The following is a 1,044,503-nucleotide window of genomic DNA, read 5'->3' as shown; positions in this document are numbered from 1 at the left end:
AACACTTATTCTGCTCAGAATAAATGGGTTCATAATGTAATCTCCAATCTACAATTTAAGGAATTTGTATCCTTTCCCAGTACTCACTGCTGAATTCTTCCCCCGCTCTCAAACATTTTGAGCTTCTATTATTAAGACATTTAGGCTGGGCACAGTGGCTCATGCCTGTAATCCCAGCACTTTGGGAGGCTGAGACGGGCAGATCACAAGGTCAGGAGTTCAAGATCAGCCTGGCCAACATGGTGAAGCCCCATCTCTACTAAGTAAACACAAACAATTCATCGGGCATGGTGGTGCATGCTTGTAGTCCCAGCTACTCTGGAGGCTGAGGCAGGAGAATCGCTTGAACCTGGCAGGCGGAGGTTGCAGTGAGCCGAGATCGCGCCACTGCACTGCAGCCTGGGTGACAAAGCAAGACTCTGTCTCAAAAAAAAAAAAAGACATTTAAGGTTAAAAAAGCCAAAAGTAACAGATTTGCTTGAGTGTTGACAAAAATTTTTTTCTGAATTGTAAGCAATGTCTTACTTAGGGACAATTTATTATTTAATACTTTGAAAAACTTTATTTTCATTTGGGTCTTTCAGAGAATTACAGTTAATATAAAGTGAAATTCCAGCAAAAAATTGGCACATCTGCATTCTTGCTAATAAATCATGAAATTATCATTTTCTATTGTTATAAATGGATTTAGTAGTTATTCATTATAACAGGTTACTATATTTAAGGTATGTTTTCGTTTGTTTTTCTCTTTTTTAAACCAAAACCTCACCAACCATTATATTTTAATTGCAAATTGATTGTAACTCCTTTGATCTCCAATATGCAAAATAATATTTAAGCCAACTTTTTCTTTCCATAGATTATCAAAATATTTCATGATATTTCCCATTTGAAAATAAAGTCATTCCCAATTTTAAAATAAATGGTCTCAGTAAAGGTATATATGGGATATTTTATTAGTAATTTGCAATGAATTATAAAAATACACTACATATTTTTATGAAATTAAGTGCCAAATAAATGGGGCAAATTATGTGAGGATCTCATAAACTTATATTGATTAGTAAGAGAAAAAATGAAAACATCTACTCAGCATAAAGAAAATATATCTAAAGGAAAACCTTCCAAAGAATACTTTTAATATGTGGTAGCAACTGCCAATTCTTCACCAGAACCCATGTATTTCTCTTTCTCGTTCATATGGCTAGCTTACTATTTCTAATGCCTTCCCTTGAGATTAGGCATGGCCATGTGACTGAGTTCTAGCCAACTGAATACAACCAGAGATGATGTGTACCAATTTCTAGGAGGTTTTTTTTTTTTTTTTTTGAGACAGAGTCTTGCTCTTTTGCCCAGGCTGGGGTGCAGTGGCACAATCACAGCTCACTACAGCTTTGATGTCCCAAACTCAAGCAATCGTCCCACCTCAACCTCCCCAGTAGCTGGGACTACAGGTGCATGCTACCACACTCAGCTAATATTTTTATTTTTTGTAAAGACAGGGTCTCACTATGGTGCCCAGGCTGGTCCTGACCTCAGGGGCTCAAACTATCCACCTGCGTTGGCCTTCCAAAGTGTTGGGATTACAGGTGTGAGCCACCACGCCCAGCCCAGGAGGCTTTTTAAGAATCAAATATGGCCAGGCATGGTGGCATATACCTGTAGCCCCAGTTACGTGGGAGGCTGAGGCAGGAGGATCATTTGAACCCAGGATGTGGAGGTTGCAATGAGCTGAGATTGTGCCATTGCACTCCAGCCTAGGCAACAAAGGGTGTTCCTGTCTCAAAAAAAAAAAAAAAAAAAAAAAAAGGAATCAAATATGCCTTTTCCGTGCATTCTTTCACTTTCCACTGGCTGGACACAGAGAAAACTGAAAGCTTTCAGGAATGGCAAAGCCCCAAGTTGGAGAGATTCTGGGTCACTGAGTCACCTCACAGAAAACAGACAACCAGGTATGTATACCTTGGAATGACAGCATAAATAAGGAAAAAAAACCAAACTTCTATTATTTTTGAGCCATTACTTATTTTGGAGTACATTTGTTACTATAAACAACCGAAACTAAAAAACTATTGATACCTTCCAGTGGAGTTCTGTGAGAATGAAAACCTGAAATATTTTACATTAACTTAGCAGGCAGGCAGCCAGTGGTGAGGAAATAGATATAGCAGCCTGGAAACCTGTAGCCGTATTTTGCAGTGGCAAAGCACGGATAAACCAGTTGCCTGTATAATGAAGGTGGTCAGTGCAACTACTGAAAGTGTAGTTCAGGGGAAATGGATGGAAAGAGCCAGAGTAGCGGTGCGTTTGAGATTTTCCTTGCTAAAATGTATTATGAGAAAGCAGTAAACTCAGGCAGGAGTTCTGTGGCTCTCACGGAGAGATTGAAGGGAATGGAAAAGAGCCCTGAGATTAACTGCTTTGGGGTTGGAAAAGTCTGCTGCTTCTGGATTCCCAAGTATTAAGATAGAAAATTGAAAAAAATGTTGAATAAGAAAAGCCCATTGAGACTGCTCAATCAAACACAGGGACTCAACCTCATGGCAAATATCAGAATTGTTTTAGTGTTCCCTCCTGTTTCAGAGGAACTCCAGGCCAACTTTCATCCTCATGAAGCAAGCTATGAAAGTTGTGTGGCCTCCAAGAAGGAAACAGTTCTCAATATCTGCTTCAAATGAAACCATAGCATGTAACAGTCTTCGGACTCCTCAGAAGTTAGAGCAGGGGATCACTGAGAATAATGAATAACAGAGTTCCTCTTAGAAAATAGATGGAGCCAAACAAAAAACTGCCCCTAGGCCAGGCGTGGCAGCTCACGCCTATAATCCCAACACTTTGGGAGGGTGGGGCAGAGGGATGCCAGGAGTTAGAGACTGACCTGGCCAACAAAGGGAGACCCGATCTCTACCAATAAATAAATAAATAAATAAGTCGGGCGTGGTGGCACACGCCTATAGTCCCAGCTACTCAGGAGGTTGAGGTGGGAGGATCATTTGAACCCAGGAGTTCGAAGCTGCAGTGAGCTATGCTCATATCACTGCACTCTTGTGCTCCGGCGTGGTTGACAGAGCAAGACCCTGTCTCTAAAAAAAACAGGAAACAAAAATAAACATTTAAAAACTGCCTCTGCTGAGAGAATTGGGGGCCGGGGTTTCACTGCTGTGAATCAATGACTGCTATGTTTCTCATTCTTCCCTTTTTCAAATGGGAATTTTTAATGGCAGTTATCTTCTTCCTGCTCTGCATTATGTATTTAGTGGAAGTTGGAGGGGCAGATATCTTTAAATTCCCAGGTCATTGGACTTGATGGAAAGGAGAGTGTATCACCAGAGATAGAGGACTTGGAGAAGACTGCAATAACTGGATGGGACTTTAGGTGGTCTTCTTTAGGGAGAAAGTAAGCTATTTAACTAAACCTTTGTTCTCTTCCTGGACACATGCTAGAGTACATTTCCCAGCCTCTCTTGCAAGTATCTGTGGTTGTGGGACTGAGTCCTAGCCAACTGGAATGTGAGTGGAAGTGGTATGTACCATTTCTAGGCCCAGTGCCTCCATGGTCTCTCTCCCCATGCATTAGCTGGTTACAGAAGATGGCTAATATACTAAGGGATGGTGAAGCCACAGATGAAAGGAGCCTGGGTCCTTGATTCACTGCTTGGAGGTCATCACCCATCAACCAGTAATATCTTCAGAGTGTTACATGAGAAAGAAAAACTTCCACTGTGTATTTGAGCTGTTATTCATTTGGGGTCTATTTTATCCCTGCAGCACTAGCATACACTGATAAGTAAACTCACAGTAACTGAGGAAAATGCTAGGTAGCACTGTAGCAAAAAAACAGAAGTTCCAAACAATATTTGGAAAGGCAAGGTCTAACACCTAATTGTTGGGGGCAAAAATCAAAGAGTAAGATAAGTCTCCAGAACACTGCCTGCCAGCAGTACTGGAAGGAGTTATTTTAGGAATGGATTGTAAGGCTTTTGGAGAGATTCAAAATGCCTAACTCTCCAACTTCATCAAACTACAAGAAATGAGTTTAACCGTGACCCAAGGGATGAAATGAAGTGATAGGTAGAAAGCCAGAGGAATAACTAAAACCTGAGCATCAAACCTACAGACATAACTGAAGCAATAAGAATGTTGGAGGAACACATTTGTAGGGTGAAGAGAGAAAGAACCCAAGCAGTGACCAGAGTTAAGGCAAGGACACCAGAAATGTCATGAGGGGCAAATGAAAACCAGATTGTCAAATCCCTTGAATCCAGACTAGAGACTTGAATAGTTAACCCCATAAGGTTTAGAGTAGTAGAGTAATTTTAAGAAGGCCAGTTTAATAGGGGTAAGAATCAGAAAGAGATCCATTGGAAGCTTTTTTTTTTTTTTTTTTTTTTAAGATGGGGTCTCACTCTGTCGCCAGGCTGGAGTGCAGTGGCGCAATCTCAGCTCAGTGCAACCTCTGCCTCGTGGGTTCAAGTGATTCTCCTGCCTCAGCCTCCCAAGTAGCTGGGATGACAGGTGCCTGCCACCACGCCTGGCTAATTTTTGTATTTTTAGTAGAGACAGGGTTTCAGCACGTTGGCCAGGCTGGTCTCAAACTCCTGACCTCAGGTGATCCACCTGCCTTGGCTTCCCAAAGTGCTAAGATTATGGGTGTGAGCCACCGCGCCTGGCCGGAAGCTATTTTTTTAAAACCAGATGTTTAAAATCATAAGTGATTAGATATAAGGTAATACTAGTAACCTAGATCATGTGAATAGAGAATTTTTTTTTCTTTAATGAGATGAGTGAGAGAGACATTGAAAAGGAAGCGTTCTGAGAATTGATGACCAATTCAGTGAGGAGTCATGCAAAGCACTGGAATGACCAAGTCACAGGAATCAAGAGCTGACATCCTCTCATTAGAATATACGTTCCCCAATGGCAGAAACTTTTCACAACTGTGTGCCCCGTGCCTGAACAGTATCTAGGGCATAAAATGAATGAGTATTAATGAATCTTTATTTCTGATGGAGTTTGGGACATTGGGAAGTTTGAGGGGGCTTGAGAGTTTTTTTTGGGGGGGTGTCTTTTTAGGCAGCTATTTGTTTTAATTGAATAGAATCAGCCAAGAATAGTTAGATTATATTTAATGTGCATTATTTGCCAAAGCAATAAAAATATACAAATACACTTGAGAAATATATTCAATAATACCTGAAATGAAAAGAATACTTGTTCAACAAAAAGAAGTTGATTTATGAAACCCCGTTTCCTCTGTGATTTCTGGCTCATTAATTGATTTTTTAAAAAACCTCTATTTCTGACATTGCTATAACTGTTAATAGGGAAACAATACTAAGCTGACACCAAGCTTTTTTTTTTTTCAATAAACTGCATTTTAGAACAGTTGTAGATTTACAGAAAAATTCAGATGATACTACAGAGAGTTCCCATACACCATGCACCCAGATCCCCCTATTAATAACATCTTACACTGGTACATTTTTTACAACTAATATCCAATTTGCTTCATTATAATTAAATGAAATCCCTGGTTTAATCAGATTTTCTTAGTCCTCTCTCCTTGCTTATCTAATGCCCTATTGCTGTTCCAGGATCCTGTTTAGGATCTCACACTGCGTTTATTTATATGTCTCCTTAGGCTTCTCATGACTATGACAATTTCTCAAACACTCCTTGTTTTTGACGACCTTGACAGTTTTGAGGAGGACTGGACAGGTATTTTGTAGACTCTCCCTTAACTGGGATTTCTCTGATGTTTTTGGTTTACAAACCTATTTTCCCATCTGGAAATATTACTCTGCTCAGCATGGAGTTATGAGTTTTAAATGGGTTGACCGAGGCAAGTTATCCAACACTTAATAAGTGTTCATGTAATTTTATTTTCATCTTTTCATGATTAATGAAAGGACACTCATTATCTTTGTCATAAACAGTCACTTCATATGCTGGGGGGGGGCATTATTAAATCAACCATCTTTTTTCTAAATAATATTAATACCTTTAATAAATTTTATTTTCCAGATTTCCTATTCTCTAGATCCTTTCTAACTAGCTTGACATCCCTTAATCCATGAAATCTGAGCCTCTATTCACTTACTTATCAAGGGTTCAAACATAATAAGGGCTTACAATATGGCTTTACATTTTATACCACTTATCTTACTTATTTTTTATTTTTTAGTCACAAAACAAGTATAAAGATTCTATTTTAATTATTTATAAACTGTCAAACAAAACTTATTCACCCTGTATTACTTTGATAATTATTTCTAACCACTGGGTAATATTTTGCTACAGTAGCTCTTAAACTGTACAATACAGATGATTTTTGTTCACCCAAGATAGTTTCAGTCTTTATAGGATGTTACCATATGTTGCATACCATACATGCACATAGATATCCAGAGATTTTGAAAGCAAGAAAAAATATGTTAAACTTCAGTGAAGATATTTTTTAAATGAGTCAGAAACAGTATCCTATAATCTTTATTATGAATGTCAATTTTTTGCAAGCTTACAGGTAATTGGATTTCAAATTAAATTGTGTTTGTGTGTGAGTAAAATCTTTGTAGAAATCTTCATACTTTTCAGAGGATTTTAAACATTTATACTATCAGTTTTGTGATTTTTAAAAATTTGCCTCTTCTGTAAGAGTAAAATATTAAACAAAACCACTGTTGCTCGGGCTTGAATTTACTTAGCAAATAGTTTTCAATGCCTACTATGTGTTAGAGACTGTATTTGGCTTAGGGCTATAAATACAAATGAGATATAGTTTTTTCCCAAATGAAGCATGTGATCTGGTAGAGGAAGACAGACCTGAAAACAAAACAAGGCCAAAAAAATTGTAAATATTCAATGATATAAGTTCGCAAATGGTCCAAGGGCTCACAAATGTCATGGGGTTGGTTCTTCTTGGGGTAGGGGGTTGCATCAAAAAGGATTCAACAAGAATTTAATACCTGAATACAGTGTAGAAAAAGGAGTACTGTACATATTTTCTAGGGAACTGGGATGAGGGAAATAGCACATGAACACAGGAATGGAGATACATGGCCGAGTGCTTCTTGATGAGTACTGCAAGTCATTAGTCATGGCTGGAGCATAGTATGTGAGGACAGTAGGGTGAAAGATAATGCTGTAGACAGAGGCAGAGAACAGAGCAGAGGGGACTTTGTTTGCCTTGCAAAGAATCTCACATTTATCAGTAGACAACAGAGAACCCCTGAAGAGTTTTAAGCCAGACAGTAACATGATGAGATTTTAATTTTATTAAGACCATTCTTGCAGCAATTTCGAAGATAGGTTGGAGCAAAAGGAAAAACTGGAAGTAGATGGCCTGTAAAGAGGCCATTGCAGTCATCTAGGTGAGAAATGTTTGAGGGCTCAAACTAAGGTAGTCGCAGAGGGAATGTAGAAAAGGAGAAAGAAAAAATACTCAAGGAGGCCGGGCGCGGTGGCTTATGCCTGTAATCCCAGCACTTAGGGAAAGCCAAGGCAGGCAGATCACTTGAGGTCAGGAGTTCGAGACCAGCTTGGCCAACATAGTGAAACCCTGTCTCTACTAAAAATACAAAGATTAGCCAGGCGTGGTGGCTCACGCCTGTAGTCCCAGCTACTCAGGAGGCCAAGGCAGGAGAATTGCTTGAACCCAGGAGGCAGAGGCTGTAGTGAGCTGAGATCGAGCCATTGCACTCCAGCCTGTGCCACAGAACAAGATTCTATCTCAGAAAAAAAAAAAAATACTCAAGAAGACTAAACAGGCCTTGATGACTGACTAGTTGTGGAGGATTAGAGAGAGGGAGATGTCTAGGAAGATGCTGTTTCTGGCTTGGCCAGTGGCATAGAGGATGTTGCTGTCTACTAAGAGAGGAAGAATAGGGTGAGTTTCTCTGAAGGAAGAGATACTGATTCAGTTTCCCTGTGGTGATATCCCAAAGATTTCTAATAGGTCGTTGCATATGCAGGTCCAAAGCTCAGAAGAAAAACCTGAATGAAAGGTATGGATTTAGAGTTTATCAAATTTCAAATCGGTTGGAGTCTAGATAAATGGGATTTGTTATATGCTGATGGCATATAGTTTAACCAATATATGTTACATAGATGAACATTTAAAAAATCATTTCAGGTCATACTAAACCCAATGAGAAGATGGCATAGCAGATTCCAACACTCCTACCACTCATTAACAAGGACTATTATAAAATAATTAGAAGAGATTTCAAATAAATAAATAAATAAATAGAATGTAAAGAGCCACCATAATGAATGTTATGCTTACTCTAGTTGCTGTTTAATCATTATGAAACAGCAATTTAATCATTATTGGGAACTAGTTATTTTTCTTTCTTTGTTTTTTGTTTGTTTTTGTTTTTGTAACTAGTTTCTACCACTGATGTTTCACGAATGTTGGATGGACAGTAACTACTAAATAAATAATGAAAATTTGGTCTGGCGCAGTGGCTCACGCCTGTAATCCCAGCACTTTGGGATGCCAAGGCAGGTGGATCACAAGGTCAGGAGATTAAGACCATCCTGGCTAACACGGTGAAACCCCAGCTCTACTAAAAATACAAAAAATTAGCCGGGCATGGTGGCGGGTGCCTGTAGTCCCAGCTACTCGGGAGGCTGAGGCAGGAGAATGGCGGGAACCCGGGAGGCGGAGCTTGCAGTGAGCCGAGATCACGCCACTGCACTGCAGCCTGGGTGACAGAGTGAGACTCCGTCTCAAAAAAAAAAAAAGAAAGAAAGAAAGAAAAATTTATGCGCTACTTAAAGTAAAAGCTTGAACCATATCAAACAATAAAACTGATTTTAGAAACAAATATTTATACATTGCATCGAGTGTTGTACTTTGGTGGTCTTAAAACATGGTATGCTATTCATCTATTTAAACAATACTGCCTAATTCAAAACATTTTGGAAACATATTATTTTGGTATTATTTTCAGAGCCCATCTAGCAGTCATGTAAGAAAAACATCCCAATGATTTATAGTCAAAACTCATTTTTGACAAAAATCAGTACTTTTTTCTTTTTAAACTTTTTATTATGGGAAATTTAAAACATCTACAAGATAAACAGAATAGAATAATGAACTTTCATGTACTACTCACCGAACTTGAGTAGTTAACTAACATTTTGTCATTCTTGTATGATCTATAGCTTCATGTACTCTCCATCCCCACTTAATTTTTATTACTTTTAAAAAGTTTTAAGGTAAATTTTTTAATATACTTTTATATACCTTATATTGAAATGCACAAATGTTACCTGCACAATATTGACAAACAGATGCACCTTTGTGAGCCACACCTCTATTATAGACCATTTTCATCTACCAAGAAGGTTTCCTTACATTATTTCTTAGTCATTTGCACCCAAGGCAATCATGGGTCCATGTATTCATTTAGGTTAACTTTGCTTATTCTAGAACTTCAAATAAATGGAAACATACCATATGTACTCTTTGTTCCCAGCTTCTTTTGCTAAGCATAGGATCTTTAGATTCATCCATGTTGTTGCATTTACCAATACTTCATTCCTTTATATGACTGAGTTTCATTGTATGTGTATATCACAATTTCTTTTCCATTCTCCTTGTCCCAGTTTTCTATTGCTGCACCACAAAGCATCCCAAACTAAGTGGCTTTGAAAAAGTGACAATCATATATCTCGCTCATGAATCAGCACTTTGTGTATGGCATAGCAGGGGCAGCTTTTCTCTGTTCTGCATGGCATCCCCAGGGTGGCACAAAGGCTGAAGGTGACTTGATGGTCAGAGGCAGGAATCATCCAAAGACTCACTCATGTACCTGGTGGTTGATGCTGGCTGTCAGCTGGAACCTTAGCTGGAGCCTATGCACATGGCTGCTTGGATTCCTCACAGTCTGGAAGCTGGGCCCCAAGAATAAGATCTCAAGAGAGCAAGGCAATTGTAGGTGGCATTTTTATGACCTATATTCAGAAGTCACAAAGCATTACTTTCTTCGTACTCTGTTGGCCAACACAGTCACAGAGTTCTATCCAGGTTCAGAGGAATAGAGCAGAGACTCCACGACTCCGTGAGAGGGGTGTCAATGTCACATTCTAAGAACACACGGGATAACACATTGTGGCCATCTTTGGATAATGCTGTCTGCCATAGTCTCCCTTCTGGCCACAAGAGTTCACATCTCTCCCACATACAAAATACACTCAACTCTCTCTTCCAAGAGCCCTAAGTCTCTTACCATTATGGTAATAACACACAGTCCAGGATCTCCTCATGTCATTTAGGTCTGAGTATGGATGAGACTCCGTGAGAGCAGCTCCTGCATTCAGTTCCTTCAGTAGCATTCTGAAGAGTTGTGAACCAGAGAGAAGTTACATGCTTGACACACACCCAACAGACAACAGGAGAACAGGCAGAGGATAACCACTGTAAACCCTACTGCTCAAAAAGATGTCCACTCCTTGGGATTTCTTCCTTTTGATAAAACGTAGCTCATGTTTGCAACTAATGCATTTTATCAGACTACTCTCTGCTGCAGAAGTTTGGGGATCCAATGAACTCTTTTATTTTTGTACTGTCTTTGTTCCTTTCAGTCCAGGCAATCTACTTTTTCTTTTCTTTAAACCTTGTGAGCTTTGTGTGTATTAATTTCCAATCCACCCTATTAGAGAAAAGCCATACCCACAAATCTCTTTAAGAGAAGTCCTACTCTACCTAGAGATATCTATGAGACTGCTATGGGACAACTCTTTCAAGATCTTTAGACGCACCGTTGTTTAGCAGGGAAGATCTGTGAGGCATTTCCTTAAGATCCTTGGAAGAACTTCTGTCTATCTGAAAAGGCATATAAAATACCACCTTATGGCCAGGTACAGTGGCTCATGCCTGTAACCCCAGTACTTTGGGAGGCCAAGACAGGAGGATGGCTTGAGCCCAAGAGTTCAAGACCAGCCTTGGCAACAGTGAGACCCCATCTCTACCAAAAAAAAAAAAAATTAATTAGCTGGTCCTGGTGACACGTGCCTATAGTCTCAGCTACCTCCTTGAGCCTGGGAGGCCGAGGCTACAGTGAACCATGGTTTACCACTGCACTCCAGCCTGGGCAACAGAGTGAGACCCTATCTCAAAAAAAACATTTTTTTAACACCACTTGAAGTCTTTCTGAGTTCTTAACAAAAGGATTTCCAGTCATGCCCTTGGCTTTATATGTAGACATATTTCTGCAACACTATTGATTGGCTGTAAGCCATTTCTTAATTCAAGCATCATTTACCATCTGGAGAGGCGGGAAATGAGAAAACATGTAATTTTCGTACCCAGCAAGTCCTGGTTCCTTATATTTAACTGTCCTTTCTCTTATCTCTTTTCTAATGCATTGCCAGTGAGAAGTCAGGTGACATTTTCAATATTCTACCTACAAATCTTCTTAACTAGATTATTGTCTGCATTCGGGACATTTCCTATTTTCCATATTACTGCAGGTGACTTTAGGGACAATTCTCCACCACTATAAAATGAAGGTCTTTTTCCCTGCAGCTTCCAATAACATTTTCCTTACTTTCTCTTCGGTCCTCACTGACAGCCTCCTCAAGGTCCTTTAAGCCCCTGCTAACACTTTATCTCCTCAAGGCCCTTCCAGCTTTGCCTACTATCCAGTCCCAAAGCCAATGCCACATGTTTTAGGTTTTTGTTTTGGCAGCATCCCATCTCCAGGTACCAAAATCTGTTCCAGTTGTCTATTTCTGAGTGGCAAATCACCCCACACTTAGTGGCTTAAAAAACCAACAGTCATTTATTTTACTCACAAATCTGCAATTAGGCAGAGCTTGACAGAGACACTTCATCTCTGTTCAATACAGCATCAACTGAAATAATTCACAGGCTGGAAATGACTCCACAGGTAGGCTTTGAAGTCATCTGAAGGCTCACTTACCTGTCTGGGGGTCAACAAAGGTTGTCATCTGGGACACCGAGGCATGAACTCTCCTGGTTAGTTTCCTTGCAGCACAGTGGCTGGATTTCAGGAACAAGCATCCCAAGAGAATAAGACAGAAGTGTGTGGAATCTGTACGACCCAGCCTCGTAAGTCTCAAAGTGACGCTTCCTCCATTCTTGGTTGATTGACACAGTCACAAAGATCTGCCTAAGCACAAGTAGAGGGAATATAGATGTGATATAAGGTGGTGGCCGTCTTAGAGAAATGAAATCTGCCACAGTCCTGTTGCTATTACTTAGTTTTAACCTGTATCTTATTTATAAGTCTAGGATATTTTTATATTTCTGATGATCAAACCCATTTTTAAGGTGCCCTGATTGAGATATTGAGAATGCATGGAAGCTTTCAATTCCAAAAGAGTTTTTAAAATATTTTCAACAAAACCATCATCATTGCAAGTACCGTTTGAATCTATGTGCAATTCTAATTATCAGCCCTTTATCACAGATTATTTATACATGTAGTTGAATGCATTGTCTACTCTGAATGTAAACTACAATGATTAGATTATCACTATCAAGGAGAATTAAATTTGGCTGGCAAGAGATAGACTAATTTCCCAAGCTCTTCAACACCTGACAACAATCTTATAAAACATTATGAGACCTTTGGTATCGTTAATTATTAGCATGCCTGATTCTTATTTTCCCACTAGCACATTTCTGTGAAGAAAATTAACTCCTATATATTTTTTGTGAATATAACTCAAGAGCATATAACAATCTAATTGTATGCCTAATTATTTCAAGTTGTTTTTTAAAAGTTGGTCCTAAGGATCTCTTTTGCTAAACCCTGTATCCAAAGGAGACCAGAATTGACACAGACTCTTAAGAAAACCCCTAGGCCACATGCGGTAGCTCATACCTGTAATCCCAGCACTTTGGGAGGCCGAGGCAGGCAGATCACTTGAACTCAGGAGTTCAAGACCAACCTGGGAAACATGGGAAAACCCCATCTCTACCAAAAATACAAAAATTAGCCGGGCATGATGGTGCGTGCCTGTAGTCCCAGCTACTCAGGAGGCTGAGATGGGAGGATCACTGGAGCCCAGGAAGTTGAGCCTGCAGTGATCCTGGATCACACCACTATACTCCAGCCTGGGTGACATGGTGAGATCCTGTCTCAAAAAAACAAACAAACAACGAAACCCCCTGAGAAATATTTAATATATAATCTTCCCTGCTATATTTGAGACACCCAATTGTATCAGGAATATTCCATAGATATGGAAAGATGTTTCTTTTGAAACCTTCTAACTATAAATAAACTATCAATTACTGAGTATATACATTCTTGTCACAGCACTACCCGCCCCCCCCCACCCCCCACCATTTATGGGGGAAAGGCAAAAAAAAATTATATACATATAAAGTCAGTCATAATCATTTAATCTCATGGGTTGGGATCAACTGGAAGAGAATAATCTCATTTGCTAAGAGTGCATGGCACACTGGCTATAGAAGAAAAATGAGCATAGAGAGGTAAATGCCCAGGCAGCTTGCAGATATTCTGGAGCACTGTACTCAGCCTGAATTGGGCTTTTGATTTCAATGTAAGAGAAGGACAGTGAGTCACTAAAAAACTTCCCACTCAAAGGTGATTTGTAAGTGATGAGTTATGTATTAGTGATAAATTAGCAGGTTTTACTTAGATGTCTCTTTACATGCTTACTGTACAGGTATAACATTTTAAATCATGTCAGTAACACAGGTTCAACTTTAAAAATAGATATTGAAAGAAAAAATTGCACAATTGCATGTCAAATAAATGTGCCTAGAATGAGCCTTCAGCTGGGACCATGTGGCTATTATCAGGGCTTCACCGCCATCCAGTGTCAGTCTACCCCAATTACAGAAGGAAGGAAACACAACATTTTGAATACTGCATTTGCAAATATAATCATAGAAAGGGTCATAGATACATTTTTTTTAGAAAATAGTTTTAAGTATGATTTTAAAGAAAAAAATGACAGAAGAATTTTTTCTTATTTATATCAGGTGAGGCATCCTCAGCCTCCCCTCCTAGATTTATCTTGGGTTTTGTTTGTTTGTTTTTCGTTTTTCAGATAGAGTCTCATTCTTTCGCCAAGGCTGGAGTGCAGTGCCACAATCTCAGCTCACTGCTACCTCTGCCTCCTGGGTTCAAGCGATTCTTTTGCCTCCGCCTCCCAAGTAGCTGGGATTACAGGCGTGGGCCACCACGCCTGGCTAATTTTTGTATTTTTAGTGGAGACAGGGTTTTGCCATGTTGCCCAGGCTGGTCTCGAACTCCTGACCTCAGGTGATCCACCCACCTCAGCCTCCCAAAGTGCTGGGATTACAGGCGTGATCCACCACTCCTGGCCTTCCCTCCTAGCTTTAAACATTAACCTATTCTTCAAAGTCAAATGGTCTTCTCTTGTCATTGAACTTTCCTTGACTCTATTTTGTTATTGGGAACATTTTCTAGTTAAGAAACTTTCTTTCACAGTGTATAAATTATCAGTAGTCCATAGGAAATCTTAAAAGGTGAAAATGGACTTGATTATTCATGTTATTCAAAAATTTTAGTCTTTTTTCTTGGAATCCATGAATGGATGGCCATCTGGCCTTCTCGTTCCCACTACAAACACAATCACTTTTTTCCCAGTGAAGTTATTGCTGATTCCCTCTTGATTTTGATTTTGTTCTAAATGGGTCTTTCTTTGACAGCCACAGAGTGAAATGTCTTGAAGGGGAAATTGCTCCATATGGTAGTATTGAAATAAAATTCCTGCCAAATTGGATTGATTGGAGGAGCTCTGGATGCAGCAATATTAATATTAAGTGAAAAATGCATATTTCATAAAAACCTTTGGGTGAAATAATACACGAATCACAGAGATATATTTCAAGATGTCAAATGGGAGTTCATGGTATGAAAATAAAATACTAACTAAAGTAATGCCAGGTGCAATAGAAATGAGAGAAATGTACCTAGGTCTTGAGGTACAGAAAAGACAAAACTATCATTTGGATAAAACCGGGTTTTTAGTCTTTTTCTTGAAACCCATTAGTGGATAGTCATCATAGCCTTCTCATTGCCACTATACACATGCTTTGTTCCCAATAAAGCTATTTCTGATTCTGTCTTTGAATTTGATTTTGTTGTTGACAGAAACAGAGTGAAATGTCTCAAATAGCATTTGGGAGGTTAGGGGGTGAATGGAGAGAAAGGAAAAGGACTCATGCTTCCCTATTCTCATATTGGTGGTTCTCAAACTTTGAAATGTTTAGGAATTATCTGGGGAGGGAAGCATAGTACAAATATGTATTTTTCAGGCCTTATCCTCACAGATGCATTCTAAGGCACCCCAAATACCAATTAGATTTACCCCTATGGCCCACTGAGTAACTCAAGACTGGATATATGTATCAGTTTTTCTCAACATTGCAGAAATACCCTTCCTGGTTCCTCCCTCTGAAAATGCCACTCTACATGTTTCTTCTGAAATAGCCTATGCTTGTGGCCAAATACTGATGTCACGTAGAAACTTAAGGTGCAGAATCTAACTCTCAAACATCTTCAGGCTTTGAATGAATGTGTGGCCCTGGAGGTCTAAAAACTGTTATGTTGGCTGAGCACAGTGGCTCATGCCTGTAATCCCAGCACTTTGGGAGGAGAATTCCTCTTGATCTGAAGACCATGAAATGAAGATGCAAGTTATCTTCCTTGTCTATAAACCCAATATCCAGTAGTGACACAGGGATAGGGTAACTGCAATCAACATAGCCATTCAAAAAAGGGGAGGACAGAATCAAAGGTTCATTGCAGCCACTAGTCTGTAATATTTATGAAACCCAACCAGACCTATATCAATAGTTCCTTTGCTCTGAAGCCATTTCCTACTTTGATAGTATTTTTCTGAAAGAGATGGGGCTGGTGACTTTTATTTTCAAATGAACAAGTTCTTCCTTCTTAATATATCCTATAAGTTCTCAAAAAGTGAACAGTTCCATCTTTAATTTTTTCCTCACTTCTCATATTTTACTGTATAAATAATAAAATTATTAGAAAAAGCCAAGTAGCACTTTCAGCATTCTGCCTGAAAATCTGTTTAGCAAGATCCTCAAGATCTTTCTTTACCTCATTACTCCAAGCAACAGTTTGGCTAACTGTTCTGCTGGGACATATCTCACATGGCTGTCAGGCCTCTGAGCCCAAGCTAAGCCATCATATCCCCTGTGACCTGCACATGTACATCCAGATGGCCTGAAGCAATGGAAGATCCACAAAAGACGTGAAAATAGCCTTAACTGATGACATTCTACCATTGTGATTTGTTCATGTCCCACCCTAACTGATACATATATTCTCCCCCGCCCTTAAGAAGGTAATTTGTAATATTCTCCCCCCACTTAAGAAGGTACTTTGTAATATTCTTCCCCCCTCTGCCCTTAAGAAGGTACTTTGTAATATTCTTCCCCACCCTTAAGAATGTACTTATCCCAAACCTATAAGAACTAATGATAATCCCACCACCCTTTGCTGACTCTCTTTTCGGACTCAGCCTGCCTGCACCCAGGTGAAATAAACAGCCCTGTTGCTCACACAAAGCCTGTTTGGTGGTCTCTTCACACAGACGCACATGACAATGCCCTTTCTTCCAGCCTCCGATTTCCTTACTGTCCTCTAAGGCGTCACTCATAAGGCCATTACAGATTTCACAAATAGTCTTCTTAAGGCCTAGTTTCCACCTGCTACCTAGTCCCCAAACCAATATCGTATGTTTTAAATTTTCTTAAGATTGCACCCCACTCTTGGCACCAAATTCTGTTCCAGTTATCTACCCTGTGTAAATAACTACTCAAAACAACATTTTTTTTTTCCCCTCATAAATCCGTGGATCTGGAATTCAGGCATTGCAAAATGGAGACGGTTCACCTCTGCCCCGCAATGTCTGGGGCCTCAACTGTTATGACTTGAATTGCTGGGTGCTAGAACAGGAAATGAGCTATATTGAGGTTTCTAATAGTATGGTCCTTATCGGGGGAACCCGCCCCCAATATTTCAACATAGGTTCTTTCTATTTTCCATAAGTGTCGGCTGGCTGAGAAATAAAGATAAAGAGTACAAAGAGAGGAATTTTACAGCTGGGCTGCCGGGGTGACATCACGTATCAGTAGGACCGTGATGCCTGCCTGAGTCTCAGACCAGCACAGTTTTATTAAGGGTTTCAAAAGGGGAGGGGGTGTAAAACAGGGAGTAGGTACAAAGATCACATGCTTCAAAGGCAAAAAGCAGAACAAAGATCACATGCTTCTGAGGGAAAAGGACAAAAGGCAAAACAGAACTACTGATAAGGGTCTATATGTTCAGCTGTGCACGTATTGTCATGATAAACATCTTAAACAACAGAAAACAGGGTTTGAGAGCAGACAACCGGTCTGACCACAAATGTACCAGGGTGGAGTTTTTCCCTACCCTAATAAGCCTAAGGGTACTGCAGGAGACCAGGGTGTATCTCAGTCCTTATCTCAACCGCGTAAGACAGACACTCCCAGAGCAGCCGTTTATAGACCTACCCCCAGGAATGCATTCCTTTCCCAGGGTATTAATATTAATATTCCTTGCTAGGAAAAGAATTTAGCAATATCTCTCCTACTTGCACATCCATTTATAGGCTCTCTGCAAGAAGAAAAATATGGCTCTTTTTGCCCGACCCTGCAGGCCATCAGACCTTATGGTTGTCTTCCCTTGTTCCCTAAAAATCACTGTTAGATTCTGTTCTTTTTCAAGGTGCACTGATTTCATATTGTTCAAACACACGTTTTACAATCAATTTGTACAATTAACAAAATTATCACAGTGGTCCTGAGGTGACATACATTCTCAGCTTACAGAGATAACAGGATTAAGAGATTAAAGTAAAGACAAGCATAAGAAATTATATAAGTATTATTTGGGAACTGATAAATGTCCATGACATTTTCATAATTCATGTTCCTCTGCTACTGCTCCAGCTGGTCCCTCCATTCAGGGTCCCTGACTTCCCGCAACAGGTCTTCAAGGTAGTCAGACTTTAAATTGGTAGCTCAGGGCTCCAAGAATGAGTGTAACCAGGGGCCTGGGCAGAAGCTGCAAAACTTCTTATGATTTAGCTTCAGAAGTCCTAGACTGTCACTTCTGCCACATTCTGTTTGTCAGACAAGTTACCATAGCCAGCCCAGATTCAAAGGGAGTAAAATTAGACTTCATCTCTTAATGAGAGAAGTAGCAAAGAATTTGCAACCATCTTTAATTGATCATAAAGGATATTGTAGATAGCAAGAATTGGTTTGCTCCACATCAATTTCAACTTAATTTTATTACTGCAGAGGTGAGAAAGGTTCTTTTAACCTAAAGCTTCTTTAACCTAAAGCTAAAAGCTGTATTTCCTCCACTCTCTTGCAGTTGGGTTTAGAGGTGTGAACCAAGTTTAGTAAGTGGAGAGACAAGGCGTGGGGCATCTCCTTTTCTGGTATACAACATTGCAGAGAGAGACAGAGGTTCTACAGTTTGCATCTGAAATAGCAGTATGCTATTTAGTGCTATGCAGTGGTGGGCAGAATTCTAAGATGACCTCTAAGATCTCCTTTCCCTGGTGTACACACCGTATCCCAGTTATTGAATAAGACACTAATCTAGGTGCTGCTGTGAAGGGTGTTGCAGACGTAATTGGAGTCCTTCTTCAGTTGCCTTTAAGTTATGGATATTATCCTGTGTAAGCCTGACATGATAATCAGGTGAGTCCCTAAAAGAAGTCAGAGAGACACTCTCCTGCTGACCTTGAAGGAACAAACTGCCTTGTTGTGGCAGGGAATGGCAGGAAGCCTCTAGAGCTGAGAACAGCTCAGGTTGACAGCCAGCAATCAAGCAGGAGCCTCAACCCTACAACTGCAAGGAGCTGAACTCTGCCAACAGCCAGGGAGCTTGGAAGAGGACCTCGAGCCACAGATGAGATTATTGTCCCAGATGACTCCTTGATTTCAGCCTGGTGAGACCCTGACCAGAGAACCCAGTTGAGCTGTGCCTTGACTTGACAAATGGGTGTTGTTTTAAGCCACTAAGTTTGTGATACTTTGTTACATAGCGTTTTCGTCTGCTAAAGCTGCGATAACAAAATATCTTAGCCTGGGTAACTTATAGACAACAGAAATTTATTTCTCACAGTTCTGGAGTCTGGTAAATCCAAATCAAGGTACTGGGAACATTTGGTGAGGGCCTGAATCCTAAAGGATGGCACCTTCTCACTGCATCCTTACACGGTAGAAGGAGCCAACTAGCTCTCTGGGGTCTCTTTTATAAGGGCACTAGTCCCATTCATGCAGGGAGAGCCTTCATGAGTTAATCACCTCCCAGAAGCCTTCTCATACCATCACATTGAGGATAAAGTTTCAATATATAAATTTTGAAGAGATTTAAAACATTCAAACCATAGTAAATAGCAACAGAAAACTAATACAGGCAGCATTGCAGTTTGGCTGGTAGCTTCTTGATTGTCACAATGCAGAGTGATTCTAGAGTCAAAAAACGTAGCACAAAAGATTCCTGATTCTACGATTTCTAGACCATGGCAGAGGCTGGAGGTCCAATGGCAGCAAGTTTGTGGTGCATTTTGTAGTCATTCCTAAACTAGCCTAGAGTTTTTTTCAAGCACTCAATAGCAACAACAGGTTCTGTTTTCTGCATTTGACTAGTAGAGTTTTGTTTGAACCCACAAGGCAGACTCAGCACCAAGACCTAAAGTTTAACGGAAGGGCTATTGTTTCCTACAGCTGGCAAAGAAATTCATCCCAAACCAATTTTCCTTGATGCTTGATCCCATCTTGGGGCAAATGTATCTATGTAATTATGAACTGAAAGATCTGTACCATTAAAGACTTATTCTTCAGAGCACAAGCCACTTCGCTGTAGGAAACTGTCTCAGAATAGCAAAACAGAGAGTATTCTAGCTTTCATCACATCAGCTATTGATGACCACGTGATCAATGAATTCAGTGACACAAAGACACTGACAGGGTTCTACTGAATTCAGCCAACAACCAATGATCTTGGAAGAGGGCATCAGGTGGGTAATAGGTATAAAGTGAAACTTCCAGAAGGACCTGGTCATTCTCCCTCTACATACAGATAAGTACTAGTTGCAGATATATATATATATATATATATTCTCTTAAGAATTTTCAAGAATATTTAGAGAATAGAATCCTCATCAAAGATTTAGATGGTGTCAAAGACCTCAAACAGAGATGGGTCAGACCTCTTTGATCCTTCTGGGCTGGCTCAAAATATGGCAGAAAGGTACATACAGGTTCTGGTACCTGATGGAGGACTGATGAGTGGAACCTGCACATGAAGGCTGTATGTGTTATTAATCTTGTTTACTATGGATAAAGTGTGTAAAATACATGGATGAGCATCTGGCGTATGGTAAGTTTTCAGTAAATATTAGGTTTTAAAAAAATCCTTTTTACGAAAGTAACTATGTACATGTAAAACTTTGCTAAATTTTGTAAATAATTACAATAAAAGATGTGGTTTCTACTTTCAATGAGTTTCTAAACCAACAGATAAACATTTAAAATGGTTATTTCCTAAATAGTTAATGAATTAAAGAGAGACAGAAAACGCAAAAAAAAAAAAAAATGTAACACCTTTTGTTTTAAAGAGATCTTCTTACTAAGACAATGGGATATTGATTTTAAAAAGAAAGATCTACTGCTATAATATGATTACATTACTTGGAACATAATTTTTTTTTTTTGAGATGGAGTCTCAATCTGTCTCCCAGGTTGGAGTGCAGTGGCGCGATCTCGGCTCACTGCAACCTCTGCCTCCTGGGTTCAAGTGATTCTCCTGCCTCAGCTGCCCGAGTGGCTGGGATTACAGGTGCCCACCACCATGTTCAGCTAATTTTGTAATTTTAGTAGAGACGGGGTTTCACCATGTTGGCCAGGCTTGTCTCGAACTCCTGACCTCAGGTGATCCACCTGCCTCGACCTCCCAAAGTGCTAGGATTACAGGCGTGAGCCACTGCGCCCGACCGAACATAATTTTTTTTATATTGCAACACCAAACAATAGCACATAGTATGGTAGCAAATGGAAAGTGAAATGGGTGATCGAGCATAATCAAGAAAATAATTTAAACCATAGGAATGGTGAAGTAGATAGAGCTACACATTCAGTTTTATATTTGAATTCTTTCAACTTTGCAAAATTTCTCTCAAATATATTTAGACACAAGGTGTCAGCACAACCTTGAGCTCAGTTAATTCTCATCAGAATATCCAGATAATCAGGTAAGGAAGATTTGATCTAAAGATGGCAATGTAGCTTTGTTTCTCTCTTGTACTAGGCATTCTGCTTGGTTATTTAGTACTGATGATTTTTAAATGCTCTAATATAAACTCCAAGGGGTGCTCAAACATAATATTAAGGCAAAGCACAAAACCACAGGAAAGCAATAAAATGTATCTAATGGGATTATGTAATAAATCATATAGATTTTACATAAACAATTTATATGGCAATAAACCCCTAATATGATTATGAAAAATGTGTAAAGTTTACTATTGTTTGTTTCATGCCTAATTAGAGGTCATGCATCTCAGACTATTAACAATAGAAAGCCATTTCTACAAATACATGTAATCATTAACATGTACCTGCTCAGGCTCAAGCAGAATCCAATAAACTGTTTCCACTGTTAATGAATATATTTTCTAGATTTCCACTTCTTATCACAGGTGTTTCATTTATTTGTGTTCCTCCACTAACTGACTTTCAGAATATTACTCTGTCCACAGTGCTTGGGAATAAATCAGGACATTGCATAATGATAAAAGGGTCAATTCACCCAAAAGACATAATAGTCCTAAATGTGTATGCACTCAAAGCTGAATCTTTCTTCCTCGGTTTTTTCATAAATTTGCTAGATCCGAGTATGTACATCTTTAAGCCTTCTGACAAATCATGCTATAATGCCCTCCAGAAAGGTTACACTAATTTGTACCCCAGCCAGGATATGTGAAAAAAGCCTCCTCTCTTCATTTTCACCAAAACCAGATGACCATTCCATCTAAAATAGTTTTTAGATGTGGTTTTGCTTCTTTCCTATTTCTCCTACTAATGGCAACTATAAAAGCATAGGGATTTTAAAAAATATAAATGTTCATACCTGCTTTCAATAACAAATGAGTTATGATGCTATTTATATGTAAACCTAGTGCTTCAAAATGCTTAAGAATGGTTCAAAGGCCTTATTTGAAATTTGATATGGAATGGTCATTTTACACAAACCTGTGTGTATGTGTATGTGTACGTGTGTGTGAGACAGTGCCAAGATAAGTAAATTCTCCTCTAGTAACATTTGTATACATCTTTATCACTAAATTGTCACATTATCATTATTTTTTTGATACAAGTCTTGCTCTGCTGCTTAGCCCGGAGGGCAGTGGTGCACTCACAGCTCGCTGCAGCCTCGACCTCCCAGGCTCAAGGGATCCTCTCACCTCAGCCTGTCAAATAGCTAAGACTACAGGCATGCGCCACCATGCCTGGCTAATTATTATTTTTATTTTTTATAGATATGGGGTCTCCCTATGTTGCCCAGGCTGGTCACAAACTCCTGGCCTCAAGAGATCCTTTGGCCTCTCAAAGTGCTGAGATTACGGGTGTGAGCCACTAAGCCTGGCCCATTTTTAACCAAGTTTTGCCTCATACATTGTGACCCTCCTTAATGGCAGGGATTTTGTTTGGATTTTTGTTTGGCATGTTTTTTACTATCAGGGGATTACAGAGTCTCGTATAATAACCACTCAATAAATGTTTGGGGGAAGGAAGGCTGAGAGGAAGGAAGACATGAGAGAAGGAAATATAAACTTGGTCCTTATCCAAATAGCACAAATTGCAATTCACGTAACCATGTTAAAGATGATTAACTGTATTCACTGTTTTTTAAAATTAATTTGTTGGCTTCTAAATCAATTGACTATATTAAAAGTCTGAAGGCTGGGCATGGTAGCTCACACCTGTAATCCCAGCACTTTGGGAGGCCAAAGAGTTTGAGACCAGCCTGGGCAACATGGGAAAACTCCATCTCTCCAAAATATACAAAAATCAGCAGGGTGTGGTTGTGCACCCCTGTAGTCCCAGCTACTAGGGAGGCTAAGGCAGAAGAATTGCTTGAACCCAGGAGGCGGAGGTTGCGGTGAGCTGAGATTGCACCTCTGTACTCAAATATCCTCTCTTGTCGAAATTTTTTGTAAACTCCAGTGGATAGTCTGCATTTCATATTAGTGAAAGAGTTTGGGCTGGTCAACAATGCCAGAATGCTGTGTGTGAACAACCTCAACCCATGTATAAGCGAGTTACATCTCTTTCTTTCCTGCTTAATTACAGAATTGGGTTTTATTTTGTTAAAATGAAGGTAAATTTTTCATTACAATTAGAATTTTATATTTGTGAAAAACACTTGTAAAAGCGTATCTAATGAGGATTCCATTAGCCTGAAACTTCTATTTAACCAGAACTTTGCTAGGCTGTTCACAGTAATGACTTTATAAAGTATGCAGTGTTTTGAAATGCATTCTGAATTATCAAGGATTTAATTATATGTAATATAGGTTTAGACATTGTTTTCAAGTAATTTAAAAATTGATGGTGCATTAAGAATCAGCAATGGTTTTAGAGCTATTGTTGATTTTAGAGATTATCAAATTCAAATGCATCGTTGTGCACATGAGAAAACTGAGGCCCCAGGCAGGTGGACTTATGCAGAGTCACATTAGTTAATGTCACAGTGGAGCTGGAACCCAGGTCTACTGAATCCCAGCCAAACACCATATCCATTGATTGCACAGATTGACTAACAAACCCCTTCTTTTTTTTCTTTCAATTGACCTTAATTCCTCACTTAGAGAATAGAGTTTTTCTGTAATAATATAAAAAACAAAAATAGGTCAAATGGCCAATTGCATAAAAGACATAGAGATCTGTCTCTATGATGAGGAAAAACTGAGTTAATTGCCTAAAGTCTGAATATTTTGAAATCAAGTCTTTCAGAATAAACTCTTCAGTCTAGGATCTGCCTTACCCTTTTATAGCTGTAGGTTTGGCACAGTGCTGGCATCTGCTACCTACTTGTTAGCTAACAATGAAGAATGATAAGAATTAACAAGAAGCAGCTTGGTCCTCATTCTTCCCACCCTTCATGATCAAGTTGAGCATCTTTATCTCATTAATATCTGACTGTGAAATCCCTTGACACCTGAAAAGACTGGCAATTTATTTATAAGGATATGGTACCTGATTGTGAAGCTTTCTGCCGGCAGAGATTTTTCAAAGATTTATCTTTCTCCTGGAGTAAATATCATATTTTTAATTATTCATAGTGTTTCTCCTGTTTTACCACAAGCTACCTCAGAGGACAGAAGTGCATTAAGACTCTTCTGTTACTATAAGAGTGTGAAGTGTGAATAGAATATATATTTTTTAGCATTTCATCATTATTCTGGGCAAACAAAATTAAACATGATTTGCAAGTGCTGCCGTCAGTAACAACAAAAGGTGTAAAGTGATGTAACAGAATTTATACTGTATGCACACCAGAAAACGTAAATGAAAAATGCTCATAGTTGATGTGGAAACTGAAAAGATATTATATTCTTAAGAGCTATATTAGCAAGGTAAAAATGTGAGCATGCCTATAAATATGACCAGAAAAGCTTTATTTAGATTTGTGCTAAAGGAATACTCCACAATTTTGAGAGTCTTCTATACAAGCTAAATTTGGTGAGCTGCCTTTTCTCATATTGAATCCTTAATAATTAGCCAAAGGAAGAGAAACTTTCCCCGTATTTTTAGGTTAGCTTAGGTTATTATCTTATAAGTGCTAATGTCAAAAGTGGCCCTATTGGCTTTTCTTTCAGGCTCGTTGAGATATAATTTGCACATAGTAGAATTCATCACTTTTACTGTAAAATCCTATGAGTTTCAACGCATACAGTCATAACCATCACTACAATCAGGATATGGAACAGCTTTCTCTACCCAAAAGTCTCATGCACCTTGGTTTTCAACTTCTTGCCCTGCTTTTAATCCCCAGTAGCCATCAATCTTTTTTCTTTGGTTTTGCCTTTTTGAGAATGTCATATAAATGGAATAAAACAATATATAACTTTTTGGCTCTGGGTTCTTTCACTTTGCATAATGTGTTTGTGATTCATCTATTTATGTTTATTAGTAAATCTTTTTTTTTTTTTTTTTGAGACAGAATGTCACTCTGTCGCCAGTCTGTAGCACAGTGGCATGATCTCGGCTTACTGCAACCTCTGCCTCCCAGGTTCAAGAGATTCTGTTGCCTCAGTCTCCCGAGTAGCTGGGACTACAGTCGCGCACCACCATGCCCAGCTAATTTTTGTATTTTTAGTGGAGATAGGGTTTCACCATGTTGGCTAGGATGATCTCGATCTCTTGACCTCGTGATCCGCCCACCTCAGCCTCCCAAAGTGCTGAGACTACAGGCATGAGCCACAGCACCCAGCCAATCTGTTCCCTTTTATTGCTGAGTAGCATCCCCAGTTTATATACCCACTCAGCAACTGACAGGCATTGGTTTTGTTTCCAGTTTTTGGTGATTATAAATAAAACAACTAGAAACATTGATGTACAGTTTTCTGTGTTAACGTAAGTTTTTATTTCTCTTGGATAAACATCTAAGAGTGAGATTTTTGGGTTATATGGTAACTTATGTTTAACTTTATTAGAAAATTCCAACCTGTTTTCCAAAGGGGCTATAACATTTTGCATTCCCACCAAATACATAAAACGTTAAGTTGCTTTGCATTTTCATCAGCACTTGATATGGAAAGTTGTTTTTGTTATTTTTTTAAAGTAAGCCATTCTAATAGATGCAGTGGTAACACATTATGATTTTAATTTGCATTTCCCTAATGTCCAATAATGCTTAGCATCTTTTAATGTGCTTATTTGCCATCTGTATATGATCTTTGGTGTAGTGTATGTTCAAATTTTTGCCATTTTCTTACTGGGTTATTTGTTTCTTTCTTTTTTTGACAGAGTCTCACTCTGTTGCTCAGGATGGAGTGCAGTGGCGCGATCTTAGCTCACTGCAACCTCTGCCTCCCAGGTTCAAATGATTCTCCTGCCTCAGCCTCCCCAGTAGCTGGGATTACAGGCACTCACCACCATGCCCAGCTAATTTTTTTAAAAATATATTTTAGTAGAGATGGGCTTTCACCATGATGGCCAGCCTGGTCTTGAACTCCTGACCTCAAGTAATCCACCTGCCTCGGCTTCCCAAAGTACTGGGATTACAGGCCTGAGCTGCCACACCCGGCCTATTTGTTTCTTTATTATTGAGGGTTTTTTAAAAGAATTATTTCGATATGTAATGTGGTTACCAGTTCTTTAGGAGATATGTGTTTTGCAAATATTTAATTGCAGACTATGGCTTTCTTTTCCCTTCCTCAACAGTGTTTATGAAGAGCAGTGTTTTTAGTTTCTGTGAAGTTTTTTGCATATGAGTGTCCAATAGTTCTCATACCATTTCTTGAAAAGGCTGTTATTTCTCCATTAAATTGCCTTTGCACTGTCATTAAAATACAAATGACCACATAAGAATGGATCTGTTTCTGGTCTCTCTATTCATTTCCATTGATCTACATGTTCACCAAATACCACACTGTCTTTCTTTCTTTTTTTTTTTTTTTTTTTTTTGAGACAGAGTCTCGCTCTGTCGCCCAGGCTGGAGTGCAGTGGCGCGATCTCGGCTCACTGCAAGCTCCACCTCCCAGGTTCACGCCATTCTCCTGCCTCAGCCTCCCGAGTAGCTGAGACTGCAGGTGCCTGCCACAATGCCCGCCTAATTTTTTTGTATTTTTAGTAGAGACGGGGTTTCACCATGTTAGCCAAGATGGTCTTGATCTCCTGACCTCATGATCCGCCTGCCGTGGCCTCCCAAAGTGCCAGGATTACAGGCGTCAGCCACCGCGCCTGGCCAATACCACACTGTCTTAATTGCTGTGACTTGACAGTAAGTTTTGAAGTCATAGTGTGAATCCTCTAACTTTGTTATGTTAGTCAATACCAAGTGGGGGAAATGTGGGTAAAATGGAGAATGAATGACCAACCTATAAACATTCAAATTTAATCTTTAAAACTTTGTGGGTTGGGTGTGACGGCTCACCCCTGTAATCCCAGCACTTTGGGAGGCCGAGGTGGGTGGATCATCTGAGGTCAGGAGTTCAAGACCAGCCTGACCAACATGGTGAAACCCTGTGTCTACTAAAAAAGAAAAAAAAAGCGGAGCACGGTGGCGCATGCCTGTAGTCCTAGCTACTCAGGAGGCTGAGCCAGGAGAATCACTTGAACCCAGGATGCAGAGGTTGCAGTGAGACGAGATCGTGCCACTGTACTTCAGCCTGGGAGACAGAATGAGACTCTGTCTCAAAAAAAAAAAAAATAGAGAAGGAAAAAAGAAATGTAATCCCCTTGTCTATGTCAGAGGATGGGCCTGGGGGTAGGTGATTGGATCTTGGGGACAGGCTTCCCCCTTGCTGTTCTCATGTCAGTGAGTGAGTTCTCATGACATCTGATGGTTTAAAAGTGTGGCACTTCCCTCTTCTCTCTCTCTCCTGCTGTCGTGTAAGACATGCTTGGCTCCCCTTTGCCTTCCACCATGATTGTAGGTTTCCTGAGGCCTCCCCAGCCATGTGGAACTGTGAGTCAATTAAACCTCTTTCTTTATAAATTACCCAGTCTCAGGTAATTCTTTATAGCAGTGTGAAAACAGACTAATACACAGAGGCACTTTACAAATGCCCTTTAAGAAAGAAATCATAGTTCCCCTAAAATTCCCTCCAACTTTATGAACCTCTCCATTGCTTACTGATGCTTGCTTAGTTGAGGAAAAAGACTTTAAATTCACATTCAGATATGAGGTTTAAATGCAATGAGGCTGTTTCTTAAAAAGTTAAACATAAACTTACCATATGACCCAGCATCCACTCCTGGATATTTATTCAAGAAAAATGAAAATATGTGCCCACACAAAGACTCACACACCAATGCTCATAGCAGCATTATTTGTAATAGTCAAAAAGTGGAAGCAACCCAAATGTCCATCAACTATCATTTGTTTATCATTTGGACAGATGAAATGTGGTATATCCACAATAGAATACTATTCAGCAATTAAAGGAATGAGCAGAAACTGCTACAACATCTCAGGAATAATTGTGCTAAGTGAAAGGAGCCAGATACAAAATGTTACATACTGTATGATTTCATTTATCCTACAAAGACAAATCTAGGCCGGAAATGGTGGCTCGCGCCTGTAATCCCAGCACTTTTGGAGGCCCAGGCAGGTGGATTGCCCAGGAGTTTGAAAGCAGCCTGGGCAACATGGTAAAACTTGTTTCTACAAAAGAATAGAAAAATTAGCCAGGCGTGGTGGTATGCATCTGTAGTGTCCCAACTACTCAGAAGGCTGAGGTGGGAGGATCACCTGAACCCAGCTAGGTCAAGGCTGTAATGAGCTGTGATCCTGTCTCTGTACTCCAGCTTGGGTGACAGAATGAGACCCTGAAGCAGGCAAGCAAGACAGAGAGAGAGGGAGGGAGAGAAGGAGGGAGGGAGGGAGGAAGGAAGGAAAAGAAGGAAGGAAAAGAAGGAAGGAAAAGAAGGAAGGAAGGAAGGAGAGAGAAAGGAGAAAGAAAGAAAAGAAAGAAAGAAAGAAAAAGAAAGAAAGAAAGCAAAGAAGAAAGAAAGAAAGAAAAAAGAAAGAAAGAAAGAGAAAGAAAGATCTATAGAGACAAAAAGGTTAGTAGTTGTCCGGGGCTGAAGGTGGGAACATGAATATACTGTAAATCAGCATGAGGAAATTTATTGGGTTGAGGAAAATATTCTAAAACTGGATTATGGGGATGGTTGTATAACTCAATAAACATGAAAAGTCATTGAACTGTATTCTTTAAATGGGTGAATTTTATGATATGTAAATTATACCTCAATAAAATTTTAAAAATTCAAGTGCCTGGTTGAGGTAACAGTGCAGTGTGAATGAATTTCACATACACTACAATTATTCTCTCTCTAAACTAATATAAATGGTTAGTTATAGAGTTTACCCTCTAGGGCTCGGGGAGAAGACAAGGATAGCAGAAGGGACTGGAGTGAGTGTGGGAGGAAAATGGAGGGACAGAGGGGCAAGGCAGCCTTGCAGAGATATTAAGAACTTGGATAGCCAGATCTTGGTTCCTGTGCTGGCTCTACCACTTACTGACAGGTCAAGTGAGCAGATATTAATCTTCTTTTAATGTCTATTACCTCTCTGTGAAATGGTGTCTCTCATAGCACACTGTGAAAAAAACAGAGATAATTTATGTAAAGTACTTAGCGTACTGCCAGGGCCATAAAAATAATTTTAAGTGACCTATTATTATTTAAAATAGCAGTTTTTTAAATAAAAGACAAAACTGCAAGGTGCCACTAATTTGTATGGGTATTCCTTATTTACCCTCAACTGGGAAGAAAGAGATTGATCTTTATCCTTCACAACCCAAAGTGCAAGCCTAGATATTATCCAGAGTTTCCTTCAACCCATCCGGAGTTCCTCTGGGGCTATGATCTCACATGTACACCACTACTGTATAGCAGCGCATCCTTGAAATAACTCCCTTAGAAAAAGACTCCATTTTACATTTCATCGGACACTTTGCCAACAAGAATAAGACGTTTTGCTTAATAAACAAAGACTATATCCAACCAGATAAGAACGTAAACAAACATAGTCTTCCACTATCAGTCGTCACCAGGGGACTCTATGGTCATAAAAACTTACTGTCACTCATGATTTATTGGGAGGCCGAGGCGGGCGGATCACGAGGTCAGGAGATCGAGACCATCCTGGCTAACACGGTGAAACCCCGTCTCTACCAAAAATACAAAAAATTAGCTGGGCGTGGTGGTGGGCGCCTGTAGTCCCACCTACTCGGGAGGCTGAGGCGGGAGAATGGCGTGAACCCGGGAGGCGGAGCTTGCAGTGCGCGGAGATCGCGCCACTGCACTCCAGCCTGGGCGACAGAGGGAGCTCCGACTCAAAAAAAAAAAAAAGCTTGGTATCTACTGCGCCAAAGGCTGAAGGCTGTGCCACATCAAAGACTCTTCCTTACAAGACCGACAGACCTCCCTGGCCCAGCCCAGGAGATTCTTTTTGTTTTGTTAAAGCAAACTAAATATGGCCTGAGAAGACTCCTTATCTCTATATTTGAGTCCTTGCGGATGAACTGTAACCTAGCTTAATAGACAAAATTGAAAACCTAACTTAGGAGTATGTACCTCTTAACAAGAGCTAAGTCTTGGCCAATCCCAGCGGCCATACTTCAATCATTCATTCACCGCTGAGTGTTCACACTGTGTTCAAATAAGGCAAACGTCAAGCTGTAACCAATCTAGCCATTCTGTACCTCACTTCCAATTTCTATATGTCATTTCCCTTTTTTTGTCTATTAATCTTCTTCCACCACGTGGCCATGCTGGATTCTCTGTGAATCTGCTGTGATTATGGGGGCTGCCTGATTCCTGAATTGTTCATTGCTCTATTAAACTCCTTTAAATTTAATTCGGCTGAAATTTTTCTTTTATCAGCCTTCATCACTCTCCCTAGACTGGTACATTAACCCTTTTTCCTACCTTTTCTCTTGATATTAGGAGTTACTTTGTTTGTAAAAGGTTACATCTATAACATTTCTTTTTTGGTAGAGACAGGGTTTAGCCATGTTGCCCAGGGTGGTCTCAAATTCCTGAGGTCAAGCAATCCACCCGCCTCAGCCTCCCAAAGTGCTGGGATTACAGACGTGGGCCACGGTGCCCAGCCAAACCTATAACATTTCTATATTGATTCAGTGTACTACTATGTATGGTTTACAATACTGACTGGCTCGCAGAGTGTCTTGAGCCTGTGTGCCCGCAGCTCTGACTACTAGATGAATGAAAAGTACTTAAAAAAATTGCCTTCTTAGAAACTGGTGACTTTTGTACTTAAAATAACATCAATGAAAATCTAACATTATAAAAAGACAATGAAGGTGGGTAGACCTGGTTTCCTCTAATAAGGTAATGAGGCCTACCGTTAACCAAGTAGAGAAGGCCTGCTGGGGCCTTTCTCAAGGATCTAGGGGTGTCTTCACCCTAGCCTTGCACCTCCAGAATCTTCCTCCTTCCCCTCCTCCATACGTCAGCTAAGTGCCATCCACTTCTCTCCAGGAACAGGGACATGAATCTATCACACTCCAAGAACCCCAAAATAAAAGCCTCAGAAGCAAGTTTTCCTTTGATCTTCTCTTGTCCTCTTGCCTTTCAGTTCCATTCTCCCCTGAACCTAGCCATAAAGCTGGAATCCCTCTTCCCCAAGGCAGGTCGTAGAAACCAGAACCCCTCTTCCCCAAAGCTAGCCATAAAACCTAAATATATTACTCAGTTTTCCCTCCATCTTTCTATGTAAAGACTGACCACAAAGAAATTATCTGACCTACCTTGTTTGACTATGGGTCATAAGACCCCATTCTAGAGAGGATCTGCCCCACACGCAGAAGGAGGAATGCCTGCTCAGGGAGATCAAGAAGAATCTAGACAGAGAGGCCTTGTTGGGTTTCCCCAATCAGTCTATTAGCATTAGATCAGACCCTTTTTGTCCAATCATATTTCTACATGGCGGTTCATACTTTGTGAAATCTAAGCATACCCATGGACAATTTCCTCTGTATCTTTGGGTCTTCAATCTGAAGACCCCCATGTATTCATGTTAAATAAATGTGTACACCTTTTCTCCTATTAATCAGTCTGCCTCGTATTAGCAATTTTCAGTGCACCCCCCACCCAGGGGACCAAGGCCTTGGCGCCTACATCGCCAAGCCTTGGTTTTGATAAGTGAAGAGAAGGTTTGACGTTTTCTCCCTCAACAAAGCCTGGCTTTCCAGACTGTTCTCTCATTCAGGATGCCAAAATAAAATAAAAATTGACAGTCAGAACTGAGCAATGACTGTTGTTCTAGCTGGTATCTACCATCTCTATAAAGCAATGAAATATTGATTCAGTGAGTGAAGGCAATGGAGCTTTAAGAAAAATCTTAAACTGCATTGGCTTAAATTTTTAAAAATTATTATATTTGTTACAAATGTACACAAATTAATTTTAAATAAGAATTAAGGAATTTTAAATTATTTCCCACTACTGGTAAGAGAGAAGAGAAAGACATTTTCATACATTGTGTTCACACACTGCTTGTGTTTGCATAAATTTACTAAGTATACTCAAAGGTCCAAGTAGATGTCTGCTTTAACTTGTAACCTGCTCCTCTCTGCTCACCTCTACCTAACCCCCTCCTCTCTTTTCCTGAAAATTAAAAGAAGTGACAATAGAAAGCAATTTCCTCAACATCGAGAATTTTTGAGAAAGAAGAAATCAATGAGCTGTTTTCTCCTCGCTAAATAAGTTAGATTGTAAACGGATTTGGACATATCAAGGGCATAACTTTCTCTTTCCAACTATTATGTTTTGAGATTTAGGATAGCTTATCTATTGCATTTATATCAATCAATATGTTGTTATGAAATTTAGAGATTCCTTTTAAAGTTGGCAATCTTGGTAGTTTTTTTTTTACCTATTAATTCAGTGAATTTCTAACTTACTGTAAATGTTAATGCTTAAGGTCTTAAAGGTCTACATTTATATAGAATATCTTGATTCCAATTTTCTGTTGTTCTAGCAGAAGCTTTGCATTTGGAAAATGTTGCATTTCCATCTAGATCTACCCTACAGGCCTAGTGGAAGAAATTTTTTCCTGTCATACCTCTTACAATGAAATTTTAAGAAGCAAAAAAGGGGAGGCTTCTGATTAAATATGACAGATTGAATACACATGTTTGCCTCCATTTCCTTCCACAACCTCACTAACATGAAAGTAAAAAGATTACCTAAAAGACGTAAACCCATAAAGGCAATGACGAAGAAAGAAGAGATGACAGTACAACATGATAGAATTTATAGATGCATACATGAGTGGGAAGTTACTAGATAAGAGAAAGCTGAAACTTTAAGCTGACCGTAAGGCAAAGGGAGGTGGTCTAGAAACAAGACAATTGATTTTACGGAATCCAGAAAAGCTCAAAAATCATAGGCATCACATATCTCAACGTGCTGATCAGGTGGGGCTAAAAACAGAAGGGCAGGGCCGGGCACAGTGGCTCACGCCTGTAATCCTAGCACTTTGGGAAGCCAAGGCAGGTGGATCACCTCAGGTCAGGAGTTTGAGACCAGCCTGGCCAACACGGTGAAACCCCATCTCTACGAAAAATACAAAAATTAGCTGGGCGAGGCCCGGCATGGTTGTTCATGCCTGTAATCCTAGCACTTTGGGAGGCCAAGGCGGGCAGACTGCTTGAGCTCAGGAGATCGAGACCAGCCTGGGCAGCATGGCAAAACCCCACCTCTACTAAAACTACAAAAAATTAGCCAGGCATAGTGGTGTGCACCTGTAGTCCCAGCTACTCAGGAGGCTGAGGCAGGAGAATGGCTTGAACCTGGGAGGCAGAGGTTGCAGTGAGCTGAGATCACACCACAGTACTCCAGCCTGGGAGACAGAGCAAGACTCTGTCTGAAAATAAATAAATAAATAAATACAAACAGGATAGGGTAAATCTATATAGGAAATAGAATCCCCAGATCCCCTCTTTCACCCCAAATAATGACTACCCTTTTCCCACCCCAGTATAAGACTGGATTGCTCTCTGAAGAAGCTGCACCATAACGGCTCAGGTCATAGGACATCAGGAAGTGGAAGAAGGGATATCGTACTAAAAATGAAAATCTACATATGAAAGGTGAGAATCTCATTGCCCTTTTTGACATAGCTCCCAAGAATGCTGGCATGCGGGCTGATACTAATATAGGAGTTAAAAATAAATTATTTAGGCAGATAGTGAGTGTACAGGAGTCCTCGGCAAGTCTTTTCTCTTAATAAAAAGCAGCCCCCAAACCATTTCTTTTCTAACAGAAAGCTGCCTGAAAAGCCAAGCTGCAAGCATAAATAAGCAAGCTGGAAGCTTGCATAGACGAATGCCAGCAGCTATACTAAAAGCCAGGTACACCCAATATGGCAATTCCCCCTCCCTTCTCTTGGTCACCATGCATGTGGGTGTCATGGAGCTGGCCAAGTGAAAAACCCCATTTACATAATAAAAGATTACGGTGGGATGGCCAGTTTCTTCTTGGGCTATGTAAATGTCACATCTGGTCAAACCAATCCCCTGGGCCCTATGTAAATCAGATACCACCTCCTCAAACCTCCCTATATAACCTACTGCTTCCTGCCAAGGGTGGGGTTTTCCATTCAGAGCCCTTCCTCTGCATAGGGGAGCGGTTGTCTTCTTTCCTGCCTATTAAACTTTCCGCTCGTTAACCCACTCTATGTGCGTGTGTCCGTGTCATTAATCCTCTCGACACGAGATGATGAACCTCGGGTATTTCCCCAGACAACAAAGCTGCTTTGATACCTCCAAGTGGTTTGGAAGATTTCTGTCTGGGTCAGTTGACCAACCCAAGAGGAAAGATTCACAGACACTCACGTCGGAGGGCACTATGACGCTGTCCAGCCCAGCCACCCTGTGATGGTGGTCATCACTCCAAAAGCCCCCACCACTCACACGAATGTTCCATGCAACTTTTTAGTGCCTCACTTTGAAATTAAATATGCAATAATGGAGAAAGATTGTGAAATAAAATTAAGTTAATCTCCTGGGGGGGAAAAGACAGAGATGGAAAATGGGAGATAAAATTTAGAAAATTAGAGAACCATTGTAGACTATCCATATGATAGGACTTCCAGAAAGAATGAGTAGGGAAAATGAAGGGAGGATGTTTTTAAAGAAATAATTCAAGGGAATGTCCTAAATCCAGTGACATAAGTTTTCAGATTATGCCCAGCACGACACCAAGACACATATGAAAACCATGCCAAGACACGTCATGAAATTTTAGAACCCCTAAAATAAAGAGAAGACCCTAAAAGCCTTGAAATTTTTTTTGTAAAAATATCATGTACAATCGATTAGAACTCCGATTAGCATCAAATTACTCAATACCTAACAATGGAAACTAGAAAAAAATTAACAGTATTCAAGATTCTGAGGGAAATTATTTTCAACCCAGAATTGTCTACCTGGCCAAGCATTCAATTAAACAAAGGGATAGAGTAAAGACATTTTCAGATGTGCAAAGTGTATCAGTGAGACTCCAGTTAGTATTCTGATACAGGGAAAATTTAATATGAAGAATTATTACTTAGGAAAAAAATGATTTTTTGAGAGGGGGTCTCACTCTGTTTCCCAAGCTGCAATGCAGTGGTGGGATCACAGGTCACTGCCGCCTCGACCTCCCAGGCTGAAGTGATCCTCCCACCTCAGCCTCCCAAGTAGCTGGGACTACAGTCATAAGCCACTGCACCTGGCTAATTTTTTTATTTTTTGTCGAGATGGGGTCTCACTATGTTGGGCAGGCTGGCCTCAAACTTCTGAGCTCAAGTGATCCTCTCACCTTGGCCTCCCAAAGGAGGCTGGAATTACAGGCATGAATCACCATGCTCAGCTAGTAAAAGATGATTAATTACTAAAAGATATAAAATAAAGCCCTAAAGAAGACAGGAATACCAACTGTAGGGAATGACTACTTCCTTTAAGGCTGAGACAAAGTACCCATAATCAAGGAAGAAATAAGCTCAGGGGCCTGTAAAGGCTGAGATTCAGACCTCATTGTAGAGGGTGTGGCTGAGGCCCATGTAATAGTGGAGAAGTTCACTGGGGTACACTGGACCAAAGTTAGTCCATAGGAAGCTGTCCACTGGGGTGTGCCAACAACAGCCAGTGTGCAGGAGGCCACCCGCTAAAGGAAGCTAGGGCTGGCTCATGAGAAGTAGCCTGCTGGAGAGCTGGAGGAACTTATTGGAAGTTGAGTGGAGAAACTTGTTTGAAGGCAAGTGCCACTGAGCCCCCTGCACATCTGTTGCAACTGCACATGAGAACTTGGAAGAGAAGCCCTTTTATCTGCCATGACTTGCAGTGTTTTTCCAGGGCCCTCTGTTGACAAAGCCTAACATTGCTCCAGCTGGCAAAGAAGAAATATTTATAGGGTCCAGTATCATAAAGAAGCCCAATAGAGCTGAGATGCAATAAATTAATAACTGGTACACAACGTCTCAGAAAATCTACTTCCTTTGTGCCTTTCCCTGGAAAGTGACTCAAAAATGATCCACCAAAGGAAGTAAACTAGGAAAGAATAATATATGAGATCCAAGAAACAAGAGATAGAGGATCCCAAGAACGAGGAAAAGTGAATTCCAGGATGATGACAAGGGGAGATCCAGGATGACAGTGGACGCAGCAGGACTAGTGAGCAACCAGTATCTCTGACTGGAGCAAGAAAAGAGATGACTCCAGGAGGGATGACTCAAAAGAGACTGTGTGTGTGTGTATGTGTGTGTGTGTGTGTGTGTGTGTGTGTGTGTGTGCGTGTCTGTGCAGAAGGAAGAAATGGAGTAGGGAGGAGGAGGAGGGAAAAGAAGAAAGAGCAGGAGAAATAAAAAAGGAAGAAAAGAAAAAAGAATATGTTTGAACACATTGAAAGGAGTTTTATGCTCTATCAGTGAATTAATGATAGATATACAGAAAATTAAGTGAACAAGAAACTGACAATTATTAATCCCAGATGAAAAAAAGGTTTTACAAAAAAATGTATAATTGTAGTTCACTACATGTCTCGTTGTGAAAAATATTTACACAGTCTTAAAAATTCAATGAATATTCAACTGATCAAAAATCATGATACAACTATATTAGGAAGATGAAGTGAGAATAGGAGAAGAATCGGGAGGTATAAGAGAACAGAAGCCTCATCTTACCTAGCAGGAAGACAATAATAGACGATAACCAACATGTAAAAATATAAGAAAGTAACATTACAAAAATGTTATTTAAAAACATGAAGGTGACTACCAAAAGAAAGACCAAAATGTGTCCTACATGGTTGTTTCTGGATAGCAGTAATTGAGGGTAAGGTGAAGTGGGATGGAAATTGTTGGTTTAAGTTATAAGAATTATAGAATTTAAACATTTTTAACTATGCATATGGATATCATCAATAAAAATTGAGGAAAAAATAAGAAGAGAATTTATTTCTTAAGTTTGAATTGGAACTTAGGTCTGCGTTAAACACATTTCTTTAATTTATTTCAATTAAAGATTGGTCCAAGGGCATATTTCCCTGCTTTGGACATATTCTCAGAAGCATAAAGTCTTTGGCGGTAAGGATGCTCCCCCCAAATTATGTGAGGAGCAAAACCACAGTGGCCAGGGGGAGTGAGAAACTACAGTGTAAGCATGGCCTGTCTCTAGAGGAGTCAATTTTATCCAAGGCTAATTGTGGAAAGCTTCTTTTCTTGTCTTAGAAAACATATCAGGCCAGGTGCTGTGGTGCATGCCTGTAATCCCAGCATTTTGGGAGTTTGAGGTGGATGGATCGCTTGAGCCCAAGAGTTCAAGACCAGCCTGGCCAACCTGGTGAAACCCTGTCTCTACTAAAACAAACTAACAAACAAACAAACAAACAAAAGAAAACCAAAAATTAGCTGGGAGTGGTGGTGCATGCCTGTAGTCCCAGCTACTCCAGAGGCTAAGGTGGGAGGATTGCTTGAGCCTGGGGAGGTCGAGGCTGCAGTGAGCCATGATCATGCCACAGCACTCCAGCCTGGGCAACAGAGTGAGACCCTGTCAAAAAAAAAAAAAGAAGGAAGGAAGGAAAGAAAGAAAGAAAGAAAGAAAGAAAGAAAGAAAGAAAGAAAGAAAGAAAGAAAGAAAGAAAGAAAGAGAAAGAAAGAGAAAGAAGGAAAGAAGGAAAGAAAGAAAGAAAGAGAGAAAGAAAGAAAGAAAAAGAAAAGAAAAAAGAAAAAGATAAAAAAGGAAAAAGAAAACACATCTAGGTTATGGAAGACAGTGGGGCTTTAAAGAAGGAAAGAAATTTGGATTAATTTTGCTGCTAAGTTAATGGTTACACTGACATCAGAACTTTTCAGATGTTGTTTCCTCTCAAGAAGTGCAAGCCCCTCTAGCTTTTCACAGGTATATTACCTTCCAGTTCGGTTCTTCAAGTATGTATGGAACACTTAATGTATGTGTTATGGGTTGAATTGTGCTCTCCCAATATTTATATGTTAAAGTCCCAACCCCCAGTGTCTCAGAATGTGACCTTCTTTAGAAATAAGTTCATGGCAGATATAATTAGTTAAGATGAAGTCTTCAGGATGGCCCCTAATTCAAAAATACTGGTGTCTTTACAAAAAGGGAAAATTTGGACACACACACACAGACAATGCCATGGGAAGCTGAAGGCAAAGAGGAAGGCAGAGATGGAGATGATGCTTCTACAAGCCAAGGAACACCAGGGATAGCCTGCAAACCACCGGAAACTAAGGGAATGGTAGGGAACAGCCTCTTTCTCACAGTCCTCGGAAGAAACCAACCCTGCCAACACCTTGATCTCAGGCTTCTAACTTCCAGAACTATGAAACAATACATTTCTGTTATTTAAGCCACCTAGTTTGTAGTACTTCATTATAGCAACCCCAGAAAACTAATACGGTGTTTAATGTGCTTTTTCTATTAAGTGGTGGTCTAGTCCCCAGATTTACTTTTTGTTGTAAATATTATCCAGAGAGTCAATGTACTTATAAATATCTTCTCAACATATTTATATCATCAATTGAATTAAATTCTTCTTTTAAGCTACATTTGTATAGTTATGAATGAAAAGTTGTTGGGGGAGATAGAGAAAGAAAATGTGATTATTGATTTCTTTAGACTGAATAAATAAATTTACTTTTCTGTCAGAGGGTGGAAGGGATCAGACTAAGACTTTCCAGTTGCATTCCTTATTTGATTTTCTAACTAATTCAAGTCCTTTCAGTTTAGATTTGGTTTGTATGTTTTCTTAAAAGATGAGTCAATGCACATAGTTGTGTATACATTCCTTAGGATCTATATACTGTAAGGCAAGAACATTTCCATTTAAAACGTTCCTTGCAGTAAGGCCCAGTGGCTCACGCCTGTAATCACAGCACTTTGGGAGGCTGAGGTGGGCAGATTACTCGAGGCCAGGAGTTCGAGACCAACCTGGCCAACATGGTGAAACCTCACTTCTACTAAAAATAGAGAAATTAGCCAGGTGTAGTGGTGCTCACCTGTGATCCCAGCTACTTGGGAGGCTAAGGCATGAGAATCACTTGAACCTGGGAGGCAGAGATTGCAGTGAGTTGAGATCATGCCACTGTACTCCAACCTGGGCAACAGAGTGAGACTGTCTCAAAAAATGACAAGAAAAAGAAGAAAAAGTAAATTGTTCCCTGCTGGCAAACTACTGAGGGTCTGAACTAGATGACACTGTCCTAAAACCTATGTATTACACAGAAGTTCAATTGATTTAGGGATCTGTAAAAACAAATAGCATTGACAATTTTTACCTAACACAGATGTTTCAATCAATGGTGTGTATGTGTCTTGATGCACAATTAACCACAAATGTCTCCAGAAGATACATGCTATTTCAATGTGCACATTGGGAGTATTTCTAGAATAAGGACCTGAAAAAGTCCTATTGTTCTTCATCTTGTTAAGAACTTCAATTCTGGCACTTTATGCATTCATAGTAGAATTGAGAATCGTGATATAGCTATGCTGATAATTCAAGTTAAAAACACATTTTCTTTGATTATCTAGATGTTGCAGGCAAATGTAAGAACTTATTAGCATGAATTATTATCCAGAGAATTGGCTCAATTTTCCATTTCACTTTGCTCATGTAAGCATGGTCTAAATCATTAAGTGAGAAATATTCTTAGCAATGAACTGCATTTAAAACTCTGGTAAAAAGTCATTTTTATCTAATGGCCAAATGTAACAAATATAATAACAGTGATTTCTTATACTTAAAGGGTTGACACTGGTGAGATGTCACCATCAAGGGATTTGATGGAGATTACAAAATTTAGAACTCATGGGTCCTAGTTCAGTGTTCTTTCCACTACTGCAAGGTTCTTTTTTTTTTTTTTTTTTTTTTTGAGACAGGGAGTGCAGTGGTGCCATCAAAATTCATTGCAGCCTCGGCCTTCTGGGCTCAAGCGATCCTCCTACCTCAGCCTCCCAAGTAGCTGGGACTACAGGCACACAACACCACTCCTGGCTAATTTTTTAAAATTAATTTTTTGTAGACATGGGGTCTCACTTTGTTGCCCAGGCTGTACTTCAGGGGTTCTTAGCCTTTTATATGCCATGAGCCTCCTTAGGAATTGGCAGAAGCATTTGGACACCTTCTTAGAAAAATGTTTTCAAATGTATTTCTAAAACATCATGGGATTATAAAGAAAACCAATTATATTCAAATGTAATTATCAAAATATTTTAAAATTTGTGACACTGTAGTACCTGTGCCTCTTTATTAACATATTAAATATCAAGATACAGTAGCAAATCTAATAAATGTCATAATTTCAAAGTAGTGATAAGTATAAACAATAATTCAAGTTGTTTACAACAATTGTGACGTGCAAATAACTGTGATTTCTGTTGGTAACAAAGTCACTGATATTGCTACATATAAGACATTGGGAGTTACCAGTAACCAGTAATACAAACAGGATGTGGCATTAGAGTTTTGAATTGAGATAATTATTTAATTAACTAACTAATTTTTTTGAGACAGAGTCTCACTCTGTTGCCCAGGCTGGAGTGCAGTGGCATGATGTTGGGTCACTGCAGCCTCAGCCTCCCAGGTTCAAGTGCTTCTGCTGCCTCAGCCTCCAGAGTAGCTGGGATTACAGACATGTGCCACCATGCCCAGCTAATTTTTGTATTCTTACTAGAGACAGGGTTTCACCTGGTCTCGAACTCCTGGCCTCAGGTGATCCCCCTGCCTTGGCCTCCCAAAGTGCTGGAATTACAGGTGTGAGCCACTGCCCCTGGCCGAGATAATTATTTAATCAGTTGTTGGGTTCTTATGAATGAGACTAAGACCTTGGAGTAGCTCGACATTAAACCAGGTGCAGGGGCAGAGGGGTGCTGTCATCGAAAGGTCTAAAACCCAATCTGAGTTATATGCATCCCAGAGCCAGGAAAGCTCTATAAGTTATATTGCAATGACATTCATTCATTCAACAATTACCTTCTGGGAACCAGGAACTGAGTGGACACTTCCTCAGCAACTTGGTCCTGTCTTCTGATATTCGAAAGCCAGTCATCAAAAATCCAGAGATCAATGGGAAACAAAATTGCATTAATTCGAGAAAAAGCTATTCATCTTGATTGGATTGGGTTTCAAGACAGGAACATATATCTTACATCTTGCCATTCCCCTGGTTCTCTCAGTAATCTTGGCCCATTCCCTTTTGTGTGTGTGTGCCAAAATATTTTTATAGACTTTATGTTTTTAGAACAGTTTTAAGTTGACAGAAAAATTGAGAAGATAATACAGAGGGTTCTCTTACCCCCTACACTCAATTTTCCTTATTATTATTATCTTACATTAGTATGGTACATTTGTTACACTTAATTAACTAATATTTATACATTATGATTAAAGTCCTTACTTTATCCAGATTTTTTAGTTTTCGCCGAATGTCTTTTTTTCTGTCCCAGGGGTGCTACATTCCTGTCGTCCTGCCTCAGACTCTTAGACTTGTCTTGACTGTGACAATTTCTCAGATTTTCCTTGTTTTTTTTGACCTTGACTGTTTGAAGGAGGACTGGTCAGGTATTTTGTAGAATGTCTCTCAATTGGGGTTTGTGTGATGTTTTTGTCATGATTAGACTGAAGTTATGGGTTTTGGGGAGGACTATCGCAGAAGTAAGTTTCTATTTTCAAGACCTCATATCAAGGATACAAGCTATCAACTTGAGTGTGGATGATGACCTTAAGTTATCACTGTTGATGATCAAGTGACTGAGGTAGTGTTTGTCTGGACCCCCTGCAAATTCACTTTTTACATTTACGTAATTAACTATTAAAGAGAAAATAATTCTCACTACACATGATAACCTCGTCCTTTACAGAATCATAGGTCTAGAAGAGATTTTGACAGATTAGTTGGTCCAGTCTCTTGTCCCTGTATTCAAGCCACCCTGCACAGATGAGTTTGTGGTAGGCCTATTTTTAAAGATAGAAAGTGGCTGGGCATGGTAGCTCATGCCTGTAATCTTAACACTTTGGGAGGCTGAGGCAGGCAGATCACTCGAGCCCAGGAGTTTGAGACCAGTGTGGGCAACATAGTGAAACCCCGTCTCTACAAAAAATACAAAAATTGGCCGGGTGAGGTGGAGTGTAACTGTGGTCCTAGATACTCAGGAGACTGAAGTGGGAGGATGACCTGAGCCCAGGAGGTCAAGTCTGCGATGAGCTGTGATTGAGCCACTGCACTCCAGCCTGGGTGACAGTGAGACTCTGTCTCAAAATAATAATAATAAATATAGAAAGGGAAAGGGACTCCACAGTGAAAGAATTCTGAACTCTTGACAAATGAGGTTCTCTGGCTCAATCAATCAATAAATATGCAATGTAGAGTGTTGGAACCATATGCAAGCTGCTTAGATATATGTGTAACTCCAAGGCACTTATACCATCTTAAATCATTTCTGAAACAAGGTGGTGTATGAGTGAAGATACAAATAATTGAAAAAAAGGCAGTATAACACAGTGGGAATCAGTACGAAAAAAAGTGTGGTTATAAACACAGTTTTTGGATTCATAAGGTCTAAATTTACATTCCAGGTCCACTGAATGAAGGCATACCACTTTAGATAAGTCACTAAGGCCTTTCTAAGCCTCAGTCTCCTTAACTATAAAATGGGGATAATCGTACCCATTATTAAAAGTTGTGCAAGTCAAATAACATATCGAAAGCATCTGGCACATAGTAGGTCCTCAATACATTGTAGCTATTGTTATTAAACAGGGAATAATTATATGACCCTGTAATCATTATATTACATGGTATCATAATAGTTACATGGCACTGTAAATTAAATGGAGTGTGTTTTAGGAGGGCTTTCTGCTGAAGGAGTACACATTGTGGATCTTTCTCCTTAGTTTCCTTCCTGCTTCCCAGCTTCCTCCACTCCCTACTTTCTTCCTTGTTTTGTCTCGGATTTCATTACCTCCTCCCTGTTCTCTTAGTGGCTGATGCCTTCAAACCATTCCCCACTGCCAAGCCCTTTTGTTACACTGGCATTTGTCAAGCAGCTGAGTTTCTTAGTGACTGATAAGAACCACTTCTCCCCCAGGTAGTCAGGGAGAGGCAGCGAGCTGGCGAGAGTGGAGAAAATGTTTCTGTGTACAGGACTTGGATTCCTGCGTTTGTTTGTTTTGTTTTAAGTGGTTGCTTTGCTGATCCTATTACTGTAAAGGGTAATGATATTTGGGAATGAAAGTCTATGAATAAGTAATGATAATAGAAGTAAGACCCAGAACTGTGGGATAGAAAGCTGTGTTAAAAATAGTCTGTCATTTTCCACTCTGCCTACTAAGCCTTTTCCTAGACTGAAAGACGCAGATCATGCTTCCAGGAGCTGAGCCAACACAGCATGGCAGGAGTAAATCCACAACCCAAAGAAAACCGTACTCCTGAGCAAAGCAACTTTCTGTTGTGGTCAAAGCTCATCCACTGGGTTTCTCTGATGGAGGCAATGAAACTTTTCCCCTCAAAGCCTGGTAACCTGAGTTAAAAATGTAAAATGTATTGATTTGAGAGTGGAAACTACAAAATGAGAACACGTTAGGCTTTGCTCTGAGAACTTTATGGTTCTTGAGACAGTTATTCTTAGTTATTTGATTCAATTAAAACGCAGATATAAGCAAGGTGAACCATAAGGAAATATGATAAGAGACTTTAGCTCAGAACGAAAGTGTAAACCATAGCATCAGAGGCATCATGCATACCATTATCTAGAAGGCTGGTCAAACTGAGGTCCTGCAGCAGCCTCAGCACAAATGGCTGCCAAATCTCGATTCTAGTGAACTAAGAGAAAACAGACAGTGAGGCAAGCAAGGACTTTGTACTCAGAATATTCTGCAGTTCAGGAAGTCCAGATCCTAGGAGTGCAAGCCAAGTCATTACAACCGATGTGAGGAATTGCTCTGGTGCCAATCGTGGCCTCAGATTTATTGCTTTAATGGCTAAGGTCACAGGCTAAGGCATTCTCCAGATTCTGCTGTTGAATACAGACACTACCGCCCCTCCTGTCTCCCCACCATCAAACACAAGGAGTCTGGTAGGGCAGAACTGCACAAATGGGAAACACCCATCAAATGCAGCAGGAATATTAACTTCACTAGGAAGCCTTTGTATGCCATTACTTTAGAAAGGATTCCTTGTTAGTCCTACCATTAAACAATTAAATTGTCAGAGATGAATTCTGTGCATGTGTGTGCAGAGCTTGCCTGTGTGTGCAGGATGTGTAATTTCCCACTCAGGTGATGTCTGCTGCAGGTTGTCTTTCTCTCTCTTTCTCTCTCTCTCTCTCTCTCTCTGTCCCTCTCCCACCCCAATTGTGTGCTTTTCCCTTTACATTGTTGAAAATAAATACATCTTCCTGATGGTATAAGCAGTTTTTGTTATGAACTTTGATATGCCTACACATTCTATACTACACAGAAAGTAGTAATATAAAATGAAATGTTCAAAAATTAATTTGTCTCCAGGTATTTCTCTGCCAGAACATGATTCCTTAGTTCCCCTCTCCTGACACTAGTTATTGATACAGTCAGTTTACTCTACATGCATTCTAGACATGGATGTTATATCAAAAAACTCTAAACCAAGTCAAGGCTAATGCCTACAAACAGGAAGAATGATGAGCAAATGCTGTGTCCCTTATATTTTCATCCTAATTAGGAATTTATGCCTTCATAATACTGGCTTACTTATCCTAGTTCCCTATTGTAAAATGTCTGACCTAGGAAAATCAATGCTTGTGACAAGTACACATATTTCACTTAAACCCAGTAATAATTATTTTGGTCAAGAAAAAGCACACTACCTAAAATAAATTTAATTATATTTAATTCATATAATTAGGGCCACACTTAAATCTCTATACTTTCTTATATAGCTCACATTTTTACTTAATTGGAATATATTCTTGCCCTTGTCAATTACCAAAACTTTTCTTTGAGGTTTCATAATCTTTTAAAAATGCTAAAAACAAAATAGACTAGCTATACACTAAGATGAAAAGACTTTTAGAAGTTCCATATGTATAAAGTGAAGGGGCCAGGTGCAGTGGCTCACATCTGTAATCCCAATTCTTTGGGAGTCCAAGGGGGTAGGATTACTCGAGGCCAGGAGTTTAAGGTTACAGTGAGCTGTGATCCCACAGTTACATTCCAGCCCAGGTGACAGAGTGAGACCCTGTCTCTAAAAAAATTAAAATAATTAATAATTAATAATTTAAAAAAATAAGGTGAAGAGTAAGCTTAAGAAAATACTCCAATATCTGCAAATCCTCCAGCTCCTAAGAAAACCATGTTGGATTAATTCTCTATGTGCCGGTGCAACTATTAGTCACTTAATAAATGCTCCTTGATTGTGATGACATCGCAGCATCACGAATATATCCCGCGAACGAATATTAAGCCTCATAAAATGTTTAGCCTATCTTTTTTATAACAATGTACAGAAGGGGCAAATAGAGAAGGAAAGGAGTCTTGAAATCAGATTATGAGTAGCTTCAGTTTCTCTCCAGACTGCCCGTTTTTTGGATCTCGTTTTCTTTGGCTTATGATACGGTTCGAATATGCCCCCTCTGAATCTTATGATGAAATGCGACTGTCAATGTTGGGAGTGGGGCAGATTCCTCATGAATGACTTGGTGCCATCCTCATGGTAAAGAGTGAGTTCTCAGTCTGTGAATTCATGTGAGAGCTAGTTATTTACAAGAGCCTGGCACCCCTCCCCTCTCTCTTGTTTCCTTTCTCTCTATGTGATACAGTTTCCTCCTTTGCCTTCTACCATGATTGTAAGCTCCCTGAGGCCCTCACCAGAAGCAGATGTTGGCACCATGCTTCTTGTATAGCCTGCAGAACTGTGAGCCAAATAGACCTCTCTTCTTCATAAGTTTACCCAGCCACAGGTATCCTTTCATAGCAACACAAACAGACGAACACAGCTTATATCTGTTAGATGTTAGAATGACATCTCTTTACAAATAATTGGTATGGGCCAGGTGTGGTGGCTCATAGCTGTAATCCCAGCACTTTGGACCAGCACTTTGGGAGCGGGAGGATCACTGGAAGCCAGGAGTTTGAGACCAGCCTGGGAAACCAAGCAAGACCTCCATCTTTACAAAAAATAAAAAAATAGCCAGGAGTTGTGGTGTGTGTGTGTGTAGTCCCAGCTACTCAGGAGGCTGAGGTGGGAGGATTGCTTGAGCCAAGGAGTTCAAAGCTGCAGTGAGTTTTGCTCACCCTATTGCACTCCAAACTGGACAATAGAGTGACACCCTATTTCTAATTTTTTTCAATTAAAAAAGGATTGATATGTTTACTGAAACCACTCCTATCTATTTACTAATATAGGTTTTCCAAAATATTACCTTGAGCAAGGGACTCTCTCTCTATACATATACATACATATATAAATATATAGTGATTTCCATTCAGAAATAATACTCATTAGCTTGTATTACATCTGAAATCATGTCATTAGTTATTAAGTGCTCTGATTAAAGTTTTTGTAGCATTATGAGACTCCTATTAAAATACAAATGTCCCTGAGAGAGATAACACTCCAAGCTCACTGTCAGTGATTTACAGCTTTTCAGGAATTATTGCAGGATTATTTATGAAATATCAAATCTCTTTCCATCTGTGATGGCAAATAAGTAAATTCAGCCACATGAGGAAGTCCAGCACATAACTACTTCTGTGTCATGATATCAGGGCAGTTAGAAGGGACTGCCTGCTACCCAAACTCCACCATCCCTTCTCAAATTTTTTATTTTAAATTTTAGCCAAAAGGGTCTTTGTATACTATTAAATACAGGTATTCCTGAAACAAGTCACACATTAAGCCCAAAATGTTATTTTTTTCATCTCTGAACAAATGTATTTATCAGATTCTTCAAGATGCTGACTGAAACCCTTTACTGTTTAATTCTCTGAAATGTCTTCAATAATTTTATGAAGTCCTAAAACTTCAACCTTTATGTTTATTGAAATAATCACAATTTTTAAAATTTGCTCTCGTATTATGTCCACACCTAGACTGGAATATTCAGCTAACTAGTGGACATCCCTGTCTACACTTCATACTCAAAATACCCAGAGCCAACACATGCTATTCTCTTCATACCTGCTTCTCATTTGTTACAGGTTTCCTTAGCCACACAGTAGTAGTAACGTCACTCAAGTAGTAATGTCGGAGTCATCTTTCCTTCTTCTCTTCCCCACAGTCACTGATTACATCCTGAGGATTCCAACTCAGTGATACCTTGCACTTGAAGGGGCTCTCTTTCAGAGGCCCCCTATCTCATGCAGACCTTCACTTTTCCTCCCTAGACTGCCAAAAGAGCTTCTTACTCACAATTCCCAGCACCGCTCCCCACTGCACGTTACTCTTCCTAAAGCTTAGCTTCAATCATATCATTCTCCAGTTTGAAAACTTTAATGTTTCCCATTGCTTATTAAATTCAGATCAAACTCATCTTGCTTTTCAGTGTATATTATGATACACTGAATTATGTTTATTCAAAATACAATATTAATAGCATAATATATTATGATACACTATATTATGTAATATCATACACTGTATTATCATACACAATATTATGATACACTATGTTATGATACACTTTTACTTTCATGTACCCACTAGTAAAACGGGAACACTCACTCCTCTCAAAGATTCCCTTTGCTTTCCAGCCTACGTGCCTTTCCTCAAATTGTTTCCTCCACATTTCACCCATTCCCCATTTCCAGCCATTGAGAGCTACCTATCTTCAAGGTCAACTTCAGGTTTTACTTTCTTCACTACGTCTTTCTGACTTTCCCAGCTGGATGTGATCGTCTCATCATGGAACTCCCATGGCCACTGCTGTGCCCCGACTTACTAAATAGTGCCATCATGCCTATGCTTGCCTTATGCTACTCACTGTATTGACAACCCATAAGTCTAGGAATAGTGTCTTATTAATCTCTACTTCACCTGCAGTGCCTAGATCTATTCTTGCATGTAAAATGCACTTAATTATTGAAGTATTTTTGAATGAGTTTTGAAGGAGGATAAGAAAGAAAGTGGAGGAACTCTGAAAGGGTAGCTATGCCAAGAAATGATATCCTAGGCTCCTGGAAAGCAATTTTACACACTTTATTATCTTGTATAAGACTGTAGCTTAGCACAAGCATCTTGGCAATGAAGAAAATCTGTGTTGGGGGCAAGGCAGGCTGGTCCAGAGCACCAGCATCCACATGGATAAAATCTAGTACTGGGACTCTCAGGCAGGGAGGGCAGCATGAAACCACTGGGTCCCGGGAATCTTGGTAGTATCTTCAGGTCCTGGAAAGCTGTGGGGCAGATGGCAGCTCTAGGCCAGAGGATTCTGGGAGGCAAATGAGGTAATAAAACTAACTGCCTGTTTATCCATTCTACATACACTAGATTAGACTAGCACTATTTTAGCCTTGTTTGGGTTCTGTATATACGTGAAACTGTCAGTCAGTTGTTCAATCAATCATTATATATTTATTGAGTGCTTTCAGTATGCCAAGTACCTGCACTGTGCTAGGTGCCGAAGATATGGGGGCTAACAAAAAAGACAAAAATCCCTCCCCTTATGGACATTACTTTCTAGTGGAAGAAGAGAAGTGATACATTGAACACATGCATAACAGATTAGAAGGTGATCTTTATTTTATCCTCTGGATGAAAATCAAGCAGGCTATAAAGGTGAAGTGTTAGAATTTCAAGCATAGTGGTCAGGGCTTATTAAAAAGATGATACTTGAGCTGGGATGTGGAAGAGGTGAACATGTATCTGTGCAGCTATCTCAGGAAAGAGCACAAAAGGAAGAGGGAATAGCCAGTGCAAATGTCCTGAGGAGAGCAAGGCTGGCTGTTAGAGGAACAGAAAGGAGGCCAGAGTGGCTGGAGTTGTTGGAGGCAGAGTGAGATCAGAGAAATAAAGAGAGACTTCTAGTCTTTGCAGGCTATTACAAGAACATGGCTTTTATTTTGAATGGGGAGCTCTAGGAAGAGCCTTGGCAAAAATTGACACCATTGCTGTTGACCTGAGATTGAACTAGAAAGAGGGCCAAAGATGTAAGCAGGAAGACCAGTTAGGAGGCCATTGTCATATCCTAGGCAGAAGATCATGATGAAAGTGTAGACCAGAATGGTGGTGGTAGAGATAATGAGAAGTGATCAGAGTCAAGAATTTTTTTTTTTTTTTTTTTGAGATGGAGTCTCACTCTGTCACCCATGCTGGAGTGCAGTGGTGCGATCTTGGCTCACTGCAACCTCCGCCTCCCAGGTTCAAGGGATTCTCCTGACTCAGCCTCCCAAGTAGCTGGGACAACGGGCACATGCCACCATGCCTGACTACTTTTTTTTTTGTACTTTTAGTAGAGAGGGGGTTTCATCATGTTAGCCAGGATGGTCTCAATCTCCTGACCTCGTGATTCACCCCCCTTGGTCTCCCAAAGTGCTGGGATTACAGGCATGAGCAACCGCGCCTGGCCGAGTCAAGAAAAAATTTAAAGGTAGCCTCTCAAGGACTTTCTGATATATTAGATAAAGGAGATGAAGTAAAAAAAATCAATGATGACTCTAAGGATTTTTGTCAGAGCAAGTAGAAAAATATGTTGTTTATTGATGGAGACTATTAAAGGTGGCATAGGTTGGGAAAGCAGAGATAATAGGGGTTGAGTTTTGGGTCTGTAAAGCTTGTGATACCCATTAGGCATCTACACAGAGTCTGGAAGTCAGGAGAGAGTCTTGGCTACAGATATGAATTTGGGAGTCATCAGAATATAGAGAGTTTTGAAGGGAAGAGACTAGATGAGATCCACAAGAGAGTGACTGTAGAGAAGAGACAAGGTGAAAGGACTGAGCTTGAGGCAACCCAACATCCAGAGGTCCTAGATAAGAGGGGGAACCAGCAAAGGAGACTGAGAGGAACAACCAGTGAGGCAGGAGGCAAATCAGGTGGATGTGTTGTCCCAGGAGCCAAGATAAAGGTGTTTAAAGGAGGAGGGAGTGGGCAACTGGGTCAAATGTTGCTTAAGGGTCAAGTTAGATGCAAAATGGCCTTTGGATTTAACAACGTGGAGGTCAGTGGTGACATTGACCAGAACAGTTTCAATGGAGTGATCGGATAAGAAAGCCTCAGTGGAAAAGGTTTGAGAATAGAAGAGGAATTGGGTGCAGATGCTTCTTTTTGCCATTAAAAAAATGGTTTTTTTTTTTTTTTTTATTGTTGCTGTTTGTTTTTTTGATGGATTCTTGCTCTGTTGCACCCAGGCTGGAGTGCAGTGGTGCGATCTTGGCTCACTGCAACCTCTGCCTCCTGGGTTCAAGCTATTCTCCTGCCTCAGCCTCCTGAGTAGCTGGGATTACAGGCGCCTGCCACCATGCTCAGCTAATTTTTTGTATTTTTAGTAGAGGCGGGGTTTTGCCGTGTTGGTCAGGCTGGTCTCAAACTCCTGACCTCAGGTGATCCACCCGCCTTGGCCTCCCAAAGTACTGGGATTATAGGCGTGAGCCACTGTACCCAGCCAAAAATGGTCTATTTTTTTAAGCCAGTAATTTTAACTTTCAATTAATCCAAATGGGTATTGTGTCTACAACAATCTGAATAAGTCAAATTTTACTTGTGAAATCTCCCTCTCAGACAAATGACAAAAAGGTTTTGTGAAATGGGTTTCAGCAATTTTAAGTCTGAAAGTCTCTTTGTTAAACAAAGGAAAACAACCACTGCCTTCAGTAAATTTGCAGCTCAAAGTATTATAAGTTTTATAATCAAACTTCTATTTGGAGCTTCTCATACACACACACACATACACACACAGACACCCCAAAATGATGACATCATAGTTCTCAATTAAATATTGTACCTCGTTATAAATAACATTTACTCATTCCAAATTTTTCATTATTGATTTATAGTTGGTTCTTTTTTCATGCCATAGCTACCACATATTCACCTTAAATTTGTAATGAGGTTTCTCATTCCATAGACATTTGTCTGCCTCTTGTACTTGTAGACACAGGTTCATGTTGTCAACAGTTGGGTATTGAATCTCAAAAAACATTAAGCTTAGGATTAAAGGTAGGGCAGGGAAAGCTGTCAGTAAAACATGCTAACCTAATGTATCTGATGAGGACAGGGTCTAGTTCATACTCAGAACTGCAAGGATGCTGTGAAGTACAATGATTTGATACTTGTGATACCATTTTGTTGTAACATTAAAGCCAAGAGTCTTCTCCACCCAAGGGCAATGCCAGTTTCCCAGAAGGCTCATTTCTCCGAGCCAAAGCTCCAAAGATACCAGTGCACCCATGCTGATAACTTAGTCTCATGTTATTTCTCAATTTTATGCTTAATTTGCTCCTTTTGATTTTATGTATTTTCACACAGCCAAGTGTACATGGGGATTTCCCCATAGTCCTTTAAATGCTATAAAACTTTAATATAGGGAGATAAAAACCATAATAAGCCATGCCTCCAAACCCTCACATTTAGTTCTTTGAGTTTGACAATAACCAGTTTTAGATTATTTGGAAATTTGGATTTCTATGTACTTGCACTGCTTTAAATGCCCTTGTGCCTTTCCTAACCCTCCTCTCCCACCCAGATGAAAATTATACTCTACTCTTAACCTGGACATGCAACTTCCATTGACTGCACAAAATGGCATCTTTACAATTCTTAAATTATCATCATAATGGCCTACATCATGCATGAGCCAATGCAATTTAATATGGTTCAGAATAAAGCCAAGATGGATGCCCAATTCCCAATTTTAGGCATGCAACCCTGGAATGTCTTTAGGAAAAAATGAAATAATGCTTTTGGTAGGCTGTTGGGTTCATCTGTTTTAAGCATAATTGCCATCTCTCAGCTTCCTAATACCCTTAAAACCTCTGAGAGTCTTTAATGTACAAAGTTCAACAAAAACACCTTCAAAACAGATTAGTTCTAATTATGTTTAATATTGGTTTGCTGCTTTATTGAATAATCTATATTTGCTTTTAAAAAAAGGAAATTCACTTAACTGCATGTCAGTCACCCAAGTTTTAAGTGTACAAATGAAATGGAAAACATTTATTACACAAATTTAATTACAATTCTAAGAAATAAACATGCAAATTAGATAGAGTTCAATTTGCAGATGCTAATCCTCATCCTTGATCTTGTTCCTTCCTCCCTTGATTTTCAGTCTGTGCGTCTTCTTGATTCCTAGGGAGCCAGGCAGCCAGAGGTTTGGTTTTTCACAGTCGGAGGATCACTGTTTTAAAGAAGTGTTATATTTAGCACATCTGGTATAGTGGCAGTAAACAAACATTATAGTCTTTGTAACACTTTTGTGCAGGTGCCTTCTCCCGATTTTATTAGGTCTATGCCTTCTAAGCCTCTGCCTTCATTACACCTGAAATGACCCATCTCGACTATGGAGGGGTCCCTAGACAGAAGTTATGAATTAATGATTTTAAAAAATAAACTGAGGCCACTATAGGAGAAAATTACTATTTGCAAAATATTCTGATTCCAAGGCTTAAATTACATTCTCTTGAGCAAGGACAATTTCTTGTATTACTTTTTATTTCCTGGAGGTTTTCCCTGGAGGCTCCCCACCCAGAAAGAGTTGCCAATTCAAGTTGCAGCAGGACCAAGGTTGCTTTTTTTTTTTTTTTTAAATACGTACGCAGCTCAGGAGGGAAACGGGCGGGGGCGGGCGGCGAGGGAGAATAACTGTTTGGTCCTGCAAAGACATCTGTTTCTCATCTCCGTTTGCTGTGGCAAAGGAGAAGAAAGTCTTTTGCAAAGGGTGGGAAAGGCACAGATTTTTTTTTTAATCACACGCACACACAACAACAACAAAACTAAACCAAATTTAAAAAGACAAGATATCTCGAAAGGTTGCAGAGTGAATACATTATTCGGCTGGAGCCGAGCCCCCAGGGCTAGGGCGGGAGCCCGAGAGCGCGTGGGGTCTGGGCTGCGGGCTGGAGCTGGGCCCGCGTGTCCCCGGGCACCGGGAGGGGAGGGGAGAAGGAGGAGGGAGGGCGGGAAGGAGGGAAGGAGGCAGGGGGCGGGCTGGGGTGGGGGTGCGGGAAAGGCGCCCCGTGTGCAGCCTGAGGAGCGGCGGCGGCGGCGGGAGCAGAGGGAGGGAGGGAGAGCGGGCGCGCTTGTCATGTTCCCTCTCTCACCCTGGGGGCATCCTGCAGAACCTCTCCTCGGAAATCCACGGGGAAATGGCAAACAGGATTGACGGGTTTCACACGCTCCTCGCTAGACAGAGCCGCTCATTACCATAACCGTCTGCAGCGACGGCGGCGCAGCGCCCCAGTCGCGGCGGCGGGACCTGCCGGGACCCTTGCCCGCCGCGCACCCGCAGTCACCGCCGAGCGGGCGGCCGGGCCGGGACCCGCGAGTGTGCACCGGCGGCCGGGCTGGCGCCGAGCCCAGAGCGGACCAGCAGCAGCTCAAGCGCTGCGGCCGCCGCCTCCCCGCTGACCCCGCGGTAAGAGCCGGGCTGGGCGCGGGCCGCGGGGGCGGGAGGGCCGGGCCGGGTGGAGGGCGAGGGCCCCCCGGGGCTCCTGCCCTCGCAGACGGGCACCCACGCGGCCTCCCGCGCGCCCTCTTGGCACCAGGGCTGTGCCGAGGTCACCGAGTGGACTCGCAGCGGCCGGAGCGGAGTCGGGGCGGCGTGGGGGCCAAGGCACAGCTGGGCGCGGAGGCGGCGCGGGCTTTTCCCTGGGCTAGCGTGCGCCGCGGCGCCTTCACCAGGGCGGGAACCGCCGCCTCCTCTAGGGCTGCTCGGGCTGCCACCCGCGCGCACCGAGACAACTCCAGGGGCGGGTGGGGTCAGAAGCTCTGGTGAGACCTCATGGTCCTCCGTGGCCGCTTAGTCCCTCATCGTAGGGGAAGGGGTTAAGTAGGAGGGGTGCCCCCAGGTCCGGATGCCGCGGCGCCTGGCAGGTGGGGAGAGAGGGACTGTGGATGTCAGGAGCGCGCGTTTGCAAGAAAAAGGAATTGATGCAGTAGCTGACACCTTCTGTCCCCCTCCACCTCCGCCCCCGCACCCTCCTCCCAGGCAGCAGAGCCGCGCTGCGGGCGGCGGCGGCTCCTCTGTCCTCAGCTCACCTCCCCGGCGGGCTGAGGCTGCTGCCCGCCTGGTCCACGCCTCCGCCTCTCTCTTCCCTTCCTCCCCTCCCGCCTCTTCGGCCCTAGCAACTTTCCGAGTGCCCAGCTGTGGTCGCAGAAGCAGGGAATAGGCGTCCTCGCCGCCAGGTCCCACGGGCGCAGGGCGCTCCCGCAACCGCGGGCTTCCAGCGGGTTTGGCCGGCAAGGGAGGGAGGGAAGGCCAGGCCGACATCTGCTGCGGGCTGGAGCGCGGGGGCCCGGGCCAGCCCCGCCAGAGCCCTGCCAGCCGCTGTGAGTCATTTCCTTGGAATCCTACCTTTGGTGTTTATTTCCCTTAGAAGGAAACTTGGTTTAAAAAAAAAAAAAAGGATAAGACATAAAGAATAATAATAGCTCTTATTCTTCAGAAGAGGCACACGGCTGCGGCACCGTAGAAAGACAACTTGCCTTTGTTCCCGGACACTTGGGGTGTTGTTTACTTTCTCCTGCGGCCAGCGGCCGACCGGGCGCTGCTGGCTACCCGGGGAGGGGCTGAGGGCTGCGGCACCGACACCCCGGGGGTGTGTCTGTGCGGGAGCCAGGATGTGGTTGGTGGCTGCCGCCCGCCTTCAAGAGGTCGGCCCTCCAAACCTCGGACCCCACCCCCGCAACCGCCACACACACACACACCTTGGGCACCAGGGCTGGGGCATCGGAGCACCCCTTCGTGCTCTTTAGGCCCAGCACCTGCAGCCCCAACCACAGGACCCAGCTTCAAGCTCTTGGCCTCGCGGGGCTGCAGCTGAGAAATGTACTTCCCAGGGCAGACAGGTGTACTGCAGGAACGGCAGAAAAGCGACATCTGTTTGTTTAGAAGGGTTGAAGAATTTTGTTCCGCCCATCCAGTCCCTTCCACTACCACCACCAGGAGCCGGACAAGCTATTGAGATCATTTTGGGACAATGTGGAGGTCAGGGGCTTGATGCCATTTAAAACTGGCAGCATCGATCGGGGGTGGAAATAGCCCTTTACTTCCCTGCTTTCCAGTGCTGGAATCAGACTGCTAACTGCTATAATGATCTTAATCAAATGCTCTCCAATTTTCAATGACAGGTGGAAGAAGAGGTGAGCAAAGAACGACCTGGAGCCCCTTGTTAGATTCAAGGTGCCGCTGAATTCATAGCTACCCTGTTTTGTGTGCCAGCCACTCCTATTAGCATCATAATTGCTTCGAGGAAAGAACAAGCCCAACTCATCTGGAAAAAAACAAATTGTGTAGAAATGCCTGGTAACTTTACTACGAACATTTGCTGGAAAAGCTTGGCATTCTAGCCCTCAGTCTTCTGGGGATGCTGGAAGTGTCATTCCACTACATCCACCTGGGTGTCAAAACAGACATTCAGGAGCCTGAGGATGAAGGGTTAGGGCTTTTTTTTTTCTTATCTTTTAAACCCATGCATAGACAAAACACACTCTAACACCCTCCTGTTGAATCCATCACCTCTGATCTTAGAAAATAAATTTTGCCATAATGTATATCCTTTTCTTTATTTAACATTAATAGAACATGAATTTGTGGACTTGAACTGCTGATGTCAGTAGCAGAATTATAAATCTTATCCGACAGAGAATTATGACAGTTTAGATCTCTACATATAATACGAAGAAAGATTCACGTTAAGCATTTGTGCTTAACGCTGCCCTGTCCAATTTTTCGTGAACATTCAACTTGCCTTCTTAATTTGTTAACATCCAGTGTAAGTTTTAAATAGACTAGGAAGACTCAATTGCAAAATCTCCTCCCCGCTCCCAAATAATCCCAACTCATTCATGTTTTATTCAGATTTACATAAATCACTTGCAGAACTCAGCCTCTCTAGTTTAGGGTTTTGTGTGTAACAGTTCTCAATTTAAAAAAGAAAAACTTAGTAAAATTAGATGTTGTGAACAAAATAATAGCCAAGATAAATACTGTTATGCCATGTTTCAAGTTCACGTGCATAATAGGATCTCATATGCTGGAAATAATACTAACAAATAGAAACACTGAAATTCCTCACAACCAAAAAAGCTACTACCAAAAAGTTATTAAAATATAAACAAACTCTGACAAACATAAAACAGCACAGGGCCCATATAATGTCCTATTAAACAAAAGTAATTGCTGCCAGGAGCCTGCAAATGTTTTTCTTTCTTAAGGGGCATGAGTTTGACAACCTGCTTTTGTTTACATGAAATAAAAGTAAGCATAGGCAAAAGGCTTGCATCTTATTCCCATGATCTAACACAAAAGTGAGTGTAAACTTCAAACTAGAAAATGTTGATTCTCTCAATAAGAAAGGGCTGCTGACTGTTGAAAAGCTGTAATTCATGTGCTCTTGGCAATAGTATTTCCTGATATGATTGTCTCTTAGAATAGGTGAAGAAACTGGACCATTTCATGAGAGTCTTCCAGGGAATAAATCATCATGAAGTTTGATACCCTACTTGGATGAGGAGTTTGAGAAATGATAGACAGAAGGACTTAATTTGTTAAATCAATGTAGGCTAAATTTGTTTGTTGATGACTCAAAGAGAAAAATAAATGACATGTCCCATCGTTTCTTTATAAAGATTTAATCGAACCTTTCTTTTGCCCACTTGTTTTAAGGTTTACTAATAAGTCCTTACTGATGTCTCTTTGGAGGGCATCTTAAAAGAGAACGGGGAGGTGTTGTAGCAGCCCAAACCAGCTGAGTCCTAATTCTCTCCACTGACCTGTACACCTTCCCTGTCTGTCAAAAGATCTTGCTTCATTATTCAGTGTGGTTGGGACAGAATTTGAGACCTCAGAGAGAAGACTGGGTGAAAGGTAGAGTCATTGCTGCCAAGAGCTGCTCTTTTAGCCAGAAGGACATTGTCACTTTAATGATGCTATTTCGCCTTACCCTGGTGTTTTTCCTCTTTTTCCTTGGAAGTGGACCCTTGTTATAGCATGTAGGTAATAATAGTCTCCCACGAGACAATGGTAGATTCACTCTTTCCCAGAAACATTACAAGCTGTATAATTTGGAAAAGAAAGCAAGAACTGGGCCCTTAGTTTATGTTTGAAAGACAATCAATCTTCAGAAAGCCTGACATCACTTGTGTGACAGTTCTTGAAACCACAGAATGAGATAGTGGGGGCTTGGGTCTCCTGAAGGGATTGGCAGTTAAGGAGGCACTGAAGTTGTGCTACTGTCACCACTGGTCTATGGCTGCTAGGTCTTTTTACCTTCATATCAGACTCTCCTCTCCCTTGAACTTACTCTTGACCCTACCTTGAGACCTGCAAAGGGCCAAGTGAAGACACAGAGCCCCCATGAAAGCGGCCTCACTGCCTGAGCTATCGAGGGGCCCAGGAAGCCTCACAGAGCAGAGAGGCTCCCATCTCCCTGCAGGCCCAAGGGAGAAGGGCGTGAACTGGAGAGAAGGGCAGTGATGTGTTGCCTCTTGGAAAGTTCCTGCTCTGTGTCTGGGCTTTGCAGTGTAAAGAGTTGTTGGCTGCCTCTGGCCCCAGAGCCTGGCTCCTGTTTAATATTCTGCCTGCTCCGTTGATGTTGTGCTTGGCTCCTGTGGGACTGCAACTCACGGCTTGAAACTGGAGCCAATTTTCTGTCTTCATCTCGCAGTGTTTTGACTGGAGGCAGATCCAGTTCAGGCCGATCAGGGCTGGTGGAAACAACTACCAAGTGTCTCTCTGTCTGCTTTGCTTTGGGAGAAGAAAGTGGAGGGAGCCCCAGCATGTTGTAGAGGAACTGGCCTGCGGAAACGAGAGGAGGAGGGTGCAGGGGGCAGCGGAACAGACTGAACCTCAGAGCATCAGTTGGAATTACGGTGGATATTTCTGCTTCCCCTGCCCTTTTCTTTTGATTGATTAGTGGATTTCATCAAAGGAGACTCCCGGGGGATTGACTAGAAAATTGATTTTGCCTTATTAATAGAAAGGAAGCGCAAGGGTTTTGGCTTCTTAGCAGTACATTTTCTTTGGAAGGTCAGGAGGAAAATGTGTTTAGGAGGCAAAGCAGCTGTCTAGAAGAGGGCTGAAGGGAATCTGAGAACAATAAGAAATGGGGTTTTAAAGATCCGCCCATGAAATGCAGATTGCTGAACACAGAGGCTGAGCTAATAGCAGCTAGAGAGTTTGCTGAGGTTTTCTTTGAAAAAATAATAAAATGTTTCAGGGTAAAGGGGAGGGCCGAGAAGTAAAAGTTTCCCAAAGCAAAGAAATGAAGATGCCAAGGCCGTCCCTTGGCTTGCTCTTGATTAGGGCTGTTTTCTTCATTCTTGTTTTTTTTTTTTTTCTTTTCAGATCTGAGGCTGTCAGAGATGACTCTGGTTCTGTCCATGAATAGATTCTGCGAGCCCATTGTCTCGGAAGGAGCTGCTGAAATTGCTGGGTACCAAACACTATGGGAGGCTGACAGCTACGGAGGCCCAAGCCCCCCAGGGCCAGCACAAGCTCCTTTGCAGGGAGACCGGGGAGCTGGTCCCCCACTGGCAGGTATTGCCCTTGACCTGCGCCCATCCCCCCCACCCCTCGCTGCCCTTTGCAGCCAGCCTGGTGGACAGGAGGTGGTGTCTGGGGTGCCCTTCTGAGCCAGGAGAGCTAAAGCTCCAGGGACTTCCCGGGCTGCCTGTGCGCCTCTCATAAGTGAGTCCAGAGCTCCAGAGAGAGGACCAGAGGTGATATTTAAATTGCATTCAAACCTGTTTCTACCCATGCTGCTTTTTGAATATAAGTCATGTGTCTGTATTTTTAAGAGGGCCAAACCAGATATTGAAACTCTGAGTTTGGGTTTTGGTTTTCTACCCTGTGGAACTGTATGGTTCTCTCACAACTATGAAAGCTCTGGTGGGCTCAACAATGACACCTTTATCCCATGAGATATAAAGGAATCTGCACTTTGGGCCAGCAGCTATGAGCTTCTTTTCTTTGTTAACCCATTTATGCCCAGTGTTCCATTATTGGAACGCTAAGCTTGTGGAAGTTATTTATATCCTACTGCTCAAGGTCATCACCAAGGTCTGACTTTTCAAACACAAAAAAATTTGCAACCTATGGCATAAATGGGTAAAGCACACAATTGGTTTTAGGATTGTAGGAAAAAAATTTAAAGCCAAGAAAGTAGAAGTATGTTCTTCCTGATTCTTTCTTCTTATAGTTTAAGTTCCTTTGGATTTTTGTGCAGTATTAGCTATTTTTAAAAGAAACTAAAATATAAAACAAGTACTCAAGGAAGTCTGTTTTGTTAAAAAAGATTAAAAACTGTGGTCTTCATGGTTGGCATACTACATTTTGGAGAGTGAAAAGGACATTAGTTACCCAAAATTTTAATTCAAATTTTAAAATTTTGAATTTTGTATTTTGAAAAAAAGGAATGCTATAATCCCAATGTGCAGATAACCATTTGTTCACTAACCTAAAGCCAATAAGATTTCAAAGTTGTTTGGTTATCAGTGGTTACAGTTAAAGATGTATGCATCTTTAACAGTGGTGCTATGTTGTCATGAATTTAATTAAACAATTTAAATAAATACTAATATATTTTAGAGAAATTACACTCCTCCCCTTTATGAATGTTGCAGTTTCCTTTTGCATAGAATTAAGATTCTGCATATTTATTAAATGCTAAAATATGTGATTTTCCTCTATAATTGCCTAGAAATCTTTTCCTAGCCTGGGTCACAGGATTCCATATGATAGCAACTATTAAGACAAATGTTTATTTTTAATCACCACATGTACAGACAAATATGTAGCCAAGTTATCCTCTAGAAGGAAAGGAAACGAAAGTATTTTGTTTGGAGAACCTCTGGCAAACCGCATGTCATTTGTCATATCTGATTTATTACCACAGGATCACATTACAGGGGAATTTCAAATCCTATAACAACATCCAAGATCACATACTTTAAGAGGAAGTATGTGGAAGAAGAGGATTTTCACCCACCACTCAGCAGCTGTAGCCATAAAGTATGTTTTTTTAATAGTCATTATTTTTATTAAGAGTTTAAGATACTTAGTAACAGTTGCTTGATCCACTTCCAGGAATTAAATTGTTTCACCCAAGCAATGAAAATGAGCCACTTCTCAGTGGAGCCTCATTAATCGTTGTCGCTTTTTTGGGTCCTGTGTTATTTTTCACAACTACTTGAAGAAAAAGCTGGCAAGAGCTATTCTACCCAGAAATGTCAAAATTATGTAATCCAAGGAATTTTTTTTAATGTATGATTTAATATTTCTCAGACTGTGTTTCGGGTTATGGTTCTTCCGCACTTTTGTGTGTGGGGAATGCACTTGTTCTTTCCTGTCGTGTTCTCCCCAGTCTGAGTTCTGGCTCCTGCAGCCAATGCTACTTCCGTGTGTGTCCACATGGGGGTGGTTACACAGGGCTTTTCCTGACCTCTTATGGGTAGACTCATCATCCTTGAATGTGTGTATACAAGTAGACATATGCACTTCACTGGACATGGGTTACATATAAGTTTGTTGAAACATGGACTTCATTTCCAGGAAAAGACCAAAGCTAACTGTTTTGTAGGTATAGTTAAAAAAAAAAAAACAAGATGGGGAAATTGCATAGAATTATGAATCTGGGCATCTAAGCTTTTGAAATATCAGTTCATTTTTCTTTAGAGTTACCTTCCTTCAATAACTATCTGCTGATTTAATCAAGGCAGGTATAAGCGCAGACCATAGTTGTCTGAAATGCAGAGAGGATTTTCAATTCTTCTTCCTCTCTGTCTCCTCTTGCCTTCCCCCTCTGCCACCTCATCCTTTAGATGTTGCTTTTACCTTGCTCATGAAAAGACAGCAGAATGCATTGGTAGGTACTGGGCTTTTCCCTGCATGTGTAGTCCCTGCCTTTGGTCAGTATAGGCTGGTTTAGTTCACAGCTCCTCAGGTTATGGTGCCAGTTTGCTTTTTTGATGGCCTGGAATAACTGGTCCCCAGGACACAAGCAGTTTATTTCCTTTTTAGTTTCTGTGTTGTGGTTGTAGCAGTTTCCCAGTTGCTACTGGATTTGAACCAACCATCGCATAGTGACAGTGTCACACAGCTCAGGAGTGAGCCCTCTCATTTCCTCTCGGCATCTCGTCTCCCACTCAGCTCCACAAGGAAGCCTACTTTGGTCCTTCAACTGACACATTCTGTCAGGGTCTGAGCCTCATTCATTAGTGTGTCCTCTTATCAAGCAAGGATAATTGCAAGTATGAAACCCAAAGGATTAAAAGAGGGACAGCATTAAAAGCCAAATCTCATGCTCCTTGTTGGCTAGACCAGGGTTTGAAGTATATTCATTATGACTTGCATTTTGGCATCATTTTAAAAACATGTATTGATATACAATATATGAGTTATGTGTCTGTGTGTGTGTATTTGTATAGACACACATAAAAAAGTACAGGTATCAGTACAGCTTGATGAATTTCATGAGGTCATGGTTAGTTACATACCCATGTAACTAACATCCAGGTCGAGAACCAAAACATAACTAGCAACCAGAATCTTCCTTCTGCCGGCTTCTAACACTACCCCTCGCCCCGCTCACCCCAACTCTGAAAGTACCTCCTCTCCTGACTTCTAATAGCTTAGATTAGTTTTGTGTTTCAGCATCTTCCTTACTGGGCCATAATAGATCAAACCACCTGAACTGTCCCTCCTGGGGTCTGCACTGTGGCTCGATTCCCTAGTGCTTGACCACACCAGTGAGTCAGGAAGTGGGTGGGTGCTCCAGCCAAGTGAGGAAAGGGAATATCAGCAGAATGGGGGACAGCCTCTCTAAATTAACCCTGCGGAACAAGACCACAACATGCCCAGACCCAGACAGTGCCAAGAAAGAAGTATGCTATGATGATGTTTTCATATAGTCCATTTTCTAAGCTTTCTCTCTTCCTTTTTCTGTTTTTTTTTCTTTTTTTTTTTTTTTTTTGGTTTGTAGACCATCTCAATTTTTGAGGAACGAGCCCACATCCTTTATATGTCCTTAGAAAAGCTAAAGTTTATCGATGATCCTGAAGTGTACCTCCGAAGATCTGTCCTTATAAACAATTTGATGAAAAGGATCCATGGAGAAATTATCATGCAGAATAACTGGTGCTTCCCTGCCTGCTCTTTCAATGGCACCTCTGCCCAAGAGTGGTTTATGGCTCAAGACTGCCCTTACCGAAAACGACCACGGATGGCCAAAGAGGAATGTGAAAAGTTTCATGCCTGCTGCTTTTACCAAGAATGTGGTGGCCACTACCTAAATTTACCCCTTTCTGTCAATGCTAATGTTGGAAGTGCCTCCACTGCTGCCTCCTCTCCCTCCGCCTCTTCTTCCTCCTCATCTTCCTCTTCCTCTCCCCCTTTGCCTTTACCGAGTTGTTCCCACCAGGTGGATTTTGATGTAGGTAGTGCATCTATTTACAAGAGTGATGGCCAGATACCTGCCAATGAAATCTTTGTCACTAATGTCAGATCACTTGGTGTTCAGGAAAAGGCCAAATTAAATGATGAGAAAGCAAATAATGACACCAACAGAGATGGTGGCCCCTTCAGTCACGAACCTGTGGGAAATGACCTTGCTTTTGAGTGCAAAGGCCAATTTTATGATTATTTTGAGACCGGATATAATGAAAGAAACAATGTAAATGAATCTTGGAAAAAATCCTTACGGAAAAAGGAGGCTTCACCACCAAGTAACAAACTGTGCTGCAGCAAAGGAAGTAAAATATGAGCCATCTTCTCACCGAACTTTGAAGCATGCACAGCATGATCAGTTAGCTCTCATAAATTTTATTTTGAATGGATTTTGTAGTTTTGTACAACAGATAAAATTATGCCATGAACATGCCGTGTCGTTTTAATGCCTGGAGAGCAGATTGCGTAAAACATCTGTATAGCAGGCATCAGCGAGCTTCTTATAAATGTGGTGATTTTTACCAAGGAAACGATTGACTTAATGCTTAAAAGTATATCATAGTTTTCTTACGGAAAAGATCAGTAGATGAGATTGGGGGACAATGTGCCCTTGCAATATTTCCATTGCCCCCCAAGGAGCCTGTCACTAGCTAAGAAATTTCTACATGTTTGCCAATTAATTAGGGAGTTATTTGGTAAGCAAATCAATATAACCAGCAAAGATACCTGCTTCTTCTATATGATACAATATTTTTTTTAAATAAAAGACTGAAGACAGGGAGCTAGATGAAATGGCTTAATGGTGCTGTTAAGTATTTGTACCTAACAGTCTTGTGTGACAGATGAAAATAGGATGTAACATAATGAAACACACCTGTCTAGGGGCGGCAATCAACAGTCTTACACAGAGAGGGTATTCCCTGCAAGTTTCTGGCTTGCCTGTGATGGGTGATGAGGCTTTTAGAGAGGTGTTATACAGGGCGATTTTTGGTGCCTTACTTTATCTTAATTTTTGCCAATGTGAAAATTAAGGATAAATCAGAGTTACAGCAGGGATTTAACAAACAGGACAAAAAAAAAAAACACAGGGTGGATCAATATGGTTTGGAAACTGTTAACTTTGAACTATTGTGTTCAGCTTTTGATTCGACATCTCTATTCTTTATTTTTGATGCCCAATTGATTTTGGATTCGGCGTTTTTTCAATAGGGATGGAGGAAATGAGAGAGAGAGCTGTTAGAAAGCAGCACGGGCTGCTCGAGCTTTTCTATGGCAACTGTGTGTTGCTGGGGTTGGGGTTTTCTGGGTTTCGGGTTGTTTTGTTTTGTTTTCTTGTCCAATGAAGTTCACGAACCAGTGGCATGCATTATACTTTTCTCTGTTTTGCATCATTTCACTTGTTTAGATTATAAAAGCATGTGGGTTTTTATATATGAACTTTGCTGTTGATTAAGAAGCACAATGTTAATGAATGATGTGGTGATCAATAAGGTTTATCTTAAAGAATGTAAAGACTTTAGTTTTTTGAAAGTTATTTTGGAGAAATGGGACTTAATCTATAATAGTTACTATGTATTTGGTCTACATTTTCCAAATAATATCTTTAACTTGTACATTTGCAAAGTGTTCAGAGTGGCCCTCCTACCACCCTTCCTTCCACTCCAGCCAACTCTTCCTGCTAAACTGTATTCCAATTTCCAAGTTTACTAATTGACTTGGACCTGTTCAAATAATACTTCACAGAAACCAAATGCCAAACGAAGGAAATAAGTAAGCCCTCCCAGTTTCTCCAAGATAAAGCTTTTTTTATTATTGCTATTAATATTAAATATAGGTCTCATTCATACAGTGTATGAGTAGGATCATTTGGACAATTGTCCACAAAGACCAATTTTTAAAACATTTTCTTGTGTTATAGTTAAATAGTCTAGTAATGTTTTGTCCTTTATTTTCAATATTTGATAAACATTTGATGTTCAAAACTTAGCTAATAGATGCTTGTATATGAATGTGTTGTAATAAAGTGAGGTTTTCTTGATATATATTTATTAAGATGATAAAAATTCATTAAGATTTTTTTTAATTTTAATGGCTATTGGCTATGTTTCTCTTTTCCATTATTCTCTCTCCTTTAAAAAACTCAAAACATCTAGAAACTATAGTGGATAGTGGCCACACAGGAGTTTTCTAAATTAAAGAGTATTTTAAAATGCCAATCTGACAGGTGTTTTAGAATGATCCTAGTTCGTAAGTTTAAGTTTCTATTGATTAAGAAGCACAATGTTAATAGATGATGTGGTGATCAATAAGGTTATGCCTGAAAGAATGTAAAGATTTTCCTTTCTGGAGTGTCTCTGAAAAAAATTGTATAACACGAAGCCATAAATACTGAATCTTAGCTGATTGCATTATGAAATGTCAAACTGTGAAGATGACCCATATGTAAACAGTTATAACAGCTACAGATTATTGCTAGTAGCATTCCATACAATTCCGTATTAATGTTCTTAGGAGCTAATATTTGATAAAGGGGAAAGCTAGTTAAAAACTAATTAATTTGTCAAATGTAGCATTCTTATTATGAGTGTAATATCTCATGGAGATTTAAATATGAACGAAAGGACTTATCCTTCTGCTTTTTAAAAGCCCCAGCATTACTAGATAGTGTTTTTCTTGAAGGCCAAAGCTGTAAAATGACAAAGTTGGTGATTTTCAGTAGCACTCACCTGAGCTGTGAGCGCCTGCACCAGTTCGGTAGAACCCACTAGAATCACTTCTCTGCAGGATAAGTGAAGCATTTGAATCCAGGAGCATAAAAATCTGTTCTTTTTAGTCATGAAGTTTTTGTTTCCAGGATATTTATAGCGTTGCAAAAAAAAATTTCTTCACCAAATACTAATTCCTAAACACCCATCCAAACTACAAAAATTCTCTTGTTAGTAGGCGAGAGTGCTAGGACTTCCTGTGTTCACCTCCCATGCACCCAGCATTGTCTTTTATGCATGAGATATTCCATTAGATTTTCCTAGAGTGGCCAGGACACCCTTCATAGTAAGTTATACCTCTTAACTGGATTCTATAGTTTTATCTCGAGCAACTTGGAAAAGCTAAGACATCCTCCACCCACACTGCTATCTACGCGCCTGGAAGCCGCACCTTCTCTCATTGCTGTGCTCTGCTTTAAGGAAAACCTGATATGACAGAATCAAGACTATTAAAAGATAAATGAGGGGAAATCTTCATTTAAGAAAGTTGCCTTGCTCCCCAAGAGTGCCTTTAATTGCTATTCCCCTAGGCATCTGGGCGCATATCATTAATGAAATCATTAACCTTTGTCTCTGGTCCTTCCTTTCTAAAAACGGCAGATTATAGAAGGTGGTCTGGCAAAGGGATTTTCAAAGGGTAAAATTCTCATCATCATCTTTCCACTCAAAATCCTATTATTCTACACTTCACTTTGCAGGGGTCCTAGGGACAGGATTGCAGGGACAGGGGACATGGGAGGAAGACAGAAAAATTCAAAACCAGCAGATGCCACTACCTGGCAATGAATTGAAAATTAGGGGAAAGCATCTTTGGCATGACCTTTTATTAAGACAACAGAAATTTAGAACATTTTACATGCTTCTTTGTTAAATGGTGAAGCAAGGGAATGAAAGTCTTTATTTTTAGAGCTCATAGTTAACTCCATCAAGACATGGCTACCCACCCCTCCAGTTATGAACTTGTATTACAGCTCCACTTGGTGACTTCCTTTCTGTGTATCAGGAGCAGAGCAGAGGACAACTTGTAGAAGACATGACCATTAAGAGACAACAACTTCGCAACAAATATAAGACAAGGATACAAGGATTCCTGTGTGATACAGCTAGGTTTTTATATCCTTCTAACAAATGGTGAGCAGGAGACTTTTTTGGAAATAATTAGTTGTGAAATTCCATTTTTCTGACAGCCCCTTAAATTTGAAGTTATTTCATTTGTAGTTAAGGTTATCACATCCCTGCCAATTTTACTAGATTTTTTCAGAGACAAGCATTCAGCATGGCATTAGTAATGATGGTTTAAACTAGGTGCAGAACTGTCCCATGAAGAGAAGAATGATATCAGTATTTAAATAATAAGAGACAATGTATGGTTTGTAGTGATTCATTTTAAGATTGCTGTACTTTGATTTTGTGGTTTAAAATAAATGCATTAAGGATCTTTTAAGTTACTACAAGATGCCTCTCCGTTGCTTTCTTAGCTATAGTGCCTAAGCAAGGTATATTCTCTTGACATGGCTAAAATGTCTCAATTCTATGTGATATAGCTACACGACCTGGGGTGAAAGAGTTACTAGTTTGGAGATTATTTCCCAGCCTTGGGTACCTGCCATATTTGAGCTGGGAGAACTCACTTAGGAAAAGCACTTGCAAAGATGTAAGTTATGAACACTTGAATCTCGCATCCTGCCATAAAGTGCATCAGCAAGTGAGTTTAATAAAACATGCTGTTTAAAATAGTCTGTAATTTCCTGTTTCTGCATTTCCCTTCAGTATCTGTGACAGGCTGAAGAACGATGACTAAACGAAGGGAATTTACACAAGCTAGTCTGGTGGTGTTTGCAAACCATCGCCATGAGCTTCATCTTCTTTGGTAAACAATCCGCTGGTGGGCTGTCTATGGTTGGTTTCTTTTCTTTGTTGTTGATCCAATTTGTTAACTTTGAAAATGCAAACTACTTATTCACAGCGTGGAAACACCTGCTTTTGACCACAATGAAACTGATAGAATGTATGGGGATGTATTAGATGTTTCTCATGAAATTTCTTATATTTCTCAACCCCATTTCTATGACTCTTCTCTTGATTTAAAAATATGAAAATCTAATAAAATCTTGTGGGGAGGACCTACATATAAAAGAACTTGCAGAAATGTAAGTTATGATCTTGCTTTCTGCCAAGATCTCCAAGACAATAGGCAAATATCAGAACTTTGGGGGAAAGGGATCTAACGTACCCTAGTCTTGTGCTGTGCAGACCAGCCTGGCCTTCGGCAGGCATTACCTCTATCCAGATCTTTCCATGGAAGCAGCTGAGTCCAGGCATCAGGCATGTGATTCTCCACTGCCTCCTCTGGTCAGCACACACATGAACCCATCTTTGATACTTCTAGACACAGTGCTTTTTCTTCAGATACCCTCTAAACTGACTGCAATGAACTAAGCTCAGATGTGGTAAGACCCTGGTATCCTCTCAGTCAAGAGATGAGTAGATGTCTCTGAAATACACTTGGCACAGCACTCAGATATCTATACCATCTTCAAAACTCACAACATCCCTGTGTGCACAATAAGCAAAAGATAGAGAATGACAGGCTATGCAAGAGATTTGGGCAAAAGGTTGGGGAGTTGATCTCTGGTCCAGTACACTGAAGGAAATCTGAGACATACAGTGCTCCCTGTACACTGCAGAGTGAATCCACTCTCTTTAAGGAAAAGTCTAAAGACTGCAAGGGAAAGAAGACAGAATTTTTTGTTTATTTGTGAAACCTCTTTAGGAAAACAGAAAAAAACATTTCAGGGACTAAAGGATTGTTTTAAATGTTTTTGCAGGAAGAGAGAAATGGCTTGTCTGCCCTTTCTGGAGCTGGGAGGGTTCTCCCTGTTCTCCATGTCCTTAGATGCTGTGCTTTTCAATAAACCCACCAAACTGTATTTGTGAACAGGTATGGTCATTAGCCCAAGGAATCTCTCTCCTGTTCAGTTTAGGCACAGAGGTTGTGGGTTTCTCACAAGACTGGACTATAGAAGAGGGTTAAGAGTAGGGGGTTTGGAGTTAGACTGCCTGGATGAAAATCTCAGCTCTGCCAGGGTAGCTGTGCAAGCTTGGCCTTGGCCAACAAGCCACTTTACCTCCTAGTGCCTCAGTTTACTCATCTGTAAAATGGAGCAGCACACATTATCCACCTCATCAGGTTGTCAGGATTAAAGGTTTTAATATCAGGGAAGTGACTCAACATTGCCTGGGTGTACATTATGGGTTTGCAGTGAACAAGCCTCCATGACTTCTCCATTACTGTCCTTGAATGCCCTGCAAGTGGAACCCAACCGTGCCAGATCCTCCTTTTGGTGGAAAGTATTCAGCCTCTTTGGTTCTGTACAGCAAGCTTGAAGTTAAACAGGGGGATGGTATGAAACCTGGGGTCCCAGGGCCCTTAGCTATGAAAGTCGTCATTGGTGACCTTGAGATATGTTTAGTATTTAAAATACCAAATCATAAAATCTTCTGAAAGTGGTTGCACAGGCTAACCCCACATCAGATTTCCTTACCTTTGGCTGGAATTAAATCAGCTCCAGGCTGTCACAAACTGAGAAGAAACTCTGACTGGGAAAACGAAGGCATTATCCTTAATAAATACAATTTGTTTGTCAGACAGAATCTTTCAGAACATTGGCTATGTGAAGGGAATAAGAGGTGTCCCTTACAAATGGAAAGATTAAAAACCACTAACCTCTGACTCATCTCTAGGATTTGCCAAAGTTCAAGTTTATTTAGTTGTTGTATCAAATAATTTTCTTAAACCTAGCTTTTACTCAGAAAAAGTACAGTATTAAGTTAGGAAAAAAAAGGGGGGGGCAGGCGCGGCAGCTCATGCCTGCTGGTAATCCCAGCACTTTGGGAGGCCAAGGCGGATGGATCACTTGAGGTTAAGAGTTCAAGACCGGCCTAGTCAACATGGTGAAACCCCGTGTCTACTAAAAATACAAAAGTTAGCCGGGCCTGTGTGGTGGGGGGCGCCTTTAATCCCAGCTACTCGGGAGGCCAAGGTCGGAGAATTGCTTGAACCTCAGAGGCAGAGGTTGCAGTGAGCCTAGATTGATCCACTGCATCCAGCCTGGATGAGGAAGTGAGACTCTGTCTCCAAAAAAAAAAAAAAGGCAGGAGGGGGGCAGGGGAGATAATTTAGACTAAACGCTATTCCTTGTGCTCCTGTACCTGATAATTTTGGAGGCCAAAGCAGAATTGTCTGGATAACCATAACCAAGGACACAGCGGATTATAAAATAACTGGGATACAGTTTCCATGTATAAGGTCAACTAGAGGTTGGTTATCCCTATTTCAAATTCTTATCCCTTCTGTTTTGCCAGTAAACTCAGAAACCAACTGATAATTTCAAAATAGAATTCCATTTACAAAATTACATTCTGTCTCTCTATTTTTGAAGAGTATATATTTTTCCCTAAGGTAAGGTTCATTTGTAGTAGGCTTGCTGATGGGTAGGTCCTGAAATGAGAACAAAACTGAACCATATGGCTTGAGAATGAGAAATGGGCAACAGAGTATAATGAGAGCAAATGCAATGTTGTACCATGGGGTTCCCAGGACTTCTCTGCAAGAGGCTCCCCTCCTATCTGACTGGGCTAGGATCTCATGATTGGCAACATTAGTTGCCAGTTGAGCCAGCTGAGAGAGGCAGTGGGAAGCCAGGACACCTCAGCCTGCCCAGGGAGGTCTAGGCTGGCCATCTCTAAACCTTTGTCCTCTCAGAGTTTGGAAAACCAGCAGCTGGAGTAGATATTTTTATTTTCCAATCAGTAGAATTTTAACCAGTTAAGATGATCAATTAGAATTCTCAACCAGCCCAATCTTGACCTAGCTGGTTTTAGGCAAGATGACTTAATGCACAAGGGACATCTCTATCTAGAGATGGTATTGGTCCCTGCACAGAAAGAACTCTTAAAGAAATTCTGGGGCCATTTATCTGGGTGTTTTAAGTGATGAATAAAGAAATACATACTAGGAAGAATCCTGGGATGGAATTTGTACGAATTAATTGATTTCTAACACTTGTTCTTATTATAGATCCAACAAAGCTTACCTCAATCTTTTAAAAATGTCCTGTTAGGCCAGGCGCGATGGTGCACACCTTAATCCCAGCACTTTGGGAGGCCGAGGCAGGAGGATCGCTTGAAACCGGGAGGTGGGGGTTGCAGTGAGCCTGCAGTCCCAGCCGCTCTGGAGGCTGAGGTGTGAGAATCGCTTGAACCCCAGAAGCAGAGGTTGCAGTGAGCTGAGATTGCGCCACTGCACTATAGCCTGGGTGACAAAGAGCAAGAATCTGTCCACAAAAATAAATAAATAAATAGAAGAAGAAAGCAAAAAGAAAGAAGAAGAAAAAGAAAAAGAAATCATAACTCTTCATTTATTTGCTTAGAGTCAATCTATTGTATTGATTTCTGGTCAAATGACTGCTGTTTCTTAACCACAAGATTATAACCAATTTAGTGGTGAGAACTAGATTAGGAGTTAGGAAACAGATTCTTGCCCAGGTTTGCCACTCACTAGCTGTCTAACCATGAACAAGCCCCTTCACTTCTCTGGATCTTGATTTTCCATCTGTCAAATGATGAGGCTGGATTCAAAGGGCCTCTAAAAGATTGTTCCCTTCTAACCTTCTCTTCTGATTCTAACAATTCCTGATTCTAACAATCAGGGATCTTTCTGAAGATGTTCACTTGAGTTTTCTGCATGTCACCCTTTCCTTTCCTTCCCCAGAATGCCTTTTTTCCCTCCCAGTGAAACTGAGAAACTGCTTCTGGATCTTTCTTTAAGAATACATCTCTGAGTTTTCCTGTCCCAAATGATTGTTTTCTGCATATGGCGGCTAATCTATTGTCTTCTGTAATATACATTCCTCCAGATAGGCCATGCTTCCCCATTCTCACTGCAGTTCCTCTGCCCCTCCCCCTGGAGTGCTCCTGCCCCCGCCTCCTTTAGCCGATTAGCTCCACACACCCGGAGCCAGCCAGGCACAACGCGGCTCCCCCTGGCACAAGACTGTCCTCGCCTTCAAGCAACCAGCCTGTCTGCACCATGCAGGCAGGAGATCCCTGAACCCTCTTCTCTCTCATTCTTATGCGTAATAAAATAGCGGACTTTCCCCCTTCTTTTTATGAAGACAGTTCTTGCAGCTGTGACTATAACTGTTTTTTGTTTTGTTTTTTTTAAATACCAGCCAAGACTATGGTCCCGTAACCCAATTAGTGTCATTTGGTTGTGGTCCAAGGGCTTCCCCTGCACGAGTTTTAATTTGGGGATCCCCGGAGGCTGCACTCCACATCTGTAGGGCCTGTTCTTCCTCTCCCCTTATTTGCTCGAGGTTTATGGGAGGATTAGCTGTGTGGTCTGGGAGGCGGCTGCTTCTCTTTCATCCTCACGGCTCTCGAGCCGCGGAGGAGCCTTTTACTTTTCATCAAGCCCTGGCACCTGGAGGGCGGGCAGCCCGAGCGACTGGAATGAATCAGAGGATGCCCTGCAGGCCCCGGGGGGCGCGGCCCTGCAAGCATGGGGGAGGGGAGGACGGGGGAAAGGCTGCTTATTGGGCTGCTCAGCACCCGGCCAGACTGCGCTGTGCTGGGACGGCGAGGGGTGGTGAGGAGGGCAGCCGCAGTGTGAGGTGCCCACCCCCGCCCCGCCCCCACTCCCTGGCTGGCGAGGGCTGGCAAGGGCTCCGGGCGCTCATTGTGCAGGCAGCTGGCACCAGCTGGGAAGGGGAATTAGCATAACAAAGAGCCGGAGCGAGCGCGGCGCGGCCCGGCGGGGGCTCTGCCGAGCGCCCCGGGCTCGGAGGAGCCGCGCTGTCAGCGGCTGTGGCGCCCTCGGGCCTCCTGGCCTGAGACCCTCGGAGCGGCGGGGCCCGGCCCACAGCGGGCGCGCTCTGTCTGGGTTCCGGCCGCAGGACTCGCCGGGAGAATGCAGTGGGTGTGGGTGTGTCCAGGACAGCGTGAATGGGCGTGGGTGTGTGTGTTCGGGTGAGAGTGGGTGCCCGTGTGTCCAAGCGTGCGTGTAACCGTGTCCCTGGGCGTGGGAATGCGGGTGTGAAGGGGTCACCTGCACACGGGTGGGGACCCGCCAGCCCTCTTCCCTTCCGCCCCAGGAAGGCCTCTTTGTTTCTTTCTTTCCGGAGACCGCGGTGGTTCTTCAATCACCAGTTCTCAATCCTGATTGCACCTCGGAGCCCCCTTCGGGAGCTTTTACAAAACCCTCAGGCCTGAGCCCTACCCCAGAGGCTCGCGATGAATTGGACTCTGCTGAGGCCCCCAGCGGATGTTTCTTCAAACGTCCGCGTGGATTCCGACATGCGGCGTGGTTGGGAACCGCCTAGTACCCACTCCCACTGTCCCCAGCCCTGCTGCCGACCCTGGACGCCAGCGAGCGCCAAGGAGACAGGGGCTGGCTTGGCCTCGGGTTTAGGGCCTGGAAGCTTATCCTTCGCCTTCACTGGTTGAGGTCAAGTGCACATTCCCCCGACACTAGCGCTGGGTCTTAGGCTACCGACTGGGCAACCTCACCTCCATTATTGCATCTAAGCCTTACAGCAGCCCCGTGGGAAAAAAGCTGTCGTGAAACGAAGCTCAGTTGAGTGTCACAAAGGGTCACAAAGCTAGGTATTCGACCCACCGAATTGGAGTCCAGGGCTATGGGACTCCAAAGTCCACGTTCTTTCCACTGTAATATTTAAAAATAAAAATTAAACAACTAAATCAAAAACCACCGCTGCTTTTCAAGTGCTGCCAAGACCTCAAGCTGACCAGGTCCCTGGAAAAACCCTGGGAGGACTCTGGAGGAGGCGGGGTTAGGATGTAGCAAAACTCCTGACCCCAGAAGGTAGATACGGCCTAGACGACGTCACTAGAAAATGCCCGGGGTGTCTTCTCTCCAGCAACCTTCTGCACCGCCTTCCACCTGGGTAGTCTCCCTCCCCGTCCCGGCCCTTCCAGGCTCCAGCTCCCCACCCTCTCCCTACAGGAAGGAAATGTGACAGCACAAGCCGTTCGCCATCACCCAGGAGCTGTCAGCAGCTGCGCAGCCCGGGGCGGGAGAGAGCACCGCGGTCAGAGACCCGGGGACCCAGGGACCCGGGGACCGGGGAGCTGCACCACCGCGTTCCGGGCCCCGCGCCTGGGCTTCGCCTCGCTGCACCGCGCCTGCTTGCTCCTAGCGGGAGCCCAGAGTCTCCGAGTCTCCTCAACAGCTTCGCGACAGGAGTCTCTTGCCTCAGCTGCCTGAGCAGTCCTCCTGGAGAGGGAGGAGAGGAGGATGAAATGAGCTCTGGGCTCTGCTAGCCCCAGACTCCCCCATTACCCAGAGGTGTGGGTTTCCACGAGTGCAGGCTCCAACCAGCGCCTTAGCATCACCAAGCTCCAGAGGGCCCTGGGCTTCTGAGGCCACCCAGGCCCACCCACCCTTCTCACAGCAGGGGAGATAAAGGTCCAGGGAGGTGAAGTGACTGGAGGTTTCATGACCTCCTGACTGCCTGCCCAGCTTTACTCTGGCTGCACCAGACCCTTTAACAGGCAAACCTGTCAGTGCTTACTTACCGGGGACATTTTCTACAGAGAGAACCTCAGTGCTGGGGAAAGGAGTGACTATAGGCTTGCAGGCAGCATCTGCCCACAAGGTGCCCTGGAGAGAGGGAGAAGTTGGAAACCCTGGGCCCCCAGCCTGAGCACTACCCAGTTTGAGTTTCTGGGGCCTGATGGGGCTGGTGGTGGCTGCTGTTGTTATTATTAAGAGTTCAGAATTCTCGTAGGTTCTAACAACTGTGTTCATTCTCAATAAATGGTTTCTTAATAATCGTTTTAATTAGCAAAAAGGCTGTCTTATTAAAGCTAATTAAAGGCAATTTGGGAACCTTATTTTCATACAATCATAAAATTAGAGAAACAAGAGGCAGGAGAAATGGGAAAAGTCTCAGCTTTTCTGCAGAGGGGGCAGGGAGGAGCTGGGGAGACCCTACCTCCAAGCCAGGCATGCAGAATGCCAGTGCCCAAGGGGGTGGACTGGAGCTCCTAGATTTGGGTGTGGCCTCAGGCAGTGCTGGGGACCAACTGCTGAGAGGGATACTCTGTTCACATCCTCCAACTGGAGTCTCAGAGTCACCTGAACTCCTCCCTCTGCTCTCACACGATTAGTCAATTCTCTCCCTCTAGCTATCTTTACATTGAAAAAGAAGGTGCTACTATTGCACCTCTGCCATTGCACCTGGCAGCCATAACCTAGGTGGTTTAGCATCCATCAGGTGCCTTAGCATCACCAAGCTCCACAGGGGCCCAGGCTTCTGAGCACCCAGGGTTATCTACCCTTCTCACAGCAGGGGAGATTAAGGTCCACCGAGGTGAAGTCCACAGCCTCAGCCCTGCCCAGGGTGCCCCCTAAGTCCCCAAGCATTTCCACTCCATCCATTCTGTAGCTGATCATCCTAAATCACCAGGCAAACAGGAATACTTTACCTCCCAGGTTTGACTTTCAATGCCCTCCAGACCTCAGCCCAGGCTACATGCCCAGCCCCACCTTCTGTTCCCTGGGGGGAACCTTCTGCTCCAGCCACTTCTGTCCTCTCAATGTCCTCTCCTTCTGACCTGCAACTTTTCACCTCCCAGCCTTCACTCCTGCTTTTCCCTTAGCCTGGGATAACCTCTCCATGCCCCCACTTATACAAAGAGTAACTTGCCCTCAAGGCCACTTCAAGGTCCACATTTTGTGTGAAGCCTTTCCAGGGCTACTATAGGTCTGTTCTGTGATACATAAAATGTAATATCCCCCCTCTCTAGAATTACTTTTCAACTAGAATCATAGTTTTGGGGGAGATTTTTTTTTTAGAAGGCATTATAAAGTAGAAATTAAACATGGGCTTTGGAATCAGAGAGCTTAGTTACAATCCTGGCTTCCTATAACTTTGTGACCTTGAGTAAATGTCTTGACTTCTGTAAGCACAGGTTTCTTCATGAGTAAAATGTGGCTAACTATACCCATAACTAAGTTATTGGGATGGTGTATGTAAGTCACTTTACATAATGCCCAGCACACAATATGAATAGCTCTGGGACCCTTGTCCTTGTTGATGTGGGGGAATAGCTTAGAGTGACAATTTGTTGTTTTATGAGCAAGTCCTCCAGAAAAAGAGAGCACCCAGTCAAAGGATAGATTCTGTGGCTATCTGAACTTCCACTGCACTCATCCCTAGGGGTTCTAGTACCTCAGTACGCACCCCCATTCCTTCTCTCCAGGGTCCCTTCCAAATCCTAGGAAGGGGCTCTACCCTCGGGTCCATGGGATAGTGGTTTATGGGCACATATTTACTGTAAGTGTCTAGTGTCAGAACTCTACACAAGAAAGACACTAAACATGGGGTTAGCTCCTTGCCTTCTTGTTTTAAGTTTCCCAGTCTCCATCCTCAGTAGACCTCCCTGTAAACAACCCATTCTGGCAGGAATCTAACAGTCTAAAGGGCTCTCCAGTAAATTCCACCATAACACCAGGAATTCTTGCCTGTCCTTAAAAATGCAGCTTTGTGCATAGATAGATTTTTTTGTACAGCAGGCTTTGTCCCTCTCCTTATCTGTTGCTTAGGCCATGGGACAGTGGGTGGCCACGAATCTGCAGGGGGCTCCCCTTCTGTCCTTCCCTGAACATCCTCTGGATGAAACAACCGTAGCAAAACTGACCTGGGAGGAAGAGCAATGAGCCCATGCATGAAATACTAGTGTTTAGCTGCCTAGTCTCAAAGCAATTGTTTAAGTAGGGGCCTCAGCCATGCTAATAGCTATTATCATAGGACCTTATGTCTATTAATGTCTCCTCAGCGGAAGGAAATGCAAACTTATGACATTCTGATTGTGATAAGCAGCACACTTTCACCTACGAGGGGCTGTAATCAAAGCAGAAGTGCCTCACAAATTAACTAGCAGTCCCCCACACATCAAGCACAGAAGATACTTTCTCTATCATAGGTAAGAAAGGGACTTATTTCTCGTCCTGGAGCATCAGTGGCTGTGTCAGCCCCACCACAGCTTCTGATGGGACTGGAGCTACACTGACATGTATGATTAAAGCTCCATGTTATACCGCAGTGGCTGAGTTTTCAAGGAGATGGAGGAAACCTCACAGGACCCCTGGGGCAGGACACAACACTGCTCCTCAGAACATTCCTTTTAAAAAAGTTGTCATGAAATCCAATTAACCAGCTGGAAGGCCATCGTGGGCAGGCCTCCTCGGGATTAATAAATAATAGAATATGCCCTACATTGGAAGGGGCATCTCTCTTTTCTAAGCTTGCAGGCTGTGACAAGGGCTCCTGGCAGGAAGAAACATGTACTACCACCACGTCCTGGTCCCTAAAACTTCGGTGAGTCCAGCAGTGAAGGTCCCCTAGACAGATGCCCAGAGTCCTGGGGGTACCTTCCCCCTCCCCTACACCGTAAGCCACAAATCATCAACCCAGCCCCAGGTATGAGGGAATGAGGGGACCTCTCTTGAGAGAACAGAGCATTAGAATGGGGTCAGGAACTTTAGTTCTAGCTCCCGGTCAGTCTCATTGTCAGGCAAGCTGTTCAGAGGCTCCTGTTCCCAGCTGAACAAGACTGATGGTAGAGAAGACTTCAAAGTGGGCACAGCAGGCTCTCTCTCACTGGTCCCCTCTCCGTGGCTGATCCCCCTGTGGGGAACCCTTTACTTCTGTTAGACCAGCACTGCTCAATAAAAATACAATGCGAATCATGAATGTCATTTTCAATTTTCTAGTAGTCACATTAAAAAAAAAAGTTCGTTAAAAAAACAGTGACATTAATTTTAATAATAAAGGCTGGGCGTGGTGGCTCCCACCTGTAATCACAGCACTTTGGGAGGCTGAGGCTGGAGAATCACTTGAGCCCAGGAGTTCGAGACCAAACTGGGCAACACAGGGAGACCTTGTCTCTACTAAAAATTAAAAATTAGCCAGGTGTGGCGTTGCACATCTATAGTTCCAGCTACTCAAGGAGGCTAAGCAGGGAGGATCTTTTGAGCCCAGGAGGTCGAGGCTGCAGTGAGTTGTGATTATACCACTGCACTTTTTTTTTTTAAATTTTTTTAAATAGAGACAAGGTCTCACTATGTTGCCCAGGCTGGTCTTGAACTCCTGGACTCAAGCAATCCTCTCGCCTCAGCCTCCCAAAGTGCTGGAATTATAGGCATGAGCCACCACACCCAGTCCCTTAATTTTTAAAAAATAAAAAAAAGTTTTAAATTATAAAACATTTAAATAATATATTTTATTTAACCCAAATATACACAAATTATTGTCATTTTAACATGTAATCAATACAAACATTTTGACTGAGATATTTTACATTCTTTTTTGTCTTGTACTAAGTCTGAAATCTGGTGTCTAGTTTACAATGACAACACATATCAATTAGGACAAGACACATTTCAATGCTCAATAGCCACATACTGCTAGTGGCTACCATATTGGACAAGTCAAGGCCTGGATCTCCGTGATCCCTTGTACAGGGAATCACGCAGCTCCCATCTGGCTCACAACCACATCCCCTCTCCTCTGGGCCCTCTGGGCACCATGTTCTTGCTTCTTGGGGACCCTTGGCCCATCCCCCTAGTTCACTCCCAGGGACTGCTCAGTGAAAACTCCCCGGCACCAGAGGGTCAACATTTTGGGGCTGGCCGGCTCTGGTCTACACCCTCCAGCATCATCCCCACGGCCCAGAGAGGGTTGTGTGGGGCTATCCTAGAGTGGCAGAGTCAAGGACAGGGGAGGCAGGTTGGGGGAAAGGAGGAGTTGCAGACAGTAGCTCCAGTAGTTTCTGGAGTGGTGAGCGCTTTAGTTAGAAGCAGACTGAGGAGCCTTTAATCCTCTCTGTTACCAGATTGGAAAATGTGGGTGGCAAGTAAAGTCTTGTCAGGGAAAATACTGGCAGGAAGGTGAGCCACATGCCCGAGTAATCGCCGACTCCACCGCTCTCCTTTGATGTAGCACCTCGGTGCCATGCAGGCCAGGCCAGGCCTGTGACAGACAGGCCCTTCCTGGGCGATTGCAACTGTGTGTGTATGTGTGTGAGTGTGTATCCTGGCTCCTTCTCAAGCTGCAGATGCCCGTCTCTGCATGCCCTCAATCTGACAGCATCCCAAGGGGAGTGAGTCCTAGGTTCATGCTTTCTGAACCTCACATTTAGACTTGTGGCCTAAGAAATTAGGAGTGTCACGGAGTGGACCACAGGCTGGGACAGATGATACTGTACTCACCATGCCCGTCCTACTTCCTTGACTGCTGTCTGCTACCTTGTGGAATAGCAGTGGATGAATGAGCACATGACTGTTCCAGACAGTGGGCAGGCTCGGTCAGCATGCTGAGTAGAAGAGGGCGCTGCAGACAGCAAAGAGCTCCAGTGGAAGTGCTGTTTATGGGCCTGGAACAGTGGAACAGGATGAAGCCTCAATAAGGTCCCATGGGAGGGTGAGAGTCACCCATTTGTAAGAGACAACATTACTGGGGTCCAGTTCTCAGGCCCTTGTGTGGTACCAGGAACTCTGCCAGCTCTAGCCTGATGTTGCCACAATCCCTCAGGCTTTAGAAAGAGGAAGGGAGCTGGCTGATTGATCACTCTTATACAACACTTTACAGTTTACAAAAAACTTTCACCTCTATTATGGTGTAATTCTCCCAACAATTCTATAGTGTTGGCAGGACAGGTATTGTTATCCTTATTTTATAGGTGAGAAAACTGTGGCTCAATGAAGGGAAACACTCTTTCCAGGGGCAGAGCCAAGATCAGCAGGCAGGCTTTTTCAAAGAGCTCTCCAGAATCATTGCTCAAGCTGACCTTAGAGCAGGGCTCTTATAATTCGGGGGTCATAGATCCCTTTGGGAGTCTGATTAAAAAAAAAAAGCTTTGAATCCTCTTACTGAATAATGGACTTTAAACAGTCCATGACCCCCTTGAAATTTTATAGAAAATATTGTCTGTACAGTTTTTAGAGGGAGGGACTGGGGATGAAGGAAAAAGATCAGATTTTTTTTTTCAAGAGTCTTGCTCTGTTGCCCAGGCTGGAGTGCAGTGGCACGATCTCAGCTCACCACAGCCTCTGCTTCCTGGATTCAAGTGATTCTTCTGCTTCAGCCTCCCGAGTAGCTGGGATCACAGGCTGCGCCGTCACGCCCAGCTAATTTTTATATTCTTAGTAGAGACAGGGTTTTGCCATGTTGGCCAGGCTGGTCTCAAACTCCTGACCTCAAGCAGTCCACCTGCCTCAGCCTTCCAAAGTGCTGGGATTACAGGTGTGTGCCACTGCACCTGGCCAAAGATCAGATTTTTTTTTTTTCTAGTCAGAGTCTCACTTTGTCACCTGGACTGGAGTACAGTGGGGTGATCTCAGCTCACTGCAACCTCTGCCTACTGGGTTCCAGCAATTCTCTTGCTTCAGCCTCCCAAGCAGCTGGGACTACAGGCACACACTGCCAGTCCCAGCTAATTTTATTTATTTATTTTTTTGTATTTTAGTAGAGACGGGGTTTCACCATGTTGCCCAGTCTGGTCTCGAACTCCTGAGCTCAGGCAATCTGCCTGCCTCCGCCTCCCAAAGTGCTAGGATTACAGGCGTGAGCCCCCCCACATGGCCCAAAGATCAGATTTTTAAGGAAGTCTATGACACCCAAAAGGTTAAGAATTTGTGATCTAGACCAACCTCTTCATTTGACAGATGAGGTAAATGAAGCCGAAAGACGGCCAGTGATTTGCCCAGGACTTGCCTCAGAGCGGAAGTGGGACTTGAAATCTGAGTCAGTCTGCCCTTTCACTATACACCAATTATAATGAGGTTTACAGATGCCTGAGCTGCTCCTGGCTCCAGGGAGCCCTAGCTTGAGAAACACCAAGCCCCTACACAATGAGATCCAGATTAAGAATGGATGTGTCATCCCAGCTCCACCACTAGCCAGCTGCACAACTATCCCGCACTCTCTGCACATCATTTTACCTTCCAGAGTAGCATTTTACATTCCAGAGAGAAGCATTCCCTGACCTCCCTACTTCTGAGGAACAGTATGAGGAAGCAAGGACATGAAATGTGATGGAGCTCCAGAGATGGGGCAGGGGAGGGGAGGAAGAGGGAAGAACAGAAGACAGCAAGTGGTTGTTCAAAGAGGCTGGGGCTGGGCACTGGATAGATGGGATGGTTTTGTTTTATGCAGCCGTTTCATCCTCTGGGGCTAAATTTCCCCATCCCTCACACTGTAGGTAACGAGTCTCCTCGAACTTTGCCCTTGCATCCTCTGAATTGATCAGGGTCCTTCTTTGTAAAACAAAGCAAATATAAAAACCTGGAATCCTCCCCATCTGGTTTAAGCATGAGGGGATTCAGTAAGGATATTAAGAGGGCTGAAAAACAGACTAGAGTCTGAGCTTCCAGGATGACTCCCAGAGCCACACTGCAGATCTGGCTGCCAGGGGAGCAGCTGCCTCCGTCAGGAGCAGGAAGTTGCCAGTTCTAACCCATTCTGTGCCTGCTGTGATCTGGTGCCAGCAAAAAGGGAGGACCCCTTCCTGCCATGTCCCTGTCCCTAGGTAACTCTGTTCAGAGACAAAGATTAGCTCAGATTGGTGCGACTAGCACCCCTAGCAGCAACGGAAATGAAAAAATAAGGGCAGTTTTCTTTTGTTTTAGTTTTCATTGGAAAGGTAGGATGCATCCTTGAAAGACTATCAAAATATCAAGAGGGTGTTGAAAACATTTGGGCAGCCATGAATACGTCTATGATAGTGCCCCTTGAGATGCTGGGGACATAGTCCCAGGAGACTTGCTATAACAACTGTATTTTGATGTCTCTCATTTTAACTTAATTTTTTTTTGAGACAGTGTCTCACTCTGTCACCCAGGCTGGAGTGCAGTGGTGTGATCATGGCTCACTGCAGCCTGGACCTTCTAGGCTCAAGCAATCCTCCCACCTCAGTCTCCCAAGTAGCTGGGACTGCAGGCATACGCCATGACACCCGGCTAATTTTAAAAATTTTTTTGTAGAGATGGGGTTTCACCATGTTACCCAGGCTGGTTTCAAACTCCCAGTCTTAAGGGATCCTCCTGCCTCAGCCCCCTAAAGTGCTAGGATTACAGGCCCCACACCTGGCCTAATTTCAACAAATTTTTAAAAAATTCATTGACTTCTGTATTATATGTGTATATATCTCTTATCATCTATCTAGAAATATATATATACATACACACATATACTATTTATAAGCACACATTGTATACATACATGTTTTATTTACCATAATAATCACATTTCTCTAAAAATCAAGTAGAATTGGGGTGTTGAGGAGAATATTTGAAGCTAATCCTTCAGTTTCTCATAACCCTCAGCTACACACACACACACACACAGGCCCTTAAAGATCTTAGAAGGAAGGGAGGCTAAATGTCCTGGTTTATCTGGAACAGGCCTGGTTTATGCCTATGGGTCCAGCATAATGATTAATAACACACCTACCGTCTCCAAAGTCCTCATTTAAATGATAAATTATATAGTCATCTTAATCTTGGGGGACACCTGACAGTCCCTGGCTTCTGGGATGTGCTGACAGAAACAAAATTGCAACCTGACCCAGCCAGCCCTTGGGGAAAACTAGGTGGTCAGCTGATTTGTCTTTATTCTCCTATTTTGAGAGGTCGGACCTCCAGGCCCTACCTCACCACCCCCAGCCAGTTGAACTGAGACCTCTGGGGACATGGGCTCCTAAGTCCTGTCCCCTAAGAATCAAGAATGCATAATCACAGATGCTCACACACAGGCTACGGTCCTAGCCAAGCCACGGCCATCTTATTGCTCAAAACTTTCCTCCTCTAGGAACCATCCCTAACACTGATTCACTGTAAATATAAGTCCTTTAGTATATGATGTCCCCACATTGCATAAAACTCACTGAACCTGCTTACATGCCAATTCTGTATGAGTTTGATTATTTTGTTTACTACAGTCCTGCCTTTCCCACCAGACTAGGGATCCCAGGGTTAGGGGCTATCTACTAGGTATCCCCAAGTGCAGGATTGAGTTCTTCCCCCATCAAACTAGGGGTCTCTAATGGCAGGAACCAGTCTCCCCTATCAGATGAAGCTCCCAAGGACAGGAGTCCTGTAACACCTGGAAGACAATCATGTCATCTTCTCTTTACTTCTGCCTTTGCCTTCAGTGCCCAACTTAGGTCCAAGGGAAAGTGTAGGTATGGATCTTGTTCTCCTAACTACCCCGCACCTGGGCTGGGTGAAGGGGTGAGATTTGTTCCTGTGACTCCCTTTCAAAGCAGTTCTGATTTTTCCAGTCTGCCTGGGCCTCCAGGCTGCAGAGCAGACTGACTCGTGCTTAATGAAGCGCATTCTCCATCTGTGGTCTGCCCCTCCTGGCAGCTCCAGCTGCCTGGGGCTTGGCTTTGGGGGAAGCAGTAAAGAAGTTCCCTCATCTCAGGCTGCCCCCCACTACAGACACACCAAGGGATCCACTCCCCCAGGCCAGCCCCACCCCACCCATGTTAGGCTAATGAGATCCAGACCCCACACCAGAGCTGTCCTGATTGGGTTGACCTATTTAATGAAAACAGCAGCTTCCAAAAACGGAGGTTCTGCTCCAAGGCTCTGCCCCTGGCCTCAAAGACAGACTCTGGCTGTCTCTGGCCAGCTTGGACTTTGGCACTTCTTCTCAGACCCTGACTTTCTTCTCTCCCTCCCTCCTTCCTTCTCCTCATTTTTCCAACATCTGTGTCCAGAAAGGAAGAAAAACCGTGTTTGGACTGGCCTCCTTCCATCTGTCATTTTTTTCCGCTTTCAAACGTCTTGTCTAAAGCAGAGTCAGTTACATAAACATTCCACCTCTTTCCATAAATTGGCCGCAGTTACCGAACAATAGCGTTACTGTGCAGGGGAAGAGGGAGCTCAAGGCCACACCCCACAAGTGCTGGTCCCCCAGCCAAATAGAACCAGAGACTCATTCTTTGAAAGAACCAAAGAGGAAATCCAGAATCTTCAGGCGAGACCTTTTCTGTTGAGCTTGGAGTGGTTCCTTTACCAAAGCCCCTCTCTGCTCTGCCCTCCCGGCAGCCATCTTCCATCTCTTAACTTCAAGCTGTTTGAACGGATGCCCAATTTCTGCTTTTTCCTTAACTGCCTGACAGTGTGTGTCACTGTGTGTCCCTGTCCTGAGGGCAGAGTGTGTGGATGATGGAGTTGGTGGTGGTGGTGATGTGTGCCTGTGTGTGTGTGCGTGTGCGTGTGCGTGCATGTGTGTCTTTTGGCAAGATTTTTGGAGGCACGCCCTCAAGATTTTGTTGCCTTTTCTTAAATAGAAACAGTTAGACCTCACTAATTCAGACCAGTTGGAGAAAAGTCCATAGGGGAAAAAAAGTCTGACTTAACAGAACACAGTTCTTCTTAGGCCCTCTCCCTTCTCCCAAATGCATCCAGTTACTGGAACTGGACTAACCACATTGGCAGATACAGTTTTGCCAGACTTGCTCCATGAATAGGTAAAGACCACTTTTTCCATTATCTTGAGTACCTAATTAAATGTGTGGGCCACTCAAGGTGTGAAAATTCCTTTTTTTTCTTTTCATAGTAGGTCAGATATCTTCAACACTTATATAGTACTTGTCATTGGCTTAGTGAACTGTCTTCTTAGCCAGACTGAATGCTCTTTAAGGACAAGTTCTATATCTGAATCCATTCACTATCCAGTGCCTATTGTAGCTCCAAGCACATAGTAAGTGTACAAAATAAATGTTGAATAATGGATGGATGGATGGATAAATGGATGGATAGATGAAATTAGTGAAGTGGGAATAGAGGGGTGGAGAAAGAGCCTTGGCAGGGGAAGTTTGAAGGAAGCTTCTATTGACCTCCTTCTGATGAGGAGCAGAAGTAGCAAAGAGCGATGTTAGAGCAAGAGCAAGTAACTGACAGCATTGCCATCAGCTCTCACAGCAAGTGGCAGGAGATGGGGGAGGCAGAGATGGTTGGAGCTGGGGCTGGGGAAGTGAGTGGTAAAGCAGGAGTAGGAAGGCTATGATTGAATGGGGTTGGTGGGAAGATGTAATTGTGTGAATGGGTCTATGAGCAGCTCTGGTGCTAGAGGCAGATGTGGGTGTGGTAAAAAGAGATTGCTATGGGTAAACTAAGTTGAAAAGGTACTGTATCAGTTAAGCTGCTTTTGGCTGCAAGTAATAGAAAATTTAGTTCAGTTGGCTTATACTAGTCATTCTCAACTGGGGGCAATTTTACTCCCCAGGGGACATTTCACAAGGTCTGAAGACATTTGTGGTTGTCACAACTGGGATGTGGGGGATGGTCATACTGGTATCTAGTGGGTAGTGGCCAGTGATGCTTCTCAACATACCACAATGCACAGGACCACGCATAATGCACAGCTGCCCACAACAAAGTATTATGTGGCCCAAAGTGTCAGTGGTGATGTTGAGAAACCCTGGCTTAAACCAATAAGAAACAATTTATTGTTCCATACAATAAGCAGTTTCAAGGGTGGTCATTTTATGTGTTCATTGAGGAGGTGGGTTCTCCCCACCAGGAGCCTCTGCCTCTGCCATGTATTCGGCCTTTGTTCCCTCAGGGCCACAAGAGACTACAGTGGCTCCAAGTATCACATCCTCACCCAAGAGCATCTTCCTGTCCCTTTATAAAACTCAAATTCCTTTCATGTCTCACTAGCCTTGTGTTCCATGCCTATTCCTCAATCAATCCTGGGCGAGGGGATTGCCATGATTAATTTAATTGACATCCCTCACCCCTATCCCCACACTGACACTGGGGTGTGGAATGTGAAACATGAAGAAAATTTATATTCTGTTAAAAAGAAAATGTATCTTCTGGAGAAAGAAGAGGGTGCTGTGTGGTTCACAACAGGCTCTCCCCAGTGTATTGGGTTCATGAAACTGAGAAATGCGGTCCTGGGCCTCAAGGCTGGAACTTGCTGCTCTGTTACTCACTTTGGATTCACACCTTCGTTCATTCATTCCATAAGCAATAGATATTTACGGAATGCCTGTGCGTGGTGTAAGGGACATAACAGACATGTGGTTTCTGCCGACCTGGAGCTTTCAGTCTTGTAAGGGAGACACTAATCAAATAGTCTCATGGATGATGTGCAATTAAAGACAGAGACAGGCTGGGATTTAAAAGCACATGGAGCAGTGACAGTATATTACAGAAGACATTACAAAGAAGGTGAGGGAGAGTCAGGAAGGGTTTCCTTGGTTGAGCTAAGTTCTGAAGAATGCATGAAAATTAGCTTGGTAAAAGACAGGGGGCAGAAGAGATTTCCCGAGAATAGTAACCCTGTCTGCACATCCCTCTGTGGGGAGAAGCTCAGTACAATCCAGGAACTGTCACAGTGGAGTGCAGAGCAGAGATTCAGGGGAGGACAGCAGGGATTTTGAGAGGTTAGGCAAGGGCCGAATCTCGTAGGGTTTGCTCATGTTAAGGATTTTTGTTTTGGTCTTACGAGCAAGGAAAATTCATTCAGGTGTCCCAAACAAGGATCTGTTTTTTTTTTTTTTTTTAAGTGTTTAAAGTTTGTAATTCCTAGTAGGAAAACATTATCTGAATGAACACCCTAATGGCAAACCACTGCACATGCTTCAGCTGCACTGGGGGAGAGGGGTAGGGATTATCTTCAAAGCACCCTAGCTCTCTTGATGAGAAGGTCAGAGGTACACTGGTTTGTATCATTGCGACATCCATAAGGTGATGTAGGTTGCTTTCCCTTCAGCAAGGGCTTTATTTATCAGAAGGGCATTATGCTTGACCTCCAAATTTGGCTGACAATTTACTGATAAGATTCATAAACTTTGGGTTGTTCTGGTATTGTGACATATTTGCTAGGTGCTGAGCCACATCCTGGAAGGCTGCCATAACTTCTGGATCCTGCATGGCTGCAAGAACCTCTGGATGACCAAGAATTTCATTGATTCCAGGCATTCTGGCCATTCATTCCAGGCATGCCCCCTCCCATTCCAGGCATTCCTCCGGGAAAATTACCAGGCATTCCCCCAGGAAAGCCACCTGGAAAAGAGCCATACTGAGCTCCTGACTGTCGTCTGGCTTCTTCCTCCCTCTGGGCTCTCTCATGCTCTTCTCGAGCCTTCTTAACTCTTTCTATTCTTTCTTTGATCTCTCGCTCTTCACGTTTTCGCTCATACTTTCTCCAGTGTTCTGCAATTGTCTGTGCCCTAGGTTGAACTTCTTTTAGCATTGCACTAACATCTTCATCATAATCCAATTTACAGGCAAGAGCAAGATCATGGGCTGCTTCTTCTCAGCGGCCTAGAAGTCTGTGTGCTTTCCCGCCGGGCGCGGTGGCTCACGCCTGTAATCCCAGCCCTTAGGGAGGCCGAGATGGGCGGATCACGAGGTCAGAAGATCGAGACCATCCTGGCTAACATGGTGAAACCCCGTCTCTACTTAAAATACAAAAAATTAGCCGGGCGTGGTGGCCGGCGCCTGTAGTCCCAGCTACTTGGGAGGCTGAGGCAGGAGAATGGCATGAACCCGAGAGGCGGAGGTTGCAGTGAGCAGAGATTGCGCCACTGCACTCCAGCTTGGGCGACAGAGCGAGACTCCGTCTCAAAAAACAAAACAAAACAAAACAAAACAAAACAAAAAACAAAAAAATTAGCCCGGGGTGATGGCGGGCGCCTGTAGTCTCAGCTATTCCGGAGGCTCAGGCAGGAGAATGGCGTGAACCCGGGAGGTGGAGCTTGCAGTGAGTCGAGATTGTGCCACTGCACTCCAGCCTGGGCTACAGAGCAAGAATCCGACTCAAAAAAAAAAAAAGAAGAAGAAGTTTGCGTGCTTTCCCTCGCCACTTGTAAGGCTGAGCTGAATCGGGATTTATTTCAATGGCTCTGTCACAGTCTCAGATGGCAGCATTTGGCTTCTGTAATTTGACGAAGACACTGGCCCTCTTGGCATACAAAATGGCCAAGCAAGGATTCAGCTTGATGGCATCTGTGAATAAATCAATGGCTTTCTGCAGTTTACCATCATTTAGGGCTCAATAGCAGCCACTTTCTTATCATTTGCCTGATCCATCATCTCCTCTGCTATCTCTGCATTTTTATCTCCCATTTCTTGAGGGGCATCAGTGTCTGGTTCAATCACACCTTCATTATCAATTTCTAGATCACTTTCCTCACTTGATGGTTCGTCTGCCTTTAAGTCTTCCTCCACCTTCTTACTGTCAGGTTTTTCTTCCTTGGTATTTTCTTCTGATTTAGCTTTCTGAGTAGCAGGTGGTACTTTATCCGCCATGCTCTCCACCCACTCTCTCAGGAAGCGCATTTCCTTGGTGTATGGAACACTCGGATCCTGTTTACACATTTTCACAAAGGCCCGAAGTTCATTCACTTTGTGGGGGTCCGTGGTCCGGAGGCGGTCGGCGAAGCTGAGGGGCTGCAGCCCGGTTCCAGGCTCTGGCTCCGCGTGACCGCGCAGAAAGGGGCTTTTTTTTTGAAACAGAGTCTCGCTCTATCACTCAGGCTGGAGTGCAATGGTGCGGTCTCGGCTCACTGCAGCCTCTGCCTCCCGGGTTCAAGAGATTCTCCTGCCTCAGCCTCCCGAGTAGCTGGGATTACAGGCACAGGCCACCACGCCCAGCTAATTTCCAAATAAGGATCATTTTGATTGCAGTGTGAAGAACAAAGTGGAGAGAAGCAGGCTAGATTTGGGAAGACAAGAAACTACTGCAGGGGTGCAAGCAGGTGAGGTGTGATGGTGGGTTGGATCAGGGCGAAGGTGGGAATGTAGAGAGATTGTGAGATTTAAGATACATTTGGCCAGACACCGTGGCTCAGGCCTGGAGTCCCAGTACTTCGGGAGGCCAAGGCAGGTAGACTGCTTGAGGCCAGGAGTTCGAGACCAGCCTGGGCAACATGGCAAAACTCTGTCTCTACTAAAAATACAAAAATTAGCCAGGTGTGGTGGCACGTGCTGTAATCCCAGCTCCTCAGGAGGCTGAGGCAGGAGAATTGCTTGAACCTGGGAGGTGAAGATTGCAGTGAGCTGAGATCATGCCACTGCACTCCAGCCTGGGAGACAGAGCAAGACTCTGTCTCAAAAAAAAAAAAAAAAAAAAAAAGAGAGAGAGAGACATTTAAAAGGTAAAATTGACCAAATTTATTGATGGATTTCTTGTGGACCAGTGGGGAAAAGAAAGGGTTAAGGACGGATTCCTAAATTTCTGGATTCAGAAAATGGTTGGAAGGTAGAGCCATTTATTAAGAAAGAAAACAGTGGAAAAGGATCAGACCTCTGGGAAAATTAGAGTTCAGTTTTCGTCGTGGTGAGATCACAGCTCCCTTGAGACATCCAAGTGGAGATGCTGAGCAGGCAATTCGATATATGGATCCAGAGATCAAAGGAGAAGACTGCGTTGGAAATATACATTTAGAGAATATCGGCATACAGATGGTATAGTGGGTGTCTATCACCAGGTAACAAATTACCTCAACACTTGGTGACTTCAAACAACAGCCATTTATTATCTCTTACGGTTTTGTTGTATTGAGACTTTGGACAGTGCATGGAGGGGATGACTTTGTTCTACAGTGTCTGAGGTCTCAGCTGGGAGACTCAATGGCTGGGACCTGAAACTATATATTTTTTTTCTTTCTTTTATTTAATTTATTTATTTATTTATTTATTTATTTTGAGACAGAGTCTCACTCTGTCGCCCAGGCTGGAGTGCAGTGGTGCGATCTCGGCTCACTGCAAGCTCTACCTCCTGGGTTCCAGTGATTGGTTCTTCAGCCTCAGCCTCCCGAGTAGCTGAGACTACAGGTGCCCGCCAGCATACCCAGCTAATTTTTTGTGTTTTTAGTAGAGATGGGGTTTCACCATATTGGCCAGGCTGGTCTTGAACTCCTGACCTCGTGATCTGCCCACCTTGGCCTCCCGAAGTGCTGGGATTACAGGCGTGAGCCACCACGCCTGGCCTATATATTAATGTTGGCTGCTGGCTGAGAGCTTAGCTAGAGTCGTTGGCTGCCAACACCCACATATGGCCTCTCGACGTGGCCTGGGCTTCCTCAGCACAGGATGGATTGCTTCTAAAATCAAGAAACCCAAGAGAGAGATCCAAGTGGAAACTGAATTCTTCATATGACCTAACCTTCAAATTCATACAGCGTTACTTCCATTTGACCAAAGAAGTCATAAGCTGCCAGGAAGATTCAAGGGGAGGAAACTTAGACCCTACTTCTTGGTGGAAGAGTGACAGTTATGTTTTAAGAAGAGTATGTGGGATGGGATAAATATATAGGTGTGACCATTCTTGGACAATACTATGAGCCACAGATGGTGGTAACAAATAAGGTGTCCCAAACAAAAACAATATGGATGAGAAGAGGAGAGTGCCTAGGATGGAGGTTTGGAGTTATCTTACATGATAAAGAAGAAGAGTCTAAAAAAAAAAAAAGCAGAGAAGAAGCAGACAGGGAGTAGAAGGAAAATCAGAGAGCATGGCATCACAGAAGCCACGGAAAGAAAGTTCACTCATTTATTCACTGAGTATTTATCAGACACCTACTGTATTTATCAGGCACTTATACCAGACTGTTCTAGGTTCTGGGACTGTACTAATGAATGCAAAATTCCTTGACTTCATGATTATTACATTCTAGAAGGGAACTATCCAGTTAGTTGAAGACTGAAAAAAAATATGCCTTGGACATAGTCACTTGAAGGTCAATGGTGATCTTCATGAAAATGGCTTTTATAAGAAATGGGGACCAAGCATTATGGCTCATGCCTATAATCCCAGCACTTTGGGAGGCTGAGGCAGGAGGATTGCTTGAGCCCAGGAGTTTGAGATCAGTCTGGGCAACATAGCAAGACCACATCTCTATAAAAAGTAACAAAAAATTAGCCAGGCATGGTGACGTGTGCCTGTGGTCCCAGCTAGTTGGGAGGCTGAAGCAGGAGGATAGCTTGAGTCTTGGAGGTCGAGGCCATAGTGAGCAGAGATCATGCCACTGCACTCCAGCCTGGATGACAAAGTGAGACCCTGTCTCAAAAAAAGAAAAGAAAAGAAATGGAACAGAAGCCAGATTGGGTGGGTTGAGAAATCAATTGGAGATGGGGAGTATAAAAAATGGATTGGGGAGGTAAAGGCAGCTATGGGGCTCTGAGGATAAAGATAAAACCCCTGAGAGGGCATTTCCGCTTCTCTGTAGCATGTCCTATTATCGGGCTGCATTGGAAGGGGCTGAAGCCCCACCGTGACTGGCAAGGGACCCGCATCATTTTTTTCTGCACTGCGCTCAGCATTGTTCAGGAGTAACCAAGAATGTGCTGCCTTGTGCAGTTCCAGCCTCCAACCCTTAGTCACAGCTCTGTCATCTCCCGCACCTTCATGGATTCTTTCCTGGATTGTTTCTTTGTTGCTGCTAAACTCCGTCCTGAGCTTGCAGCCCAGATTCTAGCCACATTGATCTCCTCACAAGCTATGCCTGAACTCCCCTCCTTCCTTCTGTCTATCCCTTTCACTATTTGAGTTCACTTCAAAACTCCTTCTCCATGAAGAAGGACCCACGCCAGCCCTCATGGATGCTCTTACCCACTGAAGGCTGCACTGAGCTCAGCTCTGCACCATGCACGGTTCTGGCTGGCCTGTGATGTTTGCGTCTTAATCTCCCACACCACAGGTAACTTATTTGAAAGCAGACCAGGGTGGAGATGTTTCCTATGTCTTTACAATGTCCCCGAGGCAAGCTCGATATTGGACTAAGTAAATAGCAGGGGCCCAATATCTGTTGCATCTGTTGAATGACTTGATGCAGAGCCTACCTGAGCCCTCCCACACTTGCCCCAGACGACCTGCTCTGTGAGCCTGTAGCAGTAGCTGAATACAGGATAGCAATGGGGGCTGCTTTTCTCAAGACTCTGCTTGCAGAGCTCCTGGGGAATAAACAGCAGGAGAGGCCCTCTCTCTACTCAAGAATCTGAGTTCAATCTGGGGATAGAGGAAGAGGGTTGTAGTTCCCCATCCCCATAAGCACCCCCAGATAAATCAAAGAGAACACACCAGCCCACAGCAGTAGCTGAACAAGCCCATTTAGGTATGGCAAATAGATAACAGAGTAAAAGACTGACTGAGGCAGGATGATCTTCTCTGGTAGAGTTTTATCCAAGTGAAAGGTCTTAAGCTTGATGTGGGAGACATACAAATGCCACTTGTTAGCCATACCACCTTGTACAAATCACATAAACCCCTCTGAGCCTCCGTTTTCCAACCTTTTTTTTTTTTAGAAACTGAGTCTTACTGTGTTACCTTGGCTTGACTACAGTGGTGGACTCACTGCAGCCTCAAAATCCTAGGCTAAAGGGATCCTCCTGCTCAGCCTCCTGAGTCACTGGATTACAGACATGAGCCACCGGGTCCAGCTCCCAAGTTTTCTAATCTTTAAAATTTGAATAATAATACCCACCACAGGCTGGACATGGCGGCTCACACCTGTAATCCCAGCACTTTGGGAGGCTGAGGAGAGAGGATTGCTTGAGCCCAGGAGTTTGAGATCAGCCTAGGGAACAAAGCAAGACTCTGTCTCTACAAATAATAATAATAATAATAATAATACCTACCACATAGAATTGCTAGGAGAAGTAAATGAGATAATGTACAGTTGGTCCTGTTAGTTGTGACCTCTGTATTTGCAAATTTGCCTACTCACAAAAATGTATTTGTAACCCTCAAATCAATATTTACAGTGTTTTTGGGGTCATTTGCAGACATGCACAGAGCAGCAGAAATTCAAATCACGTTCCCAGCTGAGGCTGGATAAGGCATGCTCTTCCTTCTTCTTTCAGCCCTCATGCTGTAAACAAATGCCCTTTTTGCAGTCTATTTAGTGCCATGATTTTGGCATTTTTTGTGCTTTTTCTTGGTGATTTCACTGTCTAAAATGGTCCCCAAGCATAGCGCTGAAGTGGTGTCTCCTGCTCCTAAGCACAAGAAGACTGTGATGAGATTTACTGAGAAAAGAAGTCTGTTAGATAAGCTTTGTTCAGGCCGAAATGATAGTGTTGTGGGCTGTGAGTTCAATGTTAATGAATCAATGATACATACTTCATAGAAGCTCATAAAACAAGGCTATGTATTGATTGGTTAATGAAAATGTTCTGACCAGAGGTTCGAGGTCTGCAGTGATTTTGTAGGGCGTAAGTACCCTAAGTAATGAGAATGGACAGTATGTAGAAGTGCCTATATGGTGCATGGTGTAGACGAGACGCATTCAGAAGTGCTGACTCCTGAACTTGGTGAGAAGATGGCAGAAAGCGCTCCAAGCAGTTTCTTGCCATGGTTGTTTGTGCTTTGCCGGGAATTTGGATCCTGTAAGAGTCAAACAATTTTTGCTCATAAGTTTCTGTCCCTTTGCATCCATTGAGGTACAGAGTTAAAAAAAAAAAAGTTTCTGTCTTATTTCTCTTGTATCCTGTGGGCGACTCATGTTTCTGCCCCAGACAGGGAGCTTAGGCAGGGGCTGAGGCTCCAAAAGGACTATGTATGTCTCTTGCCTTCTTTGTGTTTTCTACCCTCCTTCTTGTTTGACACCCAGAGGTCCTAACTATCTTGTGTTTCAGTGGTTACTCTCACTGTGGTTCATCCTGGGGTGGGAGGAGGAGCAAAAGCCCTGTCTGGATCCCCGTTCCCCTGCAGGGTGACAGAGAAGTCTCTAAGCCCCGGCCATGGGGGAAAATGTGGGGGCGGGGGCAGGGGGACCCTGACCACCAGCTTTCCCCCCATAGGAAAGGCCCTCCCCTATTGGGCTACTGTCTTTTCCCAGGTGGGGACGAAAGCAGCAAGAATTAAGAAAAAGGACTAGAGGTTTTCTCCACACATGGGTCTGATTAGACTCTCATTCCTGAGGCTCTCTGGGCTTGAACACTTTCTCTCCAGGAAGCCAGACAGCCAGTTAGAGAAAATCTGCAAACCTGCACTGAGGCCAGGCTTCAGGAGGCAGCCCCGGGTGGGATGGAAGGGACGGGAGGGCTGCGGGCACTTGATCTTTATCACAGCCCTCAGCCTCCCGGCCTCCTGCCAGCTCCCATAGCCCCTGGCCAGGATCCTCCAAGAATTCAGAGCCTGAGGATTGTGTTACCTTCTGAATTCCATTAGCACAGGCCAGCTGGGGGTGGGGATGGGGGCTGGCTAGGGCTTACCTGAGGAGTCGTTTGGTGCCAAGCAGGCGCCTTGGGTCGCTTGTTTCTGCCTTTCCAGCTTTGATTCCCCCTTTGCCTTCATTCTCTCACATTCTCTGCAGGGAAGGACATGAATTGTGTATATGTTAATATAAACAAAAAAAGATAGGGGTTTTTCAGATGTTCATAGGGAAGAGAAGTTAACGATGATACTAATAATAGCAAAACTGTGTGCCAGACACTGTTCTAATTGCTTATATGTATACAGTCCTGCATTGTTTAACAAAGGGGATATGTTCTGAGAAATGTGTCATTAGGCGATTTCATTGTTAGGCGATTTCACCATTGTGTAAACATCATAGAGTGTACTTGCACAAACCTAGACGGTAGAGCCTACTACACACCTAGGGTGAATGGTATAGCCTATCTCTCTTAGGCTACAAACCTGTACAGAATGTTACTGTACTGAATACCATAGGCGATTGTAACATAGGCAATGGTAAGCTCTAGAATGCCACAGGCAATTGTAAGTGTTTTTTGTATGTAAACTTATCTAAACATAGAAAAGGCATAGTAAAAATACAGTATAAAAGATAAATGATGGTAGACTTGTATAGGGTACTCACCGTGAAAGGAGCTTGCAGGACTGGAAGTTGCTCTGGGTGAGTCAGTGAACGAGTGGTGAGTGAATGTGAGGGCCTAAGACTGTGCACTACTGTAGACTTTATAAGCACTGTACACCTAGGTTGCAATAAATTTATAAACAATATTTTTCTTTCATCAATAACAAATTAACCTTAGCTTACTGTAACTTTTTTACCTAATAAACTTTGAAAAATTTTAAAACCTTTTTGACTCCTTTGTATTAACACTTAGCTTAAAACACACATTGTACGGCTATACACAAATTTTTCTTTGTATATTTCTTTCCTTATGTCATTATTCTATATGCTTTTTTCTATTTTTATATAACTTTTTTGTTAAAAACTAAAACACAAACATACACATTAGCCTAGGTCTACACAGGGTCAAGAACCACCTCCATATCTTGTCCAACTGGAAAGTTTTTTGTTTTTGTTTTTTTTGTTTGTTTGTTTGTTTTTTGAGACAGAGTTTTGCCCTGTTGCCCAGGCTGGAGTGCAGTGGTGTGACCTCAGCTCACTGCAACCTCTGCCTCCCAGGCTCAGGCAATCCTCCCACATCAACCTCCCAAGTAGCTGGGACTACAGGCCTGTGCCACCACACTGGCCTAATTTTTGTGTAATTTGTAGAGATAGGTGTTTCACCATGTTGCTCAGGCTGGTCTCGAATTCCTGGGCTCAAACAATCCACCCACCTTGGCCTCCCAAAGTGCTAGGATTATAGGCATGAGCCACCATGCCCGGCCCCATTGGAAGGTCTTTGGGGGCAATAGTTGTATCCTGTGATAACAATGCCTTCTTCTGTAATATCTCCTGAAGGACCTCCCTAAGGCTGTTTTACAGTTAGCTATTTTAAAATAAGTATAAGGTGCATACTGTAAAATAATGATAAATAGTATCATAAATACATAAACCAGTAACATAGTTGTTTATTATCATTATCAGTTATTATGTATTGTACATAGTTGTGTGCTTTTATACTAGTAGGTTTGTTTACACCAGCACATGAGTAATGCATTGCACTACAATGTTACATCGGCTACCATGTCACTAAGTGATAGGAATTTTTCTTCTCCATTATAATCTTATGGGACTACCCTCATATATATGGGTGGGTCATATATCCTTGACCAAAACATCATTCTTTATGTGGTGCATGACTCTATTAGCACATTTAAAAATCAAAATATCTCTATTTTACAGATGAGGAAATTGAGGCAGAACTGTGTTGGACTACAGTTTCCTCATAACCTTAAAGAAGTTAGACAAAATGAATCTAAAGTAACTTCCGGCAGAGCACGGCCGAATGATCTCCGCTCACTGCAATGCTAGGCTCATGCCTGTAATCCTAGCACTTTGGGAGGCTTAGGCAGGCAGATCCCTTGAGCCCAGGAATTCAAGAGAGCCCAGGAGTTCGAGACCAGCCCGGACAACATGGCGAAACCCCATCTCTACCAAAACCACAAAGATTAGCCAGCCATGATGGCGAATGCCTGTAGTCCCAACTACTTGGGAGGCTGAGGTGAAAGGATTGCTTGAGTCTGGGAGGTGGGTATTGCAGTGAGCTGAGATGGCACCACTGCACTCCAGACTGGACAACAGAGCCAGATCCTGTCTCAAAAAGAAAAAAAAAGAGTAACTTTCATGTTCATTTTTCATTTGTTTTTCTTTTTCTTGGTCTCTTTCCATAACAAGAAGGAGGAAAAGGAAACAGAAAGAAGAATTTATTTAATCTTTACTACACTGGGCTCTATAACAAGGGCAGCAAACTGTGTTTTCAAGAGCCAGAAAGTAAATATTTTAGGCTTTGTGATCCATACAATGTCTGTCATAACTATTCAGCTCTGTCATTGTAGCACCAAAGCAGCCAGATACAATATGTGGACCAGCCTGTGTAGCTGTACTTCAATAAAACTTCACTTAACTAAACAGGCAGAGGGCTGGATTTGGCCCTCTGACCTACTGCTTTATAAGATTACCCAGGCAGGGGTCCTGCCCTCAGAAAGCTCACCTTCTGCTCCAGGCTTCACTGTGAGATATATGAAGGTGACTGACATATTCCATTTGTTCGTGCAAAACTACATATACATGTGGACACACACACATGCTCATACACTCATGCACATAGTGTTCCCCAGCTTTACATGTATTTACACACACCACAGGCCTCTTTTACACATTGCCTGGTGGTTTACATCTCCAAAAGGAATAGTCCTGCTGGGCATTCACGATGTTCTAAGCCCTATGATCAGTGATTTTCATGTTTTCTCAGGTCACCCTTCCCACAGTTTCGTCCATAGGAATTATGGTCCCTGTATTAGTTTGTTAGGGCTACCATAACAGAGTACCACAAACTGGGTGGATTAAACAACAGAAATGTATTTTCTCACAATTCTGGAGGCTAGAAGCTTGAGAACAAGTTGTCAGTAGGAGCCAGGCGTGGTGGCTCATACCTGTAATTCCAGCACTTTGGGAGGCGAAGGCGGGGAAATCATTTGAGCCCAGGAATTCGAGACCAGCCTCGGCAGCAAAGTGAGACCCTGCCTCTATAAAAACATTTTAAAAATTGTCTGGGTGTGGTGGTCTGCACCTGTAGTCCCAGCTACTTGGAAGGCTGAGGTGGGAGGATCACTTGAGCCCAGGAGTTTGAGGCCACAGTGAGCTACGATCACACCACTGTATTCCAGCCTGGGCAACAGAGTGAAACTCCATCTTAAAATAACTAACTAAACAAGGCTGGGTGCAGTGGCTCATGCCTGTAATTCCAGCACTTTGAAAGGCTGAGGTGGGTGAATTAACTTAAGCCCAGGAGTTCAAGACCAGCCTGGCAAACATGGTGAAAACCCATCTCTCCTAAAAATACAAAAATTAGGCCAGTGTGGTTGCACACGCCTGTAGTTCCAGCTACTTGGGAGGCTGAGGCAGGAGGATCACTTGATCCTGGGAGGCAGACGTTGCAGTGATCTGATGGAGTGAGACCCTGTCTCAATAAATATAAATAAATAAATTAATTAATTAATGGTGTCAGCAGGGTTGGATTCTCCTGAGGTCTCTCTTCTTGGCTTGTGGATGGCCTTCTCCTCTTTGTATCTTCATATGGTTTTCTCTCTCTGTGTCTGCTATGGTCTGAATGTTTGTGTTCCCCCAAAATTCATGTTCCTATCCTAATCCCCAGTGTGATGGTATTAGGATGTAGGGCTTTTAGGAGGTGATTAAGTCACGAGGGCTCTGCCCTCGTGAATGGAATTAGTTCCCTTATACAAGAAACCCCATCCCTTCCACCATATGAAGACACAGCAAGAAGGTGCCATCTATGGTGAAAGGGACCTCACCGGACACTGAATTTTCTGGAGACTTGATCATGGACTTCCTACCCTCCAGAACTGTGAGAAATAAATATTTGGTCTCGATAAGCCACCTAGCTTGTGGTATTTTGTTATAGCAGCCCAAACGGACTGAGACAGTGTCTGTGTCCTAATCTCCTTTTCTTATAAGGACACCTGTCATGTTGCATTAGGGCCTACCCATATGATCTCATTTTAAATGACCCTTTTAAAGACTCTGTCTCCAAATGGTGCCATTCTAAGGTACTGGGGGACAGGGCCATAACACATAAATTTCTGGGGGATACGAGTCAACCCACAACAATCCCATTTACAGAAAAGATAACAGAAAAGACACTGAGAGGCCAAGTAATTGGCCCATGGTCACACAGCAATTTGATTGCCTGGCTTCAAAGCCCATGTTGCTGCATGTATTAGTAGTTCATTCCTGTTTATTGTTGAGTAGTATTCTATTGGATGCATACATTATGTTTTCTTCTTATGCATTAATTTTTTTAATTTTTTTTATTTTTTGGAGATGGAGTTTCACTCTTGTCATCCAGGCTGGAGTGCAATGGTCTGATCTCAGCTCACTGCAACCTCTGCCTCCCAGGTTCAAGCAATTCTCCTGCCTCAGCCTCCCAAGTACCTGGGATTACAGGTATGCACCACCACATCTGGATAATTTTTGTATCATTAGTAGAGATGGGGTTTCACCATGTAGGCCAGGCTGGTCTTGAACTCCTGACTTCAGGTGATCCACCAGCCTCAGCCACCCAAAGTGCTGGGATTACTGGTGTGCACCACCTCGCGCCCAGCCATGCATTTTTAAATTGATGAACAGTTGTGTTATTTCCAGACTATTAGGAATAAAGTCACTGTGAGCATTATTATACCAGTCTTTTTGTGGCTGTAACTCTAATTTCTCTTGCCTAAATACCTAGGAGTCTAATTGCTGAGTGATAGAATAGGTGAAACATTTAACTTTGTAAGAAACTGCCAAACAGTTTTCCAAAGTGCTTATTCTATTTTCACTTTTATCAGCAATGTATGAGATATCTGGTTGTTCCTTGTCATCATCAACATGGAGTTGTTTTTCCCTTTGCTATTGAGTTGGAGTTCATGTGTGTGTGTGTGTGTGTGTGTGTGTGTGTGTGTGTGTGTGTGTTATCCTTTGTGGAAGAGATTGATTTCCGGTATGATGATTTGGGAAGCTCCAGTGAAAATGATGAAAATCACTTTTTTAAAACCCCAAACACTTAAAGGCTCTGGAAACATGCCTAAGGGCATACAGCAAATGAAGAAATATCTATTAAAGAAAATCTACAAATATCTGGTAAGAAAAATGATAATCTATTGTATATGAACAACTGTTTCTTTGTAGAAATTGACAAGCGAATTCTCAAATTCATAAGGATTTGCAGAGGACCCAGAATAGCTATAACAAATTTGAGAAAGAATCTTGGCTGGGTGTGGTGGCTCACACCTGTAATCCCAGCACTTTGAGAGACTGAGGTGGGCGGGTCAGAAAAAAAAAATACAGGTCACAAAGACTTTGCTGCTAAAACAGGCTGTGGTAAAGAATCCAGGCAAAACCCACCAAAACCAAGAGGGCAATAAAAGTGACCTCTGGTTGTCCTCATTGCTCATTATACGTTAATTATAATGCATTTTAATGCTAAAAGACACTCCTCCCACCACCATAACAGTTTACAAATGCCATGGCAACATCAGGAAGTTACCCTATATGGTCTAAAAACGGTAGAAACCTTCAGTTTTGGGACTTGCCTACCCCTTTCCCTGAAAACTCATGAATAATCCACCCCTTGTTTAGCATATAATCAAGAAATAACCATAAAAATAGCCATCCAGCAGCTCTCAGGGCTTCTCTGCCTATGGATTAGCCATTCTTTATTCCTTTACTTTCCTAATCAACTTGCTTTCACTTTACTCTATGGATTTGCCTCGAATTGTTTCTTGCACAAGATCCAAGAATGCTCTCTTGGGGTCTAGATCAGGACCCCTTTCCTGTAACACAGGATGAGTGCTCTCCCCTCTCTCTGTGGGACGAGGGCCCGCTGAGTACTGTTCCTAGAGGGAGGTAAGGAAACAAAGGATTTTCCTTAGGGAAATGGCCCAAACACTTTGTGGGCCATAACCAAATGTTGCTAAGTACACTCTGATGGTACTTACGGAACCTGATACAGGGTTTCACTAGCTAAGGAATTATTTTGGTTCCACCCATAATGGAAACAATAGAAGTAACCCTGTTGTGATTGGCAGTCCCAAGGGGGGCCTTGTGTCTTTGGATGGAATTTATAGATGGCTCTTTGCTGACCAGAGTTCATCATAATGGGTAGGGGAAGGGCTGAGTGCATTAGACTGGCGTTGGTTGAGTCTTTGAACCAGTAAAATGGCTCCCTTTAGATGTGGGAGCCTGACAACCAAAATTAGTGACTGAAGCATAAGTTTCAAATCATCAAGGTTTATTAAGCCAGCTTGAGGGTGCGCCCAGGAAAAATGAGAGTCACAGACACATCTGCAGCTCCTTTTTTCCAAAGAGGTTCTCAGGAGGTTTGATATTTATACATTTTCCTTAAAAAAGGAATGGGAGCAGTGAGAGGAATGACTACATATTTGTCAGACTTTAGTTAGTGCCCAGGAAATCTACATTTTACATAATAAAAGGTGAACATTTGAAGAGAAGAGGAATAGAGGAAGCAGATGTCTCAGAGAAGGGTGAAGAAGCGACTAATCTCATCTTGTCTTTGTTCTATACCTGGGAAGATAAGTTAGTCATTGACATTATCAGCATGGAGTCTTTTGAAAGAGCTGGTTTCTGTGTAGCCCTTAGGGAAGAAAGCCTAATGGCAGTTATCAAGGGAGCAGATGTAATGAGGTATGTCCAACCTTCTATAGCATCATGGCCAGGACTTAGCTTCCAAGGTTTCTCTGGGGTCCCCTTGGCCAAGAGGGGATCACTTCAGTCAGCTAGGGCCTTGGAATTTTATTTTTTATTTCTCAGGTCTCAGTAAGGCAACCTGGGGAAGAGTCATTCCCCACCTGGGGATTCCTGAAGACACATGTTAGATATAAATGAGGCTTGGTGAGAAGGGGGGGATGACAGGAGTCTTGGGGACCTGCCTGGTATCATCTTTCCTACTCTGAACTTGTCCGTGTGAGGAAGCACCCAAGGACCAACATGGAGATGATATCTGCCTTTAGGTCCCTCAGCCCAGATCCACGGTGGAGGCAGAATTAATTAAGGTGTGAGTTGGTGACTCCCTCCCCGCATTTCCCCATCATCCTGTCTCTCCTTTGCCCAAGACAAAGCCCTCTTTTAAAAGCTAGGAGCTTCTGCTACTATGAGAATGTGAGAGGAGAAAGGAAGAAACCAGTCAGGCAGGCAGTTAGGGTGGGTCCTCAGTTAAATTCTTTCAAACAAAAGAACAGCCTGAAAAATCAAGCTGCAGGCACAGATGAGGAAATTTGCACAGGGGGTCATGCCTAAGACATTCCCACAGCTGCACAGATAAGAACAACTGCACAGGTGACTTGCTCAGATGTGCTTGCAATGGAAAATTCCATCCTTTAACACATACACGTAAGGGGAACAAAACAATATGGAGTAACTCAAGCTAAGGGCTCCCATGCGCATTAGGAGAATGAGGTGGAGCTACCAGAAATTTGTGCCTTATGTACATGAGAGGCCTAGCCCTTATCGGTTTCTTATAAAAGGCTTTGTATTCAACTATAAAAATGGCAACCCATTCGGGACCCCTCTCTGCTGTGGAGAGCTTTCTTCTTTTGCTTATTAAACTTTCACTCCAACTTCATCCTTTGTGTTCATGCTCCTTAATTCTCTTGGTTGTGAGACAAAGAACTTGGGGTGATACCTCACAATGAGAGACTGCTACGTTGTGGTACATTGCTGAGACTAACAAAAGCAGCCTTTGCTTACTACATATTTCATCAAGAGGAACTTACATATTTATTATAAGGTTTTTACTTTTAAGGACTGAATCCCAGTATCATGTCTCTGCTCAGTGCTACAGGAAAGCAAGTGGCATCCAGGCAGAGCCTGTGGAGATCTATCACTGTGGGGCCAATTTAACCTGCAGTAAAGAGGCTTGTGCATTTGAGCTTTATAGTAACAGCCTTCAAATGCTAGTTCCATGTCCATGGAACACAAATGACCATGTGTCTGAGAAAGAGTTTGGGCATGCAATGTAGCAGCTTCATGTGAGGAATTGTATTTGTCAAACTAAGGCAGCCTAAACTGTTGGAACTTATGCTTGATTTAAGGGAGTTGATGATGTAGGCAGGGGAGACAACCCAGAGAGTTCATCTGCAGTCCACAGACCTCCTAAAGAATCCATAAGTGGAGCTCTGTCTCAATATAATTGGTTTACTAGGTAATCCTATACATTTTATCTTATGTATTTAAAGACACTATTCAGAGAAGGGGTCTATAGGCTTTACTAGTTTGTCAAAGTCATCTATGCCACCAAAAAGACTCAAAGAATAAGAACCTAGTACCTCTGTCTCCTTTCTCCTCTCTTTTCCCTTTTCTTTTCTCCATCTCCTTTCTCAGTTTTTATAGCAGGGCAATTATAAGACAAAAAAGCCCGCTGTTACTAACACTGATCCCTCTTCACAGCATACTTTTGATATGTTTGTTTAAAAATCTACATTCCTATCAGGAGAGGAGTGGGGAAAGACAAAGGAGATGACCTAATTTTTAGTTTCTAGTGAGGAAGGGATCCATTGTGTGGTTTATTTATACCCAGTTCCCTCCAGAAAAGCCTTGGGACAAATATAAACATTTCAACATGTGTAAACCTATGTTTTAGGCATTAAACAGCAGGAGAGAGAGCAGGGAGTGATCCTGGGGTGCTTGCACAGACCTTGCTCAGCTGTGGAAATCAGCATTAGCATTTGGCTCTATTCCAAAAACCTCCTTCATCACCTTCAGAGCATATCTCAGAATCTAATAATAATTTAAGTGAGTATTTTTGTCAAACTTTAAAAGCTTGGCACATTCTGTCCTTTAATATCTTCCCTCAGAAAAGGCAAGCTGCTTAATAAGTCTCAATGGCAATGGATGGAATCATTAATCAAGAGGAAGAAAGTTTTTTTTAATAGTCATTTGACTTAATTCATCCTAATTTGTCTCCAAAATATTTTCCTAGAGAGGAATTGGACAATTCAAGTCTTTTTTGGTCATCAGCATTGATAAGGCTTTGGTCCTCAGGTAGTAGTGGGGTCATTGTAGGAAAGTTCCAGCTTCCAATTCTTTATGTAGTTTGGTTTTTTTGAATGTTGGTCAAAAACAAGATGGTGCAACTTTATCAGACGTTCTCAGAAATCATTAGGAATAAAAATTCCACTATGATCCCAAAATATGTATTAGTCCTATAGCAGACACAATTCATTGCCCACTCCCCATAGTCATTTTTCCTTCCCTTTCCCTCCATTCCTTTCCCTGGGCACATGACTACCCAGCTAAAGACTACATTTCCAGCCTCTTTTGCAGCACGAGATGGACACATAACTAAGTCTTGGCCAGTGAGATGTGAGCAGAAGTGGTACGTGTACTTTCTAGGTCATTCCTTTAGCAAAAGAATGTGTCCACTCTCACCTTTCTTCCCTTCCCATGAGCTGGAAGGTACGAGTTATGGCAGGAGCTGGAGTAGACTGGGAGGTGAAGCCACATGCTGAGAATGGCATGGCAACAAGGTAGAAGAAACCTGTCTGTCCTACAAGATAGAAGAAGCCTAGATCTCCAACACTACAGAACCACCATACCAACCCTGAACCATCTACTCATTCTTTTATGTAAGAGAAATATGCTTTGTTAGAGACACCATTATTTTGGCCTTTGGTATAGTAGCTAAATCTGTACCCTAACCCATGTTGGTCTCAGTCACACTTCTTCTTACTCCTAGTTACTCTTATTCTCTTCTGGGCTCCATTTCATTTTGCCAGCCAACCTCTGACATTTTGCTATCATGATACATTGCCAAAGCTGTTGCAGGTGAGTGGGGAGTACCTGGGCCAGCGGTGCAGGGGTAAAATAATTTACCAAGACAGTTGTAGACAAAAACAAAAGGCAGATTTATTAGAGAAAGTAGGAAAATACGTTGCAAGGAGGCAATGGGCAGCCAGCAGAAGATAAGCTAACCGCCAGGAAACAGGCTTGCTGGGGATTCTATAGAAGAGTGTTTATGCTGTCTGTGGAAGAGGGCTTTGTGCAGTTCTGATAACACCAAGGTTGCAGTGAGCTATAATAGCTTGCAGGTGTCTGGTGATAGTTGGATGCAGGAAGATTGTGAGTTATTTGTGCAGGAGGGCTATGTGTCCTGGACCATGAAGAAAGGAAGACTTGTAGTTTATCTGCTTTCTTTTTTTTTTTTTTTCTTTGAGATGGAGCCTTGCTCTGTTGCCTAGGCTGGAGTGTAGTGGCATGATCTCAGCTCACTGCAACCTCTGCCTCCCAGGTTCAAGCAATTCTCCTGTCTCAGCCTCCTGAGTAGCTGGGATTACAGGCACACACCATGACGCCTGGCTAATTTTTGTATTTTTAGTAGAGACAGGGTTCACCATATTGGCCAGGCTGGTCTCGAACTCCTGACCTCAGGTGATCCATCCGCCTCGGCTTCCTGAAGTGCTGGAATTACAGGCGTGAGCCACCACACCCGGCCGTTTATCTGCTTTCTCTCTTTGCTTTCCCTTGGTCCTGCCAGCCTAACTCTGTTTCTCTAATTAGGACTCCACAAAAGCTTCCTCAGTCACTCGCCCTTCCTGCAGCTTATATGAGTTCCTCATCCAATCACCACTCCACATCTCATTCTCAACGCTCCACCATGGCCTACCTCTAGATAATCTGTGATCTCTAACTTCTGCAAAGGATTCATAGAGATAAAGCAACAAAAGTTGCCAATATTTATTTTAACACTTAACACATGCCAGTTTCTATTCTAAACTAATTATGTATTAATGTAATGTCTAAACTAATTACATCTCATTTTAACCTTTCACCAGCCCTTCAAGGTAAGTAGTTTTATTCCCTCCATTTTGAAGATGAGGAATCTGAGGCACAGACAGGTGAGGGGATGCCCTTCCCACTCATCCTGACAGCAGTTCTGACTCCAGAAACTCTAAACAGAGACAAGCAAGATCAGAAAAGTCCGTGAATGAGGCAGGTGAATTGCTAGAGGCCAGGAGTTTGACAGCAGCCTGTGCAACATAATAACACCATCTTTCCACAATAAAGTTAAAAACTAGCCTGGCATGGTGGGCACGCCTGTAGTCCCAGCTACTCAGGAGGCTGAGATTGGGAGGATCCCCTGAGCCCAGCAGTTTGGAGCTATCGTGAGCTGTAATCACACCGCTGCACTCCAGCCTGAGTGACCCTGTCTCAGAAACAACAAAAGAAGAGAGAAGGAAGGAAGGAAGGGAGGAAGGAAGGAAGGAAGGAAGGAAGGAAGGAAGGAAGGAAGGAAGGAAGGAAGGAAGGAAGGAAGGAAGGAAGGAACGGGAGGGAGGGAGGGAAGAGAGGAAGAAAGAAAAGTCCTTGAGGTCACTGAAGAGTATGACGGCCAGGCTATCTATGACCAGTGGCAGCTGCTGGGTGGTGGAGACAGGCTGAGCAGTTTTGGGGGACTCCTGCATCTCTGGTTCTCAAGAAACGGCACAAGTTTTGTTGGGGTTCTGCTCTCTCTCCCTCGCTCCCAAACACACAGAATTCCATGGTTCTTTTAAATGGTGTTCTCCCCAGTGATTCCCTCAGAATCCTCCAATTCCTATCCTTGGGCTCTCTCTTATTTTTTATTTTTTCCTTTGTCAAGCTTTCTGCTTAATTAGAACCACATAATAGCAGAAAGAAACTTACCAAGCCAGACCCCAGAGAGCCCTACAAGTTGGAACTGGGTCTCTCCTCTCAGCCTGGGGACAACTGTGTCTCTCTTCCGCATTAGGCACATTGACCAACTGAAAGATATTCAGTATGGTCACAGAGAAGGCAATCTGGAGTAAAAGATGCTTATTTAAAATGGAAAATTCTTCCTCTCTCATCCTTCCCTTTTTCTTCTGAAAATGTCTCTCTGTCCCTTGCTCCCTCTGGCAGCTTCAGCAAGGATGATGTGTGATCACATGTTAATTGAGTTGTAATTCCTCCTCCTGTTAAAGTGGGTAGTTAATTGTTCGTGGGAAAATTTAATGCTGTTGTACTAGGGATGTCACAGAGAGTTCTTCCTTCTTCACACCAGTATGTAGTCCATGCTACATGTCAGCTGTATTGTCATTATCCTGCCAAATGGATGAAAGGATTGCAGTGGTTACGGTCAATTGGCACTCAGCATCTAGTCCGCCTTCCCAGGTAGAATTTCCTGTTTGATTTACAGAGGCTGGTAAACTAAACTCTTCATTTCTCAGACTACCTTGCAGCTAGGTTTCTAGAAGAGAATTAGATTCTCCCAATTAGATATGCCTGACCCAAGTGAGACAAAGGCTCTCTTTCTGCAGCTTTGACTATTAAGTATCTACTGGAGAACCAAGCAGCTAAGCTTGTCCTACCTCAGGGTCTTGCTCAGAGCCATCCCTGGAACCAGCAGCAAGCATGGCTGTACAGACATTATGTTTCTCAATAGCAGACTTCCAGTGCTCTGTCACCAGCCTTGTAGGTGTCAGGGGCAATGATGTGGTGGCAGTGTTGGTGGTGGTAGCAGATGCCTGAATCCAGCTATGGCTATGGCCACATGGATTTTTAATTCGTCAGCTTCAGATTTACCCACCTTGGTAGCAGCTCCCCTATTGGGCCAGTTCTGGTGTGCTGTTCTGAAAGTTGTTCTAGGAGGCACAGTCTGGGGTCGGCTGCTTCAGCCCTAGCAATAATCTTTCAGGCGTCTAATTCCTGATACTACATAATCTTTTTGTTTAAAATTGGTATAATGGGTTCTGTTTCCTATACCTGAACGCTTTTAAAACGGGGTGGGGGGGTTGGAAGTACAAACAGCTGAGAGCCATGGAGAAAAATTCTAGCATTTGGCTATGGAAAGGGGACAGTCATAGTACTGTTCTTGCTGAAATGCCCATGAAAAGCTAGAAAGGTATTTTTTATGCCTATTTGTATTACAAGTTGGTCAGAGGGCTTAGATTTAAAGCTTGTCCTAGGAAAGTTTCATTCATTTAGTCATTCAACAAACCTTTATTTTCTACCAGGAACAATGCTAGGCACTGTGGCCAAATAAAGAATAAACCATAACCGTGCTCTCCAGGTGTTTAGAGCAAACATCCAAAGTAAAATTAAAGGCAGCTTGGAAGAAGCATCTTAATCAAAGTTTGGGAATAAGACCAAATTTAGATTAAATTGTGATTGATGACAGTTAAAATTACCCAATTCTGTAGAGCTGTTCCCCTTAAATTCTTTTTGGAGCTGACATAAGTCAGTAGATAAATATCCCTGCCTATGTGTTTCATTGAAATGCTTGTTTCCTGAGCATCTTACCCAAGTGGAGTGTTTGTTTCATATGCATTAGCAAAAAATTATATTTTTCATTTAAAAAATATCTAGAAATGTTATTCTAAACTAGAACTGAGGTACAACACACATACTGTGGTTTGGAATGTGATATCAAGGAATCTATCACCAGCTCGGCACAGAGCATTCCAACTCTGGGAAAAATACAGCATCCTAAATGACGAATTTGCCAGTGGCACCCTTATTGACCAATTATTAGGTTGGTACAAATGTAATTGCGGTTTTTGTCATTAAAAGTAATGGCAGGCCGGGTGCAGCAGATCATGCCTGTAATCCCATGACTTTGGGAGGCTGAGGCGGGCGGATCACCTGAGGTCAGGAGTTCAAGACCAGCCTGGCCAACATGGTGAAACCCCGTCTCTACTAAAAGATACAAAAATTAGCCGGTGGTGGTGTGGTTGTTGATGCCTGTAATCCCAGCTACTCGGGAGGCTGAGGCAGGAAGAATTGCTTGAACCCGGGAGGCAGAGGTTGCAGTGAACCAAGGTCACACCACTGCACTCCAGCCTGGGTGACAATGAGACTCTGTCTCAAAAAAAAAAAAAAAAAAGTAATGGGAAAAACTGCAATTACTTTTGCACCAACCTAATATATTGAGTGTTTATTTTAACCTCTTTAAAACAAAAACATAACTCTTCATTTTCTTCCCCAAACATTTGTTTCCATGAGGGCAAGGACCTTTTCTATTTTGTTCACTGCTGTATCTCCAGCAACTAAAAATAGACTCTTGCACACAGCTGGGCTCGATCAATATTATTTGAATGTTGAATATATCTTTTTAAAAGATTTTCTGGGCTGGGCACGGTGGCTCATGCCTGTAATCTCAGCACTTTGGGAAGCCAAGGCAGGTGGATCATGAGATCAGGATATCTACAGCGGCCTGGCCAACATGATGAAACCCCGTTTCTACTAAAAATACAAAACTTAGCTGGGCATGGTGGCAGGTGCCTGTAATCCCAGCTACTTGGGAGGCTGAGGCAGGAGAATCGCTTGAACCCGGGAGGCAAAGGTTGCAGTGAGCCAAGATCGTGCGCTTGCACTTCAGCCTGGGAGACAAGAGTGAGACTTCATCTCAAAAAAAAAAAAGATATTTTCTGGGCCAAGCACAGGGGCTCATGTCTGTAATCCCAGCATTTTGGGAGGCTGGGGCAGGAGGATTCCTTGAGGCCAGGCGTTTGAGACCAGCCTGAGCAACATAGTAAGACCCCCATCTCTACAAATTTTTTTTAAAAAAATTAACTAGGCATGTTGGCCTGTGCCTGTAGTCCTAGCTACTCAAGAGGCTGAGGTAGGAGGATAGCTTGAGCACAGTGGTTCAAGGTTATAGTGAGCTATGATTGCACCACTGCCCTCCATCCAGCCTGAGTGACACAGCAAGACCCTGTCTCTAAAAAATAAAAAAAGATCCTTCTGGCTAATGTGTGAAGGATAGGCTATGGGGTGCAAGATGGCAAGCAAGGTGGCTACAGTAATCCAGGTGGGCAGGTGCGAGATGGTGGTGGCTTGGATTAAGGGTCTTTGGTGGAAGTGATAAGAAGTAGTCTGATTTGGGATCTCCTTAGAATGGAAACCAGTCAAGACCTGCCAATGGATAGGCTATGGAGTGTGAGAAAAAAAAAAAAAGGAATCAAGAATGACTCCTAAATCTACTGCTAGAGCAATTGGAGGAATCACGGTCCATTTACCGGAACTCTCGGCATAGGGACAGCCCAGGCAGCAGCCTAGGCAGGTGTGTACATGGCCTGTTCAAGGAAGAGCAAGGAGGCCAGTGAGCAGTGAGCCAGAACAGGCAGGAGCTGAGGTCAGAGAGGTGTTTGGCACAGATCATGAGGATCTTGTCAAGGAAGGTGAAGACAGTTGATGTTGTTCTGAGTGATGGGAAGCTCTTGGAGGTACAAACTGCAAGTGTTCTAACACATGATCACATTTGCATTTTTAACGGTGACTCAGGCTACTTGTGTAGAAAATCGACCACAGAAATGAAGAAATAAAAATGGAGAGACTGGTTAGAGCTATAGCAGGGGAGCAGTTAAGAGACAGTGGTGGCTTGGACCAGGTTGGTGGCTGGGGTGGGGATGAGACCAGTGAGATCATGTCTGCTTCTGAAACATGCCAAGCTCATTCCCTCCTCCTGGACCCTTCCCTGGTTGTTCCTACTAACTGGGCTGCGCTTCACTCACTATTCCACCTCATGCAGGTCTCTCTCCAATTATCACCTCCTCAGAGGTCTTCCCTGAGGAAGATCCCCTTTAACATGGTGCCTGGTGCCTCCTCTCTCACTCCCCTTTCTTTGCTTTATTTTACTCATACTCTGTGTCATCCACTGTTTTTATATTTTACTGATGTATTTTTATCATCAACTTCCCCCACTAAAAGGTCAACTCCATCAGGACAGAGGCTTTGTTGTACCCACTGCTGCATCACCAGCCTCTAGGTCCGTGTCTGCAAACAGGTATTTGTTGAATATAAACGAAGCACTTAGGTAGGTGCTGGGAAGATTTTCTTTATATGACAAAGGGTTTCCTATGCAAATATTCAGTGTAAACATGACTAAAGGACAGGGAATATGCAAACTATGTTAAGGAACATGCTATGTTAGGGAACTTTCTACGTAGGAAAACTTTTTTTTTTTTGGAGACAGGGTCTCACTCTGTCACCCAGGCTAGAGTGCAGTGGTGTGATCATGGCTCAAGTGATCCTCCTGCCTCAGCCTCCTGAGTACTGGGATTACAGGCATGCACCAACATGCCCAGCTAATTTTGTTCATTTTTTATAGAGACAATGTCTCACTATGTTGCCTAGGCTGGTCTCAAACTCCTGGCCTCAAGCGATTCTCCCACTTTGGCATCCCAAAGTGCTGGGATTACAGGCATGAGCCACTGGGCCCAGCCTACACGGGGGAACTTCTCATTGACATACAGTCAACAGGTGAGGGGCATAGCAGCAGGTCGATTCTTATGTATGTGAGTACTCTCTTGCACCAAGATACAGGTCTAAACGAAAAAAATTTAGTTATTTTTAATAAAAATGCCTGGGTCATATTTTAAAAAGTAGAACTTCTGGGGGGTGTAATTCCTGTTAAAAAAAAAAGTAGCACGTATTCACAATATAGATCTTTACACAAACACATGCATTGAGCAAATACATGTTGTCTTATTATTTTTGAATGCAGTCTTTTCTCCCCATTTCCTTTTCTATGGTCAGCCCTCGCCCCATTTTCTTCCCACCATAACACCTTGAATATGGAGTATACTTTTTTTTATGTAATTCTGTATAGAATATATACCTATACACATACCCAGGGGAATGCTGTTTATTGTTTTACAATGTGGGATCATTTATACATCTTTTCTCTCCTCATCTCAACACCACCTCATAGAAACTCCTCCAAGCTATCTGGCATACTCTGATTTTCCATGTTCATTGGTTACATACTATGCCATGGTGTGGACGTGTAATAATGTGTTCAGCTTTTCCCTCTTGGAAGGCAACCCTCTGTTTCCTGGCTTTTGCTCCAACGAACTATGTCATAACACCCATCTTTGAAATGTACAGTTTCAGAGCAGGAGGTGAATTTGGATGCTCTTTCATTCAATCCCACAGTTAAGATAAATAAGGATCAGAAAAGTAAAAGAACATGCCCAAGGTCACACAGCTATTTGCTTGGTGCTTTGTAAAAATTTGAATAGCTATTATTTCACATGCTCTTCACAAGCAGGGCAAGTATTATCAGGTCAACCTTAAAAGTGGAGAAACTGAAGGTCTCTTTGATTTTATTGCCAGTGAGGGCTAAAGCTAGGGCTTAAAGCCAGGACTTCTGATTCCTGATCCCCAGTAGCTTCTTCCACTCCTACGTTGATGGAAACCATTAACTCAAAACTTCTACAGGGCAGCCTTCTGTTAATATATTCTAGACATCAACTGTACACCAAGCCTGAAAAAAAAAAAGTTTCGTTAAGAGAATGACACAGTGTGGATTTACCCATAATTCACAGCATACTTTCCTTACCTATTAGAATAAATGATAGTTGAGGTTGTTAAAAGTCTTTAAAATTAAATAGATTAAATTGTGAGTGCTGGCTCTGCCAGTAACTCTGCAACCTTCAGCAGATTACCCAGCATCCCTAAAACCCAGTTTCCTCATCTATAACCAAGGATATAATTGCACTGCACCTACCTTCTCAGGTATTGTTAGGATTAGATGCCACAGGTGTAAGAGCAGATAGGATAGTAGGATCTTGATAAAGATTAGCTATTATTTTGGATGCTGTAATTCTTAGGTCTCACCCAACTGAACCAGTAGATATCTTTGATATCTTTCCTTCTTCACTCTTGTCTAGGACAGGGAAAGCCTTTCTTATCTATGGGTCCAGGGCAGTTCGATATCCTTGCTGGTTACTTTGTTATTTCTTCATAAGTGTAGGGTTACAGCGGGAAAGACCTTGAGAGTTGTCTCTTTTAGCATTGTACATTGGCTAAAGTGGAAGGGAATCTGTCCCCAAAAATGGCAGAGTGGGAATATTCTGACCCTTCTGAGCACGGCTGACAGTGTGAGCCATGGAGAATGATGACATTTTTCAGCAACAGAACTGTCAATGGATGTGTTACAGCTATTTTAGTGCCTTCTCCCCTCCTGGAGAAAAGCCATTTTCAAGCCCGTTGCTTGCAATGCATTAAGTGATGAAATACAGATAACAAATTGTGCATTTGTTTGGCTTCATGCTTATTACACCCCCGGTTCTGGAAAGCATTGCACTTAGCCCCTTAATAATCCCTCTCCTGAGATCAATTACTAGGATTTATCTGGTTCCTCGAGCATAAAAGTGTTTTATTGTTTTTACTTTTGCTCCAAGTGAAGTGTGAGTGGGTAGGCCAGGTTAAAAGGGACTGTCCCAGACAAGAATATGAAGCTGGGATCATTGGCCCTGCTTTTACTGTCTACCAGGTCCTCATGACCAGGAAAGGGGGGAATATTTGGAAGCCACTTCCCTGGGGAGGCACCAGGTCCAGATGTCCTCATCTCTGGCTATTTGCACGTACATAGAACACAGGTCTGCAGGTGCCTAGGAAGGTGGGCGCTGCTCCAGGGGAGAAGCTGGAAAGCAGAACCAAGTTACCATCTCAGACCAAATCGTTTTTCCTCTAGAGTTTCACTGTAATCCAAACCAGTTGAACATTTGAGAAGAACTGGGTACCATGAAAAGGGGTAATGGAATTAGCTTTCATGTTTTTCCAGGACTCTAAACCATATTTCCTGTCACAACTGTACATTATTAATACAAGGCATCTGTTAGCGCAGAACTGCCTGAAAATGTGCACCCAAAAACCTTACATCTGGTTTCAATAATTTATTTCTGACATTTGTAGTTGGTGGTGGTGGGGAGTGGGGGGGAGGATGGGAAAAAGGGGGGAATTAAAGCAAGATGTTGCCTTTAACCCATCAGAAGCTCCTGTTGGAGCCGAAAGCTGGAGTTCTTAACGTGGTTTCTGCATTAGGTAATATAATTATATTAATTTAGCAGCAAATAGCAAGACTCCAGGCCTGGTGGGTGTGGGTGCCCGCTCGCTTTTATCCTGCCTTCTCTGGCTGCAGCAATTAGCTTCCTCTTGCGAAGGGGATTAGGAGGACCACCCCCCAGCGGCGGGGGTTGGGGGGCTCTCGCAGAGCTGTCAGGTGTCATTCGGCTTACCCAGCCCCCCCACCACTCCCCGCCCCTGCAATTAACTCCCTCTCCCGCTTTGCCAGCCCCTCACCCGCACAGAGACAAAGAGGCCTGTTCCCGAGGTGTCCGACCTCCTGCCCCCTTGGCGGGCCCCGCCCGGGTTCCTCCAGCAGGAATCGCCCCAGGCGCTGGGAGCCAGAGCTGGCCGGGTCTGACACCCGCCCCAGACTTTCCACGATCAGGTTTCAGCTCGACTAACGAGAGGGAAAGAAAGAACGCGCGGGGGCCCGGGGCAAACGCCGGCCTGGTCTGGGTGGGAGGGGACGCGAAGAGGCTCCGGGCTCGGCCAGTGTCTGCCCCGGGACTGGGCCCTGGGACTAGGCGGGGCACAGGTGTCCCAGGAGGGGGTGCCCTGACTTGACGCGAACGGGCCACCTGTCCCTCCCACGCCTGCGCTGCCACCCGCCCTGCTCCGCCATCGCCTCCTCCAAAGCTCCCCGGATCCTCCGAGACGTCGTCGTCCGAGTTGTTCTGCGGGAGGAACGTCTGCTAAAGCCGGTCCTCGAGTCCCCCCCGCCTCAGGAGGGGCAGCGCCCGGATTGTCTTAAGTACAACACTTGCCAAAAGGGGATCTTTGGGATTTGGGACTTTTTTTCCTAAGCAACAGACGTACCTTTCCAGACTCACCAACTTAGAAGCACAGGTTTTCTGTTTGTTTCATTATTAGACTTTCAAAGATCATCATGTCCCACAGCCTCCTCCTTTTCCGGATGAGGGGACTGAAAATCAGAAAGATTTTGCCTTTTGCTCAAGGTCACACAGCTCAAGTTCACTGGGCGGCTGGGACTAGAGGGTCCGAATATTCTGCAGCTATGATATGAAAAAAATAAGTTTGGCTGGAGGGTGGAGGGCATCCAGGTCTGTCCTGGCCAGCCGGCGGGGAGGCTCAGCCCAGGGTTCAGATTTTCCTGGAGCCAGTCCAGCAGCGGTCAGGCCACATGTGAGTAATAAAGAATTGAGTGTTGTGTACTTTAGGCTGGTCTCCCTCTTCCTGGCCCCCTTCCCCGGCCTTAACTTCCTTTTGGAGTCCCTACTGACTTCTGGGTGTCCACCATGGGCCCTGTTGGAAAAATTTCAGCTCCATCCCAGAATAAAAGGAATGAAAACCTGGGGAAAGGAGCCAAGAAGGAAAAGCCACAAATACGCATCTGGCCGAGGCAGAGGGAGCAGCTCCAAGAGCCTGCAGAAATGCACTGTGACTGCTGTTTGCAGAGGTTCAGCTGCCAGAAGCTCGGATGCCCTCCTGGGTCCTGCTCCTGAGAAATCAGAGCAGGCGAGAGAGAAGACACATGTTCCCCACCAAATTTTTCCTGCCGCCAAGTCCTTCAGGTTTCTGCAGACCATGGGGAAGAGCAAGAACTATAGAGTCAGACAAGAGGTAGCTGGAATTCCAACTCCCCAACCCATTAGATGGGGCCTTGAGTAAGTGACTCAACCTCTCTAAGCCTCAGTTTCTTTGCCTGTTACATGAGGGGAACAACAGGACCATTATGAAGACTTATATAACGTGTACTATATAAAGCACTTAACACAGTTCTTGTACCTAGGGCTACACTGTAACTTTTGTGGGTTTTAGGCATTTTGGCCTTTGTGGCCATGAGCCCTTCATCAAAAACAAAAATTAAAAAATACAAAAATATTTTATGGCTGCATTTGTATAAAGATGAACATAATAATATTATGTAGTAAAGCATTTTTTTTTTTTGAAATGGAGTCTTGCTCTGTGGCCCAGGCTGGAGTGCAGTGGCACGATCTTGGCTCACTGAAACCTCTGCCCACTGGGTTCAAGCGATTCTCCTGCCTCAGCCTCCTGAGTAGCTGGGATTACAGGCACCTGCCACCATGCCTGGCTAATTTTTATATTTTTTGTAGAGACGGGGTTTCACCATGTTGGCCAGGCTGCTCTCGAACTCCTGGCCTCAAGTGATCTACCCGCCTTGGCTTCCCAAAGTGCTGGGATTACAGGCCTGAGCCACCGTGCCCGGCCAGTACTAAAGCATTTCTTAATCTAAAAATATTATATATTGTTTTGTTTCTACAAAGAAATTAAAACATTTCCATGGGCCCCCAAAAGCACTGTGGGCCCTCGGCACTGTGCCTAATGGATGTCAGCCCTGCTTGTCTCCCAGCTCAGGATCTGCTTTTAGGGTAGCCCAAACAAAGATGCAGGGGCATGTCTATGACGTGTGAGGAGCCACAGCAAAGAGACAACTGAGAGAAGAGTGTAATGAGTGAGGGTGGGGGGAAGGAGGAGAGAAATAGCTTTCATAAACTCAGCGTCCTCGCAATCCTCTTGCCATCACATGGGGTTGCTGTTGTAGCCCTCCCTGCAGGATCTGTCAGGACTGTGCTTCCCGTACGTCAGGTCTGCCCTCTGCACCATCAGCCCTCTATCTTCACTCCCTCTGCTCATACCCAGGCAGGTAGGTAGTGTAAAGCCCACCTTCCTCTATACGCCCCTCTCAGTAGTTCCTCTTCACAGACAGGCATTTATCCTGCCAGGATTCTAGTCCCTCTTGCCAAGGGGAGATCCCAGGCTTTGGGGCAACACTGCCCTAGACTCCTGAGCCCCACATGTGGAATATCTGGCCATGCCTTCCCACCCACTTTTCTCCTCAGGGCAGGCCCACCTCCGGGGTACTTTTCAACTGCAGAGAGCCTCAGAGAGTGCACATGAGAGAAAAAGGCGCTATCCTGCATGATATTAGCTTTTCTTCCATCTGAAGTCACAAGGCTGGGTCATACAGTCAGTCCCTAGGGGCACATAGCTCTTAGGATTCGCTCCTAGCTACCAGGCAACTGGCAGAGACTAAACAGCTTATGTTTCTAAGAGGGAGTGGCTGGTGTTTATCAAAGACTGATGTGTGGGCTCCAGCAGCCTCTCCAGACAGTGGCTGAGGCCTGTCCTGAGCTCTGGGAAAGCAGGAAGTCCCCGGCTGGGCTGGGGCTTGCTGGCTTTGCAGGAGCACTGGCAGGATCTGAGGAAAGCATTCCTCACAAATGTCTCCTTCAGAGGCTGGTGGATTCCTTAACAGCTAATTAGTGAGAAGTCGCTACCATGATGGGGGCTGACCTAGGCCTTCCTCCACCTCCTGCTTGGGGTCGAGACCCCAGGAGAGACCAGCAATGCTTTACTATGGCCGTATTTCCTCCCCGACGTCAATGCTTTCTTTAGGAATCATCTCTTCAGTTTAAGCCTTTTCTCAGAAACCAGCTTTTCTCTGACAAGTTTACAGCTCAAAAGGAACTGGCTCCTCTTACTGTTGAAATCGGGCACATCTGGAAGCAGTAAACTTTTCAGCAGGCTGAGGGGGAAGAAAAGATGTCTTGTAGGGGACAGATTCACCTCTGGGACTAATTATTCTTTATATTTCACCCGTCACATTTACTATCTTTGTCAGAGCAAAGAGACAATAAGTGATCTCATTAAATCCCAGAAAATTGCTTCTCCCCTTCAAGGAGAACCTCTCAACACCCTGTCCTCTGACAAGGGCCATGTCACTGAGGTTGGCACAGGGGCCTGGGAATCAGGGATGGGTGGGGCAGAGGCGCTTCCAAATGCTTTTCTTCATTTGAATATAGTGTCTGTGTTTTCTATTGCTGGAAATATCCTTGTGGTTCTGAAATCAAAGTCTTCTCTGGCCACATTTTCACCAGACGTAGGCTCCCTTTGGAAAGACAGAAATGAGAGGGGATCGGTCGTGGGGTTAAAAAAAATCATTTTGGGGGAATTCTGAACCAGCTCTTCTTCTCCCTTCTTCCTATCAAAAACTCATCCTGTGGCTGGCTGCGTTGGCTCACACCTGTAATCCCAGCACTTTCGGAGGCTGACGCAAGAGGATTGCTTGAGCTCAGGAGTTCAAGACTAGCCTGGGCAACATGGTGAAACCCTGTCTTTCCAAAAAATACAAAAATTAGCCAGTAGTCTGAACTACTTGGGAGGCTGAAGTGGGAGGATGGCTTGAGCCTAGGAGGTTGAGGCTGCAGTGAGCCGAGATTGTACCACTGCACTCCAGACTGGGTGACAGAGTGAGACCCTGTCTCAAAAACAAACAAATGAAACATCCTGGTAAAAAGACCAGAGAAGACACTGAGTCAGATTCTTCCAGGGCTGGGTGACAGTTGTATGAAACCCCTATTAACCCCAGTGAGTAAGGCACCAAGTTCAAGAGGCTGAAGATGAGACCCAGAGCCAGCAAATGAGACATGGGGTTTTATTAGAGGCTTCCATACAGGGGGACATCAGGCTGGACAACATAATCGAGTGGCCTAGTGGCAGTGGGCTGGGCAGGAAAACTGCAATGGCCTCCAAATCTCATGCAGTTTGTATAGCATTTTCACTTAACACCCTCCCCCTAACAGCTTTCACCCAGCAGACTTCATTTAGCCCCAAAACTCAGGGCCTCCATCCCCTGTACCACCATGTCCCATAGGATGGGCCAGGGACTCAGATGTTCTGCATAGACAAGGAATGAATCTCTTGGTTGGCTACTCCCAGATTCCCTAGCTCAGAACACACATTCTGGTGCATCTGCCATACAGGGTCATTCTGAGAATATGCTAAACTTAATGCTGACAGGTGCGTTTACCCTACAATGACCCTCCACAAAGCCATCGCTGTGATACCAGGGTTCAGGAGTTGCTGTCACTTCCTTTCCCAACCACATAAATGAGCAGCTCAGACAGGGCCCCAGCATCCGATTGATCGTCTTCCCAATCCACACCTTTTAACCCTTCAAACAGATACACTCAAGTCAAGGGGATGAGTGTAGGGTGAGAAATTCTCTCCCTCTGCACTCTTGTCAGATGTTGGCCTGAGGTGGCCCAGAAGGGTCTGAACCGCATCTTCTGAAGGATGCCTGGTGTCTTTCAGGTCTTCCTTACTTAAAATGTGCTTGACAAAATTAGCATCACTTGAAATCTCCTTCAAAAGTACACAGTCTCCTAACCCTTTCCTGCCCCACATCCCGGCATTTTAACAAGACCTCCAGGTGATTTGTATGAATGCTGTAGAATCAGACGTTGTGTTCTAGATCAGTAGTTCTCAGTAATTGGCTTGGCTCAGAATCACTGGCAAGGCTTGTTAAAATGTTGACTGCAGGACCCTGCCCCAGAGTTTCTGATTCCAAAGGTCCGGCATGGCTGAGAATGTACATTTTTAATAAGTTCCCATGTGGTGCAGGTGGTGCTGATCCAGGGATAACACCAACATGGTTCCCAAGCCTAATTGCATAACACTTAAGGAATTGTGTTTAAAAATACAGATTCCTGGGCTCCACTTAAGAAATTCAGATTCAAAGGTCTTATAATCTAATAACAGGGTTTTTACAACAAAGTACATTTATATAGCACTTTACAGTTTACAAAATGCTTTTGTCAGAGGCTTTTGAACCAGAGCAACTCCATCTTGAATAGGAGTTGGGTAAAATGAGGCTGAGATCTACTCGGCTGCATTCCCAGAGAGTTAAGGCATTCTAAGTCACAGGATGAGATAGGAGGTCAGCACAAGATATAGGTCATACAGACTTTGTTGATAAAACAGGCTGCAGTAAAGAAGCCAGTTAAAACCCACCAAAACCAAGATGGTGACAAGAGTGACCTCTGGTTGTCCTCACTGCTGCACTCCCACCAGTGCCATGACAGTTTACAAATGCCATGGCAACATCAGGAGGTTACCCTATATGGTCTAAAGGGAGGCATGAATAATCCACCCCTTGTTTAGCATATCATCAAGAAATAACCATAAAAATGGTTAACCAGCACCCCTCAGGGCTGCTCTGCCTGTGGAGTAGCCATTCTTTTATTCCTTTACTTTCCTGATAAACTTGCTTTCACTTTGCTCTGTGGACTTAGCTCAAATTCTTTCTTGCATGAGATCCAAGAACCCCCTCTTGGGGTCTGGATCAGGACTCCTTTCCGGTAATGAAATGAGAGAGTTCCCTGACCCCTTTGCAGGATGTGCAATAGGGGTGTGGCTCATTTATTTGGCCCCCCCAAATACTCAAATCCCTTAAGGTAGCGGGAGCATGCAGGTGAGCAGGTGCAGGAGCTGGGGTGAGTGCTTTTGGGCTTCAGCCCCACAGCAGCATCTAGGGGTGTTACAATGCTGTTTTAGCCCTGCCATATGGGGATGACTTAATTGTTAAACAGCTGAGTGAAGAGTCAGTATGACAGCCTTTTTGGCTTCCTGCATCCAGTGCATCCCGAATTCTTGTCCAGTGTCCAGGAAGAATCAGGTCACACAGACTTGAAGGATGGTGAATGCGGGGATTTTATTGAGTGATAGAGGTGGCACTCAGTGGGATGGGGAGCTGGGGAGGGGATGGAATGGGAAAATGATCTTCCCCTGGAGTTTAGGCATCCTGCCGCCAGTCTCCTCTCCAACTGCTCCCAGCTGAGCTCTCGACATTCAGACGCTTTGTCTGTTCTCCCCTTCTCTGCTGTGCTGCTCTGCTGCTCTTCTGCTTGTGGAGCCTGGCATTTGAGGTTTTTAAGGGTACAGAATGGGGGATGTAGTGGGCCAGGGTGGTTTTGGAAAACACTTGGGCAGGAGGTCAGGGATAACTGTTCTCATTTAGGGCCATGGTTTCCAGGCTTGAGGGTGGGGCCTTGCCGGGTAACCACCCTCTTCTACCCAGTATTTCCCTGCCTCCTGTCTGTATCAGTAACACTTTTATAAGCAATATTCCATTTACTCTTTGGAATGAAGAATCTTCTTACAAATAAGGAGGAAGCTCAGGCTCTGAGAGGTTAAGCAATTTATCTAATATTTCTTAGTGAGTAAGCCAAGATTTGAACCCAAGAATTCCAAAGCCACAACCTAAACTTTTCCATCTCATCACAGCCTGTTACAAAATCGTTGTAAAGACTGAGTCTATTTCAAGTATTTTTAGTTTCATGATCACATTTGAGATAACTGTTCATAGGATTTTTCAGAGGCAGTTTTATGGTTTTGTGGAAACTGGTTAATGAACAGATAAGACTGTTTTGTACAAAGCAACATCTATTCCCATGCTGGTAATATCCTTGGGTACTTAGAAGCATGCCAAATAGATTGAACGTGCCTTCTCTGGTCTTAACTACCCTTTCAATTACCTTTTTTTTAAAAACAGGTTTAAAAAAAAAGTAAAAAGACCCAACCCTTTCTTCAAAGGTCAAACTGATCAAGTTTTGATTTAGCTGAGCCTGAATCAATGAGTTTACTGTGTGTGCAGACTCCCAGTCCACATCACTGCCATACTGCCCAACTAAGCTTTTTCAAAGAAAAGGCATCTGCTTGCATTGTAAGTACTAGTTGTTGATGACAAAAAAAAAAAAAAAAACATTGTATGCCTCAGGCCATATCTACGAAAAAAAAAAAGAAAAAACTCTTCCCTGAATCTGTCCTCAGATCCTTTTTAAATGCAAGTTGAGACGAGAGGTTTCCAAGCTGGCTGGGACCAAGAACAATGCCCTGTAGCTGTGGGTGTGGGAGTGGGTGCGGCTTGTCATCTGGCAGCTTTTGAAGAGGTGTCAAAAAAAGGCCATTTTGAAATAAGTGCTCCAGTTACCTAAAAGAGGGCAGCGCCTAGGTCAGAAATGTCCAGAGGTCTCCTTGAAAAAAGAAAAGGGGAGAAAACAGCCTTCCTAGCTGGGAAGCAGAGCTGATATTCTCCCATGCGTGAACCCCTTTCCCAGAGGTGTTTCTGGGAGCACCAAAATCAAATTACAAAACCATTTTCTGCCTCACAATTACTCAGTTTTTCTTTCTTTCTTTCTTTTTTGAAATAGGGTCTAACTCTGTCACCCAGGCTGGAGTGCAGTGGCGTGATCTTGGCTCACCGCAGCCTGCACCTCCAGGGCTCGAGTGATCCTCCCACCTCAGCCTCCTGAGTAGCTGGGACCACAGGCACATGCCATTACGCCTGGCTACTTTTTGTATTTTTGGTAGAGATGGGGTTTTACCATGTTGGCCAGGCTAGTCTTGAACTCCGGGGCTCAAGTGATCCACTTGCCTTGGCCCCCCAAAGTGCTGGGAGTATGGGCGTGAGCCACCATGCCTGGCCTTAGTTGGGATTTTAACTGGCAAAACTTTCTTCTTTCAAAGTCCAGTGCTCGACTGATTTTCTCCTTTCCTCCCTGTCTGGCAGGGATGGCAGTGGGGAAGTTGAGGTGCTGCAGAAGAGTGAGCCGAGGGTGCCTGTGTCTTAGATCACATGCCATAACCAGGAAATATTTTTAGAAATCCAGAAAAAAAAATCTCCTGGGCGAATGGTGTCGATTTTGTGCTGTTTGGGGAAAGTGGCTCATCAGAGTAAATGCCTCTCTCTCTGATGCCTTAAGTATCCTCCCTGCCTCAGATGAGCAGGTTATTAAGGTAATGTTACCCTTTATTGCTGAAAAGCAGTGTAAATAGACACCCAGACTACAGAGATTAGCTGCTTTCAAACTGCAGAAATGAGACACTTTCTCCTACAATTTCCGTTTTCACCAAATAGCATACCCTATTTACTTGGGGGAAATAGTCGCCTTCTTATAATGACCACACCCATTTGCTCAGATGGAAGAAGCTGGCAAAGTAAGTGCTGTTATTATCTGGGCAAATCTTTGAGAGTTTTCTTCCTCATCCTGTGTTGTTCTGCTGTGAGCTTACTGCCTTCCCTTCATTCAGTCACATGCAGAAGGTACTGCCCCTTCTGCTCCCCACAAGGGTCAAGGAACTCCCAGTCCTAGGATAGAGGGTGTCTCTTGACTGATGGGGATAGGGGTAGGGGTGAGAATCATTTCAGGACCATCTGATACTGACAGAGGAGACCCAGCCTGCTGCCCTTGGAGAGCTCTCAGCTGATGAAGGCACAGCCCTGACATGAGGAAATTTACACACACACATGCACGCATAGACACATACATATATACATTTACACATGTACATATGTGCACATATATACACATACATTTCCACCAAATATTATATATTAATATATTTTTTCTCGGAACACATAGGGAAAAGTAGCATTTGGTGAATAACACTGAGACTAAGAGACAGCATAATTAGTATTCATTGACCCAAACTATGGAGTTAGTTCTGGGGAAAAGAGATCTTAAAAGGAGGGGGTGTCCCTCCATGTAGAGTGAGTCAGTGTGACCTAGGTATACTCCGAGTGCTTAATATTAGCCTAGGAAAGAATAGCAGAGACTCCGCCTGCTGCTTCCCGACAGGGATTTCTTTATAACCAAAGCACAATAGCTTTACCCAGCCCACTGTAACAGGATAAACAAGTTTGATGTAACTTCCAAATCTATTTTCTATTGTAAGTTCGTTTATTGAATAAAATAGCAATTCAACATGTTTGCAAATCATGGTGCTGTTAGATGCCAACGCTGGCAGAGATTCATGTGTTTACTGTACAGCTCGCCCAGTTAGGCTCTGCTACTCAGCAGAGCAGCAATGTGGAATTCCAAACAGCTGCAAGTAGTAAGTGGAAAGCGATTTTTGCTAATCATCCAGGAGGTTATGTGGCATGGTGGAAACTGGTTCCAGACAACAACTTGCGTGTAGAGTCAGGACTTGGAAGCAGCTTCTGGATATTTGCTTTTTGGACTGATACAAAGTAAGAGCGAAGCGGTGACGTGATCTTGCACACTTGCATTTAGTATTCTCTAAATGTGAACCTGAATTTGTTTTACATTAGAAAACCCCTTTTCAACAGTTTTTGGGCCTGGTTCCCAGCATCTGAAGAAAATGCACAAAAGCAAAGATGTGGTCCACTTATGGGGGAAAATGGGAAAGCTACCTCCTCATGCTTCTCCAGGATGTGTGTGGTTTTTTAAAATCTATGTTGAATGTAGAATTAACTTACATCCATTCAGCCAGAGAAAAGTTGATCTTGGTTTCTCAGTAAAAGCACATTTTCAAGATATCGATGTGGAATCAGGGGCTTTGGTGGTGGTCTACCAAGAAGTATACCTAATCTGTGAGTATCCCTGCCCAAGTTGGCCACTCTAAAACTCAAGATTTCCTAGGTCTGCCATCACCTTTTGCCGTGCAATGATCCCCAGCCCTGTTCCTCCCTGTCCTGGCTAGAGCTTAGAATGGGCTTTGGAAGCCCAAGCTAGAGGTTGCATTTCTCTCCCATCAAGAATGGGAAATAAAGACCCTCTGCTGCTGCTTTTTATCTGCAGCTAGAGCACTAAGAACATGGCCTCAAAGCTGGCTGCCAGGTACACAAGTAGCCAGGATCTCTGCTAGGTCCCTTCTGTCCTGGTCTTTGGCATCCGAGGTAGACCTAGCCTGTGTTCCAGCCGCCTAGCTGGTTGCTGCCAGCTCAATTTCCCAGGACTTGGGCCTAATCCCGGTCTCACGCCTCACATGGAGCTGGCTGGTTCCCGTTAGCATTTCAGTCTACCCCTAATGGCGAGCATCGTTGCTGCCAAGAACTCATGAAACTGGATTCCCATTTGGCCCCTTCTGATCAGACTCTTCTGGACCACTTTGCCTGCTTGGAAACAGGCGGCAGTTATGCCACGTCCCTTGGACTTGTCTATGGCTGCTCAGGGAAGGGCTGTGTCTGGTCCATATGTTCTGATTCATGATATCCCCTCCCCCGAGCCTGTGGTGCAACTGGCTTCAATCTGGAATTCTAGGTAATGCTAAACCCTCTTTTGGAATAGCTCCTTATAGCTATGATCTGTGCTGAACGAAATAATCTTATCAAGTGCAGAGGCTTTCAGAGAATGTTATCTACCTTTCAAAGTAAAGTTCTCAAGAACATTCTAGAAGTTCACATGTTTTGTTTTTTTCTCCACAGCCTAGCTCAAGGAATAGGAGATTTGATAGATTTATGACAAGGCCTTTTTCAAATGCATTGATCTGGCTAGCTTTGGTCCTCAAAAGAATGTTCTGCCCTGGAGCAGGCCGGTCTTATCAGACACAGCTACACAAATGGGTTGGTTCTTGCAAATGGTCCAACTGACCATAGAGAAAAATAATTAGCCAAGTCTTTAGTTATGCCTCAGAGTGTACTTTTTTTTTTTTTTTTTTTAAGATAGGTTCTCACTCCTGTCGCCCAGGCTGGAGTGCAGTGGCACAATCTGGGCCCTCCCGGGCCCAGGTGATTCTCCTACCTCAGCCTCCACAGGTGCAGGCCACCATGCTCGGCTAATTTTTTGTAATCTTTTTAGTAGAGATGGGGTTTTGCTATGTTCCCCAGGCTGGTCTCGAACTCCTGGACTCAAGTGACCCACCCGCCTCCACCTGCTAAAGTGCTGGAATTACAGGCATGAGCCACCGTGTCCGGCCTCAGAGTGTACTTTTACTGAAGCTATTTTCAGTGGGCACTGTTGGGGTCACACTGGTGTGAGGTGAGAGTGAGCCATGTGCCAGCCTCTGTCCCTGGCCCACGGAGTCACCTTGATAGCTGTGCGCTGCCACAGGGATTGCTGCAGCCTCAGGATGGTCTATGCTGTGGGAAGGGCCTGCAGGACCGGGGTCTTTCTGACCTGGAATGAATGTAGAGCATAGGTGGACCTATTTCCTGCTGCCAGATTTAAGAAGTTTGCCACAGAAAATGAGGCCTGGGCCTTTGTCAGGAAATCTGCAAGCCCAGAAGGTTCAGAAGGGCAGAAAAATAAACATGTACAAGAATCACAAATGAAAGCCAGCAAGGGACTCTGTGAGCCACTGAATGGAGATGGAGATAAAAGTGCAGAGTCTTGTGCAAACCCTGTGAAGCAAATCACAGAGCCGGCGCCTCGAGTGAGCAGAGACATTTTCTTACATCGGAGGCTTTGTCGTCGTCTACACTGATGGCTGCTGCTCCAGTAATGGGTGGAGGAGAGCACTAGTGGGAACTGACGTTTACTGGGGGCCAGGCCATCCTTTAAATTAGGCATTAGACTTCCTGGGTGACAGACAAACCAAAGAGCAGAAAATCATGCAGCCTGCAACACCATTGAACAAGCAAAGGCTGAAAACATCAATAAATTGGTTCTGTACACAGATAGTATGTTTGCTATAAATGGTATAACTAACTGGGTTCAAGGTAGGAAGAAGAACAGGTGGAAGACAAGTACAGGGAAATAGGTGACGAACAAAAAGGACTTTGTGGCACTGGAGAAGCTCAGTCAAGGCATGGACATTCAGTGGATACTTGTTCCTGGTCATCCAGGGTTTATTGGCAATGAAGAAGCTGATAGATTAGCAAGAGGAGCTAAACATTCTGAAGACTAAGCAAAGTGACTTTATTACTTGGGAAAAGTTGAGCCAGTGGCAGTTTTGCTACTTTTGCTTACTGGTACGACAAACAGACTGCAGGCTGGACCATTGCAGTGGATGGGCAGATGTGGCTTTCACACTGAATCACGGTGGCACGGTGGCATTCTGTGATACATTTTGATAAAAAGTGGTTAAATATATAATAAATTGAACATCTCTGAGATTTAAGAATTATGTGAGATTTCAGCATTATGCTTACTAGGTTTGACACTTTTCTTGCTTATTTTATTGCAATCTGGTTTAAAATGCTACAGGTTTGATTTTTTTTTTTTTTTTTTTTGAGACGGAGTCTTGCTCTGTTGCCCAGGCTGGAATGCAGTGGCACAATCTCAGCTCACTGCAACCTCCGCCTACCTCGGCCTCTCAAGTAGCTGGGACTACAGCCATGCGCCACCACGCCTGACTAATTTTTGTATTTTTAGTAGAGATGGGGTTTCACCGTGTTGGCCAGACTGGTCTCAAACTCCTGACCTCAAGTGATCCACCCACCTCAGCCTCCCAAAGTGCTGGGATTATAGGTGTGAGTCACCGCGCCTGGCCCACAGCTTTGATTTTGATAAGAAATCAAAAAAACATTGGTTAAAAGATGCAGGTCAGAAGTCTAGAAATATTCTGAAAGCATACATTTATCTTCCAGTTCACAGACTTGAGTCTCCTGCTTTTACAGGTCACTTGTGCCTGTGGGCACATTAGAGACAGATGCAGCCCAGGGCCTGGGCGGGCTGCTCAGCAGAGAGGATGTGAGCTGGTCTCAGCCTCACGTGCCTGCCTGCTGGGCACTGACATAATAGGTGAGGCCTGCACACAGGCGACCCTGGCTGCTAGGCCACTCTCTAGGAACAGTTACAACTTGTAAAGACCAAGATGAATACATAAATCTTTCCAAAATTTCTTTGGCTCTTTTGTTGAAAACTGTGCACACTTAAAAAAAAGTTTGACATGATCATTTATTTAGTTTTAAACCTTTTTATCATAAAATAAAAACACACAGGAAGACAGACACAGACACAGACACAGACACAGACACACACCCACACACATGCTATTTTTGTTGGGACTTCTGCCTAGAAGAAAATCCTTATTGATCTGTATGTTATGAAGGCTAGTGGCATTCAAAACTGTTAGCCGCATTCAGACAATTTTTATTTATTAATGGAACCTTAATTTTTAAAAACATCCCTTATTATTATTATTTTCTTTTTCTTTTTCTTTTTTTTTTTTTTTTGAGACAGAGTCTTGCTCTGTTGCCCAGGCTGGAGTGCAGTGGCATAATTTTGGCTCACTGAAACCTCTGCCTCCCAGGTTCAAGTGATTCTCCTGCCTCAGCCTCCAGAGTAGCTGGGATTATAGACGTGCGCCACCACGTCCAGCTAATTTTTGTACTTTTAGTAGCGGGATTTCACCATGTTGGCCAGGCAAACTCCTGGCCTCATGTGATCCATCCGCCTCAGCCTCCCATAGTGCTGGGATTACAGGCGTGAGCCAAAGCGCCTGGCCAAAACCTCCCTTTTTAAAAAACCAATAATAATCTGTTAATCTAAATGCAAACAGAAACACAACTTATGAGTTGGCCATTTTTTTCTTGCTATGGAAAATTAGATAACAACTACTGAACAAGCTCACAGATAGTAACTTGGAAATATACTTAAAACAGAGGTACATATGATCGTTTACTACTATTTTTCTTATTTCCAATAGATAGAATCACTATAAATGTCCCACATTAAGATTTGTGTTCGTTCATTTCTGGTGTGTCCAAAAGGAATAAAACAGTATTCCCAAACATTTAATATTTTAATTGTTTTGTTATTTTCAATGGGTTTTAGAAATAAATCACTTACTCTGGCCTCATCCATTAGTAAAAACTTATTACTGCTTCAAATCATCTTTTGGCTAGATTGTATATACAAATAAATATGTAATTCACTGAAAATCTACTCAGTACATGTTGCCAGGCTTAGTCAAGGGAGCCCTAAAGCAGAGGTGTTTGAGAACTCTCCATTAAGCTATGAAGACCTTTTTGTTAGTTACAAAACTTCTCTTACTGTAGGTAAAATAGGTGAAATACTGGCTGATGTTGAGTCGGTGGTAGAAGGCCCAGACCCTGCTGTGAGCCACTCCTCCAGTCTCAAGGGTCTCCTCAGTATACCTAGACTACTATGAAGCACAGTTTGAAAACATGGCCAATTAGATGAGGTGTAATTTCAACCTTAGTGTTTCTTGGGTACCGAAGTGGGTCACCTTAGTAGTAGTAACCCATGCCAGGCACCGTGGTGGACACCTGTAATCCCAGCACATTGGGAGGCTGAAGTGGGTGAATCTCTTGAGTCTAGGAGTTTGAGACCAGCCTGGGTAACATGGCAAAACCTCATCTCTACAAAAAATACAAAATTTAAAAAAATAGTAATAACCCAAGTTTTATTGACTCTTCTTACCACATGCTCAACTAGGACCTTCTATTTGTTTCAACAAAGTTCTATCCAGACTTCACTGAGGATGTCTCACATGTCCTTATGAATGGTGACCATGTTATTATAGTCAACACACAGATTCCTCTAGGCTCATCCCTCTTCTCTGGCCTCAGCCCCATCCAAGTTTGCTGTCCACAAAACCTCTTGAGATGACTCTCCATTGCCCTAGCTTCTGGCCACCACAATCAGAATTTCAACATCCAAGCCAACTAAATCCAGAGGCCAAAGTTTCTAATCCATGAGGGCCAGAACAGCACTATGTCCTGGCCCATCTGTCCGGCAACCTGTGTCATGCGGGTCCCTCAGGAAAGTAAGAATGATACTCTTGCCTCAGGCCTCACTGAGTCCCTCACAAAGACCAATAGTATAGCTTTAGCTCACAGCCCCTTTTCTACCAGGCTCAGACACCAAACTGAGGTGCCAGGTATGGAACAAATCCCACTTTGGCCTTTCATTTTTACCTCCAACCCGATGGCCACTAAACCTCCTCCCTTCTGTTTCTACTCCATATAGCAAACCTACAAACTGACTATTCTTGTCCACCCACCAGTTTAGGTCCATTCTCTGACATGTTTAAATCTCAATTTGGGCTTAAAGTGGAATTAATTCATCAGATGACATTATTCTAAACAAGTTTGATATCAGCTGCCTTGTTTTCCTTAGGTTGACACCATTGACTTCTTTATGCCGTGGCTCTGAGCCCAGCCCTGAGGTGCCATGAGCTTAGATGGAGAGATTTGCTCAGGACATGAGACAGCTTCAGCATATGCACCAATATCTTTGGCCCTTGGAATGAATGTGTTATCCAAAGGGCAGCTACTGTCTTTAATAGTTTTCCTGGAAAATTACCAAGAAAAACAAACAAACAAACAAACAAACCACAAAAGCTATTTCCTGATTTTTCCAGCAACTCTGACTAGTTGTGAGTGGGTTGTTTTTATTATTTCTTCCTTTGGGGAACAAATTAAAGTTGTGTGTTTATTTCTGCAACATTGAGAAACACAAAAGAAAGTCTCCCAAAAGGATGATCCTCTTTCCCATTGCAGATATTTGCCAACAACCACATGAAAAGGAAAAATATGCTTGAAGACAATGCATTATGCAACAGATTTGCCTTATAATATTACTTATAATTCCAATTCTATTTTAAATTCATTTAAGGTGTGACTCCCCACTCCCCTGCACCATCCAAACTCATTTAAAGACCTAGGTGGGCTGGGCATGGTGGCTAATGCCTGTAATCCCAGCACTTAGGGAGGCCAAGGTGGGTGGATTGCTTGAACCCAGGAGTTTGAGACTAGCCTGGGCAACCTGGGGACAAACCCTGTCTCTATAAAAATAATAAAATTAGCCAGGTATGGCATGCACCTGTAGTATCAGCTACTCAGGAGGCTAAGGTGGGTGAATTACTTGAGCCCAAGAGGTCAAGGCTTCTGCTAGCCGAGATTGCGCCACTATAATCCAGCCTGGGCAACAGAACGAGACCTTGTCTCAAAAAACAAACAAACAAACAAAAAAACCTAGATGATAAATAAATAATCATACTGACAACAGCCTCTCATATTACCAGAGAGAACACGATTCTAATAAAAGCCAGTCATGACCACACTCAACATCTAGGATGGGGAAAAACTGTTGTGTTCTTTTCCCATTGGCTCTCCTTTTGGTCATACGAAGACAGCTTTAGGGCATTTGGAAGGCCCGTCTTGAGAACTTCTCAAGGCTGGTTTTAGTTAGTGGCACTTAGAGTACAACATTTTTAGATTTTTCCAAGAGGACCATCTCTAAGCAATCTTTCGCCTGCCAATAGCAACAGCATCTCATAACCATGATGTGCTACTGTGCTCAAAGAATGCTTCCCTCTTCAAGGTAACAAAAGAATAGAACAAAGGCAGTTGAAGGAACTGAGACATATAAATGTATTGGTTTCCTACAGCTGCAGTAACAAAGTACCAAAAACTTGGTAGCTTAAAACAACAGAAATTTATTCTCTCACAGTTCTGGAGTCACACGTCCAAAATCAAGGTGCTAGCAGAGTTTGTTCTTTCTGGAGGCACTGAGGGGAAAGCTGTTCCATGCTTCTCTCCTGGCTTCTAGTGGCTGCAGGCAATCCTTGGGGTTCCTTGGTTTGTAGATATATCACCCCAGTCTCTGTCTTCACATTGTCTTCTTCTCCATGTGTCTTCTTCCTCCCCTCTTCTCCCCTCCCTTTCGCTCCCCTCTCCTCTTCTCCCCTCCCTTCCTCTCCTTTCCTTTCCTCTCCTCTTCACTCCTCTTCTTCTCAAGACACTTGCCATTGGATATAGGCTGATCCTAATAAAACATAATCTCATCTCAAGATCCTTAATTAATTACATCTGCAGAGATCCTTTTTAAAAATAAGGGGATTCGAGACCAGCCTGGGCAACATGGTGAAACCCCATCTCTACAAAAAATACAAAAAATTAGCCAGGTGTGGTGGCGTGCACCTATAGTCCCAGCTACCCAGGAGGCTGTGGTGGGAGAATCACCTGAGCCTAGGAGGTTGAGGCTGCAGCGAGCCATGATTGTGCCACTGCACTCCAGCCTGGGTGATAGAGTGAGACCCTGTCTCAAATAAATAAATAAATAAATAAATAACATTTAAAAATAAATGTAAAAGTAAGGGCATATTCACAGATTCTATATCTTTTTTGGGAAAGGGATGGTGGCACCATTCAACCACCATAACATGTAAAGGTAAGTCAAGTAAATCCAAGTGAAAAAGGCAACAAACATGTCTATAATCCTTTAAGAAGAGATAAAATGACTGGAATTATGAACTGGGGATCAAGATATTGAGTTATATAGTCTTAGTTCTGTCAATGGTGACTCTGGGATACAGGGCAAGACCTTCTCCTTTGCAGGCCTGGTTTCTGCATTTATAAAATGAGAGGATGGATTAAATTAGTTTGAAAGTATGTTCCAGCTCTGGTGTTCCATGATTCCATATGAACACCCATTCTCCTAGTTCTCACATGTGCTTATGTGCACACATGGGTGCATGTCATACCCCACCCTCTTGCAGATCAAGCCAGCCACCTCCCAAACCCAAATGTGATTTCCACACTGAATCTATAATCTATGCTTTCTCATGTGGGGCATCTGGGAGCTGGCTTCCATTGTGTCATGTTTGACTTGGCTGGAGAAATAAATTTGGCAGTGCTTAGAAATGCCACACCTTTATATTATGAGTTTTTCCACAATCTTCTTGGTGTCCAGGACTTGTGATCACTTTTCTTTCTTATTTTCCAATTGCGTATTTCAGCCTGTGGTCTTCAGCCTGCCCACCGCTTTTTCTGCCGCAGGAGCGGCCCCCGTCTCAGATGATTGTACTGGCACTGGCAGATGACCTAAGTAGGTAATAAACAGATAAAGAAGAGAGACTTGGAAATTCCATGGCATCACTTCTTATGGAACTTTTGATGGTAAAATGACCACATGCCGGAAATCACACTGCAACTCTACTCCAGAAAATCTGTGTGGTATCTAATTTTGGTGGATTAACTGAGTCTTACTATCCCATGCTTCATGTGAGGGCTGTGCAAAGGAAGGGTATAGTCATGGAATCGTAGAATGACAGAGCTGGAGAAACTGTACACTTTTTTTTCTATGTACAGTGTATATGCATTTTTCTACTTAGGTTCCATGAGGGTACAGAGTGTTGTTCACAGCTGTCTCCTCAGCACCTAGCCCAGGGTGTGGCAGGTAGTAGGAACTCATCAAATTTCTGATTATGAATGAAAATGAATGCAAATCAGATTCTTAGAAGAATTCAGATCTCATGCAACCTTCTCATTTCTGATTCATTTTCAGTAGCCAGAAACGTTAGTAGGCTAACACTTCAGTTTCTCTGCTAAATAACTGATGAACTAAAAAGGACTAAAAATATCAAGAGAATTCTCCTATAAGGAGGAGCTCTGCACTCCCTCCACTGTGGGCATTAAGGATAGCCCTTCAACTTACCTGCTTTGTAAATTTAGGCATTTTTAACATTGGGTTTTCTTAAACTTCTGTCTCTGCCTCCCCATTCTCCCCACTGGGCACCTCCCCACCCCTGCCACGTGCGCGCGCGCGAACACACACACACACACACACACACACACACACACACACACACACAGTGGCGGGGGGGGGGTCTCATCTCTCTTTGCCACCAGCCTGGCACCTATGGAAACAAACAAGGTCTTGTGCAGCCACCTAGTGGTGTCTCTTCACCCCTGCAGTTCCCCATGGCTTCTAAAGGATATAACAGAGGGCACTGGGAGGCACTGAGATACTTTGAAGACAGCCCACTTCTCAAGGCATCTGGGACCGCACCCAGAGGTGAGCCAGAGGGAAAAAAGGAGAGCGAGCTCAGGGCGTGCCCGGCTCCGGCCGCTGCCTCACTTCCTCGGGGGTCAGCGGCCAAAGGCAGTGGGCGTGAGGCCAGACGACCCTGCACCACCCAAAGGAAGTGATGTCATGGTCTCCTTCTCCGAGAAGCCTTTGACACGGAGGGCGGGGGCGGGGGGATAGGAATGAGTGCCAGGGTGGGACAGACAGCCCTTGTTCCATGGGAAACGTCAGGCTTTGAGAGACTTGTTTCATAAACATGCCTTGCCTCAGTTTTGAACCCTCCATTCGAGTTCCTTTACAGAATTGTCCCTTGAGAACGATAAACTGTTGTGATTGCGGAGGACACAGAAAAGGGTCAGCCAAGCAGTGATCAGAGAACAGGGGCAGGCAGAACTCAACAGCCACTGGGCAATGGGGTTTAAATGAAGAGCCATAACATTGAACGAGGCTCCTAGGAGCTCCTAAGGACTCTGGAACCTTTCCACGGGGTCTTCAACCTTCACAGGTCCCGGGGTGCTGAGCCCAAGAAAGAGATGGAAGTCAAAGACCAGCACGATCAGACACACACCTTTCTTCTCATTCCATACACCACCCTGCAGTACCACCGTGACTGCTACCATCCCGCGAGCACCTTGCCTTTGAGGATTTGACCAGTTTTCATCCGAGCAGTAATGTATCCGATGTCCACTGGGTCCTCCACGGACAGTTCTGTGTAAGCCTTTCTCATCTGCCTACAACGTCTGCCTATAAATTATTAGGTTTCTCCATTTAAAATAAACGGAACTTTCCCTCAAGCCTGCGATCCATACTCACCCACACCCACACTCCTCACGGGTGTCTCCAAAGAGCAGTTTATTCTGACCACTCTGTTCTGACCCCATTCCCATCTGGCTTCTGTCCTAACCATGACGGAAATTGCCCTTTTGGAGGTTGCTCATGACTTTCTAGTTGCCAAATCCAAAGGCTTCATTAATAATAACATGTCAGTTTTGATATTTTATACAGTCACAGCTCCTGGTGTTCGAAGATGTAACTTAATTTTCCTAGAACTGACCTCAAATCATTAACTCAACCTCCAATGTCTGTGGTCTTTCTAATTCAAGATAAATCCAGCCCTTTCTGTTTTTTATCTTTTGTTTTACAGAGATGGAATCTTGCTCTGTCACCCAGGCGGGAGTGCAGTGGCACAATCATAGCTCACTGTAGCCTCCTGGGCACAAAGGATCCTCCTGCCTCAGCCTCCCGAGTAGTTGGGATTACAGATGTATGCCACCACACTTGGATAATTTTTAAATTTTTTTTGTAGAGACAGGAGTCTCGCTTTGTTGCCCAGACTGCTCTCAAACTCCTCGGCTCAAGCAATCCTCCCACCTCAGCCTCCCAAGTGCTGGGGACTACAGGTGTGAGCCACCGCACCCAGCGCCCATTCTGTTTTTATTTTGATTTTAAATTTTTATTTTCATCTAACTTGTTTTTGAAATGTACCATCAGACCCATTCTGATTTTTTTTTTTTTTTTTTTTTTTTTGAGACAGGCTCTTGCTCTGTCACCCATGCTAGAGTACAGTGGCTTGATCTCAGCTCACTGTAACCTCTGCCTCCTGGGCTCAAACAATTATCCCTCCTAAGCCTCCCGAGTAGCTGAGACTATAGGCGCACACCACAAAACCTGGCTAATTTTTTGTATTTTTAGTAGAGACAGGGTTTCGGCATGTTGCCCAGGCTGGTCTTGAAGTCCTGGACTCTAGCAATCCACTCACCTCAGCCTCCCAAAGTGCTGGGGTTAAAGATGTGAGCCACCACACCCAGCCCCATTCTGTTTTAAAACAGAATTAAAACATAGTCTTTGAGTAGCGAATCAGAAGTTCCCTCCCCTTATTCCCCGACATTTTTTCAGTCTCTGTAGCTGCAGGGGACATGTGTCTGTGGGGCAGGGTTCATGCATCATGTTAGTGTGGGGAGAAAAGCAGCGTCTGGCCCATCATGACATTCTGTCTACAACAGTTTCCACTGATTGGTAACTCTTGCAACTTGGTCTCATTGTCCTGAGCCGGCACTAGTTTCTGATGGCCAAGTTTCCACTGTCACCTCCCTTTGCCTACATCCTTATAGTCCAGACTGCAGCTCCTTTGGATCCTTTTGGCTTGTCCAGGGCCTCTTCTGCGTCCCTTTTGGTGGCCATAGAAACTTTTCAGATTTTTCCCCAGCCTCGCCAAGATGCAAGGGGTTTCTGTGTGGCCACCCTAGATCATGGCTGCTGTGTTCTTCTGATGCCATTCTGGTTGTGGAAATTCTCCCAGGAACTATGATTCTCCCTGGTACATTCTGAGAGGAGAGACACATGTGTCCTCTGCTATGGAGAGTCTCTGGTGATGTACGAATTTCTTTGACTATGACTATAATAGAAAATGCATTTTACATCACGGCTGAGCACACGTACACATCACACATGAAACAACAACTTCACCAAACAACATTGCCATTACCTGGCAACAAACTCTGGGATTTCCTAGTCCATTGTATTCTCTTTCTTTTAATGCTGGTTTTATCCCGATAAACCAATTTTATGATGCAAGAGGTCTCAGCCCACAGTTTAAAAAATATTGCCTTGATAGTGGGTTTACTTGGTTCAGAGGGTGGGCTCTGGGCTCCATACCAAAACTTAGGAAGCAGCTACACACTTGTTTTGTTCTTTCTCAAAATGCACAGCTTTCAGAATCAAAGAAAGTCCTGCCTCTCAAGCTGTTGTCTCTACTATGGGTTTAAAATAAATCCATTCAGACATTCAACAGATTTTTTCTTCTCAGCTTTATCTACTTTCTGTCTGAGAACAATGTGTATGGAATATGACAGAATGATAAAGAAAAGAGTAATGGTTATAAAGAAGCACAAGGGAAAAAAACCTCAGTTAACATTCCCAAATACACCTGTAATCCCAGCACTTTGGGAGGCCGAGGTAGGTGGATCATTTGAAGTCAGGAGTTGGAGACCAAACTGGCCAGCATAGTGAAACCCCATTTCTACTAAAAATACAAAAATTAGCCGGGAATGGTGGGAGATACCTGTAATCCTGGCTACTTGGGAGGCTGAGGCATGAGAATCACTTGAACCCGGGAGGTGGAGGTTGCAGTGAGCTGAGATTGCACCAGTGCACTCCAGCCTGGGCAACGGAGCAAGACTTAGTCTCAAATAAATAAATAAATAAATAAATAAAAAATAAAAAACCAAGCATTACATATTCTGTTGGTAATAGTAATAGTAACTAATTATGATTCAGTATGTATTATGGGCCAGGCATGATGCTTAGCATTTCATGTTTATTATTTCAGTTAATCCTTATACCACCCCTATGATATGGTACAAATAGTATCCCCATTTTATAAAAAGGAAGTTAAGGCTAACCTAAATTTGACTGTTTCTCTGCCCTTTACATTCAGAGACCATTTCTCATGTCTGTTAGTTTCTTTGTTCTAGCCCTACCTCTATAAAATTAGGGATGAAAACTAGACCATCTCTCTCAGCTCAGAAAGAGTCCAGCAACCTTTCAAAGGCAAGGCTGCTTTCCACTAAGTTGGAAAAGTGATGGTCTTGCTGCACAGGCCTGCAGCTTGACCTGCACCCATCCCTCCTGCTGCTCTTAGCCATTCTCCATCTAGGGCTTTCTACGGCCTAAAACTCAAGATCATCTTCTTCCAACCAGAAGGGATTAGGAGTCGTTCCTTCTTATTAGCAACCTGCAGATCCTCATAGGAAATGACCACGGTAACTTCCCTTTATCTTTTCTAAAACCCACATCTATAAAAGGGAGAAAGATGTCTCAAGAATGCAAACAAAACGTAACTGTAAACTGAATTTTCTCCTTTGATTTGGTGAGTTCCTTCTTTATCCAGCAAATATTAATATTTATTGAAGATGTACTAGGCACAGTTCTAGGTGCTACTGGAGATCTGGTGATGAACAAGACAGATCAAATTCTTCCCCTTCTGAAATTTACACTCTATAGGGACTGGTTTCTGGGGAGTGCAGACACTGACTGGAGGTTTTCAGCTTTCTTTTATGTCACACTTCCTAGTAAGAAATGTGTCTTGCACAGCAATGTAGTATATTCCTTCTCCCTTCTGCCCCCACACAATAGAATCAAAGTTTTGTAGAACACTTGCTCTTATTAAATATAAAAACTAAAAACATAAAGTTAATATTGCCTTATTAATACTTGAATGCAGCCGGGTGTGGCGACTCACATCTGTAATCCCAGTACTGTGGGAGGCTAAGTCAGGCGGATTGCTTGAGCCAAGGAGTTTGACAACAGCCTGGGCAACATAATGAGACCCTGTCTCTAAAAAAATTAAACAAGGTTAGCCAGGCTTGGTGGCATGTGTCTGTGGTCCCAGCTACTCAGGTGGTTGAGGTAGGAGGAGTGCTTGAACCTGGGAGGTTAAGGCTGCGGTGAGGTATGATGGTGCTACTGCACTCCAGCCTGGGCGACAGAGTGAGACCTCGTCTCAAAACCAAAAAACAAAAAACTCGAATGCAGCATAAGAAAAATTTCCCAAATAAGCAATACAAAAACAAGAGTCAGGCAAGACTGTATTTAATGCACTAGGAGTACTTGTCTGCTTCTAAGTTTATTCCAGTCCAGAACATACAAGGATAATTCTCACTGTGCATACATTCATGCGCCTGTTTCTCTCCTTTGTTTTAATTGATTTTAAAAGTTGGAAATCCTTGTTCATACAAATAGGTAATTGTGAATGGTGATAATAAAGATGCATTCTTTTTGCCTAGGAATGGAGATTCTTCTTTAATCTTACCCTACAATTATGATTCATTTAACGTCTTGTGATTACTCTTTTGTACAAACGTAGAACTGAGCTGCAATAATTCATTCACCTCTTTTGGGCACCAAGTTTAGGTCAATTATTGATTCAGGGTTCTGAAAAGAAAATGAGTCTTTCATTTGAAAACTTTTATCTTGTGTTTATAATTTATCATCTGGAAAATCATGATTGCATCTGGAAAATCACTCCAAGTTTGAAACTGAGGAGTGAAATATAACGATCTCCCTAATTTTATTTCCATCATACTGACTTTACTAATAATACCATTTTCAATATGTTGTAACAATATGAGGAACAAATAGGTGCTAGGGTGATTGCTTTTAAGTCTTGCTTGCCATAACAAAATGTCTTTGGAATCCTGGATGTGTTGGACTTGCTGAATTATATTGTTGTTTTCTCCCTGAAATTATACATTTAAGTTCATTTTTAAAAATCAATAACCTCCGTTAAATATACTAATTAAAAATGGCAAATATTGTCTTTGAAAATGAGATTGCTTGCCAAATGAGATTGCTTTCCAACTAGAAAAATGTGACTGTCATTTCTGAGTTTATTCATCCTGCTTAATACTTTCCCTTACGTGGTTATCCGTAGGATAACCAATGAATTTCAGTGAGCTTCAGTGTGAGAGTATGGTTCATTCAAATCTCACCAAAACACATCAAAATTTTGGCTATTGATGAGCTCTCTTTAATACATTTAACAACCTTCATGATGTTTTCCAATACTTCTGTGAGATTTAGCAGAATTACTTCAAGAGATGGCACATTTCTATTGATTCTCATTTCTAAACACAACTGTCATGAATAGTTTTTACAAATATTTTAATGGCTTTGCTGCTTTCTAGCCATATCAGCTGGCCCTGTCACTCATAATTCCATTATTACATTTTATTTTATTTTTAAATATAAATTAAAATAATTGAATTTATTATTTTCTTTTAGAGATGGAGACTCCCTATGTTGTCCAAGCTGGAGTGCAGTGCTATTCTCAGACATGATCATAGCATGCTATATCCTTGAACTCCTGGACTCAAGTGATCCTCCCTCCTCAGTTACCCAAGTAGCTGGGACTAAAGGTGCTGCCATCATGCCTGGCTCTATTTTTCCATTTTAGTAGATATTGACCAACAAAGCATTTTTCCACTTTTGTAAATATATACAATCCATTGTGTGTGAGGTTAAATTTAAACAACACAAACACCCCCACACACTCACACACATCTTGTTTTGCATACACGAGAGGAGTTTAACAACTTGCAGTATCTGTGCTGTTTTGGGGATGGATCTCAAGCTCTATACTGGATTTTAACCACATGAGAAGCATGACTCTAGAAGGTTCTGCAGTAGCACAGATTTGACTAGAAATACTACTATCCCAAAGAATTGTACATTTCAATTTATTAGCTGATTTGGTATTAAAATCATATTCATCATAGCTATTTGTATTAGAGAATAATTTTTATTTTTTTATTTTGAAAGATTGATTTTTTAAAAGTTGTTTCATTTTGAATTAGCATAGGTACATAATAGTTGTATATATTTATGGGGTACATGTGATACTTTGATACAGGTATGTAATGTGTAATAATCACATTAGGGCAATTGGAGTATCCATCATCTCAAGCACTTATCATTTCTTTATGTTAGGGACATTCCAATTCTACTCTTTTAGTTATTTTAAAGTAGACAATAAATTATTGTTAACTATACTCACCCTATTGTGCTACCATATACTAGATCTTATTCATTTTATCTAACTGTATTTTTGTACCCATTAACCATTTCCACTTTGTCACCCTATCCTTGCTATCCTTCCCAGTCTCCGGTAGCCATAATTGTACCCACTAATCTCCCTGAGTTCAATTTTTTTTTTTCTCACATTTATGAGTGAGAACATGAGATATTTGTCTTTCTGCCCCTGGCATACTGCACTTAACATAATGTCCCTCAGTTCTATCTGTGTTGGTACAAATGGCAGGATTTCATTCTTTTTAATGGTTGAATAATATTCCATTGTCTGTATGTGCCACATTTTTTTAATCCATTCATTCGTTGATGGACTCTTAGGTTGATTCCATATCTTGGCTATTGTGAATAGCACTTCATTAAACATGGGAGTGCAGATATCTCTTTGATATACTGATTTCCTTTCTTTTGGATATATACCCAGCAGTAGGACCGTGGGATCATATGATAGTTTCATTTTTTGAGGAACCTCCATAGTGTTTTCTATAGTGGTTTTACCAATTTACATTTCCACCAAGAGCGCACAAGGGTTTCCCTTTCTCCACATCCTTACTAGTTTTCATTATTGCCCGTCTTTTGGTTAAATGCCATTTTAATTGGGGTGAGATAATATTTCATTGTAGTTTTCATTTGCATTTCTCCAATGATTTGATATTGAGCATTTTTCCTGTACCTGCTTGCCATTTGTATGTCTTCTTTTGAGAAATGTCTATTCAGATCTTTTACCCATTTTTAAATTGGATTATTTGTTTTTTTTTTTTTCCTATTGAGTTGTTGGAGCTCCTTATATATTGTGGTTACCCTTTGTCAGATGGGTAGTTTGCAAATATTTCCTCCCATTCTGTGGCTCGTCACTTCACTTTGTTGATTTTTTTCCTTTGATGTGCAGAAGCTTTTTAGCCTGATGTGATCCCAGTTGTCCATTTTTGCTTCGGTTGTTTGTGCTTCTGAGGTCTTACTCAAGAAATCTTTGCCCAGACCAATGCTCTGGATAGTTAGAAGAATAATTTTTCAGCAACTGTGTGAGAGCCATTTTCTCTTTTGTCCAACCATATGTAACTAAGTCTCGTTAACAGTTTATAGAACAGGCCAGGCGCGGTGGCTCATACCTGTAATCATCGCACTTTGGGAGGCCGAGACGGGTGAATCACTTGAGGTCAGGAGTCCAAACCAGCCTCGTCAACATGGTGAAACCCCCTCTGTACTAAAAACACACAAAAAAATTAGCCGGGCATGGTGATGGGCACCTGTAATCCCAGCTACTTGGGAGGCTGAGGCAGGAGAATCTCTTGAACCTGGGAGGTGGAGGTTGCAGTGAGCCAAGATTGTGCCACTGCACTCCAGCCTGGGCCACAGACTGAGTCTCCACCTCAAAAAAACAAAACAAAACAAAACAAACAAACAAAAAATAGTTAATAGAACAACAGAGAAATTGTGCCAGTAATTGTTTGTCCTTTGTTTTCTTTTAAAAATGTTTGAAGGGCTTGTTAATAAGTCCAGCATGCTGTGTTTCCAAGTGTCCTTCTAGTTTTGAAGGCGTCATTACAAATAATATATTGGGGTTTGTCACTTTTGTTGGATTTTATGCACTGAAAATTTTTTTTTTAAATAATCCATCTTATAAAGCTGTGCATTCTCTTTTTCTTTTTAAAAGACATCTCAAATGAAGTTGAAGCTAACTAATTAGAATCAATAATTTTCTCAACCTTGTCATTATTTACAGTTCTAGGTTGAACTTGGGCATTTCTGTAATTTTTCCTTCATCATTCTTTTCTAATAAGGAGAAATCCTGTTAAAGGGAAATTCATGCTAATTTAACAAAATATACATTTGATGCAAACCTGAGACATATCTCACTTGACAATATTCTTTCAGAAAAATGCTTTACAATGAATTCTGACTAATGTTAACATAAAATATAAACAGCTAATTATCTTATAAAGATGATGGGCATATTCATATCATATATCAGAAAATCAAATCAGATGTTTGGTTTTAGAAGGTAGAATGACTTGTACTAGCCAACTGATATTCATCGTAGTCTTTTTTTTTTTTTTTCTTTTTTTTGAGACAGGGTCTCCCTCCATCACCCAGGCTGGAGTGCAGTGGTGCGATCTTGGCTCACTGCAATTTTCGCCTCCCAGTTTCAAGAGATTCTCCTGCCTTAACCTCCCAAGTAGCTGGGATTACAGGTGTGTACCACCATGTCTGGCTAATATATATATATTTTTGGTAGAGATGGGGTTTCACCATGTTGGCCAGGTTGGTCTTGAACTCCTGGCCTCAAGTGATCCACCTGCCTTGGCCTCTGTAAATTTTGGGATTACAGGCGTGAGCCATTGTGCTTGGCCCATCATAGTCTTTTATTAGCTTTCTTAATCTTGCTCATAGCAATTGGATGCAGTATTTCTTACAGTGTTCACAATTCCTAATAAAAGTCCAGTGATGTGTTCTCATGTTTTCTATTTTATTCTAATTGTTTATCATACTCTATTTCATTTTGTTAAAAAATAAGTAAAAAAAATTAAATGTAGCTGTGACCCATTAAGTTTATTTTATAACCTACTAGGGTATTATGTCTTCCAAATAGTCTGAATAATGCTGACATAAATAATAAATATATAAACAAATGAGAGAAGTTCAGAGAGTGGTAAGTGCTATAGGAAAATGGAAAAAGAATAATGTGATAGAAGAGAGAGTGACTGGGCAGAAATTAATTTTGCCAGGGATTGAATTTACCCTAGATAGGAAGGGTTCTTGGAGGAGATGATAATGAGTTGCACTCTGCATAGTTTAGGGTACTGATATGAGTCTGTTCTTCAGCATTTATGAGTAGTTTGAACTATATCATTTTAATTGTACTTCTGATTTGCCTGTTGTTTTGTGTATATCTGGTGAATCCCCAGCTAGACTGCAACTTCCTGCAGGAGAAGTCTTTTTTCCCTTTTTATAAAATCTCCCCCAATACTCAGTTTTGTGCTGTGTGTAAAGTTGGTGCTAGACAAATGCTAGTTCAATGTTGATTATTGAAAATCACAATAAACCAGGGTGGACATTCTTATAGGTGGAGCAGACAAAAGCCTATGCCAGGTGGTCAGGGTTGGGTAGATCCTTGAATCCTTCAAAATAGCTCGTGATTGCTCCTTGAGTGTGAATCTTCGTAATTAGAAATTCACTCCTTTGTCTTAAAGCCTTTATCAATGAAGTCTTAGCAACAATTTATGCCTCTGTTGAATGAGTATAATTGTATGGCTGAGTCACGGCTGAACTTAAAAGGAGGATTGGCCTGGTTAATCCTTCCTAAGCACCAGTTTTGCTGTCTGGAGAGTTGCTACCAGGTACTCAGGTCTGCCTGTCTGGATGGGAGGCCCCAGTGGAATACTTAGATTCCACTAACTGAGAGAGTCAGAGAGAAAACACACCCAGTGCAGGTGCCTGATTAATGACTTATGATTAAAATAATAGTATAGAGAGGAACTGACCATTAATTACTCACATTTACATACTAATTTTGGTATTTTTGCTTTCAAGGAAATACAATACCAAGGCACAAATTGGTTCCCTCCTTTAAACCTCAATTATCATAATTTTGCTCTATTTACTCTATTTCTGGTTTGCTTCTCAACTCCAGGGAGGACTCTCCTTGGCTTTGCTTGTAGTCAGAACTGAAGCGTTTCAAGCCAAGGCATGTCCGGTCACGTCTCGCCTCAGGGCTGGCTGCTCCGGCTCCAAGTCGGGAAGATCCAGAGGCCTTACTTCTCCAAGACAAGCAGAGATCCTCAACGTTCAGACACTTCTGCCCGTGTGTGAAGTATTAAAGGTGGGGGAGAATCTCCCTCTTCTCCCTCTCCTCCCATCTACACTCTCCCCAACCCAACTTTTCTCCTGGTGTTTAGACTTTGACGTTGGTTTACTCCATTGATCTTATTTCTCATTTCCAAAAGGAACTTAGTTTCTACCATCCATTCCTTTTACTCCAATCTCTGGCATTTGAAAGATGTTAATGCTTTTTAACAAGTGGTATTGGGAAAGTTGGATCACCATATGCAAAAGATTGAAGCTGGACCCTTACCTAACACCAAATACAAAAATTAACTTGAAATAGATGAAACCCCTAATCATAAGAATTAAAATTATAAAAGTTTCAGAGGAAAATATAGGAAAAAACTTCATGACATTGGTTTCTTGGATATGACATTAAAAATACCAGCAACTGGCCAGGCATGATGGTTCATGCCTGTAATCTCAGCACTTTGAGAGGCCAAGGTGGGAGGATCACTTGAGCTCAGTAGTTCGAGACCAGCCTGGGCACCATAGTGAGGCCTCCTCTCTACTAAAGATAAAAACGGCCGGGCATGGTGGCTCATGCCTGTAATCCCAGCACTTTGGGAGCCCGAGGCGGGCAGATCACGAGGTCAGGAGTTCGAGACCAGCCTAACCAACATGGTGAAACCCCGTCTCTACTAAAAATACAAAAATTAGCCAGGCATGGTGGTCTGTGCCTGTAATCTCAGCTACTTGAGAGGCTGAGGCAGGAGCATTGCTTGAACCCAGGAGGCGGAGGTTGTGGTGAGCTGAGATAGTGCCATTGCACTCCAGCCTGGGCAATAAGAGCGAAACTCTGTCTCAAAAAAAAAAAAAAAAAGATAAAAACAATTAGCTGGGCATGGTGGCACATTCTGATAGTCCCAGCTACTTGGGAGGCTAAGGCACAAGGATCACTTGAGCCCTGGAGACGGAGGCTGCAGTGAGCTATGAATGTGCCATTGCATTACAGCCTTGGTGACAGAGTGAGGCCCTGTTTCAAAAAACAAAATAAAAACATAAACAAAAAACCAGCAACAAAAGAAAAAATAGTTAAATTAGACTTCACCAAAACTAAAATGTCTGTGCATCAAGGGACACAATCAGCAGAGTGAAAAGACAAGCCACAGGATGAGAGAACGTATTTGCAAATCATATATTTGATGAGGGATTAATATCCAGAATGTACAAAGAACTCCTACAACTTAACGAGAAAACAAACAATACAATTTTAAAAATGGGCATAGGACTTGATTAGACAGTTCTCCAGAAAAGGTATGTAAATGACCAATAAGCATATGAAAAGATGATCAACATCACTAATCATTAGGGAAATGTAAATTAAAACTACAAGGAGATACTACTTCATACTGATTAGAATGGCTAGTATAAAAACACATCAAAAAATAACAAGTGTTGGTGAGGATATGGAGAAATTGCACTGTTGATGGGAATGTAAAATGGCACAGCCTCTATGGAAAATAGTATGGCAATTCTTCGTAAAATTCAAAACAGAATTACCATATGATTCAGCAATTTCACTTCTGGGTATATACTCAAAAGAATCGAATGCAGGGTCTTAAAGAGATGTTTGTATATCCGTGTTCATGGCAGCATTATTCACAACAGCCAAAAGAAGAAAGCAACTCAGGAGTCCATAGATAGATAAATGGAAAAAATGTGTGACATACATACAATGGAATATTATCAGTTTTAAAAAGGAAGGAAATTCTGACGTGTTGGCTTAAAAAAATCACACATTTTTTATACATTTAGAAAGGAGACTTTATTTCTTATAAAGGGTTACATCCTGCAGGGTGGCCATCTGACAGGCTGAGAAGTGTAGCCTCTGGTTTTTTAAAGCCATTCAGCCACTCTTATGTCTTTTGATAGGAGAATTTAGTTCATTTACATTCAGTGTTATAATTGATAAGTAAGGACTTACTCCTGCCATTTTGTTATTTGTTTCTGGTTGTTTTGTGGTCTTCTCTTCCTTCTTTCCTTCCTGTCTTCCTTTTAGTGAAGGTGATTTTCTCTGGTGGTTATGTTTTAATTTCTTGCTTTTTATTTTTTAGGTATCTGTTGTATGTTTTTGATTCGAGGTTACCATGAGGCTTGAAAATTATATCTTATAACCCATTATTTTAAACTGATTACAACTTAACACTGAGTGCGTAAACAAGCAAGCAAAGAGAAAACTAAAGAAAACTCTACATTTTAACTTGCTTACCCCACTTTTTAACTTTTTTGTTGTTTCTATTTATATCTTATTGTATTGTTTATGTCTTGAAAAGTTGTGGTAACTATTATTTTTAATTGCTTCCTCTTTTAGTCTTTTTACTCAAGATATGAGTAGTTTACACACCACAATTACTGTGTTAAAATATTCTGTGTTTTTCTGTGTATATACTATTACCAGTGAGTTCTGCACCTTCAGATGATTTCTTATTGCTCATTAACGTCCTTTTCTTTCAGATTGAAGAACTCCCTTTGGCATTTCTTGTACAGGGCTGGTGTTGATGAAATCCTTCAGCTTTTGTTTGTCTGGAAAAGTCTTTATTTCCTTTATGTTTGAAGGATGTGGCTCGCTGAATAGACTATTCTAAGATAAATTTTTTTTCCTTCAGCACTTTAAACATGACATGCCACTCTCTCTTGGCCTGTAAGGTTTCCCCTGAAAAGTCTGCTGCCAGACGTATTGGTGCTCCATTATATGGCATTTTTTTTTTTTTTTTGAGACATAGTCTCATTCTTTTGCCCAGGCTGGAGTGATGCAATCTCGGCTCACTGCAACCTCTGCCAACCAGGTTTAAGTGATTCTCTTGCCTCAGCCTCCTGAGTAGCTGGGATTACAGGCACCCACTACCACACCTGGCTAATTTTGTATTTTTAGTAGAGACAGGGTTTCACTATGTTGGTCAGGCTAGTCTCAAACTCCTGACCTCAGGTGATCCACCTGCCTCAGCCTCCCAAAGTGTTGGGATTACAGGCGTGAGCCACTGTGCCTGGCCAGGAACCTTTCTTTATCCTTGAGCCTTGGGAGTTTGCTTATTTAATGTCTTGAGGTAGTCTTATTTACGTTAAATCTGCTTGGTGTTTTATAACCTTCTTCTACTTGGATATTGATATATTTCTCTAGGTTTGGGAAGTTCTCTGTTATTATCCCTTTGAATAAACTTTCTACCCCTATCTCTTTCTCAACCTCCTCTTTAAGGCCAATAACTCTCAGATTTGCCTTTTGAGGCTATTTTCTAGATCTTGTAGGTGTACTTCATTTTTTAAAATTATTTTTTCTTTTGTCTCCTCCCACTGTGTATTTTCAAATAGCCTGCCTTCAAGCTCACTAATTCTTTCTTCTACTTGATCAGTTCTGCTATTAAAGGATTCAGATGCATTCTTCAGCATATCAATTGTATTTTTCAGCTCCAGAATTTCGGGCTTAATTCTTTTCAATTATTTCAATTGCTTCATTAAATTTACCTGATAGGATTCTGAATTCCATCTCATGTTTTCTTGAATTTCACTGAGTTTCTTCAAAAGAGCTATTTTGAATTCTCTGTCTGAAAGGTCACTCTGGGATTGATGCCTTATTTAGTTTGTTTGGTGATGTCATGTTTTCCTGGATGGTCTTGATGCTTGTGAATGTGTGTCAGTGTCTGGGCCTTGAAGAGTTAGGTACTTATTGTAGTCTCCACAGGGTGGGCTTGTTTGTATTCATCCTTCTAGGGAAGGCTTTCCAGGTATTCAAAGGGACTTGGGTGTTGTCATTTAGGTTTGGGTCACTGCCATCATATCTGCATTAGAGGGCACCCCAAGCCCAGGAATGCTACGGCTCTTGCAGACTCAGAGGTACCACCTTAGTGGTCTTGCATAAGATCTGAGAGAATCTTTCCCCAGCTGCTGCTGTAGGATGAGGGAGGGGTAGCGTCTGCAATTCAAGACTGTCTTCTCTACGCTTTTCAGTGCCTCTTTCAGTGATATGAAGTTAAAACTTGGTACTGCAATGGCCCACTTGATCTTTGGTTCTTATTAAGGTGTTTTTTGTTGGTAGTTGTTCATTTTGTTGTTCTTGAAGGGAGGACAATTTGTGGAGGCTTCTATTTGGCCATCTTGCCCCACCTCCCTTAGATTTTGATAAATTTTAAGAGTTTTCATACTGCCAAATTGCTTACCCAACTAAACATTGTGTGTGAGTGCTATCACATAGCACCCATGCCAGGCTGTAATGTTATTTATTAATTTTTTGCCAACTTAATGTGTGAAAATTGTGTGTTCTTGTTTTTTTTTTTTTTTTTTTTTTTTGAGACGGGGTCTTGCTCAGTCACCCAGGCTGGAGTGCAGAGGCATGATCTCGGCTCACTGCAACCTCTGCCTCCCGGGTTCACGCCATTCTCCTGCCTCAGCCTCCCCAGTAGCTGGGACTACAAACACCCGCCACGATGCCCGGCTAATTTTGTTTTTGTATTTTTAGTAGAGACGGGGTTTCACCACGTTAGCCAGGATGGTCTTGATCTCCTGACTTCGTGATCCACCCACCTTGGCCTCCCAAAGTGCTGGGATTACAGGCGTGAGCCACCACGCCTGGCCATGTTCTTGTTTTACTACGCATTTCATTGAGCTTTTTGCAATATATTTTTATTTCCTAATTTTATTTCCCTCCTCCTTTTTCTAGTGGGTTGTCTATAAATGTGTCTTGCTCATCTATAATTGATTTCTAATGTTTTCTTATTGATTGTATTAACTCTATATATAATTTTAAAATTAACACTTTGCAAATTTCTTGCAAATATCCCAGTCTATTGCTTATCTTTAAATTTTGGCTATTATGGCCAAGCGTGGTGGCTCACACCTGTAATCCCAGCACTTTGGGAGGCTGAGGCAGGTGCATCACTGGAGGCCAGGAGTTCGAGACCAGCCTGGCCAACAAGGCAAAACCCTGTCTCTACTAAATAGCCAGGTGTGGTGGCTGGTGCTTGCCTGTAATCCCAGCCACTCAGGTGGCTAAGGCACGAGAATTGCTTGAATCTGCAGTGAGCTGAGATCATGCCACTGTACTTAGCCTGGGTGACAGAGTGAGACTGTCTCTAATATATATACATATATATATATATATATATATATACACACACACACATAAATTTTGGCTATTTTTATTTGATGTTTCTGATTGCCTGTGTTTAAATCTGCCTTTATCTCCTTTGTGTTCGCCGGTGAATTTAAAGTGCATATGTAGACAGGGGTTAAGTGTAAATCACACTGAACCTATATTAACAACAGCATCTTTTAGAAATAATATAGGAGCTGTTATCACATCCCTGTCCCTGAGTTTGACACTACCTGAGTTGAGTTCTTATTCTGCCACTCCCTCTGCCAAACCCTTGGATCTAGAGTTGACAGATAAAATACCCAGTTAAGTTTGATTTTCAGATACCCAGGATGTAAATTTGAATTTCAGATATACAATTTTTTTTTTTTTTTTTTGGTAGAGATGGAGTTTCATCATGTTGGCCAGGCTGGTCTCGAACTCCTGGATTCAAGTTATCTGCTCACCTTGACCTCCCAAAGTGCTGGGATTACAAGCTTCCTGTAAGTACTTAAAAAAAAAAAGTATATCCCAAATATTGCATGGGTCATAGCGATACTAAAAAGTTACATATTGTTCACCTGAAATTATTTACTTATTTTTTTGAGACAAGAGTCCGGCTCAGTCACCCAGGTTGGAGTGCAGTGGTGCGATCTGAGCTCACTGCAACCTCTGCCGCCCGGGTTCAAGCGATTCTCGTGCCTCAGCCTCCCAAGTGGCTGGGATTACAGGTGCAGGCCACCACACCCGGATAATTTTTGTATTTTTAGTAGAGACGGGGTTTCACCATGTTGGCCAGGCTGGTCTCAAACTCCTGGCCTCAAGTGATCCTCCTGCTACGGCTCCTAAAGTGCTGAGATTACAGGCGTGTGCCACCGCGCCCAGCCTGAAATTCAATTTTAATTGAGTATGCTGTATTTTTATTTGCTAAATCTGGCACTACTATTTGGGGCTAGTTTACTAACACCTGCTTACTGAACACCCTCCAGTACCAGGTTTTGGGGTGAGTGGGTTGGGGGGAAGCAGAAAGAAAAGATAGCTCCAGCTCTTGGAGAGTTCATACTCTGGTTTCCTGGAGAATTCTACAATCGTTAAAATAATCCTCTCGACCATTACAATGACTGCTAGATGAAATTTCTGAGAGCACAGCTTCCGAGTTTCCCTGCTGCCTAGGGCAGAGTTATCCACCTTCGCCTTATCATAGAACCACCTGAGACGCCCCTGCCATGGACAGTCTGATGCATTTGGTTTGGGGAGGGATCCAGAAGCCCGAGGTTTTAATGAGAGCCAGGTGATTCTGCTGAGATAAGTCTGGAGAACTCTGGCAAGCCTGTCTCTTGGCTCAGGCTTGGAGGCCTCCGAGCAGCAACATCGTCCCAATTATACCCCGTTGGCACATCTTCAGATCTTCCACTCTTTTCACAACGCAATCAAAATCTTCGTACCCATTTTGCAGTAGTGATCTCTGTAAGTTGCTTTACAATTCATAAAGTTTATTCTATTTGATCTTCACTCTAATTTACAAAGAAAAGCAGGGAAGTCTATTTCTGTTTTACAGAGGTGTACAGGGAGGCTCACAGGGGCTAAGTTCACACAGTAAGCCCTCGAAGCTGCCAGGGCTGCAAAGCCCACCCTCTTTCCACCGCACCGAACTACCTCCTTTCGCCTACAAAACGTAGGTGGGGACCGCTGGTGTTGGAATGACGGCCCACCTCGAGTTTCAGGTGACTTCCACTCTGCAATTAACTTGCAGGCAGCCCCAGACCTGCAATGAACACACGGGTCGGGGAGAGATATGCACGCCAGGGTCAGTGGGCACCAACAGCCGAGGGGTGAGCGGGGCTAGGGGCCCCGGGCCGCCGGCGGGGCAAACGCGGTTCAGAAACGCAGGCCGCGCTCTGGCCCGCCCCCTGCAGCAGCACGGCCTGCTCGCCATCGCCCCGGGAGCGCCGCGGGTTCCCGAGTCCGGGCGCGGAGGGCGCGCGGGCACGGCGGCAGGGGCGTGCTCGGAGGACGCGCGCTGCGCTGCTCCTCCAAAGGGCAGCTCCGGGGGAAAGAGGGTGGCGTCCCGGGGAAGCCCGCAGCCGCCGCCGATGTCGCTGGGACTCGGAAGTGCCGAAAGAGGGGTGTTGGGAACTCGCGGCGCGCGTGAACGTTGCCGTCGCCGCCGCCCGGGACAGCCCGGAGGTTGGTAACTGGTGACCATAGGGGGTCCTGGGGAGGTTAGATGCTGAATTTTCTGCGTCAGTTTACTCTGTTAAAAAAAAATGCACAAAACGCTTTCCGTTTCCTACCCAAGTTCCCGTGTGCGCGCCCGAGGGCGGGACAGAGGAAGTTCCCGGTCGGGCGAAGAAGACAAAAGCGGCGGGGGCCGCGCGCGCAGTGCGCCCGGGCAAAGGCGGGGATCTAGGCGCCGGGACAAGTCCGCGCACGGCCCTGCCCGCGTCCTCTCTCTTTGGCTTCGTCCCCAGCTTCCGGCACTGCTGCGGGGAGTTGCGAACTCTGGTCCTCTTGGCAGTATCGGCGGTGCGCCTGCCTGCCTGCTGTGACTCCAGGGACTCTAAAGTTAGAGACTTCCTTTGCGTTCTATCTTCAGGACTCAGTTTCCTTCCTCTGTTCTGAGTCTAACCTTCAGGTGGCAGGTCTTTATGCGGAAAAACCCTCCCGCTAATCCTCACCAGAGGTACTTTACGGGTAGCATTGGTGTTAAGAAATGTGCTGCTACCTGTGTACATTGCTCTTGGATCTGGGTTGTAGGGCTAGGGCATTTGGCATCCTCAGAGGTTTGCATTACGCGGGAGTGAGACATTGCTTCTCTTTCTGTTTTTGTTGTTGTTTGTGTTTTTGAGGCGGAGTTTCGCTCTGGTCGCCCAGGCTGGAGTGCAATGGCACAATCTCAGCTCACTGCAACCTCAGCATCCCGGTTTCAAGCGATTCTCCAGCCTTGCCTCCTGAGTAGCTGGGATTCAGGCATGCGCCACCACGCCCACCTAATTTTGTATTTTTAGTAGAGACGAGGGTCTCACCATGTTGGCCAGGCTGGTCTTGAATTCCTGACCTCAGGTGATCTGCCCACCTCGGCCTCCCAAAGTGCTGGGATTACAGGCGTGAGCCACCGTGCCTGGCATCTCATTCATTCTCAGAGCTAAGGACCTATTTCAATGTGATTAAGTGCTATGGGAATGCAAGGAGAGGAGAGGGAAGGCTTCATTGAAGAGGCGGTAGTTCATTGAAGGAGACTTTGAGGAATGATTTTTTTCCCCTTCCATTCCTCATGTTCCATTTTCCCTGTGATTTTTCTCCCTCCTTTCTCGTTGCCAGTCAGTCCCTAATTGTGATTGTTTGATAAGGACAGCTCTGACCTGAGATATTCAATTAATGTTAATTTAAGGAGACTGTGTGCTTATTAGGTGCTTTAGATACATTATTTCTAAACCTTACAGTAACTGGGAAAGATAAGTGTTGTTATCTCTTTTCACAGTAGGATAGAGAAAGCCTTGGAGGGGAGCCAAAGCCACAAACTAGTACATGTCAGGGCCGGGTTTTGGACTCCTCTTTTGGATCAACGCCTGTGCTTTATCTACTGTTTACTTTGCCCCCTCCTTGGAAGTAGGTTAGATGGATGAACTTAGGGTGAAAGTCAATTCTTTGGAGGGAGCAGCCATTTTTGTGGGTGGCCAGATGTTGGTGGGAGCTCTGTAGGTAGCATCAGGAACTTGCGAGCATGGGCCTTACCTGCACCCCCTGCTTCCAGCTCAGGACCTGGCCCAGGGGGAATGTTCCCTAAAGCAGTGGTCCCCAACCTTTTTGGCACCAAGGACCGGTTTCATGGAAAATAATTTTTTCATGGACTGGGGGAAGGGGGATGGTGTTGGGATAATTCAAGCACGTTACATTTATTTTATTTATTTGTTTTGAGATAGAGTCTCGCTGGGTCACCCAGGCTGGAGTGCAGTGGCACGATACTGGCTCACTGCAACCTCCACCTCTGGGGATCAAGCAATTCTCGTGCCTCAGCCTCCAGAGTAGCTTACAGGCATGTGACACCACATCTGGCTAATTTTTGTATTTTTAGTAGACAGGATTTCACCATGTCAACCAGGCTGGTCTCAAATTCCTGAGCTCGAACTCCTGAGCTCAAGCCATCCTCTCCTTGGCCTCCCAAAGTGCTGGGATTACAGGTGTGGATCACCATGCCCCACCTGCATTACATTTATTGTGGACTTTCTTTCTATTATTATTACATTGTAATATGAATACAACTCACCATAGAGTAGAATCAGTGGGACCCCTGAGCTTGTTTTCCTGCAACTAGGCAGTCCCATCTGGGGGGGTGTTGGTAGACATTGACACCCAAAGTGTGTTTGTTTATGTCCAGCCTACTTCATAGTCTCATTTTGGTTGCTGTCACTGCAGAAGACCCTGCTTCACAAAGATAGGATGTTGGAAATGGAAGCAGGCTTTTCGGTGCTTTTGTGGCAATTTCAGGATATTTTGCCTTGACTTTCTTTAATCCAGAATGTATGGATATTTGAAGTTGTCTTAAACATACTTCTAGGGCCCGGTCATTTGCTATCTCAAACAGTTGGTCCTCTTCTAGCATGGACAAAGTCAATTCACCTGGCTTATTCACAAATGGGTCTAGGATCCTTCCCAGTTCGGGTGTCTTTTGTAGTTGGGAAGTAATGCTCAAACTCTTTTGAAAGCTGAGATAGGTGATCATGCACCAGCTGGGAGAGAGAAGGCCCTGGCTTAGTCTCTTTCAAAATCTCTGCTAATGTTTGAAACGTGTCAGAAATCCCAGTGTTCACTTGTCGCCGCAATAATTCCAGTTTGGTTTTGAGTGCAGCCACTTATCTGCTGACTTGAACACAGTTCTCCCCTGAAGGGACAGATGGAGTTCATTGAGGAGGTAAGCAAGTAAGCAAGTTTTGCAACCCCTTCTATGAAATGTGCTGCCAGTGGTGACTACTTTTCTAGAAGAAATCTCTGGAGTGGCCCTCATAACTCAAACTCCGGCCAGTGATCTATCTTTAGAAAGCCATCCCACTTCTGTGTATAAAAGATGTGTGTGCTCTATGTCCATCTCACAGAGCTGTGTGAACAGATGTGAGTTAAGGACACGTGCTTTAATGTGGCTGATAATTTTAATCACATCCTGCAAAATGTTGTTAAGTTCAGGTGACATTTTTTGGCTAGCCAACACTTCTCTATGGATGTCACAGTGCATAGACTCACATTCAGAAGTGACCTCTTTGACCCGAGTAGTGAAACCAGTCGTAGCAGTCGCTCTGCCCAAGCACATACTACCCAAAAGGACCAATTCGGTTTTTCTGATAGGTAATCATTCAAAGACTTGAATAGTTGTGCAGCTGTGGTGTTGGTTAGCAACAAAAGTGCAAGCGACATATCCTTGTGCACCTAACATCCTCATGTATATCCTCCTGAAAACTGTATCACACAAAAACAAGCATTGTTGCCTTGTCAACACTGGTAGACTAGTCAACCCGGATTGCGTACCCCAGTGACTCATTAATCCTCTCTAACGATGTGCCTCAATATCTGCTGCTATTTCAATTCGCCTAGTTTACTCTTCACCAATAGTAAAGGGCTTCTTAGCTTTAGCAATACGGTTAGCCACTAAGAATGATACTCTCATTGCAGACACATTTGATGAAATGGTAGCCTTCAATAATTGCTTCTGTTCTTTGTGCTTATGTTTTTCTTTTGAAAAACTCCAAAGCCTTGTCTTTTAATGCAGGGTGCTTGGTCTCCATGTGGTGAAGCAGTTTTGAAGGTTTCATGGCTTCCTTGGATAGCCAGTGGCCACATATTACACAAAGTGGGCTTGGAGAATGTGAGTCACCTGTTGCAATGAACCTGTAATTTGAGTATGACTCCTGGTATTTTCTTTTAAATGCAGCTTTCTTTTTGTTGGCAGTCTTACAGTCTTCTGTCTCATCATTGGGTCTTCCCCCTTTTCAAAGAAGCTTACCAGTGATGTTTGTTTTTTACTCATTTCGGCTAGGGTTAGCTTGTGGGCTTACCAAAACTGTGACTGAGACAAATGTGCAGTGCAGGAAACAGGCACACCTGGAAGTGGTAAATAATGGGCGGGCCATGAGTGGACTAAAATAAGTGTCGGATTCTGACTGAAAGCCTGCCCACAGATGCAGCTGTACAATGAAGTACATCAACTCACTTGCCACTATAAAGCCTGCCACCAGGCAGCATTAAGCTACTTGTTACTTGACACTCACTGATAGGATTTTGATATGAGTCTGCAAGCAATTGATTTATTATGGTCTCTGTGTAGTCAAACCTTCCTCTTAATGTTAATTTGTATTTGCAGCCACTCCCCAGCGCTAGCATCACTTGTAGTCCCAACTACTTGGGAGGCTGAGGAGAAGGGATCACTTGATCCCAGGAGGTCAAGGCTGCAGTGAGCTATGATCAGGCCACTGGACTCTAGCCTGCATGACAGAGTGAGACCCTGTCTCTTAAAAAATAATAATAAAATGAAAAAACTAAAAAAGCTCCAAATGTATGAGTATATGTACTTCTTTATCAATGCAGTAAGTAACAAAATTCAGTGCAGTAGCAAGTAACTCCTGTAATTTCAAAGTAGTGATGCCCATGTAAATGGTATTTTGTAGTATTTTCAAAGGCTACACAGTAGTATGAAAGTATCTGACTTTTATTGGTGACATTCATCAGAGCTGCTTTTACTGCTGTGATTTTTTTTTTTTTTTTCCTGAGACAGCGTCTCACTATGTCACACAGGATGGAGTGCAGTGGCAAGATCTCGGCTCACTGCAACCTTCGCCTCCCGAGTTCAAGCAATTCTCTTGCCTCACCCACCCCAGTAACTGGGATTACAGATGTTCACCACCGTGCCTGGCTAATTTTGTAGTTTTAGTAGAGACAGGGTTTCGCCATGTTGGCCAGGCTGGTCTTGAACTCCTGGCTTGAAGTGATCTGCCCACCTTGGCCTCCCAAAGTGCTGGAATTACAGGTGTGAGCCATTACATCTGGCTGGAACTGCTCTTACTACTGTGAGTCGTTGTCCACATCTATAATCCAATGAAATGCTAATTTTCAGCCAGAAATTCATGAAAATAAAGATATTTGAGCTCATGTCTCCCTGAATTCTCTCTATGGACACCTTGGGAGTGGAGGGCTGGGGATCCTGGGTTACATACAACCCTACTTAGTGGTTGTTTTTCATCTAAGTACTTGCTGGCCACTTTAGCGTATCACTTTTTTTTTTTTTTTTTTTTTTTTTTTGAGAAAGGGTCTTGCTGTGTTTCCCCGGCTGGATCACAGCTCACTGCAGCCTCAACTTCCCAGGCTCCCACCTCAGCCTGCTGAGCAGCTGGGGCTACTGGCATGCAACACCATTCCTGGCTAATTTTTGTATTTTTAGCAGAGAAGGGATTTCGCCATGTCGCCCAGGCTGGTCTCAAACTCCTGGGCTCAAGTCATCTGCCCACCTCAGCCTCCCAAAATGGTGGGATTACAGGCATGAGCCACCACACCCGGCCTGTTAGTGCATTACTGATAGCAGTTTCCTTCTCCTTCAGTTAGTTTTCCCCTTAGCCCGGGTTCACAGTTGTTTCTGTTTGATGAAAGCTTTTGAGAGGGGATTGCTGGATTGTTTATATAATCTACCTGCCCTGCTCCTTCTGTGGGTAATATGGTTGGAGAATATTCCTGAAATAGTGGATGTATGTCATGTAGTGTATACACCCTACCTTTTTATTTTTTTATTTTTATTTTTATTTTTATTTTGCAAATAGAAATGAACCTTAGTGGTAGATGATGTTATTAGTGTCAGGGAAGAAAAATGAACTACTATCACATATCCCACAGACAGAAGCTCTTAAGATATTATGAACAATTTCATGGTAATACATTTGAAAATTCAGATGAAATTGACAAGTTTTTCCAATAAAATATATTACCAAAGACACAAAAACTAGAAAAAATGAGTAGTCCTATATCTACCAAAAACATTGAATTTGTAGTTAAAAACCTTTCCATAGCAAAATTTTCAGGCCCAGATGGCTTTACTAGTGAAACTTCCAAACATTTAAGAAAATTAAAGAGGAACCACTTTCCGGTTGCATTTATGAGGCCAGCACAATCTTGTTACTAAAAATTGATAAGGCTATTACAAGAAAATTATAGGCCAAATGCTCATAAAGACAGACACATAAGTCTTAAATATGGTAAGTCAAATCTAGCAATCTATAAAAAGGATAATAAATCATGACCAAGTTGGATTTATTTCAGGAATGTAAACTTTGGCTAACACTACGAAAGTCAACAAATGCAATTTAACTCCATATATGAAGTAAAGGAGAAAAAGTATTTGATACAACTCAGCACCCATTCATGATAAAAAAAAAAAAAACCTATTTGCAAGCTGGAGCATTGAGAGAAATTAGATTTAAAATAACAGAGGGTAAGGTATTGCTCTGCAAATCTATAGATTCGGGCCAATCCCAATCAAAATCCCGGCAAATTTTTTCTTCAAAAATAGGTGATAAGCTGATTGTAAATTTATTTGGAAATTCTAGACAGTCTTAAGAGCAAAGCTGGAGGACCTAAGCTACTAGATCAATATGTAGTCATGTCAGTGTGGTATTGCATAAAGCTACACAGATTATGGAACTGAGTAAAGAATCCATAAACGGGCTTATACATCTGTGGTCTTTTGATTTATGACAGAGGCAACACTGCAGGGCAGTGGAGAGAAGATGGTCTTCTCAGTAAATGACACTGGGTCGATTGACTATCCACATGGACAAAATGAATCTAGATCATGTACCTCATCTCATATACAAAAATTAATCAAGATAACAACATACACCTAAATGTGAATGCTAAAACAAAGCACCTGGAAGAAAGCAAAGTAAAATATCTTTATGACCTAGGGACAAGGTTTCTTGAATAGGCCACAAAAAGCACTAATTGGTACAGTGATAAGAATGAACAAATTATTGCCTCACATAACAACATGGATGAATCTTGTGACACAAAGCTGAGCAAAACCAAGATAGATGTAAACGAGTAAATGCAATGTGATTCCATTGATGTAAAGTTCAAAACCAGACAACTAAATAAACCATGGTGGTAGAGGTTAGGCTAGTGGTCATCTTTGATGGAGTTAGTGACTAGGAAAGGGCAGAAGGGGCTTCTGAGGCATTCTTTTGTTTTTTGGAGACAGGATCTGGCTCTGTCACCCAGGCGGGAGTGCAGTGGTGTGATCTCAGCTCACTGCAACCTCCCTGACCTGGGCTCAAGCGATCCTGTCACTGCAGCCCACCTGAGTAGCTGGGACTACAGGCATGCAGCACCATGCCTGGCAAATTTTTTTTTTTTTTTTAAGAGACAGGGTCTTACCATGTTGCCCAGGCTGGTCTTGAACCCCTAGGCTCAAGCAGTCTACCCATCTCCTCCTCTCAAAGTGCTAGAATTACAGATGTGAGCCACTGCCTCTGGCCTGGCATGCAGTTTTTATCTCAGTGACAATTACTTGGTAATTACATAAGGCTTTCCACTTCTTGAAAGCCCTAAGGGCTGGGCATGGTGGCTCATTCCTGTAATCCCAGCACTTTGGGAGGCTGAGGAGGGAGGATCACTTGAGGCCAGGAGTTTGAGATCAGCCTGGCCAACAAAGCAAGATCCTGTCTCTAAACAAGACTAAAAAATTAGCACGGTGTGGTGATGCGAGCCTGCAATCCCAGCTACTCCTGAAGCTAAGGCAGGAGGATCTCTTGAGCCCAGGAATTTGAGGCTGCAATGAGCTATGATCATGCCATGCACTGTAGTCTGGGTGACAGAGTGAGACCCCGTTTAAGAAAAAAATAAAAAATAAGAAAAAGGAAGCCTTAAGGTTTTTTCTTCATTTAAGTATATTTTAATAAAGTTTACTTAAAATCTTGTAAAAAGTTAGGTTCATTCTGATGCTCCCAGGCTGGGGAGTGTAAGATGTGGTGGGCACAAGCCTTGCTGATTAAAAAGGCTTAAAATAGGTTGAGAATTTTCAGGGGAAAGAATGCAATATCACATCAGTAGCTTTTTTTTGAATTAGGGACTTATATAATTGACTCCCTTTTGCCAATCTTTAATGGCAGAGATCTGGCTTGAGGGAATTTCATATAAAAAGACTTAGAGTTATGTTTGATTATAAGATTGATATCAGTGTGAGGGGGAAATTAGAAAAGCTAAGGGAGTATTAAGTAGAAATTTTTGGTTTCAGATTTAATTTTCTTCCAATTTAAGTTTTAAAAGTTTCTGACCATTGGATTAAAAAACAATCTGTTTTCTATAAATCCTTTCAGTTAGGTACTTTCCTCCCATAAGGCCATGAACTAACTGAGGGCAGGGATGGCATATGAGTTTCCTATTAAACCTGTACTAAATTAACACAAATTCAGTGGCTTCAAAAAACACACATTTATTACCTTATGGTTCTGGATGTCAGAAGTCCAAAATGGGTCAGCCAGCAGGGTTCATTTGTTCTGAAGGTTCTAGGGAAGAATCCTTTTGTTGTCGTTGCCTTTTCCAGCCTCTAGATGCCTCTTAGATTCCTTCATCCAGGAGCCCCTGCTCCATCTTCCAAGCACACCACTCCAACCTCTGCCTCCATCATCACCTCACATTTCCTCTCTGTCTCTGACCCTTCCGCTTCCCTCCTGTAAGGAACCTTGTGATTACTTTGGGCCCACCCAGATAATCCAGGCTAATCTCTCAATCAGAAGATCCTGAATCATATTGGCAAAATCCCTTTTGCTGTGTAAGGCAACGTATTCAGGGTTCCAGGGATGAGGACGTGGACACTTCTAGGGGACCCATCTTTGGTGGACCCCACAGAGGGGATCTTTCTATTTCGTCTTCACAAAGAGCACAGTTCCTGGTTGTCAGTAGAAGTTCATTCGTATTTGTTGAATGAAGACATGGGTCTAAGATTTCATTATTTGAGTGCAGTTTCTGAAAGAAAAGTGATGGTCTTGTCCTCCTCTCACTGACACAACTGGAGCTTTGGGTTCAGTTTTAGGTAAATGTACTATACAGAGTCAACTGACAGAAAGGCAGAGGATCTGGGAACAGGCATGGTGGCTCATGTTTGTAATCCCAGCACTTTGGGAGGTGTAGGTGGGAAGATCACTTGAGTCCAGGAGTTCAAGACCAGCCTGGGCAACATAGTGAGACCCGCCCCCATTTAAAAAAAAAATGGGTGTAGTGGCTCTTGTCTATAGTCCCAGCTACTCGGGAGGCTGAGATGGAAGGATTGCTTGAGCCTGGGAAGTTGAGGCTGCAGTAAGCCAAGATTGTGCCACTGCATTCCAGCCTGAACAACAGAGAGTGAGACCTTGTTTCAAAAAGGAACCTGGAACCAAGTCATTGAAGTAATGGTTGAAGGAATCATAGATGTTGGTCTGGAAGAGGGTTTGGATGGAGTAGATGGCATTACTTATCTTTAAACATTTGAACGAGTATTATTGGAAAGAATAAAAAAGCCTTTTTAAGCATACTCAATAATAGTAATAGCATTAAAAACAACAAAAATAAGCATTTCAGAGTTTACTATGCCTAAGGCACTGTTTTATCATTTTATAAATTCACTTAATCCTCATATCAGTCTTCTGAGGTTTGCTATTACTGTGTTTTACAGATAAGGAAATTGAGGCTCAGAGAGGTTGTGCACCTTGTCCTAGGTCACACAACCATGAAGCAGCAAAGCTGGAATTCAATCTTTGGCATTCTGACTCCAGAGCCACCCCTGAAACCATATCACACTATGCTGTCTCCATGCCTTTAGTTCCAGAAGGTAGAAGAGGACTGGTGGCAGAAGAAATCCACCCCTGTATTTTTTTAGAAATCTGTATTTTTTAGAAATACGGGGTAGATTTCAAGGAAAAACACAACAATCAGAACTGCTAGCCAGGCACAGTGGTGTGCACCTGGGAGGCTGAGGCGGGAGGATCACTTGAGCCCAGGAGTTAGAGCTGTTTGGAGCTGCAGTGAGCTATGATCACGCCACTGCATTCCAGCCTGGGTGACAGAGTGGGACCCTGTCTCAAAACAAAAACAACAACAAAAGCAAGAACTGCTTAGGAACAGAGTTTCTCTGCCTTGTAATGTTACTGGAAATGGTCAAGTAGGCTGTTATAAAAGGAATTCCCAAACTGGCTGGAGATGAGACCAAATGGCAATAGAGACCCCACTGATTTTGAAATTCTGATTTGGGAACATATTTTTTTCCATTACATATATAAGAAGGTAGGGAACAACCTTTGTGACATTTTATGTAATAAAGATCCATTGTGAAAGGTAGCTTTTCAACTAATTTTCCAGATTTTATTGATTAGTAACTATTTATAATATACCTGGTGTGCTAGATGTGTGCCCACCCCTTTCTAAGGTACCCTTGCTGCTCCTCCCATAAAGAAGTATGGTCTGTTTTCTCCTCCTCCTTGAATCTGGGCTGGTCTTTGGACTTGCTTTGACCAATAAAGTGTTCTGTGAACTCTGGAGCCTGGTCCTTAAGGGATGTTGCACCTCTTGCCTCTGTTCTTTTGGAACCCTGAAACCCCACTGCTGTGAAAAAGCCAAGTCTAGCCTACCAGAGGAGGAGCCCTGGCCTGGGGGAGAAGGGAGGTGACTTGTGTGAGCTGGCGCCAAATGCCAGACATGTGCATGAGGTCATCATGGCCCCCCCCAGCTCCAGTGGAGTTGTGTGATAACAGAAGTCACGTGAGTGACCTCAGGAGGGACATGAACAGAACTGTCCAGACTGCCATCCCACAAAATCCTTAAAAAGAATAAATGTTCATTGTTCTAAGGCATCACATGTTGTGATGGTTTCTTATGCAGCAATACATAACTGATACATAATATGTTGGTGCGGATGTGGAAGTAGTGGGTATATATTTTAAACTATTCTGTAATTAGACTTTTTTCCCCATTCCAGTGCACCTCTTCCAGTCTATCTAGTCATTCTTCTGTGTTGGTGAAACCTTTCTGGGTTTGGAGAAGTGTTTCCTCTTAGTATTACGTGGGTCGAAGAATAAGTCTTTGTAAGACTCTTAAATGGTGACTGGGCACAGTGGCCCACGCCTGTAATTCCAGCAGTTTGGGAGGCTGTGGCGGGAGGATCACTCGAGGCCAGGAGTTCAAGACCAGCCTGGGCAACATGGCAAAACCCAGTCTCTACTAAAAACACAAAAATTAGTGGGGCAGCACACTCCGGCCTGGGGGATAGAGCAAGACTCTGTCTCAGGCAAAAAAAAAAAAAAAAAGACTCAAGTGGGGTTTGGAGAGAATTGTGATATGGGAATCTGGACTTGGTGGTTTTCTTGGAGAAAATCATGTAATTTAGAGTCTACAAAATGGGGTTCAGTTTCATGAAAATTGGACCCTGGAAAAGGCAAAAGTCTCATACCACTTTTTCCGAATATGCTAGAATATTGCACTACTATTTCATTTTCTTTAAAGCCGTTGTCATTTCAGTGGGCATGTGCTTCTTTCACTTTTATTACTTGTGGTTTCCAGAGTGCTCATTTGTTCCTGAATTTAGAGCTATTTCAATTTTACTCTTATCTCTGCATAACTGCTGACTTTCCCCTCTTATTTCCAAGGTAAATCGGTTAGGTTTAGTTTGCCTTTTTCAGTAAATCTTTTAAGGAATGTATGTGAGTTAGATATTTCATGTGTATTTTGATTACATTTTATTGATTTAAATTTTTTTATCAGAGAGTGTCTAACGTTATGCATAACGTTTAAAAATTCTATTACATTGAGACCACTTATATTACCTTCTAGCTTTCCTAATGGATTGATTTCATTATAGATTTTGGAAAAAATGAATCCAGTACACTCTGTAAGAATAGTGAGGTGGCTGAGGGAAGGCTCTGGAGTTAGACTTAGTGGGTATGTATCTAAGCTTTGCCGCTTACCAGCTGTGTGATTTGGGGCGGGTTTACTTATCCTTTCTGGGCCTTGGTTTCCTCTTGTGTTAAGAGGTTATCAGAAGCACCAACCTCAAAGGTTTGTTATGAAGATTAAGTGAGATAATACTTGTAAAGTGCCTTTTCAGCATAGGAAATCTGTAAATAGTACTTGTTATAGTACAGCTATTACTAAAGCATAAGAAAACTCAGTAGAGGGAAATCTTCATTTAGGACATTAAGCAGTGAGTCAGTAGAAGTGACGATGGTGATGCTGGTATGGAGGGATTGTTAGCTTAATGATGAGAGATGTCTTGTTAAAGTCCTCTGGTGCATGTGAGTATTGGGTTATAGCCCATTTCGTGCTTGATATCAAGATTTAAAAGCAGAAAAAATTTAAAATGGAAGTGTTGGAATCCATTAGTTGCCTGCATCAGAAGTAAAGCTAAAGTATTTTTGAAATGATATTGGAAGTTGCTGGGGGAAAAGCATCTTGCAGCCGTTATGTTTATGTATGTTTCAGGCTTTGGCAAGGTGTGCTGTACTTTTCTTCCAAGATCAAGGAACAGGATTTCTGCCTGTATGACAGTGGGGGTTGGGAATTTTGGTTCTAATTTTTGCTCCATTGCTGGCTTCTCTGTCTGTGGGTAGATCGCTGCTTCTTCCTGAGCAGGATTCTGATTCCTGAAAGGGACCTAAAAACTTAGCCCTCCTGAGAGGATCCGAGTAGATGGCATCTTTGAAAGCAGGTGGAGTGTTAAATTCCAAAGTAAATGCAAATGCAAGTGGCTCCAGTATAGAAAAAGTTCTGTGAGCTGAGAGATTCTTGCCATTTTACAGCTAAGATTTTATTCTGTGGCCCTCTTGAGTTCTATAATTCCCAGATAAATATATTTTTTGAAATATTCAACCTTGGGGTGTTTGTACCCAATTTGGAGGTGGAGAAAGCTCCCTATTCCTCCAGTCTGAATTCCTTCCTTCTGATTCCAGGGAAAACTTTGTTATGATTTCCTTTAACATCTAGTATTAAATGCACGTTCTACCGCTTTGTCCTCACTTGCCTCAAAATTCTCACTCTTTTCAACAACATTTAGCTTCAAGATCCTGTTGTCTTACAGCTTTGGAGTTGCTGTTTTATCTTCTTCATCTTCCTCTTTTTTCCCCCTACCAGCTTCTGGACTATTTTGATGCCAAGGACAACTCAATTTTCCCCCATCTGTGTGGCTTGGTTCCAGACTCTCTCCACTTTCACTAAGGGCCTAAATCATCAACCTCCCTGCCTCTTGGGTCTACCACAACATCAAGGGGCTGCTTTGTAGAGCTTCATTCGAATAATTTTATGTACTGGCTTGCAAGCCTGAGGTTTCTGCAGGAAATAAAATTTAAACATGAAATCGTATGTTTTAAGACTCCTTACCACTTGGCTCCTGTTCTCCCTTCCCTGAACCGTCCACACTTTCTCTTCTTCACAGTTCCGACCAGTATTCCCACACTGGGGAAGAGTTCTTAGACACATCTCACCATCACACATCCCTACAACCCTCCTTCACTATTACATACCAATAGTGCAATCTCATTTGTGTAGATTAATCAGGTAGACTGCTACTTAAACACAGGCTGTGTCCCTATAGATTGGCTGTTTTCTATAGAAATGATGCTGTAAGTGGTGATGACTTTTCTAGGCTATCTCACAGCTACCCACTTAGCTGATAATGTTGGTGCAGGACTGACTGCATGAAAACAGAAAAGAAACATCACTTACACATTTGAGTAAGAACCTCCTTGATTTCAGCCTGATTGCTCTGCCTAAAGAGGGACATGCTTGTTTAGAGTATGAGAAATGGAAACTTGGTAATTTTCTGAGAGAGTTTTTGGGAACCTCTAAGGGCCTGGGCATTTTAAAAAGGTTCCAGTTATATTCCCAAATATACAGTTTTCCTTTTCTTTTACATTGTGTCATAAATCCCTTAAGACATATCTACTCTGATTTACTTTCTGGCTGCACAGCTGAAATAAACAGGGAAAACAAAGTAGGGAAATAATTTTCCTAAGATAAGTGGGCAAGTGTTGAAGGCCGAAAGAATGAGGGTCGTGATCAACTCAGTATACCACTGGAGACTATATGAGTAAACAGCAAACTGTTTCTCATGAAAGCAGGTTGTTGGCAAACTGACAAACTGTGTCTGCCTCCCAGAAAGAATGCTGGGGGGCAGTCACCACCCAGGCACAGTGTTTCTTGTGATTAGGCAAATCTGAAGCCTGTTAGCAATAACATGAACCTGTGATCAATCAAGCAGCTGACCAGTCGTTACCTCCTCCTCCCTGCTCTTTCTACCCAATAAAAACAAAGGGTTGTAGAAGCTCGAGGTTGCTGCCTTTGCTCCCTAGAAGCAGGGAGCTCTCTTCTTCCCCTGGTCTCTTCCTTTAAAATAGTTACTTTTGTTTTAAGTTTTCATTTCTGCCTTCCTCCTCCTTCCTTCAGTCTCCTAATGACTGTCTCAAGTAGTAACAGTAGTGACTGTCGTAGTGACAGTCTCAAATAGTAACCATTGCAGTCAGCTACAGGCAAGAGTTGAAAAGAGAGTGTGTGATGAAGAAAGCTCTGTTAAGGAGGATGGGTGAGTGTCTGTGTGGTGGTGGTGTTTCGAGGTGGCATTCGTGTAATGGAGAGGTGAAAATGAAAGTGGAAAGTACTGCCTATCATTCCCTTGGGAGTAGCAGAGAGGTAGGTGGTGAGGAAGAGGCACCGGGCTGAAAGCCTGCAGGTGGCCCCTGGGGATAGTTTGCTTGCTGTCTAGGGTGGCTTTGGATTGGGCGTCAGAAGAGGAATGAGACATTAACGAAATCCCTGGGGATGCCAACTTCCTGAAAGAGGTCCAGATGCACGTAGGATGGGCATACCCCAGGAAGGTCGGCCAGATTTCTTTGATTCAGGGAGAAAATCAGGATCAGGGCTTAGGTAGGCTCCTGATGAATGAAATTCACTAACTAGTAACTACTAATGTTTGTTGAGTGCTTATTCACTGCCAGGCCCTGGGCTAAGCATTTTACATTTAACCCCTTCAACAACCCTCTAAGAAAACATCTGGGAGGCCGTTATCTACCCGTTTCCTTAACCAATAAATGACACAGCCTGGGACTCTCCCCGCACCAGCCCACCCCTCCTCCCCGAACCCCACAGGTGGGTTTGGTGCCAGAATGTATCACTGTGCTGTCAGGTGGAGACTATCTGGTTCAATTCCTAAATTTTGGGGGTGAGGGGACAGCTAGTTTCCCTGCTTAGTTACCTGGTGTTTTGCTGCTAGTTACTATGTATCTCTGTGTATATGTCTACAAAACATAGAGCATTGTTGAAACTATGTTATTGTTTCATTGAAACTTGTTATTGTTTCATTGAAACTATGTTATTGTTTCCTTATACCACTGAGTAGAAGAAAATGGAGTTTCTGCTGGGGCCACTGTCTGTGGAGTTTGCACATTCTCGCTATGTCTGCAGGGGTTTTCTCTGGGTACTCGGTTTCCTCCCACATCCCACAGCGGTGCCCATTAGGTGAACTGGTGTGTCTAAATGGTCCCAGTGTGTGAATGTAACTGAGTGCCCTATTAAGTTTTTCTGTGATGGCATCAAATGCCTGTTGATGCTCATCTGTCCGAGGCAGGGGGCTCTGAATCTAGTCCCTTTTAAAGGCCTCATAAAGTGGCTTAGCCATCAACCCCAAATTTGGAATTCAAATTCAACAAAAGCCAGACATTCCTAGGAATCCCTGCAATTGCCTCCCGTTTTGGGGAGCCTTTGGGGCCACTGTTATCTGCTTTCAGTAGGGTCTTTAGGCTCCTTCAGCCTGAAGTTGAGGTTCCAGAGACTAGACCTTGAAATAGTACAGGCACCTGTGAAAATCTCCCCTACCAGGAGATGGCTTCAAGGGTACAGTTAATTTACAACCCAACTGAGCCCCAGATGTTGCCAGCCCGTTCACAAGATGGAGCAACAATTCAAGACGAGTCATCGGAACAAGTCATGCCGGCCTGCACTGCCTCACCCCATGCCGCAACTTGCTTCCCCTTCTTAAACCTTTGCACTTTGCTTGGAAATTTGAAGTGGTTCCATTAAGACAAGAGTCTAGACTGTCTTCCCCATTGCTAGCTTTGGTCTGTAATAAAGTCACTTTCTTTCTACCATATCTCTATCTTGCTAATTTGTTTTGCAAGTGGTGAGCAGCTGAACCTGTGTTTGGTAACGAGTGTGGGGGTGTGAGTATGAGTGGGTTCTGCGCTGGGATGGCATCCTGTCCAGGGCTGGTTCCTGCCTTGCATCCTGAGCTGCTGGAGTGGGCTCAGCTACCAGAGACCCTAAATTGGAACAAGTGGGGTGGAAAATGAATGAATGAATACAAATTAATAAAAATTTGTAAAGTCTATGATAATCATACAAATGCATGACAAAAAAATGTAGTATGAAAGCGCTCAGTGAGCCCACCCTAATTGTAAATGTTTTGAACTGCATGGTGGCAGGAGGTGCTCCTTATAATTTTTGCTTTGCCAACATTTTATTCCTTGGTTTAACCCACCACCACTACAACTGCCATCACTTGCTGATTCATCAAACTTGGGTAAATAATGATCTTACCTGTGCTTATTAATCTTTAAGTGTATGTGTATAGCTCTTGTTTATTTCAGTGTTTACTATTAGAAGTGTTTTGGTCTTTATTTAGATGTTTGATGTTTTTGTGACCAGAAATATGCAGTAGGAACTTACTTTTTGCTTATTAGCCTATTGTAAAATTAGTAGCATCATACATTGTTTTGTTTAAAGTTACAATTTCCAAGACCCTACTGGTGATGTTCAGTAAGGACTCACTGTACAATCCAGCTAAGAGCAGCACTAAGCTGGGTGCAGTGGCTCACACCTGTAATCCTAGCACTTTGGGAGGCCACGGTGGGCAGATCTCCTGAGCTTAGGAGTTTGAGACCAACCTGGGCAACAACAACAATAGAAAACTAGCCTGGCATTGTGGTGCATGCCTGTAATCCCAGCTACTCAGGAGGCTGAGGCAGGAGAATTGCTTGAGCCTGGGAAGTTGAGGCTGCAGCGAGCTGAGATCATGCCACTGCACTCCTGCTTGGGCAACAGAGCAAGACCCTGTCTCCAGGAAGAAAAAAAAAAAAAAGCAGCACCAAAATGAAAAATTATTAAACCGAATTTTCTAGTTCCCTGAGGATTAAATCCTTAATGCAGGAGGATTGTCTCAGATAGAATGTCCCTGAAAAGCATCTAATGGCAGGCCTTCTAAAACTTTCATTCAGTCTACAAGATCATTTGTGTTCAAATTTCAGTCGCCCATTTAGGAGATCAGCTTTTTGCTAATCAGATTCTTCATGAGGCAAAGAGGTCATCCGATGTAATACCAACATCTTTTGACAGGCGAGACATTAAATTATAAGCCAAGAAGTTAAAATTACCTTCCCACTAAAGGGAAGACTACCAAATTCCTGAAAAGTTCCAGAAAGGAGTCTTGTTATTCTAAAGATGAAAGTATTTAAAAATAAATTGTGAATAGAAATGGATAAAGCTAGAAGCAGTTCTGAAGAATAGTAAGGAACTTGAGAAAGTGTTGAAATACTAGGGCTTAGGCTTGTGTTTTAAAGCATGAATGATTGCTTCTGGATCTCTTAGGTTGCAGGAAAAGTCCAGACCAAACTTTCTGGGTGACTTTTAGGTAACGAAATGGGGCACTCTGGGTGCAAGACTGCTTATTTCTGAAATCGTGGTTTATCAAGGCTGAAGTTTATTTCCCTTCCTGCTCTGTCTCCCAGTGGTCTGAAGAAAGGAGTTTGTGTGTGCGGCAGATTCTAAGCCAGGCTCTAAGTCTGAGGAACTGTACACTGGCATTAATGGGATTGGCCATGGCAGAGTGGAGGGGCAGGGGCCTGGGTCCAAAGACTTGGCTTTGAGCCTTGGCTCAGTTATTTACTTGTTTACTCATTTATTTAGACAAAAATTGTACATATTTATGGTGTACAATGTGATGTCTAGCTATACATTGTGAGATGATTAAATCAAGGTAATTAACATACCCATCACCTTACCTGCTTATCATTTTATGGTGAGAACATTTAAGATCTACTCTTAGCACTTTTCAAGAATATAATACATTATTGTTAACTATAATCACCATGCTGTATAATAGATCCTCAGAATTTATTCATCCTGTCCAACATCTTTTAACCAACATCTTCCCCACTTCCCCCCCAGCCCCTGGCAACCACTTCTGTGAGTTTGACTTTTTTTAGATTTCACATATAAGTGAGATCATGCAGTATTTGCTTTTTTGCTCTGGCTCAGTTATTTCTGGCTCTGTGACCTCATCACATTTGTCATCTATAAAATGCCTACCTCCCCTGTTCCACTTCCACCTACTTCACCAGGCTGTTGTGAAAACAAAATGAGATAATGTGTGAATTCTGGGGTTTGGCATGACTGTCACATGTTAGAAGTACTTGGTGGGGTTGGTGGGGGGTGCTGCTTAAAATTTTGCTCTTATTTTGGCATCCACAATGAGACATACTTGAGAGGTTTAAATAAAGCAGTAAAGGCCATAAATGGGTTTAAATTTAGTGAACTCTTTGTTACTTGGAACATTTGGAATCATTTAATTTGCTGAATTTTAGGACCTAACTTTCCTATACCTTCTCTATTACTTAGAATATAGTCATGGCTGCCATGATGGAGAGATCTAGAATAGGAGAGGCTTAAACAACCTAGAAATGCATTTCTCTTTCCTGTAACAGTCTAGATCTAAGTAGTCTGGGGCACTTTGGGGCTTGGGGGTGGTACATGGATTTGGGGACTGAGAGGCCTCTGTCTTGTCCATGTGGCTTTCACCTCTTCATCCATGGAGGCTGTTCCAATTCTGTTCAACAGGAAAGGGAGGGAAAGAAAGAGATGGCCACAGCCATGTCCCTTCACTCACACCCTTTTGAATGGAGCTATTCAGGTGTCCACACTTAGCTACAGTGTAGTGTTGGTGTCCAGAGGAAATTTTAATTGATGTGTAAGAAGAGAGACTGAATTCTGAAAAGGGGTAGTGAGGGGCGGTGGGTAACAAGCAGTGTCTGTCACAGATGCCTGTGATTATGTCATTAACTGCCCTTTAAGAAATGTACAGATGAGGCCTGGCACAGTGGCTTGTGCCTATAAACCCAGCTACTCAGGAGGCTGAGGTGGGAGGATCACTTGAGGCCAGGAAATCAAGATCAGCCTGGGCAACATAGACCCTGTCTCCAAAAATACATAAATAAAGTGCATAGATGCATGGCAGACAGACAGGTTTATAGTATTCCATTATGATAATCAACTACGGGATGGCACTTGATTTCTTATATGTATTTTTTGAGGCAAGGTCTCACTGTGTCACCCAGGCTGGAGTGCAGTGCAACCTCAGCCTCTTGGATTCAAGCAATTCTCCTGCCTCAGCCTCCTGAGTAGCTGGGATTACAGGCGAGCGCCACCACGCCTGGCTAATTCTTTTATTTTTAGTAGAGATGGGTTTTGCCGTGTTGGCCAGGCTGGTCTTGAACTCCTGGCCCCAAGTGATCCACCTGCCTTGGCCTCCCAAAGTGATGGGGTAACAGGTGTGTGCCACCATGCCCAGCTGATTTTAAGTTTTTATTTTATTATTACTTTTAGAGAGGGGATCTGGCTATGTTGCCCAGGCTGGTCTCGAACTCCTGGCCTCAAGTGATCCTCCCATCTTGGCCTCCCAAAGTGTTAGGATTACAGGCATGAGCCACCATGCCTGGCCTATAGTATGATACTTGAAAGGGACAACAAGGATGGTGAACCTGTTGATTTAGAGGTTTGTATACTGTTTGTGCTTTTCAGACTTTTTGAAGCCATTTATTATTCACAGAGCACCTGGTAGTCCCTTCTTGCTGCATCCCAGGCACTGTGCTAGGGGCTGGTGAGTCAGAGATCATGGTCCCTGCTATCTGAGGGTCCACTCCACAGAAGAGACAGGCATATTATGCAATGGGTAGAGAACTGTCTGATGTATACTCTGATGGGAGACTGTGGGAACTCCTAGGAAAAGACCTGACCCCTTTGACAGGCAGGATGCACGTGTGTGGTGTATGTGTGCGTGTGTGTGTGTGTGTGTTGGATGCAGGATGGAGTAAGGTCACAGGGAGGAGGAAGCTTGATTGGGGTTATGTCTGTATCACCTTGAATAGTGATGGGTCTCCGGGAGTGTGAACTAACTGAATTGATGTTTAGATGCTGTTCTCTAGTGTCATGTTCATGGCTTAATGTTTTGTCTCTGTTTCTCAGAAACTCTCAGCGTAGGCATCGGGAACCTTCGTGCCAAGGAGCCATGCTGCCCCAATGGGAACTGGCACTTTACCTACTTGCCTCACTAGGCTTCCACTTCTATTCCTTCTATGAAGTTTACAAAGTCTCCAGAGGTAAGGCCCCAAGCTTTTCAGACCTCCTATCAAACAAGGAAACTCCTGTCAAAAAAAGGAGCAGAGGTGGAAGATTCAAGAAGATGATCCAATAGTGTCAAGATGATGTGGGCCTTGATTTGCTTCCCCCTGTCTTGGATAGTTTGAATCAGTGACCTGAGTCCATTGAGTTTTCTACCCTAATCCTAGGTCTTTTAGGTGATGCTGTGGCTTGTCTTCTATAATTGGTGGGTTTGATTCAAAGGCTATTGAAGGCCGTGGAGGGGATTTGCATTCAGAATTCAAAGTAAACTCTTAAATTTCTCTTTCATCATTACTCCTCTGAGACATATTAGACCTGGGCTCGTTTTGTCTTCTTCTTCTGTCATTTTTAGTGTTGCCTTTGTCTGAGTGTTGGAGATAAATCATCATCAGGCCACATTCCAGCCCAAAGGAAGGGGAATGGGGGCCCTCCTTTATTTTAGCGGCAGTTTGGCAAGGAGCACTAGTCACTCCTGCTCACACCCAATTGGCCAGCACTGAGTCCCATGGGCACAGCTGGGAGGCTGGGAAATAGTCTTTAGGTTGGTGGCTATGTGCTACCTAAAGCTTTTTTTTTTTTTTTTTTGAGACCTAGTTTCGCTCTTGTCGCCCAGGCTAGAGTGCAGTGGCACCCTCTCGGCTCACTGCAACCTCTGCCTTCTGGATTCAAGCAATTGTCCTACCTCAGCCTCCTGAGTAGCTGAGATTTCAGGCGCCCACCACCACGCCTGGCTAATTTTTGTATTTTTAGTAGAGACGTGGTTTCACCATGTTGGCCAGGCTGATCTCAAACTCCTGACCTCAGGTGATCCTCCTGCCTCAGCCTCCCAAAGTGCTGGGATTACAGGCGTGAGCCACTGCACCCTGTATGTGGGACTACAGGAGTGCACCACCATGCCTGGCTTTAAAACTACTTTTAAAAAATAAAGTATATTGAAAATGGGAGGTGTCTATTCTTACACCAATACCATAATGTCTTGATTACCGTAGCTTTACATTAAGTCTTGAAGTTGGATAGAAGTCTTCTAACTGTTATTTGTGTTGTCTATTCTGGGTCTTTTGCCTATCTGTATAAACTTTAGAGTCAATTTGTTGATATCTACAAAATAACTTTAGCCATAAAATAAAGATGTTTATAGCAGCTTTATTCATAATTGCTAAAAATTGGAAGCAATCAAGATGTCCTTAAGCAGCAAATGGATTAATAAACTGTGGTACATTCGGACAATGGAATTTGCCAGGATTTTCATTGTGGTTGCATTGAATCTATAGATTAAGTTGGGAAGAACTGACATCTTGACAATATTGAGTCTTCCTATCCATGAATATGGACTATTTCTCCATTTATTTAGTTCTTTGATTTCTTTCATGAGAGTTTTTTTGTTTTCCTGATATAGATCTTATACATATTTTGTTAGATTTATAGCTCAGTATTTCATTTTTTGGGTGACAATGTAAATGATATTGTTTTAAATTTCAAATTCTACTTATTTTATTGCTGATATATAGGAAAGCAATTGATTTTGGTATAGCAATCTTGTTATTATAGCTTATTAATTCCAGGAGTTTTTCTGTCAGTTCTTTCAGATTTTCTACATAGGTAATCATGGCGTCTGCGAAGATGATTTTATTTCTTTCTTCTCAATCTTATATACCTTTTCTTTTTTGTTGTTGTTGTATTGCATTAATTAGGGTTTCCAGTACAATGTTGAAAAAGAGATGAGAGGGCATATCCTTGCCTTATTCCTAATTTAACTGGGGAAACTTCTAGTTTCTCACCATTAAGTATGACATTAGCTGTGGGTTTTTTATGGATGCTTTTTATCTAGTTAAGGAAGTTCCCCTCTATTCCTAGTTTTCTGAGAGCTTTTGTTATGAATGACTGTATTAGTTAGGGTTCTCCAGGGAAATAGAATCAATAGGCTACATATAGATATAAAAGGAGATTTATTACAAGGAATTGGCCCACACAATTATAGAGGCTGAGAAGTTCCATGATCTTCTGTCTGCAAGCTGTAGACCTGTGAAAGCCAGTGGTGCAATTCAGTTCAAGTCCAAAGGCCTGAGAACTGGAGTAGCCTATGATGTAAATCCCAGTCTGAGGGCAGGAGAGGATGAGCTGAGATGGTCTAGCTCAAGCAGTAGCCAGAAATAAGAGTGAATTCTTCCTTCCTCCTCCTTTTGTTCTATTTAGACCCTCAATGGATTGGATGGTGCCCACCTGCATTAAAGAGGGCAATCTACTGTATCTGATTCAAATGCTTATCTCATCAAGAAACACCCTCACAGACACCTAGAAATAGTGTTTAATCTGGGCACTCTTTGGCCTGGTCAAGTTGACACATAGCACTAACCAACACAATGGATGTTGGATTTTGTCAAGTGTTCTTTCTGCATCTCTTGATCAGTTTATTCTTCTTTAGCCTGGTGATGTGTTGGATTACATGATTTTTGTGTTCTGTGAGATTTTGACATTAATATACCTGGACTGGACTCAGCTGGCATTTCTCCTGTTTCATGTATTGTCAGCTGGGGCTGCAGTCATCTGGTGGCTCGATTGGGCTCACTCATCCAGGGTGGCTCACTCACGTGGCTGGCAGTTGGTGCTGGCTTTCAGCTGAGAGCTCAGCTGGGGACTGTCAAGTGGAGTACTATGGTCCTCTCTAAATGGCTTCATGTGGCTTACATTTCTTACATTTATAACAGGGCAGCTGGGTTCCAGCTGTTGCACGTGCAGCCTGGGAAGTTATACAGGTCACTTCTGCCTCATTTATTGGTCAAAGCAAATCACAGGGCCAGTCCAGATTGAAGGGAAGGAAAGACTGCACCTTTTTACAGGTGGAGCAGCATGTAGAGGAAGAGTCTGATGGAGCCACCTCTGGAGTTTCTCTCTTCTATAATGGGTGTTATACTTCTTTACCCACATGAGGACACTGAGGCTCAAAAGTATTACTTGTCCAAGGTCATATATTTAATAATAGAAATAATAGAGCTGAAGCTTAAACCTAAGACTTTACAACTCTACTTCTTGTGTTGTGATAGCTTCTGGGGACGGGGCGAGGGGTTCCTTTGCGGATAGTACAAAACTTTTCTGCACCTTAACCTGTCCAGATGCTGTCATGCTGACCACCTCCTAGCCTGAAGCTTCTTTAATCCTTAATGCCTTTCCTTTTATTGTCAGTGCTGAAGTGTTTCTCAGGCCATTCCCAAGAAATATCTTCCTCAAATGCTTTTGCCAGTTTACCTCACGGGAGCCAGATCCCCATGCCATGCCTAAGTATGTTCAACTGATACAATGTTGAGCCTTCTTGGTTCCTCATCTCACTTTCTAATTCAGGAAAAAGTGCTACTTACCCACATTGTAGAATTAGGTCACTGGAAAAATCGTCTTTACTCTGAACTTTTTTAGGGCATTCATGTCTGGAGCAAACGTGCTGCCTAGAATAGACTAGAGGCTCCAAGTGTATTTGTTCAGTGAAATGTCTCTGGTGGGCATCTGCGTGGCTACTCTCCTTGGGCACAGAGCAGGCATCTCATTCACTGCTGTCTCTATCAGCAGTAGTGGGGTTGTCACGTGGTTGGGGACAGCAGACTGATTTTAACAGCCTTAGTCAAATGGAATCTCTCAGCAAATCCACAGCAGGGACTCAACAGAATACCCCTTCTTCCCCCCAACTCTACCAAATTAGAATATCTTGAAGTCATATGGAAATATTGGGGTGGTGATAGTGATCCGCTATGCTGGCTGACCTTGCCCCTGGTGCTCTGCAGTACTGTGGCTAATCCACAGCTGTTGCATTAGGTTGGTGCCTTATGGTTTAGTAGACATAAAACTTTTTGTCTCTGTTTACTTTTTTTTTTTTTTTAATAAGAGATGGAGTCTTGCTCTGTCACCCAGGCTGGAGTGCAGTGGCGCAATCTCGGCTCACTGCAACCTCTGCCTCCCAGGTTCAAGCAATTCTTCTGTCTTAGCCTCCTGAGTAGCTGGGACTACAGGTGCATGCCACCATGCCTGGCTAATTTTTGTATTTTTAGTACAGACAGGGTTTTACCATGTTAGTCAAGCTGGTCTCGAATTCCTGACCTGGGGTAATCCACTCCCCTCAGCCTCTCAAAGTGCTGGGATTACAGGCATGAGCCACCACGCCTGGCCCCTCTCTGTTTACATTTAATGTGAAAATGCAATGTACCATGCATCAGAAGGCTTGTGTGATAGGCCTTGAACGAATTGATGCCTCTGCCTAAAAGGATGCCATATATTTTTCTGGCCATGTCAATTTAATGCAATATTCAGAATAAAAACTATTGAATTCCCATCATTGAAAATCCTGGTGATAGAAGGAAGTCACCTGTTTTGTTTTTTTTTTTAAAAAAAAAAAGCACCTGGGAGGGGAAGTCTTTGACTATTTCAGTTTACCACCTATTCGTTCTTATTTAAATGTTTTATTTCTTCTTGTACCCATCTTGACATTTTATAGCTTTCTAGGAAATCTATATACTTTATGTAGATTTTCAGTTTGATTAGTATATTGTGGTTCTTAACTCTTACTTAAAAATTTTTTGGTGTTTCATTATTTTATATTTTATCTGCATCATCTTCACTCCCTTCATTTCCTCTTTCCACTTCTCCCTCCCTTCTATTTTTTCTTTCTTTGATCAACGGTGCCAGAGATCTTATTAATCTTTTCAGCATTTGGCTTTATTTTCTCAGTTGTTTCTTTTTGTTTTCTAACTCATTGATTTTTGCCCTTATCTCATTATTTCCTTCCTTATTGTTTCTTTAGGTTTGGTCTGTTCCTTTTTATTTCAGTGTCATGAGTTGAATGCTTAGCTCATTTACTTTGTAAAGAATGTGTTTGGATTGTTGATTGTTTTTCTCAGAAAGATTTCTAGAAGAGGAGTTATAGAGTAAAACCACACAACCATTTTTCAGGTGCTTAATAGATGAACCCAGGCTGCTCTCAGGAAGGCTGTGCCAATTAACGCTTCCAAAGGAGGAGATCCATTTTTCTGTACTACTCTCAGCAAGTTGAGTGCTCTTCAATCCATCTCAAGTGTATTTTAGTATATGATGTGATATTTTTTCACAAATAGATAACTAAACATAATGTCTTTTTTTTTTTTTTTTTTTTTTGAGACAGAATCTTGCTCTGTTACCCAGGCTGGAGTACAGTGGCACGATCTCTGCTCACTGTAACCTCTGCCTTCTGGATTCAAGCAATTCTCATGCCTCTGCTTCCCGAGTAGCTGGGATTACAGGTGTGTACCACCACACCCTGCTAATTTTTGTATTTTTAGTAAAGACAGGGTTTCTCCATGTTAGTCAGGCTGGTCTCAAACTCCTTGGCCACCCAAAGTGCCGGGATTACTGGTGATTATAATTATGATGCAATCTTGATCATGTACTGAATTCTTTTGTTAAAATTTAAAATTTATTTTTATTTTTTATTTTATAAAAAGAGAGACAAGCTCTCTCTATGTTGCTCAGACTGGTCTCAAACTCCTGGACTCAAGCAATCTTCCTGCCTCGGCCTCCCAAAGTGCTGAGATTACATACATGAACAAGGGTGCCTGGCCTCACATATTAAATTCTTATATTCTGTTTAATTGATTTCTCAATCAATTCTTACATCAATACTGTGCCGTTTTAATTATTTTTGATTTACAAAATGCCTAAGTATCTGGAGTAAGTTATTAGTTATTGGTTCTTTGTTTTCAGATCTTTCTTAGGCTGTTCTTACTGGCTTATTCTTCCAGATATATATTTGAAATTGGCTACTTTCAAAAAATCATTAGGGTTTTAATTAGAATTGTAATAAACTTATAAATTAATTTGTAAATAATTGATATTTTTATAATGTGTCTTTCTATCCAATAATATATTTTTTCTTTGCTTATTCAAAATCTTTCATCACTTCCTTTAATGAAGGTTTGTGGTTGTCTTCATAATAGATTCTGCTAAAACTTAAGATTATTTCTGAGTCTTTTCCTTTCTCCTTTTGTGATTGGGATATTTTACAAATTTTCTAGCTGATTATTTCTGATCTACACTAAAGGTATTTATTTTGGTTTATGTATTTTATATTTCAGCAATTTATTGAATTCTCTTATGTTCCATTGGCTTGATTTTCCTTGTCCTTCTATTTAGATAATACCATCCACAGATAATGATAGTAGTTTTGCTTCATTTGTTTTTGCTTTGCTAGGACATCTAGAACAATACAATAGTTGAATATTAACCTGTTTTAATTCTGACTTTAATGGAAATCTCTGTATAGTGAAAGGTTGAACAAGCTTTACTTACTTGTTTTTAAAAACTCATGTTAAGGAATCCTAGCCCCTTTAAATTGGCAATAAGTGTTGAATTTTATTTGTTTTTAAAGTACCTATTCCTTTTTTGACCTATTGATACTATATTTTAAAGTCATCAGTTTTCCAGAGGCAAACCATATGGATTCATTCCTATTACAAACCTACCATGACCATGGTATTTTTAAACATACTGCTTTTTTCCCTAGGGTTAAAAAATATATGGATTTCTAAGTGAGAGTGGTTGGCCTGTAATTTTGTTTTGTCTCGTCCCCAAATTTCAATCTTGATATCCTGTTAGCTTTATAAAACAACTGGAGAGGATTCCATTTTAAAAAATATTATGGAACTGTTAAAGTAGTATATGAAATGTCTGCATCAGTGTCTGATGTTATTCACTTCTAAGTTTGTCTAGGCATGAAGTCTCTTTGGGAGTAGATTCATTGAAAACTTTTCAGTACCTTTCAGGGTTATTGGTATGTTTTCATTCTTAAGTCAGTTTGAGCAATTCATATTTTTCTATTTCATTATTATTATTTTTGAGACAGTGTCTCATTCTGTTGCTCAGGCTGGAGTGTAGTGGCTCAGTCCTAGCTCGCTGCAAACACAAGTGCTTGGGCTCAAGTGATCCTCCAACCTCGGCCTCCTAAGTAGCTAGGACTACAGGCACACAGTACCACACTTGCACACTTGCTTGGCTATTTTTTTTTTTTTTTGGAGACAGGGTCTTGCTATGTTGCCCAGGCTGGTCTTAAACTCCTGGCCTCAAGCCAAATCCCAAAGTCCTGGGATTATAGGCATGAGCCACTATGCCTGGCCTGTGAAAATTATTTTCTAATGAAAAGCAGCTACCCTAGAAACTTCTGATTTTGCAGAGCCCAGGCACATCTTCTTTTATGAAGCAGCTATGTTCCTGAAAAGTTGCATATTAATGACGTTTTTATAAATGAAATTGTGCTTCCCGTTGATTTGCGTTTTCATGTCACAGGCTTTTTTTTTCATTTTTTTAATATTCAGTGATATATCTGTAGTTAATGTTTCTTTAAATAAACTCTAGCACCAGGGAGCCCTCATATTTAAAGAGCTTTTGCTTTTTCTGGTGCGAAGTATTTATTTGAATCACTACTCCCTGTTTCTTTGTTTTTATATAGTTGTTCTTAAAGTGGGATACAGCTAGTATAGCGGAACACATTCACCTTCTACCTTTTGTTTGTTTCTTTATAAACCTGTGGCCTTCATTATTACTAAGCTCGATTTATGAAGAAAGGATACAGAAGCTCATTTATAGATTAGTTCTTTCTTTTACATTCTTCATGCAACATGCTAACCTCTTACGGGTCATGGGCTTTGTTAGGAAGTAATTTTTCCCACTGACTTCTGTGATTAGAGGAACGTGGTTGCAAGATGATCAGTAACTCTGAAGAACCCAGTCCAGGGTGGGAAAACAAAGGCCACTGGTCCTGTCCTTGAACAGGTGTCCTTGCTCTTGGAACCAGGTGAGCTGACTGAGTATGTCTGGGGCCACCAGGGGCCCTTCAGTTTACAAGGCTTTGTGAAAAGACCCAATTGAACTTCTCCTGTAGGAGCTGGGAACTGAACAGCCTGTCATGAAGCATTAACAGTGAGTGTTGTGGAACAGCCAAGGCTCCAAACATTCTGTTTGGTGATGCTTCACATTATATTTGGCTGTGGTTTCCATTGTTATCTATGGCCAGGGTCTTAGGAAACAGTTGAATCACTGTCTTCCTATTGGAATGGATCCCAAGTCTTGTAGCCTATCCCTTACTCCTTGCACTGGCATTTTCCTCCTGGGTTAACACTGGTCCTTCAGGTAGGTGTTGGGGGTTCAGGAGCACTACCTCAAAACATGGCACCTTGGCATTTGAGAAAACAGCAGAAGCAGGAAAGTTACTCCAAACCTTTCTCCCCTGAAGCAGGTCATAAAACTCTCATGTGAGAGGTGCCTTCTCTATACACAAAAGAAGGGAACATCCTTATCTCAGAAGATGAAGGATCACACAGAAGAAATAGGTCTTGCTAAGTTCCCCTCAGTTTATTACCATTAGAACATACTCACTTTATCCAAATCTATTTCTCCATGACTGTCCAATCTTCATCAAACCTAGCATTAAAATATACAAATTTGGCTGGGTACGGTGGCTCACGCCTATAATCCCAGCACTTTGGGAGGCCGAGGCGGGTGGATAATGAGGTCAGGAGATCAAGACCATCCTGGCTAACACGGTGAAACCTCGTCTCTACTAAAAATACAAAAATTAGCCGGGTGTGGTGGCGGGCGCCTGTAGTCCTAGCTACTTGGGAGGCTGAGGCAGGAGAATGGCGTGAACCCGGGAGGTGGAGCTTGCAGTGAGCCGAGTTTGCACCACTGCACTCCAGCCTGGGCGACAGAGTGAGACTCCGTCTCAAAAAATAAAATAAAATAAAATTTAGCCATTTCTTAGTCTTCATTTCCTTACTAAGGCTCCTGTATCATGTGAAACTTACATTAAATACATTTGTATGCTCTTCTCTTGTTAATGTGCCTTTTGTTATAGGGGCCTCAGTCATGAACCTAAGAAAGTTGGAGGAAAAATATTTTTTTATCCTTACATAGGAGAGTGTTGGCTTCCAGGTAATCTGCTTTCTTAAGACTTCTAATAAGCCTCCCACAATGACATGGGGCAGAGCCTAGGCTAGAGGGCATTTGTGGGCAAGCCCTAGTGTTAGACTCCACAGCTCCTCATTCCTTCTGTTTCTCAGCTGGTGCTCCATGTCAGACCCCTGAACATGCACAGAGCTTATGGCTTACTCTTGGCTTGAGAGTTTCCATTTCAGACCAGGCTGCTTCTACTTCTCCCAGAAGCTCTAAAGTTTTCCATGCAAATTACGCACCTGGTGATCTGCCCCTGCAGACTCAGAATTTCTCAGGTGAGTGGCAGATGAGCAGCCCCATTTGGGAGTTTTGAAGCACATTTATGCAGTGTCTCCTTTTACATCCATTGACATATCTGATTTGCGTTTCCTTGGGTTATTTCTAAATCACTTTTTTATTCCTCAAGTGGAAATTGGAAGAGGAAAGAAGGAGCCCCTAGGCCTCCAGAGTGTCATGAAAAGCCACCCCCTTTCTGTAGGATAATCTGCAGAAGAATATTTGAGAGTTGCTTACCGCTAAATTCTCCTATCATTCGAAGCCCATCTTTTCTGTGCCCCCTTCCCATTCTCAATGACTGCCACAGTCTATTGTACTCATGGCTTCCTGGAGAAATAATCAGTAGGAGCTGATTGGAGTTTTGCCAATGCATAGAAACAGCGGGGCACGTGCCCCATGACTGGGTGTGCTGCTCCCTGGCAGTGGCTTGTGTCAGACTAGGGTGTGTGTGTGTATGTGTTTTCTTCTGATTATTGCCCTCTTACTACACACACCCCAGAATTAATTTCCCATCAAAATGCTGAGAGTGAAAAGGGGTAGGTTAGTTAGAGGTTTTAAGTAAATGGTTTACCACCACAGCTCATCGGCAGCGATTAAAATGCAAATCCTCTCACTCAGTAGGTAGGATGGAGCTTTGATGTATCCTTTTGTGGAAGGGAAGAATCAACAGCTGACATGGTAATCAGGACTCATCAGCAGAAATTGCTTCATTTCTGTGCTCTCAGGCAGTTTTGTGGAGCACTGAATTTGGGGAAATAGAACCAGGGCACTGGAAGAAAGAGCAGGTTCTGCCAGACAGTCCTGTGTGATGGGGAGAGAATTCCCAGGCACAGAAGGCTTCTTTTCTGTTTGTAGCAGCCTCTTGCTTGACTGTATTTGACTTAGGATAAAAACTCCAGTTCTGCTCAAAGAATGAAGGTCTGAGGTCCCTCCCTAAGAATAAAACTGCCTGTGCAAAAATTATAAATATAACTGCCTTTGTAGGACTAACAAATTAGTCATAAAATTAGAAATTATGGCTTAGGAGTTATGTAGCTAGAAGCCACAAGATTCTAAACCATCCCAATTGCTCCTAGGGATAACATCACTATTGTAAAACCTAAGATTGGTGCTTGAGATATTTTGCAGACTTTGTACTGGAGAGATCAGCTGGTGCCACCCAGATCGATGAACTGGCTCATTTGATCTTGCGGCTCCCACTCAGGAACCAACTCAGCACAGCAGGACAGCTTTGACTCCCTATGATTTCATCTCCGACCTGACCAATCAGCCCTGGCCCTCTACCTGCCAAATTATCCTTAAAAAACCCCAGTCTCACAAGGTCAGGAGTTCGAGACCAGCCTGACCAACATGGGGTTTTAGTAGAAACCCCGTCTCTACTAAAAATACAAAAATTAGCTGGGTGTAGTGGTGCACACCTGTAATCCCAGCCACTTGAGAGTCTGAGGGAGAAGAATCACTTGCACCCAGGAGGTGGAGGTTGTAGTGAGCCAAGATCGCACCACTGTACTCCAGCCTAGGCGACAGAGCGAGACTTCTGGGAAAAAACAAAAAAAAAACCCAGTCTCCAAATTTTCAGGAGACTGATTTCGGTAATAATAAAACTCCCATCTGACATTTAGGCAGCTCTGTGTGAATTAAATTTCTCTATTGCAATTCCTCTGTCTTGGTAAATCTGCTATATCTGGGCAGTGGGCCGAATGAATCCAAAGGGCGGTTACCAGAAGATATAATCAGAAATTCTGAGGGTTACTGCAGCTTGTGGAAAGATGTCCTGCCACAGGTTCTCCTGTATCAACTACCTTCTGCAGCTGGGATTTTCAGCTAACTTAAGACAATTTGAAAACAGTGAGTTCCAAACAGGTCATGAATGGATTTAAGTTACAATTTAAAATTTATGTCAGGGAGCATTTGTGTCAAGAAATGAGACAAAGGTGATTTATATGAATTCTCCAAAACATGAGGAAAGGTTGTTTTTGTGTTTTTTTTGTTTTGTTTTGTTTTGATATGAAGTTTCGCTCTTGTTGCCCAGGCTGGAGTGCAATGGTATGATCTAGGCTCACCACAACTTCTGCCTCCCGGGTTCAAGTGATTCTCCTGCCTCAGCCTCCCGAGTAGCTGGGATTACAGGCGCCTGCCACCACGCCCAGCTAATTTTGTGTTTTTAGTAGAGATGGGGTTTTTCCATGTTGGCCAGGCTGGTCTTGAACTCCTGACCTCAGGTGATCTGCCCGCCTTGGCCTCCCAAAGTGCTGGGATTACAGGCGTGAGCTACCGCGCCTGGCCGAGGACGGATTTTTGGTCTAGAGCTATGCTGTCCAATATTGTACTCGTGGGCCACATCTGGATAGGGAGCATTTGAAATGTGGCCAGGCCAAATTGAGGTGTGCTATAAAGATGACATGTAAATAGGATTATAAAGAATTAGAAAAAGGGAATGTAAAATAATTCATATAACTGTTTAATATTGATTTTATATTGAAATACAATTTTGGATATATTGGAATAAATAATTAACTTCACTTTTTTTTTTTTTAAACTTTGTGGCTATTAGAAACTTTAAAATTTTAAGTGTGGTTCATGTTCTATTTCTGTTGGACAGCACTAGGCAAGATTTCATTATAATTCTCTTGTCTGCTATGGGGTTCCTTTCTCCCACTAGAGGGAGATATGTTCCAGCCTCAGGAAATCTGAGGCTAGCGTGTAAATGCCACTGCTTTTGAATGAACTCTTAAAGAAGCACTAAAAAAAAGAGCTTAAGTTTTTGCTTTGTTTTAATCCCGTGTAACTCTGATGTTTCTAAAGGTTGCAGTTTCTGTGAAAGTGAAGCCAAAACAGAAGCGGGAAGAGGCAGAAAGTTTTTCTACCCTCTTTGCCTTAATGAATTCAGAGGTTTCTGTTACTTCTTTGTTGGATCACAGTAACTTGTCGTTTGTTTGCCAATTGTTCCTTTGGACTTGAGTCTGTGTGTCTGTGTGCAGTGCAACACGGAAATAGGTGCGTGCACGCACACACAATGGTCTTGCGTGCAGCTGTCACAGAGAGGACCAGTGCCCTACTGCAATCACACACCTCCATGGCACACCCAGATCACTTGGATTGCACTGTGGCTGGGGCTCCTGGAGGTGTGCGGTGTGTACCCTGGGCCGGTGTGCAAGCCCCTCTCTTTTCTGTTGTTCCTAAATGTTGCCTGTGGTCTGACGCTTGGCTTGCTGTTTGCATCTAGTGTGTGTGAATCTGCCCCTTGATCCTACTCTGAAACCAGCATTATTTCATGATTATATTTTAGTGACAGCACTCTCTCCTGGGTTTCCTTCTGGATAGCTCCTTTTTGGTTTCTTGAGGTTTTTATACTTTTGTTGATCTGATATGCATTAATATTTCCCCGTTCTTGTCTATGTACTCTTTGTCCTTTTTTGGGGGGGAATCCCAGCCATTCTGGTGGTTTTGTCCCACCCTTATACTGAGAACTTGTAAGTCTTTATCTCCAGCTTAGAGCATTCCTTTGAGCTCCACCCGCATCCATGCAGTTGCCTACAGGACATCGCACAGACCTCAGCATCGGCTCCCACAGCATTCCTTCCTGCATCATGGCACTGATCAGCACTATCATAGTTTCTTATTCTGTGTTTGTCTATCTTCCCCAGTACACAGTAAGCCCCAGGAAGACAAAAGCCACACCAGTCTGGTTCCATTTCATTGCTAGTATCTTGTACTGTGTCTGGTTACTGTACATCCTCAAGAAGTGTTTGCAGATTTTATCTTTTGTTTCAAATCAACTGTATTGTTTACTTACAAACATGCTCATTACCATTATATGACTATTTTATTATATTTTGTTAGCATTATATCATAGCAGATCCAATCACCATAGTTTTGTGGCATAGTCTGTGTCAAAATTTCTTTTTTTTTTTCTTTTCTTTTTTGAGATGGAGTCTTGCTCTTGTTGCCCAAGCTGGAGTGCAATGGCATAATCTTGGCTCACTGCAACCTCTGCCTCCCAGTTGAAGCAATTCTCCTGCCTCATTCTCCTGACCATGCCACCACACCTGGCTAATTTTTGTATTTTTAGTAGAGATGGGGTTTCACCACATTGGTCAGGCTGGTCTCAAACTCCTGAACTTGTAATCTGCCCGTCTTGGCCTCCCAAAGTGTTGGGATTACAGGCGTGAGCCACCATGCCCGGCCCAAAATTTCTAACAGCGTGTGCACATGGGCCATTTGCAGTAACCCTTCCCATGTTTTCCTGTGTTGGAAACTCTTCTCCCTTGCTCTCTCCTTTTGTGACCCTTATTACAAGCCAAGTTTCCATCAGTGGCTCTACATATTTCCAGGAACTTAGGTCACAGAACACTGGAAAGCAAGGTCAAGGAGTGTGGTATGTTTCCGTGCCTGCAGCTTAGTCCACTGGCTGCTTTTCCAGGACATAGTCCAATTCTTTCAGTGCTTCAGCTCTTCAGCCAGCCCAGTTTTGTTTAGATTTGTGACTAACGAAGACTTTTTTTTTTGTTTTTTTGGTCAGAACACGAAGAGGAGCTGGACCAGGAATTTGAGCTGGAGACTGACACTTTATTTGGAGGATTAAAGAAGGTACAAAGTGGATGAATAATAAATCTCAGTTTTCAAACCTGATTTCAATATTTCACATCACATTTGTATTTGGAGTCGATCCAGGTATCGGATTCAGCAGCAATGTGGAATGAAGCACCCTTTCTGCCTTAAAGGTGTGAGTGTGCTGTGTTGGGGAAGGCGTTCCCAGGGTCTCTATGTTCTTGTCCCCTGTTCTCTTCTGAAGATACAAGAAATGTGACTAACCTTATCAGTTAGGACAGTTTTCACTTTTGTAAAGCTCAGAAACTTCCTACTTGACCTAGCCAGATCCATCAGAATCGCATGCAGCCCCTGGACACTCCTATACCAACTGCCGGCAGCTGCAGGAACATCTTCCTTCCGGCCTCTGAGTGTCCCTGGCTGTCCATGCTGCTGCAGAGCATGCTGGGAATTCACATCGCTCGTCCCTCTGGTAGGGTGGTGCCAGGCGGCTGGCTCGCTTGTCTTCAGCAGCAGCTCATTTTGTCTACGTTGGTAGCAGGCAGAGTGGCCACTGTTCTTTCACATACCCATGTCTTTCTAGATGTGACCAGTAGCACTTCTGTGCTAGAGTATATATTCTGGGTAGGTACCAGACCCTTCCAGTTGAGAGATGCCTGACTACTTTTTTCTCCCACCAGAACCCCTGTCCCTTTTAGGCTGGGGTTCTTCTCATTCTTCTCCATTCAGTTTCTCAGGACCCCATTTCAGCTACGACTTGGACTGTAGGGGGTCCAGGGCCCAGGTCATGGTGTGGGCTTCGGGTCAAGGCTAATTATGGGCTGTGTATTTGTTTTCTAAGTATTTTTATATGTTTTTAAAATGTTATCAGAGCGTTTTGTTTTGTTTTGTTTTCTATTTTTACTTTATGTAATATACCAAATAGATTACAGATTCAATCAGCCTTTTGTGGGCTGGCTTGGGACTTAAAAGACACCTTGCATTCCAGGTTCGGAACACTCTGCTTGCAAATGAACTTTTGCAAGACAGTTCATTTCCAAGTTGGGTACTGCCTGTACTAATATTTTTCTATTGAAAGTTGCAGATCTTGCTTGAATTGTAACAAATGTAGCTCAATTTCCATTTTGATTTGCTAGGGTAGCCTGTTCCTTTCTCCCGGCTCTGTACAGAGCCATATGTAAGATACAAGGCCCATGTTTGTCTGGAACTGAGAAGAGCATTCTGCCCTGCATGGGGTGCCATTCTTGGCTTTTGTCGCTCTACCCACCAGATGCTTCCATGAAAACTTAGATGTAAATTGAATTTTCATCCATGGCATCCATTTCTAGATGTTTCTTATTTAAATAAGCCCTTTCTAGGATTGTTAATAAGAATGTAATGTGGGTAGTATTGTGCCCACTTCAGAGATGAGGAAATCTGGGAAGCTTTGTCACAAAGTGGAATTTGAGATGAAATAGGAATTAGCCTTTCTGAGTGTCTCGGATCTACTCTTTACGAATGTAACACTAGCAGATGTCTTACAGCAGAAAAAAAGATGTTTTTTTTTTTCCTTTTAGAGTTAAAATTCAAGCATTTTAGATAATATTGGAAATATAGAATTATTTGCCAGGGCAAAAATAAGCAGACACATTTGAAAGACTTTTAGCTGCAGAGGAACAATGGTGAGGCAGCGTGAGAAAGTGAACACAGGGTCAGGCCCCAACAAGTTTTGGAGCTGCCACAGATTTCATGATCAAGGGCAGGCTCAGCCCAGCCATGCGTTGCTACTTCTAGACAAAGCGGCTTTGTCTTCACTGACTTCCCAGCTCTTGTCACTTCACTGGGTCAAGTCCAGCTGCTTGACTCCCTGCAGAGGCTCCAGAGTCCTGCAGAGATGACCCCTTCTCAGTGCTCTCTACAACAGCTCTCATAACAGGTCTGGGGTCGGGAGTGTTGTTGCTCAGGCCAATTCTGCCTTCACAGAAGAGTCCACATGGCACAGACACACACACTCTGGGAGCTCCAAGGATTCCGTCTTTTGCCATCCTGACAAATCTGTCCATCCCTCTGTCTGACTATCCATTCATCTACCAGTGCTCTGAGCACCTCTCATCTTCTCATCTCTCTACTTCTCATCACCTTGCATGTGGGGTGGGTGGTTTGGAGCCCTAGAATTTACGGAGGAAATGGGTCCTGGTGAATATCTGGCAGAGGAAGGACATTGATATGGGTCCCTAGGATCAAGATACTCCTTGCTGAATATTTCTTTTCTCAGAGGCTGTAGGAAGTGGCAAGCACATGCTATTTTGGTCCAAATTCTAATCAAAAGAAGATATTAGGTGTGACTAGAAATCATGACCTTTAGAAGAAAGCTTATGTTTTCTGACCAGCCCATCCCTTGAATGTTAGTCTGCAGCTGGGTTGGTAAACCTCAGTACTGCTGACAGTTTTTTTTTTTTTTTTTTTTTTTTTGGGAGACGGAGTCTCCCTCTGTTGCCCAGGCTGGAGTGCAGTGGCGTGATCTTGGCTCACTGCAACCTCTGCCTCCTGGGTTCAAGTGATTCTCCCACCTCAGCTTCCTGAGTAGCTAGGATTACAGGCACCTGCAACCACATCCAGCTAATTTTTTTTTATTTTTAGTAGAGATGGGGTTTCGCCATATTAGCCATGCTGGTCTCAAACTCCCGACCTCAGGTGATCCACCTGCATTGGCCTCCCAAAATACTGGGATTACAGGTGTGGGCCACCATGCCTGGCTGACATTTTATTTTGTTGAGATAGGGTCTCGCTCTGTAACCCAGGCTGGAGTGCAGTGGCACAATCTTGGCTCACTGCAACCTCCATCTCTCAGGTTCAAACAATTCTCTTGCCTCAGTCTCTTGAGTAGCTGGGATTATAGGCACACGCCACCACGCCTGGCCAATTTTTGTATTTTTAATAGAGATGGGGTTTCACCACGTTGGCTAGGCTGGTCTCAAACTCCTGACCTCAAGTGATCCACCTGCCTCAGCCTCTGAAAGTGCTGGCATTAGAATCATGAGCCACCATGCCTGGCCACATTTTATTAAAAAAAATTTTTTTTTGAAGAGATGCGATCCTGCTCTGTCACCCAGGCTGGAGTACAGTGGTTGTAATCATAGCTCACTGGAGACTTGAACTCCTAGGCTCAAACGATCCTTCTGCCTCAGCCTCTTGAGTAGCTGGGACTACAGACATGCACCACCATACCTGGCTGATTTTTAATATTTTGTAGAGATGGGGTCTCACTATATTACCCAGGCTGGTCTTGAACTCCTAGCCTCAGCCTTCCAAAGCACTGGGGTTACAGGTGTGAGCTATGCTGCCTGGCCACTACTGACATTCTAGATTAGATGGCTGTTGTGGTGAGCTGCTCTGGACGTTGTACAATGCTTAGCAGAGTCCCTGGACTCTACCTAGTAGATGCTAGCAGCATTTCCTGCCCTAAGCCTTAACAATTTTAAAAAGTGGGCTGGGTGTGGTGGCTCACTCCTGTAATCCCAGCACTTGGGAAGGCTAAGACCAGCGATCATTGAGGTCAGGAGTAGTCTGGCCAACATGATGAAACCCCATGTCTACTAAAAATACAAAAATTACAGCCAGGTGTGTGCCTGTAATCCCAGCTACTCCAGGGACTGAGACACAAGAATTGCTTGAACCCGGGAGGTGGAGGTTGTAGTGAGCAGAGATCGTGCCACTGCACTCTGCACTCCAGCCTGGGTGTCAGAGTGAGACCTTGTCTCTAAAAATAAAATCAAAAACAAGAAACAATTTAAAAAGTCTCCATGCATTGCCAAATGCCCCCAGGAGGCAAAAATCATCCCCTTTTAAGAGCAGCTGGTCTATAGCAATATTTAAGGGCTCTTAAATGACCACTCCCTTGGTCATGCCGATTTGCCATTCTTACCTTTACTCATCCTGTTCCTCTTCTGGATTGGGGCTCATGCCTTCCCTGTCCGGCCCTCACTCAGACTTCAGATCATAGCTGGCTCCCTGTCACGGAAGCATTGCCTGAAGCTCAAGCTGGGCTTGGTGCTCATAATTCCTGACACTTCCCTGCCTCTCTCTTTACTTCCTTCCACAAATACAGCTTTCAATGAGAGTGTCTCTGTGCTCAAGTCCATATGGAGTGCTGGGGACAGTGGTGAGCCAGACAGACAACATTCCTATGCTAGTTTCTCCTACTAGGGACAGGCTGACCGCAAACAAATGAACAATGGCCACAGATTGAGCTAAATGACATGAAGGCAGTAAACAGGGTGATAGGATAGCACTCTTTTGGATGAAATCGTGTACCCTATTATGACAAATTTATTTGTAGAATTTTATTTGGTGTTGTCCTTTCTCACTTAGATTGTGGGTCCCACAAAAGCAGGGCTGGGATTTAATCATTTCTGTATCTTCAATGCCTGGAGAAGAGTCAGTGAGTATTTTATTGAATTTAACTGCAGGAAAGAGTGAAGGGCCAGGTTGCAGCATGGAGGTGTGAAATACATTGGTCCTACGTGCCTCTAGATAGCCATGTAGGTAAGTGGGCTAAGTGGGACAGTGTGTAGAGTCAGAGTAGGGAGACACCATTCTGGGCACAAAAAATCACAAACTGCTTCTGGGAGAAGGGGGCTGACCTTCACCTGAGCTCCAGAGAATGAGTAGGATTTGGCAAGATCATCAGTAGAGGAGATGCTGTTCCAGTGGTGTTGCTATGGTTAGAAAAGGGAAGAATGTATTAGGGAAATGGTGAGTCAAAGTGAAGCTTCACTTAGGGCAGTGAAAGGGAGCTGGACCTGACTGTAGTCCTCCAATTTTTGATGATGTTCAGGTTTGGAGGATAACAGCCCCAATCAAGAATGCTTTTGAGCTTTGTCATTTCTTTGAGGGTAACGCTGATTGCACTTGCCAAGACAACAGAAGTGGTGTGGGTGCTTGCGTAGGTGCGGCTGTCAAGGGCTGTTCAGACTCCATATGCTTTGGTTTTTGCATCCTTTTTTGTAATGTTTGCTCTTCCAGGCTGTCAGGGTAAAAGCCCCTCCCCCACCCCCCACCCCCTGCAGGCTCCAGTGTGCTGTGCTAGAATGGGGTGAACCCAGCCTTGCTGGGTTCTGGGGTGATCTGTCGTCGTATTTGCCAGTCCCTTTTTCTTTCTTCTTGCTGGTCTTCTCTCTAGTGATGCCAGGGAGATAGGGGAAATATTTCAGTGCCCACGTTGCTTGCTCGATGAAGTAAACATGTTTCTAGACAGTAGCATCTGAACCAAACTGATACAAATGAAGTTCTATGTCAGGTATATTGTCATTCATTTTTTTCCTTTTATTTAGGATTCAAGATCATAAATTCTTGGCATAATGGAAAGAGCACAGGTTTGGAGTTGGATGGGCTTAAGTTCAAATTTGGCTTTGCTACATCTGAGAAAATAATTTACCTCCTTTTTAAAAAAATGTATGTATTTTTTTGAGACAGGCTGAAGTACAGTGGCATGATCTTGGCTCACCATAACCTCTGCCTCCCAGGTTCAAGTGATTCTCTTGCCTCAGCCTCCTGAGTAGCTGGGGTTACAGGCGTGTGCCACCACACTCAGCTAGGTTTTGTATTTTTAGTAGAGATGCGTTTCGCCATGTCGGCCAGGCTGGTCTTGAACTCCTGGCCTCAAGTGATCCACCTATCTCAGCCTTCCAAAGTGCTGGGATTACAGGCATGAGCCACTGTGCCTGGCCTCATTTACCTCCTTTTAGCCTCAGTTTTATTACCTGCAACATGGGAATACAAGGTTATGGAGAAAGAGGTGATGGACAGAAAACACCCAGCATGCTTGTACTTAGTACAGAATAGATACACAATACCTGTTATTGTGGTTATTGTTACTTTTTTCTTCCATGGATGAATAATTCCTTCCTTTAGCATTAAGAATTACTGATTCTTGGTCAGGCACAGTGGCTCACGCCTGTAATCCCAGCACTTTGGGAGGCCGAGGTGGGCGGATCACCTGAGGTCAGGAGTCCACGACCAGTCTGGCCAACATGGTGAAACTCCGTCTCTACTAAAAATACAAAAATTAGCTGGATGTGGTGGCGGGTGCCTATAATCCCAACTACTTGGGAGGCTGAGGCAGGAGAATCGCTTGAACCTGGGAGGCGGAGGTTGCAGTGAGCCGAGCCTGCGCCATCGCACTCCAGCCTGGGCAACAAGAGTGAAACTCTGTCTCAAAAAAAAAGAAAAAAAAAAAAAAGAATTGCTGATTCTCCCTCTGTAGCAAGGAGGTAATGTTCTACAGAGAGACATTTACATGTAGAGGGGGACTGCTGTTGAAAGGAGCTCTCAAAATCCTAATGCATTATGAAGAGTGTTACAAGTAATCCATTCTATTCTTTCCTGAGGACACATTTTCCCATGACAGGTTTCTGAAATTGGGGCAGACCTCTAAATAAGCTGTTCTTTCAGAAGTAAAATCAGAGAGGACTTTCCATTGCCTGTGAGGAGGCTTAGGAAGAAGAGACAGAGGCAGACGGGAGCTTGAATACGAATGACTATGAACATAGAGAAAGAGGTGCTTCTATAAAGACACAGTTCTTAGCTACTCATGCTTTGCCCATGAAGATTTTTAAGATTTGGCTTATTTATAAATGCCTCTGCATTTTAATACTTCAGGAAAACAACATTCCATTTTGACTCATTTAACACATGAGTTAAATGTGCACCTGCTGTGTAAGCAGCTTCCAGGCCACGTGCCAGGGATGCTGTGACATTCGAGGCTCAGTCTCTGTCCTAAGTGGGCTCTGAAGTTTGGGGGAAGGTGATGATGTGACAGTGAGCTGGTGGTGCAACAGCCACTGGGGCTTGTAGAGACAGAGGGTGCAGAGAACCCCAGCGGCAGGGACTGAAGGGAGGTGATGGCTGGGAGACGGGAAAGGCAGGTGAAGGGAATAGCATGCCTGACGACCTGGATTTGAGTGAAATAAATTTGGCTTGGCTAGAAGGTTGAGTTGTGAGGAGGGCAAATGACTCAAGACAGGCAGGGGATAGATCGTAAAGGCCATGAAGTGCCATATGCGGAGTCTGGACTTTATCCAGAGGGCAGTGGTCAGTCATTGAAGGGTTTCAGGTGCCATTTCTTCTGTGGACTCTTTCTGGAGCCCTCTGACTGATTTTCCTGCCTTGCCCTGTCTCTCTCCTTTCTCTTCTCTCTCTGCACACACATATACACACACACACTCTTGATCTGTTAGTTTTGCAGAGCTAAACCCTTGATTCTACCTTCACCTTATTTTCTCCTAGCTTCTTCAATGACTTTTTTTTTTTTTTTTTTCTGCATGCAGAGTCTCACTGTGTCACCCAGGCTGGAGTGCAGTGCATGATCTTGGCTCACTGCAACCTCTGCCTCCTGGGTTCAAGTGATTCTCCTGCCTCAGCCTCCCAAGTACCTGGGATTACAGGTGCCCATCACCATGCCTGGCTAATTTTTGTATTTTTAGTAGAGATGGAGTTTCACTATGTTGGCCAGGCTGGTCTTGAACTCCTGACCTCATGATCCACCCATCTTGGCCTCTCAAAGTGCTGGGATTACAGGTGTGAGCCACTGCATCTGGCCTTCAAGGACCTTTTTAATGAAACAAATAATATTTCCCATGAACTACTAGATAGAAGAGAGAGAGAACAGAGCAGGGTACCTGGTGGCTAAAAATTAATAAGCAAATTTGATGTTTATCCATTCACATTGCAGATGCTATTTTTTTTTTTTTTTTTTTTTTTTTTTTTGGAGACGGAGTCTCACTCTCTCACCCAGGCTGGAGTGCAGTGACGTGATCTCGGCTCACTGCAACCTCCGCCTCCTGGGTTCAAGCGATTCTCTTGCCTCAGCCTCCCGAGTAGCTGGGACTACAGGCATGTGCCACCATGCCCAGCTAAGTTTTTGTATTTTTAGTAGAGACGGGGTTTCACCGCATTAGCTAGGATGGTCTTGATCTCCTGACCTCGTGATCCACCAGCCTTGGCCTCCCAAAGTGCTGGGATTACAGGCATGAACCACCACACCTGGCTGCAGATCCTATTTTTACGTAAGGCAGAGAGCTACAATTCTTATTCCTGTTCTCACCAGGAAATCACTAACATCTTACATTTTTCCTACCTGTCCGCAAATTTACATGTCAGGAAGAAAATCTAGCATGGATGAGACTAGACAAAAGGTCATGTACTGATGGGTAAAGAGCTGGCATTCTTTGTGTTCACAAGAAGGAAGCAAACCTGACCTTCCATCACCAATCATGGGTTTCTTTTTTTTCTTATTTATTTTTTTGAGACAGAGTCTCACTCTGTTGCCTGTGTTAGAGTGCAGTGGCACAACCATGGTTCACTGTAACCTCTGCCTCCCAAGTTCAAGCGATTCTCGTGCCTCAGCCTCCCAAGTAGCAGGGCCTACAGGCATGTGCCACCATACTTGGCTAACTTTTTGTATTTTTAGTAGAGACAGGTTTTCAACATGCTGGCTAGGCTGGCCTCAAACTCCTGGCCTCAAGTGATCCACCTGCCTTGGCCTCCCAAAGTGCTGGGATTACAGGTGTGAGCCACCCCGCCTGGCCTAATCCATGGGTTTCTTGCCCCTGACATTTTGGAGACTCTTCAACCCACATTCTTTGTCTGGAGGGGCTGGCATGGAACACAGGAATCTGTCTCTGCTAAGAAAGCCTCTCTGGGAAGGGGAAAAACTGTGTAAAATCCAGTTTTCTGTTAAGACAGGCTGAACATTCACGCACACAGCCAAATCACTTATTAATCTGCTCCCATCAGATGGAGGGAAGCAGAGAGATGACAGACATGCTGGAATAATCTTTGAGGGGCTGCGGATTAATGAAAATGAGTTAAGGCCTAACCTCTGTAAACTCACCAGAGTTTACACACATGAAACGAAGCAAACGTTGCCAAGAGATCAATGTTCCTTTATAAGAAGTCCCCAACCCCAGTGGGCATATTCACCTCAATTCAGCAAACATTATCAAGAGTCTACTAATGTTTGAGGGAGTTCGATGCAAAGATGAAGACATTCCCACTGTTGAGAATGGTGAGAAATTTCTCAGTCACAAACCAGTCAGCTTACAAGTCAGTGCTTACTGCCTGCTTTCTGATCTGGGTTGTGATAATGCTGTGGGTTAAGGAATTAAGAGGCATTATTTCTCTACTCAACAAGTTTATACTCTATTTGAGAATTCCAGGAGGACACCCCTAGCTTTAATATGGCTGATGTGTGAAGTATTTAACAAGGGCCAGAGCTGTACACAGCCAGGACAATTGGCCCTGCTCGTGGGTCCTGCCTGAAAGCTGGCCCTGGCATGCCATTTAACAAAGTGTTTCCACATGTATGATTGTCCCTAGTCGGTGTAGCCAAAAATTGCTGGGAGAGTTTCTAGCCTTGGAATGATCAGAGAAGACTCTCTGGAATAGGTGGATTGGAGCTGAGCCTTGAATAGAAGTACTATGTTTTGAACTGACCCAAGCCTATTTTGTTGTTTAACAAAAATAAAGTTCTTTGGTTTTACTCTTGGTAACTTCTGTCACTTGGAGGTGAACAGGAGTTAAATGTCTTCTCTCCCACAACCTTGCCACCAAGTGGTATGTTAAACAGTGAAGGTGTCTAACTGAATTCTCCTACAAGTACAAACATTCATTAGGTAGGGAAGTACAAAACCATCATTGAACTTGTTCCTGAAAGCTTGTGAAGCCTCTATTGTCTGTCTTTAGGTACTCCAACAAGCATCTTGCACGGAAGTTCCTTCTGAGGCTGGTGCAATTCTATTCTGCTGGCTGAAGCAGTTACCTTTCTAGTCTGATTAGAGGATAGAGCCTTATTAAAGCAAAGGACACAGACCAAGAGAGTGTTAGACTTTCAGTGCTTTGGGTGCTGGGCTCAAGGGAGGTGTTTTTTTTTTTTTTTTTTTTTTTTTTGTTGTTTTTAGATAGGGTCTCTTTCTTGACCAGGCTGGAGTGTAGTGGTGCCAGCTCCCATAGCCCCCAGAATAGCTGGGACTGTGAGCATGTGCCACCATATCCAGCTAAGTTTTAAAATTTTTATACAGACAGGGTCTTGCTTTGTTGCCCAGGCTTGTCTCAAACTCCCGGCCTTAAGCAGTCCTCCTGTCTTGGCCCCCCAAACTGTTAGGATTACAGGTGTGAGCCACCACACCCAGACTAATTTATTTATTTATTTTTTAAAGACAGGGTCTTGCTCTGTCATCCAGGCTGGAGTGCAGTGGCATGATCATAGCTCACTGTAACCTCTAACTCCTGGGCTCAAGCGATCCTTCTGGCTCAGCCTCCCAAAGTGTTGGGATTACAGGCGTGAGCCACTGTACCTGGCCTCAAGGGATTCTTACATACATGCTTCATTATTACAAGGGTATCAGAGCCTGAGAAAAATTTTAATCCATCACATATTGAGCACCATGCTTTTCATTACTAAAATATTTATTTCTAACATTCCTTATGCTAGTAAACTTTCAGGTGCAGCTTTAGGTACCATGTTGGAATTATTTGAATTGTAGTCATGTCTGGGAGTAGATTTCTGATTAGAATCCTTCAAATGCTAACTCACTCTTTCTGGACTCCTCATTTGGATACTTTCAATGTTAAGAACTGTCCTTAGAGGTGGATTAAAGTTAATTTACACACAAACATGGAAGTGCTGTAACATGATTCAGACTTATATAAGTGCCATAACAAGACTCAGAGAGAAAGGGGGACAGGATTATTCCAGCCTAGGGCAGGTTGAATAGTGGCGGGATCTGAAATTTGGGGGGAGGTATGGGGAAGTGGGAAGGAGGGAAAACATTTCCTTCTCTCAGTACATTTCCTAAAAGTGGTGCCTGTCAGCATTCTTAAAAAGGTTATTACCTTTTAAAATCATGACATGACAGTTGATAAGCCTTTGTTAAAAAGAAATTAAGCAGCAGCAGCAAGGTAAGAGCGAGATCACAGGGGCACGTGGGAGAAGATGTAAAGTGGGGTGTCTTTGTGTGGGGAACTGACTGATGCCACTTTCAGGGATGACAATAGCTGCCGAAAAGTTCGAGATGGATGAAGGTTTGTTATTCCATCATGATTTTGCTCCCAGGTTTAATGAAAGCAAAGCTCAGGTCAAATTCTATCTGGCTGTGTACATTTATTAAACACTTACTAGGCAAGCAGTGGAAACCAGTTTACACCAAGCTGATCAGTGGAATTGATGGAGTCCTTTAAGGAGCTTGCATCACCACCTTGCATTGAATTTCTTACTAGGTAGATAGATAATAGAATATTATCTAGAGAAGGATGGATTGGGGCTTTTTCGCAGACAGGCAACCAGAAATTCTCCCAACTATGTGGCTGAATTTAGGATCTTAAAGGCCATCACTTAAGGGGGAGTCTCCAAATTGTCTAAGCCATTCTGTGTCTCCAATGTTAATGTTGCTAATTAGCAAGTCAGATGTCACCAGGGAAAGTTACACAGACTTTCATCATGCAAGTATTCAGACCTTTGACATAGAAAACAAGAGTTAACTGTCATTGAAAATTCTGTTACACAATGCTTAAACAAACAGCAACAATAAATCACTTAAGCCTAAAGCTGCACCATAATGTTTTCCTCTTGAAGTCTTTTTTTATAAAACATGATTTGCCTCGCCAGGGCAAGGCTTGCAAAAAATTAGTTTATAACTGATTTGTTCCTCTCCACGGAAATCTTTAGTAAAAGGCGAAAGATTTATTCGATCTGAAGAGAAACCAGTGAACACTACAAATTACTTCAACTTGTTGTAGTAACCGCAACTCCTAGTACGCCGATGGTGCCTACAGTTCGCACAAAAAGAATTACTGCCTACAGTTTGCACAAAAAGAATTCTTTAATCTTCACATAGTTAGAAATGTTGAGTCAAAAGAAATATTCTTTAAGCTTTAAATAATTTACTATGTGCAGGGTACTATGGGTATGCAAATGAGATGTTGAGTCATCACCTTGAGATTCCACACCTTGTTATTCACCGGGTGCCTTTGGTGCTACCACTAGGGGGCGAAGTAGAGGACATGCTAGCTGAGTTCTAAATCCCATCCTGGGTTAACCATGGAAACTCGTTTTAGTCCTTTTTGTATAATGGGACTTGGAGTACGATTTGTTATCTTTAGCATCATCTTATTTTGAAACAATTACACATTTACAGGAAGTTGCAGCAGTAGTACAGAGAGGCCTTGTGTACCTCTACCCAGCTTCCCCAGTGGGGAATCTTTTTTTTTTTTTTTTTTAATCCCTTTTAATTTTAGATTCCAGGGGTACATGTGCAAGTTTATTACCTGGGTATATTGTGTGACGCTGAGGTTGAGGGTATGAATGATCTTGTCACCCAGGTACTGAGCACAGTACCCAGTAGTTAGTTTTTCAGCCCTTGCCAGTCCTCCCTCCCACCCCCCAGCAGTTCCTGGTGTCTGTTGTTGCTAACAGGAGGACCTGATGGTTAGCTCCCCAGTGGGGAATCTTCCATAGTGAACTCAAACCCAGGAACTTGACATTAGTACAACCCACAGACTTTAATCAGATTTCACCTGTTTTGCAAGCACTTACTTGTGTATATGTATATAGTTATATGCGGTTTTATCACATGTGTAGATTCGTGTAAACACCAACATGACAAAGATACAGAACCTTGAAGAGCTACTCTGTGCTGCCTCTTTGATGGCCATACTCACCCTCCTCCTCTTCATCTCTAATCCCTGAAAAACCACAATGCTTTTAAATATATATGTATATACACACACACATTTAGGATTCTTATATCTTATTGGTGAGAAGATATTTTTATCATTCTGCAATGACCCTTTTTGACCCTGGTGATTTTCTTTCTCTGAAGTCTACTTTATCTGCCATTGGTAGAGCCACTCCCACTTTCTTTTGATTCATGTATGTATGCCATATCCTTTTTCATCTTTTAACTTTCCACCTCCCCATTTCATTATATTTAAAGTGAATTCCTGTGGACAGTCCAGAGTTGGGTCTTTTTTCTAGCAATCCATTCTGCCAAGCTCTGTCTTTTAATTGCTGTGTTTAATTTGATTGGGGTTTATTCAGCTTCTTGAATTTGTAGGTTTATGCTTTTTGCCAAATTTGGAGATCTTTTTTTTTTTTGCCATTATTTCTTTGAACATATTTTTAACCTCATATTTTTTCTTCTTTCCTTCTGGAAAATTTAATGACACCAATGTCAGATCTTTTGTTCTTATATCAAGGGTCTCTGAGGCTGTATTTTTTCAGTCAGTTTTCTCTCTCTCGTTCAGATTGGGTGATTTTTATTGACCTATCCTTAGGTTCAATAATTAAAAAAAAAAAATCTCACTCTGTCATCCAGGCTGGAGTGCAGTGGCGCAATCTTGGCTCACTGCAATCTCTGCCTCCCGGGTTCAAATGATTCTTCTAACCCTCCCAAGAAGCTGGGATTACAGGCGTGTGCCACCATGCACAGCTAATTTTTTTTTTTTTTTTTGTATTTTTACTAGATAGGGGGTTTTGCCATATCGGCCAGGCTGGTCTGGAACTCCTGGCCTCAAGTGATCCACCTGCCTCGGCCTCCCAAAGTTCTGGGATTACAGGCATGAGCCACCATGCCTGGCTCAATAATTATTTCTTATGTAATCTACTTTTGCTATTAAGCCCATCTAGTAAGTTATATTAAGTATAATGCATTAATGTAAATGTTAATATTTATATCAACATTTACTTAACACTTAATTTTGTTTTGCTTATTGTCGTTCCTTAGGCCCTGAGCTCTCTAGCCAGTCTGCTCTTTTCACCATTCACAATCCCCTTACATTTGTTTTATATGTTACATCCAAGGGTTTTAGCTGTCGTTAGTGGAGGGATAGGGATAAATGTGTGTACTATATCTTGTCTGAAAGCAGACGTCTCTGTGTTGTAGCTTGTGTTTTAAAGTAAGTCTTAGGCATCATAAATGAGTTATTTTATTAATACACAAATAGATTTCTGAAGAAAGATGGTGGAAGCAATGGACTGTGGGGGAAGGATGGGGCAGTGTGCCCTGAGGATGTGGTGAGCCTTGGTCTCGTTCTTCTCTGTCTCTATTCCCAGTCTCCCAGGCCCCTGGGCTGCCTGTGATGGCTGGTGGGTTCAGGGGTGCTCTGGGTGGGGAGGTGTCTCTTGGACAGCTTGGGCAGCTAATGGGCAAAGGGGACAGATGTAAAGATGTATGGGAGAACTCCAACATAGCTCTGCTCACCTGTTTCCCTGGTCTTTCAGGCAGTGTGTACAGTAGAAAGGTGGTAGCTGGGATTATGGAGGGTTCCCTTCTTCTTCCCCTAGATAGATGGCAAAAATGTTAGTTCTCCCTTTTTCTCTCTGAGATCACACTTTCTTTAATTGGCCTTCTGCCCTGGGGGCCTCCAACATTTTGGGACTCCATGTGGAGTTCCAGTTTGCTATGTCTGCCCACTGCAGAGATGTTCTGTACAAATCAGTTTTCTTGCATATGTGAAGACTTCCTAAGTGTAAAGTAAGTTCTTTGAGTGTGAGGATCATTTTAGGGGCTGTGGCCCCCAACAGGCTGGGGATCTTTTTTCCTTCCACGTTATTGTGACTCACTTTGTCTTTTTGATATTCTGGGAAAGTGACACTAATGGTATGTGTGATTTATTAGCATAGTTTGAAGCTGAGGAATCATGATTCTGTGTAATTTGTTCTCTAGTCATCTCATTCTATTACATTTTTTTCATGATCTCCAATTTGTTTATCACCTTTTTTCATTGTTTATAGCTCTTTTTTCCATATACTGTGTAAAAATAGTGGTTTTCCAATTTGAGAGATGTGGGGAAAATAATACAGTTTTGTGCCTTCAACTTCACCTTGAAACTTAATGTTTCTTTTTAAGCATTTGATTCCTTCTTTGCTGGCTTTAGGAGGAAAGGAAAGGTGGGAATATGGCATAGACAGAGCAGGGAGACAGAATCTATTCAAGTTAAACCGAATAGACTCTGCAGTCTTGCTCTCCTGCATAATCCAAAGTGACTTCTGAGAAACAGGTCGGTAGGTAGAGTTGTGACCAGAGGATGTTACTGAGTTTAGGTTGGCAGTTGGGCTGAAGATACGCAAAATAACTTACCCATGTTAATTAGGTCCTCTTGATGTAATTAAACCCTCTTAAGAGGCTTTCTCTTTTCTTCTCCCACAAAACACCTCCCCTTTACCATTTTACACTGGACCAATTTGCCTGGCTTCTGTGGCGAGGGGCAATGAAGAGGCTGGGAATGGTACACAGTAGAACAGGGCAGCCTGTGCCTGTCCTGTTGGCAGCATCCCTGCCCTTGCAAGCATCTTCACCTATGCAGGAGGGTGAAGATGTTTCAGTAGGGACTTTGTTATTTACAGAAAAAAAGGTTTTATTAGTGGAAGCATTTTATCTTTAAGAAAGTATTGATTGAGAGAGAGTGTTGTCTCTGGAAATTGTAAGCAGTAAAATGATTTAGTTCAAATTCTTTTAGAAATAGAAAAGCAGCTGTTGAAGGAAAAAGAAAACTCTTCCAATAATTGCTCAATGAATCATTAGCCTGAGTTCATTCGGAGAGCAGTGCCTCTTTTGTGCAGAATTCTTACAAAATTAGTCTCCTTTTGTGTTTCTTGTCTGGAGACTTACGGGCCGTTAAGGTCAGTTTGCTGCCTTTGAATGTGCAGGGAAACATTTATGATTTCAAGAACCTTATAAAGGTTTTCCCTGATCTCGGATAAGTCTTACTCAGTGTAATTAGAAATTATATATGGTCTCAAAGTAAACAATAAGTAAATAATGCTATTTAGGAAATAGGTACACAAACATGTATAGTATTTCTGTAGTATTTTATTTTTACAGCTTGCTAGATATGAGGATAAGGAAAATAGTAAATATATTCAGCTCTATACTGTTTTCTCTGAAGGAAAAAGAGGTATAATAATGAAAAATATAAACCGGTTGGTAAGGTAGGTCATTTCCTTGTTTTTCTTTAAAAATTGATATACAATAGTTGTATAAATTTTTGGAGTACATGTGATACTTTGATACCTCTATACAGTGTGTAATGATTAAATAAAAGTAATTGGGATATCCATCACCTGAAACATTTATCTTTTTTTTTTTTGTATAGAGAACATTACATATCTTTTGGTTTTGAAATACATAAATGCATTTGTGACTGTATTCTAACAAACAGTCACTGCCATCATTACCTAGTTCTTGAGCATTCATTGGGTTGACCTAGCTGGTGTTTTCTTCCATTTCATTTTCCTCCATTGAATAGACTTATTTCAGACTAGTGTTCTTCAAAGTGAACTGTTTTCATAATGCTTTTGTTATAAAGCTGGAGCTGGATTCCAATCAGAGGAGACATTTCTTCCATAGTATGTTAGTCATGGTTCCATTGCAGACAACAGAATCTATTGCAGTTATTTTAAAAAGAGAATTATTGCAGGGATTTAAAGACATTTGAGAATAATAGAAAAACCTGTAGGAGCAGGCACTAAGTGAGCTACCAGAAACAGTTCCAAGAGCCACTGTACACAACATCTGCTGCCACATAGCTCCTTGCTTGAGAACCTAGGGCTCCGGTGCCACATCTGACAGCTTCAGCATCTCTGAACTGACTGGACCCCAGAATCTCCAGCATGGCTGCTGCAGAACAGCCAAAGGGTCTCTGCCACCATTTTCTTCAGAAGTCTCACAGACCATACATTGTTTCTTTACTTTGAGAGTCATAGTGTTTGTATTTGTTCATGAGAAGCTCAGCCATTTTTACACCTGCCAGCTACAGGGAATTCTGGGTTATGTAGTTTTCAACCTTCTAACCTGTAATGTGTAGGAAGTCATGCTAGAGAGGAGTAAATAGTCATGGTTGAGTTAATTGGCAGTACCTGCTGTACAAGCAGATGTTTTCTTCTTAGGAAAAGGTTAAGATGGTTGCTTTCCTGAATGCTGAAGTTCCTTTTTGTTAACCATGGGCTCACTTCTTTTCAGTCCACAGTCTCTAGAACTTTCTTCTTTCCTTCTTTTGGACTGGGTTTGGGATCTCGAACAGCTGAACTCTTATATTTTAACTATGAATGCTTCTAACTGTTTCAGGATATGCAGCTTGAAAACTCCTGGAGTTGTGTTTCTGGGCCTATCAAAGTAAAATCGAGTTTGTTGTTTGTTCGTTTATTTACATATTTACTGAACAAACAAGGACATAGTACTTCATACATTCCTGGCTGTATTCCAAGTGTTCTCCATACTTTAGTTTATGTGTTTCTTATAAATATGAAATGGGTCCTCTATTGTAATACTACTGTACTTTGGCCATGGCTTGAGAGTCAGTAATTGATTTTTCGGAGAGTGGGCCTTGAGTTGGTCAGGATAATTTGCAGAGAAGATCATCCACTGGAACTATTCTGTGAGCTTATGTTTTCTCCCTACCTGGGGTTATAAAGGCATTCTAGGGCAGATACCGGATTCTCCACTTTTGGCATCTCTTCTACCCCTTTCCCAGTAGACTGTGCTGATACCAGGTTCCTAAAAATAGTTTGACTCATTGTATAATCATTCAAATTTTTCAAATTTTTATTGAGTACCTAATATATTCTGTTTATTGAAGAATACAATGCTTAATATATATGTAGACCCTGTCGGAAAGGAGCTCACAGTTTAGTGGAGAGACAGCTCAGTAACCTGTAATTAAAGCACAGTGGGGACTGGGTCTGGTGGCTCACGTCTATAATCCCAGCACTTTGGGAGGCTGAGGAGGGTGGATCACTTGCAGTCAGGAGTTCAAGATTAGCTTGGCCAACGTGGTGAAACCCTGTCTCTACTAAAAATACAAAAATTAGTTGGGCATGGCAGTGTGCACCTGTAATTCCAACTTCTTGGGAGCTGAAGCAGGAGAATCACTTGAACTCAGGAGGCGGAGGTTGCAGTGAGCCGAGATCGTGCCACTGCACTCCAGCCTGGGCGACAGAGCAAGACTCTGTCGCAAAAAATAAATAAAATAAAATAAAATTTTAAAAAGCACAATGGGATAAGTTGCTTTGATACAGGTAACCGTAGTGGCATATTGTGGGAGCATAGGCAAGGGACACCGAGTCCAGGCTGAATGGATGGACTAGTAAAGGCTTCCTGGGAGAAGGCTTGCCTGAGCTGAGACCTGAAAGGTATGTCCTCATTCACATGATGCTTCAGTGATGGTTTTTCCAAATAGAGGGAGCAAAGTGTGGGAGGCCCAGCTGCATGAATGTGGTGCTGTGGGGTCAGAGGGGTCAATGCAGTTGTAATGTGGGATGGTGGGGGCAGTGAAGGTTAGGTACGACGATGGAAGGGTGGACAGGGGGACAGGGCCATTTTATGAAGAACTGCATGAGTCTCACTGAGAAGTTTCTCTGGAATGCTAAGGGGAGCACATGAAGAATATTAAGTGGAGGAAATAACATGATCAAATATGCTCTTAAAAATATTACTTTGGTGCTGTGTAGGGAGCATGGAATGGAAGGAATAAGGCGAAATGGGTAGAAGTGAGTAGAGAACAGTCTGCGGAATTGAAGTAGGTCTAGCATATAGTACGGGGAGGAGAACGATTTTGCAGTAACTCCAAGACTTTCCTGGATAACAGAGCCTAATTGATATGCTGTAATTGAGTATATGAAGCAGCATATACTAGATGCTTAATAAAATTTATTGAAAGATTTGAATGATTATGCAGTGGGTCATTTAAAAAAATTTTTTACTTTTATTTTTTTGAGACAGCCTTGCTCTGTTACCTAGGTTGGTGTGCAGTGACATGATCTCAGTTCACTGCAACCTCCACCTCCCAGGTTCAAGTGATTTTCATGTCTCAGCCTCCCGAGTAGCTGAGATTGTAAGTATGCGCCAGCACTCCCAGCTAATATTTGTGTTTTTAGTAGAGACGGGGTTTCACCATGTTGGCCAGGCTGGTCTCGAGCTCCTGGCCTCAAGCTATCCACCCACCTTAGCTTTCCAAAGTGCTGGGATTACAGGCATGAGCTACTGCACCCGGCCTCAAATCATTTTTAAGGCTTACCCATGGCCTTTCTTAGACTCTGCTTCATTTGTAGATATAAACTTCTGAGCTGATAGCAAACTATCTGCAAATACCATCCATAGACATAATAAAACAGTGCTCCTGACCCATCTCACTAGGAGATAAACAGTGGAACTATTCAGCAGGTCATGGACTGATTACAAAAAAAATCCAAAAAGACTCCAAAAACAGTGGGACCAGGGATCTGGGTTGAAGAACTAGTGGACTGAGCTAACTGATGTGGCTACAGGGTGAATTTTTCTCATTCACTTAGGGCGTCTCGGTGAGTGCCTTGGCACTTGGCTTGGTACTTTACATTTTAGTCTATTGACCAGGCCTTATTAGCTATGCGTTTGTGTTGTTTTCAGCTGGAGAATAGTCCTCAGTTTTCTGGGGAATGCAAGAGAAAGCACAGAACCAGAATTTTAGCCATCTCTTGTGATAACAACACAGTACTCCAGCTAAGAGGCTGAGAGTGAGTTGTGATCTGGCAAGGTTTAAGGGCGATGAGAATTCAAGGCTAGAAGGAGGAAAGATTTACTCAGTGGTGAGTTGCTAGGGCAAGTCCTTATTTGCCAGGAATTTTTTCTTGTAACTTTCTTCCCTAGTGACATAGGGGTGTGAGAAGAGGGGACGACCCCTTCTGCACGGGTGGGTGACAAGCACTTTCTTAGTATTTCTTTCCTTTAGCCTAGAAAATAATTGTCTTTCCCATTTTCTGAAAGGAATCTTAGACATTGTGCTAGTGGAGCCCTTCATTTTACACACAAGGAAATTCAATCCCAGATAGTTAAGTGACTTTTCCAAGTTTAAACAGAGGGAGAAATGTGACAAGTACTAGATAGGCTGATTTTTTGGCTCCGTTCCTGCTCCTCGCCATTTTAAAGGCTTACTGAATGTTGGGCATCTAGGAGACAGATTTAAGTCAAGGTTCTTGCTCCCAGAGAGATCCATTTTTCCCTCCAGAGAGAAAATACAGGAATAAAAGTGATATAATAAATATGCCATAATAAAAGTTCTAGAATTGAGATGTGGATGACGGAGAAGGGAGTGCAATGAGGTCCACCTGGGAGGTAGGGATGGGAAAGCTTCACTCTGGAGCTGACATTTGAATTGTACCATTTAGTGAGTATTTTGTGCATGCCACTGGGCTGGCTTTGTGGTTACGGGGCATAAATGAGGTGCACTCTAGGTTGGAGATTGCCTAGTCAAATAGTGTTGTGGAGCAAAGGGGTGGGAAGGGCAGAAAGTCCAGGTACAGGGACAAGCATGAGTAGAAACATCTCAGAAAAGGGTTTCCTCCTTGGCTTCAGACAGGCCTAGGTTTGAAACCCGGCTCTGCCCCTTACTAGGTTTGGACAAATAATCTGCTTTCTCTGACCTCCAGTTAACTCATTTGTAACACGGAGTTAAAAAACAGAACTACTCAAAAAAGAAAAAAGAAAAAGTGAGCTTCAGGCCAGGCACAGTGGCTTATGCCTGTAATCCCAGCACTTTGGGAGGCTGAGGCTGGTGGATCTCTTGAGGTCAGGAGTTCGAGACCAGCCTGGCCAATGTGGTGAAACCCCGTATCTACTAAAACTACAAAAATTAGCCAGGTGTGTGTGGTGGTATGCACCTGTAGTCCCAGCTACTTGGGAGGCTGAGGCACGAGAATCACTTGAGCCTGGGAGGCAGAGATTGCAGTGAGCCGAGGTTGTGCCATTGCACTCCGGCCCGGGCAGCAGAGCGAGACTGTCTCAAAAAGAGCTTCAAATCACTGACGAAATAAAAAGAAAAAACCCCAAAACTTATTTATTTCAACTACATGACATTCTGGAAAAAGTAAAATATGGAGACAGTAGAAAGATCATTGTTTGCCAGGGATTGAGGGGAGCAGGGTCAGGGTGGGAGGGATGAAGAGGTAGAGTACAGAGGATTTTTAGGGCAGTGAAACTATTTCATATGATATGACAATGGTGGATATGTGTTTTTATACATTTGTCCAAACCCATAGAATATGCAACATCAAGAGTGAACCCAAATGTAAACTATGGACTTTAGGGTATCAATGTAGGTTCACCAGTTGGAACAAATATATTACTGTGGTGGGAGATGCTGATGGAGAGGGGTTAAGGGGTCTATGGGAACTCTCTGTACATTGTGCTTAATTCTTCCATGAACTGAAAACTCTCTAAAAGATAAGGTCTATTAAACAAATTGAGCTACTTTAAAGATTGTTATGAGGTTGTAATTAGAAAACACATACTCGAATGTTCATCAGTGACTGGGAAGAAAGGACAGGTCTGTCAGTTTCACTGACATATGAAGTTGAGTTGCAGCGCTGTTACCCCTCTCATTCTGCAGTGGGTTTTTGGTGTGTCTTCATTGTGGGGTGTGGTGGTCTTGGTGCTGGGGGTCTTCCTATTTAGACTTTGAGCTCCTCATGGTGCCTAGAGCAGAACTCCGCTGTGGGTAGGAAAAGAGGCAGTTACAAACACTAGGCCCAGACCCTTTCCTTTGTTAAGAAAGGAAAAAGTGTTTTGCTAGGACGTTAGAGTTGCTATTTAAGAAACCCAGAACAATCGTGTCTCTCAGAGTCCTTAGTATTGCCTGGTAGCAGAATGCAAGCCTCAGAATAAACAACCACATTTGTTAACTTGTTCAGTGAATTCCGAAGTCTGGGTGCCCAGAACTTTGAACGGTGAACAGGAGGATGGCTGCTCTGTTGGTGAGTGTTAGGTAGCAGCTTCGGAGTATGTGCCCTCCCTGCCTGGGAATGGTACAGGGCGGGCTGAGCTGTTAAGGATTCTGTGAGTTTATGAACATTCAGCTGTAGGAAGGCATAATCAGTCATGTAGATTGGTCCCCAGGCTGGTAGTATCACATCACCTGGAAGCTTGTTAGAAATATAGAATCCCAGGCCCCACCCTTGATTGACTGCATCAGAATCTGCATTTTAGCAAGATGCATAGGTGGCTTGTGTCCACCTTGAGGTTGGATGTGGGTGACTTCTCCTTGGAGTACAGCCTCCCTGCTTCCATGGAGAAGCCTGTCTAGTTCTGCCTGGCTGAGATTTAGCTCCAGTTTGTATCTGACCCCCTTAGAGTGCCAAAGAAGAGGTTCCTAATTGACTAATAACCATGGAGTCAAGAAAGAAAATGGGGGAAGGGACAGAACATGATGTTGTTCCTGATTTCAGGCTTTCATGTTTGCCTTGAAATATGTGACTGAGCTCAGAGTCTATAAAGCTTTTGCTTCAAGAAGCAGTGAGTCAATATTTTTCTTACCCAAATCATTAAACATCATCTTGACCTATTCATTGTCCCAGCTTTTCTGTTTGGTCATTTCCCTTAGGTAACTTTTTTAAATAGGGAAGAATAGACATGAGAGAGACATTTTTATTTCCTTTAAATGAATGTTTTCTGTAATAATTAGCGGTGAAAGGCCATGTGTAATTTTTGTTGATGGGATTTTACCAGCAGAGTTTTCAGGAGTCCTGGACTTTCTGGTGGAACAGAAAGTCTTATATGTTTTGTTGTATTATATCCTTTTTTCCCCCCTAAAAAATTAAACTTGGAGAAGTTTCGAGGCATAGGTAAGCTTGGGGTCATGAATTCTAAATGTAGTTCTAAGTGTTCAAAAATGTTGTATTTAAAAAGCTCAAATGTTTTTCTTTTTCTTTTTTTTCTTTTTGAGTTTGTATTAAAAAAGTGTCTTGGCTTTTGGTGTCTTTTAGCTGTATCCCTGTTATAAAAGTGGTATTTTACTAGCATGGCCTCATCACATGACCTTTGAACTTATTTACATTTGTTTAGTTAATTGACTCTTGGCTAATTTGGAAATCTCTAGATGGGGAAATAAGCTGTGGATCAGGGATCAGGAGCCAGGTTAAAGCTTTGAGTTCTCTGCTGTGCTGCCTGGCTGTGTGTTTGTGGGCATGTCCCAGACTCTGGTGTAGTCATCTCTAAATGGAAGCAATTCAACTACATACATGATTTCCAGCAAGGGACAGGGGCTTTATGAGCAGGTCATGTATCAGGATCTGGGGTGTGGGGAGCATGTGTAATTTGAGAATGTGCAGTATTGTATTTCCTTATTTGAAGAAATGGGAAAACTTTTTTAAAATGAGTGGCACAAAGTAAAGCATGATACAGTCTTGGCTGGTGGTTTACAAGGGATGGGAAGTACATGGGTCTAGCAGTTAGTAGTGGGTACTGCTGTTTAATGAGTACTGTGTGCTGTTACAAACTTTTAATGTACATATGCTCTTATTTAAGCCTCAAAAATCCCTGTAAGGTAAGTACTATTGTCATATGAAGAAACAGAACAGAAAGGTTAAGAATCATGTTCAAGGTCATCACAGCAAGTGTGTGAGTAGATCTGGGCTCTGGACCCAAACCAAGCCTCCAGTCTTAGCTACCTTGCGCTCATAGTCTGTTATGAATCAAGATCAATTTTATGTGTATCTTACCTTCTGCAAAAAAGGGTTTTATTTGTGTGCAACTGGTATGACATTACCCCACAATCTTAGGTACACCAAAAAAAATCACACTTTTCTTCAAATCCAATTAAGAGAGGCTTCAAGTTCCACTTGCAGAGATTGGTGAGGAGTTCAATATCAGTGGTCATTGCAGGAGTCCTTTTCCAGGCACACATTTTGCTTAGAAAATTCTGAGACCTCAAATCCCCCTCCATCCTGGTAGTGCTGAACTTTTCACTGGCCAAGCCTGCATTGCCTGTTTCAGGGTGACCGATGACAGTGTGCATCTCTCCACGCTCCTCTTGGCCTCCGTGGTCCTTTCTGGGGCTCCTGAGGCCATGACTTTGAGGTGCTGGTTCCTAAGCGTCCACATGTCCACTGTTGTCAGAGGTTTCTACCTTCTCCTCCTGGGGAGCTTCATAGATGTGGAACCTGGTACTGATGCAGACACAGAACGCCACATGGACACAGAGCTTCTTGGGGGGAAGGGAAGTGTACCTTTCATTCCTTCATTATAAATTTATATGAAATTAGTTAATTTCTCTGACAAATTATTCTGTCTGTAAATGGCAACAAGACTCAGAATGACTGACTTTAAGCCATTTTATTAGTGTCCAGTTTACATTTCTCAGTGAAAATATCTAGTTGTCTAAACTGGGATAGCCTCAATTCATTACTTGTACTATCCCTGTGAACTTGGGTAAATGAACTGAGTTCCTTAAGTCTCTGTTTCATGTTTTGCAAAATGGAAATAATAATAGTATCTATACTATAGAGGGCCCTGGGAGATCAGCTGTAACAAAGACACTGAGTTGTAGAAAGTCCGAGGTGCATTTGGGGAATGGCAATGGCAATCATTCTGTTAGGTTGGTGCAAAAGTTATTGAAGTTTTTGCCATTACTAATAGCAAGCTGGAGGGGAGTGTACAGGTGGGTGGGGAAAGGCTAGAAGTGTGTAAATCCTGTTTTACAGAGTTTGGACTCACACTGGCCTTCTTTCCAGTTTTAACTGGAGTTTGTGTTCTGACTCAGACGTGTACTGAAATCCCTCTGATAAACTATTTTGTCCTATTTAGGATGCGACCGACTTTGAGTGGAGCTTCTGGATGGAATGGGGGAAGCAGTGGCTGGTGTGGCTTCTCCTTGGCCACATGGTAGTGTCTCAAATGGCCACACTGCTGGCAAGAAAGGTATGATTATATGTGTTGTTACCTTTTAAGTGTGTTTTTCCTTTGCTTCTTGTGAAGAAAGAGTCCAAGCTAGGAATCGGAAGACATGGATATTAGCACTGGTAGCCTGGAAAAAATGATAAAGTTGTTAACAATCAATATAACATTTAAGATAAAAGTTCATAGTTCATATCCTGCACTTGCTTTCTCCAACTTATTTTCAGGCATTGAATATAAAGGTTGTAGTGTAAAACTAACCATGGAGGGTGGTGGTGGTCTTTAAGATCACTTCTAATCAAATGATCAAAAAGTTGCCTGTGGTTGAGAATCTAGATGAGTTCACTTGCAAATTCAGAAGAAAGTTGATGATTTACTTAAGAAGTGGGAATAATTTTAAAGTCAAGTAGTTTATGCTGCTGTCACTGTTTTAGATGGGAAGTCCAATAGCATTTTGCTCTTGCCTTGGGCTGGCTTAGAGAATGAGAGATTCTTCAAAGTGGTTATTTGAAAACTACTTTTATGTGAGGCAGGATTGAGACCCTCTTCACAGGTCTAGCTACCAAGGGACCTGATTTACTGCCAGGAGGATCTTTCTGTCACCTGGGGGCCAGGGTATTTCCCAGAGGCCTCTGATAAATACTTCTTGCTTGCTATAGATTCCTGATGGAGGAAAAAAGTCTGTGCTTGGAAATTTACCGAATAAAAGCAAGACACAACCAAAACCTGATTTGGAAGTCAACCTAGGAAAAATGTTTTGATTCTCAGAGGTTCCCGCAGGTGATAAAACTGAAGTAGAAGAGAAACAGAAACCTCTGGAGATTGAGACCAGAAAGTGAGATGCAGAAATAGGATGTCCTGTGGTTAGAGATGCGCACCTAACTTGGGCCAGTTTCTGACTCTTTCCTGAAAATTGGTGTTTCCTGGGCTTGCTCCTCACCCCGGAAGATAGGAAATCCCAACAGCATATTAACTTCCTCTTGAATATGATACTGATTTTTTTTTTGTACTCAAGTGGCTGCTGAACTGGCAAAATCCAAAATATTAGATGTTGTCAGATCTGAGTATATTTTAAAATTTCATTTAACTTTGTGAGCAGACCTAATAATAATTTTTTTGTTCCTAAGCTAGTAATAAATATATCTACCTCAGCCCTCATTAATGGTTTTCTTTACTCCCACAAATTTCTGTTTAGTTTTTTTTTTCCCCAAGAATTCAAAATTTCTGGAAATTTAACATTTTAATTCGTAACAAAGTTTTCCCATCCATGTGTAAATGACTTATTACCATAAGTCTCAGTTTTCCCGTATGTAAAATAAATAGCTTCATACCTGTTTTTCTTAACCTCTGTGAGGGGAAGATGATGTACTTTGAGGATTGTACTAAGTTAATTGCGTAGTGGAAGAGTGCTAGACATTGTATTACTCATGTTTGGTCCTTGGTTCGATTAGCTTTCTAACCTGAGCAAAGGTTTTCACTGCATCTTCATTTATGGTCTTAGTGCATTTTTGTTGCTTATAAGAGAATACATAAAACTGAGTAATTTTATAAAGAAAATGAACTTATTTAGTAATTTATGAAGAAAAGGAATTTATACAGTTATGGAGGCTGGGAAGTCCAAGTCACCACATCTGGTGAGGGCCTCCTTGCTGACATCGCGGCAATCCTGAGGCAGTGCAGGAGATCACGTGGTGAGCATGATAGCTCAGGTCTCTTTTCCTCTTCTTATAAAGCCACCAGTCCCACTCCTGTGATAAGTCATTAATTCATGATATGGTTTGGCTCTGTGTCCCTACCCAAATCTCATGTCAAATTGTAATCCCCACGTCTTGCAGGAGGAGCCTGGTGGGAGGTGACTGAATCATGGGGGCAGACTTCCCCCTTATTGTTCTCCTGTTAGAGTTCTTATGAGATCTCGTTGTTTGAAAGTCTAGCACTCCCCACTTTGCTCATTCTCTCTTCTGCTCTGCCATGGTAAGATATGTTTGCTTCCCCTTTGCCTTCTGGCATGATTGTAAGTTTCCTGAGGCCTTCCAGTCATGCTTCCTGTTAAGTCTGTGGAAGTGTGAGTTAATTAAACCTCTTCTTCATAACTTACCTAGTCTCAGGTAGTTCTTTATAGCAGTGTGTAAACAGACTAATACAACTGATGAATGAATTAATCCATTAATGAGGGCAGAGCTCTCATGATCCAATTGCCTCTTAAAGGCTGTACCTCACAATATTGCCACATTGGGGATTAAATTTCAGCACCAGTTTGGAAGGGACAAACATTCAAACCATAGCAGTTGTCCTCTGTAAAACAGGATCAATAAGATAGTATTAGTTTTTTTTCTCCCTTTAAAATATGATGAGCTTCATTGGTTAGACATTTCATCCTTAAAAGTAAAGATGAAACATGGAAAAGTGGGACAAAGAGAAAGCATAAAAGAAATGGTTGAAGTAAGTTTAAATATGTCAGTCATTACAATCAACATAAGTGGATTCTCAAAAAAGATGAAGATTGTCAGACTAGATGAAAAAAAGAAAGAGAAATAGAGGAAAACAAAAACCAAAACAGAGCTCAGAGAGGCTCTTCTTAGCTAGATATCCTTAAAACAGAAGGACACATAATTTGAAAGTAAAAGGTATGAAAAGATATTCCAGGCAAATATTAAACCCCCTCTCCCTCTGACAAACTACTGGTGCAGTTTTATTAATAGCAGCAAAGAGCATTACTAGTGACAAAGAGGGCTGCTGTTTAATAATAAAGAATTCGTTTCTTATTAGGAAGATATTAAAACTCTAAGTTTATTTGCTTCAAAATATATAAAGCAAAAAGTGATCATAAACATAAAGATAGATAGGTCTATTATTGTAGGGAGAGATTTTTTTTCTTTCAGTAGTTTTCGGGGTACAGGTGGTTTTTGGTTACATGGATAAATTCTTCAGTGGTGATTTATGAAATTTTAGTGTACCTGTCACCCAAGCAATGTATACTGTAGCCAATATGTAGTCTTTTATTCCTCACCCCCACAACCTTTCCCTCCAAAGCCCCAAAGTCCATTATACATTCTTATGCCTTTGCGTCTTCATAGCTTACCTCCTACTCATAAGTGAGAACATAGGATATTTGGTTTTCCATTCCTGAGTTACTTCACTTAGAACAATGGCCTCCAGCTCCAACCAAGTTGCTGCAAAAGACATTATTTCATTCCTCTTTATGACTGAGTAGTATTCCATGGTGTATATATACCACATTATCTTTATCCTCTCATTGGTTGATGGGCACTTAGATTGGTTCCATATCTTTGCAATTGCAAATTATGCTGCTATAAACATGCAAGTGCATGTGCCTTTTTCATATAATGACTTCTTTTCCTTTGGGTAGATACCCAGTAGTGGGATTGCTGGATCAAATGGTAGTTCTACTTTTAGTTCCTTAAGGAATTCCTATACTGTTTTCTATAGTGGTTGTACTAATTTACACTTCTACCAGTAGTGTGAAAGTGTTCCCTTTTTACCACATTTACACCAATATCTATTGTTTTTTGACTTTTAATTATGGATTAATAATTATGGAAATTAAGTTGAAAAGCAATAAAAACAAGATCTACTTTTGTCAAACTAGAAAGTACACATATACTTATCTCACAATAATTTTCAAGATGAATTAAGGAGTTAAAATGAAAATCAAAAGTATTAAACTTTTAGAAAATATGACATAGAATATTGATGTTGGCACAGACAGATTTTTTAATACAAGACACAAAAAGTGCAAATTATAGAGGAAAACACTGATAAATTTAACTACGCTAAAATTAAAAACTTTTTATCTAATGACACAATAGAAAAGTGGAAAGGCAAGTCACTAGTGGAGAAGTAATTTGCAAACTGACAAAGGATTGGCATATGGAATAAATTTCATAAAAAAGACAAAATCACTCAATAGAAAAATGGTACAAGATATGAAGAGGAATTTGTAGAAGAGGAAACATAAATGATGAATAAACATATGAAAAAATGTTAAATTCATTAGTAATCAAACAAATGCATCTTAAAACTACAATAAGATAACATTCTATGCTTTCTAGTTTGGCAAAAAGAAAACAAAAATCTCCTGATGATATCAGTGTTAGCTGCCTGAACTCATACAGAAAGGGTGTTGAATATATATTTGTATAACTACTTAGTAACACATTATATAGTAAAGCCAAAGAGGGGCCTACCCTACAGCCACCAGTGCTATGTGATTTTTTTTTTCCCCTTTACAGACAGGATCTCATTGTGTTGCCCAGGCTGGAGTGCAGTGGTGTAATCATGGCTCACTGTAACCTCCAACTCCTGGGTTCAAGCAATCCTCCTGCCTCAGCTCCTGAGTAGCTTGGACTACAGGCTGTGACACCACACCCGGCTAATTTTAAAAACTTTTTGTAGGGACGAGATCTTGCTGTATTGCCCAGATTGGTCTTAAACTCTTGGCCTCAAGTGATCCTCCCATTTCAGCATCCCAAAGTGCTGGGATTACAGGCATGAGCTACTGCACCTGGCCAGATATTTCATATATTTTTAACTGAACACATGGAAGAATGAAATGATGGGCAGAAGGAAAGGTGGGAGTTGCCCTGGGGACACTGTGTTTTTCATCTGTCCTCCCCACGTCTCTGGGCCATACACATCAGGACCCACATGGCCTCCTCTGATGGGTCTCCTTTGCCTCTCACCCTTGTTCTTGTTCCTCCTTGTTTGCTTCCTGTAGATCAGTGTTTCTTAAATTTTTTTCAGTATTGTCCCCAAGGCACCTTTCTAGATAATTTTTTTCCCTCATCATCTCTCCTCTGTGAAATTTTAATACTACAGATATCCTGTTTATATCTCTTCATGTACTGTGCGTATGTCTGTGCTTTATGCATAAGGAGTAAGGTTTTCTAGCCCCTGATAACTGACAAGTAACCTAAAACTTAGATAAAATATAGTACTAATCTTCTACAAATGTTAAATTATTAAAAAAATAATAGAGATAGAGTCTTGCTGGTCTCAAACTCCTAGCTTCAAGCGATCCTCCCACCTCTGCTTTACAAAGTGCTGGGGTAACAGGTGTGAGCCACCATGCCCAGTCATTACTAATTTTAATTTCCATTCTATCCTTAGGTCTAGCCTACAAAATCTGCCCCACCCCACCTCGTTTAGAGGAGATACAACCCTTGTTGAGAATGCATGACTGAGATTAATAACCTGTTCCTGATTAGATGCCCCTCCCTCTTTCCAAACCTCCTCCACGTTCAGCTCCTGTTTTGCACCTGACATTGGCAGAAATCTTGCTATATTAGGATATAGATGTCCCTTCATTTTATTTGCTTGTACCTTTGAGTTCTTGCTTCTCCTCTCGTGGGAGGCAGTATTTGGTGTGGTTGAGAGCACTAGGGTCAATCCCTGCATTGGCCACTCTCAAGCTGTGTAACCTTAAACAAGTTCCTGAATATCTCTAAGGCTGCTTCCACAGTTGTGCAAGCAGGACGGCACTGCTGGCTTCGTGGAGTTGTGGGAGGGTCTGATAATCAAATGTTTTTCAGAGTTATGCTTGCACATGAGGACAGCCCAATAGATGGTGTCTGCTGCTGTCATCTGCTGGCATTTGCTCCTGGGAGCAGTTTATGGTGTTCAAGAATGGAGGTGACTGTCTTGAGATTCCAAAATCCTCAAGGGCATAGGCCATGTCTAGCATCCGTACCAATGTTCCCATACTGATGGTCTTTTCAAGCTTGTCTTGGGTCCTGGGGGAAGGGATTGAGAAACACAGCCCCTTCCCTTGGGGATTCACAGTTGAGTGGGAAGTTAGGAAAGCAAATACTGCTCACTCTTCTGTACCTGATGTTGTTGGCTGGTCACGTTACTATGGGAGAAGGTGTAGGTCTCACCTGCCGTTCTGGTCTCAGAGTAGGCCTCCGAGAAGGTGGCTTTTGAGCTGTGGCTTGAAGGAAATGGAGTTTACTTATTTCAGCTTTCTGCATCTTGTTACCAGGCAGGGGTGGACAGGTGGACTAGGCTTCTTCTCTGCAGAGCACATCTTATCCAATATCAGTAGGAGGTATTCCTTTGCATTTTTCTTGGAATGAGGCAGAGTGAGCACTGAGTCATCTCCCTCTGTATGTGCCTCTCTCATCCTCTGGGTGACCACGGGTTTGATTTGTGAGACAGCTGGTGGGCTGGGTTCTGCCTGTGGCTGGGGCACAGTGCTTTCTTTGTCTGAGTTTGCTTGGCCCTTACATAAGTATGAACCACAGCGTTGGCCTCATTAGCTCTCTGCTTTCACCACCTGGACTAAGTGTTCCAGATGGCCTTAATTCGGGTAGTTGTTTTTGGTACTTACTCAGAGTGGAAGATTTAGGCTGCAGTTGTCCCTTTTTTTTCTCCGCATTCTCTGAGGCATCCTAAACTATAGGCAACACTATGCAGGGACAGGCTTTAGCAATTCTTGCTGTTGTAGCCTTAAGCCCTGAAGGATTCTAGCCTCCTCCTTTGTCTACTATCTAATCTCGTCTCTTCCTTGGCTCATTCCACCTCCTCCCATGGAGAGGTGACAGGTTATTTTTATTTTCAAAAGCATGATCTATCTTTTTTTTTTTTTTTTTTTTGCCATGGTAAGAAATAAAACTTTCCACTGAGTTCCTTGGCTCAGTTAAACACCCTTTCCCTGCATAAGGCTCTCTCTTTGGGTTTTGGTGAGACTTCATCAGGAGCCAGTGCCCCTGGAGGGAAGGCTGAATCATGGCTTTCAGCTTTGGCTGTGCATTTGTTATGATTGGATTGGATGTCGCGGGTCAGACAGTTGCCTCCTTTCATGAACGCCACTGTGGCCTCACCACCACCTGAGACATTGTGTTCTCTGCCCTCAGAACCAAAAAATACCCCCGTGTGAACTTTTTGAGAAGACTGGCCTGGTGTAGGGCTGAGGGTGGGTGCTGTTGCTAACCACAGAGCCGGGTTCTCACTGTGCCTCTGACGGGAGAACCCACATCATTAGCAATTGACTGACAGGCTGAGCTCATCAGGCACAGGATATGCAAAGGGCTGAGAAGCCTGACCCATGGTGCTGAGTGAGATGAGTTAACCAACCTCTGGAAGGCTGCAGGGAGCAGGGTTCTTTTCCAGGACAGTCCCAAATCTATCCACTGAATAGAAATCTCATGTGCTAATGGTTTTCCTGGAATCAACCCCTTCTACTTCCATCAGTGCATGTCTAAGGAGGGATGAAATTCCTTTTACGTGGGCCTGCTGGCCTTTGCTCCCAGGAAATGGGATGCAGTTGTTCAGACTCTGGGATGGGTGGGTTGTATTTTTCTGTTTGGGGAGATTATATATACATACGTATGTATATATATAATACATATATATTTCAGTAGCAGCTGCTATTGATTATGTAGTATGTAATAAATTGTGTCATACATAAGATTGATTGATTCCCTTTATTATTTTCTGAATAGTGCTCCCATTGAGTGGTTTCTTGGCAGATGTGCAAAAAGAATTAATAGGCAGGGACGTCTGATAATGTTGCCAACAGGAATTCTGACCAAGGCTCTACACTTTCACTCCTCCCTACAGAGGTAAACTCTAAGGAGGGAACCCACCAGGCACACCCTATTATCACTTGGTACCCTTGGCACAGAATGAGCTGAAGTAGAAACAGATGGTGTGAGAAGGGGCATTGTCTGGCAGTTTTTCCTGACTCCTTATGAAGAAGGTTAAGAGTATGGATTTCAAAAGAAAGGAGGGCAAATCTGTAGTCTTTTCTTAAGGGCACTGACACCATCCTTGGAGCTCTGCCAGCTCAACTGGTTATTCTCCCGGGAGACTCTGCTGGGGTGATGGATAGAAGCCTCTATAACAGGTATCCACTTTCCTGGATTGGTACCTGTGCCCCATCAGTTGTTAACTATTGGAGATTTCCCCCAACAGAAGAGGAGTTGTTAAGAGATGTTGTGAGTAGCAAACAGGTAATAGGCAGTGAGATGTGAAATGTCTCTTTTCCATTCTACCTACATTAGCAAAACAGCCATTGTTTATAAGGGGTTAAGTAGGACAAGTAGAGACTTTGGAAGACAGTAGGTTTTCACATTATTGGGTTCCAAAGTCCACATTTTACTGCTATTTTCTTGTTTTTTCTTAGTCATGATCTCAAGGTTAAATCCCAAGACTTGGGAAAGCATATCCATCTACCCAGCTATCCATCCATGCAACTATTCTCTCCATCCTTCCATCCAATAGTTATGAAACACGTGATATATGCTAGGCACTGTGCTAGATTCTGGGCTTACATTACTGTAATCTAAACAAGGCAGGAGTTTAGCCTATTAAGGAGACTATCAAGTAGAGTCAGACCCCATTTTGAGAGTGGTTCAGTGTAGACTCAGGGAGCAGAGGGGAAGGATGCCTGCTTAAGTCAACCAGGGTTAGTAAGATCTATTTCTCATCAAAAAGGCCATAGCGTTCAGTCTAGCTTTGTCTCCACTGCTGTAAAAATAGAGTATACTTTCTTATTTTTCATCAGCCTTTTGAACACTTCCCCTCTTCCCCTGCTTTCTGTTTCATCTCCTATTAGAAATGGAAGAACCTGGAATAAAGACCATTAAGGGAGGGTCAGAGTAGTTCCGGTGGGGCTGTCATCCTGTGCTCCAGCAAGCTCATCTCAAGCTTCAGGTCACTCATGCTTTGATACCTTTTAAAAGAGCATGATAAATTCAAATTAAAACCACAATGAGATGTCATTACACGCTAACCAGAATGGCTCAGATAGAACATAGTAACAGCACCAAATGCTGGCAAGGATGTGAATAAACTGGATCCACGTGCATTGCTGGCAGGAAAGTATAATGCTACAGCCATGCTGGAAAACTGTTTTATAGTTTATTATAGAACTAAATATGCAACTACCTTGCACCCCAGCAAGTGTGATCTTGGGCATTTATCCCAGAGAAATGAAAACTTATTTTTACACAAAAATCTATGCATGTATGTTTGCATAAGTTTTATTTGTAATAGCCCCAAATTGCAAACAGCCTAGATAGCCTCCAGTAGGTAAATGGCTAACAAGCTGTGGTATATCCACATCATGGAACACTACTCAGCAATGAAAAGGAGCAAACCATTGATACAGCAGGTTGGATGAATCTGCAGGAAATTACGCTGAGTGAAAAAAGCCAATCTTTGAAATGGAGAAGAGGTTACTGGTTGTCAGGATTAGGGATGGGGGTGATCAGAGGAGTGGGAAGGAGGTAAATGAGGTATAAAATGGCAACACAAGGAATCCTTGTGGTGATGGAGCTGTTCTGCATTTTTACCATGGTAGATACCAAACCTATACATGTGATAAAATTGTATAGAACTAAACACACACATAAATTAATACAGGTGAAACTAGAGAAATCTGAATAAGTTTGGTGCATTGCAGCAACATCAATATCCTGGTTATGATATTTGTGGTTTTAAAAAATGTGCCATAGGAAGAAACTGGGTAAAGTATACAAGGGATGTCTCTTTGTATGTATATGTGAATACAACTATCTCAAAAATCTGAGAAAGAAATTACATAAAAGTTGTATGCAACTGGAATCTGTAAATCAGAAACATCACAATCCAACATTGAGGCCATGTTTTACCTATACACTTTATGTGATCAATGTGATTCTTTGTCTTCTTTCAAGTAACAAGTAATTCCCAATCATCTTCATAATTTGAACCTTGTAGTTTAAATGAATTGGGCTATTTTGGTGTTTAGGTGGGTTTTTAAACTTGAGTTTGACGTACAGTATGTGTGTGACCAAATCTTGTATGTCTGCTCTTATTACCCTGAGAACTTGGGGAAAAAAATCTGAAAGCCTTTCTAGTGACGAGTCAGAAGTGTTGTTTTGGAACAAAATGCAACACTTTTTTTTTTTTTTTGAAAAGTTAAATTCTGGCCTGGTTGATGTCAGAAGCTTAATACTGATAGTTAAGCATTTTTACTTAAGAGAGAAAAAAGGTTGATAAATACATAAGCACATTTGGAGTAGAGATGGATGGGACAGGGCTATCCTTAGGCCTTTGCTGATGAAACTGGCCTTTGAAATGCTTAGAAAAAGCTCTTCTGCTGCCCAAAGAAGCAGGCCATCCATGCTGCTGCCCACCCTGCTGGGCCATGTCACCCTTTTATCCTAGAACCCTCTTCATAGTGCTTGAGATCTAGGTATGTGCATGGGAGGGATCGTGGTTGGGCAGCTGTGCCCTAAGGGCTACCTCTATAATGGGGACTGCCCTGCCATGATGCCAGTTGGATTGCAAGACATGGGAGGCTGATTCTGCTCTAGCAGGATTTTATTTACTTGTTTGTTTGTTACTTATTTTGAGATGGAATTTTACTCTTGTCTCCCAGGCTGGAGCGCAATGGCGCGATCTTGGCTCACTGTAACCTCTGCCTCCCAGGTTCAAGCGATTCTCCTCTTGCAGTATTTTAATGGTGTTTTGGGGTTAGGATTCATTCCAATAGCATTTTTATAGACAAAGTATGAAAATCAACATTTTAGTGGGATTCTAATCTATACAACAGTTTCGTGTAGGTGATTCTTTTTGTGTTATTCACATCTTTTCATTGCCTGTGCATCATGAATGTATATAGTAGAGTTGCTTGTACTTGGGGAGAATCAATGGGTAATATTAAGATGGGTAGAGAACATGAGGCTCATGTGAGAGCGTGTCCTGTGATGTCTTAGAACAGTATTAAGTGTCGTCTGCCTGTACTGTTTGGCAGTAGGGAAACAGTGGGGGATGAATATGGGACAAATTTGTCTGCCCCAAGGTGGCTTTGGAGACCACTGTTAAATTCATCATAGTCTCTCAAGTAAATGGGGTTTACACAGCACTATCAAGTATTTCCTGAAGCTTCTTTCAGCATTTTCCAAGTTGAAGTAGCTTCAGTCTGTGGTAAGTTCCCAAACGAATCCCAGCAAACAGGCTTTTTCCAAAGGGATCAAATAGCACTTAATAAAAACGTAACTGTGTCTATGTATGTAGCCACACATGCACAAAAAAGAATTCCATTGGTAAATGCTGTAGGTCATGTTGGAAAAGAACCCCCTTTTTTTCATTTGTTAAAACTACCTCTTAAAATAGTCTTTGGCAATGTATTCCTTATAATTGGACTCTGCCCAGAGGTGAGGGTTTGAAGCAAATTTATGTGGCTGTTTTCTGTGGGTAGTAGGATGGAAAAATAGTAAAAATGAACTTCACATTTCTCTGGTTTTCCTGGAACTTAAAAATGGCTGATCTAGTCTCATATTTAAAATGTTCTCTTGAGCTAGAGTATAGGTTTGGGAAAGAATGGTAGGTAGGCAATATTTTGAAAGAGTTAGCATCAAAGCACGGGATTTGCAATTTACACTCCACACCTGTCTTGCCCTGAAAAAAGTCTTTGTTTCCACAAGACGACCTAAGTTCAGGCACTTCTCACTTTTCAATTCGGTGGTTCCTGGGATCCACATTTTAAAATGCATGCCCGTGAGACATCACATTTCCCTATGGGAATAACAACTGTATTTGTAGAGTCCTTCCTGTGTATCCACCCCATGAAGGAGATATTGTTATTATTCCAGTTTTGTTTTGTTTTTGAGATGGAGTCTTGCTCTGTTGCCCAGGCTGGAGTGCAATGGTGCGATCTCGGCTCACAGCAACCTCTGCCTCCCGAGTTCCAGGGATTCTCCTGCCTCAGCCTCCCGGGTAGTTGGGATTACAGTCACCTACCATACCTGGCTGATTTTTGTATTTTTAGTAGGGATGGGGTTTTGCCATGTTGGTCAGGCTGGTCTTGAACTCCTGACCTCAGGTGATGCACCTGCCTCGGCCTCCCAAAGTGCTGGGATATCCCAGTTTTATATATGAAGAAATGAATCCACAGAGATGGAGTCATTTGCCTCAGGTCACACAGGTGGTTATGAGACACAAGCATTTGAATTTAGGCAGTTAGACTTCAAAGCTTGAATCATTAAACCACAATGATACCTTGCGTCTCAAAGTTAAAACATTGTGGTTTTTAAGGATTTCCCCATCAGTTCTGACCAAGGTTATATCATAAAGCAAAGACATGTTAATTCATCTGTTTATTCAATGTGATAACTATAAATTAGTTGATGATTAGATAAAAATCTGTGATTCTCCTAAAATGGGAATAAATGTATCAATCAGGTAGACTATGCAAAGTCCTCAATAGCTCATAAAGCAGGTAAGATGCAATTTTTCTATGACATAAATTTGACTAATCAATATGCAAAAAATCAAAAATGTAAAAAAAACCTACATATTTAAAATCTCTGGCTTAGACTTTGAAAAGTCTTTTGTGGTTTGGATGGCCCAGTTTTCTTAATAGGTCTTCCTAGAAATGTGTACTAATACTTTCTCTCACCTTCACTTCTGAAGGATGGTGTATGTAGGATGTGGTCCAGTTGGCATTTTTCCAGCTGTCTTCTGGCTTCCATTGTGTCTGTTGAAAAGTCAATCCAATATCTTATTGTTGTGTGACCCCCAGGGGTCTGGGTGGCTTTGATTGAAGGCAGGAGAGTGGTTACTTGCTTCTGGGTGGAGCTGATGGGACTCTGGGGGTTAATGTGGAAAGTCCCTCTGAATCTTGTTTGTCTGTGTTGTACCAAAATTCCCAGGGCAGTGATAAGAGTTTCTTTATTGGGTAATTAAACGTGATCCTCTTACATGTAGAACCTTCAATATCACTTCCATGAGCTCACTTCTGTTTATTTTCCTCCCTCCCCTCTTCCTCCCTGTCTCTCTCTGGATGGGCCCCACCATTTGCAGCACAGACCCTGGATTCTCATGCTGTATGGGATGTGGGCCTGCTGGTGTGTGCTGGGGACCCCTGGTGTGGCCATGGTTTTGCTCCATACCACCATCTCTTTCTGCGTGGCCCAGTTCCGGTCTCAGCTCCTGACGTGGCTCTGTTCTCTCCTCCTCCTCTCCACACTGAGGCTGCAGGGTGTGGAGGAAGTTAAGGTAAGTGTTTTCCTGTTACCACTGGGAATCCAGAGAAGGCCCCTTTGGCTTTGCCTTGATCCCAGTAGACACCTTGGTTTTCAGACAAGAGATGATTGTAGAACCGTGATGGGGCTCCCCATAGTGGCCGTACAGGGTTGCTACAAGTGAACCCTAGTGGTGCATTCTGCAATCCTATCATTCCTGGCTGTGTTTTAGCCCTGTGAGATTGCCCAGGGCTGGCCCTGTACCATCTCTCCCAGTTTAGGTGGGCATGTGGGGTGCCAGATGTCACAGGGCCAGAGGGTCAGGAACAAAGAGAGAAGAAACAAACAGATGATTTACTAAAAAACATCTGGAGAGTGCCCTACAATTTATAGGGAACGCACACATCACTCAACTCATCTGATGGCCACAATGGCCCTGTGGTGGTAAGTCAGGTCTTTTTCTTCTTCCTAGTTGATGGAACAGATTTATTTATTCATTTGTAGAGACGGAGTTTTGCTCTGTCACCCAGGGCTGAAGTGCAGTGGTGCGATCTTGGTTCACTGCAACCTCCACCTGCTGGGTTCAAGCGATTCTTGTGCCTCAGTCAACCGAGTGGGTGGGATTATAGGTACCTGCCACCATACCCAGTTAATTTTTGTATTTTTAGTAGAGATGGGGTTTCACCATGTTGGCCGGGCTGGCCTCAAACTCCTGGCTTCATGTGATCTGCCCACCTTGGCCTCCCCAAAGTGCTGGGATTACAGGTATAAGCCATTGTGCCCGGCCAGGAACAGATTTATTATCTACTCATGTGACCCAATGGAAGCTCTTTCAATTTAGGTAGTGAAAACAAAGTGTTTAGCCCCAAAGGGCACAGACCAAGCTTTCATTTCTGTAAACCCAGAGGCATTTTGACAGACTCAACCACCTATCCATTGTTGGTGCTAATAGAGGAGGACACTGGGCTCAAACCACACATCTTTAGGGCTTTTGTTTGCATTAGTAAAATCTTATTTTATAGGCACTTACCTTTTAGCTTTATTTTTTTTCTCAGTCACAATAACAGTGCATTTTTACTTTATGAGTGCACATCAGACTTGACCCAGAGAATTGGTGGATGACAGAGAGACTGCCTTCTGAGTTGAGTTTCCTGTGCCTTGCTGAGGCGATTGCACCTATCAGCAAATTCTTCTTGTACTGCATTTTCTGATTTCTGTTGTGTGTTCTCTGATCATCTCCTGGGCAGTGGCTAACATCCCCTGGACGGCTCTGGACTATCTGTTTCTGTCTTTGGTAACTGGAGTGACCTAGCCCTGCTTGTGCAATTGAAGCTTAGGCCCCTCAGGCTATCTCAGGCCCACTCAGGCTGTGTGAGGTTCCTTCTCTCACTTGTCTGTTGAATACACCCTTTACATGTTCAAGTTGGAGCTGCCAAGGTCTGTGGTTGCAGGGGAGTAAAGGCAGAGTCTGTGTGGAACTCTCAACCATCCAGAAGTGGGAGCTTTCTTTTAAGGAGAAATGCATGGCAAGAAGAACACAAGTCCAAGGCCCCAGCTCCAGGGTCTGGTTCTGGGCACTCAGCTTCGGAGCCCTTCACTTTTGGGGTCAGTTGACTCTGAGAACAGCCAGCCTGAGAGTTGTGCAGCTTGGAAAACATCGGGGGTCATATGCCCAGGGCAGGACCATTGATGTTTCCCACCTTCATCGACCTTCTCCTTCCTAGCCCGGTTCCCAAACACTACCCAACTGGCAGGAGCTGTTTTTTTGAGTCAGGCCAATCTGCTTAGCTTTCCCTTTACACATTTACGTATGTTTATGCTGTCTCTTGGAACCAACCTTCTCATCATCCCTGTCCACTGGATTCTCTTTCAAAGTACAGCTTAGACCTCAGTCTCTAAAGGTAAGAAATAAAAGAGGGCCACAGAAAAACAGATCAGTTAGTGTCCCATACTGCTCTGAGAGCTGCTGGCTTTTACAAACTGGGAAACAATAAAACAGTAGCATGTAAGTGACCAGGTGTCACCTAGAGCTTTGGGGACACTGCACACACCTATCCCTTCCTCTAACCCCCTAAGATCTCCATAGGCACATTCAAAATCTTGGGCAGTGTTGGGTATTCTTTCTTCAATCACTGTGGGACTGGAACTCCTGTGGTATCTTTTTTTATTCATTCATTCAGTCACTCATTCATTGATCCAGGTGACAGCACTTAGCATTCATGTGCCCTGCATCAACACAGTGATGGGAAAGAACATGATGGGAAATGTGAGATGGATGACCTGGTTCCTAGTCTCTTCTATTCCCCATCTCTTCCTACTCTGAAGCTGGAGCAGTCATTTAACCTCTGAGCCTCAATCTCATCATTTGGAAAACAGAAGTAATAAATCCTCTTCCTTCCTCATGGGGTTGTTCTGAGAGTCAAACGGGATAATCTATGTTAAGTGATTTTGTGAAAATTGTAGCATTTTGAAAGTTCAAGTATTTTTTGCTGTTTTTAGTCTACCTTAATTTTTCTCTTATTAATGATGGGGGGCTAGTATTTTAAGCACGTATGTCAAAATCTGGACTTATGAGAGTATATCAGATAATCACTCCATTTTAATGAAGATACTTCCCAGAATGATTAGGCAACCATTTAAGCAAGTGTGCTTAAAAACAGATTTACAGTAAAAATAAAAACAAGCTCATACCTAACCTTTTGGGGACCTGGCAAGTATACAAACAGAATCTAATTCCATTTATCATTTTTTTGGGGACAATTAGCATCAGTTATGGAAGTTGGAGGTGAATAAATATTCATTTGTTCTGCAAATTTTACAGTGATTTGAAAAACACTGAGGAAGGAGACCAGGTGATTAGAAGCTAGCTGGGTTTCCATGCTTTTGCACATGTGGTTCTCCTGATATGATTATCCTCTTTCCCCTTGGTGGCTGCTAAAGTCTTGTACAAGAAGTAGAAACTCTGTTCAGTCGTTGGTTTTTCTGTGTACAGCTTTAAGAGACCCTGATGGATCAAATTAATTACTTTCTCCTTTGACCCAAGTTCTATTTCTTGTATGTATTTCCATAAATAGTTTTTCTCACTAAATGTATTTTTGGAAAACATGGAAAATGTAGAAAAATATAGAAATTAGAAAATACTTCATAATTTTACTCCCCGATATTAACATTTTATTGTATTTCCTTCTCATTTTTTGTTCCATGCATATTTTTGCAGAGGTTATTTCTTGTTTCATGCTCTATTGTAATTGCATTTTTACACATCTACGTCCTGTATGAGAATTTAACATATTGAGGGCAGGGACTTTTTTTTTTTTTTTTTAAATATTTGTCTGTAAAGCTTATTTGACAAATGCTACTCAACTAAATGTAGAGCCAAACTGATAACAAAAGAGCAAAACGAAAAATACATTGAAGACAGAAATCCCATGGGACATCTTAAGCCCCCTCTTTGTTATCTGAATTGTTGAAGAAGCTGTCAAAGTATCCACTGGATGTAGCTAATCTGCACCTTATGCCCTGGATGTATCTGATACATGCCTAACTGGGAAAACCTTCGTTATGTTGTGTCAGACCTAATGCTAAGTTAACGTTAGAGACGTCCTTTTTCCTACTGCTCATTAACTGCTTGCTTTGATTACCAATGAGATTTACCTGGTGTTCATTGGTTCTCGACTGCCTTTTATGGCACAGCTGCTCTGCCTGAAGAAGAAATCGCCTTCCCAGAGCCCCCTGGGATTCTCAGATGACGGTGGCCCTGCTGGCCAGCACCTGCAGTGGGACTGGACGATGTCCCTGCTGGCCACTCAAAGGTTGTTCTCTCCTTTTGATTTTGTAGAGAAGGTGGTACAAGACAGAAAACGAGTACTACCTGCTGCAGTTCACGCTGACCGTTCGCTGCCTCTACTACACCAGCTTCAGCCTGGAGCTCTGCTGGCAGCAGCTGCCTGCTGCATCGACCTCCTACTCCTTTCCCTGGATGCTGGCCTATGTCTTTTATTATCCAGTCTTACACAATGGGCCCATCCTCAGCTTCTCGGAGTTCATCAAACAGGTAGAGCCCGCTGGGGATGGGATTGGGATTCTATAGCTTAAGCCTTTGTCGCTGTTGCTCTGGTCTTCTCTGACTCTTGAGTCATTTTGTTCAGAGGTGCCCACAGATTTACAACACATACTATTAGTTCTCATGAGGTTTTTTGTAATAGATGAAATACATATGAGAAATGAGCCTTTAAAATAAAGTTTGACCCATCAGATATGTCAGCTCTAGGGGGTCCCACCTTGATTTTCAGTGAACTCTGGCAACCAGGATTAATGAGTATCCACTGTGGCAAAGTCCCAAGGAAAGAAAAAAATTTGATTATGATGCTATTACTTGAAGGAATAGAAAAGGAAACTGTCTAAGCTGTTGCTTGGCAAATAGTATGTTTCCTTTTATATTCACAAGCTGCTTAAGAAATAGTCCTGCCATAGCCTGGGAGCTGTTCAGGGTGACCTAGATGTGAAAACAGAGTGGAGTTGAAGTAAGTTCGAAGGCGGTGGTGTGTGTTCATGTCTGGATCCCCCTTTGTGCCCAGGCCCCCGCCTGCCTTCCTCAGACGGCATCCTTGTCTGAAATGCCATGTTAAGCTACCTTTGTTGTTCCCCCCTACTTCACTTTTCCCCCTTGTTTAGAACTTTCTTTTTTTTCTGCCTCCTCAACCTACCTCTAGTTTCATGGAACATAATTGCTAAGTTAATTCACCTAAGGAATTAGTAATTGACAATGCCTAAAACAGTGTTCTCAAGGGATATTCTATCCCTCACCAACAAAACAATCCTCACAGAGGAGAGAATAACATGTACGTGCATACACAGACATGCATGCACACGCAGAACACACACCCACGCATACGCACACACCTGGAAGGGCAGGGCAAGCAGCAGTGTTGCACATTTCTGGGCAGCAACATGAAAGTTGCTCCCTGAAAAAGGAGGGTTCTTAGAAATCTTATTTTGTCCTCAAAGTTCCACTGAATTATGCATTGTATTCAAGAATATATTTTTGCATTATAACAATAACATAATGTTCTAAAATTTCCAGTGAAAGTATGTAACTTTTATCTCTAGAAATCTGTAAGTGAAATTGATATTCTAGACAGATATGTTTAGTCTATGGTTTCTCATACCTCGGTTTGGGATCGTTCTTTTGTCATGAAGGAATTTAAAATCTGCATTTGAAATTGTGCTTAAAATTATTGTGTAAAAGAGATGGTTTAATGATGGCAGCTGATCTTCTAACTCAATGATTTGCAAAGTGTGGTTCCTGGACCAGCAGCATCAGTATCGCCAGAGAGCTTGTTAGAAATACAAATTCTCAGGTCCTCTCCAACCTCCTGAATCAGAACCTCTAGGGATAAAGCCCAGGAAGGTGGTTTAACAGGCCCTCCAGGAGGAGGGTGGGAGTAAAGGTAGGGTGGGCACAGCATAGGGTGGTTTCCTCTCTTTTACAATCTCCTTACCTTTGTGAACTCTTGAATTATTCTCAGTTTGCCAGCCAATAACTTTTGGACCAAACATCCACACACAGACACCCCTCTCCTGAGGATGGCTGATAATTTTCAGAGAAACATAAACAAAATCCATTAGAAGGAAACAGATTATTTTCCTAACTTCCTCCTGTATATAAGCTTTGCCCTATATGCTCTGTACTTTGTTATTATGCAAAATAATTGTTTCTGTTATTTCTCATCTCCTTTTTCTTCTTTTTTTTTTTTTTTGAGACAGAGTCTTACTCTGTCACCCAGGCTGGAGTGCAGTGGTGTAATCTCAGCTTACTGCAACCTGCACCTCCTGGGTTCAAGTGATTCCCGTGTCTGAGCCTCCTGAGTAGCTGGATTACAGGCATGCACCAGCAAGTCCAGCTAATTTTTTGTATTTTTAGTAGAGACCGGGTTTTGCTATGTTTCCCAAGCTTGTCTCTAACTCCTGAGGTCAGGCAATCTGCCCTCAGCCTCCCAAAGTGCTAGGATTACAGGCTTGAGCCTGGCCTCCCTTTTCAAATTGTGCCTTTTAGGGTCTAGTAAGAATATTAGAGGCCTCTAGCAGGGTCCTGTGTCACACAGAGGCATGCTTTAAGATTATCTTCCACCTAAATCCTTAGCCAAGGGTTCTCATTCTCTTGAGTCTCATTCTGGGGAAGTGAAGGGGCAGGTTGCTTCCTATAGGGGCCAGGTATAGACACTCTGGGTTTTATCCATGTCTTTTCCTTCCCTCACTGTCTCTTCTTTTTTAACCCCTTCTAAAACAATAGCAATTGCTGACAGCAGGGAACTCGAAAGGGCAAATTAAAACCTCTATGTTTGGGGGAGTATTCATAGAATAGTCATTCTAGAAAAGGATAAATGTTCAGTAAGATATAGGACAAATTTAAAAAGCCAGGAGGTTTCTGCACTTGCTGAAGGTGGCTGTGGGAAACTTCCCTTCTGTGGGGAAGGGGGCTTTAAAGGGGGAGGGGGTTAAACCAAAAAGCTTATCTTGCAGTGAAAGGGTTCTTTCAGAGAAGCCAAAAAGGAAAAGGCTGGGAGGTGGGGAAAGAAAGCTAGTTGGAAGAACTAGTAAGTAAGATTTGCTCTGAATGAATGCTTGAATGAATGCATGCATGAAATGCCTTCAGCTATAAGGATTGGAAGTATTGAAATGCATGGTTCTTAGACTGGCAGGTCAATGCATAAAAATAACGTAGAGCAGGAGAATGACGCTGCACCACCAGGGGGCAGCAGTGCCCCATTGTGGAAACCAACCCCAGCGGGAAATCTTCACCCAGTATCTGCAAACTCCAAAAGATCAAATGACAATGTTAGTTTTAGGCATACCCTTGGAGAATGTGTCTTCCACCCAATTTACATACACAAAATGAGGGAGGTATAGAAGAGTTGTCTTCTGCAATGTAAAGCATGTGAAATTTGCATAATTAGTCACGAACAGGTAAAAATTTGCCTCTGTGCCTTAACTTGAAGGCTATTTCTGGTGGCATTTAGAGTTTTAGGAACATGGGCCTGATTTGTTTTTCTCTCACGTTTCTGTGGAACTCGGATACCAAGTCAGCGGTGAGACAGGGATCCTGGGGGACTTAGGGAAGGGAAGGACATATGGTGTTTACTTGCTTAGCCTGGATCCTGGGGCCGCTACGTCTTGAAGAGGTTGACTGGTGTGGTGTGGGCACTGGGGAGAAGAGCAGCCTTAGGGTGGTGGGCCAGGGACTCTTCCTTGCTGGGCACTGTGCTCTCCCACCTTAGAGAAGCCAGTGGTCAAATAGGGAATTTGGCATGGAGGTTGAGAGCAAAGGTCCTGGAGCCCACCCTCCAGGGTTTGAATCCCTGCTGTGCTTCGGCTTGAGAGTGCTTGCTGAGTTACTTACCTTACTTATGCCTCAGTCTTCTTATCAGTGAAATGGGAAGAATAATAGTGCCTCCCTCAGGATTGCTGTGAGGATTAAATGATTGTGTATAGGTAATGTGGTTTGACAGGTTAATACTATAAAGTGTTAATTCTTACTCTTATTATTATTATTATTTGAGACAGAGTCTGGCTCAGTTGCCCAGGCTGGAGTGCAGTGGCACAACTTTAGCTCATCGCAACCTCCACCTCCTGGTGTCAAGTGATTCTTGTGCCTCAGCCTCCCAAGTAGCTGGAATTATAGGTGTGCACCAACACACCCAGCTAATTTTTGTATTTTTAGTAGAGACGGGGTTTCACCATGTTGGCCAGGCTGGTCTTGAACTCCCGACCTCAGGTGATCTGCCCGCCTCGGCCTCCTAAAGTGCTGGGGTTACAGGTGTGAGCCACCATGCTCGGCCTCTTACTTTTATTATTGTGATGATTGGCCAGAAAGCAAGTGTAATTCTAGGGTAGTTTAGGTCAGAAGTGAGACCCTGGGTATCCAGTCTGGTAGGCAGGCACAGCAGCAGGGGACTCTGGGCCATGGCCATGCTTGGGCTCAGAAGAGGCCAGTGTGCTGGTTCCATCTATTTGAAGAGAGACCCAGGCAGTTGCTGCAGGAAAGGGATGGGGGCAGTCCAAGAGTTGCTGGGACTGGCAAGAGCTGTGCAAGGCAGTCAATGTCCCAGAAGCTTTGTTTAGTACTTGGCATGGGCTCTGGTTCTAGAGAGCACCTGGAATCATGCTAATTGTAATAAAATATACTAGGTGATCATTTAGTCTGAGCCAGGCTTTATACGTTCTAACTTAAAATGTGTGAGATGGTCTCACTCTGACACCCAGGTTGGAGTGCAATGGTGCAATCATAGCTCACTGTAGCTTTGGCCTCCCGAGCTCAAGTGATCCTCCCACCTCAGCCTCCTGAGTAGCTAGGACTATAGGTATGCATCACCACACCTGGCTAATTTTTTAAAAATACTTTTCTAGAGATGAGGTCTTGCTATGTTGCCCAGGCTGGTCTCAAACTCCTGGCCTCAAGTGATCCTCTTGCTTCGGCCTCCCAAAGTGCTGGGATTACAGGCACACACCATTGTGCCTGGCCATTCTAGCTTGTTTAATCCTCACAACCTATGAGAGAGATACTGTCATGACCACTTTACAGACAGGGAAACAGAGGCAAAGAGAGGCTATTACAATGCAGATAGAGTGAAGGGAATCAAGACATGAGCCTTGTTGCGCTGACTTGGTGTGTGAGAGGAGTTAGAGGGGGATGGAGAGTGGCCTAGTGGACATGAAGGTCTGGAGGCTCAAGCAGGCTGAACCAAGTACCAGCCTTGGTGGCAGCAACACCTGCAGGCCCCACTTGCTGTTCTGGGAGAGCTCACTGGATGTCGCTGGCCTTGGTCTGGATGGCTAGGGGGTGGGAGTAATGTGGGTCTGATTAGGGAATGATTTGTTAGGAGTAGGGGTATGGTCTGTGACCAGTATAAAGGAATACAACAACTGCCACAAGGCCTCCTAGACCCAAGCAGAGAGAAGCTAATAAGTTAGTGGCCCAGGTGGCCAGTTGAATATCTGCCTCTGGGGAGGGCTTTTGTTTGGTGCTCACAAACATATGTATTATTCGTGTGTGAAGAAAAAGAACCTTTCATCTTTGAGAACTGTCATCTTTAATCATCAGAATATATTTGGAAGAAAGAGAAAGGCATAGCTATTCCTTTTTATGCAATTTGCATGAAATTAGGTTTTAAAGTATAATGCATTTTGAAATGCACTTTGCAGATGAGTTAATGTGTATTTTTTAGTGATGCCTGAACTTCACAATTTCCATGGTGGCAGTTTCCAGTGGTCTGAAGGTTTGGCAGTCCCCTAGGTTTGAAATGTCTTAAATGAAATACTTTGCATGCAGGCAAGAGAGCCGCCCTGCACATTAGATGAGCTATATATGGTCTGTCTGTTCTTCCTGCTGGGTCAACAAGGGACAAATTTTGGATTTTTTTTTTTTTTTTTTTTTGAGACAGAGTCTTGCTCTGTCGCCCAGGATGGAATGCAGTGCTGCGATCTCGGCTCACTGCAACCTCCACCTCCCAGGTTCACATCATTCTCCTGCCTCAGCCTCCCGAGTAGCTGGGCCTACAGGTGCCCGCCACCACGCCCAGCTAATTTTTTTGTATTTTTTAGTAGAGACGAGGTTTCACCGTGTTAGCCAGAATGGTCTCGATCTCCTGACCTTGTGATCCACCCGCCTTGGCCTCCCAAAGTGCTGGGATTGCTGGCGTGAGCCACCATGCCCGGCCGGATTTTTTAAACAAAAGACAGTCAACTAGATTGCAGATGTAAATGGACTGTAATAAGGATATGGCTCTAAAGAAAGATGAAAAACCTTTTGTTTTTTTTTTTAAGTAAAAGCAAATAGAATGAAAGTTGGATTGTTTTTCTTTTGCTGTGTTATTTGTAAATTTTTTTTTTTTTTTTTTTTTTTGAGATGGAGTCTCACTCTTCACCCAGGCTAGAGTGCAGTGGCTCGATCTTGGCTCACTGCAACCTCCACCTCCCAGGTTCAAGCGATTCTCCTGCCTCAGCCTCCCGAGTAGCTGGGATTACAGGCACCTGCCACCACGCCCAGCTAATTTTGTATTTTTAGTAGAGACAGGGTTTGACCCTGTTGGCCAGGCTGGTCTTGAACTCCTGACCTCAAGTGATCCGCCCGCCTTGGCCTCCCTAAGTGCTGGGATTACAGGCATGAGCCACCATGCCCGGCTTATTTGTGCAATTAATAAACATTTCTGTTGCTTGGAGCAGGGAGGCAGTCAGCACCAGAAAAGGAGTGTTGCAGAGAAAAGCCTAGCCCTTTTGGTCCTGTAGTGACATGTAATTATGCCTTATTAAACCTGGTAGGGAAGTTTTAGCTTGTGAAAAGTAGGTAAGTCATTATTAAGAAGCCAATGCATGACAAAATGTACCTCATGATTTTTCTTAATTACAGAAATTTGTGTCATTTTAGAATGCACATGTTTGAGGAGGGAAAGGAGGCCTTTGAATTCACCTGGAAACGTGATTGCCAGGAGCTGAGAGGTGATTGGGTGTCAGCGATATTTTCTTGATTATCTTGGGGGCTGTTGGTTCTGGCCTCCTCCTGGCTCCCTTCCAGTCCAGCTGCTATCTCTCCACTCCCTGGGATGGGGCTCCATACCAAATGCTGCTTGGAGGCCCGAGGTACAGTCCTGGCCTTCAGGGAACCTGAGCTTCGGGTAGGTTATGCTGAAGAGCCTGTAGGCTATATGCACAGCTGGCTTATTTAGAAACTGTAGACATTTGTCTGTGTGAAGATTATCTGCTGTCAACACTGCTTTTGAGGCCATTATCACGTTCAGCTAGAAGACTTGCTTCTCTCCAAGAGTGTGAGCAGGTTGGGCACAGTGATTTACACCTGTAATCCCAGTGCTTTGGGAGGCTGAGGTAGGAGGATCACTTGAGGCCAGGAGTTCGAGACCAGCCTGGGCAACATGGTGAAACTCAGCTCTACAAAAAATAAAAAAAATCAGCCAGGCGTGGTGGTACATGCCTGTAGTCCCAGCTACAGGGGAGGCTGAGACAGGAGGATCGCTTGAGCCAAGGCTACCATGAGGTAGGGTCACATCATTGCATTCTAGCCTGGGCAATAGAGTGACACCCTGTGTCATAAAGAAAAGAGTCTGGGTGCCAGGAAAGACCTGTCCATTGGTCTAGAGTGATTTTGCTGCCTTTACATGTCTTACATGCCTCTACATGCCTCTACATGTCTTAACCTTGGTGTGAACTCCTCTAGCCTCTACAGACTACTGGATATTATGTATCTTAGTCCATTCAGACTGCTATAACAAAATACCATAAACTGGATGGCTTCTAAGCATCAGAAATTTATTTCTCACAGTTCTAGAGGCTGGGAAGTCCAAGATCAAGACACTGCCAGATTTGATGTCTGGTAAGGGCCTGCTTCCTGGTTCACAGGATGGTACCTGTCACTGTGTGCTTTTGTGGTGGAAGGGGTCTAACTCTTTGGCGTCTCTTTTATAAGGTGCTATTCCCAACCATGAAGAATGCCCTCATGACCTAATTACTTCCTAAAGGCACCATCTCCTAGTACCATTACCTTGGGGGTTAGGATTTCAACATAGGAATTTTTGGAGGGATGTAAACATTCAATTAATAATATTTTGCCCCTGCCCCCTGAAAATTAATGGCCTCCTTACATGCAAAATACACTCATTCCATCCTAATAGCCCCAATAGTATTAACTTTTTCCAGCACCAACTCAAGTGTCTGAAATCCAAAGTCTCATTTAAATATCATCTAAGTCAGATGTATGTGATACTCAAGGTATGATTCATCCTTATGCAAATTCCCCTTCAGCTGTGAGCCTGTGAAATCAAGCTCTGTACACCCAAATCCAATGGTGAGATGGGCATAGGATGGACACTCCAATTCCAAAAGGTAGAAATTGGAAAGAAGAAAGGAATAAAAGCTCCTGAGGAAGTCCAAAACCTTAAGGCTCAGGAATCATCATTTTTGGCTCATTACTCTGCCCTCCAGGCCCACTAGGGTGGAGGTTTCACCTCTCAGACACACTGGGGTGCCTCTGGACACATGGTGGTGGGGAGGGGGTTGCGCCTCCTGCAGATCACCCAGGCCAGAATCTTCAGCTGGTGGTTCTACTGGTCTGGGGTCATGAGAGCAGTGCCACCCTCATGGCTCTGCTGGGCCCTGCCTCTGTGCAGTTCTTTGTCTGGGCCCCATGGCTCTCTAGGCATTGTTAGAAATCTAGGTGGAGGCAGCCACACCCCCTCAAAGCTTTTCTGGTTGCAGTGCCAACTACACTGCCTGGGGCCCACAGGAGCCACCCTTGGGGCAGCCAAGGAGTGTGGTGACGGGGAGTGGGGAGCAGAGCCCACAATGTGAGGCAGGACTGGGCAGTGACAGCCCCTCCTTTGCATCTGCAATTGCTTTGTCCCCCAGGCCTTTGCACTCTGGCCTGTGATGATGGTGGCAGCAGAGAGGGTCAAAATATTCACAATATTATAATGTTACATTACTTTTTCTCTGACTGAAAAGAACCAATTTTAATTGTAAAACATAACTAAAATCTCACCATCCAAAGATTACCACTGTTGACATTTGGTGTATATCTTTCCAGCCTTTCATTGTTTTATGCACATTGAACAAAAATAGTTTTCATGACTGAATTCTCTTTGTGATCACTCTTCCATTGTCTTGGACAGGAGGCCCTGGCTTCTGTTTAAACAGCTGACTAACCTTATCAGGTGGTTGTTTGGCCACATTCTTGATGTTCTCTCCTGAACAGGCTTTCTCATTCTTGATAGTATGGAAAGGCTGAGAGTTTTCCAAATCTTTAAGTTCTGCTTCCCTTTTGATTAACAATTTTGTCTTTAAATCACTTTTCTCCTCTGCTGTTTTACTATAAACAGTCAAGAGGAGCCAAGTTGCACCTTCAACACTTTGCTTAGAAATGGCTTTAGCTAAATACCCAATTTCATTACTCACAAATTCTGCCTTCCACAAAACACTAGGATACGAACACAATTCAGCCAAGTTCTTTGCTGGTTCATAACAGGATTGCTTTTCATTCAGTTTTCAATACCATGTTTCTCTTGTCTAAGAAATCATCAGATTGGCCTTTACCATGCATATTTCCACCAACATTCTGTTCACTACTGCTCAGCTATTCTTTAAGAATATTGAGGCTTTCTCTGCAGCTTTTCTTTCCTTCTGAGCCCTCGCCAAAATTTCCCTTAAAGATCCATTTACAGCAATGTACACTTCTTAAAACATGCACCTCCAAACTCTTCCAGCTTCTATCCATTACCCCTTCCACACTACTTGCATATTTTTGGGTATTTTGTTACAGCAGCACTCCCACTCTTGGTGTACTGATTTTCTGCCGTAGTCCATTTGAGCTGCTGTAACAAAATACTATAAACTGGTTGGCTTATAAGCCACATAAATGTATTGCTCACAGTTCTGGAATCTGGGAATTCCATGATCAGTGAGTTGGCAGATTCAGTGTCTGGTGAGGGCCCACTTCCTTGTTCATAGATTGGCACCTTCTCACTGTCTTCACATGGTGGAAGGAACTAGCTAACTCTCTAAGGTTTCCTTGATGACAGCACTAATCCTAATCATGAAGGCTCTGCTCTCATGACCTAATCACTTCTCAAAGGCCCCACCTCCTAGTACCGTCTCCTTGGGGATTAGGATTTCAACATATGAATTTTAGAGGGGCACAAACATGCAGACCATAGCAGTGTGTTTGTAATCATGTCTTCTTTTGCTAGTGGTTATTAGGTCAAAATGAACTTGCTTTGGAGAGCTGGAAAAGGGTTGAAAATGAACCAAGAAGAACTCAGTACATAGCTACAAAAAAATCTAAGAGTGAAGGGGGAAGGAAAGGAGAAATAAAAATTAGTCTAGCATAAAACATGGAGAAGAATACTCACTCATAGAGGATGCTGGGCTTCCTGGCAGAAGTTCTGATGCCAGGCATTTGGAGAAGCAGGATGAAGAAACAGAGGGGTCTTGAGTACATTTGCCTCTCTAACAGAGAGGGCCCAAATATTCACAACATTGTAAGGTCACATTACTTTTTCTCTGATTTAAAAAAGAACCAATTTGGCTGGGCACGATGGCTCACACCTGTAATCCTAGCGCTTTGGGAGGCCGAGGTGGGCAGATCACTGGAGGTCAAGAGTTTGAGACCAGCCTGGCCAATGTGGAGAAACCCCGTCTCTACTACAAATACAAAAAATAGCCAGGTGTGGTGGTACATGCCTGTAATTCCAGCTACTTGGGAGGCTAAGGCACAGAAATCGCTTGAACCCAGGGAGGCAGAGGTTGGGGTGAGCTGAGATTGTGCCACTGCACTCCAGCCTGGGTGACAGAGTGAAACTGTGTCTTAAAAAAAATTTTTTTTTTAATTGTCAAAAATAACTAAACTCTCACCATCCAAAGATGACCACTTTTGACATTTGGTGTATATCTTTCCAGCTTTGGATTATTTTATGCACATTGAATAAAAATAGTTTTCATGACTATATAATATTGAGGTACACACATGCATTTAACCAACACCCTAGTGTTGGACATTTGGGTTATTTCCTTTTAACTTCTCGTTTATTAACACAAACGTGAATGATCTGGTAGGTAGGTGTTTCTGCACTGAGGATTTAGTGATTGACTGGCTTGTAACAGATCTGCTGCCGTAGACTTCGTAGGGTCTCTCAGAGCATGCATGCTTGAGGTAAGGATTCAAATGAAAACCATCCTCAGTTTATGCCCAGAAAGGGGTCTGCCTGGGGTCACTAGTGCATCTGTAATTGCAGTTAGGTCTGATCAATACAAGTCTGCAAATACCCAAGGATACCAATCTTGCTTCTTGGAGAACTCAAATTCTGCTTCCTGTGAACACTAACCAGATGAATTCTCCAAAGCAATTACTGTTGTTTCTTAACAGTGCAGATTGGTATGGCTGCATAAAATATCTTCCTGAAGTGAACTGAGGGAAACAAAAGGCAAAAGGGAAATTCCTGTTGTACCAATTTTTTCCTTTTTTTTTTTGAGACAGAGTCTCTCTCTGTCACCCAGGGTGGAGCGCAGTGGTACAGTCTCAGCTCATTGCAATTTCTGCCTCCCGGGTTAAAATGATTCTCCTGCCTCAGCCTCCTGGGTAGCTGGGATTACAGGTGTCTGCCACCACATTCAGCTAATTTTTGTATTTTTAATAGAGACAGGGTTTCACCATGTCGGCCAGGCTGGTCTCGAACTCCTGACCTCAGGTAATCCACCTGCCTCCACCTCCCAAGGTACTGGGATTATAGATGTGAGCCACCGTCCCCGGCCTAATTTACATTTTAAAAGTTAAAGCAACAAGCTTTTCTGGGCATAGTTAACCAAGCAGATGGCAAAAGGGAGAAAGCTGTTTGTGCAGATGATTGTAATGCCAGTGAGCAAACCAAAATTTCTTAGCCTGGCTTCTTGTTGCGGGAGGACAGTTTGAGAGACTGGAAGAAAATGGAATAAAAATAAATACCCTGCCGTGTAGCTCTCTCTTCCCCGCTGGGGGCAGTGCCTGCCACTCTCCTGGCTGCAGAGGGTCCCACAGCACACTGATGATGGAGGAGAGAGAAGCTAAGGAGGTACCTCACCGAATGGGCCTTTATGTCAGGAGCCCTGATAGTCAAATGCTAAATCAAGCTCATTTCCTCTACCGGCTAATGTGTGCAGATGCAGCTTGACATTTAGCATTAGTCTGTCCTCTGCATTTCAAGGGAGCTTTCAGTCTCATAAAATCTTGTCATTGTGAGATCCAGAAAACTTACTGTTCTCTCTAGTTTTTCTGTATTTATATTTGTTTAGTGGTATAAGGCTGAATGAAATTGAATTCACTTCAAATTTTCCAGCATGTTTATGAATTCTAGAATCTATGTGTTTTAAGTTACTGTGCATCTCTAAACAACAGGCAGTGAGGTGAGACCACAGAACTGGGCTTTAAAAATTTTCATCTGTGTTGTCCACTGTATTGAGTATGCCCTCAGTAGCTTCTATCTGTATCTATGAATAATCAAAACATCCCTCTCTTGCCTTTGATGTTTGGCTCTGAGCTGTCTCCTAATGCTGCCCTGTAGCTGGTTGTCTGGGATGCCACATGGGAAGGATGGGAAGACACACATGGAGGTGGTTAATGATAGATATTAACTACCAAGTATCCAGTGCTTCTTGTATGCCAGTTACTGTACTTAGTACTTCACATACTTCATCATATTTAATCATCACAACAATGTTTTTTACTTTAGGAGGAAACCCAGACTCGGAAAGGTTAAGTAACTTGCTCAGGATCACACAGCTGTGTAGTTTGTGGTAGAATTTGATCTTGATCCTCTGACTCTAAAGTCCATTTTTTAAAGAAGAAAATTCCTTTTACAACAACATCAAAAACAACAAAATATTTAGGACTAACTTTAATCAAAGAAGTACAAGACTTGTACACTGAGCACTACACACGTTGCTGAAAGAAATTTAAAGAAGACCTGATAAGTGGAAAAACAGCCCGAGTTTATGGAGTGAAACTCAATATTGTTTTGATGGCAAAGCTACCCGAAGTGACTTATTTTACTTTTGTTTTGTTTTGTTTTTTAGACAGAGTCTTGCTCTGTCACCCAGGCTAGAGTACAGTGGTGTGATCTTGGCTCACTGCAACCTCCGCCTCCCAGGTTCAAGCAATTCTCCTGCCTCAGCCTCCTGAGTAGCTGGGATTACAGGCATGTGCCACCCCATGCCCAGCTAGTTTTTGTAGTTTTAGTAGGGATGGGGTTTCACCATATTGGCCAGGCTGGTCTCGAACTCCTGACCTCAGGTGATCTGCCCACCTGGGCCTTCCAAAGTCCTGGGATTCTAGGTGTGAGCCACCATGCCCCACCTTATTTTACATTTTCTAAAGTCTGTATTCTTAACTGTTATGCTCTGCTGCCTACTAAGCAAGAGACTTGTTCTGCATACTGTCTGCCATGTTTCAAAAAACAACTTAGGGTGAAATGACATGCCCACACATCATTTTCCCTGCTCTCAGCCCATCTTTTTCTCTTTCTCTTCTACCAGTCCTGTGTCTCTTGTTGACTGGGACCTGCTTTTGCCAGCCTCAGACATGAGTAGGTGATGGAGGAATTCAGGCAGGGTGGCACCTGTAGCCCAAAACTCCAAGTTCCCAGTGGGGAAAATACACTGAGTGCTGCCCTCCCCGCTTGGGTTTTTCCAGGGCTGATGCTGGAGTGGAGGGATCAGTGCAGAACGTGTCTTTGGCTCTTGGCACTAGGCTAGCTTGTTGACCCCCAACCCCCATTCTTATTTTGAGACAAATATTCAAGCTGAAATATGATTCTTCCAACCAAGAACATTGAGTGTTCCTAAGACAAACCAAACCAACCCTCTGTCAGCTGGCATAGCAATAATATTTGTGGGAAGTTTATGAAAAATCTTATCTAAGGGACTGTTTTAGAAATCAAGGCACCATCTAATGACCTCTTTTGTTTCCACTTTAGATGCAGCAGCAGGAGCATGACTCCCTGAAGGCCAGCCTGTGTGTCCTGGCCCTGGGGCTGGGCCGCCTTCTTTGCTGGTGGTGGCTGGCCGAGCTGATGGCTCACCTGATGTACATGCATGCCATCTACAGCAGCATCCCCCTCCTGGAGACTGTCTCTTGTTGGACCTTAGGTAATTGTGGGAATCACCAACAGTGGGATGAGCCCCAATAGTCCAACAGTTAGCATCAGAGTGGAGCTGGAGTGGGGGCGAGCAGGGGTACAGGTGCCTAGAGCAAACCCTCTTTATTATTATTTTTTAACCTACTCCTCTTGTGGCCAAGATTATGCATGTGAGAAGTGGTTGACGTAGCTGACAGAAGTGAGGGCTGTGCTTGTAGTCTGGGGACCAAGAATGGTGGCATTCTTCTCTGTAATGGGATCCTACTGACCTTAGCTGGGTCCACATCTTCACAGCGTGGCCAATATTGTGTTTAGCAGTAGAAGGCAGGAGTTGCTGGGGGCAGCTTTCAGTTCATTCTAAGAGAGAATGCTCCAAGATTGAGTTGTTCCACAGTCTTCCTTGTTCTTTGTGCATAAGGTATTAAAGAATATGAGGCTGGGTGTGGTGGCTCATGCCTGTAATCCAAGCACTTTGGGAGGCTGAAGTGGGCAGATCACTTGAGGTCAGGAGTTTGAGACCAGCCTGGCCAACATGGTGAAATCATGTCTCTACTAAAAATACAAAAATTAGCTGGGTGTGGTGAGAGACACCTGTAATCCCAGCTACTCGAGAGGCTGAGGCAGGAGAATCACTTGAATCTGGGAGGTGGAGGTTGCAGTAAGCCAAGATCATGCCACCACACTCCAGCCTGGGTGACAAAGCATGACTCTGTCTCAAAAAAAGAATGAGTTTCAGGATCACACAGCCATAGGTTTGAGTTTCAGCTTCACCAATGACTGGTGTGTAACCTTGGCAGTTTACTTAACCTCTCAGCTCCAGCACCCTCATCTGTAAAATAGGGAGACTTAGCTTTGTGGAATAATAGGAGGATATTAGGCAGTGCTGCACATTGAGGGTGTACCTCGTGCACTGTCTGGGGGATAGAATAAATGGCGTGTGTGTATTTCCCTCTGTAGATCCCCTTTCCTTATCTACCCTTTCCTGTATGTCTGCCAGGGAGGTGGCATGGAAGTCTTACTTCCTCAGCAGGGCTAGTCTCCAGTATAGGATTTGTCTGTGGAGAAACCACTGTTCTTTTATTCCTCTGGCCAAAACAGCAGAGCCCACGCCCTTTTCTGAATAAAATCTCTTCACTTCCTTGTTCTCTCTCCTTTTGAGGACTCCCGCAGTGGCTGACTTCTGCCTGTGCTCTGACCTCCAGCCTGTAGCTCCAATAACTGTGTGATCCTCCAGGCAGATCAAGCTGTTCCCTGCTGAGGGCAAGAGTACAAGCCCGACTCCTTCTTTATCTGTCCAACATTTCATAGATCTTCTTAAACAAATCTTGATTGTTCTTGGTATCACACGTACTTAATCAGAATGTTTCCAAGGACGAAACCTTTAAGATTGAAAAAATGCTAAGCTAGTTTAATGATAGTCTCTTTCTTCCAAACAAAACTTTTTATAGTTTGGAGTTGCTAATATTGTAAAGTTTTAATGATACAATTAGACAAACAGAATATGATTAAATGATAGCTTATACTAAGTCAGATCCCAGTTGTACGGGATACAAACTAAGGGACTGTTTCAGCTTGAGGGTGTTTAAACTAAAAGTAATGGAAGACACAACTCAAAATGGGGCTTAAACAATAAGGAAGTTATTCCAAAAAACAATGATACTTAAGATCAGCACTAGGGGTAGTAAATTATGTGACTCTGATGTCACCAACACACCTTTTGTGTGTCCACCATTCAGCTTAAGAACTAACCAGAATCGTAGAAGCCCTTAGTTTGTACTCCTTATCCCATCAGCCTCTATTACCCTCTCTGAAAAGATAACCTGAATATTGTATTTATCCTTTTCTTCTTTTTCTTTGTACTTTTACCACAGTTAAATCCTTAAAATTGCATATGTTAACACCTCTTCGTATGAATAGATTCATGCTTGTTATGTATGTTCTGTGACTTGGTTTTCTTGTTTAACATTATGTTTTTGAGAAGCATTCATGTTAAGACATGTAACTAGGTAGCACTTATTTTCACCGCTGTATAGCATTCCAGTGTATCCATATACAAGAAGTTATTTGTCCATTCTACATATACGAGGACACTTGAGTTTTTTACAGGGTTTTGCTATTCCATATAATGCCATTTCTGTGTCTCTTGGAGCTCATGTGTAAGGGTTTCCCTGTAGGGCCATAACTTTCAAACTCTTTGGCACATTACCCACAGTAAGAAATACATTTTGCCCTAATGCTAAATGACGAGTTGATGGGTTCAGCCCACCAGCATGGCACATGTATACATATGTAACTAACCTGCACATTGTGCACATGTACCCTAAAACTTAAAGTATAATAATAATAAAATTAAAAAAAAAAAAACATTTTGCATTACAGGTGTGTGCATGAGTGTATGCATGTCTGTGTGTGTGTGTAAACTCTCACAAAGCCATACTTTACCTTGAACCACCTGCAATGAATACTGACTGATATTTTCGGTTCCATATTATTCTATTTTAAAATATTGGAATATTTTAAAATATTTGAATCTCTGAATTGGGTGAGTCACTATCCAGAGTTTGTCAAGCATTGCTCAAATATATATGTATTCTGAAATAAGTATTGTGGGTAGTATATTTGTTCAGATTTATAAGAAAAATTATTTTTTAATTTGGCGAAACCAATTTATGCTCTTCTCGGCAGTGTGTTTCCATTGCTTGAAATTCTCACCAACACTTGATACTACTCAAAGCAATTTATAGATTTAATACAATCCCTATCAAAGTACCAGTGACATTCTGCACAGAAATAGAAAAAAAAACCCCTAAAATTTGTGTGGAACCACAAAAGATCCTGAATAGCCAAAGCAATCTGAGCAAAAAGAACAAAGCTGGAGTCAGAACACTGCCAGACCTCAAAATATACTACAAAGCTGTAGTAACCAAAACATCATGGTACTGGCATAAAAACAGGCACATAGATCAATATAAAAAAATAGAGAACCCAGAAATTCACGTATCTTTTAATTTTGAAAATCTGGTGGGTGTGAATTTTATCTCATAGTTTTAATTTGCCTTTCCTTGGTTACTAATAAGTTTGAGCATCTTTTCATAGGCTTAAAGGACTTTGGTATATCATTTCTTAATTATTTTTGAGACAGTCCCACTCTGTCACCCAGGCTGAAGTACAGTGGGGCGATCTCAACTCACTGCAACCTCCACCTCCAGAGTTGAAGCAATTCTATGCCTCAGCCTCCCAAGTAGCTGGGATTACAGGCATGCACCACCGTGCCCAGCTGATTTTTGTATTTTTAGTAGAGACGGGGTTTCATCATGTTGGCCAGGCTGGTCTTGAACTCCTGACCTCAAGTGATCCACCCACCTCGGCCTCCCAAATTGCTGGGATTACAGCTATGAGCCACTGTGCCTGGCCTGGTATATAATTTCTAATGAAATAACTGTTAACTTTTGCCCATTTTTCTAATGGGATTTCTGTCTTTTTCTTGTGGATTCATAACATTTATATTATTTTAAAAAAGTCGTATGTGTAGTTGCAAATATTGACATCTTTTGGTTTGTGGTTTGACTTCTAATGTTTTTATGTTGTTTTTTGACAGCATAAAAGGCTTTATTTTAATGTAGTTGCATTTAGTCATTTTTATTTATCATTTTTACTTTTTTGGGTCTTTCAAAAATAATTATCTCCTACTCCAAGATGATAAAAATATTCTCCATTTTCTTCTAAAGCTTTTAAAGTTAAAAAAATCTTTAGTTATTGTGTACATTTGCATCATAGACTGATAAAATATAAACCATTCAAAATAATTTTTTAAATTGACAAATAATAATTGTACATACTCATGGGGTACGTAGTGATGTTTTGATACATACAATGTATGGTGATCAGATCAGGGTAATTAGCATATCCATCATCACAAATAGTTATCATTTCTTTGTGTTGGGAACATTCAGTATTTTCCTTCTAGCTATTTGAAACTGTAATATATTATTAACTCTAGTCATCCTACAGTACTATAGAACACTAGAACTTATTCTACCTACTGTAATTTTGTATCTTTTAACAAATCTCTCCCTATCCCTCCCTTTCCAGCTTCTAGTATTTTCTCTTCTGTTTTTTCACTTCTGTATGAACATTTATTAGCTTCCACCTATGAGTGAGAACATGTGGTGTTAACTTTCTGTTTCTAGCTTATTTCACTTAACAGAATGTCCCCCAGTTCCATCTTTGTTGCCTCAGACAACAAAATTTCATTCTTTTTTATGGTGGCATGGTATTCCATGGTGTAAAAATACCACATTTTCTTTTTTTTCTTTTTTTTTTGAGACGGAGTCTCGCTCCATCACCCAGGCTTGAGTGCAGTGGCATGACCTCGGCTTACTGCAACCTCTGCCTCTTGGTTTCAAGTATTCTCTTACCTCAGCCTCCTGAGTAGCTGGGATTACAGGTGCCCGCCACCACACCTGGTTAATTTTTATATTTTTAGTAGAGACGGGGTTTCACCACGCTGGCCAGGCTGGTCTCGAACTCCTGACCTAAAGTGATCTGCCCACCTCAGCCTCCCAAAGTGCTGGGATTATAGGCAGGAGCCACCATGCCCAGCTTTAAATACCACATTTTCTTTATCCATTTATCTGTTGTTGGACACCTAGGTTGATTACATATCTTGGCTGTTGTGAATAGTGCTACTGTAAACATGGGGTATAGATGTCTCTTGAATATAATGATCTCCTTTTCGTTGGATAAATTCACAGTACTGGGATTGCTGGATCATATGGTAGTTCTATTTGTAGTTTTTTGAAGGACTTCCATACTGTTCCCCATAGTGGCTATACTAGTTTGCATTCCCACCAACAATGTGTAAGAATTCACTTTTCTCTTCATCCTCATCACCATTTGTTATTTTTTTGGCCACTTTCATAATAGTCATCCTAACTCTGGGGTGAGATGATATCCCATTGTGGTTCTGATTTGCATTTCCCTCATGATTAGTGATATTGAGCTTTTCACATATTTATTGACCATTTCTTTTGAGAAAATATCTGTTCAGATCATTAGCCCATTTTTAAATCAGATTGTTTAGTTTGCTGTTGAGATGTCTGAGTTCCTTGTATATTCTGGATATTAATCACCTATTGGATAAGTAGTTTGCAAATATTTTCTCCTATTCTGTAAGTTGTCTTTTCACTCTGTTGTTTCCTTTTCTTTGCAGAAGCTTTTTAGTTTGATATATCCCATTTGTTTATTTTTGCTTTTGTTGCCTGTGCTTTAGAAGTCTTACTCATAAAATCTTTCCCTGACCAATGTCCTGACGGATTCTCCTAATGCTTTCTTCTAGTATTTTTATTGCTTCAGGTATACACATAGGTCTTTGATCCATTTTGAGGGTGAGAGGTGGGGGTCTGGTTCCATTCTTCTGCATATGGGTATCCAGTTTTCTCAGTACCATTTGTTGAACAGATTGTCCTTTCCTTAATGAGTGTTTTTGGCATCTTTGTCAAAAATCAGTTGGCTGTAGATATGTGGATTAATTTCTGGATCCTCTGTTCTTTTATATTGATCTACATGCCTGTTTCTATGCATGTACCATGCTGTTTTGGTTACTACAGTTTTGTAGTATATTTTGAGGTCTGGCAGTGTTCTGACTCCAGCTTTGTTCTTTTTGCTCAGAATTGCTTTGGCTGGTCAGGATCTTTTGTGGTTCCACACAATTTTTAGGTTTTTTTCTTCTATTTCTGTGAAGAATGTTACTGGTATTTTGATAGGAATTGTATTAAATCTATCAATTGCTTTGAGTAGTATTGTCATTTTAACAATATTCTTTCAATCCATGAGCATGGGATGTTTTTCCATTTCTTTGTATCCTCTTCAGTGTTCGTATTTCTTTCGTCAGCGTTTTGCAGTTTTCCTTGTGAAGGTCTTCACCTCCTTAGTTATTTCACATTTTTTTAGCTATTAGAAATGGGATTGCCTTCTTGATTTCTTTAGTTCACTGTTGGTGTATAGAAATGATACTGATTTTTGTATAATTGTACCCTGCAACTTTACTGGATTTGTTTATCAATTCAAATAGTTTTTTTGTAAAGTCTTTAGGTTTTTTTTTCTTTTTTTTTAACTCTCTATGTTCAGGGGTACGTGTGCAAGTTTATTACATAGGTAAGTTTATGCCATGGGTTTTTTTTTTTGTACAGATTATTTCATCACCCAGCTATTAAGCTGAGTACTCATTAGTTATTTTTCCTGATCTTTCCCCTCCTCCCACCCTCCACCCCGTGATAGGCCCCAGTGCATGTTGTTCCCTTCTATGCCTCCAGCTCCAACCATGTCCCTGCAAAGGACATGATATTGTTCTTTTTTATGGCTGCATAGTATTCCATGGTGTATATGTACCACATTTTCTTTATCCAGGCTATCATTGATGGGCATTTAGGTTGATTCCGTGTTTTTGCTATTGTGAATAGTGTTGCAATGAACATACGTGAGTGTGTCTTTGTAACAGCACTATTTATATTCCTCTCAGTATATACCCAGTAATGGGATTGCTGGGTCAAATGGTATTTCTGTCTTTAGGTCTTTCAGGAGTTGCCACACTGTCTTCTATAATGGTTGAACTAATTTACACTCTTACCAACAGTGTATAAGTGTTCCTTTTTCTCCACAACATGGCCAGCATCTGTTATTTTTGGACTTTCTAATAACAGCCATTCTGACTGGTATGAGATGGGATCTCATTGTGGTTTTGATTTGCATTTCTCTAATGAGCAGTGATGCTGAGCTTTTTTTTCCCCACATGATTGTTGGCCACATGTATGTCTTCTTTTGGAAAGTCTGTTTATGTCCTTTGCCCATTACTTAATGAGATTGTTTATTTTTTTCTTGTACATTTAAGTTCTTTGAGATGCTAAACATTAGACCTTTGTCAGATGCATAGTTTGCAAAAATTTTCTCCCATTTTGTAGGTTGTCTGTTTACTCTGTTGATAGTTTGTTTTGCTGTGCAGAAGCTCTTTAATTAGATCCCATTTGTCAATTTTGCTTTTGTTGCAATTGCTTTTGTTGTCTTCGTCATGAAGTCTTTGTCCATGCCTGTGTCCCAAATGGTATTGCCTAGATTGTCTTCCAGGATTTTTATAGTTTTGGGTTTTACATTTATATCTTTAATCGATCTTGGGTTAATTTTTGTATGTGCTATAAAGAAGGGGTCCAGTTTTAGTCTTCTGCATGTGGCTAGCCGGTTACCCAGCACCATTTATTGAGTAGGGAATTATTTCCCCATTGCTTGTTTTTGCCAGGTGTGTTGAAGTTCATATAGTTGTACATGTGTGGCCTTATTTCTGGGTTCTCTATTCTGTTTTGTCAGTCTATGTGTCGGTTTCTGTATCAGTATCATGCTGTTTTGGTTACTATAGCCCTTTAGTGTTGTTTGAAGTTGGGTAGCATGATGCCTCCAGCTTTGTTCTTTTTGCTTAGGATTGCCTTGGATATATGGACTCTTCTTTGGTTCCATATGAATTTTAAAATAATTTTTTTCTAGTTCTGTGAAGAATGTCAATGGTAGTTTAATAGGAATAGCATTGAACCTATAAACTGCTTTGAGCAGTATGGCCATTTTCACAATATTGATTCTTCCCATCCATGAGCATGGAATGTTCTTCCATTTGTTTTGTATCATCTCTGGTTTCTTTGAGCAGTGGGTTGTGGTTATACTTGTAGCTATCTTTCACTTCCCTAGTTAGCTGCATTGCTAGGTATTTTATTCTTTTTGTGGCAGTTGTGAATGGTAGTTTGTTGCTGATTTGGCTCTCAGCTTGACTGTTGTTGGTATATAGGTATGCTAGTGATTTTTGCACATTGATTTTGTATCCTGAGACTTTGCTGGAGTTGTTTATCAGCTTATGAAGCTTCTGGGCTGAGACGATGGCATTTTCTCAACATGGATCATGTCACCTATAAACGGGTAGTTTTACTTCTTCTCTTCCTATTTGGATACACTTTATTTCTTTCTCTTGCCTGATTGCCCCAGCCAGAACTTCCAATACTATGTTGAATAGGAGTGGTAAGAGAGGGCATCCTTATCTTGTACCAGTTTTCAAGAGGAATGCTTCCAGCATTCGCCTATTCAGTATGATGTTGGCTGTGGGTTTGTCATAGATGGCTTTTATTATTTTGAGGTATGTTCCTTTAATATCTAGTTTATTGAGAGTGTTTAACCATGAATGGATGCTGTATTTTATTGAAAGCTTTTTCTGCATCTATTGAGATAATCATGTGGTTTTTGTCTTTAGTTCTGTTTTTGTAATGAATTACATTTATTGATTTGCATATGTTGAGTCAACCTTGCATCCCAGGGATAAAGCCTACTTGATTGTGGTGGATAAGCTTTTTGGTGTGGTGGATTCAGTTTGCCAGTATTTTGTTGAGTATTTTTGCATTGATGTGCACAAGGATATTGGCCTGAAGTTTTCTTTTGTTGTGTCTCTGCCAGGTTTTGGTATCAGGATGATGCTGGCCTCATAGAATGAATTAGGTAGGAATCTCTCCTTCTCAGTTTTTTGGAATAGTTTCAGTAGGAATGGTGCCAGCTCTTTTTTGTACATCTGGTAGAATTCAGCTGTGAATCCATCTGGTCCTGGGCTTTTTTTGGTTGGTAAGTTATTTATTACTGCCTCAATTTCAGAGCTTCTTATTGGTCTGTTCAGGAATTCAGTTCTTTTCCTGGTTCAGTCTTCGGAGGGTATATGTGTCCTGGAAATGATAACTTTCTTCTAGATTTTCTAGTTTGACATATTAATAATATTCTCTGATGGTTGTTTGTAATTCTGTGGGGTCAGTGGTAATATCCCCCTTGTTTCTTATTGTGTTCATTTGAATCTTCTCTCTTTATTAGTCTAGTTAGTGGTCTATTTTATTAATTTTTTTTAAACCAATTCCTGGATTCACTGATATTTCAAGTCTCTAATCCTTTCAGTTCAGCTCTGATTTTGTTTATTTCTTGTCTTCTGCTAGCTTTGGGATTGGTTTGTTCTTGGTTCTCTAGTTCTTTTAGTTTTGATGTTAGGTTATTAACTTGAGATCTTTCTAACTTTTTGTTGTAGGTGTTTAGTGCTATAACTTTCCCTCTTAACATTGCCTTAGCTGTGTCCCAGAGACTGTGGTATGTTGTATTTTTATTCTGGTTAGTTTGAAAGAACTTGCTAATTTTTGCCTTAATTTCATCATTTACCCAAAAGTCATTCAGGAGCAGGTCATTCAATTTCCATGTAATTATATGGTTTTGAGTGAATTTCTTAGCCTTGATTAGTAATTTGATAGTGCTGTGGTCCAAGAGACTATGTTATGATTTCAGTTCTTTTGCATTTGCTGAGGAGTGTTTTCTGATTATGTGATCAATTTTAGAGTATGTGCCATGTGATGATGAGAAGAATGTATATTCTGTTGTTTTTGGGCAGAAAGTTCTGCAGATATCTATCAGGTCCATTTGATCTAGTGCTGAGTTCAGGTCCTAAATATCTTTAATTTTCTGTCTAGATGATCTGTCTAATATTGTCAGTGGTGTGTTAAAGTCTCCCATTATTGTGGGGGAGTCTAAGTCTCTCTGAAAGTCTCTAAGAACTTGTTTTATGAATCTGGGTGTTCCTATGTTGGGTGCATATATATTTAGGACAGTTAGATTTTCTTGCTGAGTTGAATCCTTTACCATAATGTAATGCCCTTCATTGTCTTTTTTGAACTTCATTGGTTTGAAGTCTGTTTTGTTAGAAATTAGGATTACAATCCCTGCTTTTTTCTGTTTTTCATTTCCGTGCATCCACAGTTTTACAATGGAAGCATTGTATTGTCTATCCAGAGATCAGTACTGATAAACTCTCAATACTTGTCCTTCCACATCATTTTTTTCCTATAGTTCTTTATACACACATTTATGTTTTCTCCCAAATGAGCTTATACTATATATATATATACATATATATATATAATTTTGTAGTCTAAGATTCATTTTAGTTAAATGATCTCTATCCTTTCACATTACTAAATTTTCGTTCTTGTTTGATACCCAGACAGTAATCAAATTTTACTAAGGTCCTTTATATCTGTTTTGGCCAAGCTGGTATCCAATCTAGGACTACACATTGGATCTAGTTGTGTTGTTCCTTAAGACTGTCTTATTTAGCACCATCCCTTTCTATGACACCAGCTTGTTGAAGGGACCAGGCCAGTTGTCTTACAGAATGTTCTATCACCTGGCTTCTTATAATGTCATTTAGCATATTCCTTTATCCCTTCTGTTTCTTATAAACTAAAAGTTAAATCAAAAACCTTCATGGGCCAGGTGTGGTGGCTCATGCCTATAATCCCAGCACTTTGGGAGGCTAAGGCGAGTGGATGGCTTGAGTCCAGGAGTTTGAGACCAGCCTGGGCAAGATGGCAAAACCCCATCTCTACAGAAAATACAAAAATTAGCCAGGGTGGTAGTGCGTGCCAGTAGTGCCAGCTACTCAGGAGGCTGAGATGGGTGAATCACTTGAGCCCAGGAGGTCAAGGCTGTGGTGAGCTATGATCGCACCACTGCACTCTAGCAGCCTGGGCAACAGAGTGAGACTCTGTCCCTCGCTTCCCCTCCGCACCCCCCTCGCTCCGGCAAAAGACAAAGCTTCATAGATTAAAGAGGTTAATTATTTTTAGCTACAATACCTATCATATCACCTATGAAGTCATAAGATGATACTTAAACTTTTCCCCAATTCTTATGAGAAATTTTAAATATCTAGAATGTTTGAAGGAATTATATAACAAACACAATGGATCTACCATGTAGATCCAACAGTTGTTAATTTTTGCCCCCGAGTAACATTCTCCTACCTAACTACAATTACATATCACATTTGATAATAGTACTTTTCTAATATCTAATATCTAGTCTGTCTTCACATTTTCCTAGTTGTCTCCAAATATATTTTAAAGCTATTTTGTCAACCCAGAATCAGCCAAATGCGTCATTTGGTTTCATGTCTATTAGTCTACTTCGATCTAGAATAGTTCAACCATGTTTTAAAATGATATGACTTTTTGAGGAGTCCAGACTTATTGTCTTATAGAATGTCCCACACGCTGGATTTGACTTTTTAAAATTGCGTTATTCTTAAATTTGTTCTTCTATCCCATCTGTTTCTGTAAACTGAAAGTTAGATCTAGATCCTCTAGAGTCCTGATTTAATAAAACAATTTTTTTTTGCAAAAATAACTTCATATAGAATGCCGTGTGCTTCATATTGTATCTGTGGGATGCGTATAATGTCAGGTGGTCCCCCCTGTTTGCATTGCTAAGTCAAATCACTTGCGTATGGTGGTGGTGCCGGATCTCTCCCTTGTAAAGGTACATTTATCCCTTTGCAATTAGCAAGCAACATGTGAGGTGTTAATTCAGTGCTATCTGAATATCTTCTTCCCCAATAACCTGGAAAATAGTGAATAGTTTTAGCATTTTTTGGTGAAACTTGCTTGAATCAGTTTTTTGAGTGGGAGTTTGAAATGCTGATTTTCCAAATCTATCATTATGCTTGCATTTGATAGCTGGCATTCTTCTGTAATGACTTTTCCATCATAAACTGGAGCTGAATACAGTTTCTCATAAAAAGCCAGGGCAAATGTGTAATCGTTCCTCTTTAAACATCATTTTATAGAATAAGGAGTTCAGTGAAATATTTTCCTTCAATAGTAGTGTCAAATAATTTTATATTTTACAATTCAATGTAGTAATTTTCCTTTTGGATGCTAAAATTGTCCCAAATTTGGTCAAGCTAGCTTCTGTGTTCTCTTGATGAGCCTTTATTTGCCTCTGTTTCCTTAGTTTCGGGAACTGAAAGATATCCCAGTGCTCACCTTATATTTTCCTTAGCCCTGTATTGGAATCAGCCAAATCTTCAAAGGAGCCTTGATTCCTTTTAGTGGGGGAATTATATTTAGGAGCCAAGATCCGAGTCTGTCCATTACTACTGGGGTGTTATTGTTCGGAGGCCTGAACATTTCCAGTGAGTAGACCTGGGGAATATGGTTTTATAAAAACATGAGTTTTATAAAATGTGAGTTCATACTGAGATTTTAAATTCAGATTTAACATTACTATGTTTTTTCTTAGCAACTTTGATTTTATACTTGTACCTTTTCTCTTTATTAATGAAGATCATAGTTTCTAATTACATGAGCGTATTATTTGTGGTGACACTATGAGTAGTTTCAAAATTATAATGCTCAACATTTTGACAAAAAATCACTGAATGACATTTAAGAATCATTTCAGTTCTTTTTTCTCTTAGGGTGGAGGTATACTGAGTGCTCTATATTCAAAAGCCATTTGAAATAATGCTTTTTAATGTGTGTTCATATTACTGATTTGATATTTGGTTAAATTCTTCTAATTTTGAATTTGCTTTTTGTCTTTTTGATTTATCTGTCCTATTTTTTATATTTACAAGTTCTCTTTGATGCTTTTTTTGTATCTGTGAGGTCTTATAGTTTCTTTTCCTTGCATATTCTTTCAAGTTTACTTATGTTTTCAAACATGATAAACATATTTATCTTACATTCTATAGCTGGTAATTCTACATCTGCAATCTTTGTTAGTCTGATTATCCGTTTTACTTCTGTCAGTTCTCACCCATATTTTGGGATGTTTGATTGTGAGCCCATGTTAATTGCTGCTTTGTCCTTGGGAATTCTTTGGTGTCTGTGTCTGGAATACATTCATCCAGAGAATATTTAGGTTTATTTCTGCCAGGTGCTTGGAGTTATTACCAACGTGGTGCTGCTTAAATTTCTGGCTTGGGGTTTTGAGGGGACACAGGCAATGGGAATTTTGGGCTTTGGAAATCTGGATTTATGTGGGCTGTCACTCTAACCTCCTATGTGTATGGGCTCCCAGGACTGCCACCTGTCCCCACATGTGGCTTGTGAAAAGCAAAGCCTAGGTCTTTGCAGCCTGGCAGGTTCTACCAGGGTAAAGACATGCACGACCGCTCGCCCATTTTTCTGCTCTTGCTTTATATATATATATTTTTGGTCTCCAAGGACTTTTCCAAACAGCTCAAGTATATATTTGAAAAAGATGCTTTCACATATTTCATTTAGCATTTCTTAGGTGTTCTCCATTGGCATGATTTTCAAGATGGGACAGTCTGTTATATTGCCAGAAATGGAAATTCCACTATACCTGTTTTTAAGAGGGAAGAAATCTCACAAGAAGCATCTCCAGCAGCTTCCCCCTTTATGTACCTTGTGGCCATAACTGCATCATCTGTGTCATATGGCCATATTATAATCATCCCATGATTAGTTGTAACCAGGAATTTCTTCCAGGTTACTATGGGGAAGAGGTTGGACACGGGAATGAAATTCCCTTTCCAATGGCAAGGATTGGGGGAAGAGAGTTGTTTGGGAGGCAGCCAGGACTTTGTATTAGAGCAACTACTTCTGAATACAAAGTAGCAGTGTAGTGTTTCAAATTGGAAAATTTGAAAAGTAGTATAATAGGCAGCCAAGAAAATAGAAGATTTAAATGTTATAATTGTTTTATTCCACTCTTAATTAATTTGAGGCTTATGATTTGTAGAGTGACCAAATATCCCATTTTGCAGTCCTATTCTATATCTGTTGTCCTGATATCATTATTAATAGTTCCTTTCATTCTCAAAAGTGTCCCTGAAAAGTGAGCATCCATGGATTTTGGTATCTGTAGGGGTTCTGGGAACCAATTTCCCAGGGATGAGACTGGAGCTCAGGAGTGAGATTGGCGATGGAGACAGGTATGTGGGAACTGTTGCACACATGTGATAACTGAGGCCACAAGAGTAAAAGGACTTCCTTGAAAAATGTGTAGAATGAGAATAAAGGAGGGCCAAGTATAGAACTTTAGAGAATGTTAAAATTTAAGAGGTGAGCCAGAAAAGAGGAGTCAGTAACGAATGAGAAGGAATGTTAATAAACAAAGGAGGAAGCCAATGGTTTTGTGAAGGTTGCAAGAAGAAAGCTCAATTTATCAGAGGTTGAAAAGAGGCTGCGTAAGAGGGGATTTAAGAGAGTCTTTGATTTTGGCAAATGGGAGGTCATAAATGACTTTGGTCATGGTTGACGTTGTTCATTTTGGGGGACTAAAGACCAGGGCTACAGAATAAATCAAAGGTGAAAAAATAGAGGCAGAAGCTAATATGCTGCTTTAGTTGTGTTAAATGATGACTTAACTGCCACACAGTCTCAGATGGCCTTGCTGTCACATAGCCCAGTGGGTCCTGACTGCATCTTTTTTCCTTCTGGTGGACCTGCCATTTCCAGGCTGCTCCTCAGGGTCTCCGTCTCTCCAGGCTGCCATGATGTGGAGTATAGTATGGCAAACATCCCCTTTCTTTCCAGCACATGGGCACCTTCAGCTTCAAGGTTTTGGTGCTAATCCTTCTTGAGATGTTTCAGAAAGATAAAATAAGCATAAGGGGGTTATAAGGTTTGCAGAAGGCATGTGAGCTTTGGGCCCTGGTGGCAGCCTCTGATTTCCTTCTGAACTAATACAGAGATACTGTAATTTTTTTATTCTGTCACTTTTAACCTCTTGATGGCAGGGCTCTCCTTCCACGATGGCCCTTTTTTCCATCCAAAAGTTGCAGTTAAGTGTGAGACAGCAGCACAGACAGTAAAAGATGGCTCTTTGTCTTACATGGAAGAAGATATACAACAGATCCTTCATCTCTAAATCTCAGGACTGGGTAACATTCTACCCTGTCCAGGAATAACCCCCTCTGAACACCCCAAGCTGAGTGAGAGCTGCTTTAGAGATGCGCCTATACCACTGCCTCTGGGGTCTTTCTCCTGCAGCACTCACAGCACAGGTGCTTAATGAGTACTTCACGTGCAGGTTCAGGTGAAGTAAAATTTCACAGGGACTCTGCCTGGCAGTTGACATCAGATTGGTGTTAGTGTGAGCAGCCAGATATCCAGATGAGTGATTGATACAAGATTTTGCATAAGGCAGCAAAGGGAAATTATGCGTCATACATTATTGTTCCAAAAAGGGATCGCTGCAAAGTTAACAGAAATAGAGAATATAAATAGAGGTTGTTTCTCATGGGATTGATTTGATGTGATTAATCAAAGGAGAGAGATATTCACATACTCCATGGAAGGTGTTCAATCCTCTCCTGGTGGGGGTGGAAAAAAACAGTGGTGGCTGCTTGTCTGTCAGGGCTCCGTTGCTACTCCCTGTGATTGAGAGGACATTGGGAGCTCCATGGCAACAGGGTGACATTTGTTTTTCTTTCATTTCCCTTAATCCTCTCCTGGAGATATCAAAGTAAAATTTTCTTCCCATTTATTTTTCTCTCTTTTCAGGGTGATGTTGATGATGATTATTAATTTTAACCTTCTCCTTCAATTTCTAGTGAGGGTTAGAGCTGCTGTAATCAGGCTCTCAGGTGGAGGCCAGGCTCCAGGAAGATCTTCTTCCTGAGCACTGCCTGGGCAGGGCATTGGGCAGTGGATGTTGTCCACACCAGCGTTGTACCAGTCTACATGGGGTTACCTCTGCCCCCACTGTGGCTGGCCCAGCACCTGCATTAGACATATCTTACCGGAAGGATAGAACTTTAGAGAACACTAATATTTGACAGGTAGATAGAAAAAGAGGGCCATCAATGAATCAGAAGGAATATTAATTAATGAGGAAGTAAACAAGTGTCTTGTGAAGGTTTAAAAAAGAAGAAGGTGCACAATTTATCAGAAGTTGAAGAGAGGCCAAGTAAGAGGGGACTGAAAAAAGTCTGTTTCAGTTTTGGCAAATGAGTCGTGATTGACTTTGGTCATGGTTGCCACTGTTCATTCTGGGGAATATAGACCAGGGTTGAATAATAATCAGACGTGAGAAAATAGACGTAGTTTGGGGGAAATTTTAAATGTTTCTGCTTTCAGTAACTAAAAGCAATCAGAAACTAGTGGGAAATGTGATAGTGATTATAGCTTTCTGAAGGCCAGTGGGAGGCTGAATTCTCTTAATACGCAGGAATGTTCAGGAAGAGGGTACTGAGCAGCTCCTTTCCATGTCTGCCAAGTTCAAACGAGGTTTAAGTTTAGGCAAGGAAATGTTATTAGATGTAGTCCTCAAGTGCTATACCACAGACTGAACACCTTCAGGAAGACACACACTATCTCTTATACAGCTGAAAATACACACATCTCTTTCCCCAAGTAACTATTCAAGTCCAGGCTCTCAGTGGGCTCAAGAGAGTGTCCACATCTCCTGGAATTTGGCCATAATGTTAATATCCTACAACTGTGGGCTCAGTTGTAGTGTTAGCTACCATTGACACCTTTATATTAAATAGAAGGGGAAAGAGATGGGAATGAAGAGAAATATTAGTTAAAATTTACATGTAAATGCATTACACAGCAAATAAGAAAATACAGGTAATTGTTTAGAGCTAATTTTTATGTTTTTCATTAAGAAAACTTTTTAACCTTTAAAACTGATATATGATGTACATATTTTGGGGGTATATGTGATAATTTGATACATTCATATAATCAGAGTAATTGAGATCTTCATTACCTTACTTACCTTTTTAAATACTAGGAACATTTGAATTATTTTCTTGCTGTTTTGAAACATACAATCAATTAATGTTAACTATAGTTACCCTGTTGATCTATTGAACAGCAGGTCTTCTGTCTTCTAAGTGTGTATGTGTACCCATTAATCAACCTCTTTTCATCCTCCCCTCCTGCTTACCCTTCCCAGCCTCTGGTAAATCACCAATCTACTCTATCTTGATGAGATTCACTTTTATATCTCTGACATGTGAGTGAGAACATGCAATGTTTATCTTTTTGTGCTTGGCTTATTTCACTTAACATAATGACCTCCAGTTCCATTCATGTTTCTATAAATGACAGAATTTTATTCTTTTTCATGGCTGAATAATATTCCACTGTGTATATATTTCAATTTTTTAACTCCATTCATTCATTAATGGACATTTAGGTTGATTTCATATTTTGGTTATGGTGAATAATGCTGCAGTAAACATGGGGAGTACAGATATTGCTTTGACATGTTGATTTCCTTTCCATGGGGTGTGTATCCAGTAGTGGAATTGCTGGATCATATGGTGGTTCTATTTTTGTTTTTTGGGAGGAGTTTTTATACTGTTTTTCATAGTGGCTGTAGTAGTTTACATTCCCACCAACAGTGTATGAGGTTTCCCCTTTCTTTACATCTTCACCAGCATCTGTTATTTTTTTGATAAAAGCCATCCTAACTGGGGTGAGACGATATCTCATTGTGGCTTTGATTTGCATTTCTGTAATGATTAGTTATGTTGAACACTTTTTCATATATTTTTTGGCCATTTGTATGTCATTTTTTGAGAAATGTCTTTTAGATCTTTTGTCCATTTTTAAATTGGATTCTTTCTTTTTTTTTTTGCTGTCGAGTTGTTTGAGCTCCTTGTATATTCTGGTTATTAATCTTTTGTTAGATAGTCTGTAAATATTTTCTCCCATTCTGTGGGATGTCTCTTCACTTTGTTGATTGTTTCTTTTGCTGTGCAGAAACTTTTTAGCTTGATATAATCCATTTATCTATTTTTCCTTTTGTTGCCTGTGGTTTTGAGGCCTTGCCTGGAATCTTTGCCCAGACCAGTGTCCTGGAGTATTTTCCCAGTGTTTTCCTCTAGCAGTTTCATAGTTGCAGGTCTTGGATGTAAGTCTTTAGTGTGGTTTGAATTAATTTTTGTATATGGTGAGAGATAGAGGTCTAATTTGGTTCTTCTGCATGTGGTTATCCAGTTTTCCCAGCACCATTTATTGAAGAGAGTGCCCTTTGCCTGTTGTATGTTCTTGGCACCCTTGCTGAAAATGAGTTCACTGTGTATGCATGGATTTATATCTGGGTTCTCTATCCTATTGCATTGATCTGTATGTCTTTTTTTTTAATGCCAGTACCATGATTGATTTGGTTTCTATAGCTTCGCAGTATATTTTGAAGTCAGATAGTGTGATGCCTTCAACTTCGTTCTTTTTGCTCAGGGTTGCTTTGGCTATTCGGGGTCTTTTGTAGTTCCATATGAGTTTTGGGATTGTTTTTTCTATTTCTGTGAAGACCGTCATTGGTATTTTGATGGGGATAGAGCAATTTCTGTGCCTGATCAGGGGGTTTGTGACTCTCCCCTTCATTCTGTGTTCTTTTTGTCTTCGGTTAGTACTTCTGCTGTTGGGGTTTCTTAACTCTGGTGTGATCCAAATTTTGATTCTTCACAGGTCTAAGCCATTGCAAGTCCTGCTGTTGTCTTCCATTAACCAGTAGACATGGCAATACTAGGTGATACCCCACAAAATCCCCTAAGTTTCATTTATATTCCTCCTGCCTCCATTGTGTAGGAGTAACTCAATTTCCCTTTGGCAGTAAGGGTTAGGCCTCCCAGCTTGTACTATAACTCCTCTTTCACTTGTTCTCCTAGTTCCATGAGGAACCCCAAATGGCTGGGTGATAGTAGGTTTTGATTTGATAGAATCATTGTTTCGTCCCCTGGTGGAAGCACTTCTTTGCTGTGTGGTCAGACCTCTAACCAAGCACATCACAGAGTTTCAGGGATGGGAAGAAGATATCTTAGGAGTAGGTTAAGAGGTGTAATAGTGAGGTGCCACTCCCTCTTCCACTCTTTGAATACTGACTCTACATATTTAGGTTATGGGTAAGAGCACCATATGGAGTTTGCTGGCTCAGAGCACATTCTGTATCCCATGGGATAGAATCTCAACATCACATGATGATGTATATGGGAACCTTTGATAGACTATTCTGTAAGGCTAACTGCTTTTGAATGATGGGATAAGACTAGTGAATCCCATAGCCCATCATCTGACTTCATTTGCTACAAAGTGAGGTCATTAGACAAAAGTGATGTTATGTCTGATAACATGACAGTGACTAAGATGGTCAGTATGTCCATGGATGGTGAAACTGGCAGACACGTTGGTGAATTTGGAAAGCAGATTCACATCGAGAATAAGGAACGACTCTCTGGCCCCTCCAAAACAGAAGAGGTCTAGTGTAATCAGCCTGATACCAGAATATGGAAGGTCATAGAAAACCGGCAAATTAGGGACTCAGCTGTTCTAGTAGCCAGGTTAATCTTGGTGAGAGGCTGTCCACATTGTTGATCCTGTGCAAAGCTTTCATTGCTGCCATTGCAGCTACTTTGGTGATGAGCCCATTAGGACAGCTGTGGAAAGAGGCTGGCTGATGTGCACAGGCCATGCCACCTTGTTATTTAGACTGCCGGGCCCTTTTGTTGAGTATTTACATGGGTAACAAATATCTCCACTGGGCTCATTTTGAGGTGTTCATTTATATGCCTCTTTCCTGATTTTAAACGTCTCCTTATTAACATTTATCCAATAGAATTCCTTCCACAATCCTAACTATCCCAGGAAACTATTGGACACTCCCATGAATCAGTTTTAGGTTCTTACAGACAAATTGGCCAATGGCATGTACCACTTGAAATTCCACCCACTGTGAGGCTTTTTCCTTGTTTGCTGTCCTTTGGGGCCATCTCACATATAAGGTTGCAGCTGTTCATTTCCAGCAGATTCCATCATATCTTGGGCAGTCATCAGTGAACAGAGCTGTTTCCCTTCCTCTACCAAGTCCTCTTGGGGCCTTAGGTGTGGGATGAGAGAAGGATAGCCATATAGCAGGAGTCAGCATATTGGGAGGAAGAGTTCTCTTTTCCTGCAACTTAATTGTGACCTCAGGATTCTCCGTGTGTGTGTGTGTGTGTGTGTGTGTGTGTATACGTGTATACACATGTGTATGTATCCATTGATAATGGAATGCTTCCTGATATTGTGGCTAGGTGGATCAGATAACTCTAGTTGATAATGGACCACTCAGGTAACATGGTTCTTTGGTGTCCTGTGGTCAGGGATAGCTCACCTGGTGAATGCATTAGAGTGGCTTGCACAGTTACGTATATATAACCTCCAAATTCCAAAGAGGTCTACCGAAGCTGTGCCTCTTTCTTATGGATGAGTGGCATAAGGTAGACCAACTTGTCCTTTACTTGTATCTTGAACTCCCAGAAACTGTTCTGAAGTGATATACCCGTGTATATATATGTATGTTTATTTCTGATATGCTCATACTTATTAGGGCATCTGGTATACCTGCCACTCCTAATTTTGTAGGTCCTATTGGCATGCTCTGTTCATGATTTTTCTTATGGTTATTTGACTCTCTATTTTAGGGTCTTTAGATCTGTGAACTGACTCAGGTCTGGAAATTGGGTAAATGATCATGGTGGCTTAAGTTAAGCCTTGTTCACTAAAAGTAGATTATTTGCCAGTTATGTAATGACAATAAAAATAACAGTAGTGGAAATGATAGCTAGCATATATTGAGCACTTAATCTGTGCCAAACACTGCTTTAAGAGCTTTATGTTAGCCTATGTAATTCTCACAGCAGCCCTATGAGCAGATAGAATCGTATCGCTATTTTACAGTGAGGAAATGGAGACACAGAGAGGTTCAACTTGAGTATCTGTCTGTCTAAGGTCTATGGACCTCATGATCAGTTGCCCTTCTCTAAACATCCCAGTGAATCAGAGCATCTGACCGCCAGGAAGGCCATGTGGCTTACTGTGGTCATCATGCACACGTCACCTTGGGGTTAAGTGGCATTATTTAGTCTATTACTTATGGGGTTTAGTGTCCGCATTGAAATAAAGAATTTCGTTGTCTCTTAACAGCATCCTCAGCCCACAGAGAATGGCCTTGGCAACACATTTCTGAGATGCTTGTGCTCCCCTCACTAATGTATTTATTTCTCAAATTCTCAGTGAAGGGAGTGTCTTCTGAGCTCTCTTAGGGGCATAATTAGGGAGTGGGCCAGCAGGTCACACATGATAAATCCACTCGGACATTCTTATCTCCTGAAATCATTCTATTACTTCCGCTCTTGACTTCCCAAAGAATTTCTGGCATCTCAGCCCCATACATATGGGCAGCTGTGGTGTCTGGGTTTCCAAACTCATACAGTCAGCTCCACTCCCAGCTGCTGCAGCTGGCATGTGGAATCCTGACTTGCTGGTAAGTGTGCTCATATTGATCATTCCACCCCATCTATTTAGTCTTCTTCCCTCCATCTAGATTCCTTAGAATCCCACATATATAGGTCAGAGTTTTGCTAATGTAAAGTAGAAAAACCTTGTGGTTCTTTTGGAGTGAAAGCCTTGTAATAGGCCCCTTGGGGCATGCTGGGGCTCATTTCTAGACAGTGAGGCGTGATGAGCAGGAGAGATGAAGAAAATCTGCTTCTCTTGCAAAGTAATTCCTTCATGAGGCTTCATTAAAAGGGTCTTCAGGTAAGGCCAGATCAGCCTCATCTGAAAGCCTTACACAGGGAAAAAGGGGCTGTCGCTGCTGGCAAGTGATGTTCCCTGAGGTTTGGGGACTTGGGCTTTTCTTAATCACCTTAAATCTCTTTTAGTTTTTAGGAGTTTCACTCTTTGTAGATTGGTAGCCAAGTCTATAGATACCTTGCAAGGGTGAGAATTCAGCTGACATTGTAATTTAATAAAGCTAAGGATAAAACTTCTGGGGTTTTTTGTTTATTGAGCCCGCTGACTAGAAGAGATAAGAGATGGTTTTTAGCAGAGGCCGAGAAGGGCCCTGGGTTTCAGTCCATACCCTAAGCTGAGAATTTAGGAATTGGAGCCTGTCATTCTCCTCTTACTCTCATTCTTTACGCTCTGCTTGGCAGCCTACACCATATTTCTTGGAATTAAAGACATCATGCCCTTAGTAGTTGTAAGTTGGGTTCCCCAGGGAGGCTAGTTTGTAGGTGTTTATTAGGGTGTCCTCTTGAGATTAATTCCTGTGGGAGGAAAAGGGGTGGAAGGAGGGCCTGACAGAGGGAGGAGCCAACTGTGACGCAGTCTTCATGGAAGCTCCAGTCGATTCTGTAGGGAGTTCTGCAGGTTGGGTAATTCTTTGGAGTGGTCCCAAGCAGAGTGAGGAGGCTAAGCCTTTCTACCCCCATGGCAATCAGTCCTTGGATGTAGCCCGCCCCAGAAAGGCTTGGGCGAGGTAGCTTTCCTGAGTGGACGCAATCCCCAGTGGAGGTAATCCCCAGCTGAGAGTTTCTGCTGGTCACTTCCCATCAGCTGGGACAGTGAGTCCTTCATTGCTTAAGGAAATCTGGGCAGCGCATCCTAGTATTCCCCATAATAGTGTTTTGTGGAATTGTCTACTCAGTCACCCAGTCTTGGCTTCAATGGTTGCTTCTTTCCAGGTGACTCCAGACAGTAATTTGATGAACAATTTCAACACTGTGTACCTGGAGCTTCCAGACTCTCACTGTTGATTAGTAGCTGGATTTTCACTGCTTTCAGCTCCAAAGCATCAAGACAGCCAAATCTAGGTTCCCTAGTTTTTCCTGAGTGTCTGATGCTGACAGGTACTGAGTATCAGTTTCTTGAACCTATCAGTTTCTTCTTTGGAAGTAGGAGAAACCAACTTTGGATGATTTATGCAGAAAATAAGATTCATTAAAAGGAAAATGAGTAGCTCATAGAATCACAGGGCTCTGAACTCAGAGGACTGAATCCAGGCTATGCAGCCAGGACTCAAACCCCACAATATGCCACAGTCTGTGAGGATGCCACCCCCTCCTAGTGTAACTTGAACTAGCCACTGCGTGCTGCCACTAATGTCACTGCCACTAGAGTGTGCTTGTCTAGTGGACAGGGCCTATTCAAAGTGCAGAGGAACCTGCGGGGACTGTGTGATGTGGATGGAGGGTAAGGAATGAGGAACAGGAGAGGGACTGTGGTCAAAGTTTCACAAATGCCCATGTTGATTTTAGACAGCAGCAGCTTGTTGAATGGCTTGAGAATCTGAGTTGCAAATGAGGCCTCATGGGAGTTACATAGGAAATCTGAAGCCTGCTGGGCCGAGAGGGACAGAAAACTCAGTAATTGTTTTTATAGAGGTGCTGGTCTGAATGTCAAGTGTCTTTGCCAAAAGAGATCTTGCTCGCTTTTCCAATCAATCTTTCTCTGTACCCTCTGGCTGTCAAGTAGTTACCTAAGTGAGTTTTTTGGTGGTTATTCTACAAATATGATACTTTTTCAAATTATTTGCATTTTAGTGTCAGTGAAAGCCAAGCTTGTCTTTAGATTTTGACAAGGATAGCCCCATGGCTCACCAAAGATATTAGTTCAAATTGTTCTTTTTAATAGTATAGTGATAATAGTAATATATTTTCATCACCATGAAAGTGGAAATGATTGGTAGTTGGAAAAAGTATTTGTTCATTGACATCTTCTCAAATTTGTAATTAAGAGCAACATATAATCTGCTAAACATTTTAACACGCAATAAATATATATATAAACAGATATACACATGTAAACATATGTGTATATGTATATATATGTACACACACACACACACACATATATATACACACACACACACACGCACACATTTTTTAATAGAGACTGGGTGTCACTATTTTGCCCAGGCTGGCCTCAAACTCCTGGATTTGAGCAATCCTTCCACCTCAGCCTCCCAAAGTGCTGAGATTACAGACGTGAACCATCATGCCCAGCCGATATATAACACACAAACGAGGTTTTTTTGTTTTTCTTTCTCCTGAGACAGAGTCTCACTCTGTTGCCCAGGCTGGAGTGCAATGGCACGATCTCGGCTCACTGCAACCTCCGTCTCCTGGGTTCAAGCGATTCTCCTGCCTTAGCCTCCTGAGTAGATGGGATTACAGGTATGCACCATCACACCCAGCTAATTTTTGTATTTTTAGTAGAGATGGGGTTTCACCATGTTGGTCAGGCTGGTCTTGAACTCCTGACTGTGTGATCTGCCTGCCTCGGCCTCCCAAAGTGCTGGGATTACAGGCATGAGCTACTGTGCCCAACCAACACACAAACGAGTTTTAAACAGTGGTCACTTGTTGACTAGTGAAAATAGTGCAGAGAATATAAAATAGAATTGTGCTAGTATCTCTCCCTAGCCCCCTCTGCCTTTACTATTTGCCTTCTGCATTTTGTCCAGATAATCTACAAGGATTTGCAAGCCCTGTGTTCTTTACAGACTACTTTCTTTTTTTCCTTTTAAAAGGTCACCTTGGCTTCAGAGCTTTCAACCTACTTTGAAAGCTTACTATATTATGAACTTTTCCTCATGTGGTGAAATAATCTTTTAAATTTCATTCTTTTGGAGTATATTTTTTACTAGTTTTAAGGTATTCCTTTCTATGGCTTTACTGTAATTTAGTTAACCAATTCTCTGTTGTTGATTATTTAAAATTTTGCCTCATTATACATAAGGCTTTAGTGAACATATTTACATAACCCTTTTAAAATTCACCTGGGATGATTTCCTCAGGGTAATTTCCTAGGTCAAAGGCTTTTGCAACTCATTGCCAAACCAGACTTTAGGGAGGGTAGTGTCATTTTTCTCTTTCTTGACATCAGCAGTGTTTGAGAGAGGTGGTTGGTGGTGGACTGATTTTTTGTTAATGCAATTGATTTCTATTTAGAAGGCTAGACATCTCCTGCCACCCGCCCCACCCTTCTCTATTTTCTGGATTCTCCTTCCCTGCTATCCTCTTAGGGTGCTCGTGAACATTCCTTTGCTCTTGGACAGTTACAGGCTCTATCTTTTTTTTTTAATTCTGTAAGTTTTAGGGTACATGTGCACAACGTGCAGGTTAGTTATATATGTATTCATGTGCCATGTTGGTGTGCTGCATCCATTAACTCATCATTTAACATTAGGTATATCTCCTAATGCTATCCCTCCCCCAGGCTCTATCTTTGAGTATGGAGCAAGCTGCAGTCAGGGGCCATCTAAGCAGCCAACTGTGGGAAGAGCGCAAAGGGCGGAGCCTGTGGGAGATTCTCTTGTCGGGTGAGCGAGGTGTGGAACTCTGGCCCCGTCCCCAGCCTTTTGGAACTGAGCTTTCCCAAAAGACAACTGGGGCCTCACGGGAGCCTTACAGGGCTTCTTGGAGGTCAGATTGCCTGAATATTGAGGTTATGAACCTACCGCTTATATATATGAGTTTTTAGATAGCACAAACTTTTCTTCTTGCAAGATTATTGTTTGAAGTCTTTCAAATATGTTCTTCCTGTTTATGGAAAAAATACCATATTAACCAAGATACCAATCACTGGATGCTAGGAATAATGGGACGATCAGGACTTTGGGATTGTAGGGTGTAAAACTTGCTCTACAATGGTGTGACCTTGTTAAAAAGCAGAATGTTTCTGCAGTTGTGTGCTGGCTTTTCATTGAGCTTAGAATAAAGCCAGTCTGATCCTCCTTAACAAAACACCATGTGGTCCGGCACCTGCCACCGTGACTCATCTCCTCCCACCCTTGCCCCGGCCTCTGTGCTCCCGCACTGTGGGCTTCCTGCTCATCTTCAGAAAGAGGAAGCATGGTGCCACCGCAGGGTGCTTTTATGAGCTGTTCCTTCATCTTAGAATGCTCTTGCCTTTCGTCATCATATGACATCCTGTCATTCCCATCTCTGCTTAAATGTCATTGCCCCAAAGAAGCTGTCCTTGGTGACTCAAAGAGAAACAGACAACCAGCGTTCTACATCACCAGATTTTTTTCTGTGCGTAGGACTCATTGTCATCTGAAATTTTCCTCGTTTGTCTGCCTTCCATCCCAGAGTCTATGTTCCATGGACGTAGGAACCTTAGTGAACTTGTTTGTCATGGTGTCCCCACTGCCTAAAACAATAGATAGCTAATAATTGACACTCCATAAATATTTGTTGAATATATGAGTAGTGCAGTTGGTCAGGCTAAACCCCTTTGTAGGTTGTTAAAAGCAAGTATCCTCAATAGACTCATTTGGGGTCTGAAGATCCGAGCTTTAGTCTTAACCCCATATCCACTAATTCTGTGACATTGGAAAAACCACTTATCATCTCTGAATCTCAGTGTCCTTATCTGTAAAATAAGAATCATAGTACTTACACAGAGAACCTCATATGGTGGTTGAGAGGAATAGCTGTGACAGTAGATGTGCAAGCTGTCTGTAAGCTTTTCAACAAATGGACATTATCTCTACCGGTTTATTAGAAGTAATTACAGGAGACTACCACAGGGTGCTTCCAAAGCTTGGAAAAAGAGAAAATACAGCCCACTACAGAGAGAAGACTTTTATATCAGTGCACGATGGATTAGAAACATGTATTTTGGTGCGCACTTGATTGAGGATAATTTAATTGGAGGCTTTAATCATACCCTTGGAAAGATTCTGCCGATCAGAAAGGGAGTTGGTTTAGTCAGAATTAGACAAGGAAACATCCAAAAGGCAAATCCTGACAATTCCCAGTCAAGCATTGGCTGAGGAAAGATGTCCTGGTTCAGCAATTTGCTTTGTCATGTCAGGTGGCAGAATATCCCTGTGGAGGAGACAGGTGCCTCCAGCTTTCAGAGCTTGAAGTCACCGAAGATCCAGGTTCTTGAACCAGGGCCAGTGACCTGGCCCTGATTTCTTTCTCACCAAGCTCTCTGAGTGCATAATTTGACTTCTTATGTGGCTGACTTAGAGAAGATACGAGGCCCCACATTCTGGTAATATAGATCTGTCTCTATGAGCTGGGTTAATGTGTGTCTACCCCTAGACACAGATCTGTCTCAGGGTGCTGACAGATGAGGCTCCTGACCCACAAAGCGGAGGACCCAGACCCTGGCTGAGGTGACTGTCAGTGTACAGCCACCTTGAAGGGGATGTGGCTGGGTGACCAGCTGCCTCGATCAGGGACTCCCCCCACTCGGTAGCATAACTCTCCATCTGCAATGTGGTGATAGTTTAATTTGACAGTTTATTTGGTTAGTTTTTTTTTTTTTTTTTTTTTTTGAGATGAAGTCTTGCTCTGTCACTCAGCCTGTAATGCAGTAGCTCGATCTCAGTGCTCACTGCAGCCTCTGCCTTCCTGGTTCAAGTGATTCTCCTGGCTCAGCTGCCTGAGTAGCTGGGACTGCAGGCGCCTGCCACCATGCCCAGCTAATTTTTGTATTTTTAGTAGAGACGGGGTTTCACCATGTTGGCCAGGCTGGTCTTGAACTCCTGACCTCAGGTGATCTGCCCACCTCAGTCTCCCAAAGTGTTGGGATTACAGACGTGAGCCACTGCACCCAGCAATTAAGAGATTCTTGAATGTAATTGGTATTTTGTGTGTGCATATGAGGGTTTATCAGTCTTAGTGTAATAGTTTAGGGTAGACATACTAGAAGGGGCCAGGAGGTGGCAGTAAAAGATAGCTAGTCATTTAAGCAATTCAAATTAGACCAAATTAGCCTAATATTCAGCCTCTCCAGGGCAATTTACAAAGTATTGAGATTGGAGGAGGCAGGATGGGTGTTGCTTGTAGACCAGAGAGAGAGAGTCTACCAAGGTAGCCGTTCTCATCCCAGCTTTCATGATTTCCCTGAATCTTACTTTAAACTGTTTTTCATTAAATTTTCTTGTGAAATTAAAAAAATTCTCAACTTACTCTAGTTTTCAGATTTTATGTAGAACATGTTTTTATATATAGGCTGTAGGTTGGATTGTCAGTGGATTTCAGCAGTGAGGGTCTCCCAGCCCCTTAATTTCTAGATAAGGTGGACCTGACTCTCTATTCCCTAGATGGAGCGGGGCTCAGTGCTGTCCTGAGACATTTACTCCTGCGCCATTTCTGTCCCTCACCTCGTGCATACATGGAATTGGTTCTGTTTGGGGATCATATCACTGTCCCCACTGAACATCACCCTGGCTCTCATGTGGCATTTGGCTATTTTTCTTAATTTGTACACACACACCATGCATGACACACACAACCACCAACAAAAATCTATTTAGATGCAGCGTGTGTTAGAGGACTTTAATAAAGGTTTGGGAGACAATTCCACAAGCAGCTTAAAATTGGTGGTCGGACCTCCCGGGTCCCTCTGCCATGTCTGAAACTCAGACTCTGGCCTCTGGCCATGCTGTTCTGTCTTCTCTGTCTAGCTCCTTTTTCTGCCTTTTCCCCCCCTTAGGAACAAAGCTCATCCTCTACTTTTTTTTTTTTTTCTAAACAGACCAATCTTTCGAAAACACAAAATAAATCATATAATTTTCTTATTTGATTTCCCAGGTCTTCCTCTATAAAGTCGTGCTTCATAGCTGACGAGTGTGACCCTTTCTGATCATGCCTTTCCCGTCGCTGAAATTGTGTCACCATTCCTGTCTACACTTTTTCCTCCCCAGCTGCGCTGGGATGGTTCATTTCTTCATGCTTTGTCTATGCCATTGCTTCAGGTTTTCTTTACCTAGTTAATTCCTCTAAAACATCTCACTTCTGAGCTGCTTCCCCTGAGTCCTCAGGTTTAGAGGGAGCCTCCCTTTGCTCCTTCATGACTGTAATGAATTACTTTCCATTGGGAGAGAGAAGCTGAGTGTTCCAGTCCTAAACTGTCACTAATTTTGTGACACAGGGCATATTAAGGGAGGCTAGACGGGCTAGATGATTGTGAGTTATTTAAGTGCTGACCTTCCTCAAATGTAACTGTGATCATTGAAAAAGTGATGGTCATTTAATTCACATCAGTTCATCAAAGTTTCATTAGGTCTCCATAAAGAAATTTCTACTCGCTAATTCGCTCTCTAAATGTTGGGTGCCAGGTGCTGTGTGGGGCCACAGGGACAGAGAGGAAGTGGAGATTTCCAGAGGGAGGATGCATCCACAGTTCTGGAATTCGGGGGAAATATCAAGGTTAGCGATACGTATTTGGGATTCAACAGTGAGAATATGGGCTTGGCGTGGTAGCTCACCCCTGTTACCCTGCACTTTGGGAGGCCGAGGTGGTTGGATCGCAAGGTCAGGCGTTCAAAGCCAGCCTGGCCAACATGGTGAACCCCATCTCTACTAAAACTACAAAAATTAGCGGGGCATGATGGTGGACGCCTGTAATTCCAGCTGCTTGGGAGGCTGAGGGAGGAGAATTGCTTCAACCTGGGAGGCAGAGGTTGCAGTGAGCCAAGATCGCGCCACTGCACTCCAGCCTGGGCGACAGAGCAAGACTGCGTCTCAGGTGGGGGGTGGGAAACAGTTAGAATATGGCCATTAAAGCTATTGGGAAGGGTGCCAACTGGGGAAAATATATGGAAGATCTGCATAGATCACTGGAGCCTTGGATACATCCTGCTTTTCAAACATTTCTTCTGTGAAAGGGAAGATGCTCTGAGTGCAACTTTCCTATTCTGAAGGATTAAAAAATTATTTTGTATCTTATTTTTTTTTTAATTTTTTTTGAGATGGAGTCTTGCTCTGTTGCCCAGGCTGTAGTGCAGTGGCATGAGCTACCGCACCTGGCCATATCTTTTATAATTGGTATATTGTAAATCATTTTTTTTTTTTACATACCCCAAAGACTGTGACAATAGCACAGGGCACATTTTATAATGAATCTACATATTAAATAAATATATAGATAAAATGTACAAACAGCTTTCCCCTGGAATGCTAGCAAATTTGAAAATTAGCTGAGGATTTATCTTTTGAGGGAGCTTTGATAACTGGCAGTAACGTTTTTTCTCTTCTACTTCCTACACTATGGGATAGGGTGGTGTTAAGTTTTGTTAAAAGTGCGGGCAGATCACGAGGTCAGGAGATCGAGACCATCCTGGCTAACACGGTGAAACCCCGTCTCTACTAAAAATACAAAAACAAAAATTAGCCGGGCGTGGTGGTGGGCGCCTGTAGTCCCAGCTACTTGGGAGGCTGAGGCAGGAGAATGGTGTGAACCCGGGAGGTGGAGCTTGCAGTGAGCCGAGATCATGCCACTGTGCTCCAGCCTGGGCAACAGAGTGAGACTCCATCTCCAAAAAAAAAAAAAAAAAAAAAGTTGTTTGTAGCACTATTTGTGGAAGTATTTTTAGCAGAACTCTGCAGAGAAGCTTGGAGCTTGGTTTCTCTGGTAGGGAGTATTAGATTGGGTCTGGGTGACTGCTGATCTTTGCTCTCAGACTAGCAGAGCATTGTTTCTTCACAGTTAAGTTGTGCTTATCAAAATGATAGCAGTCTTTAGCTAATAAAATGAAAGGTCACTTCTGTGGCACAAGATTTCTCTTTGAAATTCCCTGCATGTTCTCTTTTTGGATAACTCAGTGATGAATGTCAGAATGAATTTGGAACATTACCTTTGAAATTCTGCCACAGAACAAACTGAGCGAGAAAGGTGACTTTTTTTCTTTTCTATACCTGAAAATCAGAAAATATTAATGAAATTAGTATTTGGAAAATTAAAACAACAGAAAGGTAATTTCTATTTTTCCAAGAAAACTGCTATTTACACTTTGAAATATCTTTTTATGTTTATATTTATTTATTTAGAGACAGGGTTTCACCCTGTTACCTAGGCTGAGGTGCAGTGGTACGATCATAGCTAACTACACCCTTGAACTCTTGGGATCAGGTGATCCTCCCACCTCAGGCTCTCAAGTAGCTATGACTGTGGGCATGCGTTACCATGCCTGGCTAATTTTTAAATTTTTTATGGAGACATGGTTTTGCTATGTTGCCCAGGCTGGTCTCCAACTCTTGGTCTCCAGTGATCTTCCTGGCTCAGCCTCCCAAAACATGATATATCTTTTAAAAAATGAGAAAAGAAAGTAGGGTATGGAACTTGTAACCTAGATCTCTAAAACTTGACTGGGCATACTTTTCTAGTACTTGTTTTATGTAGAGATTTCAGATCTCTGGCTCAGATACTAAACAGAATCTTTCAAGGAGAGGCTAGGATTCTCTGTGATTATTATCCCAGAAGGTGTTTGGGACCAGATAAATTTCAGAAGTGCTGTTGTAATTGCTAGAGATCACCATGGGGCATCTTGTTATAGAAAGATATTCTTCTTCATAGGCTGCCAATTCCCAGCGATCTAAGGACTGATAAGCTAATTCATTATTCTGATCCTTGGCATTCTCCCCCTTCTCCCTCCTATAATTCGCCTCTCCATTTTTCTATTTTTCATGCTTTCTATGCACAAAGGCTGAGCAAGGAGGTGGGACTGTGCTGAGATAAGCCCATTTTGCTCATTGCCCCCTGCACATGCATTCAATTGGTGGTGAGGAGGAAGTTGAATATTCAGGGTTCAGGTGGGGGCTCTCAATGCCTCCCCTTTTAGAATATTGCATACTGGAAAATTAAAAGCATAAATGTAGAATTAACCCTAATGTATTCATCACCCAGATTCAACAATTATCAACTCCTGGCCAGTTTTCTTTCATCTGTACTCTCTCCCGTATTGTTTTGAAGCAAATCCCAGATATCTTATTATCTATGAATATTTCAGTAGTATCTCTAAAAGATAAGAACTGTTATATTCTTTTGAACTTCAGAATCTTCTAAGAAAACAGAACATGGCAGAGTGGAGCTATACCCTAACTAGGCAGAGCCTAAGATTAAGAGGAGCAAAGGCAGTGACTTGAGGTTTTTCTTTAAAAGAGCTCAGAAAGGTAATATTTCTTCAATTTATTATTGAATGGTGCTTCTCTATGGTAAATCCATGGTAAATCCAGGTATATGAGTTTATGGGAGAAAAGAGAGCTTTAGCAAGGGATTTGAGAGTATGCGAGGAGATAGAAAAGTGAAAATAATTGAAAGTTGGTTGTTCTTACATGGCAAAGTTTATAATAAAGCTTTGTGGAATGTACACTAGAGTCCTTTTTGAAAGACTTAATTGTTCACTGATTGGAGATTAAAAACCTGTCTAAGTGTAAGTAATCAGAGTTTTTTAGCTCAGTGTTTAAGTACCAACTGTTGTTGAAATAACACCTGTGCACCTATCTAAATGGTAATGAAATGCCAGCAAAGTTATCCATTTGCTTTTTCTCATTCTACAACATAACAGTGAGAGGAAAGGGATAAGACATTTGACGTCTGATCCTTGTTTTGAAAGCTGGGGAGACAAACATATATCAGTTAGCATAAGATTCCTTTCTTTTTCCCCTCTTTTGAGGCATTAAACATTCTAAGGTTCATTAAGATACAGTAGAAAAAATTTTTATAAATTTTCTCATTGGATTAGAATCCTAAGGTTATTTAAAATTAATGCAGTGTAAACCTAAAGCTACTCTGGTATTTACTACTCTGGAACTTAACTGTTCAATTACAGATATTCTATGTAGTGTGAAGATAATTTCATGGTGCATGCTTGCAGAATGGAAGAGATGCCTGCTTGATGTGCTGTTATAAATATATACTGAAATGTAGCAAGTTGCAGCACAGTTATTTAAAATACCCCCTATTCCGTGCCTTCCCTTTCCCCCTTTCTCTCCTTCCCCCATAGTCCCCTCAGAATACCATGATCTTTGTTCATTCTTAACTAACTCATTATTGTGCTGAGGTAACTTGGTGTACGGACAACTTCTTAGATGCAGAAAATACTTGTATGTTTCTTTTAAGCCAGGTTGACATATGGAAATCTGAATTTGTTGGATACTTTGAGGGGGGTAATTATTTGCTTTCTAAAGGGATTCTTTACTTTTTTGAAGGATTTGCAATAGAATCCTTTAATTAATAGTTAATTTCCAATTCAGTCTACACATAGATTTTACAGAGCACTTCTTTAGGCAAAGTGAGTGATGGACTGTATTAGTTTGTTTTCACACAGCTGATAAAGACATACCCGAAACTGGCAATAAAAAGAGGTTTAATTGGACTTACAGTTTCACATGGCTGGGGAGGCCTCAGAATCACAGAGGGAGGTGAAAGGTACTTCTTACATGGCGCTGACAAGAGAGAAATGAGGAAGAAGCAAAAGCAGAAACCCCTGTTAAACCCATCAGATCTTGTGAGACTTACTATCACGAGAATAGCATGGGAAAGACTGGCACCCATGATTCATTTACCTCCCGCTGGGTTCCTCCTGCAACACATGGGAATTCTGGGAGATATAATTTAAGTTGAGATTTGGGTGGGGACACAGCCAAACCATATCATGGACTCTGCCTGAAAATGTGCTTTTTAGAATTTTCAGGACATTTTGCCTTGTGTAAAGCTCCCTTCGGCCGGGCACGGTGACTCACGCCTGTAATCCCAGCACTTCGGGAGGCCGAGGTGGGCAGATCACAAGGTCAGGAGATTGAGACCATCCTGGTGAACACGGTGAAACCCTGTCTCTACTAAAAATACAAAAAAATTAGCTGGGCGTGGTGGCGGGTGCCTGTAGTCCCAGCTACTTGAGAAGCTGAGGCGGGAGAATGGCATGAACCTGGGAGGTGGAGCTTGCAGTAAGCCGAGATCGTGCCACTGCACTCCAGTCTGGGCGATAGAATGAGACTCTGTCTCAAAAAAAAAAAAAAAAAAAAAGCTCCCTTCTTGTCCCACATTATTTCATTAAGTCTTGCTTGGCTATGTGTGTGGACTATTACTTTGCTTCTGCTGTGTGGGATCTTCTTCCCTGCATTTCTTGAATCAAGTACAAGATGTCAGCAGGTGATATCCTGAGGAACAAGATGGGCAAATAGGATTTAATATTCTACCTAGGTAAATTGTCTCCTCCAGCAACACATCTTTCCTTTAAAGAGGGACATTTTGGTGGTTTGAGCCCGTTAAGAAGCAATTTTCCAAAACCAAATTTTTCCATGTCTAACATGTTCAAAGAATAGTCACTCTGGGAAGTCAACTCTCTCTTGGGTTTCCAAGTTAATAACCACTCATTGTGACCTTGAAAGGATCAGTTTGGTGTTAAAGAAAAAGAAGAAACAGTTACCTGGGAGAGTGTTAGTTCATGGTTGCCCAGTGTAGAGCCCTTTCTACAGATCACTGGCTCCTCTCATTTAAGGACAAAGCAAGGGAGGCTGATGGGAGGCCAGGAGGCAATTTTCATGCAGCTGTTGAAGCTCTTTTTGGGGCTGACTCTTGACCTTGACCGAGACCACCTCTGGGAGCAGCTGAAAGGCTTCCCGAGATTGATGGTCCTTGGCACACTAAGTGCCTGTCTTCTTGTCCCTGTCTTTCACGTTACCTGCCCTTTATAGCAGAAAAAGGTATCTCTCATTGTGCCTGTGCTTCTTTGACCTGGTATTAGTTAGCTTGAAACAACTCAAAGAGCAAATCTGTTCATCTGGAGTTGCTCACCACAACACACTGCACCCTCATTTGATCTCAAATACCTTTGCATACGTTGTGCTCTTTGAGGCTGGATTTTCTGAGGACCTTAAAGCTCGTTCCCTGTGTTTTTTTGGTTTGTTTCTTTGTTTCCTGCTTGAAATAATCTCTGTCGGCTCCCTTTAACAACTCCCTGGTCAGCTTCACACAGGCTCTGTTCCACGTCTGGCCTCAGTTGTGTGTGAATCTAGTAAACGTGGTGACTTGGAGACAGCTGACCCAATTCAAGTTCCGACCCTGCCACTTGTTAGTGTGTGATCTTAGGCAAATTTTGTAACCTTTCTGTGCCCAGGTTCCTATCTGTAAAATGGGGAGTAATAGTAGTTCTCACCACAGACAGAATGGAGCAAACACTGGTTTCTCCATCCTTAGTTTAAGAAATAAAATATTACAACATAGTTGAAACCTGATTGGGTTCCCTCCTGATTGTGTTTCCCACCCTGCCCCTAAATGGCAGCCACTATCCTGAATTTGGTATTTTTATTCTTCTGTATCTGTTTATGCTTTTACTATTTGTGTGATTATTGTTTTACATGGATATTGGTAAATAATAAGGCCTATGAGAGACGAGATGGAACTGTCTGAGAAGCCACGCGTGAAGGGTGTGTAGATCCCACTTTAGCAATTGTAGGTAGAGGAGAGTCCAAAGCTCTGCCATAGTTCTCATCAGGAGAGCACCAGGTTTTGGCTTTGTCCCCTTCTGTTTGGCTGCTGTCCCTCCAGGCCTGTTGATGGACCCAAGGAGCACAGCCTGGCCTCTTTGTATTGTTTTGTGCCTTCACGCAGAAAGGAATTATGCAGCCAGAAGTTTATAGCCCCAAATCACTCTCTAATCCACTCGAGTCTGTTCTTGCTTCATTTTACCAACATCTGCTTTGTTCGTTTCTAGTTTTAGGGATGTGATTAATGTTCCTCCAGCTTCTGACTCGTTGCCTTTTTTCCCCTTTCTGTCTGACCTCTCTCCCTGGTTTGGTCTTACTTACTCTGAATACTCAGTCTTTGCATTTCCTGGAAGCAGCCCTAAAGCCTCTTCTGTGAACTGCTCACCAGCCAGATGCAGCGGGTTCCTGGGACCACCCCCTTTTTGAGCACCAGAGGGTCAACTACCGGGTGTGCATGGCCTTGCCATCAACATGCACAACCAATTGTTTAGAGCATATTATTGCTGTACTATGAGTAGGGGATTTTGTGATATAGACCATGCACAGGCAGGTAGATTACATGTGTCTGTCCCTCTTGGTCAGAGATTCAGCTTAGGATCTCCTAGTGGATGAGTCTGAGCTACTGGTTTCTGACCATTTGTCCTTCAGCAGGCCAGTGACACTGTTGAGCTCAGAAGTGGGGACACTAGCTTCTCCCTTGTGGGGCTGCTTCTAGCTCTAGAGGTTTAGGTTGAATTGAAATGACACCAGTTGCTGTAGTCATTCATTTCCAGAATTCAATGCTAGAGATGACTGAATTCCTTTTGCTTCTTTGGCCCCTCTGGCCGGTCAAGCTTCACATGAGGTGTCCCTGGTACCTCTCCCTGACACGCTGCTCTTCCTTCTGGGCTGTAGCACTTGCTGCTCTGGAGTATGTGGCAGCTGTTCCTCAGTTCTGCCCATGACCTCACTCCCTTCCCCCACCAGTCACATTCACTGACTTTGGTTTTCTGGGTGCTGATCCATCTCCTCCTGACCAAGCACATTACAGAACTCCTGTGGGGCAATAGCTACCTTTTGTTCAGTGTGTCTGCAGAGCCATCATGATGACTCTGAGCACTGGTGGGTTGACCACCTCAGGACATTAGTTTCTCTTCCTCCTTCACCCCCGGCTGGGAGAGAAAATCTCCAAGTCTCTGTTGTAGCACTTCCACCTTATGTTGAGGTTCCTGGTCTGTATTATTCTTGATTCGTCTTTATATTTCCAGTACTTACCCCACATCTTATATATGAGAGGTTCTTATAAATAACCTCATATGAGAAAAAACTTATTAAAAAAAAGTCTAAGCTTCTTGAAGCTACAAAGCTTTAATCACAAAAAAAAGTTAAGCAAAATCTAGAGTAGGTTTGATGTGGACAAAGTAAAAGTTATTAGAGGGACTTGGAACAGAAAATGTCCAGATGAGAGGTCAGGCCACGGACTGACACAGGGGCACAAGCTGGTACACACAGATAGAGCATGCTTCCTGAAGCTGAGGGAATTGGGAGCCAGTGCCTGACACACACGATGAGATTCGGAAGGCAGGGGTCAAACATGCAAAGATGGCAGCTCTGCAGCCAGCCCACAGAGCTGAGGGGCACCTCTTTCCAATCCTGGCAAACGCTGGCACAAGACAACTGGATTCTTTCTGTTGCTCATGAATTTTCATGAGGCAGTTGGTGAGTTGTTCTCCAGGTCTGTGGGGGAATTAACAATTCAAAAGGTGATCTCATACTACTCAGACCCTTGTGTTTACCCCCGGGAAGATCTTCTGATCATTAACAAGGTTCACTGGACATGCTACTCTGTGTTGTGTGCCTGTTGCTTGGAGGTCCTGATGTTCAGCCATGTGGGGATGGGCTTTGGGCATCCTGTAATCTGGTAGACAATATCAGCAAGTACAAAAAGACCTGTACGGTAATGAGTAGTAGAAATGTTAGTTGCACTTCCTCATGTGTGATACAGATAATAGAATACTAGAATTGAAATCATATAAGTAAAAGATTTTTTAAAAATCTAAAAATTAATATGTAGAGAAGGTACTTTTGGAAGCATGGCCTTTGGAGAAGATGCCATTGATTTTGGAGCCAAGAGACCTGGGTTAAAGTCCCAACTGTGGATTGACTCTGAGGCTTGTGAAGGTCACTTAATCCTAATCAATCTTTGCTTTCTAGTATGATATATGGGGGCAATACTTGTGGGATAGGGTGGTAAAAATTAACAGTGGGATAATATACATGAAAGTGCATTCATTCCTTCATTCCATTCATTTGTTCAGCAAATACTCATTGCTCATTTTGTGTTATGTGCCAGGCACTGGTTGGTGCTAAGGAGATGAAATTAAAGAAGAAAGCTGCGATCTTTGCCCTTCAGATCTTATAGATAACTAGACTATACAGAAAGCTGAACCACATTATGTACTTGGAAAGTACCATGTGACTATTTTAGCTGGGGCAGTTAGAAGAACTTTAAGAAATATGGCACTTAGATGGGTAATGGCACTTTAAGGGTAACTCTACCCTTAAGGGTAGAGTTTTGACAGACAAAATGGAGGAAGGGGACCTCTAGGCAGAGAAATTGAGTGTGAGCAAAGAGGAAGTGAAGGGAATAATTGGATAAAATGAGTGGTTCAATGAGGACAGGAATGTCAGGGCAGGAAAAATAGATTGGGCCTGGCCTTTGCTTCTCCTTCCCATTCCCTCCACCTTTCAGTGTGAGATTTTTAGCCACTCATTTGTGGAATAGAGCCGAGAGGAGGGTGATCAGCCACATGGGATCCAATCACTAACTTCTTCATTTTTAGTTAAAATTATGACAAGGCAAGATTAAACACAAAGAAGGGCTGGGCAGGTATGTATGTCAATCTGGGAAGGACTAAATTCTAGGGGAGCTAGTTGGGATCTTTTCTCTAGCCCTCTTAGAAGTCTTGTAGAATTTGACATTCATCTCCTTTTGTCTTGAAAATCTGTGCCATTTATAGTTTTCAGGGGGAGAAGCTAAATTCTGTTTTTGATGAGCTGAGTTTAAGATGGCCCGATTGGAAGTGTCCCGTTGTTAGGCAGAATTAACTACACATTTAGTAACTTCAAGGCAGTAGCTAACCTAGTGCTAGGACTTCTTTCTCTCCTTTTTACCAATGTTCTTGATACTGGGAATACAAGGTCCCAAACCTACAGAAGACTCGTTGATTTGGTGGCAGGTCTGAACTTCAGTAGAGACTTAAAAATCCTCAGAGCTGACTGTATACACTTCCCGGAAGTACTGTGATACAGTTCGTCTTCCTACTGCGGTATAAGGTGAATTATTCATTCAATTACTTCTTAAGGAAATGCTTATCAAACATCAACCATATGGCAGATATTAAGTGCTGGGAATGCGAGAGGTATAAGACACCACTCCTGATCTTAAGGAACCTACGGTCTTAAGCTATACACACATGTGTACAACTGTGGTCTGATAGGATAAGGACAGACAGATCATAAGAAGGAAGTATGATGAGAGAGGACAGATCATAAGGGAGTATGATGAGAGCCCAAGAGGAAGCAGGGTGGCTGCATAGCTGACCTCTTCACCCCCTTCAAGTTTTTGCTCAAATGTCCTCATTTTGATGAAGACCACCCCAACTCTCCTTTTAAAAAGGGCAGCATCTGCCACCTCAACACTTCTGAGCTCCCTCACCCTGTTCTACAGTTTTGCTTTTTCCATTGCATTTATTGTCCTCTGTCCCAGTTGGCTGTCGCTGAATAACAAACCATCTACAAACTTACTAGCTTAAAACAATGATTGCCTCTGTCTCCCTGTTCTGTTGGTTGACTGTACTTGGCTGGGTAGTTCTTGCTTGGGATCTCTCCTATAGTTGCAGTCAGACATCAGCCAGGGTTGCCATCTTTCAAAGGTGTAACTGGGCAGGATGTCCAAGAGGTTTTCTCACATGGCCGGCCATTGAGGCTGCTGTCAGCTGGGAGCTCAGCTGATGCTGTTCACCAGAACATCTTCATGTGGCCACTCTATGTGGCTTGGGCTTCTTTATATGACAACTGGGTTCTAAGAGATAGTGTTCAAAGATTGAGCATTCCAAGGGGTAGGAAGTGGAAGGTGCCAGGCCAATGGCAGACCACCCTTGGAATTAGGACAGCATCACTTCTTCTATATCTATTGGTCCTAGGACCTGCCCAGATTTACTCTTGCTGGGAGAGTGGCAAGGTCACACTGCAGAGGACCATATGGGATGAAAGATACAGTTGCAGCCATTGTTGGGAAGTCATTCTGTCATACTTCCTAAGTTAATATAAAGTTTATTTTTATGCCTATTTTTTGTTGACTCTTGCTAGGGTATAAGCCCTATGAAAGCAGGTGTACCTACTGATGCATTCCAAGCACCTAGAACCATGCTTGGCACGTATGTACACAATGAATGTTTGTTAAATGTTCAATGAATGGTGTCTGTTCCTCTGTGTTTAGGTTGTTGCCTGTCCTCGGGGTGTGGGTATTAATCTCATTCCTAATTTACATTCTTTTCTCTTTTAACAGACCGTAACACTCTGTAAGGGCTGTTAGCATGCCTTTTTATTCACCACCATATTGCTCAGTGCCTGGCAAGGAGCTGATGTTCAATAACTGTATGTTAAGTGAATGAGATGAGACCATATTTGAGCTGGGATCTGAAGGATACATAGTATTTTGCCAAGAAAAGAAGGAGGGGTAGAGCACAAAGGCAGAAGAAAATACTGTGTGGCAAAAGAGAAGGATAAATGAGACTGCAGTGAAACTATGAGTCCCCTGAAGCTAGGTCCCACCCGATTTGACCTCTAGTCTATTTCTCATAGGACATAACTGGTGATTCCATTTGTCGTACCCTCTGCACATGCTTGTTGAATGAATGAATGTCAAAGGAGTGTGTAATACATGAACTCATATATGGCTTTTTTTGTGGGGGAAGCAGTTGGGTTAGATAAAATCAATAATAACTCTTGCTAATTGAGAAAATCTTATACATACAAACCCAGAAATATTTGTTAAAGTATTGAAAAATAGTAAAATGTAATATTTTTGAGCATAACAAAAGCTAGTTCAATTTGTCACATAACTTGCAATCAGAGTAGAGTCATTTATAGTCTTATGTTGCCTTCCTGCCCATTGTATGCCCAAGAGAATGCAGCAAAATATTTAGGGTCAACCCTGAAACTTAGACCAAATCTTAAAAGGGAAAGAGACTAATTTTTAGGTCAAGGGGAAAGAAGAATGAGCCATGCATTTTTCTTTTTTCTTTTTTGAGACAGAGTCTCACCCTGTCACCAGGCTGGAGTGCAGTGGCACGATCTTGGCTCGCTGCAATCTCTGCCTCCCAGGTTCAAGCGATTCCCCTGCCTCAGCCTCCTGAGTAGCTGGGACTATAGGCATGCACCACCATGCCCGACAAATTTTTTGTGTTTACTTAGTAGGGATGGGGCTTCACCATGTTGGCCAGGATGGTCTCGATCTCCTGGCCTTGTGATCTGCCTGCCTCAGCCTCCCAAAGTGCTGGGACTACAGGCGTGAGCTACCGTGCCTGGCTGAGCCATGCATTTTTCAAAGGGGATAATGAAAATCAACAGCAAGACAGCAGAGTAGTGAAATCCACGGTACAAACACAATTTTTAAAGAAAATTAACACAAATTATTATTTGTAATTTAATCTTTAAATTTAATAATGCTTTAAAAATCTTGTGTCTTTTCTATAAGCTTGTAAACCAGATATTAAAATTTCAAGGAAAAAAATCTATTTAAGCCTTTCATATCTTAAGCCGTAAGAAATATTCAGTGACAGGAAAATAGAGCACTTGTATGGCTTCTTGTGCTTTCCATTCACATAGCAGTTTAAAAAAAACCCAAAATCAAGCCCAATTACCTTATCTTTAATTATATTTAGCAGTAGAGTTTATTAAACGTCTATGCAAAATCAATCTTTTCCTTCGCCCAGTTCTGTATGAAAGTACTAACAAATAGTGAATATTTTGTGCAAATAGTGACTCATAAAAATGTAGACTCAGCCATAGATTTTAATTTATATGCCTTGGATCTGACAACTGTACAAAAATAATGTGAAAAATAAAGCAATACTTGAGACATGAAGCAACCCATTTTTCCTGATTTGGCATCCTGTTAGCAGGGAGAAGTCTGTGGTGCTTCATATACGCAAGAGCTTGGCACGGCCTTAACCATGCATAGTCTTCCATAGGTCCATTGATGCCTTCAGTTCTTCAGGTGGATCATTTTCAGCTCTGGAAGCATTGTGCCCTTTAATCAGTCATTCTTTCTTTTATGTCCTGCCATCTCTAGTTGTGGAATTTTTCTGGCTAGAGCCTAGTGGTTCATTTTGCATGAGTTGCGAGCCTCCCTCATTGCCATCTCAGCCAGTGAAACTGATTTATCACCCAGAGTGATCACATGCCCTTCAAGTATTTTATGATAGTATTGCTATGACATATGTCTGACTTCTTGCTGAATGTGTGGTGTATACCTATATTCACATGTATATATATTCACACACACACACATATCAGATTTTTTCCTGACTCTTTATCAGGCACGTCCAAGAATGCTGAAAGTTTATTCCTAGCCCTTTCAGCAGGTATGACTGTAGTCTGATTTCCAAAAGTCTGAAGAACCTGTTTGATCACTTCTGAATGGGAACAAGATGCAGCAGTTCCTGGGGGTTTCTCCTTGTAGGACGTATGGCTTTCACATTTGAACCACCATCTGCCATCACCCAAACTGTATATTCAGAAAGTGGCTTATGTTTTTCCTCTGGCACCAGGGTTACCATTTATAGCCACACACTCGATAATGGTGACATTCTTTCAAAGATCCTAGTGTAGCATCAAGGAGGTCAGACAGTGGTATTTTCTGCTAGTACCTCTCTGAAGCTTGGTTATTTCCTTCAGAATATCCCAGAAGATAACCTGGTCTGCCACATCGACATGTCCTGCAGTAATTTTCTGCAGAGTGGGGAGGGCAATCTTGAGGTGAGAGAGCATGTGGCCATTTATCATCTTCCCTGGAGGTTCCTTCTGGGCTTGGCCTGTGGCCTTCTCCTTGTGGGCACTGCTCTAGCGGACCCACTGCCTCCTTACCCCACTAGACCTCAGGCCTTCATGTGAGTTTTCTTTTTCTTCTTTTTCTTTTTTTTAAAAGAGCTTTATTGGAAGATAGCTCACATACCATAAAATCCACCCATTTAAAGTGTACAGTTCAGTGACTTTTAGTATATCCACAGATATGATTCACCTATCACCACCACCAGTTTTAGAATATTTTCATTGCCTTCAAAAGAAACCCCAACTTTTATTCATTGCTGCCCTCTCTCCCCAAGAAACCACTAGTCTACTTTGTCTCTATAGATTTCCCTATTCTGGGCTTTCATATGAATGGAATAATACAATATGTGGTATTTTGTGACTGGCTTGTTTCACTTAGCTTCTTGTTTTCAGGGTTCATCCACGTTGTGGCATTTATCAGTATTTCATTCCTTTTTATGGTCTATTGTATGGACAGACCACATTGTGTCTATCCATGCATCTGTTTTTTTTTTTTTTTTTTTTTTTTTAAATCCATGCATCTGTTGACGGATGTTTAGGTGGTCTCCTCTTTTGGCTATTGTGAATAATGCTGCTATGTACATTGGGGTACAAGTTTTTGTGTGAACATATGTTTTGTGTGAACATTTCATTTCTCTTGGTTATATAACAAGGAGTGGAATTGCTGGGTCATATGTAACTCTGCTTAATCATTTGGGGAACCACCAGACTGTTTTCCAAAGCAGCTGCCTCACTCTACACTCCCAGCAGCTGTGCCTGGTGGTTCCAGTTTCTCCAGATCTTCATCAACACTTGCCGATCTGACTTTTTGATTCTAGTTATCCTAATGGGTGTAGACTCATGTAGGTTTTCTTTTTTAACTGTTAAATTTTGTGGGTGCATAGTAGATGTGTATATGTATGAGGTGTGTGAGATACAGCCAACAGGCATACGATGCATAATAATTGATACAGGCATTCAGTGTGTAATAATCACATCAGGGTAAATAGGGTATCCGTTACCTCAAGCATTCATCTTTTGTGTTACAAATAACCCAATTGTATTCTTCTAGTTATTTTAAAATGTGTATTTAATTATTGACTAAAGTTACCCTGTTATTCGGTCAAATACTAGAACTTATTCTTTTTTTTTTGTACCCATTATCATGCAGGTTTTAAAAGATTTTGGGAAGGATTTTCCCCTTTGTAATAGTTTTTTAATGCAATGTACACATTTTGGGCATTCTCTTTCCTAGCATCTGTAAAAGCATGACTCCTAATAGGTCCTCTTGCCTGTCACAATAATGAAATTTCATTATTTGTTAACCAAAAAATTTCATTGAATAAAACCAATGTGCGATACTTCTGTGAAATGTGCGAGTTGAAGGGAGGAAGGGGTGTGGGGAGAAGCGGGGCAGTTGGCATAGCTCCTGGGGTGTTGGTCTCCTCCAGGAAACTGCTGTGATTCTCTTCCATGTGTCTGACTGGTCTGTTTGCCTTTCAGGAGGACTGGCGTTAGCCCAGGTGCTCTTTTTCTACGTGAAGTACTTGGTGCTCTTTGGCGTGCCCGCTCTGCTCATGCGCCTGGATGGACTCACTCCACCCGTCCTCCCTCGCTGCGTGAGCACCATGTTCAGTTTCACCAGGATGTGGAGGTCAGGCGCTGGGATTGCTAAAGTTGGTCGGGCATGTCCAGTGGGAGGAGCATGGCTGGGCCGGCCTCAAAGCGTTCGGGCTACTATCCTCTCCCTGTCTCTCACTCAAGCTGCATTTGGCATCCATTTCTTCATCCTACTAACAGGATGACTAATCCATGCTTTCTGGGTCTCTCACAATTATGATTAGTCTGTGTAGATAGGTGAGATAAGAAAGTTTCTTTCTGAGTCTGTGTACCGATGCACAAAGGGTTATGTTTGAAGTGGTTTCTTACTAACCTGGGAAAGGCTACTGTATCTTGATTTTTTTAATTGCTTTCTCTTTTTCTTGAAAATGACATCAGTGTATGTGAGACTGTTAAGAAAAATAGACTCAGGATAGGAGGTTAGGCCAGTGTTGCAGTATACTATTTACTAAATCTAAGTTTCATTTTTCTTATCTCTTAAACAGTAGTAAAGATAATCCCTGTCTCCAGGAGTTGTTTTGAAGATTAAATAACCTAATGCATGTAGAGCAGGTGGTATATAATAGATGTTTACAAATGTTAGCTTTAACACTTGTGTTATTCCTATGCTCCGTGGACATGATAGATACTTTTTTCTGAAATTTTCTTTCTTTTCTAGATTTTGACCCATAGTCTTATGGTTGGTGTGGAGTCTCTTTTCCTTAGTCCCCCTACCATTTCAGATTGTTGTTTTCAACATGATGGACTTGTTGCTGTGTTCCTCTTATTGCTTCCAGAGTGTAACAAGTGACAGGATTGAGTTTGCAATTGAAAACCTAATGGAAGAACCTCAGGGTCAGCACTGGCACAACCATGGGAGTCGGTGCCTTATTCATGTGGCTCATTCCTTTTTATTTTTTAATTTTTGAGACAAGTTCTCACTATGTTTCCCAGGCTAGTCTCAAACTCTGGGCTAGATCCTTCCGCCTCAGCCCCCCAGTAGTTGGGATCACAGGCTTATTCATTCTTAAATTTCATCTCTACAGGCAAAAAAACCAAGACACAGGTAGGGGAAGAGCTCAATAAATACTGCCATATCTAATGTTGCCATTCAAAAGGAAGTAGGTAGCACTCAACATCCTGATTTTTCATAGTAACTTATTACAGATGCTGAATTTATCAAAGCCTGTCTAAATACATTTTATTTTTGGTCTAGTTTGCTTCTTGGAGTAAGAAATTTCATATGGTTATTGCAAGGAATTGCAAGGAATGAATTGCAAGGAATTGCAAGGAATGAATTGCAAGGAATTGCAAGGAATGAATTGCAAGGAATTGCAAGGAATGAATTGCAAGGAATCGCAAGGAATGAATTGCAAGGAATCGCAAGGAATTGAAAGGAATTGCAATTGCAAGGAATTGCAAGGAATTCAAGGAAGGAATTGCAAGGTTTCTTTTTGAAAGAAACCCTTCAAAAGGTGGGGTTTCTTTTGAAGGTAATGACATTGCAAGGAATGTTGAGTAGTTACTCTGATTTGTCCTTACTTCATCAAATATCACACGTTGCCCTGTTTTCATGGCAAGATTGCGGAATGTTGGCAAAGAGGTGCTCTCTAACTAGAAGGCCAGGGAGTGGTTTTTGTTGAAAAGGTAACCCTGGTTGGAAGGCTCTGTTAACTTTTGATTTACTCATCAAAGTCACTTACTGAGTCAATGGGTTGGGACCCAGCATGATTTGGGAACATGTCACAAGTGTCTGGTGTGAACCTTGCACAGTCCCTCTGCCTACTCAGTGTGAATGCTTGTACTCTTGCATTTCTTGGGAAGCACATACCCCTAAAAGGCTTCTCCCATATTGGCTGGCATGATAAAACCATAACTCCCTGGCACACATGCTGGTTTCTGGGTCCATGTCCATAAATACCAACCCACTGTGTCACCAGAGGCAGTTTCGGCAGTTGACTATATTTCATATTCAAAATGATTGTCTTGTCCTTTATTTTAATAATTTTTTTTTTGTCCAAGGAAGACCTTCAGTTCTATATCAACCACAGAGGTGGAGAGAACGTGTCTGTCAAGACCTTTGTCACTGTCTTGATTAGAACTAGACTCATATAGTTGAGACCCCAGGCTGCTGAAACAGTCTCTCCTCACCCTCATTTAAGACAAATGTGGACAAAAGAGTAGTAATGAAAAGTTAATCTGAGGAGGAAGCTCTGGGGTGACCCCTTGGAATGATGTCGTTCTAAAAAGAGGTGTTTCTGAGGGCATGTGACAAAGTAACAAAGAGGGCCTTTCCTGGGAGTGACCTAGACTTTTATCCTAGCTTCTTTAGCATGCATAGGTGTAGGTTTTCCACTCCATATTTTTAGGTTTCTTGAAGGATTTTCCAGGCTACTAATTATACTTAGAAACACACAGGTCTTTGTACAGAATGGCCATTCCATACTAAGTAGTTAAATTTAGGTATGAAGATGAACTTTTTCTGAGGCAGTGTACAAGGTAAGACTCAGAAGTAGTTTTTTAATTGAAAAAAATAGAATAACAATTAGAGTGTCTCTTGTGTGTGATTTGCAGATGCTCCTTTACTAGTAGGAGGAGGTTGACCATGTTTCATGTTCAGTATCTGGTGGCTTAACCCTGACACTGGTCCTGGTCTCATTCTCTAACTTTTCTCTTTAAGAATGCTTGTTAAAGGAAACTAGGTTTTGAATTTGTAATTTCTATTAACAGCTAACCTTACTTTTTGTGGGCCATCTGTTGAAGTATTGCTGCAGACAGGGAATGGCTCTCTTCCTAGATTTAGGTTTGAGACAAATTTAATCATGAGCAGATGTGAATGCTGGTGCTGCAAATTATTCTGCTGGGTCATGTCAGCTATTCACATGGTGACATAAAGGGCATGGTGGATGGGAAGTGGAGAGAAGAAATGTATAAACAATCTCCAGAGATGACTTAATGCTTACCTGAACTTCTCAAAGATCTATGCTGAATGAGGTTTAGAACTGCTGATAGAGGAATATTTAGCACCCCCCCCCCTTTTTAATGGAGCCATACCCTCCTGAACACTGTGTTGACTGATTGCATCATCTTTCAGCCTACTTAGCGTTGAGAGACTTGAAGTCAGCAGTCTGCCGTATCAGAGGAATATGAGCTCTACATTGTAGAACAGATAAAATTGGCCATTACCAGAGAGATAATCTTCCTTGCCATGCTAGTTCAAATTGACTGTGAAAAATTGCAATTCACCAAGAAGGCCCAAACCTGAAAGTTAGAACCTGATGGGTTTTTCTTTCCTCTTAAATCTTCTTTTTCATATAATTTCTGCTCAGATTATTTACAGATATAACAAGACTCCAAGGAGTATGTGTATTCCCGCTTGCATGATTTTTCTGGGGTCTTATGGACCTGAGAAATTGATAATTTTCTGCTTAATTTTTGGATTTCACGTTTTAATTTAGATGGGCTGAGATCTGTAATGAGCATTTTTTGCCAGGAGTCATTAAAGATGACGTTGCATGTCTAAGACTCCAAATTAGAGATCTGATCCTATTTTCGTGATTTGATTTCTAGCTATGGAAGCAAAGCGATAGAATTTCCCATGGTGGCTGGTGAGTTGTGGGTCAGTTTCAATTATTTCAGGAATCCTGCACAGCTTGCCCTCTGCATTTCTTGAATTATGATGCTTTCAGGTGTTCAGAGGCAAACTCATGCATCATTGCTTATCCCAGGGGGATCTGGGTGCTGTTGGTGGCTGCTAGACCTTAATATATAGGAGTATCTTTAGGCTGAGAATGAGGAGGAATCTGAGCACCTTCTTTTAGTGAGGCATTGATTGCATGGGCTTTTAGGTCAATAGAATAATTTAGGTCCCTAGGTAGAGAGTTGGTCCAGCATGTTAGATGATAAATCAGCTCTACAAACTGCTGGCTTTGCATTAGTACTGCCTTTGAATAATGCTTAACCACCAGTTGCAGGGCAGGATGGTGGTCCTGGAGTTGGTGAAGTATATTATCATGTCTACTGGGATTGTTGGGTAGAAGGCTGGAATAGGGTGAGCATAAAGAAGAAAAGGTCAAATAGGTGCTGTTAATAAAATACTGCTTTTTTTTTGGCAGCAGTCTAGTGACTAAGCGCTGGCTACCTACTAGTTAGGTGACTTTGGACAAATAATTTAAATTCTCTGGGCCAATCTTTTAATCTCTGAGGAGAATACTACTACTTTGCCTCATAGGGGTGCTATGAGGATTGAGCGAGCCTGACGTATAGTAGGTCCTCAGGAAGTGGTAGTTTCTTCATACTTTTTTTTTGCTTGAAAATCAAACAAAGCCAGAGGTGACTGAGAGGTCCTCCTGCTAATGGGCCGGGTAGGGAGGAAGTGAGCAGTGATGGGACTGGCTGATGAAAGGCTCAATTTCAGCTCTGCACCGGAGATGTGATGATTCTGAGATAGAGACTATGGTGGAAGCAGTATGGGCTGGACCTTCAGAGGAGTGGCCTTGGTCTTGTCATTTTTGTCTGTTTCCTTATGTGAGAGGAGGACTGAGGTGTTAGATGAAAACTAGGAACAGCATCTTGTCACTAGATGATGCCTGTGTTCCCCTCTACTTGTCTATTAGCCCCAGCCACATTGAAGGGAGATGACCACCAGGATCCCTGTGCTAAAGTACATCCACTCCCACAAATCTCCTTATTCCTCAGTTTCTTGAGGCATTAAAATGGGGCTGATCATAGTACTCATCTCACTGGATTGTTGTAAGGGTTAGGTAAGATCATGTACTAAAGCACTGGATACACTGCAGGCATGCTGCAGAGATACCAAAATATAAATGATTAACTGAATATTACATAATTATATAAATAATGATTAATAATCATTACAAATAGAGTAAAATTTATGCCATTTGTTCGTTTGTGGTTTTATTTATGAGACAGTGTCTCGCTCTGTCACCCAGGCTGGAATGCAGTTTTGTGATTATAGCTCATAGCGGCCTCTACCTCCTGGGCTCAGGTGATCCTCCTGCCTCAGCTTCCCAAGTAGCTGTGACCACAGGCACACACCACCATACACAGCCAATTTTTTTTTTTAAAGTTCTGGGATACATGTACTGAATGTGCCGGTTTGTTATATAGGTATACATGTACCATGGTGGTTTGCTGCAACTATCAACCCGACTTCTAGGTTTTAAGCTCTGCATGCATTAGGTATTTGTCCTAATGCACTCCCTCCTTTTCCCCCCACACCTGGCTAATTTTTAAATTTTTTGTAGAGGAAGGGTCTCTACTGTTTTGGCCAGACTGGTCTTGAACTCCTGGCCTCAAGCAATCCTCTCACCTTGGCCTCCCAAAGTGCTGGGATTACAGGCATGAGACACTGTGCCCAGACCCACCATTTGTTTGTTTTTTAATTTCTCAGAAAAGAAAGACCTGATAGGGTGCTAAGTGTTGAAGTAGATGGAAGGTAGAAGAGGTGAGTGACAAAAGGTGAAAGACAGATTTCAAATTAGACGCATGGGAGTCCCCTGAATCTGCCCCAGTATGAGCTCTCTCTCACTGCTCACAGAGCTCTTATTCATTCATATAGCTTTGCAAGCAGTTTCCAGCCACTAGACATTTATATTACCTCACATTTTAGGTACCTACCTTAGTCAACCCCCCCTCTCTCATAGTCCCATCTCAACAAACTCAAAAGATATTTTCTTTCTTGTAACATTCATATTTTAAAATCCCCTTACCTTTTCCTTCAAACATAGACTTCCATAGATCAAAGTGGAAAGGGACTATCAAGTTAAAGCAAATTTTACGAACCATCATTATGTTTTGCTTCCTGGATTTATTTTTGCTTCACAGATAGTGTGTCCTCTTCTCCATTTTCTCCCTGTGTGGAAGATTTTTTTTGGGTGCCTTTACTATTGACAAGCTCTTGGATGAGTTTTAGAGTAAGAAGCAATCTGATGTAAGAAGCACCAGACATTTTCAGATGGAAGATGTTGATCGCCAGTCACCAGAACATAGTGTTTGAGGCCACAGATCTAGAGCCTGAACTGCCTGGGTTTGAATCCTGGCTCCACTACTTATTAGCTGATGACCTCTCTGTGCCTTCGTTTCCTTCTCTGTAAGATGGAGATACTATAAATGGTATCCAATTCCTAATGGAGCTGGAACCCTGTACCTTTCATGGTAATAGTCACACTCTACTTGGTTGCAACCCATCAGCATATAAGCCCTTTGAAGGCAGTGATCATGTCTTATTCTTGTTTAATGCTGTAACCCTAGCACCCTCCTCAGTGCCCAGCATTCAGTGGAAAGCTATGCTGAATGGACAGGTGGTCACTCTTCTGAAATTTTGATCACCAGGTCTTAAGAGCAAGATTTCCAAGTATTTAGGTCTGGCAGCTGAGCGGCTTCTCTCTGCAGCATGTGGTGACATGTGGCTGTAGGTGTACTGTACCATGACTGCTGTTGATACTCCACTGTCGTCTCCCTGTTTTTCTCATTAAGTATTAATACATGACATGCCAACATATCACATCTGCCGCAATTTCTTTGAGAATGGCTTTGCCTTGTAAGGAATCTAGAAAGAAGAGTGTTTGCCTTTCTTACTTTATGACTGTCATTATTTTATCAGATGTTGTGCCACATCCTAGATAAGAGATGAGGGAGAAAGTTACAAATGTAAAGGAAGAAAAAGGGATTCAATTCAGACTTGGCTAGGAGAGAGGAGTTTGGCAACTGTTTATCTTTGGGGGTAGGATTTTTCTGAGGGGGGTGCTGAAAGGAGATATCCTAATGCCTTACAGAGGAAGATGAGGAACTGGATGCAAAGCTGGGAGAGAAGCCCTTCTAAAACACATCCTCAGAATAGCCCAAACTCTAGTAATAATAATCGTAATAATAACAGCAATAGCAGCAGCAGCAGCGTGAAGAACACATAATGCTTACGTTCTGCCGGGACAGTTATTTTTAAACAATGTTTTAAATTCATTTAAAATAACATTAAGCCCATTAGATGTTAATATAACATTTTTTTCTGAAAAAGTAACTTTTCCGATATCAAATAATTTAGTGAGAAGTTTTTTGCAGATTTAAACAAAATTCTCCTAGCAATTTTCAATGCATTGTTGTTTACTTTAGTCGCCGTATTATATGACAGATCTCTTGAATTTACTCCTTCTAACTGAAATTTTGTATCCTATGAAGTAGTTACTATAATTACAGATAATCTGGGGAAATGGACAAATATTAAGAACAAGTCTAATTCATCTAAAATATTCACCACCTTTGGAAAGTAAAATTATCTGATCCTGTAATAAGATCAGATAACATCTCAAAATCAATTAGAAGGTACTTGAGCTATTACAGCTTTGAAAATGTCTGTCCCTGTGTTTGTGCACGCACACACACTCAAGTATAATTTATTCAGAAAAAAAATCCTCCCACACGGCTTGTTCCCACTTCTGCAAGGACAGTTCTAATTTCTTTTATATATTCAATGTATTTAATCTTTACAAAACCCCTGTGAAGTAGATACTATTATTTTTGCCACTCTACAGGTGATGAAACTGAGGCATAGAGAAGTTGAGTAACTCTCCTCAGATCACACAGCGAGTGAGTGGTGGAGCTGCGATTTGAATCCAAGCACATGGCTCTTGAGTCTGTGCTCTTGATCACTCCCTTTTACTGTCTCTCTAGTGAAATGGAACTGAAGCAGATTTCTCCTTCGTGGTCTGGAGTGTGGGGCTTGTGGGACAGGATCTGGAATTTCGGGGTACCTGAGAATGACTATGGCTTACATACTGACCCCTAGAAAGGGAAATGGTTCAGGGAGTGATGGGAGGGGTTCAGTCTGTCACAGTTGATGAAAATAAACTCTGTAAAATATTTAAAGAGGTTTATTCTGAGCCAAATATGAATGACCAACACCCAAGACACAGTCTCAAGAGGTCCTGAGAACCTGTGTTTATTAGGTTATAGCTTGGTTTTATACCTCAAGGAGATATAACACATCAATGAATGCACATGAGTTATACATTGGTTTGGTCTGGAAAGGCAGGACAACTTGAAGTGGGGGCTTACAGGTCACAGGTGGATTTCAAGATTTTCTGATTAACAATTGGGAAAAGAGTTATTATCTAAAGACCTAGAATCGATAGAAAGGAATGTCTGGGTTAAGAGAAGGGGTTGTAGAGACCAAGGTTCTTATTATGTAGAAGAAGTGGCTGCTCTTAGAGGCAATAGATGGCAAATATTTCCTCTTCAGACCTTTAAAAGGTGCTCAACTCTCAGCCAATCTCTTCAAGATCAGAAAAGGACCTGGAAAGGGAAGGGGATTCTCTACAGAATGTAAATTTCCCCTGCAAGAGACAGCTTTGCAGGGTCATTTCAAAATATGTCCAAGAGATATATTTTAGGGTAAAATACTTTAATTTCTTTCAGGGCCTGCTATCTGTCATGTAATGCTATACTAGAGTCAGGTTGGAATTTGGTATCTTATTGCCACAAAGCATCTGTTTTGTCTTAAGATCTCTGTTTTAAGGTTAATGCTGGTCAGTTGTGCCTGAATTTTGAAGGGAAGAGAGTATAATGAGGCATGTTCAACCCCTTCTTCCCATGATGGCCTGAACTAGTTTTTCAGGTCTACTTTTGAATCCCCTTAGCCAAGAGGAGGGGTCCATTCAGTTGATTGGGGGGCTCAGAGTTTTGTTTTCAGTTTACAGCACCGAGGGGGACAGGATGGGGAGAAAGGGAGTCACCAGTTTAACCTGAGTCACTGACTGGGTGAATGGTGTGGGGCCACTGCGGGCTTCTGTTCTTACCTTACATCCTTGTGTTACAAAGAGCAATCCAGAAACAGCTGCCCTGATGGAGGAAGGAAGTGGAGGCTTTACCTGCTGCCCACAAAGACTTAACTTGACTTAATTTCTCCTGCCAGTGTCTCCTCCTGCATCTCCTTTCCCACAGCCACCTTGATGACTGTCCTCTTCTTCTCTTCCTTTATCTCAGTTCATGCTGGGTCAGGTCCTCCTTGCTAATGAAAAAAGAGAATTGTCTGTCCTACATCTGCTGGTCTTCAAGCTTCTGGGTCTGCTAGCTCTACCTTATTTCTAATTCAGACATCCCTTCAGCAAAGTCGTGTTGCTTTTTGCCCCACCTCAGTTCTGAGGACTGAGTGCAACCTTCTGTTTCTCTTAAATATTTACAGAATATTTGGATATGTCAATTTCACATTTATATGCAATTAAGTCTCATTCTTTTCCTGTATAATTTCTGCCTTTAGTCATCAGCTGAGACTTCATCTTCTACACTCCATCTAAAATTTAATTTTACATAGGGCAGAAATTCCTAATTTGGGGATCCACAAGCCACTGAATCAGTTTTTCTTTAGCTTTTAGAAAGACTACCCCCCATAGAATTCCTGCCTCCTAGCATGGGGTCTGGCACATAGTAGGCACTTAACAAACCGATATTTTCTAAGTGAAAGAATGCATGATCCTTCACTATTCCCACTCCTTTGAGGAAGAGATAAATAATAATTATTTATTTTCTGAGACAGGCTCTCGCTCTGTTGCCCAGGCTAGAGGGCAGTGGTGCCATCACAGCTCACTGCAACCTCCACCTTCTGGGCTCAGGTGGTCTTCCTGCCTCAGCCGCCTGAGTAGCTGGGACTATAGATGTGCACCACCGTGCTTGGCAAATTGAATTTTTGAAATATAGGTTTAACTTAATTTTTTATTTCCAGTGGTTAACCTACCAGCCTAAGTGCCTTTATGGTGATCATAAAATGCTGTCTTTTGCCATAGTCTGTATTTCCTATGTTGACCTGAGACTTCCTGGGCCCATCCTCCAGCAGCATGCATTCCAGGTTCTGTGTTTCTTTAAAATGTAAATGTTGCCATTTTTTGTGTGTATTGAAAGACTCAGCATTAGAATCCAAGAAGGAGGTTGTGTTTCTTTATTGAGTCTAGTGGATAAGAGTGAGTCTGACGAGGAGGGAAAGGTGGTGAACTTGCCTGGTTGGAGTCCAGACTTCTTTTCTTCCTAACTTGGCCTCACCTCAGGTGGTTTTTTTTTTTCTGTTTTTTTTTTTGTTGTTGTTTGTTTGTTTTTGAGACAGGGTCTTGCTCTGTCACTAAGGTTGGAGTGCAGTGGCTCAATCAGGGATTACTGCAGCCTCAACTTCCCAGGCTCAAGTGATCATCCTGCCTCAGTCCCCCAAGTAGTTGGGACTACAGGTGTGGGCCACCACACCTAGCTATTTTTTTTGTTTTTTTAAATTTTAGTAGAGATGAGGTCTCGCTATGCTGCCCACACTGGTCTCGAACTCCTGAGTGCAAGCGATCCACCTGCCTTAGCCTCCCAAAGTGTTGGGATTACAGGTGTGAGCCACTGTGCCGAGCTCACCCCAGTTCTTATTAACTAGGCAGACCCTTTTGAGTCCTGGCCAGGCCCTGGCGAGGCTGTGTACTTTGTGGTAGGCTTACCTTGCCATCCATCATGCTGTACCTTATCCTGGTTTTCTGGCCCTCATCCCTCTACCTTTAATGCAGGAACTTCTGGATCTCTTCTTGCACAGGGGTTGCTGAGGAAGACTTAGCAGTGCCAGCCAAGCCTCCTCCTTCACTCTGCCTAACTACATTTATTGTGATATGATCACCCTGTGTTTTTGTGGGATGCATCTTGCAAGAGTGGTTTATCAGAGTCCTAACCAGGAAGTAAAGCCAGAGCCTCTCTGATTGGGTTTTTACCTCCACCTACATGACAGACTTCCCTTTCAGGATGCCATGGGGTGACCTGAGGGCAGGGGAAGCTAGAACATGGGACTGAATAATTTCATCCTCTTCTTTCTCTTTCTTTTTCTTCCCATGGTTCACTGTGTCACAAGGGATTGGTTTTTTGTTTCCTCTTCCTATTCTCTCTTGATGACATATTCTTCTTTAGGGAAGGAAGCCTTGTGGCCCAGCCCTTGTAGGGTGAATGGCATATTCTTTTTGTAATATGGAGGAAAATAAGTTTTGACTCATTAGATTTGATTCTGAATTTGTGAGCAGCCAGACAACCACTAGGAATGAGGGATTGCTGAGAACAAAATTCATTGTTTTAGTTAAAAAAAAATCCCTGTTAGGATTAACTTATTTATTCTTGTGTAATTATATTGTTAAGTAAGGATTTAGATATTATCATCAATGAGAATCAGAGACACTGATATGTCCCAGATCACAGAGCTGGTATGTGCTAACTGCATTTAAATCCTAATCCTCTTAATAAGGTTTTGAACCATAAGTGTGTTTGCTCATAGAGGAGCATGTGAAAATTTGCATATTCTGTAGCACTGTGGGTGAATAGGTTTTTTCTTCCTGTTAGACCAAGAAGAAAGGCAGAAGTTTTCTTATCCTTTTTGTGAGTCCTGAGATTGCAGACGATTACAGCTACAGACAACATTTGTTTTGTGTTGCTATGCAGACCTACTGTCATCTTTATTCTAATCCACCTGTCTGTACAGACATTCAAAGACTTTCTCTTGGTATACTAACAAATTCTCTGATACTGTCCAACTGCTTACCTAATGAATAAGATGAATACTTTGTCTTCTGCTAAGAACCACAAACTGTAATTACCTGCAGGGTAAAAGTTAAGACAAATTCTCTGGTTGTCATGCTTGCAAACAATGCTTTATTCTTTAGCATGGTGTATAAGCCTGGCTCCAACCTTCTATTAGAAATTCCTCTCACTCACCTTACTGGCGATAGTGCAGAACAAGTCTTCATTCCTCAGTCCAGCCTGTGCAGCTCTCTTACAAACCTCCATGACTTGGGTGCTGGCTTTTTAGTACCATAGGGCACACTCTCTGGACCCTTCTAATATCAGGCAAAATACCACTGAACTTCCGGAGGCCAGGGACTGCTATACCTTACTGTTTTGTATTTGATATTTTGCTTTAACACAGCCAGTGTTTTGGTATTTAGCAAGAGCCTTGCATTAGATTCTTGGTGTCCTAAGTAAGATCTGAGGAACAGCCACATCAGTTTCTCCTGGGAGCTTGTTAGAAATTCAGGATCTTGGCTGCCCACTAAAACCCATGGAATCAGAATCTGCTTTTCAGCAAGATCTCCTATGAACAGTGTATGCATATTAACATTTGAGAGTCACTGGGCCAGATGACTTCTCAGGACTTCTCCTCCCTGACATGCCACGGCTCCATAGACTGCCTGGATGATGGCCATGAGTAACTGTAAATATGTTTGAATATTCAATATCTTACATTCACATGGATCACAGGGACCAGGACCCTGAAGAACTTAAATGGGAGTTTTTACTGACTTTACCAGGGGATGGGACCACAAAAGGACTGAAGAGACAGGTGACAACAAACTTGTTGACCAGCTCTAAGGCAGGGAGGGTGCTGGAGGGCAGCTCTTTGGAGGAGGTAAGGAATCAGGAAAGCTCGACTTACAGGTGCTCAAACCATATAAAGGCAACTGATCTACAGCCACAAAAACTTGGGAAAAATGAGTTGCCCCATTTGTTGTCACAGGATGCATTTGGCCTCCAATTCGTTTTCCTATATATGACTTCTCCCCTTCTCTGCCTTCTTCCCACTGTTTCCCTAGAGTTGCTTTTTGTGTGTAAGAAGCCCACAGGGGAGGGACTCTGCCATTCAGGAAGAAATGCCCAGTTCCTGGTTTCTGGCCGAGTCCTGTAGGCATCCTTCTGTGGATTTTGGAGGATTGCCCACCTGATCTCCACTGCAGGGAGGGATCTAGTTTCCTGTGAGACTATTTACATAGGAGAGCTGACCTACCAGACTTCTGGAAAGCATCATCAGGGGCATGGCCTTACTGTTGAAATAGAGATGACAAGTTCAAGTAGGCATTCCGTTTCTGGGAAATTTGCTAGCTGCAGGCTACAGAGGATTTGCTAAGAAGTTAATTAAAATATACATCATGGGTATCCTACACGTGGCGCCTGGGTTGTGATTAGTGAGTGATTGGGAGGCAGTCAGGCAAGGTTGCTGCATTATTTTAATCGAGGTTCTTCAGCTGGGAGTGGGGAACAGGGTTGTCATTAGGAGACTAAGGGAAATGGACTTGCAGAGGCTTGGTAATGGGGGCAGTAGCTCAGATCTTATGACACATTGTCATCATAATGTAAATCTGCAAATAATACTTGTCTAGTTGGTGGCTGACTTAATTGGTAGCAGTAATTGTCATAGCAATATATTTCCAAGATTCCTTGTATTTATGTCGCAGTTGGGATTAGGTCCCCTTCTTGCAGTCTGGTTTTAATGAAAAAACTGAGAGCTAAGATCTTAGGTTCCCCAGGATTTCTCAAGTGAGTTCCTACTACAGAGTGAGATGTGGTATATTTGAGACAGATGTATTTCCTCCTGAGTTGTGTGGTCACTCACTCCAATAGGATTGATCCAGAGGGAAATTCAAGGGACTGGTTTTATATGTTATGTTTTTTGTGTGTTTCATTTTCTATTAGATAGCAGATTTAATTTTCCAAAAGTTTTTAGCGAGATCATTTGCCAATATTTGCCTTTGGCTCAATCATGATCAACTAAAATGTGGCCTAGGTGCCTCCCTTCCTCAAGGTTGTTGGTTATGAGAGTCCTATCAGTAGAACCAAGAAACTGGACCAGCCCCTTTCCTGGTTTGAGTAAAGACTTCAATTAGAGTTATATGTGGAATTTGGCTGTGGTCCTTGGCTCTTGGGATGGTGAAATAGGAAGGTGAGGGGCCGAATCTCTGGAATCTAAGAAAATCTTTAGCAGCCTAAGGGTTCTAGGTCTCTTGCCTGTGCTTCAGAGGAGAGGGAAGGATGTCAGGTGAGGTGGAGAGTGATTCTCTCCCACTCTGTGAAAGCATCTTCCTAGTGGAGCCTTGACCACAAGGGACTCTTTGGCCCTTTTCCAGCATAATGTAGGCAGAGAGGAATTTTCCTTATGACAAGTAGGGACAGGACCTGCCCTCAAGAAATCTATGCAGGCTGTTCTTGTGTGAGTTTGTCATATATGCACCTCAAAAGTGCCATTTTTCCAGTCTTAGATGGATACTCTGGAACTGTTGGCCCCGAGGAATGTGTCATGAAATGTTTTTCTGGTGCTGGGAAGCATTTTTCTGGACCCCTTCCCTCCATAATGAGAGACAAGCATCTGGGAGAGGGTTCGCAGAGTGGTGGCATCTGTGTCATGCCATCTGACCCGTGTGGGCTTAAAGTGTGATCTCTTGGCTGTGTACTCTGACCACTGAGTGGCTGGTGGAGGTGCCAGCAGCAGGAGTAGCAAACAGTTTGTCAGCTGTTCCCGGGCAAGTTTTATCAGCATCACACTGAACAGACTGTCCCCTATCATATGACCTTTCCCCAAATTATTCTGTAACTTCATATTTGATTCTTGGATGGTCTAGATTATTCTCATCGATACTTCGCTTACAGACTATTTAGACTTGTTGTAGAGCCTCTCAGAATGAATTGTACCTGAAAGTCCAAATTCTCTTTGGTCAAGGAGTATTTATTGAGCACCTACTATGGGCCAACCATTGACAAATGTATATGATACAGAGCTGAATAGAGGAGTCCCTGCCCTCAGGGAGTTAATACTGACAAGTAATGTGTCACAAGACAGGCATGACCATCACTGAGTCTCCATAGCCCCTGAATGTTTAAAAACATTTCCACATCTATTGTCTCATTTGTTGGTTCAATAGATTAGTCGGAGAAGGCCTTGTTTTTGTCATCTCCATTTTATTGATGAGAAAAATAAAAGCTTAGGTTAAATGATTTGCCCAGAGAGGAGAGTGGCAGACCTGAGACAACACCATGTCATCTCCCAATAGCATGTCCTAGTTTACTTGATGTTGGTTTCTGTAACAGTTTACTAGTGATTAGCTTTAAACTGTCATGTCTTTAAAATGTAAATATTGTGGTCAGTGGACACCTTGAAAACTAAATGAAATTACACTAATTCCCTGAAAATAAGTGAAAGAAATTGTTTTGTTTGAATAATTGTACGTCACTTAGACATAAAGTTATTGGAAAAGCAGAGCAATATTTTAATTCATTTAAAAAGCATTTAAGGGAGTTATGTAATGATGTAGTCTAGAGAATACAGCATGAGCTTTGGAGTCCAGCAGACTTGGAGTCACATCCTGTCCTTACTAGTTCTGTCACCTCGGTCAAGGTACTTAACTTATCTAAGCCTTAGTTTCTCTACCTGTTAATGGGCTAATGATGCCTACCTGCTGGGGTGAAGGTGAGAATTTAATCTTTCTGTATAAATTAAGGTTCATGTTCTGTTTGTTACTGGACATTCAGGCATTAAAGGTGTGTGTGTGTATGTGTGTCTTTTGACTAAACTGACACAATATGAATTACATAGCTATTGGAAGTTCATTTGGGGTAGAACAAGGTGTAATCACCCTCCAGGGATACTGACACCAAGGTCCAAAGTGTGCTGGAGGTGAATCAGGATTGAGAGAGACCTCACCTCTGTATTGAAATCCCACGGACAGACTGCAAGCTGAGGAGTCAAAGTTGAGCCAGCAATTAACCCATTTATGCCTGAGGTTGCAATTTTTTGAATATTTGCAATCAGACCTCGGCGATGACATTGAGCAGTAGGATATAAGCAACTCCCACATGCTTCGTGCTCCAGTAATGGAACACTAGCCATAAATAGTTGCCAGGGAAGACATGGAGCTGCAGCTATTGATATGTAATGAAGCTGCTGCTTACATGGGCAACTCTATGGAGCTTATTCCAGGAGGCACAACACCAGGGATTTTAGTTACTAAGGATTAATGCAAATATGATGGTGCTTGGCACCCCCCATTTCTGTTTGGAGCCCGTTACATCCTGCACCCCTTGCTGTCTTGCACTTTCCATCTACAGTCTGCCTCTAGAAACCTGGCAGCTGTCTACCTGGGTTCAGCTTCAGAGCCTGCAGGTAAACTTTGTTCCCCATCCAGCCTCTGCTTCCCTTTAGGCTCAGCTGACCTCTCCCTGATAGCTCCCCTCCAGGAGAGCGTTCCCACCTTATTCCTTTATTTTCCTGGATATACTCATGTGGGACTTTTCCTCTAGGAAGGCACTTGTCAGATCTCTGCTTCAGGGGAGGCTGTGACTCCATCCATCTATCCATTCACTGATCGAACAAATATTTGCTGAGTGCCTATTATGTGTCAGCAACTGTGCTTTGTGCTGGGGATATAGTAGTGAACAAAACAGGCAAAAGCACATACGCTCACATAGCTTACTCTCCAGCTGGTAAGACAGATAATTAACAAACCTAATAAATAAGCGAATGATATGGTGTGTTAGGATGTGATAAATGCTATGGCAAAAATAGAGCAGGATGAGGAGGGGGACTTGGAGTTCTGGGGGAAGGGTTGCAGTATACAGTTAATATCACTTTACAAACACTGAATTAGTGACCACTGGGCCATTGCTTCTAGGGGAAATACAGGGTTAGGTTCCTGCTAGCCTCTGGTTACAAACTTCTCATCAACTGATAATACATAACTTTGTTTTTTTGAGTGTTTCTGCTTAAAGATGCCTTCTTTACCATATGTAGTCAATTCATTCACATTGAACTCATGGCCGACAGCACCATAACTTGTGCTTGAATAAAGCTTTTCTAACACTTGTGTTTTCTCCATAAGGCTCATCACAGCCTTCCAGTACTTAGCAACGCTAGACAGCACTTCATTACTGTGCTTGGGGGTCACTTTTAGCAATGAAATCGCCAAAAACACAAAAATGTGAAAAACATGGCACTAAATAGGTGGCAGAAAGGATACTCCTAGTATGAAAGCTAAAGCATGGAGGCGGCATGGGCCTTGTCGGATCTCACCCAGCTGAGGTCCTCAGCAGCACTTCAGACCTCATTGGGTGATGTACATATTTTGCTGCACAGAACTTGTCTGTGAATGGCCACAAAAGTGCCTCAAATATTGATTTTAAGGTTACAAATAAATTTTAGTGAGGTGAATTTGCAAATACACAATTTGTGAATAACGAGGATTGAGTGTCAATGAATGATCAGCATAGGCCTCATTGAGAAGGTGATATCTGATGAAGACTTGGAGGAGATTATGGGAGTCATGTGGGTATTTGGAGAAGTGTTCCGGGAGGAAGGTGCAGCCAGTGCCAGAAGTGTGCCCAAAGTGCTCAAGGAATAGCAAGAAGGCCAGTGTGGCTGTCATGGAATATGGAGTGAGCAGGAGAGTGGCAGAAGACGAGGGTGGGGGAGTGGACTTTGTAAGCGATAGTTCATCCTTTGGTTTGTATCTGAGTTAGATGGGGAGATGTGGAAGGGTTTTAAGCTAAGAAGTTTTACAGCACTGTACTGTGTTGAGGCAGAAGCAGTAAACCAGTTAAGAGAGTGCCGGCAGTAATCTATAGCCAAGCCTAGATGTCATCATCTGCTCACCACTAAAAAGAACTCTTCTGTACCTCCCGGTCCCCAAATCATTCCCAGATCACACATAGAGCACAGTTCTTAGAACTCAGCCACCTTTTCGGAGCATCTCAAGGAGAGTTAAACTGTGGGATTACAGTACCTGCTGCTGCTGGTGCCTGTCTGAAAATGTGCTGCCACTTGAAACTGAACTAATTGAAGCTTTAGTTTCTCTAACGCAATTTTGTACTTTGCATTATTAGCCTTACACGTTCAAATTATTTTAAACACAGGGTGCCAGTAATTAGATAGAAGAATACTCCCTTCATTGTTTGTCTGGATAAAAGGTACGTATGCTTCCTTGCTAAGTTTCAGCTTTCTTTTTTACAACCGTGATCCCAGCCCTTGAAAGCCACATCTCATTCACCTTTACTGGGAAGGGGAATGTGGCTAAATAGATTGCCTGCATGAAGATATTTGTATCGAAGTAGAGAGTGGAAATAATTCATGTCACGTTGCTGTACTGCTATAATGAATACAGAATATACTTTAGATAATGCATTATTAAAGGCATGCACAGCAGAGCTTCCGTGTATACAGTTTGAGTGTGAGCTTATTAGCATTTCAGGTTGATACCTCTTTAAGATTTAATTAGATTCCAGGCTTCAATCAATTTATTAAATGAATTTCTCGCTGCTTAAAAGGTGTAATGTGTTCATGACAGTAGCTTTTCATCACTCTCTTCTTATTTCCTCATGCACTCAAGCAAATCTCAGCTTCTGTCTTGGATTCAAAGCCAGAGATTATTTTCCAAAGATACTATGCTGTATAAACATAGCCTCTTTTGTGCTTGGGTATATTGGGGCTTTGGGGAGAGTTATTTTTTATCCACACTGTCTGACATGAATGCACTTCTTGTAGATTTACCACCAGTAAATGTAACTAATGCATAATAATAGCACTATCTTCTGTTTCAATGGCCCTTTGTCATTGTGACTCTTTCTACTATTCTTTTGGCACAAAATTCACAAACTTTTATTTCTGTTGCCATGGGGAGAGTGTTGGGACTATTCAAATAGTGGGAAATTAAATGAAATACATCAAATCATAGTAGTGATTTGCAAGACAAGCTAGAGAGCTAGACCATAAAGTGCGTAATTTCATGATGTTCTGCATTTGTTTAGAAGAGTAGAGAGAACACTTCTCTGAGCCCAGCAAGCGTCCTAACCTTGCCTCTGTCATTGCCTGCGTGCAAACCCTTAAGTCAGCTGCTGGCTATGATTGCCTCGTCTTTGAAGTGGGGCCCTTGGTATCTTGTCGTTGGAAGGCAGGGGAGAGGTCTGATCTAGTTCCAGCAGTTTCTTCCAGCTTTAGGTTCTGTGTATTTGTGGGGTAAGGGAGGGTGATGTGAAAATAGATTAGTTTCCATTTACGTCTAATAGCTATCATCTAAATAAATAAAGCCTAAAATGCAAAGTGGAAGAAGTGATATAATTTATTTGATGTATTTTTAATTTGTGAATGAACTAGGGCCTCAGATTAAAGTCAGTTGTGTCCAGCTCAGCTAAGGAAGTTATTTTTATTATATGGACTGTTTATCTCCTCATGGGTTACATTTTTGAAAGTTCAGTTGGAAAGGAGATTAAAGACCCATCAACCAGGGTAGAATAATATAAGTATAAATCCATTTCTATACTATAAATCTTTCTATAAGGATAAATCGATTTTTGCCACAGAGCAAAAGCTGTGGTCAAAATGCTGTAAATTCACAATTCAGGGAAAAAAATACTAGTTAAGAAGCAGAGCCCAGAGGCAAAATGGGATTGTGACTGATTGACCGGCTCAACTTCAAGGACAATGCTGGTTTTATTTTTGCAAGCCTCAACATGGGCTAGGTTATGTAAGAGGCCTGTGAAATCTTAAAAACTGATTTTCCACCTGCAGATTATTCATGTAAGGAATGCTAAACCCTATTATTAACCCCAAGCCTGATTTCTCACAGAGAATAGAGTGGAAAAATGCCTGACTGACATGTAGTTGGAATTCTAGGATCTTCTTTAATCTGGAAAATGTCCGTAGCCTTTTTTTGTCTTTTATGACATTACAGAGTATAGTTCTCCCTTATTTAATAGAACACTCATAATTTTGAAGTATCCTAATGATGAGATTGATATTATGCATTCTGGGCAGGAATACTACATAAGAAGTGTTATATCCTTGTCAGGGTATGTCATCTGGAGGGACACCATGTCCAACTCTGCCCATTAGAGATGTTAATTTTCATCATCCTGAAGAATGAATTTTGTCTGATTTATCCGCTGTTACCATAGCTACTTTTTTTTTTTTTTTGGCCTTGCAGCTAATAAGCAATATATGGAAGAAACTTGAAGACCATGCAAATACTCTGCTCTTTGTCAAAATGTCCCCCTAGACTTAGTGTTATGGATTGTTTTTGCCTGAGCCAGTTTTACCCTGATGGTTGCAGAATGATTTTCTGACTTTGGCACTTACCAGTGGCACTAGGCATTCTTTTGAAAACATGAGCTCCTTCCCCCAATTTGTTTCTATATTTATTTTCTATATGGATGCACCACTTCCTGTGTTTCAGCAGTTTACAATTCATTACTTAGTTATGTATTTATTTTTTGGTGCTCACATTGTCTCAGTCTTAGCCAATGGGAGCCCCATCAACCTGCTTCTCTGTCCATGGACATGCCCAAATGGGATTTGAGAAGGATACCTTATATTAATAAACTCTGCCCTGCCAATCACCTTTTTTCCCTCTGTGGTCCCTAAAGTATCCATACATAAATTTGGGGTCATTGCTGGCTATGTGCAGAGTAAGATGAGGTATGGGCTAGAGGTTCATGGGGTCTCTTTGCTCCTCACTGAGCCCAAACTTGAACCTCAGTGTCTTGCCTCGTGTTGAGTGGCTACCAGAAGAACAAGAGAGAGAAGACAGTATGTGAGAATATAAATGAGGAAAGAGAAAGAACAGAGCTCAGGCCTCCCCTTCCTCCATGCAGGAGTGGGCTCAAGACCTAGATGGGAGTGAGAATAAGAACACATCTATATACCTGACTTTTTAACATGCCAACTCCTCCTCCTAGGGTATGCAGCACACAGTGCTACAGTCTGATCACTCTGAGGCAAGTCCTCCTCTCTGTAGACTCAGGGTCAGCCGCAATAGACTTCTTCACTAGTCAGCCCTTGTCAAAGCTATAGCCTTCTTTCTTGTTCTTCATATTTGCTTAAGAACAGGACCCATTTCATCTCTTCCTTGGGTGCTTCCAGCAGAACTGACACACGGACCTCTCCCACCAGCGACTCCTCAGGTCCTGGGGCTGCATGGATCATGAGGTCTCTATATCAGTCAATTTTCACACCACTGATAAAGACCTACCTGAGACTGGGTAAATTATAAAGAGAGAAAGGTTTAAGGATGTACAGTTCCACGTGGCTGGGGAGGCCTCACAATCATGGTGGAAGGTAAGGAGGAGCAAGTCACATCTTAAATGGATGGCAGCAGACAAAGAGAGAATGAGAACCAAGCAAAACAGCCTCCCCTTATCAAACCGTCAGATCTCGTGAGACTCAGTCACCACCATAAGAACAGTATGGGGGAAACTGCCCTCATGATTCAATTTTCTCCCACCGGGTCCCTCCCACAATACATGGGAATTGTGGGAGTACTGAGATTTGGGTGGAGACACAGCTAAACCATGTCAGTCTCAGACTGTATGCCCTGTGTTGTCTTGTGTTTCCAAAGGGCGTCTGATAGGTTGTAATATTGGGCCTCAATTTCCTTTAAGCTAAGAGAAGGAATAAGATTAGGATCTTTAAGATCGTCTTCAACTTCAAAACTCTCTAATTCTGAAAATTGAGGCAGGAATTATATGTGCTTGAATTAGTATTCTCACATATTTGCCCTTACTCATCATCCTAAAATTCTGCTATTGTGTCTAGCAAAATGGGTACTTTTCATGGGTTTTCTTCTTTAATAACTTCTTACTACTCCCCTAAATGATCCCTTTCGATAGAAGTGTAATCAGGATGTTAATTAATATATTTGCTAGCTATAATATAAGGACATAAAACAAAGTATTCTCACAAAAAGGAAATGAATTTGTGTAACAGCCTAGTAAAGGGCATATTTTTGAATTCCTCCTAAGACTACATTAAGCGAATGCTTACCCATAATGAAGCCACTCCAATCAGCTTCTCATTTCTTCTTCAGTCATTCTGAAGGATTGTTCTTGAGCTGCTGAAAGTGCTATTCACATTATTAATAATTAGAGCTTTTGTCTAGATGCTGGGTCCCCTTTTCAAGTGTTCTGACCATCTGCAGCTCTGTGTACTTACCTGCTAGCCACAGGTAGAACTGATCAAGCATGTGTTCTTTTGAGTGGACAGAGTCCACACCCAGACCTTCAGTGTGGGGGAAGCACAGTGTTTCCTATACATCAGGCTAACTTCTAAGGTGGTTTATTAATAAGGGACTTGCCCCCAGTATTGACAGTTCATGTCCAATAGTACCTTTTCTATAGTTTGTATACTTACAAAGTCAGGGGCTTCTAAAAACTCAAGAATCAAGAGCATTCATCTCAGGAATCACTGTCATCTAAAATCAAGCCTCTTGATTATCTTCTTATTGGCTTGGGCAATGGGCAGGTAAGTGTCCTCTCCCCTCTGTCATTAAATCCTGCACAGGCTGCCAGCCTAAAGGAAAGCTTGATTTGCTGATTATACTGTGGCTTTGAAAGCTGCTTCTGCTCTCTGAAGAATGTGAAAAGGAGGGATAATGAAGTCCCCAGTCACTCTCAACTTAGAGCCATATAATTATTTTAAATTGTTTTCATTGTCTGTTCTTCATACCTGTGCTGTGGTTTTTCAGATTTCACTCCTAAGATGTCCAGATCTTGATGCAGAGGCATAGGCAGTAGGAGAGGATGGGCAGGAATGAGTGTTGCCAGGCCATGCATCTGTGTGGCTGTGCAAAGAGCTTAGGATTAGCTCAGACAGCAGAGCAGTAGATATGTGGACAGAGTGAGGAGCTCAGGAGCAAAGGTGAGGACAAAGGGGTTGCAGAACCATGAGGATGTGGTTTAAGGGAGGCCATTCTCAGAATAAGTCAATACTCAAAAATAATGAAAAGTAAGAGTTTTTTTTTAGCTATGGAAGAGCATAAACATGGTCTCCTGCAGAGCCCCACAATACCTACTTGAGCTCCTCCGTGGACTTCACAGAGAATGGTCTTCAGAGGTATCCAGTTGAAAGACTAGGGTTATTAGTATTCTGAAGGGAAGTTCACAGTGGTTGCTACAGAGTCCCATTCTCTTCCAAATTTGTTTTGACAGCCAGGAAGCATGTGCATGTTTTAATATGTGTTTCTGGTATGACACTGAGAGGTATGGATAATGAATGGCTTGGAAGAATGATCCAGAGATGCTGGTGAAGGGGTTCAGAAGATGTTGCTCCAAAATATGCCACTTTGGCATATTATTTTGAGCTAAAAGAAACTGAGAACCAGCCAACATAGGAAATGTTCTTTTACCTTTCCCTCAGCTGCCTAAAATAAAGTATAAATTTTCCCTTTTATAAAGGAAATTTACATTTATGAAGGAAATGCTCATTAATGTTCATTAGTAAAGGCATCTGTACCAGGAAGAAAGCTACCAAGAGACAGCTTTTATCACCTAAGGGACTTTAATCTGCATACCAAGGCAACCTTTATTCACCATCTATTTCCTCTTCTCACCTACCCTTAATTTGCCTTCACCACCCCTCAGAAGCCCCAAACCCCTATTCTTCTCTGTAGCTCTGATGATACATTAGTTTCAATCATCTGGCTGCTTCCTCCTGGGATTCCCATGCATCTGTATGTAATTAAAATTATTTTTCCTCTGTTAATCTGTCTTATGTCAATTTGTAGACCAAAGATCCTGAAGGGTGGAAGGAAGCAATTTTTTTTCCCTCTACACTGGAGAATTTGATGCACAGCACAGCAATTTATAACACGGAAGGAAAATCTATAAAGGTCACCTGGCTCTTCTTTCCCCTGCATATCTGCATCACAGATTCCCTCATCTCCTTCAAGTCTTGACTCACATATCATCTTCAAAGTGAGGCTTACCTGGACCATTCTGTTTAAAACTTCAACTGACATCCCCACTCACCCCCTCACTCTCCACTTTTTCTTTTTACTTTTTGCTGTAGCACTTGGCCATCCCCTAACACATGATATGCTCTAGTTATTTATTATACACATAATGGGGGTGAATTGTTGATTGTCTGCCTTTCCCTGTTGGAACAGAAGTTCCATGAGAATGAAGATGTTTTCCCGTTTTATTCACTGACGTACACCAACAGCCCAAACAATGCCTAGCACCCAGTAGCTGTTCAATGATTATTCATTCGATGAACGAATGAATGAAATAAGAGGTAAAACATGGCCAGGCATGGTGGCTAATGCCTATAATCCTAGCACTTTGGGAGGCCGAGTTGGGAGGATCGCTTGAGCCCGGAAGTTTGAGACCAGCCTGGGCAATATAGTGAGACCTTGTCTCTACAGAAAATTTAAAAATGAGTAGAGCTTGGTGGTACACACCTGTAGTCCTAGCTACTCAGGAGGCTGAGGTGGGAGGATCATTTGAGCCCCTGAGGCAGAGATCGCAGTGAGCCAACTGTGGCACTGCACTCCAGCCTGGACAACAGAGTGAGACCTTGTTTCACAAAAAGAAAAATAAGGTAAAACATTCACAGACATAGCAAAGAAGTCAAAATGGGGACCTGGAGGGAACTCATTCTCCGGTTTGGCTTAAGTGAGAAAGGAACTTTCCATACTAAAAAGTGGACAACAGAAGCAATGCTTTGCTGAATGGTTCATGACAAATTCTGTTAATTGAAAAGTCTTAAGTAATGTTCTTTCTACCTGTATGTGTTCATTCAAGATTCCAGCTCATTGACACAAAGTCATTATTTTGATATCATTCATTTAGGGTACAACTTTATTTAAATGCAGTGCAAGTTATTTCTTTAAAATGTGCTGATTTGTAAAATATTGTGTTGTTAGTAAATAGTTCTCTGCTGTCCCTAAAGAGCTAGTAGCGGGCGGGGATCAGGGAGTGGGGAGATTAAACTGGAGGGAAGAGCGTTGAAGAAAGTAACTGGAAACAGGGCTAAGCTGGGATTCTTCAGGAGGAGTGACAGAAAAGTCATTCTGAGGCTGTCAGCTTAATGCCATAATTGCCTTACATAATTTAATACATAAATGCTGAATAAACACCAATTAAAGCTTCATGAGAGAGAAGCAGGCTAATCCAAGGATCTTACTTTGGGCACCTTGACTTGTCCTCATAATTGTCCCCACGTTGTTGTTATTTTTGCAGCCTCCTCCAAGTAGCTTGTCAGTTCCCCTTGACCAGGGCCTCTTTTGGTCATGTTCTCTTTCTATTCTATAGCAACTGGCATTTGGTGTTGTCCTGGTAACCATCAACTTCTATGTTTGCATTTCTTATTTGGAGCTTGAAAAGCTGAGGTTGTAGGTTAGGCTTCCTACATGCTGACCATCTGTGTATCTGGGAAAACTGCCCATGACCTTCTTAAGCAGAGCACATACCTTTGGATACATGCCTTTAGTGAAAGAGGAGCTCAGGAGAATCTGCAGATGCTCACCCTATATCACTTCCAGGTATGCATCCCCCACAGCCCACAGTCCCAGTCCTTTGTGAAGGCCATAACAACATTTATGATTATTTCAGATCAGTTGAGTGGGCTTGTCTGTAGGAGGCATAGTCCTCAATGACTCTTTTACATCTTAACATAGAGCAGCTATTAACTACTGAGATACAGAAGGAAGCAAAGAATTTAGCGAGCCCATTTGAGTGGAAAAAAAAAAAAGTAACTGTAAAATTCCTCAATCGTTTTTAGATCTGTTAACCAGTACCATGGCCTCTGGGTTAGCCCAAGTTTGGTGTCTGAGCTTTGCTCCCTGATGTCTGATGAAGTGGTCAGGACTCCAGGCTCATAGGCTGCCAAGGCCTTCAGGTCATGGAGTGGGACCAAGTAATGGTGTAGAAGAGGGGAGAGAAATAGGCTTGTTAAATCAGGGAATAACTCTGGCCTTTAACACATTCTAAAGAGAGGAAAGGTATCTCTGAGCATCTCATACATTTCTGCCACCAGCATACCTTCTCTACCAGGAATAATGACCACACATGGATATGAATGGAGTGATGTCTCTACTGATTTCCTTGGTTCTCCCCATTTGAAGTTGAAATGACCTTACTTAGACTTGGTTCCTGGGAGAATTCTCTAGGGGAGAGGGACAGGAAAGCTGAAGCTCAAAAATCAAACCTAAACATTTTCATGTTCACTCAAAAGGTGATATTGATATTCTGACCAAATCAAACACCTTAGCAAACTTCCCAGGTTTGAAATCCCCATGTGTCCTCAGGCAAATGAGATTATTGAGATTATTAATCAAAACTAATGTTTTCACAAAGGGAATGAAAGACATACCTGCTGACCTGATGGCATCACACCAGAACTTGAAATTGAAGCCTGTGGCATTTAACCTGGGTGTCATGTCTTACTTTTTGTCAAATGTAAACTCACTAATAGGAAAAGAGACTTTCACTCAAGTGAAAGTTTTCTGCTAAGAAAAACATTCCAAAGTAGAGATTTTTACTTTTCAAGTAGAAAAATGTTGCAACTATGAAATTGCAAAAACATTCTTTTACACCAGAAGACAAAAATAACACATTGTAAGGAGCATAGGAAAAAAAATCCATATGGAAAAAGTTGAAACAGCCAATATGTGTTTAAGAGTCTCCATTATGCAGCCATCTCACATAAACTGTCTGAAGACACCATTTTTGTGAGACACACACACACACACATAGAGTGAGAGAGAGTGTGTGTGTGTGTGTGTGTGTGTGTGTGTGTGTCTGTCTGCTGGATTGAAAGTGGGAAATGGTGGAGGGGCAGTGATTTATGTGCTGCTAAGTCCTCTGAGACCGTAGTCGGTGTGTTCAAGCCTGATTCAGGCCTCTCAGGCTGAGCTTTGCAGGCCCATCACCATCTCTCGGAACTGGCCTCCCACCTCACTCTTGAGCCCTCTCCCTCTGTGCTGTCACAAATGCTGAGTGAAATTTTTCTAGAAGATAAATAATTCTCTATCCAGTCATTGCTGTCTAACACCGGTGGCTCCCTAGTGCCTTAGGATAAACTGCAAACTCCTATGAGGAGCAAGTTCAGAGAGCTGGTGGGAAGGCAGTGGTTACGACTTTGAGCCGTGAAACTGTGCTTCCTGGGTTAGGACCTTGTTCATCTACTTACCAGCGGAGAACCCTTGGGCAAGTTATTATTTCTTTGGTTTTCAACTTCTTCATCTGTAAAAGTGGGATAATAGTACAACCTTGACAGTGTTGTTGAGAGGATTAAATGAGTTCTAACACATACTAAACACCTAATAAAGATTCACTTTTATTGTGATTACTTATATTCTGCTCCCAGTTTGCTTCTGCCCCTATTCTTCAGTCACACCCAGCTACTTGCAGAGCTCTTCCCTACCGGCATTCACCTAATGGACCATATTTCTTTCTGTCTGTATTTAGCTTGTTTGTTTGTTTGTTTGTTTGAGATGGAGTCTCACTCTGTCGTCCAGGGTGGAGTGCAGTGGCCCGATCTCAGCTCACTGCAACCTCCACCTCCTGGGTTCAAGCAATTCTCCTGCCTCAGCCTCCCAAGTAGCTGGGACTACAGACGCACACCACCATGCTTGGCTAATTTTTGTATTTTTAGTAGAGACAAGATTTTACCATGTTGGCCGGACTGGTCTTGAACTCCTGACCTCAGGCAATCTGCCTGCCTCGGCCTCCCAAAGTGCTGGGATTATGGGTGTGAGCCACTGCACCTGGCCCTGTATTTAGTTCCTATAAGCTACTTTCTCTGCCTAGAAAGTCATCACACACACGTACCCACCTGCATCCTCTACATCCATCTTCTACATCCTCCCACTAACTCTTCCTTAACCTTCAAAGTCCAGCTTAGGTCAAGACTCTTTTACTCTGAACAGCCTACCAGATATCACTCTATCTTAGAGGCTCCTGTAGCTCCAGTTCATCTTTCTCTCCTACCATTTATGACACAGCACAATAATGGTCTGTTTACTTGTAGTTCTTCTCCCAGTAAACATTCCCTCACTCCCCAAGCCCCATGAAAGAGGGATTGTATCTTGATCATTTCTATATATCTCCTACCTGTATATTGTGTGCTCATAAATGCTGCATGCATGAGTGGATGGTTAGATGGGGGGAGGCATGGATGAGTGAAGGCACTTTGAGAGATACTACCAAAGTAGAATGTGTCTAACGTGGTTGTAATGGTTAGGGGTTTGGGAACCTATTTGATTAAGAAATAGGTCAAATATTTGAGAAATACCCATGCTCTGTGAAAGAAGGCATGGGTAGGAGAGGGTTTAAAGAGCTGTCTTTGGATATATAAATGGCTAGAGTGTACACTTACTTTGTATTGTTTAACATGGCAGAACCATGACCAAGACTGGGATGAAAGATACAGGCCAGTCTCAGCTCAAAATAAGGAATAAAATTTTAATAAAGGGATTTCATTTTAGTAGCAACTGGCTAGGTTATAGCAAAACTCTGCACCAAAAGAAAGCTAGACTAAATGATCTCTGAATTCTACTCTGTGCATTAGTTTTTGTCTTCTTCCTGTCAGTGGATGGGTTCAGATGCCAAATGTCTTATCAGCCTTTTGGGATCTCATTTCTTAGAGGGCTACTGGGCTCCAATTCTTAAATAGTTCCCTTTTCCCTTTTCAGCCTGTGCACCCTCATTTTTCTAGAAATGCCTTCAAAGTTTACAAAATATCAGCAGTTGAAAGGATCAAGTACTTTGATTCTAGTTCAGCCAACCATCTGAATATTTGGTTTCCTTTATAACACCCTACACAGTGCTAAGTTTGCAACTTTTAGTCATCCAAGCAGAGACAGTAAAAAAGCAGGGAGATCTATGGGTCTTATGGTAGTCAAGATTTTCCAGAGAAACAGAATCAATAGGTTGCACTCACATGTATGTATGTGCATGTATATATACATACATATTTATATATATTTATTCATTTTAAATAATTGGCAAATTCAAACTTTGCAGGGCAGGCTGGCAGACTGAAGAGCCAGGGAAGAGTTGATGTTCTACTTTTGAATCAAAGGTAGTCTGCAGACAGAATTACTTCCTCCTTGGGGTCCTTGGTCTTTTCTCTTAAGGCCTTCAACTGATTGAATAAGGCCCACCCACATTATGGAGGGTAATCTGCTTTATTCCAGGTCTACTGATTTAAATGTTCATCATATTTTGAAAATACCTTACCTGCAACATTTATTCTGGTGTTTGACCAAACAACTGGTACTATAGCGTAGACTAGTTGACACATACAATTAATCATCCCAGGTCTGGAGTATGAGAAAGAGGTCAAAGCTAGAAATACAAATTTGGGAGTCTTGAGCATATAGGTAGCACTTAAAACGTTGAGACTGGGTGAGGAGGTTGCCAAAATGATCTAGTGACGGGAAATGTCTCAAGGCGGCCCATTTGGTTACAGTCATAATTGAGCTGAAATCCACCTGAAAACCCTGTTTTCTGGTTCATTACTTACCCATATTAAACTTACCGGTTCCTTGCGTCACCACCTCAAGTGGTATTCTTTCACATCCCTGCCTCAGCCTGGTTGTTATCATCAGACATGTCTTTCTTTGTCAATCTGTCTTTAAAATAGGCACTTGAAGTTGAGGGTGACCTTCCAGGTGTGGTCTGATGAACACAAGACATGCTCAGTTCTTTTGTTCTTCTATTGAAGCAGATAAATATTAGAATTTGGTTGGAGGGAGGTGGGTTAGAATACTGTTGATTCATTGAGCTCACTCTTGGCTTAAAGGCTAAATCCCAATCTGCTTCTGCAACATCACCTTGCCTCTATCCTACATGTGCAGTGCTTTGTAGTCTATACTAAAGACTTGGGCTGCTCCTCTGAGTGAAGTGGGGAACAATTGTAGCATTAAGTAGAGGAGTGATGTGTCTTGGGTCTTTAAAGGATCATTCTGGCTGCTCTGTTGAGAATGGCTTTTTGGGAGCAAGGGGAACCTTTTAGGAGGCTATTGAAGTGGAAGTGGTGAGAAGTCATCAGATTCTGGATATATCTCAAAGTAGAGCTAACAGGCTCTGCTGATGGGATTGGATGTCAGGGTTACAGAGTCAAATATGACTGCAGGGTTTTTAGCGTCAGCCGCTGGTAGGATGGAGTTGCCATCAACTGAGATAGGGAAGGCTACCAGAGGAGGAGATGCAAGTGGGGAGATCAGGAGTTCAGTTTGAAATAGCTTTTTTTTTTTTTTTTTTTTTTTTTTTTTTTTTGAGACAGAGTTTGCTCTTTTTTCCCAGGCTGGAGTGCAGTGGTGTAGTCTTGGCTCACTGCAACCTCTGCCTCCCAGGTTCAAGTGATTCTCCTGCCTCAGCCTTCTGAGTAGCTGGGATTACAGGTGTGTGCACCACCATGCCTGGCTAATTTTTTGTTTTTGGTAGAGACAGGGTTTCACCATGTTGGCCAGGCTGGTCTCAAACTCCTGACCTCAGGCGATCCGCCTGCCTCTGCTCCCAAAGTGCTGGGATTCCAGGCATGAGCCACTGTGCCTGGCGTGAAATTGCTTTTTGACATCCGAGTAGAGTTATTTAAAAAGTAAGGAGATGTATGGCTCTGGACTGCAGGAAAGAGCCCTGAGCTGGAACTCCCAATTTGGGAGTCTTTAGCATAGGTAGCACTTAAAACACGGAGACTGGGTGGTACGACTGCCAAGGGCATGAGTACACAGAGGAGAGAAGAGGACCAAGGACCAATGAGCCCTGTCTCTCCAGCAGTGAGAGGCTGGAATCAGCAAAGGCACCTGAGAAGGAGCAGCCAGTGAGTTACCAGGAAAACCAAGAGAACGTGGGGTCCTAGGGACTCAGTGAAAATCAAGGAGGATATCTATGTAATAGATTACAAACTTTATATCTAGTATAGAATATTTTATACATCTATAATATATAATACATGCTTAATATATATTTTCCATAAAGATTTTATATAAATTATAATATATTACAAAATTTATATAATAGATGACTTCTGGGGAAATACAGCAAAGGTGGCTTAGTGGAAAGGGCACCAGGAATCAGAAGGCCTGAGGGCTGGGCTCAATTCTGTTGGTCTTAGTTCTTTAACTTTAGGCGTGTTAAATAGCCTTTTTCAAGCAACATTTTTGACTCATCGGGAAAGTAGAGATTTTAATCCTTTCTTTACTCTCAGTTATTGCAAGAATCAATTGAAGTAATAGATATGGATATGGTTTGTTAGCAGAAAAGATCCTGTCCTCCCTCCTTCTCCCTCTTTCTCTATGTATGTATAAATGTATGTATAGAAGGAATTCCAGATATTTGTTATAACTAATGCCTATTGGACCATTCAGATTATGACCTATTGTAGGTCATAATCATTTTAGTGGGTTTCAGGCAACATTTGAAAATGGAATAAGACCACACGTGGTGGCTCATGCCTGTAATCCCAGTGCTTTGGGTGGCCGAGGCGGGCAGATCGCCTGAGGTCAGGAGTTCAAGACCAGCCTGGCCAACATGGTGAAACTCCATCTCTGCTAAAAATACAAAAGCCAGATGGGTATGGTGGTGCATGCCTGTAGTCCCAGCTACTTGGGAGTCTGAGGCAGGAGGAGAATCACTTGAACGTAGGAGGCAGAGGTTGCAGTGAACCAAGATCACACCACTGCATTCCAGCCTGGGCAACAGAGTCAAACTCTGTCTCAAAAAAAAAAAAGAAAAAGAAAAAGAAAATGGAGTAGAAAATATCAGTATTCATGGGTTAGAAAGAGTAAAGTTTTTTTTTTTTGAATCTTTTTAGTTATATACTTGCGTTAGTTATCAAATTACCCCCACACTTAGTAGTTTAAAACAATAAGCATTTGTTATTTAGAGGGGTGAGGTATCTGTGAGCTGCTTAGCTGGGTGGTTTGATTCAGGTGGAAGACAAGCTGTCAGCCAGGGCCACAGTCATCTGAAGACCTCACTGGGCTGATCCTCTTCCAGGCCTATGCCTGTGGCTGTTGGCAGGAGGCCTCAGCGTCTCACCACATAGGCCTTTCCTTAGGGCTACTCATGACATCTTTGCTGGTTTCTACCAGAACACATGACCTAAGACAGAACAAGAGAGTGCTCCCGAGACAGAAGATGCAGTATCAGATCAAAAGTAAGAGTATCAGATCAAAAGTAATCAACTCTGATTCTCTTCTCTTCTGTTAGTCACATCTAGCGATCCTGTTACTGCGTGAGAGGGACTTTACAAGAGTATAAAGGTCGGGAGGTGGGGATTGTCCAGGGCCATCATGGAGACTGGCCATCACAACTTCTATAACTGGGTTGAGTTATAAGATACATCTTTAAATGTGGGTCATGTGAGAAAGTGTTGAAGAAACACTGCTGTACAGTGTCTAATACTGTGCACCATTAGGCAGAGGTGTACATTAGCTAGCAGAAGCCCATTTAGGAAGCTCTGCTGTTGATGCTCTCTACACCCATGGTTAATTACCTGTGACTTTAAGATCGTGAATATGAACACCAGTGACTTTTACAGTGAAGCAAGATAATGGAAGTCTTACCAGGCTATGGGGGACTGTTTGTCCTTAACTAAATTGAGCCTGTACTAATGTCCTTTCAGAATCCTTCTGTCTGATTTCTGTAGTTCTATACCTTTTACCTATCTGGTCATCTGCCAAGTATATCTGCTGGTGGTGGGTTCTCACTTCAAATCTGTGGCTGTATTTTATGTACAACTGTGTGGCTTGTTTCTTACAGAATATGTTACAGGGGTTTGTGATAGCAGTTATACTTTTAGCTGATCTTTCTGCCTGTTTATTCTTCTTATGACTGTGGTCTGAGTAATGAGCTTATGGGAAATTCTACCTGGAGATAAATGGGGTATAATTAAACTTTTATATTTTGAGAATAGGGATTATTAGAAACATAAAGGTATGCCCTACTTAAAGGAATCTTGTAGAATAATTACAGACATGATTTGTGTAATATAATTTGATATATTCCCTGGTGTGAAAACAAATCTGTTTTAGCTCTCCTAACCAATATTTTTTGTGTTGACTAGTGTAAATGACTGAAAAATAACAAATTATTTTTGAAGTGCTAATAGATCCTAAGCAGCCTAGAAGTCTCTAGTTAAACAGTTAAAAGACCAGTAGAAAACACAACACAAAGTAAAAACATATGGCCTCGGGTTCTTAACTTGAAACTGTGGCAGTTTCAAACTGGAGTCATTTCTTGATATAAAGTGAGCCCTACTAATTAATTGGAAAGGAACTATTCTACAAGAAAGTTTCTTGGTTTGATGTTGACTGTTTGCTCTTCACACTCCTACTACTTGTCAGCCCTGCAGCCACAGGTCTTCTCTGGCTTAAGATTTTACACCTGAGGGCTTCTCTCCATCTTCCAGTCACAGTGGAGGATTGGAGGATATGCTGTTTTCAGTGGGCTCGCAGGTCTGTAGAGGCCCATTTGTTCTCGAAGAGTTGCTGCTGCTAGAATGCTGGGCTGACTCTAATTTTTTTTTTTTTTTTTTTTTTTGAGACAGAGTCTGGCTCTGTTGCCCAGGCTGGAGTGCAGTGGCGCAATCTTGACTCACTGCAACCTCCACCTCCCTGGTTCAAGCAATTCTCCTGCTTCAGCCTCCAGAGTAGCTGGGACTACAGGCATGCACCATCCCGCCCAGCTAATTTTTATATTTTTAGTAGAGGCTAATGTTGGCCAGGATGGTCTCGATCTCTTGACCTTGTGATCCGCCCGCCTCGGCCTCCCAAAATGCTGGGATTACAGGCATGAGCCACCGAGCCCGGCCATAATTTTTTATTTATGTATCAGTTGACCCCCTAAGCTATCAGCTTCTGTGGTCAGGGACTGTCCATCCCTGTACCTGACAGCATTTGGCTCATGGGAGAAGCTCAGTAAATGTAAAGAAATTACATTTTTTATTCTCTTGCATGGATTTATGTCCAGAAGAACAAGGTTTGGGGTACAATATGCAAATGATACTACTTTTCTTAGTGTTTCTATTAAATGTAGTAAATTTTAATTTTCCTCGAAGTACGTGAAACTTAAAAATTTAAATGTTGAGACAACAGTATGATTCTTATTTCTTGAATTAAGGTTGATTTTTAAAAATCTATTAAAAATCCCTGTAGCATTTTTGGTAACATTCAGTGGGAGAGGAATTTAGTTTTTATAACACAGATAGGGACCACTGGTAGCTTGAGTGAGCAGGTTGAGAACCACTCAGCTAGAGAACACTGAAGGCCCCTTTATGTTCTCACCTGTGCATATCCCTGAAGACCTGGCAACATTATCAGTCAGCTTTATGAAGTGACATCTTCTCTGTCCAGAATGCTGTCTGAGCAATGGGTGGCTACTGAAGGTGTTGTAGGCCTGGCCCACTCACCCGGCTTTAGTATTAATTATAACTAGGAAAAAGGAAAAACAAAAGCAACTGTTGGCATAGTGGATTATGAAAGGCCAGGCACTCTTTTATATGTATTGCTTCCTTGCCTTGCAGTCTGTTTTTTTTTTCTTTTCTTTTTTTTTTTTTTTTAAGACGGAGTCTCGCTCTGTGGCCACGCTAGAGTCAGTAGCGCGATCTCAGCTCACTGCAACCTCCATCTCCTGGGTTCAAGTGATTCTCCTGCCTCAGCCTCCTGAGTATCTGGGATTATAGGTGCCCATGACCATGCCTGGCTAATTTTTGTATTTTTGGTAGAGACCAGGTTTCACCATGTTGGCCAGGATGGTCTCAATCTCTTGACCTCATGATCTGCCCGCCTCAGCCTCTCAAAATGCTGGGATTACAGGCATGAATCACCACACCCAGCCCTTGCAGTTTATTTTTATTTTTCCTTGCAGCCTCTGCTGTGCGAATCAGCCTATGCCCTGCTTAGTCCTGAGAAGACCATCTGTATCACACTGCCTTGAACCTCAAGCCTCAAGCTGTGACAGAGCCCTGCAGAACTCCATCCTCATCCATGTCCCTCTGGTCTCTGCTTCCCATTCCCCACACCTGCCTATGCTGCGTTGTGACGCTGACAGTTCACAAATTGTGGCTCCTTAATTTTTTTCTTCTGGACTTCAGTAAAAATAATTTGATGGAAAGCTATGGAAGTGGCCGGGTGTCATGGCTCACGCCTGTAATCCCAACACTTTGGGAGGCCAAAGTGGGCAGATCACTTGAGGCCAGGAATTCAAGACCAGCCTGGCCAACATGGTGAAACCTCATCTCTACTAAAAATACAAAAAAATTAGCTGGGCATGGTGGTGCATGCCTTTAGCTAGTCCCAGCTACTCGGGAGGCTGAAGCACGAGAATCCTTGGAACCCAGGAGTTGGGGGTTGCAGTGGGCTGGGATTGTGCCACTGCACTCCAACCTGGGTGACAAAGAGAGACTCTCTCTCTCTCAAAAAAAAAAAAAAAATTATGGAAGGGAAAATAGCCATATTCACTTAGATTAGCTCAGCCACTTAAGTGAAAGAGATGCCCAAGGAGACACTTAGACATTTTGCTGGTAATTAGTAAGCCTAGGAGAGGCGGCTGCAAAGAGTAGGAGAGCTTGTTGTTTTAAAACCCTGAAACTCTACTTATATCTTAGTCAAGTAGGGAATAAATAATCAAATGGGAATTCTTAAAGCTCCAATATATCATGAGCATGAGAATAAAACTGAGAAAGGAAAGGACACAAATTAGAATGAGAATGATAATAAAGTCAAATATATTTTCAAAATTTGTAAGTATCATTTTTAGATATAATGACTGTTGTCTTTTGAGTCCTGGTTATGGCAAAAAGTCTTTTGTTTCAATATAAAAGGAGGGAAAGCCTGTGTACCTCATTCCAGTTAAGCAACTTTTCAAAGCAGTTGGCTTTGGGTTACTAACAGGGGCAAGGCCAAATGTTCAACTATTCTGAGAGGTGAAACTAGATCCTTGAAGGGATCATGTGATGTCTACTTTTCAAACCATAATGAACAGATTCATCAAACACATGTCATGAATAATCACTTGTTGTGATGATGTATTCACAAACTGCTGAAGGGTAGAATGAGGTTTTAATAAGATGACCGATTATAAAAATATACATGCAGGAAGATGCTCAGCTTTTAAGATTGTATTAATAATAGCCTTATATTAGTTTTGTGTTGAATTCTTGTGACCTGCTGGCACCTTTTTGGTAAGTATTGACTCGTTTAATTACCCAGCTCCCAGAAGTCAACCCTTAGAAGCCTAACCTAATTTCTTTTGTTTCCTGAAGCTCTGGGTATCTTGGGTGCAGTTTACTCTATAAGCAGATGCTGAATCCGGTGTCTGTACGTAATTTTTGGGGCATCATGGAGAGGAGGTGTAAGTCATATATCCTTGTTCTCTGTTTGGAGATACTCAGTAGTGTGGTTGTCAAGGGCAACCTGGGCAGAAAGATCAGCAGGGCTCTGTGGTTCCATTAGGGATGTAGACTTCTCTCCTCTTAATCTTGCTGCTTTTGGTTGCCTTCTGGGCATCATTACTGAAGTGCTACTTGGAAGAAAGAAGAGAACATTTGTCAGCATCTCCTGTGGCCCTGGAGCCAGCTCCCCTTATCAGTCACCAACTCAAGTGATGTTCTGTGGGGACTGTTGCCAGTTGGCTTCCACAGTGAGGATCCTAAACACTATGGAATTGACATATTACCTGGGAAGTACCTCCCACACCAGGCTGTCCAACTTCTTTTTCTTCAAAGCCCAGCTAGAGCATCAGCAACTCTGGGAAGCCCTTCCTGCGCGCCTCTCCTGCCCTCCCCCGTGCTGGTAAAATGTAAACACCAGCTCAAGAGCTCTCACAGCACCTCATGCTTATCTCTTCTTTGGCATTTGTCCCTTTGTTCTGGATTCATTGCATCACTTATGTTTCCTCCACCAGACTGAATGCTGGAGGACCACACTCTGCTTTGTTCAGTTTTATTTTTCTAGCCTCTAATGCCATGCCTGGCACATAGTAGGCACTTTAAATATTCATTAAATGGATTTCTTTGCCATTCTAATTTGGGCCATAGACTCTGTTGCCCCAACCTCTGCCCTTTGCAGATGCTTGAAATCTCCTGGCACATCTGTTTCTGTCCTATCTCCTCCCCGTTCTCCCTTTTGCCCCAGCAGCTTTGCCCTGCTTCATCGGTTGCATTGGAGTTTGGGCAGGAAAATAGAAACCACTCAAGATATTTTGGGTGGCAAGGATTAACTACAGGGAAGTGGAGGCACACAAAACTCATAGAGGGGTGGTGGAGTGGAGGGTTGGAAGGCTGTTGGAAGCTGCTGCTGCTGATCTTGGCTGCCTGCAGCACCAAAGTGGGGTCTCAAGAGTCCCTCACTGCAGAAGCAGCTAACAAAACCCATGTCTGCAATCTGCTGACGTCCACAGTCCTGTCCCCAGCTGCTCCTGGGGAAAAATGGCTTTTCTTGCTTTTTTCCCTTCAGTTCTTATGAGAGTGCCTCTCATTGGGAGAACTGAATCAGAAGTCAGCTGAAAAGGGAATCTGGAAAGTGCTAGTTTATAGGCATTTCACCTCTGAGGTACAGGCCAGTGCTTAGAAGGAAGGAATGTCCACACACAAAAACTGGCACATCAAGAACACTGCCTTGCTTCATCCGAGATCTTCTCCCTGAGCTGCCTACCCCCACCCTTTTTTTTTAAACAAAGCTCTGCCCATCTTATTGGATGCTTTAATTTTGTTAATATGTGGGAACCCTCATCCTTAGTCCTATTCCAGCAATTAGCAACCCCTCTGCCTATATTTTAGGTCTCCTCTATTCTTCTTCTTTTTTTTTTTTAAGTGGAATGTTATTATATTTTGCTTATCAGTGGTTCATTGTTTTTAAGAATTAAATCTTTCTGGCCAGGCACGGTGGCTCACGCCTGTAATCCCAGCAGTTTGGGAGGCCGAGGCAGATGGATCACGAGGTCAGGAGATAGAGACCATCCTGGCTAACACAGTAAAACCCCATTTCTACTAAAAATACAAAAAATTAGCCGGGAGTGGTGGTGGGCGCCTGTAGTCCCAGCTACTTGGGAGGCTGAGGCAAGAGAATGGCGTGAACCCGGGAGGCAGAGCTTGCAGTGAGGCGAGATTGCGTCACTGCCCTCCAGCCTGGGCAAAAGAGCAAGACTCTGTCTCAAAAAAAAAAAAAAAAAAAAAAAAGAAATCTTTCCTAGTCCAGAAATTATAAGCATAATCTTTTGAAAAGTATATCTCATTTAATTTATAGTACATATGTCATTTGAAAATCGCTGAATTTTTAGTGAGGCAATCTGAGTTTAAGTTAAAATCAGGTCCCTTATTGGCCACATAATTGTAGGAAAATCATTGAATCATGCATTCATGCATTTACATATTTATCAGGCTTGTACTAAGTGCTAAGAGCCAGGCTCTGTTAGGTACCATTGGCTGTTAAATGCCTGTAATATACAAGCCCTATTTTCCTTATAGTTTGTTAAGAAATGTTTGTGATGATGCTTTGTAAATTTAAAGTTCTACTGAAGTACTAATTATTATTTTCTTAATAGACAACAACTTATAAATTCATGTTTAGAATTACTTTAACAGAATTTATTGTAGTTATAATAGGTCAGCAAAGTGGTATCATGGTCATATTAAGGCACAACACCTGGAGTGAATCAGCCTCAATTTTTTTTTTCTTTCCTGCTGTCTATATACTCAAGATTTAATTTAGCTTATACTGTATACTCAATATGCTGTCTGTATACTGAAGATTTTTTTTTTTTTGAGACGGTCTCCCTCTGTCACCCAGGCTGGAGTGCAGTGGCACAATCCTGGCCCACTGCAACCTCCTGGGTTCAGGTGATTCTCATGCCTCAGCCTCCCGAGTAGCTAGGACTACAGGCATGTGCCATGACACCCATCTAATTTTTGTATTTTTGGTAGAGACAGGGTTTCGCCATGTTGGCCAGGCTGGTCTCGAACTCCTGGCCTAAAATGATTTGTCCACTTTGGCCTCCCAAAGTGCTGGGATTACAGGCATGAGCCACTATGTATTCAATATTTAATTTTACTTAGCCTGACTGCCTTGCCCTTGCTCCTAGCAAGGCAGGGATGAGGTTTAATTGTCCTACTAGAACAGGACACAGTAGGTGAGAGGTAAGTCCCCAAAGGAAGCCAGGCTTTCCCTCAGAACCAACAAGCAAGCAAGCAAAACCAACAAATGCCCACATGTAACTCCTATCTACTTTTCTGTCATCTGATGACTTTGCTTTATACTCTTGAAAATTTTCTCTCCACCAAATCACTGCCATTTGCATTCATCTTCTTCTAAATCTTCTGTACCTATCACCTGGTACAATGGAAGACTTCCCCCCAAATGAACAAACACCAACCTTGTTTGTTTCATCTTTGTTTGGTGACTATGGTTCCTCTTCTCCTTCAGGACATAACTCTTCCTCATTAGAGTTATCCACACCGGGTAGTGTCCTCCTCTCCTTCTCATCCTCTCTTCACTTGGCTCTAGTCTGGCTTCCATTTCCACCACTCAATGAAGCTACTCCTCAAAGTTGCCAGTGACCTTTCATTTGGCAAGTGTGTCCAACAGACATTTTTACATGAAGAGATAAAAAGCAAGATGAATTTAGACCCTTATACTCACCCCACGCACAAAAATTAACTCAAAGTAGATCATGAACTTTAAGTGCTAAACTATGAAACTTTTAGAAGAAAACATAAAAAATTTTCAAGATCTTGGGTTAAGCAAAGATGTCTTAGATATAACACCAAAAGCATGATCCACAGTAAGAAAAACATCAATCAATTGGATTTTTGAAATTCAAAACTTTTGTGCTTCAAAGACATTTTCAGAAAATGAAAAGGTAAGCTATAGGTTGAGAGAAAATATTTGCAAATTACACATCCAATAAAGGACTTGTTTCCAGAATACTCACAAGGGTAGGAACTTTTCTTGTTCATTGCTATATCCTAAGCATCTCTTGTAGCTCTATTGAGCATGTAGAAGGTACTCGATAAATATTTCCTGGATAATTATAGCATTAATATAGTTTGGAGAATACTCTGTTAGGATTCTTAATGACGTCTAAGGAGGAGAGAAAACAATCTTGAAAATTTGTAGAATGTTTTTGAAGCATTTGTACCTACTACATTTATTCCCTTTTCTGCTCTTGGTATCATTGTATCCATGCCACAGTTAAGAAAACAGAGCCATGGAGGGATTAACTTTTTGCCTGTGGTCAAATGCTGTTACGTGGTAGAGCCAGAATCCAGATCTCGAATTTCTAATTCTACATTCAGTGCATCATGATTTCCACTGCTGTTGGGGAGATGTCTTCACTCCTGAGCTGATGATGCCTGGAACTGGTGCCTTCTCACCTTTCCTTCAGCAGTGTGAAATGCCCAGATCTCAAGCTTGTGGGCTATTTTCCCAGACCCTCCTTCCTGATGATCTGATGGCAGACACACTTGTCTGATCCATAAGAGCATGTCATGCGGTAACTCAGGACTGTTTTCACCGTGTTTGTTCTGAGGAGTTTGTCCTCCCAGGGCTTGTTTTCTACTTTTCCATCAGACCTTGGTATTTCACAAAACGTGTTTGACTGCCCACTGGGATCATGCTAGTCTAAGTGTCTAAGTTTATTTTCACTTCACTTCTCACTATATTCCCGGCGTAGCTTTTTATTCTTTTTTTTCTTTTTTTTTTTTTTTTTTGAGACGGAGTCTCGCTCTGTTGCCTAGGCTGGAGTGCAGTGGTGTGATCTCGACTCCAACAACCACCTCCTGGGTTCAAGCGATTGTCCTGCCTCAGTCTCCCAAGTAGCTGGGACTACAGGTGCCCACCACTACACCCGGCTAATTTTTGTATTTTTAGTAGAGACGGGGTTTCACCATGTTGGCCAGGCTGTTCTTGAACTCCTGACCTCAGGTGATTCACCCGCCTCGGCCTCCCAAAGTGCTGGGATTGCAGGCATGAACCACCACGCCTGGCCCAACTTTTTATTCTTGACTGTGAGCAGGTTGAGACGTAGGTTAACAGATGGAGCTGAAGATGGTATGATATGGTGCCAGTTACTATGTGATGTCATCAGGAAGCCTATTCTAAGAATTGTGCCTCAGGCATCCTTAGAAAATAAAGATGTTGCTTGAGACTGAGAGGAGGGCAGCATTGGGACACTTTGAACAAAAAGCTGGGGTCTAGGGGGCCTGGTCGATCAGCCTCAGCTCTGCTGTTTGTTGTATTTCAATTATTTCATATTCCTTATTCTCTGCTTCCGAATTAGTCAAGTGAGGAGGAGATTAGGGCAGATACACTTTCAGGTCTTGTCTGCTCTCCAAAATTGGGTTAGGTAGGCCAGCTGGAACTAATCAGGGCTTCTTGAGTCTAGGTATAAACTTTATCACCCTAGCGATGTGCTTTGGTTTTTGCCCCCAGCTGTGCAAATTAGTTCTCAAACTTCCCAGACAGGAATGTAAAGGCTGAACTCAGGCAGCCTATTAATAGGATAAACAAGCGTAGTGATAAAAGACTGAAGATTGCAAGTGGAAGAGGTGGAGGCAAGGATTGACAGCTAAATTTTGGTACATTGTCTACATGCTGCCCTGCCTGTGTCATGCTAAGTGGCCATGACAACAGTGGTTCTAAAACATACCTCAGTTGTATGGTATTTGCCACTCCTGGCCATAGTCTGTTGCTGTTTTTATCCCTAGCTTCCACCCAGCCGAGATTAGTCTGGGAGGAAGGACAGTACCCCAAAGGGCAGGCAGCCTGTTAGAGCAGAACAAGTCCTGGAACTGGCCATGGGTTCTGGTCTGAGTTCTGCCATGGACACGGTGTGTGGGCCCCACCCCTCCTCCGTCAAAGGAGCAGTTCTAAGCTAGGTGATATATAAACCTCTGTGCTCTGTGAGTAAGCATATGGGCAGCACCACTTTGTCAGGCCCAACAAGCCTAATTTTGATGCACTGTGAGGCTCTAATGAGTACAGCAGTCATAATCATCATAAATAAACCGCCAGGGCTGCCACGGATGTGTTAGCCCGGGCACAGTCTACTAATTTGCTGATGGTAATCAGACAGGAGCTGCTGCTGTGGGAGGGAGCATTCATACTTAGAGATGCTGCCTGAAAGTGCCTGAAACACGAACTTGGAAACTTGAGGCTTAAAGGAATCTTAAAGGTCATCCATTCCAGTTTTTTTATCTCAAGCTGAAATCTGCCTCCCCATGGCTGCTATCAGTTGATGTGCAGACAGCAAAACTTGCATATCATACACACAAGATTTTCTGTTTTTAATTTCTGGAAGGAGCTAAGAATAATATGTACAGGATCCGTGTTCCTTATGTCTCCTCATGAGGAAATCCTGGTTTTCTGTGGGCTGGTTAGTTGTGAGACTATTTCCTTAAAAGGTGATAAGAATGATAGTGCTACAGTTTGATCACTATCTTATTTCAGAAGAGAACCCCTATTTTTATCTGTGGGTATTTATTTTATGTACTTACATAAAATAATCAGTGTATTAAATAACTACTTTTTAGCCTCTTCTATGTGCAGTGTATGATGCTAACTGCCAGAGCAGACAGAAGCATTGGTACCTTATTACAGGCCTATCATTCACACATTGCTTCACTCAATGACATTTATTGCTTTCCGGCAGGCTCTGGTTCTTGCCCTTATGAAGTTTTTGGTCTGTTGTGGGAGAGAATGATTGATTAGTTATCAATCACACTGCATTGAAATTATTGTTGACTTTGCCATCCCTTTAGGCTCTATTCTCCCTGAAGCAGAGGTTATGTGCTGTGCATTACTGAATTTCCAGTATCTAGCACAGAATGGGCACATAGTAAATATTCGTTAAATGAGTCTGTGGTTGAATATATGAAGGAAAAAGCACAGACATTGGTGTCTGCTCTGAGCTAGATCCTGATTCAGCATTTACTAGCCATGAGACTGGGAATAAAGACACAAGCCTTCATAAAATAGGACCTATTTCACAGGGTTGTGGTGAAGATTAAAAATTGAGAATATACAGAGTGCTTAGCCCAGTGTTTGGCATATACTTCTAAGAAAACAATGTGTATTCTTTTCCTACTGTAGCTCCTTAAGGTGCTTTTTCCATCTGTATACAAAAACTAAAGAAAACATTTTTCTTTTTTCTTTTTTTTTTGAGACGGAGTCTTGCTTTGTCGCCCAGGCTGGAGTGCAGTGGTGCAATCTCGGCTCACTGTAACCTCCGCCTCCTGGGTTCAAGTGATTCTCCTGCCTCAGCCTCCCTAGCAGCTGGGATTACAGGCACCCAACACCACGCCTGGCTAATTTTTGTATTTTTAGTAGAAACAGGGTTTCATCATTTTGGCCGGGCTGGTCTTGAACTCTTGACCTTGTGATCTACCTGCCTTGGCCTCCCAAAGTGCTGGGATTACAGGCGTGAGCTACCGCACCTGGCCATGAGAATATATTTCTAGAGTTCATTGGATTGCTAGTGTTTTGAAATTAAAGATGGCCCCACAAGGGAGGCCCCACCCCTGAACTCTTTGGAAGGAACATGAGTTAGGTTTACCATGGTAAAGAGGAAATCCATACTGTACATTTCAAAATCACTGATGGAGTAAATTTCAAATATTCTAATGACAAAAAATTTGAGGTGATGGATATATTAATTAGCTTGATTTAATCATTCCACATTATGTTCAAAAATCATAGCATGGCCGGGCATGGTGGCTCATGCCTGTAATCTCAGCACTTTGGGAGGCCAAGGCGAGTTGATCACGAGGTCAGGAGATCAAGACCATTCTGGCTCACATGGTGAAACCCCATCTCTACTAAAAATACAAAAAATTAGCTGGGTATGGTGGCATGCACCTGTAATCTCAGCTGCTCAGGAGGCTGAGGCAAGAGAATTGCTTGAACCTGGGAGGTGGAGGTTGTAGTGAGCCGAGATCATGCCACTGCACTCCAGCCTGGGTGACAGAGTGAGACTCCTTCTCAAAAAAAAAAAAAAAAAAAAAGTCCTAGCATCACTTCGTACCCCATAAATACATACAACTATAATTTGTCACTATGTAATAATAATGATAATAGAAGAATGAACTCATGATTCTGAAGAAGCTGCAAAAGCCCACAAATTCTGGTAACATGGAACTAGACCTCTGGTTGGGTAGACCATAGTTTTCTTTTGGATAGAGTCACTTTCTCATATGATACTTAATAAAATTATTAAGTAATGATGAAATAACTTATTTTTAAAATATCACATAAATTTAAATAACAGTTTATAGTTTTAAATATGTTTGGTTTATTTTTTTCTAATGGGAACAGGATGAAAGGCATATACATTCTTTAAGCCAAACCTTTAGCGTCATATCAAATATGTTGCCTGACTTATTGGTGGTGGAGTTGGTAAGATTGAGATCACGGCTCTTATGAAGAGCAGCTTTATGAACCACTTCATTCTTCCAGCCAGTAAGATAGCTATCACTGGTTTTATCATGTGGTCTTGATTTTCATTTTATATATGTTCACTCATTTACAGCTCAAAAACAAAATATATGAGGAAAAACTAATCCGAGTTATAGAAATTAGATTCTGATTTTAGGATGCACTGTTAATTTCTCTCTATACACAAAAAACATGAACTTGTTTGCTTTTCTTTTGCAAGGAGTGTGCTTTTTATCTTTCATTTTTAAAATGTTGAAATAATCTTAAACTCACAAACATTAGAAGCACAGTGCCTATGTAACATTTTCCCCCTGAATTATTTGAGATTAGGTTGTGGACATGAAGCATCATCACTCTGAGTACTTCAGCGTGTGCTTCTAAGGACACTTTCCTATGTTCTAGGTTGGTGCAAAAGTAATTGTGGGTTTTGTCATTACTGTCAATGGCAAAGACCACATGCAATTACTTTTGCACCAACTGAATAACTACAATATGCAGATTGAATATCCCTTACTTGAAATGCTGGGGACCAGAAATCAGTGTTTTGGATTTCGAGCTTTACAGATTTTGGAATATTTGCAATTATACTAGTTGAGCATCTCAAATTAAAAAATCCGAAATCTGAAGGTGCTCTCATGAGCATTTTTATGAGTGTCTCATTGGTGCTCAAAAAGTTTTAGATTTTGGAGCATTTCAGATTTCAGATTTTTGGATTTGGGATACTCAGCCCTCTAATAACAAAACTCAGGAAGTTAAGCTTGGTGCATTCCTACCATTTATTCCTCAAAACCAAGGTACTGTTCCCTGGGGGGTCTTCTGGCTAATGGAGACTGTCTGGGCTCAGGTGTTAGTTTTACCCCTAACAATCACTTAACCTCTCTATGCTTCTGCTTCTTCCTCTGTGGTGCAGATGATAATAGTATCTATCTACCTCATAGTTATTGCAAAAATAATTGTATGTGTGTAGAATGGACGAGTGCCTGGCACATGCTAAGCACTGTGTGTGTGTGTTGGCTTTTACTATTAACATCCCCCCTTCTCCACTCTGTGTGCGCTGCACTGTGCCTGCATGGTGAGAAACTATAACCCTTTACTCTCCACTAGCCTCGCCTGCCTTTCTCACATGATCCAAGGAAGGTGAGAGGCAGCATTAAATTAAAGCTTGTGTATATTCTACCCATATCTTGTAGTCATTACAAAGGCTCTTATATTTACAGGTGATTTTTTAAAAACCTGCTCTTTGTCCCACCTCTGGAGTTAGAATTAGTTCTCAGATACATTCATCCTTTCATGCATTGGGTGTCTATACAGAATTGTCATTGGGAAGTATTTTCAAAGCCCTAAGATGTGCTTTGCAATGGAAATCTTTCAGGGCTGTAAGAATGGATAATTTCCTGGCTATTAGTTGAATAAGAAAGACATATTTTGGTTTTTTGTTCTTGCGATAGTTTACTGAGAATGATGCATATTCTCACTCATAGGTGGGAATTGAACAATGAGATCACATGGACACAGGAAGGGGAATATCACACTCTGGGGACTGTGGTGGGGAGGGGGGAGGGGGGAGGGATAGCATTGGGAGATATACCTAATGCTAGATGACGAGTTAGTGGGTGCAGCGCACCAGCATGGCACATGTATACATATGTAACTAACCTGCACAATGTGCACATGTACCCTAAAACTTAAAGTATAATAAAAAAAAATAATTAAAAAAAAAAAAGAAAGACATATTTTGCCTTTCAGAGATTGTTATATTTTATAATGCAAAAATGGTTTCAAATATATTTAGTTTTTAAATATTCAGTAGGTGGTGTGCTAAAGCTTAGTGTCCTTAGCTAGGCCTCATGTTACAAGTAGAGGAGGAGATGGGAGAGGGAATTGGTTTGGCTGGCCACCATTTCTATGAGGAAGGGCACCTGGAAATGGAAAGAAATGAATTGACTACCACATCACCCCCGGAGACCATGGCTAGGTTGAATGAGAATGATGGTGTTGGCATGAGTTGGGTGAACCTTATTTTTTTAAAACTGATAGCCATTCAGACACAAAAGCACAAATACTGTATGACTCTGCTTACGTGAACTTCCATCACTTTCCAGAGCCTGGCTAGCTGAGACGGAGGAGATGGGCGGCACCTGGGGAGAAGAAGCAGGTGGGCTTCCCTGGAGCAGGGCAGCCATGCTGGGAGAAGCAGAAATGAGGTGGAAGTGGGAAGACATCAGCTTTTAACATGAACCATCATTTTCAATTAGTAATAATGAAAGGCAATGAGAACCCTGCTTTTAGCAGGGTGCTTGGGAAGAGCAAGTAATTCGTGCATTTTAGGGTTCAGTTTGATTTCCAGCTTTTTTTCTACTGGCTGTCAGCTCTGGGCATACCAGTACCTGCCTCACCAGCATGTATATGTGAGCACAAAACATAGTACTTGCCACAGTCTAAACAATAAATATAATTTCTCATTATTAGGTTTTTCATTACTGTTTCAGTGCCTTCCTCCGATCCCACTATATACTGCGGATCTCTGTGATTTCTTCCATGTCTGCTTTGTCCTGTGATTCCCGGAACAGAGTCTGTTGGTCTCTGTCGCTAATGTAATTGAAAAGGCTCTACAAGCTTTGGATGAGTGAAGGAAGCTGAAATCTTTGTTTGAATCTACACATACTTCTACCTCCCATATTATAGATCTGGCAACCTTAAAATTGCTGTCTGTGGTGTGGATATTTATTTATGGGGCTGAACAAAGTAGCCTTGGTTTTGGTTGAGAGAAGGGATCATTTCTATTTTTAAAAAATTTGTGTTAAATATAATTTTAGGAAGAACTTAGCATCTTATCCAGGTCAATGTAAAATCAAATGAAACACATCAGCTCTCCCTACAGGTAGATCTCTCCTTAGAGAAGAGCTCTGTGCAGAAGACTTATGAATAAATGGAATTTATATATCTCGAATCCCGTTTTTCCTGAATTATGTAATTATTTTAGGTCAGTGATGTAGTAAATGAGGTCTGTCATGTTTTGGCTTTGAGTTTCTTTATTCTCACCTATGCTGTGTCCATTGTCTGTAAAGAGATACTTAAGCACATAAAATAATCTTGTCATTTAAAGGTGTCCCACAGGGAATCTTAGTGTCAGTAATCACCTGTCATATGTCAGGTGGCGAGGTACCAGGCATGATGGGATGTTCCAGGGATGAGTCAAGGGTGTCGCCGGAAGCTAGGGACAGGCAGGGTCTGGACAGTCAGACCCCCCTCGAGGGTGAATTCCTGTGTCCATTACCTCTTGTCTGAAAGGGACAGAATTAACTCAGGCCCTACTCAGTCAGATGGCCAACCCAAGAGGCGAGACTGGTGGGTGGGATGCAACCACCACCCGTTAGGTGTTGGGAGCAGTGATTCTGCCTGGGGGACTATATCATCATGATTCTGGCCGCCTGGTCTTTTTTTTTTTTTTTTTTTTTTTTCTTTTTTTTTTGAGATGGAGTCTCACTCTGTCGCCCAGGCTGGAGTGCAGTGGTGTGATCTCGGCTCACTGAAAGCTCCGCCTCCTGGGTTCACGCCATTCTCCTGCTTCAGCCTCCTGACTAAGTGAGACTTCACTGGCCACCTGGTCTTCTTACTCACAGTCCGACCCAAAGGGAGAGAAGGGCACTGGCTACATGATCAGAGGTTCAGGAGGAACAAGCATGCTAGTTAGAGAAACCAAGGCAGTGTCGTTTATATGGACTGTACCAGTTTGGTGGTGTCAGGAAAAGGCTGTGACTTAAAGGGTCTGCCATAGCTCAGCGCTATGGGATGCCTGGTGTGAGGCTCAAGCACAAAGTCAGGCTCCCCAGCTAGCGCATGGAGTTGCAGCTCTTCCAATCCCCTGCTCAGGGCAGACCCAGAGATGGGACAGGGTTGTTCTCTCAGGTGGAAAGCTCCAGGACTACAACTAGGTGGGGCTTGGAAGGCCAAGGTTGACCCTCCACTCACTGCCACACCAGCCTCTCCCTGCCCAACCCCCCCTCACCTTCTTCCCTTTGGCTAGTGTGGTGTTGGGCTTTTGAAACATATTTCGGGCTGAGTGCGGTGGCTCACACCTGTAATCCCAGCACTTTGGGAGGCTGAGGTGGGAGGATTGCTTGAGCCCATGAGTTTGAGACCACCCTGGGTAATACAGACTATGTCTCTACTAAAAAAATTAAATATTAGCCAGGCGTGGTGATGCACACCTGTAGTCACAGCTACTCTGGGGGCTGAGGTGGGAGGATTGGTTTAACCCAAGGGGTTGAGGCTGCAGTAAATGTGATTGCACCGCTGCACTTCAGCCTAGGTGACAAAGCAAGACCTTGTCTCAAGAAAAAAAAAAAACCCATATATATATGTGTGTGTGTATATACATATATATATTTTAAGTGAACATCTGAGACACGAATATTACAAACGGACTCATATATTGGAAAAGTGGAAGGTACCTGGGAGATCTACTCTCATGGCCTATATTTCTAGAGAGAGCTTACACTTGCTGAGACACTTACGCTACTAGAGAGCAGTGTTTCTGCACCAGAATCTCCTGGAGAGCTTGTTAAGTTTAATTGCTGGGCTCCTTCCCCAGAATTTTGGAATTGGTATGTCTGAGGTGGGGCCTGAGAAGCTGCGATTCCAACAAGTTCCCAGGAATGCTGCTGCTCCAGCAGCCACATCTTGAGAACTACTGTGGTAGAGCAATCCATTTAGTCATACTATGAATTTAAATTATAAATATAGTTGTCTAGTCTACCATTACTATAAATATCTTTTATTGATATGCTTGTCTATGTCTCTTTTGAACAGGTATTTTGATGTTGGACTGCATAATTTCTTAATCAGGTAAGCCAATAATTTTTATTTTAGATAACATTGAATAGCATGTCTATTATGAAAGACTGAAATGGAAAATCCTTGTTAAGTATCTTGATAAATAATGGCACTTATATATATACTTGTCAAGAAAACATTGCTAACACTATGGTTTTTTCTGTTTCCCAGAATCACACGATTAAACAATTAAAGAAATCAATGTTTAAAGAGGCTTATTTCTGAAGTGATAGTTACCTAAGATCTTGACAAGTATAATTCCAACTACTAGGCTGCTGGGAAAACTAATTGAAAAATTAGGAGTGCCAGCTTGTATTCAGACGTTAAACAACCCCCTTAACCAATTTTCCCTCCACTGAATTTAATCTTTTTAAGTGGAATCTTCCAGTTGCTTTATAGTTGTGAAGATACAACCTTGTTCATAATTGAAAGAGATTACAGATGGCAGTTTATATCCTAGTTTATTAATGATTTTTACCAGAGTTGGCTTATGGGACATATTAATTTCAAATAGCTGTTCAATCTAACAGAGGTTAAATGGAAATAGACCAGCATATTAATCGTAGTTTTAAGAATATGCGTATTTTGTCTGCTATCAACTTTGCTGTGTTTTCTAAATGTATTAATATTGAGCATGTATTACTCTAATGCTGGTAAATAATGATCATTAAAATGCTTGTCAGAAATATTGAGGGAAGCAGAAATGGTTGCCGAAAGACTGCAAGCTAAAGATGACAAGGAAACCAGAAATTATGTAGAGCAATTTGCTTTCTGCAGGTATGCATCTCTAAATGCTAGTTAATTCTGACTAATAGCCTGATAATGAACAGTCTGTAGACTCCATGTGAATTTTGGGTAAGTGTTATGGTGGTTCTGTTCTGTACAATGCATGGCCATCTCCCTATTGGTAAGATGCTCTTTGAGAGGAAGTGTACATAATTGACATCACCTTTATCCCCACCAAAAACCACATTTCCTCCACACTGGATATGGTGATGTTCCGAGTGAGGCCATGCATACCTTGTCCTCTTTGACCTCTTTTCCAAGGCTCATCCAAGTCTGCACAATGAAATCTCCTTGGCCTCCCCCATACTCAAGGAATAAGGATGGTCCTGGCTTTCTCCAGGATCCAGACACAGATAATAGTGTGTGAACTGCTATCTTCGACACAGCAAGGATAAATACATTTTAGCAGGAGGGACAAAGAACCAGCAGTCATGGGAAAGCAGGCATGAACATTCCATATTTGAACTGATCAGAAGAATCTGTCTGGATGTATTAATACTTCAGGGAGTAGTTCGAGTTTTTTATTTAATGTCTTTGGTGCTTTGTACAACTCCCATTGTACTGTTCCCTTAATGCCTTGTAGTGGATGCAAGTTTGTACTCTTCTTATTTTTTCTGGTAAATTTCTTGAGGTCAGCGATCATGTCTTAGTCACCTATCAATGATTAGATTCAGAAAGTTGTATAGGATCAACCTTCAACAAACATTAGGGCTAGGAGGGAATGAATGAGATGAGACAGAAAGGACAAGGGGGGTGAGGCAGGTTGAGAAAAAGCTGTACAGTCATTTATTCAGCAAATAACTTAAGCCTACCATGTCCACTTACTTGGATATGTCTGGGAATGCTGTCACTTGCAAAAACAGACATTTGATTTGAAGCTTTCCATGTGTTTATCCCTTGCCAGGCCTGTAGTTAGAGAGAGCAGTGGTCTGCCTTTGCGATCCCTCTTCTCTTTCCTTCTTCTGGGCTCCAACCATTCCTCCTATGTTGGGTCTGGAGGAAGGAGAGGCAGTGGTCAAGTGTCTCTAATGTGACTGAGACTGGTATCCCCTTGCTCTGGCAGGAGGCCCTTTTGGGCAGGTGCTGGAAGATGCTCTAACTGGTCACCTTAACCAGTGTTCTGTGAAGCAAGCAGAACTGGGAGGGTAAGGCTTCTCTCTACCTTGCTGTGCTGTATTCTGTGTTTCCTTTCCCTCATTCAGGTAGGGGGCAGAGTAAATCAGCAGGTTTATTGCTTATCCAACTGGGGAATGAGAAGTCAGTTTTGCAGGCATCCCTAGCCTCTGGGAGTAGATCTCTTCCTCTCCCATCACATGACAGTGCGCCCCAATAAGCAAACAACTTAATGACTCCAAGGAGTCCCTTCATCTTTCCTCTTCCCAGCTTGGGAGTAAGGGGTAGGGGTGTTGAAGACGGTGGCTGGGAGCAGAGTCAGTTCTCCATCTCACAGTAATCCCAGAATGGGGTGGATCTCACCTCTTTATTTGTAGCTCTCTTCAGAAAGTGAGTATTTTCAGGCCAGGCATGGTGGCTCACGCCTGTAATCCCAGCACTTTGGGAGGCTGAGGCAGGTGGATCATGAGGTCAGGAGATCGAGACCATCCTGGCTAACACGGTGAAACCCTGTCTCTACTAAAAATACAAAAAATTAGCCGGGCATGGTGGCGGGCTCCTGTAGTCCCAGCTACTCGGGAGGCTGAGGCAGGAGAATGGCATGAACCTGGGAGGCAGAGCTTGCAGTGAGCTGAGATTGCGCCACTGCACTCCAGCCTGGGCGATACAGCGAGACTCCGTCTCAAAAAAAAAAAAAAAAAGTATTTTCAGCCAGGTGCAGTGGCTCATGCCTGTAATCCCAGCACTTTGGGAGGCCAAGGCAGGCAGATCACTTGAAGCCAGGAGTTCAAGGCCAGCCTGGGCAATATGAAAAAAAATAGTGCCTCTACTAAAAATACAAAAATTAGCCAGGCGTGGTGACACACACCTGTAATCACAGCTACTTGGGTGGCTGAGGCATGAGGATCACTTGAACCCAGAAGGCCAAAGCTGCAGTGAGCCGAGATGGGGCCACTATACTCCAGCGTGGGTGACAGAGTAAGACTCTGTCTCAAAAGAAAAAGAAAAAGAAAAAGAAAAAAAGGTATTTTCTGCCCCCAGCTTGGGAGGGAAGTCAAACCTGATGGGACCCAGCACCATTTATGACTGGACACCTTAGTAAGAACTGTTTCACTGGGACAGTGACCCTGAGGCTAGGTTGAAGACGGTGGGGTTAGCAGTGAGGGAATGGCAGCAGCAGCTCCTTTAAGAAGATAAGCTGTGAAGGGGAAGAAAGAAAGACAGGGCAGCTGGTGGAGAGGGCGGGTGGAGTGGATATTTTTTTCTTTTTAATGGGATGAACTCTTGTATTTAGCCACCAGAAGGTCTTAAGTGTCCTTTAGACTTAGAGAAAGCAGTTTCATTTAGGTGGAGAGAAGTAGAGCCTGATTCCTAGGGGGAGTGAGCGGTCCCTTAGTAACCTCAGACAGCAATGGCATTTTCTTGTAAATATGTCATTAGAGAAAACCTTAGAGGGTTGGAAGAGTGAGAGGGATGGTACTTAAGGAATCCTTCTCACTCTATAATGGACAAGAGAAGAAAATATACTTCCCTTTGTAAAAGAGCAAATGTGGGAGAAATTGTCATACGTTCCCCACACCCCCTCAAGATTAACTACATTTATTAGCTCCAACAAGCTCTTAATGTGCAGTTTGGTTTGTCAGGCTGTATTGAATGCTTAGTGTTTGGCATAAAAAAAAAAAAGCTGCAGCATGCCTGAAATTAATCAGCTGCATCTTTTAAATTGATGGAAGTCATGTCGACTTCTCTGGAATGACGTAAATTTCCACAAAGCCAAGAGCCCTATCTTTGATCTCAGACTAGGCATTTGCAAGGAGGGACATGCTTCCTTTTAAGCCTTGGAGTGCTCCACTGAGCCATGGGGGCAGGAAAGAGCTGTCACATTTAATGAAATGTGGGCACTTTTGATATTAGTGTTTTGTGATGACTGTGGGAAAATTCAGTGAGCCCAGTCCTGCATCTTATAGAAATCATAGACAGAAGCAGCAATCACAACTCACCTAGGGATGGCCTCAGAAGAAGCCTACTGGCTGGAGTTCTTAAATGTGACACCGCACAAGAAAAGGTGACCAACCTGGGGAAAGAGATTACAGAATAAAAATCTCTGTTTCATTATAGATAACAGGGTGGCTTGTTTAAATTTAGCTTAGTTTAGCTTTGGCAAGAAAGTGATTTTGGTTTGATTCTTGCTGACTGAGGCATTTTTCTTTTATTTTTCTTTCTTTTATCTTTGAATAGATATGGGGTTTTGCCATGTTTCCCAGACTGGTCTTGAACTCATGAGCTCAAGCGATCCTCCCGCAGTGCTGGGATTACAGGTGTGAGCTACTGCACCTGGCCAGCACTTTTCATCTTACTCAGAACTGTAGCCAGCACTGTCTCTTTTAAGACAAAGGTGTACATGTGGTCTCACTTATATGTGGAATCTAAAAAAATTGAACTCATGGAAACAGTAGAATGGTAGCTACCAAGGTCTGGGAGTAGGGACTGAAGAAATGTCAAGGAATACACAATTTCAGTTAGAGAGGAGAAGGAAGTTCAAGAGCTCTATTGTATCATAGGGTGACAATAGCTAATAATGATGTTTTCTTGAAAATTGCTAAGACAGGAGATTTTAGGCTTTCTCACCACAAAAAAGATAAATATATGAAGAAATGCATGTGTTAATTAGCTTGATTTAACCATTTCACAATGTAAAAGTATTTCAAAACATGTTGTACACCATAAATATATACAATTTTTGTCAGTTAAAAAATAATATTTTAAAAACGATGAATGATACTTGTTTTGTTGCCTCCCCCACCTCTGACTGCTCCTATCTGACCTCCTCAGGTGGGGCAGTAGTTTTCAGCAGGATAACATCATGAGCAGGATAACATCATGACTTTAAAAAAAAATTGATACACTGTATTTATATTTATGGGGTACAATTTGATGTTTTGATGTATCTATGTTGTATAATGATCAAATCAGGTTAGTTAGCATATTGGTCATCTCATACATTTATTATTTGTGGTGAGAACATCCAAAAGCCTCTCTTCTAACTATTTGGTAATATACAATACCTTACTGTTAACCATTGTCACTCTACTGTGCAATCGGACACCAGAACTTACTCTTCCTATCTAACTGAAACTTTGTACCCCTTTGCCAGCCTCTCCCTATCCTCCCCTCTCTACCCCCTCTATGGTAACCACTGTTTTATTCTCTGTTACTGTGTTATGAATCTTTTTAAGCTTCCACATATCAGTGAGATCATGTGGTATTTGTCTTAGTTTGTCTGGATCTTCTCAGTTAACATGACGTCCTCCAGATCAATCCATGTTGTCACAAATAACAGGATTTCATTCTTTTTTATGGCTGCATAGTATTCCATTGAGTTGCCAAAATCAAATAAAATATAGAGATGAATCTCTAAATTTAAAACATTTTATTTGGCCCCAGGCACGGTGGCTCGCACCTGTAATCCCAGCACTTTGGGAGGCCGAATTGGGTAGATCACTTGAGGCCAGGAGTTTGAGACCAACCTGGCCAACATGGCAAAATCCCATCTCTACTGAAAATACAAATATTAGCCGGGTATGGTAGTGCACGCCTATAATCCTAGCTACTTGGGAGGCTGAGGCATGAGAATCTTTTGAACCTGGGAGGCGGAGGTTGCAGTGAGCTGCGATCATACTACTGCACTCCAGCCCTGGGTGACAGAGCAAGACACCGTCTCAAAAACAAACATTTGGGAAGCAAGAAGTTTCAATTCAGGGCATACATACAGACCAGGTGGTCTTCGGTATGTCCAGAGAACAAATAGAAAGTTGGGAGTTTTATTAGAAAGAGAAATGTTATGTATTGTTTTGAAAGAAAGCTCATTGGCACTAGAGAGGCTTTTGAGAGATGGTAAGCTCTGATTGGTGACTGATGATGGTAAATAAAACCAGTGTTAGAGTCTTGGGAGGTCATTTCAGCAGCTACTAGGTAAAACTGGTCTTAGGGTTACAGCAGTCTGTTTTAGCACCTGAGCTTGTGGAACATTTAACTCTTGGAGCAGGTGCTATGTGTCCCTAGTGCTTTTCTTCCTTGGCCCCTCAACTCTGATTTAGTTGGGTATGACAAGAGTGACCCAATTTGTATAATTAACTTTCACAGTGTGTATATGCCACATTTTCTCTATCTGTGCATCTGTTGTTGGACACTTGAGTTGATTCCATCTCTTGGCTATTGTCAATAGTGCTGCAGTAAACATGGGAGTGCAGATATTTCTTCAGTATACTGATGTTCTTTCCTCTGGACATATACCCAGTAGTGGGATTGCAGTATCATACAGTAGTTTGGTTCTTAATTTTTTGAGGAACCTCCAAACTGTTTTCCAAAGTGGCTGTACTCATTTACATTGTCACCAACAGTGTGCAATGTAAAGGGTTCCTTTATCTGCACATCCTTGCCAACAATTTTCTTTGCATTTTTTTTTTTTTTTTGAGGCAGGGTCTCCCTCTGTCACCCAGGCTGGAGTGCAGTGGCGTGATCATGGCTCACTGCAGCCTCAACCTCCTCGACTCAAGCAATCCGCCTACCTTAGCCTCCAGGTAGCTGGGGCTACAGGCATATACCACCATGCCCAGCAATTTTTTTGTTTTTTGGTAGAGACAGGGTCCTACTGTGTTGTCCAGGCTGCTTTTGAACTCCTGAGCTCAAGCGATTCTCCTGCCTTGGCCTCCCAAAGTGATGGGGTTACAGGTGTGAGCCACCACACTTGGCTTTTTTTTGTTGTTGTCTTTTTGGTAATAGCTATTCCAACTGGGGTGGGGTGGTATCTCATTGTGGTTTTGATTTGCATTTCCATGATGATGGGTGATGTTGAGTATCTTTTCATATACCTGTTGGCCATTTGTATATCTTCCTTTGAGAAATGTCTATTAAAGTCTTCAGCTCATTTTAAAACCCTTTGTTTTTTTGTTTTTTGTTTTTTTGAGATGGAGTCTCACTCTATTGCCCAGACTGGAGTGCAATGGCGTGATCTCAGCTCACTGTAACCTCCACCTCCTGGATTCAAGTGATTCTCCTGCCTCAGCCTCCTGAGTAGCTGGGATTACAGGCACCCACCACCACGCCCTGCTAATTTTTTGTATTTTTAGTAGAGACAGGGTTTCACTGTGTTGGCCAGGCTGGTCTCGAACTCCTGACCTCGTGATCCACCCACCTCAGCCTCCCAAAGTGCTGGGATTATAGGCATGAGCCACTGCGCCTGACCCATTCTGTCTTTTAATTGGGGAATTTAATCCATTTACATTCAGGATTACTATTGATAAGTAAGGACTTACTCCTGCCATTTTGTTCATTGTTTTTCCGTGGTTTTGTAGATTTTTTTTCCTTTTTTCCTCTCACTTTTTTTCGCTCTGGTTTGATGGTTTTCTGTGTTGCCAAGCTTTGTTTGTTTTTTATCTTCCTCATTTGTGTATCTGCTGTAATTTCTTTATGGTTACTATGGGACTAACATAAAGAGTGCTGTAGTTATAATAGAATTGTTAAAGCTGATAACAACTTAACTTTGGGCGTATGACTTTTAAAGGAGTACCTGATACCATCCTCCTCCCAGTGTCTCTGAAACATTAAATTTGTCAATTTATAATTTTTATTGCTCTTTAGGTTACAGATTTAAAATCAGAAAAGTATTCACCTGAATTTTGTTTTCTATATTATTTATATGTATCTCTTTAATTAATTTCAAATACATATTTTGAATAAGAATCTAGCTTTTAAAAAAATAGCAAGATACATTTTCTTTATCGTCACTTTTCGTATTTACTCCAGAGACCATGTGTGAGTTCATCAGAGCCACTACTTTTGTCCTAAGGAGAATGTCTTGATATCCTCTCAGGACTAGTGGAAATGCAAAGTACGGAAATCATTCCACTGATACTTCTTAGGCAAATAGAACAAGGCAGTGAACCTCTGGCATGGCCCTGAAGCTATTTGAGAAGATCTCTGGAGATCTTAATGTAGTCCTTAATATAGTCCTTAGAAGATAATTTTTTTCCACAAATAGATTTTGCATATTAGAATGGTGTTCAATATAGCACATATTCAGTTCATACAAATGCCAACATTTATATGAAATAGTGTGTGCCCTTTTGAAGCATGATTTTGTTCTGATGAGAGAGAAGGTAGAACATGACAGCTGTTCACTGCTTGTAGTGTCTTTTATTCTTCTGGAGGTTGGTGCAGGTTTTCCATGAAGTCTCAAATATCTTTGAATGGCCAGAAGGGCAGCAAATTTCTGCAGTATGGGAGTTGGTGGCTTACTGAATTCTGAAATGATTATAAATGATATTACCTGCTTTTGGGTTTTCCTTGTTGATACCCTATATCTGACCCTTTCGTAAAATTAGCCCTACAGCAGAACAGAATTATTATTTGGGCTAAAAATCATTGGCATTTTGAGTTTTGTGAATGACAGGGTAATTTTTAGCTTTCTTTATATTGGATACCACAAGTCTATCACCACATCTGCTGTAGTTAATTGTAGCATTCCTGGTATTGATGAAGAAGTCTGCTCACCATCATTTGAAGTGTTTCTTGGATGGTGTGGTGTCTGAAATGTTCAAAAAATCTGCCTTGCCTCTTTAAGAAGCAAGGTGGTCAAATGAAGGATTAATTGAGGCTTACCCACTCCCTCTGAGAAGGAAGAGAGCTGGAGATGAGCCACTCTTTTTTTGGTGTCCCCTTAGGACCGTTTAGACCTTTTTGGGCTCTGGGCTGCACTGGAAACAGAAGTTAAGGAGAGAGGTGCACATTTGATCCTGGAAGTAAGACCCAGATGGTAATGGGAAGTTAATTAGCATCTGTATTCAGTCTTGCAGTTTAGAACCAGCTAAAACACATGCATGTTCTCTGTCCACCAGGAAAGAAAGATGAAGCCATTATGTATGTATTTTTAAACACAGAGGTGATAACTCAGAGGCAAAAATACTTGCTTTGTTATGTAGGATTTTAAACTTTGTATTTTGTAAATGTAACATAAAGGTTGATTTCTGTTTAAACAGTTTTTAATAGTGATATAAAAAGTGAATGACCTTATTAAAACACTGCTTCCACCTGAGGTGAGTCTAAAGTGTGTGTCTTTGTGGCCCTAATTAGGCATTGTCGATCATCTTTTAGTGGCATCCAGAGGTGAGAAATGACACCTGGGAGGAGTCCCCAGGTCTCTTTTATCCCTGCCTGATGAAAACTCATCTCCTTTGAAGTGACTGCAGTATCAGTTTCTTTTAAACTTTTCTTTGATTCCACCAGAAAGAAGCTAAGGATCTGTGTGGTGTTCTTGTACTAAAGTGTTTTAAATAAAAAGTGAAGAACATGTAAGTGAAGAGACCCGGGTAACCAAAATAGGCCCCAAAGAGGCAATTAATGAAAATGCAGGCAGGGTGCTGGAGAGAAGTCCACTGGCTCCCATGGGGCTGGGTCCCCCCTTCCATCGTTGCTCCTGCACCCAGTCATTTTCCAAATTGCACTGGCTTTGTCTTCTTAACATCTCTCACATCCACCCCTTCCTTTCTGTTTCTGGAGGAAAAGAATAAGACGCACCGTTGTCTGTGAACTGGGCTTCTTATCTCACAGAGCTGTGATGAGGTTCAATAGTATATGCTAATCACTCAGCCCTGTGCCTGGAAATGATGGAAACTCAAGGCTAGTTTTATCTCCTTGCCCCCCACCCCCCAATCCCACTATACCTCTGGAATCAGAGTAACAGGATTCGAATCCTGGCACGCTCTCTTTCTACCCATAACTTTAGATAACTCATGAAACCTTTCTAAGACCTTGACTACTTATCTGTAAATTGGAAATCACAATTTCTGGCTCAAGAAATTGCTTGCCAGGCTTGAATGGGATGAAGTGTGTCAAAAGTGTTTTAGGGGCCATAACACTCCATGCAGATGTTAGTTATTACTCTGGTCGTCATTTTCTTTCCGACCAGGTTGTCCGAGCCTCTTCCCAGTCCCCTCACCTTTCATGGCTTTTCTTTGACTTTGCTTATGGCCATCCATCAGTCTTACAGAAACCCAGCCCTGATGCTTCCCCTCCCTCCTCAGAACCAGACTTTATACAACCCCGTGTCCTGGGCCCACCACAGTGGGTCTTCAGGCTACCTTTCCATCTCATCTCACCATTATTCCCCTTGTGCCACTGCCACTTGGGACCAAATGCTGTTTTTTGCCCCTACCTCACCATCTCCTAGCATCTTTGTTCCCTATATCAGAAGTGCCTGAGCTTCTCCCATTAGTGCATATCCAAATCCCACCCATCTCAGTCCATCTCAGATGCTGCCTTCTCTGTGCAGCCTTCCTCTCTCTACCTCGATAACACTGCCTCCCAAGCCTCCTGGATCCTGGGAATCTTCCTGGACGCTTTAGATCCCCAAGCTCTACTTCTGGGGATTGGGCTAAGTGGATTTGGGTAGAGTCCAGGAATCAGTATAATTGTGAATCACTCCCAGTGACTCTGATGCTCAGGGGACTTTGGGACCCCTGCTTTAAATAGAGCTTGTATGTGTGTGTGTGTGTGTGTGTGCGTACATGCGCACATGTGTGTTGCAGCCCCCTCCCAGGTAGTGAGCAGGGTCTGACTCATCTGGATCTTCTGCGTAGTACCCCACAATGTCTAATGTCTAGAGGGCTCCTAAACATGTTTAGATAAACTTTATTTTCAAAAATGTAAAAGGACTTAGTAACCGTCTAATTTTCTTTTCATTTAACCCATTTATTTTTATACCAAATTAAGTGCCCTAAGTGCTATTCTAGGTGCCAGGATCAAAGCAGTAACAAGATAGACAATGTCCCTGCCCTCTCTTAGCTCACATCCCAGTGAGTAGATGAGAAAACAAGTAAGCAGTGTGTGATGACATGGGTGAGCATGGAGGACATTAGCTAAATGAAATCAGATGCTCACAGAAGAACGAGAACTGCATGAATCCACTTTTATGAGGTATCTAAAATAAACTCATGGAAGCGAAAACAAAAATGGAATGATGGTTGCCAGGGGGTGGGGGAAGGGAGAGTTGCTAATCGGGTATAAAGTTTCAGGTAGGCAAGATGCATAAGCTCTGGAGATCCACTGTACAGCGTGTGCCTGTAGTTATCAGTACTGTATGGTGTACTTAAAAACCTGTTAACAGGTTAGATCTCACATTAAGTGTTTCTACAATAAAAGTTTTTTAAATGGAAGAACAAAAAGAACCCAAGTAAGCAAGCACTGTCATTCCCTTGATGTGATGGAGGGTGCAGGTGTGAGTGCCGTGTTTGAAGGGCTGGGCAGGAAGGCCCTTTTTAAGGCAGCGGGCAACACAGAGATGAGTGAGGAGGAAGGAGTCACCAGGGAAAGGGCGAGGGCTGGACTGTTCAAGCCAGAGGGAAGTGCAAGCCCCCGCCCCTGAGTTGCAAAGGAACATGCTTGAGGAACAGAAGGGGAGCCTGGGGCTGGCCAGTAGAGGAGCAAGGAGTCCCTCCCTGAGGCTGGAGGAAGAGGGAACAGCCAGACTGTGATGAAGATTGGGCTCCATTTTGAATGTGATAGGAGCCCTTGAAGGGTTTTAAGTAGGGGAGTGACAGGATCTGATTTACATTTTCAAAAGTCACTCTGACAGACTTAGGTGGGAATCTAGAGAAATTGGGATTTTTGAACCTCAACCATGACTGCGCTTCTGCACCATGAACTGGAGCCTGCAGGTCCAGGTCTGTCCTGCTACTTGGGGGTTTCTCAAACAGACAGCTGTTGTAAAAGCTTCTCTGTGTTGAGCAACAATAGACCTAAAATACCTCTTAATTTCTTTCTGCTTGCCTGGTGTGTTCTAAAATATGTAATTATGCGTGTGAACATTAACTTGGAGGCAGTTAAGTGAGGGTGGGTTGTGGCAGTAGGCTCTCTCCAGAAGCATGGGCAGCTGAGTGGAGTTGGGGTCAGGGCTAGGAAATGTACTTGGGATAGAGGTTTGCAGTTTTCCCAGGGTGACAAGTACCCATCTTGTCTTCTGGCCACTCAGCAAACCAGGGCTTTGGCTCCTTCACTGGTTCATCTCTCTTGCTTGGCCATTAGTTAGTGAGGTCTCTGAAGGCCTAGTTCTTAGCCCTCAGCACCCTTGCGTTGATGCCCATTCCCCTTGGATGTCAACCCCTCTTAGGACACAGAAACCCTCTAAATCCACAAGGCTGGCTCATTCTCTGGGGCTGCCAGTGAAATCTGTCACATAATGTGTTGGTGAGTCCTCCCATTTCTTGTCAAAAATTAAATCCCCTTCCAGGCTTTCCCCATCACAGTCATGTCAATGTCCAAGACAACATTCCTCATCCTCCAGATGCAAACACTTGGGGTGCTTTGGAGTCCTTTGCTTATGTTCACAGAATGTTAGAATGGAAGGGCCTTGACGATTATGTTCCACATTTCACTAATATTTCATTTTTAGAAGATTTCTCAGATTCACTCCTCACCCTGATCTTGCTGTTACCACTTTTGAGGAAAAACTTGTTAGAATTATTTGTCTTCCTAGCTGTGCTATATTTGAATTTATTAATGAGAAAATCCAGATTTAAAAAGAAAAAACTAAGAGAAACTCTCAATACTTGAGAATTGAGATGCATAATTTAGTTCCCACCATATATAGCTTTATCAATACAGATGTTCCTGTGAATAAATGTATCTTTTAAAAAAAAATTAAAAAGAGCCCCTGGTGACTTACTCGGGATATTTGCAATGTAGAGACATAGTTTTAAATGTAAAAAGCTCTGAGTCAGCGATGTTGCTTAGAAAGATGGGCTGTGAGATCCATGGTCTTAGGCCACTGCAGATGGGTTATTTACCTGACAGGCCATTTGTTAAGTGTTGTCGCTGCCTTCTTTTGAATTCTTTTCCTAATGCGTGCGCGATCTTTCTGCCTTATGCAGTTGCTGCATCTGGTAGAAGCCATAAATGTTTTTTTCTTCCTTGCAGGAAGAGTCTCAGATCCCTCGTGCCTGAGATTAGATTCCAAAGAAAATGGGAGGTGGGAAGAGGTGGGACCTGGAATGCATTCTGGTGAGCATGGTAGTGGTGACACCCAGCTTGGAGGGGCAGAGGTTCTGGGGTGGAGTCCTACGCGCAGCACTGGAGACAGGGAGCCCCTTTCCCTGAGTCCAGTGGCAGACATGGTTGAGTCCCCACTGGAGCAGTGGTGGTGTAATTTGTCAACAGTTCCTGACTGCATCACCTCTGAGCCTGGCTCTCAGGCCCTGTCAGAGATTGTGCAAACTGCCTAACCTTCCTTAATAAACCAGAGTGGGTTCTGTTTTTTTTTTTTTTTTTTTTTTTTTTTTTGCCACTGAGATAACTAATATGCTTACCTGATGGACATTGGAGATGCCTAGCTCAACAGGGGGAGCACATGATCTTTAGTTAGCTTTGCCTATGAGCTGCGTCAGTTCCACATACCAGAATTAAACAAAATTAGAGCTATTTTTGCATCAGTAACAGAAGCAGCCTGTGGAATGGAAAAGGCATTGGATCAGATGCAGAAGACCAACACTCTAGACTGCCGTACCTCTCTTGCTGCAGTGGTTTTGTGTGAGTCGCTTCTGTTTGGGCCTTAGTTTTCTTATTTGTGAGATGAGAGAATTATACCAGATAAACTCTAAGGTCTCTTCCAATCTCAACAGCCTCTGCTAAGCAGCCTTGCTGTTTCTAATATTAGAGAGCAGCTTCTGTTGTCTAGATATGTGCCAGCCAATACAGTAGCTATTAATCACTCATGGCTATTTAAATTTAAACTACTGAAATTCCATAAAACTACTGTGATGTGATATAATATGAAATATATATTTGGTCTCTGCCTCCCAGTTTCCAGCACAGAGCTCCTAAAACACTTAGATGGGGACACTAGGATAATATTTTGTCCTGATACTTGATCTTTGACCCCAGTTCCTGATGCAGAGTTCTTAAATCCCTCGGAATTTCCTGAGTGATCAGAGGATCTTTTGTTCTAATGAGACAACTCTTGGTGGGCTTTTGGATAGCATCAGGATGGGGGCTGGGTGCCAGGGTAACCAACCATTTGATAAGAGGATTGGAACTTTTAGCCCCACCCTTATCACCACCTTCCAAGAATGAAGAGGCTCCTTCATTCTCTTCTTTCCTTTACTGCATGTGTCTAGGCTGGCTCAGCACCCAGCTCAGACTCCCCTGGAAGCGTCAGGTGCTCCCTTGCAGCATGCTGTGTGGTCTCTCGTGGTTTTTCAGCTCAGGCTCCCATGGCTGATTGCCTGGGTTTGTGTGCTGGATGCATTACTCTTGACCATGTGACCAGCTTAACAGCTCCATGCTTCACTTTCCTTATCTGTAAAATGAAGATTAATAGTAATACCTATTTCACAGGAGGTTTTCGAGGACCAAATAACATAGTACACTTACAGTGCTTAGGATAGTGCTCAGCAGTAATACAATGGCTGTTAGCCATCACCATTATCAGCATCATAAATTCCTGGCTATCTTGTCATTCTTTGGGATCTTAGCAGACTGAGTGGCAACACCTTTAAAAAAATAAATAAATAAGGGAAATGAGTGATTCTGCTTTTGCTTAAGGTTTGGCGATTCACAGGCTCCCTGAGGGCCAGAATCGTGGGGCTTGCTTTCTACTGCAATTTCCTTTGAGCACGTGGCAGAGGATGGTGCGCCAACAGGGTGGCCCTAATGAGTGGAGTTGCCATAGGCCAAACCCAGGCCATCTCTAGTGTGTACTAGCCATGTGACTTTATTAGCAAATATTTAATAGCACTGCTTCAGTTTCCCCATCTGTGAAATGGAGACATTGTCACCTTTGAGAGAAAAGTCAGATACTTTGAAACTCTGAGTTATATCAAGCAAATAAATAAACAAATGGATGAAGTCAATCACTCCAAACGCATGAACCCATTCATTTGTACATCAGATGGTTTTTAGCATCTACCATGGGCAAGAAACCCTACTTGTTCTTGGAACACAGCAGTGAGCAAAAAGACATGCAATTCCTACCGTCTGGGAGCTTATTATGCTTTAGGAGCAGAGAGGTGTTCATCAGGTGATCATATGCATAATCTGCCTAAGTATAACAACCAGTAATGCCGAGAGAGAGAGACACATGGTCCTACAAGTGTGTGTCACAATGCACCAGACCCAGGGGTGGTGCAGGGGCTGGTCATGGGGAAGGTTCTCCCAAGATCTTTGGGGTGGAAGGTAGAGGGAAAAGCATATCAAACCCCTGTGGTAGAAGGAGCAGGGTGCATCATAGGAGGAAAAAGAGAAAGAAGGTTCTTGTGTTCCGGGCGCTAAGAGTGATGGGCACAGTGAGGCTGGTAGATTGTCCATGGCTGGGCCATGTAAGGCCTTGAATGCCATTTTAAAGATCAAAGTCAGTTTTAGGTGCTAAGCAATAGCCTGGAAATGAATGATTAAGGAGTTTCCTGGGGAAATGTAACTGTAGCTAAAAATTATGTATACAAATGTATCCTAGCATGTCTAAAGTTCTCATTCAGATGATGTAATTTAACATATTGAAGGGAGAAACTTTCACTAGCAAATGCATAGTATAGCCTATTAATTAATATGCTAAAGTGGAAGGATCTGTTGTGAGGAATATTATCACTAATCTGTTACCAATCATAATACCAATGTTTGCAATGATGTACATTTTTATATTAATTAGGGTAGATTCGTTTGCATTCAGATACCCTTTCCTGAAAGAGAAAAATGTGATAGTACGATCAGGGATCTGGGAATCGGGCATACCCTGCCGTCTGTAGAAATCTGTGATGCACCTATGTCCTGGTTTATCAGCAAGTCAAAATCCCCACGTGCTCATACGAATTATTACCCCCTGGGATACCATCCATTGATAAGTGCAGCCTTGGAACCTTGGGGATAGTTTCAAATGTTGATCAACATATAAGATCAAATTTTGTTAGAAAATGGGTGCCGGGTGTGGTGGCTAAGGCTGGGCGTGGTGGCTCACGCTGGTAATCCCAGCACTTCGGGAGGCCAAGGCAGGCAGATCACCTGAGGTCAGGAGTTCGAGACCAGCCTAGCCAAGATAGTGAAACCCCATTTCTACTGAAAAAACAAAAATTAGCCAGGTATGGTGGCACATGCCTGTAATCCCAGCTACTTGGGAGGTTGAGGCACGAGAATTGCTTGAATCCAGGAGGTAGAGGTTGCAGTGAGCAGAGATGGTGCCACTGCACTCCAGCCTGGGCAACAGGACGAGACTTCATCTCAAAAAAAACAAAGGAAAAAAAAAAAGAAAACGGGGATATTTGTTGTTAAGCTGATGTGCATCAGACAGAACACTGAATTAAGCAAGCTATGAGAAGCGGGGATATCAACGTGGTACTGAGAGATCAGTGTTTATTGTGACTTGTGTAAAATTTAATCCCTACTCTAGCTATGTGGTACCTTTTGAACATTCTTCTGGCTTTTAGGGAATTTCTAGCCTTATGTACTCTGCCTCCTCAAAGTACAAGTCAAAAAGTCACTCTCTGGGCCTCCCTTGCCGCTAGTACCCCAGTGTATCCCAGGCGCAGCTTCTCAGGGACATCAAAGGGGTAACTGGGATTCAGAAGAGCATCGTGGGAATGACAGGGCCTCCCACAGAACTGTTTCCAGCAAGGATGGCAGACAGACATGCAGCTTTCCCTGCAGCATAAACAGGGTTCTGCACCGCAGGCATCTGCTGTACATGCCACAGTGCTGCCGGCGGTGTCACCAGAAGCGGAGTGAACTGGAGGGGCCTCAGGGAGCAATGGTCTCCCAGCCTGATTTGCTGGCCCACCCAGGTATTCTGTGAGTACATGTCCTTTAATAAATTCCTTTTCTGCTTAGTTAGAGTCTGTTGTTTGCAACTAAAAACTGAGTTATATATCAGACTATATAAATAAGCACGGTAAAGGCAGTAATTCATTCTGTTCTCACAGCGACTCAGTGTTGAAGAGGGACCACGTGAGTCTTGAGGTAACTGGATAAAGTTTAATCCTTTGGTTGTGCTGCCAGTTCAAATGTTTCTGCTATGATGCAGGGTATGCAAACTTGGAAAAGCTCAGGTTATGTAAAATTGCACACAAAAATCATAGGATTTATGGGAAAAATAGAGTTGAGTAAATCACTCAAAACCTATGCAACTTTGTCCAGAGCACCAAGAAAAACAGTAACCGTCCTAATAAGGATCTTAGCACATTTGAAATGTCATGTTGAATTCCTAGGAAATACATATTCTAGTAAGTACATATCAGCCTTTACCTTAAAAGGTGAGGGTAACATGACTAAAGGGGTATAAACAAGGGTTGGGGCTGTCAGGGCTCATTTGCTATGAATCATAATATTAATACCAATGTTTGCAATAATGTGCATATTTGCATTAATTAGAGGAGATTCATTTGCATTCAAATACCCTTTCCTGAATGAGAAAAATGGGTGACAGTACCAGCAGGGACTTGGAAATCAGGCATAACCTGCAGCCTGTGGGAATGAGGAGTACTGAATAAGGAGTTATTAACGGAGCAACTTGTTCTGGAGACAAAGGCAGGGAGAGATGGAGAAAAGCATTTGCAGACTTTGCACGGACTTGAGTGATGTCTGAGATAGATGGCTCTGGATCCTTGTTCTGGGTTGTTCTTTTACACAAGAGCCTAGGAGAACTGGGTGGGCCCTATGTGCTTCTAAGACAGCATGTTGACCGAACTAAGCCAATAGGAAAAAGAGGCAGGATTAATGGGTATCTGGTACAATAATCTAGTCAATTCTGTTAGTGAATTCTATGTTCAGATGCTCAAAGTATTGACAGGCTAAGAAAAAAAAATGCATATAAACAGTCACAATTTCTGTTTTATAAGGATATTATTTTCCTGTTTACCAATTAGTCATATCAATTAACGACAAGGATACATTCTGAGAAATGCATTGTTAGGCAATTTCATCATTGTGCAACATCGTAAAGTGTACTTCCACATACCTATATGGTATAGCCTACTGCACACATAGGCTATATGGTGGAGCCTCTTGCTCCTAGACTACAAACCTGTGCACTGTGTTACTGTACTGAATACTATAGGCAGTTGTAATATGATGTAGGTACTCATGTATCTAAACATAGAAGAGGTACAGTAAAAATACAGTATTATAATCTTATGAGACCACTATCATATATGCAGTCTGTTGTTGACTGAATCATTATGTAATGCATGACTGTACATAGGAACTATGGTAATTAAAGTGTGAGTGTGCGTTATAGAACAGTCTGTATTTGAAAGTGCTGTGTAAACCTGAAAAGCTGGTGGACCTCTGGCCTGTAAATAAAGGGACTGTGGGTTTCAGATAGTCTCTAACATTGTTGAAGAGGACGAGGAAGAAGAGGAACCCAGGCAGAGGACTAGAATCTCTTGTCAATACGGGCTGCAGAGAGGTGGAATAGCTTAACAGTTAGAAGTGTAAGTTGTGGAATTAAACCACCTGGGTTTGAATCCCTACTCTACTGCATACTAAGTCTGAGCCTCGGTTTTCTCATTTGTAAGTTGGAAATGATAAATTTGCTAATGTATGTGAAATACTTAGGACAGTTCCCTAAGTCGTTATCTCTTATCTGTCCATCAGTCCACAATACCATCTGTTTCAAGGCTAAGGAGAGAAAACCCATATGAAAATGCCTCTCACAGGGTCTAAAACTTAGTAGGCACTCAGTACATATTTGTGGAATTTGAATCTGATAAGAAATATCGACGTAACTGTAACTAACACTGTTTCTTTTCCTGTCACCAAGTCTATGTGAAAAGGCTTGCTTAGTGGCAAGGGTGGGATAATCTTTATTGACAAGACAGATACAAGAGCATATTCTACACCAACAGGCGATGATTCCTGGGTACTTGCAGGCAACATGTGATCCCAGGGGGAAGGTCCAACCTTCAAAATGTATGTGGACTAGAAAGAAAGAGCAGCCTGGTTTCAGCTGTGAAAAGGCCATTTAAAATAAAAACACTTTAGAATCTGAAAGCCCATAGCATCTGTTTCTAATTGAAAGGTTATTTGCAGACAATGTGTTTTTCATAGAATGACATTTATATGTGTTTATTAATATACTGAGTCTATTACAGTGAAATCCATTTTGGAAATGGAAATAGATTTTTGAACATTTTAATCAATTTTTAAGCAAAATAATGAACTGGAAAACATTTAGCTGAGAAAGTGCATCTGATTACACAGGCCAATTTTTCAGTTGTAATAAAATGCAGATATGTATTGTTTCTCCCTGTGCTACTGAGAGGAGGTTCCTTATTTTATCTCTGGACTCTAACATTTTTCACTTTCATCTGATGCTTCAGAGGCCCAAGATTCCAGTCCTGGCTTTTCCATTTATTTCATGGCCTTAGGAAAGTCACTTCCCATTTCTGGACATCAGCTACTCATTGGTAAAAACACCTTATGATTTAAAAGGTCTCTTCTAGCCCTAAACTTATATAACTGTAGAATTCTGTGACTTGACTAAAGCAGGCAAATTCCTATAAGCAACTGAGCAATCCAAGAACCATGACATTCTCCAGACCCCATATTGGAGTTTTAGATACTGGATTTTATGTTTCCGTCAGCACCATGTGCAGAGCTCCTACCATATGCAGGATACTCTTAAGGCCAGTGATGAGACAGAAAGGTAAGCAACTACCTGAGTTTTCTGTGGTCTTGTTGGAGAGGGAAAACAAACATTTATGACATAATTAGAATGATTAAACCAGTTAGAAATGCCAGAGCACAAACCTTTGATAATTGTAGAATACGAAAGGAAGAAAGAGTCCTAGGGGGCAATGTGGAGAAAGGGACACATTCTTAAGGACAATATTTATAATTGAAAAAGGAGACTTGGGTTCATATTCTATTTACTGAGCCAAATCTGCACTACCTATTTTCTTTCCATGTAGGTTTTCTGGAATATACCCTAGTTGAGTCTTGCTCTGTCACTAGATTTGTGAGCATCTTGGAAGCCTCTCCTTGTTTTTCGGTGTGAAATCCCTGTGGCATCTAGCATGGCACTTTGTTCAATATAAATGTCTTGAATGGTGGAACACCCCTGATCCTCACCTTCCAGCCCTATTGGCACCTGAATTTGGATATGGCCAGGAGTGATAATTGGGTGAGATGGAGGTGAATGGCACAGAAAAACTGGCTCTTTTGTTGGCAGCTCTGCTGTTTTAGAAGTACAGATGGCAGCTGGCTGCTTCAGAAGACAGCATCTTTGGGGACTGTCAACTCCAAGGGAAATGGGTATGCCTGAGAAAACTGCATCCCCAGATGCTGCTCTTGTTATGTCTGGAGATGGTCTTTTCATGACTAAATATGTTTGTAATCACCTCTGAGACTCACAACCTGCAGCTTTCTGTCTGTAAGAGCTTCTCCATCCTGTCCTTAATGCATCTTGCTGGAGCAGGCAGGAGAGTGGCAGCATTTGTATATAGTGCACCCACAGGTGTATTTTCAGAGGGAAAAAATCAAGCTATGTCATCATTGCTTTAAATTGGGGATCTTTAAATGGGTTCTGTAGTCCTGCCAAGGAAGCTACTGGTTAAACTGAGATTTAGGGATTTCCAATGATTTTGATCTTCCTGGCTTTCTCTCTAATAAAGAAATCAAAGATTGATAATTCAGCCTTACAGACTTTTAAAAATTTCTGAGAAATCAATCCTGACTCCAAGAACAAAACAGGCCCGGCTTGAATGAGTTTGTGCTGGCACCTGGCGGCTTGGTGATGCAGAATACTCACGGGTCCCCAAACTCACTGTGGAAGATGGCGTTAGGCAGGAGGCTGGAAGAGAACGTGGATGGGGAGCCAGTGGGGGAAATGAGGAGCCTCAGGCTGCTGTATAGAGTGGAAGGACATCTTTCCATACTGGCTAGCTGCCATGCACTGGGGTAATTGTACCCCCCCCCCCCCCACCAAGTGTTCTCCTAGGTGCTGTTCTGGGCACTGCTGAGCAGGCACCTATGGTCTGTGAGGGGCATCCATTCTTTTCCTGGCTCTGATGGCTCACGTGGAGCCTGTCGAGTTTTCTTTTCAAACTTGATACTGTGTCACTGCACTGCTACCATAGTGGATTTGTACACTCCTGTTATATTTAACTTTGGCTACCTGAGGATGTGGGAGATGATTATTCACACTACACGGTGTAAAGATTTAACATATTTTTTTCCATAGGGTTTTGTTACATTTTGTTTATTTCATTAATGCTTTTTTTTATATAACAATCCCCCCCACCCACGTCCTGTACATGTACAGAAATACAGGTGGAGTACCCCTTATCTGAAATGCTTGGGACTAGAAGTGTTGAATTTTAAATTTTTTCAGAATTTGGAATATTTGCATATACATAATGAGATGTCTAGGGGATGGTACGGAAGTCTAAACATGAAATTCATTTATGTTTAATGTATACCTTATATACATAGCCTGAAGATAATTTTATACCATATTTTAAATAATTTTGTGCATGAAACAAAGTGTTGACTGCATTTGGACAGTGGCCTGACACATGAGACCACGTGTGGCATTTTCTACTTGTGGCATCATCACAGAGCTCAAACGTTTCAAATTTTAGAGTTTTGAATTGTGGATTTTCTGTAATAGAATTCCCAGAGAAAGGTCAAATATATAGGGTCTAGATTTACCCATCACATTAGTGCTAAGATACCTATAGAATTATACCTCCTGTGTCTAACTTTCTGGCCTTCAACAAGGACCTTCTGGATTGGGTTGATCTCTCTTTGCCTTCAATGGGAGTACCGCTAGCAGGATGCACTGCTGAAGTCACTCCTTGTTAGAGGGTTGGCTTTGCATCCACATTTTCTTAACCAGGCTTCCTGACCAGCCTCTGGCTTTTTATAGGATTGTTTAGCTATGTTGAGCACCAGGGAGGAGCACAGAGGCCTCTCTGGGGCAAAGACAATGAATCCCAGCCCTGAGGAAGGCCACTGTTATGCATGGAGCTCTGGGTTATAGGACCTCCATTGCCAGCACTACTTCTACCTGGCCATGTGAACATGCCCATATCAGGCTCCATTTCCTCATCTGCCAAATAGAAGACAGTGACTACGTAACAGGGTTTTGTGAAGATTGGGTTAGATGATTTATGTGGAAGAACTTGGTGGTACTGTACAGTATTGTAAGGTTGATTACTAGCCTGTTGCTCTAACCTAATGAGTTGTAATACTGTGGGGGAAGGGGACTGGGAAACATTGTGTGTTTGTGTGTGTGTGTGTGTGTGTGTGTGTGTGGTAAAATAATATAAATAATCTGTCTTTCATAGTTGATGATTCTCTGGACATTGGCTAGAATCCCCTTGGATGGGGGAGAAAGATCAGTAGGAGGGGGTAGACCAGTCCGCTTGGTGTGCAAATAGCTCTGTTCACACATCAGATGTCAGATTGGCTTGGCATTTTATGACAGAAGCTACTTTGAGCGACACTCTTGCTGGTGTGTGTTTGTGTGTGTGTGCATGCGTGCATGCATGCGTGCATCCCTTCTTGTGCTGTATCTGCATAGAAAATATAGCAAAGGTTTTGATTGAAAATTTGGGGGTGGGGAAGACTCCCTGTGAATAGCACATCAACAAATAAACACACCCATGAAATAAACAGTGTTCCAAACCAAACCCACTACAACACAAACATGCAAATATGCTAAAAGCTGTGTAACCGATAGCATGGCCCCTTTAGCTCTGAATTACAGAGCCTGGAAGAGCAGCTTGCGGATGCTCAAGATTCCAGTAATTATTCAACTAGCAGCCAGCTCCATAACTCTCAGCCGCTCCTGGGGAGATTAGGGCATATGCATATCAAGTCCAGCTCCGAGCTGTTGCTGGCCATCAGAGTGCTAATGACCAACTGATTTGGCTGCCTCAATGTGGTGGAATTCCTTTTGAAAGTATTTTCTTTTTAATTGGGGAAAATACGTTTAGAGCTTTAGTAAGTACCTCATCACTGAAGCCACTGCCGTAAAATATATAAATAGCCTATGTGAAAGTTCTGGGACATTTGTATGAATTTAGCCCATGCTAGCACACAGAATTTTACCATCCTTCATCCACCTAACCTAGAGTCTCTGATGCCTGTTGTTCCCTGAGGGCTCATAGCTACTGCTGGTATTTTGAGAATGAGTTTCAGAGCATCTTTTCAGTACTGAACTTTCTTTGTCTGAACAGAATGCAGCCAGTTCCCTCCAGTTTCCTGCTGGGGAACCCAGCTGTCTGCTGTTTTCATGTGTGTCCAGCCCAGGCATGCTGGGCTCAGCACCACATTACTGCTTGTGGACTGAAGACTTTACAGCCTCTGCCTGTTAGTGATTGTATCTCTCCTCTGCTGTATCATTTACAGTGGAGGTGGAAGAACAATATGGGAGAATCTGTCTTTTCTTGAGTTGGAGAAGGATTTGTGTCTCCTAATCAGCAGAAAGTTAATGTAACTGGGGCATTCAGATAATGAATAGGGTACTAATACAGGTGATCAGGGGCAGTAGCAAAGACACCCCTCAGATAATTCCCCCATGGGGCTTCTGTTGGAGTTGGACCTTTGCCATACAGCAGGATTCGGCGATGTTGGCACTGTTGACATTTTGGACTCGTTAATTCTTTGTTGTGGGAGCTCTCCTGTGTACTTAGATGTTTAACAGCGTCTCGGGCCTCTGTCTGCTAAATGTCAGTAGCATCCCCCAGAAATGACAATAAAAAATATCACCAGATAGTGCCAACTAGCCCTGGGGTGTGGAGAGAGAGGGGAATTGCACTTGGTTGAAACCACTGTTAAAGATAAAATGTCATGTCGGGTTTTGAACTGTACGTAAAAGAAGGTGTAAAAAAAAAGGTGGCTATAGGGCTTCAAGTTTGAAATAATGTCTATTGCCTCTGATACATCCTCACCCAACTGCCACTGTAATGCAATATCTAGAAAACACTGAGAAAAGATGAACAAAATAAACACTGAAAAGTAGGGCTGGACTTCAGTCTGTTGTCAGAATCAATGAGAAATTTCTCTTACTTTGGCACAGAAAGCTCACTTGTCTGAAAATGCTGTCAGTGGCTTGTGCATGCTGTTCTACGAAGTCCCTCACCCTTCTTCTGCTGTCTGCCTGTCCCACCAGTTCAGAAACATAGTCTGTTCCAAGCAGAAAGGTGGGCTGCCCTTCCTTGTACAAATACAGTGTCATTGTTGCATTCCGTCCCAGCGCAATTATTGTATCCCTCTTCTCACTTCATATACACCCCCCTTTCCACACCAATGTGGAGACTCCAATAATAATAAAATGAGTAGACAGGAAGTGGGGAACACTGGATTGGGCCATTGGGGTTCATTTCTGTGTTCCGTCTTCCGTCTTCGGCAGGTCAGCTGCAGTGAAAATGGAGACAGGAAGGGCCCTGCTGACGCATTGGGAAGGGCCATTTTAATGTGTCATGTTGGTTAATTGATCAGACAAGCAACGAATGGGATAGAGGAAAATGTACCCTGAAGGAAGAAGCAGGATATCAGAGAATACCTGTTGGAAACTTGAAATTGGACTAGGACTGGCACCTCATTTTGTTCTTTGAGTGTGTTGCTTGAGGAGATTTGACTGTTGTTTAAGGAGAAACAGAACAAAGTGAAAAGCAATAAACTGTTTCCTTTACCCTTTTCAATTGAAAGAAGAACAGTTTGAGAAACTCGAGTCATTTGAAGTTCTCCTTTATTAATTTTATAGAGAATTTTATGATTCTGGGTTTTATTGTTGTTATTGGTAATTGGATGATATAAAAATTTTTCAGTGATTTTGTCTTCTTGCTAATTAGAAATAGTGATGAAAGTATCTTTTTGTATTACAAGGCTTTTTTTTCCTTTAAACAATTGTACACATTTTGTATTTTTTTTTTTTTTGCTTTTCTCCATACAGACTTTTATGAGAATGGATTCATTGTATCCCATAATTTGCTATTATAGCATGTAATGAAAATGAGATATTCATCATTGAAAATCACAGCAAAAGGCAATGTATTCCTCATTGATAGATAGCAGTTGTTGATAAATGCTAAATATGAATACATTTTACTTCATCTAAGGATTTATGTAGAGAAAATAAATAATATTTAGCCACTGAAAAAAGTTTCTACTGTAATGTAAGGGACTCATTACTCCAAGTCTCAGAGGAAAAGCAGGCCTGTGAGATGATTTATTATAAATATAAAAAACAGGAAAAATATTTTAAAACTTTAGTCTCATGTGGCATATATGAAATAAGAGTAATAAGCCTTAAATAGAAGATAAGAAGGGAAGAAAAATGGAGTTAAGGGAAATAAGAAAGCATTTCTGGAAAAACAAGGATGCAATCACATAATTAAAGTTCTCTTTGGAGAACATGAAGATCAAAAGTGACACTTGAAAATACTCCTATGAGGAAGACAGTCTTGAGATTGTCTTCCACATTGTAAAAAAGGAGATACAAATATTGAGAGAAAATAATAAATACTAGAGATAACTGTAAAACCTGAACAATGAGAGCAGAAGCATTAAAAAGGACAACATAAAGAAGAAGCTGTCCTGGATTTAAAAGGACTAACCATATTACAAGCAAAATACATAGTAGAAGGGGCTGGGCACAGTGGCTAATGCCTGTAATCCCAGCACTTTGGGAGGCTGAGGCAGGTGAATCACCTGAGGTCAGGAGTTTGAGACCAGCCTGGCCAACATGGTGAAACCCCGTCTCTACCAAAAATACAAAAATTAGCCGAGTGGGGTGGTGGACTTCTGTAATCCCAGCTATTCGGGAGGCTGAGGCAGGAGAATTGCTTGAACCTGGGAGGCAGAGGCTATAGTGAGCCAAGATTGCACCACTGCACTCCAGCCTGCGTGACAGAGGAGGACCCTGTCTGGAAAAAAAAAAATCACAGAAAGAGAGCCATGTGGAGGCACATTCTGCTGTAATTTTTGAATTATGGAACAAAAGAGAAAGGTACACAAGGATCCACACAAGAGACAAGGGTTACTTAGGAAGAGAAAAAAGGTGTAGGATATCTGCCTGGCAACACCTCAGGCCAAAAAAACAGTGGAACAAGGCCTACTGAGTACTGAGAGGGAAAGACTATGATTCAAGAATTTTATATCCAGTTAAATTGTTTTAGTGTTTGAAGCCAACTGAACGACTTCTCTAAAAATGCTTTAGGGTGCCTGCCCCGGACAAGCCCTCTTCTCACAGAATAGTCTTGACCTGGAAGGACCTATGGAGTAGGAAGGCCTTTGAGCCCAGGTGGCCTTGCCATCTCCTGCTGAAGTGGTAGGAGTAGGAGTGGCCATCCCTCAGAAGTAACCTGCGATTTAAGATCTGGTAAACAGGGATGAGGTGGGCCAGCTAGATTCTTCTTCAAGGATTTTGGGATAGAGAAAATGTTGCAGTTGGTTTTGAGGACTCAAGGTAGAGAGTCACAGAGATGGGGGTGTTGTCAGCAGCTCCCCAGTCTGGCAATGTGTAAACTGATATTGCAGAGGGCCAGAAGCTACGAGGAGGCAGGGATGCTGAGTGGGGTCAGAGAGGAGCAGAGAAGCCACACACAGAGACAGGGCAGCTGTTTCAGTGCCTTTTTTGTGCTCACGAAGCCCTGTCATCCTTTGAATTTTGTCCTGTGTCCTTCCAGTAAATCCTCCTGGATATGAGAGTGTGTATCTGTTCCTTCCACTCAAGAAAAGTTCTTCCTACAAGGGCATTCTCAGATCTTCAAGGGCTTATGAAGCATGCCACCTGGCAGCCTTTAATTGAAAACATTGCTTGAAGTACACTAAAAATTATAAATCAAATAATAAAGAAGTGCGAAGGGATTGGATTGCTCTGTGGGACTCTCAGTAGGCTTAATACCTAATTTCTGCCTAAAGTCCTGAGGAGACTGGTCACCCAATAGCCACCCTAATGACTTGGTTACTCTAGTGACATAGAAGATGGCCGAGGGCTTGGTATTTCTTTTCACAATAGCATCTGGATGAAACTGAAAAGTAAAGAATGTTGTTAGGGATTGTGATTCTCAATTTAGGCAAGAATCCTGTAATCTGACATAAAAGATGTTCCTCAACAGCCTTTCTCCCAGGTAGCATTTATCATCAGAATTATAATTGCAGTTTAATATAATGACAACAATGTAGCAAATATGAACATTCATACAATGTTGCCTTGAGAGAAAACTGGGGAAAAAAATACCAAAATATTATGTGGTTTTCTTTGTTGGTAGTAAATAGGAGATTTTTTCCCTCTTACACACACACACACGCACACACATGCACACACATACACACACATGCTCTCTCTAACTCACCCTCATAGACATACACATAGTGTGTATAAAATTATATATATATAAAAAACACACACTATGTGTATGTTTGCTTCAATGAGTAGTTATTGATTTTTTTTTTTTTAAGACATGAGGTCTTGCTACATTGTCCAGGTTGGAGTGCAGTGGCTATTCACAGGTGCAATAATTGCACACTACAGCTTAGAACTCCTGGGCTCAAGTTATCCTCCCCTGCTTAGGTTCCCAAGTAGCTAGAACTACAGGTGTGCCTCACCACACCCAGCTTAATTTTATATTTAAATAAAGTATTGCTTTATTTAATTTTTATTTTTTGAGACACAGTGTATCGCTCTGTTGCCCAGGCTGGAGTGTGGTGGTGCAGTCTCGGCTCACTGCAACCTCCGCCTCCTGGGTCCAAGAAATTATCCTGCCTCAGCCTCCTGAGTAGCTGCGACTACAGGCGCACGCCGCCATACCCGGCTAATTTTTTGTATTTTAGTAGAGACGAGGTTTCACCCTGTTGCCCAGGCTGGTCTTGAACTCCTGAGCTCAGGCAATACGCCTGCCTCGGCCTCTCAAAGTGCAAGGATTACAGGTGTGAGCCACTGCGTCTAGCCAAGTATTGCTTTTTAAATGAAAAAATATAAGCTTTATATTAAAAAAAATAGAGACAATACTGAGCAATGTTTCTGAATGAAATCACAATAATGACTTACTAAGAACATCCTGTGCATGGAGTATCATGTTTAGCCACTTGACCAGCATTGTGTCCCCAAATCTTCCTGTGAATCCAATAGACTGTGGGGTTTTGCCATTTTCTAAATGAGGGGAAACAAGCTCTTTGAGGGTAAAGGCTTAACAAAGTCTCACAGGCAGACATAAAGCTTGACTGCTCTAGAAAAGAATACCAGCCAGCTGTGGTGGCTCACGCCTGTAATCCTAGCACTTTGGGAGGCTGAGGCGGCAGATCACTTGAGGTCAGGAGTTTGAGACTAGCCTGGCCAACATGATGAAACCCCGTCTCTACTAAAAATACAAAAATTAGCTGGGTGTGGTGGCGCGTGCCTGTAATCCCAGCTCCTTAGGAGGGTAAGGCAGGAGATCACTTGAACCCAGGAGGAGGAGGTTGCAGTGAGCTGAGATTGTGCCACTGCACTACAGCCTGGGTGACAGAGTGAGACTCCATCTCAAAAAACAAACAAAAAACAAAACAACAGAAAGAAAAGAATATCTACATTCACAGGGAACTTTAGAGGTTTAGGTGGAATGTCAGCATCCCCCCTGGTCTCCTGGTCTGAATGACTCAGCTGAGGGCCTGGGAAGGATTTGCTGTCTGCCCAGTGCCCCAGGCCAAAAATGTGAGTGTGGCCTCTCCCTTGGAGAATGTTTCTGCACTGGCCAGGGAGTTCATCAGCGTCAGCGCTTATTCCAGGGAATGTCTGTGACAAGTGTCTGAATGGGGGATGACTGGCCAGTTGGTGGATTCATCTCCTCCTTCCTTCTGCTTTCTCTTTTCCTCTCCCTTGGTGTCCCTTTGGCTGTTTTCCCCATCTCCAACCCTGCTTTTTGAATGGCAAAGGAAAGTGGAATTCAAACTGTTTCAAGATGAGAGACAGGAAGTTGTCACTATTGACAGACGACAACCTACGTATCCTTATAGGTCTTGATTACTCTTTCTCTATCTGCCTGCCTCTCCCACCTCTGGGCAGGGAATAAATAGGTAGGGGTGGGAGGTTGGCCTCCAACTGCCCAAATTTCTTGCTGTCACCTAAACTGTTACCCCTGGCTTACCAGGGACATGGTCATCCCTCTGGTGTATTTCAAAACACATTTTGATTTCTTTACAATTCAGCAAATGCCTTAGTTTCTTTTCCTGTTTCTGTCATATCAGTGTTAGGTTTAGGAAATAAGTAAAATTTGGACAGTTTTTGCCGCATCAGTGTTTTAGTAAATATATATATATATATATATATATATATATATATATATATATATATGTTGGATGCAGTGGCTTGCCCCTGTAATCCCAGCACTTCGGGAGGCTGAGTTGGGAGGATTGCTTGAGGCCAGGAGTTGAAGACTGGCCTGGGCAATATAGTGAGACTCCATCTCTATAAAATAAAATAAAATATTAGCCAATCATGGTGGTGTGCACCTGTAGTTCCAGCCACTCAGGAGGCTGAGGTGGGAGGATCGCTTGAGCCCAGGAGCTCAAGGCTGTAGTGAGCTAGGATCAACCACTGCACTCCAGTCTGGTTGACAGAGTGAGACCCTGTCTCTGAAAAAACAAAAATAAAATAATATTGTCTTAAATCATATTAAGTATACATGTTGTATATATATTATACATATATGGATATATTTATGTGTATGTATATATTTTGATTGATTGTTTTACATTTGCAAAAGGTTTAGGGGCTGATCTCAGAGCTGTTTGCCAACAGAGGTAGATTAATATGGCACCGTTGTTCACAGACAGGCATCATGGGGAGAACTGCATTTGCTTCATTGTAATGACCACAGTTAAGCAAAGCTTTTGATTTTCTTTTTCTAAAGCCTTTATGGAACGTTGGTCCTGCCAAGAAAGAGAAAACACATTTAGTGAGTTTGTAATCAGGAGCTGATGGAATAGCCTTTAAAAAAGCAGACATTTTTAAAAAAAGAAATTCAGCTAATTTCATAAATGTGGGTTAACAGGGGCAGGGAAGTTAGGGGAGGATATAGGAAGGGTAAATTTCATCAGTAGGATGGTTTGGCATGCTTTCTCTGAATTTTTTTTCCTCTAATTTTTCTCTGAAAAATTAATAATGCTCCAGGGTGTTTTTCTTTTTTTTCCTTCTTTTTCTGTGAAAAATTAAGGGAATTGTTCAGATAATCTCTCTTCACTCTTTAAAAACTCATGTCTGGCTGAGCTTGGTGACTTGCACCTGTAATCCCAGCATTCTGAGAGGCTGAGCCAAGAGAATTGCTTGAAGCCAGTAGTTTGAGACCAGGAGTTCAAGCCTGCAGTGAGCTGTGATTGTGCCACTGCACTCCAGTCTGGGCCATAGAGTGAGACCCTGCCTGAACCCTCCCCACCCCTTCAAAAGACTTCACGTGTTTTGAATTTTAATTTTTCCAAATTTTTCTTTGAATTCATTTTTGGGGCTCTCATTGTTTCTTCATAGGACCATTCCAAAGGCCTTCCTGCTATGCTCTGTATTATTGCCTACATTCTTTTACCTCTAAGTCCATCCTTTCCATGAACTCCTTACCTTAACAGAGCATGGATGAGAGTCTAGCAACATCCTCAGAAACCTTGGTAGCTCCTCTCTGCCCATAGGGATAAATTCGAGGCCTCATAACCAATCCCAGCTCACCTTTCCAGCCCTATTTTTCTACACTCACTGTCTCCACCTTCCACATAATCTAGACAGCTGAAGCAGTTCTTGGTCCCAGACACACTGTTGACTTTTCTCTTCTCTGCCCTTGGGTTGCAGGTGGCCTGTGAGCTGTCTGTAAGATCCAAGATCTGTCTGTTTCGGGGTCTTTGGCCCTCTCAAACACTAGACCCTGAGAAAAGACTCTTTATTTTCTGCAACAGATAGAGAAGGAAATGGTATGCACTGCCTGTGCCCTCTATTCACCCACTGCTGGTCCTGAGGTGTGGGAATCTCTCAAGCTCTAGGCATCGCCACTGGGAGGGGATGTAGCTGGTGATATGTACAGTTTTAGTGACTTTTGACTATATGGATTCCTGTCAAGGGACCTTGTCAAGTATCTTTACCTAGAGAAAGTTAGAAGGGTTTAATAAGGCTCCAGGTGTTTTGTTTTTTTTCTTTTCTTTCTTTGGTGTTTTTTTTTTTTTTTTTTTTTGACACAGTTTTGCTCTTGTTGCCCAAGCGGGAGTGCAAGGGCATGCTCTCAGCTCACTGCAACCTCTGCCTCCCGGGTTCAAGGAATTCTCCTGCCTCAGCCTCCCGAGTAGCTGTGATTACAGGCATGCGCCACCATGCCTAGCTAATTTTTGTATTTTTAGTAGAAACAAGGTTTCATCATGTTGGCCTGGCTGGTCTCAAACTCCTGACTTCAGGTGATCCGCCCTCCTCAGCCTCCCAAAATGCTGGGATTATAGGCATGAGCCACCATGCCCAGCCCAGCGTGTTTTTCAGAGAAGATCTGTCAGCTATTCCTAATCTAGTTCATACATGGGTTTGGTTCTCTTATAGGTGTCCTTCCGCTCCCAGTTCATTCAAAACATTCATGATCTTTCCTCAATATCTTATCTCTTCAATAGTTGTTATGTCAGTAAATGGTGCCTTCACTTCTTCCATTACATGCACCAGATGGCAGGAGTTATCTCTGATACCTCCTTCGTCCTCACCCCTAAATTCCCAGGTCTGTCGATTCTACATACCTATGTCTCCCAAATGTTCCCACTGTCTCTAAATATCCATGTCTACTGTCACCTCTTATCTGGGCAACTGAAGTAGTTTCCCATCTAGTCAACATCCACATGTTCTCTTCCTCCTACCCGTTCTCCATATTGTAATGAGAATGGCTTTAAAAAAAAAACCACACAATTCTGATCAAGGTACCCTTTGCTTAAAATACTCCAGTGATTCCCAATGCTTTGAAGATTTTAAGACAAAATTCTTAACCTGAACTATAAAACTCTCCTTGTTCAGGCCTCTTCTCTGACCTCTCGTACCTCTGCAACCTCATCATGCATTAGTCATCCCTCACTCTTAGCATTCAGCCTCATGAGTTTTCTTTTGGTCCCTCGGATGCCCATTTTCTCTTGCTGCCACAAGGCATTTGCACAAGCTATTCCATCTGCTTAGAATAGTATCCTTCTCTCACTTGCTTAATAAGCTTTCCCTTCACAACTCAATTTAGTCATGACTTCTTTTTTTTCCTTTTTTTTTTTTTTTTGAGATCAGAGTCACACTCTGTTGCCCAGACTGGAGTGCAGTGGCACAGTCTTGGCTCACTGCAACCTCCACCTCCTGGGCTGAAGTGATTCTCCTGCCCCAGCCTCCTAAGTAGCTAGGATTACAGGTATGTGCCACTATGCTTAGCTAACTTTTGTATTTTTTGTAGAGATGGGGTTTCACCACATTGTCCAGGCTGGCCTCAAACTCCTGGGAACAAGAGATCCACCCACCTTGGCCTCCAAAAGTGCTGGGATTACAGGCGTGAGCCACTGCACCAGGCCTTAGTCATCACTTCTTCCGGAGACCTTCTCTCATCTCTAAGTAAAACTGTGTTATTTCTCCCTGAGCAGTATGTTTTATCTCTCCAGAGCCTCATGACAGCTTTTCATTTATTTCTGAAATGATTTGGCTGCTTTTCTTCCCTGTTGGACTGTAAGCTCCATTAAAGCAGGGACCATGTATAATTTTGCTTATGTCACCAACACTTAGCACAACACCTGGTACTTAATAGGTTCCTTTAACTATTTGTTGAAAGTCATGAGGAAGGGCATTTACTTTGTTCATGCTATTTTCATACTACAGCTTTTTTCCTCCTTCTACTTAACATTTAGTCTAAGCATCCCTTTAGATGACACTATGCTGTTTCTCACCAGCCGGAATTAATTACTCTGTGCTTCAGCTGGTCAATTCAGCTAACATTCTCTCAGTGTCTACTACATGCCAGGCAACACACTGGGCCTTGGAGACATAAAAATGGGAAAGACATTGTCCCTGATACAAAGTGGCCCATAGTTTACCTGAATGTGATGCATTTGAATGCCATACTAGGAATCTGAATAAAGTGATGGGAAAATACAGAAGCAGGACCATCCACTTGGCCTGAGGAAGCCACGAAACATTTCAGGGAACGTGATCCAGGGGCTGGACTTGAAGGTTGGCATGTGATTCCACCAGGCATGGCAGATGGAGGAGAAGGGAACTGCTGAAGAGGAAGCAGCTGGCACAGAGGTGCAGAAGTGGAAGATGAGTGCATGCTTGGAAAGATGGTGGTCCAGTGTGGCTGGGATGGTTAGGTCCACCGGGAGGTAAGAGGAGACACTGGGTTGTGGAGAGGCCAGGAAGGTGGGACCTTATCCTGTCTGGCATGAGGAACCTCCACATGGCTTTAAGCACGGGCTTAACAGCATCAGATTTCATTTTTAAAATGATAACCCAGCATTTGTGTGGAGAGCGTGTGGCAGCTGGTGGTGGTGAGGTTGGAGGCACAGAGAAAAGCAAGGCAGTGGTTGCAGCGACCTGGGCTATGAAGGAGCAGGGCCTGAAGCTTCACTGTGAAAGTGGGAATGGGGAGGGTGGGATGATTTGAGAGAAGGCCTCAAAGTCCAAGCGACAGACTTGATAATGAAGCCTGGGTGGGGAAGAATGTGAGGAGAGTGGAGACAGAACAGCTTGGGGTTTTTGGTCGGGTGAAGTGACAGATTGTGATGAACTGGGCCATCACCAGGGCCTCTCTGGACCCTTTCAAATGGTCTCAGATGGCGTTAGTGGTTAGGAGATGGGCTGAAATGGAATAGAGACAATTAACAGGTTAGGCCGGGCATGGTGGCTCACGCCTGTAATCCCAGCACTTTGGGAGGGCGAGGTGGGTGGATCTCCTGAGGTTAGGAGTTCGAGACCAGTCTGACCAACATGGTGGAACCCCGTTGCTACTAAAAATACAAAATTATCTGGGTGTGGTGGCGAGCACCTGTAATCCCAGCTACTCAGGAGGCTGAGGCAGGAGAATTGCTTGAACCCGGGAGGCAGAGGTTGTGGTGAGCTGAGATCCTGCCATTGCACTCCAGCCTGGGCAACAAGAGCAAAACTCCATCTCAAAAAATTTAATGGGTTACAAGACAAAAACTTTTTGATTCATAATTTGGATAGAACTCGAGCAGAAATTTAAGTTGGTTCTCCATGAAGAAGGAAATCACTAGACTTGTTAATGGTATTAATAGAAAATTACAGAAGCATATAGAATCCCGTTAAGAAAGTAGATCCTGGTCCCTCAGTAGTAGTCATCCTGGTTGTGATGAGGGCATATTTATTTTATCTGCGTATTAAGGCAGGTCCCAAAGGGCCTCTATTTGGCAGTTTTCCAATAATCTAGTTACTGTTTAGTCTCTAAAACATATTGGACACCATTTTGTGCATAACACTGAGTTGGGAGCTGTGAGGAAGATGATTAAATGAGTCATGAAAATCTCATTTCTTCCAAAGGCTCTGGGAATTCAGACTTCCGAGTTTCCCTCCACATAGCTTTAATTTATACATTTGACCAAGTCCTCCTGTGACTCCAGAACCTCACCCAACGACCTATTTCTGTCTGCCTGTACTGAATCTGGAGTATCTGAGCAGATGTGGTACCCCAGCCAGGTGGACATCTTAAGTGTGTGTGTACACAGCAGAGCAGATTAACTTTGGAACGATGAATGGCATTAAAAAGTCAAAACAGAACAATTTTCATGTAGGGTGGGTATAAACAACTGTATAATAAGGTGGTGTTTATAGGAAACAGTCCAAGAAGGTCTTGGGGTAAACTCTGAGATAATTGCATGATTTCCTCTCTTATTTCATACCCAACTATAGTCACTGACCCAGCAGTGATGGACCGTCCTCAGAGTCGCCATTGTCTTATGGCACATTTCTGTTCTGCTGTCAGTGCTCACTGTGGGCACCAAGGCAGAGGAAAATTGGGGAAAGCACCGAAGAACACCTAGGAAAAGGGCCAGACCCAGTTACCAAGGCTGAGCCAACAACTGTCTGGTCTGACCTTGGCCTATGTTAATGTCCTGGACAAGGCCCAGTGCTTTAAGGGTGCGTTGTTGGAGGTGATACAAGGACTAACTAAAACAGTAGCTGCTTTAAAATGTTGTATCTCCAGAGTCTACAAGGCCTTGAAAACAGTAGGTGTTTAATAAGTGTTTGTAAGTTGTTTGAATGAATTAATGAAGAACAAATTGTTGAATGGATGAATCAGGTTCCAAGCCACAGATCTGGAGTAGGAACCAGGGGACTTAGGGGAGCTCATGAGGCAGGTGGTAAAGAAGGTGGGGACAGGCACCCAGATGTGGCTTGATGCTCCTGCTGTGCCAGGGCTCTGGCCCTCCTTGGTGCATGGAGAATTAGGTAACAGGCTAGTTACCTAATTATTTGATTCATAATTTGATTAGAACTTGCGCAGAAATTTAAGTTGGATCTCCGTGAAGAAGGAAATCACTGGACTTGTTAATGGTATTAATTGAAAATTACAGAAGCATATGGAATTCCTGTTAAGAAAGTAGATCCCGGCCCCTCAACAGTAGTCACGCTGGTTGTGATGAGGGCATATTTATTTTATCTGCCTATTAAGGCAGGTCCCGAAGTGCCTGTATTTGGCATTATTCCAATTGCTGTTACATAATGCCTAATAGACCCTGCTCACTGGGGGAAAGTATTCTGAAGTTTACTGCCAGGCTCATGGGTTCAGCCAGGGCAGGGCTTCTCAGATGGCAGTGCAGTGCAGCAGTTCTTAAGAACATGGATTCTGGAGCCTGGCTCCCAGCTTCCATTCTTGGCTCTGCCACTTACTACTTTGGGCAAGTTGCCTAATCTCTCTGTGCCTCAGTTTGCTCACCTGTAAAATTGGGATAATAATGGCATTTACCTTGTAGGGTTGTTGTGAGGATCAAATGGCATAACACATGTAAAGCTCTAAGGTAGGCATGATTGTTGTTTTTGTTATTTGTAATTGTTTTTATTACTGTGGGTGAGGAAAGAATGATCAGATGTTGTCTGTTTTTCAGTTTAGGTTTCTATAATGAAGGGTTGGTATTGAGCCATTGGCAATAAAGCCTTTTAGGAAATGCATTTTGTCAGTTACCTATGAAGGATGGATTGGCAGAGTGTGGTATTGTGGGGAGGTTTATATTCAGAGTCCATGGTTCTCTGAAGTCCAGGGTAAGCTGGCAGGACTTCCTGAATTCCTGAAATTGTAAGAAGAAGAGTGTGCAAAGGGGTGAGAATCCATAGTTCTAGTCAATCAGTGCTCAAAGGCCATTTGATGGGAAGACATCCATATGCCTACAGGGTCTGGTAATAAGGAGACCTGAGTTTTAGGTTCACCATTTACTTGGAAGTTGTGGGCAATTTAGACTTCATTTTTTCCTCTTCGTAAAGTGAGCAGAAAAATACATCTCTCTTTACCATATGGCATTATGATAGGATAAAAATAAAGAAGCTGGGTACAGTGGTGTACGCCTGTAGTCCCAGCTACTTGGGAGGCTGTGGTAGGAGGATGGCTTGAGCCTGGGAGTTTAAGGCCAGCCTGGACAACATAGCAAGAACCCATCTCAAAGCAGTTTGAGAAGATTAAGATATCCATAAATAGAATAAATTCTGTTGTTCAGTTGAATCATACTACTCACTTGCATTCTGCCTTTCTAAAAAAACAGAGTTGTCATCTATCCTGGGACACATGTACCAAGGGCTCATCAGAGCCACAGAGGAGAATGTTTAGTGTCTCTACTCACCCCCTTATCCACTATCCTCCCCAGGCACCATGCTGATTTTCAACTGCAAGCCTTTGTGCTGTTTCCTGAAGTATTTGTTCTTTCTACTTCTGATCATCTAAACTCCACTCATCCTTTCATGCCTAGCTTATGTCTCACCTCTTCCCTAAAGCTGTTTGATTATTCCAGCCACACAGACTTCTCTCTTTTCTGAAATCTGCAGATCAGCACTGACTTATTCTTCAGCTGGCTGAGATTTCTAACTCCTTTGTAAATGCCTTGGATATAAGAGCCATGGTTAGTTAATATATGTACATCCAAAAGCACATGAAAGAGAAGAAATCTGTCTGTACAGTAGAAAAAGCACAATGGAGAATGGCTCCTTCTCTCTGCCTTTTACCCTGTGTGTGTCCTTGGAGAAGTTATTTAAATTCTTTAGAACTTCAGTTTCCTCAACTGTAAAATGGTGATAATACCTACTTCAGGATTGCTGTGCAGCTTAAATGATATGAAGCTGTGAGCACGGTAACGAGCACATAGTAGGTATTCAGTTAATGTTGTTTTGACCCCCTTCTCTCCTGCAGGGGAAGCCTAGGGATGAGGGAGAGAGGTGGAAAGGAGATACTGTTAACCCCACCAAAACTCAACATTGAATTATCAGTGGCTTGCCTAATCTACAGAAGTGATGCCTTTTTTGTTTTTGAGACAGAGTCTCACTCTGTTGCCCAGGCTGGAGTGCAGTGGCATGATCTCAGCCCACTGCACCCTCTGCCTCCTGGGTTCAAGTGATTCTCCTGCCTCAGCCTCCCAAGTAGCTGGGACTATAGGCATACGCTACCACCTCCAGATAATTTGTATTTTTAGTAGAGACAGGGTTTCACCATGTTGGCCAGGCTGGTCTTGAACTCTTGACCTTAAGTGATCCACCCACCTTGGCCTCCCAAAGCTCTAGGATTACAGGTATGAGCGACCGCTCCTGGCCCAGAAGTGATGACTTTTTAAGCAGGAGTGAGAACTTCTCCTAAAGACTGACACAGAGCTAAAGGACAAAGGGGATATAAGAATCCTGACATCAGCTAGAGTCTGAGTTTTAATAGTAAGTTAGCCCAGATCTGTGGGTTTTTATAAAAGAACTCCATGTGGCTGGAATAATCAAATGTCTTGGCTCTTCTCTGAAGCCCAGGGTTCCTTGTAGGATGTGATATGTACTCCAGCGACCGAATTAAAGTGCCTTCAGAGGTTCTTAGTGCAGCCCGCTGCAAAGCCCAGGGAGAGAGGGGATGTCCCAGCGGCGAGCAAAAGCAGAATCCTTAGCACCCCCGACCCATAAGGAACTGGAAGGTGGGGACCAGTGTGACTCATCACAGTTCTGAAGATTCTGCACCATTTAGAGACAGTGCAGATTTAGCAATTATTCTGAAAACTCTAACCCTGCTAGAAGATTGGTAGGTTTATTTTTGTTTTTTAAATTGTGTTTCTGAGTAACCCCCTAGGACAGCCTGCTGGGCTGTTGGCTCCAGAGACCAGGCAACAATGACGTTAAAGTGATTAATGCTTTCTCCCTTCATTATTCAAGATAAAACTTTATCATCACAAGGAACTACTTAATCAAAATGACAGGAATCTTCTCAGTTATGTGAAATTTATTGGAACGGTTCTTTTTTAATCTCAAGTCATAAAACCATTTTAAGCTGTAAATGTCTTAGCAACATTAATGAACGATTTATTGAAGGGAAAACAAATTGGATTATCAGCTCCCAGCCTGCTTTGGTAACCCAGGTACTTTACAGAAGCTTTTGCCTTTGTAAATAGACGTGCAAGCCTTGCAGAGAGGCAGAGCTCCTGAAAAGTTCTGTGATGTTGAAGTCTTGGAAAGTGAACCCAAGATTTTTATTCACCTTCAAGGCCATCTCATTTGTGCCTCAGTGATGATTTTCTGCCAAGTGGCTAAAATAGAATCAGATTGGAACATGAGCTTTCCTTACTGACCATCAGCTACAATACAATGCTAGGAGGTGAGTTTCCTTTCTTTGTGCTTCATAATCTATGACCCGCAGAGTGCTGCAGTTGCTTCGTCTCCAGCATTATTGATTGGCTTGAGGGTGGCTTTCTCCCCATTTGTATTCCTGGTGACAGCTCTAACATTTTGTGTCTATGGATAAACAGACTTGTGGAGAGTGAGGATTATACGCAGGGAAGCAGGTGGCAGGAATACATTTTGAGAAAGCTCCTCGGGGCAATGGAATTTTCCAGGTAGATTCTTCAGGGACTCACACAACTTTCAGAGGGCTCTGGGAGAAAGCTTGCATCTTTGACAAATAATCAGTGCTTTGCTTGTTTAAAATGTAGGTAACTTACATGTCCGATTTGTGTCCTTCTGAGATGCTGTTCTTGAAAACCTTTGGCCTGTGCCTTGTGCCTGGCTGAGATGGTGGAAATACGGGAAATGGACTTGGAGATGGAAATTTGCGAACAGGTAGTTCACTGGCAAGTGCTCGTGGGATGGACAACTTTGAAGGAATTAGGCAAACAAGATTAAGCAAGGGGAAACTTGGACTGCTGGGCAGTTGTGGCAGAGGCATCACCTAGTTGGCCCCGTGTTGCTCTTGAATTGAGACACCCTTCACAGTTATCCTGCCTTGAGTCAAGGGAACTGGATGTTTATAACCCTCTCCCTCTTGACCAGTTATTGATGTGGGCTGCCTCCAGGAAGGGGCCATGTCAGTGGGTGAGGCAGCTCTCTTGGACTAAAAGCAATTCCTGGAGAGGGCTCAGCTGCCAGGAGAGCAAATGGGGCTACCCTTGGTTTGCCTGGTGATTATGTGTTAATGGACCTCCTCATTCTCTTTGAGAAACCTTCCTTGGCTTTCTACCCTCACAGAATGATTCCTGCCCTCCTTTGAGTCTGACCTCTGTGTTCTTGTAGCTGTCTCTCTCTTTGCTGGTCTGTGAGGGCAGGGAGCAGGTCTCCTTCATCTCACATCCCCAGCCTTTAGTGCAGTGCCTGTGTTGAAGAGTTAAATGTCTTTATTCCCCCATTCAGGTGACTCTACCCCATCTTTGCCTGTTCCACTCCATCTCTCTGTCCTAAGATGTCAGCATCTTCTTGATGTCATTCCAACCCAAGGGCCTTTAAGGGGAGAGGAAGATGGGAGATGGAACCTATGTCTTGGATCCAGTGGCTCCACTGCTGCCCAGAAAGAGGGGACCAAGGCTGGCTTCCTGGCCCACAGCAAGAACAGCCAAGTCCTGTGATAGTGGACCCCAAGCTGAATTTTCAGAGTGTGTCCATTTGCTCTTCTTCAGCTGTCAACTTGGCTCCCCACTTCGTACCCTGCCTTTAGAGGCTTCGAAAGGGTTGGGGTCAGAGAGGCTACAGAGCTTCCCTAGATTCAGGAGCCTTCCAGATGGAGGGGAGGACATTATTCTGCTGAGGCCCTTCTAGGATCATGGGGAAGATAGACATACACATTGGAAGGCAGAAGAGAAACTTCAGAAAGATGAGTGAAGTGCAGAGTAATAAGACCTAAATTTACCCGTCTGGGTATCGGAGTTACAGTTCACCTAGCAATGGGGTTTCATAGCCTCCTGAAGGTTTCAACCCTAGCCCTGCTCAGTGCCCACAGGGCATCAGACAGTACTCTTCTCTGAGGCCAGAGTGAAACATCTTGGTGTTCAGGGCTGGCTTAGACCCCTGCAGTGTGAGCTTCCCAAATCACTTATCCGTGGACCTCAGCCTCTTTCCCTGGAAATGGGGATATAGGCTCAGAGCTGCTCAGACCACCCAGGGCTCTGCCTCCTCCTCTCCCTCTCTCCCTCTTCCCACCTCTTCCTCTCCCTGTATGGTTTGCTGGGCTGTGGCTCCACCCCGAGCGTATCCACTTCATTACTCTCCAGCTGCCTTCCACTCCTGCCTGGGGCTGACATATTACTAGAAATGGCCCTGAAATTGTTCTCTTCCCTGATAAAATATTCATCACTGGGATCTGTATTTTTATTGCAAACTTAAAGTGGACAGGCTACATTTCTGTTGTCATACATCATGGGCACACAAAGCCTGCAGTGAGCAAGTGGAACTGGGGCTGCTGGGTTATGAACACTGCATGTGGAGGGGCAGGGAGGGGATGCATTTTAAGAAAGAGAGTAATAATACCGATGATGATGATAAACCAGATAGGTTAATGATTTTAGCATGAGGGCGCACATTATTATAATTGTATAATGAAAGTTTTGTTCACTGCTGCATCCTCAGTGCCCCTTGTAATGTCTGTCATCGTGCTAGGGGTTCAAAAATATTTGTTGAGCTAATGACTTTCAGGAAAACTCTGACCCTCTCCTAATTCAGCTAGGGTTGTAACCTCAGTTTGCTGCTTTGTCCTGGATTTTGAAGATGAACTTTGGTGGGATGCGGTACTCTGAGGACTAAGGGAGTTTTGCCCTTTGGTGCTGGTCAGAGCTCAGTGCAGGGTTTGTGCCTTGAAGGTTGAGATTTGGGTTTGGAGACAAAGGCACCTTTCTCTACCCAGAGACCAGGCCACCCTCCCTGTGTGTGATTTGTGGGTGTGAGTCCGTGGAGGTGCTGTGAAAATGTGCATGAGTGTGCAATGTGTGGGAATATACTAGCGAGGAGGCGGGGAGGTTTCAGCTTAAGCCCGTAAAAGTGCTAAGATCCTTTGAATGAGAAGGTGCCATCTCTAAACCAGGAAAGTGGGGTTTCCTTGACTTCCTCTCTTTTGTGATGGATTTATGTGGCACCATCTAGTCTTTCTCAAGGTGTGCCTTGTGGTTCACTGGAGATCTGAGGGTCAGGAGAGAGATGGAGGCACTGAAAGAGAGGGTGCCATCTAGCAATCTGCCCTCAGACCATTTGGCAAGGCTGGAATACACAAGGTTTGTGTTTGTTGAGTGGGTCCCCTGGAAGATGATTGGGCGTGAGCCATCCTGCTGGTGTTTTCTCTTCTTCCTACCTCTGTCTCCTGAAAGAAGGCTGCCCACCAGAAAAAGGGGGTCCCAGAAGCAAGAGGCTGTATATTGGGCCTCCCGTGATAGAGGCCAGAGGAAGGAAAGAATATGTTGAACTTAAGTGGGATATTTCACACCCAGGGACTTGAAGTGGGATCCCCTCAAGGAACCAATAAAAGTTTTCCACAAAATCCTGGCATTTAGAAACATTTGCCACAAAGAGAAACTAACAACCAACCAATTTGAAGAAGAAGAAACAGCCTACAGAAGGAGGCTACCTCCTTGCCATAAGCACTCACTTGAGAAGACTCCTCTGCTGTCCGTAGTTCTACTCACCCTGACCCCTCGCTGTGACACCAGGGTGAAGCCCAGATCAGCAGGAAGAGAAAGCGTCAGCCTCCAGAACCCCTTCTCTGCAAGCTGAGAGAACAAGCAACAGATCTCGCCAGTGCTGGGGACAGGAAGAATTTTAAGTCGTGCATAAGACTGGAATTGTGAGGTGAACAAGACTGGGAAGTCCTGGAATTGGGCCCTGTTAAGGGAGTTGCTGCCCATCAGTGGGAGTCTGTGGAGAGTGGGCATGACATAGAATAGTTGGGGGCAATTAGGAAATTGTGAGAAGAGATTCTCTGGACTTATATTTTCAGAGAGGAGTTTGTGCTGTTTCAAAGCAGCCAGCCTTTGACACACTGTCCCTCATAACTGTTAGATAACAGGCTGGAACCTATTGGGTATTACCAACAAACCATTGAATTAATGGCTGAAGCCCATATATATTGGTTGACAGACATCCGGGACAGAAATGGTGCCCATCAAACCCTCTTAGAAGCCTAGTGGTAAATTCTGCACTGGTGGCCTCATTAGTATGCATGTGTTGGACTCCAATCAGATCAGGGCTGGGAAGTGTTATTAAGCCCTGTGAGGAGAAGTGGGCCAGCTGAGCCTGATTAGTATTGATTGGAATTTCTTCCTACCAATACATTTGCTTATTAATGTCGATGTTTGGAGGCCCTGTTTTTGAAAGCATAGCCATGTTTGTTCTTTTCTCTTTCACATGTCCTTCCCCAATTTTTTTTTAAGACAATTTTCATTTGAAAAAGTATTTTGTGAGGAGCCAGAACGTTAGTGTGCAGGGAGTTTAGTCTATACTGTCATTTCTTTTTCTCCCCTTCTTGTGGTCTTTTTCTCATCTAGTCTCCAGCAGCAAGGGACATGGAGGGTGTGTAAATTGCAGCCCTACCAGCCTCCTCCCATATTGTCTTATGTTGCCTGACCTCTGGAAAGAGTTTTCCCTCAAGTGGTATCTTTCCCCTGATTTTCTTAAAGATTCAAACAAACAGAACCTTCCATCGTTTGAGTCCATTCTTGTGAAAAGGTCAGTTCTCCCAGGGCAAGGGCTATGTCTCTTCTGTTTATCACTACGTCCTCTAGCTGTGGTCAGTCCTCAGATATTTGTTAGGTGCATGAATATATGATATAAATGCACACATGTCCACCCTGGTTCCCACTGCTCCCTGCTGCTCACCTGAACCCCAGAGGACTGCCCTCCCTGCTGATCTGCCAACCCGTACTGCCTCCTTTCCTCTCATCGCCTTTGGGCCTCCAAACATCCTTCCTCCTGCTGATACACAAATATACCATCCTTTGGGCCCAGAGTGGCCTCCAAGAGGGGAGCTGATATGACAGCTTCACTCTCTTGCCATGTTTGATTGATTGCAGTTTGGCAGATGTTGTTGATTAGCTCTTTGAGTTGGAGACTGGTACTGATGAGACCAAGATGATAGAATTTAAATTCATATAATTTGCCCAAGAATAACAACTCATGGACCACAGATTTCACCCCTAACCTAGCCAGCCACTCATGAATGGGTGTGATTTGTTCTGGTAAAGTAAGGATATAAGAGTCAGCGTAATCCAATACCACTGGAAAAACAGCTCAAAGCCACTGACCCCCTGAAGGGCTGGATAAGCAGTTTCCTCTTTTAAATGAAGGACAGTGTAGGATTGTGGCTGTAGAAATAGGGGATGGGACCCAGATGTGAGGCTTCCTGCAGACAGTGCTGATTGTCACCCACACTCACAGCAGGGCTGAAGATCAGCCCTTCCCCCTGAATGAGCTGGAGGAGCATGGGGAGGACCCAGTGGTGCCAAAGGCTCACAGGTGAGAAAGAGACCCTAGGAGGGAGACAGAATGTGGCTGGGACCAACTTTGAGCAATGAATGAAATGCATTAAGGTATGAAATGCATATGTTATTAACCAACACTTGCTAAACTGCTGGATATGTGATAGAGAAAGAATGTCTTCATTGTGAGTGGAGGACCCATAATAAATGCCCCCATGAACCTCAAAGTGTCCTTGGAAGGCAGATGAATCCAAGATAAGCCAATCCCCTCCACTGCTTTCCAACTCCTGAAACCCCTGGTTTAGAGAGTTGAAATTTTGGAATCTTCCCCAGCCTGACGATCAGAACCTAAGTTGCACTTGTACACGAATGTCTCCTGTTTGGGTGGTGAATCAGGCCAGTTACTTGTTGGCTACTGTATTAGTCTGTTTTCACACTGCTGATAAAACATGCCCGAGACTGGGAATAAAAAGAGGTGTAATTGGACTTACAGTTCCACATGGCTGGGGAGGCCTCAGAATCATGGCGGGTGGTGAAAGGCACTTCTTACATGGCGGCAGCAAGAGAAAATGAGGAAGAAGCAAAAGCGGAAACCCCTGATAAACTATCAGATCTCAGGAGACTTATTCACTATCACGAGAACAGCACAGGAAAGACCAGGCCCTGTGATTCAATTATTTCCCACTGGATCCCTCCCACAACACGTGGGAATTCTGGGAGATACAATTCAAGTTGAAATTTGGGTGGGAACACAGCCAAACCATATCACCTGTCAAGGAAGAAGTGGGCAAGGCACTTGGCTGGTTATGTGGGTGGCCAGGAGTATGTGGGTGGAGCAGGCCAGAAGACACTGTCCACATGGGTATTTGGGCTCATTTCCTAGAGGGTCAGAAGAGCATTCTTCCTGCTTGGCCTTCAGTGGTATCCTGGAAAAGTGGCTACACTTTAAAAAGAACTGGATCCCTAGGGATTTTTCCTTCCACTTGAGCAGTGAGAATGATTCAACCTTGTATTTGAGGATAATGCTGAATTGTGAGTTCCTTGGTGGCAGAGAGTTTTTCGTTACTCAGGTTTGAATTTCCCGTAACACCTAACACAGAGCCTTCTGCCAGAAGATACCCAGCAAATGGTGGGTGGATAAAAAGCCTAGTGAATAGAAAATGTGTTTCACAAAACCTAGTGGTCTCAGTGTCCCTCATAGTTCCAGAAGGAATCAGGATAGTGGGAGCTTTAAAATGAAGGCTGGTAACTCTTTTGCAAAGAAGTGCTGCAGTAGAGTTCTCCTACCTGGCTAAGGTAAGAGGGGCACCCTGTGCTTCTTTCTCTTGTTACTTTATTTAGAAAGAAAGGATGCAGTTGTCCCTAAGAGCAGATGCTGGCCGCCTGCCAGGACTTGCCTTTGGGTCTTATCTGTTTGTGTTGGCTTGAGCAGTTTGTAATGATTGTAGAGGGAGCATAAGGGGGAAGGGATAGGGAAGAATAAATATGCTTTCCAGGGGCAGGAAATTGATGAGGTAACTTTTTTCTTGCTGCTTTCTGGTCCATTTTGAGGGGCTCCTGGTAGACAGAGCTTACAGGCTTTGGTGAAGTGAGGAAGAGAAACGTTTTATTTCCAAATGGGTAAACAGTCTCTGCCATTTTCTGTGAACCTCCAAAATAGCTCTATAGGAAAAAGGCTGTTGAGCCATTCAGAATTTTGCCAGTTATTCTTGAGGCCAGGCATGCATGGGTTGGGGTCATGTGGCTGGAATGATGGGGCATCCTTGGGAAAGGTGCAAAGAGAAATTAAAAAGGAAGGTGCGGGGCTGTCTTGGGTCACCTTAGTGCTAATGATGAGGTCCTGTCTGGAGTAGTGAGGAGACTGTGCTTCTAAAGTTTCTGTTTATTTCATAGTGATATCAATTAGTGACTCATGGAATTAGATGGTATCTAACTTGGTAGAATCCCCTTCGGTCAGTTCATTGTCAGTTGATAGAAATTTGCTGAGCGTTTGTTATGTGCTTGGCATTCCCATAGATATCATAGAGCATGAAGACCTATAAGGCAGAATCCATATGCCTAGGAAGTTTCAGCCTAGTTCAGATTATAGTCAGGCTGTAGCCTCTTATTGTGCTTTATTGTATTTTTAAAATAGTAGTCTAAAAGTATTTACCTATTCATTTGCTTTTCTGTTTAAGTCTTCCCCTACTAGAATATTTCATGAGGGCAGGGACCTTCTCTGTACTCGTCATGATTTTAAATAAACAGTTTAATCTCTGTCTGCTTGGCCCACAGTAGGTACTCAGTAGATACCTGTTGAATAAATGGAGTGGATAAGTGCTACAGGAGAGGTTAGTTGGTAAAGGTTGATGTGAAGCAGGATATAGTAGCAAATCTAGTTTTAAATTCCATTCAGCATTTATTATTCAGCACCCCTTATACATAGATCATAGCTCACTTTGCAGAGTTGCGCTGATGATTGGAAGTGGTGGAGCTAGGATTTGGACACAGGACTGTCTGACTCCTAAACCTTCATCTTTCCACCATACAATGCTGCCATTCACAAAAATGGCCAGGTTTTCCCACCAAATGTCCTGGAGACCATTTGTCCAGAGACAGAAATCCAGATCTGGTCTCTGTGTGCTCAGAACAGGATTTTATTGTGACAATATGCTGGCTGCTCTATGGATGAGTGACTTACACACAGATGTGGTGGTTCCTTCTTTTGACCATCCAGTCATTGATGTCACCCAGGAAAGTGTAAGTATTTTTTTGTGTGTGACATTATTGAAACAAAGTGTATCAGACTCTATTATCTGAGAAATTATGGCAATTCCTTCCCAAAGACATTTCTAATGAGGTTGAAAGCCTGCTCAGTCAGGTAATTTGGGAGCAGCTCTCTCTGGTAGTGCCAGGGGATTGGAGGCTTTCATCCACTGTAATTGTAGAAGGCCCTTTAAGCCCTGGGATCCTGTGTCTTTCTCCTGAGTTGGCTGCCTCTTAGCTCTGTCACTTGGTAAAGTTTTCCTGTGTGCTCCTTTCCCACGAACTCTTAGGATCACATGAAAACCCTCAGTACTGAGGCATTCAGTCCTCCAATTTCTCTCTTGTACCCTTCTAAGGACTAGGCCTGACCTTTGAATTGGTATTTAGTTCCTAAAGATGGTCCTTTATTTCTTTGCTTATTACTTCTTAGAATTGTGAACAAAAACAAGGAAAAGAACACGGTGAGAATATGTGTGACTTCCTCAGAGTCAAAGGTTTTTTTTTCCCCCCACTTAAAAACAATGGGAATGTCCATATCTCACCTCTCTCATGCTTTGTTGGTTTTCCCCAAGTTGTTCTGAGACTTGCTTATAATGGGAAGTTATTCCCTGAGGAGACCTCTGGCTTCTTGGGGGCTCACCCTGCCCAGGGCACTTACCTGTAAGTTAAAAAGAACCTTGTAAAGGGATGACAGCTATGACATCATTCAAGATAAACAGAAGAGACTGGCCAAGGTGGCTCATACCTGTGGTCCCAGCACTTGGGGAGGCTGAGGCAGGAGAATTGCTTGAATCCAGCAGCTCAAGACCAGCCTGGGGCAACGTAGACCCCATCTCTACCGAAAAAAAAAAAAAAAAAAAAAGCCAGGTGTGATGGCAGCACCTGTAGTCCCAGTTACTCAGAATGCTGAGGCAAGAGGATGGATCACTTGAGATCAGGAGTTTGAGGCTACAGTGAGCTATGATCATGCCACTGCACTGCAGCCTGGGTGACAAAGTGAGACCCTGTGTCTTAAAAACAAAAAACAAAAAACAAAACAGAGTAGAATGTGGTGGATCGTTTTTTTCCTCTTTCTTTTTGACTTTAAAGACCTTTCAGATTAAGAAATGTCAAGTCCAGAGCTGCACTGACCATGGAGAGTGAAGGAAGCTAATGATCACTGAGGCCAGTATCTATGAGGTTCTTTGATACATCTTTTCTCAAAGAAAGAAGGGGAAGATGTGGTGAAAATGGTCATCTCCTTTCCAGGTTTAAAACAGAATCCTTTGCCCCGTTCCAGTTTCTAGCTGAGGTGTGGGGTAAGTCCCATGGAACTAGGTGATTTCTTCACTGGCCTGTACCCTTGACCTTCATCATGGCCTTGAGGTGATCTTGGGCCACTTGTTTGGACAGAGGGAAGGCCCTTTGGTTTCATCATAAAGAGTCTGTAGGATTAAAAGTCTGAGAACTTTTGAAAATAAATCTACTCATAGTGTTTAAATATGAGCAGGGTACTTAACCATCCTGCACCTCATTTTGCAAAAATGTTGTATAAATAAGTCTAAATATATAAATAGGTCTAAATGAAGAGGTTGGGCAAAGAGAGTTAGCACAGCATGGTGACAGGATGCCAGTTTCAGAGATAGATGTGAGTCTAAATCTGTTTCCTCATCTGGAAAATGGGGGTTTTCTACCTCATATCATAGGTTTACATGTGGCAAGTGCCCAGCCATCTGCCTGGTGCCTAGAAGGTGCTCAGTAAGTGTTCATTCTTACCCTTGTTTTACTGCTACTCTGTATGCTACTCACATTACCTTAAACTGCTGTCATTTTCTCTTTTTTCTGCATTTATTTTATTTCTAATTGACAAATAATAATTTTATATATTTATGGGGTACAATGTGATGTTTTGATATATGTACACATTGTGAAGTAATTGTCAAAGTAATTAACATATTTGTTGCCTCACGTACTTATCATTTTTTTGTGGTGAGAACATTTAAAATCAATTCTTCTGGCTGTCACTCTCAATGTTTGTTTTGTCTGTCAGGCAGAGGATACACTCCCTGAAGGTGAGGACTGTGTCTCTGGCATCTTCATTTTCCTCAATGTGTCCAGCACAGTGCCTGACACTTGATAGTCACTTACTAACTCCTTCCAGTGCATAGTGGCTGCTCATAGTAGATGTTGAGTTAAATGAATGAATGAATATGATGGAGACTAACCAAATACAATGTAAACTTACACCCTGTTATATCAACCACTACAGAGCACTGGTGTCATGGGCACTGATGAAACCTTAATTATGAGATTACAACTTATAGATATCATTCAATAAACCAGCTCAGTTTTAAGTAGCTGTTGAACACTTAGGAGATAGAGAGTTGACTGCTGTTTCAAGAGCACCGTTTAGTGTAAACAATATTAGCAGCACAAATCATACAAGCACTAATTAGAGAAGGTAATTGGAAAGGATATATATTTTTCTAATCTGCATCGTTGACGTTGGGGGCTTCCACTTAAACAACATATTAAGGAATATCACACTCATGAAGAAAAGAGTATTTACCAGAAAGTCTTTTCAATCCAATCACCAAGGGCCAAGGGGTGGGGGGTGGGTAAAGAATTTTGAATTTGCTGCAGATGTCCTGAGGCCATTCATGATTTGGAGAGAGGAGCAGGGCTCCTTGCTTGCTCTATCATTTTGCTTCTTTGAGATATTTCTTTCTGCTGAGGTGTGTCTTTGTCACAGCTAACATCCAACATCTGTTGAGTGCTTGCTGTATGCCAGGCATGTTTCGAGCTCTTTGTGTTCAGTGTCTTGGTTAAGCTTTATGATATTCCTGTGGTGGGTTTTTTTTTCTTTTTATTATACTTTAAGTTTTAGGGTACATGTGCACAACGTGCAGGTTAGTTACATATGTATACACGTGCCATGTTGGTGTGCTGCATCCAGTAACTCGTCATTTAGCATTAGGTATATCTCCTAATGCTATCCCTCCCGGCTCCCCCCACCCCACAACAGGCCCCAGTGTGTGATGTTCCCCTTCCTGTGTCCATGTGTTCTCATTGTTCAATTCCCACCTATGAGTGAGAACATGCGGTGTTTGGTTTTTTTGTCCTTGCGATAGTTTGCTGAAAATGATGGTTTCCAGCTTCATCCATGTCCCTACAAAGGTGGGTTTTATTGCCTCCACTAAGGATCAGGAGCCTGAGGCTCAGAACGGATAAACTTGGCTCAGAGCCTCGCAACTAGTAAGTGAAGGTAGGATTAGAATCCAAGGGTGAATCCATGCCTTAACCACTATGCTTTGAGGCCTCTCCTTGGTTTTAATGCTTCTGGGTCAAGTGATTCTGCCTGTGGCAAGTACCTAGAGGGAATACAGAAGGGTACTGGGCATGTGGGATATAGATTCTGGAACAGATGAGGTCTCAGCCCTGTGGGGTCCAAATATAGCTAAGAAAATGAAGCAGCTGAGCAACTGTATAATTATCCAAACTGTAAGAATTTAGAAATAGCAGAAAAGATCATGTTAGGGGCCGGGGATCATAATTTGGGTTTGGAAGATGGATGATGTTAATCTGAGATGGCTTCCAGAAGGAGCCTAAAGGTGAAATCAGAGTAGAGTGGGGTGGAAGGCAGTTTATGGGATAGTGGGTGGAAAGCACGATGGGGAGGGTTCTTCAACATTGCGGTGGAGTGAAGTCCAGGGAGAGCCTCTTCAGATCCCCTTCACAAGGGCACTCTTGCTCAGTGATTCCTGGAGGCTGATCATGGGAGAGCAGGGAGTTGGGAACCACTTCTTATCTATTCAGTGGTGCTCTCAGCAACTGTATGACAGATCCAACTCTCAGCATAGGTGTGAAGGAGAGAATTTGGTTTTGATACTTCTCTGATATTTTCCCCTCAGCCCATTGTTATTCTTTTCCATAACCTCATATTGGGTCTTCACCATGCCAAGTTACTTGGGCTGGCCTCCTCCAGGGTGTACCCCTCACTTCAGCTCTTTTCCTCCTTGCCTTCCAATTCATTTGGAAGATATTTCTTGAGCATGTACTGTATGTTAGCATCAGTGTATTATTAGCCTCAGTGAGTGGTTGACTAGCTGGTTAATGTGATAGATGAACTCATACTACATTGTTTTTGTTTGTTTGTTTGTTTGTTTGTTTGTTTGTTTTGAGATGGAGTCTCATTCTGTCATCCAGGCTGGAGTGCAGTGATGCAATCTCAGCTCACAGCAACCTCTGCCTCCTGGGTTCAAGTGATTCTCCTGCTTCAGCCTCCTGAGTAGCTGGGGTTACCGGAACGTACCACCACGCCCAGCTAATTTTTTTTTTTTTTTTTTTTTTTTGTATTTTTAGTAGAGATGGGGTTTCACCATGCTGGCCAGGCTGATTTGGAACTCCTGACCTCAGGTGATCCGCCCACCTCAGCCTCCCAAAGTGCTGGGATTACAGGCATGAGCCACCGCGCCTGGCTTCACTATATTGTTAATGTGCTGATGTGGTCTCCCAGTGTGAGCACGTAGAAGTTAAGAGACAGAACCATGAGTGGTTGCTGATACTTTTAGAACTAGGCAGAGAATAAGTAGCCTGAGAGGGAGCATGAGGAGCAGTGGCTCTAAAGATGAAAACAGAGAGCTCCATTGGAGCCACAGAAGCAAAAATGTGAACAAGGAAAGTCACGTGGAAGGATGCTCGTGATTAGATGAACAGAACAGTTTCCTAAAGTGGAATGTATGCCATCCTATTCTTATAAGAAGTATGTGTCTATGTGTATTTATAGAAAAATGTCATAGAGGACATATACAAAAAGGTCATTGGTAGTTCTGGATTTTAAAAAATACTTCTAAAGGTAAGGAGTACAGTAGTGGTAAGACATAAAGCAGAAATTATCTAAAGAGGAAAGTGGAGGGCACTGTCAATGCACAATGTAATAGATAGGACAAATAAGAGAGAGACACAGATGTAGCCATTGGCTGTGACAATATGGAGGTCTTTGATGACCTTGACAAAAGCTGATGGAATGGGGAGGGGAGGGGAGGGGCAGAAGTCAGACTGCAACAGGTTCAGGAAGAAATGGGATGGGGGTGCACTTAGAGAGTGTGTGTAGACTGCTCTTTCAAGGACCTTAAATACCAGCTTAAAAAAAAAGCCATTAGGATTGACGCTGGAAGAAGTTGTGGATGAAAGAAAGACATTTATGAAATGGGAAAGACTGGAGTGCATCTTTAGGTTAAGGAAAGAACCAGTCAGATAAGTTGGATAGAGATACTGGGGATGGGAGGTGGGAAGGGGAAGCATGGTTCCTCAGGAGGCAGAAGGAGATGGAGCTAACAAGCAGAGTTAGCCTTAGTCGTGGAAAGGACATCTCTTTTACTATGGGAGAAGGGACAAATCGTGAATGGACATGTGCTGATGGCGATAAAGATGATGTATATGGTTAAGGAAGAAGGAGAGGGTGCTCATATGATGGTCTTGACTTTCTCAGAAAAAAGTGGTAGATGCAAGCTCTGCTGTGAGTTAAGTCTGCCCTGAAACAAATGTCACCACAGGCATCCTCAGTATTAGGTTGGATGTAAGCTCTTAGTCTGATCTGGCATGTTCCTGTACATCTCTGATGTGTAGCACAGTATCAGCATGTAGTAGATGCTTAGAAAATATTTGGTGATGATGCAAATATATGGTTAGGAAAACAATGTGGCATTCCTAGTCTGTTCTTCATTATTCCTGTCGTTCCATGAATTCTCCTTCTATTTCTGGCTCCATAATACCAGAGGAACACAAACAAGGAAATATCTAAAAAAACAGAAACGATGACAGTGAGAGAGTTTGGAATCACAAAGAATGGACAAAGAAGCTGAGAATCTGTAGCAGGCAAAAGCAAGCTTTTGGAGAGACCCAAAAGCCCTCATCAGCTATTTTGCAGGCTGCCAGTTGGTGGGTTCGTATTTGCTCTGTGTTTCTTTGAAGAGGAGAGTCAGGACCAAGCAGTGAAAAGCACCAGGAAGCATGTTTTCTTCAACCTAAGTTGTCTAAAAGTAGAAAGACTGTTTCACAAGCTGAGATCTCCTGGCCACTAAGAGTGTGGAGGTATAGGCTGGGTGGCTCTTGGTGTGGGTGTAGCTCAGGGGTCTCTGGGCAAGACGGCCTCTTGGATCCCTTCTAGCTCTAGTGTCCTCTGTGCCAACTATAGGGGGTCATTCTTGGCCTCTGGACCTCGTGCTGTCATCAGGAGTTTCTACCAGATTTGAGTAGAAATGCACTGAATTTTTTTTATCACCTCATAGTTAGTTGGATACTTTATCTAGATCTGCCATGCTTTGCTGCTACAATGATGGTTTAGGTTCACAAACATGACCCTGAACACTTAAAGTTGCCAAAAAATTAGCAAACGAAATAGGGTGGAAAGCCCAGAACATGATGATTGACATTTACTAGGGGCTCAGTAGATATTAAAAAGCTAGAAAATATTAAACATTGTCTTTTTAGTGTTAAGCATATAGGTTATCTATATTCAATATTTGTAGTAATCACAGGGAAACAACTTGGTCTAGTGATGATATGGACAGGAGACAGGGAAATACTGGGCAGAAGAGGGTGGTTCCCCAGCAAAGGCCCCATCCTCAAGCCTGGATACCCATGACCCTAAATGAGAACAGGCATTCTTGTTTTTGTTCCCAAAAGTTGCCTTCGCAACCATCGCACCCCTATCCTGTACCCATATAAACCCCAAACCCCAAGCTCCATAAGCAGATGAGGAGACAAGGAGATGAGACAGAGATGAGCTGATGAATGGCAGAACAGCATGGCAGAGAAGGGGAGAAGAGAAGGAATGTCTGAATGCTGAGAGGAGTTCAGCTGGTGATGATCAGAGGGGAGATCGGCCGCTAGATGGCCAGACTCCAGGGGAAGACCATCTTTCCACTCCATTCCCCTTCCAGCTCCCTATCCATCCCACTGAGAGCCACCTCCACCACTCAGTAAAACCCCTGCATTCATCCTTCAAGTCTGTGTGTGACCCAGTTCTTCAAGGATGCTGGACAAGAGCTTGGGATACAGAAAGCTGTCATACTGGCCCCCTGCCCTTGCAAAAAGGAAGAGGGTCCACTGAGCTGGTTAACACTTAAGCCATTCACAGATGGCAAGGCTAAAAGAGTGCACTGTAACACATGCCCATTTGGGCTTTGGGAGTCGCAGCCTCCCATCCCTTGATGCTTCTATGGGGCTGGAGCCCAGGGATGCTTGCTCCAGCTCCTGCACATCTCTGTCTCTGTGCTCCCCTCCAATAAGGGGTTAGAGCAATGGTGGCAACCAAACAGAGGATGCACATCCCTGTTGCACGTCCTGCGAGGGGTGTCAGGGAAATCTACCATTTCATCAAGAAGAGTGCACATTTTGAAATCAGACAAACCCAAGTCTCAGTTTCTCCTCCACCAGTAGCTGTGTAGCTTTCTTACTCTTAGACATTTCAGATCAAAGAGAACATGCATCACTGTAATTTTCACCAGTGGATGAAAAGTTCTGCTCTTTGATGCAACATGGGACAAACTGACCAGTTCCTCAGGTAGGGAAGTAAGTAACCTCTCTGAGCTTTATTTTCCTCATCTGGAAATTAAGGGAGGTGGAAATTTCCCAGAGTGGTTTCATAAATTGAGTAATACCTGTAAAATGTTCAGCGCAGTACCTGGTTCACAGTGAGCACTCTTTATTTATCTCTTTTCTTTATTTATCAAAATATTTAACTCAATGGAAATCCTTTTCTGATTATCAGTATTGTCCCTAATACACTATTGTTTATATACTGTCAGTATAGTGATCATTTGTTTTACATTATTTCTCCATTCCTTTCCATCCCTTTTGCCTTATTAGATCATAATGTACAATCCTATGAGGTGAGCTGGGCATAGATTACAAATTTATGTCCTAGATGGAGATGCTGTGGCCCAGCATAGGTCACAGCTGTTAGGGTTATAGAGATGGAGAGAGAGCCTTGCTTATACCCAGGGACCTGCTTGCTGAGCCAGCCTCATTCTTGGGGGACAACTAACATCCAGATTTTATAGCTGGGTGCCCTTGGTTCTCAGGTAACTTGTTAAGTGTGAAATTACGAAATATATATTTGATCTTCCTCCCAGTTGCCTGACATACAACTCCTAAAATCCTGGGAATCTGTAAAGTTATGTGTCTTTTTGAATGTTAAGGAGTTGACTGATGGCTGGCAGCCCCTTAGTAGCTTCAGGATGAGGCTCATCACTAGAAAGACCAATGCCTGATGAGACAGATGGGACTTTCAGCCCCATCCCTCAACCTCTGGGAACGGGAGAGTGGCTGAAGGTTAAGCTGATCACCAATTATTTAATCAATCATTCCTACATAATGAAGTCTCCATAGAAGTCCAAAAGGACAGAGTAATGATGAACTTCCAGATAGCTAAACATGGGAAGGCTCTTGGAGGGTGGTACACCCGGGGAGGGCATGTAAGTTCTGAGCTCCTTCCACCATATTTTGCTTTATGCATCTCTTCATCTCTATCTTTTATGATAATCTTTATAATAACAATTTAGGGTAGATGTAAGTAAGTTTCCCTGAGTCCTATGAGCTGCTCTAGCAAATTAATCAAACCCAAGGAGGGAGGGTCGTGGGAGCCTCAATTTATGGCTGGTTATGTTACCGATGGAGGGTGTCCAGGTTGTTAGCATTTTGAACAAAGAATTGGGCAAAATGCACAAAGCAAGGAAAGAATGAAGCAACAAAAGCTGAGATTTATTGAAAATGAAAGTATCCTCTACGGGGTGGGAACATACCCAAGCATAGGGGCTCAAGAGCCCCGTTAGAGAATTTTCTGGGGTTTAAATACCCTCTAGAGGTTGCCATTGGTTACTTGGCTTATGCTCTATGTAAATGAACAGGATCAAGTAAAGTTACAAAGTCATTTACTCAGTGTAGGCCCTGTGCAAATGGAGAGGCTATTTCCTGTCATAGCTGAAGTGTTTCCATTTGATTTAGTTCTAGGAAGTCAGCATGAATCAGCCTTATTTTCCTGACCTCTAGACCCTGTTCTCCTGCCCCAGTTGGTCAAAAGCACAGGTAAAACAACTTGGGGCCTGTGATTGGCATCAGAAGTGGGGCTCAGTTTTGTGGGGACAAGTCCCCAACCTGTGTGATCTGACCCTATCTCCAGGTAGATAGTATCAGAATTAAATTGAGTTAGAGGACACCTAGCTCATGTCACTCCAGAATTGCTTGCTTGCTTGGTATGTGGGAGAAACCCCCCACACATGAGGTGTCAGAAGTATAGCAGCAGAGGCCGGGCACAATGGCTCATGCCTGTAATCCCATCACTTTGGGAGGCCGAAGCGGGCAGATCACCTGAGGTCAGGAGTTTGAGACCAGCCTGGCCAACATGGCGAAACCCCATCTCTACTAAAAATACAAAAATTAGCTGGGTGCAGTGGCGGGCACCTGTAACCCCAGCGACTCGGGAGGCTGAGGCAGGAGAATCGCTTGAACCTGGGAGGCGGAGGTTGCAGTAAGCCGAGATTGTGCCACTGCACTCCAGCTCGGGTGACAGAGCCAGAGTCTGTCTCAAAAAAAAAAAAAAAAAAAGCGTATAGCAGCAGAATCTGAGTTTGTGTTTTCCACTCATTGAGAAAGGCTCATTTCATTTCTTTATAATGTACCTACATGTCTTTTTGTAGTCTACCTTTTGGATTTTCCATTGTAATGTACAATTACATTTTTTAAATTTGTCAACTTTTAGGATTTTTTTCCTTGATTCAGGAAGGCAAGGATAATCTTTTTCCTCTGACACTGACTTTGCAAGAGGTTGTCAGTGATATTAGCGATACATTGGGATTGATGTCAGGTAGCCAGTAGAGACAAAATTCATACCATCTCCTGCTTTGTATATCCACTTCTTTATCTCAGATGTGGCTTTCTCTATGAACCTGTCCCTGGGAGCCACCCCTCAGAATCAACCCCTTCATCCCCCGGCACATGCAAGTTGCCTGTAGCTCCAGGCTGCATTTATTTCATTCTGCTTCAATTTGTTTTTTTTAACTGTACCTTTAGATGTTTAATATACCTCTATACTGACTGCCCCAGGCAAGCACAGATGTTTCAATCCCTCTTTATATTATCCCTGTGCCTAGCCTGTAGTTGGTACTCAGCCTATTTTTTATAGGCACATTCCTTTCACAAACACAAATACACACAAAAATGATTGGGGAGCCAAGAGAGGCTTGGTTTAATTCTAGTGGACAGTCACTATACAGTTTATGTGATACCAGGTTATATAGGTGCAACCCTGAGCCACCATTAGAGCTTATGTGCTTTGTTCCTAGAAACTTGCACCCTGAAAGGGAGACATTTTACCTTAGCACTGTGAGAAGGGAGTAATGATCTCTAGCCCACATTCTGCTCTGGAATTACACCCCTAGGAAGTATTTGAGCTCATCCAGAGCCATGGGAGGGGGCTCGGTCCTTTGCCAAGTCCCATGCCCTGCCCAGACCATGATCCTGGGAGATGTCTTACTCCCAAGGGGACTTTGGATGAGGGTCCTCTAGAGAGCTGTGCAGCCCTGTGAGGCTCAGCAGAGACCCTGGTGCAAGCTTTAAGAGTGGTGTTGGGCATGACAATGTACAGTGTAGCCCCTGGGAACTAGGGACTCCTGGAGGGTGTGAGAGATGCTGGAAAGAACACGGAGGACTCTGCAGCTGTGCCAGAGGCAGCCATGTGCCCAGGGGCTGGTGCTGCTGAGGAAGACAGCGAGCCACAGACCCACCACCCAGGAGTGCGTGTGGAGTGGAGCAGAAGGATAGGCATCAGGCTAAAAAGACCTTTGTGCTGATGAAAGTTGGGGGTCACCCTTGGCATACATTCTAACATAGAGACTTTTCATTCTCCAAGCAAGCTTCTCACTGAGGAGCTATAATAGTGTGATTTGAAGTGACTGAGCTGCAGGAGAAGTCACTTAAGGCAGTGCTGTCAAGTCATAAGGTGACGCAGCAGGAAAGTGGTGCTAACTAGATGGGCTGGGAATATTGGCCCCACAGGTGAACTCTGAAGAGTAGCTTGGTTGCCCTGATCAGTCCAGCCCATTCTTACCCCATAAGAGGGGTAAGTGTTAAAGCCCACAGCTTTACCTTAACCCCCGTGCTTTGCAGCATGGACAGTCAGCCTTCTCTCCTGGCCTTCTCATTTAGGTAAATAGGGAATGCTCTTGAAGGAGGCTCTCCCAATCTCCTGGCCTCGGCCGTCGAATTGAAAAAGGGTCTGCTTCTTAACCTCTGAAAATAAACTGTCTGATCTGTGCTACCTAAGGCAAAGATGGCGAGCTCTGGATCAGCTACTTCTGCCCTTCACCTTGTCTTTGGGCATGAACCAGATACATAGCATCTCCTCCATGCCTTTCCCTTTCTTGTCAGGAAAGCTAATGATGTTGGAGACCCAGACCTGCTGATTTGGTTACTGGCCGTTAGATTCAAGTCAACACATGCAGCCTGGGTAAATGAGGCTCTACAGGCATGCGGGCGCTTGGAGGGCATCTCTTTGTTCTTTGGCTCCATGAAATGGCTTTGCTTGGCAGCTGCCCCTTGCCTGCAATTTCTCCTGTCATGGTCTTGGAAGGCAGGACCATGGTGTGGGTGGGAAGAGCTTGGAACAGCACATCTTTCATTTGGACCCAGCTGCTTCTCTGTATCCCCACACTCAGGACCTGGCTTCTCTCTGCAGCAACATTAGCCGCCTATACTGGGGAGTGACTAATAACTCATCTTCTCTGCCTGCCTTTCTCAGGGGTAAGGTAAAGTCAAGCTCAGTACTCTCCGAGCCATGAAACTTCTTTTCTCATCTTGACTCCACTTGAGAGGGAGCCTTCCAAGCAAGTGAAATGCCATCAGTACGGTGCACTTCTTTCCCCAACCCTTGGGAAGTGGCTATTTCCTAGCCTGGATCACTACGTTAATATCCAGATCTACAGCTGACATCTTTGGATTTCTTATGACTTTATTGCATGAACAGAAGCATTTTTAATCTACAGAAGACTCTGCCTTGTGTGACACACGTTTAATGTCATCCTTAGACTGCCTCTATCTGTAAAATGCCAGCTCTTAAAATATTAATCTCTAATGTGCACTCAAGAGTTTACTCAATTACCACGGGATTTTTCAAATAAGCATCATCATTCCCGCAGCCCTGACTGCATTAAGAGAAAAATGCTTACCGGCCCATTGTTTCCTGAGCATGGGATGATGGTCTTGCTTTGTTTCCGTAAATGTTACACTGGCACGGCTGTGTTGGCTACTGCAGATTTATGGTCATTCATGCCCAAGCTCAAGCATTATCAGTTTTCCCTTCCAGTGCCAAACTTTAAAAGGTGCCGTCTCTGATAGGGATCGTGAATCATAATTATGGTAAATGAGAGGCAGTTGAAACTGTTCTGTCGAAGCTGATTTGTCAGAGTGCGGATTTCAGTCCGGAGAGGGAGCAGCCTCCTCATTACCACCAGCAGTCATTCCACTTTGATTATTTTTTGAAAATCACATCAGTTTCAAAGACCTTTATTTTCCTTCCCCCTGAAGACGGTCTTGAGTGTCAGTGTTTTGTGAGGGGTACCCATATAATACGTGCTGGCATTTTCTCCCACTTTTATCCCTTTCTGGGTATTGAAACCCACCTGTGGCCACCTTAGATGACCATTTTCATTTCCAGTGTGTATTTAAGAAAGCCCAGGATACAATAGAAATGTGCTACTAGGAAGTAGTTTGTTACCTTGAGTCAAGATTCATCTCAGGCTTCCTACAAGTAACCTCCTTTGGCTGGGTTTTGTGGCTCGTGCCTGTAATCCCAGTGACTTGGGAGGCCAAGGTGGGAGGATTGCTTGAGGCCAGGAGTTTGAAACCAGCCTGGGCAACATAGTGAGACCTGGTCTCTAAAATATATTTAAAAAAATGTAGCCGGGCATGGTGGCGTGTACTTGCAGTCCCAGCTACTCAGAAGGCTGGGGTGGGAGGATCCCTTGAGCCCAAGAGTTTGAGGCTGTAGTGAGCCATGATTGCAGCAGTACATTCCAGCTTGGGCAACAGAGTGAGACCCCCCACTCAAACTCTCCCCTGTGCATTTTGCAGTTGCCTGTGCGTTTTAATTTTGGTTAAAAGACCAGAGTTAACTTCATGGCAGCGGAGGGGTAGGGAAAATGGGGAACTCAAAAGCATAAGCTAATATTTCAGGAGCTCTGTGTTCTGAAATCCAATTAGGGAAGACAGATCCCCTCTGCTTTGATAGAAACCAGTAGCAAACAGCACACTATTGTGATATTTTGTAACTCTTCAAGAGCATTTATGCTTATGTCCCAAATGTTCCGAGACCTTTATAGACCTTTCGAGAGGCCTCATTCCCTGGTTCTTTCCTAGCCCTTGAGCTGTTCCCAGTTGTAAATCAAAAACCAGGAAGGTGACTGCCACTGAAATCTGTGACCCTGACTTACTCATCCCTACATCTGCTCTGCCCTGCTCTGTGCTCCAAGGTGCTTTTCAAGGGTCCTGACCCCACGCTACTCTCTTTGTGACCCTCGAACACACTGGAATTGAAGTGATGTGCCTGGCTAAGGAAGAGGTATTGTCGGGAAAGTTAACCCAAGTAATCCAGCAAAGGCCAACTCTCAGTGGCCTCCTGGACCCCATCCCCTCGCAAATATCAAATACTGACAGGCCCAGCCATGGTTTTGAGGCTTTTAAAGTTAAGGTCACATATGTTAAATATCACAACTTGAGTACTTTAATTTTAAAAACATGTAACCCTGGAGTTTTGCTTTGTGGTTAAATCTCCCTTTTCTTTCGGTAGTTCCAGCAGCTTTCTTGGAGAGGTTGGCATTGGCATGTGTCCCCCCATCAGTCCCTGCCAGCTGTCCCTTTTGCTCAGGGTATCTCCTGTTGGTATCTGTGATTTAGTCTGACTTTGTAAATATTCCCTTCAAACCCCACAGCACTGTAGAGGAGAACACAGTGGCAGCAGACATAAACAATGACACTTACTTATGAAGCCACAGTTTCTAGCTGGAGAATCGTCTTTTGTTTACAGGGAGTGACAGTCAAAAGAAGAGGCAAAAGAGATGAATCAGGGAAACGAGAGGGATGAAGGAAAGAGCAGGAGACAAAGGAAATTTGCCAGGATTTATTGAGCATCCTCCTGAATTTGGAGTCTAAATTAGACTCTGGTGGAGTAAGAAGGGAAATGTTATAATTCTGTGTTGCAGATATTGATGTAAGGTGAGGAATTCTGCATGCTGTCAGGCCTGGTGAGGTAGCTCGGAAGTACTAAAGAGCAGCATATCAGCAAGTTGAAAGAGATCATCTAGATTGAGATGAATGCATGAATTTTAAAGAGGTAAAGAATCAAAGGGTGAGATTGGCTGGGGAAATTTTCCTGGAAGTGAATGTTTAACCCATTTTGAAAGATCAAATGTTGGAAAAGACTGGCCAGGAGCCTTCTGTGGCTGGGGGATGGGATGGCATGATTTACAAGGCCCAGGTTTGGGCAGGAATGAAGTTAATGACTGGGGTGGAGAATCTATTTTGGAGACTGATAAGATGAAATTAGTGGCATAAGAGGCAGTTGGAGAATGACGTCAAGAAGCCAAACTGATGGGTTTAATTTAGGCCATAACACAATGGGAATCCACTGCAAGTGGGACCCCCTGAAGGTAGGGACTTGCCCACCCTTGTTAGACTAAATGCTTCCTGACAACAAAGAACTTGCCTTTTCTTTTCCTTTATATTACCCTCGTCAGCTGTTGATTTTTGTTTTTGCTGACTGACCAACCGACCAGACTTTGTGTGTGCAGTACTGGGTTGCTTTGAAAACCTAGAGTATACACCTATCAGGGCCATGGGCCATGGGCCCTGCCTCTGAGGCCCTCTCCATGCTTTTGCTGCCACAAAAGCATTACACCACAAACCCAGATGAGGGATGAAATGCTTCGGGAACCAGCTAGGCATTTCTTTATTGCACTTGTCCTCAGAGCACTTTCTTCTAGAGACTCCAAGGCATTGTACCAGCACAGTAACCTTTAAGTTGTACAAGTTTATTTTATAGTGAACATTTTCCTAACAGCCATGATAAATGAGTTTGAAGATTAGGACCGGCAGGAGTGGCACTGAATAGGATGTGAGTGAGAGGCAGGGATGGAAAGGAAACATCCAGGAGAAACCCATAGTTCACATGCTGATTAGAGGAGGTGTATGTCCAGGATGGTGGTAATTTTGATCCCTGGATTTGGGATCTGCTGATGGAGCAAAGGTTGGGAAATGCCTTAGGGGCAAGGGAGGGTGGGCTCTTTCCCCTACCTCTTCTCCTCCTGACTCTGTGGTGGGAGAAATCATGCATCCCTTCATCATATGGACATCCTTATTCGCCCCTTTACTTCTGGCTTTTAGTACCCCCTACCCCGCCCCCACCTTTTCCTTTGGCCTAGGGAAGCTTATAAATGCTTTCAGCATCGTCTTGGGAGAAAGGTGGGAAGACAGGCAGACAGCCAGAAAATCTTAGTGGTTATTAAACTGAGGCTTCAAGGACCTTTTTATTAGCAATTAGACTCAGCTCTGCAGCACTAAAGAGTGTAAATTCCCACTCTGTCTCCTTTGCCCAAACCTCCAAAGAATCTGTTTTATATGGTGTTTATTTATAACCCAGAATAGACCTGGGCCTGGGAGCCCTGGGGATGCTGAGGCTTCAATGTGCTCTCAAGCAGAAGAAGAGGGTTAGAAACCCCAGGGACGGAAACAGTACATACCTCTTTCTGGTGTACACCTCCCCTGGGCCTTGGCGTGTCCCTGTTTGTGACTGAGAGCTAGTTTTGATGCATGACATCTTAAAAAGTGCTTTTGGTGCTTTGCTTTGCTTGTTTGTTTGCAGTCTCTGGTGTGAAGATTGTAATACCACAAAGACACATGTGTCATCAGGACTTTGATCTTCCAGGACATCATTAGGTCACTTAAACTGATAAAATGTGTAAACCTGTATAAGGACTTTCTTTAGACAGTTAGTTACTGCAGTAACTCATTATAAGAAAAGGATTTGGTCAGGTGACTTTTCTACTTGGCAGATAAAGGGGGAACCTGAGGGGAAGGGTGACAGTTATTTGATGGCAAAATGTTGGAGATAGACAAAAGTGTAGTAGGTACTGACTCACCCTGACACACCCACATAACCTCTGTAGGCTTCTATGCAGCCAGTGTTAGGTGTGTGGAGAACAGCTGGCTGTCATCTGGATTAAGCATAATCAATAGGTGTATGTGGATGTTGAATCCATAGCTTTGACCCCTTAGCACTAAGTGACCTGGATCTGATGGTGACATTTTTAGGACTAATGGTTTTAAGTAAAGAACATCCCTGAGAAAGCAGTTCAGTGTTCTTGGTGTCTTCAAATGCTGATGAAAGATATAGGAATGCTACTCATTATGATAATGGCTTTTTAAAACCCCAGCTTTATTGGAGTATAACTGATACACAAAAACTGCACATATTAATGTGTACAATTTGATGAGTTTGGACATATGCATGCACCCATGAAACCATCAACATAATCAAAGTAATAAGCATATCCATCACCTCCAAAAGTTTCCCTGTACCCCTTTGGGGTGTGTGTGTGCGCGTGTTAAGAGCACTTAACATAATGAGAACACATGGACACAGGAAGGGGAACATCACACACCAGGGACTGTTGTGGGGTGGGGGAAGGGGGAAGGGATAGCATTAGGAGATATACCTAATGCTAAATGACGAGTTAATGGGTGCAGCATACCAACATGGCACATGTATACATATGTAACAAACCTGCATGTTGTGCACATGTACCCTAAAAGTATAATAATAATAAAATTAAAAAAAGAAAAACAGAACACTTAACATGATTTTCCTTGAATGAAGTATGCTGCTGCTGGCCCATTATTAGTAAGTATAAACCTTTCATGTGTATGCAGTGTTAAAATCTCCAAAGCACTATCCATGGGCACAGCATATCTTTCCATTTTTGTGTGTGTTTACTTTCTTTCATCAATGTTTTATGGTTTTCAATGTACAAATCTTTTGCCTTCTTGGCTAAATTTATTCCTAAGTATTTTATTCTTTGTCATTCTATTTTATTCTTTTTTTTTTTTGTTCTTTTAAAAATGATATTTTTTCTTAATTTTCTTTTTGGATCATTTATTGTTTACAGGAAAGCAACTGATTTTTATGTTACTTTTGTATCCTCCGATTTTACTGAATTTGTTTAACGGGTTTTTTTTGTAGTCTTTAGGGTTTTTTACATATAAGATCATGTCATCTATAAACAGACATAATGTTATTTCTTCCTTTCCAATTCATATGCCTTTTATTTATTTTTCTTGTCTGATTACTCTGGCTAGTATTTCCAATACTATGTTGAAAAGATGTGGTGAGAGTGGGCATTCTTGCTTGTTTCTGATCTTAGCAAAAAGACTTTCAGTTTTTCAATGTCAAACATGTTAGCTGTGCCTTGTCATATATGGACTTTATTGTATTGAAATAAATTTATTCCATACCTAGTGTGTTGGGAGTTTTTATCATAAAAGTTTGTTTAATTTCGTCAAATGCTTTTTCTCCATGTGTTAAGATGATAACGAAGGCTTTTGTCCTTCATTCTGTTAATGTGATGTATCATGCTAATTGATTTGTGTAAGTTGAGACATCCTTGCACCTTAGGGGTAGATCCCAGTTAAACATGATGAACGATTCTTTCAACGTACTGTTGAATTTGGTTTGCTAGTATTTTGTTGAGTATTCTTGCATCTATGTGCATCAGGGATATTGGCCTGTAGGATTTTTTTTTTTTTTTTTGAGATGGAGTCTCACTCTGTCACCCAGGCTGGAGTACAGGAGTGCAATCTCAGCTCACTGCAACCTTGCCTCCTGAGTTCAAGCAATTCTCCTGTCTCAGTCTTACAAATAGTGGGATTACAGGCATGCACCACCACGCTGGGCTAATTTTTGTATTTTTAGTCGAGACAGGGTTTCACCATGTTGGCCAGGCTGGTCTTGAACTCCTGACCTCATGTGATCTGCCTGCCTCAGCCTCTCAAAGTTCTGGGATTACAGATGTGAGCCACTGCGCCCACTTGGCCTGTAATTTTTTAATGATGTCTTTGTCTGGCTTTGGTATAGGGTAATGATGGCCTCATAAAATGAGTTTGGAAGTGTTCTTTTTCTTCAGTTCTTTTGGTGAGCTGGAGAAGGATTGGTGTTACTTTTTCTTTAAATTTTTGGTAGAATCCACCAGTGAAGACATCAGGTCCTGGACTTTTCTTTGTTGTGAGGTTTTTAATTACTGATTCATTCTCTTTGTTATTAGTCTGTTTAGATTTTCCTGATTCATTCTTGGTAGGTTGTATGTTTCAAGATATATGTGAAAAGATGCTCAATATCACCAGTCATCATGGAAATGAAAATCAAAATCACAATGAGATATCACTTCATATGTGTTAGGATGGCTATTATTTTCTAGAAAAAAAAGATAACAGATGTTGGTGAGGATGTGGAAAAATAGAACTCTTGTACATTGTTGGTACAGCCACTATGGAGAACAGTATGGAGATTCCTTAAAAAAATAAAAAAGAGCTACTATGTGATTCAGTGATCACACTTCTGAGTATACAAAATAATTGAAATCAGTATCTAGAAGAGATATCTATACTTCCATATTCATTTCAGCATTATTCACAACAGCCAAGATACGGAAATAACCTAAATATCTATTGATATATGAATTGATAAAGAAAATGTGGTATATACATACAATGTAATATTATTCAGCCTCAAAAAAGAAGAAATTCCTGCCAGTTGCAACATCGTGAATGAACATGGAGAATATTCTATTCAGTGAGATAAGCCTGTAACAGAAGGACAAATACTGTATGATTCCAGTTATATACATAAGGCTATGAAGGCGAAATAAGCCCATAACAGAAAGAGAAATACTGTATGATTTCACTTATATGAGGGATCTAAAAACAGTCAAACTCCACATGTATGTAGATGTTTACTGTAGCACTATTCACAATAGCAAAGACATGGAATCAACCTAAAAGCCCATCAGTGGCAGATTGGATAAAGAAAATGTGGTACATATCCACCATGGAATACTGCGCAGCCATGGAAAACAATGAGATCATGTCCTTTGCAAGAACATGGATGGAGCTGGAGGCCATTATCTTTAGCAGAAACAGAAAACCACACACTGCATGTTCTCACTTATAAGTGGGAGCTAAAAGATAAGGACACATGGACACACAGAGGGGAATGACAGACACCGGAGATGGAGGGTGGGAGGAGGGAGAGAATCAGGAAAAATAACTAATGGATACTAGGCTTAATACATAGGTGATGAAATTATCTGTATAACAAACCCCCGTGACATGAGTTTACCTATATAACAACCAGCACATGTACCCCTAAACTTAAAGGTTAAAAAATAGTCAAACTCATAGAAGCGAAGAATAGAATGGTGGTTGCCAGGTGCCGGGGGTGAGAGGAAGAGGGTCTTGCTAATCAATGGGTATAAAATATTAGTTATGCAAGATGAAGAATTTCTAGAGATCCACTGGCTAGCATTGTGCCTATAGTTAACGATACTGTATTATATACTTAAACAATTGTTAGCAGTGTAGATTTCATACTGTGTTCTTGCCATGATTTAAAAAAAGTCTCCAGAGTCTATATATTGTCTCATCTGATCTTCACAGCAACTCATACTCAAAGAAGGTTTTAGTGCTGCTAGTGCATACTAAGTATGTATACTTAAGCTGAGCAGGTTTACTTGACAAGTTCGAGATTACAGAAGTTGGTGAGTGGCAGAGCAGGGCCAAGGTCACATCTTCTAGCTCTCAAGCACTGCGCTCTTTCTTGTCCCACACTTCGCCACTGTTGCTGCTTGGGCTGTTTTCTAGCGGCAAATGTGCTTGGACTGAGCCACTTAGACTCTCTCAGCCTCTCTTTCTGTGAGAAAGATAGAGCTTTTGTGAAGCCAGAGTTTGGGTTTTGAACTATGAAGGTGTGGTTGAATCTTTGTCTAAGATGGAAGCTACAAGCTTGGGTTCATCAGCACAATACTTCAACTCACTGAACTACCAGCTTTATGGAGCGAAAAGAAAGATTATTTTTTTAAATGTTGGCATCTAATTACATTTACCTAGAAGTTGAAGTGTAGGCTAAATATAGCTTGAATTTAATTTCTATTTTATAAACGCTACAATGTTCTGTTGCCAAAGAGGGCATAGAATTTTTAATAGATAATTTTCAGAATTGCATATGAAGCTTATGTACAGCATCTTTTAGTAAAGGAGCTGAGAATTAGCCCAGCTCAAAATATTTTCCCTGCTTTGAAAATAGACTCCTCTTAGCCTTATGGAGGATGACAAAGCCTGTGGTTGCCCATTAACCAACTGCTGGTTATTACTTATTAAAATGCTGTTATTATCTCTACTGGACAGAAAGATATTAAAAGCAAATTATATTCCTTTTTGTGTACATCTTCCTTTGAAAACTTTTTTTTCTTTCTTTAAAAAAAAGGGGGGGATACATTTACAGAACGTGCAGGTTTGTTACATAGGTATACGTGTGCCATGGTGGTTTGCTGCACCTATTGACCTGTCCTCTAAGTTCCCTCCCCCCACCCCCCACCCCCCAGCAGGCCCTGGTGTGTGTTGTTCCCCTCTCTGTGTCCACGTGTCTCATTGTTCAATTCCCACTTATGAGTGAGAACATGCGGTGTTTGGTTTTCTGTTCCTGTGTTAGTTTGCTGAGGATGATGGTTTCCAGCTTCATCCATGTCCCTGCAAAGGACATGATCTCATTCCTTTATATGTCTGCATAGTATTCCACACATTTTCTTCATCCAGTCTATCATTGATGGGCATTTGGGTTGGTTCCAAGTCTTTGCTATTGTGAATAGTGCTGCAAAAAATGTATGTGTGCATGTGTCTTTATAGTAGAATGATTTATATTCCCTTGGTTATATACCCAGTAATGGAATTGCTGGGTCAAATGGTATTTCTGGTTCTAGATCCTCGAAGAATTGCCATACTGTCTTCCACGATGGTTGAACTAATTTACATTCCCACCAATAGTGTGAAAGCATTCCTCTTTCTCCACAGCCTCGTCAGCATCTATTGTTTCCTGATTTGTTAATAATCACCATTCTGACTGGTGTGAGATGGTATCTCACTGTGGTTTTGATTTGCATTTCTCTGATGCTGAGTGATGTTGAGCTTTCTTTCATATGTTTATTGGTCACATAAATGTCTTCTTTTGAGAAGTGTCTGTTCATATCCTTTTCCCACTTTTGGATGGGATTATTTGTTTTTTTCTTACAAATACATTTAAGTTCCTTGTAAATTCTGGATATTAGACCTTTGTCAGATGGGTAGATTGTGAAAACTTTTTATAAGTAGATATGTAGCTTCCTTTCTGAGAACTACCTAGAAGATGGAGATTTGGCTGGAGGGTCATGATTGGCTATGAGAAAGAACACTAAAATGTGGGCCAAGGCCAAAGCTAGAGCCAGGGTTGGGTCAGGGGAGCTACTGCCCATGAGAGCTGGGCTCAGGACAGCACAGCCAGCTCTATAGAGAAACCTGAGCAGGGGCTGGTCTCAGGGCCCAGATGGAGCCAAGGTGAGGTCACCTCACTACCAGTGTAACATGGACAAAAGTCTTGCCTTTCCTAGCCACTAAAGGCTCTGTTCTTTAAAGGACTAGTACTTTTACTTTGGGTGGTAAATCTCTTAGGGTTGGAGTAGTTCCAGAGGTGTGGTGACACATACTTTTGACTTTACTAGGGTAATTAGGATTACAAAGTGTGGAGAAACTTCAGCATCTTTCAATAATCTGTATTCTTTAGGAATAGGTGTCTCCCAAAGTCTCCCAGTACCTGGTACATGACCTTATAATCAATCATCCTTTCATTTCTGTTGCTTATAATGGGTCCATGACAATGGTGACAATTTTTAACAAGTTTAAAAGCTATTCGAGGCTATCAGCAGTAAATGGAAATTATGTTACGTATATAAGTACTGTTGACTAGTAGCTGTGTAACATACACACGCATACACATACACACATCACATATCTAGTGCTGTCTGAATGAATCTTACAATTGAGTTAAAATGACACCCAAAATAGACACATTTTGGTAAAAAGCTGTTCAATCAGTGGAACAGACAGTACACACAGTAGGTTCCTGGGTTAAATTGCAAGTTGGAAAATGCAAAAGAGACTTCCTGGAGTTGGAAAATCAACTGGGTTTTGTAGACTGAGTAGGTGTTGGAAAATCAGGGAGGATGGAGCAGTGTCTTCTAGATGTGAAAATGGTATGACCAAAGGCACGGAGCTGTCAAATCCTCTTTTATTCAGGATTTTAGGATTTGTCACCAGAGCCAAGTGGGGAGAAGGGAAATAAGGGTGGAAAGTTAAGGTAGAGCTAGAGTAGGATGTCAGCAACTGCCTGCCCCAGCCCGGCCGAGGAATGGGTAAGTGATTATAGGAAACCAGCAAGCCCACCTTGGCTCAGTGCAGGAAACAGTAGTAAAAGCCACATCTGTCAGTGTCTAGTGCTTCATCTTCATACCTTGTGGGGTCTGGGATTAGTCTGTCATAGAGTTAAGTGATAATGTAGCAAGCCAAGGAGCTATTGTATAGGTCCTTGGAAAAAAGAAGTGTTGCGATTTTAAGATTAATGCGTTTACCACATGGATTGTTACCACCCCTGTCTCCCACTGTAGGGCGTATATTTGTGTTGTTTTTCGTAGTAGGTATGAGGGAGCTAGATATTTTCTTCTCCCTTTGTGTACCTCTACTCAGCATCACCCTAGCCACCAACTTTTTATGCCCCACTTCTGACACAGGCAGACATCTGCAGGATGTCAGGGAGTTGAGATAGCAGGTGTTATCTCTGCTTGTGGGACAGAGGGCAACTACTTAGTCTGTTCAAAAGCGGAAGTTATACCTCTTGTCTTCTGACACTGAACAGTGGCTAACAGAGCTCATTGGCTCAAATCCCTTTGTAAATTGTAATCATTATTCTCTTGAGCAAGAATTCTTTCCTAGAAAGGACATTTTTCAGTTAATAAAACATCAGTGGATGTTTCTGTGGAGACTGCTTTGAAGATTTGGTTAAACAAGAAATACATCAGCGAAAGCACCCAGCCCTGGGGGTTCTGGAACCACAACATTCTAGGAGCAGATTTTACCTCTCCTGTATAAAATAGGCCTAGTTATTTCCTTGGAGGGTTGTTTTAATGATTAGAAATAGTATGCATAAAGCACCTGGTGCATGGGCACTCAGTAAAGGGTAGAAGTCATCAATACTGTCTACTATTTATATAGATTCCTCCTCCTGAGTTGGGGGTTTGCTATGGTGCATTGATTCAGTGAGATGCTTTTAAATTAAGAAGGTGGCTGCAGCATTTTCTGTAAGCAGTGACCACATGAAGCCGGCCAGGCAGAGGCAGGCTTCGTGAAGACTCAACCTGACATAGTCACTGACGAGAAGCAATCTTTTTAGTTTTGCTTTTCTGAGAAGGTGGTGCTGATTGCTTTCTTCCATTGGGAAATCAATTTACTGTGCAGCAAATCTTAGTAAGCAGTTTCATACTATTGCTTTTCTAAAAAAAGAGACATGTTTCTGTTTTTATTAATCATGGAACTGACAGAAGATGGTAGAATTTGTAAAAGAAAATAACCTGTTTGCTCTCCTTTTTACCACACATACTGTCTTCTATAAATTAGGAATAAAGAAGGGATTTTTATCTTCCAGTCTTGAAGCTATACCCTCTTCTGGTTTGAAACAAACAGCCTCATGTCCTTGGAGACCTGCCATATATGAATTTCTGGAATAAAAGGAATTTTCAGAGATTTTTGTCGGCTGTCATTTTGAAGGCAAAGTAGCAGCCATGGTTCCAGGAGATACCCAAAATAGCTGGGCATGTAATTTTGGGGCTAGATGCTTCCTGATCACAAGCTTGAAAACATGTCCTCCTTGGAGTTGAATCTAAGATCAAGTACCATTGGTGTGGAGAATGAGAGGTTTGTGTGCAATGGTTTTCTGACATATACAGTGCAGCTAATTTTTTTTTTTTTTTTTTTTTTTTTTTTTTTTTGTGATGGAGTCTCACTCTGTTGCCCAGGCTGGAGGGCAGTGGTGCTTACTGCAACCTCCGCCTCCCAGGTTCAAGCAATTCTCCGGGCTAAGCCTCCTGTGTAGCTGAGACTATAGGTGTGCACCACCACGCCTGGCTAATTTTTGTATTTTTAGTAGAGACAGGGTTCACCATGTTGGCCAGGCTGGTCTCGAACTCCTGACCTCAAGTGACCCCCCAGCCTCGGCCTCCCAAAGTGCTGGGATTACAGGCGTGAGCCACTGTCCCCAGCTGCAGCTCACTTTTATATAGTGAGATACGATTAAAAAAAAAAAATCTCTTCTCTTGGGTAAAGAGAGCATTTGATAATCTGTTTTATAAAACAGCCATCTGTACAGTTTCCTTAAAGAGAAGTCGTTCTTCATCCTTTTGCAATAAGTTTGATTACCCTATTTTATTTTTACATACAACACTGGTTATGTAAAGTTAAGGGCAGCCTCATGATGGGCCAGCGGTTACCTCCATGCAGGTAGGAGGCAGCGAATTGTGGCCCATTTTTTGCCTCTGCTGAGTATTCTACACCAATGACCAAGCAGCCTCTAGGGGGCAGCAGAACACCGGATAAGACTACTGTGCCCTGGGCTGTCAGGCTTTTCTGACTTGTCATCCAACCCCTCGTTTGTGTCCTTGGCTCAGTGCCCAACCTTCTCTTTGCCTAGCAAAACTCATCCTCTTGGCCTTGTCAGAATGAGAGCCTTCGCCCTTCAGCCTCCTTTGCCCCACTGTCTTCACTCACACCCTTCTCCTCTGCACTCCGGAACCTTTGTGGTCTACTTTGTACCATGTCACATAGCTTAATGATGGGAATTGTTTGCTATTGTTTCACAAGCAGGTTTGCCCATCCTTATAGCAAGAACAAAGTCATGTCTGTTTCCCATAATGCCAGGAATTCCCTGAAGGCCTAAAGACATGCTCAACAGCAGGTGGAATATCCGTTAATCTGTAGTGAGTGCTTGATGCCTATTTGCTAATTTGATTGTCAAGATGGTCCTGTTTTTGCACAAAGGAAAGTATTGGCTTTGCTTTACTTATTTCTAAAACTGCTACTTTCTCACATGCCTTCCAGTTTAATTGTTCCTGATTGGGGTGAAATATAGAGGACTTTAAAAATGAGCCCAGGGTTGTAATGGAAGCAGTAAGTTGGCTGTACAGATGCAGATTTGCATCTTCGTCTTTCTCCTTCCCAGCTGTGTACCTTGGGCAAATTAATTTCTCAACCTCAGTTTCCTCACCCATAAAATGGGATTATCTAAGGTGATCAAATAATTTATTATCTAAACTGGAAACTGGAAAACATTTGAGAGTGGAGGATGTTAAAGAAAAACCAGAGATAAGTAGTAGTTGAAGCAGTAAAAAAAAAAATTATTTGGGAACTGTTGTAATAGGGGAAAAGAGACCTCAGTACGGAACTGGACTCTTTTTTTTTTTTGAGACGGAGTCTTGCTCTGTCACCCAGGCTGGAGTGCAGTGGCATGTTTTCAGCTCACTGCAACCTCCACCTCCTCCTCCCGGGTTCAAATGATTCTTCTGCCTCAGCCTTCCAAGTAGCTGGGACTACAGGCCCACACCACCATGACTGGCTGATTTTTGTATTTTTGGTCGAGACAGGGTTTTGTCATGTTAGCCAGGCTGGTCTTGAACTCCTGACCTCAGGTGATCCACCCGCCTCAGCCTCTCAAAGTGCTGGGATTACAGGCAAGAGCCACTGCACCCAGCCAGAACTGGGCTTAATTCTGAATACAGCTTGGATAAGGGGGATATAGCCAAGGAGCAAGGTGGGGGTCATTGAGTGGAATATTAAGAGGAAACATTGGGAAATAGGGGGATTCTGGCTAAACAGACCTAACAGGATTCCTCCTGAAGGCAGCCAGGGTGATCAGACACCAAGAGTAGGTGATGAAGAATTTGGCCAGATGATGATGGAGCATGATCAGATATTGCAGGTGGGGGGTTCGTTCTAAACTGACTTAGCAGGATTCTTGCTACAATAAAGATGGACACCAAGGTTGAGGCCTAGAGAGCTTAGAGGAGCTTGACTAAAGTTTAGTCAAGGAGAGAGTCTTTGTCCAGTGGCACAGTTTTATCATATAGTCTTTTAAAAGATTTATTACCTGATAAGTTGTTTTTATTTTTAGCCTGCCTACCTATACAGTTGTTCTATTAAGCCAGGTATAGTGACTCATACCTGTAATCCTTGCACTTTGGGAGGCTAAGGCAGGAGGATCACTTGAGGCTAGGAGTTCGAGACCAGCCTAGGCAACTTTTATATCATCTCTACAAAAAAAGTTTTAAATTATCTGGGTGTGGTGGTGCATGCCTGTAGTCCCAGTTACTTGGGGGACTAAAGTGGGAGGATTATCTGAGTTCAGGAGTTTGAGGTTGTGGTAAGCTATGACTGCACCACTCTACTCCTGCCTGGGTAACATCTAGAGATGCTATCTCTAAAAATAAAATAGTCCTGTTGAAAACATTTTGAATAGAACAATTTCCTCTCTAAAAACAATTTTATTTCCTCCTCAAAAACAAGTTTGATCTCTTCCCCCAAATTAATATATAAACAGGACAAATGCTAAATTGTTTAAAATGCTGGGGCAGTAGGTATAAACTATACATATGGTGCTTTAAAGAATCAAACAAAGTGGTACATGTAAGTGTCTAGTACTTGGAACATACTGTGTATTCAGAAAAGGATTTTTTCATTTTCCCTCCTGGAGGAAGGTTGGACAAAGAAGCACTGATCAGCAATAAAGGCCTATGGGCTTTTTAAAAAGGCTATCGCAAGAAGGGTATGCTCCTAGCTTTCCAGGTCCTAACAGCTCAAGGTGTGAGTTTTGTCCAACTCAAGCAGGAAAATACTGATTGAAGAACATAGTACTGTCTCTACATACTCAGGCAGCTGTCTCGGCAATGGAGAACATACCCAGGGGACAGCTATGCATTTTGTCTGATACTTTGGCTGCCCTGTGAGCACAGAGCTCTTTTCTTTATTGTGAATTCACGACTGCTTCTGGGCAACCTGCCTAGAAAGCTGGGGAACCGTCTCTGGCACCCATCTGCTGCACCCAGCTCCTGCCTGTTTAGGAACGTGATCTTACCAATTGCATTTAAATAATGGGTTTACCATAAACTTAATAGTTTGAGCTGTAAAATCCACACTTGCTGTATTAGTCCATTTTCATACTGCTATGAAGAAATACCCAAGATTGGGTAATTTATAAAGAAAAAACAGTTTAATGGATTCACATTTCCACATGGCTGGGGAGGCCTCACAATCATGGCAGAAGGTGAAGGAGAAGCAAAGGCACATCTTACATGGCGCCAGGCCAGACAGCATGTGCAGGGGAACTGCCCTTTATACAACCATCAGATCTCGTGTGAGACTTATTCGCTATCACGAGAACAGCATAGGAAAAACCCACCCCCATGATTCAATTACCTCACGCTGGGTCCCTCCCATGACACGTGGGGATTATGGGAGCTACAATTCAAGATGAGATTTGGGTGGGGTCACAGCCAAACCATATCACCTGCCTTGAAAGTTGCTGGCCTCATGTAGCCAGAAGCTTAACTGCCATTCTGTGATTGGATTTCCAGGGTTGGGCCCATCCCTTTCAGAAACTCTAAATTCATGACTTCTTGCCCTGCCTCTTGTAAGTGCTATTTTGCTCTAGTAATGAGAGCTCTTGGGCCTGTGTGTTCATTTAACCTAACACCCTGCAGAGCTGAGGCTTGGGTTTTCGCCAACTCCTTGTGGGATGGAGAATCCAAGGAATCTGGCCTCCTGGAAGTGAGGAAGGATCTGCATATGTGAACAGCAGTATGTGACAGGAGAGTCAAGCTGGGGAGCAGATAGAGTTGCAGGGCAGCCCTCTGTATGACTCCTAACAGCCTCTTTTTTCTCTAGGTATGTGTACATTCCAGTGGGCGGGTCCCAGCATGGCCTGCTGGGGACACTGTTTTCCACGGCGATGACATTTGCATTTGTGAGCTACTGGCATGGCGGCTACGACTACCTCTGGTGCTGGGCAGCGCTCAACTGGCTGGGAGTCACTGTGGAGAATGGAGTCTGGAGGCTGGTGGAGACTCCCTGCATCCAGGACAGTCTGGTGAGCAGGATCCTTGCTCCTGTGTTAGGGGACAGTGGAACTAGGCAGATCAGGTTTATTAGGGATGGGGCCATCAGATTCCCTGCCCCCACTATGGGCCCTTTCTACTAGCTTGGTTCAAAGTCCATATGCCTAGAGGCAAGACAGCTGGAAAAGAAGCTTCTGTAGTGCATATATGTGTGTTTGTGCATGGGTGTGTGTGTGTGTATATAACTATAAAAAATGTATTATGTAAAAATTAGAACATTTAAACAAGAAAATAACCTCTCAACAGAAACCATGTTAAGATCCATTCTTCTAAATTTTTTCCATGTGTATATACAAACAGACATATGTATATAACATTAAAGCAAATGCTATTACAGAGAGATGATTGTATCGGGACCACCTTTTTAAGTCACTGAGTCCATACCTAACCACCCTTTTTAATGGCTACATAGAATTCCCTTATGTGGATATGCCATAATTTATTTTAGTCTCCTATTATTAGTAATCATATTATTCTAAAGATTTTTTGCAACTATCAACTGTATTAAGATGAATATCATAACCAGGATGAATTCTCATAAGTGAAATTTCCAGGTTCAAGGTTTTTCTCATCTTTAATGTTCATTATGTATATTGCTTATTAACTCTTAACTGCCCTGTAGACAAAAGTACACTAATTTGTATTTCTACCAATGGTGCATAAGAATGACCTTGCTAATACTGAGTATAACTGGAATTTTAAATCCTTGATAGGTGTTGTATATAGTTGTATAAAAAACAGCTAAGGTTTTTAAGAAGCAGTTCAACTTTACAGGAAAATGATTTGGAAAATCAATTAAGCATTTCTCTTTACACATATATTTTAAGTGATTTTAAACTATGGGCATAGCTTTTATCTTGCGAATGTGGTATATGATATATTACAATCTTGTAGGAAATCATCAGTTCTGAAGATGTAGCAATATTCCTCTAACCCCGAAAAAAGTAGCTAAACAGAAATGTGCTGGCATCAGTGTTCATGGCAGGCAATCACACACAGAAAATTTGAAAAATGATTAATGTGGCTAAATTCCACCCAGTATGAATAACTAAAGCAAATGCACTTTAAAAAGTCCTGTCAAAACAGAATACATTTACATATGTTTTTATAAAGATAGCCATAGTACAAGTGGACAGTTATTTCAATAAAAACTGAAATAAACCGAGTAGTCAAACAACACATTGGAGGGGATTTAAATATGCTCATGTATGTATAAAGATAAATATTTTTCCAGCCATCAGCAGGAAAGAAATGCCAGTGGATTCTAACAGAAAATGGTATTTCAGTGAAAGCCACACAGGAAAACCAAAAAGGATGGTATCATAAAGATTTTAATCTTCATCCTCAAATCTGAGCATTCTGCTCCAAAGCCTGAAAACACAGTTATCACCTTTGAAAGTCAGAAGGTTCTTTTCAGCCCAGTCTGTAGCCCTGCAACACATTTCTGTGCTCTTTCATGAAGCAACTAACATTAACCTTGAACTTAATGTTAAGCAGTGCTCTGTGGCCTTTGAGCCATAGCTTATGCTAGTAATAATTTTAGAAATCTAAAACATTAGAGTAACCCAACTGTGCCATGTAGCCTGTGACCTGTTCATTTTGGTTCAAAATAAATCAAGGCATCAAGCACACTTACTCACAGGATGAAGCTCTTGCTTGTCTACCTTGCTCCATCACACCTTGCTCCAGGACTCACTCATTCACCTCACTTGACCTTCCATCTACAATTCAGGTACCTTGGTACATAGTAATTTTTGATATGCATTTTTTTTGGCAAAATATTTGTCTTATATGTTGCAAATGTGATGTTTGGCTTGCATATTTATTGAGCAAGAATATATGAAACCTATTTTTATCACCTACAAGCCTGGTAGGCAGTTACAGCTATTTAGACGATGCACTCCTTGAGTACATGGCCAGGTTTCCATTACTCTGTTTATCCCCATTGTCTGAGTGAGCCTCAGTGTTAAATCAGTGCACAATTAGTGCTTTCATATCAGGTCGATTCTTTAGTTCTTCCTCCACTTGCCCAGACATAGAGTCTTCCTCCAGTAGCCTGTTTCTTACGTAGTTCCACACAACATCCAAATGCACACAATTTTTTGAGTAAACTATTTCCCCACTTAGGTTACCCTTCTTCCCTCTCTTTCCATGAATCGATTTCCTGTTCTTCTGTCAAAATCCAAATGAAGACTTACTGGCTTTGTGAGTGAGTTAATTCTGCATGCCCCTCACATCCTCAGTATTATTCAGAGTTCTCCAGAGAAACAGATCAATAGGATGTGTGTGTGTTTTGGTAGGGGGATAGGGATGATGGTAAAGAAATTTAGTATACAGAATTAGACCATGTGATCTTGTAGGCTGAGAAATTCAGACCCAGGAGAGCTGATGGTGTAACTTCCAGTCCAGAAAAAAAAAAAAAAAAAAAAAAGGCAAGAGAAGACCAGTGTCCTAGCTCAAAGACAGTCAGGCTTGAAGACAGAAAAAAATATTGTGTTAGCTTTCTATTCTATTCAGAACTTCAACAGATTGGATGAGGCCCACTCACATTGGGGAGGGAAATCTGCTTTATTCAGTCTACTGATTCAAATGTTAATCTCATCCAGAAACACCTTCACCAGAACACCCATGAATAATACTTAAGTGAATATTTGGGCCCAGTCAGGTTTACAAATAAAATTAACCATCACACCCTTTCTTCATGGTGTATATCCTTCATCTGTTTTATTAAGATAGATTAGCAGATCTCTAAATAACAAAAATTATTTTTTCTTTGTCATATCTTCTTTACAGAAAATGTGGGTACATCGTAGGTGTTTGTATTTATGGGGTACATGAGATATTTTGATACAGGCATGCAATGTTTAATTATCACATGGGGGTAAATGGGGTATCCATCATCTCAAGCATCTATCCTTTCTTTGCGTTACAACCACTCCAATTATACTCTTCCAGTCAGTTTTAAATATATAATAATTGTTGACTGCAGTCACCTTGTTGTGCTACCAAATACTACATCTTATTCTATATAACTATATTTTTGTGCTCATTAACCATCCTTCCCCCCAACTACCCTTCCAAGCCTCTAGTCATCATCCTTTTACTCTCTGTCTCCACAAGTTCAGTTTTTTAATTTTTAACTCCCACAAACAAGTGAGAACAGGTGAAGTTTGTCTTTCTGTGTCTGGCTTATTTCCCTTAATTACTTCCAGTTCCATCCATGTTGTTGCAAAAGATAGGCCCTCATCCTTTTTTATGGCTGAATAATACTCCATCGTGTATATGTACCACATTGTCTTTATTTGTCTTTTGATGGACACTCAGGTTGCTTCCAAATCTTGGCTATTGTGAATAGTACTACAGTAAACATGGGAGTGCAAATATCTCTTTAATTTACCGATTTCCTTTCTTTTGAGTATATCCCAAGCCATAGGACTGCTGAATCATATGATAATTCTGTTTTTAGTTTTTTGAGGAACCTGTGAACTGTTTTCCATACCATGGTCTTGTACTAATTTACATTCCCACCAACAGTGTACAATGATGCCCTTTTCTCCACATCCTTACCAGCTTTTTAGATAAAAGCCATTTTAACTGGGGACAGATAATATCTTATTGTAGTTTTGATTTGAATTTTTCTGACTTTAGTGTTGAGCACTTTTTCATATACCTGTTTGCCATTCATATGTCATCTTTTTAGAAATGTCTATTCAGATCTTTGCCCATTTCTTAATCAGATTATTAGGTTTTTTCCCCGTAGAGTTGTTTGAGCTCCTTATATATCCTGGTTATTAATCCCTTGTCAGATGGACAGTTGACAGATATTTTCTCCCATTCTGTGGGTTGTCTCTTCACTTTGTTGATTGTTTCCTTTACTGTGCAAAAAACTTTTAACTTGATGTGATCCCATTTGTCTATTTTTTCTTGGTTGCCTGTGCCTATGGGGTATTACTAAAGAATTATTTGCTAACTCCAGTGTCCTGGCAAGTTTCTCCAGTGTTTTCTTTTAGTAGTTTCATATTGTGAGACCTTAATTTAAGTCTGTAGTTCATTTTGATTTGATTTTTTTTAATATGGTGAGAGATAGGGGTCAAGTTTCATTCTTCTTTATATGGATATCCAGTTTTCCTAGCACCATTTTTTGAAGAGATTGTCCTTCCCCCAGTGTACGTTCTTGGCACTTTTGTTGAAAATGAGTTCACTGTTGATGTGTGGATTTGTTCCTGGGTTTTCTATTCTGTTCCATTGATCTATGTGTCTGTTTTTGCCCAATACTGTACTATTTTGGTTACTAGAGCTTTGTCGTATATTTTGAAGTTAAGTAATGTGATTCCTCCAGTTTTGTAATTTTTCCTCAGAATAGCTTTGGCTATTCTGTGTCTTTTGTGGTTCCATATAAGTTTTAGGATTTTTTCTTTAAATTTCTGTGAAGAATGTCCTTAGTATTTTGATAGAGATTGCATTGAATCTGTAGATTACTTTAGGTAATATGGATATTTTAACAATATTGATTATTTCAATCCATGAACATGGAATATCTTTCCATTTTTTGTGTCCTCTTCGATTTCTTTCATCAGTGTTTTATAGTTTTCATTGTGGAGATCTTTCACTTCTTTGGTTAATTCCTAGGTATTTAATTTTATTCATAGCTATTATAATTGGGATTACTTTCTTGATTTCTTTCTCTTAGTCTGGCTAAAGGCTTGTCAATTATATGCATCTTTTCAAAAAACCAACTTTTTTTTTTTATTATACTTTAAGTTCTAGGGTGCATGTGCACAAGGTGCAGGTTTGTTACATATGTATACATGTGCCATGTTGGTGTGCTGCACCCATTAACTCATCATTTACATTAGGTATATCTCCTAATGCTATCCCTCCCCCCTTCCCCCACCCCACGACAGACATGGGTGTGTGATGTTCCCCTTCCTGTATCCAAGTGTTCTCATTGTTCAATTCCCACCTATGAGTGAGAACATGCGGTGTTTGGAAAAAACCAACTTTTCATTTCATTGATTTTTGTATTTTCATTGTTTCAATTTTATGTATTTCTTCTCTGATCTTTGTTTCCCTTGTTCTAATTTTGGGTTTGTTTTGCTCTTTTCTAATTCTTTAAGGTGCATCATTAGGTTATTTTTAGTTTTTCTACCTTTCTGATGTAGGTGCCTATAGCTATAACTTTCCTCTTAGTACTTCTTTCGCTATATCCCATCAGTTTTGGCATGTTGTGTATCCATCATCATTTGTTTCAAGGAGTTTTTCAATTTCTTAAGTTCTTCATTGACCCTCTGTCATTCAGGAGCATATTGGTTAATTTCCCTGTGTTTGTATAGTTTCCAAAATTCCTCTTGTTATTGATTTCTGCTTTTATTCCATTGTTCAGAGAAGATAGTGGATATAATTTCATTTTTAAAAATGTTTTAAGACTTATTTTGTGGCCTAACATATGGTCTATCCTTGATAATGATCCATACGTGGAGGAGAAGAATGTGTATTCTGCAGCCATTGGATGAAATGTTCTGTAAATGTCAATTAGGTCCATTTGACCTGTGCTGCAGGTTAAAGCTGATGTTTCTTTGTTGATTTTCTGTTTGAATGATCCAATTCTGAAAGTGGGGTGTGAAATTTCTTCAGCTGTTATTGGGCTATCTCTCTTTAGCTCTAATAATATTTGCTTTATATATCTGGGTGTCCAATATTGGTTGCATATGTTGTTTACAACTGTTATATCTTCTTGCTGAATTGATCCCTTTATCATTATATAATGATGATATGTATCTTTGTCTCTTTTTATAGTTTTTGTCTTGAAATCTATTTTGTCTGATTTAACTATAGCTGCTGATGTTCTTTTTTGGTTTCCATTGGCATGGAATATCTTTTTCCATTTCTTTACTTTCAGTCTATGTGTCTTTATAGGTCAAGTGTGTTTCTTGTAGCCAACAGATCATGGGGTCCTGTTTTTTAATCTATTCAGCTGCTCCGTCTTTTGATTGGAGAGTTTAGTCTATTTACATTCAATGTTATTATTTATACATAAGGACTTCCTCTTGCCATTTTACTATTTGTTTTCTGTTTTATGGTCTTCTCCTTCTTTCCCTCCTTTCTGTCTTTTAGTGAAAGTGATTTTCTCTGGTGGTGTGTTTTAATTTGTTGCTTTTTGTGTATCTGCAGTGTGTTTTTTGATTTGAAATTACCACAAGGCTTGCAAATAATCTTATCACCCATTATTTTAAACTGACATCTTAACACTAATTGCATAAACAAATTAATAAGCAAAGAGAAAACTGATAAAAACTCTACACTTTTTAACTTTGCACTGCTTTTAACTTTTTGTTGTTTTTGTTTATGTCTCATTGTACTATCTATGTCTTTAAAAGTTGTTGTTGTTATTTGTTTGTGTTTTAGTCTTTCTACTCAATATATGAGTAGTTTGTAGGCCACAATTACATTGTTATAGTATTCTGTGTTTTCCTGTGTACTTGATATTGCCAGTGAGTTCTGCACCTTCAGATGATTTCTTACTCCTTATTAACATCCTTTTCTTTCAGATTGAAGAACTGCCCTTGGCATTTCTTGTTCTGGTGTTGATGAAATTCCTCAGCTTGTTTGTCTGGGCAAGTCTTTATTTCTCCTTCATGTTTGAAGGATATTTTTGCTGAATATACTATTTTAGGATAAAAGTTTTTTTCCTTCAGCACTTTATGTCTTGCTACCCTCCCCTGAACTGTAAGGTTTCCATTGAAAAATCTTCTGCCAGATGTGTTGGAGCTCCGATGTATGTTATTTGTTTCTTTGCTCTCGTTGCTTTTCAGATTCTTTTTTTTAAATTAATTTATTTAAGTTTTAAGGTACATGTGCACAACGTGCAGGTTTTTTACATATGTATACATGTGCCATGTTGGTGTGCTGCATGCATTAACTCATCACTTAGCATTAGGTATATCTCCTAATGCTATTCCTCCCCACTCCCCCCACCCTACAACAGGCCCCAGTGTGTGATGTTCCCCTTCCTGTGTCCAAGTGTTCTCATTGTTCAATTCCCACCTATGAGTGAGAACATGCGGTGTTTGGTTTTTTGTCCTTGTGATGGTTTGCTGAGAATGATGGTTTCCAGCTTCATCCATGTCCCTACAAAGGACATGAACTCTTCATTTTTTATGGCTGCATAGTATTCCATGGTGTATGTGTGCCACATTTTCCTAATCCAGTCTATCGTTGTTGGACATTTGGGTTGGTTCCAAGTTTTTGCTATTGTGAATAGTGCTGCAGTAAACATACATGTGCATCTGTCTTTATAGCAGCATGACTTATAATCCTTTGGGTATATACCCAGTAATGGGATGGCTGTGTCAAATGGTATTTCTAGTTCTGGATCCCTGAGGAATCACCACACTGACTTCCACAATGGTTGAACTAGTTTACAGTCCCACCATCAGTGTAAAAGTGTTCCTATTTCTCCACATCCTGTCCAGCACCTGTTGTTTCCTGACTTTTTAATGATTGCCATTCTAATTGGTGTGAGATGGTATCTCATTGTGGTTTTGATTTGCATTTCTCTGATGGCCAGTGATGATGAGCATTTTTTCATGTGTCTTTTGGCTGCATAAATGTCTTCTTTTGAGAAGTGTCTGTTCATATCCTTTGCCCACTTTTTGATGGGGTTGTTTGTTTTTGTCTTGTAAATTTGTTTGAGTTCATTGTAGATTCTGGATATTAGCCCTTTGTCAGATGAGTAGATTGCAAAAATTTTCTCCCATTCTGTAGGTTGCCTGTTCACTCCGATGGTAGTTTCTTTTGCTGTGCAGAAGCTCTTTAGTTTAATTAGATCCCATTTGTCAATTTTGTCTTTTGTTGCCATTGCTTTTGGTGTTTTAGACATGAAGTCCTTGCCCATGCCTATGTCCTGAATGGTATTGCCTAGGTTTTTCTTCTAGGGTTTTTATGGTTTTAGGTCTAACATATAAGTCTTTAATCCATCTTGAATTAATGTTTGTATAAGGTGTAAGGAAGGGATCCAGTTTCAGCTTTCTACATATGGCTAGCCAGTTTTCCCAGCACCATTTATTAAATAAGGAATCGTTTCCCCATTTCTTATTCAGATTCTTTATTAATACTTGACTTTGGGAGTTTGGCTATCTTGAGGTAGTCTTATTTGGGTTAAATCTATTTGATATTCAGTAACCTTCCTGTACTTGAATACTGATATCATTCTCTAGTTTGGGGAAGTTCTCTGATATTATCTCTTTGGAAAAATGTTCTACCCCTGTCTTTTCCTTACTTTACCTCCCTTTTAAGGCCAGTAACTCTTAGATTTGCCTTTTCGAGGCTATTTTCTAGATCTTATAGGCATGCTTCATTCTCTTATATTCTATCTCCTCTGACTGTATTTTCATATAGCTCATCTTCAAGTGTGCTAATTCTTTCTTCTGCTTGATCAATTCTGCTAAGAGACTCTGAGGCATTCTTCAGTATGTCAGTTGCATTTTTCATCTTCAGAATTCCTGCTTGATTCTTTTTAATTATTTCAGTGTCTGTTAAATTTATCTGATAGGAGTTTGAATTCCTTCTCTGTTTTGTCTTGAACTTCATTTAGTTTCCTCAAAGTAGCTATTTTGAATTCTCTGCCTGAAAGGTCACATATCTTTGTGTCTCAGTGATTTACTCCTGGTGCCTTCTTTAGTTCGTTCAGTGAGGTCATATTTTCATGGATGGTTGTCATGCTTGTGGATGGTGCATTGGTATTTGGCCATTGAAGAGTTAGGTATTTATTGTAGTCTTCACAGTTTGGGCTTCTTTGTGCCTATCCTTCTTGGGAAGGCTTTCCAGGTATTTGAAGGGACTTGGGCGTTGTGATCTAAGTTTTTGGTTGCTCTAACTGTATTTGCATTACGGGGCACCCCATGTCCAGTAATACTGTGGGTCTTGCAGACTCATAGAAGTACTACCTTGGTTATCTTAGAGAAGATCCAGAAGAATTATCTGGATTGTCAGGTAAAGACTCTTGTTCTCTTCCCTTACTTTCTCCCAGACAAATGGAGTCTGTGTGCTAAACTGCCTAGAGCTGGAGGTGGAATGACACAAAAACTCCTGTGGGCCACCACTATTGGGACTGCACTGGGTCAGACCTGAAGCCAGCACAGTACTGGGTCTTGCCCATGACCTACAATAACTACTGCCTGGCTACCACCTATGTTCGCTCAAGGCCCTAGCGTTCTATAATCAGCAGGTGGCAAAGGCAGCCAGACTTGTATCCTTCCCTTCAGGGTTATGGGTTCCTCCTGGTCCTGGGTGGGTCCTAAGATGCCATCCAGGAGCCAGGTCCTGGAGTCAGAAACCTTAGGAATCTACTTGGTACATTATTCTACTACAGCTGAGCTGGCACCCAGGCTGCAATACAAAGTCCTTGCCACTCTTCCTTCTCCTTTCCACAAGCAGAGGAGTCTTTTCCCATGGCTACCACCACCCCAGGCTTGTGGCAAGTACTGCTTGGCTATTGCCAGTGTTCATTCAGGGTCCAAGGGCTCTTCATTCAGCTTGTGATGAATGCTGCCAAGACTGGGTCCTTCCTTTCAGGACAGTAGGCTCCCTTCTAGTCCAAGACAGGTACAGAAATGTCTGAGCCAAAACCTGGAAGTGGGGACGCCAAGAGCCTACTCGGTGCTGTACTCCACTGTGGGTGAGCTGATACCTTGGCTGCAAAACAAAGTCCTCTTTCCTCTTCCCTCTTCTTTTTTCAAGCAGAAGGAGTTCCCCATAGCTACCACAACAGGGAATGTGCTATGTCATGCCTGAAGCCAGCAAGTCTCTGAGTCATACCAAAAGCCCACAGCAAGCACTGCCTGGCTACCACTGTTGATTATTCAGGGCCTAAGGGCTCTTTTGTCAACAGGTGATTTATTTTGTCAGGACTGCATCCTTCCCTTCAAAGCAGTGGGTTCCCTTTTGGCCCAGGGTGTGTCTAGAAATGTTATCCGGGAGGTAGGGGTTGGGATGGGGGCCTCAAAACTCTGCCTGGCCCCCTATCTTACTGTGGCTGAGCACGTATCCAAATTGCAAGACAAAGTTGTCTTTACTCTTCTGTCTCCTCTTCTCAAGCAGAAGTTTGGAAGGAATCTGTCTTGGAGCTGTGAGCTATGCTGCCTGGGGTTGGTGGAGGGGTGATGCAAGCAGTCCCTTGGATGCTCTGGCTGGTGACTCACTAGGTCATGTGTCCCCGAAATCAACTGGCTTGAAGTTGAGCAAAGTATGAGGACTTGCTCAGGAATCAGTCCTTGTTGCCTAGACTGCCTTTCAAGTTTATTTATGACCTTAGAGCCCCTTAGCCCTTGGGGACAAGTGTTGCTGGAATCTAAGTTCTGACCACTGGGATGGATGCTTCCCCTCTGACTAGGGCTGTTCTAAGTGTCCCCTCCATGGGCACTGGGCTGAGTTCTGCCCAGCTTTCTGCTGTGACAGGGCAGCCCTGAGTTCCAGTGCCAAGTCCCACAGTCACTGTGATCTTTCTCCCCCAAGTGTACAAGTTGTCACTCCATGTGGCTGCTGTTGGAGGATGGAGGAGAGGTGGCATTGCAATTTAAGACTGTCTTTCCTACCCTCTACAGAGCCACTTTCAGTGATACAAAGTTAAAACCAGGTACTGTGATTGCTCATCCAATTTTTGGTTCTTATAAAGGTGGGTTTTTATGTGTAGCTAGTTATTTAATTGGGTGTTCCTGCAGGGAGAATGATTGGTGAAGGCTTCTATTTGGCCATCTTGCTTCACCTCCCACTTCTTTCATATCTCCATCTTCAACCCCAAGGCCTTATTTGGGGATCAAAATATAGAAGAATTCTATTTCTTGGTGTTGGTAGACTGAGAGCTGAACATTCACGCAAATACTTGTCAGAGCTGAGTGCTGTAAATAGGAAGCCCTCTGATCGTCTACAACAGGGTTGTCTGATAGAACTCCTGTGGTAACAGAAATGTTAATTGCACTGTCCAGTACAGTAGCTACTAGCCCCACTGAGCACTTGAAATGTGGCTAGTGCCTATTTAAACTCTGGATTTTAAATATATTTAATTTTAACTGATTTAGATCCCAGTATCTCCCATATGGCTAATGGCTAACATTTTAAACAGTGCAGCTCTAGAACATACCCCCACTTCTAGAAAACATTAAAGGTTAAAGGCATATAGTGTGTCTGACCCTGCTGTTATTTGGAATGATCTTCATTAATGCTCTTGGCACCTCATATATACAACTGGCTGCTGAACCTCTTGACTTGGAAATCTACCAGGTTTCTCAGACTTTGCACGTGTAATGTGGAGCTCGTGACCCCCTGCCTCCCAGTAATTCCAGCATACTCTCTTTCCCCAAATGACACCACCATCTATCTAGCTATTCAAGGCTAAAGCCATTATGTTATCCTTTGTACCTCTCTCCCCCTCAGATTGATCTGCATATACTGTACGTTCTACCTCCTAAGTAGATCTCAAATTTTTTTGTTTGTTTCTATTTCTACTGAAATCCTAATCCAAGCTGCTCTCATTTCTTTCCTGGTCTACCAAATAGCTTCTAAGTAAACCCTTGCTTCCACTTCCTCCCCCTTCCATTTATTATCCTCATAGTCCTGAGTGATATTTCTCCATAAAAACCTAACCATGTTGCTGTCTTTTAAATCCTATAGTGACTCCCATTGTCTTAGAACCAGGTCCACAACATTTAAGATGACCTATGACACCCTATCTGATCTTTCACTTACTGCCTCTTCCCACTCCTCCCCCCTCACCTCTCTGTTCTTCTTTCTGTTCATTACATACCTGATCCCTCTAGCCTCAGCTCCCCAACACAGGTACTTCCATCTCCTAGGATGCTCTCTTTCCTTCCCCTCCACCCCTATTCATCCTTCAGATTTCAGCTCAAATGATATCTAGTTTGGAAACCCTTCACTGGCCCTCCTAACTCAATTAGATCCCATTTGATAATTTATTTTGGGTACCTTGTATATGTTCTCTTCTGCTATATTTATCACAGTTGAAATGAAATTTTTGACATAATTTATTCCCTCACTGAACTGTAAGCCTCACAAGGTCAGAAATACTGTATTCTTAACCCTTATCCCAATTCCTGGCACAGTGCCTTTTTGAATAAAAGAAAGAATGAATGATATTTTCTGACTTCACTCACTGAGAGAGTTTAAGATGAAATAGGATTAGGCAGCAACATGAAGAATATAGATTGAATACTGAAAAAAACTAAAACTGAGAATTATTGAGTATTGGGGGACTAGCGTACTAAGCAGCAGCATAGATACAAATAGGTCTAGCGATGGCAAAATGCTGTTATAATGCTCAGTGCACAAAATATATATACAGGAAAGAATGGGGTAAGGAGGAATTAGTCTTCCTGGTAGCCTGCTGCTTTATGAGAGAAGGGATTGTTGGTTGTGACTCACTGAGGCACAGAGCTGTAGGAAGCTAACAAAAGGCATTTTCACAAAGCACCCAAGCTGCGTGGACGTAGAGGAATTACTGCTGGAGCACTATGCTTTTTCTCTGTACAAGTACTCTCCAGGGAGTGAGGATTTCTGTTTAGCATTGAAATATTTTAATCAGAGGAAACATTTTGAAGTGACACCACTTCATGCCAATTCTCAGTTTGATCTCTCCTTTGAAGGAAGGCTCCTTCAGGCTGCTTGTCGATTATTCCTACCCAAAGAAGAGTCTATATCTCAAATAGTTCACCTACTCCCACCCCTGATTTCCATTTCATTGAATAATTTAAATACATTCTCCTCTCCCAGCCTTGCCTCTGCCTCTTTGCCCCAAGAGTGTCCTGCTGAGCTGATTTATATCCTTTCTGAAGCAGTAAAATTTCTATTTATACACTTAATTGAGGAAACATGCCTCCAGTGAAAACCACTGAGAATCAGTCTGATGGTCATGGCAGGGATTTGATGTTCTGGGGCATCAGAGAGAACCCAAAGACTCTGTGGTGGTGGTAATTCAATGTATTGGCCATGTTGATTAGTTTGATTTTGAAGATAGAGAATTCCAAATTGGGTTTAAGAAATCAACCAATTTAAAAGTATTGTTGATTGTAAATTGATCAACGTGATCCAAACTATGGTTATTTGATTCTGTGGAATCCTAACTCACCGCTTGGCAAGACATACATACCTAGTTGGCCTGATTAGAAAACCGTTTCACTAGGGGTCAGTAGTCCAAGCTCCAACTAAGCCTCTGAGGGAGTATAAAGCAAATTTGAGAAGAGCTGTGGCATTTGATAATGGCTCATGGCCTTCTATTCCTCCTCCATTTAGATTTCTTTCAACAAATTGAAATCAAGCACTTACTGGACGTAAGCCATTTTCTCCAGAAAATGGTACCCTTTCTCGACAGAGCCCACTTAGGCATAGTCAACATGGCTATTCATTTCTTAACTTACTCATTTAGGAAAAAAATTCTCAGCACCTTATGTAGAAGACACTTTGCACATTACTGAAGGACTCTAAACTGAATAAGACATGATCCCTGCCATGAATGAAGGTGTCTTGCCTGGCCTCCTATCAGAGTACTCATATTATGATGACTGCTTTGGATTAAAGACATAATAAAACCATGAAATGGGAGCTTCTCTCTATGAAGAGCTAAGAGATCTATAAGACAAATGAACTTGCCTTTATAAACATAATAAAATACTGATTGACCTAGTCTTCCCAGGCATTGCTTAGAAGAAAGGCCCAGGCTAGAGAGAGAAATTTGGGAGCATATAGATGACATTTTGGAGCCATGAGAATATTTGAGACTCAGAGAGAGAGAGAGGGAGTATGTGTGTGAGTGTGTGTGTGCGTGTGTGTGCGCACACACATGCAAAGAGAAGAAAAGGCAGCCAAGGAACACCAATATTGAGAAGTTGGATCGAGGGGGAGCTGAGGAGGAGGAAAATCTAGAGGGTGATTTCACAGAAACCAAGAAGAGGGGAGATTTCATGGAGAGGAAGTGGTCCACGGTAGTGATGCTACTCAGGGGTCGAGTAAAATGAGAGTGCTGGCAGTGAGAAAAGAAAGCTGTGAGAGTTCATCCCTGCCCACCAGGGGCTTATGATCCAGATGGAGAGGTGAGATGTGCACAGACCAGTTGAGGACCACTGTAAAGCATTACGTGCGAGTGGCCAGAATGAGGCACAGAGGCAGCTGATGTTCATGGTGGTCAGTGTGAGCTAAGCTTTTGGGAAAGGTTCATTAAAGAGCCAAGGCTTGAATAGCACACTGGAGAATCAACAGTAGGATTTGGCTAGGGTCAGGAGGGAGAAGAAGACTAGCATTGCAGGCTGGGAGAACAGTGCATGTGCTACCTGAAGTCAGGCATGGGCATTCTGTATCCAGGTCACGAGGCTGCCAAGACAAATGGAAGAAGGGCAGTTAGAGAGGCCACATGGTTCCCATATAAAGGGATTTGAATGCCATGCTTAGAAATTTAGGAACAGAAACCACTTAACCAAACAGGAGAGCGTTAAATTAACATATTAATCCCACACATCAAATTAGCCTGTTGTGCCAGCTTATTAGTGCTCACCCGGGCCTCTGGGTCTGGAAAAAGCAATGCGTGTTGTTATGAACGGTGTGTTCCTTGGTGGATTACGACCCATTGGCACCCCCACAGCATTGTCTCCCACTCCTAAGGATCATTAGCAATGCAGGAAACACACTATGCAATTTGCTGGTTATACATTTTCTTTTCTGTGGGAATTGGAAGCCTGAATCTTAACCTCTCTGGTCTAAGAGGTAGAATTCTGAAAGTAATCCCACGTTAGTTCAAATATGTTTAGTATGGCGAAAGCATTTTCAAGGGTTCTTTTTAACTTTCCATGACTGAGTCGGCTATCTGACAAATAGAAGGCTTTGAAATAGAACCCATTTTCAGTTATTCCTGGACTGATGAGCGCCAGGACTGGCCAGTGCTTGGCCTTCTGCTGCCTTTGCTTGGCTGCCCAGTTTCCTCTGGAGTAAGACAGGTATCCTGCTCCAATCATCGGCTGCTATCATGGCATTCTTATACCTTCTCCCTCCTTAATGCAAACTCTCACCTGAGAAACCGTAATCTCAGAAACGAGTACTGAGGCAAAGATGAGATCCACAGTGTGAATGTAAATGGTTGAAACTGGCTTTTCTCGGTGGTTTGTGGAGTTTGATTCTTTATCTGTGAGTCTCTGGTCTCTGTTTCTGCAGCACAGATGAATGGTGGTTGCTCTAATCGCAGTCTAGTGCCTAGCAGCTTTCCATAGATGAACTTGGGAAAAATAAATCATCTTAGTATGTATATGTTGAAGATTTGGCTGTGTCTTTCCAATTCTGGGTATCTTTTTTTCCCCTAAATCCAAATTACCCACTGGAGGTGACAAAGCTTGAATTTCCAGTGTTCCTGTTACTGATGGAAAGAAAAATAGCCCCCTTGTTTCTTCCTAAAACAATATGCACATACTCACTGCAATATAGTTTTACAATGTATATTTATATATGTACATATGCTGTGACTATATGTGTGCAACGTGTGTGTGTGCATGCCTATGTACTGATTTTTAAAGATCTAAGGCAGAGATGTGCAGGACTTCCAAAATAAAATTCTTCTAAAGTATCTCACATTCCTTCCAAGACCTAGAAATAAACTCTGCTTTAAAAAGCCTTTCGAGCAGCTGCTGGCCTTGTTAGAGATAAGCTGGGTTGGTATCAATATACTTGTGATTACTGACATGTATTGAAACACAATTTAAGTTGGATCTTGCTTTTTCTTCTGGTGTCAAACTTGTAGTTTACCTAATAGGCTGGAGTAATTGCTGGAACAGACACTGACTGTCCACGGAAGGGTGGGAAGCAAGGATATAATATAAAAGGTGAAGTTCATCCATCAAACTGACTGCAGCTATTAACAGTGATGTTAAGATAGTTTTTTTGTTTTGTTTTGTTTTGAGACAGAGTCTCACTAGCCTGGAGTGCAGTGGTGCAATCTAGGCTCACTGCAACCTCCACCTCCCAGGTTCAAGTGAAGCTTCTGCTTCAGCCTCTTGAGTAGTTGGGAATACAGGTGCATGCCACCATGCCCAGCTATTTTTTTTTTTTTTTTTTTGTATTTTTAGTAGAGACAGGGTTTCACCATGTTAGCCAGGATGGTCTCGATCTCCTGACCTCAAGATCGGCCCACCTCGGCCTCCCAAAGTGCTGGGATTACAGGCCTGAGTCACTGCGCCCAGCCTAAAATAGTTTTATTGAGAGGGAATATGTTCTTGACATATTAGTTTTAAATGATCACCAAAGAATGATAGATTTAATAAAACCTTATTTTTATTTAAAAATACACATAAACAGAAAAGTATGTGAAAGGTTATATACTAAAATAATTGTGGTGGTTAACTCTTACTGGTGGTATTATTTGTGATACATAGTTTCTTATTTTTGCTTATTTATATTTTCAACTTTTGCTACAGTAAATGCATACTGTTGTCTAACTAAAAATTATTGAGAGAGAGGTGAGCAGGACGGATTCACCCTAGGGAGGTTTTGATTAGCTGATCCTGGATGCTTGATTTATGTTAAAAATTGAAAGTTAGATGTAGTGGCTCATACCTATAATCCCAACACTTTGAGGGGCCAAGGTGGGAGAATCCTTTGAGGCCAGGAGTTCGACACCAGCCTGGGAAACACAGTGAGACCTCCTTGCTACAAAAACAAATAAAAATCAGCCTGTTGTGACAGCATGTGCCTGTTGTCCCAGCTACTCAGGAGACTGAGGCAGAAGATCGCTTGAGGCCAGGAGTTCTGTACTATAGCACGCTGTGATTGTACTTGGCAAATAGCTACTGTGCTCCAGCCTGGGCAAGACTCAACAACAACAACAACAACAACAACAAAGAAATTGAAAGTTAGAGTTGTCATTCTCCAGAACAAACTAGGGCTGTTGTAGTTGCCACCCTTTGCCAAAGAGGAAATGGTGCCAGATACCGTACAAGAATCTCTCACATTTGTTATTTGATGTAACCACTGTAGCAAACCTCCAGGGTAGGTGTTACTACCTCCAGTGTTACAGATGTTACAGATAGGGAAAACTGGAGACTGGGGAAGGTAAATAATTGATCTCAGAACACAGTTAGTTAAATGAGGGAGGGAGTCAAACCCAGTTATACATGATCTAAGCTTCCTGGATTTCAGACTAGAAGAATCTTCTTTTTGATAAACCCCTCCTACTTAGATCACCCCATTCACTTCATGTCTCTTTGCTGCTTATGCATACTGGGCATTGGATTGATTAATATTCCAGCCCTCAGTACTTGGACAACATGGGTTTCGATTGTGTCTCCTCTCAACCTGTTTATTAAATAACTACTCTGAAAAATTGGTCCAACTAAAAAGGGAATGTTCACAGAAGGAATTTTACCACATTATCTCATGTGATGTTAACAATAGCCTTATAGGCATGTATTATCATTATTCCCATTTTACCAGGAGAAAAACTGAAACCTGAAAGTTTAAGTAAGATACGTCCATGGCTCACACGTCAAGTATGAATGCAATAAGTAAATAAATAAGCAAACAAGCAGCCTCCATTCATCCCATTCTTGGGTCCCTTTCCCCAGCAACAGCAACGTTCAGTTCTCTTAGTTGTTTGTGATTTTTACTTCTTTCCAAAGTGTACACTAATTTTATTAATTTCTTCATTTATGTTTTTTTTTTTTCCTTTTTTGAGGCAGAGTTTTGCTCTTGTTGCCCAGGCTGGAGTGCAGTGGCTTGATCTTGGCTCACTGCAACCTCCACCTCCCGGGTTCAAGCGATTCTCCTGCCTCAGCCTCCTGAGTAGCTGGGACTACAGGTATGTGCCACCACACCTGGCTAATTTTTTTTTATTTTTAGTAGAGATGGAATTTCACTATGTTGGCCAGGCTGGTCTCAAACTCCTGACCTCAGGTCAGGTCCACCTGCCTTGGCCTCCCAAAGTGCTGGTATTACAGGCATGAGCCACCACACCCAGCCTATTTCTTCATTTATGAATTGTAACTATTAACTGCTTTCTTCATGAAATGTTAGCATCTTAGACCTACTCCCTACTTTTCCTCCTAATATAATAACTTCATTTTTTTTTGTTAATTCAGCACTCAGCACACCATGGTAAGTGTGGCTCACTGCCAAACTGTTTAATATAAGTACATTTCCTTTCTTACACAACTGTTTCCTCCAGTTAAGTGAAGAATTGCCTTGCCATTTTTTTCTTTCGTTAGTTTGCTGTCCCTCCTTCTTCCCAGATTCTCCAATAGAACTAGAAAATCCCTCAGATAGAATTTTCCACATGGTCAGAGGTATCTGCTCATCTGTCTATTCTCTTCCTTTCCTGGAGAATCTCTCTTGAAGCCCTTCCATCCTCTTTTCCTACCTGACTCACTGCTCTTTAGATGCTCTGTTTAGCTGTTGCACTGATGCTTCCCTTCTCCTCTCTCCTTTAACAAATCCCTGTTTCTTTGTGCTGGGTCTTGTGTTTTCTTTTTCTCCCTTGATTTGGTGGAGCACATCCTTTAGTAGCTTTTTAAGAAAAAGGCCATAGGAGATAGTTTTTTGAGACCTTGTATTTTCAAAAATGTCTTATTTTTCCTCTCACACTTGATTGATTAGGCACTGGATCTCAGGTTGAAAAGTAATTTGTCCTAAGAATTTTGAAGATATTATCTGTCTTTTAGCTTTTAGCTTTTCTGTTGAGAAATGCCATTTTCATTATTGTATGTATTCTGTTTTTTGCTCTGGAAGCATTACTGCGAACATCTTCGGTATATATCTAAAATTTTACTGTGCCCGTTGTCCCTGCCTTTAAATTCTCTTTGATGCAATTTATCTGTGAAAGAACTTGTATCCTGGGGGTGAAGAAGGAAGAGGGAAACCTCGTGCTCTATATGTTTATTACCCAGATTTTTAACTAATCTTCCTGTTTTTTTCTTCTTCATGGGTTACTCTTGCCATCTGTGGTAGCTGGTGCCTCTATGCCTGGGCCTTATGGGTATTTGGTGTATAAATGGCTTTCATCTCTTTAGCATCTAGTGTTTGGGTATCTCAAATCTGCTAATTCTTTAATCTGCTCTATCTTATTAAAATGGGTTGACTTTGCTCACCCTGCTCTTCATTTTTTATCTGTGGATGTGTATCCTTTTCAAATGTTTACTTGCATTTTAATGAGGCTTGTGAAGGCATCAGAGATGTTTATGTTGTTTAATTGGATATCGCTAGAGGAGTTTTGTGTCCTATCACTTGGTGAATCATTCTTAGATTTTAAAATATTAAGGTTACTTAAAAAGGAGGCCTTGCTTTAAGCTGTTGTTTTTGTGGTTTAACAGAATATAGCTGAGGCCACAGCTGTCACATCCTAGGCTTATTCAGTAGTCCCAAGGGACCTAAGTGTAGCCTGGAGAGGGAGGCCCCCAGTACCATGAGCAGCTATCACTTGGGTGTGATGGTCGACAGACTTTCATCTTCCCACCCATGTGCCTTGACTCTTTATGCTCAAGGGAGATGGCCAGGGTCTAAGGTCATTTAGTGGAAAGATTCCTAGGTTTTCTTTTCTTTTTTTTTCCCCCCTGTTACTTCTTTTTAACTTAATGAAGTCATTCACAACCATATGCTTTAAAAAAAATATAGAGAGAGAGATGAGGCTGAAAGTCCTCTGGGATACCCACCCCCCAACAACCACACCCTGCTCATTTTCCTCCCCAAGAGGTAACCATTATTATCAGTTCGAATGTAGTCTCCCATACCTTTGCTGCTTTGTGTTTGTGTGGTTTAAGAAATATTCTAAAATTTGCACTTCTTTTCATCCTCACTGATATGTTGTGAAGATGATTCTATGATAGTATATGCAGATCTGTGTAATCAGGAATGATATGGATGGTATGGATATATAATTTAGCCATTCTCCTGTTGAAAATTCAGGTTGCTTCTATTTTTTTCTCTTGCAAATAATGCATCTGCAGTGAAGACTCCATTTTGAGCTTCCTTGTACATGTGTGTACGTGGTTCTTTAGGGCAGTTACCAAGAACAAAATAGGATAGAGGAGTTGGCAAACTAAGGTCCATGAGCCAGATTTGGTCAACTGATTGTTTTTGTATGGCCTGCAGTTATGAATCATTTTTACATTTTAAAATTGTATTATTGAATACTCTATGCTTTCCTCAGTTATTTAAAAGACCACCTTTAATATATAGTAAGTATCAAAATAGACTTGGATTCATTTTTTGGCTATCTATTCTATTGCATTGATCTAGTTGATTATTCCAGTTTTAAATACTAGAGTTTTAAATTGTGTCCTGATTTCTGCTAGGGAAAGCCTCTACCTTTTTTGGCATTTTTTCAGAATTGCATTGGCTAGTTTTGCCTGTTGACTCTTCTGTCTGAATCTTAGAACTGGTGAAGTTCCCCAAAACTCTGTTTGGTATTATTATTGGAATTTGTTAGATGTGCATTTAATTGTAGTATGATTTGAGTAGAGTTAACATTGTCTTAGTCCATTTGTGCTGCTGTAATGAAATACCTGAGACAGGGTAATTTATGAAGAACAGAAATTTATTTCCTAGAGTCCTGGAGGCTGGGAGTCAAAGATCAAGACGCTGGCCATTTAAGTGTCTGGTGAGGGCCCAGTCTCTCCCTCCAAGATGGCATCTTGTTGCTGCATCCTCCAGAGGGGACAAAACTGAATTGACTCACAGTTCAACATGGCTGGGGAGGCCTCAGGAAACTTACAATCATGGCGGAAGGTGAAGGGGATGCAAGGCACCTTCTTCACAAGGCTAAAAGAGGAAGTGCCAAGCGAAGGGGGAAGAGCCCCTTATAAAACCATCAGAACTCATGAAAATCCACTATCATGTGAACAGCATGGGGGAAACTACCCCCATGACTCAATGACCTCCACCTGGTCTCTTCTTTGACACGTGGTGATTATGGGGATTACAATTCAAGATGAGATTTGTGTGGGGACACAAAGCCTAACAATATCACTATGGTTGTGCTTTTTCAAACTTTCTGCTCCTTTTATTCGAAATTTAGGTAATTTATATTTTCTAGATAATTTACCTTTTTAAGCTATGTCTGCAAATATATTGTTATATAATCTCCAAAGATTTAAAAATTTTCTATATATCTTCTTATTTATTTTGCCTAATTTTCATAATTGATAAAAATTGCTAAAGTTTACTCATTTTATTTTTCCTTAAATAAAAACTTCTGGTTTGAATGAGTGAAATTTTAAAAAATGTAATGGTGTGTTAATTCTTGCAAATTGTTGATATTCATTATTTTATTGCCGTGTTACCAGTGAGCATAGTTTTTATGGTAACTTTTTTTCTTTATGTTTTCAACTTTTAAGTTTAGGGGTACATGTGCAGGATGTGCAGGTTTATTATATAGGTAGATGTGTGCCATGGTGGTATGCTGCACAGATCATCTCATCACCTAGGTATTAAGCCCAGCATCCATTAGCTGTTCTTCCTGATGCTTTTCCTCTCCCTAGCCCCTCAACAGGCCCCACTGTGTGTTGTTCCCCACCATGGGTCCATGTGTTCTCATCATTCAGCTCCCACTTATAAGTGAGAACATGCGGTGCTTGGTTTTATGTTCCTGCATTAGTTTGCTGAGGATAATGGCTTTCAACTCCATCCATGTCCCTTCAAAGGATGTGATCTTATTTCTTTTTTTGGCTACATAGTATTTCATGGTGTATATATACCACATTTTTCTTTGTCCAATCTATCATTGATGGGCGTTTAGATTGACTCCATGTCCTTGCTATTGTGAATAGTGCTGCAATGAACATACGTGTGCAAGTATCTTTATAATAGAATGATTTATATTCCCTTGGGTATATACCCAGTAATGGGATTCCTGGGCCAAATGGTATTTCTGCTTCTAGGTCTTTGAGGAATTGCCACAGTGTCTTCCACAATGGTTGAGTTAACTTACACTCCCACCAACAGTGTAAAAGTGTTTTGTTTTGTTTTGTTTTGTTTTCTCTGCCACCTTGCCAGCATCTGTTCTTTTGACTTTTTTATAATTGCCATTCTGACTGGCATGAGATGCTATCTCATTGTGGTTTTGATTTGCATTTCTCTAATGATCAGTGATGTTGAGCTTTTTAAAAATATGTTGGCCACATGTGTGTCTTCTTTTGAGAAGTGTCTTTCATGTCCTTTCCCTACTTTTTAATGGGGTTGCTTGTTTTTCTCTTGTAGATTTATTTAAGTTCCTTATAGATGCTGGATAGTAGACCTTTGTCAGATGGATAGATTGCAAATATTTACTCACATTCTGTAAGTTGTCTGTTCACTCTGATAGTTTATTTTGCTGTGCAGAAGCTCTTTAGTTTAATTAGATGCCATTTGTCAATTTTTGCTTTCGTTGCTATTGCTTTTGGGGATTTTGTCATGAAATCTTTGCCTGTGCCTATGTCCTGAATAGTATTGCCTAGATTTTCTTCTAGGGTTTTTATATTTTGGATTTTATATTTAAGTCTTTAATCCATCTTGAATTAATTTTTTATATGGTATAAGGAAGAGGTCCAGTTTCAATTTTCTGCATATGGCTAGCCAGTTCTCCCAGCACCATTTTTAAAATAGGGAATTGTTTCCCCATTGCTTGTTTTTGTCAGGTTTGTTGGAGATCAGACGGTTATAGGTATGCGGTCTCATTTCTGGGTTCTCTATTCTGTTCTATCAGTCTATGTGTCTGTTCTTGTACCAGACACATAGTTTTGGTTATTGTAGCCTTGTACTATAGTTTGAAGTCAGGTAGCCTGATGCCTCCAGACTTGTTCTTTTTGCTTAGGACTTGCCTTGGCTATTTGGGCTCTTTTTTGGTTCCATATGAATTTTAAAATACTTTTTTCTAATTCTGTGAATGATGTCAATGATAGTTTAATGGGAATAACACTGAATCTATGAATTACTTTGGGCAGTATGGCCATTTTCACGATATTGATTATTCCTATCCATGAGCATGGAATGTTCTTCCACTTGTGTCCTCACTGATTTATTTGAGCAGTAGTTTGTAATTCTCCTTGAAGAGGTCCTTCACTTCCCTTGTTAGCTGTATTCCTAGGTATTTTTTTTTCTTTTTGTAGCAATTGTTAGTGGGAGTTAATTCATGATTTAGCCCTCTGCTTGCCTGTTGTTGGTGTATAGGAATGCTAGGGATTTTTGCACATTATTTTTATATGCTGAGACTTTGCTGAAGTTGCTTATCAGCTTAAGTAGCTTTTGGGCTGAGATGATGGGGTTTTCTAAAGATAGGATCATGTCATCTCCAAAGATAATTTGACTTCCTCTCTTCCTATTTGAATGCGCTTTATTTATTTCTCTCGCCTGATTGCCCTGGCCAGAGCTACCAATACTATGTTGAATAGGAATGGTGAGAGAGAGCATCCTTGTCTAATGCTGGTTTTCAAGAGGAACAGTTTCTGCTTTTGCCCATTTAGTATGATGTTGGCTATGTGTTTGTCATATATCACTCTTATATTTTGAGGTATGTTTCTTCAATACCTAGTTTATTGAGAGTTTTTAACAAGGAGGGATATTGAATTTTCTCGAAGGCCTTTTCTGCATCTATTGTGATAATCATGTGGTTTTTTGTCTTTAGTTCTGTTTATGTGATGAATCACCTTTATTGATTTGCATATGTGGAACCAACTTTGCATCCCAGGGATGAAGCCAACTTGATTGTGGTGCATAAGCTTTTTGACATGCTGCTGGATTTGGTTTGCTGGTATTTTATTGAGGATTTTTACATCAATGTTCATCAAGGATATTGACCTGAAGTGTTCTTTTTTTGTTGTATCTCTGCCATGTTTTGACATCAGGATGACGCTGGCCTTCATGATAGCTTCTTAGAATGTATTTAGGCTCCTTTCCTGGTTTAATACATGTTGAGTTTGATTATGGCCCACCTGCGTTTGAAAACTGCATGTATTCACTCTTCCATATATCTATTGGCAAAGGCCTGTTAATGTTTTCATTGTGATAAAGTATACTTAACATATAATTTGCCATTTTAACCACATTTGGGTATACAATTAAGGGGTATTAAAAACATTCATATTGTTTTACAACCATCACCACCCTCAATCTCCAGAACTTTTTCATCATCCTAATCTGAAACCTCTCATCCTCTCCTCTCTCAGTCCCTAGTAGCCACTATTCTACTTTCTGTCTCTATATATTTGACTGTTTTAGGTATCTTATATAAATGCAACCATACAGTATTTGTCCCTTTGTGTCTGGCTTATTTCACTTAGCATAATGTCTTCAAAGTTCATTCATGTTGTGGCATACATCAAAACTTCTTTCCTTTTTAAGGCTAAAATGCCATTTTATGTATATATTACTCTGTTTACTCACTCATCCATTGATAGACATTTGGGTTGCTTCCACCTTTTGCCTATTGTGAATAATACTGCTGTGTACACTGGTGTACAAATATATGTTTGAGTCCCTTTCAGTTCTTTTTTGTATATACCTAGAAATGAAATTGCTGGATCATATGGCAATTTTGTGTTTAATTTTTTGAGAAACCTATATACTGTTTTCCACAGTGGCTCTACCATTTTACATTCTCACCAGCAATACATACGGCTTAAGATTTCTTCATGTCCTCATCAACACGTATTATTTTGTTTTTGATATAGCCACCTTAGAAGGTGTGAAGTGATATCTCATGGTTTTGATTTGCATTTCCTTTATGACTTTTTTGTGCTTACTGGCCATTTGTATATCTTCTTTGGATAAATGTCTATTCAAATTCTTTGTCCATTTTTAAAATTGGATTTTTTTGGTTGTTGTGTTGTAGGAGTTCTTGATATATTCTGGATATTAAGCTCTTATCAATATGTGATTGCAGATCTTTTCTCCCATTCCTGGGTTGTCTTTTTACTCTGTTAATAGTGTCATTTGATGCATAAAAGTTAATTTGGTAAGGTCAAGTTTATCTCTTTTTACTTTTGTTGACGGTGCTTTTTGTGTCATAGCCAAGAAATCATTGCTAAATCCAGTGTCATGAAGGTCTCCCCCTGTTTTCTTTTAAGAGTTTTATAGTTTTAGTTCTTCTTTTTAGATATTTGAACCCTTTTGAGTTAATTTTTGTATATGGTATAAGGGTCCAGTTTCGTTCTTTTGCATGTGTATATCCAGTTTTTCCAGAACCATTTGTTGGAAAGACTGTTCTTTCCTCATTAAATGCTCTTTCTGCCCTTGTTGAGAATCATTTGGCCTTGTTGAAAACTATTTAACCATATATAAGGGTTTATTTCTGGTCTCTCTATTCTATTCCATTGGTCTATATGTTTATCTTTATGTCAGTACCACACAGTTTTGATTATTGTAGCTTTAAGTGTTAAAATCAGGAAGTTTGTGTCCTGCAACTTTGTTCTGCTTTTTCAAGGTTGTTTTGGCCAGTTGGGGCCATTTGAGATCTCAGGTGAATTTTAGGATGGGGTTTTCTATTTTTCCAAAGAATGTCATTGGGATTTTGATAGGGATTATACTGGATCTGTGGATCACTTTGGGTAGTATTGTTATTTTAACAATATTCTTCCCAACTGGGTGCAGTGGCTCATGCCTATAATTCCAGCACTTTGTGAGGCTGAGGTGGGAGGATCACTTGAGCCCAGGAGTTTGAGACCTGCCTGAGCAGCATAGTGAGACTTTGACTCTACAAAAAAAGCAAACAATTAGCCACACCTGTGGTCCCAGCTTCTTAGGAGGCTGAGGTGGGAGGATTGCTTGAGCCCAGGAAGTCTAAGCTGCAGTGAGTCATGATTGTGCCACTGCACTCCAGCCTGGAGACAGAGTGAGACCCTGCCTCAAAAAAAAAAAATTTCCTCCCATCTATGAATGTGGGATATCTTTGTATTTATGTCTTCTTTCAGCATTGTTTTGTAGTTTCATTATACAAATTTTTTGCCTCCCTAGTTAAGTTTATTCCTAAGTATTTTATTCTTTTTGATGCCATTATGAATAGAATTGCTTTCTTAATTTCCTTTTCAGGTTGCTCATTGTTAGTACATAGAGATACACAACTGTTTTTTTGCACATTGATTTTTGTATGCTGCAACTTTGCTGAATTTGTTTAAATTTTTGGTAGAATTTTTAGGGTTTTGTACATGTAATCTGTGAACAGAAATCATTTTACTTCTTTCTTTCTCATTTGGATGCTCGGTCTATTGTTTTCCTTAAAAATTTTTTTTAAATATATATTTATTATACTTTACATTCTAGGATACATGTGCACAATGTGCAGGTTTGTTACATATGTATACATGTGCCATGTTGGTGTGCTGCACCCATTAACTCATCATTTACATTAGGTATATCTCCTAATGCTATCCCTCCCCCCTCCCACCACCCCACAACAGGCCCTAGTGTGCGATGTTCCCTTTCCTGTGTCCAAGTGTTCTCATTGTTCAATTCCCACCTATGAGTGAGAACATGCGGTGTTTGGTTTTTTGTCCTTGTGATAGTTTGCTGAGAATGATGGTTTCCAGCTTCATCCATGTCCCTACAAAGGACATGAACTCATCATTTTTTATGGCTGCATAGTATTCCATGGTGTATATGTGCTACATTTTCTTAATCCAGCCTATCGTTGTTGGACATTTGGGTTTGTTCCAAGTCTTTGCTATTGTGAATAGTGCCGCAATAAACATACGTGTGCATGTGTCTTTATAGCAGCATGATTTATATTCCTTTGGGTATATGCCTAGTAATGGGATGGTTGGGTCAAATGGTATTTCCAGTTCTAGATCCCTGAGGAATCACCACACTGTCTTCCACAATGGTTGAACTAGTTTACAGTCCCACCAACAGTGTAATAGTGTTCCTATTTCTCCACATCCTGTCCAGCAGCTGTTGTTTCCTGACTTTTTAATGATCGCCATTCTAACTGGTGTGAGATGATATCTCATTGTGGTTTTCATTTGCATTTCTCTGATGGCCAGTGACGATGAGCATTTTTTCCTGTGTCTTTTGGCTGCATTAAATGTCTTCTTTTGAGAAGTGTCTGTTCATATCCTTCACCCACTTTTTGATGGGGTTGTTTTTTTCTTGTAAATTTGTTTGAGTTCTTGTAAATTTAAGGACTTCTCTGCATTGGTTATTCTAGTTAGCCATTCGTCTAATCTTTTTTCAATGTTTTTAACTTCTTTGCGATGGGTTCAAACTTCCTCCTTTAGCTCGGAGAAGTTTGATCGTCTGAAGCCTTCTTCTCTCAACTCGTCAAATTCATTCTCCGTCCAGCTTTGTTCCATTGCTGGTGAGGAGCTGCATTCCTTTGAAGGAGGAGAGGCACTCTGATTTTTAGAATTTTCAGTTTTTTGTTCTGTTTTTTCCCCATCTTTGTGGTTTTATTTACCTTTGGTCTTTGATGTTGGTGACGTACAGATGGGGTTTTGGTGTGGATGTCCTTTCTGTTTGTTAGTTTTCCTTCTAACAGTCAGGACCCTCAGCTGCAGGTCTGTTGGAGTTTGCTGGAGGTCCACTCCAGACCCTGTTTGCCTAGGTATCAGCAGCGGAGGCTGCAGAGCAGCGAATATTGCTGAACAGCAAATGTTGCTGCCTGATCGTTCCTCTGGAGGTTTCGTCTCAGAGGGGTACCTGGCCGTGTGAGGTGTCAGTCTGCCCCTACTGGGGGGTGCCTCCCAGTTAGGCTACTCGGGGGTCAGGGACCCACTTGAGGAGGCAGTCTGTTTGTTCTCAGATCTCAAGCTGCATGCTGGGAGAACCACTACTCTCTTCAAAGCTCAGTTGGAAATGCAGAAATCACCCATCTTCTGCTATACTCACGCTGGGAGCTGTAGACTGGAGCTGTTCCTATTCGGCCATCTTGGAACTGCCCCCCACTTTAAAAATTTTTAAATGACACACAAAGATGTATTGTGCAAAACATATTTTGAAATGTGTATACCTGTGGAATGGCTTAATTAAGCAAATTAACATGCACTACCTCACTTATTTTCTGTGGTGACAACACTTAAAATCTACTCTCTTAGTGATTTTCAAGAATATGATATATTGTTATTAACTATATAGTCACTGTGTTGTACAATAGATTACTTCAACTTATTCCTCCTATCTAATTGAAATTTTGAATCCTTTGACCAGCCAACATCTCTCCAACCCCCCGTTTTCCCCCAGGGCCTATTAATTTTTATGCAGATATTTTATATTTTTTATTTTGCTCTGTTAGATGTCATTTTCTGGGGAGATTTGCTAAATCTCCTACTACACTTGTGGATCCCAGTTACTTTTAAAAATTCCAGTGTCATTGTAAGCCATATGTTCTTGAAGACATATGGCATTTGAAATCGACAGTTGGTATCTGCCAACCATTGTTAGTGGGATACATGCACGACATATTTGTTGAACGAACGTTTCTTGAAAATCCACTTTGTGTATGGCACTCAAGAGGCAAAGATCTTGAAGGTTGCAGTTGAGAGAAGGGAATCCGCACTGCCACACAGATATGAAGTTGTGTAATGTAGTAGGAGCATGAAGATGTTCAATTAGAGAAACGTATGTGAATTCTTGTACTGTACTTACCGGTATATAATTCAGGTAAGTTACTTAATCTCTCTGCTCTTCTAGTTCTTCATTTGTAAAATATGAATAGTTTTTACCTACTTCACAGTATAAGTAAAGCTGCTCACACAGTGAATTTTTTGCATCACAAGCTGTATTTATCTAAAACATAGGTTGATATTGTCTAGCCCATGGGTTATAGAAACACAGAAATTGGGTGACTGACTTTGCTAGGATTGGGATGATCTACATTTATCAAATGCCAATTGTGAATTAGGGAAATGAAGAGCCTCATCATGTCCTGGGCAACACAGGTAGAAGGTGGAAATATAGAACCTAAACCTAAGTTGGGCTGTTCCAAAGCTGTTGCTCTCCTGAGCTGACATTAAGCTGGGGCTTGAAGAATAAGGAAGATGCATTCAAAGTAGAGAGAACAGCTTTTGCTAAGTCACAGAAATATGGAAGCCCATGTTATGTTTGGGGAACACTGAAGACAGCCATGCCATTGATAAAAAGTGGTGAGAGTTAAGATTAGGAAATAAAATGGGATCCAGTTTAAAATGCCTTCCCATTTTGGATTTCAGTCTCTAAGCAGTGAAGAAATATCAAAGCATTTTGCAGAGTAGAGACACATAATGTGCTTGATGAAGTAGAGAGAGGAAGGCTAGAGTATGACCTGTCAGTTGAAATTGAGGCTTCTGGAAAACTTGAAGCAGAGATATGCAGACTGGAGGTGGAGCCATGGCAGTGGAAAAGTAAGAACTCAGGGTAAGGCAGTACTATTGCTCAATCTGGAACTTTTAGCAGGAACCCAGGCACCCCAAACATGGCTTAAGTTCTCTAACTAGACAGAGCCAGTTGTTTCCTTAGTTATTTGAAAGTACTCTGAAATTCTTGCATGTACTGCATGGATTTAAATGCTAAACTTTGGCCTCTGCAGTTTTTAAACTAAGCTGGACATCTAAACTATGAGGAAGGTAACTTGTCCAATTAAACAAATCTGGCTTTGCCTTCATTGCTGCAGGTATTTGATTCTCTCTCAGGAGTATGCACACAGAGTTCAGAAAATATAACTGCATTGACCTGATGTTGTTTGAAGCTCTGTACACTTGAAGGAAGGAGGAGGTATTGCTTTCAAAGGCTCTTCATGTATTCATTCAGCTTGGATATAGGGTGGGATAGAACATTAAGGAACTCAGGAGATTCTGTAACTTATTTAGGGCAAAGAGCAAGATGGGTGATAGCTAATCATTGAGCACACATAGGATATGCGTGGTTCTTGGATGCTGCGTAGTTGAGAAACGGTCCTGCCCTATCCTTGAGGAACCTACTATGCTGGTAGGAACATGAAAGAGGGGAAACTGGTGAAACACAGACTTCTAGCTGAAAATGACTGAATATTTTGAGAAGGGGAAACATGTCCTACAGGTTGGCACAGAGATGGGACATGGGCCTTGGAATGACTTTGGAATCTGAGTCCTCCTGACTTTCAGTGTGTCACTGTGGCCGTTCTTCTCTTTCTTGAGAGTTATAATTGTGTCTCTTGTTGTCTCTGGCCTCATCTTTACAGTCTGTGGGGTGTTCACCCCTCATTTGCTCTCTCTGGTGTCCACCAACCCCTCCCTTGCCATTGCCTTTTTCATCCTCTCTTACCCTCTGGTTAGCATTTTTATTAGAAAATGGAAAACTTCAGTGATTATATGGAAGAACTGTGTCCAGCTGCTCAAACCCACCCAGTTTCTGTTTTTAGCTTCTCCACCACTTAAAAATAAGCAGCATCAGGTCCCACTTGCCAAGCCTTTGTCACAGTCTCCAGCAGCCATTCCTCCGGCCATCTGCTCCTCCAGATGCTCAGCCTGTCCCCACCTCCCGTCTCAGCCCCACATGCAGCCCCTCTGTGGATGAGTGAGGGGCTGGCAAGCCCACAGCCTCCAGCCCGACTGTGTCATCTGCCTCCCTTCCCCATGTATGTTTCTAGTTTTGCTTTTGACCCACATTCCTGCAGCCCCCCATCCCTGGCTTGTTTGCCCCCACCAATCCTGTGATTTCCAGGGAAAGGATGCTGCCTGGAAAAGAGGGATGAGTTGCCATGGAGATTTGAATATACACAGGAAGCCACGGACACCTCACACCTGGAAGTACAAACGAGTTTGACATAAGTTTAGTTTAGCCCTAAGGTTTAGTTGGTTTGGGTTGCACTCCTTCCCTTTGGAAGTCAGTGTCTTAGACGGAAGTTTAAAGCCAAGTATTGCCATAGCTGAGTATTGTCGTGACATTCCTCCATCTCATCTCAGTCTCTTGGATCACAGGCAAACTACTCAGAGGAATTGGAGGTCTGCCCTAGGCCAGTGTTCTGAGGGGCTTGCTGTAACCAGGCCAAAAGTCTAGCACCTGCCCTTGCACCTGAAGAGTGGGTATATTCACATTCACAGGGAGAGAAACTGCCCCGACCCACCCCTCTGTCATGTACCGTAGAGACCATGTGGAGAACTGGTCACCCCTGCCTGAGAACAGAGTGATTCTAATGTGCCCCACCCCCCATTCTTCCTCTTTCTTCTGGATTTCAGGAGTGTCAGGGGAGGAAGCTTGGAATTGGTGGCTACACCTTGCCTATCTGTGGCCGGGGGCACAGGAGGCTCCTCCTCACTCTCCATGTGATGCCACATGGTGGGCAGGATAGGAGGGGCCTAGTGGTTGAATACTGTGAAGGAACATTCCCTGCCCTGGGATGCATTTCTCTGGGTCCCAGAGGAAAGGGGGTGCATTTTTGGCATTACTGCTAATGCCCCCATAGACCAAGCAAGAACCCTGCTCTGTGACGAATGTAAGGGAGAACATTTCGGCCTTTCTCAACAGGGCTCTGCTGACCTTTTGGGCAGGACGGCTCCGTCCTGCACATTGCAGTGCGCTTATTATCCCTGGCCCCTGCCCACCAAATGCCACATTGCCTTGTAGTCATTGAGACAACCAAACACGCCCAGCAACTTTTCAAACATCTCCTGGGGGATAGTGCCACTCTCATTTTTCTTGCTGCCAGGAAATCAGATTGCTACAGACTAATCTACACTCTGAGAAGAGACCGGGACCAGACCAGAGCTCTCTTTTATCCTGATAAATTCCTATTAATGAAAATCAAATTCTATTTGTCCATTATTGCCTTAGCTGATGAACTTGGCAACTCTCTTTGTCATACCTGATGGCTTTTCACTGTCTTCTGATATTCCCCCATTTCGTTTATAATTCTTCAACATGAATTCTCTTGTCAAGGGAGTTTTCAAGTATCTAAGCCATGAGGATGGTGACTTAACACATGAGGCATGCCTCCCACTCGTGAGGCTTGCATCCCGGTGATGAAGGACCACAGGGGTAATCGCTGTAGGACTATGGAAAGGAGAGTGTAAGACAAAAAGCCTTTAAAGTGGAGGCTTTGGCCCTGTGGCCCTAGAGATTCTGAAAGTTAGATTTATTGATGTAGCTGGCTGGTCAAAGGGAATATACCCTCTAATTTTGTCCATATGACCTGTTTCCTCCTGGGAACTTACCCCGAGAGCTTCTATAAACCAGTAGCTGAGCCAGGAGGTTCCCAAGGTGGAGAGAGAGATCCCTGATGTCAAAACCATCACCTTTCAAAATGTCCAGAGAATACAAAGAGGAGAGATGGATTGCAGCTGAGACTCCTGTCCCCTTTGCTGTTAGTTATTACCCTCTTGTGGATGAACCTGACAGATCCCACCCCCTTTTCCTTTCCTGTAGCCCATCATTCTTTTTCCCCACTGTTTCACTGTGAAAAGGAACAATGCTCTGTTCATTTTGCTGCTTATTGGCATGGCTAGTTTTGTCAGAGGATGAGGCTGTTGGTTAAAATTAGGTTTTTGGATTCCTTGATCATCGTCTATTTTGTCTCCTACCCACTCACCCTGGGGGATAATCAAGAATTGCCTATGGGCATCTTGATTTCTCCTTTAAATCCTTTTAGTTTGATTCTAACAGGCTGTGCTTTAACATTCTTGCTTATTTAATTTTTTTTTTAATTTCTAAATTTTTAAAAAACATTTATAAAAATTGAATTATAGTCATTCATTTCAGATTTTAGCTGCCCCCCCACTTCCTATCTCTGAGATCAGCAGCTCCTTCACAGTTGGTATGATTTTGACTTTTTTTTTCCTAAGTAGATATAGGAATTTATGGAACCATGTAGCTTAGAATATGGGGATAATCACAGAATCAAAGGAAGAACGGTAGGAGCTGGGGCCTCAGGGCTGGACAGAGGAGTCCTATGCCTCCAATACACGCTGTCTGTTCTTACCTCCCTTGGCCCTCAGCTCCTCCTCCTGCCGTGTCCAGTCCTTACCCTGCCCCAAGTATCAGCTCCACAGTCCTGCTTAGCAGCCCCATGCAAAGAGAGTCTTCCTCTCTCAGTACCTCTGTTGATTTTTTAATAATTGTAATCACTTCCCACAAAAGAAGAGCCACTTAGCTTAACAAGCTATGTGCACTCTCGGTAGTTGATGTTAACAAAGGAAAAATCACACAGGGCCTCTGTGTTCCCTTCTCAGGATGTGAGGCTGGGGGAGACTGATAGGGTTAGAACAGAAGTGGTGGAGTGTCAGACTCAGTGGATCCCTTAGGAATCAAATGTCTTGTTAGTAACCACAGTATCTGGAGAGAATTACTTGGACGCATTTATGTCAATGAAGACAATTCATATTTTCTTAATCCATTCTGGATCTTCCTCTGTCTCCCAACTTCCTCTCACCCTGCCTCCCTAGTTACTGCTAATTGAGTCAGTAATACCCAGAAAATATCTTCCTCTGCTTTAGAATGCAGAAAGTGGTAGATTAATGTCCCATTATTCTCAGAGGTGAAGAGTGCTGAATAATAAGCCTGCTCCTTCCCCATTTCTCTCTCATTAACAGTTTTCACACCATGTAGTTATCTCGTACCAGGTCTTGTCTGACAGTGTCCTCTTGTACGTGCCTGTGGCCTCCTAGAGCAGGGGCAAGACTAGAGGTAATCTTGCCTGGTGGCCTCTAAGTAGAGACACCCTACATCACTGGAGAGCATTCCAGAACAACCATGATCGGGCAGACATCTCACTGTCCACTGCACAGCTTCTCTGTGAGCAGGCTACACTTGCGTCTGGCAACAGTAAAAGCACGTTCCACAGTGATGTTGGAGCAGTGAGCCGTGGGTGGGGAGATGGGGTGACAGAGGGTAGCAGCCAGATCTGAGAGTTAAGAACAGACTCTGGGGCTGGCAGGAGAGAACAGGAGGAGTCAGAAATTCATTTCTCTAGATGGAGAGGACACTGACCATGATTCCAAAGCAGTCACAGGAGATTCACAGCAGGGCCGCATAATAAGTAAGCCTCTTGCTGAAGACTCGCCCTCCAATTTAGTCCTTTTTGCCTGTCATGAATTGCATCGGCTGCTGTCATTGAGTCATTCCGAGTTCTGTTTGTAATTGGAACACAGCTGAAATTAGGGTGCACATGACCCTAGAGATGTGTGGGTTTCTGGAGGATATTCGGGAAATATCTCCAGACCCTTTGCTCCCTCTTTCTCTGTGCTTATCAGATACCCTGGGCCCTGCAAGTCCAGCTGCTGTGCTGTACCTGGTTCTCATTCTGAACACACGGTCCCTTGGGGTGGTCCCCGTGCATGTGCTGATAGGGCTCGCACACTCCAGCACGGCAACCTCACTCGGAGGGGCTCCCAGAACAGTCAGGATAAAGGCTTTGTTTGCTTTATTAAATCCCTGGGAAAATCTTAAAAGGAGAAGTGCAATAAAGAGCTAGGAAGGACAAGTGGAATTCTTTATTGTAATGCTGTAAAACATCCCTCCAGCCTTGAGTATTTCAGGCACGCCGATACACTTCATCCTCAGTGCCGACGTGTGCCGCGGGTGAAGTGTGGGCCTGAGCTCTGATTCCAGCAGTAGGCTCGGCTCACACTGATTGTCCTACACTCTTATTATGAGATTGCTCTTAATAGCATGTCAGGTTTAGGGGGTGGTTGGATGGCTTCCCAGGGTCAGTGTAACTGGCCCAGGGGATCATGCTGATCTTGACCTAATTCCATGGAGCTATATATACTAGTTATCACAGACAGCAGTTTGAAGTTCTTGCACCTGTAGGTTTACATGCAGAAAGCAAGTGGAGGTGGGAGGGCTGCGAAATCCTAACTGGCTTCAGTGCTTGTATTCTACATGTCAGAGGGAAGCCCTCGCATTTTGTTCCACCTCAAAGAAACAACTTGGGGTATGTCACTTCTTTCCTTAGGGTAGAATGAACATGGTGCAAGAGTACAGTTTTGTTTTGTTTCGAGACACGATCTTGTTCTGTCACCCAGACTTGGAGTCCTGTGGTGTGATCATGGCTCACTGCAGCCTCGAACTCCTGGGCTGAAGCAATCCTCCCACCTTAGCCTCCCGAGTAGCTGGGACTACAGGCATATGCCACCATGCCCAGCTAATTTTTAAATTGTTTTTGTAGAGATGGTATATCACTATGTTGCCTAGGCTGGTCTTGAACTCCTGGGCCCAAGTGATCCTCCCACCTTGGCCTCCCAAAGTGTGAGATTATAGGCATGAGCCGCCACGCCCAGACAGGAATTGAAGTTTTGAGAGCTGTTTAAATAATGACCTGGTTTGGGCTCTGTGGGGAGGCATCCTGGGCTGGTGACAGAGAAAGCTGGATGGTATCTTAGCCCCATTTTTTCCACCCTTGTCATGAGATGCTTTCTTGCCATTTTTCCCGTAGGCCCGATACTTCTCCCCACAAGCTCGCCGTCGATTCCACGCTGCCCTTGCTTCTTGTTCCACCTCGATGCTGATCCTGTCCAACCTGGTATTTCTTGGGGGCAATGAGGTTGGGAAAACCTACTGGAATAGGATCTTCATACAAGGTAAGTTGCTTGACAGTGCTGTTTTCAGTCAGTTTCTTGTTTTCCATGTATGCAGATGGGATCATACATGGGATGGATGGGATTTGGGGGAAGTCATTCATTGTTATGTTCATGGTATGTGACCTCTAAAGTACCAGCCAGGAATAATTTCCTAAGTTTGACTATGACTTTAAGTGTCCCCTGTTTTTGAGGTACCCCATATCTCCTGTATGTGATACTTGTTTAACACCAAAAGGTATTATTCCAGCTCTCCCAAAGTGTATATTCCCTTCCATTACACTATGTTTCCAATTATTTGATATTTCTTAATCTTTCCTACTGCTGTGGTTGAATATTCCCTTCAAAACTCATGTTGAAACTTAATCCCCAATTGGCATTATTAAGAGATGAGGCCTTTAAGAGGTGATTGGATCATGAGGGGTCTGCCCTCATGAATGGATTAACCCATTCACGGATTAATGGGTTATTATGGAAGTGGGACTGGTGACTTTACAAGAAGAGGAAGAAAGACCTGAGATAGGATGCTCAGCCTCCTCATCACGTGATGCCCTGTGCTACCTGGGGACTCTACAGAGAGTTCCCACCAGCAAGAAGGTCTTCACCAGATGCAGCCCCTTGAGCTTGGACTTCTCAGCTTCCATAACTGTAAGAAATAAATTCCATTTCTTTATAAATTATACAGTTTTAGATATTCTGTTATAATCAACAGACAACAAAGACACCTACTGTCTGTGGGTCCTAGCCTGCAATATACTGCAAAATCTAACCTTGTTTTGTTTATTGCTCTGAATGTCCTACTAGGAATCTGCCCTAGAAGCTTCCTTGTGCTCTCCTGAAGCTGTGGGCATGGCATCTGTGTTTGCCACAGCTCTTGGTTGTGGGCATTTTTGTGTGAATACTAGGGGCCAACCTTATGTTTAATGTGCATTAAATAGATAATCTGAATATCCAAAGCAAAACCATACTTGCAGCAGGTGAACTGCTACTGTGTGGGAGTTGTCAAAATATTCTATTAATAATTGATCGTTGTTTATTTATGGTCACCATTTCCCTTGGGCTGGGACTGAGTTATATCGTATCTATAAGAGAATTGGGAGATTTGGAACTACTCATGGTACATACTACTATAGCCAACTTGCTACATCTTAAAAGAGAAGATCCCTGCTCTGTTCCCTGCCCAGTGACACAGTCTTGTGCTTTTGCTTTGGGAAGCTTTGCCAAGTGGTGATGACATAACTCTGCACAGCTGGCCCATTATCTCCACATCTGGGTCCCTGAGGAGGCAGCAGTGCTTTTGCTGCAGCTCTTTTCACACCAGAAATAACAGCAACACAGCTGCAGTATTCCAGAATGGCAGACCATGGGCCTAAACTGTGGCAGCCTTGGGTGAGCCAGGCTCAAAGGGCCAAGAGAGAGTCCTGTTCTACTTTAATCTTGTCACTAAAAGACCCCTCTTTGATCTTGTTTTCTGTGCGATGTTTTAGCTGATAGTTCCTGAAAAGACCACGTACTTTCTAAGCGAAAGCTGTCCTTTAATAAAGATGAGAGATAATAGGGTATTAAGGATCTAAAGATAAAGGTGGGTTACAGCATCCTTTACTTTTCTTGGCTCCTCTCACAGAACCTAGCACAATGATAAGAACATTGTGACTTGGTGGGGGGAAAGTGCGGACTTGGTTTGCTTGTCACATAATGAGGAGGCTCTGATTTTCGCTTCCCTAAATCAAATGCATTGGATGTTTGCTACTTGCGAGGCACTGAGAACACAGAGATGAAAAAGGAAGCTCACACGAATGTGGGTGCCAAACACACAAAAATGTGCAGTAGATTCAGGGAATTGCTCTGCTGGATGTATGAGTGAGTTACTGGAGGTCACAGGATAGAGTAGCTGACTTTCCACAGAAGATGGGCTTTTCAGAAGAGGTGGCATTTGAATTGAAGTAATAATTTAGGAGTTTGCTAGGTAGAAAAGGCAGGCATATCAGGGAAATTAACACTGGCTGCTTTGTGTGAAACTCCAAAATCTTAGTAATTTCTCACCATAGAAGTTTGTTTCTCTGACAGTTCAATACAAATCCAGTGGCTTTTTCTAAGCAGTGACTCCAGGACCTAGAATCTTTGTTTTGATTCTCCACTGTCTTGTCCTGGCATCATGGAGGGGAAGAGAACATGAGACTGGTGCATGCACCAGGTGCTCAAACATGTGACATTTCTGCTTACATGTCATTGGCCAGAGCCAGTCATATGACCAACCCAAGTACAGGGCAGGGGTGTGTAGGGAAGCATGCAGATATCAGTGTGCACCAGCTATCTATGGCACAGCAGGAGAGGCACATGGGCCTGGTCAGAAATGCCCAAGAGGCAGTTGGAAATATGAGTTGGAGAAGATGGTGGGACCAGTGATTGAGATGTGTGGGGGTCAAGGGCGTAAAGATTGTGTGTGAGGCCAGGGGAGTAGACACAATTAACCATGGAGCTGTGTAGAATGAGAAGAGAACAGGTGGGAGAAACCCCAGGGAATGCTGGTATTGAAGGGGGCAGAGAGAAAGGCAGGAAGATCAAAGTGTGACTTGCCTGACATCCTATGGAGTTAACCTCAGTCACATGGGATTGGGCTCTGAAAACCCGGTCTGCTGCTGCCTCATGGGACCAGCTATGGTCTATGACTGAACGCACTATTTGTGTCCTCCTTGGACTCAGGTGCCACAGCCCTGGGAACTCTGATTCTATAAAAGTGGAGGGCTCTGTGGAATCATCTCTCTTCTGGGTTCTGAGGCCAGAGAAACTCAGCTTAGAAGGCTTTTTCTATGTCAGTGATTATCCAAATGAGCCTGTTTGCATCTCTGCTGGTCTGTCCCATGGGCCTCCTGAGTCAGGGAATGTCTGCTGGGGTTTTGGCAGTTGCTGCTTCGTCTCTTCCTTGCTGTGGGTTTTTGTCCCTGAAGGATTGGGTTTAGATATCTCTTGGAGGAAAGTGAACCAGATGGTGCCCAATCTCCCATCCTGGAGAACTCTGGATTTTATTTCATAACTAATTTGACTTGATAGAAGATTAATATGAATATTCATGTTTTAGGGAAAAAAATAATGAGTCTATACGATGCTCCCTCAGTCTCTGCTGGGGGTGTTCATATGTGAGCTTTCTAAAATTAAAAACATCTGAATTCCGAAACTCATCTGACCCCAAAAAGTTTAGTTAAGGGATTGTCAAACTGTATATGGAGTTGTTGACAAATGTGCACCTTTGACAGCCTTGTAGTCTTGGCATCTTCCCTGGGACACATGATCAGTTCCTGTTGCTCCAGAGCCCATCTTTACACACTGAGGAAATAGAGTGAAGTGAGTGAGAACGCTGACTTTAGGGATGGAGAGCATTTAAGCTCAGTGTCTAGATTTCCAGGTTTAAGGGAAAGGTGGCCCTTCCCTCTGCACCTTGATGGGTTGGGACCTGCTGCAGCAAGAGGGAGGAACCACCGACACCACATCCCTCTAACAGGTCTCACCTCAGAGTCCTGGAAGAGCAGGAAGGGGCAGACGGGTGTCTAGGAGATAGGGATTATTGAGGAGATTTGCAAACACCTCACAGCTAATGGGGTGTGGATACACATGTGTCTTAAAAGATACACCTCGTTGTTTCCCAGGGAGCCCTCTCCTGGCATCACTGATGTGCCTAGAAGTATCTCATGATTCGCCTGGAAAAGTTGTCTTAAAATTGGTATCTTCCTGTCACCAGTTCACTTGAATTTAGCCATAGATTTGTTTGCTCTAAACTACAAAGTTTATTTTAGTGATTTCCATGAAAATGTCTGTCCTGGTCTCTGTGGGTAATATGGGTGATATGAGGCTGTAAAAGCAGACCCTTCCCTTTCTGTTGTGCACCTGCCCTGCTGTCTAAAGAGTGGAAGACAGAGTCTGAAGGCAAGGGATAGAAATGCTCAGTGGCAAACCTAGGGCTCTGGTAATGTGTCATCCACAAAACAGTTTTGGTCAGGAAGTGTTACCTCTGCTGCTGAGGTTGAAGAAGTAGTGTTCAGTTTATTCAGCAGAAAATAATGAATCTATGTTTTTGCTTTAAAAAAAAAACTCCAAATTTTTACTATTGAAGTTTACTTCAAGCTGCTTGAGGAATATGCATATCTAGGGCTCACAAACTTTATTTGAAAGACTTAGCTGGTCCATGGATCTGAGAAGGATATGGCTGGAGATTTGGTCCAAATGCTGTTCTAGGAGGAACTCTGCCTGTGTCATGCTTTGCAGAGACCAATGCAGGTTGCTTTTTACAAGCCCTTTGGCTCTCAGAAGCACTTGTTAATAGAAGGAGCTTTCTCATGCCTACCATAAATCTTTGACATTGAAGCATAATATCTTCAATAAGCAGCTGAATAGAGCTCTGTAATTCAAAGGTAGCAATGAGTTGTAACTCCAGATCAGCAAGGCCAGTCCCCATAAACCAGCTGTGACCTAAGCATCTTGGCAGTGATCTCTCCACCGTCCTGGGGTAATGAGGAGAAAAAGTATTCAAGGGGGGTGTTTATACACTGGGAATATATCTGGCCTTGAGAGGGCAGAGAGCCTTATAATGTTTGTATGGGTGCAGAATGGTGCTTCTTCTGAAAAGTCTGCCTGCTTTTGTCCAGGGAAGCCATGGACTTTGTTTAAAAAAAAGAAAAAAAAGGAAAACCAAAACATTTCCCAAGTGGTGGGGCCTGGATCACTGGGGTGATCCAGTGATAATGTTGCAGTGACAAGAGCTTGGTAGAGATGTGGCATCCACCACACATTGCCCTGTCTGATGCCTGATTACACACACACACCTGTACACACATGCACACGTACACACATGGATGTTTGTTTTTCCTTCTATTATCCGATCTATTTTGGCAAGCTCTGCCTTAACACTTAGCTCCTGGAGTGACCCCATGCCAAGGCAAGGAGAATTTGGTTCTTTTTCCCTCTAGATTGCAATGAGAGAGGAGCTGGTAATTTTCTTATGCAGGTCCCCATATTTTCTTGCTATTTCTAGCTGAGAGAAGAGAAAGCATATTTTCTCCCTGATTACTAGCTTGTCTGAGCAGTTTATTTGTCCCCTAACTCAAATGGTTCTGGACAGGCATTTTATTTAAAGCTGAACTGGAGTATTGCACTAGAGATTCTGGAGGGTTGTGATTAAATAGAAACTCATTCCCATCATATCTTCTTAAATTCTTGGGATTAAAAATTTCATTTCTGATGAAAGAGGACAGAGGGCAGGTGTCGGTGTCTCAGAGGCCATCCTTTCTGATGACTTTGTTTCACGGTCTTTCCTAGCCCTTCCCTCTAAGTGGAGTTTTCACTGCTATCATTGGTTGTGTCTCTGCCTCACTGGATCCTCTGAGAGTTCTAGAAGAGTTTGAGAAGCAGGTGCTTCCTGTGCATCATACCTAAGGGTGATGAGATTGACATGTAGATGTAGGTTAGACAGCCTATCCATGTTTACATCATTGGTCCATTTATGACCATTCTTGGAATCTGAATGTCAAGACTTGCAGAAGCCTTGGTTTCTTTACTGTATGCCACATAGCCAGCCAGAGGCCTTGGGCATTAGTTTTCCTACAAGTAATTCCAGCCAAGTCAACCAGGCATAGAATGTGAGGAATAGTGAGTGAAAGTCCTTATTCAGAAGTGCACCTGGGGTTATGTTAAAGCTGAAACAAATTCTAAAACACCCAGGAAGGGCTTTCAACCAGAGAACACTTAAATCTTTTGTGCTAGGTTATGGAAACTTTTTCCTGCTAATCAGAGTTTCCAGGGCACTGAACCCTGACCACTTGCTGTGTTGCCACATTGGTTCCCTATGGCTACTGTAACAAGTTATTACAAACTTGTTGGCTTAAAACAACACAAGTTTATTTTTCTTACAGTTGCGAGGACCAGAAGTTTGAAATCAGTCTCACTGGGCTAAAGTCAAGGTGTTTCAAGGCTGGTTCCTTCTGGAGGCTATAGGGGAGAAGCTGTTTCCTTACCTTTTCCAATTTACAGAGATGGGTTTCTTTTGGCTCATGCCTTCCTTCCTTCCTCTATCTTCAAAGCCAACAGTGTAGCATCTTCAAACCATGTTTCTTCATCTCTCTGCTTCTGTCACACATATCTGCCTCTTGTCTTGCTGTCTCCTCCTGTTTCTGTTTTTTTTTTTTTTTTTTTTTGAGACGGAGTCTCTGTCACCCAGGTTGGAGTGCAGTGGCATGATCTCGGCTCACTGCAACCTCCGCCTCCAGGGTTCAAGGTATTCTCCTGCTTCAGCCTCCCGAGTAGCTGGGATTACAGGTGTGCACCACCACACCCGGCTAATTTTTGTATATTTAGTAGAGACGGGGTTTCACCATGTTCGTCAGGCTGGTCTTGAACTCCTGACCTCATGATCTGCCCACCTCAGCCTCCCAAAGTGCTAGGATTACAGGCGTGAGCCACCGCTCCTGGCCTCCTCCTCTGTCTCTTATAATGACCTTTGTGATTCCATTGGGCCTGCCCGGATAGTCCAGAATAATCTCCCATCTCAAAATCTCTCATTTTGATCACCTTAGCAAGGTCCCTATTGCTGTGTGAGGTGACTGACAGGTCTGGGGGCTTAGAGGGTGGGCATCTCTAGAGGAGCCATTACTCAGCCTACCGCAGCATGCTGACATGGGCAATTGCTATGGTGAGAACACCCCTTGGTGACACCACTACCATAGCTTCTTTCTAAAGAGATTTGGTTATAATAGCAATTTGGATGTGCCACTAGCCTCCTTAAAATGTGAATCTCCCTGTCAAAAGAAATAATACTTAAATTTCACAGAAGGACACAAGTGAGATTTGTTATCTTCAGGGAATTTCAAGGGTGGTGTTGAGGACTGCTGCAGTTTTGCCTGCTCAGTGTTTGTTTCCCATTCTTTGGTAACAGCCCCCTGCTTTTCCTTTGGGAACAGATCTCTCCCACCCGCTCTCAATCTGTGTGATTCAGGTGGGGCACACCCTGTATCTAAGATCTGCAAGCAACATGCGACCCAGGACTCGCCAGGCAGTAGGGTCCATCTCCCTGTGTGATACAATTCCAGAGCTTTTGCTGGAACTATTGGGAAGCAGAAGCAATCTCTCCTTTGGAGTGTGGAGTTGTCAGGATGCAGAGCTGGAGCTGCTGAGCCCTCTTGTCTTCCTAGTGGACAGCCATGGAGGCGGGGGGCCAGCTCAGAGGAAGGTAGAGCTGCAGGATGGAAACTGAAGCCATATAATTTTGAGCCCCTAGATCGAGGAATGCCTGAAGCCAACATATCTTTGTATTTTTCTGTTACAGGAGGTTTATTTTTATTTTTTTTACTCAATCCATGTTGGGAGACAGCATTCCAGGGCTTTCCTGTGTTTCTGCATTTCTTACAAACAGAGGTACTGGCTACATTTGCTCCCAACTATTTTTCCTGGAATATTTGTATAGAAAACACCTCTGAATTGTCCAGCTACTAAGCAGCAATATCAGGCGAGATTATAAGCCCTTTGACTCCAAATCCGACTCTTCTCTCTCTGCTCTGTGAGGCCTAAATCATGACAGGCAACCACTGTTTACACCATGAACCATCCCTGGGTGTCACTATCAGAGACAGTCTAAAGTGCCTGGTTAATTGTTCTGATTCTTAGTACTTCTCCACTGAGCATGTTGGGAGGGTGACAAGAGTCAGACCTTCCAGCCTCTGGGGCTGATAGACCAGCCTGAGGCCTGCTAGCTGGATTGGCACTGACCAGTCTACACACCTACAACTCTTTATCCGAAGCCTGCTCAGTTGGTCAAGGACTCTGGCTTCCCTCTTTAGATTTACTCTGACATTGCATTAGATTGCTCCCAAGCCCTGTTTCCAGTGTAATTACTCTTTTCCAGACCAAGAAAGCAGTGGAAAGAGGAAATCATTTTGTTTTGGCACACAATTTCAAAGACCAGGGAAACAGAATTATCTCAGGGTGGCTGTCATAAGAGCTGAGGGCCTGTGACTGTCACATGTAAGGGCGGCGCTGGAAATGCAACAAAGGACAACAGCATGGCTGGCTGTGGTTCTTGTCTTTGCAGTGAAGATCAGAAAGTGGAATCCAGGGGACCTTTTCCTTGCCTCAGGAATTCTATCTGGCATGATGGTCATTTATCTTGAGTGTAATTAAGGCACTCAAATCTTTCAGTTAATATTCAACAAATGAGAGCGAAGACTATACAAAAAAACTTTTCATTATCTTGAAACAAAGACAGAAAAAAGCAAATCCTGTTTTGTCAGCACCTGTTTGGTATCATGTAAGATTGTTGAAGGGTCAGAGCTTCCAGCTGACACCTGTCAATTGGGCCAAGTTGGGCCATTTTTCTCTGTACTAACCTAACTCTCCCAGCTGCCGGTGGCTGCCCTGATCACATTAGCTGCTGCTGTGGAGTATTCTCTCTAAGGGGAAGCTACTGAAAGGGGAAAGCATGGAAAAGAGTATGTTACGGTTGAATTGTGCCCAGCCGATGAAGTCCTAACTGCCAGTACCTCAAAATGTGACCTTATTTGGAAATAGGGTCTTTATAGAAGTGATAATGAAGCAGCATCGTTGTCTGGGGTAAATACCCGAGGTTTGTCATCTCACAGCAAGGAAATCGAGTACACGGACACACAAGAAGTGGGTTTAGGAGTGGAGGTTTAATAGGCAAAAGAAAGAGAAAAGGGAACAGCTCTCTGTCTTGAGGAGGTGATGTCTGATTTACATAGGGCCCAAAGGTTGGTTGGACCAGGTGTGATGTTTACATGGCATGAGGAAGCTAGCCTGGCTGGTGCCATGTCACCTGCTCATTACTGTACACATGGTTGGCAAAGAAAAGGGAAGATGGAGCCACCATTTTGGGCATGCCTACTCCCCCCATAGCCTCTTTCCTATTGGCACAACTGCTGGCATTCAAACTGCCATGCCAGCTTCCAGCTTGCTTGTCTATGTCTGCAGTTCGATTTTACAAGCTGCTCTTTGTTAGAAAATGGTTTGGGGGCTGCTTTTCATTAAAAGGAAAACCTTACCGAGGACTTCCTCACTGTCTGCCTAAATAATTTCTTCTTACTTCCTATATCAATAAGTTAAAAATGAGATTATTAGGGTAGCCTCTGGTGTCCTTATAAAAAGGGGAACTTTGGATACAGAGATAGACATGCACAGAGGAAGATAATGTAAAACCACAGGGACCCAGGCGGCCATGGGGAGATGGAGGCAGGGATTGGAGTGATGCTGCCACAAACAAAGGAACACCTGGAGCCACCAAAAGCTGGGAAGAACAAGGAAGGCTCCTCCCCTCCACGTGTTGAGGGGAGCCTGTCCCTGCTGGCTCCTTGATTTCAGATTTCTAGCCTCCATAACTAACAGACACTAAATTTCTGTGGTTCTAAGCCACCTGGTTGGTAGTATTTGGTTCTGGCTGCCCTAGGGAATGAATATAGGGAGGATTCTGTTGTGTGGAGTATGAAGTTGGGGTAGGGAGAGGTACTGAGATGGGCTGCCAGTGACTCTTCCTCACTGTAAGAAACAGTTCATGAGTCCAGCAGCTGGAGGACCTGAAACGCCCACTTCAAATGTTCAGGTCCACATGATGGTGAGACTTTGCTGTCTGGGCATGGGCCGTAGGACAGACATTCCAACAGTGTGAAGTGAGGATGGGAGTAGTCAAATGCCCGGTCACAGCAATGTCACATGGTTATCCAGAGGCACAGTGAGGGCCCTGGGAGGTGAGGAGCAAGGAAAGCCAGCCTTCTGGTTGCTGGAGAGCCATTGTCTTTCACAGGTGATCCAGGTCAGGCAAGAGCAGGGATGTGGTAGGTGAAGGCAGGTGAGCAGAAACAGGGCCCCACAGTGAGTGTCCCGGATGCACCAATAAGCCACTTTTAAAACAAAGCCAAACTTCCAGCCCCCACCTGACTTCATATTTATCTTCTCCTCTTCTGCCCTTCTCTAACCCCTGACATTGATTACACAGGAAGCAGCAGATAGGAATAACTAGCCTGGCAGTGTATGTCACCGTGTGTCAGGCTGGCAGATTGAGGCTTCCGGGCAGGGCAGGCAGAGATGATACTCCACTTGAGAGCCGCCCTGCATCCCACCAACCCAGGGCCGAAGCCTTTGTCCCCTGGGCGCTTGCTGGCGCATGTGCCCGCAGAGCCTCTCTGCGCCCTTTTATTCTCCTCTGGCTATTGTAGCGTGCCAGCAGCTGACCACTCTTGCCCAGAGAAGGAGGCAGCTGCTAATTTTAGCCCTACTTAGGTCTCCAGGCAGCACATCTCAGGACTTAAAAAAATATATTTTTTGGTTACATTTTTACACGACCTTGGGAAACAAAAAATTGGGAAGACTTCACCTGATATCAGTAAAATGAAAAGGGAAATTTAACCTTTTGTTTTAAAAAAGTTATTGTATTTCTTTGCTGTTAGAAATCTCCTGGGGCCGGGGGCAATGTCTAAGAGAGTTAACTTGTAACCTGTGGCTTTTAGTGGGGTAAGAAGACAGACAACTGAGTGCTAAGCCACGGGATAGAACATTCTGCCCAGAGAGCACTAGGAAGATGTTTCTGGCCTGCTTGGGGGAGGCCAAGCCACCCTGTTGATGACAAGGGAATGTGGATTTTTGCTTGGTAAACCTGATTTCCGTTTTTCCCCATTGTTTACATGTTGGGTAGATGGGACCACTCTCATTTGTCTTGGTTCCAAGCTGGGTCGCCTCAGTGAGAAGGCCTTTGAAACACATCTGTTGAGTCATGCACAGCAGGGAGCCATTTGTGTTCTGAGGGTTGTCAATCATAGAAAATCTGAAAAATACCAGACAACATAATGGTACAGCAGCCAAACCATGCCTGGATATTTTCTGGTCACACAGGTCTGTCTGTGGAGCTGTGCTTTTTCTCAGAAAGTCATTGGGTTACTTTTTAATAAGCTAGAAGAAACCAGCTAAGTTTTAACTTAACAAAATTGTTCCTGATCTTGTTGTTTTTCTGTTTGTGTTCACAGTTATCCATAACTTACTTTAGTCATATTTGAAGCTAACCTCTTGATTACTTTTCTCACTTTATGACCGCGCTTTAAGATGGCTGGAGGGTTGGCTCATGACTTTTGGATTGCAATACAAAATTTCTATCAGCCAGGGCTTTACTAAGAAAAGCAAAAGTACATGGCAAGGAAATAAGCAATGTGGGAAGCATCTCAGCTTATCTGAGGCAGGAGAAAGAGGGACAGTGGTCAGCTGAGTCTGGGTGCAAGGCTAAGTTATTTTTTACAGAGAATACTGCTAGAAGGAGAGGGTTTTGGGGACATAGTGCTTTGATATATGCATTGGGGACAAAAAGGTGAATGGCTCAGGGATGCACCAATAAGCTGATTTTAAAACAAAGCCAAACTTCTAGCTATCACTTGCCTTAATATCTGTCTTAATTTTGTCTTCTGGGTGAGAAAGTCACCATAGAGGAGGTGACATCAGAGGTGGGCTTAATGGATGAGTAAGTACCAGACTCGGGGGATGGGGCACAGCCTGTACAAAGGTATGGAGGTGTAAATCATATATTCAGGAACTGCAAGCATCCTGGGATCATAGCCGGAGAGGATGCAAGGTGTGATATTGATGAGGAAGCTGTTTGCACCAACAAACACCAGGAAGGTAACCTGAGGATCAGAGAAGCCCATACATGCCATGCTGAGGTGTGTGCACTTCATCCTTAGTAGGCTGAGAGAGGCAGGAACTACAAGGATTTTTGCAAGAGAGTGACATGATTTTCATTTTTGAAAGATCTATCTAGAGGTCATGTGAAGGGGAGCAGTACTAGGCGCAGGGTGATCAGGAGGAGGCGGTGGGATAGATGATGAGGCTGTCAGCTATGGCTGTGGCGCATCAAAGGACAGAAAAGATGGAAGAAGAAGTCTTCAGAGTTCTCCCAGGGAGAATTTTAGGGAATCAGTTAAGTCTTCATAATTTGTACAGTAATGGTTTTGGTACCTCTGAGATGGGCAAAAATACTTGAGGTTTATCCTTTTTATTTGGTAGCTCATTATAGATTAATTTCTGAAGTTTGGAGAAAGAATGGTCACTGCAGATTTCCCCTCTGTTTCTTTGGCTTTGCCCCTAGAATTTGAAAGGATATGCAGGTGCCAAGGAGAATGTCAAAACAAAGAGGGGTCGCTTTGCGGAGATGAGCCACTTATTCCACGTACTACCTGAATGAATACTTTTTCCAAGGCTAAGTTCGTTCTGGAAAGGGGGTGCCTTTTATAGAAAGTGTTTGTTCTCTGCAGATATTTTACAGATATTTCAGGTTCGTCTTTTGTTTCCTTAAACATCAATAAGCATAGCTGCTTTGTAATCTATGTTTGATACTTTAAATATTTTAAATCTGTATGAATCTGTGTCTGCTGTGTTCTTGTACTGCTGGGTTTTACCCCTAACTTCTCTTTCCTTGGATACTTGGTTATCTTTGTCTATGTGCTGCTCATTATCTTGCTTAATTACATGTGAGGTATTCCTGAGGCCTAGTGTGAAGGTATCTTCCTCCAGACAAAATTTGTGCTTGTATCTGCCAGACCAATAGGGCTGACCCAATAGTTAAATTTCCTTAGGGAGGGATTCACTTCCCTCCCCTTCTCCTTTGGAGGTGGGAACTAGGTTTACTTCTGGTTCACCCTTAACCTGAGGATGATTATGATTATTTTCTGGGCCCCAGCTTAATGTGTTTTTGAGGGCCACCTGTTAGACTTATTGCTTTTGTCAGGCTCTGGGATTTTTCTTCTGCTATCTTATCCCAAAGGCTGCAGCACAGTCTGGACAGACAGATGTCTTCAGGAAAAAAACAACTTTAAGAACTTTCTTTGACTCCTTTGGTTCTCATTTTCTCTTAGATTTTTGCCTGGTTATTCCTTACTGTCTTTCCAGAATGTTGCTAGCTGTTTGGGGAAAAAATTAAAATATTTATCTGACAATTTTAGAATTTTATTTTCTCCCAGTGGAAGTACTGGTACAAATAATATACCTACCATTGCTGGAAACAGAAGTCTTAGATTCTACAGAAATCCTGCTTTTCCTCTGAGTCAAACATCCCAATTGAAACATCTAAGGAATGACAATATGCTTCAAATATAAATAGGAAGTGTTAGGTAAATGCCTTATTAGTGAATTCATATTGAATTGCTAAGAGAAGTTAGGTGTGTCTGAGATATCCCCTGATTTCTGAGGGCTGTTACAAAGGCAGTGTAGGATGGTAGTGGAGGACTCTGGAGTCAGACACAATTGAGCCACTTTACTAGTATGGGAACTTGGACAAGGGACCTAACCTCTCTAATACTCAAATTCCCACCTGTAAATTGAGAAAAACACCTACCTCATAGGGGGTTGTAGAGATTAAATAAGATAATAAATATAACCTTACACAGTTCCTGGCATGTGATGACCCCTTACTAATGGTAGTTGGGTATTGGTACTGGTATTATATTAACATTATTCTGCCACATGGCCCCATTTTTCTTCTATCAAAATAATTTGGTGGATATGTACATGCAAAAGAATGAAGTTGGATCCATACCTCACATCATATACAAAAGTTAACTCAGAATGGATCAAAGACCAAAATGTAAGAGCCAAAACTATAAAACTCTTAAAAGAAGATAAATCTTCATGACTTTGGATTAAATAATAATTTCTCAGATATGACACCAAAGATACAAGTAACAGAAGAAAAAATAGATCAATTGGGTGTCATCAAAACTAAAAACTTTGGTGCTTCAAAGGACAACATCAAGAAAACGAAAATACATGCAGAATATGAGAAATTTTTGCAAATCATATAATGATGAGAAACTTGTATCTAGAATATATAACTCAATGATAAAAAAGACAAATCACTCAATTAAAAATGGGCAACCGGGTGTGGTGGCTCACACCTGTAATCCCAGAACTTTGGGAGGCCGAGGCAGGAGGATAATGAGGTCAAGAGATCGAGACCATCCTGGCCAACATGGTGAAACCCCGTCTCCCCTAAAAATACAAAAATTAGCTGGGCGTGGGGGCACATGCCTGTAGTCGCAGCTACTCGGGAGGCTGAGGCAGGAGAATCGCTTGAACCCAGGAGGCAGAGGTTGCAGTGAGCCGAGATTGCGCCACTGCACTCCAGTCTGGCAACAGAGTGAGACTCCGTCTCAAAAAAAAAAGGGGGGGCAAAGGACCTGAATAGATATGCAAAGAAGATCTACAAATGATTAATAAGCACATGAAAAGACATTCAGCATCGTTAGACTTCAGGAAAATGCACATTAAAACCTCAATAAGATACTACTTCACAGCTACTCAGATGGCTATAATAACAAAAAATGGAAAATAACAACTGTTGGTGAGGATGTGGAGAAATTGGAAGCTTTACTGCTGATGGGAGTGTAAAATGGAAAACAGTTTGGGCTACAGTCTGGTAGTTTCTTAAAAAGTTAAACATAGAGTTACTGTATGACATAGCAATTCTACTCCTGTATATGTGCCCAAGAAAGATGAAAACTTATGTTCACACAAAACGTGTATGTAAATTTTCATACCAGCATTCTGTGTAACAGTCAAAAAGTAGAAACAATCCAAACATCTGTCAAATGATATGTGGCATATCCATACAATGGAGTATTATTCAGCAATAAAGAGAAATGAAGTACTGATTTATGCTGCAACATGGATGAACCTTGGAAACACGGTAAATGAAAGAAGCCAGTCACAAAGGACCACATGTTGTTGATTCTATTTATAAAATGTCCAGAATAGGCAAATCTATAGAGACACAAATAGAATAGTAGTTGTCTGGAACTGGGAGGGATAGGGATTTGTAGGGTGATAGCTAATGGACATGGGTTTCTTTTTAGGGGATAATGAAATATTCTAAAATTGAATATGGGGCTTGGTATGGTTGCCTATGCCCATAATCTTAGCACTTTGGCAGGTTGAGACAGGAAGATCACTTCCCTTGAGTCCAGGATTTCGAGACCAGCTTAAGCAACATAGAGAGACCCTGTATTTACAAAGAAAAAAAAAATTCTTTTAAATAGCCAGGTGTGGTGGCATGTGCCTGTAGTCCCAGCTTCTCTGGAGGCTGAGGTGGGAGGATTGCTTGAGCCCAGGAGGCCAAGGTTGCAGTGAGCTATGATCACACCACTGCACCCCAGCCGGGGTGACAGAGTGAGACCCTCCCTCAAAAATAAAATACTTAAAAATTAAAAACAAAAATGATTGTGGTGATGGTTCAACAACTCTGTGAATATACTATGAGCCACTGAATTGTGTTCTTTAAATTGGTGATTTATGTGATATGCAAATCATATCTCAATAAGCTGTTAAAAACAGTTTAAGGTTAAAAGATAATTGATCCGATATGGCCCTATCTGCTCCGTCCATCTATTTGTCTTCCCATCCATTTTATCCATTCATCCATGCACCCAACAGCCTGTCCACTCTTCCTTCCTTCAACCCATTCATTTGTCGATTTACCTTTCCTTCTGTCCTCCCATCTCATCCCATGCCATTTTGCCTTCCTCCCTCACTCTGTCAATCCAAAACAAAAAACAAAAAAAAACTTGATTTGCTGCTCATCTGCTAAAGTTTAGTCTGTACTAGTCATCATGTAAGCCTCTGCTTTTCATCATGCTAGTTTTGCATTTCCAGTGTCCTTGTGACTTGCCACTTAGCGTGAGATCAGTTTTCCAAGCTCTCCAGAGGAAATGCTCTTTATTAATCCATCCAGTAAACAGATGGATGCATAGATGTGGGGAGTTTGAAACATAGCCAGCGGCTTGCTGAAATGGCAGGAACATCCAGGTCGAATCTCACCTGAGAGAAGTCCTCAAAATGGTGTGCAGAAAATTTAGAGTTTGTTGTTTGCTATGATATCTCAGTATTAAATGTGCGTGACACTCACTCTTTCCTCCTTTCAGTGGCGCAGTGCAGGTTTGATGCCTGGTAGCTGCATTCCCCATTATTAACACAATGTTGAGTGATTTCAAGGTTGACCTGGTTCAAAACAACTTTCTTAATGAGACCGTTCCCCTTTGTGTCATAGTTAGTATGATGTCAGTTCTTCCCTTGCCCAACCTCCAGTACAGTTGTTTCCTAACTTTATTGCCCATCAGAGTCACCTGGAAAGATTATTTAAAATGCAGAGTCCTGAGCTCCTGCCTCTAAGAGATTCTGATTCAGTGGGTCTAGGGTAGCATCCAGGAACCAGTGTTTTAAGGAGCTCCCCTAGTGACTCTTGATTGGAATGTTCCTTGTACTACCCTGAGATACTCTACCATAATTGATCTGTTAATGCCAGCATTAGTTAACAGTATGGGAGACTTCTAATTTCCCTTCTAATGCCTGGCTAGTGCTCATTTCTTCAAGCCTGGAAGTGTTAATCCATGGCTAAGAAGAAGCCATTACTATTCTGTGTATCTCCGACTGAGTTAGTGGGTAGATTATAGTGCTTTGAGAGTTTTGAAGGTGGCAAGAACTCAGCAGCCCTAGGCAACTCTCATATATCCAGTGATGTAGATACTACAAACTAACTTATCCAAATAATCAGCGTCTGGGGTTAGAAACATACTGTTTGATATTAGATTTTTGCCCTTCTTCATTTTTCTTGGCTTAATAAGAAAACTTGACTTTTTGGAGACAAGAGGGAGTGGCCTTATGAAGAGAATTGTTTGGTGCTAAGGGGTGAAATGAGATGTTAGTTGTAATGAAAACTCTTCTCTGACCACAGAATACTGAGTTCTGACTCCAATAAGCTGAGTATTGGGCTTTAAAATGCCTCTAGATCTGCACATAACTCAAGATGCTATGTGGACACAGTTTTTTTTTTCTGATGAATGTATAAACCCATCAGAACACTAAATTCCTCACCATCAAAATGTGTTTGCCAAAGCCCTAACATGGAACTGTATTCAAAACATGTGTGCGTGTAACCCCCCCACTCCGCCCCCCACTGCCCCCCACACACGCACCCCTTTAGGCTAATGTTAGCCAGCTTTGTTATTCGGGATTTTGAAGTACAAACAAGGAAATGGGAGGCTTAAACTAAATTTCAGCTGGACCTGAGGGAGAAAATACTGCAATAGCATCTTGCCTTAGGTGGACACGATTATGGTTTGCAAAGCACATTTATTTGCATTATAGTCCTATGATATAGATTGAACTAGAATTCAAGTTAAATGACCCGCCAAACCCACCTAGGTAGTAAATGGCAGAGCTGATTTTTGAGCCCGTGTCATCTAGCTGCTGCTTCAGTGCTATTTTCACTACATCACACTACTAAGAAAATGCTGGGGTTTTACGAGTTATCTGGCTGGATTTAATAACTGAAAGGAACCTTACCTTGTTCTTTAGGGTACGAATGATGAGCTACTGAATACTGTATGAAAAGAACTATGTAAATGTTTGTGACATGGTGTCAGTGATTAGTGTATGTGTTTTCGGGAAGAATTGAATGTCCATATAGTGGGGCAGGAAAATCTCAGCACTTGTCTTCCTATTAGTATCTCTTTTAGGAAGACTCCCAGGAACACATAACACACATATAGTAAAATGCACAAGTGTTAAATGTGCCGAATGATCAGTTTTTAAAATTGAAGACACCTGTTTAGTCAGTACCCAGCATCCTGGAAGTTACTCCTTGTGATCCCTTTTAGTTGTAATCCCCTTTAGAGTAACCAATACCCTGTTATCTATTAGGTTGGTACACAAGTAATTGCAGTTTTTGCCATTAATTTTAATAGCAAAAACAGCAATTACTGTGCACCAACCTAATAACAATATAGATTAAATTTTGCCTATGTTTGAACTTTATTTAAATAGAATAATAAGGTACTAGCAGTTCTGCTATAATGCTTGTTTCGAAAATGCAAATTTCCATTATGATTGATGCATTAGAGAACAATTCAAGCATAACGCAATTTAGTGTTTGCTTATATGCAATTTTGTCCTCAAGAAATTCTAAGTGAATGCAGAAAACTTCACTCAGCGAAACTGAGCCCAGTAGGGACACACAGCATGCACATATGCGTACCTCATATATCTACCAGCCACCTGGGTTGATCGTGTTATGAGACACACCCATCCATATCTAGTGTTACACATTCCATCCAATCGTAGGCAATGCTGCTTCTGCCATGTCACAATAACTTGCAAGCTGCAACCCTTCTTACACCCTCTTTCACAAGCAAACTTCAGGTCTTTTTCAACATAAAATGCTATTTATTCTAGTATGTATGCAGTTCTTAACAATTTTACATGTGTAAAACTGTGCTTCCATTTTTATTAGATTTCTGTATTTTTTAAAATTTGTCACTGCCAAAGTTTTGAATGTTTTGTTCCTAACCCTGTCTTTCCCATAAGCCCTATGATTTTAGTTGCATGCGTTTGCATATTGCGTTACTTTTGAGGAACACATCCATCACATTAAAGCAGAAGGGACTGTATTTCTCTTTTGTGTCTGGCTCCTTTTGAGATTATGTTTGAAAGATTTATCATTGTTATGTGTAGCAATAGTTCATTCATTTTCATTGCTGTACAGTATTTCGTTGTGTGAACATACCACAATTCATGTATCTATTCAACTGATGATGGACTTGTAGATTGTTTTTAGATTGAGACTGTTAAAAACCTTGTACATATTTCTGTTGAGTATATACTCAGGAAATTGCCGGGTCTTATAATATGTGTATGTTCAGCTTCAGTAGAAGTGACCAGTTTTCCAATGGGGTTGCACCAATTTATTGTCTCACAAGAGTGCATGAGGAACCTGGTGGCCTCAAATCCTTTCCAAAACTTGTAACTGTCTTTTTAATTTTAGCTATTCTGATAGGTGTGTTTGGCATCTCATCATGATTTTAATTTGCATTTCCTTGATGACTAAAGTTTAAGTATCTTTGCAGTGTTTATTAGCCATTTGTATACTCTTTTCTGTGAAATGTCTTTAGAAGTCTTTTGGCCATTTAAAAATAATTGAGTTGATTGGCTTTTTCTTCTCGATTTATAGGCATATATTCTGGGTAAGTATTTTTTGTTGGTTTTATATGTTGTAAATATGTTCTCCCACTCTGTGGCTTCCATTTTTTACTCTTTTAATGATGTTTTCTGAGGGACAAGGTTTTTACTTTTCAAGTCCTATTTATCAGTGAGTTCCTTCATTGTTAGTACTTTCTATGTTCTGGTTAGGAAATACTTGCTTACCCCAAGCTCATGAAGATATTGCTCTATGTTATCTTCTATTAGTAGAAGCTTTACTTTTTTACTTTCCCTATTTACATCTACAATATGTTTAGTATTAATTTTGTGTATAATGTGAGATAGGGATCAATTTTTTTTGGTCTGTTTGGATATTTAATTGACCCAGCAACATTCATTGAAAAAACCATTGTATCCCCCACAGATGTGTACTACAGCCTTTGTCATAAATCAAATGTCCATGGTCTGTTTGCCTCTTGCTGGGCCAATACTGCACTATCTTAAATCTTGTTGCTGTTTTGCCTCTTGCTGGGCCAATACTGCACTATCTTAAATCTTGTTGCTGTGAACGTAATTCCTTAATCTTCATTCTTCAAAATTGTCTTGGATACACTTAAATTTTTTACTTCGGAAACATCTTGTCAGTTTCTACAAAAAAAATTTAACTTGGTTGGCTTTAGATTGGAATTACATTGAATGTGTATATAAATTTGTTAAGAATTGACATCTCTACAATATTGGTACATCCCTTGATTTATTTAGGCAACAAATATAAAACTCATAGTCAGTGTTAGTCTTTGATTAATCACAAATGAAATGATTATTTATTTAGGTGGGGAAGTAGCTTATGTATTCCAAAATGTTCTGGAACATACCATGTGTCCAGAGGGTGAATCACTCCTTCCTCTTTTGTAAGGCATCATGGTAATCATGTCAGTTGAAGTTGGAGATGCAGAGATGGAGGAGATCATGATTTAGCACTGGTCAATGAATCTTTTGCAGATTTTGTGTGAACAACCTGGCTGCAGAGAGTGGCATTTGCGTTGTCTTTCAGTAGCTTCATTTTTTTATTTTTTTAACCACCAGACAACTTTGTTGGAAGAGAAAAAGGAACATCTTATTCAATTTAATGGACAGAATTTAAATACAAAAGAGCTAATTGCAGAAGCATCTGGAAACATTACACAGATGAGCCAGTGGTGTTTAGAGGTGGTGGAAAATGATATATTCATATGCCGAGAATTAAGATGTGATATTTTTGAAATTTTTATTTTATGGAGAAATTTCTTTTTTTTTTCTGTTTTAAGATCTGTAGCTTAAAAGATGGATATTCTGAAGAATTATTTAGAAATTTGGAGGTCCTCTGGCCCACCTCTCTCCCAAAGCAGCACACTGATTCCAGTATACTTTGCAGAAGCCATAGAATTGTAGACAGTTAGATCCAAAAAGATGCTGGAGGAGAGACTCTGGCCTAACCCTCCCATTTTGGAAAAGACACTGAGGTCTAGAGAGGTAACATTACTTGTATACAACCAGGACTAGAAGCCAAGTCTCCTGACTCTCAGACCAATGCTCATTTCAAGAGTTCAGCATTTCTCAAAATATTCTCAAAGTATAATCCAAAGAAATAGTAATCATTTTGGGAGAGTGAAGTGCTTCATCTAAGAAGAAGTAGCCTTGGGCTGGATGCTTTGACTCATGCCTGTAATCCCAGCACTTTGGGAGGCCAACGCAGGCGGATCACCTGAGGTCAGGAGTTCGAGACCAGCCTGGCCAACATGGCAAAATCCCGTCTCTACTAAAAATACAAAAATTAGCTAGGCGTGGTGGTGGGCGCCCATAATCTCAGCACTTGGGAGTCTGAGGCAGGATAATTGCTTGAACGTGGGAGGCAGAGGTTGTGGGAAGCTGAGATCATACCACTGCACTCTAGCCTGAGTGACAAAGCAAGACTCCGTCTCAAAAAAAAAAAAGTAATAGTAGTCTTGGGAGAGTGGAGTGATCAATCTAAAAGGGGATCCTTGGCAAAATTAGTTTGGGAACTTTTGCATAGCATGTCTTCTTTTGGAAATTTATGGTATACATTGGCACTTTTGCCATATAGTAAGGAGAGTTATTTAATTTTAATTCGGTCTTTTCTAAACATTTAACCATGGACCACTTTTTGCACAGAACAACTTGTTATAAGACCTGGGGCACTCCGGGAAACCTGCAGTAGGTGATGTGGGTCTGCCTGACAGCCTTTGCCGCTGGTAAGGGCTCTCCTTGTAACTTCCACTTACTGCGCATGGCCGTGTCCTCTGGAGTGGTCATTTGGAGGTAGGGTTTCTCTCACATTTACTAATTGCACTTGCCTGGGCCTTTAATATATTTAAAGTTAATATATTTAGTTAATATATTTAGTCCTTACAAAATTTTCTAGAAAGGTGGTTAGTATAATCTCTGCTTTATAGATGAGGAAACAAAGAATCCAAGAGGTTACACAACTTGTTCAAGGCCACCCAGCCTAGCGGACGGGACAGGCTTGCCGTCACACCTAGCTGCCTCCCTACCAGATACTACCTTCCTTATTATGGAGACACCACCATTTGTCGCTGTACTTTTTATGAAATCCACTTTATTTAGGTATATATATTTTTTTGAGACGGAGTCTCTCTCTGTCGCCCAGGCTGAAGTTCGGTGGCACGATCTCAGCTCACTGCAAGCTCTGCCTCCCGGGTTCACGCCATTCTCCTGCCTCAGCCTCCTGAGTAGCTGGGACTACAGGCACCCACCACCACACCTTGCTAATTTTTTGTATTTTTTAGTAGAGATGGGGTTTCACCATGTTAGCCAGGAAGGTATAATTTTTATACAGTAAAATGCAGTCCCTTTATCGCAAGTACTGGATAGTATTCAACACATTTTGACAAGTTGATATACCTGTGCAGTTGCTGCCACCATCAAGCTATGAAACAATTAACGTGGTTGGGTTCGCACTGCGAGGTGTATGCTTTCTTTCTCAGTTCTGTCCTCAAAGCTTTTCCTGTGTTGCTGTGGGTCTGCTTTGTGCCACTCAAGGTTTAGTCTGGGACTCGATCATGCTTGAAATGTTAGTTCAGTTGCCCAGGCCTTCCTGATACCAGTTTGGGTCCCTCCTGTGCAGCTGAGGCCTGCATCTGAGACTTGTAGTGGTTCATGCACTGGAAACCCCTTACCCAGCTCACTCTCTTTCAGGGTTCCCTATACGCTCTCTAGCCCACAGGGCCCCCTTTTTTTGATCACTTTGGCCAGAAAGATCAGATTTCCATCAGGAGTTTAGCCTCCCTGTTGCTGCTTCACCCTGCAGTTCTGCAACTGGGACCTGCCCTCCCAGCTCAGCTGAGAGATAAAAGAGGAAAAAGATAATGGGAAACTCACCCCCGTGCTTCAGCAAGTTTTGAGTCCTCCAAAATCTGCTGACTGCGTTTGCTTTTTTGAATACTCTGGTAGTTGCTTTGTATACTTTGCACAGAGTTTTTCATGTAAGTAGTGGGAGATCATAGTGGAACCAGAAGTCTCTGTTTACTTTTAAATATGTTTGATTTTTGTTACAAGAGACTTCTAAGCAGCTGGACTTTAAGGCCTATTTTTAAAAACTCCTGAGAATAAAAGGGACTATGCATATTATTATACTAAAGCAGAAAAAAATATTTACAAACTCCTAGCCTGAACCTCTTGCGCTGGCAGGATAAGTTCCTGTTTTCTAATCTCCAAAGGAATGAATGAATGTTCTCACCACTGTGTGCTCTATTCTAATCCTTTTAGGCCTAATGAAGAGGCTGTGAACATATCCCTGAGCCCTAGGATTAAAAGTCAAGACAAAAGCCCATAAGACAAGAAGACACTGAATCCTATTTCTTGCTTTTATGAAAATTACAATATCTCTTGGAAAGAAAAACTGTGTTTCTTTTGCCAATATTTTTTATCACACTAAGGAAAATTTGAAAATAACAGAAATGGAAGGAAATAACCTATAATCCCATAACCCAGAAATAATCACTGCTAACATTTTCTCTTAGCTTACAGATCTTGCAGAAATACATCTTTATCTTCTGTTTACAATTTTACTACAGTATTAACTATGGAGTATAAAAATGATTATGAACTGAAACTCTAGATATTTTATATAAAAATCTTCTCATTGTATATTTAAAATAATTCTGAGAAATTAATGGCTAGTTGGCAATAAATGAAGATCCGTAATTTGTTCATTATTTTAAAATAAAAAACATTAGCATCCCCAGCTATTCCAATTTTGAGTAAAATTATTCACTCAAATCTTTAAAGAAAAAAGAGATGCAAGTAATGGATGATTTCTTCCCACTGTATTAGCCTCCTTGAACTGCTGTGGCAAAGACCACAAACTAGAGAGTTTAGGTAACAAATTTATTCTCTCCCAGTTCTGGAGGCTTGAAGTCCATAATCCAAGCGTCAGAAGCGCATTCTCTCTTTGAGACTTGGTAGAATCCTTCCTTGACTCTCCCTTGCGCTTTTCATGTTCCTTGGATTGTAGCTACATCACTCCTATCTGTCTCCTGTCTGTCTTTTCTTCTGATAAGGACACCAGTCTTAATTAGTTTTAGGGCCTATCTTCATTGAATGTGACCTCATTTAACTTCATTACATCTGCAAAGATCCCACTTCCAAATCATTACATTCTGAGGTACTAAGAGTGATGACTTCTACATACCTTTCGGGGGACACAATTCAACCCATAAGACCTATTATTTGGTCCTTTTCCCCATTCCACTGGGGCCATTTTTCCTCCAGCCAGGATGCCTATCTCTCCACTGTAACCAGCAGAGCTGCCTCAGACAGAAATGTCATATGGCACGTTAGGGGGAGTTGCCTTATGTGGTACCCTGGCCGCCATCCTCCCTGCTTCCCACGGCCCCCAGCCCTGTAAACCTGTCCACTCCTTTTCTACCCCCACCCCTTATCCTGATATCTCTGGCAAGGAGTTAGAACCTTACCAGAGCTGAGGGCATCTTTCTGGTTTTCACAAGAACAAAAAGCCGAGGGTAAATGTGAAACTATGTGGAGGAAACAGATTTCTCTTCTTAAATTTCCAGATTCAGAAACAATTATTGAACATCTGTTATGTCTGGGCACTGGGCCAGTTTCCTTTAATCTGTGTAAAATCATTTACTTAAAATGCTATACAACTTTTATTGCTGAGGAGACAGTTTTAGCTAGGTCAGGCCACATAGTAGGTACATTTCAGAGTGGGGCTTTAAATCTGCAATGGCAGCCTGAAGGTAGAAAAATTGTAGTAAAGAGTCTGGCTCCATTTTTGGTGCTTAACTACTGACAGCTTTCAAGCCCCACCCCTCCGTTTTCTTGTGTCCCACCTCTGGGTAAGCCTGTAAGAAAACAGACCTGGCCCTTTCCTGGGTGCTGGCAGGAAGTTCAAACCAAGCAAACCCAACCACTGGTCTGACCCTCACCACAGTTAAAACCAAAGCCACTTGCCTTTCCCTTTGTTTAAGCTGGTTTGGAATGGCTTGGATCTCTGCTATCTCCAGAAAGCCACATTATATGAGTAATAACCTTTTCAGACCCTCCTGGTGCAGTATGATGTAATCAGTCTCAATGTCTGAGCCAATTTTGCATGGAGAATCTGTGTAACATTCACAGATAAAAGTAAGGAAATTGAGTGCTGCCTCACTGATCCTCAGAGGCCTAGTATGAACATATAGTCAGCATACGTTCAGCTGACGGAGACTTGAAGCCATGCATTTATTGTTGAGGTCCTTTCTCCCCAGCAGTGTACTTGGTGAGGACAGTGATGGAGACAAGGTTCTTTCCATCTTTGCAGTATTTGTTTCTTCTCTTCTGCTGTTGCACAGCTCTGAGTTCTTTACTCATTGGTGGAGGTCTTAAATTTTTTCCTCCGTATCCAATCTGCTTATTCAGTGCTATTTGGTTATTATCCCAAGACCCTAAATTTATATACACTTACTGTTAAAGCCCCACAAGCTGATTGATTATGCACAACACGCATTCTCCAGAACATGCATTTTCCAGCAGTTACTGTTTTCCCCCAGGTGAAGATTTATTTGTCCTATAGAGAAATGAGTGGCTGTATGTATGCATGTGTGTTACTACATAATGCAGGATTAATTTGAAAATTGCATGGAGGTCTGAATGTGCATTATGCAAAATGCAAAAGCTGGTTGTATTATGAGCATTTGAGTTAACATGCCTGCATACAGAAATGTTCAGGGAATTTGTGGTTCAGTTCAAGTGACACCAGGATTGAGCCTTTTAAAAACAGACCATTCCCAGAATAATGATTCTATAATTTATTCAGAGTCAGACATCTAGTACTGCTGAATTTTGTGTTAAATAACCCAATTGGTATATATGAAAATAGCTTCCAGTAATTCAAATCCTTGGAATCAGCCCAACTGTATAATCTTGGCCTCGGCAAATACTTAAAGAGGGTAGAGGGGATGTTTAGCATACATTTGGCTATATATTCAACTCTGGTAAGTAATAGAGGGGAATTATTCTCAGATACATGGCTGTCTTCAGATGGTGTTTGGAATCTCATTCTGGCTCCCCTCTGACCACTCAGCACACCCAGGATCCCCTTTTACTTTCTTTGTCTAAGTGAGCTAGGAATAGAGACTCATTTTCATGATTTTTCTAAGCATGGCATAATTGCCACGGGAAATTGGCATGGCTTCACAAAATAAGCCGTGGCTTCACATTGGCTCCTAAAGAGTAGGCTGGAGAGGCCTGAGTGGGTCAGACCAAGGTAACCCTGGCACAGTGCTGGTCACACAGAATACAGCAGTGATTGGTAGTATTGGGACCTAACATCACCATGACTGACACAGACCTATATGACCCTCAGATAGCAGAGTAATGCAGTATTGCTCCCAGTGTGAGGATGGGCTGCCTGCAGCCATGACACTGTTCACACTGTGTCTCCCTAAAGGTTTTATGTCATCTCTGGCAGGAGCCACATGGAGATCAGAGTCAAGAATGACCTTGACCTGTCCTATGTGTTGTCAACTCTCATGTCCCACTTATGGGTAATGGGAAAGCAGAATGTTGGAGTATTGGATTTGGGGATCCAGGTCAGCATGACAGAAATCATGCTACCGACAGAGCCAACAATGCTGAAGGGGTCATAGGTTTATAGGGCAGCAGCTTCTTTGGAAGTTAAAAACAATAAAACCACAAGGCACTTATGCAAGGAGAGTATCTTCAGGGTTTGTGTCTCCATACCTGCATAGGCTACTCATACCATTTAGCATCAGAAATGTGCTTGTTCAGTGACAAGTGTTAGGCTTCAGGAAAGCTTTTTGGATTTACAGTTGTGAGATGTCAAAGAACATTCTTGTCAGAGTTTCTCCCCTGCCTCCCCAGTAGAAAGGGAAAGAAACCTGTTCATCTTGCCTATATGGCATGATGCTGAGGACTGGGATATTGAACATGACTCGGAAACAGCTCAAGTTTGCTGCTTGAGATTTGGGTTTTTCATTATTTCCCATTCTTGAATCCTGTTGAATAAATAGAGAATCAGATGGCTCCTATTCTCATAATGGTTTTGTGAGTAGGGATTGATAATCCTGGTTTTAAAGATGAGAAAACAAGAGGCTCAGAGAAGTTGGTGTACAGAGCTAACAAGTGATGGAACTCAGGACTCCTGAGTCCAAGAGCAGGGCTCTTTTCTGTGGCTGGGAGTTCTGGCTCCTAAAACTGGCCCCAACTATGGAGGATAGGACATCTGACTCCTTTCTTCTTTGTGTTTCTGAATCCTAGAGAGTGTGCTGAAATAGAATTTTCAAAAATTCATTTGTAAAGGTCACCCTTAAAAAGGGTTGAACTATAGGTGCATTCTCGGGAGCATAGTCTGATTATTTTTTCTTTTCATTAAAAGAGCAAACATAATACAAGGGCCTTTTGTTTGCAGCTTTGGAATTTAGCCAATTATAAATACATTTAAGGGGATTCGGAACCAACTCAAGCTCTTAATCAGAACATTTGGAAGCTCTTGGATAGAAGGTATATTTAATCTCTTTCTAGGTCAGCTGGATATCCCTGCATAGCTATTAGTTTAGACAAGACAAGCTTTGGAGCCCTTCTTTGCTTATAATGTGTTGTGGGGGTGATGTTTGGGAGTGAGCTAGAGGCACATGGGCCTAAGGCAGGCCTATAATTTATGAATTTATTTGCTTCATGGCATACTCCTTCCTTAGTTTGTCCGTGAGGGGCAAATATAATTTTTAACATATTCTCATATTATAAATTTAGTAAGGGAAAGAGAAGACTCATCAGCTATATGAAATTTCACTGATTAAATATATTGGAAAGCTGTAGATAATTGCCAGGAGCCACACAATCTCATCCCTAGGGGGAGAGAGGAACCAGCTCAGAATGGAGCCTGGAGTAATTGTGACTCTGATCACAGGAGAAAGAGAACACTTGGTAAGAATTCCTCTAGTTGAATCTCCATAAAGGCTGAAACCCCCAAAGTTCTGGGTCTGTCTTCTGTGCATGGCAAATGCCCCTACTCATCTCTCCAGACTCAGCAGAATTATTGCCTCTCCACAGGGGCAGTGATCAGCCTCTGGTCTACAATTGGGAGTTAGATGATATATCTGTCAAGATCCAGTCTGGAAAACAGAGACTATACTAGGTATTTAAGCAGCAGGGATTTAATATGGGGAATTACACAAGTATTAGAAAGCTGAAAGAGCAAAAAGGGACACTGAGGCATCCCAGATATAAGTAACTGTAGAAAGCAGTTACTGTCCCTAGGGTTGGGAAACACAAGGGAAGAAGTGCATCACTAGAATCTAAGATCTCAGAGAGAGGCCTCTGGCAGCTGTGCTTAGGCCTCTGAAGGGTACCCTGTGGCTTATGATGGAACCTCAGAGCAGGGGGACTGCGCAGCCAGCTCTCAGACCCCAAGGGAGGTGAGTGCTGCTGAGGTTGAGAGTGTCGGTAGAAGCTGGAGGCTGGACACACTGCTGCCTTCTAGGGCTGGAGGGACATTGACAAGAACTGGAAACAGGAAGGAAGTTCAGTTGTCCTCTTCTCCTGCTACACTGCAATAGGAATTGCTCAGAATTGAGATGCAAAACAAGCATAGTCATAGGGCCTAGACCATCCCAGAGAGGATCATGGAAAACCTGGGCATCCCAGTAAGTTAAGCAGCCCTGGTGGCCTCTAGGCCAGGGCTTGGTTGTCAGTAAGGACAACCCAGGAAAGGGGCTAATGGAGCTGGAGGTGGGGGCCCACAGGAGCCCTGAGTCCTGACCTTGAGAGGCCCAGAAATGGTGTGGCTGAGGCTAATTCATCATCCATCCTGACTGACTCTGAACTGAAGGAAAGCCTAGCTGTCAAGAGCTGGAGGAAGTAATTGGAATAGATGCTGGATACACATCAGCCACTCTATCATGACATTTCCAAGAGAGAAGTCTCAATGAGAAAAGCCTTGCCCACCCCAAGTAGTATTAAATGGGTGGGTGGATGGGATGGATAGATGGAATAGAGGGGATTGGAAGAGAGAGAACAGGGAGTAGAGACAGGAATAAAGGAAGGAAGGAAAGAAAGAATGGAGGAATCAAAACAAATTCTTATCTCTAGCTCTCTAGCCGAAGGGTCTTAAGAGTGAAAATAGAAGTAGCATACAGCCTTTCCTGTAGGTGGTGGCTCACTATGAACCCCTTGAAGAGATTATGATGCCAGTAGTAAGGAAGTTGGTTTTGATTTCCTCGCTTAATAAAGATTCAGAAACAGTGAAATTTGAGCTGCTACAGAGGGCAGAACCCGGGGCCCACTGTGTTCTTTGAGCACAGAGCCCAGCGTGTGAGCACCTGGAGACATCAAGGTGCCTGGCCATTGTAAACTGCTCCCAGCCAAGCAGGCAGTCCCAGGCCTGGCCCTGCCTATGGAGGCTCCCGCAACTCAGTGCCCTTGCCTGTGCCCTCCAAGGGGGCTGCAGAACACCCTTCAGGCTGGTGCAGTATTAACTGCCTCACTCCTGTAGATCTATAAGAAAAAGGCACCAGCCTGTAAGAAGAATGGGGAAAGGGTGCAGAGAGTTCTCAGAAAAAGGAAATGCAAATGTCTCTGAAGCAAATGAGAAGACACTCAACCTCACTCTGCAAAAGAGAAATGCAAATTGAAAGTAGGACAAGGTACTACACCAGGTTGGCATAGATCAAAAAGTTTTACCTCATAGATTCCTGTAGAAGTATAAAGTGCCAGCTCCTCTAGAGAGAGCAGTTTGGCAGTATCTCTCAAAAGTGACCCGGCAGTTCCACTTCTAGGACTTTGACATCCAGACATAATTTCAAACATGTGAAATGAAATATACAAGGATATCCATTGTAATAGCAAAAGATTGGAATGGACATAAACGTCCACTGGAGGCCACCAGGTGAATCACTTACGGCATATCCATTCTGCAGAATTCTTCTAAGCCATTAGAAAGATCAAAACAGCTTTATACATATATACATGGGACAATTCCCAAGATATAGAACCTTAAAAAATAGGAAGGAACAGTGTGTGTAGTACTTAGGTTCAAAAACAATACATATTTTAGAATGAAAAGTCAACTACCAGCTGGGTGCAGTGGCTCACGCCTGTAATCCCAGCACTTTAGGAGGCTGAGGCCGGCAGATAGCTTGAACCCAGGAGTTTGAGACCAGCCTTGGCAACATGATGAAACCTTTTCTCTAAAAAAAATATACAAAAATTATCTGGGTGTGATGGTGCATCCCTGTGCTCCCAGCTACTTGGGGGAGAGGGGTGCTGAGGTGGGAGAATTGCTTGAGCCTAAGAAGTTGAGGCTGTAGTGAGCTGAGATCGCACCACTGCACTCCAGCCTGGGTGACAGAGCGAGACCCTGTCTCAAAAAAAAAAAAAAAGTTAAATACCATTTAATGTGTATGTTTCTGTGTACATACAATATTTGTGGGAGGATAAACAAGGAAATGGGAACAGGAGATGCCTATAGGGGGAGGAACTGAGGGATTAGACAGAGGAGTGAGGGGAGATTTCCTTTTCCCTGCCTACCCTTTGGTACCTTTTGTATTTTATATTGTGCATTATCTGGTCAAAAAGAAAGAGATTAAATTTTTTGAAAAAAATCTTAGTCATGCTGGAGGCCAGAGCAGCTGAGGTGCTGGGGCAGGAGCTGGAGGGCAGGCCTTCTGCTTGTTGAGGGAGAGTCTTCATGGAGGATGGAAACCACCAGAAGGTGTGCCTGTGACAGTGGAATAGTGTGACGGGAATAGTGTGACAGTGGAATAGTGTGACGGGAATAATGTGACAGTGGAATAGTGTGAAAGTGGAATAGTGTGACAGTGGAATAGTGTGACAGTGGAATAGTGTGACGGGAATAGTGTGATGGGAATAGTGTGACGGGAATAGTGTGACAGTGGAATAGAGTGACGGGAATAGTGTGACAGTGGAATAGTGTGACGGGAATAGTGTGACGGGAATAGTGTGACGGGAATAGTGTGACAGTGGAATAGTGTGACGGGAATAGTGTGACGGGAATAGTGTGACGGGAATAGTGTGACAGTGGAATAGTGTGACGGGAATAGTGTGACAGTGGAATAGTGTGAAAGTGGAATAGTGTGACGGGAATAGTGTGATGGGAATAGTGTGACATGGGAATAGTGTGACAGTGGAATACAGTGACGGGAATAGTGTGACAATAGAATAGTGTGACAGTGGAATAGTGTGACGGGAATAGTGTGACAGTGGAATAGTTTGACAGTGGAATAGTGTGATGGGAATAGTGTGACAGTGGAATAGTGTGACGGGAATAGTGTGACAGCGGAATAGTGTGACGGGAATAGTGTGACAGTGGAATAGTGTGACAGTGGAATAGTGTGACGGGAATAGTGTGATGGGAATAGTGTGACAGGGGAATAGTGTGACAGTGGAATAGTGTGACGGGAATAGTGTGACAGTGGAATAGTGTGATGGGAATAGTGTGACAGTAGAATAGTGTGAAAGTGGAATAGTGTGACAGTGGAATAGTGTGACGGGGAATAGTGTGACGGGAATAGTGTGACGGGAATAGTGTGATGGGAATAGTGTGACAGTGGAATAGTGTGAAAGTGGAATAGTGTGACAGTGGAATAGTGTGACAGTGGAATAGTGTGATAGTGGAATAGTGTGATGGGAACAGTGTGACAGGGGAATAGTGTGACAGTGGAATAATGTGACAGTGGAATAGTGTGATAGTGGAATAGTGTGACGGGAACATTGTGACAGTGGAATAGTGTGACGGGAATAGTGTGACAGTGGAATAGTGTGAAAGTGGAATAGTGTGACAGTGGAACAGTGTGACGGGAACAGTGTGACAGGGGAATAGTGTGATGGGAATAGTGTGACAGTGGAATAGTGTGATGGGAATAGTGTGACAGTGGAATAGTGTGATGGGAACAGTGTGACGGGAATAGTGTGATGGGAATAGTGTGACAGTGGAATAGTGTAAAAGTGGAATAGTGTGACAGTGGAATAGTGTGACAGGAATAGTGTGACGGGGAATAGTGTGACAGTGGAATAGTGTGACGGGAATAGTGTGACAGTGGAATAGTGTGACGGGAATAGTGGGACAGGAATAGTGTGACGGGGAATAGTGTGATGGGAATAGTGTGACAGCAGAATAGTGTGACAGTGGAATAGTGTGGCAGCGGAATAGTGTGACGGGAATAGTGTGACAGTGGAATAGTGTGACAGCGGAATAGTGTGGCAGCGGAATAGTATGACCGGAATAGTGTGACAGGAATAGTGTGACAGCAGAATAGTGTGACGGGAATAGTGTGACAGCAGAATAGTGTGATGGGAATAGTGTGACGGTGGAATAGTGTGACAACAGAATAGTGTGATGGCGGAATAGTGTGATGGGAGTAGTGTGACAGTGGAATAATAGTGAGCCATGGTTGGCCTTTCCCTTCATGCACTGGCGACCAATAGAATCAAGGCAGTCCCCATTTCCACATGTCCTTAGCCCTGTCTGTTCCTGTGTCCTCTCCACCGGCTCTCCGTGTTCTAGAACCCACACCATGAATGCCTGGGTCCCTCCCTCCACTAAACTGTAGCTCTCCAAGGGCAGAAGCCAGTTCTGTCATCCCACGTGCCCTGGCTCTTGGCATAGTGCCCAGCACACAGAAAAGGCATAATAAATGTTGAATGAATCATTCATTAACATCAGGAAACACCCTGGGGTTCTGATTTATTGTTTTACATCAGATTCTTTTCTCCCTACCCCAACTGAAAGGCAGCCTTTTAATCGCTGGTATCCCAGCACTTAGCCTACTGCTCTGTATATAGTAGGAGCTCAATAAGTGTTGAATGATGAGAGTCTCATGATGGTGAGTTTATCTTCAGATCAGATTGTTCCCAGCCAAATGGCAAGAACAGAGCCATATCTTCCTCATGGAATGAGTACAGTGCAGCCCCTAGGAAGGAGGTGGGAGGCTCTGCAATGGGAAGGGTTCCAACAGCCTAGGTCAGTACTCCTCCCAAGGGTGATGTCAGAGATGTACCAGGGGCACAGGGAGGGTACTGTCACAGTTCCTTCTTTGGACATCACCTCAAGCTCCAGTTTTTGGGACACAGATGGGAAGAAATTCAGATCTAAGCCATATGGCTGACCCTTGTAGGCACTACCCCATCACTTTAGAGGAATCAGAGAAAGCCCATTGAAGGAGGCTGGTTCCACGTCCCGAACTGACCCAAAACCAAAGAAGCATCTGGAAACTCTGCAAGGACTCCATCATGTAAATATTGTGCTCTGAGGTCACAAACATAACCAGCCAGAAGCTGCGGCAGCTGAGGCCCCTTCCCCGGAGGCCAACAATTAACCCCATGTAAAGATTACCAGGAAGAGAATAAATAGCTGGGAAAAGTTTCCCAAAGGATCCCAGCCTCCTTGCCCCTCCAGCTGCCTGAACAGAAAGCATGGAGGAGGCAGGGAGGGTGCTAATGCCTCATTAGTGATTGTCGCAATCACTGAGATCCTGGCTGTCTTGACTGGCTTCTCCTCTGATCCACGTCAGTGGTGCCCTGTTCTGTCTCCTCTGACCCTGTAGACAATTGGTTACTGGTGTTTGATTCTGAGCAGATCAGCCAGTAAAGAGGAAATTCTTCCCTGTGAGCTCCTGCAAAGTGTAGGAAATTTAGGCAGCCCAGTGAGCAGGGCTGCTGCGAGAGGGACTCTTGCTGGGGGTGCAGGGGATACCCATCCCAGCCTGGGCTCGGAGCACCCACCAGGACTTGCCTGTTGTCCCGGGCAGACCTGCCATTGATTGTGGCAACAGAGGTTCCCTCAGAGCAGGGTCTGTAAGGCACAAAAACGTCTTTCTCTGTAACCGAAGTGGAAAAAATGTATCTGAGTCACTTTATACGTCAGGTAAATATCCTCATGAGCACGTCATTTAAAAATTTGCCATTTCCTCTGACGTTTCCACAGTTTGCTAGAACACTGCCTTCTGCTCCAGTTACAGACAAATGCCCCTCCTCTCCCTGCTTCTGCAGTGGTCTTTTAGCTTATTCCTTGGACTGACTTTCTGGGGGGAGGGAAGGATGATTTGAAGACCTATATTTTATAGGACTGTAACCTCTTAGAATTACAAGGGACCTTTGTAGGGGTCATCTGGTCCCGCCTTCTCTCGGAGGCAGATATCTGCAATGGATGCCTTCCTAACAGCTTCCCAAACTGCCCAGATGCTGAGTGATTCCAAACAAAGATGCCCACTTTCTGTTGGGAGGCTCTAAATGTTATATGTTCCTTTTCACAGTAGCCAAAATCCATCTCCTGTCACTTCCATCCATTGGTCCTGGTTCTGCCTTTTGGAGTGACATAGACTAAGTCCATTTCCCTTTCCAGGTGACCTCATGGTCTTTTTCTAGGCTACACTTTTATTTATCTTCATGTCCCCATGTGGAGGCCTTCTAGACCTCCCATAGAAGAGCCCTTCTAGACCTACATAGAGGAAGTGGCTTCTGTGTGACAATGTCACTTGTACGGCATGGCACCTGGAGCCAGTCAGCCTAGCTGGAGTCCACAGTCACGCATGTGCTTTCTCTTACCCTCAGGCTGAGCACACATACCCCCCCCCCCCATCCCCTTGCCCTTTGAGCCTCTTGTTTCCCATGTGGCCTGAGATGACAGCAGCAGTGACCATGGCTCCTCTCCAGGGCCAGGCAGCCGTGCTCATCCCCTGCTCCCCAATGGCTCCATAGCCTTATGCTCCTGCAGGGGAAGTGGGTCACGCCAGGAAGAGCAGCTATAGCGTGAGACAGCCCAGTGCCTCTCCGCTCACCATCAGCAGAGAACCCTTGGTCGCCAGGGATTCCACGTGGGTTTGATGGAGGAAGGGTAGAGATGTGGGGTCTTCTGTATTCCTTTTCTCTGCCCTGAACAGTGATATAAGAGCCCTTGCCCCATCCCCAGGCAGCTCTCCTGCTTCTTTAGCAGAGAGGGCCCCCAGACTCCCTGACATCCCAGTGGGCCTCTCCCTGTGCTGCCTCTTCCTGGTGCCCAGGACCCCCTAAATGCCCTGTGCTTCCAAGGCATGGCAAACTGCTTCCCCTCCAGGGGCTGGCTGCAGGGGGAGATGTGGACAGTGCCACCACTGTAGCATCTCTGAGCTTGGATGCCTCTACCTGTGTTCCCCACACCCCTTCTTGTACAGGACCTAGGAGATGAGATGCCTTTTCCAAATATCATTTGTAAATGTTGGAGCCACATTTTTTTCCAAACTAATATCAGAACTGTTCTGTGCTCCAGTCAAGTTCTTTTTGAAGAAGGTAGCTCAGGTGGTAAAATGAGCACTGGTGAGACCAAATCTATAAACTCAGGATCCTTCACGAGAAATGGCTCCACAGCCACCTACTGCACCACAGGCACAGCCTGGCCTGCTCTTAGGCAGGAGGAGCAGGGGAGACAGTGGGGATGCCTCTGGACAACCTAGTCCACTCCTGGATGAAGAGCAGCAGCTGCTGCTGGAAGATTATGCACAGAAAAACTCTTGCTCCACAATACCTCCAGCTTTCAACCAGTCCCAATCTTCAGTGTGTTGATGAGCAAAATAGACTGCAGACAAAGTGGGAGCATGGAGGTGAGAACAAAGGCATCTTTGACAGGCAGGAACATTTCCTTCCCCTTCCAGAGCAGTGGCTGGCAATCCTAGCTCATCATCGCTTCTGAGAGCTCTGGGAAGAGCTGCTGTGGCCATGGCTGCTGCCCCCGGGAACTTGGCTTTATCATTCTGTTCTTTGCTCAGAAATTCAAGTCAAGTAATTTAGAATTCTTTATCCAACAACTGCTCTAGGAAAAGAACGTGTCAGAAGCATTTGCTGACATCACCTTTGAGATGTTCACGTAGTTTAGGCATCACTCTCTTTCCTTTCCCTTTCAGCTCTTTATGGCATTTTCATGTGGTGGTGGTAGAAGAGTGGGTGTGTGGAGTGCATTCCTGCCCTTCCCTCCCTTGGTAAGTCCAGGTGTTTAGGGCCAGTGTGCGCCAGATGCCTCTTCTCCCAGGCACTTCCACAAGTGTAGAGGATGCCTAGACTGTGGGCGCTTCCGTCAATTGACTATGTTGCACAGGCTTGGAAAACGAGGGCCAAATGTACACAGAGGTTGTGGTCTTGAGCAGAGGTTTTGCCACAACTATTATTTTTAATGGCCTGAAGCATGGATCTGGCAGTCTTATGAATGGGTACTCTGAAGTCAACAGCCCTGCGTTCCTTCAGTCTCGTATTTGTTTATTCATTGACCATTTTACCATGCATGCCCTGGTTCTAGGGACGTAGGAAGAAAGAAGGCAAGTTCATAGGCTCTCAGACCAGGTTCTACCTCCCATCAAAGGAGGAATCTCCTCCCTTATGTTCCGGCCCACATGCTGTCCTGCCCCTGCCCAAGGAAGCTCAGTCTCTCGAGCTTTCATTGGGTGTCCAATGGCCCAAGTGTCCCTTTTCCTCCCGGCGTCTACTCTTTCCTCCCAGCCCTGCCCCTGAGGGTGCTCAGACCTCTTGACATCACTCTTCTAAAGTAGACTTTTATATATTTGCAGCAACTATCTTCTCTTCTGCAGAGTCTTATCATTCCCAGGTAGATATAAGTTCATCCATCAACTGCTACTTCCATATCATGTTCCCTCACTTCTGCTACTCCATATTTGTATAGTTGGATTTAAAAACAAAATCTGAGTTCAAGTCCTGGATATCCTTGTTAACCTTCTGTCTCATTGATCTGTCTAATATTGACATTGGGGTGTTCTGCACCAAACAGACCTAATAGACATCTACAGAACTCTCTACCCCAAATCAACACAATATACATTCTTCTCAGCACCACACTGCAATTATTCCAAAACTGACCACATAGTTGGAAGTGAAGCACTCCTCAGCAAATGTAAAAGAAGAGAAATCACAACGAACTGTCTCTCAGACCACAGTGCAATCAAATTAGAACTCAGGATTAAGAAACTCACTCAAAACCGCACAACTACATGGAAACTGAACAACCTGCTCCCGAATGACTACTGGGTAAATAACGAAATGAAGGCAGAAACAAAGATGTTCTTTGAAACCAGTGAGAACAAAGGCACAACGTACCAGAATCTCTGGGACACATGTAAAGCAGTGTATAGAGGGAAATTTATAGCACTAAATGCCCACAAGAGAAAGCAGGAAAGATCTAAAATCGACATCCTAACATCACAATTAAAAGAACTAGAGAAGCAAGAGCAAACACATTCAAAAGCTAGCAGAAGGCAAGAAATAACTAAGAGCAGAGCAGAACTGAAGGAGATAGAGACACAAAAAACCCTTCAAAAAATCAATGATTCCAGGAGATGGTTTTTTGAAAAGATCAACAAAATTGATAGGCCACTAGCAAGACTAACAAAGAAGAAAACAGAAGAATCAAATAGATGCAATAACAAATGATAAAGGGGATATCACCACTGATTCCACAGAAATACAAACTACCATCAGAGAATACTATAAACACCTCTATGCAAATAAACTAGAAAATCTAGAAGAAATAGATAAATTTCTGACACATACACTCTCCCAAGACTAAACCAGGAAGAAGTTGAATCTCTGAATAGACCAATAACCGGCTCTGAAATTGAGGCAATAATTAATAGCCTCCCAATCAAAAAAAGTCCAGGACTAGACAGATTCACCAGAGGTACAAAAAGGAGCTGGTACCATTCCTTCTGAAACTATTCCAATCAATAGAAAAAGAGGGAATCCTCCCTAACTCATTTTATGAGGCTAGCATCATCCTGATATCAAAGCCTGGCAGAGACACAACAAAAAAAGAGAATTTTAGACCAATATCCCTGATGAACATTGACTTGAAAATCCCCAATAAAATACTGACAAACCAAATCCAGCAGCACATCAAAAAGCTTCTCCACCACGATCAAGTCGGCTTCATCCCTGGGATGCAAGGCTGGTTCAACATATGCAAATCAATAAATGTAATTCATTTCATAAACAGAACCAAAGACAAAAACCACATGATTATCTCAATAGATGCAGAAAAGGCCTTTGACAAAATTCAACAGCTCTTCATGCCAAAAACTCTCAATAAACTAGGTATTGATGGAATGTATTTCAAAATAATAAGAGCTATTTATGACAAACCCACCACCAATATCATACTGAATGGGCAAAAACTGGAAGCATTTCCTTTGAAAACTGGCACAAGACAGGGATGCTCTCTGTCACCACTGCTATTCAACATAGTGTTGGAAGTTCTGGCCAGGGCAATCAGGAGAAAGAAATAAAGGGTATTCAATTAGGAAAAGAGGAAGTCAAATTGTCCCTGTTTGCAGATGACATGATTGTATATTTAGAAAACCCCATTGTCTCAGCCGAAAATCTCCTTAAGCTGATAAGGAACTTCAGCAAAGTCTCAGGATACAAAATCAATGTGCAAAAATCACAGTATTCCTATACACCAATAACAGACAAACAGAGAGCCAAATCACGAGTGAACTCCCATTCACAATTACTATACAAAGAGAATAAAATACCCAGGAATCCAACTTACAAGGGATGTGAAGGACCCCTTCAAGGAGAACTACAAACCACTGCTCAACGAAATAAAAGGGGACATAAACAAATGGAATAACATTCCATGCTCATGGATAGGAAGAATCAATATTGTGAAAATGGCCATACTGCCCAAGGTAATTTATAGATTCAGTGCCATCCCCATCAAGGTACCAATGACTTTCTTCACAGAATTGGAAAAAACTACTTTAAAGTTCATATGGAACCAAAAAAGAACCCTCATTGCCAAGACAATCCTAAGCCAAAAGAACAAAGCTGGAGGCATCACGCTACCTGACTTCAAACTATAAGACAAGACTACAGTAGCCAAAACAGCATGGTACTGGTACCAAAACAGAGATATAGACCAATGGAACAGAACAGACACCTCAGAAATAACACCACACATCTATAACCATCTGATGTTTGACAAACCTGACAAAAACAAGATATAGGGAAAGGATTCCCTATTTAATAAATGGTGCTGGGAAAACTGGCTAGCCATATGTAGAAAGCTGAAACTGGATCCCTTCCTTACACCTTATACAAACATTAATTCAAGATGGATTAATGACTTAACTGTTAGACCCAAAACCATTAAAAAACCCTAGAAGAAAACCTAGGCAATACCATTCAGGACATAGGCATGGGCAAGGACTTCATGACTAAAACACCAAAAGCAATGGCAACAAAAGACAAAATTGACAAATGGGATGTAATCAAACTAAAGAGCTTCTGCACAGCAAAAGAAACTACCATCAGAGTGAACAGGCAACCTACAGAATGGGAGAAAATTTTTGCAATCTACCCATCTGACAAAGGGCTAATATCCAGAATCCACAAAGAACTCAAACAAATTTACAAGAAAGAAAAAAAGAACCCCATCAAAAAGTGGACAAAGGATAGGAACAGACACTTCTCAAACGAAGATATTTATGCAGCCAACAGACACATGAAAAAATGCTCATCATCACAATGCAAATCAAAACCACAATGAGATACCATCTCACACCAGTTAGAATGACAATCACTGAAAAGTCAGGAAACAACAGATGCTGGAGAGGATGTGGAGAAACAGGAACACTTTTACACTGTTGGGAGTGTAAACTAGTTCAACCATTGTGGAAGACAGTGTGGTGATTCCTCAAGGATCTAGAACTAGAAATACCATTTGACCCAGCCATCCCATTACTGGGTATATACCCAAAGGATTACAAATCATGCTGCTATAAAGACACATGCACATGTATGTTTATTGCAGCACTATTCACAATAGCAAAAACTTGGAACCAACCCAAATGTCCATCAGTGATAGACTGGATTAAGAAAAGGTGGCATATGTATACCATGGAATACTATGCAGCCATAAAAAAGGATGAGTTCATGTCCTTTGTAGGGACATGGATGCAGCTGGAAACCATCATTCTGAGCAAACTATCACCGTAAACACCACATGTTCTCACACACAGGGGCCTGTTGGCAGGTGGGTGGCAGGGGGAGGGTAGCATTAGGAGAAATACCTAATGTAAATGACGAGTTAATGGGTGCAGCAAACCAACATGGCACATGTATACCTATGTAACAAACCTGCATGTTGTGCACAGGTACCGTAGAACTTAAAGTATAATTTAAAAAAAAGAATTTAAAAAATTAAATAAAATAAACAAAATCTGCTAAGTTTAGCTGTTTTTATCTTATTCAATTTTAACTTATTAGTGTTAGCTCATCCTCCCAGCCTACCTAGCTTTTGGAAATCCTATCTCTGTTATCTTTGTTGTCACTGAGCCTTTTGTCATCTGCACAATTGGATCCCAGAGCTGTGGAGCTGAACATAAGGTGTAGGGGAGGAGCGTGGTGGCCCCAGAGTTTGCCCTCAGCCTTCAGTGGCACCTTCACATAAGGCTTCAAACGAAGACACAGACTGTGCCTATGGCAAGAATCCAGGCTGCCTGTCTGAATGCTAAGCACACAGTAGGTGCTTCATAAATATGGATGTGGGTGAGCAGTTGTCAGGGGTGTCTGACAAGAAGCCTGATTCGTGGTGTGCCATCCCTGTTTCAGGAAAATGACTTCCATGAGCTCATTTGCTAGGCAGCGTCCACTGTGTTTTATAGTGTGGTCATGAATTAATAATGCACAACACTCCTAATTAGGCTGGAATAAAAACACAGGTTAAAGAAGAGAAACAGCTGGGGAAGTGTGTTCTGACTGTGCAGCCTCTGGCTCCAGGGGCCTGATTTGGGGGTATAGCAACCACTGCAGTGGACAGTTTTCTGGAAAGCAGATCCCCTTTCCTAGGTAGGTTAGCAGGTCCCCTACCTAGTTGTCCCTGGAGAGAGAAAATATTTGTTTTTTTTCAGCACCCCTTCTGCTTGTGCTGTCAGAATAAGAAAAAATGGCTCTGGCTGGTTCTCCTATCCACTCCCTGCATTTCAGGTGGAATGATTTTACTTCATGGAAGTGAGTGCTTTAGTAAGTGCTTGCCTGCAGAGCTTGCATGGGGAGTTAGGGAAGGATGAAAAATGCAGTAGAAGTTGGCCTCATCAGGATGTGAAATTGACTGTGAACAGTGTGATTTATTAAAGACAACTGTTTGTGCTGGTTAAAATGTGCACTCAGCTCCTAGCAAGGATCTCTTGCTCAGAATGGAGGAAGCTCCCTGAGGGTGGTCCCAGCTGCCCCTTCCTCTGTCTCTCCTTGCCAAATCCCCTTGCAGGCTCAGCCCTTAGCAGGGGCCATATAATTGTGGCTTTAACAGTTTTAATAAAGGGTCATGCAGGCACTGGGAACATGCTCTTCAATGCTCACAGTCTAAATTAGGCACTAACCAAGACAAAGGATATAAGCGTGCTCGTCTATGCTTTCTCTGTCTCCCACCACAGCGACAAGAAAGGGCGGCCCCAGGAGATGGGGGGACCGAGTGAGTGAGTGCTAGCTGAGGTCTGAAAACACCATCCTGAAGCTTCTCCCTCCCTGTTACCTTGAGCACCTGGAGTCGGGGGATGAAATGAGATTTGAAGGCCAAGGATTTAAAGGAAAAGAATCCTGGCCAGCAACGTTCACCATGTGACCTGAAGCAAGCTGCTGCTGTCTGAGCTTCAATGGCCAAGTGTACTGTGGAGTCACACAGCCTTGAGTTCTAATGTCCAATGAGCGTTTAGACCTTGGGAGAGCTACTTCTCTGAGCCTTAGTTTCCGTATCTACTAAATGGGCTGGTGACACCTGTGTGATAAGGTGGTTGTGAGAATGAGGGATGTACCCAGCCAAGCCACATGTAATGCTCAGTAAATGTCTGTCTCCTCTGCTCCATGCGTGAGCACCCAATTTAGTAGAATGCCCTTCCCCCTGCAGATTCCCCTACAACAGTAGTTCCCAAAGTGTGGTTCTCAGACCAGCAGCATCCACATCACCTGGGAACTTTCTAGAGATGCAGATTCTCAGGCCTACCCCAGATCTACTGGATCAGAAACTGTGGGGTGGGGCCCTGCAGTCTGCGTTTCAGCCTGTCCTCCAGGTGATTCTGATGCAGACTTGCTGTTCTGGGATTTTCTGCTTCAATTTCGAATAGATGACAACCATCTAGTCCTTTCTCCTGAGAGGACGTGAAAGTGAAAGTGACAGCTGACCATTTTTTGAAAAAACTGTGAGGCCTGAACACCGGGGTTTGAGTTCCAGGTATGTAAACTCTGTGAGGGTAAGGAATTATTATTATGAGCCTTAAGGTAGCAAAAGCCTGTTCTTCAAAGCTTCTGTCCATCTCCCCCATGTTTGGAGTTAGATCCAGTGGTTTATAGGCTCAGAAGCCTGAGGCAGCTTTGCTGTTGCTGTGTATCTTTTAATAAGATAACCAGCCCTCTGATGGGAGAAGGCTCCTGCCTCATAGGCTTATTAAGATTAAAACTCTAAATTTAGCTCTGGAGGAAGGTCTGCAGGCTTAGGGCCATTTGATAAATGACTCCATGATATCTACAGACTGCAACTACTAGAGTAAATAAGATTTAAATACAGCTGCCAAGCCACCTTATCATTTCCCCCTATCAGATCTGAACATGGTTAAACTAAGTGCTGTCAGTGCCAGCTCAGTGAATGAAGGCAGCAGTGCATAAAGTCATTCTGAATAATTAATGAGATAATGGTTGTGAAGCTGGTGGGATGGTGCAGAGAGTGCCAGGGCAGGGCCAGTGTGTTTCCAGATCCGGTGTCAGCACCCTAGGTCTAGGGTCTGGTGCATGAGGCAGTTCTTTAAGGAAAGAAGCACTCATCCTCCAGTGGCCTCAAAATAGAAAATGCCACCAAAGCAGAGATATGTACATACAGTTAGGGGCTGATATTCGGGATATCTAACAAATGGCAGGGCACAGGCATGGACCAGTGGATCCAAAGAGATGGTGGCCAAGTGCAGGAGCAGGCCCTTGGGGCCTCTGCAGAACCACATGTGAACACTCTTTTTGTAGCAGAAGACAAGTCATGAGGGAGAGGCCAGGACCATGGCTTTTACTCACTCTAGGGTAGCATATCATTCTTTTAATGTCAGGTATAGTCTCTCTGATGCACACCAGCTGAGTGTCAGCCTTGAGGGCACATGCTGAGGCTATGCTTAGGGTCAGTGAGAGAGGCCCCCAGATTCATCAGTCACCAAGTCTTATAAATCCCTCTTTGGCAGCATCTCCTGGAGTCGCCTCTTTCCCTTCATTCTACTTCCCCATTGGATATATCCCTCTCTGAGCCAGCCCATTAGTAAACCCTCTGGAGGTTGAAATTTATCAGTTTCATATTGGTCTTAACCAGGTTGGCTGTGTGGGCTGTTACATGTGCATAGTGCACCCCATGGACGTGGATGGATATGTTGGTGACATTTAAGAATCATATTAGGTTGGTGCAAAAGTAATTGAGGTTTTGCCATTGAAAGTAATGACAAAAACTACAATTACTTTTGTTCCAACCTAATATATCCTTCGCATTTGCAGACTTAGGCTTTGACCAAGAAGAGTTTGTCTTAGGAGGTGAATCTTGTTTTCTTTACAACCTGGTGGTTCTTAGGAGTAATGGGAATCTCCTCTCTTTCCTTTCTTAGAATGGTTTTGAGTCACTGGGGTGACATTGCTCTTTGGGACCAGAAAGTAAGAATCTATCATTTTAGCTGTAAGGACCCAAGAGCCAAGCTGGGAAGGTCATAGCGCTGTTCAGCCCTCAGAACTGGGAACCAGAAAGGTGATGACTGCACAGTGGATGAGTCAGAGGGACAGCAGGCAGTGGGGTGCTGGAGGCTCTAGCTAGAAAACTTGCCTTGGTGGAAGGAGGGAGGAAGTTAAGGCAGTATTAATGCTAGATAAATCGTGGATAATGGTAGATTTAAAAAACTAAGGGACAGACATCATTCAGACTGTTTTCCACATAGGACTCAACCTGCCACCCTGGGCTTGGGATGTGGACTCTGGGCCTTTGTGAGGTGATGTGGCTTCAAGCAAGAATATCACTATTGGATTGAAATCAAAACCAAAGTTTGAGAATCTGCTAGCTGGGTGCTCTATGACAAGTTATTTACCTTTCTGAGCCTCAGTTTCTGCCTCTTAAAATGAGAATAGTAATTTCTACCTCAGAGTGTTGTAAGAATTAACTAAGATTGTGTATTCTTTGTAAATGGTGTAGTGGATTGCATATTCTTTGTAGACCATTTGCTTGTAGACAGAGACTATGGTGCTGGGTGGCTAGGAAGAAAGCTTCCCTGAAGTTTGTTCATGTGCTGGCCATCAGCCATTGTCTTCTAAAAATGGGTACCAGTAGGATGTGGTCTTTGAAACAGCCCTGTTAGAGACAAGATGGTGGTCACAGACTCGGGAGTGCTGCCCAGCCTGACAGCCAAGTGAGCCTCTGATGGGGTAATTGATAGCTCAGACACAATTCAGCAACTCAATTAACTCATCTCCCATTAGGATGGATTGATTTCTTCCTTGGGATAGGAATTTGTGCTGGTTCAGCAACAGCAGCCTTCCCACTGCTGAATGCATCTGTGTGGTTAAGAAAGCTTTTCCAGTCCTCCTGCCCCACAGAGGCCTCAGGGGAAGAAGGCGTGATTAGGGGAGCCCAGTGTTCAGTCCTACACATGATAAGTCCCCCTGCCCCTAGGAAGATGAAGGACCGAAGGTCCATCATTATTTTATTTTTATTTTTATTACATATTTTTTTTAGACAGAGGCTCACTCTGTTGCCTAGGCTAGAGGTGCAGTGGCACAATTTCGGCTCGCTGTAACCTTTGCATCCCGGGTTCAAGTGATTCTCGTGCCTCAGCCTCCCGAGTAGCTATGATCACAGGTGCACGCCACCACACCCTGCTAATTTTTGTATTTTTAGTAGAGACCAAGTTTTGCCATATTGGCCAAGCTGGTTTTGAACTCCTGGCCTCAAGTGATTTGACCGCCTTAGCCTCCCAAAGTGCTGGGATTATAGGCATGAGCCACCATGCCTGGCCTACCATCATTTTAAAAATGAATTCTGGGGCCAGGTGCCGTGGCTCACGCCTGTAATCCCAGCACTTTGGGAGGCCGAGGCAGGCAGATCACTAGGTCAGGAGATCGAGACCATGGTGAAACCCCATCTCTACTAAAAATACAAAAAATTAGCTGGGCGCAGTGGCGGGTGCCTGTAGTCCCAGCTACTCAGGAGGCTGAAGCAGGAGAACGGCGTGAACCCAGAAGGCAGAGCTTGCAGTGAGCCGAGATTGCACCACTGCACTCCAGCCTGGGCGACAGAGCGAGACGTCTCAAAAAAAAAAAAAAAAATGAATTCTGGTCTGGGCACTGTGGCTCATGCCTGTAATCCCACCACTTTGAGAGGCCAAGGCAGGTGGATCACCTTGGGTCAGGAGTTCAAGACCAGCCTGACCAACAAGGAGAAACTCTGTCTCTACTAAAAATACACAATTAGCTGGGCATGGTGGTGCATGCCTGTAAATGCAGCTACTTGGGAGGCTGAGGCAGGAGAATCACTTGAATCTGGGAGGCAGAGGTTGCGGTGAGCCAAGATCGTGCCATTGCACTCCAGCCTGGGCAACAAGAGTGAAACTCCGTCAATAAATAAATAAATAAATAAATAAATAATTATGTTTTCCCACATCTTTTGTCTGAACACCCTGAGGCATAAAAAGCCCAAGACATTGCAATGCTTAATCTATGATTAATGCTGCAAATCTATGATTTGCTAACATCCCAATGTTATGTTTAAAATTTTCAAATGTCAACTTCATTGAGACATAGTAAATGCATCATTCAAGGTATACAATTGGCTGAATTTTGCCAGTTTTATACACCCTTGAAGTCATTCTCACAATCAAGATATAAAACATCATCATCCCAAAAGATTCCTAGGGCCCCTGCACAACCTGTCGCCACCCAGCCCCAGGCAACCCCCAATATGCTTTTTGTAACTATAAGTATACATTTTATTTAAAAATGTATACTGTATTATTTTGCCAAGGGCTTCTTCACTCAGCATAGTTTTGTTGTCATGGTAAATTACACAAAACATAAAATTTACCATTTTAACCATTTTTAGGTGGCATTAAGTACATTCATATTGTTATGCAGTCATCACCATCCGTCTCGAGTTTTTTTCGTCTTGCAAAACTGAAACTTTATACCCATTAAACACTACCTTCTCATTTCCCCTCTCCCTTGAGCCCCTGGCAGCCATCATTCTACTTTGTGTGTCTGTGAATTTGATTACTCTACATAGTTCGTAGAAATTAAACCATATAGTATTCTTTTGTGTCTGGCTTATTTTACTTAATATGATGTCTTTAGGGTTCATCCATGTTGTAGCATGTGTCAGAATTCCTTCCTTTTAAAGGCTAAATAATCTCTTGTATTTTTACACCATGTTCTGCTTATCCATTCATTTGTTGATGGATACTTGGGTTGCTTCCACCTTTTGGCCGTTGTGAATTATTCTATGAACATGGCATACAAATACCTCTTCTAGTTCCTGCTTCATTTCCTTTGGATATTGGTGTGGTTTGGCTGTGTCCCCACCCAAATCTCATTTTGAATTATAGCTCCTCAATCCCCATGGTCATGGGAAGGACCCGGTGGGAGGTAGTTGAATCATGGGGGTGGGTTTTCCTGTGCTGTTCTCGGAATAGTGAGTAAGTCTCATGAGAACTGATGGTTTTATAAAGGGCAGTTCCCCTGCACATGCTCTCTTCCCTGCCACCATGTAAGATATGCCTTTGCTCCTCCTTCGCCTTCTACCATGATTGTGAGGCCTCCCCAGCCATGTGGAACTGTGAATCCATTAAACCTCTTTTTCTTTATAAATTACCCAGTCTTGCATATGTCTTTATTAGCAGTGTGAGAATGGACTAATACAGATATGTATGTGGTAATTCCAGGTTTAATTTTTGGAGGTGCCTCCATACTGTTTTCCACAGTGGCTGTACCATTTCATATTACCTTTTATTTATTTTTTTATTTTTATTTTTCTGAGACGGAGTCTTGCACTGTCACCCGGGCTGGAGTGCAGTGGTGCAATCTCGGCTCACTGCAACCTCCTCCTCCCAGGTTCAAGTGATTCTCCTGTCTCAGCGTCCCCAGTAGCTGGGATTACAGGCACCTGCCACCATACCCCGCTAATTTTTTGTATTTTTAGTAGAGAAGGGGTTTCACTATGTTGACCAGGCTGGTTTCAAATGCCTGACCTCGTGATCCACCCGCCTTGGCTTCCCAAAGTGCTGGGATTACAGGTGTGAGCCACCGCGCCTGGCCACACATTACCTTTTAAAGAAGGTTTTTCACTGGACCTGCTTCTTGTTCTGATTATCCTTTCTCTTTTCAGAAAACATACCCTTTGACTTCACATGGCCCGGTGTGCTGATGCTCTTTTCCATCAGTATCAAACCGCAGGCTTTCCATTCCTTTCAGACTGATATAATTGCTCAGAGAATTGGTCAGCCATAATAACGCCAAGTAAAGTTATTACTTAGTTAATTAACCAAGTTATCACTTGGTTATTACAATTTAATGCTGACCTTCTCTTCGCTTCAGCCATTTCCCTCTGTGTCCTACCTGTTTCTCATTAGCTGTAGTTATTATACAGCTCACTGATATCCTATTAACAATGTCATGATACAACCACCTACATCCTATTAACTCTACCTATTATGCCACCTACATTGGTCCTCTTAATTGAATCTATTGTGCCATACATCCTAGTTATCTGCAATTAGCTATATCTGTCAAATAATCTGTCCCGTTAATTATATTATCCAATCTCTTGCAACTGTTGTCTGACTTTCTGGAAACCTGTTCATATATCTTTGACGCTACCTGGCTGTGATCTGTTAAAAACTGATCCCCTGTTTAGAACTTGTTAGATCCAGATATCAAAAGCCCCGCAGGAAATTACACATATTGATTCTGGGGACCCAGCCTTGAATGTGCAGAGTGTGTAGGGGGCTTCAGCCCTAAGGTACACTCTTAAGAAGGATCTTTTCCTTTGACCAATAGCATACTGCCCACCAGGCAGTATGAGCCACATTAATGGGGAGAGAGACAGAGACAGAGAATTTGAGAGTGTGTATGTTGGGAGGATGCCTTGTGGGAAGAATGGGGTTGGCATAAAAGGAATGGGGGTTGGGAGTCTCACTCCTGGTGGAGAAGGGAAAGCCTGGAAGGAGAATACCCAGTGGGGAGGGGTGCATGGGTGGGGGACAGTGGACTGCAGGGGGAGGAAGTCAGAGTTTGTCAGGGCAGAACCCTTTTTGACACCAACTTTTTTTGTTAGTGACCAACAAGCCTGCATGACTGTGTACCATAGCAGCCCTTGGAATGTTGCCAGAATGACAGCTTCTCCCCTTTGCTTTCCAGCCTTACCATTCCACTGTTATTTGAGCTGCTGATGAAGATGAGGCTCTGCCCCAAGCCTGCCCCTACCCCCTTGGGCCACATCAGTGCTTGCTTAGCAGGCCCACAGTCAGAGACCTTGTGTCTACAGGCCACCAACAAGAGAGAGAGGTCAATGCCTAGGACAGGGCCAGGCATATAGCAAGGGCTTGTGAAGTAGTTGGCTGAGTAGTGCTGAAGGGTGACATGTAGAATCTGTCTCTTCCCGAAGAGGTGTGATGTTGACCGGTCCCCTTGCCTGTGTGTCTGAGCCACAGTGATGGGAGCTCTGAAGGCCTCCAGGGAGGATGGGTCCATCTGGAAGCTCAGGGACAGTACCTAACTGCATTGGGATAAATAGTATTCCTCCCGGAATTCACGTGGACCTGGTACCTCAGCATGTGACTTCATTTGCAATCACCATTCATGATGATTCTGTCATCACAAATCTTACTCCTGAGGTCAGGAAAGGATAAGGAGCCCTTGACAGCTGTCTGGTACATGCCAGGTCTACTGTCTGTAGGAACGTGTGTGCTTTAAAAAGTCCAGTGAGCTGTGGGTATGTAACAATCATCAAGTGGCCCTATATTAATCTTTTGTATTTCTAAAACACTTTTTGAAAGCACTACCAAATCTGTGATCTTATTTTATTTGCATGCTTTTAAAAAATTACTCTGAGCTGTCATTGTGTAGATGGGGAAACTGAGGCCCTAATAGGGTCTCATAGCACAGTCAGGATTATAAGTCTCCTAAGTGCTATCTAGCCACCTCTCTGGATGGCATATACAGTAAGAATGGGGAGAATTTTCACAACCTAGCTATGGCCCGTGCTAAACATGTCTATGCCTCACCTCTGGGCAGTCTTGGGGACAGTCTTCCTTACAGCCCTGTGTGTTACGCGGAAGTTTTCACAGGGTGTCACTTGATAGCCACGGGTGCCAAGCAGAGCTGTGCAATGCCCCAGGCCTAGCATTGTGTAAATGAAACATCCCCATTGGCCCATCTTCACAGCTGGCCTCTGGGCTCCATGTTTACCAAACACTGCTGATGCCTCACTCCAAACACAGCTGGAGTCCAGGAGTGCTTTCTGTGTCCAAAGCCCACTCCCCTCATCCTGCTCCCTGAACCCACTGAGGAGCAGGTGTTGGCCGGTCCCCTGGCATCTGTGCCTGAGCCACAGTAATGAGAACTCTGAGGGCTTCCAGCAGGATGGGTCCATGTGGAAGTTCTGGGAAAGTACCTGGCTGTATTGAGCTAGTGTTCCCCTGCAAATTCATGTGTACCTGGCACCTCAGAATGTGACTTCATTTGGGAATAGGTTCTTTATGGATATAACTTGTCAGGCATCTTGAGAGGAAATCCTCCTGGATTTGGAGTAGCCTTTAAATCCAATGATTGGTGCCCTTAAGAGGAGAGGACAGAGGGAAGAAGGCTCTGTGAAAATGGAGGCAGTGATGCTGCCATAAGCCAAGGGATCCTAGGAGCCACCAGAAGCTGGAAGAGGTAAGGAAGAGTTCCTGCCAACACCTTGATTTCAGACTTCTGGCCTCCAGAACTAAGAATACATGTCTATTGTTTTAATCTATTAAGTTTGGTAAGTTGTTATGGTAGCCACAGGACACATACTGGCTGCCTAGCAGGAGGTGGAGCTGTGGGGCTGGTCCTGGAGCCAGGCTGCCAGGGGTCGTCTGCTGCCCTCACCTCTCTTGCCTGCAGGGCCTGGGAGAACACTGTGGAAAGCCAGGCTAAGGCGCAAGGAAGACTAGGGCTTGACTTCCCTGTTGTCACTCTAATCTTGGTAGAGAAAGACTTCTGTGCCCTCCCACCATTACTATTACTACCTTTTTTTAGTTCCCATGCTATGCCAGGCACCGTGCAAGTCTTTACATCATTTCACTCCATCCTCGTAAGGACACTATTCAGTAAGTTGCTGTATCCCTAGTTTTTCATTTGAGATTCATTAACTTGCTCAAGGTTCCACAGCTGGCAAGTGGCAGAGCCACAATTTGAACTCATCCCACTTAAGAGCCTGCACATATACCACTATGCTACAGTGACTTCCCCATGCCATATTAATAATCATGACAGCTAATGGTTGACATAACAAGAAGAGAACCTGTAATCACCCCCAGGGGCTTCCCGCAGCCTCCTTCCTATTCCTACCACTGTCTGCCTGCCTCCTCCCTATGCAGCAGCCACGTCACGTGATCCCTGTTCCTTGGATGGCCTGTAAGGTTACACATCAGGTGGTCTTCCTCTAGTAGCTGGGCCCTGTCCCTTCCCATCTGACAAACTCTTGCTCAGCCCACGTGGCCCAGTTTAAATGTGCTCTGTGCATTCCACCATCCAGTGCTTACCACATGATCATAAATCCCACTGGTGTATGTGTGTCTTTCCCAAGTTGGAGTGGGAGTGCCTTTGACATGGGACTGGGTCTTTCCATTTCGGCATCTATTATCTTCCCCAGCATCTCTGGCTCTCCAAAGCCCCCAGTAAATGTTTGAGTAAGTGAAACATGCAGAAGACATGAAGATTGTTAAGTAACAAATACTCAGCAGAAAGGGCTGTTAATTTTAAAAAAAGAAGAAAAAGAAAAGAACATCAGATATTCTAAGACAAGTATTTGTAGAGGGAATCACTAAAAGCTTTCAGTTTTGAAAGCAAATATTTAATTTAGGCTCCCCCTTCTGTGTGCTTACAAATGGCACTAAATTCAGTATAATGCTCAGTCTACATTTTGAGATTTGCTATGGGACTCATGGACTTTAAGAAAAAAATGTAGTCCATTGTAAATGCCTACATTTCACAGTCGTTCTTTTCTTTTAACACACACAATTGGATTGACAAAGGTAATGACTTCCTAGCTAGCCATATTCAAAAGAAATGTCAAAAATTTAAATTTATAAAGCTCTCTGTGAAATGTTGTGATGCCCCAATCAAATGACCCTCCTGATCTTGCCCGGCACCCTTTCCCTCTTGGCTGCTGGCACCTTCCTGTCTCATTGCCAAGGACAAGCCACGTCTGCATGTCTCTATCCCACCCCTCACCACTTAGAATTCTTGAAACCTCTGGGGAGGCTGACCAAGAAGGACAGAGGACCCTATATTTGGGCTTCTGGAACCTAAATGCCCCAGGGCTCAGAGCTCCTATTAGTGTTATTTCACATTTACTACAAGTTTAAAAAAAAACACACACAACGGTGATGATGATGGTGATTTTTGTGCCTTGTCCATGAATCACACAATATTATTCTAGGGGGAAACGTACCCTGATTTCAAACAACTCATCTAAAAGTACAGATTTTGGAACATGACCTACATGTTTACAGTGCCACATGAGACTACACTTTTTCTCACTCAGACTCATGGACTTTTTTCCTTTTTCAATTACTAACTGCTTTAGTCCTCTAAACGTGGATTCTTTTATTTTTATTTTTTAAAACCAATACTGGATCTAACTCTGTGGCCCAAGCTGGAGTGCAGTGGCACACTCATAGCTCACTGTAACCTCTAACTCCTGATCTCAAGTGATCCTTCCTCCTTGGCCTCTCAAGTAGCTAGGACTACAGAAACATGCCACCATGCCTGGTTTATTTATTTATTTTTATTTATTTATTTATTTATTTATTTATTTATTTATTTTATTTATTTATTGTAGAGATGAGGTTTCACTATGTTTCCCAGGCTGGTCTCCAACTCTTGGACTCAAGTGATCCTCCCACCTCAGCCTTCCAAAGTGCCGGGATTACAGGTACCTGGCCCTAAACATGGATTTGTTAAAAGCTTGCCCTATTTCTTCTTTTTTTTTTTTTTTTATACTTTAAGTTTTAGGGTACATGTGCACATTGTGCAGGTTAGTTACATATGTATACATGTGCCATGCTGGTGCGCTGCACCCACTAACTCGTCATAAACATGGTTTGTGTTTGCAATAGTGCACTCCTCATTTTATGCTGACTCTGACGGGAATGTAGGACTCAATTGCTGAAGTTGTCTTTACAGCAGACTTTCCAGGAGGCCTTTGTTGTTTGTCAAGTTGCCTTCTCCAAAAGGGGACAGTTTGCCCATGTGGGATGTCCTGCCTCAAGCATTTCTAACTGCTCTTCCATCTCTGTCCTCCCTCTGCAGGCTGGCCTTGGGTGACCCTCTCTGTCCTGGGATTCCTGTACTGCTACTCCCACGTGGGCATTGCCTGGGCCCAGACCTACGCCACGGACTAATGCTGTTGGGCCCAGGCCAGTCCTTGCTGCTGGCCTCCAAGGCAAATAGTGCTTCACCCTGACCTCTCACTCCAGGACAGCCTCTAAGGGATTTGATCTGCTCATCTTCAGTTGAATGCCCTCACTCCAAGACTGGATGCTGGATCTCATAGAAAATTCACAGCCAGACAATCTTCTAATCTGGAGTCTTTGAGATCATCTACCCCAACTCATCATTTTCCTATTGAGGAAACTGGGGTCCAGGGCAGTCATGTGTCTTACCCAGCTACACAGGGTGACATTTTGGTCTAGAACCTAGTCTCATGAGCCCTTTGCATTCTTTCCCCTTAAGCAAGAATATAATGTAGTGGACATTTATTGATTGAGACACAGAAATCCTGATTAGTGATAGGCCTGTCTTCTGGGCAATATTTCTAAAATATTTGAGTGACATTGATGTTTAAGTGACCTCCTTCATCACATCCTGCAGTATCTCCAGAAGCAGCACTAGGGTTTGAGTTTCATGCTTCAGCCCCTCTGTAGGAATGAGACCGAGCCACAGCTGTCTTTTGAATTACCTAGTCCAAGAAGACGGTAGCAGCCCTGTAGCATTCTAAGGCATCTATACCCAAGGAGTCCTGTGATTTGAGCTTCAGCAGGGTGATCTACATTTGGGTGCTTGTTTCTGAGATTTGCAGAGAAGTATAACATGGTAGTTCCTCTACCTTACAGTTAATCGTTTCTTAATAAAGAAGCAGAATTTAGAAACCACAGGATAGTGTACCCACAGATGGGTGTTATCAAGGCCAGTCATGAGGATGGTGTCCTGGAGTCTTGTCCACCCTCTCCATACAAGTCTCAAAAGTCATCCTCCTACTCAGTGATTCACGTTTAGTGGTTTATATTATTACGGTTTGATTCAAACAGAGCCTTTTCTGTCCTGTAGATAATCTACGTGTTTGTAGAATTATTTTGAATATGTTTGAGGAAAATGTTTAAAATCTAAATATACTCACATAACTTGATTATTCACTCCTCTGAAAAGATGCTGGAGAGGCTACCAAAGTTCCCAAGTGGTAGATAATTCAGAAGACTTGTTTGAATTTGGATTTTTTTTTTTTTTTTTGGAGTGGGGAAGGGTAAAGGAGCCTTAAAATTTGAATCCATAATATATCTAATTACAGGAGAATTTACAACATCTCAAGTACATAAATTAAGTTGTCATTGAGGGAAAGGTTCACTTGGACCTAGTGCTGCCTCCTGTTTATTACATAGCATGGCCCTTATGTCTTGAGTTGAGGTTATCATCTCAATGAGGCTTAAACTCCTAGAGTACAGGACCATTTTGTTGATTGTCTTTCTTCATAGCTTCTCTGCTTGGCAAAGAGATGGGAGGGGGCCAGATACTGACTACCTGGGGTAGGCACATTATGTGTTAAAGCAAAAGACAGAGGCCAGAGAGGGGCAGGTAGACCTGCACAGCAGCAGCCTCAGCAGCTGTCTTGGTAAAGGAGAGAGAGAGACATGGGGCCAGTAATTCCGGGGTGCTCAGAAGTTTTAGGAGGGAATGAGCCTCAGGGAGGAGTGAGCACCTAAATGAACGCAGTAAACCTTCATGGACTAACAGTGATTCAGGATTTGTGGCCAGCCAGAGGGAGTCTGACTGAAGTTTACTTGGAAAGAAAGGGCTTGCTAAGAAAAAAAGGAGTAAAAATGATGATAGGGAAGTGTCTAATGTATGTGCACATATAAGTAATACAGAAGTTTTGAGCTCTTCTAAATACACCATTTATATAAAAACAAATAGGTTTATTCATTCATTAAACTATTTTGGAAGAGTCAGTGGATATATTTGAAAGTGGTAATCCTGAATCTCTTTTAAACTATTATATGATTCATAATGGTTCTCAGGAATTAATAAATGATTACTGTGTTTAGCTCTGTATTTGAGGCTGATTAATTAATATGTGGATTATCCAGGACCATTGTTTTGCTTAACCTCTTCCTACTCCCCAGTTGTAATATGAAAATGATAATGCTTCTCTCCTCATGCATATTCACTAAAATCTTGTAGTTACTCTGAATAGTGGTGCCTGGGCGCACAGAGGAGTTCAGCCAATGACACTGGACATGTCATCAGCCCTGGGCAACTTCAGGCGCAGTGTTGGGAAAAGACTAGACAAGGTCCCAAGGTCAATTCCAGCCCCTGGATCCTCTGATCCCAGCCTCGCTCTGCAGGCAAGCCCAAGAGCTCCAAGCACAATCGCCAAGATGCTACCCAAGGAGGGAAGCAAGATACCTGAAGGACACCCAAACCTCAGTCTTTCTAATTGGGACAACACAAGAAGACTGAAAGGTATTATTTTTTCAAATTAATTTGAAGTGTCAGCAGAAAACATTTTGTTTCATTAAAGACAGCAGGCCTCAAGAAAAAATAAATCAATGAACAAATAATTGTATTATAATCTATATACTGGGAGAATAGCAGTTTAGGTAGGGGAGGGGGTGGCTTCCCCTGACAGAAAGTGAGACTGCTCACTTGCTTATTTAGAATAATAATATAACCATTGACTAAACATAGTAAATTAACCATAATATAATGAGTTTGGTTTTTAGCAGATGTATCAGAATATATCCACACAATAGGGTTCCCTTCAGTGTGGACAACATGAGAAGCCAAAGTATGATACTACTGGCCTCAGCGCATTTTGAGAAAGCCTCTCTGAGGCCTTTCTCAGGGAAATGGTTTTATTTTAAAACAAAAAACCCTCTTTTTAAAATCATTGAACTCCATTTGGCACCCAAAACATGACATTCATTACCTAGCTCTATATTACTGGTCCTTTTGACTAATTACAAGAATCATATTCACAGAGATGTTTTGCAACATTGAAGAGATCAGACAGATGCTTTAGGTTGGGTGTGTTGGCTCACACCTGTAATCCCAGCACTTTTGGGAGGCTGAGGCAGGTGGATCACTTGAGGTCAGGAGTTTGAGACCAGCCTGGGCAACAGAGTGAGACCCTGTCTCAAGAAAAAAAAAAAAAAAAAGAATAATACATTATTAGTGATAATTTTGAAACATCAATAATTTGGAATTTTAAACAATATCACCCTTATTATTTTTACAATGCTTTTGTGCAATTTGATTAAATCATGGGTAAGGAAACATTAAAAATACTGTACCCCTACTGTGATCCTATAAGATCAAGTAGACGCTTGTAGGTCAGATTCCTCATCCCCTAATTAAGTTATACTGTCTATAATAAGAGAAGTGCCATGTTTGTAATGTGGTCCACTGGATGGTAAATAAGAACTCAGGTTGGCAGTATTGTGGAGCCTTGCCATGAGCAGGAAGCAATACCTATTAAAATATCAAAACTGAAACCATGCTGGTGTATGGGACTATTTCGATTAGAGGCAAGCTACCTTAATAGCTTCTGAGACTATCAATGAAGTGTAAAGCACAGATCAGAGCTCATATTGTAGACACTGAGTCATTCAAAAAAGATTGTTATATTCTTCATACTACGTTTTAAAAGGCAGGAGGGAAGCATTAATATATTTTATACAAATTTCAATCCAAATTTTTCAAAATAAAAAAGTGTACATCTAAGTGGGGTGGGGGGTGTCAGCTTTGGGTATCTCAGATCCGTGCGTCATACAGTTTTCCGTGATCCCAGGCATTGAAGTCAACATCTGTGCCCTTGTACAGCAGCTGCAGCTGTACTTTAAGATTGTACAGCCGCATACCTTCATGTCCATTCTCTCACTATTTGGTACTTTGACACACAATCTTGGTGAATCTTGGACTTTAAGTTCTCAAAAAACTGTAAGTGCTGTCCAAATAAGAGCTTCCCAAACTCTTGAAGAGAAAATACCATCCTTGTTCTGTCATCTTAGGTCAGAACAGCCAATTCAGTGACCTAAAAGTAATGTAAGGAAGGGCAAAAGCAAGTATCATGTATAAAATAGTTTATTACCGTAATAAATAAAACTTTTTTTTTTACAAATATCATTTGTGCTTGTTTAAAAATGTTGAGAAGGGAATATCATCAATGGAGGGGCCTGCACGTTCCTCTTAACATTCCCAAGCCACAGATATACAGTGATGTTCTTGGCAGCATCCTCAGCTGACCACAAAAATAGTATCAGCTCATTTACACTTTTGTTTATTCATGCTCATTTGGACAAAGTGACAGATGCAAAGGAAAAAGAAAACCCAATAAAGGATTTGGCAGGACTCAGTGGAAAGAATATTAATATAAGGAGAAGCCCCAGAATGATGAACTGCTCATAAGTAGAAGTGTCCTTGAGGTGTCAGTGAAATGTCGGATGTGGACAGTCTCCAACTGATGCACAAATACAGCATCGGAATATTAAGAGAATACATTCATTGGGGGGGGGGGGGTGCATCCTTCAACATAAGATCAGTTTATATCCTGATACAAGATCTGTGAACTTCTCATTGAACAACTAATGGATCCGTCGGATGACTCAGAAGTCACAGATAAAGGGACAGTGGCTGTAAGAAAAGTTTAATGGCAGGCAGGGAGGGCACCCACCAGTCTGGCACCTGCAGGGAATTCAAGTCCAGTTCTAGAGGTTCCAGAATAAGTCTGATATGCTCGCATGAGAATGAAGTTTCACTTGAATTTAAGCTGCAGATAAATTCACATTGATTCTTTTGAGCTGTAGGGGGTAGAAATTAAAACTTCTCAACATGAACGCCTTTGGTGAGAAAATGTTTGTTTTTTTCTCTGATGTTTGCAGTCAGTGCTGAGAGGATCATGAAGTCTCCTCCGGGTGGAGGGCACAGGAGCTGGTGAAGGTAATTTTTAATTGAAGCAAGTGAGAAGGCGGTATATAGAGCAATAACAATGATTTAGCAACAGAGGGAGGCTGTCTGGGGCATCAAGTGTGCCCTCAATGGCCTCCTCTTTAAGCAACACTAGGTGATAAGGGAGGAGAGAGGAAGGGGCATTGGCAGCTCTATCACAGCTGGAGTTCCATTCAAGGGTCTTAAGGCTAAACGTCTTTATTGCAAGACATAGTAAAACCTATTAAACAAATGCACATCAGCAACGTGTATCTCCACCAGGGCTCCTAAAATTTCCCAGAGTATGCATGGGAGACATAGTGGTCAGTGCAACAAGGGGAAATGAGAATCTTCCTATACCTAGTCTTCCTATACCTAGTATTCCTAAAGAGTTCATTTAGTCCCCACAAGGGCCTGGACAAAGAGCTTGACAGTTGGCATAATACTTCTACCTTCCATTTAAGGATTTGGAGAGGAAGCTTGCTGAATGGGATGGGGTGGTATAGTACATTTTTACCCCTGCCCAGCCCTCCCCACTTTTGAAAGAGGAGGATTCCAGGAAAGGGGCTGATGTTTGGCCAACAGCAGCACACTGGATCGAAGAGGTTGTGGGTAAAACAGTCCCCAGGGATTGGATAACAAGAAGAAATCAAGTAAGAAATGCATTTCCAAAAGTTTGCTGGAAGGCTGCTAAATGGGCTCAGCTTTTTAAATACTTGGGCTATCCTGTAGCATTAATGTTGTAACCTTATTAGCATAATGTAGCATTGCATTAATGCAATGAGTTGCATTAATTGTACACTAGACAATTTGGTTTCTCAACCAAATGGTCGTCTCTGTTTCTGTCCTTTGGCTATCTTGTCATGTCCAGTGGAGGAGCCCTTTGTAAGTATATGGGATGGCAGCGCCCATTGCTGGAGTCAATGCCCCCCCACCAAGAACAAACACCACCTCATTGACCATCTTAGTTCTTAGAGTTAACCTTAAACCCACCCCTCCATCAGCCAGGAGGAGCACGTTACATTCAACCAGCAGCCAAGTGACAGGGACAGGACCTACCCTCTTCAAAGCAGCCTGTCAGGATATTCTCTGGGAAATGGAGCTTCAATATGAATGACATTCAAAGTAAAGAATTTAGTAGAAATCAAATAACCAGCACTTACTAGATAATGATGCCACATATCATGCCCCGACTCCTCAAAGAGGAAAAACATACATCCTGGGCAAATTTGTTCTCTCTTGGCATACTTTTTCTGAAGTCTAAATGTTCTGTCCCATACCTAGTAACTTTTTGTTTCCCTAATCTCTCTCCAGCCACCAGATAATGGTTTATACTGGAAGGCTCAGGTCACTGGTATCTGAGGCACATGATCCTGGCTCGGGAACCCAGAGTGGCATCCTGGCATGGGAAGGCAGTCAGCACAAAGCAGCCTGCGGTCAAGTTCATGGTGCGAAAAGGAAGGGAGAAAGGTTTGGCTCATTTACACAATGTTTTTTCAAAGAAAACAATTACAGCAAAAAATCCCTCAAATCCTAGGGAGGATTACAGGAGAATAAAGCCCATGCACCCACACGTGCACCTGTGACCCAAGATGAACAGATTCCTGCCGCAGGAGCTGGCTTCCGGTCATGAGCCCAGTTTGCGCTGATTCACGAGTGCATTCCTAAAGCTACATTCCCCCCAAGAACATGTCTGGACTTCAAAGCCTTACACCATCTTTGCCCCTCATACCCAGAGGTCTGAGAAATTTCATGGACATCCATCTCCCTCAGGCAGAGCTGGAGGGAAATGGCAGGGCCTCTTGACATTGACCATGGGGTGCCGGACAAGAAACCTGTCATCAAGTCCCTGGAGAGCTGAGAGGCAAAAAAGTGTCTCCAGTGGCAGGTTCTTCTGAGGCTGGGTTTTGGGGGTGATTAGAGGCCTGCCCTGCCTTAAAAGTGGTGGGTCCTAAACTTCAGAAGCAGGTTGAGGAGCATGTTTAAGAAATGGCAGACTAGAATGTTAGGGGGCAGCCAACAGATGGGATTCCAGATATTTTACGGCCTCTTACCCAAGGACTGGTTGGCAGCTTCTCAAGTGAAAGAGGCTGAAGGCCTCACAGCTTTATCCAAATTCACAGATAGTTGTGACTCGGCCTTAGGAAATTAGACTTCCTCTTACTTGTATGCCGCCATCTGAGGCTAAATCTAATTATGTCGCAACCTGGAGAAGCCAGGGGCAGCCCCTGTAAGCCTGATGTGAGAAGCTACATATGAGGTTAGGGCTCATGGAGCAGGACTCTCCCTTGAGCTCGCAGGCCTTGTCTTCCCAGGGCCATTTGTGCCAACCCTGCGAACCAGGAGAGGTCAGCCCTGCCTTGCACAGACAACCGAGGGCCCAGCCCTGGGACTCGCCGTGAGCACTGGGCAGGACTAAGGAGGTGGGGTGGGGTGGGGTGGTGGGCAGTCTCAGACCGGAGGCTCTCAGAAACACTGAATATCTTTGGTAGGGCAGAGGTACCAGGAATGGGGTCACCGGCTAACACAGGCAAAGGTAAGCTCCCTGGATAAGTCCATGCTGTCACCTGTACTCCTAATTAATTCCATTCCCTCCAAGTTGACTTTTCAGAGCTGAACTTCTAACCTTGCATGTCAGTATTTGGGGTCCTGACACCTCTCTCTAGGGCATATGCCCCGGCCAGCTCCACTGTGCCTGGAAGAGACTTCACTCCTTTCCTTTCTCAGATGCCATTGAGAGAAGCCCAAGCACATGAATAACCTGACTTAGGTGACCATGAGGCAGTGAAGTGTCCCCGAGCATCGTGGCATAGGGGCTCGGATGGCCCATACGCAGTTCTGTGACCATCACTGGGAGCCACAGCTTCAAGGCCACTTCTCTCCATCACCTTACAGAGAGCTGGAAACTCACTGCTTTGTTCTCTTTCCAGCTCCTGAAGAGAGTACAATCATGATCCTGCAATCTTTTTCCATTTTCTCTTGAAATCCTACTGACTTTAGTAGGAAATAGAGAGACTGGCTTTAAAATAAGGCCCAGCCTGGCTCCCAAGTGCCTATAATGACCCCGTGCGGTGAACAAAATACAAAGGTCTGCAGGGCAATCCCAATGAGAATCAAAGTATAAACATAGCACTTGCTACAGTTCTGAGGTTGTGTGTGTCTGTGTGTCTGCTTTGTTAATAAAGCAACTCTGGGCTCATGACCCTTCCTGCCGATGCTCCATACCCTGAGGAATGCCACGGGGACACTTGGGAAGAGGCCAAGAAGGAACAGAAGCAAGGGAGCCTGTGTGTGAGGCCAGCAGCATGGAGCAGGGCCAGAGGCTCAGCTGGGCACTCCAGAGCCCTCCCTGTCAACTGTCCCAGAGGAGCAGGCTATGGGTTGCACCGCAGAGAACCCCTGGATCTTAAGGGCCCCTCTCCAGCTCTTACCCTTGCCTCACCTCCTTTGGGGAAGGAGACCTGAGGATTCCCAGCTCCAAGTGTCTATGGGAGGCATGCACCACACCTGCAGCTGCTTTTCTGGCCTTAACCATGAGACAGAAAGTTTCTGAGCTCTACCCTCCTGTCCCTCGAGCTCTGCTTGTCCCGAGCTAGTTACAAATGACAACTACAGGAAAACATGGTGACGTCAGACACGGGCTGTACAAGGACGGGGATGCCGGGAAGTCCTTGGCCCACCGCAGTCCATGGGGGGGTCTTGGCAAAGGAGCCCAGCATAGTATATACATGAGAGGTTTTCGGCACTTTCCCACCAGTCCCCAGATGGCTGCTGCTCTGTTCTGGTAGTTTTAATCTTTTACAAATATCATGGTAGTAAAAAATTAAAAATGAAGGAAAATACCCTTTAGACAGCATGTCCCTTCTTCCAAAATTGTGCAAAGACGGTTCAGATGCAGCTGCCACCTTGCAGGGTAGGGGCACGCTACCCTTCCCATATCTTTTTCCAGATAGAGAAAGAGCACGTCTAAGCCACTGGCCCCACTTTTTCTGTTAGGAAAAGCCTACTTGAAAATTGTTGGTCATGTGGACATATGTGGTAGGGGTGGTGGTGATGGCAGGGTTGTAGGTATCTGTCTCTGACTTTTTTTTTTAAATAGACCTCTCAGCTGGCTCCAAAAATGTCTCTCTCTGATTCTGGGGACTGTGGCCTCGATATTTCAAACAACTCCTGAGGAGACTGCGAGGATCTTCTGGAAGTTAATATCCTGAGTATCTCAGAGAGCTGTTTCTCAATATTGGTCATTTTGGCGTTTAAGGCCTTGATGTCCTCCTTCAGCTCGTGCCTCACCTCCAGGACTGTGGCCTGCAGCGTCTGCTCAGGGATGGGGTAGAACGAATGCTTGACCTCTGCCAGGATGGGACTCCGATCCTGGGGACTCCTGGCCTCACCCACGTTGTCCAGGCGCAAGTCGCTCTTGGTGATGCCACTGTCACACGAGTCTGTCTTCTTCAGTGTGGCCTCGCCTGACGCTTTTGTCCTCTCGGGAAGTGTCTCCATCGACTCAGCCTTGGACACCTTGTTCCAGTCCTCACTCTTCCCGCAAGCATCTTTGAAGCGGGCCCAGCTTTTGCGCTTGGCACAATCGCCCCCGCCCCCCTTGGGGCCCAGGCACTCGGACCCTGGCGCCTGTAGCTTTGCGTGGTCTGGCACCCCGGAGGTGGAGGCTGCCTGGAAGGATACGGGCGTGGCAGGACTCTCACGCACGGTGACCACGCTGGCCTTCACGAGGCTGTGGTTGGCGGAGGCATGCTCTGTAAGGACATTGCCCTTCTCCACATCTAGGTCATCCAGGTCCCGGCCCCCTCTCTCAGCCGCCAGCCTGGCCTCTTTCTGCTGTCGGAATCTCTGGAAGAGGCGCCGGACAGGGTGGTCCGGGGGCAAGATCAGGGGGGCCTCATTCTTTCGTTTCATGCGTTCTTCCTCTTCACGTTTCACGTCGCTGATCTTCCGGAACACAATCTGGAGAGAGAGAGAGAATGACATGGCGTGTTAGCCACATGCTGGCTGCAGCAGCCCAGCTCAGCCCTTCTGCCTATCTTGGCCCTCTGCTTCCAGTCCACCTGCCACCAAGAGGCTGGGGCTCACAGCCTACAAGGCCTCATGAGGCTTTTCTCTATGACTGACATCACCCTCCTTTTCTTGACACTGGCTCCCAGCTTTCCAACAGCAGGGAATTGACTCCCTTTGTCATTCCCTTCAAGAGGAACACATCCCATTTTTTCCCCTCTCCACATGCCAGGAGGCTGAAGAATCCAAAGAGCATCTTCCCAGGAGACTGTCCTAGTCTCTGTGCCTGGCCTCCCTTAAATCCATCCTTGTCTGCAATTCAGCATCATCTGATGAGCCTTTCAAATATCACTTTTCTGGCCCCACTTCAGACCTACTCCATTAGTATCTCTGCACAAAAGTTTGAGCATCTCTGGTCTAAACCACACTTCAGGGCAAGAAAGTCCCCAGGCAAGGCTACAGCTAAGGTTTCCAATGCCACCCACAGATCTGGACCCTAAGTGAATGTGGTTGGCTGTGAAAAGTAAAAGTCATTCTCACACGGAAGTCCTTGTCCTTGGGGAGCTTACAGTAGACTAACATCTGTAAAGTTGAACATAAACTTGTCCTAACAATAATACCCATCACTTGGACAGTGCTTTGCAGGTCACAAGGCACTTTAATGCTACTTCATGTATTCCTTTTGAGAGCACTGTAAGGTCACTGGAACAACTGTTATTATCCCCATTTCAGAGATAAGGAAACCACAGCTCAGGGTGGCTAAATATCACATAACAGGTAAGTTGCCTAGAAGGAACTTGTACCCAAGGTATCAAACCCCAGATCCATTAGGTGGCCAGCAGGTAATGACTAATGGTGACAATACTTCATGCAGAGGATGGACCATCAGCAAAACAGACTCATGAATTTGGCCCTGAGTGCAGCATAAGCCACAGCTTACAGGGCCTTCCCCTGGGTCAGCATCTGACTATGGGAAAGCCCCAAAATTTCTAGCTTACATTGCATGTGGCAGTTAGACTCTGGGACGTGTTTTGACCCATATCATGTTTGAATTTGTGAGAGGCAACCTGCAATAGGTTGTCTTTTGTGTAAATTTCTGATTTGAGGACTAGAGGTATTGAGATTGTGTAGAATTAGAGGAGAGGCCTGCGGTAAGGGAGAACAGCAGCTTTCTCATCATCCCAATCTGGAAAACTTTGTGCCCTGGGCAGGCCACTTAGACCCACCCAAAACCTGTCCCAGGGACTTGCCACAGGACCGCCAGTCTTGGGGAGGCACACGTGGTGGCATGCCAGGAGCAGGGGTTTGGGGTCAGAAAAAACTAAGTTTAAGTCCCAGCCACATTACTTGACCGTGGAACCTCACAGAGGTATCTTAACTTCTGAGTCTCAGCTTCCTCCTTAAAAAGTGAGGAAAATCTCTACTTTTCAGACTTGGTATAAAGCTGATACAAGATGACTTATATGAAATCACTGGCCCACTGGAGATGCTTAAATGGCTCCTGTTGTCCTTGACCTTTCACAGCCCCCAGATGAAGATGACAAGCAACTCACCCTACCTCCTCCAAGAGGCCCTGCCCCATGCTATCACCAGTAGGTTCTCAGGTATGACTAACAAGATGATTGTTTTATAGTGCCCAACACAGAGAAGCCAAATAAACGGTTAATTGCTTGATGCTAGGAATCCATCAGCAAATCGCTGGCAGACTAGAGGCCCACATCTATGCTCTAACTTCTTGGTTAAAGTTTCTGTCACTGGCTGACTTTACACTGAGGTCACTACACAGGTGGATGGATGGTTAAATGTTCCAGCTATTACCTGGGTTCCAGTATGTGGCTTTCTGACCTCCACTGGGCAGCATTTCTCCCATCCCTGCCTCCTCTGGTCCCCTCCTTAGCCGTACCCCAACTGCCCCTATAGTCTGCCTTGCAGATCCAAGAAATGGGACTCGGGAGAATCCTGTCCACCCTGAAGAGGGCCAGAGAAACCCAACTAAAGGCCTCATGGGGGATGGGGAAGTGATAAGTAGAGTGATTGGGACCCTTTTCACTCTGTGCTCTGAGTTGGATGCCTCTGTACACATTGTGCTCTGTTCTGGGAATGGCCTCTGCTCTCCATTGAGCATCCAAATCCTCTTCACACCAAGACCCAGCGCAAATGCACCTCTTCCAGAAAGTCTTCCCTGATTCCAGTGTGCTCTAAGTTATCCTCCTACCTCCCAACTCCAATGGCCTTTTCTATGGTCAGACTGTTCTTCTGTCCTAGTTACTCTCTATCTTTTATCTATTTGTAGTCGGGAGGCCAACTTTCTTCTGCCTACTCACATGCCTTCTCAGAGAGGAGAGGAGAGAATAAGGGAATAGGAAGGAAGGTGGAATGGAGGGAAGGAATGCAGAAAAGGGGAAGGAGAGAAATGGGTGAGAATGTGAATGTACCCAAGAGAGATGATGGCTTTTAGAGCTCATTGCTCTTTTCCTGCCCTTTATATCTGCAGGATATCTGATTCCTAACACTATCCCCCTTTTTCACTTGAGCAAGTTTGGGCGAGTCTATTCCTTGTAAGCAACAATTCCTGAACACAAACATATCTTATCCCCCTAAAAGGTCCCTGAGGGTTTAGAACAGTACTTTGGAGGTCACACTGTATTTTTTACTTTTTAAATTTTTGCTTATTATTTGCCCTAAAAGAGCAATGATTTTCCATTTTGTTCCCAATTTCCAGCTGTTTGAAGTGCCTGGTACCTAGCAGGCCCTCAATAAATATTTGTGGAATGTAGAATGCATAAATATTGGCTAATGAATCCGTGGGAGAATATCTTCTTCCTGGAAAGATGAAATCACAGAGGTCATAGTCAATGTTATAAAAAGCAGGGTTTGGCCTGGACACACATCTCCCTCAACATCAAAGGTCAGGGGCAGCCTCTGAGACTTGAGATGTTCTAAGACTTATGAAAAGGAAGTTCTTCAGATATTGAGGAGTCAACGCAAAACGGATCCCAAGAGGCTGTACAGCAAAGGCTTAACATAATTCATGGTGGACATTTGGGAGGGGAAGTGGGAGTTCCTCTTTGAGGGTGTGGCTATATTGTGCTTGTCACCCAGAGGCCCCATAGGTCAGAATCCTGGACTGAACCAGCCAGCGTATTCAGGTGTTCTGACTGAGTGGTCGACGTGGGCAGTTCAGACACTCAATGACAGGGCCTGTTGGTGGAACCATGGGTCTCTGGATCTGTGCAGGCTTTTTTTCCAAAGTGTCATCTTAGGCTACCCTCCATCATCCTGTGTGCTAGGCAGCCCCCTGAACATCACTGTCTCAACCAATGGACAGGTGAGCCAGGGAAGAGCTTCCTACCCTGCAGAAATGCCTGGTTCTTCCTTTGAGAATCAGAGGGGTAAAACCAGCAACCCCCAGGGGACAAGGCAAAAGGAGTTTTTACAGAGCTGATGTGGTCTGACAGCTTTGCTGACCTGGAGTCAAGGGCTCTGCTTACTAACTTCGACTGCTTTTCTGGAGAAGTTAGTCATGGAGTCTGTCTCAGAGGCAGCCATGACCATGCATTTTGCCAAGTATTTTAGATCTAAGTGGGCAGGAGTGGTTGTATGACTCATGACAATGAGGTCTGTGCCACCAGCACCAGCCACAGCAGCTCTCCGTCTGCTTGGAGATGCTCCACAGCTCCCCATGGCAAGAGTGTATCCTGGGAATGATGGGCATGACTCCCAACTCCCTAACTCAGGATGCTCCCTGTACTGGACAGGTGATGGATGGAAGTCTAGGGAACAAGTGTATCCAAAGTATTCCGTGATGCTCTAATAGGTACTATGAGGGGGGAAACTTCCAAGGTTAGGTAAGTTTGAGTCACACTGCAATGTTAAATGGGTTGCTTTACTGCAGGACTTCTCAGAGCCTTAACATGCTAATGTGCCTTACGAATGTCTAAGGGGAAGACATTATATGCAGCATTTCTTAAGCCAGTTCCCCCAGATCCACTCTTTTGAATGAAAGAACCCCCTCTGGAAAACACTAAAATTATATCAATGTGTAGGGTATAGGATGCTCTCTGTATTTGTGTATAGCCCTAACAGATGGTCAGTTGTTTCCTGTTCCAACTGAAGGGGACCTCTTGTCTCTAACTCACTCACTGAACCCCTGGAATTTGAGATTTGAGGACTCCATTGCAGATGCATTACCCCCTGGTGGACAGGCCAGGATCAATCCAAACTTTGTGGCTATAGCCATCCCCCTGTTTGTGAAGCCAAAAGAAGTGATGCATATTGCCCTCCCTCCAAAAATCTGCTTCTAATGTTTGTGGTTTAATGGGGAGAGAGAAAAAGAGATCACAGGTAACTTCTCTATGCACCACACATAGGCTCCTGAAGGATGGTGTGAAAATAAAACCCTAAAGGACTTCCATTTTTCACTCATCCTCATTGCAGGCTGACCTCATACTGATTTCATCATCTCCTCCTGGCTGATTTTATTTTTTGAACTCTTACATGAGCTCAGAGAGCTGACATTTAAAAGTACCCCTGAGATGAACATTTTTGCAATGAGGACAACTGCTCATTGGCTCTTGCCTTCTTTCTTCACATCACAGCTCCTTAGTCAGGGACCACACCAACAGAGAGGTGCTGGGGTCTGTCTGGAGAGGTTGTTCCACTGGAAAAGGCCCAGCCCTGGTGATAGAAAACTACTCTGCTCCTGGCATGGGTTCAAGGCACTGGTAATGGGATAAGTCCAGATCCTTCCTGGATCCAGCTAGAGTCCTGCCAGCCCACAGGGGCATATATTTTTCTAGCCTGACATGTTGCTCAGAATGCTGAGAAGCTCATGACTTATGGCAACCTAGAGACAGAGGACACCTGGAGGGCAGGGATGCTGCTGTGCCTTGCTCATCCAACTTGGCATCCCTCTGAGGTCGCACCAAGCCAACAGCCCTGAGCCTGGGAAGACTTAAATGGTTGTTGAGCTGAATGGAATTGACACTCAGATCCTTAAGCTACAGGGATTTCTGAGTAATTATTTTCAAGTTGGTTTGAAAAACCAATACCCCTGGAATCTGACGTGAGTCAGGATAGTCGACCACCTCTTCTGGGTTACATTAAAAGAAGGCCCAGCTCCTCTCGAGCCTAACCTGTTCTCCCCTTGGCCTGGTCCTGGCTAGAGTTTGAGGAGTCGTCCCCTTGGGGTCTCAGCAGCACGCATGGGGGAAAGGCAGGCCTAGGAGGGGAATGGACTTGCTGGAGTCCTGACAGCAAGACGATGTGGGGAGGGCACCCAAGAGGGAGCACATTTACTTAAAAGAACTCAGATTGTGGAATAAAAATACATATGTAATGTCAATCCTCAGTGGTTTGCATAAATGAGCAGGGGCTGAGGTATGAGTCATTGAAATCTATGGATGTATCAAAAAGGATTTAGATGATTTTCTCTTGGGTTCAGTCACACGTCCCCAGTCTGAAATGCTCAGCAGTAGAAAGAGCACTGGCTTGGAGTGGTCCTAGCTCTGCCACTGACTAGTCACTGTGTGACCTTGGGAAAGTTATATCCTTCCTTGGTTGTGTCAGATCAATGGTTCTGAAATCTGGCTACACGTCAGAACCCACTGAAGAGGTTCTCTAGTGAGTGAGAATTTCCTGTGGCAGGGCTAGAAACTGGCATTTGCAGCAAACTCCCAGGTGATTCTGACATGGGCAGCCTGACCCAGGTCTGCTGACCAGGCTCTCAGAACCCCTGGATGGATGGATGGTGAGGTCACTGCTACTCTGCTGTCCCCTGTGCATGGACTTGTGCTCACACATGAGCATGGCCACACACACCAGCTTCCTGTGCACCTCTCTGCCTGTACTCACACTTCCAGCCAGACTCAGCCCTCCTAGGTGCTGCCTGGGATTGGAGTGGGGGATGACCCTGGTGAGTCTCTCCCTCAGCCTCTGGTCCCTGAAGGATGACTAAGAGGAAACACGCAGGCCCTGCAACCACCTTTAACTCTTTCTTTCTTAGATCTGACAAAAAGCCGTCTAGAGTTGGGGTACACAAAGCCAAGCAAACATTTATTGAGCAACCACTGTCTGAGAGCACCCAGCAGGGTGCACACACTGTATAGCTCCTTGCTAGTAGGAGCCAGGCCTCTTCTCCCAGAGCTGGGGTCCATGCTGGTGCTGACTCAGGCACCTTGAGTGGCCGAGCGTCAGAAGGGCCATAATATCCCCACAGGCTCACTTGACGTAGCTTTCCTCGTGGTTTCCTCACCCACCAGCCTCCTCCACCAGTCACCCTGCCTGGTTTTATGGCAGAGCATAAAACATGAAGATTAACAAACTGGGCCATTTAAGAAACTTAAAACACTGAAAAACAAACTGCAGATGGGCAGATAGGATGAGGCAGTTGGTTGGGTTTTACTTTTGGAAAAGGCCAGTTCTCAGCCCCCTCAGAAAGATCACTTCTGTTACTATGGAATCAAATGCTACATTTTCTCCTCGGTATCATGATGAATACATGACAGCCCAGAACATGGGAGGCCCTGAGCCTCGAGGAGGGGAGGGGGCCCCAGAGGGACCTAGGCCTGTTCGGCTAAGGCTGTGTGGCACCCTGGCCTGAAGCTGGAGGGAGCAAAGCACAGCACTGTCCTCCAGGAGATGCCAGGCTCGGGAGATACAGCAGTAAACTCACAGTGTAAGCACAAAGTGCTAAAGTGGGCCTGGGGTGGGAGGGTGAGGGCAGGAGCCTGTGGAGTCAGCATGGGGTGATGGCATGTGCACACGCTTTGGAAGTCAGGCGGACTTGGATCGTGTTCCCCAAACCTCAGTTTCAGCACAGAATACAACTGCTTTCACAGAACTGTTATGAGGATTAAGTTGGATAATGTAAGTAAGCCCTTAAGGAGAGTGCTTGACTTTAATAGTTGCTCAGTAAATGTATTATGTATTACTCTTTGTGGGGGCTTGGGATGATTCTAGAAGGATGAGCTAGAATTAGGTACACAAGGTGAAGGATTTGGGCGAGGGTGTTCCAAACAGGGAACAGCCCACGCCAAGACACAAAGGCAGAAATGCCAGCCAGGGAAGAACAATGTCTTTGTGGGGCAGTCCTGGTGAGAGGAGCTGACGCTGATGGAGAGCTCTAATGTGCCAGGCGCTGTGTTAAATGTTGGACCTGTGCCATCCTTAATGAAACCCCAGCAGGTGGGTACATTATTATCCTCATTTTTCAAATAATGAAACCGAGTGTAGAAAGAGTAAGTGACTACCCAAGAGGACAAAGCTGTGGAGCCGTGAGCCAAACCCGGGCAACCTGAGTCCCTGCCCACACCATGTATGAAGCCATTCTTCTAGGGAAAATGCCTTGGGTTTTAGGACAAAGGACAGTTTCTCTCAGTATATGTTGATGACCTCCACTAGTGTCTTTGTGTCCATTGGCAACTTCTCTAAAGAATTCAGGGGCAGCACTAGGAAGTAGAATATCTGGCTAAGGGAAGGCAAGAGGCCAAGAAACCGAGATTCCCAGAGGATTTAAAGAGGGAATGCCTCTCTAGATGCATTCGGCTGTGTGGTCTTTTAACTTGTCAGGATGGACCAATGACTTAGGGTGAAACCCAGACTTTGATTGATTAAGGCAAAAAAGAGGGCTAGCAACACATGAGCCCAACTGTTTGGCTTATTGGAAAATCCTGCCTCCCTGGAGGATGCTGAGGTTACCAGTTACCCTGTTGGCCACTTGTGACCTCTGGGTCCAGCACTAGTTAGGAGGAGTAGGAATGCACAGATGTCCCAGTGGCCTTCATCCAGGAAAACCCTAGAGGCTAGAGCTGTTCTGTTCTCAGGGGACCTGGTCCACTGGCTCTCAGCACACTGCTAACAGGCAGGCCCCTCCCACCACCATGCAGCATCTGCACTTTCTTCTGGCATTAATCAAGAATGACTTGTCTGACCCATCAGTGACATCCCATCATCTTATTAGCTGGCATCTTATTCACTCTTAGAAGGCCCCCCCTAGACTGGTGGGCATGGGCAGTAGGTGGATTGGACATATCTACTTTTGACAGACCAACCTGGGACCTGAAAGACTCCCAGAGATGCTCCCGTTCCTCTGTCTTCAGGAAGGTCCAAACCCAAAACAGATGAGTATCCTTCCTTCTCAATGCCATCCAGAGAATGAGATGTGCCCCTGGGTTGCTACTCAGGGAAGAGATGGCGCTGCTGTGCAAGAGTTGCTATCCTCCGGCATTTCACTAGGGGCCACATTTGTCACCTTCTCCTTGTTTTGTGCTCCCTCAGTGTAGTGGACTGAATTATGACCCTCAAAAGACACGTCCACCCAGAACTTCAGAAGGTGGCCTTATTTGGAATAAGGTTCTTTGCAGATGTAAGCAAGGTAAGGATCTCAAAATGAGATCATCCTGCATTAGAGTGGGCTCTAGACCAGTGATGAATGTCGTTACAAGAGACAGGGGAAAATGCAGAACACAGAGAAAGGCCATGGGGAAGACGGAGGAGATACTGGAATTATGTAGCTACAAGCCAAGGAATGCCAAGGATTGCTGACAGCAACCAGAGGCTAAGACAGGCCTGGAATGGATCCTCCTCCAAACCTCCAGAAGGAACCAAGGCAGTAGACAACTTTATTTCAGACTTCTGGCCTCCGGAACTGTGAAAGAGAAGCAATTTGTTTTAAGCCACCAAGTCTGTGGTCGTTTGTATGGCAGCCCTCAAACTAGAACACAAGGTCTGCTTCACCACTTCCTCCTGTCTCCCTCCCCTAACAGAGGCCCTGTCCACAGCCCTGCCCTTTGCGCTCAGGCCTCCACCAGCTGTTCTCCCTTCTGCTTCAGTATTCACCCTCATGCAGCTGAAGCCGGCATAGAAGCCAACAAGACAATGGATGCAAGTGCCCACACCCGCCGTGTGCTGGTTTCAGACCCTGAGGAAATTACTTGATCTTTCGAAGCCTTAGTTGTCTTCTGTACCAAGTTCCTACTTCCTCTTCCTGTGGAGTTGCAATGAAATAACATTTGAGAGAAGCCCCCCTCCCTTCACATTTATAAACCAATGCTGCTTTTCTTTCTAGTCCCAGCCTGAATATTCCCACACTAAGCATGGGTACATCAGTGTTTCAGAGACCCCTCAAACTCTACTGTCCTAGCCAGAGTAGTCTCCCTTCCCACCTAGTTCTTCTTCAGTGCAGGTGAAGTAGATAATCAGGCCAGTAGGAATCAGAACCCCACTTGGGTGGGTGGGAGGAGCAACCGAAGAGAGGCCAGGTAGAAGACTATGACTAAAGCTAATCACAGATATGGAGGGGATGGCCCAGGGAAGCAGAGGATTGGACAGATAAAACACAACATGGCCCGCTTCTAGACATACACACCAGTTCATGATGTAAGGAGAAACAAATATGAGCTGCAAACTCTGCACCTCATTCATCTGAACCTGAATCAAGAATGACTTGTCTGACTCATCAGTGCCATCCCATGAAGACTGGCATCATCTTACATCATCTTATTCACTCTTATGAGGGTCCCCACCTATACTGGTGGCCATCTTCTTTTGACAGACCAACTTCAACCTGTGGCCTCACCTGCACTAGGTCCCTGAGGGGCATTTGCAGTCTTGTGGGTATCCCTGGGAGACGCATGCTGCTAACTAACTCCTACAGGGCTTTGGCCCCTAATGTTGTCCCCCATCCTAGGAACCAGAGGGAAGCATGTGCAAACCACAAGCCTTCCCTTAGCCCTTCCAGAGGCAGTTTTAGGAGCCTGCTTGCCCGCTTATGTCTCCACTCCCAGGAGATTTTACTCTGATCCCTCAAAGGAGGACAAGTCTTACAGACTGGAGCTTTGAACCTCTCCCTACTTCCATTAAAAGCTCCTTGAGGCACGTGGCCCCACTGGGCAGCCCTCAGGACTCCTGTCTTTGCCCCTTCACTCTGGCAGTGCATAATGGGGAAGCCTCGAACCCCTAGAATGAAGATCATGCTGGTAAAGACAGGGGAAATAGGGTAAGACTGCCACATAGGACATATTTCATTCTCATGTTTTGAGGGCACAAACACATGCTCAGCAAACAAGATGTCCCTTCTCGGTGCCAGTGTACCAGCTGCACACTTATCTCCTCTTACCAGCTACTCCCGGCCCTCACTCCCCCTGCTTTTTTTTCCCCTTAGTGACTGACAGGTATCTTATCCTGGGTAGAGGCCTGAGGCACTGGATCTGAAGCCAAAAACAGCTGAAGGGTGGTGGGAGTAGGCAGTATTCCTATCCATGCTGCCTGAGCCCTCTGTCTGCAGGGCATATGCCCAGTGGGGAGCAGAGCCACAGCCTGTCCCCCAGGTGGGGAAGAAACTCTCAGCCAGTGAGGGGTCTGCAGTCCAAAATTCCCAGGGAATCCCCCTGGAGCTGGGCAGGCCCTAGTCCCAGGCCCCCTGGGGAGAGCCTCTGTTTTGTGATGGATTTCACAGGACTTCTCAGCTTTGTACGTCCATTCTTTGACCAAACCTAAATTTTTCACTGGGGTTTTAAGCCTCAGGTCCTTTCTTTATGGAGAGGTGACATTCTCTCCAAAACTTCATTACACAAGGAAACAGCTCTGATCAGCCATTCAGACACTCTTTATGCAGTGCCTACTGAATACAGAGCAATGTATGAGATAGTTGGTCCACATTTAAAGAAAGCTAAGACGCTTCCTCTTAGAAGCTGATGATCCAACAGCTTTCCCAGCCTGAGCTGATCTGGGAAACAGCTGCATTTTACAGAAGGACCAACTGAGAATGAGAAAGGGAAGGGGGATGGGGGACAGCGCCCATATAGTGTTTGCTTCTCCTTGGAATCTGGATGGTGGTTCAGAGGCTGTTCTAGAGCAATCCAACCTCTCTTTAGAATGCTGACACTGATTTATGGAGTTGGCACTGCTCTATTCTTAGCCATGGAGGGGGCCACCAGGCCATGATGCCACTCTCCTAATGAGAGGGGGCAATGGAGAGTTCCTAAGCAGCTGCCACCAACAACTCAAGTCCTTTACTTTATCCAGCTTAGTCATGACAGCAGCTCTGGGAGATGCTCTGTTGAATGTGCTTTCATGAGGAATTTTTCCACTTGTGAGAGCATTATTCCCAGTTTACAGATGTGATGGTGACTCAGAATGGTAACTGGTCATTCACTTGAGTTCTTGGTATATAGTGCTGACATCAGTCCCTTAGGACCTGGACCATTTATAACCTACCTCTCATTAACACCTAGTATATTTACACTGTGTTCAATTTTAGCACCTGAGACTATCAATATATTCACCTATCTATCTTTTTGTGTGTTTGAATTATCTCCCTACTCGCATTGTCCCTCCCTCAATGATAAGTCTCCTTGCTAGAATAAACCCTGCCTTGTTCATTTTTGTGACCCCAAAACTAGAAGGGTGCTTGTCACACAGCAAACATTCAGTGACTATCTGGGGACTGACAGATTGCATGACTTGGGCAAGTCAATTAACTTCTTTGTCTTTGTCTATTATAATTTGGAAATAATATGCTTTACAAGAGAAATATCATGAGGATGAAGTGAGACAGTGAGCCCCAGGATGTGTGCATCAGCTCTTTATGTATTGCCAATTAGCACCAAGTCCACCCTCCACACTCTGCTGGCTGGGCACTGGCCAGTCAGTTACCCAGACTCCCTTGCCGGCTAGCTTCCTGTTAGGGTCTGCCAGTGGCAGCTCTGGCAGACTGATAGGCGGGAGGAGGAGAGAAGGGGCTTCCTCCCTGCTTTCAGCTCCTGTAGTATGGCTCCAGCAGCAGTGGTCAGCTTTAGCCCCACTCTCCAGCAGTTTCTCTGGTCACTCCCTGCACAAGCTGCTTCAGCTCTCAGCTGTGTACCTGGGCAGTCAGGGTGCAGCTCCACAGCTCTCCCCATTCTCCGGGACACAGGTCAAGCCAAGCTCTCTTCCCAGAAGTCTGGGGAGTAGCTACACGTGCCTCTTCCTCAGAGGTCCTGGCACAAGATATGCAACACCCCCTTCTCAGAGGGCTGCATGGAGCACCCACTCACCAAAGCTAGGGCCCCTCCTCCAGCCTCCTAGGTTTTGGTAATACTGCCCTTTTGTGCTCCCAGCACTGGTAGAGAATGCTGTTTATTTCCATTATTTCCGTTATTAATCCCTGGGTGTCCTCAGCATCCCTTTTTGCTCTTTTAGCCTTTCAACTCCAACTCCATGATTTAAATCCTCTCTTAAAAAATTAGTATAGTTTCAGTTTCTGTTTTCCTGACTGGGTCCTGAGTGATTGTGTGCGGGAGGGAGCTCGGGTTCAAGCCTAGCAAGGGGGTAGATGCTCCCACTGAAACCTATAGTGGGAGCTGATACCTTTCTCTCAAAGAAACTAGTAGCATGAGAAGGAAAGACACTTGAACTCCCACCTGGTAACTCAGTCCTCATTTTATGGGGGGCACTGGCTAATGTCACCCTTGCCACTGTCAGTAATCAAGGCTTTGAATTTCTCTTGGTTTCCTTGGTTACCAGGACTTGGGGAGAGGGCATGTTTCTTCCTTGCTACTCAGTCTATTTTTCTCATTCAGAGGATCTGCTGTTCCTAAAGCTTTCAGAGAACAGCCTGCATAGAGGCCTGTGCAAGGAAGGAGGCAGAGTTTTATCCAAGTCTGTCTTAGAAGTACTGTCTTTTGATGAATCATCACCTGCCCAACTGTGGTCTTGGGTGAAACTGTAATGCACAGCCATCTCCTGAGCAGGCTGATGCTAACCATTTTACATACCTTATCTTCCAACTCTCAACCACAAGCCTGTGAAGTCGAAACTATTATTAGTCCTCTTTCAAAGTTGAAAAATATCAGATTTAGAGAGGTCCTTTGCTGATGGTTTACTCAGTCAGTCAGTGGGTGACCAGAACCCAAGTCTGCTGATATCCAAACTTTGCCACCAGGGCTGGGAACCCACAGGTTCCAGAGCTTAAGGGGCCCTGGGAAGGGAAAAAATTCATGCTTCTTTGCTTGGGAAGGTCATCAGAGCCCTGGAGAGAGCTGAGCACCTGAGGGCTAAGAGGGTCTTCCTGCTGGGCCCAAGAAACATGGGCAGGATACCTGCTTATACCAGGCTCTGAGCTTGTGCTAGGACATGAACTGAACTCCCCTGAGGATTATGCTAAACTGTGACTGCTGATAACCCAGACCCCGTGCTGCCTCCTGCAGGGGGACTGGGCTCCAGGCCTGGGGGTTGAGAGTTCAACTTTTCCCTCAGGAGTCTTCGTCTATCTTTCTTGCAGGCCTGCAAGATGCTCTTGCCAAATGGAGATGTGAGATGCATTGATTTCAATCCCAGATCATGCACTGAGGTCCTCCTCTTTTCAAGGCAGCAAGGCAAGTAATTTGTTTCTCAAACTGCACATTCACACAAAATCCTTAGTCTGACCCTGGCAGACTGTACACTCATGTTATTGCCACTCATTGCCATGGCGGGTGGGGGAGGTTGTATCCTTCTGGCCCATGGCCAGGGCTCAGGGACTAGTGGCTCCTCACTCCTGGAGCCCAGTCCCTATGTGGAGCATGGCCATGCAGTTTGCCAAGGGCAATATTTCCAAGGCCCCTCCTCTGCTTCCATCAGCCACACATGCCCGGCAATCCTTGTTCCTGGTATGGTAATCCACATCAATGCATCTGGGAAAGTGGCATTTTAATTTTCAGGAAGCAGATAATGCAAAATTAGGGGACTTGTGGTGCATATCAAGCAATTGTATCATTTCTACATATTTTTTCACATGCTATCATTGTAGGTATATGGATAGACAGTTTGTGGATTGCTTTTCTCTCCTTCTGTCAATATACACAAATGGCAAAAGTTAGTCCTGAATCCAATATAGAATAGGAAGGCTGGTATGTTCACTCCAGGAGTAACCTTAAGTATTTCAGTTGACCTAAAGGTTGAAAGCATTTAAGGATCTGGACAGTTTAGCTTTCCCATTCCACACCTATAAGCTACCCAGCCCACAGACTTGAAGCAGATATGCCCAATCTTGGCTTTCTTGGTTGGGGAGGTGGCAGAAGGAGCATAAACACTGCAGACTGGCCCCACCAAGATCTGTTCTGACCACCATGGGCTGGTACCTCCCACAGCTCACCCCGTGGGAAATCCCCAAGAGCCAAGGGGTCTGGAGAAAGCCAAAGTGGGTTCCTAGTCCAGGAGAACAGGGCATTTGAGATGGACAGAGGCCCTAAGAGAAGAATAGATACACCATAACCAGAAGAAGAGAAAGTAAAAGAGAAAGAAGGATCTCTAGCTAAAGGATTTCACTAGGAAGGTAACATGAAATAAGAAACAGCAAGAGAAAGGGCAGAGAAGAGGGCATAGAGCCATCAAAATGGCAAAGAAATGAGCCTTTATGTACCAGAATCACGGAGGGGAGGGAGCCCCACGTCCCCTGATAATGATAGTGGCTGCCAGATGCTGGGCTCTCCTGTGTACTGGGTTCTGTTCTAAACACTTCACATACATTATTTCCATGACCTTGCACAACAACCCTATGGGTAGCCACTATTACAAATCCCATTATGGAGAGGAGGAAGCTGGGAACGAGACTGTACACAGTGAGTAAGAGGCTGAACCCAGGCTGGTCTGCCACCAGAGCCTGAGGGCTGCAGCGCCTGCCTGCCATCCAGCCTGCATCCTCCTGCAGAGGCCACGGGCAGCTGCCCCTTCCTCTTTGATACTAGGAGTAGAGAACAGGGACTTCCTACCTTTATTTGAAAATGAGACTCTCTTTCCTTTTCACCATTGTCATCTCCCAGCCTACTGTGCAACAGCCCCAAGTAAAGTGTATTTCTCCAGCTGGGTCTCTACCTCACACTCTCTGTCCCCGTATTTTGGACCTTCTGCTCCCCAAGTGAGTCTCTCTTTGCTCCATTCTGGTACCCACTGTAAAGAGAATAGGCTCTGTGGAGTAGGCATGTGGGTTAAATGAGACATAATGTACATAAAGCACATGGCATCCCCAGTGCTCAATAAATACTGTGCCTGCCTCTCCCCACCCTGGATTGAAGGTTTTGCCTTCCTTTTACTGAGAATGTGGCCCTCATGTGTCACTGATTCAACAGGAGGGACAGTCCTATGCCTGGCCAAAAGAGCTGTATTTGGTCAAACCTGGGCACAGCATGGACACAGACCTGTTCAGAGAAAGACTGGCAGAGGAATACCTTTGTAGCATGAGTACAAGAATGGCCGAGAGAGCCCCACTCTGCCGAGGAGGAGCTTTGAGAAGCCATCTTTGGAGCAGGAGTGGAATCTCTCAGGCCTAGGTAGGTGGATCCCCAGGCAGCAAGCACAGCCACTTGGCATGAGCTAAGAACAGAGGGAACCAGAGAAGCTGGACAGAAGGTGGCTGAAGAGCTTCACTGCCCACCACTGGCAGGACCTACCTGTTCCTGTGTGCCTTCCTGTGCTCCACACCCCCAACCCTGCCCCATCTCCAATTTTCAATGACATTTCAAAAATGTTTCACCAATGGAGCCCATTCTACACATGACTTTTTCCTGGAGTAAAGAATAATAAAAAGTTAACCTAACCAGATGAGTATAGCTGGCAGTTGGGTTACTATTATTTATTTTATGAATGTGGACGCTGAGGCACCAAGGTGTTTGAGGCTACTAAGTGGTAGGGCCGGCTGGAATTTGAACCTAGGTATGAGCCCACAAACCCAAGGTTATTTTGCCTTCCTCCTGACCAGCTGCCAAGGACTCAGCCACTCATCAGTGGCAACTCCCAGGTATTAAATTAAATTGGCTGGTACAGCAAGAGCTGGAGCTGATGGTCTCAGATCCCCCTCCTATCTCAGGAAGAATCCTCTGTCCTGCTACTGCCCCTTGAAAATCAGGCAAGTGAGGAAGGGACAAACCACCATGCAAGTCAGGAAGTGATGAGCCACCCAAGATGGTGTTCAAAAGACATCTCTTTATATGTAATGGTTTCAACAATTATTATACTGTCCTCCAAGGCCACCAGGAATGACAAACACACTAAGAGGCTTATGGAAGCCCTGAGCAGGGAATGAAACACTGCTATCTTTGGTATAGGGAGCAGATAATTACTGCCTACTGACACAACTCACAAGCTTCCACCACATTCCCTGCTGCAGGTATGGAGTGTCCAAGCCAGCTTCATGCTCTCATCTGGGCCCCTCTAGCCAGGAGTGTGAGGCCAAGGCTGGGGTATAGAGCACACCTGGGTCCAATACCTTCTGACTCCTTCAAAGTTGCTCTGCCTGGGTTTCAACAGCACCACAATCTGCTGCCTTTCTTTCCACCTTAACCCTGTATTCTCTTTGTCTTTTTCTTATTGATTTGTCATCTCTCTGTATGTATTTGAGGTCTTAATTTGTTGCTATTTACATCTGTGGAAAAAAATCTTTTCCTAATCCAGCAGTTGGCAAGCTGCTTCTGTAAAGGGCCAGATAGTAAATATTTTTGGCTTTGCAGGCTACTCAATTCTGCCACGATAGCACAAAAACAGACAAAATGTAAACAAATGGTCATGGATGTGTTCCAATAGAACTTCATTTACAAAAGTAGGTGGGGGGCCAGGGTTGGCTCAGGTTATAGTTTGCTAACCACTTTCTTAGTCCGTGGCTTGTCTTTTAATCATTTTTTATGGTCTTCTGTTGTCTCAAAGTTTTTCACTTTGATGATCAAATTTTTCTCTTTTCATTTATTGTTTGTACTTTTTAGTTTCTTTTTATTTATTTATTTATTTATTTTTTGAGATGGAGTTTCGCTCTGTCACCCAGGCTGGAGTGCAGTGGCGCGATCTTGGCTCACTGCAAGCTCCACCTCCCAGGTTAACGCCATTCTCCTGCCTCAGCCTCCCAAGTAGCTGGGACTACAGGCGCCCGCCACCACGCCTGGCTAATTTTTTGTGTTTTTAGTAGAGACGGGGTTTCACTGTGTTAGCCAGGATGGTCTCGATCTCCTGACCTTGTGATCTGCCCGCCTCAGCCTCCCAAAGTGCTGGGATTACAGGCGTGAGCCACCACACCCGGCCCTTTTAATTTTTTTGGTAGGAGACAGGGGTCTCTTTATTTTGCCCAGGTTGGTCTTGAACTCCTAACCTTGAGCAATCCTCTCACTTCAGCCTCCCAAAGCACTGGGACTGCAGGTCTGAGCCACTATGCCTGGCTTGGTTTGTACTTTTTGTGTAGACCAATCACTATATAGGTGAGAATACTGAGGCCCAGAGAGGGAGAGTGGCTTACTAAGGTCGCAAAGAAGTTTCTCTGAAGCAGAGCTTTCTTGTAAGATTCTAAGGTACCAACTTGGGATCAGACAGCCTTGGCTTTGAATTTTGGCTGTTATTTATTAGCAATGCTTGGACAAGCCTTCTTTTTGTTTTTTCTTTAATATAACCCTTTCTTTTCCCTGAAGTTAATCTTCCTTCCTTCCATCTTTTTTTTATTTGCCTGGCTGCCCAATAAACCCATCATGAATTTATTTCACATATTTGAATACCTCTATCATGTGCCCCCAAAAATATTTTCCATGTTTCTAAAAACAGTAGTTCCATTTTTTTCCCCCAGAGACATCATTTCTGGGGCCATCTGTCCCCTTGCTCAAATATCATCTGGCTGTTTTCCAGGCCTGGGATCTCCCTCCACTGCTGACCTATCGCTATTTATTTTCTTTTTCTTAGTTTTCTCCTCATTTTGCTGGAGCACATCCTCTAGTCGTTCTTCAGGAAAAAACATGCCCCAAAAGCCACTGGAATTCCTGCATTCTTAAAAAATATTTTTTATCTTCACCCTTGAATAATAATTTGGGGCATGGAACTCTTGGCTGAAATTCATTTTTCTATCAGAATTTTCAATGTATTTGTTTATTAGCTTCTATAAGTCAGCACTGTCATTAAGATAGTCATTCTGATTACTAATCCTTTGAGTGTAACTTACTGTATCACTTTGGAAGATTTAAAGATTTTTTTTAACCTCTTAAAGTTTCAGAATTTTACAACACTGTGCTTCAATGTGGGTCAAAGAGCTGGACCCTTGGTGGCCCTGCAATCTGACGATTCTTGTTCTTCAGCTCTGAAAAGTGTTCTTATATTATTTTCTTTGATAGTTTTTCTCCCCTCCATTTTCTGTTTTTCTTTGAACTCCTATCAGTTGAAATGTAGAGTTGATGTTTTAATTTTATTACCTTCCTCCTCCCCTTTTTCCTTATTCTTTGTCTTTTTATCTTCTGTAAGATTTCTTTGACTGCATTTTCCAGACTTTTATTATGTTTTAAATTTTCTGCTATCTTATTTTTTAAAACTCAAAAGCTCTTTGCTTCTTTTGAATTTTTAAATAGCATCCTGTTTTGTTTCATGGATATATGGACTTTATGTCTTTAATGTAAGCATTTTTCTTTTGATCCTTGCATTATCTCTACAGTCACTGGGTTGCATGAGGTAGAGCTGTGGAGCTGGAAATCTTACTATCCCATATAAGGACTTTAAGCCAACCCCCTGAATTTTAGGCTGCAGTTTACCTCCTTCTCACCCCATGGTGATTTGTGCTTCTAAGGACAGAGCTTTCTTGGGCTTTGCAAGAGAAAAGAAAAAAGGCTCCTTTTCCATTGTAGCCCCTTCTGCATCTGTGCTGCAGCTTCTTCCACTTTACTAAATCAGTTACCTTTCCTCCGTCTGCCTTCCATCTTTCAAAATTACTTATCTGCTACTTTCTCTTCTCCCAAGTTTTAACAAATTAGTCCTTCTAGGTTTCTATATTTTAAAAAATTGTTTTTATATCATTTCATTGGGTTTTCTGGAAAGTGAAGAAATAGATGTTTGTGGCTAATCTCCCAAATTTAACACAATTTTATTATTTTAATTAATTTTTAAAATATATACCAGAAGCCCTTTCTAACTAAGGATCCAGAAGTCATAAAATAAAAATAAATTTGGGTCCATAAAAATCCCTTCTGCATGGCACAACATGTGCAAGTTAAAACACAAATGGCAAAATGGGAAAATACTTGTAATTTATGACAAAAACTGCTCCTAAAAATAATAAAAGACACCAATATTCCTATTTTTAAAATAGATAAGAGAGATCACAGAAAAGGAAATTTAAATGACTGGTAAGCATATGAAAAAATACCACTCTTGAAATGTATCAGATTGCTCAAAATCCAGAAGTCTCACCCCACACTTTGATAATAGGATGTGGGGAAACAAGCCTTCTCATACATCACTGGCAAGTTTAACCCTTTTGGATATCAGATTTCTCGTCTATAAAATAGAGCTAGTAACAGTGCCTACCTGCTTTATACAGTAATTGCAAGGACTAAAAGAAATAATGCATTTAAAGTGCCTAACAAACACACAACTAGTACACATTTAATAAATGCTACTTATTAACATATATTTGCTTGTGTCATTATGTTTTTCTTCAATGATAATGCTACAAAAGACAAGATTAAATGCTGCCTTCCTAACTAACTCTCCCATAAGATCTCTGAGGACAGAGACTATATTTCTGTGTCCCTTCCAGGGCCCTGCATAGAGCAGGACACAAAGAAGTGTGTGGTCATGAAACACCTGATCTTTGAGGGACAGTATCCATTTGTATGTAAAATCTGTAATCTCGGGCTTGTGCTTAGTTTCTAATTAATTATACTGTGAATTGGCCCAGCCCCAGAGCAGGGGGGCATAGAAGGAACAGCTAGAATTCAGGCACCAGCAAGGGGAATGTCAGTATTCAAAGATGGTGCTCCATGATAAAGTGCAGCGTGCACCCCCATAGGCCAAGTGCTCTATGAGAGACAAGACACACCTCTCCAGGACTGTCACCAGTGCCCAGCTGTTAGTGTAAGAAAACAATGCCAGGGCAAGGAGAGGTGCCCTGGGCCAGAGCAGACATCACAATTCAATCTCCCTGGGTCAAGGGTGGGGAAAGCTTCTGGTGCCACCTGAGAACATGTGTCAAAGGCAGCAGCTCTTCCTGCCCCTACTGTGAAGTCTGAAGGAAGGGAGGGGGCTGAGGAGCAGTACAATGCTCTGCTGTCTCAATAGCAGGAGGGTCCTTGACTTCCTGGCCATTTCAGCGTTTAGGTTATCAACCTCATTTCTAATAACAATCGCCACGCCTAGAAGATTAGTAGGCCTATCACAGCCTTTCCTTCAATTCACTCCTATGTCTCCTCCTTTGTTTCCTCTGATAACAAAGGCAGAGGAGTCCAAGGGTGATGCTAAAACCGGAAGGGACCTGGTCTAGTGCTCTGTCTTCAGGCCAGTGACTTTCTAAACTATTCCACGAAGACAGCCATTACTTCTGCCATTATTAGCAATACGAAAATTGACATTTGTTCCTACTTTGTGGTTGACAGAAAGCCAGCACACACATTATCTCATTTGGGATCACATATATGGGGCAAGTGTCCTTATTTTGTATAAATGAGATGACAGAGGCTGAGAGAGACAAGATCCATGGCTCTTCCAAACCTAAATGCTATTCTCCTTTTGAAGGTTTAGAGTTAAAAGTCCATATATACCTCAGTAGCCAAACCTGTATCTAATCATCTAACAGTAAATTTATAAACCTACACATAATTTGGTCTTTTATTTAAACCCAGTTCCACTGGCTCACTCTTTCACACACATGGAGAGCAACTGGTCAATACCATTCCTCCCTACACACACTTTGCAGAGCCAGGGACAGCAAATGATTCATCTAGAAACCTCATTGCCGGACTGCAAGCCCAAGCTCTCCTTCCCTTCTCTGGGGTTTGTGGGGTTGAAGGTTGGGAGGGTTGGGTGGAGGTAGGGGGTCCTTGGTCTGAATTTTCCAGGGCAGGAAATGGGGAGAGGAAGGTAGGGAGGTGGGGCGGCCCCTGCGCAGGAGACAAGAATTGATCTCACTTGCATTACCAACTTTGAAGAAAGGAAGACACATTTCATCCTCCCTCCCCTCTACCACTCCCTGCCAGGCTGAGGGTGGGGAAAAGAGCCGAGGGCACCCGCTGAGAAGTACCTGAAATAGGCAAGACCTGCCAGCTTCTCCAGAGGAGAAGGCCAGTTTGCAGGCCTGCAGATTCTCATTCGTCCACTTGCTCAAGCCCCTGAGTTGCTGACAAAACTGGCAGAGAAGAATTGCAGGCCTCACAAGTCTCTCCTCCCTGGGGGTTTAACATTCACCTAGTGTAACACATGGAGGTCAGACAGAGAAAACTAACTTCCAGAGAGGTGTAATTTTAGGTTAACCAAACAGCATCCATCCAAGCAACAGTGATTGATAGAGTCTTGGGGCTGGCTGTCCCAGGAGCTGGGGAGCAGAATTCTGGTCCCATTGAAGCCAGGGGGTCGACCCTGGCCCAGAGGTAGAACCCATTTGGCTTTAGTTTCCATAGCCAAAAAAGAAAAGAGGCTAAAACCACTCTAAATCTGACACCATTGCTTTGAAGATATGATAAAAGGAAAGTGCCCAGATGATGGATCTCAGGGCTTTCAACTCTGAGGCCTCCTGATCTCTCCTTGGTCTTCCCTCCTCCTATGGGATCAGCATTTCCCCCATGCTCTGTAGCTCTAAGTCAGGGTCTCCTCTTGTGATCAGCCATCTCTCCTTCCTTACCTTCCCCACTGCCTAGTTATGCTGTGTGTCTCCCCAGTATCTGGGCATCTCGATCCTAATCCCACTCTGCTTCTACACCAGGCCAGCCCTAAACAGTGTTCCTCTGACTGTAATCATAATCAGCAGCAGCACTGAATGCTAAGAGCCAGGTGATATTTGCGTATTGTATTTTACTTTACCCTTGCAATGAGCCTAACGTAGGTGTTATCACTGGCCCCATTTGACAGATGAAGGGATTGAGACTTGGAGTGGTTAAGTGGAAGCAACAAGACTCGAACCCAGAGAGTTAGGTTCCAGATCCTGTCCTTTTGCCAATTAGTTCTAAACCTCGTCACTAGTTTAATTCATTCTGAAATTTCCCCTCTTCCACAAAGCCTTCTGTAGTAAACAGGAAGAGGAAGTTCCCCTTCCAGATTCACTCAGGCTTTGCCGCCATCAGCTCCATGGAATTTAGACACCAGCTCTTGCAGGGGTGGACCATGCCTGGGTGGGGAGCATTCTACAGAGGGCTTGCTGTGCCCCTTCTGAGTCCCCAGTCATTGATACGTGCAGGGGATGCAAACAACCTTTAATATTTGCAGGAGCAAAATGCAGCGTGGAAAGTAAAATCTAACACAAAATAAGCAAAGCATTTGAAAGTCAAATAAAACTGACCTTTGCTTTAGCCACTATTTGGGATTATGTGAGCCATGGCTGGTGACTCAGAACCTGTTTGATGGATACCTAATGATTTAATTAGAACCACAAACTTTCAGGGCTGGAAAGGACTGCACAAATCACTTTGTTTAACTCCTCTGTGTTACCGATGAGGAAACTGAGGCCCAGAGAAGGGTAATGATATCTTTGAGGCCTCTTGGCCAGGAAATACTGGGAGCCAATTCTTCTGAGTCTCAGACCATGCATTACTAAGTAAATAGAGGCAATAAAAACACTTACTAGCAATTCGTGCTGAGAATAGTGGCTAATTCTCATCACATCACCCCAGGTGGATGCTGTTATTTTCATTTTGCAGATGAGAAAACTAAGGCTCAAGGATATATCAGCAAGTAAGTGAAAGAACTCCAGTGTTGGGAAGGGCCCTGATGGGCATTTCCTGCTTTCTCTCTATCATCTCACATTTGCCAGACATGTACTGAACCCAAGTTCTATCAGGCATCACACCGAAGGCTGGGTGCAGAAGAGAAGAGAAAGCATAGTCCCTACTGTGTGGGAATTCACAGTCCAGGAAGTAAGCAGATATTTGTATGTGAGGGGTATGTGTGTGTGTGTGCGTGTGCACGTGTATGTGTGTAGGGATTGGCATAAGAATGCACTGAGGTCAGGTTTTCATATATATTGTTCCTTGACCAATATCTGAGAGGAGTCTGGTAGGCGTGAGCAAATGCATCCATGTCCAGGATGGGTGGGAGCAGGTGCCAGGTAATTGGTGGATGTGCGGGACCCCCCCACCCTGGGAATGCACCCTACCCAACCCCAGCTCTGCAGTGAGGTCCCTGTCCCCATCTCCCCCAGCACTGAGAAGCACCAGGCCTTTCCCTGTCAAGCACACAGACAGTCTGCCTGTAATAAGGCAGGCGGGCATTTACCCTGGCTTGACCCAAAGTCTCCTCCCAGATAGAGCTATTTACATCAAGAACTGTTCAAGGACAGGGACAGCACAAGCAATTACTGGTAGTAAAAACCCAAGCCATGCTCTGCCGTACTCCCCCCACGCTGTTTCTTATATGGTCAATAAAGTGGCTGCCTGATTCGTGCTCTTGGCAGGCAGAGCTTAGGTGTAAGTGTTCAGCCAGGAAGCCGGCTGGCCACACAGAGGGAAAACAGAACATCTTCACCACGTTGCTGGTTTAATGCTCCAGCCCAGTGGCAGGCTGTGGGCTCCAGATGTGGCCTGTCTGCAGGAGCATTTTCTAAAAAGTCCCTTAGCACTAACAAAGATGAAACTCCTACAGCCAGGCCATTCCCTCCTCTTAGGAACCTATAAAAGGGCCATCAATGTGTCTTGTTCTGGGGACAGAACACATAAAAGGAGGCCTCCCTGCCCTCCCTCCCTCCCAGTTCATCTGAGATTGAATCTATTCAGGCAGACATAATTTTCACAGAACGGCAAATGAGGTCTTCTTTTTTGTCTACCACTCACTCTTAAGTGTGCTTTAGCTATGATACTGGTGTATTCAGGCACATGGCAAGGCTGGACACAATAAGGCAAACACAGGTATAATAGCATGTCATGCAGATACTAAACACAGCTCATCACATGGAGCATCTTGTGTGTTTGCAACAGCCCTTCACTGTCTCATTCTCCAAGCAAAGAAGGAATCCACTGTCTTATTCTCCAGGCAAAGAAGGGGTGTCCCCCATTCACCCTTTCTGGAGCCCATTTATGCTGCTTTTACTCTGGATTGCTCTTCCCTTCCCCCACTCCCATTGTTGGTTCAAATACTTTCTCTATTGCAAAGGACTGAGGAATTCCACTTCTTCCATTGAAGTGGAATCAATCTTCAATGATTCCATTTCCTTGATTCCATCAAGCCTTCCTTGATCCTCCCAGCCAGAAGTGTACAACCGTTTTCTGAACATAGCACGATCTCTATTCCCCTCTAATAATTAAGAACAGGCTTCTGCTTGAAATTCGTCTTTGATGTAAATATACTTTTTAATGAAATAGTAAACATTAGATCTTATATTTACATAGAGTCCGTAAACAGATTTTATAGTCATAGTCTCCATAAATTGACCCTATATAAACTTGCTGATCACTCGAATTATATTCAGTTCCTTTACTCTTGCAGGGTTATTGGACTGACCCACCAAAAGGTAAGGATTACTTTAATCATTCTTATATCCACTCACCCATTCAGGCACAAGTACTGAGCCTGCAGTCGGAAATAACTAGTAATTTTAACTGGATTGGGTTAGTTTCTGGGAGGATTTCCTGCTAGGACAGTAAGTGTCCAATGGGTCTTGTTGTAACATTCAGATTCCCAATTCCAAAATGGAAAGTCTCTGTTGGGTTACTTTAACAGACCCTAACTCCTCCAACCAGCACAATTCCATTTCCCTGGGAAGGGAATAGGGCAGGGAGGACAAGGGTGGAGGAGGCATTTGGATTTGAGGCTCAAGACCAGGGAATCCTTAATCCAAAATGACAGCTGTCCTTATAAAAAGGGAAAAATTTGGGCTGGGTGTGGTGGCTCATCCCAGCACTTTGGGAGGCTGAGGTGGGTGGATCACTTGAGGCCAGTAGCTCAAGACCAGCCTGACCAACATGGTGAAACCCCACCTCTACTAAAAATACAAAAATTAGCCAGGCAAGGTGGCATGCCTGTGGTCCCAGCTACTCAGGAGGCTGAAGCAAAATAATTATTTAAACCCAGGAGGCAGAGGTTGTAGTGAGCTGAGATTGCACCACTGCACTCCAGCCTGGGCAACAGTGCCAGACCCTGTCTCAAAGGTGGGGGAGATTTTGACATGGAGACACAGATATGCATACACGGATGTGTTGATGAAGGCAGAGATTGGGGTGATGCGGCAGAAGCCAAGGAGCACTGGATTGCCAGCAAACCAGCAGGAGGTGGGAGAGATTCTTCCTCACAAGCTTCAGAGGGAACCAACCCTACAGACACCTTGGTCTTGGACTTCTAGCCTCCAGAACTGTGAGACAATATATTTCTGTTATTTAAGCTGCTCAATTGGTGGTACTTTTTTACAGCAACCCTAGCAAACTAACACAGACTTAAGACAGACAATGGTGACATCATGAAGCTAAGTTAAGAGTCAGACCCATAATTCTATTAGTTTAAAAACCATATGTAGATACATACAGGGAAGTAGAAATGGGTGGGTGGATTGACAGACAGACGGAAAGAGAGAGAGATATACAAAGAGAGAAAGAGAAAGACAAAGAAAGAAAGAAGAAAGAAAAAGAGAGAGAGAGAGAGAAATGATAGCTCTGACTGCTGTGTAGGCACTGTGCCTGGGTCTTCCCAAGCCCAGGAGCTCTCCCATACAGTGCTGGGGAGATACTATTCGTCTGTACCATTGAGTCTTGGGAAAAACATCCCACAAGCAGACAACGTGATGTACATTGCACAATCACTATGCTAATTAGTCCTCGTGAGCAACCTGTGATATAGATACAGTCATGTGTCGCTTAACAACAGGAATACATTCTGATAAATGTGTCACAAGGCAATTTTGTCATTGTGTGAACATCTTAGAGTATACTTAAACCAAGATGGGATGGCCTACTATACTTCTAGGTTATATGGTATATCCTGTTGCTCCTAGGCTACAAACCTGTACAGCATGTTACTGTATTGAATACTATAGGTAATTGTATTTGTCTATCTAAACATATTTAAACATAGAAAAGGTACAGTAAAAACACAATATAAAAGATTAAAAAAATACCACACCTGTATAGGGCACTTAGCAAGAATGGAACTTGCAGGACTGGAAGTTGCTCTGGGTAAGTCAGTGGTAAGTGAATGTGAAGGCCTAGGACATTACTGTATGCTACTATAGACTATAAACAGTATATGTAGATACATACAGGGAAGTAGAAATGGGTGGGTGGATTGACAGACGGAAAGAAAGAGAGAAAGAGAGAGATATACGAAGAGATGTGCATTTAGGCTACACTAAAATTTTATATATATATATAAATAAATAAAATTAAGTGTGCTACAATGTAACAATGGCTATGATATCACTAAGTGACAGAAATTTTTCAGCTCCATTATAATCTTATGGAACCGCTACCATTGATGGCATTAGGCAGTGCCTGACTATCTTCTTATCCCTATTTTACAGAATGAAGAGGTGAAGCTCAGAGAAGCCTAATGCCACATGGCTGGTAAGTGGTGTGGCAGCCATGGGAGTCATACTTGGGTCTGCTTGCCCTCAAACACTGGCTCCTTTTACCACACCCGCTGCTCTGCACACCCCTTCCTGCACAGACTCTGTGCTCAAATAGTGAATTCAACAGTTGCAACCTTGTGACCCACACCAATTTTGAAGGTGACATGTTATGTCTTCACTCCATCTAATCCAGGCCAGCCCACTGCACTCTACAGCAAACAGAGGACAATTAAGGGTCATCACAAGGCCCATGCCCTTTGCCCCATAATCCCCACCAGCTTCCCTTCAAAATGCTGACTCTCAGAGCCAGCCTCATGCTGTTCACCTGGCCGCTTCTGGATTCTGCTCTTCCACAGAGGTCTGGTTCAGTCCACCTCTCTGGCTCCCAAATCTCCCTTTATTTTGGCTGCTACAGATCTTGGCCCATGAAATTCACCCTTAGTCTATTGCTAGCCAAGCCAGCCTCTCCCTAGACAGCCCCAGACCATGGGGGAAGGAGAGGAAGCCAGATACTATTGCTAATATAAATGCCATCATACCTGGCCTGCCAGAAATCTTGTGGGAAATCACACTGGGGACCACCACCTGGGCCTCTGCTAAGATGTGTGTAAATCTTAAAGTCCTGGGGAGTTCAGGGGGCTGTTACTCTCTTCAGGGGCCCAAGCCAGGTTCTCCTCCATCTCTCTAAATTGTAGTCCCATTCCCAGGCATTGGGCCATCAGGGGAAGGTTAGCCTTAGCCCGGGGCCTATGGAATCTGGCTTATTTCCCACTAGGACCTTCTCATGCTCCTCAGAGATGCCAGCCTCTCTAGAGCCTCTGAGGTGTCTTACATGCTGTCCCTTTGACCTGAGTTGCCTTTCCTCCTCCTCTTTGCCTAGCCAGCTCTTACTTCCTTCAGGTCCTCACTCAAATGTCACCTCTCTGGGACTTACCCTTCACCTTGGTTTGGGTGTCCCTCTCTTCTACCCCTTTATCATACAATGATACAAGAGTATCCCTGATAACACCCCTCAAGCGCTATGGTCATCAAGTTTCTGAAGCCTTTGGCAGCTTAACAGTCCACTGTGGGCAGGGACTTTGCCTGCCTTGCTCACACTCTATCCCTGGGGCCTGCACACAGTAGGGGCAGGATAAACAACTGGTGAAGGAGTATATGATGAAGGCCACAGTGGGGAACTTGTGGCTCTCAGAGGCTGGTTAGTTTCTCTGGAGGAAGCCCCTGGACCCCAAGCTTAGACAGTTTCCCTCACCTAGGTGGCCACAGTCCCACATATGTTATTGTCCACAATGGCAGAAGGACAGCTGCTCAGGGCCACATTGGCCACCAAGTGGAATCACAACCCACAGGGCCCATTCCTGACAGTGAGCCAGGAGTGTACTCTCTGAGTACGACGCTCAGCCATTAACACCATGAAGTCTAGCAAAGAACATAGATGAGATGAAGTGGCCAGAAAAAAAGCCCTATATTCAAAATAGTAATCGTACATCTCCAGAATCCATAAAAGGAACATGGTAATGCTGCACCAACCATGAGTGATATTTGCCTTTCCTTAAAACAACTCAAATAAAAATAATACTTCTATGAACTAAACATAAAACAAGGCAAGGGTCATCGAGCCCATGTGTGAAGTTTTCACATCAAATCAACACCTCCTTGGGGGCTGTTTTCTGACACTTCCTGGTACTTGAAATAAAAACTCCGCCTGCTTCAGGGCTGGCAGGGAGAGTGGGAATAGAGCCCAGGACACTGCCTAGAGGCTCACAGCAGAACGAAGAGGCTGGGAGAAAGAAAAATGCCTTCAGGCTGTTTCCTAAGTCTTTCTGGCCCAGAATCTGTTCTTTCCAGCATGAAAAGCAAAACTTCTGATGCTAGAGTGACTTTCCTTTAATTTTTCCTTCTGCTGGTATGACTGTCCATTCCTCCAAAAACAATGCTGTAGAAAGCAGAAAGTGATGGCAGAACTTGCTGCTGGTGTCACAGGTGGTTTGGCTCATACCTATTCAAGAGTTTCACCTTTGCTTGCCTGAAACATTCACTCCTAATGCCTGTGGCCCTTGCATTCCTGTTATAAGTTCATTAAAAGGGTTCTGAGAGCTGCATACCCACATTAACAGGAATCTGTACCTGCCTACAAGTCTTGGAATTTTAGTCTATCAATCAGCTCCAGGTCCAGTGCCAAGGCCTTGAAGAAGTTACGAACAGTTGCCTTTCCCCACCCCTAGTCCCCCGACCCCAGCAGCACAGCCACTTGCCTTCCCTTGGCCTGGCTCCCCTGACACAATGCAGATGACTTGCGCACATCCTCCTCACTCTACCTTCTCCATCAGGAGGGGTGCTATTGTGCAGGCAATATTCCTTTAACTGGGGTTTGCTCCTGTGTTTGTCAATTTATTTTATTCACCTTTAAAAAGTTTTTTTTCTCTGCCTTGGTTTCAAAAACAACAACATATTCAAAGATGCTCGCTTAGATGCATAAACACAAGATAAATAATAACATAATAAGGACAGAAGGAAAATAAAGGTAAGAAATGAGATATAGCCAAGTACCGACCATGAGATTGACAGATGCCACCAATTTAGCTCTGAGTCTGGTAAAGGCCAAAGGAAAGATGGCAATATCAGCAGACACAGATTGGGAGTACCTAGCCCTTAATTCCCAAAGAGACCAAGTGTCCAAATCATGCTTTCAGCACTGAAGATGCAGTTCTGCTCTGAGTTTGGGGAATGTGGTCTGTTCTCTCCTTTCTTCCATCAATATTAAATGAGCATCTTCTAATTGCCAGGACTGTGGGAGGCTCTGGGGATAAAACAGACATCAAGATGTGATCTCTTTCCTTGCTCTCCATAAAGAAATAGATCGTCTTCCTAATTGTTCTTGGCTTTGGGTGGTGAGTTTTTGTATAGAGGTGTCAGGGGTTAGGGAAGGGATGGGGGGAAGAACGTTCCATCCGTCTGCGATTTTTTCTTCCCTCAACCTGCAATTCATGATCCTTCATTTTCAGCCCCAATAAGTCCTTACACTTCACAGCCCAATTCAAATGCCACCTCCTCCGGGAAGCCGTTCCATATATTTCCAGGCTGAATTATGTCTGCTCATGTTGTATTAAAGACAATATATTTTCATGGAGTGGGAAATTCAGAGGTCAAATACACAAAAGTTAATTTCATTGCAGACTGAGGCATCTCTGAGTGGAGCTAACAGGAATTCAGCACCAGTAAATCAGACCTGTGTCCTGGGAGCCTAGGGTTCACATATTCTCCTGTCACTCCGGTGGGAGGCTTCTCACGATTGTCCTAAACCAAAGGGTATGAATATCGACATTTTTTTTTAACCTACGGGGCTAATATGCTGCCTGCCCTGCTCCCACTGTGAGACACATGTGAAGAAGAGGTCTTCTCCTATCTATCTAGAGAGTATGGAGAGAGGCAACTGGGGTCACAGAAAGAGCTCTGGGCTGTAGACTTGCACGTGGACTCCAATCAACTTCTCTGTTTAATAGCTAATGGCTGTGTGTGCCTAGAGCAGTTTACCAAACCCCTCCAAACTTTGGTTTCTACAGCTGTCAGTAAGGGGAGTAAAGTATAGTTCACAGAATTTTACAAAACATCAATGTTTCGAGGTAGACAAAAGGGTTTATAATGATACTTGGTTTGGGATAGGTGCTCATGAAACATTTTCTTTCTTCCTGTTTTGTTTTTTGCCTTTACCTGGGGTTGGGGCCTCTGCTGCTTATTCATCATGCAACTTTAGGCAAGTTGTTAACCTAAAATTCAGTGTCCCTGTCAATGGATGGGTTGTGGAGGACTGAACACAACGGTACGTGCAATGAGCTTGTGACATCCACACAAGGGGTCAGAATATACATGTGCAGCATAGTCATAAATTATGGTCTGAATTCATCCATTCACTCATTCTTCCAAACAGGTAACCCATGGCTTTTGTGTGCCAGGCATTGTGCTATTGCTGGAGACATAAAGAGGATCATGATACCATCCCTGCCTTCAAAGGAAGGCAGTCTATATCATTTTTGCCTTTATCTTTTGTGCACTCCACACTCTGCATGTACTTTGTCTCTCTAGGGGCATCTTCTCTGGAGGACACAACCAAGAAAGAAAGAAATGAATCTTGTTGACCTGATTTATGCAGTGCCTCTGTGTGGCTGATGTATAACCTCATTTTCCCCCAGCCATTGCTCTGATGGTGCTCTGGATGTTTAGAGATGTACACTATCTCCTCCCAAAGGGACCAATCCATGGTGATGTCTGACCGGCACAGACTACCCACCAGAGACCTGTGTTGGTCCTAGTGGGTGCAGAGGGCATGCAGCCAGGCCTGCAGAGAAAGCTTCAGATCGAGTCCACAGGAAGACTCTGCCTCAATAGGGGGCCTGACAGCAGCAAAGACTCATGACAGCTCAAAGTTCTGGGAATAGAAACCCCCAGCTATCTTCCATCAGGGGCAGGGATAGGCTTCCACCCACTCTGACAGGCTGCAGGGCTAGTTCTGGAAGAACCAATGTGCTGCCTACACCAGATGACTCACACTCAGGCACTTGAGTGAGCCTCCTGTCACTCCCTGCAAGAGGGTAGGGAGGGACAAGGAGCCCAGTTCTCTTTGCCTTGAGCCTTAGGCTCAATAGTCAGACTTAAATAACACACAATATAAATCTTAACAGGGCCAAGCACAGTGACTCACACATGTAATCCCAGCACTTTGGGAGGCCAAGGCAGGAGGGTTGCTTGAGGCTAGGAGTTCAAGACCAGCCTGCACAATATAACAAGACCCTGTTTCTATTTTAAAAATTAAACAAACAAACAAAAAAACGTAATGGGATTAGTTTGGCTTGGTTCAACTTTGCATTACTAATCTCTTTCATAAAAACATCCCCAGAAGTTTGCATCATAATCATTAGGTCATAATTTTCCCATCAAGAGCTAATTGTTATAAATAATCATGAGTTGCTACGATTTTTCAGGGCTAAGAAAGTGGGGCTAGAGGTTCTAGCCCAATTTTAGCAACAATAATCATCAAAACAAACCCACGTGTGACCTTCTGTGGGGCCTGGAAGGGAAGCGCTCTCTGAGTTATGTAGCTCAACCAACAACCTCTGGGAGTGACTGGGATAGAAGGCAACCTTGGTGGAAGGTTTCCTGCCTCAGCAAGGGCTCTGAGATCAGGGCAACGGGGCCATTCTCAGACAAAAGAACGAAGACTTCAGGAGAAGCTCCAGGGGACATGCCACCCTGGCCTTAGGGATACAAAGGAAAGTAGATCCTGGGACAATGGAAACAGTCCCTCAGAGAAGGCAGCTAGGAAATTTATGTATCACATTCCCTTCTAAACACTGCCCTGCTCTTGCCTCCTCCCCCGGCCATTTCTACTCAGTTATATTCCATTTGCAATACTTGGGTGGGTCTTGCTTTAAGAAAGCATGTTGCACAGGCTGGGTGTGGTGGCTCATTCCTGTAATCCCAGCACTTTGGGAGGCTGAGGCGGGTGGATCACGAGGTCAGAAGATCGAGACCATCCTGGCCAACACGGTGAAATCCCATCTCTACTAAAAATACAAAAATTAGCTGAGCATGGTGGTGGGCATCTGTAATCCCAGCTACTTGGGAGGCTGAGGCAGGAGAATCACTTGAACCCGGAAGGCGGAGGTTGCAGTGAGCAGAGATTGTGCCACTGCACTATAGCCTGGGCGACAGAGCAAGACTCCATCTCAAAAAAAAAAAAAAAAAAAAAGCATATTACACAACAATCTAGACTTTTCTGAAACACATCAACAACTGTATGCTATTACTAAAGAGTTTACTTTGAGGAATGATTTACTACAGGGTTCTTCAAATAGTGAAGTCTTCCTTACAGGCATTTAAAATGGAATTGGGTTATGTCCTTTAACTTGCATAGAACTTTAACTTCCTCCAGACATGTCTACTACATTCACTGAGGCCTCCTGTGCTCATCTTCAGTTGTTTGCAGGCTCTATTGGTTGTGATGACCAAATCGTCTCTGATTACATGCCCTGTCTCTCCAACCAGGCTTCTCGAGGAGGCTTGCTCTCTCTGTTCCAACCATGCAGATCATTAGGGCTCTGCAAAGAGTAGGTGCTGGGCATACACTTATAGATAATCACGAGTTGCTATGATTTTTTGGGGCTAAGAAAGTGGGGCTAGAGGTTCTAGCCCAATGTTAGCAACAATAATCATCAAAACAAACCCATGTGTGACCCTCTGTGGGCCCTGGAAGAGGGCATACAGCACTAAGTTGACTGATCAGTTTATATCATGAATGATATGATGAGTTTATATCTTCCATTTGAGTTATATCTTCTATTTCACCACATACTAATTTCTAAAATCACTTAGCTTTACAAGTAGCCCTTCTTTGCCTCCCAGGAAGCCTCTGGGGTCAGGTGAGATACCATGAGAAGAAAAAGCTGCCCTTATTTGCCAAACTTGTGTTTCCCTGAGGGATTTTGAAGAGCTAGGCCCTCAGCTAGAGCCTGGGGCAACAGAGAGGAGATCCCATTTCTGGCCTAGGGCTGAATGCATATAACTGACTGGCAGTTATCCCTGTGCTCAACATGTAGGGGCTATAAGCGGCATCAGCCAAACCTGGATAGATCAGGATATGAATGCACTTTAGTCCACAGACTGCACCTCAGCATGGCCCCTGCTGCTCCCCAACTCTCAGGGATTCAGCTTTTGACCAATGAGACAAGTCCTGCTCTAAGGCAGAGGCTGACCAGTGCTCTCCCTCCCTTTTTCCCTGGGCCTCATCTCACTCCTGAGCAGACTGTCTGTCTGTAAGAAGCCCTGGCTCCAGGTTCATAGATCCAAACGGCTAGGAACACTCCTTGCACAGTTCATCAGAAAACCCAGTTGCTGGTGTGGTGAAGTAACATTTTGAATTATCCCCTTCTGGTATTTCTTGTTACCCCTTGACACTTTCTTGATTCTACAGACCGGATCTGAGGCAGTAGATGTACTCAGGAACAGCAGATTCCCTTGAGGAGTGCTGTCCAAGAGAAATATAACACAAGCACAAATGTGAGCCACATATGTGAATTTTCTAGTACCTACATTTAAAAAGTCAAAAGAAATAGGTAAAATTGGCTGAGCGCAGTGGCTCATGCCTGTAATCCCAGCACTTTGGGAGGTCGAGGTGGGAGGATCACTTGAGATCAAGAGCTTGAGACCAGGCCTGGCCAACATAGTGAAACCCCATCTCTACTAAAAATATAAAAATTAGCCAGGCGTGGTGGTGTGCACCTTTAATCCCAGCTACTGGGGAGGCTGAGGCCCGGGAATTGCTTGAACCCAGGAGGTGGCGGTTGCAGTGAGCTGAGATTGCACTACTGCACTCCAGCCTGGGCGACAGAGCGAGACTCCATCTCAGAAAACAAAAACAAAAACAAAAAACAAAGAAAAAAATAGGTAAAATTAATTTTAATGTTTTATTTAACATAACATGTCCAAAATATAATACTTAAATATGTAATCAGCATAAAAAATTATATATATAAAAAGTACTGTCTTCTATAAATATATGTGTATATAAAAATATGTGTATATAAATATATGTATATATGTGTATATAAATATATGTGTATATATGTATATATAAAATATATATTTATATATATATAAAATACCAAGTCTTATATAAATAAAATTATATGTGTGTGTATAAATATACATATATATACATATATATACACATATATATACATATATACATATATATACACACATATATATATATACACACTAAGTCTTCAAAATCCCTTGTCTATTTTATGCTGGCAGCACATCTCAGTTCTGACTAGCTACATTTCAAGTACTCAATCGGCACATGTGGCCAGTGGCTACCACATTAGACAATGTAGCCCCAGAGCCAATGAAGTGTGAAGAGGTGGCTAAGAGGGAGCCACCCCTCAAGAGCCATGGGGTCAGGAACTGGAGAAGACTCAAGAGTCTGTGGGGATCAATGATATCTCAACAGAAACAAAAACCATTTTCAGATTTCCAGTGTGGTAGATGACAACTCCCAAGATTAGCCCCCAACCAAGGCACCAAATGCCTTCGCACCATGTAAAATTGCCCACAACTGCATTGTCCAGTATGGTAGCCATTGCTGTGTGTGGCCATTTAAATTAAAATTAATTTAAAATTAAATAAAATTAAAAAGGCATTAGCTCAGTTGCATTAGCCACATTTCAAGTGTTCATTAGCCATATATGGCTGGGGGCTACTGCATGGAGCAGTGCAAATATATTTCCATCACCACAGAAAGTTGTATCGGACAGCACCAGCTAGCACTCGGAATCAACCCCTGAGAAATGTGGGGAGTGGCCCCAAATTTCCTGAGATAAAGATTCTGCTATTTGTAGGCATGGGGACTTATAAGGAAACCTAAACTGAATCATAGAAAAATAAGGTCATTTTAGTATACACCCAGACTTGGATGAAACTGGAAACCATCATTCTCAGCAAACTAACACAGGAACAGAAAACCAAACACCACATGTTCTCACTCATAAGTGGGAGTTGAACAATGAGAACGTATGGACACAGGGAGGGGAGCATCACACACCAGGGCCTGTTGGGGAGTGGATAGCAAGGGGAGGGAGAGCATTAGGACAAATACCTAATGCATGCAGGGCTTAAAACCTAGATGACAGGTTGATAGGTGCAGCAAACCACCATGGCACATGTATACCTGTGTAACAAACTGGACATTCTGCACATGTATCTCAGAACTTAAAGTAAAATAAATAAAAGAAAAATAAGATCATTTTTCTTGCATAACTCAATATGTGGAATAAGATGAATAATTTAACTTTTAATAGACATTCCTTTTAACTCTTGGTGAACATTGATTGCTTCATTTGTAAATTTGGAAAACAATCCATATCACTGTACAAGGTGGTGTGAGGATCAAGTGAGACAAAGAGGGTCAAACATCTGACTCAAGGCCTGGCCCACTGGGCTTCCTTCCCTCCCTTTTCTAGCGCTATGTGTGTAAATGTCTGTGTGTCCCTCCCGTCTTTCCTATATTCCTCTTAAATGCAGCGGCATGCAGATTTTCACCCTCTGAGAACAAGGGCCACATCATTGCAGTACACTGGGAACATCTCTAAAGCAGATGGGACATTCTATGGCCAAACAGGACTAGTGAGACAGCAGAATGCAAACTGCTGAATGGAGAGAATAGGAGAAAATGGCTTTGTGGAAGGTACAAACAGCATCAAGATTTTTCAGGAGAAATCAAATTAATATGGTCATCCAGAACTTACAGAGACAAAGAGAAAACAGGTGTGTAGAAAGTGAGGGATGGGAATGGGAATTGAGGACTTCATTGCATTATTTTGACCAGAAATATGAGCTAAGCCAAGGCAGGAGGTATAACGCAAATAGAATTTCAGTAAAGATTTACATTGCATTGGCTTGTCAACAAAACTTTCTTATTTTATCTCCTTCTTATGGCAATGATATAAGAGTAAGAATAACCATATGTGATTAAGCAGTAAAAAAGGTAAAGTCACTCAAGACCAAGTTCGCTTGGGGACAGTCTCAGGAAGAATGTGGAAGGAATCTGTGCTGAAGACAAAGGGTAAAATCATAAGGGATAGAATTTTAATTATATATAATGGGTTAACTTGACCTTGCTTGCCCCCAAAGAACTGGGACTAATATAGATCTATTGTTTGTTTCTACAAACTCTGGCCAAAAATGATGTGTGCCATTAATCATATAGTGGCATCACCACATTGCGTCACCTGTTCTCCTTGGCCAAATCCCTTTCTCAAGGGACTCTGGCCTAGGAAAAGGGGGTAGATCTCTTTCATAACCAGGGATAGGAGCAATTACAGAAGCTGAGATTGTTTTCCCTGCTCCTTTATGTTGTCCAGGAAAGTTGGGCCTCCTCACAGGGTAGTGGGAGTAGAAGAGTCAACAAAAATTATGTCATGCATGATATGACAGTCACTCTGACATTGATGTTGTCTCTCCCCCTGTATCTCTTTCTTTTATAACTTTAGCAACCAGTATTACTTCCTCTGGGGCTTTGGAGCTAGAAGAACCCTTCAATACCCAAGTACAACTCCTCATTTGATAGCTAGGACTCAGTGATCCAGAGAGTAGAGGAAAGTCCCATGTATAACAGCCCTGAACACCTGGGAATTGAGGCTAGGAACCCAGGCCCAGACCTCCTGCTTCAGCTCAGGGTTCTCTCCACTGTATCTAGGAGCCCTTCCACCTGCTGCTGGGTTTGCACACACAATAGGTACTTGATGCCCCTGGAGAATAAAGGTTCCTACAGTTAACCTGCATAACCCAGGCCCTACTGCTGTAGCTCTTGGCCACCTACGAGGAGCTAGCCTGATAATCAGAGTGGTTTTTAATGCCAATGAAAATTCTTCAACGCAAGAGTTCTGCTCACAAAGGCTTCCACTAGCTGTCAAAGCAGTTGGTGGTTTGGGTTAATAAAATTTTTAGATCTTATAAAATGTATTTTCTCTTGAGGTATTTTTGCATTGTTTTTAGAATAATGAGATCCCAGATATAAACCTGAGACTTAACAGAAGACTGCATAGAAGTTGATGGCCGAAATAAAATGTAGATTCTCCCTCAATGGAGAAACATAATTTTTCCCAGGCACAAGGCATGAAGGAGACTCTGTCCCAGCCCCTGGCTGCTTTTTTGAGACATATCAGAAGCCGTAGAAGGAGCGGGGAGGGATAGCATTAGGAGATATAACTAATGTTAAATGACGAGTTAATGGGTGCAGCACACCAACATGGCACATGTATACATATGTAACCTGCATGTTGTGCACATGTACCCTAAAACTTAAAGTATAATAAAAATAAATAAATAAATAAATAAATAAATAAATAAATAAATAAATGAAAAAGAAAGAGGCTGTCAGAAGCCAATGGCTAGGTCCCAGCTGTCCTCTTTCCTGTGGTTCCAGGAAGAGACTACAGACCAGGCCCAGTTATTTGACCTTCTGTTTCTAAATGGACTCAGGGTCTGCTGAAGATGACCCTCTCCCCCACTCACCCTGCCACTTCCCTCCACTGCCAATCAATCCACCAGTGGGCATGTAGCAGTTTCCCCAGTGGGTTCCAGCCCCATACTGAAAGCAGGCCAACGACTAGAGCTGTATCCTCACAAGGGATCATGAGCTTCACAAAGACATAAAAAAGAAAATCTGCTCTAACGTTAAAAGATTACACATTAAGCCTAGAAAGTCCCCCCATTCTATGAATAGGGATAAGAAGGATCTGTTCTGTGTTACTTTGTAGGGCTGGAGTGAAGCTCAAAGGTGAGAAGGGAAAGGTATTTCGTAAAAGGGCTGTTTTGGCTTCAGTGTTTCTTGTTATGTGTGCTTATATAGTGCTTATATTTTACTCTTATTTTCTGGGCAGTGAAAACCTCCCTCCATTATTTGGCCACCACAGAGAGACTATGGCTTTTAAATTACATAGGTATATAGCAGGAGCCCACTGCATAGCCAGGGAATGAAGGAAAGCCAGAACTCATGAGAAGGGATCAGAAGTTCTGTGCCCCTGGGAGCAGGGGATGGAGAAGGGCCTGGTAGTGTTGATGGCACAGATGAGTCCTGCCCTCTACTGCTCCTGCCTCTGTATGGCTCTGCCCCATGTTCATTGCTGTTATCCCTCATCATAATTAGAGATAATTTACACATGTGTTTTCTCTCCTAGCCACCTAGGCTCCTGGGGATTTGATTTAACCTCTATCCCCTAGCTTGGCACAGTGTATGGTCTCAATAAAAGTGGATGGAAGGGATGACTGTCCTCTATGAGTTTCTGAAATACCTTGGAATCAAGTCTAGTAAAATACAGCAATCTAAAGTCTAACAGATGGAAGAAGAGAAATTCAATTTATGTAATGGGTAGAGAACAGCCTCCCAGAAATTTCCTTGTTTGTTTTAACTCCATTTGTGTAGGAACCTGAGGCATCTGGGGGAAATCTCACACTTGTCTTGCTGGGGTTAATGTGCTTCCCGTTCCTGACAGACCTCAGGGAAGACAACTTAACCTGATAAAAAATCAACACCAATTTATGGAAATATAAACAGACTTCTGAAGGGCACACAACCATAAGGGGAAAATTAATCAGTAAAGAGGTATGAGCAAAGTACTTAAATCAACAAGGCAATCAGACAGACAACCCCAGTGGGAAACCTGCCTGCCTGGCCTCACCCATAGCCAGTGTCTCTCATGGTCTCTCAAATTCCTTTCCTTCCTGAAAAGAAAAAAAATGATACCTTACATTTTTTAACTTAAGATTTAAAAATATGTTATATAGAGTAAAATTGGGCTTCTCTCATCCTTTAGCCATGAGAAAAAAAATGTTCTTTTGTTAGGAGGACCATGGTCACCATGAAGGTCAGTCATAGTCATCCATGGAGTCAATTGTGGCAGCCATGTCCCCCCAGCAGCAGATCCCTACTACTTAGATCCAGCCACTCCTCAGAGGTGGAGAAGGGGAAGTGAGAAAAGGTCCATCCTGGCCCCTAGGAAACTCTCCCCAAAGAAAAACCAAGAAGAAACACTTTCCAAATGTTTCTTTCCTTTAAAATAAAGTTAGTTAGCAACCCTGATGCCTTCATCAAAACAAAGAAAGACCTTCTGATGACAGAGTCTGAGGATGATCATCCAAAGTGCTGAACAAAGTGAAAAATGAAATCAAGATTTTTTCCATTCTTGTTTCTGCTGGCTTCAGGGTCCTGATTTCATTAAGCTGAAAGGGGAAAACATACCAAAAAACCCCAACAATTCTCAAACAAAAAACAAGCAAGTTAACCATGGAGTAGAAAGGTCCAGCACTCGAAAGGTTAACAAAGGGACACGTGTGAGTTGAAGCATGGTTGGGCAGCATTGATGCTTTGATGGCAAACATGCTGTCCTCACGTGGACAGAAGGTCAAAGATCTGTTCTAGGAGTGAGATGAGCACTCCTTATCATGGATCTGACATGGCCTTCACTGAGGTATCTATAGCTTCTCACATTTCCCACTGTGGCCGGGGAAAGAGTATGGCCTGTGTCATTCAAGGTTACCAGCTTACATGGGCAATCTGTGGTCCTGTATTTAGAAATGTGACAATAATAGTAGTCATCATTTACTGAACAGACTTTATCTGATTTTATCCTCACAATATGTGAGGATTATATTAATTCCCAATTTTCAGGCAAGAAAAAATAAGACCCAGAGAAGTCCAGTAACTTTTCCAAAGTGATTCTCTTAGTAGAGTAGTTCTTAGCCTTTGCTGTACTTAGAATCCCAAACTACAGTGCCCAAGCTGTATATTAAGCCAATTAAATCAGAATTTCTGGTGTGGAGTATTTTTTTTAAAGCTCCTGGATGATTTCAATGTGCAGCCAAGGCTGGATAACCACTGATCCAGTAAGCAGTAGAGTTAGGATCTGCTTACTGATCCAGTAAGCAGTAGAGTTAGATTCCAGGCCTCTGCTCATTTTTCTCTGCAATATTATCAGTCAAGAAGGAACAATCCAGAGATTTAAATAAATATTCATCAAATAGTGCTCCTACTGAAGATAGGAGACAGATTCAGAAAAAGAAATCCATTTGGCATAATGTTTACTTTTCTTATAAATAGAAACAGGCTGAGGGTTAAATGTCTTTTCCCTACAGCAGAAGGCATGGGCTTTGCAAACAGTATTTTCAGACATTCAGAATCTTTGTACTTTATCAAGTTCTAGCTATGTGCTTGAGGGTTCAGTTGTAGTTTGACTTCAGGTCTCATAATAGCTTCTGGGACCCACAGTGAGAATACCGACTCACAAAGGGCACTCGTGGCCAATGTCACCCTCATACCTCATCTGTTCAGACAGATGCGTCCTGCTGCCAATTCCAATGAATGCTTCAGTTAATAGTCCTCATTTTCTAGGGCAACATCATCAGGATTGAAACATCTTCTGCTGGCTGCTATGTGGAACAGAACATCCCATCTCCCTGACTTCTCCTGTCATGAGGAAATTATTGAAAATAATTTTCCCTATTAAAATGCCTGTTTTCCTGAGGGTAGGAGCCACCATGGACACTTTAGCTGAGACATCTTAGTTGAGACATAAAAGCTTGGCTAATCAGAACCATCAGCTTGTCACTGCCATTCAATTAACCCTTTCTTCTGTGTCAGACTGTGGCTTCTAACTGCATTAAGACCTTCCTGGCTAGCATTCCCTCTTGTGAAACTGCTGTTGCTAATGGCATCCCAATGCCCATAGCCCATAGCTGCACTACACAGACACATTTCACTGTCAGAATTACCTATGAAAGTATTTCTGAACCCCTAGATGTGACACATTAGGCTCCATCTTACAAGGAGCTTTAAGGTATTCATTCAGTTTTTTTATACATTAATTCAAGATACATTTACTGAGCACCCTCCCTATTCTAGATACTGCCCTATACACCAGACAAAAAACACCAAGTAATGTCCAGACCCAGATCTAAGAAAGCTTCCAGTCTTGTGTGAAAGCTTGAAACATGGAAGGCAATTATAACCCAATGGGTGGCTAAATGATGGACCTGCCTATGGCTCCCTCAACTCAGTCTGGGGGTAGGGGGTGATCAGGGAAGCCCTCTTGGACAAGAAGAAGCTTGAATGGAGGAAATCTGCACAGAGGTATGAACGATGAACAGGCTTTTAATGCTGTAGAAGCTCATTTCTGCAGGGCAGCTAAGACTATACCTGTCTCATTCAAAGGTTTCAAATGGCTCTCAAGGCTCTTCAGAAAATGGCTTTCTAGCCCCTTCTCCTTCCCAGTCCCCCGTGCTGAGCCACTACTCTGTTTCCCAACCAGCCCTTACATATCCATATATTTCCCTTCTTGTTAGGGCTGTGTTCTTTGTCAGGAATGTCCATTATCCTCTGTCTGTTGGGCTTCTCCTCACCCTTCAAGACCCAGTACAAATGTCACTTTCTCTGCAAAGACTTCCCTACCTCTGACAATCACAGGACTTGTGACATTATATTATAGTTATCTGTGTGCCTATCTGAGCCACAAGCTTCTGGAGGACAAGACTGCATCTTAGTCATATTCACATTCCCAGAGTTTGGCAGATAGAAAGTGTATTATATGCCTTCTTTTTGACAAAGGAATGGAACAACAAAGTAACACATCAAAAATTTATAAGAACATTTTCATCCATTTCAATGCAAAAGGAGGTAGAGTCTCCCCGGAAGAGGCTACAAATTGGGGTAAATGAACAGGATCCTGGTATCAGCTCCTGACAAGCCAAGGAGCAGCACTTGCCCAACTTCTGAAAAGGAAGTTATTTGGTGACTCGCTGATGTGCAATAACACCATAAGCAAGCAGAAACAAATGGGGAGACTTGGGAGCAAATTGATTATTCATGAATCCAATTACAACTAATAGCTCAAGAAAGACCCCTCTCAGATGCCTATAATAATTCATGCAGAGGACAGAAGGAACCCTGCCAGGTTGGCATCTGGGTCCTGAAGTGTCAGGGAGCTTGGACAGGTATGTAGCAAATCATCTCAGGGAGGCAAGCTCAACTTCTTAGACTCAATGCTGACAGGACCAGGGTCATGCTCAGGTCCCCTTGGGCTAGTTCACAGCCCAGAGACAAATTTTCTGTGGACAGAGCCTGTGCTCCCTTACCTAAGCCAGTCACCCACAACATTTATCTTATTTTAAAGTCAGCAACCTCAGATGCAGGATCAGGTAATTAAGCAGAGGGATTTAATAAAACCTTTTTATTAAATGAGCAGTGTGTGAGTTCTCCTGCTCACATACTGTAGTGAACCCCAAACATGCCTAAGTGGTTCAGAACCATGGACAGTTCCCGGGGGGCGGGGGGTTGGACTACTCTCCTCTATTCATTTAAAAGTGCAGGTTCCAGCTTAGAAGTGCCTGCTTACTCAACCCTCAATAGAGAGGGGTGGGTATGGAAACCCTTCCCATGTCTTTTATTATGAATGTAGTGAGAAACCAGAATGAGCTCAGGGAGGTGGAGGCCATCCCTTTGTCACCACTCTCAGTCTGGCTGACCCTACTTGGGCATGGGTTAAAAAGTCAACAATTGCTAATGATGAGGAATGATTACTTATGTCTTGATGGTGTGTGGGATTAGGAAGAGCACAAATGTCTTTTCTTACTCTATCACGAGTTCCTCATACTGTAGGAGAAACTATTCTGGCCACAGACAGAGATGTGTATTTCAATGGGAGAAAAAGAGAAGTATGTAGAAGTATATACTTTGGTATTAAAGCCCTATATTTGATCAGCAAGGCAAAGGCATATTCCCACTGAGTCTCCTTCATGGTAAGTATTTGACAGTTCTAATGTGCTCATAGAGGCGTATCTTACTCAATAAGCCCACAGGAGAAAGGCCTCTGCTTAAAATATATACATATTTTGATAGCGATACGGTCTCCCTATGTTGCCTAGTCTGGTCTTGAACTCCTGGCCTCAAGAAATCCTCCGCCTTGGCCTCCTAAAGAGCTGAGATTACAGGTGTGAGCCACCAAAGCCTGGTCCTCTGGTTAACTTTTCATTGTCCACGAGGAAATAGTGGGTAGGGTGTGTTTAACTATAGGCATAGGAGCAGGATGAGGTATTCACAATCTAAAAAAAATGTATCTAGATGTTCTGCCATTAGATACACAAAAGATTACCCTTCTCTCAAACAAAACAAGCTCCTTTTAATAAAGGAATCAGGGAGTTTGGTCCTTTGGAAATAATTTAATAAGCTTTCTCTGGAATCCAGTTTCAGCTAACATGCAAGAACCAGGCACATTTTCATCCCCTTTCCAATATTCAAAACAGTCCACAAGGCACTCATGGAATAGGAAGGAGTAAAGCTTTAAAAGAAAAAACCCTGAAGCACATCTCCTGTCTCTGCATTGTCTGCACAGCTTATCTCAAGGGATCTCAGTAATCCTCCAAACAAAAGAGACTGATCTAAACTACAAAGCAACTGTGAATGAACCACTGAATCAGGACAAATGAGACCAGGAGGTTCTAACCCTGTGTTCTCTATGGTCAGCAGACAACCTGCACCAGAATCAATTGATACTTGTTAAAATGCAGACTCCTAGGGAACATCAAATATCTACTGAATCTTAATCTCTCGGGTTGTTATCAGAACCTACATTTTAAAATAGGCTCTTCCTGAAGGAAGGTTGGTAAACAACTGCTCTAAGCCATAATGAATGTAGGCTTAGGAGTCTGAAGACTCTTGGCCCCCTTGTCTGAGTTCTGATGAGTTGTGTGTTTTCAGAATGTCATTGTGCCCTCTTTAGTGACAATCTTGGAGCCTGAGACCACATGAAAGAGACTGTGAGTTACTTTCATTTCCAGTGCCTGGCACATAAGGAATTCTTAATGAATGGTGAATAGTGAAATGAATAAATAGATGATAATGAGAGACCGCACAGTAGGACAGGTGATAAAAAGGATGGAGTAATGAACAAATGAAGACCAATGGTGAAATAATAGATTTCAGTATAACAATTACCAAACATGACTTAGAATTAACGTTTTGCCTTGATGACATGGAAATCTTAAATAAATTTCTCTCTGGTCATTCTATGTCATTTACTTAAAATGGGAAAAGACATGGGGGACTGCTGGTTTGAGGTATGTGTGCAGAGGTCCCATGTGCACCCAGCACACACACACGTGCTTACACACACAGCCATCCAGGGACGCAGCTGCCACACTAAATATTGATTAGCAACAGGAGGAGCCAGTTTTAGGTGCATTTACAAAGGAAAAGCAGGTTTGAATAGACAGCCCCTTAGGTAGAAAGTACAGCTCTATATTTTGATGGCTTTGCCACTTCACCTGGCATAGATAGGGCCAGCAAATGTCTTGCTGGGAACCAGCTGTGCTGGGCATGCTGCTCTTCTCTGACCCCAAATCTGCATCCCAACCTGCTAAAGGGCCCTCATTAGTAGGGCCCGAATTGCCTGGAACATTCAGATGTCTTTGCTGCCAAAATACTCATAAGCCAAAGCAAATACTGTCAGGTAAGAACCAAAGGCTACCAAATGAAAAAGCAAGCTCACAGTGGACTATAATGTGGCTGAGGTTAGATTATACATGAAACTGTGAAGCTGGGCTTCTATTTGGGCAGAAAAGGGTTAGAAGAAGTAATCATTTCCCTTCAAGCCATTCTGCATTTTTAAATTCCTCAGCATGCAAGGGGAAAAAGGAAAGAAAATTTAGAGCACAGGGTACATTTATAAGCCAAGAGACCAAATCAGACATAATAAGAGGCTTCTTCTTTAGGTTTTCTTTTATGTCCTTATCCCTCCTCCTGCTGACCCAAACTTTGGTTAAGAAATTATCAAGAAAAAAAATGCAGCTGTCCTTTCCCTGTGCTTCAAAACCAAAGGGAAGCTTCTGGTAGAAATACTCCAAGTCTAACTTTCAATACTTATGGCAATAATGTCCACCCTGACATGCGGCAGAGGAAGTTCAAGTATACCATGCATTGCCAGGTGGCCCTCCCAGCTTGTGAGCTGTGACACCACATTTCTCTTCACTCAAGAAAGCATATTGAAACTCAAGTGAGTAAGAATGGCATTATTATAGGTAGAATTTTGAATATGGTATAATTTTTAAAGTAAATCATATAAAAACATTTGCAATTGACTGTCATTAGTAATAAATTACTTGCAACACACCTCACAACTTATTATGAAAAGTAAGTCAATCTACCTTGTTCAATAACAGATTCCTTGTTCCTCAGGCTGTCAGAGAAAAATCCTAGGAAACTGCTAAAACCTTTCATCCTGGATGAAGATGATGACCCCTCTCAAAAATATGTTATCAGTACTTTAAAAATAGCTCTCAAAATTTTAAGTGCAGGGTTTAAGTCAACACCAGAGCCATGTAATGCTGTAGCTTTTGCCGTATCAGCTGGCTTTGAGACTTACTGTATCAATATCCATTGTCTTTTTCTGCCCACCCCACACTCTTTCATGGATAGAAACCACCCAGGGCTGATGACGTCGGTCAAGAGAGTCCCCCAACTTCTGGCTGGGCCCTCTCTATTCATTCCTGCCGGCAGCTCTCAGTAAAGCCAATGTCTTACTCTAAAATAAAGGTCAGTGGTCTTGTTTTCCAGAGCAACTGTGATGACACAGGAGGAAGATTAAAACAGTTTCCTCAGCAAAGTGCTAAGGACAGTGCCTGGCCCACAGTAAATGCTATATAAGTGTTTGCTATTATGATGATGATAACATCTCAAAGCTGCCGGCAGGAACTATTGCTGCCTAAGGCTAGGCAGGAAAATTACACTTCACATCCAAATTCCCTTCTTTCTAAAAGGCAGGTGCTACCAGTTTCCAAAGGGACAAGGTCAGGCCTTAGTTCCTGGGTGTCAAAACATGGCTTATCTATGTCAGAAAGAGCTCTTGACAGGGGAGGTTAAACAAAAAAGGAGTGAAATGGCCCACACCATTCGCCAGATGACCTTTTTAAGGGTAGCAAATTGGTTTTGAACTGAGAGACAGTTGGATAATAATCCAATCTCCTTCCCTACCTCTGACCCCCTACAATTTTGAGTGTGCCTAGTAATTACTGATGAAACGTGCCAATTACCATTGCTTTTCCAGCTTTTCCCCATGTAACCCTTCTGGAGTCTTACTATTTTGCGGGAAAGATGGGGTGGGTGGGGGTGGGAGTCTGAGCGCACGGGAGGTCAGATGTGGCAGCAAGCAAAAGTGAATGTAAGCTGTCTGGATTCCCTACCTGGCCCTACGGAAAAGCTCTGCCCAGGCTAGAGCCAAGCACCTCCCCTCAGTGTTTTTGCTTTGTTCTTTTCAAATTACACTTATACAATTTGGAATGCCCATGTTGCCTACTCATGCCCAACCATAATCAAACCAAGTGGATTTTCTGCTTTCAACTGGGATCTGTAATACACTCAATGGCCATTATAACCCTCTCCTCTGGACACCAACCAGGCAGGTATCTGGGCATTAACTTTACTTGTCCTGTCTTTTTAACTCTCCTTTTCCTCATTAAAGATGAGGTGTCTGTGGTTCACAAGACAGCTGAATCTATGACATGAAAGGGGCCAAGTGATCAGAGAATAGGAAGAAAAGGTTTGAGAGTTATCTCCCCACTCTGTTATTTCCTTAGATTTTATCTGTCCAATTAGGTGGAAGCCTTTAAAGCAGAAATGATGCTGAAATATTTCTGGCTCTCCCATCACCTTCCCTAACTTCCTAGGAAATGTTATTTGTTGTTACAGTGAGCGTGTATCCATGTCGCTTTACATCTTATAAAAGCCCATATACTTGGAGTTAAAAAATGCTAGGTCTTAACTTCACAGAGAAGTTAAAAAATTGGCCCCACATTACCAAACAGGAAGTGGCAGAACTGCATGGCTTCACCCAGGCTGCATGGCCTCAGAGCTTGCACCCTTAACCACTACTATACAGTCCCTCACACTGGTTCATCCACTTCTCTTTTTACTCTTTCACAGGCCTTATCTCTCCACAGAAAAATTATTTACAGAGGCTTAAATAAGTGAGTTTAAGAAAGTAGACAGGGGAGTGTAACGGAAGCCAGGAAGGAGAGGAACTCAAGGGCTTATTTCCAGTTACTGGGGAAATTTTATGAAAAAGATGAGATCTCAAGAAATGCCACAAGCCCTTTGAAAAATAATCAATTATATAAATCCAGATTAAATTACCTCTTTAAAAACACATATATTGCTGTTCAAATACACAACTGTCTTGGGGAGTCTCCGATAGAGTTCCCAGGTAAAGCAGCAGAGCTCTAGGTACATTTATTAAGCCCACAAACCATTACCTGAATAAACACTGAGCAAGTGAGAGAATCAATATATGAAGTTTGCCCTGCCTAATTCCTTCTCCCAGCCTGGCAGGGTGCTCTACCACCCACACTGAGAAGGAGAGCTCATGCCTCTTACCTCAACCATTTCTGATTTTCTGTGCAAAGCTGACATGTTAGGTTGGAGCAAATGAAACAAATGAGTATTCTTGGGAAGCCTGAGGCCCAGTGTGCCACAGAGGCATGCAGGCCCCTGAGCATCTCAGAAAGTCATTTAGGAATTCATCAGATGGGAGGGAGCCCAGGCCAGCTGTGGCCATGAGAACATCCCAGATAACACTAGCTGCAACCCCCACCATCAGGTCACAGCACTGAGAGAAGTGAGGTGGCTAAGGATAAATTTGTTTTACAGGAACTGCTCCCCAAATCTCACCCCCACAAGCAGAACCAGGCAGCCCAGTGTGGCTCCTATGGGGGTACACCACCAGCTCGGGCATCAACTCAGCATCATCACACTCAGAAAGTAAGTGGCCCACGGTGAGATCATGAGCAAAAGGCTGGTAGAGGTACCTGGGAGATAGTGGGTCAGACAAGAAAGGAATACAATTCATGTACAAGTTCCAGGTTCTTCTAACCACTGGAGTCCACACTGACTTCTCCCCTTGCAGGCTCCTCTAGCAGACATCCTTGCTTTGCCCAGTTTCACAAGCCAGCCATCTCATCTATTGTGTGTTCATGACTCAAGGCAGAGGCTGTGTCGTCTATCTGCCTTCTAGGACAGAACCTCATTTGATCTTCATCACAGAGGAGGCCTATCTTAGTCCATTGGGGTGCTACAACAAGATAGCTTAGACTGGGTAATTTATAAATAACAGCAATATATTGCTCACACTTCTGGAGGCTGGGAAGTCCAAAAACCAAGGTGCTGGCAGATTCAGTGTCTGGCAAGGGCTCTGTCTGCTTCACAGACAGCACGTTCCTCACAATGTAGCAGAGGAAGGAAGTTCTCTGGGGCCTCTTTTATAAGGGCATTAATCCCATTTATGAGGGCAGAGCCCTCATGACCTAATCGCCTCTCAAAGGCCCTACCTACTAATACCATCACCTTGGTGGTTAGTTTTCAACATATGAATTTGGGGGAAACACAAACATTCAGACCACAGCAAGGCCCTTAACACTTTCTGGATTAGGTGATGGGTCGTTGAGAGCCCAGGGCACAGCAGCTCTCCGAGGTGAGTCTCTCAGATACCCTCTGGCAAGTCTCTGAGAGTTAAAGAAACAGACCCCTTTCTCCTTGCTTTTGGTGACAGAAGAACAAGATGATCAAATTATCAATTAAGCAAAGCAAGCTAAATGGGAAACAAAGTATCCTTTCATATGGCCTATTTTTTTTTTCTTTCTTACTTCAAGTTCTTAGAATATACTTCTCAGAAAGCTGTGCATGTTGGGTAGATATTTTCTGAATGGAACTCAATCAAATGAGCTTAGGTTTGGAAAATGCTCTGACTTGAGAAAGGAGAATCAAAGCGCATGGAAATTTGGGTAATGGTTGGAGTTTACCTGAGGATTAATCCAGACTATGGTAGCTACAAAGTAGCACAATGCTTGTCTGGGCATGTGCAGATGAAGTAGGAATTCTAAGCCCCCAGGAACCCCTTCATCTTCAATTACCGTCCAAACCAGCCTGTTACAATGCCTAAAATTACACCATAAACAATTAATTGATCTGGGTTAAGGCTCTGCATTAACATTTATGTTTTCATCTGAGCAAATTCCAGATATCACCATGGTCATTAAAGGCATTGCCCTCTGAGAAGGATAAGCTGCACCAGCTGTGGGCATTTACCAGGACACTCATGAGATTTTTACTTTGTTGGCTAAGAGGAAGACCTCATGTGACTGACAGGGAGGCTGACTTTGGTGGGGAAGGGAGAACAGGTGCTTCTGAGGAGAGCTAGTCTGGGCAGGGCTGTGAAAAGAGAGGTGTGGGTAGAGAATATAAGCTCATCTGGGGTGCACAACAAAATGGGGAAGGACACAGAAGGACAAGGAGAAGGGCAGGTCTTAGCCACTTCATTGTTCTTTCTTGTTCAAGGTCTGGTCACAAGTTCTCTTTCACCTTTAATCTCCAATAAGTTAATGTCTGAAGCATCTTCAATTAGTATGTCTGTCTGTCTCTCTCTCACACACACACACACACACACAGCCCTCAGAAGTCACACTCAGCTCCCCTAGAATCGATTTTAAAAGCCAGTCCTAATTCTGATGGCTCTGTCCATGGTTCTAGCAGGCAAGGTTCTGAAATCTTGCAATACAGAATCATAGACTTCAAAACTCAAAATTGACATATCTATCATTATTTACGCTACATTGAATTCCAAATGATTAAAGATGATTAACTCATAAAAGAGATAAATTAGGGGAGTGACGGCAATTGATTTCATGAAAAGATTTCCTACTGAACCCTGTTGAACAGGACTCCCCATTTCCCTCAACAAGTCCCACCTATGCCCATCCAGCCCCCAGCTGCAGGGACCTCATCAGAAGCTGTCTCTTCTTTGGGAGTCACAACACTGGTTGACTGTACTTCTTAAGCCTTCTTACCAAAATGTCGCAGAAGGTACAGGGAGCAAGACAGAAAATAGAGGCCCAGCTCAGGGCCCATAAAAAAACAGCAACATTTCTTTCTTCAAGTCCTACATTTTATCTTACAATTAGGTAAAGTTTGCATTCCACTACATAAAGCATGTTTTTATTCAATATAATCCCCCGCCACCCCCCACCAAAACCTTTGGGGAAAACAGATGCTCCAGGAAGCAGCATTTGGAAAGCAGAGGCATGGCCTTCCTGGGGTGGCTCAGCCTTCTCTTCTGCTCCTCTGCACTGTGTATGGAAGATGCCACCCCCCTTGGCAGCAGGAGAAGAGTGAGCTGTAGGCCCCTGACTCTGATGGCTGACCTGCTCATGGGGCTTCCTAGGGCCTGGAGAGGGTACCCGTTTGAACAAAAAACCTTAATAGCACCTACCCCATAAGGTTGTTTGAAGGACTAAAGGAAATAATCTAGTTGCAGACACTGAAGAAGTGTAAGCTATTAATATTAGGATTTATTCTCCTTTTATCTAGTTAAGAAAGTGACCAAATTTTCTCCCTAGTTAAAGCCCTTTGGTAGCTCCTACAAGGACCTCTACAACTGGCCACTACCTGACTCTCTAGCCTCATTCTCTTCTTCTCCCTGCAGTCAGTCATGCCTTGGGCCCCACTGTTTAGTCTTGGATGATTTAGAATGCGCCACACTTCCCATGCTCTTTTGCACCTCAGGGCTTTGTGTGTGCTGACTGCTCTGGCTGGAATGCATGCCCCCTACAGCCTCCCCTCTAGTGGTGAAGCCCCTTCATCTGATTAGATGCAGAAGGAGACAGAACCTTTTCTGTGAAGACTTCTGAGCCCTCCTGCCTCCATAGACCTAGCGTACACCCCAGGCATCACCTTTCTTCTTCTATTTCCAGTATTTGTTGTCTGCCTGAATCACTTTTCAGATGTCCAGCTCCTTGGGAATGGGAATTCATCTCTGTATGTCTTTTTACATTTAAAAGACATTCAACAAATGTTTGATGTGTGAGTGAATGAGTGTGTGTGTGTGTGTGTGTGTGTGTGTGTGAGATGCTGGGATGGGGCGGGGGAAGTGTTGATAGGTGACAGGGGAGATGAAAGATATATTTGCCTAGCACATAGCCTGTAAAAATGGACTGTCATGCATCAGAGGGCAGAGATTCCATCTACAAAAGTCTGCTGATCAGTCCCTAACCTAGTGCTTCAAGACTCAAGGAGGCTGCCAAAAAAGTTTCTATATGTTGATCACAATGGATGCAGGGTTTTTACTTGCCTGTGAATCAATCTATACCATTCTTTCCCCACAGTTGAGTGCACAGGTCCAGGATACTATACCCTGTCCCTATACACACATGCACATGCATGCATGCATGCATGCATACACACACACACACACACACACACACACACACAGAGAGAGAGAGAGAGAGCGCGCACAAGAGAGAGTACACTTCAGCTATTTCCTGCCATTTCAGTTTTGCCAGAACTGTTTATTTGCCCGTAAGTGGGTGTTTTGTTCAAGACTTTATATTTTTTCATTATAGTGATTTTCATTATCTTATCCATTTTGCTTTCTGCTGGCTGCATTTTAGCTTACTGTTCTTTTGCATTGTTTTATTTTTAGTTTTAACTTTTTTTTTAGAGATAGGGTCTCATTAAGTTGCCCACGTTGGAATGCAGTAGTCATCCACAGGCACAATCACAGTGCAGTACAGCGTCAAACTCCTGGGCTCAAGCCATCCTTCTGCCTCAGCCTCCTGAGTAGCTGAGACTACAGGAGTGTGCCCCCATGCCCAGCTTTGCACTATTTTATCTCCTTTTTAAAAACTTTAGATTTTTTTAAATGGGATGTTCCTGGGTAAAGAGTAGGCATTTATTAAGATTGCCCATGACTTGGGAGGCCGAGACAGGTGGGTCACCTGAGGTCGGGAGTTCGAGACCAGCCTGACCAACAAGGAGAAACCCCATCTCTACTAAAAATACAAAAGTAGACAGGTGTGGTGGTGCATGCCTGTAATCCCAGCTAGTCAGAGGCTGAGGCAGGATAATCGCTTGAACCCTGGAGGCAGAGACTGCAGTGAGCCGAGATCGCGCCATTGCACTCCTGGGCAACAAGAGCAAAACTCCATCCCCCCCCAAAAAAAAAATTACCCATGACTAGAATACAGAGGTTCCATATCATCTGCTCTTGAAAACATCTTGATTAATGATAAGGATGGGAAACAGATACAGAGAAAAAAAACACAAACTCTTAAAATGTATACATAAATGCACCCCAAATAATCCTGAGCATCTAAATGACCAGGTTCCAGGAAGACAAGTGAAGGAAGAGGTTAGAGCAGCTGTGGGGAGCCGGAGGAATGGTTCTGGAGCCGTTCTGATTACCCTCCCAGATCATCAAGGCTCTAATTCTCACAGTACTTACACCTCTTTTTTGGGTTTTCTGCACAGCATGAGCAACTGCTAGGCATAATTACTTAGGCTGGGTGCCTGGGCTGCTTGCTTACCAAAGAGTGTTGACTACCCTCTCTTCCCCCTCCTCCCAAGCAACATCACCATTTATGCAGAATTACATGATTCAGCTCTTGCTAAAGGAGGTTGTAGCTGCTTTCTGGTAAAGGAACAAAGCAAAGAAGGAAAGGCAGTCAAGAAGTAGCCAAAGCCACGTGGTGATCAGATCTTTTATAAATGGAAGCCCAAGAAGTGAAGTAGGAGACAGTATGAAAAGAGTCCAGACGTTAGAGCTTGATTTGCCAATCCTGTTCTCAATAATGCTCACTCCCCATCCTGACTAGAACTAGAACAGTAGGGTCACTTATCTTGCTCATTGTCTTAGGACTGAACCTTCATTCTGCATCATAGCTTCTGGAGTTAGGGAGCCCCCCAAGCAACAGCTAGAGGCCCCCACTAGACTGCATGGTTTGCTTTCCTGCCTTTGAGAGGCCATATCTGGCCATGGAAAGTCCTCAGAGATGAAGCTAACTTGGTAGGACCCAAGGCCACCCTGAACATGCACTGCTGGGCTGGTGCTGCACTATTTTACCAGGCTTGTTATCATTGAAAAGAGACTAGCAGAGGTCAGGGATAAATAAGAGCTGATAAGTCTTAGTAGTCTGGCATGAATGCTCACTGATAGCCTTTTTCAACTCCAACTTAAAAGTGCTTGTAGTCGTATTTGGAAATTAGCCATAGGGTCTTAGCTAAACTGAATTTTCAGGCTATGATATCTGCAAGTTTAGAAGTCACCTTAACTGCATGACACACAGTTGATCAGCACCCAGGACAGCATCTCTTGTGAGCTTGGGGAGGATGGACCTCGCAGCACAACACAAACCCAGTTGAATTCAGGACTCTAGGGCCTATATTCTGCAGATAGAAAAGCTCAGCTGTTGCATTATAGTCTCAGTCCTAAAGGTCAATCCAAGATACCAGGGGGGGAAAAAAACACAGAAGCACAAACAACAAAAGCTTAATCTTGCAGGGACTCTATAGAGTTAAATGTAGAGTGGCTAGAGGGACAGGAGCTAAGTAAAGATAGTAAACCTTCCTGGAAAAAGTGAAACCTACTCAGGGATTTGAAGAAAGGAAGAAAATGGATATGCTAGATAGAAGGGTACACAAGGCAGGAGGGCATAGACAGATAAAGATGAACAAGACAATCCAACCCTACACATTTATTTCCATCAATACATTCAAAATGTTCCCCAGAACATCAGGAAATACCATCTCTGAAAAGAATGTCCACCTCATTTTTCTTCAAATACAGTTACAAAATAAACTCTCCGATAAAGCTCTTTTCATTCCCTCCTATCTTTTTTTCAGAAACGGACTTTTACCTTCTAACAATGGTGACTATATTTAGACCCAAAGAAAAGTTATCCATGATATGAGGCTTCTATATTCGGTTCTGCTTCTTCCTCTCATGATTACCTAACTCTATTGTTTCTGGGTTTGTTTTTCCTTCTTTTATTCCTAGATTCTCAGTCTTATACTCTGCCAGAAGCTGGTCTCTTCTGGCATGCTTTTTAGAATTTTACTTACAGGCTGCCATGATCTTATTTCCCTCACTCTCTGTTATTTACCTGTTGGGATTTAAAATAGTCATCTCCTATGTTAACTCTCTTCTCTTTCCCCCAACTTTGAGAAAAAGTCTCTGATTAAATTTTGTGATTAATTTTTTTTTTTTTTTTTTTTTTTTTTTTTTTTTTTTTTTTACTAAAAGAAACTTTGGAAGAATCAAGCTCAGGCTTCTGACAGCTAAAACACACTTACCACGTCTTTTAAATGTAAAAACAGAGAGTGAGAAGGAAGAGGAGGGAGGAAAGGACGGAGAACATTTCTTCACAATCACCGTGATGGAGGAATCACACATCATCAGGTAAAGCCAGCTCCAGAGGCTAAAATATGGCAAAGGTGACTTGTCTCAAAACCAAAAATTGAAACCTATCCTTTCAATCATTCCCCATCATACTGATCAAGGTACCTGCTTTCCCCTCATTTAAAGAAAATTCAAATCTCTAAAAGGACTAAATATCTTCCACCTAGGGAGACACATGCTCATTTAAATTGGTCCACTGCAGGCTGTGATAAAGTGGTCACTAGGATCCTTCAAATGACTGGGGTACGTATCATCGAGTATAAAAAGTAGTGCTTTCTGAATGATGCCGTCACATGATCCATGATAGTGAAGACATAAAAAATAACAGAATATTGCAAACTTCTTTATTTTGGCCTGTGTAATCACAGATTTACCTACAACAGGATAAATGAATTCATATTATGAAACTGAAACACACTGGTAAATATAACATGCTCCATATAAATGGTGCAAGAGAATCCCCAAAGGCAAGAGGAGTGCAGGAGGACCCAGGCCAAACCATTCCTCCTTGGCAGTCTTGTTCCTCAGTCCTTCTGCTTATATGGGTGGGGAGGCGAAAGGAGAAAGGAATGAGGACAGGAAAAAAGCAACAGCTGTGAAAGATGGGGCCAAGCAGACGTGAAAACTGAAGCTGTACTCAGGCCATTTTCCTTCTGGGGAATCTTAACACCAAGCTGCACCTAACAATTGTTCTACCCAAGCAACACTGCAAGAAAGCAGACATGAGGAGGATAGAGGCACAGGAGGTTAATGGAAGGCCCTCACTGAAAGCCCTGGCCCACAGAATGTGCCTCCCAAACTGTGTGAGGCCTGCCAGCGTTCTGTGTACAAGGGACCAGCCCTGTCTCAGGTACCAAGCGGAAATAGTCAATAGCCCATCAACCGACAGGGGCAGCCTGGGGCACCTGCTGATTCTTGCAGTGATGATCTGTGTTACTTAACTTGACATCAGCGTGGGGATATTCTAAAGGACTACAGAAAGGAAGTGTGCTGGGGCATGGGCAGAAGAGCCCCGCTAGATTAAAGAGCATGGATGGGATTCCTGGCAGGCAAAATCTTGCTTAATTTGCCTGAAGTTAATTGATTAGAGATAGTGCTCTCATAACTATTGGAAGGAAAACAACTGGGTGAGCTGCCAGGCTGAGTCAGGAAGTCACCTGTTGGAGCTGAGGCCAAGAGGAGACAGTGCTGCCTAACCAAAGGCCTTCTCAGAATTAGCAAGTTGAGTCACAGAAAGGCAGAGAACACAAAAAACAATAAATAAAAGGACAACAGGTCAAATCTAGTCACCATGAATTCTGAAGGAATTATTTTATTTCTGGGAATTTGGCCTGAACAAATCTCACTTTATTTCTGGGAATTTGGCTAGAATAAATCTTAGCAAAAGGGGACCATTCATTCAAGGTGATTTGTCCTCAAAGGCTTCCCTTCATTCCTTCATTCAGCTGGAAGTCCTGGTGCACTGGAGCCCATGGTTTTTATCTTTAAGTCCCCAGGGGAACAATGCTGGGGTAACCATCCAGCTGGGAAGTAGAATTCCCGGCTTGATAGTTTCATATCCCCTGCTTTCCTATGGGCTCAAGGAGGCAGGCCGCAGACCACTGCGTCTCTGGGATTTTTCCTGGTACAATGCTGGGCACTCAGTGGTTCTTATTGGATGGTGCTGAATTTGAATGACAGCAGACAGTTTGGGTCTTAGACTACTGCCTCATGCACTTTCCCAGAAAAGAATGATAAATTCAAAAGGCCCTGCTATGTCCCTAGTGCCGCACCTTCCCAGCTCTTATCTCTAGACAAGGGCTCAGGGGCTCAAGGAGAAGCTGTCTGGAAGGCAATCATATCTGGGAATTAACCTGGAACTAACTGTCTAATGCAGAGCAAGAGGAAGAATAATGTGCCTGAGACATGCAAGTTACGAACGAGGAGGCTCAGTTCATGGTGTGTGTCTGTGTGTGTGTGCGCGCGCGCGTGCACGTGCATGTGTGTGTGTTTTCAAGTACAGGAGATACTACAAAAAGACTTCAAAGCATTATCAGTTGCATTATTTATTGGTCCAAAAAATGTATTCCAGCAGGAAGAGAGAAAAGAAAGAGGATAAAGATTAAAGCACCAGGAATAAATCAAGAATCAAGGAAGGGGGCCATTTGTAAATGTTTCATGTAGTAAATTAAACAGGCTACTTCACAAAAGATGGAGGAGATAAGGTGAGTTCCTGGCCAAAGCAAGAGTCATGGGGAGTAGAAGAAAGAGGGAAGAAAGAGATGAGATCCTGGAGCTAGACGGAGCTGTCCTTTCCTGTAGGTGTCAGGGGAGGCACTGTGTAACTGGTTTCCCTTCAGTTGCTCAGAGGCTACTAAGTGCACAATCATAGCCAACCGAGGGTCCTGAAAGAGGCCCTAGGGTGGGGGTGGTACAATGAAGGTGAGAGCAGCTTTCCCAGCAAGGCGAGGCAGCCTCACAGAAAGCCTTTGGAATCAGATCTCTAGTAGGCTCTTCCATTCAGGTAGAAAGAGGTATTCCTGATCACCACCTTAGCCTTGGCAGCCAGAAAGACTGGGATTCTCCATTGGCCTAGGAAGATCTGACAATCTAGGGGTCCTGGTTACAGCCTGAGCAGTGGGCTGAGGAACCCTCCATCCCTCGCAAGAAGCCAGGGTGACCGCATGGAAGTGAGGAATCTGGAAGTCTAGGACAAGAATGCCTATTTTTAGACTTGGGGACAGGACTGGGACTGACACAGCCTCTGGCCTGCCTATCAAGAGAAATCTTTACTGTTTAAATATTTCAACAGCCACAAGTCTGCAGGTGATCCATCTAAACTGTGAAGCAGAATCAGCATCAGAGTTGGAAGTGACTCTACTCACTGACCCCCAAAATATCAAGTGCCTACTCTGTGTCAGGTTTGTTAGCAGAGCTGTCCCATAATAACTCTGGGAGCCCGCTCTGCAACATCTGGGCACTGAGCTAGCTGGGACTGGGAGCTTCCCCTTCTCCCTGTGGGAGGGACTACACTCAAGCTCCACTTCCCAGGGGCTGGGGGCTTCTACTGTCCATTGAGGTGGGTGGTTTGCAGCTTCTCATGGGCCTTAGGGCTCTCCGGTGCCAGGCAGAAGGCTTTCCTAGACCACTCCTGTAAGCAGCTGGCATCCCAGATCCAGCCTGCCTGTGCCTTTCTATGGCCCTTCATTACTGTTTGCTCTCTCATTTTTCCTGTAGAGGGAGGATAAGCAAGGGGGATGTGGTCCCTCCACCGGAATGCAGGCTCAGAGTATGCCCAAGCCCCAGCACCCCTGATGAGATAATGAGGAATCCATGTCTATCTTATCTTACTGACCATCGGCCCATGTAAGTCTATTCCTTAACCTCTGCAGCATTGTAGAATTTGTCCCAAATCCTAATACAGTGGTCCTCAAGATTCAAAGTGCACCAGAATCACATGCAGGGCTTGATAAAATACAGGTTGAGCCAGACACGGTGGCTCACGCCTGTAATCCCAGCACTTTGGGAGACCTAGGCAGGCGGATCACGAGGTCAGGAGTTCAAGACTAGCCTGACCAACATAGTGAAACCCCATCTCTACTAAAAATACAAAAATTAGCCAGGCATGGTGGTGTGTGCCTGTAGTCCCAGCTACTCAGGAGGCTGAGGCAGGAGAATCACTTGAACCCGGGAGGCGGAGGTTGCAGTGAGCCAAAATTGTGCCACTGCACTCCAGCTTGGGCAACAGAGTGAGACTTTGTCTCAAAAACAAAAACAAAACAAAACAAAACAAAACAAACCCCACAGGTTGTTGGGCCTTACCCCATAGATTCTAATTCAGTTGATCTAGGGTGGGGTCATGAATTTACCTTTTTAATGAGGAACCACACATTGAAAAATATGCCTAGTGTCTGGGAGCCAAAGATCCATGGGACCCACCCTACAAGACACAAGCGCCGTTAGTTACTGGGGATAAAGCAGGGGGCAAAGCTACCCTGAGATGTAAATGTTAAACAAAGATTACATATGTAAAATTATAAATTGTTGGCCAGGCATGGTGGCTCACTCCTGTAATCCCAGCACTTTGGGAGGCCAAGGCGGGTGGATCACCTGAGGTCAGGAATTCGAGACCAGCCTGGCCAACATGGTGAAACCCCATCTCTACTAAAAATACAAAAATTAGCTGGGCGTGGTGGTGCGTGCCTGTAGTCCCAGCTGTTCTGGAGGCTGGAGACACAAGAATCACTTGAACGTGGGAGGCAGAAGTTGCAGTGAGTGGAGATCATGCCACTGCACTCCAGCCTGGGTAACAGACTGAGACTCTGTCTCAATAATAATAATAATAAATTGTTTAAGTGCTATGAAGAAAAAAAAATGCCATGAGTAAAAGCCAATGTGGGGACTAACCTGGATTGGGAGCATGAGAGCAAGGGAAGGTCTCTGAGGAAATGGTTTATGGGTGCCTTCCATCCCCTGGATTTTTCTAGGGTAGCCAGGATTCAACTATTCTGCTCCATTTTTTAACCTAGAAATTCTGGTATTTTCGCATCCAAAACTGTATTTTTCAGATGGCTGTCTGCTTCTGAAAGTAGCCAAAAAGACCTCTGTTTGACTGCATATGCCAATTAAGAAACGATGGTCACTAGACTTAAAAGCCATTTATCTGGTATAAAATGATATGAAGCAGGAGTCACATGATAGCAGGGGTCTCCTGGCATCTCCATACTGTTCTGGAAAGTACCACCACTTTACATGTTTCAAATCACACTGGGGAACTAGCTTTTTCTACTATCCCAAAGTTGGTCAGATAAACCCGCTCCCACCCGCCCCCAAGCAGTGCTGGGCTGGCCCAGCCTCAGTGCCCAGTTGCTTTCTCTTCTCCAGCTGTCAGTTCTAGAAGGCTTTTCAGGGGAGGCCTTAGGGGAAAGAGGTGGGGAGTCAGGAGGGCATCCACAGTGGCTGTATAGCCAAGCAGCCCTCTTCTGGGAGAAGGACCCAGCCTGTGGTGGGTGGTAGCAGAGTAACAGGGAGAAAGGTCACCCTGGCACTAGAGGGGGGTGGTGCTTTTACTCACAGAATACTAGGCAGGCCAACATTTTAAGGGGAATGCCAGAAGAGGCCCATTCTTCGAGAGCTGGGGCAGCCACACACACAGAGAGAGGCTGTGGTATGCCAATTTCTTTTTGGCCAGCATCCTGGGATCTAGTTGATCCTGTTATTGATAAATATGGGGCAGTGACCCTCTAAAGAGGTTGATCTTCAGGAACTGTCATGGTGGCCAGCTCCAGGGGCACCCTTCTTTTTTCCCTTCTTACTCTGTGAGTCATGCAGCCTGCCAGACTCTGAGGCAAGGCTCCAGATGCACTTTATACTTGTGCAGAGTTTTATTGTGTAAAAACTACCTCTCATGCTCTTAGGTGAAACTCATAACAATTGTATGAGTAAAGCAGAGATGCCTCCCCTTTCATTTTACAGATGAGGAAATAGAGGCTCTGGAGGTGATGAAATTTGCTCAAGGTCATACAATTACTAAATGGTACCTGTAGAATGTGAGCCTTGGCTTCAAGTCCAGCCCTCTTTTAATCCATCCCAGTGCCTCTCAAAGCCTCTCTTCTACTCCCCATAGCACCAGGACAGCACGGGGGCTGCAATACACAGACTATGATGTCACACAATCTTTTCTTTCTTTCTTTTTTTTTTTTTTTTAAATAGAGTCTTGCTCTGTCACAGAGGCATGATCTCAGCTCACTGCAACCTCCACCTCATGGGTTCAAGCGATTATCCTGCTTCAGCCTCCTGCATAGCTGGATTACAGGTGCCTGCCATCATGCCTGGCTAATTTTTGTATTTTTAGTAGAGACAGGGTTTCACCATGTTGGCCAGGCTGGTCTTGAACTCCTGACCTCAAGTGATCCACCTGCCTCGGCCTTCCAAAGTCCTGGGATTACAGGCAAGAGCCACCATGCCCGGCTATTACAACCTTTTCTTAACTAACAGTCCCTTATGCCCTGGGTAGAGGGCACACCAAGGTTTTCTGCAGAATGGCACAGAGGAAAGGGGAAATTGTTGACTTCAGCACAGCCCTCTCTGGCTTTGGGAATCTTCTGTCCAGTAATATAGTCAGAGTAGACCGTTCATTACCATTCATTAGGGAAACTCCAGAAACTTATAAGATTTCACACTGCAACAGGGGAAGAGAAGGCCAGAGAAACCACCACCTTGTGGGTTGGAGGAAGGGACTAGGTTTTAAGTAGAAAATAATGGATTTATTAAGCAGAGAGGAATTACCAAACTGATTTCTATCAAATGAGTCCACATCTATAGTTGCCCGATTCCTGTGTGCCTATCTCCCCTGATGTTACTGAGCTCAGGGCAGTCTTAGAGAGCCACAGGGAGGTATGACCACAGCACTGGCTTATGTCCCCCTGCCAACCTGGGTTGTGCAGCTGCTCGGCAACCAAGATAGAAATCAGGGTCTAAGGAGGTAGGAATTCAGTGAGGGTCACACACTTCAGTCCTCCTCTGGGAGCTTTCATTTCATTCCCCAGTTTCTGAGTGTAAAGTGAGGAAGGGAAAGGGAAGGGTGCATAATATTAAAGTGTTTTAAATTCAGGTCCCATGAATTCATATTTATGTTGGAGAGGATGGGGCTGACATATACCACTATATTTACTGGAAGATTTAATGAGCAGATTAATAAACAACAAAGACTTGGGAAGATATTAAGGTCCTAGGGGCAAACTGTGTATTCCTTTATCTTTCACATGCAAAAAAAAAATGCTTTACTAAGGAACAAAGTATTTCACCTTTTTCTTAAAGTAGGCATGCTTGAATGGCTTGAATGTAATAGTATTCTACCGAGTTCTTTACTATGATTTCACAGTTTAGGATTTCATTAGTTCTAATTTGGCTAGTCCACCAACTAGTTTATATATTGGTGAAACTGGACATATTCATCATTATAAAAAACAACATTTTCCCCCTAGCTGCACCATGTAATAAATACATAAAAAAATCACACAAATATAATTTAAGTCCTGAGATGAGATCCTTTGACAGGGAACAAATGAGTAGATCAGGTTCAGGAATGAGTGAGAAAAAGACAGTCAGTACATGCCAATGCACGTGTGTGTGTTCAGGCACAATGGCACTGCCAGCCACGTGCCTTGGCTCTGCTCAGGGGCAGAGCTCTGGTTTCACTCTGTAGGCGGCACAGCTGCATGGGTGTGAAGGCCAGGTCCCAGGGTGATGCATCATGTGTCAGGTGCAGGAGGTCAGCAGGAGCCAGCAGGTCCACGTGCTCCTGTGTCCAGGTGGCCTTCAGACCTCCCCAGGGCGTGACGCAGGAGTGGGATAGTGGGTATCTGGGCTCTCTTATCCCATGTTCACCCCTTGATGCCCAACCCTGACCATCAGAAACAAAACACACACATCTCACACTCAATCTGCCTCATAGACAGTCACTTTTAGAAACAGAAGGAGAAAGAAACCCTTAGTTAACAAATCATTTACTGAGCAACTATTATGACAGAACTCCCAAACCATAATCCCTCTCCTTGAAATCCTTAAGATTTATTTTAGAGATAATACAGTGCCTAACACAGGGTTGCATGTCAGAGTGAAACTTACGGCTGGGAAATGATAATAAAAAGAACCAATATTCAACGTTATGGTACTATGGAAGCTACATAATCATAATAATAACTCTATCAGAATACGTTGCTCCCCTAGGAGGTGGCAGGCCGAGATAAATGAGCACAGCCCCTTTCCAAAGAGATCTGACCCCTTACACCAAAGACTCTCCTGGCCCATGCCAGGCAGGCATCAGTTCTGAGGTGCTTTTCTAACTGGAAGGCTGGACTTGGCTTTGTGGTGACTTGCCCATCCTCCCTGGCTGGACTGTCTCACCCCACAGCCTCCTGTCACCCTTGAGTCCTCCCTGTATTAGCCCTCTTGAACCAGGCCTCCCACTCCCCAGATTTATTCAGAACCTCAGGCCTGAAACTTCCACTTGGCCCTTCACACCCCACCTGTCCTACCTGCTCCCACTGCCCCAGGCTTTGGCCTTCTGGCTGTTTCCTGTTCACAGACTCTCCTTGCCTTGTCCACTTGGCTCTGCTCCGGCTTCCTCCTCTTGCCTTCCTGTACTGCCCCAGTTTGAATTCTCCCCAGGCTCTCCTGCTTTCGGTAGCCAGGTTTGGCCTCATTTTAGAGGCTTGGCTCTTGATACCCTGCAGTCCCTCGTCTTGCTCAAATGCCACCAGGGTCCCACTATGTCCACCCAGCCCCTCAAAAAGAATCCTAATAAGAAAGTTCTTCAGTTCCCTTGGCTGGATGGGAAAGCTACCTCAGGCCACCTCAGAGCCCAGGCAGGCTCACTGCCTGCAAACAGAGAGGCAGAAACATATAGAACTCCCAAGAGAGGCTTCTGGGAGAGATTTTACCTGAGCTTTTAAGTAAAAGGAGATACTGGATGGCCAGATTTTCACTAGAGAGAGAAAACCTTGTATGGGGGAAACCTAACAGCAAAGAACAGACAGCATGAGCAATACCCACAGGGCCCTAGTGGTAATGAACAGTTCTATATCATGCCCAAGTCCTCAGTGTCAGGGTGTTCAATCAGCAACACAGCATCACCTGGGCGCTTATTAGAAATGCAGAATTTTGACCCCTCTCCTGACCTACTGAATTGGAACCTACTTGGAACCTGATTTTTAACAAGATCCCAGATGATTTGTGTGCAGATTACAGCTTAAGAGACACCAGTTTATAGAAATAACTTGGGACATAGGCAACTTCCCTTGGCCACCTCTGTCAGTGGAATGTTGTGAGGACCCCTGCGTGAGAGGAGCCAAGGCTGCTCACTTTTTTTTTTTTTTTTTTGAGATGGAGCCTCGCTCTGTCATCCAGCCTAGAGTACAATGGCGTGATCTCATCTCATTGCGGCCTCCTCCTCCCAGGTTCAAGTGATTCTCATGCCTCAGCCTCCCGAGTAGCTGGGACTACAGGCACACACCACCACGCCTGGCTAATTTTTGTATTTTTAGTAGAGATGGGGTTTCACCATGCTGGCCAGGCTGGTCTCAAACTCCTGATCTCAGGTGATCCGCCCACCTCCGTCTCCCAAAGTGCTGGGATTACAGGCGTGAGCCGCCGCGTCCAGCTGGCTGCTTGCTATCTTACTGCAGGCACGTGGGCTGAAATGTGGGCAGCAGAAGGAGCATGGGATCTGGAATTGAGGATGTGACTTCAAGCTCTGATTTGATCACACACTCCCACATACCACAGTTTGCTCCTTTGAGCCTCAGATTCCCCAAATGGAAAAATAGGGATAATAACAATAATACCAACCTCATAAAGTTGTAGCAAGGATCCGATAAGATAAAATATGTGAAAGTGCCTTGTCCAAAGTAAAGCAGAGTACAGATGCTAACTGTGCTATTTGTGTCCTGTACACACACGAGGACTTGCACACATTTTAGAGTTCTAAGCCAGGAAGGTCACCCAGCCTGTTACTTCAATAGACTCGGCTGCATTGAAAACATTTAAAGGCAGCAACAAGTAGGTCCTGATGAGTTTATCTGGGGCACAAAGGGAAAAATCAGACATAATTTTGGGTCTGGTAGAAACTGAGCCCAGGACAAGGTTTAAGAATCTAACTGCTCATCCCAAATCTTCAGTTTCATAAGCCAAGTCACAGGAAGGAATCTTGGTCTTCTAATTATACTGTCAAATCTCTTAAGCTGTAGGTGGTAGCTTTTTTGGCTGGGCCAGGATGGGATTACAGGGGAATCAAAAGATAAAGATAGGAATTACAAGTCAAGCAGGGACAGGTGGCAGGGAATGAGCCAATGTAAGATAGGATTTCAGAAGCCTCTTTCCAATGCCATCTTGTTTAAGACATTTGTATCTTACACTCTCCAGAGCAAACTGGATGGGCAGATACTATTAGAATCCAAGTTTGGGATGACTCTTAAAAATATGAGAGCTCATCTAATGTTCTCATTTTACAATGAAGACAATTGAGGTTAAGAACTTGCCCTGGTGGCAAATTTGGAGTAGAATCCAAGTTCTGGCACCTAGTCCAGGGCAACAGGTACTTCTCTTAAGAGACACTGATCAATTCAGTCACTTAAGAGCCTCCAGAGGAAGAATAATGGACTGGTGCTAAGCTGGTAGGAGTTTCCTAGGCAGAGCTTTCTGGAGGAGGCATCTTTGAGTTGTGGTTCTATAGAGAGGAGAGTTATGTCTGGGGTTCCAGTACTCCCAGGCCCTCTTTGATGTGGTGTAGGAAACTGGGAGGGTCATCTACGTAGACTGAGTTACAGTTTGGGCTGAGGTGGAGCAGAAGAGAGAGAAGGTCAGGAGGCTGATGAGCCGGACGAAAGCTCAGAAATCACATTGATGAGGCTGCATTTGACAGAAGAGCTGGGAGGGCTGTGCAGGGACAGAACCAGGACCAGATGCCCATCCTCACACGAAGAAAGCAGTTTTAGTGGCTGTATGACAAATGACTAGAAGAAGATAGAGCCTGGACATAAAATTCAATTTTAAGAATTTTAGCAAGAGTCAGAAGAGGCTAAGTGTGGAGTAGGGCAACCAATGATCCCAGTTTGCCTGGGACTAAGGGGTTTCCCAGGGTGCAAGGCTTTTAAGTGCTAACGTTAGGACAGTTCCAGGCAAAGTGAGACAGCTAGTCACCCTGGTGTAGTGGGTAGGGGCCACTGGGGTAGCGGCCTGGCTGGACCTGAGGGTGCCTGCTGCTGGGAGGTAGGAGAAGAGGGGGGCTGGAAATGTGAGGGTGGAATCCTCACTAACTTTTGACTTGAAGTGCAAAGGCTGAGTGGAAATTTAGTTGTGGTTCCAGTAGCTTAAATTATTGTTTACAACATTGAGGCACTGTATGAAGAAATGCAAGAAATAAAAATATGAATAAAGCCCCCAAATCCAGGAGAAATATTAGACATGTGCTGAACCATATAAGAAACCATAGGCGATACCTGCTCTAAAGGACAAGCAGAACACCATGGAAACACAAATTAGAGAAGAGAGAGATTCCAGCTGGATGTAGACTGAGGAAGCCTGCAAGCAGAAAATAGAATCTGAGCTGGATTTTGAAGGCCAGATTGGGTTTTGATGGGAGGAGGTAAGGTAGTGTGAAGGACATTTCAAGAGAAGATATATGCCAAAGTGAGTACACTGCATGTTCTGTAACTGTTGTAGCCCAGTGGGGCAAAGGTTTCAGGCAAAAGAATGAAGATACAATCTGAACTGCAACTGGAAATACAAGTTTATAGAAGATCCCTGGGTCTGGATTTTACTCCAAGGCTGTAAGGAATCATCGAAGATTTTAGAACAAGAAAAGGACAGAGATCAGAGCTTGAAAGTCAACAAAAGGTTGTTCTTAACCAGCTATAATGAAGGAGAGTCCATAACTCCTTGGGTATCACTTACCACCAGCTCATAACTCCTGGCAGCCGGAAGCTCTAATGTCTAACACAAATCTCTTTCCTGAGATCCTGATGTCCGCTGTGCTTTGTGAATCTCTCCATCAAGCAGAGAGTTCCACTGGGTTCTATGTAGCTGCGCTTCATGAGAAGTCAAAGGAAGCTGATATTTTACTCTGAGAGTCAAAGGAACTGTCAATGAACCAAATACTTGGACCTTCTTCCAAGAACTACTGGGGAGAAGAAACACAGTTTACATAAGAATATTTTCTGCATAAAAAGAAGATTCCTGTGCTGGCTTCAAGGTACTCAAGGAAGAGGAGGTGGAAAATGAGAAATAGGGAACAGAGGATGAGGAGGGAAAAGAGAAGGAGGAGAACGGAGGAAATTAGAAAGAGGAGGAGGAAAGGGATGTGTAGTTGGTTAAATTATGCCTCCTCACCAAGCCCCTCCAAAGATATGTACCAGGGTCCTAAACCCTGGTACCTATGAATGTGACCTCATTTGGAAATAAGATCTTTGAAAATGTAATTAATTTAAGGAGCTCAAGATGAAATCATCTTGCATTTAGAGTGGGCCCTGAGTCCTGTGACTATGTTCGTATAAGAGAAAGGTGTGGGAGATTTGAACCCTAGAGACACAGGGGTGAAGGCCATATGAACACAGAGGCAGAGACTGGAATGATGTGGTCACAAGCCAAGGATCACCAGGAGCCACCAGAAGCTGAAAGAGGCAAGGAAGTGTTCTCCCCTGTAGCCTTCAAAGGAAATGTGGCCCTACCAACACCTTGATTTCTCACCTCTGACCCCTGGAAGTGTGAGAGAATAAATTTATGTTGTTTTAAGCCACCAAATTTATGATAATCTGCTACACCAGTCATAGGAAACTAATAATTAGGGGATCCCCCAAGTGTGTGGGGGACATGGGAGGGAGATATCACAGTATGTACCACTCTCAAGTAGCCACCAATATGATGGTTTTCTTTTCCTCAGGAAGCTCGAGAATCATGAGTAAAATCTGAGACTTCTGGACAATACAGGACACACACAAATAATGGAAAAGACACTCAAATAAAGTGGAAACTAAGTAAACAATTGAAACGTGGAGTCAGATGGCACTGACAGCCTAAGAAAGCCAAGTAGCCCACCTTCCCCATGGGGTTGTCCTCGGCTTTGGTGAGGGGAAGAAGCAGGGTCTGTCCTGGACACTTATTCCTGGGCTCAGGGCCCAAGTGTTTGGATGCACAGCTTCCCACTCTTTCAATGGAGGTGCACCTATTGTCTCCTCAGCCAAAGACTCAGGATCATGAATAACTCATAGTAAACTCACTGGGGGGTTGTAGGCATGGATTTTTTGTAAACACCATAAAAGGTCCTTGATCCAAAAGGCTCTGCACTCAAAGTGCATTACATGTACTTTCTATTCTCCCCAGGCCCTACCCCACCCCTACATCAGCCCATTATAATTCTTAAAGATTTTGTGCTCAAGCCAGGGGCCCGAGTGGGGGCATTTACCCTCCTTATAGTGCAAACATACACAAAGAACAATTGACCACCATATAACATAACACTTTGTAGGGTTTTCAAGCTTACAAAAATCAGACTAATCTTTTTTTTTTTTTTTTGAGATGGAGTCTCGCTCCTTCGCCCAGGCTGGACTGCAGTGGCGCTATCTTGGCTCACTGCAAGCTCTGCCTCCCGGGTTCAGGCCGTTCTCCTGCCTCAGCCTCCCAAGTAGCTGGGACTACAGGCGCCTGCCACTGCGCCTGGCTAATTTTTTTTTTGTATTTTTAGTAGAGACGGGATTTCACCGTGTTAGCCAGGATGGTCTCGATCCCCTGACCTCATGATCCACCCACCTCGGCCTCCCAAAGTGCTGGGATTACAGGCATGAGCCACCACATCCGGCCCAGACTAATGTTTATCTCTGACCCAAAGGGAAAAAAATACTTCCCAAGCCAAGTAGACCTGACCTGAAAATACCACCATCTGGCCAAGAAACAGAACTTTTGGGATGATTGGATCTAAGAAATTGATGTGTGGATTATCCAGCCTTCTTCTCCCTGGCTGCCACTCTTAGGACTAATCACTGATAGGAGGAAATGCTGCTAACACATTGATATAGTTTGGATATTTTTTTCCCTGCCCAAATTTCAAGTTGAAATGTAATTCCCAATGTTGGAGGTGGGGGCCGATAGGAGGTGTGTGGGTCACGGGGGTGGATCCCTCATGGATTGGTGCTGTTCTTATGATAGTGAGTTCTCATGAGATCTGCTTGATTAAAAGTGTGTGGTACCTCCCCCAACTCTCTCTATTGCTCCTGCTTTTACCGTGTGACGTGCCTGCTCCACACTTCACCTTCTGCCCAAGCAAAAGCTTCCTGAGGCCTCCCCAGAAGCCAAGCAGATGCTGGCACCATGCTTGTATGGCCTGCAGAACCATGAGCCAATTAAAACTCTTTTCTTTATAAATTATCCAGTCTCAGGTATTTCTTTATAGTAACATAAGGAGGGCCTGATACACAAGTACACACAGGCACACACACACACACACACACACACACAGACACATACAAAGACACACACACAGAGCAGCAGCAACATTGCTGGCAGACACAACAGTCCATGGGGAAAGCAAGCAAACTTCCAGCCATGGGTGTGGGAGCATGCATGCACATGTACAAGTGCAAACAGGGCCTGCTTCTGCAGAAGGAGACATTAGTATTCGAAGCTCATGCAGTGACAAAGGGGCAGCTGCTTACGCTTTAGTCCCCTCTGTGACCCCTGTGCATGCAAAGCAGCCACCAACAGTGGCAGAGAGGGAAGTAGGAAGCACAGAGTGGTCGGGGTGGGGGTGGGCTGCCCCTGCTCATGGGCACAGAATGCAGCTTTGCTAACAGATTAGGTGGGGCTGGTGGAAATGGAAAAGCTGCTTAAAATGATTACTTATAGAGAGAATCCAAGGAGTTTTGTTGCTCGTGACCACAGATAATCAGGAGCTGCCTCCAGCACCAGTCCAACAAGCTTAGAGATGAAAGAACCCCTGTTCAGGTTCTAACCTGAGAGAAATGTCAGAGAAGAATTAGGAAGTGCTTTAACACAAAGCCCAGGATGAAAAACCTGGCAGCTCTCCAACTGTCTCAACATGCAGCATAATAGCTAAACAAAGCCACTCCGCAGCTACATTCATCCAGCCATGAGGCAGAAGGACTGGGAAAACTGGATTTGGCATGCAAGCCCCTCCCTGGGTTTTCTTCTAGCCCAGCTCACAGTTTGAGGTTTGCAAAGGCATCTGCCTCCCTGGGCAAGAAGTTTGGCTATACAGAGCAGATACCGGGTTCCTCTTTTCCATAAATATTTCTGCAAAATCCATTCATCTTCCTGAAATCTCCAATTATGAGTACACTTTGACTTTATTTCTCAGTGCACCTTTCTTTCCCTTAGCCCAATTCTTTCCCCCAGATCCCCACTTTCCTAGGGCAAAAGAAAGAGGCTTCCACTCACAGCAAATTTTCTGAGTCCTCCCCACAGTGAAGTGAAAACCAAAGAGAGAACATTATCAGAGAAAAGCAGCACTATTCATACATCCTTAACTTTACATAATAATTTCATAATTGCTTTTTATGAAATCAAGTTTAATCACATTTCTGCTGCAAAAATGCTTGAAATCGTGACTTTACGAAAGGAGAGGTTGCCAGCGTACTGCATGGCACGCTGCTAGCTATGGAACCCCTCATGGTGTACTTTTGTTTGTTAAGATTTCCAATATTTTTAACTCCATTTCCTAACTCTACAGGTGCTCTCTTCTTTTTCATATATGATCCTTCCACCTACTGCCATCTGCCATAGGATTTGTCCCATAGCCTAGAGAAACCCTCCCCCTGCTTACAGTCTTTGGAACCCAGCCTCATATCTTGGTTCATCCAGATGGTTACAGAGATCTTCTGACAGAGTTAGGATGCAGTATCACTTTACCAATAGGGGGTGTCCAGTGTATAATGTGCTCCATCCTGAGGAATGCAGGGTTTTAGATGCTATAACACAAACAAATGTCCTCCTTTAAAAATTCATACTTTGTCAACCAGAAGTTATTTTCATATCTGGTTTAAGCATTTGCAAGAAGTGTGCCAGGAAATACAGCAGAATACAGAAGCTGTCTGCAAATAGATCTCCAAGTGATAAGGCACAATCTTCAGTATGCTGCCTGTTGCAAGAAGTTTTTTAAAAATTAAATCTATCATGGAAAATACACTGGCCTTTGCTACTATAGGCAGCTCAGGGACAGTCAGATGGATGTAAAAGCCTGGGAAGTGAAAAGTTTGAGGAGCCACTGGGACTCTATAACATTGCCTGGTACTGGGAATTAGGATGGAAGGGATAGTGAATTCACTGGTGGCCCCCTGGGAATATTGCTTCCCAGTCCATGCTGATCCACTTGTTCTTGGGGTCCCTAGACACTTCTAGAAAAGGCTAATCCTGAAGGTTGGCCTACCCTGAAAGTCTGAGACGATTCCCTTCTGGTGTCTTCAAGCAGCCTTCTCTTAGGTAAAACAAGGTCAGGAAGGAGCTAGAAACAAATTTGGGGGATAGGGAAGCTGGATAGTGATTTCTCTCAGAAGGCTCTCTTCCTAGGTTCTTACTGATTAGCAATTCAGATTCACTGTTCTCATATCAGCCCATCCTGGCAAAGGCACCTTCCTGATTGAGTATCAGCCATTTAATCAATCATCTTGCTTTTGTGCTGCACCTCTTCCAATTGGTGACTCTATTTCTCTGATCCTAGGAGTGCAGTCCTGGCCAATGGGCCCTTTGTAGCCCTGGGGGAGGCTGTCATCCCAGTGATGAATCTGGGGGCTTCAGCATGCCCTGTCTATCTCATGTGTAATTCCATTAAAGCAGCAGGCCATTGGCTACCACCTATGGGCATCTGGGCCCTATGGAGCCACCATAGGACTTGACGAATGATGGCATTTGAATCAACCATCTCTGTGCCCTGTCCATAATAAGGGACATAGGAGTACACAGAAGGGACTGGGTTTCTCTTCTAGTCAGGTAAATTCCTACACCTCTATCAAGATCCAGCTCAAGAGTTACTTCCTCAAAGAGTTTCCTAACTATTCCTATGGCCAGAAAAGGCCTTAGATTCATGGTTATCATATTCCCACTCTTCCTTTAAGGCTTCTTCCCAGCCCAGCTTTGGCCATATTCTAAGCCACTCCCTGACTCTTCAGGTTGTGCCCAGGTGCAAATCTCCAGTCAAGCTGGCCACTCAACTGAGAGCTGAAGGTCTTCTTCTGGCCTCTCATGATGAACAGAAGCAAACTACAGCTCTGAATATTCCTGTCACAGACCATCACCAGACTTTTATGCTACCTCAGTGGTACCATAGCAGAGCCACATGCCAAATAGCCACTTGTCAGGAGGATCATTCTGCTCCATTGTTTAATTATGCAAACTCATTTGCATCTCCTTCCTCTGTCTCTGAACAAACAGCAATCATGCAAATACCATCAGCTATCAAGCCCTGTGGGGGCTCCATAAAGCCTGGATACCCTTAGGCAGTGGCCAGAGGCCTGCTGCTCTAATGGAATTACTGAAGAGCTACACAGGGCATGCTGCAGTCTCCAAAACCAATACTGGGCTGACAGCCTCCTCCAGCGGGTACTGAGGACCCATCAGCTAGGGAAGCTCTACTAGGACAGAGAAATGAGGTCACTATTTGGAAGAGGTGCAGCACAAAAGCAAGAGCATGGTCTTGAGACTCAAGAAGACCACACTCCCCACAGCTTCTTGCCCATGCTCCTCACCTGAGAGGGGCCCTACCTGCTCTAGTCACAAGTCCACAGATGGTACCTTTTTGAGAGTTTAGAGACATTGTTTGGTGACCTGGAAGTGGAGGTCAAAGCAGGCATTTTAGTTTCAGCCCAGAGATTGGAGTGCTTGCTCTGGACAGGACAAAGGCCCCCAAAGGCAGAATTGAGTGGCAAGTGTGGAGAGTGCACCAGCAGTAGGTGCTGGAATTAGACTCTCTCATCGCAGGACAGGAAAGGAGAGTAGCTAAAGCCAAGGTTTCTCCCAGGCAGCAAGACTTGCAGCCAGAGACAGCTTTGTGACCTGGAACCAGTCTGTGTATGCCACTACTGGATGCCCCAGCCTGCTCCCTTGGTCAGTTGGGGGACAGTGGCCTACCAGCTGAGGAGCAAGAGGGAGGTGGAACCCCCTCCCCTGGAGATCTAACCTCAAGCACAGTCTACCCTTAAAGAAGGGAGAATCACAGCCCATCAAAGTCCCCACTGAGTCAAAGAAAATGTGAGTGTGGTGCCAGCTGCTAAAGGGAGCACCACCAAAGCCTGGAAATGGACCTGGAGAGGGGATAATATATCACCTTCCACCAACCTCCTCAGTGCACTATTGTGGACTCATCAGTGGCTCTTTCTGTTGGGGCTCAGGGAGCATGGGCTGAAAGAAACCACTTCTCAGGCTTCTCCAGTGAATCCATCCCCAGTGAAGGCAAACGCACACTGGGAGGTGTTGCTTTTCATGCTTCTCCCTTGCCTCTGTCCCTGCCCCTAACTGCCGGCTCTTACTCTTAAGCCACTTACTGGACTGCAGCCTGAATTACATCACCAAACAAAAATTACGTTGCTACAATAAGCAATGTGTGAGAAGCCATAGCACAAAACTATGTGCAAACATGGAACTCATACGGAGCCTTGGTGCCCTGAAAGCTCCCAGAAATGAAGCAGTTACTTATGCACAATATATACCACAGTCATACCCCAAGGGGAAAAAAGAATTAAAAAATCAAGAAGCCCTATCCAAACCTATCCAAACCTATCCAAATGATAGACACACACACACACACACACACACACTATATATATATATTATATATATATATTATAAATATATATTATATATATAATATATATAATATATAATATATAATATATATATAATATATAATATATATATAATATATATAATATATATAATATATATATAATATATATATTATATATAATATATATATATATTATATATATATTATATATATTATATATAATATATATATTATATATATATTATATATATATAATATATATATATATATAGAAGTGCTGGCTCTCTCAGGTGAGAGGGAACCAGTGCAAGAAGCACTGCAATAAAAAATCCAGAGTGTTATGTTACCTCCAAGAGACCCCACTAGCTCCCAAGCAATGGATCTGAGCCAGAATGAAATGTCTGGAATGACAAACATAGAATTCAGAATATGGATGGCAAACACCAATACCCAAAAACATCACAAGCAAGTTGAATTCCAATACAAAGAAGCCAGGAAAACAATCCAAGATTTGAAAAACAATATGGCTATATTAAGAAAAAATGAAAGCAAGACTCTGGAATTGAAAAATTCACGGCAGGAATTTCAAAATATAGTAGGAAGCCTTAACAACAGACTAGACCAAGCGGAAGAAAGTATTTCAGAACTCTAAGATAGGTCCTTTAAATCAACCCAAATTTGTTTGTTTGAATCAACAAAAATAAAGAAAAAAGAATTTTAAAAAATGAACTAAGCCTTCAAGAAATACGGGATGACATAATGTGACCAAATACATGACTTATTAGCATTCTCAAGAGAGAAGAGATAGTAAGCAACTTGGAAAATATATTTGAGGATATACTTCAGGAAAATTTCCCCAATCTTGCTAGAGAGGTCAACAGGCAGATGTAAGAAATCTAGAGAATTCCTGTGAGATACTATACAACAGGGGCTCCCAACCCCTGGAGCCATGACTGGTACCAGTCCATGGCCTGTTAAAAACGGGTCCATACAGCAGGAGATGAGCGGCAGGTGAGCAAGCACTGCCACCTGAGCTCCGCCTCCTGTCAGATCAGCAGTGGCATTGGATTCTCATAGGAGTCTGAACCCTATTGTGAGCTGTGCATGCGAGGAATCTAGGTTGCACACTCCTTACGAGATGAAACAGTTTCATCCTGAAACCATCCCTGCCACCCCAGTTCACGGAAAAATTGTCTTCCATAAAACTGGTCCCTGGTACCAAAAAGGTTGAGGACTGCTGCTATACAAGACAACCATCTCCAAGGCACATAGTCATCAGACTATCCAAGGTCAATGTGAAAGAAAAAAAATCTTAAAGGCAGCTAGATAAAAAGGATCATATTACCTATAAAGGGTAATACTATAATATGACCCTTTCATAGTATTAGTGTGAAAACCATCAGACTAAGAACAGACTTCTCAGCAGAAACCTTGCCAGCCAGAAGAGATTGGGGACCATTTTTGGCATTCTTGAAAAGATAAGCCAGCCAAGAATTTCATTTCCTTCCAAAGAAAGCTTCATAAACAAAGGAGAAATAAAGTGTTTCCCAGACAAGCAATTGCTAAGGGAATTCATCACTACCAGACCAGTCCTACAAAAAATGCTTAAAGGAGTTCTAAACATGGAAACAAACGAATGTGTATTTGTCTGTTTTCATGCTTCTGATAAAGACATAACTGAGACTGGGCAATTTACAAAAGAAAAAGTTTTAATGGACTTACAGTTCCATATGGGGAGGCCTCGCGATCATGGCAAAAGCCAAGGAGACACAAGTCGCATCTTACGTGGATGGTAGCAGGCAAAGAGAGAGGGCTTGTGCAGGGAGATTCCTCTTTATAAAACCATCAGATCTCATGAGACTTATTCACTATCATGAGAACAGCAAGGGAAAGACCTGCCCCTATGATTCAATTATTGAATATGATTCAATTACCTCCCTCCAGGTCCCTCCCAAAACACATGGGAATTCACGATGAGATTTGGGTGAGAACACAGTCAAATCATATCAGAATGATACTTGCTACCACAAAAGTACATGTAAGCACATAGCCCATGGACCCTATAAAGCAATGACAGAATTGAGACTAGTCAACTAGTTGTTGGCGACTAGTCAACTAGTTGTTGGCGACTAGCCAACAACACTACAACAGGAACAAAATCTCACAAAGCAACATTAACCTTGAGTGTAAATGGTCTAAATGCTCCAATTAAAATACAGAGAGTGGCAAATTGGATTAAAAAAACAAGACTCATCGTTTTGCTATCTTCAAGAGACCCATCTCACATGTAATGACACCCACAGACTCAATGTAAAGAGATGGCAAAAGATCTACTGCACAAATGGAAAACATAAGACAGCAGGGGGTTGCTAGTCTTATATCACATAAAATAGGCTTCAAACCAACAAAAGTAAAAAAGGACAAAGAATAACATTACATAATGATAAAGGTGTTCAAATCAACAAGAACACTTAACTATCCCAAATATATATACAATTAAAATTGGAACATTCAGATTTATAAGACTATTATTTCTAGACCTGAGAAATGACTTTGATAGTCACGAAATAATAGTGGGGGACTTCAATATCCCACTGACAGCAATAGACAGGTAGTCAATGCAGAAAAATAACAAAGAAATTCTGGACTTAAATTTGGTACTCGACCAATCGGACTTAATAGACATCTACAGAATACTCTACCCAACAACCACACAGTATACATTCTTCTCATCTGCACATGGAACGTACTCTAAGACTGACCACGTGCTTGGTCATACAGCAAGTCTCAATAAATTCAAAAAAATCAAAATCATACAGTGGAATAAAAATAGAAATCAATTCCAAATGAACTCTTAAAACTACCCAAATACATGGAAACTAAACAACTTGCTCCTGAATGACTTTTAGGTAAAAAACAAAATTAAGGCAGAAATTAAAAAAAAATTCTTCGAAACAAATGAAAATAGAGACATGACATACTAAAATCTCTGGGATGCATCAAAAACAGTGTTAAGAGGAAAGTTGATAGTTCTAAATGCCTATATCAAGAAGATAGAAAGATCTGAAATTAACAACCTAAGATCAGAGCTAAAGGAACTAGAAAACAAGAACAAGCTAAACCCAAAGCTAGCAGAAGAAAAGAAATAGCAAAAATCAGGGCAGAACTAAATGAAACTGAGACCAAAAACCATAAGGAGGATCAATAAAACAGAAGGTTGGTTCTTCGAAAAGGATAAACAAGTTCGATAGACCACTAGCTAGATGAACAAAGGAGAGAGAAGCTCCAAATAAGCACAACCAGAAATGACAAAGACAATATCACAACCAATCCCACAGAAATATAAAAGATCCTCAGAGACTATTATGAACATCTCTATGTAGACAAACTAGAAAATCTAGAAGAAATTGATAAATCTCTGGAAACACATAACCTCTCAGGATTGAATCAGGAAGAAAAAGAAATCTTGAAAAAACCAATAGTGAGTAATGGAATTGAACCAGTAATAAAAAACCTGCCAACCAACAAAAGCCCTGGACCAGATGGATTCACAGCCAAATTCGACCAGATATACAAAGAAAAGCTGGTTCCAATCCTACTGAAACTATTTTTAAAAATCAAGGAGGAGGGACTCCTCCTTAACTCATTCTACTAAATCAGCATCATCATGATACCAAAATCTGGCAAAGACACAACAAAAAAAGAAAACTACAGATCAATATCTCTGATGAACATAGATGCAAAAATCTTCAGCAAAATACTAGGAAACTAAATCCAGCAGCACATCAAAAAGTTAATTCACTGTGATCAAGTGGGCTTTATTCCTGGGATGCAAGGATGGTTCAACATGTGCAAATCAAAAAATGTAATTCACCATATAAACAGAATGAAAAACAAAAACCATGTAATCATCTCAATAGATGCAGAAAAAGTAGTCAATACAATCCAACATCTCTTTATAATGAAAACCCTCAAAAAACTGGGAATTGAAGGAACACATCTCAAAATAATAAAAGCCATCTATGACAGATCCACAGCCAACATCATACTGAATGGACAAAAGGCAGAAACATTCGCCCTAAGAACTAGAACAAAACAAAGATGTTCACTCTCATCACTCCTATTCAACATAGTAATGGAAGTTCTAATCAGAGTAATCAGACAAGAGAAAGAAATAAAGGGCATCCAAACAGGAAAGGAAGAAGTCAAACCATCTCTTTGCTGATGATATTATTCTGTATCTAAAAAACCCTAAAGACCAAAAGTCTCCTAAATTTGATGACTTCAGGAAAGTCTCAGGATACAAAATCAACATACAAAAATCAGTAGCATTTCTATACACCAATAATATGCAAACTGAGAGCCAAATCAAGAATGCAATTTCATTTGCAGTAGCCACACACACAAAAATAAAATACCTAGGAATACATCTAACCAAGCAAGTAAAAGACCTCTCCTGGAAGAACTATTAAACACTATTTAAATAAATCATAGACAACACAAACAAACAGGAAAGCATTCCATACTTATGAATTGGAAGAATCAGCATCATTAAAATGTGCATACTTCCCAAAGCAATGTACAGATTCAACACTATTCCTATCAAGTTACCAATGTCATTTTTTTCACAGAATTAGAAAAAAACTATTCTAAAATTCATATGGAACCAAAAAACAGTGCAAATAACCAAGGCAATCCTACACAAAAAGAGTAAAACTGGAGGCAATCACATTATCCAACTTCAAAGTACATTACGAGGTTACAGTAACAAAAACAGCATGGTACTGGTACAAAAACAGATGAATACACCAATGGAACAGAATAGAAAGTTTGAAATGAAGCCACACACCTAAAACTAACTGGTCTTTGACAAAGCCAACAAAAATAAACAATAGGGAAAGAATACCCTATTCAATAAATGATACGAGAAAATTGGCTAACTATATGCAGAAGAATGAAACTGGACCCCTACCTCTCACCATATACAGAAATTAAGATGAATTAAAGACTTAAATGTAATACCTCAAACTATAAAAATCCTAGAAGAAAACCTAGAAAACACCCTCCTAGATATTGACCTAGGCAAATAATTTATGCTAAGTCCTCAAAAGCAAATGCAACAAAAATTAAAATTGACAATTGGGGTCTAATTAAATGAAAGAGCTTCTGCACAGCAAAAGAAACTATGAACAGAGTAAACAGACAATCTACTGGATGGGAGAAAATATTTACAAACCATGCATCTGATAAAGAACTAATATCCAGAATCTATGAGGAACTTAAATCAACAAGCAAAAACCAAATAACTTCATTAAAAAGTGGACAAATGACATGAACAGATGCTTCTCAAAGGAAGACATCCTAATGGCCAAGAAACATGAAAAAATGTTCAACATCACTATCATCAAAGAAATGCAAACCAAAACCACAAAGAAATACCATCTCACACCAGTCAGTATGGTTATTGTTAAAAAGTCACAAAATAACAGATGGTAAGGTTGGGAAGAAAAGGGAATGCTTACATACTGTTGGTGGGAATGCCAATTAGTTTAGCCCCTGTGGAAAACAGCTTGGAGATTCTCAACTAGCTAAAAATAGAATTACCATTCGACCTAGAAATCCCATTACTGGTTATAAACCCAAAGGAAAATAAATTGTTCTACCAAAAAAGACACCTGCACTCATATGTTTATCACAGCACTATTCACAATAGCAAAGACATGGAATCAACCCAGGTGCCCATCAACAGTAGACTGGATAAACTATGGTACATATACACTATGGAATACTACAGAGCCATTAAAAAGAACAAAATCATGTCCTTTGCAGCAACATAAATGCAGCTGAAGGCCATTATCCTAAGTGAACTAATGCACAAACAGAAAACTATGTACCACATGTTCTCACTTACAAGTAGTAGCTCAACATTGAGTACACATGGACACAAAGATGGGAACAATAAATACTTGGGATTCCAAAACTGGGGGTGGGGGTACAGAAGGGTCCAAAACTGGGCAGGGGGTAATGGTGGCGGGTGGAAGGGTTGAAAAACTATCTACTACTGGGTAGTATGTTCACCACTTGGGTAGTGGGATCACTAGAAACCCAAACCTCAGCATCATGTAATATACCCATGTAACAAACCTGCACACATACCCCCAGAATCTAAAATTTAGTAAAACAAACAACCACAAAAAGAGTATGGGCTTGGTGATTGCAGGCTTGAGCTACAATTCTAACTCCAATTAGCTTAATGGATCAGGAGCAAATTATTTAACCTATCTTGGCCTCAGCACCTAAGTGAGATACATGTAAATGCGTTAACTCATACTTGGCAGATGAGACAATAAATTGGGATGGTTATTATATTTTATGCTGGCACCAGGGGTATCTGCAGAGGCTGAGAGACCTCTACAATCAGGGCCTGGGGGAGAGAAATAAAAGGGAAAAGGGGCTATGAAATATATAGGAAAAGCTTCAGAGGGACAAAGAAGGAAAGATGTCTCTGCCGATACCATCTTTTAGCCAAGGCTTTAAGAATATACACCAATAGGCCAGGCGCGGTGGCTCATGCCTGTAATCCCAGGACTTTGGGAGGCCAAAGCAGGCAGATCACTTGAGGTCAGGAGTTTGAGACCAGCCTGGCCGAGCTGGTGAAACCCTGTCTCCAATAAAAATACAAAAAATTAGCCTGGCGTGGTGGCAGGCACCTGTAATCCCAGCTAGTCGGGAGGCTGAGGCAGGAGAATTGCTTGAACCCGGGAGGTGGAGGTTGCAGGGAGCCGAGATTGCGCCACTGCACCCCAGCCTGGGCAACAGAGGGAGACTCTGTCTCAAAAAAGAAGAAGAAAAAAAGAATGTATAGCAGTAATAAGATGGAGGGACATGCCCAATATTGGTTGGTAGATTTGTATATTTTTGTTGGTTGGTTGGTTGTTTCACTGATTGACTCATTCAATTATTGAACATTTACTTTGTACCAAGCTCTAAAAAAGCTGATCAAGTCAGAGAAGTGTGGCCAGGTAGGGTAGTTCCCGCCTGTAATCCCAGCACTTTGGGAGGCTGAGGCAGGCGGATCACCTGAGGTCAGGAGTTTGAGACCGGCCTGGCCAACATGGAGAAACCTCGTCTCTACTAAAAATACAAAATTAGCTGGGCATAGTGGCACATGCCTGTAATTCCAGCTACTCAGAAGGCTGAGGTGGGAGAATAACTTGAAACCGGGAGGCAGAGGTTGCGGTAAGCCAAGATCATACCATTGCACTCCAGCCTGGGCAACAAGAGTGAGGGGGGGTGGGGAGTTAACTGGAAGTATAATGAGAGCTACAAAGAGGTGATTGTTGCTAATTGGATTAAAAGACAAGGGGCTTCATCTAGACTAGAGAAATTAAAGAGAAGATATATGGAGTCAGGGTCCCACTATGAATTCAAAATTTCAATCTAGAAATCTAAGTCAAGCACAGGCAGGGTAAAGACCATTAAGTGACATTAGTAAAAAGTAAATTGCCAACAACAAAGTTTGCAGAGAGATAAACCAAAACCGCGTGGACCTCTGACATACATTATACCAGATATGGTCTGCACGGACATTTGGTCTGGAATAGATTCTTTATGTGAGCTCATATGCAGGCATTCAAAGTCCCCTTGGAAATGGGGGAGAACTAACATTTCTTTTTATTAATCTAACATCTTATAAAGTAGTTATTGTTATCAGAGGAGAGGCAGCCTGGGTTCAAATCCTGACTCTGCTTACCAAAAGCAAAGGCTAGAATAAAAACCTCCATGACTTACTGTCAAAATTTGTAAGGACATGCTCAAAACCACAGAGCACATTTTTAAGAGTAGAAGGAACAATAAATAGGAAAAAGGAAGTCCAAAAAACTTGGCAGATGGGTTCGAAATGTGAAATTTGGCTAGGCCAAAGAAAGAATGAGAAAGTTACTTGCAAGGAGGGACTTTGAAGCTAGTTAGAAAACATCCTTTGACAGCCTTCTAGTATTAGCACATGTGAAATGCACTTTGAAAACATGACTGGCTGCTCACTAGAAAATGAGCGGGCCACTGGGCATTTGTAAGAGGTGGGAGGGGAGCTGAGTTGAGGAAGATGTTTAGAAATTAGCGAGACCCTGCCAGTAATCTCTGTTTGGGACTTTACTGAGGACCAGGTGATAGAGATTCCCTGTGCTAGAGTATATTTTGGCTTCTTGATGTTTCAGAGGCAAGACCTGTTCGCTCCACAATTCAGTGATCATTTGAGCTGGAAGAGATACTAAAGAGCATCTAGACCCTGCTTCCTAAATGTGCTCTGTAAAACACTAGCTCTAGTGGATTTTAACAGGTATTTCATAATAGATAATACTTACAGATATCATTCAAAATTTTAGGGAGCAGATGAATGAGAAATCTTGGGTTAAACATCTAAGACATCAAGAAGCCAACTTGCTTGCTTGAGGATGAACTTCTGATCTAGGATCCATTAGCACTACCCTTATTATGCCTCAACTACATACACCTAAGAAAATATTATTAAGGATGCTACTCTCCTCCAAAAGACTGCACTAGCCTTATACTCTTCTAAGCTAGGCCAGATCTTTTCTAATTTGTGGTAAACACTGTATGTAACAGTACATCAAGTAACTTGATGAGTATTAAAAGATAAGTTACAACTTTCCTCCTCCTTCCTCTCTTCCATATCTGACTCTACCATTCCCTCCATTCATTCTGTTATAGGAGGAATCAGATCCATTTGGAATCCAACAGAGCCATTCTTCACCAAACCTCGCTGATGAACCACCTGGATCTCTAGGGCTACTTGAGGGGCCCAGGCTCAAATTTTAGAATTTTCTGTTCAGGAGATTTCTAGATGTTAAAATTCAGTCCATCACTTCTTTTTAAAAACTTTTAGCACCAGATGGGATCTAAGTCCCAGAAAAGCTAACTAATACATTTGATTGATTTTATTGTCATCATCCTTATCATTATCATCGTCTTCTTTATCATAATTATAGCCATACAAACATTGAAAATTTGCCATGTCAAAGCATGCTTCTAAGGCCTCTATTTCATACCTGAATAAAGTAGGGCCTAGAGAGGTTAGGTAACTGGCCTGAAGTCACTAAGTAGGGCCAGGATTTGAACTCAAATACTCTGACTGCAGGATCCACATTTTAAACCACCAGTCTAGTACCTCCATATGATTATTCTACCAGCCAAACTACTATGGCTCCTATTCTTCTTTGCTCTGCTGCCCCCATTGCTATGAATAATGGAAGAGAAATAACACAGCTACATACTTACCACACGTGAGGCAACATGCCTGGCACTTTCTCACTCTTTCCCATCACTACCATTTGGGGTAGGCGATGTAGATCCACGGAAGACCACAAGGTATACTTGTTCAATGCCCACCCATCCTGACCCCCTGCCCCAGCTAGCAAATGGCAGAGCCTGGATGTGAAGATCTAGCTTTAAAGCCCGTGTTCATTCCAGAACTTTATTACTTCCTTAAAAATAGCCAGACATAGCCTGACTACAGTTTAAGCTAATTCATACATAATGAAGCATGGAGCACTTTTATTATCTTCCACCTCCAGCATCATCATGGGGTTCTGCTAAATGTTCTCGGGGTACTGGGGAACACCTGAGGACCCAGGGAAGACCGCACAGGTCCCTAACATCACTCACTGATCCTCTTGAGGAAAACGGAACTTGATTTTGATTTATAGTTTGTTGTTCTAAAAGAATTATGGTCATGTCACTCACATCATCTCTCCCCCTCCCCCGACTCCTAATTCCAACACCATGATTTTATTATCTTTTTGGCTTGACAGACTAATAGATGATTTTAATTTCACAGAAGCCCACATAGGAGGGATGACAAGGAAAATATGGGCTATGCAGATATCATTTTTAAAACTTAGGCTATGATGATTCAGGGGGGAAGTGGATGACATTTTTAAGTACCTAGCTTTATGGTCTATCTTTCCATCTTATCAACCTTCCACAAGAATTTGTTCAGGGAGAAAATTTAAAGGCTTTCCAATGCCACTTATGAGCAGAGCTTTCTCCAAGCATTCAATGCTTTCATCTTCTCTTCTCCAGAATAAAATGCTCTTTGGTTAAAGTGGGCTAGAAATGTACATATGGTATTCAAGACAGTTCACTATGGCAACCTCAGTTTTAGAAAACAGGCATTAGGAGGGCTCAGCTTTGAGAACATCAGTAACTATAGTCCCAGCTCCCTCCCAAACTCACTAAGTTGGGGCTTTAATCAAACTAAAAAAAAAATTCATCCTGGAACAAATTAATATAAACAAACACTGCACAAAACAAACTCAATACACAACAATATTGGCTTTAAAAATAAAGCCCTACACACAGAATGAGAACCGCCCTCCCAATTACCTACGTGCCAATTATCCCATGCACTGACTGCTGTTAATTACCTAATTGCTTGTCTGCAGCACATCATTTAATTGTGGTACATTGCTTCTACTGTCCTAATGATCAGCAGGAGAACGTAATTCCCTAGGACCTGGGGAGTGAAACCTTATCTCAGGTTGAAAGGAAAGTAGAGCCCAAGTGAAACATCGACTAAAGAAATGTCAGGTTATTAACCAAGGGCAACAAAGTGTGAATTCAGAACCTCTAAGACTGGAGGTGGAAGTAGGGGATGGGCAGTGGGGAGGAGAAAGGGAAAAATATGTATTGAGTGGTTCCTGCAGGTAATGTGTCACTTTTTCTTTTTGTTTGTTTTACTGTAAGTAAACTTCTCAATAAACCCAATTAGGGCAGCCATAAAAAAGAATGAGTTCATGTCCTTTGCAGAGACATGGATGAAGCTGGAAACCATCATCCTCAGCAAACTAACACAGGAACAGAAAACCAAACAACACATGTTCTCACTCATAAGTGGGAATTGAACAATGAGAACACATGGACACAGGGAGGGGAACATCACACACTGGGGCCTGTTTGGGGTGTGGGGGGGCAAGGGGAGAGAGAGCATTTGGACAAAAACCTAATGCACATGGGACTTAAAACCTAGATGATGAGTTGATAGGTGCAGCAAACCACCATGGCACATGTATACCTATGTAACAAACCTGTACGTTCTGCACATGTATCCCAGAACTTAAAATAAATAAACAAAATGCAAAAAACCTAATTAGGAAGGACTTGTATTGGCCCCTTTTCACAAACAAGGAAACTGAGTCTCTGAATGGTTAAGTAATTTGCCCAAAGGCACACAGCTGGTCAGCAGTCAAATCAGTATTCAAACATAGTCCTTAGACTCAAAGCATTGCCCTTTCTAGTGAGTTACTAATAGCATGGCCGGGTTAACCCGCTGCCTAACGAAAGTGAAATGTGTCATGCCTCCCACACCCATCACACCCAGCTACTTGCTGTGTGCCTGTCACTACGAGGGGGAAATTTGTCACATCTCCCAACCTGGGGTATTACTGTGGTTTTACCGTACATGTTTCTGAGTGTATTGGCGGTGGCAAAGGCCATTGGAGAAAGATACTTAGGAGACAACCCAAGCCACTCCTGAAAAGTTAACAGACTAGAAGAATGCAGAAGCCAAAGAATGCCAATATGGGAACAGCTGAGAGCCACACTTCACTGAGGCTACCACAGAATGTGACACTGCTTAGCCAGAAGAGCACATGCCAGGTTTGGAATCTGCCACTTATTAACCGGGCAACCTTGGAAAAGGGGTTTTCTTCCTCACAGGGTCCTAGTTTATTCCATTGAGAAATGGGAATGATACAGTAATGTCATGAGGCTGTTCCGAAGATGTAATAAGCTGACATACACGTACTGATACTGTGACGTAGCTTGTACAATATCTGGAGTTGGTAGTAATTTACTGTTTATAGTCTGCAAAGCTCTGATTACAGACACAAGATGATTCTAGGCTTTGAGGAAAAAGCGCATAGACCTTGCACCCTAGAGAGCCAAGGGTTTGATGAGGAAGGCTCTACTTCCCCTTCTTTTCATGAATAGCCACAAGCCACCTCCCTCAGAAGAAACAATAGCGCTGTGCTTTTCTTTTGTGCCTCCCTCTAGACTTCCTGTTAACTGACCTAAGATCTCAAAATAGCCTGATTTTTCCCTCCAAGAATGGAACTGGCCAAAACAGTGGGCAAATGCTGACCTCTTCACTGTCAGGAGCTGAAGAGGCAGCAAGGCCAGCAATGGATTCCACTTCCCAGAGCGACTGATCCCTCCTTTGCTGCAAGAGGTGCAGAGAACCTGCGGATAACACCTACCCCACAGAACATTGCGCAGGGCAATAACCCTGCATGAACAAAGGCAGAGGAACTGCCTTCTTTTTACTTTACAAAAGGCACAGGATAATAAAGAATAGGGTATCAATCACGTGGACGGAACAAAATAACAATAACATACAAATGAATTGAGCACTCACTATGTAGTAGTAAGGCTTCATGTGAGCTTTGCAAATATTATCTTATTTAATGCTTGCAACTATCCTACAAGTTAGAAATTTTCATCATCCCCATTTTACAGAAAAGGAAGCTTTTATAGCTCATCCAGAATTATAGAAGCAATAAGTGGCAGAAGCAGGACCCAGACCAAAGTCTCACCTGGCTCAGACCTCACAAGCAAGAAAAACTAAAGGCCAAAATGCTGGATTTGCCTCCAGGTTCTGCCTCTTTCATCCTTGTCTGTGCCCTCATGTGGCTTTGGAGGAAATGGAGGAAGGCAACAGTTTCTTCCTGAGTTGGGTTCCAAGAGCAGAGCTGAGAGCTAGGTGATGTTCATACCCTTGGATTTAGGGAAAAAGGGATGTGGCTTAGAATACAGAGGCTAGAGTAGAACAGGAAACTGTGATCAGGAAGACTTTGGCCAAGGTGTCACTTCTGGCTCCAATTCTTTCATCCCAACCCAGCTCTGTGACCTTTCTATAAAATGTGAAATGAGGGTGTTAGGGAAGTAGAGAAGAGACTGAATGGTTACCAAGTCATCTTCTAGCTCAGAGTCTTTGCTGCACATTGGAGAAGATCAATAAGATCAAGAAACTCCCTAGACAGATGTCAAAGGCACTGTGTTGTCAAGAATCTTAGCAAATAAAACACTTAATTTTGCCAAGATAGAAACAGCTACAACAATACACTTTACTTTACCAGGAAAAAAAAAATAGCTAGGAGAATAATTCATGCATGTAATGTTCTTGTCTTCCATGCCCTACGTAACTATGAATTAATTCTCAGAAGGACACAATGAGAGACTACAATGGCAATAATAAAATGACAAGCCTCTTTTTTTTTTCCCAAAAAAGAATGGCTACCTCTTTACACAAAGGCTTTCACTAAACTTCCTCGGGATCCATACCAGACTCATACATAGTCACTTAGAGTTAGAAGAAAATTTGAAGGTCAGCTAGTTTGACTCTCCAACAGTCGCCTAAGTCCCTTCCACAATGTTTCTGAATATGGGTACCTAGGAGATGCCAAGTACCCTCATAATAACAAATTTGATACACTCAAAGCAGCCTATTTCATTCTTTGGGGAGCTCTGATTTTTTTCAAAAGACTTTTTATACTGTGCCAAAATCTGTCTATAATTTTGGTTCTTCCTCTGTACCCTGTGGCTATAAAAAATCCTCCACAACAGCCCTTCAAAAATGTAGCCCCTGCATCTTCTCTTCTGCAGAGCTATCACTCTGTACTTACAGAAAAAATCTGACCACTGAGGTGTCATTGTTTTTGTTGTCATTCTTGTTTTTTTTTTAAAGACAGCTTTACTTGAGCCACAATTATTCCAAGAAGATTACTCCTCCAAATAACCCAAACTGCATATTTTTTCAACCTATATTATCAGCAACACTGAAAGCTGATTATAATCAACTTGCTTTCATAGAAAGAAGGAATACATCAAAAAATAGCTTATAAGAGAATCCACTTGGCTAAATGTATCACCAGCAAGCATCCCATGTTCCCAACCAACAGATCAACCAGGAAGAACATTGGATGCACATTTCTCCACCACTGCCCACCCTCCACTAGAATTTAAATGGCCAGGTTTCAAACCACAGAACTATAAAAACCATCTTGCCACAATCTTGCATTTTATTATGTGGAAGTTGAGGCCCAGAGTTGAGGCCCATCTCTTTCTCCTTGCCATCCTCAAATATTTATTAATTCTAGGCACCCCACACTCATTTATGCACCGAGGATACTAAGGCACCAAGCCCTTGCCTTCACAGGTCTCTGTGCAGGGACCCAAAAGATAGTCCAAGGGATTTAAAACAGGTGGAATATTGCTGGGGTAGCCCAGCATTGGACTACCTTGTACAAAGGCATTGGAACCTTGTACAAAGGACTTAGAAGACAAAGGGTTGTTTCCTTTCTCCAGGCTTTGCTCAAACTGCCCCTCCCAGTAGATCATTGGCCCCTTCTGTTAGGCAAACTCATTCTTTGGATTCAGCTCAGGTATCACCCCTGACAATTAATCCTTGACTCCCTTTAGCTGTCTCCCTCCTTTATGCTCCCATAATACCTTGTTCAAGTCACAATCACTGTACTTAGCACTTCTACGCATTTATCTTTCTTGTGTTAATCTTTTCCATTAGACTTTAGGTTCCCGGAGATAGGGAACTGAGTATCATTGGGTTTTATATGTCTAGTCTAGTTCAGTTGGCACAATACTGGGTTTGATGAATGAAAAAGTAAATATTTCAGCAGTTTTCAGGGCTAACAGGGGTTTGTCACACACAGAAAAGAATTCCAGGTTGAGAAAGCAGCAGGCAGAGACACGGCACTCTGAAGGGATGTGGTATGCTTGGAGTACTGTGTGGAATTCTCATGGTGGCAGTTCAGGGTGGGGAAGGTGGGCATGGGGATAAGTGGTTGAGGCTGGGGCTCAGGGGTTAAGTTTGGGCCAGATGTGGACAATCACATACACCATGCTGAAATGTACAGATATTATCCTTTAGTCAGGTGGGAGACTGACAGATCAGATTTTTAAGGTTAGTCAAGCAGCCATAAGAAGGAAGCACTCCACTGAGGGCAGACATGAGGCAGGAAGGTGAGTTTGGAGCCCATTGCATGATCCAGCTAGGGCATGAGGAAGGTTTTTAATGAAGAGCTTTGTGTCCTGAGAATTCTGTGGCGGCCTTGAGGATGAAGGCAAAGTACTGACTTAGAATTGAGCGCTTAGGCAGAACCAACAGGATCTGTTGAGTAACACAAGGCCTCAGAGAGGGGGAAGCAGCATCAACGTTGATGCCAGGGTTTCTAACTTGGAACCCCAGGACAAATCAGACAACGTAAATAGGAACCATGAGACAGCGAGCAGGTTGGGAGAAAGATTATGAGGTCATTTTAGGAAAGATTCCTATGACAACCTTTCCATATGATTTCTCCAGGTGCAGAGCTATCTTGTTATTGTTTTAACCAAAAGAGTTAGAGAGATGAAGTGCAAGAAAATCCGTCATGAAAACCTCAAGAGTACAAGACCAATACTTTAATCCTCACAGAGATAGATGGAGGAGTTCTGTTGATTTGAGAGTGAAAGAAACAACTTCAGGTCAAAGATCTTCTGGTTCTTAAACCACCAATCATTTCTCAAACAGTTTAGTTGGGAGTTGAATGCAAAATATCCTCTAGACAAACAAATTCCATGTCTCTCTTATTCTCTGGACCCAACTAAATCATTTTCATATCTGTTAAAAAATTATCATTACTAGCTGGCAGGCTAATGGCTTCATACTACTCAGCAAATCCCAGTCACCACAGAGAATTCAGTTTACATTAATTAAATGGCCCCACAGAGCCATGTTGCTGACTAGCAACCTCACATTTTACTCATCTTTTCAAAATGCTAGCAGGTCTAGATATTGATGGGGGGAAAAAAAGCCACCTCCCTGCCCCCTCCACGCACATGAATAAATCCCTTCTGCACCAAAACGGATCCGTCTTCTAATCTAGCAACATCCCCTCTCTCCTCCATTTTATAGCAAAAGCCCTGCAGAGCAAACAACAAACAGATCCTCTTTAGAACCAATTACTCTACTTAAATAAACAGCAAAGGGACTTTTCTGGTCACAGTGATTATCCAAAGTGCACAGAGACTGTTCTTTGTAGAAAATAACTGAAACTTTTAGCTCACCCTCTTCCTCAAGTTGTACGTCAGAATCAGGTTCCGGGAGAAGGAATGGGAGAAGGCCGTGTAGAATTCCAGCACTTTCTGCAGGGCATCCCGCTTGATCACATGCAGATCACAGTAGGTCAAGGCCCTAACGTTGGCACAGGACTGGGCAAGGGTGGCTTCCTTCCAGAACACATCTCCAAACACGTCTCCTTTTCCTAAGGAGAGAAGGTTGTCATGAGGAAAGTGTTGGCCAGGAGAGGTCTGCCCATCCAGCTGGCTTCCCTCTATTCCCCAGAATTGCTGTCCTTTCAGCATTCTGCAGATTGGGCTCAGAGAAGGCAAACGCTATTTTAACGTGAACCTTAATAACATCCTTAACAACATGCAGTTTAAGAAATGTTAAAGTAGCAGTTAACACATGCCAAAGTTTAATCACTTTGAGATCATTTATGTCACCTCCTCAAAGGGTTATCTTGATCATCCTATCCAAAATAGGACACACACACCCATTATTCTTTATCACACTCCCTTTTTCCCCTATAACACTGATAATAATCTTTCATTATATTACTTATTTACTGGTTTATTGCATGTATCTCAACTTGATAGCTCATGTGTCTTGTCTTATTCATCCACATAACACAGTGCCTGCACATGGTAGGAGCTCAACCAATATTTATAGGCAGAAGGAAAGAATGGAGGTAGACTGTGGTGGGTCTATATTAGTGTGACTGAGAGGTGAATATTTAAGGGAGCATGTGGACTCTTCATCAGAAATCTAATGAGCAAGAGAGGTTTCCTCTCTCTGGGATGATCCACATGGAAGAAGTCAGACAAGTGTAGAGTTCTCTCCTTACCATAGCATGTCCACCACCCTAAGGTTTATGTTTGTATGGTGCCTCTTTCTCATCCTCTCTCCCATACCTCCTTCCAGAGTATGTTCCTTACCCTTGCTAAATGTCCTCCTGGTGGTATAAAAATATAGGCTCTATATAAATGGCATCTCCAGGATCCTCTCTATCCCTAGCATTCCACAAGAATACATTTAATAAGTCAATAGAATAATGCTATGGACTGAATGTTTGTGCCCCTCCCCTTAATTCATATATTAAAATCCTAACCCTTAGTGCAATGATGTCAGGAAGTGAAGCCTTTGGGAGGTAATTAAGTCATGGGGGTGGAGCCTCTCATAAATGGGATTAATGTCCTTATAAAAGGGACTCCTAAGAGCTCTCCTGTGCTCTTTCTATCACGTGAGGATACAATGAGAAGTAGGCAGTCTGCAAACCAGAAGGGGGCCCTCACCAGAACCTGACAATGCTGGCCCCTGGTCTCAGACTTCCAGCTTCCAGAACTGAGAGAAATAAATTTCTGTTGTTTATAAGTTACCCAGACTACGGTATTTTGTTATAGAAGCCCAAATTAAGATAAGTACTAATCCCATATAGCCATATTCTGGGTCAAAGCTTTATCAAATCGTCTCTAACCATCTGCTTTTCACACCTAGGGATATTCTTCCTACCTTTGCCAGCAAGCAACATTTTAACATATGTCAAATGCAAAGCCTAATTCATTTCTGGCATAGCCTCTGGTTGTAAATAGCTTAAAATGTTGTTTATCTTGCCTCTAAATTTTCAGCACGATAAACACAAATTTGAATCCCCAGGGAGCCAACGAGGAGTATGCAAGAGGAAGGAAAAAATGCTACAAAGGGTGAAAAGTAATGTATTCAAGGGAGTTGTCAGCCTGTACATCCAGATAGGCCAAGCTCCACAGCTGAAATCAAAGGACCTGTAGCTCAGTGTGTTTAATAGGCCAGCTGTTTTCCTGATTAAAGCTAAGGAGGTAATTATACTTCAAGTACATGGATAGAACTTGACTTTACCTCAAACATCAAAAAGTATCCATTCTAAGTATGTAAGATATCTGTGGGCACAGCCTTCCCTAAGCACCTCCAGAATGTGAGCTGAAAAACATTTATACTAGACATTACTTCACAATTCTCTATGTGTTTGTGGTTCTAATTTACAAAGATGGTTTTACTGAGTCAATGTGAATAGGATACATGCTTGGGGTAGCTTCCAGGCAAATATGTCTTTAAAACTGTGCTACTTAGATTCCCTCACCAAGTTCTTTTTTCAATCATCTGTAACATGGGTGGCTAATTTAGGGCTGGGGTCAGTAGAGGGAAATGTTTCTTTCTGTAGGATGCTAACTGGCTTCCATGGAAATAGGCTCATTTATTGTGTACTCCCTAGTACTCAGTTCTAACCAACAAGGCTGGCCAATTCATTTGTAAATATTATATGTATTAAGCGTTCTATAACCTCCCTATACTGCCCACAATGGCTCATGCACCCTTCATATTTGTGTCATCTTGTTCCTCTAGAGAATATCCTTCCTCCAGAACATTATGGTAGGTAGTTAAAAAATAGGCCCCACCCATTCTTTTCCATACGGTACACACATGCTGCAACTCACATCAAGAGGTGAAGTCTAATTCCCTCCCCTTGAATCTGGGCTGGCCTTAGTCACTGACTGGCCTCAACCAATAGAAAGTGGAAGAAGCAATGTTCTGGGATTTTGAGTCAAGGTCATAAGAAGCCTTGCAGGCTCTGCCTGGATCTCTTAGAACACTCATTCTTGGGACTCTCCCTCTTGGAACCCAATCAACAAGTGAGAAGCACAAGCCACACAAGGGGTCACATGTATGTGCTGTGGCCCACAGCCCAGCTGAGCTCTCAGCTGACAGTCTCGACTGCCAGTCATGTCAAGAAGCCATCTTAGTTGTCCTGCTCAGTCCAGCCTTCAGATGACTACAGCCCCAGTCAATGCCTGACTGCAACCACATGTGGGAAGTGCAAGTGAGAACCAACCAGCTGAGCTAAACAGCCCACAGAATGGAAGAAACAATAATAAGTTTCTTAAGCCACTAAATTTAGGGGCGGTTTGCTACACAGCAATAGATAGCCAGAATACACAGAATCATGGAGCTTGAGACCAGCCTGGGCAACAAAGCAAGACCTTGCCTCTGCAAAAAATAAAAAATAGCTGGGCATGGTGGCATGCACCTGTAGTTCCAACTACTCAGAAGGCTGAGATGGGAGGATTGCTTGAACCCAGGAATCCAGGAGTTTGAGACTGCAGTGAGCTATAATTGGGCCACCGCACTCCAGCCTGGGCTACAGAGCAAGACTCTGTCTCAAAAAAAAAAAAAAAAAAATTACCTGCCAGGTTACGTAATATTCCAGCAGAACATCACAAATCATCCCAACTCTGAGCTGGCATCCCCCACTTCCTTCCCTGAAAGAATGATACAAGAGAGAGCAAGGAAGGGGTGGCTCTAAGAGGGGCAGATTTTCTTCTGGAAGTGTCTTGAGTATCTGTGAGAAAATGTAGAATGTATGAAACCTGCAGTCTCCTATTGGGATGAAATGTGGTATAAGCCAGAACTATCGAGAGTAGAAGCTAGTTGATAATCTTGCCTGATTCGTATTAAGATTACTTCATCTAAACAAGACCCAATATATGAGTGTTATACTTTTCAAATGAATTTGGGAGTCGTTTTTCTAATTATAAAAGAAACTATTAGGTAAAATAGTAGCACTGCATGTGCATGTAATTACCCGTATATCTATAAAAATTCAGTTTATAAGCAACTCTTCAGGGGCATATCTATTGCATAAAACAAGGGGCAACCATATTGTGGTCGGAATACACCATGAAATAAATAAGTGCATCTGTAGAAATGACAACATTCCCATTTTGAAACATTTTCCAATCACAGGTTTTGACAGAAAAAATAAATGGAGGGTAGATCCTACTACAAAAAGTACTTCACAGTAAGATAATCATGATTAATCTGTAGGGTCTAAGAGTCTCAGTATTGTCATAACTTGAGTTGATTTTCAACCCAAATTGAAAATCATATAACTTTACTTCCTGTCAAGGCAGTAGTTTTGGTATAAATTATCTGTTAGTGAGATTTAAGAATGTAATATCAGAGGACCTGTCAGATCCAAAACAAACTCAGGACTATTCTGGCAAATGCAAAATGTTTTTATGACACACATAACTTGGGAGAACTGTCAAGGGGAAGGAGATAGAACATTTGGCAAGCTGCTTGTAAGTTACAATGCTGGAAATAATGACTTCCCAGGTCAGGGTTGCAAATCAGAAGCCCGGACAAGCACTACACCCACATTTGTTTCTTGTTTGCCAGTGTGTAAAATAATCATTCACTCAAGAACAAAAGGTACCCCAATGCACTCAGCAATCAAACTACTGGAGGCAATCAGCCTATTGATTTATTTATTACACTGAGGCTCTGGGTGCAGAATGTTAAAACTTAATGTTCCAAGTCTCTAAAATACTAACATTCTAAATGGACATTCTGAGCTGGGAAAAAAAAAAAGAAGGAAGTAAGGAAAGGCAGCCTAATTAAAACTCCAGGCAAACATCTCAGTAATAATTAATCCTCCTCCTCTTCCCCCCAATTATATGCAGCTGTCTTTACTGAACCTCCACTTCTGCAGTGGACATAAACATCCCTATGGGGTACCAATGTAGGACTGAAGAACATCCACAAAACATAGGTAGGAAGTGGGACACAGGGCTGAGGTGGCACAGGGCCAGGGAGGGGCACAGCACAGAAGAAAACTAAGTCCCTGCAGGCAATTTGGTTTAATGAAGGGCAAAGGCTAGAACAGCCAGCCACTTGAGAAAGCTGAAGGTGGGTGGGTAGGGTGAAATGGGATTACTAGGGTGAATTCAAGAGATGCTGGAACTCTGGGACCCTGGAAGGATCAATAGCCTTCCTGAGGTTGAAGAGTGGCAGGGAAGCAATTCTGATCTGAACCCTACAACTAAGTCTGGAACCCTGCAGAGAAGGTGCTGTTTATTCAAAGACAGGCTCTGAGTGAGCTTGGCAGGTCTGGGAGATCAGAAAAAAATGAAATTTCTGGCTGCTTCTCTTCACTATTTCCTATTATATGCTCTTTTAAGGACTATCTCACAGTGTTATAATGTACTCCACAAAATATAATTCTAATGTTAAACTTACTACCTGCTGTTGAGATCATTATTTCTAGACCCAAATCAATTTAAAAAAAATTCATTCAGTCATTCATGCAACTTTTGCCAGGCACTGTTCTAGGGGATGAGGTGTAACAGTGGAACAGCAGATGCAGTGGGGGAAGGAGATGCAGGTGACTATAATGTGTTAGGGGCTATAACAAGGGAGAGTCCAGGAGGGGTATCCAGCTCAAGTTCAAGGGATAAGGGAAGTCTTCCAAGATTAATGTCTGAGCTGCAACCTGAAGGATGAGTTCAAGTTAAGCAGCATAAAGCTGAAGCATGGAGATGATTCCAGGCAGAGGGATCAGCATGAGCAAAGGCCTTGAGACACAAAGATCTGCCTCTTTAGCAAAACTGAAAAGCCATGGCCGGGAGCGGTGGCTCACGCCTGTAATCCCAGCACTTTGGGAGGCCGAGGCGGGCCAATCACAAGGTCAGGAGATCGAGACCATCCTGGCTAACACGGTGAAACCCCGTCTATACTAAAAATACAAAAAATTAGCCAGGCGTGGTGGCAGGCGCCTGTAGTCCCAGCTACTTGGGAGGCTGAGGCAGGAGAATGGCGTGAACCCGGGAGATGGAGCTTGCAGTGAGCCGAGATCGCACCACTGCACTCCAGCCTGGATGACAGAGCGAGACTCCTTTTCAAACAAACAAACAAAACTGAAAAGCCATGTAAGCCTCTGAACCACCCCTTATTTTGAATTATCTGTTCCTTCATTCACCTGTAGAAATGAGAGTTATATTTTGTAATCCTTAGAGGAAAGTGCCTGGTTTCCTCATTTGGCAGCAAACTCACCTCAGCACCTTCCACACTCTGTACACTGAGAGTGAGAAACATCAGCTTGTTGAGTGAGTAGCTGTTTAAAGGTTTAGATCCACTACTCTGTTGGCGGCTTCTCTGGGAGGCTCAGAGAGGCTCAGAGAGGTGCCAGAAACACCAAGTACAGTAAAGGTTGCCCTCCTCCCCCTACCCCACTGCCTTTATTCCTCTTCCCTAGGGTATCAGGAAGTCCTTTGTCCTCATGCCATTTCAGGACAAGAGGGGTTTCTTCATTCACTTCATCAGGATGATGAAATGCAGCTGCAGAGTCCTGCCATAGCTGAGGGAGGCTCCGAGGAAGGGGCATCCTCTCTCCTGGCCCTAGAAAAAAACTCCTTATAAGACAGATAAGGGGAACTGGATTAATCTTTCCAGGCAAGCCCTAAGCAGAATGTGTGCATACTCACTGAACTAGATCATGCAGGGGAACAATGACAAGGGCTCAGTTCTCAGACCACCTGGATTATACCACCTATGTGAAATCCAGGCCCTCTCTTCAGTTCGTAAAGCCATGACTAAGACAAAAAGAGAATATGCCCAAATCTCCTCCTCCCCAGTACTGCCCTCAACACGTTTTCCAAGAACTTGATCATCTATTCTTTCAGTATGAGTTTTGGGGCTAGACAAGCTGGCTGCAAGCCAGGTTCAACCCATCGAGGGCTTGTGGTGGCCACTGCTGGACTTCTCCTCCTACTCCCTGCCCTCCAGTCACACTGGGAGTCTTGGAGTCCCTTTAAGTTTGGCTCCTGTCTCACATCAGGGCTTTCCAGGCACTGCCCCAGACACTTCACCCTACTCCTTGGCCTGGATGACTCCTGCTCATCCTTCAAAATATGCCCAAACCTCCTCTCTGATCCCTTGAGCAGAGTAGCTCCCTATTATTTATGTCCTCTTCATTCTGTTTCCCCCTGGAAACACCCATCGTACTTGGAACTGCTGCATACCCAGCACTGTCTCCGGTACGTGGCAGGCACTCAATGGTTGTTGAATGTATATATAAATGAACAGCACTGCGCATCTTACTAAATCTCTCCCAGCCTCAGTTTACTCAACTATAAAATGTGGCTAATCATACCAACCTGCTATGGTCTGAATATTTGTGTCCCCACCCCCTCAAATTTATATGCTAAAACCCTAACTCCCAATATAGTGGTATTTGGAGGTGAGATCTCTAGATGATAACTGGGTCATGAAGATGGAACCTTTATGATTAAGATTAGTGCCCTGGCCGGGCACAGTGGCTCACACCTGTAATCCCAGCACTTTGGAAGGCCGAGGTGGGCAGAGCACTTGAGGTCAGGAGTTTGAGACCAGCCTGGCCAATGTGGTGAAATCCCATCTCTATTAAAAATGCAAAAATTAGCCGGGTGTGGTGGCGAGCACTTGTAATCAGCCTCAGGAGGCTGAGGCAGGAGAATTGCTTGGACCCAGGAGGCAGAGGTTGCAGTAAGCTGAGATTGTGCCATTGCATTCTATCCTGGGCAACAACAGTGAAACTCCATCTCAAAAAAAAAAAAAAAGAAAGAAAAAAAGAAAAAAAGATTAGTGCCCTTATAAAAGAAAGCCGAGAGAGTTTCCTCCCCATGTGAGGACACAGTAAGAAGGCACCATCTTTGAATCAGAAAGTGAACCCTCACAGGACACCAAATCTGCTGGCACCTTGATCTTGGACTTCCCAGCATCCAGAACTGTGAGGAATAAATTTCTGTTGTTTATAAGCTACGCAGTCTATGGTATTTTGTTATGGCAGCTGGAATAGACTAAGACACCATCTCATTGGGCTGCTGCGAAGTTTACATGAATGAATGTCAACAGAAAACTTAGCACCATGCTTAGAACATAGTAGGGCTTCAATAAATAGTAGCCACCATAAAAGAAAAATCTTCCCAACAGCACTGTGAAGCAAATTCCACAGGGATTCTCAGCCTAATTTTAAAGAGAGAAAAGTGAGTTCTGAAGAGGTTAAATGATTGCCTGTGACTGCTTCGTGGTCTCCATGCTGGCAAAGGAAACGCAAGGTTCCCAGGGTGTCATCCTCTGCATTCCCTCCCTCAAGCAGCCCTCCTCTTCAATCAACATTCAATGACACCTGCCTTGGGTGGGCATAATGCTAGGTGATGGAAAGAAGGATAAACTGGAGACAAGATTTTGACCTTACCGAGTGATGGCTTAGGTAGGTTTCCAGCTGTTTCCCCCAAATCAATTCTTTCCTCTTATGGTAATGAACTCATGACTTTTAGCTAGGCATAATGACAACAAGAATAAAGACTAAATTTCAGGTAAGTGTGGCCATCTGTTCAAGTTCTGACTAAGGGGAGGTGTGTAGAAGGGATGTGTGCAATCTCAGATCATTTCCTTAAAGAGAAAGACCATGTTTGCCTTTCCCTATACCTTCTCCCCTTCCTCCTGGCAGGAATAAGGATGTAAGCTAACTTGGACCAGGAGGCCAAGGGCAACAACCTATTTAGGGTGACGTATCACACTAGGAGGAGGCTGGGTGCCTAAGACCACAAGGTTGCCACACCAGCCCTCTTACACCTGGACTGCTATGTAAGAGGAGAATAAGCTTCCATCTTGTCTAAGCTTCCTTTCTTTTGGGTTTTTGTTGGAGCAGCTGAACCTGCAACCTAGCCAATTCAGGAGTCCATGATCCAGTGGGTCAGTACAATATGTTGACCTCTGTGATAGAGGTATATACAAAGGTGCTTTTTTCACCTGCTCTAAGAAAAAGCATGAGCTTCCATGTGTCTAATGGACTGAAGAGTAAAATGATGATGAAGACTCTGGCAGCACATTCAGAGCAAAAGCTCCAGCAACTTGAACTGAAACCTTTGTAATATCACTCACTTTCCAGCCCAGCCCTGACTGTGGACCAGAAAGCAAGGATTAGTGAGGACTCATAGTGTGCCAGGTTCAGGTGCCCAGCACCCATTCTGTGCCTCACCCCAATGGTGCTGAAGTCCAGCCTTTCAAGTTGATTTTGAACACTTAATAACTCTCCCACATGGGAGAAGAGTAGGTAAACAAAGTTTTGACATCTTATAAATGTTGCCATCTCTTATCTGTAGTAAAGGTACAAAGCTCTGCTTTTTATCATTAATGCAAAAAATAAATGCTGCTGGCAGTATGTGACCTTGTTTTATCTGCTACAGTTTACAGATATTAGAATATACATCAAAGACAGACAGACACAGTGGAAATCTCATCAACTTGTTTTCGCATGTAAGTAGTGAAAATACACTAGCAGGAATAAAGCCTTAGCTCTAAGGTCTTATCTGATTGTGTTGGGGTGTCAAGTGCTTAACCGACATGTTTTTTTGGATTTCTTACGCCAACAAAGAAAGGAAGCAATGGAGGTGCTGAGGGGGCCTTGGCTACAGGGACAGGCCTGTATTTCACTCTACTTCTCTAAAGGGCATCTATGCCTAGAAAAGTTTTGTCTCATTCTAGGTTTTGTGGGAGATCTCAGAGATATTCAAGAAACATTTGTTTCTGTTTTTGTTTTTTGATGTTGGTACAAAGGAGTGCGATGGTTATGCTCTTCAGCATACCATCTCTATATTAGAGATGGGACACTGGAGTATGTCAGCCACAAATCTGGTCAATGAAACACACCCAAGAACCTGTAAGATTATACGCCAGGTTCCATGGGAAGTGCACTTGACTTTCTCTCCCAAGCAGTGAGTAGACTGAAAGTTTCCAAAGGTGGGGTTTTGTGTTACCATCTCTCTCCACGCAATTCAGCCCAGTTCAACAACCTGGCCTTACCTAATATGGATCAGGCAGAATTCCAGTGATTCAGGGGGATAAAACAGAAGGCTATGAGATCATCTCTATCTTCAAAGAGATTGATACAGAGATGATGCTTACAATATAAGGAGACAAAACTTCCATATGTGTGTAACAGTGAAGTATAAAACAACATTAACAAATACCAAGATATGGGAGAGGCAAGGCTAGGCAGGACTATTGAGATTTCATAGAGAAGATGAGAATGGAGCTCGCCTTTATATGGTGAGGTGAGATAATTAAGATATACATGAAATAAATAGACAATTTTTCCAAAAAGCAGGAAAAAAGTTGGATGGTTGGGAAGGAAGACACCTGGTTGAGCTGGGTTCACTTTCCTTTATCAACTAAACTTCTTGGTAGTCTTATTTACATTATCTCTGGTCTCTTACTCTTTTTTTTTTTTTTTTTTTTTTTTGAGATAGAGTCTAGCTCTGTCACCCAGGCCTGAGTGCAGTGGTGCAATCTTGGCTCACCGCAACCTCCGCCTCCTGGGTTCAAGCAGTTCTCCTACTCAGTAGCTGGGATTACAGGCACCTGCCACCACACCTGGGTAATTTTTGTATATTTCTTAGAGACGGGGTGTTTCACTGTGTTGACCAAGCTGGTCTCAAACTCCTGATCTTGTGATCTGCCCGCCTCAGCTTGCATTCCTACTCTTAAGGAAAACTACTTTGTCCCCATTCCTGATATGTCTCTCCATAGTAAGGTGGTTCCAGCTGCATCATGTTCTGAATCTTCACCTGACTGATAGGTTTGCAGGGAGGACAAACTCATGTGTAGACCAGCCCTTTGCTCTCTCCTCGGGAATGAACTGCCTGTAGGAAGGATGTTCTTTCTGTCCTCCTCTGCCATAAGATTTATGGAGCAGACCCACATAGGAAGAGGGTTGTGCTGGTCATCATCACAAGGTGGGTCTAATTCTGGGTCTCAATATTAGGAAGCCTTCTTGGATGCAAATATAAAGCACATTCTCTAACATTAGGTTTATCTGGAAAATAAAAGGTGATGCCTTGACCTGTACCCGTCATACTTATTTTCTCTCTTGGTTCAGAACTCTTGGGGGAATCTATGCAATTTATTAAGCACCCCTAAACCCAATACCCATCCCTCTTCATTTCTCAGGCTACTTTAATCTTGCTCCTCACCCCCATACTCCACTAATGCTACTCTCACCATAGTCAATAACTCCTTTGCTGATAAATCTAAAGGACACTTTGTAGTTCTCAATGAATCATACCTCTTTGATTCTAGCATACACTTACGGTGTTTAGCATTTTTATCTCTGAAATCAGAATGTGCCAGTTTACCTGGCAGCACTGATTCTTAATGGGCCATAAAATATTAGTGTGTTTTACAATCCATGACATTGTCTATTTCGTGAACTATAGTTCTGTAACACTTGAAAATGACCATTTGTCATACTCCCTCACGACCCCTCCCCCACCACACACCTTGCCTTCTGTTATATCCCTCTCTCCTGGTCTCTCCTCCTTTTCTGGAAATCCATCTCGGGCTCCTATAAATTGGTATTCCTTGGGGCTGTGTTCTAGACTTTGTTGCTTCTTTCTCTCCCTCGTCTCCCTGGGTGTTCTCAGCCTCTCCCCTGGCTTCAATTGCCACCTAGACCATGATGTTCCCTAGATTTTCACCTCAAGCCTTGATCTTTCTTCTGAGTCCAGAATCTCCCACTGGCTACTTTCACTCAGCTCAAACCCACAGATCTAAAAATGGAACTGGTCCTCCTTCCTGGGAAACCTGCCCATCCTCCAGTGTTGCCCATCCCAGTGAAGTCATCCAAGTCATTCCAGGCTTTTTTCTCCTGCTTATCTTCATATCCAAAATAGATGGCCAAGCTCTGATAATTTCATACATAAAATACCTCTTGGATCTATTTTTCTTCATTTCCACAGCCATTTAAGTCAGGTTAGGCTACTGTCATCTCTCAGCATGCTCCCTGCCTTTTATCTTGGCTTTTTCTACTCCATTCTCCACACAGCTGCCAGGATGATTTTTCTAAACACAAATGAGATTCTGTCATTCTTCTGCTTTAAAATCCTCACTGGCTCTCCATTACCCTCAGTCCAAATTCCCTAACAAGTCTCAAGGCCTTGCTCACCTGTTCTACCCTCTTGAGAATGCTATGCTCCAGGTATTTGGAACTACTTTTTTTTTTTCCCCCAGATGTGTCTCCAAAACCTTTGCAGATGCTTCTCCCTATTCCTGGAACACTTACTCTCTAATCTCCCTTTGCAACCCCCCACAGCCACTGCTGTCCCTGGTGGAATTCAGCTCAGACATCAGCTCTCTCAGGAAGCCATCCTTGACTTCTCATAGCCGCTGGATTAGATGCCTGTCATATAAGCTCCCACAGCATCCTGTTCTTAGTCCTATTACAGCTCTTGGCTCTATGTTATGAAATGCATATTTACTTGGCTGTTTCCTGGCTGAGAAGGTTGGCTTTATGAGAGGTGTATCTATTTGGCCCACTGTTTGTATTTCCAACCTCTAGCACTGTACCTGATGCGTTTCACATCAATGAAAGCATGCGTTTGAGCAGAACAATGTAAGTTAGTCCAGGATATGAAAGACTTAGAATGTCTTAGGCTGGATGACTTTGAGGAGAAGATAGGTCCCCAGTCCAAGTGCAAGAACCTGGGTATCCTTAGGCAGCTACAATGTCGGCCTCACTCAAGAAGAAGGAATTTGCTGACCTGCTCAGAAACACTCCTGTAATTCACTATAATTCAGTTTATTGATAAGCTGAAAATTTACAGACTAATTTAAAAAGAATTAAAGATAATGCATGTTAGAAATTACTCTGTGACATAAATCTGTCCCTAAAAGTATTAAACTTCACCCAAATATGGGTCATCAGCCTTCCTTGTGGGGACTATGCTGATCATGAGAAAACAAGGCTGGCATCTCTGTCTGAATGGGGACTCAGCCATAAATGGTTAAGTTAAAGCAATGGTTTGGAAACTTCATGACAATTCTCCTTCTGTTCTTCATTACTGCAATTAGATAAAATTAAATTAGCCAAATCTCTCCACCAAGCAAACAGAACACAAATCTTCCACTGAAAGCAGGTGATAATTTTCCAAGATTGCTATGGATGAGAACATTGTTTTTTCCCCCTTCTGATTATTTATAAAAGAATATAAGTGCGTTACAGAAAATAACTGAAATATGTTGAAAAATAGACAATAAAAATTACAAATAAGTCTACTGTCCAGAAAACTTCAGTTAACATTTTGGTATACTTTTCATCTTTCTTTTACTCATATATGCATTTTGATCTAGTTAAGGTTACTCTATATATAGCTATATATTCTGCTTTTATCCCACTTAAAGTTATATTTGAAACACTTTGCATGCCAGTAAAACTTCTTCATATCATTATCATAACAACTGCCTTAATTTACCATAATTTATGATTCAACCAATCCCTCTGTCTAGACACTATAAAGTTATGAAAATTTCCTTTAGAAAGATCAATAAACTTTCCTAGCTGCCAGTGTCTTCGGGGACTGTAAACCAATTTTTAAAATTACTTAAGCAAACACAGAATTGGGAAAGAGAACTGGTCTCCGCCTCCACCCTCTCTCAATCAGGTAATGTGTGCATTACCTGATACAAGTGGTTTTGCATTTCTGAAATTCTAGATTATTCATATTATAGCTTCTTTCTAAAAGTGCGGACTTAGTTTAATTGCTTCAGATGATGGAACAGCTGTATGAGTATTAATGCTTGGTTGGAGTGTTTAGGGTGATACTGACACATAGCCTCCTCCCTCTGTGCTATGCATGAGCAAACAATATTATTATATGGCAAGTGGCAGCAATATTTACCTAGCAACTTCAAGTCCCTGGAGCAATGTGGAGCAGTGCACCACAGTGATGGCAGTGCAGTGGGGTACCCCCTTCCTCTCCATACTCAGCTTACAAGAATCTTGGGAAGCATCTTTGTGAAGGATTTAGCTTCTCCAAACCTCTAAAATAATGAGGGTTTATAGAAAGTTATTGTTGTTTTTGTTGTTGCTTTAGATCTTTGTCAGATAAGCCATTCTGTCTTCATTGCCTGGCCATCCTCCTTTCCAAGAATGCTTAGAGGGAGGGGTTGGGTACTAGATGCAAAAGTAAATGCCACTTTTTTTCTGATCGAATTGGTAAATAACAAAAATAATGCTGTCAAGACATCTATATGAAAAATAATATCATTCTTCTAAATTATATCCTAATAACCAACAAATGTGAAATTTGAAATAATGTTGACTTTCTCAATACCCCTTTGAAAATTAAAACAACATTTTTTTCCACATTTAGAAAGTAGCATATACTCTTAAAGACAACTTGAAAGACAAATATTTAAAAAAATTAAAATATCCTAAAGCCTCACAAACAAGACATGCACTATAACATGTTGGTGAAAACACTTATGGGCTTTTATCTATGAATGAATGTTTTTCCGTCACATAACTGAGATCATACTGCATTTTAAAAATTGTATTTTACTTACTTTGTTTATCATAAGAATTTCTAGTATCGTTTAAAATTTCTTGTGAGTATTGTGAAAGGCTATACTCCCATTTCTTTCTCTTTTTAGAGACAGGGTCTTGCTATGTTGCCTAGGCTGGAATGCAGTAGCTATTCACAGGTGTGATCACGGTGCACTACAGCCTCAAAGTCCTAGGCTCAAGTGATCCTCAGCCTTCTGAGGCCTCAGCCTCCTGAGTAGCTGGGGCCATGGGCAGAAGCCACCACACCTGGCTTTCCCAATTCTTTTCAAATGCTCTGAAATACTTGGTCATTTAGAAAACTATTCCTATGTTCTATCTGTGTCTTTTTAAAATATACATTTCATATTTCTTCCTCTAAATCCTAAATTCCTGTCTTGAGCCCTGGTTTCTTTTCCTGATTCCAGACCCATAGGGTCCAAGTCCCTGCTGGACTCTCCATTTGGATACCCTATTGGCCATTAAATGCAACAATGTAACAAGTCAAAATGAAGCTCACCATTGTCTTTCTCACCACCACTTCCTCCTGACTTGATCTTCTACCACTGATGCCTCCATTTCCCCACTCATTAGAATCGCCTCTCTTGCTTCCCTGTCTTTGCTCCCCACATCCTGCTTACAACCTTACAGACTCTGCTTCATGATGTTTTATCCACCTTTCCCTCCCAACTACAGTTGGCAGATTTAGCAAATAAAAATACAAGATACCCAGTTAAAATAGAATTTCAGATAAATGAATAATTTCACTCATGAGCATATCCCATGAAACATTTGGGTAAAATTTATACTAGAAACTATGTATTGTTTACGTGACATTCAAATTAAACTGGGCATGTGGTATTGTATTTGGCAGCCCTACTCCTGTCTTCATTTTTACTGCCTGCATCTTAACACTCCTTACTTCTACTGTAAGCCATAGTTACCTACCAGCCTCCTGGTCTCTCCGTTCAATCCATTAATCTTTACAAATCACAGCTGTAACAGTGCCATGCTTTACTCACCACCTTCAGTGGTTTCCACTGCTGAGTTCCTCATGCTGACCTTTAAACTCATCCATAGACTAGCCCTGATATGCCTCCCAAGCCCCATATCCCACTGCTGCCCCGCAGGGCTCTCAGCTACAGCTCAAGTAGCTGTCTTGTGGTTATGAAACACCCCCGACACTTTCCTTCCCTAGGCCTCAGCTCACATCATCTTTTCCATTTAGAATGCCCTACCTCAACTGTCCAAACCTTGACTCCATCCTCACAGAGCTACTACTCTAGGCTTCTTATACAGATCACTGGGAAGTTGATCCTACCATGTGGTATGTCAAAAAAGTGAAGAATTGGTCATTTCTTGCGGTTTAGGTTAATGTAATAAAAGGTCTCCTACTCAGTGCATCCCTGCCTTAGTTGCTTCCTCACATTCATCATCTCACCCCATTCCACAAAAAACATCAAGCGGTGACTGCCCAAAGCAATGTTTCTCAAAGTGCAGTCCTCCAACCACATGCGTGGAATCACCTCTGGGGCTAGGGCTATAGATTCAGAACCTGTGGGGAACAACTGGGGCTTGGCATGATGCACAAGTTTCCCAGCTGAGTTTTGTGTCCACTATAGTTGAGAACCACTGGCCTCATGGAAAGGTTGCTCAGTCTACTTTACTCACGCTGGTCCCTGAACATGCCACATGCATTTCCATGTATTCTCTAATACCTCTGGAGGCCCGTGCTATACTTTCCACTTTCAGACTCAGACTACGAAACTCCTACTTGTCCTTCCAAGCCCAGTTCATACCTCCTCCATGAACATTTCCCTGCTCACTCCAAGAAGTCTATAGAAAAAGGTACCCACGTTACTTATTGTCATTAGCCATGCATTTGTCTCACCACATGTAACAGAACATTCCTCCAAGACAAGGATTTTCTTTATACCCCCAAAGAGATTAAGACCATGTTATGCTCTGGTGATTGCTAAATAAATAGATGCTGCAGTAATATCCAAATAAGGTCAATGAACCCAAGGAAGCTAACTAAGCAAAAATGAGAGTACCTTCCAAATTAGGAACTGTGACAAGGAGGTGTCCTTCTAAAAAAAAAATAAATAAATAAAATAAAGAATATTTCACCCATGAACAAGCATTTATGCCTTTATGTACGTATAAGTTCTAACTCAGTAGTGACAGGGCTGCAAGTAAGATCCGTGCCATGTGAACTGGGGCCTGCTCATCAATCTTCCCCATGGCTCTTCCCATTTCTTGGCATGTTTGGCCCATCCACAAATCAAGAAGATAGTGGAAAGCCATGCCTGGACCTGTTCCAAAAAGACACTGCAAACTGAACAAAATAGACCCATCTTCTTTCCTCCTCCACTTCCTCCTCCTCTGGCCCTGTGGACTTCTCCAGTCACTTTCAGAAACTATTCCCTCTCCTCACCTCCTACATCCCAGAGGTTCTCCCTCCCCTGATATCTCTGGACTCTGGCTCTCCTTCTACTTCCTTATTCAGGGGCTCACCATTTTTCCTGAGCCTCTCTGCTAGTCTCCATGCCTCTGTATTTGTGGAACCCAAATCTTCCTGTCAACCCCCTTTCTAAAACTCTCTCTGGGTCCTTATCCCCACAAGATAGTCTTACTCCGGACTGTGAGGCTCTTCAAAGCCTAACCTCTGCCTTCCTTTCAATTGCATTCCATTCAGAAAATAGCCTCTGATGCTTTCCATGTGCTAGGTGCCGGAGATAAGAAATCAAAGAGTCTGGGGCTCACAGGAGAGTGGGAAGTAAACATGCAATTGATGCAGTGTGATAGGCTTAATAGAAACAGAGGAGGCCTTTGAAGACTGTTAACCAGCTAGTGGCAACTCCAGTAAGGAGTTAGAGTAGAACCAGGACTAGAGTTAAATCTCTAGCTTCAGGACTCTTCACTGCTTGATGCAGCCTGGCCAAAATACTTCTGTTTGCCCCAAGAAAATTAAAAAAAAAAATCCACAAAACAGGAAAACACAAGATGATCCATAAAGAAAATATAAATTGAGTATTAAAATGCAAAACCCATAAACATTACTAAGGGGACACTAAATCACAGTGAAAGGAGATCATATAAATACCGTACTTATAAGATAGAAATGCAAGGAGATACTTAACACACTTATGCACAGCCCTGATGCTAGTCCATGACTCATCTATGTTGGTGAGTCACACAGTAACACAGAATACCAAGATAACTACTTATATGCAGATGCTACTAGTACTACTTGGATAGGGGAAAAATGGTATCTCTACCTTTTAATACTGATATCTATAAAAAATTAAAAGAAAATTACTTTTTAAAATCTAATGAATAAAATGCACATGTGAAAATCTCAAATTTATTTCAAGGAGCCAAGAAACTATATTTGAGAAGCCATTAAGTGATTTCTAAGAGAATTCCAAAAGGATATAAGAAGGATTTCATGCAAAATTAAGGCAGAGAGAACAGTAAAGGGAAAGATCATAAGAGATTTCTGATATGTTCTCTGTCCTCAGAGAATATCCTCTAGGTTTCTGGGACCACGTTTCAAACTGCAGACTGTGATCAGGTCAGGAAAACAATTTAGTGGGTCATGATGGTCATTTTTTTCATGAAAGAGAACATTATCTAATAGAAAATACCAGGTTGCAACTCACATAGCAAGAGAAGTATCAAATTCTGTGTATAACTGTGTGTGCACTTGTATATGTATTCATTTGCAATGTAATATACGTTTCATATGGCAGGTTCCAGTCACAAAAGTTTGAAAAACACTCTTCTTTAAAATACTTTCCTTAGAAGGGCTTTATTTTTAACACAAACTAAACACACTCAGTTATGAGTACTGACCCTTTTCTTCGTTCTTGGCATCTGTGCTAAAATTAAACAGAGAATGTGAGTGGAATATTAGAACTGGAAGAAAGAGGCCAATTAGCAGAATGTAAATGAGTGAACTGATAATAAGAGAACAAAGAGCAAGACAATGAGATGGATGAGCTCTGGCGTTTTTTTCTAAAGGCTCTTGCTTGTGATAACTAAGGATTACTTGCATATTTTCTGTCCTCTTTAAAGCAATGGATATACAGTAGCTGCTCAATAATTGCTCATCCAATGATCCTCTAGAATACCTGCATTCTTTCTATGGCAATGAGAATCATGCAGAGTGATGGCTGTCTTTCCACTGTCAGCCCCCTCCACTTACAGGAGGCTGGACTAATGTTTGGTCCACTGCTATATCCCCACTCCTATGACAGTGCCTGGCAGATAGCAGGTGTTCAATGCATTTTGGTTGGATTGTACTGAAGAGCATCAACAGACAATATAGTTATAATACCCATTTGATGCTTGAACCCCCTTTCAAGAACAAACTGATTTCAGTCCATTGACCAAAAGATATGCTAATTATAGAAAAACAACAAGAACAAAACTCTGAATTTAAGTTTCCAGGGAGCAAACAGCTTAGAATCATTTATGCCTCTTTATCCAGAGCTCAGGTTGATTCAAAGGACTTGTCTCGACCTTTTAGAGAATAAAAGCCCCTTGAAATCTGATAAGTTATTTAGAATATTGAGCTTGGACCTACTTTACAGACTCAATCTGGCTCCTAGAGACAAAGTGGAGAAGCTTTTTCTAGTGTAGACAGCTTGAAGGCAACAACCACTTTGAATCCAAAGCTGCTGAGCTATTTCAGAGATCCTGTCCACATTGCTAACTAGAGCAGGCAGAATGCCTGGGAGGGCCCAAAGTAGAGGCCCTCTAGATTTAGAGACGCAGTCAACAAGGTCAAGTAATTCAACAATAAATCAAACCCTGGTTTCTTCCTCACAAGAAGCCCAGGATGAAAGGAAATGAGAAGGGGCTAGGAAGCTGTTTGTCTTCCCCATCCCTCTGCAGCTCCATCATGCCTCTATGCCTAAGTCTAGGTGTTCAAACCAACTCCTAGTAATGCAGCTGTGTGTGGTGAGTCATGAAGGGATGCCCTGAGCATGGAAAGGCATATGGTAAGTTATCAGTGAGAAGATGAGTGAAAAATGCCCTTATCAAAGGGTTAAGTCAAATTCATATTTAAAGGATTGTTCACTAGTTAATAGGTGCTCATCTCAGCCAGGCAAACATAAAAACATGGCTATGACCACCAGTAGAAATTCCTCTTTATCAAGGAAACTGATGAGTATTAAAGGTAGTGAAAGATGCTCTTTCATATCAGATATACTAAAGCAATGGTTTTTACCTTCATGAGTCCTATTTATACACTGTTTAATCTCACTTCTCTGTGATAAGGGGGCAAGGAACAGAGTAACTCTGGTCTGCAGGGTTCAGTGGATACCATGGAATCTAGAACACTTATTTTGGCAAACAGTTTCAGCCTCCATTCCCCACCCAATTTCTTTTTGCTTGTTTTTGTTGTTGTTGTTGTTGTTTGTTTGTTTTTTGAGACAGGGTCTCCGTCTGTCACTCAGGCCTCAGGCTAGAGTGCAGTGATGTGATCACGTCTCACTGCAACCTCCGCTTCTGATCCTTCCACCTAAGCCTTCTGAGTAGCTGGGACCACAAGCATACACCACCATGCCCATCTAATTTTTGTATTTTTTGTGGACACAGGGTTTTGCCATGTTGCCCAGGTTGGTCTCAAATTCGTGGACCCAAGAGATCCACCCGTCTCAGCCTCCTGAAGTGCTGGGATTACAGGTATGAGCCACTGCACCCGACCACCCCACCCAATTTCTATCCCACTCTCCCTTTGACCATCTGCCAGTGTATGCTGAAGGAATATAAATCATCCTTGGGTTAACCTAAGCCAAATGTAATCAACAGAGCCAGCTGGCTTAGGACCAAAAAACAAGAAGGAAGCTACATATTGTGTGCTCCAAAGTCAAGCAGGAACAAAGTTGGGGCTTTTCTTTTTCTTTCTTTCTTTCTTTCTTTTTTAAAATAATACTATCTATGTCTCTATGTAGTTTGAATCTCAATTCTAACTTCAGAGTAACTTAATCTCCTCCAGCCTCAGTTTTCTGATAAATCATTTGTAAAAGATAAAACACATGTCTACAATCTCTACCAGTACCTGGCAACTTAATGGGCTAGCATACTACATTAATTATCATCAGAGGCTGGGTGCGGTGGCTCACGCCTGTAATCCCAGCACTTTGAGAGGCTGAGGCGGGCAGATCATGAGGTCAGGAGATTGAGACCATCCTGGCTAACACGGTGAAACCCCATCTCTACTAAAAAAAAAACACACACACCCCCCAAAAAATTAGCTGGGCATGGTGGTGGGTGCCTGTAGTCCCAGCTACTTGGGAGGCTGAGGCAGGAGAATGGCGTGAAACTGGGAGGCAGAGCTTGCAGTGAGCCGAGAGCATGCCACTGCACTCCAGCCTGGGCAACAGAGCAAGATTCTGTCTCAAAAAAAAAAAAATTATCATCAGAATTGCAGTATTACAAAATGGATTGAAGCAGAGGTTTTGGAGTCAGAGGGACTCTGGAATGCTGGTTCCATGGACCTCATCAGCCATGAGGAAATTTCCTTAACCTCTTTGAACTTTAATTGTCTCATCTACAAAATGGGGATAATAAAACCATTTCATAGGGTTACTGTAAGGTTAAAATGAGTATCTGTGTGTCAAATGGCACAGAGTAGATGACCATAAATGATAGCTATTATTATGACGATGGCTTGCCCCTTTAAAGATATACCACCAATAAAGAGCTGTTGTCTAGCTAGCTGAGAAAACTAGACACATTTCCTAAAAGCTACTGATGCTCAATGTCCCAGTTACCAACACGTTCCCCCGCATCCCTGCTCCTCCTCCCACATTCTCTATTACTGTGGATGGTATACCAGCTTCCCTGTTATCCATGTGAGAAAACCTATAGTCCTCGTTGACTCCTCCTTCCCCGCCACAGCAAATCTGTCATTGGGTTGCAGTGACTCTACTTCTTGAATATCTCAACTCCATCTGCTTCTCTCCATCTGCTTGCCACAGTATTAGTTCAGGCCACCATCAACTTGCCTCTAGATAACATGCCTTCCACCTGGTCTCCTTACCCCAGCCTTCCCCACTCAATCCACTCCCCAAGCTGCAACTACTGTCATCTTTCTAAAGTACAAATCTCATCATGCCTCTCCCCTGCTTTCAGCTCTTCATTGGATCCCCCAAATAAAATCCCAGTCACCTAATGTGGCTTCCAGAGCCTGCCACGATCTGCCTAGTGCTTCACTCCCTCCCTAGTCTGATATCTTACCATGTCCCCTCTTGTATTCCAGCCACACTAAATAATTTGTAGTTCCCCAAATGAGTCATGAATTTCTCCCTCTGAAAGGATTTGACACATGCTATCCCCTCTTTTTAGGATACTTCATCCCTTCTCTTCTCCATGCTAACTCATTCTCAATTTTTAAGTTTTAGCATAGGTACAGGAAGCCTTCCCACTTGAATACTGGGTTAGATGTGCCTCCCACTGTACTGTAAATGTATGCTTATTTGTTCATCTCCTACACTAGACTGGGAGCCCCTTGAGGATAAAACCAATTTTTCTTATTGAAATACTCCAGATATCAAACAGTGACTGGCTTTGTGCCAAACAGGCTCTCGCTGTTTGTTTGTTGGATAGATAAGTGAATATTAGCAATTGGCCCTGCCCTATGAAGCAATCTCTAACTGAAGGTGGCAGTGGCATTGAGCTGCCCAGTAGCTAAGCCAACCCCAGACACCTTTGCCCATCCAGCAAAGCCAACACCTACCTAGGATGGCCACCACCTCATCATCTTGGATCACCTCCAGGGAGCCAGAAACCACAAAGCAGAGGCTGTCAACGCTCTCTCCTGCATGGTAGATGAGGTCCCCTGGGGCACAGTGCACCGTCTGGAACTCCATGGCCAGTGCCCGGAGGCAGCCATCACTGGCCAGCCGGAAGGCCGGGTGCTCCTTGAACACCTTGCGGTTCAGGTGCACGCAGATGTCGGCTCTCATGTCCTTGGGGCAGATCTGCAGGACCTAGCCAGGTACAGAAAAAAACAGTGTGAGGGTCCTCACTGTGGCCTTCAGCCCACATCCTTCAGCACTCCAGGGGGAGGAGCAACATCCACTACGCCAGACTGCACTCTTCTAACCAAAGTCCCTGCGCTTATGGAGCTTATATTCTTATAGATGAGACAGATAGCTTCTAAAAAAATCTGTGCTGAATGTTCAGGACAGGGGTCTGAGAGTCAGCACTGGGAGTAAGTGGGACCCCTGTAGATCAGTGGTCAGAGAAGGCTTCTCTGGGAAGGTGACTTTTTTTTCTTTTTTTTTTTTTTTTTAAGACAGAGTCTTGCTCTGTCTCCCAGGCTGGAGTGCAGTGGCATGATCTCGGCTCACTGCAAGCTCTGCCTCCCAGGTTCACGCCATTATCCTGCCTCAGCCTCCCGAGTAGCTGGGACTACAGGCGCCCACCACCACACCCGGCTAATTTTTTGTATTTTTAGTAGAGAAGGGGTTTCATCATGTTAGCCAGGATGGTCTCGATCTCCTGACCTCGTGATCCGCCCGCCTCAGCCTCCCAAAGTGCTGGGATTACAGGCGTGAGCCACCGCAACCGGCCAGGAAGGTGACGTTTAAGCTGACTCCTGCATAAGTGCGAGAGTGAGCCATGTGAAAGAAGAACATTCCAGCAAGATAGTAAACACAAAGGCCCTAAGAGAACTTGAGCAATAGCCAAAAGGAGTGAGGGCAAAGGGGCAGGAGATGAGGATCAGAGACAACACCAAGTATGAGAGACTTTTAGGTGTAATAAGCCTTGGGTTTTATTCCAAGTATGATAGAGAAATACTGGAGGATTTTTGAGCAGGAGAATGTCATGACCTGACTTACATCTGAAGAAGATCATTGAAGCTACAGAGCGATGTTAGAGAGTGCTGACTATAGGGTGTCAAGAGTCTAGTCAAGGAATCTAGTTAGGTCCCTCCTGCAGCTGTCCAGGTGAGAGGTGAGGGAAACTTTGACTGGGATGCTGGCAGGAGAGTCAGGGGTAAGCAGTTAAATTTAGAAAATATTTTTAATGTAGAACTGACATGATCTACTGATGGACTGAATAGAGGGTGTTATTTAAAGACAGATATAAAGTAACATTTACTAAGCACTTGCTGAGTGGCAGGCGTTGCTAAGCACTTTAGAATCATTCATTCATTTAATACTTATCAAACACATTATGGTATGTCAGGCATCATCCTAGGCTCTGAGGATGAAGCAGCAAAAAATAAAAATAAAAAAAGACAAAAATCCCCGTCCTCATATGAGTTACCATCTAATGGGAAGAGACAAATAGTAAGCAAAATAAATAAAATTTAGTGGTAAGTGCTTAAAGAAAACAATTTAAAAAAGGAAAGAAGGATAGGCAAAGTTGAACAGGGTTGTGATTTTACATTTTAAACTGTTACGTGCATTTGCTAATTTAATCCTCCCACAAACTGTCTGATATAAGTGCTATTATTATATCATTTTACAGATGAGAAAACTGAGACACAAGGAAGATAAATAACTCGCCAAAAATTGCCAGGATATGGCACAGCTGGGGTTTCAAACTAGGTAGCTTGACATTAGAGCCTGGTTTAGATCCCAATCGATTCCTATACTAGGCAGCTGCCCCACAAAAAAGGCTTGTAATTTTATTATCAACATCTCAGCAGCATCTTGGAATTCAAGCAAAAGGAAAACTGTAGGAGGCTATGCAGATCTCATCTTCTGAAAAGATTAAAAATTTACAGGTTTTCCTAGAGGGAGAAATATTTCTCTGGACTAAATGTTTGCAATAAAACATTGCATGGCCCCTTACATAGCAAGCATTAAGTATGGACACCTTCAAGCAAACTTTTCCAGAGAAATCAGAAGTGTTTCTAAAATAATCCATTCTCCCATCCTAGCTTATGAGCAAAGCTAGGGGCATAAAATCAAACATGTTCAGTGATGATGTTTTCCTTGAAGTTCTGGGTACTTTCCCACCTCTGCTTCTCTGCCTTAGCACAAGCCATTTGCCACTATATCTGCTGCTCATCCCCAAATTTGGAAGACTTTCAGCCTCCTTCAAAGTCCAGCTCAAATCTCACCTCACCACTGATGGCTTCACTTATATCCCCACCCCCTCAGGTGCCCCTGTGCTCTCCTTGGAGGTACAGCAGTGGAAAGGGGTCAAAGAGTTGAAATCCCAGCTCCTTCCCCTCCAGGTGACACTTTTCATTTCTCCTATAAAATGCAGACTGTTAACATTGACTTGTGAGAATTAAATGAAATTATATCTACCAGTGCACAGCCTGGGACAAAGCCTGGCCCCAGTAGGGGATTCAGTAAGTACAGATGCCCTTGCTCTGTGTGCCTCTGCATTCTTGATCTGGGGTTGCAGGATGCCCATCAAGCGAGCATGCCCTCTGGGAGTACAGACACAGGACAGACCAAGGCAGAGAGGAAAATTCAGAACGCCAATGCTTGGGCAGAGTGCTTGCTAAGGACTTACTTCCATAAGGCTCATTAAAAACAAGACTCCTGCAGAAATGCAGATTTAATTTAGGTCCTCTGCTCTCCAAGCAGATCACTAGGTAATGAGGAACACTCACACGCCATGTCAAAACTGTGCCCAGTAGTCTGGAACCAAGATTTATTCTCCAGGTGAGTTCACCTTTAAATATGTCATTTGCCCTGAGCTAGACTTTACTCTTCCCCTGGAAGAGGCTGCTAGTGAATGAGGCCTTGGCATGGAGACAATGTTTTATTCATGGGCACTGTTCCCAGAGCCAATGGAGAGTATAGTGTGAGCAGGTGAGGGAACCTGGAGAGGAGAAATTGCAGACTGTCACAGCCATCAGTCATTTCCATCGTTCTTTCCATCTATTGGCTCCACACTGAGGTGGGTGGGGTGTCTGGAACTCCTCTCTCTGAGTGCAGTGGGGAGGTCTCAACTCTGAGATCCCACAGCCGGCTCCCCACCCCACCCCGGCCACCTTTCCTACTGCTAGGTTTTGAGAAGAGACCATCCTTGCTCTTCCTTGAAGGTCTCAAAGGCCAAAGGGAGATGTCAACGTGGAATCTCCTCCAAGCTAGGCAGGACAAGAGTCCTGAGTAAGAGAAGAGGCGTTAGGATCAGGTAGAACTGGATTCAAGTCCCAGTGTCAGCACTCACTAGATGCGTGAATGTGCAGCAATACTTAGCTCCTCTCCCTGCAGCAATACTTAGCTCCTCTCCCCATGTCTTCATTTTTTTGAAATTGCATATAGAATTCTTCTGAGGATTCCATGAGCTGTTGTGTGGAATGTCCTGGCATAATACCTGACACATGCAAGTGTTCAATGCCTGTGAGCTCTCATTTTTGATATTGTCATCACAGCAGCAGCAGCAATTTCAGGGAGGCTTTGAAGTCCAGAAGGTCATAGCCAAAAGGGCTTTAGAGGTCACCTAGTCTTAAAGTTCATGTTTCCATGTGCTACAGACATAAAAACAGGCTTGGAGAGAGAAAAGTGATGTGCTCAAAGTCACCAGCTAATAGCTGGTAAAACTGGGGTATCCCAGCACTACCACCCACATGCCCTGGCTCCCTGGTTATCACTGACCATTCTGACCTAGATTGGAGGGGAGGGGCAGATGGGGAGAGGTATAGGATGACAGGACTGGTTCTCTCCCCAGCAGTAGCCTGCCACAAGCTCCTGCCCAGAGGAGCAGCCAGCCCGCTCTGGGCTCCAGAGTGAGTAGCCACAGTTGGGTCCATGGCTATTCCCTCTTCCATCTGGACCAGCAGCTGGGGCAAATCCCAAAGCCCTCCAGGAAAGTGAGGGCAGATCTGCAGGACAGATCTACAGGGAGAGGAAGAGAGGGCAAATGCTGACGGTGCTGTCTCCCATGGGCAGCCGCCCAGCCAGCCCTACAGTGAGGGTGGGGAAGGGCTTCTTTCCAGACAACCAGACTTACAAAGGCATCCTGGTGCCTGGGAAAAGGAGCCCTAGGGCAGAGAGATCAAAGTTCCTTTCTGCTCCATCAGCTGCCAGGAACCCACAGAACCTACAGGCATTGTTGAGAGAACATAGCAGAAACAACAGGCGTAGTTGGGGCAGGTGGTTGGCAAAAGCAGCGACTAAGTTCAGCTCCAGCCGATACCCTGCCCATCCAAGAAATTAGAATGACTCTGTTTGGACTCATCCTCCTTCTCTCTAGTACATGTTTAAAATTTTTTTAAGTAATAGTAGGAAAAGCACAGGCTTTGAAGTCAGACAAAATGGTGTTCAAATCCTGGCTTTGCCATTCTTTACACTGTGACCAGGGGCAGTTAGTAAAATGAATCGGGCCTCTTGTGCTTACCCCCTTCAAGAAGGATAACAGGGTTGCTGTGGAGGCTAAATGAGACACTAGTGCAAGACAAGGCATGTAGAAGAAGCACAACAAATATCTGTTCTTAATGCATATTCAAGAAATGGTAGCTGAGGTTGTAGTAGTGGTGTTATGGTTATCACGGCAAATAGCAAAACCAAAGTAATGTTCAAGTTGAGGATTAAATTCAGTTCAATTTTTCCTTTAAAACTGTCAACTCTCAACTGACAATTCTAATGAAGGAAGACTAGGAACATAAGTAGCTGATCCCAAAGCCAGTTGAATTTGGTTTGCAATGTGTCATTATGTATTTTTACAATCATGTTATCTTTCTGTTTTCCTCATTCTAACAGTCGAAAGAATCAGTATGCCTTGAGTACTTACGGACTGGAGAGAAAAAAGACTTGATAAAGATTGAGAAGCAGAGAATGAATCTCATTGAGAATGGATTAAATCTCAATGGATCTGAGATTAAATCTTTTTTATAGAAAATATGCAAAGAAAATTCATAAGTAAATAATAGGAAGTCCACTGTATGTTTTCTCTATTATTTCCAGTACCACCAAATTTTCATTACTCTATTGAAATGCATCTAGAATAATACAATTCTTAGAGAACAATAGGATTTTATCACCCTCTCCATTTTACAGGTGGGAAAACAAATAACTAGAGAGATGCCTAATTGATGTTCTGGTCAAGTCAACTGATGATTAAGGCACAAACTCTTGATCACTGTTTCCTGGACTTGTCTGATGAATAGGGTTGCCTGGGCACTTGTTAAAAATGCATGGCATTTTTAACCTGTGTAACAAACCTGCATGTTCTGCACATGTACCCCAGAACTTAAAACAAAAAAAAGAATAACTCCTTAAAAAAAAAATGCTCCCTCACTTCCCCTAAATTCTCATTCCATAGATCTGGTGAAGGCTGGGATAGTTTTTAAGGGCACTTATTAAAAATGCTCCCTCACCTCCCCCAAGTTCTCATTTCACAGATCTGGGATGGAGGCTGGGATTGTTTGTAGTAATGACATCATGGGATTCTTTCTTTGAGACAGTCTCACTCTGTCACCAAGGCTAGAGTGCAGTGGCGTTATCTTGGCTCGCTGCAGCCTCTGCCTCCTGGATTCAAGCGATTCTCCTGCCTCAGCCTCCTGAGTAGTTGGAACTACAGGTGCATGCCACCAAACCCAGCTAATTTTTTGTATTTTTAGTAGAGATGGGGTTTCCCCATGTTGCCAGGCTGGTCTCAAACTCCTGACCTCAAGTGATCCATCCGCCTCGGCCTCCCAAAGTGCTGGGATTACAGGCATGAGCCGCTGCATCTGGCCTGACATCATGGGATTCTTATCAGGGTCAAGATGAGGGTGAGATGAGTGAGGCAACAGCCTTGGGCACACAAATTAAGGGAATGCTAAAAAAGTCAGTAATCAAGATAAATCATGGTTTAATGCTAAGGTTAATGCAAAAAAATCCATGATGAACAAAATATGAAAAGTTTGAATAAAGACAAGATCAGTAACAGTGCTGTGCTATCTTCAAGTCTGGGTAAAAAGAAAATTGACAATACTGATCTCCCTTCTCTAGTCATGGCTCTGATTCTTATCATCATCCAAGTTTGGGAAATTCTACCCTGGACAGTTAGACTTCCAGCTCCTCTCTTCTCCAGGAAATACACCCTGCCTTTCTAATTTCTTAATGATTTTTTATTGTTGGTCTTTGAGTAAGGCTGATCTAGAAGCAAACAAGACCTCTGGAGGTAGGACCTGGAATCCCAAAGTACTCAAGTGAATTCTGAGCACAGCCAGGTTTGAGATCCACTGTCCTAGGCAAGCCTCAACCCTCCTAGGGAAACCAAAAGACAAATGGTTACCCTGAGCTCCTCATCCTCCTTACCTTCTCTGTGTCAATGCCTCTGGACATGGACCAAGTGGACACAATATAATCCATTACTCGCTCACTCAATCCTTTTGGCACCTGGTAGAGCTTCAGGAAGTCCCGAACACTGTTGAGCATCTCATGGTATCTGTTGGTGTTGGCATACATCTGTTGGAAAATAGTCGTCACATTCCCGAAGATGGTGGCATAGAGAAGTGCTAGAGGTGAGGAGGAGGAGCAAAAGAAGAAATAACAAGTTAGTGGTCCCTGAGCCAGGGTTCCAGAATGCTCAGCTTGCTCAGAGTAGGCCAATGGCCAGAGCTGTCCCTCCCCAATGCAGACTGCCCTGACTATTCTCAGGAGACCCTCACACCTGGAGCTCCTGGGGCATGGATGCAAAGAAAGAGCCTCTTACCACCAAGCTACTAGGAGAAACGTGTGGGAGACAGGGCTAGGGTGCATGTGAGCTGGCATGGCCGGGGCCAGAACTAAGACACAGCAGTGGGGGCTAGGCAGTGGGTTGTGGGGGCGGGGTAAGTTGTACTGCTTAATTTTATACTTTCTGTCATAAAAAGTTTGAGCCATGCCTGAGGTCACTAGTCAAATGTGTGCCTATGTGCTCCACACCAGTCAAAATCCAAACCCATCAGTGAATGAGCTTTATCAAGCTCTGCTACGTGCCAAGCACTGTGCTACCTGCCAAGGACAGGATGGTGAATAAACAGTCAGACCTGGTCCTCACAGAGCAAAAAACGGAGCAGGAATGACAGACCTTGAATAAATAATCACAAATAAATAAATAATAGCAAGTCTGCAGAGGGCAGTGAAGGATGTTATATCCTTGTTTTGCACTTATTGTTAGTGCAACAATCTGCTTCACTGTGAAAAACATAGCTTTAATATGGTAAGAATAAAATCAAGTCCCCTTTGAGACATAGCAAGTGTGTACTACATGCTACTACAGCTCCCCCTACATTTGCATTAGGAAGAAGGACCATTATGTTATTACAAAACCCAACCTTCTACCTCTAACTTCCATTGCTCAATGCTGAGCTCAAAAGCCACTGCTTCCAGGAAGTCTTCCTATACACCTTTTGCCCTCCATCTGTCACCACGAGTGTGACCATGATTTACCAGACATATTTCTATAGAACTCATATTACACCATTTTGCAATCACGTGCTTCTTTCTTTGCCTGTTCCCTGACAGTGTGAGTTGCTTGAAGGCTGAATCCATCTTTTCCTTGCCGTTGTATCCCTAGGATCTAACACTATACCAGTACTTAATAAATATTTGTCAAATTTCACACATTTTTGCTCTGGCTTTTTAAAAGATGAGTTATTATTGATATATAATAAACTGCACATGCTTAAAGTATATAATTTGCTATGTTTTGACATATATACACCAATAAAATCATCACCACTATCAAAATAGTGAACATATCCATCACCATCAAAAGCTGTGTCATGCCTCTTTGTAATCCCTCCCTCCCATCCCCACCTGCTTTCCACCTGCCATCTCCAAAATACCACTGATCTCTCTTCTGGCAACACAGATTAACCTTCATTTTCTAGAATTTTATATACATGGAATCATACAGTACGTACTCTTTTTAACATCTTTTATTAAGATATAATTCATACACCATAAAATGTATCCATTTAAAGTACAAAATTCAATGGTCTTCAGTATATTTACAGAGTTGTGCAACCATCACCGCAATCTAAGTTTAGAATATATTCCTCCCAAAATAAACCCCATACCCATTAACAATCATTCTCCATTTCCTCCCAAGCCCCTTGCCCTAGGCAACTGCTAACCTACTTTCTATCTCTATTGATTCCCATATAAGTTAAAATCACATAATATGTGGTCTTCCATGACTAGCTTTTCACTTAACATAATGTTTTCCAGCTTCATCCCATGTTGTAGCATGTATCAGTACTTCATTCCTTTTTAATTTGAACACTACTCTATTGTGTGGATATTCCACATTTCATTTATCCATTCATCAGTTCATGGGCATTTGGGTTGTTTCTGCTTTTTGGCTATTACAAACATTCATGTGCAAGTTTTTATGTGAACATATTTTCAATTCTTTTGTGTATATACCTAGGAGTGAAATTGCTGGGTCATACGGTTACTATGTTTAACATGTTGGAGAAATTGCAGAATTGATTTCCAAAGTAACTGCACCACTTTACATTCCTGCCAGCAGTCTATAAGAGTTCCAGTGTCTCAATATCCTCATTAACATTTGTTATTGTGTCTTTTTCAATTATCACCTTTCTGGTGAGTATGACTTGCCATCTCATTGTGGTTTTGATTTGCATTTCCATACAGCTAATGATGTTAAGCTTCTTTTCATGTGCTTATTGGTCATTTATATATCTTCTTTGGAGAAATCAAATCTTTGCCCATTTTTCAATTTTTTTTTTATTGTTGGGTTCTAAGAACCCTTTTATATAATCTGGATACAAGTCCCTTCTCCGATAAGTGATTTGAAAATACTTTCTCATATCCCATGGGTTGTGGTATCATTTTTGGTGGTATCATTTACAGCACAAAAGGTTTTAGCTTTGATGTAGCTCATTGTACTTATTTTTTTTCTTTTGTACTCTTCTTTGGTTTATTTGATTCAGAGTATTTTGGGATTCATCCATGTTACTGCATGTATTGTTTAATAATAGTTCATGTCTCTTTTTAAATAAGAAAAGCAAACACTTTACTTGAAATAATTAGAAATTTACAAGAAGCTTTGGGAGACCGAGGCAGGCGGATTACCTGAGGTCAGGAGTTCGAGACCAGCCTGGCCAGTATGGTGAAACCCCATCTCTACTAAAAAAAAAAAAAAAAAAATATATATATATATATAAATTTGCCGGGCATGGTGGTGCACACCAGTAGTCCCAGCTATTTGGGAGGCTGAGGCAGGAGAATCGCTTGAACCCAGGAGGCAGAGGTTGCAGTGAGCCAAGATCACACCACTGCACTCCAGCCTGGGTGGCAGAGCAAGACTCCATCTCAAAAAAAAAAAAAAAATTCACAAGAAGTTGCCAAGATGGTACAGAAAAATTCTGTGTACCCTTCACCCAGTTTCCCCCATTAATTACATCTTACAGCACAATATCAAGAACAGACTGATATTGCTATAAAGTATATGTATAGTTCTGTGTCATTTTATCACATGTGTAGATTCATCTAACCAACACTACATTCAAAATACAGAATTCTTCTATCACCACAGAGATTTCCTTGTGCTTCCCCTTTATGGTCCCTCAGCAATCACAACTTTTTTCTCCTTTATTATAATTATGTCATTTTAAGAATGTTATAAAAGCCAGGCACAGTGGCTCATGCCTGTAATCCCAGCACTTTGGGAGGCCAAGGCGGGCAGATCACTTGAGGCCAGGAGTTTAAGACCAGCCTGGTCAACATGGCAAAGCCCTGTCTCTACTAAAAAAACAAAAAAAAAATTTAGCCAGGCATGGTGGCACATGCCTGTAGTCCCAGCAACTTGGGAGGCTAAGGCATAAGAATCACTTGAACCTGGGAGGTGCATGTTGCGTGAGCCAAGATTGTGCCACTGCACTCCAGCCTGGGTGGGTGACAAAGTGAGACTCTGTCTCAAAAAGATAAATAAATAATAATAATAATAATAATAATAATGTTATAGAAATGGAATCACACAGTATGTGACCCTTTGAGATTTTCTTTTTTCACTCATCAAAATCTTCCAAGTTGTTGCATGTTTCAATAGTTCCTTCCTTTTAGTTGATGAATACTATCCCATTGTATGGATGTACCACAACCATTTCTTCCAAGTAATCTTATTCAGTGTTAGCTGACATACTATGGGAGGCAAAAAAATAAGAGAGAAATGCATGGATCTAGAGATAAGGGAAGGACTGAGGACACAAACCCACCAAAAGAGAGTTATAAACAAGGATCAAAGAGTTCTCTGGAAAAGTACCAGGGAGTGGTGTCAATCTGAACAAAAGGAGCCGGACAAAAAGCAGACACCTGCTCTTCTAAGCTCATAGGTAGCCTCATAACAATGCAGTTGAAGGTCCTGCCTCCTCCATGCCAATAGTGACATGAAGTGTGGTCAGAACTAACCATCCTCCCAGGAGATGGGCTAGTTGTCTTTTTCCAGTGAGTCTGACTCTAACTCAACAAGCCTATGTGGGCAGTCCTGCTTCAGCTCTGTTTTCTGATTCACAATGAACCAGGGGTCACAGGAAAAGAGTAGATGTGCCTCTTTTTAGGATGGCTCCCAGAAAATTAATTTAATCTTGAGCCTAAAACAATAGTTACACCAAATCAATATAGTAAGAATAGCTTTCCTGTCCATGATCTGAGAGAACCAGGCAGCAGGTCAGACATCAAGCAGGGATGGACAACCATCATTTACAGCTCAGGGCTGCTCTTGTTCTAGGTTGCTTCTGAGGCATTCTGGAAGGTTAAGGGTCCTCAGGAGGCCCTTGCTCAATTACAATTACTATTATGAAATATTATTACATTAAAGGTGGATAATTCTTCTCTCAATGCCCCTTCCTTAATTTTTTTTCCTTTTTCTTTTTTTAATAAAATAGCGACATGTTCTCACAATGTTGCCCAGGCTGGTCTCGAACTCCTGGCCTCAAGCAGTCCTCCCACCTCAGCCTCCCAAAGTGCTGGAATTACAGATGTGAGCTACCATGGCCAGCCCCTAATTTTATATGAAGGGGAATTACATGTTTTTCATGCACGTAACATTTAATTTATATTGGTATCTTATATATAAAGCATTACACCTTAAATACTAAAAACCTAACTGGGAGAGAAGACATGTAAGTCCAGTTGTCACCTGAATAGATACATCAGTGTGATGTAGAGAGGAAGGGAGGGAGATTGTAACACCACTGTCAGGAAACTAAAAAAGCAAGAACGAACCTCTCAGTGCACAAGGTGTTATGGATGCCTCCAAATGTGGATTCTTTGGGTCCTTCTATTTTCAGAAAGGAAGGAGGCCTCCCCCAACCTCAAGGCAAAATGCTGATTTGGAGAAGAAGGGGTTTCTTTCATATTTCAGTGGTTTAGAGTTTATACTATATCACAGCGATTCCTACCCAGAAAGAAAGAAAAAAAAAAGATAGTATTCTCCAGCCCTTAATTAGAAATAACTATACGGAATTTGGCTGGGGAGGGGGGAGGGAGGGAGGGAGGGTGCAGCAAAAACACATATCTTTATCAATTTCATTTTCTTAAATTTTTCCTGGAAGCTTCTGAACTGTGCCATTGCCATTTGTGTGAATCTTTCCTGTGAACTGAAAATTACAAGGTTCATAAATTTGGAAAGGAGAGCTTTATTTCTCATAAAGGATTGCAGCTTGCAGGGGGCTGTTCTGACAGGCTGGGAAGCATAGCCTCCAGCCAGAAACCAGAAGCAGACACTTCAAGAGGGAGAAGAATAAGACAAAGATGTATGGTGAATGGGGTGGCCAAATATATATATTAAATAAGCTATAGGAGGGACCATGAATATTCATAAAAAGAGAAACATGCATGTGAACAACTGAGTTACATGCTTCCCCATGGGACTCATGTTCAAAAAATGGCAGCATTAGCATGAACCAAGGATGGAGTTTTTAAAGCAGAGTACATGAAAACCCTCACTGTGCATCCTCCATAGACTAGCCAGAACCACTCTGTAGTGAGTGGTCTCTTATCAGGAAGGAATCCAGTTCAGCTGTTTTGTGAAAATCACAAAAGGGAGGAGCAGCATCAGTGATTATCAGTGGTGGAGTCTTTCAAATGGGCTGGTTTCTGTTTAGTCTTAGGGAAGAAAGACTAAGGGTGTTTAATGAGATAGGGGTTATAACAAGGCATGTTTAACCTCTCATCCTATTATGGCCAGGAACTCAGCTTCCAAGGCTTCTCTGAAGTCCCCTTGGCCAAGAGAAGGTCTGTTCAGTTAGTGAAGGGACTTAGAGTTTTATTTCTAGTTCTCACTCTTCATCAGCAACCTAGGAAGTTTCTTCACTTATTTAGGTTAGAGCCCCTTATTCCTGCATCTCCTGTCTTCCTCTTTCTTGGTTTACCCCTTTCTCTCTTTTTTATGAGACATCTTCTAATAGCTTTCTGAAAAAAAGGATATATGGGAACAAAGTTTTTTGAGACCTAACATGTCTACTCTTATATTCAATTAATAGCTTAGCTTGGTGTAGAATTCTAAAGTGGAAATCATTTCTCTCTGGATTTTGGAAGCATTTCTCCAGCCTTATCTTGCTATTGAGAAGTCAGAACCAGTAGGATCCCTTGTCCTTCATATTATAACCTGTTTTTTTTCTCTCTTAGAAACGCTTTCTACAAGGTGAAAATTTGTAATAATGCACCTTTTTGCTATGGTTCCATTTTCATCCATTGTGCTAAACCCTTTCAATCTGGAAATGTATGCACTTCATTTCAAGAAAATTTTCCTGGATTATTTCTTTGATAATTTCTTCCCCTCCATTTCTATATTTTCTTTTCCCTGGCCTCCTGTGATGCAGATGTTGGACTCCTAGATTGATCTCATTTTCTTATTTTTCTCTCTTCCTATTTCTATAATTTTATGAGAAATTTCTTCAGCTTTTGCTCTATTATTGAATCTTCATTTGATATTATACTTTAATTTCCATGAGATTTTTTTCATTGTCTGAATGTTCCTTTTTAATTGCATTCTGTTTTTTCTTAGATGTAATATCTTCTCCTATTTTCTCAAAGGATATCAATGATAAGCCTATTTTTAAGTTGACTTCTCTTTGCTTAGTCTTTGTTTCCTCATTTATTTATGTGCATGTTTGTCTGCCTTTCTTCTTAGAAATATATGGTAATCCTTAGATATCCACTCATATTTAAGAGTGGGGCCCTAGAAAACTGATTAAAAGCTTTAAGTGAATGAGTAGACGTTGTCAACTGTGAGAATTCACTGTAGACTGACCTGGCTAGAGTTTGTGTTGAAGAATCCATGATGCTACCAACTTTAGGACTGTCCTTTTGGACTGCTCAAAGAAGACTCAATTTGCTGTCAAGAATGCTGGCAATATTCAGCAATTAAGTGAGGGAGAGAAAGGTTGAAGGTTTCAATATTCAGTGTACAAAGTTCCCCTTAATTCTTATTTTCATATACTACCTCTGTTTCACTGTGCCTGTTGTCCCCCAGTCCAGAGACTACCTCTAAAGAATAAACCAGGTTTCATGAATGTCAGGAGGCGCAATGACCCAACTGCACAGAATGAGAAAGACATCTGTGGGCCTAAATACTTGCTAAGCAAATTTTTAACCGGCCCCCTTTTCCTTAGCTCCACCTTCACCTCCACTTGTAGAGGTACTTACTGTCACTAATAGTTGAGTGGGGGTTCTGGTGAAAATTTTTTGGGAGCTCTGTTGCAAATCAAATTATTTTTCAGATTTCCCTTCTGTCACATTAGGGTTTAGCTTTATGGGGTCTACCAAGTCATTCATTGCTTTCCAGCTTTCAAATTTGTGTTGCTGTTATCTCTCCTCTCATTCTTTTTGTCTTTATGGATTTATGCTCATAAAAAAGACTCCTCTTTGCTGTTGCTTTTGTGGGGTTTCAGGGGTAATCAGATATAAACATGTGCATTCAGCCAGCCATTACAGCAAAAGCATTATCAATGGCTTGCAAAGGCTTCAGGAATTACTGGCTTTGGCCCGATGTGCCCCATATGAAAGTGAAAAATGGTTTCCAAACCCGCAAAGTCAAGTGCTCAGAGCAAAATAGTAATGATAAATAACACCACCACCTCAAGGTAGATATTGTCACTATTTAGCAGGTAAGGAAACCGAGGCCCAAGATCAAAGAAATAATGCAATATGTAGCAAGGCCAGAACCCAGGATCTGTCTGACTCCAGCCACAACCTGTAGCCACTAAATCATCCATTCTCAAACTTCAGTGTGTATCAGAATCATGTGGAAAGCCTTTAAACCCATTCTGGGACCTCACCTCCAAAGTAGATTTGGTAAGTCATGAGTGGGCCCTAGAGAACATATATTTCTAACAAGATCCCAGGTGATACTTTTACTGCTAAGAACTTTGAGAAGAGTGGTACCATGATTCTCTAACTTCTATTGCAACTCCTTCTTGTATTTCAGAATATGTTGTCAAGCTCTAGGAACATAAATGTTGGTTTTGACTTGCTCTTAACAGCCAAGGCTGACTGGATTATTCATTGATCACCTTTTCTGGAATAAGGATAGGCAAATTGAAAAGAAAAAGTGACTTACCTATTAAGAGCCACTATATATTTTCTAAATATAGACTTTAACACCCTCCTTTGCTCTCTGTTTCTTTTTCTATCTCCCCTCACTTCAACTCTACTAGTCTTACTATCCTGCCACCCTGAGGTTTCATAGATGCCAACAGGCAAAACTGAGAAAGCAGAAGCCCTTTCCAATCTCTGCTTTTAAGCCAGATAGTGCCTGAAATTCAATATCCATTAAGATTACACCTTACTGCTGCTTATTTTAAGGAGACTTAATATGTTCCCTTTTTTGCTAAAAAAGAAAAAACTCATATGAATTTCCCTTAAAACAAAATCTCCAGTCTTATCATTCTTAATTCCCCATTAGTCATTTGATTAGGATGAACTGCTCATTAAGTCAGGTAGCTGTGCTGTTGGCTATGCAGGGTGCAGGGAGGGAGTGTCATTAACACATACATCATTGGCACTGAGCACTCAAAGTGGTCCAGAGACATTCTCTCACTTCCAAGTCAATAATGAGATAGAGCAAATAGAGTCTAAAAAGGCAGAGAAGGAGCTCACAAGTTAAATTTTCTGCTTTCTATGTTAAGGGAAGCCAAGCAAATCCCTATAGGTGACTTCTGCACTCACAACATTTCTCTTGATAAGGAAGGAAAGATGGGGTCTTCAGAGTTATACTCTTCTGGGTTCAAATTCCAGCTCAGCTGCTTAGAACTGTGTGGTCAGAGGCAAATAACTTTACTTCTTTTCCCCCTGTTCCTGTCAATCTAATAAAAAGAGAAATGTCTGCTTGCTTCCCCCTGGGTTGTTGGCAGAATTAAATGAGATACTGTGTGAAATATCCAGAATACTGCGCTGGTACATAGAGACTCCCGATGTTATTTACTCTTTCAGTTAATCATCCTAGTCAACTGTCATGACAGTTGACACACATTGGACAGCATGTCATGAAGACAGTAACCTAGAACACTAACCTGAATTGAATTAAAAGACTGCTGCCTTTTAATTGCACAGACTCAAAATTTATCATTGCCAAACAATATTGGGGTCCGGAAGAGAGATGTTTTAAACTAAGCTCATCATGCACAGAGGCCTTCAAAGGAATCTCTAAAATCCATAAACACTAAGAACTTTGACGTATTAGCTGAAATACTGACTACATATTTAGTGATTTTGAATGAAGCTATTCATGGATGAGGAGGGGCTGAAGAGTAAGTGTAGACAAGGGGAGAGTGTGAGGGGGTAGGAAATAAGACCTGAGAACCAGACTTAGTCCTTATTCAATTTCATCCAGCCCATGTAAGAGCAACACATCTAATTTTGTTAATGTAGTTTTTGGTCTTTACTGTTGTTGTTGCTTTTGTTTCTTCTAATGTGATATTGATGGAGTAAGTGTGAGGATAGTGTTTATATTGGCATGGCAACTAGCAGCTAACTTTTAAATTACTTCCTGTAATTTAAAAGCCATAGCCAAGAAACTCACTGCCTGGGCAGAAATGGGTAGTGATATGGTTTGGCTGTGTCCTCACCCAAATCTCATCTTGAATTGTAGCTACCATAATTCCCACGTGTTGTGGGAGGGACCTGGTGAAGGGTAACTGAATCATGAGGGTGGGTCTTTCCCACGTTGTTCTTGTGATAGTGAATAAGTCTCATGAGATCCGATGGTTTTATAAATGGAAGTTTCCCCACACAAGTTTTCTCTCTTGTCTGCCACCATGTAAGATGTGCCTTTTGCCTTCCACCATGATTGTGAGGCCTCCCCAGCCACACGGAACTGTGAGTGCATTAAACCACTTTTTTTCATAAATTACCCAGGCTCAGGTATGTCTTTATTGGCAGCATGAAAATGGACCAATACAAGTAGTAACAATGGGAGGAAAAAGAAGAATCTACTCATTGCCATGCTAGCAGATCAATCCAGCATAGGAGGAGGATGCACAGGAGAATGCTGAGTCTATGCTTTGGAGACAAGAGATGCAATTTGGAATACTGGCTCCACTACCCACTTCAGGATAATCACTTACTCTCTTTAAATTTCTTTATATATAATAAATAATTACCTTATATTTTTTAATAAGTGGGATAATATATAAAATGCTTATCATAGTACCTTGCACATAATACATGCTCAATAAGTAATAATAATAATTAACAGCAGGATAATTAAAGACTAAAGAATTTTCTCTAAAGTTATTTCCTGGAAATATTACCTCACTAACTTTATCATCAGATGTCTTAATTCAACAAACATTAAATACTCAGATATGTCATGTGCTGTTCTGGGAAGCAGCATGGTATAGTAAAAATAACTCAGGTTCTGATGAGAAAGCAGCACTGGAATGGAATTCATGGCCCTGCCACTAAGTCAAGTCATGAGAGCCTCAGTTTTCCCATTTATGAAAGGGGAAAGATAATCCTCACTTCTTAGGGTGGCTGGGAATAGTCAATTAATTAACATGACAAATGTCAAACACAATGCTGGATGGAACAGATTCACAGTAAATCTTAGTTTTCTTTCCTGAACCACCCAGTGTTCATATTTTTCCATCAATCATCTCTGGATTCTGGTTTCTTCAGCTCTTGGCTTTGAATGATTATACCCTACTGTGATAAGTTGGCCTGTGCTTTTCCTTAAATAGAAGAGTTTCTGGAGTGTGGAAATTTTGGTGGAGTCACTTCAGAGGCATCTTCCTCTGCATTCAGTGGGTGCATTCAATTTGTTAATGCTGTTGACAAGCTACTGAAGAGACTGTCTCAAAGAGGTGAGTTTGCTCTGGTTCAATGATCCAAGGGCTTCTCAGAGTGTGATGCTGGAACAGCAGCATCACAACATCTGGGCATTTGGTAGAAATGCAAATTCTCAGGCCTACCCCAGACCTACTGGATCAGAATCTCTGGGGGTGAGACTGAGAAATTTGTTCTTTTCAAATTCTGCAGGTGGTTCTGAGGCATGTTAAAGTTTGAGAAACACTGGTTTATGCTATACCAATAAATACTCAGTACTTCCTTAATAAGGTTTTAGTATAATGCCCTCCCTCAAGGAGGGAGGATGGCCAGATGAACAAAAAAAGATACTGGGCCATATTGAGAATGCATAAGGAGACTCTGAAGGTAGTTAACCTTACTCTACTGGACAGGACAATGGCCATGAAGCCAGGTGAGAATGAGAGAACCATCCCACAGATTAGCAACACCTTGATGGAAATAACTACACTCAGCTCTAAATTTCCTGCCAGCGGAACCGAGTAGCCCCATTTTTCTAAGAGATGGTTTAATTAATTTTTTCTCTTTCCCCACTTCTTACTTAGCCCTTTACAAATGCAAAAATACCCTTTTATTACCACCGCCCCACTCCACCAGATACTCTCTACAGGGCTAGTTCACCTAACTCCTGAAGAGTTAACAGTCAATTTACAGACTGAACCATGACCACTACAGAACTTTCATCCACCAGGCCACCAGGAGGTTGCCTTGAGATAGCAGCTGATTTCTATGAACTCCCCCTACCAGGAGACTGACTCAAGATATGAAACTCCATCCCACCTGGGGCGCTTTTGGCCTAGTCCTGCCCACGAAGGTGCCAGCAGTCACCAGCTAAACCACCCAGTAGATAAGGCACTGGAGGTAACACACAGATCCCACACCCTTGCTCACTTCCTCCCCTGCCTTTTTAAAGTGTCTGATTTCTGTTCCAAAAGCAAAGTGGTATATTTAAAGGCGGGACATCTGTGCTTCTTCCTCTAAGCCAGCTTTGGAAATAAGTCACTTTCTTTTTACCAGATCTCACTCTTGTTAATCAGACTCTGCAAGCGGCGAGCGATTAACCCTGCATTTCGGTTACACCAGCACTATCCCCTCATTTCTCTTCAACTCATCAGCCATTGCCATAGGCATAGAAAGAAGCTCCCCGAAACAGAGAATATAAAACAGATACATTCCCTATTTTATAACAAGAGAAGCCTAAAAACTCTCATTTAATAACCTGCTAAGAATAGCATGAATTCCTACACCACATTCAAACTCGGCCGTGTTGGTGAATGTCACTTAACAAGCACAGTTCTTACAGGGGAGACAGAAGGTTATTTTCAGCTACTTCTCATCTGTCGAATAAAACAACAGCTCCTGCTCCACGGTAACCCATTAACAATGCAGTCTGTGCCACCTCATTTCAACCAGTGTTTTAATAGCACCACAGATAAAAGCACAGCAATTTCCATAGGCAATTACTTCTGCAAATGAATCAAGAAGGTCAGAAACAGGTTGAAAAGGTCTTCAGATAATTTGCTACTTTTACTTATTTTGAGCTCTCTGAGTTCTTGATTGCAAAGAGACAACCATTTAGTTACAACGCACATGGCTAAAGGTAGACTGGCTTGCAGGTTTGCAAACCCAGGTCTTGCTTTACTTCCTAATGAGAGCTCTAAGTTTATTTTTCTCCAATATGAGTCATCAAGAGGAATCTAATTAACAAAGCCATTTAAAATAACACATAATTTTAAAAGTCATTTAAACAAGCATGTTAATCTTAACTAGGCCCATTTTCCAATAGTAGTTACATCTACTTTTAAGTTAGAAACTCTCACAAAACTCGACGTTTATTTTTCTTCTAAATCTCAAAACAAAAATAGAAGTGAAAAACTTTTCAGAAGCCACTACTATCACCATGGCGAACTACATTGAAACATCATAATAATTGGACAGACAGTGGCTTTTAAAGAAATACTTCTTTCAATAATAAAAATAAATTAAAATCACCTTGCTAATTTTTGCCAACTCTAATCTCAGTACCTCTAGCATTTGTTGATTTTCCATACTGAATAACCATGAGTCTCTTGGTTTATCAAAAGCAGAATTGGAATCCTTTAGTTGCTAAGTGACACTGTAAGTTATAGTGCCTCTTCTCCATATTGCCTCCAAAATAATAATTACTCAAAATAATAGATCCCCCAATCTTCTACCACACAGGATGCCAAGAAGTAGAGAGTTGTGAGCCTATCATATCTGACAAAACTATTCATCTTGTATAAGTCAGTGGTCCTAATCCTGACTCTGTTGCTGAGGACAAATGACAAGTGACTTTCACTCTTTGGGCATAGAAGGCCTAAATATTTGTTTAATCAATGAATAAATGAATAATAATAACAACTGATGCTTATATAGCTCTTATCATGTATGAGTCATTGTTCTGACCACTTTGCATACATAATTTATCTTAATGGTAGATTCATGATATCCATTTCACTGATAAAGAATCTAGTCAAAAATGTTTAAGTGACTTCCCCAAAGTCACCCAGCCAGTAATAGATGGAAGAAAACACCCAGCAGGTTGGCTTTGAAACTAGTCGACCATTGCATCAAATGCCTCTCTAAACAATAAACACACATGTCAACTGTGTGCTAGATACTGTCCTAATGCTTACGTATACTGACTCATTTAAATCTCTTAGCAGGCCTATGAGATAGGGACTATCATTAGTCTCATTTGCACATGGGACACAGAGAGTTTAAGTAACTTGGCCAAAGTCACATAGTTAGTAAGCATACATAGAGCTAGATTCAAACCTAGGAAGTTTGGATACAAAATCTATGCCCTGAACCTTTGCACCAGTGCTTCTCAGCCTCAGCAGCATTGACATTTGTGGCCAATTACTTGGTGTGAGACACTGTCTTGTGCATTGCAGCATGTTTAGGGACATCCCTGGCCTCTATCTACTAGATGCTAAAAGCACATCCCAGTTGTGAAATGAAGGTGTCTCCAGACATTGATGGCCATGCATTTCTTAGAAGGCAAATTCGTCCTGATTTGAGAACTACTGCTCTATGCTCTGCTGCTTTTCCTTGAGTAAACAAACTTGTCAAATGAGGAAGTCAGACAAGAAGCAGGACTCCTTGGGGCTCAAAGGGGGCCTAAACTCCCTTTGAGCTCTAATATATGATTATGTATTTAGAAAACTTGAAATGGATGATATTATACAGGGTTTATTCATGATGATAAAAACTTGGCTTTTCTCATCTTCTTGGTGCTAGAAACACAATTTCCAGCCTAATAGTGATGTCCATAACTGACTTTAAAGACGTCTTATAAGCCTACATATTTCTCATTCACAAAGATTTTAATCAGGTAGGAAATAATTCTCTTGCCATTACCCACATCATGAATCTCTGCTGTTTCCCTTCTACCAAATCTACTGCATCATAGTAATCAGAGCTTTGCAGTCACACTGACTATCCCGACCCTGCTACTTACTTGCTGTGTGACTTGGAGCAAAACACTTAGTGTGAGTTCAGTTTTCCTCATCTGTAAAAAGGAGATAATACCATCTGCCTTATAGTAAGATTTTGGTGAGGATTAAATTTGATGATATATATAAAGTGCCCCATGTAGTATGTGTTCAACACATGTCAGTTTTTTTGCTATGTTATTACTATTCTAGATATAGCTCAAAACATAATTCTTCCAAAAGCTTCCCAGAACCAACACATAAGACTTCCCCACTCTATCCCTAAATGTAGCTCATATGTGGTAACCAACAAAACCCAGATGGGCCCTACCTACCTGGAACGACAATGACTATTGTTCTCAACCAGGGGAATATTAGAATCACCAGAAAAGCTTTCTAAAAATTATGTTTTCTCAGGTTTACCTATAGCCAGCAGTGTGATGAGAAGTGGGTGAGCAAGTAGATTTTTTTAAACTTCTTATAACTCTTACAGGCACCATTACCTCATCCACGTCTGTGAGCCTCTAATTTAGTTTGCAAGTAACCACTGGATGCCTTATTTTTTAAAAGTCTCGTTAAGTTAAAGTATTTTAATATGTTTAAGGAAAAGAGTGTAATGTCTTTATAAAACAGATTATAAAACAATAGGCTTAGCCAAAGATGTGCTTAATGCTAACTGGGTACTAATGATTTAAAAAAAAAAATAGGAGGAAGAGTTAATTGAAGAAATTAGTAACTAAGTTGATACAGCAACTTTTTCCTAGCTGAGAGGAAGTAATCATAGGCTAGAGTCAGATTTTGCGGAGTCTAGGAAAATACGACAGTCTTTATTTTTCCCTTTTTCTTACTTGAAAGAGGAAGGATAAAGGAGAAATGTGTAGAGAAAAAGGTGATTTTAAGCCTTGAACTCAGGTCATTATTCTTCAGGAAGAGAGATGGCTTAGGAAGACTGGCCAACTGTCAGGAGGAGGGAAGCGAGCCTTCACATGGGCTCTGAACAGCCAAGATTTGAGTGTCTGCCGTGACACCTCAGACCAGCTTCCTGCCCTCAATTACTGCGGCTCCAAGGCAATCATGGCTATCCTGAGAGTAGAGAGAAACCTGAAAATTAAGCTAAGCAGTGACTAGTAGTTAGAAAAAAAGTTTAGGAAAAAAAAAAACAGCATTCAATTTGTATTTAGCTGTTTGATGGGGTATTTATACACTATGATAAACTTGTCAAAAAAAAATAACCATTAGAAATCATTGGCTTCTACTCTTCTGTTAATAGTGTTGCTGTTGATGAAATTCTCTGGGTTTTCCATTCACCACAGCACCACCACAGAACAGTTGACTTGGTGTAGCTACCAAGACTGTAATAGTGCTTAGGAAAAAATAATCATCCTAGTCTAGTTCACAAAAAGGGATTTTGGCTTCTGAATCGTTCTTCTGGATTGCTTGCTCTGGGAGAAGCCAGTGGTCATGACATGAAGACACTCAACCAGCCCCAAGGAGATGCACATCATGTGAAGGAGCCATCTTGGAAGTGGCTCCTCCAGCCAAATCGTGCCTTCAGATAACAGAAGCAATAGCCAATATCTGACTGCAACCGGGCTGCTCCCAAATTCTTCATCCATGGAAGCCAGAAAGATAAATTATTGTTGTTGTTTTAAGCCTCTACATTTTGGGGTAGTTTTCACAGAGGAATAGATAACTCATACAGAAATGTTATGTCTGTTTCAACTTAAACATCAGCATTTTATTAACTTGAGAACTAGTTTGAGAAAACATTTTATAATTACCTTAACGAGCATGTAGTAGACAGAAAACAATAGTTACCCAAAGATGTCCACATCCTTTTAATAATCCTAATTCCTAGAACCTATGACTATGTTACCTTACAGGGTAGAAGGAACTTTGTGGCTGGGTGCGGTGGGTCATGCCTGTAATCCCAGCACTTTGGGAGGCTGAGGCGGGTGGATCATGAGGTCAGGAGTTCAAGACCAGCCTGGCCAACATGGTGAAACCCTGTCTGTACTAAAAATACAAAAATTAGCCAGGCATGGTGGCACGCACCTGTAGTCTCAGCTACTCGGGAGCACGAAGCAGGAGAATTGCTTGAACCCAGGAGGCAGAGGTTGCAGTGAGCCGAGATCATGTCACTACACTCCAGCCTGGGCGACAGAGAGAGACTCTGTCTCAAAAAACAAAACAAAACAGAAAGGAACTTTGCGGATTGATTAAGGATCTTGGGATGAGAAGATTACTGTGGATTATCCAGATGGATCAAAAGTAATCACAAAGGTCTTTACAATGGGGAGGGGAAAAAGGTCAAAGGCAGAAGTAGGAGATATGATGACTGAAGCAAGAGGCTGGAATGATGTGAGGACGGTGACACAAGACAAGGAATATAGGTGGCCTCTAGATGCTGAGAAAGACCAGGGGACAGATTCTTCCCCTGAAGCCTCCAGTAGGAGCACAGCCCTGCTGACACTTTGATTTTAGACTTTTGACCTCCAGAACTATAAGGGAATAAATTTGTGTTGTTTTAAGCCACCAAGTTCATGTTAATCTATTATAGCGCAATAGGAAACCAATGTAGAGCACTTAAATCATACCATCTTAAGTTTTTCAAATCATACTAATGGGTAATGAAAAATGATCTGGGAGCTGTGAGATTTCAGGTGAATCACTAGAGTGCTTTGAACCTCACCTTGTTTTACCTATAAACTGATGTTTGATTACAATCATCTTGGTGGCCTACCAAAGGCCCCACCTTACGATACCATCACACTGGGGATTAGGGCTTTGACATATGAATTGGGGAAGGGAGATACATAATGGAACTGATATCACCATTCAGTCCATAGCAAAGAGTAATAATAAAAATTAGACCAACTTTCAATTGGTATATTAATATTTTAAAATTCTCTGTAGAGAATCCACTCATGTAGACCATTCCCACCCCATCCCTCACTTGGGATGCCCCTGATCCTCCCTGGTTAGAACAGCAGGTCAGCGTATGGTGTCAGAATAATAAAGTTTTTTCATTTCTAGACCTCACCATGTATCACCTATAAACTGCAGTTTGGCCACGATCATCTTGGTGGTCCATGCAGCAACATCTGTAGTGGGTGAGCACATATTTGCCACACAGGAGAGCCAGGAGGAGTGAAACTTAGGGGGAAACTGGAAGGAATGTGGAGAAGTGGGGTGGATTTCACAACTGGCTATTTAATCAGCAGCAGTACACTCCAGCTAAAAAATTGCAGATCATATGCCCTCTTTGGAAATTGAAGCTGTACGACTATTTAATTTGAAATGGAGTAGGCTTTTGGACAACCACTTGGTCCAATAGACTAACTCCAGCTATTTATTTATTTATTTATTTAAAGAGATGGGGTCTTACTCTGTCACCCAGGCTGGAGTGTAGTGGCATGATCATAGCTCATTGCAGCCTCGAACTCCGTGGCTCAAGTAATCCTCCCACCTCAGCCTCCTGAGTTCCTGGGGCTACAGGTATGAGCCACTGTGCCCAGCTCTATCTCTTCATTTATTTCACAAACATATGCAAGCCTCTCCCTTGGGTGGGGAATGGCACTAGCTCTCAGATGCAATGTCCAATAGGACCTCATCCCAGATGAATAGATAAAGAGATGTGGTATGGTCAGGGTGCTGTGGAGGGGTGCCCAGTCTAGACTGGGGCGATGGGGATGGGCAGGGCATGCATTGGGCCCAGAGAAAAATTTTGAAAGGTAAATGGGAATTAGAGGTATGGCAGGGAAGTGGAGAAGGCAGACTCTCAAGCAAAAGCAACTGATTCAGAGCCCTGGGACGTGGGATATGGATGGAGAGCAGTGAGAGATGAGGATGGAGAGGCAGGCAGGGGCCAGGCGGGAAGCCTTATACCAGGCTAAGACACTTAGATTTGCCCATGAAACCATTTTCAGAGCTTCATTAAATATAACGAGAGTACAGGGACTGGCTTTTGCTAAAGAATTTATACCGACTCAATTATTTCCACCATTTAACTCTTATTGCCTGGGTTAAATCCTGGCAGAGTAATGAAATCACTGTGGATAGTCAGCCAATTGGTCAGTCAAAGAACACACAGATTGAATGCCCAACTCCCTCACTTACCAACTCTCCTTCAACATTTTTCATCAGTCCTGTCACTCAGGCTAAACATTGTGACACCATTTCTGCCTATCCCTTTCCTCACCCTTCTCAGTTCAATTAACTTAAAACTTCTTCTGATGTCTCTGGATTCCATTTTCTCTATTCCATTCCTGCTGCTCCTTTTGAATTCAGAACCATTCTCTCTCAATGATCCACAGTTCAATAGCTTCCCAAGCCCTTGCCCTCTCTTCAGTTCCTCCCAAACCACCTTTAATCCTGCTTCTATTTCCGTAGCCATCTTCCCAAAACACTGTTTTGGTCATTTCTAGCTCCAAACTTCAGGAGTTCCCTCACTAAACTTAGCATCAAGTCTATCCTCCTAAGCATGGTGCCCAAACATATAGTTCCAACCTGCCTTTGCAAACTTGTCTGCAACTACTTGCTTTCACACAAGCTATGCTTCAGATAACCCTGAGGTCTCCCCTTTCCTGCATTCAGAATTGGCTTCATGGGCATGTGACCTGGGCAGTCACATGGGCCCCTACCCTTAGAAGGTCCTATGCTTGGTTGAATGCTCCACTGTTGCTGTCTTAAAATTCCTAACAATTTTCAAGCAAGAGGACCCACATTTTTATTTTGCACTGCGTTTCACAAAATTATGCTGCTGATTCTGCATGCTTTTCACTCCCCATCTGTACCCAATGTTCATATGTTGTTCCCTCCACATAAAAACTCTCATCTGCCCATTTCTCTCTGCTAGAACCTGATCCCTCTTTCAAGACCCAGCTCAAATGCCATCAAGCCCTTGTCAGTCTCTCCAAGGTTCTCCTCTGGGCTCCCAAAGTACTTTGCTTTCATTTCTGTCTCAACACGTCACACACTACCTGAAATGTACTTATGTGCAAACATGCCTTATTCCCCCTACCAGAAGGGAAAACAAGCCACTCTAGGATCGGGGTGGGAGGGTAGCTTTTCACTTCTGCTGTTCCTCAATGCCTGACACAGAGTAAACTCTCAATACATTATTGATGAACTGAATTTTACTCCCTGTATTACACAATGATTTCTTAGCCACCAGTGATTCCTCTCTGTGTGAGCTGCTCCTGGATCAGCTCCAGTCCTGCTGACTATGTCCATGGTAACTTTGGGCCACCTCAGAAACTATGCTAACGTAAAAATGGGTACCAGGCAGCCAATTCAGGAGAGTGAAATGGCTTTGTAAGTGGTCATACATGTGAAGAGTTATCCGAGTGAAAAAAAATCAACCCAAATTTGAAAGTCAATAAGTCAGTGAAATGCTCCACAAAAGAGAACTGATTCCCAGTTGTGCAGAAAATTGCTCTCAAAGTAAGTGGTACACTGTAAGAAGGCCCAAGAGCCTTCCTGAGGTTGAAGACTCACAGAAGTAGCCAGTGGAACTCAGCTGTAACGGTCTTTCCCTGAGGCCCATATTGCATTTAGGAAAGTCCCAAGTACAAAGCGCTCTCTCCCTGCGTTTTTCTTACAGCACATGTTAATCCATTTGGACCTCTTGCTTAAAACCCTCCAAATTCTCTCTTACTAGAGAACAGAGTCCAAATGTCTTAATACAAAGTAGCAAACATATATTGAGTGCCTTCTTTATGCCAAGCACTATGCCAGGTATTTTAAGACAGATTATGTCATTAAATCCTCACAACAATCCTATATAGAAGGTGCTATTATTATCATCTCTATTTTAAATATTTGGAAACTGAAATAGAGAGAGGTCAAGTAAATTCCCCCAAATCACACAGCAACCAAGTGGTAGAGCCAAGATTTGAATCCAGGCAGTCTGAGGCCTGAGCGCTTTATTACTGTACTGGCCCTTGCCTACCTAGACTGCCTCATTTTTCACACCTCTCCCCTGTCTCCTGCCATTCACTGAAGCCCATCTGAACTGTGCACCATGCTCCAAATGTGCCCATTTTTCTTGCTCAGGCTTTTTTACTTTTTGTTGTTGTTGTTGTTGTTGTAGAGACAAGGTCTCACTATATTGCTCAGTCTGGTCTTGAACTCCTGGCCTCAAGCAATCCTCCCACCTTGGCCTCCCAAAGTGTTGAGACTATACGCATGAGCCATCATACCCCGACCTCTTGCTCAGGTTTCTAAACCTTTGTTCCCAGGATGTCCATTATCCTAGTAAATGTGACTCCCTTAAATCTGGGTTCCAAATTTATTGGTCTTAGGACTCCTTTCCACTTTTAAGAGATTGAGACCCTCAGGTTTAATTCCTAATATTACAAATATCAATAGATATAATCTTATGTAGATTATATATAGATGTAGACATCTATGTAGACATAATCTACATAAGATTATGTCTACAGATATATATGTATTGATATTTGTAATATTAGAAATCAAACCTGAGAAATTTTTAGAATATGTGTTTATTCACTTAAAAATCCCCTCACTGCATGTTAACATAGATAACATAGTTTATGGAAATAATGATACTGTCCAAAATAGAAAATAATTTGTAAAAGAAATGTTGTTGCTTTACATTGCCAAATCTTTTTCATGTCTGACTTAATAGATGACAACTAGATTCTTATACCTGCTTCTACACTCAATCTAATGTGACATGTTGTTTGGGTTGAAGTATATGAAGAAAATCCAGCCTTACACAGACATGTAGTTGGAAAAGGGAGGAGCATTTTAATAGCCTTTTCAGGTAACTAGGGATAGTCTTCTTTGGTACTATCCTAGAATTTAACAAGTGATAATACCTTACAGTTTAGTTGTAGTGTGAAATCTGAAACCATATCAATGAACTTTTCATACTCTTATTTCATACTCATTGGTCTTAGATTTTGAATGGCTCTTTTACCCAGCATTATTTTGTAATATCATGCATTGGTCATTTGGAAAATATAGATTTGTTGACTTTTACAGATCTTTTGAAGAGTCAATACATTTTATTAAGAATTTTAAAAATCACATTTGTTAAAATCACCAATCTTATAAAAAGTCTTTTTATTGGAAACTATTGAACTCACAGTGGCAGATAACAGTTTTTCATCACTCTAATTTTTGCTTGAAAGCCTTAATTTTATCATTGGCAACAAATACTTTCCATTGTTTTCCTTGAAGTGATGGGTTCACCTCATTCATTTTCAAGAAAATGTTCTGCCAAATACCCAAATCTGAATAACCATAGTTTGAGAGCCATTCTTTCGAGTAAAAATGGTGTTCTATGAAGACAACAGCTACGTCAGCTTGGAATACAATTGCACAAATGCTTTTCCTTAAAACAACCTTGTATTTCAATATGCGGAAGTGCTGGTCTATAGTTCTCATTTTGTCCCACAGAATATTAAGCTATATTCAGGGATTGGGATTTCATAAATTAATAATTTATATTATGTTATTAAGTGAAACTGGCTTTAAAAAATATATGAGTACATGGCAGTGAAGAATACAGTGACTACTAATACAGTTTCAAACTGCCTTAATTCATGCTCAGGTGTCCACCATTTCACACACCTTTGCTTTTGTACTATCAGTGTAAATATCAATGCAGTGAAACAGGCAAATATCCTAGTATTATAAAAATAGTTTTGACCTCATGAAGTCTCTGAAAAGGCCTGAGACCACCATAGATCCACAAATCACACTTTGAGAATGGTTGCCCTGCATTCCTCTTTAAAGACAATTCAAATGTCACTTTCTCTTCTTCTGTGCCACCAATGTACCTTGTGTAAATTTCTGGTATTAGTAAACACAATATTTTATTACAGACAATTGATTATATTCTCTTTCTTACAGATATCAGTAACTTCAGGGCAGAAACTCACATGGTGTTCATGCAAAGTGTGCGTATAGGCATTTATTATGAGGAACTGGTATTTCACTTGTATCATTGTTTAATTATGATTTTGGAAGACAAAAGTACAAGTATAGTAGGAGTATTCTGTGTTAATCACTTGGGTGTACAGTTCAAATAAATGTGCACGGTGTTTGTATTCTTTACTTTTTTCTGTTTGTTCTAAATCTGTTTACTGAAATATAAATTTATGTCTGCTGAATCTAATAAAAAAGGGAGTTCTATTTTATTCTTTTTAAATTTAATTTTTCTAATTTTAATTTGTTACATTTTCACAAAAGTATTAGTGTGAGATGGATTGAATTTTTTTTCAAAATTAAAAACTAGTTCTTCCCAAAAGATAGCCTGAGAAGTACTGAACTAGAGGACTAAGAAAAGGCCACATGCTACTATTCTCATTTTTTAATTTAAGGATGATTCTCCAGACCCATCATCAGTAGGCGAGCTCTGAGCTTCTTTCTACTTGCAACAATGGGTTTATGAGGAGCTATCTACACCCGTTCTCCTGGTTCTCTCCCATCCCCATACCCATGACTTTACAAGGTGATTCCCTATGGAATTAGTAATGCTGCCCAAAAAGAATAAGGTGAAAATAAGAAATATGGAACCTCAAATCAACTCAATGCATTTCAGATGATAAAACCAACCGTGTGAAGACTCAATAAAAAAGACCAAACAATGTAGGAAGCATGACACCTTACCCTTCATGTAAAGGAGAACTTTACAATTATTTTTACTTTTCCTTTCCTTCTTTTGAAAGAGAGCACAGCCATCAGAAAAAAGCTAGCAACCCCCAGTTCAGCCTTCAGGATTTCATTTGAGAACATCTAAGAAGTATTTTTCTTCTCTCCATGAAATTATCTGCTAAAGCAGTTCTGCAATTATTCTGAATACATAGAAACTAAAATGACTTACACTCTGAAAGTTACATTTCCAACTGACTATGTGTGAAAAGCAGCTTTGGAAAATGTGCCTTTGTGTGCAGAACCCAGTGAGCAATTACCTATCCCCTCCTATCCAGGCTGTGCATGCACAGAGCCTGGGCAGCACCTGTACCAAGGCTGCCAGTGCCTGCGGAGTTGGCACATAGACACCTGGAGTCTGATGGGAAACACATTCACCGTCAAAGCCCTAGTTTCTTAAACCTGGACTGAATATAAATTTACCTTTTACAATTTCATAACTATAATTCCAACCTCTTAGAAATATCAGCTTGTGGCCAAGCGCAGTGGCTCATGCCTGTAATCCCAGTATTTTGGGAGGCCGAGGCGGGTGAATCACCAGGTCAGGAGTTCGAGACCATCCTGACCGACACAGTGAAACCCCATCTCTATTAAAAACACAAAAATTAGCCAGGCGTGGTGGCGGGTGCCTGTAATCCCAGCTACTCAGGAGGCTGAGGCAGGAGAATTGCTTGAACCTGGGAGACGGAGGTTGCGGTGAGCCGAGATTGCGCCATTGCACTCTAGCCTGGGCAACAGGGCAAGACTCCATCTCAAAAAACAGAAAAAGAAAAAGAAAAAAAAAGAAATATCAGCTTGTAAAATCCCTTTATGACTATGTATTCTCTCCTTCTAATTTTATCACACAGCAAACGTTACCATGTACTACTATTTTTCAAGAACCTAGGCTGAGAATTGGTAAGATCAAAGATGACTAAGACAATTTCTATGCTAAATGAGCTTTTACTATATGCTGAATAATTATTTTAATACTTTATATTTATTGATTACACTTTACATTCAAACAACACAACTGCCTTCATGCCACTGAAATAGGCAGAGGAAGGATCATTCCCATTTGCTTGAGGAGGAACTGAAGACTAGGACATATTACATCATCTCCTTATGTTAATACCACAAGGGGGCCAATCCAGAACATAATGGTAGTTAGGAGCATAGCTTTGGGGTCAGAGGGTTTTGATTCACAAACCAGCTCCAATAGTCATTGCCTTGGCTTCTTATTTTAGGCAAAATTGCCCTTCTGTGCCTCAGTTCTCTCTTGTTTTCTGTTTGTTTGTTTTTTGGAGACAAAGTCACTCTCACCCAGGCTAGAGTGCACTGGCGTGATCTCGGCCGATGGCAACCTTCACCTCCCGGTAAGGTTGGTGGAGTGATTCTCATGTCTCAGCCTCCTGAGTAGCTGTGATTACAGGTGTGCACCACCTGGCTAATTTTTGTATTTTTATTAGAGACGTGGTTTCACCACGTTGGCCAGGCTGGTCTCGAACTCCTGACCTCAGGTGATCCACTCTTCTCAGCCTCCCAAAGTGCTAGGATTACAGGCATGAGCCACCGCACCCGGCCTCAGTTTTCTTATATATAAAATGGAGATAAGTAACACCTGTCTCAAAGGGTTATTGGAAGATTAATTGAGAAAATGTTCATGACGATGGGAGGAACTCAATAAATGATAGTAGCTACACTACTTTATCAAGGGTCCTTTACTAAGCTCCCACTAACAAGTACCACAATATTTAAAAAATAACAGACATAGGAACTCACAATGTAATAAAAGGATAAATAAGCAAAGAATGTAACATAATAAAACAAAAATGACAAATTGGGCATTGATAAGGACTGACTCCTGAACGTTCCCATAGTAACATCTAGACCTCAGAACACTTATTAGACACGCTATCATTGTCAGGGTCTCTAACCATCCGCCCATTCCTCCCCATCCCCACCCCAGCAGATTACAAGCTCCAGGTAATTTTTCCTCTTTTGCTAAATCCTTATTTACTGTACAAGCCCTGACAGACCACACAGCCCAGGAATGAGTGAGCCAAGGACAAAAAGCCATAATTCTTGCTCTTGGTACCTGCCATGTAGTAGGCACTCAACAAAGTTGAGTTAAAGTAAGTTGTTGATGACTAGGTTGTCCTTTCTAAAAATGTATTTTGGGGTGCTACTCCTGTATGTAAAAGATCCCTGGGGCTCCACTCTTAGGTAGAGTCCACATCTTTTAGGACGGCAGCAGCTAATGCTCTGAGCCATCCCCAGCTAAACATCACTGTTCAAAAGCAGGTCCTTTCAGAAATAATTTGCAATGACTTCCTGAATAACAATGAACAAAAATCATTATTACTGAAGTATAGCATAAGACCGCTTCCAGGCTAACAGATTAGAAGATTCTCCCACAAGTTGAGAAGGCAGGAAAGGAAGGCCATCATGGAGGGGTGCATAGCTTATGTTTTCAAGTATGTTGTGTAGCGTATTCAATGTTATTCAGGATCTGGCCCCTGCATCTCTCCTGAGGGCAGTGGGACTGACACACGGGGCACTCCAAGTGATCTGATTCAACAAGAACTCTGGTCTAAGAAGGAAACTGGAGTTCTGACTCAGCAAAACAAAATGTCTATCCCTTTTGCTGACTAGCTTATCCTTCTAAGAAGGCATTCAATAGATATATTTGTTAACCAACTAAACATCCCTGGGCTCTTTCCCTCCCTGTGTACAGTGCTTTCCCTATGGTAAGTTCTAGTACCAACAATGTCTTGCTTATTATATTCCCAGCGCTATTTTTAGGGTCCTTTACAGATTGGTACTCTGTATTGCGGCCAGGCTGGCTGTCTTTTCATGTGCCCCCCTACAGAGTCTATTATCAACAGAGCAGCCAGTGACTCCTTAAAACCTAAGTCAAATCATGTCCCCTCGACTCCCCATGTCACTCAGAATGAAAGCCAAAGTCATGATCCAGAATTCCCTCTGACCTGTCCCCTGCTATCTCTCTAAGACCATCCTTCCACCCTGGCATCCTTGCTGTCACCTAAAGACATCATCCTGCTTTTAGGGCCTTTGCACTGGCTGCTACCTGTACAGGAAGACTCTTCCCCCAAGTAACTGTATTGCTAACTACATCTCTTTTAAGTCTTGGCTCAACTGAATTTTTTTAAAAGGCTTCTCAAAGAGGTGTAACATTATATTTCACTTTCAACACCCCCTCTGGCACTTGCAATTTCCTTTACCAAGCTCTATGATCCCCAACTCCCCATAGCATTTATTACCTTCTAACGAACCATAAAATTATTCAGTTTATTAATCAGTCACATAGCCCTTAGAATGTGGGAAGAATTGTTCTAAGTGCTTTAGAAATAACTAATACAACTTTTATTATGTGTCTTATCTTCTGATTCCCTCCACTTGAGTATATGTTCCACAAGGGAAAGTATCTTTGTTATATTCACTAATGTAAATCTGGTGCTTAGACTACTGCCTAGCACCTCAAGACTGCTTAATAAATATTTATTAATAAATAAATGATTCCCCTACTAGTTCCTTTCACAGAACTATCCTTAAGTTTCCCTTAACCATCTCAAGCTTTGTTGTCTCTCTGTCTTTGCATGGGCCACTCCCTCTCCCTGAAATGCCTTCCCCATCATCTGCCTACAAACTCCTACTCATCCGTTAACTTCATTCAAGCATCACCTCCCATGAGAAGCTTCCCTTCACCACATGCAGGCATAGTCAAGAGCTCCTTCCTCAGTGAAGCCACATCAAACCAAGGACGCCTTCCTAAAGAAGCCCAGCTCTGGCAAATAAAAGTGTCTGTGTTTGCCTTGCAGGCCATTTCCCCTGAGGGTCAGGGTAGAGCTGACACCTGACCAGCAAGCACAGGGTGGGGGTTGGAAGATCTCAATAAGACACTTCCCTGGAGCATAATTTGCTCCATCAATCACACAGAATAAACCAGATTCTGTGTCAAATAAGGAGAAAGGAGAGGAAGAAGAAAAGAAGCCAGCTGCTCCATCCAAAGGAGCAATTAAAAGATATTTGAAAATAAACAGCAAAGGCAAAAGAAAAATTTTAAGTAGACAATGACTTCCTATGGAGGGTATGAAAAATGATGAGGTCAATCCAACAAAACTGAGTCATTCGGACCATAATCTATCTCCAGTGACTCCAAAGAACTACAAATTTTTCTCTGTCTTCACCTCTTGGAGGGACACAATCCTAATGCATTTAATTTATGTCATTTTTCTCCTCTGGTACTCCCGGGAGGTTTGAGAGTGCCATTTAAAAACTCTAAAAGACCAATAAAACTGTCCCAGCTTGGCCAGAGTTGAGGTTCTTATACAGGGCAACACCATTAAGCTTCAATTAAGGAATGTATTTAGGTAACCAGCACTGGTTTTAGATTTCCAGCGATAATTATTTGAGTTTTCAGGCACACTGCCATTAAAAACTGCTACAGAGCTTTAAAAATACCTACTGATTATGGTCCCTCAATTCTAAGTCTGACCAAGCATTTGAGAAAGCATGATTTTGTCATAAAGACACCTGCAAACACAGACTTCTCCAAACATATAGGCCAATTACTTGCTTTGTGGCTTATCCAAGGAAAATACTGTTGCCAACTTCTAACTGATGTTTTATTCTGTTTAAGTTCAAGTTATCTTGGCTTACTCAAAGCCTAAATAGGGGTTAAAATACAAAGCCTTTTAATTATCCTCATCAATCATCCATCCAAGTTTATATTCAGAAAATATATTCCCATTTTTAGGTTTCCAGAAATAAATTCTTTTACTAGGCATAATTTCATTGAAAGCTTTTAATGAGTTTTGTCAATTACCATCCTTCCCAAGGAGGGTTCAAATCAGATTAAGATAGACTGAGAAAGGGAGCTGAGATTAGCCTCTGCCAGGTCACCAGCTACTTCCTATCACCAAACAATGGAGGAAGTTGCAAATAGCTATGAATAGATGCCTCAGTAGGCCATCTGGGCCATGGCATAGCACTTGACATGGGGCAAGCTCATGAGGTCGAACAGCTGCAGAAATCATCTCCTCATACTTCCTCCTACAGCATTCCTAATAGGGTAACCAAGAGTAAATATTTCCCCTCTTAGACAGCCTTCTAACTCTGCTTCCTCTGTTACTGACCAGCTCAGGTGTTGGAAACATTTCCCCTCTAGGTCTTCTCCACTGAACATAACTGCACCGTCTGGAGATACACAGGATGAGTCTGTTTTTTCTCTTCATGAAATTCTTCAAGTACTTAGAGTAATGCTGCTTAATAGAACTTTCTGTGATGATTGAAATGTACTGTATCTATGTGCTGTCCAGTATGGTAACCACTAGCAACACATGGCTCTTGAGTCCTTGAAATGTGCTGGTACAACTGAGGAACAATTTTTTTTATTTTATTTAACTTTAATTAATTTCAATTTAAATAGTTACGTGTGGTTAGTGGCTATTATATTGAATGGTTCAGATTTAGGGACATTTCTCATGACCTGTTTGCCAAAAATCTTCCCTTTTTCAGATAAACAGCCCTTGCTTTTAAATAGTTTCTCAAAAAAAAGAAAGTCTTCTAGAATCTTCTCCATGCAATCAGTTCCTCTCTGAATATGTCCCAATTTGCCAAATTCCTATAATGTACTAAAACAGAGAACTCCTGGTAAGGTCTGACCTAAAAGGTTATACTCTCTTATCTGAGCCTGCTTAGGTGTTTGAGAGTCCTCTCCTTAGACCTAACCTAGCCAGTAAGTGGCATATACTGGACACTCAAGGAATATTTGCAGCTTACGTTAATATTGCAGATATTCTGGTATAACTTGATAAGCCTATTTTCCCAATTCTCCAGAGTCTTTTCAGATCTACTTTTTAAAACTGCTCTGTTCTGATTTGTTTTGTTGGCTTTGAGGATTTATGCCTCTCCAGAATATCAGTTATTCCTACATTAACGCTGTATATAAATTCATTTTTAAAACTAAACACAAATATTTTAAAAGATAACCAGGATTATTTGGTCTCCATCAGGGAAGAGATAACAAAAGGTAACCTCAAAAAAAAGTCAATGTTCTCTGCAGGAGAATAAAACTTCTAGGTAAACACCTTCTTTCAGAGATCACAAATGACATCAATCAAAGTCAGAGAAAGTTAAATTCTTTATACTTGACAGAGCAGGACCCGTTTTTTTCACTCACTAGAAGTGTACTAGAAGCCACCTCAGAGAGGACCGCAGATAGTCTATGCACTGAAATGTCTTATATATTATACAATTAATCATATATCAGCAAATTACAATGGCTGTACTCATCTAGACAAGTCATTAAACAGGTGTTACATTTCTCAAATACATATATATATATAAATTGAATTTGAGGAAGTTAAATAACGTTAGAGATGCTTTATCACTATTGCTGATTGTTCTTCAAAGAGCCAGCAGATCCCTAAACATTTAGCTTTAAGTTTTTCTTCTCCTCACACCAGATCATTAATAATCTGTAAACAGTCCCTGGGAAGAACTAAGAGAAGGCTATTTTCAGGAATTTGAGTAAATGCACTTACCTGTAAAGAGTTTTGCAAAGTGAATAATCACCACTAACAGATCTGAGAATTACTAAATATGATATATTTATAAATCAGGTTTCTTAAAGTAGGGCACACAACCTGAGAATTATTCTAATGCTAAGAATTCATTACAAAGTCACTGCTATAGACTAAAAGTTTGTGTCCCTTGAAAATTCATACAGCATGGTACTGGTATCAAAACAGAGATATAGATCAATGGAACAGAACAGAGCCCTCAGAAATAATGCCGCATATCTACAACTATCTGATCTTTGACAAACCTGAGAAAAACAAGCAGGGAAAGGATTCCCTATTTAATAAATGGTGCTGGGAAAACTGGCTAGCCATATGTAGAAAGCTGAAACTGGATCCCTTCCTTATACCTTATACAAAAATCAATTCAAGATGGATTAAAGACTTAAACGTTAGACCTAAAACCATAAAAACCCTAGAAGAAAACCTAGGCATTACCATTCAGGACATAGGCATGGGCAAGGACTTCATGTCTAAAACACCAAAAGCAATGGCAACAAAAGACAAAATTGACAAATGGGATCTAATTAAACTAAAGAGCTTCTGCACAGCAAAAGAAACTACCATTAGAGTGAACAGGCAACCCACAAAATGGGAGAAAATTTTCACAACCTACTCATCTGACAAAGGGCTAATATCCAGAATCTACAATGAACTCACACAAATTTACAAGAAAAAAAACAAACAACCCCATCAAAAAGTGGGTGAAGGACATGAGCAGACGCTTCTCAAAAGAAGACATTTATGCAGACAAAAAACACATGAAAAAATGCTCACCATCACTGGCCATCAGAGAAATGCAAATCAAAACCACAATGAGATAGCATTTCACACCAGTTAGAATGGCAATCATTAAAAAGTCAGGAAACAACAGCTGCTGGACAGGATGTGGAGAAATAGGAACACTTTTACACTGTTGGTGGGACTGTAAACGAGTTCAACCATTGTGGAAGTCAGTGTGGCGATTCCTCAGGGATCTAGAACTAGAAATACCATTTGACCCAGCCATCCCATTACTGGGTATATACCCAAAGGACTATAAATCATGCTGCTATAAAGACACATGCACACGTATGTTTATTGTGGCACTATTCACAATAGCAAAGACTTGGAACCAATCCAAATGTCCAACAATGATAGACTAGATTAAGAAAATGTGGCACATATACACCATGGAATACTATGCAGCCATAAAAAATGATGAGTTCATGTCCTTTGTAGGGACAGGGATGAAATTGGAAATCATCATTCTCAGTAAACTATCGCAAGAACAAAAAACCAAACACCGCATATTCTCACTCATAGGTGGGAATTGAACAATGAGAACACATGGACACAGGAAGGGGAACATCACACTCTGGGGACTGTTGTGGGTGGGGGGAGGGGGGAGGGATAGCATTGGGAGATATACCTAATGCTAGATGACGAGTTAGTGGGTGCAGTGCACCAGCATGTCACATGTATACATATGTAACTAACTTGCACATTGTGCACATGTACCCTAAAACTTAAAGTATAATTAAAAAAAAAAAAAGAACTCCTAATCCCCACTGTGATGGTATTAAGAGGTAGGGCCTTTGGTAGGTGATTAGGCCATGACTGCAGAGCCCTTACCAATGGAAGCAGTATGTGAGGACACAGAAAAAAGATGGTGTCTATGAGCCAGGAAGTAGGCCTTCACCAAATGCAGATTCTGATGGTGCCTAGATCTTGTACTCCCCAGCTTCCAGAGCTGTGAGAAATAAATTTCTATTGTTTGCTATAGTAAACTATAGCTAAGACAGCTACCTTGTATGGCTGACAGAGACACCCTCTCTGCCCCCACTTTGTTGAGCTTCTGTATGCGAGTCATAAAGCCTTCTGAAGATAGGAGAGAACTGGACTGCTGATCTTCAGTTGAGTGCCTAAAAACTCATAGAATGCCTTTTGTTCCTTCTAATAAGTAATTCTTTACCAAACTTAATGTATGCAAATCCGTTCTGTGTATGTTCAGTAAAAATAAATGGCTACATGCTCACATGTAGGCACAAACAAGGTAAGGTCTCTTTGATCTCACTAAGCCTCTTAGTCATCTTGGAAAATCTTTAGCCACAGAGTTCAGTCTCTTATTTTGTGAGACCAAGTATTAATTTTAACACAAAAAGTATAAAGGCCATTAAATATGTTCATGTGTGCCAGAACTCCATGAGCTCTAATTAAATTTTAACCAGAACACTAACCTATATGGATTCAAGGGAAACATTACCTTCTTAACACTTATCCTTTCAAGGAAATATTTTATCTAAATTATGATTATTTCTGATTTAGAATCTTTGCGAGCCTCTACCACTAGGTGCAAGAATGTCTTCCAGGCAGTCCTAGAGAATGTTATCCCAGAATGTGGGAGAGAAGGAGGGAGGCAGCAGAGGAAGCCCAGAGTGGTGGAGTAATTTAGACCATACCAACAGAACCACTAAGTGCCTGTGAAAACCTACATGTAATATAGTTAGACACTTCAGAGAAATTGGATCAAAGTGAAGAGTTAGGGGGAAATACTGATGATCTTAATTGGTTCATTATTCCTAATTTATTTAGAGGTAGGGATAGGATGGAGAAGAGGACAATTGAACAGGGCTTCAGTTCCCAAATGGTTTCTGGCCTCAATGAGAACAACTCCTTATAAAACTTGATTTCTCGGCCTGGCATGGTGGCTCAAGCTTGTAATCCCAGGACTTTGGGAGACCAAGGTAGGCAGATTACCTGAGATCAGGTGTTTGAGACCACCATGGCCAACATAGTGAAACCCCATCTCTACTAAAAATACAAAAATTAGGTGGGTGTGGTGGTGCACCCCTGTAGTCCCAGCTACTAGGGAGGCTGAACCTGGGAGGCGGAGGTTGCAGTGAGCCAAGATTGCACCACTGCACTCCAGCCTAGGCAGCACAGCGAGTCTCCGTCTCAAAAAAAAAAAAAAAAAAAAAAAAAAAGATTTCTATATTGGGCTTCATGTAACCTTTTGTTTAATAAGATAAATACATTTTGAAAGCCTCTGAGCTAAATAGCCATCCCCCACAGAATTTATGAGGAAGACAGAAGGGTTTCAATGACAGTGAAGAGGGTAGCTTTGTACTTAGGCATATAGGTAATAGAACTGGAAAGTGCTATTCCTACCTCTAATTATTTGTGCTGAAATCTAATTTAAGAGATTGCACAGAAGTTGTATAACATTATTGAAAGTAATCATTAAGCCTGCCAGGAAATTACCTTAAGTCTCAGAAGAATGCTGAGGCACTTTGGCAGAGTCCAAGTGGAGTCATACAAACTTCTCATCTGTTAATGCCCCTCAATTTACTATAGAGCAAAATGATTCTGCTCCCTCATCTTCCCTGTCCACTTTCTAGCACTTTCCAGAAAAAGAGGTCTAGACTACAGCCATGCTAAACAGAGACTATCCCCATCAGGAACATGAAAACCATGTATAAGTCACAGCACTTCTGCAGTGAATACCAAGATAAAAAATATATGGCGTCTCTCCTCATGGAGCTGGGGTCTCATAGGAGAGAGAGGTACATGAATTGTATAGAAAGACAAAGAAAAGCAAATACTATAAAGATGAGGGAGCAAATGTTCAGCGGTGGCATGGATGGTAGGCAGAGGTACTGGCCGCTGAACCAATAAATAAATCAATTATGCATATCCTGGAGAAGCAGGAAAAGCTGGAACCACTGCTTCAGATTAGGACCCTCATTTCTTTTCTAGACAATTCTAACACCCTCTAAATGTGTCTCCCTGCTTACTTCATCCATTCTAGCCCATTCTGTAAAACATCTGCTTAAAATCCTTCAGTGGCTCCCAACCAAACGCAGAAGTCAGCAGTGCTTACCATGACTTATGATGTTCTTCATGATCTGAATCTTGCCCACAACTCTGGCTTCATTTCTAAAGAATATGGGGCCTTCCTCAAAGGCTCCATGCTCTCAAGTATATCTGGGCCTTTGCACAAGGTGTTTCTTCTGTCCAGAACATCTTCCTATTCTCAGTCTGCAGTCTGGCTAACTCCCTTCATTCCTGGAGACTCAGCTCTTCTAAAAAGCTTTTCTCGACAGCATCTGGGCTGGGCTAGCCACCCTTGCCCTGTGTTCCCAGAGCTCCCTGTGCTTAGCTCTATTGTAGTATTTGGCACTTTGCTTGCATCTGTCATGATATTTTTATCTGTATTAACTCCCCAAACTCAGATTGTGAATTCCTTAAGGGCAGAACGTTCATTATCTTTGTTATCACCAACGATTAGTGCAGTACCTGGCACATAATAGGGACTCAGCAAATGAGTTCAATAAAATAGCGACCTGAAGATCCATGACAAAGAGAGAAAATCAATAAACGTAAAGGGGAAAAATGTTAAAACTTTTTCTGTCATTTCTGGCTTGGAAACTAGAATCAAGTCACTTCATTACTCTGAAACTCAGGATTCTTACATGACAACAATGATTAACAGACCACACAAAGTAGTAGGAAGTACAAGAACCTTGGAATCGGCCATCCCTAGAACTCAATCCTTCATCTAGGCAATTATAGGCTATACGATTTAGGGAAAGTCACTTAGCATCTGGATGCCTCAGTGTCCACATGAAAATGGGGATAATAACAGTACCTATCTGATGGAGTTATTTAGAGGGTTAAATGAACTATCACCTTGAAAGCATTCAGAAAAGTGTCTGCCACACTGCAACTAATAAATGCTAGGTATCGTTGTTATTTTATGAAAATGCCTTGTACAATTTATAGATTCAATGCTATTCCTGTTCAACTACCACTGAAATTCTTCACAAAATTAGAAAAAACTATTTTAAAATTCACATGGAATCAAAAAAGAGCCCAAATAGCCAAGAAAATCCTAAGCAAAAAGGACAAAGCTGGAATATCACAGTACCTAACTTCAAACTATACTACAGGGCTACAGTAACCAAAACAGCTTGGTAGAGGTACAAGGACAGACACATAGACCAGTAGAATAGAATAGAGAACCCAGAAATAGGACCACACAGCTACAACCATCTGATCTTGGACAAACCTGACAAAAAACAAGCAATGGGAAAAGTATTCCCTATTTAATAAATGGGTGCTGGGAGAACTGGCTAGGCATATGCAGAAAATTAAAACTGGACCCCTTCCTTATACCTTACATAAAAATCAACTAAAGATGGATTAAAAACTTAAATATAAAACCCATATATAAAACCCCTTCCTTACATCTTACATAAAAATCAACTAAAGATGGATTAAAAACTTAAATATAAAACCCAAAACTATAAAAAGCCTAGAAGAAAACCTAGGCAATACCATTCAGGACATAGGCATGGGCAAAGATTTCATGATGAAGATACCAAAAGCAACTGCAACAAAAGCAAAAGTTGACAAATGGGGTCTAATTAAACTAAAGAGCTTCTGCACAGCAAAAGAAACTATCAACAGAGTAAACACAACCTATAGAATGGGAGAACATTTTTGCAATACATCCATCTGACAAAGGTCTAATATCCAGCATCTATAAGAAACTTAAACAGATTTACAAGAGAAAAACAACCCCATTAAAAAGTGGGCAAAGGACATGAACAGACACTTCTCAAAAGAAGACATTCATGTGGCCAAAAAACATATGAAAAAAGCTCAACATCACTAATCATTAGAGAAATGCAAATCAAAACCACAATGAGATACCATCTCACACCAGTCAGAATGGCCACTAAAAAGTCAAACAACAACAGATGCTGGCAGGGTTGCAGAGAAAAAGGAACGCTTTTACATTGCTGGTGGGAGTGTAAATTAGTTCAACCATTGTGGAAGACAGTGTGGAGATTCCTCAAAGATCTAGAGGCAGAAATACCATTTGATCCAGTAATTCCACTACCAAGTATATACCCAAAGGAATATAAGTCATTTTATTATAAAGTCACATGCACGCATATGTTCATTGCAGCAGCATTCACAACAGCAAAGACATGGAATCAACCTGAATGTCCATCAGTGACAGACTGGATACAGAAAATGTGGTACATATACACCATGAAATACTATGCAGCCTTTAAAAGGAATGAGATAGTGTCCTTTGCAGGGACATGGATGGAGCTGGAAGTCATTATCTTTAGCAAACTAACACAGTAACAGAAAACCAAATACTACATGTTCTCACTTATAAGTGGGAGTGAAATGATGAGAACACATGGACACATGCTGGGGAACAACAAATACTGGGGCCTGTTGGAGGGTGAGGGGTGGGAAGAGGGAGAGAATCAGGAAGACTAGCTAATGGATGCTGGGCTTAATACCTGGGTGATGGGATGATCTGTGCAGTAAACCACCATGGCACATATGTGCCTGTGTAACAAACCCACACATCCTACACGTGTACCCCTGAACTTAAAATAAAAGTTGGAAATTATTTCAAAAAATGCTTTGTAAATTGCCATATAAATGTCTATTTTCTTAAAAATAAAATAGCCTTTTTGAGATCATACTAGGGAAAGTTCCCTGAGGGCTATAGGACAGAAGAACTTTATATCAAATGTGACTCTAGTTTTTAAAGTGATACTCTACTGGATTTCATTTACAAGTATTCTGTGTATCTTTTAAAACTCAAAAGATAGACTTTTAAAGAAAAAACAATTTGTATTCATAGTGGGAAAAGTTGCCTTAGCATTCTTAAGTTGGATTCTATCTTCTCTAGGACAAATGAAGAATCACCTGACGGTCTGTCTAAAGCGAGATCTATCTGGAACAAAGGAATGGCCCAGGACCAATAAGCAAGTTACCCAATGCTGAGTGAGAGTGAGAGACAGAGACAGACAGAGACAGACAGAGAGAGACAGTCCTGATGTTTTCTGAAATGTTTCTCCAGGAAATACCTGATCATGTATTTAATTTTCTCAGTCTATGACAACAGAGGTCAAAGACAAAATGTCTCTCAACCACAGCATTAACTGCATTAGGGCATTTTTCTTTTGGTAAAGGCAACGTACACACCTCAGATAATAACTCTGGAGCTATTTTGTTTGTTGCTGTTGTTGTTGTTGCCTTTTGGGTGTTTTTTTTTTTAACATGCTAGATCTAAAACAAAACAAAACAAAACAAAACAAAAAAAACCAGCAGTTGTTCTCCTGAATGCTTTCAGTCTTTGAGGTGGTTAAATGAAGGGCCAAGAAAAGAAAATATATCATGAGGCAAAAGAAAGAAAAAAGCCAAGGAAAGAAACCATGAGGAACAACTGACTGGGGCTGCTTTGCAACAGTTATTTGTATACATGCCTGCGGCAGGCAGGAGGGGGGCATTTGGTAAAGGGAACCTGTGTGAACAGTGTCAAGCCTCTCCTCTGGATACCATCAGGAGAGGGCAAAATGGAAATAATAACATCCCACCAGGTGGACCTGGAATTAAATACTTGGAAGAACACACTTCGAGCATTTTGCAAAGCGGGGTTGCAAAAGCAAGCTTGGAGTCTTCTCTAGAGATGTTGAAGGGAAGCTATATTTGTTTTCAAGGGATAGCCTGCATTAGTAGTTTTCAGCTTTCTGTGGAAGTTATCATTTCAGACTCAAAAAGGCCCCTCAAGTCACCCAAGCTACCATTGCTTCCCTGCTACCGTTAAAATAACAAAACTCAAACAAATCACAAGCTCACCAAAACCATCAGGAGGAATGATGTAGTTTACACTGCTGGTGATCAGACTTCACTAACAAGGTCAAACTTGTGGATTTGAATCTTGTATGGACCTGTTGCTTTTCTCCTCACAGACAGACACCAGGACAGCTGTCCCACAAATGTGGGCCAGTAGACAGGACAGAGATGGGGCAAAACAGAGCAGTAGCCTCTGCAAAAACCTGTTCCTCCTACTTAAAAAAACAACTCAAAACCTGGACCCCAAAAATGGTCAGTCAGTAATGGACAACAAATGAAGCTGCTTCCTGTTAAATACCCTTTAACTATTTAAGGGAATCACTAGTTTATGCCTCTTCCTCTTCCAAAGTGGATACTCTCATCTCAGTTCCATGTTTTGTCATTTATACCTGTCTTCTTCTAAAAGGAAGCCAAGGTGGTTCAATATCCTATTAATACCAAAAAAGACCAGCCTTCAAGGCCCCCTGTAAGATCCAGTGGACTGTAAGCTATCAACTAGTTCCTTCTAGCCTTGAGTTTCTGGGATCCTCTACATTTTCAAGAAAACCATCAGAGAATGGGAAGTTTATTTTACTCCCTGCACAGTAAATGCTGAATTTTAGAATATGATTCAGGCTGGGAAAAATAATTAATTGTGAAATGATAACTTCTACTCCTATATAGCTAGATTAAATGTAGATATTCTTAAAACTACTTAAGAAATTGACATGTTTCTCTCAGCCACCCATGGTGATAACTTTACAGGACTTGGGACATGGGAAAAAGTAACAGGCCCATGCAGATCCAAAATCTTGAATCTATATGGGAATAATCACTGCTATTATTATACCCCAAGTCTTCTATAATCTCTTATTTTAACATGGGGAAAACTGTTCACTAGTAGATTTTTCCCCTGTGTATATATATAGGATCTGTCTTCTTTTCTAAGGACCAATGAACCCTAATAAAGTATGAGCCTAATGAATTGTTAATACTACTGGAATAAAGCAGTAGGGGACCAGGGACAGAGACTTGGGGTTGTCTTTCAATCCCATGCACACTCTGGAGGGGATAAAGAAATATATGTGGGATGACACAGTGTGAGAGAATCCTGAAAACTTCTGACAAGCAGGTTTTTAAGTGGCTATAACATGAGCTCCTTCTTCAACAAAATTTCCCCAAATGAATACCCATTGAGTGCTCTCATTCCACTTACTGTAGGTGATAAACACTGACCCAACACGCACCTACTCAGTGAATCTGATATACTTGCAAATTTGGCTTTGTCCCCACCAGCTCTGGATTTTCCATTTGCTCTGCTAGCCAAAAATAGCACCAGGGCACAAGAACATGTTGCTTACCTCCCCTACCATGGTCGGGGAAGCTCACTGACAATCACATAAGGTCTTCGTTATTTTAATAAGACATGAAATTATTCCTTTGAAATAAGAATACTCTGCAGCATAGAGTAATAAAACCCCAAATATAACAAGTGTTATCTTAAAAAATCGAACTCTTTATTTAGAGACACGAAGAGGGTTTTTCTAGGTTGGCAGACAGATAGGGAACACAGATGGTGAGAGACTGTGCTAACAAATGGACTAGATAAAAAAATAACCATTATATGCTAGTCAAAGGTACAATGATTTAGTAAGCTGGGCATATTAGGGGAATTTAAACTCAACTGACATCTACTGACTGGTTACTAAGTGTGGGGCACAGGGTTAGATCCTTTAATCATTACATTTATTACTCATACCCCTGTGTGGTGTTACTAGTTTCAGATTTCAGGTGATAAAACAGCTGAGTTTTAAGGAAAGCAGGCTGAAAATCCCCTCAGTGATGATGAGGTTGGCAACCCTAATAGACCCACATTCTAGATCATTAGTGCAAGAGTGGTCTCTAGCATCTTACCCACATGCAGTCCTTTTTACCACTGGCATTACTGGCCTTCTATAACAAACCATATAGCTAAAGTTGTTTTTTTTTCAGTGATGGAAGTTAATTTGCACTGAGCAACCAGTACCATCTTCTCTGTCCCATCTTGTGAATAACAGCATACATCTGTGAGACAGTTTGCCACAAGAACTCTAAGGAGGCTTTGTTTCCCATCTGGGAGATGGATGCCCCAGCACCCACATTTCCTCATTCATTACATATATAACAAGCCAATAAGCCAAAGTTACAGAGAAATTAGTCTTTCCTCTAAAATGTCCTTGGTGAAAGAAATAAGGAATGTGCCTGCAAATCATTCAAAGTCATCTAATACGGATCCATTACAAGACCTGCAGAAGGTAGAGAAAGCTCTCTTAGTGGAAGTAAGAAAAAGGAATGATATTGCATTGGATCAACTAGTGCATAGCTCTGCTGCTTAGGTTGAGTTAATGTGCTTCCAAGAAATATGGGAGTGGCGCTTCTAGACCACTGGACCATTCTGATAAACCATTAATGATACTAACAGTGATTGGTGCTCTATATGCTGAGCAATCACCCAGAAAATAGCCCCCCTGGAATATCCTATTGTATAATTTATTAAGAAACTAACCACTAATATGCTTAGCTCTTCAGAAGGTGGAAGAAGCAGGCTATTTGACAAATGTTTGCACTCTCCCATTCTGGCTGAATGCTGATCTTTCTACGCTGTAACTCTACTCTGGTATCAGTTATCACAAGGGTTTTGGGTTGGAATTCTTCTCTCTTTGAAATCAAATCTCTCAACACCTGACACACTAGGACTAAACTGCCCTAAGTGGACATTGAGGCAGGGAGGTCAAGGCTAATTAAAAACAACCAAATGGCACACAGAATTTACCAGAGGTCACAGGATCATGTCCATTTAATGCATGTTTGTGTAGAAAGGAGCACAGCATTAATGTTCATTTACTGTCAGAGGTTGAGGGCAACTGTTTGTTATTTGTAATAACATTTTGTTTTAGAAACACAGCTATCAGCGTCATCTAGTTCATCTACTCTTAGAGCACAGATAGACTAAGAAGATGACTTGTCTTTATCTGTACCTCACATACAACTCTGCTTCAGAAACAGTCAGCTGCCTCGTCCAGGTGAATAGCAATTGACTCTGAGTAAGAAGGGCTTAGGAGTTGGTATGGCTTACTGTCAATATATCAACTAATAATTTTTTCCCAAAGATGCTGATTTACTGATGAGACTACAAAGAAGGACTTCTGTCATGGCCCATGTTTATCAATACCCTCCAGCAGCAACTGGTGTCCTTAGGGATTTCCAGCAAGCCAAGTTACAATTCCTTTTTTGGTTTAGCTGAATTTTTGGTAAAAACAACCTGCTGGGGCAAGGGAAAAAACACCTTGGTGATAAATAAGATACTGTATACAAAAGTTTCTAACACTCTGCCTGGCATAAAACTGGCATTCAAATAGGTTTCTTCCAGCTAGGTGCAGTGGCTCGTGCCTGTAATCCCAGCATTTTGGGAGGCCAAGGCAGGTGGATCACAAAGTCAAGAGATCGAGACCATCCTGGCCAACATGGGGAAATGCTGTCTCTACTAAAAATACAAAAAAATTAGCTTGGCACCACAGTGCAATCAAACTAGAACTCAGGATTAAGAAACTCACTCGAAACTGCTCAACTACATGGAAACTGAACAACCTGCTCCTGAATGACTACTGGGTATATAATGAAATGAAGACAGAAATAAGTATGTTCTTTGAAACCAATGAGAACAAAGATACAACATACCAGAATCTCTGGGACACATTCAAAGCAGTGTGTAGAGGGAAATTTATAGCACTAAATGCCCACAGGAGAAAGCAGGAAAGATCTAAAATTGACACCCTAACATCACAATTAAAAGAACTAGAAAAGCAAGAGCAAACACATTCAAAAGCTAGCAGAAGGCAAGAAATAACTAAGATCAGAGCAGAACTGAAGGAAATAGAGACACAAAAAACCCTTCAAAAAATCAATGAATCCAGGAGCTGGTTTTTTGAAAAGATCAACAAAATTGATAGACCGCTAGCAAGACTAATAAAGAAGAAAACAGAGAAGGATCAAATAGACGCAATAAAAAATGATAAAGGGGATATCACCACTGATCCCACAGAAATACAAACTACCATCAGAGAATACTATAAACACCTCTACACAAATAAACTAGAAAATCTAGAAGAAATGGATAAATTCCTCGACACATACATCCTCCCAAGACTAAACCAGGAAGAAGTTGAATCTCTGAATAGACCAATAACCGGCTCTGAAATTGAGGCAATAATCAATAGCTTACCAACCAAAAAAAGTCCAGGACCACATGGATTCACAGCCGAATTCTACCTCAGGTACAAAGAGGAGCTGGTACCATTCCTTCTGAAACTATTCCAATCAATAGGAAAAGAGGGAATCCTCCCCAACTCATTTTATGAGGCCAGCATTATCCTGATACCAAAGCCTGGCAGAAACACAACCAAAAAAGAGAATTTTAGACCAATATCCTTGATGAACATTGATGCAAAAATCCTCAGTAAAATACTGGCAAACCGAATCCAGCTGCACATCAAAAAGCTTCTCCACCATGATCAAGTGGGCTTCATCCCTGCGATGCAAGGCTGGTTAAACATACACAAATCAATAAATGTAATCCAGCATATAAACAGAACCAATGACAAAAAATACATGATTATCTGAATAGATGCAGAAAAGGCCTTTGACAAAATTCAACAACGCTTCATGCTAAAAACTCTCAATAAATTAGGTATTGATGGGACATATCTCAAAATAATAAGAGCTATCTATGACAAACCCACAGCCAATATCACACTGAATGGGCAAAAACTGGAAGCATTCCCTTTGAAAACTGGCACAAGACAGGGATGCCTTCTCTCACCACTCCTATTCAACATAGTGTTGGAAGTTCTGGCCAGGGCAATTAGGCAGAAGAAGGAAATAAAGGGTATTCAATTAGGAAAAGAGGAAGTCAAATTGTCCCTGTTTGCAGATGACATGATTGTATATCTAGAAAACCCCATAGTCTCAGCCCAAAATCTCCTCAAGCTGATAAGCAACTTCAGCAAAGTCTCAGGATACAAAATCAATGTGCAAAAATCACAAGCATTCTTATACACCAATAACAGACAAACAGAGAGCCAAATCATGAGTGAACTCCCATTCACAATTGCTTCAAAGAGAATAAAATACCTGGGAATCCAACTTACAAGGGATGTGAAGGACCTCTTCAAGGAGAACTACAAACCACTGCTCAATGAAATAAAAGAGGACACAAACAAATGGAAGAACATTCCATGCTCATGGGTAGGAAGAATCAATATCGTGAAAATGGCCATACTGCCCAAGGTAATTTATAGATTCAATGCCATCCCCATCAAGCTACCAATGACTTTCTTCACAGAATTGGAAAAAACTACTTTAAAGTTCATATGGAACCAAAAAAGAGCCCGCATCGCCAAGTCAATCCTAAGCCAAAAGAACAAACCTGGAGGCATCACGCTACCTGACTTCAAACTATACTACAAGACAACAGTAATCAAAACAGCATGGTACTGGTACCAAAACAGAGATATAGACCAATGGAACAGAACAGAGCTCTCAGAAATAATGCCAAATATCTACAACCATCTGATCTTTGACAAACCTGAGAAAAACAAGCAATGGGGAAAGGATTCCCTATTTAATAAATGGTGCTGGGAAAACTGGCTAGCCATATGTAGAAAGCTGAAACTGGATCCCTTCCTTACACCTTACACAAAAATTAATTCAAGATGGATTAAAGACTTACATGTTAGACCTAAAACCATAAAAACCCTAGAAGAAAACCTAGGCAATACCATTCAGGACATAGGCATGGGCAAGGACTTCATGTCTAAAACACCAAAAGCAATGGCAACAAAAGACAAAATTGACAAATGGGATCTAATTAAACTAAAGAGCTTCTGCACAGCAAAAGAAACTACCATCAGAGTGAACAGGCAACCTACAGAATGGGAGAAAATTTTTGCAACCTGCTCATCTGACAAAGGGCTAATATCCAGAATCTACAATGAACTCAAATAAATTTACAAGAAAAATCAAACAACCCCATCAAAAAGTGGGCGAAGGACGTGAACAGACACTTCTCAAAAGAAGACATTTATGCAGACAAAAAACACAGGAAAAAATGCTCACCATCACTGGCCGTCAGAGAAGTGCAAATCAAAACCACAATGAGATACCATCTCACACCAGTTAGAATGGCAATCATTAAAAAGTCAGGAAACAACAGCTGCTGGACAGGATGTGGAGAAACAGGAACACTTTTACACTGTTGGTGGGACTGTAAACTAGTTCAACCATTGTGGAAGTCAGTGTGGCGATTCCTCAGGGATCTGGAACTAGAAATACCATTTGACCCAGTCATCCCATTACTGGGTATATACCCAAAGGATTATAAATCATGCTGCTATAAAGACACATGCACACGTATGTTTATTGCGGCACTATTCACAATAGCAAAGACTTGGAACCAACCCAAATGTCCAAAACGATAGACTGGATTAAGAAAATGTGGCACATATACACCATGGAATACTATGCAGCCATAAAAGATGATGAGTTCATGTCCTTTGTAGGGACATGGATGAAACTGGAAACCATCATTCTCAGCAAACTATCACAAGGACAAAAAACCAAACACCGCATGTTCTCACTCATAGGTGGGAATTGAACAATGAGAACACATGAAGACAGGAAGGAGAACATCACACAATGGGGCCTGTTGTGGGGTGGGGGGAGTGGGGAGAGATAGCATTAGGAGATATACCTAATGCTAAATGACGAGTTAATGGGTGCAGCACACCAACATGGCACATGTATACATATGTAACAAAGCTGCATGTTGTGCACATGTACCCTAAAACTTAAAGTATAATAATAATAAAATTTAAAAAAATAAATAAAAATAAAGATATAATTGACATGTTAAATCTACAGAATAAAAAATAATAAAATGTGGGAAAAAAAAAGAAAATTTTTAGCATCTCCTTCGTGACCAAAATTACCATGAGCAAAACTAGATAGAATGTAACTATTCCCCTAGCTCTAAGTGTGCAGGTCAGAGATGAAGAGTGGAAGACTGAAAGGGTGGGCCAGATCCTGGAAGACAACTGTCCTTTAAGATGAAAAACAGTGATAACTGCTGAGAAATCTCAGCCTTAAGTGTGTTGAAAGTTGATAATGTCCATCTATGTGGTGAACAATTTGTGAAACAAGACTGTCAAAGAGAGTTATAGGTTCTTGGAAGTAAGAGGCTACATCTTATGAATCTTAATACCTTCTAGATAGTTAAAGATAGTGTCTTATAGACAGTAATGCCTTATAGGTAGTAGACATTCAATAAATGTTGTCTGAATTATGTTATTCAACATACCATATCTCTTTCCTGTCATTTTACAATTTGGAAAATGATTTGACACCAAGAATTGGGTACGTGAACCATACAAATCTGCCAAGGCACACATTTCTCTTACTGACTGGTTGGTCACATGGCTACTTTCCTTGACCCTTGTCTTTATAAATTCTATTCAATTTAATTTGCATTTGAGTTGAGTTCTGTCAAGACTCAATAGTCCATGTTAACAACCTACGTTCTAGATCATTAGTGCAAGAGTGGACTCTAGCGTCTCACCCACATGCAGTCCTTTATATCACTGACATTACTGGCCTTCTATAGTAAGCCCTATAACTAAAGTTGTTTTTTTCAGTGATGGAAGTTAATTTGCACTGAGCCATAAGTACCATCTTCTCTGTCCCATCTTTTGAATAACAGCATAAATCTGCGAGATAGTTGGTCAAGATAGAATCTTGGTCACGTGACATTTTTCTGTATGAAAAATAAATTAGGTTCTTATGAGGCCCAAGCATGAAATTTTGGCTTCATAATAATATACTATATATTTGATTTCATAATAACATCTTACCAACTGGGCCCCCATTTCAATTTTTTTTCTACTTTATGATTCTTCTCAAATAAACTACAGATTCCTTAATTGCATGTGTGGCAGAGCACATTATTAGGTGTTATAGAGGTTACAAAGGTAAAGAGTTAAGTGTCTTAGACCTTAAAAAGCTTAGAGTATAGCAGAGAAAGAAATGTACACAACTAATTACAATTCAAGGCAAAGTAAAATAACTTTAAGAGAAAAAAAGATTAAGTAGTACACTAAAAGGCAATGCAACATTACTTCTAGATAGAAGGATATCAACTCCTTCTTTAAAGATGTGAGCATTGGAACCTGGCCTTACACATATACATACATGTGTATGGGTATTATGTGTGCATATTAAAATATACATATACTTGTACAGAATCCTATAAACATTCTACTATATGGATACAATTCAGACAAAATTAAAAACAACAGAATTTCTGTAAGGATTCATTTGGATTACCATTGCCTCCTTGGAGGATTTGAATTAGAATAGAGTTTGTCAAACCATGGTTTTAAGCCATGAGCCTTTTTTTGCGTGTGTGTGCTTTTTTTTTTTTTTTTTTTTTTTCTTTGAGACGGAGTTTTGCTCTTGTTTGCCCAGACTGGAGTTCAATGGCATGATCTCAGCTCACTGCAACCTCCGCCTCCCGGGTTCAAGCAATTCTCATGCCTCAGCCTCCTGGGTCGCTGGGATTACAAGCATGCACCACCACACCCGGCTAGTTTTGTATTTTTACCAGAGACGGGGTTTCTCCATGTTGGTTAGGCTGGTCTCGAACTCCCGACCTCAGGTGACCCGCCCACCTCAGCCTCCCAAAGTGCTGGGATTACAGGCATGAGCCACTGTGCCCGGCTGCCATGAGCCTTTTAATCAAGCAACAATTCAAATAGAAGTTCAATATGTAAAACAAAGAATAGCTACTTAGATGGGAGAAGAAGGAGCTCCATCTACCCCACCCCTTTCCCAAACTTGCCCACAGCCCAGGGTGGAAACTCCTTGAAAAGATGACCAATAAATCCCTTCCTGCTGTTACTGTCTGTGATTTAAGTATAAGTCCATGGAGCACATGGTAAACCACAGCACTGTGTGTCTTAGAAGGAACAACGTATTGTATGAGCCTTGGGATCTTCCCTGGGGAGCATTCCCTGTATTTAGGGGAGGAAGCTGAACATATATGAGAAGAAGTAAAGCAAAGCACTTGTTTAAGTGCCTGTCCTAGGAAGAAAGCTTTCAAAAAAGGAAAAAAAGTCAAGGAAGACATCACAGAAGAAGAAAAGAGAACATGAGCTGTGAAAGACACTGATTAGCAGGAAGAGATGAAGCAAATAATTAATTTTTATCTAAAAACATCTGGGGCCAGGTGCGGTGGCTCAGGCCTGTAATCCCATCCTTTTGGGAGGCTGAGGCAGGTGGATCACTTGAGGTCAGGATTTAAGACCAGCCTAGCCAACATGGTGAAACCCAGTCTCTACTGAAGAAAAAAAAAATTACCAAAAAAAGTAGCTGGGCATGGTGGCGCGCACCTGTAGCTCCAGCTACTCAGGAGGCTGAGGCATGAGAATCGCTTGAACCTGGGAGGCGGAGGTTGCAGTGAGTCGAGATCCTGTCACCACACTCCAGCCTGGATGACAGAGTAAGACTCTGTCTCAAAAAGAAAAAATGTTTTTTAAAAAAGCATTTGGATCTGTGTTAAATGCAGAACCCAGGAATTAACTGCTGAATCCAAAGGGAGCTTTGGAGATGTGCAGGCCTATCACTCCTCCCACAGTTCTGCTAGCTTGGCCTTGGCAAAGCAAGAACTCTGGAGGGACTTTGGGGCACCAGCTCAGGCCTGACACAGCAGTCTCAACAGCAAGCCAAGAGGCAGAACAATACCACTCTAACATCATGATTCACAGTGAGTGAAAGCCACAATAAAGCTTTTCATCAGAGGAAAGGGAAAATAGGCTTTGTTTATCAGCATCCTGGGGGAGATCAAAAGCCTACTTTCTAGAGCTTGTTCCAGATGTCTCTTCCACCTCTTTAGAGCCTACTGGCCTCCAACAGCCATGCTCAGTATCTCTCATTTCATGAACAAAAAGGTCATTTCAGGCACAGCAAGAGAGCAGGCAGCTCTCTGCATTCTCATGCTGCCAAATCAACCTTCTCACTCACCTAAAGGGCTGTTCAATATTTGTCTTCATGGCCCACGTATCCTCAGAAGACAAAGCCATGTGCTGTCTGCTCTGGGACACAGAAAAAGGAGTTAATCCAGCTTTCTCTCTGAGTTGACTAAATAATGCTAAATGATTCTCTCTGGTCACAGCACTGCCAGCCTTTGGAAAGTGATGACTCCTGAGCCCAAGAAGCTCCCAACTAATAGAGAACATGTTGTTGTCTCCCTCAAAGTGTTCTTGGTCTAGTGTGTCTGGGTACCTTGTTCTTTCACTTTCTCATTTCTTGAGCTAAGACATAACTATTACAGCCAAAATAACCTACTTCTATCATCCCAACAGTGTGGTAGGAAAGCTATGTTCTTAAAATAAATGTCACACGACACCGTAAAGTGAAGCAACACTGGATTTGAGAGTCAGGAACTAGATTAGTGTCATACCTCTGCCATTCACTAGGTGGGTAACTTTGAGAAGTCACATTACCTCTCTGACCTTTAGTTTCATCAATTGGAGACATACGTATTCAAAAATCAATAAATACCGTCATGTGTCACTTAACAATAAGATACAGTTTGAGAAATACATTTTTAGGTGATCCCATCCTTGTGTGAGCATCATAGAGTATACTCATATGAACCTAGATGGGATACCTACTATAATCCCAGGCTATGTGGTATAATCTGTTGCTCCTAGGCTACAAACCTGTACGCCTTGTTACTGTACTAAATGCTGTAAGCTATAACACGATGGTAAGTATCTGGGTATCTACAAATACCTAAACATAGAAAAGACACAGTAAAAATATGGTATTATAACGTATGGGAAACACCATCCTTTACGCGGTTTGTTGTTGAGTGAAATGTTATGTGGCACATGACTGTATTTACTGAGTCCCTGCCTACTACATGCCAGGAATCATGCTAAATGCTAAGGATATTCTGGTGAGCAAATCAGACTTGGCCTTTGCCCCCACACAGTTTAAAGACTAACAGAAGAGAAAGAGAGTAAATAAGGAAACAAATATATATTTACAAATTAGAAGTGTTTGGAAGAATAAAAAAACAATGTGCTTAGAAAGAAAGCATGATGGAGAATGAGGCTTTTTCCCTCTGGAGGTACAGAAAACATCTCTAAGGGGAGTATGTGTGAGGGAGGAGGAAAAGCCATCAGAGAAAACAGTGGAGAAGGGGGATTCCAGGCTGAAGGAACATCATAGGTAAAGGCCCAGAGGGAAGGAGGGGCTTGGCATGTTCAAAAGCTCAAAGAAGCTCAAGTGTTTGGAGCTGGGAGCTTGGGAAGCAAGAGGAGGTGGTGCGAGAGAAGGCTGGAGAGGGAGCAGCCAAGAAAAGTAACCAAGTCCTGCAAAGCTGCAGTGCTGTGCCTAGCACATAGTAGGCCCTCAGTCAACATGGGCTGCATGCAAAGGTTTTCTTTGACCAGGAGAGTAAATTTTAAATTTTAATTAACCTAAGTGACTTCTAGGAAGCCTTCTATTTTAATGATTCTAGTCCCCAGATTGCTGAGGAAAAAATTTTTAAAGAGCCCCTTGTCCTTTGTGAACCATAAAATAAACAAAACGCCTGTGGAATGAGAATTTCACCCTTAGAGCCCCTACCTCAACCACCAAAGACAAGGATGCACTATTTAAATAATATTTAGGCAAACGCGCTTGGCCCAAGGGAAACAATATGTGCTTCTAAAGCCACAAACATTATGTAGGTTACAGGTTAAAATCATTCCATGGTTCCCTTACTTTCATGAACAAACACTAGCTTTACTAATCAAGAAAAGATGTTAGAATTTCTTAGATATCCCATTAAGAAGACCCATACAGCCAAAGGCAACGTGGAAATTCTAGGCACAACTGTGCCATCTGTTTATGCTCAAAAGATGAGTTTCACATCACATCTTATCTGAGTGGTATGTCCTCTTTTGGGGCCCCTGTCTTCTATTCTTTCCCTAGTTCCAACATTTCCATCATGTGCTAGCTTTTCCAGTGGAAATCAAGCATGAATATAAGGCCACTCAAAAGCTCTACAGAAAAACCACTAAAATGTTTATTTTTCCAAGATAATGTTTGGCGGCTATGGTAAAAAAGTGCAAGAGATCTTGAGTGAGACAGAGCTGGATTCAACCCCTAGCTCTGCCACTTACTGGCCATGTAAACTTTTGTTCCTTTTTGAGTCTCAGTTTCTTTTTCTTTTTCTTTTTCTTTTCTTTTCTTTTATTTTTTTATTATACTTTAAGTTTTAGGGTACATGTGCACATTGTGCAGGTTAGTTACATATGTATACATGTGCCATGCTGGTGCGCTGCACCCACTAACTCGTCATCTAGCGTTAGGTATATCTCCCAATGCTATCCCTCCCCACTCCCCCCTCCCCACCTCAGTTTCTTTTTCTGTCAAGCAGAGATAACACCTACCTGGTAGGGCCTCTGTGGCTTAAAAGAGATCACATCTAAAGCCCCTTGCCCATGGTATAGAGCATAGTAGGCACAAAATAACAGAAAGCCAGGTTTGGAAGGTGGCCCAAGTTTGAGATGCAGCAAAGTCCTTGTAGCCAGGACTGCTCCCCAGAGGCTTGGCCACTGAGGCAGATGATAAACAGAGAGAGCTGGAGCTTGTCATGAGAGGCCAACCCTGCTGACTCAACAGTGCCAGGAACTTTCCAATGGATCTCAAATCCCCCAGAGAACTCTGTCCTACAGGAGGACCCAGGGCTCCTGGTGGGCAAGTGCATTCCTCAAGGGCACTCTACAGAGCCCAGGCCCAGCCTGATTGGGTGCAACTAACCAGAGAAGCATTTACCTTTAAGAGCTTCAAAAGCCACAGTTGGACCTAGCCCAGGGTCAGAGAAACACAATCCTTGGAAGATTTATCAGGTCTTGCCAGGACCCTGGTTTGCATCTTTCTTGCCAAATGGATCCATTGTTAGTCCTGTCTTTCTGATCAATACCTTTGTCTAAATTCTGCCGACAGACCCAAACCGTCCGGTTCAAGTCAGCCCACTTCTCTTCTGCCTCTTGTGAATTGTTTGTTGAGCATTTTCAATTCTTCTTCTAGGAGACTGATGACTCCCAATCAGGTGACATTTTAATACGCCTAGCAGTAAAAGCATTTATCTAAGCCAAAAAAAAAAAAAAAAAAGAAAAAAAAAGAAACCAAAGTCTTATCTACTGGCATAATGTGTTTATCTCGATGAGTTTTGTCACATAAATGAAATAAAAGAGGGCCAAAAATCATGTTATTCCAGAAACATTCTTCCCCTAATATTTATAATGCTATGTTAAGTAGGAAAAATTCAGCAAATGATCAATTTAGAGAAAAGGAGCCTTTATATTTGGAATCTACCCATTAACTTAAAAACCACAAATCTTGTTTTATACAATAATGTATTCCTCCTCCCAATCTCAATATATTATCAAGTCATAATGAATAAGTTTATATCTCATTTCACAGAATAACAAAAATAGAAGGGGTATCCCCTCAATGTATAAATGAGGAAACTGGGACTCAGAGAACAAATTGCTTCAGATTAATTCAGCCAGTCCAAGAAAAGGGATGAATAATCAAAGCCTAATTCCAATGTGGTCAAAAATAAGAAAATAGAGAAAGGTACCTGGAAAACCTACAACCAAAGGCACGGCCTCCCAAAACCTGGATCTACAGAGCCAACTTTTACCCATGGCAGCTTTGGGAGCATCTCTGAAGAGCAGATTAAGAAATGTGGCAGAGCTTATGTCTGAAAGGTCTGGAGACCAGGATGGCAAGTGGTAGCTGTCCACAAGTTACAACCAGTAATAAGCAGGGGCATCATCCACCTAGGGCTGGCCCATCAAAGGTGTGGGCATTGTGGCCATGGTTACAGGAACCACCTGAGGAGAAGGGAGAAGTCCAGACTCCAGGTGTCTGTCGATTTTTAGTATATGGTCTTGACCATATTCTCCTCCTATAGGCTGAGAACTAAACATAAAAGAGAGCAGGTAAGTGTATCAAGAACACAGATTTAGCCAGAGAACACAAATGTTCTGCTAGCACCATGGAGATCTCATATATGTATAGATACTGAAAACCAGACAATTGACCTTAGCCCTGGTTTGAGCATCATGACAGCCCCTGGGCTGGGAAGTAATAATTCAGACAATAGAGGTTTAGCTGGTGAAAAGTGTCTGGGGCTCACTTCTTAGCCTACCCTTTGCAATTTCTTTTTATTAATTTTAACCTAATATCACCTGCATACAAATGTTTAGTGATGAAGGAGGGTAATGGTATGAGTGTGAGAAAGTTCTGGAAGTCTCCTCCCAAGAGCATCAGCTAAAGTTTTATCCACTTCAGAACAAGTCCATACCCAGGCCCGAGACATCACCAGTTACAGGCAAAAACACTCATTGACAGCCAGAAGAAGAAACCACAATCAGAGAGAGGGATACTGCAGAAGGGGGATTAAGACACTCACTCTCTCACACAATTTTCTAAGCAAAGAATTTAAAAGACAAGAGACATGAACCCAGCCTTTCTTAAATCCCTTATTATTGACTGTAAGCTTCTAAGCAAAATTGATTTCCCCTGTTCCCAAATAATACTCCACCCACTCCAGTGGCCAATAGCTCCATCAAAGGTGTAGGCATTGTGGCCATGGCTACAGGGACCACCTGAGGAGAAGAGAGAAGTCCAGGCTGCAGATGTCTGTTGATTTTTAGGATGTGGCCTTGACCATATTCTCCTTCTTTAGGCTGGCAACTAAACATAAAACACAGAACAGCTAAGTGTATTGAGAATATAGACTGAGCCAGAGAGCGTAAAGCTGCTCTGCTAGCACCGTGGACAGCGAAGCCCAGTGTCAGTAGGCTCATGTGCTATTTGGGGTCACCTGCCCTCCCCACTCACCTGCTGCCTTTCTATAGCAGAGTGTCACGACTCAGCTGGGAGTGCTGGTGATGGCTTCACACATAGTCAAGGGGGCTGGACACTGCTATTAATATAGCCCACTTTTCCCCTTAGTACTTTCTCCCTGCAGTGATTCATTCCACCTGCAAGTACTTGAGCTGTACCTGGGTGGCTCATTCATTTGCAAAAAATAATTTCACAGCATTTAAAAAAAGTAGGCAATTAGCTTACTCTTAATCTTAATATGCCACCTGGCTAGCAGGTGGTCTCCTGCCCCAAGCAATGATGCAGGCATTCTGGAGTCATCTCTGCCTCTTGCTGTATATGTTACTTTGTCTCTATCACCAAGACGCTTTCAAATGTTCCTCCTTAGAAAATCTCAAGTTCTCAACTGAGCTTGTTATAGAAAAAGAGTTCCAAACCCTTTTGGCAGCTGCCATCTAAAAACTCTGTTTTCCATATTTAGCTAGAGTCCACAGTTTTCACTGAACTCATTCGTAACGTAAGTATCAACCACTCTTCAGAGAAATTTGCTGGGAGGGATGTTTCATGTAGCACTCCCAAACCAGAGCCTGCCTGGAATAATCCCACTCACATGATGCCAAAAGAACCAGAAACAGCCCCTGGAAAAAACTTAAACATCAGTTGCTCCTTGCTCTTCAAATGAGCATTAAGTGTAGATTTCTGCTGCTCCTCCCTAACCCCCACCCCAAAACTGTTTCTCCCACTGACTTCTAGGACAGCTTACCTGAAGGGTGAGGTGATGAGAAAGTTGAGCAAGATGAAACATTAAAGCTAAAGAACACAAATGAAGGCAAGGACATTTGTCCAGCCTCTTCTTCCTCATTCTCCAGCTCTGTCTCTGCCATGTGCACAAAATTACCCATTTGGGCACATTTTTACCCCAGAATTCTAACTCCTCTCTGTTCAAGCCTTTACAATGACCACCAGAGAGTACCCCCTCATCCCTACCCTCATGCTAGAACTTCCCATCAAGATAAACTAATCTTGGTAATGGTTCTTACCCAGAGGAGCACATTGGAATCACCGGTAGAGGAGGTGTTTGTTATATATATTATATATATTTATATATATAAAATATATATAAATAAAAATATATATATATAACCCACTATATATATATATAAAAATACATAAAATACTCATGCCTGGTGTTTACTCTGGAGGTGCTCATTTAGTAGCCTATAATGGAGGTCTTGAATCTAAACTTTTTAATAACATCATGGATAAGTTGGATGCACTCTCAGTTGAGACGCTCTAGCTTAGAGCCTTTCTGGGGGCTTGTAAGAAATACAAAGCCATGAGCCTACCCTATGCCTACTGTGTTAGAATCTGCATGTTAACAAGACCCTCAGGTGATCTGTATGCACATTAAAATCTGAGAAGCACTGGCTTAGAGCACATACAGGTCAACAGGTTACTGTTCACACCAGCGACTACACGTTTAGTGCTTTATATAATGAAGACTTTACCCTTGTTAAGGGAATTTCACATATCTGGGAGCTTGATCCTATAGAAGCAGAGAATAAATATGGGAGCCTGAGGCCTTACAGGCACTTTAAAAATCACATCATGAGTCATGGGGACAGATTCCTATTTTGTTTATGCGTAAGGCCGGACCTTTGAATTTTCTTTTCTTTTTGAGACAGGTCTTATTCTGTTTCCCAGGCAACAACAGAAGTTTTCGCATAGGGGTGGGGGTGAGGGGGAACTGTCTGGTGGTCACTGTAAAGGCTTGAACAGAAAGAAGTCAGGGTGAAAAATATGCCCAAATGGGTGATTTGTCCACATGGCTGAGACAAAGTGCAGTGTTGCAATCTTTTTTTTTCTTAATTATGCATTTTAAATATCAATATGTGCATTTGTTTTTATAGTTATAGATTTTCTCATCTGTTTTAGACAACAGCTTGTAATAGTTTTGAATCCATTAAGATGTTGCTTTCAATTTGAAATATTTTGTGTACACATGTATATAAAAAATAACCCAATGATGACTCATCTGGCAGATGTTTAAGATCAATAAAGGCTTATTTTTCAACTTGCAGTTAGGAAGAAAGGGAAGCAGGCCAATCTCTCTACGCTGTCTTTTTGCTGGCTTGTTTTTGCAGTGGTATCAATAGTGGTTTCTGGAGGGAACCACATGCCTTTAGCCCATCTAGTTAAGATCAGATACCACAATCAACAAGAGGGGTAGAAGAGATGAGGAAGGGGGAGTGGGTAAGTGTTAAATTTCAATTTTTTAAGTGTGCATTTTGTACTCTTTCTAGGTATAGGATTAAAAACAGGCCAATGAGGAAAAATTGTTACAATTGTTATAAATTGTTTATATTGTTACAAAACTGAAATCAAATCAAGACATAATAGCTGAATTAAGTTCTTTTAATAGATTGCATATATGGGTGTTTAGCCATACTTAGATCAACTCTTTCACAGTAGAACTTCATATCCAATTAACATGCTCTAGATACCACCTTTCTTATTTTTTATAGTAAGGTCTGGTATTTAAATACTCACTTCTACACTGGCAGCTTTAAGAAAAACAGGACACAGAGGCAGTTGTCATTTTTAGCAGCAACGAAATACCACTAACCCATTTTTACATACTGAATTCAAGTCCCTGTCAGAAGTGAGTGGACCACGAAGTCACCAGGTACAAAATTGCTAGTTCATTTTTAAATTAATAACTTGAAATTATCCTTGCCCCCCACTCCATTACATCTTTTTATAAACAGCAAACATTTTGCTATTTTATGCATAGGCTAGCAGGCTTGTTTCACTATGAAAGTGCTAACTCATTTACAGAGTTTTATAATCAGTTATGTAGTGCTACAATAAATGTCCAATAATCTACATAGGAACAATGAAGAATAAAAATGATGAAGATTGAATAAGGCTATCAGATTACCTTATCTTATTCACATATAAAGAATAGATACCCAATGGTGAGGAAGAGACAGAAATTGGACAAATTCTCACAGGTTTAAAAATTACATCTACCTTTGAGCTTTATACTGTAAATGAGACATTTTAAATAGTCCTGTAGCCCATGCCTATTTTTTCCTCAGAAAAAGAAAAGCTGCCTTCATGACATCCCCTTTTGTTTTCAGATTTCCACAGTGTCACTTTGAAGCTTCAGAGTCAGGATCTTACTTTCTTCAAAAAATAAAGAAAATACACCCCCTAAGGTACTTCCAATCCCCCCCACCCCCAAAATCCCACTGGTTTCTTTTCCAGTGCCAGGTTGCATGATCAGGTCCCATCTCCTGGGGTTGTTGTTGTTGTGATTTTTTTTCTGTCCATCTACTGATCATTAGTTTAGAATAGATAACATGAACCAGTTCTAGAACCACTACTAGGAGGAACACAAGCTCTTCACTACAATCACACAGTAGGAAAGAAAGAGATAACTCAATTCATCCCTGGTACTGGGCCTCCAAAATTGAAAGAACTTGGCACAGCTGGAGCACTGAATTTGTATCCTCCATGCTTCTCAATCATTTTGGATTCATGAGCTGCTCTTCTTTGATTGGCCAGAGTTACTGTGTCTGTAACTGTTTTCTTTGTTCTTCATTAAGACCATGAGTCAGAGCCTGATCCCACACAGGATTATGATTTCGAATGGTTTGAAAGATAGCTTTAAATACCTGATACTCATCAACAGGGTTATCTTCATCATCAATGATTGTGGAATAGCCTTCCAGAGCAGTCTCTTCAGCATCACCTTCTTCCCAATCTTCATCATCTCCATCTTCACCTGCCTGCTTAGCCAGAATCTCCAAATATTCTTTCTCATCTTCATCAATATCATCTTCATCACTCCCCAGTTCCTCGGTTTCATCATCATATTCAGCTTCATCATCATCACTGTCATTCCTGTGTTCTGCATGGCAGGCATATGCTCTTTTTAATCCATTAAATAAAAGGATAAAAGCTGGCAAAATCTGTCCAGAAACCTGATTTAAACCTTGGGGTATCTGTTCCATATCAATAAGAGCACAGAGACTGAGAACACACATCTTTCTGTCATGAAGCCCCAAGAAACAGTCAACATCATTAAGCCACTAATAAAATGATTTGTAACTGGTTCAACATTATTAGGGAAGTGAAGATTTTCTAAGGTATTTAGTAATAGGTATGCATTATAATGTAAAGCTGCAATTGCAACTTGCAGACCCATAGTTCAAAGTTCACTTGTCTTAACCTCTCTTGTCAGTCTTTCTAAGGCTGCTTCCATGAATAAGGGAATGCACTGGTCAACGTCACGCCCTTTGCACTGCAGAACGATGACCTCTAACAATTTTGCCGCATGACACTCTGCATCTTCTCCTGCAACTCCTGTAAGAATCTTTTTGCACATACTGTATATCATTTCAAGATACTTGGTATCAGACAGAAGTGTCTTGGTATCAACTGTTACATAATTATAAAGGAGGGGCATCATATCTGTAAAGTAATCAAAGCCATCTTGCTGAAAGACTTCAAATACAAGGGGTAGTAGCTGCCACATCTGTGGAGACACTTGTTGACATGTCAGGCTATGCGCTAAAGAGATGTCCTCATAGAATTCTGAGACATGCTGTTGTAAAACAGTACCAATGACCTGTAAGCAGATTCCCTCAAGCTGTTGGGTTATCTCTTTATGATCTTCAACTACACTAAGAAGTGTGTCAATTGTATTCAGAATTCCCATGGCAGTAACTGCTTTGTCATCACTACCTTCTTCATCTGGCCCCGTCTGGATTACTTGGCTAAATGTCATTGCCAACTGTTGTGTCATTTCTACTGCAATAGGCGTAACTTCTTCACTATTTTCACAGATCATTTTCTGAATTACATTGGTAAGGTCATCATTTACTGTTTCTGTTATACTATGAAGAAGAGCCTGCATTACAGGTCTGATGAATGCTGTGATACATTATTTAGATTTTTCTTGATTGCTGATAAATACTTGAAGGACAATGGCAGCTTCCACTTTCACAGGCATGTCTCTATCATCAATCAGACATCTTCTTGTTAGCTCTAAAGCTGTTTGAAGGTTCTGATCACTTTTGAACTTTACTTCACAAAAATAGTGAAGTACCCAGCAAGTCCTTGCTCTCATGTAGCCTAGTTCACTGCTGAAGACAGAGAACACATGATTCTGCAACATGTATTCCATCTGATCATTACAGATCTTTTTCTTCAGAAGTGTTTCAGCTAAGGAGCCAATCATGCAGGGCTCCATCTTTTTTTCAAAGGTCAGCATTTGGTTCTGTAAGAATCTGGTAACAAAATCCCATAGTCTTTTGAAGTACCTCCTTCCTCTTACTATGGGCTGTAAACAAAAGCTTCTGGGCAGCAGTGGCAAAGGAAATGAAATCTTCAGACACATCAAACTTCATGCGTATATATTCGTAAGGGTCTTCTTCCCAAAGTTCCTCATCAGCATCTGTATAACACATCAATGGAAAAATAACATCTTGGATAATGCCTTGTATATGGGGCTTCAGATACTTCCAGGTGAGAGCATGAGAAACTCCTTGATTAATAGAATTTAATGTCTGTTGTAAAACTTGAGGAGCCATATATTGCTTCTCCTTATACTGTTATAACACTTTCAATAAAACTTGCTGGACACCAACAATAAATTCCTTCAGAAATACTTCAGCAAATTCATTACACTCCTAGGAAACATTGCCAGAGCTTCCATATCTTTCAAAAAGTCTTGCTAAAATATGTAAGGCCCACTTCTTGCATTTCCATTATGATAACTCAGGTCGGTCATCTTCTTCAATTCGAAGTGTTTCAGTCTTTAAAATTTCTACCCATTCTGTCAGGTTCTTTTGGTTTATCAGTTCCAGTGGTATAGAGTATAGAGTATATACTGAACAAGAGCATAGAGTATATACTGAACAAGATCATAGAAGATCTTGAATATTTGTTTCTGGATGATGACAGACTGATCAGACTGGTCAGAAAGAAGCTGGATAAAATGATCCTTTAGAACTGGCAGAAAATGCTGCATTGCTGCTACCAATGGACTCCACTCCTCTAGTTTTTTATACTCATAAGTTTTCACAAGCTGATAAAGGCAAAGAATTCCTATCCAACAAGCACTGTTATCACACTGAAGATAAAAGCCAGTTTTGTCCACAATGGCAGTCCAGTAGCTTGGATAATCATGTTTGATGATGTGATGAATGCATGTAGTAAGCTGTACCCTGATGAGCTCAGGAGGATGGATAATGGCTTCTACAATATTTTCTCAAATACAATGGCAATCTTCTTCTGGAATAGTATAAGGGGATATATACTCTTGTGCTGTTTCTTGACCAGGCCAATACTGTGTTATATTTTTCAAATAGATAACACCTGCCTGTCTCACAGGTAAATCCAGCTGTTCTGACATAGTAATCTGGAGCAGCGTTGAGACAAAATTCAGAGATTTGTGTGCTTCATTGAGCTGGAGCTCCATGGCCTCTTGCAGGGCTGGGTCCATGGTGCCCCGCAGGGCCTCAATAATGGTGTTGGGGTCCATTGCAGCATGAACTAGATCAAACCCAGGGCTTGGGTGCTACTGGGCCAGGAATAGCGCTACTCACTGCACACATGGACCTGCCGCAGCGGCAACTGGCGCAAAAGGGCAATGGTGCAATCTTAACTCACTGTAACCTTGAACTCCTGGGCTCAAGTGATCCTCCCACCTCAACCTCCCAAGTAGCTGGGACTGCAGGCTCACGCTACCATGCCAAGCTGGTTTTGTGTTGTTGTAGAGATAGGGTCTCACTATGTTGCCCAGGCTGGTCTTGAACTCCTGGTCTTAAGCAATCATCCTGCATCAGCCTCCCAAAGTGCTGGATTTACAAGCCTGAGTCACCATGCCTGGCCAATATTTTCAACAGTTAGAGGCAGGATTGAAAAACAATTCCTTTTTGCTTTGCTCAAAATAAGTATTTATGAGCATCCACTTACGAGTTACTGTGCTAGATGCTGGACATACAAATAGAAATAAGACCCAGTTACTGCTGTTGTGGAAAGGGCAACATTAGAGAAATGTTCAGGAAATGGAGGAAAGGCCCTTATCTCAGCTTAAGGAAGCCTTAACTCACTATTGTTTGGCTGAATCTCAAAAATGTACAAACCAATAGGAGTGTCCCCTCTTCCCCACAGATTCCCTGAAGCCAGTGGGCTGTCTGGCAGGAAAACCAAATACTAACTGTGATTTGCCCATTCTAGAAGGTAAGAGAAGGGATTCAGGGCATGCGTGTCAAGTTAGGCTTTGAAGACTTGTGTTAGAAGGTTCAGGAAGAAAGCCGCATCACTTATCCCCTATGGAAAAAAAGGAATGGCCAAGAGAACTTCCTTGAATCCATGAAGAGCTTCCAAAAAGAGAAATTTTAAGTTTAGGGATGATAAGGAGCAGAAAGGCTTGGTCTGCTTTACCTGGTGAGCCTATCAATGCACCCACAAAGCACATGCTTGTTACCCAGCAGAGTGTTGGGCACTAGGGGGTGGAGGAGGATAGAATCTAAGATTACTTTTAGCTCTGAAAATCTCAAGACCATCTAAGTTAGGCTCTTCATTTTACAAAAGACAAAGTGCAGACCCAGAAAAGGCCTTATCCAAAATCACATTACTAGCTCTTGAGTACAAGATTACTAGCAGGCTGCAATCTGGGAAGATGGCTGAAGTGGACTCGACATCATATTAAACTCCAGCATCAGTACTTTGGGCAACATGTAGTCACCAGAGGTCTCTGAGCTGGTGACCAGCTTAGTCAAAACCACTTTCCCCCTTGATAATAGTAAATGCCATTTCCAGTTAAGTTACAGATGACAGATTTTATGGAATGTTTCCACGTTAATGTGCGAGATCTGAATGGTACCTCCATCACTGGCATTACATTTTGTTTCTCAACCCTCCTCATCACAGCTCTTATTAGGAAATCGGGGAAAGTCAGGTACTGAGGCCCACAGGAGCTGTGCCTTGCTGGTGTTCCCTCATGAAAGGCTGCAGCCAGAATTGTGTCCTTCCTTCTCAATGCAGGTCTCCATGCTAAACTTGTTCACCCTCTGTTCCAGAGCATTAGGTGCTCCATATGAAGTACTCTTGAACTCTGTCAACCCTGACCTCTCCCCTGTCATGTAGAAAGGCCTCAAGTGGTAGTTTTTGGAGCTCCTGATCAACCAAGCACATGCACCCTTCTCAGGAGAGGGCAATTAGAAAACTTGCTAACTAGAGGTGCCATGGCAGGTGCCAACTGGATCAGTGCAGGATGGAACAGCACATTCCAGACAGCCTCATGAGTTCATTGCTAAGGGTAGAGCTAATTTACAGGAAACATGCAGAGGGTTTGACTGGATCCCCTCTGATACCAGCTGAGCCCAGCTCTCACATGCCTATGGCATGGAGTGGATGGTGCTGGGGCAGGCTTCTCTCAGCCTGACAGCAGAGTAGCTGTCTCCACTATTGAGCCAGGTGTGTCCCCAGAATGCCATCTCTACACCCTCAGCATGGTAGCGATGCCACGGCAGTGAGGATGTGGGGAATGGGGAGCAGCTTAGGAGAGACTAAGGCATTGCAGGACTGAGGTCCACTATGCAGCTCCAGGTCCCCCTACTATGCTCCTTCAATAACAGTGTTGGTAGTAAGAGATTATCACCAAGTTCCTCTCAACTCAGCAAAACAAGTGGGGAAGTGAGAAAAGAAAGGAGGAGGAAGATAGCTTCCTGTGCTGTGAGGACTAATTGCAAGCAAAACATGTGTCAGCTGCCACTGCACACAGTAAACACTCAACGGATGGTAACCTTAAGCGTTTGGGCTGCAGCTTTAGTGCCCAAATCCTACCTCTATGGAGGGAGTGAGACACTTGGACAACAACAATCAAGGCAGGTGGAGAAAATTCTGGCTTTGCTTGTCCCAAAACAAATCGCCTCACCCATAGCAGTGTAAGACAACTAGCATTTTACTATGTTCACAGATTCTGAGCACGAGAAATTTAGAAAAGGCCCAGCAGGATGGCTTGTCTCTCTTTCTTATACCTGGAGCCTCAGCTGGAAAGATTCAAAGACTGGGATGACTTAGTTGGAATCATCTATGAGCCAGTTCATTCACATAACTGGTGGTTGACCCATGCTGTCAGCTAGAACCTGAAGCTGTAAGCTGGAACACCTATACATGGCCCTTCCATGGGGCTCTTTGAATTTCTTTATAGAATGGTAGCTGGGTTCTAAGAGCAGGTGTCCCAAACAAATCACACAGAATCTGTATGACCTTTGATGACTTAGCCTATCACTATAATGTGACTTCTGCCATAGCTACAAGGCTTTCCAGGTTCAAGGGTAGAGAACAAGTATCAAAGGCAAATTTTTAGAAGAACATGTGGAATGGAAGGTAATGTTAAAGCTATCTCTGGAATATACAATCTGCTTCATTTGTCAAGCTAAACATATGCCCCCATAGTCTCCCAATGCAGAGATATTATGTACAATGTCTGGAACAAATATTTTCATATGACAGCTCATTAATTCAGTCCTTACAATAATACTGCAAGGTAGTTTATTATTACTCCACGTTTTACCTGAAACTGAGCTCAAAAAGTTTAGATAACTTGACCAAGGTCATATAGTTTTTAAGCACCAAAGCAGTATCAAATCCAGATCTAAATCTGTTAACTACTTGTTAAAACTCAAAGCTCATAGTCTTTAGAGAACATTTTGGGTCAAACTAAATGATCTTGGTTCTAGGGCAGTAGGAATAAGGTAGCAAAGAAAAAAAAAAGGCAGCTGTTCATTTGATGCCTAAATGTTCACAGTGTACACACAATGCTGAAGCTACGCTTTGTAACTCTTAAGTGTTATTTCTTTTGCTAATAAATGCATTTTATGTAAGGAAAGACTTTGAAAAACAGTATCTCCAGATAGAATGGAAGCTGGGCCACCTTGCTAGGCTCTCCTACACCCCAATCGCATTTTCCAAAGTAGGGAGAAAGGTACAGTTCAGAACCTCTGTTTTTCAAACTGGAATAAGGCCTCTCTCTTACTTTTCCACCAACTCTTTAAGACAGACAGTTTTTATTTTGAAACTTGGCCTAGATTGTGGGGCAAAGCACAACCAAATGAAATGGGTGAATTCCCATTTTGATCCTTATTGTCATTCTCCATCTCAGGTAGCTGATGGATCCAGGCTAAATGTGGGTCAGAAAGTATGTTATAGATCAGCTTTAGTTGAAAAAAATGTGTATATACCAATACAACTCAATGGGGGAATAAAAACTTTTTCAACAAATAGTGTTAAGACAACTGGATATCTGCATGCAAGTGAATGAAGTTGGACCCCTACCTCACACCATACACAAAATTTAACTCAAAATGGATCATAGTCTTAATTGTAAGAACTAATGCTCTAAAACTCTTAGATGAAAATATAGGGGCAAATCTTTATGACCCTGAGTTAGGCAAAGCCTTTTTAATTGTGACACCAAAAGTACAGTCTACAGAAGAAAACTAGATAAATTGGACTATATGAAAACCTAAACTTTTGTACTGCAAAAGATACCACCAAGCTAGTAAAAAATGCAACCCACAGACTCGCAGAAAATATTTGCAAATAAAATACCTTATAAGAGATTTGTATCCAGAATATATTACAAAAAACTCATAACTCAATAGTGAAAAAATAACCCAATTAAAAATAGGCAAAGAATCCAAATAGACATTTCTCCAAAGAAGATATAGAAATGGCCAATAAGCACATGAAAAGATGTTCAACATCCCTAGTCATACGGGAAATGCAAATCAAAATCACAATGAGACATCACTTTACACCCATTAAAATGGCCATAATCAAAACGACAAGTGTTGGTGATGATGTAGAGACATTAGAACACTGAAATTGTTGGAAGAATGTAAAGTGGTGCAGATGCTTTGGAAAACAGTTTAGCAGTTCCTCAAGATGTTAAATGTGGAGTTACCAGATGACTCAGCAATTCCACTCCTAAGTCTATACCCAAAAAAGGCAGAAACAAATGTCCATATGAAAACTTGTACATGAATGCTCATAATGTTCATAGGAGCATTGTTCATAATGGCCAAAAACGTGAAAACAGCCCATATACCGATCAACTGATGAGCAGATGAATTAGATGTGGTATAGCCATACAATAAATTATTATTCAGTAATAAAAAGGAATGAAATACTGATAAATGCTACAAAATATTAGAACCTTGAAAATGTTATTCCAAGTGAAATAAGCCAGTCACAAAAGACCACATATTGTACAATTCAATTTATATGAAGTGTCCAGAACAGGTAAATCTACATTTAGAGAAAGTAGATTAGTGGCTGCCTAGGGCTAGGAAATGTGAGGAGAAATGGAAAGTGACTGAAAATGGGTATGGGGTTTCTTTTGGGAGTTATGAAAATGTTCTGAAATTGATAGTGGTGATGGTTGCACAACTCAATAATATACTTAAAACTATTGAATTGTACATTTTAATTATGCAAATTGTATGGTAGGTGAGTTTTATTTCAATATTTATATCCACACACACCTACACATAGAATTATATGTATATGTTTACACACACACACACACACACACATATATATATATGTCCAAAGCAAATTCATATTGAAGTGGGGGCAATGTCAAGTATAGAAAACCACCCACAGATACTCCTCTGCTTTAGCCTAACATGTGGCTGTGTGACCAAAGGTACTGTGAAAAGCAATTAGATGGTGCTTTCTGAAAAAAAAATTTATTGAGGTATAATTTACATGTGACAAAGTACTCCCATTTCAGTTCATAGTTTGATGTGTTTTCACAAATGTGACCACCATATAACCAACACATTCAAGATACAGAATATTTTTATTACCCCAAAAAAGTCCCTTGTGCCCCTCTGTCTCAAAATGCCCAACCCTAGGCAACAATTGATCTACTTTATGTCATTTTAAGTAAGTTTTGCCCTTTTCTATAATTCCAGATAAATTAAATCCTACAGCATGTACTATTTGGGACCTGGACTTTTTTATAACTCAGGATAATATATTTGAGATTCAACCATGGGTCATGCATATCTCTAATACATTGCTTTTTTATTGCTGAGAGTATTCCCTTATATAAATAGACTAAAGTTTGTTTTGCACTCATCTGCTTAAGGACATTTGATATTTTTCCCTCATTTTAGTTATTATGAACACTGATATACAAGTTTTTGTGTGAACATATGTTTTCACTGCTCTTTGGTAAATGAACAGAAGTGGAAACACCAGGTCTTATAAGTGTATGCCTAACTTTATAAGAAACTGCCAACCTGATTTCCAAAATGTTAATACTATTCTACATACCCACAAGCAATATATGTAAGTCTTTTTAATTGTATTCATATAGTGGGTATCTCATGTAGTTTTCAATTGCCTTTCCTTGATGACTAATTAAATGGAGCATCTTTTCATGTGCCTTTGGCCATTCATGTGTGTGTGTAAAGTGTCTGTCCAAATCTTTTGCCTATTTAAAAAATTTATTTTTAATTGAGTTGTATAAGTTTTTTTTAATACATTCTGGATTCAAACCTTTATCAGTTTAGTCTGTGGCTAAAAATTTCATTTTCTTAATGGTGTCTTTCTTAATAGTGCCTTTGATAAAGTCTAATGTATAATTTTTTTCTTTTATGTTTCGAATGTTTTGTGTCCTAAGAAATCTTTGCATATGCCAATGTTGAAAAACTTCTAGTTTTACAGTTTTAATTTTTATGTTTCAGTATACTACCTATTTCAAGTTAATTTTTGAGTCTACAGTAAAGGGTTGAAGTTCATTTTTTGTATACGAATATCCAATTTTGTAGAACCATTTGTTGAAAGCCTATTTCCCCACTAAAATATCTTCTTAACAACATTTAATCACAAGATTCTTCATTTCCCTTTTATAGTCACACCCACTTCCTTCCAACTTTCCTTTAATCCTCTTCTCATTAACTCCTACCAACCACTAATCTGTTTTCCCTTTCTATAATTTGGTCATTTCAAGAATATTGACTATATGGAATCATAAAGTATATAACCTTTTGGGATTTGCTATTTATTCTTTGCATTTATCCATGTATGATGTTTTTCCTTCATTTGTATAGATCTAAATTTCATTGATAGTATTTGCCTTGCATCTGAAGAACTTGCATTTTAAGTCAGCTGGTGAATAATTCTGTCAGCTTTTGTTTGCCTGAAAAAGTTTTTATTTCATATGTATTTTTGAATGGTATTTTTATTGGATATAGAATTCTAGGTTGACAGTTTGCTGTTTTTGTTACAGCTCTTTAAAGACATCATTTCATTTTCTTCTGATTTAAAAGTTTCTGACAAGACATATGTGAGTATTGTTATCTTTGTTCCTCTGTATGTAATTTTTTGTCAGCTCTTAAAATTTTCTCTTTATCAATTTTGTTCAGTAATTTGATCATGAACTCCTTTGGTGTGATTTTATTTTGTGTTTATCCTTCTTGGAGTTGTTGACCTGCTTGGATCTATGAGTTTATAATTTTCATAAAATATGAAAAGTTTTTAGCCACTACTTGTGATATTTTTTCTGCCCTTCATCCTTTCTGGGACTCCAGTGATATGCATATTTACAATAGCTGCTTAAAAGACCTTGTTTGTTAATTCTATTTTCTCTGTCATTTTAGGTCTATTTCTGTTAACTGATTTTTCTCCTAGTTATAAGTCGTGTGTGTGTGTGTGTGTGTGTGTGTGTGTGTGTGTGCTTTTAGGCATGCCTGGTAATTTTGGATTGGATGCTGGACATTGTGCCTTCATATTGTTGAATGCTGGATATTGTCCTCTTTAATGGATGTTGAACTATGTTCTTACTGGCAGTTAACTTAATTACATATCAGCTTGATCCTTTTTTAGGCTTTATTAAAACTTTATTAAGTAGACTTTACTCTAGGGCTTATTTAGTCCTATAACTAAGCTGTGACTTATTTTGGAATGCCCTCAATATTAAGCAAGGACCCTAAATTTACCCTGGCTGGTCATAACTCAAACTTCTACCAGCCCTGTATTGCCTCTGGAAATATTCAACTTACAGATACCTGGTAGTTCTTTGCCTGGCTTGTGCAATTTCAGCCTACATATAGCAGTGAGCTGTAGTTACAAGAGGAACACTATAAAGATCCTCAGCATTTTCTCTACTGAGCACATTCCAGCCACTCAGCCTCTTCAAATTCAAATTTTTGTCTTCTCAACTCTGTGATATCATGCTCTTCTTGAGTGTGTATTGTGGTCCAGAAAGTATCTCCAGGCAGAAAGTTGGTATTATCATAGGTCTTATCTCATTTGTTTCCTTTCTCTGAGGAGTCACAGAACTGTACTAATTACCAAAAGGAGTTTTTTTCATAGATTTTTGTCTGGTTTTCTAGTTGTTTACAGTAAGAGAATAAGTCCAACTCCATTCACTCTCTTGTGTCTGGAAGTAGAAATCACTGATATTATCTATGTTAATACAGTGAAAAAAAATCCAGTGTTGTCCCTCTTTCCATCCTCACCCCCACACCTCCACCGCTAATACTGTCTCAGTGATGTGCAATATCCAAGGCTTGATTTAGGTCTAATGAATATCTCTCAACACAGAACACTTTGGGTTTCCCAGCACAAGAATTGAAAAAAGCACATGGTACTCTCCCAGCTGAGATTCTTAGCCTCTTTTTTCCCCTACTGTGAGCAGTGTCACCCAGGTGCCCTCACTCATCTATTTTAAATACACTCACCATCTCTGCTAACAGCTTCAGCCTCTGTTAATCAGGTAGCTTTTCATTAATGTTCTTATCCTTGTCCCAGCATCTTATTTGTCATGCTTTATTAGTAGACATGATAAGTCATAAATCTTAGTTCCTCTTAGCTTCTTAGTATCTGTTGTCAAGTTGAAGATCCCAGACAGAGGGAGATGAGAACTGGTTCATTACAGAGTGACTCTTTCTAATATCTCCTTGGTTCTTTATGATACTAATACATTCTTCCCACTGTAGTTGCCTTTTTCTCTATTTAGCTCTAATACAATTCATAGAAATGAGATCATTCGGCTTAAGGGTACATTATCTTCACTTCAACCCACCCTTCTTTAAGATGAACAATGCTGCCTTTAGATTCTGATACTGGCTCTGCCACTTATTAGCTGGATAGCCCCAGACAATTTACTGACTCTGAGTTTGTTTCCATACTTATGGAATAGGGAAAATATATTCTGCATATCTCATGGAGTGGCAACAAAAGCCAAAATTGACAAATGGGATCTAATTAAACTAAAGAGCTTCTGCACAGCAAAAGAAACTACCATCAGAGTGAACAGGCAACCTACAGAATGGGAGAAAATTTTCACAACCTACTCATCTGACAAAGGGCTAATATCCAGAATCTACAATGAACTCACACAAATTTACAAGAAAAAAACAAACAACCCCATCAAAAAGTGGGCGAAGGACATGAACAGACACTTCTCAAAAGAAGACATTTATGCAGACAAAAAACACATGAAAAAATGCACATCATCACTGGCTGTCAGAGAAATGCAAATTAAAACCACAATGAGATACCATCTCACACCAGTTAGAATGGCAATCATTAAAAAGTCAGGAAACAACAGATGCTGGACAGGATGTGGAGAAATAGGAACACTTTTACACTGTTGGTGGGACTGTAAACTAGTTCAACCATTGTGGAAATCAGTGCGGCGATTCCTCAGGGATCTGGAACTAGAAATACCATTTGACTCAGTCATCCCATTACTGGGTATATACCCAAAGGATTATAAATCATGCTGCTATAAAGACACATGCACACGTATGTTTATTGCAGCATTATTCACAATAGCAAAGACTTGGAACCAACCCAAATGTCCAACAATGATAGACTGGATTAAGAAAATGTGGCACATATACACCATGGAATACTATGCAGCCATAAAAAATGATGAGTTCATGTCCTTTGTAGGGACATGGGTGAAATTGGAAATCATCATTCTCAGTAAACTATCGCAAGAACAAAAAACCAAACATCACATATTCTCACTCATAGGTGGGAATTGAACAATGAGAACACATGGACACAGGAAGGGGAACATCACACTCTGGGGACTGTTGTGGGGTGGGGGGAGGGGGGAGGGATAGCATTGGGAGATATACCTAATGCTAGAGGACGAGTTAGTGGGTACAGCACACCAGCATGTCACATGTATACATATGTAACTAACCTGCACGTTGTGAAGATGTACCCCAAAACTTAAAGTATAATAATAATAAATAAAAAAAACAAAATATATACATAATATGATCTCAGCTATGGAAAAGAAAAACATTCAGTGGAAAAAAGCTTAAAGGGAAGAGCATCAAAAAAAAAAAAGATCAAGCAAGATAATCGATGTTAAGTACTTTATATAGTGCCTGTACCATGGTAAATGCTTAATAAATGTTAGCTATGATGACAATGATGATGATTAAAATGGTCTTTCCATACACTCTGCATACCATCCCTCTGACTGACCTGATGATTATAATTATTCCCTAACTACTAGCAAAGAAGCTTCAATCTCCCTTCACTTCTGCTTTTAAACAGTCTTCTCCTATTTTACAAAAAAGAGTGTGTTCTTTTCTTCCCTTTTCCAGCTCTTCATAAACACAGTGTATTAGTCCATTCCTTCATTGCTATAAAGAAATACCTGAGACTGGGTAATTTATAAAGAAAAGAGGTTTAATTGTCTCATGGTTCTGCAGGCTGTACAGAAAGCACGATGCTGACATCTGCTCAGCTTCTGGGGAGTCCTCAGGAAACTTACAATCATGGCAAAAGGTAAAGGGGGAGCAAGGTGTCTTACATGGCAGAGTAGGAGCAAGAGAGGGAGTGGGGAGGTGCTACACACTTATAAACGACCAGATCTCATGATAACTCACTCACTCACTATCATGAGAACAGCACTGAGCAGATGATGCTACGCCATTCATAAGAACTCTGCCCCCATGGTCCAATCACCTCCCACCAGGTCCCACCACCAATAGTGGGGATTATCATTAAACATGGGATTTGGGTGGGGACACAGATCCAAACCATATCACATGGTTTTTCATTTCTGACTCTTCTACCCAATTTATTCTTAATTCCTTTCAATCAAGCTTTTATCCTCAATACTTTAATTTTCTGTAAAAGTTACCAATCACCTCTGAGCCACATGAAATATTATTTTCAAAGTCCTACTATTCCTTTCAAGTCCTACTGGGCTTTCTATAGCTTTTGACAGAATTGTACATTTTCTCATTTTTCGCTACCATGACCACTGAACTATCATTTTTCATTTTCTACTGGTGGTAGATTAAATTACAGGTATTACTTCTTGCTTCCCCTAAGCAACATTATTCATTCCCTTGCAATGGTCTTGTATGTAACAGAATCCCCTGCTTCTTGTCTTTCGACTTGACCATATGACTTTGAAAAATGAGATATTGGAAGGTGTATCATGAACAAAGATTTGAAATGTGCTTGAATAGTTGGAGTTTCCCTCTTTTAAAAAATTTTTATATTTTTAAATCTTTATTTATTTATTTTTTAGAGACATCTCACTCTGTTGTACAGGCTGGCGTTCAGTAGGGCGATTATAGCTTACTGCAGCATTCAACTCCTGGGCTCAAGTGATTCTCTCTCCTCAGCCTACCATGTAGCTGGGACTACAGGTGCATGCCACTGTGCCCAGCTTATTTTTTTTTTACTTTTTGTAGAGATGGAGAGGGTCTCACTGTGTTTGCCAGGCTGGTCTTGAACTCCTGACCTCAGCCATCCTCCTAATTCAGCCATCCTCCTAACTCAGCCCCCCAAAGTTCTGGGATTACAGGCATGAGCCACCAGGCCCAGCCCTAGGGTTCCCATCTTATGCCCCTGATTCAAAGACATAAAAAGAAAAGAAAATACAAAAATAATAGTGAATCAAGAGAAATTACTCCAGATACAGTCAATAGTAAATAATCATAGGGAGATTGATGAAAATAAAAGACTTAAAGAATTTCAAAAAGTCAAACAGACCAATAATTACAATAGACAATGAGATAGTAGTGAAAAAATAGATAAATATAATTCAGTTAAGTGGAATTGAGAGGCTCTAATTCAGTTCTTAAAGCTTCTACATGATTCTAATATGCAGTCAAGTTTGAGTCACTGGTCTAACTTAGTTTTGATAGTTTTAGTCCAAGGCTGGGGATTAATTTAGCCCTGAGCACGTGACATAATTCTGGCCAATGAAGCACAAAGAAAAGTCTACTGAGGTTGGAGAATAGAAGCTTCTTGGAAAAGTTTCTTCACTTTTAAAAGGAGTCAAAGAAAAAAAAAGTCTTCTACATCTGCTGGGCACTGTAGCAGCTGCATGTAGCCCTGGAAGTCTGGCAAAGGGCAATGCCCATGTGGAGGTGAAGGACAGGAAAGACAGAAAAAAACTGATGCTGTCTTTGAGTCACTAAATTAAACAGTGCTGAAGAAGCTGTACATTAAGACATCTCACAATGTAAGAGAATAAATTTTCCTGCTGTTTAAGACAATTGAAGTTAGATATTTCTATTACTTATAGCTGAAAGCATCCTGATACTATGACTAAGCAGGACTTACCCTAGAAATATAAGAAGTGGCCAATATTAGAAAATCTGGCAAACATGCCATACTTTCTTCTGTATATACTCCAGAATAACTCTCTCAAAGGTCTCATGGAAACATGAACAGGGATATTCATCACAGCACTATTCACAAATAGTGAATACCAAGGCAAGAGAGGAAACCTAAGTCCACCACAGGGAATTCGATAAGTAAAATGTAGTCGTTTTGCATAGCACTGAATACTGTGCAGAACCATGTCAGGCACAATACAATAGATTTTTATATTTTTTCATCAATATATACACACATATATTCATATACATATAGCAGCATACATACATATATATATCAGCATAGCTATAATGCCAAAGATCATAGTGTTTAATGAAAAAAAGGAAATATATTAATAGCACAATACCTTTTAAGTAAATTAAACTCATATACCCCTAACATATACACATAACCCAGTGCATATATCTCAGGGTTACGTATATCTCCAAATACACAGACTGAAGGCAGAATGGTGGATTAAAGGGGTAAGAACAATAACAAAGAAACAAACCAAGGTTGATAGTGTTCCACACACTCAGGAGTATGATTAATTCAATTTCCTACACTTGAAGGGAAGGAAGGAAGGAGGAAATGAAAAAGGAAGGCAAAGGAAGAGAAATGGATACCTATCAATGTAATTCACCACATTAAGAATTGAAATGAAACATATGATTCTTCTCAAGAAATACAGAAGCATTTGATAAAACTTTCATGAATTATTCTTAATAAACCAAGATTTAAAAAGCAATGCTTTAATCCGGAAAGAATATCTATCAGAAACCTAGAGTCAAAATTACCTTTAATAGTAAAATTTCAAAAGCTTTCCCATTAAAGTCAGGAACAAGCAAGAAAGCCTATATGACCACTGCTGTTGAATATTCCACTGAAGGTCCAAAAAATACAGTAGGAATGAAGAGTCATAATGATTAGAAAATGAGTTAAAATTCTAAGTGTAGGTTATATATTTGTCTATATAGGAAATGCAACTGAATCATGAGTAAAACTTATTAGAACTATTAGGAGGGTTTAGGAAACTTGCTGGTTATAAATCTATACACAAAAATCAATAGCAATATTTTGGCTGGGCGCAGTGGCTCATGCCTGTAATCCCAGCACTTTGGGAGGCCAAGGTGGGCGGATCACTTGAGATCAGGAGTTTGAGACCAGCCTGACCAACATGGTGAACCCCATCTCTACTAAAAACACAAAAAATTAGCTGGGTGTGGTGGCGGGTGCCTGTAATCCCAGCTACTCGGGAAGCTGAGGTGGGAGGATCGCTTGAATCCAGGAGGTGGAGGTTGCAGTGAGCTGAGATCACACTACTGCACTCCAGCCTGGGCTACAGAGCAAGACACTTTCTCAAAAAAAAAAAAAAAAAAATCAATAGCATTACTCTGAGAAGCAATAATCAATTAGAACATCTAATAAGAAAAAACAGACCATTCATGATAGCAACAAACAATGTAAAACATCTAGGAATAAACAAAAATGTGCAGAGCATTTATGGAGAAAGTTATCAGGACTACATCACAGGAAATGTTTAAAAATTCCTGAATAAATGGAGAAATAAATCATTAACTATAAAACCCAATATTATTAAAATATTAATTCTTCCGAAATTGTGTTAAAAATTTGGGAAGGTTGCAAGCAAACCTCCAAGAGTTTTCAGAGCACTTAAACTTATTTGAAAATTCCAGCATAAGGACAGTAATATATGAATAATTAAGACAATTTTTAAAAGAACAGCAAAGAGAACTGACCCACCAGTTAAAATATATTAAATGTCTATATTAATTAAAACAGTAGATGTGGATTCAGTGATATACAAAGATTGGTAGATCAAAGAACCCTGGAAACATCTCTGTTTGGCATCTCAAATTTTACAATACCAAACTTGAATCCTTCCATCTACCTTCCTCCCATCCTACATCTACTTGTCTCTCTGCTTTCTCCATTTCAGTTGACAGCCACTCATTGGAATTTGCTTGTTTAACAGTAGGAAAATTTCTTCTTCCCATTTCCCTAGGATTCAATTCCTCACTCTGCCATAATGGGACGGGTTATGACATATTCCCTGAAATTATACTAGAGCCAGGGCTAACTAGGTCTATGGGAAAAATTGAAATATTTTAAATGCTCTTCTCCCTACATCTACAGAGGTCCCCTGAGGTTCTTCTATCTCTGTGGGGTCTCTGCTTTTATAAGCTTCTCTTGAGAGGCATTGAAAATGGGACAGCATTTAACATAAACAAGCTGAAGAGGAAACCAGTGCAATCCCTGTTCCTTCAAGGAGCCATAAAGCGATGAGTAGCACAAAGCGCTCAGCTCTGTATGGGGCAGTGAAGGACATCTAGTTTTCTCATGGAAACGCTTAGCACCCTTAGCGTCACTAAGTGCCAATATACCCCTCTAAGTGCATGGTCAAATGCAGGCATAATTTGTTCTGCCTCCAGAGGATTACAGTAAAAATTAACTCAAAATGGATTAAGTATACCAGATTGCCTTCTCCACCCTGCCTACCCAAGCATTTAACCTTACCGCTCAGCCTCAGAGATAACGAGCTCACAGGTACTTCTCTCTTGAGGGAGATCTAAGTCAATTTAGGATGACTTTAATCCTCTGAATTTAAAAAAAAAGTCACCACAAAGCCTGAATCTCATAGTTCACCAATCAGGACAAACAATTTGTTTGCAAAAAATGCTACTTGCTTTTGCAGGTGGAAAACTACTTTCTAGAAATTTACTAATTATAGCTGTAGTTGATGTGGTCATTCATATGAGCAAGAAGAGAGAGAGAGGAATAGAGCAGGGACGTAAGTGGAAGGTGGAAGACTGGGCTGCAGGAGTCTGAAGCAGGACACTGACTGCAGTCTCACAGAAAGTCTCATAGGTGTATAAAACAGCAAGGAAAGTGGCTCTGAGTCTCAGCTGCCCTGAGGGAGGATGGATGATGCTGAAATCTCAGGAACTGGGCAGGTCATCAAAGCAGGTAGGGCAAAGAATTCATTTCCTTCACATTGAAGTCACACGATGCTCCATTTTCTACATTTGCATCAGGACCCATCTGCTTCATGAGCAACATTACTGACAATGATGGGACCCTCATCACTATCCAAAAGTTCCTCTCAAAATCTGCTCCCATTTTCACTGCACTATTCCATACAATTTATTCAATCCATTTATTTTGCAAATAACTGAACATGTCCTATATACATATTATGGTACAACCTTCTGAAGAAAATATAAAGATATCTATAGCCTGTGTACTCAGAGCTCCCCTAACACTGGAAATAAAAATTATTTAATTTTTTGTTTTCTACACTAGGTCATTAGCTCCAAATGGCAGGGACCTTGCCTATCTTGCTCATCATTGCATTTCCAGCATGATACCACCTGATACATAGGTGATAATGAATAAATGAATGATCTCTTTCCTTCTGTCATTAACAGTGTAAGTCAAACATAGATGCAAGAAATTGATTAAATGCATAAATAACAAAGTCACCTAACTCTCTTCCTGAATTATAAATCTGGTATATGAATTCAATATTATACTCATTTATGTGGGTTGGCCATATTTGAACTTAGAAGTCTCCAGCTAAAAGAAATCATTTAGATATTGTTTTTTAAAAGGTGCCAAATTGCATAATAAAGGGATCAATTCTCCAAGAAGACATAATAATCCTTAATAAGTATGCACCCAAAAACTGATAGGACTGCAAGGAGAAAAAGATGAATCTACTATTACTGTTAGTGATTTCAATACCCTTCTACAATAAATAGACAGACCCAGGAGGCAGAGAATCAGTAACGATACCATTGAACTCAAAAGCATCATTAGTCAACTAGATAAAATGGACATGTAGAGACTAATTTGCCCAAGAACAGCAGAATACACATTCTTCTCAAGCTCACATGGAACATTCACCAAGATAGAACACATTCTGGGCCACAAAAAACATGTTAACAAGTTTAAAAGAATACAAATGATGTAATGTCTGCTCTCAGATCACACAATAGAATTAAACTAGAAATCAACAGAAACATAGCTGGAAAATCTTGAAATACTTGGAGAATAAACATAACTCTAACACACGACTCAAAGAAGGAATCTCCAGAGAATTTCAAAAATACTTCAAACTAAATTTTAAAAAAACACATCAAAATTTGTGGGATGCAGCAAATACAGTGCATAGAGGAAAATTTATAGCATTGAGTACCTATATTAGAAAAGAAGAAAGATCTAAAATCAATCACCTAAGCTTCCACCTTAGGAAAGTAGAAAAAGAAGAGCAAATTAAATGCAAAGTAAGCAGAAAAGAAAAAAAATTATAAAAAGTAGAGCAGAAATCAATAAAATTTAAAAATCAATAGAGAAAATCAACAAAGCCAAAAGCTGTTTTTTTGAAAATATCAATAAAATACATAAGCTTCTATCCAGGCTAATTCTAAAAAGGAGAGAGAGGACATAAATTACTAATATCAGAAATGAAGGTGAGTACATCACTACAGACCTCATGAACATTAAAAGGATAATAAAGGAATACTTTGAACAACTCTGTGCTCATAAATTTGATAATCTAGATGAAAATGACCAGTTCCTTGAAAGAAACAATATGCAAAGAAGAAATAAACAATCTGAAGTGGTCTGTATGTATTCAAAAATTGGATCAATAATTAATAACTTCCTAAAACAGAAAGCACCAGACACAGATAGGTCCACCAGTGAACTCTATCAAACATTTAAGAAATAAAATATAACAATTATCTATGATCGCTTTCAAAATATAGAAACAGAATACTTCCTAACTCATTCTAGGAGGCCAGGATTACACTAATGCCAAAACCTAACAAAGACATTACAGAAAAGTACACTTCTATATCTCTCATGAATAGAGACGCAAAAATTCTCAACATATTAGCAAATTAAATCCAACAATGAATAAAAATAATTATACAGCAAAAACAAGTGGAATTCCAGATATGCAAAGCCAGTTCAACATTCAAAAATTAATTAATTAATGCAATCTGTTGCATCAACAAGCTAAAAATGAAAAATCACATGATTATATCAATAGATGCAGAAAAAAGCATATGACAAAATCCAATACTTATTTCTGATAAAAACTCTCAGTAAACTAGGAATACAGGGGAACCTCCTCAACTTGATAAAGAATATCTACAAAAAACCTAAAGCTAACAACATAGTTAATGGTGAGAAACTCAAAAATTTCCCACTAACATTAGGAACAAGGTAAGTATGTCTCTTCTCGCTACTGTTTTCCAACATACTGAAGGTCCTAGCTAATGCAATAAGATAAGGAAATACAAGGTATAAAGATTGGGAAGAAAGAAATAAATTTTTTGGCAGATTACATAATTGTATATGCAGAAAATCTGAAAGAACTGACAAAAAAATCTTTTGGAATTAATAGATTATTATTGCAGAGTTGTAAGATATAAGGTTAATACATAAAAATTACTTTTCAATATGTCAGCAATGAACAGGTGGAATTTGAAATCAGAAGCGCAGTATCACTTACATTAGCATCCCTAAAAATGAAATACTTAGTTATAACTCAAACGAATGTGTTTAAGATCTATGTGAAGAAAACTACAAAACTCTTATGAAGGAAATCAAAGAAGAAAATAAATAGAGAGGCAGTCCATGTTCATGGTTAGGAAGGCTCAATATTGTCAAGATGTCAGTTCCTCACAAATTGATCTGTAGATTTAATACAATTCCAATAAAAATTCCAAGTGAGTTATTCTGTGGACATCAACAAGCTGATTCTAAAGTTTATATGGAGAGGCAAAGGACCCAGAATAGCCAATATAACATTGAAGGAGAAGAACAAAACTAGAGGAGTGACACCATCCAGCTTCAAGACTTACTATTAAAAGCTACAGTAATCAACAATACAGTGTTGGTAAAAGAATAAACAAATAAATCCATGCAACAGAATAGAAAGCCCAGAAATAGACATACAAATATAGTTAATTGATCTTTAATAAAGGAGTAAAAGCAACAATGGAGAAAAGATAGTCTTTTCAACAAATGTTGCTCTGACGACTGGATATCCACATGCAAAAACATGAATCTAGACACAGACCATACACCTCTGACAAAAATTAACTCAAAATAGATTAAAGACTTACACATAAAATACAACCATACAACTTTCAGAAGAAAACAGGAGAAAATCTAGATCATCTTGGGTTTGGTGATGACTGTTTAGTTGCCGCACCAAAGGCACAAGAAAAGAAATAACGGATAAGGTGGACCTCAGTAAAATTAAAATTTTCTCCTCTGTCAAAGACACTGTCAAGAGAATGAGAAGGCAAGCCACAAAATGGGGGAAAAATTCCAAAAGACATGTTAGATAAAAGACTGTTTCCCGCAATAAATAAAGAACTCTAAAACTCAAAAATAAAAATAAAATCTGATTTTAAAATGGGCCATACTTAACAGAGACCTTATGAAGGACAATAAACAGATGGTAAGTAAGCATATAAAAAGATATTCCACATCATATACCATCAGGGAAATTCAAATTAAAACAGTAATATGTTTTTTTTTTTTTTTCTGGAAACAGAGTCTCACTCTGTCACCCAGGCTGGAGTGCAGTGGTGCAATCTCAGCTCACTGCAACCTCTGCCTCCCAGGTTCAAGCGATTCTCGTGCCTCAGCTTCCCAAGGCATGCTCCATCATTCCTGGCTAATTTTTGTATATTTTGTTGAGATGGGCTTTCACTACATTGCCCAGGCTGGTCTTGAGCCCCTGAGCTCAAGTAATCTGCCCACCTTGGCTTCCGAAAGTGCTGGGATTACAGGTGTGAGCCACCATGCCCAGCCAAAACAATAAGAAGACATCTTTACACACATATTAGAATGGCCCAAATCCAGAATACTAACTACATCAAATGTGGTAAGATTCTGGAACTATGGGAACTCTCATTCATTGCTGGTCGGAATGCAAAATGGTATAGCCACTTTGGAAGACAGTCTGGTGATTTGTTACAAAATTAAACATACTCTTACTATACAATCCAGCAATCCTACTACTTGTTATGATTGGTATCATACTACTTACTCAAATGTATTGAAAACTTATGCCCACACAAAAACCTGCACATAGATATTTACAGTAGCTTTATTCATAATTGCCAAAACTTGGAAGCAACCAGGATGTCCTTCAGTAGATGAATGGATAAACTATCGTACATCCAGACAATGGAATATTATTCAGTACTAAAAAGAAATGAGTTATGAAGCCATGAAAAGACATAGAGGAAACTTAAATGTACATTGCTATGTGAAAGAAGCCAATATGAAAAGGCTACTTACTGTATGATTCTAACCATATGACATTCTAGAAAAGGCTAAACTACGGAGACAGAAAAAAGATCAAATGTTTCCTGGAGTTAGAAGGATGAGAGGGATGAATAGGCAGAGCACAGATTTTTAGGACAGTAAACTATTCTGTATGATCCTGTAATAGTGAATATGTGTCATTATACTTTTGACCAAACCCATAGAAGGTACAACACCAAGAGTGAACGGTAATGTAAACTATGGACTTCGAGTGACAATGATGTGTCAATGTAGTTTCATCAATTTTAACAAATATATCACTCAGGTGGGGGATATTGATAATGGTGGAGGCTGTGCATGGGTGGGGGTAAGAGATACATGAGAAATCTCTGTACCTTCCACTCAATTTTGCCATGAACCTAAAATCACTCTAAACAATAAAATTCTATTATAAAATTTTTAAAAAATTTAAAGAGGTGCCCAAAGTAAGTGGTTTTCACAGACACGTGTAGTCATGGGTACAGACACCAAGCAGGTAAGCAATATTCCTCAAATGGAGATTGAGCAAGGGTCATCCTCATCTGGGTGTGGGAGAAAAAAGTTAAATTCCCATCAAGGGAGGAGAGAATATCAGGATAGCTTCAGAGAAAGTCAGCTCTAGATAGAATCACCTTATCCCACCGCCATTGTATAACATCTAAACTCATTCCCCAGATTTCAGGATCAAAAATAGCCCTCGGAAATCAACAGTGCTCAGATAGACGGAGGCTTGCAGATGCCAGAACAGGCTCACATGACAAACCCACCTCCGCCCCCTTTACTTTAAAGTATGGAACTTTTAAGACTAGAAGAGGAACTTTCTGGTTCCTTTGCTATGAGTCAGAGATGCTTTTGGTGTACTTGTGAGCAGCCAGGAGGAGGAAGAAAGCACAAACATAAGGAGGATGAGGAGTAGGAGGGAAAAATCATTTTCTTTTCAGGCTGAATGTGCTCGCTGGAGGATTGCTGAGGTGTTTCTCTTTGTTTGGAAAGAAGAAATCGATGCTTGCATCTAAACTACATCCTAATTAGAAGCCACATCAGACAAAATCTCTAAACCTTTTCAGCCCTGAGAAGCAAAAGCGTCATCACATTATCACTCTGCAAAATTGAATCATTAATACATAGTAAAAACATAAAAACTGTGAAAAAGACTGTGAAGTATGCAGCCACAGGAATGCATTACGGAAGAATGAGTAATAAGTTCCAGTAGCTGTGGTGGTGGTTATAATGAATAAATCCTACCCTAACAAATGAAGTCACCTGGTTCTCTTCCTAAATTACAAATCCAATAGACCAGAGACAAGTGCTAGGTATGATGGTGGGGGAGGGAGCATTTAGAAAAACTTCCAATCCAGAGGTCTAGGCTTTTGCAGAGAAATGAATGTAAATGAAGTCATAGGTGGAAAGCTCAGCACCTTAGAGCAGCAAATGTGTGCTAATGAAGGCAAAGGATGCCAACAGAGTTTTGCTTCTGATAGAGAAAAGCTCTTCTTTCCTGGCTAACATGTGTGAGGCGAACCTAGTCTCCCTGTCTTAGGCATGTTGGCCCTTGATCACCAGAGGGACCAGAATGGATCTGGGGGTGGAGGAGTTTCTCTATGAACACATTCTTGGCACTAGAACAATAACACAAAGCATGTATCCTAACAATTGTTGGCCTTCTTCATAGACAAGGCACAATTTGCTTCATGTCCTGTCATGGGATGGCATGGGGATTCTAGAACCAGAGACTATGTTTAAATATTGACTCCACCATTTACTAGCTATGTGACCTTGAGCAGGTTGCTTAATCTCTTTGCATCCCAGCCAGCCTGGCTTAAAGTGCATATAAATTATATTTTATATTTCATAGTGTTATTGAGAGTATTAAGAAGAGTCATGCAAAAGGCTTTGTAATGTGTAAAGAAAGAGCTATACAAATTCACAGGATTGTGGTATTGTCTTGGACAGCCCATTTTCATTAATGCCAAGCAAGCTTGGTGGAGGTTGAACTGTCCAGGAAAAGAGACAGAATATCTACAGACTCAGAAATACAAGATGTTCAACAGAAATTTATTACACTGATAAATGACTGAACAAGATTCATCAAATGATTAAACTTGGATGGTGAAACCAAGGGCCTAGATTACATCTGGTCTGAGGCAAACCTCTTCCTCCCAGCCCATGCTCTGGACAATGATTCATCAGCCTCTCAGTTCTACAGACACTAACAGCTCTAATCCATGTCCATGTACTTGGATGCCTATGTCAGATCTAGTGAGACGCATGCACAGAAAAAGAACTAGGGAGCAAAGAAAACATGGCAGAGAAATTGTTGCACCAATAGGCATGTGCATGCATAGAGCCATGGTCATTACCCTTTGAAAGGGACAGAGTTGTCAACATTCCTCACTCTAATGCCAAGAACAAACTAAGCCCCACCACAGGCATCTTTGGCTTCAATAGCATCAAGTCCAACAATGTGGTATCTACATCAAAGCAACCTCCTTCTCAAAAGAGCTTTGTTACTTGAGAGGATTCTCTCTTTCCTACACAACTAGCACCTGCAGCCTGTCTGGAGGTTTACAGAGCATTCCTGTATCTATTAACTTAGTGAGCCTGTGAGAATCCCATGAGGTAGGCAGATAAGTTCTTTTCAGCTCTATTTTATAGAGGAAGATCCCAAAGTTCAGAGAGCTTAAATGTCTTTACCCAAAGGCACATAATTTATAAGTCATGGAGCTAGGCCCTCAAACTCAGATCTGACTTCAGATCCTAGAATGATCTTTCCTCAACCTCAGGATTACTCCCCATGTACTTTTGGTGAGAGAAGAGCAGCAGCACCCAAGAAATTTGTCTGCCATCCTCCTTGCCTGTTCACTCTCCCCAGGCCTGGCTTGGAACCATACTTGCTTCAGAGAGGCAGTCACTCCCCTACCAAAGTTGTGCTGGAAGAGCTGCTAGATATCTCTCCACAAATTGCCCTGCTCTCTGCCAGACATTCATGCCAGTTTGTACCGCGATTCCTGAACTGATGGCTTAATGGCATATTCAGAAGACTGTCTTCCATCCCTTCTGGAGGAGACACCAGGCAGAGAGAAAGAAGTCAGTCAATGGCCTACTGTGAGTCAACTTTACCCTTCCAGGACCAACTCAGGGCTGAAGTTCACTTACAGAGCCTTAGGCAGTTACTCAAACTTCTGAAGGGTGATTTCTCAATTTAACTTAGTATCTGAAGCCACACTTTTCCTATTTGCCTTCAGTAGGCACTTCCAGTGCACACAGATAAGGACTGAGGCCAAGAATAGAATCTGACCATAAACCCGTTATATCAGGATCTTCTTAAGATGGCTGAATAGGAACAACTCCGCTCTGCAGCAAGATCAACGCAGAAGGCAGGTGATTTCTGCTTTCCAACTGAGGTACCCGGCTCATCTCACTGTGACTGGTTAGACAGTGAGTGCAGCCCACGGAGGGTGAGCAGAAGCAGGGTGGGGCATCACCTCACCCAGGAAGCACAAGGGATAGGGAACTCCCTCCTGTAGCCAAGGGAAGCCCTGAGGAATAGTGCACTCTGGCCCAAATACTATGCTTTTCCCACAGTCTTCACAACCTGCAGACCAAGAGATTCCCTCAGGTGCCTATACCACCAGGGCCCTGGGTTTCAAGCACAAAACCGGGCTGCCATTTGGGCAGACACTGAGCTAGCTGCAGGAGTTTTTTTTTTCATACCCCACTGGCACCTGGAACACCAGTGAGACAGAACCATTCACTCCCCTGAGAAGGGGGCTGAAGCCAGGGAGTCAAATGGTCTAGCTCAGTGGATCCCACCTCAATGGACCCCAGCAAGCTAAGATCCACTGGCTTGAAATTCTTGCTGCCAGCACAGCAGTCTGAAGTCCACCTGGGACACTTGAGCTTGGTAGGGGGAGAGGCATCCACCATTACTGAGCCTTGAGTAGGCTACTTTCCCCTCACAGTATTAAAAAAGCTGCAGGGAAGTTCGAACTGGGCGAAGCACACCAAAGTGCCACAAAGCCAATGTAGCCAGACTGCCTTGCTAGATTCCTCCTCTCTGGGCAGACCATGTCTGAAAGAGAGGCAGCAGCCCCAGTCAAGGTCTTATAGATAAAACTCCCATATCCCTGGGACAGAGCACCTGAGGGAAATGGTGGCTGTGGGCACAGGTTCAGTAGACTTAAACACTCCTGCCTGCTGGCTCAGAAGAGAGCAGCAGATCCCCCAGCACAGCACTTGAGCTCTGCTAAGGGACAGACTGCCTACTCACGTGGGTCCCTGACCCCCATGCTTCCTGATGGGGAGACACCTCCCAGCAGGGGTCCACAGACACCTCATATAGGAGAATTCCAGCTGGCATCTGGTAGGTGACCCTCTGGACAAAGCTTTCAGAGGAAGGAACAGGCAGCAATCTTTGCTGTTCTGCAGCCCCTGCTGGTGATACCCAGGCAAACAGGGTCTGGAGTGGACCTCCAGCAAACTCCAGCAGACCCGCAGCAGAGCAGCCTGATTGATAGAAGGAAAACTAACAAACAGAAAGGAATGGCAACAACACCAACAAAAAGGAGTTACACACCAAAATCCCATTCGAAGGTCACCAACATCAAAGACCAAAGATAGAAAAACCCATGAAGATGAGGAAAAACTAGTGCAAAAAGTCTGAAAATTCCAAAAACCAGAATGCTTGTTCTCCTCCAAAGGATCACAGCTCCTCACCAGCAAGGGAACAAAACTGGATGGAGAATGAATTTGACAAATTGACAGAAGTAGGCTTCAGAAGGTGTGTAATAACAAACTTCTCCGAGCTAAAGGAGCATGTTCTAACCCAATGCAAGGAAGCTAAGAACCTTGAAAAAAAGTTAGATGAATTGCTAACTAGAATAACAAGTTTAGAGAAGAATATAAATGACCTGATGGAACTGAAAAACACACCACAAGAACTTCGTGAATATACACAAGTATCAATAACCGAATCGATCAAGCGGAAGAAAGGATATCAGAGATTGAAGATCAACTTAATGAAATAAAGTGTGAAGCCAAAATTCGAGAAAAAAGAATGAAAATGAATGAACAAAGCCTATAAGAAAAATGGGACTATGTGAAAAGACCAAACCTATGTTTGATTAATGTACCTGAAATTGACAGAGAGAATGGAACCAAGTTGGAAAACACTCTTCAGGATATTATACAAGAGAACTTCCCCAACATAGCAAGACAGGCCAACATTCAAAATCAGGAAATACAGAGAACACCAAAAAGATACTCCTTAAGAAGAGCAACCCCAAGACACATAATCTTCAGATTCACTAAGGTTGAAATGAAAAAATAATGTTAAGGGAAGCCAGAAAGAAAGGTCGGGTTACCCACAAAGGGAAGCCCATCAGACTAACAGCAGATCTCTCAGCAGAAACCATACAAGCCAGAAGAGAGTGGGGTACAATATTCAACATTCTTAAAGGAAATGATTTTCAACCCAGAATTTCATATCTAGCCAAACTAAGCTTCATAAGCAAAGGAGAAATAAAATCCTTTACAGACAAGCAAATGCTGAGAGATTTTGTTACCACCAGGCCTTACAAGAGCTCCTGAAGGAAGCACTAAATATGGAAAGGAACAACCGGGACCAGCCACTGCAAAACATACTAAATTGTAAAGACCATAGATACTATGAAAAAACTGCATCAACTAACAGGCAAAATAACCAGCTAGCATTATAATGATAGGATCAAATTCACACATAACCATATTAACCTAAAATGTAAACAGGCTAAATGCCCCAATTAAAAGACACAGACTGGCAAATTGGATAAAGAGTCAAGACTCATCGGTGTGCTGTATTCAGGATACCCATCTCATGTGCAAAGATACACATAGGCTCAAAATAAAGGGATGGAGGAATATTTAGCAAGAAAATGGAAAGCCAAAAAAAAAAAAAAAAGCAGGGGTGGCAATGCTAGTCTCTGATAAAACAGACTTTAAACCAACAAAGATCAAAAAAGACAAAGAAGGCCATTACATAATAGTAAAGGGATCAACACAACAAGGAGAGCTAATTATCCTAAATATATATATGCACTCAACACAGGAGCACCAAGATTCATAAAGCAAGTTCTAAGAGACCTACAAAGAGACTCAGACTTCCACACAATAATAGTGGGAGACTTTAACACCCCATTGTCAATATTAGATCAATGAGACAGAAGATTAACAAGGATATTCAGGATGTGAACTCAGCTCTGGACCAAGCAGACCTAATAGACATCTACAGAACTCTCCAACCCAAATCAACAGAATATACATTCTTCTCAGCACCACATCACACTTATTCTAAAATTGACCACATAATTGGAAGTAAAACACACCTCAGCAAATGCAAAAGAACACATATCATAACAAACAGTCTGTCAGACCACAGTGCAATCAAATTAGAACTCAGGATTAAGAAACTCACTCAAAACCACAAAACAATACGGAAACTGAACAACCTGCTCCTGAATGACTACTGGGTAAACAACAAAATTAAGGCAGAAATAAATAAGTTCCTTGAAACCAATGAGAACAAAGACACAAGGTACCAGAATCTCTGAGACACAGCTAAAGCAGTGTTTACAGGGATATTTATAGCACTAAACGCCCACAGGAGAAAGCAGGAAAGATCCAAAATTGACACCCTAACATCACAATTAAAAGAACTACAGAAGCAAGAGCAAACAAACAAATTCAAAAGCTAGCAGAAGACAAGAAATAACTAAGATGCGAGCAGAACTGAAGGAGATGGAGACATAAAAAACCCTTCAAAAAAATCAATGAATCCAGGAGCTGGTTTTTTGAAAAGATTAACAAAATAGACCACTAGCCAGACTAATAAAGAAGAAAAGAGAGAAGAACCAAATAGACACAATAAAAAATGATAAAGGGGATATCACCACTGATCCCACAGAAATACAAACTACCATCAGAGAATACTATAAACACCTCTATGCAAATGAACTAGAAAATCTGGAAGTGGATAAATTCCTGGACACATACACCCCCCCTAAGACTAAACCAGGAAGAAGTCGAATACCTGAACAGACCAATAACAAGTTCTGAAATTGAAGCAGTAATTAACAGCCTAACAACCAAAACAAAACCCAGGACCAGACAGATTCAAAGCTGCATTCTACCAGAAGTACAAAGAGGAGCTGGTACCATTCCTTCTGATACTATTCCAATTAATAGAAAAACAGGGACTCCTCCCTAACTCATTTTATGAGGCCAGCATCATCCTGATACCAAAACCTGGCAGAGACACAACAAAAAAAGAAAATTTCAGGCCAATATCCCTGATGAACATCGATGCAAAAATCCTCAGTAAAATACTGGCAAACTGAATCCAGCAGCACATCAAAAAGCTTCTCCACCACGATCAAGTCAGCTTCATCCCTGGGATGCAAGGCTGATTCAACATACACAAATAAATAAGCATAATCCCTCTCATAAACAGAACCAATGACAAAAACCACATGATTATTTCCATAGATGCAAAAAAGGCCTTCGATAAGATTCAACAGACCTTCATGCTAAAAACTCTCAATAAACTAGGTATTGACGGAACGTATCTCAAAATAATGAGAGCTATTTATGACTACCCCACAGCCAATGTCCTACTGAATAGGCAGAAGCCAGAAGCATTCTCTTTGAAAACCAGCACAGGACAGGGATGCCCTCTCTTACCACTCCTATTCAACATAGTGTTGGAAGTTTTTGCCAGGGCAATCAGGCAAGAGAAAGAAATAAAGCGTATTCAAATAGCAAGAGAGGAAGTCAAATTGTCTCTGTTTGCAGATGACATGATTGTATATTTAGAAAACCCCATCGTCTCAGCCCAAAATCTCCTTAAGCTGATAAGCAACTTTAGCAAAGTCTCAGGATACAAAATCAATGTGCAAAAATCACAAGCATTATTATACACCAATAATAGCCGAATCATGAGTGAACTGCCATTCACAATTACTACAAAAAGAATAAAATACCTAGGAATACAACTTACAAGGGATGTGAAGGACCTCTTCAAGGAGAACTACAAATCACTGCTCAAGGAAATAAGAGAGGACACAAATAAATGGAAGAACATTCCATGCTCATGGATAGGAAGAATCAGTATCATGAAAATGGCCATACTGCCCAAAGTAATTCATAAATTCAATGCTATCCCCATCAAGCCACCATTGACTTTCTTCACAGAATTAGAAAAAACTACTTTAAATTTCATATGGAACGAAAAAAGAGCCCATATGCCCAAGACAATCCTCAGCAAAAAGAACAAAGCTAGAGGCATCAGGCCACCTGATGTCAAACTATACTACAAGGCTACAGTAACCAAATCAGCTCGGTACTGGTACCAAAACAGATATATAGACCAATGGAACAGAACAGAGGCCTCAGAAATAACACCACACATCTACAACCATCTGATCATTGACACATCTGACAAAAACAAGAAATGGGGAAAGGATTCCCTATTTAATAAATGGTGCTAGGAAAACTGGCTAGCCATATGCAGAAAACTGAAACTGGACCCCTTCCTTACACTTTATACAAAAATTAATTCCAGAAGGATTAAAGACTTAAATGTAAGACCTAAAACCATAAAAACCCTAGAAGAAAACCTAGGCAATACTATTCAGGACATAGGCATGGGCAAACACTTCAAATCTAAAACACCAAAAGCAATGGCAACAAAAGCCAAAATTGACAAATGGGATCTAATTAAACTAAAGAGCTTTTGCACAGCAAAAGAAACTATCATCAGAGTGAACTGGCACCCTACAGAATGGGAGAAAATGTCTGCAATCTATCCATCTGACAAAGGGATAATACCCAGGATCTACAAGGAACTTAAACAAATTGACAAGAAAAAAAAACCCATCAAAAAGTGGGTATAGCATATGACAGACACTTATAAAAGGAAGACATTTATGCAGGCAACAAACATATGAAAGAAAAGTTCATCACCAGTGGTCATTAGAGAAATGCAAATCAAAACCACAATGAGATACCATCCCACAGCAGTTAGAATGACGATCATTAAAAAGTCAGGAAACAACAGGTGCTGGAGAGGATGTGGAGAATAGGACTGCTTTTACACTGTTGGTGGGAGTGTAAATTAGTTCAACCATTGTGGAAGACACTGTGGCAATTCCTCAAGGATCTAGAACTAGAAATACCATTTGACCCAGCCATCCCATTACTGGGTATATACCCAAAGGATTATAAATCATGCTGCTATAAAGTCACACGCACACGTATGTTTATTGCGGCACTATTCACAAAAGCAAAGACTTGGAACCAACCCAAGTGTCCATCAATGATAGACTGGATTAAGAAAATGTGGCACATATACACCATGGAATACTATGCAGCCATAAAAAAGGATGAGTTCATGTCCTTTGTAGGGACATGTATGAAGCTGGAAACCATCATTCTGAGCAAACTATTGCAAGGACAGAAAACCAAATACCACATGTTCTCACTCATAGGTGGGAACTGAACAATGAGAACACTTGGACACAGGAAAGGGAACATCACACACCAGGGCCTGTCATGGGGTGAGGAGAAGGGGGAGGGATAGCATTAGGAGGAATACCTTATGTAAATGATGAGTTAATGGGTGCAGCACACGAACATGGCACATGTATACATATGTAACAAAACTGCACATTGTGCACACGTACCCTAGAACTTAAAGTATAATAAAAAAAAAAAGTCAGGAAACAACAGATGCTGAAGAGGATGTGGAGAATAGGAATGCTTTTATAATGTTGGTGGGAGTGTAAATTAGTTCAACTATTGTGGAAAACAATGTGGCGATTCTTCAAGGATCTAGAACCAAAAATACCATTTGACCCAGCAATCCTATTACTGGGTATATACCCAAAGGATTATAAATCATTCTACTATAAAGACTCATGCACATGTATGTTTATTGCAGCACTATTCACAATAGCAAGACTTGGAACCAACCCAAATGCCTATCAGTGATAGACTGGATAAAGAAAATGTGGCACATATTCACCGTGGATACTATGCAGACATAAAAAAGGATCAGTTAATGTCCTTTGCAGGGACAGGGATGAAGCTGGAAACCATCATTCTCAGCAAACTAACACAAGAACAGAAAACCAAACACCACATGTTCTCACTCATAAGTGGGAGTTAAACAATGGGAACAGATGGACACAGGGAGAGGAACATCACACACTGGGGCCTGTCAGGCAGTCAGGGGGCTAAGGGAGGGATAGCATTAGAAGAAATACCTAATGTAGATCACAGGTTGATGGGTACATCAAACCACAATGGCACGTGTATACCTAGGTAACAAACCTGCACATTCTGCACATGTATCCCAGAATTTAAAGTATATATATATGAAAAAAAAAAACCCTTATATCCTGTCCCACAGTCACACCATTCCCTGGATGCCTGAAACTCATTTCTAAAACAGCCTCATTGCTTTTGCCTATCAGTACCTTCTTCCAGGTTTAGTCTTTCCCCATTTTCTGCCTGAAGAAATGCCAGTTTCTCCTTTTAGAGCTATTAAAATTGCACCTCATTCCTTCTTTCAGTCACTCATTTATGCAAGCAACAGCAAAGCCTTCCTTGTCTCTCAGAGGCAGACAGTCACCACCCTCACTGACAGCTCCCCCACACATGCCTCCATCCCAGCATGGGTCACACCATATTTTTTAAAAAAACACATTTATCTATGTAAAAATGTATGAGTTCATTTAAGAAGTAATACTGAGTTAAAAAGTAATACAGGTTGAACTTTGGTAAAAATGGACCCAAAAAAATATGGACCCAAAAATGGACCCCAAAAAACTAAAGTTTGGACAATAATACAGTGGAATCTACTATCCCCAAACACCTTTGACAAGTCTTAATTGGTCTTGCCTCAAGAAGTGTTCCCAGACAAAGCCCTTTCTGTCTTATTGCCACTGCCATGTCTTAATTCAGAATACTGATCCACTCAATAAGCATTTGTTGATCATTGACTATGTGCCAGTTATCAGTATATATAGTCCCTGCCCTAAAGCTCATAAATTCCTAGAAGAGTTATACAAGTGGACAATTATATTATCATGATAAACGCAACATAGGAGGTAATCACAGAGAGCCTTGGGAGGGATACTGATTCCATTCTAAGGGGTCGGAGGAAAAGTGGTAGTCATCTGAACTGAGTCATTAAGGACTGGCAGTAGTTAGCAAAAGAAGAGAAGAAAGTTCAGGCAGAAAGGCTAGTGTTCTTCATTCCTTTATAGAGATTCATATTTTCATTCAGTATCATTTTTGGTTTGTCTGAAAGACATCTGTTTACATTTTTTATAGTGCTGGTGTATTAATGACAAACTTTTTTCAGATTTTACATGTCTAAGATATCTTCATTTAAATTTTGGTTTTGAAAGATTTTTGCTGGGTATAGAATTCTAGGTTGATAGTTTTCTTTTAGTACTTTAAAGATGGTGCTCTATTGTTTTCTACTTGCATTCTTTCTAGCATTCTTTCTAACAAGAAATCTGATGCCTTTGTTCCTTGTTACATAGCATATATTTTTTCCTATGTTTGCTTTTAAGATTTTCTTTTTATCACTGATTTTGAAATTTTTATGATGTACCTTGCCATAGGTTTTTTGTGTGTTTTCATGTTTCTTGTGCTTGGGGTTTGCGGGGGCTCTTGGATTTGTGAATTCATGTTTTTCATCAAGTTTGAAGATTTTTCAGCCATTATTTCTTCAAATGTTGCTTCTACTTTCTGTCTCTCTCATCCTTTGCTTTTTATTTTTTAAATTATAAAAGCAGCCTCACAAGCCAGAGTAGGCTCAGAAAGATTTCCCTCTCTCATCCTTTGCAGACTCCAATTATATGTATATTTGCCCTGTAAAGTTGTGTCATAGCTCATCGAAGCCTCTTTCATTTTTCTTAAATTCTTTTCTCTCTAGGTATTTTATTTGGATAGTGCATATTGCTGTGTCTTCAAGTGTATTAATCTTCCCTTCTGTGATGTCTAGTGTCAATTCTGCCATTAATCCTACCTAATGCATTTTTTATCTTGGACAATGCTTTTTCATCTCTAGAAGCTTGATTTGAACAAAAAATTTACCATGTCTCTACTTAAATATTGAAACATATGGAACATAGTTATAATAACTAATGTCTTTGCCTACTACTTCTAAAAACCTGTAACGGTTGAGTCAGTTTTGGCCGACTGATTTTTCTCCTCATGATGCACTGTATTTTCTTCTTTCTTTGCTTAATTGGTCATTTTTATTGAATGTCAGACACTGTGAATAGGACTTTTGGGGTACTGGATATTTTTGTATTCCTACACGTATTTTTGAGCTTTATTCTGGAACACAGTTAAATTATCTGGAAACAACTTGATCCTTTGAGTCTTACCTTTAAGATTTGTTAAGTGGACCCAGAGCATTATTTAGTCTAGGGACAATTATTTCCCACTGCCAAGGAAAGACCCTTCTGACTACTCAATCCAATGTCCCGTCAATACAGCTGGCCTGGTGGGAACTGAACTTCTTCCCAACCTTGTGCAAGCACCAGTCACTGTTTTTTAATAATCCTTTTGGGTCATTCTTCTCCTAGCTTTGGGCAGTTTCTTCATTCACAAGGGTTGATTAGTTATCTATTGAAGGCTTGAGGAAGATTCTCTGCAGTATCTTCCTAGTTTTCTCTTTGTGCAGCCCTCTCCTATTTGATACTTGCTATGGTCTGAATATGTCCCTCAAAAGTGCATGTGTTGAAAACGTAATCCCTCTGCCCTCACGAATGGATTGATGTCAGTATCTTGAAAATGAGTTTGTTATTATTGGAGTATCTTTATTATAAAAATGAGCTCTCTCTGGCTCTCTTGCCCACTCACCATGTAATGCTCTCTGCCATATTATGATGCATCATGAAGGCCCTAACAAGATGCCAGCACCATGCTCTTGGGCTTCCCAGCTTTCTGGAGGAACCATGAGCTAAATAAACTCTTTTCTTTTTAAATTATCCAGTCTGTGTGGTATTCTGTTTTAGTAGCAGAAAACAGGCCAAGACAATACTCTCCTCTGTCATATCTAGCTGCCTTCATCAGATCCACACTCTCAGTTCCATTTCCTCAGATTCTGACTGAGTTCTCCAACCAGGTTGCAGAAATTCTCTCAAGGCAGTAAACTGGGGTAATCATAGGGCTAACTTCATTTATTTCCTGCATCTTAGGGATCATTGTCCTTTGTTACTTGATGTCCAGTATCTTGAAAGTATTGTTTTATATATTTTGTTAAGCTTTCTGTTTACTTTTGTTTCCTTTTTTTTTTTTTTTCAGGCAAGAGGGTAAATCTGGTCTTTGTTATATAACCTTGGACAAATTAATCACAGTGTCTTTTAACACTGGATTTATGCATCTCTCTTTCTACTAGACTCTGAGCTCCTTAACAGTAAGGTCTGTGCTTTATTCATTTTCACATCTTCACACATGTATGGCACACAATGTAGATGGAATAATAATTAACAAAGATTAATTCTATATCATAGATATAGGCTACCTTTTTCCATTGCCTCAGTTACAATGGGGATGGCAAGAGTGGTCCATTGGATATTTACAGAATCTCAGGATCTTGGCCCTCTCCTCTGGTTTATCCCTTTATAAAACATGGAATCCTCTAATACATTCCTAACAAGGCAGCAAAAGTTAAAATGGTGTTTAGGTGGAGGAGGAGGATGAGAGATGAAGTACCATGTCTCCCCTTGGCAATAGAAGGCCTCTCTGACCCATAATTATCTTCCCACACATACCCATTACCAACAGGGGTCTACAGACAGACATCAGGAAACACAGGAAAGGGATAAAAGTTGAGAGCAGAAGACAGAATATAGTTTCAGACAAGAGATATTTATCAAACTAAAAAAAAAATACTCTTGGACGTGGCTACCAAAAAGATGGACCTAGATTGGCAGGACTGTCTCTCTGCTTTTGCTTTTCCAACAATGCCATGTCACATTCAGGCACATGCATTTACATAGACACATCCTAAACCATACTGCAGCTGAGATTAACATAGACAGATCATCAGATAAGCAATCCTATGGTAATATTGCAGACAACCACGAGAGATTCTGAGTAATTTAGGATGTCAATAATTGTTATAGGTATTGCTTATCAGAGTAGGGTATGTGAGACGAAACTTAATAACAGCTAAACATGTAGGAGGTTTTATACCAACAATCTCAGTTTTTATGCAAACAATTTCAATCCTCCCCATTCTTGGATGTTAGCTGATATAGGACCATGCTCCCCCATTTTATGTAAGGGAACTAAAATCCACAATGATTAGATGTCAAGTATGAATTGGTTTTCCTAGTCCTTAATTCTAAGACCTTGACCTGAACCATTCTAAACCATAGGTAAGTGATGAAGCTGGTGTCATCAATGTATGGGATCTTTAAAAAAAAAAAATGTTACTGACAAACCCCTACCATCAAAAATATAAACCCTAGAAAAAACCTGAGAAGTGACCAGGCTGTAGACAGTAGCCCTAAAACCATCTAAGCAGCTCAGGGCAAAGTTGTGATAGACGTAACATCAAAGAATTCCTTTAAAAAGGAGACTGAAGGGTTTTCTTCCTTTGTTTTTTCTGTATCTACATTAGATAGACTGGCTGAGGAGAATAATATGAACAGTAAGCAGACAGAATAAGTACAGAGTCCTGGCTGGACCCTAGACCCTCAGCTAAATCCCTGAAGAAGTGAGTATATTTTACATATACACCAATAATATCAGACTAAAAGTGGAGGCTCTTTCCAGAACATTCTGGGTTTCTGGTGTCTAGCAACTCAGCGGAAAGTTTAGCTTTTCTTTAGAATTTATGTCAATCTGATACACAAAGAAAGAAGAAAAGGTTGAAGAAAGAAAAGAGAGGGAGGAGGAAAGAACAAGGAACAAGTGAAGAAAATAAAAGTAAGAAAAAAAAACAGAATTTTCCTTCCTATTACCCCATGGAGGAGGTTGTCTATGGCTGTACAGTTACAAAATGCCATCTTTTTCTGTCTTCCAGCAAACAGCTTTAGAATAGGAACCTCCTGATAGCACATCCCTACAGCATTTCTAAACAAGTGTATTTTGGTCTTGGCAGACATATCCTTGCCTGTGACTGGCTTCATACCTCTAAATGGGATGGTCTTCTGGAAGGAGCACTCCATGGCCCAGGAGGCTTTGCTCCACTCACAATGGGATCAGTAGTGAGCTCTCACTAAGCCCATACTGTGTGCACTAACTCCTCGATAACTCAAAGGGCAACATAACCACAGTGATCTGGATGTAACGGATGGTAAGAAGCTGGTCTTCAAGTTACTGAAGGACCATTATGAAAAAAAGGTTGGCCACTTGTGCTTCCTTCACCAGAAAAGAGAAGTAGAAATCCTCTTATCTAAGAGCAGAAGATGGAGCTGAATGGACTGAACATAAAACTAAGTAGGTGAGGGAGATAATGGAGTGTCTGGCTTAAAAATCTTTAAAACCAAGAAAAATAAGTACCTACTCTGACTGGGTTGGTTACAAACCAACAGGAGCTTACATAGGACTGGGTTGGTTACAAACCAACAGGAGCTTACATAGGATCTACTTTAGAGACTGCCTTCACCTCAAACATCTGCATGGGTAGGGAAAGAAATTAACTGTGTTCTCCTAGACACAGTGATGAGGACACCCCTGCCCTCTGTTCCACAGCAGCTCCAACAGGCTCCCATGGATATGAAATCAGACAAGAGCCCTACTGTGATTTTTAAATAAGACAGGATAATTTACTGAGATCTTAATTTGGATTTGTATTGCTCTTGGTATGGTTTTCTCTCCCCTGCTCCAAGAAGGTACCAGGCCTTTCATGCTCACCTGCCTTTGGGGAATGTAGGGAGAGGGATAGTAGCACTAGAACAGTGAAAAGGAAAACCAACCTTCGGACAGCTTCTTTTGCATTGTCTCCTGCCATCTGGGGCACTTTTAAAGGGTATGGTACAGAGGAAGCTGAGAGGCAGAAGCAGGAAGACAGCGAGCTGATGCTCCAAGATGGGAAGGAGACACAAGTCTATGGGCTCTAAGAAGAGTGGGCTAGGAAGACTGTTGAGATGGCAAGACCCCTGGAGGGGTAAGTGGCAGTGGTTGTGTAGTGGCTGGCCAGGACCACCTTTCAGCTGCCTCCTCCAGGAACACCTGGCTTAGTCTAATGCCTTTCTAAACAATTCTAAGGCACTACATTCTTTTCTCTTTCCCTGTGGATTGCATTATATTGAAAAATACTCAAAATATGTCTACCATTAACAAAGACTTGGAAATCTTCTTTTTTAAACAGCAGTGTTTGTGGCAGGTATCTCTGTCGTTTGTGGAGCTGACCTGCCTGCTGATTGTCACTTGTTTATAATAATACTTTTAAAGTATGACTATATTGCCTTATACAAATGGAATACATCATCCCACCACACTGGGGATCTGTCAAGGGCAAAAAATATGCCATTTAATTATTCTACTCAAAACAATAAATATTTATAAACCTCAGCCCCACAGAAGGTACAGAAACATTAACAGGCATGGTTTTGCCCTCTGGTGGCTTACAGTCTTGAGAAACAAGGCACAGAAGATAAGAAACATACAACCTGCAAGTGAGTGGTAAATGTGTATAATATTGGCTTTAGACACCTCAGGGATTCAGAAGTATGGGGCTTACTGACAGTCCAGAGAGTGAACTGGCTGGGACTGCCTAGGAAAGGAGCAGAACTCACTGCTGAGCACCCACTGTGAGCCAGGCCTGTGTCAGGCATGTGGCATCATAATCTCACTTAGAACTGCAAGACCCCTTGGAGGGGGCGGGTGGTGGGGGGGTGGGTCCTGTCAACCACCTTTTACAGATACACCTCACAGTAAATGATTCCAGAATTTGTAGCCAGGTCTAAGCGACTCCAAAATGCTCTTTCTCCTGTATCAAATTGCCACACCCAAGAGAAGCCTGGCTTGACATTCAGGTGTGGGGTAATGAGGGCCTGGACTCAGGTGAAGACAGAACAAATAGAGAAGCTAAGCTGAAGAGAGCTGTCTACCTGATTGGGTGTTGGGGAAGAAGCACAGAGTGAATTAAGGAAGCTCAGACTCAGATTCTAACAGTGCCTTCCAGGGCTGGGCTCACAATGGTTTTTAATCAGTCTCATTAGTCACTTGTTCAGGTTAACCCTAAATATCCGACTATGACCCTATTTTATAGAACCCAGTATCTAGAAAGCAGTTCCCAAAGTGTGACCAGGAACTCTAGAGATTCCCTGAGACCCTTTCAGGGGTCCTTACATTCAAAATTATTTCCCTAATAAAACTAAGACATTACTGTCCTTTTTGACTCTCATTCTCTCACAAATGTACAGTGAGTAGAGTTTCCAGAAACCACATAGTATGTAATATTGCAATGGGCTGAATACAGAGGTAGATATGAGATTCCAGCTTCATTCATTAAGGTAGGGTCAAAAAGATTTTCAAAGTCTAAAAGAACAGCACTCTTGACACAAAATTATTTCTAAAAATATGCCGACAGTCAACATGCAATAACTTTATTACTCTTATTCTTAAATGAATAGATTTTTAAATTTCAGTTTTAATTTCTAAAACAATATGTATTGAGATATATATCTCACTTATGAGATATATATATTTTTTTTATCATTATCTCATACAAACAAAAGCTCTTTGGGATTTGGGGATTTCTGATAATGTTTTAAGATTATAAGGGAGTCTTGAGACCAAAAAAATGAGAACCACTGATATAAAAGAACAATGGCAAAGACAAGCTCTCAAAATATATTTGTGTTTAACTTCCACTAACTGGTGGGCCAGGCATTCTACTAGGTGGTTTATATTTGTGACTTCATGTGATCTTCTTAACACTTTAAGGTAAAAACATATTCCATTTTGCAGATGAGGAGAATGAGCCTCAGAGAGTTGAACATCTTGCCCAAGGTCTCACAGCCATTAGCTAAGCAGAACAGAATTCAAGCCTATGTCTGTCAAATGCTAAGGCCCAGGCTGTTAATCATTATCTAGTTCTCCAAAAGTCAATACCACAAAGGTACATATTAAAGTCAGATTTTTAAAAAACTAAATCCATGTTAATAGATAATAGAAAAGACCCATCGTGAGGGAAGAAATTTTAGGATAAAGGGGTAGTAAATGAGTATAATTTGTTAGTCCTAAATGCTTCTTGCCTCCTAGGCACTATACTGTGCCCTAAGAACAAGTGGTAAACAAGGTAAACTCAGTTCTTCCACTTAAGGAGCTTAACAAGAGAGAGATAGTGAAAAGGCAGAGACAGATTTAAACAAATACACAAATACAAAGCAGTTCAAAAACACAGCAATGCCTGGAAGGAAAGTAGTCTTGCTCAGAGCCATCCCCATTCACATACCAAGAGAGCTGGGAAGGGCAACAGAGTATCTGGCACAAATCATCCCCGGTGCTCCTATCAGAACTTGAGCTGGGGCTGTTCAGACAGTTCATCTGAGCAGAAAGGCATTTACAAGTTCTTTTTGTTGGTTTCTTTATTTTTCACCTACATACATCTTTGAACTTTTGAATCTAGATAAGCCAAGATTACTATTTCATTTGAAAGGACAAATATGTTTTGTGAGGCATGGTGGGCTAGGGAAGGCTGTGGGAGGTGTGAAGCACTTGGGTATGTTTAGCTTGTTTAGAGACTTTCTGGAACAGAACTCTGGGCAGAGGCAGGGATAATAACTAGACCAGTGGTAGTGCTGATGCAGATTCAGTGCAATTAGCCACCTTACTAATTCTGGTGCATAAACAGTGGGCCAAGGTCACGATGGAACAAGAAGAGCCTCTGCACTGCTCACACAGCCCATCTCTTCTGCAGAGTGGCAGAAGAGCCACAGTAATCTTTGTACACAATGGTTACAGGAATAATAGGGTTCTCCTCACTGACAGGCTTTTTTCTTTAAATCCAGATAGTGCTTTGTTCTCCATTCTTCCCATCCTCCTTCTCCTCAACCTAGCCAGACAAAAAGAAGCCCAACTTTAGTACCGTGTTATAGTCACACACAGCTCACATTACCCTAGCAAAAATAAAACACAGACACCCCTCCCTCCAAGACCTTTGGTAGAAAAGCTGCATCTAATAGTACATATTCAATTAACATCTGGACCTAACAGATGCTACATGCCAACGGCTTCCAGATCTATATCTCTGACCAATCCTCTCTCTTTAGCCCCAGCCCCATAAGCCAACTCTCTACTTACATCTCTTGGATAGCTCAAACTCAACATATTTAAACTCAAACTCATGATCTACCCCTAAATGGCACCTCTACCCCCACTTCCACACCTAGTACACCTCCATGAACCCAGGTCTATGTAAGATACTAGTCTCGCAAATGCTCTGCCCCCAACCCTACCACAGCCAATTCATCACCTGGTCCTGTTGGTCCCACCTCCAAAATCCATCCTGGATTTTCCTCTTTCCGTCTGCACTGCCACCACCACCATCAGAGCTCACCTCAGTTCTCACCTGGGCAACTACAACATCCTCCTCACAGGACTCTGCCTCCAAGTGACTCTCCACATGGCAGTGGGTGGTCAGGTTGGATGGGGATGTGTGGGATGGTGTGGGCAGAGAGGAACACATGAAGTGGAGAGTCAAAATCAGGAGGCTCTGCACTGTTCCCATGAGGAGTGATGCAGACCAAGATTGGGAGTGTAATAATGGGAACCTGAAGAAGTGAAAGACACCAAGGGTCTTGTGGATGCTGACTTTTCAGGCAGAAAATGATGCAGAAAAAAAGGGAAAAGGTCCAGGGGCTGGAGATGGGGCATGGTAGCTGGGAAGTCAGTGCCACTACTAAGAAAGTTAAGAAAGTTAGGAGGAAGAGCTGCTTTAGCAGTACAAGGCAAGCCTGTTGATCTTGAGAAAGAGAAGAATAGTTTCACACAGTGTCTTATATTCCATTTATCTGTTTTATGTAACAGGATCTAATAATCACTTGGATACTGAGCTTCTTGGGGTAGGGACAGTATCTCCTATAGCTTGGAATCCTTGATCTCTGAAAACCACACCTCACTTTCAAAATACCTTTTCCTGGCTCTTCTGCACAGCTTCATTCCTTGTATCATTCCAGCCCAGCTTTTCTGGACCCACTCATCCTGCATACTGGCATTCCTTCCTTGCTATCCATACTTGCTAGTTGTTTTGTTTAAATGTGTGTTTTAAGCCCACTAAATGATCAACAATCCCACACAGGTTTGACCCCTGACTCCCCTTCTGGCTACTTAAGTAGGGTATCTCCAATGGCCAGATGGACAGATAAATGCTCATCCCCATATCCAAATTATATAGAGGCTTCTTTAAGATGCACATCAAATGCTACATGACCCACAAATCAATCCCTGCTTTACCAGTAATGATAATCATAAGCCTTTGAGGAGCACGTTACCATTAACACAGTATTTTCAGAGGTCTGCTGATAAAACTATAGAAGACATGTCTTCCTGAAAGTCATTTCTCATTCTCCAAACTCCTGTAGCCCTTTATCCAGAGACTTTTTTTGCAGCATTTATCACACCCACTTTGATTTAGAGTAATTTGTTAGACCATCAGATTATAAACTCCTTGAGGGCAGGCTCTGAGAACAATTCATCTCTGGAGCCCCACAGCCTGGCACAGTGCCAAGAACTCAGGACACCAAATAAATATATGATCAATGAATAAATAAAGCACAGTCAACATAGACAGCTCCCTGTGTAAATTTTAAAACCTGAGTAATGCTTAGAGGCTCAGAAGGAAAGCTGCCAGGTAAAGACAAAAGGGTACTATAATACTAATAAAAATAGTTAAAAGGAGCATGCCATAGGGTTACTACTCGATAGGTTTTATATTGCCCTTTGCTAAGGGTACCAGTGAGGCTGGCAAAGTCCTCAAAGGGCCTGGGTGCTCTCCCTCCACTCCTAACTCACAGAGAGAAGTGCCACTAATTTGACTTACTATACACTAGGGTAGAACCAACTCCAAAAAAAAAAAAAAAAAAAAAAAAAAAAAGCACCACAAGGACTTGGAAAAAAGAAATGAAGAGAAAAATGAAAGAGCAGAATGTTTGTGGCTGGAGGAACCAGGGAACCAAACCAGGCCTTCAGGAGCTGCTGTATCCACTATCTGTTAGAGTTCACAGTTAGGCCAGAGACTTCTGCTCCTGACTGGCTCACAGCAGCTGGGAGTCAGCAGCCTGCAGAATAGGGGCTGATGCCAGAATGAATAAATCGAATTAATCCCTCCCTCTGTGGGTTCCTCAGCCCTGAAATGCTGGAAGGGCGTTTATCTCACCATGTTTGTTGAGTTTAGCAGGGGCAGGTAGACAGATATGCCCCACTCCATTGACTCTTCTCCCCTTAGTCCTAGGCTCCAAGAGATAGTCGCAAAATAGACCTAACCATTTCTATTTCTAGTGAATTCAAGGAAGCTCCCAGTTCGGGGTAATGAGGTTGGAAGTAGGATGGGGCAGGAATGAGGTAAATGAAGAGTTTTAGAAAAATTGTACCCACGGTGTACTTTCATCTGTGTCAACAGTAGCCCCTGAATTGGATACAGCAGATCCAGAAGGGGATACAGCAGATCCAGAAGGGAGGGGCTCCTCTCCCCTGATACAGTTTCCTCTACAACTAACAGGGTTAAGGGGCTCCAGTGACAGCCTGGTTTCAGAGTCAAAGATTTTAACACTGCTCTCCTTTCCCAAGTGAGAGGCTTCGAGGCCCAGCAGCAGTCTCTGAGCGCACAGCCAGCCACCCTGGAACCTGCCTTTACCTCTGAGGCCCAAAATCTGGCTGAGGGAAGTGGGAAAATCTCTCCTTCAAAACCCCTTGAGCTTCTGGAAAATAATTCTGCAGCTCAGAATCAAAGTCCTGGACTTGTACAGGAAGAGGAAAGTGAGAGACAGAGTGGGGAAAGGGAGATGAAAAGGCAGAGAGTGAGATGGCCATGCTTGGGGATCAGAGCAGGTTAAGTGTGGTGATTCCTAGGTAGGAAAAAAAGAGGCCACATGAGTAGGAGGAGGATGGAGAGAAGGTGGTGAGGAATAATACACAGGTGGGTTTAACCTGGATCAAGCAGCCTGTGGCCCTGCAGCAAAGTCCTATAGCCCCAAGTAAGAAAGACAAATGCATAGTGATTTCAGGAGAATGAATATCTAAGCACTTGGGCCTCCAAACCTCAGGCATGCAGAGGACACAGGGGAGCCTTCCCTTTTCCAAATACCACATCTCACAGGCAGTGCTAAAAGCTGGCCTCACTAAGGATGCTGGGCTACATGTGGGCAGCTCAGAAGAGTGGAGGGGCCCCAGGAAGACCAGGATGAACAGACTCCAAGGAAACATCAAATGCCAGTAAGTCAACCAATGAGGGGAGGGAAGAGGAGAGGGCACCCGCCCCTACCCACAACCCTCTCGCCAGGGGCAGGTGGTTCCCAACTCTGCAGAGCAGACAAAACCAACATGTGCCAATAGCTGAGGAGTGATTCTCAGGATCTGACCAATTATTCCTTTAGTAAAATAATTCCATCAAGATACAGCGTTTTTTCAGTTTTAGCCCAGAGGGTCTCAAGCAAAGGACGCTACAGGAAAAAGAGAACAAATTAAGATGCTGCTCTGCTGCTGACCATGGTCTCTATCTGCATGAGCAGATGTGGCCAAAAACACCATCTGGTGACCCCTGGGCCCTCACACCTCTGTGCACATGGTGGTGGGAGGAAGATGGCTCTGTTTTGAGGCTAAAAGGGAAGTCTTGGCTTCGGGAGATGTGCCCATTCATCATTGCTGCCGGGCAGCCCGTCTGTTTCCCACTGTTGCTGCCCAGCCACCCACAGACCCGCCATATGGCTGAAAGTGGTGGTTTCAGGCACTGCTAAAATGCCATTATCTACCTGCCCTGCTGAGAAGGAAGCCCGTGGTGAAGTGGGCTCTCCGTAGTAAAGTGGCACACTCTGTCCCCAGTCAGTGACACTGCCAAGAGCTATCCATCTACTTTCTTAAGATTTCTGGAATCCCTCCAGTTCTCTCCATTCCCACTACCACTGCCTTTGCTCAGACAATCATCGTTTCTCCACTAAAATAATACAAAAACTTCCTGTCATGTCTGTGTTTCATCTTGCTCCTCTTCAATCCAATCTCTAAAATAATATTCCTTGCTTAAAGTCCTGGATACCTCCTCCTGCCTTCAGGAGAAAGTATAAGCTTTTTAGCACATAGATCCCTTCAAAAGTAGCCCCTACTTTCTGCTTTTGCTTTGATTGTAGCTAGTTGCTCTCTTCCCCTACATTTCAGCTATGTGAATGCATTTCATTCTCCTCAAATGCACTGGGTTCTCTGGTCTGCCTCCATGCCCTGCCATCTCTCTCTTTTTTTAATCTGGCTAACTTAGGTCACAGTAAATGTCCATTGTTCCTTGACTCCAAAGACTAGTTTAGGCCACTTCTACCCACTTCTTCCTTTGGAAGTCCATACTTCACTACAATCACAGAATTTCTCATGCCGTATCAAATTATATATGTACTTGTCTGTCCCCTCTTAGACTGCTGCCTCTGGAAGTTTTGTTTTTTTTATCTCAGCATCTATCAGCCCTAAATTTTTTTAAATGAATGGATAAAATATACTTGTCAAAGACAGGCAGTAAATTAGCAACCTCTCTGGCAGGACTTGGGAAGGGCTCATGGCCTCTTAATGTCATTAGGAGTATTCCTACCACTCACTCTAAGCATGTATGGTGAATATAGTATGTATTTCATTATATCAACAAATAGCAAAATTTTTTTCATGGATATATAGGCTCAGGGTAAAAAATTGTCTATTTGCTGCCAAGAAATACCTATGATGTACCTGGTATAAAGCAGGCATTCATAATAAACAGAAAAAATGAAATATCATCATCAAAAGATTAAGATCCTGTTCACTTTCCCATTGGAATAAGGGTTGACACCTCAAGTCACCTCTCAATGTTTTCTCCACTAAAGTCCTCTCTGGAAAGTCCTGGACCAATACTGCAGAGCAGATCTCAAATTTACTACCAACTCTCTGCCTCTCAGGAGGGGAGAGATGAAGGTTACTTTACCTATGATCAGGTGGTAAAACAGAGGCATAGAGAAGCAAAATTGCTCCTTGGGGACACAAACAGAATTGGCCCCACTCCAGATGCTCGTTCTCTGCTTTCCCATTCTCGCCCCTAAGAGAGAGCATAGCCAAGCCAAGGACACCTAATCTTGGAGAACAGTGAGCTGCAGTGGGCATAGAAAGGGCTATTGTATCTTAGTAGTTCTCCTGTTCTGCAATCTCTTCATGTACCTGACCAGAAAACATACTTATAAGCCTCTAAGGAACGGTGGAATGTCAGCAGGCAGTGCAATATAATGCCAAGTACTTTTCTCACTAATAAGCATAATTAAGGTCATTAAGTTATGAGTGTGAGAACATTCAACTGGAGGATATTTAAATGATGACATAACTGCTTTGCAAAAAGCCTGATTAAAAGAAGAAAGCAGCAGCTGAGTGAATCTGCAAAGTGGTGAGCATATCAGAAGCCTCCACACCATGTAGAAGAACATCCTTCTTGGGCTCTGTCCCCACTGACCCCAAGAGCCTTCCCCCATGCTTCCCCACCCCCACCACTCCAGGGCCTCATCTCTGGTGGACTAGGAGTTGGAGAGGAGAGTTAATATACTCAGTGGAAGGTGCGAAGAAATTCTTTTTGAGGTAGTATTATTTAATTTATTCCAAAGGCCAGTGGTACAAATAAATGAATAAAGCCTGTCATTTCATAATGAAAGAGGCAGGCTCTGGAGCCCAGGCTGCATGGAGACTGGCCACCTTCTTGCACTTCATGGCTCTCTGAACCAATTTTGGAAGCAGGACTGGGGTTAGACAACTTCTAGACAATGTTCACTAGGCAACACCCACATCTCTGTCTAGGGTAGGAATAGCAAGGAAGAGGAAGAGGAATGGAGTAATAATAAAAGCAATAACTCCAGCAGTTATTTATTCAGCACTTGCTATCTGCCAGGCACCATGCCAGGAATTCCACAGACATTATATCTAAGCCTGTCAATCACTCTGCCAATGAAATAGAGCCATTACCTCCTCCATTTTACAGATGAGGAAACTGAAGTTCAGAAAAGAACACCTAGCTTTGGGAACTTTTCAAAGCCACATAGAGAGTGAGTAACTAAGGGGATGTGAGGGGGAGAACAAGAGACCACCTCCACCACCTATGTTCATCAGAAGGTTTACCATCTTGACCTCCCTCATGACTCCCCACACCATCAGCTCCTTAAGGAGGCAGAAGCAGAGGCAAAGTAGCAGCACAAGAGGAAGAAGAGCCATCCCTGAAAGGTGACTGTAGGGATCTGGACATAGGACAGGTCTTCGATACACACAAAGCTGGTATCTGCAGTTACGATTTATGAATCTCCCAGTTCCTCCACTTCCTAGCTGATTTTAGGCAAATGACTTATCACCTTTCTGTGCCTGTTTTCTTACCTGTAAAATGCGAATAATAGTCCCATCTCACAGGGTTATCAGGATTAAATTAGTCAATATGAGTTAAGAGTAGCCCATAGTAAGTGTCTAATAAATTTTAGCTCTTACTATCATCAACATTGCCATTATCCTGACTGCTCCAAATATAAGATCAAGGCATCCTGGTACTGTCAAGTACCAGGGACTTGGGGTTAAATCTCCTCCTTTAGTCTGATCAGGATCCAAATGGTCAATATAGACAGCTTCCCAAGTCAAGCATTGGTTCCAGAGAGTGAGTTTGTCACCCTTCAGTTCCTGACATGTAGCCCTGAGTCCAGTGAACTGAGACTATTGCCAACAATAAATCGCTCACATTGACAGCTTAGAGCAAAAGAGTTCTTTGTGAGCATCATGTCTTTCATCTCAGGGGAAAAAAAAAATCGTAAAACTGGTCTACCCTCTCGGTGTTCCCAGTGGGGTTCACAAAAGGGCAGCTGTAGGGTGCTGAGGGAGCACTTCAGAAGACTGAAATGTAAGCTCTGTTTCTTCCTGTCAGTAACTGTGTCATGTCTGGAAAATTGATCCACTTTTCTGTGCCTCACTTCTTCAACTGTGTTACTATGATGATGAAGTGGCATAATGTATGTAAAACACTGTTTGCTCAAAGCAGTATAACAATATAGAGAACTTGAATTATTATTTTCATTCTTCCTAAATCAAATCCACTTAGTCCAGCGTAAAGCCCTTACTCCTCTCAAACCAAACCTCACCTACATACTCCTACTTCCTCTTCTGGCTTGGTTTCAGGATCTCAAGGGAGCAGCTGATGGAGGGGACAAGGGGCGTGGCACATGCCATCAGGTCTGAACTCCCAGAAGTAAAAGTCATGGGCTCTATTTTCAGCAGGGCTGGCTGTAGAAAGGTCAGCATGTGAGCTCATGTGAGTCTTCTCCCTGCCTCAAGCCTCGTGCTCAGCTTATAAGCCTGGAGATAAGAAACAGCCAGGTCTCTAGGGCCCAGATGACTGTGAAAAGCGGGTCAGTAATTTCATATGGAGCAAGCAGCAGCCATGTCTGGCTGCCAGGGAATGGTGGCAGACACAGTGCCGGGGAGGGGATGGCAAGATGCTGCTGGGGCAGGTATCACAGTTCAACACCACATGACTCCTCCCAGACTCAGCTAATATCCTCTAACTCTCAGGATCAAGTACTGGAGAGAAGTGCTTATTGTCATTCCACACAGTGACCATCTTGGTTCCAGCTTTCAGCAGTATCCCAGAAAAATTGATTTCCATAACTATTTCTTATGCCTTCTTGAACACACAGGAATGAGACATCCAGTGGGTGAAATTTTAAAAACAGAATGTCCAAATGGCCTGTCCATAATAAAGTCGGGGGTTTATGAGCTACATGTGTCACTGATAATTCAGTGCTTTCTCTCACATTCACTCGGATTCTCTCACTGATAGATTTCAGAAGCTCCCCCTGCAAGTTTCTGAAGTGAGTGGGAGAAGAGTGGCTCTAGAGCAGGTACTGCTTTCACATGATACAATGTGAAGAAGTAATCATATGGGCCAGAACACTCTCACACTGATGCCATGCTGATCAAATTCATGGATAGCTGGAGGCTAGGGAGGTAATAACCAAGTGGATAGATTAAATACCAAGATCCTTTAAAATGACACCAAAAGCACAAGCAACAAAAGAGAAAAAATAGAAAAATCAGAATTCATCAAAATGTTAAACTTCTGGCATCAAAGGACACCATCAAGAAAGTGAAAAGGCACTTTCACTTTCTTGCAAATTATGTATCTGACAGACAATCAACCATAAATTTAAAATTGTAACTTGGTTAAAGCTATATCCAATCACATGGATGCAAAAAGGCTGAAACTTACTTATATGAGAGGTCCCAGGAACCACTCAGATAACGGTGGTAAATGGGAACTCAGGACCACTTCCAGGGTTATATCTCCAAGTAGTCAGGGTACAATGGCTCTTCTTAAGTGCCAAGAAATTGTACCCAGTGGGGAAGGACTCACTCTACTGGGAAGCATGAAGTTTGGTCCAAAAAGCCAATTGCCAAAGCAAAAGATGGTAGAAATGTGATTTCTCCATATGTAGATGCTTGCCAAGAATAAGCTTTGTCTAGGAACATTGGTATAGGGTGAGATTCTGCATGAGGAGAAGGAAAGGGAGAATGCAGCCCCACCCAGTGTCTTCTGGCCCAAGCTCAAATCAGGATCTATGAAAAAGGACTGGGAAGAAAAAAAAAAAAGCAAACTGAATGGAAAAAGCATTCTATTATTGGCAGTATGATGTGATCCTGTTCTGTCCTAGTGCCAGGGCTAAGCACAGGTGGAGGAGGGCATTTCCCCCACATTGGAGCAAACTACAGAGCTTCTGCTTGTGTCTATGGGTGACACAGAAGAAGTAACATTAGCACTTTGATGGAAAAAAAGATCCATCCCAGTGGGGGTGGGGGTTCACATAGCAATTGAGAAATGATGTGGTATGTATCAGTAGTGGCCAGGGAAGGAGAGCAGATGCTACCAGGTGGAAGAACAAGCAGCTATGGTCACCCAGAGTTGCCAAGAGACATAACTTTTACCCCTTAAGCCATAAGTTGGGTTCGAATGATCTTTCTGGTTAGCAACAGAAAGAGAAACTGTTTTGTTCCTGCTACTGTGACTCTTTTCCATGTCTGTTTCCACATTGGTGTAGCCAAGAAAAATGGGGAGACGCATTTGGATAAATGTCGAGTCATAGAATTTGGTGCAATAAAAAGCCCACCGCAAAGGCAGAGGATGGTAGAGACATGGTTCTTAGCACAACGGAGGAAATGAGTGCGAGGTTCTTCTTAATCTCAATCTCTGTGAGTGTCATCACTGGAGTGCTGGTTAATTACCTCAGAAAATGAATGGCTAATTATCCATCTGTTCTCACATCATTTCTAAGTGGCTGACACATAGTAGGGTTTTGATAAATATTTGTGGAGGGAAGAGAGAAAGAGAAGCAAAGATGGAAGGCTTAAATCGTACATTCAACAAAGTGTTCAGAAAGGCTTTTGCTCAGAAATCCTGCTTCCCTTCCACTTGTTAAGGTGCTGGATTCCATCCAAGGCTGCCAGCGCCTGCATGTGAGCACAGCTCAATATAATTAAACACCTGAGCTTCCCAGGAGGGATGGAATCAAAATGACAGCCAGGGGAGAACCTGTGGCTTCTGCCTGTGCCCCGCCTTTCTGCTTGCAAGACAGGGCCAGATGGGTAGTCCCCAACAGCCTCGATCATTTTGTGTTTTCACTGCAGGGCTGCTGTCAGTATGTTCTCTATTAATTTGAACATTTGGGCCAGGCTTCATAGGGACTTCTTAGAGTTTACTGTCGTTTCCCCAATGGGTGCATTCTAACTTCCTCACACCAAACCGAGTGATCTTTAAGAAGGGGGCCCAGCCCTCATTTATGTGATCAGGAAGAGGGACACTCTATGCCCACCCCTGCTCTGGCTCAGCCACCCCCACTCCTGCCCAGACCAGTTCTGTTTCCCATCTCTTCTGCAAAGGAGGAACAAAGGATCATCCTCTGACCAGGGTTGGCTCTGCAAGCAGGGCACGTGCAGCTCTGCAGAACTCACTGGTGATTTTTCACATATTAGATTTTGTTTTAAAGCCTTCTGCTCTTTTTGTTCTTCCTACCAAGACTTCTCTCCTTGCCAAGCTTTCTTGCAGTGATGGTGGGTTTTTATCACCACGTAGCTATGATTCAGAGCCAGACCTCTAGCTGATGAGAGCTGAAATTATCCTCTCCCATGCATGCAAAGAGGGTCACAATGGGGAAAAGCGAAAATGGAAACATTTTGTTAGTCTGCAAAATCACTGTCAGGTGAGAATTTACAGAGTTGGCCCTAACAGCTTCTCATTCTGCAGTATCCTCATTGGAAGATTTTCTTCTTGATATTTAGTTCTACAAACAAACCCTTATCAAGCTCTTCTTATACAAAGCACTGGGCTGTCCCTATTCTCTGTTACCAGCTTTGCATATAACACCTTCTCCCTCCTTTACACACTCATCCAACACCTACCAAAGTCCCTGGTGGAATTGTGGAACCATTCATCCACATTAATGAACAAACAACACACACAAGGGATAGTTAAAGAATGGCATTAACATCAACTAGCAGGCCATCTGTGGCCCTGGAGTGAACACTAGGCAGAAACAAAGGTTCTGAAAGGGAAGCATCTTTACCTTCATTTATGCCATTTAATTTGCATCGTTTCCATTTTCAGAAGAAGAAATGGGCCCAGGACTTAAGTACCTTGCTGACTATTAAGTAGTGCAGCCAAGATCCATACCCATGCTTGTCTCCTTTTGGTCCCAGGGACTGTCTATGCTATACAATTTCAAAAATGGAAGTTTTTCTCCTGACCTAATGGCAGCTGCACATGCAGCTTGACTGGTTTCACTGGCAGTGGAGATGACTTTCATAAATCATCCTTGCTGTCTAGGTAGTCTCCTTTCTGAGTAGTATCAATTCAAAGAGGGGCTGTCCAGGAGAAGGGGGCAGTTTTTGATGCCAACAAGCTGACCACTATCATGGGCTGTAGCATCTTCTGTCTAAACAAACTGAGTCATATAATCCAGAAATCCCTGGTGTAGTCCTCCAAGTAAAAAATCAAGTCTGCATCTCAGTGACTTTTCTAAATTGAAGACTACAGGATTGAGATCTGGATGTTAAAAAATTTTCATCAAATTGGCCTTACTGCAAAATGTTGCAATCCCTGTCTTTTGACACATGGTAAACAGTCAGAGGTGGTCATCAAGCACCAAAAAAAAATTTCATCAAATTGGCCTTACTGCAAAATGTTGCAATCCCTGTCTTTTGACACATGGTAAACAGTCAGAGGTGGTCGTCAAGCACCAAAAAGAAAATTGCATCAAATTGGCCTTACTGAAAAATGTTGCAATCCCTGTCTTTTGACGCATAGTAAACAGTCAGAGGTGGTCATCAAGCACCAAAAAAAAAAAAATATCATCAAATTGGCCTTACTGCAAAATGTTGCAATCCCTGTCTTTTGACACATGGTAAACAGTCAGAGGTGGTCATCAAGCACTAGCCTACGGCAAAAAGGAGTCTGAGGGGCTGACAAGCCAGAAGACAGAGAACAGGTGCTCAGCCCCTTTCTAATCAGCACATCTTTCTTTCTGCCCACTATTTGGCAACAAGGGGTTGTGGCTGCTCTTTCTGCAGCATTCAGCTCCCAGGTCCCTGCACCAGTGCCCTGTTCATTGCTGTCAGTGACTAGGGTGGCAGCACAGACTGGTGGAAAGACAATGAGATTGGGGGTCAGAGATCTGGGTTTGCATTCTGCCTTCACCATTCACAAGAAGGTTGACCAAGGGCAAGAGAATTGACCTCCCTGAGCCTTAGTTTCCTCACCTATAAACTAAGATAATAACACCTGTGACATAAAAGTATTGGGAGAGGTGAATAAAGAATGTGTACAATGTGCTCTGCACACAGTATATGTTCAATCATTCATCATTATTAATACTGTTATTACTTACCTATCATTGTAAGTGATGCAAATCCTAACCATTATTCACTGGTCAAGTAAACACTCTCCTCTTTTATGCCACATTCATGGCCATATTACACAAAAGATCACCATCTTCCTAGAAATCTGAAAGCTTATTCCATGAACACTTAGTGCTTTCCAGCTGCACATGGTTTTCCTACTTGCATTTGTGTAGATTGTAAGTTAACTGTGGAGAAAATATCATATTTTCTCTCTCTTCCTCCATTCATTCTATATTTATTGAGCCCACTGTGGACCATGGATTGGCTCACACAGCCCCTGACCTAAGCTGCTTGAAGTCTGGTTGTGAAGACATCAATACACAGATACAATATGATAAATCTCAGAAAAACCTTAGGTGCCTGGCCCACGGCTCTTCCCAAATAAATGGGGTATATACTGCCTGACCCCTCCTTGACCTCCTCACTGGGGAGACACCCTGCACATGTGCCCATAACAAGCTGTCCTTTCCTTAGTGGAGACTCATCTCATTGACTCATCTGGCTCCCCTACCAGACTCCCAGCAACGGGAGGGCAGAGCTTGTCGGACACATTAACTGCTTCATCCTCAGTACACACACAGGGCTTGGCACACGGCAGGCACTCAGCTGAGCCCAGAGGTACTCAGCTACACTGTTGATTAATTGAGGTTCTGGAGAACTGCAGGTAAATATAACATTTGTTTTCTCAAGGACCATACTTATTGATGTATTTTTAGAAACTATTTCCTGGTGGGCTTTCCTCCTCCCACCAATTTTAAAGAAGGAAAGGAAAATTCTTTTCTCCTCTGTGTGATTTCTCTCTAGCTGCCTGTAGTTGTCAGTCTAGCAGTTGAGAGCCACAATAAATGCTTGCCAAAAAGCAGCTGAAGTGCAAAATATGATTAATCAAGTTCCCTTGCTTAAAGTAGAACGGATACTTTCACTACTCTTTGCCCACCTTCACCCCTTCTGCTCAAGCTTCAAGGACACCCTACAAAGGAACCAGCTTCTGCAATCTACTGACATAACTGTGGCCTGTGGCTACCAGTACCAACTGCTGTCATGGAGATCTGCAAGAGCAAGCATAGCACTGGCTGGGAGTGATGAGCCCGGCTCTGTGTCTCACTAGCTGGGTGACCTTTGACAAATTACTCCACAGATTCTTTATCCATAACATGAGGAGAACACTACTTGCCTCATGGAATATTGTGAGTTTCAAAGGAGACAACAGACATAGAAGCAAAATATTACTAGAAACAAAGGATTGGATGTTAGCAACATCTCCACATTATAATTGACATTTGAATTAAAATTATATTTTTAAAAAAGAAGGAAAGGAATTTTTCAAATATTGTGGGTACCTATAAGATCAGAGACAATGACCCTTATCGGTTGGCATTCCATCATTAAAGCTTCTGAACATCTAAAACTTGTTGTAAATTCCTCTGCCCAGTGCAGTAATCCAGCTATGAACAAGGATGATGTCCTCTCACAATACACACAAGGTATTTTGTCACCATAATTATAGTTCAAAATAATAGGGATATCTTCCACCCCTCTCCTGCAATCTCTCCACTGCCCTCTTTCCCTTCCTGATTCTTTACTCTGCATCCCCCGACCAAACACACATCACAAAGAACATTTTCTCCTGCCAAATCCCAAAATAATCAACAAGGAAAGCAACAAGACAAAGGGAATGACTTTGTCAGATGAAACTGAAGTCAAAACCCAGTCCAGCCACCTCTCAAACTGTGACCTTAAATAGGTTATTTCATGTCTCTGAACTCAGTTTTCTTATCTGCAAAACAGGGATAAGAAAGCCTATTTACAAGAGTTATTGGGTTGTGAAAACTTCCCAGTATAACCTGGCATGTCTTGGGCACTCAGGGAATGACTATTTGTAGTCTTTTCTCCCTTTCACCAAGGGGATCACTCCTGCTGCTCCTGGTACCATGTCCTGTCCCGTGAAGATCCTGCCAGTCAAGCCTGAACAGTGAAGCCTGGGAGGACTTCCCAACCACACAAAATGACTTCCTACTTAAGGGCTTCTCTTAACTTGCTCTGCAGTCAGGCCAACTTTTTTTTTCTAAAAAGCTTTGTATCTAAGGAACGTCATATCCAGATATACTTATATTTAATGACCTATACTTTAAACACTGTAATGTACCTGATATTTTATGCAAGTTCAATTCTCTTAAAGTAGAGCATACTCAAAGGACTAACAAATAGTTGAGAAACATCATTGTTTGTTGAGTCCTATTAATGTGCTGTAAGAGAGGAAACAGAGGGGCAGGGAGAGAGTTATCATTGTTTAAACACTCTGCATGGAAGCACTAGGCTAGGTACTTTCGTACTTCACATCACTTTGTTTTTGCATCCCCAAATGGTACCTCCATTTTCAGTTAAGGAACCTGCCAAAGGTCAAAGCATTAATCATGGGCAGAGGTGGGCCTGAAAGCCAGAACTGACTGGTTCCAAAATGTAGGCTCTTTCCCACATTACAGCAGCCTAGGAACAAAAGAGAAGAGAAAGAGCAAGACGACCCACAGGTCCCACCCTCAGGAAGCTTAGAGCTTTACCAGAGCTGGACCAAATAGCAGGCAAAAAAGATAGCCATGATGTCACAAGAATGTTCACAGAGCAGTATAAAGTGAATCCAAGTGAATAAACCCAAAATAGGGTCCATCAGCCTAAGGGCATGAAGTGACAGAGGGTTATGAACAGGATGGGAGTAACCAGAGTTTTCTGGAGGAGGGGAGAAAGTGATGTGGAAGACAGAAAGTAGTCTAAGGTTGTGTCCAAAATGGGGGCACCCAACTGAAATGCATAGTAGTAGGCGGAACTTTTTTAAAAATCCAGGTTATAGAGAAAAAATCAAGCTGATTGCTGGCTAGAAAAGAACTCTAACGATAAATTGGAAATGAAAGGCTATTTCTCCTATAAAATTCTGAACACTGCCCCATTCCCAAAATAAATATAAACCAAAAATGAAATTAAACAGCATTCTCATGCTCCTGAGGAGGGAGTAGCAATTATTATTTTCTTTTTTTTTCTAATTACAGAAAAGAAAAAGTTAACTGGGAAGAGCAAGAAAAAAACACTGTTATTAACAACAATAAAATCATGACATCTGAAAGTTAAATTTTCAGATTTTTCCAAAAAGTTGTTATACATCATTATCTCATTTAGTTTTCACTTCGGCCAAGTGAGATTGTCAGGAGAGCCTCTTACCTCTAATCCACAAAAATAGAGGATACAGCCCAAAGCACAGAGCAGATCTAAGATTTGAATCAAAGTCTCTCAACTAGAAATATAAGGACACAGCTCCAACAAGCTCTTCCTGCTGTGGAGGATTAATGTTTCCTAGTATCAACTGACGGAATAAGACTATGGGGAGAAGAAGGAAAGTTGAGGCTGACACTACTGGTCATCCCCCCATATCGGTTTTCCTTGCATATATTACCATATTTCTACTCAGGCACATGACCACTCAGAATAAATACTATATTTCCATATTTCCAAGCTTCCCTTCCCAGTGTGGCTAGGTTACCAAGTTCCAGCCAATGTGATGTGAACAAAAGTGATAGACAACTTCCTAGTCTTATTCTCAAAAGTAAGGAGTATGACCAGCTTTCCCCTTCCTTTTCTTTCTACTTTCTGGAATAAGAACACATGGCTGGAAAAAAAAGCTATATGGGATCCCAATATGAAAGTCACGTGTTGAATACAGCAGAGAAACCTGGGTCTCTGACAACTGCAGAGTAGCCAGGCCAACCCTAAACTTTTAGAAAATTTTGTTGATGCCACTTTTGGTCTCTGTCCAACAGCAGAACCCATATCCTACTTTTAAAAAAGTGTGGCCAATAGCACTGAAGCACCAAAGACGCCTTCCAAAATGTCAGGGTCTTCTCAATTGCTCTGATTCAGACTAAGAAGTCAGTAAACATTTACTAAGAGCCCACTATGTGTTGGAAGTCTCCTAAGAATATCTTTACAGCCTCCTGGCAATTGTGACTCACATCGTTTTAGAAAAATCAGTATGTTGGTACAGAATGCAAAAAGGGATACTCAGCAAAGGTGAAATGCAAAGAAACAAGAAATCTTTAAATAAGGTCATGAAGGAGGCAGGGCAAAAGCCCATATTTGAATGCAAGTGACAATACAAGCTGAAGTGAGGCCACAAAAGACACTGCTGGGCTGCAAGTGGGTAAGGTAATGGGGTCAAGTGTTCAGCAGTGAACGTAAGTACTGTCTCTTCCTCCCAGGCAAGAAGGCAATAGAAGGAAACACTAGTGTGGGCCCAGTTGCTATGTGGGAGTTTCCAGGCCTGAGGAAGAGGTTACCTAAAGCATTAATCAGGATGGTATCTGGCCCAGCAGAAGAACTAGAAGGAGAGAGGAGAACTGGACCAAGGAAATGCTCACAAGAGTCCCTTTAGCTGACACTCAGCTAGAGTTTTAAGGACCTAAAGTGGGAGGAGGACTGGGAAGAAAGAAATGAATTCAAAGAGACAGGTGCTGTGAAGTGCTGAGGTAGGAGACCAAATATTAGGCTTGGGGGTGGAGAGTGTCTGGAGTAGGAGTACATTGTCTAGACCCCCTACCATTAGCAGAGAGAAAGGAAATAGATGTGGCTGACTTATAATGACAAGATGACAGCAATGACATTATGAGAAGAGAATCAGAAAAGTGCAAAGCCCATATTTAGAAAATGGAAACTGTCTCTTTGCCATCAAATTATCCCCAGAGAGCTCCCCTAAACAGGGTCAGGTCCCTAACCGGAGACCTCCCAGATAAAAGGACTCTTCCCCTGACAATTCTTCTTCCTTTGAGGGATTCCTCAAAAGCCAGGGAAAGGCTCAGCCACAGTGAAGAGTCCATCTCTAGGCCTTTGTTGCTGGTTGCTAGGCTGACAGGGTCTGTCTCTGTCCTTCCTATCCACCTCCATCACCCAGACTGTCAACTCCTTAAGAGCACCAACTATGGTGTTAGTCACCAAATCCTCAGCACTTAGCCTGGCATCTGTTGGGGCATGGGGGGACACTCAGTATGTGCCTGTTGAATGGGGGACATCCTCTCCTAGATGTCACACAGAGGGCTGGCATGGCCTTGTGTTTCTCTTGGCATTACCAATGCATAGGAGAGATTATATGGGAGAAAATGAGTCCACACACCATACCTTATAGTCAGCCCCTGCCAGAGACTACCACAGATCTACACAGGGAAGGCAGGGAAACCAGGGCAGAAGCTGGCTTGCCCCTGATCCAGGCCAAGACCCCAGAATGGAAATTAGACATAAAACCAGGCACTTGGAGACATTGTAGATCACCTAAATTCGCAGCTAATCACAAAAACTCATTTTAGTCAACTGTTTTCACCCCTTCTTAAAGCAATTCTTATCAGAACTGAAAACAGGTATGCTAGCTTGAAAATATTTAGTTTTCCTGCTGCACATCATCCTCTGGGGATTTAGCCAAGTTGTAATGAGATGTTCAGAGCAGACAGGGGAGGTCATAGAAAGCTCGGATAATCTATATTATGGCTAATACACTGCAACAGGATAGCCAAGAAACACTATTACTAAGGCATATAAAATTCAATGCGAAGAGGAAAAAAATCGTAACATACCCAGCACTCCAAAAACCCACTGGCTTTTTGTCTCTTTTTACCCCTTAAGGAGTGCTAGGCCTGACTACCAGAGTGACCTGGTAGTCAGGGAGGGAGACAACACCGAGCCTTTGGTGTAAGTGCAGGCTGTGGTCAATGCTCCCCATTACTATTGATCCCAAATCTGATGTCAGTCTAATCCCATGAGCTGTACAGGAAGGAGGTCAGTGTATACATGTGTATACACGGGCAAAAAAAGGTAAAAGAGAACTCGGTAAATCTAGTAAGACATCAGCAGTTGTCCTGAACAAACATTGTTTGGAGTATAAGTTTACAAGGATAATTACCAACGCATTACGCCAAGTGCAGTAACTTTCTTGTTAGCACAATTTGGCAGATGTGTGTCACACGGAAAGTGGAACAGCTGAAACGGTGACAGGTTGCTGAAAAATGACTGGTTTCCTAAGCACCCAGTCCCCTGAGTCTGTACCATAATCTTGTTCTTAAAATGACTACAACAACAACAAACAAGCAAAGAAAAAGTTTCCACTGCAGAAACTGCTGGCTTGCTGAAGTTTATGAAGTGAATTTTCAGTGCCTAAGTGTGGAGAGACTGTTGGGGTCTGTGTTGTTAGACCACGCTACCACAGGAGATCTGGATCTGAATCCTATCTCTCCTGTCTACCAGTCCCAGGTTCTTGGGAAAGTGAGTTAACTTCTGTGAGCCTCCATTTCCTTATGAAATGGAGATAATAATCTCTAACATATACCATTGTCATGAGCAGAAAAAATTGTGTGTAGAGTATTTGGCACAGTGTCTGGCAAATAATAAGTGCTCAAGGAAATGGTGTTAAGTGGACTTGCTTAACTAAACATTGTCCTTGGCTACATAATGCAGAAGTGACTACCCATGTATTTTACATTTTTAAAAAAAGAAATGGGCTGGGCGCAGTGGCTCACGCATGTAATCCTAGCACTTTGGGAGGCCGAGGCAGGTGGATCACCTGAGGTCAGGAGTTCAAGACCAGCCTGGCCAACATGGTGAAACCCCATCTCCACTAAAAATACAAAAATTAGCCAGGTGTCATGGTGCGTGCCTATAAGCCCAGCTACTTGGGAGGCTAAGGCAGGAGAATCGCTTGAACCCAAGAGGCAGAGGTTGCAGTGAGCCTATCATACCACTGCACTGCTGCCTGGGCAACAGAGTGAGACTCTGTCTCAAAAAGAGAGAGACAAAGAGAAGAGAGAAGAGAGAAATAAAGAGACAGACAAAGAAAGGGACAGAGAGAGAAAGAAAGAAAGAAAGAAAGAAAGAAAGAAAGAAAGAAAGAAAGAAAGAAAGAAAGGAAGAAAAGAAAGAAAGAGAAACAGAGAGAGAGAGAAAGAAAGAAAGGGAGAGACAGAGACACAGAAAGAGAGAAAGACAGAGAGAGAGAGAGAGAGATCACCTGACTCTCAGAAGGTGGGAAGAGAAAAGAGGCGGTAAATAATTGAGGTTTTCCCTGGAGACTATATCCAAGAAATTGTGCTTTCCATAGACGACTCATTTTGGGGAAAACAAAAAAACAAACAAACAAAAAAAACCCCAACTACTTACCCTTATTATATGCCACCATAACTATTTTCTTTTCTTCTAGGTAAGAAGTTGCAGGGAAATCTCATATTTGAAAGCCTTTTGCGAGTCCATAAAATGGGACCCATTTTCTAAATGATCACTCTTAGCAAATTTTCTGTAATGGATACAATGAGGTATTTCGATTGACAAAGTGGCTCATCTCCCCCTCCCTCTAAGAGAAGGAAATCAAATCATGTCCTGAGCACAGTGCATCTGGTTGTTTATCGGGTGCCCCAAGGCTCACAAAAATGCTGTAAGTAAGCACTGCCTAGGAAATACGTGCAGTTAAGGCTGAAACAGTTCTAGAAGAGAAAAGATCTTAAATCCTTTTCTGTGACATGAGAAAGCACCTCAAATTCTAATTAAGATGAAGCAATTAGCCACCCACAGATCCTTAACACTGCTTCCCATGGCCAGGCAATTATCTCTATTAAAACACATTTTAAAGTAAGGAACAAACCCAAAGCTCCATAGGCACACACTTCCCACAAATCAATTACCCCCTTAGACACATTCCTTAAATACTCTCAGGAAAACTCTGCCTGCAGAGAGGGCTTTTATGAAAGGACTCCATCAGACATGATGAGACTGTTGCAAAAAAGGAGGTACCAAGCAGCAAATGTGACAATTTGAGGTAACAAAATCCACTCACAAAGCGGGATGCTGAATCTCTGGTCAGTTGGACAAAGCAAGGCAAGCTGAAGCCTCAGGTTTCCCTGGTCAGTATAACAATTTGTCAACTCCACCCTACATCAAGCGAAACAGTTTCTACCTACTGAAACAAGAACCCAAGAGTCTTCATGTGTGCTCAGACCTGTCTAAACTGAAATTGCACCAGAGGACCGTCTTCTCACATCTCAATTTGTCATTGAAGTGCCCACAGAATGCACTTGGCAGTTTCACAATGAGTCCAATCCACTCAAACTTGTTTGCTTTTTCCATCCCAGTTAGGTCCCTTCCTTCATAAGACTCCCTTTAATGGAGGGAATTCATTGTTGTCTATAGCCAAAAAAAGTTGCTTCTACACTCAGCAATAGAACAGCTATACAACAGTCAGTGGGTAAATCAATCAAATCTAAGTATCTTCCTCAAGAACTAAGGTTGTTTTTCAGTCCAATAAAGTTACTCCAATAACCTATTACTTCTCAACTGAACAAGGGCCTTTCTTCTCTCTGTGTCTGTGGATTTGTTTTTGAGTTGGAAAATTTCCCATCAAGCAAGACATCAAAAATGTTTATCTAGACCAGCACCATCCAAATGATTAAATTTAAATTTTTCCTAGGAGCTACTTTTAAAAGGAAAATGAAACAGATTAAATTAATTCTAAGAGAATATTTTACTTAACCGATACATCAGAAATATTACCATTTCAATATATAATCAATATAAAATACAATTAATGAGATGTTTTGCATTCATTTTTCATACATTCTTTTTCTCATACTATATTAGACTATGCCAAGCTACAGCTATGTTCAAATTGACATGTAGCATGATGGCTATAGTTAATAATACTGTAATGCCTACAGGAAATTTGCTGAGAGAGCAGATTTCAAGTGCTTTCACCAAAAAAAAGGTAATGATGTAAAGGAATGGATATGTTAATTTGCTTTGCTGTCATAATCATTTCACTATATCAAAACATCTCATTTCATACTTTAAATATATACAATTTTTATTAAAAAGAAAAAAATTGACATGAAAAGACTTCCATAATTCACTGTTCTATGAGTAGTTTACTAAAGTGCGTATGCAGCAAGGTCTCATTTTAAGTTTATAAAAATCTATATGTATTCAGATATGCAAAGAAAATAGTCTGTAAGAGAAGACACCAACAGTATTAGTAGTTATCTCTGAGAAGCAGAATTATGGATAGTCTTTACTTTCTACTTTGCACTCTTTCGTATTTTCTAAACTTTTTTGCAGTAAGCATATGCTGCTTTAATTATCAGGGTAACTGTGAGCCTAGTCTTAAAAAAAACTCTTCCTTGTTTTAAGTTATTATTCTCCTGATCCTGCTGGCACCGTAGCCATTTCCCTATTTCCAACTAACAGAAGAGATGGCCACCCCCACCCCAGCACTGTCATACTTACAGCCAATCATCATGATGGCCACTGCAAAGATCTTCTCAATGTCTGTGGATGGGGCGATGTTCCCAAAGCCCACACTGGTGAGGCTGGTCATTGTGAAATACAACGAGGAGATGTAGACAGAATTCTTGCTGGGACCACCTTCCCACTTCCCTGAGCCAGACCCATTAAACTGGTAAGGGGTGCCAATGTCCATCGCTAGTTGGTACAGCCAGCTGTTGTTGCGGATTGTCTTGGTGTCCTCGTCAAAGATCTCATAGTCCCCAATGCTGTACCAGATGCAGGCCATCCAGTGTGCAGCCAGCCCAAACACACACACCAGCAGGACCAGCACAGCAGCTCCATATTCAATGTAGTGGTCCAGCTTACGGGCCACTCGCCCAAGACGGAGCAGCCGGACAACTTTTAGAGAGCTGAACAGGCTGCTGATGCCCTGGGAGAAGAGGAACACAGCGTCAGGGCCAAAGAACCAAAGATACTACTCTCGTCCCCTCCGCCCCACTTGGGCCATTATTTTAAGCATAGTGTATTTCCATGAGATGCAATTTTATGCAACCCTTAAAAAAAGTAAAATTAGAATTTTATTCCAAGATGTATGGAATGGAAATTCCCATTAGCATTTTCTACTTCCATTAAAAAGCAAATAAGCAAGCACACAAAACAAATATAATTAGAATTATATTGTACATAAGTAAACAAATACCTGTGGGCATCTTTCCATATCATTACTTACTTTAAAAAATTTTAAGGGTTGCATAATATTTCATCTCATGGAAATGAGATATTGCATAATATGAAAAATTTTAAGGGTTGCATAATATTTATTTCATATTGCATAACATTTCATCCAAATTATATTGTGCATAAGTATGCAAACATATATGTGCTGAAAATGGTTGGGAAATACACCAAAATATTAACAGAGGTTATTGCTGCATTAGCAAGTTATGAAATTACAGGCAATTTTATATTTTGTGTATATTTTTGTTATATTTACTTAATTTCTATATTACTTTTATAATTTAAAAAAATAAGTTTATAAATTTAAAAGCAAATACAGTTTTTAAAAAGCTAAAAATAAATTAAGAAATAGCTGAGAAGAATAAAGAAATGAGATTCTGGTTCCTCAGAAACATTACAAATTCTTAGAAGGCCATATCACTTCTGTCAGGCCAGGGATTATACAATCAGACACCACCTACTTAAATACAATCAGTCAAGGAACCTAAAAGCTAGAGGGAAGCTTCTGATTTCACCTGGTCAAGGCTCTTCCCTTCTGGCTGGCATCCACTGATCACACCAGGCCAGGTCTATTCTCCAAATAGTAGTTATCTAGGGAACAGCCTTGTGGTAGTGAAAAAAACACTCGAGTACAAACCCGGAAAATGGGGTCTGAGACAAACATAAACCACTAACTTGCTGTGAATTTGGATAATTCAGTTACCCCTTGGTTCCCTTCTCTAGACAATGAGAGGTGGATTGAGGATCTCTAAGTCTTCTCCATACACTAACATACTCTTATCACCAAAGATAGCTGAAACATATTGCAGAAGCCACATCATTTAAAACCCCAAACCTAAGGTGTTCTAAGGTGATTCCAAGATGTATGCAAGGGAAGTTTCCATTAGCTTTTTTCTACTTCCATTACAAAGCAAATAAACAAGCAAACGAAACAGACATTTCTTTGAATCAAGACTTTGTCCTCCCTTATATAGCAAAAATCCAAGAAAGGATGATGTCCTTCACCAAGTAGATTGAATTACTTTTCGTTATTTTAAACACTAACAGTTTCAATGTCACTCCTATTCTCTCTTGTCCACTGTCCCTTTAATAACAACACTCCCAGGGTCAAGTTACGTCACAGACAGAAGGAAAATGTACACAGGCTTTTTGATGAACCTATGCCAGAGATCCACCAAGGCTTTTCCTCTTTCTGGATACACAGTTAAACTATATTTTGCAGCTTCTTCCATCGGGGTGGTTCCTGGGGTCTAGTTCTTGCCAACGGAATGTGAGGTGAAATATGTCACTTCCAGGCCACGGCAGTTAATAATAAGTGTGCTTTCTCTACATGCTTCTCCTCCCCAGCACATCTTCCAGGTGAGTCTAGCATGACTGTGAGGCCACACATTGAAGGTGGACCCATAGCATGAAAAGAGCCTGGGTCCCGGAAGGACTATGTGGAACACCCCTTTCCCCAAAATCAATTTGAATTGTATTGTGATGTGAATGAGAAAGAAACCTCTGAAATAAGCCACTGCAACTTTGGGGAACATTTGTTACAGTAGCTAGTATTTGCCTTCCCTGACAAATACGGAGCCCCTCTGTCATGTGAACACGTATAAACCATACGTAGCATAGCCTTGTCAATATGGACCATACATCAGGTTGCCACACAAATTACTTTTGTTGAGGTGAGGATGGAAGAGGTGAGATTTATTGCCCTTTAAAAAAAAAACTGACGGGGCCAGGCGCGGTGGCTCATGCCTGTAATCCCAGCACTTTGGGAGGCCGAGGCGGGCAGATCACGAGGTCAGGAGATCAAGACCATCCTGGCTAACACGGTGAAACCCTGTCTCCACTAAAAATACAAAAAACTTAGCCAGGCGTGGTGGCAGGTGCCTGTGGTCCCAGCTACTTGGGAGGCTGAAGCAGGAGAATGGCGGAACCTGGGAGGCAGAGCTTGCACGGCGAGCTGAGATCGTGCCGCTGCACTCCAGCCTGGGCAACAGAGCGAGACTCCGTCTCAAAAAAAAAAAAACAAAAAAAAACTGACAAGTTTGCAGCCATAAAACGTTCAACAGAAATGATAATTCCTTGTCCAATATATACCAGCAAATGGCAAGATGCAAAAATAAGAATAGATTTTTCTAGGCCAAGGGCCTACATCTCCAGGGTCAGTCTCATCCAAACCATTTTTAACAAACCTTACTCTTGGCATGCCCAGTATTCCTCCCCTGAGTCTCTTTTTCCCTACCTGTGTTTTTCTCAAAAACCCACTATGTAAAAAGGGCTGAGAAAATCCCTTATACTAAGGTACAAAAGACTAATGAGGGTAAATGGATATCCTCTCTTCATAGGCATTTACATTCTAACAGAGGAGAAAACCTTGGGAAACCAACTTCCAACAGTGGAATTAAAAGTACCCATAGCCTGCATGGAGGAGATATTTTGGGAGGCAAAGGAGTGTTTTTGATGACTCAGAAATCAAACACCACATAAGCAGCCACCTACTCCCCACCTCCTCATAAGGAGGTCCCTGAAATCATCTTTCAAACAGTTCTACTCTGAAGCAGAACTTATTGCCCAGGGCAAAACTGCCTTGCCATTTTTTCCTTACTTGTATTCAGTTCAAAGCAACATTTATGTAGAACCTAGTATGTACTCTTTGTGCTAATGCTATAGAGAAGAGATTAAAACGACAGTGTCTTTTTCTTCTTGTTCACTATTGTATCTCCAACACCTGGATATGGAATAGGGAGAAAAAGGAGGAAGAATCAAAAGCATAATAATAGTGAGAGATACAAGACATGATAACTGAAAATATATTTCTACCTAATAATTGCAGAATTGGAGAGCTAAGAGGGAGCATAGAATTCACCTAGGCCAATTCCTCTGAGTTCAGCAATGTCTTCTAGACCACCTTTAAGAAATGGTCATCCAGCCTCTCCTAGACCACTCCCACTCCTACTGCCTCTGAAGAGCAGAGTTCTGTGGCAGTCATTCATAGAGATAAACTGCATTGGGGGTTCCATCATCTTTCTTATCTCCCTCTTACTTCGTCCTTTCTCCATCCTTCCTCAGTGGCCACCACAATCCATGCAATTACTACCCAAAAGCTATGCTATCCTCTAGCCATACACTCAAATTGTTGCAAGCATCCCACATGGTGAAGGCACAACTGCACGACTGTGCCGGCTCAGACTGGTCCTTCAGTCCAGAATGCTCAGCATTCCTGTTTTGCATACTAGTGATTCTTCAGGCTTGTCACCAACTCCAACCAAGCACCAACTCCTCCATGCGTCCATAAGTATTCTATATCCATTATCACTTGAACACATTGCCTTGCATTAATTTCCTGTACCTATTTCCCCAACTACATCAGGAACTATACCTTTCTGAAGGCAGAAGCCACTTGTTATTCATTTTAGAAGCCCCATATATTCAACATGTATTGTGTTGAACAATGTTCCCACAAAAATCCATGTCCTTCCTAGAACCTCAGAATGTGACCTCATTTGGAAATAGAATAATTGCAGGTATAGTTAGTTAAGATGAGGTCATACTGGAATAGGGTAGATCTTTAATCCAGTATTACTGGTGTCCTTATAAGAAGAGAAGAGATGGATACAGATGGAAAATAGTATGTAACAGATGCAGATACAGGGACTGGAGTGATACAAATACAGATTAGAGGGATGTATCTTCAAGTTAAGGAATGCCAAAAATTGCCAGCATCACTAGAGGCTAAGAGAAAGGCATGCAATAGATTCTCTCCATGGCCCTGCCAACACCTTGATTTTAGACTTCTAGCCTCCAGAACTGTGAGAGAATAAATTTCTGTCGTATTAAGCCACTTAGTTTGTAGTAACATGCTACATCAGCCCTAGGGAATGAATACACCCACACAAGGTCTAGAGCACAGTGCCTTTGCAGAAAGGGTCTTGAATATTTTCTAAACTAAATTGAAGTTTGAATTATTATAAAATTCTTTCTTGTTATAAAGAGCCTCTGAAACAATAAAAAACAAGCATTTTTTCATTGTGTTATTATACACTGATACTCTATTACATGTGTACACTGATACTATGTGTACACTGATACTATGTGTACACTGATACTCTATTACATGGTTGTTGTGTAAGTTCTCTTTTAATGCATTAGCAGCTGGAATTCTAGTTGTTTAATGCATTTTAAGCTATTAATTTGAGATTTTTTTCCTTACTTGCCTGAGTTCAGTAGATGAGATAAATAAAAAAGAATACTCCAAACATTTTTATTTTATTTTAGTACACTAAAAACATGAGACTTCTTGCATCAGAAAACATACCTCATTCCTTGGCTGTCAGAGCTTCTGCACACTGTGGAACCAGGGACTGACCTACCAGGCACATATCACCACCAGCAATGCTGTCTCCATGACCAGTGGAACCACTGTACGTGATGTGCAATTCCAGGGTTAAGAACCAGCCTGTCAGGCAGTCCCAACCCCCAGAAAAGCCACATCACTGCTTCCACTAACGACTGTAGTCTAGGCCACTGAGGCACTCACAGATACCATTGACATTGACTATAGCAAAAAAAAAAAAAAAAAAAAAATTGGAGACTACACTCCTGCACTCACCCAGATTAAAGCCAAAGTACCCTACCCAACTGATGCTATAGGACATACTTACAGAAAAGAGTCCTTCCCTACAAAAGCCACTCCATAAAAATGGAAGAGGTAACAATTCTACCAGATGCACAGATATCAATGTAGGAACAAAGGAAACATGAAAAAGCAAGAATGCATGACACCTCTAAAGGAACACAATAATTCTCCAGTAGCAGACCCAAAAGTAAAGGAAATCTATAAAATGTCTAAAAAGGAATTCAAAACAACACCCTTAAAGAAACTCAGTGAGGACTGACTGGGATTAAGATGGCAGACAGGAGGCAGGACTAGCTTGCAGCTCCCACCTGGATGAACAGAGCAGCATGTGGAGACTCATGCTGTGAACTTTTGCTCCAAGAACTACTGCAGGAATATATCAGGAAAGCCAAGAGAATCCACAGACCCTTTGAAGGAACTTGATCACTGCTACAGGCTCCCTGATATGCCAAAAACCTGTGAGTCGGCTTGCTTTCTCAGTAGGGAGGCTCATGGCCTCAGGCAGGTTCTTAGCCCTGGTCACCTGCTGCCTGGAAATAGACTCGGTGCTGTTGCGGGGGACATGGTGAGAGTGAGACCAGACTTTAGGACAGAGGGCTGCGTGGGAGCAGGGTGAAGCCTGTGACTGCCAGCTTTCCCCTACTTCCCTGGTGACCTGTATGACTCAGCACAGGCAGCCATCATCCCCCCTGGGAATATAACTCCACTGGACTGGGAACCACACTCCCAACTCCCACAGCAACTGCAGCAAGCCCCACACAAGGAAAGACTGAACTCAGACATGCCTATCCCTGTCCCAAGCTGGTGGTCTTTCTCTACCAGCCCTGGTAACCAAAGGTCATAATCTCTTGGGAGCCTATTGCACTGCCCACCACCTGAGAAACCTGAATACTTAACCAGGTGTCCCTAGTGCAAGTTTCTATCCTCCCTAAAAGACCACAGCTGAGGCACTCTTGAAAGTGCCATCTCCTGGCTGGAGGCCAACCAACACCAAAACAGCACACTCAATGAAAACACAACCTCCCACCTGTAATCCCAACACTTTGGGAGGCCGAGGTGGGCGGATCACCTGAGGTCAGGAGTTCGAGACCAGCCTGGCCAATATGGTGAAATCCCATCTCTACTAAAAATACAAAATATTAGCCAGTCATGGTGGCAGGTGCCTGTAATGCTGGCTACTCAGGAGGCTGAGGCAGGAGAATCGCTTGAATCCAGGAGGTGGAGGTTGCAGTGAGCCAAGATGGCACCATTGCCCTCCAGCCTGGACAACAAGAGCAAAACTCCATCTACACACACACACACACACACACAAAACCAAGGACCCTCCGAGTCCACTTCACTCCCCTGCTACCTCCACTGGAGCAGGCACTGGTATCCACGACTGCAAGACCTGAAGATGGATCACATCACAGGACTCTTTGCCGACACTCCCCAGTATGATCCGGAGCCCCGTAGCTCCACTGGGTGGCCAGACCCAGAAGAGCAAAAACAATCCCTGCAGTTTGGCTCTCAGGAAGCTCCATTCCTAGGGGAAGGGGGAGAACACTATATCTAGGGAGCACCCTGTGGGACAAAAGAATCTGAACAATAGCCCTTGAATCCCAGAACTTCCCTCTGACATAGTAAACCCAAATGAGAAGGAACCAGAAAAACAATTCTGGTAATATGACAAAACAAGCTTCTTTAACCCCCGCAAAAGATCATACCAGCTCACCAGCAATGGATCCAAACTGAGACGAAACCTCTGAATTGCCAGAAAAAGAATTCGGGAGGTTGATTATTAAGCTAATCAAGAAGCCACCAGAGAAAGGTGAAGTCCAACTTAAAGAAATCAAAAACATGATACAAGATATGAAGGGAGAATTCTTCAGTGAAATAGATAGCATAAATTAAAAAACAATCACAACTTCTGGAAATGAAAGACACACTTAGAGAAACGCAAAATGCACTGGAAAGTCTCAGGACAGAATTGAACAAGCAGGAGAAAGAACTCCAGAGCTTGAAGACAAGGCTTTCAAATTAACCCAATCCAACAAAAACAAAGAAAAAAGAATTTTAAAAAATGAACAAAGCCTCCAAGAAATTTGGGTTTATGTTAAACATCCAAACCTAAGAATAATTGGTATTCCTGGGGAAGAAGATAAATCTGGAAGTTTGGAAAACATATTTGAGGGAATAATCAAGAAAAACTTCCCCAGCCTTGCTAGAGATCTAGACATCCAAATAAAAGAAGCTCAAAAAACACCAAGAGGAGTCACTGGAAAAAGGTCATCACCTAGGCACACAGTCATCTGAAGCCAAGACAAAGGAAAGAATCTTAAGACCTGTGAGGCAAAAGCATCAGGTAACCTATAAAGGAAAATCTATCAGATTAACAGCAGATTTCTCAGCAGAAACCCTACAAGCTAGAATGAACTAGGGTCCTATTTTTAGCCTCCTTAAACAAAACAATTATCACCCCAAAATTTTGTATCCAGCAAAAGCAAACTTCATAAATGAAGGAAAGATGCAATCTTTTCCAGACAAACAAATGGTGAGAGAATTCACCACAACCAAGCCATCACTACAAGAACTGCTAAAAGGACCTCTGAATCTTGAAACAAATCCTTGGAATACACCAAAATGGAACCTCCTTAAAGCATAAATCTCACAGGACATATATAACAGTAACACAATGAAAAAAAAGATATTCAGGCAACAAATACATGATGAATAGAATAATACCTCAAATATCAATACTAACATTGAAGGTAAATGGCCTAAAGGCTCCACTTAAAAGATATGGAATGGCAGAATGGATAAGAATTCACCAACCAAGTTTCTGATGTCTTCAGGAGACTCACCTAACACACAGGGACTCACATAAACTTAAGGTAAAGGGGTGGAAAAAGATATTCTATGCAATGGACAACAAAAATGAGCAGGAGTGGCTATTCTTATATCAGACAAAACAAACTTTAAAGAAACAGCAGCTAAAAAAAGACAAAGGGGGCACCATATAATGATAAAAGGCCTTGTCCAACAGGAAAATATGACAATTCTAAATATATATGCACCTAAAATTGGATCTCCCAAATTTATAAAACAATTACTACTAGACCTAAGAAATGAGATAGATGGCAACACAATAATAGTGGGGGACTTTAATACTCCACTGACAACACTAGATAGGTCATCAAGACAGAAAGTCAACAAAGAAACAAACTTAAACTATTTGCTACCACAAATAAACTTAACAGATATTTACAGAATATTCTACTCAACAACTGCAGAATACACATTCAGCACACAGAACATCAGCACATGGAACATTCTCCAAGATAGACCATATGATAGGCCACAAAACAGGCCTCAGTAAAATTAAGAAAATCTAAATTACATAAAGTACTCTCTTAAACCACAGTGGAATAAAACTGGAAATGGACTCCAAAAGGAACCCTCAAAACAATCCAAATACATGGAAATTAAATAACCTACTCCAGAATGATCATTGGGTCAACAATGAAATCCAGAAGGAAATTTAAAAATTCTTTGAACCAAACAACAATAGTGAAACAACCTATCAAAACCTCTGGAATACAGCAAAAGCAGTGTTAAGAGGACAGTTCATAGCCTTAAGTGTCTACGTCAAAAAGTCTGAAAGAGCACAAATAGACACCTTACAGAACTGCACAAACAAGAACAATCCAAACCCAAACCCAGCAGAAGAAAAGAAATAAAGATAGAGCAGAACTAAATGAAACAAAAGAAAAAAGATGAGAAGAAAAGATGGTTCTTTGAAAAGATAGATAAAATTGATAGACCATTAACAAGATTAACCAAAAAAGAAAAGATCCAAATAAACTCAATTACAAACGAAACGAGAGATACTACAACTAATACCACAGAAATACAAAAGATTATTCAAGGCTACAATGAAAACCTTTATGTGCATAAACTAGAACACGTAGAGGAGATGAATAAATTCCTGGAAATATGCAACCCTCCTAGATTTAACCAGGAAGATACAGAATCTCTGAAGAGACCAATAACAAGTAGCGAGATTGAAATAATTTAAAAATTTCTGACAAGAAAAAGTCAAGGGCCAGATGGATCCACAGTTGAATTCTATCAGATATTCAGAGAAGAATTGGTATCAATCTACTGACACCATTCCAAAAGATAGAGAAAGAGGGAATCCTCCGTAAATCATTCTGTGAAGCCAGTATAACCCTACTACCAAAATCAGGGAAGGACATGACCAAAAAAGAAAACTACAGGCCAATATCCCTGATGAACATAGATTAAAAAATCCTTAACAAAATACTAGCGAACTGAATCCAACAGCATATTAAAAAGATAAACCACCATGATCAAGTGGGTTTCATACCAGGGATGCAGGGATGGTTTAACACACACAAGTCAATAAATGTGATACACCACATAAACAGAATTAAAAACAAAAATCACATGATTATCTCAATAGACACAGAAAAAGCATCTGACAAAATTCAGCATCGCTTTATGATTAAAACTCTCAGCAAAATCTGCAGAGAAGGAACACACCTTAAGGTAATAAAAGCCATCTATGACAAACCCACAGCCAACATCACACAGAACAGGGAAAAGTTGAAAGCATTCCCTCATGAGAACTGGAAAAAGACAAGGTTGCCCACTTTCGCCACTTCTATTCAACACAGTACTGGAAGTCCTAGCCACAGCAATCAGACAAGAGAGAAATCAAGGGCATCCAAATCAATACGGAGGGACTCAAACTGTCACTGTTTGCTGATGATATAATTGTTTACCTAGAAAACCCTAAAGACTCATCCAAAAAGCTCCTAGAACTGATAAAAGAATTCAGCAAAGTTTCCAGATACAAAATTAATGTACACAAATCAGTAGCTCTTTTATTCACCAACAGCAACCAAGCTGAGAATTAAATCAAGAACTGAATCCCTTTCACAATAGCTGCAAAAAAATAAAGTAAAATACATAGGAATATACCTAACCAAGGAGGTGAAAGACCTCTACAAGGAAAACTACAAAACACTGCTGAAAGAAATCATAGACCACACAAACAAATGGAAACACAGCCCATGCTCATGGATGGGTAGAACCAATATCATGAAAATGACCATGCTGTCAAAAACAATCTACAAAGTCAATGCAATTCCCATCAAAATACCACCATCATTCTTTACAGAACTAGAAAAAACAATCCTAAAATTCTTATGGAATCAAGAGAGAGCCCACATAGCCAAAGCAAGACTAAGCAAAAAGAACAAATCTGGAGGCATCAGATTAATTACCTAACTGCAAACTATATTATAAGGCCATCGTCACCAAAACAGCATAGTACTGGTATAAAAATAAGCACATAGACCAATGGAATAGAATAAGGAACCCAGAAATAAACCCAAATACTTACAGCCAACTGATTTTTGACATAGCAAACAAAAAATAAAGTGGGGAAAAGACACCAATTCAACAAATGGTGCTGGGATAACTGGCAAGCCACATGTAGATGAATAAAACTGAATCCTCATCTCTCACCTTATACAAAAATCAACTCAAGATGGATTAAAGACTTAAATCTAAGACCCAAAACCATAAAGAGTCTAGAAGATAACATTGGAAAAAACCCTTCTAGACATTGACTTAGGCAAAGACTTCATGACCAGGAACCCAAAAGCAAATGCAATAAAAACAAAGATAAATAGGTGGGACTTAATTAAACTAAAAAGCTTCTGCACAGCAAAAGAAATAAGCAGCAGAGTTAACAGACAACCCACAGAGTGGGAGAAAATCTTCACAATCTATACATCTGACAGAGGACTAATATCCAGAATCAACAAAGAACTCAAATCAACAAGAAAAAACAAACAATCCCATCAAAAAGTGGGCTAAGGACATGAATAGACAATTCTCAAAAGAAAATATACAAATGGCCAACAAGCATATGGAAAAATGCTAAACATTACTAATTATCAGGGAAACCACAATGTGTACTTCACTCCTACAAGAATGGCCATAATCAAAAAGTCAAAAATAATAGATATTGGCAGGGATACAGTGAAAAGGGAACACTTTTACACTGTTGGTGAGACTGTAAACTAGTACAACCAGTATGGAAAACAGTGTGGAGACTTCTTAAAGAACTAATAGTAGATCTACCATTTGATCCAGCAATCCCACTACTAGGTATCTACCCAGAGGAAAAGAAGTCATTATACGAAAAAGATACTTGCACACACATGTTTATTGCAGCACAATTTGCAATTGCAAAAATATGGAACCGGCCCAAATGTGTGTCAATCAACAAGTGGATAAAGAAAATGTGGTGAATATATATACCATGGAATACTACTCAGCTATAAAAAAGAATAAAATACTGTCATTCACAGCAACCTGGATGGAATTGGAGACTATTATTCTAAATGAAGTTACTCAAGAATGGACAAACAAACATTGTATGTTCTCACTCACATGTGGGAGCTAAACTATGAGGACGCAAAGGCATAAGAATGATACATTGGACTTTGGGGACTCGGGGGAAAGGGTGAAGGTGGTAAGGGATAAAAGACTATACACTGGGTACAGTGTCCACTGCTCTGGTGATGGGTGCACCAAAATCTCAGAAATCACCACTAAAGAACTTCATGTAACCAAACGACAACTGTTCCCCAGAAACCTAATAAAATTAAATTAAATTGAATTTAAAAATAGAAATAAACTCAGCGAGATATAAAAGAATACAGATATACAATTCAGCAAAAATCAGAAAAACAACTCGTGACCTAAATGAGAAATTCAACAAAGAGATAGATATCATAAAAGAGAACAAAACAGAAATCTTGGAGGTGAAGTCAGCGAACGAAATAAAAAAAAAAAAAAAATCCAGGGTGTCAACAACAGACTAGTTCAAGGAGAAGAAACAATTTCTGAACTTGAGACAAGCCTCTTGAAGTAACCCAGAAGACAAAGTAATAAAAAATAATGAAGAAAGTCTATGGGACACCATTAAGTTAATAAATTTTTACATTATGTAAATTCAAGAAGGTGAAAAGACAGTAAAAGGAACAGAAAACCCACTTAATGAAATAATAGCTGGAAACTTCCCATATCTTGGGAGAGATATGGACATCCACCCAGATCCAGGAAGTTTGAAGGTCCCCAAATAGATTCAACCCAATAAGGGTTATCTATGAGGCACATTATAGTCAAACTGTTAGAAGTCAAAGATAGAACTCTAAAAACAGCAAGAGAAAAAGCTTCAAGTCACATATGAGGGAACTGCTCTTTCTTATGAGAAATGCTTAACGGAGTCCAATATCTAGAAATGAAAGGATGATAACTACTACAACAAAAACATATGAAAGTATAAACCTCACTGGCTGGGCAGATATACAAATGAGAATGAAAAAGAAATTAAACCTTGTCACTACAGAAAACCACCAAACCAAAAAGATAAACACTAAAAGAGGAAACAAAGAATATCCAAATCACCAGAAAACAACAAACAAAATGACAGGAGTAAGTACTGACCTATCAATAATAACCTTTAATGTAAATGTATTATATTCCCCAATTAAAAGATATACATTGGATGAATGAATAAAAAACCAAGACCCAACTACATGCTACCTAAAAGAAACTCACTTCACCTGTAAAAACACACAGACTGAAAAAGAAGGAATGGAAAAAAAATATTCCATGCAAACAGAAACCAAAACCAAGCAGGAGTAGCACACTTATGTCAGATAAAATAAACTTTAAGCCAAAAACTGTAAAAAGAGACCAAGAAGTTCATTATATAATGAGCAAAGAATCAATTTAGCAAGACAATATAATAATTGTAAATATATATGAACCCAACACTGGAGCTCTCAGATATATAAAGCAAATATTATTAGATCTAAAGGAAAAGATAGACCCCAATAAAATACTAGTTGGTGACTTCAACATCCCACTCTCAGCATTATATTTAATTTTAGATCACTTAGACAGAAAATCAACAAAGAAACATCAGATTTAAACTATACTACAGACGTCATAGACATTTACCCACATTTCGTCCAACAGCTGCAGAATACATATTTCTCTTATTAGCAAAAGGATCATTGTCCAGGATAGATGGTATGTTAGGCCACAAATTAAGTCATGGGAAGTTTTTTTAAAATTAAATCATATAAAGTATCTTTTCATACCACATCTGAATAAAACTAGAAATCAATAAAAAGAGCAACTTTGGAAACTATACAAATACATAGAAATTAAACAACGCGCCCCTAAATGACCAATGGATCAATAAAGAAATTAAGAAGGAAATTTAAAATTTTCTTAAAACAAATGAAAATAGAAACACAACATACCAAAAACAATGGGATACAGCAAAGGCTATACTAAGCAGGAAGGTTATAGCAATAAACAGCTACATCAAAAAAGCAGAAATACATCAAATAAGCAGCCTCACGATGCACTTCAAGGAACTGGAAAAGCAAGAACAAACCAAACAAAATTAGTACAAGGAAAGAAGCAACAAGAATCAGAACAATGATTTTGTATCCTGAGACTTTGCTGAAGTTGCTTAGCAGCTTAAGGAGATTTTGGGCTGAGACAATGGGGTTTTCTAGATATACAATCATGTCATCTGCAAACAGGGACAATTTGACTTCCTCTTTTCCTAATTGAATACACTTTATTTCCTTCTCCTGCCTGATTGCCCTGGACAGAACTTCCAACACTATGTTGAATAGGAGTGGTGAGAGAGGGCATCCCTGTCTTGTGCCAGTTTTCGAAGGGAATGCTTCCAGTTTTTGCCCATTCAGTATGATATTGGCTGTGGGTTTGTCATAGATAGCTCTTATTATTTTGAGATACGTCCCATAAATACCTAATTTATTGAGAGTTTTCAGCATGAAGTGTTGTTGAATTTTGTCAAAGGACTTTTCTGCATCTATTGAGAGAATCATGTGGTTTTTGTCTTTGGTTCTGTTTATATGCTGGATTACATTTATTGATTTACATATATTGAACCAGCCTTGCATCCCAGGGATGAAGCCCACTTGATCATGGTGCATAAGATTTTTGATGTGCTGCTGGATTCGGTTTGCCAGTATTTTATTGAGGATTTTTGCATCAATGTTCATCAAGGATATTGGTCTAAAATTCTCTTTTTTGGTTGTGTCTCTGCCAAGCTTTGGTATCAGGATGATGCTGGCCTCATAAAATGAGTTAGGGAGGATTCCCTCTTTTTCTATTGATTGGAATAGTTTCAGAAGGAATGGTAGCAGTTCCTCCTTGTACCTCTGGTAGAATTCGGCTGTGAATCCATCTGGTTCTGGACTCTTTTTAGTTGGTAAGCTATTGATTATTGCCACAATTTCAGAGCCTGTTATTGGTCTATTCAGAGAGTCAACTTCTAAAGTCTCAGGATACAAAATCAATGTGCAAAATCACAAGCATTCTTATACACCAATAACAGACAAACAGAGAGCCAAATCATGAGTGAACTCCCATTCACAATTGCTTCAAAGAGAATAAAATACCTAGGAATCCAACTTACAAGGGATGTGAAGGACCTCCTCAAAGAGAACTACAAACCACTGCTCAATGAAATAAAAGAGGATACAAACAAATGGAAGAACATTCCATGCTCATGGGTAGGAAGAATCAATATCATGAAAATGGCCATACTGCCCAAGGTAATTTATAGATTCGATGCCATCCCCATCAAGCTACCAATGACTTTCTTCACAGAATTGGAAAAAACTACTTTAAAGTTCATACGGAACCAAAAAAGAGCCCGCATCACCAAGTCAATCCTAAGCCAAAAGAACAAAGCTGGAGGCATCACGCTACCTGACTTCAAACTATACTACAAGGCTACAGTAACCAAAACAGCATGGTACTGGTACCAAAACAGAGATACAGATCAATGGAACAGAACAGAACCCTCAGAAATAACGCCGCATATCTACAACTATCTGATCTTTGACAAACCTGAGAAAAACAAGCAATGGGGAAAGGATTCCCTGTTTAATAAATGGTGCTGGGAAAACTGGCTAGCCATATGTAGAAAGCTGAAACTGGATCCCTTCCTTACACCTTATACAAAAATTAATTCAAGATGGATTAAAGACTTAAACATTAGACCTAAAACCATAAAAACCCTAGAAGAAAACCTAGGCATTACCATTCAGGACATAGGCATGGGCAAGGACTTCATGTCTAAAACACCAAAAGCAATGGCAACAAAAGCCAAAATTGACAAATGGGATCTAATTAAACTAAAGAGCTTCTGCACAGCAAAAGAAACTACCATCGGAGTGAACAGGCAACCTATAAAATGGGAGAAAATTTTTGCAACCTACTCATCTGACAAAGGGCTAATATCCAGAATCTACAATGAACTCAAACAAATTTACAAGAAAAAAACAAACAACCCCATCAAAAAGTGGGTGAAGGACATGAACAGACACTTCTCAAAAGAAAACATTTATGCAGTCAAAAAACACATGAAAAAATGCTCATCATCACTGGCCATCAGAGAAACGCAAATCAAAACCACAATGAGATAGCATTTCACACCAGTTAGAATGGCAATCATTAAAAAGTCAGGAAACAACAGGTGCTGGAGAGGATGTGGAGAAATAGGAACACTTTTACACTGTTGGTGGGACTGTAAACGAGTTCAACCATTGTGGAAGTCAGTGTGGCGATTCCTCAGGGATCTAGAACTAGAAATACCATTTGACCCAGCCATCCCATTACTGGGTATATACCCAAAGGATTATAAATCATGCTGCTATAAAGACACATGCACATGTATGTTTATTGCGGCACTATTCACAATAGCAAAGACTTGGAACCAACCCAAATGTCCAACAATGATAGACTGGATTAAGAAAATGTGGCACATATACATCATGGAATACTATGCAGCCATAAAAAAGGATGAGTTCATGTCCTTTGTAGGGACATGGATGAAATTGGAAATCATCATTCTCAGTAAACTATCGCAAGAACAAAAAAACCAAACACCGCATATTCTCACTCATAGGTGGGAATTGAACAATGAGAACACATGGACACAGGAAGGGGAACATCACACACTGGGGACTGTTGTGGGGTGGGGGGAGTGGGGAGCTATTGCTTTTGGAGATATATCTAATGCTAAATGACGAGTTAATGGGTGCAGCACACCAGCATGTCACATGTATACATATGTAACTAACCTGCACATTGTGCACATGTACCCTAAAACTTAAAGTATAATAATAATAAAATTTTTTTAAAAATCAGAACAAAAATAAATGAAATAGAGGCTAAAAACATACCAAAAAATGAATGAAATGAAAAGTTGGTTTTTTCAAAAGATAAACAAAATCAACAAAACCATTAGCTAAACCAACTAGGAAAAAGAGATAAGACCCAAGTAAATAAAATCAGAAATGAAAAAGGAGACATTACAATGGATAACACAGAAATAGAAAGGATCATTAGAGACTATTATAAACAGGAACCATCACACTATCTGACTTCAAAATTTACTACAAAGCTACAGTAACCAAAACAGCATAGTACTGGCATTAAAACAGACACATAGACCAATGGATAGAATAAAGAACCCACAAATAAACCCATATATTTACACCCAATTTATTTTCAAAAAAGGTCCCAAGGACATACATTGGGGAAAGGACAGTATCTTCAATAAATGATGTTGGGGAAACTGGATATCCATATACAGAAGGATGAAACTAGACTCCTATCTCTCACTATATGCAAAAATCAACTCGAAATGGATTAAAGACTTACATCTAAGACTAGAAATTATGAAATTACTGTAAGAAAACATAGGGAAAATGCTTCAGGACATTAGTCTGGGAAAAGATTTTATGGGTAACTCCTCAAAAGTACAGGTAGCAAAAGCCAGAATAGACAAATGGGATTATATAAAACTGCAAAGCTTCTGTAAAGCAAAGGAAACAATCCATAGAGTGAAGAGACAACCTAAAGAATGGATTTGTAAACTCTCCATCCAACAAGGATGAATATCCTTGAGTAATATCTAGAATATACAAGGAACTTAACAGCAAAACATTTAAAATAATCTGATTAAGAATTGGCAGATGGGCTGGGCGCGGTGGCTCACACCTGTAATCCCAGCACTTTGGGAGGCCAAGGCGGGCAGATCATGAGGTCAGGAGTTCCAGACCAGCCTGGCCAATATGATACCAAAAATACAAAAATTAGCTGGGCGTGGTGGCTTGCGCCTGTAGTCCCAGCTACTTGGGAGGCTGAGGTAGAAGAATCGCTTGAACCCAGGAGGCGGAGGTTGCAGTGAGCCGAAAGCATGCCACTGCACTCCAGCCTGGGTGACAGAGCAAGACTCCGTCTCAAAAAAAAAAAAAAAATCGGCAGATGATCTGAAAAGTATATGAAAAAATGCTCAACATCATTAATCATTAGGGAAGTGCAAGTCAAAACCACAATGAGATACCATCTCGTTGCAGTTAGAATGGCTACTATCAAAAAGATAAAAAATAACAATTGCTAGTGAGGATGAGACAAAAAAGGAACTCTTGTACACTATTGGTGTACAAGATAATATAAATTGGTTATAAATAATATATATTGCTTGTATATATACAAGCAATACAAATTGGTTCAGTCACTATAGACAACAGTAAGGAAGTTCTTCAGAAAACTAAAAATAGAACCATCATATGATCCAGCAATCCCAATGCTGGGTTATGCCCAAAAGAAAGGGAATCAGTATGTCAAAGAGATAGCTGCACTCATGTTTACTATAGCACTGTTCACATAGCTAAGATATGGAATTTACCTTAGTGTCATCAACAGATAAATGGGCAAAGAAAATGTCACACACACACACACACACACGAATAGTATTCAGCCATAAAAAAATAAAATAAAATCCTGCCATTTGCAGGATGACAAATGGATGAGCCTGGAACACATCATGTTAAATGAAATGAACCAGGCATGAAAAGATATATATTACATGTTCACACTCATATATGGAAGGTAAAAAGGTTTCTCATAGAGGTAGAGAGCAAAAATAATGGTTACTAGAGACTGAGAAGGGGAGAGGGAATAGGGAGAGTTCAGTTATTGGATACAAAATTACAACTTGAGAGGAGCAATAAATTCTAGTACCCTATAGCACTGCAGGGTGACTACAATTAATAAGTTGTTATATGTTTTTAAATAGCTAAAAGAGTTCCTAGCACAAAGAAGTGATAAATGTTTGAGGTGACAGATATGCTAAATACACTGATTTGACCAGTACACATTATATTACATGTATTGAAAATCACACTGTACCCCATAAGAATGAACGGTTATGTGCCAATTAAAAATAATGTTAAAAGAAAACCTACCTCACATTTCAAATAATTCCATAGAGTTCTTTAACACAAACTTACAATTATGAACAATCAAGAATTTCAAGTTGGATCAATATGGATGAAGAGACAGTGAGAACCTATTTTAGTGAGCTTTATCCCTGAAGGCCAACATCTACGACCAGAGAGAATGCGTTGGTAAATCTCAGTAACCTCTGTTGTAGTTATACTGATGCAATTCAATTGAAATGGACATTTAGCAATTAATAGATTCATCTGTGTGCAAGCTATCAAATTTTAGCCATTCACTTGGCCTAAATAAAGCATTCCTTTAAACTGGGCTTAACATTGTCTTCTCATCTAGCCAGGTTAACCAATTCTCTGCTCGATTTTATTTTTTCTGCCATAGACAGGGAAATAACAGTTACAGACTGATGACAATGTGTTGCTGAAAAGAACCACTCAGTCTTTCAGGTTGATAGATAGTTCTGACAGGCTTCCAGGTCTGTATGGAGACACAATCGCATCCATAGCAAATTCTGCAGGTAACCTCTTTTTAAAGTTTCCTGATTGCTTTCAACCCCATATTACTGATCACTACTCTTTCCCTGCATCCTTCTCCAGCTAAAGACCTCCTTTTCAATGCTTCCTTCTGAGACCTCTGGAACCCATCTTCATGTGTAGAGAAATTCCCAGCCTCAACATCTTCATAGGTTGTTCTCACCACCTTCTTGATTTAGTTGAAACCTGGCTTTCCGCCAGCACCCTGCTTTTTCCCTCTTCTCCCTTACATCCTGGAGTTAATAGTAGAGACTTTTCAAGCTCCACACTTGCATCTTCCAAAGAAGTGCTATTTGGCACTCAAAAACCAAAATTCTCCTTTCCCTTAACATTCATGCCGTTGAGCAATACCACACCCTCATTACTGCTATCTAATTATGAATGGGTAACATCTGTTTAATGCTTACAACTATGCCCGAAATTAGACTTAGTATTTTCATTAATTATCTTGCATACCAATTTCTTGGCCCCTCCCTTACAGCCCCTGAATCTTTTATCCTGGCTTCCCAGTCAATCTCCTGCTGTCAGCATGGGAAACTTTAATGTCCATGAGGAAAAATCATTCAACACTCTATTCTTTGACCTCCTCATTGCCAATGATCTTTACCTTTACTCCACATCATCACTGGAAACCATTCCAACTCTGAAATCTTACGCACTAGCATTCTACATGATGAGTGCAACTTTCCATTCCTCCCACTTTTTCCCTTATCCCCATCCTACCTAATTTTTGGCTTCTCTTTGATATCTCTATTCCTCATCTCTTTTTATATTTCCAGCTATCAACTCTGCAGATTCCACTTCCTTTTGTATCATACTAGACTCTGTTAATTACATCACTTAGAGTACTCTCTTCCCACCACTCTAACAACCTTGCTCCTTGCCCTCCTGCCACATTTGCCCTGCCAAACTTCCTAATATTCCTTCCTAAAACTATAATCAACACACAATGGCTCAATTTCTCATTTCCCACTCATTTTTCCATCCATCGCAATCAGATGTTTACTCCCACTGCTTCTCAGAATCTACCTTCCCAAGGGTTACCAATAACTTTCTAATTGTTGTACCTTCAGCACTTGACACTTGTAATGAACATTTGACATTCTGCATGGCCACATAGTGTCTCAACTGTCTTCCTGTGTTTGAGGAATCACCACCTTACAAGGTGCAGCCTGTCTCCTACCACACAAGCGGAGCATGCCAGAATACCTGCTTTTCCATGCAACTACAGTATGAGCACATGATCTAGAATTGGCCCATCAGAGGCACCCACTCCAGTAACTGAATAGTACCTAATGGAGGAACTATGCAAGACCCTTTTGGCTAGAGCATGGCAGTACTGCTAGTTCCCAGAGGCAGTGGGTCATGGTTCTGGAAGTGGTATTCAATGTCACCTGATGGTTTTATCAGCTGTGTATGTTACAGGTCCATGTCCAGTAGCAGCAGCAGTGGTATACTCCTGTTACTCATTCTACAACATGATTTGGGGCATTGTTCCTGGCCACGTAGCCTCCAAATGTTTTCCTGGTCTTTCCAAAAGCTCTGTGAGTTCCTAACATTCTTTTAATAACCTTTATTCCTCCTTATATTAACCAGATTTGAACGCTGACTACTACAACAATTTAGAAAAGACTATACTCCCCTGGTTCCCAAAGCACCTCTCTTTATGTCTAATTAAACCTAAGTCTTTTTCTAGACCTTCTTCTCTTCTCAATATAGACCCTTTCCCTGGGAAGCTGCATCCATTTATGTGGCTTTAACCACCATCTATTCACTAATGACCTGCAAATCTACCTTTTCAATCCAGGCATTCCTCCTGACCTCAAGACCTCTATGGGAATGTCCCTGGAATGACCCTTGGGCATGTCATTGGAATGTCCATGGGTTTGGCATGTCTAACCTTCAGTCTATCTCCTATCCCCTAACTTGGAGAATGTGCTCTGGGTCTATAATCTCTCAAGTACAAAACCAGGTATCATCATCTTAGTTGGTCATGCAAGCATTTCTTCACTGAATATCCTTCTAAGAAGGGCAATGTTAAGCATATTGGTATTCCAATAGGTAATTTTGCTGCCATTTGGATAAAAATAGGAAATAAATTATTTTCTTATCTATACATATAATATCTCTAGAAACACATGTTAAATACTAGAAATATCGATTGTCCCCAAGAAGGAAGACTTTTTTGCTGTATATGCTCTTTTGAATATTGTGCCATGTGAATTTACTTATTCAGTTTTTAAATTAAGTTATAAAAATAATTAAATAAAAGTTTAGAAATACAACACAACCCCACTTAAACTAGGCAATATCTCCCTCTGTCTTCTAGATAAAATTCCTTTAGTTTAGCAAATGAGACTCTTCGTAATTTGATCCTTGGCAGCCTCATCTCTCACTTCTCTCCGAGGAATCTCTCTTTAGTCATACCAGATTATTTGTGGTTCCACAATCACACTGTGCCTTCACTCATGCTATTTCTTCTATCTCAAACACTGTCACACTGGTTGTCTGCCTGGAAAACTCCTACCCATCCTCAGATACATTTCTCAATATCCCAGTGGGAAGATGAGTCACAACATCTTTATTATTAAAAAATTATCACTGTATAAAGTATGCAAGTAGTTTATCTTTTAAAATAAATATTAGTGTGGATTTGACCTTATCTCCAGAATAGTGTCACTCTCTGACTTGAATTCTAATTGGCTTTCTTGACTGTAGAGAAAGGAGTACGAATATGGCAGTATCTTAGAAACTGTGAATCAGATATCAATCATAGGAATATAACTCTCCATGTGTGTCTTTATGGATGAAAAACTGAGAACTGCTGTTCTAAGACTCAACACTAACAATTGCCTCTCTGTGAAGCCCCCTGATCCCCATAGGCGGAGCTGGACATGCCCTCCTCTAGGTTCCCATGAATGGTCCTTCACTCATTCTTTCAACAAATACTTCCTGCACACCTAATACAAGCCACACATAATTTCAAGCACTAATAAACCGGTGACAAACAAGACCAAAATCCTTGACCTTTTGGAACTTTCATTTGACTGCAGGGGGAGACAGAGAATAAACAGCATAAATAAGAAAAGTAATGCTTTGTTATATGGCAATAAGATGAAAAATTTGGCAAGAAATGAAAATATAGGGTGCCAAAAAGAGGGATGATGGTCATTGTTAAATAGGGTTGTGAAGGAAAACTCTTCACTGAGATGTTAGCCTTTCAGGCCCAACAGAGGGGAGAGTGGAAGCCACAAAAGAATCCAAGTGAAGCATGTTCCAGACAGAAGGATCAGCAAGTGCAAGATGTCCTGAGGCAAGATTGGCATTTGTCACACTGTCTTTATATTAGGCTGACAGGCTTTTGAGGTCAGGAAGCACATCTTTGGTGAGAATAATCAATATTTATTGAGTGGTTTCTGACTGCCCGGCACAGAAGGCATTTTACATGCATTAACTCACTTAATCATCATGACCTTTTGAGGTAAGGATATTAATATACCCAACTTACAGTTGAAGAAACAGATACACAGTATCATTTGTCCAATACAGCATAGGTAGAAAGTAGCACAGCTAGAATTTGAACCCAGATCAACTGACTCCCAAGTATATGTTCTTAACCATTTGCCCTATAGAGTCTACCTTTAAATTCTCATCTTCAAAATTCTACCTCACTGTGGATGCCCAATAAATGTTTGTTGAATGGAAACTCAAACTGTGACTTACAAGAAGTTTTGACAATGGAAAATCTAGTGGTCTGTTATAAGGATTTACTATGTTATTAACAGAGATAGTCTTGTTTGTTGTCTTTATAAAACAGAGATGACTTCAAGAATAAATATTCCATGATGATCCCACTACTCTGAGAACTACAGAGCCATTGCAACTGTATAATGGAATAAATTGGCTTATCAGATTTTATTGGAAGTTATTCAATGAAGCTGAAATACAATTTTCTTCCCTTCCATTGCTTCAACATTTTACTTTAGGCTGGTTTAATTCAATTCGGCAATCATTTCCTGAAAACCTAGGACAGGAAGACACAGCCAAGTGCTACCAGTGATACAAAAACCAGGAAGACACATGCCCTTATGTTGCCTACAATCAGCCACAGAGAAAACACAGCCTGTAAGCTGCAATGCAGCAGCAAGCACAAGTTAGCTGCCATCATAAAGACTGAATTAGCACAAGACCTGTGAGTGTGCATCAAGAAGATTTTCTTCTAGTTTATTTAACAGGTCTGTTGACTACATTCAGGGGAAGGATGTGGTTACTGAGTGTAAAGAGAGCTTTGAACTAAAAATGGGATAGCTTGCAACCTTCCATTTGTTTAATCCAATAATGTACCCAAAAGGCATATCTGCAGTCTCCATAGAAAACAATCATTGAAGGAAATTTACAAATGTTGCTTAAAACCATCCACTTCCTTTCTGTTTATAATTCAAACCATGAAATAAACTGCGTATTCAGTTGTGATGATTTATGGCTTTTTCCTTCTAGAGGCCTGAAAACTGAAATTTTCATTGGCCAAATAAAATCCAAAGGACACAGAAAAGAGAATCTGGTTTTATCAAACCATATCTCCATCTCCTCAGAATACAAATTTCAGGTTTTCTTCTCCCAAGTAAATGAAATTAATCCAAGTAGCCTAGAATCTATTTCTCTCATTTTGAAGGAAGCAATACAATCCTGTTGTATCCTGACATTGATACAGTTAGCCATGCCCTTAATTTGCTTTAGGCTAATTTGATTTAAATTCTCCAAGATGACAGTATGTCAGAGTCTGGTGGGGGTGAAAACCCCAATGACTTTCATGGGGGTTGCATCTATAGGCATGTTTGGCACTGGGCCTGAGTATAGTACTGGTCCACTTATCAGTCCCCTGGGCAGAGCTCTGGATACAGAACAGCACCAACATTTGGAAAGCATTGCCTTGACTAGGAAGATTTGAGGAAGTAAGGAAGCGGCTGGGTCTCCTAACCACATGTGCTAACACTATCTACTTAATGCAAAGGGAAAACACAGGTAATTCCCTATGCAATCGAATTTGGCCTTTAAAAAGCACACATTCCCTCCACAAACATAATCCACTTCAGTGGCATCCTTGCCCAACACCAAGCTTCAAGTACGAAGGTAGAAGCCTCCAAATGTGTAGCCTCCTGACAAGCACCAAGAATTTGTGGTATAATTGCCCTAGGCCTCCACTAGCAGGTTGGGGGCAAGGAGGCAAGGTTTTAAAAAGCTGGTTTAGATGTGCAAAAGGTTCCCTGGAGTTTGGGGAGCCTGGTATGCTAAAGTACAGATCAGTAGCCCAAACACCTGGGTTGTATCTGTGAGAACTGGGCAGGGTGCTGAGGATTCCCAATACTCAGGGACTACCTCACATGTTGGGCAAACCAAAGCTCTGCGAGGCAGAGCACCCTCAGAAAAAGAGCTTGGCAAGTCACTCGGCATACTTCTGAGGAGCCAAAGGAAGTCAAAGCTGGTTCCCAAAAGAGGTGCCATGAGGGTGGACTTGGCCCCATGATGTGTCTCAGTGTGACTGAAAAAGGGACAGGGAGAAACAGAGGACACATAGGGAAACAGTGCAATCCTAACTCAGGGATGTTCTAGGTTTAAGGTAGTAAGGGCCCCCTTCCAGCTAGAAGGAGGATCAGTATTTTGCCTTTATACTGTTTATGGTTTTGACTCTGTCCTATCTTCACAAATAGATTTAAAGCCCTGGAGAGCCATTTGTCTTTGCAGCTCAACAGAGAATGGTGATGAGACTACTAATCATTCTAGACTCTTCCATTCCATGAAGCAACTGAGAGACACAGAGCTCCACTCTACTGCCATTAGGCCTTCTGAGGATAAATCTCCATAGAGATTTGTAAAGAAAATTATGGCTTCTTTAAAAGGCTTCCAGTAAATATATAGATCCAAAGTTTCTGGAAGCAGGCAGAAGTAAGTAAACATACTTAATCATTCTGTGTGGATTAAAATAATCAATAACCAAAACTTTTGAGAATAAGAGAAGCCATAGACAAAATAAACTGCTTTCTTGTTAGGAAAACAACAACAAAAGGCCACCAAGAGGAGTCTCATGGATGGACCATATCACATGTAGGATTCAATCCAAGTTCAGGGCACAGGCTAAGACCAGGCCCCCTGTGACCCCAGTAGGTCACCCAACCTCTCCGAGCTTCACATCTTCACCTATAAAGTAGGAGAAATGCATGTAATACAGGGCTAATGCCCATAAAAGTATTAGTGGTTGTTTTACAAGGGTGCCACTTTGCTGTCTTCCAGCTGTAAAAAATCAAGCTAAAAAAGAAAAGAAAGTCACAAAGCGGAGAAACTATTTCTCCACAGTAAAGAGAAAGAATCTGAATTATCAAAAGAAGTTACTCCTAGATGAGAGTTAATAAATAAGGAGAATAATGCCCCTTCTCTGAAAATTTGCAAACAAGCAGTCATATATACTGGACCAAAACAGCCGTGTAACTTCAGGAAAATGGGCAGGGATCCTAGACTTTTGCTTCAGGACACTCAGAGACCCATAGGGGAGCAAAGGTCAGTTTCACCTGATAAGGTTATAAAAAAAAAAGGATATCTGAAATAATGAAAACTCATAGGATACAATTTATACCTAGGTATTGGTCTTTCTAAACTTGCTTTCAAAGATCTAGCACTTCTTTGACTATAATTATCAGAAATTACCAAGATAACAAACATGCCATTCAGAAGTTTATTTTTGTGGAAAAGTTGTATATAGACTTTGACCTGTCATCCCAATCCTGCTAAGTAATAGCAAATAACAATAATTTTAAAGAACTTGCAATGTGCCAAGCAGTCCTAACTCTTAGTCTTACAGTCATTCATTCAATTCTCACAACTATCCTATGGAAAAAAATGCTGCAATTTTCCCCATTTTATGTGAACGTAGTTTTTTATGAATTAACTGTTGGACAAGCCGCCATGAGGATGAGTTCTGTTGATTACAATCAGACTTTTGAAAACAAGCAATGAAATCAAAGTCTCCATGGCTATTCCAAAGACACCAGCCAAACCAGCCTACTGTTTTCCCCCACGCACTCAAAAAATTCTCCCCCAAACTCAACCCAACTATAATGGAACTGATGAGTCTCCCCTTCTTTTTTTTTTTTTTTTTTTTTTTTGAGACGGAGTCTCTCTCTGTTGCCCAGGCTGGAGTGCAGTGGCGTGATCTTGGCTCACTGCAAGCTCTGCCTCCCGGGTTCAGGCCATTCTCCTGCCTCAGTCTCCCCAGCAGCTGGGACTACTGGCGCACACCACCACGCCCGGCTAATTTTTGTATTTTTTTTTTTAGCAGAGACGGAGTTTCACCGTGTTAGCCAGGATGGTCTGGATCTCCTGATCTTCTGATCTGACCACCTCAGCCTCCCAAAGTGCTGGGATTACAGGTGTGAGCCACCATGCCTGGCCTCTCCCCTTCTTTTTAAGCAGTGAGCAGGTTGCATATAAGCACCAAGTGGCAGAATGAAAAATAAACAAAAGCAGTGGTAGAATAAAAAGATGCTCCTTGCATCCCCAAAAGACTAGTGTCAGAATAGATTAGATTTGGTCCCTGCTATATTCACAAAGACTGAGGACTCTGGGCTCTTACAAGGTAACCTGAAGACAGGCAGGATGGTGTCCTGGGACTACCCAGGGCAGTACCTGTGTACATTCCATGGGGACTCAGTAGATACCGGTTTCCCACACATACTGGGCCCAGGGACTGGAAGCTGGCTTCAGTTCTTTAAGTACTGTGTATTATCCAAATCACTTTGGCTCAGAAATAAAACAAAGTAGGCACTAAAAGACTCCCAGGACTCTAAGTCCAGCCCCAGAGGAGGCCACTAATGCCCAAAGAGGTAAAGAAACTGACTCCAAAGTCACTGGCCTAGCTCGGGTCACTCTGCAGTTCCCCCAACTCTTACCTGGATCATAGAACTATTATAAGTCTACAGCATATCAATTCATAAAGGTGTTTTTTAGAAACTTAAAATCAAACCATCTAAAAATGAGTACTGGTGGCAGTAGTGGCATTAGTTAGAAATGGCTTTTAAAGTCATAATGCATTTATGAACAGTAATTTAAATCCCTTTCCTGGTGATACTAGGACACAATCCCATGTTTGTACAGAACACAGCCCTCCACTGCAAAGGCCCTCCAGGCAAGCAAACAGAGCCACAGCTCCCCAGGCCAGAAAGCAGATGGCCAAAGGAAGCTGCCAAGGGGTGGGACCACTTAACTGCCATATCTAAATGGAGAGCTCAAGACATAAGCCTCACCTCAGGGGTTCTGGGATCACAGAACTTTGGATCAGGAGGGGACCCCAGGGGTCACTGAGCCACACCCCTTCTCTTACAGATAAGGAACCAGAAGTGCAGGGAAGGGTGCCTCATTTCAGGCACAGAGCAGCAAATGACAAAGCTGAGACACAAATCCTGGTTTCCTGACTCCTCGCATAATATATATTATTCCTTGTGGCCAAATCTAGAAAAGAAACAGGCTACTGTGTTTTTTTTTATTGCAGTAAAAAATATATAATATAAAATGTATCATTTCAACCCTCGTTAAGTGTACAGTTCAGTGGCATTAAGTACATTCACAAGGTTGTACAACCATCACCACTATTCATCTCCAGAAATTTTTCATGTTTCCAAACTGAAACTCTGCACCCATTAAACACCAATTTCACATCCTCCCTTTTGCCAGCTCCTGATAACCTCCAATCTACTTTCTGTCTCTATGATTTTACCTATTCTAGAAACCTATATAAGTGGAATCATGCAATGTTTGTCCTTTTGTGTCTGGCTTCTGTCATTTAGCACAGTGTTTTCAGGCTCATCCAGGTTATAGCATGTGTCAGAATTTCATTACTTTTTATGAATAAATAATATCCTATTGTGTGTTTAACACATTTTGCTTGCCCGTTCATCTATTAATGGGCACTTGGGTTGTGTCTACCTTTTGGCTACGATGAATAATGCTGCTATAAGCATTGGTGCACAAATATCTATTTGAGGTCTCAGGATGCAGTACTTAACTTTTTTTTGCTGTTTTAAACTAACTCTTACACAATGTATACTATGTGCCAGGCACTGTATGTTATAAACATGATCTCATTTAATTCTCATGATTCCTGTAAGTTAGGAACTACACGTATCTCCATTTTACAAAGAAGGAAACTGAGGCACTGAAAGATTAAGTAACTTTCCCAAGATTATAAAGTGACTAAGTGGCAAAGCCAAATTCAAACCCAAGCCACCTGGTTCAGGATGTGTAGGAGGCCAGAGCAGAGGAGGAACAGTTACAATAAATGGGCCTTCCAAGGGCTTCCCCTCAGGATGAAGGCCAAAGTCTTCACAGTGGTCCCCAAGGTCCATAAATTCTGTAATGCTCTCTCTCCTGATTCAGGATGTCTCCAACTTTGTTTCTTACCACTGTCCCCTCAACTCAGTCACTCACTCCCACGTAGTCACAGAGAACTTCTGTTGTTCCTCAGACACATTGGGTACCCTTCCACCGCAGGGCCTTTGCGCTTGTTTATCCTCTGCCAGAACATTGGCACCCAATTGTCCTCACTCATCTCATTGGAGTTGTTGCTCAAATGTTACCTTCTCCAAAAAGGACTTCCCTCACACGCTTAAAATCGCAACTCCCAGACCCCCTTCCCTGTTTCATTTTTCTCCAGAGCATCTATCACCATTTAGTATACTAGAGGCTTTACATTTATTGTTGATGCCTCACACACTAGAATGTACACACTGTCTTGGCAGGAACTACTGTGTCCTCAGCACCCAGAACACTGCCAGTATAGCAGGCTGTCAATAAAAATTAGCTGGATGAATTAATACATAGCATCCATGTAGCACTTCACAGCTTACAAAACTTTTACATGAATATTATCCCACTTGGTCTTCATAAAATAACTGCAAACATCTCAGAGGAATCGCATCATGAAGGTCAGACTTTATAGCTCCTGCTCGTCTGGAGAATATTCCTAGGGGTCTGAGTCATGGCTTGTACTTTCTGTGGGAACTTAGGGAGCACTGGGCCAGAAAACAGCCCCAGGATACCCAGTCAATGTCCTGGAAGCCTGGGAGCATATGTACACATGCTGCCTTAGGGAGGCAAGATGCCCTGGCCCTCCTTGGTGAAAGCCTGGAGGCAAAAACCACATTTCAGAATCAGAAATCCTTTCCCATTTGCTTTACTCTGCAACAAAAACTAGGGCGCTTATTTGTAAGGCAGTCACTGAGATACTCCTGGTTCTAGAAACTCCTGTATTACTCATCCCACTTTTGATGCAGAAATGTACTGCACAGCCTTCTCTGAGGCATCAACAACAGCCCTAGAGACACATCTCACAATAAACAAGGGGAAAACATGGCCCAAATTTGTGTTTTATTCTACACCTGCACTATTCTCAGCACCTCACTGCCACCCATAAGGCCCTTGTGGCCTGGCCCCTGCCTGCTCCTCCTGCCTTCTCTCCCGCCGTGTTCTCACACACCCACACTCCAGTCACGCTAAACAACTTGAATTCCTCAGATCTGCTGTGGTCTGTCTTACCACCTGTCCTTCACGTAGGCGGGTTTCCATGCCCAAATGATGTCTCTTCTCACTGTCTTCCCCTTTCTGCTTTTCACCTAGCCAAGTCCCTACTTATCCTTCATTTTAGAACTCTTCCTTGACATCTCAGCCAGAGCGGCCCTACTCCCAAGCATCCATCACACATTCCTGTTGTAAACTCCCCACAGTGCAATATCACCGCCAACTTACCTGTCCCCTCACCATCTTATATGTAACTATTAGACTCCTGAGGGCAGGCACCCTGTTAATTTCAAGACCAAAGCCCTAGAACCTACTGTTCTTGTGCCTGGTACTAACAGGCACCATACAAATAATTGCTGAATGACTTTGGAAATTAGATCGACCTCTAAAGAGACAGCTTTTGAACAAGGGTGAGACCACCTGCCCTAGAGTTATCTTCTTCCTTACAGATCAATCCCTACCCCATTCATACCACTGGGTCTCTCGGCTGAAAAGCAAATGTTAAAGCTCAATTCTTGGCCAGGCGCGGTGGCTCATGCCTGTAATCCCAGCACTTTGGGAGGCCGAGGCGGGCGGATCACGAGGTCGGGAGATCGAGCCCATCCTGGTGAACACGGTGAAACCCTGTCTCTACTAAAAATACGAAAAAAAAAAATTAGCCAGGCATGGTGGCGGGCACCTGTAGTCCCAGCTACTCGGGAGGCTGAGGCAGGAGAATGGCATGAACCTGGGGGGGCGGAGCTTGCAGTGAGCAGAGATCACGCCACTGCACTCCAACCTGGGCAACACAGCAAGACTCTGTCTCAAAAAAAAAAAAAAGCTCAACTCTTCACCCTAAAATAAATAAATAACTTACATCAATCAGTCATATATATGATGTTCACTGAGATACACCACTGGTAAGCAAGAAGAACTGGGAACAGCCTACATAACCAACAATAGAATAATTGTTAATTAAAAATAAATTAGCTTGGGCAAAAATTATAAGTTATCAGAAAAGTAAAATGAATAAGAGATTTGGGATCAGAAATCCTGGCTTTACTTGCTTGTTATCTGTGTGATCTTGAGCATATCACTTAATCACTATGAAAGTTCCATGGAATGAGAACACTCCATCTTATCACGAGTTTTTGTCATAATAAATCGAGATAATTGCCCTCCATGGTGACTGATGCCTGTAATCCCAGCACTTTGGGGTAGGGGTTGGGGACAGATTGCTTGAGCTCAGGAGTTTGAGACCAGCCTGGGCCACATAGTGAGACCCCATCCCTATTAAAAAAAAAAAAAAGGAAAAAATTAGCCCGAGTGTGGTGGTACATGCCTGTGGTCCCAGCTACTCAGGAGGCTGAGACGGGAGGATCACTGAAGCCCAGGAGTTCAAGGCTGCAGTGAGCTGTGATACTCTAGCAACAGAGTAAGACCCTGTCTCTTTAAAAAAAAAAAAAAAAAAAAGATAATGGATACAAAGCATTTTTTACATTATAAAGCAGTACAGAAATACATGCTCATTAAAATTAGTTATGATGACTACTATAGAAGAATGTTTGACAAAGAAAAGCTGTAGACAAAAATGAATATGGCTATGTAAATTATGTGCACATTTTAGATAAAGACAGGAAGGAATAAGCAGAAATGAAAAATCATTGAGTTAAGGCAGGGGTCAACAAACATTTTCTGTAGAGGGCCAGACATCAGGCTTTGCTGGCCATACAGTCTCTGTCACAACTACTCAATGCTGCCATTATAGCCCAAAAGCAGCCATAGAAAATATCTAGATGGAGGTGGGGCACAGTGGCTCACACCTATAATCCCAGCACTTTGGGAGGCTGAGGCGGGTGGATCACAATGTCAGGAGATCGAGACCATCCTGGCTAACACACTGAAACCCTGTCTCTACTAAAAATACAAAAAAAATTTAGCCAGGCATGGTGGTGGGCACCTGTAGTCCCAGCTACTCGGGAGGCTAAGGCAGGAGAATGGCGTGAACCCAGGAGGCGTGCAGTGGCCGAGATCACACCACTGCCCTCCAGCCTGGGCCACAGAGCAAGACTCCATCTCAAAAAAAAGGAAAAAAAAAAAAAGAAAAAAATATCCAGATGAAGAAACATGCCCGGGTTATAACAAAACTTTATTTATGGATGCTAAAATTTGAATTTCATATCATTTTCTCATGTCACAAAATATTATCCCTCTCTTTTGACTTTCATCAACTATTTAAAAAAGTAAAAACCATTCTTAGCTCATGGGGTGTCCAAAAACAAATGGTGGGTTAGATTTGCCCTGTAGTTTGCTGACTCCTGGGATAGAGTGATATGTAATGAACAATTTTTTTATTATAATTTTCTTTAATGCTGTTATAGCCTTTTATACTTAAAGGGAAAAAAGATACCATGAACTCCCCAAGGACTGCCAGAGTAATTCAAAACCGACCAACCTCAGATTCAAACATGAGTCAGCTAGCCCTTCTGTCCTCTGCAAACACATGTCCCATATACCAAGGTGTCACAACCCTTCTCTCCTTGAGGAGCCCAGTACACATCTTGCTTATTCCTCAGCTTTGGCATTTCAAGTTCCTTTCCGATGTCTTTAACCCTGTCAGCCCAAATCTTACCACTTACCTCAAGAACAAACCCTAAGCTCACCTACTCCAAGAAGTCTTCCTGCATCCAAAGAGATTACCCCTTTGCTTTATTAAGCAAAGTGAACATAGTTGTTGTTGTTTTAACACAGTCCTCAATTGTTACGTCCCACTCTGTTTTCTCTCCCAACATGACAGTAACATCAAGGGCAGCACCCATGACCTCTGCTACTTTTCCACCTCCCACAGGTCCTGGCTCCTCTTAGAGGGGAACATGCAAAACAGCACTTCATAAATGCAATGAATCGGTTGCACCAGCCAATGCCCAGGTTTCTGCTGTTGATTTTAGTGATATGATCAGTGTTCTCTGCTGATCTGCCACAATTAGCCATATCGCCCATTATAATTGTTCATCTGGTCATTATTTTGGCACATTCCAAGCTGGTGCAAAGTAATTATATTCTAAACACGGAGCCGCTCACACCAATTCCAGGCCTTGGCAACAACGTTATGAGATAACATTATACGAAGATGCTATGAATCAATCAGCTAGGTATATGGAGGATATTTAAAAGAAAGAATGGAAAAACGGCAAATCAACCATGTGAAACCTGCTTTAATCAAACAGAGTATACTTCTAAAACTAGAAGCCAGTGAGGAAAAGATTGCCAAGCCACACAGACACAAAGAGAACAAGAACAAAAACAGATGTATAAATAAGTCAGTTTCTCTCCCACCTTCATTCTTCTCTGAACACCAGGTAACAGCCTCTTCTTGGTCTCCCTCCAGAGTGCCACCTAGTGCCCAGGCAGGGGAGGGCAAGTGGGAAGCTGACAGCTGCTGTCACTTCACTTCTCAGTTTAGATTTCTTTTTTTTTTTTTAATTATACTTTAAGTTTTAGGGTACATGTGCACATTGTGCAGGTTAGTTACATATGTATACATGTGCCATGCTGGTGCACTGCACCCACTAACTCGTCATCTAGCATTAGGTATATCTCCCGATGCTATCCCTCCCCCCTCCCCCCACCCCACAACAGTCCCCAGAGTGTGATATTCCCCTTCCTGTGTCCAAGTGATCTCATTGTTCAATTCCCACCTATGAGTGAGAATATGCGGTGTTTGGTTTTTTGTTCTTGCGATAGTTTACTGAGAATGATGTTTTCCAATTTCATCCATGTCCCTACAAAGGACATGAACTCATCATTTTTTATGGCTGCATAGTATTCCATGGTGTATATGTGCCACATTTTCTTAATCCAGTCTATCATTGTTGGACATTTGGGTTGGTTCCAAGTCTTTGCTATCAGTTTAGATTTCTTAAAGACAGGCCCTCAACAAGGGCTCCAGAATGTGTCCAATTACCACTGACCACTTATTGGGACTATTAACTCATGTGACAGATATATCATCTCATTTTATCATCATAAGAACTCTATGAAGTATGTACTTTAATCTTCGATTTAATATAGAAACAACTGACAAATACTGGCTAAAAAGTGCTACTTATTGAGTGGCCTCAAGTGCCAGGCCCAGCCCTGGAGATTCAACACTAAGCAAAGCACAGGATCTCTGCCTTCATGGAACTTACCTTCTAGTGGGAGAAACAAAAATAAGCAAAAGAAAATAAAAGTTTAACAAGATTATATCTGAATGTGTAAAGTGATATAAAGGACATTAAAAGGTTAAATGGGTAAAGAGTCATTCTTAATTAAAAGTCGGAGAGAAGGGGAGTATTTCCAGACAGACTCAGCCTAAATGTGCAGTGAGAATCTCTGCAGACTCAAACAGCACAACTCAGGACATCCAAGAACCAGGGTGGACATGCTCTGTCCACAGGGCTACGACAGAAACTCCACTAGGGGCAGACCCCCTCTATACAGGTGTGCTGTGCGAAGAGTAGCTTGGGGGTGAGGGGGCATAGCCTGCATGCATCCAGGAAAACTGAGAAAACATAAAGAGGAAACTACAGATAGGGTTTGTAAAGCATAAGATCCAGAGGGAAAATGAGATGGAAATACTTATGCTAATATATGTCAAGGAGAACGTTCTTGATGCTTTAGGAGCATTTGAACCTGCTGTGCATGTAATTTATGTAACAAGCCGAGCTGCTGTGATCGCACTCCTCTGGCGTTTAGCTATTGGAAGCTATGCAATCTGCTGGCAGTTTGTTGGTTTGAGTTTACAACGCTGCCTAGCAGAAGCATTTCTTTCTAGATACTCTTCTTGTCATGGTTCCAGGGGTTAACGGGATCAGCTTTCCTCAGGCATAGAAAAACATATTGGTGATGGGATAAAATCCAGTAGATTATGCTTTTTCTGTAATGGTGTAATTTTATTAAAATATCAAACCCTTATTATGATTATTATTTATTATATATAAAAAGAGATATGGTGTTCAGGGTAAGGACTAAAGCAACACAACCATATCAGTACAAATAGAATAACCCCCTGACTGAACTCAGGCCATCTCTCCTTCATCCTGTTAAATGAAAACAGCTATATGATGCACATTGTTGTCTTTTCTAGAACGTTCTCCTTACTCCCTCATGCAAAAGCCTTTCTTCTTTGAGCTTTAAGCCATGCGTTTCAGCCCCCTCTGGCCCTCCTTGTTATCTCTCTACCTTGTGGCCACTCTCTGTCACTCCCTGAGGACACTTGCATGGGGTACACAGTCCTCCAAGTGCCCACATCTTCCTGTGTGACATTTCTTCAGTCACCCAGACAAGCTGCCTAGCACCTGAGCACTTGGTCTTCCTCTCTGTCTCTTTACCTCCTCTCTCTCTCAGCACCTACTGCCCAGGCAATATCTAAGGAATTGTCACTTCACAGGGTTGTACTAATTCTAAAATATCAAACACTGATATACTCATCTCTGGCCATAAACCCCTTCCCTCCAGCTCATTCACACCCTTATTCCTACTTCACCAGCCCTTGAAACTCAAATATACACCATATCTTTCCTTTCTCCCTGGTGCATAACTCCTTAATGATGTAACTTCCTTCCCCATAAAGCCTCATCTTTCTATCAGTCTATCCAGCAGAGATTTATGGAGTCCTTACTATGTGAAGGTGCTGATCTAAGCACAAACATCAAGACTGGTCACTTTATGGAGCTTACACCTTGTGGAAGCATCAGACAAACCAATAATACTTGCAGTACAGCAACAGGAGAACATACAGAGCTCTGAGCTAGAATAAAGATTAAAGCGTGTCATTTCTGTTGCCCTCTAACAATCATTTTTAACATTCAGCCCACTTGTCTTACTACTCCATGGCTCCCAAAAGTCCACTCTAACTTTGGATATTGTGGATCAACCCAAAGACTCACTCTTAGAGAAAAAAAAAAATCACATAAACCTGCCAAGTGTTCTTACTACAAATTAATGGTTTCTAATTTCAGGCTAGCCTGTAGCTAAGGCTTCCATGTACAGTTGAGGTTGTAAACTTCACAACCCTTGGAATATCATTCAGGTAAACTATCATGAGAATATTATTGGTGTCTCTACTCTTGTGCATTACATAAGCTAGGCAACTATATGCAGTAGCTTCAACCACAGTAATATTTTTATGGAGGTTTTTATTTGGTTGGTTAATTGGTTGGTTGGTTTTTGATTAGCTCCTTTTATAATGTGCTAGTATAGCTGTTCCAACTTTTCATACTCAATTTCAAAAGGTACCCCAGCTTCTATTTGACCCAGATAATCAAAGCTATCAAATATCAACTCCCTCACAATCTTTCTCCCACACCTATTATTATTCCTATACCTATAGCTACCTTTCTATTTTCTTAGAGCAAAGGGTGAGCCTTTTCCATTTTAAGGCAAAGCCCTCCAGCTCTGCTCTGGATTCCCTATCTTAAGGAACTCTATCACTTGAATATAAAGTATTTTGCTCCCTCCAGGCACAGACCATTTTCTGGAAATACAAATTCACACTTGGCCTCAACCTCCTGACCACTCAGGTTGAACCCAGGGCAAGCTGGCATCCACACTCAGCACCCACGTGGGCTGTTCTCACCATAAGATTTCTATTAGATATACCGAAAGAAGCTTTTCAATCCTTGTGTATTTGCTGACAATTACCTTTCTCAAAATTCTGTCTTACCCTGGCTTCTGTGAAAACTCTCTCTTGGTTTTGCTCCAACTTTTCTGGCAATCTGGATCTCTCCCTTTCGCTGCATTTCCATAGCCCTCGTCTTCTCTTGCACGGAATACTCCAAAGCATTTCAGCTGGTCTCCCTGGCTCAGGTGTAACCTCCTCCAATCTGTCTCCATAAATAGAAATTCAGGATTCTTTCTAAAATTTTAATCCAATTCCGTCTTTTCCTGGCAGGAAATCCTCCTGTGGCTTTCCAGTGCCTACGAGTAAAATTCACACTCCCTGGGATGGCATTCAAAACCCTCTCTTATCCAGAACCTTCGATCTCTTACTTCTACTCTGCCTCTCTCCCTACTGACCTCTTTCACTGCCAGCTCCAGATACATTGAACTACTTGCAGTTCTCCTTATTCTTTCCTTTGCCTTCATAACTTAGCATAAGAGGTTCTCTTTTTAACTACACTTCCAGTTCTAGGGTACATGTGTACAGCGTGCAGGTTTGTTATATAGGTATACATGTGCCATGTTGGTTTTCTGCACCCATCAACTCGTCATTTACATTAGGTATTTCTCCAAATGCTATCTCTCCCCCAGCCTCCCAGCCCCCCATCCCAAGACAGGCCCCAGTGTGTGATGTTCCCCGCCTTGTGTCCAAGTGTTCTGATTGTTCAGTTCCCACCTATGGGTGAGAACATGCGATGTTTGGTTTTCTGTCCTTGTGACAGTTTGCTCAGAATGATGGTTTCCAGCATCGTCCATGTCCCAGAAAAGGGCATGAACTCATCATTTTTATGGCTGCATTGTATTCCATGGTGTATATGTGCCACATTTTCTTAATCCAGTCTATCATTGATGGACATTTGGGTTGGTTCCAAGTCTTTGCTATTGTGAATAGTGCCACAATAAACATATATGTGCATGTGTCTTTATAGTAGAATGATTTATAATGCTTTGGGTATATACCCAGTAATGGGATTGCTGGGTCAAATGGTATTTCTAGTTCCAGATCCATGAGGAATTGCCACACTGTCTTCCACAATGGTTGAACTAATTTACACTCCCACCAACAGTGTAAAAGCATTCCTATTTCTCCACATCCTCTCCAGCATCTGTTGTTTCCTGACTTTTTAATGATCGCCATTCTAACTGGCATGAGATGATATCTCATTGTGGCTTTGATTTGCAGTTCTCTGATGACCAGTGATGATGACCATTTTTTCATGTGTCGGTTGGCTGCACAAATGTCTTCTTTTCAGAAGTGTCTGTTCATATCCTTTGCCCACTTTTTGATGGGGTTGTTTTTTTCTTGTAAATTTGTTTAAGTTCTTTGTAGATTCTGGATACTAGCCCTTTGTCAGATGAGTAGATTGCAAAAATTTTCTCCCATTCTGTAGGTTGCCTGTTCACTCTGATGGTAGTTTCTTTTGCTGTGCAGAAGCTCTTTAGCTTAATTAGATCCCATTTGTCAAATTTGGCTTTTGTTGCTGTTGCTTTTGGTGTTTTACTCATGAAGTCTTTGCCCATGCCTATGTCCTGAATGGTATTGCTTAGGTTTTCTTCTAGGGTTTTTATGGTTTTAGGTCTCACATTTAAGACTTTAATCCATCTTGACTTAATTTTTGTATAAGGTGTAAGGAAGGGATCCAGTTTCAGCTTTCTACATATGGCTAGCCAGTTTTCCCAGCACCATTTATTAAATAGGGAATCCTTTCCCCATTGCTTGTTTTTGTCAGGTATGTCAAAGATCCGATGGTTATAGATGTGTGGTGTTATTTCTGAGGCCTCTGTTCTGTTCCATTCGTCTGTATATCTGCTTTGGTACCAGAAGCATGCTGTTTTCGCTACTGTAGCCTTGTAGTATAGTTTGAAGTCAGGTAGCATGATGCCTCCAGCTTTGTTCTTTTGGCTTAGGATTGTCTTGGCTATGTGGACTCTTTTTTGGTTCCATATGAACTTTAAAGTAGTTTTTTCCAATTCTGTGAAGAAAGTCATTGGTAGCTTGATGGGGATGGCATTCAATCTGTAAATTATCTTGGGCAGTATGGCCATTTTCACGATATTGATTCTTCCTGTCCATGAGCATGGAATGTTCTTCCATTTGTCTGTGTCCTCTTTTATTTCAGTAAGCAGTGGTTTGTAGTTCTCCTTGAAGGGGTCATTCACATCCCTTGTAAGATGGATTCCTAGGTATTTTATTCTCTTTGAAGCAATTGTGAATTGGAATTCACTCATGATTTGGCTCTCTGTCTGTTGTTGGTGTATAGGAATCCTTGTGATTTTTGCACATTGATTTTGTACCATGAGACTTCACTGAAGTTGCTTATCGGCTTAAGGAGATTTTGGGCTGAGATGATGGGGTTTTCTAAATATACAATCATGTCATCTGCAAACAGGGACAATTTGACTTCCTCTTTTCCTAATTGAATACCCTTTATTTCCTTCTCCTGCCTGATTGCCCTGGCCAGAACTTCCAACACTATGTTGAATAGGAGTGGTGAGAGAGGGCATCCCTGTCTTGTGCCAGTTTTCAAAGGGAATGCTTCCAGTTTTTGCCCATTCAGTATGATATTGGCTGTGGGTTTGTCATAGATAGCTCTTATTATTTTGAGATACGTCCCATCAATACCTAGTTTATTGAGAGTTTTTGGCATGAAGGGCTGTTGAATATTGTCAAAGGCCTTTACTGCATCTATGGAGATAATCATGTGGTTTTTGTCATTGGTTCTGTTTATGTGATGGATTACGTTTACTGATTTGAGTATGTTGAATAAGACTTGCATCCCAGGGATGAAGCCAACTTGATCGTGGTGGAAAAGATTTTGATGTGCTGTTGGATTCGGTTTGCCAGTATTTTATTGAGGATTTTCACATCGATGTTCATCAGGGATATTGGTCTAAAATTCAATTTTTTTGTTGTGTCTCTGCCAGGCTTTGGTATCAGGATGATGCTGGCTTCATAAAATGAGTTAGTGAAGATTCCCTCCTTTTCTATTGATTGGAATAGTTTCAGAAGGAATGGTACCAGCTCCTCTTTGTACCTCTGGTAGAATTCAGCTGTGAATCTGTCTGGTCCTGGAGTTTTTTTTTTTTTTTTTTTTTTGGAGGGTAGGCTATTAATTACTGCCTCAATTTCAGAACCTGTTATTCGTCTATTCAGAGATTCCACTTCTTCCTGGTTTAGTCTTGGGAGGGTATATGTGTCCAGGAATTTATCCATTTACTCTAGATTTTTTAGTTTATTTGCAGAGGTGTTTATAGTATTCTCTGATGGTAGTTTGTATTTCTGTGAGATTGGTGGTGATATCCCCTTTTCATTTTTTATTGTGTCTATTTGATTCTTCTCTCTTTTCTTCTTTATTAGTCTTGCCAGCTGTCTATCAATTTTGTTGATCTTTTCAAAAAATCAGCTCCTGGATTCATTGATTTTTTTGAAGGATTTTTTGTTTCTCTATCTCCTTCAGTTCTGCTCAGATCTTAGTTATTTCTTGCCTTCTGCTAGCTTTTGAATTTGTTTGGTCTTGCTTCTGTAGTTCTTTTAATTGTGATGTTAGGGTGTCGATTTTAGATATTTTCTGCTTGCTCTTGTGGGCACTTAGTGCTATAAATTTCCCTCTACACACTACTTTAGCTGTGTCCTGGAGAATCTGGTACATTGTGTCTTTGTTCTCATTGGTTTCAAAGAACTTGTTTCTTTCTGCCTTAATTTCGTTATTTACCTAGTAGTCATTCAGGAGCAGGTTGTTCAGTTTCCATGTAGTTGTGCAGTCTTGAGTGAGTTTCTTAATCCTAAGTTCTAATTTGATTGCACTGTGGTCTGAGAGACAGTCTGTGTCTTTTAATTGGGGCATTTAGCCCATTTACATTTAAGGTTAATATTGTTATGTGTGAATTTGATCCTGTCATTATGATGGTAGCTGGTTATTTTGCTCATTAATTGATGCAGTTTCTTCATAGCATCAATGATCTTTACAATTTGGCATGTTTTTGCAGTGGCTGGTACTGTTGTTCCTTTCCATGTTTAGTGCTTCCTTCAGGAGCTCTTGTAAGGCAGGCCTGGTGGTGACAAAATCTCTCAGCATTTGCTTGTCTGTAAAGGATTTTATTTCTCCTTCACTTATGAAACTTAGTTTGGCTGGATATGAAATTCTGGGTTGAAAATTCTTTTAAGAATGTTGAATATTCGGCCCCATTCTCTTCTGGCTTGTAGGGTTTCTGCTGAGAGATCTGCTGTTAGTCTGACAGGCGTCCCTTTGTGGGTAACTTGACCTTTCTCTCTGATTGCCCTTAACATTTTTTCCTTCATTTCAACGTTGGTGAATCTGACAATTATGTGTCTTGGGGTTGCTCTTCTCAAAAAGTATCTTTGTGGGGTTCTCTGTATTTCCTGAATTTGAATGTTGGCCTGCCTTGCCAAGTTGGGGAAGTTCTTCTGGATAATATCCTGCAGAGTGTTTTCCAACCTGGTTCCATTCTCCCCATCACTTTCAGGTACACCAATCAAACGTAGATTTGGTCTTTTCACATAGTCCCAAATTTCTTGGAGGCTTTGTTCATTTCTTTTTACTCTTTTTTCTCTAATCTTGTCTTCTTGCTTTACTTCATTAATTTGACCTTCAATCACTGATATCCTTTCTTCCACTTGATCAAATTGGCTACTGAAGCTTGCGCATGCATCACAAAGTTCTCCTACCACGGTTTTCAACTCCATCAGGTCATTTAGGGTCTCCTCTACACTGTTTATTCTAGGTAGCCATTCGTCTAACCTTTTTTCAAGGTTTTTAGCTTCCTTGCGATGGGTTAGAACATGCTCCTTTAGCTCAGATAACTTTGTTATTACCGGCCTTCTGAAGCCTACTTCTGTCAACTTGTCAAAGTTATTCTCCATCCAGCTTTGTTCCATTTCTGGCGAGGAGCCGCGATCCTTTGGAGGAGAAAAGGTGTTCTGGTTTTTAGAATTTTCAGCTTTTCTGCTCTGGTTTCTCCCCATCTTTGTGGTTTTTATCTACCTTTGGTCTCTGATGTTGGTGACCAATAAATGAGGTTTTGGTGTGGATGTCCTTTTTGTTGATATTGATGCTATTCCTTTCTGTTTGTTAGTTTTCCTTCTAACAGTCAGGTCTCTCAGCTGCAGGTCTGTTGGAGCTTGCTGGAGGTCCACTCCAGACCCTGTATGCCTGAGTATCACCAGCAGAGGCTGCAGAACAGCAAATATTGCTGCCTGATCCTTCCTCTGGAAGCTTTGTCCCAGAGGGGCACCCGCCTGTATGAGGTGTCTGTCGGCCCCTACTGGGAGGTGTCTCCCAGTTAGGCCACATGGGGGCCAGGGACCCACTTGAGGAGGCAGTCTGTCCGTTCTCAGAGCTCAAACGCCATGCTGGGAGAACCACTGCTCTCTTCAGAGCTGACAGACAGAGATGTTTAAGTCTGCAGAAGTTGTCTACTGCCTTTTGTTCAGCTATGCCCTGTCCACAGAGGTGGAGTCCAGAGGCAGTAGGCCTTGTTGAGCTGCAGTTCGAGCTTCCCAGCCACTTTATTTACCTACTCAAGCCTCAGCAATGGCAGACGCCCCTACATGCCCCCACAGGCTGCAGCCTCACAGGTCAATCTCAGACTGCTGCACTAGCAGTGAGCAAGGCTCCATGGGCATGGGACCCACTGAGCCAGGCATAGGAGAGAATCTCCTGGTCTGCCGGTTGCTAAGACTGTGAGAAAAGCACAATATTTAGGCGGGAATGTACCAATCTTCCAGGGACAGTCTGTCATGGCTTCCCTTGGCTAGGAAAGGGAAATCCCCTGACCCTTTGCACTTCCCAGGTGAGGCAATGCCCCGCCCTGCTTCAGCTCGCCCTCTATGGGCTGTACCCACTGTCCAACCAGTCCCAATGAGATGAACCAGGTACCTCAGTTGGAAATGCAGAAATCACCCATCTTCTACATCAATCATGCTGGGAACTGCAGACCGGAGCTGTTCCTATTCAGCCATCTTGGAATGGACAAGAGGCTCTCTTTGCCAGAAATGTTCTTTATCACTAGCAGCATTTTGTTAAATTTATTACTTAATGTTCACATGCTTAAATAATTATGAAATGTATATGTCACATAAAAACAATGAATCCACTATGCAGCCTGAGGACTAGAACATCACCAATTTTAATTGCATCTACCCATGTGCTCCTTCCCAGCCTCCTCCAAGAAGTAACTATTACCTATATCATAAATTTTAGGTTTCCATTTCTCTTGCTTTACATAAAAATTTACTGAGGTACAGTAATTTTTGCACATCCATCAAACCATCACCACAATCAAGATAATGGCATTTCATGACCACAAAATGTTCCCCTCACCACTTTGTAATCTCCCATCCTTCAGCATGCTCTCTCCACCTCTTTCCCCAGGCAACCACAATGTGCTTTCTGCCACTATAGATCAGTTTGCATTTTCTAGAATTTTTATTTAAATTGAATCATACAGTGTACACTCTGACTTCTTTAACTCAGAAAAAGTATTTTAGAATTCATCTACATTGTTGCTTATGTCAACAGTTCATTCCTTTGTATTGCTGAGTAGTAGCCTATTGTATAAATGCATCACAATATACTTACCCATTACCTATTGAGGATGTTTGGATTTTTCCCTTAAAAAATATATAAAGCTGCTATGAAGATCTGTGTACAAGTCTTTATATAGTCACATGCTATATTTCTCTTCAGTAAATAAAAGTCAAATAGCAGGGTCACATAATAGGTATATATTTGATTTTTAAAGAAACATCCAAACTGTTTTCTAAAATGATTATTCTATTTTATGTTCCTACCAGAAATGTAGGAGAGTTCTGGTTCCTCCATATCAACACTTGGTATGGTCAGTTTTTAATTTTAACCATTCTAATAGGTACATAGTGGTTTCTTGTAGTTTTAGTGTCATTTCTTGATAACTAATTGATGCTGAGCTTTTTTCTTATCTCTTGAACATATACAATGCAGTTATAATAATTGTTTTAATGCCTTGTTTGCTAATTTTATCATCTGTATCATGTCTGGGTCAGTTTTCATGTGCTTATTTGCCATCTTTATATCTGCTTTGATGAAACGTCTGTTAAAATCTTTTGTCTATTTTTTATTGGGTGTTTGTCTTATTGAGTTTTAAGAGTTCTTTCCATATTTTGGCTAAAAGTTTTCATTAGATACACGACTTGCAAATTTTTTTTTTCCCCAGCATGAGGCTTGTCTTTTTATTCTCGTAACAGCATCCTTCAAAGAGCAGATTTTTTTCAGGCATTTTTTTCCTTTATTTCATTGGGACAGTTTATGCTTAAATGCCCTCAAGATTACTAATTTTTTCTTCTCTATTTTCTAATCCAGTATTAAGCCCATTCGACATGTTTTTTCCTTTGTAATAGTTTCATCTCTAGAAGTCTAATGAGTCCTTTTTATATCTTTCATGATTCCACTTATTATGCTCAGTCTTTTCTCTTGTTCCCTGAATATACAGAATACAGTTATAGAGCCCGGGCACAGTGGCTCAAGCCTGTAATCCCAGCACTTTGGGAGGCCAAGGCGGGTGGATCACCTGAGGTTGGGAGTTCAAGACCAGCCTGACCAACATGGAGAAACCCCTTCTCTACTAAAAATAAAAAATTAGCCAGGCATGGTGGTGCATGCCTGTAATCCCAGCTACTTGGGAGGCTTAGGCAGGTGAATCGCTTGAACCTGGGAGGCAGAGGTTACAGGGAGCCGAGATTGCACCATTGCACTCCAACCTGGGAAACAAGAGCAAAACTGTCTCAAAAAAAAGAAAAAAAAAGAATACAGTTATAATAATTGTTTTAATGCCTTGTCTGATAATTTTATCATCTGTAGTTTTTCCATGCTAGTTGATGGGAACTATTTACAGCTCTGTGTGTACTCCAAGTATTGCTCTCTCTAATCCTTTTGGGTGGCCCTTTCCTTGACTTCAAGTAGTTTTTACACAGGCCTGCTATGATCACTACTCAGCTGAAGACTAAAGGGGGACCCTTTGCAGCTCTCTGCAGCTTTCTCTCTGTGCAATTTTCTTCTCTCTGGTGCTACACTTTGGCCTACCTATACTCCTAGTTCCATCTCCTTACTCAGGAAGACTGCTGAGCTCTGCCTGGACTCCCCCTCCCTATGGCATGGCCTCTTCAGGCAGTAAGCCAGGGAATTATAAGGCTCAGATTGTTTTTCAGCCCTCAAGATCATTCTCCTTGATTGTCTGATACCTGATGGTTTGAAAACTGTCGTTTCATATATCTTTTCCATTTTTTTCATTGCTTCAGGAGGATGGGTCCCTATTACTTCATCTTGGCAGAAATGGAGTGTCTTCTCCTCCTGTCCCCTGCTATCTCTCCATTTTTAACAAATGTACAGATCCTTAAATAATGTTATTTAGTTTTTATTGTTCTTAAGCTTTATAAACACACTATATGTTATGCAATCCCCTGGGTTTTATTTAATTTTATTCAATGTCATATTGTTAACCATCAATCATGTTGCTGCAGATAACTATAGTTTATTCATTTTTAGCATTGGATAACATTACATTGGGTGAATATACCACCCAATGGAATTTTATTTCATATTGATGGAGATCTGGGTTGTTTCCAGGTTTTTAATCATAAAAACAATGCTGCTATGAGCATCCTTGAACATGCCCCTGATGCAACTTTGCATGAGACTCTAGGGATGAGTCTCATACCTAGGAATAAGATTGCTAGATTTTATACTGTCTTGTCACATGCTTGTTACTTCAGGTTCTCAGACTTTTTACATTTTGTGATCTATTAAGCATCTAACAGTATCTAGTTGCAGTCTTATTCGTGTTTCTCTGGTTACATATGAGGTAAAGTATCGTTTCGTATGTTGGTAGTCATTTGTGCTTCCTCTTCAGTGTGATGGCTGCTCACGTGTTTTGCCTATTAATTTACTGGGTTCTTTGCCATTTTCTTATTGCTATGTGGAACTTTTCTTTAAAAAAGTATTCCCAAATCGTAACTTATCTTTTCATTTTCTTCATGCTGTCTCTGCTGAATAGAAATTCTTAATTGTAATGTGGTCAAATGCATCAAATTTACATTAGCTTTTTTTGGTAACTGCCTTAAGAAACCCTCTACTGGGGCCTGACTCTTAGAAGGAAAACTAAAAAAAACAGAAAAGAAGAGCATCAACATCAACAAAAGGGACGTCCACGCAGAAACCCTGTCCGAAGGTCACCAACATTAAAGTCCAAAGGTAGATAAATCCACGAAGATGGGGAGAAATCAGTGCAAAAACACTGAAAATTCCAAAAAGCAGAATGCCTCCTCTCCTCCAAAGGATCACAACTCCTCACCAGCGAGGGAACAAAACTGGATGGAGAATGAGTTTGACGAATTGACAGAAATAGGCTTCAGAAGGTCGGTAATAACAAACTCCTCTGAGCTAAAGGAGCATATTCTAACCCAATGCAAGGAAGGTAAGAACCTTCAAAAATGGTTAGTAGAGGAATTGCTAACTAGAATAACCAGTTTATAGAAGAACATAAATGACCTGATGGAACTGAAAAACACAGCACAAGAACTTCATGAAGCATACACAAGTATCAATAGCCGAATTGATCAAGCGGAAGAAAGGACATCAGAGATTGAAGATCAACTTAATGAAATAAAGCATGAAGACAAGATTAGAGAAAAAAGAATGAAAAGGAATGAACAAATGCTAAAAGAAGTATGGGAATATGTGAAAAGACAAAACCTACATTTGATTGGCGTACCAGAAAGTGACTGGGAGAATGAAACCAAGTTGGAAAACACTCTTCAGGATATTATCCAGGAGAACTCCCCCAACAGAGCAAGACAGGCCAACATTCAAATTCAGGAAATGTAGAGAACACCACAAAGATAATCCTTGAGAAGAGCAACTCCAGGACACATAATTGTCAGATTCACCAACGTTGAAATGAAGGAAAAAATGTTAAGGGCATCCAGAGAGAAAGGTTGGGTTACCCACAAAGGGAAGCCCATCAGACTAACAGCAGATCTCTCGGCAGAAAGCCCACAAGCCAGAAGTGGGGACCAATATTCAACATTTATAAAGAAAAGAATTTTCAACCCCGAATTTTATATCCAGACAAACTAATCTTCATAAGGAAGGAGGCATAAAATCCTTTACAGACGAGCAAATGCTGAGAGATTTTGTCACCACCAGGCCTGCCTTACAAAAGCTCCTGAAGGAAGCACTAAACATGGAAAGGAACAACTAGTATCAGCCACTGCAAAATCATACCAAATTGTAAAGACTATTGACACTATGAAGAAACTGCATCAATTAACAGGCAGAAAAACCAGCTAACAACATAATGACAGGATCAAATCCACACACAACAATATTAACAAACTACCATCAGAGAATACTATAAACACCTCTATGCAAATAAACTAGAAAATCTAGAAGAAATTGATAAATTCCTGGACACATACCCTCTCCCAAGTCTAAACCAGGAAGAAGTTGAATGCCTGAATAGACCAATAACCAGATCTGAAATTGGGACAGTAATTAATAGCCTACAAATCAAAAAAAGTCCAGGATCTGACAGATTCACAGCCAAATTCTACCAGAGATACAAGAGGAGCTGGTACCATTCCTTCTGAAACTATTCCAATTAATAGAAAAACAGGGACTCATCCCTAACTCATTTTATGAGGCCAGCATCATCCTGATATCAAAACCTGGCAGAGATACAACAAAAAAAGAAAATTTCAGGCCAATATCCCTGACGAACATCAATGCGAAAATCCTCAATAAAATACTGGCAAACCGAATCCAGCAGCACATCAAAAAGCTTCTCCACCATGATCAAGTCAGCTTCATCCCTGAGATGCAAGGCTGGTTCAATATACACAATCAATAAACATAATCCATCACAAACAGAACCAGTGACAAAAACCACATGATTATCTCAATAGATGCAGAAAAGGCTTTCGATAAAATTCAACACCACTTCATGCTAAAAAACTGTCACTAAACTAGGTATTGATGGAACATATCTCAAAATAACAAAAACTATTTATGACAAACCCACATTGAATATCATACTGAATGGGCAAAAACTGGAAGCATTCCCTTTGAAAACCAGCATGAGACAAGGATGCCCTCTCTCACCACTCCTATTCAACATAGTGTTGGAAGTTCCAGCCAGAGCAATCAGGCAAGAGAAAGAAATAAAGGGTATTTAATTAGGAAAAGAGGAAGTCAGATTGTCCCTGTTTGCAGATGACATGATTGTATATTTAGAAAACCCCATCATCTCAGCCCAAAATCTCCTTAAGCTGATAAGCAACTTCAGCAGTCACATGGTAAAAAAAATCAATGTGCAAAAATCACAAGCATTCTTTCTTCACAGAATTAGAAAAAACTACTCTAAGTTTCTTTTTTTTGTTTTATTTTTTATTATACTTTAAGTTTTAGGGTACATGTGCATATTGTGCAGGTTAGTTACATACATATACATGTGCCATGCTGGTGTGCTGCAATCACTAACTAGTCATCTAGCATTAGATATATCTCCCAATGCTATCCCTCCCCACTACCCCCATCCCACAACAGTCCCCAGAGTCTAAGTTTCATATGGCACCAAAAAAGAGCCCACATAGCCAAGACAATCCTAAGCAAAAAGAACAAAGCTGGAGGCATCATACTACCTGACTTCAAACTATACTACAAACTATACACCAATAATTAGACAGAGAGTCAAATCTTGAGAGAACTTCCATTCACAATTGCTACAAAGAGAGTGAAATACCTAGCAACACAATTTACAAGGGATGTGAAGGACCTCTTCAAGGAGAACTACAAACCACTGCTCAAGGAAATAAGAGAGGACATAAACAAATTGAAAAACATTCCATGCTCATGGATAGGAAGAATCAGTATCATGATAATGGCCATACTGCCCAAAGTAATTGATAGATTCAATGCTATCCCCATCAAGCTACCATTGACTTTCTTCACAGAATTAGAAAAAACTACTTTAAATTTCATATGGAACCAAAAAAGAGCCCACATAATCAAGACAATCCTAAGCCAAAAGAACAAAGCTGGAGGCATCACACTACCTGACTTCAAACTATATTACAAGGCTACAGTAACCAAAACAGCATGGTACTGGTACCAAAACAGATATACACACCAATGGAACAGAATAGAGGCCTCAGAAATAACACCACACATCTACAACCATCTGATCTTTGACATACCTGACAAAAACAAGAAATGGGGAAAAGGTTCCCTATTTAATAAATGGTGTTGGGAAAACTGGCTAGCCATATGCAGAAAACTGAAACTGAACCCCTTCCTTACACCTTATACAAAAATTAACTGGAGATGGATTAAAGACTTAAACATAAGACCTAAAACCACAAAAACCCTAGAAGAAAACATAGGCAATACCATTCAGGACATAGGCATGGGCAAAGACTTCATGACTGAAACACCAAAAGCAATGGCAACAAAAGCCAAAATTGACAAATGGGATCTAATTAGACTAAAGAGCTTCTGCACAGCAAAAGAAACTACCATCAGAGTGAACAGGCAACCTACAGAATGGGAGAAAATTTTTGCAAGCTACTCATCTGACAAAGGGCTAATATGCAGAATCTACAAAGAACTTATTTACAAGAAAAAGTCATCAAAAAGTAGGCAAAGGATATGAACAGACACTTCTCAAAAGACGACATTTATGCAGCCAACAGACACATGAAAAAATGCTCATCATCACTGGTCATCAGACAAATGCAAATCAAAACCACGAGATACCATCTCACGCCACTTAGAATGGCAATCATTAAAAAGACAGGAAACAACAGATGCTGGAGAGGAGGCAGAGAAATAGGAAAGCTTTTACACTGTTGGTGGGAGTGTAAATTAGTTCAACCATTATGGAAGACAGTGTGGCAATTTCTCAGGGATCTCAAACTAGAAATACCATTTGACCCAGCAATTCCATTAATGGGTACATACCCAAAGGATTATAAATCATTCTACTATAAAGACACATGCACATGTATGTTTATTGTGGCACTGTTCACAATAGCAAAGACTTGGAACCAACGAAATGCCCATCAATGATAGACTGGGTGAAGAAAATATGGCATATATACACCATGGAATATTATGCAGCCATAAAAAAGGATTGAGTTCATGTCAAACTAACACAAGAACAGGAAACCAAACACCACATGTTCTCACTCATAAGTGGGAGTTGAACAATGAGAACACATGGACACAGGGAGGGGAACATCACACACCAGGGACTGTCAGGGGTTGGGGGGCTAGGGGAGGGACAGCATTAGGAGGAATACGTAATGTAGCTCATGGGCTGATGGGTGCAGCAAGCCACCATGGCATGTGTATACCTAAGCAACAAACCTGCATGTTCTGCACATGTACCCCAGAACTTAAAGTAAAATAAAGTAAAATACAATCAAATTGTAAAAAAATAGTAAAAAGATACCCTCTGCTATGCAAAGGATATAAGGGGTTTTCCTAAAAGTTTGAAAGTTTTGCCTTTCACACTTAAGTCAAATGACTTAAGCTTTTATTTTATCTGAAGCTTCTTGTTTACATGTGATATGAGGGAGAAAAAAAATATCACTTTATCTCTACAAATAATCAAATATCCCAGAACCACTTATTGAGTGGTCCTTCCTTACCCTAGTGACCTGTGATGCTACCTTTATTCTTAATATTTCCTGATATATGGATCTGTTTCTCTTCAGTTCCATCTGTCAATTTGTCTATCCTGAATCAATACCATATTGTCCCAATTATTATGTTATAAGAAGTCTTAATATCTGTCAGAGAATATCCTTTCACTTTATTTTTCTTCATTCATGTCTTCCTTCCCAATCCTTACAACTATTTCTTTTTTCTCTCTTACTGTATTGGTTAGGAATTTGAACAAAATATTGACTTGAAGCTATGACAGTGAACATTGTCTTGTTCTCAATTTTAAATAAAATATTCTTAAAATATCCCCCCATTACAATGATGTTTTCAGAAGATTTTTAGTAGATATTCCTTATCAAATTAAGGACATCCCTTTTTATTACTAATTTGCTAAGAGCTTTTATCAGGAAATGTTTTTGACTTTTTGCCTTCTCTGCATCTTTAATTATACGGATTATTTCCTTTCATCTGTTAATGTAATAAATCAGATTTATAAATTTTCTAATATTAAACCACCTGTATATTCTTGGAATAAATTCAACTTTATTATGACACATTACTTTTTCTGTACATTATGAATTCTTATTTACTCTTTTTTGGTTATAAATTTTTCATCCATCCTCATGAGTGAGGTTAACCTGTAATTTTACTTTTCTACACCATGCTTATGTGTTTTGGTTTTGTGATTTTACTGATCTTACAGAATGAATTGAGAATATTCCTTCTTTCTCTATTACCTGAAAAACTTTATATATAAAAACTTTTTATATAAAACTTTATATAAGACTAGAATAATATATATCTTGAAAATTTGGTAGCATTCATCTATAAAATCACCTGGTACTTACATTTTCTTCATTAGAAGTTATATGCCACTTCAATTTTTAACAATTATAGGGCAATAAGTTTTTCTATTATTTTAATTGAGTCATTTATCTCCCCTAGGAATTTTATTATTTGGTCTAAGTTTTCAAACATACTGCTCTAAATGCTTAATTTTCTCTTACTGTCTTCTAAATCTCTATTATATTTGTAGAACTGCCTTGATTTAGGCCTAACGTTGTTTGGTCTGAGCCTTCTCACCAAAGTTTTATCATTTTTGTGAGTCTTTTCAAACAATCAACTTTTGATATTGCTAATCTTGCCTGTGTATTTTTTAAAATCTTTAATTTCTACTTTCATCTTTATCTTCCTCCTTTTAAATAATTTGTTTTTTTAAACTATCATTGAAAGCTTGTTATTTTTAAATCTTTCTTCTTTGATATCTTAAATTACCATCTAAGTAATGTCTTAGCCTCATCCCACAACTTTTTTCATTTTGTTTTTGTTTTTGAGACAGGGTTGCACTCTGTAATCCATGCTGGAGTACAGTGGCATGATATATGCCCATTGCAGCCTCAATATCCCAGGCTCAAGTGATCCTCCCACCTCAGCCTACTGAGTAGCTGGGACTATAGGCACATGCCACCACACCAAACTAATTTTGTTTTGTTTTGGTTTGGTTTTTTCTCCTGCTTTTATTTTTTTTTTATTTTCCTAAGTTCCAGGATACATGTGCAGAATGTGCAGTTTTGTCACATAGGTATACATGTGCCATGGTGGTTTGCTGGACCTATTAACCTGTCACCTAGGTTTTAAGCCTTGCACACATTAGCTATTTGTCCTGATATTCTCCCTCCCCTTGTCCCCCACCCCCAACAGGCCCCGGTGTATGATGGTCCCCTCCCTGTGTCCATGTGTTCTCATTGTTCAACTCCCACTTATGAGTGAGAACATGTGGTGTTTGTTTCCTGTTCGTGTTTAGTTTCCCATTCCTGTGTGGTTTCCTGTTCCTGCGTTAGTTTGCTGAGGATGATGGCTTCCAGCTTCATCCATGTCCCTGCAAAGGACATGATAAGACCACATGTCTACAACTATCTGATCTTCAACATACCTGACAAAAACAAGCAATGGGGAAAGGATTTCCTATTTAATAAATTGTGCTGGGAAAACTGGCTAGCCATATGCAGAAAACAAAAACTGGACCTCTTCCTCACACCTTATACAAAAATTAACTCAAAATGGATTAAAGACTTAAATGTAAAACCCAAAACCATAAAAATACTGGAAGAAAACTTAGGCAATACCATTCAGGACATAAGGGTGGGCAAAGATTTTATGATGAAATCACCAAAAGCAACTGCAACAAACGCTAAAATTGACAAATGGGATCTAATTAAACTAAAGAGCTTCTGCACAGCAAAAGAAACTCATCAGAGAAAGCAGGCAACCTACAGAATGGGAGAAAATTTTTGCAATCTATCCATCTGACAAAGGTCTAATATCCAGAATTTACAAGGAACTTAAATTTACAAAAAAACAAAAACAAAAACAAAAACCACCACATCAAAAAGTGGGCAGAGGACATGAACAGACACTTCTCAAAAGAAGACATTTATGCGGCCAATAAACATGAAAGAAAGCTCAACATCACTGATGATTAGAGAAATGCAAATCAAAACCACAATGAGATACCATCTCATGCCAGTCAGAATGATGATTTTTTTCTTTAGCAGAGATGAGGTCTCATTATATTTTCCAGGCTGGTCTCAAACTCCTGAGCTCAAGCGATCCTCCCACTTCAGTGCCCCAAAGTGCTGAGATTATATGCATGAGCCACCACAGCCGACCCACAATGTTTTATATGTAGCATTTTCATCATCTTATAGGTCTAAATATTTTCTAATCCCTATTATTCTTCTGTGACCCATAAGTTATTTAGAGCATTGTGTAGTTGAGTCCATTCACACTAGCTCAAGAAAGCAATTGTTAAATTTTCAGAAATTTTGAAAGCTCGTTGTTAAACACAGTCATTATTGAAAATAAAATTATATGAACTTAAAATCAAATTAGTTACATCAAATTCCAAGGCAATAAATACTCAAAGCACATTACCTCCTATTTTACTGCATTTTACTATTATCGATGCTCTCAAGATTATTCTATCTATGTATCTGGATGGTGAAAATATTACACAATGTTGTGCTACCATGCATCTCTTCCTAACAGATATTCAGTGCAGTCTTGTGGGTAACCCGAAATCAGCGATGGAAAAGGTATTTATGTTATAGAAATTAGCAAAATCTAAAAGTCAGGACATTTTTTCCTTCTGGAGAATGAGTTGTTCAATATTTGTACATTTTTATATTATCTGAACTTATTTTCTGGTATACATTGTATATATTATATATGTACTTTATGTATATATACTTCATACTTAAAGATATATATACTTCATACTTAAAGAAGCTTTTAAAATGTTACATGCTAAGAGAAATGGTGGATTTAGTGTGCATATAATCCATTATTATGTCTTTAACAAATACATGTGATGAGTAACATGCGGTAGTTACCCCCCTTCAGGGGTCAAGGGAAGGTGCAGAAAAGACCCAACAGTCCTTAAAAATCCACTCAGATGCAAATGCCTGTGACCTTATGTGAGCACTCTAAGTTCTATTTATGCTACATTGGTGAATGCTTCCTACACAACTTTAAAACAGAGGGGTTTTTTTCCCTATTATTTTTCCCAAAACACCACCCACCAAGTTCTAATTATAATATCATATATTTGAATCATGCTTTATGAGTTACAAAGCATTTTTTAATATAGTATCTCTTGATCCTTACAAGGACCCCATGAGGCAGGTATTAGCACCTAAAAGGCTGCCTCCCATTCTGGTTTCTAAGACTTGCAGACTAGATTGTGCTTCCTCATAACTTTTGTCAATTTAGACTTTAATTCTGTCCCACTCCACTTTCATAATTCCAGACCAAGGAGTTTTAATCCTTTTGTTGGTCTTCATCCAGAAACCTCTCACTCTCTTTAATGATTTCAGTTGCCCTAAAGTTCCTTTTTTAAAAAAAGCTTATTTATACATTGGGAAAGAAAAAAGATAAAACCCTGCTTTTAACAAAGAGGCAATCAAAATTGGCAAGCCAGTTCATTTTCTGATGAAGACAATCATTGTAAAAGGCAGTAAAATGATAGATTTAAAAAATTCATTTCTCATTGCAACAGAAAATGTCATTAGGGCAACAGTCATTTCAGTGATAGAACACAATGAAATCATGCCTGCTTCACTGGAAAAGGTCTATATCTACTGGGCAAATGTGTATTCAAGTCAGAGGAGGGCTAGAATGCATTCACAGCAGTAATGAATCTAGATGGTTCTTCAAGCAACAAGAAAATCTCAGCCTGAAGTCTTAAGAAAAACCTCTATAACAAATCCTTTCTACAATCTTGCTTGAGTTTGAGCACTGACTTGAGTATTGTCTCATCTTTCTCCTTCCATTCACTACCAAACGTCTCAAAAAAAAAAAAAAAGTAAAACTGGCTGTTTGCCTCCCATCTACTCACTCTTCTACACTTTGTCATGAGGCATCCATCATTCTATTTCATCTGCTATCTCAAAATTCATGACTCCTAATCATGAACTTCAATGACTCTTCCTCATTCTCTAGCACCCACATGCATATGATTCCCATAGCTACCCTTTTAGCCCAACTTCTCTCCAAAGTTCTACATGTTAATATCATTCTGATCTTTGGACATTTCAACCTGAAAGTCACACTGGCACTTCAAATTCAACATATCACAAAGTGAAATAACATTTCTCAAATACTTATATTTGATGCTCAATAATGTAACAAAATATGAGATCGATCACCTTCTAAGCATATACAGCCCCTAGACCCATTCTCTTTATATCTATACTATCTTTCGGTTAATGGAGTCAACATCTTCTAAGACAGAAATTCATGGTCAACAAAGACTCTTTCTCTCAATTCCATACCTAATCAACCATGAAATCATGTCAACTGAACATTTCAAACATGATTCCCATCCATATAGCTATCCTTTCTTTTCTAGTCAAACTTAAATGACTCCAATTCCATTTGTCACTTTTTTTCCTCTCAGAGTCATATTTATTTTGTGGCAAGAGTAATGAAATTGTTTAAAGGAAGGGAAAGTCAACTGTAATTTCATTGACCTTACCAGGTAATGTTTCCTTCCAGTGTAGGTATAGTATATATAATTTTATACAGTTTAATTATAGCAAACTTACAATTTTAAAGCCAGTTTTCTTTGATGAAAATAATATACATATTTACCACCAATGTCATTAGTCATTGCAGCTATTTTTAAGTGGAAACATCATCAAAATGATGTCTTAACCATTTCACTATTATGAGAATAGATTGTTTACAGTGTTACATATTTAAAGATAATGCTGCAACAAATATTCCAGGCACATGGGATTTTTTTCCTTTGAATTATTTCAAATGAATATTTTTAAGATAAGTTCAACATTTTACATTAATTTATTAATGTATTTTTCTTGCCATCTATTACTGAGTTATTTTCCCAAAGGTTTGCAACAATTTTCAGAGTATGAGTTTGTCAGTTTCACCACAGCCTCCCCAGAAATATATGCAGTTCAATGATTACTTCCTCTCTCTCTTCCCTTCCCTCCTCTCTCTCACCCTTCTTAATGATAAAGCATCCACTTTCTCACTGCCACGATGTTAGCTGTAGGTGTTTTGTTAAATGCTCTTTATCAGGTTGAGGAAGTTCCTTTCTATTTCTAGTGAGTTGAGCATTTTTATCACGAATGGGTATTGGATTTTATTTAATGATTTTTCTGTATCTATTAATATGACCTTGTGGATTTTTTCTTTTATCATATTAATACAGTATATTACAGTAATTAATTTTTTGATATTAAAACAGCCATGTATTCCTCAGATAAATCTCTTTTGGTAATGGTGAATAATTCTTTTTACATGTTGCCAGATTTGGTTTGCTAATATTTCGTTTGGGAGCTTTGCATCTTTGCTAATAAGAATATTGGCTTGTTGTTTTCTTATTATAACTTTGTCTGGCTTTATTATCAGAGTACTACTAGTCTCAAAGATAGAATTTTTATGTGTTTCTTCATCCTTTTTTTTTTTTTTTGAGATGGAGTCTCACTCTGTCACTCAGGCTGCAGTGCAGTGGCACGATCTTGGCTCACTGCAAACTCCACCTCCCAGGTTCAAGTCATTCTCCTGCCTCAGCCTCCCAAGTAGCTGGGACTACAGGTGCGTGACACTACGCCCGGCTAATTTTTTGTATTTTAGTAAAGACGGGGTTTCACTGTGTTATCCAGGATGGTCTTGATCTCCTGACCTCATGATCCACCCGCCTTGGCCTCCCAAAGTGCTAGGATTACAGGTGTGAGCCACCATGCCTGGCCCTTCCTCCTCTACTTTAAGAGTTTGTGCTATTATCATACATATCACATCTATAGATGTTTTGTACCCAATACATTACTACTATTATTATTGCTTTATACACACTTACATCCTTTAAAGAAGTTAGGAGAAAAAATGATAAAAAGATATATTTAGAAGTATTTTTTATTAACCTATGTACTTACCATTTCTGATGCCCTTTACTTCTTCCTTGGAATTTGAGTTAAAACTAATGTCATTTCCTTTCATTCTGAAAGACTTCACTTGGTATATTTTATAAGACATGTCTGCTAGCAGCCAGTTTTACCAGTCTTTATTAGAAATGTCTTCATTTTGCTGTCATTTATGAAGAATAGTTTTGATATATTAGAATTCTTGCTAGCTGTCTATCAATTTTGTTGATCTTTTCAAAAAACCAGCTCCTGGATTCAGATAATCCTAAGCCAAAAGAACAAAGCTGGAGGCATCACGCTACCTGACTTCAAACTATGCTACAAGGCTACAGTAACCAAAACAGCAATGGTACTGGTACCAAAACAGAGATGTAGACCAATGGAACAGAACAGAGCCTTCAGGAATAATACCACACATCTACAACCATCTGATCTTTGACAAACCTGACAAAAACAAGAAATGGGGAAAGGATTCCCTATTTAATAAATGGTGCTGGGAAAACTGGCTAGCCATATGTAGAAAGCTGAAACTGGATCCCTTCCTTACACCTTATACAAAAATTAATTCAAGATGGATTAAAGACTTAAATGTTAGACCTAAAACCATAAAAACTCTAGAAGAAAACCTAGGCAACACCATTCAGGACATGGGCATAGGCAAGGACTTCACATCTAAGACACCAAAAGCAATGGCAACAGAAGCCAAAATTGACAAATGGGATCTAATTAAACTAAAGAGCTTCTGCACAGCAAAAGAAACTACCATCAGAGTGAACAGGCAACCTACAGAATGGGAGAAAATCTTTGCAGTCTACTCATCTGACAAAGGGCTAATATCCAGAATCTACAAAGAACTCAAACAAACTTACAAGAAAAAAACAAACAACCCCATCAAAAAGTAGGCAAAGGATATGAACAGACACTTCTCAAAAGAAGACACTTAGGCAGCCAATAGACACATGAAAAAATGCTCATCATCACTGGCCATCAGAGAAACGCAAATCAAAACCACAATGAGATACCATCTCACACCAGTTAGAATGGCAATCATTAAAAAGTCAGGAAAAAACAGGTGCTGGAGAGGATGTGGAGAAATAGGAACACTTTTACACTTTTGGTGGGACTGTAAACGAGTTCAACCATTGTGGAAGACAATGTGGTGATTCCTCAGGGATCTAGAACTAGAAATACCATTTGACCCAGCCATCCCATTACTGGGTATATACCCAAAGGATTATAAATCATGCTTCTATAAAGACACATGCACATGTATGTTTACTGCGGCACTATTCAAAATAGCAAAGACTTGGAACCAACCCAAATGTCCATCAATGATAGACTGGATTAAGAAAATGTGGCACATACAATGAGATACCATCTCACACCAGTTAGAATGGCGATCATTAAAAAGTCAAGAAACAACAGGTGCTGGAGAGGATGTGGAGAAATAGGAACAGTTTTACACTGTTGGTGGGACTGTAAACTAGTTCAACCATTGTGGAAGTCAGTGTGGTGATTCCTCAGGGATCTAGAACTAGAAATACTATTTGACCCAGCCATCCCATTACTGGGTATATACCCAAAGGATTATAAATCATGCTGCTATAAAGACACATGCACACGTATGTTTATTGCGGCACTATTCACAATAGCAAAGACTTGAAACCAACCCAAATGTCCAACAACGATAGACTGGATTAACAAAATGTGGCACATATACACCATGGAATACTATGCAGCCATAAAAAATGATGAGTTCATGTCCTTGTTAGGGACATGGATGAAGCTGGAAACCATCATTCTCAGCAAACTATCACGAGGACAAAAAACCGAACACCACATGTTCTCACTCATAGGTAGGAATTGAATAATGAGAAGACATGGACACAGGAAGGGGAACATCACACACCGGGGAGTGGTGTGGGGTGGGGGGAAGGGGGAGGGATAGCATTAGGAGATATACCTAATGCTAAATGATGAGTTAATGGGTGCAGCACACCAACATGGCACATGTATACGTATGTAACAAACCTGCACGTTGTGCACATGTACCCTAAAACTTAAAGTATAATAATAATAATAAAAAAAGTATTCTCGCATCCTTTTCGTAGCTGTTATTTAATTTTATTCCCAATATTCCTGTGTGGATGTTGAAAATTTTATGAAAAGAGAAGACAAGAGTCAGGAGCAATTGACTTTTTGAAAGTCTTATTGCTGGTGGACTAAAGATTAGATTTCATGACCCCCAGACCAATTTTCTAGTTCTTGCCTGATTGATTCCTGAGCCATTTTTTTGGGAGGGGGAGGATTAAGATTAACTTTGCTTTTGGTAACCTCTTTCAAACAGTACCCACTTCCCCCAACCTATGCATCAAACTTAACACACATGTGCCCACATACATGTGACCACACATACACATTCCCCTGGCCCCTCTTTACCCTGCTCTGAAAGCTTGAAAATTTTAGCTCTTTATTCTGTTTCTAAATAGCCTTCACCTCTAGAACTAAGAGGAAAATGAAAGCAGTTGCAGCAAAGGGAACAATTCTGGTGTAGAAAAAAAGTCTCCGCAAGTTTGCCAGGAAGTTTTGCCTGAGTCACTGGAATTCTGGCCCCATTTCTGTTTCGTTTGACAGTACAGATGGACTTTGGGCAATTTGAATATAATTATAGAGAAGGAGAACCTGGTTTCAGATTATGTCATTCCTTATTGAGATAGTATTTATAGAGATAGTATTTATAGCTAGCAAATGAAGACATTTTTACATGAAAAAATTTTCTCTATATTAATGACCGAATTCATTTAGGACAGCTACATAGTTACTCCTACTCAGTCATAAGAAAGCCAAACACTGGCCCTTCTTTTTTATGTTGGTAATTTTCTTCATATAGCCATGGTGTGATAAGGGATGATTCTTTTTTTTTTTTTTTTTGTCGTTGTTACTTCTAATGACTCATTCATGGACTGAGGAGCCCCTGGGACTAGATGTAGTTGCTGAAGCAATCATGTCTCTAATGCTGAGTTTTCCTTTTGACCATCAGTTCCCTGACTGTTCAGTCCAACATGGCCAATGCACAGAATAAGACATGAGTTAAACTCCGTGTCTTTTTCCCTCTGACCTAAATATACTGAAAGCACTGTCTGCCTGGGCCAGGTGAGATCGTGAGTGCATGTTATCCCCTTTCATGAAATGGTTTTGTTCTGGAAAGCCAAAGGATTGCTTAGAGAGAGGGATATAAGAGTTCCTATTATGGGATGTTTATGAAACCTCTCCACATTCAAGATACCTAATGAAAGTTTTTAAAGCTGTCAAAGTGGAAAATGCATAGGCTTTGGAGCTACGGGACCAAGGTAACGTCTGTAACTAAGCCTCAGTATCATTATATGTAAAATGTAGGTAGAGATATCTGCTTTATCATATGTATGTATATAAATGCACACACACACACACACACACACACACACACACATATTGTCTAATACATTGTGATGTCCCGTCTCATAGCTTCTTATTTGTTGCTTCTCAATATATATCCAGTGCCACCCCTTTCTGGAGAACCAGAGAACTGGATGGACTCTCTCTCCCTAATACTGCTCATACTATTCTCATGACAATTCAAGTGCAACAAACAGAATCTCTTTCAGCCTTGGATCATATAATGCAGTGCAAATGATTCTTTTCTTTCCTCTGGGCTTTCTGCTGACCCACCAGTTCATTTGCATATGCTATTTCTATAGTATCTTTCATCAACATACTTTTGTTAATATTGCAGTTTCTTAGTTTAAAGGCTTTTACCCTCATAACCTCCTAGATTGATTGTTTCCTGTTAGTGCATTGGAGGGTAGACACATCAGGCTCTCAATATCATGCTGCCTGTAAATCTCCTGTTAGGGCAAGTTAGTTCTGGGAAGGTAACTTAAGGCAGCAAATCCTGTTATCAGCATGTAGATTCTTGTGAACACCCATTACACAGGTGATCTTTTCTGATTACGGGCCTTACATGCTCCTCTTCATTATGGCTGCATCATCATGTCTTAACCTGCATCTGGGGATCAGGTTTGTAGTTGAGCCCATATACCTTGTCTAGTTTCCAATTTCATATTGTACTCACTTAGCAATGGTTTCAGACAAAGCTTGGACACCACAGTTTGCCAACCATGAAGGAAGCCATTTCAAGGGTAAATGAAATGGAAGAAGTGAACATAGAAGGAAAAAGCATATTTAATCTAAATGCCTGAAATAATTTAGCATTTTGTGACATGTTAATAATGTTGCCAAGTTACAAATGTCATAATTAGTAAATATTTGTCCACAACCTCTTGGTGTTACCTTGTCAGAAGCTAAAGATATTACAATTAATACAATAAAACTGCATATATTTCAAAATTTAGATTTCCCTAATTAATATTGCCTCCTGTTAGCATGAATTTCCTGTCAGAAATAATTGAATTCATTAGCACTTAATGGTTATCTTGCCTGTATAAGAAAAGCATTACATAGGGTGTGCTGAAGATGAGAAACTGGGGAATTGATTGATAAGCCACTATAACTGGTTTGAGTAAAGAGTAACTGGGAACTTTCTCAGGCTTCAAAGACCAGAAAACACTCTAATGCTTGAAATAAAAAGCTTCTGAGGAAAAATTATAAAAATGACATGAGAAAAATAATTGAGTTTATTATATCAAACATACATCTATAATAAATTCACAGAGATGAGAAACATATCCAGATATGAAGAAGTGAAACAGGAGAATTGAAAATTCACTCAATGGGAAATATAAACCAGAAAATGTTCAACCTTACTAATAATTAAAAATGCTAAATGAAACAATAATGAGAATTTGAAAATATGGATTAGCTATGGCTCAGTGAGGTTGGCAAATCCTCTTCCTAAAAAAGCAACTATAAAGCTGGACAGAATTGACACAAATAACAATTTCAGTGTTCTAGAAACTGTCCGAAGTTATACAACAATCTGAGAACCATTTATACTTAAATAACTGTATGACTTGCTGTAAGGACAGTGGGAGTTTCCGATGTTTTTTCTTGAGATTCCTCTCATTTTCCCTCCTCCTACTACAGCTTTGTTAGCATGGAGGTTTGGCCAGGGCAAGGCAGGCTATGAGGACTAGCAGCTGTGTTGCTGAATTGACTTGATTGAAGTGGCTGGTGATGTCCACACCCACCAGCATTGTCAGTGGAACTGACAATCTCAGAAATAGGGTGAATGGGAAAGGCCAACATCTCTAGAAGCCCAAGGTTGCAGGAGTGATTAAAGTGAGCATATTCCTGCCTGAGGTGCAGTAAAGACTGTAGAGAGCTCAAACTGTCCATATACTGTTGACCAACTTTGAGGCTGTTTGAATATGCAGAGGAGACACTAAAGGGCCCAACAGCATGTGAAAGTCTAGGCAGACGTAAAACAGCTTGGACTTTGAGTGCATGTGCCTACCCACATACAGATTCACTGGCAGAGGATGAAAGCCTTATGGGCTTGAGATGTTAGATCACATCCTCTGTCTAATCATTGACTGACTGCCAACCTATGTAGACACAAAGGTGACTCTTAAGAGTTTAGGCTTAAAAATGAAAAACAAGCATAATAATAGTTAACAGGAACTCAACAGGGATATCATGACCACACACACCGAGGGAGACAGATTTCACAGATTTAGCTGAGGCAAGTTATTAAACAACAATAACCTTCAAGTGGGGAAAAATCGGTATCTAGAGTTACTACAATATGTTACCTATAATGTTCAGGTTTCAACAAAACATGATGAGGCTTACAAAGAAACAGTAATGTGTGACTCACACTCAGAGGAAAAAAAAGCAGTCAATCGAAACTGCCTCTCAGTGTCCTCAGATGTTGGGTTTAGCAGACCAATTCTTCAAAGAAATTATTATAAACATGTTCAAGAAACTACATGCAACTATATTTAAAGAATTAAAGGAGGCCGGATGTGGTGGCTCATGCCTGTAATCCCAGCACTTTGGGAGGCCGAGGCAGGCAGATCACGAGGTCATGAAATAGAGACCATCCTGGCTAACATGGTGAAACCCCGTCTCTACTAAAAATACAAAAAATTAGCCAGGCGTGGTGGTGGGTGCCTGTAGTCCCAGCTACTCGGGAGGCTGAGACAGGAGAATGGCGTGAACCAGGGAGGCGGAGCTTGCAGTGAGCCGAGATCGCACCACTGTACTCCAGCCTAGGCACAGAGCGAGACTCCATCTCAAAAAAAAAAAAAAAAAAGGAGAGTATAACACCAATGACTCAATAAGTAAGGAGCTAGAAATTATAAAACAAATTCTGAAGTTGAAAAGTACAATAACTGAAATAAATTCATCAAATAGGTAGAAGAGCAGATTTTGAATGTTCTGAACACAAATGATAGATGTTTGAGGTGATAGACATGCTACTTACCCTGATTTGATCATTACACATTGTATACATGTACTGAAATATCACACTGTACTCTGTAAATATGTATGATTGTTATGTTTCCATTAAAAATATTAATAAAAGCAAAAAATACATTTTTTCAGGTTGGTAGGATTCAGCCCAGTCACCTTAACTATGTAAAACATTGGGTCAAAGAATATTTTTTTCCCTTTGAATCTACTGACCCAGCAAACAACAATCTATATAAAGCTATACAAATAAAAATGTAATTTCATGCCAAAAAATGTCAGGCACAGGAAGACAAATACTGCATGATCTCATTTATTAAGAAATTCAAAATAGTAGAAATTACAGAAGTAGAGAGTAGAATGGTGGTTACCAGGAGCTGAGGGTGGAGTGATGGGGGTACTGTTGGACAAAAGGTGTACAGTTTTTTTAAAATTACACTTTAAGTTCTAGGGTACATGTGCACAACGTGCAGGTTTGTTACATACGTATACATGTGCCATGTTGGTGTGCTGCACCCATTAACTCATCATTTACATTAGGTATATCTCCTAATGCTATCCCTCCTCACTCCCCCCACCCCACGACAGGCCCCAGTGTGTGATGTTCCCCTTCCTGTGTCCTAGTGTTCTCATTGTTCAGTTCCCACCTATGAGTGAGAACATGTGGTGTTTGGTTTTTTGTCCTTGTGATAGTTTGCTGAGAATGATGGTTTCCGGCTTCATCCATATCCCTACAAAGGACATGAACTCATCCTTTTTCATGGCTGCATAGTATTCCATGGTGTATATGTGCCACATTCTCTTTTATTGTGGTTTTGATTTGTGGCCATCTCTGATGGCCAGTGATGATGAGAATTTTTTCCTGTGTTTTTTGGCTGCATAAATGTCTTCTTTTGAGAAGTGTCTGTTCATATCCTTCACCCACTTTTTGAGGGGGTTGTTTGTTTTTTTCTTGTAAATTTGTTTGAGTTCTTTGTAGATTCTGCTTATTAGCCATTTGTCAGATGAGTAGATTGCAAAAATGTTCTCCCATTCTGTAGGTTGCCTGTTCACTCTGATGGTAGTTTCTTTTGCTGTGCACAAGCTCTTAAATTTAATTAAATCCCATTTGTCAATTTTGTCTTTTGTTGCCATTGCTTTTGGTGTTTTAGATGTGAAGTCCTTGCCCATGCCTATGTCCTGAATGGTATTGCCTAGGTTTTCTTCTAGGGTTCTTATGGTTTTAGGTCTAACATATAAGTCTTTAATCCATCTTGAATTAATTTTTGTATAAGGTGTAAGGAAGGGATCCAGTTTCAGCTTTCTACATATGGCTTGCCAGTTTTCCCAGCACCATTTATTAAATAGGGAATCCTTTCCCCATTTCTTCTTTTTTGTCAGGTTTGTCAAAGATCAGATAGTTGCAGACATGCAGCATTATTTCTAAGGGCTCTGTTCTGTTCCATTGGTTTATATCTCTGTTTTGGTAACAGTACCATGCTGTTTTGGTTACTGTAGCCTTGTAGTATAGTTTGAAGTCAGGTAGCGTGATGTCTCCAGCTTTGTTCTTTTGGCTTAGGATCGACTTGGCGATGCGGGCTCTTTTTTGGTTCCATATGAACTTTAAAGTAGTTTTTTCCAATTCTGTGAAGAAAGTCATTGGTAGCTTGATGGGGATGGCATTCAATCTATAAATTACTTTGGGCAGTATGGCCATTTTCATGATATTGATTCTTCCTACCTATGAGCATGGAATGTTCTTCCATTTGTTTATATCCTCTTTTATTTCATTGAGCAGTGGTTTGTAATTGTCCTTGAAGAGGTCCTTCACATCCCTTGTAAGTTGGATTCCTAGGTATTTTATTCTCTTTGAAGCAATTGTGAATCAGAGTTCACTCATGATTTGGCTCTCTGTTTGTCTGTTATTGGTGTATAAGAATGCTTGTGATTTTTGCACATTGATTTTGTATCCTGAGACTTTGCTGAAGTTGCCTATCAGCTTAAGGAGATTTTCAGCTGGGAAGACAATGGGGTTTTCTAGATATACAATCATGTCATCTGCAAACAGGGACAATTTGACTTCCTCTTTTCCTAAGTGAATACCCTTTATTTCCTTCTCCTGCCTGATGGCCCTGGCCAGAACTTCCAACACTATGTTGAATAGGAGTGGTGAGAGAGGGCATCCCTGTCTTGTGCCAGTTTTCAAAGGGAATGCTTCCAGTTTTTGTCCATTCAGTATGATATTGGCTGTGGGTTTGTCATAGATAGCTCTTATTATTTTGAGATATGTCCCATCAATACCTAATTTATTGTGAGATTTTAGCATGAAGCGTTGTTGAATTTTGTCAAAGGTCTTTTCTGCATCTATTCAGATAATCATGTGGTTTTTGTCACTGGTTCTGTTTATATGCTGGATTACGTTTTTTGATTTTCGTATGTTGAACCAGCCTTGCATCCCAGGGATGAAGCCCACTTGATCATGGTGGCTAAGCATGGATAAGCTTTTTGATGTGCTGCTGGATTTGGTTTGCCAGTATTTTATTGAGGATTTTTGCATCAATGTTCCTCAGGGATATTGGTCTAAATTCTCTTTTTTTGTTGTGTCTCTGCCAGGCTTTGGTATGAGGATGATTCTGGTCTCATAAAATGAGTTAGGGAGGATTCCCTCTTTTTCTATTGATTGGAATAGTTTCAGAAGGAATGGTACCAGCTCCTATTTGCACCTCCGGTAGAATTCAGCTGTGAACCCATCTGGTCGTGGACTTTTTTTGGTTGGTAAGCTATTAATTATTGCCTCAATTTCAGAGCCTGTTATTCGTCTATTCAGAGATTCCATTTCTTCCTGGTTTAGTCTTGGGAGGGTGTATATGTCCAGGAATTTATCCATTTCTTCTTGATTTTCAAGTTTTTTGCATAGAGATGTTTCTAGTATTCTCTGATGGTGGTTTGTATTTCTGTGGGATCGGTGGTGATATCCCCTTTATCATTTTTTATTGCATCTATTTGATTCTTCTCTCTTTTCTTCTTTATTAGTCTTGCTAGTAGTTTATCAATTTTGTTGATCTTTTCAAAAAACCAGCTCCTGGATTCACTGATTTTTTGAAGGGTTTTTTGTGTCTCTATTTCCTTCAGTTCTGCTCTGATCTTAGTTATTTCTTGCCTTCTGCTAGCTTTTGAATGAGTTTGCTCTTGCTTTTCTAGTTCTTTTAAATTGTGATGTATGTTAGGGTGTCAATTTTAGATCTTTCCTGCTTTCTCTTGTGGGCATGTAGTGCTATAAATTTCCCTCTACACACTGCTTTGAATGTGTCCCAGAGATTCTGGTATGTTGTGTCTTTGTTCTCATCGGTTTCAAAGAACATCTTTATTTCTGCCTTCATTTCATTATGTACCCAGTAGTCATTCAGGAGCAGGTTGTTCAGTTTCTATGTAGTTGAGTGGTTTTGAGTGAGTTTCTTAATCCTGAGTTCTAGTTTGATTGCACTGTGGTCTGGGAGAGAGTTTGTTATAATTTCTGTTCTTTTACATTTGCTGAGGAGTGCTTTACTTCCAACTACGTGGTCAATTTTGGAACAGGTGTGTTGTGGTGCTGAAAAGAATGTATGTTCTGTTGATTCGGAGTGGAGAGTTCTATAGATGTCTATTAGGTAGCTTGGTCCAGAGCTGAGTTCAATTCCTGGATATCCATGTTAACTTTCTGTCTCATTGATCTGTCTAATGTTGACAGTGGGGTGTTAAAGTCTCCCATTATTATTGTGTGGGAGTCTAAGTCTCTTTCTAGGTCACTAAGGACTTGCTTTATGAATCTGGGTGCTCCTGTATTGGGTGCATATATATTTAGGATAGTTAGCTCTTCTTGTTGAATTGCTCCCTTTACCATTATGTAATGGCCTTCTTTGTCTCTTTTGATCTTTGTTGGTTTAAAGTCTGTTTTATCAGAGACTAGGATTGCAACCCCTGCCTTTTTTTGTTCTCCATTTGCTTAGTAGATCTTCCTCCATCCCTTTATTTTGAGACTATGTGTGTCTCTGCACGTGAGATGGGTCCCCTGAATACAGCACACTGATGGGTCTTGCTTCTTTATCCAATTTGCCAATGTTTGTCTTTTAATTGGAGCATTTAGCTCATTTACATTTAAGGTTAATATTGTTATGTGTGAATTTGATCCTGTCATTATAATGTTAACTGATTATTTTGCTCATTAGTTGATGCAACTTCTTCCTAGCCTTGATGGTCTTTACAACTTGGCATGTTTTTGCAGTGGCTGGTACTGGTTGTTCCTTTCCATGTTTAGTGCTTCCTTCAGGAGCTCTTTTAGGGCAGGCCTGGTGGTGACAAAATCTCTCAGCATTTGCTTGTCTGTAAAGGATTTTATTTCTCCTTCATTTATGAAGCTTAGTTTGGCTGGATATGAAATTCTTGGTTGAAAATTCTTTTCTTTAAGAATGTTGAATATCGGCCCCCACTCTCTTCTGGCTTGTAGAGTTTCTGCTGAGAGATCAGCTGTTAGTCTGATGGGCTTCCCTTTGTGGGTAACCCGACCATTCTCTCTGGCTGCCCTTAACATCTTTTCCTTCATTTCAACGTTGGTGAATCTGACAATTATGTGTCTTGGAGTTGCTCTTCTTGAGGAGTATCTTTGCAGCGTTCTCTGTATTTCCTGAATTTGAATGTTGGACTGTCTTGCTAGATTGGGGAAGTTCTCCTGGATAATATACTGCAGAGTGTTTTCCAACTTGGTTCCATTCTCCGCATCACTTTCAGGTATACCAGTCAGATGTAGATTTGGTCTTTTCACATAGTCCCATGTTTCTTGGAGGCTTTGTTCATTTCTTTTTATTCTTTTTTCTCTAAACTTCCCTTCTCGCTTCATTTCATTCATTTCATCTTCCATCACTGATACCCTTTCTTCCAGTTGAGTGAATCGGCTACTGAGGCTTGTGCATTCATCACATAGTTCTTGTGCCTTGGTTTTCAGCTCCATCAGGTCCTTTAAGGACTTCTCTGCATTGGTTATTCTAGTTAGCCATTCATCTAATTTTTTTTCAAGGTTTTTAACTTCTTTGCCATGGGTTTGAACTTCCTCCTTTAGCTCGGAGTAGTTTGATCATCTGAAGCCTTCTTCTCTCAACTCGTCAAAGTCATTCTCCGCCCAACTTTGTTCCATTGCTGGTGAGGAGCTGCGTTTCTTTCGAGGAGGAGAGGCGCTCTGATTTTTAGAGTTTCCAGTTTTTCTGCTCTGTTTTCTTCCCATCTTTGTAGTTGTATCTACCTTTGGTCTTTGATGATGGTGACGTACAGATGGGTTTTTGGTGTGGATGTCCTTTCTGTTTGTTAGTTTTCCTTCTAACAGTCAGGACCCTCAGCTGCAGGTCTGTTGGAGTTTGCTGGAGGTCTACTCCAGACCCTGTTTGCCTGGGTATCAGCAGCTGTGGCTTCAGAACAGCGGATATTGGTGAACCGCAAATGCTGCTGCCTGATCGTTCCTCTGGAAGTTTTGTCTCAGAGGAGTACCCGGCCGTGTGAGGTGTCAGTCTGCCCCTACTGGGGGGTGCCTCCCAGTTAGGCTACTCAGGGGTCAGCGACCTGCTTGAGGAGGCAGTCTGCCTGTTCTCAGATCTCAAGCTGCCTGCTGGGAGAACCACTACTCTCTTCAAAGTTGTCAGACAGGGATATTTAAGTCTGCAGAGGTTACTGCTGCCTTTTGATTGTCTGTGCCCTGCCCCTAGAGGTGGAGCCTACAGAGGCAGGCAGGCCTCCTGGAGCTGTGGTGGGCTCCACCCAGTTCGAGGTTCCTGGCTGCTTTGTTTACCTAATCAAGCCTGGGCAATGGCAGGCGCCCCTCCCCCAGCCTCCCTGCCACCTTGCAGTTTGATCTCAGACTGCTGTGCTAGTAATGAGTGAGATTCTGTGGGTGTAGGACCCTCTGAGCCAGGTGCAGGATATAATCTCCTGGTGTGCCATTTGTTAAGCCCGTTGGAAAAGCACAGTATTAGGGTGGGAGTGATCCGATTTTCCAGGTGCCGTCTGTCACCCCTTTCTCTGACTAGGAAAGGGAATTCCCTGACCCCTTGTGCTTCCTGGGAGAGGCAATGCCTCGCCCTGCTTCAGATCACGCACGGTGTGCTGCACCCACTGTTCTGCACCCACTGTCCAGCACTCCCCAGTGAGATGAACCCGGTACCTCAGTTGGAAATGCAGAAATCATGGGTCTTCTGCATCACTCACACTGGGAGCTGTAGACTGGAGCTGTTCCTATTCGGCCATCTTGGCTCCTCCCCCTATGCAAGAATACTTAAATCTTTATTATTGCAAGATATGCTGAGAACTGTTTACAAATTCAGATAAACCTAAAATAAATGAACCACAATAATACTTGCCATGTCTATTGCAATAAGCCATCACCAGGATTAATCTATCTCCTGATAGCAGGATAAATACTTAGAAGCAACATATTTGAAAGTGTTGCCCCAAGACCTAATAAATGACCATGATGACTAACTTGGGGAACGAGAATTGGAATTGGATTATGTGAGAACAGAAGGCCTATAAACACTCTAAACAAATATTTCTGTTTAATATGTGAGGCCCAGCAGTGAAGCAGTGTTCATGTTGGAGTGGAGTGAAGACAAAGAAAACCAGATTCTCTCTAGAAGAAAAACAAAATGAAATGGAAGTTATGTTTTATGATTTGCTGCCTGCTTGAGATTAGACCTGACAATGTTCAATAAAGCAAATAAATTTCATTCACTGAAATGCTGGTGCTGACCAACTAGCTTTGTGTGTCTCTATCATGGCTTGGAAACTGACATGCTTATAATAGGATGAAAATAATAGATGTTCAATGTAGCTCCTTAGATAACATTTTTTTTCTTTTTGCAAAAGTGGTGCTACTGTCACACATTTTAGGTTGCTTTTCCACATATGAGTTGAATCAAACAGTGACATCTTCATACCCTCTGTAAGTACCTCCATGATCACGGGCTGGCCCACAAGTGGCAAAAGAAAGTGGGCCAAGTTTTGTGCTTTTTCAATGCATCTGCTCCACGCAAGGATCACCCTCTCCTAAATTCAAGACTCAGAGATGTTAACTTGTGCTGTGGATACTTTTTTTAACAAACTTCCAATATGTTTATGAAGCAAAAACAAAGGCAAAAGACACAAAATACTACTTTTGTGAACAGAAATAGATATCAAAGCCAGTCTGTGAGTTTTCTTGTTATAGCCACGAGCTGAGATTTGCTCCTCAGCTGGGATATACACAAACCAGTGTTAGAATCTATCCATTCCTATACTCAAATATTGAGTTGCTTCTGACATCTATGTAGCCAGCCACAACAGTGCTGTCTTCAAGGGCATACCCTCTAAAATAGGGAGTCTGAAGAGCCATAAACCTGATATGCCCTAGTGCTTCTTAACATCAGGCTCTTAATAAAGGGTTTTTGTTGTTGTTGTCAAGGAACAGAAATGAGAAAAAGCTGCCAAGCAGCTATAATTTGGAGTATCTTGTGTGTAGCACTTCAAGAGATTTAAAACTTCAAGAGATTCAAATGCAGTGAAAACCATCGGGGCTCTCAGGATAATCTATAGGTATCGAGATACCTGTGCCTAGAGAGAGTTCCATTCTTTCTGAAAAATATTTCATTATTACCTGATGAGTCACTTATTTCATTTTCCACTCTCCTAAATTACTATTTGATTTTTATTTTTATAAGTGGCACTTTGTAACTAGCCCAATTTATTTTAAAAGCTTCTAAGTGTTTTCTCTTCCCTAGTCCCTACTATTTCTTCTGTGTGATTGCAGAAAAGCTGCTGTGTTATGAACATGCTGCACTGCTCTGTATATTCACCTTCCTGGGCAAATACTCAGCTCATCTGATATTTAATGTGTCTTTCTTGCTGACCCTTCAGGGTACATATCTCCCCCACCACATCCAATAAGCATGATGGATTACATTCAATTTAGCTAATGCAGACCTGTAACTAATTACAGCAGCATCTCAAATGAGGCTGGAGTTACAGCCTTGCCAAAGTGCCCTTTATCAACAGCTTGTTTCCAGAGATTTATACAGCAAGGATGGTGAATTCAATTGTAAATATGAGAAGAGGGTATAATGGCTAAGCTGCCAACACCAAGGGCTGTGAGTCTAACTATTGAAGGAGATAGATCCATGGATCCTTGGAGCAAATGAAGAAAAATGTATATTGCAGCATCCCGGAGGGGCCTGCTGGCCGTTACTTATGTTACTTACTCATGTTACCCAGTGTTATGCTAGGCAGATTTGGTGGCTAGCAGGGTGCCCAAAGGTCAAGAAAAGATTCATGATAATCTCGACAAGCTACTGTTTTGACATTCCAAGTGTGACCCTGGGCAAGGTACCCTCTCTTGATCTCAGGCTCCCCATCAGTAAGATGGAAAGGCAGCAGAGCCTGGTTTCTAAACCTAGCTGCATCCCTGAGGGGCTCTCTAAGTTGAGAGTAAGTTACTCAACCTTTCTAAACCTTAGTTTACTCAACAGCAAAACAGAAATAAGAATAACTACCTTGCACAATTGTGAGGATTTAATGTGATAATGTTTATAAAACATCAACAGAATGTCTAGCACATATTAGGACCTCAATAAATAACCAATATTGGTTCCAAGATTAGTATTTCATCCATTTTGATTATAAGAATCAAAATGAAATTGCATATGGAAAAGAGCTATGAAAAAATATTAAGTGCTAAGGCATTATAATACAGAGTTTACATAGAACCCCACAATAAAATGGACAATCCATGTTTTGCTTTGCCAACATAGACTATGGGAAAACAGGCAGGAAGGAATCTTCTCTAAAGGCCCTTACTTTGCTCCTTACTGTATAAAATGATATAAAATGAATTGCACAAAGAGTCCTCAAAGAAACTAAAAATAAAATTACCATATGTCCCAGAATCACACTTCTGGGTATATATCTAAAGGAAATGAAATCAGTATGTCAAAAAGATATCTGCATGCTCATCTTCACTGCAGGCATTACTGTTCACAATAGGCAAGATATGGAATCAAGCTAAGTGTCCATGGTTGGATGAATGGACAAAGAAAACGTAGTATATACACACACTGGAAAATTATACAGCGTTTTTTAAGAAGAAAATCTTGTCATTTGCAACACCATGGGTAAACCTGGAAGACATTATGCTAAATGAAATAAGCCAGACACAGAAAGACAAATACTGCATGATCTCACTTACATTTGGAATCAAAAAAAGTCAAACCCGTAGAAGTATTGAGTAGAATGGTGGTTAACAGAGGCTGAGGAGGCAGGGGGAGTGGAGGAGATGTTGGTCAAAGGGTACAAAGTTTCAGTTAGACAGGAGGAATAAGTTTTAGTGATCTATTGCTCAACATGGTGACCATAGTTAATGTATTATACATCTCAAAATTGCCAGAAGGTTTTCTGTTCTTGCCACACACACACACACACACACACACACACACACACAACACACACACACATACACACCAGAAAAAAAAGTAAGGTGTTACATATGTTAATTAGCTTGATTTAATCATCCCACAATGATCAAAATATCCCATTGTACCCCGTAAATACAGATAATTATTTGTCAATAAAAATAAAGTAAGATTTAAATTGTTTTTAAAGGATGAAAACCAGAAAGCAGAAAGCAGAATTAGCCCTTAGCACTGCCAGTCTGGTCTGACCTTTAGAGCTGGCTCTAATGTAAAATCTCTCCTGAGACTGGGGCCTCCCCTTTTAGTCAAGGCTCCAGCATGCAGAGAGTGGATGATCATCAAGAGGCTCAAGCTCAAATCCTCAGGAATAAATAGTAATACATAAAGAGGAGTTTCCCAAAAGCAATACTTCCCAGGATCAAGTACCTTTGTGAGGTTAGTAATTGTTCTTTTGGATCATTTCCTAGGCTGACAACAACACTAGTCACTAAATGCTAACAATGTGGGCACTGCAGTAATCTACATACATATCTAATTTAATCCCTACAACACCTTGCAAGTAGACACTGCCCTTATTAAAGATGAGAACACCGCGATTCAGAGGATAACCAATATCTCTAATCTGTAAGTACAAGCACGTATCTAATAAGAGACAGAGTCAAACAGGCGATTGTTATTTTGTCATGCCCTTCTACATAACAGTGAAAGATACTGTTGTTTGACCACCTGATGATTCTATCTGCCAATCTCTGGTTATATCTTTCTTGCAGACCTAGCTCAAAATCCTCAACCTGAAGAAATTATATTTCCTCTAAAATTCCCAAGGCACTGAACAGAGCACTCATTTCTGGTGCTATTTAATCAATCACTGCTGAATAAATACAGGGGTAAGGCAGCATGTTTTTGTCATATCTTTCCCAAAGACACAAAACACATTCATATTTTTTATTTCATCAGTTCTAGTGGCTGCTTTTTTAACATATTTTTTTGGATTGAGACATAAATAAGGGGTTCTATAAAACATTTTAAGTGGCATTATTTGCAAGGTCTCCTTCTTTCCTCTAAGTGTTACCATGCTATTTGTTGCTTTTTCTGTTCAAATGGAATCTTTTCATTTTTATACATCCATTTCAGAAAAATCTGGTTATATAAAATGTAACTTAAAAAAGAAGTCTCCTATATTGCTTAGCATGTTTTATTTTCTATTTTTTCTTTATGCTTTCCCTTAATGAGACTTCTCCTACCTTTTCTAAATAGCCCCAAATGGATCTGCCAACTTGTTTACAACATGCTTAAACCTACGCTCACCATTTGCACTACTTTCATGGGTCTGTCTTTGCATGAGTAGGGAGAGGACAAGCTATCTCCAGCACCTCCACCCATGTCTCTGAGGCAGGTCATGCTCTCAGAAGTCTCCCTCTAGGCCCCCACCCACATCGCTGTGATCTGACAGTGGAGCACACACTCCTTTCTCACTCACTGAAGCTTGCCCAACCCTCCCTGCTTACGTCAGCCCCCACTGCTACTCTCACAATTATAACGATTAGAAATATGTACACTATTTTAAGTTACTTTGATTAATATGTAAACATATAACAAATAACATGTCATTAAATTTTAAGCAGCCTGGTGGGAGAGATGATGTTTCCAAGGGACTTTTCCTGACCATCCCATATCACCCACTAAGGAGTTTCTCATTCTACCGAAAAGGAATGATTCTTATGCACTTTAATTTCCAATATGTGTATAGTAACATTCATGTCGTCAATTACTAAGCACTGATCTCCATCTTCACCTTCAAAAACTTTCAAAATATTAAGAAGGTAACAGTACACAAAGTTAAACTACTGCTTCCTACTCTAGTTCTTACAAAAGCCTCCATTGTTGATTGTCAATACTCTCTTCCCTCCTAACCAACACCCTGAGATACACTTCAGCTAATGTGCAAGCCTTATGTCTTAACAGAAATTTCCTGTGCTTGGAGAAATACATTTAACACTCATTCCCATGAAAAGTTTTAATACTCAAAACCGTTTAGTATAGTTTCACATTCTTTGTGCTCCCTTTTCTATATACTGTGGCCATGATGTGTTGTTGGCTATGAGCTGAATAGTTCCAAAGAAACCAGAATTATCTAAGCTAAATTTGACCCCTAATTGTAGCAAACCTAAGGCTAAACAAGACATCATTCAAATATTAAGTAATTCTGGGATCTCAAGTGAAAACAAGATTTGTTCTCTCACTAGCTGTGTGCTTCCTGACAAAGTCACCAACCTCTATGTGTCTCTGACTTCATCAGTAGTCAGAAGGTAATATAAAAAAAAATCTGTGCTTATAGGGGTTTTATGAGGTTCAAAGAAAAGAAAAAATGTAAAAATAAACAGTATGATGCACTATATAAATATTCATTATCTTAGTGTTCATAAAGAAAATATCTAAAGTTTAAAATGTAATAAAAAAATTAAAGCATAATGTTAACTAACTCAAAACACAAAATTGCTGACATTCTGACATTCTCCTATAAACATACTAGACTTCCATTCATGAATAGTTGGTATTGATCATACTCAAATGATGATACCACTAATTGTTCAGCATTATAATTAAAATAAAAAGATATTTTCTGTAGACTTGTTTTTTCTTACTATCTCATGTGATCTTGATTCACCCGTTCATTGTTTTCCTCATTCCATCAATATCTGAATGCCTATTGTGTGCCAGAAACTGTGCTAAGTGCCACAACTTGCAAAGGAATAAGACACAATCCCTTCTCACTAGTCAAATTGAGTTGAGTCATAATTAATCATGTAAGAAGATTAAACAACATAAAAATATTTTGGTTTGTGTACAGAATGTTGTAGGAATGCAAAAAAGAAAGTCACCAAGCCAGCCTAAGAGAGTCTTCAAGGAGATGGTAGTCTGTGCAGGGTCTTAAAGGATGGGCCCCCTTCTAAGTTCTTGCTACAGAAAAGCACCAGGTTCAACAAAAAGGGGAAGAACTTCATAGCGTGAAGACAAAGGATCTGGTTAGCACAAAAACATAATTGTAATCGTTTAGAAAATAATTATGTAGGCCGGGGGTTAGTCTAAACTCAATTTTTGTAGTCAACGCCCTTCAAAATCTGGCTTCTACCTAACCTTTCAATGTTATACCCCAGTAGATGTGCAGCACACCAGTTGAAAGTATATGCTAGAATCAAACAAGCTTGTATTCAAATCCCACCCCAAGATGACTGTTAGTGTAGCCTTGGGCAGATGAAAACCTTTCTGAGCCTCTCTTTCCTCACGTATAAAAATGGAATGATGATATGCCAGATTCATAAGATTCTTATGAGGAGTTCAAGAGTTGAGATATATAAAGTATTTAGCATTTATTAAACACTTAAGTTCTCAAAAAACATTAGCCAAGACTTCTAATTGTCTACCCAATATCCATTTCCCATTCCTTCTTGCTAAAGAATCTCTATTTTGGTGGGGCACCATCTACCAAGCTAAGAACTATATTCCTTCCATTCTTTTACACAGAGAGGTGACAATATCACACAATTCTGACCACTGAGATATTAAGTAGAAGTCACTGGACAGGCTTCCAAAAAATCTTTTAAAGAGGAACAGATTCAAGAGGCTTACGTTCTTCTGCCTTTTGCCATTCTTCCTTTTTTCCCCTCGGAACATAAACTTGATGACTAGAACTGGAGCAGCCATTCTGTGACTGCATGAAAGAGCAAGAGAATCACAGAAATCTCAGCCCAGATAAACTTAAGCCACTAAACTAACACAGCAATTGTCTGCCAATGGATTCTAATGCAGTGAGAAAAAATAAACCCCTATTGCTAGGCCTGGAAAGCATGAGGATTAAGATGTGACTTCCTAAACTTACAGTACACACACAACTCTTAATATTTAAGCAGACCCAAAACACCTTACCCAAATGCCTTAGGCCCAGAAAGGCTGCAGAATTCAGATAGCTAATAGGGTCCATTTATCATATATGACCAAATACCCCTAAACAGAATTGGGCAGCACCCTGTCCTCAAGCATAGGAATATTTTTGCAGAGAGAAGTATGAATATTCAGACTAAGTGAGATACGTCAAGACCCTAAGTAGTAAACATCAACTCAGGTCAGGTTTCTTCAAGTACATTCAGGCCAACAGAGATTTTGCCACTAAATAGGTTATATTCATTTTTCTCAGCTTTTGGGATTTGGGGATTGTGTATAATGGACCATGGATCTGTAGTAAAAGACAGAATGTATCTATAATCCAAGAGTAAGTAATATGCTGTGGGGGCTGAATAGAAAAATATATTATACCTGGCTCAGAGGAATCAGAAAAAGTATCTCGAGTAAAGGAACCCCTGAGCTTAAACCATAATGGATGATTAAGATTTCTGAGGGTGGCAGCCAAGATGGCTGAATAGGAACAGCTCTGGTCTACAGCTCCCAGCGTGAGCGACACAGAAGATGGGTGATTTCTGCATTTCCATCTGAGGTACTGTGTTCATCTCACTAGGGAGTGCCAGACAGTGGGTGCAGAACAGTGGGTGAACTGCACCGTGCGCGAGCCGAAGCAGGGTGAGGCATCGCCTCATTCGGGAAGCACAAAGGGTCAGGGAGTTCCCTTTCCTAGTCAAAGAAAGGGGTGACAGACGGCACCTGGAAAATTGGGTCACTCCCACCCTAATACTGCGCTTTTCCAACGGGCTTAAAAAATGGCACACCAGGAGATTATATCCGGCATCTGGCTCAGAAGGTCCTACGCCCATGGAGTCTCGCTCATTGCTAGCACAGCAGTCTGAGATCAAACTGCAAGGTGGCAGCGAGGCTGGGGGAGGGGCGCCTGCCACTGCCCAGGCTCGATTAGGTAAACAAAGCAGCCAGGAACCTCTAACTGGGTGGAGCCCACAAAAGCTCAAGGAGGCCTGCCTGCCTCTGTAGGCTCCACCTCTAGGGGCAGGGCACAGACAAACAAAAAGACAGCAGTAACCTCTGCAGACTTAAATATCCCTGTCTGACAGCTTTGAAGACAGTAGTGGTTCTCCCAGCATGCAGCTGGAGATCTGAGAACTGGAAGACTGCCTCCTCAAGTGAGTCCTTGACCCCTGAGCAGCCTAACTGGGAGGCACCCCCCAGTAGGGGCAGACTGACACCTTACAGGGCCGGGTACTCCTCTGAGACAAAACTCCCAGAGGAACGATCAGGCAGCAGCATTTGCGGTTCACCAAGACCCGCTGTTCTATAGCCACCGCTGTTCTACAGCCACCGCTGTTCTGCAGCCACCGCTGCTGATACCCAGGCAAACAGCATCTGGAGTGGACCTCTAGCAAACTCCAACAGACCTGAGGGTTCCATCTGTTAGAGGAAAACTAACAAACAGAAAAGACATCCACACCAAAAACCCTTCCGTACATCACCATCATCAAAGACCAAAAGTAGATAAAACCACAAATATGGGGAAAAAACAGAGCAGAAAAACTGGAAACCCTAAAAAGCAGAGTGCCTCTCCTCCTCCAAAGGAATGCAGCGCCTCACCAGCAACGGAACAAAGCTGGACGGAGAATGACTTTGATGAGCTGACAGAAGAAGGCTTCAGACGATCAAACTACTCCGAGCTACAGGAGGAAATTCAAATCAATGGCAAACAAGTTAAAAACTTTGAAAAAAAATTAGACAAATGGAAAACTAGAATAACCAACGCAGAGAAGTCCTTAAAGGAGCTGATGCAGCTGAAAGCCAAGGCTCCAGAACTACGTGAAGAATGCAGAAGCCACAGGAGCCAATGCAATCAACTGGAAGAAAGGGTATCAGTGATGGAAGATGAAATGAATGAAACGAAGCAAGAAGGGAAGTTTAGAGAAAAAAGAATAAAAAGAAATGAACAAAGCTTCCAAGAAATATGGGACTATGTGAAAAGACCAAATCTACGTCTGATTGGTGTACCTGAAAGTGACGGGGAGAATGGAACCAAGTTGGAAAACACTCTGCAGGATATTATCCCGGAGAACTTCCCCAATTTAGCACGGCAGGCCAACATGCAGATTCAGGAAATACAGAGAATGCCACAAAGATACTCCTCGAGAAGAGCAACTCCAAGACACATAATTGTCAGATTCACCAAAGTTGAAATGAAGGAAAAAATGTTAAGGGCAGCCAGAGAGAAAGGTCGGGTTACCCACAAAGGGAAGCCCATCAGACTAACAGCGGATCTCTCAGCAGAAACTCTACAAGCCAGAAGAGAGTGGGGGCCAATATTCAACATTCTTAAAGAAAAGAATTTTCAACCAAGAATTTCATATCCAGCCAAACTAAGCTTCATAAGTAAAGGAGAAATAAAATACTTTACAGACAAGCAAATGCTGAGAGATTTTGTCACCACCAGGCCTGCCCTAAAAGATCTCCTGAAGCAAGCACTAAACATGGAAAGGAACAACCAGTACCAGCCACTGCAAAAACATGCCAAAATGTGAACACTATCAAGGCTAGGAAGAAACTGCATCAACTAATGAGCAAAATAACCAGCTAACATCACAATGACAGGACCAAATACATGCATAACAATATTAACTTTAAATGTAAATGGGCTAAATGCTCCAATGAAAAGACACAGACTGGCTAATTGGACAAAGAGTCAAGACCTATCAGTGTGTTGTATTCAGGAAACGCATCTCATGTGCAGAGACACACATAGGCTCAAAATAAAGGGATGGAGGAAGGTGTACCAAGCAAATGGAAAACAAAAAACGGCAGGGGTTGCAATCCTAGTCTCTGATAAAACAGACTTTAAACCAACAAAGATCAAAAGAGACAAAGAAGGCCATTACATAACGGTAAAGGGATCAATTCAACAAGAAGAGCTAACTATCCTAAATATATATGCATCTAACACAGGAGCACCCAGATTCATAAAGCAAGTCCTGAGAGACTTACAAAGAGACTTAGACTCCCACACGATAATAGTGGGAGACTTTAACACCCCACTGTCAACATTAGACAGATCAACAAGACAGAAAGTTAACAAGGATATCCAGGAATTGAACTCAGCTCTGCACCAAGCAGACCTAATAGACATCTACAGAACTCTCCACCCCAAATCAACAGAATATACATTCTTTTCAGCACCACAACACACCTATTCCAAAATTGACCACATAGTGGGAAGTAAAGCACTCCTCAGCAAATGTAAAAGAACAGAAATCACAACAAACTGTCTCTCACACCACAGAGCAATCAAACTAGAACTCAGGATTAAGAAACTCACTCAAAACCGCTCAACTACATGGAAACTGAACAACCTGCTCCTGAACGACTACTGGGTACATAATGAAATGAAGGCAGAAATAAAGATGTTCTTTGAAACCGATGAGAACAAAGACACAACATACCAGAATCTCTGGGACACATTCAAAGCAGTGTGTAGAGGGAAATTTATAACACTACATGCCCACAAGAGAAAGCAGGAAAGATCTAAAATTGACACCCTGACATCACAATTAAAAGAACTAGAGAAGCAAGAGCAAACTCATTCAAAAGCTAGCAGAAGGCAAGAAATAACTAAGATCAGAGCAGAACTGAAGGAGATAGAGACACAAATAAACCCTCCAAAACATCAATGAATCCAGGGGCTGGTTTTTCGAAAAGATCAACAAAATTGATAGACTGCTAGCAAAACTAATAAAGAAGAAAAGGGAGAAGAATCAAATAGACGCAATAAAAAATGATAAAGGGGATATCACCACCAAACCCACAGAAATACAAACTACCATCAGAGAATACTATAAACAGCTCTACGCAAATAAACTAGAAAATGAAATTGGAAATCATCATTCTCAGTAAATTATCGCAAGAACAAAAAACCAAACACCGCATATTCTCACTCATAGGTGGGAATTGAACAATGAGAACACAGGGACACAGGAAGGGGAACATCACACTCTGGGGACTGTTGTGGGGTGGGGGGAGGCGGGAGGGATAGCACTGGGAGATATACCTAATGCTAGATGACGAGTTAGTGGGTGCAGCGCACCAGCATGGCACATGTATACATATGTAACTAACCTGCACAATGTGCACATGTACCCTAAAACTTAAAGTATCGTAATAAAAAAAATCTAGAAGAAATGGATAAATTCCTTGACACATACACCCTCCCAAGACTAAACAAGGAAGAAGTTGAATCTCTGAATAGACCAATAACAGGCTCTGAAATTGTGGCAATAATCAATAGCTTACCAACCAAAAAAAGTCCACGACCAGATGGATCCACAGCCGAATTCTACCAGAGGTACAAAGAGGAGCTGGTACCATTCCTTCTGAAACTACTCCAATCAATAGAAAAAGAGGGAATCCTCCCTAACTCATTTTATGAGGCCAGGATCATCCTGATACCAAAGCCGGGCACAGACACAGCCAAAAAAGAGAATTTTAGACCAATATCCTTGATGAACACTGATGCAAAAATCCTCAGTAAAATACTGGCAAACCAAATACAGCAGCACATCAAAAAACTTATCCACCATGATCAAGTGGGCTTCATCCCTGGGATGCAAGGCTGGTTCAACATACTCAAATCAATAAATGTAATCCAGCATATAAACAGAACCAAAGACAAAAACCACATGATTATCTCAATAGATGCAGAAAAGACCTTTGACAAAATTCAACAACTCTTCATGCTAAAAACTCTAAATAAATTAGGTATTGATGGGGTGTATCTCAAAATAATAAGAGCTATCTATGACAAACCCACAGCCAATATCATACTGAATGGACAAAAACTGGAAGCATTCCCTTTGAAAACTGGCACAAGACAGGGATGCCCTCTCTCACCACTCCTATTCAACATAGTGTTGGAAGTTCTGGCCAGGGCAATCAGGCAGGAGAAGGAAATAAAGGGTATTCAATTAGGAAAAGAGGAAGTCAAATTGTCCCTGTTTGCACATGACATGATTGTATATCTAGAAAACCCCATTGTCTCAGCCCAAAATCTCCTTAAGCTGATAAGCAACTTCAGCAAAGTCTCAGGATACAAAATCAATGTGCAAAAATCACAAGCATTCTTATACATCAATAACGGACAAACAGAGAGCCAAATCATGACTGAACTCCCATTCACAATTGCTTCAAAGAGAATAAAATACCTAGGAATCCAACTTACCAGGGATGTGAAGGACCTCTTCAAGGAGAATTACAAACCACTGCTCAATGAAATAAAAGAGGATACAAACAAATGGAAGAACATTCCATGCTCATGGGAAGGAAGAATCAATATTGTGAAAATGGCCATACTGCCCAAGGTAATTTATAGATTCAATGCCAACCCCATCAAGCTACCAATGACTTTCTTCACAGAATTGGAAAAAACTACTTTAAAGTTCATATGGAACCGAAAAAGTGCCCGCGTCGCCAAGTCAATCCTAAGGCAAAAGAACAAAGCTGGAGGCATCACGCTACCTGACTTCAAACCATACTACAAGACAACAGTAATCAAAACAGCATGGTACTGGTACCAAAACAGAGATATAGATCAATGGAGCAGAACAGAGCCCTCAGAAATAATGCCGCATATCTACAACCATCTGATCTTTGACAAACCTGACAAAAACAAGAAATGGGGAAAGGATTCCCTATTTAATAAATGGTGCTGGGAAAACTGGCTAGCCATATGTAGAAAGCTGAAACTGGATCCCTTCCTTACACGTTATAAAAAATTAATTCAAGATGGATTAAAGACTTATATGTTAGACCTAAAACCATAAAAACCCTAGAAGAAAACCTAGGCAATACCATTCAGGACATAGGCATGGGCAAGGACTTCATGACTAAAACACCAAAAGCAATGGCAACAAAAGACAAAATTGACAAATGGGATCTAATTAAACTAAAGAGCTTCTGCACAGCAAAGGAAACTACCATCAGAGTGAACAGGCAACCTACAAAATGGGAGAAAATTTTTGCAACCTACTCATCTGACAAAGGGCTAATATCCAGAATCTACAATGAACTCAAACAAATTGACAAGAAAAAAACAAACAACCCCCTCAAAAAGTGGGCAAAGGATATGAACAGACACTTCTCAAAAGAAGACATTCATGCAGCCAGAAAACACAGGAAAAAATGCTCATCACTGGCCATCAGAGAAATGCAAATCAAAACCACAATGAGATACCATCTCACACCAGTTAGAATGGTGATCATTAAAAAGTCAGGAAACAACAGGTGCTGGAGAGGATGTGGAGAGATAGGAACACTTTTACACTGTTGGTGGGACTGTAAACTAGTTCAACCCTTGTGGAAGTCAGTGTGGTGATTCCTCAGGGATCTAGAACTAGAAATACCATTTGACCCAGCCATCCCATTACTGGGTATATACCCAAAGGATTATAAATCATGCTGCTATAAAGACTCATGTACACATATGTTTATTGCAGCACTATTCACAATAGCAAAGACTTGGAACCAACCCAAATGTCCAACAATGATAGACTGGATTAAGAAAATGTGGCATATATACACCATGGAATACTATGCAGCCATAAAAAATGAAGAGTTCATGTCCTTTGTAGGGACATGGATGAAACTGGAAACCATTATTCTCAGCAAACTATCACAAGGACAAAAAACCGAACACCACATGTTCTCACTCATAGGTGGGAATTGAATAATGAGAACACATGGACACAGGAAGGAGAACATCACACTGCGGGAAATGTTGTGGTGTGGGGGGAGGGGGGAGGGATAGCATTAGGGGATATACCTAATGCTAAATGACGAGTTAATGGGTGTAGCACACCAACATGGCACAGGTATACATATGTAACAAACCTGCACGTTGTGCACATGTACCCTAAAACTTAAAGTATAATAATAAAATTTAAAAAAAGAAAAAAAGAACAAAAGAAAAAAAAGATTTTTGAGAGACAGATAAGGCTTCTTCAGATATGGAAAGAAATGCATGAGCAAAGCCTTCAATAACATTGTATTATGACCACTAGTGAAGAAGAGATAAGTATTAATAATAAAAATAACGATAAAACTAACATTTACTGAGAGATACTAATACACCAGACACTGCTATACTCATTTCACCTATATTAACTCATTTCATCCTCACCTCAATCCCATGAGGTGAGTATAATCATTATTCCAGTATTTCAGAAGAGCAACTGAGCACAGAGAAGTTAAATATAATTGCTTAAGGGCATATAGCTAGTAAGAGGACTCAAATTCAGACAGTCTAAATGATAGCCCTAATAAAAACTCAATGAGATTCCAATTTTGACCTATCTAACTGGCCATTTTTTTAATTACTATCCTGTGCTGGTGAGGTATAAGAAAACTAGCATGGACCTTTGTAAACTTGTGCAATCTTATTGACAGGCAAGCAAACAGTATCAAAAGCCATTAAAATGTATATTCCCACTTTCCCAATAATTCTACTTCAAATGATTTTTCTCAAAGAAATAATCAGAGTCTTCTAGTAATAGTGGACTGATAAATTCAGATGAATTCTCCTATTGAGAACAACTATAAACCCTGGACAAACAACTTTATAAAATCAGCTTGGATGCGTCAGTGAGCTAGCAAGGCAGAGAAGAATTATGTGGCCAGGCATGGCAGTTCATGTATGTAATCCCAGCGCTTTGGGAGGCTATGGCAGGAGGATCACTTGAACCCAGTAGTTCAAAACCAGCCTAGGCAACATAGTGAGACCCCCAACTCTAGGGAAAAAAAATAGCCAGGCATGACGGTGGACACCTGTGGTCTCAGCTACTCGAGAGGCTGAGGTAAGAGGATCACTTGAGCCTGGGAGTGGGAGGTTGAGGCTGCAATGACTCGTGATCATGCCACTGCACTCCAGCTGGGGCGATAGTGTGAGACCCTGTCTCAAAAAAAAAAAAAATATATATATATATATATATATATATGGGCCAAAGGGGCCAAAATCCAGATGATGGAAACCCAAGTTCAGTGTTTGGAGCAGCTTTTCCCCTAGAGTATTTGCTAGTTCCAGAGAGGAAGCTAAGAGGCTAAAGATGTGAGTGTTGCTTTTGACAACTTCTTGGATTTAGGGAGACAAAAGTAAAAGGTCTGAGGCTATTTAAAAAAGGGCTCTGGACTGAGCGTGGTGGCTCACGCCTGTAATCCCAGCACTTTGGGAGGCCGAGGCGGGCGGATCACGAGTTCAGGAGATCGAGACCATTCTGGCTAACACGGTGAAACCCCATCTCTACTAAAAATACAAAAAATAAGACAGGCATGGTGGCGTGCTGTAGTCCCAGCTACTTGGGAGGCTGAGGCAGGAGAATGGCATGAGGCCGGGAGGTGGAGCTAGCAGTGAGCCGAGATCACACCACTCCACTCCAGCCTAGGTGACAGAGTGAGACTCTGCCTCCAAAAAAAGAAAAGAAAAGAAAAGAAAGAGCTAAACCAGAAAAAGTCTTGAAATACAGCTTCAAATCACCTCACTAATTGAAACTGTATTCAGATGAGCTGCTGCTAGTGTTCTTAGCTACCTGTAAGAAGCATATTTAAATATTCTCCTAAAAAACATATACCATTGATGCTAGGAAGAAACTGCATCAACTAACTAGCAAAATAACCAGCTAACATCATAATGACAGGATCAAATTCACACATAACAATATTAACCTTAAATGTAAATGAGCTAAATGCTCCAGTTAAAAGACACAGACTGGCAAATTGGATAAAGAGGCAAGACCTATCAGTGTGCTGTATTCAGGAGACCTATCTCACGTGCAGAGACACACATAGGCTCAAAATAAAGGGATGGAGGAAGATCTACCAAGCAAATTGAAAACAAAAAATGGCAGGGGGTGCAATCCTAGTCTCTGATAAAACAGACTTTAAACCAACAAAGATCAAAAGAGACAAAGAAGGCCATTACATAACGGTAAAGGGATCAATTCAACAAGAAGAGCTAACTATCCTAAATATATATGCATCCAACACAGGAGCACCCAGATTCATAAAGCAAGTCCTGAGAGACTTACAAAGAGACTTAGACTCCCACACGATAATAGTGGGAGACTTTAACACCCCACTGTCAACATTAGACAGATCAACAAGACAGAAAGTTAACAAGGATATCCAGGAATTGAACTCAGCTCTGCACCAAGCAGACCTAATAGACATCTACAGAACTCTCCACCCCAAATCAACAGAATATACATTCTTTTCAGCACCACAACACACCTATTCCAAAATTGACCACATAGTGGGAAGTAAAGCACTCCTCAGCAAATGTAAAAGAACAGAAATCACAACAAACTGTCTCTCACACCACAGAGCAATCAAACTAGAACTCAGGATTAAGAAACTCACTCAAAACCGCTCAAACTACATGGAAACTGAACAACCTGCTCCTGAATGACTACTGGGTACATAATGAAATGAAGGCAGAAATAAAGATGTTCTTTGAAACCGATGAGAACAAAGACACAACATACCAGAATCTCTGGGACACATTCAAAGCAGTGTGTAGAGGGAAATTTATAACACTACATGCCCACAAGAGAAAGCAGGAAAGATCTAAAATTGACACCCTGACATCGCCATTAAAAGAACTAGAGAAGCAAGAGCAAACTCATTCAAAAGCTAGCAGAAGACAAGAACTAACTAAGATCAGAGCAGAACTGAAGGAGATAGAGACACAAAAAACCCTTCAAAACGTCAATGAATCCAGGGGCTGGTTTTTTGAAAAGATCAACAAAATTGATAGACTGCTAGCAAGACTAATAAAGAAGAAAAGGGAGAAGAATCAAATAGACACAATAAAAAATGATAAAGGGGATATTACCACCGATCCCACAGAAATACAAACTACCATCAGAGAATACTATAAACACCTCTACACAAACTAGAAAATTTAGAAGAAATGGATAAATTCCTGGACACATACACCCTCCCAAGACTAAAACAGGAAGAAATGGAATCTCTGAATAGACCAATAACAGGCTCTGAAATTGAGGCAATAATTAATAGCTTACCAATCAAAAAAAAGTCCAGGACCAGATGGGTTCACAGCCAAATTCTACCAGAGGTACAAGGAGGAGCTGGTACCATTCCTTCTGCAAATATTCCAATGAAAAGAAAAAGAGGGAATCCTCCCTAACTCATTTTATGAGGCCAGGATCATCCTCATACCAAAGCCTGGCAGAGACACAGCAAAAAAAGAGAATTTTAGACCAATATCCTTGATGAACACTGATGCAGAAATCCTCAATAAAATACTGGTAAACCAAATACCAGTATTTGTGATGGATAAGCACATCAAAAAGCTTATCCACTATGAGCAATTTGGCTTCATCCCTGGGATGCAAGGCTGGTTCAACATACCCAAACCAATAAACATAATCCAGCATATAAATAGAACCAAAGACAAAAACCACATGATTATCTCAATAGATGCAGAAAAGACCTTTGACAAAATTCAACAACGCTTCATGCTAAAAACCCAATAAATTAGGTATTGATGGGATGTATCTCAAAATAGTAAGAGCTGTTTATGACAAACCCACAGCCAATATCATACTGAATGGGCAAAAACTGGAAGCATTCCCTTTGAAAACTGGCACAAGACAGGGATGCCCTCTCTCACCACTCCTATTCAACATAGTGTTGGAAGTTGTGGCCAGGGCAATCATGCAGGGAAAAGAAATACAGAGTATTCATTAGGAAAAGAGGAAGTCAAATTGTCCCTGTCTGCAGATGTCATGATTGTATATCTAGAAAAACCCCATCGTCTCAGCCCAAAATCTCCTTAAGCTGATAAGCAACTTCAGCAAAGTCTCAGGATACAAAATCAATGTGCAAAAATCACAAGCATTCTTATACACCAATAACAGACAAACAGAGAGCCAAATCATGAGTGAACTCCCATTCACAATTGCTTCAAAGAGAATAAAATACCTAGGAATCCAACTTACCAGGGATGTGAAGGACCTCTTCAAGGAGAACTACAAACCACTCCTCAACGAAACAAAAGACGACACAAACAAATGGAAGAACATTCCATGCTCATGGATAGGAAGAATCAGTATCATGAAAATGGTCATACTGCCCAAGGTAATTTATAGACTCAATGCCATCCCCATCAAGCTACCAATGACTTTCTTCACAAAATTGGAAAAAACTACTTTAAAGTTCATATGGAACAAAAAAAGAGCCTACATTGCCAAGTCAATGCTAAGGCAAAAGAATAAAGCTGGAGGCATCACGCTACCTGACTTCAAACTATACTACAAGGCTACAGTAACCAGAACAGCATGGTACTGGTACCAAAACAGAGATATAGATCAATGGAACAGAACAGAGCCCTCAGAAATAATACCACAAATCTACAACCATCTGATCTTTGACAAACCTGACAAAAACAAGAAATGGGGAAAGGATTCCCTATTTAATAAATGGTGCTGGGAAAACTGGCTAGCCATATGTAGAAAGCTAAAACTGGATCCCTTCCTTACACCTTATACGAACATTAATTCAAGATGGATTAAAGACTTATATGTTAGACCTAAAACCATAAAAACCCTAGAAGAAAACCCAGGCAATACCATTCAGGATGTAGGCATGGGCAAGGACTTCATGTCTAAAACACCAAAAGCAATGGCAACAAAAGACAAAATTGACAAATGGGATGTAATCAAACTAAACAGCTTCTGCACAGCAAAAGAAACTACCATCAGAGTGAACAGGCAACCTACAGAGTGGGAGAACATTTTTGCAATCTACTCATCTGACAAATGGCTAATATCCAGAATCTACAATGAGCTCAAACAAATTGACAAGAAAAAAACAAACAACCCCCTCAAAAAGTGGGTGAAGGATATGAACAGACACTTCTCAAAAGAAGACATTTATGCAGCCAAAAGACACAGGAAAAAATGCTCATCATCACTGGCCATCAGAGAAATGCAAATCAAAACCACAATGAGATACCAACTCACACCAGTTAGAATGGCAATCATTAAAAAGTCAGGAAACAGCAGGTGCTGGAGAGGATGTGGAGAAATAGGAACACTTTTACACTGTTGGTGGGACTGTAAACTAGTTCAACCATTGTGGAAGACAGTGTGGTGATTCCTCAGGGATCTAGAACTAGAAATACCATTTGACCCAGCCATCCCATTACTAGGTATATATCCAAAGGATTATAAATCATGCTGCTATAAAGACTCATGTACACGTATGTTTATTGCAGCACTATTCACAATAGCAAAGACTTGGAACCAACCCAAATGTCCATCAATAATAGACTGGATTAACAAAATGTGGCACATATACACCATGGAATACTATGCAGCCATAAAAAGGATGAGTTCATGTCCTTTGTAGGGACATGGATGAAGCTGGAACTATCATTCTCAGCAAACTATCACAAGGACAAAAAATCGAACACCACATGTTCTCACTCATAGGTGGGAATTGAACAATGAGAACACTAGGACACAGGAAGGGGAACATCACACACTGGGGCCTGTTGTGGGGTGGGGGGAGTGGGGAGGGATAGCATTAGGAGATATACCTAATGTAAATGATGAGTTAATGGGTGCAGCACACCAACATGGCACGTGTACACATATGTAACAAACCTGCACGTTGTGCACATGTACCCTAGAACTTAAAGTATAATAATAAAAAAAAGAATTTTAGCATCAATGTTCAAAATATATATGTATACGTATATATATACACACATATATATACACGTATGTATATGTGTATATATGTATACATGTATACCTGTATATATATATGTGTGTGTATATATGTATACACATATATATACACATATATATATACACCATCCTAGGGCCCAAAACATTTTTTTGAAATTTCATGTAGAATGGCCAGTACACAATCCAAAATAACTAGCACATGAAGAGATAAAGCAATCTGGGGGAAAACTAAGAGAAACAATAGAATACTATAGGATGAAACCCACGGAGACTTCAGATTATGGAGTTATTGAATGTAGACATTAAATAATTATCCTTAACATACTTTACGAGATAAAAGGAAAAATCAAGAATTTCAGCTGAAAACTTAAAACTATAAAATAAGCCATTTGACAATTCTAACTCTGAAAAATACAATAACCAAAATTAAGAATGCACTGGATGAGTTTAGAAGTAATTAGCCAAACTGAAGAGTATCAGGAAACTGGGAGATGAGTCAGAAAAAAATATCCAGAGGGAAGCATGGGAAGAGAAAAGGTTAAAAAATACAACAGACTGTAAGATAGACACAGGGGATAGAGTGCAAAGAGTCAACTGGGGTGTCCTTGGAATTCCGGAGCAAAGAGAATGTCAAGTTACAAGGAGATAAAGTTATCAAGAGATAGTAGCAGAGAATTCTCCAAAACTGATACCGGCAAAAAATGAACCCTCCCACTACACCAGGGGTCAGCCAAATTTGGCCAGTGGCCTGTTTCGGTATGACCTGTGAGCTAAGAATGTTTTTTGTTTGTTTGTTTGTTTGTTTGTTTACATCATTAAAGGGTCATGAAAGAAGAAGAGGGGAGGAAAGGAGGAGAGACCACATGTGGCACACACAGCCTAAACAAATTATTTGCCCCTTTACAGAAAAGGTTTGCTGACACCTGAACCACAGATGTAAGGATTCCTATAAACCCCATGTGCTCCTCTAAATCTACACTTTGCTTGGTATCTCAGATCACCAATGAGGAGAACTAAAAGAAGTTTGGAAGGAGAAGAAAGGTCAATGAGATTACGGTATTTATTTCCCCAGGTGCCTCCAACAAGTCACCATAGGATGCCTGCATCCCTTGACCAAAATATAAATTCCTATAAAGTAACTTTCTTCACACTATCTCTCTGCTTCTAGCTATTAGTAAAAGCTCCCCTTCCCTTTCATGTTAGGGGTGATAAAGCCCCTAACTCTAATCCTGATCCAGGCTTCTGCTGTTACTAGCTCCCAAGTCTGCACTATCCCTTGCTGTTTCGTTATATCTTACCCAATGCATTAATTATCTATTATCTACGAGGTCTGACAGATGGTGGCCATATCTAGGTATAGGATAATAAAACTACTAGAAGAGATGAAAGAGAAGGAGGAAGAGGAGGAGAAAGGAAGAAAGAGAATAAATCTTAAAAGCACCAGAGAAAAAGAATTCCTACGATGGACAACAATTAAACTAAGAGCTAAATTATCAAAAGAAATAATAGAAGTCTGATGAACTATGGAAAAATATATTCAAATTACCTAAAGAAAATAATTAGCAATTGGCCGGGTGCGGATAATCCCAGCACTTTGGGAGGCCGAGGCAGGCGGATCACGAGGTCAGGAGATGGAGACCACCCTGGCTAACACAGTGAAACCCTGTCTCTACTAAAAATACAAAAAATTAGCCAGGCGAGGTGGTGGGCGCCTGTAGTCCCAGCTACTTGGAAGGCTGAGGCAGGAGAATGGCGTGAACCCCGGGGGACGGAGCCTGCAGTGAGCCTAGATCGGGCCACTGCACTCCTGCCTGGGCAACAGCGAGACGCTGTCTCAAAAAAAAAAAAAAGAAAAAGAAAATAATAAGCAATCATGAATCCAATCACACCAGTGCAAATATCTTTCAAGAATTAAAACAAAATAAAGGTATTTTTCAGACAAACAAAATATGAGAATTGGTCACCAGCAGACTAAATAAATGCTAAAGGGTGTTCTTCAGGCAGAAAGAAAAATTTACCAGATGGAAGGTAGAAGATGATTGAAGGGATGAGGAACAATGAAAGAGGAAACAGATATATGTATCGATGCATAAGACAACAATGAAGATACATACAGTATATATATGCTTGAAAATAATAACATATAAGAAAGTAAAAGAGTTTAAAGCATTCTAAAATCCTTGCAATATCTAGGAAGGGGTACAAGTACTAATTTACAATAGAATTGTATTTTTCAGAGTGCCCACCCAAAGTGTAGTAAAATAATATAGAAAGTTAACAGAAAGGTGAATAATACAAAATAATCAATCCCAAAAGAAGATAAAAGAGGAGAGGAGAAAAAGAGAAAAAGTGAAACAACTAAGAGCAAATAGCAAGACAGAAGATAGAAACTAAGATATCACATCAAATGTAATAAAGGTGATGAATTAAATCCTTCAAATTAAAGACAAGTGTGTCAGAGTGGATTTAAAAAATAGGCTTCTTAGAAGAGATATATCTAAAATACAAGAATATAGCAAGGTTTATGTTAAGGGACAGAAAAATATACCATGTAAACACTAAAAACAAATCAAAGCTGGTGTTGCTCTATTAATATCACACAAAGTAGACTTTAAAGAAAAATTATTACTAGATAGACACACTTCACAATGTTAAGGTTCAAATTAGCAGAAAGATTAAAAATTCCAAAATTCTAAAATAAAAGTTGTTTCTTTGGAAACATTTAATAATAAAGTTAGCAAATTGGCAATACTGATTGTAGAGGGGGAAGAAAGAGCGAATGAGAGATAATGAAGATGAGCAAATATAATCAATATGAGGAATGAAAAAAAACAGCATCACTACATATCTTACAGACATTAAAAGATAAAGAGACATTACTTATGAACAATTGTATATCAGTAACTCTGAAACTTTAAGTACAATAGAAGTATTTCTAGAAAAATTCAGCTTACAGAAACTGACTCCAGAAGTAACAGAAAATTTGAATGGATCTTTGATTATTTAAATAATTAAATCCAAAATGGAAAATTCCAAGCCCAGATTGCCTCAGTTGGTGAATTCTTCCAAATATTTAAGGGAGAAATAAAAACGTTAAAATTCATTACAAAACTACATTGATTAACACAATGTGATATTGGTGCGGTAATATACAAACAAATCAGTGAAAAAGAATTGAGTCCTGAGAAAGATCCAGGCCTATAAAGACACTAATTAAGTGAAAGACTGGACTGAAGACAAGTGAAGAAAGGATGGCATTTTCAAATAAATGATACTAGGTCAACTGGATACTCATCTGAGGAAAAAATAAAACTTGATCTCTATTTCATAGCATACACGATAATCAGTCTAAGTGGATTTCAGATCTAAATGTGAATGGAAAACAATAAAACTAGCAGAAGATTATATGGGAAAATATCTTGAACTTGAAAGTACAAAATTTAAACAAGACGCAAAAGCACATAAATGAAAAATTGATATATTTCTCTAAATTAAGAACTTTTGCTCATCAAAATGCATCCTAAAAAGAGAAAATAGGAAAAACACACAGTAGGGAAAAAAATATTTACAGCACATATAACCCATAAAGGGTTCATATCCAGACTATATAAAGAACTTCTACAAATCAATTTTTTAATAAAAAATGTATTATGTATAGAAAAGGAGACCGCACAAGCACTTCATAAAAGAGAGTAACCAAAGATGCTCACTCCCAGCAAAAATTTATGAAACGATGCTAAATCTCTTTAGTCATTCAAAAAATATATATCAAAACTAGAATGAGGAACAACTAAAAACTCATTGGATTAGGTAGAATTAAGCAAACTGGAAACATCAGTGTTGGCAAGGAAGTAAAGCAGTGGAAAGTCTCATGTATTGCAACCACTTTGTGCAAAGCACTCAATGCAACCACTTTGGACAGCTGTTTGGCAGTATTTACCAAACAATATACATACACGTATAGCCCAGCAATTCTACTCTTTCTAACAGAAATCAGGGTATTAAGAGTATGAATAATATTCATTTAAAAAACAACCTAAATGAACATCAACAGTAGATTGGATTAACAAATTGAAATATGTTCACACAAGAGATTACAAACAATAACAATGAACTAACTACTGATGGACTCAAAAGCATTCCTGAATCTCTCAAAAGCAGTACTGAACAAAATGAGATAACATAAAAGAATGCATCATTGTCCTATTTAATTTATATGAAGATCAGAAATAGGCAAAATAAAAACACTAGTGTTAGAAATCAAGTTGCTCTGGGGGAGGAGCAAGGGAGAAGTGACTAGGAACGATGAGGGATGTCTGGGGAGTTGGTTACATTCTATTTCTTGACCTGGATGATGGCTACATAGATGCTTGCTTTGTTAGAATTCATTAAAAAGCATATTTCTGTTTTAAACACTTTAAAAGAAATAATCAGAACTGTGACACAAATTTATTTACAAAGACATACTGTTTCATTATTGTGATAAAAAAGTTAAAAAAAGGAAAAACCTAAATGCCAAATTTTGATATGTCCATACAATGAACTACTGTATAATCATTTAAGTTTCTGCTATAAAAGAATTTTTAATGTCATAAAAAGGGAAAATCTATTGTTGAGATAATAAAATGGACAACTCACTACATACAGTGTAATACCATTTTAATAAAATATATAAACATATATATATGCTTTATATATGAAGAAAAAAAAGACAGACAATATATGCCAAAATGTTAAGATAAAATCATGGGCAATCCTTATTTCTTTATTTCTACATCTATAATTTCTAAATTTTTTAAAGGTAACATGAAAAACTGAAATGAAAAATTGGAATTAAACAATTCTTTTTGTAAAGATTATCCAGAGGCTAACACTAAGTCTGTCTTCACTTGGAAGCACATCCCTGAGGCACGATATTTCACCAATAAGTCTAAAGCACTCTTCCTTGTAAGTTAACATTTATAGACTCCAGAGCTAAATATTGAATGATAACGTAAGAAATCATAAGATGTCTGCATGGCTCTGACACAGACTCCCAATCATTGTTCTCTTCTATCAGAGCCAGATCACAGAGCTCCTATTGCCCTTTCAATAGTTTAACTGGGTTAAGAGCTTCACGAACAACAAGCAAATGGCCAAGCTATTTTTCACTAACATTTGTCTTCCTTCACAAATAAAGATTAAACCAAAGAAAATCTCCTTCTCCCCTAGCCCCACATACAATGCCTGTGCCTAGCCTTTCCTGCCCTCCTGTGGTCCTCCCGTTTCCCACTCAGCAAAGTTCCACCCCTCTTTCAACACCTTCCTCAACAGGTGTTTTTTGCTTTTTTCTGGAAGCCTCCTACAATTCTCCTAACCAAATTGTGCTCAGAAGTTTCCTCAGCACGTATGAGTCCTGCAGGGCCCTTCAGCAGATCATTCCTCCTTTGCTGCAACTTTCTCTTCCAGTGGCTTCTATAACTTCCAGTGTCATTTTCCTACCTCTGAGAATGTGCCATTGCCTACATTTAGATACATGAGGAAGAAGAAAAACTAATAAAATGATCTCAAAGTTCTCAGAATCTATTGTTTATAAAGAATCCAAATTACACATATTAGATGGCTACTCTCATTCATTAAGATGGCTATATACAGAAAATAACAAGTGTTAGCAAGGATGTGGAAAAAAGGGAACCCTTGAGCACTATTGGTGGGAATGTAAAATGGTAAAGCTGCTATGCAAAACAGTATAGTAGTTCCCTAAAAAACTAAAAATAGAATTATCATATGACTCAGCATTTCTACTCCTATATATATATACCCAAAATAATTAAAAGCAGAGACTTGAACAGAGATATTTGTACTCCAGTGTTCATAGCAACATTATTCATAATCGCCAAAAGTAGAAGCAACTCATATCCACTGATGGATGAATGGATAAACAAAATGTTGTATATACACACAATGAAATATCATTCATCCTTAAAAAGGAAGCAAATTCTGACACAACATGAACAAACCTTGATGACATTATGCTAAGTGAAATAAGCCAGTTACAAAAGGACAAATATGGTGGAATTCCAATTATGAGGTACCTATGTTTGTCAAGAGAAGAACTGCCCAGCTGAGCCAAGCCCAAATTTCAACAGAATAATTATGCAACAAAATGTTTATTTTATTAAACCACTAAGTTTTAGGGTGGTTTCTTATGCAGCATTATACAACGAAACAATTAATACTACACGCCAGTAAAAGTGAGCAAGCTACTGACACACTCAACATGGTTGAGGCTTACAGCCATTGTGCTGAGAGAAGCCAGGTACAAAAAGATTACACACTGAATCATTCCACTTATCTGTACTTCAAGAATAGGTAAAACTAATCTATGGCGATAGAAGTCAGAATAATGGTTATTTCAGTGGAGGGTAGTCTAGGATAAAATGGAGGAGAACCTTCTAGGGTGCTGGAGAAATCCGATGTTTTGATCTAAGTAGTGGTTATGTGCAAGTATACATTTGTAAAAATTCACTAAGCTGTATACTTTAATGTATTTTTATCACACTTGACTGTATGTATTTTGTACCTCAGTTTTTTAAAGTTTCAAAAAATTCTACTGAAAGGAGATTAGCTATAACAAAGCCTATATCAGATTATGATTAGTGCTATGAAAACAGTAAAAGGATAGAAATTTGTAGTAGGGTTCTCAGGGAAAGCCACTCTAATCATGTAACGTTGAGCAAACACCTCAATGAAGTGAGAAGAAAGGCCATTTAGGGGAAGAATATTCCAGGCAGAGGGAACAGCAAGTACCCCAAGGCCAGCAAGAGGCCATGGCACCTGAAACAGAATAAGGCAGCCAAGGAACAGACTATGGAGTGCCTGATAGGCCACTATTGTGGATTTTATTGTGTGAAATGAGAGGCTGCTAGGTCTAACGTTGCCAACATGGAGAATGAGATGAGAACTGAGATGACCATTAGATTTGGCTACATGGACATCACTGGCACCTTTGACAACAACAGTTACAGTTTCAATAGAGTGACAAGGTTGAAAACCTGATCAGAATAAGTGCAAGAAAGAGAAGAGAAAAAGCAGAAACAACAAGTACAGAGAACTCTTTCTAGGAGTCTTTCAGTAAAAGAAGCAGGAAAATGGGGCAGCAGCTGGGGTATGTGGAGAGAGCTTTATAAAGAAGGGAAATATTCCTTGATCATATGAGAAAGGAAACAAGTGAGGAGTGGGCAAGAGGAAATGAATTCAGCACAGAACCTGACCCACGAGAAGGAGGGAAGCAGAGTACGTGGGGTGGGTGCAGGCCACAAAGTGGATTTAGTTATGGGAGTATATGTAAGTTATTTTCTTTTCTTTTCTTTTTTTCTTTTTTTTTTTTTTGAGATGGAGTCGCGCTCTGTCACCCAGGCTGGAGTGCAGTGGTGCGATCTCGGCTCTCTGCAACCTCCACCTCCCGGGTTCAAGCAATTCTCCTGCCTCAGCCTCCTGAGTGGCTGGGACTAGAGTTGCCTGCCACCATGCCCGGTTAATTTTTGTATTTTTAGTAGAGACTGAGTTTCACTATGTTAGCCAGGCTGGTCTGGAACTCCTGACCTCAGGTGACCTGCTCGCCTCAGCCTCCCAAAGTGCTGGGATTACAGGCATGAGCCACTGCGCCTAGCCAAGTTCTCTTTTTATCACTCCTCTTTTGTCAATGAATAAGAAGCAAGAGGATCAGGGGAGAGTACGAGCTGGGTGTTGTCAGTCTGAGGAGAGAGGAGAAGCTATGAAGGTTTGCCTTGTTGGAGAACACAGCCTGGGAAAATTCAGGGGGAATTCCACGTGAGCTGAAGTCAATCTGCACAATGATGGAGTTCTCCACTCACATTCTCCAGTCACATTCAGGGACTAGGGCACAGCCTAGCGGAGGCAGAAAATAGAGTCCAAGTGGAGTGGGGTTTGGCCAGGTATTAGGACTGAGGGGCAGAGGAACAGGAGTTGGGGGAATGGGGTTCAGTGCACTAGTGGAGGTGACAGCCCAATCACAGTAGGTTCAAGGAATGGGAGGAGGGAAAGCAGGGACACGTTATTTCCCTAACTCATTCTCACCACTGCTTCCTAGATACACCTTCAAAAACAAAAATCAGATGAGATCCCACCCTAATGGAAGTCCATGATGGCTTCTTTGTGCCCACATGATAAACTGTAAACTCCTTGGCAAGACTCTAGGATTCTTTATCACTGGACTTGGCCTTCTTCCCTCCCCCAGTGCTAACTCTGATTTGAACACAATGAATGTCTTGCTCATCCCTTATAGCACAGCCCTTTGCACATGTTCTTTCCTCTCCCAGAAATGCTCTACTTCCTCCTCACCAGACTAAACCTAGTCATCTCTGCCAGGAAGCCTCCCTGGATTCTCCCACAAGGCTAAGTGCTCCCTGTTGTAGGCTGTAACACCTTGAACTGACCCCTAGAATGCCCCTCACATTCTCTGCCAAGGTCTATTATCTGTGGCCCCTACTAGACCAGGGGCTCCTTGGGGAGTTGTATGCCTATCCCCTGCCATCTAAGTCAATTACATTTCTTTGAAGAAGGACCAACCTGAAAGAGGAGCCAAGAAAAGTTGGTGGGGAACTAAAAGAGAAGTAGAACTTGGATTGGCCAGAGAGCATCCTGGGAGAGAAGGATGGTGAGTCAACAGAGGGGAGTCAGACACAGCAGCTGAGTGAGTGTATTCTGCTCCCCAGTGCTAAACTCTTTTTTTTTAAATCATACTTTAAGCTCTGGGATACACATGCAGAACATGCAGGTTTGTTACATAGGTATACACGTGCCATAGTGGTTTGCTGTACCCATCAGCCCATCATCTACATTAGGTATTTCTCCTAATGCTATCTCTCCCCTACCCCCACAACCCCCAACAGGCCCTGGTGTGTGATGTTCCCCTCTGTGTCTATGTGTTTTCATTGTTCAACTCCCACTTATGAGTGAGAACATGCAGTGTTTGGTTTTCCGTTCCTGTGTTAGTTTGCTGAGAATGATGGTTTCCAGCTTCATCCATGTCCCTGCAAAAGACATGAACTCATCCCTTTTTATGGCTGCATAGTATTCCATGGTGTATATGTGCCACATTTTCTTTATCCAGTCTATCATTGATGGGCATTTGGGTTGGTTCCAAGTCTTTACTATTGTGAACAGTGCTGCAATAAACATATGTGTGCCTGTGTCTTTATAATAGAATTATGTATAATCCTTTGGGTATATACCCAGTAATGGGATTGCTGGGTCAGATGGTATTTCTGGTTCTAGATCCTTGAGGAATTGCCATGAGGAATCTTCTACGATGGTTGAACTCTTGCATTGCCTCAGAGTGATTTGTTTTTAGGTTTTACATTTTTTTTAACTCTAGAATCACAGTTTCACGGTTAATCACTGCTTCCTGGAAGCCAGGCAGGATCGACTTCCTGCTGTTAGAAATGCTCCCCTAGCCACTCCCCAGCTCCCACACGTACACACCCCAGGTAGGATCATGACTCGGGTGCCTGTGCAGGGCACAGCACCTACAGTCCCGTCTTCCATGTGAAGCCTCTGCTTTAACAAGAGGCATGTCTCCTCCACAATCCTTCACTCACTGTGAGCACAAGTCAGGAGAAAGACTGATAAAATAAATCAAAGGAAAAGTTCTAGACAATGTTTCTAGCATGGAGGCAGCGGCAGCATCACAAACATCACTGAAAACAGACTCAGCCCCTGGCCACTACTGGCAAGTCACACTCATCAAAAGAGAAATGCACTCATCCGCAGCACTTCCTGCTGCTAACAAGACACAGGAGTGAAAACTACTGTGTGTCTGATTTTGTCCTCTTTTTTCCAAAATAATTGGATAGAAGAAATACTCAGCACAAACATGAAAGATAGAAATGCCAAGGAAAAAAGAATGAAATATGAGGACACTATGGTACGACTTAGTTTTTCTGTCCATTTTACTATCAGACATAATGACTTGTGAGAAATGTTGCTTTTACCCAGGCGCTACCACAGGCTGGTAAGAGTGGCCAGCCTGCATCCTGGGGTCTCACCTCCTCTCCACCCTCCAATCAAACCCACAGCAGAAGGAAATCCCAGAACAAGACCTGTGCTGATCAGAATTGAAATCACCAGTGCTATAGAGTGATGATTTTTAATTGCTATTGCTAAATAAATCATGGTACATCCATACAATAGGATATTATTCTGCAATTTTAAAAAAGTTATCATGAAAAAAATGGAAGAACCCTATATGCATGTTGCTAAGTGAAAGAAACCAATCTGAGAGACTACAGGCTGTGTGATTCCTATGTTATGACATTCTGAAAATGCAAAACTATAAAGAGATCAGTGGTTGCTAGGAATTGGGGTAGGGGGATGAATACGTGGAGCACAGGGGATGTTTAAGGCACTGAAACTTCTCTATATGATACTGTAATGGTTGATATGCATCATTACACACTTGTCCAAACCCATAGAATATATAATCCAAAGAATGAACCCTCATGTAAACTATAGGCTATATGCTATATGAACTTTGGCTAACAATAATGTATTAATATTGGCTCATCAATGATGACAAGCATACCACAGTAATGCAAAATGTTAATAGAGAGGAAACTGTGTGCGAGGAGGGGAGGGTGGTCTCTGTACATCCCACTGCATTTTTCTATAAACTAAAACAGCTCTAAAAAATAAAGTCTACTAATTTTAAAAAACCAAATTGCTATTATGAGCTACAAGGACTGCCTATACAGTATTGTTAGAACTCAAAGGGGAAGAAAAGCCCTGGTCATCTCATGACTTTCACCTGACAGCTTCCCACCTGCTTCCAGCTGGACAGCAAGAGGAGTCACCTGTGTGAAAACTGAAATGCTAGCCATCTACCTAAAAAGAACCACAGGTAAGGACTGACAGCCATAAGTTAACAGGATAATTAATGAACGTTGGTCCAACTTGCTTTCAGCATCAGTGATAAGGAAAGCCTGGAAGAGCAGGGAATAGTGAGCCTAGAAGAACCTAGAGGTGAGGCCATTCACCCAGGAGAGATAAGCAGGGTAGGCAACGACACCTTAGAGTCAGTGCTGACCTCCACCCTCACCATCCATCCCCACACACCTGCACCAGTGACCTCAGGTTAGGGCCACACAGGCTGACCACTCAAACCTCTCACCCCTCAGCTGTGAGAAAGGTCCACGAAAATGAAGGGAACAGCAGAAGCCATGCCAGGGAATGATTCAGAGAAAGGGCCCCAGGGACTGAAATGCATAGCTTGGTTCCCTCAACTTCCAGATTCTCTGAAGAGACAGCATGACCTGCAGGAGAAAGCACAAGCCCAGGAGTCAGGAGACTAGAGTCCGGTTTCACTACCTCAAAACAGCTGCCATCAGGCAAAAGGACAAACTGTCCCTTTCATCTGCAAAACCAGGATAATACCTGCTCTCAAGCCACAGAAGGTTAGAGCTGGGATGGGCTCATCACACAGGTGAGGCAAACCAAGTTGAGGGTGATGAAGTTATTTTCACAAGGTTGCACAGCTGGGTGACAAAATCCCTCTTGGGTAACAAATTGCCATCCTCCCAGTTCAGTGCAGCTTCTTCACTGCCACACAGAGTTAGGATAAAGGTGATCTGTGTGAGTGTTTTGGAAAGTTAAAATCACAAGATAAAGGAAAACTTGTCATGCTGTCATCTTTTCATTGGCACATTTTGCTCCTGTTCTGCTAGAAGGTAAGTATCTCCCATGAGTGTGAGCTCTTGGCAAGTGTCAGCTGCATCTCTGGCACTAGCTGGTTGTGCTGCTGTCTGAGGTTACAGAGCCAGGGATAGAAAAAAGCTCTTGGCCACCTTCAGGCTCCAGGGCACCAGCATTGTCACCTGGGAGATAACAGCCCCCTTTTCCCCTTTGCATTTCCACACTTCAATAGCAGTAAGCAATAAGTTTCCTCAGGAGAGTGAATCTGTTTTGTCAGTAATAATTCAATCTTTAACACACGAAGCACACTAGCCCAACAATCCACTCAGCACTTGAAAGAGACTTATTTAGCTTCTGCTTTGACATACCCATTCTAAGCTTTAGTTCGCTCTGTTTCCAGACCTTTTGTCCTCCAAACATTTTAACTAATGTGCAAACATATTCTCAAACGGCCTCCGAAACAGATTATTACCAACAGACCGGAGAATGACGCAAATGTAGCCCATCTACATAAGTGAAACAAGTTTAGCCAAAGGGATCACTTGTGCAGCTTAAATCATGGAGATGGGCTATATCCACAGGGCTGAATTCATAATTGCAGGCTTTAACAATTTACCCCAGTTCTTTTTTGACCCAGGCTTTGGGTGGCTCCAATCTTTTCACTTCAAGAACTCCCCACCCCCACTGCACACATACACACAGATGGCAAAGCCAACACGCTCACGTCCTTCTTTGGTGGTCTCCACTGGCACACAAGTCCACTGGCATAATTTTGAGAACACCAAGGATGATTCAGCTAGCTCCACATGTATTTTTTATGAGAAATGAGTCAATAATTTGTTTCTCTGCACACTCCCCCAGAGAAAGAACCTAGAGCACAGGGAGCTGTAATCTTAGATTCGTAACTCCACAACAGATCACAGGTGAGAAGACAGCATATGGTGAATAGGAAGCCACTAAGCCATCAATCAGAATTCTCCAACCCAGGGGGTTTTCCCTCAGCCTGATCTGGGTTCAAAAGATGGGGTGCCCTTCATGGGCTCTTCAACATCCTGTAACAAACATCAACCATTCATTCCCATTAATTTAATGGTGTCGTTTCACTAAAGGACTATGCCTGGGAAACTGCTGGGTCTGTCCCTTGGCAAGCATCTTTAACTGCCCATGTCATCTCCAACACAGATGCCTTGGGGAAAATGTAGCTGCCCACCTCCATCTACCTCCACCAGACCCTGTGTCCAACTTCTCTACCACATTCAGCCAAGCCAAGGAGTGAGCCACACACATCAGAAACTTCCTGGTCAGTTTTGACTCAACTGTCCTTCATTAAGTGTTTTGCTCCTATTTTATAAAAATCTGTTGCTATTAGGAATAGAGAAGAGTCAGAAGGGAACCCATTATTACTGTGATTATATGATATGTTATTCCATCTTGAGTGAGTCATTTCCCCTGTCTTTTTTCTTACTTGTGTATTAAGAAGGTTGAACTATAAGACCTCCATGGTCCTGTCAGGCTGTGACCTCAAGTGGGTCTATGTATTACCTGCTAAGTGTTCCCACCCCCCACCTTGTTTTCCTCCCACCCCAATTACAAGAAAGAGGTCACGGTGCTAGGACTCTTGTTCTTACAGTAAGCTTCTGGAGGTGAGACTAATGCAGATGAGATTTAGCATTCACCAGACTTTAGCTCTTGGAGCTGGCAGGAAACTCAAATAATCCACCACCCAAATGCTATGCCTTCAGGCAGGTATAGTAGTATTATCCCCAAGATGTAGATAGGAAAACCATGATCCAGAAAGGCTAAATGATATGCACAAGGATCCCAGCTGTTTTAACAGGTGATACCAAGAGAACTAAAAGCCAAATCTTCCCATTCCTCACACTGATCTCCCTCCAACCACCAGAGTTGTTATGAAAGGGCATTATTTGAGGTGTTAGCCAAAGCTTTAAAAGAAATTACCAAATATAAAATTATGTCTTACAGAAGGAAACAATAGCTGTAGCCCTTAATATTTGTACTATTATTTATGACCAACAGGTGATAGTAAGAGCTTTGATTCTAAGCCCTTTACCAATGAGAAAGCTAGAGATAACTAACATTTTTCTTATTAACCAATCTATTTCATGAATCTATAAATCAGAAACCACCATTAGGAGTATTTATAAATAATGGCAAAGGAGTTCCAACCCGACATATACAGTTGGTTTGGAAGGAGTTCCAACCCAACATATACAGTTGGTTTGGAAAGAGTTCCAACCCAACATATACAGTTGGTTTGGAAAGAGTTCCAACCCAACATATACAGTTGGTTTGGAACTCTTTCCTAGGGGAGAAGAACTCTGCTCTGTTAACCTACCAGGTAACTGACACATTTTACATATGTGTTTATAGTTCTGCCAATTTTTAATAAGAATCTGTGGAAGCTGGAGAACTGTTCTATTTATCTGCAAAATTTCAGTCCATTACTCTAAATAGAAAATCGTTTATTTTAAAAACCAGTGTGCTTCTTAAGCTAAATTTCACTTTCCATATGTGTTTAAGAAGCTCTTTTAGATTCAGATAATTTATTTGAATTACCTAAGCCAAAATGATATTTTCCTAAGAGAAAATTTTCTAAAAATGTGCTCACAGAGAAAAGTATGATTCCCAACATGTACTAAAATTCTCATTTGTGGGCCAGGAGTGGTGGCTCACACCTGTAATCCCAGCTCTTTAGGAGGCCGAGGCAGGCAGATCACTTGAGGTCAGGAGTTCAAGACCAGACTGGCCAACATGGTGAAACCCCGTCTCTACTAAAAATACAAAAATTAGCCAGGCACAGTGACACGTGCCTATAATCCCAGCTACTTGGGAGGCTGAGGCAGGAGAATTGCCTGAACCTGGGAGGCAGAGGTTGTGGTGAGCTGAGATCACACCACGACATTCCAGCCTGGGTGACAGAGCAAGACTCTGTCTCAAAAAAAAAAAAAAAAAAAATTAAAAATTAAAAAAAAAAAATTCTCATTTAAGAACCCCAACGTTCATATTAGGTATGATTCTGCTCTTGTAAATGATCAGTCTTGACTCATTTCATCCCCCTACAAAATTCACACAAGCTACCCCAGAGAATTAGTCTTTGGGATTTTAAAGTATTTTAAAACCCACCACACAGATACAAGCATGGGTTGTTCTGAATCTAGAGCATCTGAGCATCCAAATTCTCTCCTTCCAGCTCTACGTTGGCAGCATTTTGTAGGAAGAGCTACCCTTCACTGGAAAGAGAAGTGGTAGTAGTTCTGTTTTCCCAGAGAAAAGGCTGCTGTCCCACCAACCGCTGGTACTGATCTGAAGGCAGAAAGGCATCATTATGCCACTAGTAAAACATGGAGTCACTGGCCAGGTCTTGATATCCGGCAGGGAGCAAGCTGTTCCTTTCAACGTTCTCAAGCCTGAGTCCTATGAGCCGTTTAGTTCTGAAATGTGTCTTGAGCCTCAACTTGGCTTCCTAGATTACCCACACAACCCAGCTAGACTGAGACCTTGGGAGCCTCTGTAATCTGAAGCAATGAGGGCCCAGCTGAACAAGGCTGGAGACTTGCCAAATGAACTGCCTTATCTTAATCCATCTGGAATGTCCACTAGGAGTAAGAAAACGGAAGGACAATTCCCATAGAACACAAACTAGATAAGAATCTGACATTTTTCTTTGCAATGACTTGACATCCTCACTGTTTCAAAGAAAATCACCTTAATCAGTCCAGTGGCCCTTCCTGCTACCACATGTCCCAGGCACTCATTCAGAAAATGACTTAGAGCATTTCCTAATTCCAACACATCTACAGAGAATTTAGCTTCCTTTAATTTCATCCATTGCCTGCAGGACTAACAACTGAAAACAGTTGCTATAGTTTGAATGTTTGTCTCCTCCAAACCTCATGTTGAAATTTGAGTCCCAGTGTTGGAAATAGGGCCTAATGGGAGGTGTTTGGGTCATGGGGGGTGGATCCCTCTTAAGTATATTAATGTCCTCTCTGGGGGAAGTGGGGTGGTGAGTGGATTCTCACTCCATTAGTTCCCACGAAAGCAAGTTGTTACAAAAAGCCTGGCACCTCCTCTTCCTGTCTCTCACTTCCTCTCTCACCATCTGATCTCTGGACAAGCTGGCTCCCCCCTTCACCTTCCACCATGAGTGACCTGGTCCTAAATCTTCCAGCCATCAGAATTTTGACTTTTCTTTGTAAGTTACCCTGCCTCAGGTATTTCTCTATAGCAACACAAAATGGACTAAAACAGCAGTATAATCCAAAAACCACAAGCTGATGCCTGACTACCTTAGTAAATGGTTGCCTCCAAACTCATTTTAGCAAAGAAATAACTCATCTCAAAAAGGAAAAGAAAACTTTCAGGAAAATAGTATTCCTGTTACCAGGAGTTAATTGGCTATGAAACAGCCAAAAGTCAGCAGCAGATAAAAGAAAAGTCTGCATAACTAGAATAATCAATAGGTAGACATTCAGCAACTATATACTCAATAGAAGACTTGCCAGTGCAGTGGCCATGCATGCCTGCTGCTGCAGGCCCACCATTCCTGAACCAGTGGCTTACATTCCACGTGGAGTAGGAGTAAGCCTTTGGTCTCTTCCACACCCATTCACTGTCATGCAGGGCCTCCAAACCGCCAAAGGATGGGAACAGCAGGCAAGGGTATCTATCAAGCATGCTCCCTCTGTTCTGGACATCAGTCATGCTATTTCCCACCCATTTAATTATTCTTCTGTTGACCACCCACATTTAACTCAGTTTTAAAGACATGACAACAAGGTCTGAGATTTGAGGGATGTACCTGACTCTCTCTCCCCTCCAGTGGTGGTGGAATCTGATCAGCAAAACCAATCTTCCCTGGATCACCCATAAAGGCACTAACCTCATCCACGTTCTCAAAAGCGTTGATGACATCATATGGCAAACAGGACAGAAGGTCAATCACAAACCACGTCTTCAGGTAGTTCATGCGGATAAGTTTGGGGTCAGAAATCACCTCCCCTGCTGGTCCAACAAAGGTGGTATGAAAATTGAGCACAATGTCCACCAAAAAGATAACATCCACGATGCTATCAACAACCAGCCAGGCCACATTATTCTGCCTGGTTTTGAAGGAGACATTATAAGGGACCAAGATGGCTGTATAGAAGGTCAAGATCAAGATGATCCAATCCCACGTGGTCTTAAAAACACAATAATGTAAGATGATGTGAGGGGGAGTCTTTGGTGCCTCTTGCTTGTACTGGGGAAGGATGTCTGAGCCCAGCTGTAGGACCTGTACAGAAAAACATGACCAAGAGAGAACTAAGTTAGGATTTAATTGCAAGTATCTAACCAGTCAGCATCAGTGATTGACAAATGGTCACAATACTCTGGATAAATCGTCAGGTACAATAACAGGTATGAAAGAAGTATGGGAGAATGAAAGTGAACATTATAATAGAAATAATCATAAAGAAACAATTACAAACTACTATTTGGCTGTGAGCCAAGTGTTGTACTAAGCACTTTACACACATTTATTCTATTACACCTTTGTGTAATTCTAAATACACCTTTGTTCTATTAGCCAATTATTATTGGCTCAATTCTAAATACACCTTTGTTCTATTAGTCAATTATTATTCCATAAGTTAGAAACTGGGGCTCAAAAAGATTAAGCAACTTTTTATTCAATAAATATTAATTGCTCTGATTTCATCCAACAGCTGCAGAATACACATTCTTCTCATCAGCACATGGAACATTCTCCAGGATAGACTATATGTGAGATGACAAAACAAGTGTTAACAAATTTTTAAAAATCAAATTCATATCAAGAATCTTTCCTGACCACAGTGGAAGTACACTAGAAATCAAAACATGTGGAACTTGGGAAACTTTATGAATACTTGGAAATTAAACGTGCTTGTGAATGACCAGTGGGTCAATAGAGAAATTAAGAAGGAAATTTTAAAATGTCTTGAAACAAATGAAAATGAAAACATAACATAACAAAAACCTATGGGATACAGCACAAGAAATACTAAGAGGGAAAATTACAGCAATAAATGCCTACATCAAAGAAGTAAAAAGATTTTAAATAAACAACCTAACAATGCACCTCAAGGAACGAGAAAAGCAAGAACAAACCAAATCCAAAATTAGAAGAAGGAAAGAAATAATAAAATAAGAGTCAAAATAAATAAAATTAAGACAAAAAATACAAAAGAGCAATGAAATGACAAGCTGGGTTTTTAAAAACATAATTTAAAAAAAACCCAAACCTTTAACTAAGAAAAAGAAACTCCCAATAAAATTCAAGATGAAAAAGGAAATATTACAAGAAATACCACACAAATACAAAGGATCATTAGAAGCTATTATGAATAATCATATGCCAACAAATTGGAAAACCTAGAGGAAATGGATAAATTCCTGGACATATACAACCTACCAAGATTGAAACAGGAAGAAATAGAAAACTCTAACAGACCAATAACAAGAAATAAGATTAATTGAATCAGTAATAAAAAAAAAATCTCCCAACAAAGAAAAGCCCAGGACCAGATGGCTTCAAAGCTGAATTTTACCAAAGTTTTAAAGAAGAACTAGTACCAGTTATTCTCAAACTATTTTTAAAAATTGAAGGGGAGGGCATTCTTCCAAACTCAATCTATGAGTCCAGCATTACCCTGATACCAAAACCAGACAAAGGCAAAACAAAAAAGAAAACTACAAGCCAATATTCCTGATGAACCTACATACAAAATCCTCAACAAAACACTAGCAAACTGAATCCAACAGAACATCAAAAAAAAGGTATACTCTATAATCAACTGGAATTTATCCAGAGATGCAAGAGTGACTCAACACTTGCAAATTAACAAACATGATGCATCACATCAGCAGTAGGGAAAAAAATGATTATCTCAATAGATGCAGAAAAAGCATTTGATAAAATTCGATATCCTTTCATGATAAAAAAAAAACCTCAACAAATTAGGTATAGAAGAAAGGTACTCAAATGCCTTACATTTGCAGCAACCTGCATGAGATTGGAGACTATGATTCTAAGTGAAGTAACTCAGAAATGGAAAACCAAACATTGTATGTCCTCACTCATGAGTGGGGGCTAAGCTATGGGGATGCAAAGGCATAAGAATGACACAACAGAGTTTGAGGACTCAGGAGGAAAGGGTGGGAAGGGGGTGAGGGATAAAAGACTACAAAATTGGGTTCAGTGTATACTGCTTGGGTGATGAGTGCACCAAAATCTCACAAATAACCACTAAAGAACTTATTCATATAACCAAACACTCACCTGTTCCTCAATAACCTATGGAAATAAAAAAATTAAAAATAAAAAAGACCTTACATGATAAACCCACAGCTCACATCATACTGAATAGGAAAATGTTGACAGCCTTCCCTTTAAGATCTGGAACTAGACAAGAATGCCCATTTTCACCACTGTTATTCAACATAGCACTGAAAGTCCCAGACAGAACAATTAGGCAAGAGAAAGAAATAAAGGGCATCCAAATTGAAAAGGAGGAAGTCAAACTGTCCTGTTTGCAGATATAATCATATATTTAGAGAAACATAGACTACACACACACACACACACACACACAACCTGTTAGAACTGATAAACAAATTCACTAAAGTTGCAGGATACAAAACTCAACATACAAAAGTCAGTAGCATTTCCATACACCAATAGCAAACAATCTGAAAATGAAATCAAAGGAGCAATTCTATTATCAATAGCTACAAAAAAAATTAAATGTCTAGGAATAAATCTAACCAAAGAGAAGAAAAATCTCTACAAATAAAGCTATAAAACACTAAGACAAGAAATTGAAGAGGACACAAAAAATGGAAAAGTATTCATGGATTAGGAGAATTAATATTATTACAATGTCCAATTACCCAAAGCAATCTACAGATTCAATGCAATCCCTATTAAAATACCAATGACAATCTTCACAGAAATAGAAAAAATTAATCCTAAAATTTATATGGAATCACAGAAGACCCAGAATAGCAAAAGCTATCCTGAGCAAAAAGAACAAAACTAGAGGAATCACATTACCTGACTTCAAATTATACTACAGAGTTACAGTAACAAAAACAACAGGGTAGTTGCATAAAAACAGACACATAGACCAATGGAACAGAACAGAGAACCCAGAATAAATCCATGTAGCTACAATGAACTCATTTTCAACAAAGGCGCCAAGAATATACATTGAGAATAGGACAGTCTCTTCAACAAATGGTGCTGGGAAAACTGGATATCCATATGCAGAAGAATGAAATTAGACCCCTATCTCTTCTCATATTCAAAAATCAAATCAAATGGATTAAAAATTTAAATCCAAGACTTCAAACTATAGAATCGATAAAATAAAACTTCGGGGAAACTCTCCAGGATGTTGGACTGGGCAAAGATTTTTAAGGTAAACCTCAAAAGTACAGGCAACCAAGGCAAAAATAGCCAAATAGGATTATATCAAGCTGAAAAGCTTCTGCACAGCAAAGTAAACAATCAACAGAATGAAGAGACAACCTACAGAATGGGAGAAAATATCTGCAAACTATTCATCTGACAAGGGATTAATATCTAGAATATACAAGGAATTCAACTCAACAGCAAAAATTGAATAATGTGATTTAAAAATGAGGAAGTAATCTGAATAGCTATTTATCAAAGGAATACATACAAATAAATGGCTAACAGGGATATGAAAAAATGCTCATAATTACTAATCATCAGGAAAATGCAAATCAAAATGCAATGAAATGTAATCTCATCCCAGTTAAATGGCTATTATCAAAAAGATAAAAAAAAGTGCTGATGGCCAGGCATGGTGGCTCACACCTGTAATACCAGTACTTTGGGAGGCCGAGGAGGGTGGATCACCTGAGGTCAGGAGTTTGAGACCAGCCTGGCCAACATGGTAAAACCCCATCTCTACTAAAAATACAAAATTAGCCAGGCATGGTGGTGGATACCTGTAATCCCAGCTACTCAGGAGGCTGAGGCAGGAGAAACACTTGAACCCGGGAGGCAGAGGTTGTAGTGAGCCAAGATCATGCCACCGCACTCCAGCCTGGGCGACAGAGCTAGACTCTGTCTCAGAATAAATAAATAAATAAATAAATAAATAAATAAATAAATAAATAAATAAGTAAAAAATGCTGGTGAGGATCCAGATGAAGGGGAATTATTACATACTTTTGTTGGGGATGTAAATTAATATAGCAGTTATGCAAAACATATTGAGGTTCCTTGAATAAAAATAGAACTACGATATGATTCAGCAATCCCATTGGTGGGTATATATCCAAAGGAAAGGAAATCAGTATGTCAAAGAGCTATTGGCACTCCCATGTTTATTGCAGCATTATTCACAGTAGCCAAGATATAGAAACAACCTAAGTGTCCATTGACAGATGAATGGAAAAACAAAATATTAATGGATATATGTACCCAATAGAATATTATTTGGCCATAAAAAAAGAATGAAATCCTGTCATTTGCAGCTCCATGGATAACTCTGGAGGATATTATGTTAAATGAAATAAGCCAGGCACAGAAGGACAAATACCACATGTTCCGCTCATATATGAGAGCTAAAAAAGCTGACCTCCTAGAAGTAGAGAGTAGAATAGTGGTTACCAGAGGCTGAGAATGGTACAGGAAGAGAATGTGATAGGGAAGCGTTGGTTAATTGATACAAAATTTCAGCTAGAGTAAAAAAACAGGTAAGTATTTAAGGTGATGGATATCCCAACTACCCTGATTTGATTATATAAATTTATCATCCTATCACATGTACACCCAAAACATGCACATCTAATGTGCATCAATAAAAATCGTTTTTTAAAATTAGTATTTGATAGGAGGAATAAGTGTTCTATAGCACAGTAGAGTGAATAATAATTTACTATATATTTCAAAATAACTAGAAGAGAGGATCTTAAATGTTTCTAGCACAAAGAAATGAAAAATGTTTGAGGTGATGGAGACCTCAATTACCCCAATTTCATCATTACATACTGCATACACGTATCAAAATATCATGTGTACTCCATAAACATATATAATTATGTATCAATTAAAAACGTTTAAATATATTTATTGCTCTGTGCCCGGAACTGTTCTAGGCACTGGACATGCAGCATTGAAGGAAACAGCATAATGCCTGCTCTCATGGAGCTCAGTCTAGCAGACAAATCAAAATCATTTCAAATTGTGATAACCACTAAATAACACTGGGGCAGGCAGAACACTGTGATTTGATAAAATATGACTTGAGTAAGAGAGGGAAAGTGTTTGAATTGAAACCTGAGTGACAACAAAGAATCAGCCATTTAAGTTTGTATGGAAAAATTATCCTAGGCAGAGGGCGTAACTGGCATAATAAGCCTAGGGTGAAATAAGCTTGATATTATCAGGAAAAGAAAGAAGTCCAATGTGGCTGAAGCACAGTGAGTGGGAGGAGGCGAGGGAGAAGATGCTAGATGAGCTCTGAAAGGAAAGCGGAAACTAGACCACACAGGACCCAGTGGAATATTGGGAGGTGTTAGATTTTATTCTATGTACGGCTGGGTGTAACCAGAGGATTTTAGGTAAAAGAATAATAATCTGATGCATGTTTCTAAAAGATCACCCTGGCTGCTTTGTAGATAATGAGTTGGGACAAAGGATTGAGGGAAGAACAGAATCAGGGTACTTGTTATAAACAGAGAAAAAGATGAGATGATAGAGAAAAGCAGTCCAATTTTGTACATATTAATATTTCTGCAGTATAGCCAGCTGGACTTGCTGATGGTAAGAAAGAAAAGAAAAAAAAAAAACAGCAAGGAAGAGTACCAACGACTACATTCCATGAGCCCAGCATGCTGGCTGGTCCAAAGTAGGCACTACAGGACTGTTTTTAAGTGAATGAGTCAACTCTAAGGTCCTACCTAGCAAGAGATGGTGACAGGATCACAAAACAGATCTAACTAGATTCAAAACGCATGCTGTTCCACATCACGGTTACATTTCCCTGAGTAACTCAGGCTTTTAAGGAAGCAGACTTAGTGCAGGAAGAAGTACAGAGAAGGTTGGCTCCAGGAGAGAATCACCAATGGGTTTCATCCTCATTAGTCAAAGGCAACAAGCTGTGCCTTCTCATACCAAGCCAAGCTGGAAGGGACTCCCAGCTGCTCCTCTATGCCACTTGCAGGTTCTTATAAATCTCTAGGTAAAACTCCCTCTTGTGTCATAGGAACTTCTTGTTACCCCTAGAGGTTGAAGACCCTTTAGTAGAGGTAAGATTAGCTGAATACCCCTGTTTCCCCTATGGTTGACACCAGCCCTTAAAAAGGGGCAAAGGAAAGCTAGAAATCCAGAGTGTCAGTGTGCATCTTTGGGTAGAGGAACACTTTCCACCCCTCTTACCAATGCACTCCTACCTACTATGCTTGAGATTTTAATTTCTCTCTCCATGAAAAGGAAATTACATGAGTGTGATTAAGGAAGCTTGGATTCTGAGACCTCAGCAACAAAGAAGTTTGGCCTTTAAGAATTGTTGGGAAAAGCTGAGTGTTGAGAGAAGCTGAGGCAGAGCTTGCATAATGTGAAAGAGTCTTGGAACATGTCCAGGGTCCAGGGTCTAAAACCCCTCATGGCCTTTGGAACACCAAGCTCTGTGTTAAAGGGTGGAAGGCTACCCTGACGCACCATAATCTAAGCCCGGGGCATAAAACCCCTCCTGGCTTCGACAGAATCCATGGCTCAAGGCATAAAACCTCTCCTGACCTCTGGCATGTGTCTAGACTTGCTAGCTCCTTGCTTCTAGCCCTCCCAGCCTCCTAGATCAATTGTGTCTTAGAATTGGCCAGATAAATGCTAAACCATCACAGCTGTAAATCATGTGCTTAATGCAATGCCCCCTTTCAACCCCACATTCTTGCCACCTGTATCTTTGTTTGATCACCAATAAATAGTCTGGGCTTCTAGAGTTCAGGGCCTTTGCAGCCTCCATAACTAGCATTGGCCCCCTGGACTCACTTTGTCTCTCAAACTGTCTTTTCTCATTCCTTTGACTCTGCTGGACTTCGTTACTCCCACGACCTGGTATTGGGTCTGATCACCCCAACAAGAATACAGCAAATAAATGAACCTAATCAGATTTCCATTTCTGGAAAGACAGAGAAGACATATTTTTCCCTATTCCTCCCTCTAAGTGCAACTAAAAGCCTTGGTCATTATATCTAAAACAAATATAAGATGACTCTGAAAGGTATAGAAAAGAAAGTAAACCGGCTAGGAATGACACAGTGGTGAGCTCTCTGGGTTTTCTTTTTGCCTCATGTGTTCCTGACTTGGAGCTGAAGAAGCCAGCAACCTGGAAACTCCACGGAGTATAGACCAAAAAAAAAAAAAACAAAAAACAAAAAACAACGACAACAACAAAAGCCTATTCTTTCCAGCCAAAAGGAGTGGAAAATGGGCAGCCTCAAAAGACAGAAAGCTGTTAGATAATAACCACTCTACTATAACCACATAGCACAGAAAAATTGTGTGCCCCCACCCAGCCTCAGCTAAGCCAGCAGGGCCTACTAGGAAGCCTAGACTTCCCCTTTCTCGAAGCTGTAATGAAGCACCCAATCTCCCATCTCCTCTCCTACTGAGATATTCCAGCCAGAAAAGGCCCCGTAAGGAGCATGGACTTCCACACAATGCCACCTCCACCAACAGTAATGAGGTGCCCCTTTCCCTCCTCAATGGGATGGTCAGAGGAAGCCTAGCGGAGAGTTGGGATTTCCACCACTGCCCAGCAGTCATGAGGTCACCTCCATCCCCCACAACCCAGAGAGGTATCCATGTAAGCTTAGCGAGGAGCTGGAATTCCTATCTCTACCTGGCAGTAACAAGGAGAAGCACCCCACTCAGGTGTCAATGGAGGCTGAGTGTGAAATCTGTATGTTTACCCCAACCTGGCAAAAGTGAGAGGATGCCTCCCTCTTCTTCTGCCATATAAATATTAAACCTGAAATTCAAAATTTAAATAAGATCCAGAGACTACCCAAATGCCAAACTTTCAATAAAAAATTCATTCATTATACCAAGAACCAGGAAGACATCAAATGGAATGAAAAACAGGTAATCAATAGATGCCAACACCAAAATTATATATCAGAAATATCAGACAAAGATTTTTGAACAGCCATCATAAAAGTGCTTTAACAAGTAATTAGGGACAAGTTTGAAACAAATAGAAAGTCTCAGCAAAGGAGATATAAGGAACCAAATGGAAGTTTTAGAACCAGAAAATGTAATAACGAATATAAAAAAAATCCAATGGATAGGCTCAAAAGCAAAATGAGGCCAGGCTCAGTGGCTCATGTCTCTAATCCTAAAATTTTGGAGGCCAATGTAGGAGGATCTCTTGAACTCAGGAGTTCAAGGCCAGCCTGAGCAACATAGTGAGACCCCATCTCTAGAAAACATTTAAAAGTTGCCGTGCCTGGTGGTACATGCCTGTAGTTTCAGCTACTCAGCAGGCTAAGGTGGGAGGAATGGTTGAGCCCAGGCGGTTGAGGCAGGAGTGAGCCATGATCACTCTAGTGTAGGCAACAAAGTGGGCAACCCTGTCTCAGGGAAAGAAAAAAAAAGCAAAATGAAGAAGATGAAGAAAAAAATTAGTGAACTTGAACTTGAAGGTAAAACAATAGAAATTGTCCTATAATTGTTGTTCTGTAATAGAAAGTATCTGAACAATAGAGACATAAAGGCAAATTACATAATGATAAAAGCATCACTCCACCAAGAAGACAGAACAATCCTGATGTATATGTACCAAACAAGAACTGCAAAATATGTAAAGTAAAAATCTGATAAAATCAAAAGGAGAAACAGACCCACAGTACACCTCTCTCAACAACTGATAGAGCAACTAGGTAGAAAACTAGCAAAGATATAGAAGAACTCAACAATACCATCAAACAATAAGATATAGAAGAACTCAACAATAGCATCAAACAATAGGATTTAATCAATATTTATAGAATACTCTCCCCAACAGGAGCAAAACACAGTTTTTACAAGTGTACACGAAATAGTACTCAGGATAGATCATATGCTAGTCCATAAAATAAACCTTAATAAATACAACAATTAAAATCACCAGAGTGTATTCTCAGCTACAATGGAATCACACTAGAAACCAATAAAGATAATGGGAAAATATCCAAACACTTGAAAACTATAAATATCACACTTCTAAATAATCCATGGGCCAAAGATAAAGTGGCAAGGGAAACTTTTATTGAACTCAATGAAAATGAAAATAGAAGTGGGATACTGTTAAAGTACTACAAAAAGGGAAATGTTTATCACTAAATGTTTACCTAAGACAAAAAGTCTTAAATCAATATTCTAAGCTCCCACCTCAAGAATCTATCAAAAAAGAACAAAAATAAAACTAAAGCAAGCAGAAGGAAGGAAATAATAATGAACAGAAATCGATGAAATTAAAAACAGGAAAACAAGAGGAAATCAGTGGTCTTTGAAAAGATCAGTAACATAAAATAACATCAACAAACCTGTAGCAAGACTGAAAATAAAAAGAGAAGACAGAAATTACCAGTATTAAGAATGGAAAAGAGAATATCACTATAAACCCTGGAGACATAAAAAAAAATAAAAATAAGGGAATGTTACAAACAACTCTACACACATAAATATGACTAGTTAGGGGAAATGGACCTCAAAAACAACAAACTACCACACCAATAGCCACAAAATTATTGAGGGAATCAAATGCATAATTTTAAAACTCCCAGAAAAAAATCCCCAGGCCCAGATGGTTTTAATAAATAATGGTGTCAAAATTTAAAGAAGAATTAACAGCAATTCTACACAATATCTAAAAGAAAATAGAAGCAGAGGGAACACTTCTCAATTCATTTTGTGAAACTAATGTTACCCTGATTCCCAAAACCAAAGACAGTACAAAAAAGAAAACTACAGACTAATAGCTCTCATAAATATAGATGCAAATATCCTTAACAAATAGTAGCAAACAGAATTCAGCAATATATAAAAATGAGGCCAGGCATGGTGGCTCAGGCCTGTGTTCCCAGTGCTTTGAGAGGCTGAAGTAAGATGATGTTTGAGGCCAGAAATTCAAGACCAGCCATGGCAACATAGAGAGACCCCATCTCTACAAAAAAAAAAAAAAAAAAGGTCAGGGGTGGTGGTACATGCCTATAGTCCTAGCTGCTTGGGAGGCTGAGGCAGGAGGATCACTTGAGCCCAGGAGTTCGAGGCTGCAGTGAGCTAGCATCACAGCACCACACTCCAGCCTGGGTAACCAAGCAAAATCCTGTCACTTAAAAAAAAAAAAAAAAAAAAGGTTGGGGTACATTTCAAGAGTGCAAGGCTGGCTCAATATTGAAAAAAAAAGCCATGTAATGTATGATATTAACAGGCTAATGAAAAAAATCACTCTTATCAATTGATATACAAAAACATTCAATAAAATTCAACACCCAACACCCATTCATAAAACTCTCAGAGAAAAAAAATAGAAATAGAGGAGAACTTCCTAAACTTAATAAAGAGCATCTACCAAAAAACCTACAGGTAACATTACTCTTAATGGTGAAAGAATGAAAATTTTCCCCCTATGACAAGGAACAAGGCAAAATATCAGCTCTTACAACTCTTAATCAACACAGTACTGCCGTTGCAATAATGCAAAAAAAGGAAATAAATGGCATCCAGATCAGAGAGGATGAAATAAAAATATCCCTATTTGCAAATGACATAATGCTACACAGAACATCCCAAAGAATTCACATAAAAACTTCCAGAACTAATAAGTGAGTTCAGCAAGGTCATGTGAAACAAGATAAACATATAAAAATTATTGTATTTCTACACAATAGAAATGAACACCAAAATTACATAATACCATTTATAATCATTCCAAAAATACTTAGATGTAAATATAACAAAACGTGCAGGAGTTGAATGCTGAAAACAACAAAATGCTGATGAAAGAGACTGAAGAAATGGAGAGACATACCATGTTCCTAAATTAGAAGACAAAACATACTAAAGATATCCATTCACTCCAAATTGTTATACAAGTTTAGCACAATTTCTATCAAAATGCTGGCAAGAGTTTTTGTAGATGTGCACAAGATTACTTTAAAATTTATATGAAAGTCAAAGAAACAAAAATAGCTAAAACAATCTTGAATAAGAAAAATAAAGTGGTTCAAACTCATCAAATTATATACATTAAACATAACTGGGTTTTTAGTTTTGGTTTTAGGTTAATATATCAATTATACTTCAATAAAGCTGTTTTTAAAAAGAAAGTAGGAGGAATCAGTCTAACCAATCACAAGACTTGATATATAGCACAGTAATGAAGACTATGTGGTATTGGAAAAAGAATATAGATTCACAGAACAGAATAGAGATTCCAGAAATAGACCCATACAAATATACTCAACTAATTTTTCACAATGGTGCAAACGCAATTTGTGCAGGAAAGACAGCCTTTTTAACAAACGGCATGGGAACAAGTGGACACCAATAAGCCAGAAAAGGAACCAGGACCTAAGTCTCGCATCTTATTTAAAAATTAACTCAAAATGGATTGTGGACTTAAATATAAAACATAAAACTAAAAAAGTTTTTTTTAGAAAAAAAAAGAAAATCTTCAGAATCTAGGGCTAGGCAAACTGTTCTTAGATTTGACACCAAAAGCATAATCCATAAATGGGAAAACTGACAAGTTGGACTTCATCAAAATTTAAAACAAAAGATTGTGTTGAGGATGAAATGAAAATCTATGACTGAAAGGAATATCTGCAAAGCAAACGTCGAATAAAGAAATAGTATCTAGAATATATAATCTATAATATATAACCTCAAAACTCAACTATAAAAAATGTAAAAGCTGAGTAAAAGGTATCAACAGACATTTACCCAAAAGGAGATACAGATAACCACTAAGCACATGAAAAAAATGTTCAACTCATTAGCCATTCAGGAAATGCAAATTAAAGCTACACTGCGATATTACTACACACCTATTAAAATGGCTAAAATTTTTTTAAAAAGGGACAACACCTTTCAGAGAATATTATAAACACCTCTACACAAATAAACTAGAAAATCTAGAAGAAATGGATAAATTCCTCGACACATACACCTTCCCAAGACTAAACCAGGAAGAAGTTGAATCTCTGAACAGACCAGTAACAGACTCTGAAATTGAGGCAATAATTAATAGCTTATCAACCAAAAAAAGTCCAGGAGCAGATGGATTCACAGCCAAATTCTACCAGAGGTACAAGGAGGAGCTGGTACCATTCCTTCTGAAACTATTCCAATCAATAGAAAAAGAGGGAATCCTCCCTAACTCATTTTATGAGGCCAGGATCATCCTGATACAAAAGCCGGACAGAGACACAACAAAAAAAGAGAATTTTAGACCAATATCCCTGATGAACATTGATGCAAAAATCCTCAATAAAATACTGGCAAACTGAATCCAGCAGCACATCAAAAAAGCTTATCCATGATCATGATCATGAAACCATGATCAAGTGGGCTTCATCCCTGGAATGCAAGGCGGGTTCAACATATGCAAATCAATAAAGATAATCCAGCATATAAACAGAACCAACGACAAAAAACACATGATTCTCTCAATAGATGCAGAAAAGGCCTTTAACAAAATTCAACAACCCTTCTTGCTAAAAACTCTCAATCAATTAGGTATTGATGGGATGTATCTCAAAATAATAAGAGCTATCTATGACAAACCCATAGCCAATATCATACTGAATGGACAAAAACTGAAAGCATTCCCTTTGAAAACTGGCACAAGACAGGGATGCCCTCTCTCACCACTCCTATTCAACATAGTGTTGGAAGTTCTGGCCAGGGCCATCAGGCAGGAGAAGGAAATAAAGGGTATTCAATTAGGAAAAGAGGAAGTCAAATTGTCCCTGTTTGCAGATGACATGATTGTATATCTAGAAAACCTCATCATCTCAGCCCAAAATCTCCTTAAGCTGATAAGCAACTTCAGCAAAGTCTCAGGATACAAAATCAATGTGCAAAAATCACAAGCATTCTTATACACCAATAACAGACAAACAGAGAGCCAAATCATGAGTGAACTCCCATTCACAGTAGCTTCAAAGAGAATAAAATACCTAGGAATACAACTTACAAGGGATGTGAAGGACCTCTTCAAGGAGAACTACAAACCACTGCTCAGTGAAATAAAAGAGGATACAAACAATTGGAAGAACATTCCATGCTCATGGGAAGGAAGAATCAATATCATGAAAATGGACACACTGCCCAAGGTAATTTATAGATTCAATGCCATCCCCATCAAGCTATCAATGACTTTCTTCACAGAATTGGAAAAAACTACTTTAAAGATCATATGGAACCAAAAAAGATCCGGCATTGCCAAGTCAATCCTAAGCCAAAAGAACAAAGCTGGAGGCATCACACTACCTGACTTCAAACTATACTACAAGGCTACAGTAACCAAAACAGCATGGTACTGGTACCAAAACAGAGATATAGTCTGATGCAACAGAACAGAGCCCTCAGAAATAATGCCACATATCTACAACTATCTGATCTTTGACAAACCTGACAAAAACAAGAAATGGGGAAAGGATTCCCTATTTAATAAATGGTGCTGGGAAAACTGGCTAGCCATATGTAGAAAGCTGAAACTGGATCCCTTCCTTACACCTTATACGAACATTAATTCAAGATGGATTAAAGACTTAAATATTAGACCTAAAACCATAAAAACCCTAGAAGAAAACCTAGGCAATACCATTCAGGACATAGGCATGGGCAAGGACTTCACATTTAAACACCAAAAGCAATGTCAACAAAAGACAAAATTGACAAATGGGATCTAATTAAACTAAAGAGCTTCTGCACAGCAAAAGAAACTATCATCAGAGTGAACAGGCAACCTACAGAGTTGGAGAACATTTTTGCAATCTACTCATCTGACAAAGGGCTAATATCCAGAATCTACAATGAACTCAAACAAATTTACAAGAAAAAAACAAACAACCCCATCAAAAAGTGGACGAAGGATATGAACAGACACTTCTCAAAAGAAGACATTTATGCAGCCAAAAGACACATGAAAAAATGCTCATCATCACTGGCCATTGGAGAAATGCAAATCAAAACCACAATGAGATACCATCTCACACCAGTTAGAATGGCGATCATTAAAAAGTCAGGAAACAGCAGGTCCTGGAGAGGATGTGGAGAAATAGGAACACTTTTTTACACTGTTGGTGGGACTGTAAACTGGTTCAACCATTGTGGAAGTCAGTGTGGCGATTCCTCAGGGATCGAGAACTAGAAATACCATTTGATCCAGCCATCCCATTACTGGGTGTATACCCAAAGGATTATAAATCATGCTGCTATAAAGACACATGCGCACGTATGTTTATTGTGGCACTATTCACAATAGCAAAGACTTGGAACCAACCCAAATGTCCATCAATGATAGACTGGATTAAGAAAATGTGGCACATATACACCACGGAATACTATGCAGCCATAAAAAATGATGAGTTCATGTCCTTTGTAGGGAAATGGATGAAACTGGAAACCATTATTCTCAACAAACTATGGCAAGGACAAAAAACAGAACACCGCATATTCTCACTCATAGGTGGGAATTGATCAATGAGAACACATGGACACAGGAAGGGGAACATCACACACCGGGGCCTGTTGTGGGGTGGGGGGAGTGGGGAGGAATAGCATTAGGAGATATACCTAATGTTAAATGATGAGTTAATGGGTGCAGCACACCAACATGGCACATGTATACATATGTAACAAACCTGCACGTTGTGCATATGTACCCTAAAACTTAAAGTATAATCAAAAAAAAAAAAAGTGACAACACCAACTGCTGGTGAGAATGCAGATAAACTAGATCATTCATATATTCTTAGTAGGAATGTAAAATGGTGCGGGCACTCCAGAAGAGTTTGGCAGTTTATTAACAACTAAATATGCAACTACCATATGACCTAGCAATTACACTCCTGGGCATTTATCCCAGAAGAATGAAAACTTATGTTCACATAAAAACTTGTACATGAATGTTTATAGCAGCTTTACTCATAATTGGCCAAAACTGGAAACAATCCAAATATCCTTCAACAGATAAATGGTTAAACTGTGTTGCTTCTATATATATCATAGAGCTCTACTCAGCAATGAAGAAAAATATAAAAACTATTGATACATGCAGCAATCTGGATGAATCTCCAGAGACTGAAAAAAAAACCTCAAAGATTACATACTTATGACTCCATATATATAATATTCTTGAAATGACAAAATTATAGAAAGAGACTTAGTAACTTACCAGGGCTTAAGGAAGGAGTAAGGGCAGGAAGGAAGGGGGTGGGGGGTGCCCATAAGAAGGCAACATGAGGTATTCTTATGGTGATGAAAATATTCTGTACCTTGACTATATCAATGCCAATATCCAGGTTGTGATATTGTACTATAGTTTTGCAGGCAATTACCATCAGGAGAAGCTGGGTAAAAGGCCCATGGGGTCACTTACATTGTTTCTTACAACTCTATATGAATCTAGTTATCTCAAAATAAAAAATTTAGTTTTTAAAATCAACTGAATGTAGATGAATTACAAATATTTTTAAGGGATCCTGAGTATTCAGCTAAGGGAAAGGCAAGGTGAAAAGGGAGGCAAGTTACACAGGGGCTTATTGCGTGTTTTCAAGATACAGTCTGGGTGATAAGACTATTCAGCAAGAACTCAAAAGAATCCACAGTAAACAGACACCTGCTGTTTGCAAACCAGTCATCTAGAGCTCCATAGTTCTTGGTAACAAATCCTCAGGAGGAAATGTGCTTTCAAAGAAAAATGGCTCTTCTGTGACAGTTTGATATAATCTATAATTATTTCTAAGTGGATTTCCCATTCTGATTCTTTCTAGGATGCTATTAGGCCCTGCCTGAGTGAGGCCTTAGTTCAATAGTGTCTTCATACCTCCCCAAAATGCCAGGTTGACCACAGACTCTCCCCTGATGATATTCCTACAACATGTATTCAAAGAGGAATTGATGGCGGCACTAGGCTAGAGAGGGAGGGTTGATGGGGACTTGTATTCAGTTCCTCTCTTCCCATCTCCAGGATGCAGCCTTTTACATTTAAACCATAGGGTACTGGCATTCTAAAATATTTTTATTGCTAGGACATTTTATCAGGATAAATGTGAGACATTCTCTTTCCAAGTCTTTATATAAAAGGCTATGAGTGATTCCAGTAAGATCAAGTTTTTACCATCTGACCTGGGATCTTACATATTTCACCCTGATATAAACTCTTTAGCAATTATCAGGACATTACTGAAAACAGAAGATGGAAATTCCATGGAGTGAGTTCTTTATTACAGAAAACCAACATGCTTGAGAGAAATTCCCTGACCAAAAGAGTATTTCACAGCTAGTTAACTATCTGGCTCCAATAGTCCTTTCAAAATACAGTACAAATGACTATTCATATTCCTCAGAAAGATTTCCCTGAGAGTGACCACCTTCCTCCTCAGAAGTGTGTGTAGAAATGGATTCAGACTAGAAAGACAGGTGACAGCATTGCTCTGATTGTTACCAATGCACCAGGCGCTTGGTCTAGGTTCCACTGCTTGCCGCACATAAAGCCAATCACTGAGATGACAAGTACTGCCAGGAAAGAAGGCTTTAATCGGGTATTGCAGCTGAAGAGATAGGAGAGCAGTCTCAAATCCATCTCCCTGACCAACTAAAATTGGGGGTTTATGTAGTGGGGAAGGAATGTAGCTACATGTGGGTAAACAGGAATTAGGGAGGGGTAGGGAAGAAGAGTTGGCCATCAAAAAGCAGGTGGTTGGTTAGGCAATCATGCGTGAGAGGTCTGGCAACTCATTGTCCAGATACAGTGTTCTGGTGAGTTTCAGCTCCTTGATACTATCTGGGAGGCCTGATGGTTGGTTTCCTGAGAAAAGGACTCAGATAGGACAAATGTAACTTTCTTAAGTTTTAAGACTGGGATGGTCAATTTCTATGTTTCTTGAAAAGAAACCAAAAACATAAGTTCTACAGGACAATTGGGCAAGTTTCACCATGAGCCTGCAATCTCCACCCTCAGCACAAAAAGCTTTCTCAGGATCATTCAGGATATGACTATCTGGAAAGGGGTTAGTGTCCTCCAAAGGGAAGGAATCTCTGGGCACTGAGTCACAATGCATAGGATACAGACCTTGTCCAGTCATAGAAGCATGCCCTATGTTAGACGCTCAATGAGATTTCAGAAGCTTTGTGGAGAAATTAGGCTTAATAACCTGGTCTTGGTGATCCTGGTGACTACAGTACAGTCAATAATCTCCCTCACCTCTTTTCTGCCCTTGTCAGTATGAGCATGTGCTTCTACTGTCTTCCTTTGATTAGTCTTGTACAATGGAAGCTTCCTAGGAGAGGCTTGTGTCTGTCCTATTCCCCCAGTCAGACTGGGAGTTCCCCAAAGGCAGATGCTACTTCTCCTAGGATAATGTCACTAGTCCACACTCTCCCTAATCCTCTCCTGCTACAACATCCAATGCCAGGCTTTGTCCAGAGGAAGTGCTCATTACAGGCCATTATTTATGGGGTCAAACAATGCTCATCTTGAAGACTGATTCTGGAAGGAAAAAAGGGTTTTTCTCTTGATGAAAAATAGGGAAATCAGACTGACTAACCTATCACATTTCTCTAGCATTTTTACTTCCAAAAGTCCTCTATTGTATTTTTAAATCCTTATAACCACCCTGTGAGGGAGTTCTACAGATGGGAAAATGGAGGCTTTGTAATAATGGAGGTGACATGACTCACCCTGAGTCATGCAAGGGGTGAGTAAGCAGAGAAGCTGGGAGTAGAAGCAAGGCCACCAGCTCCAAGCCTCTGAGTCTTTTCACTAATCCATCTGCACAGTGTGAAATATTTTTCATAGCACACTGACATACATCATCACATCTCATGCAATGGGAAGGCTGGTATTTTGCTTATTTTACAAATTAGGAAAATAGACCCAGAAGGTAAACTATTTGTTCACAATCACATTGCAGATGACAAAACAGGACCGTACGCTCAAGTCCAGTTTCCTAATTCAGTGCTTTTTTTTTTTTTTTTTTTTTTTTTTTTTTTTTTACTGTACACAGACTCTTGATAACTTACTGTTTTTCTACAGAACCCCTGGATGATAGCAACATGCCTTCCTGTCATCTTATGCAACCAGCTCCTAGTCAAAGGCACCATCTCCCACTGTGGACCTTCTCCAGGACTTCCCAATTAAATCCAAAACCAGGCACATTGGCCAGAGCCTGTCTCTCTTAAGAGTACCTACCCTAATCCCCAAACTACATCTAACTAGAGTAGGAGAGCAAGACCATACCTTGTGATATGGTTTGGCTGTGTCCCCATCCAAATCTCAACTTGAATTGTATCTCCCAGAATTCCTACATGTTGTGGGGAGACCCAAAGGAAGGTAAGTGAATCATGGGGCCAGTCTTTCCCCTGCTATTCTCATTATAGTGAATAAGTCTCACGAGATTTGATTGATTTATCAGGGGTTTCCACTTTTGCTTCTCCCTCTTTTTTTTTTTTTTTTTTTTTTTTTTTTTGAGATGGAGTCTCACACTGTTGCCCAGGCTGGAGTGCAGTGGCGTGATCTCGGCTCACTGCAAGCTCCACCTCCCAGGTTCACGCCATTCTCCTGCCTCAGCCTCCCAAGTAGCTGGGGCTACCGGCACCCGCCACCACGCCTGGCTAAATTTTTGTATTTTTTAGTAGAGACGGGGTTTCACCGTGTTAGCCAGGATGGTCTCGATCTCCTGACCTCATGATCTGCCCGCCTCAGCCTCCCAAAGTGCTGAGATTACAGGCATGAGCCACCACACCCAGCCACTTCTCCCTCATTTTCTCTTGCTGCATTTGCCTGCCACCATGATTCTGAGGCCTCCCCAGCTATGTGGAACTGTAAGTCTAATTAATCCTCTTTTTCATCCCAGTCTCAGGTATGTCTTTATCAGCAGCATGAAAATGGACTAATATAGTAAATTGGTACCAGTAGAGTGGGGTGTTGCTGAAAAGATACCCGAAACTGTGGAAGCAACTTTAGAACTGGGTAACAGGCAGAGGTTGGAACAGTTTGGAGGGCTCAGAAGAAGACAGGAAAATGTGGGAAAGTTTGGAACTTCCTAGAGACTTGATGAATGGCTTTGCCCAAAATGCTGATAGTGATATGGACAATAAGATCCAGACTGAGGTGGTCTCAGGTGGAGATGAGGAACTTGTTGGGGACTGGAGCAAAGGTGACTCTTGTTATGTTTTAGCAAAGGGACTGCTGGTATATTGCCCCTGCCCTAGTGATTTGTGGAACTTTGAACTTGAGAGAGATGATTTAGGGTATCTGGGGGAAGAAATTTCTAAGCAGTAAAGCATTCAAGATGTGACTTGGATACTGTTAAAGGCATTCAGTTCTAAAAGGGAAACAGCATAAAAGTTCAGAAAATTTGCAGCCTATGTGATAGAAAAGAAAAACCCATTTTCTGGGGATAAATTCAAGCTGGCTGCAGAAATTTGCATAAGTAGCAAGGAACCTAATATGAATCCCCAAGACCATGGGGAAAATGTCTCCAGGGAATGTCAGAGGTCTTCATGGCAGCCCCTCCCATCATAGGCCCAGAGGCCCAGGAGGAAAAAGTGGTTTCATGGGCTGGGCCCAGGGTCCCTGTGCTGTGTGCAGCCTAGGAACTTGGTGTCCTGTGTCCCAGCTGCTCCAGCTGTGGCTGAAAGGGGCCAACATACAGCTCAGACTGTGGCTTCAGAGGATGGACACCCCAAGCCTTAGCAGCTTCCACATGGTGTTGAGCCTGCAGGTACACAGAAATCAAGAATTGAAGTTTTGGAACTTCCGCCTAGATTTCAGAAGATACATGGAAATGCCTGGATGCCTAGGCAAAGGTTTGCTACAGGGGCAGGGCCCTCATGGAGAACTCCTTCTAGGGCAATGTGGAAGGGAAATGTGGGGTCAGACCCCACAGAGAGTCCCTACTGGGTAGTGGAGCTGTGAGAAGAGGGCCACCATCCTCTAGACCCCAGAATGGTAGATCCAACAGCTTCCACTGTGCACCCGGAAAAGCCACAGACACTCAACACCAGCCCATTAAAGCAAATGGGAGGGAGGCTGTACCCTGCAAAGTCACAGGGGCGGAGCTGCCTAAGACCATGGGAACGTACCTCTTGCATCAGCGTGACCTGGATGTGAGACCTGGAATCAAAGGAGATCATTTTGAAGCTTTAAAATTTGACTGCCCTGCTGGATTTCAAACTTGTGTGGGCCCTGTAACCCCTTTGATTTGGCCAATTTCTCCCATTTGGAACAGCTGCATTTACCCAGTACCTGTACCCCCACTGTGTCTAGGAAGTAACTAGCTTGCTTTTGATTTTACAGGCTCATAGGTGGAAGGGACTTGCCTTGTCTCAGATGAGACTTTGGACTGTGGACTTTTGGGTTAATGCTGAAATGAGTTAAGACTTCGGGGCCGGGTGCGGTGGCTCACGCCTGTAATCCCAGCACTTTGGGAGGCTGAGGCAGGTGGATCACGAGGTCAGGAGATCGAGACCATCCCGGCTAACACAGTGAAACCCCGTCTCTACTAAAAAAATACAAAAAATTAGCCGGGCGTGGTGGCGGGTGCCTGTAGTCCCAGCTACTTGGGAAGCTGAGGCAGGAGAATGGCGTGAACCTGGGAGGCAGAGCTTGCAGTGAGCTGAGATCACGCCACTGCACCCTAGTCTGGACAACAGAGCAAGACTCCGTCTCAAAAAAAAAAAAAAAAAGACTTCGGGGGACTGTTGGGAAGGCATGATTGGTTTTGAAATGTGAGGACATGAGACTTGGAGTGGCCAGAAGCAGAATGATATGGTTTGGCTGTGTCCCCATCCAAATCTCAACTTGAATTGTATCTCCCAGAATTCCCATGTGTGGGAGGGGGTGCTAATTGAATTGTGGGGGCCAGTCTTTCCTGAGCTATTCTCATGATAGTGAATAAGTTTCATGAGATCTGATGATGGGTTTATTAGGGGTTTCCACTTTTGCTTCTTCCTCATTTTCTCTTGCTGCCACCATAGTAAGAAGTGCCTCTCACTTCCTGCCATGATTCTGAGGCCTCCCTAGCCATGTGGAACTGTAAGTTTAATTAAATCTCTTTTTCTTCCCAGTCTCGGGTATGTCTTTATCAGCAGCATGAAAACAGACTAACACACCTTGAAAATTTTTCGTGTCCAGTAAATATCATCATGCAAAGTGATTTTTGCAGAGAATGGTCAGAGATCATAATATCTTATTCTAAGCTCTTTAGTCTTATTCCCTGCTACACCTCACTCTTAACTCATGTTTTTGCCTTAGGAATCACTGAAAAAATGGAACCAGAGAGAGACTCCTGCATCCTCCAGTGGTCACATATCTACAAATCAGCCTCCATCCTCACCTACCTACTTCATCTTGTTTCAACAGAGGAAGTGCCCTCTTCTGTGAAAGGCCAAGTCTTCCCAAGTGCTCTGAGCTTCATCTTCCCACCTCCTCAAATGCTTTACCCAAGCCCTCAACCTGTGATTCTCTCCTTTTTCTTCCCATCAACCTCTCTTTGAATACAAAATCAATTCATCAACATCTTTAGACATAAATCAACTCAACTTTCTTGCTACAGCTTTTTTGCTATTTCCCTTTATAGCCAGATTTTTTGAAAGAGAAGTCTAAACACAATGTCTCCACTTTCTCACCTCAAATCACCTTCCAACGCATCCCAATCTGACTACTGCCTCCACTTGCTAAGGAAATAGCTGTTGTTAAGGTTAGTGTTACTAAATCCAGTGTACTCTTCCATCCTGATCTACTTCATCCTCTCAGCAGCATGCACAGTTCTTCCTTCTCAAACACTCTCCTTGCTTGGCTTTCCTAATGCCACTCTCTCTTGCTCTGGTACCACAAAGGTGTGCAGCTTAGCTCCCCCTTCAAGCAAACCTCCAGAACTAATCTGTCAGGGAGTTCTGTTGCTTCTACCACCAAATAAATATAACTCAGGAGCCATTCACTACCTCTCACTCACTTCTACAACTATATTCAATGTACCATCCTGTCTCACAACAGCATGGCAGCAGCTTCAGCTCTCTCTACTTTCATTCTTTCCCTCCTCAAATTCATATATCATACATCAACTTGTATTCCATCAGGTCATTTCCCTGATCAAAACCTTCCAGCTCTTTATATCAGACTCCATCAGACTTCAAATAAGATCTACATTCTTGCTGTGACCTACAATCCCCTGCCTATCTTTCCTACCTAATCTGAACCCTTCTGACTTCACCAAGCATACTCCACCCGCTGGCTTTTTTGTTGTTGTTTTTTTGAGATGGAGTTTCACTCTGTGGCCCAGGCTGGAGTGCAGTGGCATGATCTTGGCTCACTGCAACCTCTGCCTCCCGGGTTCAAGCGATTCTCGTGCCTGAGCCTCCTGAGTAGCTGAGATTACAGGTGCATGCCAACACGACCAGCTAATTTTTGTATTTTTAGTAGGGATGGGGTTTCATCATGTTGGCCAGGCTGGTCTGGAACTCCTGACCTCAAGTGATCCACCCACCTCAGCCTCCCAAAGTGCTGGGATTATAGGCATGAGTCAGTGCACTTGGCCCACCCACTGGCTTTCTGCAAAGACACCAACTCTTGCTATGTGGGAGCTCAGAATGCTCCTCTCCTACTTTCCATGTGGATGGATTCTTCTCAACTTTTAGGTCTCAAATTAAGTGTCATCTCCTTATAGAAGCCTTCCCTGACACCCTCTCTCAAATAGATTCTTCACCCACTTCCTTCTTCTGTTACTTTCTATTTATCAACAGGATTTTTATTATACTCATCAGGAATTGTAATACATGTATCTATTTTTTTACTTGTTTATAGATGTCTCTCTTACTAGATCATAAGCCCCATGAAAACAAAGTGCTTGTCTCTCTACTTACCATCACAAAATTGGTCCTTAACACAAGGCCTGGCATATAGTGTTGAACAAAAATCACTTGAATGAAGAATTAGCTCAACAATTTATAAAACAATTAGTACTAGACCTAAGAAATGAGATATACAGCAACACAATAATAGTGGGGGACTTCAATACTCCACTGACAGCACTAGACAGGTCATCAAGACAGAAAGTCAACAAAGAAACAATGTATTTAAACTATACCCTGGAACAAATGGACTTAACAGATATTTACAGAACATTCTACCCAACAACCACAGAATTTACATTCTATTCATCAGCACATGGAACTTTCTCCAAGATAGACCATATGATAGGCCACAAAAACAAGCCTCAATAAATTAAAGAAAATTGAAATTATATCAAGCACTCTCTCAGACCACAGTGGAATAAAACTGGAAATCAACTCCAAAAGGAACCTTCAAAGCCACGCAAATACATGGAAATTAAACAACCCGCTCCTAAATGATCATTGGGTCAAAAATTAAATTAAGATAGAAATTTAAAACTTCAAGAGAACAACAATAGTGACACAATCTATCAAAACCTGTGGGATACAGCAAAGGTGGTGCTAAGACGGAAGTTCATAGCCCAAAATGCCTACATCAAAAAGTATGAAAGAGCATAAGACAAGCTAAGGTCACACCTCAAGGAACTAGAGAAACAACAACAAGCCAAACCCAAACCCAGCAGAAGAAAGGAAATAACCATGATCAGAGCAGAACTAAACGAAATTGAAACAAACAAACAAAAAGATAAATGAAACAAAAAGCTGTTTCTTTGAAAAGATAAATAAAATGGATAGACCATTAGCAAGATTAACCAAGAAAAGAAGAGAGAAAATCCAAATAACCTCACTAAGAAACGAAACAGGAGATATTACAACTGATGCTACTGAAATACAAAAGATCATTCAAGGCTACTATGAACACCTTTACACACATAAACTAGAAAACATAGAGGAGATGGATGAATTCCTGGAAAGATACAACCATCCTAGCCCAAATCAGGAAGAATTAAGATACCCTAAACAGACGAATAACAAGCAGTGAGATTGAAATGGTAACAAAAAAATTACCAACAAAAAAAAATTCAGGACCAGACAAATTCAAACAGCTGAATTCTACCAGACGTTCAAAGTCCTCTTGACACTATTCCACAAGACAGAGAAAGAGGGAATCCTCCCTAAATCATTCTACAAAGCCAGTATCACCCTAATACCAAAATCAGGAAAGGACATAACCACAAAAGAATACTACAGGCCAATATCCCTGATGAACATATATGAAAAATCCTTGACAAAATACTGGCTAACTAAATCCAACAACATATCAAGAAGATAATCCACCATTATCAAGTGGGTTTCATACCAGGGATGCAGGGAAGGTTTAACATACACAAGTCAATAAATGCAATACACCACATATACAGAATTAAAAACAAAAATCATATGACCATCTCAACAGACACAGAAAAAGCATTCGACAAAATCCAGCATCCCTTTATGATTAAAACTCTCAGCAAAATCAGCATACAAGGGACATACCTTAATGTAATAAAAGCCCATCTATGACAAACCCACAGCCAACATAATACTGAATGGGGAAAAGTTGAAAGCATTCCCTCTGAAAACTGGAACAAGACAAAGATGCCCACTCTTACCACTTCTCTTGAACATAGTACTGGAATCCTAGCCAGAGCGATTAGACAAGAGAAAGAAACAAAGGGCATCCAAATTGGTAAAGAGGAACTCAAACTGTCACTGTTTGCTGATATGATTGTATACCTAGAAAACCCTAAAGACACCTCCAAAGAGCTCCTAGAACTGATAAAAGAATTCAGCAAAGTGTCCAGATACAAAACTAATGTACACAAATCAGTAGCTCTTCTGTACACCAACAGCGACCAAGTGGAGAACCAAATCAAGAACTCAACCCCTTTAACCCCTGGCTTAGGCAAGGATTTCATGACCAAGAATCAAAAAGCAAACGCAATAAAAACAAAGATAAATAGCTGGGACTTAATTAAACTAAAGAGCCTTTGCACAGCAAAAGGAGCAGTCAGCAGAGTAAACAGGCAACCCACAGAGTGGGAGAAAATCTTCACAATCTATACATCTGACAAAGGACTAATATCCAAAATCTACAACATCTCAAACAAATTAGCAAGAAAAAAAAATTAATCCCATCAAAAAGTGGGCTATGGACATGAATAGACAATTCTCAAAAGAAGATATTCAAATGGCCAACAAACATATGAAAAAATGCTCAACATCACTAACGATCAGGGAAATGCAAATCAAAACCACAATGTGATACCACCTTACTCCTGCAAGAATGGCCATAATCAAAAAATAGTAGATGTCGGCATGGATGTGGTGAAAAGGAAACACTTCTACACTGCTGGTGGGAATGTAAACTAGCACAACCACCATGGAAAACAGTGTGGAGATTCCTTAAAGAACTAAAAGTAGAACTACCATTTGATCCAGCAATCCCACTACTGGTTATCTATCCAGAGGAAAAGAAGTCATTATATTAAAAGGATGCTTGCACACACACATATTTATAGCAGCACAATTCGCAATTGCAAAAATGTGGAACCAACCCAATGCCCAACAATCAATGTGTGGATAAACTGTGGGGGATATATATATATATGAATAATGAAATAGTGGTCTCAGCAATAAAAAGGGAATGAATTAATGGCATTCACAGCAACCTGGATGATATCGGAGACTGTTATTCTAAGTAGAGTAACTCAGGAATGGAAAGCCAAACATTGTATGCTCTCACTCATAAGTAGGAGCTAAGCTATGAGGATACAAAGGCACAAGAATGACACAACGAACTTCGGAGACTCCAGGGAAAGGGTGAAAAGGGAGTGAGGAATAAAATACTACAAATTGGGTCCAGTGTATACTGCTCAGGTGATGGGTGCACCAAAATCTCACAAATCACCACTAAAGAACTGACTCATGAAACCAAACACCACCTGTTCCCCAATAACCTATGGAAATAAAAAAATTAAAAAGAAAAAAAAGAATTAGCTGAAGAACAAATTAAGCCGAAGAAGAAGCTAAATAAAAAGATCCAAATAATTATATAATTATTTTTAAACCACTTTACTGAGGTATGACTGTAATGGAAAAAGCTGTGCCTATTTAATGAATGCAACTTGAGGAATTTGGAGATAAGTATACTCCTGGGAAACCATCACCACAATCTATGCCATAAACCTTTCCATTACTCCAGAAAAAGTTTCCTCCTGTCCTCTTTATTATTGTCTGATAAACACACTTAACATAAGTTCCACCCTCTTAGCAAATTTTTAAGTATACAATATTATTAACTATAGTCACTATGCTATACTATATATCTCTAGGACTTATGTATCTTGTATAAGTGAAACTTTGCACCCTTTGACTAATATCTCCCTGTTTTGCCCTCCCCGCAGTCCCTGGAAATCACTATTCTAGTCTCTGCTTCTCTAAGTTTGACTATTTTGGGTTAATAATACAAGAGCTACCATGCAGCATTTGTCCTTCTGTGTCTGGCTTATTTCACTTAGCATAATGTCCTCCAGGTTCATCCATATTATCACAAATGGCAGGATTTGACTCTTTTGTAAGACTGAATAATATTCCATAGTGTTATACACCCTATTTCTTTATTCACGTAATATAACAAATATACAAAATAATGCATTTTCTTTATTCAGCTATCAATAGATATTTAAGTTTCTTCCATGTCTTGGCTATTGTGAATAATATTGCAATGAGCATGGGAGTGCAGCTATCTCTTCAAGAGCCTGATTTTAATTCCTCTGTATAATTCTTGACAAAAATATAATATCAAGAACATTCTTAAAATACTATTATAATCATGATATAGACAAGAACGGATATGTTACGTCCTAGGTTCATATTCTAATTATGTGTACCTTCCTTGAAGAAATAAAAATAAAAACAAGAGTCCATGTAGACCATGTAATAGCATGAAAGTTTCCAGCAGATGCCCTTCCCCAGGAGTGAGGGTGTTATGGCATTGGTTATCATTTACTGAGTACTTACTACATGCCCTACCCTGACCTCATAAGCTCTTTATATTTAGTTCATTTCATTTTCACAACTCTATGAGGTACCTGCTATTATCATTCCTATTTTATAAGAAGAAACTAAGGCTTAGAAAAGTAACTTGTCCAAGGCCACAAAGGTTTTAAGGGTGCAGCCAAGTGTTAAAACCTTTGCCAAGTTTAACTCCAGGGTCCATGCTTTAAACCCCTCTGCTCTCATGCCAGGTTCCAGGCTGAGTACCTCACATACAAAATACAATTTCATCCTTATAACAACCATGCAAGGTAAATATTGGTCTCTATTTTATAGACAAGAAAAAGTTATTCAAGAGAGGTTAAGTTGCCCAAAACTTAAGTTGCACAAAGCTAATTAAGTGGTGAAGATGAAATTCAAACCCTCATCTAATTCAAAAACCCATAGTCTAAATTAATACTAACCAATGGAAATAAAATGCAAGCCACAAATGTCTTATATGATTTAGCAGCCACAAAAAAAGTAAAAGAAAACAAGTAAAATTTAATATTTTAATCCAATAATTTAATGTAATATATCTAAAATATCATTTCAACAGGTAATCAATACGTAAAATCACTTGTGAGATGTTTTACATTCTTTATTTCATACTGAGTTTGAAATCTGATATGCATTTCACACCTAGTATACCTCTCAATTCAGACAAGCCACATCTCAATTGCTTAATAGCTACATATTGCCAGTGGTTACCACACTGAACAGCACAGGTCTAAACCATGAAGTTATACTACACCACACAAATATCCTGAACTAACTTAAACAAATATAGGCATTGGTCTCAGACATAGATTTGTAATGGATCAACTATATACATATTAGACAACAAAATAATGAAGTAAAAAATGTGAACGCAGGCATGTGTGTACATGCAAAACCGTGAGACAGGGAGGTGGGGAATGGGCAGGCCATATCAGAAAATGAAGGGATGGTGGGGACACTCTTACAGAGAGGGCTAAAAACACAGTAAGTTCATCAAGGTGCGGCTTTTGAAAGCTGAACCTGGCAAAGTCTCAGCCTGGAAACTCCAATCTTGACTTCAGAGCTGATCAACCTTGAGCAAGTCAAGATCTCCATGCCTCAGTTTCCTTACCTGAAAAATGAAGCTAATACCACATAGACCAGAGAGATACTATGAAGATCAAATCAGAATATAGATACAAGTGAGTGTGTGTGTGTGTGTGTGTGTGTGTACGTTCTTGTGAATGGTTAAGCAGTATTCAAAAACTAATACTTATGTCAGCAAAAGAAATAATTAGCAGGGTAAAAACAGACAACCCACAGAGTGGGAGAAAATATTCTCAAAATATGCATCTGTCAAATGACTAATATCCAGAATCTACAAGGAACTCAAATCAGCAAGGAAAAAAAAATCCTATCAAAAAGTGGGCTAAGGACATGAATAGACAACACTCAGAAGAGAATATACAAATAGCCAACAAACATATGAAAAAATATACAATGGCCAAAAAACGTGAAAAAAATGAAAACATATGAAAAAATAATCCTATCAAAAAGTGGGCTAAGCACATGAATAGACAGCTCTCAAAAGAATATGCAAATGGCCAACAGACATATCAAAAAATGCTCAACATCACAAATTATCAGGGAAATGCAAATCAAAACCACAATGCGATACTACCTTACTCCTGCAAGAATGCCCATAATTTAAAAATTAAAAAATAATAGATGTTGGCATGGATGTGGTGAAAAGGGAACACTTTTACACTGCTGGTGTGAATGTTAACTAGTACAATCACTATGGAAAACAGTGTGGAGATTCCTTAAAGAACTAAAAGTAGATCTACCATTTGATCCAGCAGTCCCACTCCTGAGTATCTACCCAGAGGAAAGTAAGTCATTATATGAAAAAGACACTTGCACATGCATGTTTACAGCAGCATAATTCGCAACTGCAAAAATATGGAACCAGCCCAAATGCCCATCAGTCAACAAATGGATAAAGAAAATGTGGTGTATATACATATATATATACACCACGGAATACTACTCAGCCATAAAAAGGAACCAAATAACAGCATTTGCAGCAACCTGGATGGAGTTGGAGACCATTATTCTAAGTGAAGTGACTCAGGAATGGAAAACCAAACATCGTATGTTCTCACTTATAAGTGCGAGCTAAGCTATGAGGATCCAAAGGCATGAGAATGATACATTGGACTTTGGGGACAAGTGGGGAATAATGGGGGAGTGAGGAATAAAAGACTGCACATTGGGCACAGTGTACACTGCTCAGGTGATGGGTGTACCAAACCTCAGAAATCACCACTAAAGAACTTGTCCATGTAACCAAACACCACCTGTTCCCCCAAAAACTATTGAAATTTAAAAAACTAATAGTTTTGTGCAAATAAAGAAAAATATTACTTCAGGAGATTCCGGATGAGATTCAGGAAGTTTCAAGCCTAAAATTGGGGTAGTTCAGAAAGTACTTTGCTTCCTCAAGGATCAGAGACCAAGAAAAGCAGAACTGAAATAGACTAAGAAGAAAGGGAGACTGATAAAGTTCATTTATTTGAAGAAAAAAAAAATAAAGTAGCCTCACAAACTCCATCAGTTCTATAAAACCTGGAGTCTAATAAAAACAGCCATTAACTGAATATCTGATGGAGAGCTGGACATGAAAATGGACCCACAAGGAACCCACAGTTTAGAACAGAAGAGAGATATGTAAACAAATTATTAAAATATAATGCAACAAGTGGTAGGAAATGCATATGTAAAAGTACTTTAACAGCAAGGGAAAAGAGAAAACAAATTGACTTAGGTGGTCAGAAAAGGCTTAGATTTTAAAGCGATTGTCAAGATCTCCATTAAAGGATGAGCCACAAGGCAGACAACACTCATATATGTCTGGCATTTTAGGCAAACCAACTGTGTGTGCAAAAGCTCAGATGTGTAAAGGAAGGCAGTACAAGAGCTTACTTGACAGGAATGTGGTGTGGCTGAAACATAGGGGGTTTTTTGGTTTGTTGTTGTTGTCATTGTGTTTTGGGGGACTACAGAGGGCAATACTGGGTGATAAAGCTGAATTAAGGGAGAGCAGGACTTGATGTGCCCTTGATGCACAGGTAAGAACTTTTAAGTAAGATAGTTTCATAGTCAAAGTGCTCTTGATGAAGGTAACTGGGCAGCAGTGTGGAGGAGGGCCTGGAAGGGGCCAGTATGGAGGCAGGGAGGCCTGCTACAAGACCACTGCAGGATTCCAGAAAGAAAAGACACAGGCTTGAATTGCGGAATAACATTAGACAAAGTTGTTAACAAACTCCAAGTTTTCCTGAGAGCTTGAAGACCTGGCCAATCCACTATGGCCAGAATGGGCCCTAACAAGAGTCGCCAGTACCAGCAGCCTCAAGATCCCCATCTCTCAGGATTATCAGCTGTCATCTCCCTGGATGTTGGCAGTAGAAGAAACCAGAGTCAAACACAGAGAACTTTCTCTTTGACACTGGTCCCAAGGTGCTCACCACTTGCCACCAAATTGGCTTCACTGGTCATTTAAGGACACAAGTAGAGCACCCTCCATAAATACCACCATCACCATCATCTACAACTCCCTGAACATCTCCCTCTGAGGGTGATAAGAAACCTTGGTCCTCTAAACCATTACTCTAGGTACACCCATGCCAGCACCTATATGTGTGTTTCTTTCCATTCCATAGAGTTCCAAAAAGCTTCCCTGTTTAGAAATGACTTGGGTTTTTATGACTACAAAGTGAGGACAAACTCAGCCCACACATTCTAAAAAAAAAAAAAAAAAAAAAGGACAGCTTGATGCTGATGCTAACAAGGCTGGGGTGGCGCTCTAGTCACAAAATAAAGCCTGATTTGGGATTTCAGACATCCCTAGCTAAACAACAGCTTAATTCCCGTCATAAACACCCTTCTCCATAAACCAGGCAGGTGCTATTTTTAGGACTTTTTCCATGATGCACTTGTTCTTTAATGGAAGAGGTAAGGGCAGTGGAAAGCAATTAGAAGTATTAACCATATGCTTTACACTACAGTCCAGGACCAACCCACATGACACCGTCACAAATACAATCCCACACTGAAATGCAACTGGGTAACAATCTCGGTTTCTTCTTATTTTGTTGAGAAATACTTCAGTTGTATTCTTTTAACTTTTAATCTTGAAATCTTCAGTTGTATTTTTTTATTTCAATATGATGAAGAATTAGTGGTGAGGCTGAGTCACAGAAATGTTGCTATCATAATCAAGTCAGTCATGAATAGTTTTCCATTATCCATGATCAAGGTAGAAAGGTGACATGAGCAGAGGAAGGAGTTAATGTGAAAAGGAAATGACATTTACTGAGGTCCCTACCAAGGGTCTGCACTGAACCAAGTGCTTGCTTCCTTTTCTCATTCATTCATTCAATGAACATTTATCAAGTACCTACTATGTATCAGAATTGTGTTTGATGGGAGAGAGAACAGTAAACAACCGAGATATTAATTTTTTTGTTTTGTTGTTGTTGTTGTTGTTTTGAGAGAAGAGTCTTGCTCCATCACCCCAGCTGGAGTGCAGTGGCACAATCTCGGCTCACTGCAACCCCCGCCTCCCGGGTTCAAGTGATTCTCGTGCCTCAGTCTCCCAAGTAGCTAGGACTACAGGTGTGCACCACCACACCTGGCTAATGTTTATATTTTTAGTAGCGATGGGATTTCACCATGTTGGCCACGCTGATCTCAAGCTCTCAATCTCAGGTGATCTGCCCACCTCGGCCTCCCAAAGTTCTGTGATTACAGGTGTGAGCCACCATGCCTGGCTTACAGACACTAATTCTGCCTGTGTGGGCCTTTCATCTACTGGAGGCGGCAAACCTGAAACCAAAGCTTTCCCAGTGTCATGAACACTCAAAGTAGAAAGTGCACATGGCAAGGACAGCTTCTAAGAGGAAGCCTACCTGGAGTGGGGTAGGAGCAGCTGGAAAGGCCTCAAAGAGGACATGTGAGATCTACACTGAGACTTGAAGAGTAGGAAGTAGCCCAGCCAACAGATGGAGCAAGAGCTTCCAGGCAAATGGAGGGCATGTTCCAAGGCCCAGCGTCAAGAGAGAGTGTTTGACAGACATAAGTGCCCCCTGGCTGATGCTGAGGTCAAAGGGGAGTGCAGCTAGTTGAGGCTAGAGAGGTGAGTTTGGTCTTGTAAGTCACCATGTAAAATTTAAATTTATCCAAAGAGGCAACAAAAAGACATTAAAGGATTTTTAAGGAGTAATAAAATCAGAGTTGTCTTTAAAAGCATCACAAATCCTCACAACAATCTTTTAGGATAAGTAGTATTATACTTATTTCATGAGAATGAGGAAAGATTAGGGACGCTAAGTAACTTTTACAAAGTCACACAGCTGGAATGTAGTGGAGCTTTGGAGGAGGATTCGGGTCAGTCTGACTCCAAATCTCTTTCTCTTTGCACTACGTCATCCTGTCTCTAAAGAAAGAAAAAGAAAAAAAAATGCAAAAAATCCCTAAACCTGATTTCAGCTAATCATTTATTACTTTTTCACCAAAATCAAGTGCAGAGTTGATCCCTGGCATCATTGAACAGTTGAGTTCTCCCCTGCCTGACTTAAGTAAACAAAGTTTATTAAAACATAATAAATACATACACAAAACAGCCCTCCTAGGGAAAAAGCCGAGAATACCCTTCCACAAAATCCCAGCCTCAGAAAAGAGAGAGCTGATCAGACGGCATTTCGTGGCCCCCATGTACACAGGCCAGCCTTTAGGGCTGGAAGGCAACAGGAAGGCCATGCACTGGTTCGGCCACTACCCAAGCTCATTTTCAACGTACCATGAAGCGGTCGTCCAAAACACCTCCAGTAACAGCACACTTACAACCTACAATCACAGCCATATTGCCCACCTTGAGATCATTGTGAGTATTTTAAAAGACTCTTTATGAGAGGCAACATTGCTCAAAACCCAGGTAATTACAGTAGAAGCTCCTGTTGCCAAAGTGACTTTCTTCTCCAAAGCCACAGATCCACATAGTGAGGAGTCATTTCAGCGTTACCACTTTTCCCCTAGTCTGAGGAGCCAAATGAAGCCAACACCCAAAATAGTTAAAGAGAAGAATAGGAAATCTCAATTTTAGAGATTGACAAACAAGGGAGCTTCTTTCTAGAAAAAGGGGTAACATTTTTTGCTCATGGAAATCCTAGCAGCTTCCACCAGTGCTGCTGGATTTAGGACCAGGAAACTAAGGATTTGGGTATGGCCTCAGCTCTACTACAGCAGCACACAGGTCACTCATCACCAGAAAATGTGTATAGCAAGCCTGACTGTGCATGTGTTCAATAAGTAAAGTTCATCACAACTTTAATTCTCTGTGTATCTGTCCAGCTGCCTGTAGAGGTGACTGGCTCATGGCCATCTCGCTCCTCATGCACATCCTACAGATGGATGGCTGAAAGCTGTACTCTCAGGCACATAAGGAAAGCATCCTGTGGATTTACCAGACCAAATCTTTGTGTAGTTCATAAAAAAATAGATAATTTTCCTTTAAATTTTTATTTATATGTTAAAATTTAAGATTGAGTAAAACAATTAATAGCATTGCTAATGGTGAGGGAAGAAAGAAAATGGCTCTTGTGATTAGATAGGCAGTGTAAACTGGCCCAACCTTGTTTTTTCAACTTCAGCACTTTCTACCCAGTTTTAAATGTTCACATCCTGTCTCCTTACTTTCACTTCTAGTAATCTATCCTATTCATAAGAGCATGAGTGTTTAGAGAGTTATCAGGCAGTAGAGTAGACTAAGTAAATGCAAGTAAACTGTCCATTTCTACCAAACATATTGAAACATAACAGAAATACAAACCAGTGCAGCCAATGAGAGCTGAAACCAAATAGACCAAGAGTTTTTCAGAAGCAGGGGTTATCGGAACCAGTTATGCACTATAGGAGACATGAGGGGAGGCCACAAGCTCTTGCTGGAGCGACAAGGAGCTGCCCTGATGGAGAAACACAAAACAGAAAATCTCTATTCCATATCTCAAAGATATAAAAAGGAAACTCATCATCTATCTAGAACTTTGGGTAGAAAAAAGGGTTATCTGTAAAAAATCAGAACCCCAAGTCTGTGCCATGCCTGGGTAGAGTCAGAATTTACACTGCTTTCATAGTTAGCAGCTCCAAGGCTAAAACTCTTACAGAAAAGTTGGCCTGAACCAGGCAAAACCATAGTTTGTGACATTGATAAACTCAACTTAACCACCACAATCAGATGCCTCATCAACTGGGGACCCAATGGACTCCCACCAAAAAACTCCAGTTGCAGATAAGCTTACCGCAAGAGGAAATTAAACACCAAGAGAGAGGATTTAAGGTGTGCCTAAATTCTGAAGCAATAAAAAAGGAGCAATGTTAGCAGACATGAATAAGACATTATTTTTGAAGAACAGCAAGATTTGAAAAATAACTACACAGAATTTCCAGAAATAAAAAGATAGACATTTGGCTGGGCATGGTGGCTCACACCTGTAATCCCAGCACTTTGGGAGGCCAAGGCAGGCAGATCACCTGAGGTCAGGAGTTCAAGACCAGCCTGGCCAACATGGTGAAACCCCACCTCTACTAAAAATAATACAAAAAAAAAAAAATTAGCTGGGCATGGTGGTGCATACCTGTAATCCCAGCTACTCAGGAGTCTGAGGCAAGAGAATCTCTTGAACCTGGGAACCAGAGGTTACAATGAGCCAAGATGGCATCCCTGCACTCTAGCCTGAGTGGCAAAATGAGACTCCATCTCAAAAAAGAAAAAAAAATTAAAATTAAACAAAAATCTCAATGAACATATGATTCTAAAATATTCAGTTAAGCTATGATTTCAGAGAGACAGAATAAATAATGACATATGTAGAAATGAAAAGACTAAAAGAATGTATTATTCTCAGACTCTATGAAAGAGCTACTCAAGGATATACTTCAGCAAGAAGGAAACTAAAATTTGTGAAATACAAAATCTATGATGACCAAACAAAATGGTAAAATATATATTGATAAATCAAATTAGATATTAGCTATGGAATAGAAAAATAATGGCCAATAAGGAAGTTAAAAATAAGAAAAAACTAAAATGCTAGATAATAGTATGTATGACAGTACTTTAGAGTTAAACTACTCTAAATACTGAGGTCCTTGTTTTGTGCTAGAAGCAGTTAAAGTCATTAGCTTCAAAATGAGTATATGCTGTTAAAAATATACAAATGTAATCTATAAAAGAACAAAAATAGAAGGTATACCTTTGAAACCAATAGAAAAAAATAAAAATAACATTGAGTGGAAATTAAGGAAAGAGGAAGGGAGATAAAAAGGGAAAGAGGGAGGAGAGAGAAAGGAAGGGATGGTGGAAATGGAGGGGGAGAAAGCAGATAAACAAAACACAAATTAGATACCAGAATAATAGCAGGCATATTCCAAATATATCAGTAAGAATAAGAACCATAAAAAGATTAGATTGGAAGGCACATCAAGACAGTAGAATAGAAGCCTCCAGCGATAACCCCCTCCACAAGAACACCAAATTGAACAACTATCCACACAAAAAAAGCACCTACGTAAGAGCCAAAAAAATCAAGTGAGCAATCATAGTACCTGGTTTTAACGTCATATAAAAAGGCACTGAAAAGGGTAGAAAAAACAGCTGTAAATTGCCTATACCACCCCTCCCCTATCCCCAGCAATGGCCACTTGGCATGGAGAGAGAATCCAGGGACTTAGGGGAGGAAGAACACAGTGATTGTGGGACTTTGCATTGGAACACAGTGCTGCCCTGTCAGTGGAAAGTAACATGGGGCAGAGCTCAGCTGGTACCCATGGAGGGAGAATTCAGACCAGCCCTAACCAGAGGCTAATCATTCATCCCAGTAGTCAGAACCTAAGTTCCAACAAGCCATGCCACTGCAAGCCAAAGTCCTCTGTGATGCTAAGTAAGCTTAAAAGGCAGTCTAGACCACAAGGACTATAATTCCTGGGCAAGTCCTGGTGCTGTGCTGGACTCGAAGATAATGAGTGTGGGGTGAATGTGACCCAGTAAGATACCAGCTGGGATGGCCAAGGAAGTGCTTGAGTCACTCCTCCCTCAACCCCAGACAGCGCAGCTCACAGCTCCAGGAAAGATTCCTTCCCTCAGCTTGAGGAGAGGGGAGAGTAAAAAGGACTTTGTCTTGCAACTAGGATACCAGCTCAGCCACAGTAGGATAGGGCACCAGGCAAAGTTCTGGGGCCCCCCCATTCTGGGCTCTAGCTCACGGACAACACTTCTAGACACACCATGGGCCAGAAGGGAACCTGATGCCTTGAACAAAAAGACCCAGTCCTGGTAGGCTTCACTATGTGCTGACTACAGAAGCCTTGGGCCCTGAATAATCAGGAATGGTAACCAGGCAGTGCTCACCCCAGGCCTTGGGTAAGAGTCAGAGCCATTCTGGCTTCAGGTGTGACCCAGAACATATCCAGCTGTGGTGGCTATGGGGAGAGTCTCCTTTTGCTTGAGGAAGGGAGAGGGAAGAGGAAAGGAGACTTCATCTTACAGTTTGGGTACCAGCTCAGTCACAGTAGGGTAGAGTGCCAAGAAGGCTCCTGGGATCCCCGATTCATGGCTTTGGCCCCTGGACCTGCCCTAAGACAGAGGGGAACCCACTTACCTAAAGGAGAAACTCAGGATGGACAGTATTTACCATAAGTTGACTAAAGAGCCCTTGGGACTTGAGTGAACATCGGCAGTAGCCAGGCAGTACTTGCCAAGGGGCCTAGGGTGGTGGTGGCTACAAGCCTTGAGAAAAGGGGAGAGTGGGAAGGACTTTGTCTCATGGCTTGGGTGCCAGGTCAGCTACAATAGAATAAAGCACCAGGTAGATACCTAAGGTTCATGACTCCGGGCCCTGGCTCCTGGACAGTATCTCCGGACCCATCCAAGGATGGGGGAAACTCACTGCCCTGAAGAGAAGGAAACAAGCCTGCCTGGATTTGCCACTTGCTGATTGTAGAGCCCTTGGGCCTTGAGTGAACATAAGCAATAGCCAGGCAGGGCGTCACTGTAGGCCTTGGGTGGGACCCAGTGTTGTGCTGGCTTGGGGTCTAACCTAGTACAGTATCAGTGTTGGTGGCCACAGGGATGCTTGTGTCACCCATCTGAAAGGGGCAGGTAGCTCGGCACAGAAAGAGACACTCCATTGGTTTGGGAGAAAATAAGTGAAGAGAATAAGTATCTCTTCCTAGTAATTCAGAGAATTCTTCTGAAGTTCACTCAAGACCACCAAGGTGGTACCTCTACGAGTCTGCAAGAGCCACAGCTTGGGGTGTGCCCTTATGCAGACACAGCTGCAGTAACCAAAAACTTAGTCAAAACACCCAAATCCCTTTGAATACATGGAAAGCCCTCCCAAGAAAGATGGGTTCAAACTGCAATACCAAACTCTTCAATCCCCAGACACTGATGAACATCCACCAGTATCGAGACCATCCAGTAAAATGCGACCTCACCCAAACAAACTAAGTAAGGCACCCAGTGACCAATCCCAGAGAGACAGAGATATGTGACCTTTCAAAGAAAGAATTCAAAATACCTACTGAGGAAACTCAACAAAATTCAAGATAACATAGAGAAAGAATTTAGAATTCTACCAGATAAACTTAATAGATTAAATAATTTAAAAGAATCAAGTAGAATTTCTGGAGCTGAAAAATGCAATTGACATACTGAAGAATGCATCAGAGTCTCTTAATAGTAGAACTGATCAAGCAAAAGAAAGAAACAGTGAGCTTGAAGACAGGCTATTTGAAAATACACAAAGGAGACAAAAAGAAAAAGGAATTAAAAGCCAGGCACAGTGGCTCATGCCTGTGGTCCTAGTACTTTGGGAGGCCAAGGCAGGCAGATTGCTTGAGCCCAGGAGTTCGAGACCAGCCTGGGCAACATGCAAAACCCCACCTCTACAAAAAAAAATTTTTTTAATTAGCTGGGTATTATGGCGTTTGCTTGTAGTCCCAGTTACTTGGGAGGCTGAGGTGGGAGGATCGCTCGAGCCCAGGAGGTTAAGGTTGCAGTGAGCCATGATTATGCCACTGCACTCTAGCCTGGGTGGCAGAGAAAGACCCTGTCCCAAAAAAATGAGAAAAAGAAAGAAGAAGAAAACAGAAAACAAAGAAGACAGAGAGAGAGAGAAAGAAAGAAAGAGAGAGAGACAGACAGACACGAACTACAAAATAGTCTCAAAAGTTATTGGCCTTAAAGAGGAGATGGGACGACAGATCCGAAAAAAAAAGTTTATTAAAGGTATTATAACACAGAACTTTCCAAATCAAGAGAAAGATATTAATATTCAAGTACAGGAAAGTTACAGAACACCAAGCAACCCAAATAAAACTACCTCAAGACATTTAATAATCAAACTCCCAAAAGTCAAGGATAAAGAAAGGATCCTAAAAGCAGCAGCAACAGAAAAGAAACAACACACAAAAGAGCTCCAATATATCTGGCAGCAGACTTCTCAGTGGAATCCTTATAGGCCAGGAGAGACTGTCACAACATACTTAAAATAGAGAAGGAAAAAATTTCTTATCCTATGATAGTATATCCAACAAAAATATTCTTCAAACATGAAGAAAAAATAAATATTTTCCCAGACAAACAAAAGCTGAAGAATGTCATCAACACCAGGACTGTCCTACAAGAAACACTAAAGAGAGTCCTTCAGTCTGAAAGAAAAGGATATTAACTAGCAAAAAGAAATTATCTGAAGGTACAAAACTCACTGGTAATAGTAAGTACACAGAAAAGCACAGCATATTATAACTGTAATTGTGGTGTATAAACTAATATCTTGAGTAGAAAGACTAAAAGTTGAACCAATAAAAAATGGTAGCTATATTTTTTAAGACAGTACAATAAAATAAATAGAAACAACAAAAAGTTTAAAAGCAGGGGATGAAGTTAAAGTGCAGACTTTTTTATCAGTTTTCTGTTTTCTTGATTGTTTATGCAATCAACATTAAGTTGTCATCAACTTAAAATAATGGCTGATATTATTCCCAAGCCTCATGGTAACTTCTAATCAAAAAACATACAATACATCCACAAAAAAAAAGCAGGAAAATAAAACCCACCACCTGAGAAAATCACCTTCATGAAAAGATAGAAAGAAATGAAAGAAGGAAGACCACAAAACAACCAGAAAAACAACAAAATGGCAGAAGTCCTTACTTACCAATAATAACATTGAATGTAAATGGACTAACCTCTCCAATCAAAAGTCACAGAGTAACAAAGTGGATTAAAAATAAACAAGACTCAAAGATCTGTTGCCTACAAGAAACATGCTTCACCTAGAAGGACACACACAGACTGAAAATAAAGGGATAGAAAAAGATATTCCATGCAAATGGAAACTAAAAAACAACAGGAATAGCAGCTATACTTATATCGGACTAAATAGATTTCAAGACAAAAACTATAAAAAGAGAAAAAGTCAGCCAGGTGCGGTGGCTCACGCCTGTAATCCCAGCACTTTGGGAGGCTGAGGTGGGTGGGTCATGAGGTCAGGAGTTCAAGACCATCCTGGCTAACATGGTGAAACCCTGTCTCTACTGAAAATACAAAAAACTAGCTAGGTATGGTGGCATGTGCCTGTACTCCCAGCTACTCAGGAGGATGAGGCAGGAGAATCATTTGAACCTGGGAGGTGGAGGTTGCAGTGAGCTGAGATCACAACACTGTACTCCAGCCTGGGCAACAGAGCGAGACTCCATCTCAAAAAAAAAAAAAAATAGAGAGAGAGAGACAGAAAGTCATTAATGATGATAAATGAGTCAAATGATAAGAGTCGATTTAGCCAGAGGATATAACAATTGTAAATACATATGCACCCAACGGTAGTGCACCCATATATGTAAAGCAAATATTATTAGTGCTAAAGAGAGAGGGAGATTCCTGGGGCTGGGCACGGTGGCTTATGCCTGTAATCCCAGCACTTTGGGAGGCTGAGGCGGGTGGATCATGAGGTCAGGAGATCGAGACCATCCTGGTTAACACGGTGAAACTACGTCTCTACTAAAAAATATAAAAAATTAGCCGGACGTGGTGGCGGGCACCTGTAGTCCCAGCTACTCGGGAGGCTGAGGCAGGACAATGGCGTGAACCCGGGAGGTGGAGCTTGCAGTGAGCTGAGATTGCACCACTGCACTCCAGCCTGGGCGACAGAGCGAGACTCCATCTCAAGAAAAAAAGAGTGAGAGAGAGAGAGAGAGAGATTCCCAATACAATAATAGCTAGAGACTTCTACACCTCACTTTCAGCACTGGACAGATCATCTGGACAGAAAATAAAGAAACATGGGATTTAATCTACACTACAGACCTAACAAATGTTTACAAAACATATCATCCAACACCTGCAAAATACACATTCTTCTCCTCAGAACATGAATAATTCTTAAGGAAAGACCATAAATTAGACCACAAATCGAGTCTTAAAATGTTCAAAAAATTTAAATTATATCAAGTATCTTCTCTGACCGCAAGAGAATAAAACTGGAAATCAATAACAAGAGGAATTTTGGAAACTATACAAACACATGGAAATTTAAAAATATGCTCCTAAATGATCAGCGGGTCAATGAAGAAATGAAGAAGAAAATTGAAAAATTTCTTGAAACAAATGAAAATGGAAACATAACATACCAAAACCTATGGGATACAGCAAAAGCACTACTAAGAGAAAAGTTTATACCAATAAATGCCACATCAAAAGAACAGAAAAACTTCAAATAAATAACCTTATGATGCATCTTTAAGAAATAAAAAAGCAAGAGCAAACCAAGCCTAAAATCAGTAGAAGAAATAATAAAGATCAGAATAGAAATAAATGAAATTGAAACAGGAAAAACAATATAAAAGAGAAATGAAATAAAAGCTGGTTTTTTGAAAAGAAAAAAATCAACAAAACTTTAGACTAAAAAAGAAAGAAAGAAGACTCAAAATCAGATGTAAAAGGAGACATTACAATGGATATTGCTGAAATAGAAAGGATCATTAGAAGCTACTATGAGCAATTATATGCCAATAAATTGGAAAACCTAGAAGAAATGGGTAAATTCCTAGACATATACAACCTACCAAGATTGAGCCATGAAGTAATCCAAAACCTGAACAGACCAGTTACAAGTAATGAGATCAAAGCCATAATAAAAAAGTCTCCCATCAAAGAAAAGCTTGGGATTCCATGGCTTCACGCTGAATTTTACCAAACATAAACAAGAACTAATACCAATGCTACTCAAACTATCCCAAAAAATAGAGGAGAAGGAAATACTTCCAAACTCATTCTACAAGGACAGTATTACCCTGATACCAAAATAAGACAAAGATACATCAAAAAAAGACAACTACAGGCCAATATCCCTGATGAACATTGATGCAAAAATTCTCAACAAAATACTAGCAAACTGAATTCAATAACGCATTAAAAAGGTCATTCATCATGACCAAGAGAGATTTATGCCAGGGATGCAAGGGGTTCAACAAATTATGCAAATTAATCAGTGTGCTGCATATCAACAGAATGAAGGACAAAAAACATACAATCATTTCAACTGACACCTTAAAAACATTTGATAAAATTCAATATGCCTCATGATTAAAAATAAACACCTCAAGAAACTAGATAGAGAAGGAACATACATCAACACAATAAAAGCCATATAAAACAGACCCAGAGCTAGTATAATACCGAATGGGGAAAAACTGAAAGCCTTTTTTCTAAAATCTGGAATGAGACGAGGATGCTCATTTTCACCACTGTTATTCAACATAGTACTGGAAGTCCTAACTACAGCAATCAGATTCAATCCTTGCCAGAGCAAAAGAAATAAAGGACATCCAAATTGAAAAGGAAGAAGTCATTGTTTGCAGATGACATAATCTTAAATTTGGAAAAAACTAAAGACTCCATTAAAAAAACTATTAGAACAGATAAACAAATTCAGTAAAGTTGCAGGATAGAAAATCAACATACAAAAAACCAGTAGCATTTTATATACCAAGACCAAACAATCTGAAAAAGAAATCAAGAAAGCGATTCCATTTGCAATAGCTACAAATAAAATACCTGGGAATTAATTTATCCAAACAAGTGAAATTTCTCTACAATGAAAGCTACAAAACATTGAGGCAAGAAATAGAAGAGGACACACAAAAAAAAGGAAAAGTATTCTATGCTCATGAGTTAGAAGAATCAATATTATTACAATATCCAACTACCCAAAGCAATCTACAAATTCAATGCAATCCCTATTAAAATACTAATGGCATGCTTCACAGAAATACAAAAATTAATCCTAAAATTTATATGGAGCAACAGAAGACCCAGAATAGCCAAAGCTATTCTGAGCAAAAAGAACAGAACTGGAAGAATCACATTATCTGACTTCAAATTATACTACAAAGCTGTAATAACCAAAATAGCACGGTACTCACATAAAAACAGACACATAGACCAATAGAATAGAATGGAGAGCCCGGAAATAAATCCATACTTCTAGAGTGAACTCATTTTTGACAAAGGTATGAAAAACATACATTGGGGAAAGAACAGTCTCTTCAACAAATGGTGCTGGGAAAACTGGATTATCCATATGAAGAAGGATGAAATTAGACCCCTATCTTGCACTCAACACAAAAATCAAATCAAAATGGATTAAAAACTTAAATCTAATACCTAACTATGAAACCACTAAAAGAAACATTGGGGAAACTCTCCAATACATTGGACTGGGCAAAGATTTCTTGAGTAATACCACACAAGTACAGGCAACCAAAGCAAAAATGGACAAATAGCATCATATCAAGTTAAAAATCTTCTGCATGGCAAAGGAAACAATCAACAAAGAAACAATCTACAGAATAGGAGAAAATATTTGCAAACTATCCATCTGACAAGGGATTAATAACCATAGTAATATATGGAACTCAAACAACTCTATAAGTTAAAAGCTAATAATCTCATTTAAAATGGACAAAAGATCTAAATAGACATTTCTCAAAAGACGACATACAAATGGCAAAGAGGTATGTGAAAGATGCTAAACATCACTGATCAGAGAAATGCAAATCAAAATTACAATGAGATATCATGTAACCCCAGTTAAAATGGCTTTGATCCAAAGGACAAGCAATAACAAATGCTGGTGAGGATGTGGAGGAAAGGGAATCCTCATAAACTCTTGTTAGAAATGGAAATTAGTACAACCTCTGTGGAGAACGATTTGGAGATTCCTCAAAAAACTAAAAATCAAGCTACCATAAGATCCAGCAATCCCACCTGCTAGGTATATTCCCAAAAGAAATAAATCAGTACATCAAAGAGATATCTGCACTTCCCATATTTATTACAGCACTATTCGCAATAGCCAGCATATGAAATCAACCTAAGTGTGCATCGATGGATGAATGGGTAAACAAAATGTGGTACACATACACAATGGAATATTATTCAACCATAAAAAAGAATGAAATCCTGTCCTTTGCAACAACATGGATGGAAGTGGAGGCTATTCAGTGAAATAAGTCAAGCGCAGAAAGATAAAGATCTCATGTTATTAATCATGTGGGGGCCCAAAAAAATAATTAAACTCATGAAGATAGGGTAGAATTACCATTACCAGAGTGTAGGAATGATAGTGGTGGTGGCAGGCTGGGTGGAATAAAGAGGAGATGGTTAACGGATAAAGAGGATTTGGTAGTAGAGGTGGGGGTATATAATGGCTAAAGAGGAGATGGTAGTGGAGGGAGAGATAGAGAGGAAAGGGGGCGATAAAGAAGAGATGGTTCGGCCCGGTGCAGTGGCTCACACCTGTAATCCTAGCACTTTGAGAGGCCAAGGTGAGCAGATCACTTGAAGTCGGGAGTTCGAGACCACCCTGGCCAACATAATGAAAACCCTTCTCTACTAAAAATACAAAAATTAGCCTGGTGTAGCAGCGCATGCCTGTAGTTTTGGCTACTCAGGAGGCTGAGGCAGGAGAATCCCTTGAGCCTGGGAGGCAGAGGTTGCACTGAGCCAAGATCACGCCACTGCGCTCCAGCCTGGGTGACAGACCAAGACTCCATCTCGGGAGAAAAAAAAAAGAGAGATGGTTAATGGGTAAAAAAATTACAGTTAGATAGGAAGAATAGATCCACTATATATTTCAAAATAACTGAAAAATAGAATTTTTTAACACAAAGAAATGATAAACGCTTGAGGTGATGGATACCCCAGTTACCCTTATCTGATCATTACACATTGTATACTTGTATCAAAATATCACATGTATCCCATAAATATGTAAATCTATTATGTACCCATAATAATTAAAAATAAAACAGTTTTAAGTGGATATTTGTTAAATTACTCTATACTACTCTGAAGGAAAAGTTTCTGAATTAAAACTAAAAATATGCATACAAGGAAGTTCACTGAAGCATTATCTGTAATTACCAAAGATTGGTAACAATCCAAATATCTATCAACAGGGGATAGCTGAATAGGTTTGGATATAGTAATGCAATGGAATATAATGCAACCATTAAAAAGAATGAAGGAGACAAATGCTCTTAGGAAAATATACCTATTATATTGATGAGTGGGTTAAAAAAATCAAGTGAATTGGCCGGGCACGGTGGCTCACGTCTGCAATCCCAACACTTTGGGAGGCCAAGGCGGGTGGATCACGAGGTCAGGAGATCGAGACCATCCTGGCTAATACGGTGAAACCCCATCTCTACTAAAAAATACCAAAAAATTGCCCGGCGTGGTAGTGGGCAGCTGTAATCCCAGCTACTTGGGAGGCTGAGGCAGGAGAATGGTGTGAACCCGGGAGGCGGAGCTTGCAGTGAGCCAAGATTGCGCCACTGCACTCCAGCCTGGGCAACAAAGCAAGACTCCATCTCAAAAAAAACATTAAAATCAAGCGAATTTTAAAATAATATAGTATGACCACTTTTTTTTTAAAATGTATAAGTATATACAATTATATCAAGCTAAAAGCCTTCTGCATAGTCAAGGAAACAATCAGCAAAGTGAAGCGACAACATACAGAATGGAAGATCATATTTGCAAATCATAAATCTGATAAGGAGTTAATATCCAAAATAAATAAGGCACTCAAAACTGAATAGTAAGACAACAAAAAACCTAATTTTTAAAAAGGCAAATGATCTGAATAAACATTTCTCAAAAGAAGACATACAAATGGACAACAGGTACATGAAAAAATGCTCAAAATCACCAATCATCAGAGAAATGCAAATTTAAATCATGATGAGATACCACCTCACATCTGTTAAAATGACTATTATCAAAAAGATTAAAGATAAGCATTGGAGAAGACGTGGAGAAAATGAAGCCCTTGCACACTGTTGGTGGGAGTGTAAATTACTACAGCCCTTATGAAAAAACAGTACAGAGGTTCCTCAAAATATTTAAAATAGAATGACCATATGATTCACCAATCTCGCTACAGGGTATATCGTCAAAGGAAATGAAATCAATATGTCAAAGAAATATCTATACTCCTGTGTCTATTGCAACATTATTCACAATAACCAAGATATGGAATCAACCTAGGTGTCCAACAACAGATGAACAGATAAACAAAATGTGGCACATATACTACAACGGAATATTTAGCCATAAAAAAGAATGAAATCCTGTCATTTGCAACAACATAAATGGAATTGGAGGACATTGTGTTAAGTGAAATAAGTCAAGCCCAGAAAGACAAATATTGCATGATCTCGCCTGTATGTGGAACCTAAAAAAGTTGAATAGAAGTAGAGAGTAGAACGGTGGTTACCAGGGCCTGGGAGAAAGAGGGAAGGTTGGGGAAGATGTTGGTCAAAGGATACAAAATTTCATTTAGATAGGAAGAATAAGTGCAAGAGATCTATTGTATAACATGATGACTATAGTTAATAACAAAGTATTGTATCCTTAAAAATTGCTGAGAGTAGATTTTAAATGTTCTCACCACACACAAAAATATAAGTATGTGAGGTGACACATATGTTAGTTTGATTTAGCCATTCTACAATGTATATATATTTCAAGACAACATGTTAAACATAATAAATATATATAATTTTTATCAATTAAAAAAGTTTTTAAGGCCAGGTACAGTGGCTCACACCTGTATTCCCAGAACTTTAGGAGGCTGAGGTAGGAAGACCGCTTGAGCCCAGGAGTTTGAGACCAGCCTGGACAACACAGTGAGACCCCCATCTCTACAAAAAAATGGAAAAATTAGGCATGGTGGCATGTACCTGTAGTCCCCACCTACTTGGGAGGCTGAGGTGAGAGGATCTCTTGAGCCTGGGAGGTCGAGGCTCCAGTGAGTCATGACCACACCACTGAGCTCTAGCCTGGGCAGCAGAGTGAGCTCTTGTCTTAAAAAAAAAAATTTTTTTTAATGTGGAAAAAGTACACAAATGCTTATAATGAAACACATAAACTTTAAAAAATGGTTACTTGCAAGAAACGATGGGTATTTCATGTTTTACTTTATATACGTCTTTAGTTTTAAAATCTGATTTTTAAAACCTGATTTCTGAAAATTGAGAAAGCTTCTAGAAAGTGATATAAAGAGCCAAACGTCAAAATCTAATATTAAACTAATATTTGTTGAAGATTTATTGCAAATTGAGTATCCTTTTTCCAAAATGCTCGGGACCAAAAATTCTGGATGTTTTTGGATTTTGGAATATTTGCATGTAATATCTTGGGAATGGAACCCAAGTCTAAACACAAAATTCATTTTTGTTTCATGTATACTTTATATACATAGCCGAAAGGTAATATCATACAATATTTTTAATAATATTGTGCATGAAACAGTTTGTGTACACTGAACCATCAGAAAGCAAAAGTGTCACTAACTCATTCCAGTGTTCAAAAAGTTTTGGATTTTCACATTAGGGATGCTCAACCTGTATATGCCATAGGGTTCATATTAAGAATCTCTGTCACTCTTCACAAATCTATGAGTACATATTATCCTCATTTCAAATTACTATTGCTATTTCAAGAGAAGAAAGAGGAGGAAATAGAAGCTTTTAGGAAATGACTTGCCTGACATCACACAGGTAAAATAAGTTGCCAAATAGACTGTAACCTTTAATGCTGTTTCAGCACACTATCCCTGCAACTGAGGGGAAAACTGCAGAACATACATACTGCATTTACCAGATGTACCATCTAATTCTACTTATAATAAGATGGTATCATGAGCTTTGAGCTGGAATATCCACCCCCCAGGACATGCCTACATGGTCGTGCCTACGCTCCAGCTATCACAATTGCATATCTCAGATTACATCTTGACCTTGCTTCCTCACGGGGAAGGTTTCAGATATGATGTGATGGGGAAAGATGGTGTCCCTTCCACATCTTCCCCGCAGTAATCCCATGGAGAGAGAGGCCAGGCTGGCAGCATGGAGTGATCCCAGGCAGACCAAACCCAGCAGAGTCACTCCCGCATGGAAGCCACACCGCAAATCCTGCTGAGCGGGACTGCTGCTCTCTCCTACAAACTGAGACTTTCCTCCTTATAAGGGCACCAGGAGTTACAGCAGCAAAAATCTCAGAAGTGCATCCCTCAGATCCCCTTTTAAGAAGGATTCTCTGCCCAGCTTCAGGGACTGCAATTAGCTGACAGCCTCCAGCTGCTGGTTCCTAAGGGACAGAAAGCTGAGCTTCCAGTGAGCACCCACCCACAACAAAGCAAGAAGGTGGCTAAGGGCCTGGTCATTTTTGCCCTATATGGGACTTATCTAGCTGGCAATCTTTGCTGGTGGCCTTCCTGTCAGGCTGGTAGAGCCTCTGTGGATCTGCCCTGTGGCCTGATACTACCCCTGCCCAGTGCTGCTTCCTACCTGTTTTCACAGGTGTTAGCTCCGTGTCTGCATCTCAGAGAATCCAACCTGTGTCAAAGGTCCTCCAGCCTAACTTATGCAGTGACATAAGGTATTTTTAAGATCAGAGATTAACTGGGTTTCCTTTACTGAGAAGGGGGAGATTTCAGCATCCCCTACCCGGTCTAAAGCCAGAAAGCCTGGTCACCCTCATATAAGCAGTATCAGGGGGCTAGGAAGAAGAAGCAACGTCCAGAAGGAATTGCCCCAAATGAGAAACAGGCTAGGTTGAGAGTCAGGTAAACCTGGTTCTCATTCCAGAGTCCACCACTTACCACCAGGTGACCTCAAACAAGTCAGTGAACTACCCTATGCCTCTGTTTCCTCCTCTGTAAAACCGCTCCAGGTTTAGAGGATTATAGGAGACAAGAAGCACAGAATGTGATACACAGTACTTGCTTCCTTCTTTTCTTGAATCAGTCTAGAAAGGAGATACGAGTTCTACAGTAAGAACTAAGGCCAGATTGCCTTAGCTCAGGAAAGAGGAACAGCCTAACAAGGAGATAAACTGGCTTTGAAAACAACATGTGCAATCTATTTAAATGCAAAATTGCTATTCTCAGTCCACCTGTGCTTTGTGTCAATTTTTTCCTAGCAGTGGGAGAGGTTTCACTGAAGTCTCCATACTCTTATTCAGTCTCCACTTGATCAGTGAGAAAACAGGACAAAATATCAGCTATGAGCTATGGATGGAGAACACATTTTTCTGTTTAGAACTTCCTACCAACTTCCGATTTCCAATACGTCATGTAAATGCCTTAGAAGCCATCACTCTCTTCTAATAACAAAGTAAAAAGCTGAACAATCTGAAAAATCAACTTTTTTTTTTTTTTAGACGGAGTCTTGCTCTGTCGCCCAGGCTGGAGTGCAGTGGCACAATCTTGGCTCACTGCAACCTCCGCCTCCCAGGTTCTAGTGATTCTTCTGCCTCAGCCTGCTGAGCAGCTAGGACTATAGGCACATGCCACCATGCCCGGCTAATTTTTGTATTTTTAGTGGAGACGGGGGTTTCACCATATTGGCCAGGCTGGTCTTGAACCCCTGACCTTGTGATCCACCTGCCTCGGCATCCCAAAGTGCTGGGATTACAGGCGTGAGCCACTGCGCCTGGCAACAACTCTTCTTAGATACATCAGAGAAGTGAGTGCACAGGGCAAAATGATACCTCCAAAGCTAGAAAGACAGACTGGTGAATACAGAGAATCACAACTGGCCCGAGCAGACAGGCATGAACAGAAACCTCCACAGGAACCAGTGCTGGGTAGGAAAATCTAAACTGTAACTGAAAAATTGCTGTAGGCTGTGTGGACAAGTCTGAGCATCAAAAACTCCAGGGAGGAACCATTCATAGGAAGTCACTTACACTTTGTGAATTTTACCTCCGGGAACTATCCAGGTTCTCACAGTGAAGACGGAAGAAAAATCCCCTTGTGCTTCTGGCAGCAGGAGGAGAAAAGGAACCATGTTTATATACACCAGAGCATTCTGTTCTTAACAAGGCCTGACCTCAGGAGAAACTATTTAACCAGAGCCTAACTAACTGATTGGAGGAAAGGAAATACCCATCTCCAGCCAGCTGTAGCCACCCTGTCCCTGCCAAGGGGTGAGGGGAGGAATGAAAAGAACTTGTGAAATTCATAGCCCGGGGCACAGACTCACTAAAAACTGAGACCTAATCACAGAACTATAGAACATTCCTCCCCCACCCCCCACCCTACCATCACATTACTAAATGCCCTATTTACCTAGCACATGACAGCTGACTTTCAACAAAAAGTCACAAGGCATATTGAAAGGCAAAAACATAGTTTGAAGAGACAGAGTAAGCATCAGAACCAGACCCAGGTATGGCAGGGATGTTGGAATTATCAGACTGGGAATTTACAACAACTACGATTAATTTTTTAAGGGCTCTAATAGATAAAAGTGGACAATATGCAAGAACAGATAGGCAATGTAAGCAGAGAGATGAGAACTCTAAGAACCAAAACAAAATGCTGGAGATAAGAAACACTGTAATTGAAATAAAGAATGTCTTTGGTGGATTCATTAGTAAACTGAACACAGCTGAGGAAAGAATCTCTGTGCTTGAGGACATGTCAATAGAGACCTGCAAAACTGAAAAGCAAAGAGAACAAAAAAAGACCGGAAAAAAAATTTGTGGCTACAAAATTATTACAGTACTACAGTATATACAACAGTTAATGTTATGCAGTTATGATTTAATATTGCATCTTTACATCTGTAAGTGTTCTGTGCTTATGTGTATAAGTTTTGATGAATTTTAACTTTTTATAATGGATTTGTTTATATTTTATGGTAGTAAGTGATAAAATAGGCTATTTTAGAGAATATGATAAAATGTTCCCTAAAACATTTTAGAAAACAGAATATTCAAGAATTGTGGGACAACTACAAAAGGTATAACATACACATAATGAGAATACCAGAAGGAAAAGTAAGACATGAACAAAAGAAATATTCAAAGCAATAATCACTGAGAATTTTCCCAAATTAATGTCAACCACCAAACCTCAGATCACAGAAGTGCAGAAAACACCAACTCAGATAAATACCACAAAAACGGCCGGGCGTGGTGGCTCACATCTGTAATCCCAGCACTTTGGGAGGCCGAGGCTGGCAGATCACGAGGTCAGGAGATCGAGACCATCCTGGCTAACACAATGAAACCCCGTCTCTACTAAAAATACAAAAAACAAGCCGGGCGTAGTGGTGAGCGCCTGTAGTCCCAGCTACTCGGGAGGCTGAGGCAGGAGAATGGCGTGAGCCCGGGAGGTGGAGCTTGCAGTGAGCCAAGATCGCACCACCGCACTCCAGCCTGGGCGACAGAGCGAGACTCCACCTTTAAAAACACACACACACACACACACACACACACACACACACACACACACACACACACACACAAACAAATCCAGTCATATCATATTCAAACTGCAGAATATCTAAGATAACCAAAAAATTCCTTTAAAAACTCAGAGGGGAGGCCAGGTATGGTGGCTCACATCTGTAATCCCAGCACTTTGGGAGGCCAAGGCAGGCAGATCACTTCAGGTCGAGAGTTGGAGACCAGCCCAGCCAACATGGCGAAACCCCGTCTCTACTAAAAATACAAAAAGTAGCCAGGCATGGTGATGGGTGCCTGTAATCCCAGCTACAGGAGGCTGAGACAGGAGAATCGCTTGAACCCAGGAGGTGGAGGTTGCAGTGAGCCAAGATCATGCAATTGTTCTCCAGCCTGGGGGACAGAGCGAGACTCCATCTCAAAAAAAAAAAAATTAGGAAAAAAAAAATCACCTAGCCTAAAAAGAAGGAAAGATAAGAATTACAGTTGGCCCTTGAACAATGCAGGAGTTAGGGACACCGATGCCCCCACACAGTCAAATCTACATATAACTTTTGACTCTAAAAATTTACTAATAGCCTACTACTGACCAGAAGCCTTACCAATAAAAGTCAATTAACACATCTTTTGTATGTTATTTTGTATTACATACTGTATTCTTACAACAAAGCTACAGAAAATAAAATGTTACTAACAAAATCATAAGGAAGGAAAATACATTCACAGTAATGTACTGTATTTATCAATACCATAAATTTATATCATCTGTTTCCAATATGAATAGTCTGTCTGAAATGGCAGGCAACCGCAGCTGCAGACCCCAATCTATGATACATATGAAGCAATCTAACTTTTTCTTGTAACTAGTGCCACCTCGTATGGGTCCCCTAGTGTTATCAAGGTTTATGATATTTTACTAAACACGATAAAAAAACATGCTAGAGATTCTTGATGAGAACCTTGAGAGATCACTTTTTACTGCTATATAAAATTTACTAGAGAGAAGAACTGTTCAGGATGAGAGGATTAGCGTCACAACATTTAAGTGGATACTCATGATACTTGAGTTCACAGCATGAACAACAGGAAGTTGCTACAAAACTATTACGGTAGTAAAGTGTATACTTTAGTTCATGTTATACAGTTATGATTTAATACTGCATCTTTACGTCTGTAAATGTTCTGTTTGTGTGGAAACGTTTTTATAAATTTTAACTTTTTATAATAGATTTGTTTATATTTTATGGTAATAATAAAATAGACTAGTGTCTACATATATTTTATGCATTCATGACATACCTAATTTTTTCAATATTTCTAGGCTATGCAGTTGGTCTGCATGTTTTTCAAGTCATTGTAAATCTCCAAAAAATTTTCAGTATACTTATTGAAAAACAATCCACATATTAGTGGACTCACATAGTTCAAACCCATGTTATTCAAGGGTCAACGGTACATCCAACTTCTCAGAAACCATGCAAGCAAGAAGATAAGTGGAGTGAGGTATTTAAAGAATTGGGAGGGGAAAAAAAACCCACCAACCTAGAATTTTGGGCCCTGTGAAATTATCCTTCAAAAGTGAAGGAAAAGGCCAGGCAGAGTGGCTCACGCCTGTAATCCCAGCACTTTGGGAGGCCGAGGTGGGAGGATCACCTGAGGTCAGGAGTTCAAGACCAGCCTGGCCAGCATGGTGAAACCCCATCTCTACTAAAATTACAAAAATTAGCCATGCGTGGTGGCACACACCTGTAATCCCAGCTACTCAGGAGGCCAAGGCAGGAGAATCACTTGAACCTGGGAGGTGGAGATTGCAGTGAGCCAAGATCATGCTACTGCACTCCAGCCTGGGCGGCAGAGGGAGAATCCATCTCCAAATAAAAAAAGGAAAAATAGACTTTCTCAGACAAAAATGGAGTGAATTTGTTGCCAGTAGACCTGCCTTGCAAGAAATGTCAAAAGAAGTCCTTCAGAGGGAATGAGAATGATATAGGTCAGACACTCAGAGGTACATCAAGAAACAAACAGCATCAGAGAAGGAATAAGTGAAGGTAAAATGAAATTTTTATTTTACTTATTTTTAACTAATCTAACAGATGACAGTTCAATGAAAAATAACAACATGTATTCAATTATGCTTGTATATGTGTGTTTGTGTTTATGTATACGTGAAATGAGTTAAAGCAATGATACAAGGAATGAGAGGAATTAGGAATATCTTCCTATTATAAGGTACTTAGTATAATATTATTTGAAAGAGGTTTGGATTAGTTGTAAATGTATTTTGCAAACTTTAGGGCAACCACTGAAAAAAAATTTTTTTTGCATTTTGATTGCTGCTAAGGAAGGAGAAAAAGTTGAATCACATAAAATGCTCAGTTAAAACCAAAAAAGGCAGAAAAAGAATGGAAGACAAAATAAGAAGAAAAAGGGCAATGAATAGAAAAAAGCAACAAATACCAGAGATATTAATTCAACTATATCAATAATCACTTTAAACTTCAGTGGTCTAAATATACAAAAGACACAGACTGTCAGACCGGATGAAAAAACAAGACCCAACTATATGTCGTCTACAGAAAGTCACTTTAAATATGAAGACACATATTGATTAAAAAGTAAAGAGATGGAGAAAGATATATCATGCTAAAAGTAATCAAAGGAAAGCAGGAGTAGCTGTATTAATTTCAGACAGAGCAGACTTCAAAGCAAGAAAAGTTATCAGAGACAGAGAGGGGCATTATAATGATAAAAGAGTCAATTCTCAAAAAAGACATAATCTTTAACATCTGCACATCTAACAATAGAGCATCAAAAAATGTCAGGAAAAAATTGATACAACTGCAAGGAAAAATAGATGAATTCATTATTATAGTTGAAGACTTCAATGCCTCTCTATCAGATATGGACAGATTTAGCAGGCAGAAAATCAGTAAGGATATAGTTGAACTCAATAATACCATCAATCAACTGGATATAATGAACATGTATAGACTACTTTGTCCAACAATAGCAGAAATCACATTCTCTCAAGGTCACATGGAACATTCACTAAGATAGGCCACATTCTGGGCCATGTAACACACCTTAACAAACAAATAGAAATCATACAATGTCTGCTGTCAGGCCACAGTGGAATTAAACTAGAAATCAGTTAGAGAAAACAGCTAGAAAATCCAAAAATACTTGGAGACTAAACACACACTTCTAAATAATACATAGGCCAAAGAATATATCTCAAGAGAAAATAAAATATATTTTAACTAAATGAAAAAGAGAATACAAATTAAAATTCGTGGCATGCAGCAAAAGCAGTGTTTAGAGGGAAATTTTTAGCATTAAATGCATATACTAGAAAAGAAAAAAAATCAAAAATCAATAAGCTTCTGCTTTAGGAAACTAAAAAATTAAAGCAAATTAAATCCAAAGTAAGCAGAAGAACAAAAATTGGAGCAGAAAGCAATGAAATTGAAAGCAAAAAGTCAATAGAAAAAAATCAACAAAACCAAAAGCTCATTCTTTGAAAAAAATCAATAAAAATCAATAAGCCTCTAGCCAGGCTAACTAAAACATACTAGCCCCTGAGATGAGACCCAGATGTTTGCCTTATATTGGCAATCAATGAGCAACCACTTATGCCAGACCAGTAGACTAAAACTCATTGTTTCCTTTCTTTCATTCATTCCACCAATTAAAAAAAAAAACAAACCTTAATACTGAGTAACTACTATGTGCCAAACACCGTTCTAAGTGCTTGAGATTTATCACTGAATAAACACAATAAGTAAGTAAACTGTATGTTACATTAGAAGGTATCAAGTGGAAGAAAACATAGATCAGATTAAAAAGAGGACTAGCAGTTGTAATTTTTCCTTAATTTGGTATACATTTATATATATATAATACTATTAGTTTCATCCCTTTCTTATCCTCTTATATAACATAAATATATTAATAATAGTTAATTTTATATCACAGTTATTTGAATTACAGGATAGGAAGAAGAAAAATGAACATCACCAATGACTTTGCATCCTCTTTTGGGGAAAAGGCTGGCATATTTTCCATTGTACGTAGAGTAATTGTATCATGTTAGATGGAAGTATGATTTTCTTATTGACTTATTTGGAGATTAAATATGGATTATAAAAATGTATATGGGTATCAAGTTGACAAGAGGTGAACTGTAATAGTTCTATGTATCAACTTGGCTATGCTGTGGCACTCAGGTATTTAAGCCAACACTAAAATAAATGTTGCTGTAAAAGTATTATGTAGATGTGATTAACATCTACAATCAGTCAACTTTCAGGAAAAGATATAATCCTCTGTAATCTGAATGGGCCTCATCCAGTCAGTCGAAAGGTGTTAAAAGCAGAACTGAGTTTTCCTAAGGAAGAAAGAATTTGCTTGTGAACTTCAGCATCAGCTCTTCCCAAGGGTTTCCATCTGTCAACCTGCCCTGTGAATTTCGGACACAAGCAGCCAATCACCACAATCACATAAGCCAATTCTTTGCAATAAATCTCTTAATATTAAGTATCCTACTGGCTCTGTTTCTCTGGTAGAACTCTGACTGATACAGTTAGCTACATAGAGAAAATGACATTTGGGCAAAGACTTGCAGTTAAGCATGGTGTGTACAAGGAACAGCAAAAAGGCCAGTGTAGCCGAATAAGAGCAAGCAAGGGGAGAGATGTAGGAGAGGAGGTTATTCTATTAACCATAAGAAGCAGCAGAGAAAGTACAGGCTGTGAGTTGAAAGGTCTCCTTTAGTATCCTTTCTATCATAAGCCAAGCCCACATCATGACAAAAAATGATGCTACCATCATCCAAATATCTGTCCTTGTCCAAAATGGTACAAATGAACGCTCCCCATCTCCACTGTTGACAAAAGCTTCTGGTTACTACAAGGAGATCTTCTGTAGCTAACTCATTTGACATTACTGCATATATTCAGAACATTCTTTGTGAGCTGCATCATGTTGGTAGTGTCTCCACTAGGGGTATGGAACTCTGGAGCCAGGTTAGAAAGGGTCCCACCATCCAAATGTGGATCAAGGACTGACGAGCCATCTACAGGCAATGGGACAGTTTACCTGTTATCCTTGGGTAAGAAGGAGATTTGGAGTCAAGAAGGTATAATGCTTCTAACTGGTCCCACCCAGGTGTAGTTGAAAAAATAAAGAACAGGATTCCAGATCCAAGATGGCTGAATAGGAACAGCTCTGGTCTGCAGCTCCCAGCGTGATCAATGCAGAAGATGGGTGATTTCTGCATTTCCAACTCAGGTACCTGGTTCATTTCATTGGGACTAGTTGGACAGTGGGTGCAGCCCACAGAGGGCAAGCTGAAGCAGGGCGGGGCATTGCCTCACCCAGGAAGTGCAAGGGATCGGGGGATTTCCCTTTCCTAGCCAAGGGAAGCTGTGACCGACAGCACCTGGAAAAACGGGATACTCCCACCCAAATACTGTGCTTTTCCAATGGTATTAGCAAATAGCACACCAGGAGATTATATCCCGCACGTGGCTCAGCCGATCCCAAGCCCATGGAGCCTTGCTTACTGCTAGCACAGCAGTCTGAGATTGACCTGCGAGGCAGCAGCCTGGCAGGGGGAGGGGCGTCCACCATTACTGAGGCTTGAGTAGATAAGCAAAGCAGCTGGGGAAGCTTGAACTGGGCGGAGCCCACCACAGTTCAGCAAGGCCTACTGCCTCTGTAGTCTCCACCTCTGCGGGCAGGGCATAGCTGAACAAAAGACAGCAGACAACTTCTGCAGACTTAAACTTCCCTGTCTGACAGCTCTGAAGAGAGCAGTGGTTCTCCCAGCACAGTGTTTGAGCTCTGAGAATGGACAGACTGCCTCCTCAAGTGGGTCCTTGATCTCCATGTAGCCTAACTTGGAGACACCTCCCAGTAGGGTCCGATTGACACCTCACACAGGAGGGTGCCCCTTGGGGATGAAGCCTCCAAAGGAAGGATCAGGCAGCAATATTTGCTGTTCTGCAATATTTGCTGTTCTGCAGCCTCCATTGGTGATACCCAGGCAAACAAGATCTGGAATGGACCTCCAGCAAACTCCAACAGACCTGCAGCTGAGGGACCTGACTGTTAGAAGGAAAACTAACAAACAGAAAGGAATAGCATCAACATCAACAAAAAGGATATCCACACCAAAACCCCATCTGTAGACCACCAACATCAAAGACCAAAGGTAGATAAAACCACAAAGATGAGGAGAAACCACAGCAGGAAAGCTGAAAATTCCAAAAACCTGGCAGCCTCTTCTCCTCCAAAGGATCACAGCTCCTCGCCAGCAATGGAACAAAGCTGGATGGAGAATGACTTTGATGAGCTGACAGAAGTAGGCTTCAGAAGGTCAGTAATAACAAACTTCTCTGAGCTAAAGAAGGATGTTCGAACCCATCGCAAGGAAGCTAAAACCTTGAAAAAAGATTAGATGAATGGCTACCTAGAATAAACAGTGTAGAGTAGACCTTAAATGACCTGATGGAGCTGAAAACCATGGCACAAGAACTATGTGACACATGCACAAGCTTCAGTAGCCAATTCGATCAAGTGGAAGAAAAGGTATCAGTGATTGAAGATCAAATTAATAAAATAAAGTGAGAGGAGAAGTTTAGAGAAAAAAGAGTAAAAAGAAATGAACAAAGCCTCCAAGAAATATGGGACTATGTGAAAAGACCAAATCTACATTTGATTGGTGCACCTGAAACTGATGGGGAGAATGGAACCAAGTTGGAAAACACTCTGCAGGATATTATCCAGGAGAACTTCCCCAACCTAGCGAGGCAGGCCAACATTCAAATTCAGGAAATACAGAGAACTCCACAAAGATACTCCTCGGAAGAGCGACCCCAAGATACATGATTGTCAGATTCACCAAGGTTGAAATGAAGGAAAAAATGTTAAGGGCAGCCAGATAGAAAGGTCGAGTTACCCACAAAGGGAAGCCCATCAGACTAACAGTGGATCTCTCAGCAGAAACTCTTACAAGCCAGAAGAGAGTGGGGGCCAATATTCAACATTCTTAAAGAAAATAATTTTCAACCCAGAAGTTCATATCCAGCCAAACTAAGCTTCATAAGCAAAGGATAAATAAAATACTTTACAGACAAGCAAACCCTGAGAGATTTTGTCACCACCAGGCCTGCCCTAAAAGAGCTCCTGAAGGAAGCACTAAACATGGAAAGGAACAACCGGTACCAGCCACTGCAAAAACATACCAAATTGTAAAGACTGTCAATGCTAGGAAGAAACTGCATCAACTAACGGACAAAATAACCAGCTAACATCATAATGACAGGATCAAATTCACACATAACAATATTAACCTTAAATGTAAATGGGCAAAATGCCCCAATTAAAAGACACAAACTGGCAAATTGGATAAAGAGTCAAGACCCATCAGTGTGCTATATTCAGGAGACCCATCTAACATGCAGAGACACACATAGGCTCAAAATAAAGGGATGGAGGAAGATCTACCAAGCAAATGGAAAGCAAAAAAAAAAAAAAAAAAAAAGCAGGGTTGCAATACTAGTCTCTGATGAAACAGACTTTAAACCAACAAACATCAAAAGAGACAAAGAAGGCCATTACATAATGGTAAAGGGATCAATTCAATAAGAAGAGCTAACTATTCTAAATATATATTCACCCAATACAGGAGCACCCAGATTCATAAAGCAAGTCCTTAGAGACCTTAAAAGAGACTTAGACTCCAACCCAGTAATCATGGGAGAGGTTAATAACCCACTGTCAATATTAGACAGATCAACAAGACAGAAGGTTAACAAGGATATTCAGGACTTGAACTCAGCTCTGCACCAAGCAGACCTAATAGACATCTACAGAACTCTCCACCCCAAATCAACAGAATATACATTCTTCTCAGCACCACATCACACTTATTCCAAAATTGACCACACAGTTGGAAGCAAAGCACTCCTCAGCAAATGTAAATAACAGAAATCACAATAATCTGTCCCTTAGACCACAGTGCAATCAAATTAGAACTCAGGATTAAGAAACTCACTCAGAACCACACAACTACATGGAAACTGAACAACCTGTTCCTGAATGACTACTGGGTGCATAACGAAATGAAGGTAGAAATAAAGATGTTCTTTGAAACCAATGAGAACAAAGACACAATGTACCAGAATCTCTGGGACACATTTAAAGCAGTATGTACAGGGAAATTTATAGCACTAAATGCCCACAAGAGGAAGCAGGAAAGATCTAAAATTGACACCCTAACATCACAATTAAAAGAATTAAAGAAGCAAGATGAAACAAATTCAAAAGCTAGCAGAAGGCAAGAAATAACTAAGATCATAGACAGGCATGGTGGTGGGCGCCTATAGTCCCAGCTGCTCGGGAGGCTGAGGCAGTAGAATGGTGTGAACCCGGGAGGCGGAGCTCACAGTGAGCCGAGATCACACCACTGCACTCCAGTCTGGGTGACAGAGCGAGACTCCGTCTCAAAAAAAAAAAAAAAAAAGAAAGAAAGAAATAACTAAGATGAGAGCAGAACTGAAGGACTGAAGGAGATAGAGACACACACAAAAAAAAAACCTTCAAAAAATCAATGAATCCAGGAGCTGGTTTTTTGAAAAGATCAACAAAATTGATAGACTGCTAGCAAGACTAATGAAGAAGGAAAGAGAGAAGAATCAAATAGACATGATAAAAAAATGATAAAGGGGATATCACCACCAATCCCACAGAAATACAAACTACCATCAGAGAATACTATAAACACCTCTATGCAAATAAACTAGAAAATCTAGAAGAAATGGATAAATTCCTGGACACATATGCCCTCCCAAGACTAAACCAGGAAGAAGTGGAATCTCTGAATAGACCAATAACAGGCTCTGAAATTGAGGCAATAATTAATAGCCTACCAACCAAAAAAACTCCAGGACCAGATGGATTCACAGCGAAATTCTACCAGAGCTACAAAGAGGAGCTGGTACCATTCCTTCTGAAACTATTCCAATCAATAGAAAAAGAGGGAATCCTCCCTAACTCATTTTATGAGGCCAGCATCATCCTGATACCAAAGCCTGGCAGAGACACAACAAAAAAAGAGAATTTTAGACCAATATCCCTGATGAACATTGATGCAAAAATCCTCAATAAAATACTGGCAAGCTAAGTCCAGCAGCACATCAAAAAGTTTATCCAGCATGATCAAGTTGGCTTAATCCCTGGGATGCAAGGCTGGTTCGACATATGCAAATCAATAAACATAATCCATCATATAAACAGAACCAACAACAAAAACTACATGATTATCTCCATAGATGCAGAAAAGGCCTTCAACAAAATTCAACAGCCCTTCATGCTAAAAACTCTCAGTAGACTAGGTACTGATGGAATGTATCTCAAAATAATAAGAGCTATTTATGACAAACCCACAGCCAATATCATACTGAATGGGCAAAAACTGGAAGTATTCCCTTTGAAAACTGGCACAAGACAGAGATGCCCTCTCTCACCACTCCTATTCAACATAGTGTTGGAAGTTCTGGCCAGAGCAATCAGGCAAGAGAAAGAAATAAAAGGTATTTAATTAGGAAAAGAGGAAGTCAAATTGTCCCTGTTTGCAGATGACATGACTGTATATTTAGAAAACCCCATCGTCTCAGCCGAAAATCTCCTTAAGCTGATAAGCAACTTCAGCAAAGTCTCAGGATTCAAATTCAATGTGCAAAAATCACAAGCATTCATACACACCAATAACAGACAAACAGAGAGCCAAATCATGAGTGAACTCCCATTCACAATTGCTTCAAAGAGAATAAAATACCTAGGAATACAACTTACAAGGGATGTTAAGGACCCCTTTAAGGAGAACTACAAACCACTGCTCGACGAAATAAAAGAGGATACAAACAAATGGAAGAACATTCCATCCTCATGGATAGGAATAATCAATATCATGAAAATGGCCATACTGACCAAAGTAATTTATAGATTCAATGCCATCCCCATCAAGCTACCAATGACTTTCTTCACAGAATTGGAAAAAACTACTTTAAAGTTCATGTGGAACCAAAAAGAGCCCATATTGCCAAGACAATCCTAAGCAAAAAGAACAAAGCTGGAGGCATCATACTACCTGACTTCCAACGATACTACAAGGCTACAGTAACCAAAACAGCATGGTACTGGTACCAAAACAGATATATAGACTAATGGAACAGAACAGAGGCCTTAGAAGTAACACCACACATCTACAACCATCTGATCTTTGACAAACCTGACTAAAACAAGAAATGGGGAAAGGATTCTCTATTTAATAAATGGTGCTGGGAAAACTGGCTAGCCATATTGGAAAGCTGAAACTGAACCCCTTCCTTACACCTTATACAAAAATTAATTCAAGATGGATTAAGGACTTAAATATGAGACCTAAAACCATAAAAACCCTAGAAGAAAACCTAGGCATTACCATTCAGGACATAGGCATGGGCAAGGACTTCATGACTAAAACACCAAAAGCAATGGCAACAAAAGCCAAAATAGACAAATGAGATTTAATTAAACTAAAGAGCTTCTGCACAGCAAAAGAAACTACCATCAGAGTGAACAGGCAACCTACAGAATGGGAGAAGATTTTTGCAATCTACCCATCTGACAAAGGGCTAATATCCAGAATCTACAAAGAACTCAAACAAATTTACAAGAAAAAAACAAACAACCCCATCAAAAAGTAGGCAAAGGATATGAACAGACACTTCTCAAACGAAGACATTTATGCAGGCAACAGACACATGAAAAAATGCTCATCATCACTGGTCATTAGAGAAATGCAAATCAAAACCACGATGAGATACCATCTCACACCAGTTAGAATGGCGATCATTAAAAAGTCAGGAAACAACCGGTGCTAGAGAGGATGTGGAGAAATAGGAACACTTCTACACTGTTGGTGGGACTGTAAACTAGTTCAACCATTGTGGAAGACAGTGTGGTGATTCCTCAAGGATCTAGAACTAGAAATACCATTTGACCCGCAATCCCATTACTGGGTATATACCCAAAGGATTATAAATCATGCTACTATAAAGACACATGCACACGTACATTTATTACGGCACTATTCACAATAGCAAAGACTTGGAACTGACCCAAATATCCATCAATGATAGGCTGGATTAAGAAAATGTGGCACATATACACCATGGAATACTATGCAGCCATTAAAAAGGATGAGTTCATGTCCTTTGCAGGGACATGGATGCAGCTGGAAACCATCATTCTGAGCAAACTATCACAAGGCAGAAAACCAAACACCACATGTTCTCACTCATAGTTGGGAATTGAATAATGAGAACACTTGGACACAGGACAGGTAACATCACACCCCGGGGCCTGTCATGGGATGGGGGACGGGGGAGGGATAGCATTAGGAGAAATACCTAACATAAATGATGAGTTAATGGATGCAGCAAACCAACATGGCACATGTATACCTATGTAATAAGCCTGCACATTGTGCACATGTACCCTAGAACTTAAATTATAATAAAAAGAAGTTAAAAAATTAAAAAATAAAAAATAAAATAAAAATAAAGACCAGGCACCATCAAAGGCAGATAATGACAAGTTGGGTGCATAAAGCCTAATAAGATACCTTGTCAGGGCTTCCTAGCCTCTTACTTGCCCCAGCAAAAAGAAGAATGCCAAATTTTCCTAACTACAAAGATTATCAAAATAATAACAATTTTAAGTATATTTATTAAGATGTAAAAATGTTCATGATTATATAAAGTGAAGAAAAGGCAACATAATCACATTTAATGTATACACTATTCCTAGATGTGTCTCAATTTCATAAACATTAACATTTGAAAAATGAATTTCTTAGCATTTAGGAAATAGGATATCTACAAAGAAACAAGTTAAATGCACACACCAAAAAAATGTAAAATGCCATGTGGTTGTTGTGATTACAGGTACGTTTTATATTCTTCTTTTCACTTCCTGTATCTTCTTTGCCTATAACAGTATGAATTGCTCTAATAACAAAAGTGTTTAAAAACTCCTTCATGTACATGAAGCACTTCTAGCTCCTCAAAAAAGTGATTTGACACTTTTAATCTCAAGCAAGCTGAAACAGAGCTTTTCCAGCCTGCTTTTGCACATGGGAAAGTATAAAGCTCAAAGGAGTTAGGTCACTTACCCAGTATCATACACTGTGGTGTGTAAGCCCAGCAAAGACAGGCGTCTGGGGGTCCTGAAGATCCTCTCCATGATTAGCACACTAGTTTTGTGCCATTGCCTCAGCCCATGCACCCCCTAAAAGTGAGGCTCAAGATGAGCTAACCTTTTGCCCTTACCTCTGCCAGGCGGGAGTGCTTGTGGACATTCTCGCCTTTTTGCACGCTTGGAGCCAGCTGCTGCAGGACACCCCTGCTGCTTGTCAGTGCTCTTGTCAGCCGAGCAAACTTCCCCCAGCCTGAAGCAAGTGGAAGAGTGAAAAGACAGGGTCAACCACAACCCAAAGGTGCACAGACATTCACATTACAAGTTATACTGTCAGAAACAGACACCTCCAATGCCCTCCTAAGCTCCCATGAGTCACTCTGCATCCCTGCAAGCAAGACCCACTGCTCCGTAAAGCACCTTGTGTGTCACAACTTGCTTTTCCCCTGCACTTTCACTTCATCCTAATCATAGTTTGTGAAGTTGGTACAGCAGGTTTTAGTACCATTTTACAAATAGGGAGACTAAGACACAGAGTGCCTGGACAATGAGAAAGAGTCTAGAACATCTCTCCACTCTGGCCCAAGCCTTCTTCAGAAGATAATATCGGGTAATTGAGATGTTTCTGTGACTTGGTAACTTGGCTCAGGCTGTTCCCAGTCCCCAGGCTATCTGATCTTGCAGAAACAGTTGGTTCTGCATTTTAAATGGACAAGCTAGTCAAATGGCCATTCTATGCATTACCTTCTCCAAGGCCAGAGGAATAAGAAATGATTTCAACCCCTGGGTAGGTGGGGGAAAAGCAGTGGTAGATTTTAGTCTGCTTTAGGATGGGAGAAAGATGGTTGGTGACAGGTCCTTACTGAGAATCGAAGATGTCTGAGTGATCTTGACACCTTTTTTTTTTTTTTAATTATACTTTAAGTTTTAGGGTACATGTGCACATTGTGCAGGTTAGTTACATATGTATACATGTGCCATGCTGGTGCGCTGCACCCACTAACTCGTCATCTAGCATTAGGTATATCTCCCAATGCTATCCCTCCCCCCCCTTGACACCTTTTAAAGGCCCCCAAAGACAATTGTCCATTTCAACACTGAACAACCCATCTGTATCAAGGTTATGACCATGGCAGTTGCCCCATCAGACCCTTGAAGTCCTGTCAGTATTCTCAAGACCAGGCTTGGGTTTTAGGAGCTCCAAAAACCCAGATGTGGGGTATACAGCAAATAAACAGAGCATGCAACTATTTTTACATTACAGCTAAAAGCAGGACTAGATGGTTTTATTTTTTTATATCCTTTAGAGTTTACAAGCATTCAGCAACTTCCAGTAGAAATCTCATCTGCCAAATTTTACCCTGGAGCAACTTTCCAAGATAGACTTATAGAATCCAGAGGACAGTGGAGTTAAACAGAAAAATGTCCATATTTTATTTTTCTACACAACCTATGAGAATCATAAACTGGATAAATTTTTGTCAATATAATAAGAATAGCAAATCAGCTCTTTTTTATCTCATTCAAGAAGTGCCAGGCTTTAATAAAAAGCCAGTAGTGCTTTCATCCACCCTGATGCCACAAAGCAGAAACGTGGAACTGCTGGGGTTGGCTTGAAAAGATACACATAGTGGTTTGACTGTGGGGGGGTCCCATTAATGTTAACAGGAGGGCACAGCATGGACTCTGTAGGGGTCTTTGACATCTCCCCCAGTGTCAATGAATGTGCTATGGGAACTATGAACTAAGATTTTTTAAAAGTCACTTTCAGAGGCAGGCTCTACTTCAGCTTAAAATAAAGCTGAAACTGGATTCTAAAAAGCTTTTCGAGAAGAGCAGAGAGTTTATTTTTCAGTCAGTTGTGTATGTAAACATCAGCAAGGGCTCTGCACCCACCCTACCACCACCACCAGCGTGATCTATATACTGTGAGAACAGTAATGAGAGGGAGCTGGCAGGGCAGGTGCCCCAAACCCCTTGGTTCATCACCTGATATAATATAAAAGAATAAAAACAAATATCCCTGGACCTCTGGGCATTTCCCTAGACTCAGGATAGCCCCTCACTCTCTGGCCTAGCCCTGATTCTCTTTGCAAGAGTGGGCTCTTAAAAGAGTGGGTTCTCAGCTGGCTGAGCAAGGGCATGGGAAGGTGAGTGGGTGTTGAAAAGGAAATGGATGAACAGCGTGAAATCTGCATTACACTTCTACCCAGCATGGGCAGGAAGGAAGGAAATAAGTTTTCTCCCAAGTTCCCAAACCCATATTTTCCTTCCTGCTCTATAGATACTTTATAATGGCAATCATGCCTCGCCAGATGAAAAAATAGATTCATTCATTCATGTGTTAATTCTATAAACATAACTACTATGTACCAGGCATGGCACTAGATACTAGAGATACTAACATGAATAAGACACAGATTCTGGCCTCAGAGAGCACACACTCTAGCAGAGAAGACTGAAAATTAAGAAATCATGACATAGTGAGCTAAGTTCTATGACAGGGATGAGTACAGAATGCTGTGGCCAAGACCGTCAAAAGGATGCATATCTAATCCAGGCTGGGGAGTCAAAGCAGGTTTCCTGGAGGAGATGGCACTAGAGCAAAGTTTTGAACAATGAGTAAGAATTAGGTAGACTTAAGGAAAGAAAGATATCCCACACAGAAGGAACAGCATCTACAAAGCCAGAAAATTATAAAACAGGGTAATATGCCCGTGAAGAACAAGACATTCTGAATGGCTGGATAAAGGGCCATGGCTTATAAGTGGGAGGGGGATGCCAGGTGTGTCCTGAGATGATGCTAAAGAGGTTGGTAGGGGCCAAACCAAGAAGAACGTGGACAGTAAAAACCTAGAAGGTAAGTTAAGAAATTTGAACTTCATCCTGAAACCCACTGAGAGCCACTGAAGGACTTTAAATTTGGTGAGGAGGGAGATACACATGCCAATTTGCATTTTAAATGAACAGAACAACAAAGTGGATAGTGGGCTAGAAAAAAAAAAAAGACTGACAGATAGAAGATATGTCAGGACAACAGGCAAGAGACCATGTGGTCCTGGACCAATGCTGTGGCCTGGGCCAGGGGTCAAGGGGAGACTTGAGGGCAGCTACAGAGTCAGGACTCTGAAAAAAATAGCTACACAGGAAAAGAAGAAGCAACCTAGGAGGCTCCTGAGTTTCTGGTTTGGATGACGACTGGGATGACAGCTATTCAATGAGATTAAAAACACAGGAAGAGCAAACCAGTTTGGTGAAAGATAATATGTACAATTTGGACCAACAATGTCCCTTATAGCAGACCCATCAGAAGAATCACTTCTGGAGAAAGTGAAACTCCTATTGTCCAAAAGGCCAAATGGGAGGGGACAACCCAAACTGAACTTAGCTCAAAATGGTCTTGTTCAGGGGAAATCAGACAGCATTTTCCGCATGATTCATCGTCGTCCTTCAAGGAAGGATACTGGCCTACCCCAGCAGACTTACCTGCTCCTTGTATTGAACCCCCACTTGCTTTAGGCAGGCATATATTAGATCATTGACTGTGCTTTACTGTTTTATTTGCTTACCTGTCTATCCCTTCTCCCAAATAGACTCAGAGGCTCTATCGCAGGTGTTTCCTTGTGTCTAGCACCTAGCACGAGGCCAGGCACCCAACAGGTGAATACAATAGGTATATTGGACAAATAAAGAACAAATTTTTTTTTTTCTCTCATCACCCTACTTCTGTCTGGGTTTCCAATAGATATAAAGTCCCAAAGGATAGGCGGCCCATTTCACAAACTCTCTTCAGTTTCAGGGGATATTTCTGTGCCTCTCTTTTGCCAGGCATTTTTCTGCACCCACTCCTCCAATTATACCCCACTTGGAAGTTCAACACTGAATTGAGCTCAAATGAAGAAACCCCTGGACCAGGATTCTTCCAGTTCTATCACAAATGTCACCAGCAAGTTAGGCATAACGGGGCTGTGGATGCCATGAGAAAATTGAAACCATACCATGATCAATGAGAGGGGAAGTGGGCAGGAGCAGAAGAGGAAGAGTATAGAGAGAAAAAAGATAAAGGAGGGGAACATAGTACACAATCTAGCAATCAGTTAAAAGCTATTTACTGGGTCTTTTCTCCATTCTCAGGAATGGAGAAATGGCTTTTCCCCTGTCTTGACTCCACAATGGCTGGTGGGTGTCAACTTAGCTGAGCCACCAATGAGCCTGAATCTTTCTTTTTTAGGCCAGAAGAGATGGTGTTGGGATGAGTTAGAATTCCAACTCCTCTGAGAATAAGTCCAGGGGTACCAAAAAAGACAGAGGCCAGCCTTGTCCTGAGATACAGGGTCAGAAATTCAGAGGAGCTGATAGCATAATCCAAACATCCAGCAAAGAACAGCGGACACAGGGTACAGCATGGAGAGTCAGTGTGGACCACTGCCTAAGCGTCCTCAAGTCTCCTCCCACAATCTTTTCCTTACCAACGTATAAAGAACCAAAAATCTAGAATGGCTTCCTCAAGTAGCAGTCACTAAATCATCACTTTCCCACCAACCTGAGGGCAGAGACATAAAATATTAACATTGAAGGGGGGGTGGGGCCTGCGACTTGTGTCTATTACTATTTCTCGCATGTCCAACGTGAAGATACATGGAGAAGGGTCAACAGTTACAACAGTTTGCCAGAGCCTTCATCCTTCAATATTCTACATCTCTGGCTCTTAGAAACCTACTCCGAAGTTTTGCATTCCTTTTGTTGTCTGTATTTGGCTCAAGTTTAACTCTGAATTTAGAAGTAAATATGTGAATCTTTGAAAATGAATTTGCTCCTTTAATATGAGATTAGTTGGTGGGATAATAGAGAAAACAAGAGGATTGACTCATCCTTTGGTGAGCAATGTAAAGAGAGAAAATTCTGAGCTTTACACTCTAATTCTATACTCATTTGCCCAAACCTGCTGGCTCAGAAGACAGAATGCAACAGAAACATATCCCACAGCCTACTCCAAATTATCTATAACAAAAGAAAAAGCAAGAGAAGGAACAAATGAAATCACTGGAGCATCACAGATTCTCATTTTAGGCAGGAATTTCTACCTACTCTCTCATTCAGCCTTTAAGCGCACACACACACACACACACACACACACACACACACACACACCCCAGAGCTGTTAGCAAACAGCAAACCTAACTTGACTTTCATTCCCTTCTCCATGCCATCCGTGGGCACTATTTGTCAGAGAGTAAGAGAATTACTGTCAAAAGACAGAGAGCAAAATGAAGATGAGGAAGTCAGAGGCCTACCTAGCTCATAAAAAGGATGGTGAGAACTGGTACACCAAATGACAGAGGGGGCTCTGGAAGCATTTGCAGGACCCATCCCCTGTGCCTGAGGCTCCGGGTAGAAGAGAAGTTACTTTGTGTCAGATCCTGAAATAGGCTACTGTCAATTATCCCATGTGTTGGACCCTTTGTGGGTGATTTGTGGGAAAACTGGGGGCACAAACTGGCTTCTTGCACACTATCAGGATGCACCCACCCCAGCCCCAAGTCCCCAAATTAGGTACTACATGATCTGAGAAAACAAAGTAATTTTAAAGACAATTTGAACACAACTGATTTAAAAGGCTAATATGGTGGTGGGAAAACATCCCATGGGACAATGCCAAAGAGCAATTATCTGGGAATTTTCTGAGATTTTAGATTATCCACATTTCCATTCCATCTCCAAAGTGAATTCTAAACAAGCCTAAGTCAGCAAGGCTCTTAAGACTCTTAATGGTAACTGAGGTGCTGTACTGAAAACCCAGCTGGTCTCCTGGAAACAAGCTGCTGAGAGTACATCCAAGAAGAAATGTCAAGCCAGGAGAACAATCCAGCCACATGGCAGCATACTTTCTAGGATCTAAATTTGATCCCTGTAGCCAAAACTGCAGTTTATAGACTTAAAATAACAAGGCCTAGAGAATTATCATGTGCTTCCATCATAAACACACTAATACAAAGTTTGACTTGTCCTAAGCAGACCACCAAACCACAGTGGGCCAGGGGCATGATGACATGGCAAGTGGGAAGGTTTGAACATATCTGCCATGGCATTTGAAATGGATAGACTTATAAAGCCATGTCTTTCAGGAGACATTAAGCGTGGTCTACTAGCAGGATTCCTACATTGAGGACTAACGTGTGTGTGTGTATGTGTCAAATTTTTATGAATCAAGCCACAAGTTACTCCTATTTATTTCACTGACAAAAACAATTAATATCTGGTCCCCTCAGCTAAGAAGAAACAGAGTAAATGTGTGTGTATCTCCTCATGAGTGTCTGTAAGTATGTATGTGTGTGTACCAAAACTCTTATCAGCAAAGAAATGCATCATTGAGGCAGGTTAAATGAAGTGGAGCATTTTATTCCTGGAAAATAAACCTAAGTCTCACTACATCACTCTGATTTATCCCTCTTCAGGTTTCATGAGCATCGAATGCAGGCACCTACATGCCAGGTACGGAGCATTCTGTTAGGTATGCTTTTCCTACTAAATAATACCAGCACATCACCTACAAATGTTCCAGTAGTAATAAAAACAAAACATTTTGATTCAACCAAATCACATAACTTAAGTTTTTAAGAGAAAAATTGCAAAAATAGGTGTCAAAATATTCAATTGCCTTCAAAATATTACTTATGAGTTTATTAGGTTAAAAAAGCAACTGGCCTTTCTATATGGTAACAAGATGGTACTTAATCATGAGTGAACCTACTGCCATGAAATAGCTACTGCACTGAGAAATCTTCAAATTAGAAACTAGAAATCTGGCAATCATGAATCTGTAAGAAAAGGGAGACTTCAGGTGGCTGAAACACTGGTTGAGAGACTTTGCATCTGCTGCAGTCTTAAAACCAAAAGGCAGGCTGAAATTGATTTATTGAGCTATCAGACAGTTTTAAAAAATAGGATGCGCTGGTATTAACAGTACTGTGCTCTGAACTCCATAAATGTGAGTGTCTAAATGTGCCAGGATTTTAAATACCCTCAGAGGACACAGCCCTTGAGAGAGCAGCCACATAATGCTTTTTATTTCCTCCTATAATGCTCATTTAACAACAAAAATTTTGTCACATCAAAAATAATATGTCTCAGTTTAACTCTCCCCTGGACTCCACTCTCATCTCTTTGCTACATCTCACAAAACCACAAGGAGCAGAGGTCTCCAGCAGAGCTGAAAAATCAACCACAGAGCCACGTAGCACTGCATCATGAAAAAGCTTGTGGCCTCTTGGTTATCTTGAGTGTGAGCTATGAACGAGGGATGTGAAAGAGGTGCTATGTCACCCCCTTATCCCAAACCTCTGGAACTAACATGCCATCTTTTTTATATCCTGATGAGCTGGACCTCTTCAGGGGTACAGTTGTTCCAGAAATCCTGAGCCATCTCCTTTCCTGGGTCCCCCATGTTATGCAAACAATACATGCATATGACATGGCTGAGGCGAGTGCTAAAATCTGTGATCACACAACTGTTTAAATGACCCATATAGAAATGTTACTTAGGACCCTGGCTTCATTAATGTTATGTTCCAAATGAATTAACCGGTCACAGACTTAATCAACCACAGATGCAAAGATGTGCTAAAGTCTGCTTTAACAATCTTGAAGTACCAGAATTCAGTCAAATCTAAGAAAGTATATACATAAAGCAGATGAATGTAGCCATAGACCACCTCATTGGTATGACTGACATTTGTTATGTGAAAACTTGAAAAGATTCTGATGATACTAGTTGCCAAACTATCTTCTTCTGCCTAACTAATATCAGAAAGGGTTAATTATTAAAGGTATGAAATTGATTCAAATGCTTTCCTAAACAAAGTGTTTTTTCTCTCCTTCTCCTACCCCGATACACTCCAGAATAACACAGTGCTTTGTTCTATACAAATTAAAGTTAGAATCTTGAGGTTTGTAAAGTGATTGCCTTGACAACCTTAAATGCTCTGTAACAAGAGCCACAATAAAGACAAAAAAGGCATAAACGTATTTGTACAAGTCAGAATTACAAACCTTTACATGAATCATCCTCAATTGGCTGTTTGAAAGCTGTTATGTCACTGAAAGTGCAAAGAAATAAAACCACTTTATCCTGTTCGTTTCGAATTGGAGCAATTTTCACAAAGAACCACACAGGTGTCCCTGAAAGGAATATCAAAAGGTTGGTCAGTAATTTGCATTCTCATTTGAGGGGCTATGGAAGCAAAGACTTGGGAATGAATAGGTACAAATATTAATTCATTTTTTAAATGGTCTTATTCCTTCAAGTGCTGGGTTATCACACCATAAATTTTTTTTCTTGCTGGAATAAAAACTTTCACAGTGACTATTCAGTGAGGGGTTTCTCCTGTTCAACTAATTTTCCAAGTGCTGATCTCTTAACTTGTAAAGTGGTTAGGAAATAGGTTGAAAACCCCACCTGATGTTATGGAAGAAACTTAGGTACAAAGACCTAAAGACTTACCTTAGACCACATAATGGACAGTAAAGAGTAGGGGCCAAGATAGGCCCTGCCAACCATGGCCAGCAGACCATGCCAACTCAAATTTCAAACCTCATCCATTGCTAAAGGATCCCAGGGTCAAAATCCAGTTTAGGAATCCACCAATTTGACTCACATGACCAATCACACATGGGCCAGAAACTATATTTCTTTTTCTTTTTTAGACTCCCAGGCTGGAGTACAATGGTGCAATCTCGGCTCACTGCAACCTCTGCCTCCTGGGTGCAAGCGATTCTCCCGCCTCAGCCTCCCGAGGTAGCTGGAATTACAGGCACCCACCACCACGCCCGGGTAATTTTTGTATTTTTAGTAGAGGCGGCCAGGGTGCTCTCGAACTCTCAACCTCCAGTGATCCACCCACCTTGGCCTCCCACAAGTGCTGGGATTACAGGCATAAGACACTGCATCCGGCCCAGAAACTATATTTCTACATCCCTCTCCTTAAAATAAAAATCTAAAAGATCCAATACAATGGTAAATGACAAGGCATTGAAGAAGGAAAGGAACACCACAATAATTCCCCCATACAAAGCTCTCCAGAAAAGGAGGATTCCAAGCAGGTTTGGGCTTCGATCACATTAGTGCCATAGGAAGCTCAGTGAATGTGTTTCAATATCAATCCTTGTTCCTGAGCTAGAGTGGAGGATAAACGAGTTCTTCCTAAGCACTGTCTTCATCCACAGAAGGAGGTAGGCAGGGCTATTCTGACTGGCTTCTCAGAGAGGATACCCACTCAGGTATCAATAGTCAAATATCTGCACAGTCACTCACTGGCTTCCCAAAAATAATTAAGGAAAATAAATAAACATCTTCTAGCCATAGAAGACATCACAGCAAGAAGCACCAATTTATTCTATGATACAAAATTAAATGAGACACAAAGCAATCCGATGTTCTTTTCTTCCTAGTTCTTATATTCCAGTTCCTACAACAGCATCTAGCAGAACTGAATAACTATTTGTTGAATTTTGCATAACTGGAATAATACTTAGCATACTATTTTATAACCATTTGCAAATCAAAATAAAGTAGCTATTTCCCCACGCTAAGTAATAGTTTCCTATGTAGCCAGCACTGTGCTCAGCATTTTACATATATTATTTTGTGAGATAGAGAGCAGAAAACTCACTGAATCTTGGAGATGAAAATAGATCCTCAAGAGGTCACCTGGCTTTCTCTGTCCACAATCACATCAAACTCTGTACTAAACACCAGGGACAGACAGACAACTCTGATTAACATTAGGCTTAGTTAGCCAATCTAGCTTGACAACAGCTACTTTACAGATTTGGCTACACCACCTATTCACATGTCAGTAGTAATAACCCTGAAATGTACAAACAGGCAGCAAGTAGACCCAACGGAAATGTGTTCTCCTTAAATCTTGATTATCTATGTATTCCTCTATAGTTAATTTTAACCTTCTTTCCATTCTCTTCGCATAATTTTTAGCTGCCAGTTTCTACGTGTTCTGCAAATACCAACAGATTATAATGTCACCTTAAGAAGTGTTTTGAAAGAAAATTCTACCATATAAAAATCACAAATAGCATTTCAAAGTCAAGAATATGACCTTTGAATTGTTCACTGTTTTTGGAAGTATGTATTACTATTCCTCCTAGTCTTTTCCTCAGAATCTGCAGGATTTTAAACCATTTTCAATTAAGCAACAGAAAACTCAAAGTAAAGTGTCACAGCAATTAAGCTTATATCCTCACAGCTCTCAATTGTACCCTATCCATTAAGGCAAAAACACACAAATCAAAAAAACCTTTTTTTTTTTGCTCTAAAAAAATTTAAGCATTTTTTCAGATGATAAACCAGAAAATACTGCTAATTACTCCCCACTTAACAGGTGAATTTATTTAAACTGTGTCTCTGTTGCCCAGGCTGGAGTACATCGTGAGTCGGTTCTTGTCATCTGATTTATTACTAATTTGACAGATGTATTACTAATTTGATCAATTAGTAATAAATCAGATGACAGGAACCCACTCATGATGTCTGCTCCTAGAATCTCCAGAACCCTCCCCTCCCAGCTGCAGCCCTGCGGCCCATCACTGCACTGCACCGGCTGGGCCCGATGCCTGGGAACTTGCTCATTCTTCATGTTTCATTTATTACTACAGGGGTGGATGACACTAAGACACATCTCCAAGATCATGAAAACCATTTTATTAGTCATACTGGGAGGCCTTTTTCATTTGTCCACAGTTCAAACTTATCATGAATGAACTCTCCCCTCTTAACAGGTCCATTTGTTTAAAGTGTGTCTCTCTGTCACCCAGGCTGCACGATCTCGGCTCACTGCAACCTCCACATCCTGGATTCAAGCGATTCCCCTGCCTCAGCCTCCTGGGTAGCTGGGACTAGAGATGCATGCCACCACACCTGGCTAATTTTTGTATTTTTGGTAGATATGGTGTTTCACTATGTTGGCCAGGCTGGTCTCAAACCCCTGACCTCAGGTGATTCTCCTGCCTCAGCCTCCCAAAGTGCTGGGATTACAGGCATGAGCCACTGCACCTGGCCATGTTCCCTGATTAAACACATACTACTCTGACCATTCCTTTGCAGTATCTAAATATATATCTTGTAACAAAAATTCATACAATCAGGACATACTGCCTTAGAGTTAATCTTGAGCTAAATATGGGGGCTTTTTGAGGGAAAGGACCTCCTTTTTCGTGATCTGGTGCTCCTGTGTGGAAGAACATCTTTCAGTGTAACACTCTGGACCTTTTTCCTAGGTTGGTTGGTAATCTGGGAGACAAGAGCTGGATATGTGTAGCTTGGCCCCTTCTCTGCTTTGCTCCCCTACCCTATAAAGGGGGGAAGGCAAAAGGCAGGAAGGATGGCTGGTAGGAGGAGAAGCCTGCAGTTCTCCAGTACTACCTGTGACTTGCAGGTAACTCTGTCTGATTCTAGGGTTCACTTTTAGAAAGTCACTTGCCTACAGGTATAAACTACATCCCCCAGGATCGGCTTTATTAGTCATAAAAGTAATATCTTATCCTCTATTGCAGTAGTCCCCAACCTTTTTGGCACCAGGGACAGGTTTCATGGAAGACAATTTTTCCATGGACTGTGGGGGGGGATGATTTCAGGATTAAACTGCTCCACCTCAGATCATCAGGCATTAGATTCTCATAAGGAGCAGGCAACCTCACATATACAGTTCACAATAGGGTTCACGCTTCTATGAGAATCTAATGCCACCGCTGATCTGACAGGAGGTGGAGCTCAGGTAGTAATGCTCGCTCAGCTGCCGCTCACCTCCTGCTATGTGGCCCAGTTCCTAACAGGCCATGGACTGGTAGCAGTCTGTGGCCTGGGAGCTGGGGACCCCTGCTATATTGGCCTGATTCCTTTATCTCTCTCGATTGGTTCTGATCATGGACAGGGAAGTTAAGTGTTATGTACTGGCTGCCTCAAAGCTTAACAGCTAACGACTGTTTCTTTAAATAGATCATAATACACTCCAAGGGCAAGAGACCTGATCTACTTTCTCTGTCTTACCACCAGGCACCCCTACTTCCTGGCATTCAATGTAGTATTATGCACAGGGTCATGTGAAGCCATTGCATCGCTCCACCCCAGGGAGTGCTGCACAGCAGCCTTGGTGGGTTAGATGCTCTAGGAATGCTAAATTTAAAAAAATAAATCCTACATCCAGTGTTTTCAGTCCCAAACTATCACTACCCAAACAGTCTAAGAAAGTGAGTAGAATGGGCTTAAATTTTCATTTCTGGAATTCTTTCAGAAGAGAACATAAGTCCCTCCTAGGTGGTACAGACCAGTATTTCAACCTTTTCCACTTAAGAGCAAAGGATTTTTATTTAATGAAATATAACTTAAAGATTCAATATATGAAACAGTTGCTTCAGGTGAACATGAACCATCTGGAACCTGAAGCTCCACCCAAGCCAGTTTCCCTTCTACCCTCCAAGGATATCCAGGTATCCTTTGGCTCCATTCAGACACTGACTTTCCTGCAGACAGAGCTTGGGGCAAGTAGCCTACAAGGGTCTCTCCTAGAACCCAAATTCTGCAGCAGGATCCATTCCATCAAGATGCTAGAGAGGCAATAAATGCAAATATTCATATACATACACAGAAAATCAGGAAGAAGTTAAATTTCTGCCTCCTTACCCAAGTGCCTACTATGGAAAAACTGAGAAAAGTAAGCATTTGATGTCCTACTGCAAAAAGGACAAAGGGTCAATGTTAAATCCTTTATTGAAGAAAGATCTATGTACACACCCAGGAACAACATAGCACTTGATAACCCTACTGATGGCAGAGGCTGCTGCTGCTGGGAGGGAGGCTCTTTCCAGGATGAGGATGTCCAATGGGAGGGCAGTTCCAGGTCAGCCTTTTTAGATCACTCTGATTTTCATCCCTTATGTAGCTCCCTTAGGTCATGTAGTAATGAACCTGACAACCTAACCTGGCTTTGAGGTTCCTCAGCCTTGGCAGCCAGATAACAAAACAGCAAGTCTCAGATGTATGAGAGAATTTTTGGCCTCCATCAATCTTTTTTCTACCCTGGGCTTCCTCCCAAGTACTCTCTGTAATCAGGCATCTGGGCATCCAGACCATATTCGACAGCAATGGAACAGACCAAGCCACTGTGATTGGCTTTTGGGAAGGGTTGACCTCTAACAGGTCCAGAAACTAGACTTGAGGATGGTAGCCTACCCCAGGAAATAGAACAATTGGTCTGGAGTCAACTTTATGGAGATGAATGACAAGTACAGAGAGGATGAGACAGCACCAGAGGGATGTAATGGCCACTGGCCATTAGAACATCTGATACTTAGTCCCAAGCCCTGAGTTTGAGCCCTTTATCTTCAGTTATTCGGAGCCTTGGCTGCATCAGTTTAACTTCTCTCACCATCAGCCTCTTCATTTGTAAAATGGGGATAACAAAGTTACTTAAAATAAAGTAAAAATACCCACATGTCTGATACATAGGTGTTTAAAAGTATCACTTTATTTATTTATTTATTTATTTATTTTTTTTTGAGATGGAGTCTCACTCTATTGCCTAGGCTGGGGTGCAGTGGCGCAATCTCAGCTCACTGCAACTTCCGACTCCCAGGCTCAAGCGATTCTCCTGCCTCAGCCTCCTGAGTAGCTGGGATTATAGGTGCCCACCACCACACCCAGCTAATTTTTGTATTTTTAGTAGAGATGGGGTTTTGCCATGTTGGCCAAACTAGTCTTGAACTCCTGACCTCAGGTGATCTGCCCGCCTCGGCCTCCCAAAGTGCTGTGATTACAGGTGTGAGCCACCGTGCCTGGCCCCAAAACTATCACTTTCCTTTCTTCTTTCCTTTTAAATTTCTCACCTGTAAGATGGAAATGCCCAACCTCATTTCACATGGCTGTTTGAATGACTTAAAAACAGGAAGTATTCAAAGTGTTTAACAAAACTCTGAAACTGCCTCTGCCTGTTTTTAGGGAAGAGGGCCAGTCTCAAATATAACTAGGGCAAAACTAGAAAAATCAACACTTAACCCTCAACATAATTAAAATTGCATTGATGAGTATAAAACAAGACCTAAATAAATGGAGAGAGTTGAATTGTTTGTAGGTAAGATTCCATTTTATAAGACGTCAAACGGCTCCCTCTAATATATATATCTAATGTAATTTCAATCAGTCTCAGCTGTTTTTGTATTTGTTTTTCCTCTAACTCTGATGAATTAAAATTTAATTCAAACAGAAAAATTAAGGTGTAAGCATGGCCAATAAATCTTTGAAATTATTAGAAAGGAATATAATAACAGGGACTACCTACTATAGTAATTAAGAGTCACTGGCACAGGCCTCAAAAGAAAAACAATAAAAATAATATCATTCATTGAGTACTTACAAAGGGGTCAGACCCTGAAACATTGTGGTTTACTTCTCACAATGACTCTATAATGTAGAATAGCTACTATTATTCCCATTTCAAATGTGGGGAACCCAAGTAGGCAAGTATCCTAATCGAACTCACATAGCTAATAAATTACTAGAGGGTTCCTAGAGAAGAAGACAGAAACAAACCCACATATGTGTGAGACCTTAGCATATAAAGAAAAGGGCATTTCAAATCAGAAAGGAAAAACTGGATTATTTAATAAATAGTAATGGGACAGCTGAATAAGCAATGTGGAAAATAAGTTAGATTATTGCTTCACATAATATATAAAAATAAATTCCAAATGGTTTAATATTCTAAATATTTTAGCACAACTATATAGTTACCAAAAGGAAAAAAAGGAAACGTATTTTTATTATTTAGGTAAGGAGAGGAACTTCCTAAGCATTATATAAAACTCAGAACCATAAAGGAAAACGCTGACATAAAACTTGTTCACTTCTAAATGGTTTTTAAAAAAAAAGTTTAAAAAGTTAAAAGAAAAAATGTTTAAATAGAGAAAAATGTTTTTCAATATGTCTATGATTTACAATCAATATTCATTACATATAAGCAGCTCCTATCACTGAATAAATAAAAGATCACCCATTCAGCAAATAAGCAAAATATGATTGCTTTGCCTGTTAGATTTGGCTCTACAACTAGACTGTAACCTCCTCAAAGGCAGAGTCAGTTTCTTACATCTATATCTCTGTGACCCACCGGGTCTGGCATAGTGCTGAGCCTACAGTAGGTAATCAATATGTACCTGGCCAGCAGCTTCTCCTTGCTAGCTCAGCAGAAATGCTGTCAGATGCCTTTCCCTGGGCTTCTCTGACTGGGAAACTAACCCAGAGCTCCCAGATTCCAGGCCGCCAGCCGCACCACAAATTGTGGAGTCACATGCTGGGGAGTGTTGTCTAGAGGATGTACTGACTGCTTTTATTCCGGGTTAATACTTCTTGATTTTCTTGTTTGAAAAATTGAAAAATTAGTTGAGTAGCACAGGAGTGAACACAGGAATATTTACTGAATGACTTCATTAATGACAACTGTCGTTGATATAAGAAAATCAAGCCAGGCATGGTGGCTCATGCCTGTAATCTCCACCTGGGAGGTAGAGATGGGTGGATGGCTTGAGCTAAGGAGGTGAAGACCAGCCTGGCCAACACGGTGAAACCCCGACTCTACAAAAATACAAAAAAAAATTAGCTGAGCATGACGGTGTGTGCCTATAGTCCCAGGTACTTGGGTGGCTGAGATGGGAGGATGGCTGGAGCCTGGGATGCAGAGGTTGCAGTGAGCTGAGATCGCGCCACTGCACTCCAGCTTGGGCGACATAGCCAGACCCTGTCTTGAAAAAAAAAAAAAAAAAGAAAGAAAAGAAAATCATACAGCATACTAAACATTAGGCAAGTAACAATACGAAATATACAGCACTCCAGAAATGTCAGGTTTTCCGAATGGCCAATAGATAGAAATCTTTCAAATAATCCGTCCTTCAACATATGTAATGGTATCCCAAACACTCATTCCAAACCATACCATGAAGCCTTCTGCTAATTACTCTCAACTCCCCAAAAGATAGGACAAATATTAATGCTTATCAATAGAAGATCCTTTCTACAAAGTTGTCCTTACAAACCCTACAGAATGAGACTGGGAAAAAAAGAACTAAAACAATGTATTAAAAGCTTGTAAAAATGAGTGGGAAAATGCCTATAATTAAATAGGATATATAGGCAAAGAATCTGAACAATTAACATTTAAAAGGGTAATTTTAAACAGATAATAAATAGGAAAAAAACACTTCAATCTCACTAGCATTAAAAAGCTCATTAAACAAAACAATTGTGGGCAATTTGACAATTTAAAAGTTATACTATTCAATGCTGGTGAGGCATAATGAGTCAGACACTCACATTCTGTATGAGGACTTGGAAATGGGTTCAGTTCTTCTGGAAAGCTATTTGGCAAAATGTCTCAGAAACCTTAGTTCACATTCCTTGACACAGCAATTCTCAACTTCTAGGAAATATTTCATAATGTCAACAAAATATATTTGTATAACAATTTTTACCTCAGTGTTCTTTTTAATAATGAAAATTGAGCCTCATAAATATCTAATAATAGAGGAAACATTAATAAAATTCTTTCTAAATTATATTTATGAGGAATTTTAATAATGGGGATATTTTTGTGACAAAGACTAAATAAACATATGATTTTTAAATTGTATACAAGTCGAAATCTCCATTATGTAAAATGTACACCAACAAAAACAAAAAGGAAACACATCAAAGAGTTAATAGTATAATAGTACTTCTCTGAGTCTGTTGGGTGTTTTTTTTTCTTTATATTTTTTGCATGCATTCATCATGGTAAAAATGCATTAATTTAAAAATCAGATTAAAAATAAACTTCAAGATAGTGATATTTCACTTTTTAAAATCTCAACAAGAACTTTTCCCTCATAGAACTCTATATTGCTTTAAAATGCTGAATGTTTTACTCTATTGAACAGTGAAGTTTGAAAGTAGAAGCAAACTCTACCTCCACAGATGTGAAAAGAAATATGAACCCTCCTTCCTCCCCTCCGCCCCATTTCCGTTCCCAGTGGACTCCTCTCCTCCTGCTCACTCCCTGGCTCTGACACCCTCACTTTGCATCACATGTTGTTTCTCTCCTGTTTCTTGGTAAATATCAGGTTCCTTTCAAAATCACTCAGCAAACATTCACCTCCTCACTCCTCAATGTCAACTCCCAGCCAGACACTAGCAAGTTTTACTTCAGGTTAAATGATGAGTTCCTGACTGGAACGCAGGGCTTCCTACTTCCTGGGCTCTGACTGGGGCTCCCAAACTAAGTGAGGAGCCCATCACTGGACACCACTGACAAAGGCCCTGCGCTCCATCTCCTCCATAGCCCCCTGGACACCTGTCAGTTTGAATGCCTCTTCCCCTGACCAGGCCACTATCATTTTGTTGTCAGAGGGATTCCTAACAGCCCCTCTACCTCCTGCTCACTAAGCTCTATTCCATCTCCACGCTCTAGCTGGAGCCATATTTCTTTTCATTTCTTTTTTAGAAGGATTTTGCTATGTTTCTCAGGTCAGATTCAAACTCCTGGGCTCAAACGATCCTCCTCCCTCAGCCTCCAAGTAGCTGGGATTACAGGCGTGAGCCACTACCTCTGGGCTTAGAGCCCTCTTTCTAAAATGAAATCTGATGACATACTTACCCTGCTTAAAATCCCTCAACACCCCTCACCTCCACCGCCTTCTCCACCACTACCACTTTTAAGACAGATTCTAAACTATTTAACTTGGCCGTGTGACTGGCCCTTCCTAGTCTCTCCAACCTCATATTACTTCTCATGTATTTATACACACACACACATTTTGGGAGACAGAGTGAGTCTCTCTCTGTCACCCAGGCTGAAGAGCAGTGGCACAATCTCAGCTCGTTGCAACCTCTGCCTCTGGAGTTCGACAATTCTCCTGCCTCACCCTCCCGAGTAGCTGGGATTACAGGCACCCGCCACCACACCCAGCTAATTTTTGTATTTTTAGTAGATGGGGGTTTCACCATGTTGGCCAGGCTGGTCTCAAACTCCTGACGTCAAATGATCCACCCACCTTGGCCTCCCAAAGTGCCGGGATTACAGGCATGAGCCACTGCACCCGGCCCCTCATGTATTTATATATTTATTTACTCCATGAGTTTGGGTGGAGCACTTTCTATGTGTCAGGCACTGGGCTGGGTGCAAGGGGTAGAGCTCTGAAAGAGACGCACCCTGTTGGCATGGAAGTCAGTCTTCACTACAGCTGCTTTCTGTCCTTGCTACTCAGAGTGTGATCTGTGGACTAGCAGCATCAGCATCACCTGGAAGCAGAACCTCAGATCCTTTGCTAGACCCTCTGCATAGAAATACACATTTCCATTCACTGGTGAGTTCTTATGCATGTCAAAGTTTAAGAAGCATTGGTTTGTGTCTCTTGAACTCTCAATGCTCTCTCTCCGCTGCAGCCCTTTTCACATGCATTCAGCCTGGGATACTCTTGGCCCTGATCTTTGTCTAACTCCCCTCTATCCTTCCAGTTTCTGCATGGCACTTATGCCTGTTAGGAAGATTTCCTTCCCTGACCCCCTAGGTTGGAGTCATGAGCCACCTATGTGGTGTCACCATCAAAGCACTTATGGCTCTGTTCCGTGGATGCTGCCCGTTCCCCTACAGATGCTGTAAGAGCAGACACTGTGTCTATCTCTTCATACTTGCATCCCTAGCAGCAAGCCTACTGTTTGCCATAGGGTAGTGGGTCAATAAAAAGCTACTGGAAAAACAAAAAAAAAACAGACACACACATACACACACACACACACACACAGAATCCAGTGCAACTGTATAATTTCCAGGCTTAACAAATAAGTTGAAGTTTCTTAATTCCTCAAGAGAGGGTGGGATTTGGAGGTAGTAAGCAGGTCCTAGGAAGAAAACAACATTATCTGCATCATTTCCTTAGTTTCATGGCTCGTGTTGTATGTACAAGTTTAGCCTTGTCCAGAGCCCCCGCTGGCCCACTAGTCATCTTTGTGTGAATTAGAAAGAGAAACTCCTTCCTCAGCACAGATGCAATTCCAGACCATGGTCCATGGAGGACTCAGCAAGCAAATCACAAGCTGGTTTCCACTTCCCCCTAAGCAGGGTATAGCCTGCACGACTTCATGTGGTAGCCCTGCCTTGTACTCACAATAAAACTGAGAATGGCCGTGGAGCAAACACTGGAAACTAATCCTGGTGCTACATGACCTCAGATGAGGAATTAACTTTCAGCTGTGCCTATTTCACAGAGATTAGAGATCCACATTTTAAAATACAGTCATGCCTTACACAAAGCTTATTTTCTAAAGGTAAAAGCTAGAGTAAAAATTGTATATGACCATAATTACTCTTGAAAATGCTTTAGTATCACCCATAAAGTAGAACCTGATGCCCAGGTTGATATGCCACTTTGGAGACTCTCAATAAGCCTACCACAACCTTCAGGGAGGGAAGAAATGCTGATTCTTTGGTAGCCCATCATTTGATCTAGTTGGTTTACCTGGGTAGTTCATGTCTACCTAAAGTACAGATCTTCAAATATCAGAATCAATCACTTTCAGCACAGTAAGATACTCATAATACAGGATCTTCAGCCCCAGAGACAGCTAGGAAAAGGCAGATTGCCCTCTCGCATCTCAAACTCACTCTGGGGCATATGTTCACTGAAACCAATGGCAAGTGAATTATTAGTGCTGCCAACGTGGAAAACTTTTAACTTATTCCATTAGCTTATGACACATGTGCAGACCATATCTTTCCCATGAGAAAGCCACGGTTGGTATGCTTCTGGTACGAGCTGTTGCTTTGAGTTGAGTTGTGTTCCCCCATAGTGGAAAGACTGGCATACAGCCCTTCACAGTCTTTCCCTTCGTTCCTCTCCTAGCTAATAGTGGGGTGGGAACTAGATCTGCTGGCAGAGGGAGTGAACTGGAGCAAGGCAACAACTCCAGTGTGAAAGCTTTGGTAACAACCCTCTTGGGCTTGTGGATGGCCAGTGCAAATCTCTCAGACCAGTATCGGCACAGACCACCAAGCGAACAGTAATCTCAGTCACCTACTCCAATACCGCAGACCTGAAAAAAAATCCCAGCCCCTCCCAGATAAAAACAACGCATGCCCTTTACTTTCCAGGGCAAAACATATCACTCAAACCTGAATGCCACCAAATTAAACAGTTATCCTCATGTGCCATAAGGACCACCCCGGAGTTGTTCAATTGAATCAATTTCCTACCAGTCAATCCTACGTATAAAAAACAGAACTTCTTACAAAACTAGTGTTTCTAAAAAACAGAAACAAACCACTATTAACACCCATGCAGCCTTGCTAGGCCCATATGCCCTACTTTCCATACTTCTAATACAGCTAATCTCCAACAGGAAACCTCCTAAGGGAAGAGCAAGTTTTATACTTCTGTATGGCTACTGACCTAAAACCTCATTAACATACTTTGTGGAAGTAATTGTAGCCAAAAACAAATACAAATTAACAATGCATTGTTGTTAATACTGGGGACAAACTTTTATTTAGAAACGCTTAATTAGGCACCCACTGTGTTACTTGTGCTAAGTGCTGTGGAAGACAGATACAAAGATGAACCGGACAGAATTTCTGTCTCATCTTCTCCCTCCCTTGTTAAAAAGTCTACAAGGGCCTTAAGCTAGCAACTCACCATATGTAAACCAATAGGAAAAAACACTAACTCTCAGCAACAACAATATAGATGAAGAAGGCTTAATTAGTTAGTGACAAGAACCTCATCAAATGTTCCTGTGAGAAACAGTGTAAGTGATCAATCTATATCATTCATCCCAACATACACAATGGCTTCAAGTAACAGCATTTAGCTGGTGGGAGAGAAGAAAAACCAAGACAGCAACAGAGGGAGAGGAGATATTTTACTATTTCAAACACATACAGGTATGGTTCAGAATGGTCTCAATACTCACTGTTCTTCTTGTACATCAGAATTTCAAAGGAATTCATCTCATAGTTCTCAAATGTTTGCCTCACTTTTTCAATCGTGTCTTTATCAGTCAGCTCCCCATACATAAAACTGCAAACAACCAAAGAACTCAAGTTAGATTAAGAAGTATTCATTATTCTACAAGCATATGTTAAATATCTGTTCTATATTCAGCACTGTGCTATGTACTGTGGAACACACACACACACACAATGAAAACAATCATTGACTCAAAAAAATTTACTGATTCAACTGTGAATAAGACTTTTTCATTGTCTCCAAAAAACTAACAGTCTAATGAGAGATACACACCATAAAACAGATCAGAAAACAGTGGATTAGAGAACAGTGTGATCACTGCCACAATGGCAGCGCACATAATGAATTACAGAACACACAGAATAGGCACAGTGCACTCCCTGGTTGATCAGAGAATGCTTTCCAGAAGTAAGGACAGATTAGGTCTAAGGGGCAGGAAGGAGGGGAAATGGCTGAGAGAAAGAAGGAGAAAAACATTCCAAACAAAAGACAAGCAACTGCAAAGGCACAGAGGTGACAGTCAGATTAATTCCAGACCCTGATTATAGTTCATTTCAGTATGATTGAAATATAGACAATGAGAGGGAAATTTGCAACAGATAATATAGAGAAGTAAACAGAGGCAAGATCATGGAGGAGACCACGGCATTATAAGCCATGGGAAGTAATTTAATCTTCATCTTGAAAGCAATGGGAGCACAATGGGAGGGTTTTAAGCAAAGGAGAAACATAATCAGATTTCATTTTAGAAATACAACTCTGGGAGACTTCCTGGTAAAGATGGCTGAGTAAGTTTAGACCATAGATTTTTTTCCTTTTCTAGTTCTCAGCAAAAAAAAATTCATTTATTTAAATGTACATGTAATTTATTAGAGAAAACCTCAGGATCCTAGAAGGTCTACCTGCTAACACTACTTCTCACCAGAAGCAAGAAAAATGCCAGGACTGTTTATTTTCCTGGGCCCCACACTGAATCTGGTCTAAAAATCATGGTTTGTCCCTCTGGGAACAGGATATACTTCCAATTAAGTAGAATGAATAATGGCACAGGAGACTAACAAAATGCCAGAGGAGGGGGAAAAAAACATCTTTCAATGGGGCTGGAATGTCCAGTTCTCTGACAAAGGCTGCCCACGGGCCCAGCCAGCATTTCCCCTGCCCACTCCAGGCCTTCAGACTGCAATAACAAGAAAGAGCAGCAATGATCACTCCTCAAGTCTTAGGTATTGCACAAACTGCCATGGGTTCCTAAATGTCACTGTAAAGTAAATATAATCTAACCTTTTTTTATGACTTGAATCACAAAAACACAGAATTTCAGAGCTACAAAGAACCTCAGAGGTTATCAAGTGCAATTTCTGGTCTAAAACTGAACCACCAAGTCAAGCACCATGCTTAGCTTGATACCAGAACAGCCTTGGGCTTACTACAGGCTTCCAAATTCTGGTACCCAATAAGAAGAGAGTCCTAGCTGTTGACTTTGTGAATTCTGTATCACAGTTGTTATCTTATGTCCCTTCCCAGCGCTCTGAGGAATGTGATTATCTGTGGTTGTCCTTACACACTCATGTAGTTCTCTGCTTTGGGGCTGTACTCTTTGTCTATAAGCCAGGAAACAGAAAACTGAGCTTGTTAAATTATCTCTAGAAAGAAGAATAGATCAAGACTAATTTAGCCCTGCCTGAGAATAAGAGGATTTTTCCTCTTTCTCCTTGTGAGTTAATTTTCTAGATAACTGACCTCCATTTAAATGAAGTGATGGTATATACGCTAGCAATTTCCTTAACAAGGTAAAAGAAATCCCTGTAAAGTTGAATCTTCAAATAAATGAAGTACTATAATTATACCTAGTTTTCATTCATCTTATGTACTTTTTCAGGCTTTAGATTACCAGTAGTTCTAAATTTCCTTTACCTGGATCTCAGATTGCAAATGCTTACAATGCACAAAATAAATAAAAGAGACTCCTGAGCTATCAGGAACATAGCTAGCACAAAGGTATGTTCATTTATAGAGAAGGGATACCTTTGGGTAATTCAACAAGTTGCTAAAAACTGTGCATAAAAGAAAAGTTGGTTAAATTAGCAAGTTATTTTATCTGATTTCCTTAAAGTGTTTGATTATAGCCAATAAGAAAGGTAAGGAAAGGCTGTTCAAGTCACACTAAAAAGTGAAGCTATGTCTCTCAAATTGTTCTGATTATATATGTGCAGGACAGATAGAGATGTAGATGCAGACAAATAGATCTATAAATACTTAAGAGGATAACAGCACACAAAGAATGTAAGATAATTCTATTACATTAAGAATTATAATGTCTAAACCTTTGAACATTTGAGGGAAGAATCTTCAATTTTCTATTTCTCAGTCCCCAAAATCTAAGATTTAAGAAAGTGGAAATATTTTCAAAACATTTGATACTTCCTTCTTATGAGCGCAAACATTTATTTTATTTTAGAAGAGTATTTTATTTTAAAATAATGTAAAGTGACATGGCTGACTTAGTAAGTAAAAATGCAACTTCTGAAAACAGAAGTCTATGCTTGGTCAGACAGGCTTCTCCACTCTTCATAGATGAGTTTGTTTCCTGATTTGGCATGAATGATTCCACTTCATGCAAACACCACTGAAGACAGAAGACTGAAGAAGGCAGAGACTGAGAGGAGCCAAAAGGCTATGGTGGGCCAAGACCTTGCCAGGGCACAGCAGGGGAATGTCTGGCAGGATCCAGGCTATATGTCTGGCTCAACACCTGGAAGATGCTTTAAAAGAGCTTTTCTAACACCACGGCCCAAGGACACTGCTTGGTTAGAAACCCTGTAAGAATATACCAGCTTCACTGTCAGTACAATTTGCTAAGAGTTCAGAGAGAGAGAGAGGTAACAGCATGAATTAGAAGGCAACAAAATATTGGTTCTCTCATCTTTTTCTGAAGTAAAAAACTTTGGCTGAGGCCAGGCATGGTGGCTTACGCCTATAATCCAGCACTTTGGGAGGCCAAGGCGGGCAGACCACCTAAGGTCAGGAGTTCGAGACCAGCCTGGCCAACATGGTGAAACCCCCATCTCTACTAAAAATACAAAAAAAAAAAAAAAAAATTAGCCAGGTGTGGTGGCACGTGCCTGTAATCCCAGCTACTCAGGAGGCTGAATCAGGAGAACTGCTTGAACCCAGGAGACAGAGGCTGCAGTGAGCCAAGATCATGTCACTGTACTCCAGTCTGGGTGACAAAGCAAGACGCCATCTCAAAACAAAAAAGAATTTTGACTGCGGAAAAGCTCTATGAACAAGGCCCTTGTCTCCAACATTGTAGTTACCCTTCTAAAATGCTCATAAATTTTCAAAAATTGTTTTAATCATCTAAAATTTCATTTCACTGTATTTGAGCCTCTAACTTTCACATTTAATTTAATCTAAAATGCCATAACTTTTGAGTTCACATTTTATAGACAGAATGGTTTTCCTGAGTTCTTCTGGGTTTTCTCCCATCTTAGTGACTGCAAGTTTGTCAGTTGTGGGAACTATGTTTTACATCTGCTTTGATTTTCCCTGTACAGTACATGAACTAGAGATGATATGGCAATAAATTTTCCTGTGAATACACACTAAATGAGGTAAAGGCAATTCCCGAATGCAGTAAACCATTTTCTTTTTCCAAAAGATACCATAATAGATTGTTCACCAGAACAACTCCAAACATAAATACCTGCAGGTGCTGCTTTTTTGCATCACTTCTGCCCTGTGATAGCCAGACAGCTTGCAAAATCCATCATTGCTGTACACAATAGGCCAGTCCACTATCTGAGCATTCCCCAACACAAAATTAGTATCTGTTAAAAAAAAAAAAAAAGGGAAAAAAGGGCACATGAGGCAACACATTAGTTGAGATTCAATGAGGACATAAATAATGTCAAGCAATCCAGATATTTCTGATTCCCTCCAAAACATAGACTCTTGAACAGAAATGTCGCCCTGTAAGGAATATAAAACAACATTGTTTTAGAAGTGAATATCTTGAATGCAAGTGCTAACTTAGGTCACTGTACTCCAAAAAGAAGTTAGGAAAGAAAGCATACTTAACCAACCAACCAACAAATCCTGCAGAAATTCAGTGGATTCCCATGAGACATATTTAAGTCCTAATTTTTCATCCCAGTGAAGGTATACCAATAATACAGAGCAAGAGAGAGCCCAAAAGTAATTTATTCTGAGCTCTGTCCAGCATCTTAGCCTTTTCAGTCTTTTGGCCAGAAGCTAAAAATTTGCCTTCTTGACCCTAACTAGGATTTGCCCAACCCAGGAGGGCATCTCAGGAAGGCACAGAAAGGAGGCTGAACACTTCCTCATGGACACACACAGCACCATGGAACCCTCCCCTTGGTGAGGAATAGTAACTAGACTCTCTTAATACTAGATCTTTGTAGAGGCTGATCAAGATGCTCACACAACAGGACCTTCTTGCTAATTTTGAAATTCTTGCTGATTTTGAAACGCAGCCACAGAGCTGCATTTTGGGGCTCTGTCACAGAGCAGCAGCCTACCACACACTCATAATGCAGGGTTTAGGTAGGCTAGTTGTGTTTGGCCAGCTTAGTGTATTCTCACTACTTCCCACATTTTTGAAAATCAGGCATCAATACTTTTTATGCTCAGGATATCAACTGTCCTTCCTTTCTTTTCAAGCATTTCAATTAAGCAAATAACATCCAGAACTTAAATGTAATCATTATTTTAGTTTGGCCCTTCCTTTCCACAGAAGACCCACCCACTTCCCCCACCCTCCAAAAAAAGAAACAATACAAACAGCCTTCTTTAGTTGTAAACTGGAGAGGGTATTGTGTGTGTCTGTGTGTGTGTGTGTGTGTATACACATACTACCTAGAGTGAAATAATAGTGATATATTATATCATCATTTAATTGAAAGCATTTACAGTTTTTTCACAATATGGGTAACCATCCCTTCAGATAGGCTTCTCCACCCTTCTTAGATGAGTTTATTCTTGATTTGGCAGGCTTGGGAAAATGATTCCACTTCATGCAGACACCACTGAAGACAAAAGACTTGGAAGAAGACAGGGCCTGAGAGGAGATAAGGGTTGTGGTGAGCCAAGACCTTACAAAGGAGGGCAAGGGAGGAGGAATTACTAAATACGGCAATCTATTCTTGAGAATGCTTTGATCTATTTAAAAGGAACAGAAAATACAACATTTATGATGTGAATCTATAAAGCTACTATTTTTATAAATATGCTTTTAATGAAAATCTACAACCAGTCCTTCCGTCCATCTCTCCCATATATACATAAATTGTTCTTGAGTGCCAACAGGTGCCAAGCACAATGCAAGACCCTGGGGGTCTCCAGATTGATAAGAAATGGTCCCTGCACTCAAGGAACTTAGCAAGACAAATAGATATGTCCACAACTAACTAAAGAAACAGGTAAGAAAACAATGAACTCTGAGAGAGGTAATGGGCTGCGTCTCAGAGGGGATAATATTTGAACTTGCTCTAGTCTAAAAGGATGAGTAAGATTTATTTAAACTTTTTGAATGCCTAAAAGGTAATTGGCACAGATAATACAAAAACAATAGATATAGAAATTAAAATATGGTCACTGTCTTCATGAACTCAAGAGGGTGTGAGAGGAAGGGAACATTCCAGGCAGAGGATCCAGCATGGGCAAAGGCATGGCAGCATGGAACACAGTGCAGGCTAGGGTAGACAAAGGGCAGCCAGGAAGAGTGGCAGGATGAGTAACTGAAGACTAGACTGGGAAGGATCTGGAATGAATAAAGTCAGAGAGCTTTGATTTTATCGTAGGGGCAGAATAATCCTTCATATTGGTCTTCTCTCCCTGAATAAACTCACATTTCCTGAACTGAATAGCTTAGACTTAAAAGTAGTACAGTATTTACTAAATTACTCCCAAGTGTATATGAAGCCTAGTTGGTTTGACCATCTCTTGTTAAATCCTGAAATAGTAGTTAATTTCCCTCAAAACACCTAGAGCAGGAGGAAAAACTGAGTGTGCTTTATCATGGCTAATGCTCCACTGAGATTATCTATGCGGAAAGAGGGAAGAATAGCCAGTTATAGATAATGAGTTGACCACATATGTTTATTTTCTCTTGTATACCAGACCCCAGTAAAATAAAAGTAAACAAATTAAAAATGTAAAAATCCACAAAAATGAAAATTAAGTTAAAAAGAATGAACCAAAAAAAACTGGGGAAGAAGCAGCAATATTACAGGAAACAGAGAAGAACTTTAAAAAAAAAATCTAATTGGTATCCTTAGAGAGATTCAAGAAGTATTACATCCACAAAACAAAAACAGAATGCTATGAGGAAAAAAAAATAAGGGAACAAGAACTCTTATAAATTAAAATGAATAGCAATTAAATATTCAACATGAATTTTAGAAGATAAAGTCTTACAGAAAGTAGTACAGAAAGAGAAAGAGACAAGAAACAGAGAAGAAAAAAAAAAAGACATGAGGATCAGTCCAACAGGAAAAACATGCACCCTAAGAGGAACAGCAAAAAGAACAACATGAGAAAAGGCCAGAGGACATTCTCTTTAAAATTAAAACAATAAAATGTGAGTGTATAATGAAGATATTTTCATATATGCAAAGATTACGGGAAATTATTTACCACATATTCTTTCTTTGGCAGTTACTTGAGGATGTGTACCAGCAAAATGAGGGAATAAAGCAAAAAGGAGGACAACATGGAAACCAGGAAAAAATAGCTCCAACTGTAGAAAGCAAGGAAGAGGGCTAGTAGACAGTATTCAATACTAAACAATTCAGAGACTAGAAGTTCCAAAAGAGAATTATCTGGGGGTAAAGGAGGTTAGGATTTGATTATATTCTTGATCATTTAGAACAACATTATCAATAAAGGTATGGCAGGAAAGGGAATTAGAAACATCAAAGGAAAACAAAAACCAAAATCTCATGGTCACATCATTGTAGGAATAAGGTAAGCACCTTATTAATTTTGAATTTTAAAACCAATACATAATAAAGGATGGAATATTTAATTATCATAAGTATCTGAATGTAATCTCATTGATTCTGATGCTAAAAATACAGGTGATAAAAGTTTAGGGAGAGAAAAGAGAACAATGATGAAGCAAATAAGAGATAGTGTGTACAGCTGATTAAAAAATGGTATAAATATTTTACTTAAAGTTGCAAAGATAAATAAGAGAGTAATATAATTATATTAGGAGGAGGGGTAGGGAGTAAGATTAAGTGAGCTAAAACCTCAACTAATTAACAGAAGTCAACAGATAATATCCAGAATGGATAAATCTATAAATAGCTCTAATGCATGTTATTTAGAGACATGGCAGAAACTATAAGAAGAAAGCTAAAATTAGAAGACACGGCCTCTGGTGAGTAGGATGGGAGGAGGGACAAGGCATAGAATGGTTATTTACATTACATTACAAGCTCTTCTGCTTGATTTTTGTAAACATGAACTTACTGACTTTGATAAAAATAACTATGTACTTAATTTTAATTAATTTAATCATAAAAGATTAATTTATTGATTAAATTTTTTACTTACTGAAAAATGAGAGCAAGATAGATTTCAAGCTCCAGATATCACGGCAAGTGCTCACAAAAATGTTCTGATAACCTTTTAAAGTGGTTTATCCTTTCATAAGCATACCCTCAGTCCCTGGTGTGCATATTACAGCCCCATCTAAGAAAAACCAAACCCACCGCCTCTGCCCAGCCGTCCCACCGTCTGGGAAGTCAGGAGCGCCTCTGCCCGGCCCCCCCACCACCGTCTGGGAAGTGAGGAGCGCCTCTGCCCGGCCACCGCATGGTCTGGGAAGTCAGGAGCGCTTCTGCCCGGCCCCCACCCTTTGCCACCGTCTGGGAAGTGAGGAGCCCCTCTGCCCGGCCGCCCACCGTCTGGGAAGTGAGAACGGCCTCTCCCTGGCCGCCGAACCACTGGTAAGTGAGGAGCACCTCTGCCCGGCCCCCCGCCCCGTCTGGGAAGTGAGGAGCGCCTCTGCCCAGCCACCTCACTGTCTGGGAAGTTAGAGCGCCTCTGCCCGGCCCCCGCCCCGTCTGGGAAGTGAGGAGCCCCTAACCTGGCCGCTGCACTGTCTGGGAAGTGAAGAGCGCCTCTGCCCGCCCTCCCCCACCCCACCCAACCCCGGTCTGGGAAGTGAGGAGAGCCTCTGCCTGGCTACTACACCGTCTAGGAAGTGAGGTGCCCCTCTGCCTGGCCGCTGCACTGTCTGGGAAGTGAGGAGCACCTCTGCTTGGCTGCCCACCATCTGGGAAGTGAGGAGCGCCTCTGCCTGGCTACTGCACCGTCTAGGAAGTGAGGTGCCCCTCTGCCTGGCCGCTGTACTGTCTGGGAAGTGAGGAGCGCCTCTGTCCAGCCACCTCACCGTCTGGGAAGTTGGAGCACCTCTGCCCCGCCACTGCACCGTCGGGGAAGTGAGGAGCATCTCTGGCCTGCCTCCGCCCCGTCTGGGAAGTGAGGAGCCCCTAACCTGGCCGCTGCACTGTCTGGGAAGTGAGGAGCTCCTCTGCCCCATCCCCCACCGCCCACCCCCCTCCACCCCTCCACCCCTCCCCCGGGGCCCGGGTCTGGGAAGCGAGGGGTGCCTCTGCTTGGCCGCCCCACCGTCTGGGAAGCGAGGAGTGCCTCTGCTTGGCCGCCCCACCGTCTGGGAAGCAAGGAGCTCCTCTGCCCCGCCGCAGTGCAACTCTCCAAGTATGAAGTGACAGCCTTGTGTGTGATCTTTCTGCCCTCCCCAAGTTTGCATTTTCGACATTAAAGTTTACTTTTTATTAAATAAATTTAAAAAAAAAACAAAAAAACAAGCCCACTAGCATCTTCTCTGACTTTAGTAAGGGAAACAGAAAAATAGGAAGTGCAGTAGGAATAGAATCATCAGCCTATCACCCACTCAGAAGATACTCACCATAGAATTTAAAGTTCCAAAATAGTTTCCTCTCACTACTAACCCAAGCAAGCAATTATAGCTCTAGGGAGCAAGATTCCCTTGTCACTCCATGATAGAAGGTCTAGGAATTCCCTCTTTACCCAAGGAGTTAGAGAGAATGGAAGAAAGATTTCTAGTCCCAGCCACAAAGCCGTTTGCCTCCAACAGTATAGAAATTCTTCCCCCATCCCTTCCCCATTCCTGGCACGCACGTTCTCTTCTATTTTAAACCACAAATAATCGACCTGTAAATTACCTTCCAGAACACAATCTGTTTATAACTTAGGGGCTACCCATATAAATACCATAACACCACATATATCATCAGGAATTAAGGGATTCCACATAAGTGAGATTTTAGATATTAATAATAATGGGTACAATTTATTGATAATTACTCTTTACCAGGTACTGTTTTAAGTACTTTACCATATATCATGGTTTTTTTCAACCTTTACATGAATCTTTGTGAAGAATTATTACTTTACTGAAGGAAGTCTCAGGGATTTCATCATTTTACTCATGAGGAACCTGAGTCTCTGAGGATGCACAATAACCATTTATACCAGGGTAAAGTTGGGATTTGAACCTAGGTCTATGTGACTTCAAAATTTATGCTTTTAATCATTATATTACATGGTCTGCTTATGCCATTGGGTGCTAAAATCAGACTATTTCTATGAATACCGTTATTGTAGTCATACATTGTTATTCTGCCTTCTGATATACAATGATGCCCTCTGGAAATTTTGATGTGAGTAGAAGTCATTGTCCCACTTCTAAATGCTTGGGTTCTCCTGTCTATCTTTTCAATGTTTGGTCTCTTCCTTGAAGACTACCATCTTTTACTTCTTAAAACTTAGTGTGCTGGCCAATTTCTATAACAGTCCTGCTCCCATACAATGGAAGAGGAGAAGGAACAGGGGAGAAGAGGGTAAACTTTGTGCCTGGCTCCCCATTTGACACTCAGGGGTGAGGAAGAACACCACACTGGGTGACCCAAAGCAGCTGCACAGGAAACTTGGCCATGTTAGCACTCCTGAGCCTCCCTCAGTTCCCATGGAGTCTGGAAAGAATCCAGAAGTCCCCAACTGCCCGTGGCTGCTGAAGTTGAATAAGCAGATGGTTATCACAGTGGAGTGAGCTGACCTTATAGTCAAGGGCTATATGTCAACCTACCCAATCCTAGGATCAACTGGGGTGGGTGGGGGTGTTTAGGGGAGGACAGTGAGTCAGGCAAATATCAGACATGAGCTGGAGGCCAGTAATAGCCTACATTAGATCAAGTCTCTCTCTCTCTCTCTCTGTCTCTCTCTCTCTCTCTCTCTCTCACACACACACACACACACAGAGAGAGAGAGAGAGAGAGAAAGAGAGAATATGTGTGTTGGATTGGGGCAGAGGTACCAAGTTTCATTCAATCCAAGAGAATGGAACATAAGTTCACCAGCTGTGGACTGGAGCCCCACACATCAGCTGAGCACCCAGTGACCAGCAGAGCAGGGACCATTGCCAGAGACCCAAGGAACAAGAGGGGAAAAATAGGGCTCTCCATCCAGGGCTCTGAGGCTCCAGAGACTATGCAAGGGCCACTTGTTTCCACCCCACACACCATCTTAGAAGCAATGAGGTGGGTAGAAGTGCAATCTGAACCCACCCAGAAGAGACTGAGTTACCCAAAAGACTATTTAAACTGGAAGAGCTTGAGATACCACTTTATAGTCCCCTCAACCACATTCCCTTTGCTATTCAGTAAGATGGGAGGGAATGGCAAAGGGGAAGATTAGATCTGTTAAATAAAATAAAGAAATAAGCCTATGTATGTCTGAGTAAATTTGCCAGCGTGCCTCTAGAAGTACATCTGCCATAAGAATAAACAGGCTGAGAAAATGGGAATCTCCTGAATAAAGTACATAAATTCCAGTACGAGGACACTATGACAGCAACTTTGCTTAGCCAAGGCTTCTTAATTCCCCCAGGTGGTTGGCCATATTCCCCATGGTTGAGAATGCCAAATAAGAGAGCTAAAGTGAAGCGACACAGAGTTTCTAGCCAAATGCACACAGATGGGTGTTCTACATCCAAACATAAATGACTCTGGGATTATTTACTATTTTTTGCACTCAGTAAACAGAAACCTAATTTTAAGCTAAGCAAAACGTAATTAGCAAAGTAACCCACTGCTTGGACAAAATATCAAATAATATATAATCTCCTACATAAATAAATGGAAATATATCCCATGTTCATGTACTGGAAGAATTAATAATTCTTTTTTGGGGGGTGTGGGAGTTGGTTTTTTGTTTGTTTGTTTTTTGTTTTTTGTTTTTTTTGAGACAGGGTCTCGCTCTGTTGCCCAGGCTGGAGTGCAGTGGTGCAATCTCGGCTCACTGCAACCTCTGCATCCCGGTTTCAACCTCCGCCTCCCGGATTCAAGCAATTCTCCTGCCTCAGCCTCCTGAGTAGCTAGGACTATAGACACACACCACCATGACCAGCTAATTTTTGTATTTTTAGTAGAGATGGGGATTCACCATGTTGGTGAGGCAGTTCTCGAACTCCTAACATCAAGTGATCCACCGGCCTTGGCCTCCCAAAGTGCTGGGATTACAGGCATGAGTCACCGCACCTAGCAAGAATTAATATTGTTAACATGTTCAGACTACCTGTGATGGTTAATACTGAGTGTCAAATTGATTGGATTTAAGGATGCAAAGTATTAATCCTTGGTGTGTCTGTGAGGGTGTTGCCAAAGGAGATTAACATTTGAGTCAGTGGGCTGGGGAAGGCAGACCCACCCTTAATCTGGTGGGCACCATCTAATCAGCTTCCAGCAAATATAAAGCAGGCAGAAAAACGTAAAAAGGCAAGACTGCTCTAGCCTTCCAGACTACATCTTTCTCCTGTGCTGGATGCTTCCTGCCCTCAAACATCGGTCTCCAGGTTCTTCAGTTTTGGGACTCGGACTGGCTCTCCTTGCTCCTCAGCTTGCAGACAGCCTATTGTGTGTCCTTGGGATTGTGTAAGTTAATACTTAATAAACTCCCCTATATATATATATATATATACACACACACACACACACATACACATCCTATTAGTCCTGTCCTTCTAGAGAACCCTGACTAATACACTACCCAAAGTGATCTAAAGATTAAATGCAATCCTTATCAGAATTCCAAGGACATTTCAGCCAGGCATGGTGGCTCACATGTGTAATCCCAACACTTTAAGAGGCCAAGGTGGGAGAATTGCTTGAGCTCAGGAGTTTGAGACCAGCCTGGGCACCAAAGTTAGCTTGTCTCCAATAAAAACTTTTTAAAAATTAGCCGGGCACAATGGCATGTGCCCATAGTCCCAGATACTCGGGAGGCTGAGGTGGGAGGATCACTTGAGCAAAAGAGGTCAAGGCTGCAGTGAGCTATGAGCATGCCACTGCAATCCAGCCTGGGCAACAGAGCAAGACCCTGTCTCTATAAAAACAAATGAATCAATGACATTTTTCACATAAATAGAAAAAATATCCTAAAATTTATATGGAATGCTAAACTCATTCAAAAACACCCTCTCAGAAACACTGAGAATAATGTTAGACTAAATATCTGGGCACGCCATGGCCCACTGATAAAATTAACTACCACAAACACCAAAGCCAAGGCTCTTAACAATATAACTTCTGCAGTAGTCTTTAATGGAATCAGCAGAGCCACAGCTTGCAAATTTTCAATGCCCTCACAGTCCTAGTAGTACTCTGAGTTTGGTAGGAGTGAGCACCATTTCAAAGCTCTATTTTGATAAAGAGTTTTTATGCAGGCAATACTTACCTTTCCACACCTGGGGTTTCCACTGAGAGAAAGGAGTGTCCACCCACCCCTAGATAGAAGAAGTATTGGGGTGAATTCTTTTGTCCCCCTTTTCATCCCCATCACTTTTACCTTCATAATCAGACTGACCAAACTGTTGGTAGCTACATCAAGAGCAAGAGGAATCACTCTGTTTGTCTTGGTCTGTCATACTTGCCTATGCCCCAGCCTGGTGGGGAAAGAGAGGGTTTGAGCAACTTGTCTCCTTGTGGTACTCAGAACCTATAATACTTGTGACAGGCCCTGCCAGACCTGTGCTCAACTTCAGCTTCTTAGCCTAGGAGTAGGTCAGTAACTCATGGTCTAGAAGCCAGGGTATAAGCTTGAGAAGGGAAACAAATGGCACCACTATCTTCTCTAATCCAATATAATAGTAATGGAGCTGATTCCGTATTTTGACCCTCATTTGGCTCCTTCAGTCTTCCATTGAGTAAAAATCTGAAGGGAATGAGAGTAAAATGGGCTCCAGCACATTAATAAGAATCAAACCTCCAAGATTCCAAGGGTATTGAGAGGTCACCCACTTTCTTGATTCCTAGCACTGCTGAATCACACTGGTGAGACCCTTTATGAATACCTTCAGAGGAAGAGGCAATATGGCCACTTTTAGAACACTGCTGATGCTGTGTAAGCTCTTTTCACTGTCTTTCTTTTGTGTGTATGTGGAGAAGACCAGACACTTACACACCTCAGGTCTCCTACTCTATGTTAGGTAATACAGTCAAAGCCTCATTATAACCAGTTAAGATTATATTGGTAGCCCCCAATAAGCCCTGCCTCCTTGCATTCACACCTTGTGTAGCTCTCTCCCCCTTGCATCTGGGTGGCCTATGATTTGCTTCAACCAACAGAATGCAGTAGACTTGGTGCTGTGCCCATTGCAGGTGTAAGCCTTAAGATCTGGTGACTTCTGCTCCTGTGTTCTTGGGAGCCCTGAGCTTCCATGTGAGAAGTCCGGCCATGCTACAGGAGAGGCCATAAGGAGACTGTGCAACCAGAGCCAGCCTAGAGAGAAAGAGGTCCTGAGATTACATGGAGAAGAACTGAGGAATCTAGTCAACAATGAAAACCAATAGAAGAATGAGGGGTAAAAGATACTCTATTAATCTACTCTTCCCCTTCCCCAGCAATCCCTAGGCTTCCCAGAGCACCATTTGTGAGAAGAAAGGGGATGATAACAAGTTGAATTCTAGTCACAGTGTTGTCCCTAATGAGCTGTAGGTAAGTCACTTCAGCTCTGTGGATCTGGTGGGGGACAGGGTCAACTAAATCTCCATGCTTCTGGCAGCAATAAAATATGACTGTCTAAGTAATCAGATGTATAACAAAGAACAAATCAGATGATGCCCCACAATCTGCAAGCCATGCATCCATATGGAGTAATCAAACCGGTCATGATCATGAAATATCACTTCTCTAAATGCTGGACTCTGTGCAGCCTGGGTCATTTCAAAAACAGCAGAAACACCCTCTAAATGTAATACCCTAATTCCAGGTGAACCATGTTGTATCAGGCTTTTGCTCAATGGAATTGTTTGGATTTGGGATATGATGTGCTGTGCAGTATTAATATTAAAATGTGCCATGTTGTCAAATGAGTCAACAATAGAAATAAATCACATATTGGTGGGTCCATTTATATATGGGGAAAATGCCTAAATGTGTCTTTGAAAACAAATATGCTATTGATGCACACACATACACACACACGTATGTGTATATATGTATCTTTTACAAGCAGAATATGTAACTTCCAATCAGCCAATAACCCATTCTGAAGCATCAAACCTGCCTCCAAATTTGTATTTTCTGAACTTATCAAGTCCTTCCTACATTGTTCAGTAAAATGTGTAGGTTCAACCTGGCTGCCCTTGCCATGATTTATTCATTGGCTCTCATCTGAAAGTTCCCCTGCGTCCCAAGTCTTTGATGCAAATTAGCCAGATTCTACTGCCGCCTTCTGATGCTTTTTTACCCCCTAAGGGTCTATAGCTGCAAGAGTGTGTGCAATTAAGTGTAAGGTTTCCTAAATTCAGCCTTCCTCAGCCCACATAGTTTTCCTCTGGTTCATAGCATAAAACAAACATTCTCTAAAAATTTTAAAGACTCCCTTCCTCCCCCTACTGTGTAAAGTTTCTCCAACTGATGAGGCATGAGCCAAACTACACTGCAGTAGTCAGAAGTGTCAAAATCATTCCAAGTCTGCCATTTGCCCATAAAGCATAACACAGAGATATTCTCAAGAGAAATTATTAAAAATTGCTTTTCATCAAAATTACGACAAATAACAAAGGAAAAACTAACTGAAGCAATGACTTAGAAAAGTGACTCAGTTTGGCAATTACGCAGATAAAAGCTACATTCAGCTCGCAGTTCACACAAGTGTACTGTTCCCTGCCAACACTGGTTATTTGGAGGGCTACAGTAAGTATTTCACAATACACGTCTAATAACTTGAGATATTTTACTTAGAAGAGCACATGTCTTCCTGACATTTTGGAATTAGAATTATAGATTTCTAAGGATATCAGTACTCTTACAAAAAGCAAGTTTGAGGCCGGGCGCGGTGGCTCATGCCTGTAATCCCAGCACTTTGGGAGGCCGAGGCAGGCAGATCATGAGGTCAGGTGATCGAGACCATTCTGGCTAACATGGTGAAACCCCATCTCTACTAAAAATACAAAAAATTAGCCGGGCATGGTGGCGGGCATCTGTAGTCCCAGCTACTCAGGAGGCTGAGGCAGGAGAATGGTGTGAACCCAGGAGGCAGAGCTTGCAGTGAGCCGAGATCGTGCCACCACACTCCAGCCTGGGTGACAGAGGGACACTCCATCTCAAAAAAGTTTTTAAAAAAGCAAGTTTGAGTGAAAGTATACTTTCCTTCTTTTAGAATAATTAAAGAATTGAAAGATAATGATTGAGATAAATGATGAGAATAAGTGCTATGTATTTTCACTAGACAAAGACCAGAAAACAATAGTTTGATTTACCTGAACCTAAATAAAATCCATACCAGAAATTACTTCAAAAAAAAAAGACAGATCAAGGTTATTTAGGAGAATGGAGAGGATGGAATGAGAAACAAGAAATTAAATCAGTATAATATACCCAAATAAAACATCTAAAATCTTAACATCAGCAAAAGTCATCTTGTGGCTCTATTGTGATTTTCAACAATAAAGTCTCATGAAAATGACTCTTCTAAATTGCCAAAGGCCTAATCTTTGCAGAAAACAAACTGAACTCTCAAGAGATTCAATAGTTATTTGCTTTGTCTGATTTTAATATCCTACAGAAATACATTTTTTATTAAGTCAGTAAATTACAATGGAGAAAGAGATTTCAATTTCAAAAGCAAACTCAAATACCTCATTTACTGGGTAGTTATCCCTAAGTACATGATTTCAAAAGCATGACCTCCATCTTCATTCAGCATCAAATTAATTTTAAAACAATAAAAACAGATGAACCAGTTTCACAAGAAGTATGGAAGAGAATGAAAATGTGTTGAAATATAGAGACTTTTATTACTGAATGATATTTTACTTAAGAAATAAGAGATCAGTGATATCTTGAATTACTGCTAAGAAATATTTGTGTAATCAATTGTTTAAAAGTGTTTCAATAGATTAATCAATCCATTGAATTGATTGATTATATATATATATATTTTTTTTTTTTTTTTTTTTTTTTGAGACAGGGTTTTGCTCTTGTCCCCCAGCACGGAGTGCAATGGTGCAATCTCGGCTCACTGCAACCTCTGTCTCCTGGATTCAAGCAATTCTCCTGCTTCAGCCTCCTGACTAGCTGGAATTACAGGTGTATGCCACCATGCCCAACTAATTTTTGTATTTTTAGTAGAGACGGGATTTCACCATGTTGGCCAGGCTGGTCTCAAACTCCTGACCTCAGCTGATCCACCTGCCTCAGCCTCCCAAAATGCTGGGATTACAGATGTTAGCCACCATGCCTGGCCTGATTCAATAGATTTTATTCTCATTTTTACAGTCTTAATAACTTCTTAATGCACATCTATATATATTATAGACAATTTGAACAAAAAGTCTTAGACCATAATTGAATAACACACAAAAAAATCATTCTCAGAACTCAAAAAAAGTGACTCAAAATAAGCAATATAAAAATATTAATGAGTACAAGAAAAAGAGGGGTTTTTTGGTAAGTTGGCTTTACATTTGTCTACTGTGTTATTTTAAGGAAGTCAAGTTGTCTCTGTTTGCAGACGACATGATTTTATGTTTAGAAAACACCATCGTCTCAGCCCAAAAACTTCTTGAATTGATTAGCAACTTAAGCAAAGTCTCAGGATACAAAATCAATGTGCAAAAATCACAAGCATTCCTTTACACCAACAATAGGCAAGCAGAAAGCCAAATCATGAACGAACTCCCATTCACAATCACTGCAAACTGAATAAAATACCTAGGAATACAGCTAACAAGGGATGTGAAGGACCTCTTCAAGGAGAACAAACCACTGCTCAGGGAAATAAGAGAGGACACAAACAAATGGAAAAAAATTCCATCCTCATGGATAACAAGAATCAATATCATGAAAATGGCCATACTGCCCAAAGTAATTTATAGATTCAATGCTATTCTCATCAAACTACCATTGACATTATTCACAGAATTAGAAAACACTATTTTAAATTTCATGTAGAATCAAAGAAGACCCTATATAGCCAAGACAATCCTAAGCAAAAAGAACAAAACTGGAGGCATCACACTACCTGACTTCAAACTACACTACGAGGCTATAATAACCAAAACAGCATGGTACTGGTACCAAAACAGACATATAGACCAACGGAGCAGAACAGAGACCTCAGAAATAAAACCACACATCTACAACCATCTGCTCTTCAACAAACCTGAAAAAAACAAGCAATGAGGAAAGGATCTCCTATTCAGTAAATGGTGCTGGGAAAACTGGCTAGCCATATGCAGAAAACTGAAACCAGACCCCTTCCTTACACCTTATACAAAAATTAACTCAAGATGTAACTCAAGACTTAAATGTAAAACCCAAAACCATAAAAACCCTAGAAGAAAACCTAGGCAATACCATTCAGGACATGGGCATGGGCAAAGACTTCATGACAAAAACGCCAAAAGCAATTGCAACAAAAGCCAAAATTGACAAATGGGATCTGATTAAACTAAAGAGCTTCTGCACAGCAAAAGAAACTATCATCAGAGTGAATAGATAGCCTACAGAATGGGAGAAAATTTTTGCAATCTAGTCATTTGACAAAGGTCTAATATCCAGAATTTACAAGGAAATTAAACATATTTACAAGAGAAAAACAAACAACCCCAGCCAGGCGTGGTGGCTCACGCCTGTAATCCCAGCACTTTGGGAGACCCAGGCGGGCAGATCACGAGGTCAGGAGATCGAGACCATCCTGGCTAACACGGTGAAACCCCGTCTCTACTAAAAAAATACAAAAAAATTAGCTGGACATGGTGGCGGGCACTTGTAGTCCCAGCTACTCGGGAGGCAGAGGCAGGAGAATGGCGTGAACCTGGGAGGCGGGGCTTGCAGTGAGCCAAGATCATGCCACTGCACTCCAGCCTGGGCGACAGTGAGACTCCGTCTCAAAAAAAAAAAACCATCGAAAAGTGGACAAAGGATATGAACAGACACTTCTCAAAATAAGACATTTATGTAGCCAACAAACATATGAAAAAAACTCAACATCACCGATCATCAGAGAAATGCAAATCAAAACCACAATGAGATACCATCTCACACCAGTCAGAATGGTGGTTACTAAATAGTCAAGAAAAAATAGATGCTGGCCAGGCTGTGGAGAAATAGGAATGCTTTTACACTGTTGTTGGGAATGTAAACTAGTTCAACCATTGTGGAAGACAGTGTGGCGATTCCTCAAGGATCTAGAACCAGAAATACTATTTGACCCAGCAATTCCATTACTGGGTATATGCCCAAAGGAATATAAGTCATTCTACTATAAAGACACATGCACATGCATGTTTATTGCAGCACTATTTACAATAGCAAAGATGTGGAACCAACCCAAATGCCCATCAATGATAGACTGGATAAAGAAAATGTGGTACATATACACCATGGAATACTATCCAGCCATAAAAAGGAATGAGATCATGTCCTTTGCAGGGACATGGATGAAGCTGGAAGCCATCATCCTCAGAAAACTAACCTGGGGACAGAAGACCAAACACTGCATGTTCTCACTCATAAGTGGGAGTTGAACAATGAGAACACATGGACACAGAGAGGGGAACAACACACACCAGGTCCTGTTGGGGGTGGGGGTAGAAGGGAGAAAGCTTACAGAATGGGTCGATAGGTGCAGCAAACCACCATGACACATGTATATGTATGTAACAAACCTGCACATTCTGCATATGTATCCTTTTTTTTTTAGAAGAAATAAAGAAAAAAAAGAAACATTAAAAAAAAAAAAAGACTTGGACAGGGTATAGCACCAGAGTGAATGGGAGGAATCTCAGAACAGCTTTGTTTAATACAACAAATATTTGAGTATCTACTCTGTCCCAGGCATGGCAGGAGTGTAGGGGACACACTTGTCCATTTTTAAGCTATGCCCAGTTTCCCTATATGGCTTTATCTGCCCCATTCTACATATCACAAAACTCCATGTCCTACCCCCTCCACCCAGGCCCCAGTCACAGAAAACTAGGCCTGGAGTGGACCGCTGGCCAAACAACCAATAGTCAGGGCTGGGCCAATAAGATTCTCTCCCCAGAACAAAACTCAGACACTAAAGCTGAGAGATCTGTAGAGTTGAGCAGGTATCTTTGACCACCTTGTTTCTAAGGTGAGTAAATGGAGAAAACTGGTCTTGAGAGAGAAACAGGGAGCTCAGATACACAGGGGAGCATCTGTGAGGCCATTTGAAGGGAGAACTGGACAGAAAGACAGGCAGATGGGCAGATATGGATAGGTGGAGGCAGAGACAGCAGAGACAGACAGCAAAGAGACATGGACAGTGGCAGAGACAGCAAAAACAGAGACAGTGATGAAGACAGATGGAAGACGGTGACAGACGGTGACACAGACTAAAGGTAGACAGTGACAGAGACAGGCAGGAAGACAGACAGATGGAGAAAGGAGAGGAGAGAGCGAGGGAATGAAGGGACATAGGGCATGGGGCAAAGGCCAGGCCCACAGAGTACAAAAGCATGAGCCGAGAGCAAGAGACCAATAATAGCAAGACCGAGAGAGTGAGCCGCGGGAGTGAAAGACCAGGAGAGGAGAGGACATGAGAGACTGAGGGGAGAGAATGAGACCAAAGGCCAGAGGGAGATACAAAAAGAGAAGAAGAAAACCAGGAAACCCGGAAATATGGTGTTACTAGGGACACGTGAGAGGTAGGGATTGGGAAGCTGGAGGGGAGGAGACATTTTAAATGAAGAGAAGATGAGGAAAGTGGCCACTCAATGAAGTCAGGCTGGAGCACTGTCCCGGAGTGTTCCAGCCAGGTGGGAAAGCATAAAGGAGAATTTCATCTGACAGGAGAGTGACTAGAATTTAGGAGCTGTTTTTCATTTAAAAAGTATCAGCTATCATTTCAAAATAGCAAATGCAGTATACACACTTATTTCCTCATTCTTGAATGATGAAAAAAGATGGAAATGGAACATGAAAGTATTTTATCGAGCTTGTAGGTAACCAACTCACTGAACTGAAAAGCAAGGGCAGGCACATACTGCCTGCTTCAGACAGAACACAGGTGTTTTTGTGTGTTGAAAGGAGTACCTAAGTGCACATCCCCTCACCAAATTCACCCCCATGACTGAATGGTCTGCACAAAATGTTAAGAAACCACTTTTGGCTCATGCCTATAATCCCAGCACTTTGGGAGGCCGAGGAGGGCAGATCACAAGATCAGGAGATTGAGACCATCCTGGCCAACACAGTGAAACCCCGTCTCTACTAAAATATGAAAAATTAGCTGGGCGTGGTGGCGGGTGCCTGTAGTCCCAGTTGCTCAGGAGGCTACGCCAGGGAAATCGCAAGCCGAGATCACGCCACTGCACTCCAGCCTGGCGACAGAGCAAGACTCGGTCAAAAGAAAGAAAGAAAGAGAGAGAGAGAGAGAGAGACCACTTTATCCAAAGAACAAGTAATTGGCTCTCTCAGCCAGGGTCTTGGCAGCAAAATATGATATACTCAATGGGTAATTTGAGGAATGTTTAATAAAGGAACTATTTACAAAGGTGTGGGAGAGGTATAGGCAGTAGTGTGTTAGCAAGCTAACTCTGGGAAGAAAAGAGTCCCGATTTATAACACTGGCCAATTTCTAAGATGTAAATACCTTGCACCTTGGTATAAGCAGTTTTCAAGCTTCCAAAGTGAAGTTCCTGAACAAAGAATAAGGAACAGATGCACATAATCAGATCTTAAGAGGTAGAACCAGCCAATTGCAGCCTGCTCCAGCACACCACTTAGGAAAACCCCAAGACATCGTGCAGTACCCCAGGGTTAGTAACAGCTGGAAGCTTTAAGTCTCCATCCCTACCCAAACCCAAAGAGAGCAAGCTAGAGACATAACCTTTAATCAGGGGAAAACAGCTAGGCTAAGATGACCTCGCAGGAGAGAACAACGAGAATAAGGACTACAACCTCTCTCTTGCTTCCCATTTCGTGTGGTGTACCCCACAAGCTGAAGGCAGCCAAAAGCCAGAAAGCAAGGGAGCCTACAGGTGTACTCTATACAGGTCAGCCTCCCAGCCTCCAACAAGAGACAGGCTGGTAAGGAAGAGTGTGGTTCTAGGGAGGCAAACAGAAACTATTCAGTACCTTGGCCCACACAGAGGCTTAAAGCACAGCCTTAATGATGATGGCATAGAAGTCTGATATATGCAGTCCCCATAATGCTGAGAGGAAAAGAAAGCAAATAAAATAAAAACTTAAATATCAATTTAATGGAAATAAATATAGTCTTATCACTCAAATTAACTCCATTTTCTTTACACGGCCCTGAAGTTCTAGTCTAAAACACATTTTCCAACTTCACTCTTAATACAAATCAAAGTTAAGCCATAGATAAATATCAGTAAAATTTGCCAATACGGTATCAACTTTCAAATGCTGACTCCAGCACTCTGAGAATGCCAGTGGAGGATGTCTACATCGTTGCTTTAAGGGAAGAAAAAGGAGACGGAAGGCCGTTTCTCTTCTTTATAGAAGCACCTGATGTGATTGCAGAACATTTGAAAGGCTATGGGAAATGATGGTTTTTAGTCACTCTCAATTAATAATTACATTAATAATTATAGGATTCACTCAGTTAATTTCAGAACATCAGTTTCATGCAACATAGGACTGATCAAAAGAGTTGTCATTTTACTTTACATAATGAACAATCAGTATGAGTAAGCAAATTGACTATTGGCATAACTCTGTAATACCTAATCAGGAGAATTTTAAGTAGTTTTGTCATTAACAGGAGTGTTTCACTGTTAGAGCAGAAACTGAGAATCAAGGGAGATGCTGAAGTTGGCCAGACTGTGATCTGTTCAGCAAGACCACACTTGCAGCAGGTCGCAGTGGCTCACGCCTGTAATCCCAGCACTTTGGGAAGCTGAGGCAGGTGGATCACTTGAGCCCAGGAGTTCAAGACCCCCCTGGACAACATGGCAAAACCCCATCACTACAAAAAATACAAAAATTAGCTGTGTATGGGGCCGGTGGTAGCTCACGCCTGTAATCCCAGCACTTTGGGAGGCCTGAGGCGGGCGGATCACAAGATCAGGAGATCAAGACCATCCTGGCTAACACAGTGAAGCCCCATCTCTACTAAAAATACAAAAAATTAGCCGGGCATGGTGGCGGGCTCCTGTAGTCCCAGCTACTCGGGAGGCTGAGGCAGGAGAATGGCCTGAACCCGGGAGGCGAAGCTTGCAGTGAGCCGAGATTGTGCCACTGCATTCCAGCCTGGGCGACAGAGCAAGACTCTGTCTCAAAAAAAAAAAAAATTAGCTGGGTGTGGTGGCACATGCCTGTAGTCCCAGCTACTCGGGAGGCTGAGGTGGGAGGATGGAAGGATTACTTGAGCCTGGGAGGCAGAAGCTGCAGTGAGCTGACATCGCACCACTCCAATCCAGCCTGGGTGACAGAGTGAGATCCTATAATATCTCAAAAAAAAAAAAAAAAAGACTGCACTTGCCTAGAGAACAGCCAGAGCATCAAGCAAATTCCAGTATCTAGGATGTGCTAAAAACTCACACCAATGGATGAGCAACCCAAGACAGCATGCCAAAGAAGACAGAGCAATGGGATATCCCAGAGGAATGCGGTTTGTTTAAAGAAACCTCAACTGCATCAGAACAAAATGTCACACATTCTGCAATCTTCTTTTAATTCACTTACGGGATCTGGTTATCCCACACCCAACCTCACAAAAAAAAATAGCTATAAAATCTAAGAATAATTTTGGGTGAGGTGTTTATAAAGGAAAAATATGTAGTAAGTGTTGAATCAGTATAACATCCCTTAAATCTTTGGAGAGGTTTACAAAGCATGTTGGCCTCCATCATAGATTCCTCTGTTAGACCCAGCATCACAAAAGCTGTACTCATTTTGGTATTCCTACTTGTTAGCACAGTATTGGTCACATAGGAAGTCCATCGTGCTTATAAAACTGAACCATAAGCTAGCCTTTGCTTTTTGTTTTAATTTTCCATTGAGTTTTGATTCCTCCACTAAATCTGTGCCTTTCCTTCAGTCATTTTGTTTTCATTTCAGTGAAACAAATATAAATCATTCACTTCCTAGTTCCTTCTCCCTTCCAGCTCTAATTCTTGCATAATCTCTGTCCCCAGGGTTTACTGCTTCTCAAATTAAGAAAATGAATATCCTAAACACACACACACCAAAAAAAAAAAATCCCACCACACTTGCATGTACCCTTTGCACATAATTCAAACTGTACAAGTCTTTCGCATCATTTACAATCGCGTGTGAGGGAGCTCCTCAGAGAGAATACTTCAACCCACAGTGGATACTGATGCCTCCCAAAGGGCAAGAGCAAGTTTTGTTTTCATTTCATTTTGGTCATGTGCTCCTATTAACATAACTCTCAATGACCCTGTTTTATTAGGTACTAGATTGTTTGGGCAACATCACTACTAAAGACAAAAGAAGAAAATACCAAATGCTGGCAAGGATGTGCTGCAGTGATAGAAACGCTCATACATGGCTGGTGGGAGTGTATATTAATATAAAACCTTTGGAAAACTGTTTGACAGCGTCTACCACAGTTAAACATGTGCATCCTAGGTATACACCCAAGAGAAATGTGTGCCTACATGCCCCAAAAGACATACTAAAAATGTTTGTAGCAGCATTAATAGCACAAAACTGGAAACAATCCATCAGTGGCAGATCGGACACAACGTGTGGTACAGTCATACTATAAAGCATGATGCAGCAGTGAAAATGCATCAACGGGCCAGGCGTGGTGGCTCGTGCCTGTAATCCCAACACTTTGGAAGGCCAAGGCGGGCGGATCACAAGGTCAGGAGTTCAAGACCAGCCTGACCAACATGGTGAAACCCTGTATCTACTAAAAATACAAAAATTAGCCAGGCGTGGTGGTGCACACCTGTAATCCCAGCTACTCAGGAGGTTGAGGCAGGACAATTGCTTGAACCCCGGAGGCGGAGGTTGCAGTGAGCCGAGATCGCGCCACTGCACTCCAGCGACAAAGTGAGATTCTGTCTCAAAAAAAAAAAAAAAAGAAAGAAGTAAAGAAAATGAAGCAGTACATGCAACAACATAGAGGAATTGCCACCCAACAAAAGAATATATGCTGTATGATCTCATGCATATAAAGCTCCAAAACAGATAAAAATAAACGTAGTGTTTATTAACTATAGTGGGTTTTTTTAGGAATGCAAAACAAACTGGTAAAATTATGAGGAAAAGCAAGAAAGTGATCACTATAAAATCAGGAGATATCACCCTTTAGGAGGAGAGTGAGGGACTTAGGATCAGGAAGGCTTTGGGGGCTTCTAGAGGTCTGGCAAGACCCTATTTCTTGACACAGGTGGCGATGGCATACAGTATCACTTTATAGAAATATGTTAAGCTATACAAAATTGTTTTGTGTGCTTTTCTATTTGTCGTACTGAACAATTAAAAAGGTTAAAAGGGGAGAAGAATACAATGCAAAACTTATCAAAAGTTTTTTAAAGGTTTGCAGCTGGAAAAAACAATGGGCTAAGTCAGTTTTGTTCCACGGAGCAGACTGCAAATAAGTGGTAGCTATAAGAAGACAGATTTTGGTAAGACCAAATGACAGCAACAAAGGGAGGAGGAAGAGGCAGAGAGAAGAGAAGAAGAGAAAAACAAGGAAAGGCGGCAAAAAGAAACACAATTATACTTGCTTACAAATAGAATATTCCTCATGAGAAAGTGAGGGTCCCATCACTGAAGCTAGTCAAACACAGGCTGGAGAACCATCAGGAGGGAGGTTCTGGAGAGGATTCAGTGGAACAGTGGAAAATGAATTGTATAGCATGTCCCCCCAGAACTAAGATTCTGTGATTCTATTTCTCTTTCTCAACAGTTACAGGTGTGGCCACTTAGAGAAACAGAAAAAATAAAAAACAAGAAAAGTATGGTCCAAATATCCTAAGTGTATAAAGCAGATACTCTAGTAGATTTTAAAATGTTTGTTTACAAGCCATTAACTAATCGAAAATAAAGGGAAGGGAAGAATGGAAGAGCTTCAAGGTAATGCTCAAGGAACCACTCCCAAATGAGGTCCAACCGTATATGCAGAGCTGGCATCAGAAACAATGAAGCCAAGGATTCAGTTGACCCACAGTGTTCCTCAAACACATCTATTCTTTTAAGATAGATTACTAAAATAAATGGGTTGCATAAAAGTCATGGAATTTGGAAGCTTTATTTCCTTAACATTAAATGACAAGGCTTCAGCCTCTCAATCCCCCATCTAACATCAGCCAACAGATTTAACTTTTTGACACTTTCAGAGAAAGATAGCTGAGCCTTGGCTGAAGATTGTCTTAGAATATTTTACCAGAAAAAACAAGCTCTGCTGAGCTGGTAATAATCCAGATTATCATCCATTCCCCCTTGTAGAGGCACAATGGATTTTAACCAGTTTTCTGTTTTATAAATATTACCATGGCTCAAAACACCCATGAGGAGACACAACATTACTCGTGGTTCTCATCCTGTTTGCTAACTAATTATATCAACAACCTGAACCAACTTAACACTATACAAAAACACAGCTGATTTAGCAATCTGTAAATTATACATGTACATAAATCTGTACCAAAATGTGCTGTGTTTCACTCCTGCTAATGTGCATGGATTCTTACTGGCACCTACAATTGTTTGATATAGGTTCCCGAACACTAAAACATATGTTCTGCCCAGAATGGGACCATTTAGAGTAATATTTTTGTAGTTTCCTGGCACCAAGGTCTGCCAGCCTTTCTAAGACAGATCTCCTATTTGCTTCAGCGAACATTCTGACAACAAGTGCCTGCAGATTTAAGCAACTATCAAAAAATATTCTGTAACAACAGTTTCCAACCATGAATATAAAGAGAAACAGGCTGGTTTTGCCTATGTGTCAACAAAGCCAGTAGGATTTAAAATGATCACTGACATGACCATAAGCAAAATCAAATAAAATATGGAGTATTAATTATTTCTGCTGCCTACTTACGGCAATTTAAAGAACAGATAATTATCAAATCTTTCCTTCAAATGGGATTCAAAATGTACCAAAGAAAGTTAAAAGTCGGTTTTAGTACCAGCAAGACCAGTAAACACCTTAGAAATGTTTTTTAAATACAGTGACAGGCCTAAACAGTCGCAGCCGGTCAACACTGTAAAATAGGGGCAAGAACCTTGGACCAAGATTCACTAGAATGTAATTTACTAATCACAAGGAGGGTTTCTTGTTTACCACTGTATCCTCAGTGTTCCATAAATACATTCAATAAATCTTTGTTGAATGAATAAACCAAAAACAACTGCTGGCTAGTCCCTGATCTGTCTCTAATTGCCTTTTCCTAATTCTGCCTCTTACGAATTGTAGGTAAATCACTTAACCTGAGGATTCTTAGGTGAGTTTTAGTTTAAGGATTTTAGTTCCTTAAACTCTAAAATGGAGACACTGCACCTCCTCTACTAGCTTATGAGGATCAAAGGTGATATTCTGTGAAAAGTGACTTGGTACTTGATAATGGGGCACACAGATGTTAAGTGCCCATTATCCCCGCCTTTGCCTTCAGCTAAACCACTGACAAAGGTGAACAGACTGCATTTCCTTGAAATATAATTAGCCTTTCCTTTGCCCTATTATTCTGTTGAGATGTGGTAGTGTGGCTGTTAGCCAAAATGGATGTTGTTCTTGTTGTTATAACATTTTATTTAATCTCCACTGGGAAATTATGCTTCTTGAGAGAATATAATGGTAACATGAGGAAAGGGTTTTTGCATGGTGTACCATAAAGAATTTGACATTGGACTCAAATGGTTTGGGGCCTCATTAGTTCTGCCCTTAAATATTTGAGGAAAGCCTCTTGCATCAATTTCCTTATTTATACAATGATGGGGAAGGAGAGGCAGACTAGATAATATTTAAGGTCTGTCTCTTCCCACAGCTCTATGATATTCCGGGCATCAGATATTCAAATAACCCAAAATGAAGTCAGTACTATTATTCATTATCATATGAGAAGTTTTTAAAGGATGATAAAAATAGTTCCACAGACTAAGTCATAAAAGCTGGAGAAATTATAATGCTCAGAGAAGGATATATGATAGATGTCCTCTAAGGAATACCAGCCTCAGGCATTGTTTGCTCTGCCACTTTGAATAAGCCACTTAATATTCCTAGGACTCAGTTTTCTGATCTGTAAAAGAGGAACATTAATACTGCACAGGACCACTGGGAGAAAATATCTAATAAAATGATCATAAAATATTGCTATTCAAAGGTAAAATGCTATTTTAATACCGTAATGTCCAAAAAAGGGCTCATGGATTTTAGAACGAGACAATCAATATCTTTAAATAGACTTTTTCCACCACAGTAAAATAATATAATGCATGCAGATATTGTGATATTTCTAGGAGTTCACATTTTTTCTTCCATTTGTGTTCAGGAAATATTATAAAAGGGATCCCTTTTAAACATTAAGTCCCATATTTCAAGATGAGAACCATTTATTCTGAAATAATAATTTTAAAAATTCATCCAACTCTCCCAAGATGCTTCATTTTTTTTGATGCTATTCATTTGATTGGTTAATTGAAATCAACCTGCTGAAACTGGTGTTGAAATGACAATGCCCATCCTAAAAATATTCCCAGTGACTTATTCTATTCACATTCTATGATTACAGAGAGAAAGTGGCTCTAATAAGATCAACTAAAATAGACAGTATTCTGCCTTCACAGCTCCAAGATTCTTAAGGTTCTCTTAAAACCCAAGGCATCTTGTGACTTTTACATGTAAGTTTCTCTTCCTGCTCCCTCCACTCAAAAACATACACAGTATACATTAGGTACTGGGTTTCCCCTCTAACTTACAGGGCACTGCCTCTTTACTGAAAAATAGAATTGTCATTGATATTTATGAGAAAGTTGGTGTCACTGACAATGGGATAACCAAATTTGCAAGATTGTCTCCATACCCCTTAATAGTCCAATAAAAATAGCAATAATAGCACAGTAACTCTTATTTTATTTAAAAATAAATGAACAACTCCAGCTTTTTTATGGCAAAACAGTTCATTGTGGCTGTTCACATAGCAATTATCATCCCCTTGCATCCCCAGGTAATGACTGTGACCTTGACCTAAAAGCCACCTTAGTTTGAATAAGGAAGACCTTGAAAGGAAAGGTGACTGACCAGAAACACTCTTAAGAGGCACACAATAAAGAAATGATCATTTCTAAGAAAGTACTTAAATAATACATGATTATTTGCTATGCTAGTTGATGTGTTTCATTATAAGATAAACTTAAATCACTGTTTAATTAAAGAGTGTTTATTAGTACCATAAGTCACTTTTCATGCCCTTCCCCTGAATCCCTAACTAAATCCAAACAGAAGCTCATCATTTTACACAGAAACTCCTTAGACTCTGAAATCGTGATATTTACACATTATTAAAACCCATTTCCTAAGTTAGCTCCTCATGTCTCCCTGGTAGAAGAATGTCATCTGTTTCTGGAAGGGGTGGGGTGGGGGGTCTAGGAGTCTGCAAAGAGCATCTTATGCTTGGCTGTCTTTCAATATAGCCATTTGATGAACTCGTGCGCTGCGCCTTCCAACTGCCAGGACTCCTAGTCGCTCTGCAAGTGCTTAGCTGGGGTCTCTCCTCTGTTAAGTCCGAAAGGCGTTTGGAATTCTTCCTTTCCATCCCTGCTCCTAGGACTCTCGCCTCTCAAGGCTTCATGCTACCGTCGATCTTAATGCCACAAGGAAACAGATGAGTGCTGATTATCAGTTTATTGGGTAATGGATCTATTTATAGGTTTGGTGAGATTGGGAATTTATAGGTGAGCAACACTTAAGGGTGGCATAAAACCGTTGTGGGTTTGGAAGAGGGGAAATATAAGAGGTTTGTACCTGTGACCATTTAGTTCGCTCTGCACCTGTGCCCTCCACTTCCCACCTGACGCCAGGAAAACCATCTGCCCCTCACTTGGAAGGTGAGCTTTAACTTCACCTGGAAAGTGGTGGGTGGGTGAAGGGGTGGAATCAGGCCGCCGAGAGCACGTCCCGACACCTCGGACTTTTCAGTTGCAGGGATGGAAGGTGGAGGCAGCCGGATCCTCCCATTCTGAGGCAGCGGGGACCTGGAGTTGCCCGTCTCTACTGCTGGCTCTCCCTGGGGAGAGGCGGCGCCTCCGGGAGCAGCCCGGGAGCCCCAGAGCCTTCGCGTAAGGGTGGGCAGTGCCGACGGGGCGCGCGCTGCCGCTCCGGCTGCAGCCAGCTTTCCATCACTTTTCCCAGTACTTTGCTCAGCAGCTGTCACGCATCCTTGGAGATAAGACCGAGAGGGCGCTAGAAAGGCCCAAAAGGCGTCCCCAGAAGAGCTCTCCTGTTAGGATGGGGACCCATCAGACCCCGCCCCGCCCTGCCCACCTTTCTCTGCCTCGGGGAGGCTGCCCTGGGTGCCCGCGCCGCGGCTCCTTAGCAGAGCTCGCGGGTTCTGCTGCATCTGCTGGCTCCGAGCGGCGAGAGGTTCTGCAATAAAGGCACGGATAAAACGCCCGGGTAATCGAAATCCGAATGCACCTCTTACCATTGGACCGCCGAACAATATTCTCCAGAAACGTGTTTTGAGGGGCCACCAGTCCCCTCCTGCCCCCAGCCATGGTCATCCTCCCAGCAGCTCGGGGTCCGGGGGGCGTCCTGGCGCGGCTTCTTACGGCAGCAGGAAACTGGCCTCGGGGCCCGCACGCAGTCCCGGCTCGAAGCGCCCCACGCGCCCGGCGGGGATCCGCAGGCCGGGCTGGCGGCTCCCTCTGGCTGCTACCCTCGCGCCCTCTTCGCGCCTCCCTCCCTGCGGCCCGCCTCGCAGTGCACTCGCGCCGGCCTCGGCTCGCGGCAGCCGCCTCCGGGTGGGCGGAGGGAGCAGCGGCGCCTGGGCCGGCGGCGCCCCCTACCGGGCTCGTGCCCCCCCGCCGGCCTGCGGGAGACCAAGCTGGGGGGCTCCCGCAGAGGCAGGGAAGTGGCGGGCGGCCGTGGACCAAGGCTGGGACGGCAGCGCCACCCTCTGGGTTCAGCCGGGAAATGTGTTCAGGATGTGCCATGGGCTGGGTGGAGAGGAGGGCATCGTGAGCAGCTTTCAGGGCGGATTCACCCCCAACAAGTCTTAGGGGAGCGTGCTGATGTAACTCTCTTCCTTTGCTCTGTTTCAGGCCGGGGCCCCGGGACCTGTGAGGCTCTGGGAACACCTTCTTGCCTTCCTGTAAGGTTAGCCTGACTAGTGAAAGTTGCCCCACCTTGATTCTAGGCCAGTGTTTGAGCAGTAATTAATGAAGTCGTATTGCAATAGTGCAGATTTAGAGTGACTGGCAGATTCAGCTTCAGAAGAGTTGTCTTGGGTTGTTTTTACCGTAGACACAAATGCAGGCTACTGATGTTTGGTATGATCAGTATCAAACTGCCTGACAAACATCAAAGGGGTGGACTTGTCTCTAACGGCGAATGCTCGGGAGAGGGCCAGCATTAATTAAGCAACCGTGGCTTTGGCTTGAAGGGTAGTCTGTAGTGCAGAGGATACAGTTAGTTTTTACAGCTGACCCCTGGTATACGGAAGAACCACATACACCCAAGGTTTCTGGACAGGGGCTAAGACAACGGTCGTTTGTTCAGTTATTTTGGGGGATTTCGACCCACACATAGTCTGTACCTGCCTTTTACTATGTATCCCCAGTCGGTGCGGCGGGAGACTAAGCCTATGTCCCACAGGAGAAATGAATGGAGAGTTTACTAGTTTCAGACTGAGTCAACAGTCAACACAAAAATGTAAGAGAAAAAAAAACTAACCCTGGAAATTAATTGTCTGGGTTAGCCATCCTGACATATCCTAATGTATTGCAAAGACATCCTGTCTCAGTTAATTAATTTCAAAAACAGAAGAACTAATTCTTGCCCAGAAATCTCTCAGAGTTGCTGTGAAGATCAAGCAAGAATTATGTATGGGGACAGCACCTTAAATTGTAAGTGCTGTGCCAAGGTCAGACGTCATTATTGGAGTGACTAAATAAATTGGGCCATTACGAATATCACCCTTTATCTCGTCTTGCGTAGAGACAAAGTAAACAGATTGCTGTTAGCAGAGAGTTAGATAAGACTGTCATAGGATTTGAAATGCAAGTAATGATACACTTTTTCCTTAAGATAGCCTTCTACCCATCGCCTGTTACCTAGTCTAGAACAGTGATTTCTTAAACCCTAGCTCCGTCTAGTGGTTCTTTGTTCTATTACAAATGAGATAACACAGTGGTTGAAGAGAACTTGACTCTCAAATGTATTTGGTGCTGAGCTGAGCCAGTTTGGTGCCTATCCACTTCATTTGAATAAGTTCATTTAAATAAGGTTTTTAAAGTTGTGTTATCGCACAAACATGCCAAGGGAAGATTTTTCATGACAATATTAAAAACCCATCAAGAAACCTCATAATCCTGCTTGTGAAAGGAAGATAAAGAAAATAATGTGGAGGGGAAAACTATCATAGAGAGTTAATAAAATTTCTAAGGTTTTAATGAGCTCTCATGTTCTGTGGCTTAGATAAAAAAGGAAACAGATGATATTAGTTTGAGATCAGAGATGTTAAAGCCTTGGTGGGCTACCTGATAAGAAAAAGAAATAAGATGTCTTCCATTTTAAATGTACTACTGAAATGGATCTCAACATGGACTGTGTGTGTGTGTGTATGTGTGTGTGTATTGGCACCTTTTTGAATACTACAATTTTTGGTGGCACACTTGAAGAAATTAAAGGACCTAAAACAAAATAGTGCTACTACAAAGTGGTTCTTTTTTTTAAAGTTTTAAACCTCCAGATTGTGTGCCATAACACGATCACATTATTTTACGTCTTTTTGCTTAAATAAGACTGGATGCTTATAAAAGCACTGTTATACTGTGTTATGGCGCTTTAAGTACTTGCTTAGAAATGATCATTTCTTCATTGTGTGCTTCTTAAGAGTGTTTCTGGTCAGTCACCTTTCCTTTCAAGGTCTTCCTTATTCAAACTAACTAAGGTGGCTTTTAGGTCAAGATCACAGTCATTACCTGGGGATGCAAGAGGAAGATAATTACTACGTGAACAGCTACAATGAACTGTTTTGCCATAAAAAAAAAAAAAGCTGGAGGTGTTCATGGATTTTTAAATAAAATAAATATTTAAGAATTAAATTGTTAAAAAGTCAGCAGTCTTTCATCACAATGTGAGTGTCTCATGGTGTCTGTGGAGGTACATCCAAATTTTCCCCCATTCCCTTGGTTCACTCACAACACATCTGACTGCAGGAATAAAATCATGTTCTGCCCTGTCCACAGCCACATTCTCAATATTCCAGTAAACACTCCCTCTTTCTTGGTGCTAGTTGACGGGATACTGTGCTTCTTACCTTTTACTTGCCACCTTTTGTTCCCTCCTTGACATTCAGTTCCAGCACCTGCTCAACTTAAAGTTCTCTCTGAGATCTACCTCTGTAATATGGGAATCTCAGTTAGAGTAAACTTTAATCTTACAGATTTGTCAAAACTTGGTAACAGATTTCTAAAGGATTCACAATATACCAATGTACCATGGCAAACCAGTTGAGAACGCTTATATTTTTGCATAACAGACAAAGCCACTCCTTCATTTAAAGGGACAACTTTAAATAACTGTGACCAGAGTTCCAATTCAACTGCCTCTATCCTTCCATGCAGAAAATGTAGCCCATTTTCTGCAGGGATACAGAGTTCAGATACAGAGTCTGAAATAAATTCTAAAATGTGAGTCTACTATTTCTAGGCTTCTTCCCTCCTGTATCCCTCAGCATTTTGTTTACCCCTTAGCTATAAGATGTGTTTATGTCTGTATCACACCGTAGATTGTGAGCTCCTTGAAACAAAGACACACTATAACAATTTTTGTTCTTATAAATGCTATTAAGCTACACTGTAATTAGTGAGTTCACAAAAGTAATAGATAGTGATGAAGGCATAATGCTATAGGGAGAATATGGAGATGGTGATCTGCAGATTGGCTGGGAAAAGAGTCCAGGAGATGACAGAAAAATCTCTCCCAACAACAACAAGTCTATCAAATGAAGAGGATGACAATGCCACACATCAGAAGGGGCAAATGTTATCATATAAAGACAGGAACTTCATTTTTCCTTCCATTAAGACCACATGGTGTGGGTGACAGATTTTAGAAAGCCAGGAACCTCTCTAACATAGGAAAGTTGCCTGTGAGTCCTAGAAGGTCTGCGAGCTGGAAGGGGCAGGCCATGGATGCATCGTCATTAGCAACTTAAGCGGAGGAGATATTGAACATAGAGGCGACTTCACTACTCAGCCACCAGGAGTGAAATATCTAAATATCTAAAAGTGGAGGAATTTGCAGCATGAGAAATTTCAGCTTCTATAGCCCAATGACTGACTGACTTATTATATGTAATTTCTGTTAACAAAACTTCTATTTGAATAAACTTATAGGAAGAATGTTGGGCAGACTATATCCATTGAAAAAAAAAAAAAGATTCCCTGCTATAGATGTATTTCCCTAGTGTTGGGAGAATGGACAGAATCTGCTTCAAAGGAAATACTAGTCCCTGAATCTAATTGACTGGGGAAAAGAATGCACTGATGTGGGTCTACACTCACCCATGGTTAACCCAATAGATAGTGTGAAATGTTTGTAGAATTGAATTATATCCTTCCAAGTGCCCTAAGCTATTCTTCTTTCTCATTTCCTCTAAACAAAAGAGAAAAGGATCTTTCATCACACCCTTCCCTCAGTGGGAAATAATTAAAAGTCATTTACAACAGTCTCATTTTATTATGACAAACATTTGCATCGTGTCTAGTATATAGCAGACAGGGATAGATTCTAAGGATTAAAAGATGGTTATGATTGGCACCTGCCCTCAAGAAATTCAACAAATATTTAATGAATGTGTATGTTCTTCGTCATTTCTTTCAACTGCTTTCCTGTCTCCAATGTGCCCTCTAAATCTTCCTTTCTTTTAAAATAATCTATAGTTCAACTTGACCTCTTCGCTTAAGTTTTTTTTTTTTTTTTTTTTTTGAGACAGGGTCTTGGTCTGTTGCCTAGGCTGGACTGCAGTAGCAAAATCATGGCTCACTGCAGGCTCAACTTCCTGATCTCAAGTGATCCTCCCACCTCAGCCTCCTAAGTAGCTATAGGGGCAGGCCACCATACCTAGCTAATTTTTTTTTTTTTTCTTGTAGAGACAGGGTCTCCCTATGTTTCCCAGGCTGGTCTCGAACTCCTGGGCCTAAGCCCAAGTAATCCTCCCACCTCAGCCTCCCAAAGTTCTGGGATTAAATGCATGAGCCACCACACCCAGCTAAGACTTTCTTTCCTCCTCTTAACTGAGATCTGGCTTTCCCCTAAAGTCTCAGAGTCCCGTCGATCCCACTTTTTTGGAATATATTTATTCTGTCACAGTCCATGTACCTAGAAGCCAGAAGTTGAAGTGAGAAATTGTCTAGTTCCTCATTGCCATATTTAAACCACTACTCTTCTCCATTCATGTAAAATTTCTCCTACTTTGAAGTTCATGAACAATGTCAATATCACTATACTTCAATTCTTAAAACAAACTTGGGGAAAATTGTATTCAGTTATGAAAAGGCTGAGTTGCCTGCAGGACATTTCAGAGAAATATCAAGTAGGTAGTTGGATATTCACATCTAGAACCCAAGAGAAACATCTGGGTGGTGCTCAAAATTGGAAATCATCAGTTTATAGCTTTCAAAGGAGACTGAGAAGGAGCAATTTAGAAGTGGAGGGAACTGAGAGAAGTGGTTTTATAGAAGCCCAGAGGGGAAAGGTCTTTAAATGAAAAGAAAGAAGAAAAGCATCATTTATTGTACACTGTAGAGATAAACACTGGAAAATGTCCATTAGCTCTAATGATTAGTGGGCCATTTGATACTTTAGTGGAAACATTTTCAATGGAATAGTAGAGAGGGAGCCAAAGTGCAAGGGATTTAAAGATTAAATAGAAACATACAATTAAGCCGGGGGCAGTGGTTCACACCTATAATTCCAACATTTTGGGAGGCCGAGGCAGGCGGATCAGCTGAGATCAGGAGTTTGAGACCAGCCTGTCCAACATGGTGAAACCGCATCTCTACTAAAAATACAAAAATTAGCTGGGCGTGGTAGCAGGCACCTGTAATCCCAGCTACTTGGGAGGCTGAGGCTAGATAATAGCTTGAACCCAGGAGGCGGAGATTGCAGTGAGCGGAGATCACGCCATTGCACTCCAGCCTGGGCAACAAGAGGGAAACTCCATCTCAAAAACAAAAACAAAACAAAAACCAAAAAAAAAGAAACATACAATTAAGATGTCAGATGGGGCTAAGGTGCAGTGGGTACCACTTTCCTCTCCTAAGCATACAGAAATGCCAGGTAAGGCTGGGCATGGTGGCTCACACCTGTGATCCCAACACTTTGGGAGGCCTAGCCGGGTGGATCACTTGAAGTCAGGAGTTCGAGACCAGCCTAGCCAACATGGTGAAACCCTGTCTCTACTAAAAATAAAAAAATTAGCCTGGCATGGTGGCACACGCCTGTAATACCGGCTACTCGGGAGGCTGAAAATTTTATTGAAAACTTTATCCATGTCTATTGAGATGATCGCATGGTTTTTGTTTTTAATTCAATTTATGTGGTAAATCACATTTATTGATTTGTGTATGTTGAACCAACCTTGCATCCCAGGAATGAAGCTTACTTGATCATGGTGAATTAACACTTTGATATGCTATTGAATTTGGTTTGCTAGTATTTAATTGAGGATTTTTGCATCTATGTTCATCAGGATGTTAGCCTGTAGTTTTCTTTTTTTGTTGTGTCTTTTGCCAGGTGTTGGTATCAGGGTGATGCTGGCTTCACAGAATGAATTATAGAGGAGTCCCTTCTCCTTGATTTTTTGGAATAGTTTCAGTGGAATTAGTACCAGTTCTTCTTTGCACATGTAGTAGAGTTTGACTGTGAATAGATCTGGTTCAGGGCTTTTATTGGTTGGTAGGTGTTTTTTTGTTTTTGTTTTTGTTTTTTTATTTACAGATTCAATTTCAGAACTCAATATTGGTCTGTTCAGTGTTTCAATTTCGTCCTGTTTCAATCATGGGAGATTGTGTGTTTCCAGGAATTTATTTATGTTCTCTAGATTTTCTGGTTTGTGCACATATGGGTGTTCATAATAATTTCAAAGGATATTTTCTGTTTCTGTGGGATTGGTTGTAATGTCACCTTTGTCATTTATGATTGTGCTTATTTGGATATCTCTTTTTTGTTATTCTCGCTAGCAGTCTATTGATCTCATTTATCCTTTCAAAGAACCAATTTTTGGTTTCACTGATTTTTTTGTATGGATTTTTGGGTCTCAATTTCATTCAGTTCTGCTCTGATCTTAGTTGTTTCTTTTATTCTATTAACTTTAAGGTTAGTTTGTTCTTGTTTTTCTAGTTCCTTTAGGCATGATGTTATTAATAGATTATTAATCTGAGAGCTTTCTTTTTGAAGTGGGTGTTTAGCACTAAACTTCACACTAATTTTGCCACATCCCAAATATTTGGCTATGTTGTGTCTCTATTTTCATTAATTTCAAGGAATTTTTTAAATTTCTGCCTTAATTTCATTGTTTACCCAAAAGTCATTCAGGAGTAAGTTGTTTAATTTCCATGTAATAGTGTGGTTTTTGTTTTGTTTTGTTTGAGATGGAGTCTTGTTCTGTCACCCATCCTGGAGTGCAATGGCACAATCTCAGTTCACTGCAACCTCTGCCTCCTGGGTTCAAGCAATTCTCCTGCTTCAGCCTCCCAACTAGCTGGGATTACAGGCACGCACCACCACACCTGGCTAATTTTTGCACTTTTAATAGAGATGGGGTTTCACCATGTTGACCAGGCTGGTCTCAAACTCCTGACCTCAAGTGATCCACCCACCTCAGCCTCCCAAAGTGCTGGGATTACAGGCATGAGCCACTGTGCCCAGCCAATAGTGTGGTTTTGAGAGATCTTTTTCGTATTGATTTCTATTTTTATTCCACTATGGTTCAAGAGTACGGTTGGTATGATTTTGATTTTTTTAAATTCAATCTTGCTTTATGGCTGAGAATGTTGTTGATCCTGGAGTATGTTCCATGTGCAGATAAGAATGTATATTCTGTGGCTGATGGATGGAGTATTCTGTAGATGTCTATTAGGTCCAATTGATCCAGTGTTGAATGTAAATCCAGAATTTCTTTGTTGACTTTCTGCCTCAATGATCTGTCTAATACCGTCAGTGGGGTGTTGAATTTCCCTAATATTCTATGGCTGTCTAAGTCTTTTTGTAGGTCTATAAGTACTTGTTTTATTAATTTGAGTGCGCCAACATTGAGTGCATATTTAGAATAGTTAAGTCTGGTTTAATTGAATACTTTATCATTGTACAATCCCTTTCTTTGTCCATTTTAAACCTTTTGGTTAGTTTAAGGTCTGTTTTATCTGATATAAGAATAGTAATTCCTACTCTTTTTTGTTTTCCATTTGTGTGGTAGATCTTTCTCCAGCCCCTTACTTTGAGCTGATGAGTGTCATTAAATGTGAGATGGGTCTCTTGCAGACAGTAAATGAATGGGTCTTGTTTTTTTATCCAACTTGCCACTCTGTGCCTTTTAAGTGGGGCATTTCGACCATTTACATTCAAGGTTAATATTGATATGTGAGGTTTTGGTCCTAGTGTGAAGTTGTTAGCTGTTTGCTTTGTAGTCTCTATTGTGTGATTGCTTTATATGGTCTGTGAGCTATGTACTTAAGTGTGGTTTTATGGTAGGAGGTATCATTCTTTCATTTCCATGTTTAGAACTGCCTTAAGGATCTCTTGCAAGGCTGGTCTAATGGTAATGAATTCCCTTTGTGCTTGTTTGTCTGGAAAAGATTTTATTTCTCCTTCACTTACGAAGTTTTGTCTGCCTGGATATAGAAATTCTTGGTTGAAGTTTCCTTTCTTTAAGAATGCTGAAAATAGCCCCCAGTCTCTCCTGGCTTTTAAGGTTCCTGTTGAGAAGTCTGCTGTTAACCTAACAAGGTTCCATTTGCACATAATATGACCATTTTCTCTAGCTGCCTGTAAGATTTTTTTCCTTAACGTTGACCTTGGACAGTTGGTGACTATATGCGTTGGTAACTATATGCGTTGGTAACATTCATTTTATACAGTGTCTCATAGGTGTTCTCTGGATGTCTTCTATCTAGATGTCTATTTTTCTAGCAAGATTAAGGAAATTTCTTGGATTATTTCCGTGAGAATGGTCATAAAGAAAATACAATCAAACCAAAATATGCCATGAAAAGAAAAAAAAAAGATGTAAAACATGAATATGGTAAATGGTAAATACACTGAAAGTGACAGAAATAAATTCAAATATATCAGTAATCACAGTTAATGTAAAGGGATTAAATTTGCTTTTTCAAAGAAACTTTTAGATCAGAAAAAAAAAACCACCTTTTGGTGGTTTAAAAGAACCTCATGTGGAGCACTGTGATATAAAAATGTTTAAAATGTAAAGAAATGGGCCAGATGTAGTCCCATGCCCGTAATCCAGGGTGTTGGGAGGCCAAAGCAGGAGGAACACTTGAACCCAGGAGTTCGGGAATAGCCTGGGCAACATAGTGAGACCCATCTCTACAAAAAAAATTTTTTTTAATTAGCCAGGTGTGGTGGCTCATGCTGTTCAGCCTAGCTACTTGGGAGGCTGAAGCAGGAGGATCACTTACGCCCAGGAATTTGAGGCTCCAGTGCTATGATCATGCCACTGCACTCTGCCCTTGGCAACAGAAGGAGACCCTATCTCTAAAAAAATATAATAAAAACAGGCTGAACATGGTACCAAATGCCTGTAAACCCAGCATTTTGGGAGGCTGAGGTAGAAGAAATGCTTGAGTCCAGGAGTTTGAAACCAGCGTAGGCCACAAAGCGATACCTTGTCTTCTCACACACAAAAAAAATTTTTAATAAAAAAATTAGCTGGCATGGTGGCATGCACCTATAGTCCCAGCTACTCAGGAGGCTAAGCAGGAGGATCACTTGAGCCCAGGAGGTTGAGGCTTCAGTGAGCTATGATTGAGCTACTGCATTCCAACCTGGGTGACAGAGTGAGACCCTGTCTCTAAAAATTAAATAAAAATTCAAAAATAAAATAGAAAAAAAGAAAAGAGGCCATGCATGGTGGCTCACACCTGTAATCCCAGCTCTTTAGGAGGCCAAGGCAGGCAGATCACCTGAGGTCAGGAGTTCAAGACCAGCCTGGCCAACATGGTGAAACCCCACCTCTATAAAAATGCAAAAATTAGCTGTGTATAGTGGTGGGCACCTGTAATCCTAGCTACTCAGGAGGCTGAGGCTGGAAAATCACTTGAACCCAGAAGGCAGAGGTTGCAGTAAGCCAAGATCGCACCATTGCACTCCAGCCTGGGTGACAAGAGCAAGACTCCACCTCCCAAAAAAAAGAAAAAGAAAAAAAAGAAAGAAAGAAAGAAAAGGATATAGCAGGACTTTAGATTCAGGCAATATTTCAAATTAGAAAACTTTAAAACCCTCCTACTATAAATATCAAAAAATTCTGGAGATATATGTGTATGTGTGTGTGTGTGTGTGTGTGTGTGTGTGTGTGTGTGTATACAACCTTTTAAATAAATTGCTGAACTCCAGTGAAATCAAGTAAATTCCTCAGGAACAAAAAACAGAGACAACTGAAAACCAAAGCAATGAGCACAAGCACAGTGATCTGACACTGTGACCGCCCAAGCAATTTGGGAAGGAGAGGGTGGAAACCCCGATTAAGGCCAGGTCAAGAAAAGTTTTATTGTCATGCTGAATTCAGGCTTTATTCTATGAACAATCTAGTGTAATAAAAGTTTAGGCAAGTGCATGACATGATTTGTATTTTATAAAAATATCTCTGATGGCAATGGGATAAACGGGCATGTAGAGAAACAGAGAAGGAAAGTTGAGTAAGGAAGACAAGGGCTATGCTATGACAATGGTAAGGGAAATAGAGAAGACTGCATGGATATAAGAGCTGTGTGTGAAGTAGAATCCTCAAAACTTGGTGAATCTGTGGATATAAGAATTTGAGTTAGAACGTCAAAAGTCGTAGCCAGTATTCTGCCTGGACAAGTACGTATACAACGGAGCCACTCCTTCAACGGGGAGCACAAAAAATTTCAAAAAGACAATCTTCCTCCTCCTTTTGAGGAGGCTGAAAAACAACAAAACATCTCTGACCTTAAATACCTAAATTCTCGTTGAGTGAGACTGGCAAAAATAAATATGTTTTTCATGTCTTAAAACATAGATATCTTTCACCACCTTTAATCATTTCATTTTGGAGCTAAAGGAGAATGCTTTAGAGCAGGTATAATTATTATAGAAAATATAAACTATCAGAATTATTTTACAGCATGGGACTTTGGAGATAAGTGCCATTATGTTAAGGTAAGGGGTACCTCAGTTGTTGCTCAGACTTTCAAAAGATCCTTTGACATTTTCTTTTCTAGTTGACTTCCTCAGCTCATTCATAAGATTGGAACCTTTAAAATGTTACTGCAATCCAATTCTAACATGACTGTTGTTAAAAAAAAAAAATCTTATTTTATCTTTTAACGAAACATTGGAGTATCTAACTAGTACTTTGATAACCCCACAATATTAGTCACCTATTGCTGAAAAAAATTACTGCATAATTTAACAGCTTAAAACAACAAATATTTATTATCTCACAGTTTACTTGGGTCAGGAATCCAAGTGTAGCTTAGGTGGGTGCCTTTGGTACAAGGTGTATCATAAGGCTGCAATCAGGCTGCTAGCTGGGATTGCAGTCTCATCTGAAGGCTCAGCTGGGCAAAGGATCGTCTAACCTCCCTCACATGGATTTTGGCAAACTTTAATTCCTCACAGGCTGTTAGACGAAAGCCTCCTTCAGTTCCTTGCCATCTGGACCTCTCCATTGGGCAGCTCACAACATAGCATTTGGCTTCCCACAGAGTGAGCAAGTGACAGAGCAGAAGAGTGACTGTCTAATATAAAAGCCACAGCCATACAGTCTTTTTCTTTTTTTCTTTTTTTTTTTTTTTTTTTTTTCTGAGAAGGAGTCTCTCTCTGTTGCCCAGGCTGGAATGCAATAGCAAAATTTCAACTCACTGCCGCCTCTGCCTCCCGGGTTCAAGTGATTCTCCTGCCTCAGCCTCCCAAGTAGCTGGGATTACAGGCATGCCCCACCACACCCGGCTAATTTTTGTATTTTTAGTAGAGACAGGGTTTCACCATGTTGGCCAGGCTGGTCTCAAACTCCTGACCTCAAGTGATCTACCCACCTCAGCTTCCCAAAGTGTTGCAATTACAGGCATGAGCCACCACGCCCAGCCCAACACACTCTTTTTGTGACCTAATCTCAGAAGTAACCTTCCATCCCCATCACTTCTACTATATTCTGTTTATTAAAAATCAAGCTCACACTCAAGGGGAAGGGATGACACAAGGGCATGAATACCAGGAGGCCGGGACCACTTTCTTAGAGGCTGCTTACCACATCTACTTTTGACCCTAAACATCTATCAACCATTGTCTACCACATTCTTCCATATCTTTGGGATACTCAGGCTACTTAATTCATTAACCACTACCGCACCACCACAACCTTTACTTCCCAAGTTATTCAGCTTAGATGGCATGATCTGTCATTTTAGTAACTTTCTCACTAGTATCTTACCTGGCCTCTCTATGTTTTCATAATGCCTTATTCGAGATAAACACACTATCTACTTTCTCTTGGCAGGCATCCAGGCAGCTAAGCCATGCTGGATTAAGTTGCAAAACAGGCCAGGTTGGCATCACTATCCCTTAATGATTTCCTGTTCCACCAGAGCCTTCAACACTGTCTGGCAGTCATGTTATACTGCTCTAAATAAGCTTGCTTTCTACTCTTCGCCCTTTTAAACCTTTTTCCTTCCTTCTCACTCCCAATTTCAGTTTTGCACGCCACTTCCCAAAACTAAAAGCCAATGGTATGAGTTCCCTTGTGCTTCTACCACAAACACCTGCTTATAATTGCTAGCTACCATCCCCTCATCTTTTCCACCTTTCGAAATAGTAGTGTACTCTGAATGCCATCCCCTGTCACTTTTTCTCTACTGAATCCTTCATATTAGTATTAAAAAGTAAAATCCCCTGACAGCATTTCTGACTACCAGCTGCTCTCCTATATTTCTCCTCCTCTTCTTCACTGTCAATCTTTAAAGAATTGCCTGGACTATTTCCATTCCCTTACATCCTATTCTTCTTCAACTCAATACATCTGCTTTCCCTCCCATCACTCTAATGAAATGGTTCTCACTAAGGTTATTAATGGCCTCCATATCACTAAAGCCAGGAGACATTTTTCAGCCTTCATATTACCAGACCTCTTGGTGGCATTTATAGCATACTTTTCCGTTGGCTTCTGTGATTCCATATTTTTTATTTTTTTCTTCTGTGTCTTTGTAGTGGCATTATTGATATTTATGGTTTTCCAACATCTTTTAGGTGCATTTCTATATTGTGTTCATTTCCTTGATTATGAATCCCACCCCTTACCTGCCCAAGTCAAAGACCAGGACCTATATTGCCAGCCCCTCTCACAATCAAGTTTAACCACGTGATCTAGGGTCCTCTACTCAGTTGCATCCACATGAGACTTGGACTTAGAAAAAAATGATGCAAAGAAGGAAACAAGTCAAATTCATTTAGCTTGCATAGGGTATTGTGAGGGTTAAATTTTATAATATGCATAGAGTAATTAGAACAGTGCCTGGGACAACGCAAGCACTGTATCTGCATTACCTGTTATTATTCATACAGGAACAGTAATAGTGCTGACGGCTTTTGGGGATAGCAAGAAACATCCTCAGTAATCACAAAAACCAAGGTTAAGTTTCATTACCCTGACATGTAAGTTTCAAATAATCAAAAAAAAAATATTTAAAGGGGCCCTATTACCACCCTATGTAAGCCAAAGATTGTCATCAAACATAAGACACTCAAAGCCATCTAAGGACCTGCTACCATGGCTGTATGCCAGATAAGATGATGGATAGATCAACAAATACGGAAATAGATCAAGGTGTGTTAAACATAATCTATAGGAGGTTGGAAGATTCAGTGTGATTTCAATAGTGGTGTCAAATGCTTAATCTACATTTCCAGGTGTGGGCAGCTGCAGAAGGACATGGTCAACCTTCATATATGGAATTTATTTTTTCAGAAATTAAAAGAGGATCAGGGGAAAAAATGTCTTGGTCTAGAGGGCAAAAGTTGACTCAATTAACCTGAAACAGGGACTGCCTTTCCCTAATTCTCATCAATGTTTGGGATTAGCTATGACTGTAAATTGTATAAAATGAGAAAAGTTTTTTTTTTAATGGATTACTGCTTTGCAAGACTGCATACCTGAATAATATGGGATAATATGTGTAATTTCATATAATCAACACATCTGAATAATGAGAATAATATATTATCTACTTCACTTGGTTGTAACAAGGAGTGATTAAATAAATTAATAAATATAAAGAAATAAGAGCAATGTCTGGCATACCATTGTTTGCTTGATTTTGTTCATACACTTCATGCTGTGCCATTCCCTTTTATTGTTCTAAAAACAGTATATGCAGCTAAACTGCCTGCAATTCAGGGGCTCTTTGAGGGGAAGGTCACTCACTGCATGAGAGGAGAAGGAAGAAAACCCATGAATTGTAAGAGTTTATCTTGGAAGCTAAAGTCCTCCCATCCCACCTTAATCTTTCCAGGATGTTGTAGCAGAGGTCTCCTAAGAGAAGAGGTGGGCAGAGGCCTTAAGGGTTTCTATTGCATGACAATGCTTAAGGTTATACCTGCCTGCCCCAGACTGGCTTTCCACCCACTACAGTGCCTACCTCAGGCAGTGCCTTTCTCTCCTTCCCCGGGCCAGCAATGCCGACTCCCCCAGAGCCTTGAGGGCAGCAGTTTTTATAACCTCAGCCACACAAATGATTGTCCAACTATAGCCAGAGAGTCCAGGAGAGCAACATAAAAGGATTGCGCTCTCTGCATAACACTGGGCAAGATTCAGAATTTAAAATTCTGAATCCCGCTGAATAACTACTCCTCTTTGTGCTTTTAAGTCACTGGGGAATCGTTGGTGTGTTTGGATAGCTTTGGTTTATTTACACTACACATGTTCTTGTTATCACAGATTTTCTCTTCACCAGCATGGGGTCTACTTGCCTCTGCTCTTCAAATGCCACTTTGTTTACTCGCTGTGGTCATCCTTTTCTGTAAATACTGTGTCAGCATTAACAGCCTCCTCTATGGCTACTTAGCAGGTCACTTAGTAAACTATCTTTTAGTAACAACTACATAGAATGAATACTCAGGAGCCTTAATTCAATTTACCTGCATAAAGAAACTATTCACTATTACAACACAGTTCTAAAAGTACGCGGTGGCTCACGCCTGTAATCCCAGCACTTTGGGAGGCCAAGGCGAGCGGATCACGAGGCCAGGAGATCGAGACCATCCTGCCTAACACGGTGAAACCCCGTCTCTACTAAAAATACAAAAAAAACTAGCCGGGCGTGGTGGCAGGCACCTGTAGTCTCAGCTACTCCGGAGGCTGAGGCAGGAGAATGGCGTGAACCCGGGAGGCGGAGCTTGCAGTGAGCTGAGATCGTGCCACTGCATTCCAGCCTGGGCGGCAGAGAGAGACTCCGTCTCAAAAAAAAGAAAAAAAAAAAAAGTACTCTGATAAATCATCCTGATACGGAAGAAAGTGAAGAGGAACATAAAGAAACCAGAGCATCTATAGCTCTTCAAATAGTTCCTCTTTTGAAGAACGTGTAAGTACAGAAATAACAAAAGATAAATACCAGCCGGGCACGGTGGCTCATGCCTGTAATCCCAGCACTTTGGGAGGCCGAGGTGGGCGGATCATTTGAGGTCAGGAGTTCTAGAATAGCCTGGCCAACATGGTGAAACCCCATCTCTACTAAAAATAAAAAAATTAGCCAGGCGTGGTGGCAAGTGCCTGTAGTCCCAGCTACTTGGGAGGCTGAGGCAGGAGAATCGCTCGAACCTAGGAGGCGGAGGTTGCAGTGAGCCAAGATCACACCACTGCACTCCAGCCTGGCAACACAGTCAGACCCTGTCTCAAAAAAAAAAAAAAAAAGATAAATGACAAATAGCTGTAACAACCTGGGGAACAAATGCCAGAGACTAATTCCTTTAATATTCTGAGAACCTGTGGAAAATGCTACAGGTAACCAAAAGCTTATTCTTAGAACAAGAAAATGAATATGTAAAGCAGAGGACCACCGTTTGGAGTATATGCATACATATAAATGTAACAGACTACAGAAAATATGGAATTCCTCAATATCCTTTTTGCTCTTACCTACTTTATTAAAGAGAATAATATTTGAACTGTAGTCAACTTTTTACCATCATAAAGAAGAAATTGAAGTCTAAAATATGGAAAAAATATCTTAGGAAACTGTAGCTAAAGTTAGTTCAAGTTTCCAAGCCCCACTGAATTAAAAACTAGAGGAACTAAAATCCTAAACTCAAGAAAATGTTTTCTTGGTTTTGTTCAAGAGGGATAAGAAGTGAATTATTTTGAAAAACCACACTTTAACTAAATACTTATTCTGGACAAATTGCTGATAGGTTATTAAACAGATGAGTTGGGAGTATGCATTAATCCTTTCTTGCATTGCTATAAAGAAATACCTGAGACTGGGTAATTTATAAAGAAAGGGGGTTTAATTGGCTAATGGTTCTGCAGGCTTTACAGGAAGCATGGTGTTGGCATCAGCTGGGCTTCTAGTGAAGCCTCAGGGAGCTTTCAAACATGGCAGAAGGTGAAGAGGGGACAGAGTCTCACATAGCGAGAATGGGAGCAAGTGAGAGAGAGTAGGGGGAAGGTACCACACACTTTTAAGACCAGATTTCATGAGAACTCACTCACTATCACATAGACAGCACCAAGTGGATGGGGCTAAACTATTCATAAGAAATCCACCCCCATGATTTAAATACCTCCTACCATGCCCACTTCCAACAGTGGAAATTATATAAGATTTAGAGGGAACATCCAAACTATATCAGAGTACCTACAAGAAAAGAAGGTTAATTGCTGAGAAGCAGAATAGGTAAATCAAATGGGGAAAGAGAGAGGAGCATAAGGTGGTAGAAGGAGGGAGAGTACAAAAAGTTCTTTGTAATATGGACCAAAAAGATAACTCAAGGAAGTCTTCAATGAAAAGCAGGCAGTACAGGCAGTGGTTACCACGAGCCTTGAGTGAGACTCAGTGCTATCCCAGTGGTGGTGGTCACAGGGGTGCTTGTGTCACCCCACCTCAGCTCCAGGCAACTGGAGAGAGAACAGAGAGAGAGAGAGACTCCATTTATTTGGAAGAAAATAAGGGCAAGAACAAGAGTCTTCCTGGTAGTCCAGAGAATTCTTCTGGATCTTATCCAAGACCACCAGGGAGGTACCACAAAATGTCTGCAAGAGACACAGAAATACTGAGCTTGGGGTGCCCCCTAATGCAGATACAGCTACAGTGGCCAAAAAACTTAGATCACAACATCTAAGTCCCTTCAAATACCTGGAGAGCCCTCCTAAGAAGGATGGGTACAAAGAAGCCCAAACTATGAAGATTTCAATAAATACTTAACTATTCAATGCCCATACACTGACAAACATTGAGAAGCATCAAGAACATTCAAGAAAACATGACCTCACCAAACAAACTAAATAACGTACTAGTGACTTGGCCTGGCGTGGTGGCTCACACCTGTAATCCCAGCACTTTGGGAGGCCGAGGTGGGTGGATCACGAGGTCAGGAGTTCAAGACCAGCCTGGCCAAGATGGTGAAACCGTGTCTCTACTAAAAATACAAAAAATTACCTGGGACAGGTGGCAGGCACCCGTAATCCCAGCTACTCGGGAGGCTGAAGAAGGAGAATGGCTTGAACTCAGAAGGCGGAGGTTGCAGTGATCCGAGATCACGCCACTGCATTCCAGCCCAGGTGACAGAGTGAGACTCCATCTCAAATAAATAAATAAATAAAAATAAGGTACTAGTGACCAATCACAGAGACACAGAGATATGTGACCTTACAGAGAGAGAATTCAAAATAGCCGTTTTGAGGAAACCCAATGAAATTCAAGGTAACACAAAGAAGGAATTCAGAATCCTAACAGATAGGATTTAACAAAGAGATTAAAATAATTTAAAAGAATCCAGAAGAAATTCTGGAGTTGAAAATGCAATTGAGGCCAGATGCAGTGGCTCACACCTGTAATCCCAACACTTTGGGAGGCTTAGGCAGGTGAATCACCTGAAGTTAGGAGTTCAAGACCAGCCTGGCCAACATGATGAAACCACATCTCTACCAAAAATACAAAAATTAGTAGAGCGTGATGGCACATGCCTGTATTCCCAGCTACTCAGGAGGCTGAGACAGGAGAATTGCTTGAACCCGGGACGTGGAGATTCCAGTGAGCCAAGATCACATGACTGCACTCTAGCCTGGGTAACAGAGACCCTGTCTCAAAAAAAAAAAAGCAATTGATATACTGAAGAAAGTATCAGAGTCTCATAACAGCAGAATTGATCAAACAAAAGAAAGACATAGTGAGCTCGAAGATAGACTATTAGAAAATATACAGAGGATACAAAATAAATAAATAAAAAAGAAAAAGAATGAAGCACACCTATAAGATCAAAAACATAGCCTCAAAAGGGCAAATCTAAGAGTTATTGGCCTTTAAAAGGAGATTGAGACAGATAGGAGTAGAAAGTTTATTCAAAGGCATAATATCAGAGAAAGACATCAACATTCAAGTACAAGAAGGTTACTGAACACTAAGCAGATTTAACCCAAAGAAGACTACCTCAAAGCATTTAATAAACTACCATAGATCAAGGATAAAGAAAGGATCCTAAAAGCCGCAAGAGAAAAGAAACAAATAACCACACAATGGAGTACCAATATGTCCAGCAGAAGACTTTTCAGTGGAAACGTCACAGGCCAGAAGAAGGCGGCATGACATATTTAAAGTGATGAAGGACTATAATCTCAGCATTTTGGGAGGCTGAGGCAGGTGTATCACCTGATGTCAGGAGTTCAAGACCAGCCTGGCCAACTTGGTGAAACCCCATCTCTATTAAAAATATTAAAAAATCAGCCAGGAGTGGTAGCACATGCCTGTAGTCCCAGCTACTTAGGAGACTGAGGCAGGAGAATCTCTTGAACCAGGGAGGCAGAGGTTGCAGTGAGCTGAGATTTTGCCACTGCACTTCAGCCTAGGAAACAGAGTGAGATTCTGTCTCAAAAAAATTTTTTTAATAAAATAAATAAATAAAGTGATGAAGGAAAAACTTTTATCCTAGAATAGTATATCTAGAGAAAATACCCTTCCCACATGAAAAAGAAATAAAGACTTTCCCAGACAAACAGAAGCTGAGGGATCTCATAAACACCAGACCTGTCCTACAAGAAATACTAACAGAGTTCTTTAATCTGAAAGAAAGGAATGTTAATGAGCAAGAAGACATCACTGAAGGTACAAAACTCACTGGTAATACTAAATACACAGAATATTATAACACTGTAATTGTGGTGTGTAAAGTACTCAGATCTCGAGTAGAAAGGCTAAAAGATGAACTGATCAAAAATAATAATTATATCAAATTTTCAAGACAGTACAATAAGATATAAATGGAAACAAAAAGTTAAAAAGCAGGGGGATGAATTTATTTATTTATTTATTTATGTTGAGATGGAGTCTTGCTTTGTCGCTGAGGCTGGAGTTCAGTGGCACGATCTCGGCTCACTGCAACCTCCGCCTCCTGGGTTCAAAGGCTCCTCCCGCCTCCATCTTCCAAGTAGCTGGGATTACAAGCATTTGCATAACACCCAGCTATATTTGTATTTTTTTAGTAGAGGCAGGGTTTCACCGTGTTGGCTGGGCTGGTCTCAAACTACTGACCTTAAGTGATCCACCCACCTCAGCCTCCCAAAGTGCTGGGATTACAGACATGAGCCACCACGCCCAGCCAAAGCAGGGGGATGAATTTAAACTGTAGAGTATTTATTAGCTGTCTCTTTGCTCATTAGTTTGTTTATGCAATCATCGTTAAGTTGTCATCAGCTTAAAAATGGGTTTTTAAATATCATTTGTAATACTTGGGGTAACCTCAAATCAAAAAACATACAACAGATACACAAAAAATAAAAAGCAAGAAATTAAAATGTACCACCTGAGAAAATCACCATCAGCAAATGGAAGACAGGAAAAAAGGAAAGGAGGAGAAGACTACAAAACAACAAGAAAATAAATAACTAAAATGGCAGAAGTAAGTACTTACTTATCAATAATAATATTGAATGTAAATGGATTGAACTCTCCAGTTAAAAAACATAGAGTGGCTGCATGGATTAGAAAATAAGACCTAATGATCTGTTACTTACAAGAAACACACTTCACCTATAAAGACACATATAAACTGAAAATAAAAGAATTGAAAAAGATATTCCAAGCAAATGGAAACCAAAAAAGAACAGGAGTAGCTACGTTTGTATCAAACAAATTAAGTTTTAAGACAAGTACTATAAAAACAAAGAATGTCATTATATAATAATAAAGGAGTCATTTCAACAAGAAGATGTAAGAATGGTAAATCTGCATACACCCAACACTGGAGCACTCTGATATATAAAGCAAATATTATTATAGCTTACAGAGAGAGTTAGACCCCACTACAGTAATAGCTGGAGACTTTGACACCCCACTTTCAGCACTAGACAGATCTTCCAGACAGAAAATCAGCAAAGACATTGGACTTAATCTGCACTATAGACTAAATGCACCTAACAGATGTTTACAGAACATTTCATCCAATGGCTCTAGAATACATGTTCTCCTCAGCACATGGATCATTCTCAAAGATAGACCATATGATAGGCCACAAAACAAGTCTTAAAACATTCAAAAACTTGAAATAATATCAAATATCTTCTCTGACCACAGTGGAATAAAACTAGAAGTCAGTAACAAGAAATTTTGGAAACTATACAAACACATGGAAATCAAACAATACACTCCTTAATGACCAATATAACAATGAAGAGACTAAGAAGAAAATTGATAAATTTATTGAAACAAATAATGGAAACACAATATACCAAAACCTATGGGATACAGTGAAAGCAGTACTAAAAGAAAATATTTATAGCTATAAGTGTCTACATCAAAAAAGTAGAAACACTTCAAATAAACAACCAAATGACGCATCTTTTTAAATTTACTTTTTTTTTTTTTTTTGAGACAGAGGCTCACTCTATCACCCAGACTGGATTGCAGTGGTGTGATCTCAACTCACTGCAACCTCTGCCTCCCAGGTTTAAGTGATTCTTGTGCCTCACCCTCCCAAGTAACTGGGATTACAGGCATGCATCACCACACCCAGCTAATTTCTGTATTTTTAGTAGAAATGGGGTTTCACCATGTTGGCCAGACTGGTGTTGAACTCCTGACCTCAGGTGATCTACTCACCTTGGCCTCCCAAGGTGCTAGGATTACAGGCATGAGCCATCTCACCCAGCCTATTTTAATTTTTTTTATATTTTTAACTTTTATTTTAGGTTCAGGGGTACATGTGAAGTTTTGTTACATAGGTAAATTTGTGTCATGGAGGTTTGTTGTACAGATTATTTCATCACGCAGGTATTAAGCCCAGTACCCAACAGTTATCTTTTCTGGTCCTCTCCCTTCTCCCGCTCTCTACCCTCAGTTATACCCCAGTGTCTGTTGTTTCCTTCTTTACATTCATAAGTTCTCATCATTTAGCTCCCACTTATAAGTGAAAACATGTGGTATTTGGTTTTCTGTTCCTGCATTCATTTGCTACAGATAATGGCTTCCAGATGTATAGTTTGCAAATATTTTCTCCCATTCTGTAGGTTGTCTGTTCAACCTGTTGATGGTTTATTTTGCTGTGCAGAATTTCTTATGCTTTTAGATCCCACTTGTCAATTTTTGCTTTTGTTGCTATTGTTTTTGGTGTCTTTGTCATGAAATCTTTGCCTGTTCCTATGTCTAGAATGGTATTGCTTAGGTTGTGTTCCAGGGTTTTTATAGTTTTGGACTTTAAAGTCTTTAAACCATCTTGAGTTGATTTGGTATATGGTATAAAGAAGGGGTCCAGGCCAGGTGCGGTGACTCATGCCTGTAATCCCAGCACTTTGGGAGGCTGAGGCGGGTGGATCACAAGGTCAGGAGTTCAAGACCAGCCTGACCAAGATGGTGAAACTCCGTCTCTACTAAAAATACAAAAATCAGCTGGGCATCGTGGTAGGCATCTGTAATCCCAGCTACTTGGGCGGCTGAGGCAGAGAACTGCTTGAACCCAGGAAGCAGAGGTTGCAGTGAGCCAAGATGATGCCACTGCACTCCAGCCTGGGCAACAGAGCAAGACTCTGCTTCAAAAAAAAAAAAAGAAGGGGTCCAGGTTCAATCTTCTGCATATGGCTAGCCAGTTATCCCAGCACTGTTTATTGAATAGGGAGTCTTTTCCCCATTACTTGTTTTTGTCACCTTTGTCAAAGATCAGATAGTTGCAGGTGTGCAGCCTTGTTTCTGAGTTCTCTATTCTGTTCCATTGGCCTAGCTGTCTGTTTTTGTACCAGTACTATGCCGTTTTGGTTACTGCAGCTCTGTAACATAGTTTGAAGTTTGCTAATGTGATACCTCCAATTTTGTTCTTTTTACTTAGGATTGCCTTGGCTATTCAGGCTCTTTTTTGGTTCCATATGAAATTTAAAATAGTTTTTTCTAGTTCTGTGAATAATGTCCTTGGTAGTTTGATAGGCATCACATTGAATCTGTACATTGCTTTGGGCAGTGTGACCATTTTAATGATATTGATTCTTCCTATCCATGAGTATGGAACATTTTTCCATTTGTTTGTGTTTTCTCTGATTTCTTTGAGCAGTGTTTTGTAATTCTCATTGTACAGACCTTTCACTTCCCTAGTTAACTGTATTCCTAGCGATTTTATTCTTTTTGTGGCAGTTGTGAATTAGATTGTCATTCTGATTTGGCTCTCAGTTTGGCTGTTTTTGGTGTATAGGAATGCTAGTGATTTTTGTACATTGATTTTGTATCCTGAAACTTTGATGAAGTTGTTTATCAGCTGAAGAAGCTTTTGGGCTGAGACTATGGGGTTTTCTAGATATAGAATTATGTCATCTGCAAACAAAGATAGTTTTACTTTCTCTCTTCCTATTTGGATGCTCTTTATTTCTTTCTCTGGAATGATTGCTCTGTCTAGGATTTCCAATACTGGGAAATGTTGAATAGGAGTGGTGAGAGAGAGCATCTTTGTCTTGTGTTGATTTTCAAGGGGAATGCTTCCAGCTTTTGCTCATTTGGTATGATGTTGGCTGTGCGTTTGTCATAGATGGCTCTTATTATTTTGAAGTATGTTCCTTCAATACCTAGTTTATTAAGAGTTTATAATATGAAGTGTTTAATTTTATCAGAAGTCTTTTCTGCATCTATTGAGATAATCATGTGGTTTTTGTCTTCAGTTCTGTTTATGTGATGAATCACATTTATTAATTTTCATATAATGAACCAACCTTGCATCCTTAGGATGAAGCCTACCTGATCATGGTGTATTAGTTTTTGATGTGCTGCTGAATTTGGTTTTCCAGTATTTTGTTGAAGATTTTTGCATTGATGTTCATCAAGGATATTGGCCTGAAGTTTTCTTTTATTGTTGTGTCTCTGCCAGGTTTTTGTTTCAAAGTGATGCTGACCTCATAAAATGAGTTAGGGGATGGGCACAGTGGCTCACATCTGCAATCCCATCATTTTAAGGGGCTGAGGCAGGTGAATTGCTTGAGGTTAGGAGTTCAAGACCAGCCTGGGCAACACGGCAAAACCCCATCTCTACTAAAAATACAAAAATTAGCTGGGTGTGGTGGTGTGCACCTGTAATCCCAGCTACTCGGGAAGCTGAGGCATGAGAATTGCTTGAACTTGGGAGGCAGAGGTTGCAGTGAGCTGAGATCACACCACTGAACTCCAGACTGGGTGACAGAGCAAGACTCTGTCTGAAAAAAAAAAAGAGCTAGGGAGGATTCCCTCCTTCTCAAATTTTGGAATAGTTTCTGTAGAAATGTACCAGCTCTTCTTTGTACATATGGTAGAATTCAGCTGTGAATCCATTAGGTCCTGGGCTTTTTATGGTTGGTAGGCTATTTATTACTGAATCAATTTCAGAGCTCATTATTGGTCTGTTCAGGGACTAAATTTCTTTCTGCTTCAGTCTTGGATGAATGTATTTGTCCAGGAATTTTTGCGTCTCTTCTAGGTTTTCTAGTTTGTGTGCATAGAGGTGTTTGTAGTAGTTTCCAATGGTTATTTTTATTTCTGTGGCATCAATTGTAACACTCCCTTTGTCATTTTTAATTGTGTTTATTTGGATCTTCTCTCTTTTCTTCTTGACGAGTCTAGCTGGCAGCCTATCTATCTTAATAATTTTTTCAAAAAACCAACTTCTGGATTCGTTGATCTTTTGAATGGTTTTTTGTCATAATTTCCTTCAGTTTAGCTCTGATTTTTATAATTTCTTGTTGTCTTCTAGCTTTGGGGTTGATTTGTTCTTGCTTCTCTAATTATCTCAGTTGTGATGTTAGGTTGTTAAATTGAAATCTTTCTAACTGTTTGATGTAGGCATTTTAGTGCTACGAATTTCCCTCTTAACACTGCCTTAGCTGTGTCCCAGAGATTTTGGTATGTTGTATCTTTGTTGTCATTATTTTCAAAGAACTTCTTGATTTCTGCCTTAATTTCATCATTTACCCAAAAGTCATTCAGGAGCATGTTGTTTAATTTCCATGTAATTGCATGGTTTTGAGCAATTTTCTTGGCCTTGACTTTTATTATTATTGCATTGTGGTCCAAAAGTGTGTTTGGTATGATTTTGGTCCTTTTGCATTTGCTAAGAATTATTTTACGTCCAATTATGTGATTGATTTTAGAGTATGTGTCATGTGGCAGGCAATGAGAAGAATGTATATTCTGTTGTTTTGGGGTGGAGAGTTTTGTAAGGATCTATCACATCCATTTCATCCAATGTTGAGTTCAGGTCCTGAATACCTTTGTTAATCTTCTGCCTGGATGATCTGTCTAATAACGTCACCGGAGTGTTGAAGCCACTCATCATTATTCTTTGGGAGTCTATGTCTCTTTGTAGGTCTCTTAAGAACCTGCTTTATGAATCTGGGTTCTCCTGTGTTGGGTGCATGTATATTTAGAATAGTTAGGTCTTCTTGTTGAATTGAATCCTTTACCATTATGTAATATCCTTCTTTGTCTTTTTTATCTTTATTGGTTTGAAGTCTGTTTTGTCAGAAACTAAGATTGCAACTCCTGCTTTCTCTGTTTTCCATTTTCTTGCTAGATTTTTCTCCATCTTTTTATTTTGAGCCCGTGTGTGTCATTACATGTGAGATGGGTGTCTTGAATACAGCATACCATTGGGTATTGCTTTGTTTGTTTGTCTTTTATTCTTTTTTCATCTACTTTGGCATCACCACACCTGGATGGAGCTTGCTTTTTTATCCAGGTTGCCACTCTATGCCTTTTAAATGGGGCACTTATCTTGATTGCATTCGAGATTAATATTGGTATGTGTGGATTTGATCCTGTCATTGTGTTGTTTGCTGGTTATTATGTTGGCTTGTTTGTGTGTTTGCTTTATAGTGACACTGACCTGTGTGTTTAAGTGTGTTTTTGTGTTATCTGGTAGTGGTTTTTCCTTTCTATATCTAGTGCTCCTTTCAAGATCTCTTGTAGGGTAGGTATAGTGGTAACAAACTCCCTCAACATTTGCTTATATGAAAAGGATCTTATTTCTTCTTCACTTAGGAAGTTTAGGTTTGGCTGGGTATGAAATTCTTGGCTGAAGATTTTTTATTTAAGAATATTGAATATAGGCCCCCAATCTCTTCTGACTTGTAGGGTTTCAGCTGAGAGGTCCTCTGTTAGTCTGATGGGGTCCCTTTGTAGGTAATCTGCCCCTTATCTCTAGCTGCCTTTAACATTCTTTCTTTCATTTTGACCTTGGAAAATCTGATGATTATGTGTCTTGTGGGTGATCTTCTTTTTTTTTTTTTCTTTTTTTTTTTTTAGATAGAGTTTTGCTCTAGTTGCCCAGGCTAGAGTGCAGTTGTGTGATCTCGGCTCACTGCAACTTCACCTCCTGGGTTCAAGCAATTCTCCTGCCTCAGCCTCCCAAGTAGCTAGGACTACAGGTGTGTGCCATCATGCCTGGCTAGGTTTTTTTTGTTTTGTTTTTTGTTTTTCTGTATTTTTAGTAGAGATGGGGATTCACCATGTTGGTCAGGCTGGTCTCGAACTCCTGACTTCAGGTGATCCACCCACCTCAGCCTCCCAAAGAGCTGGGATTACAGATGTGAGCTACCACGCCCAGCCTGTGGGTGATCTTCTTGTGTTGAACTTTGTAGGAGTTCTCTGTATTTCCTGAATTTTGCATTCACCTCTCTAGCAAAGTCAGGGAAATTTTCATGGATGATATCCTGAAATATGTTTTTGTAGTTGTTTGCTTTCTCCTCTTCTCTTTCAAAAATGCCAGTGATTGGTAGATTTGACCTCTTTACATAATTCCATACAGGTTTTGTTTGTTCTTTTTTTTTTTTTTTTTTTTTTTGAGACGGAGTTTCGCTCTTGTCACCCAAGCTGGAGTGCAATGGCACAATCTTGGTCACTGCAACCTCTGCCTTCCGGGTTCAAGTGATTCTTCTGCCTCAGCCTCCTGAGTAGCTGGGAGTACAGGTGCCCACCACCATGCCCAGCTAATATTTGTATTTTTAGTAGAGATGGGTTTCACTATGTTACCCAGGCTGGTCTCAAACTCCTGACCTCAGGTGATCCACCTGCCTCAGCATCCCAAAATGCTGGGATTACAGGCATGAGCCACCACACATGGCCTGTTTGTTCCTTTTTACCCCTTTTTTTTTTCTACTTTTGTCTGACCGCATTATTTCAGAGAACCAGTCTTTAAGTTCTGCAATTCTTTCCTCAGCTTGGTTTATTCTACTGTTAGTATTTGTAATTGTATTGTGAAATTTTTGTATTGTGTTATTCAGTTTTGTCAGACCTGTTAGGTTATTTTTTATACTGGCTATTTTGTCCTTTAGTTCCTGTTTTGCTTCAATTGGGATTCTTAGTTTCTTTGGATTAGGTTTTGCTGTCCTCCTGAATCTCAATGATTATTTTCCTAACCATATTCTGAATTATATTTCTCTCATTTCAGCCAGGCATGGGCCATCACACCTGGCCTACAAGGTATTTTTGGAGTTGAAGCTTTGGGGTGTGATCCAGTAGGTAGCATTTAGGCTTATTGATCAATTGGTAGACTCTTGCTCGGTTCTGTGGCTCCCATTTCCTAACAATTGCAGCCATGTTCCCTCTCAATGCATTGAAAGTGTGGTTTCCTCTCCCCCTTGAGTGTTGGTTGTTGATCACTGCTTGGCACTCCTGGGCTGCCCACTGTATCTCTGGGGCGATATCAGTGTTTGTTTCTTCCCCAGCTTGGAGGCAGCAGAGGAATAGGCCTTAGCAGTGGTTGTGGCCAAGGGTCTTTTGCTTGTTCCCTGGGGGCTCCACCCAGAGAGGGGCAGGTCGGCAATTACTCAGTGCAATCAGCCCAGAATGGAGGGTCTGTGCTGTGGGCCCAAGCCAGGGGTTCCCTGTCTGGTGATAAGCAGTGGAAGGTGTGTGAGACCAGTGGGAGACAGACTGGCATCCTCTCCTTGGGTCAACTGCAGCTTGTAGGAAGTGTGGATAAGGTACTTAGGCCTTTGCTCCTTGTTTGTCTGAAGGTAACAAGGGCAGTTTTACTATAGAGGCAGTGGCAGAGAGGCTTTCAGTTGCCCCTGGAGACTCTGTTCAGGGAGTTGCCGAGTTGCTACTGGCTCAATAGCTCTGACGCAGGGCTGGCTGGAGGCCAGGTGTGGAGGACCTGCCTGGTGAGGAGATACGGAAGTGGGCACCCATGTAACAGTCTGGCCACTTTTCTTTAGGGCTTCTTCAGTATGCTGGAGGCCTGCTCCAGTCCCTAGTCACCTCAGATTTTCTAGTACCAGGAGGTATCACCAGCAAAGGATGCAAAGCAGCAAAGATGGCAGCCTGCCCTCTCCTCTGGGAGCACTGTCCGAGGGAGGTACAGACCTGTTGCCAACCGGAAAGCATCTGAAGGAGGTGGCTGGAGACCCTGGTTGGAAGGTCCTGCCCATTGAGAAGGCATGGGATCAGGAAGCTGCTTAAAAATACAGTCTGGCCATGTTTTCATAACGCAGCGGTGCTGTGCTGGGGATCCACCTCAGCTCTCCATTGCCATGGACACCCCAAAACCTGAAGGCTGGAATGGCTAAGTCACCCAAACAGCAAAGATAGTGGCCTGCTCCTCCCCTTGGAAGCTCCAACACAGGGAGGTTTGAAACCTCTGTCAGGCAGAAAACACTGGTGAGGGTAGCTGGAGACCCCAGTTGGGAGGCCCCACCTGGTGATGAGGAATGGGATCAAGGACCCACTTTAAAAAGCAGTCTGGCAATGCTTTTGCAGAGCAGCTGTGCTGTGCTGGGGTACCACTTCCACCCCTGATCGGCTTGGGCTTTCCAAAGCTGGAAGACTGGAACCACTAAGTTGCCCAAACAGCAAAGGTGGCAGCCCACCCCTTCCTCTGGGATGTCCATCCCAGGGAAGTTTCAAGTATCTGTTGGCCAGAGAATACTGTCGAGGGTGGCTGGAGACACCAGTTGGGAGGTCCTGCCTGATGACGAGGAATGGAAAAGGCCACGCCTTAAAAAGCAGCCTGGTTACATTTTCTTAGAGCAGCTGTGTTGTGCTGGAGGATCCCTTCCACCCTGGTCAGCGCAGACTCTCCAAAGCCCGAAGGCCGGAATGGCTAAGTCGCTTAAACAGCAGAGATGATGGCTCACCCCTCCTTCTGGGAGCTCTGTCCCAGGGAGGTTTCAAAACTCTGCCACAGAACACTGGTGGGGGTAGCTGGAGGCCCCACTTGGGGATCACAGCCAAACAGGAGGAACAGGATCAGAGACCCGCTTTAAAAAAGCAGTCTGGCCATGCTTTCATAAAGCAGCTGTGCTGTGTTGGGGTATTGCCTCCACCTCCAGTTGGCTGGGACTCTCCAAAGCCCAAAGGCTGAAATGGCTAAGTCACCCAAACAGCAAAGATGGCAGCCTTCCCCTCCCGCTGTGAGCTCTGTCTCAGGGAGGTGCAGTGCTGCTGGCGGCTGGCTGGAATTCCAAGCCAGTGGGTCTTATCCTGTGAGGTGCCATGAAAGTGGGGCCTGTAGACTGTCACTGCTCAGCCCCCTGGATTCAGCTTCTTTCCTACGGGTATGTACATTTGTCTCATCTCCTGCTTTGCCAGAGTTGCAGCTACTTTTGCTGGGAGGCCACGAAAGCCCAAGTATCTAAAGCTCCTGGGTCTCCACACATCCCTGAGCAGCTGCTCTGCTGAGACTCCACATAGCTCTATCTGTCAGACTGAAGGCCCTAATGGAATGGGTTCATGAGGGGATCTCCTGACCTGAGGGTTGCAAAGATCCATGGGAGAAGCATGGGTTCCCATGATTGCACATTCCCTGGGTTGGGGAGGCTCCCCTGGCTCCATGTCGCTCCCGGGTGTGCCATCATCCTGCCTTGCTTTTCTTCATCTCCATGGGTCAAGTTGTTTCCTTGGTTAGTCCCACTGAGAGTACCTGGATGTTTCAGTTGAAGGTGCTGAATTTACTCGCCTCTTCCATTCCTCTCCATGAGAGCCGTGCACACTAGCTGCCTCTAGTCAGCCATTTTGTCCACCCTCCTCCTAATGATCCATCTTGAAGAACTAGGAAAGCAAGAGCACACCAAACCAAAGGAGAAAAAAAGAAATAATAACAATCAGAGCAGAAATAAATGAAATTGACATAAAAAAACAATACAAGAGATTAATGAAACAAAAAGTTGGTTTATTGAAAAGATAAATAAAATTTACAAACCTTTAGCCAGACTAAGAACAAAAGAGAGGAGACCCAAATAAAAAAAATCAGATATGAAAAGGAGACATTAAAACTGATCCTTCAGAAATTCAAAAAATCATTAGAGGCTACTTTATTGGCATATCAGCAACTATATGCCAATAAAATGGAAAATCTAAAAGAAATAGATAAATTCCTAGACACATACAACCTACCAAGATTGAACCAGGAAGAAATCCAAAACCTGAGCAAACTAATAAGAAGATTGAAGCTATAATAAAGTCTGCCACCAAAGAAAAGTCTGCAACCTATCGGCTTCACTGCTGAATTTTACCAAACCGTTAAAGAAGAACTAATACCTATATCCAGAATGGTATTGCCTTGGTTGTCTTCCAGGGTTTTTATAGTTTTATAGTTTTTGGTTTTACTTTAAATCTTTAATCCAAATTAAGTTAATTTTGTACATGGTGTCAGGAAGGGGGTTTCAATCTTCTGCTTTTGGCTAGCCAGTTATCCCAGCACTGTATATTGAATAGGGAATCTTTTCCCAATTGCTAGTTTTTATAAGGTTTTTCAAAGATCAGATAGTTGTAGATGTGCAGCCTTATTTCTAGGTTCTCTATTCTGTTCCACTGGTCTATATGTCTGTTTTTGTACCAGTACTATGCTGTTTTGGTTACTGTAGCCCCATAGTATAGTTTGAAGTCAGGTAGTGTGATGCCTCCAGCTTTGTTCTTTTGTGTAGATTGCCTTGGCTATTCAGGCTCTTTCTTTTTTTTGGCTCCATGAGTTTTAAAATAGTTTTTTCTAGTTATTTGAAGAATGTCAATGGTAGTTTAGTGGGAATAGCATTGAATCTACAAATCGCTTTGGGCAGCATGGCCATTTTAACAATATTGATTCTTCCTATCCATGAGCATAGAATGTTTTTCCATTTGCTTGTGTCATCTCTGATTTCTTTGAGCAGTGTTTTGTAGTTCTCCTTGTAGAGATCTTTCAACTCCCTGGTTAGCTGTATGCCTAGGTATTTTATTCTTTGTGTGGGAATTGTGAATGGGATTGCATTCCCGATTTGGCTCTCAGCTTGACTATTGTTGTTGATGCATAGGAATGTTAGTGATTTTTGCACATTGATTTTGTATCATAATACTTTGCTAAAGTTGTTCATCAGCTTAAGGAGCTTTTGGACTGAGACTATGGGGTTTTCTATATAGAGAATCATGTCATCTGATACGCCAAAAATAATCACAACAAAAAAATTGACAAATGGGATCTAATTAAACTAAAGAGCTGCACAGCAAAGGAAACTATCAACAGAGTAAACAAAAAACCTACAGAAAGGGAGAAAATTTTTGCAAACTATGCATCTGACAAAAGTCTAATATCCAGCATCTATAAGGAACACAAACAAATTTACAAGAAAAAAGAAACAACCCCGTTAAAAAGTAGACAAAGGACATGAACAGACACTTTTCAAAAGAAGGCATACAAGTGGCCAACAATCATGAAAAAAAGCTCAACATCACTCACCATTAGAGAACTGATGCACAGGCAACCTTTCAAAGCAAAAAATGGTCAAAAAAAACCTTCTGCACAGTAAAGGAAATAATCAATAAATTGAAGAGACAACCCACAGAGTGGGAGAAAATATTTGCAAACTATCAACATGACAAGAGATTAATAACCATAATATATAAGGAACTCAAACAACTCTACAGGGAAAAATCTAATAATCTGATTTTAAAATGGACAAAAAATCTGAATAGACATTTCTAAAAAGAAGACACACAAATGGCAAACAGATATTTGAAAAAGGTGCTCAACATCACTGATCATCAGAGAAGTACAAATCAAAATTACAATTAGCTATCACCTTACCCCAGTTAAAATGGCTTTTATCTAAAAGACAGGCAATAACAAATGCTGGCAAAGATGTGGAGAAAAGGGAACCCTTGTACATTATTGGTGGGAATGTAAATTAGTACATCCACTATGAAGAACAGTTTGGAGATTCCTCAAAAAACTAGAAATAGAGCTACCATATGATCCAGCAATGCCACTACTGGTATATATAAAAAAAAAAAAAAAAGGAAATCAGTATATCAAAGAGATATCTGCACTTTCATGTTTATTGCAGCAGTATTACCTAAGTGTCCGTAACAGACAAATGGATAAACAAAACGTGGTATATATACACAATGTACTATTCAGCCATAAAAAATAATGAGATCCTATAATTTGCAACAACAGGGACAGAATTGAAGGTTATTATGTTAAGTGAACTATGTTAGGCACAGAAAAACAAACTTCACATGTTCTCAGTTACTTGTGGATGCTGAACATTGAAACAATTGAATTCATGAAGATAGACAGTAGAATGATGGTTATCAGAGCATGAAAAGGGTAGCTGGGGTGGGGGTGGTCAATATAATTAGATAGATATATAAATATATTATTAGAATGAATAAGATCTAGTATTTGATAGCACAAGAGAGTGACTACAGTCAATAATAATTTATTGTACATTTTTAAATACCTAAAAGTACAATTGGATTGTTTGTAACACAAAGAAAGGATAAATGCTTGAGGTGATGGATACCCCATTTACCCTGATATGATTATTACACACTGTATGCCTGTGTGTAAAATATCTCATGTACCCTATAAACATATATATCTATTATGTGCCCACAATACTTTTTAAAAAAAAAAAAGAAAGGAAAATAGGCAGTGGCTAGCACATATTTCCAAGATATCTGATTCTATGGGGTCTTTGTGCCTTTCATGGCCTTTGAACTATTTACAACTCTGTAACTTATAGATGACTGATAGCGATGCAAATTATTCTTATCCATAGACTGCAAATGAATTATTTCTGACAGTGTTTCAGTTGATTTTCCTCCCCGGTGTTGAAGAAGCCAGTTTTACATTTTTGAAGCAAATTCATTTATGTATTCCTGACAGCTCATGTGGCCAAATACGTGTCTGTACTTGATTCTCCTGTGAATCCGTTTTGGTTTTTGTAGCATCTTACTAGTTCCCTCATTAATAAATGAGTTAAATAAAGTATTTGACCTGTGTTTATATTTGTATAAGATACAACATTTTTCCTTTAAAAATATATATTTTTCTATTGGAGGATGGGAGAGGCTTCCAGGCATAGGAAATAATGGTATGTTTTTAAGATATGATAATGAGAAAGAACATGGTATGCTGGTAGCAGAAGAGGCACAGGAGTAGTAGAGAGGTGAGGCTAGAAGGATAAGCAAAATTTAGGTCACAAGGGCCTTGTGATGTAATGGAAATTTTAAAATGTATTATCTTAACAGCTAATATCAGAATTCCTCTTAGGTAGGTTACTATAATTTTTGAGGCAACACTTGGAATGCTGCATGGTGATAGAACATGAGGCATCAAAGTCAGCAGGGATCAAGGTAAACATTTTAGGAGGTGGCTAAAGTGATCTTACTAAAACAAAGAAAGACATTTGTTTTAGCTCCTGAAAAGGGAGGGGAAGAACAGAATCAAAAATCTGATGTGCAATTTAGACCATGTAAGATGAAGAGCCAGTAAAAATGTTTGTTGTTGAAGCAGCCAAAAAGCGTTTCAAAAAAGGGATGCCTAAAGCTCAACCTGACATCTTTTGCATTGTCACAACATAAACCCTTCCAAAATTAGCTCTGTGTTGGTGGATTTTACGGGCATGTTCTAGGGGATTCTGTGATGTTTGTAGAACTTAAAAAGGAACAGAATTACATATCTCAGTTGCTGCAGAGTCACGACCCACTAAAACCTGAGCCCAGAAGTGGGGGTGCTAATGCAAAAGGTGCTCCCTACAGAGACCCAGAAATCTCAGATAGAAACCGAGATTCCCCTGTGTGTGGAATGAACTTATTTAGCTCTCAATGGGTAATAGATGACATGTGAGTTACATAAACCAAGCATAATGAACTTCAGCTTAGTCTTGAAAATGATAGAGAGCGACTGAGGTGGCTGGAGTGTTGAGATAGCTGTGCCTGGAGGTTAAGAAATGACATGAGAACAAGGGCAATGAAGTGCTGACTTGGAGTTGGGAGAGCAACAAGAGAAGAGTTGCACATTACAGAACATCTTATTTTGTAATGGGCAAAAAAAAAAAAAAAATCACTTTACATGGGTACCTTAAAAATAAACTTATAAAACTTAGGACACAGAGCAAAGCTATGACTGGCAAAGTAATGGGGAGAGGGCCAGACAGTGGTTTGGATCACCAACTCATTGTTTCACACTTCTAGTTTCTAGCAGAGGGAAAGTCTAAAATTAGCTTCTCAAATATTGTCAGCATTTAAGAAATAATATCAGCACTAGTGCAGGGGAAAATGGGAAATGACGTGTGAACAGCTTCCTAGGGAGTGTTGACATTTTTAAAGATGGTTCAGGGAAGGACCATCTTTCTTATCAACCACAAACTCTTTTTGAGGATCAATTTATATTGAAACACTTTGACAGATACAGTTGTTTAAGAGCTCACTCAGTATTGCAGAGCAAAGGAGAAAAAAATAATTCTATTAGTTCATTCTTACACTGCTATAAAGAAACCTGAGACGGGGTAACTTATAAAGAAAGAAGGTTTAATTGGCTCATGGTTCTGCAGGCTGTACAGGAAGCATAGTGGCTTCTGCTTCTTGGGAGACCTCAGGAAGCTTCCAATCATGTCAGAAGGCAAAGGGGAAACAAACACATAACATGGCCAGAGCAGAAAGAAGAGCGAGCAAGGGGGGAAGGTGCTGCACACTTTTAAACAACCAGATCTCATGGGAACTCCTTCACTATCACAAGAACAACACCAGGTGGATGGTGCTAAACCACTCATGAGAAATCCACCTCCAAGGTCCCACCTCCAACAGTGGGGACTAGAATTTGACATGAGATTTGATGGGGACACAGATCCAAACCATATTATTCCACTCCTGGCCCCCTAAATCTCATGTTCTTCTCACATTGCAAAATACAATCATCCCTCCTCAACAGTCCCTCAAAGTCTTAACTCTTTTCTGCATTAACTCAAAAGTCCAAAGTCTCATCTGACACAAGGCTACTCTCTTCCACATATGAGCCTACAAAATCAAAAACAAGTTAGTTACTTTAAACATACAATGGGGGTATAGGCATTGGGTAGGTACTCCCATTCCAAAAGGGAGAAATCAACCAAAAGAAAGGGGCTACAAGTCCCATGCAAGTCCAAAACCCAGCAGGGCAGTCATTAAATCTTAAAGCTCCAAAATAATTTCCTTTCACTCCATGTCCCATATCTAGGGCATACTTATGCAAGGGATGAGCTCCCAAGGCCTTGGGCAGCTCTGCCCCTGTGGATCTTTAGGGTGTAGCCCCTGCAGCTGCTTTCATGGGATGGCACTGAATGCCTGCAGCTTTTCCAGGTGCATGGTGCAAGCTGTCAGTGGATCCTCCATTCTGGGGTCTGGAGGACGATGGCACTCTTCTCACAGCTCCAGTAGGCAGTGTCCTAGTGGGGACTCTGTTGGGGGGTGCTCCAACCCCACGTTTACCCTCCACACTATCCTAGTAGAGGTTCTCCATGAGGGCTCCACTCTTGCAACAGGCTTCTGCCTGGACATTCAGGCTTTTCCATACATCCTCTGAAATCTCGGCAGAGGTGTCCAAGCCTCAACTCTTGCACGTTTTGCCCTCACAAGTTTAACATCATGTGGAAGTTCCCAAGTCTTACAGTTTGTACCCCCTGAAGCAGCAGCCCAAACCATACCTGGGCCCTTTGAGCTATGGCTGAAGCTGGAGTGGCTACGATGCAGGGACCAGTGTCCTGAGGCCATGCAGGGTAACCAGGGTCATGGGCCTGGACCGCAAAACCATCCTCCCCTCCTAGGCCTCTGGGTCTGTGATAGGAGGGGCTGCTGCAAAGGTCTCTGAAATGCCTTCCAGACCTTTTCCCCATTGTCTTGGCAATTAGCAATTGGCTCTTTTTTACTTACACAAATTTCTAAACCCTGCTTGAATTCTTCCCCTGAAAATGGGCTTTTCTTTTCTTACCACATTACCAGGCTACAAATTCTCCAAACTTTTGCTTTACTTCCCCTTTAAACATAAGTTCCAACTTAGGTTGATTTTTTGCTCACACATATAAGCGTAGGCTGTTAGAAGCAGCCATGTCACATCTTGAACACTTTGCTGCTTAGAAATTTCTTCCACCAGATACCATAAATCATCACTCTCAAGTTCAAAGTTCCACAGATCCCTAGGGCAGGGGCAAAAAGCAGCCAGATTATTTGCTAAGGCATAACAAAAGTGACCTTTACTTCAATTCTCAATAAGTTCCTCATTTCCACCTGAGACCTTATCAGCCTGAACTTCACTGTCCTTATCGCTACCAGCATTTTGGTCATAACCATTCAACCAGTCTCTAGGAAGTTCCAAACATTCCTTCATCTTCCTGTCTTCTTCTAAGCCCTCCACACTTTTCCAACTTCTGCTCATTACCCAGTTCCAAAGTCACTTCCACATTTTCAGGTATCTTTATAGCAAAGCCCCACTCCTCAGTACCTATTTTCTTCATTAGTCAGTTCTCACATTGGTATAAAAAAAACCTGAGACAGGTAATTTATAAAGAAAAGAGGTTTAGCCAGGTGTGGTTGCTCATGCCTGTAATCCTAGCACTTTGGGAGGCCAAGGCGGGTGGATCACAAGGCCAGGAGATCGAGACCATCCTGGCTAACATGGTGAAACCCCGTCTCTACTAAAAATACAAAAAATTAGATGGGCATGGTGGCAGGCTCCTGTAGTCCCGGCTACTCGGGAGGCTGAGGCAGGAGAATGGCATGAACCCAGGAGCCGGAGCTTTCAGTGAGCCGAGATTGCACCACTGCACTCCAGCCTGGGTGACAGAGCAAGACTCCATCTCAAAAAAAAAAGAAAAGAAAAGAAAAGAGGTTTAATTGGCTCACATTTCCACAGGCTGTACAGAAAGCATAATGCTGGCATCTGCTAAGCTTATGGGGAGACCTCCAGAAACTTACAATCATGGTGGAGGGGAAAGGGGGAGTGAGACATCTCACATGGCAGGAACAGGAGCAAGAGACATGTGGGGGTGGTACTACAGACTTTTAAACAACCAGATCTCATGATAATTCACTCACTCACTCTCATGAGAGCAGCACCAAGAGAATGGTGCTAAACCATTCATGAAGGACCACCCCCATGATCCAATCACCTCCCACCAGGCCATACCTCCAACATTAGGGATACAATTCAACATGAGATTTGGGTGGGGACACAAATCCAAATCATATCAATAATGTTTTATTGGACTCAGGTCAAAATGTGGTTGAGAATATAAGCTTGGGGGTCAAACAGAATCCAACTTAAGACTGAGCTCTACAACTTACTGGTGATGTGATTTGGGCAAGTTACTTAACCTCTCTGTGCCTGTTCTCATCTATAAATAAGAGTTAAGGCCAGGCATGGTGGCTCACGCCTGTAATCCCAATACACCTGAGGCGGGTGGATCACTTGAGGTCAGGAGTTTGAAACCAGCCTGGCCAACATAGTGAAACCTGGTCTCTACTAAAATACAAAAATTAGCTGGGCATGGTGGTGCACACCTGTAATCCCAGCTACTCAGAAGGCTGAGGCAGGAGAATCACTTAAACCTGGGAGGCAGAGGTTGCAGTGAGCTGAGATCATGCCACTGCACTCCAGCCTGAGCAACAGAGCAAGACTCCGTCTCAAAAAAAATAAAAATAAAAAAACCAAAAGAAAACAAAAAAAAAGGCTAGGCAAGGTGGCTCATGCCTATAATCCCAGCGCTTTGGGAGGCCAAGGCAGGTGGATCACCTGAGGTCAGGAGTTCGAGACCAGCCTGACCAACATGGAGATACCAGTCTCTACTAAAAATACAAAATTAGTTGGGTGTGGTGGCGCATGCCTGTAATCCCAGCTACTTGAGAGGCTGAGGCAGGAGAATCACTTGAACTCAGGAGGCAGAGGTTGCAATGAGCCAAGATCATGCCATTGCACTCCAGCCTGGGCAACAAGAGCAAAACTCCACCTCAAAAAAAAAAAAAAAGAGTTAATACAATAATTTTCTTAAATGAGTAATAAGGATTAAACAACAGTAACGATCATGGCTAAGTACTTAGGCAATGATAGCTTATTATAGCACTTAATATTTTCCACACTGTATAGCATTTTATATGTACTTTTTAATCCCCATAAGAATTCTGTAGTGCAGATACTATTGTCATCCTGATTTTACAAAGGAGATAATGCATGTAAAGTGCTTACATGATGAATACCACATAGCACATGATCAATAAATATTCCATGTTATTACAGATGAGCTTGATGTCAGCAAGTACAATTTAGATAAGAAGGGCCAAAGATCACCTCATGACATTTTCTACATTGGACAAGTGCATAGTAATAATCTATCACCTTGGACGCTCTACCTAGTAGCTTCCTAGTGGAAAAATTTTCTCAGCCTCTTCTATAATAATTTTACTGCTTTGTATCTATTTAGCATGCAATAGGAGCAATTACAGACTTTTCTGTAGAGCAATGGCATGATCAAATCATGTTAAAGAAGATTAATTTGTCAAGGGTAGGTATGAGGAGAGGGAAGGCATAGAAACCAACTAGGAAATTAATATTACTGCTGGCAAGAAATCTGACAATAAAACAGGAATAGGAGTCTTGATGAGAGATTTTAGAAGTTTTGCTTATCTGTACATCAGGAATAATGGTCTGTAGTTCTCTTTCCTTGTAATGCTTTTGTATAGTTTTGGTATCAGAATAATGTTGGCCTCATTAAATGAGTTGGGAAATATTCCTTCTTCTGTAAGGAACATTTTTCTGAAAGAGATTATGTGGAATTGGTATTTATTCTTCTGATTGTCACACATTTTACCTATACGCATGTTATAAACCCCTCAATATGCTGTTGTTATTTTTGTTTAAAAAGTCAATTATCTTTATAAGAGATTTTAAAAATAATTAAAACTCTCATATATTTATTAACAAAGTTACCACTTAGAGTGCTTTTTATTCCTTTGTGTAAATCTGTATTTCTACCTGGCGTCACTTCCTTCCAGTATAAAAATGTTAACATTTCTTGTAGTGAAGAAATGCTGGTAATAAATTATTTAAGTTTTTGTCTATCTGAAAAGGTTTTTATTTTGCCTTCATTTTTTAAAGATATTTTTGCTGGATATAAAATTCTAGGTGGCAGGTTTTTTTCTCCATTCTGAACTGGAAAAATTATCCCACTGTCTTCTTATTTTCATTGTTTCCAATGAAAAATCTGATGTCATCTTTATCTTTTTTATCTGGCTACTTTTAAGATTTTCTCTCTATGACTAGTTTTGAGAAATTTGATTATTATGTGCCTTAATGCCATTGTCTTCATGTTTCTTGAGCTTTGGGTTCATTGAGCTTCTGGGACCTGTGGATTTATAGCTTTCATCAAATTTGGAAAATATTTGGCCATTTTTTTCTAAATATTTGCCTCTGTCCTACATCTCTATTTCAGGGAATTCAATTACATATATATTAGGCCACTGAAATTGTCTCACAGCTCACTGCTCTTTACATTTAAAATAAATTATTTCTGATTAATTTTGAATACTTTCTATTGCTATATGTTCAAGTTCATTCATCTTTTCTTATGTAATTATAGTCTACTGTTAATCCTATCCAGGGTCTTTTTCATTTCAGACATTGCAGTTTTCATCTCTAGAAGTTTGGGTTGGATCTTTTTTGTATCTTCACATATCTACTTATCTTTTTGAATGTATACAAAATGTTTAAAATACTTTTAGTGTCTTTATCTGTTAGTTCTAAAATCTGTGTCATTTTGTGTCCAACATCTATTTTATTTTGATTGATCAATTTTTGTGTTTTGTTTGTTTGTTTGTTTGGTCCTCATCATGGGTGGCACTTTCTTACTTCTTTGCAAGAAATTTTTTATTGGATATCAGACATTTCAAATTTTATCTGCTGCTTTTTGTCCGACATCTTAGCGAGGCTGCAGTGTTCGCTGCTGCTCTCTGACCTTTGCAATACTGCTCAAGGACAAGAAGAAGAAAGACTCTGGAAAATTGGCCAAGAAAGACAAAGACCCAGTAAACAAATCCAGGGGCAAGTCCAGAAAGAAGAAGTGGTCCAAAGGCAAAGTTTGGGACAAACTCAATAGCTTAGTCTTGTTTGACAAAGCTACCTATAACAAACTCTGTAAGGAAGTTCCCAAATACAAACTTATAACCCCAGCTGTGGTCTCTGAAAGACTGAAGATTCGAGGCTCCCTGGCCAGGGCAGCCCTTCAGGAGCTCCTTAGTAAAGGACTTATCAAACTGGTTTCAAAGCACAGAGCTCAAGTAATTTACACCAGAAATACCAAGGGTGGAGATGCTCCAGCTACTGGTGAAGATGCATGAATATGTCCAACCAACTGTACATTTGGAAAAATAAAACTTTATTAAATAAAAAAAAAAGTATCTGCTTAGGTGTTGGATATTTTTATATTCCCATAGGTATTCTTGAACTTTGTTCTAGGATGTTTCTATCTTACTTGAAAATAATTTTTAGTCTTGCTTTTAAAATGTTAGGTGAGACCAGAGGTACACTTAGTCTATATTATTTCTGACTACTGAGGCAAGAACTTTTTGAGTCCTCTACTAAATATCCCATGAATTATAACATTTTCCAGGTTGGATTATAGAGCAGGCACTACCCCTTGCTCTGTAGTAGAGCTGAATACTATTCTCTTTAATCTTCTTGGATGGTTCTTTGTCCAGTCCGGATAATTTTCTCATACACATGCGCCAATCAGTACTCTGCTTAATACTCAAGGGGACCTTCCTCAGGCACTAACCACATTGCGTGTGCTCAATAGCCAAATGTGATTAATGGCCAATGTTTTCAGTGACATATATATGAAACATTACTATTAATATTATTGCAGAAAGTTCTATTGGAAACTATTATTCTAGAGCCAGGCTTATCTGACATCAAGCCTTTACTCAGTGCATCAGTGCTTCTCAAAATTTACTGTGCACTTAGACCAGCTAGGGATCTTGTCAAAATGCAGATTCTGCTTCAGGACGTCTGGATCATACCTGACATTCTCTATTTCCAACAAGATACTAGGTGGTGAGAATGCTATGAGTCAGCAGACCACAGTTGAGCAACACTGTAACCCATGAGACATAAGCATGCATATATTATTAAGTTGGTCTGTTTTCTTTTTATGTGGAAGAAAAACATACTGAAACAAATAAAAATAGACCAATAATGAGAAAAGATCAGTGTAACATCTCATAATTTTTTTTTTGCTTTTATGCAATTGTTTCAATACCTAACTGACAACTCTACCTTTACACACAAGTTAATTTCCTAAATACATATTTAGGAGGGTGAGTTCCATGTTTCATTAATTTTAATGTGAACAGACTTTATGCTAAGAAGAGAAAATAGTATTCAGTGATATACTAGAGGTGGCTCATACCATTTTATGAGAATTGTTAAATTTTTAGAAATTTTGCAAGCCATTATGCAAAGTAAAATATAATTAAATTACTTTAAAATAAAGATATAAATTACTCAAATTCATCACTGCCTAATTATTTCACTACTTTTTTTACTATATTATTTTACTACTTTACTATTATTTACCTCTTGAGGTTATTAGCATCTGTTTTATCTGCCCAGTTGAAATACAACATTCTGGTGAGCTATTACATGTTGGTAGTGATAGTGACAGGAGGCAGCCAAATGCCTAGGCAGATAGGGGCAGGTCCCCGGCAGAACCCCACCTACAAGCTGAAGACAGTTTAAAGCCTGAAAGCAAAGCTACAAGTTAAATCCTCGGACCAGATCGAGAACCCACCTTCCCATTTGGCATACTTTCCCCTGATTGATCCCCATTCTTCATCTATTTTACATATACTTGCCCTTCCCTAGTTGGTTTTCTACACTGTTGTGCCCACCTTTGAGTGCTGTCTTTGCTTTGACCTTTTTTGCATGCTCACAAACCAATCAGCACATACTCCCTATTCTGAGCCCATAAAAGGCCCTGGCACAACAATATTGAGAACTTTCCTGCCTTCAAGTAGGGAGTCCATCCCTGCATCCCCTCCCCACTAAAAGCTTTTTCATCGCTCAATATCACTCCCTGCCTTGCTCACTCTTTGAGTGTCTGCATGCCTACTTTTTCCTGTCATGAGACAAGAACCCAGAGTTGGCTGAGCTAAGGAGCAAAAAGTCCTGCATCAGTAGCTTGAAATTGACCATTTACACCACAGAAACAAGCAAACACTGCAAATAAGGGCTTCCCCTTCTTCCCCAGAGGGCTAATTGTTACACATATACCAGCACACCTCTGATGGTAGTGCCTTGGGAACCACAGTAAATTCAAAACATAATAGATTAAGTAGTGTCTTAAACAATAATATTTCTCACCAATTCTTAGAGTTAACTGGGATCAGACATTTTGAAACATGGGAGAAACATGATAATCAAGCCTAGAGACAGATCACTTACCCAGGAAAAAAGGCCAGATCCTTAGACCCAGAGAATCTGGCATACCATTATAATCCAGCTTCTTACCCACAGCAGGAACCATGAGGCTACACAAGGTCTTGAGGAAGAGAAGCAACCAGCTTTGTTCTTAACTGGAACAGACATCTCAGTCATTTATGTGCTGGAGATAAAACTTACTGATGCAGGACTGTTCCTTCCATGTGCCCTCACTGCCTCTCCACTTCCCAGCATGCCCAGAAAGATCAAAGAGTGTCTGTGCTTTGCCATCACAGTTTTTAGGTCTTTTATGATGCAGAATTGGGAGAATAAGTAAGAATAGTAAGAACAGGGTATGGGAGAGGAGGAAATGAGATCTAAATTAAGACCTGAAGGATTACCCTTTCTGAGGGTCAGTGTGGGGGATGGGGAGAGTTACAGGCTAAGTAAATAGAAGGCCAAGAAGAGGTGTAGCTTAATCTAAGAGTTGGAGGAGGCACGGGTAGAGATGTGTTTGAAGAGGTTAAGTGGGTGATTACGTTAGACCTTGTTAGCCTGGTAGAGATTCCCTCTATCTAAGAGCAACAGAAGGCCACTGAAGGATTTGAAAGAGAGAAGATATAGGATTACATTTACATTTTAGAAATAACATTTCAGCTGCAAAGTAGAGAATATGTTGGAATGGGCTAAGCCTGGAGACAGGGAGACCAGTTGGCAGTGACCTGATGGTAATGAACAATTACAGAAGTTATAGGGTATTTATACCTTTGCAGTGGGCATAGGCAAATAAGACAAGTTTAATATAGGCTATTGAAAAGTCATTTGAATACCTGAGATCTTAATCTTTTAACCTTAGATATTTGCCTTTGTGAAAGAAAATAAATCTTGGGGCCCCAAAGTCACTAAGCTAAGAGGAAAAGTTAAGTTGGGAACTGCTTAGGGCACACCTGCCTCCCATTTTATTCAAAATCATCCCTCAGCTCACTGAGAAAAGTACATAGTTGATGGCCTCCTTTGGAAAGGGTGATCAGAAACTCAGAAGAACGCAACATTTGTCTCTTATCTACCTATGACCTGGACGCCCCCTCCCCACTTCCAAGTTGTCCCAGTATTGATTGATGACTCATGTCTCCCTAAAATGTATAAAACCAAGCTGTGCTCTGACCACCTTGGGCATATGTCATCAGGACCTGCTGAGGCTATGTCACAGGTGTACATCCTTAGCTTTGGCAACATTAACTTCCAAAATTGACTGAGATCTGTCTCAGATATTTGGGGTTCACACTTTATACCTGGGTGTGCAGAGTCCTCCCTTCCTTATAATTATACAGGATCTATTATATGCAAGGTACTCTGGATAGAGTAAACTTCTAGTGTTCCAAAGGAATTTAAACTATTAAAGATATATTTATTTTATTGTTGCAAAGTGTCTCTCTTCTGAGGAACAAAAAGCACTTTATAATATTGTTTTATAGCCTACTGATTCCCTGTGAAGCCGGAATAATCAACAACCACAGTCTTTTGACTCATTAACAGTATTGAGTATTCACAGACTATAAACTATTGATAAACTATCCAGAGAGGGAGCATTCTCTCCTTTGGGGATGTTCTATGCCATCCTCACTGACAAACCAAACATATCCCCCATGCTACCTTGAAAGATTAAGATTTATGTTTGAGAACTCTAAGGCCCATTAATCAAGAAGACTGGTGAACAAACTATGCTTTAGTTTATTTGTAAACAGTATATATGTGTTCTCAACCTAAGAATAATCACTAATGCTATCAGCACACCTTGGATATACATTTTCCCTAAATATTTTAGTTTGGAATAACTTGAGCCCAATTTTCATGCATTAATATTAGTTCATAATTATAGTTATGTGTCACTTCACAACAGGGATATGTTCTGAGAAATGCAGCCTTAGGAGATATCATTCTTGTACAAACACCATGGAGTGTACTTACACAAACCTATACGGTATAGCCTACTACACTCCTAGGCTGTATGGCATAGCCTATTACTCCTAGGCTACAAACATGCACAGCATGTTACTGTACTGAATACTATAGGCAACTGTAACACAATGATAATATTTGTTTATCTAAATATATCTAAATACAGAAAAGGTACAGTAAAAATACAGTACCATAATCTTATGGGACTACAGTCATATATGTGGTCCGTAGTTGACTGAAATGTCATTACACAGTTCATGACTGTACCACATCTGAAAACACAAAGCAATAGATTCTCTTTTGTTTTTGTTAAAACTGTGTTGGTTCTACCTTCTCTAGCAGAGCTGTACCTAAACAACTTTATGCACTCACAAAAACGTGATTGTCTCTTTTGAGAACATTCTGTCTCTACATAGATTAATATCTGTAGAATTCATAAGGAAACACAAAACAATACATATCTTTCATTTATATACACACAGATACAGATAAATAGACCATTCCAGAAAAAGAAATTAACTTTGGTGAACTATTTGTAATTCATCCCCCAAAAAATTAAAGGCTATTTGAAATCTGGAATTCATATTAGACTGTGAAGTTAAACTCCGGGTAAACTTTTTTGATGAAGGGAATTTAACATACCAGAAAGAACAACTTTCAAATCTCAAGGTCAAACATGGGGCTATGAACTTATGGCCACTGGAATGATCAAATGGCTGAAACTCTTTGCAGTATAATTCAGGTAGTAAAACCTGGGAAAAGGTGGGAAAAGATGTCATAGGGAAAGTGCCCAAATGTTGGAATAACCCCAAAAGCTAAAAGAAGAGCCTCAGACACATTAGATAGTAAAGAAGTACCTACAGGAAAGCAAGACTATTACTTATCAGTCATACCACATGTAAGACCTACAACTTGAATGCTCTTATGACACTGAGTGCTAAACAACTCCTTGCAGGAGAAGTGCTGTGTCTAGGTTTCAGTTCTATAGTTCTGTCTATTCATTTGATCAGCAGATAATGAGAATCTTCAAATGCTGCGCACCATCCAAAGGCCAGAGTTATAGAGATGAAAGATACTCAAGGGCTTTGGAGCTGAAATGGGAACAAGGAAAGGAAAAAAAAATAGATGGTGTATTTGAGCAGGGATCTGTGGAGTGCTAAGGACTGGAAGACAGTATAGAAACAATAATACACATACATGCTGGCACTGTTATGAACCCTTTGTATGGATTAATGCATTAAATCTGCACTATAACATAAGAGATTGGCATAATTCTTACCCCATTTAATAGAGGTAGAAATTAAGGTATAAATGTTATGTTATTTGTCCAAGGTCACACTACATTTACTGCCAAACATTCAGGTGGCCCCACACACAGTAAAGTAAATGTCCGATCACCTCCAAGAAAGCAACAGGGATCATCATCATCACCACCACTCAATGCGTTGCACATGCCAGGCTTTTCTCTAAGTGTTTTTTGTTGTTGTTGTTGTTGTTGTTTTTGAGATGGAGTCTCGCTCTGTAGCCCAGGCTGGAGTGAAGTGGCACCATCTTGGTTCACTGCAACCTCCGCCTCCCAGGTTCAAGCGATTCTCCTGCCTCAGCCTCCCGAGTAGCTAGGACTACAGGCACCTGCCACCACACCCAGCTAATTTTTGTATTTTTAGTAGAGGCAGGGTTTCACCATATTGACCAGGCTGGTCTCGAACTCCTGACCTTGTGATCTGCCTGCCTCGGCCTCCCAAAGTGCTGGGATTACAGGCGTGAGCCACTGTGCCCAGCCTCTCTAAGTGTTTTATATATATTAACTCATCAAATCCTCACAACAACCCTCTTTCTTTTTTGTTTTGAGGCAGACTTTCTAAAATAATTGAATTTTTAGAGAAGTTTGAAGTTTACAAAAAGAATCCTGTGGAAAATACAGACAGTTCCCATATACCATCCTTTCCCCAGCCCCACCCTCAGCATACATAGTTTTCCTTATTAATATCTTACATTCATGTTGTACTTTTGTTACAATTGATGAGCCAATGTTGATACATTGTTAAAAGTCCACAGTTTATATGAGGGTTGACTCTGTGTTGTAGGGTTCTACAGGTTTTGACAAGTGTAACATGTATCCATCATTATATCACACAGCATAGTTTCACTGCTGACAAAAGTCCCCTGGGTTCCACCTATTCCTCCCTGTCTCCTCACCTCCAAACCCTTAGTACCCACTGATCTTTTCACTTTTCAGTTTGCCTGTTCCAGAATATCATGCGTTTGAAATCATACAGTATGTAGCCTTTTCATAATGGCTTCTTTCTATTAACAATATACATTTACGATTCTTCCATGTCTTTTTGTGGCTTGATAGCTTATTTGTTTTTATTGCTGAATGATACTCCATTGTATAAATGTACCAGTTTGTTTACCCATTCACCTACTAAAGGACATATTGGTTACTTCCAAGTTTTGGCAATTATGAATAAAGCTGTTATAAACATACATGTGCAAGCTTTTCTGTAGACATAAGTTTTCAACTCATTTGGGTAAATACCAAGGTGCATGATTGCTAGATCCTATGGTAAGAGTATGTTTACCTTTGTAAGAAACCGCCAAACTGTCTTCCAAAATGGCTGTACCATTTTGCATTCCTACCAGCAATAAATGAGAGTTCCTCTTGCTCTACATCCTCTCCAGTATTTGATGTTAGTTTTTCGATTTTTGTTATTCTAATATTAATAGGTATGTAGTGGCACCTCACTATTGTTTTAGTTTGCAATTCCCTAATGATATAGAATGTTGAGCATCTTTTTATATACTTATGTGCCACTTTGATCTTTTGCCCATTTTTAATTGGGTTAACAACTCCATATTTAGATGAGATAACTGAGGCATAGGAGTTCAACAACTTGCCCACAGTTACACAGCTGGAGTTGAGCCCAGGCATGAGCCCACACCCCTAATCACTATTCTATATTGCCTTTGGGATACACATTTTAGAGCTAAAAAGCCTGAGTCTCAATGCTGGCTTTCCAGTTTACTTGGTGTCTAACCTTTGATTATTTAATCTCTCTGAGCCTCAGTTTCTTCTACTATATTATGAGGATACCAGTTCTCACCATTGTCATGAGTGTTAAGACAGAGAAAGCACTGAATTTGTTCTCAGCATATAGCAGCTGCCAGTAAATGGTAGCTACCATTAGTCCAACACCTCATGAAAGAGTGAGAAAGCCCTATAGTAGCCATAAGAATTAGCTCCTGCCTGGAAACTAAAATAGATCAGTCTAGAGCTTTAAATTCTGTGGAAACTCAGACATTCTTGGTGAGGTTTTAATAATCAGCTGTCGGCTGACACCTCAACTCCTTATACCTAGTGCATATGAATGAGTAAAGGGAGTTCTAGTTCTTGAAAGAATTTTTTTTACTGTACTCAATTTCCCTTTACTGTTCATCTTACCCTCCTGCTATCCCTGCAAAAAAAAAAAAAAAATTTACCATTCTATTAACCTTTCAACTAATGAAGCATGTCTGGAACCAGATGTGCTCTGCGTGCCTCCACTGAAAACTGGAATGGTGGCAGAAAAGAAAAGCATCCAAGCAATTGTATCTGATGCGAATGAATAACTCTCAGAGGAACCAGGGCTCCTCTGAAACCACAGCAGATCTGGGTTGAGAGTGTCCTTAAGACCATATTTTAGGCTGGGCACAGTGGCTCACGCCAGTAATCCAAACACTTTGGGAGGCCGAGGCGGGAGGACCACCAGAGTTCTGTCCAACATGGTGAAACCCCATCTCTACTAAAAATACACCAAAAAAATTAGCTGGGTGTGGCAGCACGCACCTGTAGTCCCAACTATTTGGGAGGCTGAGGCAGGAGAATTGCTTGAACCCTGAGGCAGAGGTTGCGGTAAGCTGAGATCACACCTTTGCACTGCAGCCTGGGCAACAGAGCAGGACTCCATCTCAAAAAAAAAAAAAAAGCATATTCTAGAGAGAGAGTTATGAAAAAAATAGATTATAGATTTAAGATTATCAGTAAAAGTAGAAGAAAACTGGATAAACAGTTTCTGAAATTATTTTCCAATGAAAGTGATCAAAAGCAAAGAATACGAGTTCAAAGAGGAAGAAAAAATTCCTAAAGAAACCTGATCTTCAAACCTCCCACTTTTTTCTGATGCTGTAGCATCTTTAGAATATCTTACCTTCTTTAAATAATGACCCTTAACTAGTTTAAATAAGTTTTCCCCCATGAGAGTTGACTAAGTTAAATAATTTACTTACATATCTGGGATCAAAATTGAAGCTCCTCCCCTTAGTGATTCAAGTTTCCAGAATGCACCTGTCTTCTTCTAGCAGTAGTTAATGAGAAAGTTGTGTTAAGTAAGACAATACATTAGTTAATTACGTTTGGAAGAAACAGGTTTTACAGGCTTAAACTGGTATTAAAATCCTGCAAAGTACTTGGTTTGGCTTTTAAAAATTTTACCTTTTGATTTTCATTCACCCATTAAACTTTTTTTAGTACTATTACTGTGGTATAACATTGATTTAGATGCTATTAATGGGCAGATGAGGCCGAGCGCGGTGGCTTATGTCTGTAATCCCAGCAATTTGGGAGGCCAAGGTGGGTGGATTGCTTGAGCTCAGGAGTTGGAGACCAGCCTGAACAACATGATGAAACCCCATTTCTACCAAAAATACAAAACTTAGCCAGTTGTGGTGGCTCACACCTGTGGTCCCAGATACTTGGGAGGCTGAGGTGGGAGGATCACTTGAGCCCAGGGGTCTGAGGTTGCAGTGAGCCAAGATAATGCCACTGCACTCCAGCATGGGTGACAGAGTGAGACTCTGTCCCAGAAAATAAAAAATAGCTAGATAAAATCCCAGTATTAAAAAATACAGGTGAAGGGGTTGGGGAGCTGCTGTGTTAGAGAAAAGAAACTAATGTTTTAATAGGCACTTACTCACTGCCAGTCTTGTTTATATACAGCATTCTATTTCATACTCACAATAATCTCATGACATAAATGATCATTGAGAACTGAAACTAGTAAAATTTCCCACACCTATGTGTCATGTGGGACCCTTATTAACCTCAGTAGGGATGGCACCAGTTTCAAGAGGCCGAAGAAGAGAAGCAGAGCCAGCAAAGGAGACAGGGCTTTATTAGCAGGAAACTTACATACAGAGCAGTCCCACGGTGGCAGGCTGGCAGAAGAACCACCACTGCTTGTAAAAAACAAAAACAGAAAAATAATGCAATTTATATAGCATTTTCACTTAACACCCTCCTCTTAACCTCCATCTGGCAACCTTCATTTAATCCCAAACAAAGGGTCTCGATCCCCTGTACAGCCCACATTCCATGGGACAGGATGGGAGCTCAGACGTTCCTCTATAGATAAGGAATGACTCTTCGGATTGGCCACTCCTGGATTCCTTAGCTCAGAACTCCAAACACACGTTCAGGTGCATCTGCCACACAGGGTCATTATCAGGGTATGCGTAGTTATTGCTGTCAGGTGTGTCAACCATACACTATGTTAAACAGTCCTGGGATTGGACATACCTCTGTGTGAACCAGTACTGAGAAAAAGCGAAAATAACCTAGCTACTTTCTCCTGGAAGACAAGACCATGAGCCAACTAAAATAGTTTAATTTCAAGATTAACTATATGCTTGCCTCACTTGAGCTCACCAGACCAAAGCTACTATGTCATAATTTCTGCCCAATCCTCAACCAGTTCTCCACCTTAAAACTACCCAGCCCTCACCCTAACTTCTATAAGTATCCTCCTGACTTCTCCCTTCTGGGATATTACTAAGTCTCTGTCAAGGTGATGTTTGCCCTTATTACAGTAAGTCTAATGCATTTAGATTTGTTTGATCAATAACTTGTTTTGTTTTTCTTTTCTGGTGGTCTTTTGAAAAGACAATAGCCAATATTTTACAAAAGAAGAAATCTGCCCAAACATAGAGTTATTATGAACTACTTTCTTGAAGAGCCAACAGTTAAACCCAGCTGTAACTAATTCTGAAGTTCCTATTCTATCCACAGATGTATACGTTTAAGCATAAGTGTTAGATTAGATAAAGGAAACACAAGCTTTTACTGTATATTCTTAGAAGTTCACAAGTAAACAACTTTAAAAGAGATGGCAGATTAAAAATGGCAGTCTATAAATGCAAGGGAAATTCAAGTCCTTAAGTCAAGTCAAAATTTATTCACTGCCATCTGTTCTTCACAGTGACACAGCAATAAAGTGCATAAATAAATGAGTCACAGGCTTTAAAAGAGTTGCCCAAATGAGTCTTCAAACAGATACAAACAAAAAAGAACTGAAATCTAAGTATTGATTGTTAACAATAAGTGGAGCTTAGAATTTTCCACATGATCCTAAGAAAAATCTCCTAAGCCCTCTTGAATCAGTGTTCAATGTGCTCTGTAATCATAGACTTCTGAGGCCTGAGCATTGAATGGTTATTGAAAATACAAAACATAAAATAAAAATGCAAAAGTATTTCTGTTTCAACTGCATTGAAGATACTTTGTTGACTTCAAAATAAAGCAAAACAGACAGACTACGAGACACAGAGAAAGGTGAAGTTTGATCAATAGTCTCAGTTTGATTCATTCTGAAAGGAGGTAGAGAAGAGGTAAATACAAAAGCAGAGTCAAATGAAGGAAAACAACAAACCATTTGCCAGAAAATATAAGACACATTGTGTACTGACCAAGGGCTCTCAGCTCAGCAAGAGGGGTTCCAGGGTCAGGATGAAAAGCTGGGGTCAGGGTGTGGTGAGTATTGACACTCCACCATTAAAGAGAGTCCAGATGGACACAGACTAGAGGGTACAAGCGATTTCCACAGCAGGGAAAGTTTCTCTCAACTCCTGGTAGGGAGAGGAACCATCACCTTACCATTAAAAATATTTGAGAATGCAAATTGTACCGTTGATGAATGAGTTAATAACAATAACCGGTGGCTCATGCCTGTAAGCCCAGCACTTTGGGAAGTCAAGGAGGGCAGACTGCCCAGGAATTCAAGACCAGCCCGAGCAACATGGCGAAACCCCATCTCTACAAAAAAACCACAAAAATTTTCTGGGCATGGTGGCGCATGCCTGTAGTCCCACCTACTCAGGAGGTTGAGGTGGGAGGATCACTTGAACCTGGAAGGTCAAGGCTGCAGTGAGCCATAACCACACCACTGCACTCCAGCCCGGGTGACAGAGTAAGACCCCATCTCAAAAAACAACAACAAAAAAAGTAAAAAACCAAAAATAAATAAATAACAAAACAAAAATAATAGCTAACATTTTCATGTAGTGCTTGTTCTGTAGCAGGCAATGTTCTAAGCACTTTACATATATTAACTTATCTAAGTTCACCCTATGAGTACCTATGAGGTAGGCACTGTTATCGTTATTCTATATATGAGATAATTGAGGCATAGGGAGATTAAGTGACTTGTCTGGGTCTCACAGGAATGGCAGAGCCAAGATGAATCAATCAATTAATGCAGCCACTTGCGATGCTCTGCCTTAGCAGATAGGAACACATGCTATTTTTTGCCCTCATAATGTAGAAATAGACTTTACACTCAGCAGTCCACTTCAGACCTCAGTACTGAGGGCTCGTCAGTATTCATACAGAATAGAGCCTTCTCACCCTTGCTGTATGGCATTTTGTGCTTATTTATCACTTACAACGCACACAATTTGTCACATTTTATCTCCCATTTCTTTCTTATTGTATATATTTATGGGGTACAATGTGATGTTTTTATATATATATATATATATATATATAGTGGAATCATTAATTTAAGCTAATTAACATATGCATTACCTGACAAACTATCATTATTTGTAGTGAGATCATTTAAAAATACTCTTAGCCATTTTCAAGTGTACAGTACATTAGTATTAACTGTAGTCACCATGCTGTACAACACACATCTCTAGAACTTATTCCTCCTGTGTAACTAAAACTTTATACCCTTTGAACACCTGCCATTTCATTAGAACATCACACACACACACAAATGCACATGCGTGCGCACAGGCACACACACACACATACCTGGGTTGTCCTACTTAAACTGTGCTCTTGGGAGTGTATTTAGGTAGTTGGCTAAAACTGATTTATTTATTTATTTACTTACTTATTTATTTATAAAACAGGGTCTCACTTTGTCACCCAGGCTGGGATACAGTGGTGTAATCATAGCTCACTGCAGCCTCCACCTCCTGGGCTCAAGCAACTCTCTCACCTCAGCCTCCCAAGTAGCTGGTCCTACAAGCACACACCACCACACCCAGCTAATTTAAAAAAAAATTAAAAATTGGCTGGGCATGGTGGTTCACTCCAGCACTTTGGGAGGTTCATTCCAGCACTTTGGGAGGCCGAGATGGGTGGATCACGAGGTCAGGAGTTTGAGACCAGCCTGGACAACATGGTGAAGGCCTGTCTCTACTAAAAATTAAGAAATTAGCTGGGTGTGGTGGCACATGACTGTAATCCCAGCTACTCAGGAGGCTGAGGCAGGAGAATCACTTGAACTCAGGAAGTGGAGGTTGCAGTGAGCCGAGATAATGCCATTGCACTCCAGCCTGGGTGACAGAGCGAGACTCCATCTTAAAAAAAAAAAAAAAAAAAAAAAAAATTGTAGAGATGGGGCCTTGCTGTGTTGCCCAAACTGGTCTTAAACTCCTGGATGCAAGTTATCCTCCTGCCTCATCCTCCCAGAGTGCTGGGATTGCAGGTGTGAGCCACTGTACCCAGGTTGATTTGTTATTTTTTAATTCATTTTCAGAATTATATTTAGCCAATTTAAAGGATAATTTTTAAATGTTTATATTTAGTATAAACTCTTTATTTTGGAACAACCTCAAACTTACAGACAAGTTGCAAGTAGAGTTCAAACAACTTTTCTTCTGGAAGAAATCATTTGAGAATAAGTTTCTAACCTGATGCCCAAATACTCACAAGTACTTTAGCATGTATTTCCTACAAACAAGAACATTTTCCTGCAAATTCACAACAGAACCATCAGAATTAGAAAGCTAACACTGATACTACAATAAAATTTCATCCTCAGACCCCAATTGTCCCATTAATGTCCTTTATAGATCCAGTTAAGGATCACATATTGCAGTCAGGTGCGGTGGCTCACGCCTGTAATCCCAGCACTTGGGAGGCCAAGACAGATGGATCACTTCAGGTCAGGAGTTTGAGACCAGCCTGGCCATCACAGTAAAATCCCATCTCTACTAAAAATACAAAAATTAGCCAGGTGTGGTAGTACACACCTGTAATCCCAGCTATTTGGGAGGCTGAGACAGGAGAATCACTTGAACCTGGGAGGCACAGTTTGCAGATGAGCAGAGATCAGGCCACTGCACTCCAGCTTGGGCAACAGAGAGAGACTCTGTCTCAAAAAAAAAAAAAAAGGACCAAATATTGCATTTGGTTGTCCTGTCTCTAGTCACCTTCAGCCTAGAACATTTCCTCAGTCTTTCCTTGACTTTCATGGCCTTGATATTTTTGAAGATTACAGAGCACTTATTTTATAGAATGTCTCTTAATTTGGAGTTGTCTGACATTTTCTCATGATTAAATTCAGGTTACGTGCCTTCAGCAGGAATATTACAGAAATTATGATGTGTTCCTCTCATTGCATTTTTATTTGTTCCTTTACTGATAATATCAGCTTTAATCATTTGATTAAGGTGGTGTCTGCCAGGCATCTCCACTATAAACTTACTCTTCTCTTTATAATTAATGAATATTTTGTGTGGAGTCACTTTGAAACAATGTAAATAACCCATTCTTTATCAGATGTTCCATTTATTAATTTATATTAGCATGGACTCATGACTTCCTATTATAGTCAATGGGTTATAATCCCTTAGATGATAGATACCATTTTTTGATGCTAAAATTGTCAAGTGAAATCTCCTTCAAGCTTGCTTCTGGGTACTTTTGACATGGTCCTATAATTTCTAAGATAATCTTTTGATCTCTAGCTCAACAAGACGTTCCAAAAGTTTCATCTAAAAATGGAATTAGTCATATCTCTGGAAACCCCTTGGTCCTTTTTAGTAGAAAATGACATTTAAAAATCTGGGTGAAAGTTGTGCTTATTTCTCTCGGGGGGTTGTTTGCTATTGCAAGGCCACACGTACACACACACACATGCACACACACACCCCTATTTTTAGTGCTATATTTATCTTATTGATTTAATATTATATTTACTGAAAACCATGAGTTCACATAGATACAACCCATTCTAATCTAACATCGTAGCATTCATTGTAGTTTTCTCCCTTTCTATTAGACAGTAAAAATCTTGACTTCCCTTTTTCTTGAGATCTTTACTTTTTTATCAAGCCCCTTGTTTGTAATGAGCCTCCCATGACTGCTTCTGGGTCTCTCCTGCCTAGAGGCCCTCTTTATCCTGCCAGGAAACCTCAAGCCAAGCTGCCCCCATGCCTGGTGACCTTACCACCCTGCTTGGGCTCTGGCACTCCCCACCAGAGAGCCCCTCCTCATGAATGTCCTCACTACCCCACTCAAGGCTTCACCCCTGTATGGCAACCTCTTCCTCCCATGTGGTCTCTGACTCACCTGGTCAGGTTGACCCCTGGAAGGATGCTCCTCACACCCTGCTTGTGACCTGGTTCCCCCTTGAGACTGCCCACCTCACAATGTGATAACCACCTTGCTCTGTCACAATCCTGCCTTTATAACTGAACTTTTTTTTGGAGACGGAGTCTCACTCTGTCACCCAGGCTGGAGTGAGTGCAGTGGTACAATCTCGGCTCACTGCAACCTCCGCCTCCCAGGTTCAAGTGATTCTCGTGCCTCAGCCTCCTGAGTAGCTGGGACTACAGGCACGTGCCACCGTGTCTGGCTAATTTTTGTATTTTTAGTAGAGATGCAGTTTCACTATGTTGGCCAGGCTGATCTTGAACCCCTGACCTCAGGTGATCCACCTTCCTAGGCCTCCCAAAGTGCTCAGATTACAGGTGTGAGCCACCACGCCTGGCCTATAATTGAACTTTTCAGAAAGGGGAAGGGAAACAGAAAGGCAAAGGAAGCCAACACATACATTTCAAAACATCAGCATTGTTCAAAAAAAAAAAAAAGAAATCACCAGAAACTTTTGTTTTCAAACTGCTAGAGAAAGATTTTCAGCAAGTCAAAGCACTGTTTTTAAAAAGGAAAACAATTCTAAGCACGAAGAAAATGTTTATTTGCCGTGAAGATCCTACATCAACCAGTAAACAAAAATGTATTAATCACATGCTACTTTCTGGAACTTCCCCTAACATTTGCATGGCCCAGGACAAAAATACAAAGAGACCCACATACCAATAGAGAAAATACTTAGAAGTTATTGGCAACATTAATAAACTTTCAGATAAAATATATTCTAACCTCTTACCTTGACAAATTACCTTTATAAACAACAAAATTTTAAAATGTATAAAACTATGTTTTTATATGATCACAAGTCAGGTAAATATCAAAGACAATTGAATTGAATTACAATTGCACATGTCAGAGTGTTCTGTTGATGAGCCAGTGAAAACTGGGTAACAAAGGCATACATAATTCATTAATTACACTGATTCTATAAAACTACTCTTACTTCCTGGTTTTTTTTGTTTTGTTTTGTTTTGTTTTTTTGTTTTGTTTTTGAGACAGAGTCTCACTCTATCGCCCAGGCTGGAGTGCAGTGGCGTGATCTCAGCTCACTGTAACCTCTGCCTCCCAGGTTCACGCTATTCTCCTGCCTCAGCCTCCCAAGTAGCTGGGACTACAGGCACACGCCATCATGCCCGGCTAATTACCGTATTTTTAGTAGAGACAGGGTTTCACTGTGTTAGCCAGGATGGTCTCGATCTCCTGACCTCGTGATCTGCCCGCCTCGGCCTCCCAAAGTGCCGGGATTAGAGGCGTGAGCCACCGTGCCCGGCCTACTCTTACTTTCATTTTACCAAAATCACTAATTATGCGGTCATAATCAAATTTTTACACAATTTGCTTCTACTATAAGTAACTCTAAATTAGCCTTTCTTGAGCCACAGAAGTCCCTATGTAAGTTTGTTTTTTCTATTTTTAGCAATTTCAATTTGGAGAGCAACAGCACTGAGACAACAGCAAGTGAAATAAAATTTCTAAAGCAATAGTTAGATTCAGAAACAAATCATGAACTTTATGTTGTATGTCTAAACATTGTAATGAAGACACATATTATAAATTATTGTAATTGCTAAAGTATTACAGAACACTTAATTCCATCATGTAAGTCATTATCCTATACTAACTTTTGCCATCTTTTAAATCAATATTAATATCCAAGCTTTTATGTGAAGAATCAGTATCATGCTTCATGCATGTTATATCTAGACCTACATATAGGTAGATTTAAGAGTAATACAAAACAGGCCGGGCGCGGTGGCTCACGCCTGTAATTCCAGCACTTTGGAAGGCCGAGGAGGGTGGATCATGAGGTCAGGAGATCGAGACCATCCTCGCCAACACGGTGAAACCCCATCTCTACTAAAAATACAAAAAAATTAGCAGGGCGTGGTGGTGGGCACCTATAGTCCCAGCTACTTGGGAGGCTGAGGCAGGAGAATGGCGTGAACCCGGGAGGCAGAGCTTGCAGTGAGCCGAGATCGCGCCACTGCACTCCAGCCTGGGTGACAGAGGGAGACTCTGTCTCAAATAAAAAAAAAGAGTAATACAAATCATTTAATATTGCAAAATGTTTCCCAGGTGCCATGTTAAGAGCAAGCAAGAAAATGGATGCTGGGCAGTATTGGGATATAATTCATTATGCAAAAATACATTTATATCACCTGAGAGGAAAGAATTGACAATTTTTTTTCTCTTACCTAACCACTTCTACTGCTCAAATACTTCCCTCAGAAATAGTATGTTTCTGAAGCTGGCAGTGGCCCAATCTACAACCTTCACAGAACTCCGACACAGTCTCCTTTTATTTTAAGGACACAGGGCAAGAGATGACGAGATGAATGCTGCTATTAGTCTTGAGAGGGGCTGTTGGGATTACAGGTCATGCTGTGCCACAGCTGAGACCATACCACAGGTAACTCCTGCCTATGGATTTCTTAATAAACTTATATTTTTGTTTTTGTGATATATGGAGCCCTCTAAGACATGGGGCCCAAGGCAAAAACCCCTTCTCTGGGGCTGAAGGGCCATGATGCTATGCTGTTTCCACTGCATAAAGTGCTCTGGGAAGTAAAAAGTGAGGTTATAAAATACAGCAGAATCTTCATGAGAGTTGAAAACCTAAATAGGGAGCAGGTAGACTACTAGGATCCATAAAGGGAACAAATGCAGTAAGAGAGACGGTTGCCCAAACGCTGGAGATATGAGATTCTTTGTACATACCCATGAAATCCTAGACTGCCCCAAGGGCAGGGACAGTTTCCAGAGCCTCAGAGCCTTGCAAAGCACCCGGTGCAAAAACAATGCACAATAAATGCTGAGGATGAAAGAAAGGAGCACATGGCCCCTGAATTGATGAACTCAAACTTCTGATGCCTTAAAATAAATGTTCTCCCCATTTGTCCTCCATTTCTTTCTCTTTCTCCCCTGTCTGCCCAGAGTTTCTCCCTTTTATCCTTTCTTGTCTCCCATGGACACACCCTTAGTAGTTAACCTTATCCCCTCTCTTAGGTTCAAGATACCAGTGGGTATTTGATATTTTCCTCCCATTTAAATTTCTTTTAATTAGTGTTTTCCATGGGGATGTTGTACATACTTATATACGCATTTAACTGACATTAGGGTTTTTTTCCTATGCATCCTATGTAATATCATTTCCATTAATGGAGTTTCTAACAAGGAATTGGGTCACAGAATTGTTAACTTTGTTAAAGATGCTTTTACAACAAAGTGACATTTTTGAGGTGACTTCCTGGGCCCATTAAAAACAGGAAGTCAGGCCAGGCGCGGTGGCTCACGCCTGTAATTCCAGCAATTTGGGAGGCCGAGGCGGGTGGATCGCCTGAGGTCAGGAGTTCGAGACCAGCCTGGCTAACATAGTGAAACCCTGTCTCTACTAAAAATACAAAAAATTAGCTGGGCACGGTCGTGGGCACCTATAATCCCAGCTACTCTGGAGGTTGAGGCAGGAGAATCGCTTGAGCCCTGGAGGCGGAGGTTGCAGTGAGCCGAGATTGTGCCATTGCACTCCAGCCTGAACAACAGTGAGACTCTGTCTTAAAAAAAAAAAAAAAAAAAAAAAAAACCGGAAGTCTTAATCATGCTCAGTAATTAAGAGAAAATAAATAGCTAATATGAAATGAACCCAAATTGTTATTCATCTGTTTTGGAATGGAGAGATGTACTGTATATGCACAAATATTCCCAGGCATGCTCTAATTCATCCTCTTAAATGCCTGATATTTTATCCTATCTTGGTTTAGTTCTGGCAGCTTTAATTATGATCAAATGCTGAGAGTCAAGAAATAAACCAGATATTTGTCAAGCACCCACAAAGTTCATGGTATCACATGAGGTTCTCAGAACACAGTGTACAGAAGAGCTAGTCTTCTTAAGGAGTTCATAATCTAAGAAGAAAGAAAACAGAAACACGCAATTACAGTAACTGCAAAATGAATAGGTCAAAGACTGCATTTGTAAATTAGAGAATGGATTGAATAAATTCGAGTCCTACCTAAACACTGGTTTGCATGAAAGCGTACAAAAAAGGAAATAAAGAAGCCAACTGAGAGCATGACACATTCAATTTAATTTTTTTTATTGAAGTAAAATTTACTTACAGTCAAATGCATAGATCTTAGGTATGTAAGTCAATGAATTTTAACAAATGCATATACACATAACAATATATCATTCATGATGCTCTGGTTTCTCTTCAGAACGAACAAACCTTTCACCTTTTATAATATATCATTTATGATATAGACTATTTCCATCACCCTGAAAAGTTCATTAACATCTTGGCCGGGTGCAGTGGCTCACACCTGTAATCCCAACACTTTGGGAGGCCGAGGCAGGTGGATCATGAGGTCAGGAGTTTGAGACCAGCCTGGCCAAATGGTGAAACCCCATCTCTACTAAAAATACAAAAATTAGCTGGGCGTGGTGGTGGTGCCTATAGTCACAGCTACTCCGGAGGCTGAGGCGTGAGAATCGCTTGAACCCTGGAGGTGGAGGTTGCAGTGAGCCAAGATCGCACCATTGCACTCCAGCCTGGAGAACAAGAGCGAAACTCCATCTTAAAAAAAAAACAAAAACAAACAAAAAAAAAGTTCATTAACATCTGTAGGATCTATATAGTGACATCCCTCTTTCATTCCTGATTTTAGTCGTTTGTGTTTTCTCTCTTTTTTTCTTGGTCGGTTAATTTTATTACTCCTTTCAAAAAAAACAGCTCTTAACTGTGATTCTTCATTGCTTGTTCATTTTCTATTTTCTTTATTTTTGCTGTTTATTATTTTCTTTCTTGTACTTTTTTGGCTATAATTTTCTCTTTTTTTAGGTTTTTAAAGTAGAAAGTGAGATCATTGATTTAAGACATTTCCCATTTTCTTTCTTTTTTTTCTTTTGAGATGGAGTCTCACCGTGTTGCCCAGGCTGGTCTTGAACACCTGGCTTCAAGCAATCCTGAACCCCTCACCTCAAGCGATCCTCCTGCCTCAACTTCCCAAAATGTTGAAATTACAGTCATGAGCCACTGTACCCAGCCTAATCTTTGCCTTTTAATTGGGCATTTAATCTATTTATAGTGAATGTAATTATTGATATTATTGGGATTGAGTTTGCCATCTTGCTTTTGGTTTTCTATATATCCCATCTGTTATTTCTTCTCATCATACTTTTTATGTTTCTTTTGGTATAATCAAATATTTTTAAGACTACATTTCAATTCTTCTATTGGTTTTCTAGCTATACGCCTTTGAATTGTTTTAAGTGGTTGCTCAGAGGATTATATGTACCTGAAACCTACTATAGTCTAATTAGGGTTAATAGTGTACACATAAAATGCAAGACAGTAAAATTGTATTCCTATTCCTTCCTTTTTTTTTTTTTTTTTTTTTTGAGGTGGAGTTTTGCTCTTGTTGCCGAAGCTGGAGTGCAATGGCATGATCTCGATTCACTGCAACCTCTGCCTCCCGAGTTCAAGCGATTCTCCTGCCTCAGACTCTGGAGCAGCTGAGATTACAGGCTTGCACCACCATGCCCAGCTAATTTTTTGTATTTTTAGTAGAAATGAGGTTTCACCATGTTATCCAGGCTAGTCTTGAACTCCTAACCTCAGGTCATCTGTCTGCCTTGGCCTCCCAAAGTGCTGAGATTACAGGCATGAGCCACCACACTCAGCCAATCCCTTCATATTTTGTGCCATTTTTGTGATACACTTCATTGCTACCTACATATGTAATAAATTCGACTGTGTAATGTTACTATGTTTGCTCTAAATAATTTCTAAGAAACTAAGCAATCTAATATGTATGATTGGAATTCCAGAAACAGAGAAGAAAATGAAGGGAAAAGAAAATACATTTGAAGAAATAATTGCCAAAAACTTCCTAAATTTTGTAAAAAACATGTACAGACTGAGCATCCAAATCTGAAATCCATATTACTCCAAAAATTCACATCTTTTTAAGTGTTGACATGATCTTCAAAGGAAATGTTCACTGGAGCATTTTGGATTTCAGATTTTTGGATTTTGGATGCTCACCTGATAAGTATAATGCAAATATTCTAAAAAAAAAAAAAAAAAACCCACAAAGCCCGAAGCACTTTTTAATCCAAGCCTGGGTTCACTAAACACACACAAACACCCAAAGTACATCAAAGTCAAACTGCTAAAAAGCAAAATAAACAAAATTCTTAAGGCAGCCTGAAAAAAAGAGATACATTACATACAGGAGAATAATGATAAGAAAGATAATTAAATTTTCATTAGCAAAAATGGAGACCAGAAGAAATGAACACCTCTTTAAATGCTAAAAATAAACAAGAAAAGGCTATCAACACAGCATTCTAAATGCAGCAAAAATACCTTTCAAAATTAAGAGTGAAACTCTTGTTTTCCATATTTATGGAGTGAAGAGTTCAAGCAAATTCTTCCACAGAGAACAATTATGAAATCTGAACAAAATATTGCTTAAAAAACAACTACTTAAAGGCATTTAAAAGCGACCAGAAGCAGTCAGAAACCAGAAGTGAGTTTACACTTGAAAATCCACTTTGGAAATGGGTCAGAATTGTGAATTTGTGATGGTTTTGCCCTAGGATGTTCCCCCAAACTCCTTATCTCCAGAAGCAGAAAACTGAAGCCTTACCCACTCAGTGTGACAGAGGACAGAGTTCTTTCAGGGATGAAAGAGCAGCTGGAAATTTATAACTCTGCAAGTGCAAGAGTGTCAAAATCTCTGTAGGCTCTACACATCTTTCCATATCCCTGATCAACCATTATGAGTGCATGGGAGAAACTGATGGGACAATAATAGTTTTAGTCCAAGCAAGTTAATTGCCTATTAAAGTAAAAGCCAACAATCATCAGAAGAACATAAGAGTGTCCAGTGTTACTACAATGTATCACCTACAATATTCATTTTTCAACCAAAAATTACTAAGCATGCAAAGAAACAGGAAAGCATGACCCATACTCAGGATGAAAGGAAATCAATAGACAGTAATTCCAAGTGGGCCCAAATGCTGTATGTCAGGGGTCCCCAACTCCTGGGCCATGGACCAGTACCAGTCCGTGGCCTGTTAGGAACCCCCCTGCACAGCAGGAGGTGAGCTGTGGGTCAGCGAGCATTACCACCTGAGCTCTGCCTCCTATCAGATCAGCAGCAGCATTATATTCTCATAGGAGCACGAACCCTATTGTGAACTGTGCATGCAAGGGATCTGGATTGTGCTCCTTATAAGAATCTGATTTGGCCGGGCGCAGTGGCTCACGTCTGTAATCCCATTACTTTGGGAGGCCGAGACAGGCAGATCGCCTGAGGTCGGGAATTCGAGACCAGCCTGGCCAGCGTGGTGAAACCCATCTCTACTAAAAATACAAAAATTAGCCAAGTGTGGTGGCAGGCTCCTGTAATCCCAGCTACTCGGGAAGCTGAGGCACAAAAATCACTTGAATCTGGGAGGTGGAGGTTGCAGTGAGCCGAGATCACGCCACTGCACTCCAGCCTAGGCAACAGAGCAAGACTGTCTCAAAAGAAAAAAAAAAAAAAAAAGATCTCAGGTGGAACAGTTTCATCTCGAAACCATCCCCCGCCCCCATGTAAAAATTATTTTTGACAAAACCCATCCCTGGTGCTGCTGCTATATACTGAAGTCAAAGATTTCAAAGCAGCTATTATAAAGAATTAAAATGTGTCCAAATAATTAAAGGAAAATTTTGTCTCAATACATGAACAGATAGAGAATCTCAACACACAAGTGGAAATTACTTTCTAAAAAGAAAAATTTGAAATTCTAGAGTGAAACGTAAAGTGATAGAAATAAAAAGTTCACTACATGGACTCAATATCTCATTTGAGATGACAGTGAAAGGGGCAGTGAACTAAAAAGAGATCAAAAGAAACTATCCAACATGAAGAACAAAGAGTATAAAGATTGACCCATTTCAGAAACCTGTGAGACAAGGTAAATGGAGTCTCAGAATACAAGAGGAGAGAGGAAGGGTCACGCAAAATATCTGATGAGTAATGAATGAAAATTTCCCAAATTTGGTGGAAAATATTAACTTACAGATCTAATAAGTTCAACAAACCCCAAGCAGGATAAATACAAAGAAAACCATAGCTAGTTAGCACATTGGAGTCAAACTGCTAAAAATCAAGAAGAAAAATCCAAAAAGCATATATTTTGTCTGGTTTTCTTATTGTGTGTGGTAGGAAAGAAAATCCAAGACCAATTACTTTGGTAATGATTGGAAATAAAAGTCCTACACATTCCTTTTAAATCTGGCTCTCAAAAGACCTACTGATTAACTTGTACTCATTCTATCTCTATTTCTGTTATGCTTTATGTGCACCATCACTTACTTTTAGGATGATCTGTGCATCCCATGACAACTACTCCTTTAAACCTGTCTATATTAGTCATCTATATGGTATAACAAAATGCCATAAATTGGATGGCTTAAACAACAGCTGTTTATTTCTCACAGTTCTGGAGGCTGGGAAGTCCAAGATCAACATGCTGGGAAATTCACTTCCTGGTGAGATTCCTCTTTCTGACTTGTAGCTGCCTGCCTTCTTGCTGTGTCCTCACGTGATGGAGAGAGAAAGAGCTCTGCTCTCTCTTCCTCTTCTTATAAGGACACTAATCTCATAATGAGGGCACTACCCTCCCGATCTAACTATCTGCCAAAAGCTCCACCTCCAAATACCATCATATGGGGGGTTAAGGATACAACATAAGAATTTGGGCAGGGGGGCAGGGAGGGAGGCAGGGGGCAGCCCCCGCCCGGCCAGCCGCCCTGTCCGGGAGGGAGGTGGGGGGCGCCTCTGCCCGGCCGCCCCTTCTGGGAAGTGAGGAGCCCCTCTGCCCAGCTGCCACCCCGTCTGGGAGGTGTACCCAACAGCTCATTGAGAACGGGCCATGATGACGATGGCAGTTTTGTCGAATAGAAAAGGGGGAAATGTGGGGAAAAGATAGAGAAATCAGATTGTTGCTGTGTCTGTGTGGAAAGAAGTAGACATAGGAGACTCCATTTTGTTCTGTACTAAGAAAAATTCTTCTGCCTTGGGATCCTGTTGATCTATGACCTTACCCCCAACCCGGTGCTCTCTGAAACATGTGCTGTGTCCACTCAGGGTTAAATGGATTAAGGGCGGTGCAAGATGTGCTTTGTTAAACAGATGCTTGAAGGCAGCATGCTCGTTAAGAGTCATCACCACTCCCTAATCTCAAGTACCCAGGGACACAAACACCGCGGAAGGCCGCAGGGTCCTCTGCCTAGGAAAACCAGAGACCTTTGTTCACTTGTTTATCTGCTGACCTTCCCTCCACTAATGTCCTATGACCCTGCCAAATCTCCCTCTGCGAGAAACACCCAAGAATGATCAATAAAAAATAAAAAATAAAAAATAAAAAAAAAGAATTTGGGCAGGGGGGAACACAAACATTTAGTCCATAACAATCTCACTGGTCCTCTTAAAGTAATGAAAACAATCTGAATTTATCAGTAACTTTTGATAGAGTTTTGGTTAAGCCCCTAGCATTAAAAGAATAAACGAACCCTTGGATTTCTAAGGTAAAACAAACGCTGTTCGAGCAGTAGGATACATTCAAAGATTTCAGTTTAGGAAGAGTGATGGAAGAAATGATGCTGTCTAACCCAGTGCTTTTAAACGTTGTCAAACATTCCAGAATGATTCTTCATCTGAACCTTTCCTTTCCTTCTGTTATCTCCTTCTGAGTCACTGCCTTGGGGTTGGAATAAGAATACAATTTAACATATTGTTCAAATAATCATAGGAGGAGAGAGACAGAACATTCTGTGCCCTTCCGCCCTTTTTGGACCCTAAGGTGTAAAACTGTGTTAGCATCTTTTTAACCCATAACCATCATTGACATGGCACTTCTCAATCTGTTTTTCCTTTACTTCACAGAAAAGACTCTTCTCTTAGCAAGGGCCAAATGCTAGCACAAAATAAACTTATTTAATTGGACTTGTCCTTTTATTTCCAAGACTGATTTAACTGGGGTAGCCTAGGCTGACACACGAACAAAATTGAAACAATTCAAACCTGGAAACAAATTGCACCCATTTGCTGAACTTGAGTACTACATTTTAGCTGCATTTCAGATAAATTTAAAGGATTTTCAAAGTACTTTACCACTTCAAATTGGAAGTGAATGTGTAGCTATTTTTATAAAACTACTGAGAAAATTTGGACATTAAAATATTCTCCAAAACATCCTAAAGTGAAGTAATACTCACATGGCGGAGTTTCTGTTCCTTGAAAAGTGAAGCCAGTGTTTTTACCTTGGATATATGGAATATCTCTAGGAGGAATGGAAGTTTTGTTTTTGCTTTTTAAAGAAATTACCACCTTTAATACAGTGACAAATGGCATGCTATGAGGGAAGAATAAGGGGTGGAAAAATCAAGGGAAAGAGCCATGTCGGAACTCCTTCAGGCTAGCCACAGTAGGATGGCGTTCCCCCAGGCCACAGTCAGCACATTTCAACAGAACCACACTCTGGTCTGAGTTTGGTGGCTTTCGTTTTCATTTGTAATTCTAATCACATTTTTATTTGTTCCACACTTTCTTCTTGGCACCTCCTAATTATTGACACAAAGGACAAATTGGTCAAACTTCTGGCTAGAATTGGGATGCCTCGTACCTGACAGGACTTTGTGTTTATCTTTTACTGCCTAGAGTATAAGATTCTACCAGAAATTGGGCAAGTGAGATGTTTAAGATGCAAAGGGTGGAGATGGAAATTTCCAACCCTTGAAATGCACAAGAGAACAAAAAACATGTATTCTTGCACTTTTAGTTTAGGCTCATTTATTTTTCACAGTACATTTTACCCATGTGAAATATGAGGGGAAAATTACTTTACTTTGGATCTCTGTAAATTTCAAACTTCTTGAGCTGTAATACAGAGAAAATTTGACAACTGGCCCAGATGGTTAACTGTCTATTAATCTGATTTTGCTCTCCATGTTGAAACAAACTCAACAAGCTTGTCAGGGAACCAACAGCCTCCTCAGTTTGCCTCCACTTTCTCTCTACAGAGTTCCCGTCTCACCTGTCCAACTGTTTGAAACCTTTTCCATCTACCCTAACACTCCAAATTCTAGACATCAGTTTTTTTCCATCTCCCTAGCCAGAGTGTGGATAAAAGGCTTATCTCCTACATCTTGTTTTAAGGGGTCTGACCACATGCTCACTTAAAGGATAAAGCAGGCTCAAAGCCTGCCTATTAACTATGATGTATAAAAGGAACCAAATAGCTTCTTCTCTTTTTTTTTTTTTTCAAGACGGACTCTTGCTCTGTCGCCCAAGCTGGAGTGCAGTGGCATGATCTCAGCTGACTGCAACCTCCGCCTCCCAGGTTCAAGTGATTCCCCTGCCTCAGCCTCCCGAGTAGCTGGGATTACAGGCGCGCACCACCACGCCTGGCTAATTTTTTTGTATTTTTAAGAGACAGGGTTTTACCATGTTGGTCAGGCTGGTCTCAAATTCCTGACCTTGTGATCCACCCACCTCGGCCTCCCAAAGCGCTGGGATTACAGGCCTGAGCCACCGCGCCCAGTCGCATTTTTAAATTAAACTCAGGAAGTTATTCAATACTTGTATCTAGAGCATGTGCCTCCAGGTTCATTGAGCCAATACCTGGGTAAATGAGAGAAAAGTTGCATTTTTAAGTTAGAGAAGAGTGGTTTTTGTTATATGAAGGTTTTTCAACTCTATTAGAAAAGCTTCTGCGCGGAGGTCAGAATTTCTATGAACTGTTAAATTTCCCTTACAAAGTAAATCTGTCTCCCCAAGAAGTATAGAAATAGGTTACCCCGAGGATCAGGCCCACCTGATTCATAGCTACTTATAGGATCTGAGCCCACACGGTCAAGCAACACGGAGTGCATGGCAGTCCTTTGTTGTTTACAATGGTGATCGTGGGCAAAGTAAACAGCTGGTATGAATCCTTTAGGACAGCTGAGAGGCCCATAGACAATCACACAATTCAATTATTTTCATTTTGTGAGAAATCTGTTGGTATGGGAGAGGGAAGGCTGGAAAAACTCTCAAAACTGGCTTGATCCAGTGATTTCCAAACCTGAGTAATTATAAAAATTATCTGGGAGTTTGTGAAAATGCTGATTTCTAAGTGTCACCTCATCTACTTGAGTCAGCAAATAGAACTCTGATATTTATATCATTTTAAAAGCTCCCTGGGGCCAGGCAGGGTGGCTCATGTCTGTAATCCCAGCACTTTGGGAGGCTGAGGCAGGTAGATTGTTTGAGCCCAGGAGTTCAAGACCAGCCTGAATAACATGGTGAAACCCTGTCTCTACAAAAACTATAAAAAATTAGCCTGGCGTTGTGGCACACACCTGTAGTCCCAGCTACTCGGGAGGCAGAGGCGGGAGGATGGCTTGAGCCCAGGAGTCAGAGGCTGCAGTGAGCAGCAATCGCCCCACTGCACTCCAGCCTGGGTGAAAGAGCGAAACTGTCTCAGAACAAAACAACAACAACAACAACAACAAACTCCCTGGGTGATCAGAGGGCAGCTAGGTTTTGGGGATCTACTATTTTCTCATTTATTCTTATGTAGAATAAAAGAATTATTAAATTACAATGATAATATATCACATTATAGATGAATATCTGCATAACTCAGTGGTTTTGCATAATGACCAAAATAATGTTGGCAAAGTTAGAAAAGTTTTCCTGGAGTTATTCATGGATTCATGGCTGTGCACAAAGCCAGCCTGACTCTGGAGGGCTTTCTCTGCTTAGTTGCCCTTCCCCTCGCCACCATCCCCTTCATCTGAAAAAATTACTCTTGTTCCCCAATAAAATCTGTATTGTTATTTGTTAGATTATACAAACAGTGTATGCACGGCAAAAAATAAAATAAACAACACGTAAATGAAACAAAAGATATAAGTGATTTCAAACTCTGTCATGTTTAGATAACTCTCATTCATTTGGGACCCATTATTTCATAAAAATCTTTATGCATATGTATAAATGTATAGCTCTAAATATATATATATATTTTTTTTTACATATATATATATATTTTTAACAGAGTCTCTCTCTGTCACCAAGGCTGTAGTGCAGTGGCACGATTTCAGCTCACTGCAACCTCCGCCTTCCGGGTTCAAGCAGTTCTCCTGTTTCAGCCTCCCGAGTAGCTGGGATTACAGGCGCCCACCACCACAACTGGCTAATTTTTATATTTTTAGTAGAGATGGGGTTTCACCATGTTGGCCAGGCTGGTCTCGAGCTCCTGGACTCAAGTGATCTGCCCTCCTCGGCCTCTCAAAGTGCTGAGATTACAGGCATGAGCCACCGTGCCTGGCCTAAATATATATATTTATGTAACTGTTGTAGAATAGATTATTAATCAGAAATATTAACCCCCTCCCCTACCCCCACATCCATGAGTAGAATATACTTCCCTATCCCTTGACTTTGTCACTTGCTTTGGCCAATGAAGGAGGAAGTTGACAATGTGCTAGTTTCATAGATGTCCCTCACTTGACATCTTGAGTTTCTGCCATTCCATGAGAAGAGCCCACAAGACAGCCTGCTAATACCAGGAAGAGGATGAGAGCCACATCCAGTGAAGCCTTCCCTGTAGGCCCAGCCCCACTTCCACTGATGTGGAAGCTAAATAAATATATGTTGCTCTATGGCACTGAGAGTTTGCAAATCTTTGTGACATAATAGCTAGGCAATGAAAAACCTTTTTTTTTTTTTTTTGAAACGGGTCTCACTCTGTCACCCAGGCTGGAGTACAGGGGCATGATCTCAGCTCACTGCAGCCTCCGCCTCCCCAGTTCAAGCAATTCTCCTGCCTCAGCCTCCCAAGTAGCTGGGATTACAGACACGCACCACTACGCCTGGCTAACTTTTTGTATTTTTAGTAGAGAGGGGGTTTTGCCATATTGGCCAGGCTGGTCTCAAACTCCTAACCTCAGGTGATCCATCTGCCTCAGCCTCCCAAAGTGCTGGGATTACAGGCGTGAGCCACCATGCCCAGCTGAAAAACTTTTTTAAAATAATAAATTACATTATATTATCCATGCATACATGGTCATGTTGCATGATACCGTATTTTTGTAAGTTTTTGTGGTTGATTTTTGTTTCCTTGCTACATCTTTCCCATCCTCCTTACCATAACCTCCCCTCCAATACCCATGTAGCCAATGTTACCAATCTAGATTATATCTTTCCATACCTTTATCCATATAGCTATACACAAACATAGAAATATCTACATGAAGGAAGGTCGTCCTAGTTTGTTTTATGAAAACGGAATAATATTATAATTATGATGTCATGAGAGAGAAGTATGGTCAGATACCTATACATATATACATGCATATATGTATCTATATATGATACACATGCATATGTATACACACATACATATATACATACATACATATGACAGAGGGATGTAGACCTCTGTCAGGATGAGAAAAGGCTTCCCTGAGCGACTGATACTTAAGCTGAGCCATAAGGATGGTGTTATAGGCTAAATTGTGTTCCTCAAAAGTACATAAGTTGAGGTTCTAACCTTCATTAGCTCTGAATGTGACTTTTTGAGGATAGGGTCTTTAAAGAGGTAATGAAATTAAAATGAGTTCATTTGGGTGGGCCCTAATCTAATAAAACTGGTGTCCTTGTAGGAAGAAGAAATTTGGACACAAACACACAGAGAGAAGACCATGTGAAGACCCAGGGAGAAGACAGTGACCTATAAGCCAAGGAGAGAGGCCTCAGAAAAAACAACCCTGGCCAGGCGCGGTGGCTCACACCTGTAATCTCAGCAATTTGGGAGGCCAAGGTGGGTGGATCACCTGAGGTCTGGAGTTCGAGACCAGCCTGACCAACATGGAGAAACCCCACCTCTACTAAAAATACAAAATTAGCCAGGCATGGTGGCATATGCCTATAATCCCAGCTACTCAGGAGGCTGAGGCAGGAGAATCGCTTGAACCCGGGAGGCAAAGGTTGTGGTGACCCGAGATCACACCATTGCACTCCAGCCTGGGCAAAAAGAGCAGAACTTCGTCTCAGAAAAAAAGGAAAGAAAGAAAGAAACCAACCCTGCTGACACCTTGATCTCAGACTTCAAGCCTCCAGAATTGTGAGACAATAGATTTTTGTTGTTCGAGCCATCTAGTCTGTGGCACTTTATTACGGCAGCCCTAGGAAACTAATACAGATGAATAGGAGTTTTCCATTACAGGGAGATAAGGAAAAGGGTACTTACACATTGCTGGTGGAAATGGACATTTTAACAGCCTTTTTGGATAGCAATTTGGCAATAGCTATGAAAAATTTGTTTCCAGTTATTTTGCCACTACAATGCAATTTAAAAAACACTTACATATTTATCCTCACTTACTGAATGGGCTTTTATTTCTATGAACAGATTCCCAAGAGTGAAACTGCTGGCATGAGATCTTGTTAAAAAACGCTTTTCTTGTGGGTTTCCCCAGAGTCCTGTTGTCCCTACAATTATACTATAAAACAGCTGATCTCAGAATATTTCATTTCCTAAAGTTCAAGTTGTATATCAAGCATAAAAATCAGTTCGAAAAATTGCTCTCAACAAAATAAGAGGTAGCAAAAGTCTGTAACTATGCAGATTATATTAGTTTTCTATCGCTGCATAAAAATTACACAAACTTAGGGGCTTAAACAACACACATTTATTATTTCACAGTTTCTGCAAGTCTGGAGTCCAGGAAGGGCTTAGCTAGGTTCTCCTCAAGGCTGCAATCGAGGTGTTAGTTGAGCTGTGTGCTCATCTGGATGCTCAACTAGGGGAAAATCTACTTCCAAACTCATTCAAATGGTTGGCAGAATTCATTTCTTTGCAGTTGGAAGGCTGAGGGCCCAGCTTCTTGCTGGCTGGAGGCTGGAGGTCATCTGCATGACCTTATCATATAGGTTTCCCCAATATTGCCAATGACTTCATCAAGCCAACAAGGAGAGTCTGTAAAGTGAGTCTGTTAGCAAGACAGAGACTTACATAACATAATCACAGAAGCGACACCGCGTCAACTTTGTCATATTCTATTGGTTAAAAGTAACTCACAAGTCCTGTCTATGTTCATGGGAAGGGGATCACACAAAGGCATGAACACTAGAAGGCAGAAATCATAAGGGCCACCTTACAGTCTGTCTGCCACACAGATTTGAAACCTTCCTTGTCTGTGGCTAGGTGAGGTGGCTCACGCCTATAATCCCAGCACTTTTGGAGGCCAAGGCAGGTGGATCACCCGAGGTCAGGAGTTTGAGACCACCCTGGCCAACATAGTGAAACCCTGTCTCTACTAAAAACACAAAAAATAGCCAGGCATGGCAGTGCACATCTGTAATCCCAGCTACTTGGGAGGCTGAGGCAGGAGAATCGCTTGAACCGGGGAGGTGGAGGTTGCAGTGAGCCCAGATTGTGCCACTGCACTCCTGCCTGGGCAACAAAGTGAGACTCTGTCTCTAAATAAATAAATAAAATAAAATAAAACAAAATAAAATAAAATAAAATCTTCTGGGCCAGCGTGGTGGCTCATGCCTGTAATCCCAGCACTTTGGGAGGCCAAGTCATATGGATCACTTGAGGCCAGGAGTTCAAGACCAGCCTGGCCAACATGGCAAAACCCCATCTCTACTAAAAATATAAAAATTAGCTGGGCGTGGTGGTGGGCATCTGTAATCCCAGCTACTCAGGAGGCTGAGGCAGGAGAATCACTTGAACCTGGGAGGCAGAGGTTGCAGTGAGCCGAGATCATGCCACTGCACTATAGCCTGGGCAACAGAGAGATATTCTGTCTAAAAAAAAAAAAAAAGAAAGAAAGAAAAGAAAAGAAAAAAAGAAATCTTCCTTGTCTGTGAATGAAAATACGTAATTTTTTTTTGGTATTCCACTAATCAAATATATCAATGTGCCTGATTTCTCAAAACAAGTCAGTAAAGATACCTGATGTTCCTTGCTTCCTTCCTTGGCTTTCTATGGCTTGATGTTTCTTTCACTTTATTACAATTAAATTGAAGTCAACAAACATTTGTGAATACCTGCTAAGTATCAGTCTTTTCGGAGGTATTGAGAGGCCTAATCACTTCCATTTTTTAAGACTACCGTTATACTATAAAATCTGAAGAAATGAGTAATAATGGTTACAACATTGCTGTATATTTTAAATGGAAAGTGTAGAACTGAAAAAATGTAACATCCAAAATTAAAAAGTCACTGGATGAACTTTATAGCAGAACAAACATAAGAGGGAAAGTCAGTTAATAGAACAATAAAAATTATCCAATCTGAAAAACAAATGAAACATTTTTTAAAAAAACTAACAGAGCCTGAGGAAGCTGAAGGACAGTATCAAGGGGGTTGATGTAGGGGCAACTGGAGCCCCAAAAAGAAAGAAAAGAGAAAATGCAGTAGAAAAGAAATGTATGAGGAAATGATAGCAACAAAACTCCCCAAATTTGGTGAAAGACAAATTGATAGATTTAAGAAACCCTAATCAGGATAAATACAAGGAAAACCACATCTAGACATATCCTAGACAGACTGCTTGTGATAGTTTTGACATGGCCCCCACTGACCTCAACCTCCTGGTGCTCATGCCTTTGTATAATCCCCTTCCCTCAAGTGTGAGCTGAACCTAGTGACTTGCTTTTAATGAATAGAATACAACAAAACTAATGGGATGTCACTTCCATGATTAGGTTACAAAAACTGTGACTTCCATTTTGGTAGGGCGCTCTCTCTCTCTGTGTGTGTGTGTGTGTGTGTGTGTGTGTGTGTGTACATGAAGCAACCTGCCATGTTGTGAGATGCTGTATGGAGGGGACCATGTGTCAAGGAACTAAGGGAAGTCTCTGGCCAATAGCTCATGAAAAACTGACATGTCTCTGGCCAACAGCCACAAGGAACGGAATGCTGGCAACCACCACATGAATGAACTCTGTGAAAATTCTTCACAGTCAAGCCTGAGAAGAGCCTTGTGAGGAGACTCGAAGCCAAAGCAGAGGACCAAGAACCCTTAGCTACACCCAGATTCCCAATCCACAGAAATTATGAGATAATAAGTGTCTATTGTTTTACCAGCTAAGTCTTGGAACAATTTGTCACACAGCAATAAATAACCAATACACTGCTGAAAACCAAAAATTAACAGGAAACTGTGAAAGTAGCCAGGAAAAAAAGCAATATATTACATTTCAGGGGGAACATTATTCAGTGGCATTGGACTTTTTATCAGAAGCTGTGGGGGCCAGGAGGCAGTGAATGATATTTTTCAAGTGCTTGAAGAATTAAACTGTCATTTCAGCATTCTATATCCAGCCAAAATATCCTATGAAAATGAAAACAAACAACAAAAAAACTAAATAAGTGTTTAAATAAAGGAAAACTAAGAGACTTCATTACCACCAGATGTGCATTACAAGAAATGCTGGACCGGACAACTCATGGCGGCGGTGGCGGCAGCTGCTTGGGCGCGGTGCGGTGGTGACTGAGCTACAAGCCTGGCGGCGGGTGTGCGCCGAGCCCCGGCCCAGCGCGGCCCCCGCGTGCCTCCCAGGCTCCGCATCCCCGATGCTGCGCGGGTGCTGAGCCCGCTCCGGCCGGGACGATGGTGAAGTATTTCCTGGGCCAGAGCGTGCAACGGAGCTCCTGGGACCAAGTGTTAGCCGCCTTCTGGCAGCGGTACCCGAATCCCTATAGCAAACATGTCTTGACGGAAGACATAGTACACCGGGAGGTAACCCCTGACCAGAAACTGCTGTCCGGGCGACTCCTGACCAAGACCAACAGGACGCCCCGCTGGGCCGAGCGACTGTTTCCTGCCAATGTTGATCACTCGGTGTACATCCTGGAGGACTCTATTGTGGACCCACAGAATCAGACCATGACCACCTTCACCTGGAACATCAACCATGCCCGGCTGATGGTGGTGGAGGAACGATGTGTTTACTGTGTGAACTCTGACAACAGTGGCTGGACCGAAATCCGCCGGAAAGCCTGGGTCTCCTCTAGCTTATTTGGTGTCTCCAGAGCTGTCCAGGAATTTGGTCTTGCCTGGTTCAAAAGCAATGTGACCAAGACTATGAAGGGTTTTGAATATATCTTGGCAAAGCTGCAAGGCGAGGCCCCTTCCAAAACACTTGTTGAGACAGCCAAGGAAGCCAAGGAGAAGGCCAAGGAGACAGCACTGGCAGCTACAGAGAAGGCCAAGGACCTCGCCAGCAAGGCAGCCACCAAGAAGCAGCAGCAGCAGCAACAGTTTGTGTAGCCAGCCCACCACCACCACAGCACCCCAGACAGCTAGGCTTAGCCCCTCTGCCCTCCCTCCATTGTACTTGATCATTAAAAATCAACTTCCAGCCCTATCCACTGTCTGGGTGGTGGGTTGTGGGGATGCAGTTTGGCATCTGCAGTACACCAAGCACATGATTCATGTCTGAGCCAGGTCTGCTTATTCTCCCATTAGGCAGCTGAGGACCGAAGCACAGAGGTGCGGTGACTTGCCCAGGGTTCCAGGTAGCCTCCAGGTTAACTGGCAGTAAGTGCTAGACTGTAAGCCCGACGAGGGCAGGGCTTTTAGTTTTGTTCTCTGATGTGTCTCAGTATCTAGCACATAATAGACACTCAATAAATACTTGTTGAATTCAGTCAGCCCCCCAACCCCCCAAAAAAAAAGAAATGCTAGAGGGAGTTCAGCAGATTGACAGAAATGACACCAGAGGAAAACTCGCATCTTTAGGAATGAATTTATTTATTAATTTATTTAGCGACAGGGTCTCGCTGTGTCACTCAGGCTGGAGTATAGTGGCATGATCGTGGCTCACTGCAACCTCGGCCTCCCAGGCTCAAGCGATCCTCCCACCTCAGCCTCCAAGTAGCTGGGACCACAGGAGCATGCCACCACACCTGGGCAAATTTATTCACATTTTTAGTAGAGACAAGATTTCGCCATGTTGCCCAGGGTGGTCTCAAACTCCTGGGCTCAAGTGACCCGCCCACCTTGACCTCCCAAAGTGCTGAAATTATAGGCATAAACCACTGTGCCCGGCCTAGGAATGATTTTAAATCATCAGGAATGGTAAATATCTGAACACATTACAATTTTTCCTCTTAATTTATTTGGAATACGTATAGATGTTTAAGTTATAGCATTTATAGCATTATTTTTTGAAGTTTATAATGTATGTAGATGCGTTACATATGATAACTATAGCACAAAATGGCAAGTAGAGTGTTAAATGGACCTATACAAATGAAGTAGGTCCTATACTAACAGAAAATAAACAAAAAAAAAAGCAGACCTAAATCAAATCATGTTAATTATTATATTAAATGTTACTGGATTATGCACTGAAAAAAGGGTCGGGGGAGGAATTATAAGATTAGTTTTTGTTTTTTTTTTTGAGACAGAGTCTCGTTCTGTTGCCCAGGCTGAAGTGCAGTGGTGCAATCTCGGCTCACTGCAACCTCTGCCCTCCCAGGTTCAAGCAATTCTTCCCCAGCCTCCCGAGTAGCTGAGACTGCAGGTGCATGCCACCACGTCCAGCTAATTTTTGTATTTTTAGTGGAGACAGGGTTTCGCCATGTTGACCAGGCTGGTCTCGAACTCCTGACCTCAGGTGATCTGCCTGCCTCAGCCTCCCAAAGTGCTGAGATTAGAGGCGTGAGCCACCATGCCCAGCTTGAGCCACCCTGCCCAGCTCAGAATAAATTTTAAAAAGGAAGATTTATCTCAGAAATGTATTTAAAATAATGCTTGTTAACTCTTATCTAGTATTTCCAGGTATTTTTAGCTGAAAGATTTTTATATCTACTATTTTTCTGGTATCAGAAATCTTGAAGTCTTCTTTTATTGTGAGATTACTTGGAAGAGGAAATAAAATGACAACAACTGTGTACCAATTCATACTCTAACTTCTACTCATGGTTGGAGGGTGGCCTTAAACAATAGAATAGGAGGTTAGAGGCAAATGAGGTCCTGGGCATCTAGATCAGTAGGTAACTTCTAAACAAGGGTATGTTGGATCATGTTCTTTGTGGTCTTTGCGTCTTATCTTTTGTCCTCTTGTTTCTCATTTGACCAAAAAAAAAAAATAATTAATACCTGTGCACCAGGCACTGTGCTATAGCACAGTGGAAAGACAGGAAAGAACAATATAGACATAGTCCCTGATCTTAAAAAGCAGCCCAGTCTGATAAACAAACATTTAAAAATTACTCAAATAATTATTTCATAACCATATGACAAGTGTTAAATACAAGTTACCATGAGAGCCAGGTACAGGGCCAGTCAGCTGAATTCCTAAGCCTCATCACCTGGGTCCACTCAGTTATCTTAGAGAACCAAAAAGAAAACTCAAAAAAACAAAAACAAAAACAAAAAAGCCTAAGTAAGGTAAATATAGGAAAAGCCTGAAGCTAGTTTAAAATAGATGTCATACAAGTCATGCACTTTATGTAGACATAAAATATTCAAATTAATATTATACTTAATACTTTTCTGGTTTCCCTTGGCAACCATGCAGGAGTGGCTCAACAGAGAGGAAGAGAAAAAAAAATTGTATCATTCTGGCAGCTTCAAGAAGTTACCATGGAGAAGAGAGATGCCAACAAGAAAGAAGACATTGTTATGACCAAAACCAGAATAACAGTATGTAATGTGCAAGCTCCCAGCCTTACACACCACACAATTTCAGAGGCATCAGTGAGGGAGAAGACAGCACAACTGTGAATCAAGATAACACAGCAGTGATGGCTCATGCCTGTAATCCTAGCACTTTGGGAGGCCGAGGCGGGCGGATCATCTGAGGTCGGGAGTTCGAGACCAGCCCGGCCAACATGGCAAAACCCTGTCTCTACTAAAAAAATACAAAAATTAGCCGGGCGTGGTGGCATGCACCTGTAATCCCAACTACTTGGGAGGCTGAAACAGGAGAATTACTTGAACCTAAGAGGTGGAGGTTGCAGTGGGCTGAGATCATGCCACTGCACTCCTGCCTGGGTGACAGAGACTCTGTCTCAAAAAAAAAAAAAGAAAAAAAAGCACAGCAGCTTGGCAGTACTCAGGAAGAAGAGGGGTTAAGTTCTACCTGCCTCATCTCCCTGAGGTATGCCATTTTTATCACAGACTAGAAGAACATGTATCTGTTTACCTCCATATTCTCAGTGCCTGGAAAAAAATAACATTCAATCAATGAGTCATGTGTAAACACAGTGATGCCTCAAAAAGTGTTAAAAAATTATGACCAATATATTCTAGTGGCAAATGCAGGCGTGTATCAATTGCATTTTGAAAAGTACTGTTATGATAAGCACAATCTGAGAGATATGCTACAGAAGACAGGACCAGAGAGACTTATTGGGTTGGTGAAAAGTAACTGTGGTTTTTGCCATTAAAAGTAATTTAAAAGTAATGACAAAAACCACAATTACTTTTGCACCAACCTAATACTTCCTTAAGAAGGAAAATGGCCTGATAGAGGCCACTACCCTGATTCACAATGGGTAAAAGGCAAAGGTTTGGTTCAACATTGTTTACTTAAGAAAGAACTGGGCCAGGCGCAGTGGCTCACGCCTGTAATCTTAGGACTTTGGGAGGCCGAGGTGGGCAGATTGCCTGAGCTCAGGAGTTAGAGGCCAGCCTGGGCAACATAGTGAAGCCCCGTCTCTACTAAAATACAAAAGAAATTACCCAGGCGTAGTGGCGTGTGCCTGTAGTCCCAGCTAACCTGGGAGGCTGAGGTTGCAGTGAGGGGAGATCGCGCCACTGCAGCCACTGCACTCCAGCCTGGGTGACAGAGCAAGGCTCGATCTCAAAAAAAAAAAAAAAAGAAAAGAAAAAGAAAAAGAACTATATTTCTCCCTTTCAACTAATCCATTTGGCAGTTTTTGTTTTGTTGCTAATCAGACACCCTTCTGTTGGGATGGATGTAGTGGAAGAGATAGATACACAATGATCAGTTGTATGATTATCCCGCAAGTGAATAGGGCAAAAGAAATGCTTTAAGAATTACAAAAGCCAGCTGGGCCCAGTGGCTCACTCCTGTAATCCCAGCACTTTGGGAGGCCAAGGCGGGTGGATCACCTGAGGTCAGGGGTTCGAGACCAGCCTGACCAATATGATGAAACCCCATCTCTACTAAAAATATAACAAATTAGCTGGGCATGGTGGCATGCGCTTGTAATCCCAGCTACTCGGGAGGCTGCCAGGAGAATTGCTTGAACCTGGGAGGCAGAGGCTGCAGTGAGCGGAGATGGCGCCATTGCACTCCAGCCTGGACAACAAAAGCAAAATTCCATCTCAAAAAAAAAAACTACAAAAGCCATCAACTATTTGGTGTAACTAGAACATGTGAACAATTTAAGAGAGCCTAGTAAGTAGCAATTGGAAATGGAATGGCTCTTTTAATATTAAAAGGCTATATAGGCTTTAGACTTTTACTTTTTAAGTCTAAAGTTAAGCTTTTTGGCCTGGCGCAGTGGCTCACGCCTGTAATCCCAGCACTTTGGGAGGCTGAGGCGGGCAGATCATGAGGTCAGGAGATCGAGGTCATCCTGGCTAACACGGTGAAACCCCGTCTCTACTAAAAATACAAAAAATTAGCCAGATGTGGTGGCAGGCGCCTGTAGTCCCAGCTACTCGGGAGGCTGAGGCAGGAGAATGGTGTGAACCCAGGGAGCAGAGCTTGCAGTAAGCCGAGATCGTGCCACTGCACTCCAGCCTGGGCGACAGAGCGAGACTCTGTCTCAAAAAAAAAAAGAAAAGAATTAAGCTTTTTAAGAGAAACTCTTATCAAATGAACACTCTCTTCAAGAACAGGTATAAAGCTAGATAAAAATACGAAAAAGGCAGTTATTTGAAGATATTGAGAAGCTACCAAGGTAGCCAGGGCAGGGAAGTCAAGATCCTAGAGGAAAAGGAAACAAATCAGAATAAATCAGACATTCTCCACCAGTGTTTTCCCTTGGGGCACTTACCATTTCCTGGCTAGGAGATAGAGGTATAGCAGAAAGTAGTGGGCAAGAGTTTTCAGTAAGTTTATGGGGATAGGAAGACAAAAATTGGGGTTCAAGACAAGTGGAGCAGCCAAGACATGAACAGCCAGGGTCCCAGAGAGAAGAAAATCACAGAAAAATGAGTGTGAAATTTTGCAAGGATTTTACCTCAAGGAATCTTCTGAATCCTAAGTCACTGAAGAACAGGGAAGGGAGTAGGAGCAGTTACATAAAAATAAACAAACAGGCTGGGCACAGCGGCTCATGCCTGTAATCCCAGCACTTTGGGAGGCCAAGGCAGGTGGATCACAAGGTCAGGAGATCAAGACCATCATGGCCAACATGGTGAAACCCCGTCTCTACTAAAATACAAAAAATTAGCTGAGTGTGGTGGTGCACGCCTGTAATCCCAGCTACTCAGGAGGCTGAGGCAGGGGAATCACTTGAACCCGGGAGGCGGTGGTTGCAGTGAGCGAGATTGGGCCACTGCACTCCAGCCTGGCAACAGAGCAAGACTCCATCTCAAAAACAAACAAACAAACAAAACACAATTGTTAAGGTGTTTAAGGGATAAGCAGTGATTTGGGAAATCTCAGAGAACTAAACAGACAAAAACTGGAGTTCAGAGCCTGAAATGGAGAAAGAATCCTGGACAACATGCCAGGTTTTAAGTAGAGATCCCTGAAGGACTATTTTCTAGGTTCAAGGGTGTAACCATAATATAGCATGCCTCATAGAGCCTTAAACTCAGCCTCTAACCATCTCAAAGCCTGATCAAAATGAATGACATCTGTCTCTAGTTAACTGCTGGCAAGGCCAGTACAGTGGCTCATGCCACCCAACAGTTTGTGAGGCCAAGGGAGGAGGATTGCTTGAGCCCAGAAGTTTGAGACCAGCCTGAGCAACAAAGTGAGACTCCTTCTCTACAACAAATTGTAAAATTAGCCAGGTGTGGTGGTGCACATCTGTGGTCCAAGCTGCACAAGAGGCTGAGGGAGGAAGATTGCTTGAGCCCAGGAGGTCAAGGCTGTAGTAAACCATGTTCACACTACTGCACTCCAGCCTGGGCAACAGAGCGAGACCCTGTCTCCAAAAAATACAAGGATCAAAAAAATATATATATTGTAAAACAAACTTATAAGACATGGTTTAAAAAAAAAAGGGAGGCCAACATATGTCTAAATGAGAAGAAATAGAATGGTCCAAATAATATTTGAAGAGATAGTTTCTGAGAATTTTCCAGAATTGATGAAAGACCTTGAACTACAGATTCAAGGATCTCTAAAAACTTCAACCAGAATAAATACAAACAAAATCAAATCTGGACATTTCATAGTAAAATGGTTTAGAATTAAGGAGAAAGAAAAAAATCTTAGAAGTGACTGAAATAGGAGAGATGCATAATTTTAAAGGAGTAACAATAAAACTGATAGCTAGCTGGGCACGGTGGCTCGTGCCTATAGTCCCAGCACTTTGGGAGGCCGAGGTGGAGTGGATCACCTGAGGTCAAGAGTTCGAGACCAGCCTGGCCAACATGGTGAAACCCCATCTCTACTAAAAATACAAAAATTAGCCAAGCATGGTGGCGCACAACTGTAGTCCCAGCTACTTGGGAGGCTGAGGCAGGAGAATCACTAGAACCCACGAGGTGGAGGTTGCGGTGAGCCAAGATCACACCACTGCACTCCACCCTGAGCGATAAAGTGAGACTCTGTCTCAAGAAAAAATAAAAATAAATAAAAAATAAAACTGATAGCTTACCCTTTCATAGAAATATAAAAGCAACTAAACAATGGAATAAAATCTTCAAAGGGCTGAAAGAGAGTGACAACCAACCTGGAAATCTATATCCAGGCCAGGCATGGTGACTCACGCCTGTAATCCCAGAACTTTGGGAGGCTGAGGTGGGTGGATCACTTGAGGTCAGGAGTTTGAGACCAGTCTGGCCAACATGGTGAAACCCTGTCTCTACTAAAAATACAAAAATTATCTGGGCATGATGGTGGGTACCTGTAATCCCAGCTACTCAGGAGGCTGAGGCAGGAGAGTTGCTTGAACCTGGGAGGTGGAGATTGCAGTGCACTGAGATCGCACCACTGCACTCCAGACTGGGCCACAGAGCAAAACCATGTCTCAAAAAAAAAAAAAAAGAAAAAGAAAAAGAAAAAAATTTATATTCAGTTATATGTATATATATATATATATATATATACTTCAAAAGTGAAGGTGAAATAAAGACATTTGCATATGCACAAAAACTTGGAAGAATTTAATGGCAGCACATCTCCACCCAAGGAAATACAAAGAGTTTTCCAAGCAAAAAGGAAAAAAATCCCTAATTGAAGCTCAGTAACACAGGTATATAAAGAAATGGTAGTGATATAGTTAAAACTAAATGAATATTGACAGTTAAAACAATGATAATATCTTGGGGAGGTTAAAATATATGTAAAAATACAGAAAATTTAAATACATTATATCTCCTGCTATACTTCATGGTAAAAAAATAAATAAATACATGATAAGGATGCCAAAAATAGGTGCGAAGGGAAAAGGAGTTTACTACACTATTTTTCAAGAATAAGGGTAAAATAAAGTACTTTCAGTCATAAAATAACTTTTTTTTCCTTTTTAGAGGGAAAGAGATGGGGTTGTCACTCTTTTGCCTAGGCTGGAGTGCAGTGGCATCATCATAGCCCACAGCAGTCTTGATCTGCTAGGCTCAAGAGGTCCTCTCTCACCTCAGCTTCCCAAGTAGCTGGAACTACATGCACATGTCCCCACATCCAGCTAAGTTTTTTATTTTTTGGAGAGACAAGGTCTCACTGGGTTGCCCAGGCTGGTGTGGAACTCCTGGGCTCAGGCAATCCTTTTGCGTCAGCCTCCCAAAGTGCTGGGATAACAGGTATGAGCCACCACGCCTGGCCATAAAAAACTATGAAAGTTTAGTACTAATAAGCTGTTGGTGAAAAAACAACTAAAGGATTTTCTTTGGCAAAATTTAAAGGAACCCAGAAAGAAGTGGTGGGAGTAAATATATTGGTAAATGTTTTGGTAACGCTAAACAGATATGGACTATAAGGGAAAAAAGGAAAGAAGGAAGGGAGGAATGGAGGGAGAGAGAGAGAAAAGAAAGGAAAACAAAAGAAAACAAAGGAAAGAGGGAAGGAAAGAAGACAGGGAGGGAGAAAGGGAGAGAGTAGCAATAATAATAAATCACTAATTTGAGAAAGTTTAAAAACAAGCTAGAGGCAACATGAAAATGGGGACAGGGTTGTATCTAAAGTTATAGCATTCAAGTTATATTTTTCTCTATGCTTTTTGTCTTTTCAACATTTTCTACTCTGGTGTGTGCATTATTTTTGTAATCGGGATAAGCTATAAATGCTGGGGGTATTGGTTTTCATTTTTGTTAATAAGATTCTACTTCTGTAGAATGATTAACTATAAGGTCCAAACATATGTTCTATAGATCCATGATCATAGATAATACAATTAAGATTCAAGAAGTTAATAAACTTGTTAAGATTGCACACTGAGCATAGGGTGGGCTAGAAGAGAATTCCGACATCCTCCCTTCCAACTTCACAGTGGATTGAAAAAAACACATCAGTTCTTACTTACACCTGTCACCAAAATCTTACTCATAATACAGACTATGGACCAGGATCTGGACTTTTTTTTTTTTTTTGAGACAGAGTCTCTCTCTGTCACCCAGGCTGGAGTGCAGTGGCACGATCTCGGCTCACTGCAAGCTCTGCCTCCTGGGTTCACACCATTCTCCCGCCTCAGCCTCCCGAGTAGCTGGGACTACAGGCGCCCGCCACCACACCCAGCTAATTTTTTGTATTTTTAGTAGAAACGGGGTTTCACCGTGTTAGCTAGGATGGTCTCGATCTTCTGACCTCGTGATCCGCCCACCTTGGCTTCCCAAAGTGCTGGGATTACAAGCGTGAGCCACCGTGCCCGGCCAACCTGGACTATTTTTAAGCAGGTTTTTATTTCCCTCAAAAAAATGAATTAATAATGAAAATAACTCAGGAGGAGTAATAGTTGGCAATTTAACATTTTAGGTTTTCTCTATGACCTGTAATACCAGCTAACAGCATAACCTTAAAAACGGTACTCTAAGTACTATTGCTTTTTAAGACGTCCACGATTGGACGAATCTCTTATCCCTAATTAGACTCTGGGTCAACTTGTACATAATGTTCTTACCAATAATACAGGAAAGCTCTCTTGCTCAAGGAAACATGGCCAGTAATCTCAAATAAGTAAATATGTGCTATGCTGTGAAGAATATGCAAAGGCGAAGAGGATGATTCTCTTATAATCTCCCTTGGTTATCATATTTAACACACTTTGGAAATGTATTTTTTGGTTAATTATGTAGTTAGGCCATCACACAGAGTAGCAAGTAAATTGAGACAGTTCTTTGTTTCAAAACTTAGCAGATTTTGGCATCCAAAAAGTATAGATGAGGTATGCTAAGGTTCTGAATATTTGGGCTTACCTCATGTAAAATAAACTTTATTCATTTATTCAACAAATATTTACTGACCACTTCAAAGGGTCAAGGACAGTTTTAGGGACTGGAAATTTGGCCATGCAAGGCCACTGCCTTAAAAGAGCTCACATTCTAGTGGATAAAGCTAAGAAATAAACCTTTTATTTTATATATATATGTATTTTTTTTAAGACAGGGTCTCACTCTGTCACTCAGGCTGGGGTGCAGTGATGCAATCATAGCTCACTGCTACCTCAAAACCTCAAACTCCTAGGCTCAAACCATCTTCCCACCTCAGCCTCCAGAGTAGCTGGGACTACAGGTACGTGCCACCACACTTGGCTAATTATTTTTATTTTTGTAGAGATAGGGGTCTCACTATGTTGCCCAGACTGGTCTTGAACTCCTGGCCTTAAGCAATCCTCCCGCTTCAGCCTCCCAAAGTGCTGAGATTACAGGTATGAGTCATTGTGTCCACTGGAAACCATTTTTTTAAATTCACAAGTCACCTACTGAGTGTGTTGCATGCTATGATTGAACTCTACAAAATGATATGATGGAAGGAAGTGGGAGTGCTATTTTAGATAAGGTAACAGGGAAAGCCTTTAAGGAAGGTATTTGGGATGCTGGAGGAACAGAAACAAGACCTGGATGGCTGGAACCCAGTGAATGAAAGGGAGGGTGGCACAAAATAAGGATGGAGAGGCAGGCGGGAGTCTGATCATGCAGCTTCATACAAACATTTGCTTGGCATCTCCCCCTTTCCTGTCTTTCTCTGTTTACTAGGTTTCTATTCATTTCATCCCAATGGCCACAGTCTTTGCTTTTCAGAAAAAGATATCTTAGGAAC

At 41.6% G+C, this 1,044,503-nt stretch overlaps 5 protein-coding genes, 1 non-coding gene and 4 pseudogenes across 17 annotated transcripts; 4 read left to right on the top strand and 6 right to left on the bottom strand.

Annotated features, from left to right (window-relative positions):
• Nucleotides 1–52,063: 52,063 nt before the first annotated feature.
• On the bottom strand, nucleotides 52,064–54,783 carry LOC100984080 (putative uncharacterized protein SERTAD4-AS1). Its single transcript, XM_034946106.1, has 3 exons — nucleotides 54,474–54,783; nucleotides 53,032–53,120; nucleotides 52,064–52,614 (listed from the first exon to the last, which is right to left on the bottom strand). Exons 1-3 carry the CDS (start codon nucleotides 54,703–54,705, stop codon nucleotides 52,612–52,614), a joined length of 324 nt encoding a protein of 107 aa, XP_034801997.1. The 5' UTR covers nucleotides 54,706–54,783; the 3' UTR covers nucleotides 52,064–52,611.
• SERTAD4 (SERTA domain containing 4) lies at nucleotides 53,427–67,099 on the top strand. Of its 4 annotated transcripts, XM_034946043.3 has the most exons (6): nucleotides 53,442–53,850; nucleotides 55,566–55,617; nucleotides 58,103–58,307; nucleotides 58,783–58,974; nucleotides 60,332–60,447; nucleotides 62,417–67,099. In XM_034946043.3, exons 4-6 carry the CDS (start codon nucleotides 58,800–58,802, stop codon nucleotides 63,194–63,196), a joined length of 1,071 nt encoding a protein of 356 aa, XP_034801934.1. In that variant the 5' UTR covers nucleotides 53,442–53,850; nucleotides 55,566–55,617; nucleotides 58,103–58,307; nucleotides 58,783–58,799; the 3' UTR covers nucleotides 63,197–67,099. The 4 variants fall into 4 exon arrangements, with proteins under 4 accessions (XP_034801959.1, XP_034801946.1, XP_034801934.1 ...); XM_034946055.3 differs by lacking the exon at nucleotides 55,566–55,617 and having other exon boundaries at nucleotides 53,439–53,850; XM_063597341.1 differs by having other exon boundaries at nucleotides 53,518–53,850; nucleotides 58,103–58,974.
• Nucleotides 67,100–85,776: 18,677 nt separating this feature from the next.
• Nucleotides 85,777–87,010, bottom strand: LOC100976218 (hsc70-interacting protein-like; annotated as a pseudogene).
• On the bottom strand, nucleotides 86,887–106,477 carry LOC130541173 (putative protein FAM10A4; annotated as a pseudogene).
• Nucleotides 106,478–123,146: 16,669 nt separating this feature from the next.
• LOC100975873 (ribonuclease H1-like) lies at nucleotides 123,147–126,907 on the top strand (annotated as a pseudogene).
• A 22,728-nt stretch (nucleotides 126,908–149,635) lies between these two features.
• Nucleotides 149,636–498,043, top strand: HHAT (hedgehog acyltransferase). 5 transcript variants are annotated; one of them, XM_003814203.4, is made up of 12 exons: nucleotides 149,701–149,858; nucleotides 169,956–170,089; nucleotides 183,871–183,938; nucleotides 208,487–208,600; nucleotides 221,390–221,584; nucleotides 225,389–225,604; nucleotides 239,058–239,229; nucleotides 282,676–282,826; nucleotides 331,563–331,598; nucleotides 406,176–406,377; nucleotides 441,732–441,876; nucleotides 493,960–498,043. In XM_003814203.4, exons 2-12 carry the CDS (start codon nucleotides 169,999–170,001, stop codon nucleotides 494,049–494,051), a joined length of 1,482 nt encoding a protein of 493 aa, XP_003814251.3. In that variant the 5' UTR covers nucleotides 149,701–149,858; nucleotides 169,956–169,998; the 3' UTR covers nucleotides 494,052–498,043. The 5 variants fall into 5 exon arrangements, with proteins under 5 accessions (XP_054964456.2, XP_063453408.1, XP_003814254.3 ...); XM_055108489.2 differs by having other exon boundaries at nucleotides 493,490–494,097; XM_055108481.2 differs by lacking the exon at nucleotides 169,956–170,089 and having other exon boundaries at nucleotides 149,636–149,858; nucleotides 493,490–494,097.
• Nucleotides 195,533–195,647, bottom strand: LOC112438251 (U5 spliceosomal RNA). Its single transcript, XR_003026704.1, has one exon. It is a non-coding gene; the product is annotated as a U5 spliceosomal RNA (small nuclear RNA).
• Nucleotides 497,991–960,430, bottom strand: KCNH1 (potassium voltage-gated channel subfamily H member 1). 5 transcript variants are annotated; one of them, XM_034946118.3, is made up of 12 exons: nucleotides 960,298–960,430; nucleotides 933,816–933,939; nucleotides 930,054–930,160; nucleotides 917,102–917,230; nucleotides 909,187–909,305; nucleotides 845,506–845,979; nucleotides 739,753–740,182; nucleotides 620,937–621,136; nucleotides 614,456–614,708; nucleotides 592,538–592,734; nucleotides 503,140–503,811; nucleotides 497,991–498,852 (listed from the first exon to the last, which is right to left on the bottom strand). In XM_034946118.3, the coding sequence occupies exons 1-12, from the start codon at nucleotides 960,374–960,376 to the stop codon at nucleotides 498,739–498,741; spliced, it is 2,898 nt and encodes a 965-aa protein (XP_034802009.3). In that variant the 5' UTR covers nucleotides 960,377–960,430; the 3' UTR covers nucleotides 497,991–498,738. The 5 variants fall into 5 exon arrangements, with proteins under 5 accessions (XP_034802009.3, XP_054964447.2, XP_003814250.3 ...); XM_055108472.2 differs by having other exon boundaries at nucleotides 845,587–845,979; XM_003814202.6 differs by having other exon boundaries at nucleotides 497,991–503,811.
• LOC100980848 (importin-7-like) lies at nucleotides 676,551–679,831 on the bottom strand (annotated as a pseudogene).
• A 70,751-nt stretch (nucleotides 960,431–1,031,181) lies between the features above and the next one.
• Nucleotides 1,031,182–1,034,518, top strand: LOC100979921 (PRELI domain-containing protein 1, mitochondrial-like). The gene has a single exon (XM_055108461.2). It carries the CDS (start codon nucleotides 1,033,760–1,033,762, stop codon nucleotides 1,034,417–1,034,419), a length of 660 nt encoding a protein of 219 aa, XP_054964436.1. The 5' UTR covers nucleotides 1,031,182–1,033,759; the 3' UTR covers nucleotides 1,034,420–1,034,518.
• Nucleotides 1,034,519–1,044,503: the final 9,985 nt, after the last annotated feature.

Source organism: Pan paniscus, chromosome 1 (genome assembly GCF_029289425.2).
Source record: "Pan paniscus chromosome 1, NHGRI_mPanPan1-v2.0_pri, whole genome shotgun sequence".
NCBI classification, from domain to species: Eukaryota; Metazoa; Chordata; class Mammalia; order Primates; family Hominidae; genus Pan; species Pan paniscus.
This window is presented reverse-complemented; position numbering and strand designations above follow the sequence as displayed.

Bases quoted from the DNA above. Each gene is read 5' to 3' on its own strand.
- LOC100984080 (XM_034946106.1), bottom strand. From the start codon at position 54,705: ATGTCGGCCTGGCCTTCCCTCCCTCCCTTGCCGGCCAAACCCGCTGGA. The intron at 53,121-54,473 runs GTGAGCTGAGGA...CCTTTGCCACAG, and splicing joins AGCCTCAGCCCGCCGGGGAG to CAAACGGAGATGAGAAACAG.
- SERTAD4 (XM_034946068.3), top strand. From the start codon at position 58,800: ATGACTCTGGTTCTGTCCATGAATAGATTCTGCGAGCCCATTGTCTCG. The intron at 58,975-60,331 runs GTATTGCCCTTG...TTATTACCACAG, and splicing joins AGCTGGTCCCCCACTGGCAG to GATCACATTACAGGGGAATT. The intron at 60,448-62,416 runs GTATGTTTTTTT...TTTGGTTTGTAG, and splicing joins TCAGCAGCTGTAGCCATAAA to ACCATCTCAATTTTTGAGGA.
- HHAT (XM_055108481.2), top strand. From the start codon at position 149,765: ATGTCGCTGGGACTCGGAAGTGCCGAAAGAGGGGTGTTGGGAACTCGC. The intron at 149,859-183,870 runs GTTGGTAACTGG...TTTTTTGGTCAG, and splicing joins CCGCCCGGGACAGCCCGGAG to AACACGAAGAGGAGCTGGAC. The intron at 406,378-441,731 runs GTGAGCAGGATC...TTTTTCCCGTAG, and splicing joins CCTGCATCCAGGACAGTCTG to GCCCGATACTTCTCCCCACA.
- KCNH1 (XM_063597325.1), bottom strand. From the start codon at position 934,057: ATGTTTTGGAGGGAATCAGAAATATCTGGATTGCTTGACATTATTTAT. The intron at 930,161-933,815 runs GTATTTATGTTT...GGTTGTTTGCAG, and splicing joins CAAAAAAGCAGCACCTGCAG to TTTTATGTATGGGGAGCTGA. The intron at 909,306-917,101 runs GTTTGTAATTCT...CACTTGCTTCAG, and splicing joins TGAGGATGATTCATGTAAAG to GCTGGGGGAAGTTTGCTCGG.
- LOC100979921 (XM_055108461.2), top strand. From the start codon at position 1,033,760: ATGGTGAAGTATTTCCTGGGCCAGAGCGTGCAACGGAGCTCCTGGGAC.